At 42.2% G+C, this 1,153,433-nt stretch overlaps 3 protein-coding genes, 3 non-coding genes and 1 pseudogene across 7 annotated transcripts; 3 read left to right on the top strand and 4 right to left on the bottom strand.

The window, feature by feature from the left end:
- Positions 1-256,683: 256,683 nt before the first annotated feature.
- On the bottom strand, positions 256,684-256,800 carry LOC126177820 (5S ribosomal RNA; annotated as a pseudogene).
- A 131,664-nt stretch (positions 256,801-388,464) lies between these two features.
- LOC126175001 (fidgetin-like protein 1) lies at positions 388,465-581,949 on the bottom strand. 2 transcript variants are annotated; one of them, XM_049921487.1, is made up of 12 exons: positions 581,768-581,949; positions 551,756-551,892; positions 549,839-550,006; positions 535,170-535,358; positions 517,613-517,896; positions 510,764-510,918; positions 440,144-440,330; positions 439,155-439,381; positions 438,951-439,065; positions 433,585-433,713; positions 392,302-392,493; positions 388,465-388,962 (listed from the first exon to the last, which is right to left on the bottom strand). In XM_049921487.1, the coding sequence occupies exons 1-12, from the start codon at positions 581,902-581,904 to the stop codon at positions 388,837-388,839; spliced, it is 2,046 nt and encodes a 681-aa protein (XP_049777444.1). In that variant the 5' UTR covers positions 581,905-581,949; the 3' UTR covers positions 388,465-388,836. The 2 variants fall into 2 exon arrangements, with proteins under 2 accessions (XP_049777444.1, XP_049777445.1); XM_049921488.1 differs by lacking the exon at positions 581,768-581,949 and having other exon boundaries at positions 549,839-549,954; positions 551,756-551,865.
- A 288-nt stretch (positions 581,950-582,237) lies between these two features.
- Positions 582,238-621,310, top strand: LOC126175000 (H/ACA ribonucleoprotein complex subunit 2-like protein). The gene is made up of 3 exons (XM_049921486.1): positions 582,238-582,597; positions 582,703-582,775; positions 618,268-621,310. The coding sequence occupies exons 1-3, from the start codon at positions 582,390-582,392 to the stop codon at positions 618,497-618,499; spliced, it is 513 nt and encodes a 170-aa protein (XP_049777443.1). The 5' UTR covers positions 582,238-582,389; the 3' UTR covers positions 618,500-621,310.
- Positions 618,466-1,146,130, bottom strand: LOC126174999 (rho-related BTB domain-containing protein 1). The gene is made up of 15 exons (XM_049921485.1): positions 1,146,050-1,146,130; positions 1,016,538-1,016,789; positions 794,846-795,001; positions 731,252-731,355; positions 727,794-727,991; positions 717,365-717,572; positions 703,672-703,908; positions 701,641-701,732; positions 690,032-690,152; positions 689,250-689,414; positions 642,005-642,118; positions 641,086-641,256; positions 635,815-636,072; positions 631,451-631,599; positions 618,466-622,660 (listed from the first exon to the last, which is right to left on the bottom strand). Exons 2-15 carry the CDS (start codon positions 1,016,562-1,016,564, stop codon positions 622,480-622,482), a joined length of 2,181 nt encoding a protein of 726 aa, XP_049777442.1. The 5' UTR covers positions 1,016,565-1,016,789; positions 1,146,050-1,146,130; the 3' UTR covers positions 618,466-622,479.
- On the top strand, positions 628,768-628,842 carry Trnat-ugu (transfer RNA threonine (anticodon UGU)). Its single transcript has one exon. It is a non-coding gene; the product is annotated as a tRNA-Thr (tRNA).
- Trnat-ugu (transfer RNA threonine (anticodon UGU)) lies at positions 847,783-847,857 on the bottom strand. Its single transcript has one exon. It is a non-coding gene; the product is annotated as a tRNA-Thr (tRNA).
- On the top strand, positions 970,279-970,351 carry Trnat-agu (transfer RNA threonine (anticodon AGU)). The gene has a single exon. It is a non-coding gene; the product is annotated as a tRNA-Thr (tRNA).
- Positions 1,146,131-1,153,433: the final 7,303 nt, after the last annotated feature.

The following is a 1,153,433-nucleotide window of genomic DNA, read 5'->3' as shown; positions in this document are numbered from 1 at the left end:
TACATGGCTGCACGTTCAGAGACCGTGAATAGTTACAATTGAAAGAAAATCAGCCCTCGGTCACTATTTTTAACAAATTAACCTGGTTTCGACACTGCTAGGAGTGTCCTCCTCAGAATTTGAAACAAAGAATGGCCTATATTCTATAACATGGTCACTGAATTATGACTAAAAATGTATGATAGAGTATAAGAACGGAATCGTCGTGAAAGACTGGCAGTACTTATACGTCATTTATAAAATAATAAATATCCCAAAAGGGCATTAGTCACAAAGCCACTAAGTGGCTCGCCATCACAGTTTTCTTTATCTTAAATATCTTTGTGACTAATGCCCTTTTGGCATATTTATTATCGTATAAATGACATATAAGTACTGCCAGTCTTTTACGATGATTCCGTACTTATACTCTATCATACGTTTTTAGTCATTATTCTGTGACCATGTTATAGAATATAGACCATTCTTTGTTCTAAATTCTGAAGAAGACACTCCTAACAGTGTCCAAACCAGGTTAATTTGTTAAAAATAGTGACCGAGGGCTGATTTTCTTTCAATTGTAACATATATATGAAAAATTATAACACATAAACTAAATTTTTTAAATTGTAAATAAAAACAACAGCATAAAAGAAAAAGAAAAAAACCTGCTCCAGAGGAGCAACATTTGCTTTCTTCACGCGCTTTTCATAGTTCTATTGATTTGTTATTGGTTCACCAACTACATCTCACTTGGCGACTCGAAGCATTTACCCACTACGCTACGGCGCCCACTTAAAATCGATGCCTGTGGTTTTTACTTACACCTCCTGATGGCTCTTGACCTCCGATCTGTCATTACTTTACACTCAGTCGCAACCAATAATACCAAAACAGCCAGCCGGTGTGGCCGAGCGGCTGTAGGCGCTTCAGTCTGGAACCGCGCAACCGCGACGGTCGCAGCTTCGAATCCTGCCTCGGGCATGGATGAGTGTAATGTCCTTAGGTTACTTAGGTTTAAGTAGTTCTAAGTTCTAGGGGACTGATAACCTCAGATGTTAAGTCCTATAGTGCTCAGAGCCATTTGAACCAATTCCAAAACGGACGCGTTTCCGAGAGATCCTGAACAATAGAGACAATATTATTATCTTTATAGGACATATGTTATAGCATAAAACCCTTCAAATAAAGCTTCAACTAAAACGATGAAATCCAATATGGTGTCTCCTCAGAAGTCGATATGACCACGAAAGTGGATAGACATCCCAAATGGTCGAAACTGGGCACGTACACGTCACAGTGATGTCACAGAGAGGTACCACCCTGCTGAGCGTAACGTCTCCTACAAAAGGAAAGGCGTATCGACTGATCTCAACAACATGTAATGACTGTCTGGAAAACTAAGTTGGCCTACCTGTTGTTTGAATTAAATTATCATTGATGGCAATAGTAATAGTAAGGCTATGCAGACAAAATACCTTAACAATTTCCGAGATGCCAAAATTTTCTTCTCCAAAAATTTCCCGCGGAGGTTTTTTTCCCCAAAATTTCTCCCCCCCCCCAAAAAAAAAGAAACGTACTTCCCCAAAATTCCGAAAAAAAAGCAATCTACAGTCGCTGCCGGGGTAGAGGACGACGCAGTAAACAATCGTCGCAACAGTGTTCAAACTTTGGTCAGATCACATTTTAGCCGGCCGTTGTGGCCGAGCCGTTCTAGGCGCTTCAGTCCGGAACCGCGCTGCTGCTACGGTCGCAGGTTCTAATCCTGCCTCGGGTGTGAATGTGTGTGATGTCCTTAGGTTAGTTAGGTTTATATAGTTCTAAGTCTAGGGGACTGATGACCTCAGATGTTAAGTCCCATAGTGCCGTTTGAACCATCAGATCAAATTTTATGACTAAAGTTTTTCGTGTACTTGGTATTGAGCACAATGTCATACTCCTTGAGACTAGTTTTTCTCCCGTTTAAGTATTCCATTTTTGCTTCTTTTTATATTTTAAGCATCTGGAAATATGAAAACGGGAAGGAAAGATTGAATGAATGGAGCCGAAACACTAAGCATCAAAATGGGGAAAAATGAACTTAGTCTTACACTGACCACCTGCCTAATAGCTGTATGTCCACCTTTGGCACGGATAACAACGGCATGGAAGCAAAGAGGCCTTGGTGGGTGGCTGGAGGGAGCTAGCATACCTGCAGACACAAGTCACCTAATTCCCGTAAATTCCAAAGAGGAGGGCTATGAGCTCTGACTCCAATCACATCGCAGATGGCTTCGATCGGGTTCATATCTGGCGAGTTGGGGTGGCAGCACATCAACTGGAAGTCGCCACTGTGTTCCTCAAACCACTCCATAACATTCCTGACCTTGTGACATGGCGCATTATCTTGTTGAAAAATGCCACTGCCATCGGGAAACATGATCATCATGAAGTGGTGTACGCGGCCTGTAAAAAGTGTACGATACTCCTTGGCCATCATGGCCCTTGCACGAGCTCAGCTAGAGCCACGGGTGCACAGGTGAGTGTTCCCCAGAGCTTAATGGAGCCGTTGCCAGCTTGTGTCCGTCCCGCAGTTCATAAGTCAAAGAGCTGTTCCCCTGTTGAACGACGGATTCGCGCCCTGCCATTGGCGTGATAAAGAAGGTATCGAGACTCATCAGACCATGTCACGCTCTGCCACAGCGCCAACGTCCGGTGCCAATGGTTACGTGCCCATTTCAGTCGTAGTTGTCGATGTCGTGGCGTTAATATCGGCACGTGCATTGGTCGTCGACTGTGGAGGCTCATCATTAGGAGTGTTCGGTGCACTGTGCGTTCAGACACACTTGTACTCTGCCCAGCATTTAAGTCTGATGTTAGTTCCGCCACAGTTCGCAGTCTGTCCTGCTTTACCAGTCTGCCCAGCCTACGACGTCCGCCATTTGAAACGAGGGGTGACCGCCCAAATCCGCTAATCTGGATGTGGTTTCACCTCGTCTTAGTTATGTGCTGAGGACACTCACCACAGCAGTCCTCGGACACCCGGCGTGTCATGCAGTTTCCGAAATGCTCGTTTCGAGCCTCAGGACCATCACAATCTGCCCACGGTCAAACCCAGATAGACCGCGCGCCTTCCTCATTCTACACACGGACAGCACGCTCACTGATACTACATGCACCGTGCGTGTGTCTGACTAGCAGTCATTCCTTGCCAGGCGACACTGCTATCGCGTGGACGGGTTTACATCGGCAGTAGATCGGTCGTCATGATGTTCTGGGAGATCAGTGTATACTGAACTGGACGTTTATGGGAAACTTATAACGATTCAGATGACGCTCTACGCTTCATATTTCATAAATCCAAAGAATAGATTACCCTAAATGTACTGCAGTTAAAGTCCCACTCTACATCTTCTTTAAAAAAATTCTTACGTTATTTTTCCCACAACCTTCAGCAGCCCAGCTATTTAGCCAAACTACATTTTTATTTCATATGGTTACAAATTGCATAATGATGTGATATGTTTACTGTGAGGTTTCGTTACATAGATTCTTTGTTCTTAATTACGTATTGACATTCCAAATAACACAAACATAGAAACTTTCGTTTTTTTTTTTCTTTAACAGGGGCTATGACAATCTTTTTCTGAGAATGTTGACTGTCCATTGTATAGCAATCGTAGCGAGCTTTATAGGGCTCATTAATAGATACAAGTAAATAACAGAGACTAGGGATTAACACTGTGAACCAACAACAAACTGATTAATAACGGGTGCAGAATGTTTCTTCTCCTGGCACCAGCTGACCGGTCTGCAACTGCAGAGTCAATCAATGCCGTTGCTGTGGGTCGGTGTCTTCTTATCTTGGAATAGAGATGAATGTCCATTTCTTCAAAATATAATGTTATGTGGACATAGGTTTTCGGCTGTATTGTTCACATGACAGTGCCGTAATTACAGTGATCCCTCGGCGCGTCCGTGGGATTCGGTAAATACAACTGACACTAGAAGCGATATGACGATTGCACGTTACATGTAACAGTGTATGTCTGCCGTTGCATACAAATACAAAAATCGAAAGAAGTATGAGAATGAAACCCGACGCCTGAACATGCAGAATCAAGGGCGCCACAGACCTGAAAGACTCGATATCAGTATCATCCTTTGAGAGAGATTTTGAATGCAATGCACTACATCGCCATCTTTCCTACATGAGTTCAGTATCTAATGGCGAAAATTTTTTATGAATAATTCCATCATCCAGATTGTCATGGTGTAGCTTGCAGTTATTTCTTAAACGTTATTTCTTTGTTTACTTAATGCTCTCATTTTCCCGGGTTTTCCTGAACAATATTCCAGTCTAAGCTGTTTTATACTGTTGTAATTGTTCACAAGTTATCAAATGATGCATTTTCATAATAATGTCTTTTTTATGACATCTTACACGTTTCGATAACGAGTACAGACTACTACGATGCAAGGATTCAGCTGTCGCTCTTTCCTACCGAAAATATACTGGAATGACTTATTTTCCTTCTGCAGCGTTAATACATTCGCTACAATCTTTCCGAAAATTTTAATTATAGAACAGCATGACACTGCTGATGGTTTTTTGTACTATACTGAAGTATCTTTGAGACTGGTTTGTCTGTCGCCTAAATGAGATGAATTTCAACATCGGACAATAGTCATTAAAATTACTTCTTTTCCGACTTTCGTTAATAGTTATGAAGTAGATATAATTTTGGTGACGGCCAGAATATTTAGGTGATAGCAAGAAGACATAGCCTGAGAAGCTGACACTAAATCACTCAGTATCATTCATTTCCGAAACGTGTTTCTCCAAAGACGAAGTTGGTGTAGGGGAACAATTATGACCTAAGCATCATCGAAGTTGTAATAATTTTCAAATTACGGTAGAGGTGAAAGAGTTGGCCGTCTACTCCTGTACCTGCAATTCCGCCTACCATTACAGATTCTTTTCTGTGCAAAAAGTCTGTCTTCTGACCGGCATCAGGTCGTAATTGTGTATATGGAGAAGGCTGTTAACATATTCATACTGACATCATCTTCCCCTGTGGGTGTTTCTGTTCAGTTTAAAGTGGTGGTATCAAGTTTTCCTTTGCTTCGGTTACATAACTTATTCTTCGAACAAACTGAGAACAGCCAATACAGTCAACTCACTAACTTCGGAGAAATATCCGTACTTTTACACCAGTACTCGTTAGTACCACGTGTTGGAGAGTAACCCCGTTCAAGTCCAGGTGCGGTCATCCAAATACAGAAGTCCGTCACTAAAATCAGTCATTGCAGAGTATGCTAATTTGATTTCTTTAGTAAGGGCACGTTCACTTAGTCACGTTCTCCATTTGTAACGTCCACAATCTCGAAAGCGCGTTTTTAATGCACTTGGCCTGCATACGTGGGGGACTGGGTTTCTAATGACCATCCGACCATCCAAACTGAAGTTTTGGTAATTTCCGCAAATTATTTTGAGCTGATTACTGATGGTCTTTTAAAAAAGGCGACTGTCGACTTCTATCATACCTTGCCCAATCAACACTTCTTTTCCGTCTCTAATGATGTACGCAACTTGAAACCCTAATATTACTTCCGCTTACTTTCTGAAATTACGCGTATGCCTTGCAACATTGAAAAATCTTTCGCAACAATTTTATTTTATTTTTAACTCTTATTCGAGGTACATTTGTCAACATCGATGCATTGTCCTTATATGACGACAGTCTTGTGCAGAGTCTACCACCTTGGTAAGATAACAGACCTACGTTAATCAATCATTCTCATGATTATAAGTGGATATTGTTTAAATTCATTTTTATTTTGCTATCAAAACTCAAATCACATTTCGTCTGTATTCCCTGTCAACGTGTGTACTCACACCACAGCTGCGTCACCACAGACGAAGCAGTACCCCAGGTTATCGATTGTGGTCTGAAGGAACTATCCCAATATTCGAATAACTGATTTCTTGAAATTACGGGAAACTGTAGCATAAATTGCGAAACTATTTAATAATTTATTTGGTACCATCTACAGACCACTGTCCTTTTATTTGGCACTCCCTGGTAGCAAATCTTTCGCATCATATGTCACCATCGTCCTCTTGTTTACATCACCACTTAGTACTGAAAGTCCCTACTTTCCCACAGATTTCCGGTCTCCGTATACTTCTTGTATTTAGTAGACCTTCTGAGAATGCACTTACACCTCTAAAATTGGGTGGTTGACCTAAGATGTGGAACATTTCAGTTGCACATCAAGAAGAAACCTGAAGTTTCTACGCAACCAATTAGTTCATGTCAGCGAAGAAAACGTTGTTTTACCTGAGCGTTCTTATCTATGGAAGAACAACACTGATCTACGTTAGATTAATAACGTGCCACGAACAACATCTTTGCAGTTGGTGAACACTGACGTAGTGGCTTTTAGAGACAAACAGCAAACGCTTTTTAAGTTTTCTAAAATTGTTCAAATGGCTCTAAGCACTATGGGACTTAACATATGAGGTCATCGGTCCCCTAGACTTAGAACTACTTAAACCTAATTAACCTAAGAACATCACTCACATCCATGCCCGAGCAGGATTCGAACCTGCGACCGCAGCAGCAGCGCTGTTCCGGACTGTAGAGTCTAGAACCGCTCGGCCACAGCGACCGGGTTTTAAGTTTTGGCCCTACCATTATTCGCTGTGTTGTTCGCTAACCAGTACGATATGATTGCCGGTTTTGGCTAGATATTGCCGTATTCAGATCTTTATTTCCGTAAGTTACAAAAGTAACGTGTCACTGACAACGAAAACAAGCCACAAACTTAAGTGGCACATGTTTATAAACTTGAATAGGAGTGTAGTTCTTAAGGCAGTCTTCGAAGTTGTAACCTGGGAATACGATGGCACTAATTTTCCTTTTAAATATTCCTAATAGATGGCAGCACTTTGTGATTTGAGATTTCAGATTATGTTTGAGGAGGTAGAGACCTATCCAGTAGAAGGTAAAAGAGATTGTGTTTTACAATATCAGTATTGTTGCGACACCACCTGCCACAGTATAATGTTACTAGATTTCTTTCCACATTTCCGTTTTTATGAAGTTTTATAGAAATATAAAACCGTGCTCGAGTTCCAATAATAATAATAACAACAATAACAGTATACTAAATTTAGAGGGCTTAGAAGCAGAAAAATTAAGAAATGGAGTACAACATGGGCAGAGGAAAATAAAAAATAACTTGGGGAGAAAATGGGGGACCACTGGTAAAGCAGAAAGAACAACAAAGAAAGCAGAAGAACTGAAGTTATTACGTGATCCCAGTTGCTCAGTACGAAAATAAAAAAAAAATGTCACTAATAATAGGTCTAATAATTATAAATTATACAGGTCTAAAAGGTGTTAGGTTCTCTGTATTTTATCGAACTAATTTGTTGACATGGAACCATTTATTTCAATAATAAAACAAGTTGTGGGTCTATTTTTCACCTGGAGTGTGTTACGAGATCGTAAATTTGTTGAAAATCACAAGGAAAAATTATGAGACAAGGAGAATCTCAGACTACGTTACTTTGAAGATGAAAGTGATAATTAAGGAGGAGAGGAATGTGGACACAATAAAGAAAATGAAGACGGGTGCCTTGATGATAATCATGTTGAAAAGGATGTAATAGTTGATAAAAACAACCTCACGTTATAACCGAGAAAAGCCATCCAAAATGAAAGTACTGTTAGTGCAGGACGCTTTTTTGTTAGTCTGATGAAGAACTACAGGAAGACAACAGTGAAGTGTGAAAAAAGTAACAGATCTAAGTACAGTGCACGTAAAGTGTCTTTATGCCCTAATTGCATGTAAATTACGTGAAAACTTATTTCACTATTCGTTGGATTGTTAACAATAATTTCATAGCAATAAAACATGAATTTCGACCATTGGAGTAAGGATTTTAATTATTTTGACAATTAGAGTATACAGTTCCCAAGTACAGTTTTCACAGGTAGTGTGCGTAGGCGTAGTATTTCAGGGTTAATATATAGAACTTACTGTATTATAGGTCCGAAGAGGCTTATATCTAGTTGAAACATGTTATGTAACTACGTACTGGGATCTACACGTGTAACAAAATAACGAGGAAAGGAATGTTTATGGTTTTCGAAATCTTGGTGTCTGCATTCACACTGTAATTCTAAGGTGTGTGGGTATCGACTGTTTTTACAGGATCACATTCTCGCCGTGGTGTACGGCGACAATTCCTTCCGCCGGCCAGGGTCGGCGATGTGGGTCTGCGGCAGATGCGTGACCGCGATGCGCGGCCCCTGCCGCGAGGAGCGGCGCTGGCGCTGCGGCGCGGCCTGCGCCTGCAGAGGCGAGCGCCGCTGCTCGCCTCGGCTCGCCGGGGTCGACGGCCGCCCGGTTCAATGGCAAATCTTGACCCACATCGGCTGCGGCCGCGGGGTCAACGTCCGCTGACGTCAGCGGGCCGCAGCTGCGGTGACCCAGTTCCAAAGGACGCGAGCGCGCCGGGGTCGACGACCCCGACTGGCTTCTCCCCTCCGCCCCCGCCGAGAGCGCGGCGTATCCCCACCAGCGGGCGGCGTGCAACGTCACGCGCATGCGCAGTGCGCCGCGGATGCCGGTCCCGAGCCGCCGGCAGCTGGCGCGCGCTTCGACTGTTGTCGCCTGTCGGGCAGCCGGCGCAGTACGCGGCGGGTCGCTTCCGACTGCCGCGCGTAACCTCCCGTAATACGACGCTATGCATAGCAGAGCGCATCCACAGGATTAGCAATCACCGCTTACCGACGAAAGCAAACTGAGCTTCACCATAATTTACTGATGACAATTTTCCAGAGATGTAACTGTCAGAGTCCACGCTCCCTCTGTAAAATGAGGAAATGCTTCTTCAAATAAGCATGCTGCTGAAATGCCATCAAGTTGTATAGTACACCTTGAAAACTAATTGGCTATGTCCGACCGTGCAATGCTTCTACATCTACGTCTATACTCAATAAGCCAGCTTTCGATCTATGGCGGAGGGTATTGTGTACCAGTATCACTTCCGCCTTTTCCTGTTCCAATCGCGGATGGTTCGCAAGAAGAACTGTTGCTAAGCCTCCGTGTGGACTCGAATGTCTCTAATTATATCTTGATGGTCTTTTCGCAAGAGATGTGTGGGAGGAAGCAACATTTTGGTTGGCTATTCTAGGAAAATTAAAAGGAAGGTCAGCGTTGGCCGTAATATTGATGGTTTATTGATAGCAAAATCGATTTTCAATCACATACTGATCATCTTCAGTGCTGGAAGTTAAAAATTTCACATAGCGATCAGTGAATAAAAAACAAATACCACAAATACACCTGAGTATAAACCAACTGCTGGAAAGGACATACCTGTGGTGTACAAATTAAACTCATACGTGCTGGTATCAAGTTATCAGTAACCCAAACTGATAAACGATCACAATAACTGAAGCCGCTGTTTACATTCAGTTATTGTGATCGTTTCTCAGTTTTGGTTACTGTGCATCGCACAAAATGGAAAATGTTCTCAGCGCTTGATACTGGAATCAAACATTAATTTTTAAACGTGCATATTACATGTAATTTAAAATTCATTCTTTTTTGTTTTAAATCCACAAAATAAATCTTTACTTAAAGAATGGAAGTGAACACTTTCGAAGTGTGCGTTTCTCCCTCGCTACTACTTTGAAAACGAATTTTTAAGCACACTCATTATTCCACATTTATGGTCTTCTCATGAGGCGTTTTCTAACAAGTCGACACGAGGCACATTCTTTCGATTATTCTACGAACCAGCACAACGCATCGAACTATCTTCCAAACTGTTGTGGAAGCCCTGTTCCACTGTACAAAGCTTGGCCTATGCTTGCATTTGAAATTCTGAAGTTGATCACGTTTCCTCCGGCATACATCATATTTTAGACTTCGTGAGGTTCGCCACTCAATTCTTTCTTAATGGTACGCCGAAATTATTCTTTTTAGTATTTTCAAGAAATGATGCATTTGAAACATGTTGCGCATGGACGAATACGATTAAGCACTAGCAGATGTAGCAAATCACAAACTGCGTCTCCAGTACAATATTTCAGTTACACGACAGGAGAAATGCTAAAAAAAAGTAAAACTGTCATCATCCCGAATGTCGGTTTCAACATCGCTGTGCATACCTAGGCATTATCCTAATTAAGGCTGTATGCTTTTTGAGCTATAATCGTTCGGGCACAACAGCCGGTTGTTTGATTTCTCTGGGAGATGGGTATTGTAACTATAACAGATGCAATATTAGTTCACCTAATTACGTAAATGAATAAAAAGATTTACTTAACCTGAGACACTTCTTTGCCTTGCTGATATCTGTCGTATCGATATGTGTTGTCGACTCTGATGTGCCACCGCGATCTCTGGACGCAACCGCGCTTTTTCCTCCCTCCGACCTTCGAATTTGCTTACCCAGCTGGCTGTAGGAGCCCTACAGCTTAATGTGGACTCGTACCACGGTGTAACTCGTTTCTTTTTCATTAACAAACATTGTCATAGGTAAAGAAGTGATAAGTGGCAGATAAAAAAAAAAAAACGTATGATTGGCCAAGGATCGAGCTTGAGACCTCTGAATGTGTATTCTGGCGCGTTACCACATTCTTTTTTCTGATCAGTCTACATATCTCTGCTCTACAAAAACACTTTAATACACAATGAAATATCTGAGTCACGAAGAACCAGTGTCACAAATACACTCCTGGAAATGGAAAAAAGAACACATTGACACCGGTGTGTCAGACCCACCATACTTGCTCCGGACACTGCGAGAGGGCTGTACAAGCAATGATCACACGCACGGCACAGCGGACACACCAGGAACCGCGGTGTTGGCCGTCGAATGGCGCTAGCTGCGCAGCATTTGTGCACCGCCGCCGTCAGTGTCAGCCAGTTTGCCGTGGCATACGGAGCTCCATCGCAGTCTTTAACACTGGTAGCATGCCGCGACAGCGTGGACGTGAACCGTATGTGCAGTTGACGGACTTTGAGCGAGGGCGTATAGTGGGCATGCGGGAGGCCGGGTGGACGTACCGCCGAATTGCTCAACACGTGGGGCGTGAGGTCTCCACAGTACATCGATGTTGTCGCCAGTGGTCGGCGGAAGGTGCACGTGCCCGTCGACCTGGGACCGGACCGCAGCGACGCACCGATGCACGCCAAGACCGTAGGATCCTACGCAGTGCCGTAGGGGACCGCACCGCCACTTCCCAGCAAATTAGGGACGCTGTTGCTCCTGGGGTATCGGCGAGGACCATTCGCAACCGTCTCCATGAAGCTGGGCTACGGTCCCGCACACCGTTAGGCCGTCTTCCGCTCACGCCCCAACATCGTGCAGCCCGCCTCCAGTGGTGTCGCGACAGGCGTGAATGGAGGGACGAATGGAGACGTGTCGTCTTCAGCGATGAGAGTCGCTTCTGCCTTGGTGCCAATGATGGTCGTATGCGTGTTTGGCGCCGTGCAGGTGAGCGCCACAATCAGGACTGCATACGACCGAGGCACACAGGGCCAACACCCGGCATCATGGTGTGGGGAGCGATCTCCTACACTGGCCGTACACCACTGGTGATCGTCGAGGGGACACTGAATGGTGCACGGTACATCCAAACCGTCATCGAACCCATCGTTCTACCATTCCTAGACCGGCAAGGGAACTTGCTGTTCCAACAGGACAATGCACGTCCGCATGTATCCCGTGCCACCCAACGTGCTCTAGAAGGTGTAAGTCAACTACCCTGGCCAGCAAGATCTCCGGATCTGTCCCCCATTGAGCATGTTTGGGACTGGATGAAGCGTCGTCTCACGCGGTCTGCACGTCCAGCACGAACGCTGGTCCAACTGAGGCGCCAGGTGGAAATGGCATGGCAAGCCGTTCCACAGAACTACATCCATCATCTCTGCGATCGTCTCCATGGGAGAATAGCAGCCTGCATTGCTGCGAAAGGTGGATATACACTGTACTAGTGCCGACATTGTGCGTGCTCTGTTGCCTGTGTCTATGTGCCTGTGGTTCTGTCAGTGTGATCATGTGATGTATCTGACCCCAGGAATGTGTCAATAAAGTTTCCCCTTCCTGGGACAATGAATTCACGGTGTTCTTATTTCAATTTCCAGGAGTGTACATCAATGCAATAAACCATTTTAAATAGCACATTTAGTACCTTGCATTATTTATTTTCCTATCTCCGACAATTTGATGAGGCTTTGTTGGCGCTTCTTCATCAGATGCAGTCCGTACGGTCAATTTAACTCTTTATTTACGTGGGAGACTTCGGATTCACGGTAGATTCTGTGTGGAAGCGTTGTTTTTGTTGTGGTCTTCAGGCCTGAGACTGGTTTGATGCAGCTCTCCATGCCACTCTATCCTGTGCAAGCTTCTTCATCTCCCAGTTCCTACTGCAGCCAACATCCTTATGAATCTGCTTAGTGTATTCATCTCTTGTTCTCCCTCTACGATTTTTATCCTCCACCCTGCCCTCCAGTACTAAATTGGTGATCCCTTGATGCCTCAGAACATGTTCTACCAACCGATCCCTTCTTCTGGTCAAGTTGTACCACAAACTCTTCTTCTCCCCAATTCTATTCAATACCTTCTCATTAGTTATGTGATCTACCCATCTAGTCTTCAGCATTCTTCTGTAGCACAACACTTCGAAAGTTCCTATTCTCTTCTTGTCCAAACAATTTATCGTCCATGTGCTTCCTATGCTGGATGTCAATAGAGCCTGCGAGCCGCTCCGAAACCTATACGTCAGCTTGAGATTTGAACAGCTGTACTGCAGATGGCTACTTGGTACGTGAAACATCGCTGCAAGTTTACGTAAATATAAGTAAGATTCATGTCTGAAATGAGGTGAGTGATAATTTCTGTGTAGTGATCTATATACACTACTGGCCATTAAAATTGCTACACCACGAAGATGACGTGCTACATACGCGAAATTTAACCGACAGGAAGAAGATGCTGTGATATGCAAATGATTAGCTTTTCAGAGCATTCACACAAGGTTGGCGCCGGTGGCGACACCTACAACGTGCTGACATGAGGAAAGTTTCCAACCAATTTCTCATACACAAACAGCAGTTGACCGGCGTTTCCTGTGAAACGTTATTGTGATGCCTCGTGTAAGGAGGAGAAAAGCGTACCATCAAATTTCCGACTTTGATAAAGGTCGGATTGCAGCCTATCGCGATTGCGGTTTATCCTATCGCGACATTGCTGCTCGCGTTGGTCGAGATCCAATGAATGTTAGCATAATATGGAATCGGTGGGTTCAGGAGGGTAATACTGAACGCCGTGCTGGATCCCAACGGCCTCGTATCACTAGCAGTCGAGATGACAGGCATCTTATCCGCATGGCTGTAATGGATCGTGCAGCCACGTCTCGATCCCTGAGTCAACAGATGGGGACGTCTGCTAGACAACAACCATATGCACGAACAGTTCGACGACGCTTGCAGTAGCATGGACTATCAGCTCGGAGACCAATGGCTGCGGTTACCCTTGACGCTCCATGGCAGACAGGAGCGCCTGCGATGGTGTACTCAACGACGAACCTGGGTGCACGAATGGTTAAACGTCACGTTTTCAGATGAATCCAGGTTCTGTTTACTGTATCATGATGGTTGCATCCGTGTTTGGCAACATCGCGGTGAACGCACATTGGAAGCGTGTATTCGTCATCGCCATACTGGCGTATCACCCCGCCTGATGGTATGGGGTGCCATTGGTTACACGTCTCGGTCACCTCTTGTTCGCATTGACGGCACTTTGAACAGTGGACGTTACATTTGAGATGTGTTACGACCCGTGGCTCTACCCTTCATTCGATCCCTGCGAAAACCTACATTTCAGCAGGATAATGCACGACTGCATGTTGCAGGTCCTGAACGGGCCTTTCTGGATACAGAAAATGTTCCACTGCTACCCTGGCCAGCACATTCTCCAGATCTCTCACCACCTGAAAAAGTCTGGTCAATGGTGGCCGAGCAACTGGCTCGTCACAATACTCCAGTCACTACTCTTGATGAACTGTGGTATCGTGTTCAAGTACATGGGCAGCTGTACCTGTACACGTCATCCGAGCTCTGTTTGACTCAATGCCCAATGCCCGTTATTACGGCCAGAGGTGGTTGTTCTGGGTACTGATTTCTCAGGATCTATGCACCCAAATTGCGTGAAAATGTAATCACATGTCAGTTCTAATATAATACATTTGTCCAATGACTACCCGTTTATCACCTGCATTTCTTCTTGGTGTAGCAATTTTAATGGCCAGTACTAATATTAATTTTGATAAAATATCAATAGAGTAAACTTGTAATATAGCCCGCCCGGTTAGCGTGCGGTCTAACGCACGGCTTTCCGGATTGGGTTCAAAAATGGTTCAAATGGCTCTGAGCACTATGGGACCTAACATCTATGGTCATCAGTCCGCTTGAACTTAGAACTACTTAAACCTAACTAACCTAAGGACATCACACAACACCCAGTCATCAAGAGGCAGAGAAAATCCCTGACCCCGCCGGGAATCGAACCCGGGAACCCGGGCGCGGGAAGCGAGAACGCCACCGCACGACCACTCCGGACTGGGAAGGAGCGCCTGGTCCCCAGCACGAATCCGCTCGGCGGACTTGTGTCGAGGTCCGGTGAGCCGGCCAGTCTGGTGATGGTTTTTAGACGGTTTTCCATCTGCCTCGGCGAATGCGGGCTGGTTTCCCTTATTTCGCCTCAGATACACTATGTCGGCGATTGCTGCGCAAACAAGTTCTCCACGTACGCGTACACCACTGTTACTCTTCCACGCAAACATAGGGGTTACACTCGTCTGGTGTGACACGTTCCCTGGGGGAGGGGGGGGGGGGGGTCCACAAGGGGCCGAATCGCACAAAGAGTGGTTCGATGTGGGGCAGCGGAGGGCTGAAGTGGACTGCGGTAGTCATCGTGAGGTTGTGGATCACTGTGGCTGCGACGGGGACGGAGCCTCTCCGTCGTTTCTAGGGCCGCGGTTAACATACAATACAATACAACCTTGTAATATTCAATTACAACGTAAAATATGATTGAGACTTAGCGGTACCGTGAGGTCTGGCGCATCGACCCCATAAATTGAAATTACATTGACTTGTGGCTACTTCAATCTGGTGTTTATAATGTTTTTTTTTCTGCTTGCAGTACGTTTTGCAAGTAAAAACATATCTTTCCTGAAGATAATATGGCATTTCATTTTATTACGAAGTAATAGAACTAATGTATGACTTGCGAAACGTTAGTGAACTTTGTAAGATGAAATGATCCGTAGTACTCTGCCGAATAATAATGGACAAACTCTTCAGGCGTGTGCTACGCTAGTACTTCGCAAAAGTGTTACAGAACCCGACCTAATTGCTGATAAGGAAGAGGAAGACAATGAAGAAAATGTTCAAACTGCATCTCTTCAGGTAAATGCTAGTACGTCACAGAATATGGATGGACAATTGCGCAGTTCTCTCTCTTTCAAATTATCCTGGAAATGAAGTGTGCAGTGTATGCAGAACCCACATAGATGGAACACACATTGAAGTGAGGGCACTGGCAGTTGTAGAAGATTATAATGAACAGATAGCTGTCTTAGGTACATCTGACATGAGCAGGTCTCCTTATGAAATAGAAAGCCAAAAAAGCATCGATAGAGACTGTTTCATGCAATGGTGGAAATGATCCTTGCGAATTCCTATATTTCATACTGTGACTAGAATGAATACTGACATTGATTGATTTTATAGAACCACATTTCATATACTCAGACTTGGATAACAAACGCCCAAAAACCGGGAAAGGCCCAAAAAAGATCAAAAGTCACCTCTTTCGACTCCACCATTTTCGCTACCAAACGACTTTTTTTTTTTTCCCCTGAGTGCAGGATCTTACAGGCCAACGTTTGTCAATTCAAGAGGCAGATGTGAACTTCACTCATTTACAAAGTTGGAAACTAGGCCCCATTTAAAGTGTTCAGAGCGTAATTTTGTTTTGTGTATTAAGGAAAAAAAGAACAGTTTCTATAGGTATCACCAGAAGCAATAATCCTAGCTATATAATTTGTTTGAGACTTCTCATTCCGTTAATGTACTTCTCCTGTAATGATCCTGTCGCCACTGAACAAGTCTTCTGAGCATTTTATGCATTTTAATGACTTTGTACCGTTTCTAAATGGAATAATTTGCTATTAATTCAACAAGAGTTAATGAAGTGTTAAAGTAAAAATTTTGAACTATTTACAATTACAATAAATAAGGGGTCAGTTTAAGGAAAGTGACATCCAGACCTGTACGGCACCTTTCAGCCACGTCTCATATTGCGCCTGTGTGTGTCTCTTTTTATGTGTGTGTCCAGTTGATAAAAAATTTGGCCTTCGGAAAGGTATCCGGACGATGATTGTTAATCCGGCGTCTGGATGTCTACACGTTCGGGCGCTAAGAGCAGAATTCCTCTAATTTTATTATTAGTGGATAGTCTCGTGTGTGGCCTGGAGCACGGAGGGAACTGAGAAGGTCGCGCTGCAACTAAGAGACGCATTTTCTCTAATTTTTAAAATTGTTATCGTGGTTGGACGCACCGATTGGATTGGATTGTTTGAGGGAAGAGACCAAACAGAGAGGTCATCGGTCTCATCGGATTAGGGAGGACGGGGAAGGAAGTCGGCCGCACCCTTTCACAGGAACCATCCCGGCATTTGCCTGGAGCGATTTATGGAAATCACGGAAAACCTAAATCAGGATGACCGGACACGGGATTGAACCATCGTCCTCCCGAATGCGAGCCCAATGTGCTAACCACTGCGCCACCTCGCTCGGTGGACGTAGCGAGGATACAATTATTATTCGAACTGTTAGTGTTATCGTTACTCAAGGGCACACTCATTTTTACCCGGTACTGGTGTGATGATAACAGCCTAAGTAGCAAGTTTTCGCTAAGTTAACTATGTTCCCAGAGAACCCAACCAACTGATTTTTAGGCGTTCAACATGTCTGCCTTCTGCAGTTGTCAACGGAGAGAAGGCTATCTTAGGTCCCAAAGGCTCCTCATAGTACGTTTTGGTATAATTCTGGCAAACAATACTGTCACTGGAACGATCTGTGCAGATTTGTGTTTCCCTGTGACTTTACCGCATCTGCCAGATCCCTGCATATGGCCATCTGCAAATGGAAGGTGGTTTTCAAATTCTTGTTGTTGCATACAGTGATAGCTTTGAGAAAGATGACTTGCTCAGATCAGTGAATCTCGTTATGGCAGGTCCATTATAGCGGATTGTTTTATCGGTATTACGCCGCGATTAAAGTAAATTTTGTTTCCTTTTCCTACAATAGTCAGGGAATCGAATTATTTTGACGGGCACATCGTACCTTTTCAAACTTATCTGTGGTTTTCAGAGTTTTGCATCCACTTGTAAAGACTGCTGTCATATGCTCCCGATCAGCACGCTTCCTGGATCCTCGTCGCAGTGACTCCATCTTGTAACGCTGTCAGAAATCCCCTATTTTCTGCATGCAAACTTGCGTGCGTCGATCTATTCTTCGATGCTTGTGAGTCGTCATAATCCAGGCTGAAATCTTTCGCATATTCCCCTTTCAGTTCTTTTATAATCCGTCCTATTATCTTACTGTCAATTATTTTTGTCTGAGACCTCTGGACCCTTCCAGATCTTCCTGCCAGCGTGAGTGGTATGTAATTAATGTCTGAGGCTACTATTCCTTCAGCGAGTAATCTGTTTCTGTTGGGAAAATTCCGCTCCAGATTACAAAGTTGATTTTCGTGCAGGTGCTCAATATCTGCTAGCCCACTGACTCAATTTTCAAGTTTCAATTTGTGTTTCAACGGGTGATTTAGCATGAGGGATACCATATCGGTTCAGCTCTACCCGTTGCATTTCTTCCAGGTCTGTTCCTCTCCGGTTATTGAGAACAAAAGTGTAAGCCGGCATTGGACCTAGATATGTGTTAATGGCGCTGAAGTCCTTTTTTAGTCTTTCGGTTTCGATTTCAAAGCTGAAGAAATTCTGCTGGCGTAAGTGCTCGTGGTGCGTTGTTTTATGGTTTTATGCGTGAGTCGTCTTCCTAGGATGAGCCCTAAATACGTGTAGAAGAAAAAGATGGACTGGTGATTACCGAGAATATCTGAAAGGAATTCGTACGGGAGTTAAATGACAGCAAAATTTTGGGTAGAAAATGGTACACAAAGAGTAGATTACCTTGCATAGGACATCGGTCCTAGTATATTTCTTATTTATACATTTATTTAATATGCTCCATGTCACTATACCACGTGTGCGACAGCTAACTCAAAATACAATAAGTAGAATTTTAGATTAACGAAGATAATAGAACTCATACGTTTACATCAGCTATAATTATTTGCCAATATTAAATTAGAATGTACCAAGACTTAACAATTTACCGAATTGTCACGTTCATATTTACGTGTACATACCTTTGTCTTGAGATTTGATTACAAATATGTTGGCCTTCTAGCACACATCCAGGTTTTTCAGAGTGTGTGAAGCTATAATTGATACCAAAACTTTGCAATAAAACATTGAAACTTATTGAGTTATAAAAGTTGTAAAAATCTGTTGTGAATTTATGACCTAAGTCTGTTTTATTGATGAGCTATCGTCCTTCTTTTTTAATCATTTCCTTTCTGAGAAAGTCCACTTCCTTAACTTACTGCAGGCTCAAAGCAAGTGGTCAATTGTTTAATCTCCTACATTGCAAGTCCACAGGGCGTCTTCAGTAGTTTTGAGCCTTTTATAATGGGCTTTCGGTTTTCCATGGCCTGTTAAGGTGGCTGTAAAGTTGGATGATAGTGATAACTTCAACGTTAAATGCTGGCGGATCGCAGGAAAATTCGGTTTTGTATTTCCCTCGTTTTTATTTCGTTACCATTCAATCTCTCGCCTTACTGTTTCCCGTAAGGTGCTCTCTTAGCTAAGTTATCAGCAAGTTCACTGCCGTACACTCTTCTATGAGCTTTAAGCCATCCGAAATCTACCTGCCATTTTTGCATCGTCTTTCTTCAATCAATAGTTAATGATTGTTCGGATTTTTTGCTCTTGTCACTGCCGATTGCTGCAAGACTGTCAACATTCGTTAGATTGTTCATTGAATCAAGCGCATTTACAATGGCAAATGGTTCTATTTAGTTATTTGAGCATTTGTTATGCAATCTCAGCTGTAACTGATGAGCAAGCTTCTTTTTGATTGTTAATGCTAATCCTGTACCCATCCTGCAGCCCGATTTGCTTTCGTGTGTGTGTACTTCAATACAGTGGTTCTTAGTTTCATCCTCCTCAGTTGTTCTTGAAAAGTCTGCTGCGCGTGACTCGGCTTCTGTGCTGTACGGCGGTATCTTTAATTTCGACTGCAGCCATTTCATGTGCCTTAGCGGTAGTGGACGTGAGGCTCGTTGAAACACTTAGCGCTTCATTTGATGTCCTACTGTAAGCTTTCACAGTCTTTAAGTTCCTTAACGTTGTACTCTTTTAATTTTAGTGCAGTTGTAATAACGTTCCAGTGGTTCTTCGAAACCGGTGAGGTTTATGTTACTCGTAGTAAAAATGATACTGCTCATTTATAAATAGTTCGTAGTGCGTCGGTGCGCACATCACAGACGAGTCTAGCTGATCTCGAGAGAGCTTCAATTAAAGCCGTACATCTATCTGTCGTGTGTTCATGTGTTTGTCGAATGTTAACTTACTGTCGATTATAACACCCAGAGACATTTTATATTATCTGTCTGTACAAATTATATGTTCCTAAGGTAAATGCTAATTCTTGATGAGTAGTAGCGCCTTTTTCTTGTCATGGGCGTAACTTCTTATTCCTGTTGGATCTGAGTTTGTTCTTAGCGTCCCTAGTCGCGATTTGTTGAATTTTTTTTCTATTTTGCAGATGTTCTCAGTTTCAACAGTGTTTTTTCCCTTTAGTTAGAAGAATTAAATCGTCCGCAAAAGCAATTACGAGAGAATTCCTTGAGTAAGGTAAGTTAAGTGATGACTTATATAACAAATTCCACAAACCGGGACCGTCGCAACAAGATCGCTGTGAACATTCTTTGGTTGCTATTCTCCATTTTAGAAGGTGGTTGACGTTTAACGTTGTGGTTCTGTAGCTAAAATAGCTGCGTACTAAGTCGTATAGATTTCCAGATTTGCAATTTTTTTTTAAATACTGAACCACGAAGTTGCGTCGAGGTTCTTTGTACATGGAAACTCACCGTGATTACACATATTTTGGTTGTGAGACTGCTATCTGCAAATTTTTTGACTGGCATTAACGTATCAGTCGTTCAGGTTTGTGTGGCGAAATGGCATTGATTTTTATGTACTAAATCTCTGGAGTAGATGAAATGCATTATTCGATTTATTAAACTTTTTTGCAGTACCTTTGCTTCTATGTATAAAAGACTTGCTGGGCGGAACTTGGTGATTTCTGTGCTGTACAGTATTGTTTTGCAGGCTCAACTGTGGGTACGTAAAATTTAGGATATGGGATTGGGAGGATGACAGAAACAAAAGAAAGAAATTGTGCCGTACTTTAGGTGAATTAGAAAATGTAGTGAGCTTTCTTGTCTTATTGTCAAAAACACAGTCAAAATGACTGTAACTCACAAATAACAAACAAATAAATATCTCAAAATGTGTAGTAAATAACAGACTAACAGCGTATAATCAACAATCTATCCGAATTTATAGTCAACAGGTAAGTCTGTTTCACTGCACTACTTTTCTTGCCTCTCTCTTTGTTGGCGATCACTACAAAAACCTATGTAACGACCACCAGTAACTCTTCTTTACCCAGTGGTATCTTCAGTAAGCTGAAAATAATTGTGTTAATTACGACCTAACTACTCTCTTACTGCACAAGGGACATATCTTCATCAGTGGCAGACGTGGTTTAGCCGTTAAGTTTCCGAATTGACCGCAAAGTGTTCTGGTACATCCCTGTAACTGCTTATTGTGGTCTGCAGGCGAGCTCACAGGCAGCCATTAAAGGTAGGACCACGTAACAAGCCAGGCCTGATGGCGTGAGGCGGCCGGGCTAAAAGCCAACCCAAGTCATAAACTAAACTCAGGCCCTCTGTACGCGACCGTATGGTTTTTGTGCAACGCGTAATTATACTGTACTGCTCCTGTTCCCGAATTTTCAGGACCTGCGGTTGCGGGAAGGTGTCCTATCGCAACGCGACTTTACAGTGGCAGTTATCTGACGAGTGAAAACGAAAGAAAATAAATGAGCGAAAATAGAAGAAGCGCATTAATAAATAAAACTAAAAATGTAAGCTGCATGCTACTGGTTTGCCCGTGGATAACCTCCACTAACACCAAAAAAAGGTATAAAATCCAGGGTATTTTTGCCGACACATATCTGTATAAATAATCTGCAAAGCCATTGTGAAGTGCACGGCAGAGAGTACTTAACATTTTTGGGGGAGTGTAAATTATTTTTTTTTGGTATTTTTTAAATGTTTATAACTCTCTCTCGGTTACTTTAAATCTACCTCATAAAAGCGCGAGGTATTCTGCTAACTAACGACAAGGCCACGGGAAGAAACGGCAAAACACTTGCATTGAAACTTGTTCTAGCTGCGGATAGTAACTCTATGCTGTAATTGCACATGAAGTTTATGATCAGTAGCTGAATTATTCTTATTGTAAAACAACCCAATAGAAACCTACAAAAATCCTAACATCCCATCTGCTGAAGGACGAAAACTAGTAAAAGTTTACAAAATGTTTTGTTGACTTAAAACACCAACAATAGTAAACTGACCGAAATGGATTAGTGCTGCCACACGGTTTTTATAACACGGATCGGAATGCGTACGAAAATTTTCTGCAGTGCTTAAGTTCTAGGTGCCTAAACGCACCTCTCCAAATATACACCCCCTCCGCCCCCTTTCCACAGCCATAAATATCACAAGATGCATTTTTGACAACTTGTGATAAGACTTCCAAGGACAAGTCTTTTTTTTTTTTCTTTTTACAAAATACTGTTCTGAAATTCAGGTTTTTAATATATAATTTCTTACAATCAAAACAAGAAATCCACAAGAGTTAATATAAAAAACAGGCGCTAACGTCTGTCCCGGGGTTTACGTGTTACTTTTGCTCTATGATTCTACTCGATACATATCGACACAAGTCGGTAGCTTTCGTGACGTCATGTCTTCAGCTATTATCAACCGCAACGTTCAAACAGTTGCACTGTAGCTGCTCGGTGAAGCGGAAGTTTCGGGTTGTATACTTGTATTCCTAGGCTTTTGGAAAGCTCACCATGAATTTTCTGGAAACTTAACTTTTCTGACTGAACTATTTCATTGACTAACATTTTATTCTACTTAAACAGTACGTTGCTCCATACCCCGGCCCATTGCATCACCCTGCTCGCACATTGTCACGTTCACAGGTGACGGTGCAGCGGCAAATTAGTGTAGTCATGTCACGATTGAATAAAAGTGTACTATTTTAAATCTCCGACGCCGACTTGTTCTCCTAAGTATCGAAGTCCAGCACACTCGTGAAAGTATAGTTTGCCAGTAAAGTACGCACAACAATGTTACTGAATGTCTACACCGATCTTCCGCGGACCACTAGTGGTCCGTAAGAGTTAAAATATGGTCCGCGGAAGATTTAAAATTTCGAAGTTTTATCCGATTTAAATTCGTAATCCATTGTTAAGGAGAGCGGTGCTCCACTGCTCATTCGGTAAATTACCAACTTGCTGTGGTGTAGTCACAGTATCTTATCCTCTATTCCTGTTTATCCCCCCCCCCCCCCTCCCTTCCTTCATCACCCACGTGTCCCACTCCTACACCTCTAATCCACTATCATTCTTACATCCACAACCCCAACTTGCAACAAGTTTTATATAAATAGTCTCTAAGTCAAGTCAAGGTTTACTGAACATGCTGGAAACCCTGTCACCCACTGGTGCGTAGTTAACATCCTTGTAATAAATAAGATCTGTATCTATTGTGATTAAGCTAAGTTCTACACATACACTCATCTATTTATGCTGTGTAACACCAAAGTGAATTTCACTAGTGCTTTTTCCTACTAAGGGGCAACTACTATATTTTATACAAGTATACTACATTTTTACATTTCCAGAAGCATATTATCTTCCTACTATTACTATATTTCCTACTTTTACTATATTTCATAAATGTGGGATTGTGACTGCAGTCTCATTTTTTCTATCCACCTTGGACCCCCGCTCATCCTACACCCTTAGCCCTCCCTAACTCCCCTCCCCCCACACCGGGTTTCTGGTCTTTTTCCCATTCTCTCATCCCCTGTTCTCCTCCCTGCCAGCATTACTATACCAACCTAATCTAATTTAGCAGCCCCCCTCCTCCATGTTCCTCAGTGCTTTGTTTGTCTTTATATATCACAGTCTCTTGTCACCCTGCCCCCTCACCACCCAACTTTGAGCCTTCAGCCACTCGTCTATGGGTAAGTCTTTTGAAGTTTTCTGCTTCCCTCCCTCTCCCCCCCCCCAGCCCCCACTCTCGCTATTTTCCTTTGACATTGCCGCCTCCCCCCTCTCTCTATTTAATTCCAAACCCATCTCTCTCTCTTAATTACACTGTTAACCGTCTTAATTATCTTAATTACATAAGACTTGGCTTAACAATGTACAGGGTGATCAAAAAGTCAGTATAAATTTGAAAACTGAATAAATCACGGAATAATGTAGATACAGAGGTACAAATTGACACGCATGCTTGGAATGACATGGGGTTTTATTAGAACCAAAAAAATACAAAAGTTCAAAAAAGTCCGACATATGGCGCTTAATCTGATCAGAATAGTGATATTTAGCATAACAAAGTAAGACAAAGCAAAGATGATGTTCTTTACAGGAAATGCTCAATATGTCCACCATCATTCCTCAACGATAGCTGTAGTCGAGGAATAATGTTGTGAACAGCACTGTAAAGCATGTCCGGAGTTATGGTGAGGCATTGGCGTCGGATGTTGTCTTTCAGCATCCCTAGATGTATCGGTCGATCACGATACACTTGCGACTTCAGGTAACTCCAAAGCCAATAATCGCACGGACTGAGGTCTGGCGACCTGAGAGGCCAAGCATGACGAAAATGGCGGCTGAGCTCACGATCATCACCAAACGACGCGCGCAAGAGATCTTTCAAGCGCCATCTGTAGGACATTTTGTGATTTTGTGAACTTTGTCCTTTTTTTTTGGTTCTAATAAAACCCCATGTCATTCCAAGCACGTGTGTCAATTTTTACCTCTCTATCTACTTTATTCCGTAGTTTATTAAGTTTTCAAATTTATACTGACTTTTTGATCACCGTGTATATTCCTGTATCCCTCCCATCCCTCTTCAGCCAGCATGCATTTATCCCTCCGCCCAGATGTTTTCAACTCCTGCCGGCCGATGTGGCCGAGCGGTTCTAGGCGCTTCAGTCTGGAACCGCGCGACCGCTACGGTCGCAGGCTCGAATCCTGCCTCGGGCATGGATGTATGTGATGTCCTTAGGTTAGTTAGGTTTAAGTAGTTCTAAGTTCTAGGGGACTAATGACCTCAGATGTTAAGTCCCATAGTGCTCAGAGCCATTTTTCAACTCCTATTGTCAACTTTCGTATTTTGTATTATCAATGGCACTTACTATATTCTTGTATGTGATTCTCTGTCTTTGAAGTTAATTTGGTTTTGTTCCTTTTAGACTTTAGTTCCTCATGCAACTTAATGTAGTTTCACTTGTAGTTGTTGACGATCTGACGTATACATGTTTCTTGCAGAGATGATGGTGCTCAGTCCCACTCCAAAGATAATTATATATAGTCCGAAGATATTTAACATTAACAGTCATATATCTATGACATTTCGTCATTTTAATAGTCAGCTGTTCTTTTACTCATACTCTTTGATTTCATTATCATTGCGTTTTAAGAGCATATGTTCATCTTTCGTTTACCAACACAAGCCTGTTTTTACTAAATAAGTGTTCCCACGATTATTTACTGATGGTGATTCTACGTCTGGCATTTCGTGGGCAGCCAACTTTCAGCTTGACAACATGTTAAGTGTTCTGCAATATACGTTAAAGACATAAAATGTAAGTACATATTTCGTAATTATATAACAATTTTCATTTATTGTTTGAGACATTTTACATCTTTTAAAATTTTACCTGGTCTTACTGTACGGAACTTTTGCTTTTACCAAATGCTCGAAAAAGGCATAATAGACCGAAATCTATGTTATAAACAATAAAATGGTCAAATGGCGGTGTGTTTCTTAAAAATAAATTAGAAGACGTTACAAATATACACTAAAGAGCCGAAGAAACTGATAGACCTGCCTAATATCGTTAGGGGCCCCGCAAGCACGTAGAAGCGCCGAAGCACGACATGGAATGGACTCGACTAATGTCCGGGTAGTGCTGGAGGCAACTGACACCACGAGTCCTGTAGGGCTGTCCATAAATCTGTAAGAGTAAGAGGTGGTGGAGATCTCTTCTGAACAGCACATTGCAAGGCATCACGGATATGCCCAATAATGTTCATGTCTGGGGAGTTTAGTGACCAACGGAAGTGTTTAAACTTAGAAGAGCGTTCCTGGAGCCACTCTGTAACAATTCTGGACGTGTGGAGTGTTGCATTGTCCTGCTTGAATTGCCCTAGTCCGACGGAATGCACAATGGACATGAATTGATGCAGGTTATCAGACACGATGCTTACGTACGTGTCACCCGTCAGAGTCGTATCTCAACGTATCAGGGGTCCCATATCACTCCAACTGCACACGCCCCATACCATTACAGAACATCCACCAGCTTGAACAGTCCCCTGCTGGCACTTCCAACAGCTCGATACAATTTGAAACGAGACTAGTCCGTCCAGGCAACATGTTTCCAGTCATCAGCAGTCCAATGTCGGTGTCGATGGGCCCAGGGGAGGTGTAAAACTTTGTGTCGTGCAGTCTTTAAGGATCACGAGTAAGCCTTCGGTTCGGAAAGCCCTTATCGAGGATGTTTCGTAGAATGGTTCGCACGCTAACACTTCTTGATGGCCCAGCATTGAAATCTGCGGAAATTTGTGGAAGGGTTGCACTTCTGCCACGTTTGAACGATTCTCTTCAGTCGTCGTTGGTCCCGTTCTTGCGGTATCTTTTTCCGGCCGCAGCGATGTCACAGTATTGATGTTTTACCGGATTCCTGATAGTCACGGTATACTCGTGAAATGGTCGTACGGGAAAATCCCCATTTCATCGCTACCTTGGAGATGCTGTGTGGCGTCGCTCGTGCGCCAAGTATAACACCACGTTCAAATTCACTTAAATCTTGATAACCTGCCATTATAGCAGCATTAACCAATCTAACAACTGCGTCAGACACTTGTTGTCTTATATAGGCGTTGCCGACGGCAGCGCCGTATTCTGCCTGTTTACTTATATCTGTATTTGACTACGCATGCTTATATAAGTTTCTTTGGCGCTTCAGTGTATTCGCCTTGCTAACTTCAACAATAGTTAGGGAAAATTGGCGAAAACAATTATTCCGCTTTGGCAACGTTAAAAGCAAAAAAATGGCTCTGAGCACTATGGGACTTAACTTCTGAGGTCATCAGTACCCTAGAACTTAGAACTACTTAAACCTAACTAACCAAAGGACATCACACACATCCATGCCCGATGCAGGATTCGAACCTGCGACCGTAGCGGTCGCGCGGTTCCAGACTGTAGCGCCTAGAACCGCTCGGCCACCCCGGCCGGCCGTTAAAAGCACTCACTGATGATACAAATATGACACTATTAGGGCAAACATACATGAAAATAGCAACAGTCATCTGCGAATGTTCACTGCATGAATTTAATCATCCTTCCAGGATAAAGCAAAACAGAATCTGAAATTTACCAGACACTGATTCACAACCCATTTAGCACTACTGCTGGAGAAGTTGTACAAGAAATCCAGGAAGAGGTCATTGAATTCCTATGGGACATGAACCGTAAGGACGCATTCTCTTGACCTGTTTTGGTATAAAAAAAAAACAATTTCATATATTAAAGTCGAGCAACCGCCTTGCGCTATCTTATGTTTTTCTCCATGACTTATTTAAGTGAGCAAGGGCGCTCTGCTTTTCTGATAATTTAAAGCAAATCTAGGAATCTATGGATAGTGAATGGTGACATGTGTGCAGCTTTGAGCAATAATATTGGTCTCAGGACGATGTACGATCGTATTGATGCAACCAGAATTTATTTTTATACTAATATTTTTATTTTTTATATTACAATAGTACTGTTAATGCACGTTACTTTTGACATCAAGAGTTTTGATTAAAGTTTGTTTTTAGCACTACTGCTGGAGAAGTTGTACAAGAAATCCAGGAAGAGGTCATTGAATTCCTATGGGACATGAACCGTAAGGACGCATTCTCTTGACCTGTTTAGGTATATATTGCTTGAACATTGCGGTCCATGCTAACAACAAAGAAAACAATGTGTCCCTGGTCAAAAAATGAAAAAAGACTTTAGGAACCACTGGACTACACAGTGGGGTTATGAGGATGACAGAAAGGGAGATATTGAAGCTCGGTACCGATCCATAGTATACGTCAGTCTTGCAGGGCCCGTGGTACTTTAAAAGTCGCCATCCGAAGTACAAGTCACGATCAACAGTGTCACGTGCCCTCACACTACGATATACTGCAGAGAATTTTGTAATTAGGACAGAAACTTGGCACAAGGCGGGATGACAGGAAAGTTTACGGCCTCACTTCCGCTGGGTTAATAAGTAGGGATACAGTTACTTCCATCTCCAAGAATCAAACCGGCCAACCACGTGCCATATCTTTAGATTGCAATATCGTCAGTAGACATCGTGAGAGAGCAGAATGGGGCGCTCCGCGGAACTCACGGACTTCGAACGTGGTCAGGTGTCACTTATGTCATACGTCTGTATGCGAGATTTCCACACTCCTAAACATCCCTAGGTCCACTGTTTCCGATGTGATATTGAAGTGGAAAAGTGAAGGGACACGTAAAGCACAAAAGCGTACAGGCCGACCTCGTTTAATGGCTGAGAGAAAATGCTGACAGTTGAAGAGGGTCGTAATGTGTACTACGCAGTCATCTATCCAGACCATCACACAGGAATTCCAAACTGCACCAGGATCCACTGCAAGTACTATGACAATTAGGCGGAGGTGAGAAAACTTAGATTTCATGGTCGAGCGGCTGCTCATAAGCCACACATCACGCCGGTAAATGCCAAACGACGCCTCGTTCGATTTAAGGAGCGTAAACTTTGGACGATTGAACAGTGGAAAAACGTTGTATGGAGTGACAAATCACGATACACAATGTGGCGAATACCCGGTGAACGTCATCTGCCACCCTGTGTAGTGCCAACAGTAAAATTCGGAGGCGGTGGTCGTGTTTTTCGTGGAGGGGGCTTGCAGCCATTGTTATTTTGCGTGGCACTATCACAGAACAGGCCTACATTGATGTTTTAAGCACCTTCTTACTTCCCAGTGCTGATGGCGATTGCATTTCTCAACATGATGGAGTACCTGTTCATAATGCACGGTCTGGTCTGTGGTGGAGTGGTTACACGACAGTAACATCCCTGTAATGGACTGCCCTGCACGGAGTCATGACCTGAATCCTACAGAACACCTTTGGAATGTTTTGGAACGCCGACTTCACGCCATAGCTCACCGACCGACGTCGATACCTCTCCTCAGTGCAGCACTCCGTGAAGAATGGGTTGCCATTCCCCAAGAGACCTTCCCGAACCTAATTGAACGTATGCCTGCTCGAGTGGAAGCTGTCATCAAGGCTAAGGGTGGGCCAACACCATATTGGATTCCAACATTAAAGATGGAGGGCGCCACGAACTTGTAAGTCATTTTCAGCCAGGTGTCTGGATACTTTTGGTCACATAGTGTAGGTAGTCGTTAAAATGTCAGTAAAAATCGGCTTTTTTTTCTATTTGCATATAACACTGAGAGTCGTCAGACCGTCTTCGGCATGACACACCTCAGTTTTATTATGCTAACTCAATTAATCACTGTTAGATCCATGCTTCGACCGATCCATTTAATTTTGATACTAATTACAGTAATGATATCAGGGATTGTAAGAGTGAAGCCATAGTTTCCTATTTATAAATCTTAGCTGTTCTGAATGGGACGCTGTGCAATTTTTGTGAGCTGCGGTCTAGAAAGCTAACAGTTACACTCCCTAGGCACACAGGGCAGAGTCGTGAGACCGCTGCGACAAGGTGATTGGGGAGGGGGGCAATGGTTTTAGCCGTCCATTCTAGCTAAGCTGCATATGCTAATTATTTTGTTCGATGCCCGTCTGAAGGCCACACTGTAAACGTTTCCCATGAGATGTAGGAATTATGAAGATACTCTTCCATTGAAAATAAATGGCCTCTTTTACGCTAACGTTTGGAACGCACATTGTGTTCGAACATTATGAGTACCTCGAAGAAAACGATTTACTGAAAAATAGCCAGCATGGATTCAGAAAGTATCATTCCTGTGAAACACAACTAGCTCTTTATTCTCACGAAACAATGAGTGCTATCCACAGGGGATTCAAATTGATTCCTTATTTTTAGATTTCCAGAAGTCTTTCGGCATCGTTCCTCACAAGCGTCTTCTAATCAAAATGCGTGCCTATGGAGTATCGCTTGATTTGTGCGACAAGATTCGTGATTTCTTGTCGGAAAGGTAATAGCTTGCAGCAACTGGCGGATAGTCATCTAGCAAAACACAAGCAATATCTGGTTCTCTGCAAGGAAGTGTTGTAGATACTCTGCCGTTCCTCATCTAGATAAATTATTTTGGAGACAATCTGAGGAGTCGTCTTAGATTGTTTGCCAATTATGCTCTCATTTACTGTCGTATCAAGTCATTGAGTGTCGGATGATTTAGACAACATACCTGTGAAAAGTAGAAACTGACTATAAATAATCAAAAGTGTGAAGTCATCCACATTAATACCGAAAGGAATGCGCTAAATTTCGGTTACAAAATAAATCACACGAATCTACTTACTCCGATTTACAGTTATGAAAAACTTAAATTGCATCGACCCTGTAGTTAATCTTGTGAGGAAAGCAATTCGAAGACTGCGATTAATTTGCAGAACACTCAGAAATGCAAGACTGCTCGCACCATGCTTCTCCTCCCTCTTGAGTGTGTAGGACCTGCATCAGATAGGACTGACGGAGGAGTTCAAAGAACAGCAGCTTGTTTCGTAATATCGCGAAACAGGGGAGAGAGTACCACGGATATGACAAGCGAACTAAGGTGGCAATCATTAAAACAAAGGTGTTTCTCGTTTCATCTGATGGAATTTCGGTCACCTGCTTTCTCCTCAGAGCGTGAAAATATTTTGTTGGCACCCACCTACATAAGGATAAATGGTCATCATAATGAAATAAGAGAAATCAGAGCTGGCACGGAAAGATTTAAGTGATATTTTCTTTTATGCACATTGATTGTAATTGCGCTGGTTACTTTTACCGCAATGAATTTATTTCTGTAATTTGACTTTGGATTTCTTATCAGTACAACTCTAAGAGCACTCCTGTTGGAACCCTCGAGAAGGAAACATTGCAAATCGTTCATACGTAGTAAAATATGTTCTCGGCATTTTCGGGAAGAGGACATACACACATCAAAAAACGTTTTGCATCATCCCGGTCCCCAGAATCCTGAAGAGAGACGTTAACTGTGTATATTGCATCGCAGACATAGTCCCTTCAACTGTTCACAAACCCGCCCAACGACGTAAACAACCATACATGAGCAGCACTTATTAGACGGTGGGGGTCCGACAGCCCATCAGTTCCAGACATTCCACCAGGAACGAGATACAGGGATCGTGTTGTCTGTTGAACACCATGCCTAGACGGTCAATATCGAGTTCGATCGCATCCGCGTTGTTACTTTGTGCCAGGAAGGGCTCTCAACAAGGGAAGTATCCAGGCGTCTCAGAGTGAACCAAAGCGATGTTGTGCGGACGTGGAAGGGATACAGAGAGAGATAGGAACAGAACATGCCTCGCTCAGGCCGCCCACGAGTTACTACTGCAGTGGATGACCGCTACCTATAGATTACGACTCGGAGGAACCCCGACAGCAACGCCACCGTATTGAATAATGGTTTCGTGCAGCCACAAGACGTCGTGTTACGACTCAAACTGTGCACAATGGATTGCATGATGCGCAACTTCACTCCGACGTCCATAGCAAGGTCGATTTTTGCAACCTCGAGAACACGCAGCGCGGTACAAAAATGGTTGGAATGGTTTTAAGCACTATGGGACTTAACATCTGAGGTCAGCAGTCGACTAGACGTAGAATTACTTAAACCTAACTAACCTAAGGCCATCACACACATCCATGCCCGAGGCAGGATTCGAACCTGCGACCGTAGCAGCCGCGTGGTTCCGGACTGAAGAGCCTAGAACCCCTCTGTCACCGCGGCCGGCTAGCGCTGTACGGATGGGTCCAACAACATGCCAAATGGACCGCTCAGATTGGCATCACGTTCTCTTCGCCAATGAGTGTCGCATACACCTTCAACCAGACAATTGTCGGAGACGTGTTTGGAGGCAACCCTGTCAGGCTGAACCCCTTAGACACTCTGTCCAATGAGTGCAACAAGGTGGAAGTTCCCTGATGTTTTGGGGTGGCATAATGTGAGGCCGACGTACGCTGCTGGTGGTCATGGAATGCGCCGTAACGGCTGTACGATACGTGAATGCCATCCTCCGACCGATAGTGCAACCATATAGGCAGCATATTGACGAGGCATTCGTCTTCATGGACGACAATTCGCGACCCGTCGTGCAAATCTTGTGAATGTCTTCCCTCAGGATACCGACATCGCTCGACTAGAGTGGCCAGCATGCTCTCCCGACATGAACCCTATCGAACATGCCTTGGATAGATTGAAAAGGGCTGTTTATGGACGACGTGACCCACCAACCACTCTGAAAGAATCGCCGTTGAGGAGTGGGACAACCTGGACCAACAGTGCCTTGATGAACTTGTGGATAGTATGCCACGATGAACACAGGCAAGCATCAATGCAAGAGGACGTCCTACTGGGTATTATAGGTACCGATATGTGGCAGTCTGGACCACCACCTCTGAAGGTCTCACTGTATGGTTGTATAACAAGCAATGTATGGTTTTCATGAGCAGTAGAAAGGGCGGAAATGATGTTTATGTTGACCTCTATTCCAATTTTCTGTACAGGTTCCGGAACTCTGGGAACCGAGGTGAAACAAAACTTTTTAGATGTGTGTAAATGGAACATCAATTTAGTCATTCTGTATTGAGGAAAATGCTGGATTACGGAAGTAGGCTTTTCACATCACATATTTCGCGTCTTGACTGCTCGAGTGGTGTAAGAAACAGGAAGTTACATTAGCGAATCCAAATACGTAGCCGGCTGGGGTGGCCGAGCGGTTCTAGGCACTACAGTCTGGAACCGCGAGACCACTAGGGTCGCAGGTTCGAATCCTGCCTCCGGCATGGATGTGTGTGATGTCCTTAGGTTAGTTATGTTTAAGTATTTCTAAGTTCTAGGGGACTGATGACCTCGGAAGATATGCCCCATAGGTGCTCAGAGCCAAATGCGTCGTATTACTGAATCAAATATGCCTTTAAGACCAGGAAGTCCGAAAATGCCTTCCTGACACTGTGTTATTTAGGAACTCGCTGTAATATTTACTATGTAAAAGAACTGGTGCTTGGACACGACAGAAGTTAAGAAAAAGAAGCAATTGTAAACAGTAGTCTGCTAATGCTTATGGGATATTAACAGACCGCGCCGGCTTCAAAGCAACATACAGTGACAAGTCCGTAGCGCCACCTTCCCTTATAGTACCTTTCCCTGGCCAAATAGGTCCCCGATGTTAATCGCTGGTGAAAGAAAAAGATGATGGCTCTGACTACAGATTCAGAAAACCACCATATAACTCCTCCAACAGCAACCAATAATCTTAAAACTGACCACACATTGTGCAGAAGGGACGAGAAATCAGGAAGAAACGTCACATGTAATTCACATGAAGACAGCCCAGGATGCCACACCAGAAGTTGAAAACGGTAAGAGATATAGTACAATAGGAATTCCACTGCTGCCCTGCGTAATGTCCTAACAGAGGTAGCCTTCCTATAGATCGTAAAGCGGGTGCACTACTACACTTTCCCCAAGAGACCATACCCAGGCGGTAAGGAAATTTGCTATTTGGCCAGAAGAATAGTTGATGTCGCCCGAAGTAGTGAGGCTATAATATATAGACTGGTAATGACAAGACAAAAGGCTTATTAAAAGGAGAAATACGTTAACATCTATACATATTAGTAAGTTCCCGTTCCTTTCTCTATATGTGAAGGCTAATCACGAGAACTACAACAGATTTTGGTACAGTTTTCACTAACAGACTCACGTGGAAGGTTTGTGTATATAAGTAATTCCCGCTACGCCAGACAAATCATTCGACCGTAGATACTTAGTGTTGCCCTTGTGAAAAACGGGGCGGGTCGCTAGTTAGACATTAATTTAGGTGATAGTAAGTTTTTCTGAATGTATTTCGAGTATAGCCTCGTAGAAAATTAAAGCGTACACGATAAACAGTTGAGACTAGAAGAGCAGGCTCTTAGATGACAAAACTCATGGGTAACTCCTGAGTTCTTGTCGCTTGTCGGACCTCCTTTGCCAGGCGTATGGAGCAACGCGACGTGGCAACGACTCAACAAGTCCTTGGAAGTCCTCTGCAGAAATATTGAGCCATGTTGCCGCTATAGCCGTTCATAACTGTGAAATTGTTGCCGGTGCAGGATTCGGTGCACCAACTGTCCTCTCCATTATGTCTCATAAATATTCGACGGAATTCATGTCGGGCGATCTGAGTGGCTAAATCATTCGCTCGAATCGTCCGGAATGTTCTTCAAACCGATCGCGAACAATTGTGGCCCAATGAGATGGTGCATTGTCATCCATAAAAATTCCATCGCTGTTTGCGAACACTAAGTCCATGAATGGCTGCAAATGGCCTCCAGTTAGACGAACATAACCATTTTGAGTCACTTGGACCAGACAGTGCTGTGGAGCCACCACGAGCTTGCACAGTGCCTGGTTGACAACCTGGGTTTATGGTTTCATTGCGTTTGCACCACACTCGCACCCTACTATCAGCTCTTACCAAATGAAATCGTGACTTATCTGACCAGGACGGGGTCTTTCACTCATCTATGGTCCAACCGACATGGTCAAGACCCCAGATAGGCGCTGTAGGCGATGTCGTGCTATTAACAAAGCCACTAGCACCGGTCGTCTGCTGCCAGAGCCCATTACCGCCAGATTTAGCCGCACTGTCCATAAGGATACGTCATCGTACGTCCCACATTGATTTCTGCGGTTTTTTTACGCAGTGTTGCTTATCAGTTAAAACTGACAACTCTACGCAAACGCCGTTGCTCTCGGTCATTAAGTGGAGGGTGTCAGCCACTTCACTGTACATGGTTAGAACTAATACATGAAATATGGTATTCTTGGCACACTCTTGACATCATGGTTAGTCGCGCGGGGTAGCCGCGCAGTCTGGGACGCCTGGTCACGGTCAACGCGGCTCCCCCGTCGGAGGTTCGAGTCCTCCCTCGGGCATGGGAGTGAGTGTCGTCCTCAGCGTAAGTTAGTTTAAGTTAGATTAAGTAGTGTGGTCCGCCGCTCGTGGTCTCGCGGTAGCGTTCTCGCTTCCCGAGCACGGGGTCCCGGGTTCGATTCCCGGCGGGGTCAGGGATTTTCACCTGCCTCGAGATGACTGGGTGTTTGTGTTGTCCTCATCATTTCATCATCATCCAGGAAATTGGTGAAATTGGACTGAGCAAAGATTGGGTAATTGTACGGGCGCTGATAACCACGCAGTTGAGCGCCCCACAAACCAAACATCATCATCATCATCATCATCATCAAGTAGTGTGTAAGCTTAGGGACCGATGGCTTCAACAGTTTGGCCACATAAGACCTTACCAAAAATTTCAAAGTTCCTGTGTGGTTATGGGAATATTGAATTCACTAACGATTTCCGAAGTGGAACGTCCCACGCGTCAAACTCGAACTACCACTCCGCGTTCAAAGTCTGTTTATTCCCGTCTTGCGGCCATAATCGGAAGCGCCTAGAACCGCTCGGCCACCCCGTCCGGCTTCGTTCCCTCAGTGTATAAGCTTTTGATATGTGGTGCTACAGAACATTGATGAGGATTAGATGGATAGATCGGATAAATAATGAGGAGCTACTGAGTCGAACAGTGGGGAAACAAATTACGGCACAACATGACTAAAAAAAGAGTTCGGTTGGTAGAAGATATCCTAAGGCCAACTGTCAGTGTGATAATGGAAGGAAATGGGGGGAGAAGTATCTCTTATTGAAGGAAATAGTGCGCATATAGTATTAGGAACGGAAAGCTGGTTAAAACCGGAAGTGAACAGTAACGAAATCCTAGACACAGAATGGAATATATATCGCAAGGATAGGATAAACGCCAATGGTGGAGGAGTATTTATAGCAGTAAAGAATTCAATAATATCCAGTGAAGTTATTAGCGAATGCGAATGTGAAATAATCTGGGTTAAGCTAAGTATCAAAGGTGGGTCAGATATGATAGTCGGATGCTTCTATAGACCACCTGCATCAGCAACCGTAGTAGTTGAGCGCCTCAGAGAGAACCTGCAGAACGTCGTGAAGAAGTTTCGTGATCATACTATTGTAATAGGGGGAGACTTCAATCTACCAGGTATAGAATGGGACAGTCACACAATCAGAACTGGAGCCAGGGACAGAGACTCTTGTGACATTATCCTGACTGCCTTGTCCGAGAATTACTTCGAGCAGATAGTTAGAGAACCAACTCGTGAAGCTAACGTTTTAGACCTCATAGCAACAAATAGACCGGAACTTTTCGACTCCGTGAATGTAGAAGAGGGTATCAGTGATCATAAGTCAGTGGTTGCATCAATGACTACAAGTGTAATAAGAAATGCCAAGAAAGGAAGGAAAATATATTTGCTTAACAAGAGTGATAGGGCACAAATCGCAGAATATCTGAGTGACCACCATCAAACGTTCATTTCTGAGGAAGAGGATGTGGAACAAAAATGGAAAAAATTCAGAAACATCGTCCAGTACGCCTTAGATAAGTTCGTACCGACTAAGGTCCAAAGCGAGGGGAAAGATCCACCGTGGTATAACAATCATGTACGAAAGGTACTACGGAAACAAAGAAAGCTTCATCATAGATTTAAGAGTAGTCGAATCATAGCTGATAAGGAAAAGCTGAACGAAGCGAAAAAGAGCGTAAAGAGAGCAATGAGAGAAGCATTCAACGAATTCGAACATAAAACATTGGCAAACAATCTAAACAAGAACCCTAAAAAGTTTTGGTCATATGTAAAATCGGTAAGCGGATCTAAATCCCCTATTCAGTCACTCGTTGACCACGATGGCACCGAAACAGAGGACGACCGAAGAAAGGCAGAAATACTGAATTCCGTGTTCCGAAACTGTTTCACTGCGGAAAATCGTAACACGGTCCCTGACTTCAGCCGTCGCACGGACGCCAAAATGGAAAATATTGAAATAAACGATATCGGAATTGAAAAACAACTGCTATCACTTAGTAGCGGAAAAGCATCCGGACCAGACGAGATACCCTTAAGATTCTACAGTGATTATGCTAAAGAACTTGCCCCCTTTCTATCAGCAATTTATCGTAGATCGCTGGAAGAACGTAAAGTACCTAGCGACTGGAAGAAAGCGCAGGTCGTTCCCATTTTCAAGAAGGGTCATAAATCAGATGCGAATAATTATAGGCCTATTTCGCTTACGTCAATCTGTTGTAGAATAATGGAACATGTTTTGTGTTCTCGTATTATGACGTTCTTAGATAATACAAATCTCCTTCATCATAACCAACATGGATTCCGCAAACAGAGATCATGTGAAACTCAGCTCGCCCTATTTGCCCAAGAAATTCACAGTGCCGTAGACACTGGCGAGCAGATTGATGCCGTATTCCTGGACTTCAGGAAGGCATTTGATACGGTTCCGCACTTACGTTTAGTGAAAAAAATACGAGCTTACGGAATATCGGACCAGGTTTGTGATTGGATTCAGGATTTCCTAGAAGAAAGAACACAACATGTCATTCTTAACGGTTCAAAATCTGCAGATGTAGAGGTAATTTCGGGAGTACCGCAAGGAAGCGTGATAGGACCTTTATTCTTTACAATATACATAAATGACTTAGTTGACAACATCGGTAGCTCCGTGAGGCTATTTGCAGATGACACGGTTGTCTACAAGAAAGTAGCAACATCAGAAGACTCGTACGTACTCCAGGAAGACCTGCAGAGGATTAATGCATGGTGCGACAGCTGGCAGCTTTCCCTAAACGTAGATAAATGTAATATAATGCGCATACATAGGGGCAGAAATCCATTCCAGTACGATTATGCCATAGGTGGTAAATCATTGGAAGCGGTAACGACCGTAAAATACTTAGGAGTTACTATCCGGAGCGATCTGAAGTGGAATGATCACATAAAACAAATAGTGGGAAAAGCAGGCGCCAGGTTGAGATTCATAGGAAGAATTCTAAGAAAATGTGACTCATCGACGAAAGAAGTAGCTTACAAAACGCTTGTTCGTCCGATTCTTGAGTATTGCTCATCAGTATGGGACCCTTACCAGGTTGGATTAATAGAAGAGATAGACATGATCCAGCGAAAAGCAGCGCGATTCGTCATGGGGACATTTAGTCAGCGCGAGAGCGTTACGGAGATGCTGAACAAGCTCCAGTGGCGGACACTTCAAGAAAGGCGTTACGCAATACGGAGAGGTTTATTATCGAAATTACGAGAGAGCACATTCCGGGAAGAGATGGGCAACATATTACTACCGCCCACATATATCTCGCGTAATGATCACAACGAAAAGATCCGAGAAATTAGAGCAAATACGGAGACTTACAAGCAGTCGTTCTTCCCACGCACAATTCGTGAATGGAACAGGGAAGGGGGGATCAGATAGTGGTACAATAAGTACCCTCCGCCACACACCGTAAGGTGGCTCGCGGAGTATAGATGTAGACGTAGATGTAGATGTAGAAAAATTGTAGAGTGTGACTAAGGCTTGAATATAGTAAGCAGGCTCAAATGGATGTAGGTTGCAGTATTTATGCAGAGATGAAATGGCCTGCATGGGATAGAGTACCGTAAAGAGCTACATGAAACCAATCTTCGGACTGAAGAACAGGCAAAAACGATAGAAATGGACTGAGATTTCCACTCTGCAGCGGAGTGTGCGCTGATGTGAAACTTGCCTGGCAGATTAAAGCTGTGTGCCGGAGCGAGACTCGCAGGAGAGCTTCTGTAAAGTTTTGAAGGTAGGAGACGAGGTACTGGCAGAAGTAAAGCTGTGAGAACGGGGCGTGAGTCGTGCCTGGGCAGCTCAGATGGTAGAGCACTTTCCCGCGAAAGGCAAAGGTCCCGAGTTCGAGTCTCGGTCCGGCACATAGTTTTAATCTGCCAGGAAGTTTCACGATAGGAATACTTTTCTTAAGTAAACAGCAGAGCTTGTAATAAATCAAATGTAACATTATTTATAACTTTTGGATGTGAGGTCCGCCAGTTATGGAAAACACCGTTTTTCTCAGTACCCAAACGTGTTTCGGCATCTCTGTGCCATCACCAGTGGGTTTTCGTTTTTATTTATTCTTTACATTTGGTATGCATGAATTTTCTAGATCACTTTTGTGTTAAGCTTTTTTTTTTTTGTTTTTTTGAAAAACCACTATCACACTGTGTTCTGGTGTAGTGAAAAAGTGTTTTTGTGGAAAATACTTGTTATAGTTACATAAACATCACAACATCTCAGCATGATGCGGAGATTGGAAGTGCTTGCCACACGAAAACATGACAAGCTACGTGTAGTAATTAACACAAAAGTGATCCAGAAAATTCATGCACACAAATGCAAAGAATAAATAAAAACGAAAACCCACTGATGATGACACAGTGGTGCCGAAACATGTTTGGGTACTGAGAAAAACGGTGTTTTGCGTAACTGGCGGACCTCACATCCAAAAATTTTAACTGCAATCACGGCCAATACAAGGAGCTGCAAATCAAAAAGGTGGATAATGCGTAGAATGTTTAATGGGTCGTATTTTACAATATGAAGAGATACCCGGTAAGTTAGAAACTCGCACGAAAACAAATCTCAAGTTAGTAGAGTTGCGTCCCTGCAGTACGTTTGGACGACGGGCCAATGAAATTCCTTACGAGAAGCGCGCCCGGTCGCTGCTGAGAGTATGCGCCGTTATCACTTCCGTGTGTGCCCCGCGTCGCTCCCAATAGAGATGGACACGCTCCGGCGATAATCAGGTCCCAGCGGCGGCCACGCTGGCGGTCGGCCCGCCTTCCGAACAGTGTTTACAAAACGGGAACCAGTTTAGCCTTACCGTAACAAAGCACGCGAGCGCAGCCTGGAATCCCAACACCGCCCAGGCTGCCGTTCCACGCCGCACCTCTTCCAGACTCTACGTCGAGCCGACAAGTGTCAGGCAAACGGCGCATTTGTCTTACGGTATTCAGCTGACTCGTGATGGTACCCGAACAGTGCAGTAATGTTAATTACCTTGTTAAATAAATTAGGCGGGACAGTCAAAACTGGAAGACTTTTAGGGCCTCCCGTCCAGTCGCATTTATGTGGCCACCTGTCAGAAGCCTGGATAACCTCCTTTTGTAGCGCTGACCGATGCGAGCTGTGCAGCAAAAGAGTCTGTGATGTTCTAGAAGGTACCGATAAGGAAGAGGAGCCATGCTCACCCTAGCGCCATGGGCAGTTTCTGAGTTAAGGACCCATGGTGCGAACACCCTGATCGAGGTGGTTCTACAGATTCTCGATCGAGTTTTAATCTGGGGAGTTCGATGGCTAGGAGAGTATGGTAAACTCATCCACATGCTCTTCGAACCAGGCACATATACTGTGTGCTGTGTGACACACGGCTTTCTCCTGCTGGCAGATGCCATCCGTCGAGGAAAAGCAAAATACATGTAGGACTAGATATAGTCCACAAAGTTCGATGGACATGTGAGTCGACTCATTGTGCCTTCCATAACCACTAGATCACCAATGGGATTGCCACGAAAACATTCCTCTAATGCTTCCTCCTACGACCTGAATCCTTGCGGCGATTGTTGCACAGTGTTTGCTTTCTGACGTTTCACACCGTGCACGTCAATGAGAATCTGTCCGATGGAGTATAAAACATGACTCATCTGGAAAGGCCACCTGTCACCACTCAGTGACGTCGAGTTTTGGTACTGGCGTGCAAATTCCAGCCTTCGTCTTCGCTGGACGGTCGTTGGGGAGACACTGTTGGTAGCCTCTTGGTTCATCTAGGCGGTTATTTGCGTAACAGTTGCATGTCTATTCGCCTGTGCACAACATCTCCACCCCTGCTGTCTACTGCCCGCGGCGCAACACAATTCCCTCAGCGAAGGTTTTTTGCAACAGACAGTTACTTTGACCACGGCTGCACGCGAGCAGTTCACAAACTTAGCTTCCACCCTTGGCCGGGTAGCCATTGTCATGTCATTTTAGACGCCAGATAAATTTTCGCATTACGACTGCATTTTCTTCCGCGTCCCCCCCGAGGCACCTCCTACACCCTGCACTGCCAGTGGTGCCACCAATCGTCTGTGATTGGTTTTTTCACGCTGACGTCCAACTTAGACGGTGCTCACATTAAAATGAATGGATTATGTGTTATATACTGCAACACATGAGGCAATACTGACCCTACGACTTATCTTACAAAATAGATTAAGGAAAGGCAAACCTACGTTTGTAGCATTTGTAGATTTACAGAAAGCTTTTGACAATGTTGACTGGAATACTCTCTTTCAAATTCTAAAGGTGGTAGGGTTAAAATGCAGGGAGCGAAAGGCTATTTACAATTTATACAGAAACCAGATGGCAGTTATAAGAGTCGAGGCTCTGAGCACTATGGGACTTAACATCTATGGTCATCAGTCCCCTAGAACTTAGAACTACTTAAACCTAACTAACCTAAGGACATCACACAACACCCAGTCATCACGAGGCAGAGAAAATCCCTGACCTCGCCGGGAATCGAACCCGGGAACCAGGGCGTGGGAAGCGAGAACGCTACCGCACGACCACGAGCTGCGGACTATAAGAGTCGAGGGGCGTGAAAGGGAAGCAGTGGTTGGGAAGGGAGTGAGACAGGGTTGTAGCCTATCCCCGATGTTATTCAACCTGTATATCGAGCAAGCAGTAAAGGAAACAAAAGAAAAATTCGGAGTAGGAATTAAAATCCATGGAGAAGAAATGAAAACTTTGAGGTTCGCCGATGACATTGTAATTCTGTCAGAGACAGCAAAGGACCTAGAAGAGCAGCTGAACGGAATGGACAGTGTACTGAAAGGAAGATATAAGATGGTTCAAATGGTTCAAATGGCTCTGAGCACTATGGGACTCAACTGCTAAGGTTATTAGTCCCCTAGAACTTAGAACTAGTTAAACCTAACTAACCTAAGGACATCACAAACATCCATGCCCGAGGCAGGATTCGAACCTGCGACCGTAGCGGTCTTGCGGTTCCAGACTGCAGCGCCTTTAACCGCACGGCCACTTCGGCCGGCAAGATATAAGATGAACATCAACAAAAGCAAAACGACGATAATGGAATGTAGTGGAATTAAATCGGCTGATGCTAAGGGAATTAGATTAGGAAATAATTCGCTTAAAGTAGTAAATGAGTTTTGCTGTTTGGGGGGCAAAATAACTTATGATGGTCGAAGTAGAGAGGATATAAAATGTAGACTGGCAATGGCAAAGAAAGCGTTTCTGAAGAAAAATTTATTAACATCGAGTATAGATTTAAGTGTCAGGAAGTCGTTTCTGAAAGTATTTGTATGGAGTGTAGCCATGTATGGAAGTGAAACGTGGACAATAAATAGTTTAGACAAGAAGAGGATAGAAGCTTTCGAAATGTGGTACTATAGAAGAATGCTGAAGATTAGAGGAGGTATTGAATAGAATTGAGGAGGAGAGAAATTTGTGGCACAACTTGACTAGAAGAAGGGGTCGGTTGGTAGGACATATTCTGAGGCATCAAGGGATCACCTATTTAGTATTGGAGGGCAGCGTGGAGGGTAAAAATCGTAGAGGGATACCAAGAGATGAATACACTAAACAGATTCAGAAGGATGTAGGTTGCAGTGGGTACTGGGAGATAAAGAAGCTTGACAGGATAGAGTAGCGTGGAGAGCTGCATCAAACCAGTCTCTGGACTGAAGGCCACAACAACAACAACTGCTGGCCATCCAAAATGCAACACCAAGAAGTACCGGAGATGTCACTGCCGAACTGATTAGGGAGATAACACGTTGTATAAAGATCACATCACTGAAAATACAGCCCCTTATGAAATGAGGAAGACGATGAAATCAGTAGTGAATGTTTCAGCCATTGCTGGGTATAACAGCTGCTAGACACCTCGTAATTGAATCAAAGAGGTTCTGGATGCGTTGCTAGGTTATAGCAGTCCATGCTGTTTCCACGTATTGCCAAAGTTGATCGGTTGTATCAGCGAGTATGTATCCTGGGCCAGTCGTTCCGTAATCATCGATCGGACGTTTCCGACATGCGAGAGATTGGCAGAACAGGGAGGCGAATGCAGCAACGTAATTCGAAGGGCGACGTGCGGACGCGCATTATCGCGTTGCAATGTGGCCGTCAGCAGGCTCCGAAGATACGAGAGGACAACAGGCTTCAACACTTCAGAAATGTGACGCTGGCTGATTAGTATACCGACAACGCGTACTAGTGGGGATGCAGAAGGGGAATCCAATACTACCCCAAATCATAATACCAGGTGCAGGACCACTATGGCGATGTATGAGGCAATAGTTCAACAGTCTCTCAACACGGTGTCCCCAGATCCTAACCCGATCATCGTCGAAGGGCATGCGGAATCGGGATTCGTCGGTAAAAACAATTTCGTTCCATTTGCTTGTCCATGTCCGTCGTTCATCACACCATTGCCGGTGCGAACGCCTATGGCGCTAACTCGGCGGTAACAACAATGGACGTCTTGCAGACTGTCTACTCTTCCGGTAAGCGCGGACACTACTTGTTGAGCAACAGGCCGAATTTGTTGTGATATTGGGTTGTGATTTGGCAGAGCGATCTATTACTGCCATGCGCACAATATGCCCATCGTCACTTTTGGTGATAAAAAAATGGCTCAAATGGTTCTGAGCACTATGGAACATCTTAGGTCATAAGTCCCCTAGAACTTAGAACTACTTAAACCTAACTAACCTAAGGACATCACACACATCCATGCCCGAGGCAGGATTCGAACCTGCGACCGTAGCAGTCCCGCGGTTCCGGACTGCAGCGCCAGAACCGCACGGCCACCGCGGCCGGCACTTTTGGTGATACAACGAGGTAGCGCAGTCGGTGCCGTTGGTCCATCTTTCCCTCCTGCATCCAGCGATCAAAGATCCGCATAACGGTTGCTTGATGCCGTCCGACACGATCACCAGTTATCTCTGAAGGATATTCCGCAATCCCTTTAGGCAACCACTCTTCCTCGGTCGAACTCCGAAACGTGCTCGAAAGACGCTCGCTGTCTTCTACGAGGCATACTGAAACTGCTTACGGGAAACAACCGCACGAAAGAACAATTCAAGTACGCCCACACGGCCTACGTTCCTCCTTCATAGAGCGCTTGCAAATGGCGCTGTTGACGCCCGTGATGTGTGCCTACGCTGAAATGCTTATCAAAGGCATCTCTCGTCGCAGCAAATTGTACCTGATTTGGATGCCTCCTCCAGGGTGACGCATTTTGGGCGGCCAGCAATGTGTAACTTACTAGTTATGGAGTCCATGTTAAGTTGTAGGTCCTCTTGTAACTGGCCACGTAGTAAACCAGTTCAGAAAGTGAAGCTTGGGGGAACGCAGCGGCATACCACCTGCTACTGGACATTGCCTAATGAGGCACTGTGGTGTTCAAACCTAAATTCGAGTTGTCGCAGTGAATAAAATTCTTCTGGGTATGCGACCTCACTGCCAATATGTAAATTCTCCACTGTTGCAAATAACCTTCGTCGCGGTGTCTTTGCTAACTGCTGAATGACAGAAACTTTCGTTCTTATGCCGAGTGAATCACCTAAAACTTGCACCGCAGTTAATGCGTAAATGAAAGTACTATTGATGTGCAGTTTTCACAGAATAGTCTGGTAGTTAGGGACTCGTACTGTTACCCAATAGCCGGCCGATGTAGCCGAGCGGTTCTAGGCGCTACAGTCTGGAAGCACGCGACCGCTCCGGTCGCAGGTTCGAATCCTCCCTCTGGCATGGATGGATGTGTGTGATGTCCTTAGGTTAGTTAGGTTTAAGTAGTTCTAAGTTCTAGGGGACTGATAACCTCAGAAGTTAAGTCCCATAGTGATTAGAGCCATTTGAACCACTTGTTACCCAATAAACAGATTGTAATAATACTTAGAAAGTATATTTTTTGTGCAAGCATCTACTTTTTTAAATGGAACAATACCTATTGACATTAACAAACGAAAAGTATGGAAAATTAGAAAGTCAGTGGTGTGTTGCTGAATTCTAGTGAGAGTCGTTAACCAGCTACCGTATTTTGCCGGCCGCGGTGGTCTAGCGGTTCTAGGCGCGCAGTCCGGAACCGCGCGACTGCTACGGTCGCAGGTTCGAATCCTGCCTCGGGCATGGATGTGTGTGATGTCCTTAGATTAGTTAGGTTTAAGTAGTTCTAAGTTCTAGGGGACTGATGACCCATAGTGCTCAGAGCCATTTGAACCATTTTCTACCGTATTTTGAAAAGTTTCCACATCGCCACTTGTACAGTACCTGTGGTAACATAAACTAAAGAATACTAGTTATGTGGATTCTGACCGTTAACGAGTCGGTTGACCATTACAGGTTGTGTTCAAAATAACCACCGGCAACGGCAATACACGCTTCAAGTTTGATACGGAACGGTTGCTGCACGCGTACTAGCATTTCAGCGGAGATATCCGCACGGCTGCTGTAATGCGTCGTTAAATATCATCGGGTGTACTTCGGATGTCCTTGTAGAGAGCGTCTTTGAGCTTTACCCACAGAAAAACATTCTACAGGTATAAAATCCAGAGAAAGCGGTGGGCCAAGTTGCAGGTCCTCTGCGTTCAACGCAACGATTTGCAAACAATTCATGAAGTCATGCACTATGGAGTAGACAGCAATCATATAGGTACCACAGGTTCCTCTTAAACTGAAAAGGAATTTCTTGCAGTTTCCGTGGAAGATGGTATGTTAAGAGGTTGCGCCACTTGTGCACGCTCAGCGTTCCTTCTATGAAAAATGGGTCTATGAACTGATAGTTCACTATCCCAAACCAAACGTTTACACTCCTTGAACGCTGACGTTCCACCAGATGAAGCCGAAGGGGATCTTCAACAGACCAACAGTTGTATGTTTCGGCTGCTTATCTGGCCGTGATTGGAAAATGTGCCTTCGTCACTAAGAACGTACATGATACGTCTGGAGTATCCTGTCTTAATGCCCATGTACCGAAGTTAACACGATTCCCATAATCGTTTCCACGTAGCTGTTGATGGAGAGAGATGGAGAATGCGTGGGACGCTTGCCTGACTCATGCCACTTCCTTTTGCGATTTCGTGGGCGCTCACGTGCGGATGAACAGCAACAGTTGCAATAACATTATTTTCCTCCTCTTCTGTAGTCACTTGTTCCCTTCTGTTACCTTGTCTTGGTGTTACACCATCACTTTCAGGCAACTCGTTGAAGACGTTGATAAACAATTGCCGATATGGTTGACGTCTATTGGGATATCATGCCACATACGTCGTACAAGAACGATCTGCGTTCGTCCTACACACTCTCTACACCATGAGCATGTCGGCTTTTTCTGCATTGGTAAATCCCCTCATTTACTCACGACCTATTGCTTGGACTGTCACACACCAACTGACTAGCAATTAGCAATGCACTCAAGGAACGCACAAGCACACTGTAAGCAAACATAACAACATCGTATCTAGCAACTAGCAGGTTGACTGGCGTAAACAACTGTCGATGTGGAAACGTTTCAAAATGCGACATCTCGTGAACGACTCGCACTAGAATAATGCAACAAACTTCACTGACATTCTAATTTACCATACTTCTAATTCGTGACTGTCAATAGGCATTGCTCTGTTTAAAAAAAGAAAAGTGTACATTTGCACAAAATATACACCTTCCAAGTGCTATCACAATCTGTCTATCGGCTAACAAAAAAATGGCTCTAACGGCTCTGAGCACTATGGGACTTAACTTCCAAGGTCATCAGTTCCCTAGAACTTAGAACTACTTAAACATAACTAACCTAAGGACAATACACACATCCATGCCCGAGGCAGGATTCTAACCTGCGACCGTAGTGGTCGCGCGGCTCCAGACTGTAGCGCCTAGAACCGCTCGGCCACTCCGACCGGCCTATCGGTTAACAGTACGAGCCTCTGACTACCAATCCATTCTGTGGAACCGCACATCCGCAGCACTACCCATTTCCGCAAGTTTTATGTGATTCACCCAATGTACTGGAGGAAGAGGCTGTTTTTGTAATCTGATGGGGTACTGACGAGGCGTGTTAGACGTCCTTTTTTGCTGTTTGCATTGTTTCTTTTCGTTGGTGGAAACAGACGTTCTTAATTGGTGTTTTCTTAATTACTTGCCACTGGTGGAAATAGGTGAGTGAGAAACGTGCGGCAGTTGCGACGTAGCGCTGTTTACTTGCTGCCTAGTGCCGGCTGAGGCGTGCCGGTGCTCTGTGTACGTGCGGCCGCTGTGGTCTCCCGAGTGCCTGTGTGTCTTGCATCGCATGGGTTGCAGTTTAGTAGTGGTGTTACTGCTGGCAGCCAAGACGCCAGAAGTGTGTACCCGTCCTCAATGTTCATGTTGGCGGGTCGCCTCGCTATTTCTATCGCGTCTCTAATCTTCCTCCTGAAGGTAAAAGGCTGTTCCGCCAGTACGCTGACTTCTCGCGTTCTGCCACCGCTGACTCGGTGTGTTGTCTTAGTCAGATATACCTTTCATGTTCAGATAGCCGGTGCTGACCGGTCGCACCATCTCGTCAGCACACACTAGGCCACACAAGCACCCGATTTCGTAATCTCCGGCAAAATATAGCTTGTCGACTGTATCTTTCGTTGAGCCAAGAGCATCTTTTATTCTTTTGATGCTTCGGAAAATCGGCTTGATAATTGTCCGTGTTGGTGGGCCTTCTACGTACTCTGTAGGCAAGTTCACCATCAGGGTGGAAGTTTACGAGAGTGTGACGATGGTGTGATGATAAAGAATATCAATACAGCTGCGTGTCATTAATTTTGTAAAACACTTCACATCTGTTGGCAGTCGCCTTAAAAATATTCCATTGATTCATTATTCTGTCCTAAATTTAAGGTTAATGGATATATAGAGACATGAAATATTTTTCCAATTAATTTAAGGGGGGGTAGGACGTCAAACGGGTCGACTTGGAGCAGGAGAGGCATCACGCGACATTTTAATTTCCAGTGTCTATACTTTTACAAATAAGTCCATTAAACTTTGTCAGCATCACCAGGAAGGATTCAGGATTCACACTCATTGTAGTAGAAGTTCGAAAACATAGCAAAATAAATTTTTTTACGTGCGAAATTTCATCATTTTTTCACTTACTAATGGCTGCATGTGTTGCTGTAGGTACACTTTTCTTCATAAGTCAGACAGATTCTTCTATGAATTTTGCACAGCATACATACCATACTTACAGGTGTATGAAACTCTAGAGTTTATTTAATTTATGAAAAAACGAATGAGCTGTTGTATTTTAAACTTCATGTTTAGAAAAAACACAAATTTTGTAGTTAATTACTTCAATTTTTACCACAGTTTTTAATAGATTTGGAAAATTCTAGAGTTTCATACACCTGTAAGTATGGTTTGTATGCTGTGCAAAATTCATCGAGGCCGGCCGAAGTGGCCGTGCGGTTCTAGGCGCTGCAGTCTGGAACCGCGAGACCGCTACGGTCGCAGGTTCGAATACTGCCTCGGGCATGGATGTGTGTGATGTCCTTTATGAACTTTAACTAGTTCTAAGTTCTAGGGGACTAATGACCTCAGAAGTTGAGTCCCATAGTGCTCAGAGCCATTTGAACCATTTTTGAAAATTCATCGAAGAATCTCTCCTACTTATGAAGAAAAGTGTACCTATAGCAACAAATACTGACATTAGTAAGTGAAAAAAATGATGAAATTTCACATGTAACAAAAAATCATTTCGTTATGTTTTCGAACTTCCACTGCTATGAGTGTGAATTCTGAATCCTTCTTGGTGATGCTGAAAAACTTTTATGAATTTATTGTAAAAGTATAGACAGTGGAAATTAAAATGTCCTGTAGTGCCTCTCCTGCTCCAAGTCGGCCCGTTTGACTTCCTACCCCCCTTAACTGAAAGATCAGTACCTTCCATACTCTGATCTTATTTATAGCTATTTTTGAAATACAAAAGAATCCTGTTCCATGTTACCGCTGATCTTGATTGAGGATAGTGCAAGAAAAATTTATTTCTGTTACTTCTACAGATAGGACAGTGGAAGACTCGAGTGGACCAACAATGGCTGAATAGCTGCCAAGTGGTCCTGTTTTCTTGTAAACACACACGGAACAGCAGAACCACAAGCGACGTGTTGGCGCCATCAGTCGGTGGGAAGGTTCGGAAAGACGCTCGGGAGCGGCGTGGATCGCCGCGGCGCGCGTGTCTGGCATCACGCAAGGCGGCCACCGCCGAGCCACGTGCTCGGCCGCTGCTGGAGGCGAAGGGGGCGTGGCGGGGAAGCAGTGGCGGGGCAGGCCACTGCGCAATCCGTTCGCGGGAAGATGCGTGAGTCACCGACCGGCAAAAAGCAGCCAGTCTGGGCCGGCAGCCGCTGTGCGACAACGCCCGCGTCCATCTGCCGACACCTGGAGGCTTCCGACGTCCCATTCGAACACGCAGTGCAGAACTACCCCTAGGAGACTTCAGTCATGGGAGAGCGATTTGTACACATACAAATGGCGGTAGTGTCGCTTACACAAGATATAAGAGGGCAGCGCTCTGGTGGAGCTGTCATTTGTACTCAGGTTACTCATGTAAAAAGATTTCCGACGTCATTACGGACGCACGATGCGAATTAACAAACTTTGAAGGAGGAATAGTAGTTGGAGCTAGACGCTTGAGATATTCCATTTCGGAAAATGTCTGTTGTTGTTGTTGTTGTGATCTTCAGTCCTGAGACTGGTTTGATGCAGCTCTCCATGCTACTCTATCCTGTGCAAGCTTCTTCATCCCCCAGTACCTACTACAGCCTACGTCCTTACGAATCTGCTTTGTGTATTCATCTCTTGGTCTCCCTCTACGATTTTTACCCTCCACGCTGCCCTCCAATATTAAATTGGTGATGCCTCGATGTCTCAGAACATGTCCTACCAACCGATCCCTTCTTCTAGTCAAGTTGTGCCACAAGCTCCTCTTCTCCCCAATTCTATTCAATACCTCCTCATTAGATACGTAGTCTACCCATCTAATCTTCAGCATTCTTCTGTAGCACCACATTTCGAAAGCTACTATTCTCTTCTTGTCCAAACTATTTATCGTCCATGTTTCACTTCCATACATGGCTACACTCCATACAATTACTTTCAGAAACGACTTCCTGACATTTAAATCTATACTCGGTGTTAACAAATTTCTCTTCCTCAGAAACGCTTTCCTTCCCATTGCCAGACTATATTTTATAACCTCTGTACTTCGACCATCATCAGTTATTTTGCTCCCCACGTAGCAAAACTCCTTTACTACTCTAAGAGTCTCGTTTCCTAATCTAATTCCCTCAGCTTCACCCGACTTAATTGGACTACATTCCATTATCTTCGTTTTGGTTTTGTTGTGTAAGTAGGCTGTTTAGGCTTTCTTTATGTAAGTTTGCTGTTTATGTTTTTTATTGGCAACGTTACATAGCACTCTGTATGAAAATCACTGGCTGTGCTGTGTGCAGTATGTGGCTAGTTTGCATTGTTGTCTGCCATTATTGTCATGAACTGCTATAGCTGGATGCGAACAGCGCGTAGCGCTGGGCAGTTGGAGGTGAGCCGCCAGCAGTGGTGGATGTGGGGAGAGAGATGGCGGAGTTTTGATAATCTGTAAGACTGAATGTCAATTATGAATATTAAGGTAAATACATTGTTTGTTCTCTATTAATATCTTTCATTTGCTAACTATCCCTATCAGTAGTTAGTACCTTCAGTGGTTTGAATCTTTTATTTAGCTGGCAGTAGTGGCGCTCGCTGTTTTGCAGTAGCTTGAGTAGCGAAGATTTTTGTGAGGTAAGTGATTTGTAAAAGGTATAGGTTAAAGTTAGTCAGGGCCATTGTTTTGTAGGGGTTATTGAAAGTCAGATTGCGTTGCGCTAAATAATATTGTGTGTCAGGTTAAGCACAGGCTTGTATAATTGTTCTAAGTGGACGTTTCATATGTATAAATTGTTTCTAAGGGGACGTTTCATATGTCGACCCTTAGCCTAGGATACCTCACTGGAATCTTCTGATTTTTTTCTTGTAGTTTGTGTATTTAGTGTAGCTTTTGTTTATTGCTAGCGCGTAATTGTAGAGAGAATCTCCTTTGTAGTTGCAGTCTTTCATTGTTGTACAGTAAAACAGTTGTGGCATGCATGTAGCTTTGCGCCAAGTATTTCGCTGCTGCAATTAACTAGATATTATTTTCAGTGCTATGTTAATGTGTTCTCTTGTTTTTGCTATTCAAGTTGTGCTTTTCTGTGTTGTCGTGTGAAATATTGTGACAATAATGGCGTGTGAAAAACGTAACACTAGGCTCCAAACTAAATTGAGAAATAATAGTGACGACGAGCGTAGCTTATCAGCACCACTGGGTAGTGAATTAACTAATATTCAAAGTAGTAATTTGGTAACTGTGCATAGGGAAATGGAGCGGGCGTCAGACAATGGCGTAGGCAGTGAAACAGGTAGTGAACAGGGAAGCATTGTCGATCGATCGGTCGGCAACAGCTCGCCTCAGGAATCCGAAATGATAGGACACAATTTTGCAAATACTGTAGATTCAGGTTTTGCGTTCTCACCGTTTTCTCAAATGAGTCAAGACACATTTTCCGCTTGTCAAAATGTGAATGTTGCCGGTGCAAATTCACTGCCGAAAAGCACTGAGGAACATGTTTCAGACACCAGTGCATTGTTATTACAGTTAATGCAACAAATGGGACAAAGGCTACAAAAGTTAGACACAACGCTTGAACAAAATCAGAAACAAATGGGACAGAATCTTCAAAAGTTAGACACAATGGAACAAAATCAGAGACAAACACAGCAAAAGCTTCAAAAGTTAGACACAATGGAACAAAAGCTTCAAAAGTTAGACTCAGTGGAACATATGCTTGAACAAACACGTGAAGATTTAACTACTGAGTTACATAAAATAGAATCGAAATGTCAGAAAGTCTGTAATGACGTAAAAACACAAATTTGTGAGCATTTCCAACCTATTTTTTCGCGTCATGAGAATGTATTACAGAATCACGAAGCAGCCATAAAAGAACTGCAAACCATTGTTCATGAAAATCATGAGACCTTGTGGGCTAAAATTGACTCAGTTGCATCTACCGATTCGGTTACGCAACTGGCAAAAACTCAGGAAAACTTAAAGAACACAGTAGATTCGATTTCAACACAAATGGACACTCTGAAACTTGGTTCAGAAAAACACACTGAGGAAATGTGTTCACTATCGGAGAAAGTAGCTGAACTTTCGGATCAGGTCACTAACTTATCTACAAAGGTAGATGATGATCTGAATGACACAAGACCCGTAGCCTTCACTGACACAGAAGACTATGAACAAATAAGAAAATTCAAACAAAATCAAAATCAAATTAATACACAGTATAAAAGAGAAATCCGGGAAGTACAAGATCAGTTGACGCAGGTGATACAAGAATTACGTATTTCAGAGGACACTCGCGCCCCAATACTGGAAGAGGGACATAGAAATACGGAAAAGCCACAATATAATAACACAGAGCATTTCGGTAATTATGAAAGAAATTGGCAAGGTGCACCGAATTTTGAGATGGAACCGCCGACACGACGTAACAATGACCGATATGTGACTCGCCGACATGATGATTTTGACTATAAGCTGTTCATTACTACACGTAAATTCAAAACATTTAAGAATTCTGGCAACGACATTCATCCACAAGCGTGGCTCCATCAATTCTCTCATTGTTTTCCTCCCAACTGGTCATTAGAACACAGATTAGAATTTATGTGTGGCTACTTGGAGAATGAACCAGCTGTAAGAATGCGATCGGTCATTCACGATTGCCACAGTGAAGGAGAATTTTACCATGCCTTCCTCTCAGCATATTGGTCTCAAGCTACACAAGACCGCGTAAAACATAGCATCATGATGATGAAACACTTTGAACAATCTGAATTTTCCAGTCTTGTCAAATATTTTGAAGACATGTTGCACAAGAATCAATACCTGTCAAACCCATACAGCCCCTCAGAACTCATCCGCATTTGCTTAATCAAACTGCCCGAACATTTGAGACATATTATTTTAGCAGGACGTTGCAAAGACGACATTGAAGCTTTTCAGGGACTGTTACAAGAACTGGAAATTGACACAGACAGTCGCGGGATGCGAAAACAGGAAAACAATCACTATAGGTCACATCCGTCACAATTCCGTGACGACAGAAACAATAAATGGCCACGACAAACCTATTCTTACAACGTAAATCGTGACCAAAACAGACACCACCCATATGACAACCACTGGCAGAGTAATAGTTACAGGGAAAGATCACCTTTCCGCGGTAATGACTATCACAGAGACAATCAGAGGAACAGACAATATGGGAACCAAAATAACTATTATCAAGGGAGACAGAATAACTTTAGACGCAACGGTCCAGCGCGTAGTTACGATTCAAGGAGAAATTCTCCACCATGTGACCGACAAGAAAGAAACTATGTAAACTACCGACAAAACGACAGACGTGAATTTCATCAGAACTGGCGAGCTTTAAACAGAGCTGGGCCCTCTGGGCAAGGCGAATTTGTGGAAGTTAGGCCTCCTAATCCCAGTAACGGCGCGCGCCAACAAAGAAACAGACAATGACTCACACCGCAGGCAGCCGCGTGCGCCGGCTGGCTCCGAGAAAAATAACATTGACGCTAACCTTGAGCTAAATTCCCGTATTCTTTACGGACGAATACCGCATGATAATTGCATTCAAGTTGAAACTCTGCGTACTAGGAAGAGTAAAGGTTTACACCACATTTCTTATGTAAAACCATTTATTGACAGATAATCTGCTTTTTTAACTTAGTCTTTGCAATTTTCACTTCACGCTACTTGTACAATTTGTCAGACTTAAGAAACTGTTAACATGCAACATTTTGGTTTGCTTACGAGTGGATTCTGGATTTGAGGTGCTTTCTGTGAAATGCCAGATGACACAGTGGTTAGTTATGTGACAGCTACACGATTTTATCACGACATTACTAATGCGTGACAATTTACAATGTTGCTTTTGCGGTGTATCTGTTTTATATCTACACAGTTTTTTCTGAATCCTTCTGGAAAGCAAAACATGTTTTAGTAGTAACTTTTGTGGTACAGCTACAATGAGACAGCCTTTTCCGTAGCACAACAATACTTTACAGCACAATAATTCCTTCATCGCGGCAATAAGCGTAATAACTAAGTTATCTATACGCAAAGCATTTCACTTTGTTTATCATGAGGTAAGTACATTGACTTCTGCAGAACTTAGCTTTCGGAGGACAATGACTACGACACTTCCCAGAGATTATCTTACAGCAAGACGCACATTTAGCGCTACAGGACACGTATTTAAGTGATTAATTTTGTACTTAAAACATTTATTTTTAAAGATTTTTGAATTACAAAGAAAGTTTTTCGTGATACATTTCATTCCATTGCTGTAATCTGTAACACCTGAGGGTATAATTACAATAAACCTCAGGGGGGTACACGCCTACTTTGTGTACCATGTGTTTGGCAAGCACAAGGAGCCCTAGCTAATATGGTATTTGCTTATACAACTTTACACATCGGTACCATATTTCTCTAACACATAAATTACACACCTATCTGATCATTTAACAGAGAAACAAACATCCTTTTACTACGTCAGTGACACATGTTTACGCAATTACAGAGTTGGATTACTTCACACTTAAGAAATTGTACTTTGTCTGTACTTTGTGCACTGTTCATATTTTTTTGGAACCATTGTGATACTATGAGAACTTTGAATGATGTATTTGGTAAGGGAGTATAATTTTTAAAGTACGTTTGAGGTAGATGACACTACTGAAATGAGCAGAGAATTTTCTTTAGGTTTTGAAATCATTGGAGGAAGCTACGACGTTTTTGACATTTGACTGAGGTGTTATGATGTTATTCTTACGACGACGATGTGTATTATGCTGTTGAGGTATGTTTATGTCAATAAAATTCTTGACCTATGAAATGTTTTTATATGAGACTGTCACTGTAGCGGAAACTGCTGTCGTAAATATTTCCGTAAGAAAGTTAAGTGACCACCTGCACATAATGCGACGTGGGCACCCAGGTGTGTCAGACACCTGGAGAACAAGCCTTTTCAGACGCTCAGGTAGAAAAGAAAGCCATTAGGATGTGCCTTTCATCGCTAATGCGACACGCTCGTTACTTGAAAACATATGATTTTTGTAATGCGTTGTGGGCACACAGCTGTGTCAAACACCTGGAGAATAAACCATTAGGATGTGCCTTTCATCGCTAATGCGACACCCTCGTTACTTAAAAATTTATGATATTTACTGAAATGCCTAACAAAATGACAAGAAATATTTTTACGTCTGCACACCTGATTATGACAAGAGTCTTTGTACGAGAGTTGAGAGCAATTAACTTATGAAATGAAATGTCACATGACTACTGAATGACATTTTTATGCTTTGGTTTGTGTAATTGCTTATTTCATTTGATGTCTGGTTTCCAGCTGTGTTGCAGCATTGCTTTTATAAAATGAGATGCATTTGCTAATGTGAACTCTTTCTGTCAACAGATCTATTAAATGATAATTTTGTAATCCACATTCTTTAAAAAAGGAGCACTTGGAAAGGAAAGAACAATAAGAAGTAACTCGTAACAGTAACACTTAATTTTCTTTTCAGGTACATGGTAATATTTTTTTTACAATAAGTTGTTATGGTGCACCACTTTAATTACATAGACATTAAGATGACCACTTTAATTACATAGACATTAAGATGTGAATAGACATTTCCCTTGTCTGCACTGTTGTTTTTACTGTAATATTTATTCTGCTTGAGCTATGTCATGTCTAGGTATAAGTTTCTACTGTTTGCCAGGTATAGTGTTATTGAATTTGACTTTTGCTAATTTCTTAATGCTGCTTGCTTCGCAAATCTGCGTTTTTTTTCATTGCTGTTTATATTAACTGTGTTATGTGATGCTGCATTGCCTCGTCCCTTGGTATATATATCTGAGCTCAGTAGATTTAAGTTAGCTTAAGAGGGGGTAGACTATATAAGAAACTGACTATGGAGAATAGGTAAAGAATGCAATGCGAAGTGATATGAAAAAGATTGGGCCCAAATGAGTATTGTACAATCAGAAATAATATGAATAGAATACAGGAAGGAGGTATAGATAGGACTTTTTGGGAATAATGATGAATGAAGGGAGATCTCCGAGAAGTAAAGAAAGTTTTGAAAATACTGCAGTAAAACAAACCCTGTCCTTTCCTTCTATTATTCCGCTATATGTTTGTGTACCCTTGTGTATTTGTGTTTTTCCTGTCTTTATGTGTTTAGCTGATGAGAGCTATGTTGTAGAATTTTTCTAATACTCTGTTATTTTCTTTGTAATGATGCTTAGACATTATTTATTCTGTTTTGTTTTAATGCTCATGTGTGAAATTGATGTTTCGAAAGTGATTCTGATATTTTATTTTTGTACTCATGTCATCATTCCTGTAACACTGATGTATATGTTTATTTCTATTCTTTTGTAAAGCCCCTATTACTACAAATGTTATCTGTATTGTTATGTTTTTAATGATGTATTTTGTACCTTTGTAATTGTATTCTTACGTCATAAAATTGTAATTGACACCAGTTCATCAGATTATTAACTTGTAAGCATTCATTTCACTGCACACTTTTCTGTTGGTCATACTATATGGACACTATGTGAGAAGTTGGGACTGTTAGTGTTTGCACGTGTGTTACTAATTCAGCAAGGGACTGGATAACAGCATTGCTGGTTCTAAGGACAATTCCAAAAACTTTGTGAGTGCACAAGTGGTGGTTATGGACTTGCTCTATTATCCGCAAGACTCTTCAATGGTGATTGTGCACCTGCACAGTCGCAACAGATGGCTGCTGGCCATCTCTACAAGGACAACAGTGGGTCTGCTCCTCTGGTGGCCCACCAATACCATACTCTCTACCAGGACTACAGTGGGTCTACTCTGTGATGACCTACCTACCAATATTCTTCGAAACGTCGACTGACTCTGCTGTGGGTTTGCTCTGTTGTGGCCCATTACCTATCAGCATGTCAAGAGTCAGCACTGTCTTTCCGTTGGAAGGACAACACTACTTCTTCAAGACTGCATGGAAATCCACTACTTCTGTGTGCAATTTCTTTTACTAATGAGACTTTGTGAAAAAAACTGTAATTACTATTATGATGAACGATCAGGACTGTCTTTATGGACTGTGAGAAAATTTTAGCTGTTGACCAACATTGTATCAATAAGTGTGTGCATTGGATATCTTTGTTAGTGTAATTATGAAAAATTTTATCAAATCATTATTGGCCACCGGCCAAAAACATTTTGTAAAATTTTTTGTGGGGAGCATGGGGGCTATGTAAGTAGGCTGTTTAGGCTTTCTTTATGTAAGTTTGCTGTTTATGTTTTTTATTGGCAACGTTACATAGCACTCTGTATGAAAATCACTGGCTGTGCTGTGTGCAGTATGTGGCTAGTTTGCATTGTTGTCTGCCATTATTGTCATGAACTGCTATAGCTGGATGCGAACAGCGCGTAGCGCTGGGCAGTTGGAGGTGAGCCGCCAGCAGTGGTGGATGTGGGGAGAGAGATGGCGGAGTTTTGATAATCTGTAAGACTGAATGTCAATTATGAATATTAAGGTAAATACATTGTTTGTTCTCTATTAATATCTTTCATTTGCTAACTATCCCTATCAGTAGTTAGTACCTTCAGTGGTTTGAATCTTTTATTTAGCTGGCAGTAGTGGCGCTCGCTGTTTTGCAGTAGCTTGAGTAGCGAAGATTTTTGTGAGGTAAGTGATTTGTAAAAGGTATAGGTTAAAGTTAGTCAGGGCCATTGTTTTGTAGGGGTTATTGAAAGTCAGATTGCGTTGCGCTAAATAATATTGTGTGTCAGGTTAAGCACAGGCTTGTATAATTGTTCTAAGTGGACGTTTCACATGTAAAATTGTTCAAAGGGGACGTTTCAGTTGATGTTCATCTTATACCCTCCTTTGAAGACACTGTCCATTCCGTTCAGCTGCTCTTCCAGGTCCTTTGCTGTCTCTGCCAGAATTACAATGTCATCGGCGAACCTCAAAGTTTTTATTTCTTCTCCATGGATTTTAATACCTACTCCGAATTTTTCTCTTGTTTTCTTTACTGCTTGCTCAATATACAGATTGAATAACATCGGGGAGAGGCTACAACCCTGTCTCACTCCCTTCCCAGCCACTGCTTCCCTTTCATGCCCCTCGACTCTTATAACTGCCATCTGGTTTCTGTACAAATTGTAAATAGCCTTTCGCTCCCTGTATTTTACCCCTGCCACCTTCAGAATGTGAAAGAGAATATTCCAGTCAACATTGTCAAAAGCTTTCTCTAAATCTACAACTGCTAGAAACGTAGGTTTGCCTTTTCTTAATCTAGCTTCTAAAATAAGTCGTAGGGTCAGTATTGCCGCACGTGTTCCCATATTTCTACGGAATCCAAACTGATCTTCCCCGAGGTCGGCTTCCATTAGTTTTTCCATTCGTCTGCAGTCGGGATCCAGCACGGCGTTCCGTATTACCCTCCTGAACCCACAGATTCCGTATTCTGCTAACAGTCATTGGATCTCGACCAACGCGAGCAGCAATGTCGCGATGCGATAAACCGCATTCGCGACAGGCTATAATCCAACCTTTATGAAAGTCGGAAACGTGATGGTACGCATTTCTGCTCCTTACACGAGGCATCGCAACAACGTTTCACCAGGCAACGCCGGTCAGCTGCTTTTTGTGTATGAGAAATCAGTTGGAAACTTTCCTCATGTCAGCACGTTGTAGGTGTCGCCACCGGCGCCAACCTTGCGTGAATGCTCTGAAAGGCTAATCATTTGCATATCACAGCATATTATTTCCGCCGGTTAAATTTCGCGTCTGTAGCACGTCATCTTCGTGGTGTAGCGATTTTAATGGCCAGTAGTCTACATAGAAACGCATTATACAGAAACAGCTGTTCACAACATTGATTTTAAATATACTGCTTCAGGACACACGACTTGCCTCGTACACCCCGGAGAGTTTCCGACGAACTCCTCGGTTTCCAGCTCTCCTTGATTCCTAGCTCATGAAAGTTTCAAGTAATTCAGCCCATTTAGGCTCTGGAAAAGACTTCCGGCATTTTCATTTGTCATTTCCTGCTCCCACTAATATGCTACTTCTTGCCATGACTTTTCACAAGTGTATTTCAATAGGTGCTGGAAAATATTTGCTTAGGCTCCGATCATTAACCACTTTAGACATATTAAGAAAAGATTAAGCCAACGGTTTCAGGCTGACCAGTGTATTTTCACAGCACCCAAGAGGGCGACCACACGGCGAGTCCGAGTTTATATTTTACAAGATTTTTCTTGTTTTACCTAAACATCTAAAGGCAAATGCGGGATGTTTCATTTGAAAAGGACACGATTCCTTTCCCATTCTTACCCAGCCCAAGTCTGCACGCTGTTTCTAATTACTTCATCTAGACAGGACATTAACGCCTAATCTTGCTTCCCCATTTCTTACTGTCACCCTTCCTTGTTCCCATACTCCCTTACATCCATCCTTCCTTACTTCCGTCTTCCTCACTTCCGCCCTTCTTTAAATGCGCATGAGTCATCCTGCTGAAAATAGGTGCACTTTCTGAACTAACTCTGTCATCGCCACATACAGCTCTACGGTCGGACATAAATGGTCTGACACACACCCTGATACACTCCGTGGAAATCTAGCACACACTCGAACCAGGAACTTCAGATCGTCCAGGATTTAATTTACTTGGCCCCTTTCCGCCAAGCTTGTCGTCTAAGGTCCTCTTTAAAAGAAGCAGTAGTGTTTAGTTCTAAAATGTTGCAAAACAGTCAACCATTCTTCCTCAGATACGTGTGAGAACAGCAAAGCTCCGCATTAACCATAAATTTATTTAATTCCCAAATGGTTTCTGGTGCTCTACGTTCTGTTACACGCACTGTAGTAAGCGTGCAGGTTGACTGAGCACACTGAAGGCCTCTAGGAGGGGAAGGACTTGTCTTAAGATATGACAGCAGAAGTAATAGTAGTCGATGTGAAACATATGGGAGATACAGAATTACAGTGTTTAATGGAACTTTGGAAAACTTGCGAACAAAGAAGGCAGAACGGTTACATAACATTCCTTCGGATTTTCTAAAGTTGTTGGGAAAGGTGGCAGCCAAACGACTATTCTAGTTTTTGAGTTGAATCTATGTTAATGGACACACACCATCAGACTTCCGGAGGAAAGCATCCGCACAATACTGAAGCTCGCAACGGGAGATAAGTATGAGAACTTTCGCACAGTCGGCTTAGTAGCTCGCTCATCAACTTTGTTGGTAAGAAAAGAATACAGAAGAATGTGAAAGATAATTGAGGGTCAGTTAGATGAGGATTGATTTGGCTAGCGGAAAGGGAACTGCACCAGAGGGGCATTTTTGATGTTGCGACTGACAATGGAAGCAATACTTTAGAAAAATTAATATAGGTTCATAACAGCATTCGTTCATAACATCATTCGACTGCGTAAAATGATACGAGATGTTTCAAATTCTGAGAAAAATAGGAGTGAGTTATAGGGAAAGAGGGGTAATATACAATATGTACCAGAATGAAGAGGGAACACTAGGAAAGGAAGACTAAGAACGGATTACTGGGATTAAATATGGTATATGACAGGCATATAATCTTTAACCCCTTCTTTTCGAACCATACATCGAAGAAGAAACGACGGAAATGAAAGGAAAATTCAACTGTGGGATTAAAATTCAGGGTGAAATAATATCAATGAAAAAATTCGCCGAAGACATTGCTATCTACAGTCCAGGTGGACAAGAATGGAATGATATGTTTAGTGATCACATACTAAGAATTTAGTGTAAACCGAAGAAAAACAGAAGTAGTGAGGACAGCAGAATGAGATTAGCGATAAGCGTAACATCAAAATTAGTGACCACAAGGTAGGCAGTGTTACGGAAATTTGCTACTTTGGAAGTAAAATAACACATGACGGACTAAGCAAGGAGGATGAAAGCAGACTAGCACAGGCAAAGAGGGCATCCCTCACCAAAATAAGTCTGTTATTTTCTAACGTATACCTTAATCTGAGGAAGAAATTTCTGAGAATATGCGTTTGGAGTAACGCATTATATTGGAAAACCGAAAAAGAAGAGAATCGGAGTGCTTGGAATATAGAACGAGGAGGCTCCCCGCAGAATTGGCAAACAATGAAACATCTCGGAAACATCCACAAGAAGAAGACGCAGGATGGTAGGACACGTATTAAGACAACAGGAAATAACTTCCTTGTTACTAGATGAAACTGTAGAGGGTAGACGACAGAGGTTGGAATACATCAAACAAATAATTGAGGATGTAGGGTTCAGGTGTTATTCTGATACGAATAAACGGGCACAGAAGGGGAAATCGCGGCGGGCTGCATCCAACGATGACCCAGAACAAAAAATTCCACTGCTGTGGCCAACTGTTCTTCTGAGTTTACACAGTTCAGAAGAATTAGTGGAACATAACTTTGGGCGTCTGCCATATTCCACTGAGCAATAGTTGAAGACTGTATACGTTACCAAATTTTCATAAATTAAGTACACAATAAAACATCATTACGTCCACTACCGTTTGCATAAGAAGCACTGAAATGTCCGACAAGTGTAAAAATGGAAACAATCTTTCGTTCCGTCATCCTGGGTGCTATTCACTGGTCTCTGAGAGCTTCAATAACGTGTGTGCCCTCCGTGAGCGTTTATCAGTGCCTGACACCAACGGGCAGGCTTCGTAAAAGTCTACGGAGGTCTCCCTGTGGTATCCGTTCCTATTCTTCCATGAGAGCGCAGAGGAGTTTTTGGAATGTCTGTGGCGGAACAGGATGACCACGAATATGTCTGTTAAGCGTGTACCACATACTCACGGTGGCAATCAGTCGGGACTCACTGCCGGTCTTTTCGTTACAGGCTTCGCAAGAAATCCCTGCCGACGCCAGCCACATAGGCCTTGGCATTAGAAGGAATTCAGGGCCACCACCGTATGTAGTATCCACCACATGGTCCAACAGGGTCTGTTCGATGTACTGCCTGGCTGTAAGGCAACCGTGGACAACGACAAGATGGCCGCGCGGTTAAAGGCGCTTCAATCTGGAACCGCGCGAGGCTACGGTCGCAGGTTCGAATCCTGCCTCGGGCATGGATGTGTGTGATGTCCTTAGGTTAGTTAGGTTTAAGTAGTTCTAAGTTCTAGGGGACTGATGACCTCAGATGTTAAGTCCCATAGTGCTCAGAGCCATTTGAACCATTTTTGAACAACGACAAGATCCATATGGCTGTCAACACTGAAGCCTCCCCAGAACATCACAGAACCTTATTAATTCGTCAGTTTCCTGGACAACATTTGGCAGGTATCCTCACCACTGGTTTTCGGATACGAACACGGCCATCAACTTGCGTCAGACAATATATGGACTCAGTGAACAACACGTTACGTCAGTGACAAAGTTGCCAGTTGACATGGAAACGGCACAACTGAAGACGAGTTGCAAGATGCTGCGGCGTCAAGAGGGGTACTCGAACCTGTTCATTATGTTCTGATCGGACATAGCGGAGCCAGTGGTCCTTCTGAGATTTTCTTTCAGTGCTCTGGCGGTATCCGTATGACGCCGCAACGAAGAGTGGGGCAGATATCGGTCTTCACATGGGGTTGTAATGCGTCGGCGACCTTGTCCAACTCGCCTTGAGTAGTGACCTGTCTCCCTATAGCGTGTCCGCAACCGACGGATGACACATGGAGAAACATTGGTATCTGCAGCAACAGGACTAAAATGCAATCACTTTTTGATCAACCAAATCGTCCTTGTAACCTGCAGTGCATTTAGATGTCGCATTGCGTGTGCTTGGTTGAATACAACGCCCATAAATGACAATGCCACTTGTGTATCTCATTACATAACACTTGGACACCAGTACTCACTTCCCTATGGAAGGTCACCTGTCACTGTAATGCATAACACAGCTAATATATGGCAAATGATTTCAGTTGTAACCTACTCTGAAAGCGAAGATCTCGAGCCATGCCATAAGACCAGAGTTGCAGACTCTTTCAAAACAGATTTACTGCACTGGACGGTAAAACACGTGTTCCCCTAAATCTTTTGAACAGTGTTTTAAGACATGGCGACCCTCGTAATGTACCGACATGTATACAATTTCCTTACCTATTGAAAGACGTGCGTCTACCTTGCACTCCTTTCACTCATTTACGATTTACGATGTTGTAGTCATATTATCATCATTACTAATACGGCAATAGCATGCCTGTTATTCTGTTGATTTTTTTCAGTATGACAGCATAATGAAACTGGAGAGAGGATTGGAGCAAGGTACTTTTATTTTATTTCCGTTTTCAGCAGTCTCCATCAGCTAGCCATGTTGGCTTTTCTTTTCCCGCGCTGACCTTTGAGCTTGGAAGCATGGGCCGGTAGTTTGAAATGACTCTGTAAAGAGGCCTCCCTGACGACTCCCTGACGAGTCATTCCGCCAAGTCAGGATGTCTGCTTGAACGGCAGCTAGTTCGGCGACAGATCCGTACCCCCTGATTGGCCGGTGAAAAAATGCGCCAATTTCCACCCCCACAAGGACCGGCACCACTGCAGCAGCGGCCGGTAGGCGGTTAGCAGTCGAGAGGAGTCGGTGGCGAGATCCAGAAGAAGACGGTTGCAAGCTGGTAAGCATGCGTGCTCTTGCCAGGTTCAGAAGTGGAATGAGTCGCGAGTACGTATTAAAGTGTTTGGTGATCTTTAATTTCGGGAGGATTTGCGCCTCATTGCTTTTATTCCGTCCTCATTTTGATATTTGGTTTTTGGACTTGGCATCAGAGCCTGGTCGGATGTAGTATGGAAAACATATGTGGGACTCGCAGTCATCACGTTCGGTATGATTCAACCGCCCAAGTAACTACTTCGCTTCAGCGAATGTCTTTCTTTCTCCAATACTCTGTGATATTAGTGAACATTTCATAGCGGCCTTTGTGTCTTAGGTTTTCCCTTCTTTGTCTCCCACGTGCGAACACGTGGCGAGTAGATCTGCACAGCATATCTAAATTGAACCAGAAGTACCATGGCCCGCGTTTCTTGTTGTTCATAAATCAAGATGTTGCAGAACGAATTTTATGAATTTTGTTAGTTTACGGACTGGAGGCCACTTTAATAACGTGCATCCACAAGTAGTTCATAGTTTGCCTTTACAATATATTTACGTATTAGCTATTGGATCCCGTCTCTTACCTTTCACTAATCATTAAAGCAAATTCTTCTGAATGGTCAGCTCCCACCTTCCCTTGTCCATTTCGTACGCTAGTATTGTGGGTGACTGCTGAATTTAGGCCATATCCCCTACGCCCCCAGTCTTGTATTAACGTCCATAGGTAACATCTACATCTACGTGATTACTCTCACAATAAAGTGCCTGGCAGAGGGTTCAATGAACTACCTTCATGCTGTCTCTATACCGTTCCACTCTCGAACGGCACGCGGGAAAAACGAGCACTTAAATTTTTCTGTGCGAGCCCTGATTTCTCTTACTTTATCGTGATGATCATTTTCCCTATGTAGGTGGGTGCCAACAGAATGTTTTCGCAATCGGAGGAGAAAACTGGTGATTGAAGTTTCATGAGGAGATCACGTCGTAACGAAAAACGCCTTTGCTTTAATGATTGCCACTCCAGTTCACGTATCATATTTGTGACACTATCTCCCCCATTCCGCGATAATACAAAACGAGCTGCCCTTCTTTGCACTTTTTCGATGTCATCCGTCAGTCCCACCTGTCGCGAATCCAACACCGCACAGCAATACTCCAGAATAGGGCGGACAAGCGTGGTGTAAGCAGTCTCTTTAATAGACCTGTTGCACCTTCTAAGTGTTCTGCCAATGAATCGCAGTCTTTGGTTTGCTCTACCCGCAACATTACCTATGTGATCATTCCAGTTTAGGTTATTTGCAATTGTGATCCCTAAGTATTTAGTTGAATTTACAGTCTTCAGATTTGTGTGACCTATCGCGAAATCGAAATTTAGCGCATTTCTTTTAGTACTCATCTGAATAACTTCACACTTTTCTTTATTCAGGGTCAATTGCCACTTTTCACGCCATAGAGATACCTTATCTAAATCATTTTGTAATTCGTTTTGGTCACCTGATGACTTTACAAGACGGTAAATGACACCATCATCTGCAAACAATCTAAGACGACTACTCAGCTTGTCTCCTATGTCGTTAATATAGATCAGGAACAATAGAGGGCCTACAACACTCTCTTGGGGAACGCCGGATATTACTTCTGTTTCACTCGATGACTTTCGGTCTATTACTACGAACTGTGACCTTTCCGACAGGAAAACACGAATCTAGTCGCACAACATATGTGTTATTCCATAGGCCCGCAATATGGTTAGAAGATGCTTGTGAGGAACGGTGTCGAATGCCTTCTGGAAATCTAAAAATATGGAATCAACTCGACTCATTACTTTATGAGTATAAAGAGCTAGTTGTGTTTCACAAGAACGATATTTTCTGACTCCGTGCTGACTATATGTCACTAAATCATTTTCTTCGAGGTACTTCATAATGTTCAAATACAGTATATGTTCTAAAACCCTACTGCAAATCGACGTTAGTGATATGGACCTGTAATTCAGCGGATTACTCCTACTTCCCTTTTTGGGTATTGGTGAGACCTGAGCCATTTTTCAGTCTTAAGGTACGGATCTTTCTGTGAGCGACTGGTTGTATAGAACTGCTTAATACGGAGCTATTTTTCAGCATACTCTGAGGAACCTGACTGTTGTACAATCTGGACCGGAGGCCTTGCCTTTATTAAGTGATTTACGCTACTTTGTTACACCGAGGATATATACTTCTATGTTTCTCATCTTGGCAGTTGTTCTTGATTGGAATTCAGGAATATTTACTTCGTCTTGGTTGGTGAAGGTGTTTCGGAAGACTCTGCTTTACTGGTACTGTCATCAGTGACTTCACCGTTGTTATCGCGCAGTGAAGGTATTCAAAATGGTTCAAATGGCTCTGAGCACTATGGGACTCAACATCTTAGGTCATAAGTCCCCTAGAACTTAGAACTACTTACACCTAACTAACCTAAGGACATCACACAGACCCATGCCCGAGGCAGGATTCGAACCTGCGGCCGTAGCAGTCCCGCGGTTCCGGACTGCAGCGCCAGAACCTCACAGCCACCGCGGCCGGCAGTGAAGGTATTGATTGCGTCTTGCCACTGATGTGCTTTATGTATGACCAGAATCTCTTTGGGTTTTCTGCCAGATTTCGAGACAGAATTTCGTTGTGGAAAGTATTAAAAGCATCTCGCATTGAAGTACGCGCTATATTTCGAACTTCTGTAAAATTTGCCAATCTTGTGGATTTTGCGTTCTTTTAAATTTGGCATGTTTTTTTCGTTGCTTCTGCAACAACGATCTGACCCGTTTTGTGTACCATGGGGGATCAGTATCATCGAGGTATATATCTCTCAATTGCTGTTGATATTATCTCTTTGAAAACATTCCACAACTTTTCTACACTTACATGATCAGATCGGACGGAGTGAAGACTGTCTCTTAAAAAGGCGTTAAGAGCATTTGTATCAGCTTTTTTAAGTAGAAACACTTTGCGTTTGTTTCTGATGGTTGTACGTGTTACAGTATTCAGCCTAGCAGCAACTGCCTTGTGGTCGCTAATCCCTGTATTCGTCACAACACTCACTATTTGTCCAGGATTATTTGTTGCTAAAAGGTCAAGTACGCTTTCGCAACCATTTACGCTTCGAGTGGGCTCATGAACTAATTGTTCAAAATAATTTTCTGAGAAAGCATTCAGTGCAATTTCGGATGATGTTTTATGCCTGCCGCCGGCTTTAAACGAGGGTAGATATGTATACTCAATAATTATACTTCGTTTGTACAAGTGTAATTGCGATTTATAATAAATTGTGGTGCTTTTAATCCGACTTTCAATGAAAAGTGTTAACCCCATTTATAGAGATATCAAGGATATGCTAGCATTGGAAGGCCCCCTACTGAAAATGCTCCTCTTAAGATGATAAAATTGATTGTAAATCCAATGAGTAGTTTTTGTTCGATCATGGTGGGTATTTTTTATGCAGTCAGATAGACGATCCTTGCACCAGCCCTAACCCTTTCTGATGCGCCGACGACTCTTGTATGTGGTGATCTGTATGAAATTCAACCCCAGTCCTCCGTTCTAGATAAGGGAAAGTCACACTGATAGGGCAGTAGTGTGCAAAATCCACGTTATGTGGTGAAAGGGTAGGCCCTGCCATTCCCAACCTCTTTTAATGGGCAAGGCACCTTTTTTACTATGCTGTCAAATGGTTCAAATGGCTCTGAGCACTATGGGACTTAACTTCTGAGGTCATCAGTCCCCTAGAACTTAGAACTACGTAAACCTAACTAACTTAAGGACATCACACACATCCATGCCCGAGGCAGTATTCGAACCTGCGACCGTAGCGGTCACGCGGTTCCAGACTGTAGCGCCTAGAACCGCTCGGCCACTTCGGTCGGCACTATGCTGTCACATAGATTGCAACTGTGACTGACAGGAACGAAAATTATTGTGCTATATAGTACCATTCCAATGTTTTTAAAAGTTGTGGTGATGTTCATCACATAGCAGTTATTAAATTATTTAACTCTCTTTACACTGGGAACTGATCTCCACCGCCAACACCAGCATGAGATATGACTCATTAGAAAACACTTGGACACCAGTACTCACTTCCTTCTGGAGGGTCACATAACACTGTAATGCGTAGCACAGCTAATATATGGCAAATGATTTTAGTTGTTACGTACAGTGAAAGCGAAGATCTCAAGCCATTTAATAAGACCAGAGGTACCACCTGTAATGAAACAGATTTACTGCACTGGACGGTAATACACGTGTTCCCCTAAATCTTTTGAACAGTGTATTAAGACATTGCGACGCTCGTAACGTACCGAGATGTATACAATTTTCTTACCTATGCTGTCACAGACATTGCAACTGAGACTGATAGAAATGAAAATTATTACGCTATACAGTGCCATTTCAATATTTATAAAACTTCGTGGCGATGTTCATACATGGTAGTTGTTAAATTATTTAACTTTCTTTACACTGGGAACTGATCTCCATCGCCAACACCCGTTTGAGATATGACTCTCACTGGCTCGAATACATTCGTATTCGGTGAGGAGTGGAAGCAGACTGCTTCCCAGTTTCAGCAAGAGAAATTTTCTGCATGCCTGAAACCGTGCTCCGTCAGTTCATACAGATCTTAAAGATATCTGGCTGGACGATGATATAACATGATATGTCTACCCATCGCATCCTTGACGTGCTCTTTGGGTTACGAATCGCCGCGAGGTATTAGCCGAGCGGTCTAAAGCGCTGCAGTCATGGACTGTGCGGCTGGCCCCGGCGGAGGTTCGAGTCCTCCCTCGGGCATGGGTGTGTGTGTTTGTCCTTAGGATAATTTAGATTAAATAGTGTGTAAGCTTAGGGACTGATGACCTTAGCAGTTAAGTCCGATAAGATTTTACACACATTTGAACATTTTTGTTACGAATCAGGGGACTGAGCAGGTCAGTCAGGGATACGTACATTCCTCAAGGCGGTAGCGATGTGACGTGCAGTGTAAGGCGTTGCATTATCTTGTTGGAATATGTTAAATGGTGATCTGAAAGAATGGCAATAGGGTGTTTCCATTGTTCCCATATAGTGGCGGGCGTTTAACCTCCCTTCTGCCTCGTGATGGCTGGGTGTTGTGTGCTGTCCTTAGGTTAGTTAGGTTTAAGTAGTTCTAAGTTCTAGGGGACTGATGACCATAGATGTTAAGTCCCATAGTGCTCAGAGCATGAACCGTTTTTAGCCTCCCTTCAGTTGCCAAATCAGTTCTGTTGCCACATCTAAAATTTCAACAGCTCTCCACAGGATCTGGAGAGATACGCGGCTGGATGGTAGCTGCTTTCTGTGAGCTCTCACCAGATCATATACGCTATATGAACACGTCGGTGAAGATTTGGTCGCCACAAATATAAACGAGTCTCTTCGCTGGACACCACAGAATGCCACTCAATGTCACAAATATCTCTGGCTCCACCCCATATGTGACATGGGATCAGCGGTAAACTCGATTTTCCTGCGAGATTCAGTAATATTTTTCCGATAGTTTGAGCCTGTAAGATCTGCTCGGATTTTAGCTGTTGTCATCCGTCTATCCGTCAGAGCCAATCGCAAAATCTTAGGATCATCTAGTGGTGTGGCCCTTCTAGAATCATCCGACGATCTCTTCTTGCTACGTCCTTTGAAAAGGGCACGTCCGATTCCCTTTCCTTGTGCTCAGTCTCTAATGACCTCGCTGTCGACGGTCAACTATAATCTTCTTTCCTTCTTCCTTATCTTGCCACACTGTTGTCTTGAGTCCATCTCGAGACCATTTTTCTCTAGTCTACTATTAGTGTGATTTGTTGGTGCGATGCTCCATGTCACTCATGTAAATGATTCAAGCTTTCTTAAAATACGAGAGATGGCGGTAAGTTGCACGTGCATGACGTGTTCCGACCTCCTCCCGAAAACTTCCAGTAGCCTTAGACACACCCAATAGCCATATGAACTCACACCATTCTTCACATGTAGGAAAGGCTTATTTCCGTATTGAAAATAAGCTTTCATAGCAACGAATATACTCGAGTATCAGTTTGGTAGCATTCGGCCAGGATGTCCATTTCCGTCGTAACTTACTGGCCGGTTTATGGAATCTGTCAGAAATTTTTCTTGATAATTTGTAAGCTGCAAGCTCACAGAAACATACGTTGAGGTGACAAAAATCATGGGATAGCGATATACACATATGCAGATGGCGGTGGTATCGCGCACACTAGGTGTAAATGGGCAATACATTGGAGCATGTCATTTGTACTCAGGTAACTCAAGTGAAAAGGTTTTCCAATGTGATTACGGCCGCACGACGTGAATTAACAGACTTTGAACGCGGTATGGCAGTTGGAGATAGACTCATTGGACAGTCCATTTTGGAAATCGTTAGTAAATTCAATATTCCGAGATCCACGGTGTTGAGAGTTCGCCGAGAATACCAGATTTAATGCATTATCTCTCACGACGGGTAACGCAATGGCCGACGGCCTTCACTTAACAGCCGAGAGCAGCGGCGTTGCGTAGAGTTCTCAGTGCTAATAGACAAGCAACAATAGGTCAAATAACGGCAGAAATCAATGTAGGACGTACGATGAACGTGTCCGTTATATAGTGCGGCGATATTTTGCCTTAATGGGCTATGGCAATAGATAAACGACGCGAGTGTCTTCACTAACAGCACGACAAGGCCTGCAGTGCCTCTCCTCGGCTCATGACCATATGGGCTGTGTCCCTTATTGGGTGAACTGGTCAGATGAATCCCGAGTTCAGTTGGTAAGGCCTGATGGCTGGCTCATGTATGGTGCAGTCTCCACAAAGCCATACACCGGATATGTCAACAAGACACTGTGCAAGCTGATGATGGCTCATAATGGTGTGGGCTGTGTTTATATGGAATGAACTGGGTCCTCTGCTCCAACTGAATCGATCATTAACCGAAAATGACTACTTGGAGACCATTTGCAGCCATTCATGGAACTTCACGTTCCCAAACAACAAAAATTTTCAGTTAGAGGTGAAGCCCCTCCACGCTCACACCGGCATGATGGCCAACTCAAAAGGTTTACTGCCATCTCTGCAAAAGGGTTAGTTTTCACTAAAGTGAGGTTTCGCAGGATGTGGGTACTGCATTGTCTGCGTATGTCTGGTTAAGGTTAACCATTTATACGCTCTCATCTAGAGATATATTGGGTCGAAAGTCGATTGAAGGATAGTGGTTTAAGGGCACAGGGACAAAAGTCCCAAGACAAGCGCCAAGGGGAAAAAAGCTCTGTAAGTTCGGGTAGTAAGAGCAGTAGCGGATGTCTTGCTGACTGCGACAGTTCATGCAAGGGTAGGTCCTTCTTGGCGCAGGTCGTCATCAAGTCACTCTCCACCCGCCTCTGCACTTGACGTACAAAGGGGTCACAGGCTGCGACTCATCTTCGCGGGTCTTCCTTGCTTGGTCGGCAGTTTGTCAAAAAATGGTTCAAATGGCTCTGAGCACTATGGGACTCAAATGCTGTGGTCATAAGTCCCCTAGAACTTAGAACTACTTAAACCTAACTAACCTAAGGACAGCACACAACACCCAGCCATCACGAGGCAGAGAAAATCCCTGACCCCGCCGGGAATCGAACCCGGGAACCCGGGCGTGGGAAGCGAGAACGCTACCGCACGACCACGAGATGCGGGCGGCAGTTTGTCGTACAACCGAAGGCCCCCATGTGGCAGCTGCTATCTCCTGCGAGTTCTACTGTGGGGCGCAGAACACGACAATTTGCTGGCGTTGTGAAAACAATACACGACGATTTGGTTCTCGCGCGCACACACAGCACAGAACTTCTTCTAGCTCTCCTCGGCCGAGAAAGCGTAGCGCGCAGCGGCAGCGGATGCGCACCCCTCGCTGGCTCAGGCTGAACTCTGGTCCCAAACAACACTGTCATGTCACCGAGCCACAGTTGTTCGCTATTGGTTTGAAGGTCATTCTGGACAATTCGAGCAAATGATTTGGCCACCCATGGAACAGCTATGGACATAATCGAGAGATCAGTTCGTGCAGGAAACCCTGCACCGGAAACTCTTTCGCAATTACGGACCGCTGCAGTGGCAGCATCGCTGAATATTTCTGCAGGGGACTTGAGTCCATGCCGTGTCGAGATGCTGCACTGCGCCGGGCGAAAGGAGGTCCGACATAATATTAGGAGGTATCTGACGACTTCTGTAACCTCGGTGTAGTAGCCCAGTGTCAGCTTGGAAAATACAACATGAGAACTGTGTAAATGACTTGCACGCAGAAAACTAGCTGTCGACGTGACAGTACTCGGTCGTGCCACTAAGCAGCCGCACCTCGGTGTCGGTGGACAGGCGGGAACACCCGACACTTTCCGTCTCGGCAGGGAGTCGCCCGTTGCCCCCTGAGTTAGCAGCGAAGCGAAACTGAGTCACGGCGAGGCGCCACGCCGGCTGTAGGCAGATGAGAGCAAAAACGGTGCGGCGCGGAGAGGGGAGGCAGGCAGCGGCAGGCTGGCGTTACGCAACACACGCGAGCGTGAGTCTGCACTTGCGACTCGGTGTGTTTGCGTCCGCAGGCCGCTGAACCGCCTCGCTCTCTTCGCTGGCTGCCTAGTGTGCCTGCCCTCCACACCGCCACAAATACAGCACGAGGCGACATCTCGGAACAAGAACGAGGGGCGTTCAATAAGTAATGCAACACAATTTTTTCCTCGGCGAATTTCAGTTGAGGTATTTGTTGGGGGACATAGTGGGGTATTGTCGCTTCAGCCCCTATATTTTCATGAAGTTCCGATAGGTGACGGCGATATACGTAGCCTTCAAAATGGAGCCTGTAAAGGAAGTGCGCACCCAAGTCGACAGCTGTCATTGAGTTTCTTTGGCGGAAAACCACAGCATCGCAGATATTCGTAGGCGTTTGCACAATGTCTACAGAGATCTGAGGAAAAGCACCGTGATTCGTTGGGCGAGACGTCTGCCATCATCGCAACAACTTCGCACAAACCATTCCAATCTTCCGCTCAAGACTGGCCGCACACAGCTGTGACTCGTGCAATGTTGAAACGTGCCGACACTCTTATTCGAGGTGATCGACACATTACAATCAAACACGTCGCTGCTCAACTGGACGTCTACATCTGCATCTACATCTACATCCGTACTCCGCAAGCCATCTGACGGTGTGTGGCGGAGAGTACCTTGAGTACCTCTACGGTTCTCCCTTCTATTCCAGTCTCGTATTGTTCGCGGAAAGAAAGATTGTCGGTATGCCTCAGTGTGGGCTCTAATCTCTATGATTTTACCCTCATGATCTCTTCGCGAGATATACGTAGGAGGGAGCAATATACTCCTTGACTCCTCGGTCAAGATCTCGAAACTTCAACAAAAGCCCGTACCGAGCTACTGAGCGTCTCTCTTGCAGAGTCTTCCACTGGATTTTATCTATCATCTCCTTAACGCTTTCGCGATTGCTAAATGATCCTGTAACGAAGCGCGCTGTTCTCCGCTGGATCTTCTCTATCTCTTCTATCAACCCTATCAGGTACGGATCCCACACCGGTGAGCAGTATTCAACCAGTGGGGGAACAAGTGTACTGTAACCTACGTCCTTTGTTTTTGGACTGCATTTCCTTAGGATTCTTCCAATTAATCTCAGTCTGGCATCTGCTTTACCGACGATTAATTTTATATGGTCATTCCATTTTAAATCACTCCTAATGCGTACTCCCAGATAATTTATGGAATTAACTGCTCCCAGTTGCTGACCTCCTATATTGTAGCTAAATGATAAGGGATCTTTCTTTCTGTGTATTCGCAGCACATTACACTTGTCTACATTGAGATTCGATTGCCATTCCCTGCACCATGCGTGAATTCGCTGCAGATCCTCCTGCATTTCAGTACAATTTTCCATTGTTACAACCTCTCGATATACCACAGTATAATCCGCAAAAACCCTCAGTGAACTTCCGATGTTATCCACAAGGTCATTTATATATATTGTGAATAGCAACGGTCCTACGACACTCCTCTGCGGCACACCTGAAATCACTCTTACTTCGGAAGACTTCTCTCCATTGAGAATGACATGCTGCGTTCTGTTATCTAGGAACTCTTCAATCCAATCACACAATTGGTCTGATAGTCCATATGCTCTTACTTTGTTCATTAAACGACTGTGGGGAACTGTATCGAACGCCTTGCGGAAGTCAAGAAACGCGGCATCTACCTGGGAACCCGTGTCTATGGCCCCCTGAGTCTCGTGGACGAATAGCGCGAGCTGGGTTTCACAAGATCGTCTGTTGCGAAACCCATGCTGATTCCTACAGAGTAGATTAATAGTCTCCAGAAAAGTCATTATACTCGAACATAATACGTGTTCAAAAATTCTACAACTGATCGACGTTAGAGATATAGGTCTATAGTTCTGCACATCTGTTCGACGTCCCTTCTTGAAAACGGGGATGACCTGTGCCCTTTTCCAATCTTTTGGAACGCTACGCTCTTCTAGAGACCTACGGTACACCGCTGCAAGAAGGGGAGCAAGTTACTTCTCTGTTTGTAGTGCTGACACACTTGTCCACCAATTGGGGTACTCAAAGGTGCGTGCCCGCTCGGCCTCTCGCCGCCTAAAACAAGGCCACAAAGAACAACGAACGACCGTCTGTGCGGAATTGCTAGCGCGTTCAGCTGATCGTGACAATTTTTTGCCGAATGTCGTCACATGCGACGAAACATAGGTTCGTCACTTCGAACTGGAAACAGAACGGCAATCCATGCTGTGGCGTCACACCACCTTTCCTCCGAAAGTTCAAAGCAACCGCCTCAACCGGTGAAGTCGTGGAAGCGGTCTTCTGGCACTCTGAAGGGGTTATTCAGTGTAATATCCTTCCTCGTGGTGCAACGATCAAATCTGAAGTTTATTGTGCTACCCTCAGGAAATTGAAGAAACGACTTCAATGTGTTCGTTGCCACAAAAATGCCTTCTCCATGCCTCAACTAAGTCTGTGCACCCGAGAGGAGCTCACGAAATTTCACTGGACTGTTCTTCCTCATCCACCCTACAGCCCAAATCTCTCACCTTCCATCTGACTTCCATCTGTTCGGCCCAATGAAGGGTGCACTCCGCGGGAAGCATTACATGGATGATGAAGAGGTTATTGATGCAGCAAAACTTTGGCTCCTACGTCACCCTCTAGAGTGGTACCACGTGGGCATCAGGCCCTCCCAGTAAGGTGGTGTAAGGCCGTCGCATTGAGCGAAGACTATGTTGAAAAAACGGGGTTTTTTAGCCTGAAGAGTGGAGAATAATACGGTGTAATGGAATCCTGAATAAAAGGAATCAGCTTTCAGGAAAAAAAGTATTGCATTACCTATTGAACGCTCCTCGTAGTGCAACGTGACAACTAATCGTGGAGACATATTGTGGACTTCTCGTTTAAGTGTGGGTGGTACAACTGGACCTGTTAGGGGGGTAGTTGTCGTTTCTTTTCCGTCCTACAGCTCCTGTAAACTACGGTCTGTAGTAAATGGATTCTCAAGTTCGTGTGGTCCACGAAATTACTGGCCCCTTAAATTTATTGCCGGCTATTAATAATTTCTAGTGGAAGATTTTGACAAACCAGTAAAAATTAGCACGCAACAGATAACGCAATATTTATTTTTTTGAACGACTACAGAAGTACCTGTACAGGGCTTACTAGGCAATACATATAGCTTTCATTTTCTTAATTTCGTGACCCAGGATTCGACAGAGGTACTGATTTTGAGCTATTCCCTACGATGAGGGAGCAAATAAATAGCAAAGGACATGGCTTAAAAGATATTTATTTAGCATCAATGACGTTTAAACTACTGAACTTATTTCTGTTGCAATGAACATGATCACAATTTGTCTCGCTAATTAACATCGTTCAGTTCCGCCGTAATTATGGAATGGGAGACTGGAGCGCAGACCTGGCTTCAACGTAATTTCCTAAAAACACACAATTACACCGAAACCCATGCTTATTGTATTAAATTGCTATTGGCCACGCAAAACAAGTCGGCGACAACAAAATATTTTCGCATTCGAAGGAGAAAGTTGGTGATTGGAATTTCGTGAGAAGATTCCGTCGTAACGAAAAACGCCTTTCTTTTAACGATTTCCAGCCCCAATCCTGTATCATTTCTGTGACACTCTCTCCCATATTCCGCGATAATACAAAACGTGCTGCCTTTCTTTGAACTTTTTCGATGTACTCCGTCAGTCCTATCTGGTAAGGATCCGACAGCGTAGCAGTATTGTAAAAGAGGGCGGACAAGCGTAGTGCAGGCAGTCTCGAAGTGCCCTGCCAATAAAACGCAGTCCTTGGTTAACTTTTCCCACAACTTTTTCTATGTGTTCCTTCCAATTTAAGTTTTTCATGGATATCTCAATCACACAAACCAGGTCGCATAAAGGAATGACAAGGAAATGTGGCACACATAAAATGAATGAATGACTGAATAAATAAATAAATAAACACTTCTCTATGTTACCCTAGTAATTACTTCTGCTGAATAAAAAAGCACTCGCCATAGTTCTCATGTGCCAGGATTTATTCAAGAAAATATGGAACGGGACAACAAGTTCCGTTTCAGTAGTAGCGTCCCTCCACGCCCCTAGTTGCATTGTAACCATCTCGAAAAGTATCTACTACTGCCTCTGCGGCAGGGTTAGTTCGATATCGAGGATTCGCAGTAGGCGGTCGGTGATGTTGATCGCAAGTCTGCGTGCGATCGCCCATTAAGAAGGGCAGATGTGAGAGATACTAGTGTGACATGCTCTTTCGTTAAGGGTATTTCCAGTAACGTATCAACTTTACAGATATCAGCCACTGTATGTAAAGCTGAAGGTAGCCGTCCTCGCTTTGACAAATTATGAAATTTCCTACTTAGCTAGTTTGGACTGGCTTCGTCGTCTTCTTCACGGTATGACTGCTGGCACAGGCTTTGTCGGTTCGAAGAAATTACCTTGAAAGTTTGATTTAGATTATTAACGTAGGTCCTGTTCTTAAATAGTAAGAATTCGCAGAAATTTTTGTCTTCTGTAAAATATCATAGCAAACAAGCAAACTGTTTCACGGTGATAAGCCAATTTTCACAGAGCTACAACTCCTTACGACTGCACAAACTTTTTTTCTCTTGCAACCGGCTCCATACGACTCACTAATAATACTGCAATTATAAACAAATGGTCTAAGTTCTCAATTAGCTGATGACGAAAGTATCTAGATATTCGTTTTGTAAATAAATAACACCTTTTATTGCTGAATGTAGTTTATTCCATCCAGACTTGTTTTCACTTTAAGACATCTGCAGTGGAATCTAGAACGATAGTTTTGTTTTGATATGCGATATTGGCACATCCTATTTTTTACGTGAATAAGAGGTTACTTACAGTTATTCGAGTTTTTGGCTGGCTTGATCTCAACAGGTCACATGCTGGAGATAGCACTATAATTTCACTTACGAAACAGAGGCATGTTTACATGCTACGAAGCTTTTTCTTCTTAATTTTCCTGCCATTTGCGCTAACTGCTGTGGAGCACCATTTGTCTCTGTCACTAGTCGTAGATATTTTACAGAAAATACTAATTTAAGATCGTAACTACTGTGTGTTCATGTCTCTTTCTGTTTGGTTTGCTCGCGGACATGTTGCCAACCTAACGATGTATATGCTGAAAAATAACGCATGTACATTTTTGTTCTCTTTATATATATATATATATATATATATATATATATATATATATATATATATATATATATATATATATATGTGTGTGTGTGTGTATGTGTGTGTGTGTGTGTGTGTGTGTGTGTGTGTGTGTGAGAGAGAGAGAGAGAGAGAAATAGTATGTATATGGATGTACGTATGGATTATTATTTGTGTGTGTGAATGTGTGCGTATGCAAGAGAGAGAGAAAAAGAATGTGTGTACTATTTTGTGTATATTCGGATGCAAGAGAGAGTGAGAGAGAGATGAAGAGAGAGAGATGGAGAGAGAGAGAGAGAGAGAGAGAGAGAGAGACAGTATATGTACGTCTTTTGTGTGTGGGTGGGGGGGGGGGGGAGTTGGTGGTTGGGTGTCTCGGTAGATATTCAGGGTGAGTTACAGAAAGTTAAATATGAATTTAATAGCGGTCAGAGGGCGACTGAAAATTTTGGTGCTCAGCTGATTCGAGTTTTGCTTGAAATATTTTGTGGAGGGGTCCATGGACGAGTAAGTTAAAAGGGGTTGAATCTTATTATTTTTTTTTGGTAATAACCCTCTGTTGGCATGCTATCTATCATTTATCTATTAATGAAACAGTAGGTTGTTTGTCATGTGTACTTAATTATTCAACGGAGTTTTCTTTTCTACATTGGTTTTTTGCAGGGTTAGGATGTGTATTTTATTGTTGATTCTAATTATTTTCATGTCTTCTTCTCTAGAGATTGGTTTTTGATTGCGTTCTCTTCGGTATTCTGCAAATGTGGAATGGTTTGTCCCATACTTCTAGGACCTCGTGTGTTCTTTGTATGTGACATCATATATTCTGCCTGTTTCTCCTGTGTATCTTCCATCGCAAATGTTATACTAAAATTGATATATACCTGCTTTCTGATATATGTCTAGGTCTTTTGTCAGTTTTGGAGTGTGTTTTTGGATAGAACTGTCTGTTGTGTATGCTATGTTTATGCCCAGTCTTTTGAAAATGTTGGTGATTTTATGTGTTATCTTGTGTTTGTATGTCATCGTGTACCACTTAGTGTTTTCTCTTATATTTTCCTGATTATTCTGTGAAGCTGTTACGATACTGAGTACTTGTGATTCTGTTTGGTTCCGTTGTGTTGTTGTCTGTGATTTAGTGTTTTCTGCTAAGTTTTATTTTTAATATTCTTTTTTAGCTTTGTGATTATTTTACTAATGTAAGCGTAGTTTTTCGCTATTTGCATTATTATGTCAATTTTTTTAGGTAGTTTTCTTTGTTGAGTGGCTATGTGTTATGGCTATGGAGCATGTGTCTAAGTGCTGCTTGCTTTTGCGAGTGTGGATGGTTTGAGGATTGGGGAGTGATAATATCAGTCGCAGTGGATTTATGGTAAATTTCAAACATATGTTCATTTTTTGTTTTTCGATTGTTACATCCAGAAAGTTAATTTAGTTATTCTGTTCTCTTTCGAGTTCTAATTTTATATTTCTATGTACCTTGTCGATATTTTGGATAATTTCATTAATCTGAGAATTGGCTGTGTGTTTTCAGGTTATTATCTATGATATCTATTCTTTCTGGTACTGTTATGTTGGACTACGTGCTTTCTGTATCAAATGTCAGGAGTGTTGCTGTGTCTGGGATTTTTATATCTCATTCGTTGCATTAGCTATGTTTTTAATGGTATTGTCTCCTTGGACTTTGAAATTTTCAGACAGTAGCGAAAGAATACAACATATTATGTTGGTTCAGGCATATGGATGACATCCGCTACTGAATAGACGAACCGCAAATGAACATTGGAAAACTGCATACTCACATCAACAAGGTACATAAAAATATAAAATTCACAATTGATAGAGAACAGAATAATCAAACTAACTTAGCTGATGTAATAATAATAATAATAATAATAATAATAAAACAGGACAATAAGTATACTTCTGAAATTTATCGTAAACCCGCACCAACTGACACTATTATTCCCCAAGCCTCTAACCAGCTACACTCACAACAGCAAGCAGCACTTCGGCACGTTGTCCATAGACTCAACACTGTGCCACTCAACAAAGAAAACTACTAAAAAGAACTCGACACAATAAGGCTGATAGCCAAAAAAATGGCTGCGACAGAAACATAGTCCCAAAACTAAACAACAAAATTAAAAGTAAAATAAAAGCAGAAAACCCAAAACAATAGGCAACAACACAACAGAAACAAACACAATCACAAACAGTATCATAGCAGCTACACAGAATGCTCAGGAAAAAATTAGAGAAAACACAAGATGGTACACCATCACGTACAAACACAAACTCACACATAAAATCGCCAACTGGGCGTAAACATAGCATACACAACAGACATTTCTATCCAAAAATACACCCCAAAACTGATAAAAGACATAGACATATAACAGAAACGAGGTATATATCAATGACAGTGTAACATTTGTGATGGAAGGTACATAAAAGAAACAGGCAGAATATTTGAGGTCACATACAAAGAACACATGAGGTCCTGGAAGTATTTGCAGAACACCCAAGAGAAGACAATCACAAACCAGTCCCAAGAAAATAAATAGAATCAACAGTAAAATACATGTCCTAACCCGGCAATAAAATTACCACATACAAAAACCAATGCAGAATAGGAAACCCTGTTGAATGATCAAGTACACATGACAAACAACTCACTGTTTACATTAACAGAAAAAGTAACAGAGTGACACTCCAACAGGGGATTATTATCATAATAATAAAACGACCCAAACGCTTTCCACTCACTCGTCCATGAACTTTTCCACAAAACATTTAAACCAAAACTCAAAATCAGTTGAGCATCAAAACTTTCAGCCACTCTCTGACAGCTATCACATTCATATTGACCTTTCTATAACCCTCCCTGAATAACAAGCAACAGACACACACACACACACACACACACACACACAAACGGATATAAAGAGAACAGAAATGTATAGACGTTACTTTCAGCATATACTTCGTCAGATTGGCAACATGTACGTAAATAACCCAAACAGGAAGAGGCGTAAAGTGAACACACAGTAGTCACGAACTTAAATCGCTGGTTTCGGCAAAAGATCTACAACTAGTGACAGTGACTAATAGTGCTCCACAGCAATTAGCACTAAACAATGTGAAAACTGAGAATAAAAAAGTTCGTAACATGAAAACGTGCTTAGGTTTCGTAAGTGAAGTTATAGTGCGATCTCCAGCATGTGGCCTGATGAGAGGAAACGCAGATGCCAGCTAAAAACTGTAAGTAATCACTTATTTACGTAAAAAACAAGACGTGAACTGTTTTACAATCTGCAAATATCGCATATCAAAACAAAACTATACCTTCTAGAGACCACTGAAAATATCTTAAAGTAAAAGTCGATATGATATGGAAGAAATAAAATACATTGCAGCAAGAAAAGACGTTTTTTATTTACAAAACGAATATTTCTGTGCTTGCTGCTGTTGGTGGCCACCCAAAGAAATTTGTTCCAAGTAGCTATGTTTACACTGGGTTCAAAGATGATTATATTGGTAAGGTACTGAAGAAAAACACAGCTATTATTATACTTAAATTCCACTAACACAACTACTGGCACAGAATGTATGTTTTCTTACACAAATCACTGAAACTCTTAACTGTGTTAAAATACATTTAATTTTACAATTCCACATGAACCATCTTCAGATCTGACTTATCGGTTAGCCTCCCAGACCACCAGCAATCATCCTATGGGGCAACATGTAAATTTTGCTGATGAGCTGGACAGGTTGTTCTTGCATCCGATGCAGTGATAATTCTACATCTGTATCTTCATGAATACTCTGCAAATCACACTGAAGTGCCTGGCAAAGAAGTCATCGAACCACCTTCACAATAATTCTCTATTATTCCACTCTCGAACAGCGCGCGGAAAAAACGAACAGCTACATTCTTCCGTGAGAGTTCAGATTTCCCTTACTTTACTATTATGATGATGATCGTTTCTCCCTGCGTAACTCGGCTTTAACAAAGAATTTTCGCATTCGGAGGAGAAAGTTGGGTATTGAAATTCCGTGAGAAGATCCAGCCGCAATGAGAAATGACTTTGTTTTAGTGATGCCCACCCTAAATCTTGTATCATGTCTGTGACACTCTCTCCACTATTTCTCAATAGTACAAAACGTGATGCTCGTCTTTGAACTTTCTCGGTGTAGTTCGTTAATCCTATCTGGTATGGATTCCATATAGCGTAGCAGTACTCCAAAAGAGGACAGACAAGCGTAGTGTAGGCAGTCTATTTAGTAGAACTCTTACATCTTCTAAGTGTTCTGCCAAAGAAATGTAGTCTTTGGTTCATCTTCCACACAACATCTCTATGAGTTCTTTCTAATTTAAGTTCATTGTAATTGTAATTTCTAGGTGCGGTGTGCGTACTGTAAGACCTTCGATACACACACCATCAGATTATTTGACTTGTCGCTCTAACGAAGTAGGCGAGTGTCAGCAATATGTCTCGTGGTCTTATCGTGGCGTGTTTATCTTCTGCCGTTAGGTCAGACGATAGAAATGCCACTTGCACGCTTAGAGTAGCAATTGACGGTGACCAACCTTAAACAGAACTTGATTAATTTTCACACACATTTATTAAAATAATAACAAGCATAAATATTACGTAACTTGATTCTGGATGCTATTTACAATTAACAATCTGAAGTTCCTTTGGTCTTGGTACGTTAATCTTATTCTCACATATATCTGATACTTGACAAAGTGTCTATACATTTGTCTTCATGGCTATGTACAGGGATATGATAATCTTCTTAGGTGCAGACAAACTTGACTATAGACTAGTACAGACTAATGCAGACTGGCACAGACTGGTGCAGACAAATGCAGACTGACTAATCGGAGGTCTGTACACTCGTTATAATACCTCGCGTGTTAAGGTATCTCTGCGCGAGAGTGATCTGCGAGGAGAAAAGGTTCTATGTTAGCAGCAATCTCATTGGTTGCGCTACATATTAATACGCGGATCGGCGGAAGCAGAATTTGGTCCGTCTCTAAGGCAGCGCCATCTCGTAATGCGGAGACAGACGAGCTCTGCTCCTGCACTGTTGTGCTCTAGTGGGAAAGTTGTGTACGCATTGACTACGCGGAACTATGTACACAACACTAGGTATTTAGTGGAATTTACAGCCTTTAGATTTGATTGATTAGCGCGTAAACGAAGTTTAATGAATTCCTTTTAGCACTCATGTGGATGAGCTTACGCTTTTCATTATTTAGCGTCAACTGCCAATTTTCGCACCATACTGGTATCCTTTCTAAATCGTTTCTCAATTTGTTTTGATCTGTGATGACTTTAATAGGCGGTAAACGAAAGCATCAACTGCGGAGTCCGCCATATTGCTTTCTAGTGCACTTACGTATGTTGAGTTTTGTTTCTGTTTATTAACGTTTCATTATCACAAGGAACTTTCTCACCACGTGCCAGCCAGCCAGCCAGCCAGCCAGCCGAGCAGCAGCAGTCCAGCCGAGCAGCAGCAGCAGCAGCAGCAGCAGCCCCGGCCCCGTCTGCGGCAGCAGCAGTAGCTGCGGCGTTCCTGCCGCCCGCCGTCGCCGTTGCCGTCGCCGTCGCCGTCAGCGCCAGCAGCGTGGGACTCTGGTCTTCGTCCATCTTCGTCATCCTCCGTCTTCGTCTTCCTCCGTCTTCGTCTTCGTCTGTCCCCAGTTTTTGTCCTTTCTTTTTCGTCCTGTGCGTTTCTGTTTCCCCCTGTCGTCATGTCAGCCCCCACCACCACTACCACCACAGATATCGTTTATACTTCCCCCTCCTCCGCTACCACCACCATAACCAGGTGTGCCCAGTCACACCCCCCTCTTTCCATCCCGCCTCTTCTCACTCTCCCTTTGCCCTCGCTCTTTGTTGCCCCCTCTCCAGATTCTTCCTCCCGCTCCTCTCCCTCTGATCCTTTCCCCCCACTCCCCCGGCTTGTCACTGCCGCTCCAGCTAGGGTGGTGGCCCGTCGGGCCACTGCCCATGGCCAACTCTCCGCATTGCCTTCGCCGTCACCGTCAGCGTCACCGCCAACACCGTCGCCGTCGCCGTCGCCTTCACCGTCACCATCTCTGGCGCCGACTGCTGCGTCCATCTGCCCCTTCCCGTCACCTCCCTATAGCTCCCATCCCTCATATCACAACCCACCTTTCTGCCGCCGTTAAACGCCCTAGTGGCACCGCCACCTCCTCCGCTCCCAAAAAGGCCCTGCCCCGTCCTCCTTCCCCCCCCCCCCAGAATGCCATGGAAGTCTCCCCGCCTGGCCCCGCTCCCTCCGCCTCCTCCTCCTCCTCCTCCTCCTCCTTCCCCCCTCTTTATACAAATACCTCCTCTCCCGTCCCAATCCTTCCCTTCTCGAGGCCTGGAATCTCTCCCTCCTCCTCCGCCAACACTTCTCTGGTGCCCCCATCTCTCTCCTCACTCCCAGACGGGATTCCGTTCTCATCTCCTCCCCCAGCCCAACCCTCCATACTGACATCCTCTCCGCCTCCCCATCACCCGTTTTGGTCCCAACGCCTCCCCCACCCCTGCTCCTTCTCCGTCCCCTACCCGCCAACCCCAACCCCCACGTCACCCGCCCACCCTCACCGCCGTGATCACTCGACTTAGTCCGATGATCACGGAGGAGGAGGTGTTGGCGGAGCTCAAGGTGCATCCCACGCTGGAGGTGCGGGCGGTCCGCCGCATTTTCAACTCAGCTGGTCCCACCCGCCTTATGCGGGTTTTCTCCAAGGACGCCCCTCCATTGACCGTCTCCTGAAGGAGGGTGCCCTCCTCCTCAACCAGCGCTACAATGTCGACCTCTCCCATTCCCCTCCTCAATCCCTGCACTGCCAGAGGTGTCTGCACTATAATGCACACCCAACAGCCGAGTGCCATGAGGCCCCCACCTGCCCACATTGTAGGCAGGTGCACTTCCTCTGGCAGTGCCCTAACCTTCAATCCCCTCCCTCCTACAATACCTGCAATCTCCCCCATCCCACCTACTCCCAAAAGTGTAAAGCCCGACCCCCTCCAACCACTCCTGAACTCACCATCCCTGTCCGTCCTCTGGACGCCCCCACGCCTCCCGGCAATTCCCTTCGTCCACCCCCTACCGCTGAGGACATCATCAGATTCCTCACCATTGTCCTTCAGAATGTTCATCCTTTTCAGCGCCCCACACACTCTCCAACAGATATCCCTCGCCGCCCATTCCATTTTCTAACTCAAAATGTATGCCACCTACTCCAACAAGCAGGCCCATTTTACCTTCTCCCATCTTGACACCCTTGTCTACATCCCTGACATGGCGCAACAGCACCATATCCTTTTCAACAATATCCGCTCCCTTCTCGTAAACAAGAACCTCTTCCTGCACACCCTTACCACCCACCACATGGATGCCTTCCTCCTCAATGAAACCTTCCTCCAACCCCACCACACCGTCCACACTTCGCCCTACCTCCTCCACCGCTCCGATAATCCGATTGCGCGTGGTGAGTTGCCATTGATCACCACCGCCAGATCCCCATTTGGCTCCAACCTCTCCTTCCCGACCCCACCGAACACCTGATCCTTAGTCTCTTCTTCCCCGGCCTTAGCGTTACCTGCGCCACCATCTATGTCCGCCGTACCGCCCCTATTCCCTTCGACTTCCTCTGCCACATTGACCATACCTTCTCCTCCTACGTGATCACCGCCGACCTCAACATCCATAGTTACGGCGGTGGCATCGGTTCCTCTCCTCCCTTCAAGACGACCTCATCCCCATCCCCCAGCACACCCGTCCCAAATCCAACTTCACTCCCGATGTTATCCTTTCCTCCCCCAACCTCCTTCGCCGCATAATGGTGGATGTCCTGGAGCCCATTGGTAGCGACCATCTCCCTGTCCTCCTCACCGTTTCAGATGGTCGTCGCCTCCGCCCTGACCCTCGAAATGACCCTCCCCCTAAGTACATCCATGACTATTCCTGTGCCAATTGGAATGCCTACCGGGATACCCTTTCCACCCAGGTCGATAGCCACCCCTTCACCTACCACCACCCTGACGATGTAACCCATGCCACCTCCTTTCTCCAGCAGACCTTGTCTGAGGCCATGGAGGCCCACGTCCCTACTGTCGCCATCCACCCCCACCGTCCTACCTTACCCCCCGCAGGCCGTCCCCCTCCTCCTGAATCCTGCCGTCTCTACCGTGCCTTCCTCTGCACGCGTGACCTGGACATACTACAACACCACCGGCAACTCCAGCGACACATTCGTAATTGGCTCGCGGCTAAGAAACGCCGGGACTGGCGACAGACATGCACCCGTTTAAATGCTGCCCTACCTATCAACTCGTCCAAGTTCTGGTCAGCCTTCCGTCGCCTTATCGGAACTAAACCCTCCCCCTACTGTCCTCTTCACCATGATGATTACCACTTCCCTGACTCCCTTAGTAAGGCCAATCACTTTGCCTCTTACCTCTCCGATGTCTTTTCCATCCCCGATGATCCCCAGTTCGATTACTCCCTCTTCCCGGATGTCCGCGATCGAACTGACACCTCTGTCCCTCCCCTCGCTCCTGGTTTCCAGTACTTGGACAACATTGCACACACGGAACTCAATGCCCCTATCACTACACAGGATCTCATTGCTACACTCCGCACGAAACGCAACACCGCTCCTGGTCACGATCGTGTCACCTACCGTCACCTTCGTGAAGCTCCTGTCTCTTTCCTCTCCACTCTGGCCACGCTCTACAATGTAGTCCTGTCCACCGGTTACTACCCCGACCTGTGGAAAACCTCCCGTATCCTAATGTTCCTTAAACCTGTCAAACCGCCGTCCTCCGTCTCCTCCTACCGTCCCATCAGCCTTACCTCGGTCTTCAGCAAGGTCCTGGAATCCATCCTCACCCGATGCATCCACCAGCATCTCCACCAGCACCGCCTCCTTCCCGTTACCCAGTGTGGCTTTCGGCCGTCCTTCTCTTCCGATGACCTTCTCCTTCACATCTCCTTTCCGACCAGCTTAATTCCCGTCGCTCCGCAATCTTCCTCTCCCTGGACCTCGAACGAGCTTATGACCGCGTATGGCATTCCGGTCTCCTCTTCAAGCTCCAAACCTTCGCCCTTCCCATTAACTACGTCCGTCTGATCGGTTCCTTTCTCTCCCGCCGTCCTTCCTATGTCACCATCCATAACACAGATCCATACACCTTTTTCCACTCTGCCGGTGTGCCCCAAGGCTCCGTCCTCTCCCCCCTTCTGTACCTTTTGTACACAGCGGACATGCTGCCGCCGTCACCCCACGTCCACCTTCTTCAGTTTGCCGATGACACCGCCTTCCCTGCCCTTGCCCCCACCCTGCAGCGCTCCCAACACCTTCTCCAATCCCATCTTGACCGGTTCACCGCTTGGTGGAACCAGTGGTTGCTCAAGGTCAATCGCTCCAAAACCCAGGCGATCATTGTAGGCAAAACCACCCCTTCCTTCCGCCTCCTTGATTTCTATCTCACCATCTATGGCCGTCCTATCGCCCTCACTCCCACCCTTAAGTACCTTGGCGTCACCCTCGTCCGTCGCCTCTCCTAGACTCCCCATCTCCGGACAATCCAAGCCAAGGCATGCTCTCGACTCCGTCTCCTCAAGCTCCTTTCCGGCCGTACGTGGGGTCTGGACCCCTCCACCTACCTCCACACCTACAAATCCCTCATCCGCCCTATCCTTTTTTACGCCCATCCGACCTGGATCTCCGCCCCCCTACCTTTTATAAATCCCTACAAATCCTTGAACGCCATGCACTCTGCCTCGCCTATCGCATCCGTCTCCCCTCCCCCACGCAGATCCTGTATGATCTCATCCCCTTCTCCCACCTCCTCCTTTTCCTTGAAAGGATACGGATCCTGTACACCTCCCGCAAACTCGATCCTCCTCATCCGCTTGTCTCACCCATCCTCTCCCACCCCCGCCCGCTGCCGCGCCTGTATTCCCACGTCCCACCCGGTCTCCATCTCTCCACCCTCCTTACCCTCTCCCAAGGTGGCTTCCGCCAGCTCCCCCTCCCTGATGATGTCCTCCTCCCCTCCATCTACCCCTCCTATCAACTTGGATTCTCCCCCCCCCCCCACTTCCTGTGTCCTTTCCTTTAGGCACCTTCCCTCCCTTCTCTCTCCTTTTCCCCCCATTCCCCTTCTTCCATCCCTCTTCCCCTGGGCTTCCCCTCCCCCTTCCTCCCTTTCCCCTATCTCCTCTGCCCATGGCATCTCTGCTCTCCCCTCTCCCTCTTCCTCCGCCCCTCCTCCTCTCTTGGCAGGTCCCCGGACTCGCACATGCTCCGTGGACTTTCGCGCGCCGGAGATCATCGCCATCAGTGTCTCGTGTGTGTCGTCGTGTTAAGTGTTCAGTGTTCACCGTCGCACTGCATCGTTCACCTGTGCCATCGCCATCTTCAGTGTTTGTGCGTCATATCAACAGTTTGCAGTGTGGATTATCGTTGAGTGTGAACGGTTCCGTGTTTGTCTCTATGTGTCTACTGTTTTATTGCCCACCGTTCTGTAACTTATGTGTCTTCTCACTGTTTTTTCTCATTGTGTATTCTATGGCTGAAGAGCAGCGTAGAGTGCTGCTGACAGCCTGCCTGTTGTACAGGTTTTCAAATAACAATAAAGAAAAAAAAAGCATCAACTGCAAACAACGTGAGACTCATATTGTCTCCTAAAGAACAACAGAAGGCCTACAACACTACCTTCGGGAACGCCAGAAATCACCACTGTTTTACTCGATGACTTTCCGTCAATTACTACGAGCTGTCACCTCTCTGACAGGAAATCATGAAATGGCTCAAATGGCTCTGAGCACTATGGGACTTAACTTCTAAGGTCATCAGTCCCCTAGAACTTAGAACTACTTAAACCTAACTAACCTAAGGACATCACACACATCCATGCACGAGGCAGGATTCGAACCTGCGACCGTAGCGGTCGCGAGGTTCCAGACTGTAGCGCCTAGTACCGCTCGGCCACTCCGGCCGGCAGGAAATCATGAATCCAGTCGCATAATTGAGGCAATCTGATTACAAGCCACTTGTGAGGCACGGTGCCGAAAGCGTTCTGGAAATTTAGAAATCCGGAATCAATTTGAAATCCCTTATCGATAGCACTCTATACTTCGTGTGAGCAAAGAGCTAGAATGATATTTTCTAGATCCGTGTTGACTGTGTGTCATTCTCTTCGGGATAATTCATAATGTTCGAACACAGTACGTGTTCCAACATCCTACTGCGTATCGACGTTGATGATACGGGCCTATCGATTAATGGATTACTGCTGTTGCCTTTCTTGAATACTAGTGTGATCTGTGCAACTTTCTTTCCTATCCTTGGGTACTTATCGTCGAGCGAACGGATGTATAAGATTTTTAGGTATGGAGCTATTTAGCATACTCTGAAAAGAATCTAACTGGTGTACAGTCTGGACCAGAATTACATTGCTTCACCACTCCGAGGATATCTACTTCTAAGTTACTCATGTTGGCAGCTCTTCCTGATTCGAATTCTGGAATATTCACTTCGTCTTCTTTGGTGAAGAAATTTCGGAAGGCTGTGTTTAGTAGCCCTACTTTGGCAGAAGGGAAGTCGATAGTACAAGTGTTTCCTGTGCTAACGCGTGAAGACGGCATTTATTGTGTCGTGCCGCTAGCACATTTTACATACGACTAGAATCTCCTAGGATTTGCTGCCAGGTTTCGAGGGAAGATTTGGCTGTGAAAACTATTATAAGCATCTCGCAATGAAGCCCGCAATAAACTTCGAGCCTCGGTAAAAGATCGCAACTCTCGGGGATTTTGCGTTCGTTTAAATTGGCATGGTTTTTCGATTGTTTCTGCAACAGTATTCTGACCTGTTTTGTGTACCGTGGGGGATCAGCTCATTTGTTAATTTATTTGGTATAAATCTCTCGATTGCTGCCGATACTATTTCTTTGAACTTAGGCCACATCTGGTCCAGAATTACATTGTTGATTTGGAAGGCATGGAGAGTGTCTCTCAGGAAGGCATCAAGTGAAACTTTATTTACTCTTCTGAATGGATATATTTTTCGTTTATTTTTGGAGGATTTGGGAGTTACGGTATTGAGTCTCGCTACGACAACCCTGTGTTCACTAATCCATGTATCGATTTCGATATTCGCTATTAGTTAAGGATTATTTGTTGCTAAGAGTTCAAGTGTGTTTTCACAACCGTTTACTATTCGAGTGCGTTCATGAACTAATTGCCCGACATAATTTTCAGAGAATGCGTTTAGCACAATTTCGGATGATGTTTTATGCGTACCTCCGAAATTAAACATGTATTTTCGCCAAGATATCGAAGGTAAATTAAAGTCACCACCAACTATAATTGTATTAGTCGGGTACGTGTTTGAAACAGAACTCAAGTCTTCTTTAAACCTTTTAGCAACAGTATCATCTGCATTGGAAAGTCGGTAAAAGGATCCAATTATTATTTTATTCCTGTTGTCAAAATGACCCCTGCCCATACCAACTCACAGGAAATATCTACTTCAATTTCACTACAAAATGAACTACTTCTAACAGCAGCAAACAGGCCACCACCAACTCTATTTAGCCTATTATTTCTTAACACTGTTAGGTCCCTCGCAAAAGTTTCGCATGAACTTACCTGCGGCCTTAGCCTGCTTTCAGCGTCGATTTGAGCATTAGTGCGTTCAAATTTTCAAATGTGTGTTAATTCCTATGGGACCAAACTGCTAAGGTCATCGGTCCCTAGACTTGTTGTTGTTGTCTTCAGTCCTGAGACTGGTTTGATGCAGCTCTTCATGCTACTCTATCCTGTACAAGCTTCTTCATCTCCCAGTACTTACTGCAACCTATATCCTTCTGAATCTGCTTAGTGTATTCATCTCTTGGTCTCCCTCTACGATTTTTACCCTCCACGCTGCCCTCCAATACTAAATTGGTGATCCCTTGATGCCTCAGAACATGTCCTACCAAGCGGTCCCTTCTTCTTGTTAAGTTGTGCCACAAACTCCTCTTCTCCCCAATTCTATTCAATACCTCCTCATTAGTTATGTGATCTACCCATCTAATCTTCAGCATTCTTCTGTAGCACCACATTTCGAAAGCTTCTATTCTCTTCTTGTCCAAACTATTTATCGTCCATGTTTCACTTCCATACATGGCTACACTCCATACAAATACTTTCACAAACGACTACCTGACATTTAAATCTATACTCGATGTTAACAAATTTCTCTTCTTCAGAAACGCTTTCCTTGCCATTGCCAGTCTACATTTTATATCCTCTCTACTTCGACCATCATCAGTTATTTTACTCCCCAAATAGCAAAACTCCTTTACTACTTTAAGTGTCTCATTTCCTAATCTAATTCCCTCAGCATCACCCGACTTAAGTGGACTTCATTCCATTATCCTCGTTTTGCTTTTGTTGATGTTCATCTTATACCCTCCTTTCAAGACACTGTCCATTCCGTTCTACTGCTCTTCAAAGTCCTTTGCTGTCTCTGACAGAATTACAATGTCATCGGCGAACCTCAAAGTTTTTATTTCTTCACCATGGACTTTAATACCTACTCCGAATTTTTCGTTTGTTTCCTTTACTGCTTGCTCAATATACAGATTGAATAACATCGGGGACAGGCTACAACCCTGTCTCACTCCCCTCCCAACCGCTGCTTCCCTTTCATGCCCCTCGACTCTTATAACTGCCATCTGCTTTCTGTACAAATTGTAAATAGCCTTTCGCTCCCTGTATTTTACCCCTGCCACCTTTAGAATTTGAAAGAGAGTATTCCAGTCAACATTGTCAAAAGCTTTCTCTAAGTCTACAAATGCTAGAAATGTAGGTTTCCCTTTCCTTAATGTATTTTCTACGGTAAGTCGTAGGGTCAGTATTGCCTCACGTGTTCCAATATTTCTGCGGAATCCAAACTGATCTTCGCCGAGGTCGGCTTCTACCAGTTTTTCCATTCGTCTGTAAAGAATTCGCGTTAGTATTTTGCAGCCGTGACTTATTAAACTGATAGTTCGGTAATTTTCACAACTGTCAACACCTGCTTCCTTTGGGATTGGAATTATTATATTCTTCTTGAAGTCTGAGGGTATTTCGCCTGTCTCATACATCTTGCTCACCAGATGTCAGGACTGGCTCTCCCAATGCCATCAGTAGTTCCAATGGAATGTTGTCTAGTCCCGGGGCCCTAGACTTACACGCTGCTTAAACAAACTTATGCTAAGAACTGCACACACACCCATGCCCAAGGGAGGAGGACTCGAACCTCCGGCGGGAGGGGCCTCGCAATCAGTGACATGGCGTTCTATTAGCGCTTGGAGCTCTGATACTTTCCCAACACAGATACGAAAATTTACAACTGTTACACCGATGGTTCCTAGATCTACGTTCTTCCTGCCTTCGACCTGCACCCTATGAGACTGAAGCCCTTTTTGTGTTTCCCCAAAGCCCTCAACCTATGAAGAAGCGCCCTGAAGTCGCCTCCTGCGTGTAGTGGACTTGTAATCCATCCAGTTGGACCCGAAACCCCATCACCCTACGGTGCAAGTGAAGAACTCTGCAGCCTGCATGGTCGCAGAATCGTCTGAACCTCTGGCTGAGACCCTCTACTCAGCTCTGTAGCCGATGTCCGCAGTCGGTGCTGTTGACTTTGCTGCAAATGGTGAACTCTGCGTTCGTCTCGCAAGCAGGACTGGCAGCTCTTACCACTTCTGACAGCTTTATTCCCCTCCTTAGCAGCTATTTCCTAAGAGGGCCCATAACGCGTCTTACATGGAACTCCCAACTACCAATAATCCCACCTTATGTGACTGACCAGATCTTGCAGGCTCAGAGGTTTCCTCTACAACAGCACAAGCGACTGCATGTGGCTGAGGCACTATGTCAGCCATAGACATCACCTGCAAGCTGTTTGTCAGACTAACCGGGAGGCCTTACTTTCGGCCCCCTCGGAGGTACTTCGCCGCATGCCACGCCCCGAGGCGAACTCCCACTAGACCACAGGTGAGAGGTCAGCCTCAATGCGACCAGTAACTGGGCTGGCCACAGGTGCTGACCGATCGGCGGACTAGAGGGCCGTGCTGGACGTCCGTTGTGTCCCCACGACCGGTTCATAACAGTGCAGCGTCAAATTGCGTAACCGAAGCAAACACAGCCTTGAGCTGAGAGTGAAGTGTCACCGACTGGGTTGTCCGCCCCGATAACTGAGTGGTCAGCGTGACCGATTGCCGTCCTGTGGGCCTGGGTTCGATTCCCGGCTGGGTCGGGAATTTTCTCCGCTCAGGGACTGGGTGTTGTGCTGCCTTCATCATCATTTCATCCCCATCCGGCGCGCACGTCGCCCAATGTGGCGTAGAATGTAAGAAGACCTGCACCAAGGCGGCCGGACCTGCCCCGCCAGGGGCCTCCCGGTCAATGACGCCAAACGCTCATTTCCATTTTACCGACTCGGCTCGCATCCACACAGAGCAACACTGTCCGTACCCTTAGTAAACCCCGTGGAAAAGTACACTACACAGGCAAGCAAACGACTATCGACATGCGCTATGAAACTCTACTATAGACAGTGACAAAAACACATGAACTGCATCTAATAAATTAGATTAACACCAGAAATTCAAAAACCAAACTACCAAAGCAAACAGGAGGTACTAAATAATTCGCTGCTGGTTAGGAACTTGTAAAGTGTCACAAAATCGATTTAACTTCTGACACAAACGGAAACGTGAGAAATGTGTCAAGTAAATATAACATTAAAATGCAAAAACTAAATTACGAAAGCCCACAGATGAAACTATATATAATCCGCTCCTGCTTAGGAACTCATAAAGTGCCACAAAATCGGTTATTGATGGACGGCTTCTGCCTCACTGAGTGAATTAATTGTTGTTAAAAGAAGACTCAGGAATTATAAAAGTGTCTATGTTGATAGCGGAACAGGCAGCCAAATGTGGAAAAGTTTTTGAAAAAATTCACATTGTTACAATTTTAAACATGACTGAGAGCAGTAACCGTAAGTAAACTTTCAATAAATGATGTATACAGCCAATCGATTGTAAAAAGTTTATTGTAATAAGCCTTTACCAAGTTTCAGTAGCACTAGAGGTATATTCTTCGGAAGGTATAAAGTCATCTATAATGTTTTAAGCATAATACAGAACAAACCAAAATAATCAAGACATTACCACAGTGAAGTGAAGTTCATGGAATAAAAGAGGTACTTGTGTAACTTACATTACGTTAAAAATACAAGTATACTACACGAGCTAAAATACCCAATTCCAATAGCAGTAATCGTTGATTAAGTTCTCCATGAAAAAAAGCAAGAGTTATTCTTGTTTCCTTTATTGTTATTTCATCCCCCTCACCACATATGCGTGGAGGATGGGCTGTCAGCATTACAATATTCTACTCTTCAGTCAAATAATATTAAAAAATTATAATGACAACTGGAAACAAAATATGGGGTTGTTTTACTACTTTCTATTAAAAATCAGAGACGGACATTTAAAAAAGGAAAATATATACATTTTAAAAACACATCGCAGGAAGGTGAAATTCTTCTGATAATTAAAAAAAAAGCATACAAGCACTGCACTCCCACTTAAAATCTGAAGGACTTGCAGACGTTGAGAAGTATTATCCATAGGGTGAACGAGAATGGGTAAAAATATAGGGGTCTGTTAGGTAGAAAAATTAGGGAGATAACAGATAGTAGTTGAATTGGACAATGGAACAAGAGTTGTTCCACAAGTGGAGCTTTTTATAAGAACACACACTGAACGAAGTGTGCGGCAAATAGTTAAGATATCAAGTAAAAGTAGGGCACAGCGCACCACCTACTCGGCGATGTCAGCATGATAAACGCCAACCGAACGAAAAAAAATCAGTGAATGATGTATTACTGCCCCAATGGCGTATTTCGTACCGCTGAGCGGTTATTACGCTACTAGAGCCCAGCAGATGGCGCGCTCTACGCTACTTTTACTTGGCGTCGTAACTAGTTGCCGCACGTTTAGTTCAGTGTCCGTTCTTATAAAACCTGCGCCTGTGGAGTAATTCTTGCTGTTTTTCATAGAGAATTTAATCTATGATTTCTGCTATTTGACTTGAGCAATTTAGTTCATAATGTGTGGTTAATATTTTTAACGTACTGTAAGTTTTGTGAGTTATCATTTTCTTCCAAGTATTTCAATTCACTTTAGTAATGTATTGGTTATTTTACATATTTATTTAGTAATATGTACAAAAAATTAAAGATTACTTTATTCCTTTTGAGAAAGGTACTCCCAGAGGCACTGAAACCTGATCAAAGCTTATTACGATAAACTATATGCAAACGACTGAGTGCATACATCATGTAAACTTCTCATTCTTGGATAGTAACGTATTGTAAATTTCTCAATAGAACTTAGCCACCTAATGCCGCTGGCACCCACAAAAATAGGCACCGTAGCTGTGGGAAATGTAATCATACAAAAAAGGACACAATTAATAGGCGGTGCCTGATTATGGCAGCATGCTGCTGAAATGGGTCGTGCTGCAGTAAATATTACGATTAAATGTCACTGAAGTAACAAACTATGTTGTTTTTAAAGTTACGTGTCTTAGTGCATGCTCCAGACACGAACGTGAGGAGAAAAGGGTCTGAAATCAGGAGGCATCACAGGCTACGCTTACAACCCTTCGAGGGTTTTCAACTGCACAGCAGGTACCGAAGGAGGACGGCCTGCCCCTATGGCTTTCTGAATGGAGTGAACAACCCCGCTGACAGGGCCGAAGCGGTCAATAACCTCGCGCTACAAACGTGACCCATTTCTTTGCTTTGTTGTGTACAAAGGGTCTACCGGAAGGGATTTTGAAATAACGGAATGTTAACCAACCCAGGTGGAAATGCTTCGACTAACACCAGTCCGTGCGCATAAAATGAGACATAATTCCTAACACCGGTAACGGCATGTTCATATGCGTGTCTGAGAGCTCCTGTCAGATAATGCCGATCAGTTGTATTGCAACGGAACATCCAAATACTGTTATGTAAACGCAAACGCCTAATACATAGCAAGCATAATTGGTAAAGGCAGAATGATACCAAAACATATTGGGCGAAATTAAGTAGCAGAGTAATACAAGCAGCAAATAGTGTTTACATTTTAGCTTACGTTTCTATTATCTACGATAGAGTGCTGCAAAGTAATACTTTCGAATTTTTTATTCTGTTTTCAATATCAGTTGAGATATTACATGTCATGCGTATTACTTGGTCGACTTCCCGCTTAACTGACGCTCAGAAATGTCATAGCTGTCTCCTGACAAAAAAGAATTCCCCAATAATTATTACTTTAAGAATGCTGGAAGATTTTGAACCGGCCGGGGTGGCCGAGCGGTTCTAGGCGCTACAGATTGGAACCGCGCGACTTTTAAGGTCGCAGTTTCGAACCCTGCCTCGGGCATGGATGTGTGTGATGTCCTTAGGTTAGTTAGGTTTAAGTAGTTCTAAGTTCTAGGGGAGTGATGACCTCAGAAGTCCCATAGTGCTCAGAGCCATTTGAATCATTTTGAAGATTTTGATGTAATGTTTCGTGAACGATGAGGTCATCGGAGACGCAGCACACAGGTGGGAAAAGATATTGATTGCCTCCTTTTCGAAGGAACCATCCTGGCATTCGTCTTAAGTAGAACAGGGATATGGGCATCGCTTCTCCCGAAGACCAGTTTAGTATGCTAGATAATCAGGCAGACAACTAAATTTTCTTCACCCAGAGCACTCCACATTTTGTCTCCAAAGTGTTCGTTTATTTCTATGCTCGAGGTGCCGTAGGAGAGTTCGAAAAAAATATTTTCGTTTGAGTTGGAAACGCATATCGGCCACGGCTGCGTACTAGCTACACTGCATCACGTGTCTACATCTGCGTCACAACTCTGACATCCAAGTGATTGGCAGAGGCTTCAGTGATCCGCCTTCACACCATTTCTCTCAAATACCACGTGGTAAAAATGAACATCTAAATCTTTCCGTGCGAGCTATGATCTCTCTTATTTTACAACGAAGGTTGTTTCTTCCTAAGCAGGTGAGAGTCAATAAAATATAATTTTCCCATTCGAAGGAGAAAAACGGTGATGGAAATTTTGTGAAAATATATTACCGCAACGAAAAATACCTTTGTTTTACGAGGCCACCCTGGCTCTCATATCAGTAGACTCTCTCCCCTATTTCGCGTCGCTGATAACCTCGGGTTGAGCGCCTTCTCATTCCCCTACTTCGAGGTCCTCCGTCCCTACTATCTGGTTAGGATCCCTTACAGCACAGTAATACTCTCACAGTGGCCGGACAACCACAGTGTAGCCAGTGTCTTTAATGAATTACTTACGTCTTCCAAATGTTCTGCCAATAAAACGCAGCATTTGGTTCGCCTACCGTAGGGCAAGTCATCGCGTTTACTCTTTTATAGTACAAATGAGTCACATAACTTCATTTTTTATTTTTTTATTCATTTTTTATTTTTATTTACTTATTTTTTATTTGGACCTATTGTTCCAGAAACTAATTAAAGGTAGCACCAATACCCTGGTCCCGACAAAGATTTTCGGGTAATGTAGCCATATTCCAAGGCAAACTTTGCCTCAGAAATGAAAATATGGGTTTCAATCATAGCAAGCAAATTATGTGTAATCTTGGTTGGTTCTAATGTTTTTGATGGCAACATTGAGTTGATGGCTATTGAGCAATACAAAGCAATAAATTTGGTTGTAATTTTTAAAGAAAGATTGTACTTTTGCACGTATGCGTTAAACACTTATTTGCTGATTAACTGTTCCAAAGCCGGCAAGCATAAATGATATAAAGTGATATACTCATCTCGTTTCGTTGCAGTCTTGTAGTTCATCACGAAATCTCTTCTTCTTGGTTTCGGGAGAAGATAGTAACTGCAAGTAATCGGGTTGCCATTATCGTGTCCAAAATAGAATTTCCAATTGTATACGGCTTCCATCTGTTACAGTCTTCCACTTCGCTGTCCTTCATTTAGAGAAATTTGATCACAATAGCTCGTATACTGTCATCTCTCAACGAGCTCTGCCTAAGAACTGCCCGCTATGAGACGCCAATAATCACACCTCTCTCTGAGAACTACTACTTTATAGACTTGTGCAGGGAATGTTTACACCAGTCTTTCCTGATAGCCATAGCTACAGCGGCTCCAAGGAGGAACTCGCCTCGACTCCGGGGCACACTGTTGGTGCTATGTACTCTTTAATTACTCTCTTTTATGTATTTGACAAGCCAATATGGTTTATAGGTGGCGAGTGCTCCCGTCATGATTGTTTTATTCGTACACGGACTATTATTTCCAGAAGGTATAAAAATATTTTCATCTGGTTATTATATCGCTGTTTCAGCTTGTATACTGGTGTAGGGCTATGCAGATTGTCATAGTTACGTTGTCCGCCACCGGTAGCTGAGTGGTAGCGCGACAGCATGTCAATCCTAAGGGCTCGGGTTCGATTCCTCGATTTCCTCCGCTCAGGGACTGGGTGTTGTGTTGTCCTAATCATCATCATTTCATGCCCATCGACGCGCAAGTCGCCGATGTGGCGTCGAATCGAAAGATTGGACCCGGCGAACGGCCTACACGACATTCACTTTTATAGTTATGTTTTCTCCTGGTGTACTGTCGATCCGAAGATGACAGCTAGACTTGTCGAAACTGATCATTGAGGAAATAAAAATATTTCAACATGTGATATTAGCTGCAAAAATTCTTATTTATTACTAAAGGGCGCACCTAGTAACAATGTGCAACTTTTGTTTTAAAACAATTTTCAGTTCATTGATTTACAATAAATATGTACACTAAGATAATTAGTATGCGTCACCTATTGTCCCAAATTTCGATTAATAACAATTGAATTTCGAAATATTTTTTGTTGTTACAAAGTAAATTAGTCCATTCCTATTGATTAACAAATAGCAAAATTAATAATATTTCTCAATCTGATTTATTTACAGCACATTATTTCATTTACGAAACAAGTATTTGGGATTTTCATAAAAGTTAATTTCATTAAACTATCTTAGACATACGGTGGAGGTCCTGTCTTAAATATAAGTTACATTTCCGCCGAGTATAGTAAATCTCCCGTGTAAATCTTCAGAACATCAGTAGCGTTTGGTTGTTTATATAATACCCTACGTCTAGACAACGTTAGGGTTCCCGTCATCATGTGGTTTCGTATCTCTAACAGCAGCCGCGCCTGCAGACTAAACTGTGGGTTTTCTTGTCGGCCTATTATGCAAAAAACCTAATCATTTTTATACTCAAATATGTTTCAATGCATCTGCGTTGTCATCAGTGGTGACTTTTATTTGGATCTGTAAAATCTAAAACATTTTGAATAATGATTCTGGGAAATGAAAATAAGATCTAAAAAGATTTTATGTCTGTTTTGAATACTCCTTAGTCTTTAAAAAGATTCTGTAAGGTGTTTTTTACGTTATTATATAACTTGCCATCTGTGACGAAATGATTTACTTTGGAGCTGAAGAATTAACACATTACTTTATCGGTAAACGTAATTTCATTGTGCGAGAGTATTCGCGACTGTATTTTACGATTACTTAAAGTTATTTTTGTGACACTTGATATCATCGGCACGTCCAGCTGTTGCAAGAATACGCGCAGAAGCCCGGTAAATGAAGTTCGAAGACGTAACATGCAAACATGATTCGCCACAAACATCCGGTTTTCTGTCTGCATTCTTAAAAGAGACGAGCATTATTATAATGACCGTTGCCAGGACAGACGGCAGGGTGTGCAGGGTGTTTCACATAGGTACAAACGAAAAGGGTGAGTAGACAATGAAACAAGCAAATAATCCCAGTAAACATAGGTGCGGAGACCAATGGTTTCGCCGAACAGACACATTTTCTCAAAAAAATGTTCAAGTGTGTGTGAAATATTATGGGACTTATCTGCTAAGGTCATCAGCCCCTAAGCTTACGCACTACTTAACCGAAATCAGCCTAAGGACAAACACACACACCCATGCCCGAGGGAGGACTCGAACCTCCACCGGGACCAGCCGCACAGTCTATGACTGCAGCGCCTCAGACCGCTCGGCTAATCCCGCGCTGCCACATTTTCTCCCTGGGCGGCTTATTGGTCGTGTGTACCTTCATCTCCCACGACAAAAGCTAACGGTGAAAGGGTGCTTATGTGGTATATGCATGATGATGCAAGGCACACCGTCATGTTGTTCGACAACACGTAGTGCGAATCTTCGTCAACAAGTTTGTCGGTGGGTTTGTTCACAAATAGGTTCTCTGCTACCACTCACGATTTTGTTTTATTCGTATTTTACACTATGTGTTTCGCGAAAGGATTCCCATTTTAAAATGTACTTTCTTTTTGTACTACGTGTTTTTTATGTAATATTTTCGATGCGTGGAGTTCTGCTTTGTTTTGTTGACTATACTGCAACATAAAAAATTGGGCAATTTTTAGTTACTTATCGATTTTTATTTGTAGTTAGTGGCGAAATTTGAAAGAACTTGTACTTAAAGTCGTGTAAAATATGAATAAAAATAAATCGTGACTGGTATCAGAAAAGTTATTTACGAACAAAGCCATTGTTTTCACAGTCACAGGCTTTCACAGAATGATTTACAGTGGACAAAATCAGAAGTGTGTCGGTCGTGGCTCAGTAATACCATGACCTGTCAGGTTACCAACTTGGATTTTTTTAGTGTAGGGATGTTTACAAGCATTGGTGTATTTCAGCGCTGTTGGTGGTGTTGATGGACTCATGGGACGCGTTGTTAATGGTTGTCACTGCGTTCGGAACACACCTGAGATTTTTGAACGTGTACGACGAGGAGGCATTGTCTTCGCAAGAACGGTGGCCACCTGGAACACTTCATATCTGCAGTTTGTATTTTCTGAGAGTGTTATAAGGTTTTCATGTACTCAGTCATAATAGGTGGTGAAACCACTCGTTTGCAGACCTATGTTTATTAGTGCTGTTTGCGTTTTACGTTGTCGTCTTTCGTTCGTATGTACAGCAGTCATACGCCTAGTATAATGAACTATACAATACCTTTAATTAAATTACTACGTATAAATTTTGCTGTGAAGCATTCATTGTCGGAGCGAACGAAACAGCCGATGTAAGTGATATGGCAACAGGTGCTCGCTGCTTGAAAGCAGACCGACGTGGGCGGAGCTAGCGTGGCGTGGCTCCTATGCCGTCTCTGCGCCGCGCCAGTGTCGGACGCTGGGCGGCAGTGGTCACGTGCCGGCCGCCCCGGGGTGACGTATCTCGCCCCAGGGCCCGTTACGACTTCGTGTTTGTTTCCTGCGCTTTTTCTGCCCGCCGTGCGGTTACCGTTATGGGAATCTGACCCGCCAGTGGGAGCGAGGGTTCGCGGCCCTGGCGGTTTCCGAAAGCTGTTCAACATTGTGCCACATCGGCAATTACTATAACCAAGATACTATCGGGGAGAGTTGTTGTGGTCTTCGGTCCGAAGACTCGTTTGATGAGCTCCCCATAGCAGTCTATCTCTGCAAAAATACACTCATTTGAACCTATTTGAACTTAATTAAGAATTGAATCCCTTTCCGCTCCTCCCCCCATCCCCGCCCCCCCCCCCCCCACATCCACCCACACACACGCTTCATTCCATTACCGAATTAACTGCCCCTTGATGACTCAGAACGTGTCGTACTTGCCCTACCAACCGACCACTTCTTTCACTTAGCTGAGGTTTTGAGACAAAATTTTCTCCCCAGTTCGACTCATAACCTCCTGACTAGTTATCTGATCTGCCCGACTAATCTTCAGCATTCTTCAGTAGCACTACAGTTGAAAAGTTTCTATTTTCTTGTTGCCTGAATTTGAAACCTGATTACTCAAGGGAAGGCAGGATTCGGTTACGATTATGGACGGGGCCGTAATCAGTTACTGTTGGTTGCCTTTTACAGTTACACACATTTATTTGTAAACCAGTAATTCCAGATTCAACAATAAATAAAAAATACCAGACGTTATTAATGAAGGAATAAACAACTGTGTAAATAATAGTGTTTTCAGTGCGTTAAAATTTAGCAAATCACCATAAAATACAGATACAAATAATGTTAAAAAAAAGTAAGCCACTGTGATCACGGTTGAAGGCCTTACACGCCAAGAATGGTAATAAATTAAGAATGCTTAAGAACTCGCTGCAATTTGCCACTTACAGGTACTGAAATATTAAAATGTAAGTGGCCACAAACACAGCAGAAGGAATCAGACCCCAGAAGTGGCAGTAAATAAGGTTTTAAGGCTTAGTGCTAAAATACAAATACCAAATTATTTTTTCAGAGCAAATGACCACAATCACAGCTGAAGGCCTTACACGCCAGAAAAGGCAATTATATAAAAAATTTAGAAACCTGCTGTAAAACAGCAAATACAAGCAAAGTTAATTAAAAGAAACAAGCAACTGATCACCAAACGTGTGAAATAAGATGATGGTAAATCTTGTAACAGAACCCTTACACTGCTAGATTTGTTCCAGAAGGCGACCAGAACTATTAACTAGACATACATAACCTTTAATATAGGCATTACAAGGTATGGTAACAAATAATACAATAATAAAACACAAGGACCAGTCACAGACGGTACTCCAGGAATCGACCTCTGAGAAAGTCCGGCAACAAAGACTTTCGCGAGTGATGAGATAGCAGCCAAGAGTTGCATTCACTTCACAAGATGGTAACTCCGACTACTGGCAGTCTAACGAATGACTAATGATAATCTTGCTGAATCTACCTGACGTCCTATAAACCAAATGCAACGATGGAACATTACGCCAAAGCCGGAACCGGTGCCTGCACTACATCCCCAGAATACTGTATTTAGAGCGCCCAGAACGAGAGAAGAACCACTACCACAAGAGTAGAAGAATCACCAACCGACCTTCAGTCAAGAAAGCTGTCAAAACTACACTCCTTACCAGACAGCAGCGGCAAGGCGAGGAAACGTATACTGCCGTTACAAACACTAACCCCCAGGGCAGGTAACTGGGGCGTTAGCAGTTTTAGCCTAGAAAAATTAGGCTGGTTGAACTTAACAAATTGTAACAAGTTGAACGCAGTAAATAGTAATAAGAAGTCGAGGAAAGCTAATCAGATCCGCCTTCCCCAAGCACTCCACTCGCTGCTCTTCTTCTCGGCGACACTACGAGCAGCAACACGAACCCAAGCCACTGGAGAATCGCGAGATATCGTGGAGGTTTCTCTACTTGGATCGAAATGCACTCATCTTAAGGCTTGCTGGATCCGGTTTACGACGAGATCATGCACTCTCGTGACCCAGCCACTCCATCCGGCAGTCCATGCGTGCCGCCAGTGGTCCCCGGGTGTTCTCGCACTGTGAGGACCTGGCTCCTCCTGAGTCCCCAGCCGAACTGGCACGCTCACACGACCCGGAAAAACAATGACGTCGCCCCAAAGATAGGGCATCAGTTATTACATATCGATAAGCGCCGCTGCTGCCACTAGCGGACAGGCAACGCTTGCAAAACCGAATGGCGCCAGTCAACACGAGAAGAAGACAAACAACCGCAACCATGCCAACTAAACGGTACCGTCTGGCCTGCAACAGAGGGTGGAAACCTGCAAACAGCACCAACATGAGCCGCGACATGGCTCAGAATTGTTTATGATTCATGATTCACTTCCTCCAAGTCCACACTCCAGATAACATATCATCAAACACAGCAACCTGACATTTGGTTTTACACTACTGTACAAACTTAAACGACAAAAGTGGGTTTCGTATGATGCGTCAGTGCCAAGTAATACAGATCGATGGAAACTGGGCCATACATAGGAACAAATGTTAGACTGGAAGAAATATGTACTAACACGAATAGAAATGATACATTTATACAAAGATAATAATCACACTGACGTCACCGCAATTCAAGAGGTCCCTGGACATTACAAAGGGCAGGACATGGTTCTTAATAGTGAGCGTGATCACCACGGATAGCACTGCATGTTCTGCAATGTGCTTCCATGTTTGCCACAAGGTTGATAAGGGGTGTTATGGCAGGGCGTTCCTCTTCTGCACCAGCACGGTTGGCAGCTACTGAATGGTCCTTGGTGCATGAAGGCATGCTGCAATACACCTCCACAATACATCCTACACGAACTCGATAGGATATAAGTCGGCAGGACAGGCAGGCCATTCCATTCGCTGAATATCCGCTTGTTCCAAGAGCTGCTCCACCTGTGCAGATCGATACAGTTGCGCTCTGTCGTCCTTAAAAATGAAGCCAGAGGTTGTAAGGTGGTGTGGTCTACTGACCTATATATTCCATTCTCACAATCGTATTATACACATCAAGACGCTTCATTCGAACCCAAACTCGATAAGGTAGAGTCAGTTTTGTATGAATTCATGTAAGCGATATGCAAATCTAATAAGTAAATCGCAAGTGCGCACCGGAGTCGAAAAAGTCGAGGCTGGCGTACACAACATGACGGCCACAGGAATTCTCGTTCTAAAGAGGAAACCAGCCCGCTGGGAAGACCGTCCCTTCAGAGGGCTGGATCAACAACATACCTACTTCGGCCGAAGCGACCGCCCAGAGAGAAGACAGCTTTTGCCAGAACGAAGGGATAACGACCCCCGTGTTTGACTTAAAAGCAAATTCCGCTACATTGTGTGGGAGCACCCAAAAGACGCATTTTTCCACGGACCGACTGCTTAGTTATGGAGTTCTCACAGGAGTACAGTATATGCCTAACGGAGATGCTACAGATTTCCGCATTGGTCGAATTAAGCAAAACGTCATTCTCCCGTTTAAAAAAGCAATGCTGATTGGCGGAATACTTCTGTCGCAAGGAGTCAGAGGAGTGAGTGAATACAGTGAATGGTATATGTTTGCAACTTTTCCAGAAAAAGGGGCCATTCCGTTGTCGCTCTTGGAGCGGAAACACGTAACGAGAGCAAGTGCACTCATATGTGTACGCAAAGAGTGAGGAACAAAGTCTCTCCTCAGTACTTCACTGGGAGAGCACCTCTGTCGTTAGTGAATCGGAGTAACACTCTATACTGAGTCACTCGCGATTAAGCGTTCTTCACTGTGTTGGCCGCCACACAGTGTGAACACGGACAGAGTACTAGTTAAATGCCTGCGAGCGAGTATTGAGTGGCATCGCGGTGGACTGGTTATATGAGCGGTATACCATGCCAATAGTTAGACTAAGGGCAGATAGGAGTCCTTGACTTCATCAAGAAGTAGGGAGAGTTTAACTGGGGAAGGTCAATCCAGATAGAAAGAGATAGTTGCGTTGTTTGTCAGCAGCGAGCGACGCAGGCAGCAGTCGTCGCAGCTCACGGTATTGTGCGCTATAGCATATGCGAGCGCCATCTGTTCTCCCTAACAGTACACTCCACTACATTTCTCGCATGACAGCCTTGACCGTACCTAGAAAAGTTATTCAACTGCGGAGGCGCCGAATAAATAACATTCTTAAAGAAAAGGGAGAAAAGAACCTTTCCAATTTTGTAAAACAATAGCATTCCTATCCACAAGAGGCAGTCTCCTCTTCCGAAAAGAACTCGGAAATTTATTATTTATATATATATATATATATAAGTAAGAGTTTCACTTGATTTCTCAGAATTTTTTTTGCAGTAAATTATATTTTTCGTTCGTTTAATGTTTTTCTTACAGTAACTAGCAACGCTCCCGTACCCAAGCATTCCACCAGTTACGTAAGAATATATAGAATATTTTTGTGTCTTTTCCTTACAGCAGACAACTCCAGAAGATATTTGTTGCTGAATGTTTTTCAAGCAGTTCTTGTTGGCACATTAGGAGCGTCTGTCTGACTTCTGTAGTAGTGTGAGGTGGAAATTGTTTCTCGCAGGAGCCAAAGGGTACTTGTTGGATCAATCCATTGCGCAACTTTACCAAATAAAGCTCACACACTCACAACGTGAATGCGCCCTTGAAAAGACGAACATGAGGAAGGTGACCAGTGTCACAATAAGATCACTGGTGGATGTACGCTGTTCAAAGATCTGGAGGGCAGTAAGCCCATTCAACATTATGCCTCCCCAAACCATAACTTCTGGACCACCGAAACCCACACGCTCGACAGTTTTAGTAGGTGGATTATGTGCTCACAACTCTCGCCATATGAGAGCCCGTCCAGCGTTCCCGCCCATTGTCGGACATGATCGTTTTCGTGGTTCAGGTGTTATGGTGTGGGGAAGCATATGATGCATGGACATACCGATCTCCAGATCTTTGACCACGGTACACTCTCCAGTCAAAATCGTTGTGACACTACACTCTTTCCCTATAGGCATCTCTTCAGGGGTGCTTTCTTCCCTGTCTTCACTTTTATGGATGACAGTGCGCGATCGCATCGAACAGCGCAGATCACTTGGAACGAGAGGATATTCAGCGAATGGACTGGCCCGCCCGTTCATCCGACTTAAATCCCATCAAGCAGGTATGTGATGCGTTGGGGAGAGCAGGCCCTCATGCACCAATGACTCTCCAGTAGACTCCTTACCAACCTTGTGACCAGCATGGCAGCACGTTACAGAGCATACATTGCCGTCCGTTGTGATCACACGCAAAATTGAGAATCATGTCCTACCTTTGCAATGTCCAGGGGATCACCATGAATGTCGCTGACTTCAGTGTAATTATTATCTTTGTACAAAAGCGTCATTTATGTCCGTTTCAGTGTGTATTTCTTTCAGTTACCTTCTGTACTGTACCGTACTGTACTGTACTGTGGCAGTTCTTTCTATGTATGGTCCACGTTTTATCGAGCTATGTTAGTTGGTAGTGTCTCATTACGCTAATGGACTTTCATCCTTTCTGTTTTGCACACCAGTGTTTATTCACTTTTAACAGACTACCCTTTTTCAGACACACTTATCTGCTATTGTTAGTCTGAATTTTTTATTCTCTACTTCAGACACTGTCAGTTATATTTGCTACCGAGAAACAATCCCTTCCACTAATTTAAGTACATCATTTTCTGAACTGCCACGTTATCGCCTGATGTATTATGGCTATATCCCATCACCTTTGTGTTACTGTTGCTGATTTTTATCGTATAACCTCTTTCCATTACACTATTCAACTGCACCTGCCAAATTAGCAAACTTTCTCCCTAAACTTCAGTTCACTTGTCAAACTTCTTCTTGGTTTTCTTCACATCTAGTTTAATGTACCGAACATACAACAGTCCTTCGGCTCTTGTAACCACAGCCTTTCACTTCCTATGTTTTGGTCTACTACATTCACAATAACAAAGAATATATTCCAGTCAGAATCTACAAAAGACACAACTCTAATTTGCCTTCCTTCTAAAATAAGTCGTAGAGCCAGTATTGCTTCCTACGTTTCTTCGGAGCTCAAACTGATCTGCCCGAGATCGTTTTCTGCCAGATTTTTCACTCTTCCGTAAATAATTCGAGTCAGTATTTTGGAACAAAGACATATTACATCGGTTCAGTAATGTTCCGTTAAGCTCTACAATTCGTAAAAAATAGTGCCAAATTGGCACTAAAGACAGCGGTATTCAACGAAATAAAACTTTTCGTCCGTATGTCCCCTTGGTACGCAATGAAGATGCGAAAGTACGGATGAAGGGCTTCAAGAGCCGAACCTACTGCGAAGCTATATTTCACTTTCTCCTTCGCCGTCAATAGAGCAACGAGATGACGTATACGAGGTGCATTCAAGTTCTAAGGCCTCCGATTTTTTTTTCTAATTAACTACTCACCCGAAATCGATGAAACTGGCGTTACTTCTCGACGTAATCGCCCTGCAGACGTACACATTTTTCACAACGCTCACGCCATGATTCCATGGCAGCGGCGAAGGCTTCTTTAGGAGTCTGTTTTGACCACTGGAAAATCGCTGAGGCAATAGCAGCACGGCTGGTGAATGTGCGGCCACGGAGAGTGTCTTTCATTGTTGGAAAAAGCCAAAAGTCACTAGGAGCCAGGTCAGGTGAGTAGGGAGCATGAGGAATCACTTCAAAGTTGTTATCACGAAGAAACTGTTGCGTAACGTTAGCTCGATGTGCGGGTGCGTTGTCTTGGTGAAACAGCACACGCGCAGCCCTTCCCGGACGTTTTTGTTGCAGTGCAGGAAGGAATTTGTTCTTCAAAACATTTTCGTAGGATGCACCTGTTACTGTAGTGCCCTTTGGAACGCAATGGGTAAGGATTACGCCCTCGCTGTCCCAGAACATGGACACCATCATTTTTTCAGCACTGGCGGTTACCCGAAATTTTTTTGGTGGCGGTGAATCTGTGTGCTTCCATTGAGCTGACTGGCGCTTTGTTTCTGGATTGAAAAATGACATCCACGTCTCATCCATTGCCACAACCAACGAAAAGAAAGTCCCATTCATGCTGTCGTTGCGCGTCAACATTTCTCGGCAACATGCCACACGGGCAGCCATGTGGTCGTCCGTCAGCATTCGTGGCACCCACCTAGATGACACTTTTCGCATTTTCAGGTCGTCATGCAGGATTGTATGCACAGAACCCAAAGAAATGTCAACTCTGGGAGGCGATCTGTTCAACAGTCATTCGGCGATCCCCAAAACAATTCTCTCCACTTTCTCGATCATGTCGTCAGATCGGCTTGTGCGAGCCTGAGGTTGTTTCGGTTTGTTGTCACACGATGTTCTGCCTTCATTAAACTGTCGCACCCTCGAACGCACTTTCGACACATCCATAACTCCATCACCACATGTCTCCTTCAACTGTCGGTGAATTTCAATTGGTTTCACACCACACAAATTCAGAAAACGAATGCTTGCACGCTGTTCAAGTAAGGAAAACGTCGCCATTTTAAGTATTTAAAACAGTTCTCATTGTCGCCGCTGGCGGTAAAATTCCATCTGCCGTACGGTGCTGCCATCTCTGAGACGTATTGACAATGAATGTGGCCTCATTTTAAAACTATGCGCATGTTTCTATCTCTTTCCAGTCCGGAGAAAAAAAATCGGAGGCCTTAGAACTTGAATGCACCTCGTATTTTCGCAACTGCCCTGGGACAAATGAGCAAATTTTTGTAGAGTACGTTGTTTGCTTACAAATAACGCCACCTGCGGAAACCGTTGTTGCTAGCTGCGCGTCTTTCATAAACACTGGAACAGGCGTGTGCGCTTCTGTTTAGATGGATGATTAAATTTGATTGTTTACGATTTTCAATATCGTATTTCATTCGTAAGTAATCATAAACATTAAAATTAGTTTATTGTGTTATTTACCCACTCTGATGTCTCTCCTTCGGCCAACGTTTAACGGCGGGCATATGGAGTACTTTCATCGGTTTCCAGCAATCTCGCTTGCAGACTGTCTGTGTTGAATTTTACAGCAGTTGTCTGTGAACGTCTAGCAACACTGGCTCTAGGGGGCTGAAGTGGCGAACTCTGCTACCGCCCAAGAAGGCACGTTATTGAGGACGGCAAAGTCTTAAATTTTAGTATGACTCTAAATGGATAAAAATTAAACAAGACAAAGACAGTTTTGCGTAAATGAGTAAGTGTGAGAATAAGTTGGAAATAAGTTATAAACAATCCACAACATGTAGTGCCTTACTGGAAGTTATCCACGCTATTCTGAAACAAATCACAAATGTGGCGCTGGATTTTGTTACCTTAGATGCGTCTTTCATATGGCAAAGTTTGAAAGTGGCAATGTTGCCAACTCAATTTCTACCATACGCGTACACAATACTTCAAATGTACATTCGTCAGCTTGAAATCACTTATAGAAGCGAAAACTATATAATAATGAAATAAAAATAAGTGTCAACATACGATGGCCTAACAGTCCCTGCACAACTGTTTTTTAGAAAAATAGTTTGTAGTAAATAAAAAAACAATAAGGAAAACATGCACCGTTAAGTTTCACTTCTCTTTCTCAGATTGACGCCCCATATTTTGCTCTGATCTTACAGACGTATTCAAGTCAAAAATACGTACGAATAAGTGTGCTATATGAAAATACGTCATGGACGAATGACACTGAAAAATGTTGACTATGTCTGAGAAACATACAGAGGATCATACTGTGACACAAAATCTCTATAGCCGCCCCTGAATAGTATGTACCGACTATGTAGTGGTAATGACAGGAAGAACATCTGGACTGTACATTAAAGCTAAAGCTGTAAAAAATGGACCCACTACTTTTACTCGTTGCATGGTCAACCGAAAAGACTAAGTACCAAATAAAATAGTGCAGATCTAAAGGCTATATTACAGACAACAGTTAAGATTATTAAAGTGATTAGTAGTTTTCCACTGAACAATCGTCGCATTGAAAACGTACATGTAAGACTGGAATCGAATTTCATCCAACACTTTTACTGCATACGAAAGCGCTATAGTAGACTAGGGGACGATCTCTGAACCGGCTCTTACAGTTAAAAGGTGAAGTAGTACCATTTTTGTCTCAAAATAATTTTGAATATATTAGTTGCTTCCACAGTGCAAATTGCCTATTCTAATTAGGCTGAAACCAGAGCAGATAATAGAGGCAATGTTAGAACGAAGCGTAGGTGACAGATTACTGGGAGGTGGGTCGAGATGTCGAGGTGATATGGCATTCTGTGGTATTCAGCGATCAGCCTCGATTTTGTTTGTGGCGGTCATATCGATGGGAGCGTGTCCACAGTCGACCAGATGAAACATCAAAGTAGCGATTCTCAAGACCTATAACTCTCCAACTGCTGGAATCATTGTGCGGGAAGCATGTAGCAAGAATGGTAAACCTTGTTTCTATATCCATCATGACCAGGATACCAAATTCCAAATTCCAGGAGGATAATGCTATGCTCGACACTGTAGTTAATATCACAAATACCTTGAAGAATGTACAGTTCCTTGTCGCGCTTACCCAGTCCTCTGGTTTTGTCACCCATACACCATGTCTGGGGTACGACGGGAATACGTATACTTTCCTACCAGCCAACATGTCTGGGGTACGACGGGAATACGTATACTTTCCTACCAGCCAAAAATCTTCATGAACTGACACAGCATTTGTTTCAAGCATGTTAATAAATTCTATAAGACGACTCCGTACCACGACGAAAACCTCGAATACATTCATGCCGATAAGGGTCGCTCCTCATTCTGATATGAACACCAGTTCCGAAGGGAATGAAAGTTAATTCACATAGCACTCGTTGTGTGACAAGCTTCTGCACAACGTTGGCAAATACCTGACGGTTGCTTCTAGATGTAACAGTTTCCATTTGCGTCAGTGCGAATTAAACGATCTACGCGGCGTTATTCGCAAGAAAATGACAAAGGTTAATACAAAGTTTTGAAACTGAGACAGCCACGTTTCACAACCTCTGCAATGGATTCTACTAGTGATTCATCGTCTGCAGAGCATATTACACTAAGCAGCATGGTAAATCATCTCGTACATACAGAAGCCACCCACTTGAGGTCTGATCGTAATTGTGTCAGTCAAATAAATTCTACAAAAAGTACCAGGGAACGTTTTTTGGAGGCTTTCGCGTTGCTCCGAATCACAGGAAATGCAGCGAATCATCCGGCAGCAAGGACTCATCCAAACCTCCGTATAAATCTTTCCCAGGAACTGGAAACAGTGGCATGGCATTTTTTTTTATTGTCTCGTAGAAAGGATTCACGTCGGTGCAGAGTATAAGTAGCTGTTTGGGGTAACCAATTGTCCTTTTAACTATTTTGTTGTTATGAAAGTGATCATTTAGGTTTTTTTCGCTTTCAGAACTTCTTAATCACACCTTTTTGACATTTCTATACGCGAAAAGTCTTGTAGTGCCTTACTGTGTTATTCAATCTTTCTGGCATTTTCGTAGAGGAAATGTGCTCTTACTTCTTGATTTTCTATTCGTTTTTTAACATTACTTTGTGCCATCCTGCAGTATACGCAGTACGATCCTTTGTCCACATTTCTCTTGTTCAATACATACAAAGAGCATGCTCGAATTTTCGCGTTAACCAGTAGGGCGTACCTTTAGCTTCCACCTTCCATTTGAAGTACATGAGCCTCCTTAATCGACCAAGAATGAGAATTCCAAGATGCAAATGGAACCTTGTTAAAAAGTGGTATGATGTTGAGGATGAAAGATGTGGTTGCAGAACTGTCACCAACTAATTTCCTATTGTGCCACGACTGACATACAAGCTGTACCAGCCGTGCCTCCGAATTCTTTACGCGAAAACATTCAAAGCCTTTTAAATAAGACAGACATTACTAACATTCTACAGCTTCTCTCTTCATGTCTCCATATTTGTTTCTGAACATAGTACCCCGGCGACGAACACGTTTCTCCTAACGAGAGACCAGTTTGTTGTTACCGTCACGATAGAATGTTTGACTTTGCACCGCTTCATCACTATCAAGGTGAAGTCCTCGAACGCGTTCTTCAAGTTTTGGTAACAGATGAAAATGGAATTGGCCCAAGTCGGGACTGTATGGAAGATGAAGGATGGCAGTGAACCCAAGGCGTCGGATTGTTGCAGATGTCACAGCCCTCGTGTGTGGTCTGGCATTGTTATGCTGCAGGAAAAGGTGCTCCACGTGTGGACGAACTTCTCGAATTCCAAATTCGATATCAGCACGCTGTTTCTCACGTACCGATATAGTTTGTAGCATTATTTTTTCGCTGGTTCTCTTCTTTTCTTTGCTGCAGCATAGCATGTAAGTCACATGAAAAGCAATGTAATGGTCAGCAATATTTAAATAGTTTAACATTTAGATAATTTGCTTATGTGAAACTGAAATAACGAAAAATTAACTTTGTACTTCAGACTGGATTTTAAGTGCAAGAAAATTTTGCATATGCTTCCGTACTACAACATAGTATTCCCGGATGGTAACGGACAAACTTTAAAGCGTATTTCTCAGTACTGCGTCACTTTATAAACTACCTTTTCTTCTAACATCTGATTTTACGTCCGCATTTCATGCGTACAATTACGGTAACTTAGAACCTTTTTATGTCGAAAACGGATAAAGATATGAAGAAAATTTTCAAGATTGTTCGAGATCGGGATCTTAGGAGTGCGCCGTAAAAATTACAGCCATTTGACGTACATAGCCGTCTCTGAATCCGCTGCTGGCTTTTGGTACCCAAAAAAACAAGGTTTTAAGTTGTTTCTCCATAAGGGATGAAGATTTTTGAAAACTGGGATGTGGTTCTTCTACATAAACGCCTATAGAACACACCGCGAAAATTTGAGCAGTTTTCTGCGGTTATTTATTATTTAGATTTCGCTTCATGCCGGATTTTACGTGTAGAAGTAGGGTAAACTTGAACCTCTTTAGTGTGGAAACAGATAAAGATAACAAGAAAATTTTCAAGTCTATCCGAAATCGGGATCGTAGGAACATATCGTAAAAATATCAGCCGTTTGCTGTGCATAGCCGTCTTCGGATCAAAAAATGGCTCTGAGCACTATGGGACTTAACTTCTGAGGTCATCAGTCCCCCAGAACTTAGAACTACTTAAACCTAACCAACCTAAGGACAACACACACGTCCATGTCCGAGGCAGGATTCGAACCTGCGACCGTAATGGCAGCGCGGTCCCTATTGTAGCGCCTAGAACCGCTCGGCCAGTCAGGCCGGCGTCTTGGGATCCTCGGCTGTGTTTTGGTCCGCTGGCGACGGCGAAAATATAGTAAAAATCCCTTTTTGTGGCGTTTTCCAAAGAAACGCCCATGAAATAATGTTAACTCAAGCCCATCGTTGACAATATGAAATTCTAAAAAAACCATCCGATTTGCTGCTTTTGTCTAAGCAGGAGAAAGCGCGAAGTATTTTTATTTTGATCCTTTACTATAGGATATTGACTCTAAGATGATCCTCTCTGTTGGGTATACAAATTGTCCCTAGCCCAAGGCCATCCAGAACACTTCGCCCTACCTTTTTACTTATCAAAAATAGAACCCGAGGTATGAACACCGGAAAATTGCGTTTTTATGCGTACGAGTAGCAAATTTGGTAGCATTAATGGCCAGAGCATGGGGTGCATGAGTTCCTTGCGCCGCAGCGCCACCGTCCAGTTCCAACTATGCCCATCAGGTGCTGTGATCAGTCATTGTGATTCAGAGTCTCACAAATCTGATCAGACGCAGTGCACTTATTGACGTGTTAACATGAGCTTCTACAAAAGGAGCAGGGCGTTATTGCTGAAGCACTATGATCGATACAACAGTAATGCCGCAGCTGCACTTCGGGAGTACCGCCGGCTGAAAGGATTACGGAAGGGTCGTATTTCTCCACCTGCTGTGCGGAACATTGTGAAGAAGTTCGATTCAACTGGAGAACTGGGCGTAGCTCCGCGAGGAGGCCGACGACCGGTTGCACCACAGGCGGTTGATGAAATAGCTGTTGCTGTGGAAGACAACACTGCGAGCAGTTTACGATCGTCAGGCAGTGCGCGTGCTATGTCACGACAGTTGAACATCCCGTGGTCCACAGTACAGAAGGTGCTTCGAACCATTCTGAAATGCTATTCGAACAACATTGATATCGTACAGCAGCTTGCACCACAGGACGGACGACGACGTGTTGACTTCGCCCTTCACTTTCCCACAAAGACCATCCTATGGACAGACGAAGCTCATTTTTCTCTGACGATTGAGTTGAACACACAGAACTGCAGAGTGTGGGAATATTCACCTCCAGTCACTGTGCATTAATTTCCTCTGTAAACTTAACGTGTCACCGTATGGTGTAGCTTCACTGCTACGTTCATCATTGGCCCATTCTTTTTGGAACACGTTGGCACTCAAGGACCAAAGACGTGCAGTGTGACTGGCCAGCGTTACTGCGATATGCTTCGCCAGCATGACATACCCGCCCTACGGGAGAGAGACACATTGAACTCAACAGTTTTCATGCAAGATGAGGCCCCACCGGACATCGCTCGTGAAGTTCACTTGCTTCTCTGAGCCGCGCGAAGTGGCCGTGAGGTTAGAGTCTCCATGTCACGGACTGCGCGGCCCTCTCGCCGAGGTTCAAATGTGTGTGAAATCTTATGGGACTTAACTGCTAAGGTCATCAGTCCCTAAGCTTACACACTACTTAACCTAAATTATCCCACGGACAAACACACACACCCATGCCCGAGGGAGGACTCGAACCTCCGCCGTAATCAGCCGCACAGTCTATAACTGCAGCGCGCTAGACCGCTCGGCTAATCCCGCGTGGCCGCCGAGGTTCGAGTGCTCCCTCGGGCATGGGTGTGTGGGTTGTGTTATGTATGAGGCGGAACTATGGGCCTCATGAAAAAAAAGGGTGATCCGGCTGAGTCATGCAATTGGACTCTTAGTCTGATCACGAGGTGTGGCCATTAACTGCACGCGTTGCTCACGTAGGCTGACGTGAGGGTCAATGAACTATACTTGACGGGATGTATCTGGAACATCTTAGGTGATTAGAAAGTTGGTAGACAGGAATACAATTAAATACTTAGCTTAAATTCAGCATCAGCGGTGAACGTCGATTTTGACTTTGCACAATAATATTTACAAGTGCAGTTATAGATTGAACTGCGAATACTTCTTTACACTTCTGATTGCTTCAGACATATAGATCAATTGTCAATGCATAGACAGTTATGGCGCGTGGCGCGGTCGTAGCTACTGACTTAGCTGAAAGCTATGCTAACTAGCGTCTCTGCAAATGAGATCTCTGAAGCTATAAAAACTGAACCATTCCTATTAAAGTCAGCTGTGTAAGTGGCCAGTGCGCTAGCTTGTCTCGTTATGACCAGCCGAGTGGCGGCGCTCGGTCTGCTAGCGTCGACAGTGGCGACTCGCGGGTCCGATGTGTACTGGCGGACCGCGGCCGATTTGAAGCCAACAACCTAGCAAGTGTAGTGCCTTGCGGTGACACCACAGCTTGTTCTTAGCATAAGTTAGTTTAAATTAGATTAAGTAGTGTGTAAGTCTAGAGACCGATGACCTCAGCAGTTTGGTCCCACAGGAATTCACACACATTTGAACATTTTTTTCCTTCTCCGAAACATATTTGCAAACGATAGAATTATCAGCCGATCGTTTCCAAATGATTTGCCGGTACGATCACTTGATCTCACTCCCTGTGATTTCTGGTTGTAAGGCTAAAGGAAGAACAGGTTTTACAAGGGCAACATTCACACATGTGCTGATATGAAGCGCATCATGTAAAGAGACGAGGCCAGAATATCTACGGACATGCTTTGTTCTGCTGTGCAGAATGCAATCCTGCGCTTTCAGACTCTTCTGGACAGTTATGGGCGCCATATTGAGCTCGTTTTGTAGCAGTAATGGTACCGGATATAATGGTATGATGTATCGTAGCAGCACATTAAAACTGTTTCAACTGAATTGATTCTGCATTATTTCTCTTCCCCATGTCTTCGACATTAATGCTACCAAATATGGTCCTCGTACGGTAATTAGTTTTCATGTTATAATTTGTTAAATAGGGAAAGTTTAGTTATAACCACGCGGTACTTGCTACACTACTGGCAATTAAAGTTCTTACACCAAGAAGAAATGCAGATGATAAACGGGTATTCATTGGATAGATATATTATACTAGAACTGACAAGTCATTACATTTTTACGCAATTTGCGTGCACAGATCCTGAGAAATCAGTACCCACAACAACCACCTCTGGCCGTAATAACGGCCTTGATACGCCTGGGCGTTGAGTCAAACAGAGCTTGGATGGCGTGTACAGGTACAGCTGCCCATGCAGCTTCAACACGATACCACAGTTCATCAAGAGTAGTGACTGGCGTATTGTGACGAGCCAGTTGCTCGGCCACCATTGATCAGACGTTTTCAATTGGTGAGAGATCTGGAGAATATGCTGGCCAGGGCAGCAGTCGAACATTTTCTGTATCCAGAAAGGCCCGTACAGGACCTGCAACAAGCGGTCGTGTATTATCCTGCTAAAATGTAGGGTTTCGCAGGGATCGAATGGAGGGTAGAGCCACGGGTCGTAACACATCTCAAATGTAACGTCCACTGTTCAAAGTGCCGTCAATGCGAACAAGAGGTGACCGAGACGTGTAACCAATGGCGCCCCATACCATCACGCCGGGTGATACGCCAGGATGGCGATGGCGAATACACGCTTCCAACGTGCGTTCACCGCGATGTCGCCAAACACGGATGCGACCATCTTGATACTGTAAACAGAACCTGGATTCATCCGAAAAAATGACGTTTTGCCATTCGTGCACCCTGGTTCGTCGTTGAGTATACCATCGCAGGCGCTCCTGTGTCTGATGCAGCGTCAAGGTTAACCGCAGCCATGGTCTCGGAGCTGATAGTCCCTGCTGCTGCAAACGTCGTCGAACTGTTCGTGTAGATGGTTGTTGTCTTGCAAACGTCCCCATCTGTTGACTCAGGGATCGAGATGTGGCTGCACGATCCGTTACAGCCATTGGGATAAGATGCCTGTCATCTCGACTGCTAGTGATACGAGGCCGTTGGGATCTAGCACGGCGTTCCATATTACCCTCCTGAACCCACCGATTCTATATTATGCTAACAGTCATTGGATCTCGACCAACTCGAGCAGCAATGTCGCGATACGATAAACCGCAATCGCGATAGGCTACAATCCGACCTTTATCAAAGTCGGAAACGTGATGGTACGCATTGCTCCTCCTTACACGAGGCATCACAACAATGTTTCACCAGGAAACGCCGGTCAACTGCTGTTTGTGTATGAGAAATCGGTTGGAAATTTTCCTTGTGTCAGCACGTTGTAGGTGTCGCCAACGGCGCCAACCTTGCGTTAATGCTCTGAGTAGCTAATCATTTGCATATCACAGCATCTTCTTCCTGCCGGTTAAATTTCGCGTCTGTAGGACGTCATCTTCGTGGTGTAGCAATTTTAATGGCCAGCAGTGTAAGAAATATTCAGCAGCCTAGATCGCGAAGTCTGGCGAAACCGGTTGTCTTGAACAAAGGAATAATTTATGCGATGTAGTCTGTTGAAAGTTTCTTAGAAAGTAAAACATATCGCGCCTTCAGTACTCTCAAAATGAGAAAATTCAGTCAACTTCTTTGTGTTTCCTTTCATTCTTTCCGTAGGTACAAGTTAACAGCAATAGTCACGGGCTTCATTTGTGTCTTCCAATTCTTTAGCCTCGCCATGCTGGCAAAAAGTCCCCGCGTTAAACCTTCATTGCTGGAGGAGAGAACGGGGACAACTCCCACGGTGAGGGATAGCCACGAGCGTAGGTCTCTCGATAGCTGCTCGTCATGTCAAGGGTCATAACGGTGATGGCCAGCGGTGCAGGGCACGGCGGGGCGGCGCTCCAGCCGCCGGCGGGCCCTTCTCGGGTGAGGAGGCCACGGCGCTGGACTGGAGGGGTCCCGTTGTCCAGCCGCGGCCGTGTCCAGGCGACGGGGATCCGCGCCGCGCCGGCCGCAGCAGCCGACCCGCATCCCCGCGGTGGCGGTCCCGTTCCAGCGCCCCGCGAACGAGACCAGGAGGATACGGGAGGAGAGCAAGCAGGGCAGAGGAAAAAACCACAGCGCGGAGGCTGCCACCACTTGTCTTCCGGGCTGCGAGTCAGGTTTCTGCTTTGTTTTGTTAAAGTAATTACGGTTACTGCTTTCTAGAGATGGGTAGTTCGCGAACGAACGGGTGCAAAGGAACGGTTCACCAAGATGAACGAAAGGACCAAGGAACGAATTCCAAGGAACGATCGTTTCATAGTTCACTTCGGTTGCGGCGGTCTACTTACAGTTTCCGGGAACGAGGAACGATATAGGTTCATAGTTCACTTCGGTCGCGGGGATCTGCTTATAGTTCCCGGGAACGAGGAACGATCGGTTTATAGTTCACTTCGGTCGCGGCGGTCACTTCGGCACTTCTCGTTCCATCGTCGGTCGCGTGCTCGTCTCAGTCTCGGTCTCCCTCGGCCGCACTCGTCGTTCTTCGCATGGCCACCTGTCTCAGTTCCACTGCCGACTGCTCCTAGTTGTTCAGTATCCAGTTGTTCGTTTCGTTCACTGCGCTCGCCCATTTTACGTGTGTTCCAAACTGTTCTTGCACTTGGTTCTGGCTATTCGGCGTCCACGACTGGTAATCAAAAAGTATTTTATAGTTACATAAATTACATAAAAATTACGTTGTATCTAATAGGTACGTCTTTTCAGGTAACAAAAGGGCATATCAGCTCACTTCATTATATCGAGGAACAGCAGAAGACATACTTATAACAAGGCAAGTTTTTTTTATTCATATATTTTTTGGTTTCATCGACTTGATTTAGCAACTAACTTTCAATAATTTGCTTAATTTTTAGTGTAAGAAAATTCACATAAAACGATTTTCGTGTATCTCTCATATACAAAACATTACATTTAGCAAGGCTCTAATTATTTTTAAGTTTGGTTGTTTCCAATTTGCATTACCTGCTAGTTAGGTTTCTTTGAAAATAAAAAGTGGGTTGTGGGTCATTTTGGCTCAGTAGGAAAAGCGGTGCCTCTCCATTTGAAAAGACACAGATTGCCATAAAATCTTATTTGCTTATTATCTCAAAAACATTTGTTCAGAAGGAGCTTCCAAACCAAAAACTTTATTACTGCGAACTTCATCATTATTATTACTATTATTATTGCATTAACTTTAATAATGCAACATAAAAACCTAATTTTTACTAACCGTGTGACGCAAGTTTTATGAGAAAACCACATTTTATTTTATGCTTCCGCAAAGTCTCTACTTCGCCTTCGAACCCAGAGACAACGTGAAGTATATATAGGGTGTAAACGATTAAAGTTTGCAACGTAGCATAGCTATGTAGTGGAAGTCGAAACGAAGAATTTTATACAAGACACTTGTGGTCTATTACGTTGGGAAACAGCCACCAACAGGTTTACAAGACTACATGAGCTATAGCCCATGCGCGTCGCGTGAGATTTTCATGTTCTCTTCTCCAGCTCTCTACACATCGTCATCGATTGTTTCGCAGTTGTTGCTTGCATTAGCTTGTTATTTCTTCACTGCCTAATTATTACATGTTTGTCTGTTTGTTGTGTCGGGCAACACATCGTCCGTAACTGGCGAGCAGTCTGTACTCGGGGCCGGTTTTCCGTGCGCCACCCTATATTATTTCCCTGCGATCAGCCACACAACGCTACAGTTGGCTAAACGAGAGGTTCTGCAGAATAACAAAAATTACTTCTAAAAGTGTGTAAGAATTCTGTAAGGATTAAAAACTCTATACTCCAGGGAGGAGGCAAGTGCCCCCTCTTGGTGCCCTCCATCCTTCGGTCACCTAAACGACTAGTTTTCAGTTTTTCATAAGAACCATATACCAAGAACAAATGAACGGTGAACGAGTAAAAATGAACGGTTCCAAAAAAAGAACTATCAGCAGTGAACTAGTTCCCAAGGATGAACGAGTTTGCCCATCTCTACTGCTTTCCTCGAAACAGTGACTTCTAGGTGCTTGGTGCAGAAACGGGTATTTCTAGGTCATTAGTCGGCTGTGTATATGACTTACATCCCACAAGCCACCATCACCATCTGCGTCTACTTCTGTACTCCGCAAGCCACCTCATGGTGTGTGGCGTAGGGTACTTTGTGTCACTTCCGCTTTTTCCTGTTCCAGCGATGCACAGTTCGCGTGAAGTGCAGTTGCTGTTAAGCCTCCGTGTGGGCTCAGGTCTCTCTGACTTTATCTTCATGGTCTTTTCGCGATATATACGTCATCATCATCAGTGTTCTGCCAAAAGGCAGGTTTTCACATGGTAGTTCTCCAGGCTGTCAGGTCTTCTGCCATCCTCTTCAGGTCTGCACAATTTCCTCTTCCCTTCGTTTATCATCTTGTATCTCCTTCTTTCTTTCAGTCTTCTCCCACAAACCAATCCTTCCAAAAGCATCTGCTAGAAAGCACTCCCTTCTCAATGAATGTCCCAACCAGTTCTTTTTCCTTTCTCTTACAACCTTCAGCAGACATCAATCTCTCACCAATCCTTTCCAGTACTCTTTCATTACTCATTCTTTCCATCCAGCTTATTCTCTCCATTCTCCTCCACATCCACATCTCAAATACTTCTAACGTTTTTTCATCCTCTTGTCTTAGCGTCCATGTTTCTTCCCCATATAGTGCCACACTCCAGACAAAACATTTGCCAAGCCTTTTCCTTAGTCCTTTATCTAATTCGCCACATAAGAGTCTCCTCTTTCTGTTGAATGCCTGCTTCGCTATGGCAATTCGAGTTTTCACCTCCTGGTGACATCTCAAGTCTTCAGTTATTGTGCCTCCAAGGTATTTAATTGCGCTTACTTGGCTGATGGTAGATTGTCCTATTTTAATATACAGTCTGCGTCTTGTACTGATGACCATACTCTTTGTTTTTGCTGTGTTTATTTCCATCCCATATTCCACACAAGCTTCATTCAGATCTTTCAGCATGTTATTCACTGTCCGCTCACTTTCTGCCACTAATAACATGGCATCAGCAAATCTTATACATTCTGTTCTCTTTCCACCAACACATATTCCTCTTTTCCCATCTAAGCTTTTCGCAATAATCTCTTGAAGGTATACGTTAAACAACAGCGGGGAAAGGCAACAATCTTGTCTAACACCTCGTCCAATGCTGCTTCCTTCTCACATTTCATTTCCAATCCTTATCTTTACTTTCTGGTGTAAATATAGATTCTGTATCAGTCGTCTCTCTTTCCAATCTAGTCCTTTCCTCTTCAAAATATCCATCAGCTTATTCCACTGAACTCTGTCAAAAGCCTTTTCTAAATCTATAAAACCAGCAAAGATTACCTTTTTTCATATATCTTTCCCCTATAGTTCGTAACAGTCCAATAGCATCTCTTGTTTCTTTTCCTCTTCTAAACCCGAACTGCTCCTCTGCAATCCCTCTATCCAGCTTGCCATACAGCCTTCTATTCAACACTCTCAGCAAGACTTTAGCTGCTTGAGAAATTAGACTGATGGTCCGGTGCTCTTCGCATTTTTTAGTGTTTCTCTTTTTCTCTATTGGTACCATAACTGTTGCAAGGAAGTCCTCAGGCCATTCCCCTTTGTCATATATCTCGTTACAGAGAAACATCGTCAACTTTTATAGACCTGTCTTGCTTAGTTGCGTGTAATATTGCGGTATACTGATAATTTTTACTTTTGGACCGTTTAACTACAACTGAATGAAACACAATTTTTGTACCATACGCGTTTCGCCTTTGTTCTCTGCGAGGCATCTTCAGTGGCCTGGAAGATGTACATATTTTTACTATTTACTTTACATTTTGGGGACAATGTATTGTAACCAGATCTGGTGGTTGGTTTTTCTATGACGTAGTAATATTTTAAATTCTACATGCAGGTCGGGTGGACGATTTGCCACATGCTACGTATAAGTTCCATTTTTTGCGCTGGCAACTATAAGACGAAGAACAGCGCAACAAATGGAATATAAACATAACATGTAGAAAATCGTCCACGTAACCTGTAAGTAGTATTTAAAATATTACTACGTCATAGAAAACTGACCACCAGAACTGTTTATAGCCTACAGATACATTGCCCCAAAATGTAAACTAAATAGTAAAAATATGTACAATTTCAGGGCCACTGAAGATTCCTCGCAGAGAACAAAGGCGAAACGCGTATGGCACAAAAATTGTGGTTCATTCAGTTGTAGTTAGACCGTCCAGAAGTAAAAATTATCAAAATACCGTAAGAAGTATTATACTGGTTGACTCTTCTAGGAATGTACGTCCTCGCCACTACAGCAGTAGATCATATAGTGATTCAGAACGCCTCTCTTGCAGTGCGTGCCACTGGAGTTGGAGAGCATCTCCGTCAGGCTTTCGTGCTTACAAAACGAACCTGTAATAAAATGTAGTGCTCTTCTTCGCACCTTCTCTATTGCCACCACCAGTACTATCTGCCACGGATCTCGTACTATACTGACAAGCAATATTCAAGTACTTGCCGAAGGAGAGTTTTGTAAGCTACTTTCTTTGTTAAGGGACTAGATTTCGCCGGCCGCTGTGACCGAGCGGTTCTAGGCGCTTCAGTCCGGAACCGCGCGGGTGCTGCGGTTGCAGGTTCGAATCCTGCCTCGGGCAAGGATGTGTGTGATGTCCTTACGTTGGTTAGGTTTAAGTAGTTCTAAGTCTAGGGGACTGATGACCTCAGATGTTAAGTCCCACAGTACTTAGAGCCATTTGAACCATTTACTACATTTCCTGAGAAATATCCCAACGAATCCCAGTCTGGCGTCTAAGACACTCGTGATTACGTGTTTATTTGAAATGGAGAATAGACAGAAAAAGGGAAGGAGTGGCTGGGCATTCGTGACTTTCAGCAGTGCAGGGCAGAGTGGAAAGCAATGGCGAAAGCTGAAAATTTGTGGCGGCCCGGGACTAGAACTCGGATTTACGGCGTCTCATGAGCGTAATGCTGCAATGCAACGTCCCACGTCCGTTGAACCCCTGTTCGCAAATTATTGATTCCCATAGGAGTTCGGACGATATTAGTGCATGTCCATTGAATCAAACGTCAAGGAGCCGTCGCACTCTTACAGAAATGTTTATATTTGAGTGGTGTCTGATCTGTCGGTCATTCCTAACTGAAAAGACGCCACTCAAATATGTAATTTTCTGTGATCGTTGCACTTCAAATCAGTCCTTAAGTATACGCCTACATATCTTATAGAAGTAACTGCTTCCAGTGTTTGTCCTGAAATTTTGTAATCTTACAGTAAAGGGTCTTTCTGGTTGTGTATTCGCAAAACGTTAAATTTGTTTATGTTGACAGTCAACTGCCAATCCCTGCACCATGCGTCGATCCTCTGCAGGTCTTCCTGCATTCCGCTGCAGTTTTCTAACGCCGGGAGTCGAAAAACCTAAGGGAATTTCCGACGTTATCCACTAGGTCAATTGTATGTATTGTGAAAAATAATGGCCGAAAACACTTTCCTGCGGCAAACCGATGTTACTTTTACGTCTGAAGATTTCTCTCCATTGAGAATGACTTGCTGTGTTCTGTTTCCTAAAAACTTTTCGATACAGTTATGCAGCTGGTCTAATCCTCCGCACGCTCGTATTTTGTTCATCTGGCGACAGTGCGGAACTGTATCGAATGTCTTGCGGAACTCAGGCAATACCGCATCTACCTTGGCGCTTGTATCTACTGCTTTCTGGGTTTCGTGGAAGGACAGAGCTAGCTGGGTTTCACATAATCGTTGTTTTCGAATCCCATGTTGATTCCTACAGAGGATATTATACCTCCAGCAATGTAATAATACGTGAGTATAAAATATGTTCCCAAATTCTACAAGGCGACGTGAGGGATACAGCCCACGGTTTTGTGCGTCTGTTTGGTGACCCATCTTGAAACCGGAATGACCTCTGCCTCTTTCCAATCATTAGGATCGCTTCGCTGCCTTAGAGAACTAGCTATGCAATTGCTAGAAGAGGGGCAAGTTATTTCGCGCACTTTGTGTAGAATCGAAATGATATTCCCTCAGGTCCAGTGGCCTTTCCGCTTTGAGCGATTTCAGTGTTTTCCTATAGCCTAGCTCACTTATTTCGATATCTGTAATTCTGTCGTTCATGCGACAAAAATTGTCCAAATGGCTCTGAGCACTATGGGACTTAACTTTTGAGGTCATCAGTCCCCTAGAACTTAGAACTACTTAAACCAAATTAACCTAAGGACATCACACACATCCATTCCCGATGCAGGATTGGAACTTGCGACCTTAGCGGTAGCGCGGTTCCAAACTGTAGCGCCTAGAACCGCTCGGCCACTCCGGCCGGCTCGTTAGTGCGACAATTTAAAGGAGGAAATACAGTTCGATTTTCTTCTGTGAATCAGTTTAGGAAAAAGACGTTCATTATTTCGGCCTTTTCTATTAGATTCTCTGTTTCACTGTCATTATGGTCACGGAAAGTCGGTACAGATGGTTTCGATCCGTTTACTTATTTAACATAAGACCAGAACTACTTAGGATTTTCTGTCAAGTTGGTAGATAGAGTTTCACTTTCGTGTTCTCTGAACGCTGCACTCATAGCCCTCCATACGCTAATTTTGGCTTCGTTAATTTTTTGTTTGTCTGCGAGGCTTTAGCTACGTTTAAATTTGCATGTGAAGCTGTCTCTGCTTTCGTAGCAGCTTCCTAACACGTGATGTATGTAGTGGAGGATACTTCAAGTCCAATAATCCTACACTCTTCTTCCTGCTCCATTCACGGGGGGAGAATAACTTTTCCAAAAGACGGTATTACACTTTCGTCGAGACACAACTTTGGTTTGTGTATATTAACTGTCCAACACAATATAGATCGCAGTATTGATTATATCTTCGATAACTGGTTTTTGCCAGTACAGGCCATCTTCACGTCTAAAAATGAATGTTACAACATTTAAATTTGCTACATGTTACACACAATAAACGTATTGGCCTACAAAACAAGTAAATACTGCTGTACAACACAACAGTAATTAAGTGTTGGGACAAAATTTTGTTAGAGCCGGGTGGGACGAATTTAAGTGGAACACGTTCTCCTGGTATGCAACAGTAGTGTAACCAACGTCAACAATCGGAAGAAATGAAGTAGAAACAGACAGGGAGCTTATTCCCTCATATCGTGCGAAAGAGAACGTCAGGACCACCTGATTCAGCACTTACAGAACAGTGCACAGCGGAGGAAATGTTCTTCTGTAACGGGGCTATATGTAGTTCCTTCACCTAGGAATGACACGAGATCGCCTTTCAGACTGCAAACTTTGGATAAAGAAATTCTCTCAAGACAAGACTGCTGGTAGGCTCAGTAAATGGGAGCGCATTCAGTATGGGGAAATCACGTCGTCGACCGATACACGACACTCGCCTTCCTTCCGCTCTCTCTCAGAGTTAGGCCACTCCGTGTGCATCATTGATACCGATTGAAGGTCAGCTCTGCTGTAGTCCGATCCACGAGCGATGGCAGTTCGCGCACCTCGAAGCACGGTCGGGCACTGCGTTGTTGCTGATTCCAAGCGAGGTTTCGATAAGCGCATACATATGCTCTGGTCTTGAAGAAAGCGTATGTACTGCAAATAATGTATCAGTTGCTTGAGCAGAATTTGTCGCCTACCACCACCAGCCGTGGCAACACGCAACAAATGGAGTAAAAAATTCACTGAATAACTCGCTACGATCACGTTTAATACTCGCATTGGCTACGTCGTTCATAGCAGAGCGCTCAGAACACTACTGAACGCGTATTGGTTGTCGGAGCATGCGTGACGTAGATGCGCACAACAAGCCTAAACTCGGCCGCCATCGTTCGTGACTCCAGCTGTAGTTGTAGGACGCCCTGGAGAATACAACGAAGTGTGTACAGCCGCCACAGACTTGGATCCCACTGCTACAATTTCGCAGCTGTCTAGTTGCGGAGGGAACTTTAATTCTGCGAGCTGCACTCCTGCTAGTCACAACCGTGATTGACTTAAGGTGAGGGTCGGTCTGATCTTCCATGAGTGAAGAGCCGATCTGCCCGTGTACGAGCAGTCCAACTTGGGAGCAGGAATCCTCTGCCACCACACCTGGACAGTACAAGTACCACCTTACCGACTGTATTCTGAGACCGCCTCCCGGCCTGTCCTCCCTGCCGCTGTTGAGTCTTCCACCTACAATTCGTCTCGACAACCAACAACAAGGGCGTGTTCTGGGGCCGACCCTAAAACGCAGCTACACTCAGCGGGAACGTTGAGGTTCCAACAGACGTCCACGGTCATGCCATGGGCGCCAGACCTTCCTACTTCTGTAAATTCCTCAACGGGCGCTGACGCGTTACCCGCGCCTTTGAGCAACTCGGGTTCAGGAAGGCCGCTGCTATGCAGCACTGAGAAGAAGACTAAGTGATCGTAAAACTCTCGGAAATAAATGTCTGCTGCTTGAATGATGTTTCATTAGCGCCTCGGCGCTCGACAGGACTCCACCAATGCACCTCCGCTCGACTATTAGCTCACACGTAACAGGCTGCATCTGGCGGGCTCCTACATTACAGTACATTATAAGTGAACCCTCACTACTGGCCATTAAAATTGCTACACCATAAAGATGACGTGCTACAGACTCGAAATTTAAACGACAGGAAGAAGATGCTGTGATATGCAAATTATTAGCTTTTCAGAGCATTCACCCAATGTTGGCGCCGGTGGCGATACGTACAACGTGCTGACATGAAGAAAGTTTACAACCGATTTCTCATACACAAACAGCAGTTGACCGGCGTTGCCTGGTGAAACGTTGTTGTGATGCCTCGTGTAAGGAGGAGAAATGCGTACCATCACGTTTCCGACTTTGATAAAGGTCGGATTTTAGCCTATCGCGATTGCGGTTTATCCTATCATGACATTGCTGCTCGCGTTGGTCGAGATCCAATGACTGTTAGCAGAATATGGAATCGGTGGGTTCAGGAGGATAATACGGAACGCCGTGCTGCATCCCAACTGCCTGGGATCACCAGCAGTCGAGATGACAGGCATCTTATCCGCATGGCTGTAACGGATCGTACAGCCATGTCTCGATCCCTGAGTCAACAGATGGGGACGTTCGCAAGACAACAACCATCTGCACGAACAGTTGGACGACGTTTGCAGCAGCTTGGACTATCAGCTCGGAGACCATGGCTGCGGTTACCCTTGACGCTGCATCAGTGGCAGGAGCGCCTGCGATGGTGTAGTCAACGACGAACCTGGGTGCACGAATGGGAAAACGTCATTTTTTCGGATGAATCCAGGTTTTGTTTACAGTATCATTATGGTCGCATCCGTGTTTGGCGACCCTACATTTCAGCAGGATAATACACGACCGCATGTTGCACGTCCTGTACGGGCCTTTTTGGATACAGGAAATGTTCGACTGCTGCCCTGGCCAGCACATTCTCCAGATCTCTCACCAACTGAAAACGTCTGATCAATGGTGGCTGAGCAACTGGCTCGTCACAATACCCCAGTCACTACTCTTGATGACCTGTGGTATCGTGTTGAAGCTGCATGGACAGCTGTACCTGTACAAGCCATCCAAGCTCTGTTTGACTCAACGCACCCAAATGCACCCAAACTAGTATAATATATCTGTCCAATGATTACACGTTTATCATCTGCATTTCTTCTTGGTGTAGCAAATTTAATGGCTAGTGGTTATATAGGTGCGTAAAGACTCACCGCTTCAACTTTGGTGCTTGGTCAAGTGAACAATTGGCAGTAATTGATTGATTACAAAAATTTGAAAATGCCGCATAGTTGATCTTGCGTCGCTAGAAATGTGAAATGGGAATCTAAGACTATATAAATATAATTCTTTTGTCCAAGATACACTCATTTCTATGTGGGAAATAAGACAAATATAGTTTAAAATGTTAACATTTTTATACATGCAAAAGAAGTTACCATTCTTTTATTACAGGTAGTACGTATTAAAAGCTCAATTACAGCAAATACTATAAAAATTGTGATCTGTACTTATGTTATTCAGGGAAGGTACCGAGTTTCTCATATTTCACGTCATGATCATTTCGAGAGATGTACTGTATATCGGAGGACATTTTCAGGAGTTGATGTGGACTCTGACCACCATTTATTAGTTATGAACTGTAGACTAAAACTCGCGAATTCGCAAGAAGGTAGTAAGTTAAAGAGATGGGATCTGGATAAGTTGAAAGAATCAGAGGGTGTTGGTAATTTCATTAGGCAACGATTGACTGAAATATTGGAAAGGAATACAGTAGAAGAGGAATGGGTAAGTTCGAGAGATGAAGTGGTGAAGGCAGCTGAAGATCAAATAGGTAAAACGAAAAGGCCTGATGCAAATTCTTGAATAACACAAGGCATACTGAATTTGATTGATGAAAGGAGAACATATAAAAATGCATCAAATAAAGCTGGCAAAAAGGAATCCAAACGTCTAGAAAATAATACTGATAGGAAGTGTAAAATGCGTAACCAGGAAAATACAAGGCTATAAAAACATGTGTGACGAGGTGAAAAATAGATAACGCCTATAGGAAAGTTTAAAAGACATGGAGAAAGAAGAAGTATCTGTATGAAAGTCAAAAGTTCGGAAGGAAAACCAGTACTAAGCAAAGAAGGGAAAGCTGAAAAGTGGAAGCAATACATAGAGGGGCTACAAAAGGGAAATGAAGACAATATTATGGAAACAGAAGAGGAAGTGGATGAAAACGAGATGGGAGACACGATAGAGTACGAGATGAATTTGACAGAGCACTGAAAGATCTGGTTAGAAACTAGGAACATGGAGTAGACAACATTGCCTCAGAATTTTTGAGATTCTTGGGAGAGACAGCCATGATAAAACTTTTCCATCTGGTGTGAAAGGTGTATGGAATTGGCGAAATACCCTCAGAATGTAATAATTCCAATTTCAAAGAAGCCAAGTACTGACAAGTGTGAATATTACACAACCATTAGTTCCGATTACCAAATATTGACAACAATTATTTACAGAAGAATGGAAAAAGTAGTAGAAGCCAACCTCGGGGAAGCTCAGTTTTGGTTCCGAAGAAATGTAGGAACAAGTGAGGCAAACGTACTTTAATAGCGTTTGTAGATTTAGAGAACAATTTTGACACTGTTGACTGGACTGCACTCTTCCTGTTGTGTTGGCAGACGAGCCAACACCGTGTTACTAGAGGAGGCCGAAATGCACGCGTTTTAGCTCACACAGGCTGGCGTGAGGAGGGAAGGACTATACTGACGTGAGGTCTGGAACATGACAAGGAATTAGAAGTCAGAAAGCGGACGTAATTACTTTGATACTTAATTTTAATCCACTAATGATGAACGTCGCTCTTGATGGTACATGAGTCACAATATTATCTGTTCACATAGTACTTATAGTAACTGAATATGGCGCCTTGCTAGGTCGTAGCAAATGATGTAGCTGAAGGCTATGCTAAACTGTCGTCTCTGCAAATGAGAGCGTATGTAGGCAGTGAACCATCGCTAGCAAAGTCGGCTGTACAACTGGGGCGAGTGCTAGAGAGTCTCTCTAGACTAGACTTGCCGTGTGGCGGCGCTCAGTCTGCAATCACTGATAGTGGCGACACGCGGGTCCGACGTATACTAACGGACCGCGGCCGATTTAAAGGCTACCACTTAGCAAGTGTGGCGTCTGGCGGTGACACCACACTTCCAAATTCTGAACATATAAGGAATTAAATGCAGGGTGCAAAAGCTTGTTCGTAACTTGTACAAAAACCAGACTGCAGTCACAAGAGTCGAAGGACATTAATGGGAAGTAAGAGTTCATAAGAGACATAGGGCATGAAAGGGAAGTAGTGGTTCAGAAGGACGTGAGAGAGGCTTGTGGCTTATCACCGATGTTATTCAACCTGTGCACTGAGCAAGCAATGAAGTAAACCAAGGAGAAATAACAAAAACTTTAGGTTTGCTGATGGGTCAGAGACGGAAAGGGTCCTGGAAGAAAAGTTGAACGGAATGAAGAAAGCTGTGGTGTCACCGCCAGACACCACACTTGCTAGGTGGTAGCTTTTAAATCGGCCGCGGTCCGCTAGTGTACGACGGACCTGCGTGTCGCCACTGTCAGTAATTGCAGACCGAGCGCCACCACACGGCAGGTCTAGAGAGACATACTAGCACTCGCCCCAGTTGTACAGCCGACGTTGCTAGCCATGGTTCACTGAGAATTACGCTCTCATTTGCCGAGACGATAGTTAGCATAGCCTTCAGCTACATTTGCTACGACCTAGCAAGGCGCCATTACCAGTATAGATACTGAGATTCTATTAATGTATCATCAAGAGCGATGTTCTACAAATGTGGATTAAAGTTAAGTATTCCAGAAGCTACGTACTTTTCTTTATAGCATTCATTACGTATCCTGTTTCAGACCTCACGCCAGCCTGCGTGAGTTTAAGCGCGTGCCTTTCAGCTTCCACTCATTGTGTCTAGGCTGTCTTGTCTAGACACAACAAAAGCTATGAAAAAAGAATATAGGGTGAACACCAACAAGAGGAAAACAAGAGTAATATAATGTAAACGAATTAAATCAGGGGATGCTGAGGAAATTAGATTAGAAAAGAGATACACTCCTGGAAATGGAAAAAAGAACACATTGACACCGGTGTGTCAGACCCACCATACTTGCTCCGGACACTGCGAGAGGGCTGTACAAGCAATGATCACACGCACGGCACAGCGGACACACCAGGAACCGCGGTGTTGGCCGTCGAATGGCGCTAGCTGCGCAGCATTTGTGCACCGCCGCCGTCAGTGTCAGCCAGTTTGCCGTGGCATACGGAGCTCCATCGCAGTCTTTAACACTGGTAGCATGCCGCGACAGCGTGGACGTGAACCGTATGTGCAGTTGACGGACTTTGAGCGAGGGCGTATAGTGGGCATGCGGGAGGCCGGGTGGACGTACCGCCGAATTGCTCAACACGTGGGGCGTGAGGTCTCCACAGTACATCGATGTTGTCGCCAGTGGTCGGCGGAAGGTGCACGTGCCCGTCGACCTGGGACCGGACCGCAGCGACGCACGGATGCACGCCAAGACCGTAGGATCCTACGCAGTGCCGTACGGGACCGCACCGCCACTTCCCAGCAAATTAGGGACACTGTTGCTCCTGGGGTATCGGCGAGGACCATTCGCAACCGTCTCCATGAAGCTGGGCTACGGTCCCGCACACCGTTAGGCCGTCTTCCGCTCACGCCCCAACATCGTGCAGCCCGCCTCCAGTGGTGTCGCGACAGGCGTGAATGGAGGGACGAATGGAGACGTGTCGTCTTCAGCGATGAGAGTCGCTTCTGCCTTGGTGCCAATGATGGTCGTATGCGTGTTCGGCGCCGTGCAGGTGAGCGCCACAATCAGGACTGCATACGACCGAGGCACACAGGGCCAACACCCGGCATCATGGTGTGGGGAGCGATCTCCTACACTGGCCGTACACCACTGGTGATCGTCGAGGGGACACTGAATAGTGCACGGTACATCCAAACCGTCATCGAACCCATCGTTCTACCATTCCTAGACCGGCAAGGGAACTTGCTGTTCCAACAGGACAATGCACGTCCGCATGTATCCCGTGCCACCCAACGTGCTCTAGAAGGTGTAAGTCAACTACCCTGGCCAGCAAGATCTCCGGATCTGTCCCCCATTGAGCATGTTTGGGACTGGATGAAGCGTCGTCTCACGCGGTCTGTACGTCCAGCACGAACGCTGGTCCAACTGAGGCGCCAGGTGGAAATGGCATGGCAAGCCGTTCCACAGGACTACATCCAGCATCTCTACGATCGTCTCCATGGGAGAATAGCAGCCTGCATTGCTGCGAAAGGTGGATATACACTGTACTAGTGCCGACATTGTGCATGCTCTGTTGCCTTTGTCTATGTGCCTGTGGTTCTGTCAGTGTGATCATGTGATGTATCTGACCCCAGGAATGTGTCAATAAAGTTTCCCCTTCCTGGGACAATGAATTCACGGTGTTCTTATTTCAATTTCCAGGAGTGTACTTAAAGCACTAAAAGAGCTTAGGTATTTAGGCATCAAAATAACATGATAGCCTAAGTAGAGGCGATGTAAAATGCGAACTGGCTATATCATGGAAAGAACTTATAAAAAAAAGGAATTTGTGAACATCTAATACAAATTTCCGTGTCACTAAGTACTTTCTGAAGGCATTTGTATGAAGTTTAGCCTCGTACAGAAGTGAAACGCGAAATCTTTTCAGAGTCAATGACATTCTACAAATGACGTCATCAAGTCTTGCCCACTCTCCCCCACTCTTCCTCCCCCCAAATCTCCACGCCTTGCTCCCCCCCTCTCCCCTCCACCCTATCTTCCACTAATCACACCACGGTATTAAAAATGGAACAACCAAAAAATCCAAGATAATCCATTTGGTTATTGGGAAAAATTTAAAAACCTCTCCCCCTTCTTCGACCAACCACATAGTGCAGTACTCTTTATCTCCAGCCAGTAACAGTGCAATATAAAAAATCCAAATTGTTGAAAACAGACCAGTTGTGTGCTTTATACCCAACATCCACTCCTCTTTTCAACCAGCCACGGAGTAGTATTAAAAATAGCATCAAATATGCATTAAAAATTATGTAAACCTCAGATGAAAGTCAAATATATTCACTATTTCCGGAAGACATTTACGTCTGCCTAAAAGTACTGAAAAATTTACATGATTTATGTACATATACGTATTTCTCTGACGTAATATTTAAATGTCTCTAAGGTCAAAGACATGTATTATATATATGGCACACATACACTGCATAGTGTTCCACCTCCTTCTCTTTCCTACTGTCAGAGAATAGTATTGCTATTACAATGTAGCCCCAACTGTGCTGCACTAAAAATAATCCAAAATTATTTATTAAAAATATGCTGAATTATCTGAATTGTCTAATATACCGAAAATGACGTCAACTAAGTTTGCATTGCTGACTTCCAAAAAATTGTTTATGAACTCGCTTACCAGTCACATCAGTACATTTCATTCGAAGCTATATATAAATCACTATGGAAAATTGGAACGAGTATACACCATATTCTCTATAAACAATTAAAACCCAACATTTGCTTGTAAAATATAAATAATGAATTAGGAATATATAGGTGTCCAACAAGTGTTTTACCTTAAATACTATTCCGTAAACCCTAGAAACGTGAAATAAAATGTACTGCTGTTTCACATTCTGGTTGTTTATTGTCACCAACAGACACCTCCACTGTACAATGCGACAACAAGCTGTTCATACTGTCACCACCTGCGTAAAACGTTCAAAGTTCGATCTATGGATCACATTTGCTTTAAGACACATCAGAGGCTTACACTAATTATTTTCTGCATCTATGATGTCACAATATTCTAAAATGTCTGAAAAATATGTTGAGAAGCCCTCTGTTCACATCGATCCTCTGGGACCTAATTGACATTAAGTGTAAAAAAGCGTTGTAAAGCTCAACCTAATAATTTTACTTTAGCTGTGACCTCACAGTGTTTATGTTGCAACAGTATCCGAAAACCTAAAGTGTCTTCAGTCTGCACAAGAAGTGCTATGTTTATGTGGATTATCACATTCTGTTACATCAAGTTATTTTCCAGACACGTATCTGTCATAATTACGAACTATAAAGTATGTGTCAGAGGAAAGAGGTGACTCAAAATAATGTATCACTGGAAAAATGTAATTGATAACAATTATAGCAAAAATAATTGGGACATATATTTATATTCAAAAACAGTCTTGAGCACAATTTATTTTTTACGGTGACCGGTTTCTATCACTACTAACTATGATTTACCACCAGAAGGAGGTTCTTACTCATTGGTCTGAAGATGACAACAGTAGCGGTCGAAACCGGTCACCGTAATAAATAAATTGTGATCAAGACTGTTTTTGATTCGAAATATTTGTAACACATTGATCAGTGTTCATTCCCACAATGTATTCAAATGTAATTAATTGGGACATAGTTGTGCTTAAGCATAAAAGAAGCTTTGTAAGGCTCAAATTAATTATTTTACCTCACCCACGATGCCACAATATTCTAAAGTGCTTCAGAAAATATAATTTTTACATTGAAACAGTATCTATACAAGTAAAATGTATTCATTCTGATACTGTGTGTGTACTGTCATCGCATAATGTTTTTTTTATTTTTTTCTTTCGTTAGCAGTTTAGGAGCGGAGCGAAGATAATGCGTCACAAGAAAAAAATAAAATCAATGACAAGAATTAGAAACAAACTAACAAACAGCAGGTGTATTTGGAACTATCGCTCACTAAAAAAAACTAACTACAACAACGTGTAATAAAAGTGGGGTTTTCATGAATAATTGGAGGTAATTGCCTAAGGGCTAGAGGGGGAGGGAGTCCATCGACTAACATTTTGTAAGTTATGCTATGATTACATTATTTTATACCGTCAAAGCATCTTACCTCCCCATCTTTTTAAATTCTGCTTCTCATTACAGCACCTAACCATCTCACTACAGAGTACAGGCCTCTAAATCAAAACACTAAATTAATTATATGTCAAAGCAATGCTTAATGATATTGACGTAACGTGACGGCGTGGCTCCGGAGTTAACTCCAGTTTTGGGCACAGGTTTTCTCTCTGGATTTGGCATCACTTGACCATCATTTTGCAAACCGTGCTGTGATGTCATTATTTTATACTGTGTGCTTCTCACTATAGTATCGCCTAATTGGTGTAACTATAAAAAATATTTCTTATAAATAGTACCCACACACTAGCCGTCTCACTACAAAGCACTGAGCTAGAATGGAGAGCATTGGGGAGCTTCTGTGACGAAAGAAATAACTAAGCATTGTGATAAATGACTTTAAAAAGGTAGGTAAACACCGAACAACAGAGGTAGCGACATGTCTATATCACACGTCTGACGCAGTATATGCATGTCGTGAAGGAGGTGTTAACAAATGCCACAAGCCCCAATGTTTTTACCATAGTAGCATAATAAAGTATTGCCATGTACCAAGACTACGTTAGACTGTAAGGAAATTTTCTGCATTATTATTATCTTGTGACGTCATAGTGTGTAAAAAATGGCATTTTCTATAAGAACTCCAATGCATGAACACTACCAATCGATATTTACAATTTTTGGGAAATTTGTTTGTTACATTTTTTGATCCTGTTCTCATATTTTTCGAGAATATAAGGTAACCTAGCACCTTAACAGCTACGCTAAAACTTACACGCATCTTCATTGCCCTTATGGTTGCGTTTCATCTCTCCACAGTCGGATAGTGACCTAAGAGTAAAGTGGTTATTTACGTCAAGTTTCATTATTCGCTCAGCGACAATATATTCATTATTTTTTTATATTTTCCATGTTTTTCTATATTTTCCATATTCTTCCATATTATAGGTGCGAATGTGCCCTACCAATTTTTCTTAGCAACCAACAGTGATTCGATTTCCGCCACCGAGTCAGAGAGACTATACAAAGAGCCCATAAGATCAAGTGTTCCCCTTTTTCTTCCAAATATCAACTTCGAAAAAAAACTTCTATCAAAACACACTGTGGAACTGACAAACTCTGTCTTTGTATACGCTGAAACACAAAAGGAGTGCGATGGAGGTGGAGAGCTGATGTTAGGTATCTTGAATATAGCATTATGTTTCCTGATTAATACACAATTCACCTCCATCCAACATGATGACATCCGTTTGTACTTTCTCATATTTTGATTACACATAATACCGTCGAGCTAAGGCTGTTGAATCTTCATATACATGCTAAAGGTACTGGTTACTTAACAGAAGCAAATTGCATTTCAAAATCAAGAGATGGAAGTTTGGTGTGTATATCCCATAGGAGACTGTAGTTTCAATGGAATATTTGTTAATGGCGGGAGGTAGTACCACACATTAGTACTCTGCTACAGAAGAGGACTGACAGGTATATTATAGACCATTCCTTCGTATAAAACTATTTAATGTATCTTATTCCACTGTTCTGCTGGAATACTGGTTATTTATTGTAAGTAAATCGCATTTCAAAGTCAAGAGGATGGAAGTTGAGGTGTGTGTGACTTATATCGTCGTAGTTTTAATGTAGTATTTGCTAGTGGTCGGAGGCAGTACCAGGCAGCAATACTCAACTAATATAAGGGAGGGAGGGCTGGAGGGGGCGGGGCACTGACAGCCATACAAATGCAACTTGGGGATTACTCTACCAAAAGAAACGGAGCTGACAGACCTACTGTAGACCATCTTTGTTAACACTGTAAGTAGGTTGTTTAGGTTTCTATGTTGCTAACGTCACGTAGCGCTCTGTATGAAAATCACTGGCTGTCCTGTGTGCAGTCTGTGGCTGGTTGGCATTGTTGGAATATTCGCTATTGTAGTGTTGGGCAGTTGAATGTGAACAGCGCGTAGCGATGTGCCGTTGGAGGTGAGCCGCCAGCAGTGGTGGATGTGGGGAGAGAGATGGCAGAATTTTGAGAGCGGACGATCTGGACGTGTGTGCATCATAAAGAGTAAATTTGTAATACTGTATGTCATGAACTGATATATATATATATATATATATATATATATATATATATATATATATATATACACACTCCTGGAAATGGAAAAAAGAACACATTGACACCGGTGTGTCAGACCCACCATACTTGCTCCGGACACTGCGAGAGGGCTGTACAAGCAATGATCACACGCACGGCACAGCGGACACACCAGGAACCGCGGTGTTGGCCGTCGAATGGCGCTAGCTGCGCAGCATTTGTGCACCGCCGCCGTCAGTGTCAGCCAGTTTGCCGTGGCATACGGACCTCCATCGCAGTCTTTAACACTGGTAGCATGCCGCGACAGCGTGGACGTGAACCGTATGTGCAGTTGACGGACTTTGAGCGAGGGCGTATAGTGGGCATGCGGGAGGCCGGGTGGACGTACCGCCGAATTGCTCAACACGTGGGGCGTGAGGTCTCCACAGTACATCGATGTTGTCGCCAGTGGTCGGCGGAAGGTGCACGTGCCCGTCGACCTGGGACCGGACCGCAGCGACGCACGGATGCACGCCAAGACCGTAGGATCCTACGCAGTGCCGTACGGGACCGCACCGCCACTTCCCAGCAAATTAGGGACACTGTTGCTCCTGGGGTATCGGCGAGGACCATTCGCAACCGTCTCCATGAAGCTGGGCTACGGTCCCGCACACCGTTAGGCCGTCTTCCGCTCACGCCCCAACATCGTGCAGCCCGCCTCCAGTGGTGTCGCGACAGGCGTGAATGGAGGGACGAATGGAGACGTGTCGTCTTCAGCGATGAGAGTCGCTTCTGCCTTGGTGCCAATGATGGTCGTATGCGTGTTTGGCGCCGTGCAGGTGAGCGCCACAATCAGGACTGCATACGACCGAGGCACACAGGGCCAACAACCGGCATCTTAGTGTGGGGAGCGATCTCCTACACTGGCCGTACACCACTGGTGATCGTCGAGGGGACACTGAATAGTGCACGGTACATCCAAACCGTCATCGAACCCATCGTTCTACCATTCCTAGACCGGCAAGGGAACTTGCTGTTCCAACAGGACAATGCACGTCCGCATGTATCCCGTGCCACCCAACGTGCTCTAGAAGGTGTAAATCAACTACCCTGGCCAGCAAGATCTCCGGATCTGTCCCCCATTGAGCATGTTTGGGACTGGATGAAGCGTCGTCTCACGCGGTCTGCACGTCCAGCACGAACGCTGGTCCAACTGAGGCGCCAGGTGGAAATGGCATGGCAAGCCGTTCCACAGGACTACATCCAGCATCTCTACGATCGTCTCCATGGGAGAATAGCAACCTGCATTGCTGCGAAAGGTGGATATACACTGTACTAGTACCGACATTGTGCATGCTCTGTTGCCTGTGTCTATGTGCCTGTGGTTCTGTCAGTGTGATCATGTGATGTATCTGACCCCAGGAATGTGTCAATAAAGTTTCCCCTTCCTGGGACAATGAATTCACGGTGTTCTTATTTCAATTTCCAGGAGTGTGTATATATATATATATATATATATATATATATATATATATATATATGATGACTTTTGAATATTATTAAGGTAAATACATTGTTTGTTCTCTATCAAAATCTTTCATTTGCTAACTATGCCTATCAGTAGTTAGTGCCTTCAGTAGTTAGAATCTTTTATTTAGCTGGCAGTATTGGCTCTCGCTGTATTGCAGTAGTTCGAGTAACGAAGATTTTTGTGAGGTAAGTGATTCATGAAAGGTATAGGTTATTGATAGTCAGGGGCATTCTTTAGTAAGGATTATTGAAAGTCAAATTGCGTTGCGCTAAAAGTATTGTGTGTCAGGTTAGTGTTGATCAGAATAAGTAAAGAGAGAAGTGTCTGAGTACGTTCAGTTCTGCTCAGCTGTTTGAAAATCAAATAACGTAGAGGTTTTCCAGCACAGTAAAATATAAATTTTTCTAAGGGGGATGTTTCTTATGGCGACCCTTAGCCGAGGATACCTCACTGGAATCTTCTGATTTTTTCTTGTAGTTTGTCTAATTAGTGTAGCTATTGTTTATTGCTAGCGCGTAATTGTAGAGAAAATCTTCTTTGTAGTCGTAGTTTTTCATTGTTGTACAGTAAAACAGATGTGGCATGCACATAGGTTTGCACCAAGTACTTCACAGCTGTGCTTGCAATTAATTAGATATTTTTTTAAGTGCTATTTTAATGTGTTTTCTTATTTTACTCTTCAAGTTGTGTTTTTCTGTGTCATCGTGTGAAATTTTGTGACAATTATGGCGTGTGAAAAACGTAATACTAGGCTCTAAAGTAAACTGAGAAATGACAGTGAAGACGAGAGTAATGTGTTAGCGGGTAATGAATTAACTGATGTTCAACATTGTAATTTGGTAATTGTGAATAGGGAAATGGACCAGCGGCAAATAATGGTGTAGACAGTGAAACAATTAGTGAACAGGGAAGCATTATCGATCGATCGGTCGGCAACAGCTCGCCTCAGGATTCCGAAATGACAGGTCACAATCTTGCAAATACTGTAGATTCAGGTTTTGGGTCCTCGCTGTTTTCTCAAATAAGTCAAGACACACTTTCTGCTTTTCAAAATGCGAATGTTACCAGTGCAAATGCACTGCCGAATAGCACTGAGGAACATGTTTCAGACACCAGTGCATTGTTATTACAGGTAATGCAACAAATGGGACAAAAGCTTCAAAAGTTAGACACAACGCTTGGACAAAATCGGAAACAAATGGAACAAAAGCTTCAAAAGTTAGACACAATGGAATAAAATCTTCAAAAGTTAGACACCAGGCTTCAACAAACACGTGAAGGTTTAACTGCTGAGTTACTTAAAATCTAATCGAAATGTCGAAAAGTCGGTAATGACGTAAAAACACAAATTTGTGAGCATTTCCAACCTATGTTTTCGCGTCATGAAAATCTATTACAGAATCACGAAGCATCCATAAAGGAACTGCAAACTATTGTTCATGAAAATCACGACTCCTTGCAAGCTAAAATTGACTCAGTTGCATCTACCGATTCGGTTACGCAACTTGCAAAAACCCAAGAAAACTTAAAGGACACAGTACATACGTTTTCAACACAAACGGACACTCTGAAACGTGGTTCAGAAAAACACACTGAGGAAATCAGTTCATTATCGGAGAAACTAGCCGAACTTTCGGATCAGTTCACTAACTTATCTACAAAGGTAGATGATGATCTGAATGACACAAGACCCGTAGCCTTCACCGACGCAGAAGAGTATGAACAAATTAAGAAATTTGAAGAAAATCAAAATCAAATTAATACGCAACACAAAAGAGAAATCCGGGATGTACAAGATTAGTTGGCACAAGTAATACAAGAATTACATATTTCAGAGGACACTCGCGCTCCAACATGGAAAGAGGGACTTAGAAATACGGAAAAGCCACAAAATAATAACACAGGGCATTTCGGAAATTATAAAAGAAATTGGCAAGGTGCACCGAATTTTGAGATGGAACCGTCGACAACGTAACAATGACCGATATGCGACTCGCCGACACGATGATTTTGACTATAAGCTGTTCATTACTATACGTAAATTCAAAACATTTAAGAACTCTGTCAACGACATTCATCCACAAACGTGGCTTCATCAATTCTCTCATGGTTTTCCTCCCAACTGATCATTATAGCACAGGTTAGAATTTATGTGTGGCTACTTGGAGAATGAACCAGCTGTAAGAATGCGATCGGTCATTCACGATTATCACAGTGAGGGAGAATTTTATCATGCCTTCCTCTCAGCATATTGGTCTCAAGCTACACAAGACTGAGTAAAACATAGCATCATAATGATGAAACACTTTGAACAATCTGAATTTTCCAGTCTTGTCAAATATTTTGATGACATGTTGCACAAGAATCAGTACCTGTCAAACCCATACAGCCCATCAGAACTTATTCGCATTTGCTTAATAAAATTTCCTGAACATTTACGACATATTATTTTGGCAGGACGTTGCAAGGATGACATCGAAGCTTTTTAGGGACTGTTACAAGAATTGGAAATTGCAGCTGACAATCGCGAGACGCGAAAACAGGAACATAACAATTACAAGTCACATACGTCACAATTCCATGATGACAGAAATAATAACTGGACATGACAAGGCCATTTTCACAACACAAATCGTGATCAAAACAGACACCACCTGTACGACAACTGTTGGCAGAATAATAGTTACAGAGGAAGATCGCATTTCCGTAGTAATGAATATGACAGAGATAACCATAGAAACAGACAATATGGGAACCAAAACAATTATTATCAAGGGAGACAGAATAACTTCAGACGCAACAGCTCCGCACACAGTTACGATTCAGGGGGAAATTCTCCACCACGTGACCGACAAGAAAGAAACTATGGAATCTACCGGCATGGCAACAGACGATATAATCGTAACGACAGACTTGAATTTCATCAGAACTGGCGGGATTCAAACAGGGCAGGGCCCTCTCGACAAGGTGAATTTGTAGAAGTTATGTCTCCTAATCCTAAAAACGACGCGCGCCAACAAAGAGACAGACAATGACTCGCACGGCAGGTGGTCACGTGCGCTGGCTGGCTTAAAGAAAAATAACATAGACGCTAACCTTGAGAAAAATTTTAGCATTCCTTACCGACGTATACAACATGATAATTGCTTTGAAGTTGAAACTCTGCGTACTAGGAAGGGTAAAGGATTGCACCACATTTCACATGTAAAACCGTTTATTGAAAGATAATCTGCTTTTTAACTTAGTCTTTGTCATAAAATTTTTCACTTCACGTTACTAGTACGCTTTGTCAGATTTAGAAATTGTCAACATGCAACAATGTTTGAAGTTAACTATCTAGTCAAGAACCTAGAGAACTTATTTAGACACTAATTACGAATGCAATGTTATAGTGAACAGACGGCACAGTGTAGTTGTTTGTACATTCTTGCTTGTTAGTTGCACGATTACGTAACGACTATAAGGCTTACATACTTAGAACATATACTGCTAATGAGATTTTAATGTAACATTTTGGTTTACTTGAAAATACATTCTGGATTTAAAGTACTTTCTGAGAGATACCAGATGACACAGTGGTTAGTGGTATAGCTACAATGAGACAGCCTTTTTCGTAGCACAACAATACATTACAGTATAGTACTTTCTTAATCACAGTACTGTACATAATAACTACGACATCTATACACATAGCATTTCGCTTTTGTTTATTACGAGGTAAGTACATTGACTTCTACAGAACTTTGCTTACGGACGATGATAATTACGACACTTGGCACATTTTTTACCCTTAAGTAATGACAGAGATTATCTTACAACAAGACACACAGTTTAGCGCTACAGTACACGTATTTTAGTGATTAATTTTGTACTTAAAACATTTATTTTTAAAGATTGTTGAATTACAAAGATACAAAGGTTTCTGTGATACATTTCATTCCATTGCTGTAGTCTGTAACACCTGAGGGTATAATTACATTAATCCTCAGGGGGTACATGCCTACTTTGTGTGCTAAGTGTGTGGCGAGCGCTAGGAGCCCTAGTTAATATGGTATTTGCTTATACAACTTTACACATCTGTACCATATTTCTCTAACACAGAATTACATAGTTATCTGATTATTTAACAGAGAAACAAACATTTTTTTACTATGTCAGTGACAGATGTTTACGCAATTACACAGTTGGATAGCTGTATTTTGTCTGTATTTTGTGAACTGTTCATATTTTTTTGGAACCATTCTGACACTATGAGAGCTTTGAATGTCGTATTTGGTAAGGGATCATGATTTTTGAAGTATGTTTGCGGTAGATGACTTTATTAAAGGTTTTGAAATTATTGAAAGAAGCTGCGACGATTTTGAGATGTGATTGATCTGTTATGATGTTATTATTACGACGGCGATGTGTATTATGCTGTTGAGGTATGTTTATGATCAATAAGCTGATGCTATATGAGGAATTTGATTATGCTATGTATTTATTATGATGAAATATTGAAGAAGTGTTGACAAATGTATACATGTTTATATGTATATGAATAATGAATAGAAGTTAGGTACTCTGGTTCATGAAAAAGGATGTGGGAAACCAAGAATCATACTTCAAGGGCTATGACTTGTGTGTCCATGAGTGGATGTATCACAACACTGCTTTTCATGAGATTTCGTTTCTACACATTTCTACTGTAATTTTTCGATCTGTGAAATTTTTTATATGAGACTGTTACTGTAGTGCAAACTGCTGTTGTAAATATTTCGGTAAGAAAGCTAAGTGACCTTGATGTAATGCGTTGTGGGCGCCCTGCTGCGCCAGTCGCCTGGAGAAAAAGCCATTAAGTGGAGAAAAAAGAGGCCATTAACCTCACTATTGACATTCCTTTTATAGAAAGCATCACAAATATGACACGCTCATTACTTGAAACCATATGATTATACTGTGGAGCTCGTACTTTGAGCTACTTACTGAAATGCTTATAAATTGATGGGAAGTTTTCTACTGGCTTATGAAATGCCACATGGCTATTGGGTGATGTTTTTATGCTTTGCTTCGTACATAGTTGCTTATTTCATTTGTTATCTGGTTTCCAGCTGTGTTGCAGCATTGGTTTTATAAAATAAAATTAAATGCATTTGCTAATGTGAACACTTTCTGTCAACATATGTGTTAAATAATAATTTTATGATCCACATTCTTCGAAAAAGGAGCACTTGGAAAGGAAAAAACAATAAGAAGGGACTAATAACAGTAACTGCATACATAATTTTCTTTTCAAGTACTTGGTAATTTTTTTTGTAGAATAAGTTGTTGTGGTGCACCTCTTTAATGGCATAGACATTAAGATGTGAATAGACATTTCCCTTATCTGCATTGTTGTATTTAGTGTACTATTTTTTCTGCTTGAGCTATGTCATATTTAGGTATAATTATTGCATTTGCTACTGCTGTTTGCCAGGCATACTGCTACTGAATTTCACTTTGTATACTCTGTTATGCCAATTTTACTACTGATTTATTTTTCTTGTTGCTGCGCATTGGCTCATATTAGTTGTAATGTTGCATTTGCTTTGCTAATTTAGATATACTGCTGCTTGCTTTGCCAATTTGCATTTTTTTGTCATTGCTCTTTGTGTTAATTTTTTTTTTGCTGCTGCATTGAACCGTCACTTAGTATATATATCTGAGCTCAGTAGATTTAAGTTAACTTAAGAGGGGGAGGCTATATAAGAGAATGAGTTATGAAGAATAGGAAAAGAATGCCTTGAGAAGTTATATGAAAAAGATTTGGGCCAAAACGAGTATGGCACAACGAGAAATAATTATTTTGAAAGAGGATATGAACAAAACAATAGCCTTTACGGACAACAGGTTTGGATAGGAATTTTTTTTTTTTTTTTTTTTTTTTTGCGAGAACAAATGTTGAAATCAGTAAAGATCTATGGAATGAAGAATTGGGTTGGACTGCAGCACTAAATGTTACACTGAAAACGAACCTTGTCCTTCCCTTTTGTGTTATTCCGCTATGTGTCTGTGTACCCTTGTGTATTTGTGTTTTTCCTGTCTTTATGTATTTAGCTAATAAGATTTATGTTGTAGAATTTTTCTAATACTAAGCTACATTCACTATGATGAGGAACACTGTTATCCTCAAATATAATTTGCATTAATAATATGTTATTTAATAAATTTATAATAGTATAGACACCAGTTCTTCAAATTAAGTTTTATTTTACTGCACACGTTTCTGTTGGTCATAGTATATGCACAATATGTGAGAATTTGGTACTGTTAGTGTTTCCACGTGTGTTAATAATTCAGCAAGGGACTGGTTAACAGCATTGCTGGTTCTAAGGACAATTCCAATAACTTTGCGAGTGCACAAGTGGTGGTTTATGGACTTGCTATATTGTCCACAAGACTCTTCGATGGTGATTGTGCACCTGCACAGTCGAAACAGATGGCTGCTGGCTGTCTATATAAGGGCTGCAGTGGGTCTGCACCTTTGATGGCCCACCAATACCATACTCTCTACCAGGACTACAGTGGGTCTGCTCTGTGATGACCTACCTACCAATATTCTTCAAAACTTCGACTGACTCTGTTCTGGGTTTGCTCTGTTGTGGCCCATTACCTGTCTGCACGTCAAGAGACAACACTGTCTTTCCGTTGGAAGGACAACACTACTTCTTCAAGACTGCATGGAAATCCACTACTTCCATGTGCATTTTCTTTTACTGCTCAGACTTTGAGAAAAAAAAAACACTGCAGTTTTACTGTGATGAATGAGCAGGACTGTCTTTATGGACTGTGAGAAAATTTTAGCTTTTGACCAACACTGTATCAATAAGTGTTTACATTTGATTTCTTTGTTATTGTAATTGCGAAAAATTTTTTCAAATCATTATTGCCCACTGCCCAAAACAATTTGTAAAAACTTTTTGTGGGGAGCATGGTAGCTATGTAAGTAGGCTGTTTAGGTTTTTATGTTGGTAACGTCACGTAGCGCTCTGTGTGAAAATCACTGGCTGTGCTGTTTGCAGTCTGTGGCTGGTTGGCATTGTTGGAATATTCGCTATAGTAGTGTTGGGCAGCTGGATGTGAAGAGCGTGTAGCGTTGCACAGTTGGAGGTGAGCCACCAGCAGTGTGGATGTGGGGAGAGGGATGGCAGAATTTTGAGAGCGGACGTTCTGGACGTGTGTGCATCAGAAAGAGTAAATTTGTAATATATATATGATGACTTTTGAATATTATTAAGGTAAATACATTGTTTGTTCTATATCAAAATCTTTCATTTGCTGACTATGCCTATTAGTAGTTAGTGCCTTCAGTAGATAGTATTGGCAGTATTGGCGCTCGCTGTATTGCAGTAGTTCGAGTGACGAAGATTTTTGTGAGGTAAGTGATTCATGAAAGGTATAGGTTATTGTTAGTCAGGGGCATTCTTTAGTAAGGATTATTGAAAGTCAGATTGCGTTGCGCTAAAAGTATTGTGTGTCAGTTTAGTGTTGATCAGAATAAGTAAAGAGAGAAATGTCTGAGTACGTTCAGTTCTGCTCAGCCGTTTGAAAATCAAATAACGTAAGAGGTTTATCAGCACAGTAATTCATTAATTTTATATTATATATAAGTGCCATATGAAAGCTACATAGGTAAGCTAAGCAACGACAGAAAAAAGAGCATCTGTGCTTCATGTTCCTCCTAACATTTACATGCATGTGAAGGTTGCTGTGTGTGAACAGGTAACTCCTGTAAGCGAAATTATAGATCTGAAGATGGTTCTAGAAGAATCGAAACCGGTCATGTGAATAAACATTTTTGCAATCAAGACGGACTATAAGTAACATTGTATAACCAATGGTTGCAGTTATCCCATCAGACATTATGTCTGATTTTGCAAAATCCACCCATCAGTTGAAGTTCAGATGCAATGTCGTATACTCTGACTTTAAAAGAACGATCTTCAGCATTATACGCAAATTACTACCCACCGACTGATTTAAGCAATGGGTAATGGAGTATTGCTCTGGTTGGACTAGAGACTTACAAACAGTAGTCCGAATATCACAGAAGCTAACAATACACTTAAACTGGCAATTAATGATGGAAAAGAAAGAGAACCTGGTGCATACAATATTGACGATTTAAACGAAGTTTTAAAATGGTCAGGAAAAGGTATTTCACTACATGAAAACATCAATACACTTAAATCTGAAATAAAGACAACGAGTGCAACGACTGACTTAAACCAGAAAAGTTCAATAGGACGGCTGCTGGGTTTCGCAGAAGGACAGGTTTTGAGGAAGGATCCTAATAAATTCTACAGGTCTGACCAGTCAGTGGATATATTTCCTCTCTGTACAATCCGTGTCGAGTGTCGAATGCAACACTGCAATAAACTCTTATCTCAACTACAGATTGATACAATTTACGGATTCTTCCTATAATTGGGAACAGGGTATAAGATCGTTGAGATCTCTATCGATACTATTTACCTCCCAGTAACAGTTCAGGCACTAGACTATCTAGAACTGCGTATTGTGGACCAGGATAATCAACTTGTCGATTTTCGTGGCGAGGAAATCATTGTACGGCTACATCTAAAGCGGAACCGCCAGTAACCTTGAACGTGCAGAAACCCAGAAGCCTTCAACCAGCCGGGACCTGTTGGAGGCAGAATCGACAGCCTTTAACTGGAAGCAAGTTTCAACCAGTTAGGATCGCAGCGTCCCCGTTTTGTAAACGAGGACAGGATGGGCGTAAGGTATAACACAAAAGTGCACAACGCACAGTGCAGCGTTTCACAATAGAACAGCAAACTGATAACACGTGCAAACTACGAGTTTCTTAAATCAGTAGGTCTGAAGGCGCACAGTGACCTCGTTCGATATAACTAGCCCAGTGGAATTTGATGAGTGTAATATACGCCACGAATACATCCCAAATAAACCTCATGCAGCTACCACATTTAATAAGTACGATAAAATTAGGATTGTCATCCAACAACAAGAGTCTTTCACCCGCCCATGCAAGAGTTTCATATATCTTGAAGGGTCATTTGCGAAAAGGGACGGTACTGGTACATTGGCATCGAACCTTATACTAGTCATCGAAAGTATCTGGACACCTGGCTTAAAATGACTTACAAGTTCGTGGCGCCCTCCATCGGTAATGCTGGAATTCAATATGGTGTTGGCCCACCCTTAGCCTTGGTGACAGCTTCCACTCTCGCAGGATACATTCAGTCAGGAGATGGAAGGTTTCTTTGGGAATTGCAGCCCATTCTTTACGGAGCGCTGCACGAGGAGAGGTATCGATGTCGGTCGCTGAGGCCTGGCACGAAGTCGGCGTTTCAAAACATCCCAAGTCAGGACTCTGTGCAGGCCAGTCCATTACAGGGATATTATTGTCATGTAACCACTCCGCCATAGGCCGTTTATTATTAACAGGTGCTTGATCGTGTTAAAAGATGCAATCGGCATCCCCAAATTGCTCTTCAACAATGGGAAGCAAGAAGGTGCTTAAAACATCAATGTAGGCCTGTGCTGATATAGTGCCACGCGAAACAACAGGGGTGCAAGCCCCGTCCATGAAAAACACGACCACACCATAACACCAACGCCTCCGAATTTTGCTGTTTGCTCTACACACGCTGGCAGATAAGACGTTCACCAGGCATTCGCCATACCCACACCCTACCATCGGATCGCCACATTGTGTACCGTGATTCGTCACTCCAAACAACGTTTCTCCACTGTTCAATCGTCCAATGTTTACGCTCCTTACACCCATCGAGGCATTTACCTGCGTGTCTAATGACTACTGACGTCACTGATATGGAGTACCTGGCAGCAGGTGGCAGCCGCTTGACCATGAAATCCAAGTTTTCTCACCTCCCGCCTAACTGTCAAAGTACTTGCAGTGGATCCTTATGGAGACTGGAATTCCTGTGTGATGGTCTGGATAGATGTCTGGCTATTATACATTACGACCCTCTTCAACTGTCAGCATTCTCTGTCAGTCAGCAAACGAGGTCGGCCTGTACGCTTTTGTGCAGTACATGTCCCTTCATGTTTCCACTTCACTAGCACATCAGAAACAGTGGACCTAGCGATGTTTATGAGTGTGGAAATCTCGCGTACAGATATCTGACTCAAGTGTCACCCAAGCACCTGACCACGTTCGAAGTCCACAAGTTTCTCAGAGCGACCTATTCTCCTCTCTCACGATGTCTAATGACTACTGAGGTCACTGATATGGAGTACCTGGCAGTAGGTGGCAGCACAATGCACCTAATATGGAAAATTTATGTTTTTGGGAGTGTCAGGATACTTTTGATCACATAGTGTATGTTATCTCATAACGCATCGTATTCCTGTTTCATGATATACAATATGAACATAATGGGGTCGAGACTGACCATACACACAATATAGGCATAACATCAACTCTTGAAACTTATGTCTGCTTCCCCCTCGGATTTGAATGATTTAGAAAATGCTTGTTGGTTCATAGACGAGCTTGTGGATAGGAGAGTGGAAGAGATTTACTGCATGTATACCGCTAAAAATGATTATTGGATACTTTGAGGACATGCAGTGAATTGTTGTGAATGTTAAACAGGAGCTTATTCTGGCACTGAGTGCAACAGGTAGCAATTCACACATTCAAGGACTCAAGAGGAGAACGAAATCACCATCAATAAAATAATATGTAAAATACCATACATCTCAATCGGATGAGTAGTTTCTGAAGCTTTCAAAATTTCTGAATGCCAGTGTATTTTTACCGATATCTTTCCATTCATGGGAGGTTTTTGAGTACCCAGTGCTACCGACAGCAAGTAGACGAACGTGGTCTATTAAAACCTCCGCACAACTGGAGATGCCCAGATTCATCATATTTGCGTTTCAGACCATTAGAGGAGGTAATGTAGCAAAGGAAACCACTAAATTTGATAACTACAGTTTAACTAATGGCATGGTCTACCTGAACTCATAAGTCTACCCATATGATAATTTACACCTGCATTAGGATGAAAATGTATACAGTCTAGCATATGACATGTACACAGGGTTCTGTGCTTCATACTATGAAGAGGAAGGATGTCTATTCAGCCCACAGAAATATAAGGAGTGGAGCCAATCATCGTAATACTTTGCCTAAAACAGAACGAGATAATTAAGCCTGGACCTACAGATGTACGAATTGAATTTGAATCTTCGGCAAATTTCCCAGAACACCCTGCAGCGTATGCTCTAGTTCTACAAGATCGTGTAAGTAACTACTGCACCCTCACAGGTGTTGTGCAACGAGCTGTATAAAAGACAGGTACTACACCATACCCAGAGCATTCCACCGTGGCATCTCAAGGTGTGAACCTCATTGCAGACGCTCAGGGTTTCTGTGATGATGAGCACAGACAGTTCATATTTAGAAAGACGTTGCATTCACAGCCTACACAGAAGATGCTGGAATGATAGAGACATTCTTAGAAAACGTAGCGCTTCTGAGATCTTTCAAGGATTTGAAGTGTTCTAAGACATGAAGGAGTGCAGTGTGGTAAACATGTTTCTACCATGGAATTCACTGGGGTAATCCTGGTATACCCCATAAAGGTATAGTCACGTCGCTTCGCTTATTCGACCACACGGATACCATCATCTACGTGAAAGGGAAGGAAAAGTTGGCATGGATATGTCGAATCTTCAAGTTTGTTCAAGACGAAGAAGATGTGTGAAAATATTGTTGCTATGTCTGCTAATGAAAACGTAAAATTCTTTTAAGTTGGATGAAAAATAAACGATTTTTTGTTACCTCACAATTTGTGTATGATTTCTCTTCATCGTCTTCCCACTTTGACAGTACACAGTTTTACCCAAATACTATGTCTATGGTTTTCTTCAAGCACCAGTGATATAATTTTAGACATGCTTGATATATGTCTTTGGAAGTGGGCATGATCATGTGACACCTGCTCCCATAACCCAGTACATACACCATGATAGGCATAATCCCATGCAACTGTTCTATACATTATGTTATTTTCCATGTTACTCTTCACCTTCGTGTTCGAAACTAATGTTTCTTGTTTGCTGCACGTTCTTTATATACACAATGCAATAGCGGATAGGTACATTGTAAATAACAACAACATAGACATATAGTAACGATTTTTTTCATTTATTCAGTTCACACAGATACGATTTGATTTTTCAGATATAATTCAGTTGTTGAAATACAATTCAGTTCTTGAGGTACAGTTCAGTTCTTGACATACAATATAGTTTTTGGTATTACAATTTAGTTCTTGAGATACAGTTCGGCTCTTGATGAAAGGGTACAGTACCGCCCGACATTGAAAATAGGTACAACATTCTTCGTTATTCTTGTCAGAACAACATATTTTTTGTAACAATAACTCAATTTCACTTCATACACCGAAGCCGGATACCAGTGTAGGCGCTTCAGTCTGGAACCGCGCGACCGCTAAGGTCGTAGGTTCGAATCCTGCCTCGGGCATGGATGTGTGTGATGTCCTTAGGTTAGTTAGGTTTAAGTAGTTCTAAGTTCTAGGGGACTGATGACCTCAGATGTTAAGCCCCATAGTGCTCAGAGCCAATTGAACCAACTGAATTGTCAGTCGCCACAATAAGTGACTGATTTTTTTCCCCCTCGCTCGAGTGAAACTGCGAATCTGCAAAATGCTGAATTTTATAAAATGGAATGACTTCTGCTGTCTTCTGACACCTGATTTCAGGAGCTGTCGTACAATATGACTGTGTCTATTAGTTTGTTGGACAAAACACTATGCAAATACGTTGTTGTTGTTGTGGTCTTCAGTCCTGAGACTGGTTTGATGCAGCTCTCCATGCTACTCTATCCTGTGCAAGCGTCTTCATCTCCCAGTACCTACTGCAGCCTACATCTTCTGAATCTGCTTAGTGTATTCACCTCTTGGTCTCCCTCTACGATTTTTACCCTTCATGCTGACCTCCAGTTCTAAATTGGTTATCCCTTGATGCCTCAGAACACGTCCTACCAACAGATCCCTTCTTCTAGTCAAGTTGTGCCACAAACTCCTCTTCTCCCCAATTCTATTCAATATCTCCTCATTAGTTATGTGATCTACCCACGTAGTGCAAATACGTAGTGACACTGAATAAGAAGTCCTTCTCGTCCACTTCTAGCTTTCGGCATCTTTTAAGTTTCTTGTCCACTATGGTAAATTTCGTTAATGCCTTAAAATCTCAGTATGTGATCGTTAGACGAACAACTTGGGTTCTTGACTTATGTTGAGGTTCACTGGATGAGACCTCCTGCGAGGGTTCAGGACTTTGGAATGGAGAGGTGCTGGAGAGGACCTGGGTCATGCCCAGGGCGTCAATGAGACAGCATTGAATGAACATCCATCCTTATCTGGTAGTTTTAGTTCAGTATCCTCCTTGGTGCGCCCTGGTAGCAACCGTGTTGCATCACCGGTGCAGGGACGCGCTCAGTGGCCCGTCAGCGCTTGGCATGGGATCTGTGTGTAGTCGTAAACCCTGGTGTCGCCAGTTGTCAGTTCTGAGGCCTCGTGTAGGGTGAAGTGGAGTGGCAGCTGTTGTGTCCCCACAGCCTAGCGTGACTTTGGACATCCACCACAACCTCAGCGATCTCCTGTTGTTGTGCTTAGTGTTTCCTGCAGAAATCTGCTTATCTCCGATTACGACTGTCGTGGCGATCAGGAGACGGAAGTCTCAACAGAGATGCAGAGGACAGTGTGGGAGGCGGTTCCAAGGCACACCTGGTAAGTCAGTACACTCACTGCCAAGTAATGGCTACACCAGGATATGCCTGGCCCTTATCTACAGCTACAGCTACGTGATTACTTTGCTATTCACAATAAAGTGCCTGGCAGAGGGTACATTGAACCACCTTCAAGCTGTCTCTCTATCTTTCCAGTCTCGAACGCCGCGTGAGAAAAACGAGCACTTACATTTTTCTGTTCAAATGGTTCAAGTGGCTCTGAGCACTATGTGACTTAACTTCTGAGGTCATCAGTCCCCTAGAACCACTTAAACCTAACTAACCTAAGGACATCACACACATCCATGCCCGAGGCATCGTAGCGGTCGCACGGCTCCAGACTGTAGCGCCTAGAACCGCTCGGACACTCCGGCCGGCAGGCAAAATCTCGAAAGGCACACGGGAAAAACGAGCACTTAAATTTTTCTGTGCAAGCCCTGATTTCTCTTATTTTATCGTGATGATCATTTCTCCCTATGTAGGTGTGTGCCAACAAAATGTTTTCGCAATCGGAGGAGAAAACCGATGATTGAAATTTCATGAGAAGATACCGTCGCAACGAAAAACGCCTTTTGTTAATGATTGCCACCCCAATTCACGTATCATGTCTGTGGTACTATCTCCCCTATTTCGCGATAGTACAAAACGAGCTGCCCTTCTTTAAACTTTTTCGATGTCATCCGTCAGTCCCACCTGACGCGAATCCAACACCGCACAGCAGTACTCCAGAACAGGGCGGGACAAGCGTGGTGTAAGCAGTCTCTTTAGTAGACCTCTCGCACCCTCTAAGTGTTCTGCCAATGAATCGCAGTCTTTGGTTTGCTCTACCCGCAACATCACCTATGTGATCATTCCAGTTTAGGTTATTTGCAATTGTGATCCCTAAGTATTTAGTTGAATTTACAGCCTTCAGATTTGTGTGACTTATCGCGAAATCGAAATTTAGCGCATTTCTTTTAGTAGTCATGTGAATAACTTCACACTTTTCTTTATTCAGGGTCAATTGCCACTTTTCACGCCATAGAGATACCTTATCTAAATCATTTTGTAATTCGTTTTGGTCACCTGATGACTTTACAAGACGGTAAATGACACCATCAACTGCAAACAATCTAAGACGACTACTCAGCTTGTCTCCTATGTCGTTAATATAGATCAGGAACAATAGAGGGCCTATAACACTCTCTTGGGGAACGCCGGACATTACTTTTGTTTCACTCGATGACTTTCGAACTATTACTATGAACTGTGACCTTTCCGTCAGGAAATCACGAATCTAGTCGCACAACATATGCGTTATTCCATAGGCCCGCAATATGGTTAGAAGACGCTTGTGAGGAACGGTGTCGAATGCCTTCTGGAAATCTAAAAATATGGAATCAATTTGACTCATTACTTTATGAGTATAAAGAGCTAGTTGTGTTTCACAGGAACGATATTTTCTGTATCCGTGCTATGTGTCAATAGATCGTTTTTTTCGAGGTACTTCATAATGCTCGAACACAGTATATGTTCAAAAACCCTACTGCTAATCGACGTTAGTGATATGGGCCTGTAATTCAGCGGATTACTCCTACTTCCCTTTTTGGGTATAGGTGTGACTTGAGCAATTTTCCAGTCCTTAGGTACGTATCTTTCTGTGAGCGAGCGGTTGTACATAATTGCTAAATATGGAGCTATTGTATCAGCATACTCTGAGAGGAACCTAACTGGTATACAATCTGGACCGGAGGCCTTGCCTTTATTAAGTGATTTAAGCTGCTTTGCTACACCGAGGATATCTACTTCTATGTTTCTCATCTTGGCAGTTGTTCTTGATTGGAATTCGGGAATATTTACTTCGTCTTCTTTGGTGAAGGAGTTTCGGAAAACCGTGTTTAATAACTTTGCTTTAGTGGCACTGTCTTCGGTGACTTCACCGTTGTTATCGAGCAGTAAAGGTATTGATTGCGTCTTGCCGCTTGTGAGCTTTTTGTATGACCAGAATCTCTCTGAGTTTTCGCCAGATTCCGAGACAGAGTTTCGTTGTGAAAATTATTAAAAGCATCTCGTATTGAAGTACGCGCTATATTTCGAACTTCTGCAAAACTTTGCCAATCTTGGGAATTTTGCGTTCTTTTAAATTTGTTATGCCTTTTTCGTTGCTTCTGCAACAGCGATCTGACCCGTTTTGTGTACCATGGGGTATCAGTACCATCACTTATTAATTTATGTGGTATATGTCTCTCAATTGGCGTCGATACTATCTCTTTGAAATAATTCCATACCTTTTCTATGCTTATGTGATCAGATCGAAAGGAGTGAAGACTGTCCCTTAAAAAGGCGTTAAGAGCATATTTTCAGCTTTTTTAAATAGACGTAATTGGCGTTTCTTTTTTATGGTTGTAGGAGTTACGGTATTCATCCTAGCAGCTACTGCCTTGTGGTCGCTAATCCCTGTATTCGTCACCATACTCCCTATTTGTCCAGGATTATTTGTTGCTAAGAGGTCAAGTATGCTGTCGTAACCATTTATGCTTCGAGTGGGCTCATGAACTACTTGTTCAAAATAATTTTCCGATTTGTACATTCAGTACAATTTCGGATGACGTTTTATGCCTGCCACCGGCTTGAAACATATAATTTTTCCAGCATATCGAGGGTACATTGAAGTCACCACCGACTATAATTGTATGAGACTCAAGTTTTCTTTGAACTGTTCAGAAACTATATCTTCTGAGTCCGGGGGTCGGTAAAACGATCCAATTAATAGTTTAGTCCGATTGTCAAGTATAGCCCCAACCCATACTATTTCGCAGGAACCATCCACTTTAATTTCACTACAAGGCGAATTATTTCTGATAGCAATAAATACTCCACCACCAACTTTATTTAATCTTTCATTTGTGAACACTGTTAGATCGTTTGAAAAAATTTCGGATGAAGTTATTTCCGACTTTAGCCATCTTTCTGTGCCTATAACTATTTGAGCTTCAGTGCTTTCTATTAGGGCTTGGAGCCCTGGTTCTTTCCCAACACTGCTACGACAATTTACAACTACAATACCGATCGTTTTTACAACTACCTTACTGTGTTTTATCTGCCCCCTTTTAGATGGACCCCGTTTGTGATTTCCTGAGACCCTCTAACCTAAAAAACCGCCCAGTCCCTTCCACCCAGCCCCCGCTACCGGTGTAGTCATTGTCGTGACCAGCAGGAGTGGCAGCTCGCAGAGTTGAGGTTGTCCACCACAGCCATATGGCTGCAGACTTGTAGAAGCAGCCTACAACATGGCAGTAGCTGGCAACATTTCATCGTATATCAACAGGTTATCCTACAACTAATGGAGCTAGTCTTCCATCGATATCAGTGATGTAGATGGAATGGCCAGACTCTGACCACTGAGTATAGGAAACCGGAAGGTTTTGTAGTGGTTAATGATGCGATTCCCCCACTCAGGTGACCGAATGCATTCCAGGTTTTCCAGCCTGACATCGTTCTCTGCTGGACTAATGTTTAATTTCAGAACGTTCTTTTATGCAAGGCTTGCAGCGTGAAAGAAGTTCTTGTATAGTTTTTAGATGTAGTTACTCCACAGTGCCCCGTAATAAAATATTCTTAGGCCTCCTTTGCAACTATATAATGGTCGCGCATAAGGCATTCCTACCGCTCTCTCTAGCACAGTCTGTGGAAATGGGCTCATTGTTTGTGTTCCAGCACGTCCAAGTGTTTGTACTCGATATACAACTATTGCATACTGGGAAAATGTGGTTCACTTGGACATTGTTTCAGACAGCATTAAAATTTTATTCTTCGCTCTGATATTATTTTGCTGCGCAACATCTAATTCGTCACAGTGTGCTGTCAGTGATAGTAAAATGGAAATAATCGGTGTAATCCGAGGGAGACAGAAAGTTACCATGCCAGTTAGCGCCACTCAGGTAGACAACACAATTTCGAACACCACTTAGTGTGAGGTGATTTTGTTAGATTATTTCTCTGATTACGGAAAAATACAACAGTTTAAGAGAACTCGAGAGAAAGTAAGCACACTCAAAATTATTGGTAAAAAATACCACGCAGTTGGAGACGTAATCTGACCATAACATACAAAGATATGTGTGCATCAGGTATTTCCTTCACGCCCAATTGGGAACCACTTTGCCCGCTTCCAAACTCACCGAGAAAGGCCTGTAACGAAAGAGTTTCACTATGGTCTGTCCACTCCATACGCATGGTAAATAAGAGCTGGGAAGAAGTTACACAAGGAAGCACATTGTTATTGTAGGATCACAAAAAAATTATTATTTATATCAGCTTTCGTTTTCTTCCCTTTTTTCTTCGTACAGAACTGTTGTAGGTAATAGATAACAAGCTGTGACAATACCTTCCAGGAATCAATGTGAAGACATGTCTTCCACAATTATGTGTGACACGCGATTAGATGCATTGTGATTAGACATATTATTAGATACTGCGATATACACTGAAGAGCCAAAGAAACTTGTACGCGTGCCTAATACCATGTAGCGCCCTCGCGAGCGTGCAGAAGTGCCACAACATGACGTGGCATGGACTCGACTAATGTCTGAAGTAGTGCTGGAGGGAATTGATACCGAGGGGATGGAGATCCCTTCTGAACAGGACGTTGCAAGGCATCCCAGATTTGCTCATGTTCATGTCTGGGGAGTTTGGCGGCCAGTGGAAGTGTTTAAACTCAGAAGATTATTCCTGGAGCCACTCTGCTGCAACTCTGCACATGTATTGTGTCACATTATCCTGCTTGAATGGCCCAAGTCCGTCGGAATGCACAATGAACATGAATGGATCCAAGTGATCAGACAGGTTGCTTACGTACATGTTACCTGTCAAAGTCGTATCTAAACGTATCAGGGGTCCCACATCACTCCAATTGCACATGCCCCACACCATTACAGAGCCTACACCAGCTTGAACAGTCCCCTGCTGAGATGCAGGGTCCATGGATTCATGAGGTTGTCTCCATACCAGTACATGTCTTCATGGACGACAATTCGCTGCCCCATCGTGCAAATCTTGTGAATGACTTCCTTCGGAATAACGACATCGCTCGACTACAGTGGCCAGCATGTTCTGCAGACATGAACCCTATCGAACACGCCTGGGATAGGCATGGAGGATGGACGACGTGACCACTCTGAGGGATCTACGACGAATCGCCGTTGAGGGGTGGGACAATTTGGACCAACAGTGCCTTGATGAATTTGTGTATAGTATTCCACGACAAATACAGGCAAGCATCCGTGCAAGAGGACGGCCTACTGGGTATTAGTGATACCGGTGAGTACAGCAGTGTGGACGACCACGTCTGAAGGTCTCGCTGTATGGTGGTACAATATACAATGTGTGATTTTCATCAGCAATAAAAAGCGCGGAAATGATGTTTATTTTGACCTCTATTGCAATTTTCTGTACAGGTTCCAGAACTCTCGGAACCGAGGTGATGCATTTTTTTTTTATGTGTGTATTTTCCAACTTTTTTAAGTAGGGTAACTCTTCAGCTGATCTGTGTGATAATCCTTTCACTACAGAGCGCAGACCTGGAATGACGAGATTTACACTATTAGCCGAGACAGACAAGGGGAGAAGGAGAGCGGGGTATTGTTTTCTTGCCATTTTAGTTGTCCCATTGGCCTAAAGAGTGAAGGAGAAGGGAAACCTTGTTATCCCGCCATTTCTAGTGGAAAAATTGCCCCAGAGGCATGGGCGACGGAATGGGGAGGGGGGAGGAGGCTTATATCGACGTGTGACTGGTATCAGGTTATACAGAGCCCTAGAATTTACCGCACATAGTTGCCTGAGATGCGTGGGCGGGCACCTTGGGATGAGATCGTTATCTCAACCAGAGTCTGTGCATAACCACTACCCTCATCTTCAAGCTGTTTTCAGCAGAGCATCAGTGCATATTCACAAACCACTTTCTGAAGGCTCCAAGATACGCCTTTCGTGGCAATGAAACCCGAAAAATCTTCGTAGGCACCCTTAAAACGGTCTCAATGATCTGATGCCTATCTTGAAAACTGACATGAACTTTGACTGAAGCCAAAATGCAACGGGTCCACAAGCACTGTTGACTGGGACGTTATCTAATAATTTAGCCCCCTGTGCTGGAAAGGGTTGGTTTATGACGCACCCAGTGGGCAGCTTTCGAATGTCTATTATATTCTCGTAAGTATATTTCATACAGACGATTGAGCGCGGTTGTGTTGAGTATGTCAGAGGATGGTTCCACTTTTGTGTTAAAGAGAGAGAGTAGGAAAAGCGTACACTTCAGTGGTGGAACGTCAACTACGGTACTCACCTTGAACAGCACTAAAGTGTCGCCGGGCTTAACGTCCGCAAATGAGGGTCTGATCACCATTAATACAGCAATAACCAGTCCGTGGATGTGACACCATAAGACGTTTGAGATAGAAGATGCAACAAATCTACTAAGGAGACAGTTTACACTGTGCATATCTTACTCTTCTTGAGTACTGCTGCGTGGTATGAGATCCTTACCAGATATGAGTGACGAAGGACATCGAAAAACTTCAAAGCAAGGCAGCGTGTGTTATACAGCCCGAAATAGGGAGAGCGTGTCACGGATGTGAGGTGGCAATCATTAAAACAAAGGTTGCAGTAGGGTGGAAATCATTAAAACAAAGGTGGTTTTCGTTGCGGTGAGACCTCTTCAGTCACCAACTTTTTCCACTGAATGTGAAAATACTCGTTGACTCCTACCTACGTAGGGAGAAATGACCATCGTAACAAAATAAGAAAAATCAGAACTCATATGGAAAGATTCAGGTGTTTATTTTTCCCGCGTGCTATTCGAGAGCGGAACGGTCGAGAAATATTCGGCACGTTATTCTATGAACCCTCTCCCATGCACTTAAGCGTGAATTGCAGAGTAGTCGTGTAGCTGCAGACGTAGAATTAAATCACTACATTGGCGAGTAGTCCCGTGGTGTGAAACTTCCCGCTCCGAGAGCGAATGCGAAACATTCCATCCGTCTATATTAAGACGGCAAATTAGCCATACGCTCCGCCATCACTCTACCTCCGATTCGAGTGCCACCGTTCTAGCGTGCGTCAGAAATTATGAAGGCCAGGAAATAAAACACAGTCTGCCTCTGTGTACCTCCACTAGGCTGGTCTCATAACCACTTGACTAATGTTGTCGTAAATTACGTCTGACAAACAGGGACATTTCACTTAAACTGACTAAAAAGTGACAATTTGGGAAGCAGAAACAAGGACATCTGTCTTAAACTTAAAAAAGTATGTTAATTAATGGAAATATTCTCTCGACTTTGTTATTACTACCAACTAATGCTATACCGAAATAACGGACCTTTGAAGGAGCATCGCATATTTGTTTCCCAGTGTCGTGAGCTAGCACTGATTTCATAATTGCTGTTGATTTTGTTCTGTCTAATGTCAAAAGGTTTTTGTTTTTTTTTTTTTCTTTTTTGCTGCTTCGGCTGCTTAGACTGGAAGTAGAGTCCACCGATTTCAAAGTTATATGATGTGTAATGGTATGATACTACATTGTAAATTCCGCTTCTGTTACCAATTTTTGCTGTTTACATGAATTTGAAACAAAACAATTGCCCATTTTTAAGTTTTGCAGAGTACACCTTTGATTTATGCTTTACGCTAGCTAAATGATCCTTAATACCGGGTTATCATAATTAAAGTGCAGCAACTCACAGACGCCACAGGGGGCTCTAATTATCGTATGGCAGCGAAACTTGGTAGATATTCTAATGCAGTGGTTCCCAAGCTGGGGATAATTACCCCCTGAGGGGTCAAATGAAATTTTCTGAGGGGTAAAAGCTAACGATTCGTTTGTGTTGCAGTCATGAAACTACATTATCTTCAAAAGATTATTATTATCGTCACAATTTTGTCGGAATAATAATAATTATATAAGTTATTAATATTTACTTTTTTCAATTAGTAGCATTAATGCGATGGAGGTTAGTGATATAGGTCTGTAACACAGATGATTACTCTCATTTCCTTTCTTGAGTGTTGGTGTGACCTCTGCAACTTTGCAGTGTTTAGGTACGGATCATTCGACGAGCGAGTGGTTGTATATGATTGCTAAATGGTTCAAATGGCTCTGAGCACTATGGGACTTAACATCTGAGGTCATTGGTCCCCTAGAACTTAGAACTACTTAAACCTAACTAACCTAAGGACATCACAGATATCCATGCCCGAGGCAGGATTCGAACCTGCGACCGTAGCGGTCGCGCGGTTCCAGACTGAAGCGCCTAGAACCGCTCGGCCACAACGGCCGGCTATGATTGCTAAGATGGGGCTATTGCATCAGCATACTCTGAAATGAACCTAACTGCTATGTTATCTGGACCGGAAGACTTGCCTGTATTAAGTGCTTTAAGCTGCTTCGCTACACCGAGGATATCTACATCTGAGTTACTCGTGTTGGCATTTGTTCCCGATTCGAAATCCGGAATATTTACTGACTGTGTGTACAATAGTTCTACGGCTCAACAGCTCTACCCCGATTGTTGTGCGCCCTAAAACACTAATCATCATCATCATCTCTACGCCGAGGCATCAGGTTCGACACCAAGTGGCGGAAAAAATATTGTCAGCGTAATCCGATGAGTGAGTGGAAGAAATTTTACCTAATTTATGGCGATCAGTGATCAGAATCCACATAAAAGGGAGCAAACAAATGGGGAGGTAGGAACAGCGAGGCAGGGTAGAGATAACGGCCGGCGCGGCGGCCGGTCTGTTTGTGAGAGTGATCGCGTTACTCGTCGCACCGGCTGTCCTTCGCTCGGGCGGCTGATTTCGTCAAGCTTGTCTCGCGTCGCCCAGCCTCTGCTCCCCGTGAGCGCTGCATCGCCCTGGCTGAACACGCCAAGGCCGCTGCACCAAACAGCAGCAGGCGGCCGAGAGTCACAGCAAACTGCCAGTCACCCGACAGCACGCGCTGCAGTTGCGCTCAGCGGCAGGTTTCTCAAGTTCACTCTGCTCTCAGAGCGACGCCCCATTGGAAACTACACTACTCGCCATTAAAATTGTTACACCAATAAGAAATGCACATGATAAACGGATATTCACTGGACAAATATATTATACTAGAACTGACATGTGATTACATTTTCATGCAATTTGGGAGCATAGATCCTGAGAAATCAGTACCCAGAACAACCACCTCTGGCCGTAATAACGGCCTTGATACGCCTGGGCATTGAGTCAAACAGAGCTTGGATGGCATGTACAGGTACAGCTGCCCATGCAGCTTCAACACGATACCACAGTTCATCAAGAGTAGTGACTGACGTATTGTGACGAGCCAGTTGCTCGGCCACCATTGACCAGATGTTTTCAATTGGTGAGAGATCTGGAGAATGTGTTGGCCAGGACAGCAGTCGAACATTTTCTGTATCCGGAAAGGCCCGTACAGGACTTGCAACATGTGGACGAGCGAATTCTGCTCATGAATGACCGTACAAAAGTTCGAATCAGTAGACTGACCAACAGATTTGCAGTCGGGGTGCGCGGGATAACCACGAACGTGCTCTTGCTGTCATACGAAATCACACTCTAGACCAGATGTAGGTCCACGAGACAGGATGGTTGCAGGCTGTCAACTGGCCTCCTCCTAATAAACACACGGAGGTCACTGGCACCGAGGCAGAAGCAGCCTTCATCAGAAAACACGACAGGCCTCCACCTTGCCCAACAATAAGCTCTCACTTGACACCACTGAAGCCGCACATCGCGACGGTGTGGGCTCCGTGCGATGCACGCTACAGGGCTACTGGCTAGAAGCTGTCCTAGAAGTAACTGATTGTAACAGCACACTGTGTCACTGCGGTGGCAACTGATGCTCAGATTGCTGTTGCAGAAGCAGTACGATCCTCCAGAGCCATATGGCGAACACGATACTGAAATGCTGGAGGATCTGTAGCGAATTGACGCATGGTGCAGGGAATGGCAACTGAATCTCAATGTAGACAAGTGTAATGTGCTGCGAATACATAGAAAGAAAGATCCTTTATCATTTAGCTACAATATAGCAGGTCAGCAACTGGAAGCAGTTACTTCCATAAATTATCTGGGAGTAGGCATTAGGAGTGATTTAAAGTGGAATGATCATATAAAGTTGATCGTCGGTAAAGCAGATGCCAGACTAAGATTCATTGGAAGAATCCTAAGGAAATGCAATCCGAAAACATAGGAAGTAGGCAACAGTACACTTGTTCGCCCACTGCTTGAGTACTGCTCAGCAGTGTGGGATCCGTACCAGTGGGATAGGGTTGATAGAAGAGATAGAAAAGATCCAACGGAGAGCAGCGCGCTTCATTACAGGGTCATTTAGTAATCGCGAGAGCGTTACGGAGATGATAGATAAACTCCAGTGGAAGACTCTGCAGGAGAGACGCTCAGTAGCTCGGTACGGGCTTTTGTTGAAGTTTCGAGAACATACCTTCACCGAGGAGTCAAGCAGTATATTAATCCCTCCTACGTGTACCTCGAGAAGAGACCATGAGGACAAAATCAGAGAGATTAGAGCCCACACAGAGGCATACCGACAATCCTACTTTCCACGAACAATACGAGACCGTCAGGTGGCTTGCGGAGTATGGATGTAGATGTAGATGGTCTTAGCACCGGTAGTGATACGTGGCCGTCCGGAGACCGGTCTCCTTGCGTAACCATCGCGACAAGCAATCGTATACAGTGGCTACATTCCTGCCAAGGCTTTCTGCAGTATGGCAGGAGGAACATCCAGTTTCCCGTACCTCTATTACACGATCTAGTTCTAACTCAGTGAGTTGTTGATAATGGTGTCTTTGTCGTCTTAAAAGTCATTCTTGACTAACATTCAACCCACCACGTCCAGTCTCAAAGGTAAATAATGCTCACAATCGTTAACAGCATATATTTCAAGCAAAAGTGATTTGCATCGGCGCAATGGCGGTCCTAGCGCAACTCTTATGTGATTGGAGCGAAATGTGGACAGACATCATCTTTCAGATGTAGAAACAAGCCTACCAGTTTTCTTTTATATGAAGATGGTATCTGTTCTTTCGGAGATGTAGTACACGGGGAGCGTGCAAGGGATAAATCCCTGCAGTCGCACTATCCTCTGTGCCCTCGGTGGCTCAGATGCCGGCACGGTAGCTCAGCGTGTTCGGTCAGAGAGCTGGTTGGCCCCGTAATGAAAAAAAAAACTGAGTAGAAGGATCAACAAACGAACTTGAACGAATGTCATGTGACGTCCGGAACGACCAAACACAGCAATCAACAACGAACAAAATGCAAAACGCAAAATGGAAAAAAAAATGGATAGAGTGTCTGCCATGTAAGCAGGAGATCCCGGGTTCGAGTCCCGGTCGGGGCACACATTTTCAACTGTCCCCGTTGATGTATATCAACGCCTGTCGACAGCTTAGGGTCATGATTTAATTATCATTTCACAGTTTTCATTTATGTCGCACAACTCCTTGATGGTGTCACAATTTCTTTTTCGTCAGTTTATGAATCACCATGTAACGAACGGAAAATGGGCATTGAAATCTCTCATAATTAGAGGTAAGTAGGGGCAATCTGTAATTGCTTTGGAGAAAATTTAACAGCCAAGGTCGCATTTAGAACTATTTATTCCTGATTACCGGTTTCAACAGTTAAGACAGCCATCTTCTGATCTTTAAAAATCTTCTTGTTTTACGTCCTGTACCATTATGACTATCACAAATACCATGTTGACATTCTAATGGATATTATGTAGCACATTCCATAAAAGTGTTTTTTAATAAAAATAAAAACCGATGCGTCGCAAATAAAATCAATACAGTTACAAAGTGCCTTGGGTAACAAGGTATTTCTACACTCATAACATTCCCCTAGTGCTTGCTAAATGTTGAATTGCGTAACAATCCACATTTCTACACTTGTTTATATTATGATTTAAATACACCATGTATGCACATTCTTTGAGTACACATTTCATCTGAAAAGGGGAGCCACGACTCTGTGATCAAGGATTTACTTCACACTTCGTACTCCTTTAGTAGACCGTTAAAACAGCATAGTGTGCAAGCAGTAAGATGCACTACTCTGGCAATTCCGAGAAAATCGCAAGAGAAGTTTTACACGTCTGTTATGTAGGTCATGTATCTGCGCGTAGGTAACGGCCGTTTGAGTTCACAGTGGCCAACTTGTTAAGACGAACGAGTATGTGGCGGCGGTTCGACTCCCGCTCAAACCTTTATTTTTATTATACAAGTGTTATATTCGAAAAATTTGCACCTATAGTTTTCTTTCTTGCTACATTAGCAACGTCTGACCGCTACGCAGGTTAACTGCCAAATGTGACCTGCCTCTGTGTTTGCAGCTCGAAGCGTAGAGGTGCAAACTAGTTCTGGATAGCTTACTAGATTGCATGTACACTACTGGTCATTAAAATTGCTACACCACGAAGATGACGTGCTACAGACGCGAAATTTAACCGACAGGAAGAAGATGCTGTGATATGCAAATGATTAGCTTTCCAGAGCATTCACACAAGGTTGGCGCCGGTGGCGACACCTACAACGTGCTGACATGAGGAATGTTTCCAACCGATTTCTCATACACAAACAGCAGTTGACCGGCGTTGCCTGCTGAAACGTTGTTGTAATGCCTCGTGCAAGAAGGATAAATGTGTACCATCACGTTTCCGACTTCAATAAAGGTCGGATTGTAGCCTATCGCGATTGCTGTTTATCCTATCGCGACATTGCTGCTCCCGTTGATCGAGATCCAATGACTGTAAGCATAATATGGCATCGGTGGGTTCAGGAGGGTAATACGGAACGCCGTGCTGGATCCCAACGGCCTCGTATCACTAGCAGTCGAGATGACACGTATCTTATCCTTATGGCTGTAACGGACCGTGCAGCCACGTCTCGATCCCTGAGTCAACTGATGGGGACGTTTTCAAGACAACAACCATCTGCACGAACAGTTAGACGACGTTTGCAGCAGCATGGACTATCAGCTCGGAGACCATGGCTGCGGTTACCCTTGAAGCTGCATCAGTGACAGGAGCGCCTGCGATGGTGTACGCAACGACGAACCTGGGTGCACGAATGGCAAAAAGTCATTTTTTCGGATGAATCCAGGTTCTGTTTACAGCATCATGATGGTCGCAACCGTGTTTGGCGACATCGCTGTGAACGCACATTGGAAGTGTGTATTCGTCATCGCCACAGTGGCGTATCACCCGGCGTGATGGTATGGGGTACCATTGGTTACACGTCTCGGTCACCTCTTGTTCGCATTGACGGCACTTTGAACAGTGGTCGCTACATTTCAGATGTGTTACGACCCGTGGCTCTACCCTTCCCTACATTCGATACCTGGGAAACCCCACATTTCAGCAGGATAGTGCATGACCACATGTTGCATGTTCTGTACGGGCCTTTCTGGATACAGAAAATGTTCGACTGCTGCCCTGGCCAGCACATTCTCCAGATCTCTCACCAACTGAAAACGTCTGGTCAATGGTGGCCGAGCAACAGGCTCGTCACAATACGCCAGTCACTACTCTTGATGAACTGTGGTATCGTGTTGAAGCTGCATGGGCAGATGTATCCGTACACGCCATCCTAGCTCTGTTTCACTCAATGCCCAAGCGTATCAAGGCCGTTATTACGTCCAGAGGTGGTTGTTCAAATGGTTCAAATGGCTCTGAGTACCATGCGACTTAAATTCTGAGGTCATAAGGCTCCTAGAACTTAGAACTAATTAAACCTAACTAACCTAAGAACATCACACACATCCATGCCCGAGGTAGGATTCGAACCTGCGACCGTAGCGGTAGCTCGGCTCCAGACTGTAGCGCCTAGAACTGCACGGCCACTCCGGCGGTTGTTCTGGGTACTGATTTCTCAGGATCTATGCACCCAAATTGCGTGATTATGTAATCACATATCAGTTCTAGTATAATATATTTGTCCAATGAATTCCCGTTTATCATCTGCATTTCGTCTTGGTGTAGCCATTTTAATGGCCGGTAGTGTATAAGGCAGTGCGCAAATAGCGACAAGCATACGTTTTCAGCGAAACTGCATGCGTTTCCTCATTTATTTGTGGATAGTTATAAATATGTTTGTTCCAATAATTAAACTTAATTAAAATTAATAAGTAGTCAATTGACATGAAATTCACTGAATCTTATATTATCTCACAAATGTGATACGAATTAAATAACATAACCAGTTACGAAGAAAAATATAGACTAAAAATTATGCTGGAGCGGGAGTCGAACCGTCGCCTCTTGCACCTCCGTCTTACGTAGCTTCGAACGCTAACCACTTTTTTTTATAACTTAATTTGACGCTACCCCTTATTTCTTATCAGAGTGACTTGGAACTATCATGAAACTTCAGTAGACCATAGTAAAATCATCATGTAATATAAGGTGGAAATGGGAGAAAAAATTAATTATGATAACAAAATAATAATAGAAGGAGAAAGGAAAAAAACGAGAACGTAGCCGAAAAACCATCACCAAGCTCTCATGATATATATAAACAATTTTTTAATTTTTTTAGTTTTTTTTGACGAATTACATGTATCAGTTTTTATATAGAGTCTATAAGCAGAAAGACAAACGAATCAGATTATATTCTAAAGAGCAAACTAAAAAAAATTCCAATATGATTTCAATGAGTGTATGCGTTCATGTTTATATATATATATACTTCATCTACCCATTTTACAATAGAACTGGAGCGACATTGAGTCAAAACACTAAACAAAACGAGCAGGTAAACTAGGAGAGAACAAGCCGCAGCAAATCAGCTCTCGTACAAAATAGGTACCAGGGCGAATAAGTCTCGCTGCCATCCTTAGCCTTTTGCTCCTCCCATGGTGTCGCCAGGGAGAGGAACGGTTTGGGGTCATACTTCTGCGCATTGAATTGAGCTCTCGAACGCTTAGAGACTGCTGGTGGTTGGCCACCAGCTAGAGAAGATGAGCCACACTTTGTTATATGTCATCCGCCCTGATGCCACCCACTCCGACCAAGGGCCCTACCCACGGGCGCCACCCAGCCTCAGCAAGGGCCACCTGGCAAGATGGCCATTGCCGGGAGTCCCGATGCCCCAGGGAGATAGGCATCTACTCCTTGGCATACGTGGGGAGTTAACGGCACAGGCATCAGCAGAGCGATCCCTGAGTTGTCAGGGGGCTAGAACCAACGGGGTACATGGCGGCCCCACCACAAGGAACTGGCGACCGTGCTGGATATCAGGCGCAAAGAAGTCCATGGTCGTCGTCGGCGCACAAAAGCGACACTGCATTGTGCATGGTGGAAACCGCACCCAGGAATGTATCCTCACCCAAGAGCTGGAGAATGAGTGGAGCTGCAATGCGACGACGAGAAAGGAGGCTAAAGATCTCAACGCACAATGGACACGATGCATCATGTAAGGTGCCCTTCCGCAATTGGCTTACTCTTCGGAAAAAAACTTGAAGAATGTGGGTCAAACCCCACAGGGGACCAACACATAAAGGCCGAAACGTGTGAGACTCCTTTTAGTTGCCTCCTATTGTTACCCCCGGACCCGCAGGGGGGCAAATGTGTTTTAACTTATAATTTATGTGACCAACATCAATAGGGGGTTCAAGACTAGCAGGACGGACACAGAGAAATAAGCGAGATGTGAATGTGTGAGTTTCTTGAGTTATCAAAACAGTACGTCGCACATATAGCATCTGCGTCTTCCTTCGTATGTCAGCCAGGCCCAACCCCCCAAAGGAACGAAACTTCGTGACCAACTCATACCACAAGCGGAAGATATGGCTTTTCCATAGGAAACGATCACAATTGCTGTAGTTTCTTCGCCATCATCGAGGGAAGCGGATAAACTTGGGCCACGTAATAAGCTTTGCATAAGACATATGTATCCAGTATTCGGACTTTCTGGGGCAGAGTAAGAGAACGTCTTTCATGTTCTAGTATCGCTCCCTGTATTTTTTCCCTAACAGACTTCCAGTTGAGTGTCGCCATTTTGAGTGGACATCGACCAATGATGACACCGAGAGACGTGTGCCGATCCACCACAGTAGCCCATGGAACAACGGCGTCATCAAAACCTCGCAAAGTAAGAAGCCTGCATTTACCTTCATTAAGTAGAGCACCTGAACTCCGACAGCAATCGTCGATTACGGCATTCAGTCGAGGTATCTCCGCAGAATTTCGGAGTAGAACCATCACGTCATCTGCGTACGCACCAACACCTACAGTCCCTCCGGAGAGCGTCCTACATTTCAGCTGCGATGCTAGCATTCGAAGTAGGGGCTCCAGAGTCAACACAAAGTCATTGACATCGGGTTCCCTTGAGGCACTCCCCGACGGATATTTATCGGACGCGTCAGCTGGCCATTTACAACCACCGAAGCTGAAATAACCGTAAACAGATTTAAGAGCACTCGCCGTGTTTCAACAGTAAAACCAACTGACTCCAGAATCAGAAGCAAAAAGTCGTGATTGACACGATCAAATGTCTTATCAAAATCTAGGAAAGCAAGGACTCAAGGGACGGACTTGACAACAGCAACCGAAACCACGTCACGATATTCGACTACAGGAGTAAGAATGGTACGACCAAGTACGCAGCTTTGATGTTTGGCAACAATCATCTCCATCGAAGCCGACATCCTACTATCAACTGCCCTCGCCACGGTCTTGTAATCAAAATTTAACAAAGTAATTGGGTGAAAGCTATCAGGAGAAGCTGGTCCAGGGCTTTTCGGGATTAAAACAAGTTTTTCCACTTTGAACGAGGTTGGCACCACTCTACCCTGTAACACTTCGTTCATAAGAGTCGTAAAGGTAGCACCCAACAGCGGCCAAAAGCGCTCGTAAAATTCCTTGGGAAATCCATCCAGACCTGTAGACTTTTGAGAAGGCGATCCCACAATAAGTATGTAAACTTCCTCAGGCTGAAATGCAGCTAATAGGGGTTCATTATGCTCAAGTGTAATTGTTGTATCCAGGATGCTGGCTAGTGAGTCGCAAGGGGTTGCACTGAACTCATCGACGTCGTAGATGTGTACCTAGTATTCGTCTAAGACACACACTATATCAGCTTGCTCCGATACGATACGTCCATTATGCGTCGTGAGAGAATGTATACAAGCGCGTCGCCGACGGGTCTGATGCCGAAGCAAATGATGAAGCCAGTTGTTCCGTCACCAATGATCGTGGCTGGGATCGCATTTTCAACATATCCACTTGTATTCTTTTCAAAGTCAACAATTTTGTCCTTACACGCCTAACATCCGCTATTCGCAGAGGGGCGCGATCCTCAGCATCATAAAGTTCACGAAGGATGGAATAGTAGTATTCGTAAGTTCTCCGAAAGTCTTGCGCTTTGACAGCACAAAAAAGCATCAAAGTTTGCCTGAGCCTCGGTTTTGTCAGACGTGTACACCAGTCAAGGATAGAAGAGTACTTCCCAGTGGACCGTAGAGTACGCTCCCACACGGCTCGCATCACGTCATCGAGAAAGGGGTCAGCTAGGTGAGCGACGTTTAACATCCACGGAGTGCGAAGCAACTTAACTGGTTGCCGTTCTAGATTGAGGGTTGCAGTCACAGCACAATGATACGTAAAGGGAGTGGGATGACTCCAACATTAAGAATGCAATCGCGCAGGCAGTCTGATAAGTAAAACCTATCTAACCGGCTACTAGAAGTCGCAGTAAAGTGAGTAAATTATTTCAGGCTTAATGAGCGGACCAATTCATGTAATTAATGACAGAAAATAAAATTTGGAGATTGATCTGCAGGACGCAACATACAGTTAAAATCACCACTCAGCAGAATACCCGGAGGACTCTTACGCAACAAATAAACTATATCCTCTTTACAAAAACGCGAACGATCCACTGCGCGACCAGTGCCAGAAGGATCATATAAAAGAATCAAGGTAATATTAAAAAGTTGACAACCTAAGCCCCTGCCAGAATCCAACATTTCCACCTCAAATGCATTCGCGAAAGAATAAGGCGGTCCCCGTAGAATATTCGGGTGCTACATTAAAGATCACACGGACACCAGGTAAGGAGGAATGCCTAAATAACACCTCCTATGATAAGACTATGTCCGCACATGAATCATAAATGAACGGACGCAGCGAAACCAATCGTAATTCCACACGATAGACGTTTAAGGAAAGGAACGTGTAGGCTTGGGTAATTGATCATAGCTGTACAGGTATTAACAGAACGTCCGAGCAGAATAAGGTAGACAGCTGAGAGTCAAGGTCCAATGCGGAATCCACAGAGGAATCAGACATCGGTTGACCAGATCCCCCGTCATCGCATCCTTTTTTCTTAGATGTCTTACGTGCCACCGCACGGTCAGGTGGTATACGCTGCTTCTGTCGGCTACGTGGCATGGCGGTCTCTGCAGACGGAGGTGTGGGAGGGGTCATAGGCACAGCTTTCTGCCCCTCAGAATTAGGGTCAAGTAATGCAGTTCCAGTCACTAAGGTGGAAGCATTCTGTGGAACTTCCAATGCAACAGGTGATACTTGGTCGCTAATGTTATTCTCCTCGGGAGTTACAGCAGTCGACAAATTCAGAAAACCGTCGGCGGCTGAAGACTAAGGAGCAGGAGGACATTTCACCTGCTCAGACTGTAACGGAGGACACAAAGACGAAGGGGTAGGGGGAGGAGGGACTCTGCTCCCTCCCCACAGACAGGCAGCTCAGAAAATGTCACTTCGCGAGCAGGAGGGATGCTAGAGATAACTTCTTCACCACTCACTGTAACGAAGGTATCGTAGCATCGAGAGGAGCACGGGACATAGTCGATGCGGAGGACGTTGGCGCAAAGGCACAGCCAGATCCTCACCATCACCAACCTGAGTGCGATGTCTCTTGTTTGTCACTGTTCAGAAACTATTTTGGGGGGCAATAGGATTCTGAACCTGTCGTGGAAGTGAAGGCGGAAAGTCATTGACACGATTATCAGGACTGACTGTATGTTCATCATGATCCGAAGCAGAAGTAGATCCGACGGCGGGAGGGAAGGAACAACTGTCAATTTGCCACGCTGCACTTATGATGGCTTTAATACAAAGACCTTCCGCTGGCAATTAGACCGAACGTGTCCACTTTCATTACATAGGAAGCAGGTTCCCTCTTGACCAGTATACATGACACGAACGCGGTAGCCATACACTTGTAAATGCGATGGAATATTGCATTTGACATGCATTTGGTTCAAATGGGACTTAACATCTGAGGTCATCAGTTCCCTAGAACTTAGAACTACTTAAACCTAACTAACCTAAAGACATCCATACCCGAGGCAGGATTCGAACCTGCGACCGTAGCGGTCGCGCGTTTCCAGACTGAAGCGCGTAACTTGATTTTCCAGCAACACGGGCCTAGTAATACTAGGGCCCGTGTTGCCCGGCACACCGGCCTGCTAATATGGAGGAAAATGCCCGATGCAGAAAAGGTATTGAAATTCGCAGACTTATTGTCAGTCAAGAGATGGAAAATCCTAGTATGCCAACTGAAATGTGCAATGTTCTTAACCAGCGGTAGAGGACCACAAATGCTGTCGAACGTTGGCATAGAAAAGTGAAGTCCTCAATGAATCAAAAACATCCGAGCGTATGCTTCCTGACAAATAAGCTGAAGGAGAACACAGTAAATGCTATATTTGAAATTAAAACAGCTTCCGTTGGGCTGCCTCTTCATAAAACAACAAAAAGGTACAAATAACATGACAAAAGAGTAAAAGAAATTAGAAGAATATTTGACGACTTGGAGGTTTTAAGAAGATGTTTAAGATTTCTCCCCTTTTACAAGAAAGTGAGTGAGAAGTTTAATCACATGCTGTAGCATTATTACAGAAAGAAAAAAAGTTGAAAATAAAATAGTATAGGTAAAAATAAAAAATTGATAAATAAAAAACACCTTAACGTGCCTATGTACTATGTGCACAGCCAGTACTAAACCTGAACAAAATGTGAAGTAAGGCTTATTAGAAACCGGTCAGCGCAGCTTCCCCCAATGTTGCGGATTTCTTTGACACTTGGCTAAGACATTTGTGGTCGTAAACACCAAGTTGAAGCCACGGATGGCAAAACCCATGGCCGGAAAGCCCACGACACCGTTTTATGTCCTTTGGCTCACATCCCAGATGGCTGTCCGTTTCTACAGAGGGGCGACAGCCTGGCATCCACGACTTGTTTGCTGTGTAACTCCTACCTTCACGCAGTCAACGACAGTGACTGACCAAATAATTGGTTAGTACCTGTAGCCAATACGAACCACACTGTGCAACAAATTCTGGATTAAATTATGGTTTTTCGCTTGTAACGGCTATGGGGAATAAGGATTTGAAAATAAAAATTTCCTATCACAAAACGCTTTCCAAAGGCAGAAGTTTTATTACTTGTGAAAGTACGTAATATTCAAACCTTGGAAAGACGTAGATAAGTGCAGATCATTATTGGACATTTTCTTTTGTATTCTTGCTCTGCAGTGTCTCTAACTAACAAACAACAATATTCCACCAGTATGCCGCTGCTCCACCGTCCCACAATTCACTTTTCCATTATTACAGTCTTGCTGAAACCTTCCCCGTATTCGTTACTTGTATCCTTCAAGCTCTGAGGCAAAAAGTCAGGATGGCAGTCAAGGAAATGTAACTGGTGACATCCGACACTTCAAACGCTGAAAATATCATGTTATCCACAATCTCTTTATAGTCGTCAGACTGTGATTTCAAAGATGGTGCGTACACGCTGACCTGAAGACATTTGCGGTGGTTCGAAGAGAGATTTGGTATGTTATACCTGTCATCACATTAGTTTCGTCGTCTTAACATATTGTCACAGCAGCTGGACGTATTATGACATGTGTTAAGTACTCATCGTCTGTTATTATAAGCTTTTGCTTCAGTGTGATTGCTTAAAATGTGATGCAGAATGTCAATGCAGACGCAATGACCTATGTCAATAGAGAAGCGAGCGGCAATGATCATACCAGAATCGGTGGCCCACGGTAATAGCAGTTCGAGCGGTAAAGATCCTATAGAATGCGGAAACTAGCCACGAGAATAAAATACGACGGCCATCTGAAATTACGATTTAATTCTTAAAAGTAATGGTAACGCAGTATATTTGTTTGTGTAAGTGGTTCCAAAATGGTTTAACATGGGTTTTACGGTCAGTTCTCAGTGGAGGTGGCATGCATACAGTCACAGTTACCAGTTGGTCGGACAGTCACAGCGGACTGGTGGAATTTGCAGTAGCAACAGGGTTTGGGGTACTTAAGGGTCAGAGTGCTGACTAGTCTGACATAGTCATAAGTATATTTGTGGGTTTCGTTAAGTCGACTACAAAGAGTGACTACGATTCGCTGTGTTTAACTCTGCGTCTTACTGCCTATGAATTACTGTCTAGTTGGTTCTCGTTATTAATAACTGAACTGCTAGAGAAGGAGATCTTGTGAAGTAACGATATACACATTTTCGTTGGAAGATAGCAACATTTTATTGAGACAACGACACTGAGGCCAAGCATTTATTGTTGATACATGATTCGTGTTATGGTCAGTTACTGTACGGAACTGTTCCGTTTATTTTGTCTGGTGTTCCTGTTTGGCATACTCTGAGATAATTGAGTGTTTGCTGGTTTGTTTTATATATATGGAACTAGCACATTATGAGAGAATAGTGCGTTTGCTGTACTTATTTGGAGAAATAGTACACACTAAGGTGATAGTTTGGTACCCTGTTAGTGTAGAGAAATGACTGGCGGGTTGCATTGAGCGATAGTGACTCGATATGGAAAATATTTTATTGGACGGGCACCAGAGAGTTTCGGAACGGATCTATTCTTGGTCGCACAGTGTGGATTGTCAACAGACTTTCAAGATATTTTCCACAACTGTAAATATTAATCCATTGGAAACATTTATGCAAGCACGTCACACTGTTATAATTACTTTCAAGGCTTAATTTTTTAACTTCATGGGCCAAAGTGATCGTGATACTCTTTTTTGTTTTCATATTTTTAATTTTAGTCATTGTTCTTGGGGATTTTTAACTGCTGGCACTCGTCCATTATCGCCGATTCTAATGTAAACGTAAAAAGCAAATAAAGCTTCGGTACATCAAATGGAGAAAAGAGCTCCCGAATATTATTTGAAGGAAAATAGAGTTATCATCAACACAATTTAAGTCCCAAAAGAAGAGAAATAATTAAATTAAATTAAAGAAACGAAACACTAAAAACTTCAGGAAAGAAAGATATAGATACAAAGATATTATTAGCTTGCCGTTATTTACTTGAATGACAGAAACAAAGTTCAGAGATGTAGTATGTTAATAATATTAATACGTCTAGCTTGACGATATTATTTGAGCATAATTTGGTGAATTACAAAACGAATAGAAAAAGCCCACAGAAACATATCACAGTAAACGTTTTGGATAAAAAGGAATGAAAGAAAGAGATCTATTTTGTTTGTTGAAAGAAAACAGAAACAGTTCGATGTCGACTGATATTATATCGCTGACTCGGTGTTCAATTGGCTCTTTGGTTTTAGTTAGCAACATTAACTCACAAATTACTGAGAGGCTACCGTAATTACATATTGCAAAAGACTGTAAGGAGAACAAGTTCCATGAACGGTAAGTTTCTCCGAAATAAAAACGGTAGCTAAAATATACAGGGCGAATCACCTAAAAGTTGCACTGCAAATATTGCGGAAATGAGAAGTGCTATTCACGAGCGGTTTTCACGGGATGGATTGGTAGTCCGGGGCTCGTATTGGTAGCCAATAAACAGGTTGTAATAATATATAGTGTATTTTTTGTGCAAACATACACTTTTTTATTGGAAAAGTAGCTATTGACAGTAACAAACAAAGTACGGTAAATTACAATTTCAGTGAAGTTCGTTGCAGAATTCTAGCGCGAGTTGTTTACGAGATATCGTATTTTTAAAAGTTTCGACACCGACACTTGTTTGTACCATTCAACCTGCATAGCTGCTAGGTACGATGTGGTTATATTTGCTTTCAGTGTGCTTGTGTGTTCCTTGAGTGTACTGCGACACACTAGTCAGTTAGTGTGTGACAGTCTGAGCAATAGGTCGCGAGTGAACGTTGGACTTACGAACGCAAAAAAAGCCAACATACTCATGGTGTACGGATAGTGTAGGAAGAATGTAGTTCGCTCTTGTACGGTCTATGTGGCAAGATACCCCAATAGACATCAACCATCTTGGCAGTTATTCATCAGTGTCTTCAGCCAGTTACCAGAAAGTGGTAGTGTAACACCTAGACAACATAAGAGAAGGAAGCAAGTGACGGCAGAAGAGGGGTAATTACTGTTCTTGCTGCTGTTGCCGTTGATCCGCACATTAGCTCCCGAGCAATCGCACGAGCAAGTGGCATGAGTCAGGAAAGTGTTCTCAAAAAGAAAGAAAGATATTACTGTTATCATAATATTATCAGATAAAGAAATTGGCTCTGAGCACTATGGGACTTCATCAGTCCCCTAGAACTTAGAACTACTTAAACCTAACTAACCTAAGGACATCAAACACATCCATGCCCGAGGCAGGATTCGAACCTGCGACCGTAGCGGTCGCGCGGTTCCAGACTGTAGCGCCTAGAACCGCTCAGCCACTCTGGCCGGCTATTATCAGATACGCCGAAAAAATATCGAATGAGAAAGAAGCCACGGCCAAGAATTTGGCAGTCTAATTCCTTGACCGCTCGACAGCCGACCTCGCTCTGCTACATACCTTTTAATGACGGGTACCGAAGTTAAAACATGAAAACATAAAAACTTTAATAACACAAACAATATTAACGTTGAACCCCATGTTATATCGACAAAAATGTTTGATTTTAGATTATCCTTCAGTGTACTGCACAGGAAACACGATTTTCCTATTACGTTTGACCACGATTTTTTCAAAAACTATTGAGTGTCTAGCAGAAAGCCAAAACACGTGTCCTTTATTTTATATACAGAACGACGTTACAAAACTTAATCAAAATCGGTGATCCACATGTCAGACCCTTCACTTGTAAGCATTATTAACCAGTAACTGAAAAAGTCCTCGCGCACGACACTTGGTACTAATGATGCAGTCCAGATGCGGTCTTGTGCACAGTTGCTTGTGAGTATTAAAAACAGTAACTTTTAGTCTTGTTCTGGAAGGGGTAATATCGGTTCTATGAGCAGGGCACATAATTATTTCCTCATACATGTATGCACGTCTTGCGCATTGTCTCCCTATTAAGTTCATGAAGTATTGGTGTCCTCTAGGATTAACTGTCTACCAATACATGAAGTAACTGATGGTCGCTGTTAGGATATTATCTCGTCTACTCAGTGCATAAAGTGGTCCCCATAGCCCTAGGTAAGTTTTAGACCAAATTAAGTGGGTATTATTCGGACACAGTGCACATTCCATAGTGCGTTGGTGAAATCTGGATCTAGTCTAAGCTGTCGTATTTGGCGACAATAATATTTGCACCGCTGATACTGGGAAACTTTTGTCATCGATGTGCAAAAGCTTGTACTTCTCTATCCAGTGATTTTACAAATATTTTCATTACTACCATTTCAACATGCAGAGGTGGAAAATATACATCTTCAGGGTTTACTAATGGCTCATACGACACACTTATTTTGCTAGAATTGTGACGTCAATTTCGTTTGTATACTTTTTAGCAAAATTTTGTATACCAAAACGTAAATGCTGCAATCATTCTGTTATTTATGATTTATAAGAACGGAATTCCCGTAGTTCTAAGAAAATTATCTAAGTATCTGTCATCCTAGTAGGCTACGTAACACTGTTATTGACCGAGTTGCGTCTTTCCGTTGCAAGTTCTGAAGCGAAGAAATACCAAAACGAAGAAGCATTAAAATATTTACGGGAAATGCCATCAGCTGCATCACATTCTGACATTTCCAGAGTCATAGAAATATAGATCACTGACGTATATAAGTGCACTAAGTGTACTCATTTGTCGCGTTGATAGAAGCTGGTGTGAAGTCAGAGGAATTCTTCACAGCTGCAGAATCTTGTTGGGAAGTTTAATAGTTGGAGGATCGGATGCATGGTTTTATCGTCCAAATTTGTGAGTAAAATAAACACAAAGTAATTTTTCATCTCTGTCACTCTGTATGATCACTTTCCTGTATTACTTTAAGTTTCTCTTCTTCCTGTTATTTTTTAGAATAGTTTAAAGAGACTACTTGGTTTAATTTCAATCGAATTAAAATCGAATCAAACTTATATTCTCCAGTTACTTGTTCAACAAACATACCATTTGTTATCAGGGTAGTCAGTTGTGCTGTAATTTATATTTCTGCTTATCTTTTCTTTAATTAGGAGTAATCTTATCTCTGTGTTATTGTGTCCACTAATTTTAAAGGTTAAAGCTCTTGTTTAAACTGAGCAAATACCATTACGAATCTATAATATTTACGTAAAATTGTGCCATTATTAAGGAACATCGCAATATTGCCTATGAATATTATCTTTGGTGGTATTTACTACAATGTGAATTTCACACGTCCATAATCCAGCAAAAAAAAAAGTCGAAGCTCATATATTGCAAGTTTCAACATCGGGAATAAGATTGGGACTGAACAACTGATATTTGTAACGCTGTTTCTGACAATGTGAGTACGTTCCTATTCACGATTACGGGGGCAACGATGGTATAGATGTAAATGACACGTGCATTCACTACGATTAGAACTACCGAGTGAGACGTAACAAAATACACGATTTGAGGCTACTTCATTCTGGTTGCTACCAAAGATACGCATACGCATAAAACAGTACCGATAAAATAAATAATATTATTTTTTTATTTGCCTGGCATTCCCCAATGTATGCACTTCGCTTGGACCACTCTTTACGCAGATCATATTCTTTCCACCCACTTGCACAGAAAGCTGCAGTACTTCGTGTAACCTGGTTGCATACTAGTCAGTAGCCGAATTACTTTCAGATTTGCGCTCAGTTACTGGTTAAACTCATCATGGTCAAGTGAATGAGCAAATCTCGCGTCTCTAGCTTGTTAATTGAATATTCGATTGGAACTGAGGGATATTTATTGCCATTATGAAGGAGGATTGCCTTTAAACTTCATTTCGAAGACTCAATAATGACGCATTGCTCCAAACAAATAATTGGAGTCACTACGGTACACAAACTCATTGGAGGCTGTGCCTCCTACATGAAGTCACTTTAACACCCTGAGCGAGCAAATTCCATCCTGGCAGTCGCAAAGCCAGTAACTCAGATTGTGCCTGCGACAGACTCTATTCCCGAAAGAGGTCGTTAAGTTCTCCCTGCGTAATGCGATGATGTATGTTGATTACAGTGACAAATACTCCGGCTCCGGGCCAACACGTGCTGTGCTGGTTGCTGCTGTTTTGTTGCCACTGCTGTTGGATAGCATCACTAAATGTTTTTCACCAATTCTCCAGTCACTTGGTGGTTTAGTAAGTGAAGAAGCATCATGAGGAACCAGCTCCATGGCTAAGGGCGGGTTTGGATATTGAACAGCATGTTTTGATTTTGCAGAATATCCTTTCAGTTCGGTCAAGCAAAAATAGTGGTGTGAAGTTTGAGTCATGTCAAGTATGCACCCGACTTTCTAGAAATTTTTTTTAGAGTTCTTGACAGTATTGATACAGTTCTAGAGTTCTCTGTACAAAATTTGATAAGTTCTGCGGAATTTCGTGAGAAAAACAATAGTACTCAAGGAAAATGTAATCGTGTACAAAATAACTGACAAATTTGCAAAACAACATAATGAACACATTGCTGAACACATGAGTTCTACAGAAAACAATAGCAACATTTTTTCTGTGGATGATAGTGTATGAGACAATTGCAGTAATGAGAGACCTATTGTCACTGCTTGAGAAGTTGGCACTGACTTTCGAGAAGTATACATTTTCCAGAGTGTTTAGTAGGTTTAATACAGTTCTAGAGTTCTCTGCACAAAATTTGAATAGTTACGTCGAATTTCGCCAAACAACAAATGATCACTATTGTGAATAGGTGAGTAGCTGTGATGTTGGCATCCAAATTTCGAGAAGCATACACTATTTCCGAGCTCTTGAGAGATATGCTACAGTTCTAGAGTTTCCGTACAATATTTAAAGAGTTCTGTAGAATTTGGCGGAAAAAAATTATGATCACAATTCTGAATTGCTAAATAGCTGTTATTAGAAATCGGTAAATTCATTATTTTTGGGAACTAGTTCACTGGTTGTCGTTCGTTTTTGGAAACAAATCATTTTTACTCGTACCCCGTTCCTTTTTGATCTGTTTCTAAGCTGTATGGATTTAAAATAAATTTGCAGACAAAATGTCAAGTACGCACAAGTATTACATCTGCATGATAAATTCATTGATTACCTAATGCAGACAGTTAGTTTACTTCTATTTCGTCAGCTGAATGTGTTCTCAGAGAGTATTAGCTGGGAGATATGACAGGCCAGTGACCGCAAACCAGGTAGTGGCCAGGACAAGTTGAACGGAAGTACGGATTATGGAACCTGTTTACGACCCAGCGCGGGCAACCTCAATCGCCATCCACTTCCAAGGAAGCTCGTAGTCGTAGAAAATGCAATGCCTTGGTTGGCAGCTCGTTTACAGAAAATGCAGAGAGAGAGAGAGAGAGAGAGAGAGAGAGAGAGAGAGAGAGAGGAGGGGGTGGGGCGTTTGCTTTTACAATTTTCGGGCGAGTAAATTCACTACGCATCAAAGTGTCACACTCTGTGGGAAGTTAAATTTGTCTGGAAAATTAACGTTTTCCGACACAAGAACTTAGAAACTACAACTGAAATTAGAAGGTTTGTGTCAGGAACGGCGGCAGCTGCGTAAGTATGCTGGGAGATCGTCGAAACTTAACAAGTGAAAAGAATCAATACAAGTCTTCTTTTCAAAAGTTCGACGACATAGTACACCATTGATTGGACGATCTTTACAGTCGAAAAAGATTAGTTTTTTATCAGTCAGCAGCTTGTGTTTACCTTGCCGGCGTAAGGTATGTGAGACGGATTATATGGATAGTTTTTGAATTAAGTGCGAATTCTCTTTTCGAAGAATGATCTCATGGAGTATCTTGCGTAAGATGGATGAAGATGGATGACGAAAACTGTTTATGTTTTGAAAAAGTTTATGTTCCTTGATGAAGTTGAATTACGGCCACAAAATCGACTGTATTTTGTTCTGTTCGTATTTTTCTTTCCACTGTTTACGTCCATGCGTAAGCCTGTGCAGCTTCACAAGCCAAAGCTCTGTATTAGGATGTCAGAATTCTGACAAAAATTTATATATATATATATATATATATATATATATATATATATATATATTGCCGATAGTGATACTTAGTGTGAGGCTTTACAAAAACTGAAATAGGTCTATCATTTATGGATCCAGTCCCCTGTCCTGTCACCTAAATCATCTGAAGCAAAATTTAAAATAGTAAGTAGACTGAATCGTCAAGCAGAACCAAGACACTAAGGTACATAAGGATCCAAGCAGGAATTGATCAAACCCCAAAAATTACGACTGTTCGTTTCTAATAAGATAAGAGTATATACAAACAATTTGATTTGAGTGACAAGTTTTTTAAGACAGATTCTTCAGTAGGATGTGAATGAAGATTATAAGACATCTTTTCCATATTTTTTGTGTAAAATATTTTGTATGTGTGCAGCTAGCAAACGCCTGGCTGTTCGCTTTTGTCCTTTACCACCCTGATCTCGTCATCCACACATCGTTTGTTTATAGCTCCGAATAATAACTAACATATAAAGCTAATTTTCTTTCACAGTGTGTTTGAATACTTTATTGGAATACCAGTCCACATATTTATGGTAATAGTTATTGTGCTACTGGTTCCATTTTCAGCCTTTTTCTCTTTTGGTGGAAGATACGCAACACTTCGACGCGGCACCGATACGCCACTGTGTAATCACACAGCATAGAGCAGTTATCAGATTGCGATATGCAATTTGCATTTTCAAAAATTCCGTGGGTCCACATCTTTAGCTGATCTGCTCCCGACACCAATCTGTCACAATTACAACTCTTAAATTGCTTCGGTGTCCCTTTAGTGAGCGCAGGTGGCAACCAACTCGCAAGATGTCAACGCTCTGCGCCTGGTTGCTAAACTAAACGTTCTACATTATCCGACTGATATAGACGTCAAGCTCATGTAATGCTGTAATAAATAATGTACAAATATAAAACCAGAAACAGAAGCAATCTTTACCTCAGGTTGTGTCTGAGTATCCTCATAAGGTTCCAGGAAAACAAAAAGAGGGAAAAACTTTCATCGAGTAAGTATGTTTAAAAGAAAACGTATCTTTCTCGTCATTTCTGTCTCTCAGGCCTAGTAAATGGTAGGTTTATATGTCGTATTATTAAAGTTAACGCAGCAGCACGGTATTAATAATTAAGTTGAAATTAATAACATTTTTCGCTGAAAAGATGCTTCTTTATGAATAAGCATTAAAAGATATATCGTTCAAATCTTCGCCTTTTATTTTAGCAGAATTCTCGTACATAATAAATATTTTGGAGGTGGTGTGTGGTCACGACTGTCCTCCAAACTTAAAAATAAGTTGCCGCTGCCTCCCGTAAATAAAAGTGCACCGCGAATTCTTATTGGAGCATCTCCATAGTACTTCAGATTTTAGACCACTTCCAATTGCAAATTAAATGCACGTTATCACGATCATTTTAATTGGTGCAAAATTTACCTCTGCCCCAGTTTTACTTTAAATGGATATCTTAAATTAAACAACAAATCACTACGTAATCTTGTGAAGATTGCTAACCAGTTGGGGATTGGACTGTGCTGCTACGTGAGGGCAAAGTTTTTTGAGCTTGAGTAAGGGTTCAACTGTCAGTTTTCTAGAACTCTTGGGGGTGCTATCCGGAACTGTGATGAGAGCTATTGCACAAATTTATTGTTTTGTCTTGTGAAAATGTGTCCTTCATTACTGCAATCATCTCTTTGAACTGCATCTGCACAAAAATATCATTAATGTTTCCTGTATTTTCCCGAAATTCTGCCGAACGCTTTGTACAGAGAGCTCCAGAAATATGGCATATCTATCAAAAACTCTGAAAAAAATGTATGTTTCTCGAAATTTGAGGCGCGCGGTGTAGCCGCACGGTCTGAGGCGTTTTGTCACTGTCCGTGCGACTCCCCCCGTCGGAGGTTCGAGTCCTCCCTCGGGCATGGGTGTGTGTGTTGTCCATAGCGTAAGTTAGTTTAAGTTAGATTAAGTAGTGAGTAAGCTTAGTGACCGATGAACTAAGCAGTTTGGTCCCATAAGATCTTACCACAAATTTACAATTTAAAAAAAAATTCGAAATTTGAGTGCCAGCTTCACAGCTACTCATAAAAGTGATCATATTGTTGTTTCGCGAAATTCTACAGAACAGGTCAAAATCTGTACAGAGAAGTCTAGAACTATGGCATATTTACCAATAACTACGAAAAAAGTATGTTTCTCTAAAGTCGGGTGCCTCATTATTGTAGTTAACTCATAAACTATTGTTTTGCACCAAAAAAATATTGTTCGGGTTTTATGTAGAACTTTTTCTCAAATTGGAACTTTTTTTTATAAGATTAAAATTTTCCTGAATACAGTTGATTTTTTCGCGTAATTCTGCAGAAATATTCAAATTTAGTACAGTGAAGTCTAGAACTATAACATATCTATCAAGAATTCCGAAAAAAGGTAGACATTTCGAAAATCGGGTGCCAATTTCACAAGACTCAGTCACTGGCATAATCCTTCTGCACACACCACACTATTGGCACCAAAATGACATTAATGCTCGAGTACCCTCCACTTAGTTACGCAACACATGTGCCACAACAAAGATAAGGAGCAAAAGGCTTATTTCGGTCCCCAACTCTGCAACCAAAGTAAAACTCATGTATCTTCTTAACTACAACAGTAAGATATTCCTCATACATGTAACAAAATATATTGGCTTTATTTACACATTTACTAGACATTTTGTACAGAATTTTTTGAAATAATGTTCTTGTGTATCACTAACTTCACATTAAACAACACACAGTAGAGTAGTAACTGCCATTACAGTGTAGCACCGTCTTTCTTCGAAATTACATGAAAGCACATGGCAGCACATGGCAGAATTGTGACTTCTGTTTACGATAGCTAACATTACATGGATAAACAAAGGGATCAAAACACACACAGAGAGGAAAGCTTCCATTTTGCATGTGAAGTGAAACTTATTTAAATTAAAGCGTATTTCAGTAACAAAGAAAAACTAATATCCAGAAGAAACCGTACTTGATGGAATAAAACTAAAATCAAATATGAATTCAGCATACAAAAATTAGCCATAATCACCTATTTTCAGCGCACAGGGCAACACGTGCGTTGTGCAGTGTTGGTTAATCGTAGTTAATGGAATAGTATTGGCACCATTGTCCTACAAACAGTTCGATTTGACTGGATCCGTAACACCCCCGACATCAGCAACGACGAAAGACAGTCTCCGGACTTGAAAAAAAACTGAAACGACATACATGCACACAAACAGAGAAAAATCTAACTACTAATCAAAAAAAATTGAGAAAGACTGCAGTGGTCAGGCTATTTGAAAATGCAGCGGTTAAAGTAATTATTTTAGTTAGTGAGAGAGTTTTGTTCAAACCAGGTTTTTTAAATCAGTTGCGTAGTATTATCTGAATAGCTGACGCACTAAACATTGATTCACTGGTCACTATTTCTGACAGATGTTACTCACTGCTTGGTGATCTTGACGGCGCAGCATCATTGGCAACAGCAATTACTGCACACTGGATCCCCATGTGTCCCCATCAACCCCTTGCCTTTCGACGTCTGTATAACTTGCGTTCTAGAAAGACTCTTCAAACTGAATTTCAAGGCAGATAAGCAAATGAGATAGCCGCGAGTAGATAGGTAATCCTTTCTGGAATCATCCAAAACTGTAGTCGATGTCCAATCAGTACACGTATTAACTCATTTGACCAATCCCCCGTTGGTACATAAAACACTACCACTGAACGGAGTGCAGAAGAAAATCTCTCGTGAGTCCCAGCGAGTTTTGTCGTATTACAGGCTCCAGTAGTATTGGAACGAGTTACTTCATAGTTTTGCTCAACAAGTACCTAAACGATATTATTGCTGTGGACGTTCTTTACTCGATTTGCACTCAGAAATCTAGTATCGAAAGCGCGCAATTATACGAGATTTTTTCTTGGTTCAGTAATGTATCGTGCCATTTGTACCCCGTCCTTATTCGCCTGGTTTGTCTCCGTGCTACTTTTAGTTGTTTGCAAAACTGAAAATGGCAATGAAAGGAAAGTGTTTCGATACGATTTCAGATATCCAGAAAGCTACGACCGACGTACTACGGGAAATTTGAAAGGCTGAGTATCAGAATGTTTCGAACAATTTTCCCATCGCTTCCAGTTGTGTGGAGACCCAGAAAGAGACGATTTTTAATGAAAAGTCATGTAAACTAAAAGTAAACATTAGTCACTCTACGTGCGGGACGTACTGTGTAGACGCTTAGTGACATTCATTGCCTTTAACAACGTACAAGAGACTCGTTGCGTCACGTACATGTCAAGAGAGATAGTCCTGTGTATCTGGCCCTGTCAGGTGATGAGTAAGTACCTATTGTATGTCTACCACGTACTTATTTGTGACCCGCCTCAACAGATGTAGACATAACGCCCACACTCGGAAAACTGCCCGAAGAATCTCTAGCTATCTAAGTGCAGCAAACATTGACAGCTCATGCATGAATCTACTTACCTACTTCAGCCAATTACTTTTTAGATGATTACGACCAAAATCGGCTGGGGCATTACTCAAATGTTTTGAAATGCGTGTGATGTTCCAAACAAATAAATAAATTATTAGTAATAATTAGTGGTACATGACTTCCGTCATTGCAACAACTTTAAATGCGAATACCCATCAGCGAAAGAAAGAATTACAAAATGTTATGGGAAAGTCAGGAATACATAATATAAGTCACTTAACGACGAAATAAATGGGAGAGAGCAGGAAAGGCAGGTGAAATGGCTTCAGGAAAACGCGAAGAAATCGAAAAAGATATCTTCCTCGGAAGGACTGATCCAGCATACCGAGAAGTCGAAACGACCTTCGGTGAATTTAAAATCAAAGGTCTGATCATTAAGGGAGTTATAGGACTCCACTGTTAAATGCAGAGGAGAGAGGAGATAGGTGGAAAGAATATATTGAAGGCCTCTATGACGGCGAGGACCTGTATGGTGATATGACAGAACTACAAGTGGGAGACGATGTGGAAGACATGGATGATCCAGTATTAAACTCAGAGCTTAACAGAATTTTGGAAGACTTCCGATCAAATAAGGCAGAGTAGGTACATAATATTCTTTCGGAATTTCGGAAATCATTGGGAGAAATGGCAAAAAAAACAAGTTGTGTAGAATGTATGACATTGGAGATACACTGCGCAAAACAGTGTAATTTTCTCGAAAGCCCATAGTTGCCTGCCACTGCGAAGCGGAAACTTGAAATTTGTTTCAAACATGCCTACAGCTTTCCCCTGAAATGGTGCAAAAGCGTGGCGCTCTATGGCGTCGCCTTCGGCCTTCAGGACGCTTCAAACAAGATGTGGACGCACGTGGAAAAAGGCAACATCTCAGAAGTTCGTGTAAGGTGCGTTAATGATGTCACATTGACACCATATTTCACAAAAATTGTGCCCAGCGCCACCGTGAACGTGTCACACTATGGGGGTCGTCTTCCCCCATCTTACCCACATTTCACCCGTTCTTTCGAGGTCGTCCGCAGCTCGTGGTCTAGTGGCTAGCGTTGCTGCCTCCGATCACGGAGTCCCGGGTTCGATTCCGCCGGGTGGGGATTTTCTCCGCCTGGTGACTGGGTGTTTGTGTTGTTCTCATCATTTCATCATCATCATCTTTCCTGAAAGTGGCGAGATTGGACTGATTAAAGATTGGGAATTTACACGGGCGCTGATAACCGCGCAGTTGAACGCCCCACAAATCAAACATCATCATCTTTCAAGCCCTCATTGAAGGTCGGAACTGCGACACCCAGGTGTTTTAGATGGACCCTTTGTCGTTTCATTTACGCAAATGTCAATGTTGCTCCGTAATCATGCCACAAAAGGGCGCGAAACAGGAGGGCTGAAATAGCACAAATACGCTTTGCTGCTTCCGATCAAATTTCGTCGAATGGTTTTCAAAAATGGTTCAAATGGCTTTGGGCACTATGGGACTTAGCATCTGAGGTCATCAGTACCCTAGAACTTAGAACTACTTAAACCTAACTAACCTAAGGACATCACACACATCCATGCCCGAGGCACTTGCGACCGTAGCAGTCGCGCGGTTCCGGACTGAAGCGCCTAGAACCGCTCGGCCACCACGACCGGTGAATGGTTTTCAACCGTCCCTTGTGGTCCCACCTTGTATACTAGAACAAAACTTGCTGTCGTACTACACTCCAAAAGCGTCAGATCACGTTTAGTGGGGTTGCAGCCCCATGATGTCCTAAGAGTAGGGTTGAGGCGTTCAGTGGGTGTCAGTGTAGAATCTTGTCGGGGACGTTATCCTGCTGTTCATCAGACTGCGAACGTCGTTTCCGGCCGCAAAATGTATGGGAATCGATGTTCAAGGGACGATGTGGATTCACTGACGGCGTTCATGCCACAGTCCGCAGCTCGTGGTCGTGCGGTAGCGTTCTCGCTTCCCACGCCTGGGTCCCCGGGTTCGATTCCCGGTGGGGTCAGGGATTTTCTCTGTCTCGTGATGACTGGGTGTTGTGTGATGTCCTTAGGTTAGTTAGGCTTAAGTAGTTCTAAGTTCTAGGGGACTGATGACCATAGATGTTAAGTCCCACAGTGCTCAGAGCCATTTGAACCTTCATGCCACCTGCTGAGGGCTTTTCGTGGCGATTCTGAGCGGCTGTGTGTCTGAAATGTTTTCCTCGGCCACCCACGATAAAATCTCGTGATTTTAACACTCAGTGGCACGGTTCTGACCTCCAGTGCAGAGGAGTCAAAAGGAGGGGTGAAATGTGGGTCAGATGGGTTGTGACGACCTTCTCAGAGTGTGACACTTCTACTACGGCGTTGGGATGAATAGTGGTGAAATTTTCAACCAGTGTGACATCATTAACTCACCTTACACCTCACATAAACCTCTGTGCTGTGACCTTTTTTCGCATGTGTCGACACATTGCTGTTCGAAGCATAGCCGTGCCCGAGGGTGACTTTCCAGGGAGCCACACTTTTGCACCATTGCAGGAGAAGGCTGTAGGCATCTTCGTGCCAAATTTGGAACTTATACTTCGCAATGGGAGGCATTACGGCGTTTTGAAAAAGTGATTTTTTGGCACGGTGTATATCATCAGAATTTCGGAAAAATATCATCCACACAATCTCTAAGACAGCAAGGGCACATAAGAGAGAGAAGTGTTGCACAGCCAGCTTAACTTTCGATGCATCCAAGTTGCTGACGAGAATAATGTAAAGAAGAGCGGAAAAAATTTGTGGACCTGTTAGATTACGATCGTTTGGCTTTAAGGAAGTTAAAGGCAAGAGGGAGGCAGTTGTCATGTTGCGATTGATAAAGGAAACAAGAATTATGAGAATAGGAGACACGTTCATAGATCTGTCTACCAAGAAACAGCACTCGATGCTGCAGAACAGTGCAAGAGTTGAAAATTTTCAGACAAATGGATGTACACTATAGGAAAAGACGGATAATACACAAGGCCCCGGGAGTAGACAACATTCCATTAGACCTACTGTTGGCCTTGGGAGAGCCAGCCATGACAAAACTCTTCCATCTGGTGAGCAAAATGTATGAGACAGGCGAAATACCTTCAGAATTAAAGAAGACCATAATAATTCCAATCCCAAAGAAACTATCAGTTTAATAAGTCACGGCTGCAAAATACTAAGACGAATTCTTTACAGACGAATGGAAAAACTGGTAGAAGCTGACCTCGGGGAAGACCAGTTTGGATCCCATAGAAATGTTGGAATACGTGAGACAATACTGACCCTAAGACTTATCTTAGAAGCTAGATTAAGGAAAGGCAACCTACGTTTCTAACACTTGTAGACTTAGAGAAAACTTTTGACAACGTTGACTGGAGTACTCTCGTTGAAGTTCTGAACGTGGAAGGGGTCAAATACAGGGAGCGAAAGGCTATTTATAATTTGTACAGCAACTAGATGGCAGTTATAAGAGTTGAGAGGCAGTGGTTGAGAAGGGAGTGAGACAGGTTTGTTATTCAATCTGTATATTGAGAAAGCAGCAAAGGAAACAAAAGAAAAATCAGGAGCAGGAATTAAAATCCATGGAGAAGAAATAAAAACTTTGAGATTTGCCGATGACATTGTAATTCTGTCAGAGACAGAAAAGGACCTGGAAGAGCAGCTGAATGGAATGGATAGTGTCTTGAAAGAAGTATATAGGATGAACATCAACAAAAGCATAACGAGGATAATGGAATGTAGTCGAATTAAATCAGGTGATGCGGAGGGAATTAAATTAGGAAATGAGACACTTAAAGCAGTATATGAGCTTTGCTATTTGGGGAGTAAAATAAATGATGATGGTAGAAGTAGAGAGGATGTAAAATGTAGATTGGCGATGGCTTGGAAACCCTTTCTGAAGAAGCGAAAAAAGTTAACATCGATTATAGATTTAAATATCTTTCCTGAAAATGTTTGTATGGAGTGTAGCCACGTATGGAAGTGAAACGTGGACGATAAACACAGTAGATAAAAAGAGAATTGAAGCTTTCGAAATGTGGTGCAACAGAAGAATGCTGAAGATTATATGGGTAGATCACGTAACTGATTTGGAGGTACTGAATAGAACTGGGGAGAAGAGGAATTGCCGGCCGCTGTGACCGAGCGGTTCTAGGCGCTTCAGTCCAGAACCGCGCTGCTGCTACAGTCGCAGGTTCGAATCCTGCCTCGGACGTGGATGAGTTTGATGTCCTTAGGTTAGTTAGGTTTAAGTAGTTCTAAGTTCCAGGGGACTGATGACCTCAGATGTTAAGTCCCATAGTACTGAGAGCCATTTGAACCAATTTAGAAGAGGAATTTGTGGCACAACCCAACTAAAAGAAGGGATCGGTTGCTAGGACACATTCCGTGGCATCAAGGTATAGCCAGTTTAGTATTGAAGAGAAGCGTGGGATAGGGGGGAGGGGGGGGGAGGGTTAAAGTCGTAGAGAGAGACCAAGAGATGAATACATTAAGCAGATTCAGAATGATGTAGGTTGCAGTAGTTATTCGGAGATGAAGAGGATTGCACAGGATAGAGGATCATCAAGAGTTGCATCAGACTAGTCTCTGGACTGAAGACCACAACAATAACAAATTGAAAATACATTTTCTTTAACATTTTCATCTCTGTTCTTATTTTTTAGAATTATTTTCTTAAACTCTCCATCATTGACGGAATTGCAGGAATGCAGTCGTATGCTAAACTGAGAGCAACTGTTTGCCACAGATTGTAATTAAAGGGTCTTAAATTTTATTGTAATATCATCGATCTCGACGCTTTGAGATGAAGCTAGCAACTTAGAAATCGACCGTATTACAGTTAACTTCAGTGTGATTCAAATTCATCCTCACTCTCAGAGGAATAATCATTATAAAGAAAGTCCTTTTGTCAAAGAGGAACATCGTCAGTGAGCGGCAAGCAGGTTTTCCAATCCACTGGCCAGTACACGTGGGGAACCACACAGGGGAGATACAGAAGAAGCGATCTCAAGTTATAAATCAGACGACCCATTATCCGCCCAGTGAGTTCGACTCCTATTGCACTATGTGGCGTCGATAGTTACGATGCCACAACGTAGGTGCACGCTCTCGTAAGTTGACACTACGCGAGAACTCTCTATCTACGCCGACCACAGCGCCCTCTGTCCGACGCCGTGGAGCTCAGCGAGAGCCGTCTTGATTTCGCCCCATTTGATCAAGAACAGAAGGCCTGGAAACATCGCTTCGACTACCGAGCGGATATATGCACTCGAACGAGATTTACAGCCTTCGAACACGAGCACCACACCTGCACCAATGTTTGCTGACTTCCGCCGACGAGGTCAGTCACCAGAGCAGTCGGAGACGGCTGAGAGAGACGTGAACCCGCAGAGAAAGTGAAGAGTGTCTATCTGCGGCAGTCACGCAGCAGGAAGAGACAGCTTGCGCGTTTTCTGCCGCCCGCGCCTGTCCTCGCGCTCAGCCAAGGCCACCACACGGCGGCAGCACTTGCGCCAAACGCCATCAGCTGGATGGAGGCAGCACCTGGTGGAAACGCTCGCACGTCTAGTAGCCCCCGTCGAGGCGTTGCCTGATCACTGCTGCCATATCACGCGGTCGACTTGGTGGTAGCTGGTTTGAATCCTTGCTGTAGAACTAATTTTCATTGCCACTGTCAGGTGGGCAAGGCAGTGAGCGGTTGGGGATGAAGTTTCTGGCCGTCACACCAATATCCCAGTTGAATTTGAAACATTGCTGTTTCGAAAAACTTAATAATAAAGTCCGTCTACTGCAATGGTTCCTGACGTGGAAATAATTATGCAGTGAGGAGTAAAATGAAATTATCTGAGGATTAAAACGAAGGGGTTCCATTGCGTTTCGGTCACATAACTAAATTATTTTTAAGGGATCATTACTATTATCACTCTTTTCGTAAGATTACATAAGTTACCAAAAATTACTTTTTTTTTTCAAATACTAGCATTCACGCGGTGGAGGTCACAGTTTGTGAAACGAGTATATGAACATCTTCCTCACACAGTCCAGCTACTGCGCACATACTTTCTACTCTGTACCATGTGTCTATGACATTGAAACTGAGATATACAGGGTGTTACAAAAAGGTACGGCCAAACTTTTCAGGAAACATTCCTCACACACAAATAAAGAAAAGATGTTATGTGGACTTGTGTCCGGAAACGCTTAATTTCCATGTTAGAGCTCATTTTAGTTTCGTCAGTATGTACTGTACTTCCTCGATTCACCGCCAGTTGGCCCAATTGAAGGAAGGTAATGTTGACTTCGGTGCCTGTGTTGACATGCGACTCATTGCTCTACAGTACTAGGATCAAGCACATCAGTACGTAGCATCAACAAGTTAGTGTTCATCACGAACGTGGTTTTGCAGTCAGTGCAATGTTTGCAAATGCGGAGTTGGCAGATGCCCATTTGATGTATGGAATAGCACGGGGCAACAGCCGTGGCGCAGTACGTTTGTATCGGGACAGATTTCCAGAACGAATGTGTCCCGACAGGAAGACGCTCGAAGCAATTGACCGGCGTCTTAGGGAGCACGGAACATTCCAGCCTATGACTCGCGACTAGGGAAGACCTAGAACGACGAGGACACCTGCAATGGGCGAGGCAATTCTTCGTGCAGTTGACGATAACCCTAATGTCAGTGTCAGAGAAGTTGCTGCTGTACAAGGTAACGTTGACCACGTCACTGTATGGAGAGTGCTACAGGAGAACCAGCTGATTCCGTACCATGTACAGCGTGTGCAGGCAGCTGATTGGCCTCCACGGGTACACTTCTGCGAATGAGTCATCCAACAATGTGTCAATCCTCATTTCAGTGCAAATGTTCTCTTTACGGATGAGGCTTCATTCCAACGTGATCAAATTGTAACTTTTCACAATCAACATGTGTGGGCTGACGAGATTCCGCACGCAATTGTGCAATCACGTCATCAACACAGATTTTCTGTGAACGTTTGGGCAGGCATTGTTGGTGATGTCTTGATTGGGCCCCATGTTCTTCCACCTACGCTCAATGGAGCACGTTATCATGATTTCATACGGGATACTCTACCTGTGCTGCTAGAACATGTGCCTTTGCAAGTACAACACAACATGTGGTTCATGCACGATGGAGCTCCTGCACATTTCAGTCGAAGTGTTCGTACGCTTCTCAACAACAGATTCGGTGACCGATGGATTGGTAGAGGCGGACCAATTCCATGGCCTCCACGCTCCCCTGACCTCAACCCTCTTGACTTTCATTTATGGGGGCATTTGAAAGCTGTTGTCTACGCAACCCCGGTACCAAATGTAGAGACTCTTCGTGCTCGTATTGTGGACGGCTGTGATACAACACGCCATTCTCCAGGGCTGCATCAGCGCGTCAGGGATTCCATACGACGGAGGGTGGATGCATGTATCCTCGCTAACGCAGCACAATTTGAACATTTCCTGTAACAAAGTGTTTGAAGTCACACTGTTGCTGTGTGTTTCCATTCCATGATTAATGTGATTTAAAGAGAAGTAATAAAATGAGCTCTAACATGGAAAGTAAGCGTTTCCGGACACATGTCCACATAACATCTTTTCTTTCTTTGTGTGTAAGGAATGTTTCCTGAAAGTTTGACCGTACCTTTTTGTAATACCCTGTATATCTGAACACGCTCCTGATATGGTTCAAAACTCCGCACACAAAAACAGGATTTTTCCGGGGCAAACCTCGGAAAGGTAGAGTCTACTGTTTTAGACAGCTCTTGGGCTAGGGAGCATATGAGGGGCTTATTTCAATAGTGGTACAAGTGTATTACCTCCACTTTTCTGCCTATAATGCTTCTGAAACTAATGATCCAAACAAACAGAACGAAAGGTTCATCCCTAGCAGGAAGCCATATGCTTGAATGTTTCTGGTATCTCAACTGCAGATTTTTCAGCGCACATTTAACTTTAGGGCTCTGTATCTCACAATGAACGAAAATGGACTTGTACCAATATTGAAATAAGCCCTTCATATGTATACCACACGGAAGGATCACCTTACTGTAACGATCCCACAGTACAGAATAATAGTGTGAATATTACACAACCTCTAACTTACCCAAATGGAGCAAATCGGTTGGTTCTTTATCGATTGGACGTGGTCAATGGTGCGCCCTAAGGGGCTTCTGGAGGCACCATATAGTTCACGGGTGGTTCCTCTGAAAACCCGTGAGACATAGTTATTGGGAACCAAAACAGATCCGCGGATTCCAAGACCGTTACGCACAGAAAATGGCAGAAATTTTTGCGATATAATCCTAAGATCCCGTTCTCGAACATCTTTGAAAACTTCCTTGATAACTTTATCCGGTTCTGATACACAGACGTTCAAAGTTATGCTACTTGTACAAGTAAAATACCCACATAAAATCCGGTGCGAGGCGGAAACGTAGTTTTAAAGTGACGCAGGACGGAGAAAGTGTCTATGTTATCATCAGAATGGTTGTAGTACCGAAGCACACGCAAAATTTTTGTGTGCATAAAACCCTGTCTGAGATGTAAAATTATTTAGTTTTTCGTTATTTCAGTTTCACGTAACCTGCTGTAGCGGGGAAAAGACGGGAACCAACGAAACAATGCTCTTACTGGGGCACAACAAAGCGAATACGCTCATGTTTAAAAGAAGATGACCGAAAAATACGGTACCATTTGCCCATTCTATCTTCCTCAGCACCTTTAAACACATCCCAAACATTTTGGCATACTAACATATTCGCACTTGTTTATGCTGAGAAATAAGGAGACACTGGCAGTGGGAAGGAAACGAAATAATAATAAACAATGGAAAACAGTAGATAGGATCAGTTTGCATGTGCCACTGTCGAAGGATGTTTCCGTTAATTCGACCTGTCTCCTACTCCGCTCCCTTGATGTCATCCACCTTCGCGAAATAGTGACCACTAAGGAATTTCTTTGTGTAAAGTAAGTAAATCACTTGGCGCCAAGTAAAAGCTGTAGATGAATGGATAAATTTGTGCTACCAAAATGAGTTTACCAAATTCCTTCTCTGAGTGTGTTTTCTGGAAACTTGTCGTTTCGAACTGTAGATTAATATACTTGGTGACCCATTTCCCGAAGCCCTGCAACTCTCATTGCACGACCTTCACGGAAATCATACAGTTAATGGCAGACAACTTTTTACAGTAGGTGAGCCGTCTACATTTCTTAGTCATTTTGAAAGCGCCCAACAATCCTGTGTCAATCGGCTAACAATAGCTTAGTAACTAATGAAGAAGTCAGCTACAGTAGACTCTCATGTGTGACTTGAATTTACTGATCCATAGCATCGTTACTAAAGAATGTCTACCACATAGATTAATGCCTCTATAAAATGCCACAGAAACGTTATTTACACGACAGTAGGGTTACCGTCAGTTTATAAACCTTCGCCAATATATGCAATTTGCTCTCTGCACTTTCTCGACCGGTACGTCAATGAGCATCTTCTTGACGATATAAAGGGAGCCTATTTGAAGAATGCCGCTCTTTGTCAATCGACAGAGTTACAGTTTCGATACTGCATTCAGACTGTAGCATCTTCCGGAGATACACCATCGTTAGCGTAAGTGTTTCATCACTTAATTTGGAGTAGGATTATTTGAAGTGGCATTTCAAAGAACACGTCGGTGACTTAAGTTCAATAATTATTCAAATGGCACTGAGCACTGTGGGACGTAACATCTGAGGTCATCAGTCCCCTAGAACTTTAAGAACTACTTAAACCTAACTAACCTAAGGACAGCACACACATCCATACCCGAGGCAAGATTCGAACCTGGCACCGTAGCGGTCGTGCGGTTCCTGACTGAAGCGCCTAGAACCGCTCAGCCACACCGGCCGGCGGTGATTTAAGTACTGGACTCGCATTCAGAAGGACTGGCCATAAAATTCGAGATAATCCGCATAAGTAGGGGGAAAATCTGGTAGCTTTTGAATACGTTAACGTAGTCTAGGGCTGCAGTCTGCCTTCGGCAGTGCTATGGTGCGGAGTCCTGCCTGTGTTCCATGCACAAGACGACGCTCGCCTGTGTTACACGCGCACCGGCTGCACCAGGCGGTGAACCAATACCGTAAAGCAACGCTACGATTCACCTTTTGCCCCAACTTCTCACGACTTGGAGCACTCGACGTGGAATGGTTCTTAAGAGACGAGGTCAAAATACCAGTTTAGACATCACAGGCATACACTTTTCGATCGTCAGCAGAATAGTGCACTGAAGCTTATCAGTTACACCATGTGTGACAAGATCACGAGGGAGGCAAGTTACGCAGATGGCAACGTAAGCACTGTGACCGTCGATTACGCGGGTTTGGGCATCCGAACATCTAAAGTCTTCCAACTGCCTTTTGAACTACCTACTAGAGCTGTAATAACAACACTCTGCCCCTACAGATACGGTTCTCTACCACATAGCCGAGAAGTCGGCACAGTTCAAGACGTATCCTGTCTTGAATGATGTCCAACGAGTACGTATTGATCTCCATACCCATGCGTCCTCCAACCTCCACGTCAAGGGCTGCAGAATCATTACCATGTATGACGGCCAACCCCGCATGCGCTTGGGATGCAGGAAGGTTGAAATGTATACAGAGCCATATCGCTCAATTACCGCCTATGGTCGTGACGCCCCCACCTAACGTGCACCACTCTGCCAGTGACTAATGCAATGGCGGAGCGTGCGAACACACTCGTTCGAGATGATCGACGGATCACCATCAAACAGCTCAGTGCTCAACTTGACATCTCTGTTGGTAGTGCTGTCACAATTGTTCACCAGTTGGGATATTCGAAGGTTTGTTCCCGCTGGGTCCCTCGTTGTCTAACCGAACACCATAAAGAGCAAAGGAGAACCATCTGTGCGGAATTGCTTGCTCGCCATGTGGCTGAGGGTGACAATTTCTTGTCAAAGATTGTTACAGGCGAAGAAACATGGGTTCATCACTTCGAACCTGAAACAAAACGGCAATCGATGGAGTGGCGCCACACCCACTCCCCTACCAAGAAAAAGTTTAAAGCCATACCCTCAGCCGGTAAAGTCACGGTTACAGTCTTCTGGGACGCTGAAGGGGTTATTCTGTTCGATGTCCTTCCCCATGGTCAAACGATCAACTCTGAAGTGTATTGTGCTACTCTTCAGAAATTGAAGAAACGACTTCAGCGTGTTCGTAGGCACAAAAATCTGAACGAACTTCTCCTTCTTCATGACAACGCAAGACCTCACACAAGTCTCAGCACCCGAGAGGAGCTCACAAAACTTCAGTGGACTGTTCTTCCTCATGCACCCTACAGCCCCGATCTCGCACCGTCGGATTTCCATACGTTTGGCCCAATGAAGGACGCAATCCGTGGGAGGCACTATGCGGATGATGAAGAAGTTATTGATGCAGTACGACGTTGGCTCCGACATCGACCAGTGGAATGGTACCGTGCAGGAATACAGGCCCTCATTTCAAGGTGGCGTAAGGCCGTAGCATTGAATGGAGATTACGTTGAAAAATAATGTTGTGTAGCTAAAAGATTGGGGAATAACCTGGTGTATTTCAATGCTGAATAAAACAACCCCTGTTTTAGAAAAAAAAGTGTTGCATTACTTATTGAACTGCCCTCGTAATATATCGCCGATACTGGTTGCTCAGTAACATAACAACTGGAAATTTAGATAGCTGAAAGGTGTTTTGATTCGGAATTATGAAGAAGATACGTCGGTGATCCCACTGGAGCTAACACACCCAGTTAGCCCCACCAGCCAATGACTTACAAGTGTGCCTCTGCCCCTGTGCGAAGTGATGTCACACTTTAACTACACCCGTTTCCTCTCTCAGCGATGATGGGTCAACATTCAGCGACCCTGCAACAAGTGGAAAAAGTAGTCACAGTCGACATCAATATGATTCACAGTATGGTGCGGATACAATTACCCCGAGAAATGATTCACTTGTCAGACATCGACATTGCCCTTTTAATAGAGCTGCATATTGCAACAATTCTGGATATTTATCGATACAGCTTGTACCACTGGAGATCAGGCTGTATGTAGGGTAGCCATCTACATCCGAGAAGGACTACTGGTCATGGACATGATTAGGCACCAAATCTGGAACGCATGTCATCAATCTATACGCCCCTTCGGGCACGTCAAACCGACATCAACATTCTGTTTTTTACTCCAAAGACATCTCCCCCTTTCTTTGGTCGCTTCGACCATACTATTGCTGGAGGCAACATTAACTGCGTATAGCATCCAAAAGACCTATGTCCTGGCTCCTTACCATGTCCAGTTGTACATACAATGGTGGAGGAACTACACTTTGTTGATATATGGCTGAAGGTCCCGGCGACGCCTCAGCCATTCGCATCTTACAAGCCATTCTGCAAGAAGAACAGATGGCATCTCGGTCTCCAACACCCTCCAGTCCAGAGTGACTGCTGCAGAAAAGTGGCAGCTTGCCTTTCCCGACCATTCCGCGCTCATCAGCTCCTCCTACTTCCACCAAAATGAGTCTGGTGCAGCCGTGGGACATGGAAGCTTAACATGTCCCTCTTCTGTGACCCAATTTGTAGACAGCGCGTCACAGTGGTGTGGTCTTACTGTGAATGTTGCCTTTCCAGGCACCCCTCTACACTGATGTGGTGGCTCACCTTCACCAAACCAAAGATCACGAGGGAGTTTGTCCAACGCAGGAAAGAATCAGTCATGTGACATTAAGACACCATGAACTATTACTACACCATGCTACGAGAAGTCGACGAACAACCCTCGTCACCTGAAACGCACAGGGAAAGACAACGAATTACGGCCGACCTACTTTCGTTGATGTGCAATAAAGTACGGGGTATGGTGGCGATATCGCACAAGCAGGACATCGCGCCCAACGAACCAGCATCTATGCCCCATAGGACGTCTGATTAGCAGAGTCATCGTCACCAGCTTGTCTCCACCCTCCTCAAACAAGATTGTAGACGGGTCATTACACTGGCAACTATCACCTCCACCTTTGCTGACCGTTAACGACGATTTTACGACGACGTACCGGTGACGAAGTGACATCTGATGATGTTCTCCAACATGTCACAAATATTCTCAACGCTACAAAAATGGTTCAAATGGCTCTGAGCATGGGACTTAACATCTGAGGTTATCAGTCCCCTAGAACTTAGACTACTTAAACCTAACTAACCTAAGGACATCACACACATCCATGCCCGAGGCAGGATTCGAATCTGCGACCGTAGCACTCGCGCGGTTCCGGACTGAAGCGCCTAGAACCGCTCGGCCACCGCGGCCGGCCTCAACGCTACACAAGCAACTTTCTTGGTGGTGGCAATCGCTATGGAAGGTACGAAAAAAACGCCAGGTCCAGACGATCTAGCCGGTCCTTGTGGCCGAGCGGTTCTAGGCGCTTCAGTCTGGAACCGCACGACCGCTACGGTCGCAGGTTCGAATCCTGCCTCGGGCATGGATGTGTGTGATGTCCGTAGGTTAGTTAGGTTTAAGTAGTTCTAAGTTCCAGGGGACTGATGACCTCACGGTCGCAGGTTCGAATCCTGCCTCGGGCATGGATGTGTGTGACGTCCTTAGGTTAGTTAGGTTTAAGTAGTTCTAAGTTCTAGGGGACTGATGACCTGAGAAGTTAAGTCCCATAGTGCTCAGAGCCATTTGAATTGATGACCTCAGCTGTTAAGTCCCATAGTGCTCAGAGCCATTTGAACCAGTTTTTCACTACTGAAAAACATCAAACCTACATTCTCACCAAGTCAAATAAAGAGAACAACACAAAAAAACCCAGGGCGCACACACACGTACAAGCCCGGTACTCCAGTCAGGTCAGTGACCGGTTTCCCAACTCCATCAGCATATCATTTAAGCCAGAGACATACACACATTTCTACAACAACACTACACTTACGCAAACAAAAGGAGCTTGGAAAACACTAATGACCTAATCAATAAAATCAAAGATATGAATGTATTCAACACAGCTACACTACTCTCATTCGACATAACATTAGTTACACCCATACAACGTAAAACAAAAGGTAAAGTGCACGTACAGTTTAAATGACAAAAAAATATGATGTATCATATTCCTTAACCTAAAAACAACCTCTATGTATGTATTTCACGAAAATAATAAAAATCCCACTGAGGATGCCACAGTTGTGGTGAAACATGGATGAGTGATAAAACAAACAATAATTTGTGTGCTTGCAAAAAGGTGGACCCACCCTGGTGTGTTTCGAACCACGCTGTGTTGTCCTGCTGGTAGATGCCATCGTGCCGAGGAAAACCAAGCTGCATATAGGGGTGGACAGATGCACGCATGTGTTAATCCAGTGTGCCTTCAGGATGACAAAATCACCCACGGAATACCCTCCGGCCTGGGCCCTTCTCGATTGTTGCAGGTTGTTGCTTTCAGATGTTTCACGTCATACACGCCAGCGGCCATCTGTTCTACAGAGTATAAAACGTCATTCAATTGAAAAGGCATCAGTGGAGGTCCAGTTGCGGTATTGGCGTGCAAATCCCAGCCTTCGTTGGTTGAACAGAAGTCATCATAGGTGCATGAATCAGGTGCCTGCTGCAGAGATCCATGCGCAGCAGCGTTCGCTGAACGGTAGTTGAGGAGACACTGTCGCCCCGTAGTTCATCTGGGCCGTCAGTTGCTCAACATCTGCATGTCTGAATAACTTCTCATGGTTGGGATTCACAGTCATATAATATTTCTTAAAAGACATCATAGTCGCCGTTGACTGTATAAAATATTTATTGTTACCATCCTAATTTCGGCCTTATGGCCATTTTCAGATAACACTGCAAAGTTACATTCCGTCAGAATATAAAACTCATGTCACATAGTTTTATATTCTGACAGAATGTAACTTTGCAGTGTTACTTGAAAATGGCCATAAGGCCGAAATTACAATAGTAACAATAAATATTTTATACAGTCAACGGCGACTATGTCTTTTAAGAAATCTGCATGTCTGTTCGCCGATACACATCTCCACGGGCGTCTTTCACCGCTGCCACTGCAGTTGCCTCGGCTCAGGTTTTGGATAGCGTCATTTTGCCATGCACGGTATACTTCCACCATGGCGGCACGCGAACAGCTTACAAACATAGCCGCTTCGGAAGCTCTTCTACCTTTCGCTCGAAAGCCAACGGTCAAGCCCTTTTGGACTTCAGATAAATCTTCCTATTTCTACACTACAACAACGACTGCATTGTTTCCCGCATCTCCCCGTCACACATTTTGTACCATCCAGTGCTAGTGGTGCCACGAGTGATTATTGCACCTTGACTTCGAACGTAGGTGGGAGTCGCTTTTTCAGTAACTGGACCGTGAATAATTGACTGTTACGTTCATCTGAGATCAGTCTGTGGTGAAGTTTTCACTTTTGCTGTTGAAGTTAGTTATGTGCGAAGCGCTCCTGCTAACCGTGGCAGGATATTCATTTCGTGAGCAAATATGGTATTTACTCACGGCTGCGGGATTGGTAATGTACACGTGGCCGTATGGCCGCATTCAAATGCATTTCCTAACACAATACAGCAGAATAGTGTCCGTCCCCGGTAGCTGAGTGGTTGGCCTACACGGTAGCTCAGCGTGTTCGGTCAGAGGGTTAGCTGCCCTCTGCAATAACAAATAAATAAATAAATAAAAAATAAAAAATAAAAAATAAAAAAACTGATTCAACTGTCAACACTGAACCTGAACGTGTGTCATGGGACATCCGCACCGACCAAATGCAACGAACAAAATCGAACAAAAATGAGAACAATAAAAAAAGTGGTCAGCGCGACAGAATGTCAATCCTAAGGGCCAGGGTTCGATTCCTGGATGGAGCAGAGATTTTTCTCCGCTCAGGGACTGGGTGTTGTGTTGTCCTAATCATCATCAATTCATCCCCATCGACGCACAAGTCGCCGAAGTGCCGTCAGATCGAAAGACTTGCACCCGGCGAACGGTCTATCCGACGGGAGGCCCTAGTCACACGACATTTACATTTTTTTTTTTATTTTTTTTGCTGGATAGTTCAACGTTTTCTCTTCTGTATCGCCACGTGTCATAAAGCTGTCATAGTGATGGATCTAGCGAAATGAAAACCAAGGTGACTAAGTAGAAAAACGATCTTATTGTACTTCTTTCATATTTGTTAGAGTAAATTATAAATTATAAATACTGGTATACTTCCGTACTTAGAGTCAAACTCGAGGCCAATCTATGCCGTTCTTCCATCAGCATTCCGGTTTTCTTATATTTTCATCCCGTAATTGTTACGATATTATTGCCCCTTGTCTAGATACAAGAAGGGACTGTAGATGCGCTAAATATTGCTACTGTTATACAAATGTGATCCGTATTCTACTTTAAATTCTTTGCACGTTAATTGCGACTTGGCACGCCGCTGAAAGGAACGAGGTAGCTACCTCCGGACACCATCCTACTTGCGACACGGAAGACTTGTCCACGGCCCACCATCAGACTGGCGCAGGCTAGACACGCAAAGAACGCCAGCAGTTGCCAGCTTTCCATTAGTATGCTCCGCCAATCAATGCTAATGAACCGCAGACACGGGTCGAGCGAGATATCTGGCTGGCTGTACCTCCGGAGTTTATCCAACTCCTGTTCGACACGGCGCCTCGACGTTACTCGAAGTTACTGATGCCAGCACAGCTGAAATCTTTCTCCGTAACATCTTTCGTACTGCCGATATTCGCAAAGAGTAGAATTCTGAGTTGAGGTTAGAAATGAAACTTTGGCGAAACAGATACGTTAAGACAATTGGTCAATGTAAAATCACAATGAATCAAAATAAAGAAGAACTACAATTGCCGCAGCAACAACTGGAATGGAGCAAGGATCTAGGTTGAGCGGTAAGTGTCCAGGCCACGAAAATATTAAACAATACTAAACAGTCCCTGTATAGATACTTGAGAATACTTAGTACACCCATCACAAGTGAATCAATGAACAAAGGGGGCAAAATCTCATTACCAAATTTAGCATTTCGTAACAGGAAGAACACTTCAAATTTAAGTTCATAATAATGCAGTTCGGACCAACAGGTAACGGATTCTCAGATTGGCCTCTTGGACAATTGAGGCACAAGTAAAACAGAGAGAAGGTACATTGTAAAAGATGTAAACCGTACAGACTTAAGGCTAGCCAGAATCGACCACAAATAATTTAGTTAGTGAAATTCTGACGATTCCTTTTAACAACTGAGCAACTGGACCTTAAATATTGAAATCATTAGATTTAGCTCTAGACACTAAAAGAAATCTTTAAAACAAGGAACCCAAAAAAAAACTAAGTGATAAGAAAAGTTTAAGACTTATCATCTTAACTCTAGGTAACGAACTCATTAAGAACATTTAAACAACACTGAGCTACTGGAAAACTTCAACTTCGTGAAGTTTGGAAATTAGGAGACGAGGTACTGGCGGAAGTAAAGCTCTGAGGACGGGGCGTGAGTCGAGCTTGGATAGCTCAGATGGCAGAGCATTTGCCCGCGGAATGCAAAGGTCCCGAGTTCGAGTCTCGGTCCGGCACAAAGTTTTAATCTGCCAGAAAGTTTCACATCAGCGCACACTCCGCTGCAGAATGAAAATCTCATTCAGCAGATAAATGATTTATAGGAAACAGGTCCCCCCCATGAACCATGGACCTTGGCGTTGGTGGGGAGCTTTGCGTGCCTCAGCGATACAGATGGCCGTACCGTAGGTACAACCACAACGGAGGGGTATCTGTTGAGAGGCCAGACAAACGTGTGGTTCCTGAAGAGGGGCAGCAGCCTTTTCAGTAGTTGCAAGGGCAACAGTCTGGATGATTGACTGATCTGGCCTTGTAACAATAACCAAAACGGCATTGCTGTGCTGGTACTGCCAACGGCTGAAAGCAAGGGGAAACTACGGCCGTAATTTTTCCCGAGGGCATGCAGCTTTACTGTATGATTAAATGATGATGGCGTCCTCTTGGGTAAAATATTCCGGAGGTAAAATAGTCCCCCATTCGGATCTCCGGGCGGGGACTACTCAAGAGGATGTCGTTATCAGAAGAAAGAAAACTGGCGTCCTACGGATCGGAGCGTGGAATGTCAGATCCCTTAATCGGGCAGGTAGGTTAGAAAATTTAAAAAGGGAAATGGATAGGTTAAAGTTAGATATAGTGGGAATTAGTGAAGTTCGGTGGCAGGAGGAACAAGACTTCTGGTCAGGTGACTACAGGGTTATAAACACATAGTCAAATGAGGGTAATGCAGGAGTAGGTTTAATAATGAATAGGAAAATAGGAATGCTGGTAAGCTACTACAAACAGCATAGTGAACGCATTATTGTGGCCAAGATAGACACGAAGCCCACGCCTACTACAGTAGTACAAGTTTATATGCCAACTAGCTCTGCAGATGACGATGAAATTGAAGAAATGTATGATGAAATAAAAGAAATTATTCAGATAGTGAAGGGAGACGAAAATTTAATAGTCATGGGTGACTGGAATTCGAGTGTAGGAAAACGGAGAGAAGGAAACGTAGTAGGTGAATATGGATTGGGGCTAAGAAATGAAAGAGGAAGCCGCCTGGTAGAATTTTGCACAGAGCACAACTTAATTATAGCTAACACTTGGTTTAAGAATCATGATAGAATGTTGTATACATGGAAGAACCCTGGAGATACTAAAAGGTATCAGATAGACTATATAATGGTAAGACAGAGATTTAGGAACCAGGTTTTAAATTGTAAGACATTTCCAGGGGCAGATGTGGACTCTGACCACAATCTATTGATTATGACCTGTAGATTAAAACTGAAGAAACTGCAAAAAGGTGGGAATTTAAGGAGATGGGACCTGGATAAACTGAAAGAACCAGAGGTTGTACAGAGTTTTAGGGAGAGCATAAGGGAACAATTGACAGGAATGGGGGAAAGAAATACAGTAGAAGAAGAATGGGTAGCTTTGAGGGATGAAGTGGTGAAGGCAGCAGAGGATCAAGTAGGTAAAAAGACCAGAGCTCTTAGAAATCCTTGGGTAACAGAAGAAATATTGAATTTAATTGATGAAAGGAGAAAATATAAAAATGCAGTTAATGAAGCAGGCAAAAAGGAATACAAACGTCTCAAAAATGAGATCGACAGGAAGTGCAAAATGGCTAAGCAGGGATGGCTAGAGGACAAATGTAAGGATGTAGAGGCTTATCTCTCTAGGGGTAAGATAGATACTGCCTACAGGAAAATTAAAGAGACCTTTGGAGATAAGAGAACCACTTGTATGAACATCAAGAGCTCAGATGGAAACCCAGTTCTAAACAAAGAAGGGAAAGCAGAAAGGTGGAAGGAGTATATAGAGGGTCTATACAAGGGCGATGTACTTGAGGACAATATTATGGAACTGGAAGAGGATGTAGATGAAGGTGAAATGGGAGATACGATACTGCGTGAAGAGTTTGACAGAGCACTGAAAGACCTGAGTAGAAACAAGGCCCCCGGAGTAGACAACATTCCACTGGAACTACTGACGGCCTTGGGAGAGCCAGCCCTGACAAAACTCTACCATCTGGTGAGCAAGATGTATGAAACAGGCGAAATACCCTCAGACTTCAAGAAGAATATAATAATTCCAATACCAAAGAAAGCAGGTGTTGACAGATGTGAAAATTACCGAACAATCAGTTTAATAAGCCACAGCTGCAAAATACTAACACGAATTCCTTACAGACGAATGGAAAAACTAGTAGAAGCCGACCTCGGGGAAGATCAGTTTGGATTCCGTATAAATACTGGAACACGTGAGGCAATACTGACCTTACGACTTATCTTAGAAGAAAGATTAAGGAAAGGCAAACCTACGTTTCTAGCATTTGTAGACTTAGAGAAAGCTTTTGACAATGTTGACTGGAATACTCTCTTTCAAATTCTAAAGGTGGCAAGGGTAAAATACAGGGAGCGAAAGGCTATTTACAATTTGTACAGAAACCAGATGGCAGTTATAAGAGTCGAGGGACATGAAAGGGAAGCAGTGGTTGGGAAGGGAGTGAGACAGGGTTGTAGCCTCTCCCCGATGTTATTCAATCTGTATATTGAGCAAGCAGTAAAGGAAACAAAAGAAAAATTCGGAGTAGGTATTAAAATCCATGGAGAAGAAATAAAAACCTGGAGGTTTGCCGATGACATTGTAATTCTGTCAGAGACAGCAAAGGACCTGGAGGAGCAGTTGAACGGAATGGATGGTGTCTTGAAAGGAGGATATAAGATGAACATCAACAAAAGCAAAACGAGGATAATGGAATGTAGTCGAATTAAGTCGGGTGATGCTGAGGGAATTAGATTAGGAAATGAGACACTTAAAGTAGTAAAGGAGTTTTGCTATTTGGGGAGCAAAATAACTGATGATGGTCGAAGTAGATAGGATATAAAATGTAGACTGGCAATGGCAAGGAAAGCGTTTCTGAAGAAGAGAAATTTGTTAACATCGAGTATAGATTTAAGTGTCAGGAAGTCATTTCTGAAAGTATTTGTATGGAGTGTAGCCATGTATGGAAGTGAAACGTGGACGGTAAATAGTTTGGACAAGAAGAGAATAGAAGCTTTCGAAATGTGGTGCTACAGAAGAATGCTGAAGATTAGATGGGTAGATCAGATAACTAATGAGGAAGTATTGAATAGGATTGGGGAGAAGTTTGTGGCACAACTTGACCAGAAGAAGGGATCGGTTGGTAGGACATGTTCTGAGGCATCAAGGGATCGCCAATTTAATATTGGAGGGCAGCGTGGAGGGTAAAAATCGTAGGGGGAGACCAAGAGATGAATACACTAAGCAGATTCAGAAGGATGTAGGTTGCAGTAGGTACTGGGAGATGAAGAAGTTTGCACAGGATAGAGTAGCATGGAGAGCTGCATCAAACCAGTCTCAGGACTGAAGACCACAACAACAACAGCAAACAGGTCACGTGCTTGTGATACTGCGCAACAGTTCACAATGAGGTAAACAAGAAATCCGACTTCCATAACTTACTGTTCGTTGTAAGATTAGTATTCAGCAACTTAGAAGTTAAGTAGAGAGCAAATGGCCATGGGAAGCTGCTAATTAAAACCACAATAAAATATAAAAATGGTATTCGGGTGAATCTTAGGTCAATAACATTGCCGCGCGGAGTGGCCGAGCGGTTTAGGGCGCCATGTCATGGACTGCGCGACCCCTCCCGCCCGGAGGTTCACGTCCTCCCTCGAGCATCAGTGTGTGTGTTATTCTTAGCATAAGTTAGTTTAAGTAGTGTGTAAGTCCAGGGACCGATGACCTCAGCAGTTTGGTCCCTTAGAAAATCACACACATTTGAACATTTTGACAATAATACGGGCCGGCCGCGGTGGCCGAGCGGTTCTAGGCGCTTCAGTACGGAACGGCGCGACTGCTACGGTCGTAGGATCGAATCCTGCCTCGGGCATGGATGCGTGTAATGTCCTTAGGTTAGTTAGGTTTAAGTGGTACGAAGTTCTAGGGGACTGATGATCTCAAATTAAGTCCCATAGTGCTCAGATCCATTTTTTTTTTGGACAATAATACGCGGAGAAAGTGGTCCAGGCAAACAGATAGTGTTGTGTTGGCAGAAGAGCCAACACCGTATAGCTAGAGGAGGCCGAAATGCACGCGTGCAAGCTCACGCAGACTGGCGTGAGGTCTGGAACAGTTAACGGAAATTATAGTAGCAAATAAAGTACGTAGTTGAAGTAATACTTAACTTTATTCCATAATTGGTGTACATCGGTCAGATGGTTCATGCTTCAACAGATACATAGCAAAGGATAAATGGCGCCTTGCTAGGTCGTAGCAAATGACGTAGCTGAAGGCTATGCTAACTATCGTCTCGGCAAATGAGAGCGTATTTGTCAGTGTAGTTTCGCTAGCAAGTCGTCTGTACAAGTGGGGCGAGTGCTAGTACGTCTCACTAGACCTGCCGTGTGGCGGCGCTCGGTCTGCCATCACTGACAGTGGCGACACGCGGGTCCGTCGCATACTAGCGGACCGCGGCCGATTTAAAAGCTACCACCTAGCACGTGTGGTGTCTGGCGGTGATACCACAGATAGTTTTCACGGGAACAGCTCACGCATCGAACACACGTGATGCTCACCTTTTACTGCACCCTGCCAAACGATGCGTCCAGCGGCTTGGGTCAGCAGTTTCCGCAGATGTCCTCCTCACCTGAGGCCGCCATACTGCAGAGTGTACCAGGTCACACCTCGTCCCAAATTAACCAAGTGCGTTCGACATCCAACAAATCACTCAGCTCTACCAAGGCACCATCGCGTCATGTAAATCACAAGTGATGCTGGGCACAAGAACACAAAGGATATCCATAGCACATTGTCAGTGAGACCCTAAGTCTGTTAGAACAACTGGATATATACCTCCACAAAATCAAAAATCCAGAATCTATGTTAAATGAACAAAGAGATTTCGCAAGCCATAGTTATTTCAGTAATTTAAAGGCCTATTCTAAAGTTATTTCTTGTATATTTCAATTGTTTACTATTTATATCTTTAGCACTACCAATAAATTCATCTTTGACAACACTATGTACAAATACATCTGTGAAGTGTTTGTAAACATGTATGCGCAAATGTACATCTTGAATCAAGTGACATGTACTAAACCGACAGAGCAAAGATTGTTTGCCGGTACTAAAACGTTAACAATGATTTCCTTGGATGATGTGGTAAGTTTCATTTTCCACTATTTCGCACATATTTTCCTCGTTCGACTTACTAAATTCATAACCTAACTGTACACCTTTTCGTGACAGGAATATGCATTTCACCTCATTTAGGAGAAGAAATAAAACATGTATTAAGACAAATTACACCTGACGATGGACCGTCAGTGTCCGAAATGCATCGTGTAGTTAATAAAACACGAAAAAGTTGTGACTGAAGGCGTTGTTTAATTCATACTTCCAATGATAGTCCATTGCTTTTAAAGAAGACGAAGAGGTCGCTGAACTCAAGTTTTCACCTCGGCAGCAGTTATTGCCACAGTGTCCTTCATTTCGAAACTCTGCGAAGAGTTGCACATAGATGAATAGTGCTCAGTTCCCTAATCTTCACGACAGGCGTTACACGTCGTCTGAATTGAGGCGATGCAAGGCCTAACCACTGCGGGTCTAGGCGCCACCACGTGCCTCCATATAGCGACGCAGGCCACGGAGGCGGACCAGTACAATGCGACGAGTGTTACAACACGGCAGAGGCCAGTAGCCTCTGGAAGCGGCGGTGGCGACAGCACGTGGCAGGGGGCGGTACTGCACTTGCCCCACTTGAGGAGAGCCGCTGCAGTCAAGGACTGCTAAACGAGCGCTGCGTCTCCACAGCACGCACTTGCTGCACGCTCCTCCACACCTTCCCCGTCGAACACTGTACTGCGACATAACAGCGTTATCGATTCGATTCTCGGTTGCATTCGGTGTGACCTCTGCCTCTGCTTAACCCTAACAACTAGAAGGAAACACTCACAAGGGAACCTCCCCAACGCACCCCCCTCAGATTTAGTTATAAGTTGGCACAGTGGATAGGCCTTGAAAAACTGAACACAGATCAATCGAGAAAACAGGAAGAAGTTGTGTGGAACTATGAAAAAATAACCAAAATATACAAACTGAGTAGTCCAATGCGCAATATAGGCAACATCAAGGACACTGTAAGCTCAGGAGCGCCGTGGTCCCGCGGCTAGCGTGAGCAGCTGCGGAACGAGAGGTCCTTGGTTCAAGTCTTCCCTCGAGTGAAAGGTTTATTTTCGCAAAGTTATGATCTGTCTGTTCGTTCATTGGCGTCTCTGTTCACTGTAATAAGTTTAGTGTCTGTGTTTTGCGACCGCACCGCAAAACCGTGCGATTAGTAGACGAAAGCACGTGCCTCTCCAATGGGAACCGAAAAATTTGATCGCAAGGTCATAGGTCAACCTATTCCTCCACAGGAAAACACGTCTGATAAATTCTATACGACACTGGTGACGGCACGTGCGTCACATGATAGGAATATGTTGCCGACCCACCTAACTTGTACACTTGGTGAATGAGTAAAAAGATCCTTCTAACTTGCCCAATTTAGGTTTTCTTGTCGATGTGATAATCACTCCCAAAAAAGTGATGAAAACATAAGAGTTTGTCACATAAACTGCAACAAATGAATGCAACAGTTTGGTTCAAATGGTTCAAATGGCTCTGAGCACTATGGGACTTAACATCTGTGGTCATCAGTCCCCTAGAACTTAGAACTACTTAAACCTAACTAACCTAAGGACATCGCACACATCCATGCCCGAGGCAGGATTCGAACCTGCGACCGTAGCGGTCACGCGGTTCCAGACTGAAGCGCCTAGAACCGCACGGCCACACCGGCCGGCATGCAACTGTTTCACAGTCGCACATTTTCCCTGTGCACTGTCAAAACACATGTTTTTAACGTTTTCAAATTTTTCCGTGTGTAGACCGTCAAATCCTGCATATGTCCAAGCAAATCTGAACATGTCCTGGAATTTTGGAGAGCGAAGTTGATTATGTGTGAGTGCCTTAATTTTGGTAATTGTCTGAAAATAAAAATTTTCAGTCGAGGGAAGACTTGAACCAAGGACCTCTCGCTCCGCAGCTGCTCACGCTAACCACAGGACCACAGCACTCGAAAGCTCACGCTCTCCTTGATGTTTCATATCTTTCCCATGGACTTCTGAGTTTGTATATTTTGCTTATTTTCTTCATAGTTCCACACAACTTCTTACTGTTTTCTTGGTTGATCTGTGTTCAGTTTTCAAGGCCTATCGACTGTGCCAACTTATAGCTAAATCTGAGGGGGGTGCAATGGGGAGGTTCCCTTGTCAGATGTTTGCATAAGAAGACAACGGTCGATTCGTTTCCGCGCCACTGCGCATGCGCGCCGCGCGTTTGCGCAACTCTTTGGTGAAACTAAACACTTTCGGTGTGTTCCAACTTTGGCGACACTAGTTGCATGAGTTTTGAGGTTATGTGTGTTCGTAGAGTGTAGACAAATTGAAATATGAAGTGGAGAATGGAGAATAATGTTCGCTTTTTGGATACCTATGCTTTGCATAGGTGTTTGTGGGATTTCAGTGATACTGATTACAAAAATAAGCAACATATTGCTTCCGCTGAGACCGTCATGTGATATCATAACATAGATGGTTTGACAATATCGGAGCTGCAGGGCAAAATTTATTGACTCAGGGGCACATATACAACTGAATTAACAAAAATACAAGCAAATGTAATTCTAGCTGTGGCAATGCTCTCGTCTACAATACTAAAATCCCATCGTTCGAGTTAGCCAACTCTTTGTTAAGGAATATTGTTGACAGGAGAGAAGGCTATACAAATTCAAGAAGCTGCATTCTTTATTCAATATTCATCTATTTAAAACGTCGCTGCAGTGCTCCCCGTTCACATATGATAAAATTTTGAAATATTGCCACTGTACAGATGTCTTCAAGAGAGTAGTTTGCAAACCATTCTCTTCTTAATGCGGCCTGCTTCGAGTAAGTATTATTGTTGCTAATGTTAATAATTATTATTGTTAATGTTAATAATTATTGGTGATAATCAAATAGCGTCATCACCACTAAAACTGTATCTTATAGCATGCCGAGTGTTCTCGATTGTAATGCACGGAATATGATGTATAATTTCAGTTCTGGCGACAGTGCTTCATGCATTACAGTACCTTTATTCCTTATCGCATAATTAACTCTATTTAGAAGAAACGTGAACAGTCCTGGTGACATTCTAAGATAATTAAAAGAACTTCTGGGATCTTCTGTTATAAATTATTTCAGCAAGGTTGCTGAGCAACCGAGCTGACGTCTTTTCTTAATCCAGTCACGAATCGAAACACGTTTCTTATTTTTTTCTAATGCACCGATTCTACGCAACAAACTTTAACCCCATCACATCTCGTGCGACGTGCAGCTGCCAAAACTTTCATTTCAGGCACGACTCAGGGACCCACAAAACGACGAAACTGAAGTATACGCTAGTTTCGCCGTGTCTACAGTCAAATATGAAACCATTTGCGTGCAACTCATTCCACACAATGAGTGGTGCAACCCAATGTCGTTGTGTGAACTAGGCTTTAGCTACTGTTCCGTCTCAGAATGGGCGTCATACTCTAGCCGTCATTCCTTCAAATAACGTTCATCTAGGGCGAACAATTGTTTTAAAACAAAATAACGGAGTTACTTACATCCTTGACAAAAAGTAAGGCAGATTAAAAGCAAGGCCAAAATTTCACCAAAAATCAAAGCAGTATTTGTAAAAGATAACTATTTAATTACACATCGCAAATACTAACACATATTTTGCAACAGATTTTACCTCAGTCAGTTGTTTTATATCATTTTTAGCAAATTCAAAGAATTCACTGCATGAATAAGGAAAATTCCTGCAACTTGCAGTTCAGATTTGATTAGGTCTGTACTACTTCTATTCCTTACATCTGTCCACCTATTATTCATAAGAGAAAACACCAGCTTAACATATTCCACATCTTCATGCATGTCAGTGAATGACAAATGTCATCAAGTTTGCTAACTAAATAAGAATTTAAGGAATCATCGAATTCAATGAAGTTGTTCTCACTAGTAGATTTCAAATTTAAATCAAGAACAGTAGCTAACAATTTATGAGAACCACTAACAAAAAAATCTATCTTCTTTTTCTCTAACCTTTCTAACTAGTAACTGTACTGCGTCACGAGATCCTGTAATACTAACATCGGAATTCCACAAATACTTTGCTTTTTGAATGAAAACATATTCAATATTAACAAAGAAACTAACACAAGCCTTAAAAATTGTCTACTTCTGTATTTTCATTGCAAAAACACTTTTTCAAAACTTTAGGACACTCTGAATCATCCATGCTTTTAAAATAGCTTTTTTTACGGTCCCATCTTTTTTAAAATCCAGCCTTTCTACAGCAGATATGAGAGATAACCATCTAGTATTCACATTTCGCAAGATGTCTAACCATTCAAAATCAACAAATTAAAAAAAATGATTTTAACGTTTCCCTTCGTTTGGAAGACCTCGAAAAGTAATTATACCAACACTTCAACATCTACGTATTTAAACGACTGCATGAACGTTTCATAGCAATAAGAAGCACATGGTTAATACAACCGGCTTTGAGGATTTTTTTCATTGTCATTACTTAATAGTCTCATGACTGAATGGTGCTTGCCATAATTTATATTGGCACCATCAGCGCTGTATGATGATATATTACCGTCACTCAAATTATTTGACTTCAGTAAGTTTTTAAAAACCTGTGGACATTCATTGCAATTTCGTCTGCCTGTTCTATGAAATCCAACAATTTGTTATGAATTACGCTAAAGTAGTCAAAATATCGTATTATAACTGGAAACATTTTCCTGTTTAGGTGATAGGAGGCTTCTGTTGCTAAAGAAAAGAACATGCTACACTTTTTTAGGGTCATTTAAAATTCCCCCAGAAAAATCTTTCACACTTCTTGGGGCCTGTACGTTCATTATGATCATTTCAGTTTTAGTCCGCCCGCAAGATGCTTTCTTTGACACATTAGATTCACTGAATACTTTTTTGAAAGTTTGTTCACACAGTCCAAACTCCTATAGCTTAGACTCTGTTGTACTGTCTGGTAGACTAATGAAAGTTCGCCAGCAATGGTTTTGACGTCGTCGTTTGTTAGGTCTTCGCTCAGGTGAGGAGACCTGAAAGATGTAGTTATCTTGGATAAAGTAGTGATGACGTCATTTGCTTATCTTTTTGTGACCTACAAGCAAATGCAAAAAGTTAACTCAGAAAACTGCCAATTACTAATTATTACGTGCTGAATAGTAAGATACATATTTTTTAGAATACATAGTGTAAGAGGTCTGTGCTGCCTGCGATATGTAAGCTATAAGAGAATCTGAGACCAAAGAGCAGTGTTGACTGCAGTATGAACTGTGTAGCAGTAGCAGTAAGTTGTTGCTAGCGAGCAGTCGCCTGTCTGCGCTTGTGAGTCGAGTCTGGTGTATCATGTTGGCTGGGCCGGTCGCGATGCAGCGATGCCGGAGTCTGAGTATTATTGTATAAGGTGAAAAAACAGCCTCGCGCATATCTAGTAATGTTATGTAAAGTCCCATGTAAATCTTTTAAAAATGTCCTAATAATAATCTTCGTGATATAAAGTAATTTCTAACAAACATTCATTTCAATTGAAAGAATTTACTAATTTCTTCAATCCATGACCATTGCTATTGTTGCAAAAGAAAAATCAGTGGCTTCCTTTCATAAATGACAAATCTATCAGGCAGCATTGCACAGAGCTGTCCCGGAAAATTTTTATATAAGAGCAGATATATTCGCCGTTTTTATTGAGGTAAGAATTTTTTCCTTTTTTTATTCAGAATGATCTTACAGGGCCATGACGCAGCGCTGCTGTCGTCCAAATTCTACCAGGTTACTGAATTTATTTTTTATTACGAGGTTTAGGAATTTTTCTGTTTCGAGCTTACATTAAATGAGAAAAGAATTTTGTGGGTACATTAAATGGGAACCAGTTTTGTTCTGAGGTTACACTAAAATTAGAATCGCTATCAATAATAATTTAATTTAATTACATATTTAATTACAATTTTTTTTGTGGGGAGGTTACAATAGTAATAATTTATTACCTGAACATTACATGTGCTGTACACAATCGTTCTTGCCGCCAGGAATATAAAGCTTCCCACGTCGTGAGATATATATTTTGTTTTCTTTTTTAGTGGCGTTTCAGCTTCGTTCTCGCTGCCAGTCACAAAATCTTGAGCAACGATTCACAGTAAGCACGGGCACTGAAACGAATTCAAGTCTAACGGCCAAGCCTCGGTTGACAATTTCTAAGACAATCAATAGACATAATGTCGATATAGAATCAGTTGTCTCTGCTGTCCAACGTTTCAACGAATGCTGACCGTGCGCGCAAAATTTAAATACTTGAAAAATATTTGTACGTACGTTAAAAAAGTTAAAAACTGGAGAAAACTCCCAATGAGCCTGAAAACTGGAGAGCCGGGAGATTATGAAAAAATATGTTCAGATACGGGAGATCTCGGGAAATATGGGAGAGTGGGTCACCCGACCTACATCAGGCATTGCCAGCTTTTGGTAAACTGCGGACCTCCTTTCACGACACGCCATGCCAACAAATTATGCTCCCAATCACGCGTTTTTGAGACTTCATTCAATTACATTCACCGTGTCATCAGATGTTTACATTTGTTGACACGTCGTGAACATTGATTCTTTACTTACGGTGTTTTACAATAGCTGTCTTGAAAATTTTTGTTGCAGAATTCTGCGGCTCCAACAGTATAGGAACAATCTTCACAAGCCGCAAATAAATGTAAATATCTGAAGATTTGATGCCGAACAATTTGAAATGTCATAGTGGAACAAGAAATGCAATGAACCAACAACAGATAACGAATGTGTTCACCAAGTTACGTACGGCCTCTGCTGCCGTTGATTAAATCAGTATGTTTCGCGAGTAGTCGATAATTTTCGTCGCCTAGTATCAACGTTTGCGATCTATTAATGAGTAGCACAGGCGTAAGCCATTAGCAATATATAACGTTTGTGTCGTTCATCACTTATCAGGAGGCGAAAATACTTCTCCCCGCTTCTCGTCAGGAGAGCGAGCTGTTTCCCTTACTGTCCGCACGAACGTGAGCACATGGGCCATAATTTCATGCTCAGATTGGTAACGTGTTTCTCTACATCTACATTTATACCCCGCAAGCCACCCAACGGTGTGTGGCGGAGGGCACTTTATGTGCCACTGTCATTACCTCCCTTTCCTGTTCCAGTCGCGTATGGTTCGCGGGAAGAACGACTGCCGGAAAGCCTCCGTGCGCGCTCGAATCTACATCTACATCTGTTGTTCAAATACATTGGCGGCGAAAGATTCGAACTTACTTGTATAAAACAGCTTCATTCGTCTGATCACTTTGCAAATGACTTAATATGTTAAATATTCGACATTAAGCATGCACGTGCACAGAGGAAGTAAAACTTTCACTGATCTGCGTCATGAGCTGCAAACCCGAGGCTAGCGGCTCGTCGGTGGAAATGTCGAGAAGTGCGTCCCGGGAGGAGCACAGTGCGAGCGCCTCGCCCTCCCCCGCGAGCCAGACTGAAACCACTCGCGGGGCAGATCCGGCCGACTGCTCACCGGTGCCCTACATAACCGTTCATCACTTACCACGCATTACCTAAGTCTCAGCTGCAGAAGGATGTGACTTTACCTTACATCCACAGAACTGGAATCCATTTCTCGGTGTAAGTCGTCCGTCTAGAAGGTAGCTCGAACCAGAACTTGTTACCCCATTTTAAGGATCATACTGAAGGGGCGTCCCTCTTATGACCAACCGCAGTGTACCACATGAGTATCTGATTCTTATGAGACAGTACCCATTCCCCACCCCCCTCAGTTTTTTTTTTAAAGATTCAAACTTGGGGTATAAAATAGCTTCAAACGTCTGATTTCTTTACTGAGTTAATGCGGTAAATGTTCGAAGTTGAGTATGTAAAGCCTTTATGGGTAAAAACGCAAAGCCTTTATTTTGTGGAGCTGAAATCGAGAAGAAATTGAGGCACTATTTGAAATCACGTTTAAATTTTGTTAGAAGTCGCTAACTGTTCTCATTATCAAACACTGGATGAGTATAGACTAGGTAACTTGCACTCCTTTTTAAGAAAAGTTAGTTTTTCACGTCTCTCAATGTTTATCACGTCATATTGTGAGTGTGTGGGTTTTATTCTGTCAAGTTGCGCAATGGATTGATCCAACAAGTACCCTTTGGCTCCTGCAAGAAACTATTTCCACCTCACACTACTGCAGAAGTCAGACAACAAGAACTGCTTGAAAAACATTCAGCAACAAATATCTTGTGGAGTCGTCTGCTGTAAGGAAAAGACACAAAAATATTCTATATATTCTTACGTAACTAGTGGGATACTTGGGTACGGGAGTACTGCTAGTTAGTGTAAGAAAAACATTAAACGAACAAAAAATATTATTTATTGCAAAAAAAAAATCCTGAGAAATCAAGTGAAACTTTTTCTTATGAAATGATAATAAATTTCCGGGTTCTTTTCGGAACAGTGGATTGACTCTTATGAACAGGAATGCTATTATTTTATAAAGTATGGAAACGTTCTTTTCTCCCTTTTCTTTAAGAATGTTATTTACTCGGCAGAATGACAGACAGCCGCGCCTACCCAACTTGAATAACTTTTCTAGGTACGGTCAAGGCTGTCGTGTGAGAAATGTAGTGGAGTGTACTGTTAGGGAGAACAGATGGAGTTCGCATACGCTGTAGCACACAATACCGTGAGCTGCAACGACTGCTGCCTGCGTCGCTTGCTGCTGACAAATAACACAACTATCTCTTTCTATCTGGATTGATCTTCGCCAATCAAACTCTCCCTACGCCTTGATGAAGTAAAGGACTCCTATCCGCCCCTAGTCTAACTATTGGCGTGGTACACCAGTCAGATAACCAGTCCACTGCGATGCTAGTCAATACTCGCTTGCAGGCGTTTAACTAGTACTCTGTGTTCACACCGCACAATAAGTGTGGCGGCCAGCTCAGTGACCAACGCTTAATTGCGAGCGACTCAATATAGTGTGTCACTCCGATTCGCTAATGGCAGAGGTGCTCTCCCAGTGAAGTACTGAGGAGAGACTTTGTTCCTCTCTCTTTGCGTACACATACGAGAGCACTCGCTCTCATTACGTGTTCCCGCTCCAAGAGTGACAACGGAACGGCCCCTTTCTCTGGAAAAGTTGCAAGGGTATATCGTTCGCTGTCTTTCCTCACTCCTCTGACTCTTTGCGTCAGAAATATTCCGCCAATCAGCGTTGCTCTTCTAAATGGGAGAACGAAGTTTCGTTTAAGTCGACCAATGCGGAAATCTATAGCATCTCCGTTAGGCGTATACTGTCCTCCTGTGAGTACTCAGTAACTACGCAGTCGGTCCATGAAAAACTGCATCTTCTGGGCGCTCTCACACAATATAGTGGAATTTGCTTTTAAGTCGAACATGGGGGTCGTTATCCCTTCGCTCGGGCAAAAGCTATCTTCTCTCTGGGCGGTTGCTTCGGCCGAAGTAGGTATGTTGTTGACCCAATCCGCTGAAGGGACGGTCTTCCCAGCAGGCTGGTTTTCTCTTTAGAACGAAAATTCCTGTGGCCGTCATGTTGTGTACGCCAGCCTCGACTTTTTCGACTCCGGTGCGCACTTGCAATTTACTTATTAGATTGGATATCGCTTAAATGAATTCATACAAAATTGACTCTAGCTTATCGAGTTTGGGTTCGAATGAAGCGTCTTGATGTCCAGAATACGATTGTGAGGACGGAATATGTAAGAAATGAATGTCAGGAGACTACGCCACCTTACAATATAAACTGAACAGGGAGGCAACGAGGAAGACGGGTCCTTTGATATGTGTCACAGCACATGACACTACAGGTCTTACGAGAGCCAGCGGCTATCTGCGGAGGGAATCAAATTACTATTTCAGACGAGTTTAATAATTCTTGACTGTGTCTTTAAATGCATGCAAGCACATGACAAAGTTAAGACCTTTAGAGGGTGCGTTTATATTGACATATTGATTTCCCGTGTTCCCCCTACGAAGACGAGCGTTGGCGATGTAAGTCGGACAAGGCAACTAGTGTGATGTCACAAGTTCGTTGTGGGGCCTGTATTTTTCGTGACCCCCGAATTGAATTATGGGGCGTGCGATAATACGATTTTGCATGTTCATTTAGTGGTAAATGTGGATACTGTCTACAAAATGCGTTGCGACTGGGGTTAGTAGTATAAAAGTAACAAATTAATACGTCATACCTGATCTCACGTTTTGCTGTGTCAAATAGTAAGAAGTTTCGAAAGTATTTGAAATTACGTGTAAAGTTTGTTGCAAGTCACCAAGTTCTCTCATTCTCTGATAGTCTAATGGATGAATATAGTCTAATAACTTCGTGCCATGAGTTATGCTGTCTCAAAACGTGTACACAGTTTCTGTTTGTAAGATTTGACTTGTTTTATACCATTAACATAAAACTGTACTTCTTAATGAGAAGACTATGACCGCCTTTTGAAATTTCATATTCGGCCAATAATTATAAGAAGTAAGGAAAAAAACTTTTGTTGCCCCTGCAAATCGTTGGATAGGCAATCTGCAACTGGGACCGAGTGACGGTTTTTTCTGTTTAGTAAGTGAGGAATACTTGACCATGGGCGTTTTCATTGTGTCATGGATGCTTATCATGGTAACGTAAATGAGAGAAAGGTGGAGGGGGAACCCTAGTGTCGGGACATAGCCAATGACTCACGAATAGCAATGAACTTACAAGGGAACTGTCGAATCCGACATGTCGAAACCCGCCCCGAAATTTTTTATACAGGAAGAATACACCGAAAGGAGCACCACGTCATAATTTTACCTGAAGGACAAGCTGCAAGTGTTTTTTTTTTATGTTGAAATTTTCCAAATTCTTAGTTTTACAGGCGGCTTGAGAAATATACATCTCTGCCGTAGCATAGCAGACAATGCATGCTCAGCACGGCACATCGGTGAACAGATAACACGGCACGACATGACATTTGTAAAGCGAATTTCGGTTTCCGTTGATAATTTCTCTGACAGTTATTCACTTCACTGTCTGCTCGAATCTGCGACTCGTTTAATATCCATAATAATCAGCAGTTGCCTTTGCGGTATCCCCAAGTGTTAACAATGGAGATAAAACTAAATAAATTTTCTTCGTGTTTTCTTCGTTTATGTTTGCTGATAGCATCTGTCTTTGTACACGTTCTAGAGTTCCACAGTGACGTGGAATCTAAGTAATGTTTTCAACCTTTCAAAGATGAAATATGAAGAACGTGGCATGCAATCAAAATCACTCGCTTCTCCTGAAGAGCTATATATGTTTTATTTATTAGGTAATTTCTTGGACATTCATTCCAGTTATTTCGACATTTTGTTAGAGATTATGGAAACGTTAGAAGAAATAGGAAATAACGATTCTGTGAATTGTATTTCGAAAGATCATAGTTGTGCTAGTTACAATCTACAACAAAAACAATGTACCTACCAAGAAGAAAGAAAACATGTGCACTAATAGCTTTCAGTGAGAAAGGCACGACTGTAAGTTTTTTGGTTAAGCGAAGGAGGGAGAAAACGCTTAACCTTCAGCAGCGTCAGTTTCGTTCTGTAAAATCTTAACATGAATCGTGTAAATAGAAGAAAGATTTACACGAAGTACGAAATACGCGCAGGAATTAAAGTCGCGTAAAGCGTGAAAGGAAAATTTTTCGAAAGATTTAGATCTGCTCACGGGAGTCAGTTCACCGTTACCGCGGGACATCTATGAGTCTGGGCGCCCTGAATTGCTAATGAGATGAACATAACTGATTTCCAGACTCCTTCGACCTGGTTAAACTGATCCGGGAAATTATTCGAAAAAGGAAGTCACACAATTACAAAATGATTCAAATGGCTCTGAGCACTATGGGACTTAACATCTGAGGTCATCAGCCCCTTGAACTTAGAACTACTTACACCTAACTAACCTAAGGACAACACACACATCCACGCCCGAGGCAGGATTCGAACCTGCGGCCGTAGCGACACAATTACAAAATTTACTTTAAGTTAACATGTAGAGATGTCATCAATAGATAATACTGTTCAGAAATTCGTAGTTGACGTGAACAGGAAGCTTCTTATTATAACTAAAACCTGTGTCTGAAGCCAATCGTTTTGAGCGGAAAAACGACAGAGTCGCTTGCGAAGTCGATGAGTACTATGGCCGTTCGTGTACAACAAAGCCAGTGGTAAGTATCAGTGGATTATTGTTCGCACAGCTTCGTCTCTGTCTTCATGAACATCAACGCAAATTACAACCAAAATTTTTTAAAAAAAAGGGCTCTTTGCTTGCAAAAGTCTCGCATCAACGTAGTAAGAATTGGAAATGTGGTAGAGTATAACTTTCGATGTTCATCCGAAATGTCTTCTCACCGTTTGCAGACAGTTATTTACTGCTTTTGTTTGACTTGCTGTACCATTGAAAATATCGATGAAGCAGCGCGGGTAATAAAAGAAACGTTCAGCAACAATTAGCTTCGTTGATGGCATTGTTATCCTCTGTGCAGCTAAGGAAGATTACAGGATCTGACCATCTAAGTACAGTCTATGGACTGAGAATAACCCAAGGAAAGACGGACGTATTGAGGAGTAGTGGAAATGACACGATCTTAGTAGTAACCTAGTCGCAGCTGTGTGAATTTATCACTCAGAGTATCTTCTTCCGGAAAGCTGTTAATAATTTCTTTCTCTCAGTGGAGTCAAAAAAACATCACACGGCTTCACATTGGCGTCCTCGGCTGTCTAGGATTAAGGAGCTGTAATTTATTGGTTCCTGCCGACGCGACGCAGAGCGGTAACGGTAGCAATCCATTCGGGGAGCAGCTCCTCAGGATCATTGGTCACTAGAGAATAATTACTTCATTGGAAGTGTGTAATCTTTGTGGTAACTCGTCGTAACAGAATAAAATAATACTAAACTAAACCAAGTCTGAATAGGCTTCGGAAGGCTCAACGGTACCGACCGATCGCCGAGTTACCCTGGGCCAATAGGCGTCACCGGATGTGGATGTGGAGGGGCATGTGGTCAGCACACTGCTCTTCTAGCTGTTGTCAGTTTTCGTGACCGGCGCTGCTATAATCCGTTCAGCGTAAGAATAAACCTGATGTTAACATTTCACTATGTATTGTTCCGCGTTTGCTGGAATCTCATTGGATTTCCGTTTCACGTGGCACTCCAGCCAAGCTGTCTCCAGTACGGTCAAGTACGATAACAAAGGTGCGTTTTGTGCTGTGCGTTACGCGCACATCGACTTAGCGATAATACAGGACAACAGCTTTACCGGGGCATTTGTCTTGGACAGCACTGGCCCGTCAGCTGGTACAGCTAGCTTGCAATGGTGTGGCGAGCTGCAGTTCACACGTAAAAAGAGACGAGCAGAGGAGCAATACAGCTTCGTATGCCATTTAATTCTTAGCAGAATGAAATAATACACTGCAAATCTCCCACAATGCGCTCCTTAGACGACTAGACGAAAACCACAACACGTTATCGTTTTAGCTAACGTACTATTGTAATTAAAAAGAAGAATGATGAAAATTCCTGACTTAACCACAGAGTAATTTTTCTGTATAAGCTGTGTGTAATGTAAGAGAGTATTGAAGGATTTCACCGTATAGTTAAATATTGCAGCCATTGAAGGTAATACTTACAGACAGTCGTCTGGTAATCTCTTAGCTCCTTCCTTATCCGTATCTGAGAAATACATTTCAGTTCTGGAAGTGTCAGCTACTACGTTGATAAGGAGCCTATCGACAACAGAATCCACGAAGCTAACCAGGCGCAGCATTTTCTCTTCTTCTTTTATGACGAGCCGTTCTATATGCCGCTAGCGTTCGGCAATGACGTGTGAAAAAGCTGCGCGCGTTAGTTCCAGTACGTCTAGTTCCAGGTTTAACAGGCTTGTTACTTCTCGGGCCAAATCCCGCAACCTGGCTCCAGATTAGTTCTGTTTGGTTCATATCGTAATGGGACAGTAGCAAATGTAAAAATGCAGCATTTGTATCATGTGCTCGATGCTGTGAAAATGATTGTTTTTCATGTTTCTACGATACTTATCCACCTGGTATGAAACGATGGACATATTCCAGATAAAGAGAATTTGGTTTTTTCATTTTTGCCTTAAAATTAAATTGTTATGCTTTCTTAGTTTAAACAACTTTTATTAACTGTCTTTCATAAATCATCGACAGTAAGGAATCTGTATTTGAAATGGAAACAGGAATTCCGCTTCCAATATGTAATTAGAAACAAGAAGATGTGCATTATTAATAAAAAATTATGTTGAGTTCTATAATTACGAGATGTAGGTATTTCAAACTGAACGAGAAAAAAATAATGCGTGCAAGATTTGAACCACCGCACGAATTATTGCATTTGATTCACATTCCATTTCGCCTCCAACTGCGCTACACGTTCAATGTGAGTACGATTATCAACTCCATTACGTACAATCACTGGGAAAACTTCAAAGCCGATTATCTCCGTAAATTTATGAAAAACATTAAGACCAGCCTACTCCTCGGCACTTTTTAACCGTGTTCCACGCGCTTGTTTCACTACGGAACAGAAAGCAGCCTCAGCCATTTTCATACCGCGCATTAACAGCGCGACAATCAGAGCACAACGCTGCAGAGGCTGTGACTGTACACCATTTTTGAAATAAAAGCTACGTACTTAAAGAGTGATTAAGAAAAATGTTGATGGCTGTTAATACAGTTGGATATCCTAAAGTTTCATTTAACGTAACTTAGTAATAAGATGTTGTTGTTGTTGTGGTCTTCAGTCCTGAGATTAGTTTTATGCAGCTCTCCATGCTACTCCATCCTGTGCGAGCTTCTTCATCTCCCAGTACCTACTGCAACCTACATCCTTCTGAACCTGCTTAGTGTATTCATCTCTTGGTCTCCCTCTACAATTTTTGCCCTCCACGCTGCCCTCCAATACTAAATTGGTGATCCCTCGATGGCTCAGAACATGTCCTACCAACCGATCCCTTCTTCTAGTCAAGTTGTGCCACAAACTCCTCTTCTCCCCAGTTCTATACAATACCTCCTCATTACTTATGTGATCTACTCATCTAATCTTCAGCATTCTTCTGTAGCACCACATTTTGAAAGCTTTTATTCTCTTCTTATCCAAACTATTTATCGTCCATGATTCACTTCCATACATTGCTACACTCCATACAAATACACTCCTGGAAATTGAAATAAGAACACCATGAATTCATTGTCCCAGGAAGGGGAAACCTTATTGACAAATTCCTGGGGTCAGATACATCACATGATCACACTGACAGAACCACAGGCACATAGACACAGGCAACAGAGCATGCACAATGTCGGCACTAGTACAGTGTATATCCACCTTTCGCAGCAATGCAGGCTGCTATTCTCCCATGGAGACGATCGTAGAGATGCTGGATGTAGTCCTGTGGAACGGCTTGCCATGCCATTTCCACCTGGCGCCTCAGTTGGACCAGCGTTCGTGCTGGACGTGCAGACCGCGTGAGACGACGCTTCATCCAGTCCCAAACATGCTGAATGGGGGACAGATCCGGAGATCTTGCTGGCCAGGGTAGCTGACTTACACCTTCTAGAGCACGTTGGGTGGCACGGGATACATGCGGACGTGCATTGTCCTGTTGGAACAGCAAGTTCCCTTGCCGGTCTAGGAATGGTAGAACGATGGGTTCGATGACGGTTTGGATGTACCGTGCACTATTCAGTGTCCCCTCGACGATCACCAGTGGTGTACGGCCAGTGTAAGAGATCGCTCCCCACACCATGATGCCGGGTGTTGGCCCTGTGTGCCTCGGTCGTATGCAGTCCTGATTGTGGCGCTCACCTGCACGGCGCCAAACACGCATACGACCATCATTGGCACCAAGGCAGAAGCGACTCTCATCGCTGAAGACGACACGTCTCCATTCGTCCCTCCATTCACGCCTGTCGCGACATCACTGGAGGCGGGCTGCACGATGTTGGGGCGTGAGCGGAAGACGGCCTAACGGTGTGCGGGACCGTAGCCCAGCTTCACGGAGACGGTAGCGAATGGTCCTCGCCGATACCCCAGGAGCAACAGTGTCCCTAATTTGCTGGGAAGTGGCGGTGCGGTCCCCTACGGCACTGCGTAGGATCCTACGGTCTTGGCGTGCATCCGTGCGTCGCTGCGGTCCGGTACCAGGTCGACGGGCACGTGCACCTTCCGCCGACCACTGGCGACAACATCGATGTACTGTGGAGACCTCACGCCCCACGTGTTGAGCAACTCGGCGGTACGTCCACCCGGCCTCCCGCATGCCCACTATACGCCCTCGCTCAAAGTCCGTCAACTGCACATACGGTTCACGTCCACGCTGTCGCGGCATGCTACCAGTGTTAAAGACTGCGATGGAGCTCCGTATGCCACGGTAAACTGGCTGACACTGACGGCGGCGGTGCACAAATGCTGCGCAGCTAGCGCCATTCGACGGCCAACACCGCGGTTCCTGGTGTGTCCGCTGTGCCGTGCGTGTGATCATTGGTTGTACAGCCCTCTCGCAGTGTCCGGAGCAAGTATGGTGGGTCTGACACACCGGTGTCAATGTGTTCTTTTTTCCATTTCCAGGAGTGTACTTTAGTAGGCGTGGGCTTCGTGTCTATATAGTAATAAGATATCTAACACATAAATAGGACCTATTTCCAAGAGCGTAACAACACCAGTGTACGTGTGCTACGGCTTCTGACCAATCACCGCGTTTGTGTTTGTTTGCATCAGGTTTATTCTTACGATGAACGGATTGTGGGGCTGAGTGCACTCCGCTTGCCAACGGCGCCAGGCAGACTCAGACATCCATCCAAGTGCTGACCAACCGCGACAGCGCTTAACTTTGGTGATCTGACAGAGACAGGTGTTAACACTTCGGCAAGGCCGTCGGCATCAAAAAATGGTCCTTCTGATTTCAGGTCATATTGCCGTGCTAGATCCGTAGACCTTTCCATTTTTATGGACGAGATTACACAGGTATCTAGAATGCTGTTCGTCTGTTAAACTCTCATTGGATGGATCGATCCTTCGTAGTATTTCATTCATAAAGGAAAGTTGCATTTCATGTAGCTTACAGCGTGGTTGCAAATTGAACGTACAGTATCAGATAATTTCTATAGGTGCTGTATAGCCCAAGTAATTCGAGACATGTATTGTACATTCGGTACGTGAATGTCACTTGCCCATTGGATCGTTTGGCATTGGCAGTTTCAAGGTTTTCCGACTGGAATTTGCCGCCGTGTTGCTGGAAAGCAGATAAGAAGAAATATTTCGCGGTCCTCGTGCCTTTATATTTCTCTGTCTCTCTAACATTTTTATAACGTGATCGCATGAAACCTATAATGAGTGACACTTTGTCCCTCGTAGATACTGACCAGTTATACTTTCCTCCAGGGATTCGAGGTGCATTCAAGTTCTAAGGCCTCCGATTTTTTTTATAGTTAACTACTCACCCGAAATCGATGAAACTGGTGTTACTTCTCGACGTAATCGCCCTGCAGACGTACACACTTTTCACAACGCTGACGCCATGATTCCATGGCAGCGGCGAAGGCTTCTTTAGGAGTCTGTTTTGACCACTGGAAAATCGCTGAGGCAATAGCAGCACGGTTAGTGAATGTGCGGCCACGGAGAGTGTCTTTCATTGTTGGAAAAAGCCAAAATTCACTAGGAGCCAGGTCAGGTGAGTAGGGAGCATGAGGAATCACTTCAAAGTTGTTATCACGAAGAAACTGTTGCGTAACGTTAGCTCGATGTGCGGGTGCGTTGTCTTGGTGAAACAGCACACGCGCAGCCCTTCCCGGACGTTTTTGTTGCAGTGCAGGAAGGAATTTGCTCTTCAAAACATTTTCGTAGGATGCACCTGTTACCGTAGTGCCCTTTGGAACTCAATGGGTAGGGATTACGCCCTCGCTGTCCCAGAACATGGACACCATCATTTTTTTGGTGGCGGTGAATCTGTGTGCTTCCATTGAACTGACTGGCGCTTTGTTTCTGGATTGAAAAATGGCATCCACGTCTCATCCATTGTCACAACCGACGAAAAGAAAGTCCCATTCATGCTGTCATTGCGCATCAATATTGCTTGGCAACATGCCACACGGGCAGCCATGTGGTCGTCCATCAGCAGTCGTGGCACCCACCTGGATGACACTTTTCGCATTTTCAGGTCGTCATGCAGGATTGTGTGCACAGAATCCACAGAAATGCCACTCTGGACGCAATCTGTTAAACAGTCATTCGGCGATCCCCCAAAACAATTCTCTACACTTTCTCGATCGTGTCGTCAGACCGGCTTGTGCAAGCCCGAGGTAGTTTTGGTTTGTTGTCACACGATGTTCTGCCTTCATTAAACTGTCGCACCCACGAACACACTTTCGACACATCCATAACTCCATCACCACATGTCTCCTTCAACTGTCGATGAATTTCAATTGGTTTCACACCACGCAAATTCAGAAAACGAATGATTGCACACTGTTTAAGTAAGGAAAACGTCGCCATTTTAAGTATTTAAAACAGTTCTCATTCTCGCCGCTGGCGGTAAAATTCCATCTGCCGTACGGTGCTGCCTTCTCTGGGACGTATTGACAATGAACGCGACCTCATTTTAAAACAATGCGCAAGTTTCTATCTCTTTCCAGTCCGGAGAAAAAAAATCGGAGGCCTTAGAACTTGAATGCACCTCGTACTGCAGCAAGGAGATTCACTTTCACTCAATAGTGTAGCGTCACCTTACATGAAATTCTTGACCTGAAATTAATATGTGACGGTACGAAGAATGATTGTGTGTCTAATTTTTGACATACAGCTTATTTTGGTATGTTCTTCATGACACTGAGCTATCTTTTATTTTTATTTTTTATAGTGATTTATTTTAAATCTCGTCGAAAATATTTTTAAAGCCTCAAAACATATATCTGAAATCTTTCATTATTAAACTCTCTCAGAGTGTTTCCTCCAGATTACGAGGCCAACATTTTATCTCTCGCATAACGTAAGATCTAAGCATTATAGAAGCGCTGATGTTTAGCAAGAGTAATAGAAGGCAGATTTCAGACTACCTAACAGATCAAAACGAAAATTTCTGTTCCGACACTGACAATGTTGAGTGTTTATGGAAAAAGTTTAAGGCAATTGTAAAATACATTTTAGACAGGTACGTGCCGAGTAAAACTGTGAGGGACGGGAAAAACCCACCGTGGTTCAACAACAAAGTTAGGAAACTACTGCGAAAGCAAAGAGAGCTTCACTCCAAGTTTAAACGCAGCCAAAACCTCTCAGACAAACAGAAGCTAAACGATGTCAAAGTTAGCGTAAGGAGGGCTATGCATTAAGCGTTCAGTGAATTCGAAAGTAAAATTCTATGTACCGACTTGACAGAAAATCCTAGGAAGTTCTGGTCTTACGTTAAATCAGTAAGTGGCTCGAAACAGCATATCCAGACACTCCGGGATGATGATGGCATTGAAACAGAGGATGACACGCGTAAAGCTGAAATACTAAACCCCTTTTTCCAAAGCTGTTTCACAGAGGAAGACCGCACTGCAGTTCCTTCTCTAAATCCTCGCACAAACGAAAAAATGGTTGACATCGAAATAACTGTCCAAGGAATAGAAAAGCAACTGAAATCACTCAACAGAGGAAAGTCTACTGGACCTGACGGGATACTAATTCGATTCTACACAGAGTACGCGAAAGAACTTGCCCCCCTTCTAACAGCCGTGTACCCCAAGTCTCTAGAGGAACGGAAGGTTTCAAATGATTGGAAAAGAGCACAGGTAGTCCCAGTCTTCAACAAGGGTCGTCGAGCAGATGCGCAAAACTATAGACCTATATCTCTGACGTCGAACTGATGTAGAATATTAGAACATGTTTTTTGCCCGCGTATCATGTCGTTTTTGGAAACCCAGAATCTACTCTGTAGGAATCAACATGGATTCCGGAAACAGCGATTGTGTGAGACCCAACTCGCTTTATTTGTTCATGAGACACAGAAAATATTAGATACAGGCTCCCAGGTAGATGCCATTTTCCTTGACTTCCGGAAGGCGTTCGATACAGTTCCGCACTGTCGCCTGATAAACAAAGTAAGAGCCTACGGAATATCAGACCAGCTGTGTGGCTGGATTGAAGAGTTTTTAGCAAACAGAACACAGCATCGTGTTATCAATGGAGAGACGTCTACAGACGTTAAGGTAACCTCTGGCGTGCCACAGGGGAGTGTTATGGGACCATTGCTTTTCACAATATATATAAACGACCTAGTAGATAGTGTCGGAAGTTCCTTGCGGCTTTTCGCGGATGATGCTGTAGTATACAGAGAAATTGCAGCATTAGAAAATTGTAGCGAAATGCAGGAAGATCTGCAGCGGATAGGCACTTGGTGCAGGGAGTGGCAACTGACCCTTAACATAGACAAATGTAATGTATTGCGAATACATAGAAAGAAGGATCCTTTATTGTATACGACAGCGCAACAAACACTGGTAGCAGTTACTTCTGTAAAATATCTGGGAGTATGCGTACAGAACGATTTGAAGTGGAATGATCACTTAAAGTTAATTGTTGGTAAGGCGGGTGCCAGGTTGAGATTCATTGGGAGAGTCCTTAGAAAATGTAGTCCATCAACAAAGGAGGTGGCTTAAACACTCGTTCGACCTACACTTGAGTATTGCTCATCAGTTTGGGATCCGTACCAGGTCGGATTGACGGAGGAGATAGAGAAGATCCAAAGAAGAGCGGCGCGTTTCGTCACAGGGTTATTTGGTAACCGTGATAGCGTTACAGAGGTGTTTAGCAAACTCAAGTGGTAGACTCTGCAAGAGAGGCGCTCTGCATCGCGGTGTAGCTTGCTCGCCAGTTTTCGAGAGGGTGCGTTTCTGGATGAGGTATCGAATGTATTGCTTCCCCTTACTTATACCTCCCGAGGAGATCACGAATGAAAAATTAGAGAGATTCGAGCGTGCACGGAGGCTTTCAGACAGTCGTTCTTCCCGCGAACCATACGCGACTGGAACAGAAAAGGGAGGTAATGACAATGGCACGTAAAGTGCCCTCCGCCACACACCGTTGGGTGGCTTGCGGAGTATAAATGTAGATGTAGATGTAGATGTTGAACTGTTTTATATGAGTCAATATTGTATTCCAGTGTGCACCCACGCCAATCAGTTCTAGGAGATACTCCGTTGATGTAAAACATAGAATGGCAAAAATATGTGTTCTCGAATTGCACACAAAAACAATTATAAGTCTTTGCTACGGCTTTTCAACGTACGTATTCCGCTACATAATGGTGTATGTTTTGTGAGTTGACATACACGGGGAGGCTGAACTAAACCTCATATGAAGAAATGAAGAACTAAGAATCCAAATACAACTTCATTCAGAAATTATCGGTATAATCGGACATATGCACGTTGGTCTGCAAGTTTTATCTCTGGGACACCAGAAAATTGTTGAGAATGGTCATGTTTTAACAAGATCGTCTATTAACTTTCACTTGTACAGCTAGCCGTCATCGTGACTTTGTCGACCTTTTTCAGGAACTACTTTTCACATCAACAATATTTTACGATTTTCGAAGTTGTTTCGGATAGTTCGCTAACTAGCTACTTACATCTTTTATATTGCGTTGTCTCTAAACATCAATAAAACTCTTTGGACTACTTTTATTTTGGCCCCCTTGTATATTATGTAAAACTAAACAGTAATACGCTCTCCTCTAACGTCCGCCGATCGGTAGGAGTCTATGGAGTGTCGTACCAAATATTCTCAGATTCTAAGCCATAGCCTGATGTAAAAATCAACTTCGTTCAATCTGTCTCTTTTGCTGTTGTGACTTCCTCGAGATGTTATTTTCTGTATGCAACTGTTTCGGATTCACAGTCCACTATTTAGCTTAGTTCCTAGCATCTGCACTGATTTAATGCCATACTACAACTCATCGTCATCCTCAGAATTCAACTGTGCATTATACGGCTCTTTTTTCTGGCTTTTCCAGTGATAAGTGTATGCTTTGGAACACGCAGCACAAAGCTACTCTTTCTTCTGATAAGGGTTTACTAATTAAGCCTTTTAACTGCCATTTCCAACATTTGTTTCTCCTTTGCTTCGTGGACAGGAGACATGCTTCGTTTCTTCTCCACTTTCTATCCCAGATCTCTCTCTCTCTCTCTCTCTCTCTCTCTCTCTCTCTCTCTCTCGCTGTTTCTATTTTTTTCAATTTCAGTAGGCCAAACAGGATGGCGCAGTGGTAACTGGACTCGCATTCGGGAGGACGGAGGTTGAAATCCTCTTCCGGCCATCGATTTTACGTTTCCTGCAGTTTCTCTAAATCGTTTTTTTGTTAATTTTTGTGATTATGAACTTTTACAGGTAAATCCCCCCCCCCCCCCATGAACCATGGAACTTGCCATTGGTGGGGAGGCTTGCGTGCCTCAGCGATACAGATAGCCGTACCGTAGGTACAACCACAACGGAGGGGTATCTATTGAGAGGCCAGACAAACGTGTGGTTCCTGAAGAGGGGCAGCAGCCTTTTCAGTAGTTGCAAGGGCAACAGTCTGGATGATTGACTGATCTGGCCTTGTAACAATAACCAAAGCGGCCTTGCTGTGCTGGTACTGCGAACGGCTGAAAGCAAGGGGAAACTACGGCCGTAATTTTTCCCGAGGGCATGCAGCTTTACTGTACGATTAAATGATGATGGCGTCCTCTTGGGTAAAATATTCCGGAGGTAAAATAGTCCCCCATTCGGATCGCCGGGCAGGGACTACTCAAGAGGATGTCGTTATCAGGAGAAAGAAAACTGTCGTTCTACGGATCGGAGCGTGGAATGTCAGATCCCTTAATCAGGCAGGTAGGTTAGAAAATTTAAAAAGGGAAATGGGTAGGTTAAAGTTAGATATAGTGGGAATTAGTGAATTTCGGTGGCAGGAGGAACAAGACTTCTGGTCAGGTGACTACAGGGTTATAAACACAAAGTCAAATAGGAGTAATGCAGCAGGAGTAGGTTTAATAATGAATAGGAAAATTGTAAGCTACCACAAACAGCATAGTGAACACATTATTGTGGCCAAGATAGATACGAAGATTTCTAATTAATTTATCTCGGTTTGGATAATTTGAATATATATATATATATATATATATATATATATATATATATATATATATATATATATATATATATATATATATAATTTATATTAATATATTACATTTAATTAATTTTAAATACCTATAATGTTATTTTATTATTATTAAATGATTATTTTAATACATTTATTTACCTAGGATTATAGCTACTTATGTTTTTAGCTTAAAATAGGTTATTGTATTATAAATTATATGATAATATGTAATTTAATATTAAATATTATTTTAATTGGATATAATAAACATAATTAATTATATTAAATATAAATTATTATAATAATATAAATAATTATATTAATTATAATAATATAATTATAAAATTATCTATAATTAGATTATTTAACTAACAAATATTTAAGTTAATTTAATATCAACTTAATTTTATATTAATAACATATTACATTAAATTACATAATTGTATAAAATATATTTATTATATTATTTAATCTTTCTTTATTATTCGTGAAAAGAAAGATTAAAAAGTAAAGAATATAATACATTTATCTGTATACATGTTCCATATTAATCTTTATTTATATATAATAGAGAAGTTGTTGTAGTCATATGTGGCCGCGTTTCTTTTTTTTTGTCAATGTTTATGATTTTTTTTCTTTTTTTTTCTTTAAATATTTGAATCTTTTATTTTTTCTTAATTTAATAAATTTTAAAATTTCTTATTTTGTTTCCAAAAGTTTTATTCTTGCTTGTTTATTCACTTTTTCTTAGTATTATATGTAAGTTTCGTTAAACTAAATGTTCTTTTTGCAGTAATTTGATTTAATTATCAAGTGATTTTGGATTTAGCAATTGATTTAGTATCGGCATAATTCGTGCCAGCAGCCGCGGTTATACGATTGATACAAGTGAATATTATTAGTTAAAACAGTTGTTTATATTTTTAGGGTTGAAATATAAATTTGTAAGGTGAAATGTTAAAATTTATTTGTAGCTCTTTTTATGAATCTGTGAAATTTATATAATAAACTAGGATTAGATACCCTATTATTTTAAATGTTAATTATATTTACCAGGGTACTATTAGATAAGGTCTTTAACCCCAAAGAATTTGGCGATATCTCATTCCGTTCAGAGGAACCTACCCCGTGATTGATAGTACACGATTTACTTTACTTAATTTATTTGTTTGTATATCTCCGTTATCAGAGAATCTTTTTAGAGTTATAATTCTCAAGATTTATAATTATAAAATATTTCTGGTCAAGGTGCAGCTTATAGTTAAGAGGAGGTGGGTTACAATAGATTTTTGTTTATAACGGATTTGATGGTGAAATACTATCAATGAAGGTGGATTTATAGTAATTTAATTTATTTAATTTAACTGATATTGGCTCTGAGGTGTGTACACATCGCCCGTCGCTCTCATTATTGATTATTCTATTTTATTATTTTAAGGTAGCTTCAATTTAGATGAGGTAAGTCGTAACATAGTAGATGTACTGGAAAGTGTATCTAGTAAGAGTTTCAAGATATAACTTATTAGTAAAGTGTTTCATTTACACTGAAAATTTTTCTGTGCAAATCAGGATGTCTTAATTATTAATTTTATTATATTTATTTTTTGTTTATTTAATTATTTAATAAAAATAATTTTGTCGAATTTTGTCTTAGTATATTTTGTAGAATTGATTTTTTAGATTATAGTTTATTGTTAATGTAAGTGTTTTATGAAATATTATTTTAAATTTTTAAAAGTAGATTTTATTTATTGTACCTTTTGTATCAGGGTTTATCAAAATTTTGGTATTTACTTTACTTGTCTCGATTTGGGTTGATTTATAAATAATTTATAGTTAATGTATCATAATTATTATTAAATTATTTATAGAAATGAGATGTTAATCGTTTCCCAAGATATCTAGTTTCTTAAGAAAAAATTTAATTTTTTAAAGTTAATTGTTTTATTTAATTTTTTAATTATTAAATATTAACTTATTTATTCTTTAAGGGATAAGCTTTGAAGTTAATAACCTATAATTTATTTTATGAAATATAATAGTAAGCTTTAAACCAGCTATCTTAAAGATTACGTTTTAGTTCATTACTTTTTATTTTGATTTTATAAATATTTTAGGTTTTTTATTAAGATTATTAATTTAATTTTAAAAATTTTGTAATAATGATAGAATTAGTATACTTATTTGTATAAAATTTTTACCTTGTAAATTTATTATAAGGAACTAGGCAAAATTGATTTCCGCCTGTTTATCAAAAACATGTCCTCTTGAAAATACTTTGAGGTCTGGCCTGCTCACTGAGCAGATTTTTAAAGAACCGCGGTGTTTTGACCATGCAAAGGTAGCATAATCATTAGTCTCTTAATTAGTGGCTGGAATGAATGGCTTGATGAGAAATCAACTGTCTCTTAATAAATGTTTGAATTTAACTTTTGAGTCAAAAGGCTTAGATTCTTCTTTAGGACGAGAAGACCCTATAGAGCTTAACATTTTACTTTTATATAGTTTTTTGTTTGTCTTTCTATATTTAATTATGATGTTTTGCTGGGGTGACATGAAGAATAAATAAACTCTTCATTATTATATCATTTATTTATGTTTGTTGTTTTGATCCATAATTTATGATCATAAGATTAAGTTACCTTAGGGATAACAGCGTAATTGTTTTCGAGAGCTCATATCGACAAAGCAGATTGCGACCTCGATGTTGGATTAAGAGAAATTTGGGTGCAGGAGCCCATTAATTAGGTCTGTTCGACCTTTAAATTCTTACATGATCTCAGTTCAGACCGGCGTCAGCCAGGTCGGTCTCTATCCTAAGATTATTAATTCATATTAGTACGAAAGGACCATATGATTGAAATATTTTTTATTATATTGATTAATATTAATTAGATTACTATTTTGACAGATTAAAGTGTTGAATTTAGAATTCATTTATGTAGATTTTTTCTACAAATAGTATTGATACTTTATGATTTATTTATGTTTATTTTGAATTTTCTTTTATTAGTTATTTGTGTTTTAATTAGTGTTGATTTTTTAACTTTATTAGAGCGTAAGGTTTTAGGTTATATTCAAATTCGAAAAGGTCCAAATAAAGTAGGATTTGTAGGAATTCCTCAACCTTTTAGTGATGTTATTAAGTTAATTTGTAAGGAGCAGCCAATTCCTATTATATCTAATTATTGACTTTATTATTTTTCTCCTGTTTTTAATTTAATAATTTCCTTAGCTGTTTGAGTAATTTTTCCTTATTTAATTTATATGTGTTCTTTTTCTTATGGATTTTTGTTTTTTTATGTTGTACTATATTAGGTGTTATACTGTTATAATTGCTGGTTGGTCTTCTATTTCAAATTATTCTTTATTAGGTTCTCTTCGGTCTGTTGCTCAAACAATTTCATATGAAGTTAGTTTAGCTTTAATTTTATTATCTTTAATTATTTTAATTCGTAGTTTTAACATGTTTGATTTTATAAATGATCAGCTTTATTGTTGATTTATTATTATTTCTTTTCCTTTAGCTTTAGCTTGTTTTGCTTCTTGTTTAGCTGAAACTAACCGAACCCCTTTTGATTTTGCCGAGGGCGAATCTGAGTTAGTTTCAGGTTTTAATATTGAATATGGTGCAGGAGGTTTTACTTTAATTTTTTTAGCTGAGTATACTAGAATTGTTTTTATAAGAATATTATTAGCTTTAATTTTTTTAGGTGGTGATTTTTATTCTTTTATATTTTTTATTAAGCATGCTGTTATATCTTTTGGTTTTATTTGAGTTCGGGGTACATTGCCACGTTTTCGTTATAAGTTAATGTACTTAGCTTGAAAAAGTTTTTTACCTTCATCTTTGAATTTTTTTATTTTCTTTGTTGGTTTAAAGATTTTATTTATCTCATTTATTTAGTGAAATTTTTTAAGAAAAGTTAATAGAAGGGTTAAACTTCTAGTTTTATATTTTCAAAACATATGCTTTTCCTAAGCTAATTAACTTATTATTCCTTAATTAGTTTATCTCATGTGTTTGCAACATGGACATTAATTAAGAAGTATGTGAAGTAAATAATTGTTAAGATTTGTCCTGTTATAATATAAGGTTCTTCAACAGGTCGTTTACCAATTCATGTTAATAAACATACAACAACTAATATAATTCAAAATAAAATCTGATTAATAGGATAGAATTGAATACCTCGGAATGGTGTTTTATTATAAAATGGTAAAATTATTAAGATTCTAATTGATAGAAATAGTGCAATAACACCTCCTAGCTTATTAGGAATTGATCGAAGAATTGCATATGCAAATAAGAAATATCATTCTGGTTGAATATGAACGGGGGTTACTAACGGGTTAGCAGGTAGAAAATTATCTGGATCTCCTAGGAGGTAAGGATTAATGAAGCATAGTATGATTAATAATGATGTTATTAATACAAATGTAATAGAATCCTTGAAAGTAAAATATGGGTGAAATGGAATTTTTTCGATATCTCCATTTAGTCCTAAGGGGTTATTTGACCCTGCTTGGTGAAGAAAAAATAAATGAATTGCTGCCATGGCAGCAATTATAAATGGTAATACAAAATGAAATGTAAAGAATCGATTTAATGTTGCGTTATCAACAGCAAACCCTCCTCACACTCATTGGACTAAATCTGTTCTTAAATATGGGATTGCTGATAATAAATTAGTAATTACTGTCGCACCTCAAAATGATATTTGACCTCAAGGTAAAACGTATCCTATAAATGCAGTTGCTATAACTAAGAATAAAATTACTGTGCCAATTATTCAGGTGTGTATGTATATGTAAGATCCATAGTAAATTCCTCATCCTACATGTAAATAAATACAAATAAAAAATATAGAAGCTCCATTTGCATGCAGGGTTCGAATAATTCAACCATTATTTACGTCTCGGCAGATGTGAACTACACTACTAAATGCTATTTCAATATTTGATGTATAATGTATAGCTAAAAATAGTCCAGTTACAATTCGAATTACCGAGCATAACCCTAGTAGGGACCCAAAATTTCATCAAAATGAAATATTTGTCGGTGCAGGTAAATCAACTAAAGAGTTATTATAGATTTCAATTAAAGGATGTCTTAATCGTAAGGGTTTATTCATTAGTAAATTATCTTATTTTACGAATTGGTCCCTGGTTAATATTAGTGATTTTAACAACTGCTAATAGTGCTAAAAATAAATAAATTATTATTATTATTGTAATAATAAATGTTGGTCTATTATATAGTTTTTCTAAAGATATTGTTATTTCTTGATAATTGATTGAATTATCAATATTTATAGTTTCAGTATTTTTGAAAAAGTCTATAAATATTAATATATCTAAGATAATTAATGTTGATATAATAAATAACCATATTGTTAAGGTAATAATTATGGTAATTGATTTAGGTTGAAATATTTCGTTTGATGCAATTCTCATAATATAAATAAATTGAACTAATATACCACCAAGAAAAGTTAAAAATAAAATATATGATAATCAATAACTTTGCATTATTGTTCCTGTTATTAATCCAACTAGAAAAGTTTGTATAATAATGAAAAGCATTATTGATATTGGGTGTCTTAATTTAATAAAATTAATATTTATTACGTTTGATAGTGATATAATTATTATTTTAATCATTTCAGAGGTTAGTTTATTTAAAATATTGGTTTTGGGGACCAATGATGGAAGCTTTTTCACCTCTGAAGTTTTAAAAGTGGGGGCTGGACTTATTTCCGGTTTACAAGACCAGCGTTTTTTTCTAAACTATTAAAACTAATGTTTATATTCTCTGTCTTTACTTCTTTATTGGTTTATTTTGCTGGTGTTTATGTTTTTTCTTCTAAACGTAAGCATTTATTAATGGTTCTTTTGAGATTAGAATATAATGTTCTTTCTTTATTTATATTGATTATTATTTTTCTTATTGAGTTTGATTATGATTATTTTTTCCTGTTATTTTTTTTGGTTTTTTCTGTTTATGAAGGTGCTCTAGGTCTTTCTATTTTACTTTCAATAATTCGTTCTCATGGTAATGATTTTTTTAATTCTTTTGGTTTATCCTTATGTTAAAGTATTTATTTATAACTATTTTTTTGTTCCCTCTCTGTTTAGTTAATAATTGTTGATGGTTGATGGTTGGTTCATTCTTTAATATTTCTGTCTAGTTTTGTTTTTATAATTTGTGTTTATTCATATCCTGATTTAAATATAATTAGATATTATTTTGGTATTGATTATTTTTCTTTTAGTTTGATTTTGCTAAGTTTTTGGATTTGTTCTTTAATAATTACTGCTAGAGGTTCTGTTTATTTAAGTTCTTATCATTCTAATTTTTTTATCTTTATGGTCTTAATTTTGATGATTATGCTTTATTGTTCATTTGCTAGATTGAGCCTTCTTTCTTTTTATATTTTTTTTAGGCTAGATTAGTTCCTACTTTGCTTTTGATTTTGGGTTGAGGTTATCAACCTGAACGTTTACAGGCTGGTGTTTATTTAATTTTTTATACTTTGGTTGCTAGATTATCTTTATTATTAGTTTTATTTAGGTTTTATGATTTTTCTAATACTTTATATTTTCCTTTATTGGTTGATTTTGGTTCTTATTATTTTATATTTTATGTATTTATAATTCTTGTTTTTTTAGTTAAGATGCCAATATTTTTGGTTCATTTATGGCTTCCTAAGGCTGATGTTGAGGCCCCTATTTCAGGTAGAATAATTATTGCTGGTGTTTTATTAAAGTTAGGTGGTTATGGTATTTTTCGTGTTATGAAGGTTATTTCTTATCTTGGTTTAAAATTTAATTATTTTTTATTGTCTTTAGGTTTATCTGGCGGGGTTATTGTTAGATTTATTTGTTTTCGTCAGGTAGATTTAAAGTCTTTAATTGCATATTCTTCTGTTGCTCATATAAGAATGGTTATTGGAGGGTTAATAACCATGAATTGATGAGGTTGTATAGGTTCTCTTTCTTTAATGGTTGGTCATGGTTTATGTTCTTCTGGATTGTTTTGTTTATCTAATATTATTTATGAGCGTTTTGGTAGACGAAGATTATTAATTAACAAGGGTATAATTAATTTGATACCAAGAATGGCTTTATGATGATTTCTTTTGAGATCATCATTTATGGCTGCCCCTCCTTCTCTAAATTTGGTAGGTGAACTTAGATTATTAAATAGAATTATGTCTTGATCTTCTTTTAGATTTTTTGCTTTAATTTTTTTGTCTTTCTTTAGAGCTGTTTATACTTTATATATGTATTCTTATTGTCAGCATGGTAATTATTATTCTGGTATTTATACTTGTTCTCTTGGTTATTTTCGTGAATATCATCTTTTTCTTTTACAGTGATTCTTTGTTTAAAGGGTGAATATTTTTTTTTGTTTAAGTTGCTTAAGTATTTTAATTAAAAATGTTGTTTTGTGGAATCAATGACATGAATCTTTTTCATCTTAGGCCGTGAATTTATTTTCTATTTGTTCTTTGAGTTTTTTTTTCTTTATTTTTTTCTAGAACTATAATTTTTATTTTGGATATTTATTATTTAATAATTGATTATAGAGTTTTTTTGAATGAGAACTTTTTAATTTAAATGGTTCTATGGTTGTTATGACTTTAATTTTTGATTGAATGTCTCTTATTTTCATGTCTTTTGTTCTATATATTTCTTCTTTGGTTATTTATTATAGAGAGGATTATATATCAGGAGAAAAGAATATAAATCGTTTTATTATTATTGTTTTTATATTTATTCTTTCTACAGGTTTTTTAATTATTAGCCCTAATTTGATTAGAATTTTATTAGGATGAGATGGTTTGGGTTTAGTTTCTTATTGTTTAGTTATTTATTATCAAAATGTGAAATCTTATAGTGCAGGTATGTTAACTGCAATCTCTAATCGTATTGGTGATGTTGCTATTTTAATTTCTATTGCTTGAATATTGAATTTTGGTGGTTGAAATTACATTTATTATTATGATTTTATTTCTAATTCTTTTGAAATAAAGCTTATTACTATATTAATTGTTTTAGTGGCAATAACTAAAAGACCTCAAATTCCCTTTTCTTCTTGACTTCCTGCTGCAATGGCAGCCCCTACTTCTGTTTCTGCTTTAGTTCATTCTTCTACTCTTGTTACTGCTGGGGTTTATTTATTAATTCGTTTCAGACCAATATTGGATACTTATAATTGTGGTTGATTTTTACTTTTAATTGGTTGTATAACTATATTTATGGCTGGGTTGGGGGCCAATTTTGAATTTGATTTGAAGAAGATTATTGCTCTTTCTACTTTAAGACAAGTTGGTTTAATAATAAGAATTTTGGCTATAGGTTATCCAAAACTTGCATTTTTTCATTTACTAGCTCATGCTTTATTTAAGGCGTTATTGTTTATATGTGCAGGTTCAATAATTCATAATTTAAAGGATTCTCAGGATATTCGTTTTATGGGTTCAACTGTTAATTTTATACCTTTAACTTCAGTTTGTTTTAATGTTTCTAGTTTGTCTTTGTGTGTTATACCTTTTTTAGCAGGTTTTTATTCAAAGGATTTAATTCTTGAAATAGTTTGTTTAAGATGAATTAATTGTTTAATTTTTTTCTTTATTTCTTTTCTACTGGTTTAACTGCTTCTTATTCTTTTCGTCTTTTCTATTATTCAATATCTGGTGATGATAATTTTTATTCTAGATTTTCTTTTGGTGATAGGGGTTATTATATTTCGTTTGGTATAATTGGTTTATTATTTGTTGCTGTTTTTGGTGGTAGCCTTTTGTCTTGATTAATTTTTCCTGTTCCTTATGCGATTTCTTTGCCTTATTATTTAAAGTTTTTAACTATTACTGTAGTTGTTTTAGGTGCTTATTTGGGTTATCTTATTTCTAATTTTGATTTTTCTCAAAATTTATTTTCTATAAACATGCGTTCTTTTGTCAGATTTGCTGGTTCTATATGGTTTATGCCTTTTCTTTCAACTAAATTTATTAGATATATTCCTTTAAAATTGGGTTATTATTCATCTAAATCATTTGATTATTGTTGAGGTGAATTATTTGGTGGTCAAGGCTTATATAGAATATTTATTTATTTAATTGGTTATATGCAGGGTTGATATGATTCTAATTTTAAGATTTATCTTTTAACTTTTATTTTTTGAATATTTATTTTGGTGATATTATTTTTCGTTTACTTAAATAGCTTATAATTAGAGCGTGACACTGAAGATGTTAAGGAGGTATTTTTACTTTTAGGTATTTATAAATATAGATATATTATTTTTACAGTGAAAATGTAATGTTTCATTTAAACTATATAAATTTTAGAAATTTTAACGGAGTTTAACCGCTAATATAAAAAGTTAGCAGCTTTCATATTGGCTTTACATTTCCTTAATTGGAACTTTATAGTTCAATTATATTATTAACAGTAATACGCCTCTATTTGGCTTCAATTAATAAGAATAAGGGTATTTTATGTACCAATCTTCCAGGTCGAAACTGACTGCAATATTTCGCTTCTTATTCTATTTAAGGTTGATTGATTATAGCAATACTTTTTGAATGCAACCCAAATGTTATGGTTAACTACAACCCTTTATTCTGCTCATTGTAATGCTCCTTGATTTCATTCATGGTATAATCCACCTAATAATACTAGGATAAAAAATATTGTTGATACTGTTCAGATTATAATACTGTATAATATATACAGTAGTACAAGTTTATATGCCAACTAGCTCTGCAGATGACGAAGAAATTGAAGAAATGTATGATGCAATAACAATAAAAGAAATTATTCAGATAGTGAAGGGAGACGAAAATTTAATAGTCATGGGTGACTGGAATTCGAGTGTAGGAAAAGGGAGAGAAGGAAACATAGTAGGTGAATATGGATTGGGGCTAAGAAATGAAAGAGGAAGCCGCCTGGTAGAATTTTGCACAGAGCACAACTTAATCATAGCTAACACTTGGTTTAAGAATCATGATAGAAGGTTGTATACATGGAAGAACCCTGGAGATACTAAAAGGTATCAGATAGATTATATAATGGTAAGACAGAGATTTAGGAACCAGGTTTTAAATTGTAAGACATTTCCAGGGGCAGATGTGGACTCCGACCACAATCTATTGGTTATGACCTGTAGATTAAAACTGAAGAAACTGCAAAAAGGTGGGAATTTAAGGAGATAGGATCTGGATAAACTGAAAGAACCAGAGGTTGTACAGAGTTTCAGGGAGAGCATAAGGGAACAATTGACAGGAATGGGAGAAAGAAATACAGTAGAAGAGGAATGGGTAGCTTTGAGGGATGAAGTAGTGAAGGCAGCAGAGGATCAAGTAGGTAAAAAGACGAAGCCTAGTAGAAATCCTTGGGTAACAGAAGAAATATTGCATTTAATTCATGAAAGGAGAAAATATAAAAATGCAGTTAATGAAGCAGGCAAAAAGGAATACAAGCGTCTCAAAAATGAGATCTATAGGAAGTGCAAAATGGCTCAGCAGGGATGGCTAGAGGACAAATGTAAGGATGCAGAGGCTTATCTCACTAGGGATAAGATAGATAGTAGCTACAGGAAAATTAAAGAGACCTTTGGAGATAAGAGAACCACTTGTATGAACATCAAGAGCTCAGATGGAAACCCAGTTCTAAGCAAAGAAGGGAAAGCAGTAAGGTGCAAGGAGTATATAGAGGGTCTATACAACGGTGATGTACTTGAGGACAATATTATGGAAATGGAAGAGGTTGTAGATGAAGATGAAATGGGAGAAACGATACTGCGTGAAGAGTTTGACAGAGCACTGAAAGACCTGTGTCGAAACAAGGCCCCCGGAGTAGACAACATTCCATTGGAACTACTGACAGCCTTGGGAGAGCCAGTCTTGACAAAACTCTACCATCTGGTGAGCAAGATGTATGAAACAGGCGAAATACCCTCAGACTTCAAGAAGAATATAATAATTCCAATCCCAAAGAAAGCAGGTGTTGACAGATGTGAAAATTACCGAACAATCAGTTTAATAAGCCACAGCTGCAAAATACTAACACGAATTCTTTACAGACGAATGGAAAAACTAGTAGAAGCCGACCTCGGGGAAGATCAGTTTGGATTCCGTAGAAATACTGGAACACGTGAGGCAATACTGACCTTACGACTTATCTTAGAGGAAAGATTGAGGAAAGGCAAACCTACGTTTCTAGCATTTGTAGACTTAGAGAAAGCTTTTGAAAATGTTGACTGGAATACTCTCTTTCAAATTCTAAAGGTGGCAGGGGTAAAATACAGGGAGCGAAAGGCTATTTACAATTTGTACAGAAACCAGATGGCTGTTACAAGAGTCGAGGGACATGAAAGGGAAGCAGTGGTTAGGAAGGGAGTAAGACAGGGTTGTAGCCTCTCCCCGATGTTATTCAATCTGTATATTGAGCAAGCAGTAAAGGAAACAAAAGAAAAATTTGGAATAGGTATTAAAATCCATGGAGAAGAAATAAAAACTTTGAGGTTCGCCGATGACATTGTAATTCTGTCAGAGACAGCAAAGGACTTGGAAGAGCAGTTGAACGGAATGGACAGTGTCTTGAAAGGAGGATATAAGATGAACATCAACAAAAGCAAAACGAGGATAATGGAATGTAGTCGAATTACGTTGGGTGATGTTGAGGGTATTAGATTAGGAAATGAGACACTTAAAGTAGTAAAGGAGTTTTGCTATTTGGGGAGCAAAATAACTGATGATGGTCGAAGTAGAGAGGATATAAAATGTAGACTGGCAATGGCAAGGAAAGCGTTTCTGAAGAAGAGAAATTTGTTAACATCGAGTATAGATTTAAGTGTCACGAAGTCATTTCTGAAAGTATTTGTATGGAGTGTAGCCATGTATGGAAGTGAAACATGGACGGTAAAAAGAGAATAGAAGCTTTCGAAATGTGGTGCTACAGAAGAATGCTGAAGATTAGGTGGGTAGATCACATAACTAATGAGGAAGTATTGAATAGGATTGGGGAGAAGAGAAGTTTGTGGCACAACTTGACCAGAAGAAGGGATCGATTGGTAGGACATGTTCTGAGGCATCAAGGGATCACCAATTTAGTATTGGAGGGCAGCGTGGAGGGTAAAAATCGTAGGGGGAGACCAAGAGATGAATACACTAAGCAGATTCAGAAAGATGTAGGTTGCAGTAGGTACTGGGAGATGAAGAAGCTTGCACAGGATAGAGTAGCATGGAGAGCTGCATCAAACCAGTCTCAGGACTGAAGACCACAACAACAACAACAACAGGTAAATCAACGTTTTAGATTGGAAATGATTTGATTCTTGACACAATAATTAAAAAAAAGACAACAACAAAAACTTCAGGGAATTCTTTCGATTTTCCATATTTATGATCCTTTTATATTGCAGCTGGAGCTTCATTGTGGCTGAATATTTCTGGGAGGCCGACTTCGTTAAGAAGGAGAAGTCGATCATCAGACTGATGCTGCTCCATTCCTAGATCTCGACGTACAGTGTTGCTGCATCCTGGGGCTGATACGGGACCATCGGTTTTTTGATATTGTTGCTGTTGGCCGGCTGACATGTACAACAGATTAAGCAGTTCATTAAGATTCCTTTATTTTTCCGAGTTATTCGTGTTTTCTTATGCCCATCCCATATATAATTTAGAATTTGTAATTTCTCAGTTTATCGCAAGTAGAAGATGAAGTGCGCTGCGTGGGCGACTATCCATTTGATGGCTTATCTCTTGCTTCTGCATCTACATCTACAGACATTCTCCTCTGGCCACTGTACAGTGCGTGTCGGAGATTACCCTGTACCGCTACTGTAAGTGGGCTGCTTCTGTGTGGCAGCGCTGTGCATTCGATCTCTGACTGCGCTTTCTTTGTACGAGACTCTGTGGCTGGTTGGACTCGTTGTTGGAAGTTAATCGCCAGTTGTGTAGGGCATTTGAAAGTTAGTCGCCAGCAGTGATGGAAGTATTGTTGGGCAGTTGGAGGTGAACAGCCAGCAGTGATGGATGTTAGATGTGAGAAGTTAGCATTGATGGAGGGTAGAGGTCTGAAGTGTCGGTACATGTTCGACTTGGAGATTGAATATTATTCATGATTATATACCTTTGTACTAGATGTCAATGACGATTTATATTATTGTCTGAACTGGATGCAACGTTATTAAGGTAAAAAAATACATTATTTGGTTTGCAACAAAGTCTAGTCGCTTTAGTAGTTAGAATCTTTTATTTAGCTGGCAGTATTGACGCTCTCTGTATTGCAGTAGTTCGCGTAATGAAGATTTTTGTGAGGTAAGTGCTTAATGAAATGTATAGGTTATTGTTAGAATTTCTTTTTAGTCATGGCCATTCTTTTGAATTAATTATTTGAAGTCAGGTTATCTTTTTTTCTTGAGCACTCAGATTGCGTTGCACTAGGATATTATAGATCTCAGTCATTCAGCAATTTAAGTACAGCCACACTCATTTAAATAAACAAGTTTCACTACTAGTCATTTTCCACTCTCAAACACAGCGATTTAAAAACGACTGTATATACGTTTCCGATGGGTCCTTATTTCTCGTATCTTATCTTCGTGGTCCTTAAGCGAAATGTATGCTGGCGGCAGTAGAATCGTTATGCAGTCAGCTTCAAATGCTGGTTCTCTAAATTTTCTCAACAGTGTTCATCGACGAGAACGCCACCTTCCCTCCAGTGATTCGCATTTGAGTTCTAGAAGTATCTCAGTAATTCTTGGGTGTTTTTCCAACCTTCGATAAGAAATATAGCAGCCCACCTCTAAAATGCTTGCATGTCTTTCTTTAGTCCGACACCGGTGAGAATCCAGTATCGAAGAATAAGTCACACTAGCGCCCTATATGCGGTCTGCTTTACAGATGAAACACACTTTCCTAAAATTCTTCCAATAAACCGAAGGCAACCCTTCGCTTTTACCACAGTCCACACATGCTCGTTCCATCTCGCATAGCTTTGAAACATTACGCCCAGATATTTAACCGATGTGACTGTGTCGAGCAGAACACTACTAATGCAGTATTCGAACATTACGGGTTTTTTTCCTACTCATCTGTATTAACTTATATTTTTCTACATTAGAACTATCTGCTATTCATCACACCAACTAGAAATTTGATCTAAGTCATATTCTACCTTCCTACAGTGACTCATCTTCGATACTTCCCTGTACACTACAGCATCATCAGCAATCAACGGCAGATTGCTGGCTAGCCTGTATGTCATGTCATCTGTGCATGGAGAAAATAACAGCGGTCCTGTCACACTTCCCTGGGACACTGCCGACGATGTCCTTGCCTCTGATGAACATTCGTCGTCGAGGACAACTTACTGGCTTCTATCATTTAAGAAATCTTCGAGCCACTCACATATCTCGGAGCCTATTCCATATGCTCCTACATTCGTTAACCGTCTGCAGTAAGACACCGTGTCAAATGCTTTCCGAAAATCTAGGAATATGGAATCTGCCTGTTACCCTTGGTCCATACTCCGCAACATTTCGTGTGAGCAAAGGTGAAGCTGAATTTTGCCCTAGCGATGCTTTCTACAATCGTGCTGATTCATGGACAGAAGCTTTTCCGTCTCGACGAAATTTATTATATTTCGAACCCAGAATATGTTCAAGAACCTGCAGCAAACCACTGTTTGTGCGTCCGCTCAAATGGTTCAAATGGCTCTGAACACTATGGGACTTAGCATCTGAGGTCATCGGACCCCTAGACTTAGAGCTACTTCAACCTAACTAACCTAAAGACAGCAGACGCATCCATGCCTGAGGCAGGATTCGAGCCTGCGACCGTAGCAGCAGCGCGGTCCCGGAGTGAAGCACCTAGAACCGCTCGGTCACAACGGCCGGCGTGCGTCCGTTCCTTTACCCTTCTTATATACCAGTCACTTTGGTATTTGCGCTGGGCGAGAGATTTGTGATAAATGCAAACTAAGTCAGAGACCGAAACTTCCTGGCAGATTAAAACTGTGTGCCCGACCGAGACTCGAACTCGGGACCTTTGCCTTTCGCGGGCAAGCGCTCTACCATCTGAGCTACCGAAGCACGACTCACGCCCGCTACTCACAGCTTTACTTCTGCCAGTATCTCGTCTCCTGCCTTCCAAACTTTACAGAAGCTCTCCTGCGAACCTTGCAGAACTAGCACTCCTGAAAGAAAGGATATAGCGGAGACATGGCTTAGCCACAGCCTGGGGGATGTTTCCAGAATGAGATTTTCACTCTGCAGCGGAGTGTGCGCTGATATGAAACTTCCTGGCAGATTAAAACTGTGTGTCCGGCCGAGACTCGAACTCGGGACCTTTGCCTTTCGCGGGCAAGCGCTCTACCATCTGAGCTACCGAAGCACGACTCACGCCCGCTACTCACAGCTTTACTTCTGCCAGTATCTCGTCTCCTGCCTTCCAAACTTTACAGAAGCTCTCCTGCGAACCTTGCAGAACTAGCACTCCTGAAAGAAAGGATATAGCGGAGACATGGCTTAGCCACAGCCTGGGGGATGTTTCCAGAATGAGATTTTCACTCTGCAGCGGAGTGTGCGCTGATATGAAACTTCCTGGCAGATTAAAACTGTGTGCCCGACCGAGACTCGAACCAATGCCGAAGAGTGCTCTTTGTAAGAGCGAATTGGGATTCCATCCGGACCTGGCGACTTATTTGTTTTCAACTCTTTCAGTTGTTTCTCTGCGCCCGCAATGCCTATTAGTAAGTCGTCCATACGAGAATCTGTGCGATTGTTAAACAATGGTATGTTTGCAAGATTCTCCTCCGTAAACGATTTCTCAAACGCGAAATTTATATCTTCGGCTTTCGTTTTGCTACATTCTACTACCATACAAGGCTGGTCAGTGAATGACTGGGTGGAAGTCACCGACCCACTTAACGATTTTACATAGGACCAGAATTTTCTCGTGTTCTCGGCAAGATGTTTTGCTAAGGTATGACGGCGGCAGTTGTATGCTTCGCACATATAGCTTTTCAGAAACGCACGAATCTCAGCTAACCTTTTTGCCTGTCGTTATTTGCGCAATTTCTTTTGAACAGAGAATGCAACAGCCTTTTTTTCCTCAGCATAGTCTTCTTAACTGATTTATTAACTTTCTAACCACATTCGATACGATAATCCCTGATCCCCGTCTCTACACTGACGCCATCGATAAGGTCCGACCTTTTTGTAGGTACGAGGTATAAGATATCTCCATTGCGTGTGGGCTGCCGAACTAGCTGCTCAAGACAGTTTTCGTGAAACGTGTTCAAACGTACTTCACAAGATCATCCTCCTCTACCCCTTGCAAGTCCGCAGCTCGTGGTCGTGCGGTAGCGTTCTCGCTTCCCGCGCCCAGGTTCCCGGGTTCGATTCCCGGGGGGGTTAGGGGTTTTCTCTGCCTCGTGATGACTGGGTGTTGTGTGCTGTCCTTAGGTTAGTTAGGTTTAAGTAGTTCTAAGTTTTAGGGGACTGATGACCATAGATGTTAAGTCCCGTAGTGCTCAGAGCCATTTGAACCGTTTTTTTTACCCCTTGCAATGAATCCATAAACGTCGCAATCTATACTCGGTAGGTTAAAGCCGTCTCCAACAATTATTAAGTGATCTTGGTATTTACGTGCTTCTGGCTGTAGATTGTCTTTGAATGACTGTGAAACTGTCAAAGCGTAATCTGGAATCCGGTAAAAGCATCCAACAATTAACTTGGTTTCACCTAGATTTGTTATACGCGATTACATAGCTTCACTGTCACACTCAATTTAGACCTCAATAGAGACAATATTTTTGTCAACTGTTATAAAGATTCTCTCTCCGTCTAATCTGTCTTACCGACATATGTTCCATGACTCGCTAAATGCCTTTCTACTTCGGGTTTCAGTCAGCTCTCCGCCCCAAAAATAATATGAACGCGAGAACTTCCCTGGAAGCAGTAAATTGGAGAATTCTGTTATAATGCTTTAAAAATATACTGATAAAATTTTGACTGTCAAAGTGTTTTTGCTCTGAAAGCGGTCTGGTTTCGCTATCTGCGTATTGACTGGCGAGTGTTCATTAGAGTGCCTCAAACTACCGCCTAGCCTAGAAAAAACTACCACAAGTACTCTGATAGCAGAGTAGTTGCTTCTTTTGTGTAGTGCATCCCCGACCTATCATGGGGAATCCTAAAATCCCCCACCCGATAACACAGGTTCAGAGTCCACGAAGCCTCTGGTTTAGACCCTCCACTCGGCACCATACCAAAAGACCCCGACAACTCTGGGAAGAACGCTGCGAACTCTGCTTGCGCCACGCACGCTAGACCAGCAGCCTTCACCGCCTCCGCCAGCCGTCTGTATGAACTAAGGATAGCCTCAGAAGCGATGCGACAGGCGTCGTTGGTGCCGACGTGAGCCACAACTTGTATACTACTGCACCCTGTACGCTAGATAGCCGCAAGCAAGGCCGCCTCCACATCACGTACGTGGCCCCCGACAGACATGCCGAGTGCACATTAGCTTTCTTTCCGATCCTGAACGCTGCTACTCCTATGACTTCGCCATCGATGGGACGTTACAGCGCAATCTTCCTTCCTTTATGTTCACAAAATCTTCTTTCTCCTCCCTATAGCTCTCAGTCGCTTTTCTCTCTGGTTGTTAATCCTCTACACAAATTTATACTAAGTTATCTATTCCATTAGGTACTTCAGAGACTTTCCCTCTTTCAGTCATGAGAACAGTCTCTTTTGAGAACTTTAAGATTGGTATCTTTTCCCCTGCAAATTTTAGTCTTAATGTAAAAATTTAATTTTATTTATTTCTTATTCGACATTCTCGTTACTTAAGTAAGTATTGCAGAAAGAATTACACTACTGACCATTAAAATTGCTACACCACGAAGATGACGTGCTACAGACGCGAAATTTAACCGACAGGAAGAAGATGCTGTGATATGCAAGTGATTAGCTTTTCAGAGCATCCACAGAAGGTTGGCACCGGTGGCGACACCTACAACGTGCTGACATGAGGAAAGTTTCCAATCGATTTCTCATACACAAACAGCAGTTGTCCGGCGTTGCATGGTGAAACGTTGTTGTGATGCCTCGTGTAAGGAGGAGAAATGCGTACCATCACGTTTCCGACTTAGATAAATGGTCGGATTGTAGCCTATCACGATTGCGGTTTATCGTATCGCGACATTGCTGCTCGCCTTGGTCGAGATCCAATGACTGTTAGCATAATATGGAATCGGTGGATTCAGGAGGGTAAAACGGAAAGCCTTGCTGGATCCCAACGGCATTGTATCACTAGCAGTCGAGATGACAGGCATCTTATCAGCATGGCTGTAACGGATCATGCAGCCACGTCTCGATCCCTGAGTCAACAGATAGAGACGTTTGCAAGACAACCATCTGCACGAACATTTCGACGACGTTTGCAGCAGCATGGACTATCAGCTCGGAGACCATGGCTGCGGTTACCCTTGGCGCTGCATCACAGACAGTAGCGCCTGCGATGGTGTACTCAACGACGAACCTGGGTGCACGAATGGAAAAACGTCATTTTTCGGATGAATCTAGGTTCTGTTTACAGCATCATGATGGTCGCACCCATGTTTGGCGACATCGCGGTGAACGCACATTAGAAGCGTGTATTCGTCATCGCCATACTGGCGTATCACCCGGCGCGATGGTATGGGGTGCTATTGGTTACTCGCCTCGGTCACCTCTTGTTCGCATTGACGGCACTTTGAACAGTGGACGTCACATTTCAGATGTGTTACGACCCGTGGCTCTACCCTTCATTCGATCCCTGCGAAACCCTACATTTCAGCAGTATAATGCACAAGCGCATGTTGCAGGTCCTGTACGGGCCTTTCTGGATACAGAAAATGTTCGACTGCTGCCCTGGCCAACACATTCTCCAGATCTCTTAACAATTGAAAACGTCTGGTCAATGGTGGCCGAGCAACTGGCTCGTCAGAATACGCCAATCACTACTCTTGATGAACTGTGGTATCATGTTGAAACTGCATGGGCAGCTGTACCTGTACACGCCATCCAAGCTCTGTTTGACTCAATGCCTAGGCATATCAAGGCCGTTATTACGGCCAGAGGTGGTAGTTCTGGGTACTGATTTCTCAGGATCTATGCAGCCAAATTGCGTGAAAATTTAATCACATGTCAGTTCTAGTATAATATATTTGTCCAATGAATACCCGTTTATCATCTGCGTTTCTTCTTGGTGTAGCAATTTTAATGGCCAGTAGTGTAATTATTGTTTTATTTTCTGTCATTTTCCTTCTGTGGTCTTTACGTTACACATAACTGTCACGTTAAATGATTCAGTTGCAAATAATTCCGATTTGAACTTGTGCAATTATCCATACTATGTTACCTCCGTTTCATACCATTTACTTTAGTCACAATGTTTGTTCTCATACTGGTGGAATTTTGGCTGTTGTGGCCAGCTTGATGTTAATCTACAGCTACAATGTTGACAAGAGCAATACCTGCAAAAGATGCAATTCATTATACACTTCCAGTCGTACTACACGTTCAGTAGTAAACAAATAATTGTATTTAGTTTGGAACTGACCTGACACTGTCGTAAATACTTGCCAAATTCCACCTTCTCATACTGATTAGATTTCTTACACCAATTTTCTAAGATAATCTGCTCTGGTTTACTAAAATCTGCTATAGTTTCGTTGTGGAAACGTTAACAGTGTTGTTTAAATTAAGAGGAAACCTGTGCGAAACAGAATCGTTCTAGTGAGGTAGAGCAATAGGTAAGGCAATGGCCGCATACTTATATTCAGGATGAGCGAGTTTCAAATCCACATTTAGTCATCAAAATTTAGGTATTGTGGCTTCCCAAAAATCGTGTTAGGTAAATTCCGGGCGTAAACATTTAACAAAATACATTCTCTCCCTCCCGTATCTTATCCAAGCGAGCCATAGACAAATGAAAGTGACTTGTTAACCGATAGGCCTTAGAAGCTGATTCCTGCACCCAGAGCTCTCAACCCGCTATTGCGCCAAGGTAAAGCTCCAGTCACTGACTGTTTTCAGTGAGTTGCGATGTCGTGTGAGATTCATTATCAGCACGTTTAACCTACGCGGGAGCGCTATCTGCCCGAATTGGCAGCCTACTCACAGTTCATGTAATGGTTGTACGGTATGGTTCATTGTTCGTTATGCAGAACAATATCCACAGAATCCCACTTACCCTCAGAATCGACAGTAAACGCTTCTTCACAAGAGCGTTAAGACTTTTAATTATACAGGATGGTCAAAAACAGTCTGAAAAGCTTGTAAGCTTGTTGCAGGGTAGTTGTGTTAAAAATAATCATTAAGAAAAATTCGATATCATGCGCAGTTTCCGTGTTAATTAACATTGAAATTGGCCAATTCGGCCATTGCGCGCGCAAATTCAAGCGGCCCACCAGAGATGGTGTCGCTAAACGTGTTCTTCGTTTGACTTCCTAAAACCAAACAAGAGAGCGATATAAAAACTGGGAATGGGACGATAGTACGGATCGAACCCGACACTAATATTGCATGTGGCGGGCCGTTTGAATTTGCACGCGCAACGATGTGATTGGCTAACTTCATTACTAATTAAGTCGGAAATGGCGCTACGTATCGAATTTTTTCTTAACCTTATTTCTCAGCACAGCCTACTCTGTAACACCCTAACAAGCTTTCCAGACTGATGCTGACCGCCTTGTACATTCTGACACTTTTTTTTAACACGCAGAGCATTAAATATCCTTCTACAAACGCATGTTTAGCAAACCACGCATTCACGCAACGTCTCTCTCTCATCGTAGCTATCCGACCCATTGTGTGTTTCCGCACGCAATCGTTGCGTTCGAAGTTCCGATAATCAGTATGTAAAGCAGCGATCTGCGTACAAATGGAAACACATAATGCACTGCATTTGTCACAATTACGCAGAAACTACTGGAAATCGCTCTGCGAAACTGTATATAAAATGACATTTAATGGCACAAATAGAGATTTCAATATTGTAAAAATGGTTGTTCATACTGAATGACTTTCAGTGAACAGGACCGTGCTGGCTACATAGATAATGACCACTGATACAGTCCTGTAGTTTTTACGATTATCTGACATTAAATTGCGAAATGCTTCTACAGGCATAAGTACCAATTACACTGAAGAGCCAAGGGAACTGGTACACCTGCCTAATATCGTGTAGGACCCCCGCGAGCACGCAGAACTGTCGCAACACGACGTGGCATGATGGACTCGACTAATATCTGAAGAAGTGATGGAGGAAATTGACACCATGAATGCTGCAGGGCTGTACAAAAACCTGTAAGAGTATGAGAGGGTGGAGGTCTCTTCTGAGCAGCACGTTGCAAGGCATCCCAAATATGCTCAATAATGTTCATGTCTGGGGAGTTTGGTGGCCAGTGGAAATCTTTCAAGTCAGAAGACAATCCTGGAGCCACTCTGTAGCAATCCTGGACGTGTACGGTGTCGCACTGTCCTGTTTGAATTGCCCAAGTCCGTCGGAATGCACAATTGATACGAATGGATGCAGGTGATCATATAGGGTGCTTACGTACGTGTCACCTGTCAGAGTTGCATCTAGACGTATCAGGAGTCCCGTATCACTCCAGCTGCACACGCCCCACACCATTACAGAGCCTCCACTATCTTGAACAGTCCTCTGCTGACATGCAGGGTCTATGGATTCATGAGGTTGTCTCCGATACCCGTACACGTCCATCCGCTCGATACAATTTGAAACGAGACTCGTCCGACGAGACAGCGTGTTTCCAGGCACCAAAAGTCCAACGTCGGTGTTCACGGGCCCAGGCGAGACGTAAAGCTTTGTGTCGTGCAGTCATCAAGGGTACACGAGTGGGCCTTCGGCTCCGAAAGCCCATATCAATGATGGTTCGTTGAATGTTTCGCGCGCTGACACTTGTTGATGGCCCCGCATTGAAGTCTGTAGCAATTTGCGGAAGGGTTGCATTCCTGTGACTTGAACTATTCTCTTCGGTCATCTTTGGTCCCGTTCTTGCAGGATCTTTTTCCGGCCACAGCGACGTCTGAGATTTGATGTTTTACCGGATTCCTGATATTCACGGTACACTCGTTGTAATGTAATAAAATAAAATATGAGCCGTGGCTTACATAAAAAGGAACCCACATTAATGCAATGGCTCAGCATAAAAGAGAAATAACTAATGTAGGAATATTATTAACAGTGTAATATGTTGTTTAATTTAGCCCGACGTGTATAAGCACTCAGTAAACTAGCTCAGTTCTCAGGGTAGTTACGTAATCATCGATACTTAATTGTCCTTTTCTTATTTATTCAGCACTAGAGAATATTTGACAAGTCTGTTCGATGTACACTACTGTAATACGTAACTTAATGTGGTGGTTTCGTCTCGATTCTCCAATATAAGATAACAAGAGTAGCATCTACAAATGAAATCCTATAATGGAGCTGGAATCCTGTGACCAGACCTTTTCTGCCTGGGATGTTATCTCGTTATGTAAAGATAACCTGTAAGTAAAATTGTTAAATTATTAGTAGTTGCCTCCGGTCTCGTGCGATCTGAAATAAAGTTAATTGTCCTAACCGATGGCACGTCTCGTAGATGATCTAAAAGAAATTGTTAAAGATTTTCTAAGATGGCGCCTAACAATGAAAATTCTTTTAAAGCCCATATCTACTTAAGACAATAAAGGTATCAGATTTACTATAGATTGGCCACACACAAAAATTCTTTTGACAAAATAACCATTATATTTTTCGAGTTTCAAGTACAACTTACATTATCAGCTGGGACAGCAAGATGATCTTTACACAAGAACGTCCTCTTAGGTCCGAATCCAAGCAGATAAGATAAGCGAATGACAAAGGAAAGATATTTCATGCATAAAAGCGCAAGAGTCCATGGAATAACATGTCCATTGTAGTTCTGTCTCTTCTTCTTGGCGTACTTGTCGATTATTTATAAAATTTGTCGTAATATTTAGTTTACATTTTTTTAAACTCAAGTCCATCCAGGAGAAACAGTACATCGTGAAATGGTTGTACGGGAAAATCCCCACTTCATCGCTATCTCGGAGATGCTGTGTTCCATCGCTCGTGCGCCGACTGTAACACCACATTCAAAATGGTTCAAATGGCTCTGAGCACTATGGGACTCAACATCTTAGGTCATCAGTCCCCTAGAACTTAGAACTACTTAAACCTAACTAACCTAAGGACATCACACACATCCATGTCCGAGGCAGGATTCGAACCTGCGACCGTAGCGTCCGCCCGGTTCCAGACTGTAGCGCCTAGAACCGCATGACCACACCGGCCGGCCTAACATCACATTCAGACTCACTGAAGTCTTGATAACCTGCCATTTTAACAGCAGTAATCGATCTAACAACTGCACCAGACACTTGTTATCTTGTATAGGCGTTGCCGACCGCAGCGCCGTATTCTGCCTCTTTACATATTCCTGTATTTGAATACGCATGCCTGTACAGTTACTTTGACGCTTCAGTGTATTATTCTGTAGAATCATTAATTATCAAAGAGCAGACGAAATATAACGCTACTGAATCTTAACGATTAAATCAGAAATGTGAGGTGTCAGACTTTGAGTGTATAATACAAGTCACCAGCATTTTAATTACGTGTTGGTTTGCAGACCGACATGAAACCGTGCCTGTGGCCTTGCTCCTGATGGAGTTAGTGGTCATAGTATTCAATGGATATGCCGTTTTCAAGAAAGACTTTTGTTGGTGTTTGTTTACCTCTGAACGTCGATATCATTTAGAAGCACGCTGAAACGACACTGTGAAGCAAAATTACGTAACAACGGGAAGAGTTCTAGGAACTAATGAACCGTAACTTCGATTATAGAAACATTGTGGCATTCGCCTACAATAGTTCACGGAAACGTTGCAGAGGCTGGATTAAAACGGCAGTACTGGGAACCGAATCCGGAGCTTCTCATATAACAATCCAGCATGTAATTGTCCCTCCGCCCTTGAGTTTCCGAGAACCAACAGACTAGCTTTTAGAGTGGCAGCAGCTTCGAGGGGAATGGAGATGGTGGGGGGCGGGAGGGGGGGGGCGGTGCAGCACGTGGAAGTATAGAAGAGGACAACAGATGAGCAGAAGGCTGTTGTAAAACGGTGGCTAGGTCCATCGCTTGTCTGTGGAAGCGTGTTTTGCCAGTAACAAGAATGCTCGTGCAAAAATAGTAACGAAATTTCGTAGGCTTCTACGGCCGGTGGCATTTTGAATAAAGTAATTTTTCTTGTTGTTTGAGCGGTATATAATGACACAGCACAGCACCGAAAATTATGTTATTCAAAAAGTAACGATGGAACTTCGAGTATGAATGAACATGTATGCAAAACTGAGTGCTTAAAAAAGTCTAAAAACACATTTAGTGCATGAAAAAGAGCTTTTACATTACTTGACTGCTTGTGCGTCTATATGCGTGAGCAGTCTTAAGCGCATTTTACACGTAACGTTTTGTCGCTAGTCTTGCACAATCATGCAAGACTGACACCAATCTCGCTGCTACCTATTCAAACTTGGGCTCAATCTTTTGTCCAGTCTTTCGCTCAGTCTTTCCGAAATCGTCATGGACCAAGAGCTTTTTTAGTGACGACGAGTGCTGTTTGATTGAGGAAGAAAGGTCCCAGTATTGATTATTGAAGAGAGGGACTTTTTCCGATATAAATTTTTTCAATTGGCTCTGAGCACTATGGGACTTAACATCTGAGGTCATCAGTCCCCTAGAACTTAGACTACTTAAACCTAACTAACCTAAGGACGTTGCACTCATCCATGCCCGAGGCAGGATTCGAACCTGCGACCGTAGCGGTCACGCGGTTCCAGACTGACGCGCCTAGAACCGCTCGGCCACACCGGCTGGCTATAAATTTCCTCCGAGAACTACAGCAGAAACCAAGAAGATCGGCGCGATTATGTACGGACACAGAAACGCATCGTAAACTGTTAGCGTTTGTAACACCAGAAACTCTTAAAGAAGATAGAGGCATGGGAGCGGCTATCAGCTGCCGCGTCAGGCTCTTTGCAACGTCGGGGTTTTTATCGAGTAGCAGGAGCTGTAACAAACTTGAATTGCCTAATTTCGTATGAGGGACTCAATAAATAATACGATATTGCAGTGCCTGTGTTATTCTGATTACGATGCAAAGTTCCTTTTAAGATGCACGCTTTCAAGTACAACATCTGACCTGTGCGGGAATATACACTCATGCTCATAAATTAAGGATAATTGCAGAATGTAGTGCCGCACAACGTGGCACTACACAAAACTGGCGTTAATAGCATAGACACATAGGGAAGACACAACGACATAGATCTGTAAGTCCACGATATTGGTGATAAGGTTGAGAAAACCGTCACGAAACACATGTGCTACAAAACGCCACTGTTTCCTGCGCATGTACCCCGACATCAGTATGGGATATGATCACCATGCACACGTACACAGGCCGCACAACGGGTTGGCATACTCTGGATCAGGAGGTCGGGCAGCGGTTGGGGTATAGTCTCCCATGCTCGCACCAGTGCCCGTCGGAGCTCCTGAAGTGTCCTAGGGGTTTGTAGACGTGCAGTGATACGTCGACCGAGATCATCCCAGACGTGCTCGATGGGCTTTAGGTCTGGAGAACAGGGAGGACACTGCATTCGCCTGATATTTCTGTTTTAAGGTACTCCTCCATGATGGCAGCTCGGTGGGGCCGTGCGTTATGATCCAGCAGGAGGACATAGCACTCCGTCGTCAGGCACCGAGTGGCCTACCGGGACCATCCGACCGCCGTGTCATCCTCAGAGGAGGATGCGGATAGGAGGGGCATAGGGGTCAGCACACCGTTCTCCCGGTCGTTATGATGGTATTCTTAACCGAAGTCGTTACTATTCGGCCGAGTAGCTCCTCAATTGGCATCACGAGGCTGAGTGCATCCCGAAAAATGGCAACAGCGCATGGTGGCTCGATGGTCACCCAACCAAGTGCCGGCCACGCCCAACAGCGCTTAACTTCGGTGATCTCACGGGAACCGGTGTATCCACTGCGGCAAGGCCGTTAACATCAGGACGACATACTGGTGCAAAATGACGTCCCGATACACCTGACCTGTTACAGTTCCTCTGTCAAAGACATGCAGGAGTGTACGTGGACCAATCATAATCCCACCCCACACCATCAAACCACGACCTCCATACAGGTCCCTTTCAAGGACATTAAGGGGTTGGTATCTGGTTCCTGGTTCACGCCAGATGAAAACCCGGCGAGAATCACTGTGCAGACCATACTGGGACTCGTCCGTGAACATAACCTGGGACCACTGTGAACTGTGTTCTTGACACCATGCTTTACGGGCTCTTCTGTGACCAGGGGTCAGTGGAATGCACCTTGCAGGTCTCCGGGAGAATAAACCATGTCTGTTCAGTCGTCTGAAGACTGTGTGTCTGGAGACAACTGTTCCAGTGGCTGCGGTAAGGTCCTGAGCAAGGCTACCTGCAGTACTCCGTGGCCGTCGGCGGGCACTGATGGTGATATATCGGTCTTCTTGTGGTGTGGACGTCCCGTACTGTAGTGCCTAGACACGTTTCCTGTCTGCTGGAATCGTTGCCATAATCTTGATCACACTTTGAGGCACACGGAGGGCCCGTGCTACGACCTGTTGTGTTTGACCAGGCTCCAGTCGCCCTACTATTCTACCCCTCATAACATCGTCAATATGTGTTCTTTGAGTCATTTGCAATACACAGTAACCATTAGCACGCCTGAAAACGTCTGCACACTTACTCGCTGCACCGTACTCTGACGTGCACCAACATACCTCTGTGTATGTGGACTGCTGCCAGCGCCAACCTGCGACGACCGCAGGTCAAATGCACCACATAGTCATACCCCGAGGTGATTTAAACCCGCAAACCGCCCACCAGAGCGTTGTTTCACCATGTATCAGCATTATCCTTAATTTATGAGCATGAGTTTACATAATGAATGTACGACTGCGGGTTGTAGACGCAGGGTTAACGACATATGGATGTTTGGATCTGGCCGTGAGTCGTTCATGGATAACTCTATCGTAAGACGACCGCTCGCGATAAACGGGAAATCCGGGTTCGATTCCCAGTCGAACACAAATTTTCACTGTTCTCATTCCATTCTACAAGTGATGATTGTCCTTATTCGCAATCGCAAATACATTTAAAACAATAAATAATGGTTTTTGGACACGAAATTTTAATTAATTTATGTTACTTAGCTCATTGTCAGTATCGCCTATGTCTAACCGTGATCTTCGACATTCAAGAAGAAAAATAAATCAAAATACCACAAAGAAGTTTTATAAATTTCTCCCGTTCTAGCTCCAGATCTCATGGACGCTTTTACTTTCGCACTCCCGTTCCTGTAAACTGGTCGAAATGAGTTGATCTTTAAGGTGACCAACTCTTTCGTTGCTTCGCGATCCATTGCCCTGCAATTATTAACCAGTACGGCGTGTGTCTGGTTTTTCTTGTCTGGGTTACTGTGATCGTTAGATTTGACTTGACAGAGGCAAGGAAAACTTCGCTCCAGCTCTATGAACTCCGTGAGTCCAGTGTCGTATGTCTACCATTGTCTTCCACTACTACAATCACTAAAACGACAGCTGCAGGCTCTAGTGTCACGGAGAGTTGACTGGTAGCGGAGCCAAGTGTGAGAGGTAAGACAGACGTGCGTCTACATGCAAAGACTTGTCAGCAGTCTTGCTTGTACACAAAGCTCCAGTCCATTAGACTTTTACGACTTCGAAAACCTTCATTCACTTCGTGCAAGACTGTTAAATTTCCATCCACACGTACAGTTTTATTTGACAAATCTGGCATGGTTATGCAAGACTGAGGACAAAACGTTACATGTACACCAGACTTTACCCTGTGAGTCGGGTGGTACACTGAGTCAAACTATACTGTGCCCTTTTCCTGTTTTATTCATGGATGGTATTCAGGGATACCGACTATCGGTACTTCTCCGTTTAGTGATGAGTTTCTCAGATTTTCACTTACGTTATTTTCGAGAGGTGTCTGTGACAGGAATTACGTACGAACTTCAGAAAATAAGTTACTCATGACATCCCACATCCATTGTGCGACTAGAGTGCCGCATTGTCAGAAGAGAATACCCATTCCGGGCTCCCTGCAGACTTACTTTCTGCGATGCGGAGAATAGGTGCATCAAAGTGGGAGAGTGAAATGGCGCAGCAACTGGAAACGTAGACCGAAGGCGCTGAACCAAATATGTTAGTAATCTGGCGTCCTGCCGTAATGAAATAATGTCAATAATTGACCAATGCCGCACCAGCGTGTGATTCTGGACGCGAAGTACAGATCTTGCACCATGTGGTTTCCATCTTTTCGGCAAGCTGGAAGAACATCTGAGGTGGAAAGAGATTGTCCAACAATGAGTACACTCTGTGACCAAGAAGCGGACTTCAACCGTCGAAGAAGTGAACGATTGGTAAACAGTTGTTTGGTGACGTTTGATGACTAGGTTGAAAAATAGTCTCATACACTGAGGTGACTAAAGTCATGAGACAGTAATACGCACTTATATAAATGGAGGTAACATGGCGCGCACGAAGTGCAAAGCGGAACGCATTGGCGAAGCTGTTTTTGTACTCATGTGATTCATCTGAAAACATTTCCGGCGTGATTATGGCCGCACGACGGGAATTAAGAGACTTTGAATGCGGAATGGTAGTTGGAGCTGCACATATGGGACATTTCATTTCGGAAATCGTTAGGGAATTCAGTATTCCGAGATCCACAGTGTGAAGACTGTGACGAGAACACCAGGTTTCAAGCATTTCCTCTCACCAAGGACAACGCAATGAACGATGGCCTTCACTTAACGACTGAAGGCAGCGGTGTTTGCGTAGAGTTGTCAGTGCTAACAGACAAGCAAAATTGCGTGAAATAACCACAGAAATAAATGTGGAACGTGCGACGAACATATGCTGTAGGACAGTGTGGCGAAATTTGACGTTGATGGGCTATGGTAGCAGACGACCGACGCGAGGGCCTTTGCTAACAACAGGACAGCGCCTGCAGCGCCTCTCCTGCGCTCTTAACCATTATCGGTTGGACGCTAGATGACTGGAAAACCGTGTCCTGGTCAGGTGAGTCCCGATTGGTCCCGAAATGGTGTTTGGAACTCTTTAGGAAACAATATTCAGAGATCCACAGCGTCAAGAATGTCCCGAGATATCAAATTTCAGGCATTGCTTCTGACCACGGACAACTCAGCGGCCTTCACTTAACGGCCAGGAGCAGCGGCGTTGGTCAGTGCTAATAGACGCTGCGCGAATAACCGCAGAAACAATGTGGGACCACTACGAACGTATCCGTTAGGATAGTGCGGCGAAATTTGGCGTTAATGGGCTATGGCAGCAGACGACCGAAGCGACTGTCTTTGTTAACAGCAGGACATCACTTCATCGCCTCTCTTAGGTTTGTGACCATATAAGTCGGACCCTAGATGCCTCGAAAACTGCCGGTGGCTCGGTTAGATGAGTCCCGATTTCAGTTGGTAAGAGCTGACGGTAGGGTTCGAGAGTGACGCAGAGTCGACGAAGCCATGGACTCAGTTTGTCAACAAGGTACTGTGCAAGCTGGTGTTGACTCCGGAATGGTGTGGACTGTGGTTACATGGAATCTCTGGCCCAGCTGAGCCGAACATTGACTGGAGCGGGTCATTCTCAGCCATTCATAGACTTCACGTTACCAAACAACGATGGGATTTTTATGGATGACAAGGCGCCATGTCACAGGACCAAAACTGTTCGCAACTGGTTTGAAGAACACTCTGGACAATTCGAACGAATTATTTGGCCATCCAGGTAGCCCAACATGAATCCCGTCGAACATTTATGGCACATAATCCAGAGGTTAGTTCGTACGCAAAATCCTGTACCGCCGACACTTGCGCAGTTATGGGCGGCTATAGAGGCTGTAGACTCAATATTTCTGTAGGAGACTTCCAGTGACTTGTTGAGTCCATGCCACGTCGAGTTGCTGCAGTATACTGGGCAAAATGAAGTCCGGCACGATTTTAGAAGATATCCCATTACTTGTTTCACCTCAGTGTTCTTTCTGAGGCCCTCTCTTAATTCATTGCGTGACTGTTCTTGCAATGTACGCTCTCAAGAATTTTAACCTCTCCGTGATGGCCAATATCTCTCTTATAGTGTCTGGCACTAGAATTGGATGTGACGCTCTCATGCTTACGAAATGTAATGGTGAAAAAACAGCCGCTCTGGCTGCAGGATCCTTGCTTTTCAAGGCAACACTCTTACAAACTGGTATATCTGGGGGATCTCACGGTCCACTCGAGGCTTCCACCTGTCAGTATTTCTCTATTACCTTCCAATTTCTGAAGAACTTCTCCTACATACGTTACGGACAGTATTTCTATGAGGAAGGGTACACGCGAGCTACAGCTTAGCATTTGTTTGCAGAACGCACCTTTCACTCTGCTGCAGGCTGTGCCACGTTGTAAGGTAAGAGTAATGCACCTAAAAGGCGTTGTCCGCATTCTAGTCCAGAAACAACAAAGAATAATCGGTCAGGAAGTTTCTGTTCACTGTACATTGCACAGTGAAAGTTTCATTCTGAAGGCAATGGCTCTGGCATGTCACGTACCCGCTGCGACACACTCCACGGTGGTTTGCAGAACACAGCTTTGCATGTGCATGTACTGCAAGGGCTAGGCATAAAGTAGCCTCCGTTTGGGTATACTTAAAATACTGGAATAGTTAAAGTACATCTTTAGAAAAATGTTAATATTAATCCTAATTTTTTTTCTGCATAATCACCACACAACTTAATGTATTCATTATCTCCATGCCTATGGTTTAAGTGCCAGAATGCAGAGTAAGTCAGTTCAGAGGTCTGAGAAAGAGAAAGACATATCACTTCTAATACTACCGCGCCCAATAAAGCACTGTGGTGCTCACCTAATGTTCGGATTGATGAGAGCCTAAACATTTTTGTCATATCTCTTAACGAGTCGACAAATTCTCTCTGTACAAAATTCTATCACCTGAGACTGCAGCCAGTACAAGATCACATCTTGAAGCTCTTCGTCCGATTCAAAGTGTTGGGAGCCAAGCTATTTTTTCATGTCCGTGAAGTTGTGGATATGACTTGGGCTGTTGCACAGCTGTTCTGCGAATGTTCAAAAATGTTCCATTTCAACGGACGCAAAAATTCTAATGGTTGCTGGAAAGAGTGTGGCTAACTATTATGCAAAAATGCAAAAATACGACACGGATAGTTCAGAGATCGTATTGCTTATTTTGAATAACTCTTCTCAGTTTCATTGATGTCTCAGTAGGTTTCAGAAATGACTGGCGTTCCAAGTTCCATAAAATTCGTAAACAAGACACCTTCAGCATCTCGAGAAACGATACCCATAACCGTATTGTCTGACAGAATTTGGTGTGCTTTTTACGCCAGTCGGAATTGATGTCAGGAGACCACTTTCCACATCATAACGAAAAATAAACGTCAGAAGCAGTCACAGGTTGAAATTTGTGGTTCTCAGAAATGAGTTTTGAAACATCTAGGCACAGTATTTGTGGTGAATCTCATTGAAAAGATGCTGCAAAATCTGTAGAAAGTTGAGTGAGAGTTGACATATAGTGAAGGATTACATGGAAACCTCACAGAACCATTTTTTAAAAATATTGATTACTTGTAATGCCATGTAAATTTTCTGTGCATTAATGAAAATACCAATTCCATCGTGTAACAGCAAAAAAGTTTATCATTCATACATGTAAAGACATTTTACACAACACACAAGATAAACAAAGGTAACGCGATGGAATTGGTGCCTTCAACAGTTCACGAAAAATTTAGATGACTTTGCAAGTAATAAGAATTTTTTAGAAAAATAGTCTCATGATGTTTCCATCCAGCGTTTCAGTATGTCTCAACTGCCGGTCAACTTTCCGCAATTTCTAGGAGAGTTTTGTACCAGTTAGTAACTAAAAAATTAGGCTACTATTGGGCCGTTGCTTTTCGAGAATTTTTTCACCAGTCTTATTTACCATTCGGTTGAATGCAAACAGACAGTTACTTTTATCATTATAAATATTCATCCTTGCAATTTTAAACAAATAACAAAAAAAATGGCTCTGAGCACGATGGGAATTAACATCTGAGGTCATTAGTCCCCTAGAACTTAGAACTACTTAAACCTAACTAACCTAAGGACATCACACACATCCATGACCGAGGCAAGATTCGAACCTGCGACCGTAGCAGTCTCGCGGTTCCGGACTGAAACGCCTAGAACCGCTCGGCCACCGCGGACGGCAACAAATAACAGAATAGATGCATAATACCTCCATCCATGACATTCGGTTCGTAACAGGCATTGCCAGGCATCTCGATTTAAGTGAGGCTGGGCTGATTTTCCTGTTGAAAGCCCGATCCCCGATTAAAGCTTGTCGGGATACGGAAAAATCTCGATGGCACTAAACTTGCTAATATATCAAAAGCATAATATGTTCATTATGCAGGTACTTAAATTAAGTGGTAGTCTAGTAAACGTGAGTGCAATTAATAATTCAGTTTTTAGCCCGAAGAGAAGTAAGTTGGCAAACCTGTACTCAACATCCGTTACCTCGAAGTTTCTCGTCTTCGACAGCAAGTCAGAAGTCGATCAAAACAGTTGGTGCTTGTTACTCTGCATTTTAAAGTTCATATAGCAGTTTTACAAATGAATTCGTCCTCAAACAGTGAAGCTAATGAATTTCCAGCGCTGAAAAAGGATCAAAAGTTGAAACTGAAAACAATGTTTAATAAACATGGTGTAAGGTCGACTTAATGCTTAAAAACGGTAAAGATACTCACTGTACTGCGTGCACCTCATGTTTTAATGTGCCTCATCGAGGCAAAAAGGACATTAAAAAAACATTCAATGACAGGAGCACACAAAAACCATTAGTTCAGTTTAGAAGTTCAAGTTTCGTAAAAAATATTCCTAAGATCGCTCAGAAAAAACCTGGCAATCTGGTCCATAAAGAGCACAGATTTAGAGTGGGATATCAGCAGCTTTGAGGGTTTTTTTTTGTTTTTTTCTAAAACTGATATGACTGGATACATTTCACCTTTGGCGAGATTTTCAGTTTCAGTGCTCGTTTGGAAAGCCTGTTGCCATCAGTATCATTATGATAAGGTATTCTGCTTATTGGAAAGTTTCTCATGCCATTTCTGTCTCCATCTGACCCTGTTTCAGGCTAACTGCTTTGTAGTCTGGTATCTTTCTCTTTTCACTTTCATCCGCCTTCCTTTTTCACCTTCCTGTCTTCTTCCGTTCTTCCACAGTACCTTCGATAGCTGCTCTCAGAATTTATTTTCGTCACAGTATATGTCCCACCCAGTTTGATTCTTCTTAAATATGTTTATCAGAGTTCTTTGTTCTCTTATGCTTTCCATTATTTCTCTGTTCTTCAGTTTATCCACACACTTCATTCTATCCATTCTCCTGCAAATCCACATCTACAATGCTTCAATCCCGTCTCTTTCTTTCTTCTACAATATGCAGCTTTCACACCAGTACAGAAGGGCACTCGACACGAAACATTTAACCAACCTTTTTTTTAACTCCAATCCAGTTTTGCTGCATTGTATGCATTTCTTTTGATGGAAATCTTCTTTTGCCATTACAGTTCTTGATTTTAATTTCTTTGTCGCTCATCCAGTTATGAGTTAGGAAGCTCCCCAAATATCTGTGCTATGCAGAGATATAGAAGCAAGGAAAATGGAACTTTAGTTCTGACATGTAAAACAGGAAAAATGGGATAAACGAAATGAATGCAGACGAATTTAGTGGACTGGCTAGTGTTCATATTGAAATATTTCATTTTATAGATGAAAAACGCTTAGTAGAATTGACAAGTTTGTTCAACGCTATTTACAAAAATGGTACATGGTTAGACGACATTGTCGATAGTGTGCTGATTCCAGGACCCAAAAAATCGGGTGCCAGAAATGCACAGAACACAGAAAAATAAGTATAATTCTGCCTAAATTATATTGAGGATATTGAACATAGATTGGTACGTATGATGGAAAAGAACGCAAGATACTAGAGAAGAACAATTTGGTTTGAAGATCTTATTTTATAACATCTCCCTTCCTACTATATTTGTTCATATAGCATGTTTTATCAGTACGACCGCCCCCCTTAGCACGATGCTTTACAGCCGGATGGCCAACTTCCCCCTTCTTCCACCCCCAAGTCTTCCCTTCCTAATTTGCTTTTGTTTTTCAATATGTGCAGTTTCTCTCTCACAAAGTGTCCTTTTATTGTTTCCAGCATAAAAGGGGCAATTGGATACGTCTGCTGTTGGGCATCTTGTACAGTGATAACGCTCCTTGAAATGTTTTTGCTGTGTTATGGTTTATTCACGCACAAGTGCTTCTCATACATTTCGTAAATAATCGGCTCTCTTTACCTGACCCTGCGGGCTCTTTGTAAGTTTACTTTAATGACACTCATTTTAATCCCCCCCCCCACTCCTCTACCTCTTTTCAACTATTTAATTAACATGTTAAATATGTTAATGATATGTACAGGGTGTTACAAAAAGGTACGGCCAAACTTTCAGGAAACATTCCTCATACAGAAATAAAGAAAAGATGTTATGTGGACATGTCTCCGGAAACGCTTAATTTCAATGTTAGAGCTCACTTTAGTTTCGTCAGTATGTACTGTACTTCCTCGATTCACCGCGTTGGCCCAATTGAAGGAAGGTAATGTTGACTTCGGTGCTTGTGTTGACATGCTTCATCAACCCAAATTTTCTGTGAACGTTTGGGCAGGCATTGTTGGTGATGTCTTGATTGGGCCCCATGTTCTTCCAGCTACGCTCAATGGAGCACGTTATCATGATTTCATACGGGATACTCTACCTGTTTTGCTAGAACATGTGCCTTTACAAGTACGACACAACATGTGGTTCATGCACGATGGAGCTCTTGCACATTTCAGTCGAAGTGTTCGTACGCTTCTCAACAACAGATTCGGTGACCGATGGATTGGTAGAGGCGGACCAATTCCATGGCCTCCACGCTCTCCTGATCTCAACCGTCTTGACTTTCATTTATGGGGGCATTTGAAAGCTCTTGTCTACGTAACACCGGTACCAAATGTAGAGACTCTTCGTGCTCGTATTGTGGACGGCTGTGAGACAATACGCCATTCTCCAGGGCTGCATCGGCGCATCAGGGATTCCATGCGACGGACGGTGGATGCACATATCCTCGCTAACGGAGGACATTTTGAACATTTCCTGTAACAAAGTGTTTGAAGTCACGCTGGTACGTTCTGTTGCTGTGTGTTTCCATTCCATGATTAATATGATTTGAAGAGAAGTAATAAAATGAGCTCTAACATGGAAAGTAAGCGTTTCCGGACACATGTCCACATAACATATTTTCTTTCTTTGTGTGTGAGGAATGTTTCCTGAAAGTTTGGCCGTACCTTTTTGTAACACCCCGTATACTAGTGAAATTATTGCTGCTACGAGCATATGGGACGCGCAGGAACGCTACGTACCAGAGGTAAGTTAAGGCTAGTGCCTCTATCCTTTAGCCCAGGCTGTTCCAACCGAGCTCCAGAGAGCCGGAGCGCTCCGGAGCGCTCACTGTGGCAGCTCGGAGCCTGCGTGGAGGGGGCAAGCGAACTCACTGCCCCCTGGCCGCGTGCAGCCGCAACTGACGTAATAATCCGTGTTCAATGACAGCTATGATTAGCCGCCGCAGCCCTGTACCTTGTTGGAGGATACCTTTATATTCATTGAGAGGGATGGTCGTCCGCAGTGTCTTGTATGTCATAAAGTATTTAATTCTGCGAAGAGGTACGATATACAACGACATTATACATGTCTTCATGCAGCGCACTACGGTCAGGTAGAAGATGTTGCATGCAGAGAACAGGTAGCCAGGCTTAAGAACGACATACCAGGAGACGTAAGTTTAAAAACGGTTTCGTAATACGGAGGGTATCAAAACATGCAACATAGTTCGTGTTCAGTAATGCGTTTATAATTTTCAGGTGAATGAGAGCGATGAAAACACTACTGAATCTGCAATTCGAGCAAGCTACAGGGTCGCTCACATTATTGCGAAGAGTGGCAAGCCGTTTTCGGTGGGACCACTCATAAAAACGTGCATGGTAGCAGTTGCAGAATGTTTGTTTACAATGGAGGTGCAGGCAGTTGAAGGGGTTTGCCTGTCGAAGCAAACAATGTCTCTTCGAATCATGGACATGGCAGCGGATTTAGAGACACAGCTCAGGAAAAAGGCGGAGAGCTTTTTTTGCATTTTCGCTAGCGCTTGACGAAAGCACCGACATATCGAACTGTGCTCAGCTTGCAGTCTTTGTGCGTTGTGTTGACATGGGGCTGCAAGTAACTGAAGAACTCTTGGATGAGGTACCACTCGATTACACCGGAACACGATGTGACATTTTTGAAGGTGTTTGTGAATCAGTGGACAATATGAATTTACCGTGGGATAAGCTCCATTCTGTAGCGACAGACGGTACACCACAAATGATCAGACGCCACCAAGGTTTTGCTTCTCGTTTGAAAAATAAACTCAGGGACGAGTTCGGGAAAGACATTTTGACTCTTCATTGTTTTATTCACCAAGAGGGACTGTGTGCTGAAACAGTAGAGCTAGGTGGCGTAATGAAAGATGTCGTGAAGTGTGAATTTTGTGCGGCGTCACGGTATGAATCATCGCCAATTCAAAGGATTCCTGAAAGATAAGGAAGCGGAGTATGGGGATATACCTTACCACAGTACAGTTCGTTGGTTGAGTTGGGGAAAAGTTCTTGATGTTTTCTTTGCCATTCGTGAGAAAATATCCCTGAATACGTTGTTTGAAAGATATAAAATTGATATCAGAACTGGCGTTCCTAGGTGGCATAACTATGCATCCGAAAATTAAAATCTGTCATTGGAGGGCAAAGGGCAGCTAATCGTTGACATGCACGACCAGATCAAAGCGTTCATGAAAAAGTTACGTTTATTTGAGAGGCAGATGAGTGATGGACATTTAACGTTCTTCATTCGTCTTGCTTCTTTAAAACTATCTGAAGGTACTACTTTCAGCGATTACCAAGCAAAGTTAAAGTAGCTCATTACGTCGTTTGAAACACGATTCCGAGACCTCACTAGTTTGGAAATTCAACTTAAGGTGTTTAGCACTCCTTTTTCAGTTTCCCCGGTTGACTTGTCATCGTCCCTTCAATTGGAGATTATTGATTTGCAAAATTCAACTATGTTGAAAAAGATGTACTACAACACGTTGGATTTGTCACGATGGTATCGTTCATTACAGCTAAAAAACATTTCCCAAGTTTCACAACAATGCCGCTCAGATCATGTGCATGTTTGGATCTACATATTATTGTGAGCAGCTTTCCTCAGCAATGAAAAGAGTAAAAGGTAAGGAACGATCGTTTCTTCAGGATGCTACAATGAAGGCCATCCTCCGGATTAACGCTGCGAACACTTTGACGCCTGATATTTCCTATCTTGTAATGAAAAGAAAATGTCAAGCTGCAGAGGCCCAATAAATTTAGTATGCAATTTCTTGTAAAACAGTTGTTTCTTATTTATTTTCTGAACATCGTATTTCCTGGTGTAGCATGTCACCACGTCTTAGCAGCTAAGGGTATGAGGTTGTCGATCTTGTGAGACGCAGCTGGCACATCAAAACGCTTGCCTTGCCGCCTGCCACAGCCAGCCGTGCCACGGGCCGGCGTGCCGGCCCACTGGAATGGCCACAGTGAGCGACAGGGCTCCCTGGAGCACGGAGCGCTCCGCGGCTCACAACGGAGCCGACGAGCTGGAACAGCCTGCTTTAGCCAGTCGGCGCGAGTCACTAGCTGTGAGCGTGACACGTTTATGCTCTAAAGGATCTGAAGCCACGTTTTATATTTAAATGCCAGTTTTACACAAATCTTTCAGGTGGCATACTATACGTTGTTGTATCCAGCGTCAAATAAGTGATATTTTAAAAATTTTCTTAAAAATGTTTTTAGACAAAGACCTGCAGTAGACAGCTACCTCTTTTATATGTATTTTAAATGGTGAAATTGGATGACATGTACTAGACAGAGTCAACGATTCCCACAATCACACAATGATTACATATAATGTAACTTTAGGTGAGTATGCTTCACTGAAAAAAAATTGTTAACATGTTCTGTAATTTTACTTATTCTAATATTACTATCTTTGTTACATACACAATGTTGTACTTTTGTTAACAGGCACTACATCTTCTGAAGAAGACGGTTTAAAACCATCAAAACCATGGTCAAGGTTCAATAAACCTGTATTTTGCAAGTGATTGTCTGTTATTTATAATCCATTGAATTCGTTTTCAGAAAAGGGGGAGCTATTAGGAGATGCTGCTGCACTAAGTAGAACAATAAACGATTGGTGAAAGATATACCAGACATCTCTCCTATGGACCGCCAGGCGTATTTTCTCTGATGTTTCGGCAGATACTTGTGATTTGATTTTTGCAGCGTGATGCTGAAGTCATCCCAAACAAATTCTTTCATACGACGTCCAGCACCTACGGGAAGTATCGGTTTGTTTCCCTTTACAAACAAAATGATTTTTAAAGTGGAATTTTATGTGCCCATTCGATTGAATCATCGCACATTAGTCTAGAGCTGCGTTATTTGTTTTATTGGTATGTATTAACAGGAAAAATAAAACAAGAAGAATAATTGGTACTCCAGCAGCGACTGATCAGCACTTCTGCATGGCGGTAGCAGTCAGAGGGGACAGGGCGATGTTGTCGCTGCCGGCGTACTGGTTGTTCTTCCTGATCCACTGTTTCTGTTAATACACCACATAGATAATATTGTGGGGAAGGCGAAACAAAGACTGCGCTTTGTTGGCAGAACACTTAGAAGATGCGACAAACCCACTAAAGAGACAGCCTACATTACACTTGTCTGTCCTCTGATGGAATATTGCTGCGCGGTGTGGGATTCTTACCAGGTAGGATTGACGGATGACATCGAAAAAGTGCAAAGAAGGGCAGCTTGTTTCGTGTTATCGCGCGATAGGGGTGAGAGTGTCACTGATATGATACGCGAGTTTGGGTGGCAGTCACTGAAACAAAGGCGGTATTCTTTGCGGCGAGATCTATTTACGAAATTTCAATCACCAACTTTCTCTTCCGAATGCGGAGATATTTTGTTGACACTCACCTATGTAGGGAGAAATGATCATTATAATAAAATAAGAGAAATCAGAGCTCGAACGGAAAGATTTAGGTGTTCCTTTTGCCCATGCGCCATTCGAGAGTGGAATGGTAAAGAAGTAGTATGAAAATGGTTCGATGAACCCTCTGCCAGGCACGTAAGTGTGAGTTGCAGAGTAACTATGTAGATGTAGGCACATGTAGACATACCGATAAAATGAAAAACGCAGCACTAGACTAATGTGGAATCGGTCTATCGAATAACCCACTTCAAAATCATTTTCTTTGTAACGGGAAACAAACGGACGTTTTACATGGACGCTGGGTGCACTAAGAATGTGTTTGACTGACTCGAACTACACGTTACAAGAAATAAAACGCAGATAAGTGCCGAAATACCGGAGCAAATACACCTAATGTCCTTTAGGAGAGTCGTCTTGTTTAGGAAGAGGAAAAGGAATGAGTCTGTGCTATATACACCTCGAAAAGGCTGTAGACCATGTGAAATGGGACAAGATGACCTAAATACCAAAACTGAAGAAGGTGAAACGGAAGGACGGAAGGACAGGAGACGAATGAAGGAGCTATAAATAAGAAAGAAACTAAATATGGAGTTAAGATGTGGTACGACTGACTGGTTTGAAATAGGAAGAGGAATAAGAAAGGTTTGTTGTCTTTCACGAAGCCTGTTGACGATACATATCAAAGACTTGATAACGAAGACACTGCAAGTACATAAAGAAGATTTGAGCATACGTGGAGAGAAGACCAGAACATAGATGGAAAGAAGACCAATTGCATCGGATCTGTTGATGACACGGTGTAGTTTGGGAAGAAAAAACAGTATTTCTTCAAATACACTGTTGGCCATTAAAATTGCTACACGAACAAGAATTGCGGATGATAAACGAGTATTCATTAGATAAAAATATATTATACTAGAACTGACATGTGATTACATTTTCACGCAATTTGGGTGCATAGATCCTGAGAAATCAGTACCCAGACCAACCACCTCTGGCTGTAATAATGGCCTTGATACGCCTAGGCATTGAGTGAAACAGAGCTTGGATGGCGTGTACAGGTACAACTGCCCATGCAGCTTCAACACGATACCACAGTTCATCAAGAGTAGTGACTGGCGTATTGTGACGAGCCAGTTGCTCGGCCACCATTGACCAGATGTTTTCAATTGGTGAGAGATCTGGAGAATGTGTTGGCCAGGGCAGCAGTCGAACATTTTCTGTATCCAGAAAGGCCCGTACAGGATCTGCAACATGCGGTCGAGCATTATCCTGCTGAAATGTAGGGTTTCGCAGGGATCGAATGATGGGTAGAGCCACGGGTCGTAACACATCTGAAATGTAACGTCCACTGTTCAAAGTGCCGTCAATGTGAACAATCATTGTGAACAAGAGGTGACCGAGACCTGTAACCAATGGCACCCCACACCATCACGCCGGGTGATACGGCAGTATGGCGATGACGAATACACGCTTCCAATGTGCGTTCACCGCGATGTCGGCAAACACGGATGCGACCATCGTGATGCTGTAAACAGAACCTGGATTCATCCGAAAAAATGACGTTTTGCCATTCGTGCACCCAGGTTCGTCGTTGACTACACCATCGCAGGCGCTCCTGTCTGTGATGCAGCGTCAAGGGTAACCGCAGCCACGGTCTCCGAGCTGATAGTCCATGCTGCTGCAAACGTCGTCGAACTGTTCGTGCAGATGGTTGTTGTCTTGCAAACGTCCCCATCTGTTGACTCAGGGATCGAGACGTGGCTGCACGATCCGTTACAGCCATGCGGATAAGATGCCTGTCATCTCGACTGCTAGTGATACGATGCCGTTGGGATCCAGCACGGCTTTCCGTTTTACCCTCCTGAATCCACCGATTCCATATTATGCTAACAGTCATTGGATCTCGACCAAGGCGAGCAGCAACGTCGCGATACGATAAACCGCAATCGTGATAGGCTACAATCCGATCACTTATCAAAGTCGGAAACGTGATGGTACGCATTTCTGCTCCTTACACGAGGCATCACAACAACGTTTCAGCATGCAACGCCGGTCAACTGCTGTTTGTGTATGAGAAATCGGTTGGAAACTTTGCTCATGTTAGCACGTCGTAGGTGTCGCCACCGGCGCCAATGCTCTGAATGCTCTGAAAAGCTAATCATTTGCATATCACAGCATCTTCCTCCTGTCGGTTACATTTCGCGTCTGTAGCACGCCATCTTCGTGATGTAGCAATTTTATGGCCAGTAGTGTAACATTATCAGACTTTAAGAAGGAATGCAAGAGGACGTAATGAAAACTGATACAAAGAAAACTAAGGTGGCGAGAGTACATGACAAGGAAGATATGACAGTGCACCCAACAGAAAGTCTATTGTAAGTCGCTATCTCGCAGCGAGAGCTTTAAGCATACTACCGTGCTGTATGAGTCACTGCAGCGATTTACGTGAAAACGGGAGCTATTTTGCTGCTAGCAGTCGTACAGAAGGTACGTTGTTGCCGAGACCACTTGTCTGAGCTGCAGCGCTGCCATAGCAAATAAGAAGCCATTTGCCGCCACCGACGCGGGAGGAACTTCACCTAGCAGCAGCGGCGGCGGCGGCGGCGGCGGCCAGTGTGGCGGCCGGGTCCTGCGTGTCCTTGGCGCGCCGCGTCTTTTCGCGATGGAAATCGCAACCGGAACAGTGGGGCAGCGGGCCGCTGCCGGCTGCCACCTGCAGGATTTCCCTAATTTACAGCGCCGCACCACGCCGCATATGAATAATGATCGGCGCTCTTCCCTGGGCAAGCCCGCACATTCCGCGGCGCGGCGCGGCGCGGCTCTGCGGAGCGTGAAATCCGCCTGTGGGGACCCCGGCCCCACCCCGCCGCCAGCGCCGGTGAGCGGGCCCGGGTTTCCCTGGTCTCCCACACGGGCACGGCACGGCACACGGCGCGGCACGCACGCCACCGCTCGTTCCCCCGTCTGGCCGCAGCCGCAGACGCTAATGTCACTGCGCGTCACTAGCCAGTATCCTGCTCCGACACGCGCCGTCTTTATGTCCACCGTGGACTCCCTGTATTACTGTTATTGCTGCTGCTCGTGAAGGCCGCCCAGTTCTCGACCAGAGGCTCTCAACCTGTGCCCTGCAGGAGGAGTAAGTTAATACTATACGAGGTGCATTCAAGTTCTAAGGCCTCCGATTTTTTTTCTAATTAACTACTCACCCGAAATCGAAGAAACTGGCGTTACTTCTCGACGTAATCGCCCTGCAGACGTACACATTTTTCACAACACTCACGCCATGATTCCATGGCAGCGGCGAAGGCTTCTTTAGGAGTCTGTTTTGACCACTGGAAAATCGCTGAGGCAATAGCAGCACGGCCGGTGAATGTGCGGCCGCGGAGAGTGTCTTTCATTGTTGGAAAAAGCCAAAAGTCACTAGGAGCCAGGTCAGGTGAGTAGGGAGCATGAGGAATCACTTCAAAGTTATTATCACGAAGAAACTGTTGCGTAACGTTAGCTCGATGTGCGGGTGCGTTGTCTTGGTGAAACAGCACACGCGCAGCCCTTCCCGGACGTTTTTGTTGCAGTGCAGGAAGGAATTTGTTCTTCAAAACATTTTCGTAGGATGCACCTGTTATCGTAGTGCCCTTTGGAACGCAATGGGTAAGGATTACGCCCTCGCTGTCCCAGAACATGGACACCATCGTTTTTTCAGCACTGGCGGTTACCCGAAATTTTTTTGGTGGCGGTGAATCTGTGTGCTTCCATTGAGCTGACTGGCGCTTTGTTTCTGGATTTAAAAATGGCATCCACGTCTCATCCATTGTCACAACCGACGAAAAGAAAGTCCCATTCATGCTGTCGTTGCGCGTCAACATTGCTCGGCAACATGCCACACGGGCAGCCGTGTGGTCGTCCGACAGCATTCGTGGCACCCACCTGGATGACACTTTTCGCATTTTCAGGTCGTCATGCAGGATTGTGTGCACAAAACCCACAGAAATGACAACTCTGGAGGCGATCTGTTCAACAGTCATTCGGCGATCCCCCAAAACAATTCTCTCCACTTTCTCGATCGTGTCGTCAGACCGGCTTGTGCGAGCCCGAGGTTGTTTCGGTTTGTTGTCACACGATGTTCTGCCTTCATTAAACTGTCGCACCCACGAACGCACTTTCGACACATCCATAACTCCATCACCACATGTCTCCTTCAACTATCGATGAATTTCAATTGGTTTCACACCACAATTTCAGAAAACGAATGATTGCACGCTGTTCAAGTAAGGAAAACGTCGCCATTTTAAGTATTTAAAACAGTTCTCATTCTCGCTGCTGGTGGTAAAATTCCATCTGCCGTACGGTGCTGTCATCTCTGGGATGTATTGACAATGAACGCGGCCTCATTTTAAAACAATGCGCATGTTTCTATCTCTTTCCAATCCGGAGAAAAAAAAATCGGAGGTCTTAGAACTTGAATGCACCTCGTACTTTGAAAGTCTGAAGGTATCGACGGATTAATAAACAGCAAAGGGAAAGGTTATCTCCAACTTGTAAGGTAACGGGCCCTAACGTCCCTGCCGCTAATTTCGTCCCACTAGGAGTTTTCGGTTTCCACAATTGGTAAGAAATGTTTAACTGCGCGTCCGCTCGTGACCTCAGTCCATAGTTTTGTTAAGAGTGTCTGCTGGTCGCAGCACGTTTAGCTTCCTTTTACGACGAGATTGATCTTTTTGCACCAAGTTGAGTTAGCGTATCAGTGAAATTAACAGCCTGCTATTCGCGCCGCCGCTACGGTCGCAGTTTCGAATCCTGCGTCGGGCATGGATGTGTGTGATGTCCTTAGGTTAGTTACGTTTAAGCAGTTCTACGTTCTAGGGGACTGATGACCTCAGCAGTTAAGTCCCCTAGTGCTCGCAGCCATTTGAACCATTTTGAACGGCCTGCTATTCCTAGTGTCCGCAACGATTTGCGTTCAAATATTGCGCTTTACTTCAGTCGTATGTTGTAGTTTCTGGCGCGTAATCGCTGTTGTTAACAGTTCTGGCCTATGACCCGCCAGGGTAGCCGAGAGCGCTAACGCGCTGCTTCCTGGATTCGGTGGGCGCGCCGGCCCTGGATCGAATCCGCCCGGCGGATTAACGACGAGGGCCGGTGTGCCGGCCAGCCTGGATGTGGTTTTTAGGAGGTTTTCCACATCCTGCTACGTGAATACCGGGATGGTCCCCATGTTCCGCCTCAGTTACACGGCTCGCAAACATCTGCACACATTCGCACTATTCCATGGATTACACTCGACACAGACAGTTGGGGTACACTAATTCTGTCCTGGGGGGTACAGGGTGGCGGCAGGAAGGACATCTGGCCACCCCTTCAACATTAACATGCCAAATCCGATTAAGGTTGGTTGGTTGGTTTGGGGAAGGAGACCAGACAGCGTGGTCATCGGTCTCATCGGATTAGGGAAGGATTGGGAAGGAAGTCAGCCGTGCCCTTTCAGAGGAACCATCCCGGCATTTGCCTGGAGTGATTTAGGGAAATCACGGAAAACCTAAATCGGGATGGCCGGACGCGGGATTGAACCGTCGTCCTCCCGAATGCGAGTCCAGTGTTCCGATTAAGGATGGCTGAACCTGCGTAACTGTGGGACAAGGCTCAAGCGATACATAAATAGAACAGTTCGGCCTATCTTGCTCTAGCGGCCATTATAATAAATCTGGGGCTGGTCGTAATTTCGTCCCCCTTCAATTCCTATTTTCACCCCAGGGACAAAATTTTAACTGTTTTTAGAAATTCTTTTCATTTGTTTTTTTACAGAGATTTTCTAGCAGAGGAATGAATTCGTTGCAGATAGTGCTTGGTTTGTTATCACGAAACAGCTCTTCGTCTACCCAGACATACAAACTCAATGTCACATGTTTAGAAGGCTGAAAATAACTCGAAAACATTGTTCATTCATGGCCATCAAATGATTCATAATAGAGGAAGGTTTGGCAATGTTACAATGATAAAAATGTTTAAATTAATTGTATTTTTGAGAATTTTTACGTGGGATGAAACTGAAAACGCTTTTTTTATCTCTGTTTTTGCAGCGTTAGCTTTTCTTTCAAATAGTGTCTTTAATATGTTATAACAATTTGACTGTAAGTTGCTACTAGTGTCAGGAATGTATATACAAATTGGTCGTCTTTTCCATAACCTCTGAGGACTTATAAACGTGTTAACTTTCTAAGGTGACGAAGGTTGGTCCCCCTACGTTACAGAAACCAGACTACAGCTATAAGAGTCGAACGACTTGGAAGGGAGGCGGCAGCAGCAGAGAAGTGAGTGAGAGAGGCTTATTTAGTTTGTACATGGAGCAAGCAGTAAATAAAAGCAAGGACAGAGAGAAAAAAGAAATCCTTCGCACCACGAAGGAATCATCCGAATAGAACGGAAATCGGTAGATGTGATGTACGATTTCAGAAACATTGGATGATATATTCAAGAGAAAGAGGTTCACAAATTAAGAAAGTCAACAACGAGTTGATCCACATCTGCCCTTTATCCAATCAATTATTCGGCTAGGCATTGTTTGATGGAATTGTTGGGTGTCTTCCTAAGGGATATCGTGACAGATTCTGTCTAACTGGCGTGCTAGATGGTCAAAATCCTTACCTGGTTGGAGGGCCCTGCCGCAATGCTCCAAACGTTCTAAACTGGGGAGAGATCTGGCGCCCTTGCTGGACAAGGAATAGTTTGGCAAGCACGAAAACAAACAGCAGAAACTCTCGCCGTTTGCAGGCGGGCATTACCTTACTGTAATGTAAGCCCAGGATGGCTTGTCATGAACGGTAACTAAACGCGGCGTAGAATATCGTCGACGTACCGCTGTTCTATAAGGGTGCCGCGGATGACAACCAAAGGGGTCCTGCTGTGAAATGAAATGCCACCCCAGACCATCACTCCTGTCTATCGGGCCGTATGGCGGGTGACAGGTTCGTATCCCACCACTGTCCGGGGCGTCTCCAGACACGTACCGAGTGAGGTGGCGCAGTGACTTGCAAACTGGTCTCTCATTCGGGTGGACGACGGTTCAATCCCGCGTCCGGCCATCCTGATTTAGGAGACTTCCTTCCCCGTCCTTCCCCAATCCAATGAGACCGATGACCTCGCAGTCTGGTCTCTTCCCCCAAGCAACCCAACCCTCTCCAGACACGTCTTCGCTGTCCACTGTGATTCAATAGGACGCGGGGTTCATGAAAGATGACGATTCTACTCCAATCAATGAGAATGCAGGCCATATATGCCTGACACTAGTGTTGTTGGTTTACAGAGGTCAATGGCAGTCGGCGCAAGGGGCGTCGCGAGTTCAGCCTCTTTCAGTGAGCCGCGTATTAATGGTCCTTGTGGCCACTCGAGCACAATTTGCACGTCTAATCGATGATAATGATGAATCCGGGGCTCTGAATGCCTCTCTAACGATTGCTCGGTCCTCGCGTTCTGTCGTATCTCTCTAGCTACACAGCCTCCTTCTTGACGCTGTGCTCAGCCATGGTTGACCCATTCCTGACAACATTGTCGAACAATGGCATCGCTCCTATTCAAATGTCAAGCCATTCGCCGATTACTCCAACAGCCTTCTTTGAGCCCAAGTACGCGTCCTCTCTCAAGCGCTGCCATTCCCGTATATTGTTCACGCGCCTGTCTGCGAGACATACTTACTGTCCAGCTGAGTACATCCAATGAAATTCGCAAAGGGTTTACGCCCTGGTATCGACATGTCCCCTGTTTAGTATCCCAGCCAGCTGCATGGTGAAATTGTGCTGCAGCGTCACACATTCATCCATCGGCCGCCAGTGTATACACTTCCGCATTTTCCGTCGATAACTGTATGAATATCGATTTGCATAACTCCTTCATGAAAAAAAGGGGAGACTTAAGACAGAGATCTTACGTGACAAGAAACCAGTGAAGATTTTATTGTACTTACTCGCCGCGGCAACCGTAATAGTCACAGTCATCACCTTTACAGAAAGAATACCTTTCGCTATGAGCATCAGCTGGCCAGAAGATGGAAGAGAGTGTTTTATTGTCGTCCTTGTCGTGTTCTTCAGTCCGAAAACTGGTTCAATGTAGCTCTCAACCCTGGTCCATCACGTCTAAGCTTCTTCCTCTTCGAATAGCTACTGCAACCTACTTCCATTTGAACTCGCTTCTGCATTCATACGTTGCCCCCTAAAATTTGTATACCCTCATCCATACACCTCCCTTCAGCACCAAACTGACGTGATATGTCCCATCAAGCAATCCCTTCTTTTAATCGAGGTGTGCCATAAATTTCTTGTTTCACCATGTCGATGGGGTACACGAAAAGATCCTGTCAGAAGATGGCGATGATTTGTGATCAGAGCAATAAAAGCAATCAGGTGCACCATGGGAAACATCAGGGAATGACGGCTAAGTCTTTCACACCAGAAACATCCACATCTGAGCCATTTTTAGGGGCACATTTAACTATTACCTCTATTATCATAGAAGGCATAATACCAGCCAAAGAAAAACTGCTGCAAGAACTATGCAGTCATCACCAGTGCCATATACTGTGCATACAGGAGACACACAGAAGTTGTGACACGCGTAGACCGAAAATAGATTCAATGGATTCAGTTCTCTGAATGTTATCTGCGAAAAGTGCAAAGTCAGGCAATAACGTTCTGTTCGAGGCGGCAAAGACCTTGAACGTAATGAAAAGTGTTTTGAAAAGTAGTTACAAGATGAAGGTCAATAAAAGCTAAACAAAAGTGATAGAGTGTAGCTAAGGTTATTAGAGTAGGGAGTGAGACACTTAAGTGAAATGACATTTTCTGCCTTCGACTACAATTGTTACTTGCTTTTCGCTGTTAGCCAGTTTCTATTGTTGCGCAGTTTTCACGCGGTAGTGGACGAGCAGTGACACAAGCCACTAAGTTGTCCAGCCACCAGCGTATGGTACGCAAAGTGAAAATACTCATTGCTACAATCAATATCTCGCATGAGTACTTATTACCATCGAAGTCTAGGGGTACCGGGTTCCATTCTAGACACGCTAAGGTTTTGAATAAAAATAATCTGTAATGAAGGCTGAAGACTTAGAATATAAGAAGTCACCCCTTTCTGCCAATAGCCTCGCCAAAGATAGAGGAGCAGTATGTAAAAGTTTCAAGGCATGTTCTTGCCCTTGGGGTTGGAAACTTCCCACACACGTCAAATACCACTTTAAAATGTCAGTCGCAATTGGTCAAACGGGGAAAATTAATCTAATAGTTACAGTTGAAAGAAAATCACATTTTGCACATTTTGTATGGTTTTGCTACATGCCCGAAGAAAAAGAATACGACAAATAGAAGACGAATCTTACTATTTGGAAAGCGTTATAGCGAGACTTGAAATCGGAACACCCAAATTCATCACAAAGAAACCCAAAATTCACCCATTTAAAAAAGCAGACACAAATTAGCTTGATGCCTTCCTAGGAGACAGTGTCCCTTCGTTCCAATCTGACACACAAGACGTAGTTTCAATTCAAAGAAACGGTATCGACGGCAACTGAGAGATACACATCAAATAAATTAATAAGAGATGGTACTGATTCCCCATAATACACAAACCAGGTAAGAATACTGTTGCAGAAGTATGCCAAATTAAAAAAAAGGCAAAATCTCCAAGATTGACGAAATTTTGTAGAAGCTCGAAATTTATTTCGAACTTCAATGTGAGATGCTTTTAATAGTTCCCACAACGAAACTGTCTCGAAATCCGGCAGAAAACCCTAGAAGATACTGGTCGTACGTAAAGTACATCAGTGGTGATGTTATCGATGCGAGCACCACTAAAACAGAGTTACTAAACACGGTTTTCCAAAATTACTTCACAAAAGAAGGCGAAGTAAATGTTCCAGAATTTGAATCAAGAACAATCCTCGCTATAGTGAAGCGGCTTAGAACACTTGAAGAAAGGCAATGCCTCCAGTCCACGTTGTATATCAGTCAGGTTTCTTTCAGAGTATGCAGATACAATAGCCCCGTACTTAGCAATCATATGCTACCACTCGATCGTAGAAAGATCCGTACACAAAGACTGGAAAGGCGCACAAGTCACGCCAATACCCCTAAAAAAGAAATAAGAGTAATCCGCTGAATTACAGATCCACAACACTAACGTCGATTTGCAGTAGGGTTTTGAAACATATACTGTGCTCGAACATTATAAATCATTTCAAAGAAAACGATTCATTGGCAAATTACCAAAACGGATTCAGAAAATATCGTTCTTATGAAACACAACTAGCTCTTTATTCTCAGGAAGTAATGAGTGCCATTAACAGAGCATGTCAAATTAGTTCCCTGTCTTTAGATTTCCAGAATGCTGTCGACACAGCTTATAACAAACGACTTCTAATTAAACTGTGTGCCTATGTAGTGTCGCCTCAGTTCTGTACCTGCATTCGTGATTTCCTGTCAGAAAGGTCACAGTTCGTAATAACTGACGCAAAGTCATCGAGTAAAACAGAAGAAATATCTGGCGTTCCGCAACGAAGTGTTATAGGCCCTCTGTCGTTTCTGATCTACATCAACGATTTAGGAGACAATCTGAGCAGCCCTCTTAGATTGTTTGCAGATGATGTTGTCATTTACCCTCTTGTAAAGTCATCAGATAATCAAAAAGAATTGCAAAATGATTTAGACAATACATCTGTATGGTTAAAATGTAGCAACTGACTATAAATCATTAAAAGTGTGAAGTCATCCACTTGAGTACTAAAAGGAATCCGCTAAATTTCAGTTACACGATAAATACACAAATATAAAGGCTATAACCTCACCTAACTACTTAGGCACTACAATTACGAATAACTTAAACTGGAATGTTCACACAGATAATGTTGTGTGGAAGATAGAACAAGGACTGCGATTTGTTGGTAAAACGCTTAGAAAATGTAACAGGCATACCAACGAGGCAGCTCACACTACGCTTATCTGTTCTCTTCTGGAGTATTGTTGTGAGGTGTGGGATCCGCATCAGATAGAGTTGATGGAGGACATCGAAAAATTTCAAAGAAGGGCAGCACGTTTTGTACTTCCGCGAAATAAGGGAGAGAGTGCCACGGATATGATACACGAATTGGGGTGGCAGTGATTCAAAAAAGGCGTATTCGCAGTACCTTCTCGTGAAATTGCAACCATCAGCTTTCTCCTCAGAGTGCGAAAATATATTGTTAGCGTCTACCTACATAGGGAGAAATGATCATCATAATAAAATAAGAGAAATCAGAGCTCACGTGGAAAGATTTAAGTGTTCGTTTTGTCCGCGCGCCTTTCGAGAGTGGAACGGTAGAGAAAGAAATTAAAGGCAGTACGATTAACCCTCTGACATGTCCTTAAGTATGATTTGCAGTGTAATCATGCCGATGATTTTGATCTGAGGGGCGCTCAACGGCGTGGTTATCAACGCTCGTACAAATTCCCAATGTTTTCATCGTCCCGTCTCGCCGTTTTCCTGGATGACGATGAAATGATAAGAACGACACAAACACCCAGTCTTCGGGCGGAGAAAATATCGGACCCAGCCAAGAATCGAACTCAGGACCCCGTGATACAGAGGCAGCAACGCTAACCACAAGACCATGAGCTGCGGACGCAGGGTAATCGTGTAGATGTAGATGTAAATGAAGAAATGGCTGGCCCCGATTTTTTAATATCCACGCAAATTTCATTAACTGTTCTTTCTAAAATTACATAGTAAGAGCTGCGAATGGCGAGAAACCAATTAGACAGCCCTCTATGTAGAGAATGGGAAAGCAGCTGAAATGCAGCAGGCAGTATTGCATGATTTTTTTCATTTACTTTTCGAGTGGTTGTGTTATTAGAGGACGATAACGTTGGGAACTGAAGTGAGAATATTTTTATTGAAAATTTTAGACCATAGGGAGTGGCAGTACATTGCTCTATGGAGCTTCATTTCAATTGCTTAAGATTGTGACGGACTCACTGGTTTCTGAATGCTTTTTGCATACGTGAGAAGACACAGTGCATTGAAGCTAAGACGGAACGAACAGAGAATGCTAGAGAAAGCAGCGCTTGCCTGGTAGCGGAGACCCGAGCTCAGATGGACTTCACGGAACTGGGCCTGCTGAGGCTCCTAGGGGATGGCAGATCAATGTCTGGCTTAAAAACCTCACCCAACCTAGTGTCTGCCCGGAGGGTAAAAAGCCGCCACGAGCAGTAGGTGGGGGTCGGTTCCTCATGTTCTGCGGATAGCCTTTGAAGATAGCCATCGGCCGCTTTAGAAATCACGGGCTGCAGAAAATAATATACTAGCCCCGTGAGCTATCATTCATAATTTCAGAGGCCCTCCGATGCGAGGCTAGGGAAATTGGCACGAAAACGCGTGATTGGTTTATTCGGATGTGACGTCACGATCACAGAGCCGAGACCCACTGGAAAGACAGGCTGTGGCACGTACGTCACAGCACGTGACACTGCAGGTCTCACGAGTGCCAGCAGCCGTCTCCGGCGCGAGCGAGTAACTATTTCAGATGAGTTTAATAATTCTTGACACCGCGTTTAAATGCATGCAAGCTCAGGATAGCGCACGACAAATTTACGGCCTTTAGTTGGTACCTTTTCAATTTCATTTGATTTCCCGTGGGCCCTGCATGGAACCGAGCGTTCTCCAATTGTGACAGACAAGCCAACTAGTGTGACGTCACAAGTTCATTGCATGGCCCGTATTCCTCGTGGGCCCAGCACAGAGGTGGAGCGGACGTTTTTTGATAGTAGAGCATGGTTATGCTATATTATTGGCACCTGATCTCGATGCACCGGTTTGGCAGCATTCTCTATGGTGGAGAAACGTTGCTGTCGGGCAGCATCGTTTTATATCTTCGCTTTTGGTGACTGGCACTGTTTGGCGGAAAAAGGGGAGCAGGGCGTAAGAGAGAGCTAAAAATACGAAGGTTGCCCAGAAAGTAACGCACTTCATTTTTTTTCTTCAACAATTCTTTATTGAACACAATGAGAATTACACACACGAAAGAATGGTTTTATCTACACAGCCTATTTTTCCACTAATCTCCATCACGTTCTCTGGCCTTCCTCCAGCGCGAAACATGAGCGCGTATGCCCTGTCGGTATCGATCCTTGTCTTGATGGCGGAGCCAGTGCTTCAGTGTGTGACTCACGTCCTCATCGTCCTCAAAATGTCTTCCACGAATGGCATCATTTAATGGCGCAAACAAGTACGAGGGGGCTAGGTCAGGACTGTAGGGTGGATGGGAGTAACACTGTCCAACCCTGTTTTGCGATGTATTCAGCAGTCCTCAGACCTGTGCGGCGCGGAGCGTTATCGTGTTGCAGCAAAATATCTCTTGGGTTGCTGTGGCGCCGAAGTCGCCGGAAGCGGGTCTTGAGTTCTGTTAATATGTTGACATATTCTTCTGAATTAATGGTACCGTCTCTTGGCATCGCATCAGTGAGAATCACACCTTCACTGTACCAGAACACGACGATCATGACCTTACTGGCGGAACCAATTGCTTTAAATATTTTCTTCTGTGGGTAGTAGGAATGGCGCCATTCCGTCGACTGTCGTTTTATTTCGGGCTGAAAATGGTGAACCCATGTTTCATCACCTGTCACAATCCGGAACAAGAGGGCCTCCCACTCAGCTTCAAAACGTTGCAACAAATCAAGACAAATGTTTTTTCTGTGCGATTTGTAATCCACCGTTACACACCGCGGGATCCATCTTGCAGATACTTTTGAATATCCAAGAGTGCCGATAATGGCATCCATACTTCCTTTGCTGATTGACAGATGCAACGCCAACTGCAGAGTCGTGATGCGTCTGTCCTCGCGAATGACAACATGAGCTCGCTACAACAGTCAGGTGTGACAGCCGTGGATGGTCTCCCCCACCGCTACGAGTCGTGGAGCTCAGTCGAACCGCCTTCTGATTGACCTCACCCTCTGTGCTCAGCGACTAACTGTACTTCTGTCGGCATCAGCTGGTCTATAGACCTTGCACAAGCGTTTGTGAATATTCCCCACATTTTCTTTCTCTGCAGTGAGAAATTCAATGACGGCACATTGCTTGTAACGTACATCACCTTCAGACGCCATTCTGAAACTGTCCTGCAGCTACGCTATCTGTGGGAAGTGACGGAAATTTGGCGCGCGCACTCATGTGACTTCAGATAATACATACGTAACGTTTGGCATTCATAGCACTGTTTTCGGCTGAGAAAAAAAAATGCGGTGCAAAACTATCTGAGCAACCCTCGTATAATACTCGGAGTTTAGACGTGGTGGAGGTAGCTTAGACTCTGCATCGAGGCCAGGCGGAAGCGGCATCGACTACGGGTGAGACACGGTCTAGACACCATCAACTCGGAGTTGAGACGACGTACAGAGTGCATGGATTTCGAACAGAGACGTGGAGCTGAGCACAGTGACTTAAGGAGAAGTCCAGGGAATGGTGTTGCAGATGTAGCGAAGGGCCGTCGTCTTCTCGAGCGTGACTGCACGACAGCTTCAACGTACCTGCGTCGAATATATGAACCGTTAAATCATTCAACAACCTTTCAGTCACTGTTTTACGTCAGGAAATAGCGAGTTTTGAAATTGAGTTTCAGACCTTCAGTTTTCAGTTACCAGCGTGCAATTTCTCATGCGGTCGACCCATACTCATAATAATAATCACTAATCAAAAAAATGGCTCTGAGCACTTTGGGATTTAACTTCTGAGGTCATCAGTCCCCTAGAACTTAGAACTACTTAAACCTAACTAACCTAAGGACATCACACACATCCGTGCCCGAGGCAGGATTCGAACCTGCGACCGCAGCAATCGCGCGATTCCAGACTGTAGCGCCTAGAAACGCTCGGCCACCTCGGCCGGCAATCACTAATCATATCACTAATACAATCACCAATCAAAATTTTCATATAGATGAGATTAGTCACCTTTTGATTGTCTCCCATTCATGAGTTGTGATAATCTAAATTTTAGTGAATAAATTAGTGTTTAAATGAACGTTTTCTATGTCAAACATCTCCCTGTCACTTTGAATTATTTTGTAAATCCCCCACTACGTCTAGGGCCTAAAAATCATGTTATAAAATATAAGTTTTGCACATTAAATTCATAGGAAAAGTCTCAAAGGTGTGTAATGCCCACAGTTAGTCTTCTGTGTTAGGGAAATTTCAACGAAGAGGGGATTTTACACACCTAATTTAAGCGACAAGGACAAGTACACTACTGGCCATGACGTGCTACAGACGCGAAATTTAACCGAAGGAAGAAGATGCCGTGATATGCAAATGATTAGCTTTTCACAGCATTCACACAAGGTTGGTGCCGGTGGCGACACCTACAACGTGCTGACATGAGGAAAGTTTCCAACCGATTTCTCATACACAAACAGCAGTTGACCAGCGTTGCCTGGTGAAACGTGGTTGTGATACCTCGTGCAAGGAGGAGAAATGCGTACCATCACGTTTCCGACTTTGATAAAGGTCGGATTGTAGCCTATCGCGATTGCGGTTCATCGTTTCGCGACATTGCTGCTCGCGTTGGTCGAGAACCAATGACTGTTAGCAAAACATAGAATCGGTGGGTTCAGGAGGGTAATACGGAACGCCGTGCTGGATCCCAACGGCCTCGTATCACTAGCTGTCGAGATGACGGGCATCTTATCCGCAAGGCTGTAACGGATCGTGCAGCCACGTCTCGATCCCTGAGTCAACAGATGGGGACATTTGCAAGACAACAACCATCTGCACGAACAGTTCGACGACGTTTGCAGCAGCATGGACTATCAGCTCGGAGACCATGGCTGCTGTTACCCTTGACGCTACATCACAGACAGGAGCGCCTGCGATGGTGTACTCAACGGCGAACCTGGGTGCACGAATGGCAAAATGTCATTTTTTCGGGTGAATCCAGGTTCTTTTTACAGCATCATGATAGTCGCATCCGTGTTTGGCGACATCGCGGTGAACGCACATTGGAAGCGTGTATTCGTCATCGCCATACTGGCGTATCACCCGGCGCGATGGTATGGGGTGCCATTGGTTACACGTCTCGGTCACCTCTTGTTCGCATTGACGGCACTTTGAACAGTGGACGTTACATTTCAGATGTGTTACGACCCGTGGCTCTACACTTCATTCGATCCCTGCAAAACCCTACATTTCAGCAGGATAATGCGCGACCGCATGTTGTAGATCCTTTACGGGCCTTTCTGGATACAGAAAATGTTCGACTGCTGCCCTGGCCATCACATTCTCGAGATATCTCACCAATTGAAAACGTCTGGTCAATGGCGGCCAAGAAACTGGCTCGTCACAATACGCCTGTCATTACTATTGATGAACTGTGGTATCGTGTTGAAGCTGCATGGGCAGCTGTACCTTTACACGCCATCCAAGGTCTGTTTGACCCAATGTCCAGGAGTATCAAGGCCGTTATTACGGCCAGAGGTGGTTGTTCTGGGTACTGATTTCTCAGGATCTATGCACTCAAATTGCGTGAAAATGTAATCACATGTCAGTTCTAGTATAATATATTTGTCCAATGAATACCCGTTTATCATCTGCATTTCTTCTTGGTGTAACAATTTTAATGGCCAGTAGTGTATTATGGATACGGCTGAATTTGTCGGACGTATACGTGCTGCCGTCATTACTAACTTATTTATCTGAAGTGAGCGAGTAGCTGAAAAAGCACCAGTCCAAGTTGTTGGGTGCCCATACCTCTTCCAATAATGTAAATGTTGGAAACTTCTCGTCCTGTCAATCAGAATATGTGGCAATTTGCACCGCAAATAGCAGATAAGTATGAGGCTGGTGTAGATTGGAGTTTTTCACTCAGAGCACATTGCTGCAAAAGCACGTCGCTGCTAATGACTCGCACGTGTTATGTTAACTGGAAGCCATCGCATCTTAAGATTGCAGTTGGCGCAGCACCGTCGTGATTAGTCCATAGAATAACTGAAACGCTTTTTCTGATCTAATGGGTCGTGCTTTGTGTTACCCCGCAAGGAGGAAAAAAAGCTAACGAAGGAATTAACAAAAGAAGAATGTAAGACAAGTGATTACTTCACAAGGATATCGTAATTTCCACTCATTTTCTACATTTTAAAGCACTATGGCTTTATGTTTCACAAATAAGACTCTTTTGTTCATTATCAACGCCATAATGATACATGGAGAAATAGTGTGGCAGTTAAGCTGCAAATACAGCATGTTAGGGAAATTTTCGAATTAAAAGTCTCTAATGCTACATTTCAGTTCGTGCACAAAATCATGCATTGATAACACTTTCGAAGTTTTGGACGACTATAGAGCCGGCGATATGGTTTAACATTTCTCCTGAGGACTTCCAACGACTTGTTGAGAGCGCGCCACGACGAGTTTCTGCACTACACCGGACACAAGGGGATCCGACACGATATTAGGAAATATCCCATAACTATTGTCGTCGAACATCGCCGATGTGAATACATTTACTATTCAGTTGAGCACATCACAAATAACGGTGGTAATTATTTCAGAAACAGCTATGTCTAAGAGCATGGGACAATCTAGACTAAGACGAACTTTGATAATGACCAAAGTGAATAAATGAATTAAGATTCGTGTCATGAGTGAGACTTGAACCCTGGTCACGTTCTTACTAGGCAGATGTGTTAGCCAACTTAGCAGTATAACTAACACAGCTACACAGAGCACCCAAGTCCAGTTCCCTAGTCTGTCAGTTGTGTTAGCCATACTGCTACGGTGGTGTAACGGCTAACACATCTGCCTAGTAAGCACGTGACCAGGGTTCGAGTCTCAGCCATGACACGAATCTTAATTCATTTATTCAACTTCGGTCATTATCGAAGATAAAGCTAAGACTCATATGTCTCAAGGAAAATTTAATTCCACTAGATAAATAAAAAGCACTTGTTTAAGAAGGATGTTAAAAAGCACCTGTTAAGTACCGCATTCTATAGAGTGAAGAATTAGCCACATAAAACAGAGCAGGGGTATGATTAAAAATATAACACAGATCAAGAATAATAACGATAATAATAACAAAACATCTACCATTTCTCACAATACTTTCACACTATTCCTTTTCTTTTTTTTTTCTTTTTTTTTTCTTTTTGGGAAACCTTACTCTCAAAGCTACGCACTGTATAGTACTAACATCTAATCTTCTTTCTGCACTCAGCATCTCACGCATTACAGAGAGAAGCTGACTCAAATTTTCAGGGTAGCAAATAGGAAATTGTGCTACATAAAATTGCAACATCGTCGCCATAATGTGTGTAGTGTTACGTTATGGAATAGTGTGTATACAGAGTGTTTCCGGAAGGGCGTGCAAGAACTTAACAGGACATAGATAATGCTCCACTGAACTATTTGAGGTAGAGAACCTGGGGTCGGAGAAGCAAGCGTAAGGACATAATAGGAATAAAATCAAATTAGTGTGTACTTTTTTTATTTACATTAGTTACAGTTAATTTCAAATACCATCATTGACACAATGAACTTACCATTTGTACTGTATCTTACAAAATGTGCTGAAACTGACGGCCATTAACCTCAATGCAAGCATGGATATCGGTTAACAAGATTCTGACGCACCCTGACAAATATCCCTAGTGTGTTACGAATGACATCACAGCAGCTAAAACTCTGGCAGCTAATTCCATCACCGTATCCACTGGGGCATCGTAGACAAGTGACTTCAGATATCCCCATAAGAAATAATCAAGAGGATTCATGTCAGGTGACCTCGCAGGTCATGCACTAGGACCTCCCCTTCCAGTCCAATGACCACGAAATACAGCACTGAGATGTCCGCCCCGATAGATGAATGGTCATTTCATCCCCATCTGGCGCCCAAGTCACCCAATGTGGCGTCGAATGTAATAGGACCTGAACCAAGGCGGCCGGACCTGCCCCGTAAGGGACCTCCCGGCCAATGACGCCAAACGCTCATTTCCATTTCCATAGCACTGAGATTGTTGCAGACATCCACTCTGAAGTGAGGCGGTGCACCGTCATGTTGAATCCACAACTTCTCACGAACAGTGAAGGGGACAAAGTAAATGCAAAACAATCTTATAAGCAAAGTAAACAAAACCTGCATCATGACTTCCCTATAATAATGCTCGTCCTCCTTGTTTCCTTGCAGAAAAGAAAGAATGTACATGTAAATGAACATCAGTGTACGTGTGAACTTGTACGCATGTTAGTTGTAATAAAGCTAGAAAGCAGTAATACTAGACAAAGCGGTAGACAAGATTGCTTCCATATCACCTTAAGCTGGCTTCTCTGACCCCAGGTTCCCTGCTTCAAACTGTTCAGTGAAGCATTCTCTATGTCTTGTTACGTTTTTGTATGCTCTTACGGGTACACCCTACATAGTCGTGTAGTGTGTGCTACGGCCAACTACCTGTCCCATTCTTGGGAAATTAGATCTGTATGTAAATTCCTGTATACAGGGTGTTACAAAAAGGTACGGCCAAACTTTCAGGAAACATTCCTCACACACAAATAAAGAAAAGATGTTATGTGGACATGTGTCCGGAAACGCTTGATTTCCATGTTAGAGCTCATTTTAGTTTCGTCAGTATGTACTGTACTTCCTCGATTCACCGCCAGTTGACCCAATTGAAGGAAGGTAATGTTGACTTCGGTGCTTGTGTTGACATGCGACTCATTGCTCTACAGTACTAGCATCAAGGACATCAGTACGTAGCATCAACAGGTTACTGTTCATCACGAACGTGGTTTTGCAGTCAGTGCAATGTTTACAAACGTGGAGTTGGCAGATGCCCATTTGATGTATGGATTAGCACGCGGCAATAGCAGTGGCGCGGTACATTTGAATCGAGACAGATTTCCAGAACGTAGGTGTCCCGACAGGAAGACGTTCGAAGCAATTGATCGGCGTCTTAGGGAGCACGGAACATTCCAGCCTATGACTCATGACTGGGGAAGACTTAGAACGACGAGGACACCTGCAATGGACGAGGCAATTCTTCGTGCAGTTGACGATAACCATAATGTCAGCGTCAGAGAAGTTGCTTCTGTACAAGGTAACGTTGACCACGTCACTGTATGGTGAGTGCTACGGGAGAACCAGTTGTTTCTGTACCATGTACAGCGTGTGCTGGCACTATCAGCAGCTGGTTGGCCTCGACGGGTACACTTCTGCGAATGGTTCATCCAACAATGTGTCAATCCTCATTTCAGTGCAAATGTTCTCTTTACGAATGAGGCTTCATTCCAACGTGATCAAATTGTAAATTTTCACAATCAACGCGTGTGGGCTGACGAGAATCCGCACGCAATTGTGCAATCACGTCATCAACACAGATTTTCTGTGAACGTTTGGGCAGGCATTGTTCGTGATGTCTTGATTGGGCCCCATGTTCTTCCACCTACGCTCAATGGAGCACGTTATCATGATTTCATACGGGATACTCTACCTGTGCTGCTAGAACATGTGCCTTTACAAGTACTATACAACATGTGGTTCATGCACCATGGAGCTCCTGCACATTTCAGTCGAAGTGTTCGTACGCTTCTGAACAACAGATTCGGTGACCGATGGATTGGTAGAGGCGGACCAATTCCATGGCCTCCACGCTCTCCTGACCTCAACCCTCTTGATTTTCATTTATGGGGGCATTTGAAAGCTCTTGTCTACGCAACCCCGGTACCAAATGTAGAGACTCTTCGTGCTCGTATTGTGGACGGCTGTGAGACAATACGCCATTCTCCAGGGCTGCATCAGCGCATCAGGGATTCCATGCGACGGAGGGTGAATGCATGTATCCTCGCTAACGGAGGACGTTTTGAACATTTCCTGTAACAAAGTGTTTGAAGTCACGCTGGTATGTTCTGTTGCTGTGTGTTTCCATTCCATGATTAATGTGATTTGAAGAGAAGTAATAAAATGAGCACTAACATGGAAAGTAAGCGTTTCCGGACACATGTCCACATAACATATTTTTTCTTCGTGTGTGAGGAATGTTTCCTGAAAGTTTGGCCGTACCTTTTTGTAACACCCTGTATATGAATTATGTTATTTTTGTTGTTCTTAAAATTGCAGTAACGTAACATGTCCAATACCCTTTTAATTACGATTTATGGATGAATAAACAACTACTACTACTACTACTACTACTACTACTACTACTACTGTAGACGGCATTACTTCGAAACACGAGGTGGATTCTACTTCGCGGGCGTTGTTCTTGCAGAGAAACTACCCAGTATGGTTCCCTCCAGCTGTGTCCCTCTGTCTGGAATCTTTAGAAATGGTTAGAGAGCAAGCATTGCCTGCAAGGGAAACAGCGACTGTTCAAATTGAATTTTTCAAGACAGCTACAAGTCGCATCCGGTATGTTTTATTGACTGGTTTCGCTCCTTAATTCAACAAGAGCAGCATCAGAAACTCTGAAATTTACGCTTCAAAACACAGTAGTTGGCTGTGACACGCTTGTTAAATTAAAGAGCGAAACTGGCCAATGAAACACACTGAGTGCGACTTCTGGCTGCCCTCAATAACTTACCTTCAGGAAAAGATTCCAGGGCGCTAAACTCGCCTTGTTGTCAGTCTTTCCCCTCGATCTGTCTTTCCATATTGGAAAGTAATACTTTCAATTAACCGACTTGTAAACAGAACATTTTTAAAAGTTTGATCAACAGTAATAATTGTTAGGCTTCATGAATAATACTGGTTTGGCAGACTGTTTTTCGTGTAAAGAATTCAGAGTACCGGCTTCATTTCACCCAAACAAGAATGCCGAAGCTTACCAACCACTACAGGACAACTTTCCGAAATCCAGTACGAGGCATCCGTTTGGCTCTTTTCTTTTCAAACATGGCAATAGCCTCATACATTAGGCAAAGACGATAATCTACTATTTTAAAACGTAGGTACTATCCTTGGATCCACACTTGCTGCGCTGCGTCACCAGCAGCTAATTATGCTGCTTCGATCTGGAAAGCCGGTAACCAACTCATGTTTCCCTGGCAGCCACTAACAAAAGATGTAATCACACCGCACAGAGGCAAACGAGTCCATTGCATCGCCGCTGCCAAACGTGTCGCTATAGTGGCCGCACGCTTCACGAATCGACTGCTGACTGCTCCCAAACAAGATCTGCGGCCTTGGTGGATGTATCATAAGAGAAGGTGCTATTTGAAAAAGACGTGAGAATCGTTATGCAATCTTGATCCAGCACTTCGCTAACTCGCTTACGAGCGTACACCGGCTCTCCGCTTCGCCCACTTGGCGGCTACTGTGTAGGAGAGACTCTTGAACGCATACCGGTTGCAACATGTTCCGAACTCGGTGCTACAGCTGAATACTGGAATATCATCCGGCAAGAGCCGGGTTCAGACCCCTGTGTTACTATCTTCGTTCACAGCGTTTATTGAATATTCCTTTGGTACACGGAAGAACACAGACATATTAAAAACTGAAGCATACAGTGTCAATTTTCCACAATAATAAAACTTCCTGGCAGATTAAGACTGTATGACGGACCAAGACTCGAACCCGCAACCCTTACCTTTCCCAAGCAAGTGGTCTACTAACTTTTTAAAAAAATCTTCTTTCGGGGCCATCCACAGCAGCCAGATGGAGGGGTGTCCAGGTCGCTTCTCGTTCAGCGAAGATTAAACACCTTATAATTACCATTGCTGTATCTCCCCAGTGGCCGCGCGGAGAGACCGTGCGGTTTGAGGCGGCATGCATGGATTGTGCGACCCCTCCCGCCGGAGGTTCAAGTCCTCCCTCGGGCATGGGTGTGTGTGTTGTTCTTAGCATAAGTTAGTTTAAGTTAGTTTAAGTAGTGTGTAAGTCTAAGGACCGATTACCTCAGCAGTTTGGTCCCTTAGGAATTCATACACACTTTCTCTCCTCCGTCCATCCTGTGTTATATCTTCAACGTCTTCTCACACCCGGTACACCCCAAGGTTGTGGATGGTGCGCAAACAACGACCCCAAGTAATTTGCGAACCATAGGACGCCTTGCGCCGTAAAACTGTGTACTTGCTCGTTAAATAGTGCCAAAAATCTGGGAACACAGTTTTAACGCAGCAGGAAGTTTCATAGCGACGTACACTCCGCTGCAGAGAGAAAATTCATTCCACAATAGTTTTTGTTTTACATTTTGTTGTGTATCAGCTTTCTGCATTCTAGGCAACCATCAGATATATTAAAACTGAACAGCGAGAGCTTCTGGTTGTACATTAACTGTTATTTCCAATTATATGTGACTGTTTGAAGATACGCATCTACGCGAAAACAAAAAATGCAGTGTTTCAGTTCGACATAAGTACAAAACTAGAAATATTATTTAATAACGTGCTCAAAGTTTTAAACTCTATAGATATGAGTGTAAAACTATATGATATTACAGCTAAACTCATGTCATTTTGTCGAGCAAATGCCAGACTACTTGTTTGTCCGTTATAACTACTGTAGCCAACGCAAAATAACCCTTGGCTCACAGCACTCCAGACTAGTTGGGTAACTATTACTGACATCGTCAGATTGTACATTTCTGCGTTATAATTAGTATATTCAAAGTAAAACTACCCAAAAATGACGGCATTCGACGCTATTCCTGTAGTTTACAAGTGAGTGTGAAGTAGCCGAGGATATTGGAGGGTCGCCGTAAATTTATCTTCTGTTCCATGCACACGCATGGATTGATGGCTTGAGCCGTCCCTTGTTTTCTGTAATTGTAAATGTCGTATCTCACCTTTACTGATGTGTCTGCTGCCTTCACTCAAGCCTTTATCAGCTTATGAACGATATTACTTCAGTTTCTGTCGCGCTCTAAAATGACCTCTTCGAAATATTTATATTCAGTGTCTTTCATAATGTGTAAAACATTTTGTCTTCAACTTAATTTCCCCTTCTATCTTCATACCGGAATTTGTTAATCCGCAATGCCTTAGAAGATACTGCAGAAAATTTTCCGTTTTGTAAAAACTTCTAGACATTCCTCCGTATCATCACATGTAAGGTTCCCTCAATTATGTCTTCTCCAATACTTGCGGAGTCCAGGCTTCACTTCCAAGCAGTGCTTTCCACCAAAGGCACAACCTGAAATTTCTTCTTCCGTTGCAGGCTAATTCTCTTCTCCAATATATTACCTCTTAATATGAAAGTTTTCTTCACCTGTGCTTCTCCTCTTCACATCCCCCTATCATCATTAATTTTGTCTCATTTCGCTTCCTTAATTAATGAATTCTTTCACAGTATTTCTCCTCTAATTCTAATGCCTACCAGTCTTAGTTAGTTTTTCGTTTTATTTTTCGTTAACCTTAAGCTGAGCAATAACTCCCATTTAATAGCACCTATTAGCTGCCCTTACTTTCAGGCAGAAGAACTTAGCATTAGTACCGATTGTCCTAAAAATCTTGCACATGTTCTGAAATTTTCATCCTTTTCTTTCACTTCTTCTCCTACATACTAGTTAGCTTGCAGCGGTAACAAACTGCAAGCCTTTGTCACACTCTATATTACACTAGCGTGTGTGGTCTCGGAGTCTTCTTCAGTGCTCCCTGTGTTTTTGTAGTTATTGTGAATTACTCGCCAGTCCCAGTATTTTCCAAATCTTACTCTAACATTTGCTCTAATTGACAATGGTTATCTCTGTGCACATAAATGCCCAAAAATAAACATATCTCCTGTCCTCTCTTAATCATACGAAAAAAAACAAGGTACTTTCCAGCAACAGCATTAGTCATGGACCAATACTATTCACCAATTTCGGTGTCATCTTCTGTATATTTTTAGCAAGAGCTCAGGTTGAAAGAATGTGGCCACTCCGGCATTTTCCTGAAATTATTGTAGAGGGAAACAGTATCTGACTTATCGAAAAGCGACGTGTATCACTCCTAATCAAGTGTCACCTCTGCCAATATCTATTACTCAAGTTATCAGTTTAAAACATGGGATCTGATAGCCACAGTCCGGTAAGTCAGAGTTATCTTTTGTTGGGAAAATGTTTTATTTCACATACATTAGGTACTAGTTTCAATTACTCATAGGTCTAATATTTCCTACTGTGTTTTGTTAGGCTTAAGGTAGTCCAGTGACATTAACTGTGGTAGAAAACTAACCTTACACTGCTCTCTTTAGAGCAGACTGCAGCAATGTAACATTTATTTCTTTATCTTTCTCTCCGCTTATAATTCTGCGAGATGATTCGTGTCCGCAGAACATGAAAGCATTTCACTTCTATCTCTCTGGGCATTCCACGTGAATTTCTGATGTCAATATCTTCCTTCCCATCTTCCCAAGACTATATTAAATTGCTTTGCTCGTAGCTTAGGATCTTCAAACAATCATGTCTTATTCACATCGGCCATCCTCTATTACGTCTTTTCACTTATTACTCATTCTGTTTCTAAGCAATATTTTTCTACTTTCTGTGCATTCCTATAGTTCATTATTTTATCATTTATGGCCTTTCTTACACTTACAGTATTCACCTCCACCTTTACATATTTCCTTTTTCAATGCATTTCTTTACATAGTTGTCAGTGTCCAATTCACCCCATAAACTCATAATTTGTCAGTGCTCGAATTACTGTGATGGCGTTTCTTTTTTGTTTATCATTTTGAAAGGCAGCCTACTTCAGCATAATGCATTTGATCAGATACACAAATATTTCATTACCAGACTTCAGTACTAAACATTAAACTCAACTTATTACATAAAACCAAATTATATAATCTAACAATTATTCTAGATAAGTAGTCTGACTGTATCATTACAATAAAAACCGCAATTTGTTACACATGACTACTCTGCTATTCACAGTTATGTGTTTGACAAAGGGTTCGTCGAACCACCTTCAGACTGTCTCTCTACCGTTCCGCTCTCGAATAGCACGCGGGAAAAACGAACACTTAAATCTTTTGTGTACGAGCACTGATTTCTCATATTTTACCACAATGAGCATTTCTCCCTAAATAAGTGGGCGTCAACAAAATATTTTCTCATTCGGGGCAGAAAGTTGGTAACTGAAATTTCGTGGAAAGATCTCGCCGCTGCGAATAAAGCCTTTGCTTGAATGACTGCCACCCCAACACGCGTATCATACCCGTCACACTCTCTCCCCTCTCTCTCTGTGTTCCATCACACTTGCCCTATTTTTAATACACAAAGTTCATTTTCTTCTAAACTGAGAGCACTTCGCGCGATAGCATTTAAGAAACCTAGGAAGCCATCTATGAGTGATAGTGGCATCTGTGATAAAAAGAAGACCAGTTTTTATTCGCGTACAATACTTACATGATGAAATGCATTTTTTGTGAAAATTCGAGAGCTCATTAGGGAAACGTTAATTGTCAAAAATGGAGTCATTATCATGCAGAGGAAAGGGCAATACTTGTTTTGTATTTTGTATTTGTATGTCATGTTCCGTAGGACCAAATCGAGGAGCGAATCTCCACGATCGTGCATTGAGTCCGTATATGAAATTGTAACAGAAAAGTAATAATGGATACAATGAAAGTACATCAATCTTATGCAGACGATAAGCCATCAGTTTGAATAAACATCATCAGCACGTGACGTAAGAATTAGCTTATTTTTTTAAATTTTTCTAGGAGTTTCTAAATAGAACAGGAGGAGTGGACCATGAGGAAATTCTTCGGTTTAGACTCGAGAGTTCGCAGATTGCTGCTAAGATTTTTGAATTGTTGTGGCAGCTTACTGACAATGGATGCAGCAGAATATTGCACGCCTTTCTGCACAAGAGTCAAGGAGGTGCATTCCAAATGCAGATTGGATTACTGCCTAGTATTAACTGAGTGAAAGCTGCTAAGTCTTGGGAATAAGCTGATACGTTGACAACAAGCGACATTAAAGAAAACTGTACTGAGAGGCTAATGTCAGAATTCTCAGACTGCTGACTAGCGGTCGACAAGAATACCACAACTTACGCCACATATTGCTCGAAGCACCCGTTTCTGACCCAAAAAGGCCTTTTCTGAATCAGAAGAGTTATCCCAAAAATTAATACCATATGACATAAGCGAATGAAAATAAGCAAAGTAGCCTACATTTCGTGTTGAACTATCATTTACTTCAGATACTGTTGTAATGGTAAACAAAGCAGTATTTAGTCTTTGAACAAGCTGTTGAACATGGGCTTACTACCTACGTGAATGCTTAGAAATTTGAACGGTTCAGTCTCACTAGCCATATGCCAATTCTGTATAATCAAAATGTTAGTTTTTGTTGAATTGTGTGTTAAAAACCGTAAAAATTGAGTCCTATAGTGATTTAGCATCAATTTATTTTATACAAGCCATGAACATGTCTTGAACTGCCTTATTTGGTACTATGTCTATATTGCACACATCATCCTTCACTACCTAGCCGGTGCCATCAGCAATCACAAATACTTTAGAACCAACTGTAATACTAGTAGACATATCACTCGTATAAATAAGTTTCCAACCGATTTCTCATACACAAACAGCAGTTGACCGGCGCTGAATGGTGAAACGTGGTTGTGATACCTCGTGTAAGGAGAAGAAATGCGTACCATCACGTTTGAGACTTTGATAAAGGTCGGATTGTAGCCTATCGCGATTGCAGTTTATCGTATCGCGACATTCCTGCTCGCGTTAGTCGAGATCCAATGACTGTTAGCAGAATGTGGAATCGGTGGGTTCAGGAGGGTAACACGGAACGCCGTGCTGGATCCCAACGGCCTCGTATCACTAGCAGTTGAGATGACAGGCATCTTATCCGCATGGCTGTAACGGATCGTGCAGCCACGTCTCGATCACTGCGTCAACAGACGGGGACGTTTGCAAAACAACAACCATCTGCACGAACAGTTCGACGACGTTTGCAGCAGCCTGCACTGTCAGCTTGGAGGCCATGGCTGCTGTTACCCTTGACGCTGCATCTCAGGCAGGAGCGCCTGCGATGGGGTACTCAACGACGAACGTAGGTGCACGAATCTCAAACCGTCATCTTTTTCGGATGAATCCGATTGCTGTTTACAGCATCATGATGGTCGCATCCGTGTTTGGCGACATCGCGGTGAGCGCACATTGGAAGGGTGTATTCGTCACCGCCGTACTGGCGTATCACCCTGCGTGATGGTATGGGGTGCCATTGGTTACACGTCTCGGTCACCTCTTGTTCGCATTGACGGCACTTTGAACAGTGGACGTTACATTTCAGATGTGTTACGATCCGTGGCTCTACCCTTCATTCGATCCCTGCGAAACCCTACATTTCAGCAGGATAATGCACGACCGCATGTTGCAGGTCCTGTACGGGCCTTTCTGGATACAGAAAATGTTCGAATGCTGCCCTGGCCAGCACATTCTCCAGATCTCTCACCAATTGAAAACCTCTGGTCAGTGGTGGCCGAGCAACTGGCTCGTCACAATACGCCAGTCACTACTCTTGATGAACTGCGGTATCGTGTTGAAGCTGCATGGGCAGCTGTACCTGTACACACCATCCAAGCTCTGTTTGATTCAATGCCCAGGCGTATCAATGCCGTTATTACGGCCAGAGGTGGTTGTCCTCGGTACTGATTTCTCAGGATCTATGCAGCCAAATTGCGTGAAAATGTAATCACATGTCAGTTCTAGTATAATATATTTGTCTAATGAATACCCGTGTATCATCTGCATTTCTTCTTGGTGTAGCAATTTTAATGACCAGTAGTGTACAAGTCTTTAAATAACTTTAGCAAACACCGATAGCAAAGAAATAGATCATAAATTGTCTATACTAACCCTTTCTCCTTTTTTATAAAGTGTCTTCACTCCTGAGTACTTTAATCGGTCATGGAACTGACCATTCCGAAAGGAAAATTTCAGGTATGACCAAGTACTGGGCTAACATCAGCAGAACAGTACTTTAGTATTCTGCTAGATACCCCGTCATATCCATGAGAGTCCTTAGTCTTTCGTGATTTAATTATTGACTCAATTTGCCATTTGTGAGGATCACAGAGGAGTATTTCAGACAACAGTCTCGGGAAGCTATTTCCTAAGAGAGTTATGTGATTCCCTGTAGGAGCTAAGCTTCTATTTAGTTCACCTGCTATATCCTGAAACTAGTTATTAAATACTGTACATAAAGCCGACTTGTCATTAACTGAAACACTTTTATTACCCACTGACTTTATATCCTCAAGCTGATGCTGCCGACTATACACTTCACGAATGGCCAAATGGTTTTAATTTTATCGTGATAATTAGCTATACTATTTGCGTACCACATACTTTTTGCCTCGTAATGGACTGCTACAGCTCAATTGTGACTGTTTCTAAAATTTTGCTATAATTCCCATTTTGTTCTACATTATGTTCTTATCCCCCTAGTCAGCCATCCAGACTGCCTGTTAGCGCTAGTAATCTGTTTTGAACGTTCTCATGGTTCGTAACTTTTAAGGAGCATGAGAACTGTGTTGAGGAAAGCACTATATTTTTCGCCTAGTTGTCAACACTATAAACATCCTGCCGCTCTTATTCCTTAATGACTTTCAAAATGGTCTCTATTGCTACTGGATTAGCTTTTCTAAATAGTTTACAATTATATGTAAGATATGATTGATCACAAAAGCTTTTAGCGTTAATATTTGTGCATCATCGTCTGAATGAGCATTTAAGTTTTGCTAAGGTAATGCTCCACTAGCAATACAGGGAAGAGAACGTTGAAATAAATATCCTGGTTCAAGTTCTCGGTAACAAGTTATGAGTGGGTTCAAGTCATGGCACGAAAAAAAGACCCACAAACATCAAAGAATCTACTCCGACATCCATTACACCCTACAAACACTGCCCAGGACATCCGCTTCTGAGCCAATCTTTCATCTCACAGTAGCACTTGCAAGCTACGTCCTCAATTATTCGCTGGATGTATTCCAAGCTCTGTCTTTCTCTATACATTTTACCCTCTACAGCTCCCTCTAGTACCCTGGAAGTTATTCCCTGGTTTTTTAACAGATGTCCTGTCAACGTTCGGAGAACTACTTCATTCCTCACCTTATCAGTCCGTGTAATTTTCAAAATTCTTCTGTAGCACCACATCTCAAATGCTTCGATCCTCTTCTGTTCCGGTTTTCCCACAGTCCATGTCTAACATTGTCAGAAATTTCTTCCCCAAATAAAGACTTTCCGGTAGACTTCTCTTGGACAGCAATGTCATTTTTGCCAGTGCTAGTCTACTTCTTATGCTGTCCTTGCTCCGTCCGTCACGGGTTATTTTGCAACCTAGGTAGCAGAATTTCTTAACTTCATCTACTGCATTATCACCAATCCTGATGTCAAGTTTCTCACTGTTCTCATTTCTTTTACTTCTAATTACTTCCGTCTTTCTTCGAACTACTCTCAATCCATATTCCGTAGTCACTGGACTCTACGTTCCGTTCAACCGATCCTGTAATCCTTTTTCACTTTCACTGATGAAGACAATGCCATCAGTGAATCTTATCATTAATATATTCCACCTTGAATTTTAATCCCACCCTTCAAGCTATCTTTTATTTCAGTCATTGCTTCTTCGATGTACACACTGAACACTAGGGGTGAAAGTCTACATCCCTGTCTGTCATTCTTATTGTTCCCTCTTGGTTCTTGTACATACTGTATATCACCCTTCTTTCCCTGTAGCTTAATGCTATTTTCTCAGACTTTCGAAGATCTTGCACCATTTTGAATTTCCGAAAGCGTTTTCCTGGTCTATCCTATGAACATGTCTTTATTTTTCTTCAGTCTTGCTTCCATTATCAACCGCAACGTCAGAACGATCTCTCTGGTGCCTTTGCCTTTACTAAAGCCAAATTGATCGTCATCTAGAAGATCGTCAATTTTCAAATGGCTCAAATGGCTCTGAGCTCTATGGGACTTAACATCTGTGGTCATCAGTCTCCTAGAACTTAGAACTACTTAAACCTAACTAACCTAAGGACATCACACACATCCATGCCCGAGGCAGGATTCGAACCTGCGACCGTAGCGGTCACGCGGTTCCAGACTGAAGCGCCTAGAACCGCACGGCCACACCGGCCGGCTTCGTCAATTTTCTTTCCCATTCTGCTGTGTGCTATAACTGTCAGCAACTTGGACGCGTGAGCTGTTAAACTAATTGTGCGATAGTTCTTGCAGTCTTTGGGATTGTGTGGGTGATGGTACTCCGAAAGTCTGATGGTATATCGTCCGTCTCATACACTCGACACACCAACGTGAATAATCATTTTGTTGCCACTTCTCGCAATGATTTTAAAATTCGGACAGAATGCTATCTATCCCTTCCGTCTTACTTGAACTTACGTAATTGGAAGCCCTTTGAAATTCTGATTCTAATACTGAATCCTCCATCTCTTCCCTGTCGACTCCTGTTTCTTCTTCTCTACTGCCATCAGACAAGTTCTCCAGTTCAATAAAGACCTTCAGTCTAACTTTTCCACCTATCTGCCCCCTTCCCTACATTTACCAGTGGAATTATCTCTGCATTCTAAATGTTACGGCCATTGCTTTGAATTTCACCTCAGGTTGTTTCGAATTTTCTATTTTCTGAGTCAGTGCTTCAAATGGCTCTGAGCACTATGGGACTTAACATCTATGGTCATCAGTCCCCTAGAACTTAGAACTACTTAAACCTAACTAACCTAAGGACATCACACACATCCATGCCCGAGGCAGGATTCGAACCTGCGACCGTAGCAGTCGCGCGGTTCCGGACTGAGCGCCTAGAACCGCTAGACCACCGCGGCCGGCTGAGTCAGTGATTCCGATAATCATTTCTTTTTCGATTTCTTCGCATTTTCCATCCAGCTATTCGCCTTAGTTTCCTTGCACTTCCTATTTAATTCATTCCTAAGTGAACTGTATTTCTATACCCCAGAGTTTCCCTGAACATTTTTGTACTTCATTCTTTCATCGATCAGTTGAAGTATTTTTTTCCGTTACCCATGGTTTCTTCGCAATTATCTTCTTTGTACCTATGTTTTTCTTTCCATCATTTGAGACTGCCCTTTTTAGAGATGTACATTCCTGTCCACCTGAACTGCCTATTGAGCTATTCCTTATCGCATCATCTATAGCCTCAGATATCTTCAAGTGTATCTCTTCATTCTCTAGTACTTCGTTATCCTATTCCTTTGCACATTGATTCTTCCTGCCTAGTCTCTTAAAATTTAGACTACACTTCATCATTACTAAATTGGGGTCTGAGTCTATATCTGCTCCTGGGTACACCTTACAATTCAGTTCCGGTATTGGAATCTCTCCTGACAATGACGTAAAGTATGTGAAATTTTTCGGCATGCCCGGGGCGTTTCCAAGGATACCTCCTCGTCTTATGATTATTGAACAGAATATTCGCTATTAGCCCGTTAGCTGTGATTCATTGTAGAGCTCAATTATCTTTCTCATCTCTCTCTCGAAGTACAAAGCCCGTGTTCTGCGACGTATCCGGCTCCAAATGTTCACTGCATCCAGACTCCATCGCAAACTTCGCTCGGTAGCTTACTGAGTTGGTCTGCGATTGCTGTCGGGTTGAAGGCGTCACACTCGTCTCTGGTCCCTATTCGTTTGGGTCTTTTTACGATTACTGTTCTTAACCCGCGTTACATGTTTGCGAGTGGTACACCATTCCTTGTAGACAGGTTGGACAGTCCGCTAGCATACACCGGCGAGTCGGGCGACGTTGCTTACGGTGCGGTCATGGACACGTCCAAACACGACAGCTCGTTTCTGCCATTCGGCCACGTCTCCACATCGGCCATCTAAAGCGCCTACACCGACCGAAAGTGACCAGTGAGCTCTTTCAAGGGCGTGACTAACTTTGTCTGGTGATCTTATTTCTGGCTGAGCGAATCAGTGGTATTCGGGTAATGTGATGGCCTTACCCCGGAACGATCGTTCCCATTTAGGTATTCAGTGGAGTCTAAGAACGTCTGGTGAAAGTTGAGGCCAGGGCCCTTGAAACTCCTAAGCCGCTAATTGGCGTGCTTTCACGGGATGTTACGCACAAACAAACCAATAAAAAAAAAGGTCACTAGTTACTGTTAACACAGCGGAACCGCTGAGTTGTGAACGAGACATCGGTCAAGGATTTGCGTTCGCCAGCGGTCACTGGCGCAGTCACCCTCCGGTGGCCTTGAACGTCGGTTAACCGCAAACTGCGCCTGCAGCCCACGCACCAGTGCACCAGCCGTCAGCGCGAGGCTCGATGCACGCGCCCACTCGTTCGCTCGCGGCTGCGACTGATCGAAGGGCGAGACCGGGGAAGAAGGCGACGCCCAGCCGCGAGCGAAACAGGACGGCAGGCGGGTCTGTCCCGCACCCTAGCAATGCGCTCTACCTGTGCACCAGAAGCGCTTCCACAACTCGTCCGCGCTTTGCACTATAAGCAAAGCCCGTAGAAAAGACATGTGTTTCGGAACTTCTCTGCAAAAGGCCAGTGTTTTGATGTGCACAATTAACACAATCTGATGATCTTTTTAAGTTGTGACATAGCATTTGTGGACGGGCAGTCCTCATAAATCGTAACAGATTTTCCACCATTTAAATCATGAAGGTTGTTTCTCTTTATTACGACCGGTTACAGTGCTCTTCGAAAACCGACATCAGATCGAAGCGGAAAAATTGAGCACACACTCAGAGAATTTTACGTGACTCAAATGTAGCATACAGCAGAGCATACATATACATATAATACAGGACATAACGCCATAAGAACAGAGTAAATTACGATTATCGGTAATGGAAACAATGTCTATTGCAATCCTTGCAGTACTCATTAAGCTAACAACAGGTCTACTTTGAATCGCAGAGTAATCACGTAGCTGTAGGCGTAGATGTAGTTGTAGACATTGTGGCCCGTGTATAAGGTGCACTTATACTAAAGTACTTTGATTTTTGATCAACAGGGGATAGCAAAATCACGTGATTTATTGTCTATGAGCTTGACAGCGCATTGTTGTACTTAATACATGAAACAAAACCATAAAATTAGATAGGGAAATATCAAAAAAATGTTCAAATGTGTGTGAAATCTTATGGGACTTAACTGCTAAGGTCATCAGTCCCTGAGCTTACACACTACTTAACCTAAATTATCCTAAGGACAAACACACACACACCCATGCCCGAGGGAGGACTCGAACCTCCGCCGGGACCAGCCGAGGGAAATATCATTCGATTGTCTTCTTCTATATCTGTGCCAATAATAAAACTATAAAACAGTTATCTGTTTGAACACGCTAATCTCGCAAACCATTAGGCAAATTTTCATGGGTTTTTCACGTGTAACTTGGGCAACATATAGAATTTATTTCTTCAGAATCGGATCACGGAAAAAAAAGATATCCTGCTTTAAATCTTTATCTAAAACTGTCCTTTCTGTTTGAACACGTTAATATCCAAAACTACAACATGAATTTTCATGGGGTTTTCAAAGTAGACGTCAGCTTAGCTTCAGGCAACATACAGGCTTCTTTTAATCAAAATTGGATGACGGTCAAAAATATAGAGTTTGCTCATCTCATTAGTTCGGATGCTTAACTTAGTGACAGCATAATACACCAAAGAAGCAATAGATGGCGCTGTTAGTTTGTTGAACACCGAAGAACCAGTACATGGTTAGTTTTCCTGGTTTATTTTTTTTCTTTTTTTGCCTTAGTGACGGAAGTATTTTCGGAAGTTTACGTCAATGACAGAATTAAGTGTCGCAATCTTATATTTACGAATACAAACCAACATTAAATTTACTTGTCTAGGATATGTGGATTCGCTGATTTCGCTTTGTATACTACAAACTTAACGAAACTGCTTAGCTCCTTTCGACAGGTTTCATTTATATATGACTTCTTGGTTCGTAAAAACGATTCATGTTTTTACCGACTGAGGTACATAACCCTAAAAATCGACGGTACGCAAAGGCCCTTCTTTAACATCCGTTCGAATCACGGCTTATAGCTAGTTTTGTACACAAAATACATTACATTACTTTTTGTCATCTTATCCAAGTCTTGCAAATTTACACGTACCAATGGTTTGGCTTACGATTAGTGCGAGACTATCCCGGACAGTCCTGGTTTGTTGGTGCTGTCCGGGATAATATCCAAGGTTCCGAAAATGCCCGGGGTTTGAGAATTTTAGGTTATCACCCCTCACGACAATCATTCATTCTTGGTATCTACCCCTTCGTCTTTCATCATCTCTCTACTGAACGCTGTAAACAGTATCCAAAACTCCCGCCACCAACATAAAGTGCTTTATCAGAGGGACTAACCTTTTTTTCCACCTTGAATAAAATCGGAAGAAGCACTTGAGGGGTTCTTTTTCAATGCCACCAAATATCCAAATATGTTGAAAAATGGTTCACATGGATCTGAGCACTATGGGCCATAAAATCTGAGATCATCAGTCCCCTAGAACTTAGAACTACTTAAACCTAACTAACCTAAGGACATCACACAAAACCATGCCCGAGGAAGGTTTCGAATCAGCGAATGTAGCGGTCGCGCGGTTCCAGATTGTAGCGCCTAGAACCGCTCGGCCACTGAGGGCGGCCAAATATGTTCATGTTCATTTTTCAACGTTCGTCTTCTCTGGTATTTCCTAGTAGCTATATGCGATTCGTCTATTCCGACAATCTTTTCTTGTGCGCCGATTGGGACACTCTCATTCATGACCATGACGTAACAGACTTCTCGGCAGAAACCGTAGTAGCCTCACACGATGTTCCCTGACAATTGTGTTTCAGAAGCTGTCGCTTGTAGCGTATAGTCTTCTGTCCGACAAGAAACTGAAATGGTGCTATTCCCGACGAATAACTTGAACTGTCAAACCATGTGCCCTTTCTAATAGATGTGCTCTCCTGACAAGGCGCAAATTTACGCGTACCAATGCTTTTGCTTACAATCATCAGCACGTTTATTGCTATGTTTGGAGTAGTTGACTCCATAGCATTCTACACAATACCTGCTAGCCTCACTTGGAAGTAATCCGAAGTCTCAACAAATTTTCAAATAACTTTCTGCACTACATACCCGAGGAATTAAATTTCGCCTTGTGTGACTATCGGCATTCGAACAACAACGCTTTGGCTCATTGCTTTCACAACCGAAAACAATAAACTATGTTCCCATGGCAACGTACCAATCATTTACCATAATTTGCGCCACCAGAATCGTGTAGTCGACGCGAGTCGCAAGTTCGATATATATCACTGGGGCCCGCGCGTTCAATAGGCGACCATTCTTGGAAATTACCGAATTTGGCGACTGGCGAGCATTATTTCTTTTTTAAATTTTAGAGCTATATGTTCGATATCGCGTTTTTAAACATTGTTATACGGCCGTGGTTCTCTCAGTCGACCGTGAAGCAAGCGCTGACCTCGATGGGAAGGCATAGCCATCAGTTCTGCCACGACTTTTCATTTAGTCATTTGATAACACAATAGGGGAATGTGTTTATGCTGTTTTCATGTTTGAAGTAAATCTTTTACACGTTTTGATCGTTTACTTCTTTTCGTTGTTTGCATCATCGTTTAGCGATGGGCAAAAGAAAGTGTGTCTCTAATGCTAACCTGAAGCAAAAATACAAATTTTTGAAATCTTAGAATTAATTCAGAGCTTTCGTGTTGGGAATTTTATGATGTAATTAAAACAAAATATTTCTGGAAGTAAGTCATGTCTAGTGACAAATACAACTGAATAAATAAAGTTCAATGCTTCACTAAACTTTTAAAAAATTTCAAAAAGATATCCTGGGTTGGACCCAAAAATATGGTAAATGTCCTGTATTGGACCGAAAAAAGTATGGTAAGCCGACCAATGGCTCAAAGCTCATTATACGTATAAGCGACAAACGTTTACACACGTTGACCTGTAATAAAAGGTGGTCTAAAAGCAAAACGAACTGTGAATAAAAAATGTTCTGTACATTCATTGTGTTTTGCTATACATTCAACGTATTTTCGCCGGCCAATGAAATTGAAGCGCCTATCTTAACAGCATAGCAAGAGAGTGCAACTTTTTATCCCGAATTCCCTTCATTGCGACGAATCTCCCTTTCAGCTGTAAGCAGATGGTGATTTCCAGTGAAACTTGCTTTGACGATTGTGATCAACAAATTACAGGAGCATTAAATACCTTGCTGTTGATCTGAGATCGCATATCACCTCCCACAAGCAGGGAGCAATAAAACTAACATCAGAAACACTGAACGTGTGGGGAAAAGTGCTTTCGAACAGATTAAAAAAGGTAATAAAATATGATTTTACCAGCGATTTAGGCACTGTAGGCGTAATTCATAATGTTAAAATTCCAGTGGAGGTATACAAATATCTCAAGAAGGGCCTGTTTTGTGTTTATTGATCTGAAAAAATCTTTTGAACAAGTGCCAAGAACGCTTATGATTTATAGCACGTAGTCTCTCGCAGAGTACTACGTCCATGTTCTCGAGGAGACATGAAAAATCGAGCAAAAAGCTCTAATCCTAACAGGTGTCAGCGCAGAATTCGAGGTATAAGATGTTGTCTGTTAAGAATCTGCTTTAAGTCCACTGCTATTGTCTGGTAATGAACTATGTCACAGAAGCAACTTTTATTTGCTGACGACATAGATCTAATAGCAGAATCTCTACCAGAAACTCAAAACTATTTTTATGCTTGGTGCACTTGATGAATTTTATTACTCAGTTAGGGTGATTAGTTATAAATTGCTTTAAGATATTTAAGGCCTTGGAGTAAGTAGGAACAAAACAGAGCATATACACAGACGGGAAAAAATAGAGGAAGCAAAAGCTAGTTAATATAGAAGTAATGAAATTTTGCGAATACATTTGTCTAGGTAACATATTTAAGTGATTAAAATTGTAAGATTACAGGTTAATGTAAGCCAGAGATAGGCCATTTAAATGTGAAATTATAGTACGTTAATAAACTATGTAACCGCCAGAATGTTGAATGCAAGCATACAAACGTGCATGCACTGTGCCGGAAGTCAGTTTGTGGGATGGAGTTCCATGCCTATTGCCCTTGGTCAGTCAATACAGGGACGGTTAACGCTGGTTGTAGATGACGGTGGAGTTGTCGTCCGATGATCACTGGAGACAGATGTCGTGATCGAGCAGTCCAAGGCAAGATGTCGACACTCTCTAGCGCATGTTGGGTTACAACAGCGGTAAGTGGGCGAGCGTTATCCTTTTGGAAAACACCCCCTGGAATGCTGTTCAAAAAGTGGTTCAAACGGCTCTGAGCACTATGGGACTTAACTTCTGGGGTCATCAGTCCCCTAGAACTTACTTAAACCTAACCAACCTAAGGACATCACACACATCAATGCCCGAGGTAGGATTCGAACCTGCTACCGTAGCGGTCGCGCGGGAATGCTGTTCATGAAAGGCAGCACAACAGGTAGAATCACCAGGTTGGCATACAGTTTTGCCGCCAAGTTGCGTGGGATAACCACGAGAGTGCTCCTGCTGTCGTATAAAATCGCACCCCAGACCATAATTCCAGGTGTAGGTATAGTGCGTCTAGCACGCGACATGCTGCGTGCAGGCCTTCAACAGGCCTCTTTATACTCAATACATGGCCATCACTCGCACCGAGGCAGATACAGCTTTTGTCAGAAAACACAGAAGACCTCCACCATAGCCTCCAATCAGCTCTCTTGACACCACAGGTCGAAAATAGTGTCCGCCGCTCGTGGTCTCGCAGTAGCGTTCTCGCTTCCCGAGCACGGGGTCCCGGGTTCGATTCCCGGCGGGGTCAGGGATTTTCACCTGCCTCGAGATGACTGGGTGTTTGTGTTGTCCTCATCATTTCATCATTATCCAGGAAAGTGGCGAAATTGGACTGAGCAAAGGTTGGGACATTGTACGGGCGCTGATAACCACGCAGTTGAGCGCCCCACAAACCAAACATCATCATCATCATCATCATCGAAAATAGCGGTGGTTTGGGGTCCGTGGAATGCACGCTACAGGGCACCTTGTTGAAGTAAACGATTTGTAACAGTTCGTTGTGTCACTATGGAGTCACCTGCTGCTCAGATTGCTGTCGCAGATGCAGTACGATGCGCCAAAGCTCCACGCCGAACACGATGGCCGTCCCTCTCGGTAGTGCCACGTGGCCGACCGCAGACCAGTCTTCATGTGACCGTACATTGTCGTGACCACCGCTGCAAGCAATCAGTTACAGAGGCTACATTGCTGCCAAGTATTTTGCGATATCGCAGAAGGGGCATCTGTTTCTCGTAGCCATATTATACGACCTCATTCAAACCCAGTGAGGGGTCTTTGTAGCCTTAAACGCATTCTTGACTTACATCATCTCACCAAGTCCAGTCTCAGTGGTAACTAACGCTCATGACCGTTACAGCGTGTGTTTAAAACAAAACTGATTTGCATCCTCGTAGTGGCGCCACTAGCGCCTTTCTCACGCCACAAGTGTGAAATCCGAATATACATCGTCTTTCAGACGTATAAACACACCTACTAACTTTCATTTGTGTCCTTGGTGTTGACATTTTTTCCGTCAGTGTATAGATGCACTTAAAACACCAACCAATTTGTTCAAGTATTTCGAACCGGTAATAACATCTATATTTTCATGGATAAATATATTGGGAACTGTGTAAAAACTGGGGGGTTGAAATGGAGGTCACCTACATTAGTCATCTCCGATCTCAAAATGCCTGTTGAAGTAAAAAAATAAACAAATACAAACGAGTGACAAGATCAACTCTAACGTACGGTTCAGAATGTTGGGCCATACTCAAATCAGACGAAAAGAAGTTGAAGGTAAAAAAAAATGCTGAGAAAGAATGCTCAGAAAATGCTGTTCTGTTCTGATGAGCATAACAGACACTATGAAATGACCACATCCCAGGCTCGTTTGACGCAGGAAACATAGCGAGAAAGCTTCAAGAGAATCGCGAACGCTGGAAAGAAGATATCATACGGCGTGAACATAACCATTATTTGACCTAAATGAACCCAAGAAGGCCCTCGACGTCCTACGAACACTTAGATTAGGATCCTAAAGAATAACCTGAAAACGATGAGACTGCAGCCTGAAAAGACACAAACACGTTCAGAATGGAGTAATAATACTAGAAGAGCCGACCTCATGAGACAGGAGAGATGAGAAACTGAAGCAGAAGGTGGAGGCTCATTTCTTATCTGCCAGGATACCTACATATTTCCACAAATATTCCTCACGCACTCTCGACAGACAGCACCTACTACGTACAGGTGAGTAGGCTGATGCCATTTTGGCAGTGTAGTAGCAGCTATGAAATGAAACTATATCGTTCCAGATACCTTTTCGAGTCTCAAACGTATATGATATATGTGCGTAGACTAAAGCGACGAATGAAAATTTATACCAAGGCCAGTATTCGGACACAGGTCTCCTGGACTCTAGGCAGATTCGATAACCACTAAGCCATCCTGTTACAGTGGCTTCGCACGACTGCACGGACTACCACAGCACGGCTCCTTCCTCAATCCAAATTCCCATTCACGCGTCAGCCCATGTGGTATTCCCGCTAAACTCAAATAGCAGTTGTACAGGAATAGCAACTAAGCAGCAGGGCAGCCAGGATCCACGGTTCCATTCGATACTAAGATGCTACTCCAATGCAATTGGAGAGTCTATGCAATTCTGTTTGAGTTTAGGAGGAATACCAAGTGAGCTGAGGCGTGAATGGGGCTTTGGATTGAGGAGAGAAGTGTGTTAGGGTAGTGCAGTCAGTAGTGAGAAGCGACTCTGCCAGGGTGGCGTAGTGGCCACCGCATGTTCCTAATGAGCAGCAAACCTGGGTTCGAATCCTGGCCTTGCTACAAATTTTCATTTGTCGCTTCAGTCTGCGTACATATACTACTAGCCATTAAAATTGCTACACCACGAAGATGACGTGCTACAGACGCGAAATTTAACCGACAGGAAGAAGATGCTGTGGTATGCAAATGATCAGCTTTTCAGAGCCGGTGGCGACACCTACAACGTGCTGACGCGAGGAAAGTTTCCAACTGATTTCTCATACACAAATAGCAGTTGACCGGTGTTGCCTGGTGAAACGTTGTTGTGATGCCTCGTGTAAGGAGGGGAAATGCGTACCATCGCGTTTCCGAATTTGATAAAGGTCGGATTGTAGCCTATCGCAATTCCGGTATATCGTATCGCGACATTGCTGCTCGCGTTTGTAGAGATCCAATGACTGTTAGCAGAATATGGAATCAGTAGGTTCAGGAGGGTAACGCCGTGCTGCATGCCAACGGCCTCGTATCACTAGCAGTCGAGATGACAGGCATCTTATCCGCATGGCTGTAACGGATCGTGCAGCCACGTCTCGATCCCTGAGTCAACAGATGGGGACGTTTGCAAGACAACAACCACGTGCACGAACAGTTCGACGACGTTTGCAGCAGCATGGACTATCAGCTCGGAGACCATGGCTGCGGTTACCCTTGACGCTGCATCACTGACAGGAGCGCCTGCGATGGTGTACTCAACGACGAACCTGGGTGCACGAATGGCAAAACGTCATTTTTTCGGATGAATCTAGGTTCTGTTTACAGCATCATGATGATCGCATCAGTGTTTAGCGACAGCGTGGTGAACGCACTTTGGAAGCGTGTATTCATCATCGCCGTACTGGCGCATCACCCGGCGTGATGGTATGGGGTGCCATTGGTTACACAGCTGTACCTGTACACGCCATCGAAGCTCTGTCTGACTCAATGACCAGGCGTATCAAGGCCGTTATTACGGCCAGAGGTGCTTGTTCTGGTTACTGATTTCTCAGGATCTATGCACCCAAATTGCGTGAAAATATAATCACATGTCAGTTCTAATATGAATACCCGTTTGTGATCTGCATTTCTTCTTGTTGTAGCAATTTTAATGGCCAGTAGTGTAATACTAAGAAATTTCAAGACAATTTCTAAGCCTTCTGGCGCTTGGTGATGATTCGCATTGATCTTGTTGTAATTTTTGCTAAGTCAGAATTTTAAAGTAAATTCTAAGCCTTCTGGCGCTATGTGATTCTTGATGCTGATTTTGGTGTAATTATTTTTTAAAAAGAAATTGGGATAAATTTCAAAGAAGCACTTCCGGGGCTCTGATTATTTATTGTTGTTAACTGGCTTTCCGCTTCATTCCACTGCAAAGGAAAATACTAAATGTTTTCACGAAATAAATCTAGATGTTGTCAACCACGAGTCATGTTGAACCTGGGGCTTGCCTCTTCCATAAATTCCTGCTGCCACCAATGAAAGATCAGTACACACTCTTGTTCGACAGGATTTAAATGCAGCAAACACATATCCTCTCGTTCCAAGAGTTGCTTCACGTGCCCTGTTCGATGTGGTCGCACACTGCCATCCATAAAATTGAAGTCAGGGCCGAATGCGCCCCAGAAAAGATGCACACGGGTAAGAAGTACAGCATCACAGTATGGTTAAAATCGTAGTTGGCCGCTGAGTGTACCGTATTCAAAGATTTGGAGGTCAGTATGCCTTTGCAACATTATGTCCCCCTACGGTATAATACCTGGGACACAAAAATGATGGTTTTTGGCAATAGTACTGGGTGCATTACGTGTTCCCATCTCTCCACCAGTGGATTGAATTTTCCCCATATCGTACCAACAAAATGAAACTGACTTTGTTTGATCTACTATGCACTCTATGAATCAATCGATTTTATATCTAAAAATTGTAACATATATGTTTTTATATGTCTTGACTGATTCCGGCTGTGACTTATCGTTATGGCAGATATCGCGTATTATGTTTCTTTGTTTCGTGAAGCGCAAAATTTCACATTTCCGGACATTTAAACAAAGATGCGAATCTTTGAATCACTAGGAACTTTGAACGCTATCTGTCTGGATATTTGTGCGTCTTTTTCAGATAATATTTTATTATGAAAAATTACATTATCTGACAAATGTCTGAACTTACTCTTAATACTGGCTGACAGGTTATTAACATATAACATGAACCGCAAGGGTCACAGCACACTTTCATGCAGTACGTCTGAAGTTAATTTTATATCTGTTGACGACCTTCCATTCAAGATAATATGTGGCGTCCTTCGTCGTGAGAACCATCATTCCAGTCGCAAATTTCGTTTGGTTCCCTGTATGGCCGTACTTAAGTCAATAAAAGTTGCTATATACTGAGTGTAATTCGTTTGGAAATCAAGGAATGATTTGATGGATGGCTTTCAGGATTAATGTGAGAAAAATGCGAGTTGCTTTCAGCATGACGGATGTTTTCGGAATCCATGTTGGTTGGCATGGGGAGGGTCACTTTGTTGGAAACACCTTATCACATTTACTTGATCTCAAAATATTTGTTTAGATTCTGTAACAATTAAATGTTAAAAATACTAATGAGTAATTTTATGGGATACTTCCGTCAGCCTTCTTGTAGACGCGCACAGTTTTCTGTTTGTGGAATCTGCGGTTTTTTTGTGGTTAAGAGAAGGTCTGCTTCGATTGAAGATTCTCTATAGAATCTCAGAGGCATTTTATCTGTGCCAGAAGGCAATGACGCTGCCGCCAGGAAATGTATTCCGCTCCTCCACTAAGTTGACCACATAGACGACGCGCTAGTTCTAACTTCCAGTTGTTGGATCGCTCTTACGGGATTGCCCCATTTCTGCCGAAGTGAACTCAATTGGTGAGGATGATTAAAAAGCAGCAGTCATGTGCAGGAGAGGCTGAGCTCGGTTCGCCGCTCCTCTTTCCTGATATACACTCTCTTTCAGAAAAAATATAATATCTTGAACGACTAGAGACAGAACGTTCATACTGACAGGACTTGTGCATTAGTATGTTCTGCAGGAATGATTAGCATTTGAAACATCTTGGCCCGCAGGTTCAAGGTCAGCATCGATATCGCGGTTCACCACTACCTACCGGTAAAATGTGCCTGCGGTTCTTGTTGTCGCTATAAACAGAAGTTAATGGGTTAGTGCGACTTAAGCAGACGTGCAGGATGCCTCACAGACGTACGCGCCAACCGTACCATCAAATCAGTGAGTTCGAAAGAGATCCTTCAAGAACGGGACCGATGACGACTGAAGAGAATCGTTCGTCGCGACGGAAGTGCAACCCTTTCGCAAATTACTGCAGATATCAATGCTGGGCCATCTACAAGTGCGAGCGTGCGAACCATTCAACGATCGATATGGGCTTTCGGAGCCGAAGGCCCACTCGTGTACCCTTGATGACTGCACGACACAAAGCTTTACGCCTCGCCTGGGTCCGTCAACACCGAAATTGGACTGTTGATGACTGGGAACATGTTGCCTGGTTCGACAAGTCTCGTTACAAATTTTATCTAGCGGATGGACGTGTACGGGTATGGAGACAACCTCATGAATCCATGGACCCTGCATGTCAGCAGGGGACCGTGCAAGTTGGTGGAGGCTCTGTAATGGTGTGGCGCGAGTGCAGTCGGAGTGATATGGGACTCCTGATACGTCTGGATACAACTGTGACGGATGATGCGTACGTAAGCATCTTACCTGATGACCTCCACCCATCCATATCCATTGTGCATTCCGATGGACTTAGGCAATTCCAGCAGGACAATGCGACAGTCCACACGCCCTGAATTGCTAGAGTGTGGCTCCAGGAACGCTCTTCTGAGTTAAAACACTTCCGCTGGCTGCCAGACTCCCCAGACATGAACATTATAGAGCATATCTGGGATGGCTTGCAACGTGATGTTCAGAAAAGATCTCCAGCCCCTCGTACTCTTAGGGATTTATGGAGAGCCTTGCAGGATTCATGGTATCAGGTCCCTCCAGCACTCCTTCAGCCATTGGCCAAGTCCATGCCACGTCGTGTTGCGGCACTTCTGAGTGCTCGCGGGGGGCCTACGCGATATTAGGCAGGTGTACCAGTTTCTTCGGCTCTTCAGTGGATATAGTTTCCGTAGCAAATAAATGCTGATGTTTCGAAATGTTTCATATCTCATACTTTAACAAACAAAACTAATGAAGAACATACGTTACCAAATTTGCTTTCGTCATTAATAAACTTTGTCGTTGTTAATTCCTCGATTCACGTAATATAATCTAACTTTTTGTATTAGGGATGGTGATTCGTAACCGCACTTTCGCCGTTCGTTACTGGGCTAAGCAAATTGATATGACGTGACACGACGTAACGGATAGGGTAAACGCACGCTGACGCGACGGTGCTGTGATGAGATGCCCGCTCCTTTTGCTCTTCAAAGCTAAGAGCCCACTTTATTCCAGGCATCGAATGCAGATTTTTATGGTGTCTTCAAAACGCATATACCAGATACGAAGAGATTCTTGCCTGTACAAGCGATATAATGACATTCGAAATTCATACGACGCATTACGGACAAACCTACGCCATCTCGAGATCGTGTTATCATGTGCATCTGACTGCTCACTTCAGAGATATTTCTACTCTATGAGAGATTCCGCCCGTTACCCCATCCGACACTATACAGGCTGGCAAACGGGGCACCGTCGACGGGAATAAGAGAGTAATATCTGTGGAGCACATTACAAGATGCTTTACACACAGCGTTGTGTTGTTGGTGGCTAGACACGCAGTAGGAGATACACGAATTGAGACGGAGCGCCGCACATGGAGACGGATTACATGATCAGACCGGCTGGCCAGACGAGCACGCCATTGCGGACCCGACGTTTACACACGCGACTGGCGCAGAACAGCGCGACGCGAAGGACTGATCGCACAACGCGATAGCGGCAGCCGCCGCCGCCGCCGCTTTCAGGGAGCGCGGCCGCTGTTAGCTGAAAATGTGAAGGCGTTTCCGCGGAAAGGCGGCCGAGGCCGCCGGCAAAGGCGCCGCGAGGTAAACGGCCAGGATTTCCGGGCTGCCGCTGCCGGGAGTCGAACCCGTTCCTCCCGACAAGGCCGTCCGCTCACCCGCGAGCCGAAACCACGCGTCCGGCTGCGGACGCGCGCGCTTCCGCGAACCGCCGCGCCGGGCGGCCAGAGCGGTGCGGGAAGAACCGCCCGCTTCGGGGATGATCGGCGGTCGGGGTGGCTCCGGCGAAAGGTCACGGACGTATCGGCGAAAATGTGCCCTCCCGCCTCAGATAGCATCTCGTCTCCTTGCGATTGCTCCGCGCCGGTGAAGGGTACACTGTACTGACCGCAATACCGACGAACCACCTTCTGCGAAACTGAAAGGTTGAACGCGCGAAATATCAAGGTTGAGTGCAAGTGGGCGGGCAGAAAGACAGAGACGAGGCCGACCACCCGCGCTCCTATCCCATCGTCGTCAAAGTGACAACTGTGTCGTCACACTAGCGACGTCACTACGGGTACTGTGATTCTAAGAGGGCAGGGATAAACCTGCGAAACTCTCCATGCATACCGAATAATAAATTACTCCCACAGGTAAAAACACGTTATTACCTGCTCGGACAGTCGAACGCGTTAAAGTGCTTGTCCCGGATCGAATTCGTCACGCGGATTAACGACGAAGACTGCTGAATCGGCCAGACCGGATGTCGCTTTTAGGCGTTTCCCACATCCAAATGGCTAAATACCAGGCTTGCTACCTCGTCGTCCCGCCTCGGATACACGAATTCCTAGGGGGGATGTTAGCTCCACGAAGAGCAGGCTGCTCCTTTGATGTACACTACTGGCCATTAAAATTGCTACACCAAGAAGAAATGCAGATCATAAACGGGTATTCATTGGACAAATATATTATACTAGAACTGACATGTGATTACATTTTCACGCAATCTGGCGGCATAGATCCTGAGAAATCAGTACCCAGAACAACCACCTCCGGCCGTAATAACGGCCTTGATATGCCTAGGCATTGAGTCAAACAGAGGTTGGATGGCGTGTACAGGTACAGCTGCCCATGCAGCTTCAACACGATACCACAGTTCATCAAGAGTAGTGATTGGCGTATTGTGACGAGCTAGTTGCTCGGCCACCATTGACCAGACGTTTTCAGTTGGTGCGAGATCTGGAGAATGTGCTGGCTGGGGCAGCAGTCGAACATTTTCTGTATCCAGAAAGGCCCGTACAGGACCTGCAACATGCGGTCGTGCATTATCCTGCTGAAATGTGTTTCGCAGGTATCGAATGCAGGGTAGAGCCACGGGTCGTAACACATCTGAAATGTAACGTCCACTGTTCAAAGTGCCGTCAATGCGAACAAGAAGTGATCCACCCACAAATACAATTCACCGTAGAAACACAAACAGATGAAAAACTTAATTTCTTAGATCTCACTATACACAAGAGAAACAACAAACATGAATTCACAATCTACAGCAAACCCACACTTACCAGCACCATTATTCATAACCAATCCAATCACCCCATAACCCACAAAGAAGCCAGCTTCAGATATTTACTTCACAGGCTGAACAAAATACCCATGAATAAGCATGACTACACACAAGAGCTGAACACAATAAAACAAATTGCACAGGAGAATGGATATGACGCAAAGAGAGTAGACAAAATAAACCACAAAATACAAAAACAAACAGCACATAACCATGAAACACACACACATACAAACACAACTCATCACACAACAAATCAGCAGACAGTAAGCAACAAATGGCACATAATGACTTACAACAACAAAGTCACACACAGGGTGGGTAATATACTAAAGAAACAAGGACTCAACATAGCATACAGAACCAACAACACAATACAGAGCAGACTTGGAAGAATTACCACCAACACTGACAAATACAGCCAGTCTGGCATCTACCAACTTACTTGCAACTGCTGTCAATCTGTATATGTGGGCCAAACATGCAGGAGCTTCAGAACCAGATATAATGAACACCTCAGAGCACTGAAAAGCAATAGCACACACTCAACATTTGCAGACCACATGGTAGCACACAACCACCACCCAACAAACATTGAAACTGACCTTCACATTCTAAAAACTAGCAGCAGCCTATACCAAAAATTAACTATAGAAGAAAACTACCACATCCAAAAATCAATAGCCCAAGGAAAGAAAGTACTCAATGAATACACATCACTGTGCAACAAAACTCTCTTCGCCACAATAGAAGAATTATACAAGTAACACACACACACAAACAAATCCTCTCTCTCTCTCTCTCTCTCTCTCTCTCTCTCCCGGTACTCATCACACACACGCAAACCCACATAAACCACACACCACTAACACCAAATACAATTCAAACTCGCGCGCCTCACCCAGCAGAACACACTACGAAACAAATGAACGCCACACAGCCCCCCACAGCCACAACAACACGTAATGGGAGCGAAAACTCCGCCTATGTTTTGAGTAATCGGAAAAACTGCATTGCCACGCGAACACAGGCAAAGAAGTAAGCCTATTTACTTCGCTAACAACACAGGAAAACGTACCACAACTTCAAAACTGTAAGTTACAGAAAGAAAACGTGATACAATCTTATTTCCGTTCGTAAATGCATAACAAACAGAAAATAAATTACGTTTTGCTGTTTGCAGATGACAAGTTGTATATTGTGTAGCAAAACAGCTACCAAAACAAGAGGACAATAACATAATGTAAGGTATGTTACTTTTCGCCAATTAAGTTATAAATGCAACTTTTACATAATGTGCCGTATTTAAACATAAGATTAGTCCGAGGTAACTGCAACAAATTGCCTCCACAGATCCAGTACTCTGACAGCGTTAAGAGTGACTGCTCATTCAAAAATTTCACTGGATACAGATACTACACCATACCAATATAGGGTTGGTTGGTTGGTTTAAGGATTAAAGGGACCAAACTGCAGAGGTCATCGGTCCCACCAAATGGTTCAAATGGCTCTGAGCACTATGGGACATAACTTCTGTGGTCATCAGTCCCCTAGAACGTAGAACTACTTAAACCTAACTAACCTAAGGACATCACACACATCCATACCCGAGGCAGGATTCGAACCTGCGACCGTAGCGGTCGCGCGGTTCGAGGCAGTTGATAAATATTTGCGTACTACTTGATTTTAACACATGCAATGCACGGGGTGTTCAAAAAGTCTCTCTGCAGTGCCGTATGACTGTTAGCCGCGCTTGCCGTATGATTATTCGCCTCCCTGGGGTACTTCCCTTCAAGTGGACTCTCCCAACATTCCACTTTTCGTTTATCTCAGCCAGCGTCTGTAGTATCGTTGGTGCGTGTCGTTACGTGTTGACGTGAACATTTAAAGTTTAGTTCCTTTGTTCGTTTCGTTTTTGTAACTGTCAAAATGATAACCATTGAAGAATGTATGTTTTTAGTCGAACAAGTATTCAAAGCTGGCGGTAAATACACAGTTTCAGTACGTCAAACATTTAATTCAGTTTTCCCGGCGACAAAACCCCCGCGCCATACTGTGCCACATTTGATTAACAAATTTCGAAGTATGGGTTCAGTGACAGATGCACCGAGAAGTGGTCGTCCTAGCGTTTTGTCTGAGGATAAACTACTCGATATTTTCGATAAAATGTCCATGAGTCCGAACAATTGAGTTACAAAACTCGCCCAGGAAATTGATGTTAGTGTCGGAACGGCCCACACAGCTGTAAGGAAAAAATTAGAACTTTTCTCATACAAAGTGACACTCGTGCAAGAACTGAAAAATATTGATCATGGCAAGAGACTGCATTGTTGTTAATGGCTCAAAAATTTCGTTCAGCAAAATGGAAGGGATATTCTTAATGAAACGGTTTTCACTGATGAGGCGTGGTTTCATTTATCCGGGTACATGTACTCGCAAAATTCTCTTTTGTGGAGTACTGCAAATCCATTGTGTCTTCATGAGGAACCACTTCATTCTGTGAAAATAGGAGTTTGGATTGCAATTTCTAGACGTCGGATTGTGGATCCCATATTTTTAAACGAAACAATAAACGCACAACTATACTGCAGTGATATTCTGTACCCATTCATAGAAGAACTTGTGTTAAGTGAAAATACTGAACGGTTATTTTCAACAAGATAGTGCAACCGCGCATACAGCTCGCGCTTCAATGACAGTTCTTGCTGAAGTTTTTGGTGATCGCATAATTTCACAGGGACTTTGGCCTCCACGATCGCCTGACCTAACACCACCTGACTTTTTCTTCTGAGGTGCAGCGAAAGCAACTGTCTATAAAAACCGTGCAAAATCCATCGACGAATTGAAAACTGCAATATCCACTTTCAGTGCTTCCGTTACAGAAGAAATGTTACAGGTTGTGTTTGGAAACATGACTAGACGAATTGAATGGTGATTCAACAACAGGGGGACACATTAAACATTTAATGTGAAAATTTGTAAGTAAAAATGAATATTCAGTTAATTAATAACTTGCATGTCACTGAAAGCAAGGGGAAACTACGGCCGTAATTTTTCCCGAGGGCATGCAGCTTTACTGTATGATTAAATGATGGTGGCGTCCTCTTGGGTAAAATATTCCGGAGGTAAAATAGTCCCCCATTCGGATCTCCGGGCGGGGACTACTCAAGAGGATGTCGTTATCAGGAGAAAGAAAACTGGCGTCCTACGGATCGGAGCGTTGAATGTCAGATCCCTTAATCGGGCAGGTAGGTTAGAAAATTTAAAAAGGGAAATGGATAGGTTAAAGTTAGATATAGTGGGAATTAGTGAAGTTCGGTGGCAGGAGGAACAAGACTTCTGGTCAGGTGACTACAGGGTTATAAACACAAAGTCAAATAGGGGCAATGCAGGAGTAGGTTTAATAATGAATAGGAAAATAGGAATGCGGGTAAGCTACTACAAACAGCATAGTGAACGCATTATTGTGGCCAAGATAGACACGAAGCCCACGCCTACTACAGTAGTACAAGTTTATATGCCAACTAGCTCTGCAGATGACGAAGAAATTGAAGAAATGTATGATGATATAAAAGAAATTATTCAGATAGTGAAGGGAGACGAAAATTTGATAGTCATGGGTGACTGGAATTCGAGTGTAGGAAAAGGAAGAGAAGGAAACGTAGTAGGTGAATATGGATTGGGGCTAAGAAATGAAAGAGGAAGCCGCCTGGTAGAATTTTGCACAGAGCACAACTTAATTATAGCTAACACTTGGTTTAAGAGTCATGATAGAAGGTTGTATACATGGAAGAACCCTGGAGGTACTAAAAGGTATCAGATAGATTATATAATGGTAAGACAGAGATTTAGGAACCAGGTTTTAAATTGTAAGACATTTCCAGGGGCAGATGTGGACTCTGACCACAATCTATTGGTTATGACCTGTAGATTAAAACTGAAGAAACTGCAAAAAGGTGGGAATTTAAGGAGATGGGACCTGGATAAACTGAAAGAACCAGAGGTTGTACAGAGTTTTAGGGAGAGCATAAAGGAACAATTGACAGGAATGGGGGAAAGAAATACAGTAGAAGAAGAATGGGTAGCTTTGAGGGATGAAGTTGTGAAGGCAGCAGAGGATCAAGTAGGTAAAAAGACCAGGGCTCTTAGAAATCCTTGGGTAACAGAAGAAATATTGAATTTAATTGATGAAAGGAGAAAATATAAAAATGCAGTTAATGAAGCAGGCAAAAAGGAATACAAACGTCTCAAAAATGAGATCGACAGGAAGTGCAAAATGGCTAAGCAGGGATGGCTAGAGGACAAATGTAAGGATGTAGAGGCTTATTTCACTAGGGGTAAGATAGATACTGCCTACAGGAAAATTAAAGAGACCTTTGGAGATAAGAGGACCACTTGTATGAACATCAAGAGCTCAGATGGAAACCCAGTTCTAAGCAAAGAGGGGAAAGCAGAAAGGTGGAAGGAGTATATAGAGGGTCTATACAAGGGCGATGTACTTGAGGACAATATTATGGAAATGGAAGAGGATGTAGATGAAGATGAAACGGGAGATACGATACTGCGTGAAGAGTTTGACAGAGCACTGAAAGACCTGAGTCGAAACAAGGCCCCCGGAGTAGACAACATTCCATTGGAACTACTGACGGCCTTGGGAGAGCCAGTCCTGACAAAACTCTACCATCTGGTGAGCAAGATGTATGAAACAGGCGAAATACCCTCAGACTTCAAGAAGAATATAATAATTCCAATCCCAAAGAAAGCAGGTGTTGACAGATGTGAAAATTACCGAACAATCAGTTTAATAAGTCACAGCTGCAAAATACTAACACGAATTCTTTACAGACGAATGGAAAAACTAGTAGAAGCCGACCTCGGGGAAGATCAGTTTGGATTCCGTAGAAATACTGGAACACGTGAGGCAATACTGACCTTACGACTTATCTTAGAAGAAAGATTAAGGAAAGGCAAACCTACATTTCTAGCATTTGTAGACTTAGAGAAAGCTTTTGACAATGTTGACTGGAATACTCTCTTTCAAATTCTAAAGATGGCAGGGGTAAAATACAGGGAGCGAAAGGCTATTTACAATTTGTAAGAAACCAGATGGCAGTTATAAGAGTCGAGGGACATGAAAGGGAAGCAGTGGTTGGGAAGGGAGTAAGACAGGGTTGTAGCCTCTCCCCGATGTTATTCAATCTGTATATCGAGCAAGCAGTAAAGGAAACAAAAGAAAAATTCGGAGTAGGTATTAAAATCCATGGAGAAGAAATAAAAACCTTGAGGTTCGCTGATGACATTGTAATTCTGTCAGAGACAGCAAAGGACCTGGAAGTGCAGTTGAACGGAATGGACAGTGTCTTGAAAGGAGGATATAAGATGAACATCAACAAAAGCAAAACGAGGATAATGGAATGTAGTCGAATTAAGTCGGGTGATGCTGAGGGAATTAGATTAGGAAATGAGACACTTAAAGTAGTAAAGGAGTTTTGCTATTTGGGGAGCAACATAACTGATGATGGTCGAAGTAGAGAGGATATAAAATGTAGACTGGCAATGGCAAGGAAAGCGTTTCTGAAGAAGAGAAATTTGTTAACATCGAGTATAGATTTAAGTGCCAGGAAGTCATTTCTGAAAGTATTTGTATGGAGTGTAGCCATGTATGGAGGTGAGACATGGACGGTAAATAGTTTGGACGGGAAGAGAATAGAAGCTTTCGAAATGTGGTGCTACAGAAGAATGCTGAAGATTAGATGGGTAGATCACATAACTAATGAGGAAGTATTGAATAGGATTGGGGAGAAGAGAAGTTTGTGGCACAACTTGACCAGAAGAAGGGATCGGTTGGTAGGATATGTTCTGAGGCATCAAGGGATCACCAATTTAGTATTGGAGGGCAGCGTGGAGGGTAAAAATCGTAGGGGGAGACCAAGAGATGAATACACTAAGGAGATTCAGAAAGATGTAGGTTGCGGTAGGTACTGGGAGATGAAGAAGCTTGCACAGGATAGAGTAGCATGGAGAGCTGCATCAAACCAGTCTCAGGACTGAAGACCACAACAACAACATGTCACTGAGTTTCATTTCGGCATATTCACTGCGGCATAGGGCACGCGCGGCCAACAATCATACGGCACTGCGGAGAGACTTTTTGAACACCCCGTAGAATAATGTTGAGAAGAGCATCACGTAACATACATACTCGTTTAAAGCAGACTATAGATTTTGTAGAACACTCAAATGAATAAAGACACTTGTTATCAATGACAAATAGCACGTCCTACTTATAAGAACACTTTCATGACTAGCATTGTATTCAAAGAAAAGCCGAAGCTGATCCAAACTGGTTAAAAGCACACCAGTAAGCTACGTCTGTTAATACTAATTATTAAATCCCTTAAAATACACATGAACTATTTAAATACTGCCGGTATTTCGGATATGACAAACTTTAATGTAATTATTTAGGCCTACGCACAGTACAAAATAAGAAATACGTAAGATATTTCTAGTTTGGTTGCATTGTGAGATGTTCTTTTCCTTGAATCCTCCGTGTGCTGCACTAAAAATTACAGCCAAATACGATGCATGCATTGGCCATTACGTCAAAAATCTAAAGGTAACGTAGTTATATTAATTTATTCCAGTTTCTTACGACTGTTTTATCAGTAAATAAACTGCTGTTCATACGTCCTTTGCGCTCGCTGCCGTATTGCAGTTCTAAAGAATGGTTCAAATGGCTCTAAGCACTGTCGGACTTAACACCTGAGGTCATCAGTCCCCTACACTTAGAACTACTTAAACCTAACTAACCTAAGGACATCACACACATCCATGCCCGAGGCAGGATTCGAACCTGCGACCGTAGCAGCAGCGCGGTTCCGGACTGAAGCGCCTAGAACCTCTCGGCCGTAACGGCCGGCTTGCAGTTCTAAACTGCTGGCTTCAGTGACACCAGTGATACTGTGTACGGTATTGCCGGTCTAGTAATGTGCGTCTGTGAGCCTCTCGCGGAATGGAGTCTCTGGTCCCTCCCCGCACAGTCGGCCAACCGTCGTCCCGACCGCTTCAGCTTTGAGCCCCAACATCCTCCCAGCGCTGTCCAAACAACTCACACGCCGTGAAAAATTCGGCCCACCGACCGCGGCGTGGCGGCAGCGCCACCAGACGACCAGACGAAAAACCAAGCACAGAGAGTCGTCTCGAAGCGAAAACCATAGAGCCGACATGGCTCAGTGTGGCGTGCGTTGCGGAGACGTACTATGAGGTGCATTCAAGTTCTAAGGCCTCCGATTTTTTTTTCTCCGGACTGGAAAGAGATAGAAACATGCGCATTGTTTTAAAATGAGGTCGCGTTCATTGTCAATACGTCCCAGAGATGGCAGCACCGTACTGCAGATGGAATTTTGCCGCCAGCGGCGAGAATGAGAACTGTTTTAAATACTTAAAATGGCGACGTTTTCCTTACTTGAACAGCGTGCAATCATTCGTTTTCTAAATTTGCGTGGTGTGAAACCAATTGAAATTCATCGACAGTTGAAGGAGACATGTGGTGATGGAGTTACGGATGTGTCGAAAGTGCGTTCGTGGGTGCGACAGTTTCATGAAGGCAGAACATCGTGTGACAACAAACCGAAACAACCTTGGGCTCGCACAAGCCGGTCTGACGACATGATCGAGAAAGTGGAGAGAATTGTTTTGGGGGATTGCCGAATGACTGTTGAACAGATCGCCTCCAGAGTTGGCATTTCTGTGCACACAATCCTGCATGACGACCTGAAAATGCGAAAAATGTCATCCAGGTGGGTGCCACGAATGCTGACGGACGACCACATGGCTGCCCGTGTGACATGTTGCCAAGCAATGTTAGCGTGCAACGACAGCATGAGTGGGACTTTCTTTTCGTCGGTTGTGACAATGGATGAGACGTGGATGCCATTTTTCAATCCAGAAACAAAGCGCCAGTCAGTTCAATGGAAGCACACAGATTCACCGTCACCAAAAAAATGATGGTGTCCATGTTCTGGGACAGCGAGGGCGTAATCCTTACCCATTGCGTTCCAAAGGGCACTACGGTAACAGGTGCATCCTACGAAAATGTTTTGAAGAGCAAATTCCTTCCTGCACTGCAACAAAAAAGTCCGGGAAGGGCTGTGCGTGTGCTGTTTCACCAAGACAACGCACCTGCACATCGAGCTAACGTTACGCAACAGTTTCTTCGTGATAACAACTTTGAAGTGATTCCTCATGCTCCCTACTCACCTGACCTGGCTCCTAGTGACTTTTGGCTTTTTCCAACAACGAAAGACACTCTCCGTGGCCGCACATTCACCAGCTGTGCTGCTATTGCCTCAGCGATTTTCCAGTGGTCAAAACAGACTCCTAAAGAAGCCGTTGCCGCTGCCATGGAATCATGGCGTCAGCGTTGTGAAAAATGTGTACGTCTGCAGGGCAATTACGTCGAGAAGTAACGCCAGTTCGGAACCGCGGGACTGCTACGGTCGCAGGTTCGAATCCTGCCTCGGGCATGGGTGTGTGTGATGTCCTTAGGTTAGTTAGGTTTAAGTAGTTCTAAGTTCTAGGGGACTTATGACCTAAGATGTTGAGTCCCATAGTGCTCAGAGCCATTTGAACCATTTGAGTAACGCCAGTTTCATCGATTTCGGGTGAGTAGTTAATTAGAAAAAAAATCGGAGGCCTTAGAACTTGAATGCACCTCGTACAACACATCATATCCACATCCACCGACGACCAGCCAGCAGTCGTCAGCCCCGCTGGTGGACGAATGGAACGCCCTACCACAAGAACACCTTACCAACTTTATGCCCAGCATGGAAGCATGCTGTTGAGCATGCACAGCCGTCCGTGATGATCACACACCCTTTTAAGAACCACGTCCCACCTTATCTAACGTCCAGGAACCATGATAGATCTCGTTACATCAGCGTAATTATTGTCTTTGAATGAAAAAGTCATTTCTGTTCGTCTCACTGCGTATTTCTGTCAGTTACCTTATGTGTTGTACTGTAGCAGTTGTTTCTACTTTAATCGAGCTATGTTCCTTGGTAGTGACACATCATGCTGAAGTTATTTTCGTCCATAAGTTTTGCACACCAAAGACTGCTGTAAATTTATTTCAATATTGATCCCCAGTGAGACACTGTCTTAATAAATTTTTATGGTTCACTCATTTTCGACACGCTATCAGTGTGTGTGTGTGTGTGTGTGTGTGTGTGTGTGTGTGTGTGTGTGTATGTGTGTGTGTGTCTGTGTGTTTTTGCATGTATAAATATATTTGTACACATATATATAAAACTTTTTCCAACACTGCTCTAAATTTATTTCAACATTTACTTTCAGTCAGAGTAAAAAACTAAACTCCGTCCGAACAGGCAAGGGAGGCCCAAGGGTACCGACCGGCCGCCGTGTCATCCTCAACCCACAGGCCTCACTGGATGCGGATGTGGAGGGGCACGTGGTCAGCACACCACTCTCCTGGCCGTACGTCAGTTTACGAGAGCGGAGCCGCTACTTCTCTATCAAGTAGCTCCTCAGTTTACCTCACAAGGGCTGAGTGCACGACGCTCGCCAACAGCGCTCGGCAGACCGCATGGGCACCCATCTCAGTGCTAGCCCAGTCCGATAGCGCTTGACTTCGGTGATCTGAGCGGTATTACCGCTGTGGCAAGGAAGCTGGCCATTCAGTCAGAGAACGTCTTGATAATTACTTTGAGATACACACATTTTTGACACATTATCAAGTCTGTGACGACAGTACAAGAGAACAGGACACGAGGATTAAGCGTATTCTCTAAATTGTGATTAATTATTAAAATCAATGTACTGCAGTCTTCTAAAAACTTAAAGAAATGACTGCTATTACCATATAAACACAATTTGCCATCATCAAAACAGTACACAAAAAGCGTGCTTTTTTGGTCGCATGGGCTTAACAGTGACGTTGCTTTGTGCCCAGTTTTCGTTTGACAGAGCACATATGTTTTCTCACGTGAGAGATGGAATAAACGAGAATACGACCACTTCGTTTGCACTGGGCGTAATTTGTATGTTTTTGTCTGAAACTTGGACTATAGCACCGAACTTATTCCAGACATCACTCTTCCTCTATTGGAGAAAATTATTGTAATTGTATTCATTGCATCATTTAATTTTCGTCTGACACCCCCCCACACTCACACGAAACACAGTTTCGTTACAGGCCATCTGATCCCGACAATCGGTCATTTCGACCTGTCACAACAGCAAGATCGTGCATTCAACTTCCTCACTAAGTCACGACTCACCTGACACTCCTGCACGCTTCAGTAAGAGAGAACGAGTAAGAAGCGACCGCAGCGTCACCGATCTCAAACAGAACTAAAGTTCTGCGAACGTGCTCGATGCTACAATCAAAGATCGTATGTATAAAGTCAGAGACACATTTTTACATAATTTGTGTTACACACTGAAGATCCGAAACATTACAAATCCCCATCGTGAGATGATTCCTGCCTGGTGTCGCTGCAGGCACGTGACACGGTCAGGAAAGCTTGTAAGCGCAGCACAAGCGAATGATGAATCATTCTAGCGACCATGCTGGATACAAATATGGAGAAATTCACTGACATGAGCGACTTTGACAAAGGGTTGATTGTTATGACCCGGAGCCTGGGAACGAGTATCTCGGTATCGGCGAAGCTGGTCGGCTACTCGCGCACTACTGTCGTGGGCATCTATGGTAAGGGAATGAAGCACACTAAAGCCACGAGCACCGTTAGCGACAAGGTGATGGACGTCTCCGCCTCATCAGAGAACATGGAGGACAGAGGCTTTCCAGTCCGTAAAGTAGGATTGGTGGCGATGTGTAGCAGACCTGACCAAAGAGTACATTATTGGTGAGGCCACAATTGTTTCGGAGCAAATCATGCATCGCACATTGTAGAATATGGCGCACAGCAGACGACTCTTACGTATTCCTATGTTGATCCAACGACATCAATCACAACTGCAGTGGTCACGGCATCATCGAGGTTGGATCGTCGATTAATGGAAACACGTCACCTGGTCGGATGAACCACGTTTCTCGTCACACCGTATTGATGGTCACCTCCAGATACGCCGCCATCCAGGCGAATGGTGACTAGAAACATGCACCGTGCCGAAGACACAGGCCGGTGGGTCAGTATTGTGCTCTGGGGAACTGTAACCTATGATTCCACGGGACATGTAGTAGTGATCGAAGGCACCTTGACAGCTGTGGACTACAATAACATATTGAGGAGCACACGCAGCCCTTCATGCTTGAAATCTTCCCTGAGGGCGATGGCTTGTTCCAGCACATTAACACTCTTGTGTTACAAGACCAGAATCGTGCTACAGTGGGTTGATGTGCATGATAGTGAACTCACATTTAATGTTTCTTTTTTTTTTGTCATGAGTCTACTGACTGGTTTGATGCGGCCCGCCACGAATTCCTTTCCTGTGCTAACCTCTTCATCTCAGAGTAGCACTTGCAACCCACGTCCTCGATTATTTGCTGGAAGTATTCCAATCTCTGTCTTCCTCTACAGTTTTTGTCCTCTACAGCTCCCTCTAGTACCATGGAAGTCATTCCCTCATGTCTTAGCAGATGTCCTATCATCCTGTCCCTTCTCCTTATCAGTGTTTTCCACATATTCCTTTCCTCTCCGATTCTGCGTAGAACCTCCTCATTCCTTACCTTATCACTCCACCTAATTTTCAACATTCGTCTATAGCACCACATCTCAAATGCTTCGATTCTCTTCTGTTCCGGTTTTCCCACAGTCCATGTTTCACTACCATACAATGCTGTACTCCAGACGTACATCCTCAGAAATTTCTTCCTCAAATTAAGGCCGGTATTTGATATTGGTAGACTTCTCTTGGCCAGAAATGCCTTTTTTGCCATAGCGAGTCTGCTTTTGATGGCCTCCTTGCTCCGTCCGTCGTTGGTTATTTTACTGCCTAGGTAGCAGAATTCCTTAACTTCATTGACTTCGTGACCATCAATCCTGATGTTAAGTTTCTCGTTGTTCTCATTTCTACTACTTCTCATTACCTTCGTCTTTCTCCGATTTACTCTCAAACAATACTGTATACTCATTAGACTGTTCATTCCGTTCAGCAGATCATTTAATTCTTCTTCACTTTCACTCATGATAGCAATGTCATCAACGAATCGTATCATTGATATCCTTTCACCTTGTATTTTAATTCCACTCCTGAACCTTTCTTTTATTTCCATCATTGCTTCCTCGATGTACAGATTGAAGAGTAGGGGCGAAAGGCTACAGCCTTGTCTTAAACCCTTCTTAATACGAGCACTTCGTTCTTGATCGTCCACTCTTATTATTCCCTCTTGGTTGTTGTACATATTGTATATGACCCGTCTCTCCCTATAGCTTACCCTTACTTTTTTCAGAATCTCGAACAGCTTGCACCATTTTATATTGTCGAACGCTTTTTCCAGGTCGACAAATCCTACGAAAGTGTCTTGATTTTTCTTTAGACTTGCTTCCATTCTTAGCCGTAACGTCAGAATTGCCTCTCTCGTCCCTTTACTTTTCCTAAAGCCAAACTGATCGTCACCTAGCGCATTCTCAATTTTCTTTTCCATTCTTCTGTATATTATTCTTGTAAGCAGCTTCGATGCATGAGCTGTTATTCTGATTGTGCGATAATTCTCGCACTTGTCAGCTCTTGCCGTCTTCGGAATTGTGTGGATGATGCTTTTCCGAAAGTCAGATGGTATATCACCAGACTCATATATTCTACACACCAACGTGAATAGTCGTTTTGTTGCCACTTCCCCCAATGATTTTAGAAATTCTGATGGAATGTTATCTATCCCTTCTGCCTTATTTCACCGTAAGTCCTCCAAAGCTCTTTTAAATTCCGATTCTAATACTGGATCCCCTATCTCTTCTAAATCGACTCCTGTTTCTTCTTCTATCACATCAGACAAATCTTCACCCTCATAGAGGCTTTCAATGTATTCTTTCCACCTATCTCCTCTCTCCTCTGAATTTAACAGTGGAATTCCCGTTGCACTCTTAATGTTACCACCGTTGCTTTTAATGTCACCAAAGGTTGTTTTGACTTTCCTGTGTGCTGAGTCTGTCCTTCCGACAATCATATCTTTTTCGATGTCTTCACATTTTTCCTGCAGCCATTTCGTCTTAGCTTCCCTGCACTTCCTATTTATTTCATTCCTCAGCGACTTGTATTTCTGTATTCCTGATTTTCCCGGAACATGTTTGTACTTCCTCCTTTCATCAATCAACTGAAGTATTTCTTCTGTTACCCATGGTTTCTTCGCAGCTACCTTCTTTATACCTATGTTTTCCTTCCCAACTTCTGTGATGGCCCTTTTTAGAGATGTCCATTCCTCTTCAACTGTACTGCCTACTGCGCTATTCCTTATTGCTGTATCTACAGCGTTAGAGAACTTCAAACGTATCTCGTCATTCCTCAGTACTTCCGTATCCCACTTCTTTGCGTATTGATTCTTCCTGACTAATGTCTTGAACTTCAGCCTACTCTTCATCACTACAATATTGTGATCTGAGTCTATATCTTCTCCTGGGTACGCCTTACAATCCAGTATCTGATTTCGGAATCTCTGTCTGACCATGATGTAATCTAATTGAAATCTTCCCGTATCTCCCGGCCTTTTCCAAGTATACCTCCTCCTCATGTGATTCTTGAACAGGGTATTCGCTATTACTAGCTGAAACTTGTTACAGAACTCAATTAGTCTTTCTCCTCTTTCATTCCTTGTCCCAAGCCCATATTCTCCTGTAACCTTTTCTTCTACTCCTTCCCCTACAACTGCATTCCAGTCGCCCATGACTATTAGATTTTCGTACCCCTTTACATACTGCATTACCCTTTCAATATCCTCATACATTTTCTCTATCTGTTCATCTTCAGCTTCCGACGTCGGCATGTATACCTCAACTGTCGTTGTCGGTATTGGTCGCCAAATTTGCCTGATCTGAACTCGATGGAACACATCTAGCACGCTATCTGGCGACAACTTGATGCCCAGTGGCCCATCATTTGCAAGAACTGCGTGACCATATATGCCCAGAAACCTACCAGGGACGTGTCGAATCCATACCACACAGATTCGCTGCTTTATTGCGATCTGATGATGTTAGAAGTAGAGAGGATATAAAATGTAAGACTGGCAATGGCAAGGTAAGCATTTCTGAAGAAGAGAAATTCGTTAACATCAAGTATAGCTTTAAGTGTCACGAAGTCGCTTCTGAAAGTATTTGTATGGAGTGTAGCCATGTATGGAAGTGAAACGTGGACGACAAATAGTTTAGACAAGAATGCGGTGCTACAGAAGAATGCTGAAAATTAGATGGGTAGATCACATAACTAATGAGGAGGTGGTGAACAGAATTGGTGAGAAGAGAAATTTGTCGCACAACTTGACTAGAAGAAGGGATCGGTTGGTAGGGAATATTCTGAGGCATCAAGGGATCACCAATTTAGTACTGGAGGGCAGCGTGGAGGGTAAAAATCGTAGAGGGAGACCAAGAGATGAATACACTAAACAGATTCAGAAGGACGTAGGTTGCAGTAGGTACTGGGAGATGAAGAACCTTGCACAGGATAGAGCATCATGGAGCGCTGCATCAAACCAGTCTCTGGACTGAAGACCACAACAACAAAAACAATTGCTATCTAAAGATGGACCAACACGCTATTAAGCAAGTGATCATAGTGTTTTGCCTCATCAGTTTGTGTCATTTAAAAGCTTACAATTTAAAACTGTCTTAATTCTAAAAGGGAGGAGCGAGAGGATCTTTATTTATCACGAAACACAAATTGCATTAAATTAATGGCAATCATATGCTAACAAAATCATTCGTATATATATTTCTATATTCAGTATGGATTCGGATGTTGCTCATGACATTACATCTCAACAATATTATCAATCCTAAAAAGAACCAGTTACACATGTAGACTAGTCGTTATTAAATAAAATCTCATATAGCAGCAAAAACCTTTTTTAATACAATAAAAGAAAATTCTGTATAAGATGGATGCACATCCTACACTGTTTACACAATCAGTTCTTTGACAGCTTATCTAAACAATACGACCACTGTCCATCGCGATGTTGGATGCCGCCTGGTGGCGTTGCACGCATGTGACACGATAACAAGGGTATATAAGCAGAGCAGACATGGCCAGGGGATTACACTAGCTAAGATATAGACCACAAATGGAGAAATGCATTGGATAAGCGACTTTAACAACGGACAGATTATTATTGCCTAGAATCTATGAACGAGTATCTCGAAAATGGCGAAGCTGGTCGAATGTTCACGTGCTACTGTCATGAGCATCTACGGAAAGAGATAGAAGGGCAGTGAAACAGCCACTAGGCGCTAAGTATTTGGACGTCCGTGACTCTTCACAGAACGTGGGATTCGGAAGCTAGGATAGATGGTGATCTGTGGTATCTCCGCCGAAAGAACACAATGTTGATACAGGCACAAGTGTTTCGAAGCACACCGTCCAACGTACGTTTCTGAACTTGCAGCTCCGCAGCAGACCACCCCTACGTGTTCACATGTTGACCCAATGACATCGTCAAATACGACTGCAGTGGGCACGGGACTATCGGGGTTCGACCGTCGATCAATGAAAACGTGTCAGTCCTTCGGGTGAATCACATTTTTGCTACGTTAGCTCGATGGTCGCCTCCATTAGAGGTGAACGGCGCTTCGAATTGTGCAGCGTGCCACAGACGCACACTGGTGGGAGCAGTATTATTCTACGGGAGACATTCTGCTGCGCTTGTATGGGACCTGTAGTACCAATCGAAGACACAGTTACAGCTGTGAACTACCTGCATCTCTTCATGCTTGACCTCTTCCCCTACGGCAATGTCATTTTTCAGCAGTATCATTGTCCGTGTCGCGGGGCCAGAACCGAGCTACAGTGGTTTGGGGAGCATTATAGTGAACTCACATTGATGTCTCGGCGACCAAATTCACCTGATGCAAATCTTATGGAACCCATCTGGGTCGCTACCGGCCGCCATCTTCACGTACGCAAATCAGCGGCCCGTTGTTTACGCGAATTACATGACCTGTGAGTAGACACCTAATGCCACATACCTCCACAAAACTTCCAACAAACTGTTGGATCTTGATACGCAGATTCAGTGATGTATTTCGTTCCAAAGACGGACAGACAAGCTACGGGTGGGCATTACGGTTTGGCTAATCATCGTGTGTCCGGCTTCGAGCCGCATTATCTTAAAACAACCTCCCTGTTTAACGGCAACAGACGATGGCTGAGTTCTGATGTTGTCCTACTACCCCTAAGCTGAAAATCAGCTTCAAATCATCGAAATCTAGATGTCTGAGGTTGTGATGTCACCCATTGTAAGCCCTTGTTGCTGATACGTCACCTTGAGTCGTCAGTGACGTATAACCTTGGTGAGACACGCTCTCGATACATAGGACACCCAAGTCGCCTTTCATTCAGAGGCTCCAAAGCTAAATATGCTCCAGTCTCCCTCCGAAACTCATAATTTACCTCATGCCTCTGCGAACACGTAACGCACTGAAGATTAATTTTCCTCTCTACTGTAATGTACCTCAGTATCATAAGAATGTTTAGTCTTTCTAACTCTCAAAGTGTTAAAATTCGTATTCGTGTTAGTAGCAATAGTTTTGTTTATCCATGGATCACTATTACAAGGATATTGGACATACCATGGTATTAAAGATTAGGAGCAAAAAATAGAAGTTGTTCATACTTACAGGTCTAGCTTGCCAAGGACAGCACAGATAGTCGGCTGTGGCCTTATATGAGGGTCAGTCAAATGAAAACCGAACATTCGCCACAATGAGATCATGGAATGGTGCCATTATATCGATCGCCGAAGGAAAACCAATCGCACCACTGCTGCAATTCCTCGTCCGATTGAAACCGACGACCACACACGTCTTTCTTCAGGGGACCAAAGACGTGAAAATCACATGGTGAAAGATCCTGGCTGTAGGCAGCGTGTTCCAGTGTTTCCCAACCAAATCGCTGAAATGTAGCCTTCGTATGATTGGGAGTTTGGGGGCGGGCGTTATAGTGCACCAGGATGATTCCATCCGACCTCATTTCTGGGCGTTTTGAATTTATGGTGCGTCGCAGTTTCGGCAAAGTGTCTCCGTGGCGCTGCGGATTGACTGTGATTCCACACTGGAGAACTCGAGGAGAAGAGGAATCATCCTGTTGCACGATAACGCCCGCTCCCACACTTCCAATCGGACGAAGGACATGCTTCGGCTATTTGGTTGGGGAACAGTGAACATCCTCCATGCAGCCAAGATCTTCCACAATGTGATTTTCTCATCTTTGGCGACCTGAAGAAATACATGTGTAGACATTGGTTTCAGATGGATGAGGAAGTGCAAGTGTGCATGCGGTTGTTGATCCGTCACCTACCGATTGTTTTCTGCGAAACAGGAATTGAACATCTCGTCTCCCAGTGATACAAATATCTCAACGCATGTGGTGATTACTTTTGAATGGAACTATTCCATGGTCCTACTGTGTCACGCGTTCGGTTTCCATATGACTGTCCCTAGCAGTAGATTCAATCTTATCATTTGCCTCATGTAAACTTAAATCAAGATTGCCTGATGGGGAAGAGCCTCCATGTTCTCAAATACAGTTGTAGTTTCTTAACAACGGTGTAACGCCATTCGTCTTATGTCTAGTGTTAAATGCTATTTTGTTTAAATTTTCTTGCATAGAAATTATTTCACAATGTAAAAAACTAGTGCTACCTTTTCATTCATTGCTCAACATCGTTCACTACTCACACTTCACACCATATAAATACTCTTCCAGTTGTCAACAGTCACACAACGATTATGTTTGGTTTGCATTTTGTGTACCATAATATCCCAATAGCTTGCTTGAAAAATTGCATTAGGAACCCCGCTCCCCCTCCTCCCCCCCCCCCCAAATAAAAACAATCACTTAATAGGAGCCTATCTGCCATTAATAGGGACTTACAATCCACCAAAAAACACTTATCGTCCCTTGACCTGTCACCCTAAAAAACTACAAAATGAATCATTAGTCGTTGTTGAACACATCAACAAATTATTCTCCACAGTTTTTGAAAGTATTTCATTCCCATCCGGCACGCAGGTCGCCCAATGTGGCGTCGAATGTAATAAGACCTGCACCAAGGCGGCCGGACCTGCCCCGTAAGGGGCCTCCCGGCCAATGACGCCAAACGCCCATTTCCATACCAGCATGAGGAAGTTATCTGTGGAAATTCCGCTGTGACAGTATAGACAATGGCTATTTTGAAGGATTGAGAGTACAGGAAATTGTTTTAAGGGCAAAACTATCTTTTTAACAAATCTCAGGCTGCAGTCATGACCCTGAAAAAAAAAAAAAAACAGTTTGCACAAAACCCAACAACCCTGTGGTCTTTGAAATTATGGAAAAGGCTAGTAGTTGCAAAATCAGCACAAAGAAGTCACATTAATCTGAATCAAAGGCAAATGTGAGATTACTAGCAAAGAACAGGCTGACCAACCGGCTAAACAATGTGTAACGTCAGGCGCACCATGTCACCCAAAGGTACCACACATTGATTTTCAACGTCTTAAAATGGTGATGATGTGACTGATGTGGAATTCTGAATGGGAAAGGAGAACTAACACAAAGGGAAACCTTATGGAAAAATACGCCCTTTGATCCCAACAACGCATTGGTATTCAGGTACTGCGACACATTTTGCCCAGGCATAGTGAACAGCTCTTGCAACCAAATCAACAAAATAATGTCATAAGGAGGGTGTCAGGGGCATCTCAGCAACTAGACATCCTGGCCCAAGGACACAAATTCAATATGCAAGAACAAGTATTCAGTAAGCTGAAATTGCCGCCCGAGTCAGGAAAACTCTACATTGGTTGCCAAACTATGGCAGTCTAATTTCAAAATTATGGTAAAGTAAAAGGTGGAAACCAGAATGGAATATATTGTTATTGTAGCACAAAAAAGGAGAATATGTCCTGGTCAGAGTTAGGGGTATAAAAGGAGGGAACTAGTTTTTCGGCTTATCTGGTAGCTTCAGAGACATTTAAATAAAATCGTCTTAACATATTCGTGCTTCTTTTACAAGTTAATCCTACTTTCCACCGCAATGAGCTCTCTTAGCTGCAAGGTGTTGGCACACATGCATTTGTAATTTACAGGCTAAGGTCCCTGATCCTGTGTCCAAAATCCAGAATACTCTCCAGCCTTAGTAAAGAATATATAGGTATAGTATCATATGGCTGAAGGGCACACATATAATGACTAAAATGGTTTTTTTTTGGGGGGGGGGGAGAGATACAATTTCTGGGGAAGGATTTGTTTCTGGAGGTGACATCACATATCATGTTATTTTAGTTGATTCGATGCAGCATATTACATGACATGCCTACTAATACTACCAAGTTAAAAAGCGCGAATACGTCAAGATGTTTTGATTGAAATGTCAGTGAAGCTGCCATATATGTCGAAAAGCTAGTCCCCATCTTTTACGCCCCTAACTCTGCCCAGGACATATCTACCTTTTTGTTGTGCGATAGGAGCATTTTTCATTCTGGTTAATATGTAAAAATATGGATTGCCTTATGATCGTGAAAACGAAGGCCAAAACAAATAAGAAAAAAATCTCTATTTTGTGTTCCACAACAGCGAAGGCACATCAAAACTGCAAGGTATTTTTATACTTCTAAGGCGTAAAGAAATTTGGCACCTAATTCCTCTCAAGTTTGGCAAGCGTCTTTTATCTGCTGAAATGGTCTGAAGTAGTATCATTTATGGACTTTAGAATTAACGCTCGAGTAAATTGAAGGTGTGATCCAGCAGTGGTCCAAAAATATCTACGCTAATATGGATGTAAGTTATTGAGACAATACCTGTTTCACCAAGGAAGTAAACTTTTCTTTTCCTCCACAGCAATCATAAGCGTCACACATTTTGTAACAGACTGCTTGGGCGGTTTATTGCAATCAATAACTGGTCGCAGCTCTTTTTGCCTCTTTTTTTCACGCCCTAAATACCACTGCGGCTGGTAACAACACATTTAGATTATATCCAACCTATAATAATAGGCTGACGTTTTAACGAGATTGCAAATGATAGAATGTTAAGATAAGTGCGGAGAAAAATCCACAGTACGGCAGCAACGGAACAAAATTGAAACGCCGCCCATTGTCTGCGATGGCAGCGCGCATTACAGTGAGCCACCTTGGCTTTCCAAAAAAGGACTCACCAATCCGGTTAGGAAGATGGATATCTCTAAATGAAGCGGGTGTGCGCAGGAAATCATTTACTATCCACGTGTTATCCAACTATTGCCAATTTATGCGTAAGATGTATGTTTGCATTACCCTCATTCGAAGCTGTTGTTATACAAGAATCATTATTTTCTTCTCGTATTAAGTGACTGCAATTTAAGAGTGTTTCACACCAGACACGTGACGCTTTTATTTACAAAGCTTCACCAGCGGTCCTACCGTAAATATGGCACACATAATACGTCCTACATTTTGTTGTTGTACATTAAACAGTTTTCTTAGTAAATTTTGTGTCGAATTTACTTACGGTGTTTACTCCTATTTTTTCTTTTATTTCTTCTTTTTTTTCTTTCAAAGCCGACAGGTTTTTCCCTAGTCGTTAGCAAAGGCTAAAATGAAGAAAATTTTGTTGCAGTTTCAAAATTTGCGATTTTTACAAACGCGCTTTTAGAAACTGCTTTTTTGCTGCATTTGCGTTTTCTGCACCTCACTTTTGTAAGGCTTCACATAAGTTTTCTTCGTAGAAATATTACTATGATTTTTCTGCTTTGCTCTTTGACACTGTGTGCTTGGTATTCATTTGTTTCTCGTGTAGGTTGTGCAAAACAGTTGGAATCACGGTAATATGTTTATGAAGATAACTTTTGTGAAGTGTTAGTAAAAGTCAACTACAAACAACAAAAATGCAGCAATGAAAAGCGGGTTCTAAAAGCTGAAAATCGCGAAGGGGGAAAATGCAGTTAAGTTTAAATTGTTGATGGTGCGCAGCAACCAGCCACAAATTGATTTCAGGTCACTTTATTCCAAATGTAACGTTACCGGTTTCGAATTTTTTTTACAGTTCAGCACCAGACTTTTTTTTCATGCTTTCATCAGTACATATTACACACTGTTTTCCGGTTAGTTGCCCTAAGATGAACAATAATTTAAAATACAAACGTGTAACCAAAATGGTTGCACTACGTATTTGTGTTGTAACGCAACTTGCTTGAAATGTCCTACTGGCGCTTTTATATTAGCAGTTTTCTTGGACTACAACACAAATACGTAGCGCAACCATTTTGGTTACACGTTTGTAATTCGTAAATTATTGTTTATCCTAGGGCAGCTAACAGGAAACCAATGTGTAATACGTATTGATGAATGCATGAAAAACAGTCTGATGAATTGTAAACAATTTGAAACCGGCAACGGTACTTTTAGAATAAAGTAACCTGAAACCAATTTGTGGCTGGTTGCTGTGCGCCATCAACAATTTATTTACATGACAGACACAGTCTACGACCATGTCTACATGTGACAAAATTGCATTCAGTTTACCTCGCCAGGTAATGAGAAATATACATGCTTTCAAGAAACACAAAATTAACCTAATGAAAACTTCTGATGACATCAAATTCAACAAGTAATGAGTCTCTCTAAACGTAGTTCCGAAATATATGAAAGTCAAAGTCAAGTGCGAGCCTATAGCTGCCAGGTTAGCGAAACAAAAATATAAAATTATTTGGCGAAAACTGAGATATAAATGCAACACAAGAAGAAAGAAAACCCACGCAATCTCATGTAAAAACTGCATCTGCAGAGAGGAAACAGCCTCTCGCCTTTACAACTGTCACACATCCTCCAACCCACAGATGGTAAAGCACATAAAGAACAACAAATAATCTCATGTAAACAGAAGAAGAAATAAGAAGCCTTAAAATCTTTTAATAATTCTGATTGGGATAAAAATAAACAAGCAGGCCAACACAAATTATTTGACATGTTAGTTAACTCCACTGACATCCAGTGAACTTACTCTATTAATCTGAAACATAATCTTGCAACAAAACTCAACAGTCACAGTGTCAAGTATCTCATATACTGTACAAAACTTGCATATGGCACAGCTAAAGTAGATGCATGTGAGAAAAATGCAATAGCTTTTAAGTCAAATAAACTGATAAACAGCTAAAAGTAAATAATACCCACAGAAACACTGAACTAAAGGACTTGATAAATATCAATATCAGATTATCTGAAAGCAAAGCGCTCTAGTTAAGGCTGTTAAAGGAAGCCCCATTGTCATATTACACAGAAAGGAACATATACTCAAAACATTACAGTTTTTCCATTGCAGCAACATTACTGGAGTAAAGTCTGATTCCACAATGAAATTCCAAACCAAATCCATAAGCTTTTAAATAACTAACATTTTATTGAACACATATGAAATGCACAGCTTTACAAACAATGAATCCCTCAGCAGCAAAACTACGTGCACAGCCAAAGATACATAAAGAACGATGTCCTATTCACCCAATAGTGAACTCGAGAAACAGTCTTGCATATTTTTTAAACCACGAGCTTTAAGATCTCATTGTCAAACATTATATACCCTCTACTGAAGAGATCCACATCCCACCCACAGCTGAATTTGTATCACCTGACATGGTCAGTCTCTACACAAATATCTCTGTTCAAGAAACTATTAGCAGTATAAGAAAAAAATCGGCATAGGTATAAGAAAATTAGTACTGAAGATACCCATGAACTCATAGAAATACTCACACTTAACCTAGAGCACAATTATTTTAGCTTCAACAATAATTTTTACCAACAACATGATGGTTTGGCAGTGGGAAGTAGCTTAGCTGGGATATTAGAAGCCATCTGCATCAACCACATAGAACAAAAATACTTCTCAACTAATCAACAAATCACAAACAAAATAATACACTACAAACGGTACCATATGTTGATGATAAAATCCTGATTTTTGATGATACAAACAGTGAAACTGATACACTGGCAACAGACTTCAGCAAAATGTATAAAAACATTAAATTCAAAGTTGAGCATGAAACAAATAAGAACATAAATTTTCTTTATCTTAAAATCTGTAACATTAACCATAAACATCAGTTTAGTATCTACAGGAAAACCGACACCACATATGTCAGCTTTGACAACACCTTATGTCATCCCAGCCAACACAAAATATCATATTCCAGAGTAATGGTACACTTAATGCAAAAAATAGCTATGAACCACACAGATCAACAAAATGAAATCAGTTTAATTAAAACAATTGCCCACAATAATTCCTATGATCCCATAATATTAGACAAACTCCACAAAAAATAACAAGAAAGCAATAGCTCCACAGAACAGCATTTCACAAAAATTCAATCAAAAACAAATCAGCCTCCTGCAGAAGCCAACCCTAAATATACAGTTATCCCATATGTAGGCCCAATATCATACAAAACTGTAAACTTATTTAATAAGAAGAATATTAATATCAGCTTCCCTTCTAGCAATAAATTGCAGCAAAAAGTGGTCCATGATGTAAATCTTTCCAAAGCCCCTTTCAGTAAGTCAGCTCCAATGTGATTCATGCCCAAAATTTTACATTGGTCAGACATGCAGAACCTCAATGCCTTAAGGCTTGGAAACTTGAATAAATCTACATTTGCAGCCCACATGGTGGAGGAAAGCCATTCAGTAACAAAAATTTAAAGCAAAATGAAAATATTACATTTAACAGAAAAAGGAGCCACTATGAATATATTAGAGGAAATAGAAATACATACACGGAAAAACACTTCGCCTGATAACATTCATAATGAGCAGACAGAATTGCCTAAAGCACCTTTCCTGCAAAACTTCCTAAAAGTACTTTCTGTGCTCCAATACAAATAATGTTTGTACACCTATCTTCAGATCAGATAATATTTTATGTACCTACAATAGTCAGTATTTTTATGAGACTAAATATTGATAAGTTCTAATATATTTTCATCATCGATGTTCAAATAGCACATAAGTATTCACACACTTCTTGCCCACATATGTATCTCTGTTGTTGTATAAATAAGTTTGTAGTGCTGTAATTCATAAAATCCCATGTCTGCATTTAATATCCTAAATTTTATGTAAAACACTATTTCAATATAACATACAGTAATTTACGTTTCCTTCCACCTAAAAAATGTGTGATGTCTTTGTATGATTGCATTGTAGCGTATTTGATACTCATGTACTTTGCAAATTGTGTATTTGTTTTCTGGCGCTATAAATAAAAAAAATGGTTCAAATGGCTCTGAGCACTATGGGACTTAACATCTTAGGTCATCAGTCCCCTAGAACTTAGAACTACTTAAACCTAACTAACCTAAGGACAACACACACATCCATGCCCGAGGCAGGATTCGAACCTGCGACCGTAGCAGCCCCGCAGTTCCGGACTGTAGCGCCTAGAACCGCACGACCATTGCGGCCGGCCTATAAATCAAAACATGTGGTGCACAGTGAAAATTCGTTTTGTGGCCAAACGAAATGGCTTACAACGCAGAGCAACGTTTTTGATTGTCAAAATAAAAACATCCGTCAGAATGTACTTCATTGCGAGAAAACTGCTAATACAGAAGCGCCAGTAGGACATTTCAAGTAAGTTGCATTACAACACAAATATGTTGCGCAACCAGTCTGGTTACACGTTTGTAATTTGTAAATCATTGTTTATCCAAGACCAACATACAGGAAACCAATGTGTAATATATATTGATGAAAGCATGAAAAAACAATCTGATGATGAATTGTAAAAAATTCGAAACCGGTAACGGCAGTTTTTGAATAAAATAACCTGAAACCAATTTGCGGTTGTTTGCTGTGCACATCAACAATTTATTTGTGTAACAGCCATGGTCTCCAACCGTGTCTACATATGACAAAACTGCAGTTAAGTTTTCTTCTAGTTCAACCTGTGCTAACATCAATTGAAAGATCTGACGATATCAGAAAACCCAAAAAAAGGTATAAACACTTAAGTAAATTGTACACCAAATTTATGAAGGAAACGCAAAACATGGAAAATCATTATGTACACAGCCTGATCTGAAGCAGCTGGACACCTATTTGTGGCCGTTAATATGGAGTGTCTTCACCTTTCGCCATTAAGATGGTTTGAACTCAGCTGGAGATATTTTCAGTGACATGTTGAGTGTCTGTAGAGGAATGGCAGCCCAATCTCCTTAAGAGCCGAAATCACAGAAGGTAGTGGTGCTGGTGTCTGGAATGAAGTCGACGTTCTAAGTTATCCCAAAAGTGTTCCATGGTTTCAGGTCGAGACTCTGGCCAGGCCATTCCATTTCAGTTATGTGATTATCCACAGATCACTGCTTCACAAATACTGCTTTATGACAGGATGCGCTGTCATGCAGGTAACAAATAACCATCGCCTCTGAACTGTTCTCTACTGTACACAGTACACAATGCGGTAAAATTTATTCATATCCTTTTGCATTTTATTAAGTGCAATAAGTGGACCACGCCCTAACCTCCATCTCCTCTGTACTTCACTGTTGGCACTTCACATAATGAGAGGTGAAGTTCAGGCATTCACCAAACCCAAACCCTACTCTCGGATTGCAGCACTGTATAGTGTGTTTACCCCCCAAATCACTTCCGTGACGTACCTCTTTACACCTCCTCAAGCGTCGTTTAGCACTGACTGCAGAAACGTGTGGCTTATGAGCAGATTTTCGACCACTGCACACCAACCTATTCAACTCCCTACGCGTACTGTGGACTGTTTTGGAACTCACGAGTGAGTCCTTCTGCTGATTTCATGCAGATCTTTTACAGCCTCCCTCAGCAATACTGGACTGTCCCTGTCCGTCAGTACACGAGGTCTGCCTGGTCTTGTTTTAGCTGTGTTAGCGCTTTCGCGTTTTCGCTTCAGAATCACATCGTCGACAGACGATTTGGGCAACTTTAGAAGGGTGAAATGTCCCTGATGGATCTGTTACTCAGTTGACATCCAATGACTAGTTCACATTTGAAGTGTCTGAGCTCTCCTGACCGATCCATTCTGCTATTACTGCTTCCGTATTGAGAACACAATGCTCCCCACGCCCTTTTATACTGGTGGGTCCATCTCTCATCACATCTAGTGGTCAGTTACACACTACATAGGGGTATCAGGATATTTCGATCTGACAATGTACCCTCGTACACTGGTGTCCAAAACTAAAGCAACAAACCGTTATTGCCCCCCTCTTGTGTCTAATTCACGACATAATCAAACTGTCAAACAGATGTCCATACAATTTCATTCTGCATGCAAGATAGCATACCAGTCAATAGACAACCATGCCAACGATGAAGTCAGGCCACATATGAAACGAGGTAGTGTTTTCTGGGTAGTCCCATATCCACAATCGCTGTCTACACAGTCACAGACGGTGCAGTATGGCACAGAGAAAATGCGTACCAGACTCTCAGTCGTGGAGGGCCGAAGAAAGAACGGAAGCAGATCAGTCGCAAACTGATATGGCACGATGGCTTCGGCCGGCCGCGGTGGCCGAGCGGTTCTAGGCGCTTCAGTCCGGAACCGCGAGACTGCTACGGTCGCAGGTTCGAATCCTGCCTCGGGCATGGATGTGTGTGATGTCCTTACGTTAGTTAGTTTTAAGTAGTTCTAAGTTCTAGGCGACTGATGACCTCATATGTTAAGTCCCATAGCGCTCAGAGCCATTTTGAGCGATGGCTTCGTGTGAATCGTTCTGTTGTTTCTCGGATGTGCCGACGGTTTATAGAGAACGAACTCTATCCCGAAGACCAGGGCAGGGCCGATCACATGTGACTCCAGAAGAGAGGACCGTCATTTGGGTGTAAGGGCACTACATTACCGCCTCAGTACTGCACGGCAACTGGCATGCGAGGTCGCAGCATCCACTGGACGTGTCGTATCGAGGCAAACAGTGTGCAGAAGGCTTCGGCAGAGTGACCTTTATTTTTGGAGACCTGCTGTATGTCTACATCTGACGCATCTTCACAGAAGCGAACGTCTAGAATGGAGTCATCAACATCCCGCTTGTGCGGTCGAACAGTGGGCCAATGTTGTTTTAACGGATGAGTCCTGATTTAGTCTGGAGAGTGGTTCTCGATGGATTCGCATCTGGAGGGAACGTGTAACACCACTTCGGGAGCCAGACAGTGTGGAAAGAGACTGATATCGAGGAGGATCCCTAGTGGAGAGGGTAGGGATTATGCTTACACTCCTATTCATGAAATTATATGGGCGAATCGGCAAGATTTAACTGTTGTCAGGTATCGTGATGAGATCTTGGGACCTCATTTGGTGGTTGCGAGGTGCTGTGGGCCCAGACTTCGTATTGATGGACGACAATGCTCGACCTTATAGAGCACATGTGGTTGATGCTTTCTTGGAAACGGTAGATACTGCACGCTTGGCGTGGTCTCCTCGCTCTCCCGATTTGAATGCCATTGAGTATGTCTGGGATATACTAGAGCAGGGCTTCCCAACGTGTGGTCCGCGGACCCCTTAGGGGTCCGCCGGCTCTTTCTAGAGGGTCCGCGGCCACCTTTCACCAAATTGTGTAAAATAATGAGTAAAATTACTGAATAAAAATGTGAAAATCAAATTCATCACTATTTTTTTCGTGTGAAAAAAATGTGTACTTTTACTTCAGGTCGTATTCCCAAGCAGCCTTTGCGGTTCCTAAGTGAGAACGCTTACAAGGTTTAGTGCCGGAGAATGCGGCTTCTCTGATCGACTGTTTCGCAACAATACGGGGGTCGTTTGTGCGCCGGCTCAAGGCGGTAGATGCGCTGAAACCTTTTACGCATGCGCGGAGCGAACTTTGTCGACCAATCACAGCACTCGCTGGCGCATATGCGGCCCCAGGCATCATTAAATGTTAAACTTGCTTTGTCAGTGCACTACCTATTTCGTACGTCGATTTTTGACCTTCAAGTTGTTTTCATTCGTCTCTAAACCAAAGACTATTGATACTTCGGGGGGGGGGGGGGGGGGGGGGTCATTGGGAACAGAATAGGGGTCCGCCGTGGATTTTCGACTGAAGAAGGGGTCCACCAGCTGAAAAGGTTGGGAAGCCATGCACTAGAGAGATGGCTTGCATCACTTCAGCATCCTCCAAGCACTCTCTAAGACTGCGAGCAGCTCTGCAGGAAGTATGGGCGTTATTGCCTCAACATTAGACTGATTACATCATTCACAGCATGCTCTATCGCTGTCAGGCCTGTATTGATGCAAAAGGGTTCACTCCCCCCTCCCCCCCCCCCCCCCCTCTTGAGCACATTAACTAGTTGCCGGAATGTGTGTGCAAATCTGTTAAGTTGGAAAAATGGATAACATTTTTTGGCTACCCTTATGCGTGTTGCAGTTGTTTACGCTCTGAATTCTTTGCATTGTTTCTACTTTATTATCACCTGTTTATACTGTTTTGTGGCAAAAAAAAGCAACCTTGCAAAATTTCCGTTTTTTGCTTTAATTTTGGACGCCATGTATTTATAGAACGACTATTAAGAATTCATTGTAAGTAGTATTTTCCCACATCTGTTCGCTATCTCGGAGTTCTCGACGGTGGGTTTGCGCCCGGATTGAATTTTCGTCCGCTGAAATCGAACCTCGTAATTCTAATTCCACACTGCTGCCAGTGCTTTCAATGGTTTTTGGGAAACAGAGAATTGGCAAATCTCAGTACACATAATTTTCTGTCAAACTCGCAGGTTAGCTGGAGGAAAGGAGTATCAACAGAAAATGTGATTTCCTTTTTTATGTGAGGCACTTCTTCAATCCAAGGATTGGTTTGCAACAGCTACAATGGCAGCTTGTCTCCATTCTGTGCGTCTTTCAGCTTTTCTCTTCATTTCTTTATAGGCGTTACATCGCACTAACAGGGCTGAATAAAAGGTTGACAGCAATAGATAACGGAATTTTCTTTGATTTAACAAACCTATTTGTACGGACCATGTAATACTTTTCTACAAACTAAAACATTACGAGATTTAGGAATAGAGTCAAGAATGGTCCGTTTCCTATCTGGAAAATAGGAAGCAAAAGGTGTTAGGTAGCTGGGTTGAGAGGTGGATATGTCAACCAGATTCATTAAAGAAGTCCGTGTTAGTTGGCTAATACACTCAACTCCCTCTTTAACTACCACAGTTTCTATCACACATAAGACATTTTCTGCAGGAAATTAAGATGTGGCCCTGCTTGGACTCGTATCTGGCAAAGGGCCCTGATAATAAAGGGGAAATTCAACCACCAAATAATACAAAGATTTTGGTATTTAATTGCGAGAATTCCTAAAATATTTTTTCTTTTTTTGTGATCAGTCTTCTGACTGGTTTGATGCGGCCCGCCACGACTTCCTTTCCTGTGCTAACCTCTTCATCTCAGAGTAGCACTTGCAACCTACGTCCTCGGTTATTTGCTGGATGTATTCCAATCTCTGTCTTCGCCTACAGTTTTTGTCTCTACAGCTCCCTCTGGTACCATGGAAGTCATTCCCTCATGTCCTAACAGATGTCCTATCATCCAGTCCCTTCTCCTTATCAGTGTTTTCCACATATTCCTTTTCTCTCCGATTCTGCTTAGAACCTCCTCATTTCCTTATCAGTCCACCTGATTTTCAACATTCGTCTGTAGCACCACATCTCAAATGCTTCGATTCTCTTCTGTTCCGGTTTTACCAAAGTCTATGTTTCACTACCATAATGCTGTACTCCAGACGTACATTCTCAAAAATTTCTTCCTCAAATTAAGGCCGATATTTGATATCAGTTGAAGTCTCTTGGCCAGGAATGCCATTTTTGCCATAGCTAGTCTGCTTTTGATGTCCTCCTTGCTCCGTCCGTCATTGGTTATTTTACTTCCTTAACTTCATCTACTTCGTGACCATCAGTCCTGATGTTAAGTTTCTCGCTGTTCTCATTTCTACTACTTTTCATTACCTTCGTCTTTCTTCGATTTACTCTCAACCCATACAGTGTACTAATTAGACTGTTAATTCCGTTCAGCACGTCATGCAATTCTTATTCACTTTCATTCAGGATAGCAATGTCATCAGCGAAACTTATCATTGATATCCTTTCACCTCGAATTTTAATTCGACTCCTGAACTTTTCTTTTATTTCCATCATTGCTTCTTCGATGTACAGATCGAACAGTAGGCGCGAAAGGCTACATCCCCGTCTTACACCCTTTGTAATCCTAGCTCTTCGTTCTGGGTCGTCCACACTTATTATTCCCTCTTGGCTGTTGTACATATTGTATATGACCCGTCTCTCCCTATAGCTTAACCCTACTTTTTTCAGAATTTCGAACGTCTTGTTCCATTTTACACTATCGAACGCTTTTTCCATATCGACAAATCCTATGAACGTGTCTTGATTTTACTTTAGTCTTGGTTCCATTATTAATCGCAACGTCAAAATTGCCTCTCTCGTATCTTTACCTTTTCCTAAAGCCAAATTGATCGTAATCTAGTGCATCCTCAATTTTCTTTTCCATTCTTCTCTGTATTATTTCTGTAAGTAACTTGGATGCATGAGCAGTTAAGCTGACTCTGCGATAACTTTCGCACTTGTCAGCTCTTGCCGTCTTCGGGATTGTGTGGATGATGCTTTTCCGAAAGTCAGATGGTATATCGCCAGACTCATATATTCTACACACCAACGTGAATAGTCGTTTTGTTGCCACTTCCCCCAATGATTTTAGAAATTCTGATGGAATGTTATCTATCCCTTCTGCCTTATTTAACCGTAAGTCCTCCAAAGCTCTTTTAAATTCTGATTCTAATACTGGATCCCCTATCTCTTCTAAATCGACTCCTGTTTCTTTTTCTATCACATCAGACAAATCTTCCCCCTCTTTCCACCTATCCGCTCTCTCCTCTGCATTTATCAGTGGAATTCCCGTTGCACTCTTAATGTTACTACCCTTGCTTTTAATGTCACCAAAGGCTGTTTTGACTTTCTTGTATGCTGTGTCTGTCCTTCCAACAATCATTTCTTTTTCGATGTCTTCACATTTTTCCTGCAGCCATTTCGTCTTAGTTTCCTTGCACTTCCTATTTATTTCACTCCTCAGCGACTTGTATTTCTGTATTCCTGAGTTTCCCGGAACGTTTTTGTACTTCCTCCATTCATGAATCAACTGAAGTATTTCTTATAAATTACAGAGTGCAGCAATCAGTCGTCCTTTTTTTTTTAGATTTTATTACGTAAATTCAGATTTCGGCTAGTAGTTTGCCATTCTCAATGCACTATTTTCTATTCTCAATGCATGTAAGTCCCTGTTGTTCGGGCGTCAGTCACAGTTCTTTGAATCTAGCCGAAATCTGAATTTACGTAACAAAATCTAAAAAAGGACGACTGATTGCTGCACTCTATAATTTGTAAGTCACATAATAGTCGCTGAGTGCACCCACTTTCCGGATGGAAGGTAACCTGATGAAGTATTTCTTCTGTTACCCATGGTTTCTTCGCAGTTACCTTCGTTGTACCTATGTTTTTCTTCCGAACTTCTGTGATGGTCCTTTTTAGAGATGGCCATTCCTCTTCAACTGTACTGCCTTCAAAAATGGTTCAAATGGCACTGAGCACTATCGAACTTGACATCTGAGGTCATCAGTCCTCTAGAACTTAGAACTACTTAAACCTAACTAACTTAAGGACATCACACACAGCCATGCCCGAGGCAGGATTTGAACCTGCGACCGTAACAGCAGCGCGGCTCCAGCCTGTAGCGCCTAGAACCGCTCGACCACAGCAGCCGGCTTGTCTTTTCAGATGAATGACGTTTTATGCTCCACTGGACAGATGGCCATTGGTTAGTATGGTCCTGAAACAATCGTCGGAAGGGTCCTGGCTGGCGAAGTGACTGTCATGGTCTGGAGAAGTTTCAGTGGCATTCACTGGATGATCTCTTCATTGTGCATGCTTGAGGACGAAGTTCACCCATACCTGAAATTTATTTTCCCTTCGGGACGTTGGCATCTACCAGCGGGACAATCGAATGTGGCACAAAGCTCTCAGGGTATGTGTAGGGTTGGAAGAGCACCAGGATTTACCGTACGCCCTGACCACCAAATCAAGAATCTGTGAGACCATCTTTGATCAGGGTGTTTGCGCCATGGATCCTCAAACGAGAAACCTAACGCAGCTGGCCATAGCAATGGAGTCAGCACGGCTCCACACCCCTGTTGGTACCTTCCAGAATATCAATGACTTTCTTTTTCCATGTCTCGCAGCCGCCTGTGCTTTTGACCGGTGGTCATATTAATGTGACTGGACCATGTATTAAGAATACGGGTAGATAGAAAACTATCTTGTAAGTATAATGTTCAAAGTATTAAACAGAAACCGAATGCTGCTATCTTCATTCTAAGAACAATCTCCACTGTCTGCCATTGAAATGCGAAGGTTCAAATGGCTCTGAGCACTATGGAACCCAACATCTGAGGTCATCAGTCCCCTAGAACTTAGAACTACTTAAACCTAACTAACCTAAGGACATCACACACATCCATGCCCAAGGCAGGATTCGAATCTGCCACCGTAGCAGTCGCGCGGTTCCAGACTGTAGCGCCTAAAACCGCTCGGCAACTCCGGCCGGCGAAATGCGAAGGCTTATTTGCTTTGCTTACTTCCTCTCTGTTACCTCGTATGATGTTAAGTTTTGCGGCAAGTCTGTGTACTCACAAAAAATATTCTTAGCCCAGAAAAGGGCGGTAAGACTGACAAACGGTGTCAAATCACGAACTGACCGCTGTTCAGGGGTCTCCAAAGTCCAACACTCATCCCTGTACATACACTGATCAGCCAGAATATAATGACCATCTACCTAATAGCTGCCATGTCCTCATTTGGCACAGATAACAGCAGCGACACATCGTGGCATGGAAGCAATGAGGCCTTGGTATGTCGCTGGAGGAATTGGCATCACCTTTGCACACACAAGTCATCTAACTCCCGTAAATTCCGGGAAGAGAGGCAAAGATCTCTGTTGCCACTTCAGTCACAGTCCAGACGCGTTCGATCAGGTTTAGATCTGGTGAGTTGGGGAACCAGCACATCAACTGAAACTCACCACTGTGTTCCTCGAACCACTCCATCATACTCCAGGCCTTGTGACATAGCGCATTATCTTCTTGGAAATCGTCATGAAGGGGTGTACATGGTCTGCAACCAGTGTACGATACACCTTGGCCGTCATGTGCCTTGCACCATCTCCACTGGGCCCATGGATACCCACATGAATGTTTCCCAGAGCATAATGGATTCTTCGGACCATGCAGTGCTCTGCCATTGCGCCAATGTCCAGTGCCGATGGTCATGTGCCCATTTCAGTCGTAATTGCGATGTCGTGGTGTTAACATTGGCACATGCAAAGGTCGTCGGCTGCGAAGACTCGTCGTTAGGTGGGTTAGGTGCATTTTGTGTTCAGACTCACTTGTCCTCTGCCCAGTATAAATATCTGATTTTAGTTCCGCCACAGTTCACCTCTTGTCCTGTTTTCCCAGACTGCCCAGCCTACGACGTCCAACATCTGTAATTAGGGGTGGCTGACCAACCCCACGACTTATGGACGTGGTTTCACCACGTGTTGAAGACGCTTACCACAGAACTTCTTGAAAACCTGACAAGTCATGCAGTTTCCGAAATGCCCGTGCCGAGCCTCCGTGCCATCACAATCTGCTCTCGGTCAAATTCAGACAGATTGCGTGCCTTCCCCAGTGTACTCTTGGACAGCACTGTCACTGATACTACACGCAACATGTGTGTGTCTAACTAGTAGTCATGGTTGCAAGGTTTCCCTGTGGTACACTCCTATTCTGTGTAGGATACCTCTCAGTATTTAGAGACTCTTCTGATTAACGAGTGATTTATTGATATAATAACTCACAATTTCCTTAATCATTCAGTTTATAAAATTTCTCATTAGCATTCTGTAAACATGGCGAAGCATACTAGCATTTGGATTGCATGGTCCGACGTAGCCTGATTCCCTTCTTTTCTGGTTTTCCCACAGTCCACGTTTCACTGACTCAACATGCGTGCTCCAAATCACATTCTCAGAAATTTCTTCCTCAGATAAAGACCGATGTTCCATATTAGCATATTTTCTTTGCCAGGAATGTCCTCCTAGCCTATTTTAGTCTGTCTTTTATGATCTATTTGCTTCGTCCATCATGTATTATTTTGCTTCCAAGGTAGCAGAATTTCTTTACATTATTTACTTCTTGATCACAAATTTGTGTGTTACGTTTTATTGCTAATATCATTTCTGCTACTTTTCATTAAATTCTTCTTCGGCTTACCCACAACTCATATTCTGTACTCACTACACTGTTCATTCCATTCACCGTGTCCAGTAATTCTCATTTACTTTCACTGAGGATAATATGTCATCAGAGAATCGTATCATTAACTTCCTACCACCACGAACTTTTTCACTCCTGAACTTTTGTTTCATTTTCATCATTGCGTCTTCGATGTACTGACTGAACAGCAGGGGCGAAAGACTGCATCCTTGTCTTATGCCCTCTTTAATCTGAATACTTCGTTCTTGATCTTCCATTCTTATTGTTCCCAGTTGCTTAACATATTCTATATTACCTGTCTTTCTCTATAGCTTACATTCATTTGCACGAGAATTTCGAACATCTTGCACCATATCCCACGGCCGAACGATTTTTCCACGTCGACAAATCCTAGGAACGTACCTTGATTTTTCTTCAGTCTTGCATCCATCATCAACTGCAACGTCAGAATTGCCTCTGTGGTGCGTGTACCTTTCCTAAAGCATGTGCATTTTTGTAAGCAGTTTTGGTGCGTGAACTGTCAAGATTATTTTACCACAGTTTCCACACTTGCCTGCCATTTCTTCGGGACTGTAGACGCTTTTCTTCCAAAAGGCTAGCGGTGTATCTTCTGTCTCACAGATTTTACAAACCAACTTGAATAGTCGTTTGGCTGCCACTTCCATTAATGGTCGTAGAAATTTAAGGGAGTGGTAGCAATGCCTTCTGCCTTTTTTGTAGCAAGTCTTGCAAAACACTACTACGCCCTGGATATTTGATTCCTTATGCCTTCCATACCGACGCCCTTTTCTTCTTCTATCCTGTCATCAGAGAGCTCAACCACTCACAGAGGCTTCAGTATACTCTTTCCATCCATCCGCTCTTTCCTTTGCGTTTAATAATGGAATTTCTCTTTCACTCTTAATGTTGACGCCTTTGCTTTCATTACACAGGAAGTTGTTTTGACTTTTCGGTATGCTGAATCAGTCTTCCCATCGACCTGATTTCTTCACATTTTTCTTGCTATCACTTCACTCTAACTGTCCTGCATTTCCTAGTTATTTCATTCCTAAGCGATTTGTATTGCTGTTTTCTTGTCTTTCCCTGAACATTTTTTTCTTTCCTTCCTTCGTTGCTGTTACCCAATGTTTCTTCGCAGTTACTCTCTTTGTGCCTATACAAGTCTATCCAGCTTCTCTGATTGCCCTTTACAGGCATGTCCATTCCTCTTCAACTAAACGAACAACTGTGGCATTCATTCTCGCAGTATCTACAACCTTAGACAATGTCAGACATGTCCCACTTCTTTCAAGTTTGATTCTTCGAACGGTTCTCTTAAAGTTCAATCTACTTTTCATCATTGCTAAATTGGGATCTGAGTGCATATCTGCTACCGGGTATGCACTTAAATCCAGTGTGTGATCTCGGGATCTCTGACTCTCCATGCTGCAATCCAGCTGGAATCCTCCCGTATCCCCAGGCCGTTGTCAAGTACACCTCCTTCTCTGATGACTTTTGAACAGAATTTTCGCTACTACCAGTCTAAATTTAATGCATAAATCAATTATTCTTCCTTTTCTCTTATTCCTTTCACCGAGCCCTTATTCTGCTGTAACTCCTACTATTCCTTTCACCACTACCGCCTTCCAATTATCTTCTTTACATAATGTATTATCTGTTAAATGCCCTCACATTCTTTCTCTATCACCTAGTGTTGTTCTTGTCACGTCGGCACATAAGTATGAACAATCATTGTTACCGTTGGTTTTTCTGTCGATTCTGTGGACAATAACACTACCAGCGAACTGTCCAGAGTAACTCATTCTCTCCCATTAATGACGAATCTTACTACTATTACACCATTTTCTGCTACTGTTGATAGCACTCTGCACTCGTCTGACGAGAAATGTTTATCTTCTTTCCATTTCACTTCACTGAACCCCAAATTATCTAGACCGAGCCTTTGCACTTCCCTTTTCAGATTTTCTAGCTTCCCTACATTTACACGTCCGACATTCCACGCTCCCACTGGTAGAATATTACAGATTCGTTGGTTATTCCATCTTTTTGTCATGCTCACCTCCTCCTTGACAGTCTCCTCATGGAAGGATTAATCTGTATCTTTTGCCAATGGAAAGATCAATTTACCAATTATAGGCGGGTGTCTTGTGGATGTACATTGTGCGTCTTTAATTCAGTGGTTTCCATTGCCGCCTCTTAGGGACAGTTTCCCATCCCAAGGGCAATAGAGTGCTCTCAACATCTGTCCGCTCCCCCGCCCTCTTTGACAAGGCCGTTGGCAGAAAGATAGAAATACTTTGGACGCTATTGCCCAAGATTTCATTCAAAATGACGTCACTGGCTGGGACTGGATTCGACACACAGATCGTTCTGTTTATTAGTCGAAAGCGCTAATCCCTTTTTTGTGCTGGGCATCGATCGCCTTCGTCGGCACTGGCTCTTTGGCCTCACTCTTACGCTTTCATTAGTGTTAACAATACTGCCTTCTATCTTGTGTGTCTTCTTGAATGATGGAAACAGAAACATTACTAAAATGAATTTTTCTTCGCGATATTATATTACCTTCCGAAACAATAAGTTGTCCGTAAAAGATGAAACAAAGGATATACACTCCTGGAAATGGAAAAAAAGAACACATTGACACCGGTGTGTCAGACCCACCATACTTGCTCCGGACACTGCGAGAGGGCTGTACAAGCAATGATCACACGCACGGCACAGCGGACACACCAGGAACCGCGGTGTTGGCCGTCGAATGGCGCTAGCTGCGCAGCATTTGTGCACCGCCGCCGTCAGTGTCAGCCAGTTTGCCGTGGCATACGGAGCTCCATCGCAGTCTTTAACACTGGTAGCATGCCGCGACAGCGTGGACGTGAACCGTATGTGCAGTTGACGGACTTTGAGCGAGGGCGTATAGTGGGCATGCGGGAGGCCGGGTGGACGTACCGCCGAATTGCTCAACACGTGGGGCGTGGGGTCTCCACAGTACATCGATGTTGTCGCCAGTGGTCGGCGGAAGGTGCACGTGCCCGTCGACCTGGGACCGGACCGCAGCGACGCACGGATGCACGCCAAGACCGTAGGATCCTACGCAGTGCCGTAGGGGACCGCACCGCCACTTCCCAGCAAATTAGGGACACTGTTGCTCCTGGGGTATCGGCGAGGACCATTCGCAACCGTCTCCATGAAGCTGGGCTACGGTCCCGCACACCGTTAGGCCGTCTTCCGCTCACGCCCCAACATCGTGCAGCCCGCCTCCAGTGGTGTCGCGACAGGCGTGAATGGAGGGACGAATGGAGACGTGTCGTCTTCAGCGATGAGAGTCGCTTCTGCCTTGGTGCCAATGATGGTCGTATGCGTGTTTGGCGCCGTGCAGGTGAGCGCCACAATCAGGACTGCATACGACCGAGGCACACAGGGCCAACACCCGGCATCATGGTGTGGGGAGCGATCTCCTACACTGGCCGTACACCACTGGTGATCGTCGAGGGGACACTGAATAGTGCACGGTACATCCAAACCGTCATCGAACCCATCGTTCTACCATTCCTAGACCGGCAAGGGAACTTGCTGTTCCAACAGGACAATGCACGTCCGCATGTATCCCGTGCCACCCAACGTGCTCTAGAAGGTGTAAGTCAACTACCCTGGCCAGCAAGATCTCCGGATCTGTCCCCCATTGAGCATGTTTGGGACTGGATGAAGCGTCGTCTCACGCGGTCTGCACGTCCAGCACGAACGCTGGTCCAACTGAGGCGCCAGGTGGAAATGGCATGGCAAGCCGTTCCACAGGACTACATCCAGCATCTCTACGATCGTCTCCATGGGAGAATAGCAGCCTGCATTGCTGCGAAAGGTGGATATACACTGTACTAGTGCCGACATTGTGCATGCTCTGTTGCCTGTGTCTATGTGCCTGTGGTTCTGTCAGTGTGATCATATGATGTATCTGACCCCAGGAATGTGTCAATAAAGTTTCCCCTTCCTGGGACAATGAATTCACGGTGTTCTTATTTCAATTTCCAGGAGTGTAGATAAACTGAAATTTTTCTTTACGATTTTAACATTTCTGTAATTGAATCTCCGAATTATAGTATTACCAAATAACGGAAACTAAAACCATTGAGGACATGTGACCATTTTGAGGATATGTTCCCCTGTTTGTTCTATGCTTTTAAATAATCTACATTTCTGTGGTTTGGTAACAGATTAAATTGCTATTAATGATTTATTATTATTATTATTATTATTATTATTATAAAATATAGTAATAGTAACTTTGATTCTGTATAGTTTCATGAACTCTTCCTTGATACAGTGCTATTGTTAGGAAATTTCACTTACAAGCCACATGTCCTGTGGATAAAGATTATCTATCTTTAACGCAGTGGTTTCCAAGGCTTTCTTCATCCACAAGCTGATTCTTCCGCAGGTTAGATGGAGTTTCCCGCCGCAAGAGCACGAGGGTATCCCTAACCTCCATCCACTCCTCCGGCCTCTTTGAGAAGGCTGCTGGCAGGAGGAGGAAGATTCCTTATCCAAAGTTCTTCAGTCTCCATTGTTGACGGTTTTTATTCAAATTTAAACGGTGGCTGGGATCGAACCAGTGATTCAGATCGTTCTGAATACTAAGACGTTATTCCTAAACCACAGAGTCTTTGTACTACATGTTATGTCGTAATCTTGATACAATTCCTTATTACACAATGTCTATCGTAAAAACCAAAAGCGGTTTTGCGAAAGTTTCTACAGAATATTTCCTCAGCATTGGGAAATCAAATGAAGTACAATTACAGGTTGGCACCAAATCCTGCATACCGTTAAATGTTAGCCCTATAGTTTGTTTATTAAAAGTAGTTTAATTCACGATAGTGTTCAGTCATGTTAACATGCCACATTCCTCAATGTACTTGAAACTATTTTTTAGACAAACGTTGATATAATCACTGATTTTATACCGAACATTATTTACATCGTATGTGATACACTCAGTGAAGCCAAGATTCTAGTGGCTGGAGTGTCCTACAACATTTTGATTTATAGAGGCTTTTTCTATCTGGTTTGAGAATATCGAAGAACAAACAAATAAGTAATGATACTAGTATGTGATCAGTTTATACAAACTTTGCGCGCTTGACAATGGCTTTTTGCGTAAGGTCCGTTCGTTGTAAGTTTGACCGTAAGTGATTTTTCTGAAAATATTTCTTTGCCGGACTTCGTAGATTGAATAATACCAAAGCTTTGGTTCGTACTGGAACTTTGATATAATTCGAAACATGGAACTGTTAGCCTTGGCAAGACGTCGTTTAATTGGAACAATAGCTTGCAACATAATGAAACACAAGATTAACTATCACAAAATTCACAAAATATTATACTAAATTACATTACTTAGACACATTAATTCGATTGCTGTGTGCACTTGGAGTACACCTAGTGAGATTGCATCTCACAGAATAATGGCGGTGTGCCAAATAATTATCTGCAGCGATGGTAGATGGCTTCCAGAACAAAAAAGGTGCCGTCTTCTCGGCAAGACAACTGAACAACGTAATTATTCTAATGTTTCAGCGGTTGCACGCCACAATCGATACAACTGCTTATATTAATTAATATCTTAAGTAATTCTTTATCTATATTATTAACTTATATCTACGATTTTTCTGTATATCCTCGCCCATCCTGCAAATGTGCGTTTAAAACGTCCTTCAATTTATTTTTCTAATGGCTTTTGGTAATTATGTAAGTGACCTCTGTGAACGTAAACAAAACAGGAGGGACTCAGCTGTAAGGCAGCTTGTAATACGACGGAAGCAGCATATACCTGTAATTGTAGGAAAAATAGGAAATATCGCCATACTGTCTGTGGCCCTTGCACATATCAACAACGTGTTTACCGTCTCTAGGATACTAAACATTCAAATCAGTATAAAGGCATTGCGACGAGAATGGTGATAATAATGATTATATTGCCCATAATTTGTAATGCAAAAATAGACTGAAATCTTATCATTGGCGCCGCCATTTAACTTTTATCCAGGAAGTGCGAATAAATGCTGGCACAGGGCTAAAGGAACTTAAGCTTTATAGGACAGTATTTTACTTTAGGCAGAGCAAGGCCCGTTCGTCATTTTTCTGAGAAATCATCAGCTTCTTAGTAGAGCGCAAAACGGAACTGGAAAAGTCGTGACGATGAAGTCTAAGGGCAAAGTACGATGATAAAATTCCGGAGCGGGAAGGAGCGCCTGGTCCCCAGCACGAATCCGTCCGGCGGACTTGTGTCGAGGTCCGGTGAGCTGGCCAGTCTGTGGATGGTTTTTAGGCGGTTTTCCATCTGCCTCGGCGAATGCGGGCTGGTTCCCTTTATTCCGCCTCACCTACACTATGTCGGCGATTGTTGCGCAAATAAGTTCTCCACGTACGCGTACACCACCATTACTCTACCACGCAAACATAGGGGTTACACTTGTCTGGTGTGAGACGTTCCCTGGGGGCTCCACCGGGGGCCGAACGGCACAATAACCCTGGATTCGGTGTGGGGCGACGGAGGGGTGAAGTGGACTGCGGGAATCGTCGTGGAGTTGTGGAGCACTGCGGCTGCAGCGGGGACAGAGTCTCTCCGTCGTTTCTAGGTCCCCGGTTAACATACATAAATACATACATACGACGATAAAATTGTCATGAATGACAGATGGAAGCATATATTGTCTATAACTGAGATATGGAAAAAAACAACCCTCCCAGAAGACCGCGCGTGTTACCGTGCCGCTTCCGGGACAGGAAGTTGCGCTGGGCTCGTATCGAATCCGTCCGGCGGATTATGACAAGGGCCGGCGTGCCAGCCGGCCTGAATGTGGTTTTTAGGTGGTTTACCACATCCCACGAGATGAATACAGGGCTGGTAGCAAGTTCCCCTCAGATACACGATTCGCAAACATTTAGAAAACTTTCGCTCACTTATACATGAATAACACTACTAGCAGACAGTTGGGTACACATACTCCGTCACAGGGAGTACCTGGGTGGTGATAGGGAGGGCATCCGACCGCCCTTTAAACTAACCACGCCAAATCCGTTAACGAACATGCCGATCCTGCACCTATGCAGGACAACACAAAAGGAGGATAGACATGGGAAACAGCCTCCTGTATAATTTTTTCTCACTTCATTACTTTTCGTATAGATTCTTCCCAGAAACGATGCCCATACTTCTACACTGTCAATTTGATGGAGTTTCATAGGTTGGAGGAGTTTTATTATTATTTCTCAGCTTCGAGATTCTAAGCATGTATTCTCTGAATGTTTGCCCTGCGATTAACGACTAGTATTATGATTCGTTAGACTGCTGTTATTTCATTTATAGAACATTAATCGTGCAGTCTTCTGGTGTATTTTGTGTCACACGATCATATAGCAGGAATATCTATGGCGCAGAACAGATATTTGTGGCCAACGCGTATTGCCTGCAAAGTCACGCGACTCTGTACCATTTACTTACAAGTAGTTCTTACTCCTTTCACGTATTTCGGTTTGCATTCGCATCGCTCCTGTAGGGATCGTGATCACAAGATTAGATTAACTACAGCACGTACGGAGGCATTAAAGAATTATTCTTGCCGCGCTCCATACGTGAATAGAGCGGGAAAAAAACATTAATAACTTGTACAGAGAGTAGTGCACAAGACAGTGACTTGCGGAGTAGAGATGACACTTATTTGCCTTTGCTGTTGCTATTAAATAAGTATGTAAAACAGTACACATATTTGTAACAATAAAGTTCGGTCTTGCATTCGCAATGTAAACGACAGCCAATTACCAACGTCACATAACATACTCGTATACCGCTTCTATTAGCGTCATCTGCAGTACGCTCCACAAATGTTCCTCCTCTCTGCACACAATATCTATCAGACAGTCATCTGTATCCAAGGCTTTCTCTCTATATTCGAAGTCTCCTATTCTCTCCCTGAACTTACAAGTACTTGGCGTAGCTGTGACTAAATACAAATCATGAGTGTTCTTCGAAGTATGTCCCTTTAAAATTGCAAACCAGCAAGTACACAAAACATTTGAAAACCCTACAAACGTTCCAACCGCCGATCTTCAAAGCGTTGTCATCAGATTAAAGGCATTTATTTTCATAGCGCACATTCCTAGTTCTCTACAAGATCTTCGAGCACTTGTTTCGAGAACAACTGAATAAAATCGGATATAGTCAGCTCCTTTTCAAACAACTGTTTATACAGAAAGCTTCCCACAAATTGAACCTAAGATTTTGTATGGATTTTTTTCTTTTTTTTCGTACTGACCAATTAGGATCACGTAACAACTTCAATTCCTTTTCTCGTTGTTTTCTATTTTTCGAGTACTCCATCAACTTCTCCACATGTCGTCTTTTCCTTTCTTCTTTCCATGTTGTTCCGATTTCTTATTTCGTCTGCACTGAAAGCCCTCTAATATTAATTAATATTTTATTCTTAAAAAGATTTGTCTGTAATTCCCGATTCTATAATGTTTCTTTCTAGAACTTTCCGTATTTCAGTAATCTATGATATTGTCGGTTTCTGTTCTCATTCATTCGTTAGAGGTGTTAAAAAAAATTAATCTTGTTTTAGCCATTATTTCTGATATTTTCTTATTTTCTCTACATTTTTGTAGATGTCCTCATTACTTCATACTTTTTAAATCCACACCAATGTGTGTCAGTATTTTAAAATGAGTTTTTTTTTCAGAGAAGCAGTCTTCAAAGATTACAACGTAAGGCACTGATCTTGCTGGCCGCAACTTGTATCGACATCTACCGATTACTCTGCCGGTCCCCGGCACGAATCCGCCCGGCGGATTAGTGTCGAGGTCTGGTGTGCCGGCCATCCTGTGGATGGTTCTTAAGGCAGTTTTCCATCTGCCTCGGCGAATGCGGGCTGGATTCCCTTATTCCGCCTCAGTTACACTACGTCGGCGATTGCTGCGCAAACACTGTCTCCACGTACGCGTAACCATAATTACACCACGCATACATTTGGGTTACACTCGTCTGGTATGAGACGTTCCCGCGGAGGGTCCACTGGGAGCCTAACCGCTCAATAACCCTGGGTTGGGTGTGGGGTGAAATCATTAAAACCTGTTACTTGTTGAGTTCATTCAGGCATAAATGAGAATTAAAAATGGTTCAAATGACTGAGCACTATGGGACTTAACATCTGAGGTCATCAGTCCCCTAGAACTTAGACATACTTAAACCTAACTAACCTAAGGACATCATACACATCCATGCCCGAGGCACGATTCGAACCTGCGACCGTAGCAGCAGCGCGGTTCCGGACTGAAGCGCCTAGAACCGCTCGGCCACAAAGGCCGACTAAATGAGAATTAAAAAGTTATTTTTTTTTCATCATACACTATGAATGAATTGTTAAGTTTTAATTTATTGCTGTTACCACAATTTCCTTCCTTTTTTATTATTTAATAGAAATGATAAACAACTCTTTAATCTTATAAAGCAAATGAAGCGTTGTACTTCATTACAACGCCACTTCGTAAAAATATTTCCAGACCAGGATTCGTGCCATTCTGCAACCCAGCGGATGTCCGGCGGCGACAGTGAGAACCTACCATGTAGACCAGGTGGGAGCAAGTCTTGCACACCAAACGTACACGCGTACCTTAAGCCTCGACACACGACAACATAGCTATACCAATTCTTACGTCATGTGTTTGTGGTTCGTTTCTGTTGGCATTGTTATTAAAATAGCACTGATCGCTTTTCCCGTATTCTATAATAACGCATTATTTTAAACCAATGCCAATTTCTTTTTAAAAAGGTTTATTTAAAAACGAAAACGTTTTGCACTGCTGCTATGGCTAATTCATATTTCGGTTTCTTTATTCGGTTATTAGTAAAAATATCTGTTATAACCGAGACTAAACAACTAACGAAAAATACGTTATTCAGAACTAAAATACCGAATCGGTTTTGACTGGTCGTTTTTTTTTTTCTTCATCCCTAGTGGGGGGGGGGGGGGGGGGGACTCGGCATGTTGCCGTGGTCCCGCGCTGGGCAGTAGCGCGATTACTGTTCCACAACGGCCTAGCGACAGCCGTGCGGCGCGCAGCTCGGCGCTGAGCACTGCCGGCGGTACAGGAAGTGTGAGAGGTGGCGGAAGCGGTCGGTGCGGTTCACTGGGGCAAACAGTCAACGACCGGCCCGGGATGCTGGCCAGCGACACCGTGCACCGCCGCACGACACGCCGCTTCCTGGTTACCGCCGCGCCTCCGTCACTCGTTGGTGTCCCTATCACCTCCCCTGCCTACGCAGGTACACAGCTGACTTGACATCAACCTAAAACTAGCATCTATTAAAAAAAAAAAAAGGGAGGATATAATTAGGATTTAACACTCCGTTAGAGGCGGGTTGGGAAAAGAAGTCAGTGGTGTCCCCATTCAAGTAAACCACTGCAGAATTCGCCTAAAGGGGGGAGGGGGGGAGACGTATGTGAAACTGCAATACTTTCGGGGAAAAAAAACCCTAACAAAGGCAACGTAACTACATTCGGCAGAGTTGTTAAGAAATGTTATATGCATACACTCACAAGTTTTCGTGCTTATTGACTTCGTACATTTTTAATCATAAAAAAATTGGAATTTTTTCAACAAGGTGGGTACAAATGTTCATTGATCTAACAGAACGAAATTAATGCATTTTTGTACGAAATTTAATATACCATTATTACAAATATCTGCGGAACAGAATTTTGACATCTTCTTTTGCTGGATTTTTACAGCTATCTTAAATATCTGAGGAAAAATGCAACAATTTTAGGCCTTTTCTCTTACATGCCTTACTCTGGTATTAAACGAAAATTTCTTGCACACACATGTGACTATAATATTCACTAGTTGCATGCTAAATTTCAGTACAGCCGGTCGCTGCGATCGAGCGGTTCTAGGCGCTTCAGTCTGGGACCACGCGCCTGCTATGGTCGCAGGTTCGAATCCTGCCTCGGGCAAGGATGTGTGTGATGTCCTTAGGTTTAAGTAGTTCTAAGTCTAGGGGACTGACGACCTCAGATGTTAAGTCCCATAGTGCTTAGAGCCATTTGAACCATTTGACTTAAGTACACTAACGTCAGTGGTTTGCCAGGCAAAGGCACATAAACTTTCCTAAACGTAAGTTATGGGAAACCTGAATTACAGATGTGATGGTGTTTGCGTGAGGCCTTACCTTTACGTAGGATGTACTAGTGCAAACCATATGCATATTCCTCTTCATTCTCAGGCAGTTTCTTCTTTGCTTGTCTTCCTCGGTTATTCTGATTTTCAAACTAACTAGCAACAATGCCAGTTGCAGCAATTCTTACGTTATCGATTTCCTTCAATATAGACAATGTGAAAGCTCCTGAATCAGATCCCAGCCACTGTAGGGTTCGTAATATGCCAAGATTATTAAATTGTAGTAATTACTCGTTACCGGAACGAGGCATGCTGAAAATTGTAATAACACATTTACACACGACTTTCGCAGAGTTTACACTACTCCTTTGCAACCACTTGTAAACAAACACCATAACAGGAAATCAGTGGCAGTGATACTATTCCACAGCCTTGATGATATACCACACTATATTTCCTGCGTGGTAATTGCATAAACTGGAGGAAAATGCCGCAACAATAAGTAGTATGGGGAAATACAGAACAAGAAAGGGGTAGGGCTCCGTGCAAAATTTTGTCAGTTACTATTTTTATCTTGTTTAGGAGTGGAATTGGAAACCAATGTTCAGAGACTGAAATTTCAATACCATGTAGTAAATGAAGAGGAAATAAAAAAGTTACAATTTTGATTGCTTTTACATACGCGCTCTCCTAAGCTAAATCTGGGTGGCGGGATGGGGACTTGATCCGTTGTCTACATCTACTTCTATATTCCATAAGCCACGTTACGGCGAGTTGTGGAGAGTACTTCTGATACTACTTCATCCGCCCCCTCACCCTTTTTCCCCGTTTCATTCCTGAATTGTAGGTGGGAAGAACGACTGTCGTCGAACTACCGTATGAGTTCCAAGGTCCCCGATTTTCTCTGCGTGATTATTTCGCCCAACTCTTCTTGGAACGTTCGCTTTCGGAATTTCAACATATACCTCTCCGCGAAACACAAGGCCTATTATGTAGCTTCTGTCACGAGAATTTGTTAAGCATAACCGTAGCGCTCTCGTGCCGAATAAACAAACGTGCAACGCTCTTCGTCAAATCTTCTCTATCTCTTCTTTTAATCATACTTGATAAGGGTATCAAGCTTATGAACGGCGCTCAAGAATTTGGTTTTGTAAGCCATTTCTTTCGTGGATGAATTGTATTCCCTAAAAATTCTCCCAGTGAACCTCAGCGTGGCACTTATTTCTTCTAGTATTGGTTTTATGTGATCATTCCACTTAAGGTAGCTCCGGAAGGTCACTCTTACGTATTTTACTGTTGTTACTGTTTCCACCAATTTGTTGAAAACAGCGTTATCGAACAGTAAAGGATCCCTCGGTGTTTTTACGCGAAATACGTTCGATTCTTTTCGTTCAGGATCAACTGCCAGTCTCTGCAACAATCATCGATCCTCTGCAGGTCTTCAGAATTTTACCAGTGTTCAGGCGCTGCAACTATAGACAACGCCGTTGTCTGCAAATAGCCTCATGGAGCCTCCGGCGATATCCATTAGTTCATTAATATAAATGATAATTCTCCCTTGGAGTACTCCCGAGATTAACTTTACACTTGTCGATTTTATACTATTAAGAACGACGTGTCGAGTTCTGTTTGCAAGAAGGTTCTGAATCCAATCACAGATCTAATCTGATACTCGGCAAGCACGTAGTTTGTTCACTGCCCTTCCAAATCGATTCAATTGTTGTAAGCACAGCGCCCCCTCCCTAGGCACGAGCATGTAGGCTAGCTCAAACGCTTACTGTAGAGGACTGATGTGGCAAAGATACGGTTGTTCTTGCAGCGATATTATTGAGGGTAGAGCCATAGAGTATAAATATCTATGGAGTGAACATAGACTACTGCGCATGTACTCAACATCAAACCGGGCTAGTCACGTGGTAATGGGACGTCGCTGCATGTATGCAATTTGTGGTAACGGCAAAACTTTAATCGGTGGCCGAGCGGTTCCAGGCGCTTCACTACGGAACCGCGCGACTGCTACGGTCGCAGGTTCGAATCCTGCCTCGGGCATGGATGTGTGTGATGTCCTTAGGTTAGTTAGGTTTAAGTAGTTCTAAGCTCTAGGGAACTGATGACCTCAGATGGTAAGGCCCATAGTGCTCAGAGCCATTTGAACCATTTTAGTAGTACTAACAGCCATGGTGCAGTATTTTTGTTGCTACAGATGTAAAGAGGAGTATGAGAAAGCAGGACCAGTTACTTTTCCAGTTACGTACAACAAATCTCTAATAGTGAATATCATATTGATGTGAGACGTTTTATATCTTTCAAAATATCGAGACGTAGTATTAAAATTGTCTTGTATTGTAAGCAAATTTCTGCGATATTCGACAATATGAATAAGTGCAAAAGAAAACAAACAAAAAATTGTAGGCTGTCAAATAAATAAAGCAGGTGGTATAAATCGCTTATTTAGAGTAATGATTTCATTGCTACAAATGCGTTTCCCCCACCCCCAATATAGTGTTACTGTGACGTACTTAATTAGAACGGAGATTCGAAAACACGAATAAGTGCAATAGAAAACCTAAAATGAGATTGTTGGCTGTCTCTTCTTTTCCACACCTGAAGAAACGTAAGTGGAACTGAGCTATGACACTGTGGCGAAAAAGCACAATACCCTTGCTCTTCACAGCTTTAAAACTATTTCAGTCGCAGCTATAAGGTTGTTAAGATGTCTATAAAACGCATATACAAGGATTCAGGACACTTCTGAAGGTGATCTACCTGTTCTAGCGAAGTAATAACACTCAAAATAAGCTAAGCTCTACACGGGCTAACATGCGCCGTCCCAGTACCACGTGACTTGAGCAGCAGGAGATGTTGCGGACAGATTTCTCGTGCTGCGCATCCGAAAGCTCACTCCATTGATATTTTATAGTCTATGGGTAGAGCCAGTGGTTCTACGTCCCCACACATTCTTAGCGAAAGTGTGGTAGGTGATGATCATGTTCAGTAGTGCTGTGTTGACTTGTGGTTGTATCTGTTAGATGAAGAAAGATATATTGTACAGGACAGCAAATACGAATATGATGTATATACTGAAAGGTGAAAAGAAATTTTGAATAATGTTATTAATTTTTAAGAGAATTAGTTTGAGGTAAGGCTGGAAAACTGCACAGTTATTTTGTCGGACTGATTATTGTGAGCTAGTTAACTTGTTCAAGCTGAAAGGCCACCTTACTTCCCCGAATCATGCTTAAGATATCAACTGATTAAGCTGTTTGGTTTTAATAGAAGTTCTTTGTTAACATTAGACCTCTTTAAATATCGTCACTTTGTTAAGCACAGTATTGCTCAGACCACTGTTATGTGTGAATATCACGCGAAACTCTACTCTGTCTTTTTGAATACATACATTCTCTCGGGTAATTTCCAAGAATGTAAAATTTGAAATTTTCCCGGCGAATCTACTGTTCAAAAGGATTTCGGGCTTGCAGCCGGCCGTCGTAAACTTCATTGCACGATATTTCGGCTGGACAACTGCCAGCATTCTTCAGGTGAGCTGAACGAGGATTGACGAAGAATTTTTTTTTCCTTTATTGAGTTTCGATTCCCCCGAAGGGGGCGGGCTGGCAGCAGCTTAGTACGCCGCTCTCCAGCCTATTGAATTTTTAGAACATAAGAAGATTATAAGCAATAAAAGCAGGCGATAAAAACGGTGACTTGAATTGTAAAATGGCGGAAAATTGTGGAGATAAGACATAAAACAAAGGGTTGGCGATGCTAATAAGATACAAGCAGTCAGGTAAAATAGTAGACAGACAATTAAAAAAACGCGGCGACAGTCTGGTTTCTGTTCGCAAGAGATTTAAAATCACACCCAGTGACAGGACGATTTCTGTTGGCGGCACTTCGGAAAAGACGCACAACACTTAACACTGACTTAAAACACTGCACTAAAAAGTCGGCACGAAGATGACACAACAGCCAAAGGCATATGGGGGGGGGGACCTGGACAGATGAGGGGAAAAAAGGGGGAGGAGAGGAACAACGAAGTGGGAGGGGGGGCGACGGAGGGAGAGGACTCATAAGGGGGGCAGGCCAGATGTGAGAGGGAGTGGGGAAAGGCAGAGGAGGGGAATGCAAAAGGACTCGGGGGAGAGAAGGGAGGCAGAAAGAGGATAGATGGGGGGAAAAACAGGATGGAAGGGGGGTAGAGGGAGGCCAGGAAAAGGACAGAGGAAGGGAGGGGGAGGTGAGGATCAGAGTTGGTAGTGGTGGTGGTGGTTAGTGTTTAACGTCCCGTCAACAACGAGGTCATTAGAGACAGAGCGCAAGCTCGGGTTAGGGAAGGATTGGGAAGGAAATCTGCTGTGCCCTTTCAAAGGAACCATCCCGGCATTTGCCTGAAACGATTTAGGGAAATCACGGAAAACCTAAATCAGGATGGTTGGAGACAGGATTGAACTGTCGTCCTCCCGAATGCGAGTCCAGTGTGCTAACCACTGCGCCACCTCGCTCGGTATCAGAGTTGGTAGAAGGGATTAATGGAGGGAGAGAGGGCATCATCTGGGAGGGGGAGTCCACAGAAGCCACCTTGGGAAAGGAGATGAAGGGTGTAGAGGTGGAGGGTAGGGGAGACACAACAGTGAAAGCATGGCAGAGAGAGGAGAGGAGCAACCAGGGGATGAGGCGGATCAAGGCGACGGGAGGTGTAGAGTATGCGGATATGTTCGAGGAAAAGGAGCAGATGGGGGGAAAGGAATCAGGTCATAGAGGATCTGTGTGGGGGACGGGAGGCGTATATGGATACGGAAGGTGAGGCGGAGTGCATGGCGCTCGAGGATCTGAAGGGACTGATAGATTTTGGGGCGGGGGCGGGGGTGCACATATTCGGGCGGGGGTGCACATATCCAGGTGGGACTGACATAACAGAGGATGGGACGGATTAAGGATTTGTAGGTGTGGAGATTGGTAGAGGGGTTCAACCTCCATGTCTGGCCAGAGAGGAGTTTGAGGAGTCAGAGGTGGCTGTGGGCTTTGGACTGGATAGAGCGGAGATGAGAGATCCAGGTGAGGCGACGGTCAATGGTGAGGCCAAGGTAGGTGAGGGTGGGGGAGAGGCGGGAGATTCTGTTTATCGTAAGCCCACTCACACTGATTTGTACTTGCATTCTTCAAGTTGCCTCACCCATCCCATACCATGAGTGTACTTAAAACCCTTGTGCACAGGGCACATACGGTGTCGGATGCAGAGAATTTACCTAAGGAGCTTGCACATTTAAGGACAGTGTTCAGAAACAATAATGGATACTCAGCCCGGCAAATTAACAGGGCCTTCTCAACTAGAGACAGGAACCGGGAAGTGGATAGACATGAGTATGCGCGCCAGCCAGGTCCCTAAATTTTCATCCCTTCATAGGAAATATCTCCTTCAAAATAGCGAGGATTCTTAATAATTTTCATGTGAAAGTGGTTTTTCGTCCGCCTTCTAAGATTTTGGATTTGCTGGGCTCAGTGAAGGATGATTTGTTACTGCGGAAGGCGGTAATTTACAAAATACAGGGTCAATGTGGTATGGTCTATATAGGACAGATAGCACGTACAGTGGAAGAGCGTTTTACAGAACATCAACGTTGCACTCGCCTAGTGCAACCCAGTAAGTCTGCAGTTGCGGAACATTGTATTTCTAACGGACATTCAATGGAGTACAACAAAACTTCAATTTTGGCTGCAGCAACAACTTTTTGGGACTGCATTATCAAAGAATCCGTTGAAATCTAATGAACCGTTCTTTTATTTTTGTTTCAGTTTTAGTCATGTCATGTTCCATAGATCATTTTCCCGATTATTTTATCGATATGATGTGGAACAGGTGATAGGAGGAAGATGCTGTGATATGCAAATGATTAGCTTTTCAGAGCATTCACACAAGGTTGGTGCCGGTGGCGACACCTACGACGTGCTGACATGAGGAAAGTTTCCAACCGATTTCTCATACACAAACAGCAGTTGACAGGTGTTGAATGGTGAAACGTGGTTGTGATGCCTCGTGTAAGGAGGAGAAATGCGTACCATCACGTTTCAGACTTTGATAAAAGTCAGATGGTAGCCTATCACAATTACGGTTTATCGTATCACGACATTGCTGCTCGCGTTGGTCGAGATCCAATGACTGTTAGCATAATATGGTATCGATGGATTCAGGAGGGTAAAACGGAACGCGGTGCTGGATCGCAACAGCCTCGTATCACTAGCTGTCGAGATGACAGGCATCTTATTCACATGGCTGTAATGGATTGTGTAGCCACGTCTCGATCCCTGAGTCAACAGATGGGGATATTTGCAAGACAATAACCATCTGCACGAACAGTTCGATGATGTTTGCAGCAGCATCGACTGTCAGCTCGGAGACCATGGCTGTGGTTACCCTTGACGCTGCATCACAGACAGAAGCGCCTGCGATGGTGTACTCAACGACGAACCTGGGTGAATGAATGGCAAAATGTCATTTTTTCGGATGAATCCAGGTTCTGTTTACAGCATCATGATGGTCGCATCCATGTTTGGTGACATCACGATGAATGCACATTGGAAGCGTGTATTCGTCATCGCCATGCTGGTGTATCATCTGGCGTGATGGTATGGGGTGCCATTGATTACACGTCTCTGTCACCTCTTGTTCGCACTGACGACACTTTGAACAGTGGACGTTACATATCAGATGTGTTACGACCCATGGCTCTACCCTTCATTCGATCCCGGCGAAACCCTACATTTCAGCAAGATAATGCACAACCACATTATGCAGGTCCTGTACGGGCCTTTCTGGATACATAAAATGTTTGACTGCCGCCCTGGCCAGCACATTCTCCAGATCTCTCACCAATTGAAAACGTTTGGTCAATGGTGGCCGAGCAACTGGCTCGTCACAATACGTCAGTCACTGCTCTTGATGAACTGTGGTATCGTGTTGAAGCTGCATGGGCAGCTGTACCTGTACAAGCCATCTGAGCTCTGTTTGACTCAATGCCCAGGCGTATCAAGGCCGTTATTATGTCCAGAGGTGGTTTTTCTGGGTACTGATTTCTCAGGATCTATGCAACCAAATTGTGTGAAAATGTAATCACAAGTCAGTTCTAGTATAATATATTTGTCCAATGAATACCCATTTATCATCTGCATTTCTTCTTGGTGTAGCAATTTTAATGGCCAGTAGTGTTTATATGTACACACATGAATAGTGCTAATATTAATATTACTGAAATTTTTAGTTCTACACATGCAACTACATTCAGAGTGAGAGGTACTTTTTTTTTCTTCTTTTTCTAAAACAGAAACCCATCCATGGAGTAGAAGAAGTTGTCCAAAAGAAATGATTTTAAGCTAGATTTAAAACTTGATCTGCTACCTGCCAGACACTTTATGTTGCTGGGAAAATGATCAAACATTTTTGTTGCTGAATAATGTAGGCCTACTCCTTTTTGAGCAACTGACAGCTTCAATAATGGATAGGAAAGGTTTTGCCTCTAGTGTTGTATGTATTAACATCAGTGTTTTTCACGAATTGTGATGGATTATTTGTAATGAATTTTATTAGCAAATATATGTACTGTGATGGTGCAGTTAAAATACCTTACTCCTTGAAAAGGTCCTACATGACATCCTTGGGTGAATACCACTAATTATTCTCACTGCTCTCTTTTGTGCAATTAATACTTTTGTCTAAGTGGTGAGTTACCCCAGAAAACTATTCCATAAGACATTACTGAGTGGAAATACGTAAAGTACGTTGGGAGGCTGATCTGTTTATTACGAAGACTAGCGATTATACGAAGAGCGAAACAAGCTGAACTTAGTTGTTTGAGAAGCTCAGTAATATGCTTCTTCCAGTTCAAGTTGTCATCAATGTGAATACCCAAAAATTTGGAGAAATCTACCCTGTTAACTGAGCCCTGTTCATATGCTACATCAATTGATAGTATGACTCTATTCGGTGTACAGAACTGGATATAGTGAGTGTTTTTAAAATTAAGGGAGAGTCCATTTTCTGAGAAACACTTAATAATTCTTTGAAAGACATCCTTAACAATATGATCCACACAGTCAAATGCCTTGGAGAGATCACAAAAAATACCAACTGGTGACAATTTGTTATTTAGGGCTTGTACTATCTGATGGGTAAATGTGTAGATAGAATTATCAGTTGAGTAACCCTTCTGGAATCCGAACTGACACGCTGAATAAATTATTTTCACTTAAATGTGAGACTACTCTTGAATACATAACTTTTTCGTATATTTTAGGAAATGGAAGTCAGCATTGAGATTGGTTTATAATTATTTAAGTCACTCTTGTCCCCTTTCTTATGAAGAGGTTTGACAATTACATATTTCAATCTGTCTGGAAAAATTCCCTGTGCCAGCGAAGCATTACATATATCGCTAAGGACTCCACTTATTAAATTAGAGCAACACTTCAGAATTCTGTTACAGACTCCATCAACACCACATGAGCTCTTGTTTTTCAGTATATTTATAATCCCCTTAATTTCAGTGGGGAATGTTGGTACTATTTCTAAAGTCCTGGGGAATTACATTTTTAACATATTTTTTTGCTTCTTCAACTGAACCTTTTAACCCTATTTTTGCTGCTACATTCAGAAAGTGATTGTTAAAAATACTTGCAACATATGAATTGTCACTCACAACATCATCATTTAGCTTTATTGCTATGGTATGCTGTGCACTGTCAGGCTGCCCTGTCTCCTGTTTGACAATATTCCATATAGTTTTAATCTTATTATCCACATTATTAATTTCTGTCAGAACACATAAGCTTCTCGACTTCTTAATGACTTTCTTTAAAATATTACAGTATCTTTTGTAGTAAACAAGTATCGTCAGATCCTGAGTTATTCTGGCCTGTCCGTATATTTCCCTCTTCCTCTTACACGATTTCTTAATTCCCTTAGTAATCCATGGCTTACTTGACTTTGTAATGGCTTTTTTAGATAACGTTTCAGGAAAGCAACTCTCAAATACTGAGACAAATTTCCAGTGGAATAAATTGAATTTGGCATCAGCATCATTTCCTGTGTATACTTCATCCCATTCTACCTCTTCCAGGCTGCACTTAAAGCTCTGTATGCTGTTCACATTAATAAGGCTCCCTGCCTTGTATGAAACTGCCTGAATCTTGTAAGGTGCTATATGTGTTATTTCCATTAACTGTGCATCATGATCAGATAGCCCATTAACACCTGGGTACACATTAATTGTTTCTGACTTAGCACTGTCTATGAAAATGTTATCGATAATTGACCTACTATCCTGGTGCACATGAGTTGGAAAATGTACAACAGATACTAGATTGTAACAACCAAACAAAGATTCTAGCTCATTTTTCCTATATGTGACAGTGGTTACCAATTGAATAACGCATGGAATTCCGTCATCTCCAAAATGTATTTGTGAAAATACATTTGAAATCATGAAATGGTTGTATACAAAGAAATGTGCATAATATGTAAATGTATAAGTACAATATCCACATTAAGAAACATGATACTAGACAGTTTCTGTACACTGGACACAGCAGTTTCGCGTATCTAAAATGCGATATTGTAAACATCTCTTAGCTCTATAGACAGCTATCATTCTCACCTACAGCCCTTTGCGCTCTGAAGTTTAAAGCTATCAAAAGCACGCAAGTTGTCATTGATTTCCTTAAGTTGACTTGACTGTAGGAGTGTCTTAACAGTAAATATGTTACAACTTCATGTATGAATGTGGAAGTTTTTCATGCATCTCATTGCTTATGACGTCACCCATCCAGAACTATGTACGGTACCATGATATACAGGGTGTTTCAAAAATGACCGGTATATTTGAAACGGCAATACAAACTAAACGAGCAGCGATAGAAATACACCGTTTGTTGCAATATGCTTGGGACAACAGTACATTTTCAGGCAGACAAACTTTCGAAATTACAGTAGTTACAATTGTCAACAACAGATGGCGCTGCGGTCTGGGAAACTCTATAGTACGATATTTTTCACATATCCACCATGCGTAGCAATAATATGGCGTAGTCTCTGAATGAAATTACCCGAAACCTTTGACAACGAGTCTGGCGGAATGGCTTCACAAGCAGATGAGATGTACTGCTTCAGCTGTTCAATTGTTTCTGGATTCTGGCGGTACACCTGGTCTTTCAAGTGTCCCCACAGAAAGAAGTCACAGGGGTTCATGTCTGGCGAATAGGGAGGCCAATCCACGCCGCCTCCTGTATGTTTCGGATAGCCCAAAGCAATCACACAATCATCGAAATATTCATTCAGGAAATTAAAGACATCGGCCGTGCGATGTGGCCGGGCACCATCTTGCATAAACCACGAGGTGTTCGCAGTGTCGTCTAAGGCAGTTTGTACCGCCACAAATTCACGAAGAATGTCCAGATAGCGTGATGCAGTAATCGTTTCGGATCTGAAAAATGGGCCAATGATTCCTTTGGAAGAAATGGCGGCCCAGACCAGTACTTTTTGAGGATGCAGGGACGATGGGACTGCAACATGGGGCTTTTCGGTTCCCCATATGCGCCAGTTCTGTTTATTGATGAAGCCGTCCAGGTAAAAATAAGCTTCGTCAGTAAACCAAATGCTGCCCACATGCATATCGACGTCATCAATCCTGTGCACTATATCGTTAGCGAATGTCTCTCGTGCAGCAATGGTAGCGGCGCTGAGGGGTTGCCGCGTTTGAATTTTGTATGGATAGAGGTGTAAACTCTGGCGCATGAGACGATACGTGGACGTTGGCGTCATTTGGACCGCAGCTGCAACACAGCGAACGGAAACCCGAGGTCGCTGTTGGATCACCTGCTGCACTAGCTGCGCGTTGCCCTCTGTGGTTGCCGTACGCAGTCGCCCTACCTTTCCAGCACGTTCATCCGTCACGTTCCCAGTCCGTTGAAATTTTTCAAACAGGTCTTTTATTGTATCGCTTTTCGGTCCTTTGGTTACATTAAACCTCCGTTGCAAACTTCGTCTTGTTGCAACAACACTGTGTTCTAGGCGGTGGAATTCCAACACCAGAAAAATCCTCTGTTCTAAGGAATAAACCATGTTGTCCACAGCACACTTGCACGTTGTGAACAGCACACGCTTACAGCAGAAAGACGACGTACAGAATGGCGCACCCACAGACTGCATTGTCTTCTATATCTTTCACATCACTTGCAGCGCCATCTGTTGTTGAAAATTGTAACTACTGTAATTTCGAAAGTTTGTCCGCCTGAAAATGTACTGTTGTCCCAAGCATATTGCAACAAACGGTGTATTTCTATCGCTGCTCGTTTAGTTTTTATTGCCGTTTCAAATATACCGGTCATTTTTGAAACACCCTGTACTTTCGTAGGTGCATTTAGTGGCACATGTGGATACTAGTTGCGAAATTTATTGTGATTACCATAAGTAGCACAGAAGTAATACATTTAAACATCATGGATGATGCAACAGTTTTTCATGTGTCTCATTGTATATGGTGTCATCTCTCCTGAACTGTCACAGGGAGGTGGTTCTTACCACCACAGTGACTGTTGTGTCACAGTAAGGGATATGTGTACCAAATTAGGTTGAAATCGGCCCATGGTGTTGGAGGCGGAGAAGGAGAAGTGGAAAACCTGCCCACCCACCCACACCCACACACACACCCACCCACCCACCCACCCACCCACACACACACACACACACACACACACACACACACACACACACACACACACTAACACACATATATGCGAGCATTTTTGTAATGTGTGTGGATATCTTCACCTTCACTCTGCGCCTCGTTATAAACTGCGTGGCAGAGTTGTTCTTACTGAACCTTACATTGAAGCCTATTCTATTTGCGGATGGAATCCCTCTGTGGCAAATGTTATGTCCATAATTTTATCTACACGATATCTATGAGATAGACACATAGGAGGCAGATGTACATTGATGGTTTCGGCACGGAGAGATTAGTCTTGGAGATTTTTAAGCATGCATGCATTAAATACAGTCCTTATCAGTATTAGCTGTGATGGAAAAAGAAGGAAAAAAATGAGAAACTATCACTAAAAACTTAAGCGTGTTATTTTTAATACATTCGTCACAGACGGTAAATATGAAGAAAGGTTACACTATCTGATCCAAATTATCTGGACATCTTTGTGTAATGTGAATTGGCCACTAGATAACATGAGAGTCGGAGCTCCCATTATAAAAGGAGGGGGGGGGGGGGGGTATTGTGTTGTCAGCAGAGACGCTGTAGCAGCAGAATGTGTTGGCCAGGTGAGCCCAGTGGCTTTGAAGAGGATTAGCCAAGTGCTGTCATCAGAAGTAGTAAGTGGTCAGACTGAGCGCACTAGGAGATAATTTACTGAGCAAACCCAAGTCACCCACAAAATAAGATATGAAAAATTAAATCAATAAAAATTTATTCAAACAATGAACTCTAGAGCGTGAAATTTGTTAGCATTATTTTTAGTTCTCTTCATTCCTTTACACTTTAGTTTAATAATACCATCTTCAAAAAATTGGAAGTCCCAGTCATTTATTATTTTATTAAACCTGTCTGGCAAAATAATTTTAAATTTAGTATCAAGCTCCATACAAATTTTCTCCCCATATCTAGTTTTTAAATGTGTACAGCCTGTAATGTAATAGAATTCCTTTACTTCTAGTTCACTAATCTTTTTAAACAAATTAGGATTGCTTGCATTATTTAGCTTCTTCAGTAGAGTACCCATTTATATATAATGAAATATAACAATATTAAAAATTTTCATTCAAAATTCGAATGCTGAGCATCATATGTTAAATTTTTCTTATCATACATGACTATGTAGGCAACTGTATCTTTCGGAATTTTTATCATTAAAAGTGGCAACTAATTTCATTGTAGTTTTCTGTGTGGCTAACACATTCATTCTCCTAGACATATCTATGACAAAAACTGGATAATTTTAAACAAAACTGAATGGAATTACATTGACATTGTCATTCATTGAATGACTCTTAAAATCGAGGAAAGCATCAAATGCTTTCAGATAATTATTTGGTGGATCAGGATACCAAAATTCTTGAGGAAAAACTCCATTTCTTCCATTTTTCTCATAGATATTTTGTATTTTAAGATGATCGAATAAAGAAGAATCAGTTACTTGATTATTTTTCGATTAGTTTGGCAAAAAACGAAAATAAAGTAAGGTATATCAAAATTTCTTTTTCCTTCTAATCTGGCTATTTCAACTGTTTGTGACTCAAAGGAAGAAATTGGAATTTTTGACTTTTTTAATCTTTCTTCTTCTAGTTGTAATGAATATTCTGGTTCATACTTTTATTACACATTTTAATTATTATTAGAGAATACAAAAACTCACTTTGGAACAAGTACTGTAGTTTAAGGACGGATACTGTAGTTTCGAAATTGACTTTGGGAAATAATTCACTTTGAGCTTTTTGCAAGGTCATAATACAGTATCTTCTCACTCTATCTGAGGGTTCTGAATGGTGCCCTCCTGTTTTGCCTTCTTCTCATTGGGTTCTTTGATTTCTGCGTCAACAATCTTCATTTTAATCAGATCATCCTTTGTTCTGGACTCCACATCTTTAAGCTTTCTGAGATTTTCAATATACCCATGTCTTGAGTTTCTTGAGGAGTGAATAAGGGACTTTGTTGTAGGCACATCTTCGATCCTGTCATATGTCATTACTGCGTCATAGACCATTCTTTGACTCCCTCAAAGATGCTCTTTGTTGACCAAAAATGTTTGCTCCACAGCTGCTTGCCCATGTCACAAAGTGAGTGCAATTTCTATTGCTGTCTGCAGTTCATGGCACACTGCATTCTAGTTCTTGAGACAGTTCAGATAGCTGGTCTGCCTTTTTGTTGAATGTCTCGAATTTTATCTTGCCATTCCTGTTTACAACAGAAGTGTATCATCCATCCAATTGCTCTCTACCAAAATCTGTAGAATGGAATGGAATTGTTTGGGACCAATCTACCCGCATGCTAAGACAGGATTAGAGTAGCTAACAGTGTCTTAAGTGTAGGGGAGATTTCTTCATCAACTCTGACACAAGCTTGATTGTTGTTCTTCTGCAGTCATTCTGGAACTTAATGATTCCAAGTGGGGTTGGAGACTTGCACTTTCTAAACTCATTTTTGATGGTGAACCAAAACTTAATGTGGTTTTCCCCCAAAAAATTGGATTCTTTTCCAAATTAACTGATGATTAGATCTTCATTGGCTAGACAAATTGTGTCACCGTTGTCTCCATTACCTCCGTCAAAGAAGAAAGTAGGTACGGTGGTAGTGGCCAATCGGATTGGAAATTGTTTAGAAAAAGTGTCAAGTCTTCAGCAAGGGTCTCGAAAAGGGGGATTTTTGAACAGAGCAGCTTGTCCTAGAGGTGATCTTCAACTACCGTGTAGCTAGCACATTTTGGTTTGTTTTTGTTTTCTGACTATGCAACAAATATTTGCAGAAACAGAAGCACTACTAGAGCTCGCTCAGCCACTTCTACGTTCTCCAGCCATTGGATCGCCCAATCTTTCAGGGAAATAGTTCACATTCCATTGTTGAAATACACAGATCTCTTCTGGCAGGGAATCCTTAGAAAGGTTGCATAATGCATGTAAAAACTTGATGACACCGTGAATGATGTGAAGCCCACACATTCCAATCCAATAAAACAGTGTCTGACCTTTCACTTTCTTTCAAAAACTTTTCATGCTCCCTTAAGAATGTGAGGTTGATTTTAGGGCCATCCATCAATATTTGGAAAAGTTTTTTCACTGCTTCACTGGGACTTTTTTCCCTTGAAGACCTAAAGTAGCTTAGCTGCTGTCTAACTGCATAGAATACCCAATGCATTATAAACGGGGCACACAAGATTTTTTTAATGACCCAAAACCACACTAAAAAGTCCATCTGTATTCTTTTGCACACCCTCGTCAAGGATTCAGGAAGCAACAATGCATGACACATTTAGGAGGTCAGCTTTAACTTCAGTCTCAAAGAAAGGGAGCTAATCCCTATTGCACTGCGTAACTGATTTTGTCCTATAAATGCATACTTTTGGCCACTGCACTATCAGAGAACATATCAGGGAAAACAACACATAATTCGCAGCACTACATGCTGACTTACATGGAGCGATGTGCTCAACACGGCACAGTATTTCCATTTTTGAAACTTCAGGTTTATCATCATTTACTGGAGTCCTCTCAATTTATCCCCGGGTTTTGATGTTGCAGTGAGGTGCAACAATTGGAGTGGCTAACATCATTGTTGGTTGCATACAGACGTAATTTGCTGTGCCTCTCATGGCAGCTGCTTTCACTGTGTGTTTCTTGCATTTTCTCGTGTGACTTGCAAGAGCTGATCTTCCCATAGTATGGATGTAGATGAGGGTCCTTGGACATGACCATATTTAGCATTATGGAAGTCTGTAGATATTTTCACTGACCAGTCCTTGAGTGCCGAGTCTGAAAACCAGCTGTCTTGAAAATAATTCGACATGGTGCTGTTGGTCAGCAACCTGTATTGGAGAGAGAGGAAAAATATAAATAAGGTTGCACTTCATCATTATGCAAGACAAAATATAACACAAACGAGCAATACCTGCCATGTAAATTAATAAAACTTTGCTCCGCCTGAGCACAACTGAACTCATCGGATTAACCCAGGGCACTGACTGACTACTGAGTAACTGGGTGATTATAGAAATGAGAGAGGGATGTTTGGCAACCCTGTACCTGCCAAGCAACAATCAGCACAAGCTGATGACTTATTAGTAGTTCTGCATTTCCTTGATCCTTTAACACATTGACTGCCACGTGAGTCAATGTTGGCTCACAGGTACAAGGGTTGTGATGCCACGTGAGCCATATTTGGTTCACGTATACATTGTACTGTGGACCGCGTGAGCCTTAACTGGCTCACATGCAGAGTTGTGTTTAGAGGTTTCATGAGCCTCATAGGGCTCACAGATAATGTGTTTCAACTATTGATTTAAAAGTGGTGGCTACACTGAACACACTCATATTCGTAGCACTCAATATTTTATACAATTGGTAGCCACGGTGATTTCTAACTTCGGCATACAGTTAAATGGTACACAAAGATCATTTTTGAAATCCTTTTTAGAACATCTGTTATAAATGCTCAAGTGCTGTACAACTTTGCGAACAAGGGATCAAAGTCTTGCATACAAATAATTCCTTCCAGGGAGCGCTTGACTCTACTGCTATTGAATGCCAAAGATCCACAACCACGAGTGACACTACAGACGTTCCATGAAGATAACAGCCATCGCCTTGTCATACGAGAGGGACCAAAATAGAGCAGTGGAAGATGATGTTTGGGCTGTTATAAGTGCCTGCGAAGAATAGAAGAAAGAAAGGATGCTGCTAAGAAAGTGGAGAGGGTGTGCACTAAATGCAATAAATGTGACAGTTTTATGTCCAAAAAGTGTTTTAGTGTCATTGACAATGCTGTGTTGAAGAAGTAGAATATTGTAAAATGTTTATTCATGAACATTGTCAGACTAAGTATAAACTAAGTGTTTGAATCATTTCTTGAAAAATAATGTTTTTATACCTACTGCGGAAGGAATTATTTGTATGCAAGACTTTGATCCCTTGTTTGCAAAGTTGTACAGCACTTGAGCATTTACATGGTTTTAGATCATGTGAGCCACATGTGGCTCATGTGGCCACAGATTCTAATTGTGTTAAAATGTTGTTGTTGTTGGGCCATGTGAGCCATATATGGCTCACACCTGTTGTCAGTCTAGATCAGTCATAAATTGACATTTTACCAAATAACTTAATTCTACATGTTCAGAAGAAGACGTCTGATGTAAAAAATCAATCTGGTTCAGGAGAAAAATATTTGCGATTTAAATGTGCCATAGCAACGCATGGTCCAAATTTCACCATGGCAGTCAATGTGCTAAGAAACTATCAGTGGCAGGACTTACCAACTAAACTTAATCCAGAAGACTGCTACATGCACAGTATAATAGAGAGTATAATAGAGATGAAAGATATGCTCTCCGACCAAAGTTGTGAAGACTGCGCGGGATATCCATTCCCCACCCTCTCATCCTCATTGCTCGCTACTTGCCACTTCCCCTCTTCTCCCATGCATGATCTCAAAGTTATGAAGTCTACCGATTATGAAAGACTTTGCCTCCCTGTTACCTCAAAACTGAGGCTCCGAAGTGCTTTAGGGCGTGTTAGACCCTTTTTTGTACATATACTGTTTTTAATTTAAAGCCTAGATTTTATGCCAGTGTACATAATGATTTACTTGTAGAAGCATGATTTACCCACTTACATTTGAAATAATTGTGTAGCCGCCCATACATGAAAACATAACAAACACTATTAAGGTATTATTGTGTTCACATTATGTTTGCCTGCTGTTCTTTGAGGTACTTCCTACCTAAAATAAAATGTATGGGCTTCACTTTGTTAACAGCTCCTTCAAGTCTGCAATAAAGGAAACAGTCTGGATAATAATTCAGTTCTTACATGCCTCATACAACATTTTTAAGGATTTCCATGCCAGAAGAGCCCTGTTTATTCAGACTACTGATGCCGAACTGTGTCCCTTGAAGTTTTGCATGATCCGATGGCTGGAGAACATACATGAGCTCAAGCAACTGCTTCCATTTTTGCAAATATTTGTTGCAAAGGTAGAGGACAAGAACAAATATAAATGTGCCAACTACACAGTAGTCAAAGATATCTCAAGAACAAGCTACTCATCTGAAACTCATGTTTTTCTAGACTCTTGCTCCAGACTTTCTTCTTTAACTATTGACCAAGTTGCATATTGTTATTGTTTTCCTCTTTCCCAGGTCAGCTAGTATTTACCTCTAAACATAGTGTCAACATCATCTTTACTCTCTCTCTCTCTCTCTCTCTCTCTCTCTCTCTCTCTCTCTCTCTCTCTCTCACACACACACACACACACACACACACACACACACAAACACACACACACACCACACACACACACACACAGCTATATTTTTTTGTAGTGGATGGAAAATGGCATTTCACTATTGGGATTTTGAGGAGGCATGTAACAAAGTTAGCTGCTAAAAGTGACACCTCATCTCACTTGGGACTGATTGTTGGCTCACTTACCTCTCCAGCTTGCTGCCATCTTCCTTCTCGCTTCATCCAGTCACTACATTGCTTTGCATCGAATAGCTGATGGCGGAGAGACTGCACATATTCTGTACCATTCTTCATTGCCACTCCCGTAACAGTCAGGCAGAATGCTGAATTCTCACACAGATCGATAGATCTTGCAGTAGGTGCTCACAGTCTCACGTCACTGGACATTCACATATTGTACAGTATATTTGGAGATTTGAATAAAAACAGTGTAAAAGTTATTGCATCGCTCTTCATGGAAACATGACACCAAGTAAATATAAGTGTAAATATTTACTTCATAAAGGTTATCCTAAATTGCTGCAGCCACAGAGAATGGGGGGGGGGGGGGGGGGGGGGTGAAACCCAGGAGAAAAAAAAAAAGACCATTTGGGAAAGATCTTACATGTGCGGTAGCATGTGAACTGCATATTTGTGTAATGTGGAAGTAGAAATTTGAATTGCACCAAATATGGCACGTTAGCTTCCAAAGCACTGAATTGAGATTATAATGCACTTTTGTCAGCCAGCCATGACTCAGGTCGTGATCTCGCCAGCCTATGACAGTCCATGCCATCAGATAGTCATCAAATAGCAAAATCACTATTCCTTTGCACTAACACCCAAATGCCTTGGAAAACAGTAACTTATTTTCAGGAGGTACATATCCCAACACAGCTGACACAAACACTCCTTAAATGCATAAATGTTAAGTACACGGTGTTAAATAATCATCAAATGAGTAACATAACTGATAAAGAGCATGTTGCCAGCAATGCATCATCAGTATTTTATTAGTATAGTATATTTAAAAAATTACCCTGTAAGAAAATGGCTTTAGGATGGTTGTGTACACTGCCACTAAGAAAATCTGTTTTAATAAAACTTATCACAGCACAAGGACTCAGTTCAAGCTCGCAAAGCAGTCACACACTAATATAGTATTACAAACTGTTCCTTAATATTAGGAATCTAGTTTCTTTCATGTCAAGTTAGTACAACTAATGAACATCACTAGTTGTCAGTGTAGAGTGTAAACATAGTTCATAATAGCTCCTTTCTCTACTCATGTATTCTCTCACCACTTTCAAATCCTTAAGATTCTTTCTCATTCATGAAAGAAATATGATATATGCATGCATTCATTCAATTGTAGATACTCTTACCAAACAAACAATGACCATGATATAACACCCCCCCCCCCCCAAAAAAAAAACCACTCGTGGTTACTATAAAAAAAAAAAAAAACAAAAAAAAACAGCAAAAGGGAAAAAGAAACCTGTCATCTCTCAATTGGTGTGACAAAAACTTTAATTCAACACATGCGGCTATTCAGATTATATAACTGAAAAGTCAGTAAAAAATCTCAGTTCTAGTGCAAGACTTACCAGTAGTTTTCACAAAATATCTAAGTTCATAAGGAACATAATATTATGGCAACTCTCTTTCAAAGAGACCACATGACTTAGCCATGCATAATTTAACAGGAAAGCATCACACACAGGGTTAGAGCAAAGTCTACAAAGAAGCCATAGATTACTCAAGGAATAGGGGTATCTTGTAAAACAAAAAGAAAACTGTATCTGTCAATTCGAAACAGTTCTGATGTTGATGCTATAGCACATTACAAGGAATACTGCAAAATATTAAAGACTGTAATATGGACATCAAAGCAGATATATTACGAGGAAAAGATAGTCATATCAGATAACAAAATAAAGACAATACGGGATATAGTGAAGGAGGAGACTGGTAGAACCAGACATGAAGAGGAACAAATAACATTAAGAGTAAATTATACATTGGTGACCAATGTGTATAGTGTTGCAGAACGTTTTAACAAACATTTTATAATTGTTACTGAAAAGATGGGGTTGTCAGGTTTGGTAGATGCTACTATGGAATACCTCAGGCCAGACGTTTCAAATAACTTCCATAATATGAATTTGGCCCTCATTACCCCCAGCAGAAATAATGTCCATCATAAAATCTTTAAAATCAAAAACATCTAGTTGTTATAATGAAATATCAACAAAGTTAATTAAAGAATGTGATTCTGAGCTAAGTAACATATTAAGCTATCTGTGTAACCAGTCGTTTATCAGTGAAATATTTCCTGAATGGTTGAAATATGCTGAAGTTAAGCCACTGTTTAAGAAGGGAGATAAAGAAATAGCATCAAATTTCCGTCCAGTTTCGCTGTTGCCAGCATTCTCAAAAATTTTAGAAAAAGTAATGTACAATTGGCTTTATAACCATCTTATCTCAAATAACATACTGTCAGTCACAGTTTGGATTTCTAAAGGGTTCTGACATTGAGAAGGCTATCTACACTTACAGTGAAAATGTACTTAATTCATTAGACAAAAAAAAATTGCAGGCAACTGGTATATTTTGTGATCTGTCAAAGGCATTTGGCTGTGTAAATCACAATATCCTTTTAAATAAATTAGAATATTATAGTGTAACAGGAAATGCTGCAAAATGGTTCAAATCTCTGGCAGGAAACAAAAGGTGTTATTAGGAAAGAGACACGTATCAAGCTATCAGGCATCATCCAATTGGGAACTAATTACATGTGGGATCCCACAAGGTTCCATTTTGGGGCCCTTACCTTTTATTGTGTATATTAATGACCTTTCATCAATAACATTACCAGATGCCAAGTTCGTTTTGTTTGCCGATGATACAAACATTGCAATAAATAGCAAATCAATTGTAGTCTTAGAATGATCAGCTAATAAAATATTTGTGGACATTAATCACTGGTTCCTAGGCAATTCTTTGTCACTAAACTTTGAAAATACACACTACATGCAGTTCAGAACTTGTAAGGGTTGTCCCATGAGTATATCCCTAACATACTATGACAGGCAGATAGAAGAAGTGGACAGTGTTAAATTCTTGGGATTACAGCTTGATAATAAATTCAACTGGGAGGAGCACACCACAGAACTGCTGAAGCGTCTTAACAAATCTCTATTTGCAATGTGAATTGTGTCAGACATAGGGGATATAAAAATGAAAAAGCTGGCATACTATGGTTACTTTCATTCCATAACATCATATGGGATTATTTTTTGGTGTAATTCGTCAAGCCAAGCTAAAGTTTTCCTGGCACAAAAACGTGCAGTAAGAGTTATATGTGGTGTGAACTCAAGAACATCCTGCAGAAGCCTGTTTAGGGAACTAGGGATACTAACTACTGCTTCCCAATATATTTATTCCTTAGTGAAATTTATCATTAAAAATATATCATTTTTTCAAACCAACAGCTCAATTCATGGAATCAATACTAGAAATATGAATAATCTTCACAAGGATTTAAAGTCACTTAGTCTTGTACAAACAGGTGTGCATTATTCAGGAACACACATTTTCAATAACTTGCCAGCAGCAGCTTAACAACCAATGAAATTCATTTTAAGAGAAGCCTAAAGGATTTATTGGTGGCCAACTCATCCTACTCAATTGATGAATTTCTCAGTGAAACCAACTGATTTTGTGTGTGTGTGTGTGTGTGTGTGTGTGTGTGTGTGTGTGTGTGTGTGTGTGTGTGTGTGTGTAACTTCTGCACCATTTCAGTGCAGCAATGTGTTCATTGTAAATAAGTATTATAGTAGTTGTATTACACATTTATTACCTTATAAATAAATAAAATTTTTTTTTATTTTAAATTCAGTGCATTAGTATTTGTAAAATTACTCTTTCATATAGTGTTCATTAAAAATGATGATCATTCCACTTGGGACCTGTGGAATGGTACATTAACTTATTTGTTTTAGTTGTAAATATTTGTCATGTATTGTTGTTTTTCTGATATGTTCTACATCCTGGAGGACCTCCTCACTAAGGATCAAATGGAATGAAAGTAAATCTAATCTAATCTAAACATTTAGTTTCAAATACATTGACTGTCTCTGCGGAAAAGGTTAATAAAAGAAAAATTTCTTTAGCAGACAAACAAAAATAACTTCATAGTTCCGAAAGGCAGAAAGGTGGAAATAAAATCTGAAACTAAAGACATGCCTTCCGTAATTATGTGAATGTATTTTAATTCACTTGATAGCTCTTGGCCACAGATATCCGTTTGGTTTTCATTTGACATGAGAGTAAACGAAGAGGAAACAGCAAAATCACTAAATGTTAACACTGGTCACGTTGAGACTACCCACTGTAATTACGACTGCTCTGCACATCAGCCCCGGACCTACGATATTTGCAAACCGGGTCAATACTAAAAATCAAATTTTCAAAAATATGTTCATCTTGTAGCGCACATCTTTCTGAAAAGTCTGAAACATAAAACTTATGTGTTCGAGGAGATGTAAGACATATTATTTGGCCTTAAGTGTGCCAAAGTGCAGTGCCACGCATCTTCATAAAGCATTCTTCTACTGCACATGTGTTTCACTTTGTGGAATTGAAACATGTATATTTTGTAATGGATGCCATCAAACTATATTCAGGACAGTGGAAATTGAGATGTCCTGTGGTGCCTCTCCTGCTTGCGGTCGGCCAGGTTTGACAGCCTGCCCCTCTTTTTTTCTTTTAAAAAAAAAAAAAAAATCTCGCAATTAACAGCAGATGGGATTATTTGTAATCGAGATAACAAGAACTCTTCAGAAAATCTGCACTCTTTATTGCCTATTAGATAATAACTTGCTGTTTTGTGTGACATAAAATTAAATATAGGATACATAAAACCAATAAAGACAAGAAATAAGCAAGAAAGTACACATTTCTTCAATCCTTAGCTCCTAGCATTCATTTCTCTCAAATCTTGCTACAGCTTTACAAGGTGTGCTTTCCTTTCTGCGAAAGAATCTATTGCCTCATCAAAGTTCGTCAAACGTTTTGCTACAAGAAAAATCAAAATATTGTTATCTAACACTGAAAGTGCTGTTAGCACAAATAATACCGAAGACTGGTGTGGTTTCTCAATCTGATTACGTCTATTTTGTCACTGTCTGCTAGATAAAACAAAATAGGCCTTTCTAATATTGCAGCAATGTTGTAACACACACCAAATAAATGAGACTGTTTGGCACAAATGGCCATTTTTATAACACGACAGAATATAATTTGTGAAGTACCAATATCAAATGCCTATTAGGCCTACTACAAGCAAAAAGCTTTATGTTAGGAAATAGTTTCACATTTCATTCATACGCACCTGTTTCTCAAGCATGATATCAAAAAGTAATATTACGAAATTTTCGTATAAATTTGGAATCGTCTTATTCTTGCATAATTTGTGTAATGTCCTTGTTTCTTCTCCTTCCTCGTTCTAACAGACAATCTTGTCATCACCAATTCTGTAGCTATTCCTGCCATTGTCAAAATTTGTTCACTGTTAACTTCACTAACCCTGCCAGAATCACAGGTTTAGTTATCCCGCAATTATTTTCCAGTTAGGCATTATTACGTGTTCGTACAACATATTTTCACGTTACTTCCAGAATAGAAGTTAAGCGGCTGCTAGCCGGGAACTGTACAACTGGTTCTTACTAGTATAGTGATCTGGCCAAAAATTTTATGTCAAAATTTCATTTTCTCAGATACACCGAGAAGATAATACGTGATCTTTCTCACCTATTATTTCTGTCAGTCATTTATTTTCATTCTGTTAGTCTGAATCTATGGATTTCACTAGTAATTATAACAATGCCCATCATTCGCAAACCCAGTCAACCATATAATCAGACAGCAATTGGCAATCATGCGTTCGGCTTTACTCCGCTCAGCTCGTATAGCCCCATCCCCTTTTGTCTGCGGAAAGTTTATTTCTAGATGCAACGAGGATTCTCCTGACAGAGACATCACGTACACAATGCACCCATTCAAAATTAACTTACGATTCATTCAGAAATCAAGTTAATATATGTACAAAAGTGTTCAAAAACCAACAGGGAAGCATTTTGAAATCATATGAATAATCGATAGATAAACGTGCACTGGATGCTAAGCACTTTGTGAAACAAGTTTTTTTCCTCAAGAATACGAATTTGGCTCCCCCTTTCCCCGGTAGCATCTAGCTGCTTGCTGCGACTGCTTGCACAGCCAGCAGCCACATTCCTATAGCCAGAAGTGGGAGAATCTACTACTCAAATGCGACTCAACTGCACATGCACATGATGCACATGAGCCCGCTCGTAACTGCTAAAACGAATCTAATGTAAACAGTTGTAACTTCACGCTCATTGGAGGCAATTTGTTGTTATGAAGCATTACATAGTCTTCCTAAAGCCTTCGACACATTTTGCTGTTGGCAGACGCTTGCATGAGCACTGTGTGTCATTGCTGTATATGGTGCATTTCCTTTGCAATTTAAGTTATTTCCATTTTTTCTCTCGTTTATGTTTTATTGTTGAAGTATTATTCTGCAATAGCAGGATACAGTAATATACTTTGTTAAAGTATTGGTTCTTACCAGTCAAAATTACAAAAATTTAACTGAAAACTAAAACAATGAAAAATTCCTGGAATTCTAAAAATTCCTGGGGTTTCCCTGGTTTTCTCCTGAATGAAAAAATTCCCAGGTTTTTCCCGGGTCTCCCGGTTGTCCTGGGTCGTATACACCCTGCTATATTAAATTAATATTATATTGAATCTTTAATATGTCTCAATTTATAATTTGTATGCTGTACTTACATTTTTAAACATGGAAATAAAATTACTTCAGTTTTTCACTATAGGCAGATTTGATTCCTTTTCCTCTCTAATGGAAGATAAGGATAAATAAGTAACTAGGAAATGCCAGGCAAGCAGCTAGTGAGCCTAAAAATGTGATTAAAGTGAGGAAATATGTAGATAGAGGTGGGAGAGGAGCAACCAGTGGGAGGATATGAAAACAGGTAAGGAGACAGACTGGGGGGATGATAAGCAGGTGGTGGAAACAGCTTGCAGGAAATTTAAGTCCAGGAGATTGCAGACTGTAAATGTAGGTTAGGAGGGATATTTCCCTCATGTGTAATTCAGAGAAGCTGATGGTGGTGGCACAGTGGAGAAAAATGGGGCAAGTTGTGAGGCAACCATATTCTAGCACTGTTTTAAGCCACTGAGAGGTTATTCTTGTACTTGACCACAGTCTGGCAAAGTGGGAAAAATCGACCTGCCAGCGCTTTCATTTGGTAAGTCACATTATATATATATATATATGATATGGCTACTTTCACACACAGACCTGCCTCTAACAGGTTGGGATGTGTGGTTACTTACATCTTGCAGTTTTTCTGTATAATGTTCATTTATTACATTATGACTGATCAACACATAAATTAACAAATTTTCAAAATAGCAGAATGATAACTATTGCTATTTCAACAAGAAAACATATATCCTTTGACTCGAAACTGAGACTCAGAAACTATTCTTAATAAGTAACAAAAATGACATATCCACATAAGATATTTCTCAGCTTACAAAATAGCTTATTTATGTTAAAACCTTGTGTTTGCTTGTACCAAATACAATAACATATTTCCGCTCTCATGGAAACTGCACAAACAAAGTTCGTATTCAGCCTCAAATAATAATCCTTACAAAAACATCATATTGGGCCTCCTGATCCATACTGTTTATCCCATGTCACGTATTGTATCAGGTCTGTCTGTGAAACACTAGCTCTTACCCTCCTTAAGGCAGTCTTGAAATCCTCTACAGTCACGGGCCGAACCTTTAACAATAAAAGAGAAATGTGTGAACATAACAAAATTAAAAATTTCAGGTGTAGCAGGGAAAAAAATGTATTTGGTATTTTCAGTACTTCATTACAACAGTATGTAATGAAACTTGAGTTTAATGACAGCACTACATTACCAATTTGTTTTCAAGTGTCATTTGATAAGAAATATTTACCACTTCTGAATCTGCAAAATATTCTATTGGGTTGATCCCTAATAGCCTAGCCACATTTTGATGACTTTTATGCAAGTGATCAACCGATTACTGAACTGACATCAGAGGCGCCACTGCCGCCACCACCACCACCGCCACCACCACCACCTTCAACTTTTTCAGCAATATAGGAGCACACTCCACAAGAATGTCTTGACAATTTGTTTTTGCTATCCTGTACTAAATGACTTATTCACTATTGCTTACCTTTGTTCATTGAAAGTATGTTTAGCTGCTACAGTATTTTGACTTCCATGCTGTATCTAGTATATCCTGCAATGCCTAAATAACAAACTTTATTAACATTCTCTATTTTATTTCTTTCAATAATGATGTTAGGTGGTCTTTTCATTTTTGATTAGATTACTACAAACATTTTTAGTTTTTCATAATTGCTGAAAAATTACACAGCAAATTCTGCATGTTTACCACTATCAGCTATTACAATATCATCATCTGCAAATCTTCTGTTCACTTTAACTTCAAATGATTTTCCTTCTGAGATTCCTAGGTAATGAACATCCTTGTCTGAAACATTTTCTAATTCTTCAGTCTATGCAAGAAAGTTCACTTTGCATGCTGCTTGCTCCATCGAAAACAGTCACCAGAAAATGTGTGTTAGTTCAGTTCTCCAGATTAGCATGCATGCTGCCGTTCTTAGGTTTCAAAAGAAAGTGTAAGGTGTTCATGGTGCACTGTACCAGAGATCTTGGTGTAAAAAGATAATCTTGTTTCATCTATGTACAGTAGAACCAGTAAAAAGGCTTCATAAAACTGTAACAACTGGGACCAGCTACATCCCATGTTTTTCCCTGAATTATTTATGTATGTGAACTGACTCAAGCACTTTTCTTTTAATGTCCTTCCAATATCACAGCCGTCTGAGTATCAATATCTACAATCTGTTTCTCCTCATCCACACAACAGGTGGTTCTGTATCATCCTGGGATCTTGGTAGCCTGCCACCATTTCTTCCCTTACCCAGTTACCCTTTCCTCCCTCAGGAAGGAATAAGACATTCCAAAAGCAATGATATTTCTTGGTACTTTCATGTGTGTGTAATTATCTCAAGTGAATTTTCCTTTTGAAACAACAAATACCAATAAAATATCTTCACCTCCAAATGATATTACAAGCTGTCAGTATCTTGACAAAAACACCAATTGGGCGATGTCTGTTTAGGAAACTTCACTCCACGACTTCTTCCATTAGAGCTATGTTACTGAGGGCAGAATGGTACATCCTGAAAACACTCTAGTTCATACTAAATAGTAGTTTAACAGATACTGAAGAGTTTTCCCCCCGTGAAATTAGGGAACCACCTGCAAAGAGTACAATGCCCTCATCAGATTTATTAGTGTACTACCACAACTGTGTCAGGATACAATACAACTAATCAAACAGAACAAGGGCTTTTTTAAATATGAAATTAAATTTCAATATATATTGTATTACTTGTCAACTGCACTGGATGCTGTATCATTAGCCATAGACACTGCACTCTAAATAAAGATGTCTCCTCCTCCTCCTCCTCCCCCCCCCCCCTCCCCACCACCACCAAATACAGCAGCAGCAGCAGCAGCAGCAGCAGCTGGAACTACCTACTACTCATAATGATGTGGTGGAGGTGGCAGCAGCTTGCATCAGTTTAGACATTGAAATATCATTAGGTTTCTGCAGATGCTTACCTGTAAATCTGTACAGTTTCCTCCTCCTTTCCATTACAGGCGTATATTTCTCTTTCTCTCAATGAGCAGCCTAAGAGATTTTGATACTGCTACGGTAGCAACTTCACGGGTAATGCAGTGAACTATCTCTTTAGCAGGTGTCTTTTATTGTGTCATTATTCACATTTCTTCACCCTGCCTCCATGGCAAAGATCGCTAACACGTGCTTGTGCAGTGGTGCTTCACTCTGAGGTAAGCCAGTTTGAATCCTGGTAGTGAATGAAATTGTCATTGCCAGCATTTGGCTGTAAAGGGCAGGAGAGGCAGTAGCAATAAGTTCATGATCACCAGTCTTTGCACTAATGTCCAGGATTACATTCCAAACCTCTCCACAATGTCTCATGAAGTGAATGCCTGTTACATTGTTGATAGTGGTCCATCCATCAGATGGGGGTGTTAAGCTCGGTCACCGCCTTGGTGCTTTTGTGAGAAGTAGGCTACCTCCCTTTCATCCATAACAACACGAATCCAGCACTATACTGTACAAACACTCATCACAATCACCCACATAACACGGATACACACTTAACAGTTTGTAAAAGAATGAAGAAAGGCAACAGCAAATCACCTCCACTGAGATCTTGTCATGAGCGGTAGTGCAGGATTCCTGCATTCGCTCCCCTACACTCATATCCTGAGTGTGGGACTACTTATTATTAATCATTCTGGTAGATGAACATAAAACTGGAAAGTGACTATTGGATGTCATCTGTAACACCTAATAAAATGGTACCTGCTCAAGAAAGAAGGGGAAAAATCTTTGCTCTCTAAGAGAAAGAATCTCCATCATGAAGGAAATTATGATTGTATCCTGTTATTAGATTCAGATTTGTTGAAAGTTGATGAAAAAGGCTACTTAATTAAAGAAAACATCTGCCTGGATTGTTATGTGTAACATTCTACTGTCAAGTCAAGTCAACAATGATCAGTAAAATATGCCCAGAACTTAAAGTAACAAAAATCTGGCAGTTTTGACCAGTCTGCAGTGAGTTTAAAAAACATATGATCACTGCCATCATTCCTTGAGGTGGTTCTTATTTGTCAGCATGCAACCTGCTAAGAATGGCCCTACCCCACTTGGGCGCATAAGCACAACCACAACAACATGCACGAGCAAGCAAGCGTGTGTGTGCAATCTCCTGCCACCTCCGCCCCCCCCCCCCCCCCAAACTATCTGGATCTTTTGTTTCCAAACACTTTGTTGTACAGACAAGTGATGAAAATGAGAAAGATTGTGCCAGATTATAAATCTTGTCAATAAAATTTAATTAAATTTAATGACTAAATAAGCATTTGCTAATTAATTTTAAATTATTCTGCAGCAGAAATTTCAGACTGTAACACAAACAAATGTAGCAGAATATTTCTACAGAAAAGAACACTGATAATACCTGGTCTGAAGTAATGTTTTCAATATGTAGGAAATTCATTGACCTAATAGGTCCAAGAGAGGCTTCCTGACAAAGATTTTTCATGTCTGCTCCTGAGTATCCCTCTGTTAGTGATGAAATTTCATTTACTTCAGCAGGTGATAAGCAGTGTTTCTCATTTGACATAAGACGTTCCACAATTTGCTTCCTTGCCTAAATGAAACAAAAGAGAATAAAAAATCTTAAAATAACTTTGAAGAACTCATTACTAACTAGACATAGAAAAGCATGAACTTGATGAAGATATTTTTATATTAAAAAAGAGTTGCAAAGTCTATTCACAACTTTAGATTTTTGCATTGTAACAGCAACAAACTAAATCACTACACTGACATAAAACCAAGAAAGCAATGGATAAAATTGTAAAACTAACAGATAAGGCTTGTTTTGTGAATACTCATACTTTCAAATGTTGCATACTGAATGTAATTAATGAAAATTTTATCATTCATCAAACACACAGCACTGGCTGCCAGTGGCTGATAAAATACACTACCGCCACCCAAACTCTCCAAATTCCCATTCTACATCCACATCTACATAGATACTCCACAAGCCACCATGGTGGAGGGTACTCTGTACCACTACTTGTCATTTCCTTTCCTGTTCCATTCGCAAATAGAGCGAGGGAAGAACAACTGTCTGTATGCCTCCATATGAACCCTAATTTCTCCATCTTATCTTTGTGATCCTTACGCATAATGTATATTGGCAGCAGCAGTAGAATCGTTTGTCAGTTAGCTTCAAATGCTGGTTCTCTAAATTTTCTCAGAAGTTTTCTTGAAAAGAACGTTGCCTTCCATCTGGGGATTCCCATTTGAGTTCCCAAAGAGTCTCTGTAACAAATTTAACAGCCCACCTGTGGTCCCAAACATTCGAGCAGTACTGAAGAATAGTTTCCATCAGCATCCTATATGCACTCTTCTTTACAGGTGAACCACTCTTTCCTAAAATTCTCCCAATAAACCGAAGTCAATTATTTACCTTCCCTACCACAATTCTCACATGCTCGTTTCATCATCAAGGACAACATACTGGGTTCTATTATTTAAGATGTCTTCGAACCACTCACATATCTGTTAATCTAACCCGTATGCTCATATCGTTGTTAACAGCCTGCAATGGGGCACTGTGTCAAATGCTTTCCGGAAATAAAAAAATATGGAATCTACCTGTTGCCTTTCATCCGTAGTTCTCAGTATATCATGTGAGGAAGGGGCAAGCTGAGTTTCACATGAGCAATGCTTTCTAAAACCAGGCTGATTCATGCACATCAGCTTCCTAGTCTCAAGAATTTTTAATATATCCAAACTAAGAACATGTTCAAGGACTCAGCAGCAAACCGATGTTAGGGATATTGGTCTGTAATTCTGCAGGTCCGTTCTTTTACCATTCTTATATAATGGAATCACTTGTGCTTTTTTCCAGTTTGCGATAAATGCAAGCTAGGTAAGGGGTCAATGCCGCAGAGTACTCTTTGTAAAATCGAACTTGGATTCCACCCAGATCTGGTAATTTATTTGCTTTCAAATCTTTCAGTTGTTTCTCTATGCCAGGCATGCTTATTACTATGTCGTCCATACGGGAGTCTGTCCGATGGTGAAATGACAGTACGTTTGTGCTATTCTCCTGATGTGAATGATTTTTTGAATGTGAAATTTAAAATGTCAGCTTTCATTTTGCTATCTTCATCTGCCACACCAGACTAGTTAACAAGAAAGTAAATGGAATCCTTAGACTCACTTAGCGATTTTACGTACGACCAGAATTTTCTTGTGTTCTCTGCCAGACCTCTCGCTTAGGTGTGGCGGTGGTAGCAGTTGCATGCTTCGCGCATTTATCTTTTCATAGATGCACGTATCTCTACTAACCTTCGCTTGTAGTCAATTATGTGTTCCCTTTTGAACCAAGAGTGCAACAGCCTCTGCTTCTTCAGCATCTGCCAAATTTCGTTATTAAACCATGGTGGATCTTTTCCATCCTTTATCCACTTATTAAGCACATAGCTCTCCAGACCACAATTTACAATACTTTGCTCATAGTTCATCTGCATTCATCTTACTGCAACTAAGTGATGCCAATTCACTGTCTAATTGAGATATTAATAACTGCTTATCTCCTCTATCTAACAGAAACACTCTCCTAGTCTTCTTGACTGATTTATTAACTCTTGTAATCATAGTTGCTATAATGACATCATGATCACTAATCCCCATTTCGATACTGACACTGTCAATAAGGTCCGGCCTATTTGTAGCTACAAGGTCCAAGATATTTCCACTGCATGTGGGCTGCCAAGCTAGCTGCTCAAGGCAATTTTCAGAAAATGTGTTCAAAAGTATTTTGCATGACTGTCTGTCTATAACCCTCCGCCCTCTTCACAGTGAAGCTGTACACATCTCAGTCTACACTCAGGAGGTTAAATTCGCCTCCACTAGTATTGCATGATCTGGGTATTTACACGCTACTGACTGTAGACTTTTTTTGAATGACTCGAACTGTCACAGCAGAACCGGTGTCCAGTAACAACATCCAACAATTAATTTGGGTTCACCTACACCTGTTATACGCGACCAGATGACTTCACTGTCACACCCCATTTCGACCTCAATAGAACGAATATTTTTGTCAACCGCAATGAATACTCCCCCTCCTAAGGCCTCTAAGCTGCCTTTCTGATATATGTTCCACGACTTGCCGAATATCTCAGGGCGTTCCACTTTGGGTTTCAGCCAGCTCTCAGTCCCAGGAATAATTTGAGTGTGAGAACTTTGAGAACTTTCCTGGGGGGCAGAGATTCAGGAACTTTAATATGAATACTTCGACAGTTTACTGATAAAATTGTGACAGTCTAAGTATCTTTATTCTGAGCGCTATTTGACTCCCTTGCTGCATATCAACTGGTCAGTGTTCATCAGAGCACCTCAGACTACTGCCTAGCATAAAAAAAAAAAAAAAAACCCTTATGTGCAGTTCACAAGTACTCTGCTACCCGAGTAGCTGCCTCATTTGTGTGCTGCATCCCTGGCCTATCACAGGGAGTCCTACAAATCTACACACAATAATGCATGTCTAGAAATCTGCAGCCAAGACTGTGACACAGTCGACAAAGCCTCTGTTTGGGACCCTCAATTCGGCTCCAAACCAAAGTATCCCTATCAACTCTGGGAACAGTTTTGCAAACTGCGAGCTCTGCTTGTACCCTGCGCATGAGGCCAGCAGTCTTCACAACCTCTGCCAGCCACCTGTAAGAACTAAGGATCGCCTCAGAACCCACGCAGCAGGTGTCATTGGTGCCAATGTGAGCCACAACATGCACACGACTGCACTCTACATGCTGGATAACCACAGGTAAGGCTGCCTCCACACCTCGGTTGAGGCCTCCCAGCACACACACCGAGCGCACATCGGCTTCCTTTCCAGCCCTGAATTCTACCTGTCGAAGAGGCCCCATAATGCACCTAACATTGGAGCTCCAACTAACTAGTAAATTCCTTCCCCCATGTGCCTGCTCACTCATAGGGTGGATGGGCGAGGCCAAGCGACCAGTCTCCACATTGGCCGTCCGCCTTGCGCGACGCGAACACGTTACAACCCACCACTCACCTGCTGTGAGGGTGGATCCAATGTGTCGGGTGACTCTTGGAGGTACCTCAGAAGCAGAGCCCATGGGCAAAACAAATGACACATGATGTGTCCCATGTGACGTGCCAGATTCTCTGCCACTGTATTGCCCCAAGGCAGCACCCTGAAGGTGACTGTCTGTAGCCAGAGGCACATTCAGCGGTTCGCGAACTGTGGCCAGCTCCTCCAGTGCCCACACACAACATGCATACATCTTAGCAACACTAACTGAAGAAGTGAACTATGCAAGCAGACAATCCCAGATATGCAACTTGCTGCCCTCCTGGTGAGTCACCAATGAATGCTGAAGTGATGTGTTGATGAGCTAGGTAGCTGGCTGTTCAGTGACCAACTACTGCACTACAGACTGATTGAATTTACACTTTCAAAAATACGAGATTAAACCTCTTACACGGAGAAATACGCACAAAATTTAATAAATATACTATGACGAAAACACAGAAAAAGATAATGTTTAACTGCCACTCTACAGATGTGTATCAGCTGAGAGTTTGATCCTTACTGAGGTTCGCTTCAAATACATTAGCCATATGTGATAACTATTTTATTATTTTTATAGCATTTGATCTTTGGCAAAGGCTTTCCATTAATTATGTTGAATTTTCTTTCCATTCTTCCCAAAGCATGGTGAACACTAGTAGCAGGATATTTGCATGAAATGACCTGCAAAGCAGCCAACAATGGTTTGTCCCTAAGATTTTGATAGGGGTTTGGCTTCGTGTGGGTTAATCCAGCAAATTCTTTAGAACATGATACTAAATTCTCTTCTTTCTGAACAGAAACATCATGCTCATACCGAAAAGTTCTGATACCTAACTACTGTCGGACTTATTTATAGTTTGGAGGTCCTAATCAGATAAATTCTTATGCCAGCTTGCGCAACAACTTATTTAGTGCTTTCCTTAAATTTCCGCTTGACAATAACATTGCTCTAACAGTAGGTATGCTCACATGTAACACAAGTGAAATCTCAGCTCGAAGTCTTGAAATTGTTGGTCCCTGTAATTATCTCCCATTAGAATTCATTCAGTTCTCCCCTTTGACGTATTCTAACAGGAAATATGCCTATGTTAACAAAGTATTGCGTCAGAACTTGCAAGCCCTCTAAAAACAGAGTCTGATGCTACATAGAGGATATTCAGTGGGGTATCTGGAGACTTTTAACCATATTGTATAGTTGATACAGTTACAGGATTTCTTCACGCTTTTACAAGCAATGGCAAGAGTTTCTGTTAGTGTTTGAAAGCTAATTAACACATTTTTTTGTAATATTATAAAAATTGGGGTATTTCAGTAACATGCCTGTAAACATACAAAACAGCAGTTCCAACGGTGTACAGAGCAGTGATAAAAATATCACCATCAAAAGTAGATCCATAAGCTTTACTTAGACAGGCATTGCATACTCAACCACAAGAAATCAGTTTTGCCAAATCATGTGTCAGAGAGATAATAAAATCATTACATCAATGGAAAGAAGTAACTCTTCTGGCTACGGTGGTATTTCAACAAAAGTACTAAAATCTTTTCTTTGCTATCAGTCAATGAGTAATACAGTATTTTCTGAAAGACTGAAATCTGTGCTATTAATACACATTTATGAAAGCTGCTTCTGATTATAGACCCATCTCCCTCCTCCCCATATTCTAAAATTTTTAAATTTTTATTTTGAGAAGGATGCATACAATGGAATATTGAACCACCTCCCTGGAAATATTTTAACAGCAGCTCAGATTAGTTTCTGAAAAGGCTGCCTGCTGAGAAACAATATATGATCTCGCAATTTCCATTCCAGTAGGACTAAACAAGAAATCTTAATCTGCTGGAATTTTTTGTGATCTTACCAAAGCCTCTGATAAAGTTGATCAAAGTTATACTAGAAAAACTAAAATGGTACGGAGTTAAAAGTATTTCCTTTTCACGGATGGAGTCTTATCTTGATAACAGAAAATGAAAGATCACATTACTAAATTATACAGTTGAGATAAGACTAAATTTGGTGTGGGGAAACACTGAATGTGGCATTCCACAGAGTTTTTCATGCTTAGCTCACTCCTCTTCTTAGCTTACATAAACGATTTACCTATGATATTGAAGGATTGTTCAAAAACTGTGATGTTTGCTGTTGACATTAATATAGTGATAAATATTACACACACTTCCATACCAGGCAGAAGTAAATGGGAAACCGAACAAGCTTACAACTGATTCACAACAAACAGTTTAACCCTTGATCTTAAACAGACTCTTGTTATGTTGTTCCAAACAAATTAAATTGGGTTCCAGGATGTTGTGTACATAGTTCCGCGTAGTCAGCACATACACAACTTTCCCACTAGAGCGCGCCCTGCTAAGCAAAATAGCGCAAGTGCAGCCCTCATCCGTCTCCGCACTACGAGATGGCGCTGCCTTAGAGACAGACCAAATTCTGATTCCATCGATCCGCGTATTAATATGTAACGCAGCCAATGAGATTGCTGCTACCGTAGAACCTTTTCTCCTCGCGGATCACACTCGTGCAGTGATACCTGAACGCGCGAAGTATTATAACGAGTGTACAGACCTCCGATTAGTTAGTCTGTACCCGTCTACATTAGTCTGTACCAGTCTATAGTCAAGTTTCAGTCTGCGCCTAATAAGATTATCACATTCCTGTACACAGCCATGAAGATTAATGTATAGACACTTTTGTCAAGTATCAGAGGGATATGAGAATAAGATTAATGTACTAAGACCAAAGGAACTTCAAATTGTCAGTTGTAAATAGCATCCAGAATCCAGTTAAGTAATTCTATGCTTTTTATTATTTTAATAAATAAGTGTGAAAATTAATCAAGTTCTGTTTAAAGTTGGTCACCGTCAATCTGCTACTCTAAGCGTGCAAGTGGCATTTCTATAGTCTGACCTAACGGCAGAAGATAAACACGCCACAATAAGACCACGAGACATATTGCTGACACTTGCCTACTTCGTTAGAGCGACAAGTCAAATAATCTTATGGTGTGTGTACCGAAGGTCTTACAGTATGCACACCACACAGGAGTATAGACCAGTGGGCACATACTGGATGAGGTTCCATGTTTGAAGTTCCTGGATGTCCAGATGGGTAATAAACAAAGCTGGCACCAGCACACAGATAAACTAACCAAAACAACCAATTCTGCCTGCTTTGCACTTACAAATCTCTCTCATTGTGATGAACTACAGACGAGTTTGCTAGCAATTTTGCATACTCTCGCTCACAAGAGGAACCTCCCACAGATCTCTCTTTGACATAGTTGAGTCTTGGCAGGATGATCAAAGGATGAGAATAATGGGACATCTATTTTGGCTTTAGTGCCAACACACAATAGCATCTGAGAAAATGATGGTCAAAGTTTAAATATGACTTCATCAGGCTACTCCTGTGGTGTGTAACGAAGTGCATTAGTATCACAGTGGCTGAGAGCACAATTCTGAAATTTTGTATTCCATGTTCAAATCCAATCTTAGTTTTTTTCGTTTCATTTTTGAGGAAATATGTGACATTCTAAATTTTTATGACTTCGTAAGATACAATGGACTTAATGGTAAAAGAAATAAAGATTTCAAATCTCATTAAAAACAGATTTTATCATCACAACTTATACAGATTAACACCTTTCAGATAACTGCTACCAACAGTTTTCATTTGTCTCCAAGAAATTAGTGAAAAATTTGATCCTCAAATCCATCGAGATGTAAACCAATTAGTGAAACAATATCAAAATGTGCATGTAACAGTCACAAAATGTGGAAAGCTCACACAACACACCATTTTTAAACTATGGAAAAACTTGGTGCCATGCACTCCAATTGGCCGTAGGATTGTCCTGTTGCCATTAGTTGGTTGACAGGCAGTACTATGGTTGCCAGTTCACACATACAAACATCCCTTGCTCCATCACTGCCCCAACATGATACGCACACATGTTGAATAGGTCTTGCTGTTTGTTTCCACCTCACATCAGAGGCATTCACATGTAAGCATATCTTCAGAGCACACATACAGCATGGCAGCACAGTGTTCATTTGAAGGACAACAAGATACGTTTTTTTGTTTATGGACTAGCCAGGAACGGTACAAAGCAAGATGCCACCCACATCTGCAAACCTTGACAGCAATTGTGAGATAACAGGGGAGTTGTGGCACCCTGAAAATATTCTAAGTTCGGAGTTGGCATGGCCACATGGGCCGCTCGGCAAGCCAGGACTCGTCAGCAACCGTATGGTGCCGAATATTAGCCGGAGAAAGAGGGGTAGCCCCAGCACGTGGTCCAGGCCAACCGTGTGGCTGGTAATTCCATGCTGGCATAGTGTCGAGGTCTGTGCTTTGTGTCGATGAAGGAGATTTGTGTGCCGAGAGTGCCAAAGATGGCGGACTTTGTGAAACCATAATGGCAGACATTTCACAGTTCATGTAGAAATTAATAATAGCCAGAGAAATCATGATACCTTAAAAAGAAACATGAACATTACCATTATTTGCCCGCCGATTCTGATGGTGTCATAAGATTTTCAATAACTTTATTAGTTTAAAGTTTCATATCTGACTGTAAATTATACAAGTAACACCCAGCAATGAATTTCCAAAATCTAAACGGCTCATCCGATTTTCTCGAATGGTGTCTTTAGAAAGCCATTAGTGTAAACCTAAATTGGTATGAATTACAGGCATGTAACTTGAATATTACATGAGTTATTGGAGTTCAAAGTGGCCAATTACTATTGATCGCGTCAGGCCATAAGTACTCCACAGTTACACGAAAAAATAGTAGCAACATGATTGTAAATATATTTATTCGTCTATGTCATTGTTTATACCCATGCATACTATTCATGAAGAAAATGATCAAATATTTACTGTGTTTTAGAAAGCACAGAGACATTAGGCTACTGGCCTACTCCTGTTTCTATTCCTTTGATACATGTTTATTTCATTTGTTTATGTATTTAATGTGTTTGTTAGAGCATGTTTATGGTCCAGCCGTAGGAATATTTATCTCATTTCAAGTTATTTAAATGTAAATCCAGTATTTCATGTGTGTTTCAATATGTCTGTGAGTGTGCGTTGGCTTGGAGACATGGCGGGAGCACTCTAGCCAATCACAGTGCTCATTACTACTGTAGGCAACTACCGAAGTCAATGGAGAGACTGTATGGAAGTTGGGGAGGAGCATTGGGTCACACAGGACACAGGGGACTACTGGACGGGAAGGCGCAACAGATGGTCACAGGAAATACTTGCAGAGTGTTGAGTAGTTTGCGCTTGGTCGCAGGAGATGGAAATATTTCATAGTGCCGACTTGTGCACTTGTGAGATTTTCATGGCTTCTGCAGTGAAGATGTAGTATGCGTTTAGAAGTGAATATCTTGCAAGCTATGTTGTTGTTCATAACTAACTACGTGAAGTAGACATCTACAGTTTCCCTGTAATTCAACTTATACACTCCTGGAAATTGAAATAAGAACACCGTGAATTCATTGTCCCAGGACACATTCCTGGGGTCAGATACATCATATGATCACACTGACAGAACCACAGGCACATAGACACAGGCAACAGAGCATGCACAATGTCGGCACTAGTACAGTGTATATCCACCTTTCGCAGCAATGCAGGCTGCTATTCTCCCATGGAGACGATCGTAGAGATGCTGGATGTAGTCCTGTGGAACGGCTTGCCATGCCATTTCCACCTGGCGCCTCAGTTGGACCAGCGTTCGTGCTGGACGTGCAGACCGCGTGAGACGACGCTTCATCCAGTCCCAAACATGCTCAATGGGGGACAGATCCGGAGATCTTGCTGGCCAGGGTAGTTGACTTACACCTTCTAGAGCACGTTGGGTGGCACGGGATACATGCGGACGTGCATTGTCCTGTTGGAACAGCAAGTTCCCTTGCCGGTCTAGGAATGGTAGAACGATGGGTTCGATGACGGTTTGGATGTACCGTGCACTATTCAGTGTCCCCTCGACGATCACCAGTGGTGTACGGCCAGTGTAGGAGATCGCTCCCCACACCATGATGCCGGGTGTTGGCCCTGTGTGCCTCGGTCGTATGCAGTCCTGATTGTGGCGCTCACCTGCACGGCGCCAAACACGCATACGACCATCATTGGCACCAAGGCAGAAGCGACTCTCATCGCTGAAGACGACACGTCTCCATTCGTCCCTCCATTCACGCCTGTCGCGACACCACTGGAGGCGGGCTGCACGATGTTGGGGCGTGAGCGGAAGACGGCCTAACGGTGTGCGGGACCGTAGCCCAGCTTCATGGAGATGTTGCGAATGGTCCTCGCCGATACCCCAGGAGCAACAGTGTCCCTAATTTGCTGGGAAGTGGCGGTGCGGTCCCCTACGGCACTGCGTAGGATCCTACGGTCTTGGCGTGCATCCGTGTGTCGCTGCGGTCCGGTCCGGTCCCAGGTCGACGGGCACGTGCACCTTCCGCCGACCACTGGCGACAACATCGATGTACTGTGGAGACCTCACGCCCCACGTGTTGAGCAATTCGGCGGTACGTCCACCCGGCCTCCCGCATGCCCACTATACGCCCTTGCTCAAAGTCCGTCAACTGCACATACGGTTCACGTCCACGCTGTCGCGGCATGCTACCAGTGTTAAAGACTGCGATGGAGCTCCGTATGCCACGGCAAACTGGCTGACACTGACGGCGGCGGTGCACAAATGCTGCGCAGCTAGCGCCATTCAACGGCCAACACCGCGGTTCCTGGTGTGTCCGCTGTGCCGTGCGTGTGATCATTGCTTGTACAGCCCTCTCGCAGTGTCCGGAACAAGTATGGTGGGTCTGACACACCGGTGTCAATGTGTTCTTTTTTCCATTTCCAGGAGTGTATTTTATTTAATTTCTGGACCATCAACACCAATACGTGTTTTGCAGTAATAAACGGCATTCTTAAAGCTACTTCTGCTATTGTACTCATCATTTAAAGTCGTTAAAAATAGTACCTGCAGCTTTATTTAATTGCAATCTTTCATTTATAAATTTCTATGTTACTTTCAAAATTCACAATTGCCGAGTGATAGGAACCTCCGACCATTCGATTCATGTCTATATTCATGTTGTATACTGTAGACACAGCAGTATTTGGCTTGTAATGCGGCAACTACATATCCCAGCCCCTAGACAATGAAACCAGCCAAAGCTTTTAACATTTCAACTCCTGAGTCTGAGGGTACATAGTTGAGGGCCACCACTATTATTTTGAAATCCCACAATTGGGGGCTCATCTGGGATTTGTGTCCTTCAATGTCGACTTCCACTACAACCGACGGCATCACCATGGCAGAGGGAACCATCTCAGATCAGGTAAGTGCCTGCACAAATAGTGAGATAGTGTTTAACTCTGAAGTTCAAGCTCCACTTATAGCTCTCACGAATATAAAACAGTCACCTAGTGTATGTAATTCTGAAAACGGAAGTGAGCCAGTTAGTCTGAAATCAGAGCACGAAAGTGTAACTAATAGGAATTCAGGCAAGGGGAATGAATGTGGGGGATACATGATGTCTCAGCTAATGCAAATGATGCAGGGATTGGGAAATAATATGAATGCAATGGCAAATAATATCAGAACAATTCGAACAGATATGGGTACATTGCGAACAGATGTGGGGACATTGCAAACAGTTACAGATACAATTCAGACTGATATGGGTACAATGCATACTGAATAGGTTCCGTTATGAAAACACACTGAAATAGGCTCCGCTATGAAAAATGAAGTTGAAAATATTAGGGGTAACATTGAAAACACAATTGATGATTTTTAAAATGCGTCCGAGTAGATATGGGGAAAATTACAGATGAAGTTGTAATAGAAAAATCTAAAATTGAATCAGTGGAAAAAAATCTAGGGGAAAAAATGGATAAGATACAGATGGAACTTGGGGGCAAGGTAAGCGACTGTATAAAAGTGCAAGATGCTCATAAAAGCGGTGTAAGTTTAGCAATTAGTGACATTACCAATCGTGTAAATGAGGGGGGAGAAACAAGTGGGCAAAATTAAAGATAAAACAGAGTCCAGTATCACTCGTGAAAATGAATTTAAAAAACAAAGGCAACAGATAAAAAGTGATTTAAATTTGTTAGCCTCCCAACAGGCCACACAAGTTATAAATATCCCTTGGGCAAATACTGGATCTGTGAAATGTTACACAGATGACGGAAGATATCGCCGAGTAAATTTCTTGGCTCCGTGTAGGAAAGCTTTTGTTCACAGCATTTCGGACGAAGCGAAAATAAAATACGTTAAACGACATTTGGAGGGAGACCCACAGTCTTAGGCAAATGTTAAATGTAGTTCGTGCGAATCGTACGAAGAGTTCAAAAAGTGTTCTTTGAATAAATTTTGGAGCGAGGCAAAACAGACGCAGATCCAAAATGAATTTTTAAACGGGCCAAATTACAGGTACGGTAATGGGATGATGAGAGATTTTTGCAAGCTTCAATTTGGCAAGCTTATGCATGTGAAACATCCGTTGGGGGTTTTAACAGAAATCACCATGTTTAAAAGGCGATTACCCAAAAATTTGCAGTGGCATCTTGTCCATAGTCCAAGTGATTCCATGGACGAATTTCTAGAATTTTTAGAAAAATCAGAGAGGGCTTTGAAGTTCAAACCTCAGAGCAAACCGGGTGGTAGTTATCAAAATGGGAATCCACATAATCATCACCAAAATAATAATTATGAAAGAAATCAAAGGAATGCTCAGGAGATAGTAGCTAGAATGAGCAAAATGGTTGGAGAACGAACGGGAGTGATAACTTCCGTGAACAGGACCCAAGTAAAGAACGCAGTGACGGGGGGAAATTCGCGCGAAGTGCAATCTATAACAACTGGTCAGGAAACGTTCACCATATCTCAGGTCAGGGGATGGCGATCTGAACAGGTGATGAAAAGAACTGGAGATAATGGTAATGGTAGAAATGTTGAAAGGTTTGGCGAAAGGCAATAAATATGTAATATGGAGTATGTTGAAGAGGAAGACTATATAGGTGGCTCTTTCCATAAAAGCAGGTGCAAACGGCGGAAGCATAGATTTGTGAAAGATTTAAGTAAAAGTAATGGGAATAAATTTATGGGGAATGATGTAAGTCAGGAATATGTAATGAATGAGTGTGTGAATGGCGATGAATGGAATGATTCAGTGGTTCAAAAAGAAGTTAGAGAGGAGATGAATTTTGTGAAAGCTAATTGTGTGGAGAGTTCTGAAGAGGTATTAGCAAATAATAGCAGCAATTACAGTAAGGAAGGTGTTGTAGTAGTAACTATTTGTGAGTCAGCGGAAAGCATCGATGTTAGTAAAGGCGGCTTAGCTTTGGTCTCGCCAGCTGCAAGTGAGGGTGATAGTGTTTCGGCAGAAAGCATCAATGTTACTAAGAGGGGCTTAGCAATCGTCTCGCCAGCAGTTGAAGTTAAAAATGAACCGGCGGAGGTAGATGATTTCTGTTTAAAGGAACAGAGTGATGGTAATTTATGTAATGATGTAAAAACTACTGGTATTGATAATTCGGAGGAAGGAATATACGTTTCTAGTCACAAATGAAGGCAATACGAAACTTATTGATGAATGTGTGGATCTAAAATGTTTGTCAGAGTGTGAATGTGACAATGTATGTAAAGTAGGATCAGGGGTTAAACTGGATGAAAAATGTGTAGAAATGGCAGTGTGTGCTGATTTTTGTCCGATCACAGCGGAATGTAGCAAGTCTGGAAGTCCCAAAATTGTACGACAAGGTAGCAGGAATTTGTGTAATGTAGCGGCGGAGGATAAAGTTGTGTACGATTCAAGTAAAGTTAATTTGTCAATGGAGGAAAGTAAGGTTTCTGGTGTGAATTTATGTAGTAATTTAAATGGTGTATCAGCATCTCAGCAATCTTTTGCTGATTTGAATATTTATGTTCATGATGGCTTTGGCATTGATGTATTATTTCAGGAATGTAAAGTGTTTAACAGTGAATTGATGTGTGACTTTGTTGAAGCTGCAAGTGTCGATATTTTGGAGGGAAAAAACAGTAAAGTTGTGCATGCTGTGGGTAGTGAATCGTTGAAATGTATGGAAGAGCTAACAGAAAATTTAGAGAGGGCTGAAGTAAATAGTGTGGATGGGGATGGTTTGTGTAATGAAGTTCCTACGAATTGGTATATGAAGGAGTGTGATTTTAGTGTGACTGACTGGCACTGGTATGGTAGAACGTTACGGCCACTACTGTCGCATGTGTGGAAATGAGAGAAGTTTAAAATTGCAAGAGGTTTAGAAAAAGGAAGGAATGAATGAATTTGGGACAAAGGAAATATTTAATGAATTATTTTGGGATGAACATGAGATTGAGGATTGATAGAACAGGATGTGTGTACGCTAGAAATGGAAGAGAAGGGACGAGACATAGAAAATGATTTATTAAGGGAGAAATATTTAGAATGAAAGGAAATGGTAAATGTACAGCCAATTATTGAAACTGAAGCTGGCAAAGAAATGGTAGATGCACTTCCAGATTCAGGCAGTAATGTGTCAATGGTGTCAGAAAGTTTTATGAACATGATCAAAAATAGGGAACTAGTAATCTTCCCAGTCACTTGTGTTCAGATTAAAACGGCAGTTGGTGGTATGAGTAAGCCAATCAGAACTTTTAGAATTAAAATGTGGAGAAAATAAATTCGAGATAGTATGTTTTGTAGTGAGTGGTCTGGTAAAGAAGGTAATTTTAGGAACTGATTTCCTGTGCAAATACAATGCTTCGCGTAATTGTGTACGGAAATGCCAAGAATTTGTATGTCAGAATGAAAAAAGGCAAGTAAAATTTAAAATACTTAAAAGGTGAAAATCAGATTGCTCATGCCATAGTTACTGAGGGCTGGAGTGAGGAAGTCGATATGCATAACAGAATTAAGGAAGTGATTGATGCAGTCAAGGGTATACCAGAAGGGGAAAAGAAACAGTTGTGTGGGTTGTTGTACCGCTATGACGTATTCTCGGATCGACCTGGTAAAGTTACCGATTTCAAGTACTCTATAAAAGTGAAACTTCATGAAGCAATTAAGTGCAAACTGTATGTAATACCTATAGCTGATGAGGATGCAGTCAGATTTTGATTAAAACAAATGTTGGATTAGGGTATAGACGAACAATGTAGGAGTGATTATTGCAATCTTATTGTTATTCTTAAAAAAAATGTGAGAAAAATAAATGAAGTAATTATAAGGGAATTAGACTAGCCTGGCAATATGGAGGAACTGCGGCAGAATTTTAATAATATCAATTTAATGTCCAGTGTTGATCTGACCTTGGTATTTTGGCAGATCCCATTGGCAGAGGAAAGCAGATGGTACACTTATTTCGTTTTTGAAGGGTGAAGCTACCAGTTTAGGGTAGTACCATTCCGACTTACAATTTCTGTGGCAGTTTTTGTAAGAGCATTGAGTCATGTCCTGGGGGAGCATCTAATACATAGATGATATATTGATCACTACAGAAACATGGAATGAGCATTGACAAGTTTTGGAGGAGGTACTCATGGCTCTGAGATGAGGTGGAATTACTTTAAAGCTCGCAAAATGAGAATTTGTTCCAGCAGAAACTGAAATTCCCGGGGCATATCCTTACTTCGGAAGCAATTTTACCTAGTTCCGAAAAATTAAAGTCCATTGCCGAATGTAATAGACCCAATAGTAGGAAACAATTGAAGTCATACTAGGGCTTGTGCAGTTTCTACAGAAAATTCTTGGGGGAGGTAGGAATTAATGTTCTGAATTGAAGCAAATTGTTGACGAAAAATGCAGCTTGGAGGTGGACCGAGGAATGTGAAATGGAATTCCAGGGTATAAAGGATAAATTGTGCAGTAGTAAGACGCTGTACTACCCACACATTAATCTCCCTTTCTGTTTAGCATTGGACAGTTCGGACTATGGAATAGGTTGTGAGCTATTTCAAGAAAAGCTAGTCGATGGAAAAATTGAACACTGTAATGTGGCATTCTCCAGCTGCATGCTAAATAGGCATGAATGGGGATACAGCATATCGGAGAAGGAGATGCACATGATCGTGCACAGATTTCAGAAATTCCGCATGTATTTAGAGGGCAAAAAAGTGACAGTGTTCTCAGACCACAAGGCACTGAGTTATCATCTGCAGGACTGCAGGATACTGAATGACCTCTTAATGCATTGGGCAATGTTCATGCAGCAACTCGAATACGAAATCCACTACATCAAGTGTACAGAAAATTGTGTTGCCGATGCTCTGTCCAGATTATCAGTGGGGGCGGAAGACAATGGAAGGGAGTAGCCGAACGAATTTAAGCTACTGTATATGAAGGGGGTAGCGGGGGAGAAAGAAATTTGTGCGGTGTGCAATGATACACAGCGAGCACAAAATGACAATTCTGAACTGAAACACATTAAGGTGAATTTCGACAGCAAGAGATACGAGAAAGTACCCAAATATTTTAAGACACACATGGGAGTGTTACTCCAGCGAAAAGACGAAGAGACGGACAAATGGAGACTGTGTTTTCCCAACAGGTATGTGGAACAGTTAATAGACTATGTCCATGTTAGTTGCGGACATTATGGGGCCGAAATGTTGTTGTTGTTGTTGTTGTTGTTGTTGTTGTGGTCTTCAGTCCTGAGACTGGTTTGATGCAGCTCTCCATGTCACTCTATCCTGTGCAAGCTTCTTAATCTCCCAGTACCTACTGCAGCCTACATCCTTCTGAATCTGCTTAGTGTACTCATCTCTTAGTCTCCCTCTACGATTTTTACCCTCCACGCTGCCCTCCAATGCTAAATTTGTGATCCCTTGATGACACAGAACATGTCCTACCAACTGGTCCCTTCTTCTAGTCAAGTTATGCCAAGAACTCCTCTTCTCCCCAATTCTATTCAATACCTCCTCATTAACCGAAAAGTGCACTGAAATCATCGAGGAACATGCCCACATAAATAACCTGGCCAGACGGGTCTGCACACAGCTGGCAGCGTGCGACTGTTGCCAATGGGTCAAATACTGCACGACCGTGCAACAGGGGGAAAATTCAAAGCATTATACCTACTAAGGTGGGAGAGTTACTGGCTGTGGACAATTTTGGCCCACTACCCATAGGACGCGGCGATATGATGTACATCTTTGTTGTGGTGGAGGTGTTCTCTAAGTTCATTAAACTGTATCCAATATGGAAAGTGAATACTAAAATTCTGTTGCCAAACTGGAGAAGGATTTCTTCAAGAATATTGTAAAGCCAGTAAGGCTGTTGTCTGACAACGGATCATAATTTACTTTGAACGATTGGAACACGTTCATGAACAACTAGGGTGTGCAACATATCTATATATCCATCTACCACCCAGCGAGCAACCCGTGTGAACGGTATATGCGGGAAGTAGGACGTTTATGTAGGACGTTTATGTAGGACGTATGCCAGCAATCGTCATTCCAAGTGGGTGGAGTACGTGAGCGCGTTTGAGGACGTACTCAACAGTGTAAAAAGTAACGCTACTGGGTACTCACCTTTGGAAGTCATGACCTATACACAGAAATGGTAGAATTCCCACCGCAAAAAGCTGAATCGCCTGCTGAAAGAGAGGAGGCAGTAACAGCCTGCATGAAAAAGTTAGCCGCTGACAGGAAAAGACGACACAATGGGTGATACAAACAGATGAAGTACAGAGTGGGGGACAAAGTGCTTGTATGCACAAAAGAGCATTTCAGTGAAGTGGATGGGGAGTTTAAGAAATTATTCGAGTTATACTATGGACCATTTGTTGTAGCAGAGTCCCCTCACCCAAATGCATACTGTTTAAAATGTCGTATCTCACGAAAACCTTTACGTCTAAGAAACATGACAGAGTTGAGGCTGTATATAGAGAAAGGGTAGAGATGAAAAGATGTTCTAATTTCTAATTAGCGATATTAATTTTGGAGGGATAATTTTATATGTTTTACCTGAGGATTCATTAGTGATTTATTAGTTTTGTGGCACTGTACATGTGCAAAAGGGTGCATGGACGTCAGTGACCTCGTGGATTTAAGTAGAATGTGTATTGATTTATGCTTTGTATCACTTATGGTCCAGCCGTAGGAATATTTATCTCATTTCAAGTTATTTAAATGTAAATCCAGTATTTCATATGTGTTTCAATATGTCAACAGTAAATGAAGCAGGCAAAAAGGAATACAAACATATCAAAAATGATATCGACAGGAAGTGCAAAATGGCTAAGCAGGGATGGCTAGAGGACAAATGTACGGATGTAGAGGCTTGTCTCACTGGGGGTAAGATAGATACTGCCTACAGGAAAATTAAAGAGACCTTTGGAGAGAAGAGAACCACTTGTATGAATATCAAGAGCTCAGATGGCAACCCAGTTCTAAGCAAAGAAGGGAAGGCAGAAAGGTGGAAGGACTATATAGAGGGTTTATACAAGGGCGATGTACTTGAGGACAATATTATGGAAATGGAAGAGGATGTAGATGAAGACGAAATGGGAGATAAGATACTGCGTGAAGAGTTTGACAGAGCACTGAAAGACCTGAGTCGAAACAAGGCCCCGGGAGTAGACAACATTCCATTTGAACTACTGATGGCCTTGGGAGAGCCAGTCATGACAAAACTCTACCATCTGGTGAGCACGATGTATGAGACAGGAGAAATACCCTCAGACTTCAAGAAGAATATAATAATTCCAATCCCAAAGAAAGCAGGTGTTGACAGATGTGAAAATTACCGAACTATCAGTTTAATAAGTCACAGTTGCAAAATACTAACGCGAATTCTTTACAGACGAATGGAAAAACTGGTAGAAGCCGACCTCGGGGAAGATCAGTTTGGATTCCGTAGAAATGTTGGAACACGTGAGGCAATACTGACCTTACGACTTATCTTAGAAGAAAGATTAAGAAAAGGCAAACCTACGTTTCTAGCATTTGTAGACTTAGAGAAAGCTTTTGACAATGTTAACTGGAATACTCTCTTTCAAATTCTGAAGGTGGCAGGGGTAAAATACAGGGAGCGAAAGGCTATTTACAGTTTGTACAGAAACCAGATGGCAGTTATAAGGGTCGAGGGGCATGAAAGGGAAGCAGTGGTTGGGAAAGGAGTAAGACAGGGTTGTAGCCTCTCCCCGATGTTATTCAATCTGTATATTGAGCAAGCAGTAAAGGAAACAAAAGAAAAATTCGGAGTAGGTATTAAAATTCATGGAGAAGAAGTAAAAACTTTGAGGTTCGCCGATGACATTGTAATTCTGTCAGAGACAGCAAAGGACTTGGAAGAGCAGTTGAACGGAATGGACAGTGTCTTGAAAGGAGGATATAAGATGAACATCAACAAAAGCAAAACGAGGATAATGGAATGTAGTCAAAATAAGTCGGGTGATGCTGAGGGAATTAGATTAGGAAATGAGACACTTAAAGTAGTAAAGGAGTTTTGCTATTTAGGGAGTAAAATAACCGATGATGGTCGAAGTAGAGAGGATATAAAATGTAGACTGACAATGGCAAGGAAAGCGTTTCTGAAGAAGAGAAATTTGTTAACATCGAGTATAGATTTAAGTGTCAGGAAGTCATTTCTGAAAGTATTTGTATGGAGTGTAGCCATGTATGGAAGTGGAACATGGACGATAACTAGTTTGGACAAGAAGAGAATAGAAGCTTTCGAAATGTGATGCTACAGAAGAATGCTGAAGACAAGGTGGGTAGATCACGTAACTAATGAGGAGGTATTGAATAGGATTGGGGAGAAGAGAAGTTTGTGGCACAACTTGACTATAAGAAGGGATCGGTTGGTAGGACATGTTTTGAGGCATCAAGGGATCACAAATTTAGCATTGGAGGGCAGTGTGGAGGGTAAAAATCGTAGAGGGAGACCAAGAGATGAATACACTAAGCAGATTCAGAAGGATGTAGGTTGCAGTAGATACTGGGAGATGAAGAAGCTTGCACAGGATAGAGTAGCATGGAGAGCTGCACCAAACCAGTCTCAGGACTGAAGACCACAACAACAACAACAACATCACTTATGGTCCAGCCGTAGGAATATTTATCTCATTTCAAGTTATTTAAATGTAAATCCAGTATTTCATATGTGTTTCAATATGTCTGTGAGTGTGTGTTGGCATGGAGACATGGCGGGAGTGCTCTAGCCAATCACAGTGCTCATTACTACTGTAGGTAACTACCGAAGTCAATGGAGAGACTGTATGGAAGTTGGGGAGGAGCATTGGGTCGCACAGGACACAGGGGACTGCTGGACGGGAAGGCGCAACAGATTGTCACAGGAAATACTTGGAGAGTGTTGAGCAGTTTGCGCGTGGTCGCAGGAGACGGAAATATTTCACAGTTCCGACTTGTGCACTTGTGAGATTTCTGTGGCTTCTGCAGTGAAGATATAGTATGCATTTAGAAGTGAATATCTCACAAGCTATGTTGTTGTTCATAACTAATTACGTGAAGTAGGCCTCTATAGTTTCTCTGTTATTCAATTTATATTTTATTTAATTGCTGGACCATCAACACCAACAAGTGTTTTGCAGTAATAAACAGCATTCTTAAAGCTACTTCTGCTATTGTACTCATCATTTAAAGTCGTTTAAAATAGTTCCTGCAGCTTTATTTAATTGCAATCTTTCATTTATAAATTTCTATGTTACATTCAAAATTTGCAATTGCCAAGTGATTGGAACCTTTGACCATTAGATTCATGTGTATATTCATATTATATATATCTAAAAACAAAGATGATGTGACTTACCAAACGAAAGTGCTGGCAGGTCGATAGACACACAAACATACACACAAAATTCAAGCTTTCGCAACCAACCGTTGCTTCGTCAGGAAAGAAGGAAAGAGAGGGAAAGACGAAAGGATGTGGGTTTTAAGGGATAGGGTAAGGAGTCATTTCAATCCCGGGAGCTATTATATTCATATTATATATTATAGATGCAGCAGTATTTGGCTTGTAATGAGGCAACTACGTATCCCAGCCCCTATACAATAAACCAGCCAGAGCCTTTAATATTTCAAACGAGTCCGAGTGTACGTTGTTGAGGGCCACCATTAAATTTTTTTTTAAAGGCCGCACAATTCACCGGTGACTTGGCAAAACAGGCTCGTTAGTGGGATATCATGGCGATGCTGGAAGATCTCAAACATGACAGGATGCTACATTTGAAGAGACTGTCCTCGAGTGCTTTGAGGAAGCACCGACAACAAGTACTCAAGCAGCTGGGCAGAACATGGAGGTCACTAATCATCTAACGCTCTAGACGACAAGAATCAATGTGGAGCTGATTTGTCAACTTTGATCTCCAAAAAATACTACTCTGAAGAATAAAGCTGGTTAAGGGAATTTACCTGACTCTCTCTCTCTCTCTCTCTCTCTCTCTCTCTCTCTCTCTCTCTCTCTCTCTCTCTCTCTCTACTCATTAAAAAAGATAGAGCTTGATGATTTGTATAGACATTGTATATACCGTCTGTAGTATCCAGCCATTCCTATAAATCCCTTCAACTGTCTTACGTTTCTAAGGGTTGACATTTTTGATAGCTTTTATGCACTCGGGATCTGGTCTAACTCCCTCCCTAATGCCTCATCCAGAGTACATATAAATACAGATACTGAGATTTTTAGTCCGAACGGTAATACATTGAAATGATACGATTTACCATCAAACAGAAATGCTGTATACTTCTTCGTTTCAGGATGTAGCCTAATTTGCCAATATCCCTCCATCAGGTCCATCATGCTAAAAATCCCTGCTTTTTCAAATTTGGATAATAATTCATCGATGTTAATTGGTCTGTCTCATTCTGTCTCTATATGCTTATTCAATGTATGCAGGTCGTACCGGATATGGCTTACAGAAAAATGGAATGTCATCTTTGATTTTAAACTTGCATATGTAATCGCTGATATTACCTGGACGATCAGAAAATACTACTTCATATTCCATTAGAATTTTATATAAATTTTTTATTTTTTATTACTGGTTAATATTAGAGACTGACTCACTTGGTTTTGTATGTCAGCTTGATGCGATACGTGCTCTACATTATCAATCTCTGGTGACAATTGTGCTGTAGCAGTTAATTGTAAACATTGACACTCAGTTGTTTGTTTTGCAATGTAATTATCGGTCACAAATGGTATCCAACATCTACTGTCATCTTTACCAAAACAAAGATTTTTCCTCAGAATTCAATATGACATTAAATTCTAATAACCAATCTAAGCCAAATAACACATTCCTATTGATATTTTCTACAATTAACAGTGTTTGACGAAATGGAATATTTACAATGTGGCAGTTCACTTGGGTTTCGTGTTTCACAATCTTACTTTTCGTCCCAGTTATACCGACTATGTATATTCCAGTTACTGGTAACAGTGGTAAGTAATGTTTAGTCTGTAATGTGTTATAGAACGCACTAGAAATGAGTGACACCTCACTCTCTGAGTCTATAAATATGTGAACTTCAGAAGTCTCCACGGTTCCTGCTACTATTGGTTGTGGATTATTGGTAGTCAAGCTTAGTTCCTCCAGTAACAATAATTCTTTTTTAGGTATTTTGTACACGAAATTAACATACTTATTATGAACCAGGCCTCCTAGGGTATCTCTACAACCTGGGCCCCAGCTCTGGATCCAGATCACACTAAGTTTTCCTCATTATTAGTCAACACTGGTTGATTACCAAATTGGGGTACTATGTTACCACTTTGTGTTCTAGTATTACTTAGCACAAATTCCTGTGAAGTTACTGGATCTAAATTTGAAGGTGGATGCTTCTTATGATAATTACTGTTGCCATTATTTCTGTTGCAGTGGTGTACTCAAGCTAAGTTGGCCTGATGTCTTTTGGAATTATTATTATTATTATTATTATTCCTTTTGTAATTCTGATTTTCACTTTGGTGTACACTCTCATTGCGGTCTTTATTTAAGGCATCAAGTGCACCCACAAAGGACAACAATTCTACTACTGTTTTCCACCCACTACATAATACATCTTTCCTCACATAAATGGTTAATCGTCTAATTAATATTCTCACTAGCCCGTCTTCTTCCATTGTCTTATCTACGTACTTTGCTCATGTTAAATTCCAGTCGAAATATTTTCTCATTGTTCCTCACGTATTATTGTAATAGTTCGGGTTCCACAAATCTAAAATCAGTTTTTCCTGCACACTAGCAGACCAGTAATTTTCCTTAAATTTCTTCTGGAAGTCTCCCAAAGAAGAAAAGTTCTCGATATTTACAGTACCCCACTCTGAGGCTTCCCCTAAAAGGTATCCCACAGCAAATTCAGATTCCTTAGTGTCTTTCCAGTGCTTTGGCAAGGCCTGGTTGAATCTTTTCAAAAGATGTGTCGGGCATACATCCCTGTCCGGCTTAAACTTGAGGGATTGCCTGTATAATCCTGAATTGGCCCCCACTGTAGATCAGTCATCACTTCACTAGTCAATACCAGGTTAGGAGAAACCACCCTCTTGTCTACTTTATCCTGGATAAGTTTAAATTCTTTTCACAAGTCATCTATAACCTTTCGGGTATCTGGAAGTTCAGAAGAGACAATAGGCGACACATTCCTGGATGTTATTCTCTCTGTGACTTTTCGATCTATAATTCCTTCAAATTATTCCTCCAGACTACTTATATTTACTGTATCAGAGTTAGCTATTCTCTCTTGGAAACTTCTTTCTACATTTTCTACTGGTGTATTAACACCTGTAATTTGTGATTGGATTATTGGTATTAATTCACTATTCTTATCAACGCTCCCTTTTAAAGTATGCAGTCTCTGTTTTACAGCATCAAACTTAACATTACACACATTTTCAAATGATCCTAACCTTCCACTAAGTTCAGATTCCACATTATTCCATTTATCTTCAATATCAAAGTCGAACTTTTTATTATCATATCCTGGATTTGATCATTCTGTTTCTGACTGAAGTCAGTGAACAGTTGATTTACACGGAGGTTTAAAGAGTTAGTTACTTCATTCTTTAATTCTAATTTCAGATCCTCTACTTTATTATTTAGATCGTCAAATTCAGTCTTCAACGCCCCCATGCTTTCGCATAGACTACCAAATTCTTTGCTTTGCAGTTCTACTTTGGCATTTAACAAATTTAATTGAGAATTTACTGAGCCTAGTTCTTTACTTGAAGTAGCATTTTGAGCAGTTGAAGGTGCACTCTGGGCATTTAATTTAGCATTTTGAGCTTTTAAAGTTTCATTTAACTGTATACTCTGGGCTTCTAGCTTGGCATTTAAAATCACACTTAGTTCCTTTCTTAAAGCTGCTGAATCTGCACTTTGGGCTTTGATTAAATTTACTAAATCAGACCAATCTGGCACTTCCTTACTCACTTTCATAGCCATGGCTGGTTCTGAAGTTTCCCCAGTTCTCTGTGTATTATCCATATTCCTATTAATTTTAGATCTAGTAATCATTTAACGAATTAACTCTATGTATAATAACTACACCAATAAAAGTCACTCTACTGTTTGTATCACTTCTTGCTAAGTTATTTACGTTCTATTTTGCGCTCATCCGGTGCAGAATTCTCGCAACATAGGTAAGCGGATGTGACGGCAAGTCAGGACTGGTGAACAGCAAGCCGGCGGTGTCAGACGTTGGTGTCGACATCGGCAGGCAGCTGTGGAAGCAGGTCAGCACCAATGAACCGCAACTGGTGCCAGTTGCGTTGGATGTTGTTTCCGCTTTGGCATCGCCGTGATGTGTGTGAGAGCTGTATACTCCCCCCACTGGATCTTCTAAGTTGAATTATTCTCATCTTATCTCTTCTTAGTCTAATACGTCGAGGTCTTCTTTCTGTTCTTTTAATGTTATTACTTCCTTATGTCTTCCCTTTCGTTGCATCAAAAAAAAATTTCCATTTGATTTTTGAATTTAATCCAATTACATGAAACAGTTCTCTTGTCTTGTTATATCTGGTTGCTATGGCAACACATCAATCTTCTTCTTCTTCTTCTTCTTCTTCTTCTTCTTCTTCTTCTTCTTCAATCTCTTCTCAAAATTCCTGTTTTTTTTTTTTCGAGTCTTTTTCACTGGTCACCACACTCTAATGCTTTAGATGACAGGAATCGATGTGGAGCTGATTTGTCAACTTCACACCGCTCTCACATCAGTTGACTTACTTGGTATGCATAGCCGATCTTCCTCTCTGGTTTGTCATCCATGTCAATCTCCAAAAACTACTACTCTGAACAATAAAGCTGGTTAAGGGAATTTACCAAACTCTCTCTCTCTCTCTCTCTCTACTCATGAAATAAGTGGACACTTGCAGAATACTTTTAGTTTAGTCTTGATATATTTCAACTTCCACAAAGAACAAATTCACCATTTCCCACATAAATATTCGAAAGTGTGCAAGTCAACCGATTTGTCTCGCATTAGACTCCATTAAATACATTTACAATAGCGTTGGTTTAACAACCACATAATTTATGAACATGTCTTGCTTCTAGCAAGTCCACCACATGAATTACTTGGAAGTCTAACCTCATTTCTTCATTTGTCCTTAACAATCATCACAGTCACTACAAGCACAGAATAATACATAAATACTCCTTGTTCTTACCAGGTACTTGTCAGCCGCCGTTAGGCCGCCGCATCCACAATTTGCTTGCGACTGTTTTTAGATCTACACACACAAACATGCAATGCGCAGTAAGTCGGATTCGTCTCTCTCACACTTCTATTTAAAATATCATGTGTTTGAGATGGAGGAAGTGTAAGTGGTTCTAGAACTTACATAGAAAGTCTTGAAGCACTACAATCAGTTAGCCTGTGAGGTTTAGAGGGATGACGGTCACCATCCATTTAGTTTCCACCCTGTCCAAGACCTAAATCCTGTGGCAGACTATGCACACAGGCTAGGGTTTTGCCAGTGGTTTCTGTGATGTGTTGCACAAGATCCCGACTTCCCCACCATTGTTTTGTTTACCGATGAGTGCACCTTCCATTGGAGTGGCCTTTACAACACTGGAAATGTTCATCACTGGGCAAGGGAAATCCTCACTTTCACAGACACCACGAATGATTTTTGCTCAACATTTGGGCAGGCATTGTGGATGACCATATGATTGCGCTGGTCCGTCTACCTCCTCAACTTACCAAGGCAAATTACCTTCACCTTTAGCAAGAAACTTTACCCGGCCTGCTGGAAGATGTGCCCCTGGACATACGGCTGCACATGTGGTTGCAGCATGATGGGGTGCCCACACATAACAATCGTGCTTTGCACGGATATTTAAGTGAAGTCTTTGATGTCCAGGTAATTGGCAGAGGTGCTCTTAGGATATGGCCCTCGCAATTACCAGACCTTACCAGGTTGTATACATGGACAAGGAAAAAAAAATTCCTGGATTTCCTGATTAAAAATATGCTTTCTCCTTGGTGGAAACATAGTTTTTCCCTGTTAACTGACAGTATATTTTTTCTCTTGGAATTGTATAATTTATCAATCCTTTGAATGGTTATGGTTCTATACACGGGTGTAGAATTTCCTGGCGCTTTAGAAAACGAAACTCAGGAGAAAAAAAACCTCTTTTGGAAAGATGTTTGATGTGCAGCAACATGTACACTGCATATTTTCTTATTACGAAAGTATAAATTCGAATTCCACCAAACACCGCATGTTACTTTCCGAAGCATTGAAATCGAGATTGCAATGCGTATTTGTAAGCCAGTCATAGCTCATGTCACATGATCTTGGCAGCCGATGACAGCGGATATTCAGAGCTTCGGACACATGGTGTAGTCAGCCAATAGCAACATCACTGTTAAGTAGCACGAACACACAAACAGGAAAACTTAATGGTTTAAATTAATATATATAATGTTGCTAGAAGAAAAGCAAAGTTTTCACATATAATATTCATCTCCAAGGCCAATATGCTGCAAGAGAAGCTAAGCTTTCACATATAATGTTGGTCTTTTATGCACGTATTACATTTTAAGAAATATCGCACAAATATGCCAGTAAATTTTTTAATAATGACATAAATGTGTGATCTTCTGGGCTCTAAATTCTTCTAAATGGCTCATCATCAAAGAGCTGATTTTTAAATGAGTCGCAGATTCCCAGTGAAGTAGGCTTCGACCTGATATTAAGCTCTTCAATGTGGTTTCCAGGATGTAAATTTCCTTGAGTACCTGTACTTTGTTATCTCATGTTTGGTTCTTTGTTATGGCATAATGCCATACGTGCTAGAAGATAAAAATGTACACTTGAAATGCACCGAACAGTTGAAACTAGCCAACAGCGTGGAATTGAACACTTCGTTTCGAATATACTGACTGCCTCAGTGGAAAAGATTAATAAAAGAAAATATCTTCAGCAAACCGATAAAAATAACTTCATTGTTCTGCATGGCAATTAATGCTTGACGGTCAGAAAGGTGGAAATAAAATCAAATCTGAAACTAACGATGTATTTTAGTCTTCCATAATTACATGAATGTATTTTAATTCACATGACAGCTCCCGGCCGCAGAAATCAATTTTGTTTTCATTTGATGCGAGTGCAGTAGACAAAGAGGAAACAGCAAAATCACTAAATGTAAACACGGGTCACATGGAGATTACTCGCTTCCCTATTATAACTCAGACTGCTATGCACATCATCAGCCGGTATCTACAATATTTCTGAACCGGGGCAATAGTAGATAGTGGCATCCCTCACGCATTTCAGATAGGACATCAAAAATTTTAAAAATCGAACTTTCAAAAATATGTTCATTTGGTAGTGCACATCTTTCTGAAGAGTCTGATACATAAAACATATGAGTCCGAGGAATTGTAAGACATGTTATTTCTACATCTACATCTACATCTATACTCCGCGAGCCACCTTACGGTGTGTGGCGGAGGGTACTTATTGTACCACTATCTGATCCCCCCTTCCCTGTTCCATTCACGAATTGTGCGTGGGAAGAATGACTGCTTGTAAGTCTCCGTATTTGCTCTAATTTCTCGGATCTTTTCGTTGTGATCATTACGCGAGATATATGTGGGCGGTAGTAATATGTTGCCCATCTCTTCCCGGAATGTGCTCTCTCGTAATTTCGATAATAAACCTCTCCGTATTGCGTAACGCCTTTCTTGAAGTGTCCGCCACTGGAGCTTGTTCAGCATCTCCGTAACGCTCTCGCGCTGACTAAATGTCCCCATGACGAATCGCGCTGCTTTTCGCTGGATCATGTCTATCTCTTCTATTAATCCAACCTGGTAAGGGTCCCATACTGATGAGCAATACTCAAGAATCGGACGAACAAGCGTTTTGTAAGCTACTTCTTTCGTCGATGAGTCACATTTTCTTAGAATTCTTCCTATGAATCTCAACCTGGCGCCTGCTTTTCCCACTATTTGTTTTATGTGATCATTTAACACTTCAGATCGCTCCGGATAGTAACTCCTAAGTATTTTACGGTCGTTACCGCTTCCAATGATTTACCACCTATGGCATAATCGTACTGGAATGGATTTCTGCCCCTATGTATGCGCATTATATTACATTTATCTACGTTTAGGGAAAGCTGCCAGCTGTCGCACCATGCATTAATCCTCTGCAGGTCTTTCTGGAGTACGTACGAGTCTTCTGATGTTGCTACTTTCTTGTAGACAACCGTGTCATCTGCAAATAGCCTCACGGAGCTACCGATGTTGTCAACTAAGTCATTTATGTATATTGTAAACAATAAAGGTCCTATCACGCTTCCTTGCGGTACTCCCGAAATTACCTCTACATCTGCAGATTTTGAACCGTTAAGAATGACATGTTGAGTTCTTTCTTCTAGGAAATCCTGAATCCAATCACAAACCTGGTCCGATATTCCGTAAGCTCGTATTTTTTTCATTAAACGTAAGTGCGGAACCGTATCAAATGCCTTCCTGAAGTCCAGGAATACGGCATCAATCTGCTCGCCAGTGTCTACGGCACTGTGAATTTCTTGGGCAAATAGGGCGAGCTGAGTTTCACATGATCTCTGTTTGCGGAATCCATGTTGGTTATGATGAAGGAGATTTGTATTATCTAAGAACGTCATAATACGAGAACACAAAACATGTTCCATTATTCTATTATTTGATCTTAAGTGAGCCGAAGTGCAGTGCCACACCTCTTCACAAAACATTCGTCTATCGCACTCACCGTATTTCGGTCTGTGGAATTGAAAGGTGTATATTTTGTAATGGTTGCCATCAAACTATATTCAGGACAATGGAAATTAAAATGCCCTATAGTGCCTCTCCTGCTTCCAGTCAGCCAGTTTGACATCCTGCCCCTCTTTCTTTCTTTCTTTTCTTTTTTTTTAAAAAAAAGCACCCTCCTCAGAAAATTTGCACTCTTTATTCCCAATTAGCTAACAACTTGCTGCTTTGTGTGACATAAAATTAAGTACAGGATACATAAAACCAGTAAAGATAAGAGACAAGCAAGACAGTACACATTTCTTCAATCCTTAGCTCCTAGAATTTTTTTCTCTCTAATCTTGCTATAGCTTTACATGGCGTGCTTTCCTTTCTGCGAAAGAATCTGTTACCTCATCAAACTTTGTCAAACGTTTTGCTACATGAAAAATCGAAATGTGTTGTCTAATACTGAAAAAGCTGTTAATACAAATAGGATCCAAGACTGGTGTGGTTTCTCAACCTGATTACGTGTATTTTGTCACTGTCTGCAAGATAAAACAAAACAGGCCTTTCCAATACTGCAGCAATTGTAACACACTCCAAATATATGCGACTGTTTTGGCACAAATGGTCATATTTATAACACGGCAGAATATAATTAACAAAGTACCAATATCAAATGCCTATTAGGCCTACTACAACCAGAAAGCTTTAAGTTAGTAAATAGCTCCAGTTTCTCAAGCACGAGATTGAAAAGTAGAAGTGTGAAATTTTTATATAAATTTGGAATCATCATATTTTTCCATAATTTAAGTGATGTCCCCGTTTCTTCTCCTTCCTCATTCTAACAAAGTCTTCTCATCACTAATTCTGTATCTATTCCTGTCAATGTCAAAGCTTATTCACCGGTTAACTTCACTACCTCTGCCAGAATCATCAGTTAAGTTATCCCACAATTATTCTCTGGTTAGCCATTGTTACATGTTCGTACAAAGTGTTTTCCGCGCTACTTCCAGAATAGACCGTAAGGCGGCTGCTAGCCGGAGACTGTACATTTGGCCCTTACTAGTGTAGCGATCTGGCCAAAAATTTTCTGTCAAAATTTCATTTTCTTGGATACACCGAGAAGATACTACATAATAATTCTTACCTGGTATTCCAGTTAGTTGTTTATTCACACTCTGGCAGTCTGAATCTATGGATTTCGCTGGTAATCAACGCTCATCATTTGCAGACCCAATCAACCACATAATCAGACAGTGGTTGGCTTTCTTTCATTTGACTATGCTCTGCTCAACTCGTATAACCCCTTTGGTCTGCGGAAAAGTTTATTTCTAGATGTGACAAGGATTCCACTGACAAAGACATCACATACACTATGCACGCATTCACAAATCAACTTATGATTCATCCAGAAATCAACTTAGAATATGTTCAACAACGTTCAAAAACCGATAGGGACACGTTTCAAAGTCATACGAATAACCGATAGACCAACTTGCGTTTGATGCTACGTGCTTTGTGAAACAAGGTTTTTTCCTCAGGAATATGAGTTGCCCCCCCCCCCCCCCCCCCTCCTAGATCCAGGGCTGCTGCGCATGCATGAATCTGCCAGCTTGGGCACGCCAGTAAAATTTTTCCCGGTAGCACCTAGCTCCTTTTTTTTTTTTTTTTTTTTTGTTGCGACTGCTTACACAGCCAACAGCCACGTTTCTGTAGCTAGAAGCGGAAGAAGACAATACTCAACCACGCATGCGCATGATCCCACTCGTAACTGCTAAAACAAATCTAATGTTAACAGTTGTGACATCATGCTCATCAGAGGCAATTTGTTGTTACAAAGCATTGCAGGCCTTTAGAAATAACTGCTTGTGTCTGTGTATGTGCGGATGGATGTGTGTGTGTGTGCGCGAGTGTATACCTGTCCTTTTTTTCCCCCTAAGGTAAGTCTTTCCGCTCCCAGGATTGGAATGACTCCTTACCCTCTCCCTTAAAACCCACATCCTTTCGTCTTTCCCTCTCCTTCCCTCTTTCCTGACGAAGCAACCATTTGTTGCAAAAGTTTGAATTTTGTGTGTATGTTTGTGTGTCTATCGACCTGCCAGCTCTTTTGTTTGGTAAGTCTCATCATCTTTGTTTTTAGATATATATTTTTCCCACGTGGAATGTTTCCCTCTTATCTCTCTCTCTCTCTCTCTCTCTCTCTCTCTCTCTCTCTCTCTCTCTGTGTGTGTGTGTGTGTGTGTGTGTGTGTGTGTGTGTGTGTGTGTGTGTGTGTGTGTGTGTGTGTGTGCGCGCGCGAGCGTATACCTGTCTTTTTTTTCCCCTAAGGTAAGTCTTTCCGCTCCCGGGATTGGAATAACTCCTTACCATCTCCCTTAAAACCAACATCCTTTTGTCTTTCCCTCTCCTTCCCTCTTTCCTGATGAAGCAACCTTGGGTTGCAAAAGCTTGAAATTTGTGTGTGTGTTTTTTATTGTCTCTATCAACATATCAATGCTTTCTCGTTTGGTAAGTTATAGCATCTTTGTTTTTATATATATTTTTCCCATGTGGAATGTTTCCCTCTGTGTGGCTTTGCACGTTCCTCATTGTGATCCAGATTTTTATGTTTTGAATATTTTTACGAATGAATTGGTTCTCTTGAAGCACAAAAGTAAAATACACCAAAAACTGAAATACTAGACTAGTTATATTTTTAATTTTCAGTTATATTTAACTATATAAGATTTGAGATGTTTCAATCTATTTTTAATAAGATTTGAAATAGCTATTTGTTTTCTCATCAATTCAATTATAATTTACAATATCACAAGAAATAATTATATGACACATTCCTGCAACAACAAAAGAACAACAAAACATAAGATTGGATTTGAAATGGGGCATGAAACTTCAAAACTGTGCTCTTAGCCTTTGTGCTACCAACTCACTTGGTTTTACAACGCGCAAGTGAAGTGGTTATGTCACATTGAAAGTCTGACTGTCATTTTCTTGAAAGCCATCGAGTGTTGGGGGCTAACCCAAAATAGGTGTCCTTGTATTTTCACCTTTTTTTCATCGTTCCAAGATTCAGCTGTATCAGAGAGTCGCCTACAACAGATTCCCCTTGTCAGTAATTTCCTATAGCATAATATTATGAAGCACTGAATCTAAGTAAAAAATGCATTTGGTTTCAAAAAGCATGCAGTACGAATATTGCATAAAATTCGTAACCAAATATCTTAAACAGGTCTCTTAAGGGTTCTAGGGATCCTTACAATTATGTGTCAATGCGTATATTCCTAATGGTAAGATGGTATTTGTTGTCAATAACAAGTAATTCATAGCTACAACACAAGAAGAATAAATAATTTCCATCAAGTTTTATAATCTGGTGCAAAAGTCTGTAACAAGTTGCTGTCAGATATGCGACAGGAAAACTGATAATCATCAGATATCTAAAATTATAGTAAAAAAGTGAGTCATTAGCAACTTTTATCATTTCTACCAGAATATTTAGAATCAGTGATGTTGATTCTGCATAACTCTACTGTTCGCTTCGTCAATATACAGTCAGCTGTGACGTTCTGTGCAAAGTTACAGGACAAGGTAGATGTCAACTTTGTAAATATAAAATAAAATGAAAGCCTCAAAAAATTCACAAAGATTATCAGAAAAATGTAAAAGATGCTTTACTGTCTTTCAAAAACAAGAATTCAGCCAGGCGGAATGAAATTCCAACCACTGTAGTCAAGGTTGTTTATAACATCATTTCTCATCCATTGGCTAAAACTATTAATCACTCATTTGAGGAAGGATATTTCCAGGATGTGTTAAAATATGCTAAAATAAGACCATTGTTCAAGAAAGGCTCACCAAATGACATGGGAAATTAGTGCCCTATTTCCCTGCTGCCAGTTCTTGCTAAGGTGATATAAAGGATTGTTGCAAAATATCTTGAAAACTTTCTTATAGAGAATAATATTATAGTTAAAAATTAATTTGAATTTTAAAAGGGGAAATATACAATAAATTTTATCAGGGAATTCACTGAAAAGATAAGCTCTGCTTTTGAAATTGCAATTCTGTGGTAAGTTTATGGGACCTAACTGCTGAGGTCATCAGTCCCTAGGCTTACACACTATTTAATCTACCTTAAACTTACGCTAAGGACAACACACACACACACACTCATGCCCAAGGGAGGACTCGAACCTCCAACGGGGGAAGCGTGTTTAGACCAAAAAAGATCATCATGTTGATCCTTATATAAAAAATTAAAAATACTAACTATTCCTTCTCTGTACATCTACAAAATTTTATTTTCATATATAAAAATCAAAACTCACTTGACAATTTTCAATTCAACCACAATTACAGTACTCGTCACAGAGACAGTTTCAAACTTCTCTCTCATAATTTAAAAATAACACAAATCTGTTATTTAACAGATGGAATTTGATGCACTAAAAGGATTGTTATTTAATACACTAATGGAAAAAATGTTGTTATTCAACTGAAGAATTCATGCAGGACAGTTTGGCAATTTGTAAAGAAAAGAAACAATAAAGATTATGCATTGTATAATAAATTGTTAAGACATTGTATAAATTGTATTACAAGCTGCAAAATGATCATAAGTGTTACATATGTTCTTGTTAAATTGTTCATGTCTCAAAATTCAGAAATGCCTGCTTAAATATGTTAATTATTATAACCTTATTTTTTTAGAAGTAATTTGACGTGTCTACAGTACAAAAATCTTTGATTTGTAACTGCACGTTATGAGACGAATAAACTACATTCTACATGAACACTTTGAAGTATCAAATATGAACAGTCTGTGAATAGTTGAAGATAGGAGCAGTGGCTCTTTTCAAAGCAGCTGTTTTTCTCTGAATCGACATACCCTTTCTTTTTGGTGCTCTGTATCCAGGCAATGTTGGGTCAGAACTGATATGACCAACTTTCATGCAGAATTAACCCCCCTTCTTATCAAGGTATCCATGAACACTTTCTGCCTGCATTTGGTGTACAGTCGATTCTTGATAATTTGTGACTCAAGGTACCAATAAAAAACTTCAAATTACCGAGTTCACATAATTAAGAGGGCAACAGGCAACTCCAATAAATGAGAGTCTGACAAAGTAAGGTGTAGTACATACATATTACATAATGTGTACATTCATCTTTATTTTAACAATGTGCATACACGCACACGTAAGGTATGTGTACACAGCATACAGAGTGTCCCAGAAATGTTGCGACAAACTTCAAAGGGTTGTCTAGACTGTCTTTAACAAATCACAGGTACGAACCCATGACTGGAAATGTCATCCAACGATGTTACAGAGTGTCAAAGTTGTAGACACCGGTGCCTTCTGCTAGGCTTCCTCTTCGGCAACAAAAGTTTTTTTGTAAATTGACAGCTTGTAGAAGGAACATCTTGCGATGTTGTTGATTATTCAGTGATTGCCGTGATCAACAGTGGATAATAGCTAGATCCTGTCTCCTATTGATGTGATTGTCTGCTGCCTTGTTGGATGACACTTTATGACACAGGTTTCCCTCTGCAGTTTATTTTTCTCCTGCAACCCTCTAAAATCTCTAATTTTTTTGTATACAGGAGAAAAATAAAGTGCAGATTAAAACCCATCTCTAAAACTGTCATCCAATGAAGCAACTGGCTATCGCACTCTTAGGAGATAAGGCTGTCTATGCAGCAGCTAGTTCCATCTTCTCCACTGGCGATCCTGGAAATCAGTCGCGATCAATGAATAATAAACAACGTTACAAGGTATTCCGCCTATGGGCTGTCAGCTTACAAAGTCACATTTGCTGCTGAAAGGGTGGCCTAGAGGCAGGCACTAGTGCTCATTATTTCAACGCTCTGTAGTATTGTTGGATGATGGTTCCAGAAACAGGTTCCTATCCTCTATTTGCTACACAACACACCCTCTACGACCACTTATAGTTTGTTGCAACATTTCCAGGCCATCCTGTATGTGGGAAGCTTACCAATAAAAATGTTACATGTCATTCTGAAAAATAGTTGACAATTTTCTTTTGAGAGAGCAACTACCATCAAGCATCGTTCAACGACTTTTCAATGGTGATGAGGGCTAAGAAGAAATTATCACTCATTACCATTCTGAGGGTTGTGGACAGACGACCTTGCCTCACTCAACTGGTCGTTATTCTTCAGTATCTTCCTTGACCGCATCCTGACAGGCCAACAGTTCAGCATCACTTAGAACACCAAGGACACCAATGTCATCATCAACATGAATGAAACTATTACAGATTAAACCATCTCAGCAGAGTAGAAGTTACAAATCTGAATATGTAACGATTCATTTCATTAATTCTCCTGACTCTGATGGTTGTTCTGCATTTCTTCTTTGAATTAAAAACCTACTTTCAGAAGTAGTTATAAAGAGCAGTAGGGCTGATATTTTTTCAGGCCTTATCAATCGTGGTTATACAATTCAAAACTGATACACTCGCCTTCTCACCTTTTAGTGTTATTCAGCACAATTGAAACAACTTTTCCATGGTAGAGAGTTTTAAAATGTATTATGCCCTACTCCAATACTGATGTTATGTGGAATGGAGAAAATCAGTTTTACATTACTTATGATGGGCTGTTACATACAATGCTGTTGTCCAAACAGTAAAATTTTGCATTTTGCCTTTTCACATCATTGTTAACTGAGGTCAGTTATTCATTAAACAATTCTGTCATCATCCATAATTTTTTATTTGTGTAACAAGTTGTGGGAAACAATATTATTACCTTGAAATAGAATGGATCCACTGATTTCCCTACTATAGGTGGATTCAGTTTCTGAGATCTGTCCATGATCCACGCTAGGACAGTTGTTCTGTCCTTGTTCAGTTTTCCTCCACGACAGTTAATCTTTCAATGATAGGGTGTGATCAGGAAGACATTTAAAAAAAAAAGGAGGGTTAATTTTCATCTGTGTGGAATGTAGATGGTGAAATATCGAACTGTTTTGTAACATCTTTTTCGAAATTACACTCTCCACAGCATCAGTAACAAGCTTTCTTCATTAACTGAAAGTCACTCGTTCCTTCTAGCACTTGTGGCACTTCACAGTTTCAAGAAACAAGGATTGACTACAAAACAGTATGAAAGCAGACTGCAGAAGAGTGGGCAGAAAGTAACTAGGTATCATTAAATGGCTGTTACTTTCTTAATATTAATGGAATAATTCTGGAAATAGCATAAACATACAGAACAGTAAACAGGATAGTGATTTTTCATGCCAGTTAGTACCGACGATGGCCATGACAGGCAGTACACTCAGAGAATGAGCACAGATTGCTTCACACTACAATGTGTGGAATTCGATTGTTCTTATGCAAACATGGTGGTATACAGTAAAGGGAAGGAATGTCACAATTCACCCAGAGACAATAAAGAATGGTCACATGAAGCTGATGACCACAGGTTTGGTAAAGGATGCAGCAAAAACAGGTCATCCATCCGCGGCCCGGTGTCCTGAGAATGTGGCAATTGTGCAAAACATGTTCAGTCGTAGCCTAGGGAAATCAACATGCCAGGTAGTTCATGAGAGAGGACTCACAAGGCACGCTATGCATCAGGTGTTCATATAGAATTAAACTTTCAATTAAGGACACCCCGTTATATGCAGAGCTGACACCATAAAACAATGATTGCAGAATGGAGTATGGAAGATTGGCCTCAACTGTTTCACAACATCCTCTGAAGTGATGAGGCCATATTCCATGTAGGAAGTTTTGTCAATCAGCACAATTGCCAGGATCCTGGAGTTACTGTGGAGAAGATGCATTCTTGTCCAAAAGTGATCAAGTGGTGTGGAATAACAGCTGAAAATTTCATCAGCCCATATCTCATGCATGACACAATGAACATGGATTGCTACCCTCAAATTCTTCTGGATTATGTTTGGCCTATGCTATCTGGATGGGAAAATACCGATGACATTATCTTCATGCAAGATGGCACACTGTCTCCATTTGCAAATGTCGTGTAGAACTTGTCAGATGATAAATTCCCAGGACATCAGCTGGGGAGACATGAACCTCATGAATGGCATGCAAGAAGTCCTGAGCAAATACTCTTGACCTCTTCCCCACCCCCCACAGAGCTGGGCAAAAGAGGCGGCGTACTGAATGAAATATCGCACGCTGGACAAATTGGAAGCAGGGATTTGAAACATTCTTACCAACATCCCATACAACTTCCTCCAGGAAGCCGTGGATTCCATTCCAGGTAATTGGAGGAGATTGGTCGATGCCCCAGACACCTACATCGAAATGTAATGGACATATGCAATCATATTTTCATATAATAGAGTACGTACTGTCTCAATTTCAAATAAATAATTCTGCAAAGATAAAAGTTGTGTGTCAATTTGAATATCTAGTTACTTCCTGCCCACCCTGCAGGTTGGAGAAACAAATGAGAGGTGGTGTGAGCCTGTACTGACAATAACAAAAATATGGGACTTCAAATTATAAAGAATACAGAATTCCTGACTTAAAATTAGAAAGTGTTGGCGAGATGCCCTCACTACTATTAGTTCAAATTATTGAAAGGACCAATACACAACTACCTCCCCTCCCTCAAGGAACCAGAAAAAAATTTCATATTACCGAGAGTTTAATGTTATCAAATGTCAAACTATCAAGAGTCAAATGTATTTTGCAAGTTCAACTGTGACAACGTTTTTCAAAGTGTTTGTATGACACATATTTGAGGCAGGATGTGATAACCAGCCTGGTATTTACTTAGAAAGATGCAGACGACTAAAAATAGTGACTGCAGAGGTGCCTTCACCCCCACCACCCCTGATGCCATTAGCCACCAGCACTTTCACAGCCACCCCAGTCGCTGCACTGGTGTCGGCCTGGGCAACTGTGGAGACTCCTTCACCTCCACAGCCCTGATACTAATGTTGAGAGTCGATGCCTCTCTACACACCACCACCACCCGTGGAGGCACTACCTGCATTGCCAGCCCTCCTGTTGATGGCCCAGTCAACGCTATCACTGTTTTGGCCAGCTCTGTCATTGCTGAAGCGCATCCATCTGCCGTCAGCCTGATTACCACCAGCCCTACTGTGACTGGCCTCGGCATCAATGCCACCCGTTTTACTGCCACCATCTTCACCACCACCAGCCCTGTGGCCAGTCCTACCACCAAAAGCTGTCACTGCGGCTTGCCCCACTGTAGCCGAACTGGCAGCCAGTCTCACAGACCCTGTCAGGTTGCCCATTCCTCAGGCACTCTCAGCTTCATTCTGCATCTTCTTCTTTGTGCCTCTTGGGCTTAATCTGCATACATGCTCTGGGGCTTCTCCCTTTCCTTCCATGCTGCTCCATTCTTTGGCTGTGATGATTGCAAGTTGTTCCTCTCTGCCGTCACACTTGGTTTTGTCACATGTGGAAATTTTGCCACAAACCTGGGATGATGCCGTGCTCTGCCATGTCGCATACCCGCCTTCCCCCACAACTGGATGGTCCTTCTCTATGCTGCTGACCCTGTCTGTCTATGGTTTCTGATGTCCCTGGTCAAGACAGCCTTTTCTTGGCAACATTAGATGCCTCAACAGCCTGTCGGTGTCTGCACCGTCTGCCCAGCCACTGCTGATGGAGCATCGATCTCATCAGACACCGATGCCTCTCAATGCTGTTGGCAGCTCTCCATCCCCAAGGTGCCTACTCCTGGCAGCAGGCACTTTGCCTTCAAGCTGGTGGGACCCTGCAGCTCTGCCACCTCTACAGGAGGCCCCATGTAAACAGCTCACATCAACTTAACTCATTGATCTATTTACAAGCCCAGTCTTGCATGGCTCATGCTGTTTTCGGTCATAGCTTCACACAGCTCCATGGTGTTCGGCAGTGCTAATCTCACCAATAGGCAGCAAGCCGTGCCTATCGTGCCAGAGCACTGTAGTCTGGGCACCACATTCTTATGCTTCATCAGGTGCTCATTCAGCACCACGCTGGTGTCCCTCCATTGCAGAGTATTTAGGCTGCTGCCAAACTGTGCTTCAGCCGGTACCACTCTAGGCTTCATGCTGGTCACACCGACAGCTGACCAATCAAAATTATCACTCATGCCATGAGCACTTTCCACCAATGCTACGCTGGACTGCAGTTCGCCACTACCAGGTGCCACACGTCACTGCACATTGCCCCTGGTTAGCGTTGTCGTCACGCTATCGTCTCCGATGTCTTTTGACACCCAATGTCCCACAAGTCCATCGTCCTTGAGGGCACACTCCAAGTGGCAGGTTGTAGTCTACCATCCATCATCCTCAGCTCCTTCTGCTCTGCTGCTTACTACGACACATGGACTCAATGTGTAGGCATGTCTCACATCTCAGGCAATGTCCAGGAGTGACATTTCTATTTGTAATTTACACTCCTGGAAATGGAAAAAAGAACACATTGACACCGGTGTGTCAGACCCACCATACTTGTTCCGGACACTGCGAGAGGGCTGTACAAGCAATGATCACACACACACGGCACAGCGGACACACCAGGAACCGCGGTGTTGGCCGTCGAATGGCGCTAGCTGCGCAGCATTTGTGCACCGCCGCCGTCAGTGTCAGCCAGTTTGCCGTGGCATACGGAGCTCCATCGCAGTCTTTAACACTGGTAGCATGCCGCGACAGCGTGGACGTGAACCGTATGTGCAGTTGACGGACTTTGAGCGAGGGCGTATAGTGGGCATGCGGGAGGCCGGGTGGACGTACCGCCGAATTGCTCAACACGTGGGGTGTGAGGTCTCCACAGTACATCGATGTTGTCGCCAGTTGTCGGCGGAAGGTGCACGTGCCCGTCGACCGGGGACCGGACCGCAGCGACGCACGGATGCACGCCAAGACCGTAGGATCCTACGCAGTGCCGTAGGGGACCGCACCGCCACTTCCCAGCAAATTAGGGACACTGTTGCCCCTGGGGTATCGGCGAGGACCATTCGCAACCGTCTCCATGAAGCTGGGCTACGGTCCCGCACACCGTTAGGCCGTCTTCCGCTCACGCCCCAACATCGTGCAGCCCGCCTCCAGTGGTGTCGCGACAGGCGTGAATGGAGGGACAAATGGAGACGTGTCGTCTTCAGCGATGAGAGTCGTTTCTGCCTTGGTGCCAATGATAGTCGTATGTGTGTTTGGCGCCGTGCAGGTGAGCGCCACAATCAGGACTGTATACGACCGAGGCACACAGGGCCAACACCCGACATCATGGTGTGGGGAGCGATCTCCTACACTGGCCGTACACCACTGGTGATCGTCGAGGGGACACTGAATAGTGCACGGTAAATCCAAACCGTCATCGAACCCATCGTTCTACCATTCCTAGACCGGCAAGGGAACTTGCTGTTCCAACAGGACAATGCACGTTCGCATGTATCCCGTGCCACCCAACGTGCTCTAGAAGGTGTAAGTCAACTACCCTGGCCAGCAAGATCTCCGGATCTGTCCCCCATTGAGCATGTTTGGGACTGGATGAAGCGTCGTCTCACGCGGTCTGCACGTCCAGCATGAACGCTGGTCCAACTGAGGCGCCAGGTGGAAATGGCATGGCAAGCCGTTCCACAGGACTACATCCAGCATCTCTACGATCGTCTCCATGGTAGAATAGCAGCCTGCATTGCTGCGAAAGGTGGATATACACTGTAGTAGTGCCGACATTGTGCATGCTCTGTTGCCTGTGTCTATGTGCCTGTGGTTCTGTCAGTGTGATCATGTGATGTATCTGACCCCAGGAATGTGTCAATAAAGTTTCCCCTTCCTGGGACAATGAATTCACGGTGTTCTTATTTCAATTTCCAGGAGTGTAGAAGTGTGGACATTCATCCATGGTAACTGTGTTTTGAGTTCTGTTTCTTATATTGATAATAAACAGTTATTCTGGCACTTGCACATTTTGATGGCAGGCCTTAGCACTCCTCACCCACCGACATAGAAGAGATAAGAGTCAACTCTACTATATGCAAAGCTACACTGCATCACCAATGTACAATCTCAAGTTTGATACATTTCTTTCTTTTTTCAGAAATTCACAGTGTCATTACAATAATGTGATATATCAATGAGCATTTCTCTTGATAAGCTCTCGAACACTATTAAATATAGTAAATGAGGTAATTCCAGCAAATAAGAAATAACTTTTGCTTCAATATCCCTACTCAGTAAGTGACGAATATTAACTGAAGAGCTAAGTACTGGTCCTCTTGGGTACTAAAATTTGTTGTGAAACTGGAAGCATTACCTTGAATCATTTGTGAAAAATTACAGTGGTGTACGATACCCTGAAGTAAGTCATGCACATAGAAACACATAATGAAGTTCATTATACTGTAAGTTTAGCAAATGTTACCTATCGAGGTTACCTGAAACTCGGGCAGTGGAATGTACAGACGTTTCACAAGTCTGCGGCGCGCTGCCTCATCCAGTTCCTGAGGCCTATTTGTTGCCCCTATAACTAATATACGATCTTCTTCTCCAGTTGCAGCACCATCCTGTTAAAATTAATTTTTGACATTGGTAATTTTTTTTTTTTTTTTTTTTTTTTTGCTTCAGGAGTGATAAGTTACACCTTGCATGGATTCAGTCACAAATCACATATAATTGTAGGTTATGACATTAGATTAAAGATACATGAAACTTAGGAGGGATCAAACAAATAAAGAATTATGGAAAGAGATGTATCTATGCAAGGAGATACCTGTTCAAAATTTTACAATGACATGAAATGTGAACAACAACATAGTCTTTGTATCTAAAGCCTCTCATTTGTTGCCTCTGAAATCTGTCATTTGTCATAAGTGCCTCATGCTGTTGCTTCAAATGGAAATCTGGTGTTCAGAATGAAGTTTTATAATCTGTTACCAATGTTACCGAAGTCTAACAGGTTGTCAGTAGACATCAGGATCAGGCATACAAATTTGAATTCCCCCCCCCCCCCCTTCTTTAAGCCTAAATAATACCTTATCAGCCACTTCCCTTATAATTTATCAGAATAACTGGACTCAGGTAGGTAATTTCCAGTGAACATTAATCTTCTTTGAAGTCAGTACAGTTATGTAAATGCTTGGTGTGAAGTAGCAGAAGGATTTCATATAATTACATAACAGCCACAGTCCTTCGATTGAAAAAACAAAAATACACCCTCCCTAGGTTTTGCATGTTGCTTCTCTAAAACAGAGTTGTTAAATATTTATTTGCTACTCACATTGATGAAATAACCAAAGACATATTGGCAATAAACACACCAGTACTACTATAAGCTTCTGTGTTATGGCACAGTGAGCATACCTGTAATTTTACAACAGTATTTAAAACACACTGCAATCCAATTAAAGTTTCTTGATGTTTGACACCTGTCACTTGCCATTGCAGTGTTACCACATCAGCTGTTGCTTGGTTATAGGTGACACACAAACATAGCAGGTCACTTCACAAATGCTGTTAATGTGTAACGCGAACAAATGTTGATAGTACCCGCTGTGAGGTGTATCGGGAATGTGAGAACCTCTGTCAACAGATGATTTTAAGTGACAGATGACTGAGCTGTGGCAGATGATGCATTTTGTTGTCCTGAATTTAAATTCGTGTCCTAATCCAACCACAACCTCAGGATGTGCAATGTACCCGAGAAAATGGCGGTCAACAATCTGCAGCAGAACTAAAATCATGATTGCTTTGTTCATACTGATTAAAGCTAATCTCTAGGAGCAAACTCAAGACAGAAAAAAAAAATCAGTTTAGGCACCAATAGCAAACTGTAATTGGTTGGTTGGTTGGTTGGTTGGTTGTTTGGGGAAGGAGACCAGACAGCGTGGTCATCGGTCTCATCGGATTAGTGAAGGAAGTCGGCCGTGCCCTTTCAGAGGAACCATCCCGGCATTTGCCTGGAGTGATTTAGGGAAATCACGGAAAACCTAAATCAGGATGGTCGGACCTGGGATTGAACCGTCGTCCTCCCGAATGCGAGTCCAGTGTCTAACCACTGCGCCACCTCGCTCGGTACAAACTGTAATTCCTCGCTGTCATTGGTTACCTGAAACTGTCTTCACACTGGCTGCACAAGCAGCTACCTTACCAACCAATCAGCAGTCCTCGTTGATAATTGGCTGCAGACTATAGGGGACACAGGCAGATTGCAGGAAAAAAAAGAAGAAAGAAATAAAGATAGGAAGAAAGATAAGAGCAAGAAAAAGAGTAAATATGACAATCAAAAATATGTGGCAAGGAATTAGAAATAAAAAATTGCATTTAATCCAATTAATTGGATAAAAATAATAGTAAAATAATAATCAAACTCTTTTGGTTAGATTCAGAAATAAAAGAAATTGTTAGATCTGATGAGATTCGAACCTATGACTTTATGGGTGGGAGGTTTCTACGCTATCCATTGCGCTACACTGCAACACAGAATTCAGTAGTTATATTTATGACTATCATGAGCCAGTAACAATGATGAATTGCAACCTTCAAAAATTCAACTGTATATGTGGTGCTGAATCGCATCTTGTGCAGAAGTACCCAATAGTGTTTGGTTAGTGCTTTGTACGGAACTTGTGTATTTCATTAGCATCATTGTATGTGTTGTTTTTGGCGTGGTTATCATGTGTAACAAATATGAAATAAAAGTGCCAGACCCATGATTCAGAATCGAAACACATCAAGAATGAATGCTGGAGAAGAAATTGGAAATGAACTGACCTATTGTGGCAGTCTGACAACGGTGAAGGGCTCAGTCACGATGCTGAGTGCTCTGATTGGAGAAAACCAGCTCCAACACAGGAAGTGTCGACCATCAACTAATTTTAATCAGACTATACTCAACAATTCTAATACACAAATTACTTTGAAAGTGTTATCTTGACAGGTGCCTCCCTAAAGGGACACTTAGTGCCTCATTTGTAAAGTGTTCTACATTGCAGGCCATTAAAATTGTAACACCACGAAGGACCATAAATAAACTAATTTTACTTATTTAGCATACACAGTATAATAGAAAGAATACGCGATCAGTTTAGTAGATGATTTAAGGGTATATAGGGCACAAAATTTAGCACACAGAATTGCTACCTCTGGCAGCAACAACCTGGCAGTATATTGAGCCAAACTGAGCTTGAGTGATAGATATGGTTACATCATTCCATGTTGTTTCCTCTATGCCAGAGTCCATCAGTTGTAGAGGCTGGCGAGTGGTGGCATGCAAGTCTCTTGGCGACATCACCAGATGTTTTCAATAGGTGAGAGATCAGGGGAACTTGCTGACCAGAACAACAGTCAAACACACTTCATATTGAGGTAGATCAAGACAGCATAAGCAACATGTGTGAGAGCTAGTGTCACAAAGATCTTGAAGATAAGACAAAGTCACAAGCTTGAACATCTCAAAAATATAGTGGCCCGCTGTCCAAATTATCAGCTATGTGAACCAGAGATGATCATGTTTTTTACCCAACGACATTCCATATGGTAGTGATAGCTCCTGGCCCCATATGACAACTACTAGTGCAATCTGACAACATTCTTTCCCCTCAAAGCCTCCACATATACATATATGTCCATCATGATGCAGTACACAGAACTGTAACTTGTCTTAAAAAAGACGAGATGGTGTCACTCCTGTCTCAAGTGGTGTCATTGGGTGTACCACTGTCTGAGTGACTGCCCCTCTCTGCTGCCACGTCAAGGGAAGCCGTAACAATTGTAGACATGCCGACAGTGTGTGGCGTGCGAGACATTGCACTGTCTGTGTCGTTACCTGTCTTGCTGTAAATAAGCCCTGACTCAACCTGTGTGAGGTACCTGAATGACCCTGCTGACAGAATCAACAATCCTCTGAGGTGATAGTCACATGGCACCATTGAGATACTGTGTGGTGTTCTATGTGGCCCTCCTGAACCTTTTGATTTCACTTTTGCATGACAGTTGTGGAATTCTGATTAACAAAGAGTATAAAGTGTAGTTCTGATAGAACACAATTCTGCTGCTCCCAAATACCAACACAGGCTGGTAGACAGTTCTCTTTCTCACATAAAGCATAACAGTATATTCTTGCAACAATTAACATTCAAATGCAATTTCTGAACGAGAAACCTGCTGTATAATCTTGTATATAGAATGTAGATGGCGTTACTCCTGCTTGCTTTGTATAGATGTGCTGAAATGCTTATTATCTGCATATCCAATCATGTAGTATACTTCGTGCCAATTCATTGTTTGTTCCAATTTTAATGGCCAGCAGTGTATTAGCCAATCAGGCTTCACTATGTATCCAAATTATCTTTTACTAACAATGCTATTTTTACCATTTTTATACCCGATTTAGAGCTATTTTGCGTACTGTTGTGCTGTGCTATTGCTGATCTTTGTTTGTATCTACATTTTATCAGGTTCGGTCTGCTATATCAATTGTATACGCACACTGCACAAGTAGGAACTGTTTCATACAAGTTCACCTCCAACAGAAGAGATATATACAATATGAAAGGACAAAGGTGTATAAGGGAATAAAAAAGGATTGGTAATCAGAGGGAGAATAGATTGACCACACTGATCCCACTGCAAGGTGTCACAGTATGATCAACAACAGAATATTCAATATTTATTATGCAGGCAGTTTGTCTGTGCTCATTCATTCTGACAGATAACTTGTTACTGCTCTTATATCAGCATAATCTCTTGATTAAGTAAATTATGCAAGTAGTGTGACCAGAGTATGTGATATTTATGGGCTGTGTAGAACAGCTCTTACCAAAATATTCATTCATGTGAGCAACAGGCACTTAATAAAAAGATGTGATTAGGAATGTATTGGTTCATTACTAAGAATGATTGAAGTTTGGTTCATCATTCTCAGCATAGGGGAAACATTTTGGAATGTTATTCCCACCAATCTTATTTCACAGTACTCATGAATGTAGAATAGCTGCCAAGAGTAGATATTGGTCCAAAATGGTAGTCGCCGAGCTCAGCTCCCGTCTTTGATCTACTGATAATTAGCAGTTAATAACAGTAACCTGAAATTTGAATCTTCATTATTAGTTGACTGCTATTATCAAACTGTCTCCTGCAACTTCTCTCTTTCCAGATACAGGTTTGGATAAGCATCTGTCAGTTTTACCTCTTCTTTACATCATTATTCTCATAAGGAATTTAAAAAGAGAGAGACTACAATTTCCATCAAAATTTTAAATGTGGTGTGTATCATTCATGTTACACATACATACATCTTTTGTTACAAATACTCTTAGCTTATAAAGGTTCTAGAACAGATGTACCACGAGTTTCACTTGTTGTAAACTTGCCTACAACCTTCTACCAGGCACAACCTGTTTTCGTCTCCTTTCAGAGTGATTCTTCTAAAGATGTATTTTAATGCTACCATACCAAGTCAAAATTAAGTTCTCTGAGAAGGAATTCTACACTATATTTTCCCCAATGTTGCCAAAATGACTACTATTATGATATTTGTCTCTACAATGCTAGAAAGAACAAGCAAAGACAGAAATCTACTGTAAATCCTTACCATAAGAAGGTACGAAGCTAAATCATCCATGCAGCATTTAATTTGATACTCAAGGAGTAGTAGTATGGGAAGACAGTATAGGCAGACACAAATTTGAGTTTTTAAGCACGGATGAAACCGAAATAACTGTGGAACACTTGCAAATGGGTGTATAACCACATAAGAGTACAGTATTGTTTAACTCAAAAAATATAAGTGGAGTATTCTTACCAGCTGAACAAGGAATTCAGTTTTTATGCGCCGAGAGCTTTCATGTTCAGTCTCACTTCTTTGACTTAACAGAGAGTCAATTTCATCTATGAAGACAACAGATGGTTGATGACACCTAGGAATATTACACATGATAATTTACAAAATTCCTTGTTTAATAGTAAATCAAGACATTCATAGAGCTCGTGTGAACAATAAACATACCTCGCCACAGCAAACAAAGCTCTAACCATTTTTTCTCCTTCACCAATCCACTTTGATGTCAGGGAAGATGCACTTATACTGAAGAATGTTGAACGTGATTGTGAAGCAATACATTTACCAATAAGTGTTTTGCCTGTACCAGGTGGTCCAAACAGAAGAATCCCTTTTGGTGGCCTACGCAGACCAGTGAAGATATCAGGTCTGAGCATAGGCCAGACAACAATTTCCTGTCAATATCAGAGCCAGATGAGAAAGCATATGATAACACATTATTCAGATATAATATTTAGACAAAATGTATTAATCTTATCACTATTAAATATACACTGGGAACTTTGAAAATAAGTTACATATGTTGTCTCATGCTAAGATCACTGTGCAATATGAGTGGCTCATTGTCAGATGTTTTTATATGTTAACATTTCCTGCAGAGACATTTCTGTTGTGGTGCAGATGGCAGATGCATCACAGCATGGGAGTGAAATGGTGCAACAACAGAAAATGTACTCCAAAGTTAAAGAACACTTAACAGTATGATTCTTGTGGGCAAAATGTCTAAATTGCATACACATTCACCATGAAATTCTGGCATTATATGAACCAAATGCATCATCTCATTCAGTTGTAGTGAAATGATGTCAGCAATTTGACCACTGCCGCATAAACGTGGGAGGTGGTGGTGATCAGGATGGAAGGCCATCAACGTCAACCACAGAGGACAATGTCCAGGGATCGAGGGGTGAACATCTGAGAGGAAACATTTTCCGTGACCAAGTAGCAGATTTCTATTGCCAAAGAAATGAATGATTTGTAGAACTTTTCAACTGCTGTTTAGGGACTTGGTGGCTATGTTGAAAACTAGTGTCATTCAACTGTGTCACTTTTTAAGTGTTTTGCAGCATTCAATAAAAGTTATCTGACCTCAAGCAATAATCTCTAACTTATTTTCTGAAGTCCCCACAGTGTTCTATAGGTAAGTGAAATTTTACCTGGATTGTAGACTTTGCAAATTCAAGTCCAGCTATGTCATCCCATGTGATAGGGGCTCCACAGTCCATAATTTCATTTCGTATTAACTCAATCATTTTTGGGTCAATGTTTTTCAGTCTTTCATCCTCTTCTTGTACCATTCCCTGGTTATAATCATTTCTTGGATGCCTTTCCAGCATATCTCCTCTGTAACAAAAAATGGTCAGATTCTTTTCTGCAGTTATTTGTCTGTTATCTGCTCATCAACGGGTATGCCTCATGTACTGGTTAATCATCCCTAATCGAATCGCTTGTGAAGCGGCACACTGTCTCGACAGTTGGTTATACTGCACTTTATCAGAAAGTTGAGTGCAGCTGTGTGTTCATGTGTCAGCTGCTGTGAGAAACTTGTATTGTTGATTTGTTACAGAAATGGGGCAGTTTAAATTAGAACAGCAAATTGATATTGTGGAGTGTTACATCCAGAAATGTAAAGAAATGTTTCAAGTAAAGTATCCTGGCAGGGAACACCCCATGACCAGCACTATTCAAGATCTGTACAAGAAATGGAGGGCTGTAGGGTCTGTTTACAATGTGCAAAGGAATATTCAACCTACTGTGAGGATCCCTGAAACTATAAACAGAATACACACAGACATTACAAGAAGTTCCCGCAAGTCGGTAAGGAGGTTGTTGTACAGGTTGGTTTACATTGTGTCATCATGTACTAAAAATATCAAATTAAAAGCCTATCATGTGAGTGTGAGTTGAAATTTGAGGATCAGGAAAAAAAAAAAGAGTTCATTATTGTAACTGGCTGTTAACATCGATTGCTAACTGTTACCTGGGTCCATTGTTTTACTTTATGTTCTTGTCAGGTTATGCAAACTCCCAAAACTGCACATACTGATTAAAGGACAATGCTCATATGCTACATAAGAACATCTCCACCTAGAGAAAATAGGTGTTTGGTGTGCATTGCCCAGTGTGCACATTACTGGCCCCACATTTTTCAATTACACTTTACACAGCACTAGATAACTAGAGATCTTTAACTCTTTCTATTCACAATTAACAGATGTAGAGAAGCTTTATGCAGTTTTCCAACAAGATGGAGCAAGTGCTCAAACATCCAAGACAGACTCTGGCCCCCAAGGTCCCCCAGACATAACATTGTGTGATTTTTATTTCTGGGGTGCACTAAAAAGCAAAGTGTATGCTGACAGTCCTTGCACAGTAGATGATCTTAAACGAAACATTACAAGAGAAATTAACAACACCAGCCCGCATAATTACAGCGTGTTGCTGGTAACGTCATCACACAAAGTCAACAATGCCTGGAAGCCCACGGTCACCACTTCCAGCAACTCTTACAATCAGGTAACTAAATGTTTTTTCACGTTTACTATTATCTACTATTTCTTAGTTAGTTAACTGTTACTTCTATCTTGGGCAGAAGGCATACTAGTTTTATGTGGGAAACCCTGTATAAGAATGTGCATATTACAAAAAAAGAAAGTAAGTTGCTAGTCACCACATTGCACTAGAGGGAGCCTACATTACAGAACATATGGGAATGGCACATTAAATGAGCAAACGATTCAGATATGATTATAATATCCTAATTCAGCTGCTGGAAGCAAACAGTGTGACATGTATTAACAGCTCAAGCAAACAAAAAGCTCTAAATGTTTGTTGAAGATAGCTCTAATCAAACAATAAAGGATGCAGCACTGACACGGATTGCATGTCCTTCTACAATTTTCATTTTGTTTAGTTAGATACATTTAGGTCATTTGTATATTTTAATGATGTGGAATGAGTTATGTAACAAATATTTAAATTATGCAATTTTATCATATGTAGATATGGTTAGAGACTGTGGCTGTTATATAAATAAATTGTTGATGATGTACAGCAACCATCCACAAACTGGTTTCAGGTTACTTTACTCAAAAAGTACCATTATCAATTTTGAATTTCTTTTTTACATTTCATCATCAGACAGTTTTTCATGCCTTCATCAATACATATTACACATTGGTTTCCTGTTAGCTGCCCTACGATAAACAATAATTTACAAATTATAAATGTGTAATCAAAATGGTTGCAGCACATTTTTGTTGTAATGCCATTTACTTGAAATGCCCATCTGGCGCATCTGCTAATACAAATGCACCAGACGAACATTTCCCGTAAGCCGCATTTCAACATAAATATGTAGCGCAACCATTTTGGTTACACATTAGTCATCTGTAAATTATTGTTTATCCTACAGCAACTAACAGGAAACCAATGTGTAATATGTATTGATGAATATATGAAAAAAGTCTGATGATGAATTGTAAAAATTTCCAAAACGGTGACAGTACTTTTTGAGTAAAGTAGCCTGAAACCAATTTGCAGCTGGTTGCTGTACACAATCAACAATTCATTACGATATTTAGTTTAATAAAAAAAGTGGCTTGGAATCCATTTGCACAGTATAAGCTGCAAGGGACTGAATGTAATTCTTCCAAATGCCTGGACATACATTTTCAGCTTTGCTATTTTTCTTGCATCATCAGGTGATCAAAGATTGTGGTAATGACATAATCCACCCCTTTCTCAGCCAGATGTTTTTAATGAGGTAACGATGTTCAGTTCTCTTTGCACCACTTGTGCACCTAATGATCTAACCATCCCCACGCAACAGATGCAAGTGAGTTAATTATCTCATTATCTAACATCCCCCCAAACTGGAACAACTTAAACACATCATTTGCCTGGGTGTTGACTACCTATCACTGTGCCTGGCAATTGGGAACATGCTTTCCACAATTCTTCCCACATCTCTCAAAGTGGTAATCTCTTGCTCATCCAACCAACAAAATATCCTGATTTATCCTTATGCAATACCTCAGATTAGAGAGGACGAAGGTTCAAGCTCTGTCCAACCATCCTAATTTAAGTTTACCGTGCTCTTCCTAAATCACGTCAGGCAAATGCAGTATGTTCATATGTCTGTATAGACGAATCATGTTTTTCTTGCATTAACTCTTAACATCCCAGATGCAGTTTCACAGAGTGCATTTATTGTTACTCTGTCGCTAATGTGTGCGGGTGGGATAGGAGATTACAGCCTTGCCCAGTTGTTCTTTCCTGAAGCTGCCATAGTTTCCTCTGTCAGTAGTCATTTGAATGTGACATGGACTAGTGCTATCACTGCTTCTTTTGTGCTAACAGTCTCTGATATTGCACCTGGGGCTTTGCATTATGGATTCAGTAGGCAGGTCTTTGACTGCTTACTTCAAGGATACTGTTTTCAAATGGTCTGAGGACAGTTTAGGAAATGATGTTGGATTAGAAAGTGACAATGAAATTTAAAGTGAACATAATTCAGAACAGGAACAATGCGAAAGTGAGGACAAATTTGTTTTGCCATCTGTGAATTCTTTGAAAGAAACAGGTGACCAAAGAGATGAAGACAGACGTATAGAGACTGAATCTTTACCTAAAGCTTCCACTACAAATATATTTTGTTGAAACAGATACTGCTGGTCTATCAAAGCCTCTTCCAATGATGGCCAATGGCATTATTTTTCCGCATGTAGGGAAAATGTGTTTGTCCTTCACAATTCCTACAAAGATGATAACTTAGGTGAGCCACGTCAATTTTCTGAAAAAGCTTGCAAACTCATTGGTGATACCACAGATAAAAAGCAAGTCAACAACTATCTCGTAAACTGTGAACTTCGTGCAACACTTACCATGTTTTGGTGTAGCTGAACCAAGAGCAAAAGTCACTGCAGAAAGAGTGTAAAAATGCAGAACATGCACCACCAGTGACCCAAAAAAGAAGAGAGAACTGGCTTATATTTGTCATTGTTGCAGGAGGCAATCTAAATTTATTCCTCTACAAAAATGTCCAGTGAGTGCAAAGAAAACCTCTGAGAAGAAAACTGAAAAGTACTAGCATAATTTTCATTTTTTGAATGTTTTATGGAAATTTTTATGATTTTATTGTTACATGTATAATAAACAATAAAAATATAACAAAAAGTAAAATTTGGAGTGCAAGGTATTTGAGTTTCCACACTATTAAATTTATCATGTAACATTACGTCCATTTTGTGCAGTTTCTTGTTTAAATGCATTTTTTTGTAAAAATAAACTTTAAAACTTATTTGGACACATTTTTGTGTGGTATTAATGTAACCTTTCACATAAAAAACTGAACTGTTTCGCTGAAATTGCTGAATGCAATTTTTATGGCTATTTAAATATAGCAGTCTGTCAGACCACACATGGGACAAAGGGCAACAAAAAACTGACCTGGGAAACTAAGGGTTAACCTGAGAGATTCCATATCATTGTAAAATGATCCCTGGACAAACGCATCACTGATAGAGCTGGAACAACCAAGAATTCAGCACACAAGTAGGGTTCTTGTGCCGTAACTCTCTCGCCTGATTGCACACTTCCCTCACTGCTCTGCCACGCTGTCCGAGATTCAGGAAATGGAAGAGAGGGAAACTGGAAAGTGTCACATTTAAATTGCAGTGCAATCAGGCTGCATAAGACTGTTTCATATTTTATATTTCTCAACACAGATCACAAAAAAAACAGATTTCCAATATTATTTATTTATTTTTGGTGCAATGAAGATATATGTTGATCGAAATATTTTATTACATTTCCAACCTAATTATGGAGATGTGGAAAATTCTTTCTTACAAATCAACATAGACATCCTGGACAGTTTTAACATCAAAGAATTTATCTTTCAAAAAGGAATTACACTGCAGATCAATCAGCTACAGCCGCACATGACAGGTGTGCTTTACACTTGCACATGTACTGCTGTGCTTTCAACTGAAATGCAAATGGTCTCAAAAACAGATGTAAGACTGGCAGTGTCATCAAAGATTTACAAAACTATCCTTGTAATTTTTTCAAGGCCAAAATGAATTTTTCAGACCTCGGGTTTTCTTTAATGCCATTGAGCTTAGGAAAACAGATGGTGATTTTTATGAGAATTTGTCAATTCTACAATACGATTTCGTTTTTAAATGCACCCCATATCAGAAATAAGTTGTTTCTCGCCGTGCAATATCTTACTGTGGACAGTGTGCAGTCAAGCGGCAATCCATTACAAATGTTCTAGTCTTCTCATTCTGCTCTTCTCCTCCCTTCATAAATTCAAAGGTGGTGGTTGTTGTGCTCTTCAGTCCAGAGACTGGTTTGGTGCGGCTCTCCATGCCACTCTATCCTGTGCAAGCTTCTTCAGCTCCAAGTAACTACTGCAACCTACATCCTTCTGAAACTCCTTAGTGTATTCATCTCTTGGTCTCTCTCTATGATTTTTACTCTCCACGCAGCCCTCCAATACTAAATTGGTAATTTCTTGATGACTCAGAACATGTCCTACCAACCGATACCTTCTTCTAGTCAAGTTGTGCCACAGATTCCTCTTCTCCCCAATTCTATTCAGTACCTCCTCATTAGTTACATGACGTACCCATCTAATCTTCAGCATTCTTCTGTAGCACCACATTTCGAAAGCTTCTATTATCTTCTTGTCTAAACTATTTATCGTCCATGTTTCACCTCCATACATGACTACACTCCATACAAAACTTTCAGAGACTTCCTGACACTTAAATCTATACTCGATGTTAAAAAATTTCTCTTCTTCAGAAACGCTTTCCTTGCCATTGCCAGCCTCCATTTTATATCTTCTCTACTTCGACCATCATCAGTTATTTTGCTCCCCAAATAGCAAAACTCATTTACTACTTTAAGTGTCTCATTTCCTAATCTAATTCCCTCAGCATCACCTGATTTAAGTCGACTACATTCCATTATCCTTGTTTTGCTTTTGTTGATGTTCATCTTATATCCTCCTGTCAAGACATTGTCCATTCCGTTCAACTGTTCTTCCAGGTCCTTTGCTGTCGCTGACAAAATTACAATATCATCAGCCTAAAAGTTTTTATTTCTTCTTCATGGATTTTAGTTCCTACTCCAAATTTTTCTTTTTTTTCCTTTACTGCTTGCTCAATATACAGATTGAATAACATCGGGGATACGATGTAACCCTGCCTCACTCCCTTCCTAATCACTGCTTCCCTTTCATACCCCATGACTCTTATAACTGCCATCTGGTTTCCATACAAATTGTAAATAGCCTTTCACTCCCTATATTTTACCCCTGCCACCTTCAGAATTTGAAATAGAGTATTCCATTCGACATTGTCAAAAGCTTTCTCTAAGTTTACAAATGCTAGAAATGTTGGTTTGCCTTTCCTTAATCTATCTTCTAAGGTAAGTCAGTATTGCCTCATATGTTCCAACATTTCTACAGAATCCAAACTGATCTTCCCTGAGGTCGGCTTCTACCAGTTTTCTGGTAGAGTGAGTCCCTGCAGGCGCATTATCCTCTGTGCCCTCAGTGGCTCAGATGGATAGAGCATCTGCCATGTAAGCAGGAGATCCCGGGTTCGGGTCCCAGTCAGAGTAAACATTTTCATCATGTCCCCAATGATGTATATCAATGCCTGTTTGCAGCTAGGATGTCGATTTAATTATCATCTAATTCTAGAGAAGCTGCACGGTCATCAACTGTAGCTGTTTTTCTCGGGAACTGATACTACCTTCATATATAAAAAAGCTGAATTTACAATGAAATGAATACCCTTAGCTGCATACAGGCGTTGATATAAGTCAATGGAGACAATTGAAAATGTGTGCCCTGACCGGGACTCAAACCCGGGATCTCCTGCTTACATGGCAGATGCTTTATCCATCTGAGCCACCGATGACACAGAGGATAGTGTGCCTGCAGGGACTTATCTCTGGCATGCCTCCCGTGAGACCCACATTTGCAACTTACTGTCCCGCACTATATTCATAGTGCCCCTGCCCATCATACTCATTACTCATGGCTTTACCAGCAATTCCCGTAAGAGTTCATGCACTGTTTGTGCATCCACACAGAAGAAGGTGGTCACATAGACATAAAAATTTGATATCAAATTAGAATTTTCATTATTCTGACAACAGTTAGAAACCGATAAAGCTCCAGAGCACCCCAAAAATAGACCCTGAACAGAAGATAAACTATATGGTCATGTACTATAACTAGGAATCATTAAAACAATAAAGGCAATGACAAGAAGCATTGATTATCTTCTGTTAGGTAATGACTTAATCTCATGGTGTGTTGAGCACTGAATTCATATCTAGCATTACGGTTTTTTTAAACACAGTTCTGTCACGTTGTGACTTAGTTATAAACTAGAAAAGTCTTTATACACATATCACTGGAATGAGAAATTTAATTTTTCAATATGAAGCATAAACTCTTTATTGTACAGGGTCACGCCTGGATACACTGTCATCCAGCATGGAATGTGCACCACATCAAGGTACTGGTAGGGGCAGTATTATGTTATGGCGAATATTCACCTGAGCTTCCATGTGACATGTCATAGTAATCAAAAGCACTGTGACAGCTGGGAACTATGTGACCATTACTGTAGACCACACGCATCCCTTTGCGCTTGATGTCTTCCCCGATGGTGATGGCATCTTCCAGCAGGATAACTTCCTTGTCATGCTGGGATCTTGCTACTGTGGTTAGAAGAGCATAATAGTGAACTCACAATGTCTTGACTACTAAATTTGGTGACCCGAATAAATCTGTGATTCTATCAGGTGCCAAACACACGCCCAAAACACACCTACATATGATTTAAGGGAATTACATTTCCAGGGTACACATCTGGTGTCACGTACCTCCCTTTACCTGTCAAGGACTTTGTATTGTTTTCCAAAGGTGAGCCTTGTTGCTATTAAGGCAGTCATAATATTTAGGGTCACATGTGTAACCTGAAACACTGAAAAAATTGGGTGGAGAAAGAGAGAAAAGGGTGAAGGTAAATGTTTGGGGAGAGGACAGCCAAGAACAGGAAACTGCTTTTATCAGTGAGAACTGCAAGAACAGAGAATGTGCAGGAGGAACAGCATTGAGTGGCAGAGTTCTGGAGGTATCAGTGTTGTGTGTAGTGCGGTATGAAAAGGCTATTTTAATGGAACCATCTGATAATTTAGATATTAATGATAAAATCTCCGACACAAATGACAATAATCAGGTATGTACTTACAAAACATATTAAAAATAGCCTGTGGAGATTAAATATTCCAAACATGGAACTACAGAAATACTGTTGTAAACTCAACTAATCATTTGCGACATAGTAAGTGACACTTAACAGGTGGTAGCAAAGAGCAAAAAATCAATACAGATGTACTGGTTAAATCCATGAATAAATTCAGTGCTACAATAAATCATTAAAAATGAAGGAAGGCAACCATCACTTACAATTGATTGGACTGTTATTTGTATACACAACAGAACACCGACTTAACTCACTTTTGAGATACTATTCATAAGTTGGCATTACTGAACTTCAAATGTTGCCCTACAGGCACTTGAAAGAGGTTTTTGAAATAAATTTCTACCACCTGACTACAGCTTACTGTTAATTTATTTCACATAATCATGATTTCAGCTTTATAGCCATTCTTAAGTGCATACTGAACTGAAAATTGATAAAGTGTACATTTCATATGGTGCATATCATAGGACAAAGAAGTCATTATATATTTGAAAACATTACCCACATGTTACAATATATTCGACCTGTCTACATGACATGTCATTGTTGAAGAAACAAATTTCTGGTCTAACAGATTTGTTATCGTATTAGACAATACAATAACATATTGAAGATACATAAGACAGCTGACATCATTGCACAGTGAACAACCATTAACACACAGTATGATGTATTTAATAGCCAATACATTGCTGTTACCTGCATTCATCATATCCGTGCATTAACTGAAAACTGACTTTAACATTTGTCAAAACAGAGTGCAGCACCCTGCTAGCAAAGAAATTCAGTGTACATCATTTGCAGAAGACAGTAGGAAGAAAAGAGTTTGGCTGCTAGGTAGACGCCATGGGAAGGGTGTAGGCCAAAAGTTACGAGACAAATCAGGAACAGGGTACCAGGTCACAAGTATTGCGAAGCGAAGTGCTAGCCTTAGCCACGTGACAGAGGACATAGCAAATTTGTGCAAAGATTTTGGCAGAGAAGATCAGGTTATTGTAGAAGGTGGAATGGGGAACAGCCTGGCTAAGGAAAGGAATTACAGCATTAGGAGTGACCTAGATGAAATGGGAGTAGCATACACACACACACACACACACACACACACACACACACACACACACACAAATGTGATTTTTGTAGAGGTCTTACAATACCATGACCACCCCTGGTTAACAGTTCCGTGAGCCACGTGAACACTGAGTTGAGCAGGCTGCTGCTGATTCAAATGGAATCTCACATGAATGCAGTGCCTGTTGCTAACGTTAGGAGATGAGGATATACTAGGTACAGATTGCAACTGAATAGAAGAGGGAAACATAGGCTGGCTGACATTCTTGCAGAAAATTTATGGGGTGGGGGTTGGGGCCTGCAAGGAGGATTCACGCAAGCTGTTTTGAAAGAAGTCAAAATAACAGAAGAGTCCTTCAAAATGCTTAAGAATGCACAGAAAAAGTAAGGTTACCTTATTTCATCAGAATATTAGAGGACCGAGTAATAAGATAGTAGAGATTCTTGTCTATTTTGAAAATTTAGAGACCTCTGAAAAGATAGACATAATGTGCATATCTGAGCACCAAATAACCACAGGGTTATGTAAGGACACACAAACGATGGATGAGATATAGGTAGGTTTCAACTTGTCTCATGATCGAGAATGTTGATGTGATACAATGTATCTAATGAACAATTTTACATGACTGACATAACACTGCCTTTGAAAACAACACAGCAGAAACACGTACGGTTGTTGGAAAAATAAAAATGTGGTCAAGACATAACAAAAATTCTTAAAAGTGCATCCAAATGACTGCGTCATCTCTCAGCACTTTCATGCAAATTGCAGCTGATATTTAATAATCATTTTTATAGTAGAAAGTATAGGAGCAAACAGTTCAAGAGAAAAATCATAGCAGTATGTTGAAAAATCTCATAAAATTCAGTCATAGGAATGTATCACCAACATCTCCTTCTGAAATTAAGAATATTATATGTATTTTCTCAATAATAAAAGCTCATCTGGTTTTTGATGGTGTTGCCATTAGAATACTAAAGATCTGAACCCATATAAAAAACCCTGTCTTTCTGAAATATGTAACATCACTAACTCAAGGCATTTTTCCAGAGATACTGAAACAGACCATTGTCAAACCACTGCTAAGAAAGATAATAGAAGAAGTCCGTAACTACTGAGCTGTCTGTCTCGGTACCTGTGTGGTCAGTGCAGTGGACTGCTAACCAAAGGGGCCCGAGTTCGATTAATGGTTGGCTCAGAGATTTTCTCTGCTCAGGGACCGGTATTGCGTTATTCTTACATTCATATTATCACAATTGACATTCCACTATTGAGACACCTGTATGGGTATGTCCCGAAAGCTGAAACAAAAATTACCGAGCTGTTTCATTACTGACATTTTCCAAAATATCTGAGATGATGATGTGTTCCAGAATACTATCTCATCTGAGCAACAATAATATCCTCACCAAATCACAATTTGTATTTCAGAAGAGATGTTCGACCAACAATGCCATTTACATGTTCACTTGCCAAACTTTTCCAATTATTAAATAATAAAATGGTGGCGCTTGATATTTCCTGTGATCTATCTAAGAATCACAGTACTCTCCTAGATAAATTGAAGTTTTATAGAATTGATGGTATAGCCAACCAACATATAATGTTATACCTAACACAAGACTGCAGAAAGTTGTACTCAGTATTTCAACCACTGTTGTGTGGAGACATTATGCTGATTTTTTTTTTTTTTTTTTGTGGTGGTGGTGGTGGTGGTGGAGGGGGAGATTAGTGTTTACAGTCCCGTCGACAACGAGGTCATTAAAGACAGAGCACAAGCTCGGATTAGGGAAGGATGGGGAAGGAAACCGGTCGTGCCCTTTCAAAGGAACCAACCTGCCATTTGCCTGAAATGATTTAGGGAAATCATAGAAATCCTAAATCAGGACGGCCGGAGACTGATTTGAACTGTCGTCCAGCCGAATACGAGTCCAATGTGCAAACCACTGCGCCACCTTGCTCAGTCTTAGGTCCACTATTGTTCTTCATATATGTAAACAATCATCTATTTAATAACAACAAGCAGAATTAGTTCTACTTGTAAATGACACTTATACTGTAATCAATCCAAGCTTCCATACAGAAACAGAAGAAATGGTAAACATTTTCTTAAAAACACCACTGACTGGTGTTTCCTGTGAATGGACTCACCATCAATTTTAAAATGACACAACATATTCCGTTCTGCATCTCCATGGGTACTACACCAATGGTAAGTGTAAAACACAGTGATGAATTAATAAAAAGGGTATAAACCTCAAAATTCATAGTTGTGGATACTGATGAGAATTTAAATTGGAAAAAGCACATTTTGGTACACCTAAAACGAGTTAGTTCAGTCACTTTTGCAATTAGGAACATTGCAAATCCTGGAGAGAGACAAATCAGTCAACTGACATATTCTGAATATTTTCATTCAATGTCACATGGAATAATGCTCTGTGGAAGCTCATCTTTAAAGAAAAAAGTCTTTACTGACAATAATGAGCTGTACAAATAATATGTAGTGCTCATCCATGATCATCTTGTGTGTGTGTATATATATATATATATATATATATATATATATATATATATATATATATATATATATATATATATATGTGTTTAACCCTTAAGCGGTCGAGCGGGGTGTTCAGAACACCCCAATTATCCTTATCGATGGATTATTACATAATGGATAGGAGTATAACGTCATGTTCTTTGGTATCTTTCTAGGACGTAATGAAAGCTTTGAGTAACAATAGAATCTACAACGGAAGCACAAGTTACAAGAAAACATGCAACAATGTGCCTTGGGGTGTTGTTGGCACCCTGCGCGACTCTCTATGTTGCAGTGCTGTGAGAAAGCGCACAGTTGTGTTCCGTAGCAGCTGCTTGTACTTTGTTGCTCTATGCAGTTAAAACAGCTATGGATCGTTACGAAATAGAACAAGAAAGAGTGTGGAAGGTTCTGGAAGAGGTCTCAGATGATACTTTTGAAGGAGGAGGAGGAGGAGGAGGAGGAGGAGGAGGAGAAGAAGAAGAAGAAGAAGAAGAGGAGGAGGAGGAGGAGGAGGAGGAGGAAACAGACAGTTGTGAAGTTCTCTCTCATCACATTGACACGGAAACAGAGGATGGAGACAACCTGCAACTGGAACCGCAAATAAATGCAGTGGATAATGAAAGCAAGCATGACTTTTTTGTTGGAATGAATAAGGTTGCAAAATGGTTGAGAAGTTGTCCTAGTCACAACGTAAGAACTATAGAAGTGTAGGCCTCATTATCCATCTCCCGGGCGTGAAAGCTATCGCAAAATCTCCGAAAACTGCTGTGGATTGTTTTTCGATATTTATAAATGACATAATATTTAGAACGTTTACAACATTCACAAATATTTACATGCAACACATTGCATCAAATTTCAAACAGACCATGATGCCAAACCAACAAATGAGGAAGAAATCAAATCAATTTCTGACAGGCTGGAAATCTATGTTGGGAAACAGCCAAAGGGTCCCTTTGCACTGTCAAACTCGCCTAAGGAGATAGAAAAGATACTTGTAGGGTGTATCGAAGGTAGAGGACGCAATGTGACACTAGACAAATGGTTTTGTTCCATACCACTGGCTGAAGAGCTCCTGAAAAAAGAAACTTACAGTAGGAACTCTTAGAAAGAATTGCTCGAGAGATCTTGAACTCAGTTTCATATGTGCCAAAGAAGGGCAAAAACGTTATTCTCCTTTCATCTTTGCATAATGACAGTGCCACTGACACTAATACTGAAGAGGAAAGGAAGTCAGAAATTATCACAATGTACAATAAGACCAAAACAGGTATGGACACAATAGATGAAATGTGCACTACTTATTCAACCTCAAGAAAAACTAGACACTGGCCACTTGCCCTATTTTTGACACTGCTTGCATTAATGCCTTCATCATATACACAAATAATAATGAGATGCTGACTCGCGATGTTGTTGTTGTTGTTGTTGTTGTCGTGGTCTTCAGTCCTGAGACTGGTTTGATGCAGCTCTCCATGTTACTCTATCCTGTACAAGCTTCATCCTCTCCCAGTACCTAATGCAGCCTACATCCTTCTGAATCTGCTTAGTGTATTCATCTCTTGGCCTCCCTCTATGATTTTTACCCTTCACGCTGCCCTCCAATACTAAATTGGTGATCCCTCGATGTCTCAGAACATGTCCTACCAACCGATCCCTCCTTCTAGTCAAGTTGTGCCACAAATTTCTCTTCTCCCCAATCCTATTCAATACTTCCTCATTAGTTATGTGATCTACCCATCTAATCTTCAGCATTCTTTTGTAGCACCACATTTTGAAAGCTTCTATTCTCTTCTTGTCCAAACTAGTTATCGTCCATGTTTTGCTTCCATACATGGCTACACTCCATACAAATACTTTCAGAAACGACTTCCTGACACTTAAATCAATACCCGATGTTTACAAATTTATCTTCTTCAGAAACGCTTTCCTTGCCATTGCCAGTCTACATTTTATATCCTCTCTACTTCGACCATCATCAGTTATTTTGCTCCCCAAATAGCAAAACTCATTTACTACTTTAAGTGTCTCATTTCCTAATCTAATTCCCTCAGCATCACCTGACTTACTTCGACTACATTCCATTATCCTCGTTTTGCTTTTGTTGATGTTCATCTTATACCCTCTTTTCAAGACACTGTCCATTCCGTTCAACTGCTCTCCCCAAGTCCTTTGCTGTCTCTGACAGAATTACAATGTCATCGGCAAACCTCCAAGTTTTTATTTCTTCTCCATGGATTTTAATACCTACTCCGAACTTTTCTTTTGTTTCCTTTATTGCTTGCTCAATATACAGATTGAATAACATCGGGGATAGGCTACAATCCTGTCTCACTCCCTTCCCAATGACTGCTTCCCTTTCATACCCCTTGACTCTAATAACTGCCATCTGCTTTCTGTACACATTGTAAATAACCTTTCGCTACCTGTATTTTACCCCTGCCACATTCAGAATTTGAAAGAGAGTATTCCAATCAACATTGTCAAAAGCTTTCTCTAAGTCTACAAATGCTAGAAACGTAGGTTTGTCTTTCCTTAATGTTTCTTCTAAGATAAGTCGTAGGGTCGGTATTCCCTCACGTGTTCCAACATTTCTACGGAATCCAAACTGATCTTCCCCGAGGTTGGCTTCTATCAGTTTTTCCATTCGTCTGTAAAGAATTCGCATTAGTATTTTGCAGCTGTGACTTATTAAACTGATAGTTCTGTAATTTTCACATCTGTCAACACCTGCTTTCTTTGGGATTGGAATTATTATATTCTTCTTTAAGTCTGAGGGTATTTAGCCTGTCTCATACATCTTGCTCACCAGATGGTAGAGTTTTGTCAGGAGTGGCTCTCCCAAGGCCGTCAGTAGTTCTGATGGAATGTTGTCTACTCCAGGGGCTTTGTTTCGACTCAGGTCTTTCAGTGCTCTGTCAAACTCTTCATGCAGTATCATATCTCCCATTTCATCTTCATCTACATCCTCTTCCATTTCCATAATATTGTCCTCAAGTACATCACCCTTGTATAGACCCTTTATATACTCCTTCCACCTTTCTGCTTTCCCTTCTTTGCTCAGAACTGGGTTTCCATAAAAGCTCTTGATATTCATGCAAGTGGTTCTCCTTTCTCCAAAGGTCTCTTTAATTTTCCTGTAGGCAGTATCTATCTTACCCCTAGTGAGATAAGCCTCTACATCCTTACATTTGTCTTATAGCCATCCCTGCTTAGCCATTTTGCACTTCCTGTCAATCTCATTTTTGAGACGTTTGTATTCCTTTTTGCCTGCTTCATTTACTGCATTTTTATATTTTCTCCTTTCATCAATTAAATTCAATATTTCTTCTGTTACCCAAGGATTTCTACTAGTCTTTGTTTTTTTACCTACTTGTTCCTCTGCCGCCTTCACTACTTCATCCCTCAGAGCTACCCATTCTTCTTCTACTGTATTTATTTCCCCCATTCTTGTCAATTGTTCCCTTATGCTCTCCCTGAAACTCTGTACAACCTCTGATTCTTTCAGTTTATCCAGATCCCATCTCCTTAAATTCCTACCTTTTCGTAGTTCCTTCAGTTTTAATGTACAGTTCATAACCAATAGATTGTGGTCAGAGTCCACATCTGCCCCTGGAAATGGCTTACAATTTAAAACCTGGTTCCTAAACCTCTGTCTTACCATTATATAATCTATCTGATACCTTTTAGTATCTCCAGGGTTCTTCCATGTATACAACCTTCTTTCACGATTCTTGAACCAAGAATCAAGATTCTTGACTCGCGATAGGCACAATAAAAAGATTCACACAATTAAAGCTTTCGGGCATTAAGGCCTTTGTCACACACACACACACACACACACACACACACACACACACACACACACACACACACACACACACGTAAACGCAACTTGCACACATGTCTGTAGTCTCAGAGAGCTGAAACCCCACTGTGGACAGCAGCACCAGTGCATGATGGTAGTGGTGACTGGGTGGGGGTAAGGAGGAGGCTGTGGTGGGGAAGGGGAGGGATAGTATGGTGGGAGTGGCAAACAGTGAAGTGCTGCAGTTCAAACGGAGGGCAGGAGAGAAGGTGCGGAGGGGGGAGGGGGTAAGTAGTGGAAAGGATATAAATAAAAGAAATTAAAAGACTGGGTGTGGCGGTGAAATGACAGCTGTGTAGTGCTGGAATGGGAACAGGGAGGAGGCTGAATGGGTGAGGACAGTGACTAATGAAGGTTGAGGCCAGGAGGATTACCGGAACGTAGGATGTATTGCAGGGAAAGTTCCCACCTGCGCAATTCACAAAAGCTGGTTTTGATGGGAAGCATCCATATGGCACAGGCTGTGAAGCAGTCATTGACATGAGGGATATCATGTTTGACAGCGTGTTCAGCAACAGGGTGGTCCACTTGTTTTTTGGCCAAAGTTTGCCAGTGGCCCTTCATGCTGACAGACCGCTTGTTGGGTGTCATGCCTACTTAGAATGCAGCTCAATGGTTTCAGTTTAGCTTGTAGACCACATGACTGGTTTCACAGGTAGCCATGCCTTTGATGGGATCCCCCACCACTGTCTACTGCAGTCCGGTCACTGATATCACCTATCCCAAACTGCTGTTGTATGCTTCTGTCACTGAGTGCACTATAAACTTCATTTTGAAATGAACTGATCTTCCTTTTTTAAAGCCATACTGAAGGGCTCAATAAAAAACTGCTTTCCAGGAACTTAACAATGCATGCATATATTGCTTTTTCAAGGACCTTGAATATATTTGATATGACTGTGATGGGCCTGTAGTTATTAATATCATTTCTTTTGCCTTTTATAAATAGCGGAACCCTGCTTTGAAAATTATAAGGAAATGGCCCGAGAGCAAGCAGCAACATAGATAATAGGTTCTTCTTCCATTTTCAGAGATGGTACATCAATATACTATATTAAACAATAAAAAATCCAGGATGGAGTGTAACAGTATTATGAAAAGGATCCTTCCCACCTACACCAGCTTTTGTGAATTGCGCAAGTAGGAACTTTCCCTGCAATACATCCTACGTTCCCGTAACCCGCCTGGCCTCAACCTTCGAGTCACTGTCCTCACCCATCTGGCCTCCTCCCTGCTCCCATTCCAGCACTACACAGCCATCATTTCACCGCCACAACCAGTCTTTTAATTTCTTTTATTTCTCTCCTTTCCACTATTTACCCCCTCCCCACATTCTCTCCTGCCCTCCGTGTAAACTGCAGCACTTCACTGTCTGCCACTCCCACCATACTATCCCTCCCCCTCCCCACCACAGCCTCCTCCTTACCCCCACCCAGTCACCACTCCCATCATGCGCTGGTGCTGCTGTCCGCAGTGTGGTTTCAGCTCTCTGAGACTGCAGACGTGTGTGCAAGTTGCATTTACGTATGTGTGTGTGTGTGTGTGTGTGTGTGTGTGTGTGTGTGTGTGTGTGTGTGTGTGTGTACTGCTGACAAAGGCTTTAATGGCCGAAAGCTTTAATTGTGTGAATCTTTTTGTTGTGCCTGTTGTGACTCAGCATCTCCGCTATATGGTGAGTAGCAACTTTCCTTCTCTGGTATTGTTATATTCCATCCTGGATTTTCCATTGTTCAAATAATAATGAGAGGATTTCCCGAAGAATGTTTTTACGTGACGTCGGAAAGTCATTAGTAAATCCCATAGTGTGCAAGAAAGCAGCCATTCACTCCTTGCCTAAACAACTTAGACAGAAAGCTGCTAAAATGGTGGGAATTGAAGACAGCAACAATACACCACCTTCTGAACAAAGAATACTTAAGCCCAGGTGCTGCACGGTTTCTCCTCGGAGTAAAGATATAAAAGTTAAATCACACTGTACTCGATGTTTGAAAGTTATGTGTAAAACACATGAGAAATGTGTGTGAAAAGTGTCATGATAATGCAACCCTTGCAGCCAGTGACAGTGACTGGTTTCATAGAATGTTCGTATGAGTTGTCTGGACAAATGTTTAATTACATGTCTTATCCTTGTACTACAGTATGAAGAATACCAGAAATAAATAAATAAACAAAATATTGTAAGAAAATGGGAATTATTGCATTTGTTTCAAATAATCCAATTTAATATTAAAGTAATATTAAACAAAATGATAATGTAGTGCGAAATAACATTCAAAATAGCCATTTGTGAAGTAAAGATATTCATATCAGTGATATGCTACACAACAATGTCATTACAGCCACTTTTATTTGGGGTGTTAGCAACACCCCGCGCGGCTATTAACGTTACGAAAAGCTGCCCGACCGATTAAGGGTTAAGGAGCTGGGCATTCTGATTAACACTTCACAGTATATTTACTCTCTAACGAAGTTTTCTGTAAATAATCCACTGCAGTTCAAAGGATTATAATACCAGAAGGAAAAATGACATTAATTAATTCACATTAATGCTGTCTTGAGCACAAAAAATGGTGTACAATGTTGCAGGTAAAATTTTTGATAACTTACTCAGTGATAAAATATCTGACAAATATGAAAGTAAAATTCGAAAATGAAATGAAAAAGTTTCTCCTTCACATCTTTTACTTCATAAAAGGGGACACACACACACACACACACACACACACACACACACACACACACACACACACACACACAGAGAGAGAGAGAGAGAGAGAGAGAGAGAGAGAGAGAGAGAGAGAGGGCCCCCTCTGGTTCGCCTTGGCTAGTTTGCCACCCCAGTTGATTGAACCACCACACTCGAGCCGAACTTGCCTTGACTCATGGCAGTGACTTACTACCTGTTGCACCATTGTTGTTATTGCTCATTTGTTTTATTTCTCTGTCATCTCCTGTACTGTTTCTGTCATTGTTTGTGTTTTTTGTACAATACTGCACTTTGAAATTTTTAGCACTTACTGTTCAGTCATTTTATGACACTGCTCTTCTGTTTTTGTTATAGTACAGTAATATTTGTTTCACATTGTATGTACTGTACAGTTTTGTGTGTGTGTGTGTGTGTGTGTGTGTGTGTGTGTGTGTGTGTGTTTTCCAACATGTCAGGGGTGAAACAAACATGTTACTCTTTCATTAAATGAAAAATTATTAATGCTATAAAAACTGGACAAAGGGGAATCGCTCCAAAAGTTGTCAAGGAACTCAATGTAGATGTGGTAACAATACAAGATTGGAGAAGAAATCAGAGACACACTGAATCATGTACAGTGACAACAGGTGGTGAAACAATCTTACGATTCGTAAAACATTGAAAAAGCCTAAACTTGAACTGCTTGACAGCGCATTGTGAATGTGGTTCCACCCAGAAAGAAGGAAAGGAATCCCACCATCTGCAGCCATTATAAAAGACAAGGTAACAGCTTTCCACAAAAAATTAGAAGCTAAAAGTGAGTTCGCAGCTAGTGAAGGCTGGATTTATCACTGGAAAATCCATCATGGCATTTGGTTTGTTTCAACTCCTCATGAAAAATTATCTGTTGATACCAAGGTGGCTGAGGAGTTTTCTGTGAATCTTCAAGAAATTTTTATCTTGCCAAGTCCATAACACTGACAAGGCAGGACTAAACTATAAAATGCTGCCAAATAAAATGCTTGCTGCATAAAATGAAACCTTAGCAGGATCAAAACTTAAAAAAGATAAGCAAACCATTTCTTCCTGCAGCAATGCTGATGGGACACACAAGATTCCTCTGTTCATTATTAGCAATTGTAAGAGCCTGAGGCATTCAAAAACATTACTAACTTATCTTTGTTACCAGGTCTATTACCACAATCAAAAATCTGCTTAAATGGACTGTAATCTTTTCAAATCTTGGTTTTTTGATGAGTTTATTCCATCTGTTGAAAAGGACTTGAAACCAAAAAAGGTCCCTGGTCACACTCTATTGCTGTTGGATAAAGCACCATCACATATCTCCGAGGAGGATTTAGCAAGAGACATGAAAGCTATGTTCCTTTCACCCAAATGTCACATCACTTATCCAATAAATGGGCAGTGATAGAATGGTTAAAGAGACAATACCTCAGAAAGTACACCAGCTCAGTTTTTGAAAAGTCTCAAGAAGGCTGTAACATACCTGTCCCTTAATGCCAAAGATGCTATTTATAAAATGTATGAAAAAGACAGACTGCTGCTCATCATATAGTGGAGAAGTAGTGTCACAGACAGGCACAACAAAAAGACTGCTACACATGTAATCTTTTGACCAGGAGGTCATTAACACACACACACACACACACACACACACACACACGACCACTGTATCTGGCTACTGAGGCCAGACTACAAACAACTGTGCATGATGGCAGAAGCAATATGGGTGGTGGGGGTAAGGAGGAGGCTGGGACAGAGAGGGGAAGGGAGAGAAAGATAGTGGTGGAGAATGGTAAAGTGCTGTTTGTGGGAGCATACAGGGATGGGGTGAAGAGAAGAGAGAGCAGCTTGGAGCAGTCAGAAAGTCAGACAGAGGGTGAGAGGGGGCGAGAGCGGAAAAGGAGAGAAGTAGAAAACTGCGAGTGTGCTTGTGTAATAGAGGCTGTGGAATGTGAACAGCAGAGAGGATAGGTGGGTAAAGAACAGTGACTATAGTGGCCGGCACAAAAGTAGATTCCTCAAGGTCACCGCCACTGCCTGCCGCCAGCATGGGCTGAGGGCTGTGATTTGCCCGCCTCTCGGCTTAATTACCATGTAAGTACCATTGGCGCTGTGATAGGTCAGAGCAGCTGATAGCTAAGTGTTACCACGATATATTGTGTGTTCATGCCTGATCTCAGTGTCTTACTGTCTTTAGAAAGCTGCTTTGATGTGTGTTCGGTGGTGAACAAAATGCAGGACCAATGGGCTACTTGTAGTATTCCCCTGGTCGGTGTGCGTAAATACATTTGTAAACAATCGAAAATTATCATATTGAATGTACTCAAGATTTTTTTTACTGATCTGGCCAACAATGAAGAAGCGAGCAATAACTTAAATTTTGCGCAAATTCATAAACTTACTGCTAAAGCATGTGGCGACTCCAAGTCAACTGTAGGTCGCATTAGCAAATCTGTGTCATTGGCAGAATCTCCAGGCATGAATGAGTGTTTCGATTCTCCAAGAAAGGAATATGAATGTGAATGGAAATCAACCGACTTTGACAATTTTAACAAAGAGCTCATGTGTAGAACTGTACTTGGATATTACGAGAGGAGAGTATCCAACGGCTAAAAAAATACAGGCTGACTTCCATGAAAAAATTAATTACTCAGGCTCAGAGACCTCCGTTCTTTGTCTTCTCCGCACCCTTGGTTTGTGATTCAAGAAGTGTAATGATAGATGGAAATTCTAATGTAACACAGACATTGCAGCAGCAAAAGCGAAGTTTTTGCGTACAATGCACTTCTTGCGTGCTGAAGACAGCAGGCCTTTAGTGTACTTGGATGAAACTTAGGTTTCATTGAACCACACCAATAAGTATATATGGCATGACTCCAAAGGAAACGGCAGTTTGAAAGTGCCTACTGGTAGAGGTGGCCGATTTAATCATCGCCCACACTGGTTCATTAACCACGGGCTTCATACCAGAGGCCAAACTTGTTTCTCGTTGTGGGAAAAGTTCTTGCCAATCTAATTACCATTCAGAAATGAATGGAGAAGGTTTTAAGAATTGGTTTATTCGACTGTTGTCTGCACTGGAAGAAGGGTCAATTATCATGATGGATAACGCCAGCTACAATTCCATTCAGATAGAAAAGCTGCCACGTTCAAACTGTTGCAAGGCAGATATTATGGAGTGGTTAAAGAGACAGAATGTTTCATTTTCAGTCAATGAAACGAAGGCTGAACTCCTGTCCAAGGAAGAAATCGTAGGTGCCAAAAAGTCTTATGAATTAGATCAACTGGCAAATGAAATGGGACACCAAATGGTACATCTACCACCCTATCACTACCAGTATAGTCCCACTGAATTTATATGGGCCCCCGTAAAGTGAGAAGTAGTGAAAATAAATACTACTTTCAAACTTGCTGATGTCAAGAAGCTAACACACAAAGCTCTTGACAATGTTACTCAGCAGGACTGGGAGAGGTGCATAAAACACGCAGAAGCATTGCAAGAAACTGGTTTCTTGAACCAGGGTTTAAGAGACGCCATAGTGGAATCCGTGATGACATACCTGGCTGAAACAAGCAACAGTGAATCTGAAGACATGGAACCAGAAGACCCTTCAGTTTAGGTGAGTGCTGTCTATGTAAAAAGCTGACTTGATTTAAATGTTTGTCTATTCATTTCAGTTTTAGAGGACATACTGCAAATGTTTTTCCCTTACAGTAGACGTCTGATAAATTTATCACAAGTAATGGTGATTGGTTTACTCGACAGTAACTGTCAATTAAAATAAGAATGTCAATCCTGCATTAACTAACAACAGTTTTTCCTAAAAACCTGTATTGAATGTCTTTACATTCGGATATAATCTTACTGCATTCAGTTTACTTGTACATTCGAAATTTAAATCCTTTTTTTATAGAAGGATTTACTGGCTGTTTCGTAGTAAAGGTAATGCAGTTCATAAAATGACAAAACATTCTGTTGCTTCTATACCGACTGTATATACACTCCTGGAAATTGAAATAAGAACACCGTGAATTCATTGTCCCAGGAAGGGGAAACTTTATTGACACATTCCTGGGGTCAGATACATCACATGATCACACTGACAGAACCACAGGCACATAGACACAGGCATCAGAGCATGCACAATGTTGGCACTAGTACAGTGTATATCCACCTTTCACAGCAATGCAGGCTGCTATTCTCCCATGGAGACGATCGTAGAGATGCTGGATGTAGTCCTGTGGAACGGCTTGCCATGCCATTTCCACCTGGCGCCTCAGTTGGACCAGCGTTCGTGCTGGACTTGCAGACCGCGTGAGACGACGCTTCATCCAGTCCCAAACATGCTCAATGGGGGACAGATCCGGAGATCTTGCTGGCCAGGGTAGTTGACTTACACCTTCTAGAGCACGTTGGGTGGCACGGGATACATGCGGACGTGCATTGTCCTGTTGGAACAGCAAGTTCCCTTGCCGGTCTAGGAATGGTAGAACGATGGGTTCGATGACGGTTTGGATGTACCGTGCACTATTCAGTGTCCCCTCGACGATCACCAGTGGTGTACGGCCAGTGTAGGAGATCGCTCCCCACACCATGATGCCGGGTGTTGGCCCTGTGTGCCTCGGTCGTATGCAGTCCTGATTGTGGCACTCACCTGCACGGCACCAAACACGCATACGACCATCATTGGCACCAAGGCAGAAGCTGAAGACGACACGTCTCCATTCGTCCCTCCATTCACGCCTGTCGCGACACCACTGGAGGCGGGCTGCACGATGTTGGGGCGTGAGCGGAAGACGGCCTAACGGTGTGCGGGACCGTAGCCCAGCTTCATGGAGACGGTTGCGAATGGTCCTCGCCGATACCCCAGGAGCAACAGTGTCCCTAATTTGCTGGGAAGTGGCGGTGCGGTCCCCTACGGCACTGCGTAGGATCCTACGGTCTTGGCGTGCATCCGTGCGTCGCTGCGGTCCGGTCCCAGGTCGACGGGCACGTGCACCTTCCGCCGACCACTGGCGACAACATCGATGTACTGTGGAGACCTCATGCCCCACGTGTTGAGCAATTCGGCGGTACGTCCACCCGGCCTCCCGCATGCCCACTATACGCCCTCGCTCAAAGTCCGTCAACTGCACATACGGTTCACGTCCACGCTGTCGCGGCATGCTACCAGTGTTAAAGACTGCAATGGAGCTCCATATGCCACGGAAAACTGGCTGACACTGACGGCGGCGGTGCACAAATGCTGCGCAGCTAGCGCCATTCGACGGCCAACACCGCGGTTCCTGGTGTGTCCGCTGTGCCGTGCATGTGATCATTGCTTGTACAGCCCTCTCGCAGTGTCCGGAGCAAGTATGGTGGGTCTGACACACCGGTGTCAATGTGTTCTTTTTTCCATTTCCAGGAGTGTATAAACAGTGCAGTAACAGCAGAACAGTCCCAGCATCTATTCTGATTCTCCAAGAACAGCATAGAAATCTATGATATATGATGACTTTATACTTTAGTATAGCAGAGGGTAGTATCCGCTGGTCAGAGAAATATAGGGTAATGTACGTGATACACTTGATTATTCTGGCCAGTCACCTCAATGCACTGTCTTCTCCACCCACTTGGTTTTTAATTCAGAAACTGTAATGATGGACAAAATTTGAAACACGAGACAGGGACACTGAAGTAGTAAGAATGAAGTTCTTGTGTACCAAGCACGTATAGTGTTCTGAGAATAATAGGCTTACAGCAAATTTAGATAAAACTTGGGTTTCACGAAACCTTTTGAACAAATACTTCTCTCAATTTCAGTGAAAATATTGGCTTCAAAATAACTACAATTACTTTTGCGTAGGGTATATTGGCGTTTTGAGTGATGGATGCAATGATAAAGGATATGTAATAGCTGCCAGTAAAATATTTTCAGGAAGTAGGGAATATTCTCGGTCATATTAAAGTGAGCTGTCTGAACAAAACTCTTGGCGACAGCCTACAACGACTCGCGCGCTGCTCCGCATGGAATATCGCAGAAGTAATTTTCCTCTGTATGTGATACGATACAATAATGATGTATGAAATGTTACCAAAAATAAAAAAAATAATTTTGTAATTTTCGTAACAACTTTCTTGCGGGAAGTTTCTTCGCATTTCTACAGAACAAAAATTCATCAGTGACTACATTTCTCACTATGCATTTGGCACAGTTTCACACCTCTTATAATATTTTATTTTTTATCTGAGAATACTTTTACGTTTCCGAAATAAAAGACGCAGCATATGCATCTGTAAACTTTGAGGATGTTCATTTTTCAGTCCAATTACAATAGTGATTCTGTTACTACCACAGGTTGAAGTAAAAAATTATTTTCATCCAAAATTTCTTGTAATGTTAGTTTTCATTTTTTTTTTCTCTAGCAGCTAGTGAGAATTTTCTTTTGGAAAGTACTCCATCATATTCTAGACTAAAAATAGAGTTACCCCCCCCCCCCCTTTTTTTACGAACATTTGAAATTATCATTGTAAAACCGCATCTCGGTCGCTGATATCAGTTTCCATGTGGACATTCTTAAAGGGTTCAGGTCTATTTCTTACCATTAGATCCTATATTTTGATCAAGAGTGGGATTCCTATCTGTTCTAGGTAGGTTTCAGAGAAGGCATTTAGCAATGTTTCACAGAATGTCTTATGTCCACACACTAACAAAACTGTAACTATCTCAATTAATTGTTGGACGACTAAAGTCTCTACCAATAATTACAGTGTCAGTGGGGAATATAACATTACAAGAGAAATGAGGTTTTCTCTAAAGTTTTCGGTCATATCAGGAGATGAGTACGGCGGGCAACAGAAGAGTCCAATTATTTTATGTCCACCCCTGATTCAGAGTCTTGCCCAAACAGTCTCACTTGCATTTCAATTTTATCTCATTGGATTTGAGTTTCTTGTCTACTGCGACAAGTACACCACCTCCATTTCCCATTTGCCTATCCTTTTGATATACACCTAAATTTTCCACAAAAATCTCACTGCTATCAATTTCAGGTTTCAACTGCTACCTGGGTAGCAGCCTCTGATGTGTAGGGCACACTTGGACCATTTAGGGGGATCCTACAGTTCTCAACCTACGGCCCAAGTCCAGGACGCTGCAGCCCTATGGCCCAAGTCCAGAATATTGCATTCTAGCTTGTCACAGAATGTTCAAAACCTCTCGTTCATTCCTTCCATTCAACTCAGAACCAAACAGCCATGATCAGTTCTGGGGACACTGCTGCAAACTGTGAGCTTCGCTAATACTCCATGCACAAGGCTGTTCTCCTCAACCTTTTCTGCCTGTTAGTGGAATGACCCAAGTAAGACCTTGGAGGCCAGGCAACAGGCATCATTTATTCCACGGTACACCACAATCTGCAGTTGATTGCACCTTGTTCCCTCAATGGCTGCTGGAATAACCTCTTCAACATGTTGAATGAGGCCCACAGGCATACATGCTGAGTGCACCTAGCGTCCTTTCCTGTCCCTTGCTGCCAATTCCTTAAGTGTTATGATTGTTCTCTGTATGTTTGAACTGTCGACAGTGAAGAGACCCCTACCCTTTTGTGTTTCCTCCTCTTGACACCAGACAAAATAGGTTTCCTCAAAACAAGTGAAGTGAGTCCCACTGGCTCAGTTTCAGTTTCAGTGAAAGTCAGCACCTCAAAACTGTTTCTTATGGGGATCGGTACAACTTCCTGAGTCCTCTCTGGTTCCTGTCCACCCTGTACAGGACACATAGATCTACCATTGAGATGCCACTTGCAGTCAAGTTGATGAGTAATGACACATCCACAGGAGGGGCTAGTACTTGAGGTATCTCTCATACCCGTATCACAGACACACGATTCTCGGGAGCTCTTCCAACACAACAATTGGCAGTAGCTGCCAGACGTTTGATGCAAGTCTGGGCGATTTGCAGCTGCTGATGAAGATCAACTGGCTCATCCTATGTTTAAGAACAGCATTCACAGTCGGTTGCATTTTGGCTGGTGCAGTGTATTACAAGGCAGTGAACAAATCATTTTAAATTAAGCATGCTGGTTTTCTTTTAATCTGTTGAGCTAAAAAGTGCTAATTCCCTATAAGAATATAAGCAAATACACAAAACAAGATTTCTATTAAGGTAACACAAAAACCTGTGTTAAAAATTACTAGTTTTCTAAAAAGTTTTGAGGTTAATTGAAGTTGTTAGCAAACTTGAAAACAGAGTTAATTTACAGTAAATGTAGATAATATAGAGGACTACTCCTTTTCAAGAGATAACTAGATTTAACATAATTTGTTAGTTAGAATATCTGCTACAGTAACTAAATCACAAATTCCCACTTACTACAGATTGCTTGTAGATTATGCACGTAGATGCAGTATTTTTTGATTTCCGAAATGCATTTGACTCAGTACCGCACCTACAATTATTGTCAAATGTACCATCATATGGAGTATCAAATGAAATTTGTGACTGGATTGAGGACTTTTTAGTAGGAAGGGCACAGCATGTTATCTTGGATGGGAAGTCATCATCAGATGTAGAAATAACTTCAGGTGTGCCCCAGGGAAATGTCTTGGGACCCTTGCTGTACATGTCGTATATTACTAACCTTGCAGACAATATTAATAGTAACTTTTGCAGATGATGTAGTCATCTATAATGAAGAACAACTTAAAAGAAGCTGCATAAGTATTCAGTCAGATCTTTATAAGATTTAAAAATGGTGCAAATATTGGCAACTTGCTTTAAATGTTTACAAATGTCAAATTGTGCACTTCACAAAAAAACATAGCATCCTATGCCTATAACACCAATGAATCACTGCTGAAATCTGCCAACTTGTACAAATACCTAGGTATAACACGTTGTAGGGACACAAAGTGGAATGATCACATAGGCTCAGTTGTGGGTTAAGCTGGTGGTAGACTCCAGTTTATTGGTAGAATAATGGGGAAGTGCATTCAGTTTACAAAGGAGATTGGCTACAAATCAGATGTGTGTCCAGTTCTAGAATAATGCTCAAGTGTGTAGGAACCGTACCAAATAGGACTAACAGGGGATACTGGATATATACACATATGGGCAGCACAAATGGTCACAGGTTTGTTTGATCCGTGCGAGAGTGTCACAGAGATACTGAACTGGAAGGCTCTTAAATATAGATGTAAACTATCCCAAGAAAGTCTATTAACAAAGTTTCAACAATCGGCTTCAAATGATAACTCTAGGAATATACTACAATCCACTATGTGTCACTCACATAGCGATTATGAGGATATGATTAGAATAATTACAGCATGCACAGAGCTATTCAAACAATCATTCTTCTCGCACTCCATATGTGAATGGAACGGGAAGAAACCCTAGTAACTGGTATAATGGGTTGTAACCTCTGCCACTAACTTCACAGTGGTCTGTAGAGTATAGACGCAGATGTAGATGTGGATTTGCTTGTAGATGATTCTTCAAAGGAGAAGTAATTGTGGATGAGGATGTAGTTGGTCATAGTGACGAAGAAGAAGGCTACAGGTTTGGAATCCATTGGTCCTTGGGGCAGATAGTGTATAATTGTGGTTAGGCCATGGACATTAAAAGGAGTGGTATCACTACTGAGGAGCATGGGAATGTGTAGTACAGGAACAGAAACTGTGGAGGTCTGGTGGAGGAAATGGTAGGTACCTTTTATATAGGAGGGTAGGATGCAGGTAATAGGCTGAAGGTGATAGATTCTCTCAGCAGGGTCACAGTAACCGGCCGTAATAGGGCATCTGGTTGGTTGGGTTTATGGACTTTAGGAAGCATTTAGACGGCAGGACTGCAGGGAGTATTAGGAGTGAGGAGAGGGAGAGAGTGTCTCTGGGGGAGATTTTGGGATGGGCATAAGGATTTAAGGAGAGACTGGAGATCCTGCTGGATTTCTGGAATGGGGTCACTGGGGCAGGGTTTGTCAAATGTGACAGCTGGTGGAGTCCTTCTGCTCATGCAATCCATGTGGTTCAAAACAACAGTGGTGGAGCCTTTATCAGCAGATGGGGTAATAAGGTCAGGGTTAGATTTCAGGTGATAGATTGCAGCTCTTTATGCAAATGTAAGGTTAGCTTGTATGTTGAGGGATTTGGGGAATGATGGAGAGGCAAGGGCATTTGATTTTGCCTAATGGCTTTTCTTCCATCCCATAACCCAATTGTGTTTACCTTCATTACTATGTTCTAATGCTACTACACTCAGTATCTGTTCTTTTCTTTCTCTTCTTTCCTGTGTTCTAGTTGACAGCTTCCAAACTGCACTGCGTGCTCTTACAAGGCTACAGGACTGCGCTCATTGTTGGTGCAGCATCACAGATCCCTCATTACTCCTGCCAGCATCATTAATTCAAGACTTTCCAGTTGATCATTCTTCCTGCATCACTCACACGTATTTTCACATGTTTTTCTTACTGTCCTGTGCCACAAGAACTTGTACCTCTTCCTACCAATCTCTCCCAGCCCCCACTCTTTCTCCTTTCTTGTTCCAGGTTGCACATACTAATCTCACTTCCACATACATATGCCCACACATGACAATTTTTGTATTTCTTTTTGTCTTTGATCTCATTGTGTTTTTCAGTTCATTTCACCTTTCCCTCACAGTCTACTCCCTCAGGTTTCATCTTGTTTCCCCATACTTTTTTGTGATTTTCCCAAATATTTTGGTGTATTTTCTGAATTTTTTCACATGTATTTCTATGTTATTTAAATATTTTTGCATGTTTTTTTTTTTCCTCCATCATGAAACTTGCTCCCTCCATCTGCATCAATACAGAAAAGTTTCCTTACCCTAGCCACAACCCAGCCCACATACTGTTCCTGTCCTGTTGCTTGGCTCGTGGAATCCCCCAAATGGCCTTACCATTAAATTACCCATCGCCAGCTGCAACCCCTCCTTCCACAATCACCACCATCTGTTCAGATTGTACCAATTCTTAACTCTCACCAACATAGCCATGCAAACCTCCTTGCAGTACCTCATCTCCATCCGAAAAACTCTCCTGCTGTGCAATCCCAAATTCCTGGACCCCATCTCACACACGAACTCTTGCCCTCAAGGAATTAGAGCAGCTTGCACAAAGCCACCTTAAATCTGTTCAATTCTTACTCCTGCCTTGGACTACCACTATTCATCACCTCTACATGAGCCATCACCTCTACATGAGCCTCCAAACCACCTCCATGTCCCCTCATAGCTAACAAACCTGTCTCGCAGATATACTACATTTACCCCACCCTCAAAAATTCCCTCCCACCACCATACAGAATCCAGAACCTAAACAGACCCTAAACACACTCATGAACCTTTCCTCCGAAAGCCTTAGCCCCACAGAAGTATCAGTCCTCTCCAAAGGCCTTACCTTTTGCCCACTCCAAAATTCAATCACACTGGACTTTTTTCAGATCTTTTGTCGTTCTCTTGGTCCCTACAGTTGAAACACTTTTTTCCCACCAACCCTACCAATCAGACTCAAGCCAAGACCAATGCTGAACTGTGCCTGATTCAGTTCACTCCTCCTTCCAACTGCAGTTGACCTCAATTGCCCCCAAATCAACCCCTATTAACTTTCCAGAATTTCTTAACCTCGAATCTTGCCTCACCATCATTCCCAAAATTCCTTAACATGCAAGCTAACCTTACATCCACACAAAGAAACAAAATCCATCACCTAAAATCTGATCCCAACCTGCTGATGAAGGATTCACCGTTGTTGTTTTGACCTGCAAGGATTACCTGGCAGAAGGACTCTGCAAGCTGCCAGATTCATCCACCTACCAACCCTGCCACAATGAACTCATTCCAGAAATCCAGTGGGACCTCCAGTCTCTCCTTAAATCCTTTGGTCCATTACAGAACCTCGCCCCAGAGGCTCCCCCCCCCCCCCCATCCCTACCACTCCCCACACTCCTACCTTCTACCGACTTCCTAAAGTCCATAAACCCAACCATCCATGACACCCCATTGTGGCCACTTACCATACTCCCAGCGAGGGAATATTTGCTCTTGTAGATCAACACTTTCAGCCTATTACCCACAACCTACCCTCTTATATGAAAGATACCAAACATTTCCTCCCCCAACTTTCAACAGTTCCTGTTCCTTTACCACACGGTGCCTTGCTCGTCACTATTGATGCCATCTCCCTTTATGCTAAGATCTCTAATGACCATGGACTAGCCACTATTGAACAGTACCATTCCCAATAAGCAACAGGTTCCAAACCTACAACATCCTCACCCACAATTACTTCCCCTTTGAAGGCATCACCTACAAACAAATTTGGGGTTTGGCAATGGGCACCCACATGGCATCATCCTATGTCAACCTATTGATGGGCCATTTAGAGGAATCCTTTGTAACCAGCCAGAATTCCAACTCCTTCACATGGTTCAGGTTCCCCACTGACTTCTTTGTGATCCGGATTGATGGCGAGGACCTCCTATGCACATTTCTCCAGAACCTCAACACCCTCTGGCCAGTTCACTTCACCTGGTCCTCCTCAACCTGACAAGTCACCTTCCTTGATGTTGACCTCTGCCTCAAGATGACATTAGTACTTCTCTCTATATCAAACCTACCAACCACCAGCATTACCTCCACATTGACAGCTGCCACATGTTTCACACCAAGAAGTTCCTTCCACACAGCCTAGCCACCTGTGGCTGTCACATCTTAGTAAAAAGCAATCCCTCTCGAAATATGCCAAGGATCTCACTGAGGCCTTCACAGACTGTAATTACCCTCCCACCTTGTACAGAAACAGATCTTCCATGATGTATTTTTCCAGTCATACACAACATCCCAAAGACCCACTGCCCAGCCACAGAGGAGCATTTCCCTCATGAGTCAGTACCACCCAGGACCTGAGCAACTGAATCACATTCTCCGACAGGGTTTTGACTACCTCTCATTGAGCTCTGAAATGAGCTATGTTCTACCTTCTATCATCCCCACCCCTCCAACAGCGGCATTCCACTGCTCACTGAACCTAGATAATATCCTCATTCATTCCTATACAACACCCACTCCCAACCCCTTGCCTCATGGCTCATTCCTGTAATAGAGCTAAACACAAGAGCTGTCCCATACAACCACCACTACCAGCCCAGTAACAAGCATCACCTATTCCATCAAGGGCAGGGCTGTCTGTGAAACCAGTCATGTGATCTACAAGCTAAGCTGCAACCACTGTGCTTTGTTCTACGTGGACATAACAACCAACAAGCTGTCCGTCTGCATGAAAGGCTGCTGACAAACTGCGGCCAAGAAACAGCCAGACTGCCCAGTTGTTGAGCCACCGCCCACCACAACGTTCTTCATTTTTATGACTGCTCCACAGCCTGTGCCTTCTGGACCCTTCCTACCTACACCAGCTAATGTGAATACTGCAGGTGGGAACACTTCGAACAATATATCCTACGTTCCCGTGATACTCCTACTCTCAACCTTTATTAGTCATAGTCCTTCACCCATCTATCCCCTTCCGCTGTTCATGCTCCACAGCCTTCTATTCCACAAGTGCACCCACAGTCTTTTTACTTCTTTTTTTTTCTGATCCCATCTACTCTCGACTTCCAACTAACCTCCCAATTGCACCCAGCTACCCTACCTTCTCTCCACCTCCTCCCTGTATGCTCCACAAATAGCACATTACCATTCCCTACCCCTACCCTCCTCTCCCACCCCTCTCTACCCCGGCCTCCTCCTTACCCCCACCATCCAGATTGCTTCTCCCATCAGTGCAGTTGCTCACAAAAGTAGCACCCCTCTCTACCCTGGCCTCCTCCTTACCCCCACCATCCAGATTGCTTCTCCCATCAGTGCAGTTGCTCGCAAAAGTAGCAATCTATCCTTTTAATAATATTATCTGTACAACTGATGAGTCACCGGAGGAACTAAAACCTGTCATGCTGCAAAAATCTTGGCGCATGTTTTGGCTGTAAGTTACGACCAAAAGTTACCAGATCTAAGGCAGTCAAAAAGGTGACATGTAGTAAAAACTTTATAGCCAAACTTCCGTGCCAATGAAGTGGAGGAAAGGACTGCTCAATGTGAAACCAGTGAAGAGCTCAATGACAACAAGATTTAATCCCACTGTTTTGGAAAAACATGGTGAAGGAACTGTGAACGAGGACTCTGATGGTGATGGTGAACCCCCTACCCGGATTTCAAGCACTGATGTCAAGAACACTTTTGAAATTTCCCCTCAGTACATTGAGCAGAGCTAAATCACATCATCTATCGATATTCGGTGGATCAAGAAATGGGGGAACATTGCAGCTAAGTCTAGAATTTCTGTAACTGACTTTCATCCTAAGTAATTTTTATTAGTGTATAGGCTACCTTAAATTTTTACAGTACTATACATGTGTACTGTATAGACAGTACATTAATTACATACAGTACAATATTGCTTTTGCGCAGTTTATTGCAATGTTTTTACTGTAGACATATACATACATGCAGTAGTCATTTTTGAGTTCATATATTATTTATTTTGATGTAAATATTTTGGGCAGGTCAGGAAAACTGCTGGTGAATCCTGTGGATGCCTTGGGCAGATGGAGGGAATATTTTGAAGAGTTGCTCAATGTAGGTGAAAATGCGATCAGTAATGTTTCAGATTTCGAGGTAGAATGGGATAGGAATGATGATGGAAATAGGATCACATTTGAGGAAGTGGAAAAAATGGTCAATAGATTGCAGTGCAATAAAGCGGATGGGGTGGATGAAATTAAGTCGAAACTCATCAAATACAGTGGAATGTCAGGTCTTAAATGGCTACACAGGATAATTGAAATGGCCTGGGAGTCGGGACAGGTTCCATCAGACTGGACAAAAGCAGTAATCACACCAATCTTTAAACATGGAAACAGAAAAGATTGTAACAACTACAGAGGTATCTCTTTAATCAGTGTTGTGGGTAAAATCTTCTCAGGTATTGTTGAAAGGAAAGTGTGAGGCAACTACAGAGGTATCTCTTTAATCAGTGTTGTGGGTAAAATCTTCTCAGGTATTGTTGAAAGGAAAGTGTGAGTATTAGTTGAGGACCAATTGGATGAAAATCAGTGTGGGTTTAGGCCTCTTACAGGTTGTCAGGACCAGTTCTTTAGCTTACGGCAAATAATGGAGAAGTGTTATGAGTGGAACAGGGAATTGTATCTATGCTTTATAGATCTAGAAAAGGCATATGACCGGGTTCCTAGGAGGAAGTTATTGTCTGTTCTACAAGATTATGGAATAGGAGGCAAACTTTTGCAAGCAATTAAAGGTCTTTACATGGATAGTCAGGCAGCAGTTAGAGTTGACGGTAAATTGAGTTCATGGTTCAGAGGAGTTTCAGGGGTAAGACAAGGCTGCAACCTGTCTCCACTGTTGTTCATATTATTTATGGATCATATGTTGAAAACAATAGACTGGCTGGGTGAGATTAAGATATGTGAACACAAAATAAGCAGTCTTGCATATGCGGATGACTTAGTTGTGATGGCAGATTCGATTGAAAGTTTGCAAAGTAATATTTCAGAGCTAGATCAGAAATGTAAGGACTATGGTATGAAGATTAGCATCTCCAAAATGAAAGTAATGCCAGTGGGAAAGAAATATAAATGGATTGAGTGCCAAATTGGAGGAACAAAGTTAGAACAGGTGGACGGTTTCAAGTACTTAGGATGCATATTCTCACAGGATGGAAACATAGTGAAAGAACTAGAAGCGAGGTGTAGCAAAGCTAATGCAGTGAGCGCTCAGCTACGATCTACTCTCTTCTGCAAGAAGGAAGTCAGTACCAAGACTAAGTTATCTGTGCACCGTTCAATCTTTCGACCAACTTTGTTGTATGGGAGCGAAAGCTGGGTGGATTCAGGTTACCTTATCAACAAGGTTGAGGTTACGGATATGAAAGTAGCTAGGATGATTGCAGGTACTAGTAGATGGGAACAATGGCAGGAGGGTGTCCACAATGAGGAAATCAAAGAAAAACTGGGAATGAACTCTACAGATGTAGCAGTCAGGGCGAACAGGCTTAGATGGTGGGGTCATGTTACACGCATGGGAGAAGCAAGGTTACCCAAGAGACTCATGGATTCAGCAGTAGAGGGTAGGAGAAGTCAGGGCAGACCGAGGAGAAGGTACCTGGATTCAGTTAAGAATGATTTTGAAGTAATAGGTTTAACATCAGAAGAGGCACCAATGTTAGCACTGAACAGGGGATCATGGAGGAACTGTATAAGAGGGGCTATGCTCCAGACTGAACGCTGAAAGGCATAATCAGTCTTAAATGATGATGATGTAAATATGTATTTTTATCTCCTTTCTCATAATACAAACTATCCTGCATTCTGACTCATACCCCAGCCCCAATGAGACGTGACTTATAAATGTTCACCATGTAGCCCTAAGGTACAATTTAATTTGCAATGTGAATGTAAAATGACTAGTTACACGTCGTCATGATGTATCATGCAATTGCTCCATGGAATATGATACTAACTAGCCTCCACCCTAATATTCAGTTTACCAAAGACATTAAAGAAAAGTTCAAAAATTTCCTTGACCTGTTTACATGTGGCGTAGAGGTTATTTTATATATTTTTGTGATGTACCAGAAGTGGAGTCCAAGCCTTTGAGTCACTAAACTTCCACCGGTTTTGTGTAACATAGGTACTCGGCGTATTACTACACTAACGTGCCAAAGTAACTGGTATTGGCATGTGTATTCAAATACAGAGATATGTAAACAGGCAGAATACGGCGCTGTGGTCGGCAATACCTACATAACACAACAACCATGTGGCATAGTTGTTAGATTGGTTACTGATGCTATAATGGCAGGTTATCAACATTTAAGTGAGTTTGAACGTGGTCTTATAGTTGGCGCACGAGCGATGGGACACAGGACGTTTCTGTCAATAATGGCTATAGGCCAGATATAGTCGAAAAACTGTATAAAAAAAAAAGGAGAATGGGGATCTTGATGTTATGGAAATCAACCTAACTGGATGAGAAGGAAAAGTAGGAACACACAGGAAATGTTAGCGACAGCCCCGGACATTTGCACAAGCCCCGCCCATTTACCCCCTCCACACCTACCCCCCCATCTACAGCTTAGGATATGGTTTTGGTGTGGAGGGGGGTGAATGGGCAGGACTTGTGCACCGTCCGTGGCTGTCACTAACGTTACGTGGGACACCCAGGTTTGCTATCTTTCTATCTAAGGTACTACTTCAGACAAAACTGTCCAAGTGTTTGACAAAATCCATGGTTGGGTAGATTTACACACCTACATCTACATCATATTCCGCAAGCCACCTAATGGTGTGTGGTAGAGGGTACTTTCAGTACCACTATACGATCTCTCCCACCCTATTCTGCTCGTGAACAGTGCATGGGAAGAATGATTGTCAGTAAGCCTCAGTATTGGCTCTAATTTCTCGAATTTTCTCCTCGTAGTCAATACATGAGATGTATGCTGGGGAAAGTAATATGTTGTCTGACTCCTCCTGAAAAGTGCTATCCTGAAATTTCAATACTTAATCTCTCTGTGATGCACAACGCCTCTCTTGTAGTATCCACCAGTGGAGTTTGTTTAGCATCTTCGTAATGCTCTCTTGCCAGCTAAACGATCCCATGATGAAACGCACCTCTCTTCATTGGATCTTCTCTATCTCCTCTATCAGTCCTATCTGATAGGGATCCCAGATAGATGAACAATACTCAAGAATCGGGTGAACAAGTGCCTTATAAGCCACTTCTTTCATGGATGAGTTACATTTCCTTAAGATTCTTCCGATGATCTGGGTCTGGTGTCTGCTTTTCCCACTATCTGTTTTATATGGTCATTTCACTTAAAGTCACTCTGGATAGTTACGCTTAGATATTTTACGGCAGACACTGTCTCCTGTTGTTTGTCATCAATAGTGTAGCTGTACAGTAATGGATTTCTTTTCCTATGTATGAGCAATATGTTACATTTATTTACGATCAGGGTCAACTGCCAGAGACTGCACCATTCATCAATTCTCTGCAGATCTTTCTGCAAACTCTTACTGTCTTCTGGCTTGCAGGTCTGCTCCGATACTCTGTAAGCTCTTCCCCCCCCCCCCCCCCCCCCCCCCCCATTAAATGGCAATGCGGGATGGTGTCAAATGCCTTACTGAACTCTTAAGGAACAGTGCATCAACTTGAGTGCCCTTGTCCACTGCGCTATGGATCTCATGGAGGAACAGAGCGAGCTGAGTTTTGCAGGATCTCTGTTTGCGGAATCCATGTTGATTTTTATAGAGGAGATGTTCATTTTCCAAGAAAATCATAATTCTTGAGCATAAAACATGTTCCCTAATTCTACAGCAGATTGATGTCAACGATACGAGTCTATAATTGTGTTGATCTGTCTTACGGCCTTTCTTAAAAACAGGAATGACCTGTGCTTTTTTTCCAGTCATTAGATACCTTTCGTTGCTCAAGCAATCTACAATAAATTACTGCTAAAAGGGGTGCAAGATCTTTCACATAATCTATATAGAATCTTATAGGTATCTCATCTGGTCCTAAAGCCTTTCCACTACAAAGCAATTGTAGCTGCTTTTCAATTTCGCGATCAGTTATCTAAATATCTGCCATATCGACGTTTACACGACAACTGAAGGGAGGGACAGTGTTACGATCTTCCGCAGTGAAACAATTTCGGAACACAAAATTCAGCCTTCTCTCTGTTATCTTACGTTTCTGCGCCGGTGTGATCACTGAGTGAATGAATAGGTGATTTTGACCCACTTACTGATTTTACATTTGGCCAAAATCTTAGGGTTTTTACTCAGGTCAGTTGACAATGTCTTACTTTCAAAATCATTGAACGCTTCTCTCATTGTTCTCCTTCACTCATTTTCACTTTGGTCAGCTTTTATTTGTCAGCTAGGTTTTTACTTCTCTTGAATCTGAGATGAAGTGCTCTTTGTTTACACTCCTGGAAATTGAAATAAGAACACCGTGAATTCATTGTCCCAGGAAGGGGAAACTTTATTGACACATTCCTGGGGTCAGATACATCACATGATCACACTGACAGAACCACAGGCACATAGACACAGGCAACAGAGCATGCACAATGTCGGCACTAGTAACAGTGTATATCCACCTTTCGCAGCAATGCAGGCTGCTATTCTCCCATGGAGACGATCGTAGAGATGCTGGATGTAGTCCTGTGGAACGGCTTGCCATGCCATTTCCACCTGGTGCCTCAGTTGGACCAGCGTCCCCTCGACGATCACCAGTGGTGTACGGCCAGTGTAGGAGATCGCTCCCCACACCATGATGCCGGGTGTTGGCCCTGTGTGCCTCGGTCGTATGCAGTCCTGATTGTGGCGCTCACCTGCACGGCGCCAAACACGCATACGACCATCATTGGCACCAAGGCAGAAGCGACTCTCAACGCTGAACACGACACGTCTCCATTCGTCCCTCCATTCACGCCTGTCGCGACACCACTGGAGGCGGGCTGCACGATGTTGGGGCGTGAGCGGAAGACGGCCTAACGGTGTGCGAGACCGTAGCCCAGCTTCATGGAGACGGTTGCGAATGGTCCTCGCCGATACCCCAGGAGCAACAGTGTCCCTAATTTGCTGGGAAGTGGCGGTGCGGTCCCCTACGGCACTGCGTAGGATCCTACGGTCTTGGCGTGCATCCGTGCTTCGCTGCGATCTGGTCCCAGGTCGACGGGCACGTGCACCTTCCACCGACCACTGGCGACAACATCGATGTACTGTGGAGACCTCACGCCCCACGTGTTGAGCAATTCGGCGGTACGTCCACCCGGCCTCCCGCATGCCCACTATACGCCCTCACTCAAAGTCCGTCAACTGCACATACGGTTCACGTCCACGCTGTCGCGGCATGCTACCAGTGTTAAAGACTGCAATGGAGCTCCGTATGCCACGGCAAACTGGCTGACACTGACGGCGGCGGTGCACAAATGCTGCGCAGCTAGCGCCATTCGACAGCCAACACCGCGGTTCCTGGTGTGTCCGCTGTGCCGTGCGTGTGATCATTGCTTGTACAGCCCTCTCGCAGTGTCCGGAGCAAGTATGGTGGGTCTGACACACCGGTGTCAATGTGTTCTTTTTTCCAAGTGTATTTAGCACTTTTCTAAAACGGCTATTAAACCACGGTGGATCTTTCTCACCCCTTAAAACCTTACTGGGAACATACTTGTCTAAAGCATATTGAATGATTCCTTTGAATTTTTTCCACTTGTCCTCCACATCTTCATCCTCATCACCAAATATTTGATGCTGACTGCTTGGATAGTCTGAAATTTGTATCCTGCCACCCTTGCTGGGCAAATACATCTTCCTACCTTTCTTAACATTCCTTGTAGGACCCTTTGTCATAGATACTGTCATAGCCTTAATGATCACTGATAATTCCTCTATGTTAGCTGATTCGATAAGTTCAGGTCTGTTTGTTGGCATGAGGTCTAAGACATTCCCCTCACGAGTTGGTTCTCTAACTATATGCTCTAGGTAATTTTCAGACAAGTCATCCAGAACAGTGCCACATGATTCTCTGTCTCTGGCACCAGTTTTGATGGCATAACACTCCCAATCTGTACCTAGAAAGTTCAAGTCACGAACTATTACAACAGCATGATCAGGAAAATTACTAATGACGTTCTGCCTGTCTTAAGTGCTCTACAACTACAGATCTTGACCCAGGCGGTCTATAAAAGCATCCGATCACCATTTTTGACTGTTCTTTGATACTTAATTTCAACCAGATTAATTCACATTCGGAATCTGTGATAAACTCACTAGATTTTATCGAATTTTTTACTGCAATAAACATGCCGCCACTATTGGCAACTAACCTATCCTTACGATAAACATTCCAGTCTGAACTTAGGATTTTGTTGTCATTAACATCTTGCTTCAACCAGCTTTCTGTTCCAAAACTTACCTGCAGTAAGCGATACTAATTCTGGGACCTTTCCTTGGATGCTCCTGCAGTTTACTAAAATCATATTAATCTTTTCTATCTCTGATCTGCGAGGACCAAGATTCTCTGAGGTTGCTGTGGCTGATTTAACAGGCAAATTATGTTTGCTCCCATGGGAGGGGTCCTCTAACCTAAAAAGGCCCCATGTGCACGCCACACATACTCCGCTACCCTAGTAGCCACTTCCTGCGTGTAGTGCATGCCTGACCCTACAATTCTGCACCCAATAGCAGACGTCGAGAAATTCGCATCCGATACCATTGCAGAGCCGTCTGGGCTTCTGGTTTAGACATTCCACTCTGCTCAAAACCAGAGGACTGCAATCAACCCTGGGTACGACGCTACAAATAGACAGCTTAGCCTGCACCCTGCGTGCATCGCTTGTTGCCTTCACCAAATCAGCCAGCTGCCGAAAGGAGCCAAGGATGGCCTCAGAACCCAAGCAGCAGGCGTAATTCGTGCCGACATGTGCCAGTATATGCAGCCAGCTGCACCCAGTGTGCTCCACAGCTACCGGCAGGGCTTCCTCCACATCACAGTTGAGACCTCCTGGTAAACAACCTGAATGCACGCTGGAATTCTTTCCCACCTTGCCTGCTATTTCCCTGAGGGCTTCCATCACTCGCCTAACATTGGAGCTCCCAATAACTAGCATACCCACACTCTGTATTTGTGCAGACTGGGCAGGAAAATCGACTGCTGCCTCAACAGGAGCGGCATCTTGTGCTGGCTCAGAGTTATCATCAACACTGGGAAGCACCTTGTACCTGTAGCTAAGACGTAGGGAGACAGCCGCACAGCCTGCTCCCTCTTTTGCCTTGTGCCCAGCGACACGTGAACCCACCACTGTTTGCCAACCACTCTGGATTGAGGACGAACCGGTCAGATGTTGGGTATCAGAAGCTGCAGCAACGTCCAGGTTACCAGGGGATTCCAGTGGCACCAAAGGTGTCACAAGTGCTGTCATTGGCACCCAGAAATCACCACAACTTGGAGTTGTAATGGATCTGGGAGATGTTATTTTTTTACCGTATTTGTCGATACCGAATTGTAAATGTTTTCTTATATTTTTGTCAGGATTTATTATAATTTGTCTTATTATATGTTAATTTACTTCTGTTTTTGAGAGTAAAAGCATATTGATTACTATTAAAAAATGTATCGAAGAATAGCAAAGAGACTGATTACAACTGGAAGATTGTGTGTGGTGTAAAACATCTTTGACGTTGGAGTCGTCTTTGACTGTACTCAGTCGGCAGCTAACTCTTGGTGTGTGTTGACCATGGTGTTGTCGGAAGAACAATGTGAAGGTCGCCGTCAAAAATAATTTTGAAGTATGTTACTATTATTTTTGTATTAACTAAAAAAAAAAAGAAGAAACTACATTTGAAGAAACTGTATTTGAAACACCAAAATGAGAGAAACACGTTGAACCACGTCAATTCTGCAACCAACAAAGATGCATTGTGGAATCATACTTAGACAACTGAAGCCAAGACTATATCGCCGTGTAAACGTCTAATGGAAAAGGTACTGTCACGAAATATGGCAAATTTAAGTAAATAAAAAAAAAATAGTGATCATATTTTCAAACTGTGTCATTGCCGCATTTCAACTGGGGGCTCAGCAGCCGGGATATCGTGTTCACGAGATTTTCAACAGTGCTACGAGGAAGAAAATTTTTGTGTGTTAATACCAGTTTCTTCAGAATGTGTGTTACAGTGTTTGTGTTCATCGGGAAGTAAAAGTTTTGGAGAAGAAATGTTTCGGCGAAAAATATAATTTTCGACAGAAGAAGTAATTGCAAGAATTTTGGTCAACAATCACATAGATGGAAAATGTGGTTTTGCAACAGTAGAAGAGTGTTCCAGATAAGTCACGAAACCATCGTATTTTGTTAAAACAATATTTTTATCTTGTTTTGTATTGTTGTGTATAAATTTTTGTTCTTCACAATGACTTATGAGATTTTCGAGAGTATTGTGCCTAAAGTAGAAAGTAGTAATTTAATAGACTTCGAACATCAGGACAGGTCAAATGAAAGTGAAAGAACCGATAAGTTTGATTTAAAAAGTTTTCTTGTAAATTTCACGAAAGAAATTAAACAAACACTTGACGACAATAAGACTTACTGGGATGAAAAAATTGATAACATTTTGTTGCAAGTCCAAGCAGTCAATACCCAAGTGGGTGATCTTTCGAACAGAGTTGACAATGCTGAGGAAAAAATTGAATCTGTGGAAGCAAAAGTAAATGAAATTGATGCTAAATTGAGCGGCGAAATTATTACTGTAAAAAATGAGTTACTGGCAGATCGGGAAATAAATTTAATTGATTTTAATGACATTAAAGGGGAAATTAAAAATTTGGATGAGAACACGAACGTTTTAGTAAAAAATGTAGAACAAAAAACTGACAATCGTTTGGTTACTCTAGAAGAAAAAGTAGAATGCAATGATTTAGAAAACAAAAAATCTGTCAAAGAACTTAGCGAAAAAATTGAAAGTTTTAACATTGAATTTCAAAGCAAAAATTACAATTTCAACACATGTAATCTTGTATCTAATATTCCAGTGAAGCACTTTTCGGTAGATGGACCCTTACATCCCGTTGATTTTATGCTGTATTGTAAGGATTGCTTTTTACCTCACTCACCAGATGAAATAAAAATTAAATTTGTGAAAAAATTCTTGGAAGGGGAAGCTTTGACTTGGGCAAACCAGATTGTAACTATGGGGATGACATTTTCAGAATTTGAATCAAAATTTCTGGAAAATTTTTGGGATGATCTTAAACAAACTAGAATCAAAAGTGAATTTTTGAATGGGCGAAACTATAGAGAATCAGATGGGAGCATGAAACAATTTTGCAAAAGTGAACTTCAAAAACTTATTCATTTAACAAAACCTTTGGATGACTTGATCAAAATTGATACCTTAAAGAGAAGATTGCCATCAGCAATGCAGTTGAGTTTAGTTCATTGTCCTGATAGTAATGTAGAGCAGTTTCTCAATTATATTGAAAAGTTGGATAGGGTAACAACAAGAACACACAGTGGGTTTACTCAGAAAGGTAATGGTAAAAATTGGGGAAATGATAACTTTCAAAAAAGGGAACAAAACAATTATCATGGTGTTAGTCAAAATTTAGGGGGATATAACAATTTTCAGAAGAAGGATCATAATTTTTATCCAAAACAAGAACAACATTTTCGCGGTAATAATCAACAAAATAGAGAACACTTTAGGGATCAAAATCACAGAAATTTTGATAGAGGTCAGTACAATAGAAACTACCAACAATCAGGTAATGTTTGGCATAGGAATGGGAATAGAAATGTGGATCAGAGGCATTGGCAGAACCACAATCAGCAGTTCAATCAGGAACCAGTTGTAATTCAGGAAACAAAAAACGAGTAGACGCCCCCTTGAAGGTCCGCAAGGTTGAGGCAGAAGGTGAGCATGATGAAAGGACCAATGGATGTGAGTATCATAAACCCAAACATGACAGTTCCAAACCTAAGCAATCACATGAGGTCATTAGTTGTTACTTATTGAAGAAATATCAAGAGGAAAATAATATTGATAAAAATAAAATTTTCAGTACACAAGAACATACAGTAGATAAAAGTAATTGTGATCCATTTAATTTAACAGAATTTTACACTTGGGCAGAAAAGAACAACATTTTGTCAGATGATGTAATTTGTAGTAGTTCAGAGATGTGTGTGAATGAAAGAGAGAATGCATGCTGTGAGAATGAAAATATTGGTGAAAGGGATCTGGTACCTTTAGAAAGGGGAAATAATATTTTGGGGGATAATTTGAATGTGTATGACTTGAATATGTATAATGATAATGATGTTGTTGATAAAGTTGATAATGATGGTAATGGTATTGATGATGATGTTGAGGAAAGGTATTTCATTAGTTTAAATAGGGAGTTGGGTATACACATGGTTAAAAATGGATTAAATAGTGAGAATATTATAGAAATTCCCAGGGATGTTACCAGGATGAATAAAGCTCACAAGATGGATGTATGTGAAAGTGTGAATTTAGATGTTGTTGGTAAAGAATCTGACTACACAAATAACGATGACACATGTATAATTTCTAGCCTAAGTGAAACTTTTACAGATACTAATGTTACACACACGTTTCTTATGAATATATGGCTGAACAGTGAAACTATTTCTTTTGACAAGAACTTTAGAAAGATGCTTATTAATGTATGTGAAACTGTATGTCCTGAGTGGTGGAAAAAGATGAGATATTTTATTTTTGAAAAGCTGAAGGATAAGTACTTCAATAGTATACAATGTGATTTGGATGAAAATTCTTGGCTATTTGAGATAATAGAGAGTACTAATGATAATTTTGTGTCTTGTGCAAATTTTATAACTGTGACAAATAATACATGTAATGATATACCATATGATTCTGATAAGTATAGGTTTGGGGAAATTGAAAGTGATTTGTTACATGAGGATACAGATTCTGAGAAAAGTGATCAATTTTGCAGTCCTTATATAAAAGTTCAAATTGGGTCATGGATTGGTAAATGTTTAATTGATACAGGAAGTGAGATCTCGGGAATATCTGAAAGGTTAAGCAAGAAATTGAAAGTGGGGAAAGATTTTGTTGAAATGCCAGTTGTTGGGGTTAAGATAAAAGGTGCTACTGGGAAGAGCAGTAAATTGGTAAAAAGCCAGGCTTTAGTGACATTTTTAATTGAAGGCAAGTTGTTCACACATGGATGTTTTGTAATTCAGGAATTTAATGAGGATTTTCTTTTGGGTATGAATTGGATAGTAAAAGTAAATACAGCATTTGATTGGGTTGGAAGAAAACTTTTGATAGAAACTAGTGAAAGGGAATACATTCAGACAAATTTTGTGAACACACTTGGTGATCAGAGTAATGGAAATTTTGACAGTATCAATTTACTAAAAGAAAATAGATTGGAGAATATTGAAACTCATAGATTTGATACTGATGAAGTTGAATTTGGGAATTTAGTAAATTTGAAAATTTCAGAAACACAAAATTTATCTGGGGAGCAAAAAACAACAGTTAGAAAATCTGCTGTGGGAATTCAGTGATGTTTTCAGTGACATACCTGGTAGGGTAATCGGTTATCAGTGTGAGCTTCAGGTAAAATCTCATGAACCATTTTTCATAAAACCATACAGTATTGCAATATCAAAAAGACCTGCTGTTGAGAAAAAGATGGAAGGATATAATATAATAGAAAGGAGTATCAGTGCATATAATAATCCTCTAGTAGTAGTTTCGAAAAAAGATGGTGGAGTAAGATTGGTTTTGGACTCTAGACACTTAAACAAAATTTTGTTCAGACAGACAGACCATCCCGAAAACATTGATGAGTTACTCTATAAATTTACAGATATAAAATATATGTCAAGTTTGGATCTAACTTCGGGTTTTCATCAGGTACCACTTTCGGTTAATTCTAGGAAATATACTGCTTTCTTGTACAATGGTAAGAGTTACCAATATTGTGTTGTGCCATTTGGGTTAAATTCTTCTGTTTCTGAATTTATAAGAGCTTTGGATCATGTACTGGGGCAAGAACTTGCATCTAAACTGATAATTTATGTGGATGACATTTTGGTTACAGGGCAAAATTGGGAGGAACATTTTTTGATTTTGAAGTCAGTTTGTGAAAAACTTAGAAAAGGGGGGGATGACATTGAAGTTAGAAAAATGTAAATTTGCAGTTTCTGAATTAAAATTTTTGGGTCATGTTGTCACAGATAAGGGAATTTTGCCAGATCCAGAAAAAATTAAAGCAATTTCAGAAATTCCTATTCCTAAGACTAAAAAACAATTAAAGTCGTTCTTTGGGTTATGCGGTTATTACCGAAAACATATAAGTGATCAGAGTCTGAATGCACCATGTTTAAGTCAGTTACTTAAGAAAAACACTGTTTGGGTTTGGGATAAAAGTTGTCAGGAAGAGTTTGATAAAATTAAGCAAGAGTTGAGGAAGCAACACTTATTACACAGGCCTGATTTTAATTTACCATTTTGTTTGAACACTGATAGCAGTAATTATGGGCTTGGAGCAGAGTTATTTCAAGAAAGAGTAGAGAATGGGGTTAAGATACATTGTACCATAGCATTTGCAAGCAGAATGTTGCTTAAGCATGAAAAAAATTATACAGTCACAGAGAAGGAACTTTTGGCAATTCATTGGGCTTTTACAAAATTTAGAATTTACCTTGTTGGACATAAAACCATAGTATTTTCGGATCACAAAGCTTTGAGTTACTTACAAGAGTGCAAATTATACCACAGTAGATTGACCAGATGGGCAATTTTTCTGCAACAGTTTGACTTTGAAATCAAACACATAAAAGGTTCTGAGAATGTAGTAGCTGATTCACTTTCAAGGTTACCAATTGGGGGAGAAAAGGAGATTTTTGAACAAGAGGAGGAAAAGCAATTTAAAATTAGATACTTGAAAGGGGTGGAAAATGAAAAAACAATTAGAGCTATGTGTAACAAAATTAGAAAAAATCAAAATTTAGATCAGAGTTGGAAATTAATCAAGGAATGTTTAGGCAAGAAGGGGTATGAGAAACTGGATAAATTTTACAAATTACATAAGGGGATTTTATTTCGGAGAACAGATGTAGATTCTGATAATTGGAAACTGTGTTGGCCAGAGGCAGATGCTGATAAGCTGATCATTTACATACATGAAAGTTTTGGTCATTGTGGGATACAGAAGTGTATTCAAAAGATACAAGAAAATGTTTATTTTTACAATATTGGAAAGAAGGTAAGAAAAGAATTGGCAACCTGTGACAAATGTCACAGAGTTAAAGTGAGCAATAAAAGATTTGGTGGAGAGATGCAAAACATTATTCCGGAAAAACCTTTAGATCTTATCGCAGTGGACTTATATGGAATGTTACCAAAGAGTAAAGGTGGTCACTGTTACATATTTGTTATGGTAGATGTATTTTCAAAATTAATTAAACTATATCCAGTGAAAAAAGCTACTAGCCATGAAATTACAATAAAAATTGAAAGAGATTATTTCGCACAGGTGGGTAAACCAAAAGCTATATTATCAGATAATGGTTCACAGTTCACCTCTAAAATTTGGAAAAAGTTTATTGAAAGATCAAAATTGAAGCATATACTTATATCTGTTTATTCTCCGTCCACCAATCCTGCAGAAAGATATATGAGGGAAATTGGGAGACTTTGTAGAACCTATTGCAGCCATAAACATCCAACCTGGTTTGAGCACATTCGAAATTTTGAAGATATTATGAATAGCCTACAACATAGTTCCACAGGATTTTCACCGTATGAGATTATGTTTAATATTAGACCTCCAAATCTTATATCAGAACTTATTGAATTTCCTAAATGTACACCTTTAACTATGCAAGAGAGAGAAGATATTGTCAGGGAAACTATGAGGAAACAAGGGGAAAAGAGGAATAAAAGACATAACAATAGGGTAAGATTAACCACTTTTAAAATTGGGGATCTTGTTCTGGTCAAATCTCATGAAAAATCAAAAATGTTAACTTCAGAAATTAAAAAATTCTTTGATATCTATATTGGGCCTTTTTGAAGTCATAGAAAATCCACACCCTAATGCTTATCGTTTGGTGTATCCTAAGTCAAAGAAATTATTTGGTCTTAGGAATGTTGTCTCTTTAAAACTGTATAAACAGAAATCATAATTTCAAAATTTAAATAACCTATTATCATCTAAAACAAAAGTCCTCCACTGGAATATGCTTGTTAGAACAAAACTACCTGTACAACCAAGTATGTATATTTGCATGTATAAAGTAATAATTTGAAGTCACATGTTAATTGAAACTGATGAAAAAACACTGTTGTAACAAAAAATGAGAGAAAGATTTATTTTTACTTTATTACAAAAAAAAAAGTCTCCATAGTGAGCATTTCTGAATTTTTCTAATTTTTGGAAGCTAAGTCTTCCCTGTGGGTGAAGGCATGGATGTGAGGACATGCATGCAAAGGTATAAGTTTCAAAACCAATTTTAGATAAAGCCTCATGATATCTGAGCAGTTTATTGTTGTTTATACTGATGTTGTGGGGAGCAAAAGTACTCTTCACAAGAATGTGATTTGTAGTAATATTGTAGTAGAGAGGCAAGTGTACATAAATGATTGCAAAAAAAAATTAGACAGTACTGATGTATCTTTAGCTGTACTAAAAGAAGAAAATCATATGAAAAAAAAAATAAATACAAAATAAAAAAAAACATGAGTAAAAAACAAATTAAAAAGAAAATCATAAGCAAAAGAAAAATATACAAAAAACAAAAAAAACATGACCAATAAAAAAAATCAGAAGTTAAAATATATATATATATATATATATATATATATATATATATATATATATATATATATATATATATATATATATATATATATATATATATATATAAGGCAAATATAGAGAAAAATACATTACACTATATATGTCCAGTATCATTTTTACTGTACAATATGTAAGCATAATGAAATTAACATTAATGTTTATATAAAAAAAAAATTTAAATCTTATTCTGGGAAATGAGTTTTGCCTTTCTATTATTTTCAATCTGTATGCTATATGTTAGAATATTTCTCATGTATGATTTATACCATGTATATTTGTCATGTCAAATAATTTCTTTACTTGAATTTTTGTGTATGAGATTGATGGGGAAGTATCATTGCAACAACAGCCAGAGACGTCTACAGACATTAAAGTAACCTCTGGCGTGCCACAGGGGAGTGTTATGGGACCATTGCTTTTCACAATATATATAAATGACCTAGTAGATAGTGTCGGAAGTTCCATGCGGCTTTTCGCGGATGATGCTGTAGTATACAGAGAAGTTGCAGCATTAGAAAATTGTAGCGAAATGCAGGAAGATCTGCAGCGGATAGGCACTTGGTGCAGGGAGTGGCAACTGACCCTTAATATAGACAAATGTAATGTATTGCGAATACATAGAAAGAAGGATCCTTTATTGTATGATTATATGATAGCGGAACAAACACTGGTAGCAGTTACTTCTGTAAAATATCTGGGAGTATGCGTGCGGAACGATTTGAAGTGGAATGATCATACAAAATTAATTGTTGGTAAGGCGGGTACCAGGTTGAGATTCATTGGGAGAGTCCTTAGAAAATGTAGTCCATCAACAAAGGAGGTGGCTTACAAAACACTCGTTCGACCTATACTTGAGTATTGCTCATCAGTGTGGGATCCGTACCAGATCGGGTTGATGGAGGAGATAGAGAAGATCCAAAGAAGAGCGGCGCGTTTCGTCACAGGGTTATTTGGTAACCGTGATAGCGTTACGGAGATGTTTAACAAACTCAAGTGGCAGACTCTGCAAGAGAGGCGCTCTGCATCGCGGTGTAGCTTGCTCGCCAGGTTTCGAGAGGGTGCGTTTCTGGATGAGGTATCGAATATATTGCTTCCCCCTACTTATACCTCCCGAGGAGATCACGAATGTAAAATTAGAGAGATTAGAGCGCGCACAGAGGCTTTCAGACAGTCGTTCTTCCCGCGAACCATACGCGACTGGAACAGGAAAGGGAGATAATGACAGTGGCACGTAAAGTGCCCTCCGCCACACACTGTTGGGTGGCTTGCGGAGTATAAATGTAGATGTAGATGTAGATGGATGTAGAACAAGTCCACAGATTCAAAGAGTCCAAATTTGGAAGACGTTATCAGACTGCATCATTAATGTACTAATTGTGTAATACAGATCCATTACTGAGTGTGGTCGGGATTTTGTTGTATATGTCCATAACAACAAAAGCCCTGGGGAGCAGTTGTAATGGATCTGGGAGATGTTATTTTTTTACCGTATTTGTCGATACCGAATTGTAAATGTTTTCTTATATTTTTGTCAGGATTTATTATAATTTGTCTTCTTATATGTTAATTTACTTCTGTTTTTGAGAGTAAAAGCATATTGATTACTATTAAAAAATGTATCGAAGAATAGCAAAGAGACTGATTACAACTGGAAGATTGTGTGTGGTGTAAAACATCTTTGACGTTGGAGTCGTCTTTGACTGTACTCAGTCGGCAGCTAACTCTTGGTGTGTGTTGACCATGGTGTTGTCGGAAGAACAATGTGAAGGTCGCCGTCAAAAATAATTTTGAAGTATGTTACTATTATTTTTGTATTAACTAAAAAAAAAAGAAGAAACTACATTTGAAGAAACTGTATTTGAAACACCAAAATGAGAGAAACACGTTGAACCACGTCAATTCTGCAACCAACAAAGATGCATTGTGGAATCATACTTAGACAACTGAAGCCAAGACTATATCGCCGTGTAAACGTCTAATGGAAAAGGTACTGTCACGAAATATGGCAAATTTAAGTAAATAAAAAAAAAATAGTGATCATATTTTCAAACTGTGTCATTGCCGCATTTCAGAGTATTAGCTAGAAGCTTGTTGACGGTAGCCAACACAGCTTCCAGTTGTTGACAGACAGCAGCCAACTCTCCTTGTGTCCGCTCACAACACACACAGTCCCTATCCATAGTGTACTGTGCATAAAATAGATATAAGGTCTCAAATGGTGCTACTGAGTTTGAAAATATAGCAAAGGAGAATAAAATAACACTAAAAGTTGGTGTGCAGATTTCTCACTGCACTCTGAGATTGCAAGCTATTAAACAGAAATAAATTTCTCTACATGGAAAATTTACACTAGGAAGCTGCCCTACACGAGGATATTCACAAGACTTATGCAACAACAAAAACTACGATTAAATTTCTAACTACTAGTCTACACAGTAAAATACACACACACAGTTCACTTCTTTGCAGAAGCAAGTGAACAAAAAACAAAGACTAAATTAAGCTACAGTTTATCGCACAAGTCCTGCTGCTGCTCTGCTGCATATCAATAACAACTCAGGCAACATCCTTATACTATTTCAACCAGGAAAAAACATCCTACATGCAGTGCATAAATTTATTGAAAAGATAGGCAAATCATTGGATCAGAGGAATTAAGTTGCACATATCTTCTGCAATCTCACAAGAGCATTTGACTCTGTGAACCATGACTTGCCAATCTATAAATTAGACAAATACGGGATTAAGGATAATGCTCTAAATTGGCTATCATACAACAGAAAACAAAGGGTAACTATCACCTCAGATGCACTGAATTAGTGTTCTAAATGGAATACAGTATCACAAGATGTGCCTCTAGGCTCCATTTTGGGGCAAATCCTCTTCCTGTTCTATGTAAATGACTTACCCATAAATATAAATTCCCCAGCAGTTCAGTTTGCACAATACTTCTGTTTTAATTAAAGATGACAATGCAGAAAAAATTCCGAGGTCCATTGTAAGCACACTGGATACCTTAGAAAACTGTTTCCAGTTAAATGGGTTGAAACTGATCATGCAAAAACACATATGGTACATTTCAAAACCAAACATTCAAAATGTGTGGAACTTAAAACACAAAATAACAAAGAAGCTATAAAAGAAGTTGATACGGTCAAATTCCTGGGACTATATGTGGACGAGAACTTAAGTGGACACACACATATTTACTTTCTATCAAATAAACAAAGCAAATACTAGCAAATTCCACTGACTTGAGTCCACGAAAAATTGCTTATCATAGTTATTCCGAATCTGTCATTAGATAAGGGATAATTTTCTGGGGAAGTTCAAGTAGTATATCTCGAATACTGAAACTGCAAAAGAAAATTGTCCAATACATGTGTACTGCACAGCAATCAGAATTTTGTCGCCCAATATTTCAGAAACTACAAATCCTAACTGTTCTCTCCATAGACATCTATGAAATTGTAATCCTCCTACACAGCAAACAAAAATTATTTGAGGAGAATAATCTTAACCATACATATAATACAAGAAATAAAAATTATTTTATGCTACCCACACACCAGTTGAAATTATATGCACAGACTTCACAGTATGTGGGGACGACAACATACAAAAAGTTAATGAGCAAAAACATATTTAATATTAAGCCACAAATTTTAAGACCCAGGCTACAGCACGTTCTGTAGAAGAAATGCTACTATTCAATAGAATAATTCACAGAGGATGAAATGATAACTTGAGCAAAGGGTAATTAAGTGTTAGATTTCCTTTTATGTGTGTGTGTGTGTGTGTGTGTGTGAACAATAAAACTGTATTATTGTTATTATTACTATTATGATGTTTGTTAACATAAGCTGTTCTATGTTTGTGGTGAAATTTTACCACAGTTTGATGTGTCTCCTGTATCTGAATCAAACAATTCAAATTATGTACAGGGTGAATCTAATTAAAGTTAAACTTCCAAAACACCACAGGCCAGAATGACATCAAATTGCAACAGAATATTATCAGAGAATGGAGAAAACATATGAAAAAAAAGTGTGAAAATAGATCAATAGATGGCACTGTATGTGTCAGAATATGTAAATGAAAATACCTGTCATATGCACAACCCATTGAAGTTGGTACAAACATGTCAGGTACACGGCTTTTCCTCCTTTTGCGTCTGCGATGTTCGCCATGACTGTCTCAATGCAGAATTGCGCTCTGCTTGTAAAGCTGTATCGCAAGATTGATGAGTGTGCACACGTCGCTCAGCAGAAGTTCCAGACAGTGAAGAATTTGAATAAAGGTGTTGGTCCGATGACTGCCATGGGTCTGAAGAAAATGATTCGGAAATTCAAAAAGTTGCATTCTTTTGGTGTGGCACCTGTTAAAGGGAGGAAATAAATTGATTCAATATCAGTGGAAGCAGTGGCCACAGCAATGCAGGAGGAGGAGGAGACAAGTGGTGGTATGCAAACGTGTAGTGCATGGAGAAGTGTCCAAACATTGGACATACCTGTGAGTAAGGCGTGTAAAATCCTACGAAACATCCTTCTTTGCTATCCATTCAACATTACTCATGTGCGTGAGTTGCTGCCTGTTGAACTGCCAGCAATAGAGACCTTTGCTTTCGAATTTATTGCTCACATGGAAGTGGACAATGATTGGCTGTGGAAGATTTTATGGACAGGCAAAGCCCACTCCCATCTGACAGAATATGTCAATACACAGAATTGTCGAATATGGGCAATGGAAAATTCACACCTAAATCAACCAGTACCACTTCATCCTGGAAAGGTCACTGTTTGGTGTGGGTTTACGGCTTCTTTTATCATAGGGCCATATTTTTTCGAAGAGACAGACGTGCTTCCAGTACTGTTACCTGTATGGTCACTGGTAAGCACTATGAGTGGCTTTTGCGCAACTGCATCATTCCAGCTCTCCAAAAGTGTCGATGTGTGGATGGGGTCATTTTTATGCAAGATGGCGCATCCCTGCACAAGGCAAATCCAGTTAAGAAGCTCCTGAAGCACTTTTTTGGAAATTCTATATTTATCAGACACCATTTCCCTACAGCCTGGCCGTCCCAATCACCTGATCTTAATCCATGTGACTTCTGGCTGTTGGGTGAAAGATGATGTGTTCAGTGTTCCGACTGTAAACTTAGCTGTATTGAAGGCACGTATTGCACAACACATTCTGAACATGACCACGGAAACATGTCGATCAGTTGTGGAACATGCTGTTTCTTGATTTCAACTTGTTGCAGAAAATGGGTGGCAGCATATTGAACATGTTTTGCACAAGTCACACGGAAATTAGTAATTCGATTTAATTTTGATTGGTGCTTTTTATGCTATTTTTGGCCTCAGGTCAATTAAAAACTGAAGTGAGTGATGCTTTTTATGCGGTTTTTGGCCTCGAGACAATTAAAAACCGATTTTTCCGATCCAATGGGATATGACCTTGCCGCGGTGGATGGGCTTATGTAACTAACAGTATCACACCTGTACACCCATGTACATTGAGAAGCATAGTTTGTTTAACATCAATTGAACACCTAAGCCATTGTTGTATGATTCATTTGTAGTTGACCACAATTAAATTATGATGCTTACAGAGCTATCTAATGCTACATTTTGTAACTATTTATTTTTCTTCTGCCATACATTTCCCCCCTTCTCTGATAATATTCCATTGCAATTTGACATCATTCTGACCAGTGGTGTTATTTCTATAGCAGTTTGAAAGTTTAACTTTAATTATAATCACCCTGTACATTAAGAGAAAAGTAAACCACAATTCAAAATACATAGTACAAATACGTTTAAATGTAATACATGTGACAAGTACTACACTGGGCAAATGGGGCACTCTTTTCCTGAGAGGTTTAAACTGCACATTGAGAAAAATGAGATCTGCACTTTACCTTCCAGTAAGCATCTAAGAGAGAATTATTACCAAGTAAAAGTGATTGATGTAGCTTTGCACATTATTTATATACTACACCAAAATCAAGAAAATTAATGTATTAGAGGCTAATGGAGATATATAGCTGTGTGATTAACTCTTGAAACAATTCACCGATGATCAACTAGAACTGCACAATACAAAGTTCTTATATAATTAGATAATTTCAGGTGCAATTGTTTAACCCTTTTGCAGTCAACCAGTTTCAGTAGTGAATGCTAAAAATGTAATACTTTTTTACACTGTCATGGAGTGTTCTATTTAAATTGCCATATATTGTAGAGCATTCACTTTAAAAATATGAAAAAATACCACTTATCTAGTTTATTGTCACACTTCTTCACTTTAAACTATTTACAAGTGAAAAAAGCTTTTTTTTTTTAAATGAAAATAAATCTGATTTTGTTGCTGTCTTATTAACATTACAATTGATTTAAGGAAAGCTCATTATCATCAGAAAATCTATACAAATTTCTGAGTAAAATTATGTAAGAAAAGTAAAATTTTTAATATTATTTACATAGATAATAACTATAATAATTGAACAGTACATTACAGGCTGCCCGATGTATGCAGTTCTGCAACACCTAAAAATTATGTTTCGAGCAGAATACTTTTTGATAAACCATGGAAATGCCTTAGCTGTTTTTGCTGTCCAGTATTAGAACAATGTAGCTCTTTTGTCAAGTCCCATATTCAGTAAGTATCCCATAAAACCTTACTTCAACTGTTGCGACATTCTTACATTCTTTTATATGGGCTGGACAAAGTAGCAGCATGTTTGGTTATACATTGCTTAGTTGAACCATTTGTTTTAGAGACCATTAGTTGAAGTAACATTTCAGTGTAAAATAAACTGAAAAATTCAGTGTTTCAAGTGCAACCATTTCAGTGTACTGTGTACTTTCCATTCTCTCTTCACTTTCAATCAATACACCAGCAAGAACATCACTATCATTTTCTGAACTGCTGTTATTTTCACTAAAATACTCTGTATTGCTAGTATTTTCCAGTGACTCGCAAATTTCATTGTTGGACATATTTTTATTTAAAACAATCACAAAAGTGAGTGCAATAAACAAACTGGAAACATTAACTCAAAGAAAAATAGCACAGAAACAATATTAAACAACAATAGATGAAATAACAAAATGTGAACACACTGTCAACAAATGAACAATGCAGTAGCAGAGTTATCAATTGTCAATGCCTCATTACAGCGGACACTCAGAATTTTGTAACTGTTGACATGCACGTAAGTCGAAATGTTGAGCATCAATATTGAGCAGGCACTACATCTAGTGGCAAATTTTAAAAGCTGAGCAAAAGTAAACAGTGTACAAATGAATTGGCATTCTGACAATACTGTCATCGGTAGGGTGTAATGATTGGCTGAAACCTTGACAATCAAAGGGTTACACAAAGACATCAGTAAACCAATGAATGTTGTTCTTGAGTGCACCTGAGCAACACTTCACAAGTCAGTATTAAGGTCTCATACGTCATGTCAGCCATATTTAGGCCTCGTACGTCATGACAGAAATATATCTTTTAGGTCACTATAATGATTTCCCACCAACCATAAGGTTTTTTTAAAAGAAAAAAAAAGAAGAAGAAAGAAAGAAAAGGAAAAAAAAACTGAGGTTATCTGTATGATATTTGATGAAAGTATGTAAAAGTTGACCATTCATCTTCCCGACCCCAAACCTCACACGCTCATTCCATTTCATATGCTCTGCAATGTTACCCCCAGATATTTAAGTGATGTGACTGTGTTCAAGCAGGGCAGTACTAATGATTTGTTTTTCCTAATGCTCTACATTAACTTACATTTTTCTACATTGAGAGCTAGCTATCATTCATTGCTCCAACTAGAAATTTTATCTAAGACGTCTTGTATCCTCCTACAGTCATCCAAGTTCGACACCTTTCCATATACCAAAGCATCATCAGCAAACAACTGCTGATTGCTGTCCACCCTGTCCGTCAGATCATTTATGTATATAATAGAAGGAAACATTCCACGAAGGAAAAATATACCTAAAAACAAAGATGATGTGACTTACCAAATGGAAGTGCTGGCAGGTCGACAGACACACAAACGAACACAAACATACACACAAAATTCAAGCTTTCGCAACAAACTGTTGCCTCATCAGGAAAGAGGGAAGGAGAGGGAAAGACGAAAGGATGTGGGTTTTAAGGGAGAGGGTAAGGAGTCATTCCAGTCCCGGGAGCGGAAAGACTTACCTTAGGGGGAAAAAAGGATGGGTATACACTCGCACACACACACACAAAAATGTGTGGATGGATATGTGTGTGTGCGCGCGAGTGTATACCCGTCCTTTTTTCCCCCTAAGGTAAGTCTTTCCGCTCCCGGGACTGAAATGACTCCTTACCCTCTCCCTTAAAACCCACATCCTTTCATCTTTCCCTCTCCTTCCCTCTTTCCTGATGAGGCAACAGTTTGTTGCGAAAGCTTGAATTTTGTGTGTATGTTTGTGTTCGTTTGTGTGTCTGTCGACCTGCCAGCACTTCCATTTGGTAAGTCACATCATCTTTGTTTTTAGGTAGATCATTTATGTATATAGAAAATAATATCAGACCTCTCACATTTCCCTGGGGCACTCCTTATGATACCCTTGTCTCTGATGAACACTCGCCATCAAGGACAACATAGCGGGTTTTTCAAGCAACTCACGTATGTGGAAACCTATTCCATATGCTTGTACCTTCATTAACTGTCTGCAACGGGGCACCATGTCAATTACTTTGGGGAATCTAGAAATATGGAAGCTGCCTGTTGCCCTATGGTATATCAATAGTTCACAGTATATCATGTAAGAAGAGGGCAAGTTGAGTTTTGTACGAGCGATGCTTCCATAAACCATGCTGATTTGCGGACATAAGTTTATCAGCCTCACGGAAATTGATTACACAAATGGGACCAGAAAACTGTACACACACTTTCATAGTTAATATCTTTGGAACAAAATAACACACTATTGTAATTTTGCGTGGAAACTTAGACCATTGTTTTCTCAACAGATCTTGGCGTGCATTTTCCATGATACGACAGTGCAGCAATGAATGAAATAAGATTGTCGTTTGAGCAATCCAAGGCCACATTGAAGTGGTACTGGAAGTATGAAAATATGATGGAGGTACAATGGCAATGTACATAGCATGTACTGAACTCAGCCACTAACATGTACAATGATTTATTGTATTCGGGATAAATCTGAAGCCGACGGTACTGTTCTGTATGTGCATAAGGAAAGGTCTGGCTGACCAAAAACATCAACAAGTCCAGCATCCAGCACTGCTGTGTTGCAACATTTTACTAGGACACCTCAAAAATCTATGAAGAAGGGTGCATGTGAAAGTGGGGTAAGTCACTTAAGTTACGATGAATTCTGAAGGCTGCAAAATGGAAAGTTTACATTCCAAGGATGACCCAGATTGAAGGATGGAGTACTGTGAGTAGTTTGAAGGCATGCTTCATGAGGATGAACAGTTTGCAGGGATGGTTGTCTGGTCCGACGAGGCACAATTTAAACTGAATGGTACTGAAAAGTGCCACAACTGCATGTACCGGGCTCCTGAAAATCCTAACATTCTTGAAGACAAACATGTTACTGTACTGGGTTTAATGTGTGGTGTGGTCTGTCACTGCGCAGTTTGATTGCCTGTTCTTCTTTGAAGGTACAGTAACTGGTGAGGTGCATCTTCATATGCTGCAAACATCGATTTTACCTGCCGTCCGAAAGTTGTTTGGAAATGAAAGATTTTACCTAAGGCAAGATGACACTCCACCTCACTACCATAGTGATGTCAGAGCATACTTGGACAATGATCTACCTGGACAATGGATTGGTCAAAGAGGAGCTGTTGAAAACCCACCACGGTCTCTAGACCTTACACCACTTGGCTTCTACAGATGGGAGATCTTGAAAAATGTGATTTATCAACAGAAGCCTGCTACACTGAATGTGTGCTATGTGAATGAGAAACGATCGGTGTTCTGTGTGGCTATCACACTGGCAACACTTACAGCCATAGTTCAGTCAACAGTTCAGCAGCACTGACTTTGTTTACCTGCTTATGGGGGTCACTTTGAACACAAAATTACCTCCCCCCATGTAAGAATTGTAAAGGTATGTTATTTTGTTCCATTAATACTGACCATCAAAAAATGTTTGCATTTTTCTGGACCCCTCTGCAATCAGACTCAGAATTTGTTCAGGAATTGTGCAGCAAAACAATGTTAAGGATGCCAGTTTGTAATTTTGCGGACCCATTCTTTTAACCTTCTTATTATACAGGAGTCACCTGTGCTTTTTCCCAGCCACCTAAGATTTTACACTAGGCAAGAGATCAACAATAAATCAAAACTAAATAAGAAGCCAAAGTCATCGAGTACGCTTTGTGAAACCAAATTGAGATTCCACTCCAGACCTGGCAACTTATTGTTTTCAGCTCTTTCAGTTGTTTCTCTACGCCAGGGATGCTTATTATTACTATTTAATACCTTCCATACAGAACTCTTGTGATGGTAAATGGCAGTATATTTGTACGTTTTTCCGGTGTAAACAATTTTTTAAATGCAAAATTTAAAACTTCGGCTTTTGTTTTGCTGTCTTCTACTGCCACACCAGACCAGTCAATGAGTGGTTGGTGGAAGCCTTAAACCCACTTAGTGATTTTACATAGTACTAGAATTTTGTCAGGTTCTCGGCCAGATCTTTTGATAAGGTGTGATGGTGGTTGTAGTTGTATGTTTTGTGCATATATCTTTTCACAGATGAATATCTACTAACCATTGCCTGTTGCCGTTTGCACATTCTCTTTTGAACTGGAAGTACAACTGCCTTTGTTTCCTCAGCATTTTCTGTATTTTGCCGTTAAACCACGGTGGGTATTTTCCATCCTTAATCCACTTACTAGGCACATACTTTCCAGAGCAGCATTTACAGGCTGTTTAAACTTAGCCAATAATCCCCCTACAGCCATCACACTGGAACTAAATGATGTCAATTCATTGTCTAAGTGAGATGCTTAACAGTTGCTTATCTTCACTTTCTAGCAGAAACACTGCCCTAGTCTTCTTGACTGATTTACCAACTTTTGTAATCATAGTCACTATTTGGACATCATAATCACTAATTCCAGTCATCTGTACTGACACCTTTGATAAGGTGCAGTCTGTCTGAAGCTACAAATATTTCCATTGCTGTGGGCTGCCGAACTAGCTCATCAAGACAGTTTTCGGAAGACTGTGTTCAAAAACATTTCACAAGACTGTCTGTTCCCCCTACAATGAATCCATAGACATCCCAGTCTATACTCAATAGGTTAAAGACACCACCAACAGTATTGCATGAGCTGGGTATTTATGTGTGATTGACATTCTTGAATGACTTGAGAACTGTCACAGCAGAAATGGGTGGCCTTTAAAAAAATCCAACACTACTTAAACCTGTTATATGTGACCATATAACTTCATTTTCACACTCAATTTTGACCTCAATAGAAATAATATTTTTCTCACTGCAGTGAACACTCCCTCCCTATGGCATCTAATATGCTTTTCCAATATAAGTTCCATGACTCGCTATATACTTTAGAGATTTCAGTCAGCTCTCAGTTCCAAGAATAATTTGGGGGAGGGGGGCAGTAAATTCAGGAACTTTTTTCACGAATACTTTGACAGTTTACTGATAAAATTGTAACAGTTGAAGTGTGTTTACTCTGAATGTGGTCTGGTTTTACTACTTGCAAATCGACTGGCGAGTGCCCCCCACAGTATCTCAAACTACTACCTCCAATGTTCACTCCACAAGTACTCTGCTACCCGAGTAGCTGCTCCCTTTGAGTAGTCCATGCTAGACCTATCAAGGGAAGTCTTACATTTTCCTGTCCGATAACACAGGTCCAGAAACCAGGAGCCAAGACCATCACACCTCGACGGAGCATTCAGTTGAGACCCCTCCACTTGGCTCCAAACCAAAAGACCCTGATCAACCCTGTGAACAATGCTCAAAACCGCGGGCTTTACTTTCTCCCCATGTGCAAGGCCAGCAGTCTTCACCATCTGCACCAGCCATCAGTGTCAACTGAGGATGGCTCAGAAGACATGCGACAGGTGTCGGGGCCAAAATTAGCCACAACTTGCAGACAACTCCGCCCTGTAAGCTCAATAACTGCAGACAAAGCCTGCTCCACGCCCCAGATGAGGACACCCAGCAGACATACTCAGTGCACATTGGTTTTCCTTCCAGCTCTGAATGCTATCATCCTAAGAGACTCCATAATCTGCCAAACACTGAAGCTTCTGGTAACTAGCAAAGCCTTGCCCATGGGTGCCTAATTTCAAGAATTTAAAATGTTTACGCAATTTCAAATTATGTATGCTTCAGATCTCCACACAAAGGAATTATTAATACCACATCAATATGAAACAGAACATATATTAATGGATATTTGTGTAACACTGCAATGTATGGTCAGGCACACTGTGTATATACGATTGTGCAGTCTTTTTTATGGAATAAATTATGTATGCTTTACATTCCTCTTGATGTAATTAGTAAGACCACATCAATATGAAACTAAATGGATGTTTACAAAACACTGCAATGTATGGTTAATTAACAGTGTAGTATACCAATGTACCCTCTTTCATCCATTCCTTCCCCCTGCCCACCTCTTCTCTTCCAAACCTTATCCCCCCCCCCCCCCCCTCTTCTTCAAACCCCTCAATGCAGCTGTGCTGTATACACTACTTAGTTGTAATTTCTGGTCCACACTGCTTAATACTGTGACCACTGAACTGTGACTATATGTTTTTAGCAGATCCACATAGGTTAAGTTCTTCTAATGCACTACACCTTTATCACATATTTATGACTTACAGGACCGTTCAACAACAGATAGTAACTTTGTAATTTTCAATAACTTCTAATAGTCTTTGATTAACTCCATATTTCAATATTTGTAAAGTGAACATTTTGATACGTCATTTTGAAAATATATATTATGTTTGGTTCATCCTTCACACACTTTAAGCAGTAACACTACAGTAATATGTAATTAATTATGTTCATGCAATGTGGCAGTATATGGTTTAGGTACATAATAGAGCATGTTATGAAAAGTATAGTTGCTACTCATCATACAGTGGAGATGTTGAGTCGCAGATAGGCACAACAAAAAGACTGTCACAAAATGAGCTTTTGGCCAACAATGTCTTTTTGGATAATAGACAACAGGCAGACACACACACACACACACACACACCACCACCACCACCACCACCACAGTCTCTGGCAGCTGAAGCCAGACTGCAAGCAGCAGTGCATGATGGGAGCGGCAACAGCGTGGGAGTAAGGAGGAGGCTGGGATAGGAATGGGGGAGAAGGTATAGTAGGGTAGGAGTAGGGGTCAATAAAGTGCTGCTAGTGGGAGTGTCCAGGGACGAGGTGAAAAGAGGGTAGGGCAGCTAGGTGCAGATGGAAGGTTAAGACGGAAGGTGGGGGAGAGAGGTGGGTAGTGGAAAAGGAGAGAAGTAAAAAGACTGGGTGTGTTTTGTGTTTGTGGAATAGAGGGCTGTGTAGTGCTGGAATGGGAACAGGGAAGGGGCTAGATGGGTAAGGACAATGACTAATCAAGGTTGAGGCCAGGAGGGTTACAGAAACGTATGATGTATTGCAGGGACAGCTCCCACCTGTGAAATTCAGAGAAAAGCTGGTGTTGGTGGGAAGGATCTGTATGGCACAGCTTGAGCCACAGTCTTTTTAGTCCATCCTTTTTTGCCCCCTCACCCCCACTCTCCATCTAACCTCCCAACTGCAACTAGCTGTCCTACCCTCTCCCCACCTCGTCCCTCTGCATGCTCTCATGAGACTGTAGTTGTGTGTGTGTGTGTGTGTGTGTGTGTGTGTGTGTGTGTGTGTGTGTATTCTCAACATAGGCCTTGCTGGCCAAAAGCTTATTTCATGACAGTCTTTTTGTTGTGCGTATCTGCATCTCAGCATTTCTGCTTTACGGTGAGTGACAACTATCCTTTTCATAATACTGTTACACTCCATCCTGGATTTTCTATTGTTTAATATAGTATATTGATGTACCATCTCTGAAAATTTAAGAAGAACCTATTATCTATGTTCCAAATCTTCACATGCTCTAAATAGTGGGATTATAATAACATGAATTTAATGAATATTCATGTAACACCCGAAGTATATGGTCAAGTATATAATATAGCTCACTAATGTACCATCTTCTATCCATCCCCTCCACCTCTCCACCCCCACCCCCCCCCCCCTCCCAGACCCACCTCTAAATCTGCTCCACCCCCATCCATCCCTACATCTTCAACTCCCCATCAACTGTTCTCTAAATTCACCTCCCAGTCATTCCTTCCACTGTCACCTGCACCCCTCCCCACTGCCACCCTCTTTAACTGTTTCCTCACCTCCCTCCCTTTCATTCTTCCTCTCCTGTAGGAACGTCTAGTGAACATCATTGAGCAGGTTTTGGCTCAGGATCTTTCAGTTTCTCGTGTTACAATGCTGAAACTGCCTGTTGTGACAACACTTTTCCATTAACGCACAAGAAATGTGTACTGAGATTGCCACTAATTTCCTGTATATTGCTTTCACAACAGCTTTTGAAAACACTAGTAGCAAAGAAATTGTTTGATAATTGCCCACATTATCTCTTTCACCAATTTCAGTCTGTCAGGAAATTGGCTGCATCTGAAAGACACATTACACAGATGACTGAATACAGAACTAATGAACAGTGCACTGATCTTGATAATCCTACTTGAAATATCACCGTACTCACGGGACATTTTACTCTTTAATGATGCAATAACCGATTCGGTTTCATCTTTTGCTTGTTTCCTGTAGCTACATGTCAAGTAGTTGTCTTGGAACACCGGATTTCAAAAGTTCTTCATATTTATTTGTACCAATTACATTTGTATTGAACTTGTTGACTACTGATTATTAATTATTTTTCACAGCTCTGGTGGATGACTAACAGTTTCAGTCTCATATAAGAAAGGTGTAATATTGTTGATCACTCACGTTCTGCCTTGTACTGCTTTCACAATTTACCATATAGTTCTAGTTTTGTTCTGAGAGGTTTTTATTCTCTTGGTGTAATTCACTGCTGTATCCTGTCTGATGGCATTCCTCAGCATTGACTGTCCTCCTCATTTTGATACAGCTCTTGTTTCCTCCTAAATGATATTCTAATGTTAAAGAGTTATTCAGCATTGCTGGTTCCAAGTGACAGGTGCTGTATGCACACAGAGGTGCAGACATCAAACATTTCGGGAGCTTGTGTTTTGGGGGTTGGGCAGAGGAGAAAGTTACGCCCCACCACCACATGATTACGATAGGGAGATGACTGGTGCAGGAGCAACAAGATATGCAATATTGGCTGACTCTGTGTATGTGTTTTACGTTTTGCCCTCAGCAGCTGCATAACCAAGCATTTACATACATATAAGTATAAATGTTTGTGCCAATGGGCAGATTAAAAGTTTACAGATAATAATTTTCACATAGTATTGAAATACCAGTTATCTGTAATGCTCTGATAATGCAACAGTTGGCTGCCCCCTGGACTACATGTTTCATTACCACCTGTTTGTTAACCACATCTCATAAGCTTCTGTGCTTTATGTATGCTGCACTGTCCATGTGCAGTGTACAACTATTTCCAACTTGAACACAGTCTACCAAACGTTACGCATTACATAACATTCTGAAGCAAACAATTTAAATGCTGCAAAAATATTGTATGTAATACGGTGATATATGCCAACTTTTGCGACTGTAATAAAAGTGTTACTTATACCAGATGGGCTTTATTTTATTTATAAATCCACAATTCACTTTTGTGCCCTTTGTCAACTTTATTCTGTTCAAAATACCCGCAAATGAATTGTGGAATTATAAAAATATGATAACTAAAATATATCTGTTAATGAAGTTATGGGTGCTAAAAATTAACTTATGTATGTAGAAGAAAGTATGAAATTGGTGTAGGAGCCAAAAAACTGTCCACTGAAGATGCTTTAAAATAATGTGAACTGTGTGGGGTTCAAATAAGACTTATTACAGTGGTAAGAGAAGGCATATATATTACTTGTAAAGCAGTGACAGCAGGAGAGACGCCACAAAAAATAAAAATGACATCATAAATATTGTATGTGTGCCTTACCTTTCACTGTTTTTAGCCACTCCCATTGACATAATTTACATCACTGCAGTCTGGCCGGTATCTGGTTCATACCGTGTTAGATTGATGACGATGGGATCAAGCAGGTTGTCAGTTAAATTTTCCCTCTACATGTTCTCTTCCTGTAACCATTCTGCATACTGAACACTATCAGCCCACGCTGAAGAAGTTATATAGTCAAGTGCTTTATCTAAAAGCCTGTCTGTATTGGTAGTTTTAAAGGTCACCTTTCATTTTGCGACATACTCTTTCACTTGTGCCCATAGGAGCTCTATTGGATTGCACTGGCGAGATATGGTGGCAAACTCAAAATAGTACGTCCATGTTCCTGTGGAATACAATCAATCTCATAAATTTTTAAATGAGACTTGTGAAGCACTACAAGATTCAACAAATCAGCACAAATTTGGTTGACAGTATGCAGTATCTTTTTACTTTGTGGGTGCCTTGTCATCAACAGATGAGTGATAACTCACACTTTCTGTAACAATCACTGTGTTTTCAGGCACTGAATCATAATTTCAATGTCTTTGAGTTAATATCAGCATGATAATCTCCTGAACTGCTCTTTTTGCCAGGAACACAAATTTGCTTTCTGGACAGAATCCGGAAGCAGAACCAGCATGAAGCACAATTATTATTCCACCTCTACCAACTGGTGCTTTAAAACTATCTGAAACATCACTCATATTACAATGCTTTCCTAGTATGATTCTGGTTTACATACTTTTCATTCAAGCAAAAATATGTTCAGATTGCCAGATTTTCTTATTTCAAAAATACTTCTTAAAAACTGTGCCCATGAAACAATGATATCACAATGGTTCATTAAAATTTTTCTTCCTACATTTGTATGTGCATATCTGAATCCAGTTTTTTTTATGTATTTTTTGCATTGAGGTTATACTGCCTTTGAAATTCGCAGTTTCGCTCATTTGCAACAGAAATATTTTGACAGTAAGAAATTGACACAATCATCTAAACTTGTGACAGGTTTCTTACAAATGTGATGTATTCCTGGTGATCTGAAAAATGGGATTCACAGATCTGGACAGATAAATTACCTTCACTGTCAATCCACTGAATGGTTCACAAGCTGACGCACTTGCTTGTGAAGCCTGTTTCTCAGATCTGGCAATATCTGTGATAGGTCCACCATTTTCTGCTTTGCTCATGAAGAAAGTGTGTTTATGTGGAATTTGTCATTTTCTGCCACCATTAAATATGACAGCTCACACTAAGTAAGTCACAACAACCAAGTTTAACACTTGTACTGGCGATGATGTTCACAGCAGAGCATTCAGAAAACTACTGAATGTGCACTGGCTGTCTGAGAATGCATGATGTCAGATGCACAGAACAAGCCTAAACTCTACAGTCTTCCTTCATCACTCCAACTAAGACACTGCATATGCGCCTACACTTTTTAATGGGAAAGAGCTATTAAAGAAAGTGATAAAGTTTGGAAGATATATGAGCATATTTGTCTTTCAAAATGCCTGTACTGTAGATTTCTTGTTAAGTTAGCCCTTTGAGATCAGCATTAAATAACCGGATTGCACATGGACTTATTATCTCTCAATTTTTTGTTTTCTATTTTGAGATTCCCTGAAGTATTGTTTGTTATCTGTGCACCATAACCTGACAGGCTTGAACTCTAGATAGAAAGTATACTGTCCTTACCACATTGTAAAATTCAAGTAAGTCCAATAACATTCTTTTTTCAAGTGAATCAGTCAAAGTTTATACTGAAATCCCCACACAGCCAGCCTCATCTCCCTTAAGAAATAAAACTAGCATAGCGTCAAGCTTGGAGAGGAAAACCCTGCAATATGAACTGGTGGATCTGTAAAAGCCTATAACAGAAAGTGTTATTAGTGGAAAGCTCTTTTAAATGAAACACTACAATTGGTTTAAGTGACCACTCTTCCCTTCTGCAACAAATTCCTGCAATAGTAATCAGATACGATGTATCTTTCCAAAGAAAGCACTAGCAGTTCTAAGTAAATGATGCTCTGAGGTACAAATAATTTTAAGTGTCAAGATGTTTTCAGATCCTGACCTAATCATCCTCCAGACAAATGCTCCAACACTGTTGTGATGTGTCTCGTAATGCCTCGAGGAAAGTGGGACAGCAGCCAGACATTAAGTACTTGAATAATGATAATTAAAACCAACAGCTGCATTGGAATCCAATGTCATTTATTCAACACATGCTAGCAGTTTTGATGCCAAAAGTGTCATTTCAGTACCCTAGTGTAACCTGTCGCCAATGTACCAGCTGCAATGACAAAGACCAACGGAATCTTCAAATGGAAACAGTTATTCACCATGTACACTAGCATGTGCAATGAACAAAATCATGTGCAGTGGGGCCAAGATGAACTAGATTTTGTATGTAGCAGTAACAAGTGCAGCTTGACCAGACAACAACTGCTATCTTTTACCCATCAAACCCAGTATGCTGAATGCCTAGTCCACACACAGAATTCCCCACAGCATGTCCTTACACAAGCCTCTCATCATCCCCAAGAATCAGCTACAAAGGTGCACACCCTCATCATCCAATATCACACTGGACTGGAACAACTGAAACACTTCCTTTGCCAGGGCTTGAATTACCTCTCACTTTGCCCTGAAATGAGAGAGAGAACACACTCAAGACTCTTCCCACCCCTTCTAATGTGGTGGTTCCAATGCCCAACCAACCTACACAACATCCTTATCCATCCCTATGCATCTCTCACTCCCAACCCTTTGTCACACGGACCATATCCCTCTGAAAGACCAAGCTGCAAGACCTGTACAATCCACAAACCTAGTACCTCTCACTCCAGTCCTATCACAGGCTTATCCTACACAATCAGAAGCCAAGCCACTTGTGAACCTAGCCAAGTCATATACCAAATCTGCTGCAAATACTGCACAGCCTTTTATGTCATTATGACTACCAACCAGCTGTCTACCAGGATGAATAGCCACTGCCAAACTATTGCCAAGAAAAAACTTGACCACCCAGTGGCAAAACATGTAGCTGAGCACAACATGTTCAGTTTCAATGGCTGCTACACAACCTGGATCATTTGGAATCTGTCCGCCACCGCAGCTGAGTGGACAGCTCGCCGGCTTGTCATGCTGGGGGGCCCGGGGTTGATTCCCGGCTGGGTTGGAGATTTTCTCTGCTCAGGGACTGAATATTGTGCTGTCTTCATCATCATCATCATCATTTCAGTCTCACAGATGCGCAAGTCAGCGAAGTGGCGCCACCTCAAAAGACTTGCACCACGTGAGTGGGTCTACCTCCCGGTAGGCCCTCACCACACAACATTTCATTTCCCCTGGATCTTTCCCTCCACCACCAGCTTCTCTGAACTACATAGATGGAAGTTGTCCTTGCAACACATCCTACACATCCCACTCCCTCTATCCACCTCACCTAACACTACTCCCACCACAAATCATCCACCTGCCAAGAAACAAAGCACTGGCAATATTAGTCCAGCCAGCACAATGTAGATGCAGAGGTGTTTGTGTTTGTGTGTGTGTGTGTGTGTGTGTGTGTGTGTGTGTGTGTGTGTGAATTCCAAAAGCTAGTAAGTTTTCTTTCTCTCTCTAACAACATCTCAACTCTTCTGTTTTTCGGTGAATGGACTCCTTTAATCCGAAAGTATTTACAGTAACACTAATCTGCATTGTATCAGAGGACTGAAAACTAATATGTGATACTACCTCAACTTTTTATGCTGATTCCAAATCTGTTTTCAGTTTTTGCTATCACGTATAGTTTTGCCGCACTTTGACTTCAAAGAAATATAGCTGCACCAGTAGGTCATGTGTATTATTGGAGGGAAGTTTTTCAATATGACTTTGTATACTTTTAGGTTGTTACTCCTATTGATGATTGTTGTTATTATGCGACCCTGAGTGGTGTTTGTCTCACCAGTTTGGGTTACTAGTGCTATATTGTCATTATTTTACATATTTAAGACAGTATTAAGAAAGCACTTCACCTACTATTGATATTTATTATAATGCTAATGCAGAAGTCTGTGTAGGACTTAAATCTTTTCTGATAAATTTTTGGGAATTATTCAATAGCTAAGCACACTGTGCAAAAAGCTTACCATGCTTATTTTAAAGTGAAACTCTGTGACCAGAATAAGGGATGGGTGCCAGAAACAGCTTGCCACTATTGTACGGAATGGTTAAGATTGGGGACAAAAGGAAAGAAAATATGCATGCCATTTGTGATCCCAATGGTGTGGAGGGAGCGTAAAAGTCACCTTAATAACTGTTACTTCTGCTTAGTTAATGTTCAGAGGTGCAGCTCGAAAAATAAGAGATAAATTGCGCATCCAAGCACTGATTCAGTCATTAGGCCAGTTTTCACACAGAGAAGATCTAATTGCTCCTCTTCCTCCAGCTATTGTAGAGAACGTGGCAGAAGATGATGAAGAAAACGAAGTTGATGGAATTACCGAAGACAATAGTGATGTCCACGATTCTGAATGCGACTTTACTCCACAGCTGTTCTCTCAGAGTGAACTTAATGATCTCATACAAGATTCGAAGTTACCTAAGGAATCTGTGGAACCACTTGGCTCCTGGTTAAAAAGTAAGAATCTTCTGTAACCAGGAACACATTACTCATGGTGCAGACATAGAGAGAAATAATTAGTTCATTTATTCTCATAGATCGAGTCCTTGGTTTACTGTAATAACATAAATGAGTTATTGCACTTCTATGGCATTGAACATGATCCTACACAGTGGAGAATTTTCTAGACTCATCAGTGAGGAGCCTGCAAGGGGTGTTACTGTATAATGGAAATGCATATGGGTCTATTCTTGTGGCCCATTCAGCTCAAATAACAGCAATGTATCAGAACATGAAGACACTTTTAACGAGTATCCAGTATGAGGAACACACGTGGCTTATCTGCAGTGACTTTAAAGTTATTGGGGTACTATTCGGACAACAAGTTGGGTTCACAAAAGTGCCTTGTTTTCTATGGGAATTGGACAGTTGGTTAAAGCAAAGACATTGGAGTGTGGAAATTTGGTCAGAGCAGAGAAATTTTGTGCCCTTAACTAATAATATCCTGCACTAACCACTTTTAGAAAAAAGAATAAAAAATAAAAGTGTCTTGCTCCTACCTCTACAAATAAAATTGGGCTCGATGAAGTAATTTGTAAAGACTCTACCACAGGATGGACCCTGCGTCAAGTACCTTTCCATGAAATTTTCCTTCCTCCCATGAGACAAACTGAAAACTGGATTTTTTTTTTTAGTCCTCAAATAATGAAATTGATCAAGGATGAAGATTCTGAGAAGATGAGGAATAAAAGAGAAGAAGGGGCATGACTGCCTTCCGATCAGTTAGAGAACTTCCTGTGGAATAAGAAGGATCTTCTCTACAAGGCCATTGTTGAAAATGGTTGGTCGGTGGGTTGATTCAGTGGAGGGGACCAAACAGCGAGGTCATCAGTCCCACTGATTAGGGAAGGATGGGGGAGGAAATCTGCCGTGTCCCTTCAAAGGGACCATCCTGGCATTTGCCTGAAGATATTTAGAGAAAGGGAAAACCTAAATCTGGATGGCCAGATGTGGGTTTGAAATGTCATCCTCCCGAATGCAAGTCCAGCGTGTTAACCACTGCACCACATCGATTGGTGAAAATAGTTGAAAAATTGTTAAATGAGTGAGAAAGTCCACTTTCTGCACTCACATATCGACTACTTCCTGGAAAATTTAGGACATTACATTGAAGAGATATTAAGGAGATGGAGAGGAGGTACCAGTGGCAATGGACTGCAGCTATGATGGCTGACTACTGTTGGATATTGAAGAGGGACAGTCATCATATACAAAGATCTACAAGGAAATCAAGGAAGGGAAAGTTTAAAAATTAATGGAACACTGTTGACTTCTTGTTTTTATACAATGTAGTCATGAAACAAGTTATGGGAGTACTGAGGACTATTTTTAAATTTAGTTTATTTTTTAAATGTGTTTTGATTAAAAACTTACCTCCTGTGAAATTGTGTTAGGATATATTTGTGGGCTCAGAAAAGAAAATCATCAAAATATTACTTCTTTTTTGTGTAAAAACCTGATGTGATAGACAAAAATGGTAGTTATTTCTAGACTCAGCATAAAAATTGATTCAAGAACACCTACTTTCAACAAATCATCTGACAAAAAGTTTTAAAATGCAGGTTAGTGTAATTTATCTAAATCTTTTTATTTTTTAGCATTATTCTTCAGAGTGTGTGTTTCTTTTATTGCCTCCTTAACCCATGTATGCCTTCTTAACTCTTGTATATCACTTATGCTTGACTGAGGTCCCTGTGTATTGCTAAAATGTTTCAGTAGCTTGCTATAGAATATACACAACAGAAAAACGAATGTACATCAAAATTCCACAGTTTTTTTTTTTTTTTTAAAAAATCACATATTTATCTACCGTTAGATACATTTTAAATACATTATTTCCACACTGCTATTTCATCAGAATATGTTCTCATCACACCTATTTGATCAATGTAAGTTTCTAATTAAATAAAACTTCATATTTGAAATGTAAATAAGTGACTACAAATTTAAAGCAGAAGAATACTCACTCTTCATTTCTTATTGGAGGAATAAATTTGTTCATAACACCACGTCGAGTACCAAGGGACCGTTTCTGAGCACCATAGGCATAGGATGGCTGCTGTTCCATTGATGACGCACCGCCACATCTGCCAGAACCCCATTTCTTCTGATTCTGAAGGCTCTACAAAAAGAGCAACATTGTAACTGCTACAAAAAACATAATTCAGTAATAGAAAAAAAATTCCCTCAATTCCCCATCTACTAAAAAATATGTATATAGATTAATAAGATTCTTAAAGGATATTTTCTTACAAACAAGGAAATAAAAGACTTCACAAAATGTGCATCAAAAGAAGAACAAAATTAATTAATGATGTAGATCTGAAGAAAGTAAAGCTACAGAACTATCCTGCTATGCTTGCAAATCAAAATGGTCAAATGAAATACATGGAGAATCAGAAAGCTCTATCTAATGTAATTTGCACAATAAAACAGTATTCTTCTCAATGCAATTACTTTTGTACACTGGTAAATGCTGCCTATTTGCAGATGGTTATATGTGACTTCTGCTTCTATGTTCTGCAAACCACCATAAAGTGTATGGCATTCCATTCACATACATTGTACTGAAAGAATGATTGTTTGAATGCCTTTGTGCATGCTGTACCAAGTCTAATTTTGTCTTTGCAGACTCTGGGAATGATATACAAATAGCTACAGTATATTCCTAGATTCTAAGGCTGATACTGGTTTTCAAAAATATAGCTACAGTATATTCTTAGATTCTAAGGATGATACTGGTTTTCAAAAATTTTGTAAGTAGATTTTTGCAGGGTGATTGGTGTACCTTCAAGATTTGCCATTTCAGGTTTATCAGCATCTCCTGACACTCACCACAAGGTCAAACAAATCTGCGACCACAAGTGCCACCATTCTTTGTGTTGTTGTTGTTGTTGTTGTGGTCTTCAGTCCTGAGACTGGTTTGATGCAGCTCTCCATGCTACTCTATCCTGTGCAAGCTTCTTCATCTCCCAGTACCTACTGCAACCTACATCCTTCTGAATCCGCTTAGTGTATTCATCTCTTGGTCTCCCCCTACGATTTTTACCCTCCACGCTGCCCTCCAATACTAAATTGGTGATCCCTTGATGCCTCAGAACATGTCCTACCAACCGATCCCTTCTTCTGGTCAAATTGTGCCACAAACTTCTCTTCTCCCCAATCCTATTCAATACTTCCTCATTAGTTATGTGATCTACCCATCTAATCTTCAGCATTCTTCTGTAGCACCACATTTCGAAAGCTTCTATTCTCTTCTTGTCCAAACTATTTACCGTCCATGTTTCACTTCCATACATGGCTACACTCCATACAAATACTTTCAGAAATGACTTCCTGACACTTAAATCTATATTCGATGTTAACAGATTTCTCTTCTTCAGAAACGCTTTCCTTGCCATTGCCAGTCTACATTTTATATCCTCTCTACTTCGACCATCATCAGTTATTTTGCTCCCCAAATAGCAAAACTCCTTTACTACTTTAAGTGTCTCATTTCCTAATCTAATACCCTCAACATCACCCGACTTAATTCGACTACATTCCATTATCCTCGTTTTGCTTTTGTTGATGTTCATCTTATATCCTCCCTTCAAGACACCATCCATTCCGTTCAACTGCTCTTCCAAGTCCTTTGCTGTCTCTGACAGAATTACAATGTCATCGGCGAACCTCAAAGTTTTTATTTCTTCTCCATGGATTTTAAGACCTACTCCGAATTTTTCTTTTGTTTCCTTTACTGCTTGCTCAATATACAGATTGAATAACATCGGGGAGAGGCTACAACCCTGTCTTACTCCCTTCCCAACCACTGCTTCCCTTTCATGTCCCACGACTCTTATAACTGCCATCTGGTTTCTGTACAAATTGTAAATAGCCTTTCGCTCCCTGTATTTTACCCCTGCCACCTTTAGAATTTGAAAGAGAGTATTCCAGTCAACATCGTCAAAAGCTTTCTCTAAGTCTACAAATGCTAGAAACGTAGGTTTGCCTTTCCTTAATCTTTCTTCTAAGATAAGTCGTAAGGTCAGTATTGCCTCACGTGTTCCAGTATTTCTACGGAATCCAAACTGATCTTCCCCGAGGTCGGCTTCTACTAGTTTTTCCATTTGTCTGTAAAGAATTCGTGTTAGTATTTTGCAGGTGTGGCTTATTAAACTGATTGTTCGGTAATTTTCACATCTGTCAACACCAGCTTTCTTTGGGACTGGAATTATTATATTCTTCTTGAAGTCTGAGGGTATTTCACCTGTCTCATACATCTTGCTCACCAGATGGTAGAGTTTTGTCAGGACTGGCTCTCCCAAGGCCGTCAGTAGTTCCAATGGAATGTTGTCTACTCCGGAGGCCTTGTTTCGACTCAGGTCTTTCAGTGCTCTGTCAAACTCTTCACGCAGTATCGTATCTCCCATTTCATCTTCATCTACATCCTCTTCCATTTCCATAATATTGTCTTCAAGTGCATCGCCCTTGTATAGACCCTCTATATACTCCTTCCACCTTTCTGCTTTCCCTTCTTTGCTTAGAACTGGGTTTCCATCTGAGCTCTTGATGTTCATACAAGTGGTTCTCTTATCTCCAAAGGTCTCTTTAATTTTCCTGTAGGCAGTATCTATCTTACCCCTAGTGAGATAAGCCTCTACATCCTTACATTTGTCCTCTAGCCATCCCTGCTTAGCCATTTTGCACTTCCTGTTGATCTCATTTTTGAGACGTTTGTATTCCTTTTTGCCTGCTTGATTTACTGCATTTTTATATTTTCTCCTTTCATCAATTAAATTCAATATTTCTTCTGTTACCCAAGGATTTCTACTAGTCTTTGTTTTTTTACCTACTTGTTCCTCTGCCGCCTTCACTACTTCATCCCTCAGAGCTACCCATTCTTCTTCTACTGTATTTCTTTCCCCCATTCCTGTCAATTGTTCCCTTATGCTCTCCCTGAAACTCTCTACAACCTCTGGTTCTTTCAGTTTATCCAGGTCCGATCTCCTTAAATTCCCACCTTCTTGTAGGGTCTTCAGTTTCAATCTACAGGTCATAACCAATAGATTGTGGTCAGAGTCCACATCTGCCCCTGGAAATGTCTTACAATTTAAAACATGGTTCCTAAATCTCTGTCTTACCATTATATAATCTATCTGATACCTTTAAGTATCTCCGGGATTCTTCCATGTATACAACCTTCTTTTATGATTCTTGAACCAAGTGTTAACTATGATTAAGTTGTGCTCTGTGCAAAATTCTACCAGGCGGCTTCCTCTTTCATTTCTTAGCCCCAATCCATATTCACCTACTATGTTTCCTTCTCTCCCTTTTCCTACACTCGAATTCCAGTCACCCATGACTATTAAATTTTCGTCTCCCTTCACTATCTGAATAATTTCTTTTATTTCATCATACATTTCTTCAATTTCTTCGTCATCTGCCGAGCTAGTTGGCATATAAACTTGTACTACTGTAGTAGGTGTGGGCTTCGTATCTATCATGGCCACAATAATGCGTTCACTATGCTGTTTGTAGTAGCTTACCCGCATTCCTATTTTCCTATTCATTATTAAACCGACTCCTGCATTACCCCTATTTGACTTTGTGTTTATAACCCTGTAGTCACCTGACCAGAAGTCTTGTTCCTCCTGCCACCGAACTTCACTAATTCCCACTATATCTAACTTTAACATATCCATTTCCCTTTTTAAATTTTCTAACCTACCTGCCCGATTAAGGGATCTGACATTCCACGCTCCGATTCGTAGAACGCCAGTTTTCTTTCTCCTGATAACGACATCCTCTTGAGTAGTCCCCGCCCGGAGATCCGAATGGGGGACTATTTTACCTCCGGAATATTTTACCCAAGAGGACGCCATCATCATTTAATCATACAGTAAAGCTGCATGCCCTCAGGAAAAATTACGGCCGTAGTTTCCCCTTGCTTTCAGCTGTTCGCAGTGCCAGCACAGCAAGGCCATTTTGGTTATTGTTACAAGGCCAGATCAGTCAATCATCCAGACTGTTGCCCTTGCAACTACTGAAAAGGCTGCTGCCCCTCTTCAGGAACCACATGTTTGTCTGGCCTCTCAACAGATACCCCTCCGTTGTGGTTGTACCTACGGTACGGCTATCCGTATCGCTGAGGCACGCAAGCCTCCCCACCAACGGCAAGGTCCATGGTTCATGGGGGGTACACATTCAAATATCCTTTGTTGAACCTATCTGGGTTCCTTGTTAGACCAATTTGGGTCCCATAAACATTGTGTAAGCAGTCTCCTCTGTAGTCTGACTGCATTTTCCCAATATAGTACCAATGAATTGAAGGTTATAACCTTCTTTACTTACATTGAGCCTATATCGTCATGCCATTTTATATCCCAACAAATTATTGAATCCAGGTATTTGTATGCACAGATCAGTTCCAACTGTGACTCATTGTAATTGTAGGTAACATTTAAGGCCAATTGTCAGTCATTGAAACATTTGGAAATTTTATCACGATCTGACTAATAACTTAGAAGTAAAGGACACACACACAAAACCTACACTCCTACATCGTGCTGGCTGCAGGTGTGCAGGAGGGTAAGGGGGGAGGGGTGGGAGGTGCACAGTCTAAGCATGTGGCACACTGGCACCAGAGCTGACAAGATGCAGTGCACAATGAAGATGACATGCAGGCACACATTTGGAGGGAATGAGAGAACAGAGTAAGGGGAAACTGTTGGGTAGAAGGTGTGGGTATAATGGGTTAACGAAATTGAGACCAGGAGGATTACGGCAGCAAAGGATGTGCCTCAACTGTAACTCCCTTCTACGTGGTTCAGACAAACTGGAGCTGGGAGGTAGGATATAGATGGCACAGAATGTGAAGCAGCCATTGAAGTCAAGTGTATTGTACTCAGCCTGTTGTGTCACTAGCTGTTAACTTTGTTCTTGGCCAGAGTTTGGCAGTGACCATTCATTCTGGTGGACAGCTGGTGGGTCATCACACTCACATAAAATGCCTTGCAGTGACTGTGGCTTGTATATGATTTGGCTGCTTACACAAATGGCCCTGCCTATGATGGGAAAGCTTGTTTATCAGTAGTGTTATTAAGTTATGTTTCTTAGCCAAGTTATACCACTGACAAAACGAACTTCACTGGTTCAGAATTTCTGCATGATTGGGAAAATCTTTTCCGATCTGCTCACAGGAGGGAAACAGTAATTGATGAACACAGGGCTTCATTTCTCTACAGTGCTAATGAAAAACCTCAAATAATAGTGAAACAACAGAAATGCATTTTCAAGTTTCAGCCGACTAAGCAGACCGATAAAATTTGTTTTCAGTGATTTCCACACAGCACATGTGATACTCACGTACAACTAAGATTGCTGTAGAAGCAGAAATGACAGCCAAATAATGCAATACTAACGGTTTGCACATCATCTTCAGCTGGGGGAGACAAAAGTAACCCTAATTATGTACTTTGTACTGACATTACACTGTGTTGCCCTGTTCTAGTAGGGAAGCTCAATTAGCCTCGTGTGGAGGCACACACGAACAGGAATTAACTAAAACCTGCCCTGCTGGAAACATCAGTGAAAACAACAGCATTGGTGAGGACAGAGAGAGAGGCTACATGCAAACCTTACATAGCACTCACTAATATGTCCGGAAGAATAGACACAACTAAAGACCATGAAAATGGTAAGAAACCAGGTACTGATGAACTCAATGTAGAGATGATAAAAGCTAAGAAATATGTTCTTCAAAGCATTCTTCAGAGAATAACAATGTAGATTCAGGAAGAACAGAAGCACTACAAATCTTTCTTTTTGTTGCAAGTATTTTAATGGAGTAGTACTGGAAACTGGGGAGGAATGTCACCACAGTATTTCTAGATACAGAAAATGCATATGTCACTGGCCCAAGACAGGAGATTAGGAATTGCCCAGGAGATAGAAACATGCCAAGCTTTCCTATTAAAAACGTGAAAATGTGCAAGGAAAGTTACAGCTGTGTTTAAATAGAAGTCAGAAGATCCTAGTGCTTTGAAACACACAAAGGTGTGCAACAAGGCAGTGTCTTATCGCAACTAATTTTTATCTTGGTTTGTTGGAATAACCAGTTCAGAAAGTTCAAACTTAAAATAAGCAGCACAAATGAAAGTCACTGAGGAAGAAACTATTTCAAATGCTTGGGATATACCATACCACAGTAAGATAAGAAATACCCAACAGACGTGAAAGACCTCATAGCTATACAGCCAAACGAGAAACCGAATACAAGAGAGCAAAATGTTCAACAAATATAAACCAACCATGTCACACACTCACTTTGTACCAATTCTGATCTATGGACTGGAAATAGATACTCTCCTAGACAAGAACAACAGAAAACTTTATAAGCTAAAGAAACGTAATTGATGAAAATTATATATCAGAAGACTAAGAATAACAATGAGAAAAACAAAATGAACAGAAGTTATGCTGGCACCAAACTGCCCATTATTGTTGGCATTTGAAAGTGCAGCCTGCAGTGGTATGGTCACTTGATGAGAATAGAGAAATGTAAAAAATGCAAGAAGATACTTTGATGTGAGATACTGGGGAAACAACCAACAGCAAGGTCACAGAAACATTTGTTAGAGACAGTGAAATCACATTCAATGATGATAAGGCGAAAGCAGGACATTTTACAGCTATTCATTCACTCGTCAAAATAAACCTACAAGTCCAAATGTATTCATTATGACCAGCTCGTAGAATAAATTTGGCTTACATATACTGCACTGCACCACACACACACACACACACACACACACACACACACGTCATTTTCTTACCAGTTCTTCTCTAGCAGTATGAAAAGCTGTGTTTTGATGTTGGTTCCCTTCATCAAAATTACTGTAACCTTTCTTCTCTTGCCTGAAAATATTTGATTGATTAGTAGATGATGTGGATGAAGGAAGTGCATCCCTCTGATGCACTGATGGACCCCAAACCACATCATTCTGCTGATTAAATTTTGGTACTGCTGCTGACATTCTGCTCTGCATAGTTTTTTTGACATCAACAGTGGCTGGGAAACCTACACCTGGCAGATTTTGCCTGCCTGGCATCCACACACCTGAGAAGAAGAAAAAAAAGTGGCAACTCTTAAATTGAACCTATTATTATTAACTGTTTATAGGGTCTCATCACAGTTTAAATTGTAATCCTTGATGATTATGTATGTTTATACTAGTATCAGTACAAAAGCAATTTCCACAAATCTAGTTGACACAAAAAATTCAATAAAGTTTCAAAAATTATAAAATTAAATGCATGCTTGACTTATGTAGCAGTTACCATCATGCCAACTTCGATTCTCCAGAAAACACACCCACCTCAGACTGGGTTTGAAACACCACAGCATGCATGCTGAATGGTGTCTTTAGATGCATCCCTTTCCAACATGATTTACAGTTCGATCGCATACATGTTAGATGCTACTGCGGTGACCACAATCTGCAAGCCAACATTATTGAGTGTCAAGGCGAACACCAAATGTGATCTCTTATTATGCCACTGGGTACAAAATTTGAACATTAGCCACTACTTTAGAAACATTTCAGAGTCTGAAGTACTACCACTCTTCAGTGCTCAAATATCTTATTTCAGTCAGTCAACTCCCAGCAGTGAATCACAGCATACACAGACAATGGGACGATTTGGGAAGACAAAGATCAGAAACTGCAGGAACAACTATATACCTGCCAGAGGGTTCTGAAGGTCTAATACAAACTTAATTACTAATGTAGATTGATCATCTATAGCTTCAAATGGGCGAGATTGCGAATATCAAAATACAAGGCATAAATGGTTTTTGACTGCAGTGACTTAGAAGCTCAACCTTTTAATATTGCCAAGGGACTGTAGACCTCAGTATTTCAACTCAATACCTCTACCCCTTTCTGAGGGGGGAGAAAATAAAAAACGGTTCTTAAGAGACGGGCAACAAAGTGATCCTTTAAGGTTCTATTTTTACCAACTGATGTACTAGAACCCTAAAAAATGAAGGATGTAAGCTGCTATGGAAAAAAATTATTAAAGAAGTATAAGCTTTCAAATATCTAGGTTAGTAAGCTAACCCAGAAATGAAACACTGAAGATGAAATTTTGGAAATGACAGGAAATTGCCCAAAATTTTATTATTGTTTAGTGGATATAATTTAGGAAACTGAAAATACCTGTTAAAACATAGATCATCATGTACAAGTCATATTTTCTACCAATTTTGACCTACAGATCAGAATGTTGGACTTTGACAAAGAAAGATCTGAGCAGAATACAAATGACAGAGATGGGCTTTCTATGAGTGATCATGGGTAAGATGAGAAGAACCAGGATAAGGAATAAAACAATACGAAACACGCTTCATATCAGTCCCATAAAAGAAACTACGTAGAGAATCTGGATGAAATGGTTTGGCCACACTAAAAGAAAGGGATAAAAAAGACTTCCAAGAAGAGCTTTGGAATGGACAGAATCTGAGAGAAGACCATGAACAAGATGGAGAGACCAGGTGAAGAATGATGTGAACCGAAGAGGTCTACAATGGGAAGAAATTGTGAATGATAGACAGTGGGAGAAAGAGAAGACTGGAAGAGGCTCTGTGAATGACCCACATAAGCAGAAATGTTTCAGGAAGAAGAATTCTCTACTGTATTTGTGCAAGCCTGATCTCTGATTACATATCACAACATTAAGAGACTTGATGGCTTCATATCATACTGAATTTTCATGCCACAGATCATGTATAGTTTCTCTGTCGTAATCACTCGTGTGTTGTCTTGTACTTAATCTGTGGAAGTCATGTGTATCCTGCTTGGTGTTCCAGTTTTAATTTGTTAATGTCCATACGGCAGTTAAAACAGCTAATGATGTTTGACTAGCTGAATATCAAAGACAGAGACATGTTTCCCTTGTCAAGATAGAGAAAGTTGTCAATATTTTCCCTTACTCTTTTCATTGATGAAATCCATTCCTTCCAAAAAATATCCAGACATACAAGCTTTTAGCAACTGAACATTTGTGTGAATTCCAAAAATGGTCTCCTATCAATTCATTTCACTCCAGACTGTGGCATCTATTGGACAAGCCAATAACAGCACAAAATCAGAATCACATAATCCAGTAAACAATGTGGCTGCAGCTATTATTTACTAGTGCACAGGACATAAATCTGTTAATTGTTTTTGCACTTTTTGAGACTTTTTTTAATAAATTTTAAGAAGTGCTACATAACAAATAAGAAAACCATTACAGTAACTGAAGGAAACCCTAGAAGAGACAAGGCCAATTAGAAAAATGAGAGAGAGCCTTTCCTCCTATTATTTACACAACAAACCAACAGTGTGTTTCCACATGTAATATGACAATCAAAAGAACTTCATCATCTCAAAGGTACAGAATTCGATTGTCTACTATTCAAGGAAGTTTTACTGCAGCAATTTTTTTTCCACTAGTTAAAGAGTTATCAACAGCTTTTTTGAAACCCTAAAATTGTTTCACAGTAATGCTGCTCTGAAGAGCAAGCTAGAAAACTGTTGAATGAAGCTGCTTTCTCAAAAACTGCTAATTTTTTAGAATACATGTCAGTAATTTTTACTGCTATTGGCAGTGATGGATTAAAAAAACATGTCAATTTTTTAAACAATGTGCTGCATGTTCCTGGCAATTTGTGTACTTTAGAGTGTACCTTACATTGAAATAATCATCTTGGTAATGGGTCACTGATACCTACTATCTGTATCTCTGAAAGGGACCTTAGCAAATAAGACAGCATCATACAGAAAGACTACCACAAAACATTTCAGAGAGCAAAAATACAGACATGCACATTTAAGAAGAGGTTTCCTTGACCTCCCACTATTGTGAATCACTCCCAGGCCACCACACATACAAGGTTGTTACCAGAAATGACCCACAGTGACATCATCAGAACTGAGCCCTCAGTGATATCAAGTGCCAACAGCAGCCCAAACGCTGCTTCCAGCTCACAAGTGGGCAGCACCTACTCACCATCAATTTTGTCCATATTTATTTATAGACTTGGTAAGAAATGAAAGTAACAGCAGTGGGAGCTCGAGATAGCGAAGTACTTTGAAAAAAATAGCTTTTGGTGCAGGTCAGGTGAGGCATGAGCCACATACATTAGTGTAGTTTCCAGGCAGCAGTTGGTGCAGCAGAAAGATAACAGAATGGGAATCTGGTGGCCATGGGGTTGAGAATGTACGCATTAACTTTTTTCCTTTTCAATTTTTATGTTACTCACATTGTAAATAAAACTGAAATAATATTCAGTACAATGTTTGTTCAAAAAGCAAAGTGTCACCATCTTTATTTTTGTCAGAGTGATTTCCATACATCATAAGCTTTCTGGAGCTCCTCAATTAGGATGCTCTTCAGAAAAGCCATCGAAGTAGCTTGCACAGTGTACAGCGAACAGCAACTCAAGATACTTTCCTATGAGGTCCCTTTTCTGCTGGGGGGGGGGGGGGGGGGGGGGGCTCTGCTGGGACCAGGGGGGGCTGCACAGTGGCAGGGCACTAGGCGGTGTGAGCCGGCATGTTGCTGTGGTGCAGTTTCCACTACGCACGGAACTCCTTTCAGATACGGGCAACCCTGTGCTTCAGTCTCTGGAGCACTTCCTCATAAAACTGAGCACTGACAGCCTGGCCACTGGGTATAAACTCGTGGTGCACTCTCCTTTGAATATAAAAGAATATGAACATGGACTTCACATGGGACTTGCTTATGCGAGCACACTTCTGGCAAGGTGACGAAATCGTGCACCATTCCGCACTCAGTCCCTTTGAGTCCAGATCGTACCATGAACAACAGCTTTTTTTTTTTGGCAAGTTCAATAATTTCGACATCAAGCGAAGAATCATATGATGGCCTGAATTCAATAACTGGCACATAAAAATATATGGTCATCCGTTTGTGTTATTGACACGTGTTTGTAGCATTTCCACATGCTTTATTTATTTTGTTTGTTGTCCTCAGTGCTGATGTACTGTGCTGCTACACTGGCTGAAAAAGGGGTTGTGGATTCCGACACTGACTACTGTAAATAATGTAGCCAACAGGTGAACAGTTGCATTTCGAAGTACTTTCATTTCACTTTTCACAGCCCCCCCAATAATACACATTTATATGTGGCCACTGCACTATTGTTCTAACTTCCTATAAGCCTCAATAATAGTTAGCAGGTGAACCATCCACATACTGCTACCATAGTTTACTGTTGAACATCTACAAGCAGTAAAAACATAACCACATAATTCATAGTTCTTGAAGAATAGTCAGGTACGTATAGAGCAGACACTGTCATTGTTTTAACACACGGCCTATTGGTGTAATACTTATTTGACAGTTAAGTTGAAGCATTGTTGATGTTCTAACCAACACAGGTTCCTCGTCTGAAACTCGGCTGTGGACTGACTGTCTCTTGATCAAAAATCGGGCTTTTATGTATCATCACAATAATAGGTACTGAAACTACACATTGTTCAAAATTAAATTTCAGAAATTACAATTAAAACTTAACGCATAACATTAACTGAATACAACAAAAAATTCCGCTTTTTTAGCAGTTGCTTCTACTGCAAGGTTAAGCCAAATTATTTGTTTAAATCATGAAATTAACAAATATAAGTATGCAAACAATACTTTTGACAAAACTGTTAATTACTTCGGAATTAATTAAGGGCTGGCTCTGCTAAATGTTTTAGAACAGAGCCAAATAAATACTTTAGGATTACTAGGATTTTGTCTTCCAAATGTTTACAATTACTGTGTCAATCTTCTTCTTATATGAAAATGTAGATTATACTCATATATGTTAATGGTAATTAGCTCAAAGTGAAAGAACGAATTTAAGGAGGCAGATGGCAAAACAAGAGGGGAATTAAAATTATCCCAGCTTGCTTCGTCACATGTTCTGCGCGGGTCTTGTCAGTAACCTTCTCCTGACTATATCTAACTATCTTGCGCCATCTGTTCAACTGTGGCCTGGACAGGAAAACAGCAATCAAGGCTTTTTTTAAGCATTTCAAAAGCTTCCAGCAGTGTTTTGTAGAGTTTCACATAAAACTTCATGGAACAGTGTTGGTCTTAAGTTTTCTCCATCGTAAGTTCAAAGCTTGGAACAGCAGTTGAACAGAATGGACAGTGTCTTGAAAGGAGGATGTAAGATGAACATCAACAAGAGTAAAATGAGGATAATGCAATGTAGTTGAATTAAATCAGGTGATGCTGATGAAATTAGATAAGTAAATGAGAGGCTTAAAGTAGTAGATGAGTTTTGCTATTTGGGGAGCAAAATATCTGATGATGGTCAAAGTAGAGAGGATATAAAATGTAGACTGGCTGTGGCAAGGAAAGCTTTTCTGAAGAAGAGAAATTTGTTAACATTGAGTATAGATTTAAGTGTCAGGAAGTCTTTTCTGAAAGTATTTGTATGGATTGTAGGCATGTATGGAAGTGAGACATGGACAATAAATAGTTAAGAGAAGAAGAGAATAGAAGCTTTCGAAATGTGGTGCTACAGAAGAATGCTGAAGATTAGATGGGTAGATCACATAACTAATGAGGAGGGGTACTGAGTAGAATTGGGGAGAAAAGGAATTTGTGAGATAACTTGACTAGAAGAAGGGATCGACTGATAGGACATGTTCTGAGGCATCAAGGGATCACCAATTTAGTATTGGAGGGAAGCATGGGGCGTAAAAATCATAGAGGGAGACCAAGAGATGAATATACTAAGCAGATTCAAAAGGATGTAGGTTGCAGTAGTTACTAGGAGATGAAGAACCTTGCTCAGGATAGAGTAGCATGGAGAGCTGCATCAAACCAGTCTCTGTACTGAAGGCCACAACAACAACAACAACAACAACAACAACAAGTTCAATGCAACCAGTATGTAGAGATTAATGGAAGAAACAGTCCTAAGTCTCCAAGAGCGTGGAAACACTTGAGCAACCTACCACTGGAAAGTAAGGTCCCCCCTACTCTCCCCAGCCCAAATGCACTGTGACAGACAGTCCATCACAAAAAAAATGAGATGCATTACTTTCTGGATTCAAACTGTGGATTTGGGATTTATTAACATTTTCATACAGGCATGAAAAGGAAAGGCAAAGGAAAATGTGGGATTGCAAATAAATTTCCATGAAGGGTCAGGGGAGACTTACTGTACGGGATGAGTCTTTCCTTCTCATCCTGTACGGTAAATCTCATCTGACCTGCAGTTTGGGATGACTTTCCCAAAATCTACCCCTTTTCCTAGACCTCTCCAGTCTCTTTCCTTCACCCTTCTTCCTTCCCCTTCAACCCTGCTGGCTGAAGAAAAGAGCTACTGGCTCCGACAGCTTGCCAATCACAACAGTCTTATGTGTGTGTTCTGCTATCACTTGGTGAGTAGATTTTTTATAAACCCTAAGAATGGATATCCTCATATCATAATGCAAGTTGATCATTGAACATTTTTGTGTAACAGTTCCTTCTATACTCCTTAATGGTACTCAACTACCTTATCATAAAAAACACACTAACAGATCTCAGAATAATCTGGGATGAGCATTCAAACTAGAAAGAAAACTATAACAGCATGCAGGAAATCTCCTTTTTGTCTACATGCAATTCACAAATTTAGAAAAATATCAGGGCAGTCAAATGAAAATAAGACATATAAAAATGTATGTAAACTTTTTATTATTTCGAAATAATCAGCATAACTTCATGTGCATTTATCCCACTGTGGCACAAGATGGTTGATGCTTTCATGGAAAAATGTTTGCAGTTGCCTACAAAGCCATGATTGTTCCTAGGCGTGCACCTCTTTATCCAAAGGAAATCATAGGCAACAAATGTATCTTATTCTGGTTTCAAAGAGTTGAAAAACATGTGGTTCAGGATTGTATGGAGGATGTGTAAGGGCTTCCCAGCAAAACTTCTGTAGTGTAGTTGAAAAAGCTTTGGCAATTTGTGGGACCACCCACCAGTCCAAAATCTAGTTCTGGAGAATCTTTACTTATGTGAGGTAGTTCAAGATGGCACATACTGTAAAAACTCCATATGATTCAAGCCAGCCATGAATGCTTGCTCGATATGTGTGTATAACTGTCAGTCGGTTGACCACAGTCCTTCCTGTGCTCAGGACAGAGGCAACCGGATGGACAATACGCCTTTCCCATGCTATCATTTCCTGACTGATTTCTTAGTTACTGGTTTTCTCAATATTTCTCCTTTCAAATCAATCATGAGCCTTCTACTCATAACCGCAACTAATGCACCCAGCATCTTGGCTGTACCTACATCTACATCTACATACATACTCCGCAATCCACCATACGCTGCATGGCAGAGGGTACCTTGTACCACAACTAGCATCTTCTCTCCCTGTTCCACTCCCAAACAGAACGAGGGAAAAATAACTGCCTATATGCCTCTGTACAAGCCCTAATCTCTCTTATCTTATCTTTGTGGTCTTTCCATGAAATGTAAGTTGGCGGCAGTAAAATTGTACTGCAGTCAGCCTCAAATGCTGGATCTCTAAATTTCCTCAGTAGTGATTCATGAAAAGAACACCTCCTTTCCTCTAGAGACTCCCACCCCGAGTTCCTGAAGCATTTCTGTGACACTCGCGTGATGATCAAACCTACCAGTAACAAATTGAGCAGCCCGCCCCTAAATTGCTTCTATGTCCTCCCTCAATCCGACCTGATAGGGATCCCAAATGCTCGAGCAGTACTCAAGAATAGGTCGTATTAGTGTTTTATAAGCGGTCTCCTTTACAGATGAACCACATCTTCCCAAAATTCTATCAATGAACCGAAGATGACTATCCGCCTTCCCCACAACTGCCATTACATGCTTGTCCCACTTCATATCGCTCTGCAATGTTACGCCCAAATATTTAATCGACGTGATTGTGTCAAGCGCTACACTACTAATGGAGTATTCAAACATTACAGGATATTTTTTTTTTCCTATTCATCTGCATTAATTTACATTTATCTAAATTTAGAGTTAGCTGCCATTCTTTACACCAATCACAAATCCTGCCCAAGTCATCTTGTATCCTCCTATAGTCACACAACGACAACACCTTCCCGTACACCACAGCATCATCAGCCAACAGCCGCACATTGCTATCCACCCTATCCAGAAGATCATTTATGTAGATAGAAAACAACAGCGGACCTACCACACTTCCCTGGGGCACTCCAGATGATATCCTCACCTCCGATGAACACTCACCATCGAGGACAACGTACTGGGTTCTATTACTTAAGATGTCTTTGAGCCACTCACATATTTGGGAACCAATCATATATGCTTGTACCTACGTTAGGAGTCTGCAGTGGGGCACCGAGTCAAACGCTTTTCGGAATTCAAGGAATATGGCATCCGTCTGATACCCTTCATCCATGGTTCACAAAATATCATGTGAAAAAAGGGCGAGTTGCATTTCGAATGAGCGATGTTTTCTAAAGCCGTGTTGGTGCTGGTGCATGCACAGCAACTTCTCTGTCTCAAGGAAATTCATTATATTCGAACTGAGAATATGTTTGAGAATCCTGCAACAAACCGATGTTATGGATATTGGTCTGTAATTTTGAGGATCCGTCCTTCTACCCTTCTTATATACAGGTGTCACCTGCACTTTTTTCCAGTCGCTCGGGACTTTACGTTGGACAAGAGATTCGCAATAAATGCAAGCTAAGTAATGAGCCAATGGAGTAGAGTACTCTCTGTAAAACCGAATTGGAATCCCATCAGGACCTGGCGATTTATTTATTTATTTTCAACCCATTCAGCTGCTTCACAACCCCAGGGATGTCTATCACTATGTCCTCCATACGAAAATCTGTACGAGACTCAAATGGCGGTATGTTTGTACGATCCTCCTGCATGAAAGATTTCTCAAATGTGTTTTGCTGTCTTCCATTGCCAGGACAGAATGATCAGTGAGTGACTGGATGGAAGCCTTTGACCTGCTTACCGATTTTACGTAAGACCAGAATTTGCTTGGGTTTTCAGCAAGATCTTTTGCTAAGGTATGACGGTGGTAGTGGTTGAATGCTTCGCGCATCGTTCTTTTTACAGCAGCACCAATCTCCACTAACTTTTGCCTGTCCTCATTCTCCCAATCTTTCTTGTACCGCGAGTGCAACTGCCTTTGCTTCCTGAGCATTCTCCGAATTGCGCTGTTAAACCACGGTGGGTCTTTTCCATCCGTAACCCACTTTTTCGGCACATACTTGTCCAATGCGTGATTTACAATGTGTTTAAAATTTGCCCACAATTCTTCCATGTCCATCGTACCGTAAGTAACATTAAATCTTTTTCCATCTCCATCACAGCCTTACAACCCTACAACAAACTATCCAGAAGCCTGTCTCTTATCCTAAACCACTCTGCATTAAAGCTTCATCTGTTAACACTGGTGGTGGTGTTATCATACTGCCATTCTACCTTATGCAATACTAGCTGTTACCTGCGACTGCACTTGCATACCAGTACTTTTGTTACAGTGAATCATGGTGAACAAGTTCTTGTACATGTAAAAACATCATCTGTCCTCATGTGTGTACCTATTTGGGTATACACAGCTTGTGAAATGCGTGACTGCACTGCCCCCCACCTTCCCACATGCCACAGTGGAGGGCACGACATGCTGCCGAGCAAGGAAGGAAGGAAGATTGGACTGAACATTTCATTTCATTGACTTAGAAGTCATTAGAGATGGAGCACAAGCTCATATTTTGCCAAGGATTGGGAAGGAAATCAGTCATGCCCTTTCAGAGAAACCATCCCAGCATATGCCTGGGTGATTTAGGGAAATCACGGAAAACCTAAATCTGGGTGGCTGGACACAGATTTGAACAGTCATCGTCCTGAATCAAGTCCAGTCTTCTAACCACTGTGCCATCTTGCTCAGTACACTGTCGAGCAATGCGCGAGGAGCGGGGCATGGGCACAAGTGTGCACCTATTCATCATACTACTGTAGTAGCTGTACATTATGCAACAAATTTAATAATTATTTAACTAGGTTTATGTTCACTGAAGTTACAGTCCCTACTTCATACTCTTAGGGTCCTTTTTTTAATATCCACACCATATTTCATAAAAATTGATTTGGTAATTTAGTCATGAAAAGGTAACAGACAAAGTTACTCTCACATTTGAAAGGTTAGTATGGATTTGGACATTTTGGTAGAGTTGCAGTGCTTGTAATTTGAAGCACTACACTGGAGCCAGTCATAGTCACCAGCACGGACATGAGGCAGTCAGCCTGCGCCAGGAATTGCGTGAGCAGCTAGACATGCCCTATCATAATGTAAATTGCATTACACAGAAACTGGAGATATTTAGACTTATGCTTCAATGCACTGTGGTTTGAATGTTATGAAGAACTGGATGAAAATATTTTTATAGGAGTGTACTGTAAAGGAAATGCAGTACTAACTAGTGAGACTGAAGAATCTATGAAGGAGCTGAAAAACGGGAAGGCAATGGGAATTGATGAGATTCCTGTGGAAATGTTAAAGTCATTGGAGAAAGAAGGGAAAAGGGAGTCAAATGAATTGTGTAATCAAATATACATGACAGGAAAATGGCCAAAGGACTTCACAGAAAGTATCTTAATACCTATAAAAAAAGAAAAAGAACAGCAAAAAGTGTGAGGAACATAGAACAGTGAGCCTGATATCGCATGCAGCCAGTCTTGCTGAGGATGCTCAACAGAAGGCTATATGGAAAGCTGAATTGTATAATAGGAGATGAGCAATTTGGTTTCAGGCAAGAAGTGGGAACTAGAGATGACATTGGGCTACTGAGAGTGATAGGGGAGAGGTACATGGAGAAGAAAAGGAAGGTGTATATTGTGTTCACTGATCTTGAGAAGGCTTTTGACTGTATCAGATGGGACAAACTGATGGAAATCCTAAGGAAACATGGAGTTGACTGGAGGAATAGACGGCTAATTAGAAATTTATATTAGAACCAGAGAACAAGAGTAAGAATAGGAGGTGTGATGAGTGAAGAAATTGAACTGGGAAGAGGTGTAAGACAAGGTTATTGTTTATCACCAACACTGTTCAATATATATCTGGAGGAAATTATTAGTGAAAAATTTGATGGAAGGAGAGGAGTTTGTATAGGGGGTCGGAGAGTGGAGTGTATAAGATTTGCAGACGACATGGTTGTGATGGCAGAGAGTGCAAGAGAGATGGAACAAATGTTAGACAATCTAAACACAAAATTATAAGAATATGGAATGAAGATTAACAAGAAGAAAACAAAAAGCATGGTAATTGTAGGAAAGGGGAGAAAATGCTGCATGAAAATAGGGGGAGAGGAAATAGAGCAAGTGAATAACTTCAATTACTTGGGAAGTGTAATAATGGATGATATGTATTGGTCAACAGAAATTAGGAAAAGAATTGCAATGGCAAAAGAAGGATTCAAGAGGAAACAGAAATTACTTTGTGGACCACTAAACAAAGATCTGAGGAAAAGACTTGCCAAATGTTACATCTGGAGTGTTGCACCATATGGCGCAGAGACCTGGACATTGAGGAAGAAAGATGAAAGAAGATTGGAGGCACTAGAGATGTGGATATGGAGAAGAATGGAAAAATTGAAATGGAAAGACCGAGTAAGGAATGAAAAAGTATTAAGAAGAGTTGGAGAAGAAAGAAACATGCTGAAAGTCATCAGAAAGAGAAAACGGAACTGGATTGGACATTGTTTGAGGAGGGACTACTTATTGAAGGAAGGAATAGAAGGAATAGTGGAGGGGAAAAAGGGGAAGAAGAAAAAGAAGATATCAAATGCTGGACAATATCAAAGGAGGCAAATATTCAGAAATGAAAAGACTGGCTATGGACAGACAAAAGTGGAAGAGGCTTAACCCATGACAAGACCTGCCGTAAGGCAGAATAGCACACATACACTGTATCCATTAACAAATGGAAAATGCTGTTTGTACATGTTCACATGTTGTACATGTGAACATAAACTTCAATAACATAACTAAAATTAGTGGTGCTTTTAGTGAACAGATGCGCTTACCAACAATATGAAGCCAGTATTTATCAATTTTATTGCAGTACTAGGTCACAAAAGTATTAGTTGCACAATAATGAATTAGTTCTGAACACAGATGTAGAATTAACAGTTATCAAATGCAAAGTGCAACTGGTAACTTTCATGTGAGGATTTCCACAGTATATGTGAGTGTATTTTCAAGTCTGAAGTATGTTATTCAAAACTTGCCTCACTGCCTACATAGTTGATGCCTTCAGGTATGATCTGTGGATAGTGAACAGTTGCAGCCTATGTACTGATGAAAAGCAATTGATTGATACAAACTGTGTAATAACATTAATAAATCTACAAATGCAACATAAGTTTCATAACATGCCATGTACAGATATAGGCAATGCAATCAAACAACATAATCAAAACAATACTAATACGCAGATAAAAATACCTTTCCAGGATAGTCCAAATGTCTTCATTCTGCCCAACAATGAATCAGTTAATTTCTGTCACAGTGTAAATGCTACCAATGATTTCCTCATCCTCATTTGTCTCTGTTTATTTTCTTTCACTTATTTTTCACTCTTTCCTGGACTATCCAAGTTGTTCTCCAGGTTGCCTTCTGTACTGGCTCCGAATTTGACATTAATGTAATGAAGGAGTTATTTACCACTTGCACGCACACACACACACACACACACACACACACACACACACACACACACACACACACACAGCAGGTGTTATCTCAATGATATTCTTCTCACGCCTGCAGATGGATCATGGATCATGCAATCATCTGAATATAATATATCCTTGGTCCAGCTGACTGCCATCTCCAGGCGAGAACACTGTATGTTAATCTCACTAGAACCGATTGATACTGTAGATGGTGGTCCTTTTACACACCACAGAAGGTCAACAGCGCATGCATCAGAAACCACTGCTGCTGCTCCCTAGAGCAAGTGAACACCCAATACAGCACCCTGATGATGAAAGCTGGAAAAAAACTGATGAATTGTTATCGAGTTATATTCTGCCGGCTGAGTCAATGACCATTATCTTTTTAATGTCAGGTTAAAAAGGGTTCCACATCTTGCTTAAAAGGTAACACTTACCTCTATTTAAAATTTTGTCCGCCAGTCTAATTTCTATAGCTTCCTTTAACACACAGTCCCAATAGCGAGATGCATGGGCAACCATTTGCATCTTATCATAGAATATTTTCTGTCCCTTGGTAAGACAGTGCTCTGCAATTCCAGGTTTTTCACGCTGCATTAAACATGTGTGGCAACGGTGCTCAGCACACAGGTGGAATGGTGTGCATTGTCTGGCCAATATGTGACTTCCCAAAATGGCAAAGGGTTGTATAAACACTGGGCTTCCTAAGTCTGAGGTCATCTTTTGCCAAGCCAAGGAACACACTATTCTTGGCTGGCAGATGAAATACACTTCTGATATTACACTTTTTTAAAACCCTTCCTATTTTTGAAGATACACCCACAGTATACGGCAGAAAAGCCACCAATCTATGTGCATCTTCTTGCGGTTCAGGCACAGATCCAGACTCGAAGACACGATAGATCTGTTGGTCTGTGTAGCCAATCTGCTCTTGAACACAAGCTTCAAGTGATCCAGCTCTTGGGTTGAGCTCTCCGCATTTGAGATGGCACAAGTGCTCTTTGACAACATGCACATAACTCCCATGCATTGGTACAATGGATGGCAACTTGTTGTGTGCAGATACTGGTCTGTGTGTGCCCGTTCTTGGTAAACACTATGTCTTGAAGTCATGTCATCCTTCCTATAGACCCTTTAATTAAAATGATCCAGGAAATGTCTCAGACCCTATTCCATGAACATATCATCAACATACCTCAAAAAATGAGTAAGTTTTAAAAACATTGTCCTCAGTAGCCTTTCTTCTAAATCAGTCATAAATAAATTGGTGGTTCTGGGGGATAATTGGCTCCCCATAGCCACTCCCATCAGTTTGTTCAAAATAATTGCCACTGAATAATAAAAATGTCAATGTCAGCACATGATGGCACAGACTCATCATTTCCATATCCATTTTTTCACTAATTACCATCAAGGATTCTTCAAGAGGAACCAGATGAAAAGAGAAGCTACATCAAAGCTCACAAGTAAGTCTGGGGGACCAATACACAAAGACTTCACTCGCTGGATAAAGATCATAGAACTGGAAATATGATGTTCACATTTTCCGAAGTCAGGGATAAGAACAGACATTTAATAATTAGCAAATTTGTATGCAGGTGCACCTAAGTTAGGCACAATAGGATGTAGTGGAATCCCTTGTTTGTGAACTTCTGGCAAACTGTAGAATCTCTGCAGAACAACAGCACCAGTTCAATGCTTTTTAACACTTCTTCAGAACTGACAGACTCTTCTGTTTTATTGATCCAGTGGGTCATTCTGCAATCTTTGGCATGCTGAATCTTTAAGTAAAAGATCCATTTTGCCCACATAATCATCCTGAGGAAGAAGAACCATGGCATTACCTCTGTCTGCTGGTGGGATTAATAAATCTGGATCTTCTCTAATGGATCAGATTGCTGGCCACCTGCCATCTGTTGGGACAGAGCCCAGCACAACATATGTGAAAACTCATGTCAGATTTTTTCTGCTCATTTCTCAGGAAAGCTGGATATCGCTTGCTGCACTGAGCAAATACATCGTGGGAAATTTTATACAGGACAGGTAATTCACACCATTCGACAAAGATGAACTCTGTGCCACTGCTCTACACGTCTGATGCAGCCTGAGAAATCTGTGGTGGTGGAATACTGTATTACCAAAGGACACAGAACATTATATGATAACACACAAATGGTTGCCCCTGCATCTCATTATTGGGTCTGTGTATTAAAGGAAGCAATTGAAATTACACTGGAAGGTAACATTATAAATCAAGACAAGGGTTACCCTATAAGCAAGATTTGGAATCCTGTTTTTCCTGGGGAAAAAAAAAAAAAAAACTGCGGTAATTAATTCAGCCAGAAGAATGTATTGACAGTGGTACTTGATAACAATTCATCGTTTATTACCAGCTTTCACCACTGGGGCACTGTTAAGTTCACGTGCGCTATGGGACAGCAATGAAGATTTGTAGCATACGTGATATTGGCCTTCTGCGGCATATAAAAGGGCTGTCATTCACGCAACCAATAAGTTCCTGCAAGATTAGCATACAGTGTTCTCAACTGAAGATGGCAGCCAGGTGGACCCCAGAAATATTTTCAGATGACTGTATGATTCAACTGCAGATCTGAAATAAACATCATTAGTTGATATGATGGGAAAGTTTACATAGCCACAGGTATTACCTAAGTTACCACTTATATGTCAGCAGGGCTGACTCCATACTACACTGATCCGATACAGTTACCAACAAGTATAATAATTAAGCATATTACCAACAGAGAACCTCCAATCATTAATGTCTGCTGTAAACAGTGATGAACTGAATTCTATATTTACTTCAGTTATTGTAAATTAGTTGCTTTTTGTCACCTTCCTTATCAAAAATATTTCAGTGATTCAAAGAAAACAACAAATTTAGAAAAATATAGTGATCAGATGCTCTTCAGCAAACAGAAGTTACTTTGCCTTATATAATGAAACAGGCTGTATTGGGTCATGTGGAATACCCAATGCAGCAGGTTTTGTAGTATGCAATACACGCTAAAACAGATGTGGGTAGTGTATAAGGACACTTAGTGAATAAGGTCACTTAGTGCAACAGTGTGAAATAGTTGTAACGAAAATGTTAAACTGTGTCACAGACCAATTAATGTATATTCTTAATCAGGTAAAGTAATGTACAGTAAGAATAAGTCATTATCACTTTGATATGAATTTAGGGATGCTTTGAAGAGAAAGAACAAGTTCTGGAATCAGTGTTAACAATGTATAAATGGTAGTAACCTTTTTCATTCAGTTTTGTAATTATAATTCAATTAGTATAATTCATTGTTTACCATAATGCAAATTAACTGTGTAAACCATTAATTTTGGAAAAGCTTAACATTTACGTATCTTTGCAAGTCAGGACAACATATTCTTATGGAAATCACCAACTAAAAATCTGTAATTAAACTCGTAATTAATGTTTCTGGAATATTATATACAGAAATTTACTGCAATGTCCACATATTACGAAAACTAGAGAAGATTCGTTTAAACTGGAGAAATAATGTTACAAGAATGATTCATTAGTTTTTTTGTAACACAATTTAAACATTTTGTGATATACATAATTATTACACATTTTAGCCTTCAAATGTTGTAAAATGTCATTTTGAACATTCAAATTGTAGTTTTGAAGTTGTAGAAATATTACCAGCTTGAAATTGTTTCATAAAACTGCATAATTAATTAAATTACATAAAGATATTTGAGAATGTTCTGGACTGAATAATAAGAACTTAATTGTTAACTGTATGTATGTTTCAAAATTGCAATTGTAAAAGATCGTTAATTTTAGAAATATGCAGTATCATTGTACTCATTTCCATTTTTACTAAAACTATGCAATGCCAGTTTTTGTTGGATTAACTTATTGCAATTGCAACATCAAACATGAAATAACATAATAATGTCAAAGATCATAATTGTTAAAAAGGTGTACAAATACACCTTGTTGAAAGCCTCTTAGGCGCATGCGGAGTGCAGTTGGAGTACTATCTGGTGTGCTCTGGTTCATGTAAAGTAGTGACAAATAAACAAGTGTTGCCAACAGATTAATTGGTGTACATTTGATAGTGACCCCAGACTTTCTGCAGCAAAGTTATCACCTCCAAAAATGTAAAACATTGTATGAGTACTATGTTAAACCTGAATTGACGGGATTGATATGTTAGACTTGGGGAATGGAGGTGGTATGAGAAGTTACGTTAGATTTGACGTTCGAGCTGGGCTTCTGGACCTTTTTATGATTTACTTACCAGTAGCAGATTACGTATTGTCATATGCTGACTGTCAATTATTTATTCTCTTTTGAAGCCAGCATGTTCACTTCTGGAAGCCAATATGTCTTACCCATAAGCCACTTCTATAGTGGCAGAAAATGTCTTAGTTATCTAATCAGCATGTTTTACTAGAGACCCAGCAAAAAGTAAACTGTACTGTTCTCATAACAGCCAGAAAACAATTTTTACAGTCCTCAGTTTATTACTTTCTTACAAAATAAGTTTCTCCAAGAATGCACTCATTTAGCACTGTACTTAAAAAAACTAAGAAAATTGATTGTAATAAAAAATAAAATAGTTCATATTACCTGTTTCTTGTTTTTGGAACAAAGGGTGGTTGCGGGTTGGTGCTTGCTTCAGGTTAGAATGTAATAATGAATTGCCACAATTAGCATTAAAGCTATCTTCTACCTCTACGGGTAAATCAGATCCCAAATATTGCTGTTTATTATTCTGCAAACCAGTTGCCGATCCATTGTGGGATGACGTACTGGGCACTGAAAAGGTGATAATGTTTAGAAGATTATCCTAATTAAAATAATAAAGTAATTAAAAACTACTACTACCCAACAAACTCTGTCCTTCCCGTAAACTCTGTGGTAGCTGTAAAACAAAGGCATGTATCTATATGATACTATCATGTTGTAACAATACAATAGCACAATGAACAGTTTAACCGATGAATGAAACAAAAAAGTACTACACCAGGAGGTAAAGGCCATGACATTCACAACACACATACAAGAGTCTAAAAAGGTTGTTGAAATATTAGAAAAACTGTAAAATAAACAAAAAAGTAAAAGAAATTGCGGTGTTCAAAATATTAATGTGTTTGGAGCCCAGGTATACAAATATTTTATTTATTACAGAGTTACCATACATTTCTAGGTGCAATAGTCTATAATGGTATTCAGTACATAGATAAGTAAAAACAACCAACAGCAAAATTAAAAGCAAAGGTATCACCATCAAGAGTGCGAGATATATTCTACTGTTACAAACAGAGCATCTCTCTGGTGTGATTAAGTGCTAGAAGATGACATTGGAGTAATTGTGGAAGACATAAGGGTTCCAGTTTTAGATCGAGAGTTTAAAACAATTTCAAAAGACTTTCAAGCAAATAAAGCAGAACTTTCAAGCAAATAAGGTGGAAGGTATAGACAACATTCCTTCATAATTTCTAAAATCATTGGGGGGAGTGGCAATCAAATGACTGTTAAACTTTGTTTGTAGAGTCTATGAGGCTGGAGACACACCAATAAACTTTCAGAAAAATATTATCCACAGAATTCCAAAAATACCAAGGGCACATAAATGCGGGAACTATCTCTCAATCTGGTTAACAGTTCAAGCACAAAAGTTGCTGACAAGAATAAGAGGCTCTGTTAGATGACAATCAGTTTTGGTTTTAGGTAGGATAAAAGCATCGGAGAGGCAGTTATGAAACTGCACCTGATAATGGAAGCAACACTTAAGAAAAACCAGGATACATTCATTGCACTTTTTTTCTAGATAAAGTGTTTGGCAGTGAAAAATGTTGCAAGATGTTGGAGACATTCTCTGGAAAAAGAGTGTAATGTATAGGGAAATATGGATGATATGTATGAAAACCAACAGTGAACAATAAGAATGAAAGACCAAGAACAAAGCGCACAGATTAAAAAAGATGTATAATAAAGATGTAGTCTTTCATTCCATACTGTACATTGAAGAAGCAATGACAGTAACAAAAGAAATGTTCCAGAGTAGGATTAAAACTCAGGGTGAAAGGAAATCAATGATAGGATTTGTTGATGGCATTGCTATTCTCAGTGAACGTAAAGATGAATTACAGAATTTGCTGAATGGAATAAACACTCGCGTCAGTACAGAATATGGACTGAGAGCAAACTGAAGAAAGATTACAGTAATGAGGATAAGCAGAAACAAGAATAACCATAAATTTATCAAAATTTATGAACCTGAATTACACAAAGTGGAGAAATTCTGTCACCTCAGAAACACAATAATGCATGACAGACGAAGCAAAGAGGACATAAGAAGTGGAGCAGTATGGACAATGGAGGCAATCTTGGTCAAAAGACGTCTACTAGCATCAAACATCAGCCATAATTTGAGAAAGAAATTTCTGAGTATGTAATCTGGAGCATGACACTGTACAGAAGTGACTCATGGACTTTGAGAAAACAAGAAAACTAGAGTGTCAAAGTGTTTGAGTTGTGGTGCTATACAAGGATGTTGAAAATTAGGTGGACTGATAAGATAAGAAATGAGGAATTGGTGAGGAGAGGAAATATGGAAAACATTGGCAAAAAAAAAACAGTACAATACGACATGTATTAAGACATCACGAAGTAACTACCATGGTACTTGAGGGAGCTGTAGAGGGTAAAAATGTACAGGAAGTCAGGGATTAAAATGCATTCAACAAATAAGTACTATTTTGAGATGGAGAGGCTGGCACTGGAGAGAAATTCATGGCAGACCGCATTAAACCAGTTACAAGATGACTTTTTTGGAAGGATGGAGGAGGAGGAAGTCATATGCTTACCTTTTAGGTATCAGTGTACCATAAATACTGACTGGTGTGACAAACAATACATTTTGTAAAAAATTGTTAAAGCTTTCGTGGCCACTTGTTGACAAACTGCCTATTTGCCTCTGTCTCGGGTTCTTCGGCCGACATTCGTCAGATGATTTTACAGACATTTCACCAGCATGAGTGGCTGGCACTGTCAAAGCTTCACCCTTCATTGCTGGTGGGGAATTGGAGCCAAGCTCGCAGCCACAGACTGTAAGTACCTGGCGCGCCAACGTCCGAGGGCTTTTCTGTGGTCATTTCCGGTGCGGTTCTCCTCTTGCTACCCACGACGGTCGTTCGCTGGAGTATGGGAAGCCAGAATCCATTTACCTTAACGATTTCTTCATTCTTGTTGAAGCTATTCCCGTGTTTGTGTATTTCTACAGCTTCTCTGAACAAGTGGGTGGGATAGTGCTTCTCTACAGCCAGAACTTCGGTGTCTGTGAATTTTATTACATGGTCGGTCTCACTCAGCATGTGCTCTGCCACAGCTGATTTCTCCACTTGGCCCAATCTGCAATGTCACTCATGTTCTTTGATCCTGGTGTAGACTGATCGTCCAGTCAAAGAACATAAGTGACACTGCAGGTTGGGGCAAGGGGAGAAATCGGCCGTGGCAGAGCACGCGCTAAGTGAGACTGACCATGTAATAAAATTCACCGATACCAAAGCTCTGGCTGTAGAGAAGCACTATCACACCCGCTTGTTCAGAGAAGCTGTAGAAATACACAAACACAGGAATAGCTTCAACAAGAAAGAAGAAAGCCTTAAGGTAAACGGATCATGGCTTTCTGTACTGCAGCGAACGACCGGACCGTCGCAGGTAGCAAAAGCAGAACCGCACTGGAAATGACCACGGAGAAGCCATCGGACATTGGCACGCCACGTACATATAGTCTGCAGCCGCGAGCTTGGCTCCAGTTCACCACTGGCAATGAAGGGTAAAGCTTTGAAATGCCAGCTGGTGAAACGTCAGTAAAATTATCCAACGAACTTCGGCCGAAGAACCCGAGACAGAAGCAAATAGGCAGTTTGCCAATTCATTTGGTGTACTTCATGTCAAATTTAGTTCAGGGATATGACTCGTTCTAAAACTCACCACAACAGTTGTATTAAAAATTGCCATTTCAGAATCTTACCCGCTCTTGGATAAATTTCCTTGGATGTCCACGTTTATGAGCAAAAATCATTTCAAATACTGTATCACCTTTTAAAATGAGTTATCAAGAAAGTGAAATAGTATGCTTGCTAATGAAACTGTAATTTATACAGTGCTGCCAATTACAAATGCCTAGGATATTTTGCTGCTGCATAAATAACGTTGAGGTTTTTTGTTCTTTTTCTGTACATGCTTGTAATATATTCCTGAAGTAAAATATAAATCACACAAGAAATCATTTTGGATTTAAATGTATAATCAAGTAAAAGTCCCATAAATATCTAACAGTCAATTAAAAGAAAAAGAAAAAGAAGTTTCAGAAATGTTTATTAACCTCTGTACATCCATAAGCTTGAGAGATCTAATTCAATATGGTCATCACATGTAAATATTTGCTACATTTTATTTCATCTTATCCTATGATAGTGATTATCACATTAGGGTGCTAAACTGCAAGGTTATCATTGCACTTACATGAAACACGTACAGATGAATGTTGTAAGGAAAGTTCTGGCAGAATGAAAGTATCTTCTGGTAAACCTTCCGGGATGTAAGGTCGTGGTCCATGAAACTCTTCAGCTCCTAACGTTTCGTCCAGAGCTGCGCTGGACATCTTCAGAGGGGTGTTTCTCCTCCGGTGAGTCTTGCCGACTGAGGAGGAGAAATACCCCTCTGAAGATGTCCAGCGCAGCTCTGGACGAAATGTTAGGAGCTGAAGAGTTTCATGGATCACGACCTTACATCCCGGAAGGTTTACGAGAAGATATGTCATCCGGTCGTGAAAGCCTTCATACTATGATCAGAATGAAAGTAACTGAGGAGCAAAGCAGACCCCTCACTGAATAGCAAAAATGTTGAGCCACTGACTGGCACACACAAATGATAGCATTTTACATACCTTCCCTGTGTGCTGTCAACGACTCAACACTTCTGCTATTCAGTGAGTGGTCCCCTTTACTCCTACATCATTCAATTAAAACAACATGAATCTCTAAAACCAAACAGGGATCACACAACAAACATTATTTTGAATATAGTACTGATGTAAAGAAGGACAAATCATTTAAAGGAGTACATGTAAAATAATGAAAAAAGGGCAGAATAAATATTTATAAAACCCATTATTATTATTATTATTGATTATTCCCATTTAAAAGAGCGTTTGAACTTGAATTCCTTTATGATGACTGTTTATGTTTTTCCTGAGCCCAAATTTTCTTCATGTGTTCACTGTGTTGTTACTTTCGCTCCGCTGTCCATTTGCATCCTGGTCTCTTCTGTGTTGTGGTGTCAAATTTATGTTTTTTGATGATGTTCCTGAATTCAATTCTATTTTCTGCATCGTTTACTGTTATGTGTGCTTGTCTGAGGTCCTCTTCAACTTCTTTTATCCATTTTGTTTTTCCCCTGCCTGAGTTGATGACTTTAAGAATTCGCTTTGAAATTCTGTTTTCATTCATCCTGTGGATATGTCCGTAGAACTGCATTCTTCTTTTCCTTATTGTATCCGTAATCTTGTCTGTGTATTTATATAATTCTGATGTTGGTCTCTTCTTCCAGATTCCTTGCTCTTGTATCAGGCCAAAAATTTTCCTGAGAAAACCCATTATAAAATATCTGGACAAATCATTTAAAAAGAGGCCAGACAACTGTGGATAGGTAACCACTTAATAATAAACGGTGACACACACACACACACACACACACACACACACACACACACACACACACACACACACACACACACACACACACACACAAAACTTTAAAATACATACCACATTGTCATTTAAAACAATGGGCATGTCACATGCAAGACATCAGAAAATAAAACATAATGAATTAAAATATGGTGCAACTTCACCAGTGTTCCACAAGTTCCACACACTGTACAGGAAAATCACATATCGCGCGACTATGTCGCACTCTTAACCATGTAAGTGTTACTCCTTCCACTCATCATGGGCAGAAAGAAGTAAACCACAGTTATACTGTGGAGTGTACAGATTACAACGTGTTTTCCTTCCCTTCCAGCCAGAGCATTCACCAACATATGGCTGTTCTTGGTCATAGGAAGACTGAGTAGGAGCAGATCTGAGAGAGCAAGACACTTGCACTTGCATGAGCAAGTTCATTCTTCCTGTATTCCCACATGTTATGGTACCCAGTAGACTATTATCTCCGCGAAGGTGTGCACTGTAGACATTCTGGACCCGCCTGTCTGCCATGTGCAGCCATCCAATGAATAGGGCTTTGTGGGAATTTGAGTAAAGGTGGAATTTTTAACCACAATGCCTTCTCAACCATTACAGTGTCCTCAGCATACTAAACAATTCTAGCCGGATAATATTGTAAAAATCGCACAATATTTGAGCGGGACCACTGCCCGCCATCTTCAGGTGCTACAGTCTTGTCGCTGAGAAGCTCGCCAATTTATATGTTGGCTTTCTAGAACAGCGCAGGTGCCAGCGGGAGCATAATGTCATCGAAGACCAATCTTAGACGGCGTCGAATACCAGAGCCCTCTGCTGGAGAAATGGGTCGAGGTCTGCAGAAGTGCACTGCGACGCGGGAAAATGTGGCTGGAAATGACGGACCCCGTTCGCGCCCCCGAGGTGTTGGCGTGTGATTTAAGCATCTGCGCTAAAGTTTCCCACCTGTGTTGAGTCAGTGCAGTTGTTAATCTGCGACTGACGATTCCTTAGTGCTGCCAAGGCTGACTCCCAGGCTTTGCTCAGGTGAAACCCCGTGTCCCTGTTTATTAGTTAACTGCCTATACGTATTTCAATCACCTCTTTGATGATGGAGTCCCAGTATGAGGAAGCATACGAGAGGATCTTGGTTTCTCCATAGTTCATGCCGTGTCCCGTGTCAAGGCAGTGTTCAGCAACCGCAGATTTCTCTGGCTGACTCAACCTCGCATGACGTTTATGTTCGTTGCATCTGTCTTTAACCGTACGACACGTCTGGCCAATATAAGACTTCCCACAGTGACATGGGATTTTATATATTCCTGGTCTCTTCAGGCCGAGGTTGTCTTTAACAGAGCCCAGCACTGATTGCACTCATGCTGGAGGTCGGAAAACACATTTAATACGGTATTTCTTGAAAATTCTGCCCATCTTCTGTGTTTAATCTCAGAGATAAACAAATGAGTGTAGCTGCAATGTCAGTGTTAGAAAAGGGACTTAATTTTGCGCCTACTCCCAAGACCTTGCCCATCAAGGAGTTCATCAGTGCCACTGAACAAGGTGTTTTAAAACTTCCGAATGATGCTGCTGAAGAAATAAGGCGAGAGGCTTGCAGATCAATAACCAGAATGTCTGCACCCAGGCACAACGTACCCACTGAAGAAAGAAGAGCGCTCCGTTCTTTAAAAGAAGACAATGATATAGTAATTTTACCAGCTGACAAGGGTAACACCATTGTTTTTCTGCCTGCTACATCTTATTTTGGCAAGATGATGGACTTATTACAGGATACAGCGTATCTGAGTCCCATGGTGGGGAAATGTGAACACCATATTTGAAACTCAGAATATGGTGACTGAAGAACCTGTGCCTTGAATCTACAGACTTACTAGTGAGTTTCAATGCGTTTTCTTTGTTCACACGAGTGCCTCTGATGGACTCATTACAACTCATAGGAGCTAAGCTGGAAGAGGACAGCTTACACCTTTTCAAACACGTGCTTACCTCGACTTACTTTTTATTCAACGACCAGTATTTTGAGCAGACTGACGGTGTTGCTATGGGTAGCCCTCTGTCTCCCACAGTAGCTAATCTTTTTATGGAAGGTTTCGAGGACAAAGCACTTCAGACGGCAGTTTTGAAACACAAATGTTTTTGGAGATACGTAGATGATATGTTTGTGGTATGATCGCATGGGACAGCAACGCTTCCTTCTTTTCTGGAACAACTGAACTCCCTCCATCCAAGCATCTGTTTCACCACGGAGGTAGAGAAAGATGGTGAGCTCCCATTTCTGGACGTTTTGGTTCGTAGAAAAGGAGATGGCTCCTTGGGTCACAGTGTGTTCCGGAAGCCTACGCACACAGACTTGTATTTACAAGCTACAAGCTGTCATCATCCCTCACAGCGCGTTAGTGTATTACGGACGCTAGTGCATAGGGCTAGGGCCATCTCAGATCAGGACAGCTTATCAACAGAGCTTAGCCATCTCTGCTCTGTGTTTGCCCAGTACGGGTACTCCGAAAAGCAGATCCGGAATGCATTTCAACCAGCATGCTCCAAACCTCAAGAACAGTCTGAGGAAGCAGAGAACACACGGGGTTGGTTTTTCTACCGTATGTTGGTGGCATGTCTTTTAAGATGGGCAGAATTTTCAAGAAATACCAGATTAAATGTGTTTTCCGGCATCCAGCACGAGTGCAATCAATGCTGGGCTATGTTAAAGACAACCTCGGCCTGAGGAGACCAGGAATATATAAAATCCCATGCCATTGTTGGCCAGACGTGTCGTACGGTTAAAGACAGATGCGACGAACATAAACGTCACACAAGGTTGGGTCAGCCAGAGAAATCTGCGATTGCTGAACGCTGCCTTGACACGGGACATGGCACGAACTATGAAGAAACCAAGATCCTCTCGTACGCTTCCACATACTGGGACTCCATCATCAAAGAGGCGATCGAAATACGTATAAGCAGTGACCTAATAAACAGAGACACGGGGTTTCACCAGAGCAAAGCCTGGGAGCCAGCCTTGGCGGCACTAAGGAATCGTCAGTCGCAGATTAACAACTGCACTGACTAAACACAGATGAGAAACCTTAGCGCAGATGCTTAAATCGCGTGCCAACATCTCGCGCGCGCGAATGGGGTCTGTTGCTCCCGGCCGCATTTTCCCGCGTCACGGCACGCTTCCGCAGACCTCTCCAGCAGAGGGCTCTGGTATTCCACGCCGTCTATGATTGGTCTTCGATGACGTTATGCCCCCGCTGGTGCCTACGCTGTTCTAGAAAGCCAACATATAAATTGGCGAGCTTCTCAGCGACACAACATTAGCACTTGAAGATGGCGGGCAGTTGTCTCACTGAAATATTGTGTGGTTTTCCAATATTATCCGGCGTAATTCCCGGGAACCTATCAAGCAGATGCAATGCCGGGAAAGCCTCAAACAGCACACATAAAATTTATTTTTAAAAATGTAATCTGGAGTACTGGTTTTCCTGCAATCTAATTCTAAATTTTCCGCAGTTGCTAGCAACAACCGTTCCACAGAAGTTCGCTCTTCAGGTTTAAACCTATTTTGAGATAGTATTTTAAGTTTCTGCTGACAACCTAACAGTATGTTAGACACTTTTCACATGTGCAAACTGCAGGATGGACAGCAGCCAGTATGGTGAAGGCAGGGAAGCGCCAACCACTCGGAAACATTTGTCCGTAGCACCATGCAGGGTTTCTAATGCCATTTATAGTGCTCTTCAGCTCCTGAACACTGACAAAGACCAAATGGATGAATCCAACAGTGAAATTAACTTTGCTGACAGCCAAAAAGACATCTTTCATCAACCCACCTACAAAACTGCAATGTGAGGAGAAACCACAGCTGTTCAACATGGCTGGTAAACTTCTACATGTAACATTGTCCTGAGGCAGTTTCACAACAATCAGCAAGCAGCAAGCACAGTGACAGTTATATCCATCACCGATAATCAACATAACCAGCAAACGGTAGGAAACAAAACTGAAAATTTCTATGAACAATATGATGTTGGTCCTTACACTGCATTCACTGAAAGTGCGCATAAAGAGGGAAGCTTTTGGAGGTTACATCCAATGGTTGTAGGTTGGGAGATATAAGTTGGGTCTGCAGATCTCAAACAGTGCTACACAAATCAAATGATCTAGCCATAATCACGTCAAAATCGAATTAGAGACAGCAGCAGCTGCTATGGTTGAAAATGCTGCTTTCACTCAGGAGGGTCTTGCAATATATATGCCCACTTTCCTTACAAGACAACAGGAAAAATGAAAGATGTAATGACTGGTGAGTTGCCAGAACAAGAAATAATGGATGTTACCAGTTTCAATGTCCAGTACTCCAAGTCAAGCAGTATGTTAACAAACTCATGGAAAACGAACAGATTAAGGGAGCAGTGTAACCAATATCTCTTGTTACCTTCAAAGTGCAGAAAGGGTCCAACTGTTTATGTACACAGTGACACTATTCTGTCACACTGTGTGTGAGAACTATTCTACAATGCTTGAACTACTTATGGTATGGTCACTCCAGTAAAAAATGTCATAGTATGAAATGCTGCAGTCGCTGCTCCACACTGCACAACACAAGTGTGTCAAACAAACACCTTGCTTTTGTTCCACTCAGGAGAACATCTGTCTAATTATAGTGTGTCCAGAGTACGTTTGACTGTGGATAATTAACCAGCACATGGCTATAGAAGGCATAACATACCGACAAACAGTTTCAAGGAAATTTAGTAATGTAACCAGATGTAGTCACATGAAACTTGGCACCCTCCCAGACAGTTGTATTTTCTCAGTCCAGTATAGTTGGTCACCTGATACATCAGGCATCACAAAGCCTTTAAATGAAAGTAACTAATCTTTGCAAGTCAACCGCTTGAACACACATCACACGTTTTACCAATGTCAACTACATATTCCTGGGAAAGGCTTTATATTTTTAACAATTCAAGAGGCAATGATGAAGCAAATAGGGCAGAGACAGCAGTGGCACAACAGAGAACTGCACAGGAAAGAGTACATTCGGTACCAGATAATATGTATGAAAGCTTATGGATGCCCACATGCAGGACTGAACAACAGTAACATAAGAGAATTCATTGCTGAACTGCTACCAAGTCTGTATCTCAACAATGGCAAGATATGTTAACAAAATGGCACACCAGAAAGCTCATTCCAATAAAAATAACAAACACAACCTCCTACATTTTTTACACTCGAACCAGATACCAATAAGTGCAATGTTTGAAACCTGGTTGCTTCTTGGATTTAATGTAATTCAAGCCAATAGAGATTATGGATATGAGGGGAGTACACACTACATAAGAAAAAGGAATCTCATATAAAATTCAAGGACACTCCAAGCTGCTGAACAAAGAGGAATAAATACACATAACTTCCATTTACGGATTGCAAAGGAAGACCGTAATGAAACAATAACTGAGCATGCTGGTTAGTTTGGTAAGGCATCTGAAGATAACATTGTGGGATTTTAAGGCTCATCACCTTACTCAGGGCTCAGACCAAGAAGGCAACATCAGCAAAATGACAGCGGAGATTGTCGATGTACATAACTTAATTGTTTTAAATGACAAGGATAACTGTATCAAGTGACCATGTAGATATATGACTGGCATCACTGAGTTCTTTAATATTAGACTTCACATGGAAGGGAGTTACAGAACCTCTTAGATCTGATCAGCTAACCACCATTCGCAGATGCGATGCAGGGATGATACATGGTGTCATATGGCTAGCCAACAGGTGGAACATTCTGAAAGTGGAGTGTAAGAATCTCAATACTATGCTTTCAGAAAAGATGAAGACCTTTCCAGCATGTGGATAAACAATAACAAGCCACGCTAATTTTATTGCTTGTATTAAAGAACCACCAGGGGCAAGTACAGCAACTGTTCAAATACGAAACAAAATCTGCAAGGATAAATTTCTGTAACAACCTTAAAGATGAACCCAGCTCAAGCATCTGACAACAAATATACTTTATTTGTGGAGCCTGAAACAAAAATAGTACAACAGTGCTTCAGAAAAAAATTAGTGAATGACTTCTTTGAACACTTGGCACCAGACTCATTTGAACAAGACACCGATGAGGAAAGAGATCATTTCCTGACAAACACTTTACTGTTGCACAACTCAACATCCTTCTTATTTGGGAGAACAATGTCCCGGGAACTGATAGTACACATTACCACATGCTCACTTCCTTAATGCAGGAAGGGAGGAACCATTTATGTTGTACTTGTAATAATATTTTAAACAAAAGAAATAATATCCCCAAATAGAAGTCATCATGAATAGTGCTGACAGGAAAACAAAGTGAACCACCTCATTTTCAATTAAGTTCACTGACCCCATACACTAAAATGACGCGTCATGGGCTAGACAGTGTTCTGGGTTTGTGATGGTGGGTTGGGAGGGAGACAGTGTTTGCAAGCTTGTGAATCCCCACAACTCATGTTATCTGCATTGGTGCAGCGCTGCTGTCAATTGAATCCAATGTTGCCAGATAGAGAGAGGTTTCCTGGGGCATCGAATATATGGCCATTTTAAAGACTGGTGGGAATCTGAAATCAAACTGAAGTGTCGGCAGAAGTGCCAACACTGTTTTGTTTGAGGAAACCGAAATGCACGCTATAAGCTCACGCAGGCTGGCGTGAGGTCTGAAACAGGATACGTAATGAATGCTATAAAGAAAAGTACGTAGCTTCTGGAATACTTAACTTTAATCCACATTTGTAGAACATCACTCTTGATGATACATTAATAGAATCTCAATATCTATACTGGTAATGGCGCCTTGCTAGGTCGTAGCAAATGTAGCTGAAGGCTATGCTAACTATCGTCTCGGCAAATGAGAGCGTAATTCTCAGTGAACCATGGCTAGCAACGTCGGCTGTACAACTGGGGCGAGTGCTAGTACGTCTCTCTAGACCTGCCGTGTGGTGGCGCTCGGTCTGCAATTACTGACAGTGGTGACACGCGGGTCCATCGTATACTAGCGGACCGCGGCCGATTTAAAAGCTACCACCTAGCAAGTGTGGTGTCTGGCGGTGACACCACACAAACACTGGACATTTTTAGATTAATTTTGAGTATAAGATGTATCTGAATTATGGAGGTAATTTTTTGAAGAAAAAAGTACGTCTTATAGTCCATAAAATATGGAAATAACCTACATCCATGAATGTTTCAGGTGTGTACCTTATTGATGTTGGTTAACAAAGTATGGAGGAAGAATATTTCTGACAGCATCATCAGAAAACTTATCCACTTACTTTCACATAGATCACTAGTTGTAACAAGTGGAAATAATTATGCGGGACCGAGAATGACAAGCAATGGGCTACCACAGGGATCAATTATCTCTCCCCTGATTTTCAATATATTTACACTGGTTCTATATGACAGTCACAAAAAGTAACAATTTCACGATATGCTGATGACTTATTCATCAAGTTATACCCTTCCTGGTGAACTACAGGAGATTGATCAAGCTATGTCTAGACTTCACATGTACACAGTGAAGACTAGCTTTGATATATCACCTAGGAAGCCTTAGGTTTTACTCTCTACCACACACAGAGTTCCTCCTATGGAGGCACTAAAGCTTGGGCAATAACAATCACCAGTCAAAACAGCAGTCAAATATCTTGTACTCTATACTGACCACAATCATCAGTGGAAGACACAACTTAACGAAGCTGTCATATATTGCAGAAAGTCCACTGATATATTTATGAGCTATCATGGCTGTAAGACAAGAAGCAGATATAAACACTGGATGAGGACTGTATCGGGCTTCGGTACGTCCATACAGGGATTATGCAAGTCTTTGTTTTGGTTTGGCTCCCAACACATACCTAACGTAATCAGGTAATTGTCAGTGAAAGGCACTCAGTGTATGCCTGGAAGCAATGCAATCTACACCAACTTACGCTCAGTTGAAGCAAATGAGCCTCCCTAAATCTAAATCAGGAATACCTGAGTACAAAATTTTTACTTAAACAGTTACAGTGTGCACAAGACCAGATATCACAAACTTAGGCTGGAATTGCCCAAATAATTGAATTTTGATGGAGTACCTTTCTCCAAACAACAATGCAAGATTCATCTACATCTACGATTCAAAGAAAGAAGGCGAATGTTGTTGTACTTACTGGGACAGCAGCTGTCAAAATGCAATGAAATTTAAGTTCCCAAAGGAACTTGAACTTGAATTATTGACACACCTGAACATTACATGATCCAACCATCTAATAACATACGACATCATGAATCTGACCGAACAGATGACAAATAAGAATCAGGAAGTTACCATGTGCTGGGTAGACGTGCACTTCGGTATACTGGGCAATGCAATAGTCGACAAGCTAGCCAAGGCAACTGTCTATGAAAGAGCGAGAGGACACATGGAATTACCAGTTACATATCTTTCAGACATTATTAAATCAACAATCAGAGAGAACTGGAGCACAGAATGGCAAGAGACCTCCAAATACAAAGGCAAAGATTATGTCAAAGTTAATTCTGTGTTGACTGCTAACTTCTGGTATGAGAAGAAAATCTTCGCACCAGAAAACTCATGAACACTATAAGTCACCATACATTCAATGACAGCTGTTACAGGAAGCACCTACATCATATTGGTCTGGTCACATCCCAAATGTGCAAATGAGGTGAAGAGGAGGATGTCACTCACCTTATTTGGCTGCTTGAACAGATACAACACTACAAGCTGCCACCTACAACATCTGCTCACCATCAGTTACTGTTTGCCGACCATATCAATGTATTTCTTTCTTTGAAGGAGTTGAGATTACATCGCCGTTTAGATGCCTTTTTGCAGGAAGAGTAGGTAAACTTCTACACTATTCTGCTGTAATTTTATGTTTATATCTATGAACAATGTATTAAATCCAATGCACATGTTAAAACTTACATGCATTATGATAGCTGTACCAGTGTGATATCTCTTCCTCTGGGCCTCCTCAGTATTCAATGGGATCCACTATGCCATCCCTGGCTTTGGACGTAAATTTCATCGATCTGTACCGCAATGAGGCTGTTCCTCGTTTAAATCCAAAATTGCCTCTTTGCCTTCAAATGACTGTTGAATAAACAGTCCAGTGACAGAATAAATATTCTAGTGCTGGTCAGTTAACAGTGATTGATGCTGGCTATTCTGGAAAAGGTAATGCTCTATATGCTAAGCTCACAACGAGGAGAAGACATCCTGTGGATAGTGATGGCTGCTCAACCTCCGTACATGAGTTAGGAACTGAGCTTTTGTAATAAGCCCCTGTTGATAATGTAATTTCCTCATAGTGTACTGTGTTCATATCTTAAGTTATGGAGATCTTGCCAACCCATACATCTGGCAGCCATATTCAATCTGGGAGCACAAGGGCTTTATATAATCAAGGCAGACATTATCTGCATAAATTTGATAGAGTATGTAATTTCTGTGAAGATTCAGAAGAAACATACCTGAATTTTTGTTCCAGTTCTTCTTCAGGGCTGATCCCAGCATCTTTATGTCACTATCTGTTACTCTGGCAGCCTGACACTCTAATGTACCACTGCAGTCAAGTGGAACAAGCATCCTATTCAAGATTGATTGTGCATCCGTTAGGTCACTTTTCCACTGGAAGCTTTCTATATGATACAGAAGTTCAAATATTTTATAAGGATTTTATTTGCTTTGAGAATTAATCAAAGATGAAAATTACTGAAATTACAATTACTAATAGGAGTAACAATGTCATTAAAAATAAAAATCACTCTTTGAAAACAGTGAATGGTAGTAGAAGAAGTAAAGTTAAACTTCTGAATGTAACTGTTCCATCTTTGAGAGTATATGTTACAAAAGAAAGAGAACATGCTTTTGCACTATCAAAATTAAGGTCCCACATTCTGTTTCTTGAAACCTGTTTGTCCCTTGGCGTTACTCCCAAAGGCCTAACATTGAAAATCCCTGTTTCTGGATGTGTTGCCCTTTGGTTCACATTACCATAAGCAAAACTGTCACTGGGTTCATATGTATCGTTGACTACTGAATAACTGGCTCACCACTGTGTCAGCATTTGTAACAGGCAGAGTCAAAATACGTTTGTTACAGCAGAGGCATTTGTGCAAAACATTTGAAATCACATCCTTCCTGACCACAAAAAGGAAGTAGTCAGCTACGGAACCATTCCAGGAAGGTCCCACAATCTCTTTCACTTATTAATAGTAATGACATGCTCACACAATACTTGGAACAGAAATCTAAATGAAACCAAAAATAAAACACAGCAATATTTTAAAAAGTAAATGGAATACATACCAAAAATACAGTTGATTTTCTGTCATATTCTATTTTCTTATCGAGTGTAGGAGTAAAGTTACTGTCTTCTGGCCTCTGTACATTCATTAATCTCTCTTAAGTAAACATTTTAGAATTAAAGTGAGTGTGTGTGTGTGTGTGTGTGTGTGTGTGTGTGTGTGTGTGTGTGTGTGTGTGTGTGTGTGTGTGTGTGTGTGTGCGTGTGCGTGCGCACGCGCGCTAGCGAGTTTTACTGTAGCTCATCAAAAGATAACTCTGAAAGCTAGCAAGTATTCTTTCTTTTGTGTGTACCTATCAACAACTTAACACTGGTACTTTTCAGTAAGTGGTTTCCTTTAATCCTGAAGTATTTACATTCTACACCTTTCCTACAACATTAATTTCTGTTATAGTATTCTCATGATACCTAAGCAAGATACTGATTATGGCAGTATAATGTTCATACAGTCTTCTTCGGATACAGGTTCTCTAAATTTTCCTAGACAATTTCACAAGAAATATACCATCTTTCTTCACGGATTCCCATTTAAGGCATCTGAGCAACACTCAAAGTGAATTTTAGGGAGAAAAATAATTCCAAACTGGTCTTCAACACATCTAGGTGTCCTCAATCGGTACTATCTGATAGAAAATCACCATTAGAATCTCCACAAACAATGATTCTCCACTGAAGTCTGCGTAACTTTATTAAAAGTCTCTAGCCGCTAGAAGGAAGTTAAGATATTTCCTGCAAGTGGCCTGTCAACTAAAAGCTTGTGTATTTCCAAACTCACAATTGTGGCACAGCATTCATGGAGCTGTTCAACAGCTGTTCATGAATGTGAAGGGTCTAAGACTTGACTCCTTATACAGCCACTAGCCATTTCTTACTATCATCATCTTGTGCCTTTGCATGCCTGTGCATGTGTTTATACACAAGCCATCTTATTTCTCACATAAAGTGGAGAGGTTTTTATAACTCAAATTATCTCAAAAGCCTTAAAAAATGCCACAGTGTGAGAGTTACAAATTCTTGAACACCTTAGTTTTGCAGTTTTCAGGAACTGCATATGTAACAAGGTTTGGAGAAAATAACTTACCAATTTTAGCACGTGCTGTGAGAGCCTCAATGGGCTTTGCATAGTTATTAACGTCATCATCATCCTGATTGTCAACCAATTTTGCATATGCTTGCAATTGCTCATCTAGTATAGTGCATGTTGTTTCATTGGAAGACCTGAAAAATAAAAAAATAAGTGTTACCAACTGTAGTGGACTGTCCACATTCCTGGCATTTTAACCAGTGTACCAGATTTGGCAAAAAAAAAAAGGTTTCTCCTTCAGTTAAATGAATTGAACCCTGATGTGTTCAGGAAGCTACGAGAACCAAATGTTAGAAAAAAGGTGGCACCCTGCAGCTCACTTCCTTCATTATCCATTTTACAATTCAGCAGTATGCATATCAATGATTCATCTACAACTCAGGAGCCTCTTGCTGAAATTATGTTGTGCTGTGTTTTCCCACTCTTACAGGATACTCTGATTATCCCATCAAGATAATTTCTTGAGATGTATGAGTGAGGAAGTAATATTTTTTGCCTGAAACTTTTTGGAAGGTAAGGTCTCTGGAAGTTAGCAGTAAACCTCCCTGTGAAGCCCCTCTTATCTTATCTGCCACTGACGTTATGATGAGCATCTCCACAATGCTCTTGCATTTCCCAAATGAACCTGTTTGGTGTACTGGCCTGCCACATTCGAAGCTCTGCCAGATGGTAGGGATACGGTATCAGTGACTGCCACTAGGCAGCACTGCTACAATTGCAGGCACTGTGAAGTAAGGGCCACCACAAGCCATGATGTCCGGCCCACTTACAAGGCATCACAATCAACCTTTAAAGACAGCAGTGCAACTGGTCCATCTCTTAGTTGTGATTTCTCTGTATTACCATATTGATCTTGCTGCACATTGTTGTCTTGGTTCTGTATTCGCTATGTCTCAGTATTCAATCTCTGTTTTCCCCTGGGACGTGTTATTCTGCCATGCCATCTCCATTGTCTGTAATTCTCTCGTATTGTCCACCTTTTGTTCTCTGGTGACTCACTGTCCACCAGTCACCGCTATTTCTGAAGTTGCTCCCAGACTTGTCTGATTTCTGTTGCTGTAACTGGCAATGAGGTAACAGGTTAGAGGTGTTCCATGGATGCCAAGCTCTTGCAGCTTGTGGAAAAGCAACAGCTGTTCCTGCAGCAGCAGTTTCTACATCAGTTCCAATAACAATTTCAACCTGTACTGGATTGCTTACAAGTTCAGGGTTCCCAACCCATCCAGGCTGCAGTTACTCCCCATGCCGAGTGCTGCTCACCTGCATTTCTGCATTTAACAATGCAAAAGAGGATTGTGACACACATTTTCAGTGAATGAAACAGCACTTCACAACTTTTCTGGTTTTGGATGACAATCTCCAATGATCGCTCTTCCTTCGTTGGACTTCCCCAGAGACATTTTTCTTGCTAAAGAAGTTGGTTTCACTGTCAAATCTGGTTGCACTCACATTTGAGGAGATGTATTCATGCTTGTCCAATTATTATTCACAACAATTTCATGTGGTCACATTGTGCCTCAAGTTCTGTCAATACCATAAGCAGCCTGATCAGTCACACATGGGTCACAGACTTGCAAGGGTTGATCGATATTGGAATATCACTTTTACAAACCCAGCTTGCAAATCTTCATATGCAGATTCACTGATCTGAGGTGATGATGTGCAATTGGTTCCCAGTCCGGAAGTTCATACTGCAACCCTAAAATTGGACAACCCCTAGATGAAATTTTGAAAATCACACACTGTTTGAGATTGCACATGCTGCTAACGAACACCTCATGGCTCGACCTCAAGTAGCAATGTTCCAGTCGCCACCTCGGGGGTGGAAGTCTCTTAAGTCTTCCTCCAACCAGCGTCGTCATGATTCATTGATTTCACATGTCTCTATGGCCTCTGAACAACCTATTATGTCCCACTGACATAAGCAGCAGGGTCTTCCATCATGTCCCGACTGCTGCAAAGCACATCCACTTGCGGACTGTCCAGATCACTGGGCACACTGCACCCATTGTGGGAAAGATGGGCATCTCTGCACTGTTTGACGTTGACTGTCAACACAGTCAAATGCCACCCGCCACATGCCTTATGTGATTGTGAATGAACTTCAGGCAATTGTTTCTTCAACCTCCAAGTTATTTCTCACCCTTACAATTGCAACCTATGATGCCTTGTTATAGGTGGACACAATAGCTACTGTTTCTTTGATCAACTTCCACAGATATTTTCATCTTGGTTCCCCGACCTTGCGCTGCCCTCCGGTACATTCGTCACCTGTGGAGACAGTTCAGTTCCTCTATAGCGTCAATTTACAGTCAACAGTACATACTAATAGGTAATCTCACTGATAGCTCTATTTGTTGTCGGTAGACTCTCAGCTCGCAATAATTCTGGTCTTGATGTCTTCTGGCTGTTTGGCCTCTCCATCACTGGCGCGGTTCAGGTCATCTCCATCATGGTTCCTTTCCAGAAAGTTAATTACCTCTGTACCACCGTCCGCATCTCTGTTTGAACCTGGCCTAAGGTGCATCACGGATTTTCAGGCCCATATTTTCTTATGTCCAGATGCTGCGGCCTGTGTGTGCTGAGCATGACCTCTCTTTAACTTTATACAGACTGAAGAGATAGATCTTGCTGAGACATATTTGCAGATCCCCTTGGATGAGGAATGACAATGCATTATGATCATCAACAGCCCTTTTGGTTTATAAAAATACAGGTGCGTGCCATTTGGGATCTCTTCCACTCCAGCGATTTTCCAGCGATCCCCGAGACAGTTACCCATGTCCCTTTCTGGTTGTACTAACAATCTAGATGACCTAATTGTCATGGGCACTATGTGCCAGGACCTTCTGAACAACATTTGTATCCTGTTTAATATGTTCCTGATGCAGGGCTCAAGTGCCAGTTACACAAATGTCAGATTTTTCAGGAGCAAGTGGAATAACTTAGCCACTTGCTCAACAAAGATGGATTCATCCCACCAACCACAATGTTTCTACCATTGACTTTCTATTCCAAAATCTCCAGGAGGTTCAGGCATTTTTGGGGAAGGTAAATATTATTCTAAGTTCCTTCCACAGATGGCCCACACTTTACATTTGCTCAACCAGCTGCAAAAGAAAGGTGGTCAATAAAGGTGGACAGCTGTCTGTGAACATACATTCACACAGCTGAAGCACATGTTGCACTCGGCACCCTGCATTACAATGTTTACTCCATCACATTCACTGGTTTTGGCCACAGATGATCTCCCTATGGCATCAGTGCAGTGCTGGCACAAAGGAACAATGACAGTACAGAGAAGCTGACTGCCTATGCATCAATGATGCTGAAACCCATTCAAAAGAATTACTCACAGATTGAGAAAGAGGCTTCTGTGATCATCTTTGTTATTAAGCAGTTCCACGTTTGTCTTTTCGGGACCAAGTCTACCCTCATTACAGAAAACAAGCTGTTGGTGATTCTCTTTGGACCCCATCTGAGCTTCCAGAGTGGGCTGCACAACACCTCTAGCGTAGGGTACTCTTCCTCATCTCCTGCATTTATACCATTGAACACAAACCCACAGCACAACGGACAAATATGGACACCCTTTCTCGTCTTTCCTCACGGCCTGACCTGGCATTTGACCAACAGGAAATCCCCTGTTTTCACATCAGTGAGGAATGACAATACACAGTGGATGAGTTTCCCATTACAAATACTCACATTGCTGCGGATACCCACCGTGGCACCATCTTGCGGTGTGTCACGCACTATGTGCTCCATGGGTGGCCCACTTCTTTTTCAAAGTCTCCCGAGCCTGAGCTCCATGCACAGCTTGCCTCTCCCACACTCTATCCATCATCTCCAGAGTTCTACTTGAAGCAGAGACGGATACTCACCATGTTGTCATCCAACCTACCTTGTGCCTACGTGTTCTGCACCTCCTCCATCGTGAGCACAGGGTATGTCATGGATGGAGGTCCTTGCGAGGTGCCATGCCTACTGGCCAGAATTGAACAAAGATGTGGAGGAAACATCGTGCAGCTGTTCCGTTTGTGCCTGACACGAGGTAGTTCTGCCTTAGTCTTTTGCCCCCTGGCTTGCACCCCATTGCCCCTGGGATGGCATTCATCTGAACTTTGCTGGCCCCTATCTGGGATCTATGTGGCTCATTGTCGTGGATGCTTATTCTAATTATCCATATGTGGCCAGCATGGCATCCACCATCACAGATGCCACTGTCACTGCTTTTGTCCAGATTCTTGCCATCAAAGGCCTGCCTCACACCATAGTGACAGATAATGAGCACTAATTCATGGTGGCAGCTATTGAACAGTTCTGCACCTCCATTGGCATCAAACACTGGTTTAGTCTGCCATTTCACCACTCCTCCTATGGTGAAGTGGAGTGTATGGTGCATACGTTTAAGTAACAAATGTTGAAAGCCGAGGGTACTTCCACTTCAACAGCTGTGCTCATGCTGTTTCTCAGCACCTACCGGTCCAGCCCTGACCATGATCTTAGCCCAGCGGAGATCCTCCATGCATGGCAGTCACATACTCTCCTCCACCTCCTAGCCCCACAGCCCATGGAATCCTGGACCTGGCCCACCAGGCACTTTCTGCCAGGCATAGGTGTGGCCAAGTTCATTTGGGGTGAAATCCTATTGGGTGCCAGCCACAGTGGTTGCACCCATGTGAAGCATCTTAGGATGGTGGATACTTCGAGGTGTTTGGAATGCAGTATACCACCAGTTCCATCTGCATCTGCCGAGTGTCCTGCCTGCTGCCGCCTCAGTCGGTCCTGGAATGTCCATCCTTGATGCTCCCACACCTGCCAAGTTACAACTTATGCTCTCATCCACCAGCAGCAGTTCCAGAGAATGCGAGCATGAAACTGGAGGTCTCAGGGCAACCTCCATCCTTTTGACCATTGCCATCCACACTGTCCTTGCTCACACCGCTGGGCACCCCAGAGTTTTCTTCCCTGCTGGCAAGTTTCTATGCCAGGCTTCACGCCATGCAATCTGTTCACCTTCCCCAGCACTGTTCAGAGTGCTTCCAATCCTATGCACCCATTTCAGAGAGGAGGGATCTGGTACCTTCATGTTTGAAGACCTGCTAGGTAGTATGGAAATCGATGACAGCTGCTAGGCATCACTGCTGCAATTCTGGTACTGCAGGTGCTGACAGAAGTGCACTTTAAGACACACCTGTTCAACCGGCCTATCAAGGCTCACAGCTGCCCTTTGAAACCAGCAGCATGGCAGCTCTATCCATTAGATTTGATTTCTCTGCATTACTGTACTGATCTCACTATATATCTTGTCTTGGTTCTGTAATCGCTATGTCTTAGTATTCGATCTCAGTTTGACCTTGGGACTTGTTATTCTGCTGTACCATCTCCATTGTCTGTCATTCCCTTGTGTTGTCCAGCTGTTGGTCTCTGGCGACACACTGTCGGCCAGTTGGCCAGACACTGCAGGATCTGAAGTTGTTCCTGGACTTGTCCAACTGCAATCACTAGACCTGTGTCACAACGCTCTGTTCAACTTGGAATCTCTCTATCTACTCTATTAATTATATCTGTGAAAGGTCCCACATTGATGAGCAATCATGAAGAGTAAGATGAATAGAGATTTTGCAAGCTACTTCACTTCTTTGGTTTCTTCTAATGTATTTCAGTCGAACATCTGCTTTATCTACATCTAATTTTATGTGATTTTCACATTAAGCTGATCTAGATGCTTTCTCCTAGATAATTTACAATTTTTAATGTTTCCACTAACTGGTGGCCAATTACCTAATGACACAATAGGACTTTCCACTTACTTATGCACAACAAACTAAATTTATTTATGTTCAGATTGAAGTATCAGTTCCTAAATCAAGCTACAGGGTGTTTCAAAAATGACCGGTATATGTGAAACGGTAATAAAAACTAAACGAGCAGCGATAGAAATACACCGTTTGTTGCAATATGCTTGGGACAACAGTACATTTTCAGGCAGACAAACTTTCGAAATTACAGTAGTTACAATTTTCAACAACAGATGGCGCTGCGGTCTGGGAAACTCTATAGTACGATATTTTCCACATATCCACCATGCGTAGCAATAATATGGCGTAGTCTCTGAATGAAATTACCCGAAACCTTTGACAACGTGTCTGGCGGAATGGCTTCACATGCAGATGAGATGTACTGCTTCAGCTGTTCAATTGTTTCTGGATTCTGGCGGTACACCTGGTCTTTCAAGTGTCCCCACAGAAAGAAGTCACAGGGGTTCATGTCTGGCGAATAGGGAGGCCAATCCACGCCGCCTCCTGCATGTTTCGGATAGCCCAAAGCAATCACACGATCATCGAAATATTCATTCAGGAAATTAAAGACGTCGGCCGTGCGATGTGGCCGGGCACCATCTTGCATAAACCACAAGGTGTTCGCAGTGTCGTCTAAGGCAGTTTGTACCGTCACAAATTCACGAAGAATGTCCAGATAGCGTGATGCAGTAATCGTTTCGGATCTGAAAAATGGGCCAATGATTCCTTTGGAAGAAATGGCGGCCCAGACCAGTACTTTTTGAGGATGCAGGGACGATGGGACTGCAACATGGGGCTTTTCGGTTCCCCATATGCGCCAGTTATGTTTATTGACGAAGCCGTCCAGGTAAAAATAAGCTTCGTCAGTAAACCAAATGCTGCCCATATGCATATCGCCGTCATCAATCCTGTGCACTATATCGATAGCGAATGTCTCTCGTGCAGCAATGGTAGCGGCGCTGAGGGGTTGCCACGTTTGAATTTTGTATGGATAGAGGTGTAAACTCTGGCGCATGAGACAATACGTGGACGTTGGCGTCATTTGGACTGCAGCTGCAACACGGCGAATGGAAACCCGAGGCCGCTGTCGGATCACTTGCTGCACTAGCTGCGCGTTGCCCTCTGTGGTTGCCGTACGCGGTCGCCCTACCTTTCCAGCACGTTCATCCGTCACGTTCCCAGTCCGTTGAAATTTTTCAAACAGATCCTTTATTGTATCGCTTTTCGGTCCTTTGGTTACATTAAACCTCCGTTGAAAACTTCGTCTTGTTGCAACAACACTGTGTTCTAGGCGGTGGAATTCCAACACCAGAAAAATCCTCTGTTCTAAGGAATAAACCATGTTGTCTACAGCACACTTGCACGTTGTGAACAGCACACGCTTACAGCAGAAAGACGACGTACAGAATGGCGCACCCACAGACTGCATTGTCTTCTATATCTTTCACATCACTTGCAGCGCCATCTGTTGAAAATTGTAACTACTGTAATTTCGAAAGTTTGTCCGCCTGAAAATGTACTGTTGTCCCAAGCATATTGCAACAAACGGTGTATTTCTATCGCTGCTCGTTTAGTTTTTATTGCCGTTTCAAATATACCGGTCATTTTTTAAACACCCTGTATATACTCTCCATTTGCATCATATACAAGGTTATTATGAATGACTGAAATGATTTCACAAAATCACTGTAAGCTGCATTAACTGACACATTATCACAAAAGTCAACACGCATATGGAAAAACTCAGAGTTTTACACTGTTGCAGCTGCATTTCAGACTTCTGTCACAAAGAGCACAGCAGTAATATAGTTAGGCACGATAGTGAAAAGTGCCGAGAAAGCATATGTTAGCTTGAAATGCATTCACATCAGTTTGCCTAACAGCGCAATGAAACTTCGGAGCAAAGTTCAACAATGATTTACCAACTGCCAACTCCATTCAGAAATGGTATGCAAAGTTTAAAACTTCAGAAAGCCTATGAAAAGGGTAATCAATGGAGACCAGCCCATAGTGAGTGAAGAAGTGATTGATTGCGCACAGGCAAGTTTTGCACATAGCCCACAGAATTCAACAAACAGAGCAAGCAGAGAGCTGAACATACTGCAACTGACTGTTTGGAAGATCTTAAGGAAACAACTGAGGCTGAAGCCTTACTGTTTGCAATACGTACAAGCCCTGACTCTCGATCACAAAGTCAGACACTTTGAAGTTTTGGCACAGCTACAACAGCTTATGGATGAGATGAGTCTTGTGAGAAATTCCTCTTCAGTCATGAAGCAACATTTCTTGTGAGTGATCTGTGCAGTCTCTCAGTTTAAAGTTTTCCATCAATTTATCCTCTGCAGAAAAACTGTTACTGAAAACGTGTATCTGTACATGTTAGAAAATTGGCTTATTTACATCATAGTCCGCAAGCCACCTAATGGTGTGTAGCGGAAGGTACTTTCAGTACCACTATCTGATCCCTCAAACCCTGTTCCTCTCGCAAATAGTGCATGGGAAGAATGATTGTTGGTAAGACTCTGTATTGGCCGTAATTTCTCGTTTTCTCCTCGTGGTCAATACACAAGGTGTATGTGAGGGGGGAGGAGTAATATGTTGCCTGACTCCTGAAAAGTGCTGCTCTGAAATTTCATTAGTAAATCTCTCTGTGATGCACAACGCGTCTCTTGTAACATCTGCCAGTGGAGTTGGTTTATCATCTCCGTAATGCTCTCTCACCAGCTAAATACCCCATGACGAAACGCTTCTCTATCTCCTTTATCAATCCTACCTGATAGGGGTCCCAGATAGATGACCAAAACTCAAGAATAGGACAAACAAGTGCCTTATAAGATGCTTCTTTCATGGGTGAGTTACATTTTCTTAAGATTCTTCCGATGACTGAGTTTGGTATCTGCTTTCCCCACTATCTGTTTTATATGGTCATTCCACTTAAGGTCGGTCTGGATAGTTACACCTAGATATTTTACGGCAGACGCTGTCTCCAGCTGTTGGTCATCAATAGTGTAGTTGTATAGTAGTGGATTTCTTTTCCTATGTATGTGCAATACATTACATTTATTTACGTTCAGGGTCGACTGCCAGAGCCCGCACCATTATCGAAACCCCGGTGTGCCCCTGCCCCCTAGTTCCACGCCTGTCACGCATACGTGAATCTGGCAGCTTAGGCGCACCAGTAGAATTTTTCCAGATAGCATCTGGCTGCTTGTTGCTATTGTTTATACAGCTAACTGCCACACTTCTGTAGCCAGAAGCGGGAGAAGGTGCTACACATACACGACTCATCTGCACATGCGCATAAGCTAACTCGCAACCGCTCCAACGAATTTAATGTGAACAGTTGTGACATAACGCCCATTGGAGGCAATTTGTTGTTACGGAACATTGCATAGTGTTCCTAAAGCCTTTGCCACACTTTGCTGTTGGCAGACACTTGTATGAGCACTGCATTTTGTTCTTGTATATGGTGCATTTCCTTTGCAACTTAATTTTTATTCTCGTATTTTTTTTCTCTCGTTCGTGTTTTATTGCTGCAGTATTATTCTGCAGTAGCGAGATACAGTAATATTCTTTGTTAGAGTATTGGTTTTTAGCAGTAAAAGTTACAAAAATTTAACTAAAAACTAAAAAATGAAAAATTCCCGGAATTCTAAAAAATTCCCGGGTTTTTCCAGGATCTCCCGGTTGTCCTGGGTCGTATACACTCTGTCAATATGTCCTCCATGAACATATGTGAAGCCTACGTGACCATTAGCCATTGAGCCATCAGTGCATACTGCTTCAGAGCCCCGGAACTCGTCAAGAATCAAGAGGAAGTGACAGCGGAGATTGGCGGGGTTAACGGAGTCCTTAGGGCCATGCAAAAGGTCCAGATGAAGCTGCGGCCGAGGTGTACACCATGGAGGCATACATGAACAGACCGCAAGTAGAGGTGGTAAAGGGAAGGACTCCAGTTCAGAGAGAAGGGACCGCACGCAAACTGCAATCGTTAGCCCCGATTTCAGCCGACGATGCGGGAGATGGACTGCCATGGGCAGGAAAAGGAGATGGTAATTCGATGCTCAGGGGAACTACGAATGTGTGCTGCGTAACTGGCGAGCAGTTGCGCACGTCTGATCTGCAGTGGAGGGACACCAGCCTCGTCCTAAAAGATCCTGTCGCTAATCAAACCCCACAGTGGTGCACAGAGTCGAGAAAATGCAATGCTGAAGGTGCTGCCAAACCATAAACCACACTCCCATAGTCAATTCGGGATTGGACAAGGGCTCTGTAGAGCTGCAGCAGCATACAGCGATCTGCACCCCAATTTGTGTTGCTCAGGCAACGGCGGGCATCGAGGTGCTGCCAGCACTTCTGCTCAAGCTGACGAAGATGACGGAGCCAAGTCAATTGAGTGTCGAAAACCAGTCCTAGGAACTGATATGTCTCCACTACAGTGAGTGGATCATTATGGTACAGTGCAGGTTACGGATGAACGGTACAATGCCGACAGAAGTGCATGACACTCGACTTTGCGGCTGAAAACTGGAAGCAGTGGGCTAGAGCCCATGACTGTGCCTTGTGGATGGCGCAATGGAGGCGCCGCTCAGCAACAACAGTACTGGAGGAGCAGTACGAAATCCAGACATCGTCTGCATACAGAGAAGGTGAGATGGAGGCTCTGACAGCTGCTGCTAGACCGTTAATGACCACTAAAAATAGAGAGACACTCAATACAGAGCCCTGCGGGACTCCATTCTCCTGGATATGGAAGTAACTATGCGAGTCATCAACTTGGACACGGAAAGTATGGAGCTGAGGAAGTTTTGGATAAAATTGGGAGTGGTCCCCGGAGGACCCACTCATAAAATGTGGCAACGATATGATGCCGCCAAGTTGTGTCGTATGCCTTACATAAGTCAAAAAAGACAGCAATCGGGTGTTGCCGTCAGGGAAAGGCTGTTCGGATGGCAGACTCGATGGACACAAGGTTATCAGTGGTAGAGTGACCATGGCGGAAGTCGCCCTGACATGAAACCAGCAAGCCACATGACTCTAGGACCCAACCCAACCGCCGACATACCACATGTTGCACCAGCTTACAAAGAACGTTGGTGAGGCTGGTGGGCTGCTAGCTATCTGCATCAAGTGGGTTTTTACCATGTTTGAGCACTGGAATGATGGTGCTCTCCCGCCATTGCGATGGAAAGACGCCATCGCACTAGAGCCAGTTGAAGATGACAAGAAGATGTCACTTTTAGTCAGATGAGAGATGTTTAATCATCAGGCTGTGGATGCGATCAGGCCCCAGGAGCTGTGTAGGGGCCATTTGCAAGGGCACTGAGGAGCTCCCACTCTGGAAATGGGGCATTATAGGATTCACTACAGCATGTAGTGAATGAGAGGACATTCCCTTGCAGCCGCTGTTTGAGTGTGAGAAAGGATGGGGGGTAATTCTCCGATGCAGAGGCTCGAGCAAAGTGCTCGGCAATCGCGTTTGCGTCGGTACATAGCTCGCCATTTATGGTAACACCAGGGACAGCTGTTGGGGCCTGGTACCCGAAAAGACGTTTGATCTTTGCCCAAACGATGTGTGGCACCCAATGGTAGAGAAGTATCTCTCCCAACACTCCTCCTTCCATTGTTGGATACGGTAGCGAACACGGGGATGGAGCCATTTAAAGGCTATGATGTGCTCCAGGGAAGGGTGCCACTTATGCCTCTGTAGGGCTCGCCGACACTCCTTAATTGCTTCAGCGACTTCCGGCGACCACCAAGGGACTGCCTTACGCCCCGGGCACCCTAATGAGCGAGGGATCGCGTTTCCTGCCACAGAAACAATTGTGCTAGTCACCTGCTCAGCCATCACATCGATGTTACCGTGTGGGGGAGATTCAGCGGTGACAGCAGAGGTGAAAGTTCCCCATTCCGCCTTGTTCAAAGCCCATTTGGGCAGGTGTCCATGTGCCTGATGCTGGGGCAGTGAAAGGAAGATGGGTAAGTGGTCAATACCATACAGCTCATCATGTGCTCTCCAGAGGATAGATGAGAGAAGTCCTGAGCTGCAGATTGATAAATCAATGGCTGAGTAACTACCATGAGCCACACTGAAATGTGTGGCGGCCCCAGTATTTAAGCGGCAGAGGTCAAATTGCGACAGTAAAGTTTCGTATCTCTGCCTCAGCCAGTAAGCATGGTACCACGCCACAAGGGGTTATGGGCATTAAAATTTCCCAGAAGTAGGAAAGGTTTAGGGAGTTGATCAATCAGTGCAGCTAATACATTCAGGGGTACTGCACCACCTGGAGGAAGATATACTTTGCAGACAGTTATTTCCCGTATCGTCCTTATTCTGACAGCCACTGCTTCAAGGGGGCTTGAAGGGGCACATGTTCACTACAGACCGAGTTTAGGACATAAACGCAAACTCCACGTGACACTCGATTGTAGTCGCTACGGTTCCTGTAATATCCCTTATATCCACGGAGGGCAGGAGTCTGCATTGCTGGGAACCAGGTTTCCTGGAGTACAATGCAGATAGCAGGTGTAAAGCTTAATAGTTGCCATAGCTCAGCCAGGTGGTGGAAAAAACCGCCACAATTCCACTGGAGGATGATATTGTGAGACTGGGAAGACATGGAACATTCAATGAGGCAGTTTATGCCTCAGTGTCACCTGCTGCCACCGATTTATTGCCTGAGCTGTCTATATCCATTGTGTCTGAGGGTCTGGTGAGATCTAGGTCCTCAGCGGACGCCAAACTCTCCGCCCCACCCTCAGCCACAGAGCTTGTAGGTAGCGGTGGTGTGGGTACCACCATAATTTCCTTGGTCTAAGGTGTTTTCTTTCTGGATTTATGTTGCTGCTCCTTGGGTTTCCCTGGCTGGGGGGACTTCACTGGCTCAGTCTCCAGGACAGGATGAGTGTGAAGCCCTACGACCAGCTGCTTTTGGGCTCTTCAGCCACTGGCAGCTGTCATCTTTCCTATTAGAAGAAACCTGGGAAGGGAGTGACCCAAGGGACCCCTTCCTAGCGAGAGAAGCTGAAGAAGACTTACGCTTCTCTGGCTTAGAAGTGGGGACGGACATCTTCGATGGTTGGGGGAGGGGGGGGGGGGAAGGGTGTTGCTTCTGAAGTAGGTGGTGCAGGAGCAACAAGGAGGGAAATGCCCCCCACCATCAAGGGGGCAGGTGTAGTCTTCCGGCTCTGAGAGGTGACCTGGGTTGGCGGAGCTGATGGTGCCAGAACTCTTGTAGTGGTAGCGTAAGACGATGTCATATGCACAGGATGCAGGCGTTCAAATTTTCTCTTAGCCTCAGTGTAGGTCAGTCGGTCTAAGGTCTTGTACTCCATGATTTTCCTTTCTTTCTGGAGAATCCTGCAGTCAGGCAAGCAAGGCAAATGGTGCTCTTTACAGTTGACACAGATGGGAGGCAGATCACATGGAGTATTGGGATGTGATGGGCATCCGCAATCTTGGCATGTGACACTGGAAGTACAGCGGGAAGACATGTGTCCGAACTTCCAGCACTTAAAGCACCGCATTGGGGGGAGAGATATAGGGCTTTACATCACACCGGTATCCACCTTGATCTTCTCGGGCAATATATCACCCTCAAAGACCAAGATGAAGGCACCGGTGGCAACCTTATTATCCTTCGGACCCCGGTGGACATGCCGGATGAAATGTACACCTCGTTGCTCTAAATTGACACGCAGCTCATCATCGGACTGCGAAAGAAGGTGTCTGTGAAATATGATATCCTGGACCATATTTCAGCTCTTATGGGGCATGATGGTTACAGAAACATCCCCCAGCTTGTCACAAGCGAGTAACTCCCGTGACTGGGCAGAGGATGCAGTTTTGATCAAGACTGACCCAGATCTCATTTTGGATAAGCCCTCCACCTCCCCGAACTTGCCCTCTAAATGCTCAGCAAAAAACTGAGGCTTCATCATCATGAAAGATTCCCCATCAGCTCTCTAACATACAAGGTACCGGGGCAAATAAGATCCACTGCCATCCTTAGCTTGACATTCCTCCCATGGTGTGGCCAGAGAAGGGAATGATTTGGGGTCGTACTTCTGTGCGTTGAATTGAGCTCGTGATCGCTTAGAGACTGCTGGTGTTTCACCACCAGCAAGAGATGACGGACTACACTTCATTGTGTGTCATCTGCCTTGACGCCACCCACTCCAACCAGGGGCCCTACCCACGGGCACCACCCAGCCGCAGCAAAGGCCACCTGGCAGGATGGCCATTGCCGGGAGTCCCGATGCCCTAGGGGGATGGGCATCTACCACTTGGCATACATGGGGAGCTCACAGCGCAGGCATCAGCAGAGCGATCCCTGTGTGGTCAGGGGGCTACAACCAACAGGGTACATGGCGGCCCCTCCACAACAGACTGGCTACCGTGTTGGATATCAGGTGCAAAGAAGTCCATGGTCACCGTTGATGCAGAAATCGACGCTGCATAGTGCATGGTGGAAAATGCACCCAGGAAGGTGTCCTCGCCCAAGAGGTGGAGAATGGGCAGGACTGCAATGCGACAACGAGAAAGTGGGCTAAAGATCTCAACACATGATGGACACAACGCACCTTGTAAGGCACCCTTCCCCAATTGGCTCGCTCTTCGGGAAAATTTTGAAGAATGCCGGTCAAACCCTACACGGGACCATCACATAAAGGTCGAAATGTGTGAAACTCCTTTTAGTCGCCTCGTACGACAGGCAGGAATACCTCGGGCGTATTCTAGCCCCCGGACCCGCAGGGGTAAATTGGCTGGAGGTCATAGGACAGAGGGGGCAGAAACTATCGGGCGGAGGGTGTGCGGACAGTAGATTATCATATGTTGATGCTGGGATATTTACGGAAGTGGAGAAAGTGTTGTAAGGATAACTTCCACCTGTGCAGTTCAGAAAGGCTGGTGGTGAAGGGGTGGATCCAGATGGCTCGGATTGTGATGCAGCCATTAACATCAAGCATGTTATTTTCAGCTGCATGTTGTGCTACAGGGTAGTCCACTTTTCTCTTGGCCGCAATTTGACAGTGGCCATTCATCCTGATGGACAGCTGATTGGTAGTCATACCAATCTAAAGAGTGGTGCAATGATTGCAGCAGAGCTGGTATAAAACATGGCTGCTTTCACACGTGCTCAGTCCCTGATGCAGTAGGGTAAGCCTATGACACGCTGGAATAAGAAGTACTGTGTGGGTGAAGGAGAAATAGTTGTCTGTTAGGATAATTTAGTAAGGCATATGAGGAATGAGACAGCGTGTTTGGAGTCTGTATGAAGTTTGGAGACCATGGGCATGGGGTATGTTGAAGTATAGAGAAGTGGCATCAACAGTGACAAGTAGGGGTCTAGGAGATAAAGGGATGAGGATGAGTTGATGAAGGAAGTGGTTATTGGTTGGAGGAGTTAGTCAATCAGGGCCAAAATTCTTTCAGAGGGGGCACAATAAACAGCTACAATAGGGCATCCAGGGTTGTTGGGTTTGTGGATTTTGGGAAGCGTGTGGGTGGGAGTGTGGGGTGTCATGGGGGTAAGGAGAGAACAGATTCAGAGAAGAGGTTCCTGGAAGGGTCTATGGCTTTAGGCAGGGATTGGATATTATGTTGGTCTCCTGGAATAGGATAATTCTGGCACAGGAGTCAGACAACTGGCGAAGGCCTTCCACCAGGTAGTCATTGCAGTTCATAACTACAATGGTGGAACATGAATAATGCAATATAAAGGCATTTTGCATATATAGTGCATGTGTACAGAATTAACACCTCCTTAGTTTTAGTCTAGGCAAGCCTACTCACTTATGAGCAGCTAAGCCATGCACTTTTTTTTTCTGGGACAAATATCTGATAATGGTGACTTTCATCTTGAGCTTCAAGCCATCACAAGGCAGTATCTAAACATGTAAATGCTTCAGAAGCAGCCAGTAGGACGACCCGGTGAGACTGTGTTTTCAGGCTTTTTATGGCTGTCCTTTCTTCTGCTGAAAGGTTGGTGTTCTTAGGAAGGGACTTGGGGAAGGATGTGAGGCCAAGCTGGAGTTAAGAAATTTCTGGAAGCTGACCACAGGGTGGTTAGTTAGGAACTGGGGGTTTGGGGAGGGGTGGGGGGAAGGATCATGGTTGGATGGTAGTGTTAACTGGTAGAGCCAGGATTCAACAGGGATCGGGAGAAGGTGAGTACATCTTTGATAAATATAACATGGTTAAATTTGGATGCAGAGCTGAAGGTGAGGTCTTTGGATACTACTGAAAATTCCATGGGGCTGGCGATTTTGATGGAAATAGTGTTCCAGGATTGTTTTGGCTTTGGATTTGGTGGAGTGTTTCGGGGGGGTATGTCAAGTTGAAAAGATCAGCTAGGCAGGGTCTGGGTACTATGAGGGGTTGATGAGGAGGAACACTGTGGTAGGATAGCAGTTGGATAGTGGTGCCCCAACTTGGCAGTACAATGTCAGCACGTTGGATAACTTACGGAGGTAGTGTCTGGAAAGCTCCTGCAAGTTGGATAACTCATGGAGGTAGTGTCTAGAATGCCCCTGCATAGATAGCGAGAGATTCAACTTCAGAGTAGTTAAGCTTACGCACTACTTAGTCTAACTTAAATGCTAAGGACAACGCACACACCCACGCCTGAAGGAGGACTCGAACCTCCGACGGGGGAAGCTAGGCGAACCATGACAAGGCACTTCAGACCATGTGGCTCAACTTCAGAGATGTTGTATGTAGCAGAGATTGCACAGCAGAAATATCTTGCAGGGGGAGCAGAGGTGGTTCTAGGATGCTTGTGCCATGGAGATGTGTTTTTGCAGTGTCAGGTTTGTGAGGGGCAGGGATTGGCAGAATCTGGAAAGGTGAAGATCTTTGTGAAAGGAGGGGTGGGGTCCACAGAAAGGGAATTTTACGTTTAGGCCATTGGGGGTGAGGATGAGTGATTCCATGGTTTAGGATGTATTTAAAGAATAGGATGTGGGACTGGTTTTTAACCACGGAAAGCGATACATTTCTGAACTGGTGCAGAGATTTGAACCATGGGCCCACTGTGGCAGGGATGGCATTGGGGAAATAGGAAATGGTTATGCGAAAGTGTTAGGTGGTTGAGAGGGGAGATGGATAACAGAAAAGGAAGTGCAAAAATAGAAACAAATACATGAAAATACGCACCAATAAGTGAAAAAACACATCAATATGTGAAAATATGCAAAGAAAAGAAAAGAAAAGAAAGAAAAAAATTTGCAAAAACATACAGAAATAGGAAGGAATGGATGAGGTATGGCAATATGCACACCTTGGGATAAGACAGAAGAGAAGGGTCCTTGGTTAGGTCAAGATACACAAGTTTGTATGGCACAGGTAGTGTGGAAAACATGTGAAAATATGAGAGGATGAGATACAAAATGAGATCGACAGGAACAATTTAATTAGCAGCGAGAAAAATTTGGGCATGAGAATCTGCACTAACAATTTGTGCGGTTACACAACCATGTATTGTGTGAGGAGAAGAACTGTGATATAGTGTAGCTCAGATGTCAGAGTGTGTGCAGTTTTGAAGGTGATGAAAAAAGAATGGACAATGAGTAGAGTAATGTTTTAGGGATAGTAACATCTACACATATACTCCAAAAGCCACTGTATGGTGTGTGGCGGAGCGTACCCTTTACTTCTATTAGTCTTTTCTTTGCTGTTCCTCTTGCAAGTATTGTGAGGGAGAAATGACTATATGCCTCCGCATTGACTCTAATTTCTAGTATCTTATCTTTCAGGTCATTATGGAAATGTATGCTGGTGGAAGTAGAATTGTTTTGCAGGCAGCTTTGAGTGATGGTTCTCTAAATTTTCTGTAGTGTTACTCAAAAATAATGTCACCTTCCCTCCAGGAATTCCAATATTAACTATCGAAGCACCTCCAGAACACTTGCCTGTTCTTCAAATCTTCTGGTAACAAATCTAATAACCTGCCTCTAATCTGATACAATGTCTTCCTTTAATCCGACCTGTTACGGGTGTCAAATCACTCAAGCAGTACTGAAAACAGGTCACACTAGTGTCCTACAAGCAGTCTTCTTTACAGATGAACCACACTTTCCCAACATTCTCCTAATAAACCGAAATTGACCATTCACCTACCCTACTACAATCCTCACATTCTCATTCCATTTCATATCGCTTTGCAGTGTTACACATAGATATTTATACAATGTGACGGCGTCAAGTAGGATACTACTAATGCTGTATCCAAATATTACAGGTTCGTTTTTACCACCCATCCGGATTAATTTACATGTTTCTACATTTAGAGATAGTTGCCATTGCTCACAACGACCACAAATTTTGTCTAAGTCATCCTCCTAGTCACTCAACTTCAACACCTTACCGTACACCACAACATCATCAGCAAACAAACCGCAGACTGCTGGCAAACCTGTTGGTTGGTTTGTGGTATAAAGGGACCAAACTACAGGGTCATCAGTCCCTTTTTCCTGATGCAAGCAAGGCTCAAGGTACAAAAACACCCAACACCACACCTAAAAAGAAAATGAATGGAACGAACAAAAAATGAGAAAAACATACACCACAAGGAAGAGTGGGAAAAGGTATTAAAACCAAAGACCATATGGTCTGGGCTGGCTGATCACAATAATAGAAGAGGATAAGCCAGCCACTCTGCAAAACATTAAAATGTCCCCCCCCCCACCCCCCAGAAAGACAAGGCGAGATGAACACATGTAGAGAAAAGACAACCACCAAGACAAACAAATGCAAAGAAAGTGTGACAAGAGTTAAAATGGAGGGAGGGTGGCAACCTCAGATAGAAGGCTAAATGCCCACCCTTAGATGGTACGATAAATACCCCCCTCACAAATAAAACGTAAAACTACATCTGCTGTTGAGGCATTGTCACCCAACACCAAAGGTAGGGTGCTAGGAAGGTTAAAAACCTGCCACACAGCAGCTAAAAGTGGGTAGTCCAGCAAGATGTGGATGACAGTCATATGTGAGCCACAGTGACTCCGAGCTGGGTCCTTGCGACGGAGGAGGTAGCCGTGTGTTAGCGACATATGGCCAATGCAAAGTAGGCAGAGAACTACAGAGTCCCTGCGAGAGGTCCACATGGAGGTCTTCCACACATTCGTAGTCTCCTTAAGGGCACACAGTTTGTAGGGCGCACTGAGATTATGCCATTCCGTCTCCCAAAGCTGAAAAACCTTGTGGCGTAATAATGATTCCAGGTCAGTTACAGGGATGCCAATCCAGAGAAGTAGTTTCCATGTAGCCTATATGGCCAGTCTGTCGGCACGTTCATTTCCTGGGATTCCGACGTGGCCTGGGCACCACAGAATGACTGGACCATTCCAGGGCATAGATGGACTCCTGGATGGTCGCTACTAAAGGATGGCGGGGGTAGCACTGGTTGATAGCTTGTAGGCTGCTCAAGGAGTCAGCACAGAGACGAAACAATTTGTCAGGGCATGAGCAGATGCACTCAAGAGCATGAGAAATGGCTGCCAGCTCTGCAGTGAAAACACTGCAGCCATGTGGCAAGGAGTGCTGTTCAATATGTCCTCCATGAACATATGCGAAGCCAATGTGACCTTCAGCCATCACACTGTCAGTGTAAACCATTTCATGGTCCCGGTACATGTCGAGAATCAAGAGGAAGTGACAGCAGAGAGCTGTGGGGTAAACTGAGTCCTTAGGACCATGTGAAAGGTCCAGATGAAGCTTCGGCCTAGGTGTACACCATGGAGGTGTACGTGAATGGACCTCATGGACCTCGAGTATAGGTGGTAAAGGCAAGGACTCCACTTCAGACAGAAGAGATCGGACGCAAACTCCAATCCTAAGCCCTGACCTGGGCCTCCGATGCGGGAGATGAACCGCCATGGACGGGGAAAAAGAGACAGTAATTCGGATGCTTAGAAGAACTATGAATGTGTGCAATGTAACTGGCAAGCAGTTGTGCACGCCTAACCTTCAATGGAGGAACTCTGGCCTCCACCAGGATGCTGCTCACCAGACTCGTAATAAAAGCTCCTGTTGCCAGTCGAACACTACTGTCATGCACCGAGTCGAGTAAACACAATGCTGAGGGCGCCACCGAACCCTAAACAGACTCCCATAGTCAACGCAGGATTGAACAAGGGCACTGTAGAGCCGCAGCAGCGTAGAGAGAGCTGCACGCCAGTTGGTGTTGCTCATGCAGCAGAGGGCATTGAGGTGCTGCCAGCACTTCCGCTTCAGCAGACGAAGACGAGGAAACAATATCAATCACGCGACAAAAACCAGTCCTAAGAATCGATATGTCTCCACTACAGTGAGTGCATCGTCATTAATGTACAGTTCTGGTTCCGGATGAACGGTACAATGCTGACAGAAGTGCAGGACACATGACTTCATAGCTGAAAACTGGAAGCCGTGGGCTAGAGCCTATGACTGCGCCTTGTCGATGGCTCCTTGTAGGCGTTGCTCAGCAACACCAGTACTGGAGGAGCAGTACGAAATGCAGAAGTCATCTGCACACAGAGAAGGTGAGACAGCCCAACAGCTGCGGCTAGACCATTAATGGCCACTAAAAATAGACAAACTCAATATAGAGCCCTACGGGACCCCATTTTCCTGGATGTGGGGGAAACTATGGGAGGCACCAACTTGGACACAGAAAGTACAGAGTGATAGGAAATTTTGGGTGCCAAACCTTTCCACCAGATCATTTGTGTATATATAAAATAATAGTGTTCCTATCACACTTGCCTGGAGCACTCCTGCGGATACCTTTGTCTCTAACGAACACTTGCCATCAAGGACAACATACCTGTGTCCTATTACTCAAGAAGTCTTTGAGCCACTCACATATCTGGGAACCTATTCCATAAGCTCGTATCTTCATTAACAGTCTGCAGTGGTGCACCATGCCAAATGCTTTTCAGAAATCTAGACATGTGGAATCACTGCCTGTTGCCCTTCATCCATAGTTCACAGAATATTATATGAGAAAAGGGCAAGCTGGCCATGCTGATTTGTGGACATAAGCATCTCAGACTCAAGAAAATGTATTATATTCTAACTGAGAATATGTTCAAGTTTTCTACAGCAAACCTATGTTAGGGATATTAATCTGCAAAGGAAAACATCACAGGTTCGTGGTATCGAAAAATCAAGGAAAAAGTCAAGGTTGGAATATCAACAATTATGAAAAGAATAGATTACTAGTCATATGAAAAGAATAAATTACTAGTCACTGTAAAGATGGCATGCCCAGTTGTAGTCAGGCACAATGGAAAGACTTGTACACACTAAGCTTTTGGTAAAAGCCTTCTTCAAAAAAGAATATAAAACACATTCACACATTTGCTCCATCAGTGGCGACTTTAGCCAGACTGCAAAAAGAAGCGGGGCACGAAATGGGGGGGGGGGGGGGGAGCAGAAAAGAAGAGGAGCAGAGAGAGGAAGAGACTGGTGGGCCTGTTGGAAAAGAGTGAGCTCAATGAGTGAGCGGACATTAATTGAAGAGAGGTTATGTGGCAGAGGAGGCAGAAGCTGTCGGGTGGAGGGTTATGTGGACAGTAGGTTACCAAAGCCGAGGCAAGGATAATTTCTGGAGCAGAGAATATGTTGCAAGGATAACTCCCATCTGTGCAGTTCAGAACAGCTGGTGGTATAGGGGAGCATCGAGACACCACAAGTGGTAATGCAGCCATTAAAATCAAGCATGTTATGTGATAGGGTAGTTCATTCTGCTCTTGGCCACACTTTCGGAGTTGTCATTCATTCTGGTAGACAGCTTACTGGTAGACATACCAATATAAAAAGCTGTCCAATGATTGCAGCAGAGCTGGTATACGACATGGCTGCTTTCATATGTGGCCTGGTCTCTAATGGGGTAGGACAAGCCTGTGAAAGGACAAACAGAATGTGCAGGTGGGTGGATTGGGCCTATTTTGCACCTGGCTCTTCTGCAGGGATATGATGCCTGTGGCAAGGGTCTGGGCTCAGGAAAGGCGTAGAGACAGACTAGAATATTGTGGAGGTTGGGTGGGTGATGGAACACCACTTTAGGAGGGGTGGGAAAGATCTTTGGAAGGTTGTCCCTCATTTCAAGGCATGACAATAGGTAATCAAAGCCCTGAGGAAGGACATGGTTCAGTTGTTCAAGTCCAGCGTTATATTGGGCGATGAAGGGGACACTCCTTTGTAGCTGGTTCTTGGGGGGTGGTGGAAAGATTTGCCCACTCTCAGCCGATCCACACATCGCTTTGTTTCCATCTTTGGTCCCCTCCTTTTCCACTTTCCATCCTCCCCATCCCCGGAGCCTCACGACACTGCCCCTGGCAGCGTTATAGAAAAAAGTGCACCTTTTACAGTGACCCCACCACCTCCAAGAACTAGCTATTATGACCTGAAATGAGGGATATCCTTCCAAAGGTCCTTTCCATGCCTTCTAAAGTGGAGCTCCATCACCCACCCAACCTCCACAACATCCTAGTCCATCTCTATGCCACGCTCCATACAAACCCCATGCAGGTGCACGGCCTGCCCAATCCACCCATCAAGTAATACCCATCTCAGCTTGTCACTGGCTTATCCTACCCCATGGAGGCCAGGTTACCTGTGAAAGCAGACATGTCATATATCATCTCTGCTGCAATCACTGCACAGATTTATACATTGGTACAACTACCAACTAGTTGTCCAACAGGTTGTACGGTCATCACCAAACTGTGGCCAAGAGTAGACCACCCTGTGGCACAACATGCAACTAAATATTACATGCTTGATTTCAATGGCTGCCTTACAACCCAGGCCATCTGGATCTTCTCCTCCACCATCAGCTTTTCTGAACTGCACAGATGGGAGTTATCAAGACATTCTCCGCTCCTGAAGTTATCCCAGCCTCAAGCTCTACTGTCCCCACACAACAGTTTCCACCCAACAGTTTCTGCCCCCTCTCTCCTATTACTTCCTCCCTATTCTCATCCCTCCCACCCTCACTGTGTGCCACACTCTGCCAACACACCTGCCTTTCTCCTTCCTTGCTCCTCTCTTTCCCTGCTTCCTGTCTCCCCCTCCTCCTTCCAGCTCCCTGCCCCATGGGCTCCTGACACTACTCCTGGTGGCAGTCTTGTCATGCCTCCATCTAGCCCCTACACACTCAGCCAGACAACACTCTTCTCTCCCCCAACCATAACCTTCCCCTTCCCCAGTCCTTTCAGATTGCCACTTTCATTCCACGTGACAGCCACATTCCAGTTTGAGCTGGCAGAGATGGCAGCCATGTGTGCCTGAGGTGTGCTTGCTTGTGTGAATGAATGTGTGTTGTGTTTTCTAAACAAGGCTTTGGCAGAAATCTAAATGTGCAACAGCCATTTTGTTGTGTCTGTCTGCAGCTCAACGTGTCATCTTTATGATGAGGTAACATTCTAAGAATGAGAATTGGAAGAGGAGGGTTAGAAGTGATTGAGGAATTTACCTATCCAGGAAGCAGGGTCACAACATATGGCAGAAGCTGGAAAGAAATTGTGTGCAAAATACAGCAGGTTCAAAATTAAATGGATAATGGAAGCATTTATTTGGAGTGTGATTCTATACAGTGTGATTCTATATAATTTGACAGTAAGAAAACAAGAGAGAAGACTGTTAAACTCCTTGGAGGTATGGTGCTACAGAAGGATGACAAGATAAACTGGAGGGATAAAATTACCAGTAAAGAGCTGTTCAGAAGAGGTCAAGAAGCTAGAACTCTCTGGGGGCACATGCAGACGAGAAGGGGCAAACTCGTAGGCCACAACAATATCACAAGAACAATAACAAAAGGAACTGTCGAGGGAAGGAACACGGGGGATGACCAAAGATGTCATAAAGGCAGCAATTATGAGTGTGTGGGGTGTGCTATCTATGCAAAAATGAAGAGGGAGACAGACGGAAGAGTTTATTTGCATACTGCTGCAAACCAAACTCAGGTTTAAACACTAAAGAAGAAGTAGATGAATAGGGATGAGAGAGAAGAAAAATTGAGTTCTGCATACATTTTGGCGACTAATAGTGAATAAACTATCCAAAAAGTCACAAGAGGATGTATACTTTGAAAAGGGCAGAAGACTGGTAGATTCCAGCCCAGTTACACCACGATCAGTCACAGGTTCCAAAATCATATCAGACTGTAAGGCTTACCAAAGATCAGGTACAGATCAAGATCACAATTCAGTAAAGATGAAGAGGAAACTGAAGGTTAAGAGAATCATCCTGAACAATCAATTTGGAGAGAAGAGGGTACTGAAGTACTGAGGAATGATGAGGTGTCTGAAATTCTCTGAGGCTGTTTGGGCATCTCTAAATAGGGCAATCACAGATGTTGGACAGACAAACATAGGTGCAAGCTACGTAAGAGGGAACAAACCTTTAGTAAGAGAAGAAATATTACAACTGATCAACGGAAGAAGAAAGTATACACACGTTCAGGGAAAGATGCGACTATGACAATAAAAGTCACTTAGGAATAACATAAACAGCAAGTCATGTTAACTGATTCTTCCATTGCTTCATGGTAGGAGAGTACTGGGAAGGTAAGTGAAATGGCTGCAGGAAAAGTGTGACAAAATTGAAAAAGAAATGACTGTCCAAAGGACTGTTTCAGCATATAGAAAAGTTAAAACAGCTTTACTGTATGGTTAAATGATGATGGTGTCCTCTTGGGTAAAATATTCCGGAGGTAAAATAGTCCCCCATTCGGATCTCCAGGCGGGGACTACCCAGGAGGACGTCGTTATCTGGAGAAAGGAAACTGGCATTCTACGGATCGGAGCGTGGAATGTCAGATCCCTTAATCGGGCAGGTAGGTTAGAAAATTTAAAAAGGGAGATGGATAGGTTAAAGTTAGATATAGTGGGAATTAGTGAAGTTCGATGGCAGCAGGAACAAGACTTTTGGTCAGGTGAATACAGGTTTATAAATACAAAATCAAATAGGGGTAATGCAGGAGTAGGTTTAATAATGAATAAAAAACTAGTAGTGCGGGTAAGCTACTACAAACAGCATAGTGAACACATTGTAGCCAAGATAGACACGAAGCCCATGCCTACTACAGTAGTACAAGTTTATATGCCAACTGGGTCTGCAGATGATGAAGAAATTGATGAAATGTATGATGAGATAAAAGAAATTATTCAGGTAGTGAAGGGAGACGAAACTTTAATAGTCATGGGTGACTGAAATTCGAGAGAAGGAAAAGGGAGAGAAGGAAACATAGTGGGTGAATATGGATTGGGGGAGAGAAATGAAAGAGGAAGCCGCCTGGTAGAATTTTGCAAAAGCATAACTTAATCATAGCTAACATTTGGTTCAAGAATCATAAAAGAAGGTTGTATACATGGAAGAATCCTGGAGATACTAGAAGGTATCAGACAGATTATATAATGGTAAGGCAGAGATTTAGGAACCAGGTTTTAAATTGTAAGACACTTCCAGGGGCAGATGTGGACTCTGACCACAATCTATTGGTTATGAACTGTAGATTAAAACTGAAGAAACTACGAAAAGGTGGGAATTTAAGGAGATGGGACCTGGATAAAGTGACTAAACCAGAGGTTATACAGAGTTTCAGGGAGAGGATAAGGGAACGATTGACAGGAATGGGGGAAATAAATACAGTAGAAGAAGAATGGGTAGCTCTGAGGGATGAAGTAGTGAAGGCGGCAGAGGATCAAGTAGGTAAAAAAAAAAAAACACCAAGGACTAGTAGAAATCCTTGGGTAACAGAAGAAATATTGAATTTAATTGATGAAAGGAGAAAATATAAAAATGCAGTAAATCAAGCAGGCAAAAAGGAATACAAACGTCTCAAAAATGAGATCAACAGGAAGTGCAAAATGGCTAAGCAGGGATGGCTAGAGGACAAATGTAAGGACGTAGAGGCTTATCTCACTTGGGGTAAGACAGATACTGCCTACAGGAAAATTAAAGAGACCTTTGGAGATAAGAGAACCACTTGTATGAACATCAAGAGCTCAGATGGAAACCCAGTTCTAAGCAAAGAAGGGAAAGCAGAAAGGTGGAAGGAGTATATAGAGGGTCTATACAAGGGTGATGTACTTGAGGACAATATTATGGAAATGGAAGAGGATGTAGCTGAAGATGAAATGGGAGATATGATACTGCGTGAAGAGTTTGACAGAGCACTGAAAGACCTAAGTCGAAACAAGGCCCCGGGAGTAGATAACATTCCATTAGAACTACTGACGGCCTTGGGAGAGCCAGTCCTGACAAAACTCTACCATCTGGTGAGCAAGATGTATGAGACAGGTGAAATACCCTCAGACTTCAAGAAGAATATAATAATTCCAACCCCAAAGAAAGCAGGTGTTGACAGATATGGAAATTACCGAACTATCAGTTTAATAATTCACTGCTGCAAAACACTAACGCGAATTCTTTACAGACGAATGGAAAAACTGGTAGAAGCCGACCTCGGGCAAGATCAGTTTGGATTCCGTAGAAATGTTGGAACACGTGAGGCAATACTGACCCTACGATTTATCTTAGAAAATAGATTAAGGAAAGGCAAACCTACGTTTCTAGCATTTGTAGACTTAGAGAAATGCTTTTGACAATGTTGACTGGAATACTCTCTTTCAAATTCTAAAGATGGTAGGGGTAAAATATAGGGAGCGAAAGGCTATTTACAATTTGTACAGAAACCAGATAGCAGTTATAAGTGTCGAGGGACATGAAAGGGAAGCATCGATTGGGAAGGGAGTGAGACAGGGTTGTAGCCTGTCCCCGATGTTATTCAATCTGTATATTGAGCAAGCAGTAAAGGAAACAAAAGAAAAATTCAGAGTACGTATTAAAATCCATAGAGAAGAAATAAAAATGTTGAGGTTCGCCGATGACATTGTAATTCTGTCAGAGACAGCAAGGGACTTGGAAGAGCAGTTGAATGGAATGGACAATGTCTTTAAAGGAGGATATAAGATGAACATCAACAAAAGCAAAATGAGGTTAATGGAATGTAGTCGAATTAAGTCGGGTGATGCTGAGGGAATTAGATTAGGAAATGAGACACTTAAAGTAGTAAAGGAGTTTTGCTGATTGGGGAGCAAAATAACTGATGATGATCGAAGTAGAGAGGATATAAAATGTAGACTGGCAATGGCAAGGAAAGTGTTTCTGAAGAAGAGAAATTTGTTAACATCGAATATAGATTTCAGTGTCAGGAAGTCGTTTCTGAAAGTATTTGTATGGAGTGCAGCCATATGTGGAAGTGAAACATGGACGATAAATAGTTTGGACAAGAAGAGAATAGAAGCTTTTGAAATGTGGTGCTATAGAAGAATGCTGAAGATTAAATGGGTAGATCACGTGACTAATGAGGAGGTATTGAATAGAATTGGGGAGAAGAGGAGTTTGTGGCACAACTTGACAAGAAGAAGGGATCGGTTGGTAGGACATGTTCTGAGGCATCAAGGGATCACCAATTTAGCATTGGAGGGCAGCGTCGAGGGTAAAAATCGTAGAAGGAGACCAAGAGATGGATATACTACGCAGATTCAGAAGGATGTATGTTGCAGTAAGCACTGGGAGATGAAGAAGCTTGCACAGGACAGAGTAGCATGGAGAGCTGCATCAAACCAGTCTCAGGACTGAAGACAACAACAACAACAACAACAACAACAAAACAGCCTTCGGTGAAATTAGAAGCAAGAGAGAAATGGGGATTCCATTGTTAAATGCAGAAGAGAGAACGAATATTTCCAGAATGAGATTTTCACTCTGCAGCGGAGTGTGCGCTGATATGAAACTTCCTGGCAGATTAAAACTGTGTGCCCGACCGAGACTCGAACTCGGGACCTTTGCCTTTCGCGGGCAAGCGCTCTACCATCTGAGCTACCGAAGCACGACTCACGCCCGGTACTCACAGCTTTACTTCTGCCAGTATCTCGTCTCCTACCTTCCAAACTTTACAGAAGCTCTCCTGCGAACCTTGCAGAACTAGCACTCCTGAAAGAAAGGATATAGCGGAGACATGGCTTAGCCACAGCCTGGGGGATGTTTCCAGAATGAGATTTTCACTCTGCAGCGGAGTGTGCGCTGATATGAAACTTCCTGGCAGATTAAAACTGTGTGCCCGACCGAGACTCGAACTCGGGACCTTTGCCTTTCGCGAAAGGCAAAGGTCCCGAGTTCGAGTCTCGGTCGGGCACACAGTTTTAATCTGCCAGGAAGTTTCATATCAGCGCACACTCCGCTGCAGAGTGAAAATCTCATTCTGGAAACATCCCCCAGGCTGTGGCTAAGCCATGTCTCCGCTATATCCTTTCTTTCAGGAGTGCTAGTTCTGCAAGGTTCGCAGGAGAGCTTCTGTAAAGTTTGGAAGGTAGGAGACGAGATACTGGCAGAAGTAAAGCTGTGAGTACCGGGCGTGAGTCGTGCTTCGGTAGCTCAGATGGTAGAGCGCTTGCCCGCGAAAGGCAAAGGTCCCGAGTTCGAGTCTCGGTCGGGCACACAGTTTTAATCTGCCAGGAAGTTTCAGAGAACGAATAGCTGGAAAGAGTACACTAAAGCCTCCATGACAGGGGAGGACTTCTCTGATGAGGGTGACAGAAGATTAAATTGCAGCCAATATGGAAAAGAGAGGGTATCTAATATTAGAGTCAGAATTTAAAAGCACTCCAAGACACTTGTGATCAAGTCAGGCAGAAGGTACAGCAGACAGTACAGATAACATTCTATCAGAATTTCTAAAAGCATTAGGAAAAGTGGCAACCATGTGATTATTCAAGTGGATGTGAAGAATCTATGAGACTGAAGATACAATATCAGAAAAATATCATCCATACAATTCCAAAGATGGCAAGGGCAGATAAGTGTGAGAACAATCGCACACTTGGGGTAAACAGCTCACACACACAAGTTGTTGACTAGAATAATATTCAGAAGACTGGGGAAAAAATAAAAATTGAAGATCTGTCAGATGACAATCGGCTTGGTTTTAGAGGAGTTAAAGGCACCAGAGGGGCAATTCTAACATTGTACTTGATAAGGGAAGCAAGACTTAAGAAGATCCACAACACAATCACAGGATTTTTCAACCTACCTAGAAGAAACATACAACAGTATAAAATTGAGCAAGAAGTTGTAAATTTTCAAAAAAATAGGTGGAAGCTTCAAGGAATGGTGGGTTATGTCATACAAAAACCAAGAGGGTGTATTACAAATGAAAGATCACGAATGAGGAGCTTGTATTATAAAGAATGTAAGACAAAAGATTCAGGAATAGGATTAAAATTCACGATGAAAGAATTTCAGTAATAAGATTCACTCATGACATTGCTATCCACAGCAAACAAAAACTACAGGACCTGTTGAACGGAATGAATAGCCTAAGAGTTCAGCTTATAGATTAAGAGTAAATTGAAGAAAGACAAAAGTAATAGGGCGTAGCAGGAGTGAGATCAGTAATAACCTTATCAAAACTGGAGACTTCGAAATAGGTGAACTTAAGTAATACTGTTACCTTGGAAGCAAAATAAAATGGACAATGCAAGGATAAAATAAAAAACAGATTAGTGCCGGTAAAGAGGGCATTTCAGGGCAAAAGTATTCAACTAGCAAGTAGTAACAAATTTAGGAAGAACTTTCTGGGTATTTGTGTATGGAGCACAGCACTGTATGGTAGTGTATCATGGACTGTGGGGAAAACCAGAAAAGAAGAGTATAAAAGTGTTTGAAATTTGATGCTAAAGGCAGATAATGAAAAATAGGCGGGCTGATAAGGCACAGAAAGAGAAAGTTCTCCACAGAATCGGCCCAGGAAGGAACGTATAGAAAACATTGATAAGGCAGGCCTTGATGATAAGACATGTGCTGAGACGTAAGGGAATAACTTCCATTATACTAAAAGGATCTATAGAAGGTAAAAAGTGTAGAAGACAGAGATTGGAATATATACAACAAATAATTGAGGAAATTTGGCAACATTGCTACAATGAGATAAAGAGATTGCCACTAGGGAGATATTCATGGTGGCTACTTCAAACAAGTCAGAAGACAGTTGACTCATGGAGAGAGAGGAAAAAAAAGGTGAATACATACCTCTGTTCAACATACCACAATATGTTTGGGCTCAGAATATGTTCTAAGAGTAAGTTTGTCATTTACTTCTTACCGAAACAGGCCGAGGTTGTGAAATGAGGAAATTATTAGAATTACACTTACATGGTGACGGATGTTTTGAAACTTTGCGCAAGACATTTTCTTTTAATGCTGCATTTTTCAAAAGAATCTACCTCATCAAATTGAAACGAGAGGGACTGATAATAATGCATATATTCGTCTGTCAAGTCCGACATCATTTCTTCGCTTATTCTCAATCAAATCATCATAATTTGGCGCGGCGTTCAAAGCACTTCCACAGCCAAGAAACACTCCTTGTGTTACTGTGTGACTTTGGTTATGAAGCTCTGTAAACATTTGAAAGGCGGATTGTTAAGCCACCAACACTCGACCTACGTTTTGACAATATTTTTTGGATCATCAATAGTGCTCGTTAGTATATCTAATATAGTCAATACAATCTCTCAGACGGTCAATATATTAATAGTTTGATAATATTATTGAACGTGTGAGGGCGCGTTGGCATATACAGTTGTGATGCTGTTGTTGCTGCATAGCAGGCAAAGGTCTTTGGCAATGAATATATGTATTCTGTGGCGTTTTTTGTTTATCTGTTGTACGCACGTGTTGTTGTGCTTCTGAGTTTCTGTTGAAAAGTGGGTATAAACAAATGTGTAGTGTATCGTAACTCCTTCTAGCCGGTACTGTTTGTTTTGTTCAAGAAATGGGCAAAACTAAAAAGATCAAGCAAGAGCCTGGTGCGGAAAATGAACCAGCAGCTGAGGAGCAAGAAACAGCAGAAATTCTCGATGTTTCCACAATTAAGAAGGAAGACTTAAGTTATGACGAGAAGTGTGCATTTGCTACGTCGATTGCAAAACCAATGGCCTCAAGGAAGCTTGCAAAGAAACTGTATAAATTAATTAAGAAAGGTCAGAGAAGTTGTATCCGTTTGTGTTAAAAAATTTTGTGTTCCATATATATATATATATGTGTGTGTGTGTATGTGGTGTTGTGATTTGGGCTTTGTTTTACAGCGGCAGCCCACAAAACATATCTGCGGAATGGTCTTAAGGATGTACAGAGGAGGATAAGGAAGGGAGAATCAGGGTAAGAAAACACTATTTTATTAACTTTCTGGAATAACGATTGCCTCTTATATCATTGCCACTGTATAAATAATTCTCAGATATAAGCCGAGGAGAGGTATTAATATATATTAGAAAAATCAAAAAGGTTGTACAGAATGTCGTTGTTGTTAATGCATATTAACGCAAATAAATGACAGGTAACAACTATTTAAGGGACAAAATAAACTTATGCTTTATTCGCACAACACATATAATACATTTGACTACCAAGTTATATTACGTTGCTCCATCAACAAACACAGAACATGTATATTCCCCAGAGTCTAATGCACTCTGCACATCAATCTTGTGCGCCACTATGCACTCTGGAAAATGTTTGTTCACATATCCCCAACACTCCCCCTTGAACAAATATTTTTCAGATACTCAGCACTATACATTTGAGGTTAAACCATAATGTTTAACCAGCTTCTGAAATTTATCCCTACTGAGAGGCATGGTTAGGAGATCAGGTAACATTTCTTCTGTGCATATGTAACTGAAGTTTATATTTCCCTGTTCCACATGATGTCTTATAAAGTGATGCCTTATGTCAATATGTTTGGATCTTACACTGGTGACATTATTTTCTGCAAGTTTAATAGCTCCCATTTGTCACAAAATACCAAAGTTGACTTTAATGTTGGAGGAGATTCTATTTCACTCATCAGTGTACGGATCCAAAGAGCTTCTTGGATAGTGGAGGACAAGGCCATATATTCAGCTACTACAGTACTCAAAGCAACAGTTCTTTGTCTCTTATATGACCATGATATCAATCCTCCCATTAGTCTAAAACAACTTCCAGTGATGGAGTGTCTGTTTTCCAGCTATTTCCCCAGTCTGCATCACTGTATCCTTCCAAATTATCTTGATTGGCATCCAGTGCTTTTGTCTCGGTTCACTGCAAAACTTGCTTACTGCGTTTGTGGCAAATTCAATGTCTGGTCTGGAAATCTGTGCTAAGTACAGTAGACTTCCTACAGCTTCCAAAGATGGTACACTTTCCTTACATTTCTTGTCATCATCAGTTATTAGCATCTCTTTATTGTTTTCCATAGGAGTAGAAATAGGTTTACAATTTTCCATATTGAGCTTTTCTAAGATATTCCTTGTCTACTAGGCTTTTCTGAAAAGTATGCATTTATAGTTCAAGAGGCCATCCAAGGATATCATTGAGACAACAGTCAAGCAACTCTCCAGCCACTTGCGATTTACTATAGAGGTGAATCAGGTGATGTGTCTGTCATGAACCTGTGCGTTTTTAGTGACTGTTTAATTCATGATGCCATTGCAATTCATGCCCACATTTGCACTGTCATGGGAAATACGGAAGCGTCCGATCCCGCCCGTCTGCTTTGACCCATGACGTCACAAATATGGCGGAAACAAAAATAAACACACACACTTTCCACAAGAAGCCTAATGACACTAACGGGACAAGCGCAGGAAATGGGGTGTTTTGGGTGGGGGGGGGGGGCAAAGTAAATACAAACAAATTTAGACGCCTTGCGTAGCTACAACGTGTAAGTGAAGACAGCCATGCATGAATACCCACCCACCTCCCCAGGGGTCGTAACCTCTGCAACCCATAGAAGATAAAGATGCTTCAGTAGCTGATTAGTGTTTTTTGTCTTTTTAAAAAAAAAATCTCACAGGGTAGAACGAACAGATCAGAAAGATAAATATAATAAACTAAAACAGAAATTGGAGGAAACAGATAATTAAAATAAGTAATAAGCGTTTTTAAATTAAAAAAAAAAAACTCACGAGATAGAACGAACAGATCAGAAAAGTAAACAAAATAAGATAAAACAGAACTGGAGACAGCCACACTCAAACCAAACTCCGCGCCGTCATGACGTCACACACGACAACACCCTTACGTCACGGGTCAAAGCCGACTCGTGGGATCGGACGCTTCTGTCGACCCCTGTCATGGCATATATGAAAAACAAGCTGCCTCACATACATTTTGCAAAATACTTCAGTGATGGGGCAGCTAATCAGTATAAAAACTGTAAAAATCTCAAAAATTTATGCATGCATTACCATGATTTTCAGATTCACGCATTATGGAATTTTTTCGCAACGAGTCATGGTACAAGTGTATGTGATGGTATTGGTGCTACCATTAAGCACATGGCATCACGAGCTAGTCTGCAGCACCCTACAGAAGGTCACATTCTAACACCTCTTCAATTATTTACCTGGGTACAGAAAAATATCTCTGGCTTACAATCATTCTATGTTTCAAAAGATGAGGTGAAATCAGTCGAAGAGTTGCTAAAAAGCAGACTAGAACACATTAAAACTGTTGCAGGCACAAGAAGCCATCATCACTTCTCTCCAGCGGACTCTGACAATGTCCAGATGAGCAGACCGTTCAGCTAAAACTGTAGGTTCATGCACAACATGTGTCTTCACAGTGTGTCTGACTCAGGATTCAGAAGCAAAAGCAGCAACATACAACCAGGTTGCTATTTTATTGCTGTTTATTATGACAAATGGTACTTAGGATGTGTCGCAGAGTGCTGTGAAGCAGAAGGTGATGTATTTGTGAACTTCATGGCACTAGCAGGACCAGCAAGATCATTTCATTGGCCACGTTTGGCAGACAGGTGTTGGATTCCTTTTGAACATATTCTTATGACAGTTCTAGTTCCTACCACAGTGTCAGGAAGACAGTACAATTTGCCACTCAATGTACAGAGTACAGTAGCTAAAGTGTGGGAACTTCTGTTCGAAGCACAATCAACTGGTTTTTAGCAGATAAGGTGCAGTAAACATTAATGACAGGTTGTGTTAATCTGTCTATATATTGTTGCTTGGTGATTAAAAAGTTGTGGGAGAGGATAAGAAGAGGCAGAATAGTTTACGATATGTTTTTACAAAATAGTGTTGTGGAACAATGGCCACATCACCAAATACACCTGTCAACTTCCATTGTCCACAAATGTCTTGCAATAACATGCTGAAATTTGGCTTGGATACCACTTGTCCCTTTTGTGCTACCACACTTCAAAAATCCATATTTTTCAGGTAATTTTTCAAATTTTTGTATTTTCGTGTGCATGTAACTCAGTTTTTGTGACTGATATGGGCATGATGAGTTCTGTGTGTGTTTAGGCCACATTAAGCTTACCACAAAAAAATTTATACCCTTTTTGAGTGAATTATATTTGGCATAGTACCTTTTAACATATTAAATTTTTTAAATCACATTTTGAAATTTTTTATTTTCCCTCAGAAATATGTTGTTGGTGTTTTGATTCATGGAGTGTGTTCTGTAAATGGATGTTACTGGGTTGTAAAAATTTCACTGGACTGTGTGGAATAGTTCCAAAGTTATTAAGACCTAAAGTTGGGTCTGAAGTTAGATTGCCAGATGCGGGTTGCAATTTCCGGGTCACTCCACCTTCTTTCACAAGTCATAATTCTGGAACTAATTGGCAGGGGAAACTAATACTTTTTACACGAGTGTTCCGCACATGGTAGAATTAGTGTACTGAATTTCAGTCAAATTTGAGACTTATGAGCTGGATCCCCTGGTTGAACTGACATGGAATGACCCAAATTCTCCTTTTCCCTTGATAAGGTCACTTAACTCCATCCGGTGGAATCATATATATTGCCTCTTCCATTCTGATAGGCTGTTTTCACATCCATTTGATGAATTAATAATTCTTCCTTTACTGCAAGAGCTAAAAGGTATCTTAATGATGAATACTTCACCACTGTGAGAAAGTTTCATTGTAATCTATTCCTTCTTTCTGGGAATATCCTTTAATTACTAATCTGGCTTTGAATTCCCATTAAAAAGAATTAAAGCCAGTAAGAAGACAAACACATGGGTAACACAAGGGATTAAGAAATCAGCAACCACCCTTAAAAACCTAAGCAAACATACTAAAATAGATCAACAATAAAACCATACTATAGGCAATATAGAAGGGTCTGTAGGAAAGTTTTACAGGCAGCAGAAAGGCTAAGCAATGATTCATACATTAATAATGGAAGCAATAAATCAAAATAGATTTGGAAGGTTATAAGCAATAGCATAGGAAAATATAAAACCAAGACCCATAATTTCAAAATTAAAAGTGAGGGTAAAGTGATAGAAGATGCTCAACAGGTAGCCAATATATTCAATGAACATTATGGGAACATAGCACCGAACCTAATTAAAAGTCTGTGCAATTCAAACAACAAAAACATAAAAGTACAAACTTGTGAAAAGACTATGTTTCTGTACCCAGTAACAGAATGTGAAGTCACAAATGCGATTAATAATGTAAAAAACTAAATGTCTTGTGGTACTGACGGACTTCCAGACAAGGTAATCAAACATAGTTCTACCAGTATATATACTCACCTAACTGTCATTATTAATACTCCTTTCAGGACAGGGGTGTTCCCGTCATAACTAAAACTCTCCGTAATAAAGCCACTTCACAAAAAGGATAGTACAGCTGACATAAATAATTATAGGCCAGTGTCATTATTGTCAGATTTCTCTAAAGTAATTGAAAGAGTAATGTATGAAAGGCTAGTTGACTTCCTGAATAATGCTCAAAATGGGTTTAGAAAGAACAGATCCACAGAAACGGCAGTCTTCCAATTCATGAAAATGGTTGTAAATGCCTTGGACAAGAATGAATTAAGCTGTGGAATATACTTAGATTTATCCAAAGCATTTGATTTAATCAGCATTGACTTATTGCTTATGAAACTAGAATGTTATGGGGTCTGTGGACTTTCCTTCAAATGGTTCAAGTCCTATTTCTCTGATAGACAACAGAAAGTACAAATATGTCATGAAGGCAAAGAGTATCTTTCAGATTTTAGGGGAAAGAAAATAGCTATGGAGTGCCCCAGGGTTCCATGTTAGGCTCTCTGTTGTTCTTGGTGTACATAAACAATTTGCCAAACCATCTGACAGTTCCAGAAACGGTGATGTTCGCTGATGACACTAGCATTTTTATAAAATGATATACTGAGGATGATCTACAGCAGAGTGTCTCTAGGACAATAAATGAGACAGGAAAATGGTTTAGTGATAATGCTTTGATCATAAATAAGAATAAAATGGTATTGATGAATTTCAGTAATATTAAAAGTAAAGCTAGAAGAAGAGTAAAAGCTGAGTTAGGGAACTGGAAAAAGCATCTACAAGTTTTGAGTAAAAAATTAAGTAAATGCTGCTATGTGCTAAGAATGCTTCGGGAATGCTGTAACACTGAATCATTTCTTTGTGCCTATATGCTTACATGAACAGTTTGCTTAGATATGGTGTGATCTTCTGGGGAAATACAGGTATGGCAAAACCGGCTTTCAGACTTCAAAAAAGGGCTATTACAATAATGAAAGGGGTTCCATGCAGAGTGTCATGCTGGGAAATATTTAAAGAATTTAAAATAATGACTCTTCCTAGCTTATACATTTATGAATGTGTATGCTTTCTGAAAACTCACCTGGAATTTTCAACATTAAATAATCAGGTTCATAACCATGAAACAAGGAACAGGGATGATTTTCACAGAGACACCCACAAAGGAGCACTCCACCAAAAAACTGTAAACTACCAGCCCAAAATACTCTTTTAGTGCATTGCCTTCTACAATAAAGAAAATTAAAGAATTTCATAAATTCAAGGTAGATCTTAAACAATTTTTACTAACACATAGTTTTTATAGCATTGTAGAATATCTGAATATGGAAAAGTAATATTATTTATATATACTGATATAAAATATTTGTATTTATTATACAAGTTTTTGAAACAAATTAAAGATAAGAAACTATATTGTAATTGACTACATTCATACAACGCATATTGTTAACAGATGAATAAAGAGATTGATTGATTGAATTTTGGAATTGCGCTCTCAGGAGTTTTAATACTAAACACCCATCTTGTTCTTAGTGTCTTTTTATTTTCAGGCCTGTCAGCCCACTCATATGTATCATTATCCATAAAAGATTGGAGCCCCTTTTCAATAGCCTTATTCCAATCTTGAGCATTTGAACTTGCTAAAGCTTCATCAACTGTGATTGGTTCATTGTTGATTGTTGGGCAGCATACATGTAATAATCTGGGTATTCTTTTGTTTTGCTATACGTGAAGACCGCCGTAAACTGACTTCCTCTGTTGAATCTTCTTCCTCAGTTCGATTCTCAGGTAGCACATCAGCTTCCTCTTTATTCTCGTCTTCCTCTGTTTCAGTTTCCATCTCTCTTTCAGCACTGTCACACATTATGCTTGGTTGCATTACTGTATCATTTTGACTACTTTCCTTTATTCTAGGTCTATTATCCTCCAAAAAATACTACATCTCTACTACTTATTATCTTTTTATTCACAGAATTATAAAATCTGTAGCCTTTTGAATCCTCACAGTAGCCAACAAAAATATATTTTTGAGATTTTGCATCCTACTTTCCTCTTAATGGTTTTGGTATCTGAACCATGGCTTCACATCCAAAGACTTTTAAGTGCTTTAGATCCAGTTTCTTCCCAGTCCGTACTTCGTAAGGTGTCTTGTGTCTCACAGCTTTGGTAATTGTTCTGTTAATTAAATACACTGCTGTTGATGCAGCCTCTGCCCAAAAACACCTAGGTTGCTCAGCATCACTTAACATACTTCTTGCCTTTTCTACAATGGTTCTGTTGGCTCGTTCTGCAACTCCATTCTGAGAAGGACTGTAGCGAATGGTAGTCTGATGCCTAATGCCATTCCATTTAACTGTTCCTTAAACCGTCTGTTTACATACTCTGATCCATTGTCTGATCTAATAATTTTAATTTTCTTCCCAGTCTCTCTTTCAACCATTTTGCAATAAACAACAAATACATCATTCACTTGATCCTTGCTACTTATAAAATAAACATGCATGTATCTAGAAAAATCATCTATGAATGTCAGGAAATAGAAGCTACCTTCTAAGGATTCATTCTCCTTAGGTCCACAGAGATCTGAGTGTATGAGTGCAAGGCTTCGATAGATCTGCTCTGACTCAATTTAAATGGCAATCTAGCCTGCTTCTCTTGCTTCATTAAAAGAGTAAAAAACGGAAAGTGCCTTACCTTTATCGGTAGTCTTTCTCTCAGCACTACTAGAATTAACATACTTCTTTTCTTTTGTACTGAACTTTTCGTTACACTTTGAAACAATATGTCCAATTTTCTGGCATCTGAAACATCTTATTGGCTTCTTCTTCTTGTAATTAGAATATAAAGCCGAAGCTGTCTTTTTTTAGATGCATTAGAATCTGGTTCATTCTTCACGTCGTGTAGAACCTTTACTTTTAACACTGTAATGGGTATTCCCGAGCTTTCCAAACCCATAATCATTGGCGAATATTTCTCTGGCGGCCCAGCTAACAATAAAGTTCCAATCCATTCATCCGCAATATCAAAACCAGTATTCCTCAGATGATTGGAGATTGAAATTATTTTATTCACATATTCATCCACACTTTAACACTTATTCAGTCTTGTGGTTATCAGCTCACGAAGTAATCCTACTTTTCTGGTTAAACCACCACCTTCAAATCCGTTTTTCAATTTGCCCCATACCTCCTTTGCTGACATAGCCTTTTCTATGTGAGCATAATTCACTGGATCAATCAAAAGGATTTGTTTTGATTTTGCCTTCTGATCCTTAGTAGCAAAACTTGATTCTGTAGGTGCCAATTTACCATTTACAACATCCCATAAGTCATCCTAGTGCAAGTACACCTCAATGGAAAATTCCCAGGTCATGTAATTTTCACAACCTACAAGCCACTCTATTTGCGGTATCTGTGTTGTACTCATTTTACTGTTATTTTCTTCTTCATATAGCATACAGAACCCAACTTCATACAAACTTCCGCGCACTTTTTGCACTGATGCATGTCACCTTAAAGCTTGTTATTTCACTTTAATCCAGTAGCTCTGCCCATAACCTGCTGTAGTTTATGCAGATTAATGCAGCTAAATGACAGGTAAAAACCATTTAAGGGACAAAATAAACTTATGCTTTATTCGCACAACACGTATTAATACATTTGACCACCAAATTATATTACGTTGCCCCATCAACAAACACAGAACATGTATATTCCACAGAGTCAAATGCACTCTGCACATCATATCTTGTGTTCCACTATGCACACTAGAAAATGTTTGTTCACATACCCCCAACAAATGTGCTTAGGAGGATTATAGTTTCTGCGATAGCTGAGAGTGTGCATTCCCAATGAATTGTGTGTACATAAAGGTGCCAGAATTTAGAGCAGAATTACTGTCAGTTGTATGGTTGGCAGATGCAGTCCCTTGAAGCCACATATTTTTAATTTCCATCACTAATTTCCTTTCATGGTGTGTCATGTAATTGGACAAATAAATAATCTTCCCACCAAGTGGCGGCAGGAGAACACACATATAAAAGGTATTACCCATGCAAGCTTTTGAAATCAGTGGCTCCTCCTTCTGGGAGGGTTGAAGGGGAAGGAAGAGGGATGAAAAAAGAGTGAGGTTTAGGAAAAGGGGTAGGAGTTCGGAAAAAGGACGGATCACTCTTTCCTTCTCATCCTGTCCGGTAACTCTCCCCTGACGTGGGGTTGTGGATGATTTTTTTCATGAATCTTTCAACCTCTTCTTCCCATCTGGTAAGTCCCCCATGACTTGAAGTTCTATGTAATTTTTGTGAACTCTGCCCCAATTCCTAAACCTCAGCAGTCCTTTTTCTTCCTCTCTCTCCCTTCCCCTTCAACTATTGTGCTATAAAAAAGAACAACTGGCTCTGAAAGCTTGTAATACCTTTTATATATGTGGTCTACTGCTGACGCTTGGTGAGTGATTTTTATTATCTGTCCAGTGACAGTGTATTTTCAAAAATTGATCATTTTCTTCAGTGGTATCTGTTTAACAGATATTCACATTTACTCTTTGGTTCCCTTCTTCAGTAGTAGCCATACAGGCTACTTGTTAGATAAGTACATGAAAAAAATGACGACGACTTAGTTCTCTCATAAATACAGTGTAAGCACTTCATGCTGGCTTCCCTGGATTTCATTAATGACATTCTCTTCCACTGCCTGCCCATCTTTTTGTGAAACTTTGTTGTATAATGTAAGTGTGGCAAAGTAAATGGTAAAAGGTTGTCCTACTGTTACAACAGCATATTTTATTATGTCAGTTTGTATTTCGAAACACTGCTTCATCTTGTTGGTGTCACCTGACTGTGATGTGGCTAAATTTGACATTGTGATATCATGCAAAGAAATTGTTTTTTTTTTCTATATATATATATGTTGATATAATGAATTTCCAGTGTTAAATGTGAAAAAAGAGTTGTGAATTTGCAATATGAGGTCTGCTGTCCAGTGGCAATGGCCGACTTTGTGAAATGATATAGAAAGAGTATGATGGAGACCCTACAATAACATTACTATACAATCTTTTTTGTTACTTGAACTCTATCACAGTGTTCAGAACTGACATTAGAATATATAAGGAATTTTTAAATGTTTCATGTACCAGTAGCCTACTTAGTTATAGATGTTGCTGCTGCTTATGTGCTGTAATATCAGCCGCCTCTAATTGTACTCTCTTCTCACACCTCCAAATTTTTCCGTAAGTTTTAAAGAAAGTAAGCTATAGATAGGTTCATACTTTTTTTATTAAAATTTCTTTTTGTATCATAAGTGGTTTGAAGTGAAAATATATATTTTTTATATCTCAAGTCATTTTGTGGTAGTTAAATAAAAAAGATACTTACAGCATTTGCTATGAACTGGCCAAGATTGTGTAGTTCATAAATTTTTGCTTGGGATGCTAAGATGTCATGGTATCATTGGCACACCAGCTACGTGACTGTAGTAGCATTACCAAGAGGAGACGGAAAAATTTTAACACTGTTGTGGCATATGATGTCATATATGAGCCATGTGACAGAAGTGCTTTGAAGCAGATGTGATGCTTCAGTGGGACCTCTGTTGTGCTAAATATATCCACATTAGGAAAGTTGTTAGTTGTTGTTGTTTGTAAATGTCTTTGTATCTGTTGGTTGTGCGATTGATCTGACTGTGAAGTTCAACAAATACGAGACAGGACTGCTGTCTAGTACTGTCCTTGCCTTCTGGAGATTATATGTGTAGTACTTCTGATGAATGCATATAAAAGAAAAGTCATAGTGATGACAGTATCCTAGCTTTCAGAAATATTTGTTCTGTCCTTTGGGAGGAGGGTAGTGTAGAGAGAGGAAGGTCCAAATTGAGAGGCTGATCGCACGAAAGCCAGGATGAGAGGGACCCATCGGTCGTGAGGATAAGGATATTATCTTCCTTACTACTGGTGGGTCATTCTCATTCTGGTGACTGAGTGACCTGCCTTTCTTCTTTAACTTTCCCCAGTCTGTCACTCTTTCCTCCCCAAGGAAGGAACTGATAGTTGCTAAAGCTCCACTTACACTTTTATGCGTGTCTGTTGGCAGTACTAATCATTTCACCCCCTGAGGTATAGCCAGAAATTCCATCTCGTTTATTAATTTTCTAGGTTGAATTTTCCTTTAACACAATTGACAGTGAACTTTATCAGCCCTTTTATGTTGACAGAGGAGATCCACAGCATGCCAAGCACCATAACTTTACTACATAAGTAGGGTGCGTTGATGGAATTTTGAAATCTCAGAAATGGCTAAAGTTGGTCCTTACTATAGCAGCATTGGTTTTATCTACATCTGCATGAGTTCTCTGCAATTCACAATTAAGTACATGAGAGAGGGTTCATCAAACCACATTTAAGTTGATTCTCTTCTGTTCCACTCCTGAATAGTGGACAGGGAAAACGAACTCTTAAATGCTTCCGTGCAGGCTCTGATTTCTATTTTGGTATGATGATCATTTCTCCATTTGTAGATGGGCACCAACAAAATATCTTCACACTCTGAGGAGAAAGTTGGTGATTGAAATTTCACGGAAGGTCCTGTCGTAGAGAAAAACACATTTGTTTTAATGACTGCCACCCCAATTCGTGTGGTACAAACGATGAACTTTTCGATGTACTCCTCCAATCCTATTCGAAGTGGATCCCACACCACACAGCCGTACTCCAGAAGATGGAAGACAAGCATAATGTAAGCAGTCTCTTTAGTAGCCTGTTACATTTTCTAAGTGTTCTGTCAGTAAATCATAGACTTTGGTTTGCTGACTCCATGTCATTCTCTGCGTGATCTGTCCAATTTAAGTTATTCGTAGTTGTTATCCCTAAGTATTTAGTTGTGTTTACAGCCTTTAGATTTGACAATATTGTGAAATGCTAGATTGTTACTCATCATATAGTGGATATGTTAAGTCACATATGAGAACAACAAAAAGACAGTCAGACAAGTTAGCTTTTAGATTTCTGTGATTTATTGTGTAACTGAAATTTCGTGGATTGTTTTTAGTGTTGGTGTGGGTGATTTAGAGCTGATTGCCACTTTTTACACCATACAGATATCTAGCCTTAATGATCTTTCAATTATTTTTGATTATCTGATGACTTTACATGGCGGTAAATGATAGAATCATTTGCAAACAGTGTAAGAAGAATGATCAGATTGTCTCCTAAATTGTTTATGTAGATCAGGAACAACAGATAGCCTATAATACTTTCTTTTACTCGGTGACTTTCCATCAGTTATTATGAACTGTGATCTTTCTGTCAGGAAATCATGAATTCAGGCACACACCTTAGTCAATACTCCATAGACAAACAATTTAATTGGAATCCGTGTCAGCTACTTCTCAATAAATCATTTTCTGTAAGATGATTTATTCAGTTCAGGTACAGTAATATGTTCCAAAAGTCTACTGTAAATTGATGTTTGTGATATGGGCCTGAAATTCAGCAGATTACTCATATTTCAATTCTTTATATTGGTATGACGTGTGCAGCCTTTCAGCATTTGGGTACTGTTGTGACACTGGCACTATTGAGAGGAAAATTTGTGTAAATTGCAGGGGGATCGCTGCTGTCAGCTATAGTGGGACATCAAGTGGAATCGGCGGCAGCGAATGAAAATGTGTACCAGACCGGGATTCACACCTGCTTACTAGGAAGGTGCAGTAACCGCTGCACCATTTGGGACACAGTGTTATCACAACTGCATGGACTACGTCATCATGCCTCGTGGCTGATCCACATTCCCACTGAGCCCATCTAGCCACAGCCCCTGTCCATTATACTCCCGTACGCTACTCAGAGATTCCCACATGAGGACAGACGTATTTGTGTGTCCCCACTGAAGAAGATGGATCCATTGCCCAGCTAGGCTTATCAATTACATGAATGCATTCTGTTCTTTCGACATGCGCATGCACAAATACGTCCAACCTCCTGTGGGAATCTCTGAGTGCTGAACAGGAGTATAATAGACTGAGACAGTGGATAGATGGTGCTTTATGGGAATGTGGAGCGGCCGTGAGGCATGCCTCCATTCAGTTGCAATAATGCTGTGTCCTGGATGACACGGTAGTTATTGCACCTTTCTAGTTAGCAGGAGGTCCCAGGTTTGGATCCCAGTCCGGTACACATTTTTGCTCAGTGCTGCTGATTCTGCTAAATGTCCTGCTGCAGGTGATAGCAGTGATCCCCTTTCAATTTACATATAATGTTTCACAGCTTCAGATTCTGTGTGGTGTCTGTTTTTTCGGACATGCCCGAAAGAACAGACACCATGCATTCATATAAAAGAAAATCTGTGTGTTTGATTTGGGGGAACAAAATGAGTGCTTTTTAATTTTTTTCACTTAATTTTAGTTGTATTTTGTGTAAAATAATGGGTATTGGTTCATGTGAGGGAGAGTTTCTTGTTTTTAGCTGAAGGAAGATAAGTAAAATGCATGCACTATGTTGCGGCATTTGGTCAAAGTGTAAACAAACTACTAGAACTTAGACTGCCCAAGGGGACAGGAGAGGAGTAAGGGAACAAGACCTGCCCCTCGCTCTCAGGACTGGCAGCTTATGTCCAAGTTCTGTGTTCCTGTGAAAACAGAACACATAATTGTCATAGGGATTGTTGATCTATTCTGATGATGTGAGGTTCATACTTGAAGCCGGACATGGGCCAAGATTATCTCTGCAATCATTTCAAAATACAAAATAAAAAAAAGAACAAGCAATTCACAACACAAAGCAAAGCAGTTACACAAACCAGTCACTAATGGATACATCACAGTTGTTTGCAGTGGTAAATGTGGAAGTTAAGGCCTGACATCTGCCAGTATTTTAAGCAAGTATTGTCCATTCCCTCCTCCCAACTAAACCTGCCACGATAAAGTGTCAGCACAATAGACACATTTGTTTTGGAGAAAGTAGGTGGGTTAGGTACATTACTTGGATTTATTCATTCTTTATGTTGTTTGGTTTGTTTATTGAAGTGTGTTGTTTATGTTAGGTGTTTTTTAAGGTAAGTATGTTGCTAAGACGTGTTTTTTGTAACATATTCAGCATCTACATACATCCTACTCTGCATGATTGTTCTGCAATTCACAATTGAATGCCTGACACAGGGTTCATCTAACCACCTTCATGCTACTTCTCATCCATGCCACATCTGCACAGCACACAGGAAAAACAAACACCTAAATCTTTCCATGGCATCTCTGAGTTCTCTTATTTTATTACTGTGATCATGTCTCACTATATAGGTGTGCGCCAATAAAATATTTTCACAATCTGAAGAGAAAGTTGGTGATTGAAATTTCATGAGAAGATCTACAAACACATCCATACTCCGCAAGCCACCTGACGGTGTGTGGCGGAGGGTACCTTGAGTACCTCTATTGGTTCTCCCTTCTATTCCAGTCTCGTATTGTTTGTGGAAAGAAGGATTGTCGGTATGCCTCTGTGTGGGCTCTAATCTCTCTGATTTTATCCTCATGGTCTCTTCGCGAGATATACGTAGTAGGGAGCAATATACTGCTTGACTCTTCGGTGAAGGTATGTTCTCGAAACTTTGACAAAAGCCCGTACCGAGCTACTGAGCGTTTCTCCTGCAGAGTCTTCCACTGGACTTTATCTATCATCTCCGTAACGCTTTCGCGATTACTAAATGATCCTGTAACGAAGCGCGCTGCTCTCCGTTGGATCTTCTCTATATCTTCTATCAACCCTATCTGATACGGATCCCACACTGCTGAGCAGTATTCAAGCAGTGGGCGAACAAGTGTACTGTAACCTACTTCCTTTGTTTTCGGATTGCATTTCCTTAGGATTCTTCCAATGAATCTCAGTCTGGCATCTGCTTTACCGATCAACATTATATGATCATTCCATTTTAAATCACTCCTAATGCGTACTCCCAGATAATTTATGGTATTAACTGCTTCCAGTTGCTGACCTGATATTTTGTAGCTAAATGATAAAGGATCTATCTTTCTGTGTATTCGCAGCACATTACACTTATCTACATTGAGATTCAATTGCCATTCCCTGCACCATGCGTCAATTCGATGCAGATCCTCCTGCATTTCAGTACAATTTTCCATTGTTACAACCTCTCGATACACCACAGCATCATCTGCAAAAAGCCTCAGTGAACTTCCGATGTCATCCACCAGGTCATTTATGTATATTGTGAATAGCAACGGTCCTATGACACTCCCATGCGGCACACCTGAAATCACTCTTACTTCGGAAGACTTCTCTCCATTGAGAATGACATGCTGCATCCTGTTATCTAGGAACTCCTCAATCCAATCACACAATTGGTCTGATAGTCCATATGCTCTTACTTTGTTCATTAAACGACTGTGGGGGAACTGTATCGAACGCCTTGCGGAAGTCAAGAAACACGGCATCTACCTGTGAACCCATGTCTATGGCCCTCTGAGTCTCGTGGACGAATAGTGCAAGCTGGGTTTCACATGACCGTCTTTTTCAAAACCCATGCTGATTCCTACAGAGTAGATTTCTAGTCTCCAGAAAAGTCATTATACTCGAACACAATACGTGTTCCAAAATTCTACAACTGATCGACGTTAGAGATATAGGTCTATAGTTCTGCACATGTGTTTGACGTCCCTTCTTGAAAACGGGGATGACCTGTGCCCTTTTCCAATCCTTTGGAACGCTACACTCTTCTAGAGACCTACGGTACACCGCTGCAAGAAGGGGGGCAAGTTCCTTCGCGTACTCTGTGTAAAATTGAACTGGTATCCCATCAGGTCCAGAGGCCTTTCCTCTTTTGAGCGATTTTAATTGTTTCTCTATCCCTGTGTCGTCTATTTCGATATCTACCATTTTGTCATCTGTGTGACAATCTAGAGAAGGAACTACAGTGCAATCTTCCTCTGAGAAACAACTTTGGAAAAAGACATTTAGTATTTCGGCCTTTAGTCTGTCATCCTCTGTTTCAGTACCATTTTGGTCACAGAGTGTCTGGACATTTTGTTTTGATCCACCTACCGCTTTGACATAAGACCAAAATTTCTTAGGATTTTCTGCCAAGTCAGTACATAGAACTTTACTTTCGAATTCATTGAACGTCTCTCGCATAGCCCTCCTCACACTACATTTCGCTTCGCATAATTTTTGTTTGTCTGCAAGGCTTTGGCTATGTTTATGTTTGCTGTGAAGTTCCCTTTGCTTCCGCAGCAGTTTTCTAACTCAGTTGTTGTACCACGGTGGCTCTTTTCCATCTCTTACGATCTTGCTTGGCACATACTCATCTAACGCATTATGTACAACAGTTTTGAACTTTGTCCACTGATCCTCAACACTATCTGTACTTGAGACAAAACTTTTGTGTTGAGCCAACAGGTACTCTGAAATCTGCTTTTTGTCACTTTTTCTAAACAGAAAAATCTTCCTACCCCTTTTAATATTCCTATTTACGGCTGAATTCATCGATGCCGTAACCGTTTTATGATCGCTGATTTCCTGTTCTGTGTTAACTTTTCCAAATAGTTCGGGTCTGTTTGTCACCAGAAGGTCTAATATGTTATCGCCACGAGTCGGTTCTCTGTTTAACTGCTCAAGGTAGTTTTCAGATAAAGCACTTAAAAAAAATTTCACTGGATTCTTTGTCCCTGCCACCCGTTATGAACACCTGAGTCTCCCAGTCTATATCCGGCAAATTAAAATCTCCAACCAGAACTATAACATGGTGGGGAAATCTACTCGAAATATTTTCCAAATTATCCTTCAGGTGCTCAGCCACAACAGCTGCTGAGCCAGGGGGCCTATAGAGACATCACAATGAAAAAGCCTTTGTTTTAATGATTGCCACCACAGTTCCTGGAAACATAAAATGAGGTGCCCTTCTTTCAACTTTCTTGATGTCCTGCATCAAACCTATCTGATGTGGATCCCATACTGCACAGCAGTACTCCAGAAGAGGCCGGACAAGTGTAGTGTAAGCAGTTTCTTTAGTAGACTTGTTGCATTTAAGTGTATTGACAGCAAATCACAGTCTCTGGTTTGCTTTCCCACAACATTATCTATGTGGTATTTACAACTTACATTATTCATAAATGTAACTTAATCCCAAAGTATTTAGTTGAATTTATAGCCTTTTGATATTTGTGATACTAAAATTTAGCAGATTCGTTTTAGTTTTCATGTGGATGACTTCACGCCTTTCATTATTTAGAAACAGTTGCCTCTTTTTGCACCATACGGACATTCAGTTTGTTTTGATCATCTGATGACTTAACAGGACGCTAAATGACAGCATCATGAGCAAACAATCAAAGAGAGCTGCTCATGTTGTCTCGTAAATCATTTATGTAGATCAGGAACAGTAGAAGGCCTATACAATTTCCTTAGGGAATGCCAGGCATTACTTCTGTATTACTCAATGACTTTCCATCAGTTACTACAAATTGGGACCATTCTGACAGAAAATAACAAATCCAGTTACACAACTGAGACATAGAAGTTGCTTGTGAGGAATGGTGTCAAAAGTCTTCTGGAATGCTAAAACTATGGAATCAGTTTTTCATCCCTCGTCAATAGCACTCATTACTTCGTGAGAATAAAGAGCTAGTTGTGTTTCACAGGAATGTTATTGTCTGGATCCTTGTTGACTGTTTGTCCATAAATCATTTTCTTCAAGGTAATTCATAACATTCAAACACAGTAAATGTTCAAAAATCGTAGTGCAGATTGACATTAGTGATATTGGTCTGTAATTCTCCATCTTTAGGTACAGATCTTTTTGACGAGAAAGTTGTTGTATATGATTGCTAAGTATGGAACTGTTGTATCAGCTTACTCTAAAAGGAACCTGGCTGATATACAGTCTAGATCAGAGGATCCTTACCTTTATTAAGTGATCGAAGTTGCTTCGCTACACCAAGAATATCTACTTTGAGTTCCTGATGTTGGCTCTTGTTCTTGATTCAAATTCTGGAAAATTTACTTTGTCTTCTTTTGTGCAGGAATTTTGGAAAACTGTTTTAGTAACTGCTTTAGTGGCGTTGTCATCAGTAACATACCATTATTATTGTGCAGCACAGGTGTTGATTGTATTTTGTACTTTGCATATAACCAGAATCTTTTTCAGTTTTCTGTCAGACTTTGAGACCGTCTTCCTTGTGGAAACTATTAAAAGCATGTCACATTGAAGTTTGCACTAAATTTCGAGCTTCTGTAGAACTTCATCAATCTTGGGGATTTTGCATTCTTTTAAATTGGCTTGCTTTTCTCTCATTTTCTGCAACAGCGTTCTGACCTGTTTTATGTATGATGGGAGATCAGTACCATCTCTTGTTAATTTATGTGGTATACTGTGTATCTCTTAGTTGCTGTCAATACTGTTTCTTTTAATTTAAACGATGTCTGGTCTATGCTTATAATCAGATGGGAAAGAGTGGACTACCTGTTAGGAAGGTGTCAAGCCAAATTTTATCTGCTTTTTTCAATAGATGTATTTCACAGTTATTTGTGGTGGGTTTGGATGTTACAGTATTCAGATTCATTACAACAACCTTGCGATCACTAATCGCTGTATCTGCCATGAGCTCCCTATTGGCTCAGGATTATTTGTTTCTGAGGCCAAGTATGTTTTTGTAATAACTTCAAGTTGAACAAATATATTTCAAGGAAGACGCAATACATGAAAGTCACAGATCAAGTAAACAGAGTAAGACATGTGTACACTTTAACAGTCAAATCATAACTGAGTCAAAGTCTAGCGGCCACTGGCTGGCTGGCCGCTTAGGTGGCGCTGCTGCTGCATGGCTGGTAGACAGTGCTGCATGTAGAGGACGCACGTAACTGCACGGCGGCACTTTGAAAGATCAGCAAGTCACAGCACTTTTCCCCCCTTTGAATTTTTTTGCACAGGTCATGATGGAGGTGGCCTGTGGATTGCTAATGTCCATAGGTGTTGTTTGACTGGCCATAAAGTCTCGAGGAAGAGGTTTCCCGTACGGACGGAAGTGTCCCCGATGATAACGGGTTGCGATGACAGGAGATTTGGGGGTCGAATCTGCTGGGTCCCCATGCACCAATCTGCCCGTTGTGGCAAGTTCGGTTGTTATAACAGGAGACGTGGGTGATGTGTCCGCGTCTCTAGGAGGAGGAGGCGAGTAGAGTTGCTCCGACAGATGATGGTCATCTGGTTCCTGCATGGGCACGTCTCCTGGTCGCATCAGTTCATGTGCAGGCACCGATATGATGGTGAGAGGACTGCGTTGTGAGTAATGAGAGATTCCAGTATCCCGAGTGTCAGGTAGAGCCGAAGGTGGTGTAGCGGCATCCGGAACAGGCGTTGCCGGCACACGAGGCTGAAGCTGGTCCTAATGACGCACTGCAATACCTGTGTTCGTCTGGATTTCATACAGACGTCGGCCACAGTGTCGTAAGATGCGGCCAGGACTTCATTTTGGCCACCTGCCATATCCCCGTACCCATATAAGGTCATCGGCGGTGAACTGGCCAAGTGAAGGCACCTGCAGCTGTGAGGTGGAAGACCACAGAAGATGAAGTAGTGTGCGGGGCTGTCGGCCATGTATGAGCTCAGCCGGGCTGTGGTCGCCCATGGGGGTGAAACGGTAAGAAGGCAGAAATTGGAGAAGCGCATCATCAGCAGCAGAGGAAGTCAGGAGTTCCCTCATCTGAGCCTTAAATGTGCGAACCAGTTGTTCAGCCTCACCGTTTGACTGTGGATGGAACGGAGGGGCCGTGATATGCATGACGCCGTGACGGGCACAAAAATCCGCAAAATCAGAAGAGGCAATTTGCAGACCATTATCAGTAACAAGAGTAGAGAGAAGGCCTTCCAAAGAGGAAATGTGAGGTAGAGCATTGGTGGTTGCCGTGGTGGTAGGCGACATCCAACGGACAATGAAAGGGAAGTTAGAGTAGGTGTCAATAATGAGAAGCCAATAAGTATCTAAAAAAGTTCCTGCGAGGTCAGTATGAATACGCTCCCAGGGCTTCTCAGGCGAAGGCCACAGTGACAAAGATGACTTCAGGGCAGCGGCCTGTGAAGCACAAGAGCCGCAGGCAGCGACCATGTGTGCGATTTCAGAGTCGATGCCGGGCCAGTACACATGACAACGCGCCAAAGATTTTGTGCGAGAGAAACCCCAGTGCCCTTGGTGAAGGAGGCGCATGCAAAGAAGTGGGTACCACAACACGCGGCGAAGCATTTTCGGTGGAAAGGAGGATAACACCATTCCTAGCCGTGATGCAGTAACGCAAAGTGTAGTAGTTCCGCAACAGATCAGAAGTCGTAGCGGGCGGACGATCTGGTCAACCCTTCTGAATACAGCGTAAAACTCTGGAGAGGGTAGGGTCAGAACCCGTAGCAGCTGCCAGCCGGTCCCCGGTGATGGGGAACCCATCCACAACCCGCTGCTCGGCAACTTCCAGGTGGAAACACAAAAGTTCGTCCCTATCGAATGCCAAATCAGGACCCATGGGAAGGCGAGACAGTGCATCAACATTCGCATGTTGAGCCGTCGGCCAGAAATGAATCTCATAATTGAAACGAGTCAAGTAAAGAGCCCAGCGCTGGAGGCGGTGTGAAGCCTTGTCGGGAAGTGACGTTGATGGATGAAACAAGGAAACAAGTGGTTTGTGATCCGTAACAGGATGAAGTTTGGATCCATAGAGAAAAACACCAAACTTATGAAGAGCATAAATAATGGCCAAACCTTCTTTTTCAATTTGAGAATACTTTTGTTGGGCATCCGTGAGCATTTTGGAGGCATAAGCAATGGGTTGTTCAGAACTGTCAGAAAAACGGTGCACAAGGACTGCACCGACCCCATATTGTGAGGCGTCCGTGGCAAGAACAAGATGTTGGCCAGGTCGATAAGTAGCCAGGTGCGGGTCCTGTTTCAGCATAGTCTTCAGTTTCTGAAAAGATGCATTGCATGACGCAGACCAGTGAAAAGGCACGTTTTTATGCAACAGGCGATGCAACGGCTGAGCCACCAAAGCAGCAGATGGTAAAAACTTGTGATAGTATGCTCTTTTCCCCAAGAAGGCCTGCAGTTCCTTAACAGATGTAGGCATCTGTAGGGCATCGATCGCAGCGACAGTTTGCTAAAGTGGACGAATACCATCCCGAGAGAGTTGAAATCCCAAGTACGTGATAGATGCCTGAAAAAATTTTGATTTCTGAAGATTACACTTAAGACTGGCAGTCTGTAAGACACGAAAAAGTGTGCGGAGGTTTTGAAGATGTTCGTCAGTGGTGGAGCCAGTGACAACAATGTCGTCCTGGTAATTTATACACCCAAGGACAGCGAGCAATAATTGTTCCAAAACTCGCAGAAAGAGAGTAGGGGTGCTGGCAACCCCGAATGGCAATCGTTGGTATTGATAGGGGCCAAAAGGCATGTTAAGGACCAGAAACTGCCGGGAAGCAGCGTCGAGAGGAAGTTGATGATAAGCTTCTGACAGGTCAAGTTTAAAAAATACTGGCCTCCAGCAAGTTTAGTGAAAAATTCTTCAGGTCGAGGCATAGGGTAAGTGTCGATAAGGCATTGAGCATTTACAGTGGCTTTGAAATCACCACAGAGATGAATATCACCATTTGGCTTAGCAACGACAACGACAGGAGAGAACCACTCACTGGAAGTGACAGGAAGCAAGACCCCTGAAGCAGTGAGACGATCCAGCTCCCATTTGACCTGATCACGAAGGGCCACAGGAATGGACTGAGCCCAAAAAAACTTAGGCAGAGCAGTGGGTTTGAGCGTGATATGAGCTTCAAAGTTGTTTGCACGGCCTAACCCAGGAGAAAAAAGGGACGAAAATGTCACCGACAAGGAGTCCAATTGAGCATAAGGAATAGCATCAGAGACATCTATGGAGAAACCAAAAACGCAAAAGGCATCGAAACCAAAAAGATTCTCTGCGTTACTATGGTCGACCACAAATATGGGAACAGTGCGAACGACAGATTTGTAAGATACCTCAGCATCAAATTGTCCCAAGAGAGAGATCTTCTGTTTATTGTAAGTCCGTAATTGCCTAGTGACAGGTGACAGTATTGGAGAACCCAACTGAAGATAAGTCTGAGAATTGATGATAGTGGCAGCAGAACCAGTGTCCAGCTGCATGCGAACATCTCGACCAAGTATTTGGACTGTGAGGAATAACTTCCCTGAAAGGGAAGAAGTACAATTGACAGACAACACAGAATCAGAATCAGCGTCATGTTCATGAACATCGTGTATGCGGTCGGATTTGCAAACGGATGACACATGACCCTTTTTTTTGCATTTGTGACACACGGCCCAACGTTGTGGACAATCTTCTCGTGAATGTTTCGTAAAACACTGTAGACATGAAGGAAAATGCCGTGGGTTTTGCTGCAGTTTCTTAGAGGTTTGTTTACGGCTAGGCCGAGGCTGCGCTTGGGAGCGTACTGCGGCCACGTCGGCTGGCGGGGACATGCCACACGCTTTGTCGACATCACACAGAGGTTGTATTTCCCTGACGTCGCCCCATGCCTCTATTTGCGCTCCAGCGGCGCAAGAAATTTCAAAAGACTGAGCGATGGATAGGACTTCATCTAGAGTCGGATTGGCCAACTGAAGGGCACGTTGCCTAACTTCTTTGTCGGGCGCCGATCGGATAATAGCATCCCATACCATGGAATCGACATAGGATTCTTTGTGAATTTCAGTCACAAATTGACACTTTCTGCTGAGGCCGTGAAGTTCAGCAGCCCAAGCGCGATAGGATTGATTCGGTTGTTTGTGACAACGATAAAAGGCAACACAAGATGCTACCACATACGTTTGCTTTTGAAAATAGACGGACAGAAGTGAGCACATTTCAGCAAAGGACAAAGACGCAGGATCTTTCAAAGGAGCCAATTGCGACAACAACCGATACATTTAAAGTGAAATCCATGAAAGGAACAGAGGCTTACATGTTTGTTCGTCCGCGACATGAAATGCCAAGAAGTGCTGTCAAAGACGTTTTTCGTAATCAGACCAGTCTTCCGCCGTCTTGTTGTAAGGAGACAATGACGAGAGGCGCCCCACATTTGATGCCCCGACGAAATCATGAATCACATTTGTGAGAAGCGTTTGCTGTTCTATGATACCTTGCAATAGTTGCTCTAAAGTAGCCATGGAAACATGGGTCAACAATGGAAAAGAAAAATCACTACCTCGTCGCCAATTGTAATAACTTCAAGTTGAACAAATATATTTCAAGGAAGACGCAATACATAAGAGTCACATATCAAGTAAACAGAGTAAGATGTGTGTACATTTTAACAGTCAAATCATAACTCAGTCCAAGTCTAGCGGCCGCTGGCTGACTGGCTGCTTAGGTGGCGCTGCTGCTGCTGCTGCATGACTGGCAGACAGCGCCGCATGTAGAGGACGCGCGTAACTGTGTGGCGACACTTTGAAAGATCGGCGAGTCACAACAGTTTTCTCAACCGCTTACGCTTCAAGTGGGCTCGTGAAATAATTGTTCAAAATAGTTTTCTGAGAAAACATTCAGTATGATTTCGGATGAACTTTAATGTGTACCACCAACTTTAAATGTGTTTTCACCTGCATATCGAGGGTAGATTGATGTCACTACCACCTATAATTGTATGAGAAGGGTGCCTATTTGAAAATAGACAATTTCTCTTTGAACTGGAATGAAATTTTCACTCTGCAGCAATATGTGTACTGACATGAAATTTCCTAGCAGATTGAAACTTTGTGCCAGACCAAGACTGTAACTTGGGACCTTTATCTATTGCTGGCAAGTGCTTGGGTATCTCAGTTGGTAGAGCACTTGCCAAAAATAGACAAAGGTCCTGAGTTTGAATCTCAGTCTGGCACACAGTTTCAATCTGCCAGGAAGTTCCTTTGAACTATTCAGTAACTGTATCATCTTAGTTTGGGGGGGGGGGGGGGGGGAGATCAATAAAAGGAAAGAATTATCTTTTTTTGTTCTGGTGGTCAAGTATAATCTCTACCCATATTAACTCACAGGCACAATTTATTTCAGTTTCACTACAAGGTAAACTACTTTTGACAGCAATTAACATTCCACCACCAACTGCATTTAATTATTCTTGTTGAGCATGGTTAGGTCCCTAGTATAAAAATTTCAGATTAATTTATTTCTGTCTTTAGCCAGCTTTCAATACCTGTAACACTTTGAGTTTCAGTGCTTTCTATTAGTGTTTGGAGCTGTAGTTCTGTCCCAACACAGCTATGACAATTTACAACTCTAGTACTGGTTGTTGCTAGGTCTATCTTTCTCTGTTTTAGGCTGATGCCCTTTCTGTAACTTCCTGACACTCTCTAACCTGAAAAGACAACCCTGCCCGCTCCACACAGTCCCACTATCCGTGTAGCTGCTTCCTCTGTGTAGTGAATCCCTGACCTATTAAGTGGAATCCAGAAACCCACCAGCCTATGGCACAAGTCAAGGAATCTGCAGACTGTGTGGTCACAGAACCATCTGAGCCTCAGAGCCATTGGTCCACAGTCTGTTCTGTTGACAATGCTACAGATGGTGAGGCTCTGCCCTCATCTTTCAAGCAAGATTGGCAGTATTTACCACTGCAGCTAACACCTGAAACCAGAGAGAACCTCTTCCAATCCAAAATAACACATATCACTAGTAGCGACCTGAACCACCACCTGCAGTTGGCTGCTTCCTGTGCTCTTCGTGACATCCGGAAGCAGCCTTTCCACATATGGAACAACTCCTCCCAGTATGCACACTGGATTCCTTCCTCTCCTTGGCAGCCATATCTCTAAGGGGCCCCGTTACATGCCTAACATTGAAGCTACCAGTAATCTCACCATCTGTGAATGCCTGTACATTGTGGACCGAGAGACTTCCTGACATTTGAACGACCACCTGGAAAATCTTTTGCTGCCTGGCACACCTTGAAACAACCTCCCATGCTGCCAAGGCTGAGGGGTCAACCCAGTGCAAGCAGTACCCATGGAGGTCACATTAGTGGACCGATGGATATGTTTGTAGTGAATATCGTAGCTTGATGGTTGGTGAGTATCATGGAGTGTGTTAAAGTTAATTTATCAGTATTAGTATTTATGTTTTTTCCGTGTGGATATCTCTAGTTCATTTTCTGTATTGGACTCTGACTTGGTGTTTTCAAATTTGCCCATTTCTTAAATAATAATTTCTACAGTAATAGTGAGAAATGGTTACATTAGTCGTTAACATGAACAGTCGCCAGTTGGTGTTGTGGAGTTCATTGTAGTTCATTATAGCTGTCTGTATCGGTTAGGGGAAATTAAATGACCATATGGCATTTCTGGCTGGGAAATCCCACCTAGAGTCATTCGGCTGCCAGTGCTAGTCTCTTTTTATTTGGTGCCACTTTGGTGACTTGCAAATCAATATAAGTTAGGTGAAGTTAACAATATCAGCATTTGTGTCACTCTCCCTGCAGATAGTGTTCCATGGATGGTTGCTACTGTGGAACTTAGCTTAGTTATAAAGATTACTTCAAGGTAACGATACTAATTTTGTATTACTTTTTGGAAGATTTATCTAATTTGAAGTTAGTTGTTTTTGTGTTTGATTTTTGGACTTGTTTCATATTTGGGGGAAGGAAGGGTTGTTTGTCCCCACCAAAAACCTCTAAATTCCTGCATGTGACTCGTTAGTTACAAATTTCTTTTTTAGATTATTTCAAATATTTTTTATGATGAAAAGTTTGTTGTGTTTTCATTATGGTTTCCTGAGTGGAATCATTATTGCAATTTGATTTTAGTTGAGTTGTGTGTATCCTCTTATTAGCAACATGCATTTCTCACCCTTTTTACTGCCATGTAAACGGTTGCTCCCACGGTACACCTACAGAGAAGCCTAACAATATGCTCTTCTTGTATTTATCTTCATGTGGATTCTCACACACGGAGGAAAGTTGTGCCCCTTCAAAGGAACCATCCTGGCATTTCGTGGAACATTTTATCTAACTATGGAAAACTTTAATCCTGATGGCTGGTCATGGACTTGAACCATCGTCTCCCAAATGCAAGTCCAGTATATGAATTACTGTGCTACCGTGCTCACACTTCCAGAAGTTAATCAGAAGTTGTACTGAACTAACACTTAAATTTAAGGTCATTAATAGAACTTCAGGGAGAGGTAGATGGCAGCCTGTTACTATTGTAATGAGCACTGGAGTCTTCTGACCAGTGAGTGATTGCCCAGATTGTGACACAAGATTTTTCTTAAATTACAGTTACCTTCAGCTTAGATTCAGCTTTTGTTTTTTATCAGATAATTACTGACATTAGCAATCGGGCTTCAGTTGCACCAATAGTTTACAACTGCCCTTTATTTACGTGGATATGAGATTATGTATTACGGCACAAGACACTTCATCAGGTCATGGCAAAACCCACATTATTTTTTAGCAAATTATCAGATTGTTTCAGAAATTAATCTCAATGTTTAATAGGTTCATTGCTTTACCTGTGGAAAGAAGCTATTTTGATTTCCTTTCTTGGTCTTGAAAAGGACCATATGTTTCTGAGAAGTTCACAAATTGCTGGTGTTATTAACTGCATAGATGGTCAACTGTTACCTTGCCTGATTCTCAGCCTCCTTTAGTATAGGTTCAGGAGAAGTTCACAATTGATTATCTGACCTTTCTGAACCTGACTTCTCTGCATAGCAACACGTAATAGATCCCCCCCCCCCTTTTCCCTTTATTTTGAAAAAAACGAGTAATACTACTCATAGGCATAATACCGTCCATATACAGCATGAGTCTTCAAGGAAATCATCAGTAAAGGGTCAGCTTCACTGCTGCAGATACATTTTTTCAGCCCTTCTTCCTGTCATCTAGCAAACACATTGCAGTTGGAACTACCAATTAAGAGGCAAGAAAAGTTTATGTAAACTAATGGTTTTCAGTTTTTGTTGTAAAAATAAATTGTGTGTGTATTTAATTGTTACCATGTTCAAAATGGTTCAAGTGGCTCTGAGCACTGTGGGACTTAACAGCTGTGGTCATCAGTTCCCTAGAACTTAAAACTACTTAAACCGAACTAACCTAAGGACATCACACACATCCATGCCCGAGGCAGGATTCGAACCTGTGACCGTAGCAGTCGTAGTCTGGAACCACGCGCCTAGAACCGCGAGACCATCGCGGCCGGCTTGTTACCTTGTTATTTTTGATAACTTAGAATGGCAGAATGCAGTGTAGATGGAGACCAAGGCTTGACTATAGCAAGGAGGTTCAAACAGATATAGGTTACAGTAGTTATGCAAAGGTGAGGAGGCTTGCACAGGATAGATTAGTTAGAGAGTTGCATCATACCAGTCATTGATGTGAAGACCACATGAATGTAGAATGAGTTAAAATTTTTTTTTTTTAATCAATATTTACCTGAGTACTATGCCTGATAGACATGAAAGTGTGAACACTGTATTAAATGTAGTAGTTATACGTCATGGGAGTAGACAGGTGATACTTCTATCTATCCTTTTTTTTTATCCAAATTAATTGTGAATGCATGGTATTTTGATCCACATATCCAGCATACCTGAAGATACTAGATGGAATGTTTCAAAAGAGAAGTAGGATGGCTGTTGTACCATTTGTCACCAGTCCTGTTTCTAGGCTCAGTGCCAAGGCTGGTGAGCAGCTACTTTGTTAGGCAGCTGTTCCTCGTGCTACAACAACCATAGTGAACATCCTTTGTAACCCAGCTCCTGCATACCATATAATTGCTCAACCGCCCCTAAACAACTTTTCAGTAACTAATTGTTAAGAATAATGCCCTTAGGGATTGTGCCAAAAAGCTGCTCTAAAAATGGGTAGGTGTAATATTAATTTTTAATGCAAACGTTGGAATAAATTTTAGTTACTGTGCGAGATTTGAAAAACTGAAAGATAAGCTAATCCACACGTAATCATCTTTGCCGTATAATGTTTTATAAAATGGCCACAATTTAGACAGTGTGTACATGTCAGCTCTGAATAGGAAAGCCCACTTTGATTTTAAGTCGACATCATGTAATTATGTCTTGAGGATCTGCATGTCTGAGGTCAAAGAATTGAACAATGGTCTATTCCCCTGTGATGTATAATCTGATTTCTGAGCTAGATGATCGTGTGTCATTGAGTAGAATTGCAGGTGAAACTAGGAATAAATCTTTTTTGCTTTGGCTCTGGTGGGCTCTCCTATCCGTAGTGATATCGTGTGAAGCTACTTACAGATGATGTACGGATGGAAGATGCGATGCCAGAACATTATAGGAGATTACAAGAAGATCTACACAGGATCTAACTGTGATGTAACTGGCAACTGACTCTCACTACAAATAAATACAATATGTTGCATATAAATAGGCTAAAAGTTATCTTAGTGTCCAATGTAACATCAAGCAACAGCCTTAGAATAATTTGAATATGTGTCCAGACTAAGTTAACATCTGTTGACCGTGCAAAACTAGTTCTAGGAACAGCAGATGGCACACCGAGATTCAGTAAAAGCATCCTAAGGAAATGTGTATCATCCGTGAAGGAAGTATGTTACAAAACCCCCATTTGACTGATTCTTGAGTACCGTTAGGTTGGTGCATAAGTTTTTAACATTTTTGTTTTGCATATTTGTATTCCAGTTGCTATGAGGTTATTTATCAATCATCATTTTTATTTGTAGTTCAGTGTTGCTATTGGAGTTTACATTTTGTCATGTGGGGAGAGTGAGTGCAGCTGTGGATGCTAGAAAATGGAATGCCAAGTGGGGAAATCGGAACATTTCCGACATATTCTTCTGTTTGAGTTCAGTAGAGGGATGACAGCAGTGTAGGTAGCCAGGAACATTTATGTCATATGTGGGGATAATTCCATTGGACAGAGCACAGCAAGAAAATGGTTTTCTCATTTTAAGGAAGATCATTTTGGCATTAGTGATTCCACATTCAGGAAGACTTTCAGGGTTGGTTGGTTGTTTGGGGAAGGAGACCAGACAGCGTGGTCATCGGTCTCATTGGATTAGGCAAGGATGGGGAAGGAAGTCGGCCGTGCCCTTTCAGAGGAACCATCCCGGCATTTGCCTGGAGTGATTTAGGGAAATCACGGAAAACCTAAATCAGAATGGCCGGACGCGGGATTGAACCGTCGTCCTCCCGAATGCGAGTCCAGTGTCGAACCACTGCGCCACCTCGCTCGGTACTTTCAGGGTTTGATGAATATCGTTTAAACATATTAATCTACAATGATCCATGTCAGTGTACTCAAGAACTGTCAAATTTATGTGATGGGGAAGGTTCAAAAATTGGGTGTATGGGTACTGCATGCTCTAAGCCAAAATCACAAAAATTGATAAGTGGCCATAAATGCATCTCTACGTGCTCGTTGTCAATTGCCTTGTGAACAGCACCGACGGTTCCTATCCTGTATCATTACTGGTGATGAGAAATGGTGCCTTTATGCTAACATAAGGTAAAAAAGAGAGGAATGGTTGAGCTCAAGCAAAACAGAAAAACCTTGTATGGAGACCTGTGCACATTCACAAAGGATAATGTTATGCATCTGGTGGAACTGCGACTCTGTGTGGTGTACTACAAATTACTTCCTCAAGGTGTGATGATGATGTTTGGTTTGTGGGGCGCTCAACTGCGTGGTTATCAGCGCCCGTACAATTTCCCAACCTTTGCTCAGTCCAATTTCGCCACTTTCTTGGATGATGATGAAATGATGAGGACAACACAAACACCCAGTCATCTCGAGGCAGGTGAAAATCCCTGACCCCGCCGGGAATCGAACCCGGGACCCCGTGCTCGGGAAGCGAGAACGCTACCGCGAGACCACGAGCGGCGGACTTCCTCAAGGTGTAACCATCACTGCTGACATTTATTGTCAATAACTGAGACGTCTTTCAAATGCAATCCAAGGACAATGACCAGGAACACTGTGTGAATGAAGAGATGCTACTTCACAACTACACCTGCCCATGTTCTACTAGACTGACAAAAAATGCTATACCGGGGTTAGTTTGGTAAGTCATTCCACAGCCATCTTATTCATCTGATCTTACGTCCTCAGATTTCCTTCTGTCAGTCGAACAACCTTCAAGGATCTTCTTTTCTGGATGGAAAAGTGCTCTGAACATGGGTTGATGAGTTCCTCACCTCAAAACCATGTGATCTCTACAGTCACGGAATCGAAAAGTTACCCCAACATTTGGCAGGCTATTGTAAATAGTGAAGGGAGATATATTATTGATGATTAAAGTCTTTGTTATGTTTATTAAACTCATGGGAAAATGCTACAAACTTGTGCACTAAAACAGTGTTTTTAAATGTAGGATCCTTACGAAGTAGATGTAATGGAGAGAAAGAAAACATTTGAAAGAGAAGTTGACTGTTTTGTCACAAGCTCATTGAGTCAGAGTTTCATAGCATGATCATCTAACTCTGGTAGCAGAATAGCCTTATCCGTCACAGAGAGCCTTCCTGTTAAAATTTGGAGACTGCACGTTTGAAGAAGAGTCACATGACTTGTTCCTTCATATGACATATAACTAACTGGGTGAGGTAGTGCAGTGACAGAACATTGAATTCATATTTGGGGGGGGGGGGGGGGGGGGAGCAATGTCAGTTCAAATCTCCAACCGGCCACCCATATTTTGGTCTTTTGTGATTTCCTGAAATTGGTTAAGGTGAATGCCATGTTGGTACCTGAGGAAGGACACTTCATATTTCCTTTCCTATCCTCCTCAAAACTGAGGTTGGGCTCCTTCTCTAATGAAGGGGTGTTAAATCCTAATCTTGTTAACTTTTTCCATTCCACATATTGCACACAATACCATCCACCACAAACCATAAGGTGGCTTGCAGAATATAATAGATGTACATATGTATTATAACAATGCATTTTATTTTTTGAGAGAAGTATTTGTTTTTAGTGAACTCCTGAAGTTATTAAAAGGCTTTTCACCATTGGTAAAAGTATAACTAATAATAGGTCTAAATTGGTTGTAGTCTGATATGGTTAAAATGTAGTGTGCCTAGAATATTTGGCGCATCCATGGTGTCCCATAAAATACATTCTCTGTATGGTGCTAAGTGGCAAGCAGCTTCATGAACTCAGCCAGCTCATTTTTGATGGGAGTTTCACTTCATATTTTGGAAACCCTTAGAAAACTTGTTTCAAGAGACACAGAGAGTTTTGCCTATCATTAATTTTTGTAATATTTTATTAAGGCCAAACATTGACAACTCTTAGCAGCTTGACCTTGTCCTGAATTCCTGTGTGAAATAAATTCAACATACCATTGTGTGATCACATTACCTGTTCCTACAGAGATGTATCGTGGTTACATACAGTCCAATAACTCGATTACCACACACTTCATTTGCCCTCTCAGTGCCTTAGTAATCACTAACCAGAATACTTATGCTCGTATACAGAGATAAATTGAACTCTGACAAAAATTCAGAGGTTGTTCGGAGCTACTTTCTGAGTATTTTCATATGCATATGAGGGCTATGTGATCTCTAGTGACTACATAATTAATTGTATTTAGTTTGATTTCTCACTCCCATTTACATATGTATCAATATTACACCGAAGATATCTGCACAACAGTGCACTGACTGTTTTGTCTGCAAATAAACTTATTCAATTCATTCATGATACTTGCATTCATTACTGTTCAGTTCTTTGTCTGGTTTGTGTTCCATGCAGTGTTAGGTGTACATTAGAGTCATGTATAGGTTCACTGACTGCAATGAAAGAGCATCACAGTGAGGCTATGCTGAGCTGAAATGAAAGTGTATGTGTTTCGTCTGATGGTTGTTGCATTACTCTGTGTTTTGTATTGTATATTGTGGTATTTGCGTATTACAGATTTTTTCACTGTTGAGAAGGTATTTTCAAGGGAAAAAAACGTAATTCGGGAAAAAAACCAACTAAATTGTAATCATATTATTATTCTGTAACGAGCCACCAGAGATCACTGGTCCCTTATACCAAAATACTCAGTAAATATTCTTCCCTGAACACACTCATATATTTTGTCATTGGGGTTCACATCCATCTTGTATACTGGCCATTTATACTAAATCTTTTGAATTATTTCAAATGCCAGATGTTTGAGTGTGCTGCAGTTACTTGTAATGTTTTGGTATTATCAAGCCAAGAAACAAGATTTCTGTCTGCATTTTGTATACATCTTTCTACATCCTGGATCTGGGTATTCACACTAAATAGAGTATAGAATATCTTGTCTGTATCAAGGATCAGGTAGTTCTGGAGCTGAAGTCATCCGGAAAATATCACACGGTGACGTGAAATAAGCATTTATGGCAGTGCAACTTCCCAGCTTTTGATACTTCTTTTGCTGTGGACATGAATAGCTTATCAGAAGGAAACACCACAGTACAGAAGCAGAGCATTAAGGCTGCTAAAAATATTTGCTCCTGCAATTACATTGGCAGAGGAATGGTAGATGAAAAATGCATCATTTGTGATTTCCTCCCTTGGAAGAGAGTTCAGTTTCACCATGTGATTAGTAATTTCATAAGATGTAGCAGCCATACAGACCATTGATATTGTCATGAAGCATATATCTAGGTAAAAGTGCACGAATGGTGTTGGCGACAGTTTTGCTGCATGTTGATGTTAATGATAACTTGTGTGGTGAACAATTGGAACTGTCTATGACTTATCGTGAGTCGGTTCACGGAAGTCAATCAAAATGCTCATTCTTCTTTTCCTATGTTTCATAAATAAAATTAGCTGGTATTTTCTTCAATTAGATTAGGTTACAATCAACAGAATTTTTGGCAAAATCAGAAGTAAAGACATACATGTGGGTTATTACAATGACAAATGTATATCTCAGGTGGGCTATGTTAAACATCAGTCTATTATGAATTATATTTTTGTATTGACATTTGTTGACTTCACCAAATCGCAAGCAAATTATCACATTCCAACCTAAACTAGGCTTTGGGCTTTGCGACAGGTCAGTCTATTGGCACATCAATGAAATACTAAACCCATTAACCAACTTTCAAATTCATAGTAACCAAATCAATAAAATCTATTCTGCTGCTCACCATATCAAAAACAAATATAATCAATTCGTATCTTCTGAAAGAAATCATTAGAGTTAACGATTCTCATTGGCTACCATACACTATCACCTGATTGGCTATGACTGGTGTCAAGGAATTGCCAGCATCAGCACACTGTAGAAGAGCCACCGACACCATAACTGCTCATTAGCCTATATCTGTATTAATGCTCCATCAAAAATTGTGTGTGTCTGTTCTGCAGGATCAGCAAAAGACATACAACAAGATCACGCAGTATGAGTTCCTCAGTCGTGACACAAGAAAATATTATTATAGTACAACACTTTTATGCCCTGTCTTATTTGTTGAGAGTAAGTGTTCCAGCCTTTGTAAACATTTTTTCATCACAGGTAGCTGCTAGATCAGAACTTTTGGACCAGTATCTGCATGTTTGTTTATTTTCTAATCCTATGTAATCTGGGAAACTACTCCAGTACAAAGACTTACAATCTTCACATGCTGCTCATGTATGGATTATTATAAAATAAGTACATGGCCTGGAGATGGTTTAACCACCTGAAAACTAGCCAAAGTTGCCAGAAAATGTGTCATGGTAATTCTGTTATTCAGTTAACAGATTGACAGTCAGGTTTAGGATTTGGTTTCTGTTTGACCTTATTCATGACCAGCAAGATGATGCAGTGGTAAGACACTACACTTTCATTCAAGAGGATAGGAATTCATAGCCATGTCTGGTCATCCTGATTAGGTCAGTTTCCTTTCCTGATGCAAGCTTGTGCCTCCATCCTAAATGACCTCATCAACAATGAGATGTTAAACCCAAACCTTCCTTCCTGCATGCACAAAAAGTGACATTTCACCTCAATGCTTTGTGTGAAACAATATATGCTGGTTTAAGTTACATGTAAACTGAAAAACTTCTACTGCAAAGATAGACACTGTAGTAATTAGGTGCAGTCTGCTGACATTGAGCCACAGACAGACTTTTAAGCGTTGAATAGGGCTTCTATATAAGCTCTTCTCCTTCCCTTCTCCAAGCTGATAGCCCATGCTGCTGAAAACGTCGTTGAACTGTTTGTGCAGATGGTTGTTGTCTTGCAAACGTCCCCATCTGTTGACTCAAGGATCAAGACGTGACTGCACAATCCATTACAGCTGTGCGGATAAGATGCCTGTCATCTCAACTGCTAGTGAAACGAGGCTGTTGGGATCCAGCATGGCGTTCCGTATTACCCTCCTGAACCCACCGATTCCATATTCTGCTAACAGTCATTGGATCTCGACCAACGCGAGCAGCAATGTCGCGATACGGTAAACCGCAATCGCGATAGGCTACAGTCCGACCTTTATCATAGTCGGAAATGTGGTGGTACGCTTTTCTCCTCCTTACACGAGGCATCACAACAACGTTTCACCAGGCAACGGCGGTCAACTGCTGTTTGTGTATGAGAAATCAGCTGGAAACTTTCCTCATGTCAGCATGTTGTAGGTGTCGCCACCGGCGCCAACCTAGTGTGAATGCTCTGAAAAGCTACTCATTTGCATATCACAGCATCTTCTTCCTGTCGGTTAAATTTCGCGTCTGTAGCACGTCATCTTCGTGGTGTAACAATTTTAATGGCCAGTAGTATAAATGTGTAAATTTAATAGTTTTCTTTGGATTCCGTCTGGCTGTAGTGATTTTTACCTCCTTGTTTTAGTAGGCCTGCTCAGCCATTCTAAAGTAATTTAGACCTGTGTTGCACATGTTTTAAATACCCTTATATCCCTGCCTGTGAGTTACACCGTTACTTTGTACCGACATCATTGAACATTGCAAAATGAGATTAGAAGTTTGTGGCGGACCAGGACTTGAACCTAGGACCTTTGAGAAGTTTTGGAACATAGGAGATGAGGTTCTGGTGGAAGTGAAGTTGTGAAGGCAAGTTGTTAGTTGTTCTTTGATAGTTCAGACATTAAAAAATTGCCCCACATTAGCAAAGATCCAAGGTTCAAGTCCTGGTCTGGCACACAGTTTTAATCTGCCAGGAAGTTTCAAATCAGCACTCACTCCACTGCAGAGTGAATATTCAGTCTATTGCAAAAGCTGATTGCTATATTCCATTAAGATTCGCTCCACCATCTTAATTGAAGGTGCCACCCACTGTGTTAATTCCACGTACTTCTTTGAAGACCTGTTTGTTCATGTGACATCAGATTTGGTGGCAGTTGAATAAGGTAAGTTCCACCATAGCACAAAAATACAAAGCTGCAATTACCTGTCATGTTCTTTCTTATAGGATGTTTACAGACAGCTGGAAACTGATTTTAATATTGTCTCCTCAAAATCCTGTTAAAGTAAATGCAAAGCACCCTTCTTGCAACTTATCTACAGGTTTGGAAAGTCAGTAGATGGTTGTAATGATCTATTCCGAGTATTTTGTGTAGGTGGCTCAGTTCTTAGGGCAGAATTTCAGAATTTTGGCATAGTATATTGCTTTCCATTGTGTTCCAAAGTGCTTGTTGTTTAGATGCTTGGCAGTTTACATACAAGCATCAGTGAATAAATAGAGCTCAGTGTTCCTTATCTCTTTATGAACTGTTGATTCACTTGGCATCAGACCATATTTGTAACTCACTCACTTGTTGAAACAATAATTTGCTTGTGGTTTCACACTGTTGACCATAAAAATATAATTTCACAAAGCATACATATGTGGAATGTGTTTTTGCCTTTGAGCTATCAGTGCTTATATATTGAGATTAATCTACATGTGAACTATGTCAGTTTTTCTGTAATATAGGTTGCTGCATTTTTTGTTTGTAAATTACTATTCTATTATAATTTTTTCCCATTTTGAAATATCAGAGAAAATAGTTCTAAGATACAGCAATTTTTATCCCCCCTCCCCTTCCCCTCCCTCCCATTTCTTTGGTAGTTTCAAGATTTGTTATATGTATTTTATACTACTGTATCCTTGAATATGTTGCAGAATTGTGGTGTTGGCAGGGGATGTGACACCAATTGACATAATGTGCCACCTTCCAGTTGTCTGTGAGGATAGAAATATACCATATGTGTATACACCATCACGTCAAGATCTTGGACAAGCTATGGGTGTGAAAAGGAGCTGTATTGTCATGATGGTGCGTGAACATCAAGAATATAAAGATACTTTTGATGAATTAGCAAAAGAACTAAAGACATTGACTTACCCAATTTAAATGCTTTTGCATTTTGTTGTTGAATAATTATTGAATAAAATCTCCGATCTCATTAGAGAGAACAAATGTGGGGGAACCGGGAACAGTTACTGTAAATGACTATGGATTTTTCAAAAAATATATATTGAATTTAATATGAACTGTTGCACACAACTTGACTGTGACATTGCTTTGGTAAAGTGAGAAATCTTTGTTCGTGAAAGTGAGTGCATTATTAATAAAAACTGACTTTGATGTATCATTAATGCATAAGTCAATGATCAAATAAACCATTAATTTTAACAGAGGATATAAGATTCAAAACATTACAGTGTGGTGAAGAAAAATTAGGCATTGCCATTTGACTTTATTTTGTTGATATTGAGATACCCTGCATAACATAACAGTAATGGTTACCAAACATTGTTACAATACTCATGAAATTAACACAGAAATTAATTTTCCATTTGAAAGTTTTCTAATTTAGCTAAGTTGGTTAAAAGGTTTATGCAAAATATACATTTCTTTACAGCTTTTGTACAGATTTTTTAATTCTCTCAGTGCAGCTTAACAGCTATTTTCATATCACAAAACAGCTAGTGTATCTCATTATGTTAAATTTCATTAATTGTTTCAAAATGAAGATAATACTTCAGTTATTGACCAACATTATATATGGAATGTGAGCAAATGGATGGCACACTGCTTTGGCGCTTGTAATGAGATCAAAATTCAGTCCAGATGTTACCTTCTGGAAGCAACTTATTTCCAGCAAACAAAGATTATTTCAAAGTATTTATTTTAAATCTGTTTCTAGTATTAACCACTGCACTTTTCCTTTTGCTGCAAATAATTTGGTCCATCAAATTCAGAAAAAAGGCCAATTATTGGGCTTTAAAAGCAGCTATTTAACTGCCAAAGATTATTACAGAACAACTATGTGCCATGATGTTGTAAACAGACAATGCATATGTAGATGTAACTATTTGAATTTTGTGCATGAACTATTCTGAATAATTGCAGTAACCTTCATGGAGGATTATTTGCTGCATAAAGCCTACCTACTCCACTTATGGAGGAATGCCAAGTATGTTTGCTGACTTTAAATTGAAAACATATTATACAAAGTGGCCATTCTTTTTTAACTTTTTTAAGTCACATCAGTAAACATAAAAAATAAGTGGTGCAGTTTCCTAAGTACAAAAGCTATGGGAGATCAGTAACAGATCTGAATATGTAATTAAATATGTGGTGTTGCAGTATTTTTTAATGGGTCTTTTTTCTCCTTTTTCTTTCATTTCCATTCATTTTTGGGAATAATCAGTATAACACCATCAAACCAAAGAGAAAAGGGAAAATATTCATTAACATCTTTTATAGTAAGTGCCTAATTTATTGGTTTGTAGCCATCAGCCAAATCAGTAACCACTGATGTGAGAGAACCTAAGCTTTTGTAAAAAGGTTCATATAGCTAATAACTTATTGTGACAACATTCAGCCTTTGTTAGTTTGCTTTGAGAATACTGCCAGTAATGGATATTGACATTTCTGTAAAATGTCGATATGTACAAAAGTGCTTGTTTTCACCCCTAGTAAAATATTCTCACTTTACTTACCAGCTCTAGTAGCAGTATATTGCCTATTCCTACAAACACATATTACTGAGTACTAGTGTGTGTGTGTACTTGACTGGTGAAAATAGAAAAGGACAAGAAGTGAATGTTCCATATAACAGGGGCTACACATAATACCAAAATATTTAGTGTATTCTGGGAAATATATTCAATTACAACAGTGTGCATGAATTCATTTCATTATATTATTTGTGCCTGCAGAAAAATTTAGGCATGGCAGGGTTTGCATGTGGTAGGCATATCTGCTCTAGGTAAGCATTTACATTTGATATTCATGTGTCCTTCATACACCAGATTCAGTGATCACATACACATTATGCTACTCATGAACAGCTTCCAGCTTCCATTCATTCTACGAACAATTATTAGTATAAAAAACTGTTCAGTTATGTACAATAGCAAGGAATATTTGGAAAACAGAACATGTTGATTTGAATACGTGACTAAGAAAAAGAGAGCTTTCATTCTTTAAAACTAAAATTACGCAGATTAGGGCTTTGAAATCTCCTTTTCCGTCAACTATGAACTAAACTTAAGTCTGGATTACTGCCAGTTTTCCTGAAAAATGGGAGTTAATTTGAAGAGTACTACAAAATAACTCCACAATTCTTTTAAGCTCTTGAGCAGTATATAAGAACAAAGATACAACAATTTTTTTGTAGCATAAAAATATTTTACAGATTTTATCACAGTGCAAACTTTCCGTAAAAATGCAGCTTGAAAGTGATGAACATTCATGACTTACAAAGTATTGGTAAACAAATGTTTATTAACTAGTGTCCATAATACAGAAAGACTGCCTGAGATGCAGAGCAAGGCATGTGTGCTATAGCATGTGAAGTGAGATTAAGAAAAACTATACAAAAGCAACATGTAAACATTATTTCAACCCTACATTTCTTCTGTCTGCTCAGAATACTGATGATATTGGTGACACACACAGTTCACTGTATCCATTGTAACACAAAATAGACAAGTTGGTGTACCATTTCAATGCAATACAATTGCCGTAGATGCAACATTTTCAAATCAGTCAGATCTTTCCTGGATTGGTGCAGCAGAGCTACTTTTTCCCCGTTTACATATTCAAAAACATTTGTTAATGAGTGACACTAATGGGTTTGATTTTTGATTTAAAAGAATAAAATGTGAAGTTATCATAAAGTTGCTAAACAGTTATTTACAAGTGAAATGAATATCTGTTGCAAAAAAATGACACTGTGAAACGTATCAAATCTATGCTGTGCCATGCACGTGGGATTATAATAATGACAATGAAACATAACAAACCTTTTCATTTTTTTATGTTGTGGCCATGACAAAAATGCAGGACTGATGAAAAAAGGAGAAATAAAGTTCCTTGATTTAAAGTCATTGTTACGATGTTGATTAATGCGAAATGAAATATTTGGAATTACTATGCACTTAAAATTGAATTGTAACAACCACATCAAGACCATACCCTGCATGATTCATCAGATTATACTGAACAGTACAGAATAGGCCTAAATTTTCAGGTAAGTAATGCTGAGAATAGTACCAGGCATTAAGGTAATGATAGAAGAGAGATTTTTTTATGATTAACAATTTTAACACTCTTGTAGGTTAGGAATTGCGAGTAATCTGCACTGATCAAAGCAGACTAAAGTGAACAATGCACATAAAACATTTTCACACTCCAGCAGAAATAAAAAGTAATTTGTAATGACAGAAGTAATTACTATTTTGACTGCTATTGTAGCTACTATAAAGTTCCCTGTAAAGAACACTTTTATCATTCTTTCATTGATTTTTATTATAAAAGTTGTCACAAAATGCATCTAAATACTAAATGCACTGCTCTGTACCTGAATCACACATATACTTACTTAAGTGTGTTCTCTCTCTCTCTCTCTCTCTCTCTCTCACACACACACACACACACACACACACACACAAATTCACTCACTCACAGGATGTCACAGTATTTCCAGAATTTATATTTTTCTCTTTGGTTGTCAATTTTCATCAGTCATATTAAAGTGCAAGACCACTGTGTGTGATGTATGCACTAATGCATTACAAAGCACTTGCAGTCCTTTTATTCACACTTTCAGTAAAATGTGAATCTTCGGTTTCTGTTACAGTAAGTATAGAGTGATTTACTAATTTTTTAGTCTCCACAAAATGTACTCACTGTTGTAAAAGAAAGATTACCACACAAATGTTTATGCCACTGGTATTCAGTAACAACAATTTACGTCCACTGATGCAAAGAATCTACCAAAACTGCACAAGTAATGTGAATGTTGTGACCACTGCACACACAAAGGCTGAAAATCCGAGAGCAAGGGCCAGGGGGCGACCCCCACACCCGGAGCAGCACTGTCATACAGTTGCATGCCTAATATCGGACGCAGCGCCACTCCTAGATGTGTCGCGACGAGCTTTCCCCCCAGTGAAGCACAAGCAGCCACCTGAATTATGTCGGCTCCTCTTCAGAGATGGTTTTTCCTCCCTCTCACGCTCAGCCACACACTTCTGGTAGTAATCATAATCTTTCAAGTACCTGCACATAATTTCAATACAAGTAATTAAAATTTAGCCACAAGGCACTAATATCAAACACAACACTACCAAAACTCCTGTACAAAATTACTGCACACATACTAATGTTTAAGGTGTACAAACTTAAATATGAATAGTTTTTGATAAAGCCTGCTGGGTTATCTTGTGATTCCATACATGCAGTTGATATGACAGCATCGTGTATAATGTAACATCAGTTTGCCACAAGATAATTATGCTGCCTTCCAGTGACAAAAGAAAGGAAAGATTTGAAGGAAATGAAACTGTTAAGGAAGGAAAAGACTCAAAAGTCAAAGAGTGAACAAGCTGAGTGAAAAAAATAAGATTTGAAATTCTGATTAGTTTTGTAAGTGGCACAAAGAACAGCCCACAGGTCTCACATAGGTGGGAACTTGTTCTACGTGGTACATGGCTCCATTTGACCTGGAACGCAGGGCAGTTACTACTTCCTCTCCTATTGTTTTCTGCTATTCTTTCACATTTACCTATTGTTTTTTCCCCCTTGTTATCTTTTGAGTGTTTTGTATCATCTCTTGTTATGTTCTTTTCTGCTACTCCTTTTCCATTTCTGCCTGTTACTATTGTCTTTATCTTTTTTGCTATTGCTTATGTACATGGGAGTTTCTCAACTAGACTTGGAATGTACTTTCTCAGAATTTTAAGAGTTACGCCTTCACGCAGTGGACAACTTATTATTTGTAGTGTCATTCATTAGAGACTGGTCAATATCTCTGGGACACACTCACTCTTACTAAATGTGGAAAGGAATTGTGCAGCTTCATTTTGAATTTTATTGCTATCTTTCTTTAATCCTATGACTGTGGATAATTTATTAGAGATCACACCAGAACAGCACTAATTTGTATCCAAACTGTCTTTGTCATAGTAATCAAAGTCTAGCCAGTATTAACTTTTATTGCATTCAACAAGTGAGTGAAAAGACTACACCCAGTAAGAGGATGCTTACGATACTTGGATATCAACTTGACACATTCTTATCCTCAACAGTACAGGTAAGTATTTCATTGCAGATTTGCTGTGTTACCTCTGAAGTATCCTGTGAGATGATTAAAGGCAAAAAAAATTGTGTTCATCTGAAACAATTAGAGATTCCCTGACAAGATTACAGATATCTCTACGCTATGTTGGTGGTGTGTTCTCATTGAAGGATTGCAGTGTCAAGGAGCCATTAGGGTCTTGTACGCTTAATAACTACACGTAACTTATTGAATCTAGTTGAAGCAGCATCCACCCAGGCATATCTTATTTTAGATTATTGTCCATGTGTTCAATTAACACTGAGGTGGTCTTAGGAGCTACAAATATTCATAAAGTCAGTGATTCAGCTCAGATGTGATGGGGTAATCTACAGTTTTGCTTTCACCTAGAGATCCCCAGCAATGTGCTGTTGATGGACAGATTTGAATATATAATTTACTAGCAGAATCTGTATCATTTTCAGTAGCTTGCCATCAGTAGAGAAGTTATTGTGTACAATGGTTTTTATGTCTTGGAGTCAGGAGACAGCGCTAGATGGGATGGTCACTATGTATGTATGTACTACAATTGTTTATGTACATGAGAGAAATTAATGTTTCTCAACTAGACTTGAAATGTACTTTCTCAGAGTTTTGAGAGTTATGCTTTCACACAATGGACAACTTACTAGTTGTAGTGTTGTTCATTTTGTTTACTCTGCAGATTTTCTGCACTGTATCCTATTGGAGTACACGAACTATATACAATCTGTCTCATCTTGTAGCTGGTGCCAATGGTGACAGATTTACTCAAATCAAAGTAGATCCTTGACTTGATATGCTGTGAAATGTCCTGGGCCTACATGATTTGACTCTGTGATGACACAATTACTATGTCTCCAACATGACAAATATATCTCATTTTAATTCATTTACTCATATGCACAGCTGCGGAAGCTGAGCAGTGCACTGGTTCCAGTTTAGTCTGGCAGCCACCAGGGGCCAAGAAGTTCAACACACATAGTTTTATGTACTTTATGACTAAAAGTATGTGTTTATGATAGCTGAAAATCACCTTAAGTGCATATAATAATTATCTTAAATTTATTTGCATGTTATAATCATCTTTTGTTAAGCGATGATTCAAGATAGGTCCAACTGCAAACTGTAGGAGAGCGTGCCCTTCATTCATTTTACCATCACATGTACTTTATGACTAAAAGTATGTTTTTCTCATAGCTGAAAATCACTTTAAGTGCATATAATAATTATCTTAAATTTATTTGCATGTAATAATTGTCTTAAATTTATTATAAACTTAAGTTAATGTGATATAAGATTTAAAGCTTCTGCTCTGAAGAACAATCTGTTTTCTTGACTGGTGATAGTTATTTTCTAATGTGTGTTGCCTTTATCTGATTAACCTGTGTTGTCCAAGAACTACATACATACATTAAGAAAATTAGACATCTCCTGAATTGTCTGAAAACTGTGAACATCCCCCCCCCCTCCCCCAAAGACCGTGTTATTGCTGTCTTTTGAACCATCTACTGTTTAAATTGAAGTGCATCATGTCAACCTTACAGTGGGTTGGGGCATATATAAATGAATAAGCTAAAGGTGCACCATGTTGACATCTCTCAACAACTGCAATGATTAGTGGAGTATGACTCCATGTTTGGGCCACATTCTAGAACATAGCTTGTAAATTAGACCATAATATTTCTACAAATTGTGTATCCATATGCATAAACCTACATCTAAGTACACAACACACCATATGTTAAACAGCAACAGAACAATATTACTGAAAAAGCAGCAGCTCTTTGGTAGATTCACAGCTAGCCTCCACTCAAACTCTTGACGAGGTGATCCGGCATTGAATTTTAAAACAAAAATACTGTATGCAGTAATGTCATATGACCCACATTTTGTAAGAAAACATTGGATATAATACACAAAGTTGCATACCAAGTAGTGCAGTAAATCTTGTTTTGTAAAGCCTTGATTCAAGATAGGTCCAATTGCAAACTGTACGAAAGCATGCCCTTGTCTGAAGTGTTTTATCTTCATTCATTTTACTATAACATCACCTTCACCACTTTTCACTGTCACCACTCTTCACTCATAGATATCATTCACCTGAGATCTTCCAGGACTACATATGCCCATCTAAGTTCCACAACATGTACCATGATTCATCACTAAATAAAAACTTCTTCCACTGCTCCACAAAAATCACTGTCGTATGTTCAACTGGAAGAAATGTTACTTTTTCCCCCTTGTGTTCAGTACCTGTTGTGCAGTGGCTTGACCTCGAGGAACAAGTCCTATCACTTCTTAAAGACTTACTCTGTCAAAAACCTCTGTACGTAAATTACGATGGAAATCTTGTGCAATAACTGACAAGGACTGGATAAATGCATCACAGATTTCTTGCCTCTCAAGCTTTAGACAGCTACTTCTGTCTTCATTGTCAGAAGTTATCTATGTATGGAGTAGCATTGATAGTGATGCTGATTTCATTGGATGTTGGATAACTTGGCTCATTTCTCTGATGCCTTTCAGCATCAAGCACTCATTTACATGCACCATGTAGGGTATAGCCACTGTCCTGATAAAAGTTGTTGCACATTCTGACCTCAACAGTTTTTTTGATGAGAGAATCCAATATGTAGATACATGGGATAAGATGTCCATCTCATCAAACATAGTCATATGTTTACAATATAAGGAAAAGGAAGATTGCTACTCACTGTAAGGATGACACATTGAGTTGAGACAGACACAATGAAAAGACTTCACACATTTCAGCTTTCGGCCACAGCCTTCTTCAGAAAAGGAAACACACAAATTCATCCCACAAGAAAGCACATCTCACGCACATGACACCATCTCCGGCAGCTCTGGCCAGAATCAATAACCCAGCATGGAGTTTCCATTCTTTCATAATCATATATTTGTTCTGCAATAGCAGATTTGTCGAAATCGTGATATTTAATGTGGTGTTGCTGCTCTATGCAGCGTTCAGAAATCATTCATATTGACTGACCAATGTAACTGTTACCACATTCACATGGAATTTTATAAATTCCAGGAACACTGATACAAAGTCTGTTTCTATTGGGTGTAATGGCTCTCTAATTTTCATGAGTGGTCAGAAAATGTGTTGAGTACCATGTCTGCACAGGACTCTTGTCTATTTTATTTGTAGTAGCTCTGAAAAAGGGAAGAAGTTCTATAAGCTGATCATCTTGTGATGATTGAGTATGTCTGTGTTTTCATTTCTTAAGGATTGCTAATTTAATATCTCGTTCACTACAGTAGTTATTCAAAACACCTTTTTCAGATATATGATGTCTCAGTATAGGTACTCTCCAGAAATAGTTTGAGCTTTATATATTAGCATTTTAAAGCTGCTCTCTTTTTGAATGGGGATGAAAGCTTTTTGTACTAATTATACACTGATCAGCCTGAACATTCTGACCAGTATCCGGCCATTCTGATTTAGGTTTTCCGTGATTTCCCTAAATCGCTTCAGACAAATGCCGGGATGGTTCCTTTGAAAGGGCACGGCCGATTTCCTTCCCATCCTTCCCTCACCCGAGCTTGCGCTCCGTCTCTAATGACCTCGTTGTCGACGGGACGTTAAACACTAATCTCCTCCTCCTCTCATTCTGACCACCTATGTAATAGCCAGTATATCCACCTTTGGTACAGATAACAGTAACAACCTGTCATGGTATGGAAGCATAGAGTGGCTAGTACATTGCTGGAGGGAGATGGCACCAAATCTGCATACACAAGTCACCTAACTGCCATACATTCCAGAGGGACAGGGGCTGCAATAAGCTCTGACACCATGTTCCATCACTTCCCAGATGTGTTAGATTGGTTCATATCTGGTGAGTTGGGTGGAGGGGGGGGGGGGGGCAGCACTTAAACTGTAACTTGCCACTGTGTTCCTCGAACCACTCCATCACAGTCCTGGCCTTGTTATGTGGCGCATTATCTTGTTGAAAAATGCCACTGCCATCGAGAAACAGGGTCGTCATGAAGTGTTGTACGTGGTGTGGAACCAGTGTATTATACACTGCACGAGCTCCGCTGGACCCTTGAATGCTCACATGGTGGTTTCCCAGAGCATAATGGAGCCACCGCCTGCTTGTCTCCATCCTACAATACATGTCTCAAGAAGTTGTTATGCTGGAAGACAATGAATTCACACCTTTCCATCAGCATAATGAAGAAGATATTGGGATTCATCAGACCACACAATGCTCTGTCACTGTGCCAACATCCTGTGCCATTGGTCACATGCCCATTTCACTTGTAGTTGCTGATGTCATGGTGTTAACTCAGGCACATAAATGATTCATCAGCTACAGAGGCCCATCCTTAGAAGTGTTCGGTGCACTCTGTGATCACATACACTTGTACTCTGCCCAACATTACTCTGATGTTAGTTCCCCACAGTTCTCTGGCTATCCTTTTTTACCAGTCTGCCCAGTCTACGACGACCGTTATCTGTTACGAGGGGGTGGCCGCCCAATCCCACAATGTCTGGATGCAGTTTCACCTTGGTCTCACCACATGTTGAAGACACTCTTCACAGCACTCTTTGAACACCCAACAAGTTGTGCAGTTTCGAAATGCTCATACCGTGCCTCCGGGCTATCACAGTCAGCCATCACTCAAACTCAGACAAATTGAAATGATAATTAATCGAAACCCTCAGCAGCCAACAGGTGTTGTTGATATACCTCAATGGGGACAGCTGAAAATGTGTGCTTCGAGCGGGACTTGAACGTGGGATCTCCTGCTTACATGGCAGATGCTCTATCCATCTGAGCCACCAAGGGCACAGAGGATATCGCGAATGCAGGGACTTATCCCTTGCATGCTTCCTGTGAGACCCACATTCCCAACTGCCCACAACCTTCATTTGTAATGTTCCTAAAGGATATTTGCCCATTCACTCATTACTTGCGCCAACTAAGGTGATGATCCCCTTTAGGAACATTACGAATGTGGGTTGTGGATAGTTGGGAATGTGGGTCTCACGGGAAGTGTGCAAGGGATAAGTCCCTGCAGTCGCACTATCCTCTGTGCCCTCAGTGGCTCAGATGGATAGAGCGTCTGCCATGTAAGCAGGAGAGCCTGGGTTCGAGTCCCAGTCGGGGCACACATTTTCAGCTGTTGGCAGCTGAGGGTTTTGATTAATTATCATTTCTTGCTAGAGAAGCTGCATTGTCATCACTGGTATCTGTTCTTTCAGAACAGTTACTATCTTCATATCAGACAAATTGCGCGCACGCCTTCTCCGTTCCACATACAGACAGCACACTCACATATACTACATGCACCATGGATATGTCTGACTAGCAGTCATTCCTCACTAGGTGTTAGTGCTATCACCTGGACAGGTTTATATCAATAGTAGGTTGGTGGTCATAATGTTCTGGCTGATCTGTGTAGAACAGTATGTGTTGGCTTCCAGTAAACAGAGTGGCCCAGCCTGCCATCTAATTTATTTTTTTTTTTAAGCAAAACACCTAAATATGCTTGTTTTCCTTTCCTTTCCATCTCAGCAGTGAACTTGATGTTAGTGTGCATACTATTCACATGATCAGTCAAATGGTGAAGACCTTTGATGCCATGTGACCAGATCATAAATGTGTCATCAACATAACAAAAGAAGTAAGATGGTTGATAAGGTGCTAAAATGTATGTACATTATATTTTACAGGCAGTTACATGACTCAATCAAGATTTTCGTTGTCGTAATACAAAGCTAGGTAAGAAAGCACAAAGTAGAGATTGATCTGTTTACACTAAGTTCTCCCTTACTTATGAAGATGATATTCTGGTAAACTTTTAAAGGTCATCCACCAAGAGGCAATGGAGCACTTAGTGTGCCATGTGCTAATAAGCTTTCAAAACAGAATGTTCACTGCTGTAAAGTTGACAGTGTGGAAGTCATATATAGAGTAGAGTCTCAAAATTTTAAGTCTCGGAATTACAAGTTTCTCGTAAATCCAAGCCTTCAATCCTGCATCTATCTCCCCACCCACTCATAGCACAACAGTGAAACCACTCACTCCTCTTAGTTGTGTCTGTGTCAATGACAACATGCATATTCTTCCCCCACCTTTTAAATGTTTACACAAGCAAATCTTTAGTTGAAAGTGGTGTTTTAGGTTTTGACACTGTTAATACAGTGTATTGTATTCAATTTTCTATGTTTGTCATGCAAAGCTGTTTTGACATTGGAAAATGTGACCTCACATCAAAGTGTAGAGGAACTGCATTGTGACGGGATCCACACCTAGTTTCTTCCATTAAACATTACCAATTTGATTCAGTCAATGGATGATGGCATTCTGAAATGCCTGAAAAAAAAGTATTGCCTGTAATTGCTATAATTAATCTTTCATTTGGAAGACAATGAAAGTGTTGCAGGAGCTTTAACCCTTGAATGGGCACGCCACTTTTTATAACATGAGCGGGCGCACAGTCTGCTTTGTATGAATGTAAAGAATACTTGTCTTTATGTAATGAAGGTAAACACCTAAGAACAAAATCACACTTTAATCTTAGTTTAAATAAACAACAATAAAATAAACTTACATTATATGAGCTAAATCACATTTTACTTAAACAATGATGAAATAAACTTTAATTATACCCCTCTGGTGCCACTTACAAGTGTTACCCAACAATAATGGCACTTTTGAACTATGAAACAGTGCTGTTGCATCAGACCACAGCCAACCGCTTATTCGATTGCTAGTTATCTCAGAGATAACTTCCACATTGTGGGATTATGCCACTAGCTCAGAATCAGGGTCATTTTCTTGCATGGATCATACATTTTTTCTCCTCTAGTTTGCTGTTTATTTTATATTATTGTTGCTCCCTTGGATATATGACAGCAGATGTTAGCCGTGTGTTAGATGAAGCAACAACAAAAGAATAGGTACGGGCTCACAGTTTTAAAGTAACAACAGAACTGTACCAGGTAAGGTTACTTGTGGTTGTTGCACTTTATACATGGACATACCCGCTTGAGGGCTAAAGAAACTGACTGTGAAGTACGTTGTGTACTGTAGCAGTGAGTTTTGGAGTGAGATAAAGTTAGATATAATTTCTTTCTCAGCCATGGAGAAAAATTCTACAGAAAAGTAGGCCTAAGACAGAAACTGAAGAGTCATATACACAGACACATGCAGACATGTCTGCTTGTGTCTGTGTATATGCGGATGGATATGTGTGTGTGTGTGCGAGTGTATACCTGTCCTTTTTTCCCCCTAAGGTAAGTCTTTCCGCTCCCGGGATTGGAATGACTCCTTACCCTCTCCCTTAAAACCCAAATCCTTTCGTCTTTCCCTCTCCTTCTCTCTTTCTCGATGAGGCAACCGTTGGTTGCAAAAGCTTAAATTTTGTGTGTATGTTTGTGTTTGTTTGTGTGCCTATCGACCTGCCAGCGCTTTTGTTTGGTAAGTCTCATCATCTTTCTTTATATATATATATATATATATATATATATATATATATATATATATATAAATTAGTATGCAAAAATAGTACTAGCTAAGTACTTACACTGACCACGTATAAAGATCACACATAGTTATTCGATGAGAATATATTAACTTCATATACTCTACAAATAATGTTAATACATTAAATGTTGAGCAAATTTCAAACTAAACAAGTTGCCCAACAGACATTTTTTCTCACATAGTTGTTGTGACACAAATAACCCAAATTACATATGGGTAGATATTTACCAGACTGGTGGCCAGCGATGCTCGCTCAGATAGTCCTGGTTTTCTGGATGGAGAGTTTTGAGCAGTTTTGGAGACATCTTACAAAGTCTGTTGTAGTTTGTACACAAATAATTCATGCACCAGTCAGCTAATTGGTCAGCATTGTGTAACTGCAATACATAAAAGTCTCAAATAAAGAAGATCGCAAAATGTAATTTCTAGTATTTTACACAATATTCCACCAACAAAAAATATTTTTTGACAACAAAGCAATAACAGTTTATAATAGTAACTAAGCAAAAGGGAATGTTAAAACTATAAGGAAAAACTTTCTTTAAATGCAAAAACCAATGACATGTGTTTTTATTAAATTTAACATTCATACTGAACAATGCCTTCTCTTTCATGGAGAAATTTTTATTTGAAAACTGGTAGCCTGTAAAAAATAGCCTGGTTTTTTAGTGTAGTTGCATTAGTAGGGTTGAAGAATAATATGTTCATTAATCTTAAATCTTAGTCACTCCACATCATTTCAACTTAACAATCATTCAAATGATCTCTGGAACATGTAACTAACCATCCAACACTGACATATTCAATCACAGAGAAGATGTTTATTTCATGAATACACAAACTTACTATTGTAATAACGTTTTCTGCTTTAAGCTATACTTATTGGAGAACAAAGACTAACTGAACTTGAGATGCAATTTCAAAAAGAATTCATTACATCAGCTTATTGGAGATGAAACACTTTGGAGAAGGCCTTGATTAAACAAAATACAGATACATTTCTCTACAGGATGCCAGTGAATTAACTCCCAATGGGATTAATGAAGCTTCCATTTGAAGCCAGTATATTGGACTGAAGAGTCCTGCCTCTTTATTTACTTCTTTCCTCGGTAAAACGGTTGTAATGCTTAAGGAACTAATGGTCAATCAATGAAAGAGCTGATTATGATGACTGCAGAAAATTCTCTACTTTGTGTATGTCTTCCTGGCCAGGTTGGAGAATTTCTCCACTCAGGGATGAGTGGTGTTATCCTCATCATCATCAACACAAGTCACCAAAGTGGCATCAAATAAAAAGATTTGCACCAGGCGGCTGAATTTACCAAAAGGTGACTCCCGGCCAAAATATGCCACATGCGTATTTCATTTCAGTGCACCATATTTCAGTGAAAGAACAGATGTAGAGTTGTATATTGTATTTGTCCTATGTACTAAAGTAGGTAGTGTCCAGTTGACAATATTTTGTCCTTTAAATTTTATATAATCTCATTTGTGAACTTATAAATAATGTGTGCTGTGGAGAGACCCTTTGAAGATTCAAATTGAGGCTAAATATCATATTCTGAGGAGAGGAGGTAAGTAGTGAGAATGGTCAGTATTTTTTAAAATCTGTACAGGGGTCCGACAGTAGCATATTTGAAAATATCCCCCATGATAGTGATGTTTGCATATGTGACTGAATACATTGTATCTATGTGAAAACAGGGTTTTAGTAATTTACTTGAGATATTATCAATTCAATGAGCATTTTGCTTCTTAAGGAGGTAATTACATTCTTAATTTCTTGTGTGGAGCATGGGGTAATTATGATTTGCCCGTGTATGTGCGGCATTGGTTCTTACATGTGTTGTACATCTACGTGGATACTCTGCAAATCACACTCAAGTGCCTGGCAAAGTGTTCATCGAACCACCTTCACAATAATTCTGTATCATTCCACTCATAAACAGTGTGTGGAAAAAAAAAGAACATCTATATCTTTCAGCGCGAGCTCTGATTTCCCTTATCATTACGATTATCACAATCTGCGACTCTGTCACAAATTGAACAGTGACCCAAAAATACAATAAATTTCCTTTGCTTCACGTCTATGGTCACAATTTTTTTTATGTCATCAGATGTAAAAAATTTGTGACCATAGATGTGAAGCAAAGGAAATTTATTATGATGATTGTTTCTCCCTATGTAGGTCGGCATCAGCAAACTACCCTGATCAGCCAGAACATTGTGACCACCGACCTACTATAAATATAAACCCATCCAAGTGATAGCAGCATCACCTGGCAAGTAATGACTGTTAGTCAGACACACACACAGTGCATGTAGTATCAGTGAGCATGCTGTCCATACGTATAATGGGAAAGGCGCACAGTCTATCTGAGTTTGACCAAGGGCAGATTGCGATGGCCTGGAGGCTCAGCATGAGCATTTTGAAAATGGCATGACTTGATGAGTGTTCAAGGAGTGCTGTGGTGAGTGTCTTCAATACCAAGGTGACACCACATCTAGACATTGTGAGGTTGAGAGGCCACCCCTCATTACATATGTCGGATGCCATAGGCTGGGCAGACCGGTAAAACAGGACAGGCAGCATGGTGCAACTAACCTCAGACTTTAATGCTGGGCAGAGTACAAGAGTGTGTCTGAACACACAGTGCACTGAACACTAGCAGTGGGCCTCTGCAGCTGGTGACCTATACATGCGTCAATGTTAACACTACAATATCGGCAACTACAACTGAAATGGGCACGTGACTATTGGCAATAGACATTGGTGGAGTGGCAGAGAATTGCATGGTCTGATGAATCCAAATACCTTCTTCATCAGGCCAATGGGAGGGCACAAATCCATCATCTTCTAGTGGAACAGCTCCTTGATACCTCCACTGTGGGGCAGAGACAAGCTGGTGGCAGCTCCATTATGCCCTATGGAACACTCATGGAAGCATCCATGGGTCCAATGAGCTCGTGCGAGACACTATGTTGGCCAAGGAGTATCATACACTGGTTGCAGACCACATACACTCCTTCATGGCAATCATAACAAAAATTTTTCTCTAGCAGTTGATAATACACTGGTTCTAAATTCTCCTGCTGGATGCCTTTACTAGATGCCATTTTCTACAAATTGCTCTATTGGTGTAGAAAAATTAAAGTGGTCAGAGTGACTATTTTCATGAGCACTGTTTCATGTTCAGCAATTTTTCAATGGTAGACATAACAACACGCTAACATCAGGTCTTATATCTTGTTAGAGAAACCATAAGCAGAAACTATCGCAATGCTTCAGACAGCACATGTGAAGCAAACTTTGAGCCAGTCAATGATTAACTAGCGGTTTTCTCATTTTAAAAGTGGTTAAATGTCAACTGAAGATAAATCATGACAGGGACATGGACAAAAACATGTTGCAATCATGTTTGACCATCATAGAACAACTGATGAATTGGTTAAAATGACTGGCATGCCCACAGTGCATGCCAGTTAATTTTCTCTGAAGATGAAACGTGCTGCAGCAAAATTTGTTCTGTATGTGCTTTCTGATGATCAGGGAGCCAATTATTTGCACATTTGCTGGGAAGTGAAAGAGCAGTAAGAAATTGATCCAAATTTGGGCACAAAAGTCATCTCGAGTGACGAGTTGTTGTGTTATGTATACAACCCAAGAACTAAGCAACAATCCAGCCAGTGGAGACTTGAACTTCGTCACTAAGATGAAAGACAGTAAAGCAGATGAGATCTCGTATGAAGGCAATTTTCTTTTCTTTTTTTTTTTTTTTCTGCTGTGAACTTGTTTCTCAGGATACCTCTGAAAACCAACATTACTACCTTGAAGTGCTAAAACAATTATGTGAAGCAGTGAGGGAAAAACTATCTGCATTTTGGAAATCAGGAGATTTGCTTTTGCACCACAAAAATGCCTCTCCACACACAGCACTGAATATTTGACTGCTTTTGCTTACAAACTCAAATGACAATGATTTCTCACCCACTCTACTCACTGGACATGGTCCTCTCTAATTTTATACCTGAAAGGGAAGTATTTTTCAAGATTAGAGGAAGTGAAAAAAAATCAGTGGCAGCACTACACAGCATAATTTCAGAGGAGTTTAAAACCTGTTTTCATCAATAGAAAAATATTGGGACAAATGTATTATGCCCGATGGATACTGTTTTGAAGGTGTTTAAGTTTTTAAATTGTTCCATCAAATACATGATTTTTTTGTAAAGCAATTCTTGTTATTTTTGGGTCCCTCCTTGTATGAACACACATTTTAAAAATAATTCCAAATCAGGAAAAACACTTGGCCTCATATACAGATTAAATGCTAGGAAAGAGAGAGAGAAATGAATAATCTACGGTACAACCTTCGCCCACAATAATCAAGGAATCCACATAATTTTTTAAAATTGCTGCTGTAAAGAATATTGGGTAACTATTTCAGTTTTCAGAATGAGTTTATAAAATTACTTGCTATTAGTTGTGGATCATTTTCTTTGTTAGTCGCATTAACAATGTAATTGTCTACTGCATTTTCAACAACACATATGTAACTGTGTTGAAAACCTGTGTAAAAAAATAATGCAACAACCTTGCATGGTTCGAGCAGGCGTAAACAGTGCTCTAGCACGACATCAGATGGGGCACCATCAATGGAAGCTGATGCTAAATGTGACAGTTCCTCCACTACCCGTTTTTCAACTAGATTTACTAATCGTGGCAGGCATAGCCGATTTCCTAGTTCAAGCAGATCAAGGCATCTTGAAGGAGAAACTGGTGGCACATCATCTGTATACAAATACACAAGTAACTGATGAAATGTGTCTTCTCGCACTCCTGGGAACAGGATCTGTTGGCAGAACAGAAAAAGGTGCATTAAAAACTTGAAGACAAGAGACGGTCAACAAAGGGTACAGAATTCAGTCAAAAGTACAGTTACTAAATGTAATGGATATACACTTTATAATATACATATTTATAAAATCTGGATAAAACATTAAATTAAGTTAAAGAATGTACACGATGCATGAATGAGCCCTACATGCTTACAGCAGACTAGAAAATTGCCGATAGCAAACTCATTCATACATTCATGATGAATCGAAAGCTCATGGATGTGGAAATAAATTTTGAGTTGACGGGAAACAAGAAAACATGTCTACAGGTAGCAGATCCAACAGGAAAAGAATAAGTGAGTAGGTCTCTCAGAATCAAGAAAGATATGTAATAGGGTGTCACATATGAGATTCCATGTAAGTTAACAAAACTATAAGACAGTTGAGTGGCCACAGCTGATCAAATATTAATTCAGTTTGTTGCAAATAAGTAAGACATTTTATGCATTTAAATTCGTAGTTCAGAGATAGGTGCAAACAAAGGCAAATAAGACAGGTAAGTAATAACAATAAAATGTTAACCTGTTATTGATACAAAAAAGAAGAAACTAAATATATATATATGCCCATACAGAGAGAAACGAGAGAGTAATAAGCAGAAGTGGGGTTTAAAATGGATGTGGTGCTATCAGCAGGAATATATGTGAACCTATGGGCAAGGAATCATCTGTGTTTGTGTTGTAAAACATGTTCTTAAGAAAGTGCTATATATATCTCCATGCAAAAAAATGTATCCATCATATTTCTTACAAAGGCCCCTGAATTGCTGACATTAAGATAGAACATACTGGTGGTAAAATACATGGCATTTTAGTAACCAATTTTGTAGAACAGTGTTTCCAAAGGGAGCTTTAATATATCTTTGGATTATGCAACAGGATGCACAGTAGAGGTCTCGCGTATAATGTAAACTTACATTAAGAGATTACTTAGGTCAGATCTATCTCTCTACCCAAGCTGGTTGGAGGATCCTGCCCATAATGCTTCAAACATTCTCAATTGGGGACAGATCTGGAAATTTTGCAGGCTAAGGTAAGGTTCAGCAAGCACAAAGACAAGCAATAGAAACTCTTACCATGTATGTGCAGCACGCCTTCACTGGTTATCGTGTCACTGAAGACAATTCCACTTCAATCAATGAGATTCCAGGCTGAAGACACATCTGGAGACTCCCAGGACAGTGGTGGGATACCTACCTGACTATTGCCTGCCATATGGTCTCACAACCAGGAGTGATGATCAAGGGTGTCATTTCTTTTAATAGCTGGACCCCTTTGGTTGTCATTTATGACACTCTTGCAGCACAGCGGTACATTGATGATATTCTACTCCCTATTTTTTTGCCCTCCTTGGTGGCCCATTCTGGGCTTCTATTTCAGCATGATAGTGACTGCCTGAACATGGCAAGAATTTCTGCTGATTGTCTTTATTCTTGCCAAACCCTACCTTGGTCAGCAGGGTTGCCAGATCTCTCCCCAATTGAGAATGTTTGGAGCATTATGAGCAGGGCCCTCCAACCATCTCAGGATTTTAACAATCTAACATGCAAATAGGATAGAATTTGGCATGATATTCCTCAGTAGGTCATCCAACAACTGTATCGATCAATACCAAGCTGAACAACTGCTTGCATGATGGCCGGAGGTGGACCACCAAATTACTGACTTGCTCCATTTTTGGAGCTCTTTCTCTTGCATAAATCCTCCAATTTTTCTGAAATTGAAATCATGTGTTTGTCTCTACATGCACATCAAATGTACTGATTTCTGTCCTATCAGATAATTTCTTCATGATTTTTTTTTTTTTTTTTTTTTTTTTTTTTTGTCTTAGAATGTACATACTGTGAGGCTGCGGTTATTATTCCCAAGTATTTTAACAGATACCTGACCATGTGCATATATGAACCCCACACAGTTATGATTACTTTCTTTTACACAATGAATACTAAGTTAGGATTTATCCCAAAATATTATCCCTTACTACTTCAAAGAATGAGAGCATACAAAATATGTTAACTTACTGATTGTCATATCTTTAAAGTTGGCAATTACTCTTATGGGAAAAACAACTGAATCCAAAAGTTTCAGTACATCTACTATATAGTTTATCAATCTCAAGCTTGCATGAACATGCATATTCACAAACTTGAGAAGTTTTCTACTTTGTTTATTATTCCTTGTTGGTAAAGCACAGGAAATGGATGTGGACATTTTTGAACCCATATTTTAATGGCACTGAATATGATCAAAATAAGTTACCATAACCACTTTCACAAAAACATCATATTATACATTTATTTATTTTCAGTTGGTGCTTCCCTATGTAGCTTGACAACAATATCTGTATCAACTCTGGAGAGAGGGAAAAAAAAAAAAACTAATTTTGACTTAGATTCAGGTAAAAGGTGGACCATTAAAGTACAAAAAGAATGACAATGGATCTATTACCAGACCCTGAGGAAGACAAGCTGTCATTTCTTCACATGTAGATGATATGTTCCCCTGCAAATTACTTGAATGGTTATGTGTAAGTTTCTAATGCTGTTTCTAAAATACACATTAACTAAACTTGGCATATATCCCACAAAAACATATATATTGGAACATGACCTGTACAATCAAAATCCTTCAGTAAGTTGTGAAAGCTACCAAATGGTGAAATTTCAGCACTTTCTTAAACTTTGTATCACATGCTCAGTGAATTTATTGCCAGTATTTTGAAATCCTAACAGTGATTGGCTGAGTGCTCAAGTGTTTGCATTCTTGAATACATTAGCTTCTCAAATAATTTTCAAATTCATATTGTTATCTTTTGTGACAAATGTATATAAGGAACATTTTTTGGCAAATAGAATCTGCTACGATGTTTCTATCGATAAATCAATGATTTGTGGTGCTGGCCACCTTAACTGCCCCCAACATAATACAAAATTCACAATGGAAATTAAAATAGTAGAACAGCCGTATTCCCTCGATGTATTTATTAAGAGAAGTGTGGGTACACCCCTTAGCCATGATATGTATAGAAAATCTACAAATAATGTCCTCTATCTCCATGCCACAATAATTTGTCAGAGATTATGAGGACTCTGGTCATAGAGATCACCTGCTGTCAAACAAGGAAAGCTTCACTGAAGAACTACAATTCCTACAAACAATGTTCCAAAGGAAAGAGTAATCATATTGATAAGAGGAACATGTGTTGCAATTAAAACAATGTCATATTGACAAGAGGGACTTGTGATGCAGCTAAAGCCATGTCTGTGAAGAGAACAAGATAGCTCACTCCTTGTCCAGGTGGACATTGGTACGATAAATATGGTATAGAACTCCAAAAATCACGTAAATACCACATTACGTGATTATGTGGCATACTGCATGTGAAACAAACTGTCAGAATAGATGTGAAGAGGTGGAAAGAACATCACTGATGCACCTGACTTCTCAGTCAAGAAAGTTATCTTATACTGACCACTGGCTGGAATATTAACATTAAATAAAGAGCAAAAATAACACTATTCTGATACTGGGCTCTGCAGAAATTGAATGCCTGCTGAAGGAAATTGACCCAAGTGGCCTATAGAGCACATGATACCACTACAGCACTGCACTCGGATAGCAAGCATGCCACCTGCCTCAGCCCATGAATATACCAGCCAATTGTGTTCCTCTTAGCTGGTATAAATTTGGCCACCCAGCAAATAGTCAGTCAATTCTGTACTCACCACTGATCTTATCAGTTACTATCATCACTGTTCTATGGGCTATTCGATAACAACCCACTTAGCACTTGGCTTTTCTCACGGCTTGCATTTCAGATTTTGTCTCTCTTTGTTCTTAGCCTGCTCACATCATTGTGGAAAAATTTTGCTTTGCACCTCATTGTTGCAGTGGCTGCTTTGGGCTTGTCTAGGCTGTGCTTTGTCCACCATCAGTCAGTTGTGTTTAGCTCGACTACCACTTGGTATTGTGTCCTCCTCAGCAAGTGGCCCTTCCACCTTGATACTTCATCCATCTCTCTTCTCAGTTCTGCTGATATTCAGCTATTCGTGAAAACAGCAAGTATTATGGTTTAGGGTAAGAGTTTCTTGCATTCGGTAATTGAGGTGTCTGTTGAAATAACAGTTCCAAAAATTTTATAAACTAGGGTGGCATTCCAACATAAACAAGGTTTAGGTCCCCACACTCAGTCTCACTTGTCATAACATTCTCAAGAGCCTGAAAATAATGATACTATGAGCATTGCATAAAATAAGTGCATGGGTTAAAGAAAAATGTATATTAAAGGATGCAACAGAGAAAGGGAGTTAAATTTGGCTGTAAATAGGAGCAGACATCAACAATATATTAAAAAGATAAAGCCAACTGTGTGAAAAATATGGGAAGACAAGTAAAGAGTCTATTCTGTTCTACTCTATTGTAAATAGGTTGGCATCCAAGCAGCAAAGAGACCTATGACTACTGGTTAGAGAACCTGATGTAGTCAGCTAGGTCAGTCATTGAAATGTCGTGCACAAAATGGTATGTATTGGGTTTTCATTAACTAGTTCATTATTTCCATGTTCCATGAATTATAATTGTGATGTGGAATGAGCCAATTTATATTTATATTACAATTTTACAGTGAAAAGGAAAATGGCAGAATGCTTGATTGCCATTTATCTGATTGTCTTATACATAAGACTTGAGCTACCTGTAATTACTTGTGTTCTTATGTACAGTGATTTGTAATTAATTATGTTGAATCTTGGGTGTATGCTGCCCCCCTTCCCTCCCTCCACAGACACGACTAATGTCGAATGAAGATTCTTAATTATCCCAAACATCTACTGAAAAGTATGAGACTCTGTAAATCTTAACAGAATTCAGTGGAACAGCTGGAACTGTTATCTGGTCTACATGTCTGTCATTAGGAGAAAAAAAAGAGACATTCAACCATCCAGTAATATTATTTGTTTGTATACTGACCACTTTGGCACTACTTTCCCTGAAGTCCCCTGAAAACATTGCTTTCATCATATCACAACGAGCCATCAACATTGGACGATGGGCACTGTATGAGCCATCATCCAGTTGGAAAACAATGTCAGAGAACAATCCCTGGCCAAGACACAGATCTTCCAACCGACGGCGTACTTCCTGTACAAACAAAGAAAAAAAATGTTATTAATATGTTTAATGAAATATTAGAAATTTCCTAGTATTGACCATAACGGGCACCCCATGATAAATGTCCACACGTGAAAATTATTCCACCTGAATACTGCAGAAGTTTTTTATTTGTTGTAATGTACATGAACTAGATACTGAGAAACAAAATTTCTGAATTTCAGTCTGGGACCATGCAGTGACCTTACTATTTCTTTTAGGCTTCTGTAAGTGTTCACATGGCTGCTCAGCAGCTATGTCAGCTTGATGGATATATTACCAAACATAATATGTCACTACATCTGCATGATTCATTATCAACTAAGTAATAAGTGTTTAGTTATGTTGATCATTCCTTCTAATTTCTGTGACTACAGTAACTAAGCCTCATTCTGTCACATAAACCATGTGAGTGGTATAAATTTCTTTACTCTTTTTGCACTTTGACATCATTATGCCTGACCTTCATCCACAACTGTCCTTTAGGGGAAAGCAGACCCATTTCTCTAAACTTCACCTTTTGACAAGCACAAGAGGAATATAGACTTAAACAGTTATTATTTTGAGGTGTACTTATATTAACAATGTTGATACTGATGGTTAGCTTCGCCTTTTAAGCCTGCTGGTATTAAGTTCTTAGTTGATTTCACTTTTAAGTTGGGGCCTATTTTGTTAGATATATCTTATGTGAGTCATGAACATTAATTTACATTCTTCAGACAAAATTCACAAATATTACCTTCCGATATTGCTGTTTCACATCAGCATTCAGAAATTCTTCATGAGCTTGAATGTTGCTGACAAAACTGAGCAGTTCTGGTAATTCAAGGAATTCAGCTGCCTGTCTTATTTCCTGCACATAAATACATAGGAATAAATAGTTAATCAAGATTTCAGTTTTAATGTAGGTATCAGATAGTTGGCATATATGCATTGAAAGTTTAATGCTAGAGATAAATAAAATATGTGTAATATGAGACCCTGCACTTGTACTGACAAGGCAAAATTTTAATTTTCTATGTATTTAAAAGTTTCATTATAATAATTTATTAGCTGCTTTTTTAATTACCACTTGATTTTCAAAGTGACATTCAGCATTTCTCAGTGACCTCATGCAACAACAATGCATTTCTTATTATAATTTACAATTTTATGAGGGAAATGCAAGTCTATATGTGACCGCTAATCAAAATCTAAGCCCAAGCCATGCCTAAGATGCACACATTGCAAGCAGAATTGTCTATGCCACTAGATTAAAATAAAACTACCAACATATTAAAGACACAGGATGGAAAATATGTAGACTAGTTCTTTTACCATAATGGGATTCTTATGAAATTTTCCATCGTGTCAAGCTAAAAAAATAATCTAAATATACTGAAACTTCCTGGTGCATTAAAATTATGTAGTCTTGGGCTTGAACTTCATGCTTGCCTTTTGCAGGAAATGCTCCTAAGAAATGTGTTATCCAAGTGAATTTCATATTTCAGTCTATATTTCTGATTTGCTGACTTTTTCAAACTCCACACAGGCTTGTGTATACGTTACTGAACTACCACTCATAGGAGAAAGGACGTTTGCAGTAAATAACATGGAGACAGTCTATATGTAGTTCAGCACAAGATTTAATAAATTTTCATCCATCAGGAAGTTTCCTTACTGTACACATTCTGCTGTGGAGTGAAAGATTTCTACGAGAATAGGAATGCAATTTAATGAATTCATTGCCTGTATCTTGAAATAAACAAATCTCAGTGTGATATTTATTTCCGAGACAATACACACATGAGATAGAGTAGATTTTTACTAGTAAAAAACAGGTTCTTTTTTCCCAAAATCCATGAAACATGAGTTAAAAATTGGTTTTAAACATAGATCCCTAGAGCTGATTTAAAACTCTTCAGTCAAAACATCAAGGATGGTCATATGTAGAACAGTTCACTTAAAAATGGAGACTGTAGACTTTTTGACTTTAAATATAGCTTAAATCCATTCCAGAAAGTGCAAAACATGAAGTAGGACAAATAAAAACTGGGACACATGAAATATGTATTGATGCATAATCCACAATCCATCTCGCACAATCTGTATGAGGAGTGAAGCACAATTTGCGCATATGCACACGAATTAATTAACATCTAGAGAACCTTAGCTGAGTTATTGTGAACAAATTGAATGGTATTTCAAAGACTTGTGACAAATGCAGCAGAAATAAACTTGCAGCAAGGTTTATATTCTTAGCACTGAAGAAACTACTGCATGTTAACTCAGTGAACAATTTATTACAAATTACAGAATACAAAGCAAAAATGAAAAAAAAATTAAATGGGGAAATTAACCTATCCAAATGTATCCTTTTAGGGCACAAAGAACTCACTACACAGAAATTCAAATACGAAAATCCAACATAAACTTGAAAAAAAGTGTTGCACCTGTGAAGTGTATTTCACATTTAAAATGCATAACATACGACAGCCTAACTGAACAGAGTCTGAATCTGTAACTTAACAGTCACAATCCATCCTAAGGGAGCAGCATTCTTCTACCAAGCAGTGTTCAGGCAAAGCAGCAGCTGCTGGGAGCAAGTAGTGGGGCTCCAACTTAAATTGAAGCTAGTTTCCAGAAAGAACTAAAAACATCAGTAGTGTTTGTGGGCCTAACTGTTGCTTATAATACACTGTGGTTGGATGGACTAATGTTAAATCTAAAGCAAACTGTAACTTGCATAAGGCTAACAAAACTGATATTCAATGCACTGAAAAACCAGTATTTCTGAGTCTGCCTTCATGACAAAACAAGCAAGTCATATACAATGAATAACAGTCTACCACAAGTATCTGTGCTGGCCCCACTATTGTTCAACCTGTTATAAGTGACACACCATAAACTGTATCTGAGAAGTTCTGCTATGCAAATGATACTGCCATTTCATTCCAAAGCAAGCACCTAGAGAAGGGAGAAAATGTGCTCACACAAGACCTGAGACTACCTTGTGGTTATTACAGGAAATGGAGATTGTACCCTAACCTTACAAAAACTTAAGTAATAGCTTTCCATCTCAACAACAGCTTAGCAAATCAGCCACTAAAAGTCACCTTCCGCAACAAAATGGTTAAGAACAACCTTCCCCTTAAGAATCTTGGAATTCAGTGGATTGTTCATTATCATTCAAGACTCATCTCACATCACTTGCAGAAAAGTTAAAGAGCTAGAATAAAATTATCTGGAAACTAGCTGGAACTTCTTGGGGGGGGGGGGGGGGGGGGGCTCAGACTGACACCCTCTACACAGTGGCTTTGTCTCTTGCGTAACCTGTGGTTGAATAATGCACACCAGTATGGTACAAGTGTGTGCATGTCAGTAACACTGATGTTCATTGAATAATACCATGAGAACCACAATAGGCACTTTGCGATCAAGATCAACTCCTTTACCGTGGCTGCCTGCTCTCAGTAATGTTGCTTCCCCAAATCTGAGAGGACAAGCACAGTGAGATGTGAAGGGGAAAAGATCACCTGCCTGGGAAATTGTTCTCATTTCACCCAGCATGTGTCTGAAGTTAAGGAAACCATTGTGGACAGTTCCTAAGATCCAGGCGCTGAAGGCTGAAGATGTGTGAAACGAGACATGAAAAAAAACAACAGCAAACACTTTCATGGCCTCGAAGACCCCATAAGTGTATCAGATTTGCATCTGCCTAGAAGAACCTGGTGTCAGCTAAACAGGATCCAGAGTGAACATGGAAGAACTAAATCCTTTGTGTATAAATGGGGACTGTGTGACTGTGAAACTTCAGAGCAGACCACTGACTGCATTGCACAGGAATGTCCCACGAGATGTTTCAGTGGAAACTGGACGCATGTCATCAATGCCTCTTCAAAAAAAACAATGGAACAGATAGACTCCTTTGACATCACCCTGTAAGGTTAATCAAGGCTAGAGCTCTTGCATACTCATTTCATACTTCACTGTGTAAAAAACTGCTATGAATTGTATCTGTACACTTCATATGATAAATAATAATAACAGTAATAATAATAATAATAATAATAATAATAATCATTCTATTTTAAAAACTCATTGTGTGCTGAAGTGGACTGTCCCTATTCACTCAATGTCCAGCAGTTTCTGTTGTCTGTGTAGTGAAAACAGATTGCATTTCTACTATTAATCGACAGTATTCTCAATCATCCTAGAAGTGGGATAAGTAAAATGCTTTTCTTGTTAATGAAAACATGGTAGCCACAATGAACAAAATATGAGCTTGTGTGTGTGTGTGGGGGGGGGGGGGGGGGGGGGGGGGGGGGGTATTAACAACTGTCACTTGCAGCGCAGATGAAATTTAGATGAGCAGTACTGAAGATATTATCTCATTCCATAGGGCATATATTACATGGCTTTGAAGCAGATCTCCCTCTGAATCTATGCTGTCCTGTTACTTAAAAGTGGATATCAGAGGATACTTCCATTTGGAACTGCTTTTCATGAGACTACATATCTGTTAATTCAAATTTTTGACACTCTACAACAGCCTCTGGTAAACCAAACAATTCTTCATCTGTTCTCTCAGTCTTATTTATATGCATTCTTTATGTCCCTGTTAGTCCAACCTCTTACGTGCACCAGTACCATTATACCTTTGTATGTTCATGACATTATGTACATTTTAGGAACCTATAGCAATGCTTGTCAAAAAATAGTAAACCCAACCACAAATATTACAAGATATGTCCCAAACCTACTTTTGTTCTTAAATGTGGTTAAAACCTATTCACAACAGTCACCATTTCTGTAACTACCAATAAATAAATAAAAACTATTCTTAATACTATTGACATACACACACTTAGCATATTCAAATTAAAAACCTTTCTTGTTTCCAAATTCTATCACACACAGTTTTAATTTTATTATTATTATCCACTGTAAGCTCCTCATCTACTGTATGAAATGCATTATATTAGTTTTCTGTTATAGATCCTCATTTCACACACTTAAGTTTGTTAAAAAATCTTAGTTATGAATTTTAACTAACTTTCCGCGCCAAGCAATATGTGAATTATGAATTTCTTTTCTTTTTCTTGAGCATGTGCTTAGTTACAAGAAGTCTGCGACTGTAGGCTACAAATATTTTGAGACAGAGAGTGTTCCAGGGTGTTTGATATGTCTTTTCGTGCTCTTAGTGGCTCATATACATTTAACAAATCACTAGGAAAAGCATTGCAGCAAATGCTTTTTATTACATTATTTAGTGTCATATCTTTTCACAGATGTCCCAGTGCAATGAAAAGGAGCATTGTCAGACCAATACAAAGTAGGAAACATAAAACTGCAGATCAGTATCACTGATTCCCATGTTCACAATGATTCTTCTTCAACCAGTCATGCTATTGCAGATAATGTCTTTTTTTCCACTAAAACAATCTCATTGCAAAAACTTAACATGGATTTTGAAATAATCTCAGCACCAGTACAGCTGTCACAGAGTTTTTGCACAATGCTGTGGGCATATTTCTAGATTTTACGAAGACATATCATCTGGTCAATGATGTGCTGCTCCTACAGAAACTGAAAGTATGCAGTATCAGGTACAAATCTCTTGATCTCCTGTCAACTTACCAAAACCAAAAGAAAATGATGCACAGGTTTATATTATCAAAATGGGGTGAGAAAAATCAACATCCATGCTATGGACAAATTGTATTGCAAAGCATGCCATGAGGGTTAATACTGAGAGCAATTCCTTTTCTATTGTATATAAAAGATGTACAGTCTTTTAACTCCCATATAATTATGTATGCTGATGGCACATTCCTACTATTTTATGATGACAATGAGAAAGAGATAATACATGTTTCAACCCACGGGGCATGGGAAGTGACTAAATATTTTAGTAACCATGGCCTAAAAGACCCTAAGACAAAATCATAGTTACTGGAGTCCAAAGAAGGTAGTTTATGCCACACATGTATAGGATATATTTGTGGGACATTGTCTACAGATAATGAAGGCCCATGGTAGGCTGCAATACTGTTACTTTGCACTTCATTTTTTGGAGAACATGGAAATAGATGACATGAGGCCAGGTAAAATTCTTTGGATGGACAAGGCACATTTTACTCTGCATGATGCCATGAATGCATAGAAGTGTTACATATGTGGTTCTACTCTTCCACATTCTGTGCAGAAACATCCACTGCACCCAGCTTATGTGACTGTGTAGTTTGGTTTCACAAGCACCTTGATTCTCAGTCCATTTCTTTAAGGAGATGACACCTTGTGGTCCTATTGGTTGTACAATGACATTTACATGCCCTGTGCAACACACGATTCCAGGTTTGCAAGAATACAACTGTGTCCACACCACCAATTTCATGTAATATAGGGTGGTACCACATATCAATTTCCAGGTGAAAGATTTACTTCGAGAAACAACCGGTAATGACCGCACCGCCTGTGGGCGATTTGAAGATTTGTGGCCTTCCAGATCCTCTGACATAAATCCATATGGCTTCTGGTTGTGGTGATATCTGAAACACTGTGTCTATCAGGGATGCATCCGTAATCTTCCTGATCTGAAGGATAGCATATGATGACTTATCTCTCTGATTACACCAGATATGCTGCAACCAACTATCAACCATGCCGTGTTATGGATCCCTCATGTCATTCAGTCTTGAGACTATATTCAACACATGTTGCAATTTGTGACTATACCCTAATAAACATGCCAGATCATATGCTTGTCATTCCTCCCTCTTTCCTGCACCCACATTCTAACTGTTTACAGTGCCACATTTTCACATGGTGGTAGAAAGTGGAACTATTATTTTTTTCAGTATACTCAGTGAATGCACTGATTAATGAACATATTAGTTGACCCCAATATTATTGCACCTGAGAGTGAGGGAACTTCAGTCTGTTTATCTTGAGTTTTTATCATAGTATTTTGTGATGACATGCTGAAACACTTGATACCACATGCATAGTTGTCTTGAAATCATCCAGAGTGCAATGCGTTTTCCGTAGTTACCACTGTACTTGTTCACTGTAACATCACCACATGTATCCAATAATGACCAAAAGAGACCAAGTGCAATAATATCATGGCTGGGTAGTACCTACAATGTTTTAGCTTCCTTCAATGTACACAGCCTGTGTTGCAACACTGGGAACACCGTCAGTTTAATTATAACCATCTGGTACTTATTTAACCAGTTGTCCACAAAATTATGTAATAAAACTCTGAAAACAGTATACTATGGGGCAGTTTTCTCATTTATAAACTGTGGGACAGAACTGTGAGGTTGTGCTGCTGAAATGTGCTTGAATAGAATATTAGTGCTACAAAAGAGAGCTGATACAAGGGCTGGGGTACAGGGAGATCTGTCATGATGCTCTTATCCAAAATAATTATTTCACTGAATACTCCTCTTGTGTATAAAGATTTACCAGTTTTTTGCAATCATCAGGGTGAAATACTTAACAATACAAGAATTAAGCACAGTTATTAAACAGAATGAACAATATTAAAACTAACAGAGCACAGCCCATGTATCAGTGGCTTAATGTGGTACAATAAATTGCAGGAAACCCTAACAGCTAATACTGGAAATGCATTTACAGCAAAATTAAAATATTTTTTTGTAAATAAGTGCCTGAATTCAAACAAAGAATTGTAAAGCCTTCTAGTCCCTGCTCTAGGCTACAAAATCAAATTGAACCTGTCAGCAAAAACTGCAAGCTATTATAGAATGTAGACTTTTGTAAAGGATGAAAGAAGCAATAAGGTCAGCTGCAAAGTGAAATAACTTGTGTTGGACAACGATAATTGTTAAGTTAGAAGTACATACAAATATTTGCAAATAACCGAGGAACCTACTACCTTCCTATTCAGTCTGCTCTGTTAAAGCACTTATATTTATTTATTATATTATGGATTAATCTTTTCAAATAAATATGATACATAATATACCTTTTTATACAAATGCGATATTTATTATATGACATTTGAAGAAGTCGTCACTTGATGACTACACACAAAAAAACATAACCTGGAAATAATGAATGTTCATAGCCAATATCTCTGATGTTCTCCCACATGTCAAGTAAGTTGCTGATGTACATGCTCAATGTTCCTTGACAGTGAGATGTGAGACATAAATTACGAACTTCATGTACTGTTATCTATGTAATAACTTGTATAACAAATCCTATATCATTGTATGTTATGAAATACAAGGGCGCTAAATAAATTGAATTGAACTGAACTGAGTGCAAGCATTTGGTTTTCAGTCTTGTTTATGTGCCTATTGACCATTCAACATCTCAACTACAGCGAGCTGTTATCTTTACTCCTCCCAATATTTATGTTGCAATTAGTCATTCAGACATAGGTACAATGGATTTATGAACTGCCAACCATGGATTTGTATTTCATATTTTTTGGTTTGGATTTTGTTAAGTCATTAGAAAATATGATCTTTCATGGTTTAGCACCTGCAACCACATTGTGAAAACTTAGGAACAGATATTCTAATACCAAGTACTTTCTCTCAGTATTTGTCAGCAGCTGATGAGTATAAAAGATGAATAAACCTTAATTCAACCAGACAGACTGGCACATAGGTCAAGGTAAATAGCATTTTGTTTAATGCAGTAGGATTTATTTAGAATTACATGTGAAATGCATGTTTATTTGATTCCTTGATAATTTAATAAATTTTGTAAGTGTACCATCAGAAGTCTTAACTAATTAAACATGGCCACAGGGCTTTGGTATTTCTGTTTTAGTAAGGTATTTTCATCCACCCTCAAACCAATACAAAAAAAAAATAATAAATGAAGGAATAAGCACTGAGCATGTGGAGAGATTAATAAATGGCAGTGACTTTATCCATTCATGTGAATTATTAGTGATGCCATACAGTGGTTTAATTCTATTTTTTAAATATTTCAGTACAGACTAGCATCAGGGAACACAGTATTTAGCTATTATATCACTCATACCATTTTCATATGAGTGCAGAATGAAACATCTATGCCAATCTGTTGACTATAGAATATAGTTTCCTATCTTGGCAGCAAAAATGTTTGAAAGTCATTATAAAAAAAAATCATATTGAATCTTAGGTCATTATAATTAAGAATGAACAAGTAAAAATTTTTTCTTAACATACTAATAAAAGTAGTTTATAAATGTATACTGTAAGGTACTTCATACATGTTTTTGTCAAATTTTAGAGCAATGTACAAAATGTTGTGTACAAACAGAAAATAATTGTGTAGGAACCTACAAAAATATTAAAATTTAACAGTTTTCTCTATTATGGCATGCCACATAACTGCTACACATGGCAAAACAACAATTAGCAATACTATCATCTTTGCATATTAAAAATTAACAGAGCTGACTAAGTACAGTAAAAAGCATAAAGGGAAAACACATAAATTAAATTACTATATACAATATACAACAATTCTGGACAGTGTAGAAATAAAAACTACATCAGAAATAGTATATCTGGATGGTTTCTGGGTTTTCTGCTATAAAGCCATGTAAATTTTGGCAACCAACTATTCTGCCATCATTATCTAACCAAATGGAACTCAATATATGTTTGACAATCCTCTATACATTTTTGGAGAGTATATGGAAATGACTGCTTAGTTAGCTGGTATGAGCAGGGCCAATGCGTTTTTACACTCTTTGATACATCTCAGAAATGCAAAATATGCCTAAAAATCAATGTTATCTTGGGATAAAATGTAATGCAACAAGTAGGTACATATTAAAAAACTCAGTCTACCCAAAAAAAAGTCTTAGCTTACCAATGACCATTCTGTCTAAGAGGCGTAGGGAAACGATACTTTCCTGTCCTGGTCAGTAACATCAGTGCAGCCATATACAACTGCCAACACACTTAAGGACACTATTTGGTATTTATAGGGAATTATGAGGAAGATTTACAAAATTCTCAATAGACTTTATTGATCATTTAAAGTAGTTTCCCTTTAGTGACATTGGTTCCAAGGGATTTTAAGGAAAAGGAAGATTAGGACCTTTATATCCTATCAACAGTAAAAAATAGGTAAAGCTGTCATCAACAAAGTCGGTTTGAACACTACAGTATTTCACTAATAGTGGTCCAATTACAGATGGTATGTCTTTGCCTTCTTCCAACCTCTGAACTGATCTATCAACCTGCTTTAGATGTACCTACAGTTTAACATGGATTCCAAACAACAATGAAACTCAGAATTCTTCACATTAACAACATTCTCAAAGATGAAGGAAGTAAAAAGTGACACATAAAAATGCTACACTCTCAGGGATTAAACCCAAGACCTTTGGATCCATAATCTGGCACTGAGCCACCAAGCCACACTGACAAAGCCATTAGAGATCAAACTGGTGAAGGATGGGGAACGAAATAGGCCACATTCTTTCCAAAGGAACCAGCCTGGTATCTGCCTTGAGCAATTTATGGAAACAGGATAAAACATAAATCCAGATGGCTGTACAGGAATCTGAACAATTTTCCTCCTAAATGTGAGTCCAGTGTCTCATTACTGTGCCACCTCATTTGGTATAGGGAGTTTTAATGCAGTCTCAATATTCATGTGAACTCTATTAAATGAGTTGGCATAAACAGTCACTGAAAAATTGACAGCTGTATGGTGGACTACTTCATACTTTAATTGACTTAGAAACACACTTCCTGTTCAGTGGGGTGTACTAGAAACACATGCTGTCAACAAAAGAAGACCTGTCTCTTTGGTTGTCAGTAATCTCTTTGTAGTGTACTCTGAAGAGAATGCTGCATTATTAACAGTACTGCAGCCAATTTTGTTTTTAAAATGTGTCTGAGATAAATTCATAGTATAGAGACAACTTATGCTACAGATTTCCCTCTGTTGTCTGGACTCTCTCAATTAAAGTAATACTTTTACTGTGGACATGGAAAAGCACCATCAGTTATTTTTCCTGGACACCAAAGAGGAAAAAACTAGTACAAACTGACATACAACAATAGTATTTGTATGCATCCAGTTCTTACCACCAATATGGATGCAATGGCTTACTGAGGTGCCTATTTACAGTGCACAAGCCAACAGAAGAAGTTCAGCATCAAATTATCCCAGCTGAGAACAGTTTTCTCCAGAAATAACCAAGTAAGAATGGCTACACAAAGTATCAAGTTCAACATATTTCATAAGAGAGTGAGTACAGAATAAGAAGGAACTGAATGAGTAGAAGAAGACAAAATTTATTGCATACTTATCCTGTGCTGTCAACATATCAGCAAACATATGTATCATACAAATGTATCTTCTGTCCTTCAACCAAGATCTGTGCCTTGCTCCAACAAATCAAAAATGATTTGGGCTTTTACAGACCAGATGCTTATCACATCCATAATCAATATGATATGACATAATTCAGCCTGCATAATCAAATAGCAGTACAAGAAACAACGTGATAAGTGGCTTCTTCAGCTCAGCAAGCTCATCATTCCAGAACATCATACGCTTTTGGGCATGCCATTGACTATGACACAGTGAAACTGTCACCCAAGCAAAAACTAACTAAAAGTCTGCTTACATTATGAAAGAGTTTTTGTGAAATTTCATCGTGAAATATTTATTAGATTAGGATAATGATTTCAGCTGATCAGATAGAAACTTTTCTTACCTTTTCTTTAAAGTCAACAGCCACTACTAATGCTTTGAAATGGAGATCTTGCTATCATGATATAATAATACCATTACTTTTTGTTTTATTTTCATTGATCGATATTGTGAAGATCCAGGACACATGTGCCTTCTTTCTTTCTTTCTCTTTCTCTCTCACACTCTTTTTCTTTTTCAGTTCACACACACACACACACACACACACACACACACACACACACACACACACACACACATGCTAAAGTATTCTTTGTATTCTGTAATATCATCTGGCAGAACAACCAGAAACCACCCTGTTATTGATATTTAGTATGCCAAGAATGCTTGACATCACATAAAACAGTTTAGCTGCAAGGACAATAGAAGTGATTGCTGCAAAAACAACAATAAACACAAGCAAGATAAGATGCTTATTGCTACCCACATTTCATCACAAAACAAACATTTAATACTGCTACAGTAATAACAAGGTGAGATGATTTACCAACAAGAGTCCTAGTGGCACAGTCTGAAACACAAGAGCCACAGGATACAGTGCAAGGATACAGATGAGAGAGAGAGAAGATAGGCAGGGGAGTTAAATGTAGCATCTTTTAGTACATTGATGATAGGATAGATGCAGCAAGCAAAAGAAAGTTATTTTATCTATATATGCTAATCACTCGCAAACTTCACCAACTGCATGGCTACATTGTGCAGATGTACATGTTTGTTATAAAGTTTATATTTTCATGATGCAACACATAGCAGTCAACAAACAGAACAATCATAATTTTAGCAATGTATATATATTTTCGTCACTGTTTCTTCCCTTCAGAATGGAGAAATTTTAACAGCTTTGGGTATTTAGACAAAACATCCACATGTTCAGTCTATTTATAAGGAAAGCATAATATTTAATATTTTTGTTATTAGTACTGCCATTTTACTGGTGTTATTAATATTATTATTGTTACTATTGTTGTTGTTGTTGTTGCTGCTGCTGCTAGTAAGGAATAAAAGGTTTCATTCAAATTTATATGATTGCTCAGTTACTATACCATCATCATAAAAAGAAATATTTTTATGAAATGTGACACTTTTTTGTTTCCTTGACCTTCTTCCATCACCTTAACTGTTTTCATGATATAGCAACAAATAAGGCAACGGCCCAGAAAATTGAGATTTTAATGTTTTCCATATACTGTGTGAGGTGAAATAAATCATAAAGAAGAATGGATGTTTACAATATGTACCCAGTAGTTCTGTTTCCAAACAGTTTGGAGGTTCCGAGTACCCAGAAATCCTCATTTTGTAGTTGAGTTTGAAGACAATCACAGAATGCATTTTTCGTAAGACATAGGTATCAAAAATATTCAGTTACACACCTCAGCAATACATTTCTTTAAACACATCTGCTCATCATGAACATATCTAAAATACTGAAAAAAAATATATTCAAGGTCTAGTTACAGCCAAAAGTGTTAAGTTACCTTACATAAAATTTTCAAAATGATAATAGAAACTGCTATAGAAGTTCCTGCTTTGGTGTCCTAGTATGTTATTTGCTTCCTAAATCAGTCTTGTGGAGTAACAGTTCTAAGAAGTCAACACTAACTGTTTGTGTCTTTCTGTATGATCAACAGAGGTTTCTACACATTAGAAATTATTGTTTACAGAATTACTTAATTAAAAGAATTGTTCATGATGCTACAGAAGAAGCATTAAAATTTTCTTTCCTGTCCTTTCTACATGGAAAAATTTGTTTTCCTTCACTGAAGACACTTATCAGACACTCCAGTCAAACATTAGTGTGTTGGCTGACCTGATTACCAACTCTAGACTACAAGCTGAACCTATTCATCTTATGTAGATCAGAAATTAGAAGGATATAGTATTGGAAACCTCAAGAAAATGAGAAAAAGATACAGTATGCAGAAGATACGCCTTTGTTGCATTTAGGCAACTATTTTGAGACATTTGAGAAAAACGCTTGCATATATTCAATAATACAGCACAGCGGCTCATGGAAAACAAACTTATTAATCTAAAAAAGACCTATATACATTGTTTGTGAGAAAAAACAACAAGAACAAGACGTGGCTCTATTTTTGGATTAGGGAGAACTGCACAAAGTAATTTGATTTAAGTACTGAGTATAACAAACAATAGTGAGCTAAAATTGAAACAGAAGTTAACAATGTTTCCAATAAGTCAATCTTAGTGATATTTGTAATTAGACAATGACCTCAGTATGAATATCAAGAGCTCTTGTGCACTGTCTATCATAGTTGTTTTGAATTACATACGTAATATAGCTGTTTTGAATTACATATGTAATATGGATTCACTGTGTGAGGGAGCTCCATATCAAAACGATGAAAAGAATTTTTTCACTACAAAACTAATGAAATGATTGTGTGGCATTGTTGGGCGGGAGGCACTGTCTAGGGAAGTTCGGCTGCCGGATGTAAGTCTTATTTCAGGTGATGCCACAATGGGCAACTTGCACGTTGGTGATGATGAAATGATGACAAGGACAGAACAATGCCCATTGCATGACTGGAGAAAACCTCCAACCTGGCTGGAAATCGAACCCGGGCCCACTGCTTGGTAGGCAAGCATGTTAACACTCAGCTAAGCAGGTGGACTTTTCACTACAAATGAAAGTATTTTGGATTATATTGAAAGAGACCTGCAAAGAATCTTGTAGAAATTCTTTTAAGCATCATAATACTTTAATTTTACAATGACTATACTTATTCAGGACCACAGTGACTGCATTATGAGATACCACAAATTAACACTATTGTGGTGCCTTTCACATAGGCTACAAATATTTGCAAACGGGTCTTGATATTTTGGAATTAAGTTAATGTAAGCACTCCCAAGGATCTACAAAGTCTCAAAACTTAGAAGAGTTTCTCTACAATCTTGAAAAAATTGCTGATATAAAAAGAATTCTATAATCTGATAGAGTATATGGGCAAATAAGTTCAAGAAGATGAAGTTACTTATTCATTTAGCGACTAATAAAATTTATGTGTGACACTAGGAGGAAGTGCACTAGCACTGACACACAATTAAGAATAATAATGTATGTCATAATATACAGTTTACATAACCTACGTAGATCAGGCAGGTTTTAAAGTGCAGTGTCATGTTTTGTAAATATGATAAACAGTATTGTGTGTTATATATAATTGAGTCTCTACTTTAAAGGCTGTACACATGTATTTCCAAGCTTAAAACCAAAATGACTTGCCTATTTTATGAGCACACAGATATATATATAAAAAAATTAGGAGTAAATGAGACCACTCACCAAATAGTGAAACCACTGAGATGTCAACTGGCACACTAAAAGAGCACACAGAGCTCTGACAACCATGCCTCCAACCTTGCTCCCCTTTTTGTTTACCTTTCCCTGTTGCTTCATAACCTGGGTTGTGAGTAACTGAATCCACTTTCCCTTCTTCCGTTTCTTTCCTCTCTCTCCTCCCTGACGAAGGAACTAAGCTCTGAAAGCTAGGAACGTAAATTTTCTGTTCTGTTTTGTGTATCTATCGGCTGTACTGAGCTGAGGTAAGTACTGGCCAGCCCCTCTATCTCTTTGTTAGTATTTGTTTCACATCTTTATATGAGATTTTCCATTAAGCATTAGATAACAAAATTTAGTTTACAGAATCGATAAAATGACAGTCACTGATGACTTCGACTAAAAAATCCAAAGTTTAGAAAAAAATTAGTTAATTAAATTTTGCATATTATGTTTTACTAGAGTAATGATTTTGGAGTAACTGCTTGTGATGAGTTTTCAGTGAAAGTCCAAAGAAACCTTGTGTCCCACGAAATTTTGAAGTACATATTTTAATGGTAAGTTACGGAAAATTCAGAAACTCACTTGATGAGCAGAAAAAGAGAGAAAATGTGACCAACTGTATTTGGAAACCTTCCCTGATATGATATTGTATCTTTTCATAAGTGAGGTCATTAGATATGGAGCTTAATTTTTACAATGATGATGGGTTGAATTAGCTGTGGACTTCTTTAAAAAACTATCTCATCATTTACCTGCAATAATATGATGAAAGTAGCATTTGGATGATTTAATAAGAATTATGAACAAGCTTCTCCTGGATTAGAGTCCAATATTTTACTGTCACAATACTACAAATAACATATGAAGAGCTCATCACTTTACAAATCATGATCTGATGACAGCAGAACTAAAAGTTTACTAAATCAACACAATGCTAGTTTATAAGACAGCGAGGTAGTCCAGCAGCCAGAGAATCAACATACCTGATTAACAGTTGTTGGTCTGGCTCTCAACAGCAAAACACAAAACACACACATTATGGCATCAAAGTCAAAATTTTTGGTAACATTCATGCGCACAGTGTTTCAAACCTTGTGTTGAACTCTGCTGTAGAGATCATGAATGTGCCAGCTGTTGTTAAGCTTGGGAAGTAGTTTGGAAATGTAAACACATAAGACTCCCGGATGTCAACAACCATGAAAATGCCTTTTTCACAATGTATGGACAATACCTATACCAATCTGGTAAGAAAAAACTCACATCAGATTCAAACAAAGTTGTTGACCAAATAATGCATGAAAGCAGCTGTAAAAGCAAAGCCATCATCCTACATTCTCACACCCAGAAAAACTAGGGAAAGTGGCCAATTCCAACCACGTTTGGTCCAATATTAAAGATCAGGAACAAGTATTCAATACACAGGTGGAAGTTTCTTTATCTTGTTTTAAAGATACTTTACCTGATAATGTACACAGCAGTAATATCATTATGCATCTGAATATTGGAGGTCTATGATGAGCATGCTTTATGATTTGCAAATTCTGTTAGAAAGTATGAAACAGTAGGTAAAGATAATATGTCTAAATTAACACTGGCTTAAAATTGAAAGTATCAGTCTCTGCAATAAACTTACAGGCTACAGACTGGCTACTATCTCTTGTCCAGCTAATGGATATGGAGACTCTTGCATGCTAGTTTATTCCTCAGTAAAATATGAAATCGGACAGAATTTTAACCATCTCAATGAAGAACTTACATTTGAAAGTTGTTGTATAGAACTTGAAAGAGTATGACACGTTAATCATCAGTATATATCACATCTGTGTGTATTCCTACATAAATCTGAAATATTGTCACATATATTAAAAACTGGAAAACTGCATAAGAAGCTAAATATACGTGCTGACTTCAACACAAATGTAAGAAATGATGACAAATTTGCCCCAGATTTAAAGAACCTGAGAGCCACAAACAGGCTAAATCTAAATTTTGATCAATGTACAAGAGTTACAGCAACTGCTTCAACGTGTATTGGTGATTTGAAAGTGGTTATAACTACAGTGTAAAAGAAAAATTTAGTCCCAGTTTAGGAGCACCAGACCATGTGGCCCTATTTGTATCACTATCAAAATTACATGCAGTCTGCACAACAAAATATATAATAACGTCATTCTAGAAAATGTGGAGGCAAGACTAAGCCTCACCATGTGGTCAGTCAGCAAGTGAACATTACAAAAAAATTTCAACTGAACTCATGACTGTTTCCCTTGTGTAACAATGTGGATTGAGACACATAAAATGGAAACTTTTAAAACACAAGAAAAAATCTAAAGCTAAATATGCATAGATCTTTACTTAAGCTGGCTAGGTGACATAAAAAGTCATACAGCAGATGAAGACTGACTTTATTGATCACAAAGCATGCATGACATGTTTCAAAATTATTTCCATCTTCAGAAATCCAAATGCAAAGGTATCACAAGGACAGAAGCATTACCAGATATGTACATAACCTGAGATGTCACACAGTCTGTCATCTCATATTACGTACACAACTTGTAATGCTCTTGTCCTTGTGCTAACTTTGTACATGGATTTCTGAAGATGGAAATAATTCCAACAAGCATCACGCATAACTTACTCAGAGATCAATAAAGTAAATCTTTACCTGCTGTATGACTTTTTATGAGATCTAACCAGCTTAACTACAGGTCTACACATATTTACTAGAATGGTCCTTAACCTCCTATGTGACTTTATGCCACACCATCATTAAATGTAAAGCTGTTTAGTCTGTTATAAGAAGTGATGTTGGTTGTGAAATGGAGATATAATGCCTCTCTAAACTAATGACAAGTAGTAAAGCTGTTACAGATCCCAGTGCCATATGTAGATCCATAAGTGACTTCTTCATAAACTGTAACCAAACACAGATCCTAATAAGAGAGAAAGAAACTGCTCAAATTTTCATTTCTCCAATGTTCAAGCTCTGATGTTGTGAAACTCATGATGTTCCTAAAAAATTTAAACTCAGTGGGTTGAGATGAGATTCCAACCAGACTAGTAAAAGTAGTCTGTGATAGTATTGCACAGTATTTCATAAATGCAACACTGTCATTAACTTCTAAATTTAAACAAGAAAAACCAGAAATTTCAATAGTTGCTTGTAGCATGGGGGTAGAGCCAACAAAAGAACATTGAGTGTTAAAAGTGATCAAAAGCTTGAAACCTAAAATATTGGTAGGAGTAGATAAGGTGCCAGGGTCTATCATAACAATGATACCTCTACAGATCGCAAGGCCCTCTGGCACACATAGTCAGCTTATCATTTAGTGAAATAGTATTTGTGGAAAGGCTGAAAATCTCAAAGGTGAAGCCATTATTTGAAAATGGTGACAAGTATAAGATAGAAAACTACTGACCAAAATTGCTCCTTCTGGCATTTTCCAAAATACCAGAAAAACTGTTGAAGCACAGAATCAACAAATATCTAAACCATAACAAATTGCAAAACAGTAATCAGCACAGCTTCCAGGCAGGTAAAAATGCAGAAACAGCAATAATAAAAAATCTAGAAAAAGAAAATAGAGTATCAGGAGTAAATTTAGATCTCTCCAAGGTATCTGATACAGTCAATCATGGCAGTCTTTTAGAAGAATTGAATTCATTAGGTATTCAAGAGACAGGGAAATATGATTTGAATCATACCTGCAAAACAGTGCACAGATTGTAGAACTGATGTCAGTGTGCTCCAAGCACAAAATAAATTTAGTATCAGACACAAAAATATGGAAACAAGACTACCACAAGGCAATATTCTTGATCCCATGTTGTTTCTACATTTTTGTAGATACTTCACAAGCCACCATATGGTTTATATTAATGACATCTGCACATCAGATGGTGCAGCAATGTGCTACTATGCACAGATGATAAAAATGTGATAATAAGTGTACCAAAACAACTGCTTCAAACAACCATTGATCAAGTCCTAAGGAATGTCCACTCATGGTTCAATGCAAACAGGTGGGCACTAAATGCAGTTCACAAAAATAAGCCAAAATGTAATTACGTTCATACATTCTACATGTGTGGGTCCTACATTCGGTTTATAACATGTCTTGGATGTTCATTTTATAGATATAACATAGTATATGCCCCTCATCAGTGTACAACTATGCATTTTAAACTTTGACATGATACATAGGTCATGATCCTTCTTTTACTTGTTTGTGAGGTATTGTTTCCTTTCATTCATCACCTTCTATAGTTATTTTGTCTTATAGTAGGTTATTTCAGGGTTGTCCAGATAATGTATGTCTGACTGTCCAATAAAAATAATGAATAGTACTTAAAGAAGTTTTTAATAGGTAGTATAATTGCAAAATATATTGAGTGGAAATTTGTGATGGTATATTTTGGATACGTGACAAAGGATGTAGCTGTTCGTTCTGTCAAATGTTTGGTGTAAATTCACTTGTAGAGTCTTGTAATTGTTTCTCATACTGTTTTAATCTGTTTCTAACTAACTTGATTGAGATGAATATAATAGAGGGAAACATTCCACGTGGGAAAAATATATCTAAAAACAAAGATGATGTAACTTACCAAACGAAAGCGTTGGTATGTTGATAGACACACAAACAAACACACACACAAAATTCAAGCTTTCGCAACCCACGGTCTTCATCAGGAAAGAGGGAAGGAGAGGGAAAGACGAAAGGATGTGGGTTTTAAGGGAGAGGGTAAGGAGTCATTCCAATCCCGGGAGCAGAAAGACTTACCTTAGACAGGTATACACTCGCACGCACACACATATCCATGCGCACATATACAGACACAAGTCTGCTTGTGTCTGTATATGTTCGGATGGATATGTGTGTGTGTGTGTGTGTGTATGTGTATACCTGTCCTTCCCCCCCCCCCCCCCCCCCCCCCCCCCCCCCCCCCCAAGGTAAATCTTTCTGCTCCCGGGATTGGAATGACTCCTTACCCTCTCTCTTAAAACCGACATCCTTTTGTCTTTCCCTCTCCTTCCCTCTTTCCTGATGAAGTGATCGTGGGTAGTGAAAGCTTGAATTTTGTGTGTGTGTTTGTGTTTGTTTGTGTGTCTATCAACATACCAACGCTTTCATTTGGTAAGTTACATCATCTTTGTTTTTAGATATAACTTGATTGAGAAGTTGATAATACTATTGTTACTGTTTTATGCATACAGGCCTGAAGATGACACACTGAAGCGTTGAAACTGGTTGCAACAAAATATAATAAAATCATAAGGATGTCTGTAGATGTTTTATTTTGTCACAATAGTAAACGGCCATTGTCCAAGAGACCTCCTGCCAAAAGGATGGACATACAAAAACTTTATATATTTTTCTCTGTACTTTTTTATTTACATGTTTGTATGTTCCATTTCCTTGAAATGGTTTCCAATAAATTTATGTATACACTTAGACAACATCCATACAATATTTATTGCCTATGGATGGATAGTAAAATAAAATTAAAAAATCAGTCTTTTGACAAAGTGTGTTTTCCAGTTTGACTAAGATATGCAGAATTTCAGACAGTTCATAAAAAGGTAAACAACATGAAATTGGAAATGGTGGACCTATCTTGTCGTTGATAGTTTTCTCAAAAGTATTTGAAAAAAGGTATATGATCAGAAAGAAAATTATAATTCATTCCAGAGCATAATTTTACATAGCCAGTATAGTTTCAGAAAAGGTTGCAGAACAACCCATATACATAATTAATTGGTAACTAAAGTCAGCAGATGTTACAACAATAGAATGTGTGTGTCAGATGTCTTCTGTGGTCTTACCAAATCTTTCAGTACTGTAAATCATGACCTGCTTCACTGAAAACTGACAATCTGATTTTCAAGGAAAGTCTTTTAGTTAGATGTCATCATACTTAGTGGACAAGAAACAAAAAGCAACTGTTAATAACAGTGACAACAAATTTCTCTCTGATTTGGAGAGAGACACATAATTGGGTGTTGCACAAGGTTCAATATAAGGGTAACTATTTTTGTATTATATCAATGATATACCATGCCAGGTTCAGTACAAAACCAACCTTTTATTTATTTATTGATTTATTTATTTATTCGTCCTTTGATCGCTGTTTAGAGAGAAAATGGGTATGTCAATATACATATACAATTTATATCTAAAAAGAAAGATGATGAGACTTACCAAACAAAAGCGCTGGCAGGTCGATAGACACACAAACAAACACAAACATACACACAAAATTCAAGCTTTCGCAACCAATGGTTGCCTCATCAGGAAAGAGGGAAGGAGAGGGAAAGACGAAAGGATTTGGGTTTTAAGGGAGAGGGTAAGGAGTCATTCCAATCCCGGGAGCAGAAAGACTTACCTTAGGGGGAAAAAAGGACAGGTAAACACTCGCACACACACACACACACATATCCTATGTTTATTATGCCACTAGCTCAGAATCGGGGTCATTTTCTTGCATGGATCATACATTTTTTCTCCTCTAGTTTGCTGTTTATTTTATATTATTGTTGCTCCCTTGGACATATGACAGCAGATGTTAGACGTGTGTTAGATGAAGCAACAACAAAAGAATAGGTACGGGTTCACAGTTTTAAAGTAACAACAGAACTGTACCAGGTAAGGTTACTTGTGGTTGTTGCACTTTACACATGGACATACCCGCTTGGGGGCTAAAGAAACTGACTGTGAAGTACGTTGTGTACTGTAGCAGTGAGTTTTGGAGTGAGATAAAGTTAGATATAATTTCTTTCTCAGCCATGGAGAAAAATTCTACAGAAAAAAGTAGGCCTAAGACAGAAACTGAAGAGTCATATACACAGACACACGCAGACATGTCTGCTTGTGTCTGTGTATATGCGGATGGATATGTGTGTGTGTGCGAGTGTATACCTGTCCTTTTTTCCCCCTAAGGTAAGTCTTTCCGCTCCCGGGATTGGAATGACTCCTTACCCTCTTCCTTAAAACCCAAATCCTTTCGTCTTTCCCTCTCCTTCCCTCTTTCCTGATGAGGCAACCGTTGGTTGCGAAAGCTTGAATTTTGTGTGTATGTTTGTGTTTGTTTGCGTGTCTATCGACCTGCCAGCACTTTTGTTTGGTAAGTCTCATCATCTTTCTTTTTAGATATATTTTTCCCACGTGGAATGTTTCCCTCTATTATATTCATACATATACAATTTCAATTATAAAATAATTAGTGAAAACATAAGCAAAACAAAATTTTTAATTTAATTTACTACATAGACGCAACCAATTTCAGTGTCTTATATTTAGTTTCTCTTCATTTGTTGTTCTCTTTGCAAGTATTTCCAAGTAGGATGTTTTCTTTTCATTTACAAATAGATTTTTTTCACTTAAATATTCATTTGCCCTTTCTATGTCCATGACAGTTCTTGTTTCTAAATTATTTATTGAGCTGTTATTTAGAATGAGGGATATATTATTTGCACACACAATTGCATTTTCTTTTACTGATGTTGCCGTGTCATTTACATACAATATAAACATTAGCAGACCAAGTATTGAGCCTTGTGCAACCCCATACTTTACCACTTGAAAATCAGAGGAAAAGGTCTCCATCTTATTGTGTTCGTGATATCCTCAATACAGATGATTCAACACTGAAAGTCTACTGCAAAACCAATGAAGACTTAATCCACTGTATTGAGCACACACTTAGAAAAGGAGAGACAAGGGTCAAAAATAATAATTTAAAATTAAACTTTGCAAAAACAGAAACTATTCATTTCAACACAAAACAATCTGCACAGTGTATAAGTGAAATACACTATATGGACAAAAAAATTGGACACTGCAGACTATGTCAAATTCCTTGGTGTACTAGTAAACAAAATTATGTAGTGAAGTAATCACATGGACAGTGTACTGAGTCAACTGAACAGTTCGATTTATATTATGGACAGCTTATATAATGTCACTGATTTAGCTGTAAAAAACTGTATATTATGCATATTTTGTTTTATTCATTAGGCATAGCATTGTTTTCTGGCATTAGAGAATAGTAAACTACTCAAAGTTTTTAGACTAAAAAAAGGTTATCTGAGCCATGGTGGGGACTAAAAGAAACAACACTGCAAACCTTTATTTTGAGACTGAAATCTAATGTACATTACTTGCATGGAGACCCTCATTTTCAATAAGAGGAACCCACAACTTTTTTGGGGGGAAACTTTTTCTTACTTCAGAATGAGACTAAACATAGAGCAAGTTGCATGTTAACAACCCACAGACTAAAACTGCATGAAAAAACTCCGTATTACATGGGTATGAATTTTGTCAATAAAATGTGAAAGGGGAAGTGTGACCCAAATCTAAGAAATACTGAAGGAGACCAGGAAAAATCTTTGATAAGTAGCCTACATGCTACTACAGTGGAGATTATTTATTTAATGATGACCATAGATAATATTACCTGTCTGAAGGGGTAACACAGTATGTATTACAACCATAGGTTTTTTTAATGACAATCATAAAAAATAGTGGCTGCTGAAGAGGTAACAACATATGTATTATAACATAGGATTAAGTTTATTAGTCTTATTTAATGTTAGAAGTGATAAGTCACCATGTCACAATCTTTGATTGTATGAAGCATGTTAATACATATGATTATAAAATTTTGAATTGAATTTTGAGAAGCCTGAGTGTGGTTTTAGGCGTTTTCTTACAGACAACCAGATATTCCGCTCAGAAACAGAGAGTAAGAAATTGAAAACACACAGAGAAAGACTCATGATTTTCATGGAAATGATATGCAGGATTCTAAATCCATGCCACATTATAATTTTTCCTGTCACAGAAGATAACAACTGCTAAATCCAAGACAGATGTGTGTGAAACTCCTTCAGAGGAATAGGAGAATGCCCTCCTCCTCTTCTGTCACACTTCAGGACAGCAACTGATTCCTGTATAAACTGTTTTTGAAAAAAAAGGAAAAATTGAATGCAGTTGCATTAAGTCTATCAGTATTTCAATAATAACGACAGTCAAGAGCATATAAATGCAAATTTAAGAATTTGGAATTAATGATTCATTCAATAAGGATTTAATAATAGAACAAAAAACAAAGACAGGATGAAAAATAAATGTATGCATAGCACCTGTTCATAGAAGAATAAAAACTTAATTTCACTACAATCTGTGAAACTATGAGGGTATTCAATAAGTAATACAACACATTTTTTTGGACAAATTCGGTTGAATAAATGCAAAATTTGCTGTCGGACATCATGGAATATTCCCACTTCAGCCACTATTGTTTCGTGAAGTTTCAATGGGTGGCAGCACTATACACTAGCCTTCAAAATGACTTCTGTTAAGTGAGGAGTGTTACAAGCAGAGAGTTCTCATTAAGCTTCTTTTGGTGGAAAACTAGAGCAATGTAAATATTCAAGAGTGCTTGCAGTACATCTACAGAGACCTGGCAGTGAACAAAAGCATGATGAGTTATTGGACAAGGCATCTGTCATCATCAAAAGAAGGTCATGCAAACCTGTCCAATCTCCCACGTGCTGGCCAGCCGCATACAGCAGCGAGTTCTAGAATGTGATTAACAGACCACAATCAAACACCTCCTTTCACAGCTGGATATCTTTGTTGGTAGTGTTGACACACTCATCCAACAATTAGAATACTCAAAGGCATGTACCACTGGACAGATTGGTACCATGCAGGCATAGAGGCCCTGCCAGGATGGTGGTATAAGGCTGTCACACTGAACAGAGATTATGTGGAAAAATAGGGTTTTTTAGCCAAAAGAGTGGGGAATAATATGGTGTGAGCAAATACTGTAAAAGTGATGTATCTGCAACACAGACACAAAATCATTTTTACAGTATTCTGTGGAAGTCAGTTCAGAGGTGTTGACCACTGATGGGATCACGTATATGATTGTGGTTCACCCCCCCCCCCCCCAAAATCAGTTAAGATGGTGTACTGAAGATGGTGTACTGAGTTGTAGAACTGATTGCAATATAATAATGTAACGTGAAAATAATGGCTGCAGGTGTTTTATTTTCTTACGTAAGTAAACAGCTGGAGAGAGAGAGGGGGGGGGCGGGATTTGGGGGAGGGGGGGGGAGTGAGGGGGGAGAGAATATTTTGAGAAGGCTAGATTGATACTCATCATATAGAACAGATATTGAGTCACAGACAGCACAACAGAAAGAATGCTGTACATTTGAGCTCTCAGCCAAAAGGCCTTCTGCTAAAGTAGAAGACAGACACACATTCCGAGAACACACACATATATGACCACTGACTCTGACCACTGAGGCTGGTCCTGAGCAACTATACCTGATTAGAAAAGCGAGCTGTGGATGGTGACCTTGCGAAGTATGTATATAGAAGTGTATATAGGTGCAGATGGAGGAAGCGAGGCTGAAGTTGGGAGGAGAAGGGATTATAGGGTAGGGGTGGGGAATAGTAAAGTGCTGCTTGTGGGAGCATGCAGGGATGTGGCGGGGATAGGAAACGGCAGCCAGGTACATTCAGCAGTTTTGTGAGAGGCAGAAAAGGAAAGAAGTAGAGGGACAGGGACTAGTGAAAGGTTGAAGCCAAGGGGGTTATGGAAACATAGGATATATTGCAAGGAGAGCTGTCAACTGCACAGTTCAGAAAAGCTGGTACTGGCAGGAAGGATCCAGATGGTGAAGGCTGTGAAGCAGTCATTGGTGTGAAGCACATTGTGTTAGGCAGAATATTTATCAACTGGCTGGTCCAGCTGTCTGTTGGCCAAAGGTTATTGGTGGCCTTCAGTGCAGTTAGACAGCTTGTTAGGTGTAATATCAATGCAGAACACAGCACAGTGGTTTCAGCTTAGTTTGTAGATCAATTGACTGCTTTCACACGTAACATTGCCTTTGATGGGATAGGTGATGCCTGCAACTAGACTGGATTTGATGGTGGTATGAGGATGTATGGGACAGTTCTCGCGTTTGTGTCTATTACAGGGATATGAGCCATGAGGCAAGGGTTTGGAAGCAGAGGTGGAGTAGATATGGACAATGGTATTAAGTAGGTTTGGCGGGTAGTGGAATACAACTGTGGGAGGGGAGGGAAGGATAGTGGAGGAGGATATTTTTCATTTCAGGGCATGATGATAGGTAGTCAAAACCCTGGTGGACAATGTGATTTAGTTGTCCAGTCGTGGGTGGTACTGAGTCAAGAGGGGAGTGCACCTTTGTGGTTGGACAGTGGGACTGTAGGAGGTGGTAGGTGACTGGAGGGACAAGACATGGGAGATCCATTTCTGTACAAGGTTGGGAGGGTAAGTTTGGTCTGTGAAGACCTCAGTGACACCCATGGTATATTTGGAGAGTGGCTGCTTGTCATTACAGATGCAAAGGCCTCAGGTGGCTATATTTGAGACAGCATAAGAAAATCCCTGACAGCTCCAAGTGCTGTTACCAGTTTGCAGTTGTGAAGCACCAATGGATGCAGGCAAGAACAGTAGCCATCTACAGAACTGTGACAACACTGAGGTGTCTCTGTACGGACGTTTACAAAATGGCGTTAAATTATTGGTTGATTTTGGCTTGCGAAGCTGCCATGCCCTATGCATTATGGCTGAAACAGCGCCACTGTTGTGATCCTTTAAAGCTTGATTTTCAGAATGTATGAGGTTTAGAACAGTAAAACAAAGTCTGGCATCATAAATTGTACCTCTAGTTTTCATTTCTGTAGAAAAAACGTACACAGACCATTTAAGAAAACCTAACTTTGTGTTGAAAGTGGTGTTCATTGACCTTTGTGGATTATGAATTCCTACCCATTGTGTGAGTCCCTGAAATAGATGCATCCCTGGCCAATTGTGTTTTTCACATTTTATTTCAGTTCAAAAATAAATGAGGTTGCACAATTAGGTGGGACACCCTGTGTGTGTGGGAGGGGGTGGGTGGAGGCTAATTTTTGTGTAATTCATTTTCCTTGTAATAAGTTTGCACGTAGACTTGGACAACATTCACATAATATGCACTGCCCACAGATGATTAGGAAATAAATAAAAGTTCTAAAAGCTCAAGATATTTAATTTGTTACTGCCAACTATTTGAACTCACAGACCTTTCATTGATATTAGTACATTTAGCTGAGTATACATTAATGAATAACATGGTAATATACTACAGATAATGTCAAAATTTCATTAGTAATAAGAACTGTTAACTACTGGAAATTACTGCACTTATTTATGTAAAGATATCTGACACTTGTAGTCATAAAAGTGATTTCTATGGCTATTATTATCCTATGAATGGAGAAGTGATATTTGATAATGGTAGTAATCTTTTCATTATTCCACCCACATGCACAAACTTCAAGTAATAATTCAGTTATATGTTCTCTCGAGTAGTTGTACAACAACTTTTCATCAACAAAGATGAGGAAATGAAAAGAAGGCTATGTTAGATGTAATAGTGACATGATCAGAATAAAATGTGTTGGAGTGCAAATGTTTTGCCTTTAAATGAATAAATTGTGAGTCTGATTGACAAGACAAACCGATAGTTGACAAGAAGATTGATTTAGCCATAACAAGTGACTGTATCTTATTTGTAAGCACAGGAACATGCAGTTGGCGAACTCTGCTCTTGTTTAAGCTTTTGGCACTATGTATTTATTTCCATAATTTAAAATGTATATTTTGTAGTAAGATGGACTATCCATCTGTCACAGCTATTATCTCTATAATTCATAACTAAGTTTCATGTATTTTGCAGTGAAACAGAATCTAAAATTAATTCCAATCACTATTAGCATATATTAACACTACTTTTTTAAATTTGTATTTCAGGGAGGTCTCAGTTTACTGTAAACCACCATATATTCCTTTCCCATTACCTCCTGAGTTACTAAGTTAATTGGTATATTATTTTCCTTTATAAAAAGTTATATTATAAATTTATCAGATTTCTTTCCAAATACTAAACATCACAAGAAAGGGAAAACATTGGAATTAATTTAGTATAAGTTTGTGAGTCACAACTGAAACAAAACTCTCAGCAGCCACAAAAGAATTCAAAGAAATTACATTTTTTTTTAATGATTTATGATTTACAAATACTCTACAGCAAGCCAGAGTGAAGTAGAAAATAAATAAAAAACTTATATTATAACAAATGAATAATTCCTTGAAAAACAGTGAGGAGTAAAATACACCTGGGACAGTGTTTCCCTCAGTATCAAGCTAAGCTTGTAGTCAAAACTTTCCAATTAATCATTATAGCAGGAATGAAACATTGTCATAGAATCATATTTTTGTAACAGTTACAGAATTTTTTCACTAATCTACTTCATAAATACAATAAAATTATACTTCTGCTCTCCTTGTCTGTAGAATTCACACTGCAGTTTTCTCAGTTATATCATCTCTGGCACTTCCTGTCACTTTACATTTAGTTCTCACCATTTTATCAGAAATGATGAATCTGTGACTGTACAGTACAATGGTTGCTATCAGACATCACAAAAGTTATTAAAACATACACACTTTGACACTTCCTGAGAGGTCAGAACTGTGTGTCAGACCAAGACAAAAATCTTGATCACTATCTTCCAATGGCAAAGCTTTTGCCATATGAGTCATCTGAGTATGCTTCAGAGACTGACACAAAATATTAATGTGATAGCATCTTTCTCATTCTGCACCAAAGGATTATTCTATAGTTTAGTTATTTTCATGTTCCATGGGACATATCTTATACATGTCCAATTGTTTTCAGATTATAGTTTGTGCTTCTCCAAATCTATCTTGTGATATTACCTGGATACAGTTTTATAATCTAGCTAGTCTGAAAGCCACCTATTCAAATGGTTTTCACTTAAGCCAGTGTCTTATTATGTTATGTTTGTTCCTGTCTATTTTTGTAGACATCTCCTGCTTTGTCTTGTTTGCTTGGAATATTTTCATCTGGACATTGCAAATCCAGAACACAATGAAGAAAGTAAGTCTACACAAAACAAGTAACATATAACAGTTGCTACAGATAAAAGAGCAGTTATTCAGTCAATTCCAAGTACCATAACAGATGGAAGACTGATGATTTATGACTCTGTGGATACTGATTCCTAGCTGACAATAAGTATCATTGAAATGGTGACAATATGTGACACAAATGACAATGAAGTATCCATCAAACATCATTGAAAATGGTACTCCTCAGAAGACAAGCCACATTTGTGTCATGGGTTAGACTTATTGCCAGGTGACTGAGTCAGAACACTCCAACTTCCAAGAGTACATCTTCCTGGCACAGTGGTAGTGGCAGTAGCAGCAATACAATGTGAAGGCAGGCATTCACCTGAACCTGTACTGCACCTTTTTTTGGTATAAGAGGCCCCAGAAAAAAGTTTTCTACTTTGTTAATATTATTACTGAAAATCTGCACCTTCATAATAGTTGTCTCATACTCAGGAAATGGCATTTCCAGCAAGATGCAATTACAAATGTCACAAGATCTCAGTGATTCCCAATGCTTTGAGGAACATTATGGGAAATTACAGATCCTCTTATTCATCTGATATTGTGGCCAAACAGATCCAGAAAATCATTCAGCTTATCAGCTCTGAACTTGCTATCTGCTTCCTAGTGATCAACAGGAATTACATGACCTGTGTAGGCCTCTGCTTCCAACTACTTCTCCACATGTGTCAAAAGTTTGAGGAAACTGTGCCAAGGAACACTGTAACTGTTTTGTGGATGCATCAATACACTAATAAGTAGGTGGCCATAACATTTGGCCAATTAAATATATGAAGTGGATCACTCAAACAAGCTGCATAGACTAATTGTAAACTCCATACCACCTAGTGTTTGGGTCTTGTATTTTCCCCTGGGGGCTCAACTAAAGTAAATCTCATCAGCATTTCCTGGAATTTACCAATGTTTTTTTAAATAACACTTTTTTAATATCCACACCAAGTCTTTGCCCATTAATTGTTGTAATCTTTTGATACTGTGTAAGCTGCTGAGGTATCACAAACCAAAAATGCAGAATCAACAGTTATGGGTATCAGAATATTAAATGGAAAAAGATGGCCTCTGTGAATGACAAAAGAGTGAACTATGTTTACTATGTTAATAAGGTGAGATAAGAACAAGGGTACATGAAGAATACAAATAAACTGTTCATCATGTAATTATTCTTTTACACTTGCAACTGTTGTATTTCATTGTACTGGCCTGTTATTTTCTGCATATTAAAGTTACACACAATATTAGCCGCAAGAATTGAATTTGAGAAAAGGAAAATATCCACTACATCTGACATCATTTACAATTGTGAAGCACAAGTTCATGAAAATATTTGTAATATTATAGCATTTTAGAGTAAACTGAATTTTTATTGAGTTTGACAAAGTTATCAAAGCAAAAACTTGTCAAGTGTGAGGGAAATATCTAGAGTGCATGTATAATAGAGCTAGCTGTGTGTAACAAATACAGCCATGCTCTACTCAGTCATGCAGTTATATTTGTCTTGCACTTCTAGCAGCAGCAGGGGTAATAACTAAGAATAACGAATCTCATATCGTTTCATCGCTGCCCCTCTTAATGCATGAGAATAGAGCTAACATTAGCAAATAGCTATGTATATGAGTTCTGTCACTCTACTCAGCTCACAATACATATTTCATGGCATAGTTTCAATATCTCATCTCTGACAAACAGAACTTTCAGATTTAGACATATTTTAATCAATATTAAATCCCTATTGAAATAATATAGATGCTGTACTAATTAATTAGTGTACATTTTTTCATATACCAATATGACATAAAAAAGTGGAGTAATTATAACCTGAGCAGTTTTATATGTAGAACAATATACAAAAAAGTATCAAAATTTAAGTGTTTGGAATAAATAGTTTCTTTCTTGTGCATTAAGAAACAAAACAGAGGAAGTGGCCAGTGAAAACACACTTCGTGAGTGACGTTTTAGTGAGTTGAATGGTAGGAGCCAGGCATCAGCAATTGCAGTTCTGTCTCATGCTCCATTTGCTCAATGTGTTGCCTGTGTTGTCAGTGAATGCAGAGCCTTGTCAATGGTCAGTGCAGAGTTTTGCCAGTGGTGTGTACAGAGCCTTGCCAAGCAGGACATGTTACATGAGGTGGATGGGAGAATGCTAAATCACAGAGTGAACAGTATTGATCATATAAGCATCTAGCATGCTACGTACTAAGTAACAAAGCTCCACACACACACACCCCCCTCCAATCCCCTCCTCCCTTCCTCTGCCCTCTGACAAAGACATCTGTCAAACTTCCTCTGCCCTCTGCCACAGACACCTGTCAATCACAAAGTTCTTTTATTTGAGCTATAACCACTATTACAAAGCTTTAAGAGGTAGAGCACTAAACTTTGGCTCTGGAGGTCAGGTTCAGCCCTGGATAAGGTGGGGATTTTTCCCTCATTCCACTCCCTCCCAGATGACCTCAGCTCAAATGAGTACTGGGGATCTTTCCTGGAGGGTAAAAGGCAATCAGAGTGATGGACTCGCCACTCTCCCCTTCTAGCGCCAGCAGCCAGCCATAGGCTGTGTGTCACAGACTTTACTTTATATGCACTAGTTGAATTACACAGCAATGTAAACTGTGTATCACTGGGAGGAATGTACGGGGGTTAGACAATATGGAGTAACTGAGAAATTAATTGTCAAAGACAGGAAGGTACTGTGATTAATGTTCATTAGTTAATATGTGACCATTAGTGGGCACAGATACAATCGAGATGAAAAGAATTGATGGGTCAACAAAGTGAACAGTAAGATACACAATAGGAAGAGGAAAATAAAAATACAAATGAAAATAAAACAATGAAACAAAACAATAACCATTAATGAAAACGACACAGGAAAAGAGATACAGGAAGGCCAATAGCAAGTAACGTGAGAGAAAAATGAATAGTGGAAGGGCATAGTAAGGTAACTGTGGGGTCATATTAAAATGAAAATAGTGATCAAAAAGTACATTATTTTTCAAACACTGTGATCACTTGATTTAATAAATATTTTTTCAAAATTGTGTGGAAACGCTCAGCCTGCTACCTTGGCTACATTTTGTTAAAAAAAAATAAAAAAATGGTTAGTTGTGAAAGTAACCGAGTTTTCCTTATTAAATTTAGTACAAAAACACTGCAAAGTGTAAAGAATAGCACCTCTCAAGTGCACTTCTGTCATGATCAAGAAGGACCAATAGAAAAATAAAACATCATGGACACCAACAACAAAAATGCTGCAGCTCCAGGTAAAGCTGAAGCAGACAATATCAGTGTTAAATTACTGCCATTTTGGGTGTAGAAACCAGATATCTGGTTTTGTCAATGTAAAGTACAGTTTCATATCAGTAGCATAACAACTGACACAAAGTAATTCCATGACTCATTATTGCAACTAAAGCCACAGTTCAATGAAAAATTCTGGTTTCTGGTAGTCAGCTCTGAGTCAAATAACTGTTCACTAACTAAAAAAAAGAAGGAATGAAAGAACAATGTTCAAGGACAGTGAAGAGCCCCACATAAAAATATTAGTCAGTGTGCTTGAGTCAGGCAGTCTAAAGGTTACGCAGGAAAAAATGTGAGCAAAACGTCATTTAAAATTTAAGGTTACATAAAATTCCCAGTTATACTGAAAGCATTCTAACTATTTCTGAAGAATATGACTCTCATGGCAGATCAAATGGTGAAATGTGAAGTTCAGTGAACATCAACACAGAAGCTGTCATCTGCTGCAGGTTTTCTTATGCAGTTCGATGAATTACACTTGCTAATCAAAAAACTGAAATGCTGGCTTAGAGAAAATTAAAAGTGACAACATTCCCGTAGTAGGAGCAAAAGCCAATCAAGTTAGACTGAAATTGGGAAGTCCTGTTGTTAAAATTTTCATTTCGTGTAGATTGTAGACTAAACATATGTCTTTGGCCTTTTGAATAGCAAAATCAGGGAAATGAGAAGAGGTAGACATGATATCAGTCAAATTTTCTGTCACAGATGATATAGATCACCAATCTTGCTTGTTTGACAATGATTACAATTTAGGACAACTGTTTTTGGTAGACAGTGGAGCAGACATCCCTGTCTTACCAGCAAGAGAAAGTGATAACTCAAAAGATGTTGAATACAAATTGTTTGCTATGAATGATTCTCAGATTACAACCTAATGTTCAAAATTGCTCACTGTAGAACTAAAACATAATTTTCAATGGTCATTTACTGTTGCAGGCATTTTTAAAGTACATTAGGTGCTGATTTTCTTTGTCATTTTCAACTCCTGGTTGACTTCAAGAACAAGACTGAGTGATAATGACAGTCAGTTGAGAGTGAAAGCGAATGAAGCACCTAGTGAAGCATGTGAGACTTAATTCTTTTCATATCTCCTGTAATTTTTTTGAAAATTTAGAGTCATTTTGAGAGTTAGCAAAATCCTATGCTGTCCTAAAAGAAAATAAATACGATGTTAGGCATTATATCTCAGCAGCTAGTGGTCCAGCAGTCTTTTGTATGCTTCATAAAATAGATCAACACAAAATACATATTGTGCAAAATCATCCCAGTATATGTTAAACCATGGCATTATTCAACCCTCAAAATTCTAGTGAGTAAGTAATCCAACTAGCAGCAGAAGATGAACCTTAAGGTTAAGGAACACATCTAGCACTTTTCAATGATTTATTAGGTGCTGCAAGGATTAGATTTTTTGTTTTGTCCTGATAGATGATGTACTGATGATCTAGTTTGGAGGAAAAACATTTGCAACATCTATTATGTGTCTCAAATGGCATGGGAAGTATTGTCTGCAGATTAATATTGGAATGTCTATGTTTGGTACTCATAAAGTAAAGTTTGAGATGTATTATTAACTCAGAAGGCACCAAACCAAACACGGATAGAATAACGGACAATGTAAATACACCTTATCTAGAATTTGTGAAACAATTGCGAGCATTTCTCTGCATACTCAACTTCTACCGATACTATCTAGAAAATGCTGCACAAAAAAAAGCTCTTCTAAGTTATTGTCTGTAGGCAAGTATGAATAATGACAAAAAATGCTGACTGGAGTCCAAAAGCAACAGGACAGTTTGAAAAATGCAAGAAAAATCTCAGCAACTTGCACTAGTGACTTGCATTGTTTGTGGGTGCATCAAATTTTTTCACAGGACCAGCCTTTACATAAGAAACAGGATAGAATTTGGACTCCTACTGGATTCTTTTCAGAGAAGTTTTCTCATGCCCAGAATAATTTCTCAGCTTATGACAGGGAACTTTTCAGTATTTACTTAGTAATAAAATATTTGAAATATCTGTCTACTCAGATCAGACCCTATTAACTGTTCCATCCAAACAGAAGAAAGAGAAAATTTTGACATCATAAGTCAGTTATCTCCAGTGCATTTCTCAGTTCACAACTGATTTGTGTCACACGTACAGGATAGAAAATGTAGTGGCTGATTATCTGACCAGGCTGGAAGAATTAAAGATGATGGACAATGATGAAATAGCTGTCTCGCAAGAAAAAGTTGAGGAACTTTAATGATTTCAAGTCAAGCTGCAATGCTGATTACTACTGTGTCAGGACATATCAATGGAAACAATTCATCCATATTTACCTAAGCAATTTTGGGATCACATTTTTCAAGCATGATCACATCTTGGTTCACCCCTGCAGTAAAACTTGTACCTTCCAAATTTGTCGGACCAAATTTAAAGAAAGCTATGCAACAATGGAGTACAGCATGAGCAGCTTTACAGAAGAGTAGAAATGCAAGGCATACTAATTAATGTACTGACAAGTCCCTAAAGTTAATTAATATTTTCAGATGAAGTTTTTAACCCTCCAACGGATCACTTACTCTTTAACTTGTATAGACAGATTCACCAGATGGATAGATGGTATGCTCCTTTGAAACATTGAAGTAGAGACTGTAGCAACAGTAGTGTTTAACAATAATAATATAGTTTCAGGTAACTGCTTGATTACCAGATATGGAATGTCACAACAGATAGTAACAGAACAAAGAACGCAATTTCAATCTAGTATGTCTGAGCCTTGCCAAAGATTTGTGTCCGTAAGCTGATAAGAATGACTGAATACCACCTACGGGTTAATGGGAAAAAAATTGAAAGGCTCTACCATAAGTTAAAGAGTGTCACACAAGACCATGCTATAACTACATGGTGTAACATATTACCCACAAGTATCCTAGGCCTCCACAGATCCTTCCACAGTGAAAGCAATCCTACCTTGGTGGAAATGTTGTACGGTACTAGACTGAAGTGATCCAGAAACTTCTTCAAAGAATTTGATATTGCTGCTGATGCTGACCTTTCAACTTTTGTCACTAAACTGGGAAAATGATAGATCACCTAAATCCTGTAGCATATTCCCAAAAGGCCAAAGTAATTCCATTCATCCATGAGGGTCTTAAAAGTACAAATCATGTGTTCATTAGAATCAATCAGGTAAAGAAAGAAGTCACATGATTATATGAAAGCCTATATGAACAGATTCAACAGTTACTAAAGATTTTCACTGTACAGATTAAAGATACAGTAAACAACATTTCTACTGACACTCAAACAGTCTATTTTCTCCCTGATGGCAAATCACATGAGGATCCACACCATTAGATCAGCTGCCAGGTAACCAGGTAACAAACTATCCCCAAGTGCCCCACAAAGATGGAAACGTAGAAAGCATGGTGTACATAGATGTCCACAGAAATTTTTCCAGGAGGACGCATGTTTCAAAACTTGACAGTTTTTATATAACTGATTTGATGAGCCTGCAAACTTGATGTACCCTGAGAACTAACTTTGACAAGCAGTACACAAAACTTTTTCTTTCTCAAATGATTGATAGTTTTCTTTTTAATATTTTTAAAGAATATTACGTTGGTACCTAATTGGTAAGTAAATGTCAATATTACATGCAAGGCACATCTTTTTACATTATTAATATGATTCAATGATATGAAATACCATCATCATATGACTAAATTCAGGACATCCAATGAGTTATGAAATGGACCTACACAATATTCACAAAAATAGTCTTTCATACTCTGATAATGTTGGGTTAAATCTGAAAATTAAATAGGGAAAAAAGTTGAGGAAATCATGCTGGATATCAACTACAATGCCACATTAATATTCCTTGAAGTGGAGAAACAGGAAACAAACTTGTAAAACAAAAATTCAACTCTAATTTCAACAAACACTTGCTTGTAAAACTTCATCTATTGTTCACACTAATGGATTTTTTGCATTCCTTTTAAATTTTTCTATTTCTTAGTTTCAAGTGACATAAATGAACTTGAACAAAATGTGTTTTGAAAACTACCTTTTGTTTTTAGGCTGGTTATGTATATAAGACTAAATAAATGTGGTAAATGTGGAAAAATATCCTCAAACTGGCTAGCAGAATAAACTTTTAGCAGTCTGGGATTGCACTAAGCTAATCCTCGGCTCTCCAGTTTGTTACATAATTGTGCAGCAAGTCAACTGGAATGCAGAATTTCTAGTTCTCTGACTGTGTTGTACCCACAGACTCTGAGAAGATCTCAATCTTGAAGAGCACATTTTTTCGACAATAAAATTTCAAACCACTTTCTTCTCTTCTAGTGCAGAAAACTGTGTCTTCTTTTTCGACTAATATGTTTGGGATTAAGTACAGATGTACACATCTCCAACATACCTGCAACACAGCTGTGCTCCCAAGTGTACTGTCATGTAAAACTGAAGGCAGAATTAGCAAGCCATAATGGAGTTTCTTTTTCCACAGACCAATATCCCCAACACTGGTTTGCTGTAGAATCCTTAAACATATTCTCAGTTTGAATACAATAAATTTTCTTGAGACTGAAAAGCTTACTTTCACAAATCAGCATGGTCTTAGAAAGCATCGCTTGTGCGAAACTCATCTTGTCCTTTTTTCACATAATAGCTGAATTATGGATGAAGATAGATACTGCCTACAGGAAAATTAAAGAGACCTTTGGAGAAAAGAGAACCACTTGCAGGAATATCAAGAGCTCACAAGGGAACCTCCCCATCGCACCCCCCTCAGATTTAGTTATAGGTCGGAACAGTGGATAGGCCTTGAAAAACTGAATACAGATCAATCGAGAAAACAGGAAGAAGTTGCATGGAACTATGAAAAAAATAAGCAAAATATACAAACTGAGTAGTCCATGTGCAAGATAGGCAACATCAAGGACAATTTCATACCAGGAGCGTCGTGGTCCCGTGGTTAGCGTGAGGAACTGCAGAACGAGAGGGCGTTGGTTCAAGTCTTGCCTCGAGTGAAAAGTTTAATTTTTTATTTTCAGACAATTATTATCTGTCCGTTCGATGCGAAGTAACTGTGCCGTAGTATGGGGACGTTGTATGAAAATGTTAAAAACATATGTTTTGACAGAGCACAGGGAAAACTGTGCGACTATGAAACTGTTGCATTCATTTGTTGCAGTTTATGTGACAAACTCTTATGTTTTCATCACTTTTTTGGGAGTGATTATCACAACCACAAGAAAACCTAAATCGGGCAACGTAGAAGAATTTTTTTACCCATTCGCCAAGTGTACAGGTTAGGTGGGTCGACAACATATTCCTGTCATGTGACGCACATGCCGTCACCACTGTCGTGTAGAATATATCAGACGTGTTTTCCTTTGGAAGAATCGGTTGACCTACGACCTTGCGATCAAATGTTTTCGGTTCCCATTGGAGAGGCACGACCTTTCGTCTACTAATCGCACGGTTTTGCGGTGCGGTCGCAAAACACAGACACTAAACTTATTACAGTGAACAGAGACGTCAGTGAACGAACGGAGAGATCATAACTTTGCGAAAATAAAGAAAGTAAATTTTTCATTTGAGGGAAGACTTGAACCAAGGACCTCTCGTTCCGCAGCTGCTCACGCTAACCACGGGACCACGGCGCTCCTGAACCGACACTATCCTTCATGTTGCATATCTTACACATGGACTACTCAGTTTATATATTTTGCTTATTTTTTCATAGTTCCACGCAACTTCTTCCTGTTTTCTCGATTCATGTGTGTTCAATTTTTCAAGGCGTATCTACTGGGCCAACTTATAACTAAATCTGAGGGGGGTGCGATGGGGAGGTTCCCTTGTCAGATGGAAACCCAGTTCTAAGCAAAGAAGGGAAAGCAGAAAGGTGGAGGGAATATATAGAGGGCCTATACAAGGGCAATGTACTTGAGGACAATATTATGGAAGCAGAAGAGGATGTAGATGAAGATGAAATGGGAGAGACAATACTGCATGAAGAGTTTGACAGAGCACTGAAAGACATGAGTCGAAACAAGGCCCTGGGAGTGGACAACATTCCATCAGAACTACTGACGGCCTTGGGAGAGCCAGTCCTGACAAAACTCTACCATCTGGTGAGCAAGATGTATGAGACAGGTGAAATACCCTCAGACTTCAAGAAGAATATAACAATTCTGATCCCAAAGAAAGCAGGTGTTGAGAGATGTGAAAATTACCAAACAATCAGTTTAATAAGTCACGGATGCAAAATACTAACACATATTCTCTAAAGGTGAATGGAAAAACTGGTAGAAGCTGACCTCAGGGAAGATCAGTTTGGATTCCGTAGAAATATGGGAACACGTGAGACAATACTGACCCTACAACTTATCTTAGAAGCTAGATTAAGGAAAGACAAACCTACGTTTCTAGCATTTGTAGACTTGGAGAAAGCTTTTGACAATGTTGACTGGAATACTCTCTTTCAAATTCTAAAGGTGGCAGGGGTAAAATACCGGGAGCGAAAGGCTATTTACAATTTGTACAGAAACCAGATGGCAGTTATAAGAGTCGAGAGGCATGAAAGGGAAGCAGTGGTTGGGAAGGGAGTGAGACAGGGTTGTAGCCTATCCCCGATGTTATTCAAGCTGTATATTGAGCAAGAGAAAAATTTGGAGTAGGTATTAAAATCCATGGAGAAGAAATAAAAACTTTGAGATTCACCGATGACATTGTAATTCTGTCAGAGACAGCAAAGGACTTGGAAGAGCAGTTGAACGGAATGGACAGTGTCTTGAAAGGAGGATATAAGATGAACATCAACAGAAACAAAACGAGGATAATGGAATGTAGTCGAATTAAGTCGGGTGATGCTGAGGGAATTAGATTAGGAAATGAGACACTTAAAGTAGTAAAGGAATTTTGCTATTTGGGAAGTAAAATAACTGATGATGGTCGAAGTAGAGAGGATATAAAATGTAGACTAGCAATGGCAAGGAAAGTGTTTCTGAAGAAGAGAAATTTGTTAACATCGAGTATAGATTTAAGTGTCAGGAAGTCGTTTCTGAAAGTATTTGTATGGAGTGTAGCCATGTATGGAAGCGAAACATGGATGATAACTAGTTTGGACAAGAAGAGAATAGAAGCTTTCGAAATGTGGTGCTACAGAAGAATGCTGAAGATTAGATGGGTAGTTCATATAACTAATGAGGAGGTATTGAATAGGACTGGGGAGAAGAGAAGTTTGTGGCACAACTTGACAAGAAGAAGGGATTGGTTGGTAGGACATATCCTGAGACATCAAGTGATCACCAATTTAGTATTGGAGGGCAGCGTGGAGGGTAAAAATCGTAGAGGGAGACCAAGAGATGAATACACTAAACAGATTCAGAAGGATGTAGGTTGCAGTAGGTACTGGGAGATGAAGAAGCTTGCACAGCATAGAGTAGCATGGAGAGCTGCAACAAACCAGTCTCAGGACTGAAGACCACAACAACAACATGGATGAAGAGCAACAGGCAGGTTCCACATTTCTAGATCTCCAGAAAGCATGTGATATGGTACCCTATTGTAGATTGTTAAAAAAGGTACGAGCATATGGAACAGGTTCCCAGATATGTGAGCAGCTCAAAGACTTCTTCAGTTATAGAACCAAGTATGCCGTTCTCAATGGAAAGTGTTCTTCATTGGAGACAAGGGGATCATCCAGGGTGCTCCATGGAAGTGTGATACAGCTGCTATTGTTCTCCACATACATAAATGATTTGCCGATCAGGGCAGCAGTCTGTGGTTGTCTGCTGATGACGCTGTGATGTACAGCAAGTTGAGTGACCACAGGAGGGAACAAGATGACTTAGACAAAATTTCTGGTTGGTGTGATGAGTGAAAATTAACTCTAAACGTAGAAAAGAGTACATTATTGTTGACAGGTAGGAAAAACAAACTTTATGTTTGGATACAGCATTAGTAGTGTACTGCTTGACATAACGCTGGGCATAACGCTGCAAAGTGATATGAAATGGAATGAGCATATGAGGATTATGGTAGGGAAGGTGAATGGCTGACTCAGTTTATTTGGAGAATTCTAGGGAAATGTGCTTCCTATGTAAAGGAGACCATATATAGGATGTTAGTGAGACCTATTCTTGAGTACTGCTTGAGTGTTTGTGATCTATACCACATCAGATTAAAGGATGACATTGAAGCAATTCAGAGGCAGGCTATTAGATTTGTTACAGGTAGGTTCAAACAACACACAAGTTTCATGGGGATGCTTTGGGGACTCATATGGGAATCCCTGGGAGGAAGGCAAGATTCTTTTCAAGAACTACTACTAGGAAAATTTAGAGAACATGCATTTGAAGCTGACTGCAGAATGATTCTACTGTCTCCAATGTACATTGTGTCCAAGGACCTTGAAGGTAAGATATGAGAAATTAGAGCTCATATGGAGGCCTATTGACAGTGGTTTTTCCCTTGTTCTGTTTGCAAGTGGAACAGGAAAGGAAATGACTAGTAGTGGTACACCACCACGCCCCATACAGTGAATAGCGGAGTATCAATGTAGGTGTAGATGAAGATGTAGAAATGGTAAAGTACTCAGAGCAGTGTGTTGAGGCAAGCTAGAGGCGAATCACAGATAAAGTGTTGCAAGTGTGCGGTCCTTCCATGCTACCCATTGATGTCTTCCTGTGTGTTCAGTATTCTCAGAGCAAAGGTATGGTCATAAACACATTAAATCATCTTATGCATTATTGCTACTTCTTTTCACAGCAAACTGAATTTTCTAGTTTTTGTAATGTCAGTATTTTGTTCCACATGTTTAATCAATCTCCAACATGTTACACTAAATAAGGCTGCCCTCAAGGCATGCATACAAAAATACTTTTCTAGCACATCAATGCATCATCTAACAACGACATGTCATAAACTTTGTTAATTTCACTGATGTCAAGTTTTGTGAAAATTTGGTAAATGTAATTTTTAGTTGGTAGTTTTCTTTGAACTATGAACATAACATTCAGGAGTTGGTTAAATGGACTAAAAAAATGCTATTGTAAAATTTCTAAGTTTTCATCATTTTTAAGAAAAATTTATGACATGAAAAAAAAATTGCTTTTGTAAAGTTACAACTGATAGCAATGGATAAACAAGATGATTGTGCTTCAGAAATTTTGATACTTTCACCTTATTAACATAAATTAGGAAGGTGCAATTGCTGTTTTTGACGAACTTTCTACTTCTGCAATATTTTCTAGTACCATATTTACCTGAATATAAGACGAGATTTTTCCCAAATTTGTTATTCGAAAAATATGGGGTCATCTTATATCTGCACATTAAACTAATGCTGCCAAGGTAAACATTTTTACAGTGTTCAGTGGATTAAAATAGGGGTCTTTTAAATTTACAGATGAAGCTTTGGCTATTGTGGTTTCATACAAATTTATTTTGAAGAGTTCTAAAGGGTAGAGCTTAACAAACAATACTTTCATTCGAATGGGTTCAAGATTTTCTGCTGCACAGAAGTGCTCAATACAGTATTGACCTTGCTCGGTCAATCATGTGCCCCCCTTCTTGCAGCGGTGTACCGTAGGTCTCTAGAAGAGCGTAGCGTTCCAAAGGATTGGAAAAGGGCACAGGTCATCCCCGTTTTCAAGAAGGGACGTCGAACAGATGTGCAGAACTATAGACCTATATCTCTAACGTCGATCAGTTGTAGAATTTTGGAACACGTATTGTGTTCGAGTATAATGACTTTTCTGGAGACTAGAAATCTACTCTGTAGGAATCAGCATGGGTTTCGAAAAAGACTGTCATGTGAAACCCAGCTCGCGCTATTCGTCCACGAGACTCAGAGGGCCATAGACACGGGTTCACAGGTAGATGCCGTGTTTCTTGACTTCCGCAAGGCGTTCGATACAGTTCCCCACAGTCGTTTATTGAACAAAGTAAGAGCATATGGACTATCAGACCAATTGTGTGATTGGATTGAGGAGTTCCTAGATAACAGGACGCAGCATGTTATTCTCAATGGAGAGAAGTCTTCCGAAGTAAGAGTAATTTCAGGTGTGCCGCAGGGGAGTGTCATAGGACCGTTGCTGTTCACAATATACATAAATGACCTGGTGGATGACATCGGAAGTTCACTGAGGCTTTTTGCAGATGATGCTGTGGTGTATCGAGAGGTTGTAACAATGGAAAATTGTACTGAAATGCAGGAGGATCTGCAGCGAATTGACGCATGGTGCAGGGAATGGCAACTGAATCTCAATGTAGACAAGTGTAATGTGCTGCGGATACACAGAAAGATAGATCCTTTATCATTTAGCTACAAAATAGCAGGTCAGCAACTGGAAGCAGTTAATACCATAAATTATCTGGGAGTACGCATTAGGAGTGATTTAAAATGGAATGATCATATAATGTTGATTGTCGGTAAAGCAGATGCCAGACTGAGATTCATTGGAAGAATCCTAAGGCAATGCAATCCGAAAACAAAGGAAGTAGGTTACAGTACGCTTGTTCGCCCACTGCTTGAATACTGCTCAGCAGTGTGGGATCCGTACCAGATAGGGTTGATACAAGACATAGAGAAGATCCAACGGAGAGCAGCGCGCTTCGTTACAGGATCATTTAGTAATCGCGAAAGCGTTACGGAGATGATAGATAAACTCCAGTGGAAGACTCTGCAGGAGAGACGCTCAGTAGCTCGGTACGGGCTTTTGTCAAAGTTTCGAGAACATACCTTCACCGAAGAGTCAAGCAGTATATTGCTCCCTCCTACGTATATCTCGCGAAGAGACCATGAGGATAAAATCAGAGAGATTAGAGCCCACACAGAGGCATACCGACAATCCTTCTTTCCACGAACAATACGAGACTGGAATAGAAGGGAGAACCGATAGAGGTACTGAAGTTACCCTCCGCCACACACCGTCAGGTGGCTTGCGGAGTATGGATGTAGATGTAGATGTAGATGTGACACTTGATTTGCAGTGCTAATGCAACAGATGGATATGTGAGAAACTATGAACTAGGCACTACAACAATCTAATGCTCTGCTTAAAAATCAAACAATGGAAAATCCACGATGGAAAGTAACAATAAAAAATTGAAAATTTTGTGGAACACAGGTGGAAATACCATTAAATTCTATCAAGTCACGAACTTTTGTTGTATTTGAATAAGTTTGCAGCAGAAATTTACATACATTTATTGATACCATGTCGTTGTTGTGGTCTTCAGTCCAGAGACTGGTTTGATGCAGCTCTCCATGCCACTCTATCCTGTGCAAGCTTCTTCATCTCCGAGTAACTACTGCAACCTACATCCTTCTGAATCTGCTTAGTGTACTCATCTCTTGGTCTCCCTCTACGATTTTTACCCTCCATGCTTTCCTCCAATACTAAATTGGTGATCCCTTGATGCCTCAGAATGTGTCCTATCAGCTTATCCCTTGTTTTAGTCAGGTTGTGCCACTAATTCCTCTTCTCCCCAATTCTACTCAGTACCTTCCCATTAGTTACATGATCTACCCATCTAATCTTCAGCATTCTCCTGTAGCACCACATTTTGAAAGCTTCTATTCTCTTTGTGTCTAAACTATTTATCATCCATGTTTCACTTCCGTATATGGCTACACTCCATACAAATACTTTCAGAAAAGACTTCCTGGCACTTAAATCTATACTCAATGTTAACAAATTTTTCTTCTTCAGATATGCTGTCCTTGCCATAGCCAGTCTACATTTTCTACCCTCTCTGCTTCAACCATCATCAGTTATTTTGCTGCCCAAGTAGCAAAACTCTTCTACTACTTTAAGTACCTCATTTCCTAATCTGATTCCCTCAGCATCACCTGATTTAATTCAACTATCCTCGCTTTGCTTTAGTTGATGTTCATCTTATACTCTCCTTTCAGGACACTGTCAATTCTGTTCAACTGCTCTTCCAGGTGCTTTGCTGTCTCTGACAGAATTACGTCATTGGCAAACCTCAAACTTTTAGTTTCTTCACCATTGATATTAATTCCTAGTCCAAACTGATACCATGTATGTATGTTTATGCTGCTTTTTAAGTAAATGTATCTTTCACTGGCAAAACTATTGTCCTTCAAAAAACATTACATGATTTTGAACCCAAGTCAGTATTTGATTTGGTTGTGAGAAACTATGAAGTGCATCACAAATGAAAGTTTGGTAGCTGTTCATGTATTAGAATACTGGGGGAAAACATTACCAGCTTTTAATTAGCTTTAGAACAAGATGGTGACATTCAAATGAAATGAGAAAGAAAAATAATCCAGAATTAGACATCTAATAAACAAAATAAATCACTTTAAACTGATTGCAATTGTTATTGCAAGAATAAATTATAGCAGAAAGACCCATTGTGGAAATAGTATCAACAGATGACACGAGATCGCAGAATGAGTGAAAGTTTGAGAACTGGACTGAATTGTGAGTGCCATATTTCATTTACGTATTAGTTGCTGTTGTTACATGTAACCTGTGACTATTGCTCAAGCACAGAACTACAATAGGCTTGGAGGGGGGAACAGTGTCATGAGCTCAGCTGGGAACTATAATGGGTATGGGGAAGGGAGTGGTGAGCAGGGAAAAAATTTCATCTTGCTGCCAACCATGGGAATTTATATTGCATACTTTGGCTCTTTATGAATATCTGCCACGTTTAAACTGCAGTTTGTCTGAATCCATTTGTACCTGGAATTGAACTGATTTTAAAACTGAGAAAATACTCAACAACAGCGTACATTTCTGCAGGAGAAGCAATAAATCTAGACTGGGAACTGTGGCATACTTAATTTGCTTTGTGCAGCAATGTTGTCGATACTCCCCTTGGGATATTTCATTAATTTCTGGCATTTTTCTTTTATTTCAAGAAATCCTTGCTTCTCATGCATTTTGGAAACAATTAGTGGGTTACTGATATCAAACCTGTTCCTGACAGATGGAATCTGTCTTTACTCATCTCTGCTCCAGTGGGATAATGCTGATGATGGGGATGCCTTTTACTACAGGCAGCGTGCAGTTTGGCATCTCATGACAGCATTTCATGTGTCTGAGCTAGTAACTTCAGCCTGAGCTATCATAACAATTGACTTACAGGTGTGTGCAGTGTCATGAAATTGCATATAAAAGTGTAAAATCGGAAGAATGTGTTTAGTTTCATACCTGATAAATGCATACATCATTAACAGATGGCTATACAGAACAAGATGGCAATGGCAAACTCTGAAGCACTTTGTAAATAAGTGATTGTGGAAAAATTGTGATTAGGACATATAGAGACACTTCACTTATGCCTCAATAATAATAAATTCTGTTAATTTCAACTGTGTATTTTTGCATCACATTTTATTATTTTGGTGTAAATTTATGGAATGAAGGAGAGAAAGATTTGGTAGGACATATGCCAGTAGGCTAATAATCAGAAACTTTAGTGAACTAGCACATGTACCTTGGGAGTAAATCTGCACTTCAGGTGCTGTCATTATTTGAAGTCTGATGCCACATAACCCAGACAGCGTAATAGCTCACCATTTCTTAATAGAAAAGGAGGAGGGGCTTACAAGATGCAAAATGCAGACAAATTAAGAGGCAGATCTGACCAGTACTACTAATCAAAGAGTCTTTCCTATATCATTCCTCGCCATTTTATTTCAAAAAGAAGCACTCCTGATGTGATGTAACACATTTTTAATAATCATGCTCTAACATTTCAGAGCATCATAATTTAAGAATTTAGGTACGTTCGTGTTTCTGCACAGTTATGCCATTCTTCATATCATAATATACGACATACTTTAACTATTCTACTGATTTTTATTCATTCTGTCACACTCATGACTGGATGCTGAATTTAAAATAGTCCCACTTTAAGTCCTTTTATTTCCTACTGTTTGTCACTTCTTACTACTCTTAGTCCCACATTTTTCTTTATCATCTGGTTTTACTTCAAACAATGGAAAGTCCAGGATGGAATAAAAACAATATGCAAAGTATACATCACTACCCATCACACAGAGGAGGCACTGAGTAGCAGACAGATACAATGAAAAAGACACTAGAAATATTTTAGCTTTTGCAGAAAGTCCTTCTTCATAAGTAGAAAACTCACAACATATTCAAAAAAGAACAACTCTCACATACATGGCCACTACCTCTGGATGCTAAGGCTGTCATAGCCAACCCATAGTGCTCAGAGACAGTGGCCATGTGTGCATGAGTTGTGCTTGTGTGAATTATGTGTGAGTTTTTTGCTTCTGAAAAAGTACTGTCTGAAAACTGACAAATTTCTAGCAATTCTTCTCATTGGGCCTGTCTGTGACTCAGCGCTTCCTCTATATGGTGAGAAGCAATCTATCATTTTCATGTTGTTGATATTCTATCAAGTTTGACTTATAACTTTCAATATAGAAACAATATTCTAGTTTTCCTCTCATTTAAATGATGATGCAAGTGTGGAAAAAAAATACTGATCTAGTGCCATCATAGTGCCACTTTTGTGTTCCTTGTGTTTCTTAAGGTAAGAAGTTGTAAAATTGTTCTTGTATTCTTTTTGAAAACTGGTCCTTTAATAGGGCATAATCAGTTTCTCGTGCAAAATTATCATCTCTCAGGGGTGATCGGGTGGTAAAATAACATGTTAATGGACAAGATAGATGATTTGATAAGAGAGAATTTCAGATGACAGTGTCACGATAGCAATGTAGGTTTCCTGTAGGCTCAGGTTACAAGGTTCTTGTGTAAGGGTGAGAAATTCCAACTCCATAAAACCAATACTGAAGATTAAATGAAGCAGTTCAGAACAATATGTAGATAAGTTCTCCTCTCTCTGTTCTACTTATGAAAAGCTTACTGTATCTCTTAAGCCTTAAATCTTTTCTTCATTTTTGCTCTGTCTTTCCTGTTTCTTTTCTTTAAGTTTTTTCGTAGTTTAAATCTTTTGCTGCTTTTTCATGTTCTGCACCTCTACCAATGATTTTCACAAACCACCCTACTAAGTTCTCCAAATATGCAGCAAGTGCCAGTTATGCAATATGACATTTGTCAGTGAATTCCATCCACTGCACCATCAGTGACTTACTGCTCTGATTTCTGCTGAATTCTTACTAATCTAATATTATTATACATATATCTTCTTTCTCTTTTTCATTTCTGTACTTAAATCTGCTTTTGCATGGTTGATTCAGAAGATAATTCTGCATACTAGTACTTGATATACTACTATTTCATTCATTTTGGTAAACTTCATATTTTATAGCTATTCACTGGGTTCTGAAATTATTTTTTTGTGCTATTCTATTGTATTATATTTTGATAATACTTTAAACAATATTTTTAAGTTTATTATGTGATACATCATATAGTTAAAAGACAAAAACCATATTTCTCTTTGTTTCCATTCCTGTATATAACAGACACAACTAAGCTCTGTACAGTGTCATTTCAACATCAATGTACAGAATAAGTTAGGAACAATATATAAGATACATGGCATTTAAAGAACCTAGAGCTCCTTTAAAGAGTGTTTGTGATTTTATTAATTATTTAGTTCACAGGAAACTGATCTGATTTGCAGTAAATCACATGCAACTTTGACTTTTTTTGGCAGTAACATGTATAATAACATAATGGAAACTTACTTGCAATTCACAGTACCGTGGGTCAATGGATCCTGTGTACAAAAACTGTAGGCACTGCTGCATGGCTTGTGGTGTTACCAGTTTAGTTAATGTTATTACAGTCTGAACACTGCAGCATGGCCTGTTAGGTCTCTGGCTCCCTCCAACAGTATTGGTAGCCTCACACTGAAAATTGAAAGCAACACATGTACTAATGAAATTGACAAGATAAGCATTAGATAATAAAACGAGTTTTCTGAAATTATTTGAATGATAGATGAGTGATATCAAACTGTTTTTCAAAATTATTCAGTAGTGCAAGCTTATAAAAATTACAATAAAGGTGGCAGACAAAAGCTACATTTGAAAAGAGAAGACACTGCATGTTTCTAAATAAAGTACTTAACATCTTCATTGCATCACAACTGCAGATAAATGTATTGTTATTAGAATCCTGGAACTTCTGTAGGCTCTTATTGTATGTTGTATGTGTGGGAGACGGGAGGAGAGGAGTAGGGGAGAGAGGGAGGGAGGGAGGGAGGGAGGAGAGGAAGGGTGGGAGGGAGGGAGGGATTGGGGGGGGGGGCAAGACAGAGAGAGAGAGAGAGAGAGAGAGAGAGAGTAGTATCATACAACAGTTCATAGTCAATTGACCTTTTTAAGTTCCTTTTTTTTTTAGTGACTGAAGTTTCACATCTGCCTGTAATTACATTACGAAAACATATCTTGCTAAAACTATTAATGTTTTCTGAAAAAGTTCACATCAACACACAGGTGACACACTAGAGAATATTGCACAATACCTGTTCAATTCTAATTGCTTGGAGAGCTGGATGGTTGAGTTCTCGTGAAGACCCTAATCTCTTACTGCTGTCTGTGGTGAGGACCTGGCAACTGGAGCGCCGTTTCAACTGCTCCCAGACACTTGACAAATGAAAAACTTTGTAATATAATATGGGTATTAGTGCTAAATCAATTTTTTGATGCAAGATAACAGAGAGCATTTACTATTATCAAACTTAATAAAGTAATATGAACAGAGCAACAATACTTACATTTACATACTCCTCTGAAAACTTATGGTTATCAGAAATATTTATGGAGCCTCCACATACAGTCTGCTAATATGCACTTTTGTGTGGGAAGTTCTGTGTGAGTCAGTTGCTAGTTGAAAGAATTGGACACTCTCCGAATCATGAATAATCGTTAGTGTATGCTGCAGGTGCTTGAATTTGCAGTACTGTGCCAATAATTGGGGGAATGAAGTTCTTAGAAGGGTATTTTTAATGAACAAATTAATAAAAGTACTCCAGGAGTAATACATTCTTTTCTTCTAAAATTAAACTGGCATAAGTGGAAAAGAGAAAATAACTGTCAACACTATGCTATTAATTGGAAAACTGTCAACACTATGCCATTAACTGGTAATGTAATTAGAGTGTGACAAGGGGCAGTTAGATATATATAAATAAGCACACTGGGGCCACATAGGGAGTCACAATACCTAGAACTCAACTATAAAAGGAACAAAAATAATATTCTCAACAAAAAATTCCAATAATACTGAAAAAGAGACAACAAGAATCTTTTAGAAATTGTTTTAAGGATCTTAAAATTAAACATTTTCTATCATTATATGCGTGGAAGACCATTGAGACTGCATTATAAGATCCCCAAAATTGGAGATCGATGACCCCCATTCATAGCCTTAACACAAGAAATGGAACGGAACCAAGGAGCCTTTCACATAGGTTACAAACGTTTGTAAAATGACATCTGTATTCCAGTATCAAATTAATGAAATCACTGTTAAGAAATCTTGGAAGACCGAAACTGAGAAGAATTTCCTTCCAACACTGAAATAAACTCTGATAGAAAAACATGGGTAGTAACAGTATGCTGAAGGAGCTGAAGTAACTAATTAATTTTTTGTGTGACAGGAGCAGAAAGTGAAGCAGTATTTTCATATTATGTCAGTCATGCACAATGAATTTTTAAACCTTGTGGTAACTCTGTTATTAGAGTTTACTAGTATTGCAAATTATTGTGTATTATATATCTGTGTAAAACACTGCATATTATAGATATTATGCATATACTATGTAGAGTATTGTATGTATATTTCCGAGTTTGCAAGCAGGATGACATCCTACTTTTCAAGTACATAGATGTAAGTACAGTGCCATCAACCTGACGGTTGCTTTGAACACTATAGTGCTCCTCTGACTTTTTAACTGACTAACACAGCCAGTTATAGGCACACCTATGGTTTAACATATGCTCCGAGCCAAGGCACAGCACAGCATTTATCACATTAACAAACATACCCAAATGGTTAGTGGCAGATGAAAATCCTGGGAGTGATTAGGGATTGAACCCAAGGCCTTTAAATGTATAAAATTTAATTTACAGGCCCTACAAATTTACACTCCAATCACAAGTAATGCCAAATTTAGTAGTCCAAAGGCTACTGACTGGACCATGACTAATGAAGTGACAAGAAATAAATGATACACCAGTATGCAGTTTTGGCCATAATTATGTAACTGGAATCAATAAATTACACATCCAAGGTCTGAGAACATGACAACAATAAGAGACAAAGGAAAAATATATACATTAGTTGACAGAGGATCTCTTTCAAGTTTTAAGCACTCCTCACAGATATTCGTTGTACATTCCTCTTTCTGATGCAAAAATCAATATAAGTCATAACTGATAATAGTGACTGCATTACTGCTTTTTTCTGAAAGCAGTTACAAAGTTAGTTACTTGTTCCATAGATGATATTCACAACAAACATTATGATGTCGAACATTCAATGGAACAAGCATAGAACACATACACACTTCTAAAAAATGAAAAAAATATTTTTATGACTACATGTACAGGTCTTTTTTAGTAAACCTTACATTATTTCTATTCAAGAATTCCTCTATAATATAGAATCTACTGTTAAGGATACACATTTTTAATCTACACATGAAAATTCTTCTGCTAGGTAGATTGTCAAACAGTTTTATAGCTGCCTATTTCACCCATTTGTGTGCCAAAGCTACATTCGTTAAGCAGTAATGAAGATCATTTGTCCTTCTAGTGTTGGATGTGTGAATATGTGTGTTATTTTAAAACTCAGTTGGATTGTTGATAACAAACTTCAGAAATGAATAATTTTACTGTGATGCTGGGGTTAATATTTTAAACTCTTTTTTGCACTTCACAAAATGAAGAAAAAGCGGTATTCTTTGACTATAATATCAGTAAGTCACAGTTGGAATCTGTCAGCTCACATTAATGTCTGCATATAACACTTTGTATGGCTGTGAACTGGAACAATCACATACACAGAGATGACAAAAGTCATAGGATAATGATATGCACATATACAGATGGCAGTAGTATTCCATACACGAGGTATAAAAGGGCAGTTCATTGTCAGAGCTGTCATTTGTACCCAGGTGATTCATTTGAAAAGGTTTCTGACATGAATATAGCCACACAACAGACATTAACAGTCTTTGGATGCAGAATAGCAGTTGGAGCCAGATGTGAAGTGTTGCTAGAGGAGGCCGAAATGCACGCTATAATCTCATGCAGGATGGCGTGAGGTCTGGAACAGGTCAGAGAAATAAGACTAGCAAAACAAGAGTAACTGGTAGAATACTTAACTTTAATCCACAATTGGTGAACATTTCTCATTACTGTACAGGCTTCACCATATTAATTATCAAATGCTATGGCGCCTTGCTAGGTCGTAGCAAATGACGTAGCTGAAGGCTATGCTAACTAACGTCTCGGCAAATGAGAGCGTATTTGTCAATGTAGCATCGCTAGCAAAGTCTGCTGTACAACTGAGGCGAGGGCTAGGACGTCGCTCTAGACCTGCCGTGTGGCGGCGCTCGGTCTGCCATCACTGACAGTGGCGACACGCGGGTCCGTCGTATACTAGCGGACCGCGGCCGATTTAAAAGCTACCACCTAGCAAGTGTGGTGTCTGGCGGTGACACCACAAGATGCATGGAACATTCCATTTGAGAAATTCTTAGGGAATCCAATATTTAAAGTTGCACAGTGTCAAGAGTGCGCCAAGAGTACCAAATTTCAGGCATTACCTCTCACCACAGACAATACAATGGTCAATGGCCATCACTTAACGACTGAGAGTAGCAGGTTTGTGTAGAGTTGTCAGTGTTAACAGATAAGCAACAGTGTGTGAAATAGATGCAGAAACCAATGTGGAACATTCGGTAAACATCTCCGTTAGGACAGTGTGACAAAATCTGGTGTTAATGGGCCACGGCAGCAGACGACCGACATGAGTGTTTTTGCTAACAGGATTAAATCAGTTGCAGTGGCTCTCATTGGCTTGTGACCATATTGGTTGGACCCTAGATGACTGGCAAACCTTGGCTTGGTCAAATGGGTCACAATTTCAGTTGATAAGAGGGTTGAGTGTGGTGTAGACCCTACAAAGCCCAGGGCCTAAGTTGTCCACAAGGCACTGTGCAAGCTGGTAGCGGCCCCATAATGGTGTGGGCTCTGTTTTCATGGGACAGACTTGGTCCTGTGGTGCAACTGAACAAATCATTGACTGGAAATGGTTATGTCCGGCTAGCTGGAGACCATTTGCAGTCATTCATAGACTTCATGTTCCCAAACAAAAGTAGAATTTTTATGGATGACAATGCACCATGTCACCAGGCCCCAGTTGTTTGTGATTGGTTTGAAGACCAATATGGACAATTCGAACAAATGATTTGGCCACCCAGATCAGCTGACATTAATTCCATGAACATTTATGGGACATAATCAAGAGGTCAGTTCGTGCACAATATACTGTACCACCAATACTTTAGCAATTATGGTCGGCTACAGAGGCAGCATGGTTCAATATTTATGCAGGGGACTTTCAGTGACTTGCTAAATCCTTACCACATTGAGCTCCTGCACTATGCTGGGCAAAAGGAGGTCCAATGTGATATTAGGAGGTATCTCATGACCTCTGCCACCTCAGTGCAGTCTCAGGCACAGGTAAAGCAAGTGGGGGGACTTCAGTTTATTGGTAGAATAGTAAGGAAATTCAATCAGTCTACAAAGGAGATTGCTTACAAATCAGTTGTGCAATTCATTCTAGAATATTGCTTAAGTGTGTAGGAGCCAGACCAAATATGACTAACAGGGGATACTGAATGTATACAGAGAAATGAAATGAAATGATTGTATAGCATTGATGGCTGGGAATCTCCACCAGAGAAGTTTGGCCACTGAATTGAAAGTCTTTTCAGTTGATACCACAATGAGCAACTTGTGTTTTGATGATTATGATAATGACAACACATCACCCAATCCCTGAGCAGAGAAAATCTCCAACCCGCCCAGGACTCAAATCCAGGCCCACCGCATGGCAGTCAGATGCACTGACCAGGGGGCGGACGTATACAGAGAAAGGCTGCACAAATGGTCAGAGGTTTGTTTGACCTATGACTGAGTGTTATAGAGGTGCTGAAGAAAGTGAGGTGTCACATTCTTGAAGATAGAGGTAAACTATTCCTAGAAAGCCTAATTGCAAAGTTTCACGAATCCACTTTAAATGATCGACTTAGAAATATATACATATCACTCCTGCAGTGATCTTGATGATAAAATTATATTAATTACAGTGCACTTAAGGATATTTAACAGTAATTCTTCCTGTACTTCATACAAGAATGGAGTTGGAGAAGGTCCCAACAAATGCTACAATTGAACACACACTCTGCTGTAATGATGCAAATTGACTTAAGAGATGAGAAATGTGAGATGTATTCTGTATGTCAGATGTTGACAGGGTTTAATTGCACAACTCTACTTCAGCAAACTCCACACTATGTGCTCTTGAGAATTAACACATTTGTGGCAGTGAAAGAAAGTGACTGCCAGAATATACTCTGTGTTGCTGATGCTACTGTTTGCTGACATAGAATTCTTGACACTGGATTAATAATATTTTTTACTTTGGCCTGAGATACTGGAATAAAAAGATGTGTTGTCAGAGCAGCTCTAATAGTATTGTGCGCAGCAGCCATTATTGAATTAGTTAGGGAATTAAGTTTATTTAAATGCTGAGATATAATATCTCGTGAAAAGAAATACAAATGTGGCTGTTTTGTTGAAGAGAACTGTTGTATAAATAAATATGTATTCAAAAGTTACAAATTTAATCATTTTAACAACTTTGGAAATCTGAGTTTCACATTTACATACACACATGATTAGACATTCATCTCTGCTGCTTTATGAGTGTTAGTTCGAGTCTGCGTGTGGTCCAGTTCTATACCAACAGTCCATCTTTGCATTGTGAAACGAACATATTAAAGGCTTTACTGTACCGAAGTATGCGATACCCTCCAAATTCAACCAGTTTAACGAGTATTTATGATTATAGAAAAGTTATTGTGTATGTTAACAATGATTGCATAACATGTCTCCATAAACAGCCAACCCATTAAATTATACTGAATAACTGACCCACACAAAAGTTAATATCACTTGATCACTGATACAGCAAATGTCATCATGTAAAAACACTAAGTCCATCTTAAATAATTAATATGAAGTACGAAAAATAGTGGCCAACTTAGGTATTTTGGATCTCCTTAAATAAAAATCACCCAGTGAAACCTATTTGTTCACTAGGAGCGTTTTTACTCAGTATTCATGTAATCAATCCTATTTTAGACGAAAATCAATGTAATTCTTAATAATTCATGTTATTTACTTATTTATGCAAATTAGAGAAGTCAATTGACAAACTTCTAAAAAACGGCCTTTTTGTAACAAAGAATTATTCTGTCAAGTCAACAAATCTGTCTGTCATTTTAATAACATGTTAAAGTATGTCACTCGATGCAAATTAATAACTTTTCTGCACAAATTATGATAACAGATGTACATGTGACTTATAAACTATATATCTTTTTAGTAGTTCTTTGACAATGTTATAAATACAAGCAGCAAGAAGGGTCGGGAGGCAGTCGGAATGTCACTTTGGTAAAGTGTGTTTGTGTGTTATTGTTTGAGGTAGATAAACAATGCAAAGAACATGTAAAGGAAGTACTACTTTGTGTTGTGTCATGGTCTTTGGTGGACAGTGGAATTAAGATGGCCACCAGAGTAATAAATGTTTGAAGTTTACATATTTGTTGGTTTCGCTCGTTCTTTATCATCAAAAGCATATAAAAAAAACATGGGACCTCATGTTTTTAACCCTAGATAACCAGATTTAGAGCCAGCATCAGCATCGAGACACAGCAGCGATCCAGCAAGTAGCAGCGATTACCACAACACAATGCATTTTAATGGCGCCAACCTAACATCAAGTGCTAACAAGCTCCGTAAATGGGAGTGAAATAGTGCGATTATAGCAATTAGCAATATCTACGACTAGGCGACCATTACAATTGGAACTGTAATTTACTAATATTTTCTCCCCCCAAAACTGAGACAACTACATTCATACATCCCAGAGTGTGCTATGAATGTAGGTAGCCACACATGTCTAACGTGAGAACTAAACTTAACTAAGCTTTTCAAGAGAGTGGAGTGCAACAGCAGCGGTGTAGAGTGCGGTGACTATGTCTTCATATAAATACCAACTGATCATTATAACAACTGTACAAACGTACATTATACAGGTAAACTTATTAAACATACACATAGCTGGACAGCCCTGAAAGCTTAGATACATTTAGGGGGAAAAGATCCAATGTGAAGCACATCAACATTTAACTTAACATTCAAGAAACATTTATTCCAGCTTGAACATTTCAGGTTTAATATACACTGAAGTAAATCACAATTTAAATGTCTCTCCTTTTATATTTCTGTCACCATATAAAACTGCCATGCACATCACAGTGATTTACAAAGTGTAAATGTAGATTCTCAGTTGCATAAAGAGATGCCTGCAAGATGTATGTGAATGAAACCTACACATAATCAGTTCCATGTCAGCTATGGTCTCACACTATTATCCCTTTATGAAACACCCTGTAACTGTATCACATATGAATTGCATGTCATGATTTGGGAAGATTTTCTATCATCTCATGTATTTCTTATTTCAGTGTATTATACAGCTGTCATGTAGTATTCTTCTGAAACGACAGCGATTCTTGTGAATAACTCAATGGCTGTACATCAAAAAAGTTTTACTTTGATTCATCATTATCCACAGTTAGCATACTAAGAACTAATACCTCAGAAGTTCAGAGGCATGAGCTTTCTATAGAGACTGCTATCACTGCTTGCCTTCTTTGTCCCATTTTCTCCTTGTACTTCCATTATTCTCTGTTTCCCCAACAACCTGTTATTCGTTTTTTTTCATATCTTTATGTGATGCATCCTCAATTTTTTCTATTCCTCCCCATTTTAATCACATCTGTCCTTTCTGCAACACTGACTTGTTTATTCTCTTAATAAATTCTAACTCGTTGGAGTTTCATATAACATCTGTTACTATTATTTTATAGATGATTTTCTCTTGTTTCCTCTTGTCCTGGATAGTTTTCCCATTTCATCCTTCAATATAATTTTTTCTCCAGTGACTTACTATCTTTTCCAAATAAAGTATCTGCTAGCTTAAAAGGCTTTCCCTTCTGTGTATTTTCTGGTGAATATAATTTTTCATTTCAAATATCTTACAGAAAACAACACTACACAATAACATTTGTAATATCACCAACAGATTACAAAAAATGTGACAATATGTCACAATCACAGATTGTATTTTTACTGGGGGAGTAGCACGAGGAACTTGGTGATATGTTCAAAGAAGCAATTCTGTGACAATGTATGCAATGTAAAAAATAAAAAACCAGACAAGTGCGAGCAGAATTTTCACTCTAAGGGTTTCATACAAACTTAATTATTTACAGAGACAAATCATCTATAAGTTTTGAGGAATGAATTTGTGAGTATCAAAGTATGTGGCATACATGGATGTATATTTTGATTGTATTGAGTTAGAAGCTTAATTTTTTTTACACTGACAAGGGATTGTAGATCTTACTATTTGACATAAATTTCAACTTGATACCTCTACATACCCATTCCTGAGACAGATAGAAAACAAGGTTATCCAGGCCACCCAAAATGCAATGCCCTGAAGGAAGAATCCAACTCAAGCTAAATATGCAGTATGTACATGACTAGCATTTCAGCACAGGTGCACACCATGGGTGCCAGTAGCACCACTTGCAAGCACTAAATAAAGGGGAGCAGACAGCCATGTGGATGTACCAGCATTTTTATTTTGTGTGATTGTTTTGTGTGAGCAGCTCCAGTATGCCTCATAGAAGACAGCAAGTGTCTTTTGAGCATGTTTCAGAGCTCAACTGAGGAAGAGTAGTTGCCTGTAGGGATTGTGGATTAGCAGATTATCCTTCATAGAAATTGGTGATTGTGTCAGACGGAACCAAGCAACTGTGATGGGGAACTGTTATCACTGGATGCAGGAAGGAATAACAGACTGATGGGACTGATTGTGACCCCCTTTGTCCATGTGTATTATTTGACATCAATTGCAGCAGAATGAACTGTGCCCAAAGCATCCATTGCTGCATTTACCACTGAGTCAATGGCACAGGTGTTTGTGCTGGCAATGGTGTGATGAATGAAGGACATGGACAATGGAATGGAATGACATTGTTTGTACTAATGAATCCTGTTTCTGCCCACAACACCACGATGGTTGGACTACAGTCTGGAGACATTGTGGTGAGACATTGTTGAACTGTATGCCTCACCATGCTGATTGTGCACCCCGTATTATGGTTTACAGTATACCTTCAAAATTTGATGACGCCCACATTGCAACCGGATAATGCTTCACCACACATGGCATGCAATGTTAAAGAGTTCTTTATTGTCCCTTGGATTGCATTGCGCCTTGGCCTCCCTGTTCTCCCAATCTCTCGCCTATTGAAAACATCTGGTTGATGATTGTGGACTGACTGTCCCAGGATACACCATCCACTGCAATGCCAGATCACTTTTGCCAATATGTGGAAGCAGCATCAACTACTATTCCCCAAAAACACATCCAGAATCTTTCTGCTTCAATGCCCAGGAATGTAGCAGCAGTTATAGCCAGAAACAGCGGCAACACTCAATACTAATTTCATCATATTTCTCACTTTACATGAGGTTGTATTTTTAGTCATGTGATCTTTGTACAATGAGTTATCTCCTAAATAAATTTGGCTCTGATCAATCTCCCTGGTCATTCTTGGTGTTGCATTTTGAATGGCCAGCAGAGTATAAGGGTTCTGTTTTTCACTGACTGAGGTATGATATCCTAAAAATATACATATAAAAAGACATTAGTTACAAAACTATAATTTGTGTCTTTTGAGCAATATAATAAATGTGAACCCACAAACTGAAAATACAAAAATAAAAGAGGCTATGGAAAATGTCCGACTAACAAAGGCTGGAAAAGAAACAGCTTTTTAAGGTACCTAAGCTTCAGTTCATACCAGATATGCCTTCTGATTTTGTGCATGGAAGGTGTTTCCTGTAGATTCATGGGAAAACAATAACATAACTATTAATTATGTAAATAATTTGAGAGTAAACGAGACCACTCACTGAATAGGAGGAGGATTGAGTTGTTGACAGGCACATACAAAACAGAAAAAAAAAACTTGCTAGCTTTCAGAATAAATCCCTTGTCGAGCTACAGCACAAATACAAAAACAAGAAAAAGGCACATGCGCGTGCACACACACACACACACACACACACACACACACACACACACACACACACACACACACACACACACACACACATTTGTGTCCTACACTGCGCAGGCAGGACATACAATATTGTGTGTGTGTGTGTGTGTGTGTGTGTGTGTGTGTGTATGTGTGTGTGCATGTGTACTCTAGCTTGACAAATGATTTTTCTAACAGGTATTTTTCTCTTTTGCACGTGCCTATTGATGACTCGAAGCTTTGGCTATTCGTGAGTGGTCTCCTTTACTGTTAAATCATTTATGTTCTACCACAACAAGACAGAGAACATCAGAAGAGACAGAAGAAAGAATAACATTTTACATGTCATTGAGATCAAGATAACAGAGGTAGAAAACAAAGAACAATTCTGATGCTAAGCAGAAGTCAAGTAATATGTGGTTAAATTAATAGGTAAAAGAGATTTAAGGTACCAAGCTTGCATGTTAATAAAAGTGATTGTCAGGTCTGCACAGATGACAGAACATTTAGAATTATGTTAGTGTTTTGATAAATAAGCTCAACTAATGGTTAACCAACTGAGCTGCAGAAAGTGTGAGTAAGGCATATACAGTTCTGCCAGGCTTAGACCAAGGTCTGTAACACTGATAGAAACAAAATTTAATATAGTACTGTTTCAGTTAAAGCCAATTGGAAGTAGGAGTACACACTGCAAAACCTATTCCTGAATATTATGAGTTTAGATAAGTTAGCCAAGTTGGAAGCAGAAAAATACAGGAAATACTACAAATAAAAGCAGTTGGCTTGTTTAACTGGTAGAAACTGGCAACATTTTAACTTAAATTCAAATTGCTGATAGATAGTAACTAAACAACTAGACTAGGTGAATCTCCAATCACATAAGAAGAGAGACAAAAAGAGAGTCAACTTTCTTGGCTAGAATATCAGATGAATTAAAAAATAACAGGGGCACAAGTTGTTTGGTTCAAATATTTCAAGAAGGAATCTGATATGGTTTGTCTTTTTCAACACTATTAAAACACAGGGATCAGAAATGAGCACGCTAGTTGTTATAAGCTAACAGCAAATGTAAGATCAATAAGGAGAATTTTCTCCAACTCAATAATGTGCACATAAATTTTAAAAAAAGTAATAATAAAACAAGATTAAGTAGATTGTGTGTAGAGGAGTACACTGAAGTGTGTAGTTATACATTAAATTCCAAAAATACAATATTATATTTGAATATCTTATTTATTAATTCACTTTGGTTCCCAAAAGTTGACTACAACATATGGAAAAGAAAGCTCTTTTGTCAGTTAGTAGGCAGGAAAGAACCAACCTCTGCCAGTGGTTTCTCAACATACTTGACTGTTATATGAAGACCTAAAAGAAACAGCTACTACCACCAAGAATCAGAGGCTGATCTAGAGTCATTCCACCTAGCAGTGTAAGGACAAATGAAGTTCTTGAAGGACAAGTTGCAGTCCCTATTTCACAACCTGGTGTTGATGACTGGTACAGAAAGCAGGTATAATGATTTGTTCAGCTAATTATGTCTATCTTGGGAACATCCAGAAAACATTTCATGGCATGGTCTTTGTTCATGCAGTTTCTCTTGATCTGAAGCAAATACTAGAGAAAAAAATAAAAACATAATCTGAAACCACACTTACCGAGAAGGTTTGAAGTAACTGTCAGACTGACGAATGAGGCATTCTGTATCATCATTGAAGTCACCCACAGTTGCCTCACCAAATGTGCTTACCTGCAAATAAAAATGTGATTACTCTAATATTTATCAAGATTTCATATTTGTTCCAACAAAGGAAAATATTTTGACAGCAAGAAATAAATTCTATTAGCACAACCAGCAAGTGCACAATATTTTATTTTATTTTTATGGTATTCAAGCTATTCAAAGATGAAAAATTCTGTATTAGCCAATTCACATCATAAAATTACTCAAATGTTTAAACAATGGAAAGTCCATGATGGAACAACAAAAATATTATGGAAAGGACAGATTTCTACTCACAACATAGAAGAGGCATTGAGCTACAGAAAAGCACAGTGAAAAGAACTGTTAAAATATTTACTCATAAGCTTTGCAACCAAGTCCTTCTTCTGAAGTAGAACACACACATTCACACAAGCACAACTCATACATACATGGTAACTATCTCCAGGTGCTGGGGCCTGACTGACTCAGCACGCAGAGGCAGTGGCTATGTGTTTGTGAGATGTGCTGGTGTGAATCGGGGTGCATTCTATGAAGAAGGTCGTCAAAAGCTTACAAGTAAATATTTTAGCAGTGTTTTCCATTATACCTGCCTGCCACTTAACACCTGCTCTATGTAATGAGTAGCATTCTATCCTTTCCCCAAATTAAATGTTTGTCATTGAAAAACTATGTGACACATTCCTGGAAGACAGGCAGCCTATCTGTAATAAAGAACAAAATTACAAAAAAAAATGAAAAAAGAGGCATTTGATACAGTTTTATGATGCTGTAAGAAACAAAAAACACGCATAATGTGGCTCTCTTTGGTTTAGTTAGTTCAGATGTGTTCATTCTTTTAAAGGAAGGGGATGGAACACAGAATTCTGTCTGTAACCCTTGAGTGCTCTTTAGCTAAGCTTAAAGATGACCCAATTCTGAGGTATGAAATGTCTTGGCTCTCATACACTGTAAACTCTAATCATCCCTGATGTGACAGAATATGTTATGAAACACAGCAGGTAGCACAGTTATAGTTAAGATTGTTGCAATAGGTGAGCAGTACCTTGAATGGCTGTTAAGGATGTTAAGCACATTGGTGCTGAAATGAAAAGGAAACAAAACCACTGTATTAGCTATAAATTACACGATATGGTGAGCAGTTCTTCTCCTGAGGCACAAAATTGCTTATTGAATTAAAGAGGTATGGTACAACGTAGTCTGGTGAGATGAGTCATTTTATCTCTTGTTTCAGTCTGACAGTCATTGTTATGGTGCAGATCCCAAAAGAACATGGAACTCTGCTGGCAACAGAAAAAATTGTTACGCTGAAATTTGTAGATCCCAAAAGACCATGTAGCTCTGCTGCCAATAAAGCAACTGACTATGTTTAAACCAGCTGCCTTTATGTATATTAAGTGTCTTTCTCATAATATAGGTTAGATTCAATGGACTTCATGTACTGGCTATTTGATAGTGGCAACTAAAAATGTTATCTTGAATATAATTTGTGGCATTCTATGCTGTTGACAAAGTCCTGAAACATTGGGACATTGTTGGCTCACAAGGCACTGAAGTGTAATGTTACCAAGTTGAGGAGTCAATCCAGTCAGCAATTTTTGCCTTTTTAAATGAAATACTATTAGGAGTGGATGATAAACAACATGTTTCTGGTACATTTAGTAAACTTAGTAAAGCCTTCAGTGTTACTGATCATCACATTCTCCTGCAGCTATATTCATTAACTGTGGAATTAGAGTCCAGTTTAAAAAATGGATCGAATCACACCTTGATGACTGTCAACAAATTACAGATATAATGTACGAAGACAGTGAAACACACAGGATATCCTGTTTTCACAGTAACAAAGAAAAAAGATAACACTATTTTCTTTGTGTCAGTCAGTGACTGTGCACTACACCTTTAATAAAGTGCAAGCTTTCAGTATTTAAAATGAATGAAATATTTTTGTGTGTGTTGAACTTACCATACTGGACTCACTAGAACTGCGCACTCCCAGATCAAGTCCTGCAACTAGCAGCTTGTGAAAAGTAGGTGAAGCAGCTGCCAAAACAAATCGGTGTGCTGAGAAACCTATACTACCTGCCACAAAAACCACATCTGTGTAGGCTTGATGTAGCCACAGTGCTTGCATATTTTCTGCATAGCTGCTAGCTGTCACATGAAGTTCTGGTGGCAGTGGCTTGGGAGGACGGAACGGTGCCTAAAAGAAAAACATCCAAGCTTAAATAATCTTTTATACCATTTTGACTGTTAGAATATTCTCATTAGAACATAGTATTTTGATGCATTTGTAACAATAATGGAAATTTCTGGATGGAGCAATATGTAGAATAAGGGAAAGGCAACCACTCACCTGTAGTGGGTTGATGCATGGAGCACAGTTAACACATAACAGGAAACAGTGTTCACAATATCTTTTGAGCACTAGTTCTGTTTCCAACAATAGTACACACATTCACACACAACCACACAGACAACCAAATGCAAACTCCTATGACAAGGCCAGGGCCAGGGGATTGTACATGTATATTTGTATTTGTATGTATTTGGTCCAGTAAATCTTACAGGTGCAGTACAGCAAATCAGATAATGAAAAAGTTAATGTAAATATGTAATAAGGTTATAATAGAAGGAAACATTCCACGTAGGAAAAATATACCTAAAAACAAAGATGATGTGACTTACCAAATGAAAGTGCTGGCAGGTTGACAGACACACAAACGAACACAAACATACACACAAAATTCAAGCTTTCGCAACAAACTGTTGCCTCATCAGGAAAGAGGGAAGGAGAGGGAAAGACGAAAGGATGTGGGTTTTAAGGGAGAGGGTAAGGAGTCATTCCAGTCCCGGGAGCGGAAAGACTTACCTTAGGGGGAAAAAAGGACGGGTATACACTCGCACACACATACATATCCATCCACACATATACAGACACAAGCAGACATATTTAAAGACAAAGAGTTTGGGCAGAGATGTCAGTCGAGGCAGAAGTGCAGAGGCAAAGATGTTGTTGAATGACAGGTGAGGTATGAGTGGCGGCAACTTGAAATTAGCGGAGATTGAGGCCTGATGGATAACGGGAAGAGAGGATATATTGAAGAGCAAGTTCCCATCTCCGGAGTTCGGATAGGTTGGTGTTAGTGGGAAGTATCCAGATAACCCGGATAGTGTGACACTGTGCCAAGATGTGCTGGTCGTGCACCAAGGCATGTTTAGCCACAGGGTGATCCTCATTACCAACAAACACTGTCTGTCTGTGTCCATTCATGCGAATGGACAGTTTGTTGCTGGTCATTCCCACATAGAATGCATCACAGTGTAGGCAGGTCAGTTGGTAGATCATGTGGGTGCTTTCACACGTGGCTCTGCCTTTGATTGTGTACACCTTCCGGGTTACAGGACTGGAGTAGGTGGTGGTGGGAGGGTGCATGGGACAGGTTTTACACCGGGGGCGGTTACAAGGGTAGGAGCCAGAGGGTAGGGAAGGTGGTTTGGGGATTTCATAGGGATGAACTAAGAGGTTACGAAGGTTAGGTGGACGGCGGAAAGACACTCTTGGTGGAGTGGGGAGGATTTCATGAAGGATGGATCTCATTTCAGGGCAGGATTTGAGGAAGTCGTATCCCTGCTGGAGAGCCACATTCAGAATCTGATCCAGTCCCGGAAAGTATCCTGTCACAAGTGGGGCACTTTTGTGGTTCTTCTGTGGGAGGTTCTGGGTTTGAGAGGATGAGGAAGTGGCTCTGGTTATTTGCTTCTGTACCAGGTCGGGAGGGTAGTTGCAGGATGCGAAAGCTGTTGTCAGGTTGTTGGTGTAATGCTTCAGGGATTCCGGACTAGAGCAGATTCGTTTGCTACGAAGACCTAGGCTGTAGGGAAGGGACCGTTTGATGTGGAATGGGTGGCAGCTGTCGTAATGGAGGTACTGTTGCTTGTCAACCAAACAGCCCTCGTCAATGATTTACTGTCCTACACTCGTACTCTCTGCTGGAAGTATCACTTTGCCACGAAGAAAAATGATCCTAATCCTACCCCTAATGATCCAACTCCCCAAGACACTATCCAAATTGAACCCTGCCTGGAACAGTTCCGTCCTCCGTCACAGCGGGACCCACCTCCTCTTCCTCAAAATCACCCTCTCCAAACCTTCCAGGAATTTTTGACTTCCAGCCTTGCCTCTCAATCCTTCTTAAAAAACCTTAATCCTACTCCCAACATCACCACTGCTGAAGCCCAGGCTATCCGTGATCTGAAGGCTGACCGGTCCATCGTCATTCTTCCGGCGGACAAGGGTTCCACGACCGTGGTACTTGATCGTCGGGAGTATGTGGCTGAGGGACTGCGTCAGCTTTCAGACAACACCACATACAAAGTTTGCCAAGGTAATCCCATTCCTGATGTCCAGGCAGAGCTTCAAGGAATCCTCAGAACCTTAGGCCCCCTACAAAACCTTTCACCTGACTCCATCAACCTCCTGACCCCGCCGGCACCCCGCACCCCACCTTCTACCTACTTCCTAAAATTCACAAACCCAATCATCCCGGCCGCCCCATTGTAGCTGGTTACCAAGCCCCCACAGAACGTATCTCTGCCTACGTAGATCAACACCTTCAACCCATTACATGCAGTCTCCCATCCTTCATCAAAGACACCAACCACTTTCTCGAACGCCTGGAATCCTTACCCAATCCGTTACCCCCAGAAACCATCCTTGTAACCATTGATGCCACTTCCTTATACACAAATATCCCGCACGTCCAGGGCCTCGCAGCAATGGAGCACTTCCTTTCACGCCGATCACCTGCCACCCTACCTAAAACCTCTTTCCTCATTACCTTAGCCAGCTTCATCCTGACCCACAACTTCTTCACTTTTGAAAACCAGACATACCAACAATTAAAGGGAACAGCCATGGGTACCAGGATGGCCCCCTCGTACGCCAACCTATTCATGGGTCACTTAGAGGAAGCCTTCTTGGTTACCCAGGCCTGCCAACCCAAAGTTTGGTACAGATTTATTGATGACATCTTCATGATCTGGACTCACAGTGAAGAACTCTAGAATTTCCTCTCCAACCTCAACTCCTTTGGTTCCATCAGATTCACCTGGTCCTACTCCAAATCCCATGCCACTTTCCTTGATGTTGACCTTCACCTGTCCAATGGCCAGCTTCACATGTCCGTCCACATCAAACCCACCAACAAGCAACAGTACCTCCATTACGACAGCTGCCACCCATTCCACATCAAACGGTCCCTTCCCTACAGCCTAGGTCTTCGTGCCAAACGAATCTGCTCCAGTCCGGAATCCCTGAAGCATTACACCAACAACCTGACAACAGCTTTCGCATCCCGCAACTACCCTCCCGACCTGGTACAGAAGCAAATAACCAGAGCCATTTCCTCATCCTCTCAAACCCAGAACCTCCCACAGAAGAACCACAAAAGTGCCCCACTTGTGACAGGATACTTTCCGGGACTGGATCAGATTCTGAATGTGGCTCTCCAGCAGGGATACGACTTCCTCAAATCCTGCCCTGAAATGAGATCCATCCTTCATGAAATCCTCCCCACTCCACCAAGAGTGTCTTTCCGCCGTCCACCTAACCTTCGTAACCTCTTAGTTCATCCCTATGAAATCCCCAAACCACCTTCCCTACCCTCTGGCTCCTACCCTTGTAACCGCCCCCGGTGTAAAACCTGTCCCATGCACCCTCCCACCACCACCTACTCCAGTCCTGTAACCCGGAAGGTGTACACAATCAAAGGCAGAGCCACGTGTGAAAGCACCCACATGATCTACCAACTGACCTGCCTACACTGTGATGCATTCTATGTGGGAATGACCAGCAACAAACTGTCCATTCGCATGAATGGACACAGACAGACAGTGTTTGTTGGTAATGAGGATCACCCTGTGGCTAAACATGCCTTGGTGCACGACCAGCACATCTTGGCACAGTGTCACACTATCCGGGTTATCTGGATACTTCCCACTAACACCAACCTATCCGAACTCCGGAGATGGGAACTTGCTCTTCAATATATCCTCTCTTCCCGTTATCCATCAGGCCTCAATCTCCGCTAATTTCAAGTTGCCGCCACTCATACCTCACCTGTCATTCAACAACATCTTTGCCTCTGCACTTCTGCCTCGACTGACATCTCTGCCCAAACTCTTTGTCTTTAAATATGTCTGCTTGTGTCTGTATATGTGTGGATGGATATGTATGTGTGTGCGAGTGTATACCCGTCCTTTTTTCCCCCTAAGGTAAGTCTTTCCGCTCCCGGGACTGGAATGACTCCTTACCCTCTCCCTTAAAACCCACATCCTTTCGTCTTTCCCTCTCCTTCCCTCTTTCCTGATGAGGCAACAGTTTGTTGCGAAAGCTTGAATTTTGTGTGTATGTTTGTGTTCGTTTGTGTGTCTGTCGACCTGCCAGCACTTTCATTTGGTAAGTCACATCATCTTTGTTTTTAGGTATAAATATGTAATAATGTTCACAGGTATTTTCTATGTATTAATGGGTATGTTTTTTAGCTGTGACTTTTGATTAAAGCACTTCAGCTAGGAAATTACAACTGAAAATATAAATACACGAATATTAATGATTACAGTCTCTACATGCTACAAGTATGTAGTTATATTTACACAGTACTTTTGCAATTGATAAAGAATGTGGGTTATAAACTTAGCATTAACTTTCTTAGGCACTCAAAGATTTTGGAGGAACTCATCCAGACTGTAGATGTGATGTGCTAACAGATCTTCTTTTAATACTGCTTTAAATATTTTTAGATCATTTGTTACTTTAATTTCTTTTGGTAACCTATTGTAAACAGTTTTACTGTGGTATAATGTTCCTTTCTGGCACAAATTGTTTTTTATTTGGAGCACATGAAAGTCAGTTTACTGTCTTGTGTCATGTTGATGCATATATTCATTTTTGAGGAGGACACTAGGATTGGTTATTGCATATTTCTTACTGAATGTTGCACTTTCAAAGGTGTAGATACATGGAAGAGGAAGAATCCCCATCCTTTTAAATATTGGTCTGTAGGGTTTGTTCCTTTTTATTTTAGCCATGATTCTCACTATTCTTTTTTTTTCATTGTGAAGAGTTTTAGTCAGGATGGTAAGTTACCCCATAGAATGATCACATACTTCATAACAGAATGTATATTAGAATAATTAACAGTCATCAGACAGTCTTCATGACAACAGTTTTCAAGCACTCTCATTAAATTTCCCATTGTACCTAGTCTCTCTCTCTCTCTCTCTCTTTCTCTTTTTTTTTTTTTTTAGGGCGCACAACTTCAATGGTCATTAGCGCCCTGACGACGTTAAGAATGCACCGCGAGGCACAAGTTTAAAACAACAACTAAAAGGGGAAACATGATAAAAGACAGACTGACAGGCATAGGATTAAAAAACAGCATCATCAAATGTCCTTTGAGAGGTTTGTCAAATTGATAAAACGAAGAACACGAGCAGCTGCTCGTGGGTCATCCGCTAAAATGGCATCGAAAGTACTTGGCAAGTTAAGATCTAGACGCAGTGTGTTAAAATCTGGACAGGACATTAAAATGTGTCGAACCGTCAGCAAGTGCCCACATGGGCAGAACGGCGCCGGCGCAGCCGTCAGCAGATGGCGATGGCTGAACCGGCAGTGTCCAATTCTTAACCGGGCCAAAACTACCTCCTCCCACCGAGAAGGGCGTGAGGAGGACGTCCAAGCCACGGGAAGAGGTTTGAAGGCCCGAAGCTTGTTGTCTGTAAGTGCAGCCCAATCGGCATGCCACAGCGATGGAATGCGCTGACAAATGACCCTGCTAAAATCGGACAAAGGGACACAACAAGAAGCTGTCCGAGGCTGGAGGACCGCAGCCTTGGCCGCGGCATCTGCAGCTTCGTTCCCAGGGATACCGACATGGCCAGGAACCCACATAAAGCTAACCGGAGAACCGACGTCCACCAGCTGCTGAAGAGAGCGTTGGATCCGGTGTACGAAAGGGTGAACCGGGTACGGATCACTGAGGCTCTGGATGGCGTTCAGGGAGTCGGAGCAGATGACATAAGCAGAATGTCGGTGGCGGCAGATGTAAAGAACAGCCTGGTAGAGGGCAAAGAGCTCAGCTGTGAAGACCGAACAATGGCCATGGAGCCGGTATTTGAAACTTTGTGCCCCGACAATAAAGGAACACCCGACCCCGTCATTGGTCTTAGAGCCATCTGTATAAATGAAAGTCATGTTGATGAACTTCGAACGAAGTTCCAAAAAACGGGAGTGGTAGACCGAACCGGGGGTAACCTAGTCTCTTGTAAATATGCTATCAGTGTGAGAATCCCATTTGTAGTTATCATGTAGCCAAATCACCAGAAATTTTGTATTTGGGTGTCTAAGTGGTTGTGTGTGTGAATGTTTGTACTATTGCTGTTATAAAAGGTATGCTTGGAAGGTACTGTGAATGCTGTTTTTCTGTTATGTTTCACTGTGCTCCATGCTTCGACCTTTTAATATGTTTTTAGTCATATATGACACTGAGGAAATCCAGAGGATTCTAATTGTCAAAACTTTTCACGCACCGGAAAAACATTTTTACACATTGAAAACACTCATTCAAGGAAGCAAGAATTTATAGTGTTTAAAATATAATGCTCCATTAAAACCTATGAAAATCCTGTGGCCCTCATCCTAATGCCATCCCTTTGATTTGACAGTACTATGACACCTTTATTTTTATTATTTTAAATTTTTTATGTCCCATTGACATTAAAATTATTAGAGATGGAGTACTGTGTCAGTTCAACTAAGGTGCAGAAAATAATCACGCAAGATTTGATGGAGCTATCCACATGCTCACCTGAAATCAATTTAGTAAATCTTGGAACCCTTAAATCAGGCTTGTCCACTACAAAACATCACTTTCAAGATGAGGTTACACAGTCAAAAAGTTTGTGAAATCAATGTAAAGGTTGTAGCCAAAAGTCCATAAATGAAAATATTGTATTTCGTGCACTGGCGGCATTAGAAGAAAAGATGAAACAAGTGTAGGGGAATCCTACCATTGTAGAGACAGTGTTTGTGTGTAATCTAATTTTGAAATGTTGTCATCCGAATAGTAAACCAGGGGTCTCCAAACTTTTTAGTCCACGGGCCACATTGACTCCTCCACGAAGTCATAAGGGCCACTTACGGTGAGTGGTTATGGAAGCTAGCATTTTATACAGACTTAACTAAACATATGAATGAACTTAATTTAAAATTGCAAGGTGAAAACCAGCTTCTGCCTGATTTATACATGCATGTTAAGTCCTTTCGACGAAAGGTTGCTCTGTTTCTATCTCAGTTGAACAAAGTGTGCTTCACGCATTTGAATACATGCCAAACATTCAGTCAGCAAACTGAGATTCCGTTTCCTGTAACTTTCGAAATTGAAGCTTTGGGTGCCTTAAAAATTAATTTTGAATCACGTTTTTCAGATACGGATGCAAATTCAAACGATATAAAGATATTTCAAAATCCCTTTGATGTCGATATAGAAGCGTTACCCGCAGAACTTCAATTTGAAATTATTGATTTGCAATGTAGCGACTTTTTTAAAGAAAAACATTCAAAGTCAACATTACTGGAATTTTATAAGTGTCTTCCATCCACACAGTTTCCAAATTTACATAAATTTGCCCCTGGCTTTTTTTCCGCTTTTGGCACTACTTATCTGTGTGAAAAAACTTTCTCCAAAATGAAACATGCAAAAAGTATTTACAGATCAAAATTAAGTGACGAGCATTTGAAGTCGCTGATGATTATCTCTACCAGGAAACTTGATCCACAACTGGAGGTAATTATGAAAGGAAAGTTACAGCTACATAAAAGTCACTAATTATCACTAAGATGTTAAATTTCTTTATGTGAATACTCTAACACTGTGAGTTTTTAATATATACATTAATTACAGTTATTTTTATACATCAGTTACAACTAAAATATCCAATATCATTATGTACACTAGGTATTGTATTTTCTTTAAATTGACTTTAAATAAAAATATTTTTACGATTTACTTGCTACGTGTATTTTACAACGTAATCAAAAGAAAGTGGAACCTCGCTTAAGAAGCATCTTCCATAATGATTGATTACTAAGGCTAGTTGCCGAAGTGGCGTTCATTTGAAAGACTTGCACCAGACTTGTGAGTAGAATAAAATGCAAAGAATTTTTTTACTTAAAATGTTTCCGCCAAACTAGTCTGTTAACCGTTCTTTTTTTTTTTTCACTATCACACAGAGAATGGTCTGTCTGTTTATTGTGGATAGCCACAAGTTTAACCATGACCTTCCGCTTTGTGAAGATAGAGCTCCGACAATGTCGCGGTGTATTGGTCGCGATAGGCCTTGAAACTCAATTGTTGGCAGTATAGGCACCACCTCAAATATTTTGCAGGCCGGATACCGGGGATGTCCGGCTAACTTACACAGAGCGGTTTGCCGGCCCTCGCAGGCCAGTTTCGGCCTGCGAGCCGTAGTTTTGAGACCCCTGTAGTAAACAAACATCCACTTGATCCAAAAGTAAGTGTTGCGGCAGGAATCCAAGCAGACACACTGTAATTGTTTATATAAACAAGCAAATTGAAGAAACTGCAAGTGTTTGAATGGTATAAATGGTTCATGAAGGAAACACCAGCACTGAAGATGATCCAGGTGTCCCCACCAGTTCTCTTCATGACCAAAAAAAGTACTGATTATACATGTCAAGCCACGTGAATCAGAAAGATAACTAATGATAACAAACATTAGATGTTAAGTCAATGATCATTTGATCTTGTTCAGAGAATTCTGTATCATGTTTTGAACAGAAAGTAAATGCATTTTTGAGAATGAAAAACCACTATATTCTAGTCACTACTACTTACAAATCACCCCATAAGCAATAACGTTATTACACTGACACACCTACATCATTGTTCTACGTTGCATCAACCAATTACTACACCCTCTCAAAATTGAAAATGAAAGTTAATGGACAACATTTTCAAAAGCCTAAGACAGTGGTGGAAAATGTGAGGTGGTAGCTGAAGATAGTTTCTGACAAAGGATTCTGACAATACTGGAACACCTGTAACAATTTTGCTACCACTGTGAAAATTCAGGAGGGGTGTATTTTGAAAAATTAATAACTTAAATTATATACAAACAACAAATACTTCCACTTCATCTAATCATGTAAATGGCTTGCTTCTGCCAACAGTTTCCTAGTAAAGCTTTCCCAAAGTTGCTCACACATAACAAGGTTATGTTCACTGCTCTCAAGCTGTTCTTTCATTCATTCAAGATATAATATTTTATTATTTTTGGCATAGTCTGAATGAAGACAATTTATTTACTGCTACTGCTCAGGACAAAATTTAACATTAGTAGATGCAGAGCACCTGTCTGAAGTATAATCTGATTGCATTCAGAATCTCTAGTCTACAGGAAAAATGAGAACTTTATAGGTCTAAAATTGTAATATAATAATGATTAAGGGAGCTGTAATCTGTGATTTTCTCAACATTTACACATTCTCAAGAACAAGGCGTCCAGTACTGAAGTGTGTATAAATAGTTCATAACGGAATACAAATTTGTTCTACATTACAAAAATGGTACCATACAGAGTGTTCTGATGATATTAACTTAAAATTATTTACATTGTGAGTGTGGTGTGTTTACATTTAACTGTCGTCAGTCCACAACTGAAATGTTCGCCAGTGGACAAACGGAAAGTGTATTGACTTCTCTACAGTCTGATGTGGAAATGTGTGAACAGTGTTCTAAAATGCTTAAAAAAATGATGCAAAGCCTTTGTAGCAATTTAGACGGTATTACTAACAACAACAGTCATGACATGTTAGGTCAATGAAGCAAGTGCATTGCAGAAACACATCTCTTCAAGCAGAAAAGAGTCAGGCAATGATGTAAAGCCTTCGTAACAATTCAGACAGTAATACTAATGACAGCAGTTGTGAACATGTCAGATCAATGAAGTTAGTGTATCGCAAAAAGTGTGAAAACATGCGTTATTCAGCAGTTAATGGTCACAGAAATGAGCAGAAATGAGTGCAGGGAAATGTGCAGTACTTACAGAACACAGTAGGCCTACATACATTCATGTACTTAAAAACACAATGTTCAATACACAGAGTGTACAGAAGATAGAAGTACCTCCATGTACAGCAAACTTTACAAACATGTGCAGATAAACATGAATTTCAATTTCCAGATTTAAAATAGTGTTGTACTCTGATAGCCATGGACATGGCCTTGCTGGAATCTTATATGATGATTTTCGCGTAAATGCTACTTCCATTGTAAAACCTGGGGCACCTTTGGATGAAATCACAAGAAACATAAATGCTGAAAATATCTCCAGTTCATTACAATGTACAATAATTATTGGGGGCACTAATGATGTATATAAAAATGAACTATTCAAAGCCACTAACAATTTGAAATAAATGTTTGTGGTGTCACTGCCAGACACCACACTTGCTAGGTGGTAGCTTAAATCGGCCGCGGTCCATTAGTACATGTCGGACCCGCGTGTCGCCACTGTCAGTACTTGCAGACCTAGCGCCACCACATGGCAGGTCTAGAAAGACGGACTAGCACTCGCCCCAGTTGTACGATGACTTTGCTAGCGACTACACTGACGAAGCCTTACTCTCATTAGCCGAGCAGATAGTTAGAATAGCCTTCAGCTAAGTCCATGACTACAACCTAGCAAGGCGTCATTAGCCTTACAGTGATTGTAATTAACCGTATCTGGAGATAGTCTCATTTGTATCGTCAATAGCGATGTACCACAAGGATGCAATAAAGTTAAGTATCCGAGGAACTGCATATTTTTCTTATAGCATTAATTAAGTATCCTGTTTCAGAACTCACGCCAGCCGGCGTGTGTGTACGCGTGCCCTTCGGCTACCTCCGAGTGGCGTGGCTGTCTTGCTACGCCACAACAATGTTGAACTCCACTAGGAGAACACTTGTAACTGTCATGAGGGTTCCTCATAGACACAACCTTGCAATCACTTCTATTATGAATGATGAAATTATCAAGTCCAATAGACAGTTTGAAAAGATTTGCAAAGCATTCCGCAACTCACATTTCTTATTGTAGAGTTCCTTGAGAGAAAGCAGTTTACACAACATGGCCTACATCTAAATATTAAGGGCAAGATGCTACTATGTCATAAAATCCGAAACATCTTAAATTAATTAGGCAGATGCAAGGGGAATGACCCCATTATTCTCCCACATCCTTCTTCCCAGTCAACAGCATGCTCCACTGTACAGCAATCATCTTCAGAAGCAACAAGACATCTTACACCAATGACATCAACAACAAGAGTGTCAACTAAACCACTTGCAGTAAAAACCACCCGCTTGCCAAGCAAAAGAAGAGTGTCAGCACCAGGTTACAACAAGGATTTTTTTTTATTGAAGACAAGCAGCAACCTAACACTGAGGTGAGCAGTGTGACAGTTCCCAAGGACAATAAATCACTAGTGATTTTCTACCACAATGTTCGGGGTGTAACTAGTAAAATTACTGAATTAGAAGTACTTTTACTTGATCAGCTAAAGGATATTTCAGTTTTATGTTTGAGTGGACACCGGTTAAAGGAAAATCAAGCATGTACTGCTAGAATAACAGGATTTGAAATAATTAGTAGCATCAGTAGAGAGACTTTTATAGGTGGACAAACATGCATATATGTTAAGCAAGGAATTGAATACAAAGAAATTAAGTTCAGTAACATAAATAACATTGAAAAAATGTTTGGTATATTGTGTTTGAAAACTTAAAGTACCCAAAATAATCATTGTTTGCATATACTGATCCCCATCAGGCAACTTTATGGCCTTCTTGGACAGTGTAGAAAGACCATTCAGTGAATTAAGGAATTCTAAAGGAAATATTTCAATGTAAATTTTAACATAACCTGTCAAAATGTGTCTAAACTGAATAATATGCTACAATCACATAATTTATCACCCACTGTCCATGAATATACTAGACTTGGAAAGACCACTAAAACTACAATTGATCAAATATTTTTTTGACTTGCAAACATTTGATCATAGTGTAGAAGTGATTGGCACTGGATTCTCAGATCATGAAGCAATAAAATTTAGTTTAAATAAATTACTCAGCACAAATTCCATGAAAAGAGAGAACTACTTGTACAGAAGAGGTATAAATGAGGACAACATTAGGATTTTTAATTCATTATTAAAATATTCAAACTAGGATTTGGATAAATATGACAATGCAGATATGAAGTTTGAGTCTTTTTTAGCTTGTTATAAACATAACATGAAACTGCATTCCCTCTGAAGAAAATTAAAGTAAAAATCAGAACTAACACTAACACAGAGGATAAGAAAATCTTTAGAGCAATGTAGAAAGTTAAGTAAATCAGCTAGGCAAAATCCTGCTCTGAAACAGTATGTAAACTGTTACAGAAAAGTGTATGCAAAAATCATTACAGCAGCAAAAAAATTAAGCAACGAGTCATACATCAACAGAAACAATGGTAGCAAAAAAATGAAGTCCGTTTGGAATGTGATAAATACAAACTCAGACAGAATGAAAGCAAAAAACACCAACATTGTTCTTAAAAATTAAGGCAAAACTATAAATGATCCTTTACAAATTGTGACTATATTCAATAGCCACTATACAAGTTTAGTACAAAATCTTATAAAAAATCAAAGCCACATAAAGGCTAATCATAACGTCTCTCTAAATCCTAAAACTATCCTGTAACAGTACAAGAGGCAGATAATACAATCAGCAAAATAAAAAATAAGTTTTCCTGTGGTACAGATGACATTCCTGACAAAGTAATTCAATACAGCAAATATATTGTTCCTCAGCTTGTTGATATAATTAATGTTTCTTTCAGCCCTGGTACTTTCCCTAGAGAACTTAAGCTGTCAATAATAAAAACAGTATATAAAAACAGTGACCCTTATGATGTAAAAAACTACAGACCCTTATCAAAGTTGTCATGCTTCTGAAAAAGTTTTGAAAGAATAATGTATGAAAGACTCTCTGCTTTTTTTGAACAAATGTGGAATATTTGCCAATGAACAAAATGATTTTAGAAAAAATAGATCAACTGAAACTGCTATACATAATTTTCTAAAACTTGTTCTAAATTCCATTGATCACAATGAAATAAACTGTGGATTGTTTTTAGACTTATCTAAGGCATCTGATGTTATTGATTATGAAATTTTGCTTGAAAAACTATACTGTTATTGAGTCCGTGGCACTGCTAATATGCGGTTTAAATTGTACTTATCTGACAGATACCAGAAACTGGAGTTAGTTCATAGCCAGATTTCTATAGCTTATAATGAAGTACTTGTGCTGACAGAATTTTCAGCAATGGCCGACATCAAAAATAAGAATTGTATGACTCTGTTACGAAAGGCCTTATTGGCGTGAGACTGTATAAAACTAAATGAATCTATATTTTTTCAGTGATTTATTAAAAAAAAGTATTAATTTTGAATTTTAATTACTTTATTATTTCAGTTTGCTATGTAACTGTTGTTGGCACAAGTTCAGTTAAAATTTTTAAGTACCACCTAGGCTAATTACCTGTAGCAAAGGACGCTGAACTTTCTTCAGATTAGTCATCCAAAATCTCTGCTGTCTCCGAGCAATAAGAGCAGCACGAATTGCATTTTCAAACACTTCATTCACACCATAATAAGTGAGAACACTGGTCTCATAGTAGGGTATACCCAGTTCTTTAGCAATTGTGCGGGCCTGGTCAGGCATCACCAGATCACTTTTTCTAGTTGGCCTGAAAGCAAGGCATATAATCAGATTTTTATTTATTCATTTATTCATTCATTCATCCAAAAAATCTTTCCAGATTGTGGGACACAGAACAAACACGAAACAGAACAATAAAATACAGTATTATTTCAGTAAATACATAAATTTTAGCTTTATCCACAGAAGAGCCTGCACTACTTGCGGTAGCTGTATTGTCTTGTTTAAAATATATTGTACAGTATCTCAAATATTCTTAAAATTCTGCTAATGAATAGAAGCAATGATCGAATAAGAATGCCCTTAGCATTTTACAAAAGAGTGTGAATGATGATATGATTTTTACCTTGTGTGGCAGACTGTTGTAAATTTGTATACCACTGTTTATTGTGGAAGTTTTTGTACAGTGATGTCCTTACTGACTGGACATGAAGCTTATCCTTTTATCTTGTATCATGCTCATGGATATTAAAATATTTATTTATGTCTTTTAAATTCTTTCTAACATACATATAGATTTCTAGTATGTACATGCAGGGAAGTGGGAGGATTCATGACTTTTGAAAGAGGGGTTTGCAAGAGTCTGTTTGTCAAGCATGTTGCTCTGCTCTTACAGCTGTTTTCTGGGTTAGGAAAATGAGTTAACTAGGTGGTGAATTACACCAGAATATAATTCCTTACAGTAGGGTGCTATGGAATTGAGCAAAATACGCATTTCAACAGTGCCTAAAATTGCTTTAACAGAGAGAAACAATAGACTATAACATATTTTATTTAGTGTTCCATTCATTTTGTTTATATGTGTATGCCACATGGAGTTATTTTGAAGCCATATGCCTAAAAACTTTGTTTTCAAAGAATATGAAATTTTGTTGGAGTTTATTGTCACACGGGAGTTGCATGCACCACCTTTTACACAAAAGTTTAGAATTTTTGTTTTTTTGTTTTTGTGTGTGTGTTTATCAGTAGTTTATTTCCTTCAAACCATCTGTTTAAATATGCTATAGTTTTATTTACAGCTGCATGTAGCTGACTTGGGATGTTTCTGCATCTGTTTGTGACTTGGAGTTTAGGTCTACATTGTTTATGTAAAAGAGAAAGAGGATCGGCCCAACACTGGAACTTGTGCTCCAGCATGTCAAAGGCTTTACTTAAGTCTGCCAATGTCAGTGGCAGTGCCAGTGGCACTTCTGTTTTTTGTCCATTGTTTGCAGAGCATTGTGTATAAAATCATAGATGGCACTAGTTATTGATTTATTTTTCCTAAATCCAAGCTGAATATCAGTGAGAATTTTGTTTTTCTCTAAAAATTTCTTTAACCTATTATACATAACTTTTTCTATGATTGTATGGATCTTGATAACAAGGCAATTGGTCTATAGTTTCCTGTATTTGATGTGTCTCCTTTCTCATGAATAGGGACCACCTTTGTCATTTTTAAACATTATGGAAACATGCCCGTCAGAAAAGATGAATTGACTGTATCTGCAGGAGGCAGTGAAATGTTTGTAATGCATTTCTTTATGACACACTCAGGAACCAATGTTTATGAACCAAGTGCATTTTGAAACTAATATGTATCACATCATGAAGTTTATTATGAACACAATCCATTGAAACATATAAATACACTATTATTTTAGCGTAGTGCTGATCAGTTCAACACAGATATTACAGTGACTGTTTTGGTATTATATTACATTTCATTTGCAATTATGTTTCTTCTGTTCACTACCATTACAAAAAGAGCAAGAGTAGAACATTTCATCTGCTTAATATAGATACATGTATTTGAACTGAAAGAAAATTCATAAATAGCTGTGCACTATATTTCTATCTTGCAAAATTGTATATCAATATTTATTTTATTTTTATTACATATACTATTCTTCCATACACTTTATTTACATGATTATATGGATCTTTAATAAATAAAAATCACTCTGGTTAATGATAATCTATGCACAGCATAATACTGAGAAACAATGTGAAGTTTGAAAAATAGTCATTGTATAAGGGGGTTCAAAAAAGAAATGAGCTGGAGGCATAATCATAGAAAGCAGTACCAGTTGTTAGAAGTATCAACCCTGGCTGTTGAGACACTTGTCCCACTGTCATACGAGGTGGTGAATGGCTGTCTCATAACCAGTTCTGCATGTACAGCTGGATGTTGTTGTCTGAGGTAAATCATTTGCCCCTCAGAGCCTTTTTAAGGGGACCAAAAATTGTGAAATCACAGGGAGAGAGGTCCGGACTGTGTGGAGGGTGACCGAGAACCTCCCATTTGAATTTCTGCAGGAGTGCCACGACTGTGTTGGCCATATGAGGCTTCGCATTGTTATGGAGAAGAATGACCCCATGGGTGAGATTGGCTGGTCGTTCTGATTTGATCGCTTGGCAAAGGGTGGTCATTTGCAGGTAATGCTGGGCATTCACTGTTGTCCTGTGCTGCAGGAAGTGAATCAGAAGGAGGCCATTTTGGTCAAAGAAGAACGTCAGCATAACCTTTCATGCACTCATGTGGATGATGACGTCCCACTGTACATGTGGAACTGGTTAACATCACAGCCCAAGGAATTTTATGAGACAGCCATTCACTGCCTTGTGTCACAGTGGGACAAGTGTCTCCACAGGCAGGGTCAATACTTCTAACATACAGATACTGCTTTCTGTAATTATGCCTCTGGCTTAGTTCTTTTTGAACGCCCCTTATAGATCATTAATATCAAAATGTTTAAATAAATAAATGTACTTGTTTAAACCTATTAGTTTCTGATAGTGAGCTGCCATGAGAAACTGCTGTCTCAGTGGAACCTATGGTGTAATATTATTCTTAACCTACACACTGATTTTAATATTATTTCATACCATTTATATGCAAGAGTCTATGCTGGTCATACTGCTGTTCTTTCAACAATAATAACAAAGCTATTATTTTTTTCAAGCTACTTTATATATATTCTCTAAAAATAAATGTGAAGCTTTTGCAGCAGGTGTCATTCTTACTAACATCTTTATAGGTGTACTGCCATGACATCTTATAAAATACTTACAAGGTAAAATAATCGAAGTTTTGACCATTCTGCAGTGGCCCTCCTCAAGGCATAAAGGAATTAGCTGAAGAGCAGGTGCTTCAATACAAGGTATGATAAAAAAGGAACAAGACTTTTTTAATTTCATAGGCTTTTTACATCTGATTTCCAATTTTTTTCCAGCTGCTTTGAATATTTAGTTTATTGTTAACAGTCAAAAAGGTTATACAAGTTTTTGAGTGCTCAATGAATTTTTACTTTAAAAAAAGACGGATCAAAGAATTTGCATCAAATTTTGCATGAAAAATGGAATCAAGTGCAGCGCCCCATCGAAATGTTGACTGTGGGTTTTGGTGAATTTACTATGAGTAAGACAAGAGTTTATGAGTGATATAAACATTTTAAAGAGGTTTGAGAAGACACTGAAGATGAGAGCCACCCTAGATGCGCTAGCACATCAGTTACTGACAACAATGAGGAAGAAGTAAAGAAAATGGAACGTTTGCTGATGATACCAGCATATCCTTTGGCTCATGCCAAACAATTTTTTTTTTTATGTTTTGGGCATGAAATGTGTAGCGACAAAGTTTGTTCAGAAATTGTTATTTTCGACCATAGACATCACTTATGATTTGCTGAGTGAAGGCAACAATGATGCACAACTTCTAAAGAAGGTTATAACAGCTGATGAAACATGAATATACATGTATGACATCTAAACCAAGGGCCAAGCATTCCAATGAAAACTTCATGAAGAGCCAAAACCAAAAAATAAAAAAATAAAAAAAATAAATAAAAAATAAAAAAATAAAAATAAAAAAATTAACTAGGTTGATCACATGTGGAAGTTCTTCTCACTGTTTCCTTTGATTTCAATGCAACAGTGCATCAAGAATTCCTGCTTTATGATCATACAGTCAATAAGGAATATTACATGGAAGTTATGTGCTGTCTGCATGAAACAATATGAAGGAAACAACCAAAATGGTGGCAAAATCACTCGTGGAAATTGCATAATAATAATGCTCCTATTTACATCTCAATGACTGTCCATGATTTTTTTGGCAAAAAACAAAATCGTTAAGTTGACTCAGCCACCATATTTGCCGGACATGGCCCCCTGTGACTCCCTTCCATTCCCATGGCTGAAGAGAACCATGAAAGGACATAGTTTTGCCACCACCTATGAGATAAAAACAGATTCACTGAAGGAGCTGAACACCATAGTGAAAAGTGAGTTCCAGAAGTGCTTCCAAGACAGAAACAAGTGCTGGAACATGTGTACTGTATGTGAGGGGCATTAATCTGATGTTGATGAATAAATAAGGATCCTTTAAGAAAAATTAAAATTTCTGTTACTTTTTGAGCACAAATTGTATATTGCATTTCTAATGGTGTCATAAGACCACCAGCAACACATTTCTTATATTTTACTGGTCCTAAAACACCAACAGTCACTTTTTGGAATGAGGGAAGGGATGCATGGGTTATATTACTTGCTAGTAACAGGAAGGCCACTATAAATTGATGACAAGCTTAAGTCCATGTTTTCCTGTTAGTTGTAGAGAAATGGCGCCATTTGTGTTGTGCTATTCAGCTACAACAGTACTAACACCAAGGTTCTACCACACAACTGTTTGCTCACAAAGGTTGACAAAGCCTCTAGTGTGAACACCGTTTGCCTGATGGCTTTTCACCTGCCAATTATGACCTAGGCAGATAAGTGTTAAAGAGATAGTAGAAAGTTGCCATAAACAAAAGGGTAGGCCTAGTCCCACTTCTAGAGGAATTTAAAGCCAGTTCTGATTGAGCACATTTTCATAGTAGTTAATACTTTGCTTGTAAAGAGCTTTCAGTAGTGCTTGAAAGATCAGCTGTCTGTGTGCATGTTATTCTATTGCCCAAATGGTGCAATAATAGATTTTATGCTTAGGTTCTCCTGATGACAAAAATCAGTTTATGCTGAACCGTGATTTACAGACACAATACAAGACACAAAAATAATTTGTTGTATAGACTTGTCAAATTTCTATATTGTTCAAAGAGGAGTTATGTACTTTGATGGGAAAATATTTAGCAAGTCTCAATGTAGCTTAAAGTAATAAACTGGGAGTTACAACCAATTCAGAAGAATATTAAAAACATTTCACTAGCCACTCTTTCTACAAATTATCTGTATATTTAGATTAAGGGCTGAAAAGTAATGCTAGCTACATGGCAAGAAGAGTGTTCACTGTAAACCTGCATGACAAGTAGCAATGTGATATGACCAGGACATAATATGTATGTAAATATTTTCTTTGAAAAATACCAATGAAATCAAATGAACATTAGACTAGCAATATCAGATAAACAGCAGCTACATAGTATTACTGGGGTGGCAGTAGCTTTATCAAAGTACCAACTTTCTTTCTAATTTTCTTTATTACATTCAGCTGTCATAAGCATGAATGGAATTCAGCTGCTTAATGATACATTGTGCTTAATACAGTTTACATTTGCCTTTCATTAATCCACACCTTGACTCATTCCACATCAACATATACACTCCACAAACCACTGTATGTTATGTGGCACAGGATACCACATATCACTGCTAGTCATTTCCTTTTCCATTCTACTCACAAGTAAAGTGAGGGCAAAATGACTGTTTAAAAGCTTCCATACAGGCACTAATTTCTCACATCTTATCTTTGTGATTCTTACGCGAAATGCACACTGGTGGCAACAGAATCATTCTTCAGTTGGTCTCAAATGCTGGTTCTCTAAATTCCTGCAATAGTGCCTCACAAAAAGAGCATCATCTATCCTACAGGAATTCCTATTTGAGTTCATGAAGTATCTCCATAATACTTGCATGCTGATCAAACCTACCTGTTAAAAAGTCTAGTAACATCTTTAAAGGTCTCCCTTTTTTGATGGATCTATGGAACACTGACTGAATGAATGAGACCACATACACTAAATAATGTTTCTCTTTGTTTATTCTTATGAAAATGCACCTGTTACATAGTAAATTAATTTAACTGTAAGTTACTTCCACTGTTGACAAAATACATGTTGGTTAATTACCTGTTCTACTTTTGATCTGATTCTAGTATCTGTTTTCAGTGAATAAAGAGCAATTTAGGTGAGAATGGGAAGTCATTTTATTTGGTTTACTGGAAAAAGTTATCATAATTCCTGAAGTCCCCCCTTCATGACAGGACTTCTAGATCATAGTGGGTAAATGAGTGAATAGAAATGAACAAACTAAGTACATTTTAATCTTAAATTATTGACTTAGAAACATAGTTCACAGCATGAAATTACACTGAGAAACTGCAAAATCTATAGGCTAGTATAAACATATACTTGTTTATAAAACAGATAATCTAATACTCAAAACGTTAATCAACAGCTGTCTAAAATTACTAATAATATTTCTAGAAATAGAATATTTATGGATAAAAAATTTCATTTAGTAAATATTAAATACAAATAATTACCAAGACTAATAATTAAACAATGGAAACACCAGGTACAAATTTCAACAATGAAGGAAAATACAGATTGCAACTTACCATGCAGAAGACATATTCAGTTGCAGACAGGCACAATTAAAAGACATTTACATAAAGTTTCAGCCACAGCCTTCATCAACAAAACAGAAACACATGCCATTCACAGACACAAGCAAGCAGACCTCACGCACACACGACTGCCAACTCCAACAGCTCAGGCCAGAATCGTGAGCATGACGTATGATGCCTGTGTGCTTCTCTTTTGCTGATGAAGGCTGTGGCCAAAAGCTTTGTGTAAAACCGAGCGAGGTGGCGCAGTGGTTAGCACACTGGACTCGCATTCGGGAGGACGATGGTTCAATCCTGTCTCCAGCCATCCTGATTTAGGTTTTCCGTGATTTCCCTAAATCGTTTCAGGCAAATGCCAGGATGGTTCCTTTCAAAGGGCACGGCCGATTTCCTTCCCCATCCTTCCCTAACCCGAGCTAGCGCTCCGTCTCTAATGCCCTCGTTGTCGACGGGACATTAAACAACACTAACGTAACCTAACCTTTGTGTAAATGTCTTTTAATTGTGCCTGTCTACAACTTAACATGTCTTCTTTATGGTAAGTAGCAATCTATCTTTTCCTACAAGACTAATAATTACATGTTGCACTTCTTTGAACTTGTCTTAATTATATTTTTTAGCTACTTGCTCGTTATTATCTGTTGAATGAGACATATTGCCAACCTCTTTATGATGTTACTCATGTCCCAGTTCATGTACTGTATTACAATATGCATTTTTATCAAGTATTCCTTCGAAAAATGTGCAGGCAAGATATACAAATACTCTCTGTAAACAGATACAATTTTCCAAGATGTGCCAATCCAAATATGGACACGAAATTTATAATCAATGGTATCTAGTATCTTACTACACTATACAGGCCAATTGCATCTTCACACCCAGTACTAGTATCCTCAAACCTTATCTCCAACGTATCCCCTCATGTGACTATTCACATACCCTGTTTCCAAAAAGTGCAATATTTCACCAAGCAATGATACTGTCATCAGCAGGTGTACTGAAGAACTGACAACCAATGGGTGAGTGCAGGACTTCTACCTCCATGCTCCCCTCTTCCCTCAGTCACCTTCAGTTATCTGTGACTTGTTTGTGACCCCTCTACCCAAGTTTTGTGCCCAGGAACAAATCCAATATGTAATATATTTGTTAGAACTCTGCTGATATTAGAAGCCTCTTTGACATTGCTGTACATAGCTGTTGCCCATTGGTGAAATATATTTACTCTCTTATGAGGTGGTCCCATTGTTTAGCAAGCAGTGCCAGACTTTAAACCCAAAAAGGTCTGTGGTTCCATCTCTAGTTGATCCTAAAATTATTTTTCTGTCATTTATCACTTCTTTCATCTCTGGAAATGATTTGTTAGTGCAAAGAAAGTCAAACAATACTGTGGTGGTTTGGAGTCCACACTAAACTAAATCCTGTAGGATGAAGCTTATAGTCTCTATGGTGAGAGAAGTTCACTTGCAGTTAAAATGGGCTTGACATGACTGCTTCACACACCTACAACAATCAATCACACAACATATTTTTGTTTATGTTTCTATGGCAAGAACTTTATGTTGCCAAAGTAGTAGGTGACTATGGCTTTCAGGTGGTATTGTCAACAGCCTTTTGCAGCTCACAACTGAAAGCCTGAAACTGCATTGGCAGCTGTCAGACTCCTCTTTCATCATATGGAGAGTAGTGTGTAGTGTTCAAACTTATCTCCAGGCTGTATCTACCTTCACATTTTCTCTCATCCCACTACCCTCTACTACTGATACCCCTTTTTTATGCAAGGAAGAAATAATAATTTACTCACACACTACTTTATTTTCACTTTCTCCTGCCTCCCCTTCCCCCCAGTCACATTCTCTCTAACTTAAAAGGATTCCTTTTGCCCTGTGATATTTTCTCCTGTCTTCCTAGTCTTTAATTGCATTATTACTTCCACATCTCACTCTCCTTCCTCTTTAATTCATCACTACTTTTCATCCTATCCTTCTGATTATTTTAGGCTGGAAATGACACAGTGCTTCCCAAAGTATTATTTGAGGCCTACTACTCTCTCTGATGGCTTCTCCTTTATCTTTGGCTCTCTTTACCCCAGCAATGGGTGAGTCCCTCTCAATCTAGGATCTGAAGTCATGTCACCACACTTTTACCAAACTGCCCAAATAATTCCTCTTTCTTTTCCAAAGAAGAATGCTCGGATTATTGTTTTCTAATTTAAATGTTTCTGTTGGCAGTACTAGAAATTACACCTTCTGAAGAAGAGTACTGAGTAGCCAATCTATCTCTCTTTAATCTTGTCAATCCCCTCAGTTATAAAATTACTACGAGATGACATGGGTGGACAGTACTTGCCCTCAGGAGATGAAATTACAAGACATCCAATAGACACATATAAAAGAAAAAAAAAAACTGTTCTAGCTTTTTGACCTGTTAGTTCCTTCCTCAGGGAGGAAAGAGAAACAGCTCAAGGAAGGTTAGAAAAGAAGAGCAGATCACTAAGACCCCAGGTTGAGAGTAACCCAGACATTATTTCTCAGCTGAATACAGTTGTCATTTAGTATTTTTCATTTCCACAGTTCACAGATCTGTAATTAACTCCACTTACCATCTACAAACTCCAACTCAATAAACATGCTTTAGGTCTGTTCATACATTAGAAGCACAGTTTAAACATAATGAGATTTTCACTCTGCAGCAGAGTGTGCACTGATATGAAACTTCCTGGCAGATTAAAGCTGTGTACCGGACCGAGACTCAAATTCGGGACCTTTGCCTTTCACTGGCAGGAGAGCTTCTGTTAAGTTTGGAAGGTAGGAGACAAGGTACTGGCAGAAGTAAAGCTGTGAGGATGGGGCATGAGTCGTGCTTGGGTAGCTCAGTTGGTAGAGCACTTGCCCGCGAAAGGCAAAGGTCCCGAGTTCGAGTCTCGGTCTGGCACACAGTTTTAATCTGCCAGGAAGTTTCACAGTTTAAACATCTTCAGGTCCTTTCATGAAAGAAAGGTGAAGATAAGTAGGTTGAAGGTAAATATTTAATGGACTCCTTGTTACTGATATCTGTACACTAGCAGAAAGCATAATGACTTGATGTATTTTAAACCTAATGCTTTTATCTGTGAAACTACCATAACACGAATTTTTTTTTATGACAAATGCCTAAAATGGGACTGTGAATCATGTAGCTCTAAAAATTATTACAAGAAGGGTGTTGTCCTGAAATACAGTATAACTAACTAGTTACATACATAAATGGCGTCTGATTAAACAGACATCAGTATAAATGATGTAACACTATTTAAAACATCATACAACAACTATAAGCATCACAAATAATTACATATGCTAACAACACCTATAACAGTATTGTAACACTCCTTACAGTGCCTCTGTCATTCATTCTGTAAGACCTTGATGGATTTTTTGGTCAAAATTCTTGCTTTTAATTGAAGCATGTCCTCAATTTGCACAATAATGATGGTTAAGTCATCAAAAAAATACCGAGAGTTATTAGAAACTGAACAGCACTACCAACAGGAGGCAATAAACCTTTTAAAAAGTACTGTCAATGTTCCATAAAATGAAACAAAATTGTTAATCACATGGTAAAAAAATTGAGATGAAGGTGGTTGTGTTTTTAGTAAATACATACCTCACAAAAGGACTACGATCCCTGAAGAAGCTAAGATATGTCTCATCTCTGTACATGTAACGCAGATCGTTCTTGCACCCAACAAGCAGAACTGGTGTTTGAGGACAAAATCGCCTTATCTCAGGGTACCACATAATCTTACAGTTTCTCAGTGAAACTGGATTGGTAATGGAAAAACACAACAGCACCACATCTGACCTGCATAAAAAAATAATTCAATCAAGTTAAATAAATGTGCTATTCTTATAAGTAATTACCTAAATATATGCGTGTGTGCACACACAAACACACACACACACACACACACACACACACACACACACACAGAGAGAGAGAGAGAGAGAGAGAGAGAGAGAGAGAGAGAGAGAGAGAGAGAGAATCTTTCATGAAGTTAATCTCAGAAAGAAAGTTGTGTTTCTTGCATGTACATTTAAACAACTCAGCCAAAATGTGCCTGGGTTGTAGAACATAGAAAGTAATACAGCCAACAAAAATTAATGATTATCCAACAGAAAGCACTGATCACTTGAAGTGTAACTGTCAGTCACCTGAAACATAATAGAACTAATCACATAGAATACAGGAAACTGTTCACCAGTATAGGAACTACTAATATGAAATCAGATGAAACTTAAAATATCAAGTATAGGCATTTTTGTTCCTAATGAGTTTATGTCCACTATGAACAAACTTGGGACTGATACAAATGCAGATGTCACCTTGTGCTGGGTGCAGGCACTGGGGTCCACTGTGTATTAATACTGGGAAAGGGATGTTGAGGAGGGTCTGGAGGCCCCTTTACACTCCCTTACAGGCAGTCTTGACCGGTCTGGCATGTCGATCAGTGCTGGGCAAGCTCCTGATGTTAACAAAGGATTTCACACTGTGAACTATGCTGCACTTGTCTCTCATCAAGATCGTTGTGAATGTTGCTTCTATCAATTTTATTGTTGTATTGTATTTTTTATTGGTCTTTTGTACAGCAAGTAAAAACCTATAAAAATTTTGCACTGTCATTATGTATTTACAATAAAAATGTACACATATAGGTTACTGTAAAATGTAATGTTATTAAAAATATCTATATATTGTTACACACTCTCAACATCTATTGGCTCTACACAGCAACTTGGTATTATCAAAATAAGGACAGTATAACAAGTGAACCAATAGAAGTAAGGATTCATAACAATATTGTAAATAGAGAAACGAGCTACACTTAGTGTGGAATCCCACTCTAGCAGCCATATATCACAAGCATGCATAGCAATGGTTGACATGTCAGGCAGGAGAAATTGAGCGCATCTCATAGCCCACCTTCCCATCACCCCCTGCTTCAACACCAGTGTAGTTTGGATCCTTGCACATTCACCCAGGAGGATGGGGCAGCTACCCCTAATAAATAAATCGAGGAACATATGTGACATCCCAACAGTTTACCAGAAGATGAGTGTGATATTCATTGAATTATTGTGCGTTTGCATCATAAATATTCAGCTGTAATTCTGAGAGCTTTTCATCAACAGACAGTGTACATTGGTAAAGTCTACATTCAAATATTGAGACCAATACTTGTTGCAGTAGTTCTTATTTCGCTGTATGCTGAACTTTCACAAAAGCATGCATCAGGTTCATAAAATTAGTGATTAATATCACTTTCTTCTTACAATTGAAACAAAGGAAGTTAATTCTTTCACATAAGTTATCAAATATAGCTTGTAAAGAGCAATAAGTGACTATTTTGCCATTTAAATTGTTTACTTATAACCATTTAAGAAAATGTTGAGTATACCCAGTGACTTGGCAATATCATAATCCAACCACTTTAATAATCGTGTGATGTTGTAACAACATCAAAGATTGTTGTTCAGCCCATGCATATCCATCCTCATAATGAGGTCCATGAATCATGATGTGGGAGTGAAGATGTAGATATATGTGTGGTGAGATTAAGTGTAAATATGTACAATTTGTGCAACATTTTCCCTCATTACTGTAGTGTACCATTGCTGTATTACTGTATATGGAACACTAATAGGTGAAGTTCAATAAACTTCAGTAATATATGAGCAGATAAGGATGTTATCATCACTCTGACAGACAGAGATTACAAATTTTGTGTCTTTGAGCAATAAGATTCTATGTTCAGCCTTGGTTTACATGTCTTGCTCACTGACGTTTCTTGAAATTTACTCATACCACTGTTTCTATTCTTTTCATTATTTTTCCATCATATTAATGTATGGAACTTGGAGTTTACTGATCACCGATACAAACAAATAAAGAACATTCAATGGAAATAAATTGTTTTGCATTATGGTAAAAATGGAACTGATGTGGAATCACTGTAACAGTTTTGAAAAATTAATCTAAATTCATGTGTTTCCAAAATGTATCTTTGTATCCTCTCAGTGTGGTATCCTTCACTTCGTATGAATTGGTGCAGTATCCAACAGGTAACACCCGCTGAGGGAGATAAGGCAAGATAATTATATGAAGGACAGCTGTTTCAAGAGACACAGAATTATGCCTATAGATGGTATGTTCTACATTGTGGAAAACACATAACATCTGGAGAATAAGGTGGATGCAGAACTGTCTGCATTCACAGCTTCCAAAAAATATTGCTTTGTCTGCCTCCGAGATCCCACATTACTGAGGAAGAACATCGTTCATAGGCCAATGTTGTTCCATTTATCTGAGATTAATTTGGAAAACTCGCCAGTTCCTGAACAAAAAAAGTATTTTATATGGCTGTTTCTATGTTTGATTTTCAAAAGACTTTATCTCATGTTTAAATCCATCATATTATTAAATGAACACAGGTATCAGTAATTGCTAAAAAGTTAAGATGATAATTAACACTTTCACTCTGAACAAAATTATTGCATAGCAGGATCCAACTGTCTGAAGGCAAATGAGCAGCATGGAGAGAATGACTAAAGCCCTTCTAGCGGGTCCTATTAGTTGCACATTGTTGAAACTTGTAACAGTAGAACATCATTGCTTTTTTGTTTGTTTTGTTTTAAAAGTGCATTAATGGACACAAACTTCCTCCAAAAATTTTTCAGAGTGCTCTTAGGAAATGTGCATATTTCATTTTAAGACTCAAAGAGCATCTCAGAATTAAATGTTCTGATTGGTTGCAGACAATTTCAATTTTCTTTCAGTACATCACTAACAATTACAAAGAAAATATCAATCAACATAAATGTGATGAGCTAATAGGTACTTTACATAAGTGAAATCACAACATTGAATAAACATGTTCCTTAATTCAACAATATGTCATAAGTCATGATGAGATAGTATGTCTCCAAACGTTTACACTACTAGCTGGAAACAAAATATTGATTAATCTCTGTGATTAAGAATATGGAATGAGGTACAATTTGCCATATTTGTTAACATAAACAATTAGGGAATATTAGAAAATATTGAACATGTGTTAAAAGTACCTTCCATATGCAAATCTGCGATCCTTTTCATGATCACCAAATGTATCCCACAATCGAAGAGACACATTGACTCCATCAACCACCTCCCAGGACCGTTCCAACACCTACAAATAATGAGTGGTATTAGTATACAGTATGTCATCAATTGTAGATTACAAGAATTCATTTAAGAATAGGGAGCTATCCCAGATTAAATTACACAATACATTCAGCATCTTATAAAATGAGAGCTGTACAGACATACACCAAAGAGCTAATCGTATGAACAATGTTATACCAGAGACAGAAAAAATGTGTTAGGCACAAAGAAAGCTAAGGAAAGGAAATATCAAGATGAACAAGGCCACTATTAAAGATAAAATGAGAGTTCCATACAAATGATAACAGGACAAGACTGAACATGGTGTATTGAACATAACTGTTTGGAAATGTCTTTGGAAAAATATAAGACCACATAAAGAAAATTTTACTAGAAAAATAATTCTAAACAATAATGTTATGACTCACATGATCCAGTGAGATATTGTACAACAGATAAAATGTTCTCCATTTGAAGATGTTGCAGATCTGATCATGGATGTGGCTGCCTGGGAGCAGTTCATGCTTTGTGTCTGTTGCATCAACATCCAGACATTCAAAATAAACCAGGAGAAGTTCAGGTTTTGTGTAAGTTGCATCAACATGGTGACTCTCAAAATAAAATAACTTTTCTCCATTTATATAGTTTGCTGTACTCCAGAGCAGAATTACTGCCAACTACCAAAAGAAGCATCGTTCTAAGACACATACTACAAATGAAGTTGCGATGCAATCACAGTTTTGGTGGTGCAGGTAATATGGTCAGTTACAACAAGGATGTAAAGTAAATTGTCCTTCAAGACAACCCAGAGCTGTTACATCCACAGCAGTAATCAGTGTTTGTATCTCTACAGCAAATTTCAAACAGTTGTGATCCAGAATGAAATTTTCACTCTGCAGCGGAGTGTGCGCTGATTTGAAACTTCCTAGCAGATTAAAACTGTGTGCCAGACCAAGACTCGAACTCGGAACCTTTGCTTTTCGTGGGCAAGTGCTCTAGCAACTGATCTACCTAAGCACACTCACAACCTGTCCTCACAATTTTACTTTCGCCAGTACCTTGTCTCCTACCTTCCAAACTTCACAGAAGTACTCCTGCAAAACTTGCAGGACTAGCACAACTGGAAGGAAGGATATTGCACAGATATGGCTTAGCCACAGCCTTGGGGGATGTTTCCAGAGTGAAATTTTCACTCTGCAGCCAAGTCTGCGTTGATTTGAAACTTCCTGGCAAATTAAAACTGTGTGCCCGACCGAGACTAGAACTCGGGACCTTTGCCTTTCGTGGGCAAGTGCTCTACCAACTGAGCTCAGTCGGTGGAGCACTTGCCCGCAAAAGCCAAAGGTCTCGAGTTCGAGTCTCGGTCCAGCACACAGTTTTAATCTGCCAGGAAGTTTCAGTTGTGATCCATTGTGTAATGTCTTGGTAATAGTAAAATATATCTCCAATACGCTAATGTTGTCAAATGATTTGGTGTCAACAACATGAATCCAAAGTTTCAATGTCTAGTCCAAATTTTTCTGGCATGATGGACTGCAAGAGAAAAATCTATGACCTACTTTGGGGGAAGCTGGGCTCATATCAGAAAACTGTGACTGAAGTATGCACTGAGTTCAGTTGGAGATGAATCAGTAAACCAGCAGTTCTATAAAGAATCAAACTCCCATGTATAAAACAGCTACAATCTTCTGATTACTTTAAAATAAGTCACTGTGTTAAATGTTTGACATTCATCATCCAAGCAAGAAAAAGTTGAAAAGGTCTGAAATTATGTTTAAAATTTGTTGGCAACTGCTAAGGGCGCTCGTTGTCAAACACTGGATGAATATAGTCTCAGTAATTTGCACTAGACTTTAAACAAAACCATGTTTTCATGCATCTTTATGTTTATGACATAGCATCTCCTGAAATATGTGTTGCACAATGATATACAAGAAGTTTTACAGGTCAATTCTGTGGTATATGCGGATTCTGCCTGCAAACCGTGTTGCAAATAGAGTCATTAGTAAAGAAGTTATAAATTAAAATATCACGCCTGCTGCTGAAGTTTGCACAGTGAAAATGTGATATATACAGGGTGAGTCACCTAACGTTACCGCTGGATATATTTCGTAAACCACATCAAATACTAACGAATCGATTCCACAGACCGAACGTGAGGAGAGGGGCTAGTGTAATGGGTTAATACAAACCATTAAAAAATGCACGGAAGTATGTTTTTTAACACAAACCTACATTTTTTAAATGGAACCCCGTTAGTTTTGTTAGCACATCTGAACATATAAACAAATACGTAATTGTAAAATGTTAATTACATACGGAGATATTGTAACCTAAAGTCGACGCTTGAGTACCACTCCTCCGCTGTTCGATCGTGTGTATCGGAGAGCACCGAATTATGTAGGGATCCAAAGGGAACGGTGATGGACCTGTGGTACAGAAGAGACTGGAACAGCACATTACGTCCACATGCTAACACCTTTTTATTGGTCTTTTTCACTGACGCACATGTACATTACCATGAGGGGTGAGGTACACGTACACACGTGGTTTCCGTTTTCAATTACGCAGTGGAGTAGAGTGTGTCCCGACATGTCAGGCCAATAGATGCTCAATGTGGTGGCCATCATTTGCTACACACAATTGCAATCTCCGGCGTAATGAATGTCGTACACGCCGCAGTACTTTCTCTCAAGAGAAAGCTGTTATAATCCAGAATCCGCATTAAACATCACGTTCCTTCATTCCAAGCTGGGCAGAGTCGGTTTACGTTGGAAAATGACATAGGTGGAGGTCAGGGTAAACAGAAATACTGTCACCAGTAAACTTACTTACATTAGAAAATTTTATTTTATTTGATGAAGTGATAGCCGTCTAAAGGAACAGGGCTCTTATTTTACTTGTACTTGATTGACCTAGAGAGGTTGAAAAATTTGGTGCTGGACTGTGATTCGAATTTGTATCTCCTCTTTCGAGGATCTGAATCTCTCGCAACAGTATAGTTCAATCATTTCATTCCTTTTCCCAAGACTGCAGTCTTCTCTAGGTCTCCTCCAAAGGTAAATATGTGGGTCCGAATTCTGATCCAGTACAAAAATATTCATAATTTCATTTTAAGCCCTATACGTACACATCGGCCTGCTAGTGAAAATTAATGTGCATTTTTAATGTCTGTTCATGTTGCCAACAATTTCTGGACAAACACGCACACTTCTTACTGTTGGTGAGTAAGCAATTGATACTTTAGCAATATTAGTGGACAATAAAGAAGAACGATAGGAGTTCGGTTCGATTGTCGCTCAGGCACAAAAATTTGTGTCCTTATTTTAGATTAAACACCTAGCAGCTGGCAAGAAAAACCGATACGTAACATTTGATTTTACTTAGTTAACAATCCGATTACGTCTTGGGTTCGTATCTCCGTCGCAGAACTTCACATCATGCGCTTCATCTTTAAATTCATACACACTTCGTTACTTCTGAACTGAGGTATATCAGACATCTTTCATGGTTAGTTAACAGGGATGAAAGGGTCTTGATAAGAGTCCCGGTTTATTACAAAAACTGTCGTCTTTTATTTTCAAGTTTAGATTTGGTTACTGATATAGGCGAAAATTTCGGTACTTCATGACTCTTCATGGATAGTCAGCACTATGATTAGATTAGATTAGATTAATACTTGTTCCATAGATCATGAATACGACATTTCGTAATGATATGGAACGAGTCATTTTAATGAAAGGTTTCATTACATACCAGTATTCAATTTCTTTACAACAATATTTTACCCTCTCTCTCTCTCCCTATCTCTCTCTCTCTCTCTCACACACTTTCTCTTTTTATTTTTATTTGTTTGTTGTGCTCGACTATCTGCGAGGCACAAAAACGTCCGTGAACGAGTTTCTTAGTTTTGAGTACAGTTACGAAAGAAATATAAAAACTACTATGAGAATTACTGATTTATGATGCTTAGTAGCAGTCAGTTCTGAGTATTATTAGTAACTAAGCTCCAGTCCCTAAACCTAGTTACAGAAATGCGAATCAGACGCATTACGTATTCCAGGCCGTAGCAGCCGCGTCTTTGAGGCGCCAGCTATGGCCACTTCCCAGCCCGCTGTAGGATCACATCGGTTCGTCTTCTTCCTGCTGGAAATGTAACTGAGATTTGGCAACAACGCGAGTTACTTCCTGGTGTGCACGAAATTAAGCCTCAAAGTTCACTTGATTTCTCGCGTCATTTCCATTGAATAACCTGAGTTGTTATCGCTTGAGGTGTAACAGAAGACTGTAAATTTACGGTTTTCAGCCCAGCAAAGTCATTGAACATGGCAATCGCAACTAATCTCGTCCTGTAAATAGCGGTTTAAGAGTTCTAGCCAGTATTGGCCTCGTAAGAGGAAAGCGCAAACCGTATCTGTCCGCTAGCTGTGTGTTGACGTGCTAACCTGTGGAAACGCGATGGTTATGGTTCGCGGTTCCAGCCTCGCTGAATGTAACGTTTTTATACCTTCTGTGTAAGAGCTGCGAGCAGTCAGATCAAACATCAAAATTGTAAGAAAATACTTTCAGCTCATAGTGCAGTGGTGAAAAACTTACAATGCTGCACAACAGGTAACGCCTCTTTCCGCTGCTGACAAGCAAATTTTGGGTTTCTAGGAATACGTAACTTTATTTATGAAATGCCACTTTTGCATACCTGTTGAGTATGACACAGCATACCATTTAAACACAGACCCAATCGAAATGTAAGTGAGTAGTGTTTTACTAATTCGTGCAGATAGAGGCACGCTTGTGTACAGATACTCAGTTTTGTAAAACAGACTTTCGTCGTAAGGTTATCGTGGGTAGTTTTATTTTATTTCTTACAATACAGTGCACAGTTTTCGTAAGCTTTCTTTTAGTGTTGTTAAAACAATACTAAACATGAGAGAGAAATTAATCATCAACGACATATGCGAATTCTCTGATGTTATCTATAACAGTCTGACAATGCACATGCAGTTTATTGATTACATGCATGTAGAAAACTTGTTCTGAGTTAAAGCTGTCAAACAAGGTTTGAAGAAGAATAAAATGCCACTACCAGACGACAGCTAATGTAGAAAATACTTTTCTCACTATTCTGGCACGATGCGCTCTCCCCATACATAATACAAAAGCTTTGAGCGCATCTGCTGCCTGGCCGTCTATTAAACCTGAAAAGAACGAAATGACGCAGAAGTTAGCCTTTTTTCCACATGCGACTATTTTGGGTTGAGAAGTGAAGAGAATTATGTTCAAAGTTCCATTAAATTGATATCTTCAGCAGACAGCAGAACTGCGTTTAAAAAAAAATGTAGTAGCGAATGTAATAGAACACGCGACGTCTTATCAACATTGCGCGACACTTACCGTTACGCTGCTAGCTGTGACGTAGCTACAGCACCTCTGGAAGTGAACGACAGTTCCTCCAGAACTTCGGCATTCCACAGTGCTATGAGATAATGCATGTGGCCGGATATAGACTTCTGAGAGACAGTTACAGCATTTCTTTTGCACTGCACGATGGTTTCAACAAACAGATAGCGCAATAGAGTAGCTCAAATTGGAAGGAACACTTCCTATTTAAATTTCTGCATCCTACATTGTTGGCAGTTCTGTGTAGGTGGCAGTTACGTTATTTTATTTCGGTGATTACAAAATAGAGTCGAATGTATGCACTGGGTAGTCAAGGCACCTAGTTCATGGCGATTCGGTCAACCAAGTAAATGAATGTACTGAACATCCTGCAAACCACTACAGGGAGCCTGTGTGTCAGAATTCTCATCTTGTGTGCCGCAACGGTGTTATGATAGACAAATGAGCCGTAGAGAAGACTGTTTGGTGGTCTGTTGGACTAATGATAGTTTCGTATGATGTTGGTCTCGGTTCAATTCCAACATCTGCCGATGTTTTTTGATAGGGAGAGGCAGATTCTATTCTCTTCTGACTACGCCAAGTGAAGAAGATATAATGGCATTGTGGTCTGAAAATCACATTAAACATGATATTCCTTCTCTACCAAGTAGACATTAGGTGGAACCACAAAAACTAAGGAGTGGCGACATGTAGAAACTCTGTCACCATTAACCTTTCTTCTACTAGTTATTTATTTCTAGTGACGAAACAAACCCTGTGTATGGTCACAGGACACTTATTCCGTCTTTTATTTGAGCTTCTGTATGTCGATAAAATTGGTTCTGAACTGGGAATGCAACTCAGACCGCCCTTAACACGGAATTTGATCCCCTCGTGACAATACAGCTCGACTACAACTTGTTGTTTGTTCAAAACTGCAGATTCCTCAACATCTCCACATATTGCGCATGAATGGGTTGGAATCCTGGCCCAGCACTAAACTTTTCACTATGTATTATCAAGCTCTAGCATGAGAACACCTATCTGCTGGTGGATAATCATTTTTATTTTTAATGCATTTTCATTCGTTGTCAAAACTAACGATATCTGACGTTTTTGACTCCCAGTGAGAGACAGAACTATTTGCGAGATCACTGTAAGTTCAAGGATGTTATTCCGAGCTGCTGGTGGAGAAAAATTCGGTAAGTGTCGTCTCTTTGTATGTAGTCAACAACGATATGTTTGGGGTTCGATTCTCAGTCAGCACTGAACACTTCGTCATATTATTTCTAGTTCAAACATGCTCACAGGTCGCTGCTGGTGTAACAAACCTATACTTTAACGTTCCTTTTCTCTAGAATATAACAGCGATACGTGCCGGGTTGGAGTCCTGGGAAGGAAAAATTAATGTTTCGTCTCGTCATTTCACTTCATACATCTAGCTACTGCCGAGAAAATCCGATATGTCAAAGTTGATTGTGCTTCGATAACAATCCGATTAGGTTCTGGGTTCGAATCCCTGTCCAACACAAAGCTTTACCTCACTGCATTTCAAGTAAGTTACTTGTGAAGTAGCAGTATTTAACATCTCTCGTAGCTCGTTAACAGGGACAATAGATGCTGGGTAGGAATTCACGCCCGTTAAAAATGTTACGTTATGTAATTTAAAGTTGATATTTGCTAACTGATACTGTCCAAAAATGAGGTTTACCACTCTCTTTACGCCTAGTCAGGAATGACTGTTAATTTCCGTCAGCCACGAAATCTTAGCCTGCATGATTGGTTCAAATGGCTCTGAGTACTATGGGACTCAACATTTGAGGTCATCAGTCCCCTAGAACCTAGAACTACTTAAACCTAACTAACCTAAGGACATCACACACATCCATGTCCGAGGCAGGATTCGAACCTGCGACCGTATCAGTCACGCGGTTCCGGACTGAAGTGCCTAGAACTGCACGGCCACCGCGGCCTAGCCTGCATGACCTGGGTTTGAATCCATATGTAGAACGAGGCGGTTCGTCGTGTCATTAGAAGTTCATACATATTCTCAACTAGCTGCTCGTGAATAACGTAAATTTTAATGACATTTTGTGTTAAATAACAAGTATGGTATGTTGCGTTGAAGAGGAAATCATGAATTCGACGAACTTACTACGTGCATTACCTATCTGTCGTAATAATGAGAGTGCCAACATTTCAGGTATGTCATTTATAGCAATAAATGTGAGCTTACAAGCCTTAGGGACAGTCTTATCTGTGATGAGGTGTTCCCTGATATATGTAGTATCGTGGTATTACTTTACATCTTGAGTTATTGCGATACAGAGCAGTGTTTTCTAGTGGTGATTTGTTGGAACCATTTTCAATAGCCAAACGACTGTATCAAGGAGCGATTAGAGGACCTGCTAGACAGCTGCGTTATGTGGATTGCATGGGAATCAGGCGAAATGCAATCCAGGTAGTTCGGATACTTTTGAGCACGACTGTACATAAAATCAGAAGTTAAATATCAAATGTTTTCACCAACAGCGAAATGCTGGAACCTTAATTGACGATAAAATTGTTTTTTCTTGACTGGGATTCGAACCCAGCATCTAGCACCGTCGTTTTCTAGCCAGGAACAGACGATAAATAGCTATTGTTGGTTCACCAGTAGCGAGATGGGTGTATGTTTAGCTAGACATCAGGCGACGAAAAGTTCTGTGCTGAATGGAATTCAAACCTCGCACACGTGGTTATGAAGAAACTTTAACTATCAAATTCTTTTCCAGTAATCGCTAGAAATGGCATGTTTGTACTTTCAATGAAGTGATGGAAAATACTCTGCTGGCTAGAAGTTGAATCCATAACATGTCGTCGTTGGTGATCACAACGAACACAACGTCAAATCCAAATCCGTTTTCACCAGTAGGATGGAGAGGAATGTTTGAATTTGAAAAGATGTAAGGAAACGTTTGATCTTGTAATGTTGTGATAAAAAGCTCATCATGTGGCTGTGAGTTGAAACGAACACGTTACAGCTGACAACGCACGAAGAGACGTTGAAAATGCAACTATTTTTCACCAGTAGTTCGGAGTGCACATGCCAGGGCTTGAAGTGAAATAATGAATATTTTGTGCTGATCAGGATTCGAAACCAGATAGGTGCCTTTCGAGGACGCCTAGAAGAGTTTGCAATCTTCGGGAACACAGTGAAATCGAATTCTAATCCCAGTCCAGCACCACAATTTTCAACGTCTCAGTTTCAAATAAAGTAAGAGCCTTGTGAACTTACATGGCCATTGGTTCATTAAATGAAATACGCTTTCTAGTTTACGACGGCTTGCTGGTGACAGAGTCTCTGCCTTACGAGGTTTCTCCATCTGTCACAGCTCAAACGAATGCTTAGTCGGCAGCGAAGGGATGTTATCTTTACTGCGGATATTGAACTACGGAGCTTACTGGCGTTCTGCACTTGGCGTTACTAGGGGTGAAGGAGAGCTACTTGTGTGTGTTAAAAATCTACGCCTGACGTGTCTTGTGAACCTACACATTTTACACATCAATACAAGATTTATCCACCAGACCACAGAACCCCTGCCAAGCACATAATTATGAATTGCAGAGTATTCATTTAGATGTAGATGCAGATGTCAAGGGACGCGTAACAGGAAGGAGGGTGGGATCTGGGAATGGATAGAAGTGCAGAAGTGCAAAATATAAGCGTGAAATGCTTGCAAAGTATTGCTTACTTAGATGTGTGCCACAGTTCGTTTTATCTTAGGACCGAGAGATAAGGAAGGACTGTTCTCAGAACGAAGAATAGGTTATAGGGAAGTGGAGATCAAAGAATACGGTTTCATAGGTGGTGAGAGGAATGATAAAGAGTAAAGACAGCAGCAATTAAAACAGAAAATGTAGCGTCATTGGAAACCGCTAGATTTGTTTCAAAAGTTTTGGGGGAGTGTAATAGGACGGCACTTGCGGCGATAGTGTCAGAGAGAGAGAGAGAGAGTGTGAGAGAGAATAGAAGAGATATTAACAACGAGTAAACATAAATGTTCAAATGTGTGTGAAATCTTATGGGACTTAACTGCTAAGGTCATCAGTCCCTAATCTTACACACTACTTAACCTAAATTATCCTAAGGACAAACATACAAACCCATGCCCGAGGGAGGTCTCGAACCTCCGCCGGGACCAGCCTCACAGTCCATGACTGCAGCGCCCTAGACCGCTCGGCTAATCCCGCGCGGCGAGTGAACATAATATGAAGTCGTTGGCGTTTTGTGTGGAGGACGGAGGGTGTATTCATGGATGGAGTGGAAGAGAGAGACGTATTTGAAATAACAAAAACTACTGTGACAGAGTCCATCTACGCTGATTAGTTTGTAAGTATGTAGACAGGGTATAAATGAAATCAAAATGGAATACTTAACAAACTGTATATTCAAAAGAAACGCACTTGAATTAAAAGGGCAACTCAAAAGAAAGCTAACCAATATTGTATCTTCTCTGTTGCCACGCGATCTTCCACTAGCTCCCAATGAGGAAAAATGACAAAAAAGAAGACATAACAAAACATTTTAAGAACTCTAATATTTTATCCAGAATCCTTCATTATTTTGTACTTCTATCACGCGTCTTGGCATAGAATGTATAAGCCGTCGGACGTAATAGCCTGAAGAAACAACTTCCTCCCAGGCTTCCAGGACGCAGTCGCAAAGAGCATCCGCAGTAGTTGGTTGGTTTCGTGGCCAGTTCTCTGTTTATGTTCTGGCGACCTCAGCCCACATGTTTTTCATGGAGTTCATATGAGCCGCCCGTGGCGGCCAGTCCATGACGTAGACGCCAATCGTGGAGAGCCGCTGCTGAACAAATGTAGACTTGTGAATGGGAGAATGGTCCTCTTCCAATGTGACGTCCCCTTCTGCGTACAGCACTCGCACTGACGGAAGCATCACATTTTCCAATATGTGGGCATACTGCGCGTGTCCAGAGTTCCTTTTATCCTGTGGAGAATTCCCGCCCCTCTCGCAGAATTCTAACCCCAGCAGGTAACAGATAGCCGGCCACTTCTTCTCGTCGTGGTTACACATTCGCGTCGATGGCGAGTCCCTTGCGGCCTGTAAACGATTCGTGGACCGTCGTTATTGGTGGAAAACACCTTCTCATCAGTGAAAATGACGTTGTCCCACGACGCCCTCAGATGGAGCTCCGAAAATGCTATCCGGTATAAAACGTTGTCTTCGCTGAGCTCTTATTTCACGGCGGATCGTCGTGCATGCAGTCCAGCGTCCCTCAGCCTTCGGCGAATCGTGTCACTGGAGCCGGGGAATTTGTTCTCCCGCCGCAACTGCTTCGCGTTCAGAAAGGGATTTTCTCTGTTCCTAGACACTAAATGGTTCAAATGGCTCTGAGCACTATGGGACTTAAAATCTGTGGTCATCAGTCCCCTAGAACTTAGAACTACTTAAACCTAACTAACCTAAGGACATCACACACATCCATGCCCGAGGCAGGATTCGAACCTGCGACCGTAGCGCTCGCGCGGTTCCAGACTGAAGCGCCTAGAGCCGCTCGACCACACCGGCCGGCCCCTAGGTGGTTAAAGTCAGAGTGAATTTTTATTAGTGACTGGTGACTGAGTACAGTATACTCCGTAATTATCAACGTATTGCGAGATTACACTGCTCTACAAACAAAATTCTTTTTCGATTTCTGAAAAAATACATTGTGATCCTAGTTGTACTTCGAGTGCTGAATTCAAAACTGTGTTTAGTTTTTTTTCTGTCAGGGATGGTTTATGAGTAATCGCAATTTTATTTCTCTTTTCTGTTTCTGATATAGTGCAGCAAACATGAGGTGAAATTCGATAAACAAATACAAGTTTTTATGATGTTATAAGTTCATCACATTAATGGAGGGTGAAATCTAACATATAACACAGTAATCTCTGTGTATATGCTTTGTAGCATTTATTTGACGTGAGAAATTATACACTCCTGGAAATTGAAATAAGAACACCGTGAATTCATTGTCCCAGGAAGGGGAAACTTTATTGACACATTCCTGGGGTCAGATACATCACATGATCACACTGACAGAACCACAGGCACATAGACACAGGCAACAGAGCATGCACAATGTCGGCACTAGTACAGTGTATATCCACCTTTCGCAGCAATGCAGGCTGCTATTCTCCCATGGAGACGATCGTAGAGATGCTGGATGTAGTCCTGTGGAACGGCTTGCCATGCCATTTCCACCTGGCGCCTCAGTTGGACCAGCGTTCGTGCTGGACGTGCAGACCGCGTGAGACGACGCTTCATCCAGTCCCAAACATGCTCAATGGGGGACAGATCCGGAGATCTTGCTGGCCAGAGTACGTTGGGTGGCACGGGATACATGCGGACGTGCATTGTCCTGTTGGAACAGCAAGTTCCCTTGCCGGTCTAGGAATGGTAGAACGATGGGTTCGATGACGGTTTGGATGTACCGTGCACTATTCAGTGTCCCCTCGACGATCACCAGTGGTGTACGGCCAGTGTAGGAGATCGCTCCCCACACCATGATGCCCTGTGTGTCCTGTGTTGGCCCTGTGTGCCTCGGTCGTATGCAGTCCTGATTGTGGCGCTCACCTGCACGGCGCCAAACACGCATACGACCATCATTGGCACCAAGGCAGAAGCGACTCTCATCGCTGAAGACGACATGTCTCCATTCGTCCCTCCATTCACGCCTGTCGCGACACCACTGGAGGCGGGCTGCACGATGTTGGGGCGTGAGCGGAAGACGGCCTAACGGTGTGCGGGACCGTAGCCCAGCTTCATGGAGACGGTTGCGAATGGTCCTCGCCGATACCCCAGGAGCAACAGTGTCCCTAATTTGCTGGGAAGTGGCGGTGCGGTCCCCTACGGCACTGCGTAGGATCCTACGGTCTTGGCGTGCATCCGTGTGTCGCTGCGGTCCGGTCCCAGGTCGACGGGCACGTGCACCTTCCGCCGACCACTGGCGACAACATGGATGTACTGTGGAGACCTCACGCCCCACGTGTTGAGCAATTCGGCGGTACGTCCACCCGGCCTCCCGCATGCCCACTATACGCCCTCGCTCAAAGTCCGTCAACTGCACATACGGTTCACGTCCACGCTGTCGCGGCATGCTACCAGTGTTAAAGACTGCGATGGAGCTCCGTATGCCAAGGCAAACTGGCTGACACTGACGGCGGCGGTGCACAAATGCTGCGCAGCTAGCGCCATTCGACGGCCAACACCGCGGTTCCTGGTGTGTCCGCTGTGCCGTGCGTGTGATCATTGCTTGTACAGCCCTCTCGCTGTGTCCGGAGCAAGTATGGTGGGTCTGACACACCGGTGTCAATGTGTTCTTTTTTCCATTTCCAGGAGTGTAGATGGTTCAAATGGCTCTGAGCACTATGGGACTTAACTTCTGAGGTCATCAGTCCCCTAGAACTTAGAACTACTTAAACCTAACTAACCTAAGGACTTCACAAACATCCACGCCCGAGGCAGGATTCGAACCTGCGACCGTAGTGGTAGCGCGGTTCCAGACTGTAGCGCCTAGAACCGCTCGGCCACCCCAGAAATTATAGAAAATTGACAAAAATGAGCCACTGAATTGTAATGCACATCACTTCTTTCTCTTGTATTGTGAATCTTTCTTCTCTCGAATGATATTCCAGCAATAATCTGCTAGCATAGAAGGTACCCACTTCCCTTCATAACGCCTTTCTATGGTAGCAATGTCTTTATGGAATTTTCGCACTGTTCATTCGATACGTCACTACAATTCTCTGTGAAGAAGTCCAGATGACGGTCCATCATATGTACCTTCAAAGACATATTGCACCCGAGATCTTGATATGCTTTGCTCATGTCATTCACCATTGCTTTGTAGTCAGTAGCTCTTCTACTTCAGAGTAAGTTTCTGACACTATCTTGAAGCAGTCTCATGCTGTCTGCTCTTTGTCAGTTAAATGTGCTTCAAAATTTGCATCTTTCTGGAGCTCCTTGATTTGTGAGCCCACAAATCTCCTTCCTTTGCTTATGCAGCTGAAAGACGGAGGAATCTGGTAGCTAGATATGCAAACCCACTGTCTATTGGAACAATGGCCTTTACGAATTGTTTCATTTGGCCAAGTTTAATGTGAAGCGGTGGAAGTAGTACATCTTCAGGAGCTACCAGACTTGCACGTTGTACCTTCTTTTCGCCCACTTTCCATCTCCGCCTAGGCCATTTTTTTTCAAATGATGAGAATTTCTGTCTCGACTACCGTACTCGCAAAGGAAACAGACATACTTCGTGTAGCCTTGTTGCATTCCCAGTGCCATAGCAATTACTGTGAAATCTGCGTATTTTCCATTTGTATTCATTGTATTGTAATGAATTTAGTATCCTTTGTGCGAATTCGTAACTCTCTTTGGTCAAGCTGGCGTAAGCTACTGGAACAGAGGGTATTTTATTTCCGTTATGGAGCAAAACACCTTTAAGACTTGTTTTTGGCCCATCTATGAAAAGTCTCCACTGCTGTGAAATGTAGGTGAACTTCTGCACTTTCGTTAGGCCAGCAACGTCACTGCAAAATGTCAGTGCTCCGTCAGTTGCAAAATAGGGAATAAAGGCATGCTCTCTGTGCCTGAACACACTGATTTTAGTACTTTGGTGGAGTAGGTTATACTCTTGTAACCTTAAACAATCGGCTGCGCCTTTTGTTTACTTAGCCCTAGATCATGTACTAAATCATTTAAATCTGCTTATGTTAACAAATGTGGCGATGACTCACTTGTGCAGTGATATAAAGGATCATCATCTCTGATTTCTTCAGTACTACTTACTTCACTGTCACTCCGAATTTGACCTGGAGCTATTGAAGCTACTGGAAGGCTGTCAGAATGCTACACTGGCATTCTCACTGAAGGCAGAGATGGGTAAACAATGTGCCCGAATCCGCCCGCCGAATTTGTGTCGAGGTCCGGTGAACCGGCCAGTCTGTGGATGGTTTTTAAGCGGTTTTTCATCTCCCTCGGCGAATGCGGGCTGGTTCCCCTTATTCCGCCTCAGTTACACTATGTCAGCGATTTCTGTGCAAACAAGTTCTCCATGTACGCGTACACCACCATTACTTTACCACGCAAACATAGGGGTTACATTCATCTGGTGTGAGACGTTCCCTGGGGGGTCCACCGGGGGCTGAACCGCACAATAACCCTGGGTTTGGTGTGGGGCGACGGAGGGGTGAAGTGGACTGCGGTGGTAGTCGTGGGGTTGTGCACCACTGCGGCTGTGGCGGGGACAGAGCCTCTCCGTCGTTTCTAGGTCCCCGGTTAACATACAATACAATACAAACAATGTGCCTCTTCGATTTTTTGTTTGTAAAGCCTTGAATTTTTGTTAGACAGAAATAACAATCAGTAATGTGGTCTTTGGGCTCTTTCCACACCATGGGCACAGCGAACAACGCCATATTCTCTTTACCTCTCCACCACTGAATTAGTTTGCAGTAATATGTAGCACAACAGAAATGTGGTGCCCATTTTTTATCTTGGTCTCCTACCTCTACTCCTAAGTAATGTTTATATTCTTTCTTTATGACTGTTGAAATTTTCTTCCTATTTCTGGCGAAAGTGAACTTCCCAAAGATATAGCAGAAGCTGTCTGGCTTATATCGACATCCATGACAACGTGGCATTCCTGGAAATTTAAAAATACCTCTTCAGTAATACACCTGCACTACATTAATACTAGAGAATTAGAGAAAAGTTGATATATAAAAACAAGCAGTCAATTTACCTCCAGCACCAGGCTAAATCAGTTTAAACACAGGAACTTATAAGTTCAGCTGTGCTCGAAAATATAACAGAGACGGTTACTTGTCAGTCAAAACACCCACTCGTTAAGAGTGACACAAATTACGGCTAACACCACCACTTTTGTAAACTCGGTGCACCTGCCCCAGGGAAGCGTGAAGGTTTACTGCCGAGGCAGCGACCGGCTGTCGCCGATCGACTTAATGAGCTATTGCAGGTGGTCTTAATGACATACGTGCGCGGGGGATAACCCAGTGACGGCTAATTCTTCCCACCTGTTGCTGAACAAGACATTGTCACGTTCCATCACTACTGGATGCGACAACATACCCGTATTTCTCTATAACGCCTGTGTTTGCCGTGAATTGTGGATATACATGTATATGTATACATATTACATAAAAAGTATTCCTGACAACGATGTTTTGTTTACATATTTGAATTCCCCATGGTAAACTCGTTTAGAAGCACACACTTTAATAGCAGAAATTGAACCCTTGTTCAACAGTGTTATTTGAGAGTACGTTTTTAAGTGAAAAATAATTGCTTGCTGCGCAATCGCCAGTTGTACTAACCACCGCAGACAAGTAACTATCTTAGGAATTAAATTTTTGTATTTTCTAAAAATAATGACACAAAACGGATATGGTAAAACGCTACTGAACATGCAGATTCGTTTTCAGTTGAAAATGCTCGTGTCTGCTCAGTATATTTTACTGACTGGGAGTATGGCAGGGATTTGACAAGTGAACTGTTGAATATTCCTTCGAAACGCAAGCTGAAGACTGAATGCTGTCCAACTATAAATCTACCATCCCCAGGTGCCGATTAAGGGCATATTAATAAGCCTCATAACAAGAGAAATATTTGGGTGCAAAGCGAACCTACCATGAAGGAGTAGATGATATTTTACAGATAAATATATTATCAACTAATGAAGAAATCACTACTAGACAAAACGTTAACTGTGAAAACAAATATTGCTGTGAATGAGACAATGCTTGATTATGTCAAGAATTAGAAATTATGGAAAGAGAAATAAAAGACATAAGGCTAAAGAATGTAGATTTAAGCACCGTCTCTCCCGATGTAGTGCTAATTTACTGAAACTAAAATGTGATTCAGGGCTCTTTTTCAGTCAACAGCAAGTGGTTATGGAAGTACAGTGTACTAACTGGTCATCTGAAGATACTGCAAAGGCTGCGACTTTACGTTCCCTATCTTATAAAATGTTGTCTTTTGTCAGCAATTTGCTGTAATGTGTTTTGTAAGGACACGCACTTTCATCATAATGTAAGCTATCAACAACACAAAAGAATGCAGAAATAATAATCGAACTGAGAGTGCACAAAAAACTGAAAAAAGTTGTAACATAACTTTCCAGAAGAGATAAAAATTATTAATACAGTTAAAGAGTTCAAAATGCTTCTCACCACTACAGATCTATGAGGTCTAAGCCTATATGAGAAAAAAAAGCAGTGCCCACTGAGATGGTGAAAGTGGTTGACGTCAGTAGTGGGACAAAGTTCGTTTCAGCGTATTTTGTTAGTGCAGGTTGCCTACATCAGGGGCAGGTATGTACTCAGGGGCAAAGCTATTGTTCTCCTTTGATTGATAGGTCATTAACTCAGTGTTCTGCTAAAAGGATCCTTCTCTTTGATTGACAGGTCCTTAACCTATTGTTCGCCTACCTCCCCTTCCCTGCCCCCCCCCCCCCCCTCGCCACTCAGGAAACCTCCAACCCACTCCTCTTCCCCACATTGCTACAGGCACAATCTCCGGTTTGACTTTATTGGAACAGCCCTCCCTCACTCTTATAAATTTCGTTGACTACTTAATTTAATTGATGAATTACTTAATCTCTCCCCCTCTGGTAAACCCCAACCCCACCCTCCCTCCTAGAAACTGGCGGGAAAAACATGTAGTTGATCGGTCATTTGGAGGGAATTCAGTTGCAGTGTATGGAAGATTGTTTAAACAATTTAGACACTATATGCAATACTGTTTAATTATTTATGGTAGTATATGGAATTTAGTTCATTTATTTAGTTCAAGAATTTGTCTGGAAATCGATTTCAGTGTATGGAATATTATTTAAACAATTTAGGCAATGTGTGGAATATCGTTTATTTAAACAATTTATGGGATTCAAGGCAGTATATGGCATATAGTTCATTTATTTATTTATTTCAGGAATTTTTAAGGAAATCGATTCCCCCCTCCCCACTACCCCATTCCCACCCCCTCTTCCCCTCCTCTCTCCACCTCCCTTCCTCTACCTGGAAACTGGCAGTTCTGTATTGGAGAAGAAGGATCTCACGATGGAAAATTCAAGGGAATATTGTTAATTTATTAAAACAAATCAGTTTGTGGGGGACGGATTTTTTCACTCATCACTCTGCTGTTTGGAAAGATGCATGTCTCCTAAGAAGTAATTAAATCAATCACATTTCTTTTTATTCCAATCGTGCAAGGAATACCATCTTGAAACTCGCATCACATATAATTGCAAAGTTTAAAATCTTTCAATCGTGAAGCACACACTGCCCGCCATCCCCTGTCCACTGGACTGCACAGTATAATGCTGCACTGCTCACACTCCCAGGAGTCGGAATGCACCAGCGGCCCCTGAAAAGCGACGACGCAGCCCTCAGATGTCAAATCACGTGCAGGTGTTCATTCGGGTCCCGCGAGCATGAGGCAGCGGCATCACTTTCATACTTGACACCTTAGAAATACCTGTCGAAACACGTGTCTATCTAGGCACTATTGCTGGCACAATGACGCATGGCATTTGTACCTGTTGTCCAGCGAGATGTTCACATAGCGGATCACCCTTAGCGAAATGTTTGCATAGCTGCTCACCCTCGCACATGCAGTTAAATGGCTGTCAGTGATATACTGACATCACATGTCTATGAAGTAAGAGATAAAGTCTACCTCTCAGAAATCGTAAAGTGTCGCAGAAATAGTTAACGGGTGCTTTTGTTGTTGTTGTTGTTGTTGTAGGAGCTTTTGTGATCACTGACAGCCTTTTAGCTGTGTCTGCGAGGGTGAGCCACCGTGCAAACATTTCACTGTGGGTGATCCGCTATGTGAACATCTCACTAGACAACAGGTACAAATGCCATGCGTCATTGCGCCAGCAACAGGGCCTAGATAGACACGTTTTTCGACAGGTATTTCTCAGATGTCAAGCATGAAAGTGATGCCGCGGCCTCATGCTTGCCGGACCCGAATGGACACCTGCACGTGATTTGGCATCTGAGGGCTGCGTCGTCGATTTGCAGGGGCCGCTGGTGCATTCTGACTCCTGGGAGTGTGAGCGGTGCAGCATTATACTGTGCAGTCCAGTGGACAGGGGATGGCGGGCAGTGTGTGCTTCACGATTGAAAGATTTTAAACTTTGCAATTACGTGTGATGCATGTTTCATGATGGTATTCCTTGCACGATTGGAATAAAAAGAAATGTGATTGATTTAATTACTTCTTCGGAGACATGCATCTTTCCAAACAGCAGAGAATGATGAGTGAGAAAAATCTGCCCCCCACAAACTGATTTGTTTTAATAAATTAACAATATTCCCTTGAATTTTCCATCGTGAGATCCTTCCTCTCCAATACAGAACTGCCAGTTTCCAGGTAGAGGAAGGGAGGTGGAGAGAGGAGGGGAAGAAGGGGTGGGAATGGGGTAGTGGGGAGGGGGGAATCGATTTCCTGAAAAAGTCCTTAAATAAATTAATAAATGAACTATATGCCATACACTGCGTTGAATCCCATAAATTGTTTAAATAAACAATACTCCACACATTGTCTAAATTGTTTAAATAATATTCCATACACTGAAATCGATTTCCAGACAAATTCTTGAACTAAATAAATGAACTAAATTCCATATACTACCATAAATAATTAAACAGTATTGCATATAGTGTCTAAATTGTTTAAACAATCTTCCATACACTGCAACTGAATTCCCTCCAAATGACCAATCAACTACGTGTTTTTCCCGCCAGTTTCTGGGAGGGAGGGTGGGAGAGGTGGGGGTTTACCAGAAGAGGATAGGTTAATTAATTGATCAATTTAATTAAGTAGTCACTGAAATTGATAAGAGTGAGGGATGGCTATTCCAATAACTCAGACCTGAAAGTGTGCCTGTAGCAGCATGGGGAAGGGGGGTGGGTTAGATGTTTCCTGAGTGGTGGGGAGGGGGAGGTGGGGGAACAATAGGTAAGGACATGTCAATCAAAAGGAAGGATCCTTTTAGCAGAACAATAGGTTAATGTCCTGTTAATCAAAAGGTAAGATCCTCTTAGCAGAACAATAGGTTAATGGCCTATCAATCGATGGGGAACAATAGGTTTTGTCCCTGAGTGCATACCGGCCCCTGATGTAGGCAATCCGCACTAATAAAATGCACTGAAACGAACTTTGTCCAACTACTGACGTCCTTCAGAGGCGATACACCAGGATTTCACCTACTGCAGAAAAAGTAGTCCAACTGACGTAAAGGTTCATAATAATAACAGTAAATACATTGAGAAATGGAAAATCTCGATTACAGTCACAGATGTGTATGAGTTAAACATGTGTGCCAATAAGTTCCAGTGCAGTGTGGTGTGGCGAGTGTGTTCACTGTGATGTCGCAGCTCACTCCATACCTGCACGTGACCCCCATATATTCTACCTTATATTCTAGTACCTGTGGTCATGCTGGTACGAACTCAAGTTCCTGTGCTTACTTTACTTGCGAAATTCCTAGCATGGCAGTCAGTGTGGAAGTTGCTACAACGATCAAGGGTCATAACAGTGGAAATGAATATTGTAAATTTAGGGAATCTAAAGAAGGTGTTGTTCCATGGGTGTGCTTACACAAAACGTATGATCACTGCAAGGGGAAGATGCCTTCGAAGAATGGAGAAGTGTTCTATATGTCCAAACATCGCTGTGGCCCCCTGGAAGTGAAGAAGCAAATGGAGAGGACGAAGAAGCGGTCTTGAAAAGAAACTATTCAGTTATCTGGAGAATCTTCATAATAAAAGTCATGGTTTTGTTATGATAATGCCTCACTCAGAAAACATGAAGAGGACCTTGCATTATCACTGAAGTCAAATCAAGAGACCAAGATCTGTTTCGAAACTGATCTTCATGTGGACCTCTTAATATGATTCATTGCACTTATTTTCTGCTAGGAGACAATGTATTAGAGGAGAGTCATTTTTAGTGGAAGAAAAGCAAAAGAAAGCTTAAAAATTTCTCCCCGTGCCTTTATGGATGGAATATTGAAGAGCTCCAGCAAACAGTTTGCATAAATCTACATCATACACACGATGAAACATATGTTGTTCCTGTTATATTTGCCCTGCTTCCTAGTAAGAACAACGACACCTATGCTCACCTGTTTCATCTGGTTAAACAAGCAGTTCCTTAGTGGTATCCAAGAAAAATGACTGTTGATTTTAAGGGAACTCCAATATCAGGTGAAAAAAGTGGGTATTATTTCCGTATGACGAAGAGTTTATGGATAAAAGTTCATGACCTCAGTCTAACTGACGAGCACCGTCAGGACGAAGTTTTATGACTTTATGTCTGCATGTGTGCAGCGCTGGCATTTGTAGAACGTGAGTAATGGAGGTGTTGGGATTCATGTGTAAGCTCCTGATAATGAAAGACCCTGTCAGTTTTTTTACTATGGTGTGGATACAGAGTGATGAAATCCCAATCATACTGTGGATGCTACAGAAAAAGACATTGGGCGACGAATACCGTTGAAGGGTGGCACAACAAAATAAATAATGGTATTGGAAACCCTCACACTAGAATCAACGCCAGCCGGTGTGGCCGAGCGGTTCTAGGCGCTTCAGTCTGGAACCGCGCGACCGCTACGGTCGCAGGTTCGAATCCTGCCTCGGGCATGGATGTGTGTGATGTCCTAGGTTACTTAGGTTTAATTAGTTCTAAGTTCTAGGAGACTGATGACCTCATATGTTAAGTCCCATAGTGCTCAGAGCCATTTGAACTAGAATCAACTATTTGATGGAATGCCTGAAGAAGGAAGTGGAGTTCACAAACTGCATGTGCATGAAGTTGAAGATGAATCCTGAGAGGAAGAAAAAAATACTTGCAGCTGGACGACAGGATAAAGAGAACTGTAAGAAGTTATGAAGGAACTAGTAACTTTAGGGCCTGCTTGAAAGCCATTGCCCACATTCAGAAACTGGAGTAAAATCTATTCACAAGTAATATACAAAGGACGATCATAATGTTTCTGTTTGAGGGCATTGCTGCACAGTAATGCAACGAAGCTTGACTCCAGTGTGGGTATATAAGCATCAACATACAGGCAAAGGATTAGTGCGACATTTGTGTTTTTCCAATGTGCGTGTGGTAAATGCAGAACCGCAAACTATGGCAACATTATTATCAAATGCGTCCAGATAGGATCAACATGCTGTTACTCTTTTCTTGGCTGCTGAAGGACAAACGCCAGCACACAGTAATTGGAGAATGAAGGATGAAAGGGGCATTGGTGTCATCCATTGTCCCCCGTCCCCAGAAGTTCATTAGCCAGTCATCTGATGGAAAGGTGATGCTTACCATGTTATTTATTTATTTACACGTCAAGTTCCGTAGGACCCAATTGAGGAGCAAATCCCCAAGGTCATGGAACGTGTCAGTACATAAAATTACAACATAAAACTAATAACAGATAAAAATAAAATGTTTATGAACCCGAAAAAAGTCAGTTGATAAGTTTAAGTAAACGCAATCAAAATACAACTTTTTCAAGGAACTCCTTGAGAGGAATAGAAGGAGTGACCAATTTGAAAACTCTTCAGTTTCGATTTGAAAGCGCGTGGATTACTGCTAAGATTTTTGAATTCGAGTGGTAGCTTATTGAAAATGGATGCAGCAGTGTACTGCACACCTTTCTGCACAGGATTTAAGGAAGTCTGATCCAAAAGGTGGTTTGATTTCTGCCGAGTATTAATTGAGTGAAAGCTGCTTATTCTTGGGAATAAGCTAATATTGTTAACAAGAAATGTCAGTAAGGAAAATATATATTGAGAGGCAAATGTCAAAATACCCAGACTCGTGAACAGGGGTCAACAAGAGGTTCGTGGACTTACACCACTTATTGCCGGAACCGTCTGTTCCTGAGCCAAAAATATCTTTTTAGAATGGGAAGAGTTACCTCAAAATATAATACCATACGAAAAAAGCGAATGAAAATAAGTAAAGTAGACTAATGTTCGTGTCGAACGATCAATCACTTCAAGTACCGTTCGAATAGCAAAAATGACTGCATTAAGTCTTTGAACAAGATTCTGAACGTGGGCTTTCCACAACAGTTTACTATCTATCGGAACACCTAGAAATTTGAACTGTTCATTTCACTAGTCATATAACTATTCTGTGAAATTAAAACGTCAGGTTTTGTTGAATTGTGTGTTAGAAACTGTAAAAACTGAGTCTTACTGTGATTTAGCATTAGTTTATTTTATACAAGCCATGAATTTAGATCAAGTTGCACACAACATCGTTTACTGCCAAGCTAGTGTCATCAGCAAACAGAAATTTTTTGAGTTACCGTTAATACTAGAGGGCATATTATTTATATAAATAAGGAACAGGAGTGGCCCCAACACTGATCCCTGGGGCACCCCCACCTGACTGTACCCCACTCAGACCCCACATCACAGCCATTCTCAACATTGAGAATAATGTTCTTTTGCTGTCTGTTGCTAAAGTAAGAGGTGAACCAATTGTGAGCTACTCCCTGTATTCCGTAATTGTCCAACTTCTGGAGCAATATTTTGTGACCAACACAATCAAACGCCTTAGTTAAATAAAAAAATATGCCTAGCGTTCGAAACCTTTTGTTTAACCCATCCAGTATCTCACAGTGAAAAGAGAATATAGCATTTTCAGTTGTTAAACTACTTCTAAAGCCGAACTGTACATCTGATAGCAAATCGTGTGATATAAAATGATCAATTATCCTTACATACACAGCCTTTTCAATAACTTTAGCAAACACTGATGGCAAGGAAATAGGTCTAAAATTGTCTACATTATCCCTTTTTCCCTTTTTATAAAGCGGCTTTACTACTAAGTACTTTAATCGTTCAGGAAACTGACCATCCCTAAGAAAAAATTACAAATATGTCCAAATACAGGGCTAACATGTGCATCACAGTACTTTAATATTCTGCTAGGCACTCCATCTTAATCGTAAAAGTCCTTAGTCATCAGTGATTTAATTATTGCCTCAATCTCCCGCTTGTACGTATCACAAAGGAGTATTTCAGACATCAGTCTCGGAAAGCCATTTGCCAAGAGAGTTATATGATTCCCTGTAGAAGCTAATTTTTTATTTAATTCACCAGCAACGCTCAGAAAATGATTGGTAAATATTGTACATATATCTGAGTCATCAGTAACAGAAATATTTTTACTGCGAACTGACTTTATATCGTCGACCTTGTGCTGCTGGCCAGACACTTCCTTCACAACTGATCATATGGTTTTAATTCTATCCTGTGAATTAGCTATTATATTTGCATACCACATACTCTTTGCCTTCCTAATAGCATTTTTAAGCACCTTACAGTACTGTTTGTAATGGGCTACTGCACCTTGATTGTGACTACATCTAACATTTTGATGTAATTTCCGCTTTGTTCTACATGATATTCTTATCAGCCACCTGGGCTACCTACTACTACTAATAACCTGTTTAGAACGTTCTAATGGAAAGCAACTCTCAAAGAGCATGAGAAATGTGTTAAGGAAAGCATTATATTTATCATCTATGTTATCGGTACTATAAACATCCTGCCACTCTTCTAGAATGAGATTTTCACTCCGCAGCGGAGTGTGCGCTGATATGAACTTCCTGGCAGATTAAAACTGTGTGCTAGACCGAGACTCGAACTCGGGACCTTGCCTTTCGTGGGCAAGTGCTCTGCCAACTGAGCTACCCAAGCACGACTCACGGCGCATCCTCACAGCTTTACTTCTGCCAGGAGAGCTTCTGTAAAGTTTGGAAGGTAGGAGACGAGGTGCTGGCAGAAGTAAAGCTGTGAGGACAGGGCGTGAGTCGTGCTTGCGTAGCTCAGTTGGTAGAGCACTTGCCCGCGAAAGGCAAAGGTCCCGAGTTCGAGTCTCGGTCCGGCACACAGTTTTAATCTGCCAGGAAGTTTCATCCTGCCACTCTTGTTCACTGACAAGTTTAAAAACTCTCTATTGCTGTTGGATTAACTTTCCTATATAGTTCGTAATTACATGTGAAATTTGTTTGAGTATGAAAGTCTTTTAGTGTTAAAATTTGTGCATCATGGTCTGAAAGGCCGTTCACTCTTTTACTAACAGAATGCCCATCTAGTAATGAAGAATGAATAAAAATATTGTCTATGGCAGTGCTACTGTTCCCTTGGACCCTCGTTGGAAAAACACAGTCTGCATCAGATCATATGAATTTAGATCTACCAACATCCTTTTTCTTGCACCATCATTCACAAAATTTATATTGAAGTCACCACATATAACTAATTTCTGGTACTTCTGACAAAGTGAATCAAGAGCCCTCTTTAGCTTGAGCAGAAATGCAAGTCAGACTTAGCTGTCCTATAAACAACAACAATTAGAAATTTAGTTTCATTAAATTCAACTGCCCCTGCACAACATGCAAATATTTGTTCAGTGCAGTTCTGTGATAGGTCTATGGACTCAGATGGAATACTGTTTTTTTACGTACATAGCCACTTCCCCACACTGCAAGGAACTCCTTGAAAAACAGCCAGCTAATCTGTATCCTGGTAAAGGAAGCCTCTGAATTGTCAAATTATTTAAGTGATGCTCCGACATACCAAAAATTTCAGAGTCAACATCTGTAAGCAGTTCACTAACTTCATCTGTAATACCTCTTATGTTTCGATGAAATATGCTAATTCCTTCTCTACTTGGAAACATGACATCCTCTGAAAGTGACCCCCTAGTTAGAGGGACTTCCTTTAAGCAGGTATACCTATCAGCTGACTTCAGTCTAAAAAAAGATGCAACTCTAATACCAACTACTACAGGAATTTTTCCATGAGTGATTCCACCATCACCCAATACACTGCCACCTATAAGCTTTGCCAGCCTCCCCTTCTCATACCTGTTGAGGTGCAGGCCATGCCTAGTGAAACCTGATCTGCCGATAGACCCGAATGGCAACACTGCAATGTGACCCATGCCCTCTGCCATCAGCGCCCTTTCCATCCCCATGTTAACGCGCCTAACAGCTGCACCAAGATGGGGCCGAAACAGGCTGAGGCTGAAACAGTTGCACGAAATGCACATTAGTGCCACCAGTTTGAGTAGCTATCTTTACCAGGTCACCACCTTTATCATATTCCCCGCCCCTATCAAGACTGTTCCCTGCTTCACCCACTATCACTACCTGATCCTCCTTTGTAAAATTCCCACATAACTCGCCTATGCTGTCAGTCACCTGAGCCAACCCTGCACTAGGCTTCACAATGCTGGTGACCTGGTACCCACTCCCCAACACTTCCTGAAACTGCTGCCCCACACCTCTACCATGCGAACTACCTAGCAGCAGAACCTTCTTCTCTCTGTTTGACTTTGCAGCTAACCTAGGCGTCCTAACCGCTGAGGAATGCTGCATGTTCCCTACATCTACAGTTACAAGAGGCTCCTCTCCACTCAACTCTGACAGTTGGTCAAATCTATTGCATATACGTAAAGTATAACTGTCTGAATACCTCCTCCTCCTAGCTGCCTTCTTGCCAACTGCTAGTTCCCGTTTCCCACCACCCTTCACCCTCCTCAACCTATCTAGTTCCTCCTTTGGGTGTAGTAACTGCACCTGAAGGGCACAGATCTTCCGCTCCTGCTCCTCTATCAACTTACTTCTTCTACAGATTCTGCAGTCCCAGGAAAGGATCTCGCTAGAATGCCCACTGGCTTCCCCACTGCATTCCACCAATGAAAATACTTCAAACAAATCCCACACCGTAATTCGCTACTCACAAACCCACGATAGAGCCCACACTTCTCACTCGTGGTAAAATTTTACAGTTACTGAAAAAAAACTATACGTCTACACTATTTAAGTTCAGTTACACCAGTAGAAATATTTATAGAACTAACAATAGCGGTCTCGAAATTCTCTGTCTACTAACAAAGCAACTACTTGTATTAATAATACCACAACACAGCTAATACCAATACCAATAAAACTTCACAAAATTACAAGCTAAAACTAAACAGTTACTGAAAAAAAACTATACGTCTACACTATTTAAGTTCAGTTACACCAGTAGAAATATTTATAGAACTAACAATAGCGGTCTCGAAATTCTCTGTCTACTAACAAAGCAACTACTTGTATTAATACTACCACAACACAGCTAATACCAATACCAATAAAACTTCACAAAATTACAAGCTAAAACTAAAAATTCAAGCGGCCACTGGAACACTCAACGAAGTTAAAACACTGAATGAAAATTTTACTGAAATATTTCACTAGAAACAATAAGAAACGTCTGCTGAAAACTAAAGCACGAGATTTATTAACCGACTTCAACGCACAGAAAACTCTAAAAACACAGCGAGCGAATGTTTCCAAAAGTTTATTAAATTCTTATTTCGCCACAAACAGCACGAAACTCCGCTGAAAACTATTAAATTTAATAATTTTTATTAATGGGACCCATTATTTATTCACTTCACTGTCTCCATCACAGGGGAATGGTACGCAACTTTTGTCACTTAAAATGGGCCTTTAAGTTCCTGTCAGATGAGGGTGTGAAGCAGCAGTTCTAGACTTCTTCATATAGCAGGACGCATCGTTTAACCAAACCGATATCTTCAACCTGATGTGCCAGTGAGATGATTATCTCCATTCTCACGGCCATTTTACCTGATTGGTATATCGATTCTGGACTGTACGGCCTTCAAAATGGGAACGTTTTGATCATTTCTTATACTAAAAAGTTATAAAGACACTGAGCCTGTGGTGTCACCGCCAGATACCACACTTGCTAGGTGGTAGCCTTTAAATCGGCCGCGGTCCGTTAGTATACGTCGGACCCGCGTGTCGCCACTGTCATTGATTGCAGACCGAGCGGCACCACACGGCAGGGCTAGAGACACTTCCTGGCACTGGCCCCAGTGGTACAGCCGACTTTGCTAGAGATGGTTCACTGACAAATTACGCTCTCATTTGCCGAGACGATAGTTAGCATAGCCTTCAGCTACGTCATTTGCTACGACCCAGCAAGGCGCCATTATCATTTGCTATTTATCTTGTGATGCATGTACCGTCAGACCGATGTTCACCAATTATGGATTAAAGTTAAGTATTACAACAGCTACGACCTTTTTTGCTAAAGTCTAACTTCCTTAAATGTTCCAGACTTCACGCCAGCCTGCGTGAGCTTAACGCGTGCCTTTCGGCTACCAATCATAGTGGCTTGGCTGTCTTGCCAAGTCACAACAGAGCCTTCTTAGGTAATTTGATTAAAATTATTAATTATGTTGAAGAAGCATTGTCAGCGTTAATTTTAAGTTATATAAATAAATAAACTGTTATGTGGTTCTGGCATAAAAAAGAAGCCTATGTAAAATGTATGTGGATATTTCGTCATTGATACAAGTAATTTCCCAGAGCGAGGAAAGAGTTTTAAAAATAAATGTGAAGCAATTTACAAAAATTTTCTTCCTTTCGTATTTACCTTGAATATATCCCTGATGTGGTCTATCCTCTACAAATTTTTTTGAAGATTTACTGTTCATATTTTTTGATTGTCATGATAATCTTTGTTTAAAGTTGTTACCAAAAATCTCGAAGAGTACTTGACCAATTTACTTCAAATGTTTACATGATAATCTACTCTACATTCGTATAGACATAGTCTATATATTTTTATTTTATGTCATATATAAATACTAGTCTTTTTCCTGTGGATTCGCTTGCATATGTTTTCGACAAAATGTTGCACACATCTCCTTCCTCCTCCCTCCAACCTTTGCCCTTCTTTTCCTTCCTACTCTGTCTCTTTACCTCCTCCTCCTCCTCCTGTACTCTCTGTCTGTTTCCTCCTCCCCTTCTCTCTGACCATTACATGCTCCCCTTTTCTTTGTACATGTCGTCCTCATACTTCTTCTATATCTTCCTCCATCTCTCTCTTTAAATGTTCTCCTCCCACTTTCTCCTTACATTTCCTCCTCCCCCTCTTTCTGTCCATTCCTTCCTCACCCTTCTCTCTGTGCACTTCCACTGACCCTCTCTGTGATGTCCACCTTCTCCTCCTACACACACTGTCTGTCTTCTCCCCAAATCTTGATCCTTCTCCTCCTCCCCCATCTCTGTCCCTAACCTCCTTCCTCTTCTCTCTATTCATCCTCTCTTGCCTCACTCCCTCCCTATCCATTCCTCCATCCAGACTGATACTACATCAATACAACACGCCTTTCATGCAGGCAGCCTACATGGGCCTTGCACTTGCTATAATAGGCTGCCATGCAAAACAGCTTGATAAGGCAGGTTGATACTACTCCAACGCAGCATGCCTGCTGTGCAAGGCAGTCTGCATGTTAGGGCCTGGAAAACTGTTTCTTGTTCTTGTCCCTAATATGTATGCTGCCCTGCAAAGCAGATTGATCAGGCAGTCGATACTTTTCCTACACAATATACTTGTCACAAATGGCAACCTATATGCCAGGGGCTGGAAAAACAAGTTTTTGCCCTATCTCCACTCCTGCTGGACTTGCAAGTTATACACCCCACAGTGCTAATACTTGTGAGACCTGCTGTCTCTGTACCAAATTTGGCTGAAATCGATCCAGGGATTTGGGAGATCTCAGACATACACATACACACATACACTCCGCTTTATATACATAACAGATACATGTGTTATGTAAACAGGAAATATTGCTGCCAAAAGTATTAAAAAGTTCACGACCGATGTACTTGAAATTTCTGTACGATACCCTTAGAAACATTCAGATGGACATCGTCTATACATTTTTTAAATGCGTATATAAATAGACGTTTAATGTATAGCAGGGAACGATGTTAACGAATATCATGAGAAGTTCTTGACCGATTTACTTCAAATTTCTACACGATACTCTAATAGATGTTCAGTGACATAGGTTACAATTTTTTAAACAACCATATACTGGTTTTCTATAAAAATCAACTGTGAGAAAGAAAATGCTGTGTTGTGCTGTGAAGACATGTGGTTTTGTTTCCTTTCTTGCAGTTGGTTTTAACTATGATAACAAGGCATTTATCCATTAGACAAACTGTTTCTCCCACACATATTCTTTTTCACTACATATATTTTTAAACAAAAATTGTATACACAACAGTGGGCTGTTTCGTTTTCATCATCGCAGTCGGTATTCCAAGGAAACTGAACTTGGATTTATGGCTTATCAGCTTAAGGAAAAACTGTCCAATTGTCACGTCACTTACCACTGTTGTCAGAATAGTGTAGTTGTTGATGTTATATCAGACAAGCCGTTCCGGTGCTTTCTCGAACTAGTCGTATCGTTGCCACTGAGTTGGAAAACACAATGTTGGGACGCGCCTGCAAATGTGGTGACAGTTATTATAATTTTATCAAGAAAAGTAGATTTGATTACGAAGCAGAGCGCTCGATATGTAGCTCTTTTATTAGTATCAATCACGGTGGGCGTTCTGACATAGTTGATTCCATCAAGACAAAGAAACACATTTACTGATGTAGTGCATCGAGCTATAGTAAAACTCTCCAAAATCAAATGAAGACACAAAAGTTCGAGCAGCTGAGCTTATATTAACTTACCACACGGTAAAATTTCAGCAGCCTTTTAGATATAGGGCTTGAGGCAGACATTAATCCACTCTCAAGTTCAAAGAAAAATCCAAATATTGGCTGCATTTGCCGGGTGGGGCAAATAAAAGTGCCACGGACGAGTGGATTCGATTGGACGTGAATGCGTGCATCTAACCACAACCCGTGGCGCGCACAACACGTGTACGCGCTTCACGTGCTCTGCACGAGCTCAGAGCATAGTACGGAGTGTGTCAGTGTGAGTGGAGCAGTGCAAAGGGGACGATGATACTCACAGTGGAACAGCGGGTGTTCGTTGTGGAGACGGTGTGGTCAGTTGTTTGCTGGTAAGTTTAATGGTGTCATAGTACCATCGAAGAATGCCATACAACGCTTAGTCTGAAAATGACGTCAGACAAGATCTGGTTTAAACAAGTCAAAAACCATTCTGAAACGTGCCCACACTCCAGAAAATGTGGTTGCAGTTCACCAGAAAATGCTTCAGAGTCCTGTCAAATCAACCCAACGCCTGTCGATCACATGCATCCCTACCGAGTGTTTGTTGTTCATGCATTAAAACCAGTGGATGCTCCTTAGCGTCTCCAGTTTTGTGAGCGGATGCTCACTGAGATAACAATGAATGGCTTGGACATTGATCTGTTCTTTACGTCTGGTGAAGCCTAATTTCACCTGAGTGGTTAGGTCAAATTAGAGAATCACAGGTTCTGGGCAGCAGAGAGTCCGCATAACTTTCACGAAACACTACCGCATTATCAGAAGTTTGGGGTTTTGTGTTCAGTGCCTGCACGCCGCATTACTGGTTGGATCTTCTTTCAGCAGACACTGACTTCGGTACGTTACATTGCGAACATTTTGAAACCATTTGTGGCGGCATTAACGGAGGAGGAAAAAACCTGCAGTTACTGCCAACAGGATGGTGCAACTGCCCATACAGCCGGCCTAACCTTGGAGCACTTTTACACAATCTTCACGCCTGACAGAGTTGTTAGCAGAGGTCAGTCTGGTCGCGACCCTAGATGGCCACCGAGGTCACCTGGGCTGTCAGTGGGCGATCACTTTGTGTGGGGAGCCCTCAAGTCTAAGGTGTATCGCAACAATCCAAGAACTGCTGCAGACTATTTCGAGTAAGATTGCAGCAATTCTAATAGTCCAGTTGCCGCTCGTCCGGTTGGCCGTGCGGTGTAACGCATTGCTTTCCGGGCGGGAAGGAGCACCGGTCCCCGGCACGAATCCGCCCGGCTGATTTGTGTCGAGGTCCGGTGAACCGGCCAGTCTGTGGATGGTTTTTATGCGGTTTTCCATCTGCCTCGGCGAATGCGGGCTGGTTCCCCTCATTCCGCCTCAGCTACACTACGTCGGCGATTGCTGCGCAAACAAGTTCTCCACGTACGCGTGCAGCACCATTATTCTACCACGCAAACATAGGGGTTACACTCGTCTGGTGTGAGACGTTCCCTGGGGGGTCCACCGAGGGCCGAAGTGCACAATAACCCTGGGTTCGGTGTGGGGCGGCGGAGGGGTGAAGTTGACTCCGATACTCGTCGTGGGGTTGCGGACCACTGCGGCTGCGGCGGAGACGGAGCCTCTCCATCGTTTCTAGGTCCTCGGTTAACGTAACATAATAGTCCAGTTACATTCGCCTTCAGCAACTTGTTGAACGGGGCCCAAAAGTGTCAAGAGGTTGGTACTGTATTTCCTTTCCTCTCGTGTGTTCCTTTGTACCTTGGAACTCTGTTCTCCAGGCCACTTTTATTTGCCCCAAACTGTATGTGGTCTAATATGCGCCAGGCACAAATTCATAGCGACTCCATTTTTCATTGGAAAGTTTTCTAATCTCGCGCAGTTTGTTGCTTATATGCGAAATATCGCAATACCTGTGATCTTTAACGATATCTACATCTATATTTGCATACCCGACCGGTTGCGGATCCCAACCAGTGGAGCAGTACTCAAGAGTGGGTCGTCCTAGCGTCATATATGTGCAGTCTCCTTTACAGATGAATCTCACTTTCCTAAAATTCTCCCAATGAACCGAAGGCCACCATTCGCCTTCCCTACCGCAATCCTCATATGTTCGTTCTATTTCGTATCGTTTACTATGTGACTGTGTCAGGCAGGGTACTACTAATGCTATATACGAACATTACGGGTAAGTTTTTCCTATTCATCCACATTAACTTACTTTTCTCTAAATTTAGAGTTAGCTGCCATTCATCACACCAACCAAAATTTTTGTCTAACTAGGGGACCCTCCAGCTTGTAAATCACGGATTTTGATGCGCTTCAAATATGTTGTAGAGGCATTCACTCTGGCTGTCCGGTTTTTTAGCGACGGGTCTTGGTTTTTGAGAAAATCGATTTTGAAGTTCATTGCGTACTCTGTATACCCGTAATGTTACATATATGTCTAGCAAGTCAGCCTAGCGCAGTAGTAAGGATTTACAGCTACCGCGTTGGAGGTACTGTGTTCGAATCCTTCTCGTGTACTTTTTTCTTTCAAAATCGACCGAATTTTTCAATTTTATTTCGAAGAATATCAACAAACAGTGTAAGGTGTGCGAAATTATAAAGATATATTCAGTTATTAATTCTTTCTAATATTCATTCCGTTTGTGGTTCGCAGTTGGAGTTCCAAATGTTCGTACAACGGTCGCTTCTTGTATTCCCTGAAATCGATCTCCGCCCATTATCGTCCCCTCTCCCGTGAATACCGTTAGCCGTAACGGGAACGCCAGGTCCTAGTTGCGGCCAATGAGGATGCGAGTTGCATTCCTTTACGTTCGCATCTAACTACAGCGTCAGTTGCTCGCAAACGTCTCTAGTGCCGTGTGTTAGAAAAATTCTGTGAAATGGAAGAACCATGTGTTTCTGCGGTAGTGCAGCCAGAAGAAGATCCACAAGTAGATGAGTTGAACGAAGAATCAAAAGGCGAAATCACAGATGCCATTAAATACGCCGAAAATATACTCCGCGAGCAGAATTCGAACACGGTACCTCCAGCGCGGTAGCCGCGAATCTTTACCGCTGCGCTACGCTGACTTGCTCAGAATATACCTAATTTTACGGGTATACAAAGTGCACAATGAACTTCAGAATCGATTTTCTCAAAAACCAGATAGGCAGGTACTAAGGGAAAGTGCCTCTACAACATATTTGAAGCGCATCAAAATCTGTGATTTACAGTATGGCGGTTCCCCTTGTAAGTCATCTTGTATCATCTTCCAGTCACTCATCTTTGCGTACACCAGAGCATCATTAGCAAACAACCGCTGATTGCTGCCCACTCTGGCCGCAGAATCATTTCTGTATATAGAACATAACAGCGGTCGTATCACACTTCCCCGGGCACTTAAGGCGATACCCTTGTCTCTGATGAACACTTGGTGTCAAGGACAGCATACTGGGTTCTATTACTGGGCACTTTACCATAAAGGTGACTACAAAGCCATAAGCAACGTAAAACTCGATATTTTTTATCGGCTAGTTTCTCTGAAATCGTGTAAGAACTGCAGAACCACCGGAGCGCGTGCGACGTCCTGCTCGTAATGGCACCGTTGCATTGTTAACTCTGTGTGCACCCGTAAGCGCGAATAACAGCGCTGGATAACTCGGCGAGTCGACACGCAGACTACTCGCTTTCTTTCTGTTCTTAACATTTTGAAGAATGCACGCGCCCGCTCGAGGGTTAAAACGCATATCGTCGGTGAAGAAACAATACCGCGTAAGTAGCAAAGCACAAATTTTACAGGAGAGACAAGTACTGTATGGAATACCTGATACCGTTCCTAGGGACGCTACCCGGCCGGAGTGGCCGAGCGGTTGTAGGCGCTACAGTCTGGAACCGCGCGACCGCTACGGTCGCAGGTTCGAATCCTGCCTCGGGCATGGATGTGTGTGATGTCTTTAGATTAGTTAGGTTTATGTAGTTCTGAGTTCTAGGGGACTGATGACCTCAGAAGTTAAGTCCCATAGTGCTGCCTGGCTTGGGCCACTTCCTCCTGTGATTACACGGGACACGGGAGGTAATGTGCGGATCAACTGCAACAGCAGCAAGAACATGAACGTCTCCCTCATCTGCTGCGTTGTCTACGTGTTAAACTACTACATTCAGGTAACTGGTTGAAGAGGTAACTGCCGAGATGGTTGACGTCTTTCGGGATATCTTGCAGCATACATCGTACAAGAACGAACTGTATTATTCCTACACGCTCCGTACACCATGCGCAAGTCTGCATTAGTAAATCCCATCGTCCACTCACGACCCATTACTCGGTCGTCGCACACTGACTAGTAAGCCACAATGCACTCAAGGAACACACAAGCACACTGTAAGCAAACATAACAACATTGAACCTAGCAACTACGCAAGTTGAATAGCACAAACAAGTGTCGGTGTGGAAACTTTTCAATATACGATATCTCGTAAATGACTCACGCTAAATCCTGCAACAAACACCACTCATATTTTAATTTACCCTTATTTTAGTTTGTTAGTGTCAACAAGCATTGTTCCTTTTAGAAAGGTGTATGTTTGCGCAAAAAATAAACTTTCTAAGTATTATTACAATCTGTCGATTGGCTAACAATACGAGTCTCTGACCACCACTCCATCATGTGAAAACCGCGTATCAATAGCAGATTCGATTTCCGCGACATTTGCGGTGCAAGTTTTAGGCGATTCACCCTGTGGAAGGAGATGAAATGTAGCACCTACAATGGGCAAGGGTGCACTACGCATGTGAAGAAGCGGTCGACTCTGCTGTGTATACACGTAAACAAATATTCTTTCACATACACTAGACTTTTATATTTTTTGTCTGGGACATATCGTCCTTGGAATTAAGATAAGAAAAGTGCCCTTCCCCCAGTTTTCCGTAGGGTTTCCTTGATTGTAAGGCAAATGCCAGAACGGGAAAACTCTTCCGGACAGTCCCAATTGTATCTTCCTCTACCCCACAGCTCGAATCGTATTTGGTTGCAAATGACTATACCTCAGGCAGTTCGCCAGAATATGGAACATGAGTATATGCTATCCGAAATGACGAGGATTCACTAAAAATTCATGCAGCGAGGCCCCGAAGAAGGTTTTGTTACAGTGTATTTTGTTTCTACTGGTGCTTTAATTGGTTAAATATCGGTCTCAGTAATATGAGGTTTATTTTCTGGATCATTTCTAAAATTGACGACACTTTCGTGAATGTTGGTAAGTGTAACTACGCTGTGTCTGGCATTCAAACTTAAAATGATGGGCCCCATGTTACATGTTACGGGTAGCAAAGACGCACCACCTCCAGCGCGCCATAAGTGAATTTGGCGTTCAAACTGTCGTAGATTAGATTCAGTTTTCGTTCCATAGACCCAAAAATTAGATGATTCTCGTGGCTGTGGAACATGTCACAAAATTCGGATTAATGGCCGTTTCACTGTTTTATAAGGGATGATCGAATAGTTTCCGTTTGTGGGCGTTGCTGCAGCGTATATGCAACGTAGCGCGACTCAGATGCAGGTATGTAAACACCGACGTGTAGGCATGCGATTATTGTGGTATTCTGGGCTTTCTGATGTGAATGCGGTAAATGCGGAAACGTGAACTGCGACGACGCTACAACGAAATGCTTTCAAACAGAACCAACGTGTCATTATTATTTTCTTGACTGCCGAAGGATAAACGCCGATAGAAATCCATCGAAGAATGAAAAATATGCGTGGAGGCAGCTTGTCTTCCATAAACCACAGCGACAAGGGATGCTGCTGCTTCATGACAAGGCACGTTCCCATAACGCAGAAATTACGCCAGCTCAAGTGTAGACAGTCGAGCACCCGCCCTTTAGTCCTAATCTCCCCTCTCCATCCCCCCCCCCCTTTCACCTTCCTCCTGCGATTATCAAACCTTCGGTCCCCTAAGAAAGGCGTTGAAGGGTCGGCGATTCCTGTTGGACGAGGACATGCAGCAGGCAGTTACTAACGTCTTGATGACTGGGTGTTGTGTGCTATCCTTAGGTTAGTTGGTTTAAGTAGTTCTAAGTTCTAGGGGACTGATGACCATAGATGTTAAGTCCCATAGTGCTCAGAGACATTTTACTAACGTCTTCACGCAGCAGGAGACAGAGCCTTAGCAACAGGGTATCGTCAATCGGGTACGTCGATGGTATGATTGCCTCAATACTCACGATGATTATGGCTGACTGGCATACCGATTCTAGACTGTACTGCCTTGAACGGAAACTTTTTGATCGCCCCTTATACACTACTGGCCATTAAAATTGCTACACCAAGAAGAAATGCAGATGATAAACGGGTATTCATTGGACAAATATATTATACTAGAACTGACATGTGATTACATTTTCACGCAGTTTAGGTGCATAGATCCTGAGAAATCAGTACCCAGAACAACCACTTCTGGCAGTAATAACGGCCTTGATACGCCTCGGCATTGAGTCAAACAGAGCGTGGATGGCGTGTACAGGTACAGCTGCCCATGCAGCTTCAACACGATACCACAGTTCATCAAGAGTAGTGACTGGTGTTGTGACGAGCCAGTTGCTCGGCCACAATTGATCAGACGTTTTCAATTGGTGAGAGATCTGGTGAATGTGCTGGCCAGGGCAGCAGTCGAACATTTTCTGTATCCAGAAAGCCCGTACAGGACCTGCAACATACGGTAAACCGCAATAGTGATAGGCTACAATCCGACCTTTATCAAAGTCGGAAACGTGATGGTGCGCATTTCTCCTCCTTAATGAGGCATCACAACAACGTTTCACCAGGCAACGCCGGTCAACTGCTGTTTGTGTATGAGAAATCGGTTGGAAACTTCCCTCATGTCAGCACGTTGTAGGAGTCGCCACCGGCGCCAACCTTGTGTGAATGCTCTGAAAAGCTAATCATTTGCAGATCACAGAATCTTCTTCCTGTCGGTTAAATTTCGCGTCTGTAGCACGTCATCTTCGTGGTGTAGCAATTTTAATGGCCAGTAGTGTATTTACAATGGGACCGGGTCTACTTGTCCTGACCGATTTCGTCCCAATTTATGGAATATACAGGGCTTGGACAGAAATGACTGACAGAAGTGGGAACTCCAGATGGCCACACGTATAGAAAACAACAGCGCTTTTGGTACGGCTTGGCGCAGCGATGAGAGTACAGACTGCTAATCGCAAGGTCACCGGATCGAATCTCCATGCGAATAATTACAGTAATATACAATATATTGTATTGTGCAAAGAAAAGGAAGTGTCAACGAAAATTTGGGATAGTAAATATATTTCCAGGAAGGGGTTTTTAAGTCGTACACGAGATTCTGGTAAATAAAATTAGATACTTTTAAAATTTTACAACTGATAGTTTAAAGGTCCGGGGTAATGTTCATCATGACAACAGGAGTAATAGTAACTTTCTTGACGTGTTGCACACGTTATAAACACTACATTCTTACGGTTACTTGATAATTTTAAAGGTTCTATAGAAAAACAGACTTGGTTTGCATTCATAAAAAAAAAAAAAATGGTTCAAATGGCTCTGAGCACTGTGGGACTTAACATCTGAGGTCATCAGCCCCCTAGAGCTTACAAGGGAACCTCCCCATCGCACCCCCCTCAGATTTAGTTATAAGTTGGCACAGTGGATAGGCCTTGAAAAACTGAACACAGATCAATCGAGAAAACAGGAAGAAGTTGTGTGCAACTACGAAAAAACAAGCAAAATATACAAACTGAGTAGTCCATGCGCAACATCAAGGCAATATCAAAGCTCAACTGAGCTCAAGAGCACCGTGGTCGCGTGGTAGCGTGAGTAGGTGCGGAACGAGAGGTCCTTGGTTCAAGTCTTCCCTCGAGTGAAAAGTTTAATTTTTTATTTTCAGTTTATGTGACAAACTCTTATGTTTTCATCAATTTTTTGGGAGTGATTATCACATCCACAAGAAAACTGAAATCGGAGAAGGTAGAAGAGTCTTTTTACCCATTCGCCAAGTGTACAAGTTAGGTGGGTCGACAACATATTCCTGTCATGTGACGGACATGCCGTCACCAGTGTCGTATAGAATAAATCAGACGCGTTTTCCTGTGGAGGAATCGGTTGACCTATGACCTTGCGATTAAATGTTTTCGGTTCCCACTGGAGAGGCACGTTCTTTCGTCTACTAATCGCACGGTTTACCGGTGCGATCGCAAAACACAGACACTAAACTTATTACAGTGCACAGAGACGTCAATGAACGAACGGACAGATCATAACTTTGCGAAAATAAAAAATTATACTTCCCACTGGAGGGAAGACTTGAACCAAGGACCTCTCGTTCCGCAAATGCTCACGCTAACCACGGGACCACGGCGCTCCTGAGTTCACAGCGTCCTTTATGTTAATTATGTTGCACATCAACTACTCAGTTGGTACATGTTGCTTATTTTTTCATAGTTGCACACAACTTCTTCCTGTTTTCGGATTGATCTGTGTTCAGTTTTTCAAGGCGTATCTAGTGTGCCAACTTATATCTAAATCTGAGGGGGGTGCGATGGGGAGGTTCCCTTGTTAGAACTACTAACTAGCCTAAGGACATCATACACATCCATGCTCGAGGCAGGATTCGAACCTGCGATCTTCGCGGTCGCGCGGTTCCAGGCTGAAGCGCCTGGAACCGCTCGGCCATACCGTCCGGCACATTCATAAAAGATTCTCTCTCATCGCACAGTGTGCCAGCAAATCAGACGCAACACATAATTTCATCAAACATTGGCCATGGAATGTATGCAGTCTTCTGGTCATCGTCATGTGATTTGAGTGAAGTTAAAAAAAAAAGAAGAAGAAAAATAAATACATCGCAGGGTTGCACCGGCGAGTGCATTTGCGGGGTGGGTGGGGGGATTGGGGAGGAGGAAATCAATTTAATGCTGTATAATGACAGTCATTCATTTTGCAGAATCTCGTCACGGATATTTATCTCCTCCCCACGAGTCAATTAACAGAGGACATTTTTTTCCTACTTGTCAATGAATCTTTTTTTGTGTGAGGTCATCTTCCAAATTTTCCTTTGTCTTTCCATTTCATGCCTTTTATGGAAATGGAAATGAGCGTTTGGCGTCATTGGCCGTGAGGCTCCTTACGGGGCAAGTCCGGTTGCCTTGGTGCAGGTCTTATTACATTCGACGCCACATTAGGCGACCTGCGCGCCCGGAGGGGGATGAAATAATGATGAAGACAACACAAGCGAAGAAAATTCCCGACCCAGCCGTGATTCCAACCCGGGCCCGTAGGACGGCAATCCGTCACTCTGACCACTCAGCTATCGGGGCGGACATGCCTTTTATGAAAATATTAATACTTACAGTACACTGAGACTTATTTCGATGCATTTGCACTGTAAGTAACGTGAAAAATGAAAATAAAAAAAATTAAAAAAAATCCGCAGAAGGACTTGAACCAGGTCAACACTCTTTCCCCAGCACCAACCCCTGCCTCTTCGTTAAGTTAACATAAAAGGCTCATGTCTCACCCAACCCGCGACAGAAGTCCTGTTTTTCCTAAACGCCTAGTCGTCTGGAGCTCCCACTATGTCATTTTCACCTATGGCTAAGTCCCGCAAATGACAAGAATCTGGGCGAAATCGATTATGTTGAGTAGACGCCGTCCCCTTGTTAGTCAACTTGTACCGCAACTTCGCGTATGCTGCGACAGTGCTAGCTTTGTGTTCGCCCAGTAGCTGTTAATATACGTGCCTGCTGCCCTCTTTTCTTCACTCTTGAAGTCTCACTCTCACTGTGTGTGTGTGTGTGTGTGTGTGTGTGTGTGTGTGTATGTGCGCCCACGTCCACGCAGCAACTCCTTGCTTCGCCAAGGCAAGCAGCGCATAGGACGGGAAAGACGGCTGCGGTCACTAGTAGGACACCAAGTTCCTCGTGCACTCCCCTGCCCCCCTCCCTCAGAACGTCCCCCTCCACCACCGGCTACATGCTGCGGGCGATGGCCAGAACGCTGGAACGGAAACGACGTAGAGCTTTGCACTATCCCCACCACTTCGTCCCAGCTCTAACCAAGTGATCAATAAAAAGTCAGAACTGGAAGGCCAATCGCAAAGTGCTATGTTTCACCCGCGTGCAGGTTTATATTCGTTTTGTTACTACAGTTCTTTTTGGCACATTGAAGATGTCTCACAAAAATATCATCCTCGTCAGGATTTCTTGTACTTATACAGGGTGAAAAGTATTTAAACCGACAAACTCTGGGAGGTTGTAGGGGACATAAAAAAAATGGTTCAAATGGCTGTGAGCACTAAGGGACTTAACATCTGAGGTCATCAGTCCCCTAGAACTTAGAACTACTTAAACCTAACTAACCTAGGGACATCACACACATCCATGCCCGAGGGAGGATTCGAACCTGCGACCGTAGCGGTCGTGCGGTTCCAGACTGAAGCGCCTCGAACCGCTCGGCCACACCGGCCGGCGTAGGGGACGTCAAAACAAATATTTTTCCCTAATGTCATTTTTTCCTATGAGGATTATTTAAACCGGTGGAGGCCGTATTACGCTCTTCAGTTGTTAGAGACCATATTACGATCTTCAGTTGTAGAGGCAACTGCTGTCCACCAGTGTACTAGTGCATTGTCTCTGTTTACTAATGGAGCGATACACCTGGAGTGAGTACACTGATATGGTTGGTGCGTACTACGTAGCGCACCACAACGGACGAGGTGCACAGCGGATTTATCAACAACAGTATCCTAATCGGCGTATCCCGCATCATACGACCTTTGCTGCTGTGTACCAACGTCTGCGTGAGACCGGGTCATTTAGCAGATACCTGGACAGGGACGCCTTCGCACGGTAAGAACGCTGCAATTTCAGGAAGCTGTCTTGCAGCATGTGGAGCGGGACCCTTCAATCACCACTCGTGCAATTGCACGTAACATGGGGACGAATCAGACGAATGTAAGAACAGTCCTTCGAGAGCAATTGTTACTTCCAATTCACTTACAGCGTGTCCACACCCTGGAACCAGTTGATTATCCACCCAGAGCACAGTTTTCGCAGTGGTACCTGGAACAGTGTGAAATGCATCCTACATTTACATCCTCTGTGTTTACCGATGAAGCAACGTTCGGGCGTGATGGAGTCTTCAACATGCACAATTCGCGTTTTTGGAGTGAGGATAACCGACATGCCACAGTTACTAGCGCTCATCAAGTGCGGTTCTTCGTTAATGTGTGGGTCGGTGTTGTTGGGGACTGTTTAATTGGGCCGTATTTGCTACCTAGGCCATTAAATGGCAGGCACTATTATAACTTGCTCGCCAGAGCATTGCCAGAATTGCTGGAAGACATCCCGCTCCCTACAAGACAACGTATGTGGTTCCAACATGACAGGGCGCCGGCACATTTCAGTCGTCGTGTGCGTCGATTCCTGGACCGACGGTTCCCAGAAACGTGGATTGGCAGAGGTGATCCTCTCGATCCCCTGATATGTCCCCCCTGGACTTTTTTGGTGGGGAGAGATGTGCAACCGTGTTTACGCAACTCCTGTAGCATCAGAAGAAGATCTGGTTGCCTGGATAGTAGCAGCACAGGAACAATTCAGGATACTCCTAGGGTTTTTGCCTGTGTCAGACAGAACTCGATTCGACGGTGTAACCTTTGTTTATTTGTCAATGGAGGAATTTTTGAAAATCTACTGTAACTGAAATTGGGTTGTGTTGATGTGTTGTCTTTTGGTCATAAGAAAATGGAAAAGTGTTTGTCGGTTTAATTAGTTTGTCGCCAGAGAAATCTTCCTCTACCGGTTTAAATACTCCTCACAGGAAAAAATGACATTAAGGAAAAATATTTGTTTTGATGTCCCCTAGAACCTCCCAGAGTTTGTCGGTTTAAATACTTTTCACCCTGTATATCAGTTAACGACGCATCGACGAAAAACGCATCAGGAGATCCCAACATGAACTATAACATTGATACTTACACGTGCAACGTTCAGTGTGGCCATGTGGTTAAAAGCATTTGTATTAATGGTGGAATGGACATAGGTTCGCCGCTCGTTGTATGTAAACACTTTTTTTTTTCATGTTCGCGTTTTTAACGGATTCTGAGAGCAACAGTGATACTTGTATTCTTACTTGTCACAAATATTTGACGGTCTTTTTCGAGTATTTCCATGGGTGTGGTTAGGCAGGAACCTAAGACTACAGCTTAAATTGCTGAGAATGAACGAGCAGCAATGACATTTAGGGAGGGAAGTGCCTAAAAGCGGACCTCCATTTCGTTTTTATTTAACAAATATAAAGGAGTAAAAAATTATGTTTTAAAAGCATGCTTTATAATGTTGTGCAACATTTAAATTTTAGTAATAGGAAATAAACGAAAAGTTATTATGAAAAATATTTTTAAAAACTTAACACTTAACTAGTTCCAAAAATACCTGCCAAAATCGGATCCAAAAACAAATAACAAAAACAGCACTAAACAAAATTAGAAGACGATATTAAATCGGAGAAAACATAATCTAGTTGCAAAGTAGGTAGAACACAACGTATTCCAGAAAGTTACAGAATTTCTGTGTGTTTCCTTTGCTGAACTAAAAAGCCCTGGTATAGAATATTCCTGTAGGATTTATTTATGACAGTCTGGTTTTATGTCGTTTAAGAACCACACACATTTTCCTAGCAATTTTGTTTTTAAAATGGTGTTCAATGTTATTTCTCTCTGCCAGTTGTATAGCCATTCTTCACAAGTCATTGCGAGTAACCAAGAATGTACAAAATCAGCTCTTCTTCGAGAACTTTTACCGAAAAGTGTAGGTGTGGCTCTTTTTGTTTTTGCAGCTTCCTTAGGTGTACTGTACGTCTTGTTCGACGCAATCATAATACTTATTTCTGGAAAATTAAACTGCTCACTGACCTCCTTCCATCTCAACTGCTTTTGAACTACGTCAATGGCTCTAGTCATTTTAGGCAGACTCCACTTTCTTTGATCAACCCTTCCTATTACCCTCTCGTAATCAGCAAGAGTGTGTACTAATGCCGGCCGGTGTGGCCGAAAGGTTCTAGGCGCTTCAGTCTGGAACCGCGAGACCGCTACGGTCGCAGGTTCGAATCCTGCCTCGGGCTTGGATGTGTGTGATGTCCTTAGGTTAGTTAGATTTAAGTAGTTCTAAGTTCTAGGGGACTGATGACCTCAGATGTTAAGTCCCATAGTGCTTTGAACCATTTGTGAACTAATACAGGAAGACTTTAAACATAAAAAAGTAAGGAGATCCAGTTGACGTGACTAAAGCCTAGACTTGGTAGCGGAATAATTTTTTAACTAAACATTTAAATCAAAATGTAACAAGATTTGATACAACAACGTCGAAGTGCAACAGAATGCCGTCTGTGAATACCGTACCAAACATGACGACGAAAAATATCAATTTCCATATAGTGCTGTGCGTTTACACTCTGTGTAAAATAAATGAACTTCATATAATTTATTTGCGCCCGTTTAATAGCATTCACAACACATTGCTTGTTTTCACCATTGCACTATAAAGTACACCAAACATTTTTGGTAGAAACTATTCCGCAAGCTTCAGATTTCATTTCATATCGACATAAGTTATCTCATTTCGCTATATGAAACAGCAATACGAAAAAAGACACTACACATAATTTTCACAAACAAGTACAATTATCTCAAATAAAAATAATTTTCAGAGGAAACATTTTTCACTCCTAAGTAGGCAAGCCGGCAGCGATTGCCGAGCGGTTCTAGGCGCTTCGGTCTGGAACCTCGCGACTGCTACGGTCGCAGGTTCGAATCCTGCCTCGGGCATGGATGTGTGTCATGTCCTTAGGTTTGTTAGGTTTAAGTAGTTCTAAGTTCTAAGGGACTGATGACCTCAGCTGTTAAGTCCCATAGTGCTCAGAGCCATTTGAACCATTTTTTTAAGTAGGCAAACTTTCAAAGAAGGAGCAGTGCATTAGATGGGCAACAAAAGTCAATTGTTTTCAGTCCGAAAATTAACTCAGATAGCATGCACGCTGGTGAAACATAGCGCTTTCCCATTGGCTTTCCAATTCTGAGTTTTCATATGTCACTTGGTTAGAGACCACGTGGTGGGAATAGTGCAAAACCCTGTGTCGTTTTCGTTCTCGCTGGTCGGAGCCTTCCTAGGCACGGGCAAACAAAATCACAAACTGCGCTGCACGAGGACAAGGAGAAAATTTCTCGCGTCGGCGCATAGACGGCGTTGATGTCAGTGCTTTTTTTTATTTTGTTATGTTGGTACATACTGTGCAGTACGTCTTGCCTCAACTTCGTCTGCGGAATAGTTTCTCTCACAGATTTTTTAAGCTGATAGATTAGAATGACGTGGCGTTGAATTTTCTTGTTTAGGGCTGTTTATTGGAGATTTGTCGACGATTGTAAAACCAGAAGTGGCGAAGGACCTGTAAAATTAACTGAACGGAATGAAATATGCCTGAAAGTGAGGTTCTAAGATAAAGATCAACAAAAAGTAAAACCGAGGTCAGGAATGTGGCCGAATTAAATTAGGTGATCTTGAAGGATTTTGATTAGTAAGTGAGACATTAAAAGTAGTACGTCAGTTTTGCTGTCCGTGAAGCAAAATAACTGATGATGTCCGAAGCAGAGAGAAAATGAAATGCAGATTGGGGTACCGTACGAACAACTTTTTCTGAAAGAAATATATTTGTTAAAATCTATTATAAATTTAAATGTTTTCTAAATATATTTGCTTGGAATGTAGCCGTCTACGGAAGTGAAAAATGGATAACAAGAAGAAGAGAGTAGTAGCTTTTAAAATGTTGTCCAACAGAAGAAAGCTGAAGATTCGATGGGATCATTGAATAGCTAATGAGGAAGTGTTGAACCGAAGAGAGGAAAAAGTAATTTATAGCACAATCTGATAGGACGCACCTTGAGGCGTCATGACTCGTCAATTTGGTAACGGAGTGAATTGTCGGGGCTAAAAATTGTAGAGTGAGTTCGAGGTTCGAATACAGTAAGCAAGTTCAAATGGATTTATGTTGCGGGCAAGGGCGCCTATACGATAGTTTTTACCGCGAAGGAGGAGGGAGAGAGAACAGGGGTGGTATGAATTCTTTTTAAAATCTTAAACATGGCTGCGAAACAGCACTTGTGTAAATCTGAAGAGGTTGAAAAAATCAGCCAATCAGTTGCAAAACAAAGGTTTATTAGCCCTTGACCTAGTTTGCGGTATTTCTAAAAAAATCTTCTTCAGGCGTGGGCCCTTAAAATGTATTGATGATGTCCCATACTCCGAGGAGCGTAGGGGACGATGCGAGAGAACAGCACCGCCGATTAGGCAAGGTATTAGCGGAGGTGATTTGCCATTGCCTTCCTCCGACCATAATGAGGATGAATGATGATGATGAAGACGACACCCCCCTCATCTCGAGGCAGGGAAAATCCCTGACCCCGCTACGAATCGAACCCGGGACCCCGTGCGCGGGAAGCGACAACGCTACCGAAAGACCACGAGCTGCGGAATGTATATAATCAGTTACAAAATTATTTTTACAAACAAAAAATATTGATAGAAAAATATTTGCGAGGTAAGCGTACTCACTTGTTACATCACATGGTGGTACGTAAGATTAACCGAAGCCGACCGGCTCTTGTCATAAATTGACAAAACAAGAATTATCCCAAGTCATGGCTTTAGATAGCAGCCAGATTACAGTTAGCGTACTTCAGAATGAATGCCCACTAGTAAATGCCCACAGGTGAGGCTCTTGTCAACATAAAATTGTAACACGAGTCACAGGGTAAAATATTTGCCTAAGTTACGTGTACACATCATGCCAGAGACTAAAACCAACTGTTACGAATATACAGGCTCAAAACTAAATTCCGCACGAACAGGCCATGAAAGCCCAACGATACCGACCGGCCGCCGTGTCGTCGTCAGCCCACAGGCATCACTGAATGCGAATATTGAGGGGCACGTGGTCAGCACACCGCTCTCCCGGCCGTAATTCAGTTTAAGAGACCGCAGCCGCTACTTCACAATTAAGTAGTTACTCAGTTTTCCTCACAAGGGAGGCTCAAGCGACAAGGAAAAATTGGACTGCAGCGGGCGATAAATACATGCACGTAAGAACTGCTCCTTGCTTGTATTAAATAACAGAATTTTACGTTAAAGTAAGCATGAAGCTTCCTCTACAAGGCTACTAAAAAATGTAATAGATTTACTGATGTACATTACTTATAAAAGTACTAATACATTGGCTGACAGAGTAATACGGTTCATAAATTAAGCGTGCAGAAGGTAGAGTTCTGTTTGCAAAATTAATTGTTACAAATGCATAGGGAAAGAAGGGCAAATATGAGCTAAAACAATGTCAAGAAAAACAAAAGGCTTCAGCTTAACACTGCGGAAGGCTTAAGCGATAAGGAAAATGGGAAAGCAGTGGGCGCTATATACTTGCGCGTAAGCACTGCGTTTTGTTGGTGTCAAGTAGCATAATTTTACATTAAAGCAATATGACAATTTCTTATGGAAAGTCATTAAAATGCAGTAATTTTAGAGGCATACATTAAATATAAAAACTATATGTAAAACATTTATGTAGCAAAGTGATACTGCACGTAGCTTTAGTGTGCAGAAGACAACTGTTAAAAAAAAATTACTTCTGTTACCAAAAAGGGTGGAGGACATAATAAATGGATAGAGTTACATCACAACATAAAAAGAGAACCTGCTGCTTAACTGTACTAATACCATTTTTGGAATATCAACAGTAGGAACATGTGTTTAAGGCCACGAAAAATGAAACCTAGTGATATGAAATGTCAGTAGCTCAATGTAGAGTAAAAATAATTTGAGGAAAACGGCAAATTCACCGAAATTAGCGGAAATCGGTTAAGACGTATCACGTGACTGTGAGCAGCGGTTACCGAGGAAACGCTTACGCGCGAGTTGCAACTGATCGTTCTAAATGTTACGGTCTCTCTTAGCAAGTTCATAAATTTCATGTTTTTCTAATAAATCCAATTTCCAACTTTTTATTTCCTTACATAAAACTACGGTTTCTTCTAATTCCCTCGGAGAATGGTCTGAAATAAGTAGATGTTCAGTAAATGAAGAATTATGCACGTTTTTCCCTTTCTTATCCAATAGGTTGCTCCTTATATCTCGCTTTAATAGCTCTATCCGTCTCCCCTATATAATAGCTAGGGCAATCTTTACAGATGATTTTATAGACGCCTGAATTTGTGAAAGGATCTTATTCAGTTTTCAATGTATGTACTAAATTTTTCTTCAAACTATTGTTTGTAGAGAAGGTAACTTTGCAACCGTATGTTCTAGTCAGAAGGCGGCCAGTCCTGTAGGACAAATTACCTAAAAATGGTATCGAAATAAACGTACCATTTCCTTCTTCATTACTCTTCAGTTTGTTGTCACCTAGTGTTGAAGCTTTTTGCCCTTTTGTTGCTAAGTATCTGGTCGACTGCGCCTAATTTATGACCATTAGTGCCAGCAGTAGTGTCGATGAAATTAATTTATTTCTGAAAATCGTATGGAGAAAGTGGCGTTTTTAAGGCATGAAGTGGCGTTTTTAAAGCACGATTTATTGTTGAATTATTTTTAATATTTTGGAAGACGAATGGTGTTTTTCCTTTCCCAGAGATATACAGGAGGGGCGTGGTGTCTCCCACCACCACACTCCTTGCCAACCGGTATGAACGCGCTTGGTAGTGGATGTTATGCAGAGTTGAAGCGGGTTGCACCTAACAGACTAGCATGACGTATCAAACGAGTCTTGGGACTGAGGAAACAACAAAATCGGTGACGAAAATTCAGACTTCGCAACAGATACGACAGCTCGACGAGAGGCACTCACCAAGAGACGATCAACAAAAACACATCCATTATGATTATAGAAACGCCGCAGTTGCGAATTGTTCAGCATCAAAATCAAGACGAAGTGATGAACTCGAGACAGTAATGTTTTTAGCTGTTCAGAAGTGGGCGGTTGCGGTGCCACAACTATAGAATATGGTAACCAGGCTTGGTTGCCAGCGTTCGGCTTTTTACCGAACTGTTCGGTGTTTCAACTCAGCGTTCGGTCCCGAAATATGAGTGGCTCGGTAATTTTAGAATATCATTTTAGATCTCTGATTTAGCTATTTTGCACGAAGAGATCGCTGTACTAAATAAAAATTTGAACAATTACAAACTCAGACTTCTATGTCCACAAACTGGTTTCCCTGGTTATCCTTTTTAAACAGAGAAGAAACACCGAATATAAAAAAAAAAGTATCAAAAGGATAACGGTGGTTTCATAAAGCAAGGCCTATGTGGAAAGACTCTTCAGTCACATTAATCATTTATGGTCTGACGCTAGAAACAAGTATAGTGCCAACATAGTAAATGCAGAATTATACATCCGGTGTAATTTGAAGTTTGCAATATGCAACGAATTTACCAAAAAATTAAGGGTAACAGAAATTGTTTAAAACGTAACTAGCAAAATAAATAACATTTTTAATGTTTACTAAAATTTTTTTATCGTGTTAACCCTCAGCTCATCAAATCATTTCGTCAGGAAGTGTTCGGTAGTTTTGTCAATTTGCGAGTAATCTGGCAACCCTGTAGCCAGACTGCTTGCCAGGGTGCCATTCCGCAGAGTGCGCACTTCTGTGACGGGTGAAAATATTAGGAAGGACAAAACAAAAGGGGTAGAGGCATGGGAAGGAACAGGGAAAAGATGAAAAAGGGAAGTCTCGGAGGTCAGTAAAAAGGAAAGGGGCTAAGAGCTAAGATGAATGAAAGCAAATAAGTAAGAGATTCAGGTCGGATAGTTTTGAGCAACAATTGAGTAACGCTTGCCTCTTCCTGCTACGACTGAATTTTTTATCGGCTGCCAGGTGGACCTCTGCCACGTGAGTCAAGGCAATGAAAGTGTAAGGAGTATATTTTGCGTTCGTTGCTTTGTTCGTCACGGCTTTGGATTGGTTGGCAATGAAACGGAGAAAATAGAATCGCATTATTGTTGCATACAATGCGAAGAACTGCTCAAATGTATACCTTCACGTCATTGTACTGCAATGTCTCAACAAATGAAAGAGCAGGCGAGGTAGAGACGATTTGCGTCACGGATCGACTTCGATGATATGAACCACAACGAGCGCGCGAGCTTATCGTTGATTATACAGAACAGCCTTTTCATCGTTCCGCATGTGTTACATACCAGGCTAATGAAAGGTGTGTACAACTCTGCAAGTATACTTAGTGCAAGCCGAATAAACTGTACAGTTATTCATGAGGAAATTACCTGTCCTACTGAATTTCCCATACCGGTAACCTGGAAAAAAACGAGAAGAAAAATACTGCGAACGTTTGAAGTCAGTGCAACGTTTATTATTGAAAATAATGGATTCCCTATCTCAGGCACCTGAAACTGTAATCGTGAAGTAACTGAACTTACCAATCAACTCAGGATCATCTCGTAAAGCTATTAATTCGCACAGAATGGAACAATAGATGACAACATACACTCCTGGAAATGGAAAAAAGAACACATTGACACCGGTGTGTCAGACCCACCATACTTGCTCCGGACACTGCGAGAGGGCTGTACAAGCAATGATCACACGCACGGCACAGCGGACACACCAGGAACCGCGGTGTTGGCCGTCGAATGGCGCTAGCTGCGCAGCATTTGTGCACCGTCGCCGTCAGTGTCAGCCAGTTTGCCGTGGCATACGGAGCTCCATCGCAGTCTTTAACACTGGTAGCATGCCGCGACAGCGTGGACGTGAACCGTATGTGCAGTTGACGGACTTTGAGCGAGGGCGTATAGTGGGCATGCGGGAGGCCGGGTGGACATACCGCCGAATTGCTCAACACGTGGGGCGTGAGGTCTCCACAGTACATCGATGTTGTCGCCAGTGGTCGGCGGAAGGTGCACGTGCCCGTCGACCTGGGACCGGACCGCAGCGACGCACGGATGCACGCCAAGACCGTAGGATCCTACGCAGTGCCGTAGGGGACCGCACCGCCACTTCCCAGCAAATTAGGGACGCTGTTGCTCCTGGGGTATCGGCGAGGACCATTCGCAACCGTCTCCATGAAGCTGGGCTACGGTCCCGCACACCGTTAGGTCGTCTTCCGCTCACGCCCCAACATCGTGCAGCCCGCCTCCAGTGGTGTCGCGACAGGCGTGAATGGAGGGACGAATGGAGACGTGTCGTCTTCAGCGATGAGAGTCGCTTCTGCCTTGGTGCCAATGATGGTCGTATGCGTGTTTGGCGCCGTGCAGGTGAGCGCCACAATCAGGACTGCATACGACCGAGACACACAGGGCCAACACCCGGCATCATGGTGTGGGGAGCGATCTCCTACACTGGCCGTACACCACTGGTGATCGTCGAGGGGACACTGAATAGTGCACGGTACATCCAAACCGTCATCGAACCCATCGTTCTACCATTCCTAGACCGGCAAGGGAACTTGCTGTTCCAACAGGACAATGCACGTCCGCATGTATCCCGTGCCACCCAACGTGCTCTAGAAGGTGTAAGTCAACTACCCTGGCCAGCAAGATCTCCGGATCTGTCCCCCATTGAGCATGTTTGGGACTGGATGAAGCGTCGTCTCACGCGGTCTGCACGTCCAGCACGAACGCTGGTCCAACTGAGGCGCCAGGTGGAAATGGCATGGCAAGCCGTTCCACAGGACTACATCCAGCATCTCTACGATCGTCTCCATGGGAGAATAGCAGCCTGCATTGCTGCGAAAGGTGGATATATACTGTACTAGTGCCGACATTGTGCATGCTCTGTTGCCTGTGTCTATGTGCCTGTGGTTCTGTCAGTGTGATCATGTGATGTATCTGACCCCAGGAATGTGTCAATAAAGTTTCACCTTTCTGGGACAATGAATTCACGGTGTTCTTATTTCAATTTCCAGGAGTGTATAAGACGTGAGCAACCACAACTTTGGTTTATACAGGCTGGATGCATATTTCAGCAGCATAGGGTATCCAGTAACATTCATAAATTTAATGTAGTGGTTTCTCATCTCGGCTTGGAAGTGACGGAAGAAACTACGTCACAACAGAGCTGCGCTACTCTAAAGTGAGCCCTTGTACAGTGTTCCACACTGTCACCAGAGCTGCCATTACAAAAAGATCATACATGAACATAAGCGTGACAAGTTTCAGTAATAAGACTTTAAATTCTTACGTACATTAAAAGGCTCTGACTCTACTTCTCCCTGAGTAATTTTCACGTGTGTTACTGTTTCTTACACTTCCAGCCAATATCCGCACTCTCACTACAGCAAAAGCAGACTTAGCAAAAGAAAGCAGACGCCGGTAAAACAGTTTTAATGAAATTTCCGAGTGTGCAAAAATTAACAACAGCGAATACAGTGGCAGTAGAATGAGCATGGTTATGGAAGCTGGTGTCACTGACTCTAGAACGCGTATGAATGATTCCCACCGGAAGCACTAACCCACTGAACCAACCACTCAAGCAGCCGGCGGTACAAGTGGTAAAACTAATAGTACAATTAGCTACACACCAAAAGCAGCTAAAAATCGCAGCTGGAGAAAACAAAACAATGCCGCCCCATAAGACTCAAGACACTGGAATAGTTTTACAGATACGAATGAAGATGGCTCGAACAATGGGCTGATTTCAGCAGCTCTGTTTGTCAGATTACAGTGAGGTGACAAAAGTCATGGGATAGCGCTGTACACATATACAGATGACCGTAGTGTCGCGTACACAAGGTATAAAAGGGCGGGGCATTGGCGGAGCTGTCATCTGTATTCGGGTGATTCATGTGAAAAGGTTTCTGACGCGATTATGGCCGCACTACGGGAATTAACAGACGCTGGAGCTCGAATGGTGTAGTTGGGGCGACCGAAATCAGCAGCGTTTGTGTCGAGTTGTCAGACAAGCAATACTGCGTGAAATAACGGCAGAAATCAAACGACGTAAATGGGATACGCATTATCGATAGCTAAGTAGCTCATCGATCAGTTCAGTTCTTACTTGCAACTGAATTTAATGTAAGATCTGCTGGCGTGTATTCTTTTTGTACTGTGTGCTGTTGTGATAATGTGATATGTTACCGATGAGTTTGTACCAAACAACAAGAAGAAAACCGATTTTGATTCGTGCACCAGCGTTACGGTAAGTGAAAAAATTGTACGCACTACTATAACAGTCTAATTACCTATCTATAGCAGTGTAATGCTAGCACTGGCCTCTTTAGTTGGAAACTGGTAGAACGTTGGGCTTGCAATATTTTAGTATTTCACATGGCAGTGGAGCCCTAAATGTAATGAGGAATAACATTAAATTAAAATCAGTGGGTCAAAATGGATTTGGATTTGTCTGTGCCGCCCAAAAATCGCGTCGATCAACAAATGATCGCCCAACGGCGATGGTTGCGTTTCTTAAACAAAAAAAAAGTGCTCAAAATAATATCATTACTAGCTCAAATGACAAGATTTCGCCTAGTGTGGTCACATGCGTGGTACTTAACTATGATAATCGGTTCCGATCGGAACGATGGGAAGGGTTTGTGCAGAGCGAAAGGGGTATGTGATGGTAGCACACTATATACTTCGTTCCTTTCTAAAAGATTTTTCCAGCAGGTTGCTTGATTTCGTCAAAGTCGACTGCGTCCTGTATCTATCTCATCCCCCCCCCTTTCCTCCAAAATCTAATTACGTCTTTGTAGTACTATAATAACTGAGCCTGGAATTCCAAGCACTCATTAAATCTTAAAATATGCATGCATTATCCGCAATCAAACGATTAAACAAGCACAATTAAAGGAAAAACATGGAATATCAGCATTCCATCTTTCGATGTGATGCATTTTATTTGAAAAAAGGCTACACTTTTACCAAATTTTCCACCCATCGGGGTATTTCTGAGCCATGAGGCGCTGAACTGAGTTGAGGCGAATGCGTGAATTCGAGAGGCGAGTTGGTTCTAATCTATCCACTGACAACCTTGACAATAGTTTTCTGTGGTTTCTTCCACATTTTCAGTATAGGCAAGTTCTGGGATTGGTCCCTTACTATGGGCCACAGCCATTTCCTTCAGAATTCCTTTCTTCCACGACAGAATCAAATTTCCCTTGAAGATGCAACGTCTCCGTTTAAATGAAAAGAGCTGTATCAAAGGTGAGCCGAACATCTCTTTGGAGAGTACCGACTCTAAAAGCCTTACGATAACTAAATAATGATCCACATTTTCCTTATTTAGGCTTATGCGTTTATCTGCCGGGATACTCTGTAATGCAGGAAATGATCTTTCTACTTTGCAAGAAGTAACAGATGCATACTTAAATGAGGAAATATTGGATAGTATAATACTGTATAATTGCAGATTCCTTCCATTTTCGCAGTCAGAAATAGCTTAGCTTCTATATAGCCAGAACAATATCAGATTTGTTAATCCAACAGACCTGTAAGAACGTCGGCGTCCTAAACAATTCAAGCTCATGCATTCCTGATTACTTTCTCTCTCAAATCCAGATTGAAAGAAGACGAGTGAAAAATGGCCTTAGAGGGTGAAGGGAGATTGGAGCGTGGCTGCTTTCTAGTGGTTTGCCAAAATACAGTACTCCTAAGTAATGAGATCCAGTCACAGTTTGGTGAAAACTCGGAGATCATTGACGAATAAAATGGCTTATCCATCTTTATGGAAATGCCATATTTTATGGATTCTCCAGACACGTCTTCTGCCTGGAGTCTCATTAACTGGAGTAGAATCGTCTTCAGCGATGAGTCCCGCTTCGAAGTGTGCCGCGATGACCATCGAAGACTTATTTGGAGACGCCCTGGACAGTAGTGGGATTCCAGTCTGACTGTCGGTAGCCATACGACCCGACAACCTGGAGTGATGGTCTGGGGTGCCATCTCTTTTCGTAGCAGGATCCATTTCGTTGTCATTCGCGCAACCTTTACAGCACGAGTAAGCCACCCTGGGCTTATATTTCAGCAAGATAATGCCAGCCCGCAGACGACGAGAATTTTTACTGCTTGTCATCCCGCTTGACAAATCCTACCTTGACCAGAAAGATCACCGGATCTATCCCAATTGGGAGCGTCTGGAGCATTGTGGGCAGAGCCCTCCAACTAGCTCGGGATTTTGACGTTTGACATTCTAAAGCGCCAATTGGACAGAATTTGGCACGATATTCGCCAGGAGGACGTCCAGCAATTCTGTCAATTAATGCGAAGCCGAATAATTGCTTGCACAAGGGTTATAGGTGGATCAACGCATTACTGACTTGCTCAATTTCTGAAGCACTTTCTCTCGAATAAGACAGATAGATAGATATTCGGCGATCACAGGCCCTGCAGACCACGCGCTGCTTCCACAAACTTGCTCCATTCCTTCCTGTTTTGTGCCCGGTTCCTCCAGGTGTCTTCAATTCCCAGGGCTACTAGGTCCTTCGCCAGGTTGTCCATCCAGCACTGTCTTGGTCGTCCAGTCGAGTGTTTGGTGTTTGGTTTCCCCGCTAGTGCCATCTTCGCCTGTCTTCCATCTGGCATACGGGCTACATGGCCCACCCATTGTATTCTTTTGCTCTTTATCTTCTGTAGGATAGTTGGTTGTCGCATCAGAAGGTAGATTTCCTCGTTTTTCCTCCTCCTCCATTCTCCGTTATCTAAAACTGGTCCCCATATCTTCCTCATTACTCTTCTTTCAAATATTAATAGTTTGTCCCTTTCTCGCTTAGTCATGCTCCATGTTTATGAACCGTACATTACTGCTGGGCATATCACTGTGTTGTAAATTTTCATCTTAGTGTTCACTGAGATCGATTTAGAACCAAGCGTCTCCCTAATAAATCATCCAGTTTTTCTGAAAATATAATCATTTGTTTGTCTGTACATGTACATCAAATCGAACGATTCCCGTCCCATTCAGCTAATTCCTACGTGGTATGGCGTCCTTTTTTTTGTCTTACAGTGAATTTTTAGCTGAACTGGTTAACGCAGTTTAAGTTTGCCTGTTGCTGTCATGCGAAGCTAACTGAAAATTGAAATACGAGACAGTTACATAATGATTTGAGTGACTGAACTATGTAGTAAATATTTTTAATCCATTGAAAAACATTCAAAATAATTGTTTTTACTCAGTCTTTTGTTTAGTAGTTTAAATTGTTTTTCAGATTCTGTATTATCATCTTCTAACTGTAATGGTTTTCAGTTGTAAAAATGCTGATATAAAATTATTTTTTCGTTACTTTTGTAGCAGTACATACCTTGATTTAGGGAAAAGTTATTTATTTCTCGTGCAGACTCTATTTAATTTTAATGTTATCTTACTCAAGATTTGGACGATAAGGATAGCTCAGCGATATTTACAGTGGAAGGCGGTTACCGACCGTCATTTGGTACTACGTATCTTTGCATAAAATGGCACTTGTGGAACGGCGGTATATCATGTCTTCAGTTTTACTGCAAAAAAGATGTTCTACTGTGAAATGCCTTATCCGTAAGATCCTTGGAACAATGAGTCCAACCGTCACAACTCTAATGTATCTGTGAATAAACGTCGTATAAACGACAACGGATGTTGTATGTTATAGAGGAGCTTATTAGCATCGAAGACTGTATTTTAATTCTTTTGGTAATAGACTGAATGTATCATATTGCCAAATAAAGAAATATACCAGCCTTTCTAAGGACCTGTTTACCAAATCTCCCTCCCCCCTCCCCTTTTACAAAATCCTGGCTACGTCCTTGCCTCTCTGAACTGACCTTTGGCTAGAAATGATTATGTTCCGCTACTTGGAAACCATTTGTAGCCATTCCCACACAACGATGTCAAGTCACTGGGCCAGAATTGTTCGCGATTGGTTTGAAGAACATCTGGACAGTTTCAGCGAATGATTTGGCCACCCAGATCACCCGACGTGAATTCAATCGAACAATTATGGGACATAATCGAGAGGTCAGTTCGTGCTTGTCCTCCATCGGCAACATTTTTACACTTACGGACGGCTATATAGGCAGCATGGCTCAATATTTCTACAGGAGACTCCAGCAACTAGTTGAGACCATACCACGTCGAACTGCTGCACTAAGTCGGGGAAAAGAGGTCTGACACGATTTGTCTTTTGTCACCTCGATGTATTAAGCCCTCCAACTACCCAAACTTAAATGACGGGTGTTAACAGGCGCTAATGCCTGTCAGGAACAGCACAAGTACCCGGGTCAGCACTTGGTGCGAAGATGTGGAAACGCCATGATGTCTGCAATCAACCAATCACACGGAATTTTGGTGCAGGAGTGCATAGTTTGTGATTTACTGGAGTAAAGAGTCGATGACACGCTGATGACAGCAACACAGCACGTACTACCTGTGACCAACAACTGCAGAAGCCCTACATACAGTGAAAGGCAGTTAACGTTCCACTTGTATTCCAGTTTCCACCCGACATGTACCTTTTTGACTGCAGACATGCTGGTCCTATGCCCAACCCTTGCCATGACTTGAGTCAGCAATGGAAGGCCACAAGGTACCGATTCTACACCATGTGCAACGCACCAAAGAGACTGTTGTGCTTCTTTAAGGTGGAGGGAGTGGGGTTGAGCGTTCATGAAGAACGCACATTGCTTAAAAGATGACCAAAGACACAATTTTGAAGATACAGGAATGAAATTTTGTACCAAGCTTTACATGAAATTAACACATTTACTATTACATACCTTGGATTACGTATATTTAAATTTTAAATTTTAAAAATTTTGTTTTCGAAAAGTAATATACTTTTTTCTCAGAAACTAGTCAAGAGTTTCTACAGAATTTTCTTTTCAATCTCTTTGCATATAGTAAGCTTCTCTCAAGAGGTTTTTTTGAATGTATCGAATAGGGTAATTTTAATAATTTTTAATTATAATTCTGTCTAAGTATAATATAAGATTCATGCAAAGTACCATGCACTTTGCCCAATATCTCAGATTACGCTCATAATTTCAAAATTTACACTTAAGGCAACATTTTTCGGGTTTATAGAAATAAGTGTACGAAATTTCATAATTCTAGCCTTCATAGAACCTGAGAAAAAGGTACATAAATTTTAAAAAACGTAATTTTCAGGAAATGCAATTTAAAGTTCAATCTAATGTTTTTTCTTATGCCCCCTTTCAGAAGGCCCTAGATTCGTATCCAGGGTCCTCTTTCGCGTGAATACTTCGCTGGTTTCTTGTTTTCTGCCTTCTTTCCTTTACCATTTCTTCAACTGAACTTTCAGAAGCAGAGAGACGCTGTAAATATATTTTTTCAAGATGTCTTGAGTAAAATTTCCTATGTTAAATCCAATTCTCTCTAATGCCTTCATCCTCCCTACGTTACCGTAATTAAATACAAGATCTGCATCATAAGTTTCAATTCTGACAACTGTAGCAGATGAAAAGGTGGTTTCAGAGCATCGTTTCCAAATGAGTAAATTTAGAGGCTCATTTTGATTTTGGATTTTACCATGAGCACACTTTTTTATAAAATGAATACCCCTAGCTGCATACAGGCGTTGGTATAAGTCAACGGGGACAGTTGAAAATGTGTGCCCTGACCGGGACTCGAACCCGGGATCTCCTGCGTACATGGCGGACGCTCTATCCATCTTTTTGTTTTGTTTTTAATCTCATTTTGTTCGAAATTGATGGTTGTATTTGGTCGGGGCAAACGTCCTATGTCACTTGTTGAAGTTCATCGTTGATACATTAATTCAGCTTTTTATTACAGAGGGCAGCTAACCCTCTGACCGAACATGGTGAGGTACCGTGCCGGCATCCATCTGAACCATTGAGGACACAGAGGGTAGTGCGACTGCAGGGACTTATCCCTGGCACGCCTCCCGTGAGACCCACATTCGCAACTCATTGTCCCGCACTATATTCATCATATGCCCCTGTAAGCAGCTATGGGTATTCATTTCATTGTAATTTCATTCTAACGAGCTGCATGGTCACCGATGGTATCTGTTCTTTCGGACATGTCCGAAAGAACAGATCCCATCTTCATATATTTAAGATTCACCGACCATTTGACCATCTTCTTCTGTGCAGATGCACAAACAGTGCCCGAACTCTTACGAGAATCGGCAGTAAAGCCGCGAGTAATGAGTATGATGGGCAGTGGCACTATGAATATAGTGCGGGACAATGAGTTGCTAATGTAGGTCTCACGGGAGGCGTGCCAGAGATAAGTCCCTGCAGTCGCACTATCCTCTGTGTCCTCGGTGACTCAGATGGATAGAGAGTCTGCCATGTAAGCAGGAGAACCCGGTTTCGAGTCCCGGTTGGGGGCACACATTTACAACTATCCCCGTTCATTTATATCAACGCCTTTATGCAGCTAGGGGTATTCATTTCATTGTAATTTCATTCTAACGAGCTGCATGGTTTCAGCGAGTGATTTGGCCACCCAGACCACCCGACGTGAATTCAATCGAACATTTATGGGACATAATGTGCGACTGCAGTTCGGGATCGGGCAGAAACCTGTAAGAGGGCTTCACAACATCCAGGATATTATCTGGAAGCTTCTCCTTGTTGATGTAGGGGTTGTTATTCCTCTGAGCCTGTATATTGAATTGTTGCTTCAGAAAGTGGGCATGGCAGGAAGCTCACGTCAAACGTTTAATTATTCTTCAGGCACTTGGGGTGTGACTTCATCATTGAGACTTTGGGAAATTATTGTCCTTGAATTCTACTATAAATAAAAAACAAATTGAAAATTGACGTTTTCGGTCAGTTTCATGGACGTTCCGCCTTAAGGGAGCGACTAATACAGTATTTTGTACGGTGCGCTTAGCAGTCCAGCCACCTGCTCGTATAGGGCGCTAGCTTGCGGGACAGGAAGGCCAGTCGGGCCAGGGTCGCGTCCGCGTGGCGGATTATCGACCGTGGCTGATGCACCGACTAAGTCAGCATGTAGTTTTTAGGAGGTTCCCCACGTACGTTTCCGCAAATGCTGGGCTGGTCGGCACTTTTTGCTTCAAAAAATTCGATGCACAAACAGTTATAATACGTACACACAAAGAAAAAGGATTTCACAATTCACAGACAGTTGGCGCAGACAACCTGCTCCCTTAAGCGCGTTTTACACGAGCGACTTTCTGGTCAAAATCTACTGCCCCAAGTACGTGCGGACTTCGTCCTGCGTGTAAATCAGCAGTCACGAGTGTACCTAAGTCGTCGGGGATCTGTAGAATATGTCTGGAGTGTAGTTCTAAATTTCCGAGTACGTTGCTCATTGCACATGCGCGGACACAGGGGACTGGTGGCGTCTGCTAACAGCGGTAGTTAACCTATTCTGGCCGAACTCACTCCTGTTATCAAATCGGTTACTTCAAGGACAGCTCCGATCCAGACGCCCTGTAGCGTGCACACCACTGATCCCAAAGCACCGGCATTCGGAACGTCAGTGGTCTCAAGCGAAAGCTCGTTGGAGTGCAAAATGGAGGTCTGTTGTTTTTTTCTGATGAAAGCTGGATCTGCCTTGGTGCCAGTGATTGGTTAAGAGGAGGCCAATTGAGGGCCTACAACCAACCAGTCTGCATGCTAGACACACTGGACCTACACCTGGAGTTATGGTCTGGGGTGCGATTTCGTATGACAGCAGGAGCACTCTTTTGTGGTTATCCCACGCACCCTAACTGCAAATCTGTGTGCTATTCACGAACAGTGTTCCAGGGTGGGGGGTTCCCATCTCCATAACTAGCTCACATACCACTGCTGTAATCCACTACATGCTATACAGATTCTCGGCACATTGCCCTGGCCTAATCGATCACCAGATCTGTCTCCAAACTGGCACATACGGGACATCATTGGACAACTCGAGCATCATTCACGACCAACATTAACCGTCCCTGTTATTGATCGACGAAGTGCAACAGGCATGGAACTCCATTCCACAACATGACATCCACCACCTCTACATTTGCATTTGTACTCAACATTCTGGCAGTTACACCGGTTCTTAATGTACCAGCATTTCATATTTGCAAAGGTGTATCTCGCGCTTACATTAGCCTGGCAGTTACACCGGTTCTTAATGTACCAGCATTTCATATTTGCAAAGGTGTATCTCGCGCTTACATTAGCCTATCATCTTGCAATGTTAATCAGTTACATATGTTACCTATACAAACGTATTTCCGAAATTCCATTACTCTACATTAATTATTTTTTGGTGCTGCGATTTTTTTCCGTCAGTACATATAATTCACTGGTGTGGGGGTGAAAAAAAAAGTGTAGCCTGCCACGCGCAAATGCTCGTACTTTATTCATCCAGTATTTGAGAATGAGAGCTCTTAGTGACTTGCAACACACTTTAGAGATAGTATTAAAGCTTTACGAAACTTTTCTCGCTGACAACTCCAAAACTGCCGCATGAAGCATGACGTTTTAATTTATTACTTCTCTACTACTAACTCTATTTGTAACTCAGTTCGTAGAAAGTAATCACATATACGGCTGGATGTACCTGCAAAATATGTCATCGTACTATACGTTGTTCAGGAGACAGGACGTTATACTGAGCTGCGTGAAATTGCAGCGCGAAATTCACTAGAAATACAGGTAAATACGCGTGAAATATGCTACATACATGTGAAATAGATTTGCCATGTGCGTACGCGGGCAGTAACATGGGTAGGAATTTAGTCCTAAGCCCCTGGAACGATTCAACCAAATTTGCTGGATATGTTAGTTACGATATGAAATGAAATACTGTGGGGTTAAGAACCACCAGCCTCCTATTGGGGTGAGTTTGATAATGTGGTCAGAGAGGGGGGAAGGAGGAGATGGATAGGCAATGAGGAGGGAAGGAGGAAATGAGCACAAATAGTGGGAGGAGAAAATGGACGAAGAAAGGGTAGGGGAACAGATAGACAGAGAGATGGTAGAGGACTAGATGGATAGGGAGAAGGGGAGGAATAGATGGACAGAGAGAGAGAGACAGAGAGAGAGCCAAGAGGAGATCGACAGAGTGTGGGAAGTGGAGGAAGTGGACGGAGACGGAGGGGGAAAGAGGAGATGGACAGAGAGGGGGGGGGGAGGAGGAGATAGACTAATAGAAGAAGGGCATAAATTCGTACCCAGGCAATGATTGGTACACAGCTATGTCTACATATACGTCTGCAGAGAACAAGAAGTCTCGGAACGTTCTTAAGAGAGACTTGTTGCAGTGATTTCTGGCTCTCCAAACTCACAGAGGCAATTATGATCTTTCCTGTGCTAAGTATGTCACAAACAGTCGTAATATTATTTACACCCTTTTCCGACACATTCTGTAATCCGTCACTCGATCGCGTAAAAATGTTTCCCGTGAAGTAAATGAGTGAGTTGCGAGCAGTATGAGTTCTGTCAACTTTTCCCATTGTGTCAAAATTTGGTGTCTTTTTTCCGAAGTCGCACGGTTTGCTGGTCCGGAAGCGACTCGCACAACAAATCTTCCAAGAGATTACTTTTGTGATGGCGCATACTTGTGGGTAGTGAGTTTTGGGATTAACATTTTTTTTATAACTCACTGTTTAACCGAGGGTAACACGGCGGGACGCATCTACAGGGTGGCGCACGAAATGTGTTACCAATTGTTTGTTTCACAATTTACGACGCACATTAGATATCCCGCTGGGATCTCTACAGCAGTACCAGCAGAGCTTGGAAAAACAAATGAGTTACGAAATGACGTGTAATTCACGATACTGCCGCTAGGAGACTAGTAAGCAGCAATGGCTGACAATGGAAGACTGACGACACAGCAACATTCGGCAATTGTGTTACTTTTTCATGAAATGAAAAGCCTTGTTGTGACTCAGAGGCGTTTTCGACAACAGTTTAACACACAATGGGTCCCTTGCAAGAAGACCATCTTCAGGTTGTACGATAAATGTGTACAGGAAGGAACAGTATTGGAAGCGAAGTGACCTCGGCTTAAGTCTGTTTGTTCGCAGGAGAATATTGAAGCGGTACGAGTTGCTGTAGAGAGAAGTCCCGCGAAATCGTGTAGAAAGGCAGCAGTGCAAATGGGAACATCCAGACGCTTCGTTCAACGCATTCTTAAAAGTGACCTCCATATGTACCCATACAAGATGACCTGTGCACAGAAGCTCACTGAAGAACACAAGCAGCAGAGACTACTGTTTGCTCAGTAGGCGGAAGATAGGGAAGAAACTCTCAACAAGGTTTGATTTTCAGATGAGGCGCATTTTCATTTAGACGGTGTTGTTAATAAACAAAATGGACGCTTTTGGGCCACTGAAAACCCACAAGTGCTTCATGAACGACAGCATTATGCTCCGAGGATTACAGCGTGGGCAGCAATTTCCAGTCACGGACTTATTGGACCCTTTTTCTTTGAAGAAACTGTGAACAGCGAGCGTTATTTGAGCATGCTTCGCAATAGCTTCATTTCACAGCTTCTTGCTACTGCCTTGCCCTTCAACACGCAGTGGTTCATGCAAGATGGAGCAAGGCCACATACTGCAAACACTGTGTTGGAGTTTTTACACGAGCATTTCGACATGCGGATCATTTTACTCAGGTTTCCAGGTCGCTTCAATGACAGACAAAATTGGCCCCCGAATAGTCCAGAACTCAATCCATGCGACTTTTTTTTTTTTTGGGGGGGGGGGGGGCTACCTAAAGGAAAAAATTTTCTCGAAACGTCCACGTGATTTAATGGAGCTCAGAAGATTTATTCTTCAAGCTTGCAGTGAAACTGCGGAAGACGTGTGCCGTAGGGTAATCACTAACTTCAGTGTTCGTTTGAAGGAAGTTAGGAAACGAAATGGAGGACATATTGAGCATGTGCTGAGTTAGAACAAATCTCCATGGACGGCTCTTCATTGTAGTATATGTTCCTTTCAGATTGTATTGACGATAAAGTTTATATTCAAAAACAAAATGGTAACACATTTCATGCGCCACCCTGTAGTAAACTACGTTTTCATTGATTGTCCCTAGATTTTGTTACTGCATTTCGAACTTTTAGTTCAAAGGATAATCACTCACAACCTCATTTTCACTGTTGAGGTGCCTAGCTGCACACCAGACATCTCTCGCACCACACGCAGTTTTGGAGCTGACGAGTAAACGAAAATGACCACTCGACATAGACGAGGCTCAGTACAGCAACGAAACGCCAGGGGCGCTGCCGTAGACTCACTTGTCTCGAGTAGTAAGCTGGAACAATAAGCCTATCGTTTTAGGTAACTGAAAAAAGAGCAACGCGCAGGAAGGACATCTGGCCGCAAAGTTAAATAAAATAAATTTGTCAAAGCTCGAGAACAGCAGAGGCAGTAACTAAATGGGGTAAATAGCTAAATATATCTATTTAGACGCCTTTCGGGTTGCGGCCTTGGAACATCTGTGGTTCGGCTGAAAGTAAAAGTCTGTGACGGACACAGAAATTAGCGGTCACAAAACGCACAAGAGCAGGACGCGCACTGAGTGGTACTCACGTCTTTGTAGATGCGGTACTGGTCGATGGCCCAGACGGTGGGGACGTGCGTCGTCAGCAGCTGCGACAGAGAGACGTGCTTGTTGCAGGCCCGCGCGCAGATGAGCCGCGTCTTGCCTACGGCGGTGTCGCCCACAACCACGCATTTCACCAACTCCTGATGGGGTTGTTCATTATCCATTATCGACAGCCATTACCTAGGCAGCACCTGCAACAAGTCGAGAAACTACAGTCACTCATACCGTACTATATACTTAGTAAATCACAGTTCGGATTTCAGAAATGCTGTTCCACTGAGACAGCAATATACAATTTCACTGTCCACATAATAGAGTCTTTAAATAGTAAAACGTCACCAGAAGGAATATTCTGTGACTTATCCAAAGCATTTGATTGCGTGAACCATGACATTATGTTAGAGAAATTACAATGCTATGGTATAAATGGAACAGCATATGAGTGGTTTAAGTCATATCTACAGAACAGGAAGCAAAAAGTCTCTTTATATGCTTCAAGTGATTCAAAGGAGTTTGCCACTTCATCTAACTGGGGTGAAATTACATTAGGTGTTCCACAAGGTTCGATCATGGGTCAACTCCTGTCCTTGATGTATGTGAATGACCTCCCTTCTTATGTGAAACAAGATGCTGAACTGACACTGTTTGCTGATGATACAAGCATAATTATTAATCCAGTAAAAGAAAGTCCGATAGAAAATGATACAAAGGTCTTTGGAAAAGTTATTAATTGGTTTTCTGCGAATGGGCTTGCTCTGAACTTTGAAAAACACAGTACATCCAATTTTCTGTTGCAAAAAGTATAATTCCTTCAATAAACATAACACATCAAAAGAAGTCAGTAACCAGGATAGAGCATACTAAGTTTTTGGGTGTACATATAGATGAGAATCTTAATTGGAAAAAGTCATATTTTGGATCTCCTAAAGCGACTAGGTTCAGCAACTTTTGCAATCAGAATAATTGCCAATTTTGAGGATGTAGATATTAGTAAGCAAACATACTTTGCATACTTCCACTCTCTGATGTCATACGGAATAATATTCTGGGGCAATTCAACACTTAGGCAACAGGTATTCACTGCTCAAAAGAAAGTAGTTAGAATAATGTGTAGGGTTCATAGTCGCACATCTTGTAGGCATCTGTTTAAAAGGTTAGGAATTCTTACAACTGCTTCACAGCACATTTACTCAGTAATGAAATTTTTCTCAACAACATGGACCAGTTTAAAATCAACAGCGACATTCATGATTACAATACCAGAAAAAAGAAAGACCTACACTATCCTTTACTTAACCTATCTGTGGCACAGAAGGTGGTAAAATATGCTGCTATAAAACTTTTTGATAAATTACCAGATGAAATAAAATGTCTGACAGACAGCAGTAATAGTTTCAAAAACCAATTGAAATCATACCTCCTTGACAACTCCTTCTATACCATAGATGAATTCTTGAATATGAGTAAATGAATCTGGAGATATAGTATATGCATTTTGTGCCATTTAAGGGAATGGGATAGATAATAGAAATATTTAGATATAACATTATAATGTAAAAAAAGCCTTGTTTCCTGTGCGCATTTATTGTGCATTTGACACGTTCCACATCATAACGGTTTTTCCGTGCTATTGATCAATGGATCACGTAACTAACTAACTAACTATCCGTTAGTGTCTTGTTTCTGTTATTATTAATCATTTTTAATACACTACTGGAAAATGAAAAAAGACCACCAAGAAGACCCAGCAGAGGGGAAATTTTTTGACACTCTCTTGAGGACGTACACAACAAATGATCCACCAAGAAATCGTTGACCCTGCAGAGGGAAATTTTATTGACACACACTTGAGGACGTACACAACAAATGATCACAGAGACAGAGCCATAAGTATCTGAGTGCACTCGACAGGCCTTGCGAAATATCGGCGCTAGTACCCTGTATTCTCCCCTTTTGCAGCTTTGCAGTCCGCTGTTCTCCCATAGAGACGATCGTCGTGATGACGAATGTAGGCTTGAGAAATGACTTGCCATGCAGTTTCCACCTGGTGCCTCAATTCGGCCAGATTTCCGCGCAAGGTAACGTTTCATTCAGTCCCAAACGAGCCCAATGGGGGATAGATCTGGGGATCGTGCTGACCAGGGTAGTTCATGCACACCTTGCAGAACAAATTGTGGGTGACACGGGATACGTGTGGATGTGCATTGTCATGTTGGAAAAGGACATTGCCTTGTTGGTGCACGAACGGTAGCGCAACGGATTGGAGACGTTCTAAATGTACCATGCACTGTTCGATGTTCTCTCTACAGTCGCCAGAGTATGGTTACCCACACCACGATGCCAGATGTTGGCCCTGGGTGTCTCTGTCGTATACACTCCAGACATTGGCGCTCACTTGCGCGACGCCACACACGCGTACGACCGTCATTGACACCAAGGAAGAAACGAGTCTCGTAACTGTACAAACAAATCTCCATTTGTCCTTCCATAAGCGCATGGGGACGGGCTGCACAATGTTGAGACGTGGGCGGATGACGCCCTAACGGCACGAAGTATCGTAGTCCGCTTCACGCAGAGGGTCGCGAATGGTCTTCGCTGATACGTCACAGAGCAACAGTGTGCCTAATTTGTTATGAAATCGCGGTGCGGAATGATACGGCACCTCGTAAGGATGTGACAAACTTGTTGGAGTGAATCTATGTCTCCCCGCTGTCTGGACCCATGTCGGCAGGAATATCCACCTTCTGCTAAACACTGATGACAAAATCTATGCACCTGGAGGCCTCTCGTCCCGCGTGTAGCTCAATTCTGAGGTACGAACACGCAGCCGCCCGCAGACCTTTTATACATCTCACTCAAACTCCGTCAGTCGTACAAACTGATCACATCTACACTGTCATCGCGTACTTACATTGTTGCAGTCACAGACGCGAGCTCCGCATGCTATGGCAGACCGGCTGCTACTAGATCTGGATGTGAGCGACCTCTCTGAAGCTTGCAACATTCCGTGGCTGATAACGCAGTTCCTGGTTAGTTCGGAGCGCAGCGCGTTTGATCATCGTACTAACTGCTTTCTCGTAGTGTCCCAGGCAAGTATGGCGTGCATTAGTTCTTCCGTCAAGGTGTTTATTTTTTTCCATTTTCCAATAATGTACCTTTACAGAGACTCGATCCGAAGTTTATTGCTCATGGCGCCTTTCGTAACACGTATCGAGATTAGTCATAAAGTTTAAGTACACTACTAGCCATTAAAATTGCTACACCAAGAAGAAATACAGATGATAAACGGGTATTCATTGGACAAATATATTATACTAGAACTGACGTGTGATTACATTTTCACGTAATTTGGGTGCATAGATACTGAGAATTCAGTACCCAGAACGACCACCTCTGGACGTGATAACGGCCTTGATACGCCTAGGCATAGAGTCAAAGAGAGCTTGGATGGCGTGTACAGGTACAGCTGCACACGCAGCTTCAACACGATACCACAGTTCATCAAGAGTAGTGACTGGCGTATTGTGACGAGCCAGTTGCTCGGCCACCATTGACCAGATGTTTTCAGTTGGTGAGAGATCTGAAGAATGTGCTGACCGGGGCTGCAGTCGAACATTTTCTGTGACCAGAAAGGCCCGTACAGAACCTGCAACATGCGGTCGTGCATTGTCCTGCTGAAATGTAGGGTTTCGCACGGACCGAATGAAGGATAGAGCCACGGGTCGTAACACATCTGAAATGTAACGTCCACTGTTCAAAGTGCCGTCAATGCGAACAAGAGGTGACCGAGACGTGTAACCAATGGCACCCCATACCAACACGCCGGGTGATACGCCAGTATGGCGACGACGAATACACGCTTCCAAAGTGCGTTCACCGCACGTCGCCAAACACGGATGCGACCATCATGATGCTGTAAACAGAACCTGGATTCATCAGATAAAATGACGTTTTGCCAATCGTGCACCCATGTTCGTCGTTGAGTACACCATCGCAGGCACTCCTGTCTGTGATGCAGCGTCAAGGGTAACCGCATCCGTGGTCTCCGAGCTGATAGTCCATGCTGCTGCAAACGTCGTCGAACTGTTCGTGCAGATGGTTGTTGTGTTGCACACGTCCCCATTTGTTGGATTAGGGATCGAGACATGGCTGCACGACCCGTTACAGCCATGCGGATAAGATGGTTGTCATCTCGGCTGCTAATGATACGAGGGGATCCAGCACGGCGTTCCGTATTACCCTCCTGAAGCCACCGATTCCATATTCTGCTAACAGTCATTGGATCTCGACCAACGCGAGCAGCAATGTCGCGATACGATAAACCGCAATCGCGATAGGCTACAATCCGATCTTTAACAAAGTCGGAAACGTGATGGTACGCATTTCTCCTCCTTACACGAGGCATCACAACAACGTTTCACTAGGCAACGCCGATCAACTGCTGTTTTTGTATGTGAAATCAGATGGAAACTTTCCTCATGTCAGCACGTTGTAGGTGTCGCCACCGGCTCCAGCCTTGTGTGAATGCTCTGAAGAGCTAATCATTTGCATATCACAGTATCTTGTTCCTGTCGGTTAAATTTCGCGTCTGTAGCACGTCATCTTCGTGGTGTAGCAATTTTAATGTCCAGTAGTGCAATTGCCTCAAAAAAATACAGTTACATAATTAATTTTTTGTTTGTTTGCAGGCACGTGCCTGCATCAATCGCACACATTCAGAGTGTCGCGCCAAGTAACCTAGCACGCCGCTAGAGGCCCAAAATAAAATGTTACAGCTCATTATCAAAGCGGAGTATCGTGCGCTGGTTAGTGTTTTTATACTGAAGGGGCAAAGAGCCATGTTGCGCTGGTGGAAATGTACAGCAAGAATGCACCATCATATGACACAGTGGATATGACATCAGCGGATAGGTTGCGGCTGTCAGGCCAATCTACGAGGGCTGTCTATAAAGTTCTCGGCCTCACACAGAGGTGGCTGCGCTACTCGTGTGATTTTTTTCCCTCTCACGTTGGTACACGTGTTAGTAGACGCCATACAAAATTGCAAGTCATTCCAGGCAGCAGTTGACTGTAGGTAGTCGTTCGAAGCAGTTGCGAAGCGCGTGGCGTTGAAAATAGAAAAATCAAATATCATCCAGTGATTAAATTCTTAGTAAAAGAAGACTGAAATTCGTTTGCGGCTTGTAAATGTGGTTGAAGGTTCTTCACCTTCAGTTTCGACCATGAAGAAATGGACGGCCGAATTTAAACGTGGCCGTGAAAGCGTCCAAGATGATCCACGCGAACGACATCCAAAAAGTGCACGTTCACCGGAAATCATCAACAAAGTGCATGATATGATTTTGGAAGGTTGGCGTATAGAATTGCATGGAATTGATAATGCTCTAGGGATATCAGAGGAACAGACAACATTGTTAGCAAGAAATCAATAGAGACAGTAACAATCGTAATAAATATCTCGAGTAAGCCGCTGAAACGAGCTAAAGTGGACTGCCCACATAAAACCGACTACAGCAAAAGCAGATATCAGACTGAGAGTCATTGGAAAATACTGATGAAATATACGAGGTCATGCTGAAAAGTAATACCTCAAATTTTTTTATGTGGGAACTCTTAAAGCCTTCTTAATAAAACAAACGTAATTAGCAATCTAAATGATTGAACCATTCGTGGTCATTGGCAATCCTCTCAAGAAGATCAACGCACATATTTCTTCGATGGTCCTTCTGCTCAGTTGTGAAGTTTTTCGGCACCATCTTTCGCATGTGCAAATCTTCACACAAAATTAGAGGTACGGTGGAAGTGTGTAACAGGTGATCCATCATCCTTATTTCAAACGTCGGTGTGATCTCATAACAGCACATACATGTTCGACGTTTTCGTCACTTTTTGTAGATGGTCGCCCTGAGAGGGTCATCTGCAACATGTTCTCGGCCTTCCAAAAAGGATTTGTGCCAGCGAGGAACGGCATCTCTTGATAAGAAATATTCCTCCTAGGCCTGTTTCAGCTTCTTAAAGGTCCCATTTGCGGATTCCTCAAGTGTAACACAAAAATTGATGGCATAATGTTGCTCTAAATTCCGCTGTTCGATTTTCGCAACACACAACAAAAACACATTTTCACTGATGGCGCTCTCAGAAACCTCGTGATGGATGTACGGAGCTGAAACTCGGACTGAGCATCTGGAAGGGATGAACACATCGGTCTACACAAGTAGAACAACACAGTGGTGCCATATCACTCGTTATGTTGTCAGTCTCATTGGTTTTCTCATACACCTCGTAGTTACGTTGCATGCCACAATTCTTCATCGGTCTCATCGGATTAGGGAAGGACGGGGAAGGAAGTCGGCCGGGTCCTTTCAAAGGAACCATCCCGGCATTTGCCTGGAGCGATTTAGGGAAATCAGGGAAAACCTAAATCAGGATGGCCGAACACGGGATTGAACCGTCGTCCTCCCGAATGCGAGTCCAGCGTCTAACCACTGCGCCACCTCGCTCGGTCACAATTCTTAGCCCTCTAGCGGCACAGGGCTGCAAATATGTAGACATGGAGAACAAACATGTAGCTGATTAATAACGCTTGTTTTATTTAAAAAGCTTTAAGAGTTTTCGCATAAAAAATTCGGAAGCATCACCTTTCAACACGTCCTTGTACTAAATTTATGTAAGAATTATATCCGTTCGACCGATTTTTGAGTATTTTTTCTCACTCTGGGACTTTTATCAGGTACAATTAATCGAAGATATTCAGATATACCAAAGAAGAACGAGTTCATTTAGCAAGCGCGAGAGAGTTAGGAAGGTGCTTACCAAACTCCAGTGGCAGTCTGTACAAGAGATGCATTGCCCAAAATCACAAAGAGATTTACAGTTAAAATTCCGAAAGACTATGTCCTAGGAAGAGTCTGGTAACGTTCTCCCAGGATGGGTAAATTAGAGAAACTAAAGCTCCTACCGAAATTTACCGACAGTTATTTTTCCAATGCACCGCTTTCGAATAGAACAGAATAAAAGAGGGGAGAATGATACTAGTACCGGAAGCACTCTCCAACACACACTGGAAGGTTATGTGCCTCTCCACGATGGAGTTTCAGTAAAATGAAGTCATGTAAATATACAAATTCGGAAATTTTTAATTATTTCCGAATTTGTATATTTACATGACTTCATTTTACTGAAACTCCATCGTGGAGAGGCACATAACCTGTTTAGGTTGTCAACTCAATGACATTTTTCCACGATATGATCAACCTATATAAATGTTACAGTTGTTGTCTTGGTGTGATATACGCATGAACGTATCGCATCATCGACTGCTGCACTACTTTCTTCCACAGGACACCTGAGACGCTACTTGAAAGAGACGTAGTGGCTCCAGTTACGAAACACAACGGTAACGACTGAAGGAGTGTTGTGCTATCTACGAGGGTGGTTTGAAAAGTTCTCGGATTCACCACGAGAGGTCAGCGGTAGCGCAACGAGTTGTTCACGTGATATTCGTTGGACTGTTGCCTGTAAACATGTGCCACGTCACTGCTCTTGGAAGAGAGCTGTGGCGGTGACGTGGCTGTGTTGTTGTTCCCGCGAAGTGATTTGTACAGATCGAAAGAATCGAGATTCGAGCAGTGATTAAGTACGTCGTAAAGAAAGGTATGAAAGCAAAGGACACTCAAGCCGATTTCCAGAATATACTGGGGGACTCTGCCCCTTCATATTCAACTGTTGCCAAGTGGATAAATGAATTTAAATTTGGTCGGGAGAGCTTAGAATCTTAGATGATGATCCGCGAAGCGGTCAGCCAAGATGTGTCACTACTCCAGAAATCATGCAAAAGTGCACAAAATGGTCATGGCGGATCGCCGATTGAAAGCGCATGAAATTGCTCACGCTTGCCAGATGTCATCCGAAAGGGTATATCACTTTTTAAATGAAGAATTAGAAATGAAAAAATTATCTGCAAGATGAGTGCCACGACTATTGACACCGGATCAAAAACATGAGCCGTCGCCATGGCACAATTACACGAACTAAGGTGTGAATTGTTACCACACCCGCCTTATTCGACTGATATGGCTTCGTCAGACTTCCATCTCTTCCCAAAACTGAAAATTTTTCTTGGTGGGTGAAGACTCACTTCAAAGGAAGAATTGATAGCCGGAGTTGACAACTATTTTGCAGGCCTGGAGGAAAATCATTTTCGAGATGGGATCAAGGCACTGTAACATCGTTGGACCAAGTGCATTAACCTAGAAGGAGGCTACACTGAAAAACAAAAAAAGTTTCTGTGATGTAAATACTTTTTTTTCAGTTCCGTTCCTAGAACTTTTGAAATCACCCTCGTACAAGGCACAGAATGAAACTTCAGTCTCGGAAGACTAGAGTCTTACATGAATGAATGACATTAGTTTGTTGTAGAATTATGGAACATATTTTGTGCTTGCATAAACAGATTTTGGAGAGCAAAAATCTCTTCCATAGTAACCAGTACTGATGATAATAATCAATACTGATGACGCAAGCCTAGTGTGAAACTTAGTTTCCTCGCTCTGTTCAGTCAGTAGGTCCTTGAGGCTGTGGTTAGTGGGACTCAAGTTTAAGCCGCATTTGACCACTTCCGAAGTCTTGTGTACAGTTCCGAATCGCCGCTTAGTAAACAAAATACAGTACTGTTCACGATATACAGTATAAATAACCTGTCAGACAACGTTTTTACCATTCTGGGGCTTGTCGCAATTATTCATTGAAATCAGTTCGTTACACACGCAGATATACATGAATATGGTCGTTTCTTAGTTTAAAGATTGAAAGATGATTCTAAACATAAATAATCAGGCAAAAACATAGAGTAGGAATATCTCTACCAAATTATTCAATAAAGTGCAAAAAATCGTCTAAGTTGCAATATTAATTTTTCTTATTGATAACTAGATTCGAGCCCTAATCTCTTTATCAAATCATCCACTAAAAATCATCTTTATCAAATCATTCCACCCATTATGACAGCCACATGACTGTTCATTTTAGTTAAACACATCATAGTAAAGCAGTGCAGTTCTAAACAGTTCATAACGGCGGCCACATGACTGTTCATTTTAGTTAGGCGAATGAAGTTCAGACCTGCACTACTTTACAGTGATGTGTTTAACTAAAATGAACAGTCTTGTGGCTTTCTCAGTGGTTGGTATTACATAGCTTAGTTGATGATTTGATAATGAAGTCGTCAATAAAGAAAATTGCTATTGCAACTTCGACGTTTTTTTGTGCAGTCTATTGCACAGTTTGGTAAACTATACAGTTGCTGACGTTATGCTTTCCAGAATCCCGGAAATTAGTAAAAAGGAGTGTCTATGATGTGAGCACAGAAAACTGCAAATGTCACCAAGATAAAACTGGGATTTTCAAGTGACTTCGGAGCAAAGCAGTTTATTTACATTTTTCCAGAAGACTAGAACTGTGATATTACACACATTAGCACTGCTTCTACATATTTATTTACTGGTAACAGCAAATGTCAAACTCTGTTGTTGTTACGGATGCAAATCGAAACATGCCAAAGAGGAAATAGTTACTGTCATAGATAGGTACCGAAAATATCTAATTCTAGTTATCACGTTGGTGAAAGTGACTTAATATGTTGAGAAATTTCGAAACAAATTATAATAAAATAATAATAATGTCGGGCTAATTTATGTGGCTGTAAGACCATATACACTCTGATCAAAAGTTTCCAGACACCCCTATGTAATGCGGAAGTGACCCTAGATGTGAAAAGTGGCAGATCCGCCAGTATAAAAGGAGGCGGGAAGTATTGTGTTGTCAGTGTAGAAGCAGTAACAGCAGAATGAGTTAGGAGAGCTCAGTGGCGGTACGTGGACTAGTCATTGGTTGTCACCTGAGTAACAAATCCACCAGGGACATTTCAATCCTTCTAAAGTCGACTGTTGGTGATGTAACTGCGGAATGTAAATGTGAAGCAACAATCACAGTCAAACCAAGGTCAGCCAGACTTCACGTATTGACGGACAGGGACAGTCAAGCACTGCAGAGGGTGGTTGTAAAAAATCGCAAGAAATCGGTCGAAGGAATTACTTGTGAGTTTCAAACGGCTACCAGCCGTCCAATTAGCACAATGACTGTCCGTAGAATGGAGCACAATGGTCGACCACCTTCTCATAAGCCACACATTTCTGTAGGTAACGCTCAGCGACGCTTGAAGTGCTGAAGAGTGACATCATTGGACAGTGAATGAGTGGAAGAGTGATTTGGATTGGTGCATCACGCTATACGCTGCGGCAATGCGATGGAATGGTTTGGGTTTGGCGAATTCCTGGAGAATGTTACCTGCCAACATGTGCAATGCAAATACTGCAGTACGGAGGACATGGTTTCCGGAAAGGGCTTCTTTTTGTGGTTAGGATGTGGTCCCCAAATTGCACGGAATTTGGAAGGATGTGAACACAGTTTCCATCATTGCATCACTGTGTACTACGTTCAGCAGAGGAACAGTTCGGAGACGATGACCGTATAAGCATGACAATGCGCCATGTCATAAAGCAGCACATTTGAGACACTGGTTTGTGGGCAACAACATTCCTCAAACGTACTGGCCTTCTCAGAGTCCCGAACTGAAGCCAATGGAACAACCTTGGGATGAGTTACAACGTCGACCTCGCTCCAGACCTCAGGGTCCAACATCACTACCTTCTTTGGTTTCGGCTCTCGAGGAAGAATGGTCATTCCTCCGCAGACATTCAGGAACTTCACTGAAAAATCTCTGTTGATTCAAAATGGACAGGGGACATCGACTGGTTAAGTGATTGTAAACATCAGTGACTCTCCAACAGCCGTCTAAATGAGCTGTTATTTTATTTTATTTTGAAGGCTACCAGTTTCGGCATTCCACTATGCCATCTTCAGGCACCCAATGCATTTCTCCGGATAAACGATGTCATGATGATGATGAAGTCCCATACTCTGAGGAGCGTAGGGGACGATGCGGGAGACTCGCACCGCCGACTAGGCAAGGTCCTAGCGGAGGTGGTTTGCTATTGGTGTCCTCCGACCGTAATGGGCATGAATAATGATGATGAAGACGACACCAACTCATCTCGAGGCAGGGAAAATCACTGTCCCCGCCGGAGCCATGAGCTGCGGATGACATATAGTGCCATAAATCCCTGGATGTTGTGAATTGAATCGTTTCACTAGCACTGTATGACATTATCGTTTATTTAGAGAGACGCATATGGGACCTGAAAATGGCATAGTGGAATGCTGAAACTTGTATCCTTCAAAATAAAACAAAATAATAGCTCAGTTATACGGCTGTTGGAGAGTTTAATTGATATTGATAGTCACTGAAAAATGTCCCCAGCAAAGTCCAAGCCGTCGTAAAGGCAACATGTGGACACAGGCCACACGAAGTCCACTAATAAGAGTCTGGCTGCTCAAAATTCGGTAGTGTACTATCAGTCAATCCATTAAATATATATACATTTCGAGCAACTTTCAGCTGCGACCTAACGGCATTCAAAAGCTTCGGAGCAAACCTTACGTCGTACAGAAGTCATGCGACCTGGGAGACAAGAATCCTGCTCTTGTGCATCTCAGTACTCGCTCCAAAGAAATTCCTACTCTTTGCCTAAGACGATCGGCGATCAGTCTTTAGAATCATTTGTAATAGCGCAATATCTAAGAGCTTAAGGCGAAACAAATGTAACTATGGATGCCAGACGGGATTTATCGAAAAAATCCCCAGGAGTTCACCCATGAAAGAGATAGCTTACGAAACCAATCCTTATGTATTATTCTATTCGTCGGTCTGGGGCCATTATCGCATTGCGTTAACGGAAAAGAGAAAGAGATAGATAGATAGATAGATAGATAGATAGAGAGAGAGAGAGAGAGAGAGAGAGAGAGAGAGAGAGTTCCGAGAACCCACGTTCCAAGTCAGGGATATGTTCCTTCTTCTAGGAATACCCCGCGTAATGGCCACGGGGCAAAAGTTCTAGAAATTATTGCTTATATGAGTGGATGCCGACAGCCTTTTATTCCGCGAGCTGAACGAGAAAGAAGGGGAAGACGAGCAATGTTGCATCAGGTACCCTCCGCCAAACACTGTACGGTGGTTTGTGAAACATGTATGTAGGTCTACATTTGATATTCAAGAAACTCATACGTATGACGATAGTGCTAGTGTGGTGTTTAGAGCAAAGCAAAGTTTCTTCTTCTCCATAGCTAAGTTTTTTGTGTCTATCACTGCGTTTATTACTGACAGAGTATGTCTCCATACAAATTACAACTGTGACAAAACCTATTTCAAAAAATAGAAGGTAGTAAATTAAGATTGACCTTGAATACATTTTTTTCATAGTTTTATGGACATGAAACGCTAAAAAGGATTTATACCGGCAACTTCCCTGAGAGGTGTAGCTGTTTTCTTATATGGCTCCAGATGGCTAGGCTTACCATAAGCCGTAAGTAATGTTAACAACAGAGTTTTGAATAGCGTTTTCAGCTTCACAATTATGATAACGACTACTAAAAAATATTAATTTGAATCAACAGTCGCGGTCGAGAACATGCTAATATGGTTATAAATCACTAAGTAATGCTTCTACTCGTATTATGGCACTGTAAATGCTGGAAGTTGCTTAGACTTTTGACTACCTAAAGATATAACGTTTCCATTGTTAACTATATGAGGCTACACGTTTGTTCAACAATCATTTAATTCCTTTTCCTTTAGGAAACAGAATCTACTGTAAAGTTGTTTTACATGTCTTTTATGTATACTGTTGAATGTTACACATGATTTTCTCCATCTCCATAAACGCATAAAAATGTTTCTCACAGCTACAAGCATTATTTGTTCATGTACTTAAGTCGCTGTTATGATCACCATCAATAACCTAGTAATGTTTAGCGTATTACTATGTGAACTTGTTTATTAGTAAGTACGATGTATTTGACTCACTCCCGTAATTTTACTTTCAACTTATTCTATTTTGAAGTAGCTTTTCTTATAAATACCAGGTGGTGTGGAACGGGCTCCGTTTCAATGAATAAAGCATGCAGTATACAACTTTTTTGCCAGGTAAGATGATTTGCTGTTGGTGATCTATGCATATTCGATACATAATGCTTCTTATGTTTTAAGAGATACAGTTGGAGAAAATCACTGAATTATTGTTTTCGAATAATTATTTATCGCTTTCACCGGTATTGTATGACCTTATAACATCTGTAGATCGAATGAAAGGACTATTTCTGATTACGCGAAACTAAATGAAATATCATTTGCAAATATGAAGAACGATACGAACGCACCATCCTGCTTGACACAGTCAAGTCGTTTTAGTATCTGGGTGTAACGATGCAAAGCGATACGAAATGGAACGAGCATGAGAGGATTGTGGTAGGGCAGGCAAATGGTCGACTTGATTACTTCTAGAGTGCCTGGGATCCGCACCAGGGCTGATGAAACAATTGACAGGCGGGTTGCTAGATTTGTTACCGGTAGGTTCGAATAACACGCAGATACTGCAGAGATACTTTGTGAACTCAGATGGGAATCCCTTGAGTGAAGGCGACGTTCTTTTCGAGGAATACTACTGAGAAAATTTAGAGAACTGGAATTTGAAACTGACTGCAGAATGATTTTACTGTCGCCAACATATATTTCGCGTAAGGACCACGAAAATAAGATATGAGGGATTAGGACTCATACAGAGGCATATAGACAGTCGTTTTTCCCTTTGTCTGTATGCGAATGGAACAGGAAAGGAAATGAACTAGTGTACAGGGTACGTTCTGCCAAGCACCACACGGTGGCTTTCGGTGTATGAATGTAGATGCAGATGTAGGTGTAGAATGTGTAGGTGCCATGCTCCATTGAGCACCCTTTCTGAAACGGAACTGTGATTTACTAGTTATTCCATTACAGGCATCATCTAGTTGAGAAAATACTTCACAGCAGATAAGCTTCTAAGATATAATATTCGGCGATGTTAACAACGACAATAGTTGATAATCCTGTCACCTTTGAAGGAAATGAGTTCGGTAATAGTCTATATTTTTGCCTTTCATATTTCAGTTATCATATTATTTTGTATGTGAGAACAAAAGTTGCGTGTTCTGCAGGAAATACCAACGTTTTGTGGAATTTCATTTTAGATATAATCTGGTATTTTTAATTTCAGAAGAGACTTCCAGTTGATTAAATCTTTTTAAAAGTTCTTTTTAAAGACACTTTCTTTTGCCTCTGAGATGATTTGAAGCGAAGGGTAGTCGCTTCAGTGGAGAGTTCCTTCGACAGGAAATTTCCTGACACAAGTAAAATCAAAATAACAAATTAGAGAAAATCCAGATTAACCGTCCATATTCAAACGAAGTTCTTGGAGGCTCATTTAAATTTCAAAAGCTTTAATCCATAGGAAGTCCTTGAGAAAAATCTTAAGACATTATGATGAGCGACAAAGATAAAATTCTGAATATATGTTTATAAATAAGGACTAGTGGAAAACTTCAACCGGAGTTAGTGCTGTACCAGAAAGCAACTACCTTTAGTATAGTGATTACGTTGAACCGTCAATAGTTGTCATCTCAACGCACTGAAAGTGAGCATACTAAGAGAAGCAGTAAATCAGCACCATCCAGCCAACGAGGAAAAAGAAGCATCTAGACCTCGCCATTATATTGCTTTGACTCACGACATAATACTGAGATGAGGTGAACAAATCTATAGGCTACGACACGTGTTTGTTTCGTGATTGCCACTATCAGCTGAAATATTTTTTTATTTCATCGCTTGATTTATGAAGCATTCTTTCTTATAGTAGCTCGAACTAGGATTGGAGTATTACTTTGTGTCAAGAGAGTGGGGAACATCCTAATTGTATAAAATGCATATTTGAACCATCAGATGTTTTTGTATTTTAAACCCAAATTCTACCGCTTTCGGTCTTGGACCATATTCACAGATGAGGGGTTAAAATGGTTTAAGCCACCACACTGCATTAGTCATTACTTAAAATGTGTAGTGAATGCCATAAATGTAAATATATGAGACAGGACTTTAAAAGCAAGCATCCGAATTCTAAATGTGTACAGATCAGTACTGCTCTGTATACATTTAGAATTCGGATGTTTGCTTTTAAAGTTCTGTGTCATGGCGTACACTACACATTTTAAGTAATGACTAATGCAGTCTTCATCAGTGAAGATGGTCCAAGACCGAAACCGGTAGAATTTGGGTTTAAAATATAAAAACATCTGATGGTTCAAATATGCATTTTATACATTACTTAACGGTTGTTGGCGGTCATCTTCCAAAATGTTTATAACATCCTAATTGTCTGTAAGTATTATGAGGAATGTTTATGCGGTTGAGCTGATATTGTAGAGTTTTATTTGTTTATTACGGGACATCTGTGGCGCTAATGGGTTGGATCTTCCGGCGTTAATGCTGTGGTGCAAGGGGAAATTTTAAAGTCTGTAATTCATAAGATGTGGCTATTATGCTTAAATGTCATAAACAGGTTTTCCCCAGTGTGTTTTAGGCGTGAATGGTGTAAAAAAAGTGTGTGCATCTGTCGTCATTTCATCTCTGTCAAGTCCCAGTAATATTTATGATTGTTTCTTAACAGCACGGTGCCGGTGTACGACACTTTGTTGGAGAACGCAAAGTACAAGATGTCATAGGATTCAAAGGTTAAACAAGATGGCTATTGCAAGGACGACATCAGAAGCTGATTGGTGTTGGAGCACGTTGATCGCGTTCTATAGTCACTTGTGTCACATTAAGTGTAAGGTTCTTTGTAACGACCTTCTTTAATATTTGACGATAAGATAACTCAGGAACGGGTTTCGTCCTCTATTACTCATTGCTGATGACGTCTTCTTCGAGTCTTGTATCACACTTTCTTTTTGAAACACTATAACACTTTTTAATCCAATAGTGTCCAAAAGTTAAGAAAATTCTTCAAAAAGAGAAAAATGACGATAAACTCTGAGCAGTAAGCCGTGATAAACCTCAAACTTGTTTGCTGTTTCATAGGGAGCAAAGGGAGTCTCTTAGGTCAAGTTGGGTTGTTTATGACATTACATTTTAAAACTTAGTGAGTAGCTGAAAGAAAGCTCGGACGCTCCGAAGTAACGGAGGAAGTATTAACAGAAACTTGAATATCTGATTTTTCGATCCCAGACAGGACAGAGACGCGCCAGAACTTAGTTTCCGAAACTGGGGTGGTGGTCGTAAATTTAGCAACAACATAATTATGTTTTGCTATGTAGACACATAATTAAATTATGTTGAAGTAAATAAAGTATTTTTGTAGTTCCTGTTCTGTACATGTATTTCTTCCATTGCAGTTGGCCTATTCTTTTGGTTTTCGTAATGTTTTGTACCCCGTCCCTCCATAAAATTTCAGACTGGATTAGTAAAAAATAGAGAAAGATTAAGATGATGGTTTTAATGCTTCAGCTGTTCTACATTGTCTCCTCCACATGAGTACAACGCACTGAAGGGTCATCAACCCAGGAAAGTCCTTCCGTGGGTTGTTGTTCACCTTGTGCATCACATTCACACCTTCTTCGGCCCTGACGAACCATCGAAGACCCTTTATGCACATTGTCGTTTTACGGTAGATTAGTTTTCCAGAAAAGAAATTTTTCATTTCAGTCAAGTCGCGGCAGACGTCCACGCGTCGTAATTATTGTTCGGGAGTCAAGTTGTGCAGAGCAAACTTTGCATACAGTGTTGTCTTCTTGAAAACATTCTGGAGAATGTCTTGAATACTTGATTTAGTCATCCAGTTGCACCGTGCACTTCTTCTAAGGTGGATCCAAGGTGTATGTAACATGTCACGCAAGCATAAATAGATGTACAAATGCGTACTTTACGGTGTACAGTGCGTTTTAAGAATTAACAAGCCTCTGTGAGAGCTACGTATACGAACTTGCCCATGTCCACAAGCTATTTTTAACTGTAAGTGGTCTCACTGACGACAAACCTTTGTATAATGTGCTGTATTTTATCCACCATAATGACAACATGGTATGAGATACTAAATCACAATGAAACACTTTTTATAACAAACATTTTTTGAAGACCAGAAGATCACAGTTACAACTGACGAAACAGATTAATAACAATAAAAACTAATTTATGCAATCTCGGCGATTGGAAGTTTTTTTCCAGCATAGATCGCTCGTTGTAAATTCTCAATATAAGAAAATTCTCACTGATTTAGAAGTGTTGCACCATTGTGATATGTGACACAACAACGTTGACACTCTACGGTCGCACGTCCACTATTTAACACCTCCCGCTCACAACTTACTGGTAAATGCACATCTTTTGTTGGGTTGTTAGTTCAAGCTACCACCCGTAGATACTGAGCTGACGTTGCTTATAAGCACGAAATCAAAAAGCATGGGTATTTTGGACGGACGGTGTGTATGTTTTATTGTGGTTGAGCATGTCCTATTGATAACTTCCGGTGTATTTCTCAGGTAAAATTAATGAGCCACAGACCTCCGAGGCTGAAGTAGCACAGGGCTCAAGAAAATCCAGTACACTGACAACCATCGTTTCACTAGTTTGTGAAAGTAAAGCCTGGCTGGCAACCCAGTCCTCGAGGTTTAGAGAAGACGAAACAGCTGCAGGATACTTTGTAAGTTTATTGAAGCCTGTGGGTAGCGCCCCAAGAAAGAATACGCGGCGTTAAAGAACATGCCTATTACAAAGTTATAACGGGAGAGGTACCATGTTAGCTGGGCGTACTGTTAAGGCCCAGAAGCGAGATTTACAGCAACCACACATGTGACTTTCCAGAGATGCAGTTTATTTAGAGATCCATTTCCTGAACAATACGATCCCTTCGTAAAGAGTAGTGGCGGATGAGTTTCTCGCACGTTGCACTGGTTGCACCGGTCAGCGAAATATCCAGATCTGAAAACCGGCTCGATTCAAAGATCCGTGCGGCCCTCGGTTCTCAGCCGTATTTTATAACGTTATGCGTCAAGCGAGTAACAGCCGAATCCAAAAATTTCGACTAACGTTAAGGGGTTCTTAAAACTACAGTTTTCTAGCACAGTAGCAAACAAAAATAGAGTGACAGCAATATTTCAAGATGTGCTTAATTTTAATTGATGTTGGTGAATTAGTCCGCGGGCTAAGTAAAGTTTTCCGCTTACACCAGAGGCAGAGCATTACGTAGAGCGCCCATTGCAGGCTTAATACACACATCAAAAAAAGTTTTGCATCACCTCGGTTCCGAGATTTCCGGAACCTGTACAGAAAATTGGAACAGAGATCAACATAATCACCATTTATGCCCTTTCTATTGCTCATGAGAACCACATATTGCATGTTGTACCACCATACAGCGAGACCTTCAGAGGTGCTGGTCCAGACTGCTGTACACACCGGTACCTCTAATACCCAGTAGCACGTCCTTTTGCATTGACGCATGCATGTATTCGTCGTGGCATAATATCAACAAGTTCATCAAGGCACTGTTGATCCAGATTGTCCCACTCCTCAACGGCGATTCGGCGTAGATCCCTCAGAGTGGTTGATGGGCCACGTCGGCCATAAACAGCCCTTTTGAATCTATCCCAGGCATGTTCGATATGGTTTATGTCTGAAGAACATGCTGGCAACTCTAGTCTAGCGATGTCGTTAACCTGAAGGAAGTCATTCACAAGATGTGCACAATGGGGGTGCGAATTGTCCACGAAGACGAGTGCATCGCCAAAATGTTGCCGATATGGTTGCACTATCGGTCGGAGGATGGCATTCACGTATCGTACAGCTGTTACGGTGCCTTCCATGAGCACCACCAGCATACGTCGGCCCCACATAATGCCACTCCAAAACAGCAGGGTACCTCCACCTTGCTGCACTCGCTGGACAGTGTGTCTAAGGCGTTCAGCCTGACCGGGTTGCCTCCAGACATGTCTCTGACGATTGTCTGGTTGAAGGCATATGCGACACTCATCGGCGAATAGAACGTGATGCCAATCCTGAGCGGTCTATTCGGCATTTTGTTGGGCCCATCTGCACCGCGCTGCATGGTGTCGTGGTTGCAACGATGGGCCTCGCCATGGACGTCGGGAGTGGAGTTGCGCATCATGCAGCCTGTTGCGCACAGTTTGCGTCGTAACACGACGTCCTGTGGCTGCACGAAAAGCATTATTCAACATGGTGGCGTTGCTCTCAGGGTTCCTCCGAGCCATAATCCTTAGGTAGCAGCCATCCACTGCAGTAGTAGCCCTTGGGCGGCCTGAGCGAGGCATGTCATCGACAGTTCCTGTCTATCTCCTCCATGTCCGAACAACATCGGTTTGGTTCACACCGAGACGTCTGGGCTCTTTCCTTGTTGAGAGCCCTTCCTGGCACAAAGTAATGCGGACGCGATCGAACCGCGGTATTGACCGTCTAGGCATGGTTGAACTACAGACAACACGAGCCGTGTACCTCCTTTTTGGTGGATTGACTGGAACTGATCGACTGTCGGACGTCCTCCGTCTAATAGGCGGTGCTCATGTATGCTTGTTTACATCTTTGAGCGCGTTTAGTGACATCTCTGAACAGTCAAAGGGACTGTGTCTGTGATACAATATCCACAGTCAACGTCTATCTTCAGGAGTTCTGGGAAACTGGGTGATGCAAAACTGTTTTTGATGTGTGTATAAGTGAGAAGGGGAATGTTCTATTGTTTGTTTTCCAATGCTGACAACTCACGAGCTGTGGTATAAATGTCAAACGAAAGTAACATGGTATCGTGAATGCGGATTATCGAGGTGGTAATCTTCGAATATGGTACACGTTTGTAGCAAGCAACATGCAATCAAATTAAGGCTATTGTAACGCAGTGCAATGAGTAAAAGAAAAAGGAGTATGACATTCAAAATATGTAATAAACATTTGCTGTCTTGTCTCACATTGAAATTACTGTTATTAATTGATATAACATCCTAATTTGTGTTGGTTACCAGTTAATAGTGTAAGATCGATACGGGAAAGTGTGGCAAAGTGGCGAGGACGGGAAAAGCGGCCTTCGCATATTTTTTGCCGTGGAAAGTGCTGCGCCGGCCGCGGTGGTCTAGCGGTTCTGGCGCTGCAGTCCGGAACCGCGCGACTGCTACGGTCGCAGGTTCGAATCCTGCCTCGGGCATGGGTGTGTGTGATGTCCTTAGGTTAGTTAGGTTTAACAAGGGGAGGCCGCCAATTGTGAAATTCAGATTCGATTCATACTGCGCATAATAAAAGCTCATGGCCAGAGGTGTAATGTGGCAAAGCACCAAGATGCACTTCTCAGCCGTTGTCGAGAAAATCGACAGTTAAAAGAAACCGTTCCGGTGAAGTACTCTCTACGAGCAATAGTTTTCTACAGCGTCGTGGCGCAGCGGTAAGCGCTCGGGTTCGTAAATCGAAGGGCGTCAGATCGAATCTCGCGCCATGCAAATTTTTTTTATTATTAGTTTTTTGTAATTCAAATTATATATATATATATATATATATATATATATATATATATATATATATATATATATATATAAACTATTAATGAATTGCTTATGCATGTTGGTGAAGGCGGATCGCTCTCCAATTGTACCGCCTCCATTTTTCCGTTTTTTTAACAGGGTGTACCAAAGCTCTCCCGTCCGCACTGATTTTCGACGATGTTATAAGTTGCGCTAGGGACCGCATCTACCTTCTTTCGAAGTTAGCAGGCAACTAAGCTGCTATGCGGTGGCTCGTTTCATCTGTCCTTCAAGTGTAACGAGCGAGTAACGGAGTTTATATTTCATACCTGCCACAGCGAATTTGTTTTCATGGGATCTCTATTCTAATTCGAACGTTTGACTCACGTTATACGTATTCGTTTCGGAATATCGTTTCTACGTCTTCCGTTAACTATACGTGGTTAACATTATGAAGACAATTAATAACATTTGTGAAATAGGACTTTGTTTGCGGAAAATATAATGATGTTCGAAGTCGCCAGTTTTTCCACGACAAACGACTTTCAACAACTTATTATATGGATAGTTGTTGCAACTGATTCCCGGTATATATATATCTGAATTACAAAAAACAAATACTGAAAAAAAAAACTTGCATAGAGCGAGATTCGATCCGGCGACCTTCTGATTACAAACCCAAGCGCTTACCGCTGCGCCACGCCGCTGTGGAGAATTATTAATCGTAGAGAGTGTTTCACCGCCACGGTTTCTTTTAACTGTCGATTTTCTCGACAACGGCTGAGAAGTGCATCTCGGTGCTTTGCCACATTACACCTCTGGCCATGAGCTTTTATTATGCGCAGTATGAATCGAATCTGAAATTTACAATTGGCGGCCTCCCCTTGTAAGTAGTTCTAAGTTCTAGGGGACTTATGACCTAAGATGTTGAGTCCCATAGTGCTCAGAGCCATTTGAACCATTTGAAAGTGCTGCTGTCTGCCAAGAAATGGTCACACTAGTTTCGACATAAAACGCCATCGTTGGCAATGAGGTTGACAGAGGAATCTTGTTCCGTTGTTTTTTTGGTAAATTTTTTTGTTTTTTGTCATCTGATGTAAGGTAACTCGTTTGCTGCATATTACTATTGTTACCTTACTTGTATGGAAGTAATATTTTCTACAATATCGATGTTTAAACAACATCTTTTGGTCTACAAATGTAGCTTCTTGTTACGTATTTTAGTTTGATAGTTTCTTCTATGGGTCACTTATGCCGACATGGTGCCCGATCGGGAAAAGTGGCCTCACTACTCGTCGGGGAACAGGGCTAGGTGTTGACCCCATAAGAGTTAGTTACTTCTAAAACACTTTCGTAATTCAATAGACAAAACTGACTTCTAAACCCTTTTACATAAAAAGAAATCATCCGCCATTCTGTCCCATTGTGACAGTTGTGAATTAATTAAGTCATATTATTTAAAACCGTCTCTGTTCTGTTATGTGTCGTCTAAGACAAAAGTCCGGTTGAAAACGGTATGCTGCAGCGGTTTGGTATTCATTCAGATGCTATGGCGTGAAGACGCACAGAAAATGTGCCCGCATACCAGAAAAACAAACATGGGATCCTGTTGCAATGGTACTGGCCACAGTACCCGTTCAGGTACCGAAAACTGGTCACTATGTAAGCCTTCAGAAAAATGCATGTAATTCCAATAGATTATTTACTTTTTCACTTAAAAATCTGATGTGATACGTTATAACATAGTGCTCCAAAATGTGTAAATGGTAAGTTTCTGTCAATAACCATGGCTTGGTGAAAATTAGCCTGAGGTGTCGCCCTGAATGTCAGTACTGGCTCTGAAGGGAAAAAAAAATTGTTTGACGCCCACTGGTACAGAGAATGTCGGGGGAAAGCATTGGGGAGATGAAGCTCACCCCGTCAGCTATGGCCAAGAACTTCTGTATACATCTGCACGTTTCATTATACGTTATAGAGCTACAGAACCTCCTAACAGCGAGTCATTGTGAAGCAAACGTGTCAGACAACTGTTTTGTCATTTTGGAAGAGATTTTTTTCGGATTTGTTACCTATTCTTGAAATGGATACAAATATGTTCGTTTTCAGAGCTAGTCTAATGATGTATTTTAGACACTTGTTAGGCTAATACCTAATAGTTAACCCTTACTTCGTTCTCAAGCTTCTGACATCCTGTTTAGGAATTATGGCTCCATTTTTATTTTATAATACAGACTTGTGGACACTGGTACATGTATAGGTCTTTCACAAAGTGAGGATCATGCGAAGTGTATCGCCAACAGAGTGCTGAACGCTTCTGTCCAAGCAAAGCAACGAGAGTAAGAATTGCTATGTAAAGAAAATCGTATTTATAAACCACCAAGAGCAGATGCTGAAATAAACCTTTATTCACGTCTTCAAAAGTAAAATGCATTAAAACAGTTAGTACACGTTTATATTCAGATTCTATTCTGCTGTGTGGAGTGTGTGGTGCATTTTCAGAGTGCGCTAAACACAAGAGCATGGAAACTAAACTTACACAGTGTACTAAGATTATCTAACTATATTAATGCGTTTTACTGTTGGCGGCAGTTTCAGTGATGCATGATGATGTTGTTTTACTTTACTGACGGCACGTTGCGAATGGTATCGTACACGCTGATGCAAATAATTTTATCTTAGCTGATAATGCCCGGGTGGGTAAACTGGTTGTGAATAAAGCTTCATTTCATCAGCAGCTCGTGTAGGATCATAGATGCGACTATCTTCAGACATTTTCGAGCGTGAAACAGCAGCTGCACAAAACGAATTGCGAACACAATCCGCAGTCAGTCAGTGCGAAGGGACATAACGAGGCTGTAGACTGTGGGAACTGAAAGAAAACGCCACCGGCGCATTGCGGCGAAACCAGTGCACGGCGTTAGTGCCGTATTGTTCGCCGGCTTTTGTACCCTGCAAGGCGTCAGAAGAGCCTGCAAACGGTTGCTGCCGAAAGCACTCCGGAAGTATCGGGTTTTATTATTGCGGTAATATTTGCCACGAGTACCTATTGTGCGCGCCGCTGTAAAGTCAGACTCTACCAGGTACGGTTTATATTCGCGGCAGACATTCTTTCCCGACTTCTCTACGTTTACGCTTGTCTTTCCATAAATCATTCTTCGCTTCGTTCGACGAACACTGTACAAAACGCATCTATAAGGATAGCCTTAATGAAATTCGAATTTTCAGTTTTGAATCGAAACCATACATATTATGAAAATCGATGTACTTATATATGTATGTATATTCCACATTTCCTCCTGAACTAATGGACAGATTTCATCCAAACTTGTACACATGTTGCTTGCTGTCAGGAAAGATTCGTTGTGGGAGCAAGAACCACCTACATATGAAAGGGGTGGGCGTGAAAAGCAGTGCAGATCACGACGAGCGAATAACCTTTATTTTATTCATCCAGTGTTCGAAAATGAGAGCACTTAAGTGACTTGCAACAAACATTACACATGATTTCAAACCTTTACGAAACTTTTTCTCGCTAACAACCCCCACAAAATGCTTGTGCACTAAAACTACCGCATGGAGCATGACGTTTTAATTGACTGCATTTTACTGCTAACTCTATTCACAACACATTTAGCAGACACTCGTCACATGTATACTGAATATACCAATAAAAATATATCTCTGTACGAGACACAATTTAGGAGATATGACTCCAAATATGGAGATTCGTCAAAAACTGCAACATCGTATGTGAGGTTTTGATTCATTAATTCTTCACGACGAACTAGTCACAAAGCATTTCGCAGACAGAAGTCACATGTACCACTGGATGTATTTGCAAAATTATATCATTATAGGATACATAGTTCGCGAGATACGACATCATAAATATTGAGCTGTGTAAAAACGAAACTGCAGGGCGAAATTCGCTAGAGATACAGATGAAATACGTGTACAAATATGTAGGTTGGTTGATTGGGGGAGGGGACAAAACAGCGATGACATCGGTCCCGTCGAATTAGCAAAGGAAGTCGGCCGTACCCTTTCAAAAGAACCATCCTGGCATTTGCCTGAAGTGGTTTAGGGAAATCACGGATAACCTAAATCAGGATGGCCGGACGCGGGTTTGAACCGTCGTCCTTCCGAATGCGAATCCAGTGTGCTAACCACTGCGTCGTCTCGCTCGGTACAAATATTTGTGAAATATATATGAAAAATATTTGACACGTGCGTACGTAGGTAAAGTCACGTGTAAAATGCTCATCCTAAACCCCTGGAACGATTTAATCGAAATTTAGTACACATTTTAGTTACGATCTGGAAAAAAATGGTGTACACTAGGGGTGTACAACAATCCTGTTGGAGGACATCTCTTGCTGTTTTCAGTACGACACCTGAAAATGGGCTTATAACAGCCCGAAACCGGTAGAGTGATAATAAAAGAACTTTACAACTGTAGCGGTATTTTCAGCCTCTGGTACCACCTTACAATTGGGGTGGAGGTGACATCGTGGAGAAAGAGGGAGAGAGGACGAGATGGACACAGGTATGGGGAGGGTGGAGGATATGGTCAGATAAATCGAAGAGGAGGCCATGGATAGAGAGAGGGGAGAGAAGGAGATGGACAGAGAAAGAACAGAGAAGAAGATGGACAAACAGAGGAGGGAGGAGGAGATGAACAGCGAGAGGGGGGAGGAAGAGATGCACAGAGAAAAGGGGAATGAGGAGATGGACAGAGAGTGGGAGGAGGAGGAGTTTGATCAAGAGAGGTGGAATAGGAGATGGACTGAGAGAGGGGGAGAGGAAGAGATGGACAAAGAGAGAGGCAGAGGAGATGGAATTAAAGGGAAGAGGAGATGGACAGAGAGTGGGTGGTGGTGGAGGTGGGCAGAGGGGGGAGGGAAGGAGGAGTCGGACAGAGAGGGGAGGGAGGAGGAGAAGAACAGCGAGAGGAGGGGGGGGGGAGAGATGCACTTAATAGAAGATCGGGATAAATACATACACAGGCAACGCTGGGTGCTAAGTTAGTTGCTTATAAAGTGTGAGAGAGAGAGAGAGAGAGAGAGGGAGGAAGAGAGAGAGAAAACGCAGGAAATCGGCCATCTGGAATACGGGGGCCGAGTAAATACATCTCTAGGACCACTCACATGGACTAGTAACATTGAAATCATTAATAACACCAAATGACAATTTAACCTCATGAAAACAAGAGTAAAACTTGAGAAAACGTAACGAAGTAACATACTTGCAACTACTACATTACGGATTTATTGTACATATAAAAACAAAAATGTATTAGAGGCCACTGAAGATGCTTCATAACATAGGGGGCAGAAGCGAAATGCGTATGGCAAAAACAAAATACCTTTCATTTTGTTGCAAAGAAGGTAAAAACCTCAAAAATGGTTCAAATGGCTCTGAGCTCTATGGGACTTAACTTCTGGGGTCATCAGTCCCCTAGAACTTAGAACTACTTGAACCTAACTAACCTAAGGACAGCACTCACATCCATGCCCGAGGCAGGATTCGAACCTGCGACCGTAGCGGTCGCGCGGTTCCAGACTGTAGCGCCTAGAATCGCTCGGCCACCCAGGGCGGCGAACAAACCTCCACGTAACTTTAATTATTTGATAAATTTTGAACTTCTTGTGTCAACAACAGTCATAGTTTATGTATATGTTGAGTTAATTTTAACCATGACGTGAGGTAAATTTTCAAAAAATGAGTTTAATTTGGTGGTCGGCGTCAGGGCTAAGACGCCAAGCTTCTGTGCTGTGCGTTTCGTGTGTTCGGTGGTTCATAATGACCTGTTCTACAGCACTTGCGTTACATCTGATTTCATTAGCTATGATTAAAACATGTTATTTACGCAGCAGACGATGAGTATCATTACTCGTGTCTTTTTGTGTCATGTCTTCACCTTTGACCTTTATGATCGTTCGTCATTTTGAGCTCAGACCTCGACGTAGAAAACAGCAGTCATCTTGTCCGCGCTCGTCCATCTCGACGACGCATAAAAAAGGAAGTGCCGTGGTACACACAACGAAGCGCAACAAACTTACCAGAAACTTCCAAAGAACAGAGGCAAGTGACAGACCATAATACCTGAGAGAGGAGGCAATCTGCAGCCGGCAGAGTCGCGATAGCGGTGCTACTGACGATCGCCAAACGTCACCTGTAGCGTGAAAACAAAAATTAAGTGCTGCGAATGAACGTTAAGTCCGCCAACGCGATAAAGACCTTATCTCTGCGATAAAGCGCACGTGTTATATGGCGGCAAACAGGGAACGAGTTTCAAAAGTTTCCTCTCTCGGGAAGTGTAGAGGTTCGGCCTTTAGAAGACCCTCAAAAAGGAAAACGTAAATAAGAAGAGAAAGGTAAAATGAAACAAGCACAGTAAGCGTTATTGGAAGATTTAGAAAGAATGTATTTGCAGCAACAGTGGACGTAAACACATGATCTTAGCGCCATCTCTCATAGAGAGAGAGAGAGAGAGAGAGAGAGAGAGAGAGAGAGATCTGAAGTAACATCGTACAAAACAGAAGTAATGGAATTTAGTAGCACATCCTGTAGAGAACCATAGAAGGTGCTGAATGTTAGTCGAATTAAATTAGGTGACGCTGGAGGAATTAGATTACGAAAGTAGACACTAAAAGTAGTAGATGAGTTCTGGTATTGGGACGGCAAGATAACTGACGACGCCTGGAGACGATATAAGATGCAGATCGAAAATAACAAAAAAAGTGCTTCTGAAAAGAAATAAATTTATTAATATCGAAAATATTATCTGAAATTATTTATCTGGAGTGTAACCGTGTACGAAAGTGAAACATGAATGACAAAGTAATTAGAGGAAAGAAGTTTTGAAATGTGGTGCTGAAGATAAAATGAGTAGATCGGATAACTCAAAAAATGTTCAAATGTGTGTGAAATCTTATGGGACTTAACTTCTAAGGTCATCAGTCCCTAAGCTTACACACTACTTAACCTAAATTATCCTAAGGACAAACACACACACCCATGCCCGAGGGAGGACTCGAACCTCCGCCGGGCCCAGCCGCACAATCCATGACTGCAGCGCCTCAGATAACTAATGACAACGTACTGAATAAAACTGCGGAGAAAAGAAATATTTATGGCATAACTTGCCCAAAAGAAGTGATTGGTAGGTTGCACACGTTCTGAGACGTTCAGGAATCCTCAATTTTGTAATGAACGAAAGTGTAAAGTTGAAATTGTAGAGGAAGACCGAGGCTTGAAAACAGTGGGGAGGTTCGAATGGATGTTGCCGTAGTTATGCAGAGATGAAGAGGCTTGCGCTGGATAGACTAGCATGGTGAGCTGCATACAACCAGTCTGCGGGCTGAAGAGCACAACAACAACAACAACAACAACAACACTGGATACGTTTCGTTGGGCATGACTTAGCTGTCTCGCCATGTATCAGGACGAGGACAATCGGATGAAAGTTTGTGGATGTATAGTCACTGGACGTGCCCGGAAAACGAGAATATTTTATTCGGTTGCATCTCCGCGAGACTGTGCATTCACAAACTCTCTGAACCTATCTTCTGTTTCCTAAAAGTCTTTCGAATGGATGTTCTACTCACTGACTGTCAGTAGTAACTGACTGAGACTAAGTTTCAAAAGTGTGATTCTGGTTACCTAAGAGACGACTTTGAAGCAATATACAAAGGTCAAATAAATGGTGCATATTGCCGAAACTTTAACACTGAACGTTGTGATCCAGCAACATGTTATAATATCAATACAGTGGTTACTTGTAATTCTAGAGGAAAAAGTACATGCTTCTACCGTGAGTGCAGTCTGTCGGAAACGTGTCACAAGTTAACACTGCAGTACTGGAGTCGTCTTGCTTCAGGATGGTTTGGACAACAATAACGTACAATCAGAGGCTCTGCATAGTCATTCCAATGGGGGAGCGCATGAGACAGGTGGACGTCGCAGTGAGTCAAAGTCATATCTCTAGAATCTGGAACAAGTTTCTACCGACAGGATGGATCAGTTGAGGATCGTCACAGTAGTGGCAACGGAAGAAAAACAAGAGGTGTGCGAGACCGATACCAGAGCATATCACACAAGTATACATCTTAAACATAAAGCGACACCTCTACGACGGAAGTTCGAGACAGCTACAAGAGGGCACGCGTCAACACGGACGATACCAAATAGGCTCCATGAAAAGTGATTACGTGTCAGAAGACCTCTCAAGGCTCCTTCTTCAAGTAGAGTTCGGAGAAGGACTCGTGTCGTGTGGAAACGAAACCACTCTTTGAGGGCAGGGCAGCAGTGGGACACAACGCTCTTTTCTGAAGAGACCCGTATCTTCTCCAACCTGAAAATACTGATATTCGTGTATGGAGGCAACGAGAGCAACTATTAGTATCGTAGACCGCCACCATCTTCAGTCATGTTTTGTGGTGGAATCTGGTACGACCGCAGGACAGCCTTTGTGCCAATACATGAGAAGATGATTGGTGCGAAGTATCGGGATGAATGCTTGCACGCATTGTGGCTCCGTTTGGTGAACATACTGGAACGGGTTTCACGCTGATGACCGACAAAGCACGCCCCCATGATCACAATCTTGTGAGCACCTTTGTAGTGGACTATACAAACAGTCGGATGGAACGGCCCCCATATTGTCCAGATCACAGCTGCATTGAAGATGTGCGGGCGACGCTGAAACAAGTGGTTGGCAATCGTCTTGTCCCACCAGAGACCACATAGAGGCTTATCTGGACAATCTGGTAAGGGGTACGCCTCGCTGAATGCAAAATTGTCTTCAATTACTAAAAGGGCTAGCTGGTCCACGAACAATGTGATATGCAAGATGACTGAGAAGAAAGTGTAGTGTCTGCAGAGGAAACTTGTTTACATCTACATCTAAATCTACATCTACATGGATACCCTACAAATCACATTTACGTGCCTCGCAAGGGGTTCATCTAACCACCTTCACAATAATTCTCTATTATTCCAATCTCGTACAGCGCGCGGGAAAAACTAACATCTATATCTTTCTTGTCAAATGGCTCTGAGCACTATTCGACTTAACTTCTGAGGTCATCAGTCGCGTAGAACTTAGAACTAATTAAACCTAACTAACCTAAGGACATCACACATATCCATGCCGGAGGGAGGATTCGAACCTGCGACCGTAGCGGTCGCACGGCTCCAGATTGTAGCGCCTAGAACCGCACGGCCACTCCGGCCGGCCTATATCTTTCTGTGCGAGCTCAGATTTCCCTTATTTTATTATGATGATCGTTACCCCCTATGTAGGTAGGCGTCAAAAAATAATTCCGCATTCGGAAGAGAAAATTGGTGATTGAAATTTCGCTGGAAGACTCCGCTTCAAAGAAAAACGCCTTTATTTTAATGATGTCCACCCCAAATCCTGTACCGTGTCATTGACACTCTCTCTCCATTTCGAGATAATACAAAACGTGCTGCCCTTCTTTGAACTTTCTCGATGTACTCCGTCAATCCTATCTGTAAGTATCCCACACCGCGCAGCAGCATTCTAAATGAGAACGGACAAGAGATCTGTTGCATCATGTAAGTGTCCTGCCAATAAAACGAAGTCTTTGGTTCGCCTACCCCACAACATTTTCTAAGTGTTCCGTCCAATTTAAGTTGTTTGTTATTGCAATTGCTAGGTATTTAGTTGAATTTGCGGCCTTTATATTTGACTGACTTATCGTGTAACCGAAGTTTATCGAATTCCTTTTAGCATTCATGTGGGTAACCTCACACTTCATCATTTAGGAGCAATTGCCAATTCTTACGCCATACAGATATATTTTCTAAATAGTTTTGCAATTTGTTTTGATCTTCTGATGACTTTATTAGTCGATAAACGACAGCGTCGTCTACAAACAACCTAAGACGCTTGCTCAGATCGTCTCCCAAATCGTTTATATAGATAAGGAACGGCAAAGGGCTTACAACACTACCTCGGGGAACGTCAGAAATGACTTCTGTTTTACTCAATGACTTTCCGTCAGTTACTACGTACTGTGACCTCTCTGACAGGAAATAACGAATCCAGTCACATAACTGAGGTGATATTCCACAAGCACGCAATTTCACTACAAGCCGCTTGTGTGGTACAGTGTCAAAAGCCTTCCGGAAATCCAGAAATACGGAATCTAACTAAAATCCCTTGTCAACGGCACTCAACAGTTCATGCGAGTAAAGAACTAGTTGTGTTTCACAAGAACGATGTTTTCTAAATCCATGTTGAATGTGTGTTAATAGACCGTTCTTTTCGAGGTAATTCATAATATTCGAACGCAGAATACGTTCCAAAATCCTACTGCTTACCGACGTTAACGATATGGTCCTGTAATTTAGCGGGTTACTCCTACTACCCCTCTTGAGTATTGGTGTGACCCGTGCAACTTTCCAGCCTTTGGGTACTGATCTTTCGTCGATCGAAACGTTTTGGAAGGTTCTTTTTTACTTTTCTTTTTCGTTTGTTTTTATAAAACGGAAGTGTGTATATATTCTTTATTTTCGTTTTATTGTGACTGTACCTGACAGAAAAAAACCTATTTTGTTTCCCACTATGTCTAGTACTGACAATAAAGCAATGTGCAACATTTGTTTTGATCATTATATAAACAAAAAAGTGGGGTGTGCACATAAGCTGTCTAACCTCTGTGGACGGAGAAGGAATGCGAGCTGTGGCCTGAGGCTAACGTTAGCTCAGTGTGGCCTTTAGTCACGTAAGATGCACCCGGAAAACAAATGTTCGCCTACAGTAGGTTGTTTGTCGCAGCTAATACTGCCGAGTTAATACTCAAGAGAGCTGCGCAATTCTAGCGCGTCCTTGTGGCCCGGGAAACGTGGTGTTAAACACGTTTTAATTTTCAGCTGCTTATCTATCAGAGCATCAGGGGACCACTTTCTCCATGCACGTGACCATACTACTGCGAATGGAGCTGTACTAGCCGTGGAAACATCAATGTGAGACGGATTGAGAGTGTGGATATACACAGGTCACGTGTCGCTGCGGCAGCGCAGTGATTCACCCGAGTTCCACACTCAGAATATTATATAGCAGGCACAGAAAACGGACCAAAACGTTTTAGAAATGGAAATTGCAAGAAAACAAAAGCCGAAACATCATGCATTTGCGTGGAACGGCTTAATAGCGTCGAAGAAACTTTTTTTCTCAACTGTAGTTTTTTATTTCAGACGAGTCCATCTTTACTAATCATATCGCACCCGGCAAGAAAAGTGACACATTTCAAAAAACGGCAATTTTTAGTTTACGCCACTGAAGAATAAGTGGGAAGTGCTCCAAAATGCACGAAAAACGTCACATTTCTATTTCGTAATTTATCCACTTTAGGGCCGTTGAACCAGTTTTGTTGCAGACTACTTCGTGATTCGCCATGGGGGCGGGGGGGGGGGGGGGGAGGGGGGCAGTGTCGCTTTATCGTTGCTATTGGCAGGTGTGCATTGGTCATTCAAGAAGAGCAGCACATTCTGAGTTGTGACACTTCACGTGTCTACGGTAAGCTGAATGTAATTTTTATTATTACTGAATATTACAATGTTTGTGTTTACAAAATGTCTATATCTTACATTACCGTCAGCCATGCATGAATGTCTGTTGGAACACACAATGTTTTGACGATTAGAGCTGTTGTAAATATTACGAAATTTCGTACGTTGCAGCGTACAAGGAAAGAAAAAAATAGAAATTTCTGGTATAAAGAATGTTCATGTTGCATCCCTTTTCTGGGCGAAAAGTGTTTCTGCGTTATACAAGCCCATTTATGGTTTTATGTTTTCGTAAATCGTGTTCCTTAAATTGTAGATACCTAATTGGTGTTCCTTACATTTATGGTTTTATGTTTTCGTAAATCGTGTTCCTTAAATTGTAGATACCTAATTGGTGTTCCTTACTAAATTATATTAATTTCAACAAATTAATTTTGCTGATTGAAGTTCGATGTCGTATTGTGTTACAGTAAGCAAAAAAGTATTATCTGAGGTGGAAAGCCGCGCGGGATTAGCCGAGCGGTCTTAGGCGCTGCAATCATGGACTGTGCGGCTAGTCCCGGCGGAGGTTCGAGTCCTCCCTCGGGCATGGGTGTGTGTGTTTGTCCTTAGGATAATTTAGGTTCAGTAGTGTGTAAGCTTAGGGACTGATGACCTTAGCAGTTAAGTCCCGTAAGATTTCACACACATTTGACCTTTCTTTTTTAGGTGGAAATGTGGCAAAACTACTACATCACGAGTCATAACAAAAACAAAGAAATATTTACAAAAACAATAAAAATGACACAATTGAAAGAAGTAATTAATTATTAGCTGATAACACTTCACATTCGACAAGAGCAGAACTGCGTATCCATATTACTGTTGTATAGAACGTAATGGAATTTACCGCCAAATATAGTTGCTTGAAACTTAAAGGAAACATGTAGTTTTAGATCAATTTTTCTCAAGTATTGTAATTTTGAGTTATGTCACCGTTCTTGCCAGGGTGTGATATGTGTAACGATCTCATATTCTTCCAAGGCATTAAGGTTCCATCCTCTTGGCGCCTGTACAACACAATACATGCTCGTTCGCATGTTAGACGAGCGGTCTCAGGCGCTGCAGTCATAGTCTGTGCGGCTGGTCCCGGCGGAGGTCCGAGTCCTCCCTCGGGCATGGGTGTGTGTGTGTGTGTGTGTGTGTGTGTGTGTGTGTGTGTGTGTGCGTGCGTGCGTGTGTGTGTGTGTGTGTGTGTGTGTGTGTGTGTGTGTGTGTTTGTCCTTAGGATAATTTAGGTTAAGTAGTGTGTAAGCTTAGGTACTGATGACTTTATCAGTTAAGCCCCAGAAGATTTCACACAAATTTGAACATTTTTTTTTTTCGTTTGCATGCTTGCATTCGACATTCTGGCCGTTATTAATGTACTAGCATTTCACATTTGCATTGGCTTATCTCGCGCTTACATTAATCTGTGATTTGCTATGTTAATCACTTAAATATGTTACCCAGAAAAAGGAATTCGCGAAATTTCATTAGTCTACATTAATTATTTTTTGGAGTTGCGAATTATTTTCCCATCAGTGTCTGCTTGTCCAGGGCAGGCAGCAGTGGCCAGTGTGGAAAGGACATGGGTGGGGGTCGGCATTCCAACAGCTGAAGAGCCAACGCTCCCTTTCTTATATGCCGATAATTGGAGTGTCACGGCGCAGCGGTTCTGGGCTTCGGCGGCGGCAGGCAGCGACCTTCTGTCCACCGTCTACCGCCTCATGTTGTTTGTTCGCGTGCTGTTCTTCCTCGCGCGCAGAGCCACTGATGACAAATTTGTGTGCCGTTAATCTTTGCTTTGTGTGCAACTGTATCTGACTGCGGTAGGGGAGGAAAACAAGAGGGTACGGGGAAAAAACAAGGGCTGAGAGAGATGTGAGACGTGTGCACTTCGACGTAAAGGGGGTCCAGTGGCCATGCTGTAGATGGATAAACAAAGAAATAAACGAAGGTACGTGTGTGACGAGGGGGAAAGAGATAGACGTAGAGGTAGAGGTAGAGAGAGAGGGAAATGAGTGTGAAATCTTATGGCACTTAACTGCTAAGGTCATTATTCCCTAAGCTTACTCACTACTTAACCTAAATTATCCTAAGGACAAACACACTCACCCATGCCCGAGTGTGGACTCGAACCACCGCCGGGACCAGCCGCACAGTCCATGACTGCAGCGCCTTTAGACCGCTCGGCTAATCCCGCGCGGCGTAGAGAGAGAGAGAGAGAGAGAGAGAGAGAGAGAGAGAGAGAGAGAGAGTAGTGGGGGGACTGACATTAATACTGTGTGGCGTATATGGGCCGTAATTTTATGTAAAGATTGAGTTTATGCTTATTACAGTACCAATAACTGAATAGAAATTGATCACGCCTGCTTTTGAGTACAAGGGTTGAGAGTATTTCGGAATATTCGCACAGCGTTATTAAGTCACTCAAATTGCATTTGTTAAAAATGGCTCAAATGGCTCTGAGCACTATGGGACTTAACTGCTGAGGTCATCAGTCCCCTAGAACTTAGAACTACTTAAACCTAACTAACCTAAGGACATCACACACATCCATGCCCGAGGCAGGATTCGAACCTGCGGTCGCGCGGCTCCAGACTGTAGCGCCTAGAACCGCTCGGCCACTCCGGCCTGCTGCATTTGTTATTAGTGATGCTTGTACATCTGAGTCATAAAATTGTTTTGGGGTAAATCTGGCTTAGTGATAAGTCTGATTTCTTGTCGTTCTGTAATTTGGTAGCTCCTGCGGACGCGACTAACTAGATCAACTTTCATGTGTATTTTGCGTCTCTTGTATAGTGGGATTTTATCTGGCATGTTGTTTCATTTGCTTTGAGCTTATTAAGAATCATGTTTATTTTTTTCTGAATTTCTTTGCTCCCGTGTCTTCACCTAGTGCAAATTAATTGTCCAATTTTTAACTTTGTGTATATCATCCTCTTTATTTTTGTCGCTTTTTGTATCACCTTCGAGTTTGATAGTTTTTGTAATCTCTTCCGCAATCTGTCTTGATTGAGCAAGTCTTGCTCTGATACTAAATATTTGTTTTACTGGACACACTGGTGGGTGACTTAAAGACTTTTTTTTATGAAGATTCTGAATTTACGGTAAAGTGAAAGTTGATGCGTGTTGTTAAATAAATTATTGAAAGGCATGTTCAGTCACAGCTTAACGCAAACCTACAACTTCCCTGTATCGCAATTAAATTAAAGTGATGAATGTCGGCGCAGTTTCCCGATCTCTGACGGAAATGAGCCCTACGCGGGCAGGTGAGAAACTGTTATTAGCGGACATTGAGCAGGCTAGCTCGGTGCTTGGTGACTTCAACGCGTAACTCGTTATCGAACGAACAAGTTAAAATTTTTGTAGTTAAAAGTGATTGATCGGTTGGTCGATTTGGGGGAGGGACCCAAACGGCGAGGTCATCGGCCCCATCGACAGCTGTTTCGGAAATGCTTCCAGCCTTGGCGCGGAAGCCAATGATCACGACCTTTTGCACGTCTGATAAATCGCTCAGTTTCCGCAGTACGACGACAACGACTGCAGTCTTTGGCGCATCCCCCCCTCCCCCCAGACACACTTTCTATTCCTTCTACTGCTACTGCAGGCACCTGCCGTCTGTGAGTGATTATTGTACGTTGAAGTCGAACGTAAGCAGTGGTCACATTAATAAATGACGACCATGTATATCGCGACAGGAAGACTCACTCTTCTTACAAGTCCAGGAATCGCTACAAGAGGTCTGACAATGGTCAGCGCACCGAAACCAGTAACTTATTAATGAAAAAGAGATGCGATCTGGACTTCAGTTTTATTTACATAAGCATCTGTCCGTGTTAAGGGAGCAAATCTTTTCTTAGAATCATGGCTATTTATTGAGGGGGTTTAACAACGCACTTGGCTTCCCCCATTTTGTGGCAATGAATGTCGGAGCCATAGCGCGGGCGAAGTGTCGGGGCATTTAATGCTCAATCTCCAAGGAGCAGCGCCGTAAATGGCCGCGTCCCGTGAGTGCAGTACGGAACTCGTAAAAGCGTGAGCCGAGAAGAGCCGAGCTGAGCTGAGGGGCAGCACGACGCAGCTTCCCGCCCACGAGCCGTTCACTCGCCTGCCCTTGGCAACAGCGCTAGTTTTTTTTTCCCACCTCATGTGCTTGTTACGGAATTGAAAACTTTATCATATTTTATCCATCTCTCCCCTTTTGGAGTGAGGAAAGCGACGTGTGAATGTCTGTTCTCATATGTTGTTGTTGTTGTGGTCTTCAGTTCTGAGACTGGTTTGATGCAGCTCTCCATGCTACTCTATCCTGTGCAAGCTTCTTCATCTCCCAGTACCTACTGCAACCTACATCCTTCTGAATCTGGTTAGTGTATTCATCTCTTCGTCTCCCTCTACGATTTTTACCCTCCACGCTGCCCTCCAATACTAAATTGGTGATCCCTTGATGCCTCAGAACATGTCCTACCAACCGATCCCTTCTTCTAGTCAAGTTGTGCCACAAACTTCTCTTCTCCCCAATCCTCATTAGTTATGTGATCTACCCATCTAATCTTCAGCATTCTTCTGTAGCACCACATTTCGGAAGCTTCTATTCTCTTCTTGTCCAAACTATTTATCGTCCATGTTTCACTTCCATACATGGCTACACTCCATACAAATACTTTCAGAAACGACTTCCTGACATTTAAATCTATACTCGATGTTAACAAATTTTTCTTCTTCAGAAACGCTTTCCTTGCTATTGCCAGTCTACATTTTATATCCTCTCTACTTCGATCATCATCAGTTATTTTGCTCCCCAAATAGCAAAACTCCTTTACTACTTCAAGTGTCTCATTTCCTAATCTAATACCCTCAACATCACCCGACTTAATTCGACTACATTCCGTTATCCTCGTTTTGCTTTTGTTGATGTTCATCTTATATCCTCCCTTCAAGACACCATCCATTCCATTCAACTGCTCTTCCAAGTTCTTTGCTGTCTCTGACAGAATTACAATGTCATCGGCGAACCTCAAAGTTTTTATTTCTTTTCCATGGATTTTAATACCTACTCCGAATTTTTCTTTTGTTTCCTTCACTGCTTGCTCAATATACAGATTGAATAAGATCGGGGAGAGGCTACAAACCTGTCTCACTCCCTTCCCAACCACTGCTTCCCTTTCATGCCCCTCAACTCTTATAACTGCCATTTGGTTTCTATACAAATTATAAATAGCTTTTCGCTCCCTATATTTTACCCCTGCCACCTTCAGAATTTGAAAGAGAGTATTCCAGTCAACATTGTCAAAAGCTTTCTCTAAGTCTACAAATGCTAGAAACGTAGGTTTGCTTTTCCTTAATCTAGCTTCTAAGATAAGTCGTAGGGTCAGTATTGCCTCACGTGTTCGAATATTTCTACGGAATCCAAACTGATCTTTCTCAAGGTCGGCTTCTACTAGTTTTCCATTCGTCTGTAAAGAATTCGCGTTAGTATTTTGCAGCCGTGACTTATTAAACTGATAGTTCGGTAATTTTCACATCTGTCAACACATGCTTTCTTTGGGATTGGGATTATTATATTCTTCTTGAAGTCTGAGGGTTTTTCGCCTGTCTCATACATCTTGCTCACCAGATGGTAGAGTTTTGTCAGGACTGGCTGTCCCAAGGCCGTCAGTAGTTCTAATGGACTGTTGTCTACTCCCGGGGCCTTGTTTCGACTCAGGTCTTTCAGTGCTCTGTCAAACTCTTCACGCAGTATCATATCTCCCATTTCATCTTCATCTACATCCTCTTCCATTTGCATAATATTGTCCTCAAGTACATCGCCCTTGTATAGACCCTCTATATGCTCCTTCCACGTTTCTGCTTTCCCTTCTTTGCTTAGAACTGGGTTTCCATCTGAGTTCTTGATATTCATACAAGTGGTTCTCTTTTCTCCAAATGTCTCTTTAATTTTCCTGTAGATAAGCCTCTACATCCTTACATTTATCCTCTAACCATCCCTGCTTTTTGAGTCGTTTGCATTCCTTTTTGCCTGCTTCATTTACTGCATTTTTATATTTTCTCCTTTCATCAATTAAATTCAATATTTCTTCTGTTACCCAAGGATTTCTACTAGCCCTCGTCTTTTTACCTACTTGATCCTCTGCTGCCTTCACTACTTCATCCCTCAAAGCTACCCATTCTTCTTCTACTGTATTTCTTTCCTGCATTCCTGCCATTTGTTCCCTTACGCTCTCTCTGAAACCCTGTACAACCTCTATTTTAGTCAGTTTATCCAGGTCCCATCTCCTTAAATTCCCACCTTTTTGCAGTTTCTTCAGTTTCTCATGGGTCGTTCTGTATTGTACAGGGTATTTATAAATGAATATCGGCGTTTTACCGCTTTATAGTATTTATTACATTAAACTTACAGTTATAAATGATATGTCAAAAGAATGAGCAACTCAAAACAGTTGTGTTTGGCACCAGTGCGCATGCTCAGCGCGCAGTGTTTCCGCCGCAATTGGTTGAACTTCACTGTATCCAAGCGCTGAATAGGCCGCAAGGGGCCCAATGACAGGGCTTGCTTTGCATGGCCCCCACGGTCACCCGACCTAATGCCATGCGATTTTTTCCTTTGGGGCTTCACCAAGGATTGTGTGTACGTGCCACCGCTACCAGCAGACCTCCCTGAAACCGGATTGAAGCAGCTGTTGCTACAATCACTGAAGACACACTTATCAATGTTTGGGAAGAACTTAGCTATACACTTGACGTGTGGCGTGTGACAAATGGTGCTCACATTGAACATTAGGTTCTTGGTAAAACTGTTTGAGTTGCTCTTTCATTTGACATATCATTTATAACTGTAAGTTTAATATAAAAAATATTATAAAGCGTTAAAACCCCGATATTCATTTATAAACACACCGTATTTTTCCACAGACCACTGATATACGGACATCATAAAATAAAGGTTTCATGATAACTCTAGGTAATCGGCTGGTTGCTTGTTTTTAGCGAGATTGTTACCGAGTATACCTTTTTCTTTTTTGGGGGGGAAAGCCGATTTTAGTTGATGATGATGATGATGATGATGTTTGGTTTGTGGGGCGCTCAACTGCGTGGTTATTAGCGCCCGTACAATTACCCAATCTTTGCTCAGTCCAATTTCGCCACTTTCCTGGATGATGATGAAATGATGAGGACAACACAAACACCCAGTCATCTCGAGGCAGGTGAAAATCCCTGACCCCGCCGGGAATCGAACCCGGGACCCCGTGCCCGATTTTAGTTTACTATAAATACGTTCAATTACAGAATACCACAAAGGTGATCAAGTGAACACACACACACACACACACACACACACACACACACACGCGCGCACGCACACGTCTAATGGCGCGGCGCTTCAGAAGCCTTACACACAAGGAGAGTTCATTAAGTAAAGCAAGACATTCGTTTTTCTGGACCAGTTTCGGTTGAAAAAAAAAGTCAAAGTTGTTTTCTAACATCATGGAATATTCCCCTTCAGCCCCTATAGTTTCACGAAACCCGACTGTCGGCGACGCTATACGTAGCCTTCAAAATGGCCTCCGTAACTGAGGTGCGATCCAAGAAGAGAATTGTCATTGAGTTTGTTTTGAAGGAAAACCAGGGCTATGCATATATTCATAAACGCTTACAGAATGTCTACGGAGACCTAGCAGTGCACAAAAGCACAGTGAGCCTTTGGGCGAAGCGTCTCTCATCATCCCAATAACGTCGCGCACACCTGTTCGATCTCCCGCGTGCCGGCCTGCCGCACACAGCCGTGACTCGTGCAACACTGAAACGTGCGGACACTCTCATTCGAGCGTGTTCGTCGCCACAAAACTGCAAACGAAGTTCTTTTTATCCATGACAACGAAAGGCCTTACACAAGTCTACGAACGCGAGAGGAACTCACAAAACGTCATTGGACTCCCTACCTGATCTCGCACCTTCGGTTTCCACTGTTTAGCCCTAAGATGGGTACACTCCGTGGGAAGCTGTACGTGGTCGATTGCGAGATTACACTACTGGCCATTAAAATTGCTACACCACGAAGATGACGTGCTACATACGCGAAATTTAACCAACAGGAAGAAGATGCTGTGATATGCAAATTATTAGTTTTTCAGAGCATTCACACAAGGTTGGCGCCGGTGGCGACACCTACAACGTGCTGACACGAGGAAAGTTTCCAACCGATTTCTCATACACAAACAGCAGTTGACTGGCGTTGCCTGGTGAAACGTTGTTATGATGCCTCGTGTAAGGAAGAGAAATGCGTACCATCTCGTTTCCGACTTTGATAAAGGTCGGATTGTAGCCTATCGCGATTGCAGTTTATCGTATTGCGACATTCCTGCTCGCGTTGGTCGAGATCCAATGACTGTTAGCAGAATATGGAATCGGTGGGTTCAGGAGGGTAATACGGAACGCCGTGCTGGATCCCAACGGCCTCGTATCACTAGCAGTCGAGATGACGGGCATCTTATCTGCATGGATGTAACGGCTCGTGCAGCCATGTCTCGACCCTGAGTCAACAGATGGGGCCTTTTGCAAGACAACAACCATCTAACCATCTGCACGAACAGTTCGACGACGTTTGCAGTAGCATGGACTATCAGCTCGGAGACCATGGATGCGGTTACCCTTGAGGCTACATCACAGACAGGAGCGCCTACGATGGTGTACTCAACGACGAACCTGGGCGCACGTATGGCAAAACGTCACTTTTTCGGATGAATCCAGGTTCTATTTACAGTATCGTGATGGTCGCATCCGTGTTTGGCGACATCGAGGCGAACGCACATTGGAAGCGTGTATTCGTCATCACCCGGCGTGATCGTATGGGGTGCCATTGGTTACACCTCTTGTTCGCATTGACGGCACTTTGAATGGTGGACGTTACACTTCAGATGTGTAGCGACCCGTGGCTCTACCCTTCATTCGATCCCTGCGAAACTCCACGTTTCAGCAGAATAATGCACGACCGCTTCTTGTAGGTCCTGTACGGGCCTTTCTGCATACATAAAATGTTTACTGCTGGCCCGGCCAGCACATTCTCCAGATCTCTCACCAATTGAAAACGTCTGGTCAATGGTGCCGAGCAACTGGCTCGTCACAATACGCCAGTCACTACTCTTGATGAACTGTGGTATCGTGTTGAAGCTGCATGGGCAGCTGCACCTGTACACGCCATCCAAGCTCTGTTTGACTCAATGCCCAGACGTATCAAGGCCGTTACTACGGCCAGAGGTGGTTCTGGATACTGATTAGTGACATTTTACTATTTAAAGACTCTATTATGTGGACAGTGAAATTGAATATTGCTGTCTCAGTGGAACAGCATTTGGAAATCCGAACTGTGATTTACTAAGTATGCCATTACTGTTGAGATGGCTAACCACTCTTGAGTACATTACTTTCTCGAAGATTTTTGAAAATGCTGTAAGAAAGTATACTCGCCGATTATTATTGACATCTGTGGTGTCCCCCTTTTTGTAGAGAGGCCTGGGAATGGCATATTTTAACCTGCCTGGGAAAGTACCTTCAGTTAGTGATGCATTACATATGTGACTCAGAACATCAGTTGTAATTGCTCCACATTGTTTTAATATCTTATTAGAGATGTCATCTACTGCAATAGAATATTTATTTTACAAAGATTTAATAATTTTACTTATTTCACAAGAGGTTGTTAGATGAAACTTAATCTGACTAAATTTTTTCAAAGCAGACTCTTCTATGTACTGCCTGGCTTTTTCTTTTGAACTGTTCTCACCAATTTTTTCTCCTACACTTAAGAAATGTTTGTTAAATCCATTAGGTACGTGTGTACTCTTGGTTAGGATGGTCTCGTTCTCTTTAATAGTAATACTACCTTCGCCTGCATCTCGTGGTCGTGCGGTAGCGTTCTCGCTTCCCACGCCCGGGTTACCGGGTTCGATTCCCGGCGGGGTCAGGGATTTTCTCTGCCTCGTGATGGCTGGGTGTTGTGTGCTGTCCTTAGGTTAGTTAGGTTTAAGTAGTTCTAAGTTCTAGGGGACTTATGACCACAGCAGTTGAGTCCCATAGTGCTCAGAGCCATTTGAACCATTTTTTGAATACTACCTTCCACAGTGGTTACTTTTCCTGTCTCCCTTCTAACAACACTCCATATTGAGAGAAACTGTCATTCGGAGCTCCATCTACCGTGGCTATGATGTGTGACACATGTTCAGAGGACCTTTTGTCCTCCATTTCCTGTCAGGAATCCGTCCTTGCAGTTTGTCTGTTTTATAATGTTCACCTTGTATTATTAATCTTAGTTGTGTTTCCATCAGTTTTTATGCGACAGTGATTTAAAGCAGCAGTGAAAGATACTGGCAAGTTTCTTAATTTAACTATTCTATCTAACCTGCCGATAACTTCAGCAGGAAGAGAGAATATCTAAAAACAAACGATACGTGAGTGAGGCCGGTACAGTATCTGTGTTCAGTTCCGCAGCTCCGGCCCGGTGGATGTACTCCGGATTAAGGGGACGTTCTGGTTGAGACCGATGAAAAAATTTTTGATTTTGTTTTTTGCATAATTTGCATCACTGAATTATATAGATTACGCCTGCAAAAGTATTTTTTGATTGTGAAAGTATTTTAGAAGTTATAGAGTGTTGAATGGATCCATGGGCCGACTGATATCAGGCAGCTGTAAGCGCTCTGTGAATCAGTTCAAGAAAAGAATCGACCATTATACGAATTTCTGGACAATGAAGATGCACCAGTGCCAATATGCAAAATGACAACGAGAGCTTCAACGCGCGCATTGGAACTGTTACTGAAACATCTTCATTGTGGGGTTGCTGAAATAGTAGCAGGTATATTCAACGAAGGTTATTAATCTATTCTGAAAACCATGAACGTTCTAGGAATCGTCACAGGGACGAACAGCAAAAACTTCACGGAGTTATCTGACACAAAACGCGTGGCTTCTGTAGGGCAAGGAATGCCTCAGTGTGTTAAAAGAGACCGGACTGAAGAAATGCAGCACAAAATTGAGAATCAGAGCATATTTGAGAGAGAGTAATGATGTCTCCTCGGTCTTGGGACCGCAGATTAAACATAAGTGATGAAACAACATATTTTTTCTACACTAAAAACTTTAAACGCGTTTTTCTCGAAACAACATTTTTCAGTGCGCGATACGTTCCACAGCCTCAACAGATTAACCATTTAATTTCGTTTTTTAAAATGACGGGCAGTTAAATTTAGGGAGCCTTAGCGACACCCTTTTTATTTGAATTTTAAATATTTCTTTTTAACATTTAACCTTAGAAGGACGTGCCGAGAACCTGAATTATTTTTCTAATAGTACCCATTTTCTTCGAGTTGTTTTCCTAATCCCTATCGTGATGACCCCGCAAAATTCATTCTACTTTAAGAATGTTCTATTTTTATGGGTTTCAGAAATAGCCACGAGTCAGTATAACGTTTCGTGCGAACCAGGACGCGCCGCGAGGCGCATACTTTGACAAGAGCTGCAGCCGCCATTGTGAATTTGCTATGAGATAAAAAAATTTCACAGACAAATGCATGTACAATACATTGGTGAAATCCCAATTTTAATGAAAATAATCCTTGTGAGAAAAAAATTCTAAGCGTCGCCCATTTTTCGTGTCTCTCGACTAGAACTCCCTCTTATATCGCAAACCCCACTGCAGTGTTACTGTCGTTGCCGCATCGTGTATCGGATGGGAACGTTAAGTGGTCGGCTCTTTCGGTGCTATCGATAGTGTGTCAGTCCTTGCCTCGTCTCATATATCATCTTTTTCCTTTCCGCTCGGCTGCGCCTAATTGATGACAGGTAATGTACAGTGTGATCGATTTCGATGTACTGCAGTTTCATCGGCTCTAATAGTCTGACGTCTGAGTAATATAACGGTAATATACTGATATCGATCGCCTTGTAAATCACCTGTTATCAATAAGCTGCAACTGAGTGGAAAGGAACTTGATGCTATACGAAACAGTTCGGAGCTACTACTGCCTTTATCAGTTCATGACTGGTAAGCTATTGCTTTTCAGTGGGTAGCGTAAAGTACAGTCGTATGGCATTATGAAAGTCTGAAGGCTTTCGTGGCATTTGCTCTTGAAGGCAAAGTCTTCTGCGATGTTAGACAACGTTATTTTCTTTCTCAGTTTCTTCTACTCGATCGTCGTTTCCACCCTTCTGCTGAGATAAACTTTAAGTTCTTGTGGTGTTTGGCTAACCGTGAGTACTACAAGGTCCTGAGGAAGATTCCAGCAGTCGAGCCGAAACGGCGATCGAGTATGTGACGCGGCCTAACATTCTGGAATATTTTACCATCGTATTACATTGCCGGTTGAGAGACCCCAAGGAGTAAGTTGAGCAACCTAGTCGGAAAGGGTTTTCTTCCGCGGCGTACAATGACCCTTTTCCTTGTGGATACGTGAGGATTGTGTCTTACTTGTATCAGTTGAGTGTAGGTGAATGTAATGGATGTTTGTGTAGTGTGGTCTACAACGTCATGGACACTCTGCAAATCACACTGAAGTGCTTGGCAGAGGGTTCATTGAGTCGCCTTCACAATAATTCTTTATTATTCCAGTCTCGATCAGCGCGCGGAAAAAACGAACATATATACACTCCTGGAAATTGAAATAAGAACACTGTGAATTCATTGTCCCAGGAAGGGGAAACTTTATTGACACATTCCTGGGGTCAGATACATCACATGATCACACTGACAGAACCACAGGCACATAGACACAGGCAACAGAGCATGCACAATGTCGGCACTAGTACAGTGTATATCCACCTTTCCCAGCAATGCAGGCTGCTATTCTCCCATGGAGACGATCGTAGAGATGCTGGATGTAGTCCTGTGGAACGGCTTGCCATGCCATTTCCACCTGGCGCCTCAGTTGGACCAGCGTTCATGCTGGACGTGCAGACCGCGTGAGACGACGCTTCATCCAGTCCCAAACATGCTCAATGGGGGACAGATCCGGAGATCTTGCTGGCCAGGGTAGTTGACTTACACCTTCTAGAGCACGTTGGGTGGCACGGGATACATGCGGACGTGCATTGTCCTCTTGGAACAGCAAGTTCCCTTGCCGGTCTAGGAATGGTAGAACGATGGGTTCGATGACGGTTTGGATGTACCGTGCACTATTCAGTGTCCCCTCGACGATTACCAGTGGTGTACGGCCAGTGTAGGAGATCGCTCCACACACCATGATGCCGGGTGTTGGCCCTGTGTGCCTCGGTCGTATGCAGTCCTGATTGTGGCGCTCACCTGCACGGCGCCAAACACGCATACGACCATCATTGGCACCAAGGCAGAAGCGACTCTCATCGCTGAAGACGACACGTCTCCATTCGTCCCTCCATTCACGCCTGTCGCGACACCACTGGAGGCGGGCTGCACGATGTTGGGGCGTGAGGGGAAGACGGCCTAACGGTGTGCGGGACCGTAGCCCAGCTTCATGGAGACGGTTGCGAATGGTCCTCGCCGATACCCCAGGAGCAACAGTGTCCCTAATTTGCTGGGAAGTGGCGGTGCGGTCCCCTACGGCACTGCGTTGGATCCTACGGTCTTGGCGTGCATCCGTGCGTCGCTGCGGTCCGGTCCCAGGTCGACGGGCACGTGCACCTTCCGCCGACCACTGGCGACAACATCGATGTACTGTGGAGACCTCTCGCCCCACGTGTTGAGCAATTCGGCGGTACGTCCACCCGGCCTCCCGCATGCCCACTATACGCCCTCGCTCAAAGTCCGTCAACTGCACATACGGTTCACGTCCACGCTGTCGCGGCATGCTACCAGTGTTAAAGACTGCGATGGAGCTCCGTATGCCACGGCAAACTGGCTGACACTGACGGCGGCGGTGCACAAATGCTGCGCAGCTAGCGCCATTCGACGGCCAACACCGCGGTTCCTGGTGTGTCCGCTGTGCCGTGAGTGTGATCATTGCTTGTACAGCCCTCTCGCAGTGTCCGGAGCAAGTATGGTGGGTCTGACACACCGGTGTAAATGTGTTTTTTTTCCATTTCTAGGAGTGTATTTCCGCGTGAGCTCCAATTGCCCTTATTATATTATCATGATCGTTTCTCTCTACGTAGATCGGCGTCAACAAAATATTTTCGCATTCGGAGGAGAAAGATCATGTTTGAAATTTCGTCAGAAGAATCAGCCGCAACGAGAAATGCCTTTAGTTTAATGATGTCCACCCCAAATCCTGTCATGTCAGTGACATTCAATCCTCTATTTCTCTATAAAACAAAACGTGCTGTTCTTCTTCTTTGAACTTTCTGGATGTACTCCGTTGATTCTACCTGGTAAGGATCCCACACCGCGCAGCAATACTACAAAAGAGGATGGATGGGCGTAGTGTAGGCAGTCTCTTTAGTAGATCTGTTGCATATTATGCTATTCCAATAAAACGCAGTCTTTAGTTCACCGTCACCACAACGTTTTCTATGTGTTGTCTCCAGTTTAAGTTGTTCGTAATTGTAATTCGTAGGTATTTAGTTGAATTTACGGCCTTTGGATTAGACTGATTTATAGCGTAACCGAAGTTTAACGGATTCCTTTTAGCACTCATGCGGATGACCTCACACTTTTCAATATTTAGGGTCAATTGGCAATTTTCGCACCACAGAGGTGTCTTTTATAAATAGTTTTGAAACTTGTTTTTATCGTCTGATGACTGTAATAGACAAGAAACGAAAGAATCATCCACAAACAACCTAAGATGACTACTCAGATTCTGTGTAAAATCGTTTATATAGACAAGAAACAGCAGATGGCCTACAACACAACCTTGGATAACGCCAGAAATCACATATATTTTACTCGATGACCTTCCGTCAGTTGCTACGAACTACGATCTTTCTGACAGGAAATCACGAATCCAGTTATACAACTGTGACGATATTCCGTAAGTACGCAATCTGACAGCAAGCCGCTGGTGGGGTACAGCGTCAAAAGGCTTCCGGAAATCCAGAAATATGGAATAAGTTTGAAATCACTTGTCAAGCACTCAACATTTCGTAAAGAGCTAGTTGTGTTTCACAAGAACGATGTTTTCTAAACCTGTGTTGACTGTGTGTCAAAAGATCGTTCTCTTCGAGACAATTCATAGTTTGAACAGTTTTCGGGTATCCGACCGGGTAGCCTCGTAATTTCCCCACAGTATTTCGGCAGACGTACACGCTACCATCTTCAGGTGGTTCCTGGCGAATACTGTGCTGTTCCTCTCGGCGCCCTATATATACTAGCCGTTACCCCCTCCACCGTTCCTCTCTTGGTGTCTTTGGTGTGGCTGGCTACTGGAGGTGGTGGGGGGAAGCGGCGCCTGGGTTCGAACTGGGGTCTGCAGTCTCCCTGCTGACACCGTCGGGGGCGGTCCTCGATCTCCAGGCTGAGTGCAGGGTTCCAAGACTGACTAAGTTGAAGACAGCGGCCTTCAACAATAGTTCATACAAATAAAAATCAGTAGAACAAAAAACCGCCTAAGTGTTTTTCAACCCTCACTGAAAAAATTCTATCTAAAGAAGCTCTTAACGTTGTAGAATTCACGTATTTGGATTCGGGTATTGGTTGCTGTTATAAAATAGGATGATAACCGCGGGCCGCACGACTGCTTGATTCGGGTCGTAGTTGAACGACCACTGGCGTAGGAAATGATGGACAATAATTTGCGGTTAGTAAAACCGACTATTACAGAGCGACGTACCTCCTTCCGTCTACCGAGTCGACAGGAAGCCTTTTGTTGCCCACTTATATCCTATGAAGCATGGCTTCCTGTTCTGGCGGAAGAAGCATCCCATTGTCTGTCCGAAAATGAACGTTCATGGGACCTGTTTTTCCTCCATTTCTAGTCATCAGCTGGTTGCTCGCTGCGATCGCAACGGTCGCAGGTTCGAATCCTGCCTCGGGAATGGCTGTGTGTGATGTCCTTAGGTTAGTTAGGTTTAAGTAGTTCTAAGTCTAGGGGACTGATGACCTCAGATGTTAAGTCTCATAGTGCTCTGAGCCATTTGAACCATTTGCTGCTGAGCGGTAGCGCGACTCAACTCGCACGACCAGAGCTATGAACAGGCCTCTGGGTTGGGTTGTTTGGGGGAAGAGACCAAACAGCGACGTCATCGGTCTCATCGGATGACGGAAGGACGGGGAAGGAAGTCGGCCGTGCCCTTTCAAAGGAACCATCCCGGCATTTGCCTGGAGCGATTTAGGGAAATCACGGAAAAGCTAAATCAGGATGGCCGGGCGTGGGATTGAACCGTCGTCCTCCCGAATGCGAGTCCAGCGTGCTAACCACTGCGCCACATCGCTCGGTGAGGCCTTTGGTGAATGAGTGAAAGTGCAGTATTGCGTTTGAGTTGTTACGGATGATCACCTAAACGGTTCAAATGGCTCTGAGCACTATGGGACTTAACTTCTGAGGTCATCAGTCCCATAGAATTTAGAACTACTTAAACCTAACTAACCTAAGGACATCACACACAGCCATGCCCGAGGCAGGATTCGAACCTGCAACCGTAGCAGTGGCGTGGTTCCGGACTGAAGCGCTTAGAACCGCTCGGCTACCACGGTCGGCCTAAACGAAATCCGCCTCCATACCTGCGTTCGCCTGTGTAATGTCTACCTCGGTGTCGATTTTTTTTTTGTTTTGTTATGAGCAGACTTTGCACCAATGTTTACGATGTAACGTGAAACACTGGGACGATGTCCACGCACTTGGAGACATCAATCCTGAATTTCTCCAAGTGCAACGAAGAAGAAGGGAGGCAGGGTAGAGTTAAATGTCAAATCGACTGTTGTTGGCTTTAGATCGCTCTCCGCCTTAGTCACTGTTTAGTCAAATAACTCATAATGGTAAAATAACCAAGAAAAGTTATGAGTTTCACATGTATCAACTACGCCAAGTTGTCGTGTGGATAAATACAACACATTCGTGAAAGGTCTGTCATAAATAAATACATAAATAAATATTCTAGTTATGACAAATCTTGTATAACGTGATGACTTTTATTCACATGACAACTTCACGTGAAGTCCAGTGTGAAATGAACGGGTTTCATAACGAAAAGATTTTTGTAAGACCTGAAGATGACAGTAAAGTCTTTCAAAACCGGTTGTTTTAAATAAAAAAATATTTACACGGTCTTGGCTGTTGAATGTTTTTAACTTCTTTAGATAGTAGGTTTCCTGCTCAGTAAGAAACAAAAATTTTTACGGAGCAGCAATATTTCAAGATTTACTTAATTTTAGTTGGCATTGGTGAATATGGCTCTGAGCTAAGTAAAGTTGACCATTTGTTTCGGGGGAAGAGGGATAAGTAGCGCTGCCTCTGTATAGTTAGAGGATGTGAGAGGGGGGGGGGGGGGCGTGATGTTTTACTATTTGTCTTCCAGCGCTGACAAATCGTCGGTGATGTATATCATGTATATCGTACCGATCAGTTGCTGTGGTATAGATTTCAAACGGAAGTAACATGGATTTGTGGAATGCACGTAACAGAGATGGTCGTCTTCAATTGGGGTACATATTTGTAGCAAGGAAAATCAAATTAAATTCAGGCTATTGTAATACAACGATATGAGTAGAAGCCGCGCGAACCATTGCAAGGTGCCATAGACCGCACGGCTACCCCGCGCGGCCGCTGCGTAGAAAAAGAATGTTTGACGACGTATGTAATTTGAACAATTATCACAATTCTCATTTCCCATATGTTCGTGCTTTATTAGGAATCGGCCATCACTATTGGGAAATGCCTCATTTAAACTTATGCGATGTCATCAGTTACAAAAAACGGCGACAAATTAATCGTCATCAAGATAAACATAGCAGGCAAAGTAGAACGTAAAAACTTTGAAGCAGTAACGAGACTAATTTAAATGCGTTTTACGACTGCCAGGAATGTTTCGCGAGGAGCCCAGGAGACGTGACGAGCACGATAAAAGTGACATTCTTTATGGTTCAGTAGAGGCCAGTCCTGTTAACGTGATGCATTTTTAAAAAAAATTAAACTCAAAATTTAGTTTTTCTTTGTTTTAACGAGGCAATGAAGCAACTAAATTGTGCAGATGGTACCATTTACCAGTACTGGCCTCCGGCAAGGAAGATTAACAGCGCTTTTCTCTACCCTACCGTCTTCCATTTACAAAACCCTGTTTCTTGTTCCCTAGTAGAAATGCAAATGTTATAATTTCGCTAACGAGTTTGCTGCGTCACGACTGAAAAAAAAGTGCCAACTCCTCTCCCGCACTTAAGGCGTCTTTTCGTGAAATACACTCAGCGGTGTGGAATAACCTTTAAAAAAAAAGGATAGCATGGCGAGCAAGGATTTATTTAAATAATTTCATTTCGACAGTGAAGCAAATAAACGTCTGTGAATATACTTCAAGGGGTTAGCAGCGCGACTGGAATGTGATTTGTCACTCGATTCTTAAGAATGAGAAGGGTATTTTACAGAGATAAAAGAGTTTTATCGGAGGAAAAGAGAACTGCGGCTCAGATATAGATATTATTCATTCGTCAATGAATTTCCAGCTAAGATGTATAAACTACAAAATTTTGAGTAGGAAATAATTATTTTATATGGTCAGTAACGGCGTAGTATGTTCTACAAAGTAAACTCTAGGTTCTAGGTAGCCCATTTATCCGTGGGTAATGAACTAATGTATGCCGGAGAGTTTCGTCAAGTCTCTGAATTATGGAAGAGGTACTGGCAGAATTGAAACTGCCAGGGGGGTGGGAGGGTGGGGGGAGGACGAGTGTGGTGAGTCATCTCAGGATAGATCAGTCAGCAGGAGAATTCCACATGAAAGGTAAGGTTTTCGATTCGAGAAAGTATTCGGACACTTATTACTGGACATTAGTATAGGGTGTGTTCAGCCTTCGCCTTTATTACAGCTTGAACTCTGCTGGGGACACTTTCAACGACGTGATTGGGTTATCGACTTGGGGGAGGGGGCCAGACAGCGAGGTCTTAGGTCACACCGGATTAGGGAAGGATGGGAAAGGAAGTCTGCCGTGCCCTTTCAAAGGAACCAGGCCGGAATTTGCCTGAATTTAGGGAAATCACGGAAAACCTACATCAGGAAGGACAGACGCGGGTTTGAACCATCGTCCTCCCGAATGCGGGTCCAGCATGCTCAACGATGTGTTTGAATTTCTTTCTCAAGAGGCCAAACCAAAGATGATGATGATGATGATGATGATGTTAGGTTTGTTGGGCGCTCAAATGCGCGGTTATCAGCGCCCGTACAAATTCCCAACCTTTGCTCAGTCCAATCTCGCCACTTTCATGAATGATGATGAAATGATGGGGAGAACTCAAACACCCAGTCATCTCGAGGCAGGGAAAATCCCTGACCCCGCTGCTAATCGAACCAGGGACCCCGTGCTCGGGAAGCGAGAATGCGACCTCGAGACCACGAGCTGCGGACCCAAACCAAAGAAGATAGTGGTGTTGAACGATAGGGTCTGGAGAGAAGTAGACGATCTAACTTATCCCAAATGGTTCAAACGGCTCTGAGCACTATGCGACTTAACTTCTGAGGTCATCAGTCGCCTAGAACTTAGAACTAATTAAACCTAACTAACCTAAGGACATCACACATATCCATCCGGTTCCAGACTGCAGCGCCTAGAACCGCACGGCCACTCCGGCCGGCTAACTTATCCCAAAAGTGTTTCTTTGTGTCCAGGTTAGGACTCTGGGCAGGCCAGTCCATTTCAAGAATATTATTGTCCACTAACAACTTCCTCACAGATACTGCTTTATGAACGAATACACTGCGATTATGGTACAAACCATCATCTTCTCCGAACTGTTCTTCTACTGTAAGCAGTACACAATACTGTACAGTGTGTTGATATCTTTCCTAACCATGAAAAACATCCATCTCTACTTCACTTTTGGCACTGGGTATAATGGCAAGTAACGTTCTACAGCCATTCGTCGAAACTGAACTCTCCCAGCGGATTGCACAGATTATAGCGTGTTTCATCACTCCAAACCACTCATTTCCAGGTATCGAATGCGCAGTGGCGACGCTCTTTACGTCACCTGCAGCGTCAGTTGGTACTCACTACAGAAATGTGTGGTTTGTGGGGAGTTGCTCGACCACTGTACCCCTTCTTTTTAACTCCCTACGTGCAGTCATTGTGTTAGCTGGCAGCGCTTTGAAACTCACGAGTGATTTTTCACAACCACCGTCTGTAGTGCTCAACGGTCCCTGTCCTTCAGTACATGAGCTGCTTGGTTTAGCTGTGGATGTCCCTCGCGTTTCCACTTCGTATTCACATCACCACCAATCGTCTGGGGTAGACTCAGAACGGCAAAATGTCCTTGATGGATTTGTTACTTAAGTGACATTCAAAGGTTAGCCGTGCTCGAAATCTCTGAGCCCTCCTGACCGTCAGTGCTTCTCTACTGGCAACACAATAGTCTCTGCCTCCTTTTATACTGGTGGGTCTGCCTCTCGTGACACCTAATGGTCAATTCCGTATTATGCAGGGCTGGCCGGATACTTTTGACTGAACACTGCACTCTTAAGGTGTCAAGAAGTTTCGAAACAGAGCGCATTCCGCTGCAGGGTGTAAGATTCACTATACCGCAGATTGTTCGTCCTGCCACTTATCTGTCTCATTGATGTTTCTTTTTTTGCTTATAGACCAGAAGCTTTACCTCGCTTGCTTGTATTGGTTTTCATCTTCTGATTCCTTCCGAAAAGAAAGGAAATCATATTTTCTCTGACATTTGACTCTTCCTAGGCTGAAATTATACTTAAATCAAGACGCTAAGCTGCCGACAGGCGTTGATATACATCAACGGGGACAGGTGAAAATGTATGCCCCGACCGGGACTCGAACTCGGGATCTCCTGCTTACATGGCAGACGCTCTATCCATCTGAGCCACCGATGGCAGAGAGGATAGTGCGACTGCAGGGATTTATCCGTTGCACGCTCCCCGTGAGACCCACATTCCCAGCTTAATGTCCACACACTACATTCGTAGTGCCCATGCCCATTACCCTCATTACTGGCGGCAGACAATCTTACCGAGTCTCGTATGAGTTCGGGCAATGCGTGTGCATCCAACACAGAAGAACAAGCTCAATGGACGATTAACCTTAACTATATGAAGATGGTATCTGTTCTTTCGGACATGTTCGAAAGAATAGATACCATCTTCACATATCTTCCTAGTCTAGTTAGACAGTGCAGTCAAAAACTGATCGTAATAGTCAAGTGGCAGTAATTTACGGTTAGGTCAACGGTGATACATGCTTGCCATGTGTTTTTCATGTCTGCTTGTTATGATGGCGTTAAAAATGAAGATGGAATCTCTACAGAAGTTGCTGACACAGGGCCTGTCCCTCTCTTATAGTACCGAGGGAGCCGCCGAGTGTTACATATTTGTTCATCAGACGGAAAGTCATAAACAGTGTCTCATATTCTCACTTCACATGTGGAAAGGTTTGGAACTAAATGCACTACACTCTGGCGAAGTGTTGTATTACGAAACTGTACGACACTTGCCCTTACCAGGAAACTTGATATGACAATAATATCTGCCGTTTCATCCGTCAGCAGGTTTCGAACATATCTATGGAAGTGTGGAGAAGGCATATCGCGTACCACTACCAATTCTCCCCATCCTCTTTTCTGTCCTATTCGCGAATAGCTAAGCCTGACACTCACTTGAATTTCATAATTTTACTTATAGTATGTGAGGTAACGGGCGAGTTGTGGCGCCCTGGAAATGTTCGGAATTGGGGCGGTCGCACAGGACGCTCGTCAAAGCCGGGGCTCGGCAGCAAACACGTGGTGCCAAACGTTAGCCGGACGAGAGGGGTAGTAGCCCCAGCGCATGGTCCAGCCGTATGGCTGGGAATTCCGCTGTGAAGAGGACGGTGCTTTGTGTCGATGAATGAGATGTCTATGCCGGGAGAGCCAAAGGTGGCGGACTTTGAGAAACCTTAATGGCAGATATTTCATAGTTCGTATAGAAATTAATAGTAGCCAGATGAATCATAATACCTCAAAAAGAAGAACGTATATTACCATTATTTGCACGACGATTCTGATGGTGTAATCAGATTTCCAATATCTTTATTAGTTTAAAGTTTAGTATCTGACGATAAATTATACAAGTAACACCCAGCAACGAATTTCCAAAATCTAAACGCTTCAACGGATTTTGTCGATCTCCGTGTCTTTAGAAAGCTATTAGTGTAAACCTAAATTGGTATGAATTACAGGCATGTAACTGAAATAGTGCATGAGTTATTGGAGGTCAAAGTGGCCGATTACTATCGATCGCGTCAGGCCATAAGTAACCCACAGTTACACGAAAAAACAGTAGCAGCATGCTTATAAATATATTGATTCATCTATGTCTTTGTTAATATCCGATATATGCTATTGATGAAGAAACTGGGCAATTATTTACTGTGTTTTAGAAGCACAGAGACATTAGGCTACTGACCTACATTTTGTTGCCAGTCCTTTGATATAAGTTTATTTAATTTGTTTATGTATCTAATAATGTGTGTTAGAGCGAGTTTATGGTCCAGCAGTAGGAATATTTATTTAATTTAAAGCTATTTAAATGTAACTCCAGTATTTCGAATATGTTTCATTTTGTTTGTGAGTGTACGTTGGCATGGAGACATGGAAGGAGCGCTTTAGCCAATCACAGTGTTCGTTTCTAAGAGAGACGTATGGAGGGCAGGGAAGTTCTGGCAGTGCGGCAATTCTGGAGAGTACGGCAGAGGACACAGGGGAAGTGCTGGACGTGACGGCGCGACGGACGCCCGGTCGCGGCAGAGACTTGGAGCGGCGGAGTTTGCGCGTGGTTGCTGCAGATAGAAATACTTTGGAGTGCCGACTTGTGCACTTGTGAGATTTCCGTGGCTTCTGCAGTGAAGACGTAGTGTGCGTTTAGAAGATCTCGCGAACTATGTTGTAGTTCGTAACTAATTACGTGCTGTAGGAATCTATTGTTTCCCTGTTATTCAACTTATATTTTATTTAACTGCTGGACCATCGACACCAATAAGTGTTTTGCAGAAATATACCGCATTCTCAAAAGTACTTCTACTATCGTACTCATCATTTAAAGTCGTTAAGATAGTACCTGCAGATTTAATTGCAATCTTTCATTTATAAATTTATATGTTACATTCATAATTCGCAATTGCCGAGTGATAGAAAGCTTCGACCATTCGATTCATGTGTGAATTCTTGTCGTATACTGTAGACTCAGCAGTATTTTGGCCTGTAATGCGGCAACTACGTATCCCAGCCCCTAGACGACGAAACCAGCCAAAACTTTTAATATTGCAACTCTGAGTCGGAGGGTGCGCAGTTATATTGAAAACCCGCAAATATATGGGTGTACATAGGTGGGACCAAATACGGTGAAATGAGAGAATGTCACATTTTTATGAGGTGCGAAAGCGAAGCTAAAACAATGAAGCTATTTTCTTTTTCCTCTGCATATTTTCAGCTGTAAATCATTATAATCCAAATATAGATGAGCGAAACACTTAGGCACGCTGAAAATAGTAAATCAGTATGATAATACTGTTTACATGATTCAGTAGTGCATCAGTATTAAGTTCTGTTATAATCTTGTAGTACAGAGCGGTTATAATTAAACTCTTGCTACCTGAGCCAGTGTAGACGGGAAACTATTTACCGTATGGGTACCCAGCTTTATAGAAGTGGTGTTAAGACTGTGCGCTGCAGGATTTGCGTCGTTAGTGGTGTTAGTGTAATGTGTTGCTGTTAGGCGCTGGCACTGATAAGGCGTCGTAAGACTGAATCAGTGTGCATTACAGTTGCAGACAGTCAACACGGGTCTGGGCATGTGAGCAGGGTTTTACTCGTAAAATCATTTTATCAAAACAGCAGCAATAGTACTGCTGCTCTTCGCCAGTATCGTCTTATCAAAGGAATACGATGAAGTCCTCTTTCCGCACCGGGATTGAAGAACGTGATTGGGATCTTTGAATTGACTGGTGATTTGGGAACAGTTCATGGGAGAGGTCGACAGCCAATTGCGCCAAAAATTGTTGAAGAAGTTACTGTTACAATGGCTGACAATACTAGACGCGAAGTGCGATCCAGGCAGTGCACGGAATGTGCCATGACCGCTGAACGTTCCATCGTCCACCTTTGTTTTGCGCAGCAGTACAGCAATCTCTAGTGCGGCTCCAGGCTGTTGTGGTCGTCACATTGAGCAACGTTTGTGATCTGGAGCGTAAACATGGTACGCAATTAACAGATGTTACCCTCTCATGTGGAGATTAAAATGTGTTCCTTACAATGGTTTATTCGTTATATCTCTTCCTTAAAAATGTTTACACAGACTTTTAGTGCCCCACGATTATTTGCTTTTCGTAGGGGCCCTATCAAGTAGCGAAAGTTTTATTATATCACTGGGTTATCAACATGAGACAGCTGAAAAGTCAAACAAATCAAATTGAAGTACAAATATGAAAAAAAAAACAAAATAAATTACTGCACATGTCACAAGTAAAATATAATCATGCACCTAAGAAACACAAAAAAAAGCAAGAGAGCAACTGAGCATAACAGCTATAAATAAAAAGAATAAAGTAACAGATGCTTACCTGATTTATCGCAGGGCCGCCCAGCAAAATACTAAAATACACATTATGGGCGTGGATTACATATTTATCAACAAGACAAGCAAAAGTGAAGACCGCATTGCCATAAGTGACGGAAGATTATGTTAGCGAAGCGACAATGCTCCACAAGAGGCCAGACAAAGCAACTAACATCAGTAGCAGTTGGCATCGGCATTGCACGCCATGAGTACTGCGAGAGATACACGGGGTAGCCGCGTGGTCTAGGGCGTCTTGTCATGGGCCGCGCGGCCCCCCCCCCCCCCCCCCCCGTCGGAGGGTTCGAGTCCTCCCTCGGGCATGGGTGTGTGGGTGTGTGTGTTGTACATAACGTAAGTTAGTTTAAGCTAGATTAAGTAGTGCGTAAGCTTAGGGACCAATGACCTCAGCAGTTTGGTCCTATAAGACCTTACCACAAATAAAAAAAATAATACGACAGTTAAGAACATTCCTAATTCCCTCAGTTGGACTTAGTGTGTAGGACGATGAGCGCCACGGGCCAAGATTCTATAGTTCACACAAATTCTGTGATAAATATATAAATGAAATGAGCGTATGGTATTACTGGCCGGGATGCCCCAAGCGGGGAAATTCGGCCGCCGATTGCGAGTCTTATTGCAGTCGATGCCACATTGGGCGACTCGCCTGCCGATGATGAGGACGAAATGATGATGAGGACAACACAACACCCAGTTCACGAGCGTAATGTTTGAAGACTAAGTGTGAATTACAACTGTAATATATATATATATATATATATATATATATATATATATATATATATATATATATATTAGATCCCGCATGTACTTGACAAAATAATATCGTTCACTTATTTCCCTGTATTACTATGGCCCCTTTACATTTCGAGCGACTACACCCGCTCAGCAGATATGTTCAGCAAGATGCAGCTATCGTGCTCTGCAGGGGCAAACGGCAAAGTAGGCAAGACTCTTTGTATACCCATCAAAAGAGTTGCGAAACTATTTTATTTCACACAATCATCAAGGGGGAATTTTATGCTTTAACGACTAGGAAAACAACAAAGCGTTGTCAATATTCGAATAAAAAGGAAAATATATAAAGCCAAACAAATATAAATTACGCATCGCTACTACTACCACTACCACTACTACTACTGCTACTACTACTACTACCACCATAATCTTTCTCTGATCTACTTCGTTTCGACCACATGCTAATATGCAGTTAGCTGAATGAATAAAAATTACTATTTGTGCCGAAGTTACACATAATGAGGACGTAAAACAATATCAGTAATTTTAAGTTTAATTCTGACGAAATAGCTATTATAGCCTAATTCTATATCGCAGAACAATGATGGAAGTAAAAGAAAAATTAGAGATTGGAATTAAAATTCAAAGTGAAAGGATATCAGTGATAAAATTCGCTGATGACATTGCTATCTGAGTGAAAGTGAAGAAGAATTTCATGATCTGCTGAATCCAATGAACAGTCTGATGAGTACAGAACATGGATTGAGAGTAAATCGAAGAAAGACGAAAGTAATGAGAAGCAGCAGAAATGAGAACAATGAGAAACCTAGCGTCGGGATTGATGGTCACGAAGTAGAAGAAGTTAAGGAATTATGCTACCTAGGCAGCAAATAACCAATTAAAGACGGAGCAAGTAGGACATCAAAAGCAGACTAGTAGTGGCAAAAAGGGCATTCCTGGCCAAGGGAAGCCTGCTAGTATTAAACATAGGCCTTATTGGAGGAAGAAATTTCTGAGAATTTACCTCTGGAGCACAGGATTGTATGGTAATGAAACAGGGGCCATGGGAAAACGGAAACTGAAGAGAATCGAAGCATTTGATATGTGATGCTACAGACGAATGTTGAAAATGGGGTGGACTGACAAAGTAAGGAATGAGATGGTTTTGAGCAGAATCGGAGAGGAAAGGACTATGTCAAAAACAATGACAAGGAGAAGGGATCGATGATAGGACATCTGATAAGACATGAGGAAATGACTTCTATGGTACTAGAGGGAGCGGTAGGCAGAAACTGTTGAGGAAGACAAAGATTGGAATACAACCAGCAAATAGTTGAGGATGTCGGTTGCAAGTGCTTCTCTGAGATGAAGAGGTTGGCGCAGGAGAGGAATTCGTGGCGAAAGCATGAAACCAGTCAGAAAACTGACGATTAAAAAAATATTCTAATTTTGAAAGAGTAAGGAATAATATTTATTATACAATTTCCATCCGTGCCAAAGGTGTTTCACATACGGAGATGGAGTCCGAGTGCCCATCGTCGATAGAGAGAACAGAGGAGACTCAAGGGGTGTAGCGGGACATATTAGGTGCGTTTGGGCGCGCCGGTCGTAAGTGTGTATGCAGCACAGTGTGTGCAAACAAGATTTTAATGACTGCTGAATTTGCATACGCCAAGTGACGTGTGTATGGTTTGTGGATCAATACAACATTATGGTAGCGCTTTTCAGGTCTTCCAGCTGCGCGCTCTTGCAGACGCCAACAAGCGGCATGACGTTACAGCACTGACTACCAAAGGAGGCAAGCTGCTCATTTGCCTTGTGGGTAAGCACCAACAGAATGGGTTTCCATACGCATCCTGTGACCCACCAAAATCTCCAATGGTGTTCGGTATACAGAAGAAAAATAAACTGCAGATGGAAACCCCTGTCCGAAACCGTTATCCAGCGAGGCAAAGAGCATCACATTCATAGGAGACAAGGCCTTTCTACACATCTGCTAACTCCATCTTCTCCGCTGGCGATCGTGGCAGTCAGTCGCGGTCAGTGAATAACAACCAACATTGCGAGACGTTCTGCCTATCCGTCAGCGTAGACAGGTCTGCTGACCTAGTAGCAGGCGCCGGCACCTGTAACTTCGACGCTCTGTACCGTCGTTGGAACCCGTTTTCGGACACAGATTCCTGTCCTCGATTTGTTCCTCAAGACACTCTGTACCATCTCAAATTGTCGCAACACTTCTGGGACACCCTGTGCACACTTTCACTGACGTTTCGGCACATGTTTGCCTTTTCGTTTTTGCAATTTGTAGCTGGGGTCAACTCAAACAAATACAATTAATCACGTCGTTCGTGCGACGCCCAGTGCCTAAAAAGAGCGGTTACAAACAAAATTACACTACTGGCCATTAAAATTGCTACACCAAGAAGAAATACAGATGATAAACGGGTATTCGTTGGGCAAATATATTATACTAGAACTGACATGTGATTACATTTTCACGCAATTTGGATGCATAGATCCTGAGAAATCAGTACCCAGAAGAACCACCTCTGGCCGTAATAATTGCTTTGACACGCCTGGCCATTGAGTCAAACAGAGCTTGGATGGCGTGTACAGGTACAGCTGCCCATGTAGCTTCAACACGATACCACAGTTCATCAGGCGTACTGACCAGATGTTTCCAATTGGTGAGAGATCTGGAGAATGTGCTGGCCAGGGCAGCAGTCGAAGATTTTCTGTATCCAGAAAGACCCGTACATGACCTGCAACATGCGGTCGTGCATTATCCTGCTGAAATGTAGGGTTTCGCAGGAATTCAATGAAGGGTAGAAACACGGGTCGTAACACATCTGAAATGTAACGTCCACTGTTCAAAGTGCCGTCAGTGCGAACAAGAGATGACCGAGACGTGTTACCAATGGCACCCCATACCATCACGCCGGGTGATACGCCAGTAGGGCGATGACGAACATACGCTTCCAACGTGCGTTCACCGCATGTCGCCAAACACGGATGCGACCATCGATGCTGTAAATAGAACCTGGATTCATCCGAAAAAATGACGTTCCGCCATTCGTGAACCCAGGTTCGTCGTGGAGTACACCATCGCAGGCGCTCCTGTCTGTGATGCAGTGTCAAGGGCAGCCACGGTCTCCGAGCTGATAGTCCATGCTGCTGCAAACGTCGTCGAACTGTTCGTGCAGATGGTTGTTGTCTTGCAAACGTCCACATCTGTCGACTGAGAGATCGAGACGTGGTTGCACGATCCGTTACAGCCTTGCGGATAAGATGCCTGTCATCTCGACCGCTAGTGATACGAGGCCGTTGGGATCCAGCACGGCGTTCCGTATTACCCCCCCCCCCCCTCTGAACCCACCGATTCCATATTTTGCTAACAGTAATTGGATCTCGACCAATGCGAGCAGCAATGTCGCGATACGATAAACCGCAATCGCGATAGGCTGCAATCCGACCTTTATCAAAGTCGGAAACGTGATGGTACGGATTTCTCCTCCTTACACGAGGCATCACAACAACGTTTCACCAGGCAACGCCGGTCAACTGCTGTTTGTGTATGAGGGAATCGGTTGGAAACTTTCCTCATGTCAGCACGTTGTAGGTGTCGCCACCGGCGCCAACCTTGTGTGAATGCTCTGAAAAGCTAATCATTTTCATATCACAGCATCTTGTTCCTGTCGGTTAAATTTCGCGTATGTAGCACGTCATCTTCGTGGTGTAGCAATTTTAATGGCCAGTAGTGTATTTTTGTTGCGGAATTTTACGTACCCATTGGATAGCGGGTCCCCAAATTCGTCTAGTGTGAGACTTCTTTTATCAGTATGCATTAAGAGGGACATCAAACTCAAGTAATAAACCGTACTCTAACTGCGACTGAGTAGCAGCGCTGCTGCGCGGCAGTAGCAATTACCACGTTCTGACGCCGCCATCGCTGGGAGTTCGTGCGCTAACGTAACGTAAGGTAACAGAAAAGAGCAGTTGAAGTAATGTGGTCCAAGGGTGGTCAATGCGAAAATAAGAAAAAAGAAAATAACTTCTGCGGTGTAATTCATTAGAGGAAGAGCAGGTGCTCTTATAAACTTCATTGGGAGCAGATTCAATCGTAGTACTTCCGGGAAAAAAACTAGGAAAAAGACTGCAGCAAAGTTCCCGGAGCGTTCTCAACATCATACTTCTCCTGTTTAAACGCGCAGCGTTGCAACTGCAGCTACTTGCCCAGTGTTCCCTGTTTACGGTGGACAGCGTAGTAGGTTCGGTCCAACTTTCTGCGGCAACGGCTTTTCATTTCCCGAGAGTGCTTCGGCCACACGAATTCCTGCGGGCTGAAATATTCCGGCGACCCTCTCGAGCCAGGTACGAGGCACGCTCCAGCAGCGGTGCTAAATCTAGAAAACTGCCGCTTCCATCCACCTGCCGGCCGACATCACACGAAATAGCCCGCGCGTATCAATATTTCGCTGCGCCTCGTCTGCCACAGCCGAGCCGGGCAGCTCGCCCTTAACGTTATAATATTCCAAGCGAACGTACGGTCCAGGCGAGTGCTACACTCAGCGTCCGCGAGCATCAACGCGCTTACACGCGAAATGCCAACGGCAAAGCTCGCGTCTACTCAGCAACGCGTAAATGTATAGGATGTTTCAGAAAGATTAAACCTATTTCACATGACTGCACGGGCTAGTAATTAAGTTTTAACTATCACACCGAAAAGATAAAGCTATGTAATTAATGTTTTAATCGTTGTTTGCTGTTTTCAGTCTAATTTATGGGAATGCAGGTCCTCCTTTTATGCAAACAATTGTTGTTTATAAATGGCCAAACTTGTTTCTGTCCGAATCTGCATGTTCTCTGTTGTCGTAACGCTCGCAAAAATACGACACACACACACACACACACACACACACACACACACACACACACACACACACACATATATATATATATATATATATATATATATATGGACAGAGATTATATCAAGATGACCCCAAAAAACACCGACGGTGTTTAGGGGGAGGTGCCTTATACATAAATAAGTAAAAAGGTTTAGTAAACGTGGGCTCTAAAATGCATGTCTTAAGACGTATGAGAACTTGTTCATCTTCGATGCTGTGAAAGAGATCTCTTCCACAGCAAAGTCTCTCCACACTTTGGGACGAGGAAGTATTGATCAAAACAAGAAAAAAATGACTAGTAAACATACTTTAAGAGTTATGAGCGCTTGTTCATCTTCGCTAGAGTGAAACACATGTCTTCTACTGAATTAGCGCTCAAAGGTTTTAAGGTATACATTTTAGAGTCCATGTTTATTACACTTTTTTTCTTGTTTTGGTCCATACTACATTCTCCAAAAATTTGAAGAGCAAAGAGCTTGCAATACAAAAGATGTGTTTCATGGTACAGAAGATGAAGAAGTGCTTGTATCTCTTAACGTATGCGCTTTAGAGCCCTTGTTTACCAACCTTTTTTTCATGTTTTGGTGTAAGGAACCCATTGCTAAAGTTTGTCGGTGATTTTTTTGGACACCCTGAATGTAAATGAGAGAGAAAATGAAGAGAGTTCAGATTTGGAGCCAGATACATGAAAAGACTTGAACGTCAACAGGGACTGTATAATGCAGCGACATAAACACGGCGTAACTTGCGAATTGCTCAAAAGCATGTGTCATGCATTTCAACAACAGAAAAGCATACAGATCAGGACGGCTACTTCGATACTTCGAAAGTAACTATAGGAATCTGGGGAAATAATAGCGAAATATTTTTGTGCAACAAAATTATACTTACATAAAGTGCTTCGTTAACTCGCTAATTAGGTATAACAACTACCTACACTAAAAAGCCTAAATACTGGTCCGTCTTACATTTTAATGTTTCATTAGTATTCTTAAGAAACGCAAAGTAAACAATTCTTTACTGTACTTGTGTATCTTTAAATTTAACCCATTAATGAGCGATTTTTTTATATTAAGGATTTTATGGGGACGAAGTTATGACTCGTAGATGCCAGGAAGACAAAAGAAAAATCCAGTATTATTTTCTGCAAAATACTTCAATCTTTGTGTAAGGTAAATGCGAAGTCTCGCATTCTGGCCCTAGACAAGCCAATCGTTCGCGACAGGTCCCCATGCCACCCTTTGCTAATGGTGTCATTGGATGCGGTGTGGATGGGGCATGTGGTCAGCACACCACTCTCCCAGACATTGTCGGATTTCTTGATCATGGAACCGCTGTTCGTAGGTCGAGTAGCTTCCCAAATGACCTCACGATACTGAGTACAGCCCACATAGTACTCCCACCAAGGAAAAATACCTGAAGGCTGAATCATTTGGTCCAGTGCGACCGATCCATCGTTCAGTAATCTTTTGATTTAAAAATACCCGCACTTCCAGATGCAGCCGGCCGCTGTGGCCGAGTGGTTCTAGGCGCTTCAGTCCGGAACCGCACTGCTGCTACGGTCGCAAGTTCGAATCCTGCCTCGGGCATGGATGTGTGTGATGTCCTTAGGTTAGTTAGGTTTAAGTAGTTCTATATCTAGGGGACTGATGACCTCAAATGTTAAGTCCCATAGTGCTCAGAGCCATTTGAACCATTTCTGAACTTCCAGATGCCAGTGTGACGGTGCCCCATCCTGTTGGTAAATAAAGTCCTTCGAATCAGTCTCCAACTGTGGAAAAAGAAAGTTCTCAAGCGTATCGAGATATGTGCTTCCTGTAACAGTGTTCTCGCCAAAGAAAAATGGACCATATACTTTTTTCCGTGAAACTGCATGAAACACATTAAATTTTGGAGAGTCCCTCTCACATTGTACAACTTCACGTGGTTGTTCCGTACACCATATTCTCACATTATGACGGACCACCTTTCCATTTAAATAGAATGTTGCCTCGTCATTGAACACTAAGGGTGGAAGAAAACTGTCATCCTCCATCTTGACAGGAACGAAATTACAGAACGCCACACGTCGTTGTTTGTCATCTTCACGAAGAGCTTGCCGTAGCTGAATTTTGCTTGTTTTCATGTGTACAAGTCGACGCAACACAGCCCAGACAGACATCGTGGTCACGTTGAGCTGTCGAGCTGCACGGCGAACGGATTTCTGCGCACTCCTTGCGAAACATATACATACATATACACTGCTGCTCACTAGCGGGAACCTTGTAAAACTCGAGAGTTTGTTCTTTCCAACAGTACGTTGTTCACGCACATATCTCACAATTTTTTTAAAGTCGGATGATTCATTTTGAGACCCCCTGTGGTTATGAGTACATTTGTAGCAGTGCACCAAATCTGTTCATGACATATAACAAGGGAATGTTTATCCAAAGGTTGAAAGTCCTTTAATTCCAAGTGCTTGTTCTGCCGATTTTCCGCAAATGGGATCTGGCAAGCCTAAACCTGCCCCTATCAACTCAGTTGTGAGCACCTTCTGCTTTCTGAGGTCAGGCTTCAGCAGATGAGCGTCTCGCCGGAGGTTCAGTGCCCGCTACACTTGGCTGCCAGTGCCGAGTTCAGTGGACGCCGCGCCGCCTGCAAAGGCCCTGGCAAGCGCGTGCGTCGCCCTGCCTTTGACGAGAGAGTCGAGCGCTAATGACGGGCCGCCCGATTCCCTCCGTCTCAGCCGAGCCGCGACATCAAAGTCCGGTACTTTTCCCGCTTAGCTGGCGCCCGGTTGCTCCAAGTCAACGGGAAGTTTCCGACGGAGCAGGGGTGATCTGCTGCGACCATCGAGGGCACAAAATTTGCCGGGAACTGGGCGGAGTAAGGCGTATATGTATACAGGGTGTTACAAAAAGGTACGGCCAAACTTTCAGGAAACATTCCTCACACACAAAGAAAGAAAATATGTTATGTGGACATGTGTCCGGAAACGCTTACTTTCCATGTGAGAGCTCATTTTATTACTTCTCTTCAAATCACATTAATCATGGAATGGAAACACACAGCAACAGAACGTACCAGCGTGACTTGAAACACTTCGTTACAGGAAATGTTCAAAATGTCCTGCGTTAGTGAGGATACGTGCATCCACCCTCCGTCGCATGGAATCCCTGATTCGCTGATGTAGCCCTGGAGAATGGCGTATCGTATCACAGCCGTCCACAATAAGAGCACGAAGAGTCTCTACATTTGGTACCGGGGTTGCGTAGACAAGAGCTTTCAAATGCCCCCATAAATGAAAGTCAAGAGGGTTGAGGTCAGGTGAGCGTGGAGGCCATGGAATTGATCCGCCTCTACCAATCCATCGGTCGCCGAATCTGTTGTTAAGAATCGTACGAACACTTCGACTGAAATGCGCAGGAGCTCCATCGTGCATGAACCACATGTTGTGTCGTACTTGTAAAGGCACATGTTCTAGCAGCACAGGTAGAGTATCCCGTATGAAATCATGATAACGTGCTCCAGTGAGCGTAGGTGGAAGAACATGGGGCCAATCAAGACATCACCAACAATGCCTGCCCAAACGTTCACAGAAAATCTGTGTTGATGACGTGATTGCACAATTGCGTGCGCATTCTTGTCAGCCGACACAAGATTGTGAAAATTTACAATTTGATCACGTTGGAATGAAGCCTCATCTGTAAAGAGAACATTTCCACTGAAATGAGGATTGCCACATTGTTGGATGAACCATTCGCAGAAGTGTACCCGTGGAGGCCAATCAGCTGCTGATAGTGGCTGCACACGGTGTACATGGTACGGAAACAACTGGTTCTCCCCTAGTACTCTCCATACAGTGACGTGGTCAACGTTACCTTGTACAGCAGCAACTTCTCTGACACTGACATTAGGGTTATCGTCAACTGCACGAAGAATTGCCTCGCCCATTGCAGGTGTCCTCGTCGTTCTAGGTCTTCCCCAGTCGCGAGTCATAGGTTGGAATGTTCCGTGCTCCCTAAGACGCCGATCAATTGCTTCGAACTTCTTCCTGTCGAAACACCTTCGTTCCGGAAATCTGTCTCGATACAAACGTACCGCGCCACGGCTATTGCCCCGTGCTAATCCATACATCAAACGGGCATCTGCCATTTGTAAACATTGCACTGAATGCAAAACCACGTTCGTGATGAACACTAACCTGTTGATGCTACGTACTGATGTGCTTGATGCTAGTACTGTAGAGCAATGGGTTGCATGTCAACACAAGCACCGAAGTCAACATTACCTTCCTTCAATTGGGCCAACTGGCGGTGAATCGAGGAAGTACAGTACATACTGTCGAAACTAAAATGAGCTCTAAAATGGGAATTAAGCGTTTCCGGACACATGTCCACATAACATCTTTTCTTTATTTGAGTGTGAGGAATGTTTCCTGGAAGTTTGGCCGTACCTTTTTGTAACACCCTGTATAAAGTAGAAACAACGCTTCTTGCAGCGGCGTACCGTAGGTCTCTAGAAGAGCGTAGCGTTCCAAAGGATTGTAAAAGGGCACAGGTCATCCCCGTTTTCAAGAAAGGACGTCGAACAGATGTGCAGAACTATAGACCTATATCTCTAACGTCGATCAGTTGTAGAATTTTGGAACACTTATTATGTTCGAGTATAATGACTTTTCTGGAGACTAGAAATGTACTCTGTAGGAATCAGCATGGGTTTCGAAAAAGACGGTCGTGTGAAACCCAGCTCGCGCTATTCGTCCACGAGACTCAGAGGACCATAGACACTGGTTCACAGCTAGATGTCGTGTTCCTTGACTTCCGCAAGGCGTTCGATACAGTTCTCCACAGTCGTTTAATGAACAAAGTAAGAGCATATGGACTATCAGACCAATTGTGTGATTGTATTGAAGAGTTCCTACACAACAGAACCCAGCATGTCATTCTCAATGGAGAGAAGTCTTCCGAAGTAAGGGTGATTTCAGGTGTGCCGCAGGGGAGTGTCGTAGGACCGTTGCTATTCACAATATACATAAATGACCTTGTGGATGACATCGGAAGTTCACTGAGGCTTTTTGCGGATAATGCTGTGGTATATCGAAAGGTTGTACCAATGGAAAATTGTACTGAAATGCAGGAGGATCTGCAGCGAATTGACGCATGGTGCAGGGAATGGCAATTGAATATCAATGTAGAGGAGTGTAATGTGCTGCGAATACATAGAAAGATAGATCCCTTATCATTTAGCTACAAAATAGCAGGTCAGCAACTGGAAGCAGTTAATTTCATAAATTATCTGGGAGTACGCATTAGGAGCGATTTAAAATGGAATGATCATATAAAGTTGATCGTTGGTAATGCAGATGCCAGACTGAGATTCATTGGAAGAATCCTATGGAAATGCAATCCGAAAACAAAGGAAGTAGGTTACAGTACGCTTGTTCGCCCTCTGCATGAATACTGCTCAGCAGTGTGGGATCCGTACCAGATAGGGTTGATAGAAGAGATGCAGAAGATCCAACGGAGAGCAGCGCGCTTCGTTACAGGATCATGTAGTAATCGCGAAAGCGTTACGGAGATGATAGATAAACTCCAGTGGAAGACTCTGCAGGAGAGACGCTCAGTAGCTCGGTACGGACTTTTGGTGAAGTTTCGAGAACATACCTTCACCGAGGAGTTAAGCAGTATATTGCTCCCTCCTACGTATATTTCGCGAAGAGACTATGAGGATAAAATCAGAGAGATTAGATCCCACAGAGAGGCATACCGACAATCCTTCTTTCCACGAACAATACGAGACTGGAATAGAAGGGAGAACCGACAGAGGTACTCAAGGTACCCTTCGCCACACACCGTCAGATGGCTTGCGGAATATGGATGTAGATGTAGATGTAGATAATGAATGAGGACTCCGCTTAAAGAGGTTGAAGATAATAGCTAAGACGGTACATATGTGTATTCATGGAAAACGAGTACCTGGTTACGGCTGTCACAGAGGGCAATAAATCTTGACAGATCGTTACGTGCCACGTACACAAATACGTAACAGAAAATGAACAATTCGTGCAAATAACAGTTACCTTTTGTTGGTGAGGCTGGCCGGGGTGGCCGAGCGGTTCTAGGCGCTACAGTCTGGAACCGCGCGGCCGCTACGGTCGCAGGTTCGAATCCTGCCTCGGGCATGGATGTGTATGATGTCCTTAGGTTAGTTAGGTTAAGTAGTTCTAAGTTCTAAGGGACTGATGACCTCAGAAGTTAAGTCCCATAGTGCTCAGAACCATTTTATTGGTGAAGAATGCACCCAACCACAAATACCTTTAAAACACTTTATTTCATGGTCAAATCTAAACACTCATAATGAGCAAATGTGTTGCCTTCTTCCCCCATGCCTTTTCAGTACCGTAGTGCCCTCATCTAAATGGTAAACTGTTTGTACATGTACGAGAGCGTGCTTCCGATTTTTATGGGAAACATCGTCAAGCTTTTTAAATAAAACAAACTTTACTAACATTCTACACCTTTATTCTAGAGGTCTCTATTGTAGAGGTCTAGCCCTCTACCGCTAGAAGGCTCCTAATTGTAGCGTGTACCACATAATTATGTTGATGCGTGAGAAACAGCGTGCTGTAATCGAATTTCGAATTCAAAGAAAACGTTCACCAGTGGAGTGCCCTATCCTTCAGTATGAGAGTGCGAGAACACAAACAAGTGCTGCGACAGCTGTAACAACCGATAGCTTGGATTCACTGTTACCGATAATCGTCCATACAGTTCTGACTTGGCCCCATCTGATGTCCATCTGTTTCCAAAACTTAAAGAACGCCTTTGAGGACTTCACTTTGGAAATGATCAAACTGTCCAAGCAGTATTGAAGTTGTGACTCCGTCAACGAAGGAACATTCTGCAGTGATGGGATCAACAAACTGGTCTCTCGTTGCGGGAAATGCGTTCGTTCCAGTGTGACTACATAGAGAAATAAATATATAGACATTAAGAATAAAGGTGTAAAATGTTAATAACGTTTGTATTACTTAAAAAGCGTCAAGAGTTTTCACATAAAACATTCGGAAGCGTTACTGTTCAGCACGCCCTCGATACATAACGTCGTAAGAAAACTATGTACAAAGTATATTAGAGTTCTTAAATGAAACAGTGCAGCTGTTACATTTTTCTCACATAAAATAGCTTTCTTTTTATCTCCTATAAGTATTCTGAAAATCTGTATACGTAGTTCTTTTAAAAACTTTATATCATATAAAAAGTTAGCTGTTCGTTGAGAGAATTATACGAATATATACACTACTGGCCATTAAAATTGATACACCAAGAAGAAATGCAGATGATAAACGGGTATTCATTGGGCAAATATATTATACTAGAACTGACGTGTGATTACATTTTCACGCAATTTGGGTTCAATAGATCCTGAGAAATCAGTACCCAGAACAGCCACCTCTGGCCGTAATAACTGCTTTGATACGCCTGGGCATTGAGTCAAACAGAGCTTGGATGGCGTGTACAGGTACAGCTGCCCATGCAACTTCAAAACGATACCTCAGTTCATCAACAGTAGTGAGTGGCGTATTGTGACGAGCCAGTTGCTCGGCCACCATCGACGAGACGTTTTCAATTGGTGAGAGATCTGGAGAATGTGCTGGCGAGGGCAGCAGTCGAACATTTTCTGTATCCAGAAAGGCCCTTACAGGACGTTCAACATGCGGTCGTGCCTTATTGAAGGGTAGAGCCAGGGGTCGTAACACATCAGAAATGTAGCGTACACCGTTCAAAGTGCCGTCAATGCGAACAAGAGGTGACAGAGGCGCGTAACCAATGGCACCCCATACCAGCACGCCGGGTGACACGCCAGTATGGCTATGACAAATACACGCTTCCAGTATGCGTTCACCGCGATGTAGCCACACACGGGTGCGACCATCATGATGCTGTAAACAGAAACTGGATTCATCCGAAAAAATGACGTTTTGCCATTCGTGAACCCAGGTTCGTCGTTGAGTACACCATCGCAGGCGCTCCTGTCCGTGATGCAGCGTCAAGGGTAACCGCAGCCATGGTCTCCGAGCTGATAGTCCATGCTGTTGCAAACGTCGTCGAACTGTTCGTGCAGATGGTTGTTGTCTTGCACACGTCCCCATCTGTTGCCTCAGGGATCGAGACGTGGCTGCACGATCCGTTACAGCCATGCGGATAAGATGCCTGTCGTCTGGACTGCTAGTGATACGAGGCCGTTGGGATCCAGGACGGCGTTCCGTATTACCCTCCTGAACCCACCGATTCCATATTATGCTAACAGTCATTGGATCTCCACCAACGCGAGCTGCAATGTCGAGATACGATAAACCGCAATCGCGATAGGCTGCAATCCGACCTTTATCAAAGTCGGAAACGTGATGGTACGCATTTCTCCTCCTTACACGAGGCACCACAACAACGTTTCACCAGGCAACGCCGGTCAACTGCTGTTTATGTATGAGAAATCGGTTGGAAACTTTCCTCATGTCAGCACGTTGTAGGTGTCGCCACTGGCGCCAACCTTATGTGAGTGCTCTGAAAAGCTAATCATTTGCATATCACAGAATCTTCTTCCTGTCGGTTAAATTTCGCGTATGTAGCACGTCATCTTCGTGGCGTAGCAATTTTAATGGCCAGCAGTGTATATAGTGTGTGTGTGTGTGTGTGTGTTTGCGCGCGCGCGTGTGTGTGTGTGTGTGTGTGTGTGTGTGTGTGTCTGTGTGTGTGTGTGTATTTCATTGTTGTTACTGGAGGAAAAATTAACTTCTTAAGAAACTTGTAGTGTAGCCCGCGGAAAGCACTTTTCTGTTGTAAATGTGTTGCACCTCCCACATTTATTTTTTGGTCAACGTAAGTTATTTGAGACCTTTACTTACTGAGAAATGACTGATACCTTTGCTTAGTGTATGGTCTTTGCACTGTTAGCAAACACGTCAAATTTAAAGCACAAGTCTGAAGCTGCGACCTAAATGAGGAATATTATGAAGTAATAGTGGTTTCTTTAGAATATGTGTGTGGTTTATAATATAACACTCTGTCCATCGTCCTGAAAAACCATCATGATCAAAGATAGGCGAAACGTAGTGTACTGAAATATACCGGGTGCCCCTTCTAAGAATCGTCAGGCACGTTTTCTTGGGTGTTTCGGCAGATATTTAAAATTTCGTTTTTGCGTCCCTGTTAATATACATCTATAAAACAAATATCGCACTAAACAAACTTGGGACGGCTCTATCGAATACGCAGGTAAAATTTCCCTTTAAAAATTATTTTATTTGTACCGGGAAACCAACCGGCGCTTTCTGGCGACACTGAACGTCACACGAAAAGACGTGAGGATCAGTATGTGTCTGGGTTGACTCCAGTTACACACTGCAAAAACGAAATTGCAAAAATGGCTCTGAGCACTATGGGACTTAACATCTATGGTCATTAGTCCCCTAGAACTTAGAACTACTGAAACCTAACTAACCTAAGGACATCACACAACACCCAGCTATCACGAGGCAGAGAAAATCCCTGGCCCCGCCGGGAATCGAACCTGGGAACCCGGGCGTGGGAAGCGAGAACGAAATTGCAAGTATCTGCCGAAGCACCAGAGAAAACTCTTAGGAAGGACACCCCGTATTTAAATGTATACAACTGTTCTCCTTGTATCTTGTCAGATGCAGGTACATTAACATGTTAAAAGTATTTGTGGCTTGTTGCGTTATTCACCGACAATCCTTAAGGCTGCGTTCACACTGCCGGCCGGGTGACGCGTACTGGCTCGGCTCGTGCCTAGCCAGCTCAGGCCGACATGTAGTGCATTCACATGGCGCGCCGCGCCGAGCCGGGACGGCGAAATGGGGGAAAATCCACTTCTCCGATTTTCATGTTTTAAAAATTCTTGGCGGTATATAAGACTTCGCCACATCGTTTTATGAAATTATTTTTTCCTTAAAAGCGTTACTTACGTCGTGAAAAAAGAAAAAGTCTACTTTTCGTTTCGCGTGATTTCTTAGTTTCGTAATGCTTCCCAACGGATTTTGAAGAAAGTATGCGGCTAAAAAATCTGATTTTTGTACACGTGGTAATGTAACATTTTAGCTTCGTATTGAATCATTTATCTTTCCATATTTCTTAACAGTCATTGTGAAATGATGCTATTTGTCAACGTTGTGCACTTGATTTACAAATCTTATAGTGAAAAGTTATGTAGCGGGTAGCTTACTGTTAGATCCGATTTAGACCATACATTGTTGCGAATGAAATGTAGCTAAAAGTACCAAAAAGTTTTTGAAATGATAATGATACTGATATCTGTCTCTGGTCACAAGTAATGCGAGCTATTCAGTGGCGTCAGTGCCGCGTCCGCAAGCCGCGGTTACAGCTTGGTTTAGTGTAGTCATATAATGCAGGACAGAAAAAAACTAATTACTGGTGATCAGCGCAGACCTAGTGTCGGTCCCTCGTATTATTTTATTGGTCTCATTGTCTAAATAAATAAGAATTTTTCCCTCGGCTACTGGACAATCATCTGCTAAGCTTTTATAATTAGCCACACGTTGCATCACAAAAGACAAACAATTATTTGTCAACATCCTACAATTAGTATAATGTACATTTCGTATTTCGAACTAAAATTAATCTAAGATGAGATCTTGCTCCTGATGCATTGTAATAAAAGCTTGCAACATTCTACATGATTTCTTTCTAGTTGCATATAATAAACAGCAGATGTTAAAAAATATAAATACATTTACAGATGTTTCTATGTCTAAGTTTGACTAAGGCGCAAAAAGTTCATTTTTTTGTATTATCGCTTTTGCAGTTCACGTAAGTGTAGTACCGCAAGCTGTAAATAATTACATTCTTTAGATCGACCCTATTTCCACTTAGAAAGATCTGTGGATAGCTCTTACAAGTAGTCTATTTTAGGAAATGAATGCAATGAAACCAAGGCTGAGTGGGACAGCGTTTCAATCAACGCTTTGCTGGATCATTTGACGACGAAATGATTAAGTTATCGTTTTCTGAAAGGTGCTGCCATTTCGATTTTTCTACTGTAACTGAAAGAAAATGCGCGGATTCAGCATAGCCTCAAGCACAGCAGTACAGGTAAATGAATTATTGTGTTGGATTCTCGTCTAGTTCAAAGCAGTGTAAAGGATGAGATGTGTGTGTCACTGTTTGCTTCTGTGTATTTTTTCCCCTTGGTGGTCTTGTCCCCAGCGGCAAAGGGATCTTAATTCATTAGCAGCTAAAGGTCGAAGATAACACACGTGCAGCCAGAAGTTTTTCACCACCATCCAGTTAGAACCGTCTTATGTAACACTGATTTCATTGTTACCTTAGTTATGTTTTCACATTATGGTGACTCGTCGAATTTTGAGCACACTGTAATAGGGTGGACATCGACTCTCCCTAAGAATATCGACTGGCATTTAGTCAAGGTTTTTAATTACAATAATAAAGAACGTTCCTGAAAAACTTTTATTTATATTGCAGATTGAGTAATAGCATGTATCACTATCAAAGAACATTTCAGGCAACAATTACAAAACGGAATACAGTTTCACATTAATATAATACAAAAAGCAAAGTTGTCTGTAATGAAGAAGTAAGCTGAATTAGCGCTGTCATTGTTTTGAAGAACCTGGCACTGCACTCACTGCCTCCAATTCATTATAAACAAGCTCTTGTATTTTAAGTTTCACAAACATTTGCCGCTGAACTGGAAGGGAGTTTATTGCACTCCTGAGACTCATCAGGCAGTGGTATGTATCATCGTTTTGGGTCATGTCTTGATGTGCCTTCATCACAGCTAATTTGTCCTTTTCGAGCTTTAAAAATTCTTCTTCAATATTTGACCCACTACTTCTTTTTTTTTTTCCTTTGTGATATTGTGCTTACCAGTGGCGACGTTTCATCAACTGCCACTAATGATGATATATCAGACTGATCTCGTTCATCTTGTGGACTAGAGTGGTCGTTAGACGAAAATTCTGGAAGTAGTTGAGATTAACTTGCTGGTTCCGTTTGTGACGACAACGAACTCTGCATTGCTCTTGGAATTCCCTCAGGAAATGCATGTGTTTCTCGATCTAAAGAAATTGCCAGTGAAATGCATACGATATGGGGATTTCCAAACTGTGTTGGATGTATAGACGGGAAGCACATACGTGTCCAATGTCAAAATGGCTCTGAGCACTATGGGACTCAACATCTTAGGTCATAAGTCCCCTAGAACTTAGAACTACTTAAACCTAACTAACCTAAGGACATCACACACACCCATGCCCGAGGCAGGATTCGAACCTGCGACCGTAGCAGTCCCGTGGTTCCGGACTGCAGCGCCAGAACCGCTAGACCACCGCGGCCGGCAATGTCCTAAACTTTCTGGCAGCATGTTTTACAATTACAAACAGTATTATTCGACTGTACTCCAAGCAGTTGCTGACGCAAATTACAAATTTATAGCTGTAGATGTTGGTGCCTGCGGTAAACAGTCTGATGCAGGCGTGTTTAAAGAAAGAGTGTTATATAAGAAACTTACAAATGGGGAGCTGTTATTACCGCCACCAACAAGACTTGAAGGAATGTGTCAGGAACTACCGTACGTCATTTTGGGAGATGAAGCTTACCCCTTATTAGAGAATTTGATGAGACCTTTTCCTCGCAGAAATTTGGAGAAGATTCTATACAATTATATGCATTCCAGAGCAAGAAAAGTTGTTGAATGTGCATTTGGTATAATGACCAATAAATGGACACTACTGAGGAATGAAACTGAAGCATCCATTGACGTAGCTGATCACATAGTCAAGTGCATTTGTCTTCTTCATAATATTGTCATTGACAGAGAAGGATGCAATGTTGAAGCTGAAAAGTTTTGTAACAATGCTGATATGCAGACAGTTGGTGCCACATTCAACAGAAATTCCACATTACGTTCGAAAACTGTCAGGAACACTTTTGTTGAATATTTCGTTAAAAATGTAACTTAAAGTAATTAAAAATACTTTCAAAAATAAATTTTGGAATTGAAAGTACTTAGCTATTTACTGTATGTTTGTGTATCTCATTTCATTGTAAATAAAACAAATAAAATTATAAAGGAAAATAATTTATATTTGTGTGTACTATCTGAAACACACTCCTTGGATACTTCGTTCCATAATCTGGAAACTGCATCATTACTGTCATACTAGCCGAATTTCTGATACCAAATTGATGGACAGAAGTTAATGTCATGTATATGTTATTCTGCATTCATTACAGTAAGAACATCGCAAAAAGATGTCACAGACAACAGCTTATTATAAAGGGCCACAGCATGACTTTACAATGCATTGTCATGTAGTAGGGACACATTTCCGTCCCTCAGTGACACTCAAATCTGTCTCCGTTTACAAGTAAATGCGAACTATTCAGTGGCGGCAATGCCGCGATCGCTGGCAAGCTATTGTTGTAAATGCATATAGATTAAATAAATGAAATAAAACTAATTTCGCATGTATCATTATAATAAACGTAATTTTTCCTCACTGATTGTGAAATGTGAGGTAACATCTTAGAATAAAAGACGTGTGCAGTCAGACTTGTGATGAAAGCAGCAGGGAGACGTGTGTAGCGCGTACTGCAGAAGCTGTAGTGCTGCTGCACAGGCTCGCGCCTGCGGTCGGCTCGCGCCGGCAATATTAAACACTCGGGATGTCGCCGGCTCGGCTCCGGGAGGCCCACGCCGTGTCGGCGCGGCCCGGCCGCCAGTGTGGACACCGCAATTCAAAACCATGTGTTTCATATCAAAACCGGCGGCGGCCCGGCCAGGCTCGGCTCGGCCCGGCCGGCAGTGTGAACGCAGCCTAACGGTCGCGGAGCCTAACAAGATCCAGCAAGGATAAAATAAATTTGTAATTATCTTATCAGATTAACTTATTTGGAAAAAATTCTCTTACACAATAATGAAGCTACAAAGTTATTACTCATTTATGGAGGTATTATTATAACTTCATCCTCAAATACAGGTGAATGAAACACTCGCACTTGATGGCATCACGCATGTACTAAAATCGGATATATTATCCTGATACACTTAAGAGCCAAAGAAACTGGTACAACTGCCTAATGTGTAGGACCCCGCGAGCTCGCAGAACTGCCGCAACACTACTTGGTATGGACTCAACTAATGTCTGAAGTACTGCTGGAGGAAACTGACACCATGAATCCTGCAGGGCTGCCCACAAATCCGTAAGAATACGAGGAGGTGGAGATCTCTTTTGAACAGCACGTTGCAAGGCATCACAGATATGCTCAATAAGGTTCATGTCTGTGGAGTCTGGTGGCCAGCGGCAGTGGTTAAACTCAGAAGAGTGTTCCTGCAGCCGCCGCTCTGTAGCAATTCTGGACGTGTGGGGTGTCGCATTGTCGTGCTTGAATTGCCAAGTCCGTCGGAATGCACAATGGACATGAATGGGTGCAGGTGATCAGACAGGATGCTTACGTATGTGTCACCTGTCAGAGTCGTATCTAGACGTATCAGGTGTCCCATATGACTGCAACTGCACACGCCCCACAACATTATAGAGCCGCCTCCACCAGCTTGAATAGTCCCCTGGTGACATGAAGGGTCCATGGATTCATGAGGTTATCTCCATACCCGTACACGTCCATCCTCGCGATATAATTTGAAACGAGACTCGTCCGACCAGGCAACATGTTTCTAATCATCAACAGTCCAATGTCGGTGTTGACGGGCCCAGGCGATCTGCAGCAATTTGCGGAAGGCTTGCACTTCTGTCGCGTTGAACAATTCTCTTCAGTCGTCATCGGTCCCGTTGTTGAAGGATCTTTTTCCGGCCGCAGCGATGTAGGAGATTTGATGTTTCATCGGATTCCTGATATTCACGGTGCACACCTGAAATGATCGTACGGGAAAATTCCCTCTTCATCGCTACCTGTGTCCCATCTCTCGTGCGGCGGCTGTAACACCACATTCAAACTCCCTTAAACCTTGATAACCTGCGATTGTAACTGCAGTAACCGATCTAACAACTAGGACAGACACTTGTTGTCCTATCTGCTGTTTACATATCTCTGTATTTGAATACGCATGCCTATGCCAATTTCTTTGGCGCTTCAGTGTAATAAGACGCTGATCGCATACGCAAACAAAATGATCGAAATGAGAAAACACCCGATAGGCATCCAACACATCTAACGTGCTGGTTACGGTCTTGAGTAAGGTGTATAGAAATACTATCGTAGTCTACTCTTACTTATGGCAGTCTAAGGTAGCTATCGAGTTCTGTAACTCATTTACAACTCCAAGTGCCATCAAGGAGCATTTTGCAAACTAGACAGGTGAGTCTGTCCGGGAAATACTGTAACTCTGTGTGTGCAGAACTAGACTTTCCGCTCTTTTGTTCAGGCAGGTACTACCAAGCATCCGTTGAGAGGGAATGCCTCAGGTAGCCTGGAGACACTGAAGCCTGCATGCCTCGACCAGCCAAGGGCCGCGGCTCACGGGCATCTTGTACTGTATTACTGAGAATCACTTTGTGCACTTGTAAGGTAGTACGGAATAAAGAGTTTTCACGTTAAGGTTGTGTTCCGTCTCATGACTGGGGAATGGAAATAAGGGGAGGGCAGTGAGTCCTCTCGTATTACACACGCCAAACTCCACTGCAGGACCAGAGGTCTGCAAGTGACTATGTGCAGCAGCTACAGTGGTTTTACGACTCTAGTTATGCCTGATGCCGCAGATGTACTGCATGACGACGAACATGTAATAGGCGATAAGCTATTTTCTTTTCATTAGTTTTAGTGTGGATGTGAGCGACAAAAAGTTTCGTGAAGGTTTGCGATTGTGGATGAAGTTTTTTGGAAGTCGCTAACTGCTTTCATTCTCAGGTAATTCGCGAATATAGTCTGGACAATTTGCACACCGTGGGTTATGCAGCCTGAAGACATGTGCCCTGTTTCTAATACCTCACTTACTATTTTAAACCTTTAACGTAAGATTATGGGCTCTTAACGATGAGATTTTGACAGCGCTTTAAATTTTTAAATTCGATCAGTAACTGGATGAAATATTGAAAATCAATCTTTTTGCCCCTGGAAGGAGCAACCGGCAACTGGGACTGAGCCCCGGTTAGCCGTTTAGACATATGGATGACAAGACAGTCGGAACAGATGTAGCCACTACACAGTTTACGTAATGCAGGATTGAAACAAGGATTATAGTCGAAGGTGCTGCAATTTTAATTGGCGGCAGTGTACAACGGCACATGTGGCGGGCAGCTGGCGGCAGAGGCTCGCGCGAGTCCCGTGTTGGGCCGTCACGTGAGGACGGCGTTATCTGGCGCCAAACACAGCAGCGCGCTGCTATGCCTCGCTCCCCCACCCTCCCCCAACCGCCCCACTCTGTGGCACGCTACCACTACCTCCTTTCCCCTCCCACGCCGCTTCCACTGCTCTGACACTCGGAAGCCGTCCCCCGATAACGCAATCTGCGGAGGACGACCTCAGCCGCGCCAGTTCACCGCCCGTCGATTGCTTGCTGCGCGGTTGCCCGGGCAAGAAGTTCCGCCGGCTGCTCGAGTAATTTGCTCTCTGGCGCTGAGTCGGGCACGCTGATGTGGCAGGGGCCAATGCACCTAATACACCGCCCTTTATTGTCTGTAATTACTTAACAACTTTAATTGTAAGAGGAGAGTAAAGGGGAATTTATTTGGCGAGTCTGTATAGTACGACTCTTCGAAATTAAAGAGTTCTTCTAATTGCACACTTTAACTTCGCCCCTCGCTGATCGGTGAAAGCCCACTGACTTCGGAATGTTTACACTCGTTGCCAAAGTTAAGGCCATTTTACACGAATGACTTTGTGGGAAAAATCGAGAACTCGTGCGTCTTTCGTGCCTTTGCGTAAATCAGCAGCCAGCCATGTCGCAAGTACGTCTGTGACTTCAATGAGCTATATATTGTGCCAAGTGAAAAGTTCTCAATTTTCGAGTACGTCGCACACTGCGCATGCGCAGAAACAGATGCTGTGGTGGCATCTGCAAACACTGGGAGATAACCTATTCTGACCAAACTCACTCCTACTACAGGAATCAACTTTGTGCTTTCGTGTCTTCTTAACCTTTATCGTGTTGGTCGCTTTGCTTTCGTGACTTATTGAAAACGAGCACACAAGTCCTTTACTGGCACCCGCAAGTCCCTTATGAGCATTCGTCAGTGCCTCATCCCCAGCCGGCCGGAGTGGCCGAGCGGTTCTAGGCGCTCCAATCTGGAACCGCGCGACCGCTACGGTAGCAGGTTCGAATCCTCCCTCGGGCATGGATGTGTGTGATGTCCTTAGGTTAGTTAGGTTTAAGTAGTTCGAAGTTCTAGGGGACTGATGACCTCAGGAGTTAAGTCCCATAGTGCTCAGAACCATTTGAACCATTTCAACCTCATCCCCAGCCCCTAGTCTCATATCCTCACCTGCAAGACCCTTATCCAGAAACCTCATCCCCAGCCCCTAGTCTCATATCCTCACCTGCAAGACCCTTATCCAGAATCTCTAGTCCCGTGGTTCCCAACCTTTCTGAGACCATTACCCCTGAGTGCAATCAGACATTAGCTAGTATCCCCACCCTTCACCCCACCACCCCTCCCCACCATCTTTTGCTCCCCATTCGGGAGGCGTGGAAAGGGAGGGGGGGGGGGGATCCCTCTATGTTGGCTTCAATGTGCAGCATCCTGGAGACGACAGATGTTTGTTGACGTCTACAAAGGCTAAGAATGACGAAAAATTTTCCGCACAGCTACTTAGATTACGTTAAGTGTTCACTTACGTAATTACCGAAATCTGCCACAAGGTGACATGAAGATTGTTCAAGGACGCTCCATTCATTGAAATCTTCGCTTCATGGTATGACTCCTGTATCACATACGACACAAATAATTTTCGGTGAAAAAAATCAATCTATCAAAGTTCCTCTTACATGGATTTACTATTACTCAATGCAGTGCTTCTTAAATTGAGAAGTTTGCAAGTTAACATGATTTTACCTTAGGGTGAATTAATGTACGGTTTTTAAACAAGCCACATGATTGCCACTATGCAAGATAACGCCGGAAGTTCATTGAAGCTTTCGCGGATGACGCTGTTGTATACAGAGCATTCGCAACGCTAGAAAATTGTATTATTCCTGAAGCCCAGTCGCTACTGGAAGAGGAAGGGAGGTTAAGCGACAATGGTACACAAAGGACCCTCCGTCACACAGCATAAGATGGTTCGCGGAGTACAGCTGTAGATCTAGATGTGAAGATCACTTGCAACAGGAGTTCATTCCACTTTCAGAAGGTGTGGAAATGATCCAAAATAAATTTCACAAAATCCGTTTCACTAATTACGAAAGAAATTGTGGCTGACGTAACGTATCAACTATGTCATAGGATATGCTATGTTACAGTGTACTCATAAATAGGCTCTACTACCTTAGTTTACACACTGAAAGTTACGAGGCCTGACTTCGGCAGACGAAAACTCCCATCAGGCGCCAGCTTGCTGTCAGTGCCCTGACGTCCTAAACGGTTTATAGTGGTTTGAAAAGTTTTAACATCTGTGGATGCAAATAAAAGACGCGCAGCTGAGGATATTGGATTAAAGGCTCTGGATAAGGGAATTGCAGTTGCTACTAATGGACTAGAGGCTGTGCATAACGGACTGAAGGGTGAGGTTATGGGACTAGAGCAATGGTTTCCAAACTGTGGGTATTACACCCTGAGGGGTAAAATGAAATTTTCTGAGGGGTAAAATTTAAACGATTAGATTCTGTTTCAGTCACGACACTAAATCATTTTCAAAAGATCATTATTATTTTCACAATTTAGTAAGACTAATACTGATTATAAACAAATACTGATTATAAACAAATACTGATTATAAATAATTATTTTTTCTCAATTAGCAGCGTTAATGCAATGAAGGTAACAGGTTCTCACATTATCCACCCACTACACATATATGTTGTGTTTTGTCCTGTACATCACTGATGATAAAGTGAGACATACACATAACAAATGCTAAATATCTCAAGAAAATACTGATTATAAATAATTATTTTTTCTCAATTAGCAACATACTAAATATCATTCATCTTTCATCATTTTAAAAAATAAAAGTGTTCCTAATAAAGTTTTTCATTCTATAGTTTAGTTAGGTGCGAAAGTTGGTGATAAAGTAGGGGAGGCGGAGGGCAATAATAAATGTTATTATCGACAAATTGTCAAGAAAAATAGACAATAATCGTAAGACTGGCATTGCCATTTAACGTTTAATAACAAAGTAATTATTATTGCGGATAATGACAGTTACATCCGTGGATATTCAGCGTAAGATTTTATCCGCAAAGTAAGTTTTACTCTGGATATTCGCATCCACGCAGGCCTGTTTGCACAAATTTTAATACATTTCTTCAGCTTCTGTCCTTATCGAAGATACATCTACCTCTACATGATTACTCTGTAATTCACATTTAACTGCTTGACAGAGGGTTCATCGAACCACAGTTATACTGTCTCGCTACCATTTCACTCCAGAAAAGCACGCGGGAAAAACGAACACCTAAACCTTTCTGTTCGAGCTCTGATTTCTCTTATTTTATTTTGATGATCATTCCTACCTATGTAGGTTGGGCTCAACAAAATATTTTCGCATTCTGAAGAGAAAGTTGGTGACTGAAATTTCGTAAATAGATTTCACCGCGACGAAAAACGTCTTTGCTCTAATGACTTCCATCCCAACTCGCGTATCATATCTACCAAACTCTCTCCCCTATTACGTGATAATACAAAACGAGCTGTCCTTTTTTGCACCCTTTCGATGTCCTCCGTCAATCCCACCTAGTAAGGATCACACACCGCGCAGCAATATTCTAACAGAGGACGAACGAGTGTAGTGTAAGCTGTCTCTTTAGTGGACTTGTTGCATCTTCTAAGTATCCTGCCAATGAAACGCAACCTTTGGCTCACCTTCCCCACAATCTTATCTATGTGGTCTTTCCAACTAAAGTTGTTCGTAATTTTAATACCCAGGTACTTAGTAGAATTGACAGCCTCGAGAATTGTACTATTTATCGAGTAATCGAATTCCAACGGATTTCTTTTGGAACTCATGTGGATCAACTCACATTTTTCGTTATTTAGCGTCAACTGCCACCTGCCACACCATACAGCAATCTTTTCTAAATTGCTCTGCGACTGATACTGGCCTTCGGATGACCTTACTAGACGGTAAGTTACAGCATCATCTGCGAACAACATAAGAGAACTGCTCAGATTGTCACCCAGGTCATTTATATAGATCAGGAACAGCAGAGGTCCCAGGACGCTTCCCTGGGGAACACCTGATATCACTTCAGTTTTATTCGATGATTTGCCGTCTATTACTACGAACTGCGACCTTCCTGACAGGAAATCACGAATCCAGTCGCACATCTGAGACGACACCCCATAGGCCCGCAGCTTGATTAGAAGTCGCTTGTGAGGAACGGTGTCAAAAGCTTTCCGGAAATCCAGAAATACGGAATCAACCTGAGATCTCATGTCGATAGTGGCCATTACTTCGTGCGAATAAAGAGCTAGCTGCATTGCACAAGAACGATGTTTTCTGAAACCATGCTGATTACGTATCAATAGACCGTTCCCTTCGAGGTGATTCATAATGTTTGAATACAGTATATGCTACAAAACCCTACTGCAAACCGACGTCAATGATATAGGTCTGTAGTACGATGGATTACTCCTACTACCCTTCTTAAACACTGGTGCGACCTGCGCAATTTTCCAATCTGTAGGTACATATCTATCGGTGAGCGAGCGGTTGTATATGACTGCTAAGTAGGGAGCTATTGTATCAGCGTAATCTGAAAGGAACCTAATCGGTATACAATATGGACCTGAAGACTTGCCCGTATCAAGCGATTTGAGTTGCTTCGCAACCCCTAAGGTATCTACTTCTAAGAAACTCATGCTAGCAGCTGGTCGTGTTTCAAATTCTGGAATATTCCATTCGTCTTCCCTGGTGAAGGAATTTCGGAAAACTGCGTTCAATAACTCCGCTTTAGCGGCACAGTCGTCGGTGACAGTACCATCGGCACTGCGCAGCGAAGGTATTGACTGCGTCTTGCCGCTTGTGTAAAAGTTGAGACTCACTGCTCTCCAGGAAAATGTATTCTGTATGTGTTGTACGAGGTGCATTCAAGTTCTAAGGCCTCCGATTTTTTTCTAATTAACTACTCACCCAAAGTCGATGGAACTGGCGTTACTTCTCGACGTAATCGCCCTGCAGACGTACACATTTTTCACAACGCTGACGCCATGATTCCATGGCAGCGGCGAAGGCTTCTTTAGGAGTCTGTTTTGACCACTGGAAAATCGCTGAGGCAATAGCAGCACGGCTGGTGAATGTGCGGCCACGGGGAGTGTCTTTCATTGTTGGAAAAAGCCAAAAGTCACTAGGAGCCAGGTCAGGTGAGTAGGGAGCATGAGGAATCACTTCAAAGTTTTTATCACGAAGAAACTGTTGCGTAACGTTAGCTCGATGTGCGGGTGCGTTGTCTTGGTGAAACAGCACATGCGCAGCCCTTCCCGGACGTTTTTGTTGCAGTGCATGAAGGATTTGTTCTTCAAAACATTTTCGTAGGATGCACCTGTTACCGTAGTGCCCTTTGGAACGCAATGGGTAAGGATTACGCCCTCGCTGTCCCAGAATATGGACACCATCATTTTTTCAGCACTGGCGGTTACCCGAAATTTTTTTGGTGGCCGTGAATCTGTGTGCCTCCATTGAGCTGACTGGCGCTTTGTTTCTGGATTGAAAAATGGCATCCACGTCTCATCCATTGTCACAACCGACGAAAAGGAAGTCCCATTCATGCTGTCGTTGCACGTCAACATTGCTCGGCAACATGCCAAACGGGCAGCCATGTGGTCATCCGTCAGCATTTGTGGCACCCACCTGGATGACACTTTTCGCATTTTCAGGTCGTCATGCAGTATTGTGTGCACAGAACCCACAGAAATGCCAACTCTGGAGGCGATCTGTTCAACAGTCATTCGGCGATCCCCCAAAACAATTCTCTCCACTTTCTCGATCATGTCGTCAGACCGGCTTGTGCGAGCCCGAGGTTGTTTCGGTTTGTTGTCACACGATGTTCTGCCTTCATTAAACTGTCGCACCCACGAACGCACTTTCGACACATCCATAACTCCATCACCACATGTCTCCTTCAACTATCGATGAATTTCAATTGGTTTCACACCACGCAAATTCAGAAAACGAATGATTGCACGCTGTTCAAGTAAGGAAAACGTCTCCATTTTAAGTATTTAAAACAGTTCTCATTCTCGCCGCTGGCGGTAAAATTTCATCTGCCGTACGGTGCAGCCATCTCTGGGACGTATTGATAATGAACGCGGCCTCATTTTAAAACAATGTCCATGCTTCTATCTCTTTCCAGTCCGGAGAAAAGAAATATGAGGCCTTAGAACTTGAATGCACCTCGTAGTATTCGCGCTGTCGCCTTCTGAAGCTAAGGGGTACTTACGAATAACGCCGTATGTATCTGCCCAAAGTAAAAAATAATGTCTCCAAATCTTACGTGGTGTTGCTCGCTCTGTGCAGGTAGGGCAGTGCGGTAGGTGCGCGGTGGAAATGCGGGAACAGGTGCACTTGTTTATTTCTTCCGCGCGGAGACCCGGCTGGGGCGGTAAGCGGTGGTGGAGGCGAGCCGTCTCATTACCGCGAGAGCTCTGCAGAGCAGCCGGGAGGAGCAGGTGTGTGCAGCCAGTCGTGCGCAGCAGCGGACGACACGCCCGGGTACCGTACGGTCACAGGGAGGCCCGGAGAGCCCACTCCAGGAATTACACCGGCCCGCGCGTTACGAAACCATTACGCCACCACGGGCTGCAGCGTGCTTTCACCCAACGAGTGCTCGTTAAGGCCTGCAGGAAGGAAAGGCTACTCGTGTGACACACTGCTTGGTTTATACATACACGACGTCTTACGAACAATACACGGAGATAACAAAAGGCATGGGACAGCGATATGTACATATACAGGTGACAACAGCATCGAGTACGCAAGGTCAGAAATGGTCAGTTTCCTGAACGATTAAAGTACTCAGTAGTAAAGCCGCTTTATAAAAAGGGAGAAAGGGATAATGTAGATAATTTTAGACCTGTTTCTGTGCCATCAGTGTTTACAAACGTTATCGAAAAGGCTGTGTATGTAAGGTTAATTGATCATTTTATATCACACGATTTGCTATCAAAAGTCGTTTGACAGCTGAAAATGCTGTATTCTCTTTTCTCTGTGAGGTACTGCATGGGCTAAACAAAAAGTTTCGAACGCTTGGCGTATTTTTTGATTTAACAAAGGCGTTTGACTGTGTTGAACTCACAATATTGCTCCAGAAGTTGGACCATTACGGAATAAGGGGAGTAGCTCACAATTGGTTCACCTCTTACTTTAGCAATAGGCAGCAAAAGGTCATTATTCACAATGTTGACAACGGCTATGATGTGGGATCTGAGTGGGGTACTGTCAAGTGGGGGGGGGGGGTGCCCCAGGGATCAGTGTTGGGGCCGCTCCTGCTCCTTATTTATATAAATGATATGCCCTCTAGTATTATGGGTAACTCTAAAATATTTCTGTTTGCTGATGACACTAGCTTGGTAGTAAAGGATGTTGTGTGCAACATTGACTCGGTTTCAAGTAGTGCAGTACATGACCTCAGTTCATGGCTTGTAGCAAATAAACTAACGTTAAATCACAGTAAGACTCAGTTTTTACAGTTTCTAACACACAATTCAACAAAACCTGACGTTTTAATCTCACAGAATAGGCATATGATTAGTGAAACTGAACAGTTCAAATTCCTATGTGTTCAGATAGATAGTAAGCTGTCGTGGAAAGCCCACGTTCAGGATCTTGTTCAAAGACTTAATACTGCAATTTTCACTATTGGAACGGTATCGAAAGTGAGTGATACTTCGACACGTAAATTAGTCTACTTCGCTTATTTTCATTCACTTATGTCGTATGGTGTTATGTTTTGGGGTAACTCTTCCCATTCTAGAAGAATATTTTTGGCTCAGAAACGGGCGGTTCGGGCAATAAGTGGTGTGAGTTCACGAACCTCTTGTCGACCTCTGTTCTCGAGTCTGGGTATTTTGACATTGGCCTCTCAATATGTATATTCCTTATTGTCGTTTCTTATTACCAATATTAGTTTATTTCCAACAATAAGCAGCTTTCACTCGGTTAATACTCGGCAGAAATCAAACCTCCATTTGGATCGGACTTCCTTAACTCTTGTGCAAAAAGGTGTGCAGTATACTGATGCATCTATTTTCAATAAGCAGCCACTCGAATTCAAAAATCTTAGCAGTAATCCACGCGCTTTCAAATCGAAACTGAAGAGTTTCCTCATGGGTCACTCCTTCTATTCTGTCGAGGAGTTCCTTGAAAAATTAAGCTGATTCTCATTGTATTGCTGAAAGTGTTTGGTTAAACTTATGGACTGATTTTCTTTCAGGTTCATGAATATTTATTTTTATCTGTTATTACTTTTATGTTGTAAGTTCATGTACTGACACGTTCCATGACCTTGGAGATTTGCTTCTCAATTTGGTCCTAAGGAACTTGAGATGTAAATAAATAAATGTATAAAACGGCATTGCATTGGCGGTGCTCTAATTTATACTCAAGTGAGTCATGTGAAAAGGTCCCCGATATGATTATGGTCGCACAAGGGGAATCAACAGAATATGAATACGGAATGGTAGTGGAGCTGCATGCATGTTACAATCTACCGGGTGATCAAAAAGTCGGTATAAATTTGAAAACTGAATAAATCACGGAGTAATGTAGATAGAGAGGTACAAATTGACACACATGCTTGGAATGACATGGAGTTTTATTAGAACCAAAAAAATTCAAAAGTTCAAAAAATGTCCGACAGATGCGCTTCATCTGATCAGAATAGCAATAATTAGCATAAGAAAGTAAGACAAAGCAAAGATGATGTTCTTTACAGGAAATGCTCATATGGCCACCATCATTCCTCAACAATAGCTCTAGTCGAGGAATAATGTTGTAAACAGCACTGTAAAGCATGTCCGGAGTTATGGTGAGGCATTGGCGTCGGATGTTGTCTTTCAGCATCCCTACAAATGTCGGTCGATCACGATACACTTGCGACTTCAGGTAACGCCAAAGCCAATAATCGCACGGACTGAGGTCTGGGGACCTAGGAGGCCAAGCATGACGAAAGTGGCGACTGAAAACACGATCATCGCCAAACGACGCGCGCAAGAGATCTTTCACGCGTCTAGCAATATGGGGTGGTTCTAATAAAACCCCATGTCATTCCATGCATGTGTGTCAATTTTTACCTCTCTATCTACATAATTCCGAGGATTATTAAGTTTTCGAATTTATACTGACTTTCTGATCACCCGGTATTTCGGAACAGTGTGCCGAGAACACCGCATTTCAGACATTACCTCTCAACGCTGACAACACAGTGACGAGGCCTTCACTTAACGACCGAGAGCATCGGCGTTTGCGTAGAGTTGTCAGTGCTAACATACAAGCAACACTGCGTGAAATAACCACACGAAGCAAAGCGGGTCGTGCGTCTAATGTTTCCGTTAGGACAATGCGGCGAAATTTGGCGTTAATAGGCTATGGCAACAAACGACGAACGCGAATGCCTTCGATTTTGCCCACAGCGCCTCTCCTGAGCTAGTGACAACATCGGTCGGATCCTAGACAACTCGGTCTGGTCAGAAGTGTCCCGATTTCAGTTGGTAAGAGCCGATGGTAGGCTTCGAATGTGGTGCAGACCCCACGAAGCCATTGAACCCGATTGCCAACAAGGCACTGTGCAAGCTAGTGGTGGCACCATAGTGGTGCGGGTGTGTTTACTGGGTCCTCTGGTCCACCTGAACAGGTAATTGACAAGAAATGGTTGTGTTCGGCTGCTTGGAGACCATTTGCAGCAAACAGTGATGGGATTTTTATGGATGACATATCGCTATGTAACCGGGCCACAATCATGTGCAGTTGGTTTGTAGAGTATTCTAGACAGTTCGAGTGACCGATTAAATCACCCATGTAGCATTTATGGGACGTAATCGAGAGGTCAGTTCGTGCATAAAATCCTGCACCACTTCCAACGACTTGTTGAGTTCATGTCACGTCGAGTTGCTGCATTACGCCGAGTAAAAGGAGTTCCGACACGATATTAGGAGGCCGGCCGGTGTGGCCGTGCGGTTCTAGGCGCTTCAGTCTGGAACCGCGTGACCGCTACGGTCGCAGGTTCGAATCCTGCCTCGGGCATGGATGTGTGTGATGGCCTTATGTTAGTTAGGTTTAAGTAGTTCTAAGCCTACGGGACTGATGACCTCAGATGTTAAGTCCCATAGTGCTAAGAGCCATTTGAAGTTCTCCTTCTTCACTGGCTCATAAAGCAAAAGTGTAATTTTAAGCACACTGTATCAGAAGTTCGTGGTCTGGTGGTTATCGACGCTGCTCTAGGTCGCGGGGTTCCGGTTTCGATTCCTGGCTGGGTCTGAGATTTTCTTCGGTCGGAGACTAGGTGTTTGTGTCAACCTAATAGTTTCATATCACTTCCATCACAAACACTTGGAAGTCGCCGAGTTGCGTCAAACAGAATGACTTGCATCAAGCAGCCCAACTATCCCAGACAGGGTTCCCGGCCAACAATGCCATACTATCATTTCATTTTCGTTTACTAGATAATGGTGAATCTCTTGAACATGTCACATGATGTAAATATTTAGGGATAATACCATGAAGCGATCACGTAAAATTAGTATTACGTAGGAGAAAAAAAATGGCTCTGAGCACTATGGGACTTAACAGCTATGGTCATCAGTCCCCTAGAACTACTTAAACCTAACTAACCTAAGGACATCACACAACACCCAGGCATCATGAGGCAGAGAAAATCCCTGACCCCGCCGGGAATAGAACCGGGAATCCGGGCGTGGGAAGTGAGAACGCTACCGCACGACCACGAGTTGCGGCCTTACGTACGAGAAGATTTAGATTTCTTGGGAAGGCTCTCGGAATGGTCGTCGGAAAATGCAATTCTTCTGTGAAGAAAATGACACACGAGATGCTACGGATACCAATTCTAGTGTATTAGCCCAGTATTTGGAGTCGTTATCAAGTATATATGTCGGCAGACTTCGAACTAAATGCTCGGAGAACTTAAATGGGAATCCGTGGAGAAAATTGACATAGTTCTCGCCAAACCTTGTTGGGGTCATTTAGAGAACGTTTCTTGGGTGAAGACTGTGCTAACATTAGGTGCCATCATTGTATGAGTAACGTAGTGATCATGAGAATGAGACACTTAGTGATCATGAGAATAAGATGACAGAGATTAGGACGTGTACACACGCATCCAGTAATTTATCCATGTTCAATAACCGAAAGGAATTGGAAAGAAAATCGACAATATTTCGTTGGATGTACCCTCCGCCATTTACTATATAAGGGCTTGCGGAGTCTATATGTAGATGCCGATGCGAGAAAGTGGGGGAGAGGGGGCGGAAGGAACTGTTTATTTCGGAGAACGCAGCCTTCTTTGTCTTACGGCTTCAGGGTGTCTACTTTTCCACTTTTTAATAAATCTTTAGACTAATGGAAATTTATGTCGCACTGAGATCTGAAAACGGATTTCCTGCGACTCAGAAGGTGTCGCCACACTAAAGAGACTTTTTTCACCTATATTGCTTAAAACATTGGATTCATCATTAATATAATTCGTTAATAAAAACTCAAAGCTGAATCCTCTCCTTGTATACGAACAACACCCCTCCTATACCTTCGGATAAATCATAGAACTGGCTGGGCATTGAACGTACCCACAGTTTTATACCGCGCTGACAAAACTTCTCTTTGAAACTTCCTGGCAGATTAAAACTGTGTGCCCGACCGAGACTCGAACTCGGGACCTTTGCCTTTCGCGGGCAAGTGCTCTACCAGTACTGGCGCCTAACGGCAAGTCATGTCACTAACACTAATAACAACGTAAACACAGCAGTGCACAGCCTGGACACCAATCATGTAAAGTTGGGTTCCCATACGGTAAACACTCGTAGTTCTTCTTCGCAGGAGAGCTTCTGTAAAGCTTGGAACATAGGAGACGAGATACTGGCAGAAGTAAAGCTGTGAGTACCGGGCGTGAGTCGTGCTTCGGTAGCTCAGCTGGTAGAGCACTTGCCCGCGAAAGGCAAAGGTCCCGAGTTCGAGTCTCGGTCGGGCACACAGTTTTAATCTGCCAGGAAGTTTCATATCAGCGCACACTCCTCTGCAGAGTGAAAATCTCATTCTGAAAACTTCTCTTTATTTGAAACAAAAATAAAAGTTCTTTCCCAGAACCGCTCTTAAAGTATGAACTTGCTAAAATGACGGTTTAAAAGTAAAAGTTTCTTCGCCTCAATAGCACGTCTTAGGAAAGATTACGCTAGCTCGCTTTAAATGAGCAACTACTACGTTCGTGTCTAATACACTGTATTACAAAACTTGAGCAAAATATTGGAAATTTGTGGTAAGTTCTATGGGACCAAACTGCTGAGGTCATCGGTCCCTAAGCTTAGACGCAATCTAACTTAAACTAACTTACGCTAAGGACAATACACACACCCATGTCCGAGGGAGGACTCGGACCTCCGACGGGGGAAGCCGCGCGAACCGTGACAAGGCGCCCTACACCACGCGGCTACCGCGCGCAGCGAAACTTGAAAAACAAACGCGTATGTGGACCAGACTGTCATCTAGCAGTTGCCCGCGGCGTTTGACGTGCCGTCTCTTAAACGAATACGCTTCAGGCATAAGAGAAGCCTCATAAAGATAGAGGGCGGTGCCGTGGGCAGCGAGGCGACGCGTGGGCGGTTCTCTGTGCGGGAACAATATTGCCTCTCGCGCTACAGATATTTCTTCGTGTGAAGGGCAGTGGCAGCTGATACAGCAGAAACTTCCGTGTCTGCGGCTACGCGCCTAATATACGGCAACCTGTCACACACCGGCGTCCTACAGCTGGCCGATAGGTAGGCGTCATCCTCTGCAGCCGGCTTTCACGTCACGACCACGGCGCTGAAATCGCGGCCACCGTTTCACCTCCACGTCATGTTCCCCCCACGTAGATCGCACCATTTCCGTGAGCCGCGACCATATTGATGTCGACGCACAAACAAAGAACGGCAGTTCACACTGAGCTATTCACAGACGAGTTTTCTGAACCTTATGCAGACCGCTACTGCGGTCGACCTACGAGGGTTGCTCAGAAAGTAAGTTCCGATCGGTCGCGAAATGGAAACCACTCGGAAAATACGGTAAAGCTTTGCACAGATGTGTTGGGCAATGTCTCTAGTATGCCAGACAATCGTGTCGCGTCACTCTTTTCAGTTTTGAGTGAACAGTGAGCACGTAAAGATGCGTAGGGAATAGCGTCTCCCGCCAAGTATGAGGACCTGGTTAGAGATTTCGCCTTTGTCATGCAGCTCACGTAACACAACTGTCGATCAGTTCCTTCTTCATGCCAGATTTCGGCCGCAAACTGCAGCGCAATGAAGACGCTCATGCAGCGTTTCCGATGAGAAGTGTTTGATCACCCACAATAGAGTCCGTAATTGGCTCCGCCTTAGTCTCATCTCTGCTCACAGGAACCGATGGCTATGAAGACAAAATTTTTCCACAGACAACGAGCTGCAGACCAGTGCAGATAACTGGCCGACAGCACAGGCGGCTGCTTTCTATGATTAGGATATTGGAAAGTTGATACAACATTACGACAATACTCGAACTTCGAGCGCCGACTATGTAGAGAAGTACGTGGAAGGTATACCTAATTGTTGCAAATAAAACGTTTCTGGTTTTCACTGTGGTTTCCATTTCTCGACCGATCGGAACTTACTTTCTGGAAAACCTTCGTATCATGAGTTTCCCCTAGAACCTCCAGCGGTTTGCTCTCCGACGCCAGCCTATCGACCGACACATCGACACTACGGCTCGACGCTACGTAGAACAGCCAGGGGACATCGTCGTACTACACCGAGACTTGGTTTCTACCACAGTCGAACTTCCTAACTTTGATAAAATGGCGCGTCGTAAGGTTCGTGCAATCAGACATAATTTGTGCATCGTGTGAAATATTAGCTGTGACTTACGAGGAGAGCACAAGTGCCATAACCCAATTTTACAGAAACCTCGCTCAGTGGAAGAGCAGTAAAAATAAATGAAAATGTGTCTCAACTATTCCTGAGTAATTTAGAGTCCTTTTAGCGTACGACAGTCGTAACTGAGATGACTGCGACCTTTCACTTTTGGCCCCGTGTTCGAATCTCCACTATTGTTTTTATTCTATTTTATTTTAATTTTTTTTATTTCTCTTGGGTAGTACTAGCGGCTTCAGCTGTATTTAGTCTTTTATTAATAGATCACTAGTGCTTTCGTTGCACTAAAAGCCACATCTTCAGCTGAATATATGATTGAAACATTAGCGCGGAAGAGCTCGGAATCTTTTTACCCAACATTCGTTGACCGTAAAAAAAACTGCCAGATTTCAATATCTATGATATACCGTCTTTTAGCGGTGTTTTGTTTTGACGGTAAAAAGATTCCGAGCTTTCCGCTCTCATGTTTTCATCGTTTGGTCACCTAAAGATGTGGCTTTTAGTGACACGAAACCGATAGTGATCCAGTAATAAAGAACTAAATACAGCTGAAGCGGTAATTAATATCCTAGATGAATACTCATAGCTATGGTTGCTCCACCTAAAAGGTTGTATGCAGCTTTTTTGATTTATCTACCCCTGTCCGTAGAAGGTTACCAAACTAACGTTCCTCATGAAGTTTGGGGATACAAGAGCGCTATATTAATTGTATAATTACAACTGTGTTGCACAATAAGCGTCATATACGAGGGCTGTCCAGGAAGTAAGTTCCGATTGATCGCGAAATGGAAACCACAGTGAAAATCAGAAATGTTTTATTTGTAACAGTTAGCTACACATTCCAGCTACTTCTCTACGTTGTCGCCGTTCTGACTTAGACATTTGTCGTAGCGTTGTACCAACTTTGCAATACCCTCATCATAGAAGACAGCCGCCAGTGCTTTCCGCCGTTTCTCTACGCTGGCCGACAGCTCGTTGTGTGTTCCAAAATGTTGTCTTCATAGCCAGCGGTTCATGTGAGCAGAGATAAAACTCAGAGGGAGAAAATTACGGGCTGTATTGTGGGTAATCAAACATTTCCAATAGAAAACGATGTAGGTGCATCTTCATTGCCCCTGCAGAATGCGGCTGAGAATTGTCTTGAAGAAGAAACTGCACGATAGTTATGTAATGCTGGCTGCATAGCTTCAGGAAAAATTTCTCACCAGGCCCTCGTACTTAGTGGGACGCGGCCGATCGGAACTTACTTTCTGGACACCCTTCGTATTTATTATAGAATATATGTGTATTTGGTATTTTTAGGGATTACAATTTTTTTTAAAAGACCTCATATTCTTATATTTCATTCTTATACCAATTCTTACATTAATTCTTATATTTTACTCTTATTTTTATACTTCAGGGAGATTTACTGCCATTTCTTTGGGTGATACAATCGTAGAAACATTCCAAACATAGAAAATCTGAACACCACGAGCATCGCGCGAATGCAGGTTTGCCACAGTCACATTTCTTCGTATGAATTTCACTCGGGGGGAGACAAGTCGTCATCCTTGCTGAAGATTTCACGCGTTGGCAGTAATTTCGTGGCAAACCACGCATAATCGATCACTTCACCGTAGATACACTACAGGAATCTCAGCGAAAACAATTTCAAATAATTTTCTCATTCATTTATTTATTTATTTTTTAAATGCATTCACTAACCATACAATTAGTAGACGAGTGAGGTTAACATTATTTCAGTATACACTGGTTAACATCGTGAAAAACAAAAACGAAAATAACAATCAAGTTTCGAAAACGGGGCGCAAAAGTGTGAAGCCGCTACTGTAGCCACAGTGCCTCCGCTTTGGTTGAACTATTTACTCGCTAAAAGGGCACTTTGATCGTCATTTTCTCTGAACCGGTCGAGTATCTACGGAAAAGCCGTGATACATGTTCGCTTATTTTTACCTCTCTTCAACTGAGCGAAGTTCGTGGCAAATCGGGTTATGGCACTAGCCGTGTTCTCCTCGTTAGTAATTGTGGTTCAATTTCCCGTAGTTGATAGTCCACCGCACTTAACCGTCTCTCATATACACTCCTGGAAATTGAAATAAGAACACCGTGAATTCATTGTCCCAGGAAGGGGAAACTTTATTGACACATTCCTGGGGTCAGATACATCACATGATCACACTGACAGAACCACAGGCACATAGACACAGGCAACAGAGCATGCACAATGTCGGCACTAGTACAGTGTATATCCACCTTTCGCAGCAATGCAGGCTGCTATTCTCCCATGGAGACGATCGTAGAGATGCTGGATGTAGTCCTGTGGAACGGCTTGCCATGCCATTTCCACCTGGCGCCTCAGTTGGACCAGCGTTCGTGCTGGACGTGCAGACCGCGTGAGACGACGCTTCATCCAGTCCCAAACATGCTCAATGGGGGACAGATCCGGAGATCTTGGGACAGATCCGGAGATCTTGCTGGCCAGGGTAGTTGACTTACACCTTCTAGAGCACGTTGGGTGGCACGGGATACATGCGGACGTGCATTGTCCTGTTGGAACAGCAAGTTCCCTTGCCGGCCTAGGAATGATAGAACGATGGGTTCGATGACGGTTTGGATGTACCGTGCACTATTCAGTGTCCCCTCGACGATCACCAGTGGTGTACGGCCAGTGTAGGAGATCGCTCCCCACACCATGATGCCGGGTGTTGGCCCTGTGTGCCTCGGTCGTATGCAGTCCTGATTGTGGCGCTCACCTGCACGGCGCCAAACACGCATACGACCATCATTGGCACCAAGGCAGAAGCGACTCTCATCGCTGAAGACGACACGTCTCCATTCGTCCCTCCATTCACGCCTGTCGCGACACTACTGGAGGCGGGCTGCACGATGTTGGGGCGTGAGCGGAAGACGGCCTAACGGTGTGCGGGACCGTAGCCCAGCCTCATGGAGACGGTTGCGAATGGTCCTCGCCGATACCCCAGGAGCAACAGTGTCCCTAATTTGCTGGGAAGTGGCGGTGCGGTCCCCTACGGCACTGCGTAGGATCCTACGGTCTTGGCGTGCATCCGTGCGTCGCTGCGGTCCGGTCCCAGGTCGACGGGCACGTGCACCTTCCGCCGACCACTGACGACAACATCGATGTACTGTGGAGACCTCACGCCCCATGTGTTGAGCAATTCGGCGGTACGTCCACCCGGCCTCCCGCATGCCCACTATACGCCCTCGCTCAAAGTCCGTCAACTGCACATACGGTTCACGTCCACGCTGTCGCGGCATGCTACCAGTGTTAAAGACTGCGATGGAGCTCCGTATGCCACGGCAAACTGGCTGACACTGACGGCGGCGGTGCACAAATGCTGCGCAGCTAGCGCCATTCGACGGCCAACACCGTGGTTCCTGGTGTGTCCGCTGTGCCGTGCGTGTGATCATCGCTTGTACAGCCCTCTCTCAGTGTCCGGAGCAAGTATGGTGGGTCTGACACACCGGTGTCAATGTGTTCTTTTTTCCATTTCCAGGAGTGTAGTTCAAGATAGACTCTTGATCGAGAACTATATTTTGTGTCTGTATAATTAAGATCCAAAGAGGCAGATGATAAGCTTTTATATTTCCTTGGAAAAACCTGTTTTTCACAGATACCTGCCTGTCAATTCTCTTACGTCGAACACTACGTTGGGCTACAACAGAACTGTGAGTCACATCGTCTGTAACGGTGGAAAGACAAAGGTTGAAAACAAAAAGTAGTTACGGATTAACTTCCCGCTGACGCTAAAGTCATTAGAGAGCTGGAATTAGATAAGCATGGGGGAAAAATTGGATAGCGTCACCTTTCCAGAGGAGCAAGTTTTAAGCGTTATAGAGAAATGACGAAAAATCCAAATCTAGATGGACGGACGGTTAACTTAAATCCCAATCACGCTTAATACAGTGCAGTGTCTTAACTCTGTAAAGGAAGTTCGGAATTTGACTTAGCGTTGATGTGAACGTCCCGAAAGCCGAGGGAATGGCTCAGTCGGAGGAAGACTTGAGAAAGAAGCAGATGCCGTCAGTTCTAAGGAGCGATCCAGTATTACCTGAAGTGATTTAGGGAAACTTAGATCGAGGCGGTGCAGTGGAGAACCCGAACTGGTTTAACGTCTCTACGTACGCTTGAAGTTTTACTTGTCGATATGCTGATGAAGTTGGCACCCGTTACCCGAAGAACCACCTTCCTGAACTGTTTTTACGAATCTCGCACCACTTTTCTTGAAATACCATCTCTCTGTGAACAAAATCATTTCATTCTACATGGTGCCAACAAAAATTTACAATATGGCCGAAAACGACATCAAATATACGAAGTCACTCGTAATTTATCTCAGCTGAAAGATTTCGAAACTAATGTTATACTGCTGAGATCCATAATTTAGAGACAAAGAGTTGAATCGTGTATGGTTTAAATCATGTATGGTTTGAAACGAAACAACATCGCAAAACACGCCAAACAGACACATGAGCAATGACTAACTCGGTTGGCATGACAAGTTGATTTCTGTGGACTGATTACAAAACAGTGTTGACTTTACCCCAAACTTTTTACTCCGTCCATGTATACGATACAGTCTTGTGGAATCGGATGAATCTGTTTGAAACTCCATGCATTATACACACACCGCCCGACAAAAAACTGAAGCATCCGGAAGACATGGCCGAATGTCAATATAAATTCGTTCACGTATACACTCTCGGCGGGTAGGTAGCATATCGGAGCTGCTATTCTTTCCGACAAGTCGAATAGCCACCAGAGCGCATTAGTGTTGCTCGTATTCAGTGTTGCTAACAGGCTTCGTGCGTTATATAAGGGCCGTCAACAACGTCAAATGTTGAGTATCTCTGTGAAGGACCGGAGATGCCACGTACTCGTGCGAGACAGCATTATCAGCACCTGACAGATTTTGAGACGGGCCTCATTATGGGTTTCCATTTGGCCGCTGGTCGAATCATGCAACATTCAGATTTCTGGGGCATTCGGATGTGAGAGCGCCCGGTGTTGGGCTACATGGGAACGTAAGGTCAGGTATACTCGTCATAAAGTTGTAACACGTCTGACCACCACAGGGAAGTACAGTCGTACTGTGCACCAACGACGTCATAAACCATTTCAGCACCTATCATCCGAGAGCAAGTAGCGGACTCTCTGCAACAGTCTCTATCATCCTGCACCACTGGTCGGAGTCTAGCAGCAGCTGGACTAGGGAATTACCTTCATTTGCGTAGGCTGCCGTTAACACCACAACACAAAAGGCTGTGTTTGGAAAGGTGCCGTGGCCGGGGAGCATGCACTGACTAGTAGTTTCACAGTGTGTTCAACCATCAGTCGCGGTTGTATTTTTGAGAGGTACAGCGATGTTAACTCCTGATGTCATGGTAAGGGGGGCCACCGGGTATGACTTCAGGTCATGGCTATTACTGACTGAGGTAACTCTATACAACAGAACATTGCGCACATGCTGCATCGTCATGTTTTATGTTTCAAGCGACATTATCGTGGTGCCCTTTTTCAACAGGACAATGCTCGACCACGCATGGCACGAGTTTCTATGACCCGTATGAATGATGTAGAGGTACTCCATGTCCTCAATAGAATATCCTTGGAACCAACTAGGACTTTAACTCCGTCCCAGTACAAATATCTAGGATATCAAGGACGAATTACAGCAGCTGTGCTCCATCTTGGTACAGGAAAGTGTAGAAAGACTTTATGAAATACTTGCTAACCGATTCAGTGGCTGTATCCAGGCCGGAGGGGGTACATCATCATATTGTTAAGTGGACTCATACTATAAAGTTCTTTGTAAATGTGACTCGACTTTGTAATCACTGAAACGACATCACGTACCCTCTCAAACTGCGAAGTTTCAATTCGTTTCCTCCTCCCCTTGCAAGTGTTTCACGTTTTTGTCAAGCAGCGTATAGTTAGAACATTTTCAGGAATATGGGGACGATTTCTTTGGTCACTTATTGTTAGGCAGCCACGCTGCTATGTCGAAACAAGCTCTGCTTCCAGGAGCCGCGCTCCGCGAAGCACGCAGCAGCGCTATCCTGTTAAAACCGGTCTCAGACGCTCAGCGCGTCCCCACGGGCGAGTTTGTAAACAAACGGAAGTTGACGGTAACCGAATCCCTTCGTAACGACGCCGTCGTCGCATTAAGTAGGTCAGCTGTCCTTGTCCGTCAGCTTGTAGACCTCCAGCGTCGTTGGAAGAAGAACGGTGCCTGTAAACACCACATTCGGGAATATTCTTCCTAAAAAACGGTAGTCTAAGTTTCAGTTCTGAAGGCATTCGTACGCTAAAGGCCAGACGTAAGGGTCCGACATTTGCAATAGTGCATAGCGGAAGCGTAGATTCGCAACCGAGAAACATTTTACGGCTGTGAACATAATTAATTTACGAAACACAATTGATCTGCGAGATCACCACAATAGGAAGAATTTTACTTCTACGAAAGTTGTACAATGAGCTACACAGTTAAACGACTCCTGCATTTAATTCTCTTTATCCGCGCGTCCTGTATGTCTGTCTGTGCAACCGAGCGGTCAGCGTGTCCGAAAGCTACCGATAGGTTTGATTCCCCGTTCTGTGAAGGTTTTTTCCCAAGTAGGAGGACTGTAAAGATGTCCACAGAGATTCTCGAGGACCACAGAGGTACTGTAAGTACTTCAAAGAGAAGTGCCGGTTCTGGTTTCGAACACTAACAGTAACGACCGGGTGAGTGGTGTACCAACTGCAGTCGCACAACGAAGCCCTGGCCATGGAACGAAGCAGCATGGTGATGTCTCCTGGTCCTTATTCATATTTTTTTGGCTTGAGTTCAGTACCTCATCGTCGCCGATATTGTAAGTCACGAATAAGACCGGGCACACCTCAACACAAATCACAAAATTCAAGCAAAGGAGCGTTTTTGTCAAGAATCTTCTGACTGATTTTGTGCGGCCCGCTACGAATTCCTCTCCTGCATCAACCTCTTCATTTCAGAGTAATACATACACGTAACTTCCTCAGTTTTTTTAAAGTCTTATGGGTTTTAACTGCTAAGGTCATCAGTTCCTAAGCTAACACACTACTTAACGTAAATTATCCTAAGAACAAACACACACACCCATGCCCGAGGGAGGACTCGAACCTCCGCCGGGACCAGCCGCAGAGTCCATGACTGCAGCGCCTAAGACCGCTCGGCTAATCCCGCGCGGCAACTTCCTCAGTTATTTGTTGGATATATTCCAATCAAGTAATATAATGGAACACCTACAGCCGTCCTTACGACGTTATTTCTTATACGGCTACCAGTTTCGGTGCTTCAGTACACCACGTTCAGGCCTTAATCTAAACTGAGGGGGATAACTCTAATCGTATAGATGATTCATAAGTGGCCAGCATTTATGAACTCGGTTTCGCAGACTACCTGTAACAACGATGAAGTGTCCCCAACATCAAATACCCCCGCAGCGTGAGTCAAGACCTGAAGATGGTGTACTGAAGCACCGCCAAACTGGTAGCCGTATAGTGAATGACGTCGTAAGAACTACTGTAGACGTTTCATTTTACTCCATAATTGAACGGCCGAAGCTCCTCAGAGCTCCAATAAGAAGGTTGGATATACAAAAATACGCCAATCACTTTCTACAGTTTTTACCCTCTACGGCCTCCTCCAATAACACGGAAGTTGTTCCATGATAACATAAGTCCTATTATCCCGTCCCTTCCTCTTGTCAATGTTTACCGTATATTCCGTTTTTTGTCAATTCTGCGGAGACCCTCTTCATTTCTTATCAATGCAGCTAATTTTCAGCGTCCTTCTATAACTCCACATCACAAAAGCTTCGATTATCTTCTTTTCCGGTTTTCCCACGCAGCGTGTTTCACCACCATCCAGTGCTGTTCTCCAAATGTACAGTCTCAGAAATTTCTTCCTCGAACCAAGGACGATGTTTGGTACTAGGAAGCTTCATTTGGCCGGGAAACCCTTCTTTCCTCGTGTAAATCTGATTTTCGTATCCTCCTTGCTTCTTCCGCCTTGTGTTACTTTGCTTTAGAGGTAGCAGAATTCATTAACTTCGTTTTCTTCGTTGTCCCCTAGTTTGATTGTAGGTTTCCCACTAATTTCAATTCTTCAGCTCCTCATTGCGTTTCTCTTTCCTCTGTATACTCTCAATCCACATACTGTGCGGAGTAGTCTGTTCTTTCCATTCAGTATATGCCGTTACTCTTCCTCCATTCGACTAGGGATAGCAGTATCATCAACGAGTCTTATGATTGATACCCCTTTCACGCCGAATCTTAATCACACTCCTGAACATTTCTTTTATTTTCGTCATTGCTGCTTCGATGTATCGACTGAAAATTTGGGGTGAGAGACTGCATCTCTGTCTTACACCGTTTTCAAAGCAAGTACTTAGACACTAGGCGACCATTACCTTCCTCATCGTGACGCGCGGAGAGGGTGGATAAGGCAACAGCTGGACGGAGCCTGAATCAATGGTGTCGGGTCGTCTTCTACCGACTAGATTTGTGTAATGCCTGAAGATCATCACAGAAGAGCGCATACGTGGCCAGGTACCAATGCTTGGCTTTAATGTGGATTTCTACAGGTTCGTCAAGAGGATTGTTTGGAGGGGGGGTTAATCGCAATTTAGGCCGATAAATTTACGTCTGATTGACTACTCATATTGCTATCTAGCGTCTTTGAAGGTTGTGCAGTATCGAAAGCCTCAAAGCTATTGTTCAGTAGACAATTCGGGAGTGGGTTCGTCTTTGAAGGCGATAACGAACGAGTACAGCGCGCCCACCTACTGGGGGGGGGGGGGGGGGGGGGATGAGTCAATCGAGTCGAATGGCCTGCGGCACCTGCTGGCACGAAAGCACGCGTGACATCGGTGCAATCGCAAAACTGCTCCTCACACCCTAGATGACCCCAGAAAGGCCGCTATCGAATAGCGGAATAGGCTGACAAGGAGATCGTACAAACTTCCCCTCACCGATTTGATTCATATAGACAGGCTGTGTAGGGAACCACTAGGTCTTCAACATACGGTTTGTAAACAGGAAGACGAAACTCTCACCGCTTTCGAGAAAATCGGGTTTGGAAATTTTACGCGTGCCTATATTCTTTGTACGGTAGCTGGTACTCAAGGAGCCTGCAGCCGAGCGACTAAGCACTTACGTTCATGAGTCTGACGTCACTGCATCGAATCTAGCTGTCGGTCTTTTCCTTAGCACGTAATTCTTATAACAACTTTATTATGGCTATGCAGAACAGAGAGTTAGCTTCTAGAAAAGATTGCATAAAGATTCAATCAATCATACACCATCAGTTGTCTGCACCATTATTCAGTGGTACGCTTCGGTATGCGTGGTACGCTGCGATGACCGAAAACGTTTATGATTGTAAACCAAGTTTGTTCTGCAATAGACACACTGAAAAAAAACCATGCACGTTCAAAAATTCGGTGTTCTTTATATCTGCCGCAAGTGGGTAGTTACACGTTCCGTGGATCATTTTGCACAATAGACCGTAATGATGTGGAACGATACATTCACATCGCAAATTAATTTATGCATATGGTTACATTCTGAACATTTCTAACAATTTTTGTTCCCCAAGAAATACAGATGTGAGTCAGTAATTCCCACTCACCACCTTCTACACATTATAGTAATAGAAACTCTTCTACAGACTATAAGGAGTTGGCAAGGAGAAACTTTCTCAGCTTTTTTTTTCAAACTATGCATCTATCTGTCAGACATTTTATATCAATGAGTTTTTTCCGATGCTATTTTGTCGAAAACTGACATTCTGAGACCGTGGCTGTGTACAAAATATAGGTTGACTCTTACAGAGAAAATAACAGCAACCAGCCCCTTTTCACAATGCTATTTGTTTATTTAAATAGCACCGTAACGTGAACGTCCCGTGTGAAGATGAACATGTCGGTTCGAAACTGGTAACGGCGCTATTTAAATAAATAAATACCATTGTAAAAAGTGGCTGGTTGCTGTTACCTTCTGTCTAAGAGTCAACCTATATATTGTTTTCCATGTTTCTGCTATCAGTATCATCGTGATATGTGCAGTCCCCCATTGATTACACATTAAATTGTCAAAAATGTGGAGGCAATATTATAAATAAAATACCTAATAGATTTTATTGGAAGTTCTCACGCAGCCTTTATTTCTTTCCAATTCCCTTACGAAAAAATAAATGTGTTCTCCTTTTATGACGAATGTCTTTAAAGTAATAAATGAATAATTAAATGTTGATAATTTGCGTAGTCTGTTACGTGGAAATGCAAAAAGTACCAGCAGCGGAATTCGATCCGGAGACCTCGGGTCGTGCGGTAGCGTTCTCGCTTCCCACGCCCGGGTTCCCGGGTTCGATTCCCGGCGGGGTCAAGGATTTTCTCTGCCTCGTGATGACTGGGTGTTGTGTACTGTCCTTAGGTTAGTTAGGTTTCAGTAGTTCTAAGTTCTAGGGGACTGATGACCATAGATGTTAAGTCCCATAGTGCTCAGAGCCATTTTTTTGAAGACCTCGGGCTTATGAAACTAAGCACCTACTTTCTCGGCTGCGGACTCTAATCAGTACTAGTGACCATACGAAGGGTATAAACACGCGTTATTTTTTCAAACTTGATTTTCTCGAAACCGTTTGAGAATTGCATCTTCCTGTTTACAAACCGTATGTTGAAGTCCTAGTCGTTCCCTACACCCTCCCCCCCGCCCCCCCCCCCCCCACCGAACCACACCTTTTACCTTCCCCATGTTGCCAGAGTTCTTTATTTAAATTCTCTTCTGTCCTAACAGCTACTGTCACTGTCGTTTCAATTTTATCCTCTCAGTCTTATCCTCTTTTATTATCCCTTCCGCTTCTATATACAAAATATGTATTCAAATGTGCTAAAGTCATCTGTATCGCTCTTAATGCCTTTTATTTATTATCGTTACCACTATTAGTGAAAGTACTATTTTCATTATTATTATTATTTTCAATTATTAATATCATTATTAGTGTCACTTATCATTACTTATTTATTATTATTATTAATCCTGTGAATGCTTTTGTAATATCCTTGGTATGCGTTGTTCCCAGTTAGACGTAAGAGACGACCTTAAGGCCCTAATCTGATCAGGCTAAATAAGCAACAAATAAATAAATATTATGTACCATGTGTTATGGTAGCACTGAAACGCTGCTCTGACTTGTTGCGAAACTGTGCGAAGTTCCTAGTAGTTCTGCTGTTCCGGACTTTGTGGTTTTCTGGCGGTCCATCTGATTCAGGAACTCACGTCACCGCGTCCCACGTAAACGGCCAGTTTGTTTTAACTACAGCTGTTCGCCTCGAAAACTGCCGCCAAGCCTTTTACATGGCCGGGCAGTCAGCAGAACAGAAACAACCGCCCAACGATCAGCGCCGCCTGAGTAAATGTTTGTGTGAATCACTAACAAACGTTAAGCTCGCAAGGCGCAACACTGCCTTCCGCCCTTTGAACTATACTGGCTAATTAAAGCCAACTGCAGTTTTCGCAGTGCACTACCACTCATTTAGAAATGCAATCGTCGACGTGTTATTTTAATCTGTTTACAGACGTTTCTAAGGCACGGAGAATTGTCTATGAGGAAGCTGTGGGCGAGGTGGATTCCGCGATTGCTCACAGTCGATCAGAAGTGCATCCGGCACATTTCAGCACAACGTCTGGCGATGTTTAATTGCAATCCGCTAGACTTTTTGAGTAGGTTTGTGACCGTTGGTGAAACCTGGATTCATCGTTACACACCAGAGTCAAAACGGCAGTCAAAACAATGGACAAAGGCTGATGAAAATGTACCTAAGAAGGCAAGGACCATTTTGTCAGCTGGTATGGTGCTGGCCACTGGTTTTTTGGGATTCCCATTGAATAATCCTCTTAGATTAGTTGGAAAAAGGCAGAACCATAAATAGGCTCTATTGTGCTTCATTGTTGGATCATTTGAAACTTGTGTTGACAGAATAAAGACCAAGGTTGGCTCAGAAAAGAGTTCTCTTTCACCGCGACATTTCACCATCCCACACACCAGTGATAGCAAAGTCGAAAATGTATGAAATGGGCTTTCAATTGGTTCCTCATCCGGCCTATTCATCAGACTTAGCCCAAGTGTCTCCTTCCTGTTCCATAACATGAAACTTTGGCGTGCTGGGAAGAAATTTTCATCAAATGAGGAATTTACACTTGCAGCCGACGAGTATTATGGAGAGTTTGACAGAACCTATTTTCCGATAGTATGAAAAAGCTGGAGGGTCGTTGGACCAAGTGGATATCCCTCGAAGAAGACTATATCGAGAAGTAAGGTGAGTTGTTTAAGAAACAAAATTTTTTTCCTGCTTTTTTACAAGGCTTATCAAACCACTTTCATACAATTATTGGACGAAGAAACTGTCTACATTTGAACAAAACTGTATGTAACAACGTAAATACATAAACAATGGAAAAGTGAGTTCTATTGAAGAACTAAAATTGTTTAGTGTATTATTTGGCTTTTAAAAAGGAAGAAACAGGCAAAGGGGCTATGTACTGACATGGAAATATTATTTTCATGTGTTTGTATGTACATACTTTTTGAGGCACTAAACTTCGTTGTTTCTGAAATTTTTGGACGACAGTTCAGCTATTTCTCACAAATGTGGACATTTTTCAATAACATCAACCATGAACTTGACTTATGTGGTTAATAAACTCTACTATCATTACTAGTTTCGCAATGCTGCTGCTTATCTGAAAGAAGGATGGTTCCTAATAACTCACTTTCACAGCAGACAGCAGCCAGAACACACACACTTTTGCGCCGACGTGTAAATACAAACCAGCACGCGTAACACGCGAGACTTAGTACGTGAATAATGCGCCAAGGGCTACAAGCTGACTCACTTGCCATGAGTAGTCGATTAAGAAACGAAAATCGCTCAGGTGAAAGTGGCTTTAGAGATAGAGCACAGGTGCTATTCGGAAAGAATGAGAAAGAATAGTGGCAGTGTTCTTTTCAAAGAAAAGACCTAGACATTTGCCTTAAGAGCAGAAGATACCTTGAAAATGACTTTTCTTTTTATTGGTGGTTATGCTTTGTGCGAATATAAGTATTTTAGATCAAATCCTTTTTTTAATGGTTCTAAATAGTTTAGATGGCAACTTGCAGACTCAGATATGCCCACTTGGTGCTCTGTGACTTCTCTTCTTTGAATTCATAAGTCTACAGAAATTTTTAAAGTTGATTTGAGCTTTCAGTTATTGACTAAACTCATTTTTCTTGCATTCAGTTGTATCCTACAGTAACATCGTAACACGCGTGTTTTTTGTTTCTGAGAAAAGAAATGCCCAGATCGACTTCCAAAGTTGTCATAAAAGGTCTGGAGGACCTAGAAAAAGGCATGCGTACTATTGGAAAGGGATTAACAGGAAGGGAAAACTATATGTGCCACTAATAACGTACTAAGTTTTCCTCCAAAATTTCTGATGTATATTCTTTATTGCGTGCTGCTTGCAAATCAGTGACAGATTAAGAGATGCATTAAAGACACTGTAAGTGCAATAAATCTTTAGACGCTATTTCCTGTAACTTTTTTTTCGAGCCTAATGTACCTTTTCTCTGAAACAATTTATCTCAGAGCAATGAAATTCTAACAGTCAATTGTCTTAGTACACATGCATGTAGTGACACTTTTTGGCTTTCTAGCTATATTATAAAGAAACCTATCACCTTTTTATTTTTGAAATTTTTCCGGAAAACGGGTCATTATTCAAACATTTATCAAAATTACAGTTTTAATATGCAATCCTTAAAAACTGTCAGCTTGTCAGCAACTAGTGTAAATGTATGTGAAAAAAGTTTCAGTGTTCTGCTGTTAATAGTTCCTGAGAAAAGATACATTGAAAACGTTCAGTTTAACATGGCGGAACTAGACGGTACCTTAGCCACTTAAGAAATTTAGCGAAACCACAGAAGCCGTAAGCCTGGATGGCACAACAAGGATTCGAACTGCCGTGCTTCCGAAGGCGAGTCTAGTGCCTTAACCACGGTGCAAGCTCGGTCGGTAATAAAGTTTTAAAGTTTCACATTTAATCGGCGTCGGTATCGTTAAGAGGCAGAGGGCTTCTCGGTTGCACAAGGAAAATAGACTGGAGCGGTCGAGGATACATTAGTGACACCGACCTTTTGGACGCCTGAGCAGAACGAAGGAATCCACATAAATCCAAATTAGCGTGCCCTTTCAGAACACGAGCCCAGTTCTGCAACTGCACCAGCCTTCTCGGTCAAAATACAAACCAAACAGTCAGACATTTGTACGTCGTGGCTGAGTGCAGTGGGTCCGCATTTGAGTAATTAATTTTGTAGCGGAAGGTAATCCAACATGCAGCTACAGTTTTTATGAGGTTTATTATTATGAGTTTCAAAATTTGTCAATGCTCTGTAGAAGGCGTTGAAGTTGTCTTCGAAGTTAATATGAAAAACACTGATATAAAACCCCAAACACGTAAAAGCAATTTGTTTCATGAGCAGGGTAGCACGGGCATACTTGTCTATACTTTCATATCCTACTGTGTTTTCCTCTACATCTACATCTGTACTTCGCAAGCCAGCTTACGATCTACGCCTACATCCATACTCCGCATGCCACCTGGCGGTGAGTGGCGGAGGGTACCTTGAGTACCTCTGTCGATTCTCCCTTCTATTGCAGTCTCCTATTGTTCGTGGAAAGGAAGATTATCGGTATCCCTCTGTCTGGGTTCTAATCTCTCTGATTTTATCCTCGTGGTCTCTTCGCGAGACAAACGTAGGAGGGAGCAATATACTGCTTGATTCCTCGGTGAAGGTATGTTCTCGAAACTTCAACAAAAGCCCGTACCGAGCTACTGAGCGTCTCTCTTGCAGAGTCTTCCACTGCAGTTTATCTATCATCTCCGTAACGCTTTCGGGATTACTAAATGATCCTGTGACAAAGCGGTGTGGGATCCGTACCAGATAGGGTTGATAGAAGAGATAGAGAAAATCCAACGGAGAATAAAGTTTTGCAGTGTGTAGATACATCCTTTAGGAACAATATTTTCATTGCTCCACATAATTTCCATCCCTCTCAACTGCCTTAAGCCATCTTGGAATCAGCGCCTGTATAACCGCACGGTAAAATCCTGGACCAACCTGTTGGAGCCACTGTTTGGCAGCGTGCACATGGGAGTCATCATCTTCAAACTTTGTTCCACGAAGAGTCTTTCAGTTTCCCAAAGAGATGATAGTCACATGGAGCCAGGTCAGGACTGAAAGGCGGGTGTTTCAGTGTAGTCCATCCGAGTTTTGTGATCGCTTCCATGGTTTTTTTGACTGACATGTGGCCGTGCATTGTCGTGCAGCAGTAAAACATCCTGCTTTTGCCGATATCGTCGAACACGACTCAGTCGAACTTGAAGTTTCTTCAGTGTCGTGACATATGCATCAGAATTTATGGTGGTTCCACTTGGCATGATGTCCACAAGCAACAGTCCTTCGGAATCGAAAAACACCGTAGCCATAACTTTTCCAGCAGAAGGTGTGGTTTTGAATTTTTTTTCTTGGGTGAATTTGCATGATACCACTCCATTGATTGCCTCTTCGTCTCTGGTGAAAAATGATGGAGCCATGTTTCATCATCTGTCACAGTTCTTCCAAGAAATTCATCTCCAACCTTCTCATACTGTTTCAAAAGTTCGCTTGTTTCTTTGTGAGTCACTGTCAACATCCTGGGAACCCACCTGGCACAAACCTTTTTATAACGTCAACACTTTCAGTATTCTGCAAACACTTCCTTCCCCCATCCCAATGTAGCGTGACAATTCGTTCACTGTGATGCGTCTGTCAGCAGTTATCAAGTCGTTAACTCTCTGCACATTGTCTGGAGTGTGTGCAGTACGAGGCCTGCTGCTGCGAGGACAATCCTCAATATTGTCGTGCCCGCTTTCATCACGTAACCTGCTTGCCCACCGACTAACTATACTGCGATCGACAGCAGCAGCTCCATACACCTTTTTCAACCTCTTGTGGATGTTTCCCACTGTCTCGTTTTCACAACACAGGAATTCTATGACAGCACGTTGCTTCTGACGTACGTCAAGTGTAGCAGCCATCTTGAAGACATGCTGTGACGGCGCACTCACGGGAACAGGTTGAACTAAGTTTGAAAACAAGCGGGAAGGATGTATCTACAGACTGTAAAACTTTCCCATATGCAAAATGAAAACTGTACTTTAACAAAAATAGTGTGCATTTCTTTTGGAGTGACCTTCGTATTTGCTACAAACGCGGTAAAGATGAGTAAAATAAGTGACACTTTCGGTGTGTGCTTCCCTTGTAAGATAACCATTAGAGTCACTCATTCCACCTATCAGTCTCCAGGGTAGCTTCTGACTACGGGAAACATTTTGGCACTAGCGTAAGTTTGTGTTAGAGGCGAAGTGGTGATTAACTGAGTTGGACATTCGACTGTGCTTATAGCTTTATGACTACAAGACAGGATGTGCTCTATAAATGGGAGAGTCCTTCACTTTACGAGCGCATGACAGCCGACTGCCTCGGGACACAAGATGCATTGGTGGCACGCGTGGCAGGAAGTCCGATCCGACGGCGTGCTGTGCTGGCCGGGGGACACGTGGCTCCCAGGGCCGGATCTGCCCACTCACGACGGCCGCTGCGTTGCCACCAGCACGAGCAACGCTGTGCAGCGGCTCCTCCATCACCAGAGGTCCGACGGTCAGCCGACGCGGCAATAGTGGACAGTGCACCGGACAGGACTTTGGGAGGAGAAGGGTTCGACCCCGGTCCCGTCACCTAGTTTTAGTTTTCCTAAGGTTATTCTAAATGACTGTATACCGACAGACTTTGCAACCATCAATAATCTTCAAATAGCTCAGTTCAAAAGGAACCATTAGACTGAACGTGGTGCTTCGACGGGACATTATATCCCACCTTCCATTCATCTCCACACCGTGCTGCTCGTGTAAAGTTTAAGAGTTTCCATGCTTGGAAAGCAGTGAGTACTATATAGTTGGTTGCAACAGCTAGAGAAATGAATCACAATTATGCAAGTCACCACTGGCAGGAAACAGGAAGATACACACATCACAAAAGTTTTGCATCACTTCGGTTCCGAGAGTTCCGGAACCTGTACAGAAAACTGAAATAGAGATCAACATAAACATCATAGCCGCCTTTTTTATTGCTCATGAAAAGCACACATTGCATGTTGTACCACCACACATCGAGACCTTCAGAGGTGGTGGTCCAGATTGCTGTACTCACCGGTACCTCTAATACCCAGTTGCACATCCTCTTGCATTGACGCATGCCTGTATTCATCGTGCAATACTATTCACAACTTCATCAAGGCACTGTTGGTCCAGATTGTCCCACTCCTCAACGGCGATACGGTGTAGATCCCTCAGAGTGGTTGGTGGTCGCGTCGTCCATAAACAGACCTTTTCAATCCATCCCAGGCATGTTCGATAGGGTTCATGTCTGGAGAACATGCTGGCCACTCTAATCGAGCGATGTCATTATCCTGAAGGAAGTCATTCACAAGATTTGCACGATGGGGGCGCGAATTGTCCGTGAAGGCGAATGCCTCGCGAATATGCTGCCAGTGTGGTTGCACAATCGGTCGGAGGATGGCATTCACGTATCGTCCTGCCGTTATCGCGTCTTCCATGACCACTAGCGACGTACGTCGGCCCCACATAATGCCATCCCAAAACAGTAGTGAACCTCCACCTTGCTGCACTCGCTGGAAAGTGTGTCTAAGGCAGGGCTTAACAACTGGCCGGTTTTGAGCGCGAGTACTCGCGTCTGCTCAGGCACGTGCTCGCGAGCAGGTGCAAGGTCGCGGAGTAGGGAGGGAGGGGAAATGCGCGCGCACGTTTGAATGTGATCTTGCGTTGTTAGCAGATTTAACTAGCCATCTGAATGCTTTGAACATTTCACTACAAGGTAAAGATCTGCTAATTACTCATTTCATAGATCGAATACGAGCTTTTAAAATGAAATTGACACTTTGGGTGAGTCAGCTGGAAACAGGAAACCTAGCTCATTTTCCTAAATTATCGTCCATGCAAAATGTTCATAAAGACTGTGAACGTTATTCACATAGTTTAGTTGATCAGCGCTTTCAAGATCTGACAGCACTAGACAGTGATTTTGATCTGTTCTCTCCACATTCAGTTAATATTTAAGAGATTCGTCCTGAGCTGCAGCAAGAAATTATTGACCTGCAGTGTGACAGAGAATACAGATTCAAATTTCAGAACAAGAAAAACATTTTTGAATTGTACAGACACTTCCCTCAGGATAGATTTCCTCGTTTGCACAAACTGGCGGCTACAATAATATCAATGTTCGGTTCCACGTATGTTTGTGAACAACTGTTCTCTGCAATGAAATGTAACAAGACGCGTCTGAGAAACGCATTGTCTGATCGAAATTTAAACTGCACGCTGTGGCTAAAATGCACAAGAACAATTACTCCAAACATAGACGCAATTGTAAAGGGCAAAAAGTACAAGATAACCGAGAATCCCACACTTCAGTGACACCTTTTATTGTGTAACAGTTCACAAATTAATGCGAATCTAGAGGCACACACTAAGCTAATAAAATTATGTGGCATGTGTACATTCTCCTTTATTTGTTTCATTTGTCGCAGTAATAATTCGTGAGTGATATCCCTGCTGGTGGCCGCGGATTTACATTGACTGGCGGCAGCTGTTGTGTGCCCCACGTGACTTTCCCCACTCTCCGCTCTGGTCCGGTAGTGGGGGTAGCGTGCTCGCGCTGCTCCGTGCTCGCGCCTTGCTGCTCACAGCTCGTTCCGCGAGCACGTATGTTGTGAAGCCCTGGTCTAAGGCATTCAGCATTACCGGGTTGCCTTCAAACACGTCTCCGACGATTCTCTGGTTGAAGGCATATGCGACACTCATCGGTGAAGAGAACGTGATGCCAAACTTGAGCAGTCCATTCGACATGTTGTTGGGACCATCTGTACCACGCTGCATGGTGACGTGGTTGCAAAGATAGACCTCGCCATGGACGTCAGGAGTAAAGTTGCGCGTCAGGCAGCCTATTGCTCACAGTTTGAGTCGTAACACGACGTCCTGTGGCTGCACGAAAAGCATTATGCAACATGGTGGGGTCGCTGCCAGAGTTCCTCCGAGCAGTCATCCACTGCAGTAGTAGCCCTTGGGCGGCCTGAGCCAGGCATGCCATCGACAGTTCCTGTCTCGCTGTACCTCCTCCATATCCGAATGACATGCTTTGGTTCACTCCGAGACGCTTGGACACTCCCCTTGTTGACAGCCCTTCCTGGCACAAAGTAACAACGCGGCCGCGATCGAACCGCGGTATTGACCGTCTAGACATAGTTGAACTACAGACAACACGAGACGTGTACCTCCTTCCTGGTGGAACGACTGAAACTGATTGACTGTCGTACCCCCTCCGTCTAATATGTGCTGCTCATGTATGGTCATTTACACCTTTGGGCGGGTTTAGTGACATCTCTGAACAGTCAAAGGCACTGTGTCTGTGATACAATACCAACAGTCAAGGTCTATTTTCAGGAATTCTGGGAACCGGGGTGATGCACAAGTACCGACCGCTGTGGCCGAGCGGTTCTAGGCGCTTCAGTCTGGAACCACGCTGCTGCTACGGTCGCAGGCTCGAATCCTGCCTCGGGCATGGATGTGTGTGATGTCCTTAGGTTAGTTAGGTTTAAGTAAGTCTAGGAGACTGATGACCTCAGATGTTAAGTCCTATAGTGCTTAGAGCCATTTGAACCATTTTTTTATGCACAACTTGTTTTGATGTGTGTACACAAATATGCCAGCCATAAGAGTAGATGGTTCCTCGTTGAGTATAGACGACAAATTCTGCTGTCTCGGTTTGCTAGTGTCAGAAGGTATTTCTCTAGACGACGAAATAAACGAGAGGATTGGCAAAACGATGAACACTTTCAGAAAGCTACGCGCAAGAATAGGGGACAACAAACACCACGAAAACCGTGCGTGCTGAGCACCCTCTCGTATGATGCTGAGACCGGGACATAACACGCCGAGAACGTAAGCTCAGCACCTTTTATCTGCAGTGGTTACGAAACATTGTAGGCATAACATGGAGGCGCCAAGTGACAAATGAGACAGTCCTAGATGCTGTGAATCTACCTAGTATCGCCATCACTCTCAAGGAACGTCGCCTGCGTTGGCCTTGCCACTTACATCGTATGAACGGACCCTTCCCGTCTTCCACGACGGACAGTACATAGTGAGATAGCACGTACCAACAGACCCCCTGGAAGACTTGCTTTGCATTTTCAAGACTGCGTCAAGCGCGGTATCAACGCATGAAGTACTGCATGTGTGATGAGTGGGAGGAACTCGCCGAAGAACGCAGCAGTTGGAGGAAACTCATCCAGGATGGCAGCAAGTCCCACGACGGCGCCTGGCTGAAGAACTTAGCTGTGAAGCGAGCCTGCGACACGCGCCTCCAACGAACCACTCTTTTGGTGTGGTATACACGAGCCCAACACGTGGGCGCCAAGAGGGCGCTCTCGTTGGACTCCTGAGTCGCCAAAGAGAGTGCCTGCATGATGCTACTTGAATCTTCCGCCATCAAGTATAGGCCTTTTATGATGATGACGAAACAGGCAAATAGAAGTAATTCCGTTGCTGTATTGCAGCAACGGAGGATACAGGTGATTCACATCAAAATCGAAGTAAAAAGTGCAATTAAGATTTAAAGGCAACAGTCCATCCGGCATAGAATCAAGTTCGATTTAGTAACAACCAGTAACCCCCTCCCCCTGCGCCAGTTCTTTAAATAATCGAACTCCCATGTATAAAATAGCTTCAAACGTTCGATTACTTTACAAATGAAATAATGTGTCTGGGTGATCTGCGCTCCGTTTTAAGAAAAGCTACTTTTTCACGCATCTCAATTTTGTGGTTGTTATGATATTCAGTCCTGAGACTGGTTTGATGCAGCTCTCCAAGCTACTCTATCCTGTGCAAGCTTCTTCATCTCCCAGTATGTACTTTAACCTACATTCTTCTGAATCTGTTTAGTGTATTCATCTCTTGGTCACTCTCTACGATTTTTAGCCTCCACGCTGCCCTCCAATACTAAACTGGTGATCCCCTGATGCCTCAGAACATGTCCTACCAACCGATCCCTTCTTCTAGTCAAGTTGTGCCACAAACTCCTCTTCTTCCCAATTCTATTCATTACCTCATCATTAGTTATGTGATCTACCCATCTAATCTTCAGCATTCTTCTGTAGCACCACATTTCGAAGGCTTCTATTCTCTTCTTGTCCAAACTATTTATCGTCCATCTTTCACTTCCATACATGGCTACACTCCATACAAATACTTTCAGAAACGACTTCCTGACACTTAAATCTATTCTCGATGTTAACAAATTTCTCTTGTCCAGAAATGCTTTCCTTGCCGTTGCCATTCTACATTTTCTACCCTGCTTCGACCATCATCAGTTATTTTGCTCCCCAAATAGCAAAACTCCTTTACCACTTTAAGTGTCTCATTTCCTAATCTAATTCCCTCAGCATCACCCGAGTTAATTCGACTACATTGCATTATCCTCGTTTTGCTTTTGTTGATGTTCATCTTATATCCTCCTTTCAAGACACTGTCCATTTCGCATCTCAGTTTTATGACGTCATATCTCCTAAACTATGTGTCGTACAACGATACAATTCGGCAGTACATTCAGTGTAAGTGGATGCTGTTTGCAAAATGTGTTACGAATAGAATTAGTAGTAAAGAAGTAATATATTAATACATCACCGGAGCTCTTAAAAGTCGATATTGAAAGTACTATTAAAATGCTCCATCCTTTGCTGAAGCATATTTGGCTTGAAGAGAAATCTCCAAAGGAGTGAAAAAATGATTTGGTGGCAAAGCTCCCAAAAAAGGGAAATTTGTCAGACTGTAACAACTGGCGTGGTATTACATTGTTGTCAGTGTCCAGTAAGGTCCTCACCAGAATTATTTTAAGCAGAATTAAAGAATCCCTTGAAAAGCGACTGCGTAAAGAACAGGCCGGTTTTAGGGTACAACGCATTTGTGTTGATCTCATTAACACTCTTAGGATCATTTTAGAGCAAAGCAAAGAATTCCAAGCAACCATGTACCTGGCATTCATTGATTTTCAAAAGGCCTTCGATTCCGTGAAACATAAAGTGCTCTGGCAGGTGTTGCAGAAGTATGGCATACCACAGAAGATCTTAAACATCATAAAAGATCTATATGATGGCTAAAAATGCTGCGCACTCCACAAGAGAAATATGACAGAGCCCATAAAAGTAACAACTGGAGTCCGGCAGGGTTGCATTTTGTCACCAACACTTTTTCTACTCGTTCTATACTCTGTTATGAGAAGAATCACAGCAGGCAGGAGACGAGGAATCCAGTGGGGGATCCACGGACGTCTGGAGGATTTGGATTTTGCAGACGACATAGTTTTATTAGCTCCAAGGCTGACTGATATGCAAGCTAAATTAAACTTGCTGAAAGAAGAAGCAGAGACTGCTGCCCTCAAGATAAATACAGGCAAAACAAAGGAAATGAGAGTAAATTCAGGGAACATGGAGGTGCCACTGTTAATAGGTGAGCAGCGGGTGGAGACTGTCAACTCATTCCTGTATCTGGGTAGTATAGTGGCTGAAGATGGTGGAGCTGGAGATGACGTGAAAAACCGCATTAAAAAGGCAAATGCTGCCTTCATACAATTGTATCCAATATGGAAAAATAGAAATATCATATACAAAACAAAAATCCGTATTTTTAATACAAATGTGAAGGCTGTCCTTCTGAACGGCAGTGAAAGCTGGAAAATGGATAAAAAGATAACATTCCAGTTACAAAGCTTCATAAATAGATGTCTTCGACGCATCATGAATATCTGGTGGCCAGAAAAAATATGTAATGAGGAGCTCTGGCGAATAACAAACCAGATACCTATAGAAGACCAGATGCGAGAGAGAAAGTGGGGCTGGTTGGGGCACACCTTGAGAAAACCAGATGGAGCCATCGAGAAAAAAGCATTGGAATGGAATCCCCAGGGAACAAGGAAGAGAGGAAGACCAAGGGGTACATGGATGAGGACAGTGGAAGGGGAAGCAAAATGAGTTGGCAAAACCTGGGCAGAACTGAGGCAAATGGCCAAAGACAGAGACGGATGGCGGGTTCTCCTGGATGCCCTATGCCCTCATAGGGGCCAAAGGAATTAAGTCAAGTAAGTCAATGTCATCGCGTGCAGCGCGTACCATATCGGTTGGATCCTAGACGACTGGAAAACTTTGGCTCGCTCAGATGTGTCCCGATTTCAGTTGGTAAGAGCTGATGGTAGGATTCGAGTGTAGCGCATAGCTCACGAAACCATCGACCCAAATTGTCAAGTTGGTGGTAGCTCCATAATGGCTTGGACTGTGTTTACATTGAATCCTCTGGTCCAACTGAACCAATCATTGACTGGAAATGGTTATGTTCGGCTACTTGGAAACCATTTACAGAAAAACAAGGATGGAATTTTTCGCGATTGTTGCAGAATATTCTGGACAATTCGAGCGAATGATTTAGATACCCAAATCACCCGACATGAGTGCTCAAAAAAAAAAAAAAGTTCAAATGTGTGTGAAATCTTATGGGACTTAACTGCTAAGGTCATCAGTCCTTAAGCTTACACACTACTTAACCTAAATTATCTAAGGACAAACACACACACCCATGCCCGAGGGAGGACTCGAATATCCGCCGGGACCAGCCGCACAGTCCATGACTGCAGCGCCTCAGACCGCTCGGCTAATCCCGCGCCGACAGGAATGCCATCGAACTTTTACGGGACATAATAGAGAGGTCGTTTCGTGCACAAACTCCTCCACCGGCAATACTTTCGCATTTACGGACGGCTGTATAGGCAGCATGGCCCAGTACTTCTGCAGGGGACTTCCAACGACTTGTTGAGTCCATGCCACGTAGAGTTGGTGCACTACGCAGGGAAAAGGATGTCCGACACGATATTAGGAGGTATCCGAAGACTTTTGTCACGTCGGTTTAATTATGTAAGGCTTGACAGCCATTAAGATTATTTCAGTGCGGATGGGCTCTCTCTCCTGAACTCTTGCAAGAATCCGTCGCGCTGCGGCTATCAATGAATGTGGTGGCCCGGGGGGGGGGGGGGGGGGGGGTACGTAGGTAGTGTGCGACAAGACGGGAATTTGTGTCGGAGGGAAAGCGTGCTCGAATAGCCGAAGCGGTTAATGCGACCGCTCGCGAAAAGTGGAAATCCGGGTAAGAGTACTCGTTGGCAGTGTGCGATTTGCGCTTTTACCAGTGGGGGGATGCCCTAGGGGGTTAGTATAATTATGTATATTACTAGCTTGGACCGTGGCGTTACCCATGATTAAACAGTTATTTATAAATAATGCCGAAACTCACTGTTCACGCGTATGCACTATCAGAAAAGCCATCCCTTGTTATATCTTTAAAAGTACGTTATAGGTAAAGCTTATTTACAAAATCATTTACATGTAGGTATACGAGGGGAATTCAAAAAGTAAAGGTACATTTGTGAAAAGCTGTACTTATTCTAATGATAGAAAACTGAAACGCGTTTTTTTTCTACGTAACATCCCTCGGCTTCAATGCAGTTTTCCCGACGTTTTTCGAGTTTTTTTTATTTCATCAGAAAATACGTTTATCGGTTCCACCTGTAACCAATTGACCAGCAATGACGTCTTCATCACTTTCAAATCTTCTTCCCTGTAATGCTTCCGTTAAGGGTCCAAATATGTGAAAATCGCTTGGAGCCAGGTCTGGACTGTATGGTGGATGTTCCAGCACCTCGAATCTCAACTCCTTTATTGTGTCGGCTGTCCGTTTGGCAGAATGTGGGCGAGCGTTATCTTGCTGCAGGATGACATCTTTTCACAGTTTTCCACGACGTTTGGATTTGATTGCAGGTTCTAGTTTCGTGCGCAACACATCACATCCACCATACAATACAGACATGGCTCTAAAGCCTCGTTTACGCTGGGTTGACGTCTTGCAACATTGTGGCATGCTACGGAAATGTGGCGTGTGTCGTCTTGTCATTTAGTTCTAAATGTTTTGAAATGCTTGCCTACTACATAACACTTTTTCAATATTAATAAGCAAACATATTGACAGTATTAATAGTAAGACTGTATTAAAAACTTTCAGTGTTCGGCTCGACAAATTTAAATTATATGTAAAGTATTACTCCAGTGCGTGGGAAATAAACATCTCAGGTTGGGATGCATAAACTAAAACCAGAGGAGGCGATGGTCTGATGCAGAGGGGGGGGGGGGGGGGAAATCCCCCCTTGCAAATCACACACTGCTCGTTGGGCACAAAGTTTCAGCTGTTGCAATTATTTTCATATCAGTGCTCAACTACGTCCGATCTCAGAATTCGTTTCATTTCATCACGTAAAACAATAACAGACAATACAAACAGAACACCGACCTACTGTATAATTAAATCGACCCCTGAGCACATGTGGATCAATGAAACGTATACATCTTGCCAGAGGATATAGGAAAGAATTGTGGACAGGGTTCGCCAGCATTCCCACTAATTGAAGAGGTTCTGGCAGGTTCCGAAGGACAGCAGCGATGTCAAGGAACCAAACAGATGCCAGATGGTAATACCAGAATGAAGGAAGCGGCGATGGAAGTATGATTTCAATGAGTCTAATGGAAGCCCCGTTAATTACTTCCCTGGAATTGGACTCAAGGACGGCATTCGGCCTGCGGGTGACCTCGGTCTTTCATCACGCTGAAAGACCTTCCGCAAGGCGCCGCCGGGCCGTCGGATCGAACTCGCTGCGGGAAAGTCGCTCCGCGAAATCATACCAGGCCAGGCGCTCTTTGTCCAGATGAGCTCAGGCAGATGCTCCTGGCCCGGCCGGACTGCTTTAAAGGATGTGTACTACATAACAGCATGTAAAGCCGAGAAGGTTTTTGTCGCCTTTTTCCGCTCTCTACGCAGAGCGAGCTATTCGAGATACTATCCATTTCATTCGCGGACTTTTCAGACACATACCAGGAGAGCTGCTAGGGCGGAGGGAGCCCTAATAGGGAAATTTCGGGAAGGAGTTTCAAATTCCGACATTTTCCTTATAACCAAGGAAACTCTGAGACAAGATGAGCCAGAGAAAAAAAAAATGAAACACTAGCGTGTGAAAGTGTACTTATTTGTGACAGAATAACGTCGACGAACTGTTTGCATGTTCAGATTGTGAGTCGCAATTAATACGCTCTATTGAGGGTTTTGGAATGCCAAACACTTCATCCGCCTATCTAAGAAACTTAAAGCGTTAGTACAGAATAGGAATGAGAGTCTAGTGAAAACATTTTCTTCAGGCAGCTGTTAACAGCGTCATTGCATTTGGAAAAATGCATGATGAGCACAATCCTGTCTTATAAATTATTTATTGACTACCGATCTCGGTCATAGACCTGCACACTTAAATGAAACAAAATGAAAATAGTCAAGCCCTAAATCAAAATCCATTCCATACAATGGCGTGCCCCAGACTTTCATTCCCAGACATTCCTTCCTCAAAGTAAGATGCAAGTGAACTTCTTCTCGTGAGGAATGCTCTTTTTGTATGTGACACCCTTCTTATGGCTTCAAATCCAGTAATTACGAATTACTGCCAAGCGCAGGACTTCAGTTGGAAACGATTCAGTTAATATGACTTTAAACTGAATCTTTGCAAACTGACGACCTGCGCCTCGCAATAACTTGTAATTGACGACTGTGAGTGCTACAGAAAAAAAGGTGGCCTAGACTTTTTGTCTTTCTGTAAGAGGGTTGGAACTTTAATAGTGGCAACTATTTATTTACAGCTCGTACAAAATAGATACGTGTTTCAAAGTTTTACTGACCTTCAAAGTAATTACCAGCATTGTGTATAACCCGTTGCCAGCGATGTGCAAGTCGTAGGATACTCTTAGCAGTGCCAGTTGTGCTGACAGTTCGAGCGGCGCGGTCTGTTGCCCGACGAATTTGTAGCAGTTCTGAAGCGAATGCCGTGAAGTGTTTCCTTTAGTTTAGAAATCGAGTTGACCTCACGAGGGCCTAAGTCAGGGGATTGCAGTAGATGGTATAGCAGTTAGCAGGCCCATCAGTCAAACAAATCAGTAACAGCTTGCACTGTACGTGCTTGAGCATTGTCCTGCAAAATGATGGTCAGGTCCTGCAGAAAGTGTCATCACTTCTGTCTCTAAGATGGTCGTAGGTTGTGTTCCAAAAATGAACAGCATAGAGAAAGGAGTAATGACACTTTCTGTAGGACAAGACTATCATTTTGCAGGACAATGCTCAAGCATGTACAGTGCAAGCTGTTACTGATTTGTTTGACTGATGGGGCTGCTAAGTGCTATACCACCTACTGCACTCCCCTGACTTAAGCCCTCGTGAGTTCAACTCGATTTCTAAACTGAAGTAAACACTTCATGGCATTCGCTTCAGAACTGCTACAAATTCGTCGGGCAACAGACCGCGCCGCTCGAACTGTCAACACAACTGGCACTGCTAAGAGTATCCTACGACTTCCACATCGCTGGCAACGGGTTATAAACAATGCTGGTGACTAATTTGAAGGTATGTAAAACTTTGAGAGACTTATTTATTTTGTACGAGCTGTAAACAAATAGTTGCCACTATTAAAGTTTCAATCCTCATACATTGTAAGTGATCACGGTGCTCTATGAACGTTGAACTTTGTCTCGCTTTGTCCGTCTGCCTTATTTTCCTTGTAAAGTAGCACAATTCGTTTGCTACATGGTATCCAGTTTTGATGTTAAATTTATCATTAACTGTATTTCTAGTGCTGCTCAGGACTGTAATTCTTCCTTACTTCAACAGAGGATAGAATGCAATAGAAGCATTTTTTCAGTTTAAAGTACTAGTTACCTCATGATCTTTTCCATTAGTTTCGAAATTTTGTGGGTGCGTTGCAGGTGAAGTATTTTTTTGGAAATAGTTTCACATCTCATATTCGTTGTTTTTATTTTATTTGTTCTTAACCACTAGTTAAGTGGTACAGCCCCGGTGTAGAGACGCTCCTGTATAAAAGTAATCCATAATAACCGAGTCCCAGCACAAAGACACAAATTTTGGTAAACTAAATTATAACAGGATTATGCTATTAATAATTCATGTTGATCTCAAACTTTCCCTTCCTTCATTTTGCATGATCACATAGTTTTGACCGATCTTTGCTTGTATATATTAGTGTTTGGCAGCATTGTTCCGTATAGGCACCTCAGTCTTAGTACAGCAGAATATACAGCAGAATACTACACTGCATAACGTGTTGACGACACTGCTTTTATGCGATCGCCTCTTATACTTTAAGTCAGGCTTTGATATAATGTGAACTGTGCATTATAGGAATAGATGTCCAGGAGAAAAGTTCTGCTCTGAACAACAATTGTTGATCATGTGCTGTCTTAGAAAAAAAAAATAGTAAATGAAGGATTCGGACAGGCATGGTCGGATGTCAATGTAACTTCGTACCATAGAAACCATCGACGGGTATGTAAATGATACATACAAAATTTGTAAATGATACATACACAATTTGTAAATGATATGATTAAGAGTTGCAAGATTCTGTGACAGGCTGAACGCTCACTACCGTCCATTAGTGTTGTCGCCAGGCCTGGAAGGTAATATAAGGGACGCGAACGGCGTCAGATGTTGAGTGATCATTGTCAATGACACGGAGATGGCACATACTCGTGTAAGACACCATTAACAGCACCTCACGGAGTTTGAAACGGGCAGCATTGCGGGTCTCAATTTGGACGGTTGGTCGAATCGTGCAATATCCATATTTGTGGACCATTCAGAAGTGACAGCTCCCGCTGTTGGATCGTATGGAATTGTGAGGGCAGGCAAACTCGTCGTCAAGATTGCGGTAAACCAAATCTGATAACGATGAAGGAGGATCGTCGTACTGTGTGCGAAGAACATCGTAATCCCTTCACATCTGCTTGCCACCCGAGACCTGCACCATTCTATGTTACAGACACCACTGGTCGCAAGCAGACTAGGGAATTCCTTTTCCATATGTAAGCTGCCGTTGAGACCACAACACAAACGGCTACATTTGGAGGGGTGCCGCGAACGGAAAGCATGAACCGGATGATGAAAGACGTCACGCTGTGTTAAGTGATGGATTGTGGTTATGCACTACCCTGTTTGACCATCGTCGGTGTGTATGGTGGCGGGCTGGGCAGAGGCCCCATTCTTCCAATGTCTCGGGGAGGCACAGCGGTGTTACTCATGGCGTCATGACTTGGGGAACCATCGGATCACGGCTGGTAGTGATTAAGGCAACCGTGACGGCACGATGCTATGAGGGACATCATGCGTTACTTCTCATGTCACAGTATTGTGGTGCCATTTTTCAACAGGACAATGCTCGTCCACACGTGCACGTGTCTCTGTGAACTGCCTGCGTGATGCTGATGTACTCCCGAGGCCAGCAAGATCACCAGGCCATATATGTCCCCTACAAAACACATATCCGACTATTTGGAACATCAACTCCGTCCAAAGAACAGCATCAAACGCTCCAAGTACAAATTACAATAGCTGTGGACTAGATTGTCTCAGGAGAGAATACTGAATCAGTACAAACATTCCGGCCAGAGGGGGTGCAACGACACACTGATAAGTTCTTCATAAATTTGACTCGATTTTGCAATCAGTGAAATAACACACCTTGTCATCTCGACCCGTAAGATTCATTTCGTTTCCTCCTCCCCTTCGGGGTACTTCACCTCCAAAGAGTGGAGTGGGCTGTTCGCCATACGGTCCATAAAGGGTCGCGTTTCTGTTCAGCAAATTATCAGACGAGTCGATAGTGCGGCGAATGGGTGATCTCATTTTAGAATACGTCCTGCAACCAAGGGAAACGTCCCAAAAACCTTGGTCGGAACTGGCGGGATTGGAACCATGTCGAGTTACCTCTGAAACACCGTCTTCTTTGAAGACATTACCCTAGTATAAAATTAAAATGTTGTGTATGCATAAAGTGTGCACATATTGTGTGTGTATATGTGTGCGGTACTGAAAGATTGTGGTGTTGTGATGTGATGTGCCGAAATTTGTATCTTTGCGCTTTTATTTTTATACAGGACCGTTTGAAAAGGCGGCTCCAAGCTCGATCTGTCTGCAAAGAATGAAATCGAAAGCAGTGAAATGAAAAGAATGTGGCGTAGCTGTGGAACTGTCATTTACAGAAAAAATACTCGTTACCCGCGTGAATCGCTTCGGCGCCACCTGTTTGCCATTTCTAAAGCGTGCGGGACAGTAAGATAAATTTACATCCCGTAGGCAGGGGAACAGATATTCTTTCCATCCCTCCGAGAAGCGACATTCGAGTCTGAGGTGGCAAGAGGAGCGAAGCGTAAGTATAAGGAGGAGACAGCCAACTACACGAAGAGTGACGTGGCAAAGCGGCGGGAGAGCCTAGCTGGCAGACAGGGGGGAGGTTTCTCTGCTGAGTCCGTGTGCGGCGAACAAGTAGCCGCCGAGCCGGAAGGTGGCGCTCTAGAGAAAGGAAAGCAAAGGGCGTGGGCGGTGGTGGGGGAAGGGGTGGGGGTGGGAAGGGTCGCGGCGGCGGGCCAATTAGGACGGGGCCTGCAGCTGTGGAGGACGCAGTCGGCGTCGGCGCAAATTAGCCCGCCTCTGGCGACGCCGGCCGCAAGCGTCTCCCTCCCTCGCCCCTCGCCCCTCCCCCCTAGCGGCTTTTCTTCCATTCCACCGCTCTTCCTCGGCGGCGTGCTTTTGTTTCGTTTCCTGCGTACGGCCCCAGTTCCCACACTGAGGCCGGGCGCCAGCTAGAGGAGACGCGCACGAGCAAGAGTGGTACGCCGCTGTGCCGATTCCGCCCGAATGGGAAGCAGCCGAAGTATAAAGCTGCCACAGAGAGACTTCATTGTTCTCGCTCCTGCACCCTCATTCTGAGCGATCCGCGTTCTGAGCTACGACATTCATGTTTAGTTACGGGCGCAAAATGAAATAACAGGCATATTCTCATTGTGTTCCAGTGAGCCTTCACCAGTTGCTATTATTAAACATCAGTCTGCCAGTGTTGTCAGCCAGCGAACTGACAATTTTTTGCCTATCTTCAGAGGATGAACAGAATAATGGAACCGGGATGATCTTAAGACAGCAATATAATTTAATGGCCCACCTCACTACTTACAAGGGGAGGCCACGACGTTTGGAACGCGGATTTACTGTAAACTTCGTACACTCGTAGTACTCCATGAGGACAACAAAATGTATAAGCAGTAGTGCGTACTTCTCAGGCGTTACTGAGAAAATTACATGATAATTTCGGTCGTCAAATATACAGGGTGAGTCACCTAACGTTACCGCTGGATATATTTCGTAAACCACATCAAATACTGACGAACCGATTCCACAGACCGAACGTGAGGAGAGGGGCTAGTGTAATTGTTTAATACAAACCATACAAAAATGCACGGAAGTATGTTTTTTAACACAAACCTACGTTTTTTAAAATGGAACCACGTTAGTTTTGTTAGCACATCTGAACATATAAACAAATACGTAATCAGTGCCATTTGTTGCATTGTAAAATGTTAATTACATCCGGAGATATTGTAACCTAAAGTTGACGCTTGAAACCTCCGACGGTCAGTTGCGTGTTGTAACAAATACGGGCCACGGTCGGCGAGCACCATCTGCAGGGACATGTTTACGATGACGACCGTGCTTACGAGTGTGGCTGTAGTGCACTGTTGTGGTTTGGTCTAGCTGTCGCAGTGTCCGCATGTAGCGCTTGCTGCTATTGTTATTCTGCATACATCTCCGCACGCAGACCAACTGTAGAACACCGTGTTACCTGACGTCTGTGATAGTGTAGTGTTGTAGGAACTGTGACCATGGTGTATTAGAACTCTGAAAAGGCGGAGATGATACTCATCTATGGCGAGTGTCGACGAAATGCAGCTGAAGCCTGCAGGGTGTATGCAGAACGGTATCCGGACAGAGAGCATCCAACGTGCCGCACATTGCAAAACATCTACCGCCAACTGTATGCAACAGGTATGGTCGTAGCACGCAAACGGGTCCGTAACAGGTCCGTCACAGGAGAAGCGGGTGCAGTTGGTGTGTTAGCTGCTGTTGCCATGAACCCACACATGAGTACACGGGACATTGCGAGAGCCGGTGGACTGAGTCAAAGTAGTGTCATGCGCATACTGCATCGTCACCGCTTTCATCCGTTTCATGTGTCGCTACATCAGCAATTACATGGTGATGACTTTAATCATCGAGTGCAATTCTGTCAATGAGCATTAACAGAGAATGCGTTGCAGTTCTACCTGTTTACCGATGAAGCGGGTGTCACAAACCACGGGGCAGTGAATCTACGGAACATGCATGACTGGTCCGTGGACAATCCTCGCTGGCTCAGACAGGTAGAGCGACAGCGATCGTGGACTGTAAATGTATGGTGCGGAATCATTGGCGACCACGTCATTGGTCCTCACTTCATTGCAGGGGCCCAAACAGCTGAAACATACATAGCGTTTCTACAGAATGATCTGCCAACGTTGCTCGAAAATGTCCCACTGGTAACGCGTCGACGCATGTGGTATCAGCATGATGGTGCACCTGCACATTTGCAATTAACACTATGCTGACCCTTGACAGGATGTTCGATGGGCGTTTTATAGGACGTGGAGGACGCATAAATTGGCCAGCCAGTTCTCCTGATCTTACACCTCTGGACTTCTTTCTGTGGGGTACGTTAAAGGAGAATGTGTACCGTGATGTGCCTACAACCCCAGAGGATATGAAACAACGTATTGTGGCAGCCTGCGGCGACATTACACCAGATGTGCTGCGGCGTGAACGACATTCATTACGCCAGAGATTGCAATTGTGTGCAGCAAATGATGGCCGCCACATTGAACATCTATTGGCCTGACATGTCGGGACACACTCTATTCCACTCCGTAATTGAAAACGGAAACCACGTGTGTACGTGTACCTCACCCCTCATGGTAATGTACATGTACGTCAGTGAAAAAGACCAATAAAAAGGTGTTAGCATGAAAGACGTATACATTGCCAGCGATGGGCGAGGCATGACAGAATTTCTGACCAGAGAGTAGTTTATCGTTAGTTGTTGCTAGTCTGCGCTTGACTGCGCGAGTCGACAGTAGTAGTTGTCAGTCGACAGTAGTCGTCAGTCCGTGCTAGTCCGTGCTAGTCGGCGGGAGTCGGCATGCGTCGGCTGTGTGCTCTGCTCGCGACTCTGGTCAGGACTCTGGAGGATGAGTATTGTTGTAGAAGGTAAAGAAGCAGCCTTGCGCATATTAAATAATGTATGTTAATTGTAATTTAATTTGTTCCAAAAAAGTTCCCCAATAATAAATTTAAAAATTCATTTAATTATAAATTATTATATTTTGTGGGAAGGTTACTCTCGGCTCACATTTTCACTTAAAATGTATTTGCGGGGAGGTTACACTTGGCGACATCCTGGCAGAATTTTTAAGTATTGTAACCTGTGAACAAAATTGATTTTAATGTAACCTCTGAAGAAAATTGGCTCCGATTTATTGTCTGTGTGCAGAAATGGATTCACATTTAATGTTGCCACAAAATTCTTCTCTCATTTAATATCAAGTTCGAAACATATAAATTCCTAAACAGCAAAATAATAAAAAAGTTTAGTAACCTGATAAATTTTATGAGGACAGCAGCGCTGCCCTTCGGCCCTGTATTCTGAATAAAAAAAGCAGAAATTCTTACCTCAATAAAAACCGCAATTATATCTGCTCTTAAGTTGGAATTTTTCGACACAGCTTCGTGCAATGCTGGCGTATATTTTTTTTTTTATTATTGGAGGGAAGGATCATGCATTTGAAATATTCTTTAAATTGAAATGAATGATTGTCTTTGAAAGAGTTGCTTTATATTATAAAAATTATTATTGGGGAATTTTTTTGGAACAAATTAAATTACAATTAACATACATTATTTAATATGCGCAAGGCTGCTTCTTTACCTTCTACAACAATACTAATCCTCCAGAGTCCTGACCAGAGTCGCGAGCAGAGCACACAGCCGACGCATGCCGACTCCCGCCGACTAGCACGGACTAGCACGGACTGACGACTACTGTCGACTGACAACTACTACTGTCGACTCGCGCAGTCAAGCGCAGACTAGCAACAACTAACGATAAACTACTCTCTGGTCAGAGATGCTGTCATGCCTCGCCCATCGCTGGCAATGTATACGTCTTTCAAGCATGTGGACGTGATGTGCTGTTCCAGTCTCTTCTGTACCTAAGGTCCATCACCGTTCCCTTTGCATCCCTACGTAATTCGGTGCTCTCCGATACACACGATCGAACAGCGGAGGAGTGGTACTCAAGCGTCAACTTTAGGTTACAATATCTCCGGATGTAATTAACATTTTACAATGCAACAAACGGCACTGATTACGTATTTGTTTATATGTTCAGATGTGCTAACAAAACTAACGGGGTTCCAGTTAAAAAAACGTAGGTTTGTGTTAAAAAACATACTTCCGTGCATTTTTTATGGTTTGTATTAACCAATTACACTAGCCCCTCTCCTCACGTTCGGTCTGTGGAATCGATTCGTCAGTATTTGATGTGGTTTACGAAATATATCCAGCGGTAATGTTAGGTGACTCACCCTGTATATCTGTGCGTGGCCATTTTAACCATGAAGCGGCTACAGGCGAGGGGTGCCGGCACGGTAGCTCAGCGTGTTCGGTCAGAGCGTTAGCTTCTCTTTCTAATAAAAAAACTGAGCAAACGCATGACTGAGCGAAACTCAACGGCCGTTATCGGACGTCCGCCCTGAACAAATGCAGCGAACAATATAGAGCAAAATGCTTTTTTCTTTTTTTTTTTTTTTTTTTAAAGGTGGTTGGTGTACAAGCCGCAGGATCGCTGGATCGAGTTCCATTCCTCAGCTTTTTTTTATTTTCAACACAGCCATTTTCTTTATTATTTATATTACAATTGATATAATGGGGAAAATGCGTGTAATCGGATGAACTTTTATTAAATTTACAATGTTATTTGGCAGTTTATTAAAGAAAGCTATTAAAATAAAAATTACCGCAAACACCTTGAATAGAGACGGTGGCTTGCAGCTCAGCGCTGCGTGGGATTCAGCGATCGTGCGGTTGAAGAGGGCATATCGAACGCCGACTCAAAACATGCCCATATATGGCAATGTCACGGGCACCTATGACGTCACAGCCGGCAGCCAGCGTATATAAGGGCGCACCAACAGCCCACTGGCAGTCATAACACTTGACAATGGCCAAGGAGTGCTTGGCCGAAAGCTGGTGTAGTTTTAAGCAATTGACGCGGTTGGAAACCCGAGAACATTTTATTCAATGTTATCGCCGCGAGATAACATCTTGATGCCCTTTGATCCAAGCATGTACACTGCGAGCTGTACAATTAGTTTCATTGTTCTCTTGGCAGATGTCATCCTGAGGAAAAAACGAACAACACTAAGGGTGGACATAGTCTCAAGGATAGATGCATACTTGTGTCGATCCGCTGTGCCTTCCAGAATAACGAGATCACCTAAGGAATTCGACAACAACAGCCCCAGATCATAACGCTCCCTATTCCGGCCTAGACGGTCCCACTATTTGTTCCAGGGTCGTACACGCAAACGGCCATCTGTCCGATGGAGCTTCATCGGAAAAGGCCACCTGTCGCCATTCAGTGGACGTCCAGTTGCGGTACTGGAGTGTAAATAGCGGCCTTCGGCCGATGAACAGCAGTCAACACGGATGCATGAACCAGGCACCAGTAGCGGAGGCCTGTCCGTAGGCAGCACCGCACACTGAATGGTCGTTGAGCAGACACTGTTGGTTGCCCTTGGTTGATCTGGGCTCAAAATTTGCGCGTCTACTCGTCCAAACACATCCTGCAGCCGTCGTTCACCCCTATCGTAAATGGCTCATGGTGCACCACAGTTGCCTCAGGTCTGGTTTTGGAGAGTGTCAGTGTGCCATGCACAGCATACTTGAGCCACGGCGTCGTGCGAACAGTGTACAAACTTAGCCATTTCGGAAATGCTTCGACCCTTTGTCCAAAAGCCAATGATCATGGCCCTTTCGGACGTCAGATCAATCATTCTGTATCCACAGTACAACGACAACTGCTCTGTTTTCCGCGTCCCCGTGACACACTGTATATATATACTCTCCACTGCTAGTGCTGCCATCTGCTATCTGTGAGTCGTTATTGCACTTTGACGTCGAACATTATTGTGTGTGGACCATATAGAAACATTACCAATTCTGTATCATCTACGTAACATATAAAAGAAAGAAATATGTAAATGGAACTGTTGTTGTTGTTGTGGTCTTCAGTCCTGAGACTGGTTTGATGCAGCTCTCCATGCTACTCTATCCTGTGCAAGCTTCTTCATCTCCCAGTACCTACTGCAACCTACATCCTTCTGAATCTGCTTAGTGTATTGATCTCTTGGTCTCCCTCTACGATTTTTACCCTCCACGCTGCCCTCCAATGCTAAATTTGTGATCCCTCGATGCCTCAGAACATGTCCTACCAACCGATCCCTTCTTCTAGTCAAGTTGTGCCACAAACTTCTCTTCTCCCCAATCCTATTCAACACCTCCGCATTAGTTACGCGATCTACCCACCTTATCTTCAGCATTCTTCTGTAGCACCACATTTCGAAAGCTTCTATTCTCTTCTTGTCCAAACTAGTTATCGTCCATGTCTCACTTCCATACATGGCTACACTCCATACAAATACTTTCAGAAACGACTTCCTGACACCTAAATCTATATTCGATGTTAACAAATTTCTCTTCTTGAGAAACGCTTTCCTTGCCATTGCCAGTCTACATTTTATATCCTCTCTACTTCGACCATCATCGGTTATTTTACTCCCTAAATAGCAAAACTCCTTTACTACTTTAAGTGTCTCATTTCCTAATCTAATTCCCTCAGCATCACCCGACTTAATTCGACTACATTCCATTATCCTCGTTTTGCTTTTGTTGATGTTCATCTTATATCCTCCTTTCAAGACACTGTCCATTCCGTTCAACTGCTCTTCCAAGTCCTTTGCTGTCTCTGACAGAATTACAATGTCATCGGCGAACCTCAAAGTTTTTACTTCTTCTCCATGAATTTTAATACCTACTCCGAATTTTTCTTTTGTTTCCTTTACTGCTTGCTCAATATACAGATTGAATAACATCGGGGAGAGGCTACAACCCTGTCTCACCCCTTTCCCAACCACTGCTTCCCTTTCATGCCCCTCGACTCTTATAACTGCCATCTGGTTTCTGTACAAATTGTAAATAGCCTTTCGCTCCCTGTATTTTACCCCTGCCACCTTCAGAATTTGAAAGAGAGTATTCCAGTCAACATTGTCAAAAGCTTTCTCTAAGTCTACAAATGCTAGAAACGTAGGTTTGCCTTTTCTTAATCTTTCTTCCAAGATAAGTCGTAAGGTCAGTATTGCCTCACGTGTTCCAACATTTCTACGGAATCCAAACTGATCTTCCCCGAGGTCGGCTTCTACCAGTTTTTCCATTCGTCTGTAAAGAATTCGCGTTAATATTTTGCAGCTGTGACTTATTAAACTGATAGTTCGGTAATTTTCACATCTGTCAACACCTGCTTTCTTTGGGATTGGAATTATTATATTCTTCTTGAAGTCTGAGGGTATTTCGCCTGTCTCATACATCTTGCTCACCAGATGGTAGAGTTTTGTCATGACTGGCTCTCCCGAGGCCATCAGTAGTTCTAATGGAATGTTGTCTACTCCCGGGGCCTTGTTTCGACTCAGGTCTTTCAGTGCTCTGTCAAACTCTTCACGCAGTATCTTATCTCCCATTTCATCTTCATCTACATCCTCTTCCATTTCCATAATATTGTCCTCAAGTACATCGCCCTTGTATAAACCCTCTATATACTCCTTCCACCTTTCTGCTTTCCCTTCTTTGCTTAGAACTGGGTTGCCATCTGAGCTCTTGATATTCATACAAGTGGTTCTCTTCTCTCCAAAGGTCTCTTTAATTTTCATGTAGGCAGTATCTATCTTACCCCTAGTGAGACAAGCCTCTACATCCTTACATTTGTCCTCTAGCCATCCCTGCTTAGCCATTTTGCACTTCCTGTCGATTTCATTTTTGAGACGTCTGTATTCCTTTTTGCCTGCTTCATTTACTGCATTTTTATATTTTCTCCTTTCATCAATTAAATTCAATATTTCTTCTGTTACCCAAGGATTTCTATTAGCCCGCGTCTTTTTATCTACTTCATCGTCTGCTGCCTTCACCACTTCATCCCTCAGAGCTACCCATTCTTCTTCTACTGTATTTCTTTCCCCCATTCCTGTCAATTGTTCCCTAATGCTCTCCCTGAAACTCTCTACAACCTCTGGTTCTTTCAGTTTATCCAGGTCCCATCTCCTTAAATTCCCACCTTTTTGCAGTTTCTTCAGTTTCAATCTGCAGTTCATAACCAATAGATTGTGGTCAGAATCTACATCTGCCCCAGGAAATGTCTTACAATTTAAAACCTGGTTCCTAAATCTCTGTCTTACCATTATATAATCTATCTGAAACCTGTCAGTATCTCCAGGCTTCTTCCATGTATACAGCCTCCTTTCATGATTCTTGAACCAAGTGTTAGCTATGATTAAGTTATGCTCTGTGCAAAATTCTACAAGGCGGCTTCCTCTTTCATTCCTTCCCCCCAATCCATATTCACCTACTATGTTTCCTTCTCTCCCTTTTCCTACTGACGAATTCCAGTCACCCATGACTATTAAATTTTCATCTCCCTTCACTACCTGAATAATTTCTTTTATCTCGTCATACATTTCATCTATTTCTTCATCATCTGCAGAGCTAGTTGGCATATAAACTTGTACTACTGTAGTAGGCATGGGCTTTGTGTCTATCTTGGCCACAATAATGCGTTCACTATGCTGTTTGTAGTAGCTAACCCGCACTCCTATTTTTTTATTCGTTATTAAACCTACTCCTGCATTACCCCTATTTGATTTTGTATTTATAACCCTGTAATCACCTGACCAAAAGTCTTGTTCCTCCTGCCAACGAACTTCACTAATTCCCACTATATCTAACTTTAACCTATCCATCTCCATTTTTAAATTTTCTAACCTACCTGCCCGATTAAGTGATCTGACATTCCACGCTCCGATCCGTAGAACGCCAGTTTTCTTTCTCCTGATAACGACGTCCTCCTGAGTAGTCCCCGCCCGGAGATCCGAATGGGGGACTATTTTACCTCCGGAATATTTTACCCAAGAGGACGCCATCATCATTTAATCATACAGTAGAGCTGCATGTCCTCGGGAAAAATTACGGCTGTAGTTTCCCCTTGCTTTCAGCCGTTCGCAGTACCAGCACAGCAAGGCCGTTTTGGTTAACGTTACAAGGCCAGATCAGTCAATCATCCAGACTGTTGCCCCTGCAACTACTGAAAAGGCTGCTGCCCCTCTTCAGGAACCACATGTTTGTCTGGCCTCTCAACAGATACCCCTCCGTTGTGGTTGCACCTACGGTACGGCCATCTGTATCGCTGAGGCACGCAAGCCTCCCCACCAACGGCAAGGTCCATGGTTCATGGGGGGTAAATGGAACTAGTTTACCTAAAACACAGACTTTTGCTACCAATATCACTGACATACTTACAAATGCCTCTGTTTCATATTATGTATGTTACTAAACGGCTAAAATGGTCACCCAGACCCATTTACGGGTTGCCTATCTAACGGCTCTGAGGTGCAACAAAAATGTGATTTTCAATATTTTGTGATTGATGATCGAATTTAAAAACTGAACATGCTTTCATAATCCAGTCATTAACAGGTATACTATTAATGTCAAAAGTGTAACACAATAAATCAAGTATAAGAGTTAGTAACCATGTACACATTTGAGACAGTGTAACTCGCAGCACACAAATTACTCAGTTTATATGAAGGGCTTATTTCAATAGTGGCACAAGTCCATTTTTGTTCATTCTGAGATACAGAGTCCTAAAGTTATAAGAGCGCTGAAAAATACTTGAATATTTGTGGTATCTCAACTGCAGATTTTTCAGCGCTCTTATAACTTTAGGCCACTGTATCTCAGAATGAACAAAAATGAACTTATACCACTATTGAAATAAGCCCTTCATTCATTCAGTATTTGAGAAAGAGAGGAATTAGCTATTAACAACAAACTTTACACATACTTTCGAATCTTTTTGAGACTTTGCTGGTACCTATCACAAAATAATGGAGGCGCAAAAGTTTGCCACTTATATCTTATGTGTAGAAACGCAGCGAGTACAAGTCAAATGTTGAGGATTGCATGCCATAGTAGTCAAGCCGGGACTTAACATCTCAGGTCATCAGTCCCCTAGACTTAGAGCTACTTAAACCTAACTAACCTAAGGACATCACACACACCCATGCCCGAGGCAGGATTCGAACCTGCGACCGTACCGGTTGCGCGGTTCCAGACTGAAGCGCCTAGAACCGCTCGGCCACACCGGCCGGCAAAGACGTCTGTGCTACATCAGTGCTGAACCTCCCCTGTTAATAGTTCCGCGAGTACAAGTATGACGAGTCTGAGGATGGTGGCGCTGCGCTCGCTTCCTACTCGTCAACTCGTTTCATTACTAAAGCGTGCGGAAGTGTGTCATCAGTGCCGAGATTTGAGTAACGTGTATAACATGTACACTTCTCTTGTTATCATGTTGAAAATTGCGTCTTTTTCCAAAGAATGCTTAGCTCAATTTACATAGATTCCTCTCGCTATCATGCTAATACGGTTGTAACTGCGAAGGAATCATCAAACTTTTTTTTTTGAACAAGCAACAGAGGACATGCCAGGTATATGGTTTTTGAAATGTTTTCACTTAGATTGTTGCAAGCCTACAGCGATTTCTATTTTATCGCTGTCCCTTAAAAATTACATGGTTCCATTGAAAAACGTCTGTATTAACTTTGATTTGGGTAAATAATGGAGTATCGCATATTAAAAGCGCGCTGTTTGTGATTCAGTGGCACCCAACTGCTGCGAGGAACTTGGGTCATTCAGTATGGTTCATGACTTGGTTTTCTAAAAGGCATCTCAAGCACCCATTCCTGTAGAATCTGAATTGGGTTGTGAAGTTGGTGTGGAGGCTATACTACCTCATCCGACTGTGGTTAACAATCGAGTAGAATCCATTGCAGACGCTCGTAAGAACGTGGTGGTTCCGCGCGTTACTGCTGTTATTACCGGGCAAAGAGCTTCTTCCCCAACTGATATGTGGGTGGATGATGCACGTAAAATAACCTACACTACAGTGACTGTCTCCACTATCAGTAGCGTTTATCGAACCATTACCAGATGAGCAAGAAACAGCAGTTAATGTTTTATACGAGCTTGTTAGCGGTTTAGAGTCCTTGAAAATATCTGAGGATTTAATGAAGACAGCATCTTTCGTAACAGATCAAGGTTCTAATATAACGGAGATCTGAAAGACTTCTGTGCGCCTGTCATTGTCCTAGCGCTTTCCTCAGACATATTTTGAAGTCGGACCTCTTCGCATCGCAACCAAAACTAGCTCGTGTAGGAGAGACAATAATCTTGTGTGAAGCACTGGTGGTGTATTGTAAGAAAGTCGGTGTTTCACAGAGATTCACAAATCAGTCAAAGAAGTCACAAGTCCGATGGAACAGTTCTTTAGACGCTCTGGTTTCAGTACATGACACTCTGATCGAGGTTAAGTAGTTGCTCCCGCAAAAATAGTTGAGCAGACTTCGAAATATAGATGAACACACCCTAAACGAGCTTGTCAAGTTCTTCAAGCCATTCAAAGATGCAAGTAATAATCTAGAACATACAACTGTCCAACCCTCCGGTACTTCTCAAGCAGTGTAAACTAATTAGGCTAGGCGCAAATTGAGACGCGTATAGCGCGTGTGGCGCGACGCAGCGCAGCGCGCGTTTTTGTAACATCACAGGTTCAAATGGGACCGCGCAAATTGCGACGCGACGCGACTGGGACGCGACACGCGTCGCGCGTCGCGCCGTGCCTCGCTAGCATCGTGGGAAATTTGAGGAGGGGAGCTGAAAACTAGCCCAGCCATATGCTCACATCGGAACGGCGCATATCAGCAGTGGTAGTATTGCCAATACGATAAATTTTGCCTTACTGTGTACTGAATTTTATTGCCTTTGGGTAGTGTTTCGTTTTTCGCCATTTAAACGCCCCAGCTTTCTTCGTTAGCACGTTATACTTCTCTGTTATTTATATCTGCATAGTTTTGTTTTGTTTTTCTTCTGTCAAGAAAAATGTATACTTCAGTAACTGATGAGCCATTGGCCGCCGGAATTTGCACCATATGCCTACGTGATGTTTTCAGATCGCAAGAAGGGACAGAGGGTAGTGAATAAGGAAGCAAGGAATATTATAAAATCATGTGATTAAGAATCAAGGCAGGAAAGTAAAGCAAGGTTATATTCTCGCTGCCTAGTAAGCTAGCGTATCTGTACCATCTGTTACAAAAATTTAGAAAGGGATAATCTCCACAAGTGTGATCCCTTTGTTCTTGTGGTAAACAGCGTAAAAGATATGAAGTATAGAAGTTTCACTGTGATTACTCTGATATGTATGTAATAATGTAATACGACACACTGCACTACATGCATTTGAACAACATATTTCCACTGCAAGCTAGAAACAGTCGAAAATCAGTCACAAATGACAATGTTTTAATTGGTTCGCCGTGATGAGAAAAAGCATTTCAATTGTTGCATGGACATTATCAGCATTAACAAACTAATTATACAACAACAGGCTACACAAATGAAGAAAATGGTCGGTATTATTACGAAGGTAGGAATATCCTAAAAGAGTGTTATGATTAGATATATTTAATTTGTTGAAATGTGCTGCTGACAAAGACAGATCTACACTCCTGGAAATGGAAAAAAGAACACATTGACACCAGTGTGTCAGACCCACCATACTTGCTCTAGACACTGCGAGAGGGCTGTACAAGCAATGATCACACGCACGGCACAGCGGACACACCAGGAACCGCGGTGTTGGCCGTCGAATGGCGCTAGCTGCGCAGCATTTGTGCACCGCCGCCGTCAGTGTCAGCCAGTTTGCCGTGGCATACGGAGCTCCATCGCAGTCTTTAACACTGGTAACATGCCGCGACAGCGTGGACGTGAACCGTATGTGCAGTTGACGGACTTTGAGCGAGGGCGTATAGTGGGCATGCGGGAGGCCGGGTGGACGTACCGCTGAATTGCTCAACACGTGGGGCGTGAGGTCTCCACAGTACATCGATGTTGTCGCCAGTGGTCGGCGGAAGGTGCACGTGCCCGTCGACCTGGGACCGGACCGCAGCAACGCACAGATTCACGCCAAGACCGTAGGATCCTACGCAGTGCCGTAGGGGACCGCACCGCCACTTCCCAGCAAATTAGGGACACTGTTGCTCCTGGGGTATCGGCGAGGACCATTCGCAACCGTCTCCATGAAGCTGGGCTATGGTCCCGCACACCGTTAGGCCGTCTTTCGCTCACGCCCCAACATCGTGCAGCCCGCCTCCAGTGGTGTCGCGACAGGCGTGAATGGAGGGACGAATGGAGACGTGTCGTCTTCAGCGATGAGAGTCGCTTCTGCCTTGCTGCCAATGATGGTCGTATGCGTGTTTGGCGCCGTGCAGGTGAGCGCCACAATCAGGACTGCATACGACCGAGGCACACAGGGCCAACACCCGGCATCATGGTGTGGGGAGCGATCTCCTACACTGGCCGTACACCACTGGTGATCGTCGAGGGGACACTGAATAGTGCACGGTACATCCAAACCGTCATCGAACCCATCGTTCTACCATTCCTAGACCGGCAAGGGAACTTGCTGTTCCAACAGGACAATGCACGTCCGCATGTATCCCGTGCCACCCAACGTGCTCTAGAAGGTGTAAGTCAGCTACCCTGGCCAGCAAGATCTCCGGATCTGTCCCCCATTGAGCATGTTTGGGACTGGATGAAGCGTCGTCTCACGCGGTCTGCACGTCCAGCACGAACGCTGGTTCAACTGAGGCGCCAGGTGGAAATGGCATGGCAAGCCGTTCCACAGGACTACATCCAGCATCTCTACGATCGTCTCCATGGGAGAATAGCAGCCTGCATTGCTGCGAAAGGTGGATATACACTGTACTAGTGCCGACATTGTGCATGCTCTGTTGCCTGTGTCTATGTGCCTGTGGTTCTGTCAGTGTGATCATGTGATGTATCTGACCCCAGGAATGTGTCAATAAAGTTTCCCCTTCCTGGGACAATGAATTCACGGTGTTCTTATTTCAATTTCCAGGAGTGTACTTTCATGACAATGTTTTTCGAACTCCATCTCACAAGGCACACTTGGCTAACTTGTGCATTCCTGTCGCGCGCATTATCCTTAGCTGCTGACAATACACTGACCATTATGTTGTGCGACAGATCAATTGTTTATTTTTCTCAGTAACAACTATTTTATTCGCGATCACGCATTGTCAGTTTGCCAAGCCCCAGGTGAGTAAACAGTACCTGGCATGTGCCTATCATTCCGCCTGAAGGAACGCTCGTCATTATTTTAATACTGCTCAGATCAAGACAAGGAATAAAATCCTTTGGTAAGTTTCCATTCCAGTCGCTCAGTGTTAAAAATACGATGGGTTACGGGGATTCCACCAAAATTCCAACAGAATTGCCAATCTGTTTTTGTGTGAGTTGTTGACCTTTTCTCATTCGAAGAAGCATCACCATTTATGAGTAAAGGCCACATTTCTCTTGGTGACTGGTTTAATTGTACTTTCTTTGTCACAATGTAATTTGCCAAACTCATCTCACAGCAGCTATTGAGACAGAATTCCGAAACGTAGGGCCTCATTAAACAAGTAATTGACATTTACAGAGCTCAATAGCTTACGGAAAACCTCATAGTATCGGTTTGCAGTAACATAAAAGAAGAAATTTCATGTTTATTTTCATACTAGGAAGCTCTTGTTTCGCTAGCTGTCGATAACTCTTAAAAAATTACAGTCACTGGAGTGAAATAAATAAAAAAAGAAGTATAAGTAGTGATATATCGCCATAGATAAGAAAGTTCCGTGTGTTTAATAATTGGCAAAAGTCTGTCCTCCTTGTGTGCTATCATTCGCCAAACTTTCGTTTCGATGTCTCGAGCGGTTTAGGAGATACGAGAGATGTTGCGAGTATTTTATTCTCGCGGGCGTGAGATCGGAAGTGAGCGCGCTACATGGGATCCATTTTCTCGAGATCGGAGGCAGATAGAGATCTCCTCCCAAGTCTAAACAAAAATTCAGCATGTTAGCTAAATTTCATACGCAGCAACATATGGTGTAATACGCACCAAACGCAAAATGACAGATACAATGTTCCCAACAAGGTTTGTGAAATGTGTGTAAAAATTTCAGGTGAGTGAACAATTATACAGGCTGATTTTTTTCCACCGTGTACAAACTCTAGCGACTGATCGATGAGAGGATACTGAACAAGAAAGGTCTAATAAAATTATGTCCGGAAATGCATGGTCTTCATGCTAGAGACCATTTAATCAATCGTACATAGTTGCAGAGACTGCGTTCTAATAAGCGCTGTACCATGCAGCCACAGTTACAGTATGTAAGGTTTCCTCCTAGAGGATGCTACTATTCCTCATACGTCATCCCCTAGCGCCCTCTCCTGCCATAGTAACTGGTAATGTTTTATCCGATTCACTTCTCTTGCTGACTCACCTTGTAGTGAATGGCATACAGCGTTGTACACAACGGTTCCGTATTTGAACCGAGAGCTTGGCAACATGAGTTTACTCACGGAAAGGCAAATGGCAAGGGGCGGCAAACAGCGATGTTGTATCAGGAGACCTACCCCCGACAACAACAACCACAGCATTCAATATTTGAAACAGTGTTTCGCCGTTTATCTGAGATAGGATCGTTTCAGGAAGCAGGAAATCATGAAAGACCTTCCCGAAATGTTCGGACAACAGATTTGGAGGAAAATGTGATTAACCCTCTGGAAGGCGACCGTGGTCTCAGTACCAGCCAGTTGGCCCGCCATCACAGGGTAAGCCAGACGACCGTGTGGAACGTTCCACCTGATAATTATTACTACCCTTATCACTTACAGCGCGTGCAGGGCTTAATAGCGACGACTTTCCACATCGAGAGCAGTTTTCTCATTGGTTTCTGCACCAGGCAACCACAGTTTCGGAATTTGGGTCATCCATCCTATTCAGAGATGAGGCCACCTTTACGCGGAATGGTATCTTTAACTTTCATAACAGTCATCTGTGGGATACTAGGCAGAACCCCCATGGTATGGTGACAGCGAATTGTCAGCTTCGGTGCAGCCGGAATGTGTGGGCCGGGATAATTGGCGACCGTATTCTGGGACCAGTCTTCCTTCCATTTCGCCTAACAGGCCGGAACTTTCGGCGTATCTTGCGGGTGGCTTTGCCCCCCCCCCCCTTACTGGAAAAAGTGTCATTGACGATTCGAAGGGTTATGTGGCTGCTACATGATGGTGCTCCAGCCCACTTTGCCGTTAACGTCCGGTCGCATCTCAATCGTGTCTTTTCTGGTCGATGAATCGGACGAAGGGATCCAGTTACATGGTCTGCTCGTTCACCGGATTTCAACCCGAGCGATTACTGGTTATTTGGCCATCTCGAAAGTATCATGTATGCAGAGCCCATTCCAGATGAGGAGATACTCGAGCAGCGTATTCATGCTGCCTTTGACATTGTTTGATTGGAACCTGGCCAATGTAAACGTGCAAGACAGAACATGCTACGGCGTGTACACGCATGCTATGAGACACATGGAAATCATTTTCAGCGCATACTGTAACTGTGGCTGCAAGGTGCAGCACTTATTAGACCGCAGTCACTGTAACAATGTATGATTGAATAAATGGTCTCTAGCAATGAAAACATCCATTTCCCGACGTAAGTTCATTAGACCTTTTATGTTGCGTGTCATCTCATCGAGCAGTCTGTAGAGTTTGTACACGGTAGAAAAAGTCGCTCTGTACACGCCTATTTTTCTATGTCCTGAAACATTGTCATGAGTGAATGCTGTTAAAAATTACGATTCTGCTGTTTTTAGGTACTCGTGGCTCACACGAGAGTATTTCAGGCTCAATGAAGATGTCGTAGACGCTGAAATTCCAGGGGTATGCGATAAGTCCGGACCATGTGGACAAGCTCTGCGAAGTACTGCTGTACCTCTCAATGGGTGGTACCGAAAAGGCTGCAGTGAACCAATCCGTCTATTAGTAAAAACAGTATCAAAATCCCTACAGTTGTTCCAGAGATTAGCCTTCTCATGCAGGGGGACATGAATTTATAATATCGTTATGCCCAACCGTTGTCTGTGTCGCGTCAACGTCGCGAGACCGCGGCTATACTTGCACACTCGTGCAATACTCTTTTTTCTACGCTGGTAGAGTCCACTTGTACCATAGAAGACTGAAGCTACATATTTACGACTATGAACGGGCAGCGCGTAGAATGGCGAGTCGATTCTGCTGAGCAAACGGAGAGGGCGAGTTCGGAGACGACGTCATAGGCACCGTTGGAGACTTTATATTTTGAGACAATGTTTCATTATGGAAACTATTGAAAGCATCTTGCATTGACGTCCGCACTAAATTTCGAGCTTCCGTGAAACTTAGCCAGTCAGGGGATTTTGCGTTTTCTGAATTTGGCATGCTTTTTTCGTTGCTTGTGCAACAGTGTTCCGACGTGTCTTGTGTACCATGGTGGATCAGTCCCGTCTCTTATTAACTTATGCGGTATGAATATATCTATTGCTGTCGATACCGTATCTATGAATTTGAGCCATATCTGGTCTACACCTATATAATTAGCTTGGAAGGATTGGAGACACTCTCTTAGGAAGGCATCAAGCGAATTTTCATCTGCTGTTTTAAATAGATATATTTTGCGTTTATTTTTAGTGGTTTTGTTTGATATGGTTTTGAGCCTCGCTACAATGACCTTGTGTTCACTTAGCCCAGTATCCGTCATGACGTTCTCTATTAGATCAGGATTATTTGTGGCTAAGAGGCATGAGTGACACCAGGCTTCCCCGACAAATCCTTTATGGCAAGCTCTGCTCTGGCAGTAGATCGCAAGGAGCCGCTCTTAAGAGCTTCAAGCACCTGCTGAAACACATCATGAAGAGAACTGGTATAAATACACAGACCTGGGAAGAGTGTGCGTGTATCTGCTAGGCGCTGGGCGGAGTGCTGCGGCGAAGCGAGAAGTGGCTCCTGTCAGAGCGGATTAGAGTCTGATGTCCGAAGAACAAGCTCCTTCTTTTCCTGATGATGTCAGAGATTCTCTTCGTCTTGGTACCCAGTTCTTGGTTCGCTCGCTCGTAAACTGACCATCTTCCGTTCTTCTACGTCTAAAATCCTGCTGAGATTTTTCCGTTCCACCAGTTCTAGTCTCTTAAGTACTCCTGTTCCTCCTAGGTTAAGAATTTCTGCGGTGTGCAAGGCTTCATGATGGATCACTGTCTGGTAATGTCTCTATTTGGCACTGATCGAAATATTCTTGCCGGCCGGTGTGGCCGTGCGGTCTAGGCGCTTCAGTCTGGAACCGCGAGACCGCTCCGGTCGCAGGTTCGAATCCTGCTTCGGGCATGGATGTGTGTGATGTCCTTAGGTTATTCAGGTTTAAGTAGTTCTAAGTTCTAGGGGACTGATGACCACAGATGTTAAGTCCCATAGTGCTCAGAGCCATTTGAACCATTTGAATCGAAATATTCTTGTTTTTGTAGGTGCTCATAATTAGTTTGTATGCTGAATTCATTTTGTTTATTCGTACTTCCATTTTCAATGTTTGCAAGCTGCACTGTATCGCATGAAATTACTATAACAAAGGCTGAACATTAGATGAGTAGATCGAATCAAAAAGAGGTAGGAAGTCATCTGACGAGCAAAGAACTTTATGGCACAGCTTGAGGAAAAGAAGGGATCAGTTCATCTGGCATATCCCGAGGAATCAAGGAATAGTCAGTTTGGTTATGGAAGAAACTATGGAAGGTAAAAGCGGTAGAAGTAGACCAAGGGTTGACTACGGGCTCAAGTAGATGAAGATGTAGGGTATGCAGAGATGAAGAGTCTTGGGCATGATAGACTAGCTTGAAGGTCTGCAGACCAGACTGACGACGACGACGACAACAACAACAACAACAACATGCGAAATTCAGACTCGTGTACTAGTCGACCACAATACTGGTTGGTTGACTTGGGGGAGGTGACCAAAGAGTGAGGTCAGCGGTCCCATCGGATTAGGAAAGGATGGAGAAGGAAGTCGTCCGTGCCATTTCAAAGGAACCGTCCCGGCGTTTGCCTGAAGCTATTCAGGGAAATCACCGGAAACCTGAACCAAGATTCCTGGAAGCTGGTTTGAACCATCGCCCTCCCGAATGCGACCACAATATTATTGCACCTGGGAGTGAGGGTGCTTCGGTCCGCTTATCGTGAGTTTTAATCGTGATATTTACAAGGACACGCTGAATCACTGGATGTTGTTGTTGTTGTGGTCTTCAGCCCTGAGATTGGTTTGATGCAGCTCTCCATGCTACTCTATCCTGTGCAACCTTCTTCATCTCCCAGTACCTACTGCAACCTACATCCTTCTGAATCTGCTTGGTGTATTCATCTCTTGGTCTCCCTCTACGATTTTTACCCCCCACGCTGCCCTCCAATGCTAAATGGTGATACCTTGATGCCTCAGAACATATCCTACCAATCGATCCCTTCTTCTAGTCAAGTTGTGCCACAAGCTTCTCTTCTCCCCAATTTTATTCAATACCTCCTCATTAGTTATGTGATCTACCCACCTAATCTTCAGCATTCTTCTGTAGCACCACATTTCGAAAGCTTCTATTCTCTTCTTGTCCAAACTATTTATCGTCCATGTTTCACTTCCATACATGGCTACACTCCATACAGATACTTTCAGAAATGACTTCCTGACACTTAAATCTATACTCGATGTTAACAAATTTCTCTTCTTCAGAAACGCTTTCCATGCTATTGACAGTCTACATTTTATATCCTCTCTACTTCGATCATCATTAGTTATTTTGCTCCCCAAATAGCAAAACTCCTTTTCTACTTTAAGTGTCTCATTTCCTAATCTAATACCCTCAGCATCTCCCGACTTAATTCGACTACATTCCATTATCCTCGTTTTGCTTTTGTTGATGTTCATCTTATATCCTCCTTTCAAGACAGTATCCATTCTGTTCAACTGCTCTTCCAAGTCCTTTGCTGTCTCTGACAGAATTACAATGTCATCGGCGAACCTCAAGGTTTTTATTTCTTCTCCGCGGATTTTAATAACTACTCCAAATTTTTCTTTTGTTTCCTTCACTGCTTGCTCAATATACAGATTGAATAACATCGGGGAGAGGACACGCTGAACCACTGGATAGTACATGCATATCTGCCTTGAAATCATTCACAGCAGGATACATTTTCCTTGGTCATTACTGTAGTTGTTTACTGTAAGGCCACAGCGTCTTTCCGATAACGGCCACGCGAGACGAAGTGGAATAATATTGTGGTCGGCCAGTATTTCGCCTGGTCTAGGGAACGCAAAGGGAAAATAAGGCTATAAATTCTTCGCGAGGTGCAGGAAAATACGGCGTGAAGCATGAATGAAGACGCAGAAGTGTGAATGACGGTCAGACAGCAGCGGCCTTAGGCTTCTTCTACTGGGCGGGCGCCCGCTTGCCCCGGCTATCGCCGTGTAAACACGCCCGTCCTGATATAGACGGACGCGGCCGCGCCGCTGCCAACATTCCGACAAGTGCAAACACATTTAAACTTAGCTGCCGCAGCGCGGCGCCCCGGGAGCACCCACAGGAAGCGGAAGGCGGGGGCAGCCACTTTGCGCGCCCCAAGCCACCTCCCGCTCGCTTCCCGCATCAACGAACACGATCATCTCCGTATATACTCTTCATGTCTCTGTACAGTGCATGACGGGCAATGGAGGCCGGGACACGTTTACGCGGATTTATTTTCGGCATGTCCGCCCCGATAGCTGAGTGGTCAGCGTGACGGATTGCCGTCCTTCGGGCCCGGGTTCGATTCCCGGTTGGGTCGGAGATTTTCTCCGCTCAGGGACTGGGTGTTGTGCTGAAACTTCCTGGCAGATTAAAACTGTGTGCCGGACCGAGACTCGAACTCGGGACCTTTGCCTTTCGAGGGCAAGTGCTCCACCATCCGAGCTAAGTTTGGAAGGTAGGAGACGAGGTACTGGCAGAAGTAAAGCTGTGAGGACAGGGCGTGAGTCGTGCTCGGGTAGCTCAGATGGTAGAGCACTTGCCCGCGAAAGGCAAAGGTCCCGAGTTCGACACTCGGTCTGGCACACGGTTTTAATCTGCCAGGAAGTTTCGTATCAGCGCACACTCCGCTGCAGAGTGAAAATCTCATTCTGTGTGTTGTGTTGTCTTCATCATCATTTCATCCCCATCCGGCGCGCGGGTCGCCCAATGTGGCATCGAATGTAATGAGACCTGCACCAAGGTAGCTGGACCTGCCCCCTAAGGGGCCTGCCGGCCAATGATGCCAAACGCTCATTTCCATTTTCGGGATTCTTAAAACATATGTGCATAAAAATTCTACGTCAAGATCGCAAATTTTCGTACCGATTACCGGTTTCGGCTCACTACCGAGCCATCTGCAGTTCTCTCTAAAATGTTGTTCAGTGTGTGAGATTCATAACACATAGTCGTATTTTTTTTTGGTCTAAGTCGCCCTAGTTAAATGAAAAACCCGAAAGTGATAATCTTAGTTAGTTATATTGACAACGTTAAGGGCTAATCAAATGTTGTTAGTGATTGGGTATGTTAGTTTACTTAAAAGACAAAGATTTTCACTTTAGGATCTTTTGTTTAACTGGGGCGACTTAGCTCTAAAAATACGACGATGAGTAACAAGTGTCACACACTGAACAACATTTTAGATTGATCTGAAGATGGCTCGGTAATGAGCCGAAACCTTAATCACTACAGAAAATTTGCGCTCTTGACGTAAGATTTTTATCCATACGTGTTTTAAATCAGCACATCGCATTTCTCCCCTCCATTGACAATGTCAAAGATGATGATGATGATGTTTGGTTTGTGGGGCGCTCAACTGCGTGGTTATCAGCGCCCGTACAATTTCCCAACCTTTGCTCAGTCCAATTTCGCCACTTTCCTGGATGATGATGAAATGATGAGGACAACACAAACACCCAGTCATCTCGAGGCAGGTGAAAATCAATGTCAAAGAATAACAGGAGTTTTGTAATTCTTTTGTTTAGTTTCATTGTGTTTAAAATGGTTTGGTCTTATAACATGGTTATTAAAGTATAGCTTGGTATATGTACTTTTATCTGAACATTACATTTAAGAGCACCTGGTGCAAGTTTACGCACCATGGGAGCACGCTTACGCATATCCTAGAACAAAATAATAACTAAACAAAGCACACTACTAAAAGTTTCAAAATAAGTTTAATAGGCAATAAACAAAATTTCAGTCTTACTTACACCAGTTAACATGGTAAAATACAAAAATTTTACTGGCAGTAAACAATTTCCTTGTCGGACTTCTGTCTGTCAGCATAATATGGTCTACAAATAAGTTTGAATGTTAAACAAAAGGTCTATCCATCATAACTGTTCAAGTTTATGCACACAAAATATAGTGTCCCCCCCTGGTACTATTGTCCTAGTCCCACCTTTTATATCGAGGCACTGGACACATGTTTCGTTTCTTTTGGTTGCATTATTTCAAGCAGTAAATACAAAAGCAATTTTCATCCCCTTCATCAAACTGCCGCACGTTATAAGAGAAAAAAAGAACTGGATGGGACATTCGTTGAGATGGGAGTGCTTCATAACAGACACTTTGGAAGGATTAGTTTTTGAGGGAGACTGACAAGAAGGAGAAGATACAAGATGACAGACGACATAAATGGAAGCGAAAATTACGCGGACCTGAAGAAAACTGAAGAAGACAGGAGAGTTACCGTGTGAAAACCTGTCGTTGGATGGAACACTAATGATGACATCAGTAGTAGGCATATCCACATTTCACGTTGTTCTTGCTTTTACAATTTCTTGTCCTTGTCAGTTCTTGGTCTCTCAGAATTAATTCTTTCCGCTTGAGATTTATTAGGTACAGATAGCAATGTCTGTCTTTTATTCTGCTGTACCTTCACAATTTTTAGATTGCGATTCCAACTGCTCTTATCTTAAAGTTTGTTTGATTGTGGCATCATTTAGGATGGTAATGCAAAATAGTGCATGAACGTGACCCAACAGAACTGCGTATACGTGCCCCATCGCGATGTTTGAATGAGTAGTAACTTTCAGCGTATCAAATTATACGTGTGTATCTTGCAAAGTAAAATAATCTCCTGTAAACTAACATATATTTATCCATACTTAGTTCTAAAAGGTATGCTCCCTAGCGGTTTCGATATTCCTGTAACAAAACTTACTCATCTTGCACAAAAACAAAAATATGTTCTTCGAGCTAAGACGTTCACTCAGTTGGTGCCGTGAAGTTTATGAGAGCCCTCAGTAGATGGCTGTACTAATCTTCCACTGAGGGTAGCAGTCTAGTAAGAATGGTTCCCGAGGAAAAGGCTCTGCATTAACATGTCTCGTGCGTAAAGTGCCCCGGTCTCCACAACTTCTTACCAACGTTATCAAGTTTCCGTTCTATTACATTTGCGTATTAAGAGAAGGAAAAAATGCTGCCTGAACGCATCTGTACGTTCAATCTCTTACCTAATTCTCATCATCCGTACGCGCACTACACGTTGGTGGCAGCGCAACGGTTGCACAGCCTTCTTCAATACAGGTTCTCTGAAGTTACTCAACAGGGTTCCGCGAAAACTATAACGTCTTTCTTCCAAGGTATTCTGCGAACCACCACTGCGAATGTGACTTCCTGAACGGTGCTGTGGCGCCCTGGTTTGACATAGCACATTATTACAACTAACACCATCAAGGCATGGTCCTACGATAAACATACCACACGTCGATTAGATGTATACTGTATGTATCAGGTACATCTGAAGATGACGCTGGAAGCCTCGAAATAGATCACGTTACAATAAATCCTAAACAGCAGACAAATAACTTTTCCTTCTTCTGCAAAGAATTTGGGAATAATACCGAACAATTACTTAGACTGGACTGAACACACAACTGTAGTCTGTAAGAAGCATCACTCCATTGACTACAGAAATATAAAAAAGTATTTCTTTTCGAGCTTTATTTCGACCATATCATTCTTGCCTATGAACAGTTACGTGCCGGTAAGCGTAGAGATTATCATACCCAGCGTTTGCAGTATCGTCTTCTCGATCATTGCACTCCTTCCTATTTATCTTCAAACCTACCACCTGAACAACACAGCAGAAATACTCGTTCACAACAAAGGAAGTCCTCTCTGTACCACTGCACAACACTGCCATGTTCTCTAAATCATTTTCTGTATCAGGAACCTGAATTCGGAAAAATCTGCTTCAAATATTAGAGAAATTAAAATCTTTTCAGACTCCAGAAACCAAAATTGGCCCACCTTGAATCGCGATAGCTATATTTTCTGCAGCTCACTCTCGTCAACCCTATCTCCCCAACACTTCCCCCCTCCCCCCCCTCCTCGGTCTACAATGTTGTCTGCAGAAATCCTCTGCTTTCCTAGCACCCATTGTCTCCTCCAGTTCTTCTAATACCAAACACGGCTTCAAAAGTGCTATACCAATCAATATCATTCTCAATGCCTCCTTTTATTCATTGTAATAATAATAATAATAATAATAATAATAATAATTATTATTATTATTATTACCACTACCAATAATTACTTTTCGTTAGTAATGCAAATTATTATTGTTGACACTATAAGCGAAATAATCGTCTAGAGAGATTCAGCAACTGTTTAGATATTTAAGATAATTCTCATTCACAGCTCCGTCTCAGTTGCAAATTTTAATTAGATACATGTTTCTGTCACTCTGGACCGTCTTCAGATCTAAAACAAAGTAAAACTAAATATGTACCATCTAATATTTTACGGTAACTAGAAGAGAAAAGAACTGTACGTAAACGTAGGATTTATCCAAGTAGTTGCGTCAGCACTCAGAACCACATATCTGAGTACTGTATTTTGGAACTGCGTTCAGTGTTTTAAACAGGTGTATGTTGGAGATGGGGGGAAGGGGTGTTCGTGCTGAAATTATAGAACTCATAATTATGTAAAAATTCTCGTTGATACACTAATGGTGTAGGACAATGTGTATGTAAAACTGCTCAGGTAAATTCTACGTTTATGTACAATTGGTATCTGTTCTACTTATTGTAAAATGTTAGATGTTACATATTTAGTTTTACTTAGTTTTAGATGTGAAAATGATCCAGAGTGATCGAAACATGTAATCTAACAAAACATGTGCAACTGAGACAGAACAACAAATTAGAATTATCTTATTATTACTGAGTTTGAGGTATAATGACTAATCAACATCATTCTTAATTAATCCATTATTTTATCTTCATTATTAGTGTTACTACTACCACTACTTTTATTATTGTTATTATTTCCAAATATTATTTTATTAATAATGCAAATTATTATTATTGTGATTATTGTGTAATAGTTTTAGATGTTTTGTTACGGTTCAAATGCAAGACAGGGCCTTAAGGTCCTAATCTGGTCAGGCTAAATAAGTAATAAATAATTAATAAATGAAACTGACGTCACGTCCCTCACAGCGCGTCGCCTTATCTGTTCTGGATGAAGACTCCAAACATGGGAACAATACTCTCGATTTGTTCGCACTAGGTCTTGTATGCTGTCTCCTGTACAGATGCAGTGGAACTTTCCTATAAGCTCTCCAAGAAATTTAAGTCTTCCATTCTCCTTGCCTAATAATAATTTTACTTCATCGTCCCATTTCATAATTTCCTGCATTATCTTTAAATACTGGGTGTCCAGATGGGAACTATCAAAAATAAACTGTAACTTGCAAAATTATTTGTTATCTGCATTTGTAGCTTACAATGCTGCAAAAGTGAATGTGACATCCTCTGTAAATTCCAGTATGGGACCCCCTGGAGGCGCTACAGTTATCCAGACGACATTCCACCTCGTAGCCTGGCGTATGTTTGGTGTAACTGTTGCCATAGCGTCCCTTATGGTTTTTTCCAAGTACTGAAAACTATTGCTCTTAATCTGGTAGATTACGTTCTTCACATAACCCCATAAGAAAAAATCCCGCGGTGTTAAGTCCGAAGACCTAAGAGGCGAAGCAGTTGGCTCATCTCTGCTATTCCACCTCCCGCCCATTTTTCTACTCAGAAATTCCCTAACGATGAGGCTGAAATGTGACGAAGCTCCGTCCTGCTGTAAGACAGTTTCATGTAGGAATTATGGAAGGGTATAGTGTCCCAGCGTATCCAAGCTGAAATTCCAGTCACTGTCAGTTCTAAGAAGAAGAACGGTCCGGACACCGTGCTCCCCATTAGGACGGCTCACACGTTGATTTTCGAGGTGTCTCTCTCCAATTCACAGGTGACAATTGGATTTTCATTGCACCATTTCTACTGTTGTGTCTGTTTTACACACTAACATGAAACGTCGCTTCGTCAGAGACCCCTACATGTTGGAAGTAGCCGTGTGACTCATTGACTCATCAATCCTTTGTAGCATTTCTGGTGCGAAATTCATACGTACAGCTTAGTCATTAGGTTTTAATGCGTGAATGATTTGAATGTTGTAGGCTCTTAGACGCAGCCGCTTGTACAACACATCATCCACTACTGAACGTGGAGTCTGTAACTGCAAACTAGCTGCACGAACAGATCTGCGTGGGCTTTGTTGAAATGTTCTTCTGACGCGATTGATGTTTTCTTCGGAGGTCCGTAACAGACTGCCTGTGGTTTTCAGTTTATTGTTCCAGAACAGAATCCATATCCTCGTAGGCTGCTAACGTCAACATCGGGTTCTTCTAAGCTCGTTGTACAGATGTAGTAGAATACAACTCTGCCAGCTACATAACATGCTAAACCCGCTCTTTCACTGTAGCCATTTCAACTGTTTGTAACACAAACAAACGATACGCGTAACCTTGCCAAGCACGCGAAACGAAACTTCTAGAGATTCTCTTTGTAGTGCTGAAACTGTCCGCGTGTATATAAATTACGATATGCGTTCAATAAGTAATGAAATATATTTTTAATATCACCATAACCTGAAATCAGGTTAGTTTTATTCGTATTCCATCACACTCTAATTTTTCCCCTTTTTGGCTACAAAACCCTATTTTTGAGCATAACCTCCGTTCAGTGCAACGGCCTTGCGTCACCTTAGCAGGAGGGCCAGTACCATGGTACCATTCTACTACTTAGCGTCAGTCAACTTCTCGCTCCAGCAATAACCTCCACGTCATCCATGTACTGCTTCCAGCGGAGTGCCTCCTCCATTGGGCCAAACAGGAGAAAGATGCGAGATCCGAGCTGTAGGGTGGACGAGGAAGAAAAATGAAGTTTTGTGAGCTGCTCTCGGGTTCGCAGACTTTTGTGAGGTCTTGCGTTGTCATCGAGAATGAGAAGTTCGTTTGCATTTTCGTGGCGACGAACATGCTGATGTTGCCAGAATGAGATTTTCACTCTGCAGCGGAGTGTGCGCTGATATGAAACTTCCTGGCAGATTAAAACTGTGTGCCGGACCGAGACTCGAATTCGGGACCTTTGCCTTTCGCGGGCAAGTGCTCTACCGCTGAGCTACCCAAGCACGACTCACGCCCCGTCCTCACAGCTTTACTTCTGCCAGGACCTCGTCTCCTACCTTCCAAACTTAACAGAAGCTCTCCTGCGAACCATGCAGAACTAGCACTCCTGAAAGAAAGGATATTGCGGAGACATGGCTTAGCCACAGCCTGGGGGATGTTTCCAGAATGAGATTTTCACTCTGCAGCGGAGTCGGTAGAGCACTTGCCCGCGAAAGGCAAAGGTCCCGAGTTCGAGTCTCGGTCCGGCACACAGTTTTAATCTGCCAGTAAGTTTCATGCTGATGTTGTTTTTTCAGTTTCCTGAGGGTTGCGCAGTGGGCTTCGTTTCAGCATTGGGGAGGACATCAAACAGAATAATCCCTCAAAATCCCAGAAAAACGTCGCCATGACTTTACTGGCTAAGAGTGCGGTTTTGAACTTTCATTCGGAGGACGGATGATGTGGCTCCACTCCATAGATTGCCAATTTTTTCTTTTTCTTGGAAGTTTGTGGGAAGGACTATGGGACCAAACTGCTGAGGTCATCGCTCCCTAGCCCTACGCACTACTTAATCTAACTTAAACTAACTTACGCTTAGGACAACACACACACCCATGCCCGAGGGAGGACTCGAACCTCCTCCGACGGGGGGGGGGGGGGGGCGAACCGTGACAAGACGCCTGAGACCGCCACACGGCTTCCCGGCGCGCAACGTTTTCGGTTTCTTTCTAGTTCGAAGTGATGAACCCACGTTTCATCACCTGCGACGGTGTTCGACAAAAAAATTCTCACGATGAGCCTTGTAATGCGCAAGCAACTCCGCACATGTGTTCCTTTTGTTGTTCTTACGGTGTTCTGTTAGGCAGGGAGGAAACCAGCGGGCATACGCATTTGAGTACCCCGACTGGTGGAAAAGTTACAAGGAGGAACATCTCCTCGACAGCGAGGTAATTGGAGACGGAGCACAAGCTCGGATCACGGAAGGATGAGGAAGGAAATTGGCCGTGTCCTTTTCAAAGGAAGCCATATCTACATTTGTCAGGAGCGATTTGGGAAATCACGGAAAAACTAAATCTGGTGGCCGGACGCGGATTTGAACTGTCGTCCTCTAGAATGCGAGTCCTGTGGGGTAATTACCCTAATTATACCAAAAGTTACATTTCTATCTGAAAATTACCCACAGCCTACCCTGTAATAGATATGGATAAGACACTTTCGGATGTGGATAAGATATTTGCAGATGACTTGCGTAATTCTCTACAGCCTGACCAAGAAGATGAAGTAATATAACTAAGCACGACGGTTGCTCTTTATAAGATCGAGCATCGTTTCAGGTGGACATGAGGAGCGAAGTTATGTAATAGGACTGCAGTTGCAGCGTCGCACTGTTATAGTTACGTCGTATGCAATTGTTTGGACTGGACTCCATTTCGGTGCCGTGCATGAATCGGCCAATTGCGGAGTATTATTGCATGGCATTCAGGATTATCCATGATGTGTTCCCCCTCCTTCATACCGTTCTTTATATTCAGATGTGCAGTTTTATGGTGTCAGGGATATTCGGAATTAGTACCGCTGTGAAGCCGGCCCTAGAGCGTCCGCTTACGGGTTGTTAACGCTGAACGAATACCCGATATTGGCACCTGGAGGGCGTAATGCTAGGGCTTGTGGATTCGGTCAGCTGCGATTACTACATCAGAACTGCCGTCAATATTTGTTATTAGATGGCCTAATTGGAACGCAAAATTGATTTCGGAAACGTATTTTAATGCTATTCTCATCTTTCACATCAGACCGGCAGTAATGAGCACCGAAGATTTGACAAAATTAGAGGTCTAACCAAACGAGACACTTAAAGTAGTAAATGTGTTTTGTTATCTGGGCAGCAAAACAACTGATGATGACCGAAGTAGAGAAGATATAAAATGTAGACTGGCAATGGAAAGAAATGCGTTTCTGAAGAAGAGAGATTTGTTAACACCGAATACAGATTTAAGTGTTATGAAGTGTTTTATGGAAGTATTTATGTGGAATGCAGCCATGTATGGAAGTGGAACATGGACGATCAACAGTTTAGAGGAGAAGAGATTGGAAGCTTTCGAAATGTGGTGCTACAAAAGAATGCTGAAGATGAGATGGATAGATCATGTAACTAATGAGGAGATACTAAATAGAATTGGGGAGACAAGAAATTTGTGGCACAACTTGACTAAAGAAAGGGATCGGTTCATAGGACCCATTCTGAAAATCGAGGGATCACCAGTTTAATATTGGAGAGACGTGTGTGTTGGGGTGAGGGGTAAAAATGGTAGAGGGAGACCAAGTGATGAAGACAGTAAGTAGGTTCAGAAGTTGCAATAGTCACTCGGAGATGAAGAGGCTTACAGAGGATTAGCTTGGAGAGCTACAACAACCAGTCTTCGGACTTACGACCACAACAGAAACATCGACTGTCTTGATTAGACAAAAAGAAAAAAAGAATCCTTTTGTAACAACTACAGTTTCTTTATTCAATGGCCACCACTGTAAAAACCTCATTTAAACTTCCATCAGATCCATCCCGAGTTCGAGTCTCGGTCGGGCACACAGTTTTAATCTGCCAGGAAGTTTCATATCAGCGCACACTCCGCTGCAGAGTGAAAATCTCATTCTGGATCCATCAGATCTTTCTTTTGTTTTCGATGGGTATATGCGGAAACTGGTCTCGTTAAGACTGAAAATCCTTTCTGGATCATCTGTTACACCAAGTCGATACATTTTGTCTTGGACCAAATCATAAAAGTTGTAAATTAGAAATGGACCATGTCTGACATCCGTTCCAGCTTACGTGAGGTTTATGGTTTCTTCAATGCCAAATCATGGCGTATCTTAAAGTTTTGCACCAATCTTCTCCTCGTTTGTTATTAGTAAAAGCAGTGTTAAAGGTGTACTCAATCACATACATTTTTGTAGCATCTTTCACTTCTTCTTTTGTTAGTCTAAATTTCCGTTTGGACATACATTTCAACGAGTTTGCTAGTTCCACTTCATATTCTGGAATAACTGGCTTCCTTTCATATGTGCTACGTTCTTGTTCTTTGAGATGAGAAAATACTAAGTTTTATTTTCAGTTAGTTCTGTAGTCGACCTTAGTAACTGTTCCTTTGAATAGTACGATTTGCCTTTCTTGCATATAGAGCGTTTGCAGGTTCGGCACCTCAATCGATAAAAACGCAATCCTTATTGGATCAATTTGTTGTTCTTCTACCGCGCGGGATTAGCCGAGCGGTAGCTGGCACTGTAACTCAGCGTGTTTGTTCAGAGGGCTAGCTGCTCTCTGTAATAAAAATACTGAGTTAATGGATCAACAAGGAACTGAAATGGGTGTCTTTCGACGTCCGCCCCGAGCAGATAAAACGAACAAAATGAGATCGCCTGCACGGTAGCTCAGCGTGTTCGGTCAGAGGGCTATACTAAGGTCTACAGTCTCTTGGTAGTGTAAAAAATTAAAGCTTCTGAATCAATGAAATCAAAAGATATAACAAAATTATAACAAATATCTTAATACGCACAGACTCACTCGTCAAAACGTATAGGCTACTTCCGTTGACCTAGAATCATGGAATTTTCCAATAAACAAAGTTTCACAGTACGGCTAAAGGAAAAAATCCGAATATTGTTAATTTGCAATTACAGAATACGAAAAAAATATTTCTTGTCATCTGTTGTCCCACAGTTTGTCTGTCCGTCTATTAAGACGCCTTTTTTGGAACTTTGTGTCACATACTAAGGTATATCGTCCCTTGGTTGCACACAGAAACTAAGCTTCAAAGTCAGTGGAATGAAAAGACTCGGCGATTTATTTCACATATTTTACCACTCGCAGACTCACTCATTGAAAGCTAGAGAGTACTTCAAGTTGACCTAGAATCACGAAAAGCGCTAAGACGCAAAGTTTCACAGTACCGTACAAGTAAAGGGAAAAAATCAGAAAATTGTTAATTTATAATCTTATCACATGAAAGATATTTCTTTTATCATTTGCCGTCCGACTTCAAAAATCATTTTCGAATGTCTTAGAATTCTCGGGACCGACGTATTGCCAGTATCAATGTCGATAACAGGCAACAATCGTCGATACTTGGGATTCTTCAATGAACGAAGTGTCTATACACGCAATTAAGTTTGTACGAAAACCTCAGAGCGCGAGCCCTACTCGCAAGCGGCCAATTCTTTTTTATAACAACTGTCAATCTTTGCTTGAGATAAAGTTATCTTGTAGGACCACTCACAATATCATACGTGAAAATTAAATTAAAGCAAATGAAAATCAGCCAGTGTTTTCAAAATTCGCTTTTTATGTCCAAACATCTTATCATCTTATTTCCTGCTTAAATAACTTTAGGTGTAGGCTGATAACTCTGCAAAAAAATTTAGAAAAATTAAGTTAGAAATGATATGTTTGACTTTTTTTTTGCTAAATTTTCTAAAAGAAGCTGCTGTGAACATAAGAGGAAAATAATTTGATTCAAAATACGTGTAACTGCATGAAAATGATTGCTTTAACAAACATTCAGATTCATATGCGAGTGGTGAGACTGTCTATTAGCCGGTCGCTGTGGTCGAGCGGTTGTAGGCGCTTCAGTCCGGAACCACGTGGCTGCTACGATCGCAGGTTCGAATCATGCCTCGGGCATGGATGTGTTTGGTCTCCTTAGGTTAGTTAGGTGTAAGTAGTTCTAAGTCTAGGGGACTGATGACCTCAGATGTTAAGTCCCATAGTGCTTAGAGCCATTTGAACCATTTGAACTGCCTATTAATTACCCCACGTTTACCTGTCTAAAAATTACAGTAGTATACCCGAAACCACTTCAGCCCGTACGGTATTCTCGAGCTCTAACGGTATGCTTCCACCTGGTCTGAATTCCTATGGCACGCCGCAATTTATATTCCGTAGACTGGGAATGTAGGGGCCGATTATGGCGACATTTTGGTACAAAGTAGACAGTCACATTCTTGTTACGTTCTTGAGTTACGACTTTCTGTCGTAATTACTGAAACAGACTTGGTGAAATTTTACAGAATGATTCCTCAATCTTGGGAAGTCAAATGAAGTACTCTTACACGTCATTTTCACATCTTATGCAGCTAATGTTGCTAGTATAGTTCATTTATTAAATGTAGATTAATTCATTAGTCTCAATATAGTAAGAGCTGAAAGTGCAATTGTAAATATATTTGAGCGAAAGGGGAAATTTACTGAATTTATATCAAACTTTATTTACGTCAAACAGGAATCAGACCATGAAGTGAAGATACTGATGAATGGTATCTCTTAGAATAGCCTTCATGCCGCTTTTGGCACCTGTTAATAAATGATCTATGCTAATGCAAACTGAACTATTGCATCAACACACTTTGTTGGAGAATAAAATCCCGGTACGACTACGTGACAGTAAATCACATCAGCAAAATGTATGCATATAGCTCAAGACAGTAATGCATAGGAGAATCTAGAAGAGGCGTTTATCCAGCAGTAGAGGTCGGTTGACTGTCGAGGATTATGTTCAACTATACTCTGGTCGTAATTACTTTAGAATTAAATTTCGGCTGGACCATGTGGAGACGCGGAACAGAGTTGTCATATCCCGTAGAGGACACTTTGGTAACCTTACATTTTAGTAAAGTTGGTCAAAATCGCCAACTAGTCAATTAACTAATGTGGTATTGACATCAGAGTATTCTGGAGAGCTGCACTATGTTTTTATTTTAGTTCTACTTACATCCACAAATTATAAAGACGATATACAGACAGGACACGAAACTAGATTTCCTGACTGTGTTTTGTAATTTTCGACGTGCGCGAAACTTGCTTGTTACTGACTTCAAGTGCACACATTATGCAAACGAAATCTTAAGTATGTGTCATGTTCTGACTTGCTACAAATCAGAACTCTGTCACATATTTCTAACACGAGATAATTTGAATAAAAAATGACCCATAATGCTCCGGTCGTGCGTCGAAAGCTGAACGGTCATGGCCGGTCGATGTGGCCGAGCGGTTCTAGGCGCCTCAGTCCGGAACCGCGCTGCTGCTACGGTCGCAGGTTCGAATCCTGCCTCGGACATGGATGTGTGTGATGTCCTTAGGTTAGTTAGGTTTAAGTAATGCTAAGTCTAGGGGACTCATGACCTCAGATGTTAAGTCCCATAGTGCTTAGAACCATTTGAAAGGTCATCCGTTTGGTTTCATTAGTAGAAAGAACTATGTCCCCAATGTTGGCGATTGGAGCATTGTCCTGCAGCCAGCTTCAAATGCCGCTTCTCTAAATTTTCTCAGTAATGTTCGTCGAAGAGAATATCGCATTCCCTCCAGAGATTTTCATTTGAGTTCCCGAAGCGTCTCCGTAACACTCGTATGTTGTTCGAACCTACCAGTAACAAATCTAACAGACCGCTTCTGAATTGCTTCGATGTCTTCCCTTAATCCGACGTGGTACTGATCCCGAACACTCGAGAAGTACTCAAGCATAGGTCGCACTAGCGTCCTATATGAGTTCTCCTTTACAGATGAACCACATTTTCCTAGAATTCTCATAATAAACCGAAGTCGACTCTGCTCATCCGCATTAACTTGCATGTTTCTACACTTAGAGCTAGCTGCCATTCATCACACCAACGAGAAATTTTGTCTCAGTCGGCCGCGCGGTCTAGGGCGCCTTGTCACGGGCCGTGCAGTCCCCCCCCCCCCTTCCCCCGTCGGAGGTTCGAGTCTTCTTCGGGCATGGGTGTGTGTTGTCCATAGCGGAAGTTAGTTTAAGTTAGCTTAAGTAGTGTGTAGGCTTAGGGACCGATGACCTAAGTAGTTTGGTCCCATAAGACCTTACCACAAATTTCCAATTTTGTCCAAGTCATCTTGTATCCTCATAGACCCACTCAAGTTCGACATCCTACCGTACACCAAAGCATCATCACCAAACAGCCGCAAATTGCTGCCCACGCTGCCCGCCGAATCATTTATGTACATAGAAAATAACAGCGCTCCTATCACACTTCCCTAGGGAGCTCCTGACGATACCCTTGTCTCTGAAGAACACTCGCCGCCGACGAGGAAAACATATTGGGGACTGTTACTTAAGAACTCTTCGAGCCACTCACATATCTGTGAATCTATTCAATATGTTCGTACCTTCTTTAACAGCTTGCAATGGTGTGCCGTCTCAAACGCATTCCGGAAATCTAGAAATATGAAATCTGCTTGTTACTCTTCATCCATAGTTCACTACATATCGTGTGAGAAAAGGGCGATGCTTTCTAAACCAGTGCTGATTAGTGGACGTAAGTTTCTCGGTCTCAAGAAAATTTATTATATTCGAACTGAGAATATGATGAAGTATTCTGCAGCAAGCCGATATGAGGGTTATCGGTCTATGATTTTGCGGGCCCTTTCTCGTCCCTCTGATATACAGTAGTCACCTGCGCTTTTTTTCCAGTCGCTTGGGCGAAGATTCACGATAAATGCAAGTAAGGGGCTAGTGCCGCAGAGTACTCTCTGAAAATACGGGAGATTCTGGGGAATGCGGGAGAGGTGGCCGCCCAAGATGAGCCGGGTTGGGGTTTGTGCAGGCTTTGCCCGGGCACGGATGGCACCTGGCACAGGCCGGAGGGAGCACCGGGCCCTGCTGCTGCCGCAGCTGCACAGGGCGCCTGCGCGTCGCTCGCCTGCTGTAGCTGCAGCGACTGGGCACACTGGCGGGCACACGTGTGGCCGGCAAGCAGGAAGCGCGTGACCTCGCTCGCCTGCGGCGGCCCACGTGCGACAAGGTCACCCGCTGCCGGCCTAAATATAGCGCGCCCGGATGGTGGTGGGGGCAGCCGGGACCGTGGTGGGGCGCGCAGCGGGGGCGGGCGCGAGAGGGGGCGATGACCGCCGACGCCCCAATACACAGCAGCCGAGCTAAGCCGCTGCTACTGCTAGCCCAGTGCCCGCCGTCAACTATTTCTATGCGCTGGTGTTGGCAGGTGGGCCCGCATCTCGTGGTCGTGCGGTAGCGTTCTCGCTTCCCACGCCCGGGTTCCCGGGTTCGATTCCCGGCGATGTCAGGGATTTTCTCTGCCTCGTGATGGTTGGGTGTTGTGTGCTGCCCTTATGTTAGTTAGGTTTAAGTAGTTCTAAGTTCTAGGGGACTGATGACCATAGATGTTAAGTCCCATAGTGCTCAGAGCCATTTTTGTTGGCAGGTGGCTCTCTACAGTATTCCATGTTGCCAGGTGAATACTGGGAGAGTCATGCTATTAAAACTATTACCAGACACAGGAATTAATGTGACATCATTCTGAATGTCTTGTTAGAAAATTACTTTGCGCAGATAATTAGGGAACCAACTTGAGAAGGAAACGTCTTACAAGGGAACCTCCCCATCGCACCCCCCTCAGATTTAGTTATAAGTTGGCACAGTGGATAGGCCTTGAAAAACTGAACACAGATCAATCGAGAAAACAGGAAGAAGTTGTGTGGAACTATGAAAAAGTAAGCAAAATATACAAACTGAGTAGTCCATGTGCAAGATAGGCAACATCAAGGATAACGTGAGGTCAGGAGCGCCGTGGTCCCATGGTTAACGTGAGCAGCTGCGGTACGAGAGGTCGTAGGTTCAAGTCTTTCCTCCAGTGAAAAGTTTACTTTCTTTATTTTCGCAAAGTTATGATCTGTCCGTTCGTTCATTGACGTATCTGTTAACTGTAATAAGTTCAATGTCTGTGTTTTGCGACCGCACCGTAAAACCGTGCGATTAGTAGACGAAAGGACGTGCCTCTCCAATGGGAACCGAAAACATTTGATCGCAAGGTCATAGGTCAACCGATTCCTCCACAGAAAAACACGTCTGATATATTCTATACGACACTGGTGACGGCATGTGCGTCACATGACAGGAATATATTGTCGACCCACCTAACTTGTACATTTGGCGAATGGGTAAAAGGATTCTTCTACCTTGCCCGATTTAGGTTTTCTTGTGGATGTGATAATCACTCCCAAAAAAGTGATGAAAACATAAGAATTTGTCACATAAACTGAAAATAAAAAATTAAACTTTTCACTCGAGGGAAGACTTGAACCAAGGACCTCTCGTTCCACGGCTGCTCACGCTAACCACGGGACCACGGCGCTCCTGAACTGACATTGCCCTATATGTTGCCTATATTGCGCATGGACTACTCAGTTTGTATATTTTGCCTATTATTTTCATAGTTCCACACAACGTCTTCCTGTTTTCTCGATTGGTCTGTGTTCAGTTTTTCAAGGCCTATCCACTGTGCCAACTTACAACTAAATCTGAGGGGTGTGTGAGGAGGAGGTTCCTTGTTAGACCTCCTAGCAACAAACTTATCGAATCAGTTAATGTAGAGGAAGATATTAGTGCTCTTAAGGCTATGGTAGCAACTATGACTACGGATATTACAAGGAATGTTTAGAAAGGTAGGATAATATTTTTGCTTAGCAACAATGAAAGGATACAAATTGCAGAGTAGTCAGCATAAAATATTCAGTGCTGAGGAGGAAGGTGTGGAGCACAAATGGAAAAAGATTCAAAAGCATCGTTCAATACGCCTTACTTTTCCAGGAAAGGTCTTAAGGGATGGAAGAGACCCGCTGTGGTTTAATACTTTAGTGCTGTTAGATAACTGCTACAGACTGACAGTTATTGAACTATATGAAAAAAAACGTAAATTTTTTACAAACTACTGCGTGCACACACTTTATTCAACATGTAAACTTCACTACAGATATTCGGATTTAGGGTATGACGTGTTAGATTGCCTGCCATCAAGGGCGATGATGAGCCGCAGACAAATAGCGAAATTTCGCATAACCCGCTGAAATGTCGGAATATCGACGCTATCGATGACCTCTTGAATGGTTGTTTTCAGCTCAGCAATGACTTTGGAGTTATTGCTGTACACCTTGTCTTTAATACTCTCTCTCTTCTCAGCGATCACAGGCCCTGTAGACCACGCGCTGCATCAACGATCGGCTTCCACCGCCTTCTATCTCTCGCAGCCTCTCTCCACCCTGCGGAAATTCCTAATGCTGCGATGTCCTTCTCTACGTCATCTTTCCGCCTTGTACGAGGTCGGCCCAATGGTCTTGTTGCCTGGAGACTTCCTTCAAATGCTTTCTTGGTGATTCTGTCGTTTTCCATTCTGGCCACATGTCCAGCCCATTCCAGTCTCCTACTTTTTAATTTCTGGATAATAGTGGGTTGCTTCATTAACTGATAAATTTCATTGTTCTTTCGAATTCTCCATACGCCATTCTCTAGCACAGGTTCCCAGATTTTTCTCATTACTTTTCTTTCAAAAACATTCAGTTTTTCTCTTTCATTCTTTGTAAGCGTCAGCTTTCTGAACCGTACAGTACTATGGGGCAGATAGTAGTGTTGTATGTCTTCATCTTTGTGGTGATTGACAAAGCTTTACTTTTGAGTGGGTTGATTAGTGAGTACTGACATCTTGACCCTGAGGCTATTCTTTAATTTATATCCATTGTTATGATGTCTTTAATACAACCCGACAAAAAGGAGTCGCTTGTGTTCAGATCCGGAGACTAAGGCGGCCAATTGAGGCCCATGCCATTGGCCTCTGGGTGCCCCAGAAACAGAATGCGGTCCCCAAAGTGCTTCTCCAGGACATCAAACACTCTCCTGCTTCGATGGGATCGAGCTCTGTCTTGCATGAACCACATCTTGTCGGAATCATAGTCACTTTGGATAATGAGAATGAAATCATCTTCCAAAACCTTCAGGTACCGTTCGGTAGTCAACATTCCATCAAGGAATATCGCACCGATTTTTCCATGACTGGACATGGCACACCACGCCGTCATCCGCTAGCGTGAAGAAACTTCTCGATCGCAATATGCGGATGCTCAGCCCCCCACCCTCAAACGCGCCAATTTTTCTTACTGAAGAACCCATCCAAATGGATGTGAGGTTCGTCGTTAAACCAAACCATACAGTGCTTACTAATTCCTGTCATGCCCTGCGGCCGCAGGCATGCAGTTTGTTTCCTAATGCAGACCGTTCAGACGTTATGACGATCTTTTTGATATGTAGTTCAATAATTGTCACCCTGTACATAAACAAAACGAGCCTCGTCACAACAGAGAAAAAGAAATATGCGACACTGGACGATCCGACCTCTCGCAGCATAACATCGTTGTACCACTGCATTCAGTTAAGCGATAAAGGAGGAGAATCTCGCCCAACTCTTCTTCAGTAAATCCCTCTGTTCTACCTGCGTAGTTGAGCGCCTCACAAACCAAATATCATCATCATCTCTGCACTGCTATGTATCACTGATAACGTAAAATAAACACTGAAGGGAATACAAAGCCAAGGAATAGCTGAGTAGTGTATGGAATGCAAGCTTGAGGGGAAGTGTGACGCGGGTATGACTGTAGTCAACAGCCGTGAGTGACTGGAGCAAGTCTGTCGCATACCGTCAACATTTGCACGGTTGTACATATACTTTCTTTGCAAAAGATAAATGGGGTACAAAATCAAGAACTCCATTTACTCTGCAATAAACCGCCAGTTATCACGGGCACCTAATGGCAAAATATTCAGAAAAATCCCCGAACAATCTCCAAAATTTTGTCGGTGAATTTGGGTCCACTCTGTAATCGAAGGTATGCCTAGTCATTAGTTCTGATGCAACAGTTATATTCTTTTTCCAAGGATGTTCTTGGAACATACTGAAACAATGTAATGTGAGGTATCTCTCATTTTCCCAGTGTCGTACACTCATGGTCATAAATTAAGGATAATTGCAGAATGTGGTGCCACACAATGTGGCACTACACGAAACTGGCGCTAGTAAAATAGGCACACAGAGAACGCACACGACACAGATCTGTAAGTCCACGCCGGCCGTTTTGACCGAGCGGTTCTAGGCGCTACAGTCTGGAACCGCGCGACCGCTCCGGTCGCAGGTTCGAATCCTGCCCCGGGTACGGATGTGTGTGATGTCCTTAGGTTAGTTAGGTTTAAGTAGTTCTAAGTTCTAGGGGACTGATGACCTCAGAAGTTAAGTCCCATAGTGCTCACAGCCATTTGAACCATTTTTGTAAGTCCACAGTATTGGTGATGTTGAGAAAACCGTCCCGAAACACGTGTGCTACAAAACGCCTCTGTTTCCTGCGCATGTACCCCTAAATCAATATGGGATATGATCACCATGCACATGTACACAGGCCGCACAACGAGTTGCCATACTCTGGATCAGGTGGCCGAGCAGCTGCTGGAGTATAGCCTCCCATTCTTGCACCAGTGCTCCTGAAGTGTCCTAGAGATTTGAAGACGTGCAGCGATACGTCGACCGAGAGCATCCCAGACGTGCTCGATGGGGGTTCGGTCTGGAGAACAGGCAGGCCACTCCATTCGCCTGATATCTTCTGTTTCAAGGTACTCCTCTACGATGGCAGCTCGGTGGGGCCGTGCGTTATTATCCATCAGGAGGAAGGTGGGACACACTGCACCCCTGAAAAGGCGGACATACTGGTGCAAAATGACGTCCCGGTACACCTGACCTGTTACAGTTCCTCTGTCAAAGGCATGCAGGGGTGTACGAGGACCAATCATAAACCCACCCCACACCATCAAATCACGACCTCCATACAGGTCCCTTTCTGGACATTAAGGGGTTGCTATCTGGTCCCTGGTTCACGCCAGATGAAAACCCAGCTAGAATCACTGTTCAGACTATACCTGGACTCGTCCGTGAACATAACCTGGGACCACTGTTCCAATGACCATGTACTATGTTCTTGATACCAGGCTATACGGGCTCTCCTGTGACAAGGGGCCAGTGGACTGTACCTTGCAGTTCGCCGGGCGAATATATAATGTCTGTTCAGTCGTCTGTAGACTGTGTCTCTGGAGACAACTGTTCCAGTGGCTGCGGTAAGGTCCCGAGCAAGACTACCTGCAATACTCCGTGGTCGTCTGCGGGCACTGATGGTGAGATATCGATATTCTTCTGGTGTTGTACACTGTGGACGTCCCCTACTGTAGCGCCTGGACACGTTTCCTGTCTGCTGGAATCGTTGCCATAATCTTGAGATCACACTTTGTGGCACACAGAGTGCCCGTGCTACGACCTGCTGTGTTTGACCAGCCTCCAGTCGCCCTAGTATTCTACCCCTCATAATGTCATCAATATGTGTTCTTTGAGCCACTTTCAACACGCAGTCACCATTAGCACGTCTGAAAATGTCTGCACACTTGATCGCTGCCCTGTGCTCATGCACCAACACACCTCTGCGTATCTGGACTGCTGCCAGCGCCACCGTACGACGACCGCAGGTCAAATGCACCGCATGGTCATACCCCGGGATGATTTAAACCAGCAAACCACCCACCAGAGCGTTATTTCACCATGTACCCGCATTATCCTTAATTTGTGAGCATGAGTGTATGTTAAGTCTGTATCAATATTCTGAGGACGACTTGTAATTATGGCATGTACGAATTCAATGTAGTGGCACGTTTCTGTTATTATGGGCGTTTTGGGCTCAGTGGAAGAAATAGAACGAAACCGAATGCTGTTACACAACTAATACTGTAGAACAGCAAAGAGAGAGCCACCGAACTTAGCTTGTCCAGCTGACGAATGGATAATCAACAGTGTTGTAAGAACTCGTCGCAGTTCAGCGTAGGTCGTTGGCATAAGGCTGCAATGAGGAAATAGATTGTGCTTGAGTGTTGGACACGGCCGTTAAGTATAATGAATAATTAATTTAAATACATTCAACTCTCTTTCGCCAAAAGCACCACGACATTCTTTAGAAGCATCGCTGTAAAATACCAAGGTGTTCATAAATAACCAGCGTGAGAGTAATTAATGTGATATTAGCAGTTGCGCATATGCTTGCCCTGTCTGCAGCTGCTTTTGTGTTTCCTTTACACTCCGTATCACCTCTCTGTGTTATCCCTACGGCGGTGGCGCCGGTAGGCCCACACAACGTCAACCTCAAGGGCATCTTTATGTAATTAGTAGCTGCGCAGTGCAAACATACACAGTAAATGGAACTCCGGTAAGTTTGCTGATAAAACAGTAGCTCTCTGTCCTAGTCGTAGATAACAATACTATTCTTGCTTATCCACTTCTAATCACCTAGAGGTCAACGTCTAAATGTGCATTTTGATCTTGTTTACTAGATCGTACAATGCAGCGATTGGGAGGTAATATTCAGCGTTCCACTGTCTGTCATGCACTTTCAGGTAGCACTTCACGAAGCGAGGAGCCGGCCGGTGTGGCCGTGCGGTTCTAGGCGCTTCAGTCTGGAACCGCGTGACCGCTAAGGTCGCAGGTTCGAATCCTGCCTCGGGCATAGATGTGTATGATGTCCTTAGGTTAGTTAGGTTTAAGTAGTTCAAAGTTCTAGGGGACTGATGACCACAGACGTTAAGTCCCATAGTGCTCAGAGCCATTTGAACCATTTTTAACGAAGCGAGGTGCTGCACCAATACATCGTGTAACTAGAGGTGTTTTTAGCATCACAGATAGTTGCACAGTTGTAGTGCTGCTGCATTTATCGCAATTTTCAATCCAGTCTATGATTTAGATCAGGAAGAATCATGACTTACGTACTCGTACCAGAATGTTCTTAACAAAATATCCACAGATAGATACTGTGTTCGTCGTTACACAAGTGATCACAAGTTTCAACCAGTGCAGTTATTCTGCTAGACATTAATACTGCACTCTACCCCATACATCATTGTTTGTACGGTATTACTAACAAAAAGAGAAGGAACTATGTTTAGGGTTTAACATAGCATATCGCGTCGAAGATGATGTCATTAGAGGTAGAGCCAGATTGTGATTGGGGGAGGATGGGGAATGAAATCGATTGTACCCTCCTAAGAGGAACCATCCCGACATTTGCTCCAAGTGATTTTGGGAAGTCACGAAAGCCTATATCTGCATGGTCGTGGTGGTGGTGGTTGCGGGGTGGGGATGTGATCTGCTGTCCTCTACAGTACCAGTCTTGATAGCGAGTGGATGCGCCTGTCCTTTCACCTAACCCACAACACACTCTAACTGTTCGTTTGTGAGGTAGATGTCAAACACTGAACGTGCTACAAGAAACAATGGAAAAAAAATTGGTTCAAACGGCTCTGAGCACTATGGGACTTAACTTCTGAAGTCATCAGTCCCGTAGACTTAGAACTACTTAAACCTAACTAACATAAGGACATCACACACTTGCATGCCCGAGGCAGGATTCGAACCTGCGACCGTAGTGGTCGCACGGTGCCCAGACAATAGCGCCTAGAACCGCTCGGTCACTCAGGCCGGCAAACAATGGAAAATCCAGGATGGAATGTAACAATATTTTGAAAAGGATAGTTGCTACACACCAGACAGCGGAGATGCTGAGTCGCAGACAGGCACAACAAGACCGTCAGAAAGTGAACTTTCGGCCAAGACCTTTGTCGGACATGGAAAAAAAAGAAAAGAAACACACACACACACACACACACACACATACATACAAAATCGCAGCTCACACACACATCTGACCACAGTCTCTGGCTGGCCTCATATTACTGAACGTGTTACGTACCTTCGTGAAATGTCAGTGTCAAGACGCGCCCGTTCATTCAACTGAGCGCGGAAGCTTCCTATAATATAATACATTTTCAATCTGACACGTTTTGCCACATTATAGTGGTCATGGCATCGTTTGTCGTCGACTGTTCAGTGTCTTGGACGTACAGAATACCCATTGTTTCTGTTGTGTAGTGGATACGCTGCTTGGGATAAAATGCCACTACTGCCTGTCATATAAGCTAGCAAGCGCATGAGTTTTGACCAGTTTCCCCTGGGACATCAAAAAATGTTCAAATGTGTGTGAAATCTTATGGGACTGAACTGCTAAGGTCATCAGTCCCTAAGCTTACACACTACTTAACGTAAACTATCCTAAGGACAAACACACACACCCATGCCCGAGGGAGGACTCGAACCTCCTCCGGGACCAACCGCACAGTCCATGACTGCAGCGCCTTAAACCGTTCGGCTAATCCCGCGCGGCCCTGGGATATCCCCAGGCGCCATTCGGAACGTACAACTAATGAATTCTGGCAAAGAAAAAGTTGATAGTTTTGAGTCGAGTTCCACTCTTTTCCCCGAAAAGGATACTAATTTCTAGAAATATCATGCAAAGAACATGTAATGCAACAGCTGTTGTGACGAATCTGTATACTGCAAATCGACCAAACAGAGTGTTATATAGGAATGCGCTAGGTGACGACCAGTTTGGCTTTAGGAAAAGTAAAGGGACGAGAGAGGCAATTCTGACGTTACGGCTAATAATGGAAGCAAGGCTAAAGAAAAATCAAGACACTTTCATAGGATTTGTCGACCTGGAAAAAGCGTTCGACAATATAAAATGGTGCAAGCTGTTCGAGACTCTGAAAAAAGTAGGGGTAAGCTATAGGGAGAGACGGGTCATATACAATATGTACAACAACCAAGAGGGAATAATAAGAGTGGACGATCAAGAACGAAGTGCTCGTATAAGAAGGGTGTAAGACAAGGCTGTAGCCTTTCGCCCCTAGTCTTCAATCTGTACATCGAGGAAGCAATGATGGAAATAAAAGAAAGGTTCAGGAGTGGAATTAAAATACAAGGTGAAAGGATATCAATGATACGATCCGCTGATGACATTGCTATCCTGAGTGAAAGTGAAGAAGAATTAAATGATCTGCTGAACGGAATGAACAGTCTAATGAGTACACAGTATGGTTTGAGAGTAAATCGGAGAAAGACGAAGGTAATGAGAAGTAGTAGAAATGAGAGCAGCGAGAAACTTAACATCAGGATTGATGGTCACGAAGTCAATGAAGTTAAGGAATTCTGCTACCTAGGCAGTAAAATAACCAATTACGGACGGAGCAAGGAGGAAATCAAAAGCAGACTCGCTATGGCAAAAAAGGCATTTCTGGCCAAGAGAATACTAATATCAAATACCGGCCTTAATTTGAGGAAGAAATTTCTGAGGATGTACGTCTGGAGTACAGCATTGTATGGTAGTGAAACATGGACTGTGGGAAAACCGGAACAGAAGAGAATCGAAGCATTTGAGATGTGGTGCTATAGACGAATGTTGAAAATTAGGTTGACTGATAAGGTAAGGAATGAGGAGGTTCTACGCAGAATCGGAGAGGAAAGGAATATGTGGAAAACACTGATACGGAGAAGGGACAGGATGATAGGACATCTGCTAAGACATGAGGGAATGACTTCCATGGTACTAGAGGGAGCTGTAGAGGGCAAAAACTGTAGAGGAAGACAGAGATTGGAATACGTCAAGCAAATAATTGAGGACATAGGTTGCAAGTGCTACTCTAAGATGAAGAGGTTAGCACAGGAAAGGAATTCGTGGCGGGCGGCATCAAACCAGTCAGTAGACTGATGACAAAAAAAAAAAAAAATTGAAAAGGATCATTTTGTTTATAATCCGAACACTGTGTTGGCATTAAGGACAAGCAACAATATTTTAAAACTTCGTGGCAGATTAAAACTGTGTGCCGGACAGGGACTGCAACTGCGTACCTTTGCCTTTCACGAGCAAACACAGCTTTACTTCCTCCAGTGTCGCATCTCCTACCTTCCAAACGTCACAGACGTTATCCTGCAAAACTTTTGGAGCTTGAACTCATGGAAGAAAGGATATTGCTGATACATGGCTTAGCCACAGCCTAGGGGATGTTTCTAGAATGAATTCAAAAAAATGGTTCAAATGGCTCTGAGCACTATGGGACTTAACATCTATGGTCATCAGTCCCCTAGAACTTAGAACTACTTAAACCTAACTAACCTAAGGACAGCACACAACACCCGGTCATCACGAGGCAGAGAAAATCCCTGACCCCGCCGGGAATCGAAACCGGGAACCCGGGCGTGGAATGAATTCACTCTGGAACATTTTATTATATACTAGCTAGAAAGACCCGCACCGCATAGTCCTTATTTTCATTTGTTTCCTGAGAACATTCGCAGGACGTAGTAAAAATGAACATTACGGAAACCATAAAAAATAATTCAGACTGAAAAGTAGTCTCGAATTCTCAAAAATATTTTGAAGTACTTTTAAATCCAACTGAGAACTCAATTTAGTGATCGCGGTTCGATATAATACGCCGGTTGATGTGGGAGAGATCAGAATTACGCCAATTCAAGTGGGAGGTACTTGAGCACTGGTACTATAGTCCTGATCTCTCTCCATGCGATAATCAGGCCTTCTGTCCCTCTAAAGCGGCCTCCTAGGCTCGATGATTTCTTTCGGTCGAGGATGTGGAACAGGCAGTTACGGACTTCTTCACGCAGCAGGACACAGTATTTTACCAAACGGATATCTTCAACCTTGTGAGTCGGTTTGATGATTGTCTCAACGCTGACGGCGATTTTGCCTGGTTGGGAAACCGATTGTGGATTGTACTGTCGTCGAATGGAAACGTCTTGATCACCCCTTCTACACCTTCGCATTAAAAGAACGGTACTTCCTCAATATTTCGAATTATAGAAGAATTAAGAGCATTACTCACACAACAAAATTACATGTCCCTCTGCCTACTAACATTTGGCGAAAAATTCATTTCGATATCTTGAGCCGTTCATGAAATAGTAGCATTGCAAGTATTAGGTGATTCACCCTCTAGTCTAGATGGAGGTAACTAAGAACAGCGCTGTTCTCCGCCACCTACATGTCAACTGTATGTTACGCTATTCACTGCGGTAGCAAGAGACAATGACTCAAGATAGCGGCCAAGAATCCCAGATAAACAGAAAGCAATTGTTTGTGTATAATTCCGCCAGATTCGCGAGGCGTCGCAAGCTTTTCCAAGGTCCGCGAGAAGGAAAAAAAAAAAAAAGAAAAGCTATCGCCCATCGGGCAAACATGACGCGCTGATCGTGACGGAGAGGCAAACACGCGATACCGGCGGGAGCACGTCTATTAATGTAAGCCGCGAGATTAATGCGAACAATTAAGTCCGCGGTCTGCAGGCCGGTTCGCCGTGCCGTTACGTAACGACCCGCCGCGCCGTTTACCTGCTGCTGCCCCATGGCCCTAAGCCGCAGCAGTTGGCGCCAAAGCTGCTGGTAGTTTTCTCACTACAGGCTGGAGAGCGCTAGAATCATCACACGACCTTGTGCTGTGTGCCCGGAAGTAGCGAAACGAGCAGGTCACCTAAGCAGGGGCGAGGCGGCCCCCTGGTGGAGCGCTCCTCAACCCTTTATTGAAGTTCAATTGAATTGTCTGGATGCGTCATGTGGCAGTGCCTGTTCAATGTAGTGCTGATTTCCTGTTAATGTTACTGAACCCTTTGCTTTCATTTGCTTTTATTTTATTTTTTTAAGAAGATTTCTTAGGCTGAGATGTAGACAATGTGTCTACCTCATTCGTATTATACAATGAAGAGCCAAAGAAACTGGCACACCTGCCAAATATAGTGTAGGGACATCGCGAGCACGCAAAAGTACCGCATCACGACTTGGCGTGCATCGACTAATGACTGAAGTAGTGCTGGAGGGAACTGACACGATGAATCCTGCAGGACTGTCCATAAATCCGTAAGAGTACGACGGGGTGGAGATCTCTTCTGAACAGCATGTTGCAAAGCATCCCAGATATGCTCAATAATGTTGATGTCTGGGGAGTTTCGTGGCCAGCGGCAGTGTTTAAACTGAGAAGAGTGTTCCAGGAGTCATTCTGTCACAATTCTGGACGTGTGCGGTGTCGCATTGTCCTGCTGGAATATGCCCAAGTACGTCGGAATGCACAATGGACATGAATGGATGCAGATGAACAGAGAGGATTCTTACGTACGTGTCAACTGTCAGAGTCGTATCTAGGCGTATCAGGGATCCCATATCACTCCAACTGCACACGCCCCACACCATTGCAGAGCACCAGCTTGAACCCTCCCCTGTTGACATGCAGGATTCATGGATTCATGAGGTTGTCTCCATACCCGTACACGTCCATCCGCTCGATACAGTTTGAAACGAGACTCGTCCGACCAGGCAATGTTTCCAGTCATCAACAATCCAATGTCGATGCTGAGGGGCCCAGTCGAGGCGTAAAGCTTTGTGTCGAGCTGTCATCAAGGGAACACCAGTGGACTTTCAGCTTCGAAAGCCCATATCGATGATGTTACGTTGAATGTTTCACACGCTGACACTTATTGATGGCCCAGCACTGAAATCTGCAGCAATTTGCGGAAGGGTAATACTTCTGTCACGTTGAACGATTCTCCGAAGAGAATCGTCGTTGGTCCCGTTCTCGCAGGATCTTTTTCCTGCAGCGGGATGTCGGAGATTTGATGTTTTCACCAGATTCCTGATATTCACGGCACACTCGTGAAATGGTAGTATGGGAAAATCGCCACTTCATGGCTACCTCAGAGATGCTGTGTCCCATTGCTCGTGCGCCGACTATAGCACCACGTTCAAACTCCCTTAATTCTTGATAACCTGCCATTGTAGCAGCAGTAACCAAGCTAACAACTGCGCCAGACACTTGTTGTCTTATGCATGCGTTCCCGACAGCAGCGCCGTATTCAACCTGTTTACGCACCTTTGCATTGAATACTTAAGCCTATACCAGTTTCTTTGGCATTCAGTGTGTTATTGTTTCCTTATAGCATTTCTTGTGTACAAGACCTTGAGCGTATTTTATGTTAATTTTATTATTCTTTTTTGACGCCAGGTATACTTATTGTTTATAAGCCAGTTCTTTTTATTATTAGGGTAATATATATTCAGAATACATACTAGTGAACCTGACAATGCTTCGCAATTGCTACATATGTATGGGATTTGGATATACGTCTTCTTCTCTCCCCTCTCTCTGTCCATCTCTTCCTTCTCCCCCTCTCTTCGTCCATCTCCTCTTCCTCCTCCTCTCCCCTCCTCTCTGTGTCCATCACCTCTTCTTCCCTCCTCTGTGTTCATCTTCTCTTTCCTTTATCTCTCTCCTCCCTCCTCTCTCTGTCTGTCTCCGCCTCCCCCCTCTCTGTGCCCATTTCTTCGCTCTCCCCCCAAGGTCCATCTCCTCTTCCCCCCCCCCTCCACTCTCTGACCTTGAGCACCGTTTATTGTTATTGCGAGCGAAACCTCAATTGGGAAGTGAAGTCACTGAAAATGGATGGGTGAATCGGTTGGGATCATTTGTGTATGGGGGTATGAGGGAACTTTCCTGCTGCTGGATCTGTGAAGACAGTAGCTTCAATCAAAGTATTTCGCACAGTTTTAATCTGCAAATGGGTAGTGTGGTGTCACCGCCAGACACCACACTTGCTAGGTGGTAGCCTTTAAATCAGCCGCGGTCCGTTAGTATACGTCGGACCCGCGCGTCGCCACTATCAGTGATTGCAGACCGAGTGCCGCCACACGGCAGGTCTAGTCTAGAGAGACTCCCTAGCAATCGCCCCAGTTGTACAGCCGACTTTGCTAGCGATGGTTCACTATCTACATACGCTCTCATTTGCAGAGAGGACAGTTTAGCATAGCCTTCAGCTACGTCATTTGCTACGACCTAGCAAGGCGCCATATTCAGTTACTATAATTACTTCAAGAATGTATTCTGAACAGATAATATTGTGAATCATGTACTGTCAAGAGCGACGTTCATCATTAATGGATTAAAGTTAAGTATCAAACTAATTACGTCCGCTTTCTGAATTCTCATTCCTTGTCATGTTCCAGACCTCACGCCAGTATAGTTCTTCCCTCCTCACACAAACCTACGTGAGCTAAAACGCGTGCATTTCGGCCTCCACTCGTAACACGGTGTTGGCTCTTCTGCTAACACAAAAAGTAGGACTTCAAAATTTTGGACGATTCACATTCCTTAGTAGTATTTTAATCATAAGCCAATAAGTCACAAATACGTCTTTCCTGTTTTGCGTCAAAGGAAGGAAAAAAAGGGCACATAGTTGTGTATACAATTTTGTTTAAAATTATACAGTGTGTCCCAACAATGTTGTGACAAACTTCGAAGGAGTGTAGATGGTGTCTTGAGGAACAACTCGAGGACAGGGAGCCGTGTTCGGAAACGTCATCAAACGACACTACAAAGTGTCGAAGGTATAGGTGCCAGCCCCTGCCACTAGTCCACCCCTTCGGCAGCAAACGTGACTGTACGGTAACCGACTGTCTCGCAATGGTGTTCGTTATTCAGTAATTGCGACTGGTTGTCACGATCGCCGGTGGAGAAGATAGCCCCAGCTGCTGCGTAGAACGGTGTTCTACGAATGCAATGCTCTGTTGCCTTGCCACCGTCAGGTGGCTGGCGGAGAGCAGGTGTAAATGTAGATTCAGGCGTGACAATTGAAGAAATGCCTGCTGTAGTCTGTAGCTACTGCGGGGTGTTCTTATGAGCAACTGAATTACACGATGTATATATGCAAATTCAAGCGACGAATTATAACTTTTACCAAGGTCCGCGCTAACGAATACGCCACCCTGGAGCAGTGGTTCTGCACAGCTGCACGGGACACCTCTCTCCTCAATGCAGAAGCCCATTCACCCCTCAGCCCACCTGGTTGAGCCGTGTATCGACGCGTGATACACCTTGTGTTTAAATTGCATTGGTTTTCCTTTTCTTCCCCTGACATGTTTGTTTGATATGTTGTCTGTCATTAAGTGGCTGCTTGGTTGTCTTTTCCCTCTGCTATCGATAATTGCGTTTTGCTTCCGGGAAAGTGCTATGGAGGAAGTGTGATCTTTGACAGGTGGGAACTTCGTGCGGTGGCGCGGAAGTAAGGGTGTGCGCTCAGAGAGTCTGGTGGACCAGAGGTGGTCGGTTGTACCGAGTCGCCACGTGATGTACGTCGGTTGTGAATAACCAGCGAGTCGAGTTGACGGAAGAGCTCCCTGCGTGTTGGTTGTATACACAATCGCCCCACGAGAAGTTGCTGTTCATTTCACCTTGGTGGGACGTTAACAAGCTTCTTTAAGTCCTCTGTTTCAACACTGGAGTTTAAAAAGGAGACACCTAACATGAAAGGGCGGTCACTACCCGTCAACGTTGCAGAGAAGACGTGAACTCCGGTGACAGAGCGTGTTGTCGCGTGACCGTGGCATGTTGGGTACACTGGCGACGCGTGCGCGGTCGGATGTGTGGATCCTTGTCATCGGAGGTCGTGTAAAAACTATTCGAGCATAATTGCAAGTTAAGTTAGTGGAAGGTTTATTCATTAAGTAACAAGTTTGCGTAACCAGTGTCTCTTCTGCCTTGTGGCCACCGGCGATCGGGTTTCCTGTCCCCGGCACCGGTGTAATTGAAGACAGTGATCTTTCCTGCTCCTCTCGTTACTTCCCGATGGGAGGTGTAGTTTTGGCAGTTTAGTTGTTTCGCTATTCTGTCGTGTGTTATGAGTAAATACATGTTTCTTGTCGGTTGATCATGTGGTCGCTCATTCAGGACTGTGTTGTGTAATGTTTCCTTGCACGAGGTTAGCTCTAATTCTGTCAGCAAGTTAAGCCATCTTATTACAAGTTTTCGCTGGCTAAAAGTCGGTGCAGTGACCAGCCTGAGAGTGGCAATTGTGTTAACGAGCGTATTTAAATTGGTGAGTATTCTGCCTAGCCTGAGCACCCCTGAGCGGGTGATTTGTGGCCGCCTTACACGGGTCCGTCATATGTTATGTTCTAATGATATTCCAGGACACTTTTGTTTAAAAACTTTTTTAAATTCCTCCATTCCTTTATTGCCATTAATCGTGTATTTGCTGAGATCTTTGATTTTTTTTAATGGCGGTGTTGGTAGCTTCACTATCTCACCGTACTTTATTAACAAAGTTCTGTATTTACTTTAGGAGCCTGTTTACTAATGTTCTTTAAATTTTTTAAACTGTTGTATTGCTATAAATTATTTGATTGCCGTTAGCGGCGTGTTTTGAAATGTTGTTTATTGCCGTACTGTTACTTCTATTTTTTTAAAAAAAAGAATTTCTTTTAAAACTTGTTGCATTGCTATAAATTACTTGATTGCCGTTAGCGGCGTGTTTAAAAGGCTGTTTACTGCCGTACTGCTAGTTTCTGTAAGATATGAATAAAACATTTGTGTGTGAAAATATCAATTCGACAGTAAACTACTAGAAATTTGGCCCCGTTTCCCAACTTGTGGTGTGTATGCCGGCCGCGGTGGTCTAGCGGTTCTGGCGCTGCAGTCCGGAACCGCGGGACTGCTACGGTCGCAGGTTCGAATCCTACCTCGGGCATGGATGTGTGTGATGTCCTTAGGTTAGTTAGGTTTAAGTCGTTCTAAGTTCTAGGGGACTTATGGCCTAAGATGTTGAGTCCCATAGTGCTCAGAGCCATTTCAACTTGTGGTGTGGCTTGTAGTAACCGTAACCACTGTGTGTGTCACTGGTGTTTCCCCTGTTCATTCGTCGCTTCAGTCTGCATGTATACATAACGGATGTTTGAGGCTTGAAAAGGTCACTGGAACCGTGAAGTTTCATTGGGTTAAAGCACCTTTGCATGTGTTTCAGCCAGGATCCCTCGTTTCGTTCGATGCTGAGGTGCTATTCCAATTGAGTTGGAAGATCCGCAATGCTGATCGAATTTAGGGGGAGGGGGGGGAACACCAAGTGGGCCGAGGGGTGGATTTGAATTGGATTGAGAGGGGAGGCGTGCTAGCAAAGTCAGAGTAGGAGTGCAAAGTAACTGTGCGAGGATGGGGCAGTGGTTAGCGCATCTGCTTAGTGAGCAGAAGACCCAGGTTCGAATCCTGGCCTTGTAACAAATTTTCATTCGCCACTTCATTCTCCATTATTCGTCATAGATTTCTGAGATTTGGAAAGGTCTCTGGAACCATGTAGTTTGATTTAATTACACACTGCTACTGTGTTGGGGACAGAGCGTTCCTGTAGCCGGGTCGAGCCAGAGTTCAGCGTTTCTCACTGACAGACCGCTTGACTGTTCGCCTTGTCAGGGTGCCGACCGAGCAGCTAGATATCCGCAGTGAGGAGGCGGAGCGTGGCCGCGTCGTGGCGAGCACGCGCGCCCGGGATTTATCTGCGGCCGGCGTCTGAGTTCATTAGCAGTCGGCTGCAGGCCGCCTCTAATTGAGACGGATGACACGGCCGGGGCCGCGGACGGCTTCGCTGGCGCCCACCTCCGTGGTGGATGCGAGGCCCAAAAAGTTCGGCGAAACAGCAGCGCCGCCTCTCGCCCGTGACTCATTCGCCAGCCTTCTCTTACTCCAGTGGAGGACAGAACACCCTCTAACTACAATGACAAAAAAAAAAAAAAAAAAATCGCAACAACAAAAATTAATTAATGTAGAGTAGAGGAAAACTGTTGGTGAATCCTGTTGATGCCTTGGGGAGATGGAGGGAATATTTTCAAGAGTTGCTCAATGTAGGTGAAAACACGATCAGTAATGTTTCATATTTCCATGTACAATTGGATAGGAATGATGATGGAAATAGGATCACATTTGAGGAAGTGGAGAAAATGGTCAATAGATTGCAGTGCAATAAAGCGGCTGGGGTGGATGAAATTAAGTCGGAACTCATCAAATACAGTGGAATGTCAAGTCTTAAATGGCTACACAGGATAACTGAAATGGCGTGGGAGTCGGGACAGGTGCCATCAGACTTGACAAAAGCAGTAGTCACACCAATCTTTAAACATGGAAACACAAAAAGATTGTAACAACTATAGAGGTATCTCTTTAATCAGCGTTGTGGGTAAAATCTTCTCAGGTATTGTTCAAAGGAAAGTGCGAGTATTAGTTGAGGACAAATTGGATGAAAATCAGTGTGGGTTTAGGCTTCTTAGAGGTTGTCAAGACGAGATCTTTAGCTTACGGCAAATAATGGAGAAGTGTTACGAGTGGAACAGGGAATTGTATTTATGCTTTGTAGATCTAGAAAAGGCATATGACCGGGTTCCTAGGAGGAAGTTATTGTCTGTTCTACAAGATTATGGAATAGGAGGCAAACTTTTGCAAGCAATTAAAGGTCTTTACATAGATAGTTAGGCAGCATTTACGTTTGACGGTAAATTGAGTTCATGGTTCAGAGTAGTTTCAGGGGTAAGACAAGGCTGCAACCTGTCTCCACTGTTGTTCATATTATATATGAATCATATGTTGAAAACAATAGACTGGCTGGGTGAGATTAAGATATGTGAACACAAAATAAGCAGTCTTGCATATGCGGATGATTTAGTTGTGATGGCAGATTCGATTGAAAGTTTGCAAAGTAATATTTCAGAGCTAGATCAGAAATGTAAGGACTATGGTATGAAGATTAGCATCTCCAAAACGAAAGTAATGTCAGTGGGAAAGAGATGTAAACGGATTGAGTGCCAAATAGGAGGAACAAAGTTAGAACAGATGGACGGTTTCAAGTACTGAGGATGCATATTCTCACAGGATGGCAACATAGTGAAAGAACTGGAAGCGAGGTGTAGCAAAGCAGTGAGCGGTCACCTAAGATCTACTCTCTTCTGCAAGAAGGAAGCCAGTACCAAGACTAAGTTACCTGTGCACTGTTCAATCTTTCGACCAAGTTTGTTGTATGTGAGCGAAAGCTGGGTGGATTCGGGTTACCTTACCAGTAAGGTTGAGGTTACGGATATGAAAATAGCTAGGATGATTGCAGGTACTAGTAGATGGGAACAATGGCAGGAGGGTGTTCACAATGAGGAAATCAAAGAAAAACTAGGAATGAACTCTATGATGTAGCAGTCAGGGCGAACAGGCTTAGATGGTGGGGTCATGTTACACGCATGGGAGAAGCAACGTTACCCAAGAGGGTAGGAGGAGTCGGGGCAGACCAAGGAGAAGGTACCTGGATTCGGTTAAGAATGATTTTGAAGTAATAGGCTTAACATCAGAAGAGGCACCAATGTTAGCACTGAATAGGGGATCACGGAGGAATTTTATAAAGGGGACTATGCTCCACACTGAACGTTGAAAGGCATAATAAGTCTTAATTCATGATTATGATGATGATGATGATGATGATGATGATGATGTAGAGTAATCAAATTTTGGGAATACATTTGTCTAGCTAACATATCTCAGTGATTGACATTGCAGGACCACTGGGCCGGACGTAGTGGCCGAGCGGTTCTAGGCGCTACAGTCTGGAACCGTGTGACCGCTACTGTCGCAGGTTCGAATCCTGCCTTGGGCATGGATGTGTGTGATGCCCTTAGGTTAGTTAGGTATGACCTCAGCAGTTAAGTCCCATAGTGCTCAGAGCCATTTGAACCAGGACCACAGGCTTATGTAAGCGTGAGATAAGCCATTGCAACTGTGAAATGATGGTACATTAATGACGGGTGTAATCTCCAGAACATTGCGTGCAAGCATGCAAACGTCCAGGTACCGGGTGTCAGTTGGAGTTATGCCTGTTTCACTTCGTCGGTCAGCTAAGGGACGGTTAATGCTATTTGGGGCTAACGCTGGATTTGTCGCCAGATGATGTCCCATACCTGATCCACTGGAAACAGATCTGGGGATCGATCAGGCCAAAGAAACATGACGTCACTCTGTAGAGCACGCTGGGTTACAGCAGCCGTGTGTGTGGCAGCCTTGTCCAGTTGGAAAACGCCCCCTAAGATACATATTAATTTGTGTTCAGGGTGCGTGGGGTAACCACGAGAGTGCACACCAGACGGTAACACCAGGTGTAGCTCCACTGTACCAGACTGGGTGGTTGCAGGCACTCACCTGGCCTCCTCCTAACCAACATACGGCCGTCATTGGCACCGAGGCGGAACCAACTTTCATCAGAAAGCTCAACATATCTCCATCCTGCCCTTCAATGAGCTTTGTTTGACACCACTGACGATGGTAATGGCGGTAGTTTGGGGTCAGTGGAATTCACGCTACAGGGCGTTTGGCTCGGAGCTGTACGTGACGTAACGGATTTGTAACAGTTCGTTGCGTCACTGGGGTGCAAACTGCCGCTCAGATTGCTGCTACAGATGCAGGACGATGCTCCAGAGCCATGCGCCGAACACGATGTTCTTCCCTCCCGGTAGTGCCACGTGGTCGTCTGGAGCCCGGTCATCTTGCAACCGTACATTCCCATGACCATCGCTGATGACAGTTATGTAGTCACTACATTCGTGCCAAGTCTTCCTGCAGTATCGCAGAAGGAACGACAAACTCAGTGAGTTGTTGAAAATGGCGTCTTTATCGCCTTAAAGACATTCTCGACTAAGATCAACTCGCCATGTCCAGTCTCAAAGGTAACTAACGCTCATGAGTGGCTCAAATGGCTCTAAGCACTATGGGACTTAGCATCTGAGGTCATCAGTCCCCTAGACTTAGAACTACTTAAACGTAACTAATCTAAGTACATCACACACATCCATGCCCGAGGCAGGATTCGAACCTGCGACCGTAGCAGCAGTGCGGTTCCGGACTGAAGTGCCTAGAATCGGCTCATGACTGGCGCGAAATCTGAATAGACATCATCTTTCAGATGTAGGAACAAGCCTAACATCTTTCGTTTATGTTGCACAACTCCGCATTAGTATTGCGATTTTTTTTCCATTAGTGTATATTGGATATTTCGAGACAAAAAAATAATTTTTGCTGTGTTGCTCTTATTGCAGTCTTCATTCCGAAGACTGGTTTCATACACCTTTCCACGCTTGTCCATCTCGTGCAAGCCTCTTCATCACGGTATAACTACTGCAGTCTACACCCATTTGAACCTCGGTACTACACTGGTGTGAAACAATTGAGGACGAAAGTAAGTTTCGCATGATGTATCAGTGCCAAGCAACATAGCTTGATTAAACTTGGATCATACATAGGAAGAACTGCTACAGTCTACTATCCTTTCTTTCAGGAGTGCTAGTTCTGCAAGGTTCGCAGGAGAGCTTCTGTGAAGTTTGGAAGGTAGGAGACGAGGTACTGGCAGAAGTAAAGCTTTGAGGACGGGGTGTGAGTCGTGCTTGGGTAGTTCAGTTGGTAGAGCACTTTCCCGCGAAAGGCAAAGGTCCCGAGTTCGAGTCTCGGTCCGCCACACAGTTTTAACCTGCCAGGAAGGTTCATATCAGCGCACACTCCGCTGCAGAGTGAAAACCTCATTCTAGGACTGCTACAGTATAGCACAGAAAGTAACTGAAAGAAGTACGCAATGAGATGAGCAGATATGATATTGTTGTTCAAATACAGTTATTACAATGATGACACCAACATTCATGACGGTCCTCTGGACACTACAGAAGACGGAACATGGTTCTTAATAGGGTCTGTGACCACTTCGGACGCCGATGCTTGTTCCGCAAAGTGGTCCCGTGCCGGCCACAAGATTGGTAGGGTGATCTTGTGGTAGTTCGTTCCCTTTCCTCACCCGTGCGGCGGACCGTCGTTGGATTGTCGTTGGTGCAATACGTCTCTCTAATGCATCCCACACATGCTCGATTGGGCTTAAGTCGGTGGAATGGCAGGACAGCCTATTCGTTCAATATCCTCCTCTTCCAAGAGCTCTTCCACCTGCGTTGTTCGAAGCGGCCACGTGTTGTCATTCGTGAGAATGAAGTCAGCGCCGAATGCACAACTGAAAAGACGCATATGGGGAAAGACTACAATGTCACAATAACGTTAGCCAGTGAGTATACCATGTTGAAAGATTTGGAGTTCAGTACGCCTACGCAATATTACGACTGCCCACATCATAAAATCTGGGCTACGAAAACGATCATGCTCAACAATGTTCCGGGGTGCAACGCGTGTTCCCACCCCTCGCATTGTACAAAATGGTCATTTTGGTGCTCCAGGTGTTATGGTGTGGGGAGGGACAATGTTGCATAGGCGGACTAACTGCCAAATCCTTCAAGCACGGCACACTCATTGGTCAGCGATACTGTGACAACGTCCTTCTTGCCCACGTGTGTCTTTTCAGGGTTGCGTTCGGTCCCGATTTGATTTTTATGGATGACAATGCGCGACCGCATCGAACTGCACAGATGGGGGACATGGTACCGCGGTACTATAGGTTTTAATTTTAATGTTGACTGTACCTTACTCTGGCATGTTATAGCAATTTTATGCTTCTGAAGAAGGCTAGATTAATTTAGCCGAAACCTAGTAAAGACAGAAAAAAAAAATGCAACAGAGCCTCATTCCTCATAACATTAGTCTATCACAGTTGCTGACGGGGCTGCAATATTCTAAAAATTCTTCAGTATAATTATTGTCTTTGAATAAAAGTGTAATTTTTGTTCGTCTCATTGTGTATCTATTTCAGTTTCTTCTGTACTATACTGGGTAGGAGTTCGTTCTATGTATCGTCCAAGTTGAGGGAACTATGTTACTTCGCAGTGACACTTCGTGCGAAAGTTATTTTCGTCCTCAAATTTTGCACGTCATTACCCTATACTTCGTTCCATTACTCAACAAATGATTCCTCGACGTCTCAAAATGTGTTCTATCAACTGATTCCTTATTTTAGTAAAGCTCCTCATCAGTAATTCGATCTACCCATCAAATTATTACAGTACAGTTTCAAAAAGTAAAAATATTAGTAGTTGATGTTAGCTTCATTAAGCTTTCTCCGATGTTTTGTTACTTTTATACTTTCTTTTCTTGTGTGTCATATTTGCAACTGTGTGACTCAGAGGCGGACTATAAATCTAGAGGAGTTCAGAGTTCTATTTTCGCTTGGTGAAAGGATTTTTTTTCTGTCATTTGTAGCTGCTTTCACCTCTGGCAGTCATCCGTAGCTTCTTTCACCTCTGACAGTCATTTGTGTATTTGAAAAAATTTACATCCACATCTACATGGATACTCTGCAAATCACATTTAAGTGCCTGGCAGAGGGTTCATCGAACCACCTTCACAATTCTCTTTTATTCCAATCTCGTATAGTGCACGGAAAGGACGAACCCCTACATCTTTCCGTACGATCTCTGATTTCCCCTATTTTATCGTGGTGATCGTTTCTTCCTGTGAAGGTCGGTCTCAACAAAATATTTTCGCATTCGGTGGAGAAAGTTGGTGATTGGAATTTCGTGATAAGATTCCGTCGGAAAGAAAAACACCTTTCATTTATTGATGTCCAGCCCAACCTGCATCATTTCAGTGATGCTCTCTCCTATATTTCGCGATAATACAAAACGTGATGCCTTTCTTTGAACTTTGCCAAGTTGCGTCGTAAAACGCCGAAACATGTGAGTATACTGATTGTAATTCGGACGCTATCCAAGGAAAATTGTAGACAGATACAGGACTATTGCACATGAAATAACATCTACATGGAAACCACGTGCAAGCACAAAATAACTGAGTGTAAAATTAGAACGAATCCCTCAGCATAAGGACAGAGAACATGTTTAGGGGAAAGTAATAGATGAGGAACGAATCTATGAAGTCGTTACGAGAAAAAGAGCGGGTGTCATCACCTTTGCGTACTGTAATTGGATCAAGTAATTCATAGTTGATGTTGGGGAGGGGACCAAGCAGCGAGATTATCGGTCCCAGCGGATTAGGGAAGGATCTGGAAGTAAGTCGGCCGTGTCCTTCCAGAGGAACGATCCTGGCAATTGCCTCAAGCGATTTAGGGAAATCACGGAAAACATAAATCAGGATGGCCGGGTTTGAACCGTCGTGCTCCCTAGCGCGAGTCAGGTGTGCTAACCACTGCGCCACCTCGCTCCATGGTGTTGTGGTTGTGCTCTCCAGTCGAAAGACTGCTTTGATGCAGCTATCCATGTTACTTTGTCCTGGGGAAACTCTGTTCATTTCCCAATAACTACTGCAACCTATATCCTTCTGAATCTGCTTACCGTATTCATCTCTTGGTTACCCTCTAACATTCCGATAGTGCGGTGTTACGCGTTTTGCAGTGAACTGAGCACCACTCACAAAGCGCACATCCACAAATGTATTGATTTTAAAGTTCATAACAAAACTAATATTTCATCACATAGAATCACAGCACGTAAGTCTTCACCACATTTCACGTTTTAATAATTTAAAATTCTTTCGGAAATATGGCTTCTCAAGGTTCTGTATTGGAGAGAGATAGCGTCATGTGACGTACATGGTGTTATCCCATCTCACTAATCTACGCTCAGACGCACGTTCAGAATATCTGATGGGCTAGATGTTACTCTGTACTTTCGGAAAGACTCAACAACGCGCTTTATCCACGCTTTGACGTCAGAAGCTCGGCCTGCTCAAGTTGGCGTTCCCTGTGCCGACGGCTTAAGCAAAGTCGCTGTAGTTTCTCAGGTCAGTGGCCGATAAGAATATAATACGGTATTCCGAGTAACGGGACGGAACTTGTGGCGATAGCGTTCTTTACAAGAGGAACCATGTCGCTATGGTAAGCTTCAGGTTACCACAAACGTATGACTGTTTCTTCTAAAGCAACATCCACGGCAAGCTATAGCACAAACAGTAATGTAAAATATTTACAACAACATGCAATTGTTACCCTTATAATCTTAGATATTTAAGAACTTTCCTCTGAAGAAAGAAGGTGGATCCGTTTTGCAGCCTACAGGATTTCGTCCCTCTCAGATAGCGGAGTGCAGAATATGACAATTTCAAGACGAATTTTATATAGACTTGTGTTTTTTTATGTATCATTTTCATTTCACAATAAGCCAAGATAATCTCTCAAGATAGAATGATACTAGTCAACTTCATCAAAAGACATTCTGACAAGATCAGGTTGCCGTCAACAAGCAATCTTATGCTGCGGTAGTTGTATTTACAATGGAATTTCGACAACGCTGTAATTATCTTCAAATTATCTCTTCTGAAGTATTGTTGCGAGTTATGGGATCGTTAACAGATAGGACTGATGGAGGGCATCGCAAAGAAAGACATTGAAAAGGTTCAAAGAAGGGCAGCTCGTTTTGCATTTATCGCGAAGCAGGGGAGACAGTGTCACGGATATGGTTAAAGAGCTGAGGTATCAATCATTAAAACAAAGGTATTTTCTCGAAATTTCAGTCGCGAATTTTCTCCTCTGAATTGCCAAAATTTTATTGGCTCCCAGCTACATATCGAGAATTTTGAGTAAAATGCGAGCACAAGTTTTCCTTTTTATTTTACAAAACACACCCGGTTTCAGCTTCCATGGCCATTGGCCAGTGGCTATGGGTCAGAGGTTCTGAGAGAGATAGAAAGTGTATCAAAATACTCCATATGCTGGGCCGAAAAATAAGAGAAATCAAAGGTCGAATGGAGAGATTTAGCTGTTCATTTTGCCCACATGTTATTCAAGAAAAGACTGGTCGAGAAATTAAAGTAGTTCTATGTACTGTGTTCCTAACGCGCAAATGTGAATTGCAGAGTAATTGTATAGATTTAGATCGCGCAGTGGCTGAAGAACTTATTGGTGTATACAATGGTCGTTGCTAAGTGCTCTCATTTTGATCGGTGTCAACAGCATAATCGATATTCACTTATTCATGGAATTGAAACGTTACAGGCGGCTGAAATACACACACACACACACACACACACACACACACACACACACACATACACACACACACACACACACACACGTTCAAGATAAGCAGGGTTTAAATCTGTATGTGGTCTCACTAAATTAGAAAATTAGATGTCTCGTTGTTTACCTAAATAATATCATATAGATTAAAGAACAAATTCTTTAACTAGCGCAGTACCGATTTGCTTTTACATATTTGTCAAACTGGGACATAAGAGCGTCCCTAACGACACCGTTACCGCCGCGACGTTACGTCAGCCTGATTACTTTCTTCCTCTGCAGCCTCCCCCCGCCCCAACCCCACAGCTCGCAAACCATCTAATGCTGAAGCCAGATCACACCAAATACCACTGACAAGTGGACAACGTGGATGTTGGGATACGGATTATGTCACGAGAACACACAGCTCTGAACAGACAGTTCATCATCGGTAGCGAATGAAACGTGGTTGAATCATTATTAAGTTGCTTGAAATCAGGTCTCCATCCTAGCGTCACTATCATGAGTATAGTCACTAGCCCCCCAAAGCAAGATTACGAAACAAACTCATGCAAAGAGAACTTTCCTTCTGGACATAAGCAAGTCATCGTGAAGGAGTACGGGATGAATTCTTTTGTAAACGGAACTGTAAGCGCTTTAAGGTGGAATAAATTTACTCTATTAACAGACAAGTAAAATAGGTAAATGCTGAAAGAAATTAAGATCTACATGCAGCCTGCACAATAAAGAAGACAACTGACCAAGTGCGTGTACGAATCGGGCGCCGAGGGTTCCGTACAGATGTAATTATGTACATAGAGAGTTCAATCATGCCGGGAACCGAGAATCTCGACAACTTTTGGTTACTATGGATACAGACACTGGCAAGATATCAACCCCGGGAACTCCAATAAATTATTAAAATTTCTACAGAAGTTCCTGAGACTAGCCCTGACATACAAAAAGAAGCGAGCAGCGTACTAAATTCTATATATGTAGAAAGAGAATATTTAATAAAGTACTTTTTATTTACTTATTATAACATGATTACAACCTCCATTTTATTTTTTGCATCCAGCAATATTTGTCTATCATGCTTTTGACGGATAGTGAATGCAATGTAAGTTCTAATTGCAAAAAGATATTTTTCTATGATATAATTACAGCTTAATAACTTCCTGATTTTTTACCTTTACGTGCAAATGGCTCTGAGCACTATGGGACTTAACTTCTGAGGTTATCAGTCCCCTAGAACTTAGACCTATTTAAACCTAAACCGTAGCGGTCGCGCGGCTCCAGACTGTAGCGCCTAGAACCTCTCGGCCACCCTTTACGTGCACTGTGAAACCTAGCCTCTTGCCAAATTTCATGATTCTAAGTCTACGAGAAGTACCCTATAGGTTCTGATGGCCGCAGCTCTTTATTGCATTGACCTAGAGGCTTAAATCTTTTACACCGTCAAGTGATCGTTGATCTTAGTACGTGACATCAGGCTCCTTAACAGTCGCACAGACAGATAGGCGGACGGACGATAACAAAGCGTTTACATAAGGGTTCCGTTTTTACCAATTGAGCACGAAACTCTAAAGAGCTTGGAACAATTGGAATCAAGCTTCACTGTAGAAAAATCTGTAAGAAGGATTGAAAGTTAAATGCTGCATCGCTCCTGGTCTTGGAGCACTAGTTAAGCCGGAGAAAAAACACAAAAAATTGTTCTTAGAGCTGTGTAAGGGAACATCCCAGCATTCACCTAGGGAAACCACTGAAAACCGATATCGGTTTGACTGGACTCAGACGTGATCATCTTCAGTGAAAACCAAGTGCTTATCCATTCCACAAACTTCATTCGATTGAAAAATCTTTATAAAAATGTTTATAAAGTTTATCGTCCGAGTTGTATGCAAGAAAACGATCTCTGCCTTAAGAGTTTTATTCACTGTCAGCTAGGCCACCTCCAATAGCACTCGTTTTCACGGAGTAAAAGGAGTAAAGCTGAATCATATTTCACTATAGATTTTCATAACGTGTGATGTTTTTACTCATATTGGATTTTAAATATGTTTTATTTGGGGACTCACTCGACAGACATGTTTGGAAAACATAATTTAAACTTGTGTGTAGTATGGTGTGGTTTTTTATGGAACGAATCTGGTTGTGCAATTAAAGCAATTCATTTGGCAGCTGGCGGCGTGCCTGTAAATTATGAGCTTCATACAGAACTTACCAACTGTAGAGCACCACTTTAGCAAAAATACTTCATATTCTGTAAACATTGCAGTTGGCGTTGGGAAAAAGTGACGACAAATATGCTCACGTCACAAGACAGTTATTTTGCAGACCTTGAGTGGAGAAGTTCTTACTTGCCTTCGCACTGTTTAGAGCTCGAGAATGAGTCACACTTATTTACGACACGGGATAAATATTTCCTGGCAACAGACTGCGCCATGAGGACGGGTCACCGCGATTAACTCACTGACAACTTTCTCGCTCACGGCGTCCTTTACAATTGTAGCGGCACTGATTTACTACATTATTTTCTTTTGGTTCTCGTTTCTGTTTCTACCTCGAAGAATACCAGACAAGGACTTGTAGCTAAAAGTGACAGGCAAAGCCCGCGCGGGATTAGCCGAGCGGTCTAGGGCGCTACAGTCATGGACTATGCGGCTGGTCCCGGCGGAGGTTCGAGTCCTCCCTCGGGCATGGATGTGTGTGTTTGTCCTTAGGATAATTTAGGTTAAGTAGTGTGTAAGCTTAGGGACTGATGACCTTAGCAGTTAAGTCCCATAAGATTTCACACACATTTGAACATTTTTGAACAGGCAAAGCGGCTAAATAATTATTGGAAAGCAGTTATCACAGAAAGTACTGACTGGGGATTGACTTAACTTTGTGCTCTGCCTTACGGCAGACCTTGTCAGGGGGGAAGCCTCGTCATAGGGGTCCACCGCATGAGTGTATAGGGAAGTGATTCCAGTGGTGGTTTCCCGTTGCCTTCCACTAATGATGGTGATAAAATGATAATGAGAACAATACAACACCCAGTCCCTGCGCGGAGAAAATCTCCGACCCACCCCGGAATCGAACCCGGGCCCCTTGGCGTGGGTTGGGTTGTTTGGGGGAGAAGACCAGACAGCGAGGCCATCGGTCTCATCGGATTAGGGAAGGACGGGGAATGAAGTCGGCCGTGCCCTTTCAAAGGACCATCCCGGCATTTGCCTGTAGCGATTTAGGGAAATCACCGAAAATCTAAATCAGGATGGCCGGACGGGGGATTGAACCGTCGTCCTCCCGAATGCGAGGCCAGTGTTCTAGCCACTGCGCCACCTCGCTCGGTCCCTTGGCGTGACAGACCGCCGCGCTGATCACTCAGCTATCGGGGCGAACACTGGGGACTCAAATGTGTAAGAAAAATGTAGTAGTGTGCATCAGAAAAACTTCTACGTGCCGCTGTAAGAAGAGGTTTAACGTGACCATCTCACCAATCCATGCAATTAAACTCCAGTACTAGACGTCTATCTTACTTACTGGTCGACGCTACTGTCGTAGAACATTGGCCTCCTTCGTCATCTGCCTCATTCTTCCCTGACCATCGCTTTCCTACTCCAATACCCGACTCCCATTCCTTTGAGATTCCCCTCCATATGTTTCATCTAATTTGAGATAATTTTCACCGTGCAAAGAGATCTGTCTGTGAGTGTACTACACACACTGCTTACAACTACTTAAAGCCGTACTCTACAAAGCCGATTACAAGTCACTTGATAATGGTTTACTGCGAAATAAAAAATTTAAGTGGCAATCTCTGAATGGAAGACTTCATGACAAATACAACCCCTGTCATTTTTTTATCGTTTTCCCGATTTCAGAGTATTTTTGTAGCCTTCCACAAGACTCACGATTTGTTATAATCAGATACGGCAGAAACGTATCTCGTCTTGAATTATTTCAGCTTACAAAATTTGATCGTTCTACAAAAACTGTCTTTGTCAAAATAATTTCTGACAGAAACCGAAGTGTTCATTGTCACATTCGTAGTACTCGTTGGATTATTTCAATCTTCTCAGTGTCTGCGGTTCTGTAATGAAATCCGTAGACAGCTTCCAATGGTCTAAACAGCAGAAACGTCAAGAAACAAAGGAAATGTAAAAAAGAAGAGAAAGCTGATGAACGAGGAACACATGGAAGCACTGTTTACTTTTTTATTTTCACCAGTAATTTTCCATCTGCTCTTCTCGACGAGTAGGTACCTAGTTGACCTGACCGCTCTCTTTGGCTGCAGATGCAAAAGAGTGCTGTGCTGTCAAACGACAAGAACTGAACTAAGGCAGAGACTGCGCTCCGCTTGTGCTAAACTACCGTCAACACTTCTACCTATCCTATTGATACCTACCCGGGATGAGTTTATAAGCAAGTGATTTACATTTCTTCTGAATATCAACCTACTGTTCATCACAGTTCTATGGAATGAAGTCAAGAAATACACAAGGCTCCTTTTTGGGCGGTCTTATCACTATTGATAATGTGAAACAAAGAAGGTCGAGCAAAGTAGTGCGTGAAGAGGGAACATGTGATGATGATGGCACCGGTTCACAGTCCTGTACCCGTTATGCGTGCAACATTTCTTTTTAATAAAAGTGCAAGTGACTGCTGATCCACTGCAAAAGAGGTACCTGTTTGTAGAGAGGCGTTCATGGCTTCTTCACGCAATCTCTCGAGGTCGACTACGCATTGTGCAACAGCATCCGATCTCAAACAACGGTTTTCCAAAGGATATGAGCAGCAAGCACAATAACAGACATCGTGCAGTTCCCCGGCCACTCAGAGACCTTGCTCAACAGCACATACATTTATGTAAACTAAGAGTTTGTCCATTACATTACGTTTCACCTCACATTCATTTAGTGCGAAATACAAAATGTGTGTCATCAGCTCTTCATGGATTGCTAGTGATTTTTAAACTCGTGGAAAATTTAAAACAAAAGTAGTTGCAATGTCGGAGAGGCCGGAACTCCTGGGGCCACTGGGTGGGATGTCGTCAGGCCTTCATCATGACGGTTGAAAATGTAAACAAGACACACGAAAGCAGTGTATTCAGCCGCAAGCAAATAAGAAAAAAAATTAATCATAGTTGGAATTCCTGAGACGTATTGAGTCTCTCGTATATCTGTGATAATGTTGGAGGCCAAAGTAATGAATTAAAATTTGTACCACCACCAAGATTCGAACCTGAGTCTCCTGCGTCCTTTTTTTTTAAATCTAATTTTGTTCTATTTTGTTCGTTGAATCTGTTCGTGGCGGACGTCCGATGACACTCATTCTGGTTGTTCATTGATCCGTTCACTCACTTTTTTATTGCAGAGGGTAGCTAAGCCCTCTGACCAAACACGCTGCGCTATCTACACTCCTGGAAATTGAAATAAGAACACCGTGAATTCATTGTCCCAGGAAGGGGAAACTTTATTGACACATTCCTGGGGTCAGATACATCACATGATCACACTGACAGAACCACAGGCACATAGACACAGGCAACAGAGCATGCACAATGTCGGCACTAGTACAGTGTATATCCACCTTTCGCAGCAATGCAGGCTGCTATTCTCCCATGGAGACGATCGTAGAGATGCTGGATGTAGTCCTGTGGAACGGCTTGCCATGCCATTTCCACCTGGCGCCTCAGTTGGACCAGCGTTCGTGCTGGACGTGCAGACCGCGTGAGACGACGCTTCATCCAGTCCCAAACATGCTCAATGGGGGACAGATCCGGAGATCTTGCTGGCCAGGGTAGTTGACTTACACCTTCTAGAGCACGTTGGGTGGCACGGGATACATGCGGACGTGCATTGTCCTGTTGGAACAGCAAGTTCCCTTGCCGGTCTAAGAATGGTAGAACGATGGGTTCGATGACGGTTTGGATGTACCGTGCACTATTCAGTGTCCCCTCGACGATCACCAGTGGTGTACGGCCAGTGTAGGAGATCGCTCCCCACACCATGATGCCGGGTGTTGGCCCTGTGTGCCTCGGTCGTATGCAGTCCTAATTGTGGCGCTCACCTTCACGGCGCCAAACACGCATACGACCATCATTGGCACCAAGGCAGAAGCGACTCTCATCGCTGAAGACGACACGTCTCCATTCGTCCCTCCATTCACGCCTGTCGCGACACCACTGGAGGCGGGCTGCACGATGTTGGGGCGTGAGCGGAAGACGGCCTAACGGTGTGCGGGACCGTAGCCCAGCTTCATGGAGACGGTTGCGAATGGTCCTCGCCGATACCCCAGGAGCAACAGTGTCCCTAATTTGCTGGGAAGTGGCGGTGCGGTCCCCTACGGCACTGCGTAGGACCCTACGGTCTTGGCGTGCATCCGTGCGTCGCTGCGGTCCGGTCGCAGGTCGACGGGCACGTGCACCTTCCGCCGACCACTGGCGACAACATCGATGTACTGTGGAGACCTCACGCCCCACGTGTTGAGCAATTCGGCGGTACGTCCACGCGGCCTCCCGCATGCCCACTATACGCCCTCGCTCAAAGTCCGTCAACTGCACATACGGTTCACGTCCACGCTGTCGCGGCATGCTACCAGTGTTAAAGACTGCGATGGAGCTCCGTATGCCACGGCAAACTGGCTGACACTGACGGCGGCGGTGCACAAATGCTAGCGCCATTCGACGGCCAACACCGCGGTTCCTGGTGTGTCCGCTGTGCCGTGCGTGTGATCATTGCTTGTACAGCCCTCTCGCAGTGTCCGGAGCAAGTATGGTGGGTCTGACACACCGGTGTCAATGTGTTCTTTTTTCCATTTCCAGGAGTGTATTACGCTATACTGGCTCTACAGATACTGCAGCTGCATGGATTATCTAGTATATCACCCTCACTGATACAAATTCCAACTCACGCCTCAGCCCTTTGCTATTCCCCTTCTGAACTTGCATCAGTATTGCCAAGGCTGTCTGATATTCGAGTAGCACCTTAGCAATGAGCGAAATGGAGTTAATCGTTATCACAGATAAAGGCGAGACTCAATATGTCTCAGGAATACCAACTATATATGACAAATATATCACGTACGCCCAAGGTACACGCAGAATTAACCCCATTTCGCTCATTGCCAATATGCTATCCCAATAGGGGAGAGCCTTGGCAATATTGACACGAATTAAAAGCGTAACAGCAATGGGCTGAGGCACGAACTGGAATTTGTACCGGTGAGTGAGCCATACGAGGATAGTTCATACAGCTGTGGTATCTGTAGTTGCAGTAGGGCGTAAAGGATAGTGCACCTGCCTACTAAGGAAGAGACCTGGGTTCTGATCCCAGTGCTGGTACAAATTTTATATCATTGCTTGACATCCATCATTGTCAAAGAAAAAAGAAGAAAGATAGAGGGTTTAGCGACTCGTCGGCAATGAGGTCTTTAGCGACAGAGCACGAGCTGGTTAGGGAAGAATGGGGAAGAAAATCAGTTATGGCCTTTCAAAGGGTGCTGGTATTGGCTTTAAGCAGTTTAGGGAAATCGCAGGAAATCTAAACCTTTATGGTCGGATGGAGATTTGGACTGTCGACCTCCTTAATTGAGGCCAGTCTGGAAACCACTGCGCACCTCACTCTGTCGGCCACACTGAGAAGGCCCGTAGAATGCAACACTCGAACTCAAAGTTCGTTCAGCTATAAGGATATTCACGTACCGCCGAGTCAAGTGCGCACCATGAGTACTTCCGTTTCAGAACGAATCTTGGAAAGTTGTCAGCCTAGTAGCGTGAAGTTATTTGATTAATCGATTAAAGAAGAATACATTCAAGAAATAGATGAATTGCACTAAAATACGCCACACTGGTTTTACTGTCGCCTTCTGCTTTCAGTATCAGGACAGACCAAAATGTACGTTTATAGGCAGCTTTGTTACTGGTTGGAAACAACTGAATGGGTTTTTGGGTAATGTTTAATTCGATAGCTTAGTGGTTTGGCGGCACTGTGTCCACCCTTTTAGCCAGACATCCTACCAGCCACTGCATTCGATGTACAAGTGCAGTTTTCATGCACTTCCTGTCTCTACCCTAGGCACACTAGTACGGTAGTGAATCATTGAAAGAATTGTGTCACTAATACGCGAAGCCATGCTTTCCTGGTCTGCTGCGGAAACTGCTTATGCAGACTGTTAAAACAACGCGTTCATTGAGGTCTCCGACATTTGAAATGCAGATTCGCCAGAGCGCTGTGACACACATCAGCAACACAAAGGCCTCTACACTACGTGTCTCCTTTTTCTATAGGACTTTTGTGCTAGGAACCAGATACTGGACTGCCATGTACATCCATATGTGCGTATGGATTCGGATCTGAAACAAGACGGACGAACTCCTTTCTCTCCGTCAGAACAGGCCTCGGAAGGCCCCAATCGTACCGACCGACCGCTGTATCATCCTCAGCTGACTGGTGTCACTGGATGCTCATATGGAAGAGCAGGTGGTCAGCACACTTCTCTCCCAGCCGCTGTCAGTATACGAGACCGAAATTGCTACTTCTCAGTCACGTAGCTACCCAGTTTGCCTCAGAAATGCTGCGTACACCCCACTCTCCAACAGCGATCGGAAGACCCGTGTCGTCACCCATGCAAGTGCTAGGCTAGCCCGACACTTAACTTTGGTGATCTGACGGGAATTGGAGTTACAACTGAGGAAAGGCCTTTGGTTAGCTGTAATTAACAGTAGGTTGATATTGAGAATAAATGTAAATCACATGCTTATGAACTCACCTAGGGTAGGTATGAATAGGACAGGTAGAAGTGGTGAGAGTAATTCACCACAAGCGGAGCGCAATCCAGACGGTCTAGTCACATTAATGTGACCACCGCCTATGTTCAACATCAACGTGCAATAATTATTCACAGACGGCAGGCCCAGCACTAGCAGAGGAGGGTATATACGATTAAAGCGTGTCGGGGGATGGGGAAAACAGTGAAGTCACTGTCGCTATTTGACGTCCAAAAGGACATGATCGTTGGCTTTCGGGCCAAGGATGGAAGCATTTTCGAAACGGCAAAGTCCGTAAACTGTTCGCGTGCAATGGTGGTTAAAGTACACCGTGCATGACAATTTGGCGCTATACAAAAACCGTGGTGCATTATGGGCCACAGATCACAGGGGTGAGTGACGCCTGCGGAGATGTGTACGGGCGAGTAGAGGTGCAGCTGTTGAGCAACTGACCACAGAGATGAACCAAGGAACTACTAACGATGCCTCCTCAAGCAGCGCTCTGCGAACGTTGCTACATATGGACCTTCGTAACAGGTGCCTGGTTAATGTACCCATGCTGACTGCTGTTCATCAGCGACGAAGGATGGAATTTGCACACTACTACAACGAATGGACAGTTTGCTTTTTAGGAATGGCTTTTTGTGCTCCATCTAACGGATGACCGATGGTGTGTATGGCATGAAACGTCTGAAAGCAAACATCCTACAATAACTTATGGTCTGGGGAAGGTTTTCACGGCACCCCTACGATCTTATTCTGAAAAGTACAATGGATCAACACAAGTATGCATGTATCCTTGGGGACCATGTCCACCTGTACATGCAGTATGTTTTACTCGGCATGATGGCATCTACCAGAAGGACAATGCAATGTGTCACACAGCACAGAATCAGAATGATTTTACCATAGCCCCAGATTTAAACTCATTCAGGCATCTGCGCGTCCACCTCGATCGCCACGGGTCCTAAATCCAGAAACCTAGCGCATCTGATGACAGCACTGGGGTTGTCATGTCTCTACATCCCTGTTGGTACCTTCCGGAACCTCTCCCTCTCTCTTCCTGCTCGTCTCTCAGCTGTCCGCGCTGTACAGGATAGTTGTTCAGGCTTTTATCAATTGGCCACAGTAACGTGACTGGACAGTATAACAAAGGAAACGAATGAAGCTTGAGGCGCGACTATGGATATCTCTAACACACACTTGGAAAAGTTTAGAATAACGAATGAAATTTTGCAGACTTCCATAAAGATCTTAATGTAAATGTTAACCCCCAGTCCTCTTTTTCTCATCGTACACACCGTACCGGGTAGCCGTGAGCACTGAAGCGCCCGCTTCCGGGACCGGGATCTGCGACGGCTGTAGTTGGAATTCGCCCGGTGGATTAACGACGATGGCCGGTGTGCCAGCCAGCCTGGATTTGGTTTTTAGGTGGTTTCCCACATCTCACTAGGTGAATACCAGGCTGACACCGTCGTTCCACTTCAAGTACACTCTACGCTAACGTAGGTGTATACCAGGCTGATACCCTCGTCCCACTCTACCCTAACGTTTAGAAAATTTTCTCACACTTGCGCAATAGTACACTACATGCAGACAGACGATATACGCAGCTTGCGTTCAGAGGGGTGTGGTTGGGGTAGAGGTAGGGGTGTGAATAGAAGACTGATAACCTCAGATGTCAGACTGTCTCTTTAAACCGATAATCAACAGTAGCAGCTCATCGTACACTTGAATGTAAGTAATATTTTCTATCTTCCCCCCCCCCTTTTCTTCGTTTTCCGGTCGATAAATAAGTTATGAATAGAATATATGATTTTCAGCGTACTATGACCTATTAAAAACATTGTTTTGATACATTGAACCGTTTATACAACGTTATGAATGCCAACGTTACGTGAAAAATCCTTCACACTAGATCTAGTTGTGAACTCAGTGTCGAACTGAGGGAAACACTATTAATAAATTCTCGGTAGTCATAAAATTATAAATAAAACAATTTTGTGGGTTAGTCACTTGCTTATTGTACCACTACGCGTTTCGATGTTTCACACCATCATCTTCAGGTAGAGCACTTGTAAGTAGGCTGTTTAGGTTTTCTTATTGGTAACGCCACGTAGCGCTCTGTATGAAAAATCACTGGCTGTGCAGTCTGTGGCTAGTTTGCATTGTTGTCTGCCATTGTAGTGTTGGGCAGATGGATGTGAACAGCGCGTAGCGTTGAGCAGTTGGAGGTGAGCCGCCAGCAGTGGTGGATGTGGGGAGATTGATGGCGGAGTTTTGAAATTTGTAAGACTGGATGTCATGAACTGCTATATACATTACGACTTTTGAACACTATTGAGGTAAATACATTGTTTGTTCTCTGTCAAAATCTTTCATTTGCTAACTATGCCTATTAGTAGTTAGTGCCTTCAGTAGTTTGAATCTTTTATTTAGCTGGCAGTAGTGGCGCTCGCTGTATTGCAGTAGTTCGAGTAACGAAGATTTTTGGTGAAGTAAGTGATTTGTGAAACGTATAGATTAATGTTAGTCAGGGCCATTCTTTTGTAGGGATTTTTGAAAGTCAGATTGCGTTGCGCTAAAAATATTGCGTGTCAGTTTAAGCACAGTCATGTATAATTTTTGTAAGGGGACGTTTCACACTGTATGGTTACGTTCTTGGTGGTATTGTAGAAGATAGATAGATGCCTTTTCATACCTGCAGGCGAAAATAAGAGTGAATGGCACAGATAATCGTTTTATTTATAAGATAGTGTCAGTCACAGTTCTTACGAGTCCATCCTTGATGGACGAAATAATTATTAGTCATAACATTAGTCCTGCTGTCAATGGTAGTTCAGTTGAAACGTCCTGGTAAATTAAAACTGTGTGCCGGTCGGCTACTCGAAGCAGGAAACTTTCCTTCCGAGAGTAATACTCTTAATGCCTAGTGTACCCAGGCACACTTCGTTGAAGTGTCACGGATTCATTGTGGTAGTAGTTCAGTTATGTAACACCAATTCTTTTTCTTAAATCTTTATCTGCAAAATCTCCTCTTTTGTAAAAGAGTGTCACGATTTACACAGTCAAATCCTTTGCACAGACAACAGAAAATACGACTGGCGACATTTTTGTGATTTAAGCCTTTTATTGTTCGGTCGGTGAATACGTAAACACGTGCATAAGAAGGCAAAAGCTCTTTCGCAACTAAACGTAAGAGTCGACCTGCTACAGCAGCACAAAGCTAGGTTCTGAATAGAAGGGATTGTCGTCGTTCTCGTTCCTTTCGGAGAAGGCGGGTGGGAGAGGTAGCAACGCACGACGGGACGCGTGCAGCGGGCGGCATACGAATGGCGGTGCGTTTGTACTGCATCGGTGTCCTGAACGGTGGCGGGCGACGTCTGGCTGACGCAGGAGATTACGGATGCAAACAAGGTTATTTCCACTGGGGAGGCAAACACAGCGGTGCAATGCTCCCGCCCTGAGTCCGGCTCTTTGTAAGGAAGCGAGAGCAGTTTAAGTCCGTGGCTCTAAACTACGTAAATACCACTGCAAACAGCTAGCTACCGTTCTGAGCGCTTAAGCGTTTGCGACGCACCACCAACAGTCGCATACGTCAATTACGAGAATCGCTTCTCGCTCTGATGGTGGAAGGAATGGTCAAGTAAGGGAAAGCAATTCAGGAGAGTTCGGTTGATCAGATCGTGTGACGTCCTGAATCTGTCCATACTGTCTTACAGAATGGTGAGTTTATTATGCTCGTAAAAATAAAAAAAGACAGGTTGGAAATTGACGTCTATAGTGGCACCATAGAACACAGTTACACGCAGAGCTCGCTACTGTGTCAGTAGTTACAGCTTCCTGACAAACTGTATATCAGAGACCGATACCTTTCAGTCTATATGCCGGAAGACCTGCAGCGTAAGTCGCTCGCACGGTCGTACAAGGAAGGGCCCGTTTGTACATCTACGTCTACAGGTTCTCCCAGAAATGTTGAGGGAGGGGGGCACATCGTAAGGATTGAGAGTTGCATAGCAATCCATGGCGGCAAACATCGTCGTACGCCGCTAGGAGGTGTACGAATACACGAGGGTACTGGAGGGGAACGTGAGAATTTCCTCATTCGGGCGGTAGCCAGCATACGAGGAGCATGGAACGGTGAGCTTGCAGATATGCACTTAACGTACGGAGTAGCTGAGTGCAATGGACGAACCGCTGGACACATTTATCGAGGACGCTTCCCGGACAGACATCAACCGCACCACAGTTTGTTTGCACCTTTGCATAGAAATTTGTGCGAGTACGGCTCGTTATGAGGTGGCGAGGCTAATGAGAGCAGGCCGCTATCGGTCCGTTCGGTTGTTGTGGGAAAAAGTGAGTTGGACGCCGTGGAGACTAATCCAAGCACCACCATAGGTGCCATTGCGCCAGACTTAGGTATGTCTCGTAACTACGTCCAGCGTGTTTCGAGCGCCGAGTTCTTACACGTCTTTCATCTCCACCACCTTCCTGCCAGTATGCGTTTCAAACAGTGGTTTCTGCAACGAAGTGGCCGAGATGTGCGTTTCCTAGCTAATGTGTTGTTCGCTGACGAGGTCGCATTCACTAGCGATGCCGTATTCCGTCACCACAATGAGCAGTTGACAGCATCGGAGAACCCCAAGGTGTGCACAACATCGATTCACAGTTAATGTGTGTGTGAGTGTGACCGGCGACTGCTTAGTCTGGCCGTACCTTTTACCGCCGCGAATTACAAGACCTTTCTGTAATAGGTTCTCCCCGGCTTGCTTGAAGATGTTCCCGAAAATGTCAGGTGCAACATGTGGTGCCAACATGATGGGGCAACCGCTCATTTTGGAATGGCTGCTCGTAAGTATACGAACAAGTCGTTTCCACATCGATGGACGGCGTGGTGGACTGGTTCCGTGGCCCCTTGATCGCAGAGTTTATCGATCGTTGATTTCTTTCTGTGGGGAGCTATATCCTATGGAGTCTGAAATAGATCTCACGTGCAAGAATCATCTGCACTGCTGCTACAAGCAAAGAATCTCCTGGAGTGTTCGAGCGTTTGCCGGCCGGAGTGTCCGAGCGGTTCTAGGCGCTACAGTCTCGAACAGCACGACCGCTACGATCGCAGGTTCGAATTCTGTCTCGGGCATGGATGTGTGATGTCCTTAGGTTAGTTAGGCTTAAGTAGTTCTAAGTAAGGGGACCGATGACCTCAGATTTTAAGTCCCATAGTGCTCAGAGCCATTTGAACCTTTTGTTCGAACGTTTCCGGCATGCCTTGGGTAACAGGCATGCGTGGCGCCTGATGGTGCAAACTTCGAGCATCTATCGTAGCGTCATTATTCACTTGGTACAACATGTGTATTCATTATGTCTAGTAAATTTTTCAAACGTATCACTCCCTTGTGTTCTTTCTGATCTTCTAACTGTTCTACCACTTACTCCCGACGTTTGCATCCATGGGTTGCTATGCGATTCTCTATCCTTATGAAGCGCCCAAAGTCCCCTAGAAGTTCGTCGCAACATTTCTGGGACACCCTGAATACTCCACAAGACGCCTTATGGTGTGTGGCGGAGAGTAGTTTGCATATCATTATCATTCATCCTCCTTCCTGTTCCAGTTGCGAATGGAGCGCGACCACAATGATTGTTGGAAGGCCTCCGTGTAAGCTGGAATATCTCTAATCTTACCTTCATGGGGTTTTGCGAGATATATGTTGAAGGAAGCAAAATGTCGATTCTCTCTCCTAGGAACGTGTACACATTCGGAATTTTAACGATTTACCATAGGGTGATGCACAGCGCCTCTATAATCTACCTCGGTTACGCTTTCGCACTTCCTAACAGAACCTGTGACGAAAGACGATGATTTTCTTTGCATCTTCTATCCTTCTTCTAACAGTTCTAACTCACAAAGGTGCCAGACTGACGAGCTGTAGCCGAAGCTTTTGTAGCGTATCTCTCTCCTAGGTCGCCAGTAATTATTGAGGATTCTTCCAGTGTCTATGTCTGGCGTTTGCCTTTGCTACGGTTAGTTTTATGTAATTATTCCACTTTAAATCGTTCCGTATCCATATTCTCTGATATTTAATGGCTGTGACTGCTTCCAGTGACTGTTCGGCAATTGTGTAAATAAACACTATTGGAGATTTTCGACTATTTACGCTTTGTATATGTCCATGGTCAACTACCACTCCCTGGTTGTTGTGGTAGGATCAGCGAAGTACAGAATTAACGAATTGAGGAAAAGATGTAGTGGCGGTTGTGGAGTGTAGACACGAGGAATCAACATGTTGGCTGCCCATTCGGAGCTTCTCATCTTTATTATTGGTTGGAGCAATTCTGATATCACCGACAGGTAAAGGAATGAATCACTGCAACCACATGTGCGACTTTTTAGACACACAGTTATTTCACACTTCTTCACGAACGGCAATATCGATCGATTCTGGTAGATAAACTATGTATGTTTATGTAGATGTACTGTACGGCCTGATCAGCGATACCTTGGTGCTACAGATCATAAGTTCACCACATCTACATGACAACTCAGCAGTTCATACTTACGTGCTTGGTGTTGCTCGAATAATAACATTCTTAGAGAACAGTAGCTGTTATGTGACACAAAATGTTCTTACTGTACAGCAACTACCAGTCGCAAGTTTTGTTTATCAAAAAAGCAAATCCTTTTTTAATGAAGGTAACCAAGATCAAATGATAGATGTTTGCTGCTGTATACTATCGACATCCCGCTACTCAGCTGTTTAGGATGCACTTGGGAATTACACTGCATTCCGATAGCCGTTACCAAGGGTATATTCAGATCTCCGCACAGCTCGTCCACAGGAATGGGTATCGGCTGCCAATGGAGGTCTTAAGCTAAAGTGTAAAGAATATTACACATCACTGTTAAAGATATGTGGACTACCAGGCAATCATGATCATTGTTGTTTTGTTGTGGTCGAAGAACTGTGGGGCTTTCTTCTTATACTTTCTTTTTCTACCCCATTTAAAAAGCGCGACAAATGTTGTTAGTTAGATAATTTTCGTCCACTGTTTCGGTTTCATGAACTTTTTATTTTTATTTTTCTTACTTTGTGTCTTCGCTTTCTGAGCTTTTCTACACCGTTTGGCTACAAAATGTCTATCGATGAAGCTTTACCTTGTTCTTTAAGTGATCTAACATCTTAGTTGCGTTTAATTTTTGGACACGATTGTGTAACAAATATGAAACAATAAACATTGAGCTCTCTTCTGAAGGTTGAAAAACTAGATGCAAACGAAGGGCCAATTTCTCGAATTTACCCTAGGTCTCTGATGAGCTCCATGTCGACCGGACGTTGAACACTTCATTTAACCAATTTCTATTTTTCACTCAGAGTCAACTAAATCCGCGCAGCTGCTCGAGCATTGAAGTATCACAGAATAAGTGGACAAAGATTAATTTTTCGTGGCTCGACTTCACAGTCATGTAATTTTTTTTTGAAAGACACCGTGGTCACCTATGGCCGTTTTCAGATGGAGTACTGCCAAAATTTTGAGCATTAGCTCATCTCAAAATTTAAAAATATCTAACATGTACATATATCGTTGTCACGTCCGTACTCTGTGTATTTAATGTTATTGCCTTCATTTGATAAATAACATTAAATCACTAGATGCGTTCTCTATATTGGCAGCAAATCAACAATTATTTAAACATGTAGTTAAAGTGTGTCAAGGCATAATACCTGCCATCATGGCAAATACTACTCCACTTGATAACAAGTGGAGGAAGTGTTCGTTAACATAATAAGTGTCATGGAAAATGCAAGTGCAACAGAAGATTGTGTGAATAAATAACCATGATTACCTTAAAAAAAGTTGACAAAGCGTTCTATGAGTGCGAGCTTAGCAATCTCATACAGTACCACTCAAAAGTATTTCGTAGTCGCAGTGTTGTGTTGTCGGTACTGTTTGCATGCAGTCACAATAGGGCAATTTGTGTAACTGCCACTCCATGAAGATCTTGAAACCGCTGTGGTTACACACCTAATAAACAAGCAACGTCATACAGTAACAACATAGGTACATACACCTTTAGTTTAATAGTAAGCTCAATAGTATATTGTAATTTGCTTTGGTGGTACGATATTCAGCAACTATTGTTACTGAGGAATTCAGACAGTGTGTTTACTTGTGTAGACAACTAGAAGCATCCAAAAACATGAACACTCGGTTGACGTGAGAGAAGTTGTTTTGCATACTTTGAAGATGGGAAAGTCGTAGTTTGTCGTTGCCAGAGACTGTGGCACACCACAACAACTAATAAGTGTGTGGAGCCGAAGGAAAAAAACAGGATCAGTAGCTAATAAGCCAAGATCAGGTTGTTCTCGAAAAAAAGGAGGGAGGACAGAATGAGTTCCAAGCAGTCAGCTGCTGATGCAAGAAAATCGCCTCGACGAATTAGGGAAGATTAGGAGCAGGATCATGGACTGAACTTACATATCTCTACTGTAAAAGGTCGCTCAGTAGCAGGTGATGATAGCGACCGTCAAACAAACTACTCGTCAATTCAAAAAAAGAAAAGGAAGAGGTCAGGATAGAGTTTCCAACGAAAAATCATATTTGTGCTGCTGCAGATTAGTCTAAGGGTTTATGGAGTGATGAAAGTAAATTCAATGTATTGTCTTCTGATGGTGTGGAGTATATACGGTGACCAAAAAATCAAAGAAGTAACAAAATTACCAGATACTGATCATTAAGCATGTTGGTGGCAGCATCGTGGCGTGGGGAGGCTTTTCGAGACGTGGCGTTGATCCTCTAGTCCAATCACGAGGGTTGGAACTTAAATAGTGGCGACTATTTATTTACAACCGATACAAAAGAGCTACATCTTTGCACCTGTTACTGTCCTTCAAAGTAGTCATCAGCGTTGTGTAGAACCCTTGCCAGCGATGTGGAAGGCGTTGTATACCGTTAGCAGAGCCTGTTCTGTTGGTGGTGCGAATGGAGCGGCCTACTGCCTGTCGAATCTCTAGAACAGTTCTAAACCGAATGCCACGAAGTGGTTCCTTCATCTTCGGAATCAAATCAAAGTCGCAAGGACTTAAGTCGGGGGAGTATGGTGGAAGATACACTACTTCCCAGTCCCATCAATCGAGCAGAGCAGCCACAGCTTGCGCTGTTTGCGACCGCGAATTGTCGTGCAAAATGATGGACGGGTTGCGCAGAAAGTGTCGCCGGTTCTTTCGCAAAGCTGGTCGCAGGTGATGCTCCAAAAACGAACAGTAATACGACTAACGGTGTACTACGCCTTTCACATCGCTGGCATCGGGTTCTACACAACGCTGGTGACTACTTTGAAGGACAGTAACAGGTGCAACCATGTAACTCTTTTGTATCGGTTGTGAATAAATAGTTGCCTCTATTTAAGTTCCAACCGTCGTAGAAGGCAAAATGGATCATTTCCTGTACAGTGACGTTTCAGAAAAGAATATGATTCCACTTGGGAAAAAGAATATGCCACGTAATTGGACATTTCAGCAGGACAATGATTCAAAAAACTCTCCGGTCATTTAAAACATTATTGTCAGATAGAAAAATCAAAGTTAGAGTGTCTAGCCGGAGCAAGGATCTACACTCCTGGAAATGGAAAAAAGAACACATTGACACCGGTGTGTCAGACCCACCATACTTGCTCCGGACACTGCGAGAGGGCTGTACAAGCAATGATCACACGTACGGCACAGCGGACACACCAGGAACCGCGGTGTTGGCCGTCGAATGGCGCTAGCTGCGCAGCATTTGTGCACCGCCGCCGTCAGTGTCAGCCAGTTTGCCGTGGCATACGGAGCTCCATCGCAGTCTTTAACACTGGTAGCATGCCGCGACAGCGTGGACGTGAACCGTATGTGCAGTTGACGGACTTTGAGCGAGGGCGTATAGTGGGCATGCGGGAGGCCGGGTGGACGTACCGCCGAATTGCTCAACACGTGGGGCGTGAGGTCTCCACAGTACATCGATGTTGTCGCCAGTGGTCGGCGGAAGGTGCACGTGCCCGTCGACCTGCGACCGGACCGCAGCGACGCACGGATGCACGCCAAGACCGTAGGATCCTACGCAGTGCCGTAGGGGACCGCACCGCCACTTCCCAGCAAATTAGGGACACTGTTGCTCCTGGGGTATCGGCGAGGACCATTCGCAACCGTCTCCATGAAGCTGGGCTACGGTCCCGCACACCGTTAGGCCGTCTTCCGCTCACGCCCCAACATCGTGCAGCCCGCCTCCAGTGGTGTCGCGACAGGCGTGAATGGAGGGACGAATGGAGACGTGTCGTCTTCAGCGATGAGAGTCGCTTCTGCCTTGGTGCCAATGATGGTCGTATGCGTGTTTGGCGCCGTGCAGGTGAGCGCCACAATCAGGACTGCATACGACCGAGGCACACAGGGCCAACACCCGGCATCATGGTGTGGGGAGCGATCTCCTACACTGGCCGTACACCACTGGTGATCGTCGAGGGGACACTGAATAGTGCACAGTACATCCAAACCGTCATCGAACCCATCGTTCTACCATTCCTAGACCGGCAAGGGAACTTGCTGTTCCAACAGGACAATGCACGTCCGCATGTATCCCGTGCCACCCAACGTGCTCTAGAAGGTGTAAGTCAACTACCCTGGCCAGCAAGATCTCCGGATCTGTCCCCCAATGAGCATGTTTGGGACTGGATGAAGCGTCGTCTCACGCGGTCTGCACGTCCAGCACGAACGCTGGTCCAACTGAGGCGCCAGGTGGAAATGGCATGGCAAGCCGTTCCACAGGACTACATCCAGCATCTCTACGATCGTCTCCATGGGAGAATAGCAGCCTGCATTGCTGCGAAAGGTGGATATACACTGTACTAGTGCCGACATTGTGCATGCTCTGTTGCCTGTGTCTAAGTTCCTGTGGTTCTGTCAGTGTGATCATGTGATGTATCTGACCCCAGGAATGTGTCAATAAAGTTTCCCCTTCCTGGGACAATGAATTCACGGTGTTCTTATTTCTATTTCCAGGAGTGTATATCCAACAGAACACCTCTCTGATGTATTAACTCAAACAAGGATCAATTTACCGCTGCTTTACTGGACGAATAGTCAAAACTCTCACTTGATGTATCACAAAAAAAAAGGTTCAAATGGCTCTGAGCACTATGGGAGTTAACATCGGAGGTCATTAGTCCCCTAGAACTTTAGAACTACTTAAACCTAACTAACCTAAGGACATCACACACATCCATGCCCGAGGCAGGATTCCATCCTGCGACCATAGCAGTCGCGTGGTTCCGGACTGAAGCTCCTAGAACCGCTCGGCCGACGATGTATCACAAAAGCCTATGGATTCAGTACCAAACAGATATGCGGCTGTGATCAAAGTCCACGGACATTCAAATAAATCCTGATCCGTTATTCGTATTTCAAAATAGTTTTGTTTTATTTTATTTTTCCCTACTTAGACCTGTGGTATCGACAGTTCCAATGCCACAGCGAGGGTTGGCACTACGAGGGTGGAAGATCTTCGCCGACCACACCGCCCTCTAGCCAGCTCTACGAGCGTCGCTCCAGTTTCGCGCAGTTCGTGAAGAGCAGACGGCCGACAACCATCGCATTAGCTTAACTTGCTACTGAGACTTTCTTATCTGGACTTTGGCTGCACACCTACGTGCTCATCACCTAAAGTTATGTAATATTTTTGCATATGTTTATACTGTAGTAAAACCACTTTTACTTTAATTGCAGTACCGAAAGCTTTACCTCACCTGCTCCTACTCGCTTCCTTTCATTCGGCCTCTTCGTCAGATTTCAGGAGCAGACTCACGCGCCGCCTTCCAGACGGGACACAAAAAGAGCTACAAATTACTTTTGAGCCAGAAGAACTGTTCGGTTCGGTTGTTTTGAGGGAGGAGACCAGACAGCGGGGTCATCCATCTCATCGGATTAGGGAAGGAAGTAGGCCGTGCCCTTTCAAAAGAACTATCCCAGCATTTACCTGGAGCGATTTAGGGAAATAACGGAAAACCTAAATCAGGATGGCCGGACGCGGGATTGAACCGTCGTCGTCCTGAACGCGAATCCAGTGTGCTAGCCACTGAGCCAGAGGAACTGTTATTTCTCTTTTGGTGTAAGATAATTTTTTTAACTACGAGGGGCATTCAATAACTAATGCAACATATTTTCTTCTGGAAGAAGGTTCGTTTTATTGAGGATTCCAATAAACGATACTATTCTCCAGTCTGTTGGTTACAGAACGTTATTTTTCAACGTAATCTCCGTTCCATGCCACGGCATTACACCACCTTATTGAGAGGAGGTCCTGTATGTCCGCGTGGTACCACTCTACTGGTGGACGTGGGAGCCAACGTCGTACTGCATCAGCAACCACCCCCTCATCCACCTACTGCTTCCCGCGGAGTGCATTCTTCAATGGGCCAAACAGATAGGAGAAGCGAGATCCGGGCTCTAGGGTGGATGAGGAAGAACGGTCCAATAAGCTTAATGAACTCCTCTCGGGTGTGCAGGCGTGTGTGAAGCCTTGCGTTGTTATGCAGAAGGAGAAGGTCGTTTGCATTCTTGTGGCGACGGACACGCTGAAGTCGTTTCTTGAATTTCCTGTGGGCAACACGATACACTTCATAGTTGATCGTTGCACCATGGGGGACGACATCAACCAAGCCGGCCGGAGTGGCCGTGCGGTTCTAGGCGGTACAGTCTGGAGCCGAGCGACCGCTACGGTCGCCGGTTCGAATCCTGCCTCGGGCATGGATGTGTGTGATGTCCTTAGGTTAGGTAGGTTTAAGTAGTTCTAAGTTCTAGGGGACTGATGACCCCAGTAGTTAAGTCCCATAGTGCTCAGAGCCACATCAACCAGAACAACCTCTTCAAAATCCTAGTAGACCATCGCCTTGACTTTAATTGCTTTGAACGTTTTCTTCTGAGGAGAGGTGGTGTGGCGTCTTTCTGTGGATTGCCGTTTTGTTTCCGGTTAGAAGTGGAGAATCCGTGTTTCACTGCCTGTGACGATGTTCGACAAAAAAATCGTCACGGTGAGCCTCGTAACGCGCAAGCAACTCCGCACAGATGGTCTTTCGTTGCTCTTTACGATCTTCTGTTAGTCGGCGAGGAACACAACTGGCACACACAGCTGTGTACGCCAGCTAGTGGACGAGTGAGTCAGCACTACCAATAGAGACGTCCAGTTGAGCAGCGAGGTGTTCGATAGGGATTCGTCGATCACCTGAGAGAGTCCGCATGTTCTAAGATTTGAGGAGTCACAGCTATGTGCCGCCGGCCGGATGGGACAGATTTGCTCGATCTTGTTGCGAGGATGACAGACGCCTCGTTCAACAACTCACCGTGCTTTTGTTCACAGCCAGGTATCCGTAGACGTTCTGCAACCTCCTATGAATATCTGCGACACTCTGGTTTTCCGCCAAAAGAAACCTCTCTGCTCGGAACGCGCTTCCGTTACAGATGCCATTTTCGAAGCTATGTATAGTGCTGCCTCCTATCGGAACTTCATGTAATTATAGCGGCGGATGCGGGAATGTTCCACGATGTCCCACAACAAAGCATTTTTTCAATCGAAATTGGCCGAGAAAAAAATATGTTGCATTATTTTAGGATGCTCGTCGTCAACGTAACTCTGCACTAAATGGTTTATAATTACATAGTTATCCATTATTCACTGGCAGTTTTTCCTATTACACACTTGTGTTTCTGTAGTTGTAACTATTGCTTTTTACAAAATACCTTTGATCGCTATTGTAGCAGGCGGCAGGATGCAAGGACTTGTGGTTCCTCTGTAGCGGGGGATCCCCGCACAACGTCAGTGCAATGCACAACGCTTTGGGGAGTGCAGTACTCGGTTCAAGGAAAGTCCCTGGCGCACCACGGTGCTATTTTAAGTTACGTTGCGCATGCGCAGTGTCCGTGTTATAACTGGCGCTTCCTGCTCCCTCTGCGACTCAGCGACTCCCAGCAAGCCACTCCACGTCCGCGGGGAGATGATGTTCCGAGGCACCAGAGGCCTACTGCTGCAACGTTCCGAACGATTTAGCACACTTACCACCTTCTCCCCGCTGCACTCCTCGTTAGACGGTATGAACTGGTACGCCTCTTTCCGACTCGTCCTCGACGCGGCCGTGTCGGTCGCGGCCGGAATCGCACACTTAGTGCTGCGTGGCGTTGCATGCGAACCGAATCTGGACAGTATGGGTTTCGAATGGAAACTCATTGGTCGCCCCTGAAGGTTGCTTAGGAACAGGGCTTTTAATTATTGACTTTTGATTTGTGAAGTTTAATCCTGTCTCGCAGGTCACAGCGGGGCTGGTGACTCTTATTTAAATTGGTTGGGTAGTGTGTCACAGTACACAATCAATCTGGATATGCCATAACGTTTCCCATGAAATCCATCACCAAGAGCTCGTGGCCGCTACCGCCAATGAGACTTCGGGCGACTCACCAGAAGGTTCTAAGACGGACGATAGACACGTTTCAAATGCGCTGCAAACCACCAACCATCAAGAGAAAGAGACTAGCCCGTAAGTCAGCATAATTGGCCACAATCACAACCCATTTAGAAGGAATATAGAATGACTGACCCATCATTTCCAGGCTGGACATAGCCTCCTTCGTCTAGATACTAGAAATTGTCCCTGGAATCCATCCACAGTAGTCAAGAGGACGAGCACACTGGTACAGTGAAGAATGGTACGTTACAGGGCACCGAACGAATTGATGCTTGATGAGATACTGTTTCACTTGTTTTCTATCGATCTTAACCATAGATCACCAGCACCAGCAGCTCATTTGCGTCCGGCGCTACAGTTACATAAAAACAAGTGTGCAGCGTAAGAGTGCATCTGTTGCTTATGTCGTCAAGGATGTTTCATAACAGTGACTGCACTACGGTACCATTATACAATATTTGATCAGAAGAATCTGAACATCTACATGTAATGCACAATTGACCACTACATGTCATCAGAGGCACACCCTCCAGTATAAAATGAAGTATGCTGTCAATAGAGAAGTTCCAACAGCAGACTGAGATAGTGAGGAGAGCTCAGTGAGTTCGAACTTGGACGAGTCACTGGATGTCACCCGAGCGCTAAATGCATGAGGGATATTACAGCTCTTGCCCTCCTGGTGTGATTGCGAAGTGGAGACGCGAAGTAACAACCACAGCTAAGCCGAGTCCAGGTAGATGCCATATACTGACGGACAGGGACCGTCGAGTATTACGGAGGGCGACTGTTAAACATCGGATGCAACCAGCAAAAGGAATCAGACGTAGTTCCAAAGCGCTACCAGCTGTCCAGCTAGCGCAATGAGCGTGCGCAGGAAATTAAATAGAATGGGGTACAATGCTGGAGTAACTCGTCATAAGCCACACATATGTGTAGTCCATGTTAAGCGATGCTTGATGTGGTGTAGAAAGAGACGCCACTGGACAGTGGACCACTAAGGAATAGTTCGAGAATGTTGAACCACGGTTTTCCTCTGTGGCAATACGAGGAAATGGTTTGGATCTGACGAATGCCTGGAGACTGCTACCTGCCATTAGAGATACGGTATGGGCATCTTTTTCGTTGTTAGAGTGTGATCCCCTTGTTGCGAATCTGGAAACGCCAAATGCCGAAGAACAAGAATACATTTTACTGTATTGTACACTGCGTAGAGTAGAGGAACATTTCAGAGACGATGACTCTATCAGCACGACAATGCACCTTGTCATAAAGCAGCATGTGTAAGGCAGTGGTTTGTGAAGAAAAACTTTTTTGAAGTGGACTGGCCTGCCCAGAATCCAGACCTGATTCCAAAGGAACACCTTTGGCATGAATTCGTCGACTTCGCTTCAGACTCCAGCATCAAACATTACTATCTTCGCTGGGTTGGGCTCTTCAGTAACAATAGGCTGCCTTTTCTCCACAGACACTCAGACACTTCATTGAAAGTGTCCCCTGCAGATTTCAAACCGTCAAAGGCGATAGGTGAACACAGACCATGTTATCGTCCACGAATAGCTGTCCAGATACTTTTGGTCAGACAGTATATACACTCATGCTCATATATTAAGGATAATTGCAGAATGTGGTGCCACACAACGTGGCACTACACAAAACTGGCGCTAATAGCATAGGCACATAGGGAACACACACGACACAGACCTGTAAGTCCATGGTATTGGTGATAAGTTGAGAAAACTGTCCCGAAACACATGTGCTACAAAAAGCCACTGCTTCCTGCGCATGTACCCTGACATCAATATGACATATGATCACCATGCATACTCTGGATCATGTGGTCGAGCAGCTGCTTCGGTATAGCCTCCCAGTGCCTTTCGGAGCTCCTGAAGTGTCCTAGGGGTTTGAAGACGTACAGTGATACGTCGACCGAGAGCGTATCAGACGTGCTCGATGGGGTTTATGTCTGGAGAACAGGCAGGCCACTCCATTCGCCTGATATCTTCTGTTTCAAGGTATTTCTCCACGATGGCAGCTCGGTGGGGCCGTGCGTTATCATCCATCAGGAGGAAGGTGGGACCCACTGCACCACCGAAAAGGCGGACATACTGGTGCAAAATGACGTCCCGATACACCTGACCTGTTACAGTTCCTGTGTCAAAGACATGCAGGGGTGTACGTGCACCAATCATAATCCCACTCCACATCATCAAACCACGACCTTCGTACTGGTCCCTTTCAAGGACATTAAGAGGTTGGTATATGGTTTCTGGTTCACGCCAGATGAAAACCCGGCTAGAGTCACTCGTCCGTGAACATAACCTGGGACCACTGTTCCAAGGATCATGTACTGTGTTCTTGATACCTGGCTTTACGTGCTCTCCTGTGACCAGGAGTCAGTGGAATGCAACTTGCAGGTCACCGGGTGAATAAACCATGTCTGTTCAGCCGTCTGTAAACTGTGTGTCTGGAGACAACTGTTTCAGTGGCTGCGGTAAGGGCCCGAGCAAGGTTACCTGCAGTACTCCGTGGCGATCTGCGGGCACTGATGGTGAGATATCGGTCTTCTTGTGGTGTTGTACACTGTGGACGTCCCCTAATGTAGCGCCTGGACATATTTCCTGTCTGCTGGAATTGTTGCCATCATCTTGAGATCACACTTTGTGGCACACGACCTGCTGTGTTTGACCAGCCTCCTGTCGCCCTGGTAATCTACTCTTTATAACGTCATCAATATATGTTCTTTGAGCCATTTTCAACACACAGTCACCATTAGCACGTCCGAAAACGTCTGCACACTTACTCGCTGCACCGTATTCTGACATGCACCAACACACCTCTGCGTATGTGGACTGCTGCCAGCGCCACCGTGTGACGACCGCAGGTCAAATGCAGCGTATGGTCATACCCCGAGGTGATTTAAACCCGCAAACCACCCACCAGAGCGTTGTTTCACCATGTACCAGCATTATCCTTAATTTATGAGCATGAGTGTATTTTACATTTCTAGGACAACTGTGGACAGAAGGGCCCTCGAACCATAATCCATCCCTTCTGCTGGCAGTGTTCTATCTACTGCATCATCCGAGTATGCCAGAAAGACAGAAAGACTCGAACATTCATCTTACGACGAGTTCTTCTCGTTACCTTCCAAGCACCGTAGGGGCTCTTCCGCAAGGATCAGGATGAGCGTCCTCGGACTGTGGTTTACTCGGACTCTCCACTAGCCTGATACACAGTATCCATCATATGCAACAAGCTGGATCTCTGTACTTGAACGCCAACAGGTGCAGACAGTGATTCACTAATTGAGCTCCCCATCGTGCCTCACAGACTGACTCAAACCAGAAAAATGCAAACGTGACTGTTCGCATTACTGAGGAACTGTTGTTAGTAGCGTCTTATTGCTTGGTTGGTTTCCCGAGGTCGAACTTTGGTATGTGTGTATACCCCAGCCTGCCGAAATGAATTATTGTTATGAAACTTACGATATTTATTTATTTACGATCCACCCTGTGTTAGCAGCGCTATTACAAGGCAGATAAGCATACAAAAACACTTAAAATAATTTACGTTACTAAGACTATTAACTAAAATATCTGTAGTTGTCGAGTCGCCAGGGGTTTCATTAGGTCCACATCGTATGCCTTCTGTTTTGCTGTGATGATATTGCATCTGTTATCGTTTTGTGGCACATCTCAATACTATTTTGCACTATGTTATTAAAGTTAATATGAAGCACAGCGTACGCTATACGGAATGATGCAGCTGCCACTGATGCTGGTTTTATACAACCCACGATGTCTTCAAATACCACTTGTAAGATTTCATATTCTCTCGCTCGCTACGTGCAAACTGTTAGTCCTACAGAAAAAAAATGAAAAAGTCCTTTCTGAAGGAAATGTAATGTAATTAAATTTTGTGATGGACTGTGTTTTTCGATAGAGGCAGCAGTTTTCGAATTATTCGAGCAAAACCTACAACAGTGAAATTCAAACGCATTTATCTTGAATAACTCGGAAAATCTTGGCCTCCAACGAAAATTATTCCAATACAAAATTTAACTACATTAAATTTCCTACAGAAGGTGCTACTCATTTTTTCTGTAGAAATAATAATAATTTGCGCACAGCGAGCGAGAGAACATAAAAATCCTGCGTATGGTATTTGTAGATACTGTAGGCTGCATAAAACTCAGAGGTAGGGGCAGCTGTATCACTTCGTATGTAACATCTCTTTGTATATGTGATCGTTACTGAAAGTTAAGACATTCGACAGTAGCGAGCATCACAACAAGCCCACCGCACAACTTATTTGTTAAAGGCATAACACTGTGACGAAAACACAATGCCGCCAATATGGCAAATCATCGTCTTGAATTGTGTCTGTACGCTGTGAAAAATTTCATCTTGCTCCATGACTAAGGGGGAAACCACATTCCCAGTTCTTTGATTAATGGCCACAATCTGACAAAGAAAATATATTCACCAGTGAACGAGCATCAGCACAAAAATGGCTCTGAGCACTATGGGACTCAACATCGGAGGTCATCAATCCCCTAGAACTTAGAACTACTTAAACCTAACTAACCTACGGACATCACACACAGTGTCCTCAGTCTCAACATCAACTGAGACATCACCGTAGCGGTCGCGCGGTTCCAGACTGAAGCGTCTAGAACCGCTCGGCCAACCCCGGCTGCAGCATCAGCACACTAGAATATATTAGTGAAGTCTGCTATGGCGGTGGGTTGCAATAAATTACACAAACATTAACTGTACATCTATTCTGTAGCCAAATTCACACCTCGGTTCATACGAGTGCTTGTTTTAATGTATTAGGCCTTGCATTCGTTTATTGGTCATCGCTGCGTTGAGAAAGTCAGTTGCAAGAGACCAGCAGCGCAGGTGAGGAATGAAACATCCATAGAATTCCTTTGCCTTCTGCCGGCGCGCTTCTACCCTGGATTCCGTCCAAGGTCGCTCAGCCGTTTCCAGTCAAAGAAGCTCGTTTGCTGGAGACGCCGTGTTTACTGATCCTCGGCGTCCAGGAAAACGTGGGAAGTGCGGAGTTTCTAGACTCACCAAAGACGAAGCACTACTGATGGGAATGTCTGAAATTCGTTACTTACTGTAAGGTGGACATTCGCAATTTCTTGCAATTTTTTTGAAGTACAATTTACTTCCTGCACTCAGAAGCAAATCTCTACATCAGATAGAAGGTCGATGGTTTAGATATGTGGATTAAATGTTATTCATCTTGATTTGGTTCCGTATTCCATTTCTTCTCAGCATTTCAGATCCTTCTATGGTGGAACAGTGTCCTCAATCTTTTAACATCAACTGAGACACTGTTTTACACTGTACAACGCTCTAATACTACTGAAACTGAATTACGAAATCTTGTTTACATTGCTTATTACCGTCGTGTTACATCCTTTTTACTGATTTCCTGCCTCTTTTAGTTTCCTTTTATTTCAGAATAGAGCTGTCCAAAGTATCTATGGTGTTCGGAACTGTGTAATTGTAACAGTATGAACAAACAAATTTTATCGTTGAGAGGGAACAAGTTGTAAAGGAGCGCAATTAATCGCCCATTCAGTGCAAGATACAGGAAATGATCTGCACTTCGATAATATTTACTTAACCGCTGCGATTCACACTCTTTTATAGGTCCCATTTTAACCAAACTTTCAACAGAGGGATTCAACTACCGTGGAGAAATTTACGCTATTCTGTAAGTTCCATTTTGGAACTATACACTTTGAATATGTAGGCATAACTCGGACGTTTTCATGCGTAAATGAGTTTAGTCTGTACACCAATTCCTACTGATGTACCTACGGTATGCTAAAAGTCTTGTTTTTCATGTTTTTTCCTCTTTATAACTAATTTGACGATAAATGCACGCAACTCAATTTGTAATCCCACAATTTATCGTCTTCATCAGAGATTCCCGATCTCAGAGATACGTCCTATGACTTGTTTTCGCTCCGAATGTGTTTTTAGGACGAATGATAATTTCTCAATACTGTCTTGCACTCCCTTCCGCCGTAGCCGTCTCAGTGAACGAATGGAATGAAAGGTGGTGTCTCGTGATATTTTAAACAAGCTTAATCACACTAATATGAATATTTACTTTATTGATTTGTATTATTTACTCCACTCCTTGTCCTCATCTCATAATTTTTAATGCTTTTCAGCAAATAGTCGTTGTTTGCCATCTTAACACGATGACGCGATGGATCGGCCGCCACTGTCGCAGACTTAAGTGCTCCAAACACGTTGCAGAAAACGAACCATCTTCATTCAGCTGTAGGCTAACGAAGTACGATGCCGATTTATAAGCATCATTTTACTGCAAAGTTAATTCTGACGCACAAAAGTGATTACTCATTTTTCCACGATCACACTTATGCGGTTATATGCTTATAACACAGGTTTCGCCGATTTTAGTCGTTCATCTCGTCATTATACTCTTTCTCTGTTTTTGCCTTTGATATTCACTACAACCTATATTAAAAACTTAATAAACGAGAAGAGCGATTCTAACATGCAAGTCGCATTACATTTCTATGACAGCCAATATAGAATCTGCGTGGTGTTTCATCCACGCTTAATGCTTATGCTGCTTTTATTCTTCTATCTGCGTGACAGCGCGCGTTTCATAGATTTAAGCTTTGAGTTGCGTAGTCCATCGCAACATGAATAAGCACGTCAGGAGGCAGGCGATGTAGTCAAAGAAAAATATGAGCGATGTAGTTTCTGTTTTTGGTAATCAAAACTTCCAGTCTGCTGTAACGTTAATCGCAGGTACCGTAAATTGTATATTCCTACTGGAAAAGAGACTGAGGACGGACACAATGGCGTGTTGCATTCTCTTCGCAAGCTCCTCTCACAGGTTCTCTGCGTGTCGCTATCACCATAATATTCGCCAAAAGACGAGTGGAATTGTATATAAACTGATGTGCGTCGTAAGTAACGAAAAATTCGTCTTCTTTACTTCATGAACAGCAACAGATCGCGCTTCAGGTAAATCTAAATATATCGTACAACAGTTTTCGCAGCAAGCATTCCAGGCGAAGCGGAACATGAAAAAACAGCTTCCCGCAGGATCTAAAATTAAAAAATGAGAAAACTATAATTGTCGACACGTGCTGACGAAAGTGAAGGTACGCGGGAAACAGGTTTTACAGGTTCCGGGATTGGTTCTGTCCTCTGGTCCACAGCTAGGACCTGCTTTCTCCAACCTCTATCTCTGACACGTGTTTGCCTGGCTTCTTGTGCTTAAAACAGATTAGTAGCATTTTAGAGGCAGCCTGCGGTTAGTAAATGCTGTGAAGCCTAGAGCGCAGAGCTAAAGACGTTACGCAATGCGAAAGCAAGAGCTAGTTTGCAAAATACCACGCCCATAGGGATCGGAGTAAGCACTACGCGGAAGATGGAAACTTCATCTCACTGCAGTCATTACTGTGTGTTGGTTAAAAGTATCACACACAACGGCTTCAGACGATAATGTTTGAGTAAAATTGCACTGTAGTTGGTACTTGAACTCCGTTCGTTTAGGTTTCTTCTTAATCGGATAATTAAGGACCCTTGCTCTTCTGTAGATTACGTGACTCAGTTCCGTCTCATCTGCTCGATTATTTTCCTCCAGTATTTATTTCATCTTGCCAACATGGCAAATTTTTATTTCTTCTGATCACTTTACATTTCTTCTGTTACATCTTCCACCTTTCTCTTTCTCTCACTCTTTCTCAGAGTATTTCTAAATGTCTTTAACTTCTCTGATCCAGTTTGTTAATTTCTATTCCCATAGATACTTGAAGATCTGATTTGTCATCTTACTGTCTTTCGTCCTTTATATATGCTCAAATAATCTCAGGCTTCTTTCCTTGTCGTTTCTGCTATTTTATTCTATAATTTGGCACAAAAGATGCGTCTGTAGAGTTTGGTGAATGGTCTCAGAAAATAAAGGAAACAACAGTTGCAAACAAAATACCCTTACTGACCAACAAAGTAATCACCGTTAGCCACAACACACTTCTGATACCGGCTGTAAGGCCGTTGGAAACTGTCAGGAAACACTTGTTTAGGGATCGATCGAGGCACTTTGGTCAATCGTTGTTGGTTATCCGCAGCGTCTGCGAATGTTCGTTAACAACAGGGCTTACAATGTCTTTGCTTGTCTTCAACTCTTCTTCGCTCGTCCTCAAAGACAACACCAGATCATCCGAAACCATCTGTCGCATCCGCGGCATTACAAATTGGAGCAACCCGTTACCATATTACGCTTGATAATGTAGGAAACGGCACACTGTTGGTGCCGGACGTTGTGGCCGAGCGGTTCTAGGCGCTTCAGTCTGAAACCGCGCGACCGCTACGGTCGCAGGTTCGAATCTTGCCTCGGGCATGGATGTGTGTGCTGTCCTTAGGTTAGTTAGTTTTAAGTAGTTCTAAGTTCTGGGGATTGATGACCTCAGATGTTAAGGCCCATAGTGCTCAGAGCCATTTGAACCATTTGTGCAGTGTTGAAGCAGTGAGTAAAAAGCTTTAGAAACGGAAAGGACGAGTCGAGGATGAGCTGTGTTCGGGTCAACATGCACAATCCAGACAACATCGAACGGGTGCGACGGATGCTTGCGCATGATCGGCGGAAGTCTTTGAGAATGAGAGCAGAGTAGATGGAGATAAACAGAGACAGTGTAAGCACAGTTGTTCATAAAAATTTGCAGATGTTGTGGATATGTAACAACGGGTGATCACGATGCTTTCAGCGATTCCAAAATAAGCGTTTGTTGGCGGTTTCCCACGGCTTTTCAGTCGATGTGATAAGTGTGTTCTTTCTAATGGAGATTACTTTGAAGACCATTAAAGGAATTTTGTTTGTAACTCTTGATTCTTTTATTTCCTGAGACCATTCAGCGAACTTTTCACGGGCATCTTCTGTTTCATCACTGTTTCGTAATTTCCAGGCTTCTTTGTTTCATTTTAGAATATTTTCCTCATAATTATTCTTTCTATTATTTCTAGTTAGTCTAATTTATAGTTAAATCCAAGGCAATGACCTGCGTAAAGGCGTCCTTATTTCACTACTATCTTCTAATGTTCTGTTTTTGTATATCTTGACCCTATGCCCTTTCCATTTTGTATATCCTTCCGCTTATAGCAGATTTTTCTCAAATTATCTTTTACAGATATTTTAACTTAAAGAAATTTCTATTTAACATTTTGGTGGAAGTTTTACGTCAGTGGCAAATTTGTTTTTCTCTGCAGAGATTCTTAAAGCTGCACCTCCATCTGTTCCAAGAGGCTGACTTGTTAGGACCTCCAGTAAATAATTTACAGCTGTACTAGCTATTTTATTTTTAAGTGCCGATTTCGGTCAATTTCAGACCTTACACGGGACATAAAACATATTGAGCCGTATATTCCACAACTACAATGACGGCTCATTCTGAAATATTCTATTAAAGTGTACCACGTTCTCTGTCTTGCAGCTAACATTGAAGTGTTTTACTATTTACATTGTAAGGCAAAAAATAAGCTGTTTGTACCATGTGGTATACTACGAGGGACAGACAATAACTGAAGAGACCACCGATGTAGAAATGACAGAGTTTTCCGAAGAGTTTCATACTTTCATGACTTTCGGTTAACATCACTGGGATGAGCTAAGAATATCGGATGGATAAAAATAGTTTTATTTACAGTCGCAATATTGCATTTAACAATCGAGCGTCCGCTTGAAGTTCCCACATTATTTTAACACCGTTCAGTGATCTGATTTTTGGAACCACGAAAAATTTTGGAAGTGGGTGGATTTTTATAAGTGGGTCGAGCCTCAGTGACTGACGAGCAACCTCCTGGCCGGCCAGCTGGAGTGTCAACTCCTTCGGTTGGATCCCGCATTGACGACCAGATCAGCGTGCAATAAACGATGCCTGCTACTCAGATATTCTGATGAGCGAAGTGAAGCCACCAGCAAAAGAAAGTCGTCACGAGTGTAAATCGAAAAGGCGCGATATTGCTGCGCGACAATGCTCGCCCTCACACCGCCCAGCTGACCCAACAAACCGTTGAAGAAATCGTTACGGAGCAGTCGAGAATCCCGACTGGTGGGGCAGGGGGGAGGGGGGGGGAGAGGGAGGCTACAGTGCTGAAGGCGCCCCCTCCTCCCCCCAGATATTCTCCTGTTCCTCGAAGAAACACAGAGGAGAAGATTCTTTATAGCACAGGTATCGGACTTAATGGCCTCGACAATTTTCTCACTGTTTGGTATGATACCAGATTAAGAAAACCTCTTTGTTTTCTGTAGAAAATTTGCAGACAGCACGATCATACAAATTTTCCCCCTCTAAAAAAAAGTCTTGATTTCGACTGTGGTTGGGAAATACTACCTCATCCTCCCTACGCTCCAGATCTGGATTCCTCGGATTTTGACTTGTCTGGTGAAAGAATTTGAGGGAAAGTGGCTCAAACAAAAGACGAATACTTCTTTGCATTCGTTATACAAAAAAACATGTTCATAGCTGAAACAAGTGAATTCATAGTGGTGCGGATTATTTTGAGAAATATTAAAAGTCTCATCTTGTAAAATTACACTTACTTTTTTACAACAATTTGTCTCTTCAGTTGTTGAATGCGCCTCCTATAACAGATCATTTCACAACGAGTAGTCATTGCAAATATGGAAATGCGCTGTTGAATATGTCCCGTGGATGGTCTAAAATTGAACTTCGGACAGTTGCTGCATAGGTTTTACTGACACTGACATTCCACCTTCTTTACAAGTTCTGTGTTTTGATCCGATGTTGGCAGAAGCGAAAAGAACGCTGTAAGTGAAGGTATACATGAAGGGATCTAGACTGTTTTATTCATAAAATATTCACAATGATCGCTGATTCAACAGGATATTTATTTCCATCTTTAATTGTCTGTGGCCACGGACTAAAATTAAAGGAAGAAATTGTATCGGCTGGTTGTAATTGAAGTGCAGCTACTTACAAGGATTCTGCGTGGGCTACAATTATCGAATGATAGCGAAACTCGGCAGTTATTCTCATGCGTTAATGCTGAACCGATTTACGCGGGGAAAAATTAGTTCCAGTTTTGGCCATAAGGTGCAAAACTGGGGCTGTGAATCAAGAAAAACGCATAGAAATGTTTCCATATGTCACGAAATAGCAACGGGACGTGGGCAGAAAAGGTGAAACAAGTGAGAAAGGCATAATTTCGATTTTAGTATTAACAGCCGCGTACACAGTTTGTTTAGTATGATCACCGGACACGTCGATGAGATGCTGCCTCTGTAAAACGACGTGATCAACAGTTGATCGAAGCAATTCCAGTGGAATGTGAGCAACCTGTTCCTGTGTACTGGCCTTCAGATCAAGTAGAGAACGAACTTGTCTCGATTTTACTATAGCCAAAAGTCCCATGGATTCAGACCTTGTGACCTTGCAGGCCATGCATCTGGAAAACCTCTGGAATTAACGTATTCGTGGAAGGTTGCATTAAGCAGATCTTTCACTAGACGAGCGACGTGAGGTACGCCCCATCTAGCATAAAACAGTGGTTTCCCTACAGTCGCGCTCTTCCAAAGGAGGGATCACACGCCTAGATTTCGTGGAGACGTCACCTGACACGCCCTCTGATTGTATTCTCGTCAAAGGAGAACGGACTGAGAATAAGAGAATAAAGGTGCTTGAGAATCCACACCACACCGTCACATACGGCGAATGCAGTGGCTCTTTGAGGACAAAGCGAAAATAACAGCACCCAAAGTTCGGCAGTTCTGTGGCATTCACCGCACCCTGTACTGTTAAATGCGTCTCGTCACTTCGCAGAATACCGTCCGACCACATGCCATCAAATTCGATCCGTACCAGAAACCGAAGAACAAACTCAGAACGTTGCCGCGGTTCATGAGGTTTCAGTTGCTGCGCTGTCTTGATCTTGTTCAGGTACCAGTGTAATATAGACCGCAAAACTATCCGCACTGTTGACCGTGGTATGGACAAGCCTCGTGACACTGCACTAGTACTAGCACTAGCCGGGTCACGTGCTGCATGGTCAGTTACAGCAGAAGCAACCTTGTCCTCGCCCATGTGCCACACCACTCCACATTTTCGAATATCATTATCATCCCCTTTAAACTATTTAATTACATCGGGCCTCTCCTCAGACAGATTTCAGTCGGCGACACTATCTCAGTGCAGCACTGTAATTGCTGCCTTTTACGTAAAAGAGTTTCACTAACAGCGCACTGCCTCTCTTCTCGATAGCCATACTGTTCACTTACGTTACGCCGCGTCAAACGATACAACGTACAGCACCAGATTTGGACCTGGTGGCTAAAATTAGAATTTTTTTGCAGCGTAAATTGGCTCCCCATTAAAGCATTGCATTATCTGCCGTACTAAAATTACAACCCACACCGGTTCTCTGTGAGTAGCTGCACAATAATTACAATCACACCCTGTATGAACACATAATAAATTTTCAACTGCCGAGATCACTAAAATTATTTATTCTTATAGATGACCGTTTTCGGAAATTCTGTGTTGCCATCTACGGATCTACACTACTGGCCATTAAAATTGCTACACCACTCAGATGAAGTGCTACGGACGCGAAATCTAATCGACAGGAAGAAGAAGCTGTGTTATGCAAATGATTAGCTTTTCAGAGCTTTCACACAAGGTTGGCGCCGGTGGCGACACCTACAACATGCTGACATGAGGAAATTTTCCAACAGATTTCTCATACACAAACAGCAGGTGACCGGCGTTGCCTGGTGAAATGTTGTTGTGATGTCTCGTGTAAGGAGCAGAAATGCGTACCGTCACGTTTCCGACTTTGATAAAGGTCGGATTGTAGCCTACCGCGATTGTGGTTTATCGTATCGCGACATTGCTGCTCGCGTTGGTCGAGATCCAGTGACTGTTATCAGAATATGGAATCGGTGGGTTCAGGAGGGTAATACGGAACGCCTTGCTGGATCCCAAAGGCCTCGTATCACTAGCAGTCGAGATGACAGGCATCTTATCCGCACGGCTGTAAAGGATCGTGCAGCCATGTCTCGATCCCTGAGTCAACAGATGGGGACTTTTGCAAGACAACAACCATCTGCACCCTCAGTTCGACAACGTTTGCAGCAGCATGGACTATCAGCTCGGAGACCATGGCTGCGGTTACCCTTGACGCTGCATCACAGACAGAAGCGCCTGCGGTGGTGTACTCAACGACGAACCTGGGTGCAAGAATGGCAAAACGCCATTTTTTCGGATGAATCCAGGTTCTGATTACAGCATCATGATGCTCGCATCAGTGTTTGGCGACATCGCGATGAACGCACATTGGAAGCGTGTATTCGTCATCGCCATGCTGCCGTATCATCCGGCGTGATGGTATGGGGTGCCATTGGTTACACGTCTTGGTCACCTCTTGTTCGCATTGACGGCAGTGGACGTTACATTTCAAATGTGTTACGAACCCGTGGCTCTACCCTTCATTCGATACCTGCGAAACCCTACATTTCAGTAGGATAATGCACGACCGCATGTTGCACGTCCTGTACGGGCCGTTTTGGATACAGAAAATGTTCGACTGCTGCCCTGGCCAGCACATTCTCCAGATCTCTCACCAATTCAAAACGTCTGGTCAATGATGGTGGAACAACTGGCTCGTCACAATACACCAGTCATTACTCTTGATGAACTGTGGTACCGTGTTGAAGCTGCATGGGCAGCTGTACCTGTACACGCTATGGAAGCTCTGTTTGACTCAATGCCCAGGCGTATCAAGGCCGTTACTACGGTCTGAGGTGGTGGTTCTGGGTACTGATTTCTCAGGATCTATGCACCCAAATTGCGTGAAAATGTAATCACATGTCAGTTCTAGTATAATATATTTGTCCAATGAATACCCGTTTATCATCTGAACTTCTTCTTGGTGTAACAATTTTAATGGCCAGTAGTGTACGTTTACATCATAGATCACAGAGAATCACGGAAACCGGTCACCTACATGAATTAATGGTTTTTGCGATCTTGGCAGTTGAGAATTTATTCAGTGTTCATTATACTACATGTCGCCCGCACGCTGACGATGTCATAAGTGTACACGCCCTCTGTATTTCCAGGGTCACTGTCTGTAATTGCGACTATATCGGAGCTTCCAAAAAAAAAAAAAAAAAAAAAAAAACAGAAAGGCCTGTTCCCGCCTTGCAGTGGTGAGTTTCCACCTTCCGCGGCGTGCGCTGAGCCGGTGCGTACTCTTCTCTTGGGGGTGTTGTCCTTCATGGCGGGACAGCGCCGGGCGGCCCCGCCCCCGTGCAGACGCTGGGCTCAGGAGCGGCCCCCGGCATTCACCCACGCCGCCTCCGCCTCCGCCGCTGCCTCCGCCCTGCAGACCGTGGACCGCCGTTTCCCGGCCTCGCCACGCACCGCGCGCCACGAACCGCTCAACGCGCGCCGCAGGAACGCCGAACCGCACGCCGTCCGCGTCCCCTGCCCCCGTGCCTGCTCCTGCCGGGCACACGGCCAACAATCTCGTCACGGCGCGCTGCTTGCAAACAAGCGACGGCAACAAACACTTGGCGCTGCTGGTGCTGCTGCTGCCGCTGCCGGAACCTCCGCTGCTGCGCTGACGCCGCCACTCTTCGTTACGCTGATGGCTTGTCTGGCAACGCTGCTCAGGGTCAGACTGTTAATGAAGGTGCGACCACATAGGACAGGTTCCCGGCCATGTGACGTCCATTAATTACGTGAGCTCAAAATGGGCGGGGGGTGGGGAGAGAGTACACCAAAATCTCAGCAAATCTCACTTAAAGGGAGGGAAGACAATGAAAATCTCAAGTCAACTTTTAATTCAGAGAATATACATTATTCAAACGGACAATATTTTATCTTATGTAATTAATCCTGAGCAGATAATACTAAAGTGCTCACCAATATTTACAACCTCCTCTTTCTCTCTTTCTTTCTTTCGCTTACGCCTTTTCCTGTAGGGTCGGTAGGGTTACAACAGTTGGGGCATGGTGTCGTGTACATAGTTCTGCGTAGTCAGCGCGTACACAACTTTCCCACTAGAGCGCGCCCCGCTAAGCACAACAGCGCAGGTGCAGCGCTCGTCTGTCTCCGCACTACGAGATGGCGCTGCCTTAGAGACGGACCAAATTCTGCTTCCGCCGATCCGCGTATTAATATGTAACGCAGCCAATGTGATTGCTGCTAATGTAGAACCTTTTCTCCTCGCGGATCACACTCGCGCAATGATACATGAACGCGCGAGGTATTATAACAAGTGTACAGACCTCCGATTAGTCAGTCTGCATTTGTCTGCACCAGTCTGTACCAGTCTGCATTAGTCTGTACCAGTCTATAGTCAAGTTTCAGTCTGTGCCTAATAACATTATCATATTGCTGTACATAGCAAGATAAATGTACAGACACTTTGTCAAGTATCAGAGATATGTAAGAATAAGATTAACGTACCAAGACCAAACGAACTTCAGATTGTCAATTGTAAATAGCATCCAGAATCAAGTTAAGTAAGGTTTATGCTTGTTATTATTTTAATAAATGTGTGTGAAAATTAATCAAATTCTGTTTAAAGTTGGTCACCGTCAATCTGCTACTCTAAGCGTGCAAGTGGCATTTCTATTGTCTGACCTAACGGCAGAAGATAAACACGCCACGATAAGACCACGAGACATATTGCTGACACTCGCCTACTTCGTTAGAGCGACGAGTCAAATAATCGGATGGTGTGTGTACCGAAGGTCTTACAGTACGTACACCACACATGGTTAATGGAAAGGGGTGGCCGGATGCCCCTCCTGCCACCAACCCATAACCCCCAGGACGGAATCACTGTACCCCAGCTGTCTGTGTCTAGTGTAAGTCAGGAAAGAGTGGTAACGTTTTCAAATGTCCGTGAGTCGTGTAACTGAGGCGGAACTTGGGGACCAACCCGGTATTCACCTAGCAGGATGTGGAAAACCGCCTAAAAACCACATCCAGGCTGGCTGGCCTACCGGCCCTCGTCGTTAATCCGCTGGGCGGATTCGATCCAGGGCTGGCGCGCCTACCCGGGTGCAGGAAGCAGCACATTAGTGCTCTCGGCTACGCTGGCGGGTCAATATTTACAACCTCTCTGTCACACGATTTATGTGCGTTCATACCAGGATTACCTGATTTGAGACAAGTGTAGCTCAAGTGTCAGAATTCATTCGGGCAGCTCTCTTCCGCACTGGTCGAAATCACTATGTTTCACTTAGTGAGTCAGTCGTGATATACTGCAACGCACATGCAGCCGAAATTATTGTGTTCAACATGGATTTGCAGCAAAACTTTTACAAAGTGTCTGTTGAGCGGTATGCTGACAAGTTGAAACATATGTGCGAGCATGGAATTAATAATTTTTGGATGGAAACTAAGCCAAGTTCGCTGACCAGGATTCTCTTGTGAACTATATAAATAAAGACATTGAAAAGTTACGTACTCGTACAGTTCAAAGGAAGATACAAACAAAGTTGTCTTTCATCTCCAAACTAAGTAAAGGTTCAATGACATTTAAAAAAGTGGAAATTTGTGGTGAGGACTATGGGACCAAACTGCTGAGGACCTCGGTCCCTAGGCTTTTCACTAATTAAACTAAGGACAATACACACACCCATGTCCGAGGGAGGATTCGAACCTCCGACGGGGGCAGCCGCGCGAACCGTGACAAGACGCCTCTTTTTTTTCGATATAGTTCGTTGTGTTATATCTGGGCGGATGTCACAAGACATCCGTTCAAGTTGATCGTTGATTCCTTGACTCAGATTTTTTATTACAGAGAGCACGCTCCATTGAGCGTAGGTGGAAGAACATGAGGCCCAATCAAGGCATCACCAACAATGCCTGCCCAAACGTTCACAGAAAATCTGTGTTGATGACGTGATTGCACAATTGTGTGCGGATTCTCGTCAGCCCACATATGTTGATTGTGAAAATTTACAATTTGATCACGTTGGAATGAAGCCACATCCGTAAAGAGGACATTTGCACTGAAATGAGGATAGACACATTGTTGGATGAACCATTCGCAGAAGTGTACCCGTAGAGGCCAATCAGCTGCTGATAGTGCCTGCACACGCTGTACATGGTACGGAAACAACTGGTTCTCCCGTAGCACTCTCCATACAGCGACGTGGTCAACGTTACCTTGTACAGCAGCAACTTCTCTGACGCTGACATTGGGGTTATCGTCAACTGCACGAAGAATTGCCTCGTCCATTGCAGGTGTTCTCGTCGTTCTAGGTCTTCCCCAGTCGCGAGTCATAGGCTGGGATGTTCCGCGATCCCTAAGACGCCGATCAATTGCTTCGAACGTCTTCCTGTCGGGACACCTTCGTTCTGGAAATCTGTCTCGATACAAACGTACCGCGCCACGGCTATTGCCCCGTGCTAATCCATACATCAAATGGCCATCTGCCAACTCCGCATTTGTAAACATTGCACTGACTGCAAAACCACGTTAGTGATGAACGCTAACCTGTTGATGCTACGTACTGATGTGCTTGATGCTAGTACTGGAGTGCAATGAGTCGCATGTCAAGACAAGCACCGAAGTCAACATTACCTTCCTTCAATTGTGCCAACTGGAGGTGAATCGAGGAAGTACAGTACATACTGACGAAACTAAAATGAGCTCTAACATGGAAATTAAGCGTTTCCGGACACATGTCCACATAGGAGCGTTTCTTTATTTGTGTGTGAGGAATGTTTCCTGGAAGTTTGGCCGTGCCTTTTTGTAACACCCTGTATAGTAGGGGATACCTCATGACTGAGCGTTAAAAAATTATCCCCAGTGGACCTTGTCTGAAACGCTAATATTGCCCATTCAATATGTTTCTGGTGATTCATCTTAGGTTTTAATTCATTTATCTAAATTACATCAACTTTAGGCCTATATATCGCTCATCAGTATACTGAAATATGAATTTGTCTTATAGCACGTTTGTCAGAATTACGGTACGGTACATCACATTACTTATCTGTTATCCGACAATTCATTTAAGTATGAATGTGTTTTATTTACACTGTAGCCTACACCAACATTTAAAGTAACTTAAGTATCACGGTCTATGTACTACCAAACAATACTCTGAAGTTGGACTGTAGGAAATACTGCAGCCAGCCACACGTTTTCCCGAAATGATATTATTGTACTGATACTAGTTTCGGACGTCAGCTTATTGCCTGACGCTAGCGTTGATTTCGTGGCAAGTTCATCGTTTCTGTCTTCATGAAAAGTCTCCTACGTAAAACTTGCCAAGAAATAAACTAGTAACGATACAACAAAATTATTTCTAAAAACATTTTGGTTGGTTGCAATATTTCCTACAGTATAATTTACGAAAACAACTGCGGTGTTCTCTAATCATAATAGATAAAACAATACCTTTAAGTTTGAAAAGTAGCGACAGCAATGGACGATGCTTTATTTAAACGCGCCAATAATAACTCAGCTCCAATTACGCTTAGACAATAGATGTCAATCGCCAGCTGTTGGAATCCGATGTCAATCGCTCACAATATTAACGTCTAATTCACCTCCTAAGCGAGTTAAACGGTTATGCATTTACCTAGAAAAACGAGAAAAGAAATATCCATGCCTAGTAAGAGTCAGTAACAGTTCTTTCAAGTGGGGCGCATGCAATACATAGTAGATGCACCTCCTTGCTATTCTCTGTTGCATACGGATCAGGTTTTCGTTTTAAATAATTCTAAAATTATTCCATTACTACTCGTATTTTCATACACTACTGGCCATTAAAATTGCTACACCAAGAAGAAATGCAGATGATAAACGAGTATTCATTGGACAAATATATTATACTAGAACTGACATGTGATTATATTATACCAAGAACAACCAACCAAGTCTGGCCGTAATAAAGGCCTTGATACGCTTGGGCATTGAGTCAAACAGAGCTTGGATGGCGTGTACAGGTACAGCTGCCCATGCAGCTTCAACACGATACCACAGTTTATCAAGAGTAGTGACTGGCGTATTGACCAGGCGTTTTCAATTGGTGAGAGATCTGGAGAATATGCTGGCCAGGGCAGCAGTCGAACATTTTCTGTATCCAGAAAGGCCCGTACAGGATCTGCTACATGTGGTCGTTCATTATCCTGCTGAAATGTAGGGTTTCGCAAGGATCGAATGAAGAGTAGAGCCACGGGTCGTAACACATCTGAAACGAAACGTCCACTGTTCAAAGTGCCGTCAGTGTGAACAAGAGGTGACCGAGACTTGTAACCAATGCGACCCCATACCATCACGCCGGGTGATACGGCAGTATGGCGATGACGAATACACGCTTCCAATGTGCGTTCACCGCGATGTCGCCAAACACGGATGCGACCATCATGATGCTATAAACAGAACCTGGATTCATCCGAAAAAATGACGTTTTGCCATTCTTGCACCCAGGTTCGTCGTTCAGTACACCATCGCAGGCGCTCTTGTCTATGATGCAGCGTCAAGGGTAACCGCAGTCATGGTCACCGAGCTGATAGTCCATGCTACCGCAAACGTCGCCGAACTGTGCGTGCATATGGTTGTTGTCTTGCAAACTGTTGACTCAGGGATAGAGACGTGGCTGCACGATCCGTTACAGCTATGCGGGTAAGATGCCTGTCATCTCGACTGCTAGTGATACGAGGCCGTTGGGATCCAGCACGGCGTTCCGTATTACCCTCCTGAACCCACCGATTCCATATTCTGCTAACAGTCATTGGATCTAGACCAACGCGAGCAGCAATGTCGCGATACGATAAACCGCAATCGCGATAGGATAGAATCCGACCTTTATCACTGTCGGAAACATGATGGTACGCATTTCTCGTCCTGACACGAGACATCACAACAACCGCAACGACGGTCAACTACTGTTTGTATGTGAGAAATAGGTTGGAAACTTTCCTCGTGTCAGCACGTTGTAGGTGTCGCCACCGGCGACAACCTTGTGTGAATGCTCTGAAAAGCTAATCATTTGCATATCACAGCATCTTCTTCCTGTCGGTTAAATTTCGCGTCTGTAGCACGTCATCTTCGTGGTGTAGCAATTTTAATGGCCAGTAGTGTGGTACCGAAAATTTGTGCTTGTGAACTTTTAATAGCTACGAAAAACACCTGTACAATTTAAAACAAAGAACGTGGGGCGCATACAATACGTAATGGTTGCACCTCCTTGCTATTATCTATTTCATACGCCCCAGGTTTTCGTTTTAAATTATTCTAAAATTACTCTACTACTATTTTCATAGCTATTAAAACTTCACAACTTCAAAACTTCAACCTCAGGCATATCTGTATGGGATTAGCAATCTGTAAGGGGCTAGTAGAAATTATTTTATAGTTTTTAGTCTGCTTTAAAAACGCTTTATATTAAAAAAGTTGGTTTAATTTGTAAGATGGCAAGAGCTATGCCCATTACATGAAGTCATTAAAGATCACCTAACCCACGTTGAGCGAACAGTAGGGCTGAACAAAAATGACTGACAAGGCACAATGCATCTTGTAGAGGGTATAGTATGGACGTATTGGAATAATTAATGTTGGGTGATGGTTTTAAAGTAATTCATGCGACATGAAAACTTTGTGGAAACGCGTCGATTTACTGGAGGCTAGCTTATCCCAGGGAAGTGTTCAAGAGTTGACTGAGGCCGGCTGGGAGCAGCGAAGGGAAGCAACAATAGGCAGCTTAGGGCGGCTCAGACTCTGAGAAAGCGGTAACGGGGCGCGGCCTCCAGCCGCCTTAAGATGACAGTGAGTGGGTTGTTGACCCTGACTCCATGCTGGTGTACCGGGAAACAGACGGAGAAGTTGTACGCCTGTTGATAAATGTCCGTCGTCCCGTTTTCAGTGAAACATGCGCAAAGCTACGGTGGAGCGGTCAACAGAGGCCAAAATATTCGTGTTCGTGACTATAGCAACTTCACGCTGAATTCACGGTCCGCAGAGTCTGAAGTAAATCAGGTGAAGAGCGACAGAATGAAATACGCCGGCCTGCGATGGGAACGTAGGACCGAGGAATTTGAAGTATTCTCCTGGGAGTCAGAATTCTGGAAAACTTGGTGTTGTGCAGATGCTAACCTTCATGGGTGGCCTGGGAGGAGCTAAATAGCAGAAGTGGGGAAGGGAAATTTTGTGGGAAATTGTTCACTTCCCAGAGCAGGCGTTGGTTGGCGCTGGGAAGCGACGCATAATTAACGCGACTTGCGCTGCAATTGGCGTAAGTGATTTTGCTGGAGGGGAAATTGAGGCGAAGAGCGGACTGGGAGAAGTCCCCGTAGTGGCCTTCCGTTTCCAGCTTGCCTAGAGTGCGGACGTGGCGTTCTTTACTCAGCTTGCCTGAGAGAGAGTGAGCATCTCTTGAGTTTAGGATTTAGCAAACGGAACGATTGAGTTTGGAGATAGGAAGTTTTGGTTCAGCTATGTACTGAGCGAGATAGCTAGGAGTGAATAGACGAGTGCAGCCTTGCAGCACCACGAGGTCGGCCGACGTCCGCACAACGACGACGCCCCGCCACGCTGAATTCGGTGATATTGCGCCCGCTCCGGCCACTGATTAATTTGTTAGATCACGTCGGCGAAGTTTCCACGAGGGTTTCATGGGCCGTGTATTGTAGAATTCTTCTCGCACTTCGCATTACGCCTAGGTCAGTCGATAGGAATTACTTTGACTTATTGCGCTTTACTCCACGCAAACGCAATTTATTACCACTGCCTGATAGGAGAGTCTTGTAATGCGCTGATTGAAGGTCGGGAGTTCAAATAAATTTGTGCTAATCGACTGCATCTGTTTTCAATCAAGTAGTTAAAATCCCAAGTCACTTTCTTAATTAATTTTATGTTCAACACTTGCATCTGGTGTTCAGTAGCTGAATATAACATCAATGTGCACCCCTTTTTAATTAAAATGGATCAATTCTGAATCAATTAATGTCAACACTGAGACCGCAGTTCAATCAGGAGTCACAGGGCCTTATTACTTTCTTTGCGTTATCCGACATTGCGGCAGTTTTGCACTCTCTGTTGATCTGTTAGTCAATTACCTGGGGTGAACACACGCCAAAACCAGATAAGTGACGGGTGGGGTGTTACAAATTTAAATAACTTCTTCTTTTCGCCAGACGACAACAATATTTCGTCCGGTGAGCTTTCTTCTGTCGTTGCGTAAGTACCAAAGTAATAAACACATACTTTGAGTGACGTATATTAACCGACTGGTACCCACGCAACCTCTTGGCCAGGCCGAGGACCGGCCTGCTCGCCTCGCAGCTAGCGCCCGGAGAGAGGCACTTAATTGGCGCTGTCTGCGCGCCGGCCCGTGGCAGTGGCCATCGATCTCAACTAGCGCGTCGCCCGGTGCCGCTTAGATGCGGCGCCGCGCACGGCGAGGCGTGCTCGAGAGGCGTCCCTGGGTTCTCCACTTGCCGAGCTGGCCGGACACCGACCAGCCAGCGTTGCTGCACCGCACCGACACGCCGTGCACACGGCTACGGCGGAAACTTCGTTTGTGGCAGAGCGGATCGACCATTCCTCATTCACGACGTGTCGGCACGACAGGTGCAATAACGAGTCCCATCTCTTCGTAAGCTCCAAGTTCGGTTTGTTTTAAATTGGCAGCAAAGCTTTCCACAGATCATCTTCAGAAATTTCTTGCCATGCACTACACGTAGACTGCCAGCTGATGGGTGGCATGAAAGTTCCCATCACGCACGCCAGACATGTTCTGCGTGTGACACATCGGGGAACCTTGCAGGTCAGTCAAGCATCTGTACATTCCTCAAGACTGCAGTGAAGTTTTGCGTTAACCTGCTGGAAAATGCCATGTGGTACCTTGGTCATGGAGGACACGATAAGAGGTTTGCCATTCTTGCCACAAATACTGGCGGCAATTCATTTTCTGAAACTACCTGGCAGACTAAAACTGTGTGCTGGACCGAGACTCGAACTCGGGACCTTTGCCTTTCGCGGGCAAGTGCTCTACCAACTGAGCTACCCAAGCACCACTCACGCCCCGTCCTCAAAGCTTTACTTCTGCCAGTACCTCGTCTCGTACCTTCCAAACTTTACAGAAGCTGTCCTGTGAACCTTGCACAAATAGCACTCCTGAAAGAAAGGATATTGCGGAGCCATGGCTTAGCCATAGCCTGAGGGATGTTTCCAGAATGAGATTTTCACTCTGGAAACATCCCCCAGGCTGTGGCTAAGCCATGTCTCCGCAATATCCTTTCTTTCAGAAGTACTAGTTCTGCAAGGTTCGCAGGAGAGCTTCTGTAAAGTTTGGAAGGTAGGAGACGAGGTACTGGCAGAAGTAATTCTGTGAGGAGGGGGCGTGAGTGGTGCTTGGGTAGCTCAGTTGGTAGAGCACTTGCCCGCGAAAGGCAAAGGTCCCGAGTTCGAGTCTCGGTTCGGCACACAGTTTCAAGCCGGCTTCCAGATATCTGTTCCGGATGGTTCGTGGTGACACTCCGCCTGTAACATCTTCCCGGATTTCCCGGATTTCTGGGCCATCTGAACAATCGTACGATTCTCTTGAGGCATAGGCCTTTTGGAAGGATCCATGCCTATTGTGCTTACCACGGTGTTGTCTTAACTCCATCTCTCCACCACGTATTCTACAGCAATTGCACTACAAGCTGCCACATCTAGATGTTCAAAATGTTCAAATGTGTGTGAAATCTTATGGGACTTAACTGCTAAGGTCATCAGTCCCTAAGCTTACACACTACTTAACCTAAATTATCCTAAGGACAAACACACACACCCATGTCCGAGGGAGGACTCGAAACTCCGCCGGGATCAGCAGCACTTCTACATTTACATCTACATGGCTATTCTGCGATTCAGACTTAAGTGCCAAGCAGAGCGCTCTTCGAACATCATTCAGACTACGTCTCTATCTTACCTCTCTCAAACACTGCGTGGGAAAACATAACACTTAAATCTTTACGAAGTTTCAACATGGAGGATACGGCTAGCGACGTGGGTTATTAAAATTTTTATTTTTCTGCAATTTCATTACAGTTGCGATAATTTTAGTTTCTTTGTGATAACTAGTTTCGTACAATCACGTCCATTTTCAAACCATGGCCTTTTATCTAAGTGTAATCAAACATTTCCGGCCAGTGTACATGTGAGTAACCAAATATGCATTATTTCTCACCATATCCGTTACACATGATAAGCCTCGAATGAGCACATAATTTGAATTTTTTCCACTCGAATGCTACGCTATATTACGCTGAAGGGCTCACGAGGACAACAAATTGAATTACAGCTGCCATCTGAACAAGAAACGCCTGCTAAACCATTTGCTGTAACGGTGACAGATTTTGCTGGACCACTATTCATCAAAATGGGAAGAGAAATGCACAAGTCACATATCCCTCTTTTCACGTGTGCTACCACGCGAGCAGTGCACTTCTAACACTGTACACACTTGTCAACAGATAAGTTTCGTATGGGACATCAGCGATTCGCCAGAAGGCGTGGACTACCCCGTACGATTTACACAGACAACACGAAACCATTCCAGTCCGCCAACGTGGATCTAACATAACTTTGGAAGGCGTTAACCACCCGAAGACTTACCAATTCCTTGCCCACGACGGTACTATATGGAAATCACCTCACGAGCAGCTTGTTGGGTTACGTGGAGGGAAGGCTTGGTGTGCACTATATAGCTTTACCTGTGTGATGAACAACTCAACTCTACCTTAATTAGTTCTGAATCCACTGTGATCTCTAGGGTCATCACACAAGGAGCCGATGCAAATGCACTGACTCTTTCCCGGTTTCTGACTGGAGAGAAATTCGTAACAAGTCCAACAGGACCAGAACCTTCGTAGAAAACGAACCAAGCAATGGAACTCCGACTGACACGGCAACTCCGAGAGCTTTCGGTGAAGAGGACATGCGCCCACAACACATGAGGAGGAAGGCAAGAAAACACTACTCAGGAGGTAAGAAAATGACAATAATCCTCCGCACACCACAGGGTCACGCTATCAGTCGTCCTGTGCCGAAGGTCATACTCTTAGAGATCGACCAGAGTGGGAAGGATGTCGCTGAATTAGATACCTGCTACGACTGAGAGACACTCTGATTGTTCTTTAGAGAAGTATCTCTGACTTGCTTGTATACGTAGTTCTATGACGAGAAACAAAGTTTGTTGCCGGTCTACTATACTGTTACTACGAGCCGGCCGAAGTGACCGAGCGATTCTAGGCGCTTCAGTCCGGAGCCGCGCTGCTGCTGCGGTCGCAGGTTCGAATCCTGCCTCGGGCATGGATGTGTGTGATGTCCTTAGGTTAGTTAGGTTTAAGTAGTTCTAAGTTCTAGGGGACTGATGACCTCAGTTTTTAAGTCCGATAGTGCTCAGAGCCATTTGTTACTACGATATTTCCACGAGACAACAAACCAACTGAAAGATGAGTGAAAGACACAGGAATTGCTTGTCAGTACCCTCTTGCTAAAAATTTGCAACCCAGTAGACAGGGTAGCAGCAATAAAACTCTTACCACTATACCACTGACAGCCACAAGGACTGACGAGTGAGTGTTTCATGGTATAGTCTGCGTGACCATCAATATCAGCTCAATTAATTGAGTACGCGGCCCCTCCCGCCGGAGGTTCGAGCTCTCCCTCAGACATGGGTGTCTGTGTTGTTCTTAGCATAGGTTAGTTTCAGTTACTACTCGCTGTGTAAGTCTAGGGACCGACGACCTAAGCAGTTTGGTCCCTTAGGTATTCATACACATTGGAACATTTTTGAATTAATTGTTTACGTTAAGTTTCAACACAACTATTTGTTAAGATTTTAATGCATTTTAAGGTGCAATTTTACTGTCTACCTTTCGATACCGAGAGAAGAATGTGTATTCCCCCATTTACTTGACGATCGACTCAAATAGTTTATTTCACTTTATTTATTTTAATCTAGGATTTCGTTAGCTTTGGTACGATGCTACAAATCAGGCTCTGAGTGGCTCCTTCCCGCTAGAGTGGACAGATGAACTTTCTCAGGATGCTCTTAGCGGTTGGGAAAAACAAAGAGTGGCAACCTTGCACGTATCTCCAGCTCGTAAAGATGGCTTGGGGATTTCCACAATAGGGGTGGTAAACAAAAAAATAGACCTTCCACTGGATGGTCTACGATTTTCTTACGTCACTACGGAGATAAGAAGAGACCTGCAAAGTATCTTTCACACTCTCAGTTATGGCTGAATATCATGTGATAATGAGCTACAGTACTCTAAATTTATGCCGTTTCACTTCGATTTCGCGCCGGAAATGGTGCCAGAATTACACTATTTCTCTTTGAATGCGTGCTGGTATGGAAATAAAATGGATGGAAACATATTTTGTAGCACTCTCTCCCTAATAGCTAGAATACAGTGTCGAGTACTGAAATGATGGTTAGCCACACCACGATCAGTTCAGAGAACGGACGCAGTTGTCTGTTTTCGACTGTGCATGCTCTGATGTGACGTCATCTCTTCCGGGTCGAGGCCCACGAGGAAGACAGGCCGCGGCGCTACGTTTAGCTTCCGTGTGCGAGGGAATTCATCTTTATACGCTGAAGTAAATTAGTGCAGCAGTCAGATTAACAGCCTTTTATTCCTATTTTGAGCACTGAATTGTGTTCAAATATTGGGCTGTGTTTCAATCATTTGTTGGAGCTTCTGGCATGTGATCGCTGTTCTAAAGGATTTGGCCAAGCTTCCTGTAGCGGCCTTTATAATAAATCTGGAGATGTTCGTAACTTCGTTCCCGTTGCAGTTCCTATTTTCGCCCCAGGTTCGAAATTTGGAACTGTGATTGAAAATTCTTAGTATTTGCCATGAAAAACGCAATCGGAGAGAAATGGAATGCTTAGTTTGTTACCACAAAACACGCTCTTCGTCTACATAGATACACCGATCCATACGTGACTCTCATTTTGGAGGCTGAAAATAATTCGAAAACAGTGTTCATTCATGGCCTTTAAGTGGTTTATAATAGTGAAAGCGTTTGGCAATGTTAGAATGGAAAAATTAAATTAAATTAATTGTATTATTGAGTTTGTGGGGGACGAATTTGCGAATACTTTTTTATTTCTGTTTTTGCATGTTAACATTTGTGTCAAATACTGGCTTTAGCATATCGCAACAATTTAATTGCAACCTGTCTAGTAATGGAGAACACATTCAGGAATATATACACCAATTTGTAGGCTTTTCCATAACCTTTCGGACAGATCTTAACCTGTTAAAGTGCCGAAATTTGCCCCCACCCCTCCCCCGGTGGTACTCTTCACTCTGCCCTCCTAGAGTCCAAAGGCAGACTGCCCATTCAAACTGTGTTTCCAGTACACAATCACGATGTGGCGTGAAATGCACCATCCTAAATGCACTTGTGTTTCTTATCTTTGGCATTGTCTTGTCTGTCTTGTTTGATGTGATGTTGCGACATGCTTCGATAGTTGCTATAATAGTTTAAATGAACAATCAAGTGATATTTCGGATTAAAAGTTCTCGTTAAACTAGCCGCTTCAAATTCAGATAAAACCCAAAGCTATCGACGATTGTCCCCATTATCGTCAGCGGCTAAGTCATACGCAGCCTCTGATGATGATGGGGACAGTAATCGAAAGCTTAGCATTTTACCAAACTTTAACATGGCAAGTTAACCGAGAAGTTTTCATGCAAGGACTCCGTCGCTAAGGACTTCGTTGTCACCTAATGAGCTTCAGGTCGTTGGTTTTTTTTTTTATATATATATATAAGCCCAGTCGACGGAAGGAAAGCGGGCTAAGAGCAAGGACTTCCTCGTGCAGAAAGGTCCACAAAACACGCTGCAGAGACAGAGGTGGTCCCGAACCCAAGATTAAATTCCTTCACCATATTGCTGCGACGGATAAAAAGTAAAATGCTGTCGACAGTTCGCGCGTCGTTCGCTAAAACAGCCGATAGACGGAAAGCATACGTGATAACGTAAGTGGTTAAAACAAAGGACACTCGGCCAGGAAATGACGAACCACCGAAGGTTGACGACAGTGAGCACAAAGTGGTGGGGGATCGCCACTTAACAAATAGCGATGGGTAAAACGATGATACCCAATAAGCAACCTAGCTAAAATGATGTCCTCGTGGCGAGTAGGCCGAGATAAGGTTGGTCAAGCCGCTGAGAGAGGTTTAATTCCCTGGTGTTTGTTCCCGTGAAGAGAGGACCAGTGGTGATCCCAAAGTGACACCATATGCCGACAGACGGAAACAAGGGAATCATCCGAAAGGATGGGAGAGCTAGCGGACCGATGTGAGAGGACTACTGCCTTGGTAGAAGCGTCAGACCGACGTGACCAGGGACCCACATGAACACCACAGTGGCTCCCTCAACAGAGAGCAAATGGAAGCTTTCTTGGACCCGTTGCACTAAGGGATACACTGTGTACAGCACACAGAAGCTCTGCAAGGCACTGAGAGAATCGGAGCATATGAAACAATTAAAAAAGTCTGTGCCGCCGGATGTACTGGGTGGCTTGGTAGGGAGCGTAGAGCTCTGCTGTAAATATTGAGCAGTGTTCTGGAAGCCGATACTGGAAATGGCCGGTGTGTTATACTTTGCATATTCTATAACTGTCAATATGCAGTTCTTTAACATAAAACCTTTTACAGAATTAATTTGGTTGTTGCCTCAAGACCACCTCTAGTCCATCAATCTAACGGTCATAAACTGAGGAGAAAATATGTATGCAAGTAAGTTGTACTTCCATCTCACTCCCATCTGCTAACACCGGACGTTATCGGATTTCCGTAGCAGAAGGCCATAGGAAGGATATTAATGCCGATGAGAAGGGAAAAAAAAGAACATCCGTAATGTTCGAAAACAGCGTTAGTAGGATACTGCTTGACACAGTCGCGTCGATTGAATTTCTAGGCGTAATGTTTGCAAAGTGATATGAAATAGGAGCATGTAAAGATTGTAATAGAGAAGGCTTACTGGGAGAATTTTAGAAAAGTATGGTTCATCTATAAAGGAGACAGCATATAGGACGTTAGTGCGACCCATTCTTGAGTACTGCTAGAATTTTTGGGATCTGTACCAGTTAGGATAAAATAAGACATCGAAGCAGTTCATGGGCGGGCTGCGAGACATTTTACCGGCAGGTTTGACTAATATGCAAGTCTTACGAGATGCTTCGGAAACTCAAATGGAAATCCCTGAAGGGAAGGCGACGTTCTTTTCGAGGAACTCTACTGTGAAAATTTAGAAGACCGGCATCTGAAGCTGACTGCAGAACGTAGATTTTTCATAAGGACCACGAAAATAAGAGCTCGTACTGACGCATATAGATAACGTCTTTCCTTCGCTCTGTTTGCTAGCGAAGCAGGAAAGGGAATGACTAGTAGTGGTACAGGGTACCCTCCACCACGCACCTTTCGGAGCCTTGCTGAGCATGTATGTAGTTCTAGATGTAGAGAGATTCCGATAGTACAGGTCCCCCCCACTGCTAGGCAAGAAGCTAACTGCAGTGACACATCGAGAAAATTATGTTTGTCTCAGTGCAGATGAGGAAAATAAAAATGAGTACTACCAAAATATGAGATAACCAGTAAAAGCTTTGTAGCTGTTACAGCCAGTTCTGGTTGCGTTTAAACTGCCACATCAGTTTCTAATCTTGCTCGGCGCGGTCGACGAGCCCCATGAATAATATCTGAAAGCGACCTCTTCAGAGGCCTAAGTTAGATTAAGCTCCATCGAAAGCGGTTCTCTGGCGCTGCAGAATTTTCTGACGGAGGCGCATTAAATGAAAATGTGCGTCTGGCACTCCGTGCCCTGAGAATCAGCAATGGACCTTTTAGTGGCTTCATTTGCGTTACGGCAACAGTTTCGTACACCACCATTCGGGGACCGCCAGACATCAACATGTTCTAGTGAAGTTATAGACGAATAATGATTACACTCATATGGTAACTCATCTAACTTTTCCACAGACGCAGTTCAGTATTTACGCGCTTTGATGTTTCTAGTCTCCTATACTGCAGCGGAAACCACACTATTTCTTTCCGTTATAACAGACTACTTTGATTTTATATTTAGTATACATGTATGAGAAACGCTGTCATGCAGAGTAAGATATACATTTTCTTTCTTAGTATTTTTGTTCGTGCTATACAGGTGTTCCGAAATTCCCGTTACAAACTTCTAGCACTTGTAGAGGGGAGTGAGTACATGATATTTGAATAGGAACCCGTTCCGGAAACGTACCATTTTCGTTCCACGACGGTTACTGTTCAGATGTTTAACTCAACCACTTGTGCTTGAGGATTTGAATTGCAGTACAATTATTAGGTAACAATTCGAAAGGAAACATAACGAAACACCAATTATCACTTAAGCACATTTCTTCGTATTAACACTTTACGTTACCTGTTTACATTATTCCAAAACAAAAAAAGAATCCAGTATACTCTACATACAGACAGTAATGTTTAAGTGTTAGTATAAACATATGTGCTTAAGTGATAAATCCATGTTTCGTCTTGTTTTCTTCAGAATTGTTACCTAATAATAGTTCTGCTTCATGGGTAATTCAATTCCTCAAGCAATATGGGTGAGTTAAACATCTAAACTGAAACCGTCGTAGGACAGAAACGGTACGTTTCAGCACTTGGGTTCCTATTCAAAGTATTCTGTAATCGATCCCCTCTATAAGTCCTAGAAATCTGTAACGAGAATTTCCGAACTTCCTGTACAACGTTCTCCCTTTAACGGTAGCATTATAGATTTTACTCTTGTTTCTGACGTGTATACCACTTTCGCGTTACGTTCTTATAGTTTCTATGTTTGGTCCACAAGAGACGGAGTACTTGAATATACCACGATGCCACGGATACGCGGTGAAAACCTCCCTCGTTCATCCATTTGTTTGCCAATTTTTTCGTCTGTCTGCATAGCTGCAGTTTAAAACGGATACAGTGTCAAATAATGTCGAAACGTGACTTGTGATTCAGTTTCTACACGAAAATTGCCTTCGATAGTCATTAATAAAGCTCTCAGTAGTTCAGAAAGGAGTTCAATATGCAGCCAGAACAATCATCGATTATTTTCCTAATAACATAAAATATCTGACAGGTAGCAGAATAAATTTCAAACGTATGCTGACAACATTTCTTCCGGACAACGCCTTGTACTCCATAATCGAATGTTGAATCAATCATGGTAGACTATGTAGTATAATGGAAAATATATTTACTTAGACGATAAATGTAACATGAGTAAAAACAACGATTAATTTGTTCATTTCTACCAAGAATCGACGGAACAGTCAATCAAAGCCATCGTTCATTTTTATTTAATATAAGCCACTGTGCTATATGGCATTTAGTAAATGCGGCTACGCAAAGGTACACACACACACACACACACACACACACACACACACACAGAGAGAGAGAGAGAGAGAGAGAGAGAGAGAGAGAGATAATGTATACATGACCTCCAAAGTGATACGTTCCGCGGAGTGTCGATAGAAGTCATGCAGACGATTTATGGAACATGCAACTGACTAACTAAGCATATGAAAGAGAATATAGGGAGTGATACTACTGATGAAATTTTTAGATTCGAAAATAGTTCAAGAACATGTGAGATTATAAAGAAGCGAGAAGCACTACCGCGCTGCGGCTATATATAACTGAACGAAGACGTTCGAGTGAGATGCAAATCGCTTTCGGCTATGTTAATTCTTTCGTTTTTTCTCATAAGGAAGTAGCAAACTAAATAATCTACAGAGAAGTTAGAATTAGTCGTAGATCACCGTGCAAGACGCTGCATGGTGAACTTCATAAAGACGGTTCTTCATCAAGGAAAATGATTTTTTGGATTTATCGGCCCTTCAGATTGCAGGGCTGTAAAGGGATAGATTATATCCACGTATTATTATTAAGAATAACTGTGAAAGTCGCAATAACAAACCAAATGCAAGAGACCAGGGATATTAGCAAACGGCTTTAGAATCCTCTATAACAATGCTACTCAGATCATTCTGTGTTGTACACACTATCTGATCAAAGGTATCCGGACAGCAATGAGTAGTACATTAACGTGAATTGTGTCCACGCTCCGCCTTCTTGGCGGCTGCAGCCCTGCTGTGTATACTTTCAATAAGGAGCTCGAATATCTATAGAGGAAATTTGTGGTAAGGACTATGGGACCAAACTGCTGAGGTCATCGTTCCCTAGGCTTACACACTACTTAATCTAACTTAAACTAACTTACGCTAAGGACAACACACACACCCTTGGCCGAGGGAGGACTCGAACCTCTGGCGCGGGGGGGGGGGGGGGGGCGGGGGGGGGAAGGGGGGGAGCAGCCACCCGTCATGTGGCAAGATGCCTGAGACCGAACGGCTACCCCTCACGGCTGTCTGGCTATCTATGGCGGAATAACAGGCCATTCTTCCACAGAAGCGAAACCAGAAAAAGTAGTGATGGTCTGGGGTCTAGAGAGAAGTTCAAATTGCTCTGAGCACTATGGGACTTAACATCTGAGGTCATCAGTCCCCTAGAACTTAGAACTACTTAAACCTAACTAACCTAAGGACATCACACACATCCATGCTCGAGGCAGGATTCGAACCTGTGACCGTAGTGGTCACGCGGTTCCAGACTGAAGCGCCTAGAACCGCTCGGCCGCACCGGCCGGCCTAAATAAGAAGTACTTGAAAATGGTACATGTTGTCTATAATAGCACCTCCAGTGCTTGCCTTTGCTCTGTTATCTGACTGAAGGAAAATTCATTGTAGTTCCCCTACTGACAACAAACGCAGGGAAATTGATATACAGAAAACATTAATGAGTGATTAGAAGCTGCAGTATTCGTAACTGCGATCAATCTGTCATTTGTGTAAACTATGAGCCTTTATACCACCACTGCTCTTACCACAAGACAGTGATTTCTCATATATGTTGCACTAATTATTTACGGTACACACTCAGCTGACGAAAGTCATGAGATAGCAACTTGTAGATATACAAATCGCGGTAGTATCGCGTATGCAAGGTGCAAAAGGGCACTGCATTGGCGGAGTTGTCATGTGTACTCGGGAGATTCATGTGTAAAGGTTTCCTACGTGACTATGCTCGCTCGACGAGAAATGATAGACTTTCAACGCAGAAAGGTAGTTTCCGCTAGACGCTTGGGACATCCCATTTCGTAAATCGATATGGAAGACAGTATTCTGAGATTGTCAAGAGCGTGCTGAGAGTACCAAATTTCAGACATTACCTCTCACCAAGGGCAATACGATGGCCGACAGCCTTCACTTAACGACCGAGAGCAGTGGCGCTGTGCAGAGTTGTAAGTGCTAACACACAGGCAATACTGCGTGAAATGACCGCAGAAACTAATGTGGGACGCATGACGAACGTGCGCCAAAATGTAGCGTTAGTGGGCTGTAGCGGCAGACGACCGATGAGAGTGCCTTTAATAACAGCACGACACCACCTGAAGCTCCTCTCCTGGGCTCGTAACCATATAGGTTGGGCACTAGACGACCGGAAAACCATGGCTGGTCAGATGACTCCCGATTTCAGTTGGGAAGTGCTGATGGCAGGGTTCGAGTGTGGTGCAGACCCAACGAAGCTATGGACCCACATTGTCAACAAGGCACTGTGCAAGCTGTTGGTGGCACCATAATGGTGTGGGCTGCGTTTACTTAATGGACTGGGTCCTCTGGTCCAACTGTACCGATCATTTACTGGAAATGGTTATGTTCGGCTATTTGGAGACCATTTGCAGGCACCCATGGACTTTGTTAAACAACGATGTCACGTCACTGGGCCAGAATCGTCCGCGATTGGTTTGAAGAACATTCTGGACAGTTCGAGGGAATGTTTTGGCCACCGAGATCGGCCGACATGAATCCCATCGAACATTTATGGGACATAATAGAGAGGTCAGTTCGTGCATAAAATCCTGCTAGTGCTACACTATCGCAATTATGGACGGCTATCCATGTCTCATGGGTCAGTATTTCTGCAGGGGACTTCCAACAACTTGTTCAGTTCATGCCACGTCTAGTTTCTGCAGTACTACGCGCAGCGGAGGTCCGACACGATATTGGGAGGTATCTCACGACTTTTTTCATCTCGATGTACGATAGGTGGCTCAGTGGTTGAGTTCCACACTACAGACCAAAAGAAAAGTCTGTTCGGTTCGAAGTCTACATTAAACAATAGGCTCTCCTCTAATTGGTTGGATAAGTTAGTTCAAAGATGGGAAGAAGGCAAGAGTATACTTTATCAACAGGATGATCAAAGCGTTCCTATGCCAATTTAGTAATGTAGCAAGACCAACACTGAAAGAAACCACTTTCGTAACTTTTTCTTTTTCTTTTACTTCCGACATGCGAAGACACCAATTTTTGGTCAGAAGACGCGTTGCGAAGTTAAGCACTTCCACGCGGCAGAAATCAGATAACGACTTATGGCTGTAGCTATGAGTGAAAGGAACGCGAGGCAGTCTGAGCACGTATGAATCTGTCGATGAACGTCTGAAGACTAGAAGCATTCCAACACTCTACGCGCCGCGGCTGTAAGCCTCGTGTGCGGCGGAGCTCATGCATAATTCAGACGATCACCGGAGTGTTTCAAGGCCTTCCTCGCGCCCCGTGCACAAGAAATATATGCAACTCACTGTTTACGCACAGACCGGAATGAAGAATAATCAGATACAGAAACGTACGATGCTGAAGGTCTGCGTGTTACCGTGTCGCAGATTTTGCAGGCAGCAGACACCTCAGACATTTTCGCTAGAAAGATTTTTCAGAAACTCCTATAGCAGTAAGTAAGGACGTGGTTGACAGATCTTTCGAAGACAGACTAAAAGAATACTGGGAAGTAAACCTAAATTTCTCGAGAGATTGGGACTAATGTGCAGCGACAACAAAACGAATGATTTCTTCTTCAGCGCAGTATTTGCTCGTTCTAAACATACAACAACCTCAAAGTGGTCCCTCAGCCGTAGCGGTGAGCAGTGTGACCTGATTCAGAGCGTTGGTAGCACGAAATCATATCTGCTTGTTAACTTGTTTTACTTCACAGAAGATTTTTTTCTTTTTTAAATTTGAGTAAGTGTATGTATGTGGAGAAACACTGGGATCTTCCGTCATATTTTTCGCTCATAATGCTACACTTTCGCAATTATGGAGCGCTATCCATGTCTCATGGGTCAGTATCTTCCAACGACTTGTTCAGTTCATGCCACGTCTAGTTGCTGCAGTACTACGTTTCTGGAAATGTAGCCACTAACACCGAGGGTCTGCCACTGCCACTGCTCCGTTTAGTAAGGTCATCCGAAGACCAGTATCAGTTGCAAAGCAATTTAGAAAAGATTGCTGTATGGTGTGGCAGGTGGCAGTTGACGCTAAATAACGAAAAGTGTGAGGTGATCCACATGAGTCCCAAAAGAAATCCGTTGGAATTCGATTACTCGATAAATAGTACAATTCTCGAGGCTGTCAATTCAACTAAGTACCTGGGTGTAAAAATTACGAACAACTTGAGTTGGAAAGACCACATAGGTAATATTGTGGGGAAGGCGAGCCAAAGGTTGCGTTTCATTGGCAGGACACTTAGAAGATGCAACAAGTCCACTAAAGAGACAGCTTACACTACACTCGTTCGTCCTCTGTTAGAATATTGCTGCGCGGTGTGGGATCCTTACCAGGTGGGATTGACGGAGGACATCGAAAGGGTGCAAAAAAGGGCAGCTCGTTTTGTATTATAACGTAATAAGGGAGGGAATGTGGCAGATATGATACGCGACTTGGGATGGAAGTCATTAAAGCAAAGACGTTTTTCGTCGCGGCGAGATCTATTTACGAAATTTCAGTCACTAACTTTTTCTTCCGAATGAGAAAATATTTTGTTGAGCCCAACCTACATAGGTAGGAATGATCATCAAAATAAAATAAGAGAAATCAGAGCTCGAACAGAAAGGTTTAGGTGTTCGTTTTTCCCGAGCGCTGTTCGGGAGTGGAATGGTAGGGAAATAGTATGATTGTGGTTCGATGAACCCTCTGCCAAGCACTTAAATGTGAATTGCAGAGGAATCATGTAAATGTAGATGTAGATGTACTGTAATTGTAAAACTGACTCTTTCTACATGATAGTGACAGGTTATAATTATGATCCACGTAACATGCAACTAACTAGTTAACACGTAGTTGATGTAAACACCAGCCCATCTGTGCCCTATAAACAGAAACTAAGAAACTTTCCGGCAGATTAAAACTATGTGCCGGACCGAGACTCGAACTCGGGACCCGAGTTCGAGTCTCGGTCCCGCACACAGTTTTAATCTGCCAGAAAGTTTCCTATCAGCGCACATTCCGCTGTAGAGTGAAAATTTCATTCTAGAAACAAAGAAGTAAACGCAAGCTGTCATCGATACATGTTATAACTCTGTTCCCGTAGCTTGCTCTCGTTGGAAATCAGGGAAGTCTATTATTCGTAATAATCTTCAACTAGCATACTGTGGGGCCAAATACGCACAGTGAAAGTCACTTACAAATACAGCGTACGAATGATCAGTGTAACCAACTGAAAGAAACTGCAGTATTTAAATGTGTCATTGTAACCATTGACAAAAGTCTTACTGTTGAAAATGTTCCTCATGCTACCAAGCTCAGGGTTTCCTTACTTCGGAAAGGGCTGCGGATGTTCTGAAAGTTTCCGATAAGTAATGCCAAGCAGAGGAAATATGTGAGTGTGTGTGTGTGTACGTCTAGGGCGGGCTGCGTCACTGTTCCCGGAAACGCCACAGTCAAGGTAGCACGCCAGCGAACGACTCACAGAGGGATACTGGCGCGCGTGCGGACTGCCACGGCTGCCAGGCAATCACAGGACTCCTTAAGAACCCATTCACACTCCGCTCTGGTTCCTGGAAATGTAGCCACTAACACCGAGGGTCTTGGCAGTGCCACTATGACACGTCACAAGCTCTCTGTAGTGTCTGCTGTCGACTAACTGAGGAGGAAGAGGAGGAGGAGATTAGTGTTCAACGACTCGTCGACAACGGGATAGACGGAGCACAAGTTCGGATTAGGGAAGGATGGGGAAGGAAATCGCCATGCCCTTTCAAAGGAACCATCCCGGCATATGCCTTAACCGATTCATGGAAATTACGGAAAACCTAAATCAGGATGGCCGGTCGCGTGTTTGAACCGTCGTCGTCCCGTATGCGAGCCCAAAAGTCGCTGTTTCTTCATAACTTCAGGCAATCTGCCTTCGTAGGCAGAGCCATTCGAATGATGTATCTCTTGAAAAACCCAAGGAATGCTTTTATTGAAATTTATTGGAACATAATTCATTGTGAATGCCGTCTGAGTCACTAAGAATTTTAACAATAGTGACCAAGAAGCATCGTAACCGCTGACGTACTTTCATAAAAAAAATGATGAACTCTAGTGCATATTTCCAAAGTACTCAGTCATGGTAAATAAACGCGAATGTTTAGTATACAATGCGCAGGTTATACTGGACCCGAGGCGACGAATAATCGAAAGTAATTTTGCTGTACTCCATTTTAAATTATTTCGCGTCCCTCGTGCGCGACGGATATTGTCTGCAGCCGGCCATCACAGCGTCCGTGTTATATCGCCAGCAAAAACACATAAAAATTCTGTGATGCACTTGTGGTATAGAGACCCACGGCGTCTCCAACATTTCAAAAGTAAAATTTCTTCCACTCCATTAGGCCGTCTCGTACAGCAACCGCATGTAAAATATTTGAATTAAAAACAGTCTTGGTTGCAACTTACTCTTTTAGTAACTGCACGTTTTGCCTTCGTGGAGTATCTACAGATTATCTTAAAATTTTCCTTTTACAGCATATTAAAAATAATCAAACGGCTCTGTGCTAGATTGAAGCACACGTCGAATCAGATGAACTCGCAAATACTTGCTGGTACGACTTCAATAAAATCTCTGGTGGTTTATCTAATTTGACGCGTACTTCAGTCCAGCACAGAGTTACTTTATTATTGTAAATTCTCCACGAAGGCGAAACGCGTAGCTAATAAAAGAAGAACGTTTCAGCAAAGGCTGTTTTTAATTCAGACTTCTAAAATCTATTCTTAATTTTTAAATAAGGATAGAATTACGTATATTTTCTAGAAACGGGTAAAATTTTCCCATCTTGGGAACAGTTTCGAACTTAACACGACGTATCTCGTAATGTACTGGAACTCGCCAAAATACTTGTTTTTAATTACGAAAGTACCCCGGTAGAAAACGGTTCTTTTCAAAATCTCGAAACGGATTACGTTTGCTACGCGTAAGCTTCGGAAAACGTTTTCTTTTTTTTTTTTTTCAAATTTGTCGGTATCTCTTACTAAATATCAAAGTTAAAGTTTCTATCAGCCACATACAATTACGTAAAAATTCTTAAATTCACATATAAATCTCCATAGACTCTCGAAGCATGTGAAAAAGCTGTTTTTCATTTTAATTAGAGCTGTAGTTTTTTCGCTGAACAGGCGAAATTTCGCGTTCAGAAAAGTTACTTGAGAAATGGTGGCAGGCAGAATGCTTTGCGGAGTTTAAGCCGGTAGACATTGGGAGCCGACTGTGCTAGGATCCCATAGGTGTGTAATGGTGGTTGTAGTAGTCTAGCCGGCTACCTGTCAAATGCCATCTACTTTAAATCGAGCTAAACGTTTTGTTGATTGTCACAGAATTACGAATACAACTATAAAGGAAATGAGTGGATTATTATTTAACATTTAAGGGGAAAACTGTGAGATCCCTTGTTCTGCGTGAACAGATGCGGGTACGACGGAATGGCCTTTTCAGCGGTTAACTGTTGCTGTGAACAAAGAAGTGCTAAATCAGGCGCTGTCTGGTTTTGTCCCGTTAAGTTGAATGTAATCTGTGCACTCTTCACTGATAAGCTACTTTCTATCAAGAAAAAGATAACATTACAATGTCTTCTTATCGCACTTTAACCGTCTACACAGATTTTGGCGTCGGGCGAGAAAGCTCACAGCAAAATAAAAAAAAAAAAAAGAAACACCGGATTTTAGAGTTCTGTTTTGAAGGAACTGTGCCCTCGTTTTAACGTAAAATGTAATCATAACCATTTTCACATAGGCTGTTCGATTGAGATAAATACTTTACTGAACGGTACTGGTCAATTTTCCACTTGTCATTGATCTAAGGTCAGTTGGACAGTAGAGCTGTTCAACCGAACATCTCGTGCACCAATGGTTGCGTCTTCCATTGAATTCATGAAGGCTGCAGTGCCCGAAAGGAAAATTCTGCTGTTAGTAACATCGCCAGCGTGATTATTAGAGAAGGAAATAGGACTGAAGCACAACGACCTAGTGATTTGTTATTTGTTAAATTCAGCAGTCTGTTGAAATTGAATCGGAGGTAGCATGGGATCCCAACCAGAAAGACAAATCCGTATTTTAGCTAGTATTTCGTATACAGCACGCCGAAAACTCATTGACGAAATTAATGTAATGTGAGTACGTAAACAGCCAACTGGATCATTAAAAGATTTGGTGAATTGCTTAGGGAAAACGTAAACCTCTCCATCGAATTCATGAAGCCCGCCAACGATGGCAGATTCCAGAACGGTAATACACTCCTGGAAATTGAAATAAGAACACCGTGAATTCATTGTCCCAGGAAGGGGAAACTTTATTGACACATTCCTGGGGTCAGATACATCACATGATCACACTGACAGAACCACAGGCACATAGACACAGGAAACAGAGCATGCACAATGTCGGCACTAGTACAGTGTATATCCACCTTTCGCAGCAATGCAGGCTGCTATTCTCCCATGGAGACGATCGTAGAGATGCTGGATGTAGTCCTGTGGAACGGCTTGCCATGCCATTTCCACCTGGCGCCTCAGTTGGACCAGCGTTCGTGCTGGACGTGCAGACCGCGTGAGACGACGCTTCATCCAGTCCCAAACATGCTCAATGGGGGACAGATCCGGAGATCTTGCTGGCCAGGGTAGTTGACTTACACCTTCTAGAGCACGTTGGGTCGCACGGGATACATGCGGACGTGCATTGTCCTGTTGGAACAGCAAGTTCCCTTGCCGGTCTAGGAATGGTAGAACGATGGGTTCGATGACGGTTTGGATGTACCGTGCACTATTCAGTGTGCCCTCGACGATCACCAATGGTGTACGGCCAGTGTAGGAGATCGCTCCCCACACCATGACGCCGGGTGTTGGCACTGTGTGCCTCGGTCGTATGCAGTCCTGATTGTGGCGCTCACCTGCACGGCGCCAAACACGCATACGACCATCATTGGCACCAAGGCAGAAGCGACTCTCATCGCTGAAGACGACACGTCTCCATTCGTCCCTCCATTCACGCCTGTCGCGACACCACTGGAGGCGGGCTGCACGATGTTGGGGCGTGAGCGGAAGACGGCCTAACGGTGTGCGGGACCGTAGCCCAGCTTCATGGAGACGGTTGCGAATGGTCCTCGCCGATACCCCAGGCGCAACAGTGTCCCTAATTTGCTGGGAAGTGGCGGTGCGGTCCCCTACGGCACTGCGTAGGATCCTACGGTCTTGGCGTGTATCCGTGCGTCGCTGCGGTCCGATCCCAGGTCGACGGGCACGTGCACCTTCCGCCGACCACTGGCGACAACATCGATGTACTGTGGAGACCTCACGCCCCACGTGTTGAGCAATTCGGCGGTACGTCCACCCGGCCTCCCGCATGCCCACTATACGCCCTCGCTCAAAGTCCGTCAACTGCACATACGGTTCACGTCCTCGCTGTCGCGGCATGCTGCCAGTGTTAAAGAATGCGATGGAGCTCCGTATGCCACGGCAAACTGGCTGACACTGACGGCGGCGGTGCACAAATGCTGCGCAGCTAGCGCCATTCGACGGCCAACACAGCGGTTCCTGGTGTGTCCGCTGTGCCGTGCGTGTGATCATTGCTTGTACAGCCCTCTCGCAGTGTCCGGAGCAAGTATGGTGGGTCTGACACACCGGTGTCAATGTGTTCTTTTTTCCATTTCCAGGAGTGTGTATCATGCCGTGTGCCCAACGCCGTCTACGATCAATCTGGCGAGCATTGTAAACAATTTCGATGAATTATTCGGTCACTTAGAGCGCCACAGATGAGGCCAGTACAGCATCTATCAGACAGGAACAAGCGAGCCATTCGTGCGACATAGACGCCTGCCTACAATAATCATTAATGGCCCGCTATCGAGACAATACGGAGCTATAAGACTAAAAAAAAATCATCTAGTCTTCCAAATCTATCGTCTGATGCTACTCGTGGTTCTATATAGTTACGTCAAAATAAAAAATAGTTGGTAATTATAGTCTGGAACCGAGCGACCGCTACGGTCGCAGGTTCGAATCCTGCCTCGGACATGGATGTGTGTGATGTCCTTAGGTTAGTTAGGTTTAATTAGTTCTAAGTTCTAGGCCACTGATGACCTCAGAAGTTAAGTCGCATAGTGCTCAGAGCCATTTGAACCATTTTTTGGTAATTATAAACAAAACTATTCTCATTGCTTTCTTCACCTATAGTGAAATAGTTCCTTTGAAAAAAATCTAATAACATTTTATGATAATTCATTTATTGTTTCTCAATACATTCATAATTTATAAGAGGTTTGCCTTACGTTACGATAATCCTTCCTCTGTGGTCTGGTAGAATAAGATATTCATTTAGAATGGTTTTGGCAAACTACTAAGAAATTCAGCACTGTTAAAATATATTTTCTTTCCGACTGTGACATTCATTTCAACAGGTATTCAGCCTTGAACAACATTTCTACGTGTTTTCTGAAACAGTGTTCGTTAGTGTATTCAGATTATACACTGCCGGAAAAAATTCGTACACCATTTCGAAGTTTCGAGTTCACTCAACATTTATTGTTGCAACAGTACACAAGTGGCCCATCGGGACCATCCGACCGCCGTGTCATCCTCAGTGAGGATGCAGATAGCAGGAGCGTGTGGTGAGGACACGTCTCTCCCGGAAGTTATGATGGTTTTCTTTGACCGGAGCCGCTACTATTTGGTCGAGTACCTTCCTAATTGGCATCACGAGGCTGAGTAAACCCCGAAAAATGGCAACAGCGCATGGCGGCCAGAATGGTCACCCATCCAAGTGCCGGCCACGCCCGACAGCGCTTAACATCGGTGATCACACGGGAACTGATGTATCCACTGCGGCAAGGCCGTTGCCAACAGTACACATGAAGAACATGAAATGATTACATTTATAGATGAATAGCACAAGAAGTTCTGAGGTATCAGGTACCGACCCATGCTGAAACACCCATATTAGAACTTAGTGTAGTCTGCACGGGCGGCAATGTATGCGCTAACTCTGTTATCTAGTCAATCGTATAAACAGCGAATATAGTCTAGGGATATGTTATGCCACGCCTGCTCGACCTGTTCACCTAGTTCTGTAGAATTGTTGGTTGACAAGTCGCACAATTCACTCCTCTTCCAATCATATCCAATACGAATTCAATTGGAGACAAGTCCGGAGATCATACTGGCCAGGGAGGTTGCTGCACGTCTTGCAGGGCACTTTCAGTTTCACGGGCAGTGTGTGGGCGAGCGTTATCCTGTTGGAACAACGCGTCACCTTCATGTTGCAAGAACGGCAAAAGAACGGGTATAACAACAAATGGCTCTGGGAACTATGGGACTCAACATCTGAGGTCATTAGTCCCCTAGAACTTAGAACTAGTTAAACCTAACTAACCTAAGGACATCACACACATCCATGCCAAAGGCAGGATTCGAACCTGCGACCGTAGCGCTCTCGCGGTGGTCTAACAACATTCTGCACGTACCGAGTGCTGGTTCGCGTCCACTCCAGAGACACCAAAGGTGAACGAGAGTTGTAGCTTATCGCATCCTGGGGTGGGGACAGTGTATCTAGCACGAATGCACTCTACGAGACAGCGCTCATCAGGTCAACGTAGTTCGCGCGAATGACAATCACTTCCGTGCAGATAGAATCTGCTTTCATCGCTGAAGACCACGGCGCGCCATTCCATCTCCCAAGTGATCCTCTGACGGCACTAGTAGAGCCACTCAGGTCGATGGTGTGGCATGCGTGGAGGGGGTTGGAGGGGGGGGGGGGTTGGGTTGTTTGGGGGAAGAGACCAAACAGCGAGGTCATCGGTCTCATCGGATTAGGGGAGGATGGGGAAGCAAGTCGGCTGTGCCCTTTCAAAGGAACTATCCCGGAAATTGCCTGGAAAATCTAAATCAGTATAGCCGGACGCGGGATTAAACCGTCGTCCTCCCGAATGCGAGCGTGAGTAGAAAACGGGCTATAGGTGTGCGAGCCCGCAGTCACACCGCCGATAATCGGTTCGTGTTGTCACGTCTTGGCTCACAAGCCCTCTCATCAGTGGTGTAAGTAGGCTGTTTAGATTTTTATATTGGTAATGCCACGTAGCGCTCTGTATGAAAATCACTGGCTGTGCTGTATGCAGTCTGTGGCTAGTTTGCATTGTTGTCTGCCATTGTAGTGTTGGGCAGCGGCAGCTGGATGTGAACAGCGCGTAGCATTGCGCAGTTGGAGGTGAGCCGCCAGCAGTGGTGGATGCGGGGAGAGAGATGGCGGAGTTTTGTAATTTGTCATGAACTGCTATATATATTATGACTATTAAGGTAAATACATTGTTTGTTCTCTATTAATATCTTTCATTTGCTAACTATCCCTATCAGTAGTTAGTGCCTTCCGTAGTTTGAATCTTTTATTTAGCTAGAATACAGAAAGCAGGCTTAGATAGGACTTTTGGGAATAATGATGAACGAAGGGAGATCTCCATGCAAAATACTGCAGTAAAACAAACCCTGTCCTTTCCTTTTGTGTTATCCCACTATGTGTGAGTGTACCCTTGTGTATTTGTTTTCTTCCTGTCTCTGTGTAGTTACATAGAATTTTTTCTTCTTTTAATATTAAGCTACATTCACTATGATGAGGAATACTGTTATCCTCAAATATAATTGGCATTAATAATATGTTATTTACCTTATAAATATGCTTAGACATTATTTATTCTGTTTTGTTTTAATGCTCATGTGTGAAGTTGATGTTTCGCAAGTTATTCTGATCTTTTATGTATGTACTCATGTCATAATTCCTGTAACACTGATGTATATGTTAGTTCAATTCTTTTGTAAAGCCCCTATTACTACAAACGTTATCTGTATTGTTATATTCTTTAATGATGTATTTTGTACCTTTGTTATTGTATTTTTATGTTATAAAATTGTAATTGACACCAGTTCATCTAATTAAGTAACTTGTACGTTACATTTCACTGCACACGTTTCTGTTGGTCATAGTATATGAACAATATGTGAGAAGTAGGGACTGTTAGTGTTTGCACGTGTGTTAATAATTTAGCAAGGGCCTGGATAACAGCATTGCTGGATCTAAGGACAATTCCAAAAAACTTTGTGAGTGCACAAGTGGTGGTTATGGACTTGCTATATTATCTGCAAGACTCTTCAATGGTGATTGTGCACCTGCACAGTCACAACAGATGGCTGCTGGCCATCTCCACAAGGACTACAGTGGGTCTGCATCTTTGATGACCCACCAGTACCATTATCTCTACATGGACTACAGTGGGTCTGCATCTTTGATGACCCACCAGCACCATTATTTCTACAAGGACTGCAGTGGGTCTACACCTCTGGTGGCCCACTAATACCGTAATCTCTACCAGGACTACAGTGGGTCTGCTCTGTGATGACCTACCTACCAATCTTCTTCAAAACGTCGAATGACTCTGCTGTGAGTTTGCTCTGTTGTGGCCCATTACCTGTCTGCATGTCAAGAGTCAGCACTGTCTTTCCGTTGGAAGGACAACACTACTTCTTCACGACTGCATGGAAATCCACTACTTCTGTGTGCAATTTCTTTTACTAATGAGAATTTGTGAAAAAAAACTGTAATTGCTATTATGATGAATGATCAGGACTATCTTTATGGACTGCTAGGAAATTTTAGCTTGTGACCAACATTGTATCAATAAGTGTGTGCATTTGATTTCTTTGTTATTGTAATTATGAAAAATTTTATCAAGTCATTGTTGGCCACTGCCCAAAACAATTTGTAAAATTTTTTGTGGGGGCTATGTAAGTAGGCTGTTTAGATTTTTATATTGGTAATGCCACGTAGCGCTCTGTATGAAAATCACTGGCTGTGCTGTGTGCAGTCTGTGGCTAGTTTGCATTGTTGTCTGCCATTGTAGTGTTGGGCAGCGGCAGCTGGATGTGAACAGCGCGTAGCATTGCACAGTTGGAGGTGAGCTGCCAGCAGTGGTGGATGTGGGGAGAGAGATGGCAGAGTTTTGTAATTTGTCATGAACTGCTATATATATTATGACTATTAAGGTAAATACATTGTTTGTTCTCTATTAATATCTTTCATTTGCTAACTATCCCTATCAGTAGTTAGTGCCTTCCGTAGTTTGAATCTTTTATTTAGCTGGCAGTAGTGGCGCTCGCTGTATTGCAGTAGTTCGAGTAACGAAGATTTTTGGTGAGGTAAGTGATTTGTGAAACGTATAGTTTAATGTTACTCAGGGCCATTCTTTTGCAGGGATCAGTTTAAGCACAGTCTTGTACAATTGTTCAAAGGGGACGTTTCAGTGGTAGCTGTACGATTTGCCACTGCTGACCTTACAATACGACGATCCTGGATGGCGTCCGCGCTCTGTAGGGCGCCCAGAACCTCGTCTACGTGTGCGATAATGTTCACTTGATCACTGATACCAGCATCGTTGTACGACTGACGCAGCACGTCCATCTTGTGTGGCAGTTCTCCGAAAGGACCATCCCGCCAGTCGTAAGGCCACAATTTGACCCATTTCAAATTTGCTCGGTTGGCTGTAGGAAGCACGAGTGTGTCTGTCTGGTATGGTTTCCTGCTTGCTTCACACGTTTGCACCACACTGAGCCTCTTGGCTGTGAGCATCCCCAGTTACAGGGCAGACACAGATGGCGCTCTAGTAGCTATGGTGGACGACGTTGAAACTATTATCAGTATATGTATTAATCTCCAGGTCAACGGCCTTGCGGCAGTGGCTACACCGGATCCCGTGAGATCACCGAAATTAAGCGCTGTCGGGCGTGGTCGGCACTTGGATGGGTGACCATCCAGGCCGCCATGCGCTGTTGCCATTTTTCTGGGTGCACTCAGCCTCGTGATGCCAATTGAGGAGCTACTCGACCGAATAGTAGCGGCTTCGGTCAAGAATAGCATCATAACGACTGGCAGAGCGGTGTGCTGCCCCCACGTCCTTCCTCTCCGCATCCTCCATGAGGATGACACGGCGGTCGGATGGTCCCGGTAGGCCACTCGTGGCCTGAAGACGGAGTGCTTTTATTAATCTCCAGGTGGCCTATGCCGTCATCTGAGTAAAACCGACGCCATCTTCCCAGGTGTACTAATTTTTTTCTGGCAGTGTATTTCTCCTTTGAGCATAATTATGGGAAGACTCCAACATCGGGATATGTACGACTGTTTTTTGCGCTATATGTCAGCCAATGACGTTGGTTCTTTCTTTTAAAACATTTATATTCTGCATCTGCTTCTACATACATCCTCCGCAAATCACCGTAGTGTGCATGGCGGAGGGTGCCCTGTACCCTGTTAGCCATTTCCTTTCCTGTTCTACTCGCAAATAGAGCGTGCGAGAAACGACTGTCTAAAGACCTCCGTACGAGCCCTGCTTCTCGCATCTTATTTTAGTGTTCCTTGTATGTATTGTATTGTATGATAACCGGGGGCCTAGAAACAACAAAGAGGCTCCGTCCCCGCCGCAGCGGTCCACAACCCCACGACGGCTACCGCAGTCCACTGCACCCCTCCGCCGCCCCACCCCAAACCACTCTTTTTTCAGAGCTATTGTGCGGTTCGGCCCCCGGTGGTTCCCCCCAGGGAACGTCTTACACCAGACGAGTGTAATCCCTATGTTTGCGTGGTACAGTAATGGTGATGTATGCGTACGTGGAGAACTTGTTTGCGGAGCAATCGCCGACATAGTACATCTGAGGCGGAATAACGGGAACCAGCCCGCATTCGCCGAGGCAGATGAAAAACCGCCTAAAAACCATCCACAGGCTAGCCGGCTCACCGGACCTCGACACAAGTCCGCCGGGCGGATTCGTGCCGGGACCAGGCGCTCCTTCTCACTCCGGAAAGCCGTACGTTTGACCGTGGGGGCAGTAGAATCGTTCTGCAGTCGGCCTCAAATGCCAGGTCTCTAATTTTCCGCAACAGTGCTTTGCTAAAAAAACTTCGCTTCCCTCCAGGGATTCCCACGGAGTTGGTGGGGATCCCAAACATTCGAACAGTATTCGAGAATGAATCGCACTAACGTAGTATGCGCTGTCTCCTGTATGAATGGGCTTTTCCAACACGTCCGCATTAACTTACATTGTGCAAGGCTGTGCGATTTCGTTCTGCACAGAGTCACACTCCGTCTTAATCTCTCAGCCTTTTTCAGCCGCGACTGCGGCTCGTTTCGCTGATACCGAGCTTCATCTAGAAAAGGAAGATAGCGAGAGCAGTACTAAACGAGTCATGCCCACTTCTCAACCTCGGCAGACAAATGCTGCAAGAATAAAAAAAATTGAATGTCGGAGCTCGTTCTCGCGAAACATGTGCGACGCATCTTTTTGATACGAAAACAAGCAGCGTCTTTACCAGATATCCGCTATAGCTGTAAAAGTAAAGCTGCTGACAGAGATTAATCTCTGACACAGCTTCGTTGAACTATTTCGACAGCTACAGCCCACAACCGAAAGGAGAACAATGAAGTGTCCCTCAGTCCTCCCTTCTCTGTAACGTAGAAATTTATAATAGATTAATTGACATTCACATCGCACACGACGCTACTTTGTTTTCGGTTCCCACGGCAACTGCTTGGTGGCCTTCGACGAAGCTGAGGTCGACAGAACGTATTTCGAGGACGCCGAGACTATACATCTATTGTCCTTCAGTCTGCGTCCCGATTCTATCAATATTACATCTCTACTAAACAGGAAATTGCCTTGAGATGAGCTACTTGAAAAGCAGAGAAATACTTTCGAACACCTATGCTTAGACGCTCGAAGAGATAAAGAGGTCATTTTTAATATACAAGAGGCGACCAAAATTTTGCGTTTGAGTGCGGTTGTTGCAGCGTATATGCAACGTAGCGCGACTCCGATGCAGGTATAGAAGCACCGACATGTAGGTAAGGATTCAGTGTTCCATTAGCGTATTTCCAACGTGCGTAGGTAAAGGCGGAAACGTCAACTGTGACGACGTTATTACTAAATGCGTCCAAACAGTACCAACATGCTATTTTTTCTTCTCTCCTTGAGGATAAACACTGTTAGACATCCATCGGAGACTGAAAAACGTGTCTGTGGTATCATGTCTGTCGTAGGTCACAGTTATGGAATGGTGCGCCAAGTGATGATAATCTATGTCCCCATATCGTAAATGCCGTAACGCAGAAATTACACCAAATCAAGTGAGAGACATTCGAGTACTTGCTCTGTAGTTCTCATCTCTCCCCATACGATTATCGCGCCTTCGATAGCTCAAAACTATCTTGAAGAGTTGACGATTCCTGCTGGACAATGATGTGCAGCAGGGCACAGTGTTTTACCTGACGCGTATCTTCAGACTGGTGTACCTATGGGGTGATTGCCTCAATGCTCACGGCCATTTTGTCTGATTGGCTTGCAGTTTCTGGACTGTACTGCCTTTGAACGGAAACTTTTTGATCGCTCCTTATAATGATATCGACTGAAGCTGCTTGACATGGATATTTATATACACTCGTTCCGAGCTAGTATCTGAAGTGACATGTTAACATGAGACAGGATGTGGGCTGCATAAGATGCATTATACGTACGTATTTCATCGTATTCCACGAAAAACATGGCGGGAGTGTGGACAATGGCTAATGCAGTCACGGCTGTCTGCAATTAAAATATATCTGCACAGGGAAGTAATGCTCGATGCTAGTTGGGCAACACTGTAAATAAACGTTCATATTAATCATTTTCATTCGATATTCTTATACCAAAAATGCGTTTCATTCGACATGAAATCGTCATGATCTTTTTTATACAGCACAAACACGATAATAGTAGTCCTACTTTATAATCTGAAACTTCATTTCTTTTTTTCCCAGTTTCTTTTGTTTGCTTATGGCCTCTATGTTCATTTGAGAGATTCGCAGGTTTTGTCCTATTTCCAATGTTAGGTGATCCTGAAAAGAACCCTTCTCTTCGTCTGTTGTGCTTTGTATGAGTTTTAAAGCCAGCAGAGCAATAAATGCGACTTTCTTTTCCTATGGTAAAAAGTGCGTAAGTCTTCTCACAGTTGTGGGGAGAAACCCAGACCAACAGACTCTGTAACATGCAGAAGACATCCTGGCTGTGACCAGGCATGCAACTTATTGGATTAAGAAATTAAATTTGGTATTATATACTATTGTACCCCACAGTAAGCTATTTACATTCTATGTTTTACCTATTTCTCATTAGTACCATTGTTTCACATCGCTAACATTATGCAATACTGTTTTCTGCCACAACGTAAATAAATAATAGATAAATAAATCAATTTCTGTTCCAGACGGTGTCTCATAGGTCCGTACACCCAATTCGAATTACTTAAAAACGAGTATCGTGAGGCAGTAATCCCCGAGAAAATAAAGCCATCTTTCCAAGCTTATTAACCTACAGAGCTACTCGGCACCTCCAATTCCGTATGGTATATGAATGTTTCACATATAAATACAAACACTTCCCCACGGAATCTCACATTATATATACGACAACCGCTTCGTAAACGAAAAAACAGTAGTTGGAATTTGATGGTATATTTTAGTTTAAAACCGGGTTTCGCAATAAGACGCCGTTTTGGAAACGCGTCCATCCTTGGCGAAAAGGCCAATGATCGTGCCCTTATGGACTTCTGAAAAATCTCTCCGTTTCCCTCTTAGGACATTATTTTGTTTAAAGGACACCATATTCACCGTTACCTGTAGAAACTATGTATTTCACTACTGCATTTTCAGCTTTTAGTCCATTTTAAAGTGGCACTGCAAAAAATTTTGCTTCAGCACATGTCAGACTTTGTAATCCTCCGACATGTATACATGTCATTTTTCAAAAATAGACCTCTTCACGGAAGATATGCAGTAACATCAGGCGAGTGTAAAGCTCTGTATGTGGTGAAGTGGTGTAAATTACGTGAAATGTTACATCATTTCACGACATACAGAGCTTCATACTCGTCTGATGTTGCTGTGTATCTACCTTAAAAAATGCCTATTTTAGACGATGATATGTATACATGTCGGAGGATTTTAAAGCTTGACATGTCCTGAAGCAAATATTTGCAGTATCACTTGAAAATGGCCCAAAGACCGAAATTGCGATAGTGAAATAAATAATTTCTATAGTCAACGGCGAATATGATATATTTTAAAAAATTTTAAATGACTGCGAATCCCGATTATGAGAAATTAACGATTGCACTTTTTCGCGTAGCCTCCGGACGCGCTTTATATACCCTTCACTGCTAGTGCTGCCACCTGCCGTCTATGAGTGGTTATTTTGCTCGATGACGTCGAACATAGGCGGTGACCACATTAATGTGATTGAACCGTCTATTTTCTGGAGTTTGCTGGACTTAGCGAAACACTTTATCTTTCCTCACGGTAGAGTGTCGCACGTGTCGTGTGGATGACTGGCGAGTGCTTGTGTAGTGTAGCGTTGTTTCCTTTATAAGTGTGCTGGCGGGTACCGCCCACCTTAACGACTCCGTTCAGTGGATACATCCCTGTCAATACGTTGCAGTCTTTTAATCAACAAGACTTAATTTAACATTGGGGATCGTGTACATCAGTATCTCTTTTAGTCTTGCTGCCCAAATACATCTCTACCACTTCGAGGATGCCGACCGGCTAGCTCTGTGTCAGGCACCGGACCTCTTAAGAGTCCGTCAGTGACCTCGTTTGCGAAGGTCTTAGTAAAGAACTCTCCGGTAGTAAGTCGACAGAGGCTCACGCTTTTCGCAAGCACATGATGGTCCACTCTCTTTCTGTTGTCTACTAGATCATTTATGCACTACGCAAAACGGACGAACAGTACAGTCGAAATGTCTATTTCCTTACTCAGAATTGTGTGTCTACGAATAAACAACGGTTTCAACTGCGAGAGTTCACAATGATTTTGTTGTGTCAGTCGCACTCGGAGTGATCTTTGAATAGATCGTAAGCATCTAGGAATCTTTTCCCAAAAAGACAGCTAACGAAATTCCTTTTCAGTCGTTTGTCATTCAGAACGGGTTGGAGCTATCAGAGGATTGCATTACATCGAAGCACTTGCTACTATAATGCCAGTCTTAACTATATAATGTAATCCAGCAATTAAAGTGAAAAAAAATTCTCTTTATAAATGACACAAGAGTTATTGTGAAAGTAGAACGTAATATAAATACTGCAGCTAATGAAGTAGTCAGTAACATCAACACGTGGCTTTCAGAGAATATACAGCTTCTGCCGCGGAAATCGTGTAAAAGCGAAATTTTAGTGTCCCACGGTGGTCAAACGGTAAGTGAAGTCGACCATTTTAAAATCGTAAGCCTAGGGGCAGATGAAAGATTTTCGTGGAAGTATTAAGTTCAATATCTTGTGCAGATACTAAATGCTGCTATCTCCAAGATTAGAATGATTTCCACAATCTGTGACACTGAATCACGAAAATATGTTTATTTTGTTTACTTTCGCTCTGTTAACTCGTATGGGGTTGTACTGTGGGGCAACTCTGTGCATTGATCAAGAGTATTCACAGTCCAGAAAAGGGCGATCAGACTGATTTGCGGCGTCAGTCCGTGAATTTCGTGTAGACCGTTGTTCAGGTATCTCTAACTGTGCCATATTTTTGCATAAATTCCATCATGAAATTTATTGCTGACAGTATTAACTCATTAAGAAGTAACTAAAATATTCATAAGTAACCGCTAAATGGAAAAACGATATACACTTTGACAACGTTATCTTCGATAAGTAGAAAAACTGAAATAATGAATTAAAATCTGTGACAAGGCTGGTCCTTGAACTCAGTTCTCCTCCTTCCTACGCAGATGTGCTGTCCACTACACCAACCTATCATTGTAGCCCTGAGCGCTGCAGGAAATTCTGTAAACCAAAGTTCTCCCTGTCACAAACTTCACACTTCAGCCCATCTTCATTTTTCCGTTCTTAAATCGTCAGTAAGGTGTGCGCTGCTCAGCAGGTTTCATTTTCTGCAGGCCTCCAGGAGGACCGAAAAAAGATAGATCTCCAAGTAGTCGAATTCAAGTTGAGAGTTTTCCTTCTATTGTACACAGTAGTTCCTCAAAATTGTTGAGACGTTTCTCAGTAATCTTATTTATTCGTATAATTTCTCACAATCGGATTAGCGTTTTTTGAAGGATATCATATTCGCCATTGACTGTAGAAATAATTTATTTCACAATTACAGTTTCGACCTTTCAAGTGGTACTGCAAAAGATTTTGCTTCAGCACATATCAGACTTTAAAAACTTCTGACTTGTCTCTTTTTTTGTAACTGACATGAGGTGAAACAAAATCGTGTGGAGTAACACTTGAAAATGGTCCAAAGCCTGAAACTGCAGCTGCGAAATAAATAATTTCTGCAGTCTACGGCGAATATGATGTCCATTAAAAAGTTCTACACGATTGTCAACTCCCGACCATGAGAAGTTAATTTATTTTGTTTACAAATCTTCCATCAGCATTCCGCAACTATGTACTGACTTGTTCCAACTCCAACTAACATTGGTTCGGGTGGTCCCATAGAACATGATAGATAAATAAACGTACAAATAAATATATACATAGGCCGGCCGGAGTGGCCAAGCGGTTCTAGGCGCTACAGTCTGGAACCGCGCGACCGCTACGGTCGCAGCTTCGAGTCCTGCCTAGGGCGTGGATGTGTGTGATGTCCTTAGGTTAGTTAGGTTTATGTAGTTCTAAGTTCTAGGGGACTTATGACCTAAGAAGTTAAGTCCCATAGTTCTCAGAGCCATTTGAACCAAATATATACATACACAATGTGCATGAAGAAAAAACTCTTCTTCAGGTCAAATTGACCATTCCATTCTACGGGCAGCCACGGCGTGTTCGGAAACGGTACGGTTTCCTTCGACTTAAAAACCATTTCACTACTGTAAATCATGGCACTGCTGAGTATTTTTCGCTCAAATACATGGTGAATCACCTAACACTTGCACATATTTCGGACATCCAAGGCTCTGACGATATGCGATTTACACAGAAATGAATTGCAGGCAAGGGGCGTATTTGCAGCCGACACGTAGATTTTGAGACATTGACGAAAGTGCAGTATTTTACAACATTTACGCATTTTGAAATGGGTGCGTATTGACAGTAAACTCCTAAAGGTAGCGTAAATGAGAATATCCGTGGTGTTTTCTGCAGGAAGCTGATGCAAGTAGTTTACGGATTATCGTATTGTGAACATTGCAAACAGCGACAACTGTTTGTTTCATCCTATTGTGTAGATGTTAGACGATGACCTTATGTTTGTGTACACGGTACCGTGTGTACTCTGCGATTGCATTGCGACTGTTCTGTCACTTATTATGTGATAGAGGAGGACGAGAAGGGGATTAGCGTTTAACGTCCCATCGGCAACGAGGTCGTTAGAAATGGAGCACAAACTAGGATTAAGGAATGATGGGGAAGGAAATCGGCCGTGACCTTTCAAAGGAACCATCCCAGCATTTGCCTCAAGTAATTTAGGGATGGTCCCACGCGGGTTTTTACCGTCGTCCTCCCGAATGCAAGTCCACTGTGCTAACCGCTGCGCCACCTCGCTCGGTTACTGTGTGACAGAGGAAGTAGTAGGACGTACTTGGAAGATAGTGTTACTCAATGCGATAAAAAGACGACATGCTTGTTGTTCATGGTGAATGTAGGAAGTACACGCCGAAAGATATCCCGATAGACGTCAACCTCTTACAGATATGAAACGACGTAGTACTGCTGCCAACGCTGCAGTTTCCGGTGAAATGCTAGGTCGTGTGGAACAATCGTTACATGGCAGACTGCAAGCTTCTATTGACGCTTGTGGTGGTTACTTTGACCACGGGCTTCGAGGATACGTTGGTTCTTTACGTGCCGGACTCCACCGGGTACTGCGTTCATCTTTGTCTTTCGTTTGTCCTACGGAATGTCCCATTTAGGAACACGACGTGTCCGGAGACTTATAAGCATCTGTGTGGTGTCGCACAGAAGCACGCAAGTGAATTTCACATTCGTGTGTGCCACAACATGGAACAAACAAGTGTAGGTGGTGTAGTGGACAGCACATCTGCCTAGGAAGCAGGAGACCTGAGTTCACGTACCAGCCTTGTCGCAGGTTTCAATTCATTATTTCAGTTTTTATACTTATCGAAGATAACGTTGTCAAAGTGTGATCGTTTTTCCGTTTAACATTTACTGATGAATATTTTAGTTTCTTCTTAATGAGTTAATATTGTCAGCAACAAACAAGTGTAGGCGTTTACAATGTTCAAACTAAGATACCTCGTAAACTGCTTGTACCAGCCACTGTGACCGAGCGGTTCTAGGCGCTTCAGTCTGGAACCGCGCTGCTGCTACGGTCGCAGGTTCGAATCCCGCCTCGAGCTTGGATGTGTGTAATGTCCTTAGGTTAGTTAGGTTTAAGTAGTTCTAAGTCTAGGGACTGATGACGTCAGATGTTGTGTGCCATGGTGCTTATAGCCATAAACTACTTGTGCTAGACTCCTGCAACGAAAACCACTGACGTTCTAATTTAGTCTACTTTGATTGTTGTTCTGTCAATAGGCATTGTTCCACTGAAATATTTGTAGCTTTTTAAAATAAATACACATTTGAAACTCGTAACACTGTGTATAGGCTGCATAAGTGGGCATCTGCCCTCCATTCCAATCTGTGAAATCCGCGTAACAATGGCGCCTTCTATTAATGAAATATTTGCGGTCCAAGTTCTGGGTGATTCAACCTTCACGCTGAACATAATACGAAGGCCAGGCTACGTCCTGTAATACCAAAACAAATTCTAGAAAGAATCAGGGATTCAGTCCTAATGTTTAGGTTGCAATTGAAATATTTAACCAGATGAACTAGTAAGTCTAACAGAATGTTAACCTTTGCAGCCAGCTCAATGTTCGCCTTGACGATAGGGCAAAACGGCTTCGTATGTAAGCTGTCGTAGTTGACTACTCGTGGCATTTACTGCAACGACCTTCGGTTTGTCTTTCGGCGGTGCTTTCGAACGAACCAGAATCGCTCTTAATGAGACGGCCTCAGAGTCGCCAGCGCGCGCCTAACTGGTTTGTCGCGGAGCTGCTGGCTGCCCAAACGGCAGGTGGGAGGCGTGTCTCGATGCCGAGGAAGGCCACTTAGTAGCCCGAGCGCCGGCGCAACCCGGACGCCGTTGGGGAAGGTCAGTGTGTGCGGCCTGCCACGCCAAAGAAACCGCTCGCGCTCACCGCACACAGTCCGCAAAAAGGAGGTAACGGAATATTGGGCCTTGCGTAGCCTCATCGGCGATGCTCATAATGCTAAAACGCATAGAAAAGGAAAATTTTCTTGTCGGTGTCATGTTCATTTCTTACACAAGTAACACACATCTGAAACTTTAAATAAAGTACATCAGACAAAAAATCAGTGAAATGTCGCTTTTTTTAGTGCGGCATAAAACATTCGGACCTTTGCAAAATCCGTGTAAAACATTTTCAAACTATTACAAAAGGTATCTGGAAGAACTTGAACTCTTAGTAAAACGCATTTGCACTTTTGTGGAGAGATATACAAACACTTCAGAAAAGCATCCAGATCGTTAGGAAACATGTGTAGACGGTTTACAAACAGGATTTCCACTTACTTTCGAGAGAGGTACCTACGCGCTCACACACACACACACACACACACACACACACACACACACTCAAAAGAGTAGTATCCATGCACACACCCTCAGAAGAGCGGTATCCACACACACACACTAGAGAGAGGTATCGAGACACCCGAAACAGGTACCGTAATCTCGAGATACACTATGTGATCAAAAGTATTCCGACACATGGCTGAAAATGACTCACAAGTTCGTGGCGCCCTACATCGGATGCTGGAATTCAATATGAGGTTGGCCCACCCTTAGCATTGATGACAGCTTCCACTCTCACAAGCATACGTTGAATCAAGTGCTGGAAGGTTTCTTGGGGAATGGCAGCCCATTCACAGAGTGAAACTTCCTGGCAGATTAAAACTGTGTGCCGGTCCGCCCCAAAGGTCTTTTATAGGATTCAGTCTGGACCCCGTGCAGACCAGTCCATTACAGGGATGTTATTGCCGTGTAACCTCTCCACCACAGGCCGTGCATTATGAACAGGTGCTCGATCGTGTTGAAAGATGCAATCGCTATTCCCGAATTGCTCTTCAACCGTAGGAAGCAAGATGGTGCTTAAAACATCAATGTAGGTCTGTGCTGTGATCGTGCCACGCCAAGCAACAAAGGTTGCAAGCCCCCTCCATGAAAACCACGACCACACCATAACACCTCCGCCTCCGAATTTCCCTGTTGGCACTACACACGCTGGCAACTAACGTTCACCGGGCATTCACCATACCCACACCCTGCCATCGGATCGCCACATTGCGTACCGCGATGCATCAGTCCACATAAAGTTTTCCCACCGTTCAATCGTCCAATATTTACGCTCCTTACACCAAACGAGGCGTCTTTTGTCATTTGGTTCAAACGGCTCTGAGCACTATGGGACTTAACTTCTGAGGTCATCAGTCCCCTAGAACTTAGAACTACTTAAACCTAACTAACCTAAGGACATCATATACATCCATGCCCGAGGCAGGATTCGAACCTGCGACCGTAGCGGTCGCGCGGTTCCTAGCGCGGTTCCTAGAACCGCTCGGCCACCCCGACCGGCGTTTGTCATTTAACGGCGTGATGTGTGGCTTATGAGCAGCCGCTCAACCATAAAATCCAAGTTTTCTCACTTCCCACCTAATTGTCATAATACTTGCAGTGGACCCTGATGCAGTTTGGAATTCCTGTCTGATGGTCTGGATAGTTGTCTGCCTATTACACGTTACTACCCTCTTCAACTGTTCGTCGTGTCCGTCAGGTCGGCCGATAATCTCCGTAAATTTATGAAATACAGTGAGAGCAGCCTGTTTCACGGCACTTTTTAACCGTGTTCCACGCTCTTGTTTCACTACGGAACAGAAAGCATCCTCAGCCATTTTCATACTGCGCATTAACAGCGGGACAATCAGAGCACAACGCTGCAGAGGCTGTGACTGTACATGATTTTTGAAATAAAAACTACGTACTTAAAGAGTGATTAAGAAAAACGTTGATGCCTGTTAATACATTTCAATATCTTAAAATTTCATTTAACGTTACTTGGTAATAAAATATCTAATACATAAGTAGGACCTACTTCCAAGAGTGTAACAAAACCAGCGAATGTGTGCTGCGGCTTGTGACCAATCATGGCGTTTGTGTTTGTTTACATCAGGTTTATTCTTATGATGAACGGATTTAGTTCTGACTGCAACTGCCCAGAAAGAATGGTTCAAGTGGCTCTGAGCACTATGGGACTTAACATCTGTGGTCATCAGTCCCCTAGAACTTAGAACTACTTAAACCTAACTAACCTAAGGACATCACACACATCCATGCCCGAGGCAGGATTCGAACCTGCGACCGTAGCGGTCGCGCAGTTCCAGAGTGAAGCGCCTAGAACCGCTCGACCACACCGTCCGGCCCAGAAAGAATGCATGTGGCTTCTGTTCAGTGGGTTTGTTTGGATGAGAGTTATCGACGAGTAGCAGACTACGTTGTCTTTTGCTTCCAGGAATGACGAATGGCTCCTTGTTTGAAGTGTGATCTATCACGTCGTCTGTAGCTGAGGGATATTTACTGACTTATAACAGTCTAATAATTCCACGCGCATTTAGAATGTCAGTGGCACTTGTCGTGACGGTGTCAATCATGAGTGTCTGGAGATTAACTTTCTTCATGTTAGAGAAAGCAAAATTCCATTTCACCTCTATTAATTTAGTGAAATCTGTTGGCTGGATATGGAGAGGCGCAGGTATACTGTAGGACTAGATTGTTTGTATGTGTGTGCGGGGGGAGGCTGCAGTTTGTTACTGCCTCTGCCTCCCCCTTTACCCAAATGCGTGTACTTTTCTAATAATCAAGCGAAAATGGTCCAAATGCTCATTTTGAAATGAGCGCAAGGGGAGCAAGTGCAGGAATCTCGCATCGTCGCCCTTGCCAAGGTCCTAGTGGAAGTGATGTGCCGTTGCCTCCCTCCTACCTGTTATGAAGTTTCAAGCGTGTATCTATGTCGTGTATGACTGTGATAAGTGCGTGTACGGGGTAGTGTTGGGTCTGGGATATTATGGATCAAGAGAACGGAGAGGGATGAAACTAACCTCCCCGTCAACAGCGTCACGCGCTCTCACTTCATGAAACACTGCGTAGAGGTTTGTACTGTAGTCCAGGACGTAGTCACAAATTCTGGCCACCACCTCTCCACCGCTTCCATACAAATACTGGTAGTGAGAATTCCATCCATCACTAGTATTCGAACCGGCTCGCCTCAGAGTCGAGCGCCACCGCATATGCGTGCTATGGCGACCTCGGGTATGGAGGTGGGTGATTTTAATAATAACAACAACAATATTTTACTACAATAAAAGTAATGATTTATTTGCATATAAGAGTTGTATATGGCTTTAGCGTAGCGTCCATGAGACTGCAGTTCAGAAAAATACAATCTTTGAAAAGCATACACCCGAAAATTTGAGAAGTGGTTCCGTCACGCAATTAATTTAAGAACTATAATGGCAACAAACTCTCACAATTTCGGTCCTTTACAGTATAAAACCGAAGTAAAATCACAAATAATATCAGTATTTCATTAATCACTACCATAGTGAATATTGGTTGGCAGGCTATTGCTAGGCTATATGAGCGTGTAAGTGATGGGAATGTTGTTTCCTTTAGTAATTTCTACCTATGTTCGGAAAGTCAGCCTTCCTACGTCCCTGCATTCGCACCTTAATGGAGACCTGAACCACATTGTCTCAGTTTGCTCAGTGAAGGTGTGAAGGTGGCAGGTTATATACAGACTAGCCGAAGACCCAGCATTACCCAGATACGTATTTATTGCAGTCTTCCATTAATCCGTCTCTTCCTTTCCCTCGCTCTGTCCTTTTTTTTCTCCTTCACTCCATCTCCGTGCACCTCCTCCAACCCACCCACTCCCTGTCCATCTCCTCCTGTCCCTCTCTCTCTCCACCTTCCCATCCCCTTCTCAGTGTCCATCTGCTCCTCCCTCCTGCTATCCACTGCACTGTAGTTCCTTCTCTAGATTGTCGCACAGATGACAAAATGGTAGATATCGTAATAGACGACAGAGGGATAGAGAAACAATTAAAATCGCTCAAAAGAGGAAAGGCCGCTGGACCTGATGGGATACCAGTTCGATTTTACACAGAGTACGCGAAGGAACTTGGCCCCCTTCTTGCAGCCGTGTACCGAAGGTCTCTAGAACAGCGTAACGTTCCAAAGGATTGGAAAAGGGCACAGGTCATCCCAGTTTTCAAGAAGGGACGTCAACCAGATGTGCAGAACTACAGACCTATATCTCTAACGTCGATCAGTTGTAGAATTTTGGAACACGTATTGTGTTCGAGTATAATAACTTTTCTGGAGACTAGAAATCTACTCTGTAGGAATCAGCATGGGTTTCGAAAAAGACGGTCGTGTGAAACCCAGCTCGCGCTATTCGTCCACGAGACTCAGAGGGCCATAGACACGGGTTCACAGGTAGATGCTGTGTTTCTCGACTTCCGCAAGGCGTTCGATATAGTTCACCACAGTCGTTTAATGAGCAAAGTAAGAGCATATGGACTATCAGACCAATTGTGTGATTGGATTGAAGAGTTCCTAGATAACAGAACGCAGCATGGCATTCTCAATGGAGAGAAGTCTTCCGAAGTAAGAGTGATTTCAGGTGTGCCGCAGGGGAGTGTCGTAGGACCGTTGGTTGCTATTCACAATATACATAAATGACCTTGTGGATGACATCGGAAGTTCTCTGAGGCTTTTTGCGGATGATGCTGTGGTATATCGAGAGGTTGTAACAATGGAAAATTGTACTGAAATGCAGGAGGATCTGCAGCGAATGACGCATGATGCAGGGAATGGCAATTGAATCTCAATGTAGGCAAGTGTAATGTGCTGCGAATACATAGAAAGGAAGATCCCTTATCATTTAGCTACAATATAGCAGTTCAGCAACTGGAAGCAGTTAATTCCATAAATTATCTGGGAGTACGCATTAGGAGTGATTTAAAATGGAATGATAATATAAAGTTGATCGTCGGTAAAGCAGATGCCAGACTGAGATTCATTGGAAGAATCCTAAGGAAATGCAATCCGAAAACAAAGGAAGTAGGTTCAAAAAAAAAAAATGGCTCTGAGCACTATGGGACTTAACATCTGAGGTCATCAGTCCCTTAGAACTTAGAACTACTTAAACCTACCTAACCTAAGGACATGACACACATCCATGCCCGAGGCAGGATTCGAACCTACGACCGTAGTGGTCGCACGGTTCCAGACTGAAGCGCCTAGGACCGCTCGGCCAATCCGGCTGGCGAAGTAGGTTACAGTACGCTTGTTCGCCCACTGCTTGAATACTGCTCAGCAGTGTGGGATCCGTACCAGATAGGGTTGATAGAAGAGACAGAGAAGATCCAACGGAGAGCAGCACGCTTCGTTACAGGATCATTTAGTAATCGCGAAAGCGTTACGGAGATAATAGATAAACTCCAGTGGAAGACTCTGCAGCGGAGACGCTCAGTAGCTCGGTACGGGCTTTTGTTGAAGTTTCGAGAACATATCTTCACCGAGGAGTCAAGCAGTATATTGCTCCCTCCTACGTATATCTCGCGAAGAGACCATGAGGATAAAATCAGAGAGATTAGAGCTCACACAGAGGCACACCGACAATCCTTCTTCCCACGAACAATACGAGACTGGAATAGAAGGGAGAACCGATAGAGGTACTCAAGGTACCCTCCGCCACACACCGTCAGGTTGCTTGCGGAGTATGGATGTAGATGTAGATGCTTCTCCTCCCTCTGTCTATCTCCTCCTCCCCTTGATCATCTCCTCCTAGTTCCTTTCTCTGTTCATCTCCTCCTCTTCTCCTCTTCCTCCCTTTCTCTCTGCACTTTATCACGCTCACCTCAATGGGAAGTGGGTCTTACCACCACTCTTCCCTCCCCCCCCCTCCCAGTGTTTATTTCTAGACCCTGTGTAACCTGTGTACCACATTTGATTGAAATCATTCAAGAGGTTTAGGGTGAACTTTTTACCCGTTACTTTGCTCGCGTGTACATATGTCAAATATATGTAATATATATTTAACATATTTCATCCACATCTCTACACAGATTTCACCTGTATCTCTAGCGAATTCAGCAGTTTCACTTCCACGCAGCTTAATGTGTTTGATGTCTGGTCCCGGTAGCTGAGTGGTTAGCGCGACAGGATGTCAATCCTCCGGGCCCGGATTCGATTCCCGGGGATTTTCTCCGGTCACGGAGTGGGTTATGTGTTGTCCTAATCATCATCATTTCATCCCTATCGGCGCGCAAATCACCGAAGTGTCGTCACATCAAAAGACTTGCACCCGGCGAACGGTCTACGACGGGAGGCTCTAGTCACACGACATTTACTTTTATTTATTGCGTTTGATGTTGTATCTGCTAAAATATGGGCTGTACGATGATGAAATTTTCCACGTACATCCAGTTTTATATCTGGCTACGTTCTGCGAAATATGCTGTGAATAGAGTTAGTAGTAAAGAAGTAAAACGTCTTACTCCATGCGGCAGTTTTACTGCACGACAAGCGAAAAACGTAGTGGGTGATAAACGTTTTGTCTTGGGTTATCAGCGAGATAAAGTTTCGTAAAGCTTTGAAATTATGCGTAAAGTTTGTTCCAAGTCACTAAGTGCCGCTATTCTAAAAGTATGGGTTTTCGCGTGCCGTGTGCTACACTGCATTATCAATCATGATCCAAACACCTTCGGTACGTATGTAGTTCTTAACTCCACCGCCATACTTTCCAGACAGTAAGTGACATGTGTACTAAATTTGACTGAAATCGGTAGAGTGGTTTAGGAGGCGATGTAGAGGGGCCTTCAATAAGTACTGCAGTAAATTTATTTCTGAAAGCAAGTTGGTTTTATTCAGGATTCCAACACACCGTACTATTCGTCAAGGTGTTGGCTACAAAACTCTTTTTTCCATATCGTTAAATGCGACGGCCTTACGCCACCTTAATGGAAGGGCCTGTATGCTCTCGTAGTAAGCACTGCAGATGGACGTCGGAACCAACGTCCTGTTGCTTTAATAACCTCCCGATCATCCACGTACTGCTTGCCGCGGAGTGCAGCCTTCACTGGAGGAAACTCGTTACTCCATATTGTCTTCTGTTAGGCGACGAGGAACCCGGCGGCCACACACCTTTTGAGTTCTGTTGTACAGCCATGTATTTGGTTGTGATCCGTCGACCACTTCAAATGAGAGTGTCCGCGCGTTCCAACACTGCAGGAGTCTCAGACGTGTGCGGCCCCCGGCACGCGAGTGATCGGACAGCTTTGCGCGGCCTTGTTGCGAGGATGACCGGCGCCTCGGCCGACTCACCGTGCTTTTGTTCACTGCTAGGCCTCGTAGATATTCTAGAAATCGCGTATGGACATCTGCGGTGCACTGGTTTTCCACCAAAAGAAACTCAATGACAATTCTCTGCTTGGATCGCACTGCCGTTACAGACGTCATTTTTAAGGCTACGTATAGCGCTGCCATCTACCGGAACGTCATGAAACAATAGAGGCTGAGGCGAGAATATTCCACGATATCCTACAGCAAATTCTACATTTTTTAACCGTAATTGGCCGAAAAAAGTGTTGCATTACTTAATGAACGCCCCCCGTATGTATGTACATCAATATTTATACACTACTGGCCATTAACATTACTACACAAAAAAGAAATGCAGATGATAAACGGCTATTGGTTGGACAAATATATTATACTAGAACTGACACGTGATTACATTTTCACGCAATTTGGGTGCATAGATCCTGAGAAATCAGTACCCAGGACAACCACCTCTGGCCGTAATAACGGCCTTGATACGCCTGGGAATTGAGTCAGACAGAGCTTGGATGGCGTGTACACGTGCAGCTGCCCATGCAGCTTCAACACGATACCACAGTTCATCAAGAGTAGTGACTGGCGTATTGTGACGAGCCAGTTGCTCGCCCACCATTGACCAGACGTTTTCAATTGGTGAGAGATCTGGAGAATGTGCTGGCCGGGCCAGCAGTAAACATTTTATGTATGCAGAAAGGCCCGTACAGGACCTAAAACAAGCGGTCGTGCATTATCCTGCTGAAATGTGAAGTTTCGCAGGGATAGAATGAAGGGTAGAGCCACAGGTCGTAAGACATCTGAAATGTAACGTCCACTGTTCAAAGTGCGGTCAATGCGAACAAGAGGTAACCGAGACGTGTAACCAATGGCACCCCACACCATCACGCCGGGTGATACGCCAGTATGGCGATGACGAATACACGCTTCCAATGTGCGTTCACCGTGATGTCGCCAAACACGGATGCGACCATCAGGATGCTGTAAACAGAACCTGGATTAATACGAAAAAATCACGTTTTGCCATTCGTGCAGCTAGGTTCGTCGTTGAATACACCATCGCAGGTGCTCCTGTCTGTGATGCAGCGTCAAGGGTAACAGCAGCCACGGTCTGGGAGCTGATAGTCCATGCTGCTGCAAACGTCGTCGAACTGTTCGTGCAGATGGTTGTTGTCTTGCAAACGTCCCCATCTGTTGACTCAGGGATTGAGACGTGGCTGCACGATCTTACAGCCATGCGGATAAGATGCCTTTCATCTCTACTGCTAGTGATACGAGGCCGTTGGGATCTAGCACGGCGTTCCGTATTACCCTCCTGAACCCACCGATTCCATATTCTGATAAAAGTCATTGGATCTCGACCAAATGAAGCAGCAATGTCGCGATACGATAAACCGCAATCGCGATAAGCTACAATCCGACCTTTATCAAAGTCGGAAACGTGATGGTACGCATTTCTCCTCCTTACATGAGGCATCACAACAACATTTCACCAGTCAACGCCGGTCAACTGCTGTTTGTGTATCAGAAATCGGTTGGAAACTTTCCTCGTGTCAGCACGTTGTAGGTGTCGCCACCGGCGCCAACCTTGTGTGAATGCTCTGAAAAGCTAATCATTTGCATATCACAGCATCTTCTTCCTGTCGGTTAAATTTCACGTCTGTAGAACGTCATCTTCGTGGTGTAGCAATTTTAATGGGCAGTAGTGTAATTTACATTGGTACATTTGAAGCAGCACGTAAGTGCTAGGAAACCTTGTCCACCTGGTACCTCAGTCTGCAAGGTTACCCCTACAGTCATCGTACTCTCCGAGCAGAGAGCGTAGGCGACGTGGGCGGCAGCACGTCCTCCAGCGCAGTCCACCTGCGGCTGCAGCGCGTCAAGTCAGCGACGAACTCGGTACGTGAGCAGCGGCGCGCACCGGGGGCCCGCTCGTTGCTTAGTCAGCCTCCAAACATAGTGGCTGCCACCGCCGCGCTGCGTCACCCGCCTCCCGCCGCTTCCCGCCTTTTTGCCGCGCCTCGTTTCATCCCGTCCAGAAGCTCTCGGCTCTCCCGGGACCTGTGCGAGGTGCTTAGCATCACTGCTGGCACTCAGCCACTTGTTCGCTCACTCTGCCTTCCACAGCGGCCGCCCGTCACACATACGCTGCGTCCGCTGCTCTCCGTCGAATAGAAAAACGCTTCTTGCAATCACGCGCAGGGAGATACTGCAGTTCTGGGTGTCGTTGCTTATGCGGATGATCCCGTAATTCTAGTGGAAGGTGACATTCGCAATGTGATCGAAGATCGATCACGACTGGCTATTGGTCTGTTAACAAACTGGTGTGAGAAGACTAAAATGTCTATTGCACCACAAAAATCGTTATATATGCTCTTAAAAGGCAGGTTAAATAGGAACCCAATAGTCAGAATTAATGGCCGGGCAGTGTCGCGACAGAGATATGCCCGTTACTTAGGGGTATATCTAGATGAGGATTGGAGTTTCATTCCGCATATTGAGCAAATAACAACAAAGTCCTTAGCTGTGTTCAATAAGATAATATCAATTGGACAAAGAATATTTCATTTGCAGTCAAAAGCAATAAATATCTACCATAACAGTAAACTGGCTCCAATAGTAGGGCACGCACCCAGTGTGTGGGCCCACAGGTTAGCTCTGGTGCGGCCTGCCGCTGCTCTCAGGCGAATACAGAGGAACGTTCTGTTGAGATGCATTGGAGCATTCAACACAAGTCCAACAGATGCACTGTTGGTAATCATGGGTCTATGTCCACTAGAACTGATTATAAGGCAGCACGCAGCCTTCTACTGGCTGCGCAAACAGAACATCGATATGGTGCAAAATATAGTGAGCAGTCCTCTGGTAAGCGCTAAAGCCATCCGAGAAAAAATACTTGACATTTGGCAGGACGAATGGGATGGGTCCAGTACAGGCCGTAGAGTCCACGGGTTTCTACCCACAGTAAGGGAAAGACTAAAGAACAAGATAATGAAGCCCTCACACGGCCAAGTTCACTTCCTTACGGGTCACGGTGCCTATCCCACGTACCTGCATAAAATAGGGAAAAGGCCAACACCGGAGTGTGACTGTGGTGCCCACGAAGGGTCGGCAGAACACACAGTGTTTGAGTGTCCAATATACGAACAGGCTGTCTCAGTTGAGAGACAGCTTCTGCAAACAAGGAATAAATGATATATTGACAAACGGTGAATTGTTCAGCAATTTCGCAAAATTGGTGAATAAAATCTCAAGGGAGGCCCAGCGAGCCTACCTTGGGAGAGGGTAAAAGCGCTTCAGATCTAATGCGCAATTTTAAACATGTAAATACTATGTTTGTTTAAGTCTTTGACTTGTAGTAGCTAGTAGTTGTAGTTAGCTCAGTATGGTGGTGGGGGGAATAAAAGAGTAGTATAAATGGAGTCGTTTACTCTAGTAGTAGCGGCCCGCCCCCACGTGGCTAGGGACGGGCAACTCTCTGGGAGGATTCCAGAGAGGCTAAGAGGCCGGTCATTCACATATAGCACAATGTTGCTTATTAAATAGATAGTGTGCATGCATTAATAAACCACTTCTGGAGTACTAATAGCGGAGTTAGTTAGTCTTAATACACCCACTCAAAAGTGTCAGAAAGTGGGTTATGTATGTTTCATAAAATTGGAAAAAAAGTCACGCGCAGTGAAAATATAGTAACGTTTTCTCTGTTTACGGGAAATAATTGCTTCTCAGCCTTGTAAGAGTGCTTGCCAGTGGAAAAAAAAACAATATTCTCTTGTTTTCTCACTCTTGACTGGAAAGTGGGGTACCAGCTACCTCGAACTACCTTTCACGCACCTTTAAAAATTACCCAAAAGTTTTTGCGTGCAAACATATTCGCAGTATTTTTAATATGGAACTCCCACAAGCCCCCTAAACTCACTAACACCTACTAGCCCGCAGATGTAGGTCGCTCATACCCATCCACGCTTACTTGTCCATTTTCACTCACTAATTCAGCCCAGCTCATTATCTCTGTCACTGTCTCAATCTCACAAGCCACAGTCTCCTCTATTCTGTCCTACTATTACTACTGTCTCTTCGAACTGTCACTGTCTCCCTCTTGCTCTCTCTCTCTCTCTCTCTCTCTCTCTCTCTCTCTCTCTCTCTCTCTCTCGCTCTCTTTGAGTCATCACAGTAGCACTTGCATGCTACTTCCTCAATTATTTGCTGGATGTATCGCACTCTTTGTCTTCCTCCACAGTTTTTAGGCTCTATAGCTCCCTCTAGTACCATAGAAGTTATCCCCTGTTTACAGATGTAAATTACACTGTAGAAAATACTGCACCCAGGCACAAAACTGATTGGAATTATTTTATTATACTATTATTAGTCACGTCGTAGCGTTGACTTCTTTTCAAGTCTCCCATTTATGTCCTAAAATATAACAAAGTTTTTGTGATGCATAGTTTACAAAAGGTTTCACATTTGCGTCCTAAAACGCAACAACGAAAGCATTGTTATGTTTTAGGACGCAAATGTAAAACTTTACAAGTCAACGCTACTATTTGACGATCGGCTCACGCTCATAACAATTAATGATAAAATAAAATCAGACTTGCTGGCAGATTAAAACTGTGTGCCTGACGGAGACTCGAACTCAGGACTTTTGCCTTTCGCGGGCAAGTGCTCAACCAACTAAGCTACCCAAGCACGACTCACGCCCGGTGTTCAGAGCTTTTCTTCCGCCAGTACCTCGTCTCCTACTTTCCAAACTTTACAGAAGCTCTCCGCAATATCCTTTCTTTCAGGAGTGCTAGTCCTCCATGGTTCGCAGGAGAGCTTCTGTAAAGTTTGAAATGTAGGAGACGAGGTACTGACCGAAGTAAAGCTGTGAGGGCGGGACGCGAGTCGTGCGTGGGTAGCTCAGTTGGTAGAGCACTTGCCCGCGAAAGGCAAAAGTCCTGAGTTCGAGTCTCGGTCCAGCACACAGTTTTAATCTGCCAGGAAGTTTCATATCAGCGCACACTACGCTGCAGAGTGAAAATCTCATTCTGGAGACAATAAAATCATTTCAAAAAACTTGTTGCGGGTTGCAATATTTCCTACAGTGTAATTAACGACGTTCTCCAACCAAAGTAGATGAGAATACATCTTAACAAATGTCCTACCATCCTGTCCCTTCTTCTTGGAAGTGTTTTCCATACATTCCTTTCCTTGTCAATTCTCCGGAGAACATACTTCATTCCTTGTGTTATCAGTCCACCTAATTTTCAACGTTCTTCCGTTGCACTACATCTCAAATTCTTTGATTCTCTTCTGTTTCATTTTTCCACAGTTCATGCTTCACCACCATACAGTGCTGTGCTCCAAACGTACAGTCTCAGTAATTTCTTCCTCAAATTAGGGTCTATGTTTGATACTAAGTAGACTTCTCTTGGGCAGGAATGCTCTCTTTACCGGTGCTAGTCCGCTTTTGACGTCCACCTAGCTCCGTCCGTCACGGATTATTTTGCTGCCTAGGTAGCAGAATTCAATAACTTCATCTACTTCGTGATCACCAATCGTGGTGCTACGTTTCTCACTGTTCTCATTCCTGTAACATCTCATTACGTTCGTCTTAACCCATATTCTGTACTCATTAGACTTTTCATTCCATTCAGCACATCCCGTAATTCTTCTTCACTTTCACTGTGGATAGCAATATCATCAGCAAATCTTATCACTGATATTGTTTCACCTCGAATTTTAATCCCACTCTTGAACCTTTCTTTTCTTTTCGTAATTGCTTCTTCGATGTACAGATTGAACAGTAGGCGCGAAAGACTACATACCTGTCTCAGATCCGAGCACTTCGTTCTTGATCTTCCACTTTTATTGTTCCCTCTTGGTTCGTAAACATATTGTATATTACTCCTATTTTACCATAGTTTATCTTTATTTTCCTCAGTATTTCGAACAACTTGCACGACTGTACATAGTCGAACGCTTTTTCCAGGTCGACGTATCCTACGAACGTGTCTTGATTTTTCTTCAATCTTGCTTCCATTATCACTCGAAACGTCAGCACTGCCTCTCTGGTGCCTTTACCTTTCCTAAGACCAAACTGATCATCTAACATACCCTCAATTTTCTTTTAGATTCTCTGTATATTATTCTTCTCAGAAATTTGGACGCACAGCTTTTAAGCTGATTGTGCGATAGATCTCGCACTTGTCGGCTCTTGCAGCCTCCGGAATTGTGTGGATGTTGTTTTCCCAGAGGTCTGATGGTATATCGACAGTCTCATACACTCGACGCACCAACGTGACTAGTCCTTTTGTTGCCACTTCCCCTAATGATTTTAGAAATTCTGATGGAATTTTATCTACCCCCTCTTCCTTATTCGGTCTTAAATTTTCCGGTTCTTTTACATTCTGATTCTAATACTGCATCCTCTACATCTTCTATATCGACGTTTCTTCTTCTATCACGTTATCAGACAGGTCTTCCCCCTCATAGAGGCCTTCAGTGTACTCTTTCCACCAATCCGCTCTCGTCTGGATTTAACAGTGGAATTCCCATTGCAGTCTTAATGTTACCATCCTTACTTTTAATTTCATCTATGGATGTTTTGACTTTTCTATGTGCTGAATCAATCCTTCTGACAATCATTTCTTTTTAGATTTCTTTGCATTTTTCAAGCAGCCATTTCACCTTAGCCACCTTGAACTTCCTCTTTATTTATTCCTCAGCGACTTGTATTTCTGTATTCCTTAATTTCCCTGAACATTTTTATACCTCCTTCCTTCAGCGATCAACTGAAGTATTTCTTCTGTTATCCGTGGTTTCTTCGCAGTTAACTTCCTTGTATCTTTATTTTTCTTTTCAAGTTCTGTGATTGCCGTTTTTAGAGATGACTATTCCTCTTCCGCCCAAGTACCTACTGAGCTTCGCCTTGTCGCAGTATCTATAGCCTCAGAGAACTTCATGCCTGTCTTCTCATTCCTTAGTATATCCTTATCCCACTTCTTTGTGCACTGATTCTTCCTGTCGAGCCGGCCGGAGTGGCCGTGCGGTTCTGGGCGCTACAGTCTGGAGCCGAGCTGCCGCTACGGTCGCAGGTTCGAATCCTGCCTCGGGCATGGATGTGTGTGATGTCCTTAGGTTAGTTAGGTTTAATTAGTTCTAAGTTCTAGGCGACTGATGACCTCAGAAGTTAAGTCGCATAGTGCTCAGAGCCATTTGAACCATTTCTTCCTGTCGAATCTCTTAAACTTCAGCCTACTGTTCATCACCACTAAATTTTGATCTGAGTCTACATCTGCTCCTGGATACGCCTTACATTCCAGTATCTGATTTCGGAATCTCTGCCTAACCATGATGTAATCTTGCTGTACCTCACGGCATTTTGCAAGTACACCTCCTCCTCTTGTATTCTTGAACAGAGTTTTCGCTATTACTAACTGAAATTTATTGCAGAACTCAATTAGTCTTTCTCCTCTCTGATTCGAAGTACCAAGCCTATATTCTCCTGTAACCATTCTTCTACTCCTTCCACTACAAGCGCATTATCCCCCTTGTCAATTAGATTTTCATCTCTCTTTACCCTATTGAATTGCCGGTTCAATGTCCTCATATACTTTCTCCATCTCCTCATTTTTGGTTAGCGACGTCGGCATGTATACCTGATCTATCGTTGTCGGTGTTGGTTTGCTGTCGATTCTAACGAGAATAACCCTATTACTGAACTGTTCACAGTAACGCACTCTGTCACTTTCCTTTTCATACAGGATCCTACTCCCGTTAAACCATTTTCTGTTCTGTTGCTACTGCCTTACACTCATCTGACCGGAAATCCTTGTCTTCTTTCCGTTTCACTTCACTGACCTCACTCTATCTAGATTGAGCCTTAGCACTTCCACTTTCAGAGTTTGTAGCTTCCCTGGCAAAGACAAATACGTAGAAGTACCTTGACTCAAAAACCGCTACCGACAGCTGAATCAGAAAGAGCGTTAGCAGGGCATGGCTTAAGTGGCGGATAAATTAAATATTCCTGGGAAAACTGCTGAATTTTGTCGGTAGAGTGCAGGTTCCTCCAGTACGCGCACAGCAGACAGGAACAGTAACGGCACATTTGAAAGCGCAACCCACTCGCGACCGATTGCAGCCCGCTATCTTGAGTGCTACAAAGTGGCAGCGGCAAGAGCTTGAAGGCTGAGGAGCGGGAACCGGATATGGGGGCGCCTGCCAGTGCTACAGAGTCACGTAGGCCGTGTATGTAGCTACCTGGCTGGGCTGGAATCGTGACGCAACGGCTAGACGGGCCGAGCGAGCGGCAGGCCGTATTCGGCTGGGCCTGAGGAATCGCCCACGCGAGTCGCCCTTTCCAAGGCAGCTACGACTTGCCACCTAACTGGCGAACAAACTCACTTTACAGACTGACTTAGGACGACCAACTCACCCGTTTTTCCCAGAACGTCTCGTATTAAAGCAATTAATTCTTTAAACCTCCTGGCTCATTTACTGACTGCCTCTTTCCCTCGTATGTATGAACAGTGATCTGTGTTATAAATATTAATCCCGTGAAGTACTATCGATAGTTCAAAAGGCCTCAACGACAAATTTCGAAATATTTTCCTATAACTATAGATACTATTGTCATTTGTTTGTAAAAACGGAACACTTGTAGGATAGCTTTGTTATTGTCTGCCTGGCTGTAGCGTCCGACTGTCAACAGCCCTCCTTCTTAGGCGTATCACGCTCAAATTTGTGACACGTATTAAGATCTATGGTTCCTTGGCGGTGTAAAAAACCTTTCTAAGTCAATGCAGTCAAAAGATTCGGCGATTTATGCCACATATTTTGATACTCGAAAACTCACTCATTAAAACCTACAAGGTGCTACCCGTTCACCCGAAATTATGAATTTGGCAAGAAGCAAGGTTTCACGGTACAAGTAAACAGAAAAATCCGAAATTGTTACTTTTTAATTATACCAAACCAAAAAATATTTCTGTTGTCGTTTGTTACCCGACTTCAAACTTGAAATAAACGTTCTCGAACGTCGGATTCCCTAGGACCGATATCTTTCTAGTATCAACGTCTGTATCGGAATGAATTAATTGTCTATACAGGGTGGTCCATTGATAGTCACCGGGCCAAATATCTCACGAAATAAGCACCAAACGAAAAAACTACAAAGAACGAAATTCCTCTAGCTTGAAGGGGGAAATCAGATGGCGCTATGGTTGGCCCGCTAGATGGCGCTGCCAAACGGATATCAACGTTTTTTTTTTTTTTAAATAGGAACCCACATTTTTATTACATATTCGTGTAGTACGTAAAGAAATTTGAATGTTTTAGTTGGACAACTTTTTTCGCTTTGTGACAGATAGCGCTGTAATAGTCACAAACGTATAAGTACGTGGTATCACGTAACATTCCGTCAGTGCGGACGGTATTTGCTTCGTGATACATTACCCGTTTTAAAATGGACCGTTTACCAATCGATATCTTGTTGTTGTATAGCTATTGTGATCAAAATTCCCAATGGGCGTGTGCTATGTATGCTGCTCGGTATCCTGGACAACATCATCCAAGTGTCCGGACTGATCGCCGGATAGTTACGTTATTTAAGGAAACAGGAAGTGTTCAGCCACATGTGAAACGTCACCCACGACAAGGAAACAGGAAGTGTTCAGCCACATGTGAAACGTCAACCACGACCTGCAACAAATGATGATGCCCAAGTAGGTGTTTTAGCTGCTGTCGCGGCTAATCCGCACATCAGTAGCAGACAAATTGCGCGAGAATCGGGAATATCAAAAACGTTGGTGTTGAGAAAGCTACATCAACATCGATAGCACCCAGGAATTGCATGGCGACGACTTTGAACGTCGTGTACAGTTCTGCCACTGGGTACAAGAGAAATTACGGGACGATGACAGATTTTTTGCACGCATTCTATTTAGCGACGAAGCGTCATTCACCAACAGCGGTAACGTAAACTGGCATAATATGCACTAGTGGGCAACGGAAAATGCACGATGGCTGCGATAAGTAGAACATCAGCGACCTTGGCGGGTTAATGTATGGTGGGGCATTACTGGCCCCATTTTATCGATGGCAATCTAAATGGTGCAATGTATGCTGATTTCCTACGTATTGTTCTACCGATGTTACTACAAGATGTTTCACTGCATGGTAGAATGGCGACGAACTTCCAACATGACGGATGTCCGGCACGTGCGGTTGAAGCAGTATTAACTAGCATATTTCATGACTGGTCGAAGCACCATGGCCCGCACGTTCACCGGATCTGACGTGCCCGGATTTCTTTCTGTGGGGAAAGTCGAAGGATATTTGCTATCGTGATCCACCGACAACGCCTGACACCATTACGGAAGGCGAACTACTCACTGTTGAGAGGAATGTCGTTACACGTATTGCCAAATGCATTGAGGTTGACGGACATCATTTTGAGCATTTATTGCATTAATGTGGTATTTACAGGTAATCACGCTGTAACAGAATGTGTTCTCGGAAATGATAAGTTCACAAAGGTACATGGATCACATTGGAACAACCGACATAAAATGTTCAAACGTACCTACGTTCCGTATTTTAATTTAAAAAACCTACCTGTTACCAACTGTTCGTCTAAAATTGTGAACCATATGTTTGTGACTATTACAGCGCCATCGATCACAAAGCGAAAAAAGTGGTCCAACTAAAACATTCATATTTTTTTAGGTACTCTACGAATATGTAATAAAATGGGGGTTTTTATTTAAAAAAAAAACGTTGATATCCGTTTAACCTATGGCAGCGCCATCTAGCGGGCCAGCCATAGCGATATCTGGTTTCCCCCTTCAAGCTAGACGAGTTTCGTGCTTCGTAATTTTTTCGTTTGATGCTTATTTCGTGAGATATTTGGCCCGGTGAATATCAATGGACCACCCTGTATACATAGCTTAGTTTGTAAGGAACCCTCAGGGCGCGAGTCCCACTCGCACCTGGACAATTTTTTCTTTTTTTTGTTCGTACTTCTTCTGAGACAAGACGGTTTGGCTCAAGACAATGCGAGGAGCGGGGAAACAGTGACGTAGACTACGTGTCCAGTGGGGTTGTGAGAGGGGGAATGTTTACTTATTTCTCGGTCAGTACTGGCAAACAACGGAAGCGTTCCTCTCCTACCGACCAGCAGCTATGTTATAAGCGAGGCACGAAAGTAACAAGGACTCGCGTCAGCATATTCATTTTTTTAAAAACTCGTTACCTCATTTACTTCTCTATAGACTCATACAAGGTTACTGGGCGCGATATAAGCGTGGCTTCAGCGTCCCTAAAGTGGTAATGCGGGAGGGAGGAGGGATGCGATTAATGTTTAGCGTCCCATTGACAAGGAGGTCTTTAGAAATGAAACGCAAGTTCGTTTGACGGCAGGATAGAAAAGGAAAGCAGCAGTGCGGCTCCGAAGGAACCATCCCGGCATCTGCCATAAGTGGTTTAGGGAAAATCACGGAAAACGAAAATCAGAATGACCGGACGGGGGTTGGAACAGTCGTCCTCCCGAATGCAAGAATAGTGTACTAAAACCACTGCGCTACCGCGATCGGTAGGGGCAATGCCGAATGCAGCCCGCATTCTTATATAGAAGTTCATAATCGGAACGAAAAATAAGTGTTCATAATCGGAACGAAAAAGAAGTCAAGGCGTCTTGAAATTTACTCAGATAATTTGGTAACGGCAACAAGGATAATAACATCTTAGCAGGTGAGCTAGAAATAGCTTTTCGTACTGTCAGACATAATATCACCTATAGAAATATGGATTGCGGAAATAAATTATCGAAGGATGTTTTCTATGATTCTAAGCTGGGTAAGATAACATGTGGCCGAACTAAGTCAGAAGTAACTACGAAAAGGTTTTGGCTCCAAAAAGGGATCATTACTTCATTGATGCCATGCGGCTGCTACGCTCGCAGGTTCGAATCCTGCCTCCGGCATTGATGTGTGTGATGTCCTTAGGATAGTTAGGTTTAAGTAGTTCTAAGTCTAGGGGACTGATGACCTCAGATGTTAAGTACCATATTGCTTAGAGCAATTTGAACTTCATTGATGTCTTCAAAGATCCAGCTAAATCAAGAATTTTTTTCTCTACTGCAGCCGATTCTCCAACCACAAAAACAGACAGATGTTGCCTCTCGTTGTCAGGCATTTTGATCCTGAAAAGGTAATAAGAAGTAGCCTTCTGTACTTCACTGAACAGCTTGATGAGACAGCTAATAGTGGTCACAGTCTGATCAAGTCTTCAGTGAATTTTCAAAATTCACATGTGAAGAATATCTATGCGTACTGTGCTTATAATGTAAATGTAAATCACGGGAAGCACAATTCTGTGTTTAAACTGATTCATGAAGACAACAGCCTCTTGGTGAAACCAAATGCTCAAATCACATACTGCATAATGCAACAAAACATGCATGTGATACATACAAGTAGATGCCGAAATGCTTGTCTTGAAAATATATGGACATTTATCTGTGTCATCCATTCCAAGAAAATGCGATGCAGTTGTGCAGGTGGAATTTATTGCGATTAAACCTCATGATTCATGGCCAGATGTAGGTCGTCTCCCTTAAAATGATCAAATCTTGGGCCTCCTAATCTGGCCGCATCACGTATGACCCCGGAAAAACAGCAGCTGCGCGTCTTTCAACATAGGGACCACCGAGCTGATGTAAGTAACCGACACACACACACACACACACACACACACACACATACACACACACACACACACATGCCCTACCGATATGTTCCTGTCGTCTTCGTCATCATCATCGTTGTTGTTGTTGTTATTGTTGTTGTCGTCGTCTTTATTGCAAAGACTGGTTTGATGCAGCTTCCTGTGCAAGCATCTTAATCTCCGAGCCGGCCGGTGTGGCCGAGCGGTTCTAGGCGCTACAGTCTGGAACCGCGCGACCGCAACGGTCGCAGGTTCGAATCCTGCCTCGGGCATGGATGTTTGTGATGTTCTTAGGTTAGTTAGGTTTAAGTAGTTCTAAGTTCTAGGGGACTAATGACCTCAGAAGTTAAAGTCCCATAGTGCTCAGAGCCGTTAATCTCCGAATAACCACTGCAATCTACATCCATTCAAATCTGCTTACTGTGCACGTCTTTTGATTTACCTCTCCAGTTTTTGCCTCCCCCCCCGCCCCCACTCCTACCCACTTCCCTATCTTACTAACCTGACGATTCCTTGATGTCTTAGAAAATGTCCTTTCAAACGACCTCTTCTTTTAGTCAAGTTATGCAACAAATTTCTTGCCTCCCATTCAGTACCTCCTCATTAATTACCCGATGTACCCATCTAAACTTCAGTATTCTCCTGTAGCATCACATTTCAGAAGCTTCTATTCTATCCCTCCCTGAACCGCTTATCGTGCATGTTTCACTTTCATACATGGCTACACTCCACACAAATGTCTTCAGAAAAGACTTCCTAACACCGAGTGAGGTGGCGCAGTGGTTAGCACACTGGACTCGCATTCGGGAGGACGACAGTTCAATCCCGTCTCCAGCCATCCTGATTTAGGTTTTCCGTGATTTCCCTAAATCGTTTCAGGCAAATGCCGGGATGGTTCCTTTGAAAGGGCACGGCCGATTTCCTTGCTAACCCGAGCTTCCGCTCCGTCTCTAATGACCTCGTTGTCGACGGGACGTTAAACACTAACCACCAAAGACTTCCTAACACTTAAATCTATATTCGATGTTAACAAATTTTTCTTCTTCAGGAATGTTTTTCTTGCCATTGCCCGTCTGCATTTTATATCTTCTCTACTTCGGCCGTCAGTATTTATTTTGCTGCCCAAATAGCAAAACTCCCTTACCACTTTTAGTTTTATTTCCTAATCTAATTCCCTCAGCATTGCCTCATTTAATTACACTACATTCCATTACTCTTGTCTTGCTTTTGTTTATACGTATGTTCGAACTTAAATAGTGACAACACTGCTGTGGAGACACTATGCAATGGAATCTACTGTTGTCGCTGATAGCACACGTTGTTGACATACCTATCTTCCCTCCGAGCAAATGGACTCGCCCGTCCCACGTCACCGGCGTGAGCACAATCGAGGGAAACACGGTCACTTGTGAGTGAGCGGTCTAGCGTAACGGTGGCACTATGTTATCGAAACAGGAACAACGGAGCTGGATCAAGATTGAATGCGCCAGAGGTCGTACAGCACGACAGTGTCATCAAGGTCTTCAAGAGGCGTGCGGGGAATCGGCATTGCCGTACAGAACAGTGGCACGTTGGGGAAAAAGTCTTCAACGAAGGTCGGCAAACTGTGGCAGACATGCACCGTGCAGGTCGTACTAGCGTCTCTGAACGCTGTTGCCGCGTTAGTGGACAGTGATCGACGCTATACGATTCTTGAGCTCGCTCACGAAACCGAATAAGCGCATACGACTCTGCTTCGCATCCTGAAGGAACGCCTGGGCATGAGAAAAATTGCATCACGATCGGTTCCGCATGACTTGACGGAAATACAGAAATGGATGCGTTACGACGCTGCAGAGACGCACTTGGAGTGCTATGAGAGCGAAGAAAAGGTTTTTTTTACGCCGTATGGTAACACTCTATGAGACATGGGCCACAGCATACGAGCCAAAACTGAAAGCCAATACAATGAATGGCGTTATTATGGGTCGCCGCAAAAGACGAAAGTGCGTTAGAGTCCCAATATGGTGAAAGTTATACTGATTCTCGTGAACGACTGTGATGGTGATATCCTAACGCATTTTTTTCCTCTACGGCAGACCGCCAATCCACAGTATTATTGTTCGTTTTAGGAGCATCACCTGCGACCAGCTTTGCGAAAGAAGCGGCGACACTTTCTGCGCAACCCACCCATCATTTTGCACTCACAATGCGCGGGCGCATACAGCGCAAGCTGTGGCTGTTCTGTTCGGTCGATGGGACTGTGAAGTACTGTACCATCCACCATACTCCCCAAATTTAGGTCCTCGTGACTTTGATTTGATTCCGAAGATGAAGGAACCACTTCGTGGTATTCACTTCAGAACTGTTCTAGAGATTCGACAGGCAGTAGACCGCTCCATTCGCACCATCAACAGAACAGGATCTGCTAACGATATGCTACGCCTTCCACATCGCTGGCCACGTGTTCTACACAACGCTGGTGACTACTTTGAAGGACAGTAACAGGTTTAAACATGTAACTCTTTTGTATCGGTTGTGAAGAAATAGGTGCCACTATTTAAATTCCAACCCTCGTATTTACCTATATCCTCATTCCGTTCCTTTCCTATCTATAATAGAAGTATAATGTCATCGGTAAACTTAAAAATATTTTTATTTCTTCTCTCTGAACTTTAATACCTTCTCCAAGCCTTTCTTTGGTTTCATTTACTACTTGCTCAAGGTACATATTGAACAACATCGGAGATAGGCTGCACCGCTGTCTCATTCCCTTCTCAACCAGAGCTTCCTTTCATGCCTTTCGTCTGGTTTCTGTATAAGCGGTACATAGCCTTTCCCTCCCTGCATTTTACCCCTGCTTCCGTCAGAATTTCAAAGAGAGTGTTCCAGTCAACACTGTCAAAAGCTTTATCTAGGTCTACAATTGCTATGCACGTGAGTCTGCCTTTCTTTAACCTATCTTCTAAGCTAAATCTTAGGATCAGTATTGCCTCGGCTGTTCCAACATTTCTCTGGAACACGAAATGAGCTCCCCTAATGTCGCTTTCTACCAGTCTTTCCATTCTTCTGTAAACAGGTAAGGTCAGCATTTTGCAATCATGACTTATTAAACTGGTATATCGCTAGCAATCTTTCCTGCACTCGGTCGCTCGATTCGACTGCTGTATGGGTCCTACACGAGCTATTTATCAAATATTTTCAAGCAGTATTTCCATCAGTGGTAGTTGATATCTGCATATCGATCAATACTCACAAAAGAATGGTGTCGAAAGTTCCTAACCTTGCTCTGAACGATTTTTTGGGAACTCTAGGGCTATGATAGAGAATACATGGGAGTCACGTGTGCTGTAGTTCAATTATCGCGTCTAAAAGATAATGTTTCGTAATAAATTTTTGTTTATCTACAAGTTCATCTGCAGCTGTGGTAGACAAGTTGATCCCTGCGCCACAATATCGTAGCACGGCGCTCCGGGCGTTCCCCAAGGTCTTGTTATAGGACCATTACTTTTTACAACATATATTTTTGTTTCTGATTTTCGACCAACGAAATACACATATGTGAAAGGTAAACTACAAAAAATAAAAGAAAGTGAATTTAAAATGTAAAATAACAATTTAGAACGAAAAAGTAAAATAAAGAAAACAAATACAGCATTGCAAGAAGCTGAGGTGGAAAATAGTGTCGAAAAGGCTTGGGAAAGAATAAAGACTGTAGTAATAGATGCAGCAGAAAAAACACTGGGCTGGAAAAAGAAAACGAAGAAACAGAAAAGGTTCAACGAAAAGTGTCAGAGAGCAGTGGAAAAGAGGAAAGAAGCCAGGATGCTGTGGCTGCACAATAAGGAGAGTGAGGCCAGGAGAGAGACCTTCAAGGCGATTAGAAGTGAAACAACAAGAGTTCTACGACCAGAGAAAGGGGAATAGCTAACGAGTCCTAGAGTCTATAGATATTGAAAGCAGGAATGTAAACTCAAAGAAGTTATTTCAGTATACAAGGAAAAGTAAGACAGGTTATCAAAGTGAAAACCTATTCATAAAAGATAAAAATCAAAATATGCTAACACAGCTGGAAGATATCCTAAATGGACAGAGTATGTCTCAGAAACGTTAAATTGCGCTGATCCGCACATAAACTTTAATTAAGCAATGTCTGAGAGTGACAGCATTAATAATGACGGATGTAGAATCACAGAACAGGAAGTGATCCACACCATTCAAAAGCTGAAAAACAACAAGGCAGCAGGCGAGGACCAGACATCAGAAGAGATGTTAAAAGAGGGTGGAAGCAAACTACACAAAGAAATTTAAACCTAATAACAGTGATCTGGAAAACTGAAGCACTGCCTGAAGATTGGAGAACTGCAATAATTTGTCCCATAGACAAGAAAGGAAACAGAATGGAATGTGGAAATCACAGAGTAATCATTTTGCAGAACATAACACACACAATCCTGTCAATAATCATTTTGGAAAAACTTATACCTTAAGCAGAAAACATTATTCAAGATTACCAGGCTGGATTTCGAACAAACCGTTCCACAAGTGATAATCTGTTTACTATACGACAGATCTCTGAGAAATACTGGGAATTTAACAAAAACATCCACTGTCTCTTCACTGACTTCCAGCGAGCCTATGACAGCATCCACAGAAGTAACCTCTACAACACATTACGAGAATTTAGTATAACCAGTAAAATCATTAGGATGATACAACTGTGCATGGATGGCTCCCAGGCAGCAGTGAAGTTCGGAGGGTACATATCCCCCGCCTTTCCAATTAAAACAGGCTTACGACAAGGAGACGCTCTTTCAGGTGTCCTTTTGAACCTTGCGTTAGAGAAAGCGGTTCGGGAGAGTAATTCACATCTATACAATGGCCTCCGATTCGAACACAGTGAACTAAAACTCCTGGCTTATGCAAATGATATAGTGTTGCTGAGTGAAACTGATGAACTACTGAAAGAGATGTACAGAGATCTCAGGCACAGTGCCAGCAAAAAAGGGGCTTTTGATTAACCAAGAGAAAACAGAATATATGGAAATGTGTCGAGTCATAAACCCAAATCTTTACTTTGAAATTGACCGACATTCTAAATTCAGAAAAGTTCTTCAGTTTAAATACCTTGTATCACGTTTCAACAGTACAAATACCATAACAATGGATATAAACGAAAGAACAGCCTCAGGGTCAAAATGTCTGTACTCAATAAGCAACCCACTCAAAAGCAAAGCTTTGTCAATCACCACAAAGGTGAAGATATACAACACTATCATCTGCTCCATAGTACTGTACGGTTCAGAAAGCTGGACGCTTACAAAGAATGAAAGAAAAAAACTGAATGCTTTCGAAAGAAAAGTAATGAGAAAAAATTGGGGACCTGTGTTGGAGAATGGCGAGTGGAGAATTCGAAAGAACAATGAAATTTCTAAGTTAATGAAACAACCCACTATCATCCAGCAGAAATTAAAAAGTAGGAGACTGCAATGGGCTGGACATATGGCTAGAATGGAAATCAACAGAATCACTACGAAAGCATTTGAAGGAACTCTTCAGGCAACAAGACCATTTGGCCAACCTCGTACAAGGTGGAAAGATGACATAGAGAAGGACATCGCAGCATGAGGAATTCCCGCAGGGTGGAGAGAGACTGCGAGGGATAGAAGGCGGTGGAAGCAGATTATTGATGCAGCGCGTGGTCTACAGGGCCTGTGATCGCTGAGAACAGAGAGAGAGAGAGAGAGAGAGAGAGAGAGAGAGAGAGAGAGGGAGAGAGAGAGACAGTAACTACCAGACGTATCTGACAAATTTTGTCACATGACAAACGTCTTGCATTCGAGAGACGACTGCAGAAACCTACCATCCAAACATAAACAGGATAGATCGGAGTCTGCTGAAAAACATATGTCATGACTTCAGAATGGGATAAAGTGATCTTTAGCGATGAGAAGAACTTTAATTTATATTGGCCGGATAGATTTATTTATTATTGACACGATATGAGAACGGAGCAGGAGGTAAGAATGAGCAGAAATTTTTTCGGTGGAAGTTTCATGATTTGGACTGCCTGCTGCGCTAAGGGTAAATCATACATTGCTTGGCTGAAGTCGAGAATGCACTCTAACAAAATGTAAACTGAGATGCTAGAGACAGAACTAATTATAATGTATGAAGACATAGGGGACTACAGTCTGATGTTCGAACAAGACAATCAAACAAGGCATGTTTCTGCTACAACAAAAAAGTGGATTGAAGATAAAGATATCAAGGTCTTGCTCTGGCCTGCAAGTAGCCTGGATTTGATGCTCGTGGAAAGCCTTTGGAAAATATTTGGAAGGCCTCTTTACCGCAATGGAAGGCAGTTTGCGGCCGTATCTAAGCGGTAAAGAGCAATACGAGAAGAGCGGGCGACAATATCACTAACCCTAACAAAATCAATGCTGAAGAGAAGTTTTGGAATACTCACGAAGAATGGAGGTTGGAAAAAATATTAACAATGCAGAAGCACTATTGGACAGGGAGTACCTTTATACCAGTTTCCATGCAGAAAATGCAACTCCTTATTTTGTAACTATTGTCATGGAAAAAATTATGTTATTCCGTCATGGTTTTTTGCGTCTGATACGTATCTGCTACATTCATAATAAATTCGGCAGATGTATGCTAAAGATATTGGACTATTACTTCGTAGAAGCGCTGCCTTTATACAGGGTGTTACAGAAAGGTACGGCCAAACTTTCAGGAAACATTTCTCACAACAAATAAAGAAAAGATGTTATATGGACATGTGTCCGGAAACGCTTAATTTCCGTGTTAGAGCTCATTTTAGTTTCGTCAGTATGTACTGCTCAATGGAGCACGTTATCATGATCTCATACGGGATACTCTACCTGTGCTGCTAGAACATGTGCCTTTACAAGTACGACAAAACATGTGGTTCATGCACGATGGAGCTCCTGCACATTTCAGTCGAAGTGCTCGTATGCTTCTCAACAACAGATTCGGTGACCGATGGATTGGTAGAGGCGGACCAACTCCATGGCCTCCACGCTCTCCTGACCTCAACCCTCTTGACTTTCATTTATGGTGGCATTTGAAAGCTCTTGTCTACGCAACCCCGGTACCAAATGTAGAGACTCTTCGAGCTCGTATGGTGGACGGCTGTGATACAATACGCCATTCTCCAGGGCTGCATCAGCGCATCAGGGATTCCATGCGACAGAGGGTGGATGCATGTATCCTCGCTAACGGAGGACATTTTGCACATTTCCTGTAACAAAGTGTTTGAAGTCACGCTGGTACGTTCTGTTGCTGTGTGTTTCCATTCCACGATTAATGTGATTTGAAGAGAAGTAATAAAATGAGCTCTAACAGGGAAAGTAAGCGTTTCCGGACACATGTCCACATAACATATTTTCTTTCCTTGTGTGTGAGGAATGTTTCCTGAAAGTTTGGGTGTACCTTTTTGTAACACCCTGTATTGATTTCGACTAGTGGGTGCAGCAGTACGAGTATAAATCTCACGAGTGCCTGGTACACCATCTGCAGCATCCCAAAGCAACCATTGTGCTGTTACCATTGTGCTGTTTTAGAGGGGTAATTAATATTTTGTCCGGTGAGCTTATGAAAAATGCTGATGTCTGAATTATAATTATGGTAAGAAGTAATAGAAATGTAGTATATTAAGATTTTTCTAATACATTTTCTTTAATTTTTCCAGTGTATTATTTATAGTGTAACACGACAGACCTCGTAAGTGGAAATTCCACGACAAGCAAGAACATTCTTAAACTGCTGATGCTGTAGGCCAACATTAAAGTAGAAAAGAAAAAGATTTCTTTCAATCTACAGAGTGAGCACGTCGCTCTTTCGTGTGTTTCTAGTTGCCAAATGCTGGGCTTTAGCCCGCGCGCACTTGTGGGCGAACACTTTGGAAGCGTGCGGTTGGAAGAAGTGCATTGCCACGGGGCTACCGCTGCGTCGTTCCTCCTCGGCCCACTCGTATGCTGCTCCTCCTCTTGTTTGTGGACATGGAATGGGCTGAGCATCCAGAGGGGCTTCTTTAAGGCTCCGGGCGACAAAGGAAAATAACGCACCTCTCGTAAATCACCCGCCAGCGGAGCTTAGCTGAGCCGACCTACCTGACTACTTACGCACTTGCGCTCTGCCCTGTTGTTGACTCCAAATGTGGCAGTCGCGTCACAGAGCTTATTGCCAACGCACCTCTGCAAAACGTGCGCAGACCGGCTTTTGACGTACGGTCTGGCACCTAATAAAATTTTCTCGAGCTCCCATCCGCGTTCAAGTGGTTAAATATCCGCGAGGTTTCGGACGAGTGCTCCTCCGCCATTGTCAAGTGGTAACTGTCAGATGGTTGCTGTATTCATCGTTCAAGGAAGAAATATCTATACTTCCCGGTATCGATTACATTCATCTCGATAGCGATCAGAGATGTCCGCAGGGGGGGAGGGGGGCGGGGGGCGGGCGCTCGGTGGCTGGGGAAGCGGGTGGGAACGGGATGGCGGGAGAAGTGGTAGCAACTGCCCCAAATGAGATTGCATTGAGCAGGCTTAGAAAACCTTTCAAGAGGGGGGGGGGGGACGACGACGACGACATAGAAAAGCAGTCGTTATCGTAATGTAGAAAAGGGGCGATTTATTTGACATCCAAAAAGGCATGAGCATTTGCTTTCGGGCGAGCGCTGGAAGCATTTCCGATACGGCTAAGTTTGAAAACTGTCTACTTGTTGCCGTGATTAAAGTATACCATAAAAGGCAAAATGGTGCTGCTCAAAACAGCGGCCGAGGCAACTGCGGAGGAGACAGGGGTGAACGACGGCTGCGGACAGGTGTACGGGCGAATAAACATGCAACTTTTCAGCAACTGGCCGACCAGATAAAGCAAGGGGCTACCAACAGTGTCTCCTCAATGACCATTAAGCGAACGTTGCTGTGAGTAGGCCTTCGCAGCAGGCGCCTGATTCGTGCACCCTTGGTGACTGCTGTTCTTCAGCGACGGAGGCTGCAATTGGCACGCCAGTACTGCAACACAACGCAACAGGCAGCTTTTTCAGATGAATCACTTTTTCTACTCTGTTTACATTAAATGTCGGAAAGAAAACTCCCTCCAACAACCGTCGAACTGGTCCAGGACGGAGGAGGGAGCGTTATGGTCTGGGGAATGTTTTCCTGGCATTCCCTACGTGATCTCGCAGTTATGGAAGGCACAATGGATCAACACAAGTATCACGTTCCTTGGGGACCATCAGCACAAGTATCATCTATCCAGTTTGTTTTCCCTTAGCTCCATGGTATCTACCAGCAGGACAATGCAACGTGTCACACAGCTCGGAGTGTACGTGTGTATTTCGAGGAGCATCAGCATCAGTTTACCCTACTCCTGTCACCACCAGTCTCCTCGAATTTAAACCAAATCGACAATGTGTAGGGACACCTCGATCGATCCGTTCGCGCTATGGGTCCTCAACCGAGAAATTTAGCGCAGCTGGCCAAGGAAGGGCTCCAAAGGCCAGTCGGTACCTTCGAGAACCTCGCTGACTCCTTCTGCACATCTCGCAGCGGTCCGCGCTGCAAAATTTGGTTATTCAGGTTTTTGACAGGAGGTCACATTAATTTGACTGGACACTGTATAAAACATATGTCACGTGAATCATAGAAAGAACTAAAGTAAGCCGGCCGGATGGCCGAGCGATTCTAGGCGCTGCAGTCTGGAACCACGCGACCGCTATGGTCGCAGGTTCGAATCCTGCCTCGGGCATGGCTGTGTGTGATGTCCTTAGGTTAGTTTGGTTTAACTAGTTCTAAGTTCTAGGGGACTGATGACCTCAGAAGTTAAGTCCCATAGTGCTCAGAGGCATTTGAACCATTTGAACTAGAGTAATGAAAAGCTTTCCAGCATTTTGGAACTGAAATATTGAAGCTTATGGCACTGGTTCAAAAGCGCAAAATGTGGGAAATGGTATCTGTATGAAATCAGCTTTGGCAGGAAACGTTTAATCGAGAGAACAGGGTTTACGACGGAACCAACAGAAAATAACGTAAACGGCAGGATAACTAAAAACCTGGTAGTGTAAAAAAGGATGTTACTAGACTTTAAATGCGAACATTTTAGGTTAGGCTTTACCGTGACTGTTATTGACATTAAATGAAACAACAAGTTTACTGTTACCAGTCACTGTTTATTAATCTCCACGACGCGTTTCAAAGGTTTAAACCTCAATCATCAGGTGGATTTACATTTGTTAATATTACATTTGTGTGTGTGTTGTGTTACGATGTTTTGGAGGAACTTGTGGCACTGACTCCAGTTGTCACAGGTTCCTTTCACAGTCGTAACACATCACATGTATACTGTAATATTTTGTAAAATATTACAGTATAAATATTTCAGTATAAATCTTACATAAGGGGAAAATTTTTGCGTCAACTGAGATGAAAACCTGCGACCGCCGCTGATACCAATACGTTTTTACTCGGTACTTTTACTCTATAGCGCGTATCGTACCGAATGATCGTGCTAATGACTTATTACATTTTTGCATTAACTCACTGTTCCGTCGGTTCTTGCTACAGTATTTTATACATATGGTAGAATATCACACAAGTGTCATATTTATTTATTGTTAATGTATTATATTTTTACTGTTTACTCCAAATTTTGATCGCATGACTCAGTTCAAACATTTCCAGCAAATGAAACTTTCTGGCAGATTAAAACTGTGTGCCCGACCGAGACTCGAACTCGGGACCTTTGCTTTTCGCGTGCAAGTACTCTACCACCTGAGCTATCCAAGCACGACTCACGACCCGTCCTCACAATTTTACTTCCGCCAGTACCTCGTCTCCTACCTTCCAAGCTTCACAGAAGTTCACCTGCGAAACTTGCAGGACTAGCACTCCTGTATGAGCGGATATTGCGGAGACATGGCTTAGCCACAGCCTGGGTGATGTTCCCAGAATGAAATTTTTTTCTCTTTGCAGAGAAGTGTGCGCTGATTTCAAACTTCGTGGCAGATTAAAGCCGGACCGAGACTCGAACTCTGGACCTTGGCCTTTCGTGGGCAAGTGCTCTACCCTCTGAGCTACCCAAGCACGACTCACGACCTGTCCTCACAATTTTACTTCCGCCAATACGTCGTCTCCTACCTTCCAAATTTCACAGAAGTTCTCCTACGAAAGGTGCAGGACTAGTACTACTGGAAGAAAGGATATTGCGGAGACATGACTTAGCCACAGCCTGGGGGATGTTTCCAGAATGAAATCTTCACTCTACAGCGGAGTGTGCGCTGATTTGAAACTTCCTGGCAGATTAAAACTGTGTGCCGGACCGAGACTCGATGGTAGAGCACTTGCCCGCGAAAGCCAAAGGTCCCGAGTTCGAGTCTCGGTCCAGCACACACTTTTAATCTGAAAGGAAGTTTCAAATTAGCGCACACTCCGCTGCAGAGTGAAAATTTCACCCTGGAAACTTTCTGCATCTGATCTCATGTGTGAGTGTCAACAATCGATCGAGGAGTGTGTAGTAAGCCTGACGAGAGAAATATAGTACAGGCAGTTAAAGATGAGCTAAATAGGCAAATGGAACGCAGGTTTGAACAAACAAAAGTTAATCATTTGGCTGAAACATCATAATCGCTTGATCCGAGATTCAAATACATACATTTTTAGGATCCCAGAGCTTGTGATAGAGCAATATCAACAACCAGGTGTTTATGAGAAACTGATTTCGCTGCTACCGCTGGCACCAGCGGCAGATAACCAGATAATGACTGTTCTCATTAAACGGCATGTGACTTCTGGAGTCAAGCTAACACATCAGTAAACCAAGGGCGTTCTAGGAAACAACAAATAAAAGAATAATAGATGGAGCGTCGCCTGTTTCGAATCAGCTCTGGCTGATAAAAAACAAGGAATGAGCATTTATTAGGCAACATCTGTGTCGCCATTGTAGTTGAATGGAAAGATCTCAAAGTTTTATTTCCAAAACTGTATACACAGGCAACGAGTACCTGACAAATCCAGTGACACTTTCCTCCAAGCATTTACGAGTATTTTCAAATGCGCATAGCGCATTGTTAAGGTTACGTACCAGTTTATCAGCCAAATGACTGAATAAAATATATTTAAAGTTCCTGTTTTTTAAAAGCTATGATCCGTAATGAAAACAAAAACACTGCTTGATTTAACGCTTCTACATGCGTTGGACAAAAAGAAGTGACAACACTGATATCATTCACATCAAACTTCATTGACAAAGGTTAACCTTATTACGTGCCCTCAATATAATCGACCCGCCTCTCGATCATCTATCTCGATCATCTACGCACACGCAGAAGGAAGGCGTCGTACACCATCAGCACGTTCGTCTCTATCGATGTCTTCCAAGGACCGCCCTATGGCACTGATGATGTCTTCTCTTGTGTTGTAGTACGTGCCACGAAGAGGTTCCTTCATTTTGGCGAACAGTTCGTAATCGCATGGGCTCACGCCGGGTGAATAAGGTCCATCCCCAGGTACGTAGGAGCTCCTGATCGGGGCTCGCTGTGTAGCATCGGGCATTGTCAGGAACTTTTGAAAATCGACTCTCTATTACAGATTTTAAAAACAGGGATGGAGAGATTGGAGCTAATACTATCTAAACTTTTTATCAGAATATGGATACTACAAAGTACTAATATTTTTCTTTCGACAAATTTATGAGTACAGTACTTTTTCTACTATACTTCGCATGAGTAAAGTGTCAGAGGATTGGAAACGGATGTGCGGGGTGGCGCTTGAAAAATCCGTATAATCGATGACTGATCCGCAAACCATTCTAACATTTTGGAGCGTAGAGTGGTAAATTATCGCGCTAAAGCCTCAGATCGTTTCATAGTGCTGTGGGAAAATAAGCGGACGTACGTGATTGGACGGTAATTTCTGTGAGCGACGTAGACACGTATATCAGGCTCCTCATGTCATTGCATGGAAGCATGCAAATACTTCCACCGCTTCCTGAACGGTGCCCTGTTGGCAAATGGGATGCGTACCCTGGCACCTTGACTCAGCGGACCAGGAAATCTTTATCCTTGGATTCTGCGACAGGCGATGCCGTCTCTCTCGTCAATAAGAGTACTCATAAAGTCTTATTTATCAAAGTTGTCGGGCTTTCGTGGCCACTTGTTGGCATATTGCCTCTTGGCTTCCGTCTCGGGTTATATGGCCGACGATTTAGTAACTATTACCGGATGTTTCGTCAACACGAGTAGCTGGCACTGTCCAAGGTTCACCTTCCATTGCTGGTGACACCACGGAAAATGAAGTTACGTAGTTTTGTTGTTTTGCAAGAACAAGTCTGCAGTCTCGGCATTCAACGGAAACGAGGAGCTGGGATTAAGTGAGAACGATGGCTATAGACATGTAGCAAAATTTTTTAAAAATAATCACGTACCTTCATTTTCAGAGGTGCCAATTACAACTTTATTATTATACTTCGTATGTTGTTTTTCGCAGTAGTTGAATGTGGTGGCGGCGGTGTTCCCCGATTAAGGTACTCAATCTGCCCAGGAAGGTGCAACCCAACAGTCCCTATGGCCTCTGAGACTACGTGTCCATACACATTCCATTTGCCGTTCGCGATAAAGTGCATTGATGTCCCCTGCCTTGCCCTTGCGCTTGACCGTCACGCAGTGGGGCAGTACAGTGTATGACGTCATCCCGGTCGCGTCAACGCCAAACCACTCCGCGCGCTTACTCTCCAGCTCAGCTGCTTATAAGTGTATGAGCAAAAAATTTAATGCTACGAATAAAAAGTCTAGCCAAAAACTTTTCTCAATGACTCACAAGTCTCCCGCCGTCTCAATTTGTGGTTAAATTATGCCTAATTTGATCATATCTTTGTCACTTTACTTGCTAATATTTTTCCAAACAGACGTGCTGAATATTTCGGATCGGATAATACGCCTACAGCAGCAGTGACATTACTTCTGTCATTTGGACATATTATAATATGTATGTAAATTGAAGGTGGAGGGGGAAAAGGAAAAGGAAAGGGAAGGGGAAGGAACTGATGATATCAGCTGCATCGGGGCTTTCTGCGGAATCGATGATAAAGAATGGAAATGTGTGCCGGACTGGGATTCGAACCCGGGATATCCTGCTTACTAGTATGACTTCACCTCTCTAAATGTTTGAAGTGGCGACACAAAAATTAATGCCCAGGATTATGATTCTAGGGTAAACTATAGGTCCCCGCATAACTGGCTGGGTGAACGGTTTCCCGGGTCAAGTCAAAGTCATGTGAGCTGCAGTTAGTCATGTCTAGTAAGACCCCGAGATTTTTTTAAATCTCAGGTAATGGCGTGAGGCGTAGCGTCTTCGCATTGCTCCTGTCACTTGTTAGGACGATATCGTTATAGGCATGAGTCATCAACAGATGTCACCAGCTGACATGGACCTGAGTTACAGAGCTGCACGTAGTTGTACTAGTAGGCGGCAGAGGTCAGCAGTTGACGGACAGTGCTAGCAGTCGTAGTCAAAACAATGTTGTAAAGTTATGTTTGATTAATATTTAATGTATTTGCATAATTATAATTGTTTTATATGTGTAGTAATTAGCTGTGTGAGTATTGTATGAGTGAAGAAGAACAGAAGTACATGAAAATTGTTACGAGTTCGCGAATTAGTACAAAGTGTATTTAAGTGAACGGTATAGTGGAAGTCGTGTGGAATTTCGGACGGAATATCAAAATTATTGCTTTTGACTGTTAGTTAAAACCGCGTGGCGTGTTTTGCGATCTAAGACTGGAACAGGTATTACATGTAGAGCAGAGTGCACAACATTTGAGCGAGCATTTTAATAACTAAACGATCCAGTGGACTCTATTAACTTCGGTAACGGGTGCAAATACAATAAACTGACTACGTGTGTGATTGTGGTGTGCGTGGGAGCTGTACATAGTGTAGACGCTTAGTACGGACTTGCCAGTATTAACTGTGATCTTTATCGTAAAAATACACCTGAAAATTTACATTGCCAAGTTAAAACTTTTATTTCAGTACTAGCCACGTCCCGTTTACCGGACAATTCTATGTATGTTGCGACCTGCAATAGACAGTAGTGGTCTAGTATTTTCTACTACAGCTTTTAGCTAGACAAATGAACATTGCTGGACATTGGCAGGGCGGTAAAAAGTAACTTGCCACTTTCTTTGGTATATCACTGAAATCAGCCTGGAGTAATCTTGACCATGGTCTTCAACGCTCAAACAGAGTTTTTTCAGCTCTATTTATTGCGTGATGCATCTCATGAACTTACAAGGGGAAGGCCTCAGACACAGCCAACCAATTCGGCTCAAATTTGGCAGGTCACTTGTGTACAACCTAAAACGAAGGAATCTAAGATATTTTGGGTCAATACCCCCCGGAATTTTGAGAAAATCATCCCTAAAGGTTATGACGAGCAATCGACTGAAAATTGGAGGGATCGATAGATAATTGTAAATAGAGCATTTTTCATCATCAGGTATGGGGTCCGCAAACGCAAATTTTTCCAGAAATCGAGGAAAGAAACTTTTACAACTGCCACTTCTGTACCCACATGGTAAACGCTTTTCGCCAACAGCTCCGATTGCCCAGCGGCCAAGGTAACTGGCTGGGAATCGGAAAACCCGGGTTCGAATCTCGAAGAACCCTAACGGATGTTATTCTTTTTGTTTGTATCTTCCCATATCTTAACTGACAGGGGTAGGAGGGTTAATAAGGCAAGTAAATCAATAAGGAATGATAACAATAAGGTAGGCAAACTAATTTCCCAAACGCCGTGAGTTAGTAAAGTATTAAACTTTTAAGCCTTGTCATATGAAAACAACTCCGAGTAAGAGTGCTGCGAATTCCTCACGAGGGATCACAGATAGTCAACCGCGCGACGCTTGTTTACAGCGAGGCACGGGACAGACTGCACGTGGGAGAGTTATGTTGTCCAGGTTGCCTTTTCGTCATATCATAGTTGTGAACCTGGAAGAGTGAATGTGTCCAGCACGAGCCTTACAGAAGTCAGTCGGAAAGAGTTGTTTTCCGTCATTAGGCTGCCTCGAACCTCGCGGATACATGCAGTGATTTTTCCCTCGTTAATGCGCCGAATGAAATACGTTTCGTGAATGAATACAGTGTTCTTCCGTAAGTAACATATGACGAGTACTGTGCCGGCCACGGTGGTCTAGCGGTTCTAGGCGCTCAGCCCGGAGCCGCGCGACTGCTACGGTCGCAGGTTCGAATCCTGCCTCGGGCATGGATGTGTGTGATGTCCTTAGGTTAGTTAGGTTTATGTAGTTCTAAGTTCTAGGGGACTGATGACCATAGATGTTAAGTCCCATAGTGCTCAGAGCCATTTCACGAGTACTGTATGTAGTTTGTAGTAATTAGCCTGTCTGTTTATGCCGTAGTAACTAGTTTTGTTTATTGTGTCATATCTTTCAGGTGTATAATCTGAATAATTGAGGATGTACACCCTTCGACTAGCGCTGTAATATATAGTTGGGAGCCTGTCACAGACGATGGCCAGCGGGAAGTTACCGACGCTGTGTTTTGGCTTGTAAAAGTGTTGCAAGACAGATGCATTATCAATGCACTACCGGAATCAGGAAGTTCTTTTTCTCGGCGTTTTAGATTGATAGGAGTGGCTATCGTCGAGCGATTTTTGGAGCTGACGAACGAAATGACTTTTGTTGATACTGAAGTACTAAACCACGAAGACGAAGCAGAAAGTGATTCAGTGGAAGATACCCCGACTAGTGAATCGTAAAATGGTCATAACACTTTGCAAATCTCCACGTCATTGGGAATATGTGCTTCATCTGTTCCCGATGAGTATTACGAACCGGTTACTAAACGATTAAACGACGGCGCTATACTCCTTGAAGTAAAAGTAAAGGCGGTAGCGCTAGCCAGGAATCATACCAATTGGAACTTACAAACACTGCAAAAGAATGGAGCAACAACAGCCCTGAAAAGGAAGAAGGACTTGAAATTGTGCGAAAGTGATATCGTTAAAGGAGGAACAAGATACGACAAATACCAGGCGATCAGTGAATGGACATACGACCGATCTGTCGAATCTCGTTGTCGTAACGAGAATGTAACAACGAGAATACTTCTGGGCTGCAGGTGCAGCGCTTCAATACACGGCCAACAAGGATTTTACGTTTGCTGCATCATTATCTTGGGCAAGGAATTTCAATTCGGAATACAAAATTCGTCAACGGTACGTCACTAAATACGTCTCTCATAAGGAGGTACAAAATATAGAAGACATACAGAAAGTGGCGGCTCTTTTCAGCACCCAAACGGCGTCAATTATGACCGGTTTTAATCGTGATTACGTGATCAACACCGATCAAACAGGATGCGAGTATCAGGTGAACATTCGACGCACATTATCGCATAAGGTAGAAAAATGACCCTTGTCGCTGTTGGTAGTAAAAACAAACTACCACACTCGTTCACGGGCACGGAAAAGTGTTGCCTAAGGTTTTCCTGTGTTTACAAGAAACGAATGTTACATTTGGTCCTCGGGTTATAGAAGAGGTCAATCGTTTAACCGACTCGTTGAAAAATGTTTACATTACCAGCTCCAAATCCGAGAAACTGACGAATGCGATTTATAGAACATTTCTTGAAAATGTTTTAAACCCATACGTTTCTGATATCAAGTTTTGTCTAATACTGGATTCCTGGAGTGGACAAATTAATATTACAATATACGACACAATGTTTATAGATGGCGAGGGTCAGCCGACGTGCACAATAAAAGTAATACCGCCAAACTGCACACCTGTGTGCCAGCCGTGTGATGTTTATTTCTATCGCCAGGTTAAAAACTTTATTTCAGGCTTCAGAATTGCTGTATGCTTCTGGAAACCCGGCGGGAATTGCACAACCGCACGGATGCAATAACTATTCACATCATAATTCATAACCAACTTTCAGCACCGATTTTTCAGGCAATGATATCGTATACGTGGTACGCATCAAAATTAATTCCCGAAAAAGACATATTTTTAAATGTAAACCAAGTTTGTTTTCCGCCAACTCTTCGGAAGGAACAGTGAAGCTGTCGAAAGATTGCATTCATTAGATGTTCTTGGTGCCGTGAGTATATATATTTGTTTCGAATGTTTATATGACAAGTACCATCCACCTAGTTGTTCGAAGAAAAGTGAGGACACGTAACAGTGACTGGAAGAGCCACTGTAAAGGGTCCTGGAGTAACATTTTAGTAGTTTACTATCCAAAGAGGTTTGAGAAATTTATTTGCCTTCCTTATTATTATCATTTCTTATTGATTTACTTACCTTCTTAACCCTCCTATCCCTATCAATTGAGATATGGAAAAATACAAACGAAAAGAATAACATGCGCTCGGATTCTTCGAGATTCGAACCCGGGTTCTCCGATATCCAGCCAGTTACCTTGGCCGTTGCGCTATCTTTTTTTTATTTTATTTATTTATTTATTTTTTATTGTTCTCATTTTGTTCGTTGCATGTTCCAGTACACCCGTTCAAGTTCAGTGTTGAGCCGTTGACTCAGTTATTTTATCACAGAGGGCAGCTAACCCTCTGACCGAACACGCTGAGCTACCGTGCCGGCGACTATCGGTGCTGTCGGCGAAAAGCGTTTACCATGTGGGTGCAGACGCGTCAGTTGTAAAAGTTTCTGTCCTCGATTTCTGGAAAAGTATGCGTTTTCGTACCCCATACCTGATGATGAAAAATGCTCTATTTACAATTGTCTATCGATCCCGCCAATTTTGAGTCGATTGCTCGTCATAACCTTTAGGGATGATTTTATGAAAAACGCGGGGGTGTTGACCCAAAATATCTTAGATTCCTTCGTTTTAGGTTGTACACAAGCGACCTGCCAATTTTGAGCCGAATCGGTTGGCCGTGTCTGAGGCCTTCCCCTTGTTAGTGGAATTAGACAATTACGGTGTGACAGCTGATTTCAGCTGTAAGTCCAGTTTAAACAATTTGTCCATTGTCTAATAATAAAAGAGACTTATTAAAATACGAAAAAACTGGCTTAACAGGCAATCAGTGCTATGATGTGTCATCGTAAAATATATGTTCATTAGCACGCCTCAGCATAATTTTAGTTCAGTTACCGGCGTCGCAAAGCGCACGTTATTTCCTTAAGAAAACAGTATGTGTTTCTTACCCAGACATTAATCCTTAAGGCTCAATGGTCGCTCGTTGTGGTCGAGCGGTTCTAGGCGCTTCAGTCCGGAAGCGCGCTGCTACTGCGGTCGCATGTTCGAATCCTGCCTCGGGCATGGATGTGTGTGGTGTCCTTAGGTTAGTTAGGTTTAAGTCGTTCTAAGTCTACGGGACTGATGACCTCAGATGTTAAGTCCCATAGTGCTTAGAGCCATTTGAACCATTTTTTAAGACTGAATGAAAAAATTGTAAGAGCAAAACCTGCGGAAATTTTTAAGAAAAAAGTTCGTAAGGAAAATATCTCCATTATTACGTTATTTTTACTATGGCTCTGAATTTTTTTATGAGATGTTGGGAACATTCAACCTAAAAGAATCACAAGACAGCTAAATCGAAGAACGCTGCAACTTGACTCTGCCATACTGTCTTCCTTTGGAAATATATCATCGTCCAGCCCCCTGATTTATGAAAATCTCTGCGACGCATGCCTTCAGATAAAGTAAAGTTCAAATCCTTGTTCGACCATCATTTCTCAGGCCGATTAAGGTGAAAGCCGGAATAATTACTTTGTTCACGAAGTAGGCGGGACGTTAAACCCCAGTCTTACTTTATTTTCTCCGAAGGCGCGTGCTCTGACATCCCTGGTTTAGGATATAAGTAGTGAAAAGATCGTTGGGGACACACAGTTCGGTCTGTTTCCTGACTCTGAAGTTATGAACTATGTCATGCTCCACTTCTGAGAGACAAGTCACACCCAGACCAGCAAATGGAGCACGGAGCGTAAAGAACGTGCTTACAAAACGTGTCCTTTAAGCTCACGACCTTTGTTCTCAACGCCCTTGTCTAAATATGTCAGCAGCTGAACTTCGTGTATATTTCTTGAAAAGCGAGTGTGTTTTCCCGGTTTCTTACTGACAGAAAAGCATCAAATAATACAGCTTATGCTTCGGTAGCGCAAAACTTTTTTGCCTTCAACAACAGGCGCAGTTCGCTGGAGGATGTTGCCTGACAAAGTAAAGATTCTATGCTACGTGAATAATCTGAGCTCGATTATTGGAAAGAGAGCTGAAGGTATTTCGTAAAGAGAGAGTCTGGGTCAACAATCTAATATCGAAACCCATCCTCCCCAAAATGTCGATGCACCTATTGAAGCACAGATGCAATTTATAACATTTTGTTATACTGTAAGCAATTTAGTGCACTATCTTGCCAGGTAAAATAAATGCATAAATAAATAAATTGTAAGCAAACAGAACGTACTGGTATTTAAGAGTTTCGGCATTTTTTTTTATATTAGACATGATAGCTGCCGATGCTCTTAATGAAGACCCCGACCGCCATACACAGCTTGAACGAACAGCAACTGAACGAACTGTCTAAATTTTCAGCGTGAAATCCGCTTACTAGTTATATGGAGGAGAAAACGACCAGTATAAGAGCCCAAAAGTACTGCCAGAAATGAATTTTCCCAGAGCCGGAAAATCCTAACATAAACGGCGAAAATGGTTTTCTGTCTCTTTCCGTTCATACTATTTACCATTACACCAAGAAAACCAGGTTTTCCATAAATACACTACCAGCATCAGGTAATACTGTTAATGGCTGTATGTTCAGGCATTTGTAACTCAGGCAAGGCTTGAAAAATTAAATGGCAGTTTTATGTAGCTAATTCAATGACTGAAACCGTATCACCATCATCATCACAAGTCATTGTGCTCATAGCTGAACATCGTGAACCCAAGAATCAGGCATCTACATCTTGGACGATTTTCAGCTCCTCTTAGAACCTGTTCAAGAGGTCGACCAGCGGCGATCTTGATTTGATCGATCCACCTGCTCGCTACTCTTCTCCTCGGTCTCTTGTCCTCCATCTCCCCCTCCATGATTGTTTTCTCTAGGTTCTCTCCAGCTCTTCTCGCAACAGGGCGAAGGAGTTGGAATTTATTTTTATTTTTTTATTTTTTTTTTGTTGACGCAGAAGAAAGGCGCCTGGAGATACTGAACTGCTCAGTAATGAACACATTTGTTCTTCTTTAAGTCCATTTTATGCACAGCATCCTGCGCCCGCATCAAAGCCGAACTGCATCAATACGCTGCTTATCTCTGACCTTATAGGCCCATGCTTCGCAACCATAAAAGAAGACGGAAACCGTAGCGGCTTAATGTATGTCAAACACAAACGCAGCTATGTAGCTGATTCAAGGATGTCGACTGTTGCCTAGTACGATAAATCAGGTGACCACCGTAATGGTCTGCAGGTTTGCTGGTGGCCTTTTCGCGTTCGCAGACGTAACCGCTGTGTGGATTCTATTTTATACATGTGTAAAAGTTGAATATTTCATCTCAAAAATCGCCTACCACGTGAAGTACACAGTTAAAAAATTTCATATAGAAAGTGACTAATACTTTTTCTACGCAGTATTTCGACATAGGGTAATGCAGCAAGTCATCTGGACTTCTGTGGCTCCCTATTCTAAAGGTTTCGATCTACAAGAGTATAACCAGGCCACGGAACATTACCGTAACACATATATAACGCATCGTTGTGATAAAGACCATTTAGAATGAACTTTAAAACATGTAAGGCCAAATCTGCTTCTACGTCCTACCTTTGAATGTCATATCCGAACAAAAGTATAGCTTAAGCGCGCGGCGAACTTCGTAAACATCTTAAATTTGATAAAGGCGACAACTCCCCAAAGTCTTCGCTATTGTTGTCAAATGGCGGAGCGAGATGTTCCGTTACCTGTGTCGTTATTTGGACTGCCTTACCCTGGAATCAAATTTATAGTTCCACAGTGTTTACTATTACGTGTTCTGACATCAACTATTTGATAGATTTGAAGAAAAAACATTACAAACAACGATACGAGTGACACGTCCATCTTACTCTTCGACATTTTATGCATTTGACGTCGCGGGTTCGAATCCTGCTTCGGGCATGAATGTGTGTGATGTCCTTAGGTTAGTTAGGTTTAAGTAGTTCTAAGTTCTAGGGGACTGATGACCTCAGATGTTAAGTCCCATAGTGCTCAGAGCCATTTTTTGCATTTGACGACCGTAGTGTCGTACCCGAGCAGATGTAGTCTTTTCACAATAAGCCGTTTAACGACATCTGTCACATGCGTTCTACCTGTAAGTCTCATGAAATCTGATGCGTCAACGATAGGATTTTAGACGCAAAGTTGACCTTATATGTTTTAAATTTGAAACGGTAAGATCGTTATCACTAGAGGTGAGAAAAGTGATACGATAACAGATTAAAATCCCGGGTGTGACAGGGGATCCAACTCGTGATCTTTGGATTTGTAGTCTGACAGTTTACCAATAAGACACTGAGGAACAGTGATAAAAGTACACAGATGCTTCCCAAAGATATTACCGTGTCAAAATGACTTTAGCATAATTTGTGGAACCAGGTATTCTGCTCGCAAGCGAGACGAGTGCCGCAAGAATAAGAAACAAATTCATACTAAGGTGTAAGACTTGACCAAGTTTTCGTTCGTTAAATTTTCATCAGTTATACGACGCTCGCAAGATTCTTCGGAGGAACTAGTTAAATAAGACAATGAATTATCCTTGCACGGGGTCCTTCATAATGATCCACGAAGCATTTGATAATGATTCTAGACATCTCGAGACCAGTAATGTAAATGTGAAAAAATTAATTTTCCACTTGTAATCGTGATATTTAATAAAAAAGTACAGGGTTTTCTCTACTTTCCTCCGTGATATAGCACCAAAATGAAGGAAGGAAGATTATGGTTTAATATCCTTTCGGCGATGAGTTCATTAAAGATGAAGCATGGACTCGAACAAGACCAAAATGTTGAGCGAAATTCAATACTGTACTTCTCACATCAATCAAGAACAGAACTTTCCAGTCGACAAACGTGCGGAAGCTCAAGGAAGAGCTTCAGGCGATGAGTGTCCATCCAGCATCAATGAAGCAGCCAGCGAAACGTGACTGAAGTCACGGAGCTATCGGGCGTGGCAGCTCTTCAAACAAGCCTGCATATCTCACAACACGAAGCCAGCCGACAAGGGAAGCCGATGGACTTGCAAACACAATGCTCGTTCCGTCTTCCTTACATGAAAGAAAAGACACGCAACCGATGCAGAAATAGAATTCGTGTGAAACTAGTGCAGATATCGTTACTTTTCAAGAATTATGTCGGAATGTGTGATGTAGTTTGCCAGACATTCCGGGTTCTTACTTGCGATATACTCAACGTAGTTTCGTAAGATATCTTCGGAGAGTTCATTCACGATTGCACTTCAAAGCTTCGTATGCGGCCCAGTCGAAAGCTACGTCTCATTTGATTTGTGGAGTAAATCCTCACTTAGTAAAAGCGCATTTATTGCACGAAAGAAGATAATTATAATTACTTGGAAGCATCAGCTCTGCAAGCAGATGGAAATATTAACCACAGCCTCTCAGTTGATTTGTTCACTTATGAAATTTGTCATCAATAATCCATCTGAGCAACGGAGATATTCACAAGTACGACGCTAGGAACAAGATTAACGACCTGCGTTACCTTTCAACGAATCTAACTTCGACACAGAAAGGGGTGACACAGTGATGTAAGGATCGTGTGACGTAGCCACCATTGACAACTGCCCGACGTTGTGGATCTGAGAATGGCAATACATACTGCTGAACCTACTAGTTCAGTAATTGTGTTTACATAGCGATCTTGGCAAATAAATTGGTTTCCGAAAGAAAGTACAATATAAAATTACAGATTGCCTCCTGCACTGGCAGATCATGTCTGATAGACAGCAAAAGTGTTTTCAAATGTTGGTTACAGATGTTTCTCCTGAACAATTCCTTTTATGCCAGATAGAAATAATCTCATTTATACAGCAGTAACTCGTAAATGAGCAGTATGTAGCTGTATAAATATTTTTGCAACTCTTTTCTTTTTTTCCTTTAAAAGGTCTGCCACATATTTATTGATGGAACACGACCGAAAGCTCATTTAATTTGGAAGGTTGCGAGCAACAGAAGGTAACATTATCATAGACGACGAGCATCAGAACATGCGTAACAGGTTGCCGTGAATATTGAGTGTGGTCCTTACGCGGAACTGAACGGATCAAGTTAGTGTATTACGGAGTTATGACAACCGTAAGACAAACATAAAAACAGAGGGGCATTAAAGGGAAAAAAAGGAATGAAAGGCAGGATTACAGTCGAAGGCTTTAGGCTGAATATCTTTCTTCTCAGCGATCGGCCAGCCACAGCTATTAGCTGTAATCTTTTATTCCTTTTCCTTGATTTTTCCTCTGTCAACGTACGTGATGACTTTCATTTCTGTGTGTCTGTGTGTGTGTGTAATTGTCATTCTTTGATGCAACACATATCAGTATATATCATTCCAGAACAAATGTTCAAATTATTCCGTCAGAAAGAAGAATAACATTACTAATGCTAATGGCTGTGCACATAATTCAATATACGTTAGTAGACAAAGTGTCACTGCCAGAAAAAAAATAAAGTCGCCACATTTTCGTCACATCACTATGAAGGTTCCGAATGCCCGTTAAATAAATGCAAATATAACCTGTGACCATTACGTCTGTCCTTTACTGATCTGTCAAAGTATTAGTACAGTTCCTTTTAATGGTGCGTACCGAAGCTTCATTTCGTACCAAACAAAATTAGCTCTTTAACAAAGTACCTTAGGAAACTCGATATGCCTTTAAATATGAGTTTATACTGACAATTCACCAATTAATATCAGCATTTGGTTTAGAGTAATCTGTGCAACTGTTATTTTCATTCCCTATTGTATTCATGTACGATGCACAGGGAAAAATAAGTTGCCTCTGCTTTTCGGTTTGTTGCCAAATTCTATTATTTTTACCACTACTCTTCTTGCGCGAGCACCGTAAAGAATGTGGTCATATGTTACACGAGATACGGAGTGCAGTTAGCTTCTAGCTTTCGGACGCTTCACCTCGATTGAGTAGAAGACTCGGTCAGACTCACAAGGGGAGGCCACGACGTTTGGAACGCGGATTTACTGCAAGCTTCGTGCACTCGTAGTACTCCACGAGGACAACAAAATGTGTGAGCAGTAGCGCGTACTTCTCAAGCGTTATTGAGAAAATCGCAAGATAATTTCGGTCGTCAAATATATACGCCAGCGCACGGCCATTTTTTCTATGAAGCGCCGGCAGCGGAGTGGTTAGTGTTCAAGCCCCGTAATCACTGGGTCGTTGGATCGAGGCCCGCTCGTCAGTTTTTTTTTTATTTCTAACACAGTCATTTTCTTTACTATTTATACTACAATTGATGTAATGGGAAAATACGTGTAATCGGATGAACTTTTATTAAATTAACAATGTTATTTGGCGGTCTACAAATTTTTATTATCACATCATCATCATCATCATCATCATCATCATCATCATCATCATCATCATCATTTAAGGCTGATTATGCCTTTCAGCGTTCAGTCTGGAGCATAGCCCCCCTTATACAGTTCCTCCATGATCCCCTATTCAGTGCTAACATTGGTGCCTCTTCTGATGTTAAACCTATTACTTCAAAATCCTTCTTAACCGAATCCAGGTACCTTCTCCTCGGTCTGCCCCGACTCCTCCTACCCTCTACTGCTGAATCCATGAGTCTCTTGGGGAACCTTGCTTCTCCCATGCGTGTAACATGACCCCACCATCTAAGCCTGTTCGCCCTGGCTGCTACATCTATAGAGTTCATTCCCAGTTTTTCTTTGATTTCCTCATTGTGGACACCCTCCTGCCATTGTTACCATCTACTAACACCTGCAATCATCCTAGCTACTTTCATATCCGTAACCTCAACCTTGTTGATAAGGTAACCTGAATCCACCCAGCTTTCGCTCCCATACAACAAAGTTGGTCGAAAGATTGAACGGTGCACAGATAACTTAGTCTTGGTACTGACTTCCTTCTTGCAGAAGAGAGTAGATCGTAGCTGAGCGCTCACTGCATTAGCTTTGCTACACCTCGCTTCCAGTTCTTTCACTATGTTGCCATCCTGTGAGAATATGCATCCTAAGTACTTGAAACCGTCCACCTGTTCTAACTTTGTTCCTCCTATTTGGCACTCAATCCGTTTATATTTCTTTCCCACTGACATTACTTTCGTTTTGCAGATGCTAATCTTCATACCATAGTCCTTACATATCTGATCTAGCTCTGAAATATTACTTTGCAAACTTTCAATCGAATCTGCCATCACAACTAAGTCATCCGCATATGCAAGACTGCTTATTTTGTGTTCACATATCTTAATCTCACCCAGTCAGTCTATTGTTTTCAACATATGATCCATAAATAATGTGAACAACAGTGGAGACAGGTTGCAGCCTTGTCTTACCCCTGAAACTACTCTGAACCATGAACTCAATTTACCGTCAACTGTAACTGCTGCCTGACTATCCATGTAAAGACCTTTAATTCCTTGTAAAAGTTTGCCTCCTATTCCATAATCTTGTAGAACAGAAACCCTAGAAACCCGGTCATATGCCTTGTCTAGATCTATAAAGCATAGATACAATTCCCTGTTCCACTCATAACACTTCTCCATTATTTGCCGTAAGCTAAAGATCTGGTCCTGACAACCTCTGAGAGGCCTAAACCCACACTGATTTTCATCCAATTGGTCCTCAACTAATACTCGCACTTTCCTTTCAACAATACCTGCGAAGATTTTACCCACAACGCTGATTAAAGAGATACCTCTGTAGTTGTTACAATCTTTTCTGTTTTCTTGTTTAAAGATTGGTGTGATTACTGCTTTTGTCCAGTCTGATGGAACCTGTCCCGACTCCCAGGCCATTTCAATTATCCTGTGTAGCCATTTAAGACCCGACATTCCACTGTATTTGATGAGTTCCGACTTAATTTCATCCACCCCAGCCGCTTTATTGCACTGCAATCTAGTGACCATTTTTTCCACTTCCTCAAATGTGATCCTATTTCCATCATCATTCCTATCCCATTCTACCTCGAAATCTGAAACATTACTGATCTCATTTTCACCTACATTATCACAAATAATATAATATTCATAACTTCCGACTAGTAAACGACCAAACGCATCAAGTGATACTGAAAACGTATGCTTGTCCGTGTCTTCAAAATTGTTCGTATTCAATCGAAAGAGAACGAGAAATTGCTTCTCGTGAAGACGCTATGAAAATACACTCGATATTGCATGACCTATGATCGGCGCCGATATTTAAGCAAATGCTGCGTTATGCATGGTTTGATTCCAAATTATCGGCTGAAACAGAGGTTTTTGAAAATGTTAGCGAGGTTTGTTTTTCCACGGAAAACCTCAAAAGACCTTGCGTGTGCGGAAACTTAGCATTTATTTAATGCAGCTGGTGCCGTTTAACTTTGTTTTTCATGTTTTTACGAAAAATACCATCCCGCAACTTGTACTCGTAATGACGAAAGCGACGATTAATTGTACATCTTTCGAAAGCCGTCTGTGCAGGTTAAAACTTGGAGGTAACAAGTCGTTTCGGGCTCCTTCCATGTATAAGGGATTTCTCAAATCAGGGACAAGCATACATTTTCAGTATCACTTTATGCGTTTGGCCGTTTAATAGTTGGTAGTTATGAATATTATATTTTTGTGATAATAAAAATTTGTATAATGTCAAATAACATTGCAAATTTAATAAAAGTTCATCCGATTATACGTATTTTTCCCATTACATCAATTGTAGTATAAATAGTAAAGAAATGACTGTGTTGGAAATAAAAAAAACTGACGAGCGGGCCTCGATCCAGCGACCCAGCGATTACGGGGCTTGTACGCTAACCACTCCGCTGCCGGCACTTCATGGTGAAAATGGCCACGCACAGGTGTATATATTTTACGACCGAAATTATCTTCCGATTTTCTCAATAACACCTGAGAAGTACGCGCTACTGCTTACACATTTTGTTGTCCTAATGGAGTACTACGAGTGTACAAAGTTTGCAGTAAATCCGCGTTCCAAACATCGTGGCGTCCCCTTGTCTGTCGATTTTACGCCCCACTATTGTCACACCCCAAAGTACCTTAATCGGGTCATGATAGAGCAATCCTTTCAACCGTTCGTCCGATATTCCAGATTGTAATTTCTGATGATCTTGTTTTGCTCGCAGAAACCGTGATGATGATACTTAACGCTCTGAATCAGCAGATTCCTCATACCGACTCTTATATAGTTCTCACGAATCATTCATGCTCTACCACACTGGCTGTCAGTGGGACCCCGTGTGATAATCGTAGCCCGCTCGTGCTCGTCGTTCCGAGTACCGTGCAGTCTACGTTGCTGCGAGTTCTCCCAGGTGCGGCTTGTCTGAGCAGTTGTCTTTGGTATTCGCATATGAGGATAGCTCATTCACTAGACGGCACTTCGTGCCAGTCTGGCGGGCGGTGCTCTCTTCTCTGCTTTGTGCGGGGTGTCCACTGCCCAGAATAACGCATAGCGGTGTACTGGCTGTGTCATATGGCGCAGTTACGTGTGAACGGCCACGGCTGCAACGTAGTTGCGAAGTAAGGCGCTGTTTCGTGACGTGTCGGAAACGTAAGCAATTATAGCATTGTGTGACACATTTGCACCTCGGTTCTAGAGATCCGCACGTGCGCCAAAGGTCTAAAACTACGAGCTAGTTATAGTGCCAGATACGTTTTCGACCGTTTCTACATCCAGATCTTTATCCACATCTATGCTCCGCAAGCCATCTTACGGTGTGTGGCGGAGGGTACTTTGTGCATCAGTGCTGCAGCCCGTTTTCCTGTTCCAGTCACTTATGGGCTCGAATCTCTTTAATTTTATTTTGATGATCTTTTCGCGAAATCCTCCACTAATAAGCCTACTTTTCTGATTTGGTTTTTACCGTCGTCTCTTCTAATCTGCTTTCAATTCTGCGTAGACTGGTTGTCAGGAAGATTATTATTAACATCACATCGGGCCACATTCTTAAACTGAGCTCTATAGTCTACAGCTAAACATAGGCTAGTCAGTAGTGGTCCACGAGTTGCGAAATAGTCACAGTAAAATTTTCCTAGAGATCCCTTTTCCGATCAAATGTATCAGGACCCCTACTATTGGACGTAAAATGTCGTTTGTCCACCGCCTTTAAGACAGCTTTAACTCTGCTGGTACTGTATGCAGTACCAATGTTGTAAAATGAAATCGATAGTTCCAGATTTTGCTTTTCTTTAGGTGCCATAAGACGACCACATCCCAACCACAAAAAGCACCTCCATATCATAACATCTCCAACTCCCTACTTGACTGTTGACGCTACATTTGGTGACGGATAAGGTTCTGTGGGCATTCGTCAAACCCAAATCAGTCCATCGGGGTGGCCGTGCGGTTCTAGGCGCTACAGTCTGGAACCGAGCTACCGCTACGGTCGCAGGTTCGAATCCTGCCTCGGGCATGGATGTGTGTGATGTCCTTAGGTTAGTTAGGTTTAATTAGTTCTAAGTTCTAGGCGCCTGATGACCTCAGAAGTTAAGTCGCATAGTGCTCATAGCCATTTGAACCATTGCCACAGGGTTTAACGTGATTCTCTTCTTCTTCTCCTTCTTCTTCTTCTTCTTCTTCTTCTTTGTCTTTGAGTTTTCTACACCATGCGGCGTCTCTCGCGTCCAACTTTCCATCCCCATCTACCTGTTCTGTCCTGCATCGTACGCCTCTGTCCATCGTTCCAATTTAGCCGGCGTCTTCGCCTTCTTGTATGTAGTGGAGCACTCCGGTGCCACATTCTAGAAGACCATCTTTCCTCTGGCATCCTTTTAAGATATTTTATTTTCGGTAGTGAGTACAATATCCTTTGTAACTTCCATCTTTTCTCGTAGTAATTCATTTTTTATTTTTCGTCTTCATGTTACTTCACAATTTCACATACAAAACTCCATTTCTATTGCCTTTAATTTCTTCTCATTGAGTAGTTAACACAATGAATTCGCATTCGGGAGGAGGACGGTTCAAATCTGCTTCCGTCCATCCAGATTTAGGTTTTCCGTTATTTCCCTAAATCGTTCCAGGCAAATGCCGGGATGGTTCCTTTGAAAGGACACAGCCGATTTCCTTCCCCGTCACATACATATTCCGAGCTTCTACTCTGTAATGACTTCGAAGTCCATGGGACGTTAAACACTAATCTTCGTCCCTGCCTTCCTGTTTCTTCTCATTTACCCTGGAGACTTCCCATGATTTAGCACCATGCAGAGCAATGCTGTCAACTATTGTTTTGTACATCTTTCTTTTCTAACTTTTTAACGTATTTTTGTTCTGAATAATAGACGTGGCTGATTAATTGCCACCTTTCCATGTCCTATTTTATACTTTATTTCCTGATTGCTTCCACCCTTGTCAAAAATGGCTGTCCCTAAGTATTTGTACGACCGTCTCTACACTTTACTATGTATCTATCAACCACAACGTGATCTCTTCCCTTAACTCCGACAACCAATTACTCAGTCTTCATTTTCTTTCCTCAATGCTCATATTCTTCTTTAACCATTCTTAACATATAATGTACATCCCGCTCTTCCTCGGCGAAAATGATCTGATCGCCGGCGAAATTTAGTGAGTAAAGGATGTCATCACATATTCTAATTCCCATGTTTTTTGCACTTCATTTAGAATTGCCTAAAATTGCTAAATTTTGTGGAACAAGAAAATCTGGCAATGGTAGCTATGTATTCAAGTTTTTCGAGGATGTTAGTATAGTGGCTAACGAAAGGTTACACCTCTTAAATTATTTAATGACGTTGTGAGAGGCAGATTGGTCTTGACTGTATACACAATAGCACTTTGTACCTGAGATTTTAAAATCAGAGACGAATGTCATAAATATTTAACTCACACGGAAAGATGACGTGCTTGAAACAAACAATGTATTTTTGGGTTTATTGTATGTCCTCCATTCCGCTGAAATATGTTTCATGCAGTACACATTATTGAAATAATTTCCATGTACTACACACTATTAAAAATGCGCTTTTTAAAACCGGATCTCTACCGATGTGACTGGCAGAGAACGGAAAGAAACGTGAATGTAACAAAAGCACGACGATAAGCGAGTCGTATTGTTGGAGGAAAAGCTAGCAGAAGGTGACATGAAGCCAATTTCAAACACCACATGAGGCGAAAGAGACGACAGGATTGGATTAAATTGTGACGCAGATGGAAAAAACAAAACAGAAAATACTGGGGAAACTCTTAGTTATGAAACATCCCGCTTCCTATGTCTGCGTTGATTGCAGCTACCCAATTTGAAACACAAATCCCACTAATTGGGTAGCACGTGTCTCCTCTCTCTCTCTCTCTCTCTCTCTCTCTCTCTCTCTCTCTCTGTGTGTGTGTGTGTGTGTGTGTGTGTGTGTGGTATGTGTGTGGTGTGTGTGTGTGTGTGTGTGTGTGTGTGTGCGCGCGTATGTGTGTGTTTTCCAGAATACTCCTGATGTAGACGAAAGGAAGCACTGTTACAATACGAAAACGGAAGAGGGGCAACTTGCATGTAGCACGTTTTTTTAACAAGGTATTTCTCTAATTCATTGATTGCTAAGCTTCTTAAACGACAGACGCAATAAATGTATCAACTTATTTAACTTGGAAAGAGGAATGGAATGGAAAAATAAACCAAGCACGGGTTCGCGGTTCTAGGCGCGCAGTCCGGAACCGTGCGACTGCTACCGTCGCAGGTTCGAATCCAGCCTCGGGCATGGATGTGTGTGATGTCCTTAGGTTAGTTAGGTTTAAGTAGTTCTAAGTTCTAGGGGACTGATGACCACAGCAGTTGAGTCCCATAGTGCTCAGAGCCATTTCAACCATTTTTGAACCAAGCACGGGGAAATAAGGCGCAATCAAAAAGGAAAACTATTTACATCTGACTAAGAGCATTATCTCTGTCGTTATGGAAATCTTCAGAGATCAATTTAAACAGATGCAGAATTTTTTAGTTCAAACAGTACATGATGCTCCTTTGAAATTCACTTCAAACATATGTACAAGAAACTATGCAGTTATTTACTTGATACATGTCCATAACTTCCAGATAATTTCTCCGCGCTATCATTTCTTCCACGAATGCTAGATCAGCAAGATGTGAGGGAGAAGTTCTGCGAGATTTAGAAAGGTGAGAGGTACTGGCAGAACCGAAGTCGTGAGAATTGGTTTTGAGTCGTGCCACGTAATGGAAAAAAATATCGTTAAATGTGCTAAATCTGGTAATTAGGTTCGTAGCGTGGTCTACTTCGTGCAGGATAATGTACAACAAGATCGCATCAAACAGAAAACTGTACTCTAGAATAATCGGCCCGTTCCTATTGCGCACTTCGAAAAAAAATTCGAGGAACGTTACAAAAAAAAAAAAAAATGCCCTTGAAGGCATTTTGTTCTCTGGGATGTCTGTCTGCCCCAAAATGAAAACCAAAGAGTATTACTGGCTCGTGGTGCACTTTTCACATCACGCAACAATAATTAATTGGCACAGCCTCTAAGACTATTAATACTTCTTTATCACGGAGCGCTACAAACGCAAATGAAAACCTTGCGTCTTTGCCATTGCATTATACACTGAAGCGCCAAAGAAACTGGTATAGGCATGCGTATTAGAATACAGAGACATGTAAACACGTAGGATACGGCGCCGCGGTCGTCAATACCTATATAAGACAACAAGTGTCTGGCGCAGTTGTTAGATCGGTTACTGATGCTACAGTGGCCGGTTATTAAGATTTAAGCGAGTTTGAATGTGGTGTTATATTTGGCGTAAGAGCAATGGGACACAGCATCTCCGAGGTAGCGATGAAGTGGGGATTTTCCAGTGCGGCCATGAGTACCATGAGTATCAGGAATCGGATAAAACATCCGGTCGGAAAAAGATCCTGCAAGAACGGGACCAACGACGATTGAAGAGACAGCGTGACAGAAGTGCAACCCTTCCGCAAATTGCTGCAGTTTTCAATGCTGGGCCATTAACAAGTGTCAGCGTGCGAACCATTCAACGAAACATCATCGATATGGGCTTTCGAAGCCGAAGACTGTTGATGACTGGAGACATGTTGCCTGCCCGGACGAGTCTCGTTTCAAATTCTATCGAGCGAGTACCGGTATGGAGACAACCTCATGAATCCATGGACACTGCATGTTAGCAGGGGATTGTTCAAGCTGGTGGAGCCTCTGTTGTGGGGGGTGTGCAGTTGGGGAGATAAGGGACACCTGATACGTCTAGATACGATTTTGACAGGTGACACGTACGTCAGCATCTTCTCTAATCACCTGTGTCCATTCATGTCCATTATGCATTACGACGGACTTGGGCAATTCCAGCAGGACAATGCGACACCACACACGTCCAGAATTGCTGCAGAGTTGCTCCAGGTAAATTTTTCTGAGTTCCGCTGGCTACCAAATTTCCCAGACATGAACATTATTGAGTATATCTGTTACGCCTTGCAACGCGTCGCTCAGAAGAGATCTCCACCCCATCGTACACTTATGGATTTATGGACAGCCTTGCAGGATTCATGGTGTTAATTCCATAGAGCACTAATTCAGACACAAGTCGAGTCCATGCCACGTCGTATTGCGGCGCTTCTGCTTTCTCGCGGGGGACCTACGCTATATTAGGTATATGTACCAGTTTCTTTGGCTCTTCAGTGTATTTAGCCAGGAAAAAGGAAAAGAAAAAAAATTATAACTCAAGAGTGAACGGTCTTTGATAATGGGAATAATTTTTAGTTACCGTACACTTCTTTAATATTCTTCGATTTCCCACTAGTACTGTATTAACTTCTTTATGTGGAAAAGAACTGGATACCTCCGCAGCATTTGTAAACGTATAAAGAGCACTCAAACTGGAAAATGCTACAAAGTCTTCACATTTCGGTAGAGATTAGAAATAAGATACGGAAATGGATTTCTGTAGGGAGTATAGAAGATATACAGAAACCAACGTCTAATTTAAAGTGTCTGTCACTATGAAATCGCAAACATTAGAATTAAAAGGAAGAAATGAGACGGGTTCGTAGTTCTTTTATGAATATAAAATAAACAATTGTCTTTGAGAAAATTGCAGATGACGAATCCCTTAAAGACTAGTGTATGGGAATGGTTGGAAGAAGGATTAAATATAATGGGGGCTCAGTACAGCATTAGGCTTATGGGATTCTCAAAACTAGGTCAGCCTAATGAAGAAGGAAAATACAGAGAACTATTTCTTATTGAATATCAAAGTTAACAAGTACGTGATGAAGGAGGTGTTAGCTTTACAATTTGTAGGATCAAACAAGTGTCTGTGGGCGGAAGACACGATTTTCTCTCCTAGGTCAAACTTTCGATCTGCGAGTACACTGGTGTCCAAAATTAAAGGAACAAACAGAGATTTTACAAGGTTGCGTTTATTTTGCCACAAAACAGTATAACCAGGTGAGAGCAAAGCGGAAACAATGGAAAGAATACAGGACGTAAGCAACTGCAATATGCATAACAGTAGATGAAAATGTTCTTCGTTTTTTCCAACTTAATATATTTGCACAGACATTGCGACAACAGGTTAATGTGCTCACTGTGGGGTGTGACCACCTCTGACAGCAATACAGGCTTGACAACGACGGAGCAAGCTGTGAATAACGTCATCAATGTCACGTTGAGGCAATAACGCCCATTCTTCCTCCGCAGCTGCTAGCAAGTCTTGGAAAGTGGTTGGTGGATATTGACGTGATGGAACCCGTCTTCCTAGTGCATCCCAGACATGCTCTATTGGATTCAAATTGGGAGAGCAAGCAGACCACGCCTTGAGTGCAGCATCTTCTGTTTCCAAGAAAACATCAACCACTCGTTCTCTATGAGGTACAGCACTATCGACAATCAAAACGAAATCTGGGCGCACAGCATCCCGCAACAACCGTGCATGTGATGCCAAGATCTCGTCACGGCGGTCAAACCTTGCCGATTCACCCGTACAGTTTCATGAAGAGGTGGTCGAGTGGTTTACATAATCAGTGCCCACACCATTAGCGATTCTCCTCGATACTGGTGTCTTTCCAGAATGTTCGGGTCTCGAAATCGTGTTCCACACTGCCTTCAGATGCGAATCCGCCGAGAATCACTCTCGAGCCCAAATCGGGACTCATCTGTGAAAAAAACATTGGTCTTCGACTGTCGAGGTGGCATGTTAACGACTTCACTCTACACGTCCTCTTCTGTGGAGAAGCGTCAGATGCACATACGCAGCAGGTCTCCGACAATAAAGACCACACTGTCGAAGTCTTCTCTACACCGTTTGCCTGGATACAAAATGTTGTGTCGGCAGATTAGCCAACACAACGCACACTAATTGAGAGAGGAGGCCGAAATGCACGCGTCAACTCACGCAGGCTGGCGTTAGGTCTGAAACAGGATACGTAATGAATGCTATAAAGAAAAGTACGTAGCTGCTGGAATACCTAACTTTAATCCATCATTTGTATACAGCGTTCTTCATGATACAAGTGAGACTCTCTCTAGAAATGGTTAATGGCGCCTTGCTAGGTCGTAGCCATGTACTTAGCTGAAGGCTATTCTAACTATCTCTCGGCAAATGAGAGAAAGGCTTCGTCAGTGTAGTCGCTAGCAAAGTCGTCCGTACAACTGGGGCGAGTGCTAGTAAGTCTCTCAAGACCTGCCGTGTGGTGGCGCTCGGTCTGCGATCACTGACAGTGGCGACACGCGGGTCCGACATATACTAATGGACAGCGGCCGATTTAAAGCTACCACCTAGCAAGTGTTGTGTCTGGCAGTGACACCACACAAAACGTCCAGTGGATCCTGCGAGGTTAGATGCCAGCTGCTGCGCAGTACTAAGGTGATACCATTGCGCCCTTATAGCCAAATTATGATCCTGTCTTTCTAATGTCACACGTGGTCGGTCTGCCCTGGTCTTCGGGATACAATTTCTGTCTTTATAAACTGTCGCCACATCCGAGAAACAACAGAACGATTCGCGTTAGGCCATCGGCCCACACGAGTTCGCGACTGTCCTGCTTCCATTCTTCCCATGACCTTCCATCGCAGAGAGTCTGGTAGGCGTCTTCTCTGTGCCATACTGCACCATCTGTGATTGTGTACACAGCGATTGTGGATCTACATCTACATATATATACTCCGTTAGCCACCAAGCGGTGTGTGGCGGAGGGCACAATTCGCGCCAAAGTCATATTTCCCCCTCTCTGTTCCACTCGCGGATCGCGCGAGGGAAAAACGACTGTCTTAACGCATCAGTACGAGCTCTTATTTCCCTTATGTTTGAATGATGATCATTACGCGATTTGAAAGTTGGTGATAATAATATACGCTCTAATCTTCGGTGAAGATTGGATTTCAGAATTTAGTGAGCAGCCCCTTCTGTTTAGCGCGTCGTCTATCTGCAAGTGGGTCCCACTTCAGACTTTCTATGAGATTTGTAACACCCTCGCGATGGCTAAATGTACTAGTGACGAATCTTGCCGCTCTTCTTTGGACCTTCTCAATCTCTTGAATCAGACCCAACTGGTAAGGGTCCCATACAGACGAACAATACTCTAAGACTGGACGAACTAACGTATTGTAAGTTACTTCCTTTGTTGAAGGACTGCATCGCTTCAGGATTCTACCAATAAACCGCAATCTAGAGTTCGCCTTACCCGTCACTTGTGTAATCTGATCATACCATTTGAGATCATTTCGGATAGTCACACCCAGATACTTGACTGATGTTACCGCTTCCAAAGACTGATCATTTATTTTGTACTCATGCGATAATATGGATTTTCGCCTCCTTATACGCAGTAGGTTACACTTACTAATATTGAGAGATAACTGCCTGTCATTACACCACGCATTTATTTTCTGCAAATCCTCATTGATTTGTTCACAACTTTCGTGTGATACTACTTTCCTGTAGACTACAGCATCATCGGCAAACAGTCTAAGGCTGCTGTCAATATCATCAACCAGATCGTTTATGTAACTCGTAAAAAGCAGAGGACCTATTACGCTTCCCTGGGGCACACCTGAAGTTACTCTTGTTTCTGTTGAAGTTATCCCGTTCAGGATGACATAGATGACATACTGATCCCTGTCTTCCCTGTCTGTTAGAAAACTTTCTATCCAACCGCATATGTCATTGGATAGACCGTAAGCGCGCACTTTTTGTAGCAAGCGACAGTGCGGAACTGAGTCGAACGCCTTTCGAAAGTCGAGAAATATGGATTTCGGACTACCCGACAAACACTACTCCGTTTGATACCTGTCCAGACGTCATTGTTGGCGTGGTTTTCCGTTGACCGGAATGCTATCTTCTATGCAGAACACGATCCTATGGACATCTGTTGACAGTCTGTATGATTATATCGTGAATTAGACACAGGACGGGGAAATAGCGATTTACTGCTTTAATTTTTGAGACCAGTGTAGAACTTACAATCAGCCCCCTCAATTAAATGCTGTCATCTCCTACAGTTTTTGCTCTCTTCAGCTCCTTGTACGATGGAGACAACATAAGATAGAAGAATGGGAAAGCGGAAGCAGGCAGCTGCCATCAAAGGGAGGCTCTCTTAGTAGTAAAATAAGAAAAAAAAGCGAGAAATCTACCGCTGTATTCATTCAACAGAAGTTCCGAACGATGTACGTTTGAGACAGGGCAGTACTCCACCCGGACAGGCCACGAAGGCCCAACGGTACCGACCGGCCGCCATATCACCCTTAGCCCACAGGCGTCACTGGATGCGGATACGTTGGGGCATGTGGTCAGCACACCGCTCTCCCGGCCGTATGTCAGTTTCCGAGACCGGAGCCGCTACTTCTCAATCAAGTAGCTCCTCAGTTTTCCTCACAAGGGCTGAGTGCACCTGCTCGCCAACAGCACTCGGCAGACTGGATGGTCACCCATCCACCCAACCCGACATAGCTTAACTTCGGTGATCTGACGGGAACCGGTGTTACCACTGCGGCAAGACCGTGGGCAAAGTCAGCTAACAGTATCAAAATATGTGTTACGGAGAGAGAATGAATCATAATTTATATGTGATTAATATCCAGAATCAGAAGAATGTAGTGTCCAAGGAATAGTCACTAGAGCGATTTATCTGACGTCCAAAAGGGCATGATCATTGGCGTGCGCGTCAAGGGTGGGGAAGTATTTTTGAAACATGGATTAGCAAAAGTATGTAGTTATCGTTGGGGCTCATGTCCATCCGTATATGTAGTTTATTTTCCTCGGCACGATGGTATCCACCAGCAGGACACGGCAACGTGCCATATAGTTCGCTGTGTACAAGCGTGGTTCGAAGAGCACCAGGATGGGATTATCGTACTCCACTGGCCACAAAACTCCTCAGATTAAAAGACAATAGAGAGTCTGTGGGGCTACCTCAATCAGGCTATTCGCACCTTGGATCCTCAACCGAGAAAGTCGAGCCTAGCTGGGCACGGCACTGGAGTCGGCATGGCTCCACATCCCTGTCGGTAGCTTCCAGAACCTCACTGACCCTCTTCCTGCACGACTCGCAGCCGTCCGCGCTGCAAATGGTGGTTGTTCAGACTTTTGACAGGTGGTCACATTGAGGTGAGTGGAGAGTGTATATACAGGGTGAGTCGCGTAAGACGTAACATCCCCATTATTCCGTTGGCGATTGCACGTATCGACAAGCGGTGTTCGGTGAAGTACAACCGACTATGGGGCACGTACTTTGGTACATGCACAATAATCACAACGTTTATATTGACCGAGATAATGAGGCAAGTACTTGTTTTTTAAATGGGACGCTATACTTTTTTTACCATCATTCTAACGCTCTGGAAAACACACGTATAGTGATATAACGCATGTTGCTATTGTGATTCAAACTTCGCTTAAAAGACGCTGGGAAATATTGTACGATTGAAGGTCGAGGCGGTCGGAAGCGGCTGCAGACTGTAAACGCGACTCGCAGGCCGAGTTGCCGTGCTCTATGTAGCATGCACGGCCTACACTACGTACGTAAATCCTCATCCGCCCTCTTTTAAGCAAAGTTTGAATCACAATAGCAACATGCGTTGCAGCACTATACGAGTCTTTTCCGGAGCGTTCGAATGATGGTAAAAAAGTATAGCGTCCCATTTAAAAAACATGTACTTGCCTCATTATCTAGGTCAATATAAACGTTGTGATTATTGTGCATGTACCAATGTATGTGCCCCATAGTCCGCTATGATTCGCCGAAAACCGCATGCCGATACGTGCAATCGCCCCCGGCATAAAGAGGGTGTTACGACTTACGCGACTCACCCTGTATAACACATACTTGTCACAGCCCATCTGGTGGGGTAGAGTAACGTGTTATTGAGGCTGGATTACTGAGACTGGACTGCTTAAACTGGAGGTATGGAATGTCGGGCAGATGATGAGGTAGTTTTTAGTACAAAGTTTCTGTAAGTGGATGAACAGCTCTATTCCGCTGCTCCTGCGACTATGCACTATCTTATGTAAAAGGTAATTGGTTATTCAGACGAAGCAGAATTTGATGCCATTTTTCGTCCACTTCATAACATTGGCCCAGAGTACCTACGCTTGCTGTGGGGGCCGGATAATAGTTCCTCAACATTACGATTATAAAGACAGTAACACATCATTACAGTTGATCCTTCACAACATGTGTTCAACTTCACAAATAAGTACTAACCACAGTTCATCCGCAGCCGAGAGTCTACCGTTTTTATTCGTCTCACGGTCATTCTATGTCTCTGATAGGATGCCAACATGGTGTTAGAACGGAAGAGCCACCACTACTTCCATTGGTCTTGCATGTTCAATGTCGCTTTGATCACAATGTATTATGTTAAATGCCCCTGTACTGTTTTAAACATAAATAGTGGAAATTAGAGAAGTTACAAGACAGACTACCGATATCAGCGAACTTCCTTATTATAAACGTAGAGTAACACTTCAGATCGATAATAGTGTGTCTCTTAGAGAGTTCTATAATACCGGTGCTACGATTTTATTGATCAGGCAAATGGAGACAGTTTGGTAAACAAAACGACCACTTATGGGTCATACAAGCCTCTCCAAAATGGTTCCAGATTATTTCCTTATCGAGGAAATTCTATTAAACGCAGACCGAGTACTTGTGACTTAACCAGTTGATAGGAAAATAACAATATCTGTTACTTTGTACTATCCTTTGAAGCAACAGTGTAAAACGATTTAGCGATATGAAAGAAGTAATAAACTATAAAGCTCATTAGATAATGTAACGACAAACGGGTCGCTCTATTACGTTCCGCAGAAAAAGTATCACAGATTTTTTCCACTTACTTTTAAAATTTCACTTCCAGGTAGGCCTGAAACTTCGGTGAACGAAGTAAGATACAAACGCCACCGTGTTTAACACTACAGTTCACATGGGGAGGAATGTCAAGAAACACCACATAGCGTCGAGTGTAGAAAACCAAGGCACAGTTTTCTGCTGCGCTAAGTAGAACTTTTCAAAAATCAGAAATTCTCTGAGAAATGGGTGTAAGATTACGGAAAGCGGATAGTAAACAATGTGTACAAGAAACAAGAGAGAAAAATAAGAATGGAGGACCAAGATAGAAGTGCTAAAATTAGAACGTGTATAAGTCAGGGATGTAGTCTTTCGCACTGTTGTTCAATCTAAGCATCAAAGATACAATGACGGAAATAAAAGAAAGGTTCTTAAGTGTAATAAAAATTCAGGGTGAAAGGATATCAATGATATGATACGCTGATGACATTGCTGTCCTCAGCGAAAGATAGGAAGAATTTGAAAAATTTGTTGAATGGAATGAACAGTCTAATGAATATACAATGTGAATTGAGCGTAAACTGAAGCAATATGAAAGTAATGGGGACTAGCAGAAATGAGGACAACTACAAAGTTAATATCAAAATTGGTAACTACGAAGTAGACAGAGTTTAAGGAATTCTACTGACTTGGAAAAAAAATAACGCTTGAGGTAAGGAAGGCGTAAAAAGCAGACTAACGCAGGTTAAGGTGCTTTCCTGGCCAGGAGAAGCCTACTGGCATCAAACATAGGTCTTAATTTGAGTCAGAAATTTCTTAGAATTTAGCCGGCCGCGGTGGTCTAGCGGTTCTGGCGCTGCAGTTCGGAACCGCTGGACTGCTACAGTCGCAGGTTCGAATCCTGCCTCGGGCATGGGTGTGTGTGATGTCCTTAGGTTAGTTAGGTTTAAGTAGTTCTAAGTTCTAGTGGACTTATGACCTAAGATGTTGAGTCCCATAGTGCTAAGAGCCATTTTTGTCTTAGAATGTACGGCTGGAAGACAGCGTTGTAAAATAGTGAATCATGGAATATGGCACAAGAAGAGAATCGAAGCGTTTGAGCTATGGTGCTACAGAAGTAAGTTGAAGGAAGGAGGAAGGAACATTAAGGTTTAATGTGCCGTTGACAGTGTGGTCATTAGAGACTGAAGAATGCTGATAATTAGGCGGACTGATAAGATAAGGAATGAAGTTCTCTGCAAAATGGGAGCAACATGAGAGGAGAAAATTATTCAACATGTTCAAGACACAAGGAATAACTTTCGTGGAACCTGAGGGGGCTATAGAGGGTAAAAACTAAAGGAGGAGATTGGAATATATCAACACATATTTGATGATGTTGGTTGCTGGTTGTAGTCTGATATGACGAGGTTGCCACAGGAGAAGAAACCATTGCGGGCCACATAAAACCAGTCAGAGGGAAACAAAGAGAACGTAATCGCTGTGAAGACGTTCGAAATGCGATGGAGGAATGAGGAAGTATCAAGTTAAACTACAAATAGCGAAAATCACTAACTGATACCAATGCATTGTCCGTGAAAGTGTAGGAACGAAAGCCGTGAACAAAAATTAGTGGTTTTACGACTGTCCAGAGAGCTTTAGGGATGGAAAGGAAACTATTGATAGTGCATAATATTCCGGTCGACTGTAATAATGCCTCATGAAGCAAAGAGCAAGCGAGGTAAGTACTGATACAAAATCAGTGATCGCTATCGACAATGGGATCAAAAGTAGTGGAGATTATCATGAGATAAGTTAAGGCCATGATTCATACAGATTTCGGTACGTAAATACCGGACGTATTTTCTGACGAGCATAAGGCCAACCGTAAGTGTAAATTATGAGTACAGGGTACATGGCACAGTCTGTTGAATCCGAAACAAGCGACAAACAAAGGAACACACGTCGTAAGAAGTGTGTTCTCATAATGTCTGGGGTTCATACAAGTTGATTACCGTCATCCCCAGCATTGGAGAGCCATCAGGAAGTCTTACCTGAGGCAGTAACGAAATCAATATTGCAGTTCTGGAATGTTCCGTTTGAAAAACTGAGTTTGGTACACAACTTCCTTTCTCGTCCCCACTCCCACATCTATCCCCCATATTATCCGACTACTTGGCGAAGCGCCGAGTGAATTTTATTCAAGAAGCACGGTATTCCTCGCATCTGGCTCCTTCATACTTCTCTTTGATTCCCTACCTGAAAGGTACGCTTACTGCAGATTTGTAGGACATTCCAAAAAATGAAACTGCAATATTTCTATCGATTCGTAAACGTCAGAACAGAGTTACAGCAGGTTAACATACGCTGGAAAAAAAAAAGAAAAGCACCATTGTGGTTCATAGGTGTTATCTTGGAAATGAAAAAAAAAATTATTTTACTTATATCTTTTTAGACGATGCTTGTTTCTCCCCAAAGCCAACCGATTGAAATATAAGTTTCAAGCTATGAATTAAAAATTCATTTCAATTAATGTCAATCTTCTGAATATATCTGAGTAACAAAAGTGCAGCAAAGTAATCAAATTCCTGAATTTCCTAAATTCAACGTGTGCTCGTATATTATGTTATTTTATCCATGTCGGATCTTGTGAACGCCGCAGTTCATGATGGTTGATGAATGACGCAACCAGACACGTACACTTTTTTAAATATTTATTTTAGTGCCATAACTGATTTCGGGCTACCATGGCCATCTTAATATGGCTAATATTTTCAGTTGTTTCAGTAAGAAAAATGCGCTAAAGTGCTTGCATTATATATGGCGCAAATAGTTGCGTTCACCTACATACGTTCCAGTAGATGGAGATTTGTTTTGTTGTGGTCAGGTGGCTTTCTGCCGGCCGGAGTGGCCGAGCGGTTCTAGGTGCTACAGTCTGGAGCCGCGCGACCGCTGCGGTCGCAGGTTCGAATCCTGCCTCGGGTATGGATGTTCGTGATGTTCATAGGTTAGTTAGGTTTAAGTAGTTCTAAGTTCTATGGGACTGATGACCTCAGGAGTTAAGTCCCATAGTGCTCAGAGCCATTTGAACCATGTGGCTTTCTAGCTCGATGTATGTGTTCTTGAATTCTACCACAATACACATATTGTAAATAACTTACTATGGCACACTTCATAATATTTTTAAATAGCGTGTTGAGCATTGCACATGTGTTGTACACTTGCACAAATTTATATACCGTATACAGGTATTTAGTTAGCGCTTCAGTTCATAAGTTAATTGCAGGAAATACAAAATTAAAAAGTTGTAGGGTGGGAAGAGAGCAACACATTTGTTCTTTATGGTAGTTCATTTTTATACAGTTATTTACTGGTATCCTTGATGGTTTTCTTTACAATGCAAAGGTTATCAGTAAGCAAAGATACAAAGACAAAATTCATTAAATACTGACCGAGGATGTAAACAGACAAAGATGATGTGTGGGATGTGCAAAATGTAACATTTTAATAACAGAAAAATGTTCACACCTTAAGCGTAAACTGTTTATTAAAAGACAGTAGGATCAATTGTTTTTATTAGTTTTTTGTGCTGTCAGTGGAAATTATTGACGAAATACTTCAAAGCCAACCGACTGCATGTTATAAGGTAGACATCTAGGTGCACAAATTTATATACCGTATACAGGTATTTAGTTAGGGCTTCAGTTCATAAGTTAATTGCAGGAAATACAAAATTAAAAAGTTGGAGGGTGGGAAGAGAGCAACACATTTGTTCTTTATGGTAGTTTATTTTTATACGGTCATTTACTGGTATCCTAAACTGCAGTGGCGTGACTGTTAGGGGTGCAATTTGTGTTTGATTTCTGCGAAGAGACAAGCGAAATTATTTAGAAAATGTTTATTGGCTGGCTCCAGCTATTTATTTACAATGTATTGGGGTGAGCTGAGGGTATGAATATATAGTTCTAGCTGCTCTAAGAGGTTCATTTTCTTGCCTTTTTAGTGGTATGTAATATCTGTAAATCGTCGTTAATGTTAGAAACAGAGTTTCCATATTGGTTCATGTGAGTGTCTATCGCGGATTTATTTAATTTTTTTAGTCTAAAGGCAGTCGAGTTCTCGATACCGTATACTGAAGCTCTTGCCGGTCTGTCCAAAATAAAAGATGGTCAATTGTCTCAAATAATCTTGCAAACTCCTGATTTTTCTAGACATAGGCTGGTAGTTTTGGTGCTGTGAATAATTATGTGTCACTGGTGCGGAAAATTATTTGAACACCTTTCCTTCTGAAAAGGTTGGCAGTTTGGTATGAAATGTGCCTGGGAGGGAATTCCTGCAAATAGTTCCTTTTCTGATGCTAGTTGTGGATTTACTGCAGGTGATTTACTATCTTTAATTTTATTGTGTAGGCGGTCAATTATTTGTGGCTTATAGCCATGATTTTTATCTACAATTTTGGTAATATTGATTTCTTTCTTCTTGGCAGATGAACTGTGGGGAATTTTATTTATGCCGTTTAACAAGGATCTGAAATAGGTAGCCGTCCGGTGTGGACGAGCGGTTCTAGGCGCTTTAGTCTGGAACCGCGTGACCGCTACGGTCGCAGGTTCGAATCCTGCCTTGGGCATGGATGTGTGTAATGTCCTTAGGTTAGTTAGGTTTAAGTAGTTCTAAGTTCTAGGGGACTGATGATCACAGATATTAAGTCCCATAGTCCTCAGAGCCATTTGAACCATTTTTTGAAATAGGCAATTTTGCGCTGTGTGGGGGAGCATGAAGAATTATTTATAATTGCATCTGAGGTGGTTGGTTTTCTATAAATTTGAAAGGCATGCTTTTGATTCAACTTCATTATTCTAAGATCAACAAAAGGGAATGGTAGTCCGAAACCGGTTATGGAATTAAAATAAAACTTTTAAATGATTTTTGGCTGGTTACGTCATTCACCAACTATAATATATAAAGCCCTTATGCGAGATAACCGACGCAACGAGTCCGACGAGTACAAATAGGAAGTGATTAGCCCCTTGTTGTTCCCATTAGTTGCCATAGAGTGGTGCACTGTATTACCTTTTTAACTTCTTTAAACAAAAAATAGTACAGTAATTACTGAAAATCCGGTATTGAAAGTGAGCAAAATTTCAGTCTGCCTGAGTTAAAAATACGTTGCCTTGCGCTTTGCCATGATCAAAGGCATACTTCTCCGTGATAATTTCGCATGAAACGGGAATTCGGCCTGAAAAGGTAGCCTAACGCACTTGAATTCACACAGCGAGGTGTTATCAGCCGACCACCATAAGCTACAACGAATGGTAGTCGAAGAATACATAAATGTATCCATTCAGAAGACCTCTTTAACGCACTTACAGAAGCAGAACTAAAGAGCTGCATTAAAAGGCTTTGTCCGTGCCCTCGAATAATATCACTGCCGGATTTTGCCAGCTGACTTCCCTGGTCTGCAAAGAACAGCTGCGGCTTATCAGCACACACGCAACTGCATGCACAGATTCGTAAGAGCCCTCGCTGATTAATCTGCAGCCACGCTCACACTGAGGACTTTGAACGCGCCGTACCCTTAAACATGAAAGGAGTCGACAGCTTCATACTGACTGTAGCGAGCTCGGCGAGAGAGCGCTGATAAGACGACGGCAGAAAACACAACAAAGGCCTGTTAATGGCGTGGGCGGCGCGCGGCCCGATTACACAGGCGGCTGTAACAACGGCTTCCGGCAGCGGCGGGCAGCGGCTGCAGCGCTCAGAGGTGCCAAGCGGCTCTGTCACACAATGTAAATAGCTTCCCGAGCAATTTTCGCGTAGAGTGTTAGGCTCTGTAGTCGTAGGAGACGAGATTAATTAATTATTGAACGAATGGGTTTAAAAAAAGAACAAAAATATGCCAAGCGAGGCTTTCTGACTAGAATCAAAAGCTTCAGAACAAAGAAACAAAAAATAAACTACAAAATTTAAATTAAATTTATCCAGTGATTGAGTTTCTCCCGGCGCATTTGATAATCAAAATATCCACGGGTGTACTGCCGGTCTACAGTGTCCAACGGGCACAAAATTCGGCGATCATGCATGTCGCCATCATCAGGTGAATTGACGGACTGAGCTCCTGTGAACGTGCCGGTACGGGGATCCGTACGCTATGGCTGCTCAGAGGGAACTGGGTTCGGCGGCGGCCGATTTAAATACCCTCCGCCCGGGCGCGCTCCATCCGCTGTCCGCGCCCCGCGCCACGGTCGCGCGGTGGAACACATTGCGACGGCGTCTGAGATGACGTCGGTGTGATGGCTCTGTCCGCCGTGGTCGTCACAACTATACGTTTGCTCGATTTAGTCTTGATTAACCCAATCGCTGGTACCCAATCCTTGCTAAGATTATAGCCACAGCCACAATCACGGTTTATTAGGTCGTCATTGGTGCGAATTTCGATGGCCTCTCTAACAACGCTGTCCCAGTATCTCGACGTCTGTACCAGAATCCTCCTGCGTTCATACTCCATAGCGTGATTTTCCGACAAACAATGTTCAGCGACCGCCGACTTGCTGGGATACATCAGTCGAGTGTGCCTCTGGTGTTCACGGCATCGATCCTCGACGGTACGCATCGTCTGACCAATATACGACTTGCCACATTGACACGGAATCTGGTACACGCCGGCCTTCCTCAAACCGAGGTCATCTTTAGCGCTCCACACCAGTGCACGAGTTTTATTCGGAGGACAAAACACAGTTCCGACCCGGTGTTTCTTCAAAATGCGGGCGATTCAACGTGCTCTCCGCCCAACCACTACAGCACAACCTGTGGAGATGGATGAAATCACGAGGGAGGAGGTAGGCACCGTGTTTATTCCATATACAGGCGCACTCTTGGGGAAAATCGCCCGCATTTTGAAGAAACACTGGGTCGGAACTGTGTTTTGTCCTCCGAATAAAACTCGTGCACTGGTGGGGAGCGCCAAAGATGACCTCGGTTTGAGGAAGGCCGGCGAGTACCAGATTCCGTGTCAATGTGGCAAGTCGTATATTGGTCAGACGATGCGTACCGTCGAGGGTCGATGCCGTGAACACCAGAGGCACTCTCTCGACTGATGTATCCTAGCAAGTCGGCGGTCGCTGAACATCGTTTGTCGGAAAATGACGCTATGGAGTATGAACGCAGGAGGATTCTGTTACAGACGTCGAGATACTGGGACAGCGTTGTTAGAGAGGCCATCGAAATTCGCACCAATGACGACCTCATAAACCGTGACTGTGGCTATAATCTTAGCAAGGATTGGGAACCAGCGATTGGGTTAATCAAGACTAAATCGAGCAAACGTATAGTTGTGACGACCACGGCGGACAGAGCCATCACACCGACGTCATCTCAGACGCCGTCGCAATGTGTTCCACCGCGCGACCGTGGCGCGGGGCGCGGACAGCGGATGGAGCGCGCCCGGGCGGAGGGTATTTAAATCGGCCGCCGCCGCGACCGAACCCAGTTCCCTCTGAGCAGCCATAGCGTACGGATCCCCGTGCCGGCACGTTCACAGCAGCTCAGTCCGTCAATTCACTTGATGATGGCGACATGCATGATCGCCGAATTTTGTGCCCGTTGGACACTATGGACCGGCAGTACACCCGTGAATATTTTGATTAAATTTATCCATTTTGTATGGAGCTGGTTGAGGTTAGCGACTGTTTTGTAAATTTTAGAAATAATTTCTTACTGCTTACGCCAGTTTTTACTAATATTTATTAGCACGATGAGATTCGGTAGCAAAAAAAAATGGTTCAAATGGCTCTGAGCACTATGGGACTCAACAGCTTAGGTCATAAGTCCCCTAGAACTTAGAACTACGTAAACCTAACTAACATAAGGACATCACACACACCCATGCCCGAGGCAGGATTCGAACCTGCGACCGTAGCAGCCCCGCGGTTCCGGACTGCAGCGCCAGAACCTCACGGCCACCGCGGCCGGCGAGATTCGGTAGCATGCTGCCATCATTACATACCGAAATTTAACCCTGTAGAGAAACATTCACGTATACTGAGGTGACGAGAAGCCATAGGATGCTTCCTAGTATCGTGTCGAACTTTCTTTTGCCCGGTGTAGAACAGCAACTCGACGTGGCATGTTAGTCCCCTGCAGAAATACTGAGCCGTACATAACGGCAAAAGTGTCGCCTGTGCAGTATCAAACTGACCTCTTGATTACGTCCCATAATAGTTCAAAAATTACCGAAAATCAGTTTAATAAGCCACAGCTGCAAAATACTAACGCGAATTCCTTACAGACGAATGGAAAAACTGGTAGAAGCCGACCTCGGGGAAGATCAGTTTGGATTCCATAGAAATGTTGGAACACGAGGCAATCCTGACCCTACGACTTACCTTAGAAAATAGATGAAGGAAAGACAAACCTACGTTACTAGAATTTGTAGATTTAGAGAAAGCATTTGACAATGTTGACTGGAATACTCTCTTTCAAATTCTAAAGGCGGCAAGGGTCAAATACAGGGGGCGAAAGGCTATTTACAATTTGTACAGAAACCAGACGACAGTTATAAGAGCCGAGGGAGATGAAAGGGAAGCAGTGGTTGGGAAGGGAGCGAGACAGGGTTGTGGCCTTTCCTCGATGTTATTCAATCTTTATATTGAGCAAGCAGTGAAGGAAACAAAAGAAAAATTCGGAGTAGGTATTAAAACCCACGGAGAAGTAATAAAAACTTTGAGGTTCGTCGATGACATTGTAATTCTGTCAGAGACAGCAAAGGACTTGGAAGAGCAGTTGAACGGAATGGATAGTGTCTTGAAAGGAGGATATAAGATGAACATCAACAAAAGCAAAACGAGGATAATGGAATGTAGTCGAATTAAGTCGGGTGATGCTGAGGGAATTAGATTAGGAAATGAGACACTTAAAGTAATAAAGGAGTTTTGCTATTTGGGGAGCAAAATAACTGATGATGGTCGAAGTAGAGAGGATATAAAATGTAGACTGGCAATGGCAAGGAAAGCGTTTCTGAAGAAGAGAAATTTGTTAACATCGAGTATAGATTTAAGTGTGAGGAAGTCCTTTCTGAAAGTATTTGTATGGAGTGTAGCCAAGTATGGAAGTGAAATATGGACGATAAATAGTTTGGACAAAAAGAAAATAGAAGCTTTCGAAATGTGGTGCTACTGAAGAATGCTGAAGATTAGATGGGTAGATCACATAACTAATGAGGACGTATTGAATAGGATTGGGGAGAAGAGAAGTTTGTGGCCCAACTTGGCTAGAAGATGGGATCGGTTGGTAGGACATGTTCTGAGGCATCAGTGTATCACCAATTTAGTTTGGAGGGCAGCGTGGAGGGTAAAATCGTAGAGGGAGGCCAAGAGATGAATACACCAAGCAGATTCAGAAGGATGTAGGTTGCATTAGGTACTGGGAAATGAAGAAGCTTGCACAGGATAGAGTAGCATGGAGAGCTGCATCAATCCAGTCTCAGGACTGAAGACCACAACAACAACAAAAGTTCAAAAATGGTTCAAATGGCTCTGAGCACTATGGGACTCAACAGCTTAGGTCATAAGTCCCCTAGAACTTAGAACTACTTAAATCTAACTAACCTAAGGACATCACACACATCCATGCCCGAGGCAGGATTCGAACCTGCGACCGTAGTGGTCGCGTGGTTCCAGACTGTAGCGCCTAGAACCGCTAGGTCACAGCGGCTGGCCATAAAAGTTCGATGGGATTCACGTAGGGCGATCTTGGTGGCAAAACCATTCGATCCAGTCGTCCACAATGTTCTTCAAATCAACACTTATGACCCAGTGACATGGCGCATCATCGTTTGGGAACATGAAGACCACGAATGGCTGCAAATGGTCTCCAACTAGCCGAATATAACCGTTTCCAGTCAATGATCGGTTACGTTGGACCAGAGGACCCAGTTCACTACGTAAATATGGCCCACACCACTATGGAGCCACCACTAGGTAGCACAGGGCCTTGTTGACACATTGGGTCCATGGCTTCGTGGATCTGCTCTACATTTAACCCCTACCGTCAGCTCTTCCCAACTGAAATCGGGACTCATCTGATCAGACCACAGTTTTCCAATCATCTAGCGTCCATGCGATATGTTCACGAGTCCAGGAGAGGCTCTGCGAGCAATGTCGTGTGAACAGACACACTCGCGTCGGTCGTGTGCTGTCAATGCCAATTAACGCCCGATTTCACCACACTGTCCTAACGGACACATTCCTCTTACGTCTCACATTAATTTCTGCGGTTATTTCACGCACTGTTGCCTATCTTTTAGCATCGACAACGCGTTGTTCGAAGTGAAAGATAATGCTTGAAATTTAGCATTGTCGGCACATTCTTGACACTGTGTGAAGTGTCGTGGTTATTAATGTGTTCTGTGTGCCAGACAAATAAATTTACAGCAAGAGTGTAAGCAAAGACAACAGTGAAATGATTTACCCTGGCACGAACACATTTCTCCCAATGAGACAGAAATTTGTTGACACCGTCACTGTAGAATATTTGACTTCGTTGACGGATCCACAGCGTCACCTCTGCTTGCAGCACTTCATTGCTGTGTGTTCTTTAAGTTTTGGAAACAGATGAAAACCGGACTGGAAGATGATCGATAACAGTAAACCCATGGCGTCGGATCGTTGCACATGTCGAAGCGCTCGAAGGTCGCCTGGCATTGTCACGCTGAAGGAGATGATGTTCCATGTGTGGAGAAAGTCTTAGAATTGGAAACTCTATTACAGCAAGCTGCTTCTCACTCACCGACAGTCACGTTACACGTCGGCGTGCTACACGCTACATTTCGGAACCCTCTAGTGGCAGAGGACTGCATATATATATATATATATATAGACATGAAGAATAAAGAAGTAGAATGTTAATCACGTGTGTTTTATTTAAAAATCATTAACAGTTTCCACGTAAAAATTCGCACGCATTACTCTTCAGCTGTTTCTCGTACAATTCCACTCAGTCCATTGTTAACGTCCCACGTACGTGTTTAAATACGCGATAGTTTGTTAACGTGCCGTGACAATTATACGGTATGACACTATTTTTTCAATGTTTGGTTTTTAGTGTGTAGTAATTTTTACTGCATGCTTGTGCATAGTTTGCATTGTAATTATATATTTTTTTCTCTTCCTGGGTATGGAGGTGGTTGCTGCGACTACCAAACTCAGCAACACAGTGCAGTAATGGTGATCTTGTCTGATTGAATAAAAAAAGCTAAATGTGAACGTCCGGATGGGGATCTGAAGGCTGCTCCTTCCGACTGCAGGCCCTGTCATAGTGCGCCACCTCGATCGGTAAATGCAAAGATATTCGGAAATGAACTGTGGCAAAGAAAACGTTATAACAATTTCTTCCACAAGAGGAAGAAACAATGTAAATAAAAGCAGACTGAGCATAAGTATTAGTCCGTTCTTCTGCGTAGCAACGGAGACAAACTGTTTCGTCTCGGTCATCTGGGTGTTTATATCCAGCACATTTGTCCGCTTCTTTTTGAGAGAGTTTTTATGCGATCACCAACAACTTCCACAACACTGCATTCTTCTGTTCATTTGAGCAAATGCTCACACAAATCCCACTGGATGGAGGGTGTTACTTTGCAGGCTCCTTGAGTTCTGCACTAACAGCAAACTGCCAAAAAATCCCAAGAGGAGGATATATACTTTGAAATGGCCACGAGGCACCGGAAGATAACAGCTGGATAACACACTAATGAGGCAGAGATTCCTAAAACAGTGGTAATTTTACCCGGGAACAGATATAGACTCATATCATAATTGAGTAACGATGAACTGCACGCTGAGGGTTAAGAAAGTCACCAAGAAGGATGGGTGAATAATTACGTGATAGTCCGTAGCAGTATTGTTCGTGTAGTTGCATTCGGTGTGGAAAGACCCGGATTCGATTTCCCGTACCTTTTCAGTGTTTATTCCCCTGAGGAAGGTAGGTCTGGTATGGATCCACTTAGCCTCATCAAGCAAAATTAGGAGCTGCTTGAATAAAGAAGTAGTGATATCGCCGGGATTCATCTACTGGCAGTAACTGCTGGAGGGACTCGTGACAAACTGATCACAAGTTCCACGATCTTAGATCACTTCTCGTACTGGCTCTTAGGCAGCAGATGGTCACTCGACAAGACCTTAAGGCGCAATCCGTGATAGGTGTTTACGTTTACTAATGTGTTGATGAATGATGTTGTGATTTCGAAATTCTCTGAGGCTATAATTACTGCCATAATGAATACTACAGTAGGTAGTGCAGTTGATGAAAAATGGTCATACATTAAAAGGTGGAAAGACAGGAAACTGTGAAGAAATTGCGTATAACAGAAGAAATACTTCGGAACATTGACGACTGATGACAGTACAAAAACATCCAGTAAAAGACAGAAATGCTTTAATCTAAAATCCTTAAACACTGTATCAAAGATGAGAAAAGGGGATAAAGCGAACTGGATGCGAAAAAAACATGGAGTGATAGAAAAATAAATGGTCGTCAGAATGACATTTTGGCAAATGGAAAATTTAAAATAACTTTCGGAGAAAATAAGGGTAAAAGAATTCTCTCACGCAGGTGAGAAGGCGGATAGCTGGAAGGTGAAAATATACAGGGTGACTTGTAGAGGAGGAGTGACTGACTGCTAATGAAATAGGAGAATAAATGGAGGTCGACTTGGAGGACACAGGAGATTCAGCATTAGAGTCAGACTTACGAAGAATTTTGAAAGGCTTGCGATAGTACATGGTAGAAAGGATTCACAAAATGCCTTTGGAATTTTTGCCTTGTGATCTTTTGCCACATACGACGAACAATCATGGAACGTATGTCTCTGTAGCTGGTTGGTATAATATATGATCTGTACGATAAAATGCCCTCCATGAAAGGTATGATCCCTGATGATCCCTGTGATGCCGGCCGCAGTGGACGAGCGGTTCTAGGCGCTTCAGTCTGGCACCGCGCGAACTCTACGGTCGCAGGTTCGAATCCTGCCTCGGGCATGGATGTGTGTGATGTCCTTAGGTTAGTTAGGTTTAAGTAGTTCTAAGTTCTAGGGTACTGATGACCTCAGAAGTTAAGTCCCATAGTGCTCAGAGCCATTTGAACCATTTTTGATTCCTGTGATAAATCTAATATTACGTAATTTCTGCTTTCATTCGAGTAGACTATAAACATTCCTTGGGTCTCACGAAAATTAATGAATTAAGGGGCTAAAAGTCATAATGGTGTAAAGATTGTAGCACGTACGCATGTTCTTGATATTATGATTTATCTATATCCGTTGCCCAATAGTGTATATATGAACATTAGCAAAATGTAGTCCCACTAGTTTCTCGGATATTCATTTTATATGGGCCTAAATTACGAGGGTTAGAACTTTAATAGTGGCAACTATTTATTTACAGCCTGTACAAAATAAATACGTGTTTCAAAGTTTTACTGGCCTTCAAAGTAGTCACCAGCATTGTGTATAACCCGTGCTGTTCATTTTTGGAACACAACGTACGACCAGCTTAGAGACAGAAGTGATGACAGTTTCTGCAGGATCTCACCATCATTTTGCAAGACAATACTCAAGCACGTACAGCGCAAGATTTACTGATTTGTTTGACTGATGGGGCTGCTAAGTGCTATACCACCTACTGCTCTCCCATGACTGAAGCCCTCGTCAGTTCAACTCGATTTCTAAACTGAAGAAAACACTTCACGGCATTCCCTTCATAACTGCTACAAATTCGTCAGGCAACAGACTGCGCCGCTCGAACTGTCAACACAACTGGCACTGCTAAGAGTATCCTACGACATCCACATCGCTGACAACGGGTTATGTGCTGGTGACTACTTTAAAGGCCAGTAAAACTTTGAAACACGTGTCTGTTATTATACGAGCTGTAAATAAATAGTTGCCGCTATTAAAGTTCCAAGCCTCGTACACAGCGTAACTATGTTGCTCTAGGCTTCTAAATTGTTATCTTGACTGTCAACACAATTTAGTGTCTACATCACGTATACAGCAGTAAAACTTCATAATCGGAGGTGTTTCGCCAGTTTTAGCTGTACCTCAAGCCACAAAATGATGATAACGAGGACCATGAAGTGTTAAAATGGATACTGGTCGTGTGTGTGGTGAATTTAGTATCCGCTTTCTTTGTTGTGATTCTAGTTTCACATTAATTACAAAACTTACACGTGTCAAAAGACACTGTTCCCACTAGCCTATATATGGAAAATTTGTGAATTAACATTAATATTAAATATAATCTTAAATATTAGTTAATATTCATAACATTAAGTATGTACATTATCTTTTGTAGAAGGAATAGGACGCCGAGACTTGGTTAAAAAACTATTCAGACCAATGTGACTGGCGATTTGTCTATAAATTCCATTTTCACAAATATCTGTTTTTCTCAAAACTTTGTTTTCTGTGGTTAGGCCTTTATGATTCTCAGTGCCTCATAACGTAGCAGTGAAATACTTGAACTGTATCTCTCTCTCTACAAGATAAATATTAAGGTAGGTACTGTTTATTATATTGTCTTGTGTGAATTCCAGTAATGAGCTCTAGTGTTTCTGATAATAATATTACCGATGTAGGTACAATCTGCACTTCAATTTTTTACGATCTTAGTACTGTTGAACATAGAGATTCTCATGAATAATTACTGTAAACCGCAGACGAGACCGGCGATATGTTGGACTTACACGTTCCGTTCGTAAAATATGCAGAGACTTACTTTGTAAGGTGCTGAAACATTTTAATCAAATAATTCACTACCACTCTGTGAAAGACACGAAATCATGGCTGGCCGCATCAGATAATTCTGAAGAAAACAAGAAGAGTGTGTCTAACTCGTCTGGCTACCACTATTTTTATTGTAACTACCATCATGCTCAATGTGATACGCGTGGTATGAACCTTTTAAACCCCTACGGAATTTCAGCGCGGCGCGGAGCTTTCGCAATGTTATGCCTGCAGACGGATCACTTACATACGCGTAACGCGAAAACAAACGGCGTTGTAACATATACCGGAGGCTGCCTCATTAGTAGGTGTAGGTCGCGCTGGCGCCGCGGGTACAGAAATAGATGGTCGATTGAGAAATAATGAGACGGGGTCCATTTCGAACGGGAAAATTCGAAACGACGCAACCGGCGGCTGTTGCCCGTGCCGGCGCTTTCCTACGGCATAATGACTGCGGCTGGCGCCCACACGCCGTTAGCGCGTTTGACAGGCCTCGTCTGCGCGTGGACAGGTAACAGCCGCGCTGGTGGCGTCCGGTTTCCTTCACAGAGTCTCTCGGAGGCAGTCATAAGTCTCACTCCCGTTACAAGGAGTCTATTTGGTGGTGAAGAAAACAACTGACACGCACTTGCACAACAAAAATAGTGGAAGCACTTTAATGTAGTTGCCTGCGTAACTGCTAATTTTATTTATTTATTTATTTATTTATTTATTTATGCATTTATTTTAATTTTCAGACGTCTATATGATTTTACAATGAAGTAAAAGAAACACAAATGAATCATTCTTTCTTGTATGCCATAACTAAAAACTTGTAACCACAAACAGTCTAAAGCCCCATTGCTTTCCAAATGACGCGTTTCCTTTTTCATTTTTTCATTGTCATCCAACGCAAAGACGTAAAGAAAAAACTTCAATATCAATTTTTTGCTGTATTAGTAGGTCCTTTGCGTTCCCAGATCCTGCGATGCATTTCTTCCTTCTGAATGTTGCAGTACACTGAGGAGACAAAAGTCTTGGGATAGCGATATACACATATACATGAGGGTTGACTGAAAAGTAATGCCTCCACCTTCGTAACTCTTCAACAGTTGGCAGCATTGGTATGCGGCAGGTACTGGCTTGTTCCGTAGCCACTTTCTACAGCTGCAGTTGCAGTATTCAAGCAGTGGGCGAACAAGCGTACTGTAACCCACTTCCTTTGTTTTCGGATTGCATTTCCTTAGGATTCTTCCAATGAATCTCAGTCTGGCATCTGCTTTACCGACGATCAACTTTATATGAACATTCCATTTTAAATCACTTCTAATGTCTACTCCCAGATAATTTATGGAATTAACTGCTTGCAGTTGCTGACCTGCTATATTGTAGCTAAATGATAAGGGATCTTTCTTTCTATGTATTCGCAGGACATTACACTTGTCTACGTTGAGATTCAATTGCCATTCCCTGCATCATGCGTCAATTCGCTGCAGATCCTCCTGCATTTCAGTACAATTGTCGATTGTTATAACCTCTCGATATATCACAGCATCATCCGCAAAAAGCCTCACTCAACTTCCGATGTCATCCACAAGGTCATTTATGTATATTGTGAATAGCAACGGTCCACGACACTCCCCTGCGGCACACCTGGAATTACTCTTACTTCGGAAGACTTCTCTCCATTGAGAATGACACGCTACGTTCTGTTATCTAGGAACTCTTCACTCCAATCACGCAATTGGTCTGGTAGTCCATATGCTCTTACTTTGTTCATTAAACGACTGTGGGGAACTGTATCGAATGCCTTGCGGAGGTCAAAAAACACGGGATCTACCTGGGAACCTGTGTATATGGCCCTCTGAGTGTCGTGGGCGAATAGCGCGAGCTGTGTTTCACACGATCGTCTTTTTCGAAACCCTCGCTGATTCCTACAGTCGCGAATAATTGTGGCGTTGTGACAAGGTGCATTGTCATCTATAAAAATTTCATCGTTGCTTGAAAATATGAAGTCCATGAATGGCTGCAAATGGTCTCCAAGTAGCCGAACACAACCAGTTCCAGTCGATGATAAAAAATTCGGTTGAACACGGTGCCACCACTAGCTTGAATAGCGCCTTGTTGACAACTTGGCTCTGTGGTTTCGGAGGGCCTGCTCTCGATCGTTAAGTGAAGGCCGTCGGCTACTGCGTTGTCCATGGTAAGAGGTACTGCCTGAAATTTGGTATTCTCGGCACTCTCTTGACACTGTGGATCTCAGAATACTGAATTTCCTAACGATTTCCGAAATGGAATGTCTCACGTGCCTAGCTCCAACTTGTGTTGCGCGTTCAGAGAATGTTAATTCACGCCATGCGGCCACAATCACTTCGGAAACCTTTTCATGTGAACGACCTGAGTGCAAATGACAGGTCCGTCAATGCACTGCCCTCTTATACCGTATGTATGCGATACCACCGCCATATTCATATGGGGATATCGCTATCCCTCAGAGTATGTGTGTGAGTGTCGTGATATTCACTGGAACTCGGTATGTGAAACATAAAAGAAATACTATGTACAAACATACGCCAGCTACGAGTGCTCACTCACATCAACAGCTGACAACTGATTCATAATCAGCGTAAACAACATGTGACAGTATCGTGATGTAAGTTTTCCGAGCCGGCGGGAGTGGCCGAGCTGTTCTAGGCGCTACAGCCTGGAACTGCGCGACCGCTACGGTCGCAGGTTCGAATCCTGCCTCGGGCATGGATGTATGTGATGTCCTTAGGTTAGTTAGGTTTAAGTAGTTCTAAGTTCTAGGGGACTGATGACCCATGGTGCTCAGAGCCATTTGAACCAAGTTTTCCGATAGAACATGTGTGGCACCAGCTCGGGTGTCAATTCTCTCCCAGTGCCAGCACCAGGGTACCAAAGACCAGTTACAATAGTTGTGGGTCAGATAACCTCAAAAGAGGATATAATGAGCTTTATGATTCCCTTCGCGACCTAACCAGTGTATGCATCCAAGCTAGACGGGGGTGTAGTGTCATACTTACAAGTCTCTCACACCGCCAATTTTACGTAAGTTTGACACGATTCTGTAATCACTGAAATAACATTAGTTATCATCTGTGTCTGTGAAGTTTATTTCCCTTTCTCCTTTCCTTCTAAGTTCTTCACTTTTTTTGTTATGCGGTGTAACAAAAAGTAAAATAACGGAAGTGATATTTCCCATATAGCAAAGAAAAGATGACGCTATTGGAAATATTAGAAGTAAGTAAGGAAGCATATGACAACATTATATACCTTATTAGTTTTAATTGAACAATCAAAATCCACGGGATCTCTCGTTTCGCATGACCTACCTAACGATATGTTTGTAACGATAGTTGAAACCACTTTCCGTCGAACAGTAATTACCAGAAGAAAACGTCTTGACAGAAACGAGTCCAGTCGAATGGTTCGACTACAGAACTGCTTCATAAATTTCGGTAGTCGAAACTTCATAAAATTCGGAAACTAAGACGTTATTAAACAACAATACGTTGAAAAACTCCATTTTCATTTGTCTGTTAAAATGAAATTGCAAAATTACCAAGCCGCAGAGAAAAATGTGGATGTGGGATACGGTCTATGTTAGTGGTATTAGGGGAAACGATACGAATTACTTCATGGCGTCCCGAGCAGTGTTCTGGGAAGGATTTAACGCTTCTACCTGCAAATGCGAAGAAAAACTGTACAGTACGTGAGCGTACTGCTAAGGAATCAGAAAATATGGGCCTGTTACGATTGCAGTGCCCTCAGAGTCACGTGAAGTGACATCGTACGACTGACGCATACGTCTGATTTGTTTGAACTGTATAAACCCCACAACTAAACTAACTAAGATTGACATCAGGTATGCTTTCATAAAAAGGGAGCAAAAGGAAGGGCAGAGCCTCATCGATATACTGTAGGCTTGGAACACACACGGAAGGTGCCAGGTAGAAACGAGGCACCAGAAAGCATAAAACATACATGCTATGCACATATTTAATAATGATGATTACCTGGTATTCTGCGATCATATCTTGCAGTAACTTCCATAAGAAAAAATGTAGAAACTAAAGAAAAAACCGCTCTTACGTTACAGCAGTGTGTGACTGTGAAGCCGTACCGTTAGCTTTGTAGCTAGATTGGTTGAAGATATAGAGGATACGTGGGGAGTTTCTTGAAGGAGTAGTAGTAACAGCTCGCATTTCTAAAACGGTCATTAACGGCTGGACGAGTGTGCAGTGAAAGGAGAAATACAGGAGATCATCACCACGTTGTTCTCGTTAGATACTGTATAGAAGATATGTATTCGCAAGTGCGAATACAATAGACTTCATCCGCACAGTTTGTTAGTGACATGTAAAACTTTGTACCGGACTGGGACTCGGAACTCCTTTACGTGGGAGTAATGGATCTGTACGTCAGGTTCTAAAACCTAAACGACATGGTTCGTTCATCAAAAAATTGTGAATAGAACCGTCGTGGTGGCGTATACACTCTCTCTGTCCACTGAAGCAACGTATAATTCCCGCTTTACGTGAGCGGTCTCTTTAACCAGTGCTTGAAACTATGAAACAGAGGGAAAACTCCTTGTAGTGCCAATAAATGCAGTCGCTTGTTAGAATTGATATGATCTTTCCTATAAGCATTACGAACGATTTTCATTACTTTTAGTTATAACGATCAGATATCTGAGGGTGGAACGACGAGTTTTTCAGTGCGTATCAGTTACTAGTTAACAGCACGATCCCACAATAAATTAACGACTGAATGCGGTGAGCGTTGCGTTTCTTACTATAAACGTTTTCTGTCACGCTAATAGACAAACTTCTGGTGCTCAATGCGAACATGAAAAGTGAAGCAATATTAAAATAAAATAATAGTTATACGTTGTTTCAGCGTGACAGAGGGACTGTATATGGCACGACGACGGTTCTATCACAATTTTTTGATGAACGAAACATATAGTTTGGGTTTTAGAACCTGACCTACAGGCCAATTACGTCACTATTTTCTCAGTATCTGTAAACATCACCGATGCAACCAGAAAAAAAAGTTTCAGCAGTGCATCAAATTGCAACGAGAAGATGAAAAAAAAATCTAATTGAACACATCAACTTCTCCTCTTTTTATTGATTTACCTTGACTTCGTGTAAGTGAGAATAATCTACCAATGGCGACGAGCACTTGCACTGGGGAGTCGCAAAAGCGTCGAGGAGTGCTGTCGCAATGCAGAATTCCTTTGCAAGGAAGCTGTTTGGGCCAAAAACTGAAAACTGTATTTCGCTCACGATGAATTGTTGAAAAAATTGGTTACGCTGCACTCTTTGTTGCACACATTTACAGATGGCAGTAATTCAATGGGATGTAGGTACATGATAATAATGATAATAATAATAGGTTATAATAATATCAATAATAACAATAATAATAATAATTTACGACAAAGATGTGTGAGTGCAGTATCATCGTTTTAATAGCTCTGTAGTTCAACTATTTCCTCCTTTATATAAACGTGCTATAGTTGATGCCTTTTTATCAAGGAAGCGGAACGTGCTGACAGTTGAATAACTCTGCATGCTCCTCCCAGGTTGCTGTCAAAAACATGGTAGCATAATTAAAAGAGGAAACACATTAATGAAACTACAACGGCGCAAACCACATTGATATCATACTTGGTAACAGTATGCATGATATGCGACGAGGGAGGCGTCCTGGTCACATTGGTCAAACTGACGCATACTCTTAGAATCCCCAGAGAAAGCTGTTAACACGCGGAAACGAAAACGGCTTGGAATCAGTTCGAAATATGGGAATATTTAATGACATTACTGAGTGATTCAGAAATGAATCCCTACCATTCTGTTTCTACGCGTACATCTACATGGTTACTCTGCAATTTACAATAAAGTGCCTGGCAGAGGGTTCGTCGAACCACCTTTTTGTCAATGTCGCAGTTCTTCTTGTTTCCGTGCTTGATAAGAAAATAGGAGACGAATTATGCCTTATGCAAGCCACCTTTATAGCTTTGTTTCCACTCAGAGATGTTTCAGCACATTTTGTGCTAACTTTTGTTGATTTATTTGTTTCTTTTCCTTCTGAAAAATTGTTGTTACATGTTGACCTTTAAACAAACTATTCGTACAAAATATTTATATTTATAAAATCAGCGATTAATGTCAAATATTTTACGGTGCTCTGCATGAACTCCAGCGTTCTCAGTACCGTATGCAAACCAACGTGAAATATTTGACAATAATCGCCGATTTTACAAATGTAAATATTTATACGAAAAGATTGTATAAGGGTTAAGATGTAACAACAGTTTTGCAGAAGGAAAATAAACAAATAAACCCACTGAAGATAGCGGAAAGAATGCTGAAATACGTCTAGGTAAAAAACTACAAAGGTGTCTTGCATAAGGTGGAATTTCTCTCCAACCTTCAAATTATTTCTCTCTTTCCACTCTTGAACAGCGCACTGGTAAAACGAAGACTTAAATCGACCCGCGCAAGCTCCGATTTCTCTTATTTTATTATGATGATAGTTTCTTCTTACTTACGCGGCCGCCAACAAAATATTTTCGCATCCGGAGGAGAAAATTGGTGATTGAAATTTCTACCGCAACGAAAAATTCCTTTGTTTTAATGATTGTCACCCTAATTGGCGTATAATATCCGTGCCACTCTCTCCCCTGTTTCGCGATAATACAAAACGGGCTCCCATTCTTTGAACTACACTCCTGGAAATTGAAATAAGAACACCGTGAATTCATTGTCCCAGGAAGGGGAAACTTTATTGACACATTCCTGGGGTCAGATACATCACATGATCACACTGACAGAACCACAGGCACATAGACACAGGCAACAGAGCATGCACAATGTCGGCACTAGTACAGTGTATATCCACCTTTCGCAGCAATGCAGGCTGCTATTCTCCCATGGAGACGATCGTAGAGATGCTGGATGTAGTCCTGTGAAACGGCTTGCCATGCCATTTCCACCTGGCGCCTCAGTTGGACCAGCGTTCGTGCTGGACGTGCAGACCGCGTGAGACGACGCTTCATCCAGTCCCAAACATGCTCAATGGGGGACAGATCCGGAGATCTTGCTGGCCAGGGTAGTTGACTTACACCTTCTAGAGCACGCGGGGTGGCACGGGATACATGCGGACGTGCATTGTCCTGTTGGAACAGCAAGTTCCCTTGCCGGTCTAGGAATGGTAGAACGATGGGTTCGATGACGGTTTGGATGTACCGTGCACTATTCAGTGTCCCCTCGACGATCACCAGTGGTGTACGGCCAGTGTAGGAGATCGCTCCCCACACCATGATGCCGGGTGTTGGCCCTGTGTGCCTCGGTCGTATGCAGTCCTGATTGTGGCGCTGGGAAGTGGCGGTGCGGTCCCCTACGGCACTGCGTAGGATCCTACGGTCTTGGCGTGCATCCGTGCGTCGCTGCGGTCCGGTCCCAGGACGACGGGCACGTGCACCTTCCGCTGACCACTGGCGACAACATCGATGTACTGTGGAGACCTCACGCCCCACGTGTTGAGCAATTCGGCGGTACGTCCACCCGGCCTCCCGCATGTCCACTATACGCCCTCGCTCAAAGTCCGTCAACTGCACATACGGTTCACGTCCACGCTGTCGCGGCATGCTACCAGTGTTAAAGACTGCGATGGAGCTCCGTATGCCACGGCAAACTGGCTGACACTGACGGCGGCGGTGCACAAATGCTGCGCAGCTAGCGCCATTCGACGGCCAACACCGCGGTTCCTGGTGTGTCCGCTGTGCCGTGCGTGTGATCATTGCTTGTACAGCCCTCTCGCAGTGTCCGGAGCAAGTATGGTGGGTCTGACACACCGGTGTCAATGTGTTCTTTTTTCCATTTCCAGGAGTGTATTTCGATGTTGTCCGTCAGTCTCACCCGATGCGGATTCCGCACCGCGCAGCAGCACTCCAGAACGTAGTGTAACCAGTCTCTTCAGTAGATCTGCTGCATTTCCTCAGCGTTCTGTCAATAAATAGCAGTCGTTGGTTCTCCTTCCCCACAATACTGTCTACTTGATCGTTACAATTTAAGTTATTCGCAATTCTAATTCCTAAATATTTAGTTGCTTTCACAGCCTTTAGATTTGGGTGATTTAGCTGATTCATTTTATTACTCTTGTGGATGACTTCACGTTTATCATTATTTAGAGTCATCAACTGTTTTCGCAGCGTACAAATATCTTGTCTTAACCGTTTTCATTTGGTTTTGATCATCTGATGAATTTACAAGACGGTAAATGACAGCATCATTTGCAAATAACCTAAGAGGGCTGCTCAGATTGGCTCCTAAATCATTTATGTAGATCAGAAACAGCAGAGGGCCCATAACACTTCCTTGCGCAGCGCCAGAGATTACTTCTGTTTTACTCGATGTCTTTACGTCAGTTACTACGAACTGCGGCCTTTCTGACAGAAAATCACGAATCCCAGCCGCACAACTGAATGATACTTCACAGGCACGTAATTTGATTAGAATTCGCTTGTGAAGAACAGCGTCAAAAATCTTCTGGATATCTAAAAATATGGAATCAATTTGACGTCCCCTGTCGTTAGCATTCGTCACTTCGCAGGAGAGTAATGGGCTGCTTGTGTTTCACAACAACGATATTTTCTGAATTCGTGTTGGCTACTTGTAAATAAATCGTTTTCTACGAGATAATTCACAGTATTTGAACATAGTATATGTTCCAAAATCCTATAGCAAATCGACGATAGCGATATTGATCTGTAATTCAGCAGGTTTCCTTTTCTTGGGCGTTGGTGTGACAACACTGGAATGAATTCAACACCATGGCTTGGCTCGTACAGTTCACCCGATCTTAATCTAATCGAGTCGCAGAAACCATGCGTTGACATGTGCACTTTAGAGGGTCACTGGGGAAGCAAGTCGCTACTAACATTGCCTTCCTAGGACATTGCGCACTCAGTGTCAATGAAGAGACAGTTCGGAACAAATTCATATCAAGGACAATACATCTTAGATGAAAGTAAATGCAATATCTTGGCCACGTTGGTTGGTTGGTTGATTTGGGGAAGGGGACCAAACAGCGAGGTCATCGGATTAGGGAAGGATGGGGAAGAAAGTAGGTCGTGTGCTTTCAAAGGAACCATTCCGACATTTGCCTGAAGCGATTTAGGGAAATCAGGATGGCCGGACGCGGGTTTGAACCGTCGTCCTCCCAAATGTGAGTCCAGTGTGCTAACCACTGCGCCACAGCGCTCGGTCTTGGCCACATTTGTCAGTGTAGAATGTGTATTAATTACGCGATTATTTTGAAGTATTTAGTATATATTGATGTATCACTTATTTTATGATAAGACATTTTATGTTAACTGATTCTTCTGTCGCTTCTTGAAAGCCCTGGAAATAATAATAATAATAATAAAAACCATCTGGCCCACAGTCCTAATTGAATATCAAATAACCATGCGCAGATCAGTACGTCCCCTATTTTATACTTCACTTAATCCTCAGTTTTTCAGCACTTCCCACTCTGTCTGCTACTTCTGATTCCTTCAGTTTCCTGTATTTATTTATCTTATTGTGACTGCCTTGTACTCCATATATTCTGTTGTTAAAGTCGTCAATTTTTTACTCTGTTTTCTGTATCACTTTCCATGCCATGTGTAATCATACTTAATACCACTTCAAGGCATTCTTGAGCACTCTTGTCAAGTACTAATTTTATTTTCATGGGATTATTAATTGAATTTAAATTGTTCTATAAGTACTGTTTTTCCAGTATAGTGCTAATGTTTGTCCTGGTTTGTTCCCTTTTACATGTTTTTACCGTTCACCTACTTATTTTTTTAATTTTATTATCACTGCACTGTAAAAGATGGCATTTTCTCCGTGTTCGTACCTCGTTCTAGATGAGTAACATATTTTCCAAAGTTATTAACAAATATTATAACTTTTTTCATGATGATGGTAAGTTTAAGTCTGATAATGGCCTTGTAAGACGAAAACTGGTTACCTAAATGAGTTAATCCTGTAGAACATACACTGTATTGCGCTTTTCATTTATAATACGACAACTTATTGAGAATTTATAGCTCTGTAAGGTTAGCATATGTTAATAATTACAAGCTGATGGCGGGACATTTCAGTTACGCTTTTTGAAGTTAAGATGAATATTAGTCAACACAAGCAGAAAGGCTGTTTTGTATTGTGAAGCTCCTATCAAATTCAAAATCATGATATGCAGTTAACTTTGAAACAATTCCTGAATTTCAGCAATGCGTAATATGTTTCGTAAATGTACCAGTTACTAAAAATGGTCACTGACAAACCAACTTCATACTTTGATGCAACCACTGCACAAAATCAATTAAGATTGTCCGAGACTGTGACGAGGATGTACAAATGATACTATCGCGAATGAGCTGCGAACAACGCCTAAACACATGAAAATTGCGAAACCAGTTCTGAATAAATGACGGTAACAATGATTCATGATACAGAAATTTGTCTGAACATCAGGGTAACGTAATTCAAATTTCGTACTATTTTTACAGCTTAAGCGATGCATGGCTGTTAACTCAAAAAGAGCACGAAGAGCAGATGCTTGCAGCTCGACCACTATCGCAAACGAATACAATCACCGTGCACGTGGCACTGAGGCTAGATCTCGTCCGGGGGAGTGTTGCGTGCACTGGACGCTGAACTGAAGTGGGTTGGGTACCTGCAACGCCTTTAATAACCACTGATAAATCTGTCGGGTTATACTGTCGTGGTCCATGAAACAGGAAGGAAGGTTTCATCGACCACGATCACACAACCCAGAAGATTTACCAGCAGCTAAGACGTTCAGTAGTGAAAGTGTGAAAGTTGTAAATATTGTAAAATTAAAATTTTTGGAGTACGTTGTAACATTAAGTCCTGAAGAAATGGTTCCATTGTGTAGTTTTTTAATTAAATGAGCTGTGACTTATTTAACTTAAACGTAGAGCATTCGGTGCAATTTATTCTGTAATACCATTATAATCAATTTTGTATTGCACACCTTCATCGACTCATTTTTAAAATATGTATGCAAAGTTTCCGTAATGATAAGTAGTTGCCGGCATTGCGTTTTTAATGTACCATGATACACATTTCGAGTTGAGAATCATAAGAACACTCTCGACATTCAAACTATTCCTACATTTGAGCACTACAGAGATCACGGATTGGAAGCAAGTTCACAGAAGGAACATGCCTCTGACGCATATGGGATACTGGCAACGACGTGAATACTTGAAAACCTATTTTTTATTCCATTAAGAGACTATGTGACGAATAAATGATTCGTTATTGTCAACTCTTAATTAAATACGCTGATTTAATTGAAACACAGAGAATTTACCACAATTCATCTGTTAACTCGTGATCCCAATATGAAATTGCACAATTGTATCGATCCATTTTTCAGGTGTGCGTAAAAGGCTTCTGTAAACAAGACGGTTGTTGGCAATGCAGTTTTTATTTTTTTAGTGAAACTGCTGCCATTTGTTTTTGAGTATTTTATTATTCATGTACTTCACACTATCGCGGTTTCGAATTCATAGCCATTACCTAGTGCAAAGATGAAAAAAAGTCATGAAATATCCGACATATCTGAATGATACTTCGTCGTCTCCATCTACAGCTACATGCATACTCTGGAAAACACTGTGACTTGCATGGCAGGGGGAACATCCCAGCCGGCCGGGGTGTCCGAGCGGTTCTAGGCGCTACAGTCTGGAACCGCGCGACTGCTATGGTCGCAGGTTCGAATCCTGCCTCGGGCATGGATATGTGTGATGTCCTTAGGTTAGTTAGGTTTAAGTAGTTCTAAGTTCTAGGGAACTGATGACCTCAGAAGATAAGTCCCATAGCGCTCTGAGGTCATCAGTCCCCTAGAACGTAGAACTACTTAAACCTAACTAAGTAAAAATTATCAATATACCGTAATATTACACGCAACTGAGGAAGACAGGACTACAAAAGTTTGTTACCAGAATTTTTCGGGATAGCTTCCGACTACGTTTAAGAGTCCGACAGTTTAGTTCTTTCAACGTCTGTATGACACTCTTCCGCGGGTCAAACAAACCTGTGACCATTCGCGTCGCCTTTTTCTGCATAGGTTCAATATCCTCTATTAGTGCTATTTGGTAGGTATCCCAGACATCCGAGCAAAATTCCAGGATACAGGTGATTTGTAAGCAATCTACTTGCTAGACCGATTGCAATTCAAGCAACAAACCGAAGTCTCCTACCTTATTTACCCACGACTGGACCTATGTGATCGTTCCACTTCATGTCCTTTATAAGAATAGGGATAATCAGTCGTCCGCTGCACAATTTTTTTAATTAACTTCTTGACTAGTTTAGGCAAATTAATTTCCCATCCTCAGGAGATCATACAATTAAGCTTACACCGGAAAGCAATCGTCAAGCAAACTCTGGACGAGTGTTCCTAAAAAAACGATAGATCCAGGAATGAGTTTATTGATTCCAACAGTGCGTCCGACGTATAAACATTAATGGAGACATTGTTTACTTTGAACAAATAAACCAATTTCGAGTCGAAACCCACTGTAACACACTTGATCTTCAGACAATTTGTACATGCCGAGATCGGGAATTCTAAGCAACGTCGCAGATTGAGGTCTGCTGACAAACCACTGGCCTTGCACACGCGAGTATAACCATCGCACAAAAACCACTAACACGAAACTTTGTCGACGAGTCTGTGACTAGCATAGGGCGATCGTTGAGGGAACGACGCGACGGCCAGGGCGTAGAAGCGTCAGCGGCAGCAGCGAAGCCGGCATCGGCAGAGGCAGCACTGCCAGGCACGTACGTAGGTAGGTAGAGTGGACTTACGCGCTACGGCTATAAGGCCCTGCGCTGCGCTGCGGCGTGTGCTGTCCTAGCGGCGGGCACGCACGACGCACACTGCCGAGCGGCAGTGTTTACTACTTGTTGCTGGCAGCGGCGGCGGCGGCGCGTGGTGGGGGGTCGGCAGAGGCTGGTGACGCGGGCGCTGGGGAGGGCGGGGCACCGCCGCCGCCAGCGTCTTCTCCACGGCGACTGCCACCAGCTGCAGCTTCCGAGACTCATTTGTCTCTGGCAGGACGACCGCAGTCTCATACCTGTCAGCCGGCCGCTGTGGCCGAGCGGTTCTAGGCGCTTCAGTACGGAACCGCGCTACTACTGCGGGCGCAGGTTCGAATCCTGTCTCGGGCATGGATTTCTTTGATGTCCTTAGGTTAGTTAGGTTTAAGTAGGTCTAAGTCTAGGGCACTGATGACCTCAGATGTTAAGCCCCATAGTGCTTAGAAGCATTTGAACCATCACACCTGTCGTAATTTGCAGAAATCTACATCGTGCGTTGGCTACTTGATGGTGCCTCCTGCATTCAGAACGGGCGCAGAACCCAAGTCTCCCCAACAAGTCCGGAGGTGACAGACATCATGGGATAGAGTTATACATATACAGGGTGGTTCATTAATAATGACCGGGCCAAATATCTCACAAAATAAGCATCAAACGAAAAAACTACAAAGAACGAAACTCGTCTAGCTTGAAGGGGGAAACCAGATATCGCTATGGTTGGCCCGCTAGATGGTGCTGCCATAGTTTGGTTCAAATGGATCTGACAAGGGAACCTCCCCATCGCACCCCCGTCAGATTTAGTTATAAGTTGGTACAGTGGATAGGCCTTGAAAAGCTGAACACAAATCAATCGAGAAAACAGGAAGAAGTTGTGTGGAACTATGAAAAAATAAGCAAAACATACAAACCGAGTAGTCCATGTGGAACCTAAGCAACATCAAGGTGATTATGAACCTAAGAGCGCCGTGGTCCCGTGGTTAGCGTTTGCAGCTATGGATCGAGAGGTCCTTGGTTCAAGTCTTCCCTTGGGTAAAAAGTTTGATTTTTGATTTTCAGACAATTATCAAAATTCTGGTACTCACACATAATCAACTTCGCTCTCCAAAATTCCAGGACATGTTCAGATTTGCTTGGACATATGTAGGATTTGACGGTCTACACACGGAAAAATTTGAAAAAGTTAAAAACTTACGTTTTGACAGAGCACTGTGCGACTGTGAAACTGTTGCATTCATTTGTTGCAGTTTATGTGACAAATTCTTATGTTTTCATCACTTTTTGGGAGTGATTATCACATCCACAAGAAAACCTAAATCGGGCAAGGTAGAAGAATCTTTTTACCCATTCGCCAAGGGTACAAGTTAGGTGGGTAGACAACATATTCCTGTCGTGTGACGCATATGCCGTCACCAGTGTCGTATAGAATATATCAGACGTATTTTCCTGTGGAGGAATCGGTTGACCTATGACCTTGCGATAAAATGTTTTCGGTTCCCATTGGAGAGGCACGTCCTTTCGGCTACTAATCGCACGGTTTTGCGGTGCGGTCGCAAAACACAGACATTAAACTTATTACAGTGAACAGAGACGTCAATGAACGAACGGACGGATTATAACTTTGCAAAAATAAAGAAAGTAAAATTTTGTCTCGAGGAAAGACTTGAACCAAGGACCTCTCGATCCGCAGTTGCTCACGCTAACCACGGGACCACGACGCTGCTCAGCACGGAGATTCCTAGATTGTTGCCTATGTTGCCCATGGACTGCTCACTTTGTATATTTTGCTTATTTTTTCATAATTCTACACAACTTCTTCTTGTTTCCTCGATTGATCTTTGTTCAGTTCTTCAAGGCCTATCAACTGTGCCAACTTATAACTAAATCTGAGGGGGGTGTGATGGGGAGGTTCCCTTCTGAGCACTATGGGACTTAACATCTATGGTCATCAGTCCCCTAGAACTTAGAACTACTTGAACCTAACTAACCTAAGGACATCACACAACACCCAGTCAACACGAGGCAGAGAAAATCCCTGACCCCGCCGGGAATCGAACCCGGGAACCCGAGCGTGGGAAGCGAGAACGCTACCGCACGACCACGAGATGCGCTGCCATAGGTCAAACGGGTATCAACTGCGATTTTTAAAATAGGAACCCCAATTTTTTATTACATATTCGTGTAGTACGTAAAGAAATATGAATGTTTTAGTTGGACCACTTTTTTCGCTTTGTGATAGATGGCGCTCTAATAGTCAAAAATGTATAAGTACGTGGTATCACGTAACATTCCGGCAGTGCGGACGGTATTTTCTTCGTGATACATTACCCGTGTTAAAATGGACCGTTTACCAATCGCGGAAAAGGTCGATATCGTGTTGATGTATGGCTACTGTGATCAAAATGACCAACGGGCGTGTGCTATGTATGCTGCTCGGTATCCTGCACGACATCATCCAAGTGTCCGGACCGTTCGCCGGGTAGTTACGTTATTTAAGGAAACAGGAAGTGTTCAGCCACATGTGAAACGTCAACCACGACCTACAATAAATGATGATGATGTCCAAGTAGGTGTTTTAGCTGCTGTCGCGGCTAATCCGCACATCAGTAGCAGACAAATTGCGCGAGAATCGGGAATCTCAAAAACGTCGGTGTTGAGAATCCTACAAAAACATCGATTGCACCCGTACCATATTTATATGCACCAGGAATTGAATTGAACGTCGTGTACAGTTCTGCACTGGGCACAAGAGAAATTACGGGACGATGAGAGATTTTTTACACGCGTTCTATTTAGCAACGAAGCGTCATTCACCAACAGCGATAATGTAAACCGGCATAATATGCACTATTGGGCAACGGAAAATCCACGATGGCTGCGACAAGTGGAATATCAGCGACCTTGGCGGGTTAATGTATGGTGCGGCATTATGGGAGGAAGGATAATTGGCCCCCATTTTTCTATGGCTATCTTATTGGAGCAATGTATGCTGATTTCCTACGTAATGTTCTACCGATGTTACTACAAGATGTTTCACTGCATGACAGAATGGCGATGTACTTCCAACATGATGGATGTCCGACACACAGCTCGCGTGTGGTTGAAGCAGTATTGAATAGCATATTTCATGACAGGTGGATTGGTCGTCGAAGCACCTTACCATGGCCCGCACGTCCACCGGATCTCACGTCCCCGGATTTCTTTCTGTGGGGAAAGTTGAAGAATATTGGCTATCGTGATCCACCGACAACGCCTGACAACATGCGTCAGCGCATTGTCAATTTGTCAATGCATGTGCGAACTACTCGCTGTTCAGAGGAATGTTGTTACACGTATTGCCAAATGCACTGAGGTTGACGGACATCATTTTGAGCATTTGTTGCATTAATGTGGTATTTACAGGTAATCACGCTGTAACAGCATGCATTCTCAGAAATGCTAAGTTCACAAAGGTACATGTATCACATTGGAACAACTGAAATAAAATGTTCAAACGTACCTACGTTCTGTATTTAAATTTAAAAAACCTACCTGTTACCAACTGTTTGTCTAAAACTGTGAGCCATATGTTTGTGACTATTACAGCATCATCTATGAGAAAGCGAAAAAAGTGGTCCAACTAAAACATTCATATTTCTTTACGTACTACAGGAATATGTAATAAAAAATGGGGGTTCCCTTTAAAAAAACGCAGCTGATATCCGTTTGACCTATGGCAGCGCCATCTAGCGGGCCAATCATAGCCCCATCTGGTTTCCCCCCTTCAAACTAGACGAGTTTCGTTCTTTGTAGTTATTTCGTTTGACGCTTATTTCGTGAGATATTTGGCCCGGCCACGATCAATGGACCACCCTGTATACAGATGGCGGTAGCATCGCGTACACGAAGTATAAAACGTTAGGGCGTTGGCAGAGTCGTCATTTGTACTCAACTGATTCACGTGAAAAGGTTTCCGACGCGATTATAGCCTCACGATGGAAATTAACAGACTTTGAATGGTAATTAGAGGTAGACGCATGGGACATTCTGTTATGTAATCGTTAGGCAGTTCAATATTCCGAGATCCTCATATCAGATATTACCTCTCACCACAGACAGAACAGGAGCCGATGGCCTTCACTTAACGACCGAGAGCAACGGCGTTTGCGTACTGTTGTCAATGCCGACAGACTAGCAACTCTGCAGATATCTACATCTACAGCTACGTGATTACTCCGCTATTCACAATAATGTGCCTGGCAGAGGGTTCAATGAAACACCTTCAAGCTGTCTCTCTACCGTTCCCCTCTCGGACGGCACGCGGGAAAAACGAGAACTTAAATTGTTCTGTTCGAGCCCTGATCTCTCTTATTTTATCGTGATGATCATTTCTCCCTATGTAGAAGGGTGCCAATAAAATGTTTTCGCAATCTTAGGAGAAAACTGGTGAATGAAATTTCATGAGAAGATCCCGTCGCAACGAAAAACGCCTTTGTTTTAATGATCGCCTCTCCACTTCATATATCATGTCTGTGACACTATATCCCCTAATTCGCGATAATTTTCTGCCATAAATAATAAGGAAAAACGACCCTAATTATCCTGCTGTTGCTTAAACAGGAATTAATGGATATTTTACCAGTTCTTTAGCGTTACGCAGGGTGTACCACAAGGAGGCGAACTGTCTCATGTTTTATTTTATAGGAAAGTAATTTCACATATTGCATTTTTGTAATTTTTCTATTTTTCCAGTTTGTCACCTGTTGCTTCATGAATTTTAAATCCGGGCAAGATCGTTCGGTCCTTTTTTTTTTTGGGAGGGGGGGGGGGGAACTGATTGCAATTTTGTGTCGAGTTAAATTTGCAGCAGTACCTGAAGAAATCTGTCTATATTTGGGCTGCAGGAGGGGAATTGTCTTTTGTACTCGCTGTAGAAACTTTCGGAAGTATTGGAGGTTTCTGTCTATTGCAGCTTAGTTCTGTCGGCATGGATGGAGGAAAGAGTGGGGGTTTGTCTATATAAGTATCTACTAAGCAGTCTCAGAACGTTAGTAGTTTTTCACACAAAAGCATAGCCGACAGTAAGCCGTCAACAAAACAATTACCAACTACATCAGGATCCACATTCGCAAATCAAATGTATAAGACATGAACTTACAGATTTCATTTCTGGAACAATAGTCATGTGCCCTGCTTCTGAATTTCATCACCAAATATTTTTACGTTGTTGTGGTGCCTTGACTCACAAGTGCATAGGTATCTTCACTGGTGACATTTAAAAAAAAAGCTTTTGAAATTCTTTATCTTGCATGTCCATCAAACTACATTACATTTTAATAATGTTTTGAAACGGATAGCGTAACCTTTCGGATGCAGCATTTTGTTTCCCGTCTACTCACAGCAACTGCAATAGTTTCGGATCAGCTTTAGGCAGAAACCTCTTCACTGGTGACATTTAAAAAAAAGCTTTTGAAATTCTTTATCTTGCATGTCCATCAAACTACATTACATTTTAATAATGTTTTGAAACGGAAAGCGTAACCTTTCGGATGTAGCATTTTGTTTCGCGTCTACTCACAGCAACTGCAATAGTTTCGGATCAGCTTTAGGCAGAAACCGGAGACCCCAAACTACCACTCTGAGTAGGCACAGAGGGCTCGGAGCTACTACCTGCTGGTGCTTACACTGAGGTGGCAAAAGTCATTCGATACCGTCTAACAACGCATCGTAACTCGTTTTTTCCGGCGTATTGCAGCAGCTCGACGTAGCGTGGACTCAACATGTCGTTGGAAGTCCCTTGCAGAAATATTGAGTAAGCTACCTCCATAGCTGTCCATAACTGCCGGTGCAGCATTTTGTGCACGAACTGACCTCTCACTTTTGTCCCACAAATGTTCGCGTGTTTTCATGCTTTGAACTGGATGAATTTTTTGTGGTAAGGTCTTAAGCGACCAAACTGCTAACGTCAACGATCCCTAAGCTTACGCACAACTTAACCTAATTTAAACTAACTTACGCTAAGGACAACACACAAACCCATGCCCGAGGGAGGACTCGAACCTCCGACGGGGGGAGCCACGCGGGCCGTGTCAAGGTGCTCTAGACGGCGCGGTTACCCAGTGCGGTTGAATTGGAGAACTGTTCTCTTTCTGTGACCGCGGGAGGCTTGTGTCTTGTGCCCCAGGAGGACCTTTAAGGGTCCGGGAGGCACAGGTCCCATTTTTCTGACCGCAAGAGGCTTTTATCTTGCGCCCGTCAAAACAGTTGTTAGGAACTCCTCGTCCACCTGCGAAAGAAATGTCAATAACTGCCGTCGTCCATTTGGTACAGGTACGCGACGGATATGTTTTCTTTAGGCGATTGGCTAAGTTTTGCTACATACACACACACACACACACACACACACACACACACACACATATATATATATATATATATATATATATATATATATATATATATATACTCCTGGACATGGAAAAAAGAACACATTGACACCGGTGTGTCAGACCCACCATACTTGCTCCGGACACTGCGAGAGGGCTGTACAAGCAATGATCACACGCACGGCACAGCGGACACACCAGGAACCGCGGTGTTGGCCGTCGAATGGCGCTAGCTGCGCAGCATTTGTGCACCGCCGCCGTCAGTGTCAGCCAGTTTGCCGTGGCATATGGAGCTCCATCGCAGTCTTTAACACTGGTAGCATGCCGCGACAGCGTGGACGTGAACTGTATGTGCAGTTGACGGACTTTGAGCGAGGGCGTATAGTGGGCATGCGGGAGGCCGGGTGGACGTACCGCCGAATTGCTCAACACGTGGGGCGTGAGGTCTCCACAGTACATCGATGTTGTCGCCAGTAGTCGGCGGAAGGTGCACGTGCCCGTCGACCTGGGACCGGACCGCAGCGACGCACGGATGCACGCCAAGACCGTAGGATCCTACGCAGTGCCGTAGGGGACCGCACCGCCACTTCCCAGCAAATTAGGGACACTGTTGCTCCTGGGGTGTCGGCGACGACCATTCGCAACCGTCTCCATGAAGCTGGGCTACGGTCCCGCACACCGTTAGGCCGTCTTCCGCTCACGCCCCAACATCGTGCAGCCCGCCTCCAGTGGTGTCGCGACAGGCGTGAATGGAGGGACGAATGGAGACGTGTCGTCTTCAGCGATGAGAGTCGCTTCTGCCTTGGTGCCAATGATGGTCGTATGCGTGTTTGGCGCCGTGCAGGTGAGCGCCACAATCAGGACTGCATACGACCGAGGCACACAGGGCCAACACCCGGCATCATGGTGTGGGGAGCGATCTCCTACACTGGCCGTACACCACTGGTGATCGTCGAGGGGACACTGAATAGTGCACGGTACATCCAAACCATCATCGAACCCATCGTTCT

The sequence above is a fragment of the Schistocerca cancellata genome, chromosome 3 (genome assembly GCF_023864275.1).
Source record: "Schistocerca cancellata isolate TAMUIC-IGC-003103 chromosome 3, iqSchCanc2.1, whole genome shotgun sequence".
In the NCBI taxonomy this organism is placed as follows: domain Eukaryota; kingdom Metazoa; phylum Arthropoda; class Insecta; order Orthoptera; family Acrididae; genus Schistocerca; species Schistocerca cancellata.
This window is presented reverse-complemented; position numbering and strand designations above follow the sequence as displayed.

Bases quoted from the DNA above. Each gene is read 5' to 3' on its own strand.
- LOC126175000 (XM_049921486.1), top strand. From the start codon at position 582,390: ATGGGCAAAACTAAAAAGATCAAGCAAGAGCCTGGTGCGGAAAATGAA. The intron at 582,598-582,702 runs GTCAGAGAAGTT...TTTGTTTTACAG, and splicing joins GTATAAATTAATTAAGAAAG to CGGCAGCCCACAAAACATAT. The intron at 582,776-618,267 runs GTAAGAAAACAC...AATATGTTGCAG, and splicing joins ATAAGGAAGGGAGAATCAGG to AATTGTGGTGTTGGCAGGGG.
- LOC126175001 (XM_049921487.1), bottom strand. From the start codon at position 581,904: ATGATGTCGGACTTGACAGACGAATATATGCATTATTATCAGTCCCTC. The intron at 440,331-510,763 runs GTGAGTATTCTT...TTTTTGTTACAG, and splicing joins CCTCCAATAAGAAATGAAGA to AGGAGATATGCTGGAAAGGC. The intron at 439,066-439,154 runs GTATGTTTATTG...TAATATTCCTAG, and splicing joins GCTTTGTTTGCTGTGGCGAG to GTGTCATCAACCATCTGTTG.
- LOC126174999 (XM_049921485.1), bottom strand. From the start codon at position 1,016,564: ATGAAGGACAACACCCCCAAGAGAAGA. The intron at 701,733-703,671 runs GTAAGTTCAACA...TTTTATTTGCAG, and splicing joins GTTCTAGTGAGTCCAGTATG to GTAAGCACATTTGGTGAGGC. The intron at 642,119-689,249 runs GTAAGTTTCCAT...ATTTATGTGCAG, and splicing joins CACGGTACTGTGAATTGCAA to GAAATAAGACAGGCAGCTGA.